General features: G+C 45.6%; 381 protein-coding genes, 13 non-coding genes and 1 pseudogene across 395 annotated transcripts in view; 200 read left to right on the forward strand and 195 right to left on the reverse strand. All coding sequences in view use genetic code 12, as the record gives it.

Annotated features, from left to right (window-relative positions):
- Positions 1–34: 34 nt before the first annotated feature.
- Positions 35–472, forward strand: CXQ85_004151 (uncharacterized protein; the record flags this gene model as incomplete). Its single annotated transcript, XM_025487779.1, has 1 exon — positions 35–472. A coding segment is annotated over one exon (438 nt), but the record flags the coding sequence as incomplete, so codon positions are not given.
- Positions 473–1111: 639 nt separating this feature from the next.
- Positions 1112–1588, reverse strand: CXQ85_004152 (uncharacterized protein; the record flags this gene model as incomplete). The annotated part of the gene is made up of 1 exon (XM_025487780.1): positions 1112–1588. One exon carries the CDS (start codon positions 1586–1588, stop codon positions 1112–1114), a length of 477 nt encoding a protein of 158 aa, XP_025341588.1.
- A 693-nt stretch (positions 1589–2281) lies between these two features.
- Positions 2282–2626, forward strand: CXQ85_004153 (thioredoxin family protein; the record flags this gene model as incomplete). The annotated part of the gene is made up of 2 exons (XM_025487781.1): positions 2282–2287; positions 2315–2626. The coding sequence occupies 2 exons, from the start codon at positions 2282–2284 to the stop codon at positions 2624–2626; spliced, it is 318 nt and encodes a 105-aa protein (XP_025341589.1).
- Positions 2627–2788: 162 nt separating this feature from the next.
- CXQ85_004154 (uncharacterized protein) lies at positions 2789–3313 on the reverse strand (the record flags this gene model as incomplete). The annotated part of the gene is made up of 1 exon (XM_025487782.1): positions 2789–3313. The coding sequence occupies one exon, from the start codon at positions 3311–3313 to the stop codon at positions 2789–2791; it is 525 nt and encodes a 174-aa protein (XP_025341590.1).
- A 3712-nt stretch (positions 3314–7025) lies between these two features.
- On the forward strand, positions 7026–7613 carry CXQ85_004155 (uncharacterized protein; the record flags this gene model as incomplete). Its single annotated transcript, XM_025487783.1, has 2 exons — positions 7026–7332; positions 7465–7613. 2 exons carry the CDS (start codon positions 7026–7028, stop codon positions 7611–7613), a joined length of 456 nt encoding a protein of 151 aa, XP_025341591.1.
- A 1435-nt stretch (positions 7614–9048) lies between these two features.
- Positions 9049–9972, forward strand: CXQ85_004156 (RTA1 domain-containing protein; the record flags this gene model as incomplete). The annotated part of the gene is made up of 1 exon (XM_025487784.1): positions 9049–9972. One exon carries the CDS (start codon positions 9049–9051, stop codon positions 9970–9972), a length of 924 nt encoding a protein of 307 aa, XP_025341592.1.
- A 1433-nt stretch (positions 9973–11405) lies between these two features.
- On the forward strand, positions 11406–13844 carry CXQ85_004157 (fungal specific transcription factor domain-containing protein; the record flags this gene model as incomplete). Its single annotated transcript, XM_025487785.1, has 1 exon — positions 11406–13844. The coding sequence occupies one exon, from the start codon at positions 11406–11408 to the stop codon at positions 13842–13844; it is 2439 nt and encodes an 812-aa protein (XP_025341593.1).
- Positions 13845–14404: 560 nt separating this feature from the next.
- On the reverse strand, positions 14405–14938 carry CXQ85_004158 (uncharacterized protein; the record flags this gene model as incomplete). Its single annotated transcript, XM_025487786.1, has 1 exon — positions 14405–14938. One exon carries the CDS (start codon positions 14936–14938, stop codon positions 14405–14407), a length of 534 nt encoding a protein of 177 aa, XP_025341594.1.
- Positions 14939–15547: 609 nt separating this feature from the next.
- Positions 15548–16069, reverse strand: CXQ85_004159 (uncharacterized protein; the record flags this gene model as incomplete). Its single annotated transcript, XM_025487787.1, has 1 exon — positions 15548–16069. The coding sequence occupies one exon, from the start codon at positions 16067–16069 to the stop codon at positions 15548–15550; it is 522 nt and encodes a 173-aa protein (XP_025341595.1).
- A 396-nt stretch (positions 16070–16465) lies between these two features.
- On the reverse strand, positions 16466–16972 carry CXQ85_004160 (uncharacterized protein; the record flags this gene model as incomplete). Its single annotated transcript, XM_025487788.1, has 1 exon — positions 16466–16972. One exon carries the CDS (start codon positions 16970–16972, stop codon positions 16466–16468), a length of 507 nt encoding a protein of 168 aa, XP_025341596.1.
- An 854-nt stretch (positions 16973–17826) lies between these two features.
- On the reverse strand, positions 17827–18390 carry CXQ85_004161 (uncharacterized protein; the record flags this gene model as incomplete). The annotated part of the gene is made up of 1 exon (XM_025487789.1): positions 17827–18390. One exon carries the CDS (start codon positions 18388–18390, stop codon positions 17827–17829), a length of 564 nt encoding a protein of 187 aa, XP_025341597.1.
- Positions 18391–19304: 914 nt separating this feature from the next.
- Positions 19305–19895, reverse strand: CXQ85_004162 (uncharacterized protein; the record flags this gene model as incomplete). The annotated part of the gene is made up of 1 exon (XM_025487790.1): positions 19305–19895. One exon carries the CDS (start codon positions 19893–19895, stop codon positions 19305–19307), a length of 591 nt encoding a protein of 196 aa, XP_025341598.1.
- An 863-nt stretch (positions 19896–20758) lies between these two features.
- Positions 20759–21304, reverse strand: CXQ85_004163 (uncharacterized protein; the record flags this gene model as incomplete). The annotated part of the gene is made up of 1 exon (XM_025487791.1): positions 20759–21304. One exon carries the CDS (start codon positions 21302–21304, stop codon positions 20759–20761), a length of 546 nt encoding a protein of 181 aa, XP_025341599.1.
- Positions 21305–22154: 850 nt separating this feature from the next.
- Positions 22155–22670, reverse strand: CXQ85_004164 (uncharacterized protein; the record flags this gene model as incomplete). Its single annotated transcript, XM_025487792.1, has 1 exon — positions 22155–22670. The coding sequence occupies one exon, from the start codon at positions 22668–22670 to the stop codon at positions 22155–22157; it is 516 nt and encodes a 171-aa protein (XP_025341600.1).
- A 2055-nt stretch (positions 22671–24725) lies between these two features.
- CXQ85_004165 (uncharacterized protein) lies at positions 24726–26813 on the forward strand (the record flags this gene model as incomplete). The annotated part of the gene is made up of 1 exon (XM_025487793.1): positions 24726–26813. The coding sequence occupies one exon, from the start codon at positions 24726–24728 to the stop codon at positions 26811–26813; it is 2088 nt and encodes a 695-aa protein (XP_025341601.1).
- An 83-nt stretch (positions 26814–26896) lies between these two features.
- On the reverse strand, positions 26897–28345 carry CXQ85_004166 (uncharacterized protein; the record flags this gene model as incomplete). Its single annotated transcript, XM_025487794.1, has 1 exon — positions 26897–28345. One exon carries the CDS (start codon positions 28343–28345, stop codon positions 26897–26899), a length of 1449 nt encoding a protein of 482 aa, XP_025341602.1.
- A 1102-nt stretch (positions 28346–29447) lies between these two features.
- CXQ85_004167 (S8 family peptidase) lies at positions 29448–30797 on the reverse strand (the record flags this gene model as incomplete). Its single annotated transcript, XM_025487795.1, has 1 exon — positions 29448–30797. One exon carries the CDS (start codon positions 30795–30797, stop codon positions 29448–29450), a length of 1350 nt encoding a protein of 449 aa, XP_025341603.1.
- A 2034-nt stretch (positions 30798–32831) lies between these two features.
- CXQ85_004168 (uncharacterized protein) lies at positions 32832–34499 on the forward strand (the record flags this gene model as incomplete). Its single annotated transcript, XM_025487796.1, has 1 exon — positions 32832–34499. One exon carries the CDS (start codon positions 32832–32834, stop codon positions 34497–34499), a length of 1668 nt encoding a protein of 555 aa, XP_025341604.1.
- A 1069-nt stretch (positions 34500–35568) lies between these two features.
- Positions 35569–37289, forward strand: CXQ85_004169 (uncharacterized protein; the record flags this gene model as incomplete). The annotated part of the gene is made up of 2 exons (XM_025487797.1): positions 35569–37031; positions 37076–37289. The coding sequence occupies 2 exons, from the start codon at positions 35569–35571 to the stop codon at positions 37287–37289; spliced, it is 1677 nt and encodes a 558-aa protein (XP_025341605.1).
- A 797-nt stretch (positions 37290–38086) lies between these two features.
- CXQ85_004170 (allantoate permease family MFS transporter) lies at positions 38087–39652 on the forward strand (the record flags this gene model as incomplete). The annotated part of the gene is made up of 1 exon (XM_025487798.1): positions 38087–39652. The coding sequence occupies one exon, from the start codon at positions 38087–38089 to the stop codon at positions 39650–39652; it is 1566 nt and encodes a 521-aa protein (XP_025341606.1).
- Positions 39653–43444: 3792 nt separating this feature from the next.
- CXQ85_004171 (uncharacterized protein) lies at positions 43445–44032 on the forward strand (the record flags this gene model as incomplete). The annotated part of the gene is made up of 1 exon (XM_025487799.1): positions 43445–44032. One exon carries the CDS (start codon positions 43445–43447, stop codon positions 44030–44032), a length of 588 nt encoding a protein of 195 aa, XP_025341607.1.
- A 1866-nt stretch (positions 44033–45898) lies between these two features.
- CXQ85_004172 (RTA1 domain-containing protein) lies at positions 45899–46855 on the reverse strand (the record flags this gene model as incomplete). Its single annotated transcript, XM_025487800.1, has 1 exon — positions 45899–46855. The coding sequence occupies one exon, from the start codon at positions 46853–46855 to the stop codon at positions 45899–45901; it is 957 nt and encodes a 318-aa protein (XP_025341608.1).
- An 11264-nt stretch (positions 46856–58119) lies between these two features.
- CXQ85_004173 (CRAL-TRIO domain-containing protein) lies at positions 58120–59883 on the reverse strand (the record flags this gene model as incomplete). The annotated part of the gene is made up of 2 exons (XM_025487801.1): positions 58120–58306; positions 58619–59883. The coding sequence occupies 2 exons, from the start codon at positions 59881–59883 to the stop codon at positions 58120–58122; spliced, it is 1452 nt and encodes a 483-aa protein (XP_025341609.1).
- A 7663-nt stretch (positions 59884–67546) lies between these two features.
- On the forward strand, positions 67547–68447 carry CXQ85_004174 (uncharacterized protein; the record flags this gene model as incomplete). Its single annotated transcript, XM_025487802.1, has 2 exons — positions 67547–68136; positions 68294–68447. The coding sequence occupies 2 exons, from the start codon at positions 67547–67549 to the stop codon at positions 68445–68447; spliced, it is 744 nt and encodes a 247-aa protein (XP_025341610.1).
- An 820-nt stretch (positions 68448–69267) lies between these two features.
- On the reverse strand, positions 69268–72832 carry CXQ85_004175 (cytochrome P450; the record flags this gene model as incomplete). The annotated part of the gene is made up of 3 exons (XM_025487803.1): positions 69268–69402; positions 69432–69486; positions 71580–72832. 3 exons carry the CDS (start codon positions 72830–72832, stop codon positions 69268–69270), a joined length of 1443 nt encoding a protein of 480 aa, XP_025341611.1.
- A 2072-nt stretch (positions 72833–74904) lies between these two features.
- CXQ85_004176 (uncharacterized protein) lies at positions 74905–76060 on the reverse strand (the record flags this gene model as incomplete). Its single annotated transcript, XM_025487804.1, has 2 exons — positions 74905–75645; positions 76034–76060. The coding sequence occupies 2 exons, from the start codon at positions 76058–76060 to the stop codon at positions 74905–74907; spliced, it is 768 nt and encodes a 255-aa protein (XP_025341612.1).
- A 2873-nt stretch (positions 76061–78933) lies between these two features.
- On the reverse strand, positions 78934–79632 carry CXQ85_004177 (CFEM domain-containing protein; the record flags this gene model as incomplete). Its single annotated transcript, XM_025487805.1, has 1 exon — positions 78934–79632. One exon carries the CDS (start codon positions 79630–79632, stop codon positions 78934–78936), a length of 699 nt encoding a protein of 232 aa, XP_025341613.1.
- A 2324-nt stretch (positions 79633–81956) lies between these two features.
- CXQ85_004178 (CFEM domain-containing protein) lies at positions 81957–82430 on the reverse strand (the record flags this gene model as incomplete). The annotated part of the gene is made up of 1 exon (XM_025487806.1): positions 81957–82430. One exon carries the CDS (start codon positions 82428–82430, stop codon positions 81957–81959), a length of 474 nt encoding a protein of 157 aa, XP_025341614.1.
- Positions 82431–87335: 4905 nt separating this feature from the next.
- Positions 87336–87905, reverse strand: CXQ85_004179 (CFEM domain-containing protein; the record flags this gene model as incomplete). Its single annotated transcript, XM_025487807.1, has 1 exon — positions 87336–87905. One exon carries the CDS (start codon positions 87903–87905, stop codon positions 87336–87338), a length of 570 nt encoding a protein of 189 aa, XP_025341615.1.
- A 1664-nt stretch (positions 87906–89569) lies between these two features.
- On the forward strand, positions 89570–91528 carry FRP1 (Frp1p; the record flags this gene model as incomplete). The annotated part of the gene is made up of 1 exon (XM_025487808.1): positions 89570–91528. One exon carries the CDS (start codon positions 89570–89572, stop codon positions 91526–91528), a length of 1959 nt encoding a protein of 652 aa, XP_025341616.1.
- A 1745-nt stretch (positions 91529–93273) lies between these two features.
- ARA1 (D-arabinose 1-dehydrogenase (NAD(P)(+))) lies at positions 93274–94248 on the reverse strand (the record flags this gene model as incomplete). Its single annotated transcript, XM_025487809.1, has 1 exon — positions 93274–94248. The coding sequence occupies one exon, from the start codon at positions 94246–94248 to the stop codon at positions 93274–93276; it is 975 nt and encodes a 324-aa protein (XP_025341617.1).
- Positions 94249–96673: 2425 nt separating this feature from the next.
- ECM38 (Ecm38p) lies at positions 96674–98437 on the forward strand (the record flags this gene model as incomplete). Its single annotated transcript, XM_025487810.1, has 1 exon — positions 96674–98437. The coding sequence occupies one exon, from the start codon at positions 96674–96676 to the stop codon at positions 98435–98437; it is 1764 nt and encodes a 587-aa protein (XP_025341618.1).
- A 254-nt stretch (positions 98438–98691) lies between these two features.
- On the reverse strand, positions 98692–100359 carry CXQ85_004183 (uncharacterized protein; the record flags this gene model as incomplete). Its single annotated transcript, XM_025487811.1, has 1 exon — positions 98692–100359. One exon carries the CDS (start codon positions 100357–100359, stop codon positions 98692–98694), a length of 1668 nt encoding a protein of 555 aa, XP_025341619.1.
- An 810-nt stretch (positions 100360–101169) lies between these two features.
- Positions 101170–102624, reverse strand: CXQ85_004184 (uncharacterized protein; the record flags this gene model as incomplete). The annotated part of the gene is made up of 1 exon (XM_025487812.1): positions 101170–102624. The coding sequence occupies one exon, from the start codon at positions 102622–102624 to the stop codon at positions 101170–101172; it is 1455 nt and encodes a 484-aa protein (XP_025341620.1).
- Positions 102625–104915: 2291 nt separating this feature from the next.
- On the forward strand, positions 104916–105515 carry RDI1 (Rdi1p; the record flags this gene model as incomplete). Its single annotated transcript, XM_025487813.1, has 1 exon — positions 104916–105515. One exon carries the CDS (start codon positions 104916–104918, stop codon positions 105513–105515), a length of 600 nt encoding a protein of 199 aa, XP_025341621.1.
- Positions 105516–105693: 178 nt separating this feature from the next.
- CXQ85_004186 (DNA helicase) lies at positions 105694–108255 on the reverse strand (the record flags this gene model as incomplete). The annotated part of the gene is made up of 1 exon (XM_025487814.1): positions 105694–108255. One exon carries the CDS (start codon positions 108253–108255, stop codon positions 105694–105696), a length of 2562 nt encoding a protein of 853 aa, XP_025341622.1.
- A 1386-nt stretch (positions 108256–109641) lies between these two features.
- On the forward strand, positions 109642–111450 carry CXQ85_004187 (uncharacterized protein; the record flags this gene model as incomplete). The annotated part of the gene is made up of 1 exon (XM_025487815.1): positions 109642–111450. One exon carries the CDS (start codon positions 109642–109644, stop codon positions 111448–111450), a length of 1809 nt encoding a protein of 602 aa, XP_025341623.1.
- A 410-nt stretch (positions 111451–111860) lies between these two features.
- Positions 111861–112781, forward strand: PHB2 (prohibitin subunit; the record flags this gene model as incomplete). The annotated part of the gene is made up of 1 exon (XM_025487816.1): positions 111861–112781. One exon carries the CDS (start codon positions 111861–111863, stop codon positions 112779–112781), a length of 921 nt encoding a protein of 306 aa, XP_025341624.1.
- Positions 112782–112973: 192 nt separating this feature from the next.
- PIN3 (Pin3p) lies at positions 112974–113888 on the reverse strand (the record flags this gene model as incomplete). The annotated part of the gene is made up of 1 exon (XM_025487817.1): positions 112974–113888. The coding sequence occupies one exon, from the start codon at positions 113886–113888 to the stop codon at positions 112974–112976; it is 915 nt and encodes a 304-aa protein (XP_025341625.1).
- Positions 113889–115562: 1674 nt separating this feature from the next.
- Positions 115563–116465, forward strand: ILV6 (acetolactate synthase regulatory subunit; the record flags this gene model as incomplete). The annotated part of the gene is made up of 1 exon (XM_025487818.1): positions 115563–116465. The coding sequence occupies one exon, from the start codon at positions 115563–115565 to the stop codon at positions 116463–116465; it is 903 nt and encodes a 300-aa protein (XP_025341626.1).
- A 1817-nt stretch (positions 116466–118282) lies between these two features.
- ZCF27 (Zcf27p) lies at positions 118283–121105 on the forward strand (the record flags this gene model as incomplete). Its single annotated transcript, XM_025487819.1, has 1 exon — positions 118283–121105. The coding sequence occupies one exon, from the start codon at positions 118283–118285 to the stop codon at positions 121103–121105; it is 2823 nt and encodes a 940-aa protein (XP_025341627.1).
- A 172-nt stretch (positions 121106–121277) lies between these two features.
- Positions 121278–121778, forward strand: HAP3 (Hap3p; the record flags this gene model as incomplete). The annotated part of the gene is made up of 1 exon (XM_025487820.1): positions 121278–121778. One exon carries the CDS (start codon positions 121278–121280, stop codon positions 121776–121778), a length of 501 nt encoding a protein of 166 aa, XP_025341628.1.
- A 2718-nt stretch (positions 121779–124496) lies between these two features.
- Positions 124497–126317, forward strand: BEM1 (phosphatidylinositol-3-phosphate-binding protein; the record flags this gene model as incomplete). Its single annotated transcript, XM_025487821.1, has 1 exon — positions 124497–126317. The coding sequence occupies one exon, from the start codon at positions 124497–124499 to the stop codon at positions 126315–126317; it is 1821 nt and encodes a 606-aa protein (XP_025341629.1).
- Positions 126318–126784: 467 nt separating this feature from the next.
- CXQ85_004194 (uncharacterized protein) lies at positions 126785–128773 on the forward strand (the record flags this gene model as incomplete). Its single annotated transcript, XM_025487822.1, has 1 exon — positions 126785–128773. The coding sequence occupies one exon, from the start codon at positions 126785–126787 to the stop codon at positions 128771–128773; it is 1989 nt and encodes a 662-aa protein (XP_025341630.1).
- Positions 128774–129405: 632 nt separating this feature from the next.
- Positions 129406–130068, forward strand: CXQ85_004195 (uncharacterized protein; the record flags this gene model as incomplete). Its single annotated transcript, XM_025487823.1, has 1 exon — positions 129406–130068. The coding sequence occupies one exon, from the start codon at positions 129406–129408 to the stop codon at positions 130066–130068; it is 663 nt and encodes a 220-aa protein (XP_025341631.1).
- Positions 130069–131314: 1246 nt separating this feature from the next.
- Positions 131315–132949, forward strand: CXQ85_004196 (uncharacterized protein; the record flags this gene model as incomplete). Its single annotated transcript, XM_025487824.1, has 1 exon — positions 131315–132949. The coding sequence occupies one exon, from the start codon at positions 131315–131317 to the stop codon at positions 132947–132949; it is 1635 nt and encodes a 544-aa protein (XP_025341632.1).
- A 1162-nt stretch (positions 132950–134111) lies between these two features.
- On the forward strand, positions 134112–138469 carry CXQ85_004197 (uncharacterized protein; the record flags this gene model as incomplete). Its single annotated transcript, XM_025487825.1, has 2 exons — positions 134112–138428; positions 138458–138469. The coding sequence occupies 2 exons, from the start codon at positions 134112–134114 to the stop codon at positions 138467–138469; spliced, it is 4329 nt and encodes a 1442-aa protein (XP_025341633.1).
- Positions 138470–139429: 960 nt separating this feature from the next.
- On the reverse strand, positions 139430–141883 carry CXQ85_004198 (uncharacterized protein; the record flags this gene model as incomplete). Its single annotated transcript, XM_025487826.1, has 1 exon — positions 139430–141883. One exon carries the CDS (start codon positions 141881–141883, stop codon positions 139430–139432), a length of 2454 nt encoding a protein of 817 aa, XP_025341634.1.
- Positions 141884–146995: 5112 nt separating this feature from the next.
- Positions 146996–148033, forward strand: THI13 (4-amino-5-hydroxymethyl-2-methylpyrimidine phosphate synthase; the record flags this gene model as incomplete). The annotated part of the gene is made up of 1 exon (XM_025487827.1): positions 146996–148033. The coding sequence occupies one exon, from the start codon at positions 146996–146998 to the stop codon at positions 148031–148033; it is 1038 nt and encodes a 345-aa protein (XP_025341635.1).
- A 1828-nt stretch (positions 148034–149861) lies between these two features.
- Positions 149862–151586, forward strand: CXQ85_004200 (uncharacterized protein; the record flags this gene model as incomplete). Its single annotated transcript, XM_025487828.1, has 1 exon — positions 149862–151586. The coding sequence occupies one exon, from the start codon at positions 149862–149864 to the stop codon at positions 151584–151586; it is 1725 nt and encodes a 574-aa protein (XP_025341636.1).
- Positions 151587–151903: 317 nt separating this feature from the next.
- Positions 151904–153445, forward strand: CXQ85_004201 (uncharacterized protein; the record flags this gene model as incomplete). The annotated part of the gene is made up of 1 exon (XM_025487829.1): positions 151904–153445. One exon carries the CDS (start codon positions 151904–151906, stop codon positions 153443–153445), a length of 1542 nt encoding a protein of 513 aa, XP_025341637.1.
- Positions 153446–153574: 129 nt separating this feature from the next.
- CXQ85_004202 (alpha-mannosyltransferase) lies at positions 153575–155137 on the reverse strand (the record flags this gene model as incomplete). Its single annotated transcript, XM_025487830.1, has 1 exon — positions 153575–155137. The coding sequence occupies one exon, from the start codon at positions 155135–155137 to the stop codon at positions 153575–153577; it is 1563 nt and encodes a 520-aa protein (XP_025341638.1).
- Positions 155138–156338: 1201 nt separating this feature from the next.
- Positions 156339–158330, reverse strand: CXQ85_004203 (ABC-F family ATP-binding cassette domain-containing protein; the record flags this gene model as incomplete). The annotated part of the gene is made up of 1 exon (XM_025487831.1): positions 156339–158330. One exon carries the CDS (start codon positions 158328–158330, stop codon positions 156339–156341), a length of 1992 nt encoding a protein of 663 aa, XP_025341639.1.
- Positions 158331–160271: 1941 nt separating this feature from the next.
- On the forward strand, positions 160272–161963 carry CXQ85_004204 (cryptochrome/photolyase family protein; the record flags this gene model as incomplete). Its single annotated transcript, XM_025487832.1, has 1 exon — positions 160272–161963. One exon carries the CDS (start codon positions 160272–160274, stop codon positions 161961–161963), a length of 1692 nt encoding a protein of 563 aa, XP_025341640.1.
- Positions 161964–161984: 21 nt separating this feature from the next.
- On the reverse strand, positions 161985–163706 carry CXQ85_004205 (uncharacterized protein; the record flags this gene model as incomplete). The annotated part of the gene is made up of 1 exon (XM_025487833.1): positions 161985–163706. The coding sequence occupies one exon, from the start codon at positions 163704–163706 to the stop codon at positions 161985–161987; it is 1722 nt and encodes a 573-aa protein (XP_025341641.1).
- Positions 163707–167425: 3719 nt separating this feature from the next.
- Positions 167426–168595, forward strand: SFP1 (zinc-coordinating transcription factor; the record flags this gene model as incomplete). The annotated part of the gene is made up of 1 exon (XM_025487834.1): positions 167426–168595. One exon carries the CDS (start codon positions 167426–167428, stop codon positions 168593–168595), a length of 1170 nt encoding a protein of 389 aa, XP_025341642.1.
- A 337-nt stretch (positions 168596–168932) lies between these two features.
- Positions 168933–169817, forward strand: CXQ85_004207 (uncharacterized protein; the record flags this gene model as incomplete). The annotated part of the gene is made up of 1 exon (XM_025487835.1): positions 168933–169817. The coding sequence occupies one exon, from the start codon at positions 168933–168935 to the stop codon at positions 169815–169817; it is 885 nt and encodes a 294-aa protein (XP_025341643.1).
- Positions 169818–169889: 72 nt separating this feature from the next.
- CXQ85_004208 (uncharacterized protein) lies at positions 169890–172994 on the reverse strand (the record flags this gene model as incomplete). The annotated part of the gene is made up of 1 exon (XM_025487836.1): positions 169890–172994. The coding sequence occupies one exon, from the start codon at positions 172992–172994 to the stop codon at positions 169890–169892; it is 3105 nt and encodes a 1034-aa protein (XP_025341644.1).
- Positions 172995–176948: 3954 nt separating this feature from the next.
- On the forward strand, positions 176949–178580 carry CXQ85_004209 (bifunctional choline kinase/ethanolamine kinase; the record flags this gene model as incomplete). Its single annotated transcript, XM_025487837.1, has 1 exon — positions 176949–178580. The coding sequence occupies one exon, from the start codon at positions 176949–176951 to the stop codon at positions 178578–178580; it is 1632 nt and encodes a 543-aa protein (XP_025341645.1).
- Positions 178581–178726: 146 nt separating this feature from the next.
- Positions 178727–179848, forward strand: PEX7 (Pex7p; the record flags this gene model as incomplete). The annotated part of the gene is made up of 1 exon (XM_025487838.1): positions 178727–179848. The coding sequence occupies one exon, from the start codon at positions 178727–178729 to the stop codon at positions 179846–179848; it is 1122 nt and encodes a 373-aa protein (XP_025341646.1).
- Positions 179849–180850: 1002 nt separating this feature from the next.
- Positions 180851–183613, forward strand: CXQ85_004211 (uncharacterized protein; the record flags this gene model as incomplete). Its single annotated transcript, XM_025487839.1, has 1 exon — positions 180851–183613. One exon carries the CDS (start codon positions 180851–180853, stop codon positions 183611–183613), a length of 2763 nt encoding a protein of 920 aa, XP_025341647.1.
- Positions 183614–185107: 1494 nt separating this feature from the next.
- Positions 185108–186091, forward strand: CXQ85_004212 (uncharacterized protein; the record flags this gene model as incomplete). The annotated part of the gene is made up of 1 exon (XM_025487840.1): positions 185108–186091. One exon carries the CDS (start codon positions 185108–185110, stop codon positions 186089–186091), a length of 984 nt encoding a protein of 327 aa, XP_025341648.1.
- A 1288-nt stretch (positions 186092–187379) lies between these two features.
- On the forward strand, positions 187380–189437 carry HGT5 (Hgt5p; the record flags this gene model as incomplete). The annotated part of the gene is made up of 1 exon (XM_025487841.1): positions 187380–189437. One exon carries the CDS (start codon positions 187380–187382, stop codon positions 189435–189437), a length of 2058 nt encoding a protein of 685 aa, XP_025341649.1.
- An 838-nt stretch (positions 189438–190275) lies between these two features.
- Positions 190276–191076, forward strand: CXQ85_004214 (uncharacterized protein; the record flags this gene model as incomplete). The annotated part of the gene is made up of 1 exon (XM_025487842.1): positions 190276–191076. The coding sequence occupies one exon, from the start codon at positions 190276–190278 to the stop codon at positions 191074–191076; it is 801 nt and encodes a 266-aa protein (XP_025341650.1).
- A 995-nt stretch (positions 191077–192071) lies between these two features.
- RPL8B (60S ribosomal protein eL8) lies at positions 192072–192866 on the forward strand (the record flags this gene model as incomplete). Its single annotated transcript, XM_025487843.1, has 1 exon — positions 192072–192866. One exon carries the CDS (start codon positions 192072–192074, stop codon positions 192864–192866), a length of 795 nt encoding a protein of 264 aa, XP_025341651.1.
- Positions 192867–194310: 1444 nt separating this feature from the next.
- On the forward strand, positions 194311–194959 carry CXQ85_004216 (ubiquinol--cytochrome-c reductase subunit 6; the record flags this gene model as incomplete). Its single annotated transcript, XM_025487844.1, has 2 exons — positions 194311–194367; positions 194540–194959. 2 exons carry the CDS (start codon positions 194311–194313, stop codon positions 194957–194959), a joined length of 477 nt encoding a protein of 158 aa, XP_025341652.1.
- Positions 194960–196240: 1281 nt separating this feature from the next.
- On the forward strand, positions 196241–197113 carry SBP1 (Sbp1p; the record flags this gene model as incomplete). Its single annotated transcript, XM_025487845.1, has 1 exon — positions 196241–197113. The coding sequence occupies one exon, from the start codon at positions 196241–196243 to the stop codon at positions 197111–197113; it is 873 nt and encodes a 290-aa protein (XP_025341653.1).
- Positions 197114–197432: 319 nt separating this feature from the next.
- On the forward strand, positions 197433–198300 carry CXQ85_004218 (60S ribosomal uL2 domain-containing protein; the record flags this gene model as incomplete). The annotated part of the gene is made up of 2 exons (XM_025487846.1): positions 197433–197463; positions 197540–198300. 2 exons carry the CDS (start codon positions 197433–197435, stop codon positions 198298–198300), a joined length of 792 nt encoding a protein of 263 aa, XP_025341654.1.
- Positions 198301–200011: 1711 nt separating this feature from the next.
- Positions 200012–206546, forward strand: CXQ85_004219 (uncharacterized protein; the record flags this gene model as incomplete). Its single annotated transcript, XM_025487847.1, has 3 exons — positions 200012–204903; positions 205105–206451; positions 206504–206546. 3 exons carry the CDS (start codon positions 200012–200014, stop codon positions 206544–206546), a joined length of 6282 nt encoding a protein of 2093 aa, XP_025341655.1.
- Positions 206547–206709: 163 nt separating this feature from the next.
- CXQ85_004220 (uncharacterized protein) lies at positions 206710–209452 on the reverse strand (the record flags this gene model as incomplete). Its single annotated transcript, XM_025487848.1, has 2 exons — positions 206710–207954; positions 208394–209452. 2 exons carry the CDS (start codon positions 209450–209452, stop codon positions 206710–206712), a joined length of 2304 nt encoding a protein of 767 aa, XP_025341656.1.
- Positions 209453–210053: 601 nt separating this feature from the next.
- Positions 210054–211245, forward strand: CXQ85_004221 (putative N(6)-L-threonylcarbamoyladenine synthase; the record flags this gene model as incomplete). The annotated part of the gene is made up of 2 exons (XM_025487849.1): positions 210054–211192; positions 211239–211245. 2 exons carry the CDS (start codon positions 210054–210056, stop codon positions 211243–211245), a joined length of 1146 nt encoding a protein of 381 aa, XP_025341657.1.
- Positions 211246–211290: 45 nt separating this feature from the next.
- CXQ85_004222 (Smc5-Smc6 complex subunit) lies at positions 211291–212316 on the reverse strand (the record flags this gene model as incomplete). The annotated part of the gene is made up of 1 exon (XM_025487850.1): positions 211291–212316. One exon carries the CDS (start codon positions 212314–212316, stop codon positions 211291–211293), a length of 1026 nt encoding a protein of 341 aa, XP_025341658.1.
- A 144-nt stretch (positions 212317–212460) lies between these two features.
- MLH1 (mismatch repair ATPase) lies at positions 212461–217610 on the forward strand (the record flags this gene model as incomplete). The annotated part of the gene is made up of 2 exons (XM_025487851.1): positions 212461–214428; positions 214776–217610. The coding sequence occupies 2 exons, from the start codon at positions 212461–212463 to the stop codon at positions 217608–217610; spliced, it is 4803 nt and encodes a 1600-aa protein (XP_025341659.1).
- A 314-nt stretch (positions 217611–217924) lies between these two features.
- Positions 217925–218527, forward strand: CXQ85_004224 (uncharacterized protein; the record flags this gene model as incomplete). Its single annotated transcript, XM_025487852.1, has 1 exon — positions 217925–218527. One exon carries the CDS (start codon positions 217925–217927, stop codon positions 218525–218527), a length of 603 nt encoding a protein of 200 aa, XP_025341660.1.
- Positions 218528–218641: 114 nt separating this feature from the next.
- Positions 218642–219964, reverse strand: CXQ85_004225 (uncharacterized protein; the record flags this gene model as incomplete). Its single annotated transcript, XM_025487853.1, has 1 exon — positions 218642–219964. One exon carries the CDS (start codon positions 219962–219964, stop codon positions 218642–218644), a length of 1323 nt encoding a protein of 440 aa, XP_025341661.1.
- A 765-nt stretch (positions 219965–220729) lies between these two features.
- ZCF21 (Zcf21p) lies at positions 220730–221995 on the reverse strand (the record flags this gene model as incomplete). Its single annotated transcript, XM_025487854.1, has 1 exon — positions 220730–221995. The coding sequence occupies one exon, from the start codon at positions 221993–221995 to the stop codon at positions 220730–220732; it is 1266 nt and encodes a 421-aa protein (XP_025341662.1).
- A 1907-nt stretch (positions 221996–223902) lies between these two features.
- CXQ85_004227 (uncharacterized protein) lies at positions 223903–229104 on the reverse strand (the record flags this gene model as incomplete). The annotated part of the gene is made up of 2 exons (XM_025487855.1): positions 223903–226057; positions 226334–229104. 2 exons carry the CDS (start codon positions 229102–229104, stop codon positions 223903–223905), a joined length of 4926 nt encoding a protein of 1641 aa, XP_025341663.1.
- Positions 229105–230352: 1248 nt separating this feature from the next.
- Positions 230353–231300, reverse strand: CXQ85_004228 (uncharacterized protein; the record flags this gene model as incomplete). The annotated part of the gene is made up of 1 exon (XM_025487856.1): positions 230353–231300. One exon carries the CDS (start codon positions 231298–231300, stop codon positions 230353–230355), a length of 948 nt encoding a protein of 315 aa, XP_025341664.1.
- Positions 231301–231362: 62 nt separating this feature from the next.
- CXQ85_004229 (uncharacterized protein) lies at positions 231363–232082 on the reverse strand (the record flags this gene model as incomplete). Its single annotated transcript, XM_025487857.1, has 1 exon — positions 231363–232082. One exon carries the CDS (start codon positions 232080–232082, stop codon positions 231363–231365), a length of 720 nt encoding a protein of 239 aa, XP_025341665.1.
- A 739-nt stretch (positions 232083–232821) lies between these two features.
- Positions 232822–233340, forward strand: CXQ85_004230 (uncharacterized protein; the record flags this gene model as incomplete). Its single annotated transcript, XM_025487858.1, has 1 exon — positions 232822–233340. One exon carries the CDS (start codon positions 232822–232824, stop codon positions 233338–233340), a length of 519 nt encoding a protein of 172 aa, XP_025341666.1.
- A 52-nt stretch (positions 233341–233392) lies between these two features.
- Positions 233393–233824, reverse strand: CXQ85_004231 (ribonuclease P/MRP protein subunit; the record flags this gene model as incomplete). The annotated part of the gene is made up of 1 exon (XM_025487859.1): positions 233393–233824. The coding sequence occupies one exon, from the start codon at positions 233822–233824 to the stop codon at positions 233393–233395; it is 432 nt and encodes a 143-aa protein (XP_025341667.1).
- A 1007-nt stretch (positions 233825–234831) lies between these two features.
- Positions 234832–235258, forward strand: CXQ85_004232 (uncharacterized protein; the record flags this gene model as incomplete). The annotated part of the gene is made up of 2 exons (XM_025487860.1): positions 234832–235074; positions 235169–235258. 2 exons carry the CDS (start codon positions 234832–234834, stop codon positions 235256–235258), a joined length of 333 nt encoding a protein of 110 aa, XP_025341668.1.
- Positions 235259–235363: 105 nt separating this feature from the next.
- On the reverse strand, positions 235364–235960 carry RLP24 (ATPase-activating ribosome biosynthesis protein; the record flags this gene model as incomplete). Its single annotated transcript, XM_025487861.1, has 1 exon — positions 235364–235960. The coding sequence occupies one exon, from the start codon at positions 235958–235960 to the stop codon at positions 235364–235366; it is 597 nt and encodes a 198-aa protein (XP_025341669.1).
- Positions 235961–236517: 557 nt separating this feature from the next.
- Positions 236518–236988, forward strand: PAM18 (Pam18p; the record flags this gene model as incomplete). The annotated part of the gene is made up of 1 exon (XM_025487862.1): positions 236518–236988. The coding sequence occupies one exon, from the start codon at positions 236518–236520 to the stop codon at positions 236986–236988; it is 471 nt and encodes a 156-aa protein (XP_025341670.1).
- A 1048-nt stretch (positions 236989–238036) lies between these two features.
- Positions 238037–240112, forward strand: CXQ85_004235 (uncharacterized protein; the record flags this gene model as incomplete). The annotated part of the gene is made up of 1 exon (XM_025487863.1): positions 238037–240112. One exon carries the CDS (start codon positions 238037–238039, stop codon positions 240110–240112), a length of 2076 nt encoding a protein of 691 aa, XP_025341671.1.
- Positions 240113–240133: 21 nt separating this feature from the next.
- Positions 240134–241420, reverse strand: CRH11 (transglycosylase; the record flags this gene model as incomplete). Its single annotated transcript, XM_025487864.1, has 1 exon — positions 240134–241420. The coding sequence occupies one exon, from the start codon at positions 241418–241420 to the stop codon at positions 240134–240136; it is 1287 nt and encodes a 428-aa protein (XP_025341672.1).
- A 1365-nt stretch (positions 241421–242785) lies between these two features.
- CXQ85_004237 (phosphatase) lies at positions 242786–243211 on the reverse strand (the record flags this gene model as incomplete). Its single annotated transcript, XM_025487865.1, has 1 exon — positions 242786–243211. The coding sequence occupies one exon, from the start codon at positions 243209–243211 to the stop codon at positions 242786–242788; it is 426 nt and encodes a 141-aa protein (XP_025341673.1).
- Positions 243212–244263: 1052 nt separating this feature from the next.
- Positions 244264–245556, forward strand: PCT1 (choline-phosphate cytidylyltransferase; the record flags this gene model as incomplete). Its single annotated transcript, XM_025487866.1, has 1 exon — positions 244264–245556. The coding sequence occupies one exon, from the start codon at positions 244264–244266 to the stop codon at positions 245554–245556; it is 1293 nt and encodes a 430-aa protein (XP_025341674.1).
- An 858-nt stretch (positions 245557–246414) lies between these two features.
- Positions 246415–247433, forward strand: CXQ85_004239 (ERMES complex subunit; the record flags this gene model as incomplete). Its single annotated transcript, XM_025487867.1, has 2 exons — positions 246415–247367; positions 247391–247433. 2 exons carry the CDS (start codon positions 246415–246417, stop codon positions 247431–247433), a joined length of 996 nt encoding a protein of 331 aa, XP_025341675.1.
- A 48-nt stretch (positions 247434–247481) lies between these two features.
- Positions 247482–248258, reverse strand: CXQ85_004240 (serine/threonine protein kinase; the record flags this gene model as incomplete). The annotated part of the gene is made up of 1 exon (XM_025487868.1): positions 247482–248258. The coding sequence occupies one exon, from the start codon at positions 248256–248258 to the stop codon at positions 247482–247484; it is 777 nt and encodes a 258-aa protein (XP_025341676.1).
- A 1222-nt stretch (positions 248259–249480) lies between these two features.
- CXQ85_004241 (glucose-induced degradation complex subunit) lies at positions 249481–251935 on the forward strand (the record flags this gene model as incomplete). The annotated part of the gene is made up of 2 exons (XM_025487869.1): positions 249481–251855; positions 251911–251935. The coding sequence occupies 2 exons, from the start codon at positions 249481–249483 to the stop codon at positions 251933–251935; spliced, it is 2400 nt and encodes a 799-aa protein (XP_025341677.1).
- A 25-nt stretch (positions 251936–251960) lies between these two features.
- On the reverse strand, positions 251961–252815 carry CXQ85_004242 (uncharacterized protein; the record flags this gene model as incomplete). Its single annotated transcript, XM_025487870.1, has 1 exon — positions 251961–252815. The coding sequence occupies one exon, from the start codon at positions 252813–252815 to the stop codon at positions 251961–251963; it is 855 nt and encodes a 284-aa protein (XP_025341678.1).
- Positions 252816–252952: 137 nt separating this feature from the next.
- On the reverse strand, positions 252953–253945 carry CXQ85_004243 (membrane insertase; the record flags this gene model as incomplete). Its single annotated transcript, XM_025487871.1, has 1 exon — positions 252953–253945. One exon carries the CDS (start codon positions 253943–253945, stop codon positions 252953–252955), a length of 993 nt encoding a protein of 330 aa, XP_025341679.1.
- Positions 253946–254231: 286 nt separating this feature from the next.
- On the forward strand, positions 254232–254570 carry CXQ85_004244 (transcription elongation factor; the record flags this gene model as incomplete). The annotated part of the gene is made up of 1 exon (XM_025487872.1): positions 254232–254570. One exon carries the CDS (start codon positions 254232–254234, stop codon positions 254568–254570), a length of 339 nt encoding a protein of 112 aa, XP_025341680.1.
- A 90-nt stretch (positions 254571–254660) lies between these two features.
- On the reverse strand, positions 254661–261099 carry CXQ85_004245 (uncharacterized protein; the record flags this gene model as incomplete). Its single annotated transcript, XM_025487873.1, has 2 exons — positions 254661–258540; positions 259556–261099. The coding sequence occupies 2 exons, from the start codon at positions 261097–261099 to the stop codon at positions 254661–254663; spliced, it is 5424 nt and encodes a 1807-aa protein (XP_025341681.1).
- A 266-nt stretch (positions 261100–261365) lies between these two features.
- TIP1 (transporter) lies at positions 261366–262130 on the reverse strand (the record flags this gene model as incomplete). The annotated part of the gene is made up of 1 exon (XM_025487874.1): positions 261366–262130. One exon carries the CDS (start codon positions 262128–262130, stop codon positions 261366–261368), a length of 765 nt encoding a protein of 254 aa, XP_025341682.1.
- A 1764-nt stretch (positions 262131–263894) lies between these two features.
- Positions 263895–264475, forward strand: CXQ85_004247 (uncharacterized protein; the record flags this gene model as incomplete). Its single annotated transcript, XM_025487875.1, has 2 exons — positions 263895–264416; positions 264464–264475. 2 exons carry the CDS (start codon positions 263895–263897, stop codon positions 264473–264475), a joined length of 534 nt encoding a protein of 177 aa, XP_025341683.1.
- Positions 264476–265315: 840 nt separating this feature from the next.
- On the forward strand, positions 265316–265413 carry CXQ85_004248 (annotated as a pseudogene). The gene has a single exon. The product of its transcript is annotated as a tRNA-OTHER (tRNA).
- A 131-nt stretch (positions 265414–265544) lies between these two features.
- SRP101 (Signal recognition particle receptor subunit alpha) lies at positions 265545–267147 on the forward strand (the record flags this gene model as incomplete). Its single annotated transcript, XM_025487876.1, has 3 exons — positions 265545–265702; positions 265726–266695; positions 266722–267147. The coding sequence occupies 3 exons, from the start codon at positions 265545–265547 to the stop codon at positions 267145–267147; spliced, it is 1554 nt and encodes a 517-aa protein (XP_025341684.1).
- A 725-nt stretch (positions 267148–267872) lies between these two features.
- On the forward strand, positions 267873–271328 carry PSD2 (phosphatidylserine decarboxylase 2; the record flags this gene model as incomplete). Its single annotated transcript, XM_025487877.1, has 1 exon — positions 267873–271328. The coding sequence occupies one exon, from the start codon at positions 267873–267875 to the stop codon at positions 271326–271328; it is 3456 nt and encodes a 1151-aa protein (XP_025341685.1).
- Positions 271329–272221: 893 nt separating this feature from the next.
- MES1 (methionine--tRNA ligase) lies at positions 272222–274480 on the reverse strand (the record flags this gene model as incomplete). Its single annotated transcript, XM_025487878.1, has 1 exon — positions 272222–274480. One exon carries the CDS (start codon positions 274478–274480, stop codon positions 272222–272224), a length of 2259 nt encoding a protein of 752 aa, XP_025341686.1.
- A 538-nt stretch (positions 274481–275018) lies between these two features.
- On the forward strand, positions 275019–277217 carry CXQ85_004252 (uncharacterized protein; the record flags this gene model as incomplete). The annotated part of the gene is made up of 2 exons (XM_025487879.1): positions 275019–276227; positions 276624–277217. The coding sequence occupies 2 exons, from the start codon at positions 275019–275021 to the stop codon at positions 277215–277217; spliced, it is 1803 nt and encodes a 600-aa protein (XP_025341687.1).
- A 67-nt stretch (positions 277218–277284) lies between these two features.
- Positions 277285–278355, reverse strand: CXQ85_004253 (uncharacterized protein; the record flags this gene model as incomplete). Its single annotated transcript, XM_025487880.1, has 1 exon — positions 277285–278355. The coding sequence occupies one exon, from the start codon at positions 278353–278355 to the stop codon at positions 277285–277287; it is 1071 nt and encodes a 356-aa protein (XP_025341688.1).
- Positions 278356–279539: 1184 nt separating this feature from the next.
- Positions 279540–280895, forward strand: CXQ85_004254 (glutamyl-tRNA(Gln) amidotransferase subunit; the record flags this gene model as incomplete). Its single annotated transcript, XM_025487881.1, has 1 exon — positions 279540–280895. One exon carries the CDS (start codon positions 279540–279542, stop codon positions 280893–280895), a length of 1356 nt encoding a protein of 451 aa, XP_025341689.1.
- A 149-nt stretch (positions 280896–281044) lies between these two features.
- Positions 281045–281905, reverse strand: CXQ85_004255 (GTP cyclohydrolase I; the record flags this gene model as incomplete). The annotated part of the gene is made up of 1 exon (XM_025487882.1): positions 281045–281905. The coding sequence occupies one exon, from the start codon at positions 281903–281905 to the stop codon at positions 281045–281047; it is 861 nt and encodes a 286-aa protein (XP_025341690.1).
- A 317-nt stretch (positions 281906–282222) lies between these two features.
- On the reverse strand, positions 282223–285858 carry SSD1 (mRNA-binding translational repressor; the record flags this gene model as incomplete). Its single annotated transcript, XM_025487883.1, has 1 exon — positions 282223–285858. The coding sequence occupies one exon, from the start codon at positions 285856–285858 to the stop codon at positions 282223–282225; it is 3636 nt and encodes a 1211-aa protein (XP_025341691.1).
- A 1428-nt stretch (positions 285859–287286) lies between these two features.
- On the reverse strand, positions 287287–288681 carry HYS2 (DNA-directed DNA polymerase delta subunit; the record flags this gene model as incomplete). Its single annotated transcript, XM_025487884.1, has 1 exon — positions 287287–288681. The coding sequence occupies one exon, from the start codon at positions 288679–288681 to the stop codon at positions 287287–287289; it is 1395 nt and encodes a 464-aa protein (XP_025341692.1).
- A 689-nt stretch (positions 288682–289370) lies between these two features.
- PPR1 (Ppr1p) lies at positions 289371–291788 on the reverse strand (the record flags this gene model as incomplete). The annotated part of the gene is made up of 1 exon (XM_025487885.1): positions 289371–291788. One exon carries the CDS (start codon positions 291786–291788, stop codon positions 289371–289373), a length of 2418 nt encoding a protein of 805 aa, XP_025341693.1.
- Positions 291789–293017: 1229 nt separating this feature from the next.
- CXQ85_004259 (uncharacterized protein) lies at positions 293018–295105 on the reverse strand (the record flags this gene model as incomplete). The annotated part of the gene is made up of 1 exon (XM_025487886.1): positions 293018–295105. One exon carries the CDS (start codon positions 295103–295105, stop codon positions 293018–293020), a length of 2088 nt encoding a protein of 695 aa, XP_025341694.1.
- A 3966-nt stretch (positions 295106–299071) lies between these two features.
- On the forward strand, positions 299072–301045 carry CXQ85_004260 (uncharacterized protein; the record flags this gene model as incomplete). Its single annotated transcript, XM_025487887.1, has 1 exon — positions 299072–301045. The coding sequence occupies one exon, from the start codon at positions 299072–299074 to the stop codon at positions 301043–301045; it is 1974 nt and encodes a 657-aa protein (XP_025341695.1).
- Positions 301046–301792: 747 nt separating this feature from the next.
- On the forward strand, positions 301793–303223 carry ASH2 (Ash2p; the record flags this gene model as incomplete). The annotated part of the gene is made up of 1 exon (XM_025487888.1): positions 301793–303223. The coding sequence occupies one exon, from the start codon at positions 301793–301795 to the stop codon at positions 303221–303223; it is 1431 nt and encodes a 476-aa protein (XP_025341696.1).
- Positions 303224–303282: 59 nt separating this feature from the next.
- Positions 303283–303995, reverse strand: CXQ85_004262 (uncharacterized protein; the record flags this gene model as incomplete). The annotated part of the gene is made up of 2 exons (XM_025487889.1): positions 303283–303313; positions 303340–303995. The coding sequence occupies 2 exons, from the start codon at positions 303993–303995 to the stop codon at positions 303283–303285; spliced, it is 687 nt and encodes a 228-aa protein (XP_025341697.1).
- A 167-nt stretch (positions 303996–304162) lies between these two features.
- CRH12 (Crh12p) lies at positions 304163–305206 on the forward strand (the record flags this gene model as incomplete). The annotated part of the gene is made up of 1 exon (XM_025487890.1): positions 304163–305206. One exon carries the CDS (start codon positions 304163–304165, stop codon positions 305204–305206), a length of 1044 nt encoding a protein of 347 aa, XP_025341698.1.
- Positions 305207–306391: 1185 nt separating this feature from the next.
- On the forward strand, positions 306392–309331 carry PFK1 (6-phosphofructokinase subunit alpha; the record flags this gene model as incomplete). Its single annotated transcript, XM_025487891.1, has 1 exon — positions 306392–309331. One exon carries the CDS (start codon positions 306392–306394, stop codon positions 309329–309331), a length of 2940 nt encoding a protein of 979 aa, XP_025341699.1.
- Positions 309332–316172: 6841 nt separating this feature from the next.
- SFL2 (Sfl2p) lies at positions 316173–318065 on the forward strand (the record flags this gene model as incomplete). Its single annotated transcript, XM_025487892.1, has 1 exon — positions 316173–318065. The coding sequence occupies one exon, from the start codon at positions 316173–316175 to the stop codon at positions 318063–318065; it is 1893 nt and encodes a 630-aa protein (XP_025341700.1).
- A 6084-nt stretch (positions 318066–324149) lies between these two features.
- Positions 324150–324740, reverse strand: CXQ85_004266 (uncharacterized protein; the record flags this gene model as incomplete). The annotated part of the gene is made up of 1 exon (XM_025487893.1): positions 324150–324740. One exon carries the CDS (start codon positions 324738–324740, stop codon positions 324150–324152), a length of 591 nt encoding a protein of 196 aa, XP_025341701.1.
- An 81-nt stretch (positions 324741–324821) lies between these two features.
- On the reverse strand, positions 324822–324892 carry CXQ85_004267. The gene has a single exon. It is a non-coding gene; the product is annotated as a tRNA-Gly (tRNA).
- A 13-nt stretch (positions 324893–324905) lies between these two features.
- CXQ85_004268 lies at positions 324906–324977 on the reverse strand. The gene has a single exon. It is a non-coding gene; the product is annotated as a tRNA-Asp (tRNA).
- Positions 324978–326184: 1207 nt separating this feature from the next.
- On the forward strand, positions 326185–327015 carry CXQ85_004269 (uncharacterized protein; the record flags this gene model as incomplete). Its single annotated transcript, XM_025487894.1, has 1 exon — positions 326185–327015. The coding sequence occupies one exon, from the start codon at positions 326185–326187 to the stop codon at positions 327013–327015; it is 831 nt and encodes a 276-aa protein (XP_025341702.1).
- A 39-nt stretch (positions 327016–327054) lies between these two features.
- CXQ85_004270 (uncharacterized protein) lies at positions 327055–327499 on the reverse strand (the record flags this gene model as incomplete). The annotated part of the gene is made up of 3 exons (XM_025487895.1): positions 327055–327072; positions 327101–327414; positions 327460–327499. 3 exons carry the CDS (start codon positions 327497–327499, stop codon positions 327055–327057), a joined length of 372 nt encoding a protein of 123 aa, XP_025341703.1.
- Positions 327500–332003: 4504 nt separating this feature from the next.
- On the reverse strand, positions 332004–335927 carry CXQ85_004271 (uncharacterized protein; the record flags this gene model as incomplete). Its single annotated transcript, XM_025487896.1, has 4 exons — positions 332004–332223; positions 333795–334681; positions 335247–335682; positions 335800–335927. 4 exons carry the CDS (start codon positions 335925–335927, stop codon positions 332004–332006), a joined length of 1671 nt encoding a protein of 556 aa, XP_025341704.1.
- A 1619-nt stretch (positions 335928–337546) lies between these two features.
- On the forward strand, positions 337547–338299 carry CXQ85_004272 (uncharacterized protein; the record flags this gene model as incomplete). Its single annotated transcript, XM_025487897.1, has 1 exon — positions 337547–338299. One exon carries the CDS (start codon positions 337547–337549, stop codon positions 338297–338299), a length of 753 nt encoding a protein of 250 aa, XP_025341705.1.
- A 287-nt stretch (positions 338300–338586) lies between these two features.
- PUT2 (1-pyrroline-5-carboxylate dehydrogenase) lies at positions 338587–340341 on the reverse strand (the record flags this gene model as incomplete). The annotated part of the gene is made up of 1 exon (XM_025487898.1): positions 338587–340341. One exon carries the CDS (start codon positions 340339–340341, stop codon positions 338587–338589), a length of 1755 nt encoding a protein of 584 aa, XP_025341706.1.
- Positions 340342–341384: 1043 nt separating this feature from the next.
- On the reverse strand, positions 341385–342440 carry CXQ85_004274 (uncharacterized protein; the record flags this gene model as incomplete). Its single annotated transcript, XM_025487899.1, has 1 exon — positions 341385–342440. One exon carries the CDS (start codon positions 342438–342440, stop codon positions 341385–341387), a length of 1056 nt encoding a protein of 351 aa, XP_025341707.1.
- A 472-nt stretch (positions 342441–342912) lies between these two features.
- CXQ85_004275 (uncharacterized protein) lies at positions 342913–344016 on the reverse strand (the record flags this gene model as incomplete). The annotated part of the gene is made up of 1 exon (XM_025487900.1): positions 342913–344016. The coding sequence occupies one exon, from the start codon at positions 344014–344016 to the stop codon at positions 342913–342915; it is 1104 nt and encodes a 367-aa protein (XP_025341708.1).
- Positions 344017–344680: 664 nt separating this feature from the next.
- CXQ85_004276 (uncharacterized protein) lies at positions 344681–345358 on the forward strand (the record flags this gene model as incomplete). Its single annotated transcript, XM_025487901.1, has 1 exon — positions 344681–345358. The coding sequence occupies one exon, from the start codon at positions 344681–344683 to the stop codon at positions 345356–345358; it is 678 nt and encodes a 225-aa protein (XP_025341709.1).
- A 54-nt stretch (positions 345359–345412) lies between these two features.
- CXQ85_004277 (putative RNA helicase) lies at positions 345413–351172 on the reverse strand (the record flags this gene model as incomplete). Its single annotated transcript, XM_025487902.1, has 1 exon — positions 345413–351172. One exon carries the CDS (start codon positions 351170–351172, stop codon positions 345413–345415), a length of 5760 nt encoding a protein of 1919 aa, XP_025341710.1.
- An 843-nt stretch (positions 351173–352015) lies between these two features.
- HAS1 (ATP-dependent RNA helicase) lies at positions 352016–353713 on the forward strand (the record flags this gene model as incomplete). Its single annotated transcript, XM_025487903.1, has 1 exon — positions 352016–353713. The coding sequence occupies one exon, from the start codon at positions 352016–352018 to the stop codon at positions 353711–353713; it is 1698 nt and encodes a 565-aa protein (XP_025341711.1).
- A 589-nt stretch (positions 353714–354302) lies between these two features.
- Positions 354303–355301, forward strand: CXQ85_004279 (uncharacterized protein; the record flags this gene model as incomplete). Its single annotated transcript, XM_025487904.1, has 1 exon — positions 354303–355301. The coding sequence occupies one exon, from the start codon at positions 354303–354305 to the stop codon at positions 355299–355301; it is 999 nt and encodes a 332-aa protein (XP_025341712.1).
- A 23-nt stretch (positions 355302–355324) lies between these two features.
- On the reverse strand, positions 355325–356992 carry CXQ85_004280 (uncharacterized protein; the record flags this gene model as incomplete). Its single annotated transcript, XM_025487905.1, has 1 exon — positions 355325–356992. One exon carries the CDS (start codon positions 356990–356992, stop codon positions 355325–355327), a length of 1668 nt encoding a protein of 555 aa, XP_025341713.1.
- A 2049-nt stretch (positions 356993–359041) lies between these two features.
- Positions 359042–359506, forward strand: CXQ85_004281 (DNA-directed RNA polymerase III subunit; the record flags this gene model as incomplete). The annotated part of the gene is made up of 1 exon (XM_025487906.1): positions 359042–359506. The coding sequence occupies one exon, from the start codon at positions 359042–359044 to the stop codon at positions 359504–359506; it is 465 nt and encodes a 154-aa protein (XP_025341714.1).
- Positions 359507–359601: 95 nt separating this feature from the next.
- Positions 359602–361839, reverse strand: CXQ85_004282 (putative lipase; the record flags this gene model as incomplete). Its single annotated transcript, XM_025487907.1, has 1 exon — positions 359602–361839. One exon carries the CDS (start codon positions 361837–361839, stop codon positions 359602–359604), a length of 2238 nt encoding a protein of 745 aa, XP_025341715.1.
- Positions 361840–363671: 1832 nt separating this feature from the next.
- On the reverse strand, positions 363672–367116 carry CXQ85_004283 (dolichyl-diphosphooligosaccharide--protein glycotransferase; the record flags this gene model as incomplete). The annotated part of the gene is made up of 3 exons (XM_025487908.1): positions 363672–364660; positions 365292–366100; positions 366764–367116. 3 exons carry the CDS (start codon positions 367114–367116, stop codon positions 363672–363674), a joined length of 2151 nt encoding a protein of 716 aa, XP_025341716.1.
- A 529-nt stretch (positions 367117–367645) lies between these two features.
- On the reverse strand, positions 367646–369907 carry RIM13 (Rim13p; the record flags this gene model as incomplete). Its single annotated transcript, XM_025487909.1, has 1 exon — positions 367646–369907. One exon carries the CDS (start codon positions 369905–369907, stop codon positions 367646–367648), a length of 2262 nt encoding a protein of 753 aa, XP_025341717.1.
- A 122-nt stretch (positions 369908–370029) lies between these two features.
- CXQ85_004285 (putative glycosylphosphatidylinositol-alpha 1,2 mannosyltransferase) lies at positions 370030–371526 on the forward strand (the record flags this gene model as incomplete). Its single annotated transcript, XM_025487910.1, has 1 exon — positions 370030–371526. One exon carries the CDS (start codon positions 370030–370032, stop codon positions 371524–371526), a length of 1497 nt encoding a protein of 498 aa, XP_025341718.1.
- Positions 371527–372272: 746 nt separating this feature from the next.
- On the forward strand, positions 372273–373319 carry ADH1 (Adh1p; the record flags this gene model as incomplete). The annotated part of the gene is made up of 1 exon (XM_025487911.1): positions 372273–373319. One exon carries the CDS (start codon positions 372273–372275, stop codon positions 373317–373319), a length of 1047 nt encoding a protein of 348 aa, XP_025341719.1.
- A 113-nt stretch (positions 373320–373432) lies between these two features.
- Positions 373433–373927, reverse strand: CXQ85_004287 (uncharacterized protein; the record flags this gene model as incomplete). The annotated part of the gene is made up of 1 exon (XM_025487912.1): positions 373433–373927. One exon carries the CDS (start codon positions 373925–373927, stop codon positions 373433–373435), a length of 495 nt encoding a protein of 164 aa, XP_025341720.1.
- Positions 373928–375774: 1847 nt separating this feature from the next.
- On the forward strand, positions 375775–378168 carry CXQ85_004288 (uncharacterized protein; the record flags this gene model as incomplete). Its single annotated transcript, XM_025487913.1, has 1 exon — positions 375775–378168. The coding sequence occupies one exon, from the start codon at positions 375775–375777 to the stop codon at positions 378166–378168; it is 2394 nt and encodes a 797-aa protein (XP_025341721.1).
- A 1447-nt stretch (positions 378169–379615) lies between these two features.
- GRF10 (Grf10p) lies at positions 379616–381229 on the forward strand (the record flags this gene model as incomplete). The annotated part of the gene is made up of 1 exon (XM_025487914.1): positions 379616–381229. The coding sequence occupies one exon, from the start codon at positions 379616–379618 to the stop codon at positions 381227–381229; it is 1614 nt and encodes a 537-aa protein (XP_025341722.1).
- A 288-nt stretch (positions 381230–381517) lies between these two features.
- CXQ85_004290 (uncharacterized protein) lies at positions 381518–382630 on the forward strand (the record flags this gene model as incomplete). Its single annotated transcript, XM_025487915.1, has 1 exon — positions 381518–382630. One exon carries the CDS (start codon positions 381518–381520, stop codon positions 382628–382630), a length of 1113 nt encoding a protein of 370 aa, XP_025341723.1.
- A 67-nt stretch (positions 382631–382697) lies between these two features.
- DUN1 (serine/threonine protein kinase) lies at positions 382698–383940 on the reverse strand (the record flags this gene model as incomplete). The annotated part of the gene is made up of 3 exons (XM_025487916.1): positions 382698–382727; positions 382760–383528; positions 383555–383940. 3 exons carry the CDS (start codon positions 383938–383940, stop codon positions 382698–382700), a joined length of 1185 nt encoding a protein of 394 aa, XP_025341724.1.
- Positions 383941–384318: 378 nt separating this feature from the next.
- Positions 384319–386562, reverse strand: TIP20 (Tip20p; the record flags this gene model as incomplete). Its single annotated transcript, XM_025487917.1, has 1 exon — positions 384319–386562. One exon carries the CDS (start codon positions 386560–386562, stop codon positions 384319–384321), a length of 2244 nt encoding a protein of 747 aa, XP_025341725.1.
- A 1489-nt stretch (positions 386563–388051) lies between these two features.
- CCT3 (chaperonin-containing T-complex subunit) lies at positions 388052–389635 on the forward strand (the record flags this gene model as incomplete). Its single annotated transcript, XM_025487918.1, has 1 exon — positions 388052–389635. One exon carries the CDS (start codon positions 388052–388054, stop codon positions 389633–389635), a length of 1584 nt encoding a protein of 527 aa, XP_025341726.1.
- A 1231-nt stretch (positions 389636–390866) lies between these two features.
- Positions 390867–393605, forward strand: CXQ85_004294 (uncharacterized protein; the record flags this gene model as incomplete). Its single annotated transcript, XM_025487919.1, has 1 exon — positions 390867–393605. The coding sequence occupies one exon, from the start codon at positions 390867–390869 to the stop codon at positions 393603–393605; it is 2739 nt and encodes a 912-aa protein (XP_025341727.1).
- Positions 393606–394019: 414 nt separating this feature from the next.
- CXQ85_004295 (TFIIH complex serine/threonine-protein kinase subunit) lies at positions 394020–395009 on the forward strand (the record flags this gene model as incomplete). Its single annotated transcript, XM_025487920.1, has 1 exon — positions 394020–395009. One exon carries the CDS (start codon positions 394020–394022, stop codon positions 395007–395009), a length of 990 nt encoding a protein of 329 aa, XP_025341728.1.
- A 77-nt stretch (positions 395010–395086) lies between these two features.
- CXQ85_004296 (uncharacterized protein) lies at positions 395087–396221 on the reverse strand (the record flags this gene model as incomplete). The annotated part of the gene is made up of 2 exons (XM_025487921.1): positions 395087–395167; positions 395193–396221. The coding sequence occupies 2 exons, from the start codon at positions 396219–396221 to the stop codon at positions 395087–395089; spliced, it is 1110 nt and encodes a 369-aa protein (XP_025341729.1).
- Positions 396222–397552: 1331 nt separating this feature from the next.
- Positions 397553–397624, forward strand: CXQ85_004297. The gene has a single exon. It is a non-coding gene; the product is annotated as a tRNA-Gln (tRNA).
- A 441-nt stretch (positions 397625–398065) lies between these two features.
- VTC4 (Vtc4p) lies at positions 398066–400222 on the forward strand (the record flags this gene model as incomplete). The annotated part of the gene is made up of 1 exon (XM_025487922.1): positions 398066–400222. One exon carries the CDS (start codon positions 398066–398068, stop codon positions 400220–400222), a length of 2157 nt encoding a protein of 718 aa, XP_025341730.1.
- A 98-nt stretch (positions 400223–400320) lies between these two features.
- On the reverse strand, positions 400321–405240 carry CXQ85_004299 (aminophospholipid-translocating P4-type ATPase; the record flags this gene model as incomplete). Its single annotated transcript, XM_025487923.1, has 1 exon — positions 400321–405240. The coding sequence occupies one exon, from the start codon at positions 405238–405240 to the stop codon at positions 400321–400323; it is 4920 nt and encodes a 1639-aa protein (XP_025341731.1).
- Positions 405241–407318: 2078 nt separating this feature from the next.
- On the reverse strand, positions 407319–408571 carry CXQ85_004300 (uncharacterized protein; the record flags this gene model as incomplete). The annotated part of the gene is made up of 2 exons (XM_025487924.1): positions 407319–408455; positions 408479–408571. 2 exons carry the CDS (start codon positions 408569–408571, stop codon positions 407319–407321), a joined length of 1230 nt encoding a protein of 409 aa, XP_025341732.1.
- A 661-nt stretch (positions 408572–409232) lies between these two features.
- On the reverse strand, positions 409233–410591 carry BUB1 (protein kinase; the record flags this gene model as incomplete). Its single annotated transcript, XM_025487925.1, has 1 exon — positions 409233–410591. One exon carries the CDS (start codon positions 410589–410591, stop codon positions 409233–409235), a length of 1359 nt encoding a protein of 452 aa, XP_025341733.1.
- A 1791-nt stretch (positions 410592–412382) lies between these two features.
- CXQ85_004302 (GPI-anchor transamidase subunit) lies at positions 412383–414116 on the forward strand (the record flags this gene model as incomplete). Its single annotated transcript, XM_025487926.1, has 1 exon — positions 412383–414116. The coding sequence occupies one exon, from the start codon at positions 412383–412385 to the stop codon at positions 414114–414116; it is 1734 nt and encodes a 577-aa protein (XP_025341734.1).
- A 344-nt stretch (positions 414117–414460) lies between these two features.
- CXQ85_004303 (uncharacterized protein) lies at positions 414461–415096 on the forward strand (the record flags this gene model as incomplete). Its single annotated transcript, XM_025487927.1, has 1 exon — positions 414461–415096. The coding sequence occupies one exon, from the start codon at positions 414461–414463 to the stop codon at positions 415094–415096; it is 636 nt and encodes a 211-aa protein (XP_025341735.1).
- Positions 415097–416287: 1191 nt separating this feature from the next.
- CXQ85_004304 (uncharacterized protein) lies at positions 416288–418651 on the forward strand (the record flags this gene model as incomplete). The annotated part of the gene is made up of 1 exon (XM_025487928.1): positions 416288–418651. One exon carries the CDS (start codon positions 416288–416290, stop codon positions 418649–418651), a length of 2364 nt encoding a protein of 787 aa, XP_025341736.1.
- Positions 418652–418745: 94 nt separating this feature from the next.
- Positions 418746–419258, forward strand: CXQ85_004305 (uncharacterized protein; the record flags this gene model as incomplete). Its single annotated transcript, XM_025487929.1, has 1 exon — positions 418746–419258. One exon carries the CDS (start codon positions 418746–418748, stop codon positions 419256–419258), a length of 513 nt encoding a protein of 170 aa, XP_025341737.1.
- Positions 419259–419361: 103 nt separating this feature from the next.
- CXQ85_004306 (uncharacterized protein) lies at positions 419362–420570 on the reverse strand (the record flags this gene model as incomplete). The annotated part of the gene is made up of 1 exon (XM_025487930.1): positions 419362–420570. The coding sequence occupies one exon, from the start codon at positions 420568–420570 to the stop codon at positions 419362–419364; it is 1209 nt and encodes a 402-aa protein (XP_025341738.1).
- A 354-nt stretch (positions 420571–420924) lies between these two features.
- SAH1 (adenosylhomocysteinase) lies at positions 420925–422274 on the reverse strand (the record flags this gene model as incomplete). Its single annotated transcript, XM_025487931.1, has 1 exon — positions 420925–422274. One exon carries the CDS (start codon positions 422272–422274, stop codon positions 420925–420927), a length of 1350 nt encoding a protein of 449 aa, XP_025341739.1.
- Positions 422275–423090: 816 nt separating this feature from the next.
- Positions 423091–425628, reverse strand: CXQ85_004308 (uncharacterized protein; the record flags this gene model as incomplete). The annotated part of the gene is made up of 1 exon (XM_025487932.1): positions 423091–425628. The coding sequence occupies one exon, from the start codon at positions 425626–425628 to the stop codon at positions 423091–423093; it is 2538 nt and encodes an 845-aa protein (XP_025341740.1).
- Positions 425629–426626: 998 nt separating this feature from the next.
- Positions 426627–428303, reverse strand: CXQ85_004309 (uncharacterized protein; the record flags this gene model as incomplete). Its single annotated transcript, XM_025487933.1, has 1 exon — positions 426627–428303. The coding sequence occupies one exon, from the start codon at positions 428301–428303 to the stop codon at positions 426627–426629; it is 1677 nt and encodes a 558-aa protein (XP_025341741.1).
- An 891-nt stretch (positions 428304–429194) lies between these two features.
- GLN3 (nitrogen-responsive transcriptional regulator) lies at positions 429195–433295 on the reverse strand (the record flags this gene model as incomplete). Its single annotated transcript, XM_025487934.1, has 2 exons — positions 429195–429582; positions 431230–433295. The coding sequence occupies 2 exons, from the start codon at positions 433293–433295 to the stop codon at positions 429195–429197; spliced, it is 2454 nt and encodes an 817-aa protein (XP_025341742.1).
- Positions 433296–433984: 689 nt separating this feature from the next.
- On the reverse strand, positions 433985–435325 carry CXQ85_004311 (uncharacterized protein; the record flags this gene model as incomplete). Its single annotated transcript, XM_025487935.1, has 1 exon — positions 433985–435325. The coding sequence occupies one exon, from the start codon at positions 435323–435325 to the stop codon at positions 433985–433987; it is 1341 nt and encodes a 446-aa protein (XP_025341743.1).
- A 1639-nt stretch (positions 435326–436964) lies between these two features.
- CXQ85_004312 (metallodipeptidase) lies at positions 436965–438410 on the reverse strand (the record flags this gene model as incomplete). The annotated part of the gene is made up of 1 exon (XM_025487936.1): positions 436965–438410. The coding sequence occupies one exon, from the start codon at positions 438408–438410 to the stop codon at positions 436965–436967; it is 1446 nt and encodes a 481-aa protein (XP_025341744.1).
- A 1628-nt stretch (positions 438411–440038) lies between these two features.
- CXQ85_004313 (uncharacterized protein) lies at positions 440039–442039 on the reverse strand (the record flags this gene model as incomplete). The annotated part of the gene is made up of 1 exon (XM_025487937.1): positions 440039–442039. One exon carries the CDS (start codon positions 442037–442039, stop codon positions 440039–440041), a length of 2001 nt encoding a protein of 666 aa, XP_025341745.1.
- A 3565-nt stretch (positions 442040–445604) lies between these two features.
- On the forward strand, positions 445605–447140 carry CXQ85_004314 (uncharacterized protein; the record flags this gene model as incomplete). The annotated part of the gene is made up of 1 exon (XM_025487938.1): positions 445605–447140. The coding sequence occupies one exon, from the start codon at positions 445605–445607 to the stop codon at positions 447138–447140; it is 1536 nt and encodes a 511-aa protein (XP_025341746.1).
- A 189-nt stretch (positions 447141–447329) lies between these two features.
- CXQ85_004315 (nucleotidase) lies at positions 447330–448163 on the forward strand (the record flags this gene model as incomplete). Its single annotated transcript, XM_025487939.1, has 1 exon — positions 447330–448163. One exon carries the CDS (start codon positions 447330–447332, stop codon positions 448161–448163), a length of 834 nt encoding a protein of 277 aa, XP_025341747.1.
- A 134-nt stretch (positions 448164–448297) lies between these two features.
- CXQ85_004316 (putative serine hydrolase) lies at positions 448298–449110 on the forward strand (the record flags this gene model as incomplete). Its single annotated transcript, XM_025487940.1, has 1 exon — positions 448298–449110. One exon carries the CDS (start codon positions 448298–448300, stop codon positions 449108–449110), a length of 813 nt encoding a protein of 270 aa, XP_025341748.1.
- Positions 449111–449176: 66 nt separating this feature from the next.
- CXQ85_004317 (protein disulfide isomerase) lies at positions 449177–450076 on the reverse strand (the record flags this gene model as incomplete). The annotated part of the gene is made up of 1 exon (XM_025487941.1): positions 449177–450076. One exon carries the CDS (start codon positions 450074–450076, stop codon positions 449177–449179), a length of 900 nt encoding a protein of 299 aa, XP_025341749.1.
- Positions 450077–451202: 1126 nt separating this feature from the next.
- Positions 451203–452534, reverse strand: CXQ85_004318 (uncharacterized protein; the record flags this gene model as incomplete). Its single annotated transcript, XM_025487942.1, has 1 exon — positions 451203–452534. The coding sequence occupies one exon, from the start codon at positions 452532–452534 to the stop codon at positions 451203–451205; it is 1332 nt and encodes a 443-aa protein (XP_025341750.1).
- Positions 452535–453821: 1287 nt separating this feature from the next.
- YUH2 (Yuh2p) lies at positions 453822–454808 on the forward strand (the record flags this gene model as incomplete). Its single annotated transcript, XM_025487943.1, has 2 exons — positions 453822–453863; positions 453912–454808. The coding sequence occupies 2 exons, from the start codon at positions 453822–453824 to the stop codon at positions 454806–454808; spliced, it is 939 nt and encodes a 312-aa protein (XP_025341751.1).
- A 197-nt stretch (positions 454809–455005) lies between these two features.
- On the reverse strand, positions 455006–457333 carry CXQ85_004320 (uncharacterized protein; the record flags this gene model as incomplete). Its single annotated transcript, XM_025487944.1, has 2 exons — positions 455006–456005; positions 456408–457333. The coding sequence occupies 2 exons, from the start codon at positions 457331–457333 to the stop codon at positions 455006–455008; spliced, it is 1926 nt and encodes a 641-aa protein (XP_025341752.1).
- A 2373-nt stretch (positions 457334–459706) lies between these two features.
- CXQ85_004321 (uncharacterized protein) lies at positions 459707–460158 on the reverse strand (the record flags this gene model as incomplete). Its single annotated transcript, XM_025487945.1, has 2 exons — positions 459707–459950; positions 459995–460158. 2 exons carry the CDS (start codon positions 460156–460158, stop codon positions 459707–459709), a joined length of 408 nt encoding a protein of 135 aa, XP_025341753.1.
- Positions 460159–460287: 129 nt separating this feature from the next.
- On the reverse strand, positions 460288–461127 carry CXQ85_004322 (uncharacterized protein; the record flags this gene model as incomplete). Its single annotated transcript, XM_025487946.1, has 1 exon — positions 460288–461127. The coding sequence occupies one exon, from the start codon at positions 461125–461127 to the stop codon at positions 460288–460290; it is 840 nt and encodes a 279-aa protein (XP_025341754.1).
- Positions 461128–461555: 428 nt separating this feature from the next.
- CXQ85_004323 (uncharacterized protein) lies at positions 461556–463229 on the reverse strand (the record flags this gene model as incomplete). Its single annotated transcript, XM_025487947.1, has 1 exon — positions 461556–463229. The coding sequence occupies one exon, from the start codon at positions 463227–463229 to the stop codon at positions 461556–461558; it is 1674 nt and encodes a 557-aa protein (XP_025341755.1).
- Positions 463230–463753: 524 nt separating this feature from the next.
- HOG1 (mitogen-activated protein kinase) lies at positions 463754–464941 on the reverse strand (the record flags this gene model as incomplete). Its single annotated transcript, XM_025487948.1, has 1 exon — positions 463754–464941. One exon carries the CDS (start codon positions 464939–464941, stop codon positions 463754–463756), a length of 1188 nt encoding a protein of 395 aa, XP_025341756.1.
- A 1303-nt stretch (positions 464942–466244) lies between these two features.
- CXQ85_004325 (WD40 repeat domain-containing protein) lies at positions 466245–467897 on the reverse strand (the record flags this gene model as incomplete). The annotated part of the gene is made up of 1 exon (XM_025487949.1): positions 466245–467897. One exon carries the CDS (start codon positions 467895–467897, stop codon positions 466245–466247), a length of 1653 nt encoding a protein of 550 aa, XP_025341757.1.
- Positions 467898–470227: 2330 nt separating this feature from the next.
- Positions 470228–470875, forward strand: VPS20 (ESCRT-III subunit protein; the record flags this gene model as incomplete). The annotated part of the gene is made up of 1 exon (XM_025487950.1): positions 470228–470875. One exon carries the CDS (start codon positions 470228–470230, stop codon positions 470873–470875), a length of 648 nt encoding a protein of 215 aa, XP_025341758.1.
- A 296-nt stretch (positions 470876–471171) lies between these two features.
- Positions 471172–472191, reverse strand: HEM2 (porphobilinogen synthase; the record flags this gene model as incomplete). Its single annotated transcript, XM_025487951.1, has 1 exon — positions 471172–472191. The coding sequence occupies one exon, from the start codon at positions 472189–472191 to the stop codon at positions 471172–471174; it is 1020 nt and encodes a 339-aa protein (XP_025341759.1).
- An 885-nt stretch (positions 472192–473076) lies between these two features.
- On the reverse strand, positions 473077–473661 carry CXQ85_004328 (uncharacterized protein; the record flags this gene model as incomplete). The annotated part of the gene is made up of 1 exon (XM_025487952.1): positions 473077–473661. One exon carries the CDS (start codon positions 473659–473661, stop codon positions 473077–473079), a length of 585 nt encoding a protein of 194 aa, XP_025341760.1.
- A 382-nt stretch (positions 473662–474043) lies between these two features.
- CXQ85_004329 (uncharacterized protein) lies at positions 474044–474841 on the reverse strand (the record flags this gene model as incomplete). The annotated part of the gene is made up of 1 exon (XM_025487953.1): positions 474044–474841. One exon carries the CDS (start codon positions 474839–474841, stop codon positions 474044–474046), a length of 798 nt encoding a protein of 265 aa, XP_025341761.1.
- A 282-nt stretch (positions 474842–475123) lies between these two features.
- Positions 475124–475933, reverse strand: CXQ85_004330 (uncharacterized protein; the record flags this gene model as incomplete). Its single annotated transcript, XM_025487954.1, has 1 exon — positions 475124–475933. One exon carries the CDS (start codon positions 475931–475933, stop codon positions 475124–475126), a length of 810 nt encoding a protein of 269 aa, XP_025341762.1.
- Positions 475934–476169: 236 nt separating this feature from the next.
- Positions 476170–478611, reverse strand: NSP1 (FG-nucleoporin; the record flags this gene model as incomplete). The annotated part of the gene is made up of 1 exon (XM_025487955.1): positions 476170–478611. The coding sequence occupies one exon, from the start codon at positions 478609–478611 to the stop codon at positions 476170–476172; it is 2442 nt and encodes an 813-aa protein (XP_025341763.1).
- A 2161-nt stretch (positions 478612–480772) lies between these two features.
- Positions 480773–481519, reverse strand: GPM1 (phosphoglycerate mutase; the record flags this gene model as incomplete). Its single annotated transcript, XM_025487956.1, has 1 exon — positions 480773–481519. The coding sequence occupies one exon, from the start codon at positions 481517–481519 to the stop codon at positions 480773–480775; it is 747 nt and encodes a 248-aa protein (XP_025341764.1).
- Positions 481520–484004: 2485 nt separating this feature from the next.
- Positions 484005–484727, reverse strand: CXQ85_004333 (uncharacterized protein; the record flags this gene model as incomplete). The annotated part of the gene is made up of 1 exon (XM_025487957.1): positions 484005–484727. The coding sequence occupies one exon, from the start codon at positions 484725–484727 to the stop codon at positions 484005–484007; it is 723 nt and encodes a 240-aa protein (XP_025341765.1).
- Positions 484728–488948: 4221 nt separating this feature from the next.
- RHR2 (glycerol-1-phosphatase) lies at positions 488949–489710 on the forward strand (the record flags this gene model as incomplete). The annotated part of the gene is made up of 1 exon (XM_025487958.1): positions 488949–489710. One exon carries the CDS (start codon positions 488949–488951, stop codon positions 489708–489710), a length of 762 nt encoding a protein of 253 aa, XP_025341766.1.
- A 279-nt stretch (positions 489711–489989) lies between these two features.
- Positions 489990–490621, forward strand: CXQ85_004335 (uncharacterized protein; the record flags this gene model as incomplete). The annotated part of the gene is made up of 3 exons (XM_025487959.1): positions 489990–490109; positions 490271–490368; positions 490414–490621. 3 exons carry the CDS (start codon positions 489990–489992, stop codon positions 490619–490621), a joined length of 426 nt encoding a protein of 141 aa, XP_025341767.1.
- A 6060-nt stretch (positions 490622–496681) lies between these two features.
- Positions 496682–497461, forward strand: CXQ85_004336 (uncharacterized protein; the record flags this gene model as incomplete). The annotated part of the gene is made up of 1 exon (XM_025487960.1): positions 496682–497461. The coding sequence occupies one exon, from the start codon at positions 496682–496684 to the stop codon at positions 497459–497461; it is 780 nt and encodes a 259-aa protein (XP_025341768.1).
- A 323-nt stretch (positions 497462–497784) lies between these two features.
- Positions 497785–501493, reverse strand: GUT1 (glycerol kinase; the record flags this gene model as incomplete). Its single annotated transcript, XM_025487961.1, has 4 exons — positions 497785–498267; positions 498294–498354; positions 498723–498923; positions 499596–501493. The coding sequence occupies 4 exons, from the start codon at positions 501491–501493 to the stop codon at positions 497785–497787; spliced, it is 2643 nt and encodes an 880-aa protein (XP_025341769.1).
- Positions 501494–503162: 1669 nt separating this feature from the next.
- UAP1 (UDP-N-acetylglucosamine diphosphorylase) lies at positions 503163–504589 on the reverse strand (the record flags this gene model as incomplete). The annotated part of the gene is made up of 2 exons (XM_025487962.1): positions 503163–504206; positions 504311–504589. The coding sequence occupies 2 exons, from the start codon at positions 504587–504589 to the stop codon at positions 503163–503165; spliced, it is 1323 nt and encodes a 440-aa protein (XP_025341770.1).
- Positions 504590–507395: 2806 nt separating this feature from the next.
- On the reverse strand, positions 507396–508637 carry ECM331 (Ecm331p; the record flags this gene model as incomplete). Its single annotated transcript, XM_025487963.1, has 1 exon — positions 507396–508637. The coding sequence occupies one exon, from the start codon at positions 508635–508637 to the stop codon at positions 507396–507398; it is 1242 nt and encodes a 413-aa protein (XP_025341771.1).
- A 4877-nt stretch (positions 508638–513514) lies between these two features.
- Positions 513515–518802, forward strand: INT1 (Int1p; the record flags this gene model as incomplete). Its single annotated transcript, XM_025487964.1, has 2 exons — positions 513515–513581; positions 513629–518802. 2 exons carry the CDS (start codon positions 513515–513517, stop codon positions 518800–518802), a joined length of 5241 nt encoding a protein of 1746 aa, XP_025341772.1.
- A 142-nt stretch (positions 518803–518944) lies between these two features.
- Positions 518945–519763, forward strand: CXQ85_004341 (cleavage polyadenylation factor subunit; the record flags this gene model as incomplete). The annotated part of the gene is made up of 1 exon (XM_025487965.1): positions 518945–519763. One exon carries the CDS (start codon positions 518945–518947, stop codon positions 519761–519763), a length of 819 nt encoding a protein of 272 aa, XP_025341773.1.
- Positions 519764–520852: 1089 nt separating this feature from the next.
- TIF5 (translation initiation factor eIF5) lies at positions 520853–522049 on the reverse strand (the record flags this gene model as incomplete). The annotated part of the gene is made up of 1 exon (XM_025487966.1): positions 520853–522049. The coding sequence occupies one exon, from the start codon at positions 522047–522049 to the stop codon at positions 520853–520855; it is 1197 nt and encodes a 398-aa protein (XP_025341774.1).
- Positions 522050–522219: 170 nt separating this feature from the next.
- CXQ85_004343 (uncharacterized protein) lies at positions 522220–523491 on the reverse strand (the record flags this gene model as incomplete). Its single annotated transcript, XM_025487967.1, has 1 exon — positions 522220–523491. The coding sequence occupies one exon, from the start codon at positions 523489–523491 to the stop codon at positions 522220–522222; it is 1272 nt and encodes a 423-aa protein (XP_025341775.1).
- A 900-nt stretch (positions 523492–524391) lies between these two features.
- CXQ85_004344 (uncharacterized protein) lies at positions 524392–525714 on the forward strand (the record flags this gene model as incomplete). The annotated part of the gene is made up of 1 exon (XM_025487968.1): positions 524392–525714. The coding sequence occupies one exon, from the start codon at positions 524392–524394 to the stop codon at positions 525712–525714; it is 1323 nt and encodes a 440-aa protein (XP_025341776.1).
- A 2098-nt stretch (positions 525715–527812) lies between these two features.
- On the forward strand, positions 527813–531139 carry CXQ85_004345 (uncharacterized protein; the record flags this gene model as incomplete). The annotated part of the gene is made up of 1 exon (XM_025487969.1): positions 527813–531139. One exon carries the CDS (start codon positions 527813–527815, stop codon positions 531137–531139), a length of 3327 nt encoding a protein of 1108 aa, XP_025341777.1.
- A 1568-nt stretch (positions 531140–532707) lies between these two features.
- On the forward strand, positions 532708–535044 carry GRR1 (SCF ubiquitin ligase complex subunit; the record flags this gene model as incomplete). The annotated part of the gene is made up of 1 exon (XM_025487970.1): positions 532708–535044. One exon carries the CDS (start codon positions 532708–532710, stop codon positions 535042–535044), a length of 2337 nt encoding a protein of 778 aa, XP_025341778.1.
- Positions 535045–535079: 35 nt separating this feature from the next.
- Positions 535080–535700, reverse strand: CXQ85_004347 (uncharacterized protein; the record flags this gene model as incomplete). The annotated part of the gene is made up of 1 exon (XM_025487971.1): positions 535080–535700. One exon carries the CDS (start codon positions 535698–535700, stop codon positions 535080–535082), a length of 621 nt encoding a protein of 206 aa, XP_025341779.1.
- A 1339-nt stretch (positions 535701–537039) lies between these two features.
- RPL43A (60S ribosomal eL43 domain-containing protein) lies at positions 537040–537490 on the forward strand (the record flags this gene model as incomplete). Its single annotated transcript, XM_025487972.1, has 2 exons — positions 537040–537134; positions 537214–537490. 2 exons carry the CDS (start codon positions 537040–537042, stop codon positions 537488–537490), a joined length of 372 nt encoding a protein of 123 aa, XP_025341780.1.
- Positions 537491–538198: 708 nt separating this feature from the next.
- Positions 538199–538771, forward strand: CXQ85_004349 (ESCRT-II subunit protein; the record flags this gene model as incomplete). Its single annotated transcript, XM_025487973.1, has 1 exon — positions 538199–538771. The coding sequence occupies one exon, from the start codon at positions 538199–538201 to the stop codon at positions 538769–538771; it is 573 nt and encodes a 190-aa protein (XP_025341781.1).
- Positions 538772–540151: 1380 nt separating this feature from the next.
- On the forward strand, positions 540152–541879 carry URA7 (CTP synthase; the record flags this gene model as incomplete). Its single annotated transcript, XM_025487974.1, has 1 exon — positions 540152–541879. The coding sequence occupies one exon, from the start codon at positions 540152–540154 to the stop codon at positions 541877–541879; it is 1728 nt and encodes a 575-aa protein (XP_025341782.1).
- A 2475-nt stretch (positions 541880–544354) lies between these two features.
- Positions 544355–545293, reverse strand: CXQ85_004351 (uncharacterized protein; the record flags this gene model as incomplete). The annotated part of the gene is made up of 1 exon (XM_025487975.1): positions 544355–545293. One exon carries the CDS (start codon positions 545291–545293, stop codon positions 544355–544357), a length of 939 nt encoding a protein of 312 aa, XP_025341783.1.
- A 969-nt stretch (positions 545294–546262) lies between these two features.
- Positions 546263–547357, reverse strand: CXQ85_004352 (uncharacterized protein; the record flags this gene model as incomplete). Its single annotated transcript, XM_025487976.1, has 1 exon — positions 546263–547357. One exon carries the CDS (start codon positions 547355–547357, stop codon positions 546263–546265), a length of 1095 nt encoding a protein of 364 aa, XP_025341784.1.
- A 1406-nt stretch (positions 547358–548763) lies between these two features.
- On the forward strand, positions 548764–549714 carry CXQ85_004353 (uncharacterized protein; the record flags this gene model as incomplete). The annotated part of the gene is made up of 1 exon (XM_025487977.1): positions 548764–549714. The coding sequence occupies one exon, from the start codon at positions 548764–548766 to the stop codon at positions 549712–549714; it is 951 nt and encodes a 316-aa protein (XP_025341785.1).
- Positions 549715–549804: 90 nt separating this feature from the next.
- On the reverse strand, positions 549805–550572 carry CXQ85_004354 (mitochondrial 37S ribosomal protein mS42; the record flags this gene model as incomplete). The annotated part of the gene is made up of 1 exon (XM_025487978.1): positions 549805–550572. The coding sequence occupies one exon, from the start codon at positions 550570–550572 to the stop codon at positions 549805–549807; it is 768 nt and encodes a 255-aa protein (XP_025341786.1).
- A 484-nt stretch (positions 550573–551056) lies between these two features.
- Positions 551057–552328, reverse strand: TIP41 (Tip41p; the record flags this gene model as incomplete). The annotated part of the gene is made up of 1 exon (XM_025487979.1): positions 551057–552328. One exon carries the CDS (start codon positions 552326–552328, stop codon positions 551057–551059), a length of 1272 nt encoding a protein of 423 aa, XP_025341787.1.
- A 324-nt stretch (positions 552329–552652) lies between these two features.
- On the reverse strand, positions 552653–556510 carry GDE1 (glycerophosphocholine phosphodiesterase; the record flags this gene model as incomplete). Its single annotated transcript, XM_025487980.1, has 1 exon — positions 552653–556510. The coding sequence occupies one exon, from the start codon at positions 556508–556510 to the stop codon at positions 552653–552655; it is 3858 nt and encodes a 1285-aa protein (XP_025341788.1).
- A 1074-nt stretch (positions 556511–557584) lies between these two features.
- CAR1 (arginase) lies at positions 557585–558538 on the reverse strand (the record flags this gene model as incomplete). Its single annotated transcript, XM_025487981.1, has 1 exon — positions 557585–558538. One exon carries the CDS (start codon positions 558536–558538, stop codon positions 557585–557587), a length of 954 nt encoding a protein of 317 aa, XP_025341789.1.
- Positions 558539–560550: 2012 nt separating this feature from the next.
- CXQ85_004358 (AMP deaminase) lies at positions 560551–562809 on the forward strand (the record flags this gene model as incomplete). The annotated part of the gene is made up of 1 exon (XM_025487982.1): positions 560551–562809. One exon carries the CDS (start codon positions 560551–560553, stop codon positions 562807–562809), a length of 2259 nt encoding a protein of 752 aa, XP_025341790.1.
- A 175-nt stretch (positions 562810–562984) lies between these two features.
- On the forward strand, positions 562985–564694 carry THI20 (trifunctional hydroxymethylpyrimidine kinase/phosphomethylpyrimidine kinase/thiaminase; the record flags this gene model as incomplete). Its single annotated transcript, XM_025487983.1, has 1 exon — positions 562985–564694. One exon carries the CDS (start codon positions 562985–562987, stop codon positions 564692–564694), a length of 1710 nt encoding a protein of 569 aa, XP_025341791.1.
- A 559-nt stretch (positions 564695–565253) lies between these two features.
- On the forward strand, positions 565254–569699 carry PAN1 (Pan1p; the record flags this gene model as incomplete). The annotated part of the gene is made up of 1 exon (XM_025487984.1): positions 565254–569699. One exon carries the CDS (start codon positions 565254–565256, stop codon positions 569697–569699), a length of 4446 nt encoding a protein of 1481 aa, XP_025341792.1.
- A 91-nt stretch (positions 569700–569790) lies between these two features.
- Positions 569791–572193, reverse strand: HSP78 (chaperone ATPase; the record flags this gene model as incomplete). The annotated part of the gene is made up of 1 exon (XM_025487985.1): positions 569791–572193. The coding sequence occupies one exon, from the start codon at positions 572191–572193 to the stop codon at positions 569791–569793; it is 2403 nt and encodes an 800-aa protein (XP_025341793.1).
- Positions 572194–573185: 992 nt separating this feature from the next.
- Positions 573186–573258, forward strand: CXQ85_004362. The gene has a single exon. It is a non-coding gene; the product is annotated as a tRNA-Arg (tRNA).
- Positions 573259–573266: 8 nt separating this feature from the next.
- On the forward strand, positions 573267–573339 carry CXQ85_004363. Its single transcript has one exon. It is a non-coding gene; the product is annotated as a tRNA-Phe (tRNA).
- A 113-nt stretch (positions 573340–573452) lies between these two features.
- Positions 573453–575141, reverse strand: DFG16 (Dfg16p; the record flags this gene model as incomplete). The annotated part of the gene is made up of 1 exon (XM_025487986.1): positions 573453–575141. The coding sequence occupies one exon, from the start codon at positions 575139–575141 to the stop codon at positions 573453–573455; it is 1689 nt and encodes a 562-aa protein (XP_025341794.1).
- Positions 575142–576865: 1724 nt separating this feature from the next.
- Positions 576866–579080, forward strand: CXQ85_004365 (uncharacterized protein; the record flags this gene model as incomplete). Its single annotated transcript, XM_025487987.1, has 2 exons — positions 576866–579003; positions 579053–579080. 2 exons carry the CDS (start codon positions 576866–576868, stop codon positions 579078–579080), a joined length of 2166 nt encoding a protein of 721 aa, XP_025341795.1.
- Positions 579081–579102: 22 nt separating this feature from the next.
- Positions 579103–584197, reverse strand: CXQ85_004366 (uncharacterized protein; the record flags this gene model as incomplete). Its single annotated transcript, XM_025487988.1, has 2 exons — positions 579103–581984; positions 582766–584197. 2 exons carry the CDS (start codon positions 584195–584197, stop codon positions 579103–579105), a joined length of 4314 nt encoding a protein of 1437 aa, XP_025341796.1.
- Positions 584198–586060: 1863 nt separating this feature from the next.
- PGA33 (Pga33p) lies at positions 586061–586885 on the forward strand (the record flags this gene model as incomplete). The annotated part of the gene is made up of 1 exon (XM_025487989.1): positions 586061–586885. One exon carries the CDS (start codon positions 586061–586063, stop codon positions 586883–586885), a length of 825 nt encoding a protein of 274 aa, XP_025341797.1.
- A 120-nt stretch (positions 586886–587005) lies between these two features.
- CXQ85_004368 (uncharacterized protein) lies at positions 587006–588163 on the forward strand (the record flags this gene model as incomplete). The annotated part of the gene is made up of 1 exon (XM_025487990.1): positions 587006–588163. The coding sequence occupies one exon, from the start codon at positions 587006–587008 to the stop codon at positions 588161–588163; it is 1158 nt and encodes a 385-aa protein (XP_025341798.1).
- A 46-nt stretch (positions 588164–588209) lies between these two features.
- Positions 588210–589231, reverse strand: CXQ85_004369 (uncharacterized protein; the record flags this gene model as incomplete). The annotated part of the gene is made up of 2 exons (XM_025487991.1): positions 588210–588229; positions 588271–589231. 2 exons carry the CDS (start codon positions 589229–589231, stop codon positions 588210–588212), a joined length of 981 nt encoding a protein of 326 aa, XP_025341799.1.
- Positions 589232–589960: 729 nt separating this feature from the next.
- Positions 589961–590595, reverse strand: COX6 (cytochrome c oxidase subunit VI; the record flags this gene model as incomplete). Its single annotated transcript, XM_025487992.1, has 2 exons — positions 589961–590246; positions 590438–590595. 2 exons carry the CDS (start codon positions 590593–590595, stop codon positions 589961–589963), a joined length of 444 nt encoding a protein of 147 aa, XP_025341800.1.
- A 518-nt stretch (positions 590596–591113) lies between these two features.
- On the reverse strand, positions 591114–592625 carry CXQ85_004371 (uncharacterized protein; the record flags this gene model as incomplete). The annotated part of the gene is made up of 1 exon (XM_025487993.1): positions 591114–592625. The coding sequence occupies one exon, from the start codon at positions 592623–592625 to the stop codon at positions 591114–591116; it is 1512 nt and encodes a 503-aa protein (XP_025341801.1).
- Positions 592626–593592: 967 nt separating this feature from the next.
- CXQ85_004372 (uncharacterized protein) lies at positions 593593–598197 on the forward strand (the record flags this gene model as incomplete). Its single annotated transcript, XM_025487994.1, has 2 exons — positions 593593–596192; positions 596238–598197. 2 exons carry the CDS (start codon positions 593593–593595, stop codon positions 598195–598197), a joined length of 4560 nt encoding a protein of 1519 aa, XP_025341802.1.
- A 529-nt stretch (positions 598198–598726) lies between these two features.
- On the forward strand, positions 598727–599317 carry CAP4 (Cap4p; the record flags this gene model as incomplete). Its single annotated transcript, XM_025487995.1, has 1 exon — positions 598727–599317. The coding sequence occupies one exon, from the start codon at positions 598727–598729 to the stop codon at positions 599315–599317; it is 591 nt and encodes a 196-aa protein (XP_025341803.1).
- Positions 599318–602625: 3308 nt separating this feature from the next.
- CXQ85_004374 (mitochondrial 54S ribosomal protein mL38) lies at positions 602626–603684 on the forward strand (the record flags this gene model as incomplete). The annotated part of the gene is made up of 1 exon (XM_025487996.1): positions 602626–603684. The coding sequence occupies one exon, from the start codon at positions 602626–602628 to the stop codon at positions 603682–603684; it is 1059 nt and encodes a 352-aa protein (XP_025341804.1).
- A 620-nt stretch (positions 603685–604304) lies between these two features.
- On the forward strand, positions 604305–607424 carry CXQ85_004375 (uncharacterized protein; the record flags this gene model as incomplete). Its single annotated transcript, XM_025487997.1, has 1 exon — positions 604305–607424. The coding sequence occupies one exon, from the start codon at positions 604305–604307 to the stop codon at positions 607422–607424; it is 3120 nt and encodes a 1039-aa protein (XP_025341805.1).
- A 30-nt stretch (positions 607425–607454) lies between these two features.
- PTC7 (type 2C protein phosphatase) lies at positions 607455–608582 on the reverse strand (the record flags this gene model as incomplete). The annotated part of the gene is made up of 1 exon (XM_025487998.1): positions 607455–608582. The coding sequence occupies one exon, from the start codon at positions 608580–608582 to the stop codon at positions 607455–607457; it is 1128 nt and encodes a 375-aa protein (XP_025341806.1).
- A 395-nt stretch (positions 608583–608977) lies between these two features.
- Positions 608978–609838, reverse strand: CXQ85_004377 (uncharacterized protein; the record flags this gene model as incomplete). The annotated part of the gene is made up of 1 exon (XM_025487999.1): positions 608978–609838. One exon carries the CDS (start codon positions 609836–609838, stop codon positions 608978–608980), a length of 861 nt encoding a protein of 286 aa, XP_025341807.1.
- A 577-nt stretch (positions 609839–610415) lies between these two features.
- CXQ85_004378 (F1F0 ATP synthase subunit e) lies at positions 610416–612897 on the forward strand (the record flags this gene model as incomplete). The annotated part of the gene is made up of 2 exons (XM_025488000.1): positions 610416–610687; positions 611847–612897. The coding sequence occupies 2 exons, from the start codon at positions 610416–610418 to the stop codon at positions 612895–612897; spliced, it is 1323 nt and encodes a 440-aa protein (XP_025341808.1).
- Positions 612898–613637: 740 nt separating this feature from the next.
- Positions 613638–615454, forward strand: HGT14 (Hgt14p; the record flags this gene model as incomplete). The annotated part of the gene is made up of 2 exons (XM_025488001.1): positions 613638–615112; positions 615163–615454. 2 exons carry the CDS (start codon positions 613638–613640, stop codon positions 615452–615454), a joined length of 1767 nt encoding a protein of 588 aa, XP_025341809.1.
- A 42-nt stretch (positions 615455–615496) lies between these two features.
- On the reverse strand, positions 615497–616564 carry CXQ85_004380 (FAD-dependent oxidoreductase; the record flags this gene model as incomplete). The annotated part of the gene is made up of 2 exons (XM_025488002.1): positions 615497–616493; positions 616542–616564. The coding sequence occupies 2 exons, from the start codon at positions 616562–616564 to the stop codon at positions 615497–615499; spliced, it is 1020 nt and encodes a 339-aa protein (XP_025341810.1).
- Positions 616565–616694: 130 nt separating this feature from the next.
- On the reverse strand, positions 616695–620804 carry CDC45 (DNA replication initiation factor; the record flags this gene model as incomplete). The annotated part of the gene is made up of 2 exons (XM_025488003.1): positions 616695–618656; positions 619095–620804. The coding sequence occupies 2 exons, from the start codon at positions 620802–620804 to the stop codon at positions 616695–616697; spliced, it is 3672 nt and encodes a 1223-aa protein (XP_025341811.1).
- A 1598-nt stretch (positions 620805–622402) lies between these two features.
- Positions 622403–622789, reverse strand: CXQ85_004382 (uncharacterized protein; the record flags this gene model as incomplete). The annotated part of the gene is made up of 1 exon (XM_025488004.1): positions 622403–622789. The coding sequence occupies one exon, from the start codon at positions 622787–622789 to the stop codon at positions 622403–622405; it is 387 nt and encodes a 128-aa protein (XP_025341812.1).
- Positions 622790–623156: 367 nt separating this feature from the next.
- On the forward strand, positions 623157–624307 carry CXQ85_004383 (uncharacterized protein; the record flags this gene model as incomplete). The annotated part of the gene is made up of 2 exons (XM_025488005.1): positions 623157–623234; positions 623279–624307. 2 exons carry the CDS (start codon positions 623157–623159, stop codon positions 624305–624307), a joined length of 1107 nt encoding a protein of 368 aa, XP_025341813.1.
- A 2100-nt stretch (positions 624308–626407) lies between these two features.
- On the reverse strand, positions 626408–627673 carry ISC1 (inositol phosphosphingolipid phospholipase; the record flags this gene model as incomplete). The annotated part of the gene is made up of 1 exon (XM_025488006.1): positions 626408–627673. One exon carries the CDS (start codon positions 627671–627673, stop codon positions 626408–626410), a length of 1266 nt encoding a protein of 421 aa, XP_025341814.1.
- A 620-nt stretch (positions 627674–628293) lies between these two features.
- CXQ85_004385 (uncharacterized protein) lies at positions 628294–628977 on the forward strand (the record flags this gene model as incomplete). Its single annotated transcript, XM_025488007.1, has 1 exon — positions 628294–628977. One exon carries the CDS (start codon positions 628294–628296, stop codon positions 628975–628977), a length of 684 nt encoding a protein of 227 aa, XP_025341815.1.
- Positions 628978–629035: 58 nt separating this feature from the next.
- CXQ85_004386 (uncharacterized protein) lies at positions 629036–629848 on the forward strand (the record flags this gene model as incomplete). Its single annotated transcript, XM_025488008.1, has 1 exon — positions 629036–629848. The coding sequence occupies one exon, from the start codon at positions 629036–629038 to the stop codon at positions 629846–629848; it is 813 nt and encodes a 270-aa protein (XP_025341816.1).
- A 581-nt stretch (positions 629849–630429) lies between these two features.
- On the forward strand, positions 630430–631116 carry CXQ85_004387 (uncharacterized protein; the record flags this gene model as incomplete). The annotated part of the gene is made up of 1 exon (XM_025488009.1): positions 630430–631116. One exon carries the CDS (start codon positions 630430–630432, stop codon positions 631114–631116), a length of 687 nt encoding a protein of 228 aa, XP_025341817.1.
- Positions 631117–631248: 132 nt separating this feature from the next.
- Positions 631249–633261, reverse strand: CXQ85_004388 (uncharacterized protein; the record flags this gene model as incomplete). The annotated part of the gene is made up of 1 exon (XM_025488010.1): positions 631249–633261. One exon carries the CDS (start codon positions 633259–633261, stop codon positions 631249–631251), a length of 2013 nt encoding a protein of 670 aa, XP_025341818.1.
- A 1555-nt stretch (positions 633262–634816) lies between these two features.
- CXQ85_004389 (uncharacterized protein) lies at positions 634817–638830 on the forward strand (the record flags this gene model as incomplete). The annotated part of the gene is made up of 2 exons (XM_025488011.1): positions 634817–636819; positions 637711–638830. The coding sequence occupies 2 exons, from the start codon at positions 634817–634819 to the stop codon at positions 638828–638830; spliced, it is 3123 nt and encodes a 1040-aa protein (XP_025341819.1).
- Positions 638831–638958: 128 nt separating this feature from the next.
- Positions 638959–641979, reverse strand: RAD2 (ssDNA endodeoxyribonuclease; the record flags this gene model as incomplete). Its single annotated transcript, XM_025488012.1, has 1 exon — positions 638959–641979. The coding sequence occupies one exon, from the start codon at positions 641977–641979 to the stop codon at positions 638959–638961; it is 3021 nt and encodes a 1006-aa protein (XP_025341820.1).
- A 255-nt stretch (positions 641980–642234) lies between these two features.
- CXQ85_004391 (uncharacterized protein) lies at positions 642235–642726 on the forward strand (the record flags this gene model as incomplete). The annotated part of the gene is made up of 1 exon (XM_025488013.1): positions 642235–642726. The coding sequence occupies one exon, from the start codon at positions 642235–642237 to the stop codon at positions 642724–642726; it is 492 nt and encodes a 163-aa protein (XP_025341821.1).
- A 45-nt stretch (positions 642727–642771) lies between these two features.
- CXQ85_004392 (mRNA-binding U2 snRNP complex subunit) lies at positions 642772–645864 on the reverse strand (the record flags this gene model as incomplete). The annotated part of the gene is made up of 1 exon (XM_025488014.1): positions 642772–645864. One exon carries the CDS (start codon positions 645862–645864, stop codon positions 642772–642774), a length of 3093 nt encoding a protein of 1030 aa, XP_025341822.1.
- Positions 645865–646177: 313 nt separating this feature from the next.
- On the forward strand, positions 646178–647041 carry CXQ85_004393 (Elongator subunit; the record flags this gene model as incomplete). The annotated part of the gene is made up of 1 exon (XM_025488015.1): positions 646178–647041. The coding sequence occupies one exon, from the start codon at positions 646178–646180 to the stop codon at positions 647039–647041; it is 864 nt and encodes a 287-aa protein (XP_025341823.1).
- Positions 647042–647696: 655 nt separating this feature from the next.
- Positions 647697–647783, reverse strand: CXQ85_004394. The gene has a single exon. It is a non-coding gene; the product is annotated as a tRNA-Lys (tRNA).
- A 1087-nt stretch (positions 647784–648870) lies between these two features.
- CXQ85_004395 (uncharacterized protein) lies at positions 648871–649512 on the reverse strand (the record flags this gene model as incomplete). Its single annotated transcript, XM_025488016.1, has 1 exon — positions 648871–649512. The coding sequence occupies one exon, from the start codon at positions 649510–649512 to the stop codon at positions 648871–648873; it is 642 nt and encodes a 213-aa protein (XP_025341824.1).
- Positions 649513–650071: 559 nt separating this feature from the next.
- CXQ85_004396 (uncharacterized protein) lies at positions 650072–654320 on the forward strand (the record flags this gene model as incomplete). Its single annotated transcript, XM_025488017.1, has 3 exons — positions 650072–650386; positions 650582–654056; positions 654256–654320. The coding sequence occupies 3 exons, from the start codon at positions 650072–650074 to the stop codon at positions 654318–654320; spliced, it is 3855 nt and encodes a 1284-aa protein (XP_025341825.1).
- Positions 654321–654378: 58 nt separating this feature from the next.
- On the reverse strand, positions 654379–655410 carry ERG27 (3-keto-steroid reductase; the record flags this gene model as incomplete). The annotated part of the gene is made up of 1 exon (XM_025488018.1): positions 654379–655410. One exon carries the CDS (start codon positions 655408–655410, stop codon positions 654379–654381), a length of 1032 nt encoding a protein of 343 aa, XP_025341826.1.
- Positions 655411–655663: 253 nt separating this feature from the next.
- CXQ85_004398 lies at positions 655664–655745 on the reverse strand. Its single transcript has one exon. It is a non-coding gene; the product is annotated as a tRNA-Ser (tRNA).
- A 2063-nt stretch (positions 655746–657808) lies between these two features.
- CXQ85_004399 (uncharacterized protein) lies at positions 657809–659356 on the reverse strand (the record flags this gene model as incomplete). The annotated part of the gene is made up of 1 exon (XM_025488019.1): positions 657809–659356. The coding sequence occupies one exon, from the start codon at positions 659354–659356 to the stop codon at positions 657809–657811; it is 1548 nt and encodes a 515-aa protein (XP_025341827.1).
- A 1404-nt stretch (positions 659357–660760) lies between these two features.
- CXQ85_004400 (putative ubiquitin-protein ligase) lies at positions 660761–666204 on the forward strand (the record flags this gene model as incomplete). Its single annotated transcript, XM_025488020.1, has 2 exons — positions 660761–665246; positions 665435–666204. The coding sequence occupies 2 exons, from the start codon at positions 660761–660763 to the stop codon at positions 666202–666204; spliced, it is 5256 nt and encodes a 1751-aa protein (XP_025341828.1).
- Positions 666205–666224: 20 nt separating this feature from the next.
- On the reverse strand, positions 666225–668016 carry HSE1 (ESCRT-0 subunit protein; the record flags this gene model as incomplete). Its single annotated transcript, XM_025488021.1, has 2 exons — positions 666225–666302; positions 666838–668016. The coding sequence occupies 2 exons, from the start codon at positions 668014–668016 to the stop codon at positions 666225–666227; spliced, it is 1257 nt and encodes a 418-aa protein (XP_025341829.1).
- Positions 668017–668419: 403 nt separating this feature from the next.
- Positions 668420–669634, forward strand: LAG1 (sphingosine N-acyltransferase; the record flags this gene model as incomplete). Its single annotated transcript, XM_025488022.1, has 1 exon — positions 668420–669634. The coding sequence occupies one exon, from the start codon at positions 668420–668422 to the stop codon at positions 669632–669634; it is 1215 nt and encodes a 404-aa protein (XP_025341830.1).
- A 51-nt stretch (positions 669635–669685) lies between these two features.
- Positions 669686–671008, reverse strand: CXQ85_004403 (mitochondrial 37S ribosomal protein uS2m; the record flags this gene model as incomplete). The annotated part of the gene is made up of 1 exon (XM_025488023.1): positions 669686–671008. The coding sequence occupies one exon, from the start codon at positions 671006–671008 to the stop codon at positions 669686–669688; it is 1323 nt and encodes a 440-aa protein (XP_025341831.1).
- A 520-nt stretch (positions 671009–671528) lies between these two features.
- On the reverse strand, positions 671529–672125 carry SBA1 (Hsp90 cochaperone; the record flags this gene model as incomplete). The annotated part of the gene is made up of 1 exon (XM_025488024.1): positions 671529–672125. One exon carries the CDS (start codon positions 672123–672125, stop codon positions 671529–671531), a length of 597 nt encoding a protein of 198 aa, XP_025341832.1.
- A 513-nt stretch (positions 672126–672638) lies between these two features.
- On the forward strand, positions 672639–673691 carry CXQ85_004405 (uncharacterized protein; the record flags this gene model as incomplete). Its single annotated transcript, XM_025488025.1, has 1 exon — positions 672639–673691. The coding sequence occupies one exon, from the start codon at positions 672639–672641 to the stop codon at positions 673689–673691; it is 1053 nt and encodes a 350-aa protein (XP_025341833.1).
- A 1127-nt stretch (positions 673692–674818) lies between these two features.
- On the forward strand, positions 674819–676456 carry CXQ85_004406 (phosphatidylinositol-3,5-bisphosphate 5-phosphatase; the record flags this gene model as incomplete). The annotated part of the gene is made up of 1 exon (XM_025488026.1): positions 674819–676456. One exon carries the CDS (start codon positions 674819–674821, stop codon positions 676454–676456), a length of 1638 nt encoding a protein of 545 aa, XP_025341834.1.
- A 2166-nt stretch (positions 676457–678622) lies between these two features.
- CXQ85_004407 (uncharacterized protein) lies at positions 678623–679696 on the reverse strand (the record flags this gene model as incomplete). Its single annotated transcript, XM_025488027.1, has 1 exon — positions 678623–679696. The coding sequence occupies one exon, from the start codon at positions 679694–679696 to the stop codon at positions 678623–678625; it is 1074 nt and encodes a 357-aa protein (XP_025341835.1).
- A 2581-nt stretch (positions 679697–682277) lies between these two features.
- On the forward strand, positions 682278–683623 carry TERT (Tertp; the record flags this gene model as incomplete). Its single annotated transcript, XM_025488028.1, has 2 exons — positions 682278–683531; positions 683555–683623. The coding sequence occupies 2 exons, from the start codon at positions 682278–682280 to the stop codon at positions 683621–683623; spliced, it is 1323 nt and encodes a 440-aa protein (XP_025341836.1).
- A 104-nt stretch (positions 683624–683727) lies between these two features.
- On the reverse strand, positions 683728–689170 carry CXQ85_004409 (uncharacterized protein; the record flags this gene model as incomplete). Its single annotated transcript, XM_025488029.1, has 3 exons — positions 683728–685841; positions 685906–687896; positions 688092–689170. The coding sequence occupies 3 exons, from the start codon at positions 689168–689170 to the stop codon at positions 683728–683730; spliced, it is 5184 nt and encodes a 1727-aa protein (XP_025341837.1).
- A 176-nt stretch (positions 689171–689346) lies between these two features.
- On the reverse strand, positions 689347–690450 carry DRG1 (GTP-binding protein; the record flags this gene model as incomplete). The annotated part of the gene is made up of 1 exon (XM_025488030.1): positions 689347–690450. One exon carries the CDS (start codon positions 690448–690450, stop codon positions 689347–689349), a length of 1104 nt encoding a protein of 367 aa, XP_025341838.1.
- A 200-nt stretch (positions 690451–690650) lies between these two features.
- Positions 690651–693605, forward strand: FUN12 (translation initiation factor eIF5B; the record flags this gene model as incomplete). Its single annotated transcript, XM_025488031.1, has 1 exon — positions 690651–693605. The coding sequence occupies one exon, from the start codon at positions 690651–690653 to the stop codon at positions 693603–693605; it is 2955 nt and encodes a 984-aa protein (XP_025341839.1).
- A 101-nt stretch (positions 693606–693706) lies between these two features.
- Positions 693707–694093, forward strand: CXQ85_004412 (uncharacterized protein; the record flags this gene model as incomplete). Its single annotated transcript, XM_025488032.1, has 1 exon — positions 693707–694093. The coding sequence occupies one exon, from the start codon at positions 693707–693709 to the stop codon at positions 694091–694093; it is 387 nt and encodes a 128-aa protein (XP_025341840.1).
- Positions 694094–694384: 291 nt separating this feature from the next.
- PHO15 (4-nitrophenylphosphatase) lies at positions 694385–695320 on the forward strand (the record flags this gene model as incomplete). The annotated part of the gene is made up of 1 exon (XM_025488033.1): positions 694385–695320. The coding sequence occupies one exon, from the start codon at positions 694385–694387 to the stop codon at positions 695318–695320; it is 936 nt and encodes a 311-aa protein (XP_025341841.1).
- A 241-nt stretch (positions 695321–695561) lies between these two features.
- Positions 695562–696002, forward strand: YPD1 (Ypd1p; the record flags this gene model as incomplete). The annotated part of the gene is made up of 1 exon (XM_025488034.1): positions 695562–696002. The coding sequence occupies one exon, from the start codon at positions 695562–695564 to the stop codon at positions 696000–696002; it is 441 nt and encodes a 146-aa protein (XP_025341842.1).
- A 206-nt stretch (positions 696003–696208) lies between these two features.
- ALG9 (dolichyl-P-Man:Man(6)GlcNAc(2)-PP-dolichol alpha-1,2-mannosyltransferase) lies at positions 696209–696619 on the reverse strand (the record flags this gene model as incomplete). Its single annotated transcript, XM_025488035.1, has 1 exon — positions 696209–696619. One exon carries the CDS (start codon positions 696617–696619, stop codon positions 696209–696211), a length of 411 nt encoding a protein of 136 aa, XP_025341843.1.
- A 1427-nt stretch (positions 696620–698046) lies between these two features.
- On the reverse strand, positions 698047–699330 carry ADE12 (adenylosuccinate synthase; the record flags this gene model as incomplete). The annotated part of the gene is made up of 1 exon (XM_025488036.1): positions 698047–699330. One exon carries the CDS (start codon positions 699328–699330, stop codon positions 698047–698049), a length of 1284 nt encoding a protein of 427 aa, XP_025341844.1.
- Positions 699331–699673: 343 nt separating this feature from the next.
- Positions 699674–700902, reverse strand: IDH1 (isocitrate dehydrogenase (NAD(+)); the record flags this gene model as incomplete). Its single annotated transcript, XM_025488037.1, has 2 exons — positions 699674–700729; positions 700891–700902. 2 exons carry the CDS (start codon positions 700900–700902, stop codon positions 699674–699676), a joined length of 1068 nt encoding a protein of 355 aa, XP_025341845.1.
- Positions 700903–701677: 775 nt separating this feature from the next.
- On the forward strand, positions 701678–702010 carry CXQ85_004418 (uncharacterized protein; the record flags this gene model as incomplete). The annotated part of the gene is made up of 1 exon (XM_025488038.1): positions 701678–702010. The coding sequence occupies one exon, from the start codon at positions 701678–701680 to the stop codon at positions 702008–702010; it is 333 nt and encodes a 110-aa protein (XP_025341846.1).
- A 60-nt stretch (positions 702011–702070) lies between these two features.
- CXQ85_004419 (uncharacterized protein) lies at positions 702071–702871 on the reverse strand (the record flags this gene model as incomplete). The annotated part of the gene is made up of 1 exon (XM_025488039.1): positions 702071–702871. One exon carries the CDS (start codon positions 702869–702871, stop codon positions 702071–702073), a length of 801 nt encoding a protein of 266 aa, XP_025341847.1.
- Positions 702872–703976: 1105 nt separating this feature from the next.
- Positions 703977–710869, reverse strand: CXQ85_004420 (uncharacterized protein; the record flags this gene model as incomplete). Its single annotated transcript, XM_025488040.1, has 2 exons — positions 703977–708947; positions 709400–710869. The coding sequence occupies 2 exons, from the start codon at positions 710867–710869 to the stop codon at positions 703977–703979; spliced, it is 6441 nt and encodes a 2146-aa protein (XP_025341848.1).
- Positions 710870–711167: 298 nt separating this feature from the next.
- SEH1 (Seh1p) lies at positions 711168–712273 on the forward strand (the record flags this gene model as incomplete). The annotated part of the gene is made up of 2 exons (XM_025488041.1): positions 711168–712212; positions 712242–712273. The coding sequence occupies 2 exons, from the start codon at positions 711168–711170 to the stop codon at positions 712271–712273; spliced, it is 1077 nt and encodes a 358-aa protein (XP_025341849.1).
- Positions 712274–712355: 82 nt separating this feature from the next.
- Positions 712356–713633, reverse strand: NSA1 (ribosome biosynthesis protein; the record flags this gene model as incomplete). Its single annotated transcript, XM_025488042.1, has 1 exon — positions 712356–713633. The coding sequence occupies one exon, from the start codon at positions 713631–713633 to the stop codon at positions 712356–712358; it is 1278 nt and encodes a 425-aa protein (XP_025341850.1).
- Positions 713634–714382: 749 nt separating this feature from the next.
- Positions 714383–714455, forward strand: CXQ85_004423. The gene has a single exon. It is a non-coding gene; the product is annotated as a tRNA-Ala (tRNA).
- A 241-nt stretch (positions 714456–714696) lies between these two features.
- SSZ1 (Ssz1p) lies at positions 714697–716340 on the forward strand (the record flags this gene model as incomplete). The annotated part of the gene is made up of 1 exon (XM_025488043.1): positions 714697–716340. One exon carries the CDS (start codon positions 714697–714699, stop codon positions 716338–716340), a length of 1644 nt encoding a protein of 547 aa, XP_025341851.1.
- Positions 716341–716648: 308 nt separating this feature from the next.
- On the forward strand, positions 716649–718544 carry GYP1 (Gyp1p; the record flags this gene model as incomplete). Its single annotated transcript, XM_025488044.1, has 1 exon — positions 716649–718544. The coding sequence occupies one exon, from the start codon at positions 716649–716651 to the stop codon at positions 718542–718544; it is 1896 nt and encodes a 631-aa protein (XP_025341852.1).
- A 429-nt stretch (positions 718545–718973) lies between these two features.
- On the forward strand, positions 718974–720017 carry CXQ85_004426 (methylenetetrahydrofolate dehydrogenase (NAD(+)); the record flags this gene model as incomplete). The annotated part of the gene is made up of 1 exon (XM_025488045.1): positions 718974–720017. The coding sequence occupies one exon, from the start codon at positions 718974–718976 to the stop codon at positions 720015–720017; it is 1044 nt and encodes a 347-aa protein (XP_025341853.1).
- Positions 720018–720384: 367 nt separating this feature from the next.
- On the forward strand, positions 720385–722421 carry BAS1 (Myb-related transcription factor BAS1; the record flags this gene model as incomplete). The annotated part of the gene is made up of 1 exon (XM_025488046.1): positions 720385–722421. One exon carries the CDS (start codon positions 720385–720387, stop codon positions 722419–722421), a length of 2037 nt encoding a protein of 678 aa, XP_025341854.1.
- A 1739-nt stretch (positions 722422–724160) lies between these two features.
- Positions 724161–726464, forward strand: CXQ85_004428 (ubiquitin-specific protease; the record flags this gene model as incomplete). Its single annotated transcript, XM_025488047.1, has 4 exons — positions 724161–724298; positions 724388–725204; positions 725555–726411; positions 726432–726464. 4 exons carry the CDS (start codon positions 724161–724163, stop codon positions 726462–726464), a joined length of 1845 nt encoding a protein of 614 aa, XP_025341855.1.
- A 41-nt stretch (positions 726465–726505) lies between these two features.
- On the reverse strand, positions 726506–727509 carry CXQ85_004429 (uncharacterized protein; the record flags this gene model as incomplete). The annotated part of the gene is made up of 2 exons (XM_025488048.1): positions 726506–727078; positions 727432–727509. The coding sequence occupies 2 exons, from the start codon at positions 727507–727509 to the stop codon at positions 726506–726508; spliced, it is 651 nt and encodes a 216-aa protein (XP_025341856.1).
- A 22-nt stretch (positions 727510–727531) lies between these two features.
- Positions 727532–728170, forward strand: GOA1 (Goa1p; the record flags this gene model as incomplete). The annotated part of the gene is made up of 1 exon (XM_025488049.1): positions 727532–728170. One exon carries the CDS (start codon positions 727532–727534, stop codon positions 728168–728170), a length of 639 nt encoding a protein of 212 aa, XP_025341857.1.
- An 87-nt stretch (positions 728171–728257) lies between these two features.
- On the reverse strand, positions 728258–729235 carry CXQ85_004431 (metalloendopeptidase; the record flags this gene model as incomplete). The annotated part of the gene is made up of 2 exons (XM_025488050.1): positions 728258–728261; positions 728469–729235. 2 exons carry the CDS (start codon positions 729233–729235, stop codon positions 728258–728260), a joined length of 771 nt encoding a protein of 256 aa, XP_025341858.1.
- Positions 729236–729404: 169 nt separating this feature from the next.
- Positions 729405–730405, reverse strand: CXQ85_004432 (uncharacterized protein; the record flags this gene model as incomplete). The annotated part of the gene is made up of 3 exons (XM_025488051.1): positions 729405–729604; positions 729644–729886; positions 729934–730405. The coding sequence occupies 3 exons, from the start codon at positions 730403–730405 to the stop codon at positions 729405–729407; spliced, it is 915 nt and encodes a 304-aa protein (XP_025341859.1).
- Positions 730406–732662: 2257 nt separating this feature from the next.
- CXQ85_004433 (uncharacterized protein) lies at positions 732663–733223 on the reverse strand (the record flags this gene model as incomplete). The annotated part of the gene is made up of 1 exon (XM_025488052.1): positions 732663–733223. One exon carries the CDS (start codon positions 733221–733223, stop codon positions 732663–732665), a length of 561 nt encoding a protein of 186 aa, XP_025341860.1.
- A 766-nt stretch (positions 733224–733989) lies between these two features.
- CXQ85_004434 (uncharacterized protein) lies at positions 733990–734548 on the reverse strand (the record flags this gene model as incomplete). The annotated part of the gene is made up of 2 exons (XM_025488053.1): positions 733990–734352; positions 734414–734548. The coding sequence occupies 2 exons, from the start codon at positions 734546–734548 to the stop codon at positions 733990–733992; spliced, it is 498 nt and encodes a 165-aa protein (XP_025341861.1).
- A 370-nt stretch (positions 734549–734918) lies between these two features.
- Positions 734919–735521, forward strand: ECM1 (Ecm1p; the record flags this gene model as incomplete). Its single annotated transcript, XM_025488054.1, has 2 exons — positions 734919–734931; positions 734995–735521. The coding sequence occupies 2 exons, from the start codon at positions 734919–734921 to the stop codon at positions 735519–735521; spliced, it is 540 nt and encodes a 179-aa protein (XP_025341862.1).
- A 201-nt stretch (positions 735522–735722) lies between these two features.
- CXQ85_004436 (calnexin) lies at positions 735723–737573 on the forward strand (the record flags this gene model as incomplete). The annotated part of the gene is made up of 1 exon (XM_025488055.1): positions 735723–737573. One exon carries the CDS (start codon positions 735723–735725, stop codon positions 737571–737573), a length of 1851 nt encoding a protein of 616 aa, XP_025341863.1.
- A 707-nt stretch (positions 737574–738280) lies between these two features.
- On the forward strand, positions 738281–739198 carry CXQ85_004437 (uncharacterized protein; the record flags this gene model as incomplete). The annotated part of the gene is made up of 1 exon (XM_025488056.1): positions 738281–739198. The coding sequence occupies one exon, from the start codon at positions 738281–738283 to the stop codon at positions 739196–739198; it is 918 nt and encodes a 305-aa protein (XP_025341864.1).
- A 2602-nt stretch (positions 739199–741800) lies between these two features.
- Positions 741801–743408, forward strand: JEN2 (Jen2p; the record flags this gene model as incomplete). The annotated part of the gene is made up of 1 exon (XM_025488057.1): positions 741801–743408. The coding sequence occupies one exon, from the start codon at positions 741801–741803 to the stop codon at positions 743406–743408; it is 1608 nt and encodes a 535-aa protein (XP_025341865.1).
- Positions 743409–744631: 1223 nt separating this feature from the next.
- On the reverse strand, positions 744632–745465 carry CXQ85_004439 (uncharacterized protein; the record flags this gene model as incomplete). Its single annotated transcript, XM_025488058.1, has 3 exons — positions 744632–745092; positions 745144–745184; positions 745215–745465. The coding sequence occupies 3 exons, from the start codon at positions 745463–745465 to the stop codon at positions 744632–744634; spliced, it is 753 nt and encodes a 250-aa protein (XP_025341866.1).
- Positions 745466–746603: 1138 nt separating this feature from the next.
- On the forward strand, positions 746604–748268 carry CXQ85_004440 (uncharacterized protein; the record flags this gene model as incomplete). The annotated part of the gene is made up of 1 exon (XM_025488059.1): positions 746604–748268. One exon carries the CDS (start codon positions 746604–746606, stop codon positions 748266–748268), a length of 1665 nt encoding a protein of 554 aa, XP_025341867.1.
- Positions 748269–748841: 573 nt separating this feature from the next.
- CXQ85_004441 lies at positions 748842–748913 on the forward strand. The gene has a single exon. It is a non-coding gene; the product is annotated as a tRNA-Asp (tRNA).
- Positions 748914–748925: 12 nt separating this feature from the next.
- CXQ85_004442 lies at positions 748926–748996 on the forward strand. The gene has a single exon. It is a non-coding gene; the product is annotated as a tRNA-Gly (tRNA).
- Positions 748997–749820: 824 nt separating this feature from the next.
- On the forward strand, positions 749821–753555 carry CXQ85_004443 (transport protein particle complex II subunit; the record flags this gene model as incomplete). Its single annotated transcript, XM_025488060.1, has 1 exon — positions 749821–753555. The coding sequence occupies one exon, from the start codon at positions 749821–749823 to the stop codon at positions 753553–753555; it is 3735 nt and encodes a 1244-aa protein (XP_025341868.1).
- A 131-nt stretch (positions 753556–753686) lies between these two features.
- On the reverse strand, positions 753687–754526 carry CXQ85_004444 (uncharacterized protein; the record flags this gene model as incomplete). The annotated part of the gene is made up of 1 exon (XM_025488061.1): positions 753687–754526. One exon carries the CDS (start codon positions 754524–754526, stop codon positions 753687–753689), a length of 840 nt encoding a protein of 279 aa, XP_025341869.1.
- An 897-nt stretch (positions 754527–755423) lies between these two features.
- CXQ85_004445 lies at positions 755424–755494 on the reverse strand. The gene has a single exon. It is a non-coding gene; the product is annotated as a tRNA-Gly (tRNA).
- A 1103-nt stretch (positions 755495–756597) lies between these two features.
- On the forward strand, positions 756598–758447 carry CXQ85_004446 (uncharacterized protein; the record flags this gene model as incomplete). The annotated part of the gene is made up of 2 exons (XM_025488062.1): positions 756598–758407; positions 758434–758447. 2 exons carry the CDS (start codon positions 756598–756600, stop codon positions 758445–758447), a joined length of 1824 nt encoding a protein of 607 aa, XP_025341870.1.
- A 50-nt stretch (positions 758448–758497) lies between these two features.
- Positions 758498–759679, reverse strand: PRS5 (ribose phosphate diphosphokinase subunit; the record flags this gene model as incomplete). The annotated part of the gene is made up of 1 exon (XM_025488063.1): positions 758498–759679. One exon carries the CDS (start codon positions 759677–759679, stop codon positions 758498–758500), a length of 1182 nt encoding a protein of 393 aa, XP_025341871.1.
- A 149-nt stretch (positions 759680–759828) lies between these two features.
- Positions 759829–761181, reverse strand: APM4 (Apm4p; the record flags this gene model as incomplete). The annotated part of the gene is made up of 1 exon (XM_025488064.1): positions 759829–761181. One exon carries the CDS (start codon positions 761179–761181, stop codon positions 759829–759831), a length of 1353 nt encoding a protein of 450 aa, XP_025341872.1.
- Positions 761182–761924: 743 nt separating this feature from the next.
- CXQ85_004449 (uncharacterized protein) lies at positions 761925–763814 on the reverse strand (the record flags this gene model as incomplete). The annotated part of the gene is made up of 1 exon (XM_025488065.1): positions 761925–763814. One exon carries the CDS (start codon positions 763812–763814, stop codon positions 761925–761927), a length of 1890 nt encoding a protein of 629 aa, XP_025341873.1.
- A 3280-nt stretch (positions 763815–767094) lies between these two features.
- CXQ85_004450 (uncharacterized protein) lies at positions 767095–773053 on the forward strand (the record flags this gene model as incomplete). The annotated part of the gene is made up of 3 exons (XM_025488066.1): positions 767095–767185; positions 767264–772593; positions 772913–773053. The coding sequence occupies 3 exons, from the start codon at positions 767095–767097 to the stop codon at positions 773051–773053; spliced, it is 5562 nt and encodes a 1853-aa protein (XP_025341874.1).
- Positions 773054–774320: 1267 nt separating this feature from the next.
- On the forward strand, positions 774321–775547 carry CXQ85_004451 (alkene reductase; the record flags this gene model as incomplete). The annotated part of the gene is made up of 1 exon (XM_025488067.1): positions 774321–775547. The coding sequence occupies one exon, from the start codon at positions 774321–774323 to the stop codon at positions 775545–775547; it is 1227 nt and encodes a 408-aa protein (XP_025341875.1).
- A 3110-nt stretch (positions 775548–778657) lies between these two features.
- Positions 778658–779326, reverse strand: CXQ85_004452 (uncharacterized protein; the record flags this gene model as incomplete). The annotated part of the gene is made up of 1 exon (XM_025488068.1): positions 778658–779326. One exon carries the CDS (start codon positions 779324–779326, stop codon positions 778658–778660), a length of 669 nt encoding a protein of 222 aa, XP_025341876.1.
- A 5050-nt stretch (positions 779327–784376) lies between these two features.
- Positions 784377–787586, forward strand: GDH2 (glutamate dehydrogenase (NAD(+)); the record flags this gene model as incomplete). Its single annotated transcript, XM_025488069.1, has 1 exon — positions 784377–787586. The coding sequence occupies one exon, from the start codon at positions 784377–784379 to the stop codon at positions 787584–787586; it is 3210 nt and encodes a 1069-aa protein (XP_025341877.1).
- Positions 787587–791938: 4352 nt separating this feature from the next.
- On the forward strand, positions 791939–792773 carry CXQ85_004454 (diphthamide synthase; the record flags this gene model as incomplete). Its single annotated transcript, XM_025488070.1, has 2 exons — positions 791939–792715; positions 792747–792773. 2 exons carry the CDS (start codon positions 791939–791941, stop codon positions 792771–792773), a joined length of 804 nt encoding a protein of 267 aa, XP_025341878.1.
- A 192-nt stretch (positions 792774–792965) lies between these two features.
- On the reverse strand, positions 792966–795024 carry VRP1 (Vrp1p; the record flags this gene model as incomplete). The annotated part of the gene is made up of 2 exons (XM_025488071.1): positions 792966–793209; positions 793364–795024. 2 exons carry the CDS (start codon positions 795022–795024, stop codon positions 792966–792968), a joined length of 1905 nt encoding a protein of 634 aa, XP_025341879.1.
- A 1741-nt stretch (positions 795025–796765) lies between these two features.
- Positions 796766–797266, reverse strand: YFH1 (ferroxidase; the record flags this gene model as incomplete). The annotated part of the gene is made up of 1 exon (XM_025488072.1): positions 796766–797266. The coding sequence occupies one exon, from the start codon at positions 797264–797266 to the stop codon at positions 796766–796768; it is 501 nt and encodes a 166-aa protein (XP_025341880.1).
- Positions 797267–802685: 5419 nt separating this feature from the next.
- CXQ85_004457 (uncharacterized protein) lies at positions 802686–804449 on the forward strand (the record flags this gene model as incomplete). Its single annotated transcript, XM_025488073.1, has 1 exon — positions 802686–804449. The coding sequence occupies one exon, from the start codon at positions 802686–802688 to the stop codon at positions 804447–804449; it is 1764 nt and encodes a 587-aa protein (XP_025341881.1).
- A 2098-nt stretch (positions 804450–806547) lies between these two features.
- Positions 806548–807003, forward strand: CXQ85_004458 (uncharacterized protein; the record flags this gene model as incomplete). The annotated part of the gene is made up of 1 exon (XM_025488074.1): positions 806548–807003. The coding sequence occupies one exon, from the start codon at positions 806548–806550 to the stop codon at positions 807001–807003; it is 456 nt and encodes a 151-aa protein (XP_025341882.1).
- A 228-nt stretch (positions 807004–807231) lies between these two features.
- On the reverse strand, positions 807232–808866 carry CXQ85_004459 (uncharacterized protein; the record flags this gene model as incomplete). Its single annotated transcript, XM_025488075.1, has 1 exon — positions 807232–808866. One exon carries the CDS (start codon positions 808864–808866, stop codon positions 807232–807234), a length of 1635 nt encoding a protein of 544 aa, XP_025341883.1.
- Positions 808867–809296: 430 nt separating this feature from the next.
- Positions 809297–810091, forward strand: CXQ85_004460 (mitochondrial 37S ribosomal protein mS23; the record flags this gene model as incomplete). Its single annotated transcript, XM_025488076.1, has 1 exon — positions 809297–810091. One exon carries the CDS (start codon positions 809297–809299, stop codon positions 810089–810091), a length of 795 nt encoding a protein of 264 aa, XP_025341884.1.
- An 877-nt stretch (positions 810092–810968) lies between these two features.
- On the reverse strand, positions 810969–811753 carry CXQ85_004461 (uncharacterized protein; the record flags this gene model as incomplete). The annotated part of the gene is made up of 2 exons (XM_025488077.1): positions 810969–811141; positions 811606–811753. 2 exons carry the CDS (start codon positions 811751–811753, stop codon positions 810969–810971), a joined length of 321 nt encoding a protein of 106 aa, XP_025341885.1.
- A 940-nt stretch (positions 811754–812693) lies between these two features.
- CXQ85_004462 (uncharacterized protein) lies at positions 812694–814151 on the forward strand (the record flags this gene model as incomplete). The annotated part of the gene is made up of 1 exon (XM_025488078.1): positions 812694–814151. One exon carries the CDS (start codon positions 812694–812696, stop codon positions 814149–814151), a length of 1458 nt encoding a protein of 485 aa, XP_025341886.1.
- A 1035-nt stretch (positions 814152–815186) lies between these two features.
- FGR3 (Fgr3p) lies at positions 815187–816665 on the forward strand (the record flags this gene model as incomplete). Its single annotated transcript, XM_025488079.1, has 1 exon — positions 815187–816665. One exon carries the CDS (start codon positions 815187–815189, stop codon positions 816663–816665), a length of 1479 nt encoding a protein of 492 aa, XP_025341887.1.
- A 1885-nt stretch (positions 816666–818550) lies between these two features.
- CHO2 (phosphatidylethanolamine N-methyltransferase) lies at positions 818551–821112 on the forward strand (the record flags this gene model as incomplete). Its single annotated transcript, XM_025488080.1, has 1 exon — positions 818551–821112. The coding sequence occupies one exon, from the start codon at positions 818551–818553 to the stop codon at positions 821110–821112; it is 2562 nt and encodes an 853-aa protein (XP_025341888.1).
- Positions 821113–822289: 1177 nt separating this feature from the next.
- On the reverse strand, positions 822290–823150 carry CXQ85_004465 (exosome non-catalytic core subunit; the record flags this gene model as incomplete). Its single annotated transcript, XM_025488081.1, has 1 exon — positions 822290–823150. One exon carries the CDS (start codon positions 823148–823150, stop codon positions 822290–822292), a length of 861 nt encoding a protein of 286 aa, XP_025341889.1.
- A 1717-nt stretch (positions 823151–824867) lies between these two features.
- Positions 824868–825575, forward strand: CXQ85_004466 (uncharacterized protein; the record flags this gene model as incomplete). The annotated part of the gene is made up of 1 exon (XM_025488082.1): positions 824868–825575. One exon carries the CDS (start codon positions 824868–824870, stop codon positions 825573–825575), a length of 708 nt encoding a protein of 235 aa, XP_025341890.1.
- A 66-nt stretch (positions 825576–825641) lies between these two features.
- On the reverse strand, positions 825642–829301 carry CXQ85_004467 (uncharacterized protein; the record flags this gene model as incomplete). Its single annotated transcript, XM_025488083.1, has 1 exon — positions 825642–829301. One exon carries the CDS (start codon positions 829299–829301, stop codon positions 825642–825644), a length of 3660 nt encoding a protein of 1219 aa, XP_025341891.1.
- An 857-nt stretch (positions 829302–830158) lies between these two features.
- Positions 830159–832235, reverse strand: CXQ85_004468 (uncharacterized protein; the record flags this gene model as incomplete). Its single annotated transcript, XM_025488084.1, has 2 exons — positions 830159–830344; positions 830658–832235. The coding sequence occupies 2 exons, from the start codon at positions 832233–832235 to the stop codon at positions 830159–830161; spliced, it is 1764 nt and encodes a 587-aa protein (XP_025341892.1).
- Positions 832236–834796: 2561 nt separating this feature from the next.
- CXQ85_004469 (uncharacterized protein) lies at positions 834797–836383 on the reverse strand (the record flags this gene model as incomplete). Its single annotated transcript, XM_025488085.1, has 1 exon — positions 834797–836383. The coding sequence occupies one exon, from the start codon at positions 836381–836383 to the stop codon at positions 834797–834799; it is 1587 nt and encodes a 528-aa protein (XP_025341893.1).
- Positions 836384–838857: 2474 nt separating this feature from the next.
- CXQ85_004470 (uncharacterized protein) lies at positions 838858–840432 on the reverse strand (the record flags this gene model as incomplete). Its single annotated transcript, XM_025488086.1, has 1 exon — positions 838858–840432. The coding sequence occupies one exon, from the start codon at positions 840430–840432 to the stop codon at positions 838858–838860; it is 1575 nt and encodes a 524-aa protein (XP_025341894.1).
- A 1971-nt stretch (positions 840433–842403) lies between these two features.
- On the reverse strand, positions 842404–843828 carry CXQ85_004471 (uncharacterized protein; the record flags this gene model as incomplete). The annotated part of the gene is made up of 1 exon (XM_025488087.1): positions 842404–843828. One exon carries the CDS (start codon positions 843826–843828, stop codon positions 842404–842406), a length of 1425 nt encoding a protein of 474 aa, XP_025341895.1.
- Positions 843829–844539: 711 nt separating this feature from the next.
- On the reverse strand, positions 844540–846126 carry CXQ85_004472 (uncharacterized protein; the record flags this gene model as incomplete). The annotated part of the gene is made up of 1 exon (XM_025488088.1): positions 844540–846126. The coding sequence occupies one exon, from the start codon at positions 846124–846126 to the stop codon at positions 844540–844542; it is 1587 nt and encodes a 528-aa protein (XP_025341896.1).
- A 2390-nt stretch (positions 846127–848516) lies between these two features.
- On the forward strand, positions 848517–849371 carry CXQ85_004473 (uncharacterized protein; the record flags this gene model as incomplete). The annotated part of the gene is made up of 1 exon (XM_025488089.1): positions 848517–849371. One exon carries the CDS (start codon positions 848517–848519, stop codon positions 849369–849371), a length of 855 nt encoding a protein of 284 aa, XP_025341897.1.
- A 121-nt stretch (positions 849372–849492) lies between these two features.
- CXQ85_004474 (uncharacterized protein) lies at positions 849493–851025 on the reverse strand (the record flags this gene model as incomplete). The annotated part of the gene is made up of 1 exon (XM_025488090.1): positions 849493–851025. The coding sequence occupies one exon, from the start codon at positions 851023–851025 to the stop codon at positions 849493–849495; it is 1533 nt and encodes a 510-aa protein (XP_025341898.1).
- Positions 851026–852684: 1659 nt separating this feature from the next.
- Positions 852685–854244, reverse strand: CXQ85_004475 (uncharacterized protein; the record flags this gene model as incomplete). Its single annotated transcript, XM_025488091.1, has 1 exon — positions 852685–854244. One exon carries the CDS (start codon positions 854242–854244, stop codon positions 852685–852687), a length of 1560 nt encoding a protein of 519 aa, XP_025341899.1.
- Positions 854245–858498: 4254 nt separating this feature from the next.
- On the forward strand, positions 858499–859209 carry TYE7 (regulatory transcription factor TYE7; the record flags this gene model as incomplete). The annotated part of the gene is made up of 1 exon (XM_025488092.1): positions 858499–859209. One exon carries the CDS (start codon positions 858499–858501, stop codon positions 859207–859209), a length of 711 nt encoding a protein of 236 aa, XP_025341900.1.
- Positions 859210–860864: 1655 nt separating this feature from the next.
- Positions 860865–863063, reverse strand: DBP2 (DEAD-box ATP-dependent RNA helicase; the record flags this gene model as incomplete). Its single annotated transcript, XM_025488093.1, has 2 exons — positions 860865–861226; positions 861818–863063. The coding sequence occupies 2 exons, from the start codon at positions 863061–863063 to the stop codon at positions 860865–860867; spliced, it is 1608 nt and encodes a 535-aa protein (XP_025341901.1).
- A 1410-nt stretch (positions 863064–864473) lies between these two features.
- Positions 864474–864860, forward strand: RPC19 (DNA-directed RNA polymerase core subunit; the record flags this gene model as incomplete). The annotated part of the gene is made up of 1 exon (XM_025488094.1): positions 864474–864860. The coding sequence occupies one exon, from the start codon at positions 864474–864476 to the stop codon at positions 864858–864860; it is 387 nt and encodes a 128-aa protein (XP_025341902.1).
- A 463-nt stretch (positions 864861–865323) lies between these two features.
- Positions 865324–866571, forward strand: CXQ85_004479 (uncharacterized protein; the record flags this gene model as incomplete). The annotated part of the gene is made up of 1 exon (XM_025488095.1): positions 865324–866571. The coding sequence occupies one exon, from the start codon at positions 865324–865326 to the stop codon at positions 866569–866571; it is 1248 nt and encodes a 415-aa protein (XP_025341903.1).
- A 1894-nt stretch (positions 866572–868465) lies between these two features.
- Positions 868466–871168, forward strand: CXQ85_004480 (uncharacterized protein; the record flags this gene model as incomplete). Its single annotated transcript, XM_025488096.1, has 1 exon — positions 868466–871168. One exon carries the CDS (start codon positions 868466–868468, stop codon positions 871166–871168), a length of 2703 nt encoding a protein of 900 aa, XP_025341904.1.
- A 305-nt stretch (positions 871169–871473) lies between these two features.
- RAD50 (MRX complex DNA-binding subunit) lies at positions 871474–875309 on the forward strand (the record flags this gene model as incomplete). Its single annotated transcript, XM_025488097.1, has 2 exons — positions 871474–875269; positions 875305–875309. The coding sequence occupies 2 exons, from the start codon at positions 871474–871476 to the stop codon at positions 875307–875309; spliced, it is 3801 nt and encodes a 1266-aa protein (XP_025341905.1).
- Positions 875310–875341: 32 nt separating this feature from the next.
- Positions 875342–876289, reverse strand: CXQ85_004482 (uncharacterized protein; the record flags this gene model as incomplete). Its single annotated transcript, XM_025488098.1, has 1 exon — positions 875342–876289. One exon carries the CDS (start codon positions 876287–876289, stop codon positions 875342–875344), a length of 948 nt encoding a protein of 315 aa, XP_025341906.1.
- A 148-nt stretch (positions 876290–876437) lies between these two features.
- Positions 876438–878942, forward strand: CXQ85_004483 (RNA-binding ribosome biosynthesis protein; the record flags this gene model as incomplete). Its single annotated transcript, XM_025488099.1, has 1 exon — positions 876438–878942. One exon carries the CDS (start codon positions 876438–876440, stop codon positions 878940–878942), a length of 2505 nt encoding a protein of 834 aa, XP_025341907.1.
- Positions 878943–879066: 124 nt separating this feature from the next.
- On the reverse strand, positions 879067–879864 carry MAM33 (Mam33p; the record flags this gene model as incomplete). The annotated part of the gene is made up of 1 exon (XM_025488100.1): positions 879067–879864. One exon carries the CDS (start codon positions 879862–879864, stop codon positions 879067–879069), a length of 798 nt encoding a protein of 265 aa, XP_025341908.1.
- A 459-nt stretch (positions 879865–880323) lies between these two features.
- Positions 880324–881643, reverse strand: CLB4 (B-type cyclin; the record flags this gene model as incomplete). Its single annotated transcript, XM_025488101.1, has 1 exon — positions 880324–881643. The coding sequence occupies one exon, from the start codon at positions 881641–881643 to the stop codon at positions 880324–880326; it is 1320 nt and encodes a 439-aa protein (XP_025341909.1).
- A 2946-nt stretch (positions 881644–884589) lies between these two features.
- On the forward strand, positions 884590–885444 carry CXQ85_004486 (uncharacterized protein; the record flags this gene model as incomplete). Its single annotated transcript, XM_025488102.1, has 1 exon — positions 884590–885444. One exon carries the CDS (start codon positions 884590–884592, stop codon positions 885442–885444), a length of 855 nt encoding a protein of 284 aa, XP_025341910.1.
- Positions 885445–885921: 477 nt separating this feature from the next.
- Positions 885922–887793, reverse strand: CXQ85_004487 (uncharacterized protein; the record flags this gene model as incomplete). Its single annotated transcript, XM_025488103.1, has 1 exon — positions 885922–887793. The coding sequence occupies one exon, from the start codon at positions 887791–887793 to the stop codon at positions 885922–885924; it is 1872 nt and encodes a 623-aa protein (XP_025341911.1).
- Positions 887794–888034: 241 nt separating this feature from the next.
- On the reverse strand, positions 888035–889588 carry CXQ85_004488 (cytochrome P450; the record flags this gene model as incomplete). The annotated part of the gene is made up of 1 exon (XM_025488104.1): positions 888035–889588. The coding sequence occupies one exon, from the start codon at positions 889586–889588 to the stop codon at positions 888035–888037; it is 1554 nt and encodes a 517-aa protein (XP_025341912.1).
- Positions 889589–889955: 367 nt separating this feature from the next.
- On the forward strand, positions 889956–890291 carry CXQ85_004489 (uncharacterized protein; the record flags this gene model as incomplete). The annotated part of the gene is made up of 1 exon (XM_025488105.1): positions 889956–890291. The coding sequence occupies one exon, from the start codon at positions 889956–889958 to the stop codon at positions 890289–890291; it is 336 nt and encodes a 111-aa protein (XP_025341913.1).
- A 2352-nt stretch (positions 890292–892643) lies between these two features.
- Positions 892644–893285, forward strand: CXQ85_004490 (uncharacterized protein; the record flags this gene model as incomplete). The annotated part of the gene is made up of 1 exon (XM_025488106.1): positions 892644–893285. One exon carries the CDS (start codon positions 892644–892646, stop codon positions 893283–893285), a length of 642 nt encoding a protein of 213 aa, XP_025341914.1.
- A 129-nt stretch (positions 893286–893414) lies between these two features.
- RIB4 (lumazine synthase) lies at positions 893415–893912 on the forward strand (the record flags this gene model as incomplete). The annotated part of the gene is made up of 1 exon (XM_025488107.1): positions 893415–893912. The coding sequence occupies one exon, from the start codon at positions 893415–893417 to the stop codon at positions 893910–893912; it is 498 nt and encodes a 165-aa protein (XP_025341915.1).
- A 1374-nt stretch (positions 893913–895286) lies between these two features.
- CXQ85_004492 (uncharacterized protein) lies at positions 895287–900032 on the forward strand (the record flags this gene model as incomplete). The annotated part of the gene is made up of 2 exons (XM_025488108.1): positions 895287–897406; positions 897782–900032. 2 exons carry the CDS (start codon positions 895287–895289, stop codon positions 900030–900032), a joined length of 4371 nt encoding a protein of 1456 aa, XP_025341916.1.
- Positions 900033–900396: 364 nt separating this feature from the next.
- SSH1 (Ssh1p) lies at positions 900397–901920 on the forward strand (the record flags this gene model as incomplete). The annotated part of the gene is made up of 2 exons (XM_025488109.1): positions 900397–900403; positions 900452–901920. The coding sequence occupies 2 exons, from the start codon at positions 900397–900399 to the stop codon at positions 901918–901920; spliced, it is 1476 nt and encodes a 491-aa protein (XP_025341917.1).
- A 498-nt stretch (positions 901921–902418) lies between these two features.
- Positions 902419–902916, forward strand: CXQ85_004494 (D-aminoacyl-tRNA deacylase; the record flags this gene model as incomplete). The annotated part of the gene is made up of 1 exon (XM_025488110.1): positions 902419–902916. One exon carries the CDS (start codon positions 902419–902421, stop codon positions 902914–902916), a length of 498 nt encoding a protein of 165 aa, XP_025341918.1.
- A 465-nt stretch (positions 902917–903381) lies between these two features.
- Positions 903382–903742, forward strand: CXQ85_004495 (uncharacterized protein; the record flags this gene model as incomplete). Its single annotated transcript, XM_025488111.1, has 2 exons — positions 903382–903577; positions 903612–903742. The coding sequence occupies 2 exons, from the start codon at positions 903382–903384 to the stop codon at positions 903740–903742; spliced, it is 327 nt and encodes a 108-aa protein (XP_025341919.1).
- A 132-nt stretch (positions 903743–903874) lies between these two features.
- On the reverse strand, positions 903875–905616 carry CXQ85_004496 (uncharacterized protein; the record flags this gene model as incomplete). Its single annotated transcript, XM_025488112.1, has 2 exons — positions 903875–903963; positions 904242–905616. 2 exons carry the CDS (start codon positions 905614–905616, stop codon positions 903875–903877), a joined length of 1464 nt encoding a protein of 487 aa, XP_025341920.1.
- A 3905-nt stretch (positions 905617–909521) lies between these two features.
- CXQ85_004497 (uncharacterized protein) lies at positions 909522–909863 on the forward strand (the record flags this gene model as incomplete). Its single annotated transcript, XM_025488113.1, has 1 exon — positions 909522–909863. The coding sequence occupies one exon, from the start codon at positions 909522–909524 to the stop codon at positions 909861–909863; it is 342 nt and encodes a 113-aa protein (XP_025341921.1).
- A 1123-nt stretch (positions 909864–910986) lies between these two features.
- HBR1 (nucleoside-triphosphatase) lies at positions 910987–911777 on the forward strand (the record flags this gene model as incomplete). The annotated part of the gene is made up of 2 exons (XM_025488114.1): positions 910987–911544; positions 911571–911777. The coding sequence occupies 2 exons, from the start codon at positions 910987–910989 to the stop codon at positions 911775–911777; spliced, it is 765 nt and encodes a 254-aa protein (XP_025341922.1).
- A 181-nt stretch (positions 911778–911958) lies between these two features.
- HMX1 (Hmx1p) lies at positions 911959–912810 on the reverse strand (the record flags this gene model as incomplete). Its single annotated transcript, XM_025488115.1, has 1 exon — positions 911959–912810. The coding sequence occupies one exon, from the start codon at positions 912808–912810 to the stop codon at positions 911959–911961; it is 852 nt and encodes a 283-aa protein (XP_025341923.1).
- Positions 912811–915854: 3044 nt separating this feature from the next.
- CXQ85_004500 (aldo/keto reductase family protein) lies at positions 915855–916760 on the forward strand (the record flags this gene model as incomplete). Its single annotated transcript, XM_025488116.1, has 1 exon — positions 915855–916760. The coding sequence occupies one exon, from the start codon at positions 915855–915857 to the stop codon at positions 916758–916760; it is 906 nt and encodes a 301-aa protein (XP_025341924.1).
- A 2085-nt stretch (positions 916761–918845) lies between these two features.
- On the forward strand, positions 918846–923573 carry MON2 (Mon2p; the record flags this gene model as incomplete). Its single annotated transcript, XM_025488117.1, has 1 exon — positions 918846–923573. One exon carries the CDS (start codon positions 918846–918848, stop codon positions 923571–923573), a length of 4728 nt encoding a protein of 1575 aa, XP_025341925.1.
- A 775-nt stretch (positions 923574–924348) lies between these two features.
- On the forward strand, positions 924349–927819 carry CHS3 (chitin synthase; the record flags this gene model as incomplete). Its single annotated transcript, XM_025488118.1, has 1 exon — positions 924349–927819. One exon carries the CDS (start codon positions 924349–924351, stop codon positions 927817–927819), a length of 3471 nt encoding a protein of 1156 aa, XP_025341926.1.
- A 5717-nt stretch (positions 927820–933536) lies between these two features.
- Positions 933537–934751, reverse strand: FAD3 (Fad3p; the record flags this gene model as incomplete). Its single annotated transcript, XM_025488119.1, has 1 exon — positions 933537–934751. One exon carries the CDS (start codon positions 934749–934751, stop codon positions 933537–933539), a length of 1215 nt encoding a protein of 404 aa, XP_025341927.1.
- Positions 934752–940068: 5317 nt separating this feature from the next.
- On the forward strand, positions 940069–941076 carry OP4 (Op4p; the record flags this gene model as incomplete). Its single annotated transcript, XM_025488120.1, has 1 exon — positions 940069–941076. The coding sequence occupies one exon, from the start codon at positions 940069–940071 to the stop codon at positions 941074–941076; it is 1008 nt and encodes a 335-aa protein (XP_025341928.1).
- Positions 941077–949548: 8472 nt separating this feature from the next.
- Positions 949549–951855, forward strand: CXQ85_004505 (uncharacterized protein; the record flags this gene model as incomplete). The annotated part of the gene is made up of 1 exon (XM_025488121.1): positions 949549–951855. One exon carries the CDS (start codon positions 949549–949551, stop codon positions 951853–951855), a length of 2307 nt encoding a protein of 768 aa, XP_025341929.1.
- A 4258-nt stretch (positions 951856–956113) lies between these two features.
- On the reverse strand, positions 956114–956688 carry RPL14 (60S ribosomal protein eL14; the record flags this gene model as incomplete). Its single annotated transcript, XM_025488122.1, has 2 exons — positions 956114–956401; positions 956578–956688. 2 exons carry the CDS (start codon positions 956686–956688, stop codon positions 956114–956116), a joined length of 399 nt encoding a protein of 132 aa, XP_025341930.1.
- Positions 956689–960132: 3444 nt separating this feature from the next.
- Positions 960133–962406, forward strand: CXQ85_004507 (cysteine--tRNA ligase; the record flags this gene model as incomplete). Its single annotated transcript, XM_025488123.1, has 1 exon — positions 960133–962406. The coding sequence occupies one exon, from the start codon at positions 960133–960135 to the stop codon at positions 962404–962406; it is 2274 nt and encodes a 757-aa protein (XP_025341931.1).
- A 122-nt stretch (positions 962407–962528) lies between these two features.
- Positions 962529–963104, forward strand: SPC3 (signal peptidase complex subunit; the record flags this gene model as incomplete). Its single annotated transcript, XM_025488124.1, has 1 exon — positions 962529–963104. The coding sequence occupies one exon, from the start codon at positions 962529–962531 to the stop codon at positions 963102–963104; it is 576 nt and encodes a 191-aa protein (XP_025341932.1).
- A 176-nt stretch (positions 963105–963280) lies between these two features.
- On the reverse strand, positions 963281–966700 carry CXQ85_004509 (uncharacterized protein; the record flags this gene model as incomplete). The annotated part of the gene is made up of 1 exon (XM_025488125.1): positions 963281–966700. One exon carries the CDS (start codon positions 966698–966700, stop codon positions 963281–963283), a length of 3420 nt encoding a protein of 1139 aa, XP_025341933.1.
- Positions 966701–968183: 1483 nt separating this feature from the next.
- Positions 968184–969199, forward strand: CXQ85_004510 (serine/threonine-protein kinase; the record flags this gene model as incomplete). Its single annotated transcript, XM_025488126.1, has 2 exons — positions 968184–969119; positions 969167–969199. 2 exons carry the CDS (start codon positions 968184–968186, stop codon positions 969197–969199), a joined length of 969 nt encoding a protein of 322 aa, XP_025341934.1.
- A 30-nt stretch (positions 969200–969229) lies between these two features.
- On the reverse strand, positions 969230–972253 carry CXQ85_004511 (uncharacterized protein; the record flags this gene model as incomplete). The annotated part of the gene is made up of 3 exons (XM_025488127.1): positions 969230–970032; positions 970625–971169; positions 971346–972253. The coding sequence occupies 3 exons, from the start codon at positions 972251–972253 to the stop codon at positions 969230–969232; spliced, it is 2256 nt and encodes a 751-aa protein (XP_025341935.1).
- Positions 972254–974987: 2734 nt separating this feature from the next.
- CXQ85_004512 (uncharacterized protein) lies at positions 974988–978752 on the forward strand (the record flags this gene model as incomplete). Its single annotated transcript, XM_025488128.1, has 1 exon — positions 974988–978752. The coding sequence occupies one exon, from the start codon at positions 974988–974990 to the stop codon at positions 978750–978752; it is 3765 nt and encodes a 1254-aa protein (XP_025341936.1).
- Positions 978753–978803: 51 nt separating this feature from the next.
- BNI1 (formin) lies at positions 978804–984106 on the reverse strand (the record flags this gene model as incomplete). Its single annotated transcript, XM_025488129.1, has 2 exons — positions 978804–980410; positions 980431–984106. The coding sequence occupies 2 exons, from the start codon at positions 984104–984106 to the stop codon at positions 978804–978806; spliced, it is 5283 nt and encodes a 1760-aa protein (XP_025341937.1).
- A 1344-nt stretch (positions 984107–985450) lies between these two features.
- Positions 985451–987250, reverse strand: SEC2 (guanine nucleotide exchange factor; the record flags this gene model as incomplete). Its single annotated transcript, XM_025488130.1, has 1 exon — positions 985451–987250. The coding sequence occupies one exon, from the start codon at positions 987248–987250 to the stop codon at positions 985451–985453; it is 1800 nt and encodes a 599-aa protein (XP_025341938.1).
- Positions 987251–988051: 801 nt separating this feature from the next.
- On the reverse strand, positions 988052–988555 carry CXQ85_004515 (uncharacterized protein; the record flags this gene model as incomplete). Its single annotated transcript, XM_025488131.1, has 1 exon — positions 988052–988555. The coding sequence occupies one exon, from the start codon at positions 988553–988555 to the stop codon at positions 988052–988054; it is 504 nt and encodes a 167-aa protein (XP_025341939.1).
- Positions 988556–990868: 2313 nt separating this feature from the next.
- On the forward strand, positions 990869–992575 carry CXQ85_004516 (uncharacterized protein; the record flags this gene model as incomplete). Its single annotated transcript, XM_025488132.1, has 1 exon — positions 990869–992575. One exon carries the CDS (start codon positions 990869–990871, stop codon positions 992573–992575), a length of 1707 nt encoding a protein of 568 aa, XP_025341940.1.
- A 7513-nt stretch (positions 992576–1000088) lies between these two features.
- Positions 1000089–1000424, reverse strand: CXQ85_004517 (uncharacterized protein; the record flags this gene model as incomplete). Its single annotated transcript, XM_025488133.1, has 1 exon — positions 1000089–1000424. The coding sequence occupies one exon, from the start codon at positions 1000422–1000424 to the stop codon at positions 1000089–1000091; it is 336 nt and encodes a 111-aa protein (XP_025341941.1).
- Positions 1000425–1008975: 8551 nt separating this feature from the next.
- On the forward strand, positions 1008976–1010070 carry WOR4 (Wor4p; the record flags this gene model as incomplete). Its single annotated transcript, XM_025488134.1, has 1 exon — positions 1008976–1010070. One exon carries the CDS (start codon positions 1008976–1008978, stop codon positions 1010068–1010070), a length of 1095 nt encoding a protein of 364 aa, XP_025341942.1.
- A 949-nt stretch (positions 1010071–1011019) lies between these two features.
- On the reverse strand, positions 1011020–1015624 carry CXQ85_004519 (uncharacterized protein; the record flags this gene model as incomplete). The annotated part of the gene is made up of 2 exons (XM_025488135.1): positions 1011020–1012979; positions 1013025–1015624. 2 exons carry the CDS (start codon positions 1015622–1015624, stop codon positions 1011020–1011022), a joined length of 4560 nt encoding a protein of 1519 aa, XP_025341943.1.
- Positions 1015625–1015864: 240 nt separating this feature from the next.
- Positions 1015865–1024796, forward strand: CXQ85_004520 (uncharacterized protein; the record flags this gene model as incomplete). The annotated part of the gene is made up of 2 exons (XM_025488136.1): positions 1015865–1018014; positions 1018295–1024796. 2 exons carry the CDS (start codon positions 1015865–1015867, stop codon positions 1024794–1024796), a joined length of 8652 nt encoding a protein of 2883 aa, XP_025341944.1.
- Positions 1024797–1024860: 64 nt separating this feature from the next.
- NMD5 (Nmd5p) lies at positions 1024861–1027959 on the reverse strand (the record flags this gene model as incomplete). Its single annotated transcript, XM_025488137.1, has 1 exon — positions 1024861–1027959. One exon carries the CDS (start codon positions 1027957–1027959, stop codon positions 1024861–1024863), a length of 3099 nt encoding a protein of 1032 aa, XP_025341945.1.
- A 1110-nt stretch (positions 1027960–1029069) lies between these two features.
- CXQ85_004522 (uncharacterized protein) lies at positions 1029070–1029813 on the reverse strand (the record flags this gene model as incomplete). Its single annotated transcript, XM_025488138.1, has 1 exon — positions 1029070–1029813. One exon carries the CDS (start codon positions 1029811–1029813, stop codon positions 1029070–1029072), a length of 744 nt encoding a protein of 247 aa, XP_025341946.1.
- A 1382-nt stretch (positions 1029814–1031195) lies between these two features.
- On the reverse strand, positions 1031196–1031804 carry CXQ85_004523 (uncharacterized protein; the record flags this gene model as incomplete). The annotated part of the gene is made up of 1 exon (XM_025488139.1): positions 1031196–1031804. The coding sequence occupies one exon, from the start codon at positions 1031802–1031804 to the stop codon at positions 1031196–1031198; it is 609 nt and encodes a 202-aa protein (XP_025341947.1).
- A 662-nt stretch (positions 1031805–1032466) lies between these two features.
- On the reverse strand, positions 1032467–1034128 carry UTP9 (Utp9p; the record flags this gene model as incomplete). The annotated part of the gene is made up of 1 exon (XM_025488140.1): positions 1032467–1034128. The coding sequence occupies one exon, from the start codon at positions 1034126–1034128 to the stop codon at positions 1032467–1032469; it is 1662 nt and encodes a 553-aa protein (XP_025341948.1).
- Positions 1034129–1034935: 807 nt separating this feature from the next.
- On the forward strand, positions 1034936–1035856 carry CXQ85_004525 (uncharacterized protein; the record flags this gene model as incomplete). The annotated part of the gene is made up of 1 exon (XM_025488141.1): positions 1034936–1035856. The coding sequence occupies one exon, from the start codon at positions 1034936–1034938 to the stop codon at positions 1035854–1035856; it is 921 nt and encodes a 306-aa protein (XP_025341949.1).
- A 2996-nt stretch (positions 1035857–1038852) lies between these two features.
- Positions 1038853–1040685, forward strand: KRE30 (ATP-binding cassette family ATPase; the record flags this gene model as incomplete). The annotated part of the gene is made up of 1 exon (XM_025488142.1): positions 1038853–1040685. One exon carries the CDS (start codon positions 1038853–1038855, stop codon positions 1040683–1040685), a length of 1833 nt encoding a protein of 610 aa, XP_025341950.1.
- A 145-nt stretch (positions 1040686–1040830) lies between these two features.
- CXQ85_004527 lies at positions 1040831–1040903 on the reverse strand. Its single transcript has one exon. It is a non-coding gene; the product is annotated as a tRNA-Ala (tRNA).
- A 10-nt stretch (positions 1040904–1040913) lies between these two features.
- CXQ85_004528 lies at positions 1040914–1040987 on the reverse strand. The gene has a single exon. It is a non-coding gene; the product is annotated as a tRNA-Ile (tRNA).
- A 2229-nt stretch (positions 1040988–1043216) lies between these two features.
- Positions 1043217–1043768, forward strand: CXQ85_004529 (uncharacterized protein; the record flags this gene model as incomplete). Its single annotated transcript, XM_025488143.1, has 1 exon — positions 1043217–1043768. The coding sequence occupies one exon, from the start codon at positions 1043217–1043219 to the stop codon at positions 1043766–1043768; it is 552 nt and encodes a 183-aa protein (XP_025341951.1).
- Positions 1043769–1044154: 386 nt separating this feature from the next.
- On the reverse strand, positions 1044155–1044934 carry IAH1 (isoamyl acetate-hydrolyzing esterase; the record flags this gene model as incomplete). Its single annotated transcript, XM_025488144.1, has 1 exon — positions 1044155–1044934. The coding sequence occupies one exon, from the start codon at positions 1044932–1044934 to the stop codon at positions 1044155–1044157; it is 780 nt and encodes a 259-aa protein (XP_025341952.1).
- A 1102-nt stretch (positions 1044935–1046036) lies between these two features.
- Positions 1046037–1046468, reverse strand: CXQ85_004531 (uncharacterized protein; the record flags this gene model as incomplete). Its single annotated transcript, XM_025488145.1, has 1 exon — positions 1046037–1046468. The coding sequence occupies one exon, from the start codon at positions 1046466–1046468 to the stop codon at positions 1046037–1046039; it is 432 nt and encodes a 143-aa protein (XP_025341953.1).
- Positions 1046469–1048439: 1971 nt separating this feature from the next.
- Positions 1048440–1049765, forward strand: PRO1 (glutamate 5-kinase; the record flags this gene model as incomplete). Its single annotated transcript, XM_025488146.1, has 1 exon — positions 1048440–1049765. One exon carries the CDS (start codon positions 1048440–1048442, stop codon positions 1049763–1049765), a length of 1326 nt encoding a protein of 441 aa, XP_025341954.1.
- Positions 1049766–1050214: 449 nt separating this feature from the next.
- On the forward strand, positions 1050215–1053095 carry CXQ85_004533 (CORVET complex subunit; the record flags this gene model as incomplete). Its single annotated transcript, XM_025488147.1, has 2 exons — positions 1050215–1053013; positions 1053051–1053095. 2 exons carry the CDS (start codon positions 1050215–1050217, stop codon positions 1053093–1053095), a joined length of 2844 nt encoding a protein of 947 aa, XP_025341955.1.
- A 46-nt stretch (positions 1053096–1053141) lies between these two features.
- Positions 1053142–1054317, reverse strand: CXQ85_004534 (4-hydroxybenzoate octaprenyltransferase; the record flags this gene model as incomplete). The annotated part of the gene is made up of 1 exon (XM_025488148.1): positions 1053142–1054317. The coding sequence occupies one exon, from the start codon at positions 1054315–1054317 to the stop codon at positions 1053142–1053144; it is 1176 nt and encodes a 391-aa protein (XP_025341956.1).
- Positions 1054318–1054750: 433 nt separating this feature from the next.
- CXQ85_004535 (anaphase promoting complex subunit 11) lies at positions 1054751–1055143 on the reverse strand (the record flags this gene model as incomplete). The annotated part of the gene is made up of 1 exon (XM_025488149.1): positions 1054751–1055143. The coding sequence occupies one exon, from the start codon at positions 1055141–1055143 to the stop codon at positions 1054751–1054753; it is 393 nt and encodes a 130-aa protein (XP_025341957.1).
- A 608-nt stretch (positions 1055144–1055751) lies between these two features.
- On the reverse strand, positions 1055752–1057806 carry CXQ85_004536 (biotin--[acetyl-CoA-carboxylase] ligase; the record flags this gene model as incomplete). Its single annotated transcript, XM_025488150.1, has 1 exon — positions 1055752–1057806. The coding sequence occupies one exon, from the start codon at positions 1057804–1057806 to the stop codon at positions 1055752–1055754; it is 2055 nt and encodes a 684-aa protein (XP_025341958.1).
- Positions 1057807–1057999: 193 nt separating this feature from the next.
- CXQ85_004537 (uncharacterized protein) lies at positions 1058000–1058950 on the forward strand (the record flags this gene model as incomplete). The annotated part of the gene is made up of 1 exon (XM_025488151.1): positions 1058000–1058950. The coding sequence occupies one exon, from the start codon at positions 1058000–1058002 to the stop codon at positions 1058948–1058950; it is 951 nt and encodes a 316-aa protein (XP_025341959.1).
- A 59-nt stretch (positions 1058951–1059009) lies between these two features.
- CXQ85_004538 (uncharacterized protein) lies at positions 1059010–1062558 on the reverse strand (the record flags this gene model as incomplete). Its single annotated transcript, XM_025488152.1, has 1 exon — positions 1059010–1062558. The coding sequence occupies one exon, from the start codon at positions 1062556–1062558 to the stop codon at positions 1059010–1059012; it is 3549 nt and encodes a 1182-aa protein (XP_025341960.1).
- A 2230-nt stretch (positions 1062559–1064788) lies between these two features.
- On the forward strand, positions 1064789–1066201 carry CXQ85_004539 (uncharacterized protein; the record flags this gene model as incomplete). Its single annotated transcript, XM_025488153.1, has 1 exon — positions 1064789–1066201. One exon carries the CDS (start codon positions 1064789–1064791, stop codon positions 1066199–1066201), a length of 1413 nt encoding a protein of 470 aa, XP_025341961.1.
- Positions 1066202–1066221: 20 nt separating this feature from the next.
- On the reverse strand, positions 1066222–1070435 carry CXQ85_004540 (uncharacterized protein; the record flags this gene model as incomplete). Its single annotated transcript, XM_025488154.1, has 2 exons — positions 1066222–1069793; positions 1069820–1070435. 2 exons carry the CDS (start codon positions 1070433–1070435, stop codon positions 1066222–1066224), a joined length of 4188 nt encoding a protein of 1395 aa, XP_025341962.1.
- Positions 1070436–1071945: 1510 nt separating this feature from the next.
- Positions 1071946–1076118, reverse strand: CXQ85_004541 (uncharacterized protein; the record flags this gene model as incomplete). The annotated part of the gene is made up of 1 exon (XM_025488155.1): positions 1071946–1076118. The coding sequence occupies one exon, from the start codon at positions 1076116–1076118 to the stop codon at positions 1071946–1071948; it is 4173 nt and encodes a 1390-aa protein (XP_025341963.1).
- An 863-nt stretch (positions 1076119–1076981) lies between these two features.
- LTV1 (Ltv1p) lies at positions 1076982–1079291 on the forward strand (the record flags this gene model as incomplete). Its single annotated transcript, XM_025488156.1, has 2 exons — positions 1076982–1077127; positions 1077887–1079291. The coding sequence occupies 2 exons, from the start codon at positions 1076982–1076984 to the stop codon at positions 1079289–1079291; spliced, it is 1551 nt and encodes a 516-aa protein (XP_025341964.1).
- A 1510-nt stretch (positions 1079292–1080801) lies between these two features.
- On the forward strand, positions 1080802–1081782 carry CKA1 (casein kinase 2 catalytic subunit; the record flags this gene model as incomplete). Its single annotated transcript, XM_025488157.1, has 1 exon — positions 1080802–1081782. One exon carries the CDS (start codon positions 1080802–1080804, stop codon positions 1081780–1081782), a length of 981 nt encoding a protein of 326 aa, XP_025341965.1.
- A 361-nt stretch (positions 1081783–1082143) lies between these two features.
- On the forward strand, positions 1082144–1083238 carry CPR6 (peptidylprolyl isomerase; the record flags this gene model as incomplete). Its single annotated transcript, XM_025488158.1, has 1 exon — positions 1082144–1083238. One exon carries the CDS (start codon positions 1082144–1082146, stop codon positions 1083236–1083238), a length of 1095 nt encoding a protein of 364 aa, XP_025341966.1.
- Positions 1083239–1083622: 384 nt separating this feature from the next.
- Positions 1083623–1083716, forward strand: part of CXQ85_004545 (uncharacterized protein) — a gene marked incomplete at both ends in the record, with an annotated part of 774 nt that continues 680 nt past the window's right edge. The window contains one exon of the mRNA XM_025488159.1: positions 1083623–1083716. This exon is cut by the window's right edge and continues 680 nt beyond it. Within this exon, the coding sequence (XP_025341967.1) occupies positions 1083623–1083716 (94 nt within the window).

Below are 1083716 nucleotides of genomic sequence, written 5' to 3' on the forward strand. Positions count from 1 at the left end.
ACCTAAGAAAACCCAGACACCTAAGAAAACCCAGACACCTAAGAAAACCCAGACACCTAAGAAAACCCAGACACCTAAGAAAACCCAGACACCTAAGAAAACCCAGACACCTAAGAAAACCCAGACACCTAAGAAAACCCAGACACCTAAGAAAACCCAGACACCTAAGAAAACCCAGACACCTAAGAAAACCCAGACACCTAAGAAAACCCAGACACCTAAGAAAACCCAGACACCTAAGAAAACCCAGACACCTAAGAAAACCCAGACACCTAAGAAAACCCAGACACCTAAGAAAACCCAGACACCTAAGAAAACCCAGACACCTAAGAAAACCCAGACACCTAAGAAAACCCAGACACCTAAGAAAACCCAGACACCTAAGAAAACCCAGACACCTAAGAAAACCCAGACACCTAAGAAAACCCAGACACCTAAGAAAACCCAGACACCTAAGAAACAGAAAGTGTAATGTATGTAATAACAGTTTTAAAGAGCATATTTTGAAAGCTTGTTAATGGCGGTTGAGTAGAAGACTTCTGCGCCCTATTTATATTGTCTACGGTGTCTCCCTTATCTGGCCAAGGAATAACTTGCGCAATCCGGTGAGAAATGGAGAGCAGTTTTAAACGAAATTCTCTTTCGGCCTGCAGCTGTGCCGCCAAATCCTTCCCTCTCCATAATTCAAGGTTCACGGTTCAATGCAGCATCGGGATGGTCCTCTAAGTGATGTTTTGTGTATCTGTCTTTCAGTAAATGCTAATGAAAAGATATCTTAACCAAACAATCGTGTAGTAGGCATTATTTTTGTTGATAAATATTTGCGCCTCTCTTCTTTATCTAAAAATAAAAGCATCAAGTTTTCGTATTGACGACTTCATTTCAATGCGTGGCGCCTCAAGCGGACTTTTTTTTGTACATCCTTGACACGTCATATCACCCAAGCGACGTTAAAATAATTGCACTACCAAAGAAAATGCGCTTACAATTAGGGGATAATGTTCGCCAATCACTTTCTTGCCTTTCCATACAATCTCTACCAAAGCCATTCATCATCCAATCGTCAAAATACATTCAAATCTAAGATAAAGTGACTTGTATTTTAATTTTTTCATGGGTCTCTAATATCCTTTATGTACTGGTCGAAGTTGTTCACAACCCTGCTCCTCGCACTTTCGAAGAAATCGTCTGGTTTAAGCTGCTCTGGGTCATAAACCTTCGACAAAGGAACAACTTTATAGTCGTTGACATCTCTGATCACCACATCATACTGGTTCAAGTTATTCTTCGTAACGTACCTGTCGTTGAGTTTTCCTACAACAGCTACCTCCTCTCCAGATTCAGTGAACACTGTGATGATATACTCATTCTGACTCACCCTGAAAACACACAGTTTCGTATCCAAATATGTCACTTCATCGTATGATGCAATTGTGTCATCAATATAGGAGAACTTGACAAAAACTTCCCCATTCTCGCCAAACGTGTACAATTTTCGGTTAAAAACTGAAACATTAGGGTATACATTCACTTCTGGAATGTGCTTCTTATTGAGGTGGACCAACCATCCGTCTTCCCAAGAACTCATGACGGTCGAACGATCTCTAACAGGATTTGGGGCTTTATATACAACAGAGCCGCTCCACGCGCGCGTTTAGTGAAACGCTTTCAATACTTATCGACAACCGTGACTATTGGGATAGAGCATTGTGAAATACGGAAAAACACAACAATGTGAACCTATGACTCCTTTCAGATCCTAAGTATCTTTGACGTCCGGTTGGCTCGTAGAAAAAGCCTCAATGACTGAGGATGTCTATCAAAGGTGTTGCAGCCGCTCAACCAACAGGCTACTCGTGTGAGCCGCACTTTTAACCAATGGAATGGTGCGTCACTATTTATTTTATCGGCTGTGGATTACATATCTTTCATTCCTCAGTGAACTATGCAGTAAGTGCTCGGAGACTATCTAAAATTCCCGAATAGTAAGGAAAGTGGTCTATCTTGTGCCAAATTAAGATTTCTAAAACGAACATATGGCAAGCAAATTAGCAGATGCTAGATGCTGTAAGTTTAAGAGGCTCGGATTTGTAGTTTTAGCCAAATCTGGTCATGATCGAAGGAGGAAACCATTTCTGACGTGTGGCAAAGCGCAAAATGGTCGGCACATTGGGTTGTAGTAGTGCCGTCAACCGTGCGGCTCCGATAACGTCTACATAAGCGAACCACACGCACGAATTAAGCGACATATTTTGTCTCGCTTACTCACTAACAATTAAAAATGGTCGTAACCCCTTTCGAAACCTATGAATAGTACAATGAGATTCTCAGGACGCTGGGAGCCAAACCTATGCTCGTCCTTTTTTCTGGTATCGGATGTGGGCCCTGCGATAATGTGGCTCCTTACTTCGAGAAGTTATCTGAGGTGTACGGCTTTGACTTCTACAAAACCGAGCGTTCCATGAGCAAACTAGACGATATTTTCAAGACGGAAACGCCCCACATCATTGCATTTCCTACTTTTGGATTCTTCAGGTTTGGTATGGAGTTGGGGAAGGTTGTTGGAGACAGCCCTGAGCAGCTCAAGGAGTGGATCGAACTTAGCATCAAGTATAAAGGCGACTGATAAACTTACTGTTGACATGCTTTTATAGTTGTTGATATATAGACTAATCGAAGAATCAATTTACCTATTCAGTGGTTGGGAGTAGTTCGACAATTGCAGCAATCCGTTCTTGACCCCGTATTGTTTGTAACTCCTGTGACCCAAGCGATAAAGCAGATTTTTCTAGGAAGATTTCCGATCCGGGGGTGCGGGGTGTTCAGAAGAACCCGTACGAATCTCCTGTCTTACTTTCTCGAAACTCTTCTTTACCCTCAGAAATGAGCACTCCACGAGGTCATCGAATGTCACGCCGTTTTTTTCACCTATGACTGATAGGTGCACAATTTCATAGTCTTCTGGGTTTCTGATCTCCACATCATAGGCTCTGATATGGTTTTTCTTTAGATATCTCTCGCCAAGCTGTCCAAGAACTGCCACTTGTGGCTTTTCTCCAGGAACTCTGTTTGTTAGGATCACAATGTAGTCTTCCTCGCTTACTCTATAGATACATGTATTTGTGTCATAGTAGGCAAGATCATCATAGCTATCAAGGTACGCGTCATAGAACGAGAACTTGATATAAGCTTCCTCATTGGACCCAAAAGTGTACAATCTTCGATTAAAAATAGTTATATTGGGCCAAACGTTTACATCGGGAACTATTTTCTTGGTGGTCTTCACCAACCACTTATCTTCCCAGGTGCTCATTTTATTCTCGATGTCTTGTTAGAAACTGTAATGGACTCTGAATCAACAATGACAAAAAGGATGCAATTGACATTTTTGAAAGGGGGCCATGCCATTTATATCTATAGATTAGCGAGGCACGTCATGCCATGGAGTGGTATGTAATGACACTTGCACAATGCCACACTTTAACACAACAAATGCAAGTAAAGGTGTTGAAGTAATGTAACAGTAGCAACGCAAGAAAAAACTATCGAGATTGGAGAATGAAGCGTGGATAAGGCCCCCAAGCATTGAGTAGAAAGAGACGGTCTTTGAAGGTTCGAGTGTTGACTTGTTATCTCTGTATGGAGTGCAATGATATGCTTTAAGGGATGTGCATCTCTCATGATAAGCATGCATGTGTCAAACTTGGTCACAACAGATACACCGACTGCTCTTCATTCGAACTATTTTTGCTCCAAATGTGGGAATAATCTAATGGACCCAACAGGGTCTGGGGCTTATACTCGGCTCCACTTGTAATTGATACGCCACGCAATCGACAAGCCGCAGAATTGACAGGTTCCGCGATATGTATGCTCGCCTGTAACTACATTGACAGATAAGCCAGTCATTCGCACAGTGCCACACTTCACTTATAGCACATGCAAGACTTTCTTGTCAAAAGGCAGGTGAGCATGGCAGCTACGCTACTTGGGTTGTTTTTAGCTTTGGGATGTTCATTTTCGGAGCCACAGTGTTCGCCAACAAGTACACATGAGAAGCCGGAGTTTAAAAATACCGGCGGTCCACAAACATAGTAAAATGCCATGAACCTCCATTTGTTGAAATCCACAACTTCTTTAAACAACATATATCAAGCTTTTAAATAATCAGAAACTTCAGGAAAGACAGAGCCCGTTCCGCTTTTTTCGTGCGAAGTTGTCCGTCGTTCACAACATGGAAACCTACTACCAGGTTTACGTGTTTGACGCCATAAGTAAGATGAGCAAAGAAAAAAACACACTTTCTTACAACTACGGTAAGGTGGGATATTATTAAATTGGAATTGTATCCCCAGATCAAATCCCTTTAAAACTTTTTGCACTTGTAAGTTCAAGTTTCGAGCAGTGGTGATAGTCAGGAGAGAAGTTCAAGCGACGCGTCTCAAAGAACTAGGCAACTCGTCATATTCCTAAAAAAATGACATTCTTATATTCTTTGCTCTGTCTATTTCATAGTGGCTGATTATTTAAGAACACATTTATTTCTCAATTCACAATATTTTCAGTTTTTTAAAATTGTGAGTATTTGTTTTGCCATGGTACTGCGATTCTCAAAGACTAACATAAATATGCAAATTAAAATCGCCACCAAAAATCGAAATTTCACTGAATTTATAAATAAACAAATGGATACAAATCCTAAAATATCAAAAAAGATCCTCTGAGTTTTTTTAGCACTTTCGGTTGGCTACATGTGCTGGTTCCCTGTCGTTGCTGTAAATGCGATTCTCACCTTAATGAAATTCCAAGTAAATGGGCAGTTACGGAAAACAAAAAAAAATAATTCAGCTACAAGAAACTAAATTACAGTAAGAAACCTCTTATGGTCAGAAATACGACGGCTGCGGTTAATTGTTCCCTTTATTTTATTTGTTTACATCTTCTTTCGCATAGGGAAGAAATCTGAATAACAGTATCTTGAGAATACAATTTTACAACAAAATAGCAGCATTTATTAAAAGAGAAAGGGAGTTTTGACGTTGTTCTTTATACTTAGAAGGGTAATCACTTACGGTGAACGAGAGACATATTTTTACATCTAACGCTCGCATTTAATGACATGGCAAGAGGCAAGTTCCTCAAAGGTAAATTGAATATTTTCAACTACTGGGACGTTTCATGCAACCATTTGAAGCTGGACCAGGCGTTTACCTTCAACTTTAGTGGCAATAAAATTAAGGCACCAGTGAAAGACTTTGTGATGTCCTCAGAGTCTGGCGATGTACGAAAAGAACTAAAAAATTGCAAGGTTGTGTACGGACAATCAAAAGTCGTTCCAGACGGCTCCAGTGGACTATACAGTTAGATAAATTAGTATATAGTGATATTCTAAAACCGGCTTACTGATGAATACCGCCATTACTCCGTTTGGTATACACTGAGGTTAGGATTATCGTATGTCATTGCAACGCTCAAATAGGCAAGACGATCAAACATCAAACATTGATTGGCACTCCCAAACTGGAAAACATATGAGACCGCCAAGTAAAGACCAGAGGAGAAATGTCTTAAGCAACTAATATATAAACCTGGCCTCCTCCCTAGGTTCTTTCAACATCATCAAACAAAAATGGCCGCTCAAACTACTCAGAACAAGAACAACACTCCAAAGGACAACAACTTGAACAAGCACGCTGGACGTGGCGCCGTTCCATTCATGTGTACTATCGTTTAGATCAATACATAAGATTTCCTTAACTTTTGATATCTGTAGAAGCTGGAACCATGGAATGAGGCAGGCTTATTTTATAAGTGAACCAGGTAACCCACTTCAGCATGTAAACCCAGTAAACTCACGTCCCATAAGGCAACGTCAACGAAACCCTGCCTTTATCTAACAGAATCCACCAATAAATCAAACCTCATACCAAGCAGTGGCTACTCTGGTTAGAACCAGTCCATGGGGTAAGGGTGTAGTGTATGTTCCATACCCCATAGTTCAGTGCGTAACACTAAGTAGTAGTAATGGATGTGTTGATCTTCTGCTTGATGGTACCTTCCAAATGCTCTGATGACCAAAGCATGCTTGAGGTGTAAGCAGAAGAAGTTGAGATGTGACGGTTTACAGCCAGCTTGTGCGGCGTGTGTTGAAAGCGGTTCTCTGTGTGAAAGTTGTCTGGACATGAGAGTCGATAAGAGGAGTGTCCAGAACGGCGTGACTAGTTTTGTGTTTAAGAATACGGGGGAGAGAAAACGGAGAAAGAAGGTTTTTGGAAGGCTGGACCATGCTTTGGAGTGTCGGTCTCTGTGCCTTGGAGAAGTGCCAGAGGATGTGCTTACAGGTCTGGAAAACGTACCTATAGCTCCTTTGCTGGGGTTGGACGACGCTTTTGGAGCTCCTTTTGATATGGAAGTTGAAGATTTTTGCTGCATTTGGATAGCACATGGGGATTTGAGTTTTTTGGGACAGATAGTATTACCAATGAACCTCGTTTTGAAGAAGATGGGACGACGCCTTACCAGACATTGATAGATATCGTCTTCAGCGACGAAAAGCATACGCCAATCGCAGTGTCAAAGCTGTTGATGGACGGGATTGTTGGAAAGACTCATAGGACGGATGATGGGTCCTTCCTCTTAAGTACTGGTGCGTTGACTTAAGCCAAACGTGAGTTTGCAGAGCAGAAGAAGAGCCTGGACTCAGGAATTCAGACGAGAACTCCGTTGGCTGCTTCAGCACTACCAAAATACGAGAATTCTTAACTCGTATGAGGGTTGTTTCTTATAGCAAACTTTCTAAGTGGGCTTTTAACCCTTGAAGCGCAAATGTTAGTTTCATTTCATGCCTTACAGGTTGCTGTATCTATTGGCATACACGCTGCAAAAAGCTCAAAGTATCTGGACGAAGAGTATGGTCTTACGATTGCGTTTTGGGAGTTGTGGTGTTCGGCGTGCTTGTTTTGCAGCTTTCATGGTAGGCTTCCGCCGTTGAGAAGAGAAGATATTACTAGTCTGTTGAGTTGCAGATGGAAAATAATTTCAATAAGGAACTCTTCTTACTCAGAACCCAACTTGCTGAACTTCATTGTCAAGTTGCCATGAAAAGGCTACATGGAAGTGGTCATGCAAGCTCTGACTTTAACAACACTATGAGTGCTATATCAGAGAAAGTCAGTATTCTCGAGGAAGGATACGCCTCAGACGAAGTGACCTTCAATAGACGTGAGCTCTTAGTGTTGGAACCCAAGTGCTGGAAAAGCCAAGCTATAATGCTTGCAAATGAAGAGAAACTCACTCTGAAAAGCAACACTCGTGCTGTTGTCGAGGCAAGAAGTATAGTTCGATAACTATGGAGCCATTACAACCCCGAGGCGTTCGAAAAGGGACCTATGCTTGTACACTTAGATTGGAACTTTACATACCCACTTCGAACCGCCACTATGTGCGCCTATACGGCAGCCAAAGTTTTGACAGAGTTCATAAACTCTGTTGATTACCTTACTTATGAGTATTATGACTACAAGTTGAGTCGAAGATTGTTAGAGTTTTTGACTGGCATGATGCCCATCAATAAGCATTTGTTACCGGACTTGGATGACATGAAAAGTGCTTAACTAGATTCATTGTCTTGTTCAAAATGGGCCAGTACATAGGACAAGACCTGTTAATATATTATCAAAGCCTACGCCAATTGACAGTTTAGATCCATATGTAGTTCATTGTAGGAAGCATGGCCTTCACATGGAAAGCTGCTACGGCGTTTCTTGGTGGATCCCTTGTTTGTCTTATTTTTAGCCAACGCTCAACGGTTATAAATCGTACATTCCAGCTTGGCCAATGGTTTGAACGGAAAAACCACTTCTTTTCACCGCCAAGCCATGGAAGTCATGGAAAAGCAGTTGCTGGAGAATTGAGGCTGAGAACCCATCGTTTATTCTTCTTCCTTTGCTGATTTAGTGATAAACGTGGAAAAGAGGATGTTACAAGATATGAACTACTAAATGATGCTAAAGAGTACCAGAAAGCACCCAAAAGAGGTCGTTGTATCTAATTGTGGTTTGACTTAGGAGAATAATAGAACTGCTGTTTGAATGGCATGATGCTTTTCCTGGAGTCTTCCTTAACCTTCCCTAGTTGTTGGTTACCCTGAAAGATGGATAAATACAAACTGGGGAGATTTTAGGTTAACTTGAAAGCATTCTTTAGCCATAAAACTGCAATATAGATCTAATTCAGAGCCCATTTATTGACCATCCTGGGCGTCCATCTCCAGCAGCTGTTCAAAGCTAGTCCAGCAAACTACACCGATCAAACAATCCGAATGCTCTATAAAGGGCCAGTTTAGATTGGAGGATTACTATTTTGGCTTTAAGTACTGAACGGCTTCGTTGACAATAAAACAAAGAGCTCTCCAGCTTTTGAGTACTTAAGGCAAGTTCACCATCCACCTATCACCATCAACCAATCACCTATCACCATCCACCAACGACAACCACAATCCACAACCAACCACGTTCCCTTTAATCAACATCCTGGTCTTATCAAGGAAAAACTGTGCATTCTCTAACAATGGCACTTGGCTTTGTGATCTCCAGATGTGGCTGCAAAATCACGAAGATCCACGGAAACACACAAAAATCGCCGATTTACGAACCCTCCCAGCCCCCTAAACCCTTCCCAAAACAACCCCTATTGCTTCAATACCAACCCCTATTGCTTCGCCTGCTTGGCATGGCTTTGCCTGGGGAGTCCCAAGAAAACCACACCTCATCTCGTCGCCAAAACACGCAATCTATTCTTATCTTCCACATTCCTTCTATCAGATCATCTCGGGGCGGTGTCCTTCGCTAAGCGGCTGAATTGTGACATATTGGCGCCGTACGTTGATTGTGATGGGGTGAATTCCGCTTAGGCCCACTTATATCCACCCAAATCCACCTATTCCCGCTTACACCCGCTTAGGCCCGCTCATCAGCCATATCTGGGGAAAACATATAAAGACACGGTTGAAAACCTTCTTTCGTTCCAAATCATCATCATTTATCAACCATGGCTGAAGGATTCGAAAACTGGAGACCCTACGAGTACACTCCCTCCATCGCTGCTGCCATTATCTTCACTATCTTGTTCACAGCAGTGACAGCATATGCATTCTTCCAGTTTTTCAAGGCATTAAGGTACCCCCAGATCGAAAAACTCGATAAGAAACGAACCCTCATCATCATTCCTTTCCTTGTGGGTGGTGTCTGTGAAATCGTGGGCTGCATTGGCAGATGTGTCTCTTCCCAGGATGAAGATGCTCTTGCTCCATTTATCATGCAATCGACGCTTTTGCTTGTGGCACCAGCACTCTTTGCTGCTACGATTTACATGATTTTGGGAAGAGTCATTGCCATGTTGAACAGTGGCCACCAGTCGCTCATTCCGTTGAAGTGGCTCACCAAGATCTTTGTGCTTGGAGATGTCATTTCCTTCTTGATGCAGGGTTCTGGTGCTGGCATCATGTCTTCAGGAGACACAGATTCTATTTCTTTGGGTGAAACCATCGTCATTATTGGTTTGTTTGTGCAAATCGGTTTCTTCTCCGTGTTTATCATTGTCACTGGCCTCTTTCAGCTTAGAGTGTGGAAAGAGCCATCTTTGGAGGCCCAGGCTACTCGTTACACACCAACAAGAGTTCACAATTGGCAGATGATTCTTGTGACTCTTTTCGCTTGCTCCTTGTTGATTCTTGTCAGATGTATCATCAGAGCAATTGAGTACATTCAAGGTTGGGATGGGTACATCATCTCTCACGAGGTGTTCCTCTACACTTTGGATCTTTTGTTGATGTTCTTGAACATGGTGTTGTTGTGCTGGCAGGATATTTGTGGCTACTTTGTGGAGGTTGGACCCCAGACTCGGGATGCCAATGTCACCAGGCTGCTTACTGAGGCTCTGGATCCATTCAAGGAGAAGTCGTTCGGGTACTAGAGGGAGATTTATAGAGGAGGGCCGTTTGCGGTCCAATAGCATTAGCAGTTTATTCATTTCAAATACAGATCTCAGTCCTGAAGAAGAATTGGTAAAATACACAAAGATGGAAGCCTCACAGGGTGATTCGGACTTGGCACAAGGTTTCCGAGGCCTGATAAGATGTATGGAAGTACATTAAGGCTATTCTTGGTCCTTTGATTAACTGTGAATTGCTGGTTGGTAAGATTGGGTTGTCCCGTTTCAAAACATAAAGCTTAAGTATATCACTAACCAGTAGCCTGCACTTCTTAATCTATAATGCTTTCTGCAAGTTCTGATATGGTTTCGGTAGGTTTTGGTTCTTGTTTGGTAACATACGGCTTCTGCTAGTTAGGTATGTCTATAAGTGGAAACACGGCTGAACCGGTGAAGAAATTTAGTGGTGAAGCACCTATTTAAACAACTTTAGGCCATGAAATGTATTTTAATTAAATTAAAGACCAATGGTAAACCTTAACAGTGAACTCCATTTATCACCAAAACGTCTTTGCATCCTCTGACCACCAAATTAAATTAGATTCAAATCATCCAAACCCATCGAAAGACTCTATTCTGCAATTAATGTAGACATCAAAAAGCTATCCTAAACGACTTCCTTGGCTTTCCTGGCCTTCCTCACTTCTCTTGCTTTCCTGGCTTCCCCAACCAGCATCCTACCAAAACACGCCCAACAGCTTAAAACCCAAACAACAAGTGCCGTTTCTAAATTGCCTTGCGCCCCCAAACCCCATCTCTTCATCTCCTTTCCGTTCTTCAAACTACAAATAGACCGGTCCACGCTCACTCAATTTTGCACCCACCTCCGCCTCTAACACAGCCCATAGCAAGTAAAAACCAACGAAAACATAGCAAACGCATGTTTTTTCTTCTTGGCAAGTGCCCCTATTGCCTCGAGGCATCACGGCTTTCGTGAATTGAGTGGGGGAAGAAGTTCTTGTAACTGAACGGCTGCAAAATGCAGAGTTCCAGTTGGCCCAACGCAAGAATGCAAGAAAGGCAATTTACGAGTTTCCAGGCACTTACAAGCTGGCCTTCTTGGCACGTCAGATCAGACTGCCGTTCGTTTATGGAAATTAACTAGGAGTGTTCAGATTGGCTATAGTTAAGCAACCAAAGGGGATCAAGCCATTCTAGAACCACCAAAAGACCCCAAAAACCAAAAATATTTAAACCACCATAACTAGATCCATCCCCTGAAGGATCTAAAAATACCTGGAATTGGTGCCAACCGCTTCTGGTGCCGTTTCTTCGTCCAGCATGTCTGGCGGCTGCTCATTGGTCATCGTGCGGGTTTACGCGGGTTTACGCGGATTTATGCGGATTTCCACCACTAGGCCCGCTCATCCAAACCATACTTATTCCCTCTATTTCCCACTAATTCCCACCACACAATGCCTGAAAAAGTCCAGAAAAGACACAGGAGAGTCTTCAGTTGCACAAACTGCCGCCGGAAAAAGCGGCGCTGTGATAGGGGCGTTCCCTGTGGAGAATGCTCCCGAAACGGCCTCAGCGATTGCTGCTCCTACGAAGACGTCAAGCCATATAAACCTCTACTATCCCAGCAAGGAGTTTCTGCTTCTTCAAGTCCTTCTTATTATACTGGTGACGATATCGAGTCTTACTGGCGGCAAATGGCTCAGGTCAAGAAGGAAAATGATCATGGCGCTTTGGGTGCAAATGACTGGGAGTATAATCTCTTTGAGGCTCTGAACACACTGAAAGACGGCAAGGTGGAGACCAGTCTTCTTGGGTATATCACGATGGCGGGCGCTGACCCATTTACAGATGTGGTGAAGCATTTTTTTGTCAAGCAGAAGCTGCTTAACCGATTATGGAGTAACCTCATTTCCAAGGATGGAATGGTGCCCAAGGAGAAACTAGGCCAGTTTGAGCAGAAGGCTATGGTTCACTTTGGGGATAAGCACCTTCGTCGCTTGAATAATCAGTCTACAGATGCAGAGTATAATGCTGCTAGACAGGCCATCACGGCGGGAAACATCCAGCATGGCCTCACATTCAAACCAGACAGTTCGTGGACTACCCTTTCGTTGCTGGAACAGGTTCTTCAGATGCTTCCTCCGTATAGCGTTGTTCTTCTGCTTGTTCGAGAATTCTTCCTGTTCCAGCAGAAATGGTTGCCTGTGTTGGACGAGAAGGAGTTCTTTGCTGAGCTTAACAGGGTTGTTGGTCCTACTTTGGAAGGTCACTGTATCGTTAGAAGCCTCAAGCTGCCTCGGGACGCTGCCATCTTGGCGTCTTTGCTTTTGGCTATCCGTCTTGCTTATTCTATGGTGGTTGAAACGAAAGCAGATGCTCCAAGCATCGACAGAACCAATATTTTGGAGCATCCAGTCCCCATTGATGCTGCAGAAGTTGCTATTGACCTTACTAAAGAGTTGAGCCACGCTACTTCAGCTGGAACCCACGGCCTTCGGGCTCTTATGATGCTCCAGACTTTCAACATCTTCAGCCCAGAAAGAGGCATGGTCACAGACCACTTTTCGGGTTTGGAGATCATGAAACGTATCCAGAGCTACGCCGAGGTTTTGCATTTGGGCATTGACCGTCTGGTAATCAGTAGATGGAGGCACAAGTTGGAAATCGATGCTGCAGACACTGAGGATGGTAGAGCCCTTTGGCACACCATCATACGTCTTGATACCTTCGTTGGTATCTTGTTCGATAGAGGAGCTACGATTCACCAGGAAAGCTATAACGTGGAGTACCCATCTGCTCACCACCCCAGTGAGGCTGCCGAAATCTTCTGCGAAACACGAGCCGAGTTTATGGCACTTCGGGATCTTCTCACGTCCACCAGTCCCTTGGCTAGCAAGTTGAGGTACAGTGAGCTTGTGGAGAAGATCCACCGTCTTGAGGATGCCGTGGAGCAGAAGCTAGGCAAGCCTGGCGACTACTTGAGACCTTTGGATGACGAAAAAGCGAACCTTAAGTGCTCCAAGTTTATTTTGCTTGTTTTGACAAAAACCTGGCTCCTGGTGATCTACTCCCTGTTGTACTTGTTCTTTGAAAACAAAGGCGAGATTGAACTCAGTGTCCACTACGTGAAGAAGCGTTTTGGAATCACCCAGAAGGATTTTGGATTTCTCAAGGCCGGCCTTCTTGACCACCTTGATGAATACTTTGGTCCTGGTTCGCTCGCCTTGTTGAAGCCAATACTTGTCAATGCTATTGCGTCGCAGGTGGGTGCTGGTGGTATTAGAGTCAGAGCAGCCTTCACTTTGAGGCAGTTAGAACGCCAGGCAAACCAAGATATTGTGGCCATCAAGTCTCGGAACCTTTACGAGCTGGTCGTCAGCAAAATCTTTGGCGCAGAAGAATCAGCTTTGGAGCTTGCGGAAGCCATGGCAGAGAAGTTCCATTACGCCTGGGCGGTGTCGAGATCCACACGTTTTGGCCAGAAGATGATCTCAGACGAGGGCATTTTTGACACCACAGAGGAGCTTTCTCAGCGTGCCAGAGTGCACTACACGGTGGATCAGCTCAAGAGCATTGATCTGGTGCTCAACGATGCCAGTGTGGAGCACAAGCTGTACAATGACATGTATGGCGAACCTGACAAAGATAGCTCTTCAGAGGCTCGTGAGCTCCGTCTTTTGAATGCTCTTCAGATGGAAAAGAAGTGGCTGCTGATAGCCCAGATCCTGACCCACGCTCAGAAGTGTACTTTCAACAAGCGTGCTGGTTTGGTCGCCCAGGAGCAAACAGCCAGTGTTCTGCCCATCGAAACATGGCAATACGACCTTGAGCTCTTACAGGGCTACGATCCGCTGCTACTCACGGAGTTTTTGGGAACCCTACGATGTAGATAGGTCTCAGGTAACGGTTACAGGTAAATAATGTGTTTGGAAATAAAAAGGTAATGTCAGAATAGTTTGCTTTGTCTTTTTGGACTGGCTGTTTGATGTTTAGCGCCCCAAAGATCCTCAAACTGCTTTGTGGTTCTTTCTTTCTTTTGTGTAATAATGGTGGTCATGATAATCATCTGGGGACACAGAAAGCCCCAAGGGTAAAATGTTAAAAGCCTCTTGTGTCGTTATTGGCTATTCTGTGCTACCTAAAGCATTGCTATATGGATTGTACTAGAACCTGGATCTGTCTTCCACAGAAAATGGAAAGGCAATTCTAACCGTCTAAGAGCTGATGAGCCAAGTCTTGGAGCTGGAAAATGGAGAATATCGCCAAGTGAAGTGCTAACAGGAAACAAAGCTTCTATATGGTTTATTCTGCAAGTTTTAGTATACTCAAAGTGCAGATTTAAAAAGCCATCACAAGACAATGGAAGGTCCAGCAAAAGCTTGATCTTTCTTCCTCTACAAATAAAGTAAGGCAGCAGAATTAAAGTAAATACAAAAAGCACACTCTAGCAAGCTTACAAAAGCATAATAGCAGCAACTCCCAAAGCAGCACTGCCTACACTATACTTCACGGCACCACCTGTAGCAGAGGTAGTTTCGTCAGTAGTAGCCTCGGCAGTGGCAGAAGTGGAAGTGGTGTCAGAAGTCTCAGAGTGACCATCGATTCTCGACTGGGCAGCAGCATTCTTTGAAGACAACCAGTCCAAGTAGGAGCTCACCTGGGTTGTGTGCATTTGCAACGTCGTTTGTCTAGTATAGGTCTCTTCTGGGCCCACGATGATGTCCAGGGACGTAACAGTAGTTTCTTTGCCATAAGTGTTGGTCATACTGATAGTAGCAGTGTAGTCGTCGTTTGCAAGCGTGAAGGTGGTGAGGTGGGTACCGTCGGTTGGCAAAGTGGTGGCCTGGCCAGTGTATGGGTCAGTTCTGGTCTTGGTGTAAGTTCTGTCGTTATCAGTGAAGGTCATGGTGACGGTGATGGACGAGTCAGCGGCAGAAACACCAGCCACGGCAGCAGTGGCAGCAAGAAGAGTGTTGGAAAGCTTCATGGTTGTTAGGGTTGTAAGAGATGGTTGAGAGGATAATGGGAGGAAGAGTCCTTTAAATAGTGAAAAAGATTGCCACAAGAGAACGCCATGAAAAGCTTGTCTAGGGGATTGGGAAAGCCGATCGGTCGTCTTACAAGGATTGTTCCAAGAAAGCTGTGTTCGTCCAAGACTTGGTTTTCCCCAAGCTTCATTATGTATATGGTGTAAGACATCACCAGAATGGGCTTGGCAAGGTTCTTTGTCAAGGCTGCAAGAATGGAGTAGATTAATCTGACAACGCCAGATTATGCCAAGGCAAGTGGGATGTAGGCAAATTGCATTACAATAGAGGCCAAAAGTGTGGGAATATCCTTGGAAAAAGACGATCTTGGGTTCCCAGAACACCAGGAGCAATTTAATTGCGTTACAGGCGATTCCTTCTGTTTTGTAAATGATAAAGGGTTTTTAAGAGTAGAGAAATATTTAAAAAATTACTGAAAATTAAGACTAATTTTCTAAGATCTAAAAGATAAGATAAGCTATCACAGGTGCATGCGTTTGGCACATATCTACATTGATTAAACCAAAATAGGACGAAATCAAACATTCATTTCTAAATATCCAAAATTCTTACAAAAGCAAAGCGGCAGCAATACCCACGGCGGCACTTCCAACGCCAAACTTGACAGCACCTCCAGTAGCAGACGTAGTATCTTGGGTGGTCTCAGCATCCGAAGTAGTAGTGGCTGTAGCACCACCATTATCTTCGTCAATAGCAGACTGGGCAGCAGCATTGAAACGAGACTTCGAAGACAAGTAAGCTTCCACTTCAGTAGTGTGCATTGTACGAGACCATGGTCTGGTGTAGGTTCTCTCAGGCCCAGTAACGATCTTATCAGTCTTGACAGTGGTAGCCTGGCCATAAGTATCAGTCATGGTTCTGAAAGGTACCAGGCCACGGTAGATAGTTTCCGTGTGAGTTCCAGCAGTAGGAGTGGTGGTTGGCTGGCCAGTGTATGTCTGGGTAGCGGTTCTGGTGTAGGTTCTGTCGTTATTGGTGATGAAGTTGGTGACGGTGATCATGGTTGGAGATGTCTCAGCGGCAGCAACGCCAGCGGCAGCGGCAACAACGAAAGGGGTAGAAAGCTTCATATTATTCTTTTTTGGGGTTTCTAGTGGCATTCCCAGGGGCATTAGACCCATTAAATAGTACCCAAGGTTCAGCCGATACGGAGAAGGCTACAACCAGACAATCGGGCTCAGGATAAGACTCCAGACTTGGCAGGGCTTGTCTTGCCTGGAAGAATAATGGAGAGCCAGAAAACGACGATTATCAAGACTCGCCAAGAGGTGAAGGTGGCCTAGGGATATGTGAACAAGCTCTAGGCGCATAGACTTAATCTTGGACAAAGAAAGCAGATGCTACTACATCAAACTGGCCCAAAAGGCATAGCTGGGTAATACAAGATAATTTCAATCTACATTGAATGTGAAGCACTCTTTATAAAACAAATACACATATTATTAATCGCTAATCAACAAGGCAATTTACAAAAGCAAAGCGGCAGCAACACCGAATGCACCGACACCAGCACCGTACTGCAAAGCGTTACCAGCACCGTCAGAAGAAGACGAAGAGCCGGAAGAGCTGGAAGAGCTGGAGCCGCCGCCGTTCTTGGAGTGGTCCTCAGCAGCCTTAGAAGCAGCAGACAAGTGGGAGGAGTGGGACTCCAAGAAGCTGGAAACCTCAGTGGTATGCATAGCGGCAGTCATCAGCTTAGTGTAGGTCGCATCTGGACCAGAGATGACTCTGTGGGTGGTGATGGTGGTAGCCTGACCGTAAGTGTTGGTCAAGAGCTTGACACCGTTAGGCTTGGAGATAGTGAAGGTGTAAGTACCTGAGGTTGGCTCAGTAGTGGTCTGACCAGTGTACTCTTCGGTATTGGTCTTGGTGTACGTCATGCCATTGTTGGTGATAGTTTTGGTCAAAGTGACAGAGGAGGCAGCAGAAGCAAGACCAGCAGAAGCAGCAAGAAGGATGGCAGAGAATTTCATTGTTTGATGATGAAGAAAAGAAGAAGAAAAAAAAGAAGAAGAATTCTTGGACTCTGGGCCCGCCAGGTTTAAATATCCATTAAAAATTGGAACGGCTCATGGCTACTTCCCAGCGAGGAGATGGCTGCAAATTGCAAATTCCGATCGGGTTTCGAGCCGAAGCCCCATGTTTGAAAATGACAACTTTTCAGTGGTCAGTGGCTCGTAAGAAAGAACAGCTTCTTGGCACACGTCTATTGTTTGATCCAATAGATAATACAGCGTATACAGCTTCTTTGGGAGACGCCAATCCTAGAAACACCACATAGCAAATTGCCAAGAGAGACGTGGGTTCTGCGTCAGACAATGCCTTCAACTGGAAGCCTCTGGCCAAAACATGCATCTTTCTCGCTAGACAAGGCTTCAATTCCGCATGTCAACGCTACGGCATGTCTCTGGCAGTTCCAGCTTCCAATGAAAGACGTGCTTTTTTTGCCGTACGAGCCTGTCAAAGCCTCATGCTCCATCAAGGAGAGAGGTATTATGGATCACAATCTGAGATACGAGGCTTGGGGAAGGCTTTTTCCAGGAAGGTTGTGAGTGGTTTGCCAGACCCTGGGCCAAGCTTACTTCATTTCAACTGTCAATGTTCCAAGCCCCCAGCAGCCCATTCAAGTGTCTATGAAAAACAAAAAACACTATAGAGTCTGTGAGGCGGCTATTACGTCTCGCCAAGCGAAACCGTGTCCCACGGTTGCAAATATGCATTGAAACGCACCTTGCTACATGAATTCCACTAATCAGATTCATCTACAATCACGGCAATTTTAAATCAATTAACATTAACAATTAACAATTAACAGTAGCTAAGCTGCTTACAAAAGGAGGGCAGCGGCAATACCAAAGGCACCGACACCGGCGCTGACCTTCAAGGAACCAGCAGCACCGTCAGCGGTGGTGGAAGAGTCGTCCTTGTCGTCGTCCTTGTCATCGTCCTTGTCATCGTCCTTGTCGTCCTTGTCGTCCTTGTTGTTCTTGTCGTCAGCAGCAGCCTTAGAAGCCTCAGCCAAGTGCTTAGAGTGGGACTCCAAGAAGTCAGAAACCTCAGAGGTGTGCATGGCCTGAACATATGGCTTGGTGTAGGTCTCGTGTGGACCAGAGATGACTGTGTTGGTGGAGATGGTGGTAGCCTCACCGTAGGTGTTAGTGATAATCTTGGTGTAGGTACGATCTGGCAACTCGACAACGTTGGAGTGGGTGTAAGTACCAGAAGTTGGGTCAGTGGTTGGCTGACCAGTGTACTTGTCAGTACCCTCCTTGGTGTAGGTCATGTCATTGTTGGTGATGGTCTTGGTCCAGGTCCAAGAGTCACCTTCAGAGAGTTCGGCAGAAGCGACAGCGGCGGCGGCAGCGAGAACAATTGGGGTAGAGAACTTCATAATTGGAATTTCTTGATGAAGAAAAATTGTAATTTCGTGGGAATTTGCTGAGTTTAAATATTCCACTTTCTCTGGGCCAGGACCCGGCCATGGTGACGGTTAATGGATCACAAACCTGGAAAGTCACTTTTTTCTTTTCTCAAGTTTGTGGAAGTTTGGTATTTGCTTTCCCGGCCTATTTGGCTTTAGGGCATTTTGAGGTTTTTCATGATTTTATTGGCATTTTTTTCTCTTCTGGATTTTGCATAATGCACCATATGAGCTTGACATACTTCTTGGCGCCGTCATTGTGGATGATGGAAAACGGATCTGGAATTGTGATTCTGTTATGGAACCTGGGAAAGATATACCTTGGATTCCATGAGATGGAGGAGAGCCAGGAGAAATACTTCCAGCAACAACTATTTCGTGAGGAGCAATATTGGAGGACTTTTCATGATGTTAAGGTTTTGTACTTTTTTTTGAGGTTTTTTTTTTCAGCATAAGCCGCATGTTCATGCATGGACACTAAACGCATGTCAAGAAAATCACCCTGCAGGTGCGTCTGCGGCCACTCTTATTGTTGCACTTTACTATACATGTTGCAAAGCCAAGTTCCATAGAAAGTTATCAGATTGCACAAGATGCCTGTAATTACCCACTCCTTTCGGTCGGGATTGGCTGGGCCCACCATACGGCCATGACGCAAAAGTGGGCCACTTTTTTTTCTTCAGAATTCTGTCTTTTTGCCAGTCTTACAGTGTACCTCCCTCGGCGTTCCGTGGAAAACCGAAGTACCAAGTCAAATGCTAGGGCTTCCAGCCTATCATGTCTCGGTGCGGTGGCTTGGCTACGGACCTCGTAAGGGAAACAATATATTAAGTAGAATTAGAACATGTAGCTGGAACCGCTAGACGAGTGAGCTTTCAGCACGCTTACAAAAGCAAAGCAGCAGCAGCACCAAAGGCACCAAGACCGGCACCGTACTGCAAAGCGTTACCGGCACCGTCAGAAGAAGAAGAACCAGAAGAAGCGGCAGTGCTGGAGCCACTCTCAGTAGCAAAGCTGGAACCACTAAACTTAGCGTGAGTCTTAGCAGCCATAGTACCGTGCTTGGAGGTGAACTCGTCAGCCTCAGAAGCAGCAGACATCATAGACGAGTGAGAGGACAAGAAGCTGGACACTTCGGAGGTGTGCATAGCCTGAACCAAAGGTCTAGTGTAGGTTTCATCAGGACCAGACACGACCTGGTTGGTAGTGATAGTAGTGGCTTGACCGTAGGTATTGGTCATGGTCTTGAAACGGGTGCTCTCGCCCTTTTCGTTTGTGAAACCTATGGTGGTGGTCACTGTACCGGAGGTTGGCTCGGTAGTTGCTTGGCCAGTGTAAAGCTCGGTACCTTCCTTGGTATAAGTCATATCATTATTAGTAATAGTTCTGGTCCAAGTCCAGGAGGAGGACAGGGAGTCAGCAGCAGTGGCAAGGGAGGCAGCAGCAGCAAGGACAATTGGAGTAGAGAACTTCATAATATAGGGGTTAATGATAATAAAAAAAAGTGGAAAATCAGGGAAAATCGGTGTGTTTAAATATTGCAATCGGGACAACCAGCTCAAGCCGAGCCGGGGCCAGAAACCGGTCAACGGAGAATAAAATACTTCTTTCAATTTGCCGCCTCTCGTGGTTATACCTTTCTGGATAGTTGGGGTCCGCCCGGGATTGACAGGATTGGTTGAATTTGGCGGCACCTCGACTTGAAAGGTGCCAAATGAGCTTGACATATTTCTTGGCACTGGTATTGTGTAAGTTTTTGAAGCAAATCTTCGTGAAAACACGTCAAATGAAATTGCGAAAATGAGGCCTAGAAAATTGGAAAAACCTGGTACGGGCTAAAGTGCCCCATTTTAGTACTCCTGGTCAAGTTGGATTTTCCTAAATCTGCTTCGTTCTACCTCCAAAGCAGCTCAAGTAAATCTGAAGGACCGCCGCACAACGCGCATCGCCTAATTGGTTGTCAAGGCGTACGACGTGCATGGAGTGGCAGCATTGTATGGCACCTAATGGCGAATAATTGAAGTTATCTGATCAGATCAGTGTATTGAAAGTCGTGCAAAGAGGAATTTACGGAAGCGAGATTGCGTTTTCTTCTTGACACCATAGAAGATTCTGCTAAAATATTGGAAGAAGAATATGGTCTGGTTATAAAATGGAGAGATAAACCGTAGTTTACTTGAAAAACGGAGTATTTAAACCATAATTCACCGTATCCGTGGAAGCTTGGGGTTGCTACGGTCTTGTGGAAAATTTCAAAAATTAAGCATTAAGCACTATGAAAAGCAAAATTTGTACATAGAAAAAATTAACTCAAGCAGTCCATTGGACACGGGCACGCTTACAAAAGCAAAGCGGCAACGGCACCAAAAGCACCGAGACCAGCACCGTACTGCAAGGCATTACCAGCGTTGCCTGAGGAGCCAGTCTTCAGTTCAGATTTGAATTTGTCGTGAGACTTAGCAGCATCAGTACCGTGCTTAGCAGTGAACTCGTCAGCCTCAGAAGCCTCAGACATGTGCTTAGAGTGGGAGGACAAGAAGCTGGGAACTTCACTAGTGTGCATGGCATTGACAAAAGGTCTGGTGTAGGTTTCATCTGGACCAGAAACGACGTGATCGGTGGTGATGGTGGTGACCTGGCCGTAGGTGTTAGTCACATACTTGTAACGGGTGCTACCGTCGTTGACGAAGGTCACGGTGTTGGTGTAAGTACCAGAGGTTGGCTCGGTGGTTGGCTGGCCAGTGTATTTAGTAGTTCCTTTCTTGGTGTAAGTCATGTCATTGTTGGTGATGGTTCTTGTCCAAGTCCAGTCATCGCCCAGGGAAAGCTCGGCAGAAGCGACAGCGGCGGCAGCAGCAAGCACGATTGGGGTAGAAAACTTCATAGTTGGCAAGATTATAATTTTGGGATAAAAAAAATTAGGAAAATGGTGGGAATTTTGCAGTGTTTAAATATTCCAGTCGGGACTTCGATCCACGAAGCCGAGACGGTTCACAAATGAGCCAGGGAGCTGCAAAAGGATTCTTGGAAAGCAGTTTGTGGTACTTGCTTTAGCATTTTTGCTTTCGGCATAATTTGGATGTGATCATTCGGAAACACTTCGTCTGGATACCTGCCAATGTGAACTTGACATGCCTTGGCACGGTATTGTGTTTCGTTTGTCCAGCAAGCGGCATATACAGACGATGCTTTATAATGGGCCTAAAAAGAACGGGAAAAAAAGAGCAGAACATGAAAAGCGTAGCCTTGACGGCTGTAGATCGCCAGAGAAAGTCCTCTTTTGCAACCAGAGCTGGAACCAAACCATGCCCAGGGCTTCTTCCAAGGATTCTTGATGATGAGCCGCACAGATGCAACCTTTCCAAATGCCAGTCAAGAAATTTGACGTGCATTGAGTGGCAGCACCCTCTGTCACTCAAGAAGTAGAAAACACATTATCAGATAAGATCAGAAGGTGTCAAGAGATGACAGAAAATGACAGAAGTGGGGGTTTTTAGATTTTGACAGATGGAGAAACGTCATGTTATCAGCATGGATTCAAAAAGTGATAAACGCCTGAAACCAGCATCGAATAACGTCCAATACTTCCATAGCTTCCAAGGTGGAGCCTAGGCTGAAAATCACACGTCATGTAGAAAATCTTGATATGCATTGCTACTATTATGTGGAAAATTCAATTATGTATTAAAAGTCAAATTTGTACATCTAAAAGTAACACAAGCGGGCCCGCACGCTTAGAAGAGCAAAGCAGCAGCAACACCGAAAGCACCAACACCAGCACCGAGCTGCAAAGCGTTACCAGCACCGTCAGAAGAAGACGAAGAGCCGGAAGAGCTGGAAGAGCCGGAAGAGCCGGAACCAGAAGAAGAAGCAGCCTGGGTCTCACCGTTGTTGTGGGCAGAGACGGAGGAGTACCAGTCAGTAACCTCAGACTTGTGGACAACAGCAGTGTGTGGTCTGGAGTAAGTCTCATCTGGACCGGAGACAAGCTTGTTGGTGGAAACAGTGGTAGCCTGACCGTAAGTGTTGGTGATGATCTTGTTACCGTTTGGCTTGGAGATGGTGTAAGTGTAAGTACCGGCGGTTGGCTCGGTGGTCTCCTGACCAGTGTAAGTCTGGGTGTTGGTCTTGGTGTAGGTCATGTCATTGTTGGTGACGACGGTGGTGGTGGTGTAAACCTCACCAGAAGAAAGGTCGGCAGCGACGACAGAAGCAGCAGCAGCAAGAACAATTGGGGTGGAGAACTTCATTATGATTGTCTAAGAAAATAGGTTTTGGGTAAGAAATAAACTTGAAGCACAGAGGCAAGGCAGGCCTTTTAAATACTTTTTGTGGGCGCTTTTTCGACACACTAGCGGCTAAGATGAAAAGAATCAGCCGCCAGGGATCTTCAATTCCGGCTGGTATTGGCTATTTTTTCATTTTGGGCTACTATCATTGGAGGTGAAGATTGGTTTGTGGAAGGTTTCTTGCATGGTACGCATAGTTAAAGGCTTGGCGCAGGTCGTGCGGCTCGACGCACAAAGATGCATTAGATAATTTGTTGGAGGCAACAAACAGAAACAGCCGCTGTACCCTGGGGCTTTGTGCTTGCTGCCTGAAAATTCGTGTGCTGCGATGAGCTCGCGATGCCCAGCGGGTGCTGAAAAATGAGCTCACTAGGCCCACTGAGTGCCGAGTTTCATACGTGGAATCCACAATTTCACTGGTAGAACGACGTCCTGCAGGCAGCCACGCCAAGATTGACTCGTACGTCAAGGCAAAATGACAAGCTTTCAACCTCCTTTATGCCGCACCGAAAACAGCAAAGTACCTTTTTTCACCCCGGCAAAACTACCTATTTCCCGGAGACCCGGCTCCATACTAAGGCCATTGACGACATATAATAATAAACCCACATTCTGTGCCCCGCACTACCCGCCCCACCGCCAAATAATATTCCCCCATTACCTCAAGCTCGCTACATTTATCTGATCCATCTCAGTACAGCGCGTAAAGCAACTAAATCCATTTTTTCTTAGCCCTCTGTCGTTTTGTCCACCGTGGGAGTTTTCCACTTGCCCAATAGGAGTTACCAATTCTGGACTCAAAATTACCTGCTTTTCGGTACCTTCTCTTTGACCTTCTTCTTCTACCACCTCGCTCTGTACACTCCCATCTGCCAGGGCCCAGTTGCTCTTTGTCCAGATTTCCATACATAGAGATTGTCTACTTTCCCACAATTCAGCCAATCTCCGACTCGGCGACTGGGCATCCGAACGGACCATCTCGCTCACGCCATAGTGGCAAAAAGAGTAATAAAAAAAAAAAAGCCAAGCCAAGCTTACTAAACCAAGAAAACCAGACCCTGGGAGCCACGGAATATGAGTGGAGCGGTTGTACTATTTAGGAAGGTGTTCAAGTTTCTGGGCAAATAGGAACACCAAGAGTTTGGGGGAGCCGGGTTCCCGACGGTTTTTGGCCAATGACAGGTGGGAAAAATAGCCCGCCGTTCGTAATCTGGTTTCTCTTTTCGGTATGGTGATGTCGACGTTATTTTTCTTTTTTTTTTTTTTTTCTCGGTTGGCGTGGATTTGCATTGGTTTTATGGTTTCGGCTTTGTGACAGGCGCTAGCCGTTTGGGAATTGGGAACTTGGTGCTGGGGGAGGTAAACAGCCAGTAGAAACGGTTCGTTTAGCGGTGTCTTTTCTGGGGCTTTTTTTCTTGTTTTCCATGTGGGTTATCTGATGGCATTATCTGATGGATCTTTTGCAGCCATATGAAGAAACGTGGCTGCCCGCCCTAAAATGCTGTTTTTCTTGGAATGCTGGGTGCCTATGATTTGTTGGAAGCTATTCGGCCCATGACCTTCTGTTGGCTAGCTACCATTCTTCATTCCATTGGGCAATGCAAGGGTGGTGGCTTTTCGCTTAAGCGATGCCGGTGAAGGCCATAGAAAAAAAGGAAGAAAATGGGTCATTTGTAATGGAGATCGCCGTTTTGTGCCACTTTCGTTTTTTTTTTCTTTTTTGTTCCTTGGGTTTCTTCGCTACCGTCGCTTCCAGAATGGCTTTGGTGATCCCCGGACGATCTGCACATTCTATTTTGCAGCCATTCCTCTGCTACACCGTTTGATCTCCATATGGCCTTGTTGGTGGTCTGGGATGATATTCAGGGCCAGGGACAACGGTATGATCCAGCCAGGCCCCCCTGGATCATGGGTATCGCCGTGGAATTGTCCTACTCGCCATAGCCTCATTGGTGGTGTGCTGTGGATCTATAAAACGTAGAATGTTCTTTCGTTTGGAGCTTTCCCACCATCAAAATGCTTCCATTCGTTACTCTATCACTCATTTTGGGCTCGACCCAGGCGCTCACTTTGCCTGTTCGTTGGTCAAACGAGACGTTTGCTCCTCTGGGGTACTCTCTGGTTGAACCATCTTCAGGAGAAACTACATCTTTGGTGCCTTCCATGGCTCCTACTTCTGATGGTTCTGGCAGCTCTCTTGCTCCTACTTCTGATGGTTCTGAAGGCTCTGGCAGCTCTTCTGCTCCTGCGATGTCTTCTGGGCCTTCGCTGGCTCCTCAGACTGAGTCGGACCCGGTGAGTAATGCTGCTTCTACGCCAGCACTGTCTTTCCAAGGCAGTAACGCTGGAAACGCTTCTAGTCCTGCTACTGATTCGCCAGATACGGGCTTGCCAGGCGCCAGTGGAGCTCCTTTGGAGTCTGGACTGGGATCTCCAGGAACTACTCCAGCTAGTACTGAACCTGGGCAATCTGCTGCTTCCCAAAGACCCACCCCAGCGTCTGCTGGCGTTCAGCTGAGCCCACAGACTGCTTCAAATGGTGCTTCTACTGTTCCTCCTTCTACTCAGAATGCCTCTGCTGCTCCAGGCTCTTCTACTGGTGATGTACCAGGTGCTTCTAGTCCAGAAGGTTCCAGTACTCCAACTGATGCTGTTTCTGGAGGCTCTCCTTCTGGAGGCTCTCCCTCTGTAGGCTCTTCTTCTGAAGGTTCTCCAGATGCTGCTTCCCAAGCTACATCGCCAGCTGCTGGTACTCAGGGAACTCCACAGACTGGTTCTACTCTCCAGAACGACATGTCTACTCCAGGCTCCCCTGCTGCCTCTACTCAAGCTACCACCTCTCCAGCAGCTTCTGCTCCAAATGAAGGTCCAGAAAGTGCTGCTCCTACTCAAGCTGCTCCAGAATCTACTGGCATTTCCACACAGAGACCATCTACCCAAGCTGCTCCAGGCCAGGAACAACCCACTCAAGCTGCTCCAGGCCAGGAACAACCCACTCAAGCTGGGTCTCCAAACCAAGGCCCTGGTGATGATGATGGCTCTTCTCCTAAGTCTACTGATAACGATAATGGAGGAGCTTATGCTACTGACTACGCTACTGCTTACGGTACTGATCCTGCTATTGCTAGTGCTTATGCATATACTGAAGACGGTTATGGTCAAGAGACTGCTGCCCAGGATGATCCATTGCCAACAGATCTGTCTGACCAGGAGACCGGTGGCTTCCCAGGCTCTTCTGGTGACTCTCCAAACGACGGTAGCTCCCCAGGTACTTCTGGTTCTGGACAAGGTGAAGAGCCTGGAGCTAACCATACGGGCGGTGCTGGAGAGGACCCAGAACAGGTTCCTGGTCAGCCAGGTACTGACGGTTCTGGTGATGTTCCAAACGACACTACTGACGGTAGCTCCAGCCCCGGCAGCTCAGGCAATGACTCTGGATCTGGTTCACAGGGTGGTCGTCCTGACTCTGGAGACGATCAGGGTAGCACTGGCACTGACTCGCTGGATGGACAAGATGATGGAACTAACGCTGGAAACAGTCCAGGCAACGCCCCAGGTGACGCCCCAGGTGACGGGAACAGCTCTCCACAAGAGCCAGGCAGCTCTCCAGGTAACCCTAGCGATGGTTCTGGTAACCAGCCATGGGGTGGTGATGACAATGGCTCTGGGAATGGAAACCCTGGTAATGGAAACCCTGGTAATGGAGAACCTGGCAATGGTCCTGAAAATGGTCCTGGCAATGGCTCTGGAAATGGAAGTCCCGACTTCGACAGAACCACTACGGTGGTTGTAACCAATGCTGGGTCTCCTACTCAACCAAAGTCACCCAACAGTGCTGCTCCACGTACATCTACTGCTGCTGGTGCTCAAACAACTGCTGGAGGTCAGAAGACTGATACCACTGCAGCTCCAGTGCTTCCTTCGTCTTCTGCTGGAGGTATTGGAAATAACAGCACTGTTCCATTCCCAGCAAACTCCACAATGCCTTCGAACTCCACTGGCCCTATGACGACATCCAACTCGTCTGCTCCATTCACTCAGTTGTCCAGCACTTACTCTGAGCCTTCTTCTGATGGTGCTCTTTACGGCTTCGCTTGGTTCTGAAGACCATGACTTTCGTTTTCTTTTTGTCCCACCTACATCGGTATCATCCATTCGTTTAGCTTATGGCATACATATGAGGAAATTTATTTTGCATTCTTGAAGAACCTGCTTCCTTTTGTTTCCTGATTATCATCGCTGTCGTACTGAGGCGGCGCTGGCATGTACTCTGGTAATTGCTCGTGCTCTCCTCCGTTCAAGTATGGTACGTTGCCCTCGGAGCCTTCTTGTCTGTAGAAAACTATCGGAGACGTGCTCTTGATCTGTATGGGCTTGTCTGGGTTGTCTGGAGAAACGATGGTTAAGCGAATGTATAGCTCGACGTTCTTTCGTATGCTGCATGTCAAGAACGACTGGCCGATGTCATTGACGTAGCAGTCCCACCACGAAGGATCTAGACTCAACCGGTAGCAGATATTCCTGGCTATTTTGTCGTGGTACTTGGAGGATGTCTTGAAGAACAAGTCTGTTCCGTTGTACTCCTCCCTCTCGAAATCACTAAGCGGCACCTCCACGTCAAGGTTCTGGTTTAGAAGCTCGTGCTTGATTTTCAGATGGGTTTCGGTGGCACCGAGAAACCTTAGCAACAGAATGAGTTTCACCTTGACATGTGTGATTCTCACCACTGGCGACTTCAAAACGCCCTTCTTCTCTGCCTTGTTCCCGCCAAGAGCATCCAAGAGATTCTGGTGAGAGAATGGGGTAGTTAGGTCAAGATCAATGAGAGTAGAGAGTCGTTTGCCGCCTTCTAGCACTCTGCTGGTGGTTCCTTTCTCTGTCTCGGCCGGCGAGACACTCTTAAACCTCACCTTAAGCTCAAATGGCACCTTCACAGCGTTCGAAGATAACAACTTCCTGAAAAAGCTCTTACCCTCTTTGGCCTCGTCGCCAATGCCGTACTTCACCTTCTGGCACGCGTAGTCTTCATCTCCAAGAAGCTTCTTTGACTTATCACAAATATGTAGAAGACTAAACACAATGTCAGTGTTGCGAGGCGCAAAGTAGACCGGCTCCGAGTGCTTGATGTCAAATCGAAACATCAGCGCCATGTTGATCTTGGCATCGATACTATATTGCACAAAACAGTAGTCCTCTGAGTTCTCCTGCTGATAGAAACTGCCCACAAGCGTCACCGCATCTCGTTTGTCCCTGTTCAAGTAGTACTTCGAATGGAAAGTCTTCTTATCCTGAACACACTGCGCCACATGTTCGATCCCTGGAAACGTAAACTCAAACGGATAACTGTACTCTCCATTGGTCAATGTGAACTTCTTGGAAGACGACACATTCTGGATATCTGGCGGAGGAAACACCTTCGCCGTCAATTGCAAAAGCCTATGGACCTCCAGCCCAGCAGTATACGAGCCATTGTTGTAGGTATGGTTTCTGGATTTGGCGATGCCCAAAAGTGACACTTCCAAGGATTCAAGGTTGAGTTGGTCTTCCACTGTCAATTGCACGTTGCCCTTGACGGTGTCGCCGGTGGTGTATAGTTGGGGGTTTTCGATGTATATGGCGAGATTTGCTTTGGACATTGGTGGGATCTAAGAAAGACCCTGATCTGGTGTTTTCTTATATATGGAAGGAAGTCATTGTTCTGCGAAAGGGTATTAGTGGATCGAGCTCAGCCGTGGGGCTTTTGGTGACAGCTTCTGTGGTGCACGGGTTTCTTTGAAAACCCTACAAATCAACCCCCATAACCGGGTTTTGTTGGTCTGGGGGACGTTGGAGGGCACTGTGTGGTGTATCGGGTAGTGGGATTTTGCGTGTAGTGGTGCTGGTTTAGTGGAAAGATGGAGGTTTGATGTTCATCGTGCGGATACCTTAGGCAAAGGCCGTGTAAGCGCATCGGCCCAATGAAGAGCCGATGTCAAGGTGATACGGTGGAAATTTGAAGGGCTTATGTCAAAGCCATTGGCGGTTTCTTTGAAACTATAGGGCTTTCCTGGTAGTACATGTCTTTTCTGGTAGTAAAGGTAGGCTTTGCTTGTGGATTAGTGTGGCTGGGCAGAGGCTGATGAAGGGCGTTAACTGAAAGAATATTTGATACTTGACCGACTCTGTTCAAGGAAAGAGTATCAGTCGTCCAGCAATAAGCGATTTAAACCCTGTGAGCTAAACCTGCGTTTCTGCTCTACTTTTGTACCACCTCACTGAGGTTCTTGCTTAACTATGGGTGAAAATCGCAAATCCATGGAACAGCCATAGAGAAGCACCAGGACGAGCAGTGCCAGTGAAACTTGTATTGCCGGTTTGCTGGCCCCTTTTAAGCTAATCTAGCGAATTTGAAGACATTTTCATTTGTTTTCGATTTTTAAGCACTTGTTGAAGATTGTCATTTTTGGTTCTTCCTCGAAAGTACACTAATTATACGAAATGCGACCCTCCATTACCACTTACAAGAACCTTATAAACTACGCCTACGTAGTAAAAGCCTTATTCTTTGTTTTCCAACGACTTTTGACCCTGGTGGTCCCCTTGCAGCGCAATTGAAGCGTTTCTGCCCTCCAAGCCGTACTTAACGGAAAGGTTGTCCAGAAACCGAAACCGGTCTCCCAGTGAACCACCGTTCCAACAGACTACTTCTACATCTCTCTCAAATCAAACATACATTTTTACTACTTAGCGTCCACGCCATCAGTAGTTCCAGATCTGGTGTGGGTCGTGGGCACCGTTGAAAGCAAGCCTGTTAGGAGTGCCCTCAGGAAGGTCCTTGATCACATCCTTGGTGGAAAAGTTGATAAGCTGCTTCTTAAGGTCGTTGGGCGTAACGTTGGCGTTGAACTCGGACTGCAAGTCTGGGTGCAAAGAAAGGAAGTACGAGATCAAACCAGTGACATGAGGTGCAGCCATAGACGTACCAGTCATGGCTCTGGTGTCGAAGAGAGTCCAAACAGAACGGATATCGGTACCTGGAGCGTAGATATCGACACATGGACCGAAGTTGGAGATCGTTTCTCTGTCGTCGTTTATGTCTGTGGCACCAACAATAAGGGCTTCAGACTGAACTAGGGTGCTGTGACAAACATCTTCCTGGTCATTACCAGCAGCACCAATAAGATGAACACCAGCATCAATCAACGAGTTGGCAGCGCCAGTGACAGAACGGGCGCTGATTTTACCAACAGACAAGTTGGCAGTAGAGCCTTTGAAGCCAGGAATGTTTGCAGCCACCTGCTTCTTGTGCTCTTGTTCGACAAACTCCAAGCCCTTGACGATTTTCGAAGCCAAGACAAAACCAAACATCGTGGCAATGTTAACTGCAACGAGGTCCACCTGCTTGGCTACACCGTAGGTTTTGGAACCAACAATACCTGCCACATGAGTGCCGTGACCAGCAAAATCCTTCTGGCTCCAAGGGAACTGGAAAGCAGCGCCAAACGTGGCTCTGCCTTCAAATTCTTCCTTGTAGGCTTCAATACCACTGTCCACGATATAAGCAGTGACGCCCTTACCGCCTTTGTCGTCATAGATGTAGCTTGAGTTGGAAGGTCTCTCACGGCTGGAGATTCTGGAAAGGCCCCAAGTAGCATCTTCCTGACTGACAATACCAGAAAGGTCCACCTCTTCGTCTTCTTCAACGTTCTTCACCAATGGGTTCTCCTTGATCTGGTCCAAAACCTCCTCGTCAAAGTATCCCAGGTATCCCTTGAATTTGGAGAAGTCAAAGAACTCCACCTCGCCTTCGTCGCCTTCTGGAATAGCGTCTCTCTTCACACCGTGCTCCACAAGACCGGCAATCCATTCTGCGTCCTGCTTTCTCTGTTCAACAGTGGTGTCCTCGTAGTAGGTAACAATGTATCTAGAAGGAGCAGGCTTAGACACTCTGAGCAAAGGAGCTGGGCCGTTTTCTCTCTTGGTACGTGGGACAACGTCTCTTTGTACTTCAAGGTTGGAAACGACCTCAGACTCGCCAGTCAATGGAATCACTGCAGCAGTTGCAACACTTGCAACCAAGACAGATACAGAAAGGTTCAGAAGCTTCATGGTTGATTGGTGAAAAGGAACTACATCAGGGAAAACGCTACCACTTTATATCCTCCGGAACGAACACATGCTAAAGGTTGGAGAGAAACTTCTACCGTAGGCACCATGTGGTAACTGCAATATTCGTGTTGAAGCTGCTCAATTGCCTACGTAGGTCGCTTAACATTACGTATTCGCTTAAAGTGGACCAAACGTTGGAGAGGAGCAATGGTTTTCCGTCTTTTCTTGTCCAGACAAGCAAATGAAGGAGCGGTCATCAAGGTGTAATTGAATAGGGGTCTCTTTAGTGTAAGTGAAGCACGCAAAACTGGTATCGAACGATCTGGACATGAGTAACAAAAGCATCAAGTGTTAGCAATGCCAAGACTTGGGAAGGAGTTTCGATATCGTTGTTGTGTCAGGTCTTTGGATTTGGCTTTTGAAGGTGAGGGAGGAGCATTGGATTAAAGCTGATTTACCGACCAAACTTAGACCACTTTCTTTCTCTATCAACCTCTCCAACCAAGGATTCTTCCACTCATTCTCACATTATCATATGTTGAAGCTCCGGGGCCAGTTTTGTGTCACATTCCTCTAAGCGCTTACCGCTATAAAGACCTCTACGGTTCTGGTTCTCTCCAGTCGACCAATAGGAACCTGGGGTTGCCAGTACACAAACCACTACGTCTAGTCTTACCTTCCATCAACGGTTTTCCCGGGAAACCAGACATATACGCTCTCACGTTTGTAACTCTGTGAAAGCTGTGTTCACACAAACCAACATGCTTGCTACACGTTTATATTGAAACGAGTGTAGAACTTGCTAGAAGGCAATGTTGCTTGGAGGTGGTGTAGGATCTGTGTCACCAAGGGTTCTAGAAAGTAGTTGAAGTAGCACAGTCGACAGGCCCTTCCGAGGCCCAGATGCCCATAGGCCCAGAGGCCCAGAAGCACATAAACGGAGCATCCAAAGAGGCAATCCAGGCCCAATACAGGTACTAAGCATGTCCAAACTAGGGTTACCAGATGAAAATGCTTCTTTTGGTTGCTTCTCACAGCCAGTACCATCCACTGGTGATACTACTAACCACCCAAGCCATTCGCTTAGCAACCGAACAAAAGCCTTCAAAAAAAAAAGCCTCTTTACGGCTCCTCGCTTTGCCTGGACCTTACCCAAGCCTTCTCCTTCCACTTCCCCCAAAATCCACACAGTTTAAGCCCCAAAGCCTTGCTACACCAGAAACCACCAGAAACCCACCATCCCAAAACCCACAAACCCACCTCCAACCACCAAATAACTTCCAAGGTTATCCAACGGCCCTCCCTGACTCGCCAAACATCCTCCACGTCAACCCACCGTTGGTCTGACATCACGCAATTTTGTGGCTCTTATTTTGCAGCCATGAGCCGCACTTTTCTGTTATCATGTCTTTAATAGTATCAATTGGTTGTCAGATACGATCGTGTGACGGTGCCGTTCCAGCCACAGTGGAAGCTTCTTTTGCTTCGTTTCGATCGGTGGCCCGATTTTCGATTTCTTCGTGAGTCAACGCAGGGTTACATAAGCTGCCATGCTGTGGATCGACAGTTCCCAAACGGCTGTCAGGAACAACCAGGGACAACACAGGAGGGGTGGAGAAGTGACATAGTAGGTTAAAGGTGTTTTTAACTTTTGGCTTCTTCTTCTTCTTCTTTTTTTTTTTCTCTTTTCGACTAATACTAAATCTGCCTTGTTGAGGCACTTTTGCCTGGAAGGTATCAGCAAAGCTTCCACCTTCGATGTTTGCCAAGGAGAACCTGTCATCCACAATTTCCAAACGCCAGCCGTACTTGGACGTGGCACCGTTATCAACCTTATTTTCTATGAAGGGCGTTACCAGGGTTTCTGCACTGGTGCTTAAGTGTTACCTTTTCAAGAACGATAATTCGAGGGTCCTCTAAACTTTTGCAACCAGTTAATTCAAGTTGCATCTTCCAGGGACCGGAATTATCCTCTGGCAAAAAGTATATAATACCCACAGCATGCTCTGGAACTAACCACAAACCAGCCTTACCATGAGCGAGCCTAAACCTTCTGAACAAGTAGAGCCCTCGTCTTCGGCTGCTTCCAGCTTCCCCAAGAAGAACAAAGTCGACGTAAATGTCCACGACTTGGAGTCTTACACTGAAGAACTAGAAGAAATCGATGACTACATCTTTGGCGCCGATAAGAACCTCTCCAGAGGTCTCAAGCAGCGTCACATTCAGATGTTGACCTTGGTGGGTGTTTTTGGAACTGGTCTTTTCTTGTCGAGTCGAAGAACGTTGCATTTGACCGGGAATGTGGGTATGATTCTTTCTTACTTGTTTATTGGTGTTCTTGTTGGTTTGAACCAGCTTGCCATGATCGAGATATCTTGTCTTATGCCTGTGACTGGGTCTTACATCAGACACGGTGAACACTTCGTTGACGGAGCGTTTTCGTTTGCTCTTGGCTGGGTGGGCATCTACCTGTCCATCATTCCAAGTGAGTTCTCTGCTACAGCACTTATTATGAGATACTGGAGTGACTTGAACCCTGCGGTGTGGGTTACGGTGTTTTTGGCGATTATCATTGTTTGCAACTGTTGGAAGGTTCGTTTTTACGGAGAAATTGAGTTCTTTTTTGGAATCCTCAAGATCCTTTTGATCCTTGGACTTATCATTTTCTCTCTTGTCATGGATCTAGGTGGAGTAAAGGGAGTTGACCGTATTGGGTTCCGTTACTGGAAAGAAACGCCTTTCAGGGAGTATTATACTGACGGAGGCGTGGGCAGGTTCCTTTCCTGGTGGAAAGCTTCTGGATCTGTGGTTTATGCTTATGGTGGTGTTGCTGGTATCTCATACTATGCTGGTGAAACACAGAACCCAAGACACTCTATCTATACAGCAGGAAAGAGAATTTTTTTTAGGGTGTTTGGCTTCTACATGCTTACAGTGTTTGGTCTTACCCTTATCTTGTCTGCTGAAAACCCTCAGATTGCTAACAGTACTGGAGACTCCACTGGCTCGCCTTTTGTGATTGCCATTAAAGATGCTGGTATTAAAGGCCTTCCAAGTATCATCAACGTGATTGTGTTGACTTCAGCCTTTTCTGCGTCCAACTTGGGTGTCATGTTATCTTCCAGAAACCTCTTTGCATTGGCTGCAAAAGGACAAGCACCACAGTTCTTCCTTAAAACCAACAGGTTCGGTTTACCTTACGTGGCTGTCATTGTATCCATTGGATTCATGCCTTTGGCGTATATGAACGCTAGTTCAGGTGCTGCCACAGTGTTTGGCTGGTTCCAGAGCATCACAAGTGCTAACCTTCTTGTTACATGGATAGCCATTTCAATCAACCACATTTCTCTCCAGAAAGCGTTGAAAGCTCAGGGTTACTCCAGAGAAGACTTGCCTTATAAGATGCCATTTGCCCATATTGGTGCTTATATTTCGTTATTTGGGTTCCTGCTTCTTCTCTTAACTGGAGGGTACCATAACTTCTTGAAAGGCAACTTCGATGTATCTTCGTTCATCAGTTCGTACTTTGTGATCCCACTCTACGCCTTTTTGTTCTTCCTCTGGAAGTTCTGGAAAAAAACCAAGATCAGAAAGTCCTCTGAGGTGGATTTGGTTTCCTTGTTCAGACATGTCAAGGAGAACCCAGAAACTATTCCAGGAAGGCACCATGGCTGGAGAATGGTCAAGTACCTATGGGAGTAGCACCATGGAAGATGGATCCACGAAGACGGTTCTCCGGGTAGCCAAATACGGTCCTGACGGTCTGGTGGTCCCATACTTTGCCAAGTCTGACGTCCACCGCCCCAGCCACCGTAAATGTAAACCAGCGTATATCGTTAAGAGATTTTTTAAACTGAAGCTGGCCCAGTCTAGGGCACGCAACGTTTCCTGTTTGTTTTCTTGGTCTTTAGTGTACCCCTCTACCAGATGTCTTCAGTACTCGGCCACAAAGCATTGATAGATGAACTGACCGCAGAAAAACGCCGTAGAACCCCTCGAAGCTGCTTATCCACCGATAAGATAAAAAAAAGAGCAGTTTGCAGTGGTTTCCTGTTTCTTCTTATCGTCTGTAGCACTGCTCCAGACTTAGTATCACCAACCAATTGTCCCCAGTAGATCCACCCAAACCTCACCAAACTTCCCAAACTCACCCGTTTCTTCTCCAACCACTCTCCATTGCCTTTAATGACCTCACGAACCCACCTAGATCACAATGGACGAGGCCCGTTGAAGACTCATCTCCATGCGGCGATTTCCAATCCTGCCAATTGTTATCAGCTTATCTGGCAACGCAGCCAATACTATCCTTTATATTGGTTTGTGAACCCCATATTTCTACATGCACCGTGCCGTGCCAAGATCGATCTGGCGTAGTTGGTGATGGTGTTTAAGTAGTTACTCCAGGTTAGGAGCACGGTGGGCGTCTACCATCAGCACCAATCCTTGGTTTTTTTATAAATTTACAGGTAAAATGTCTTTATCTCTTACTTCTATCCCTTCTTATGGCTCCTACTTCCCTAGAACCATCTAAACACCTGGGTGGGCCAAGAGCGCTGGGGCTTGGCATTCTTGTCATCTTTGTTGATACTCTACGATAGCAGCAGCGTTCAGTCAAGCAATGAAGGAAGAATAACTGGAGATTCTCTTTTCTGCGTATTTGGTATTTGGCGTCCCCGGGTATCTTTCTTGGCCTCCGTAACCGGGTTCACATGGAGGTCTTTATAAGGCAGCGTAGACCGTTCTCTATTTTGCAGCCATTAAAAAGTCAACCATGAAAGACGACTACGAAAAGAATATCTTAGAAAGCGATAATGTGTCTCGAAATACCGGGGAAAACTTAACCTTATCTGTGTCCCACCGGCCTTTGGAACAAACTGCCGATAACCAGAAACTAAGAAGAGCTTTGGACGCCAGACACTTATCGATGATTGCTATTGGCGGAGCACTTGGAACTGGTTTGTTGATTGGAACAGGCTCTGCTTTGAGAACAGCAGGTCCAGGTGCTATTTTCATCAGCTACTCAGTGATTGGGTTTGTGGTGTTCATGGTTTTAAGTGCATTGGGCGAAATCGCTACTTTCATTCCCTTGGCTGATGGTTTTGCTGGTTATTGCAGAAGGTATGTTGATGATGCCCTTGGATTCGCCTGTGGATGGACGTATTTGCTTCTTTTCTTGTTGGTGCCCGCCAACCAGTTGGTTGCTGGTGCTTTGACCATGCAATTCTGGCTAGACGAGGAGAGAGTCAACCCTGGCGTATGGATAGCGGTGCTTCTTGTGGTGATTACGTTTATTAATGTTTTGGGCGTTCGTTTTTTTGGAGAAATCGAATTCTGGTTTTCTGTCGTCAAAGTGGCTACTTGTCTTGGTCTTATCATCTTATTGCTTGTCATTGCCTTGGGTGGCTCTCCTACTGGAGATAGACTTGGTTTCAGGTACTGGCAGGACCCAGGAGCGTTCAAGGAGTACGCTGAGCCTTCACGAGGGCTACACGTTGAAGGAGACGTTGGCAGGTTTGTTTCCTTTGTCTCTGTTCTTGTTACCAGTGTGTTTGCGTATATTGGCTGTGAGTTGGTGGGAATCACCTTCTCTGAATGTGCCAGACCACGTAAAGCCATTCCCAAAGCCATCCGGTTGACTTTCTACCGTATTGTCATTTTTTATATCCTCAACGTGTTGGTTTTGGGCATGTGTGTGCCCTCCAACGACCAAAGACTCTTGGGGTCAGAAACAGACCTTGCATCTGCATCGCCATTTGTGATTGCCATCAACAACGCCAGAATCGACGGCTTGGATCATGTCATAAACGCATGTATCTTGATTTTCATCACCTCTGCTGCCACAGCAGACATGTACATTGCTTCCAGAACCATATATGGGCTTGCCGTGGCAGGTTTTGCTCCACACTTCTTTTCCAAGACCAACGGCAACGGTGTGCCCATGTACGGCATTGTTCTTTCGTTTTTGTTCTGTTTGTTGGGATTTATGACCACTTCTTCTGAAGCTGCCGAGGTGTTTGACCATCTTGTGAATGTGGTTTCTCTAGCTGGTTTGATTGCCTGGGCATGTATTCTTTTCGTCCATATCCGCTTCATGAGAGCAATGAAAGTGCAAGGATACAGCAGGAAAGACCTCAGTTACCGTTCGCCATTGCAGCCTTTTGGGTCCTACTTTGCATTGGGTCTTTGTGTGTTTGTCATGCTAGCTAAGAACTTTACGGTGTTCTTGGGTGATCAGTTCCCTTATGAGACCTTCATTACAGGTTACATTATGCTTCCAGTTTCGATACTTTTTTCGTGGGCTGGAAGTTCTGGAAGAAGACCAGGCTTATCCCAGCATCAGAGGTTGATTTGGATACATTTAGAGAGGTGGTGGACTATGAGGAGGAGCAGTATAAGGCTAAGGATGCAGAGGAAAGGGCATTCAGAGAGTCTCAGGGTAATCCCAAGAACTTTAAGTGGTTCTACGAGAAGATCTTTGGCTGGATATTCTAGATTAAGGGAAAGAAGAGGTTACTTTGTTTCAGTTCATTGTGGCAGTCTGGGAGTATAAATAGATAGTTGTACGCTCATTAAAGGACCATTTACGATAACGAAAGCGGAAATGTCTTTAGATCTTGCCTTGCCTTGCCTTGCGGCGAAACTCGATCTTTCCTTATCTCTAGCAGCTTCGTTATCGGAACCAATGTGCAGAAAATACGTACAAACGGTTAAAGTTTCGTCTGGGCATCTTTTGGCCACGGCGATTTCTTGGGAGAGGAATTGACTGGATTTGAGAGTTTTTTTGGAATTTGTTGGATGATGTAAAAAAATAGCGTTGGAGAGATGGGATGCTGTTGTCTATTACCTGTTTATATGTGCAGCCAGTAATGCTTAGATAACAAGAAGGTCTTTTGTATATGTTTGAAGAAAAAAGATTCTTATATACTTTAATAAATTTCAATAACAGGAAGAGAAGACTGATTTCAGGTAAATCCAATCCTATTCCATGTCCTTTCTGCCTTGGTAGTAACACCTTTTTCATTCCTGGCTTATCTTATCTGGAGCCCACCACCACCAGCCATCCACCAACCATCCTCCAACCAACCATTTAATTTCTTCTAGCACCAACCTCACTGCCTTACATAAATTCCCCATATTCCATTCCCAAATTGCCTATTTCGTCAGCGTGGGCCCATCTCTTTGCACCAATATCTCTTATCAAGAATAACCCACCTTGCAGCAAAGGCTTATTCCGCTCTTAGACCAACGATATATAAACCCAAACCGTTCACAATGACTTTTCAACCACCATGTCTGAAAAAAAGCTGAATTCTCCATCTATAACCGATGTGGATATCGAAAACGGTATCACCACTTACGTTTCACCCCATACGGGAAAACCCATCCACTTGAAAGACACCAAAGATGAAGCGTTGGATTATATTTTGTCCCACGACACAGAGCAGCCGAGTTTGGACGAAAAAACTGACCGAAAGCTTCTTTTTAAAATTGACTGCTTTCTTCTTCCATTTATTTGTCTTCTATATGCTGTGCAATTCATGGATAAACTCTCCAATTCTTATGCAGCCATCATGGGCCTAAGAGAAGATTTAAATATGGAAGGCGACATGTATTCATGGACAGGTTCTGCGTTCTACATTGGATACTTGGTGTTTGAGTTCCCATGTGCTTATACGCTACAGAAGTTCCCAGTCATCAACACTGTCTGCGTGTACATCATCATCTGGGGCATAATTTTGTGTCTCCATGCTGTTCCCGGCTACGAGGGCTTTATAGCGTTACGAACGCTTCTAGGCGCCTTTGAGTCTTCGGTCACTCCAGCGTTTGTCATTGTCACTTCCCAGTGGTACAAGAAAGAAGAGGTGTTTCTTAGAACTGCCTTGTGGTTTTCGTTCAACGGCGTGGGCATGATGCTTGGTTCTGGAGCTATTGCTTATAATCTTCATGCTAATATGAACAGTTACAGTATAGAAGCGTGGAAGTTGATTTTCATCATCACTGGCGCCATCACCATTGCCTTGGGCATAGCCATATTCTTCCATATCCCTAATAAACCTACAAAAGCTTGGTTTTTGACCGAACACGAAAAAAGACTCGTCGTGGAGAGAATCAGAGGCAACCAGCAAGGGTTCGGCAACAAGACGTTCAAAAAGTACCAGCTCATCGAAGCATTCACAGATATCAAGACCTGGCTCTACTTCTTCATTGGAATGTCCTCCAATATCCCCAACGGAGGCCTTACCAACTTTGGGTCTATTTTACTTAACGAGTCGTTTGACTACGACGTTGGCCAGTCGCTTCTAGTCCAGGTTGTCTTTGGAGTGGTGGAAGTGGTGGGATGTTCTCTTTTTGCATACTGCTACAGGTTCTACCCAAAGAGACTCTTCTGGGCCAACGCTGCCAACGTTGTAGTCCTCATGGGCCTTTGTCTTGTGGCTTTTGCGCCAGGAAAACATGCCCAGTTGGCTGGTTACGCTCTCTTCTACTTATGTCCCCTTGTAATGATCTGTGGGTTATCTTCGTGTGCTTCTAATGTGGCTGGCCACACGAAAAAGGTTACTGTGAATGCTATTTTTTTGATTGGTTACTGTGTGGGTAATTTGATAGGGCCCCAGACGTTCAGAGACGAACAGGCGCCAGATTACGTTGGTGCTAAGGTTGCAATGGTGGTTTGCAGTGCAGCTACTACGTTGTTCTTGGTTGCTGTGTGGGTACTTATGGCCAGGGAGAACAGAGTCAGGGATGCTGCTGCTGGTGCTACTGGGACGAATGTTGAAGATTTTGATAAGATCGAAAACCATGAGTTTGCTGATTTGACAGATAAAGAGAACCCCTTGTTCAGGTACACCATTTAGGCAGACAGCCATACCTAAATCCAGCAAAAAGAACAAAAAACAAAAACTAGTCTTCGGGAAGTAACGAGCTGACTTAGTGGGTATTCTAGATTAGAAATGGGATTCTTTGGGGGTGGGTTTTCTTAGGTTCTGTGTCTTTTAAGGTTCTGTCCGTATACCTCACCCCAGGTACTTAGACCCTCCGTCAAAACCACCAAAATTTAGGAAATCAAAGTTTCTAAGTTATGGTGTTATTAAGGGCACTTCTAAGGGTTTAAATGTCTTTTTAGATTTCTGTTAGGACCATTTTGGGTGTATTAATGGAACCTCATTTCTCACATAGTTAACAGTTTGCAGCCATTAAATACAACCAGAACATGAGAATGCCAGTGACTAGAACATCTCCCAGCGCTGCCTAAACTTGAATACTTCATAATACCTTTGCTATTTCCTAATTGCCTCTCATAAACCCTTCATCATAGCCACTAGCTGTGTTTTGGCTTCGCAATCGCCTCTGGACTTCCAGCGATACTGATTTCATCAGGTGTAGTCGCCCTACTACAATCTACAAGGACAATCAAGCCAAACCTTCACATCTAGGAACCTCTCCAAAATCCGAATTTTGAACGTTCTGTTGTCAACGTAGCAAGTGAGTTTCTCTTCAATAGTCTTCGAGGGAAACAAAGATCGACTCATGTAGCTTCGTAATCTTCTCCTTCTTTCTGTGTAAAACCTGTAGCACCCAATCAGACCTTAAAGCGTTTTCTGGCAAATACCCATCTGTAGCCCATTCCTCGAAGGTGTTGTGTTTAACAAAGATGGCTAGTTCTTCATTCATGGCACGCAGCCAATGTTCCTTATCTGGGCATGTAATTGCATCCCTGTAGGTCTTGGGTATATTCATAAGGACAAAGTGATGGCATGTTTACGTGTTGTGAAGTATATTTGTACGCAAATATGAACTCACCTACCGAAAACACAAGGGAGTTGGACCTATTTTGACATCCATTCAGACTCCGATTGGGATGAAATTCCTAAGACTAGCAAGCCTATAACGGGTATGATAGCTCGAATCTACAATCGTATGAGATACGGTTATGGTAGGTTGGTATAGACCTGGGGAAGGTGGAGAAGTCTTTTTGGCTTTATAGTTTCTAAGCCTTTTCGACTGCTACTCCTTTGTCGACTTTGGTGCTCCTTTGGGACACTCCCTGACAATGGTGGAATGTTGTATATACCCAAATAGGCTTATTACCAAATTGCCTCGAACTTTCACTACCCACGTATTTTGCTGTCTTTTTCACAAGATAAAGCGTCTACACCTGCCTTGTCTATCCAGGGCTTCATATACTGGTGATGTCTGCAAGTGTGGAATACATAAGTCAAGGAGGAGCATATGCGTACCTACTACCAGAGTATGAAGCTGAGACAACTGAAAACCGCCAGAAAAGCTTCCCAGGGCTTCTTAAGTTGAAGCACTCAGGCATTGACTTTTGGTCGTTGGCAAGCGATGGGCTCTTGGTGGCTATCTACTTCTTCCAGCTAAAAGCTATCCACAACAGGGTTTCGTATGTCACCAACCTCTGCAGCTGTTATCGACACACGTACCCATTCTGTGTGAGAGCTTCTGAGACTACCATGGTGTTTATTTTGCTTCATTTGATCATTGGAGCTCTGTTGTACTGGAAGCTTGCCAGAAGGACCTGGCTCAGTCCATTGAACCTTGTAAGTAGGTGTTTTTGGGTGATTTGGGCAGTAACGAAGGTTGTGGCCGTGGTTAGTTTGTCTATATGGGCGACGTTTGGAGTAGTACGTTTTGTGGTGGCCTGAGAGGAGGCGTTGGTGAGTTGGTGAAGTCGAAAATGGATGTCTGGGTGGGCCAAAGGTTTGGTATTACTTTTGAAGTGTCTGGGCTTTGGAAAGAAGCCACAATGGACCAAACGGTTGGATGTATTCAGAAAAGCAGTAAGAAGACCTCCCTGGTTTAGACAAGATCTCTTGTTCAAACTGGACAAACCTTCCCTTGCTGAGTCTTGCTGAACCTGAAAGAAAGCCTCCTTTCTGGGCCCAATTGAAACTACTCATGGAAACCAGCAGTTAAGGAATGGGAACCTGGTCTGCTTTTATGGAAAAAGAGAGGTCAATATTTTCCCACGGTTCTGGCCATTAAGCCTACCGTCCTCTCTGGCTCAATTGTCCCTTTAATCCAATTAAACACAGCATTCCACCCATTGTCCAAAAACACCGGTTTCACCTCTGAATGTGCTTCTTCCGTCAGTGGCTACCTGTCTTTTCCTGGAACCCCAATAGTCGCCCACCAGCTGTATATATAGAAAACGAGCTACCCATGGAAGTCCTCCCATTCCGTAATGTTTCTTAAGCAGCAAACCAGTACCCAATGCCTTACTTTCTCTACAAAAACCAGTCTCCCAGAAAGCCTCCAAAAAAACCCCAAGAAACAATTCTTCCCGTTCTGTAGCGTTGATCCCGTCGCTTCCCACAACCACCAACCACAACTCGACCCAAAATGGTCAGAAAACAATGGAAATTCCACAGGAACGTTCCCAAACACGCCGCCAACGCTCCCATTGGCTCTGTTTTTGGCGTTTTCCAGTTTCCGATTTTTCATACCTACTTTTGTTTTTTGGGTTTATGCTACTCTTCCAAACCCGCAACTCATACACAAAACACACCTGGAGAAGCCATAACCACGGTTTCGAAAATATACAAAACATCAACAAAAAAATACACTAAAGAAAAAACAAGAAAAATGCAAAACACTAAAGAAGCATTTAGGGAGGAAAAAAAAATCACACGACTTTGTCAGACGAGGAAGATCTGAGTAATTGATGGTTTTTCTCTTTCAGATATATACATGTATAGAGCTTTCCATTTGATTGAAATGAATGAAAAAAAAAAAAAAACTACACTAAAGAAAACAAGAAAAAACAGAAGGGAACCAGTTTCCCTTCAGGCCCAGGCCTTTCGTGCCTTTCAGGCCCTCAGGCCCGGGCTCTTCAGGCTCTTCGACACCCTAGTGGTACCGAAATCTGCTAAACCACGCAAGTGGTCGTATTTGGACAGTGTGGCTCCCAAAACGGACCAAAAGGTAAAGGGTCCTGCCGGGCGCCACAGGAGACACTTGCTTGAGCGAAGGTTAGTGGATCTTAAATAGGCGATGTTGCAGAAGCAGTTTGTGTGTTGCAGCCGTATTGGGTAGTTGCTGGACAGACAGAAATAGACATCCAGGCCAAAGGAGGCCTAAAACAGAGAAGGACAAAAGTGAAACAGACACAAAACGGGAAAAAAGTGGGAAAATGTGTGTTGTGGAGGGAGAAGTGGTGGTTATGGGCCCCCAGGCTGGAGCTATTGGAAGAAGGAAGGTCCAGGCAAGCATGTAATTTGGCAGTCAAAGTTCAGCCGTGCCAGATTAAATAGATCAATTAGATTACTTAGATCGATCGATCAATTAGATATGTTCTTTTTCTTCTTTTCTGCATTTCAAAGTAAGTACCCTCTTTCTCTCGGTTGCTATCCAAAACAAGATACCTCCACAGTTAACCTCCAGGCTCCAGAAGTGACGGTTTTGCGGTGCCAAGAGAAAAGCCGTGGCCTTGTGGCGATACATTCACAACCCCTGAGTTGCATAACCGTGCTAGTTTTGCTCTTCGGTTACGAAGGCCCGCATGAACTGGCATTATGGCTGCAAACACACAATCAATTCGTCTAAGAATTCTACAAGAAATTGGCTATAAAAGGCCAGCTTTCTCCCTCTTTTTCCTTTTTTCTCTTTTCTTCTTCACCCACTTCCCAATGAAATACACTATCGCTGCTTTGTCCTTGTCTTCTGTTGCCTTTGCTCAGGTTGCTACCACTGTGCTTGACATCCCCCACGGTGACCACACCCACCCAGAGACCAAGATCGTCTGGAACGGTGACAACGCCCCAGAGGGTTTCGCCACCACCGTGTTGAGCATCCCACACGGCGACCACTTCCACCCAGAGACTCACGTTGTGTGGACTGGTCTGGGTGACGTTCCAACTGGTTTGGGCGACAACAACCAGGCCGAGGCCACTGGCGGTGCCGGCGACGACCACGATCACGACCACGCTGAGGAGCACGACCACGACCATGACCATGACCACGACCATGACCATGACCATGACCATGACCATGACCATGACCATGAGCACGGTGACTCCCACTCTCACGACCACTCTCACTCCCACGACGAGGGCGCTGCTGCCCAGCCAGCTCCATCTGCTGGCGAGTCTGCTGCTCCAGCTCCTTCTGCCGGTGAGTCTGCTCCAGCTGCTGTCTCAAGCTACGAGGGAGCTGCTGGCTCTGCTGCTGTTGGCTTGAGCGGTCTTGCTGTTGGTGCTGCTATCTTGCTTTTGTAAGTAGAGTGATGTTGTTTGTACTGACACTGGCTGAAGTCGACGGCGTTTGCGCTGGCGCCAGCCTTGTTAGATTCTGAATCAATACTATTATCTTTAATGAGGTGTAGAGTAGAGGTAGAAGAAGGATTGAGGTAGAGGAAGTGTTTGGACTGGCGGGGGAACCAACAAAAAAAAAAAATTAGAAAGTACATTTGAAAGGAATTAATTGGGAATCCTTTGATTTGATGGGAATGGTTGTAGATGTCTATGCGTACATAAAATGAAGGTACTAGACCACAACTAACTGCGCTTCCACCAACCAAAAAATTACCGCCAGGTAGATTCAGCCGTCTTATATATAACCACCAGTCGTCCAAACCCCTTGAAGCCCACTAAACCATGTTCTCTGGTCCTCATGGCGGTCCAGTTCAGCTTCGACTCATGGGATTTATTGGAATTGTGGTTTTAAGGAAAGACAAGCAGCTGGTGTGGTTATGGAAGCAGTCTGTGGATCACTAGAAAGATATACTGTCCAGCAAGTGCAATGTACTCTTCAAAGAAGCTCATAAAGGTACAAGTGTTTCTTGTTCAAATGTCTGGGGTAAAGCTATGGAACCACTGTCTCTGGACGCCTCTGGCTGTTTTTGGCTGTCTACACGAAGAAACCAGACTAAAAGACAAGAACTCTTCATGAAGCTATTCTAATTGTACTACCTGCCTTTCCCCTACTAATACACTAATAAATACACTTCAACCTCCTATTACCAGTGCTTCTTCGCCTTCCCTTCTTACCAGTGTTTCTACTATTTAGCACCATTACCAGGACAGTAACATGATCTGGACTTACATGGCATTAAATAAACTGAATAATTAGAGTTTCTGGGAAATTCCAATCAAGACCAGTAAACTGTTATTCTTTGAGGACGAGGGCCAATTTGTGGGCCAGAGTTCCGTTGGCTCTGATGGAGTCTGTTGCTGAACGAGATGTAACTTCTCTGGAGCATCAAGGGGTAATAAGATTCTGCAAGTTTGATTGTTTTTCTACTTTGTACTACTTCTTTGTTGCGGTTTCTGGAGTTACCTTGAGTTGTACATTACACAAAGACAACTCTTCTTCTAAGGAGGAAGAAGAAGAAGAGTAAGGGTAAGCTCTTATCTGCTACCAGGAAAACAACAGGGAAGGTTTTTCTGGATCCAGATCACAACATGAACGTAAAAAGTGGGATGTTTTCTATATGACAGGAAGGAATGCCAGGAATGGCTCGTGGGAGAGAAAGTAGGGAAATTAGGTAAGAAGGACGCCAGGGGAAGCAGTGACTTAAGAATAGCGAGAGTTGCATAAGCAGTTGGTTGAAAATGCCAATTGGAAGTAAATGAACAGGCAATTGAGAAGAGCTGGTTGATTCATACAAGGAAGTATCAAGCAAGCAGCTGGCCAGTGAAGACAATCTTTCTATAGTCTCCAGGTTCCAGGGTTCCAGGGTTCCAGATTCCAGAGTTCCAGTTTTCCAAATTTCCAGAGATCCAGGTTTTCAGATTTCCTCAAACAATATATGATGTTCTGTCTTCTGACTTTCCCATCTTCTGCTTCATGCTTTCTGATTTCTGTCTTCTGTCTTCTGGCATCTTCTGCTTCTGCCTCTAACATCTTCAGTCTTCATTCTTCACTTCTATGTGTTCAGTGTTCAGTCTTCTGCTTCTGACATCTTCAGTGTTCAGTGTTCAGTGTTCAGTATTCAGTATTCTTTCTGTTTCTTCTGTCTGCTTCTTCTACCTCAGTCTTCATTATCCAGCTCTCTGTGTTCTGTCTTCTTCTGACATCTTCTTTCTGCTTCTTCTGACATTATACCTTCTTCTTTCTGCTGCTTCCACGCCAGTATCGCTGTTTCACAGCTCCACTGGCTTCACACCACCACTTCCCACTTCTGTCTCATCCTTAAACGGATCACCTTCCATAACTCCCCCTCCAGACCCCTCCAACAACTTCTCATCTCTGGAAACCGGCCCAACCTCGGCAAAGTACCCACACACATCCTGCCAGCACAACAAGACCATATTGATAAACATCAACAAAAGGTCCAAAGTGTATAGAAACACCTCGTTCGAAATCAAGTACCCGTCGTAGCCCTCGATATACTCAACCGCTCTAATTATACACCTCACGAGAATCAACAAGGAGCATGCAAAAAGCGTATAAAGAAGCATTTGCCAGTTGAACCACTTTGACGGGGTGAACCTCAACGCCTGGGCTTCAGGACACGGGGTTTTCCATATTTTCCACTGGAAAAGCGCCGTCACGACCATGAAAACGCCAAAAAATGCAATTTGCACAAACAAACCAGCAATAATGATTCGTTCTGAAATATCAGCCTTACTCTGGTCAGCAGCACGAACAGAAGCTCCGATTCCTTGCATGAAAAACGAAATAACATCACCTAAAACAAAGATTTTCGTCAACCACTTTACTGGAACCAACGACTGATGAGCACTGTTCAACATGGCAATCACTCTGCCCAAAATCATATAAATAGTGGCTGCAAAAAGAGCAGCAGCCACAAGCAAAAGCACCGCTTGCATGATAAACGGATCCTTAGCCTCCACATCCTGTGAAGAAACACATCTTCCTATACATCCTATGATTTCACAGAGGCCTCCTAGAAGAAACGGAATGATGATAAGGGTACGTTTTTTGTCTAGTTTGGAGGCTGCTGGGTGGGTGAATGCTTTGTAGAACTGGTAGGTGGAGAACCCAGTGATGAAGGTGAAAGCTATGGTGAAGATGATGGCTGCGGCGAGAGATGGGTCGTAGTTGTAGAACTGGGGTTTTTCTGCTGGGCGGGACATATCTCGTAGTTGTAGCACTGAGCGGTGGAGTAGTTAACTTAGTGGATGGAGTAGTTATAGCACTAAGTGGATCAAGTAGTTATAGCACTAAGTGGATGAAGTAGTTAATAAGCTTAGTGGAACCAGTAGTTAATAAGCTTAGTTGAAGTAGTTAACTTAGTGGAACCAGTAGTTGATAAGCTTAGTGGATGTAGTTAATAAGCTTAGTAGATGGAGTAGTTAACTAAGATGATGAGTAGTTAACGAACTTAGGGGAACCAGTAGTTAACGAACTTAGTAGATAAAGTAGCTAACTTAGTATATGGAGTAGTCAATAAGCTCAGTAGATGTAGTTAATAAGCTTAGTAGATGTAGTTAATAAACTTGGTGGAGTAGTTAACTGAGTTAATTGTAGTAGCCCAGTTATAGCAGCTAACTAAGTAATGCACTGAGTTGAGGTAGTTAACTAGGAGTAGCTAACTGAGTTGGTAGTAGTTAACTGAACCAAGTGGATGGAGTAGTTAACTGAACTAAGTGGATGAAGTAGTTAACTAAGTGGATGTAGTTAACTAAGTAATGAACCAAGTTATAGAAGTTAACTAAGCAAAGGAATAGATAACTTATTAGATGTAGTTAACTGAGTTGGTAGCAGTTAACTAAGTAATGGACTAAGTTGTAGTAGTAAACTTAGTAGATGGAGTAGTTAACTGAGATGGTAGTAGTAGTTAACTAAGATGACGGGTGGTTAACTTATTGAATGGAGCGGTTAACTGAGTTGGTTGTAGTTAACTAAGTTGATAGTAGTCAATGGACCTAGATCAAGTAGTTGAGGAACTCAGTGATGTAGTTAACCAAGTGATATAGGTAGATCTAGTAGTCAAGCAACTTAGATAAGTAGTCACTGAACCTAGATCAACTAGTTAAGGAACTCAGTGGATGATCTGTTAACCAAGTAGATGTAGCAGTTAACTGGGTAGATGGAGTAGTTAACTGAGTGAACCAGATGCTAAGGAACCAAGTATGTCTGGAAGTTAATGAGCCGAGAGTAGTAGTTAACTCAGTAGATGGAGTAGTTCAGGTCCTCGGTGATCTATTAGTTAAGAAACTAAGTATGTTCAGTAGTTAATGAACTGGAAGTAGTAGTTAACTAAGCGATGGAGTAGTTAACCAGGTGGATCTAGTAGTTAAGGAACTAACTGGAAGTGGTAGTTAACGAAGTAGACCAGTAGTTAATGAAGTAAGTCAGTAGTTAACGAAATGACCCTTGATAACTGACTAGATATAGTTAACTAGGTGGATTAGTAGTTTAGTTAACTAAGTAAGTCAGTAGGTAACTGAGTAAAGGTATAGCTAACGAAGTGTATCAGTAGTTAACTAAATGAACCTTGGTAACTAAGTATTGGTAGGTAACTGAGTAGATATAGTTAACTAAGTAGATGTAGTTAACTAAATGAACCTTGGTAAATGAGGATTGGAAGGTAACGAAGTGTATCAGTAGTTAACTAAGTAAGTCAGGAGTTGCCCAAGTAATGGAGTAGTTAACTGAGTAAGTCAGTAGTTAACTAAGTAATGGATCAGTCAGGAACCAAGTGATCTGACAGATATACAGCTTAGTAGATCAGTAGTTAACTGGGCAATTGAGCAGTCAGCCAAGTGGTCTAGTACTTAAGGAGCTCAATTGAAGCAGTAGCTGCAGCTGTAGCTATCAAGTGTAGATGCCTTATGGATGCCTTATGGAAGCCTTATGGAAGCCTTAAGTATGAACACTCACGAACCAAGCGAAGCAGACACCAGGCGTATTCAGCAGTCAACGAACGAAATAGATCTGACAGTCAAGTAACTTCCCAGGTAGTCTATACTCTATAGTCTATAGTTTCTTCTCTAAAGTATGTCTATACTTTATAGTATGTCTATAGTATGTCTAGGAAGTGCCAGATGAGTACCAAGCAATATAACTTTGGTCTTTGTCCTTTATAACCAAAAAGTATGAAATGACCTTATATAAGACGCCTTCCTCGTGTCTCAATCTCTGGAAGTCCAATGTGTGAGTCTGCACGGCGGGAGATTTGTAGCAAGTCCAGGCGAAAGATCTTGCTGACTAAGAGTTTTTATTGGATTGGAAGATTTTCTTGGTATTCCTGAAATTGGACTGGATTTGTTGGTCTGGGCTTTTTTGAGCGTTCACCAGATGAGTTTGCGGCAGTGGAGGTGGGCCAGGTAGGGAGGCAGTTGATGAAGAGGTGGAGGTTGGATGATTGGAGAAAATGGAGGACTTTGGTGAAGTGGACTCGTAAATCGTCGGGTTCGGGATCTTGTGGACGTTGTTCCTTGTTGGGTTCGTATTTTTCAGGAACGTTCTTGGCAGCAACAGAAAGGCAAGAGCAACGAGGACCAGCAACGAGGAACGAGTTGCTGGTTACGAGTTGATGTTTACGAGTTGATGTTTACGAGTTGATGTTTACGAGTTGCTGAAAATGAAGGGGAAGGAGAACTTTTTACGAGTTGCTGAAGATAGGTTAACTCAGAGTCTAGAAGGTAGAGGAGACTAGAAGGTAGAAGATGGAAGGTAGTCTGGTAAGAAGTGACGAGTTGATTTTGCCGAGCGTAAAAGGAGAAGGAGACCTTTTTGACTACGAGTTGGTAGATATATACTATTTAAGAGGCTAGAAAGTGGAGACTAGAAGGTGGAGGCTAGACTGGAGGCCTAGGAGGTAGTCTGGTTTTGTGAGTAGAAGGAAGACAGGAGGTTTTCTGGTTACTAGCTGCTGAAGAGGAGAAGTTATTGGTTACGAGTTGCTGGCTACGAGTTGCTAAGGTTTAGCTTACTACGAGTTGGTAGAGGTATACATACTCAGAGGATAGACGGTAGAGACTAGGGTTTAGAGGCTAACTGGACGGTAGAAGTATACTGGAAGATAGTCTGGTTACGAGTTGATGGTCAAGTGTTACTGAAGATTAGCTGACTCAGAGGCTAGAATAATTAAGAAGATTGACTGGAAGGTATGTGGAAGGTAGAGTGGAAAGAAGAGTAAAAGTGGAGGGTAGTCTACAAGTTGATCTTGGCGAGTGATAGAGATTGATAAGAAGCAAGGAACGAGTTGCTGGTTATGCACTGAAGACTGGAAGGTAGTGAAGACTGGAAGGTAGTGGATAGAGTGTAGAAGATGGATTGGTTACGAGTTGGTGGAAGGTACACTGGAAGGTAATATTACCAGTTGCTGAAGATAGGGCAATATAGAGTCTGGAAGTTGAAGAGTCTAGAAGGTAGAAGTGGATTACTAGTATTTGAAAATATGCTGATTAAGAGGCTAGAATGGAGTGTATTGAATGTAGAGGCTAGACTGGAAGGTAGTCTGGTTGTGGAAGAGGCTGGAAGACTGGAAGGTGGATGGAGGGTAGAACGTAGGCTAAGAGTTGCTGATTATGTAGTGGTTACAAGAAGAAGGTAGAAGAGTCTGGTCAGCCAGTATCTGTCAAAGTGTAATTTAACCAACCACTTGCTTTCCTTGTTCTTCAAGAAGATTGTTCCTTAGTCTGGTCAGTTGGTGGAAGATAGAGTGATAATAATTCACTGTCTAGTAGACTTTTGCTAACGGTAGAGGCTTACCAGTTGCTGATGCTTTGGAGTCTAGAGCAAGACTCACCAGAGGATGGTCTGGAAGGTAATGGATAGAATGTAGAATGTAGTAGAAAGGTGGAAGTGGGAGGAAGGCAGTTGGCTTGAAAATAGGCTAATTTAGAGTCTAGAAGGTAGATTGAATGGAGGTAGAAGGAAGACAGGATGGAGAAAAGACAGCCAGACTGAGAGTTGCTGATGATGGAACTGGAAGAGTCTAGTATGTAGAAGAGACTGGAAGGTAGAATGGATTACCAGTTGCTGAAGATAGGCTGATCCAGAGGCCAGAAGGAAGAGGCTGGAGGTAGAAGATGTAAGTGGAGAGTAGTTGACTAAGAGGGAACGAGTTGGTCTTGTCGAGCGTAAAAGGAGAAGAAATTGGTTAAAGGAACGAGTTATTGGTACGAGTTGATGATGACGAGTTGGTAGAAGTATATATACTCAGAGGATAGAACTTAGAGGCTAGACTGGAAGGTGGACTGGAAAAAGTAGAGTGAAAAGAAGAGTGAAAACTCCACCAACGGCACCACCAAAGAAAGACCCAAACTAACTCTAATACGGTTATATAACGCTCTTCTATCGCCCTGAACCTCCTTAGACTATATATCGATCTCTATGACCAACCTTTGGCCTTTTCACTACATCGAAATCTCACACTAAGAAGTAACGAGTTGCTCTTGGAAGTGGAAGGGATAGAATTTGGTTGAGAGTTCTAGATTAGCTGGTTTAGAGGATAGGGAAAGAGTCTGGAAGGTGGTCTAGAGGTAGACTGGAAGATAGGGTAGAGGAGGTTGGTAGACAAGCAATTTGTTACTCGAGGTCAACTCGGTAGCCTGGAGTGTAGAGGCTGGAAGATGAACTTATCACGAGTTGGTAGAGGTAGACTAATTCAGAGGATAGAATGAAGTGGATGAAAGGTAGTCTGGTTACGAGTTGGTGGAACATAGAGTGATAATAATACGAATCACTGTAAAGTAGGCTTGAATGGAGAAGAGGCTGGAAGGTAGACTGGTTGACTAAACGGTAGACTAAAAGAAAGACTTTAGGGGTTTCTGATAAGCTTCTTACGAGTTACTGTGAAGTATTCAGGAGGTTGTCTGGTTCAAGTTGATGGAAAGTAGGCTGATTAAGAGAAGGCAGAGGCTATAAGGAAGACTGGAGGTAGTCTGGTTGTGTGAGTAGAAGGTAGAAGAGTCTGGAAGGTAGAAGATGGAAGCTGGAAGGTGGATAGTTCACGAGTTGTTCTTGCGTGGAAGTAAGTGGAAGTAGAGAGCGTTGGTTACGAGTTGCTGAAGATAGACCGAAGCTTACACCGGAAGATGTTGGTTAGAAGTCAATGTAAAGTAGTGTAATTGAGAGGCAAGAAGATATGCTTATTACGAGTTGACGAGTTAACGAGTTGTTATTCTGGAGTGACTAAGAGGCTAAGAGGAAGAGTGGAAGGTATACTGGAAAGTGGATTGGTATGATCTTGCCGAGGATGAAAGGGAAGAATTTGGTAATGGGGAGTTGCTGGTTATGAAGTGGTTACGAGTTACTGAAGATAAGGTTATCACGAGTGAAGAAGGTGGAGGCTATAAGGAAGGTAGGCTGAGTAGAAGGAAGACTAGAAGATGAAGAGCGTGGAAAAGTGGAAGACAGACTGGTGATGGGATACTGATTATAGAAAGATTACGAGTTGCTGGAGGTAGAAGAGAGTGGAAGGTAGAGGCTGTAAGTGGATAGTTTACGAGTTGGTGGAGGGTATATGGATGGGCACGAGGAGTTGTTGGATATGAAGTGGTTAAGATTAGCCTGGTACGAGTTACACCTAGGAAGATAGAGTGAGTGGAAGGTAGACTGGATTACGAGTTGCTGATGCTTCTTTGAAGTCTAGAAGCAAGACTCACCAGAGGGTGGTCTGGAAGGTAATGGGTAGAAAGGAAGTGGGTGGAAGGCAGGCTTTTTACTTTAAGCAATGTACTCTGGAAACAACATATAAGTTCTCTGAAACCTCTTCTGGTTACTAGGTGCTGAATAGGGACATTAAGAGGCAAGACTGGAAGGTAGACAGGTTAAGAGGCTGGAAGGAAGATTTTTATGATCTAGATGATACTCTGGAAGGTGCTCTGGGTAGATGGGTACCTTGAAGATGGACTGGTCGAATGACTAGAAGGTAAAAGAGTCTAGAAGGTAGAGTAGACTGGAAGGCAGAAGGTGGAAGGTGGAATTAAGTGGATGTGGAAATAAATGGAAATAAATGGAAATAAGTGGAAGTAGGTGGACATAAGTGGAAGTGGACGCTGTTGGTTACGAGTTAAAGGTAGTCTAGATGATAAGCTGATGAAGAGGCTGCAAGGTAGACTGGAGAGTAAGCTTCCAGAAGATAGGCATATTAGGAGGCAGTAAGACAGAGGCTGGAATGTAGAAGACAGACTGGGAGGGTGATTTTGAGGGTGGAAGAGGGAACTGGAAGACGGAAAGCTGTTGCATGGGATTGGGTTGAAGATACAAGCTTTTACTTATCAGTTAGTGGTTAGAAGCTGTTGCCTGGAAGGTCCCGAAGCCTGGCAATCAATGAAGAGGCAAGAGATTAGACGGTAAAAACTCATGACTGGAAATTGAAAGAACAATGATATGAGGCTAGAAGTCGGAAGCTATTTTCTTATAAGGTTAGAAGCTGGTGGTTGGGGCAGAAGGTGGAAGTTGAAGGTAGTTTCTGGAAACAGCTGTTAAGTAGCTTCTGGTAGATTTTGGCTTTCTCTGGCTTTGTGGGCCAGTTTAAGGTTTAAGGTTTGATGGAATGGAACGTTGGATTGGTTGGGGAAGAGTTGTAAGAGGAGTCAAACAAGTCAGACGACGAAGACGGTACGAGGAAGGCTCCTGATAGTTCTTCAGAGGCATTTGCAAGAAAGAAGAAGGGAATGTAATGAAGACCAACTTGTAGTGGTAGTTTTGAAAGAACGAGAAGAAGATCTAAGTGTAAGAGTATAGGGCTTTTGATTGGAGTAGCTAGATTTATGAACTCTTAACGGAGATACCCTCTTCTTTCATCCTTCAAAGACTCAATGTACATCTTTTTTAGAGTCTCTCTGGAAGCTCTGTGGTTTCAACTCCATCTTAACTTCATGTCTTTAAGGTTCTGTGAAGCCTACTTACTTCAAGTAAAAGACTTGATGTTTCTTTCAATCACTGGAGGTTTCGGTCGAAAAAGTGACTTTTTTCTTTGATTCAAAAGGATCCCTAAGATCGTAGAAGGCCAGGGAAGTTTATATTCTTCACTTTCTGGTCATTCTTCTGCTGTTTTTGGCGTTTTGATTGGACATTTTTTGAGTACATTAAACAACCCACAATATCTCCTTCAAATCCACCAAAAACCATCCAAAAACCACCAAAAAAAGCACAAAACCAATCAAATGACCTTCTACATTTCCCTCAAACCCCTTAAAATGCTCTAAGTACCAACTTCCCATGACCATTGCTCGCATCTTTATTGGTTCAAGCAAAACCACTGAAATACCACCAAAACCCGTCCAAATTCGGCCCTGAAAAAACCACAAAAACAGCAACAGTTGTGAATTTTCATGACCGTTCGTGAATGGAGATTGTAGAGGTGAAAAAATGGAGAAATTTGGATGAGTTTTGGTGGTTTTATGGTTGGAAAATGGCGGTTTTTGGGTTTGACAGAAAAGGCCAGATTTAAGTAGAAAAACAACGTCAAATAACAAATTTAACGGTAGAATATGAAAGAGGAAGAAAAATGACATTGTTTGGATCAAAAAACGACGATTTTATGACCACTTTTGATGCATCTTTGTTTCGGTATAGATTTACCTGAAAATGCCACTTAAAAGGCCAAAAATGGTCAGAAAGGGGTGATCCAAAAGCTTCCAAGGTGAAAGAAGACACCAGGAAACCCATGAAACCATTTATTTCAACGTTTCAGGTTGTTGAGACACCTTTTCTTTATATGGTTTCGTTGGATGCCTTTAAATGCCCAGAAACAGCCTTTTTCGACCAAAAAAAGCTCCAAAGGCAACAAAACTTCGGTAGAATCGTCAGGAACCGCCAAGAAACAACCTGGCAGTACTCAGGGCCCCCAAAATCCACTTTCCAACTTTAACTAGTCATTTTGCAGCCATTGGACTTTTCAGATGCACAAATCCCCGCTTTCTGGACGCAATTCTTATCCGATTTCAACGGCAACTACACGAAAGTGATCGTCAAGGCCGTCTCTAGACGATGGAGAAGTTCGTTTGACGAGATTTTTGGAATTGACGAGTTTAGATGAACAAAGGTCGATCGGGAGGATCATAGGGAACTGAAAGGTGGGGTAGAATAAAGATAAGAAAAACCCATGCACCGCCGGATAAACAAGAAAACAAATTACTTGTGAAAAAAAAAAAAAGAAAATAAAAAAATCATAAGAAGAAATAGAAAAAACCCGTGCACCAGTCATATTCTTCTTCTTTTTCTGCTTCTCTTTATCTCATGCTAAATAATTTCTTTTTTTAGACATTGTTCATGCATTAATCGGAGATGAATTATGCATGTCTAAAGAGGGGATCTATATACAGAATTAACCTCAAATTTTACGAGGTGGGGCAGAAAAATAAATTTATGTCGCGGCCAGCGGCTAAAGCGGTTATATCCTGCAGAATGGCCCAGCCCAATCTCCGTCTCTACCTGGTACTAGTAGTGTTGACTTTAGAAGTTGAGTTTTAATGATTTTGAATTTTTAAAACTTGGGTAATGTAGAGGCGGAGGAGGGCTACATGCTGGTGAAATTTGGGCATCCCAGCGCCAATATTCACCGAAATAACTGCACATTTATATTCCCCATATCTCCATGTCCAAACTGCAAAATTAGATCTTTTAAAGCAAACCACTAAAAACAAGCAAAAACCGTCCCGTTCGAGTCTCTGTCAAACGGCGATGAAGATGGACCGTTTCTTAAAGTTTAAGGTTTGAAAGGGCGGGCTTCGTTTTGCTGTTTTGGGAAAGGTAATGGCGAGAAGAGGAATGTGAGGAAATGAAGGGAAGGTGTGGTTCAAAGGGGATGAAAGTAGCGGGAATGTGTTGGGGAGGGTTGATAGTATGGGGATTTAAATTTTGGCGGAATTTGGAGCTTTTTTGATGGAGATTTAACGGAATTGGGCTTATTTGAGGTGAGGAAAACATAAAAGGGATGGTATTTCTATGAATTGGCATGGGATGGGAATGAAAATGGTACCATTGTGTAGAGGTAAATTGGGGGAGTCGAATGGTACCAAAAAGGTGCTTGTTGGGTTTCTGGATCGGGTTTTGGGTGGACATTTAAGTATTTGGGTCATGGAGGGCATAAATGGACATAGAAACGTCGAAATTTCATGGGAAATTCGGTGAATTACAGTAAATGAAGTGAAGGATTTGAAAGCAACGAGTTTGGAGAGTCGAATGGTGCTGTTTTGGTTTGTTTTGGACCAAAGTAAGGTTATGTAAAATGACCATTTAAGGAAGGTCCAAAGGGCGTATAAACAGGCAGAAAAAAGCCCCAAAAACAACAAAAACACGTCAATTACCTTTTTAAGAGCAAGAAGACGTTCATGAGCTTTGTTTTGGTTTGTTTCTGACGGGTTTTGGTGTCTTTCTGTGGATGTATAAAAACACCTCATGGAAGGTCACCAGATGTCCAAAAACGGCCGGAAAAAGACTTCAAAACTCTCCAAAAAGCACATAATTAAATTAAGGAGGTAAAAAGACGTCTAGTGAGTGCTTTTATATTGCAAGTCCGTCAAAAACTGGTGACTTAACTGGACATTTTCTGTAAATGGCCATTTGAGCAAAACCAGGACCAGAAAAGGCAGAAAAGATAGCTAAAAGAAACAAAAATTAATTTAAACAGTCATAAGATAATTGCTCTACCTCTTCCTGTTCTTTTTTCTCCAAAAATTCGTGTATTTCTCGACCATCGACATCTCAGCCAATCAGAGACCCCACGTAAAAGGATCAATATCACGATTTGAAGAAAACCAATAACACTATTGGAAAGCGACGCGTTTGAAGATTTCAAAACTGTTTTTAAAATTTGTTTTGGGTTACTGGTTGGCCAGAAAAGTGAGGATTTGATGATTTTTAGAGGATATTGCTTTTAGAGACCCAGAAGTCCATCAAAACGCTTTCAAAACGAGCGAAAAGTTATCTAGGGAAAGAAAGCACGCTGAAGATGACTAAAATAATATTAATTTAATGTTGTTGGTCTTTTTGGGCGACTTTGGTAGGGCATTTTCCATAAAAAGTGGGTTTTCTGGATTTCCAGTGAACCGATCATTTTCAAATTTAAACGGCACCAAAACAACACCAAATGGCGTCTAAACAACTCAAAGAAGAGATTTAAAAGCTTCTTTTGACCATGCTACATCTTTTTCTGCCAAAAAAATGGACCCTTTTCTGAGGTAATTCCATGTAATTTGAACATCCAATAAAAGCACATTTTGAAGCCCCAAAAACGCCAAAAAAACGACATAAAAAAACTCAACGCGTCTTGAAGAACCTAATGAACCTTTTAAATCGACTTTTTGGTTGACTTTTCACTTCTTTTAAGTGTCCTCTCAGACACCTCTCTATACCCTTCAGTTTATGTCCGATTTCACCCCAAAAAACGCCAAATTGAACCCAGGAAAGACGTAGATGATTAAATATGCTGTTTTAATTGATATTGGAGCCTTTTTGGCGAAGAAAAATACATCATTTTGGCACGTGTACGTCGATTTATACTTTATTTTCCGCCGAACCAAAAACCCCCATTTAAACCGTCAAAAAGGACAAAACCAAAAAAACCAATAAATTCAGGGGAATCCAGAGATTCAGAAAAATCCACAAAACCCACCAAAAACGTCAAAACCTTCCTTTTCTCGTCGGATTCTCGGATCCATTTTTACCCGAGGAACCTGGAAATACCCGCCATACACCTCCAAAAATTCCTCAAAAACACCAACAGAACCACGAAAACCACCACAATTACCTCCACAAATTTTCTTGAATTGTTTAAGCCACGTTGGCGTTGTCGTTTGGAAGACCCTGGCGATTTGCAGCCACAATTGGGTTTAAAGCCACGTGGAGGGTGATAGAGAAGGGATACGGAGATGAAAGTGGTACCATTGGGACCGTCGGAGTTAGGAGATTCCAATGAAACAAGTTTGAAAGATTTTGGATTATTTTTGGTGGAAATAGCTGGGGGTTTACGTTTAATGGCTTTTCTAAAAGACCCGTGCACCACGATGATTCATAATCATAAGACAATAGAAGAATACGTCATCGGATTTATATGCAGTATTTATCAACAAAAAGAGGGGAACTATATACAGGAAAACACCACAAAAAACTCTCCAAACAAATACCAACAAAAAGAAGAACAAACTACTTTGTTTAAAAGCGACGGCGTTAGACATTTATCCCCGCCGCTCTACAAGTGCCAAATATCTTAATAATTTTCTCTGTTTCGGTAATCTCCGCGTTCCCAGGAACGTAGAGATATTTATTCAGGAGTAGGTAAAAATTTGAGGGTAATAAGGGAAGGGCAGGAGGTTTCCTTCCAGCGCCAAAAAACCGGTCTCTGGCGTGGAAGCGAAGGCGAAAGGAGGTGAAGAAGGGGGAGGTTGAAGGAAAGGGAAGTGTCAAAAGTTGGAAAGGTATCTCAAGGAAATGGAGATCATCTTAAGAAAGTGAAGATCATCTCAAGGAAATGGAGAGGATCTTTAATTTTCAAAGATTCAGATCTCAAGAAAACGAAGATATCTTTGATTTTTAAAGACTCAGACATCTTCAATTCCAAAGATTCAGATATCTTCACTTCCAAAGATTCAGATATCTTCAACTCAGACATCTTCAGATCTTCACTCAGGAATCTTCAGATCTTCACTCAGACACCTTCAGTTCTTCAAATCTTCACTCAGACATCTTCAGCTCCAAACTCAGACATCTTCAGTTCCTGCGGAACTTCAGAAGTCTTCGTTTTGGACCTTCAGATGCTTCGTTTCTGAAACTTCTCCCCCTCGGCACTCCGTCATCTTCAGTTCCTGCGGAACTTCAGATGTTCTTCGGTTCCAAACTCAGACATCTTCGGTTCCTTCGGAACCTCGATGCTTCGTTTGGACCCTCAGAACGACGGAGTCCCGATCGCCCCATCCCTATCAAACACACCCCTCGACCTGATATACGGATCCAACTCCAAATAATTCTTCGCCAACTCAGCGCCCAACTGAATCTTCAAGTCCAAAAGCTCCGTGCTCTCCTTAGCACTCTTCGCCTTAATCCAAGCCAACGTCGTCTCAATAAACGTATACGTCAACTCCTGTCTATCCTTCCACAACTGTTCAAATTTCTCATCCTTTGGAAGAGTACCGGCATTTTCCTTAGTAGGCTTGATGTACTCAGGCTTATAATCATCATTTCCACCCAAATCCTTAGGAATAAACTTCTTATCGGCAAACTTGGCCAAATCGTCTGCATTCTTTGTAAAGTGCACCTTGGAAGCAACCACAGGGTCCAACCAGCCCTTGATAATCTTCCACACAGCGTTAAAGATCCAAGGAGCTTTATGGATCCAAATGGCAGAAAGAGATTCCGGATAATTAGCTTCAAACGCCTTGGCCAAAAACTTAACGGCACTCAAATCGGCATTCTTCAACGAAAACCCGTTCATATCGAAAAGAATATTGGCGCCGTCATTGCCCAACTCGTAATCCTTCAAGGCAATTCTCACCCATTCGATAATCAAACAGATAAACCGCTCAAAGTCCTTTTCTGGACAATCCGAGCCAAAGTGCTTCTTCACACGAATCACCACAATCGGGCCGCCGTCTCTGTCGACGCCTCTAAAGTACGCCTTTTCCATCTCAAACGCTTTAATGATTTCTGGGTGTTTTTTCGAATCGTAAATCTCCAAATCACCGTCCATCGTCCATTTATCCACCGGATACTCCTTCACCTTCCATTCCAAGCATTTAGCAGCCATATCCACAATGGCATTCAACTTAAACTTCCTGGCTCTCACAAAACGAAGCATATTGTTATCTGGCGAGTCATTCCTCAACGAAGCCCAAAACGCCTGGTGCAACTCGGCTGGCTTGAATTTCGCCAAGTGCAGATAAACCTCTTTGGAAGGAGCCTTCGCTTTCACGTCGTAAGTGCCTTCATAAGTCAATGCTTTGCCCTGATTGGCTTCAAACGTCTTTTGGGTTCTTTCGGTGAATTTTGGAGCTGCAGAAACGGCAGAAGCGTCCAGAACTTTGGGGAGAGCGTTTTTGGCCTTTCCAGAAACGAATTTCTTGCCTCCTTCGATATCTGAAAACGAAAAGTCGTCCAAATCGTAACCAAACGATTTAAGGTATGCTGCCCAAGTTTGCTTGAAAACGACCTCGTGTTGGCCTTCGATGGACCAGACTCTGTCTGGCTTGCACTTTCCCTGAGTCATGTGATGAGAAATTGATGAAAAAAAAAGTTCAAAAAAAGTGGGAATTGGCTGTTTATATAGTTTTTGGGAGGAGGGGGTTTTTTGGGTTTTTTTGGATTTCTGTTGATTTGCGGGGACGGAGGGGGTTATATGCAGGGCAGAGGGTTCTTTTTTTTCACACTGATAAGGCAAAGAAAAGGCCAGGGAAGAGGGATTGGAGGAAGGGTGGCCGCCGGGACGACGCCCCGGCGGGTCAATTGGTAGAGGTATCCTTTTAACCGGGTGTGGTTGCCAGAAAACTAGGGGATTTGGAGTGGCTACGTCAGAGGAGGGGTGGCTGGAGGTACGGGTTTTTACCTTTTCCAGGTAACAATCAATCAATCAAAAGAAGTTTGAAAGAAAATGTCGTCTGTCTCCCACTCGCCCGAGGGAAAAGAATCTAGTCACATGATACGCATGTGACGCACTTTTTCCCCAACGCATGTGGCCCTGGGCAAGGGTGCATTCGTGCATGCAAGTTGCGGGGACTGCATATAGACCTAGCGACCCATTGTTACCGGCGGGTTCCTTATTGTTCTGCCCGATTCGCGCATCTTTTTGCGAGAGGGGCACATCCTGTACACTGCCCAAAACGGAAAAACTTGACCAAGAGGAAAACCCGTACACCAGGTGCCCCTCTTGAAAAAACGAACCCCCACAAAAATAACCAGCAATTCATAAAAACCCAAAAATGAAAGAAAGAAATAAAACGAAGAAATCAAAAAGGCTTTTTGGTTTCTGGAAATCCTTAAAAAAGCAAAGCTTCATTAAGAGAATTTACCGTTTTTGGGGAGTGTTCTTTTTATTTCTTTTTCTTCTTTTTTCTACCCAAAACGGACATTTTTCAAGTGGCTGCAAAATCTGAAAATTTCCAAAACCCACATGTAAAAAATGAAAAAGTAAACCTTAATTTGGCGAAAAACGGAACCGTTTTTCTTCAATTTCAACGACGGATTCGTAAATTTCAACCAAATTCACACCTGCCACGTCTTTTTTGGTCCGTTTTGCATCCATTTCTCGTCTGTTTCAGGTGCATCTTTATCTTGTGAGATTTTTTCTAAAGATATGTCTTTGTTTTTTGAGAGAATTGACAGTTGGGGGAAAAATTAGGTGGTTCTGATGGGATTTTGAAGAAACTGATGGCTCCAGCGTTCAAGAAACGGCGGGTTTAGTGTATTTTCGTGGTTTTTCGGTTGATTTAGGTTATGTAGAAGGTGAAGATTGATGGAATGGGCTGGTTTGGCGAAGAAAAGTGGTTTAAAGTGAGAAGGAATTGCTGGAGAGTGTAGGAAAGTTGATTAAGAGTGTTTAAATCGATGTTGGCGTTGTTTCTGGCGGTTTTGGATTGGAAAAAGTGGTATTTTGAAGGTTTTGACGGATTTTGACGTTTTTTTGACATATTTTGGTAACTTAAACGCTCCTAATCCAACGAAACCAACAAAACACTCCTATTTCTGGTACTTCTAGTTGCTTCCCTTCGTTTTCCCCTTCTTTTGGTCCAATTTGGTCCAAAAATGACCAAAATCGACCAAATTTTCACCGTTTTCCACCAATTCCAAACCACATCTCCACGTAAACACATCCAAAACCATCAAAACGGTTTCGTTTCCCCTTCTTTTCTTGCAAATCCACGTTTTCTCGTCATTGTTTGGGCCAGTTTCGCCAGAAAACTCACAATCGTCTTTGTTTTCCGTCCAGTTCCCCCCAATTGCCGTTTTTGGGCCGGAAAAGTTTGGAATTTAAAGGGCAATAATAAAATGGACTGAAATTGACGTTGTGGAATTGTTTTGGATTGGAAATGTTGGCTTTTTTTGGTGAATTTATGGCCATTTCGTGTTTCCAGGGAATGAAGGAAATTCGGGGGTTTAATTTGACGAAAATGCACCCAAAATTGACGAAATAAATTTCAATGGCTTTCTAAACGTCTGGAATTGTTGAAATGCATCTTTTTTGGTTCATTTTGGTGTTTTATTTTGTTGTTTTTGAAGACCTCTTTGTACCCTTAAAAGAGCACCAAAAAACGCCAAAAAAAGACCTAGATGTCCACTAAAACTCACTAAATATTCTACTTAAAGCATTCTGGAGCCTTGAAGACCACCAGAATCAACAGAACAGCATCTTGTTTACCCGTTTTCGTCTTTTTCCCATCGGTTTTCGACGTTTTCTGACGATTTTCACCTTTTCAGGCCTCCTGAAGCCAATTCTTTTTCAATAAACGTCAAAACAACACCATTCTTTGAGAAATTTAAACATCTATAAAGTAAGGTACTGTTGGTTTATGATATCTTCCTTCTTGCATTCAGAAACTGCCTTCTTTAGTTTCCTCGTTTTATGCTTTTCACGCCTTTCAACACTTCCCCTATTTTTCACTTTCACACCACCAAACTTCCTTAAACGCTTTTCATAAGACTACTGAACGTTCTACGACTTGAAATTCCAACTACTTCGTCTTTTCCTGGTCGTTTTTCGTTGATTTTTGGACTTCCTTATATGTATGCGCTTACAGGGCCTTCAAGTATATCTCCCGCTACAGACACGCCACGAACATGAAAACAACATCAATGGACTCCAAGGAATGCCTTTATTAAGATAGAGGCTTGATCTAACCGAAAAGATAAAGTTTTGGGGATTTGGCAGAAGGTTTAAATGGCTTGGGGCAAGCTGGTGTACGGGTTTATTGGGTGCAAAAATGGTTCACCGTCAAAAAGAACCTCCATTAAACCCCATGAAAAGTGAAGATTTGTATAATTTAAAAGTATCATTGGAGAGCCCCAAATCTGCGGATTCCAAATATGTTATTGGTCGTTTCATAGCGTCACTGCCCGTGGAGTATTCATGTCATTTCTCATTTCCCATACTTAAGCGCCCAAATAGACAAACGATCATTTTAAAGAAATCCAAAAAGGAGGCAATAAAAAGAGAAAATTCAAGAAAAGAAGAGAGTCTTTCCAAAAATTAAAATCACTTTGAGAGAGGTCACTTTCCGGTTTTAAGAGAATGAGAGAAATAAGAGACCAGAGAGAGAAGAAATCCATATAATAAAGATACTTTAAAGGAAGTAAGACCGCTCAAAAGCTTCCAGAGAGGAGCCAGAGAGAGTTACATCTCTAAAACTCTCAAATAACTTTGTATCTCTTTACACCTCTTTAGAGACTTAAGAGACTACTTTATTTCACATTATATCTCTTTGAATCTCTTAAATATCCAAAGACTGAAACCTCAAAGCCCATCTTCTTCAAGAAAAGCAGTAATTGTGGAACTGGCGCTTTTCGAAAACAGACGAGGTTCAAGTTCTCCCTGGAAAGAGGCACTGAAAGGAAAGACCTCTTTAAAGACCCCAGTATATCAAAAAACCACTTAAGACGCTTTAGATCTCTTTATCTCTCTCTAACCACTCAAGATAACTTTAGAGACCCCCTTGTATCTCTTAAGATATCTATAGATCTCAATATGCTTCTTAATCTCTATATATCTCAACCACTTGAGTCCTCTTTCGAGCTCCAAATCACTCTAAATCTCTTTATATCTCTTTGGATTTCAATGTACCTCTTTCGACAGCTCCAGGTCTCTCCAAGTCTCTCTATATATCTCAACATACCTCTTTGAACAGCTTTAAATTGTTTTAAACAGCTTTTAGACAACTACAGGTCCCTCTAGGCTTCAATGTATCTCAATGTATCTCTATATATCTCAATAAACCTCTTTAGGACACTTAAGTAAGTTTAGAGACAGCTTTAGATCTCTATAGATCTCAATGTACCTCTTTAGAAGAACCAAGTCAACTCAAGAGACTACTTCATATCTCTATGGATCTCAATGAACCTCTTTATGCCTCTTTATCTCTTTCCATCTCTTTTATCTCTTTAGATATCTTTATATCTCTATATACCTCTTTAGACAACTTAAGACCACTTAAGAAGACTTAAGAGACTACTTTAGATCTCTATATATCTCCATATACCTCTTTAAATATCTTAAGACCACTTAAAATCTCTCTATATATCACTTTCCATCTCTTTAAATACAAAGTGCCTCTCTTAACCGACTTAAGACATCTCTCAACCACCCAAAGATCATTTTCAGGTCTCTTTAAATCCAGAGACGTTTTGGAACCTCCAGGACCAATTTTGGCCAATTTCTTCCCAATTTCTTCCACTTTCTTCGTCCCATTCTCAATTTCCACTTCAAACCTTTCATTTACCTCCCAAAACCGCCAAAACCAACGACATTCTCGTCCAGAAAAACAACCCCAACTTCTCCAAACCTTCAAAATCCCATCGTTCCAAACAAAAAAAACCACCAGAATTCTCCAACTTCCCCAGATTATAAGCCCTGGTTTTTGCAAATTCCTGGCCGTTTCAAAGCCTCCAAATTCCCCACAAAAAACGGTTGCGTGGATGTTTGAAGAAAGAGGGAGGGTTTTTGGGGAAAATGGGGACGTGGAAATGGTTAAGGAAAGTTTTGGGAACGTTTTGGTGAAAGTTTGGTGTTTTTTGGACGTTTTTTGATGGAGTTTTAGCTGGTTTTTTGGTGGTTTTTTTGGTTGCAAGTTTTCACTAAAAAAACATCACCAAATGGAAAAAAAGCAATAACCAGGGAAGTTAATCCCAAGAAGAAACCAAAACCCTTCGTTTACCTTCATTTTCGGTTTGGTTTCCATTGCTGGAAACCGTCTTTACGTCATTCTTTCGTCTTTGCCGAACGAGGCTGAAAAATCCACAAAAACGGCGGAAATTTGATGTAGAAATGACAAAAGTGGGTGGAAGAAGTAAACTAAAAGGCCCCAAAAGCTTCAAATCCCTTTATTAATGCAGTTTTGGGTTTAAAACTGGGGGTTTTCGTCGTTTCTGGTGGTTCTGGAGGGTCTGAGGGAAATTCCAAATATCTCCACACACAGAAACGACAGGCAAAATACAACAACACGTTTAGTTTGAGGAGACTTAGCCCTACCTCCTGCTACTTTTAAAATTTTGAAAAGGGGTATTTTTGGGGGATTTGGCGGAGGGTGTAATTGGTCTGGGGTAAGCTGGTGTACGGGTTTAGTTCCAACGTCAACGTCAACGTCGTCAACAAAAGCAGTTTTATTTCAAAGTAAATGGATGGTTTATGTGAACTGGGGTGGAAAAGGTGAAGTTTTCGGTGCTTTTTGGAGCTTTTTTGGACGTCAATTGGCCCAGAAAATCATCTTACCATATAAAGTAGTCTTTCCAGCCAAAGAGATATCTCTCCCAATTCTCTCAATTCCTCTAGTTTTCTTTTTATTCTCTTTTATTAACGTAACTCTTGTTTATTTTGCTCTTTTTCTTTCCCAAAGCCTCTGGAGATCCTCCGTGTTGGACCACAACGATAAGTACAGAACTCTGAAGAGTAACAAGAAGCCGTGGATTTAATAGAATTGAGTCTTTTCGAGCAAAAGAGAGTTGAAAATGAACAAATAAAAAAAGATGAACAATGAAAAAAAAAACACAGCTTTCATGGTTCTTAGAATACGTCGCCAGTGGTTCTTTTCTTTTACTAAGAACTGGAGTAGCAAAGAAGCAAGTGCTTCTTGTACTTCCACCATTTCCAAAAACAGGAAAAACCATCAAAAACCATTCACCATTCTCCAGCAAAATTGACATTCTCTTCCTTCATTCTTCAGTACCTGGTCCACCTAAAATTGGATTCCTATTCTCTCAATTCTAACCAGAAAGCATAAACACAAACCCACCAATCCTTGTAAGACCATGAAACAGTTGAAGACCAAAAAATGCACTTAACGCTGTGGAAGTGTTCCTTTGGCATTGCTCTTAATCTAAACTACCAGTTGATGGTAAGAGGAAGCAAAAGTTCTATTCCCCAGGTTCTATAAGTATACTCTATGATATACCAAAGACGTAAAAAAGAATGAACATTTCAGCTCGTAGACTTAAGTAGTTTTTCACTTATGCTAAGAACTATAAGATGCCAGTGCCATCTTTTAACTAAAAGAACTAAAAAGGTAAATACCTCCCAGTCAGCTTCAACTCTTCCAGAACACTTATTTTTCATAAAGGCTGTTGCCATCGTTAAATCGAATATATAGTTATTTCTTATACAAGAAAAGTAAAATATTTAGGTTTACCACGTACTTACACATTTATAGAAACAGAATTTACTAGATTTATTGACCTTGTGGGAAGAGAGCTATGGTCGACCGTTGATCAACAAGATATATACATGCTAATGGAGCTGCTTTTTTTGTCCGAAACTCCAAGAAACAAAGAATATTTGAAAGAAATAGACAGCTTTTAATAAAGTAATAAAAATCATCTTCCCTCCTTCTTCCACCCAAAGTTGGAATCTCATCACTCTTCATAAAATGCACTTTACGCTTTCTGGAACTATAGAATACTTGTTTCAGCTCATTTGAATTCAATCTCTGATTAACACTAAACTAGGGTATCTTTAGCTCCAGTTTTAGGCCATTGGGTACTTTCAGTTCCAGGAAAACCAGAAAACGTGGATTCTAGATGAAAAGCACACCTCTCTGTCCTCTCCAATCATTAAAGTACCTTGTAGTAAACATCAGCTCTTAAATTGACTAAAATACTTCAGGAACAACCAAAACGCCTGTTTCGTCAGGTTAACCAATTTTCTCCCTTTTTGTCCACTTTCCAAGCACTTTCCAAGCACTTCCAGTCCACATCCCAAACGAACCAAAACCCACCAAAACCCACCAATTAACCCCCCCAAAAAACATAAAAAACCAACGAATACCAACTTCCAACCCTCCCTCTTTAAGCCTTTTTCCTTGATGTTGGCAATCTCAGTTCTCCCTTCTTCAACTTCCTTAGCAACCTCTTTCCAGTCCGATAAAAGAACGGCATAGTAAGGGATACCGATACGGTTGCAGTTCATTAGGATAGCAGGTGCTTTTCTTTGGAGAGCCACTGAGTACACTGTTCTTGAAGAAACGTATACCTGAGCATTTCCACAAGACAAGGCAAAGAACAAGCCGCATTTTGTTGGTAATGAAAAGGTGGCTAGTTGTTGATGGTAAACCAAGCAACAATAAGGAAACCGGTAAGACTACAAGCTGCTCGTGGAGGAGATCAAATTGCTTCTCCTGAAGAACCTTGTAACGATCGAGGTTTGCTGAAACTTCTTGAAATATCAGAAAATGCCTTCAACTTCTTTTGCCGAAGCTTCTCTTTCTCCTTCTTCTCCTCAGCTTTCCATTTTTCCTCTTCAATTCTTTTCCGCTTCTCTTCTTTCCTCTTGGTTTCTACTTGTCTTTTTCCTTCTTCTTTTCCTCCCTAAGCTTTTGTTCATCCTTCATTCTTCTCCTTCTCAAAACCCCAACTCCATTCCAAAAAGGCAACTCCAAGACGAACCTCACCCTGAATTCCCAAAACCTCCATTTTCTCCATTTTCTGCAAATCCCAACTTCTTCATGTCATCTCCAAAAAGCCCAAAGAGCCCAAAAAGCCCAAAATCCAACTCTGCCAACTCCCCCAAATGGGCCATAATCCCAATTTACGCTGCCTTCATTCTCCAATTGTGGTTTTCATCACCAGGCGGAATCTCCCCCAAAAAATACACTCTATCCACCGAAAACTGGTTCAAATACACTTCAAACGTAATAAACCTGCTCGAGGCGCTTTCTCCAGGCTCGACCCGCCAAATGGCATCTTATATTCCTGAAAACTGGCCATACGGAGAGTCTGAATACCAAATCTCGTACTTTGGCAAGTGCAGAGTGTCCGAAACCGAAACTGCTTGTGTTTGGAACGTCTGGGGCGACTTTCCGTTTGTTTCGTGGGATATGGGCCTTTTGATTGCACGAAACTGGACACAAAACACTAAAGAACAGCAGGAAATCGCCCATGCCTGGGAAAGAGCCACTTTAGAAGCTCTTTCTTCCTCTTTGGAGACGATTCAAAGCGTTTCGAGGTTTTCCAGTCCTCCAGAGTCTCCAAAATCCACCTTCAACGCTGAAGCCATCCAGGTTATTCAAACTTTGAATATCTGGAATCCAAATATAACCAACCGGCTAGTTCTGTTGTTTCTGCTCTTCTTTTTGGGCATTTCGGCGTTGCTTTTGCCGTGCAGCTACAAACCAGCGTTTGCTTTCGCCCAGCTTTCCTTCTTTTTGCTTCCTTTCTTGCTCTGGGAGCCTTGTGGAGAAGGAGGAGACGTTGAGAAGGTTTTTGACTTTGGAGTAACGTTTTGCGTGGTTTTTGGCGTTGCAGCGTTGGAATATTTGGGTTTGAGGTTGGGAAGGACCAGAAATGAAGACTGGATTTGTTTCTGGACAGGTTTGGTTGATGTTTTGGGGAGAAAGGTTTGGGAAGGTGGGAGGAAGGTTTGGGGAAAGTGGAGGGAAAGAGAGGAAGTGGAGGAAGTGGAAATGGTGGAGATGGAGGTTTAGAAGAGAAGAAGAAGAAGAAGAAGAAGAAGAAGAAGAAGAAGAAGAAGAAGAAGAAGAAGAAGAGGAGGAGAATACAGATGTAATACTCATAGCTCAAACAGTGGCTGCTAGAAAGTCTGGTTTGCCGTATTTGGGCCAAACTTCTGAACAGTAAGGGTTGATTAATTAAAAAAAAAAAATTGTGGAAGCACGATTTTACTTGTTGGGTGTTTCCAGGAATCCCAGATTGGGCCTTGTTCATCCTCCAGCACCTTCTTTCTAGTAAGACTACTACACTTATCAAATAAAGTGGAAGTGCAAGACCTAAGGAGTATCAAGAACAGAAGATATCTCTCTGGATGAGGATCTCTTCCAATTCTTTAATTGCCGACCGTCCTGATCTCTCTGAGAAAGTTCTTGGCCTCTCTCAATGGGAAGCATTGATTTTGGTTCTTGTTTATGAATGGCAAGTCAAGGGCGCTGAAAGCAAGTGAAAGTGGAATCAAGTGGTTTCCTCAAAAGCCAGAACTTCAATGGCATAGTTCCTCACGGAAAGGGTTCTTGTTCAGCCTGACTTGTGAAAAATACGACCAATTGTCTATAGCAATGCTTGTTTGTCTAGGTACAACAGATCAGAGTCTTTAAAAATTCAAAAGATTTATTCACTGATTATGACGCATGCCACTTTAAACAGTAAACTACCCAGATGGTATGAAGCTAAAATGTTTATAAAAACCTTCGGGTGACCTTGCAAAGTAGATTCCTTGTTTCTACAGCGATATTATCATGTTCAAGATATCTGATTGGTTCCTTTGAAATTAAGTCAATAGCAGCAAATGGTATCTCTCTGAACAAACCTAGCGGCATTTCGTGAAACTGCATCATCTCTAGATTGCAGTCAATGGTTTGGCTCTATTGGGCGCTTGAACGGCGCTGGGGAAGGCCCGTTTTGGTTTTTTTTGAAACAGGAGTAAGAACAGTCTGTAATATGAGGATCAATGAGGTTCATAAGTAGTGCTTCGTTTCTGAGGACCCTGGTCTTTCATCCATGCAAGGTTGTTAGTTTCCTTTGGAAGCTCTGGGTAGGCCTTTTCATGGAACTCAGGATCGTTAGTATCCATGTGGATGTTCTTGGTGCAATTTGGTAATCGTCAGACACAACTTCGTCAACTTCTTCCAATTCATGCCCATCATTCTCCTTGTCAGACTCAGCACTTCCATTATTTGAAGTTCAAGAGACTATGCCTTGTTCACTTCACCGGTGATATATGGTAATTCAATGCCATTTCTGCAATATTTAAAATTCAACAAAGTGAAAGAAATTGATAGTTTGGTGGAAGAGTACTCTAAGATAAGAGCACCACCAATCCAGCCATCATGTCCTTCAGCATGTACATGTTTACTGCTCTCTTTAAACCTAGCTTAAGACCCTGTAAGAGCTCATCTTCTTGAGGTTTTCCTCATGGATACGTTGAGCTTCACTTATCATCTCATCTAGTAAATCAATCACTTTCTCCTCCACTTCTCACCGTAAACCAATAACCTTCGATTCATTACTTTACCATTTCTCATAAACCTCTACCATGAACCCTCCAGTGGACTACCAATTACCTTTGCTTATCTCTTTCCATTTGGAAACTCATCATAAAAAGCCATCACTTATTATATAATCCCTACCATTTACTTATTTCATCCATATACCAACAACTTTTCTTACCATACCTGAAACCATCTCATTTCCATATCTCATAATCTTTCTTCCCCAATTACCAGAAACCATACCTTCAGTTTCCCATTACCATATTCCATAAACCATAATCCTTGATTTCTCTAAAAATATCTTCCAAATCCTACTTGTCTGATAAACCATACATTTGTCTTCCCTGATTACCGGAAACCATAAACCGGCAACTTATCACATATCGTAAACTGTTTACTCATCACATACGATATTCTGTCTACTCATTATACTTCATAGGCCATCCAATTACCGTAAACCTTTACTTATCTAATATCATCTAACCACGGTCTTCCCATACTATTTACACCATTTATATTCAATTTCATACTTACCATATTTCATCCATACACTTCTCTTCCTACTACCATATATTCAATCACCATAGAATAAATCACCACTAGCCCTAGACATAAACCATTCATTATATCATAATCCTACTCATTTCATAAACCATTTACTTACCATCACCATCCATAAATCTATCATAAATGGTCCACTTATCTTCCTCATTGCCATATATCATATACTTTCAGTTTCCTATTACCATAAACCATCTCTTCAATTTCCTCTATTATACCCATAACTCGTTTCCTATTACCATACACCATAAACCATCTTCAGCGCCTACCATAAATACCTTATCATGAATCCTCTACTTATAGTATAAACCAATAACCTCTGGTTCTATCTCACATCAATTACTCCATAAATCATCCACATATCATACATCATAAACCCTCCACTTATCTCTTACTACTATTGACCGCTGCTTATCTCTTACTTGTACCGTAAACCATTTACTTATTTCATGTCATAAACCTTATATCACTTTCATATTACCATAAACCATAAACCTCCAATGTCCTCTTACCATAAACCATATGCCTAACGAAGCAACTCCTTATAAAATCCCATCAAATACTGTTATAATATGAATCCTCTTCTTATCTCACCAGAAACCTCTGGTTATACCATTTGTCATATACCATCTGCTTAACATATACCGTCTACGCTACCTGCCATTCCCTTTAATACAAACTCTTTTCTTGTTACACTTTCCATAATCCATTACTCATCTCATGTCCATTTACTTACCTTGTATCATCAACCATCCATATCTCTATAATAAATGGTCCACTTATCTTTCTTAATTGCCAGAAACCATATTCTTCAATTTACTATATTACCATAAATAGTATATTCTCAGTTCCTATTACCATAAACCGTATATCTTCAATTTACTACTTTACCATAAATAGTATATTTTCAGTTCCTATTACCATATCCATAGCTTGTTTCCTATTACCATAAACCATCTCATAACTCATTATATCATAATCCTACCCTCCTTCACCAAATACGTCCATTCAGCTCTCAAAGCCGTTGAAACCCCAAAGCACTCCATAAACTGTAATCTCCAAAGTCTAAACAGTCTTAAACTTATCATAACAGAAGCAGCAGCCAACTGAAGAGAAGCCTTGGTTGGTTCCAGAAGACGCTGTTTCTTCATCCAATCTTCATTTCTTCATTTCTTCATTTCTCCCTCTCCTCCTTCATCTCCCCTACATCACCTTCACTTTCACGCCCTCCGTAAACTTCAACACAGCGTTGGCCAACGTTTTCGGCGGGTACTCTCCAATTCCACTCTCCAACGTCTCAAACATCTGGGCCAACCGAACCAAAACGTACAGAACCTCTGTTAGTGCAAACTGCTGGCCTAAGCAAATCCTGGGCCCACTTCCAAAAGGCATAAACGCCCAGCCAATCTTGGAAAGACGCTCCCAGCGTTCTGGAGAAAAAGCATTGGCATCTGGACCATAAAACTCCTCCAGACGGTGAATACAAAAAAGCATAACCACGATAATCGTCCCTTTGGGAATAAAAACTGGCGCTTTTCCGTTTAAACCTCCCCCCGCAGGCAACGTCGTATCCTTTACAGCCTCCCGAAGGTTCAGGGGCACTGGCGGCCACAAACGAAGCGTTTCGTTCACCACCCATTTAAGGTAAGTACACTTTTTGAGCGATTCGAACGTTATAGAGTCGATTTCTTCCAGAGTTTCGCCTTTTCCAAAGTACATAAACACTTCAGAACGTAGTTTTCTCCAGATTTCTGGATTCTGCGCTAGTTCCATCAACGCAGCCAGGAGAAGAGCCGCTGTGGTTGCTCTTCCAGCTATTAAAATGTTCAAAAGCTCATCTCTGATTTCCACCGGGTTTCGAGTCCTTTTGACCAATTCATAGAGGAAGATATAGCCCTTTTTCGATCTCTCTTCGATCTCCTCAGGTTTCAACGCCAACGCCTTGTCCACAAACCGGTTTGTGTAGTCGTGAATGCTCCTTATACTTTGCCTAAACTGCCTCGAGTTGGCCATCCAGTAGAAGTCAAAAAGAGACAGTCTTTTCGCCAAATACGACCCCACAAACCCTAGAGATTGGTCAAAACCAGCTCCCCATTGCTTGACATCTTCCTTTAGTACATCTACGCTTTCTCCAAATAGAAAGTGTGTGGCTGCGTCCAACGTGAACCCATAAAACATCAACTCCATGTCCACCATCTCGCCGCCACTCTTCTGGATCTGCCGTGCTAGCATCTGGACATGCGGTTCGAGCATTTTGACATGGCCCACTTGTTCTCTGGCAAATTGTGGTTTGAGGAGTGTTCGTGAGTGTTTCCATTGACGTCCCTCAGAAGCGAAAATGCCGTTTCCCAAGAGCGGACCAAACGCTGGCCGCCGTACGCCCAAATTAAAGTCGTTTACTTGTGTCGAAAAGACCGCTTTCATCACTTGGGGACTTCTGCTGAGGATGAGTTGTTTCATTAGTGGCACCGTTAGCGAGAAAGCGTTGGTTTGGGTTTTTTCGAATTTCTCGGTCAATTTTTGGAGAAAAAAGCCCAGAGAAGTACTGTTGGAACCGTCGAAGAACGTAGGAAGCGTCTGGAAGACGTTTCGGTGGTTTTTGATGGGTTCGGTGTTCCATTTTTTGGAGTAGTAGTGGTACTTGGCTGCGTGGAGTGAGAAATTTGCAGCCATTAAAAGAGCCGCCACAAGGGCGATTTTGACGGCGAAAACGACGAATTCGGGCATTAGAAGGCCGGGAGAACCTTGGGAATGGTTTTTTTTGGGGTTTTTGGGGGTGTTTGGTTGGTGATCTTGGCTTGTGAATTTGCAACCGGTTTCTCCACACCAGTGCAGGACGAGGAGGGTAGAAGTATGAAAAATGGTCGGTTTTTGGTGGTTTTTGGACCGGGAGAGTTGGATTTTGACGAGGAAGGTGGTGATGGTGGTGGTGGAGGCTTTTTTTGGGTGAAATTTGGTGGAAATTTGGAGGTTTTGGGGGGATGTGGTATATGCTGGTGCACGGGTGTGGGAATCCCCTGAAAAATTAAAATTTGAGGTACCCCAGGTTTTGGGGGTTTATATGCAGGTCGTACTGTTGGGTGCAAAAAAAATGGACATTAACTACATGCTCTAAGTGGAGGTATAGGGGCGGAGGGAGTGTTGTTTTTACAGGAGAGTGAAGAAACCGGGTTGATATTTTGGGGGTCCCGCTTTTTCCGGCGAAAAAGCGGGTTCTGGGGGAGTTTTGGGTGGTTTTGGGTGTTCAGGACAGCCAGTGGGTCTAGGAGAGCAGAAAAAACCACCAAGAAAGTACAAAGAGCGTCTACATAGTCACTACAATCAGTTATAAACCACTATCGGCTTTACTTAGGTCTGTAATGGGAGATTAGTGGTGGTTGGTGGTAGAAAGACCCGTACACCAGCTTACCCCAGACCAACCAGACCGTCAGTCAATTTCCCCAAAAATAAAGTAGTTTAAGTGAAAGTGATACCAGTTGGAAGCTACAGAGCTTTTGAGTTTATTGGTGCTAATTTGGTGGCTGTGGCATGTCTGTGGCAGAAGTTAATGGACTTCTCGTTTTAGTACTCATACTGAGTGCCAGAAAGCTAATGGTCATCTAAAGCTCTGGAACTCGTCGATAGAGGAAAGAAAGTAAGTTATTTACGTAATTCAGAACGCCAAAGTTACTCTAAAGAGCTTTTATTTTTTATTTTTTTTGGTTTTCTTTAGTATTAGTTATAAGTTGAGTTGAAGAGTTTCGCCTGATTATAAGAATGAAGAATACTTACACAACATTTGATGTGAAGAAAGGTCACAGAGAAGACTACGATCACATTGTAGGATAGTTGGCGAATAATGAAGTCACGCAAGTGGAAGGCTTGTAGTAACTTTCTTGAACCCATCAGTTCAATTTGGATCATTACTTGTCAGGCTCTTCGTCAGAGAATACACCCTACCAAGTATTTTCACGAAAGCAGAAAAGTATCACTAAAAATTCTAGGATAACGTTGAACCTCCATTTCTTTATTTCCTAACTCTCAAAAATCATCCTTACTTTAAGGTACCATGGTTAAAGAAGTTTGTAGCAATTAGTTACCAATTCTCTCAGCAACCACCATCACTGGATAATCAATGGGTCAGGTATCTTTTGGTCTTGCTAGAGCCAAACTGTCAAAGCCCTTCAAAGAAGAAACCTTCTTCTCCCCAAAGCGTCGTCCATTCTGCTCATTTGGTGTTCAGAACACTTTCAAACGTTGCAGACGGAGTTTCTGAGCTCGTCCACTGATCTTCAAGCTGACGTTGATTTCATTACCAGCTTCAACGAGACTATCTTTCCTGAAATGTTCAAACTTCTTAAAAGCACCTTCTTTGTAACGATTACGAAGTCACTTTTCCAGGAACTCAGTGCCAGTAGACAAAGACTCCAATGGCAAAAGAAGAAGGAGATTTGACATCAAAGCCAACAACACAATCCAAAATAGTGACCTTTCACGTCGTCTCTTGGACCTACTTCAACGTAGCCTGAGTCCTTGGCCATAACTTCAACCACTCACACCCTTCTCTCGTTCATCCACCTTTTTATACTTTCTGCTCCCACTTTATAGCCAAAGACCATCGTTGCTGCCAACAAAAACATCATAAATCCAACCACCGCCAACTGGCCAGCCGCTAGCGTCTCTTCAAGAACCCCTACGCTTCTCCTGGACCGCCAAAGCGTCTCCACGACAAAGAGAACCATCACAATCCACGGAATCACGCCAGACAAGACCACCATTCCTTCACCAAGAAACACAAGAAGCCCAAAAAGCAAGTAGGCAACGAGGGCTCCTAGAATAACACCCAGGTACACCGGAATGTCTGTTTCTCGGCCATAATCATCAATAATCTCCATAGCTGCTTCGTTTAAGTCGACTTTGGACGTATGGGAAGCCAGGTTGGCTAGAGCATTAAGTGTAGACTGGTGGGCACTGGAAAACGCCTTTTCCCAGGAATGTGCAATGTGTTTCTGTTTGGCAGATGGATTTTTCAGGCCTCCAGCAAACACCAACGCTATATCTTGGATAATCTGGCTTTTTATGAACTTGTTGGATGAAAAACGACACTTTTGGCGCTGGTTTTTCGTCTTTCGACAGAACCCAAACGAATGGACATAGTAGTGGGTTTCTTCAAGCGGCCATTTCTCTGGAATGAGTTCTGGCAAGCCCTGGGTTGACCCTGGAGCTGCTGCTTCAAACAGAGCCAAAAGCGACCTGGTATAGGTTGTCCAGTCGTTGGGCTGGGGAACAGAGTACTTGTATTTGGCTGTGTAATTGGAGGGAATGATGAGACCAAGGGAAAGGAAGAAACAGAGAATGAGGAAGAAGGAGTGGGTGCAAAAGATGATGCGGATTCTGTTTTGGGTCCATTTCTGGGGCCAGGTTTGGTGGAGATTGGAGGTGGTGGTGGTTTTTGGATTTGGACATGGTTGATGGAGGAGGAGGGAGTCTGGAGGAGGAAAGAAAGAGGAAGTCTGGGTTTTATAGTAGTGGTTTGGGAAGAAGAAGGAAGGAATAGAAGTGGCTGGAGTTTCCTGGCGAAGTTCCAGAACCAGTACGACTGGCTGTTTCTCGAAGGTATTCTTTACTTCAAGGAAGAAATGGTATTCTCTGCTTCAAGGAAGAAATGGTATCCTGTTGAACTGGCCTGGTTTTCAATTCTGGGAACATTTTGTTTTCTTTACTTTTGGTGGTTTCTTAAAGTTCACTGGTTTGTTGGTTCTGGCTCGATGTCTGTACTAACTGAGCTCAGAGAGCCTGGAGTGGCTGTTTCTGGATTTCCATTGGATTCCTACATCGCCACTTCCTTCTGGAGTTCTGTTATTTCTAAAACTGGAATTTGGTTTGGAGGAACTTTGGCAAGTCCACTTTGGCTCCTGGAATTGCCTTTTTTTTTTTTGTTTTCAAAGGAAGAAAGAGCTAGGCAGCCTTACTGGCGTTTCAAGAAGACAAGGAATGGTAAGTCGAGTTTGAAAGGGCTCGTTCACTTCTTGGGAACCATTTTTGGTCATGTATAACTTATTGCTCTGTATAGTTTTCTTCTATTGAATAATGACACTCTTTGAAGACTTTATTTGCTTGTACTTTTGGTATTAAAGAGCTTTTTTACATAAATAGAAGAAGTCTTTTGAGATGCTGAGTGATGAAAGTATCAGGAAATTGTCTGAGCTGTGCTTACTGAGTTACCGGGAGTACTATGAAAACTTATCAAACTATTCTTGGAACTGTTCAGATGAATCGGTGCCTTGGATTTGTAGGAGAATGGAAATTGTCTACGTCAACAGAGAAGAGTAAAACACAAATTTAATTATATAGAAAGGCAGCTGAACCAGATGGTTTTAGAGTATCCAGATTCTTCAATATGGAGTTTCACAAACATCTCTTAGATGTGATTCACCAGAACTGAGGAAGCCAGAGGACAAAAGGCCTTCCACGAAACCTAAACCAAACCTATGAAGACCTCTTTGCCATTCATAAACCTTATTTAACTTTCCCACGCCCCAGAGCGAGCCTTACTTATACTACTCATACCAGCTATACTAGTTGAACTACCTATACTAGTTGAACTACCTATACTACCTATACCTATACTTATACTACTTATACTACCTATACTAGTTACACTGCCTATGCTTCTATCCATTTATACTAGCCATACTGACTGGTTATATACTAGCAGTACCAACATGGGTAATAGCCATACTAACACTTTTCTTCCTATTTACTTACCTAAATGCCACTTACCTCCTTGGTATATACTGCTTCTGCCACCACGCCTCCCGAAAAAAGCCTCCAGCTTCCACTCTCGGTAAAGTACTTTTGTTGGCTTTGTTCACTAAGCCAGGCGCTTAAGAAGCTCCACAAAGACGAACCAAAGAGCAAGAAGCAACAAAAGGGAGAAGAAAAGGTTTTGAAAGTAAAGTTGACTTTTTGGATGTTTTTGGGTTTTGAAGAGCCAGGGATTGCTTGCTGCTGGTATTCCCTGGATTACCCAATTGGGAAGTCTACAAATGAAGAAGTAAAGAAAAAGAAGTCCAGGATTCTATAGTATATTTCTAGCAGTAAGGATCTATACTAGAAAGCAAGTATAGATATCTACTAGTAAGCGCTTGATTTCGCTAGTAAGCAAGTACTTTATCTATACTAGGTAGTAGACATCTATACTACCAAGTACTTTATCTCTACTACGAAGTACTTTATCTATACTAGTAAGTACTTTTCTATACTAGTAAGTACTTTTCTATACTAGTAAGTACTTTGTCTGGTACGTCTAGTAAACGACACCACCAAGTGCTAGATCTATACTGGTAAGTAAGGAAGTAATTGTAGTAAGTACATCTGTATCTACAGTATTAACTAGACATCTATACTAGGAAGTAGTTGTTTACACTACGGTACTATATCTATGGAAAGAAGAGACTTGGAGTTTGGTTTTACGGATTTCTTGCAAAGGACCTTTGAACAATGTCTTCTTGTTGAACTAATCTTCCATAGCACTTCTCCTACTGGTAACTCAATGAACGGTGTAAGCTGTTTCTGCTTCTTATCAGATGTCAATGGTTCCTATTTTTTTTTAATTTTAATGAACTGACTTCTTCTATTTTATTATCAACTGGACTTCTTTTAAAGTAGCATTGACTGGAAAAGACAGAATTTCAACAAATGTACTGTTTCTGCCCTAATGACTTGTATCCATCCAAAACAACAAAAACTGAGTTTATACTTCTAATCCTTAATAAAGAATAGATAAGAAGTGTAGATGGAGTCTAGATAAAAGCGAAAATAAAGAGCAAGCTTAGGTTTATCGACAACAATAAATGTACTCATACAACAGCAGCTAGCCAGTATAACCAACACCCAGGACATACAGACATTACAAATTCAATTTTACACAAATAAACATACATTTCGGTTCCTTTCACTGAAACCTGGCGGTTTACCATTAGCAATAAATGTACTAGTACAATACCAGCTAAATTCAGAGTATGACCAACAGCCAAGACACTACAAATGAACATACTCTTTGATAGTCGATAAACTGAAACCTGGCTGTTTATCTTTAACAGCAAATGTACTCATAGAATATCAGCAACAAATGTACTCATGTAATGTCAGCTAGTCAGTACAAATAACAGCCAAGACATCCCAGACACTACAAATAAACTCAATGTTTCACTTTTTACCTGAAAGCTGACAGTTTATCGTTACAATAAATGTACGCATACAATATCAGCTAAATTCAGGGTATCACCCAATACAGACATTACAAATAGACATACAATAAACTAAAGCCTTGTGGTTTATCTTTAAAAAGAATGTACTCATACAACATCAGCTATAGCCAGTATACAAACATTACAAGTGTACATAATCTTTTCTATTCGATAAACTGAAACCTGGCGGTTCCAGTTCATCTTCGTATTACCAATTACTATAACCAAACGTAAACTGAAGCATGTATTACATCGCCGCTACTGCAGAGCGTCGACAGTACATCAAATTAGTTTTATATCTTCAAAATCTGAAACCTGGCGGTTTCAGATTTACAAAAGCATGGCGAGACCAGCGGCAACACCAACAGCAACACCAGCTGGACCAGCACCGGCAGCAGCACCCTCAAAAGAGGAAACAGCAGCAGAAGACTCAGCTGGAGCAGAAGCAGACTCGGCTGGAGCAGAACCGGCTGGGGCCTCAGACTCGGCTGGAGCAGAAGTCTCGGCTGGAGCCTCGGTCTGCTCAGCCTGGGAAGAAGTAGCAGAGGTGGCCTCACCCTGGGTGGTGGTCTCGTCCTGAGTCTCCTGGGCTGGAGCAGAAGAGGTGGTCTCTGGAGCAGCAGAAGAGGTCTTGTCGTCCTCCTTGGCAGCAGCAGAGGAGATGGCAGCAGAGGCAGCGTCGTTGACGATCCAGTATGGTTCCCAGACACCAGCGTTCTTACAGATCTGGACAGAAGCGTCAAAGGCCTTCTGGGCGTCAGAACCAGAACACTTTTCAGCGTAACAGTTGGTGACCTTGGAGGACCACGTGGTCATCACACAGAGACAGCCAGTGTCCCAGTAAGGACAAGGAGTGCTGGAGGTGGACTCGTCAACACAAGGTTTAGCACATTCTGGAAGAGAGTCGAAAACAGGGTCAGCGAAACCGTTGATGGTGGCGGTGTGTGGGACCGATGGGTAGGTGGCCCACTGGTTGTCAGCGGCGAGGACGGAGGCAACGAGGGCAGCGAATGGAAGGGCGGAAATCATTGATGGAATAGATAAAGAAGGGGAGAAAAGAAGGTTGGGGGAGGAGGGTTTATATACTTTTGCAGCCAATGTGGGGAGTGTATATAGACAGGGGTTTGGTTTCCTGTATCGGTGTTTGCTATTTTAGGCACTGGCGGTGATCGTTCTGGCCATCTTTAGGTGGCTCTGTTTATGGGTAACAAAGTACCTAAAGGGGACATTGCAGGTTGCTGGTGGGTGGTGATTGGGGAATTCAAGGAAATTTTTTTTTCTTTAGTTTCGAGGGTGGCGGGGCTCATAACGCGCCGCTCGCCCAAGGTGCATATATCAGGCTGCGCATGGCCTGTTTGTTTCATGTGCGGCGTCAGCTTGTGCGTCATGCAGACCCTCGGGTCCGATTCGGTCGGTCGGTCGACCCTCGGAAGTCGCCTCTTTCTTCAATTATTTCGGCGATATCGTCCTGATTTTTTCGATAAACCGTAAGAATACCGAGATTTCCCCTAAAAATGACCTACTCTGTCTAAAAAAATACATAAATATCTAAACCCTTCAAAGTCTCTCAACGGCTTCTCCGGGTCGGTCTTGCCAATGTTGCTTGGTCGTTTTCGGACATTTCGCCAACGAAAAGCAACTTGCGGCTCGGCAAAATCCATAAAGATAGAAAAAGGAAAAATACACAACTTTCCACAAAATGGGAGGTCTAAAAACATTCAATATCTCTAAAACCAACGTAGATCATCAAAAACAAAGTACACACATCGAAAGAGCAGCTTTTTCCGCCCACAACGGTCTTTTTCCGGCCAATTTGCACCCATTTAATCCCAATCTACACCAATTCCCGGTTAAGTCTGTTTCTTTGTAACCCCAGATTTCCCAGATTCTCTATGTCTCCTTACTTTCGTGTTTGTGATTCTTTACGTGAAACTTCCATCCCAAACGAGCCACTAGAACCTCCAAAACAGCCAAAACTCTCTATTTCTCCATCTAAACCCTCCAAAATACCCTACTTTGTTTACCTTTCGTTTATTTTCTTATCAATTCCATCTTCTTCGACCAGCCTTTTTTTTAATTACCGTTTTCTCTCTGTCTCCACTTTGGGTACTTCCATTTCTGTTTGTTTATGTTTCCAGGAACCCAGAATCCCTGAAACTCGCCAAAGGGTCCAGAAGTATCCAAAACCATCCAAAACCAGCCAGAAAGGACTGAAAGGCCCAGGTCCAGAAAGGCCTTTGAACGCACCGCTTCCTATTCTTCTCTCCTCGTTTACCTCCCCAAACCTTATTCTGAAACCAATACCACTAATTAAAACACTTAGCTATTTTAGTTCTTCCTTATTCTGCCCCTCCAGCAACTCAAGCAACTTCTGCCTCTTCTCGTAATTCGCTAGAGTCTAAATATACCGTCGCTTAGCGCCTTTAGACGATTGGCTGCTTTACATTCCTTTCCAAGACCAGACTGTCCAGGTCTGACCAACTCTGACCAATACTGGCCTAGAGGGCCCGTTATGTCCGGAGAAAAACACCTCCAGCCCGATACCTCCTCTAGGGGCCATGTGAATTGGTTGGTGGTTCGTAAGAGGCACGGTTTGTTTGGGAAAGCGTGAAGTGCCAAGGCGTCAAGGTGATAAACAAAGAACAGGCAAGAGACAAGACAATAGTCTTTGAGGGTAAAGTTGGAATAGGAAGAGTGAAGGAAGAGAAGGAAGGGAAGGGAAGGGGAAGCAATGGAATTGGAGAAGAAGGTAAGTGTAGATGGTGATGGAGAGAGGAAGGTGGTAATATGGGTATTGATTAGTAGAACTGGAAAGCAGGGAAGTGGGTTTTGCTGGTAAGGTAATTTTTAGAGTTATCAGGGATTACTATTTATTAAATTGAAGTTTTGTTTGGTTCTGTGAAGTTTGCTAGATGGTCTTTTGGAAAGACTGGTATGTCTACTGAAGAAGAGCTACTTAAAGGTATATTGAAAGAATTGGTAAAAGAGAGACTAGAAAGAGATGTAGGAATATTCAATTAAATGCTGGGAAAGTAAAGAAACGAGTTAAGTGCCTGAAATTTACTGGTTTTGTGTATTTTGGTGAACCATTAATACCGATAAGCCCATAAAAGACATACTAAAACTGAAGGTCAAAAAATAGAACGTCTCTCGCCAAAAGCCTCTAATAATAAATTTCACACTTCTATTAATACCAGTAAATGTCCAAAACAGCTTCCTAGAACACCCAAATCACCTTTCACCGTCCCTATCTCCCCTTCTAGACCTCTTACCTTCTCCTCCTACTCATTCCTAAACCAATCGTACATTTCATAAACTAACTAACTCCAGGAATTCTTTCCCCAATTACACTCCTAGTGGAGCAACGAAAGCACACCGACAAGAATAAGCCCGAAAAGACCAGTTCCATGGAAACTAGCACCGGAGTCAGAAGACGAGCCAGAAGCAGAGCTCGAAGAACCAGTAGACGAAGAACCAGTAGACGAAGAACCAGTGGTGGTAGCAGACGAACCAGAAGAAGTCTCACTGCTTGCCTTAGAACTCGTCAGGCTCTTATCGTCCTTGGTCTTATCCTCGTCCTTAGCTGTCTTAAGCACAGACAGCAACTTGGCACCATCGCCAAAGTCCGAGTCCTTCGTCGTAGCAGCAGCAACCTGCCAAGTGCCAGCAGCCAGCGAAAGCTCCGTAGAAACCGAAGCAGGCATCATCCAGATATTAGCACCAGCGCTCTCACACAAAGAGTAAGCCAAAGAAGTAGCACTGGCAACGTCCTCGCCCTTACATTTCTGGGCAAAACAAGACCCCACTATCCCAGACCACTGGGGCATCACGCAGAAACACCCAGTGTCCCAATAAGGACAAGGAGTGATCTTGGTGGTTGTTTTGACACACTCCTTGGCACAGTCTGGCAAACGGCTGTAGATGGGGTCAGCGAAACCGTTGATGGAGGCTGATTTGGGCACCTGGGGTAGGTGTCCCACTGGGAGGCCAAACAGAGGGCGACAAAGAAGACGATGGAAAGCATTGGGGATGAAATAAAAGTGGATTTAGGGTACTATTTATGGTTGCAAAATGGATGAAAAAAGTGAAAAATTCGGGCCCGTGCGGCTCAGTACCCGGACACCGGTAAAGCCGATGAAAAAACGCCAAAACGACGTTTTTTGACCGGGAAAAAGACCTACATGGGGTAAGTGGCGCCGCAGAAGATGGATAAGATGGTTTTGGGGTGTTTTTGTGGCGTTTGGGTGGGTAGGTTGGGTTGTGGCAGGCCAGCCCAGGGCGATGCGCTTTGACAGGGCCAAGAAGTGACGAGGAACGGTGAAGATTGACAGGGTGGGATGACCTTTTGGGGTCCAGTTTCACAGGGTTCCACAGGGTTTAGGGGTTTTTCTTTGTTTAGGTTTTTTAGGTGAATGGGTGGTTTTTTTTTTTTTTTTTTTTTTTTTTTTTTTACGAGCCGAGCCGGCGCAATTTCCTAATTTTTCACTTCCGAGGTTCCCCGGAAACAAAGCCAACCAGAAAGGTTTGGTGGGTTTTGACGGTACCATCGTGTTCTACAACCTTCAGGGATCCTGGAGAACCAAAAAATCTCCAGAAAGTTGTCTTTTCGTGGATATCTCTTGGCCTTCTTGGACTCCCATAGTTAAGCGAAAAACCTCCCGTATTTCTTGGAAGCCTTCCTTCTTCTCCCGTTTTTCTTTGCCCCCGAAATCTCCATCCTTTTCTGGCCCAGCCAATCACAGCATTCCTGGCACAGCTGCACGGCGTCTGTACGGCGGCTTCTTGAAAGCGCAGATGGAATAGATTAGGAAGCCGCAGAAGACGAAACAAAAACAGGCAACAAAACGTAAACAGAGAATGGGGAGGGTTAGAAGAAGATAATGGAAAGGCAGGGGAAGCGTTGGTTAGGAGTGGTTACGAGTTTTCTGGCACTTTGTGGAGTTTGTGGAGGTTTGTGGAAGAAATGGCTGCAAACGGAAACAAACAAGGCAAGCTGGCCCTCTGGAAAACCGAAATGGCTTATTTCTGGCTTAAAGAGGCTTATTAAGGGAGTTTAGACCGTCCAGGGCTTCTGTGGGTCGAAATGCACCGAAATGTGTCTTGTTCACGCTGCTTCTACCCACAGAAGCCCTTTCCGGGTATACCGACGCCGCTGGTCACACCATCACGTTATTCTTGTCTCTGGTAGCTTCTTCGTCGTTGCTTCTTTTGTAGAAGACCGTTTTGGAGCCGCTGGAAGCTTATTCTGTGTCAAACCAGCGGCCTTCACCGAAGCGCCTACTGAAACGGAAAAGCGTCGCCAGCCACCCGAAATCCCCAGAAACCGCTCAATTCTTTGTTCTCTTCTTCTTTATGCCCCAAACTTCCTCCTTTCATCTATTATTTGTGTGAATTCCCGGTCCTGGCGACTTCTCTCCGTCGACTGCAAAGCGGTTAAACCAGTCTGAAGTCATCGCCAAACGCCAACTCCCGCCACAAAACCGCCAAGCCAAGTCATAAACTGAAGTTCTGCGGCTGCTTCTTCTCCTTTTTCTTCTCCTTTTTCTAGGGCTCTTCAGCCGAGGATGTGCTATCAGATCCATCAGATGATGCCTGAGGCTGGCTGCAAAACGCCCAAAACGCACAGAAGGTCAACCGAGGGCACAGCAAAACGTGTAGCGGTTAAAACGGCGGGACCAGGATGTGTATTCCGAGGTGCTGGAAATGCCGTGGGAGAGGAGGAAAAGAAATGGGTGGTTTGGCAGTGGAAGGTCATGAGAAGGTGGATTCAGCCAGTGAAGAGGAAGTAGGGGAAGTTTTGATTGGTCAAAGTTTAAAGTGTGCTTGGTTGGGACAAGGTTGGCTGTTTTTGGGTGTTTTTGGTTTTGTGGAAGATCTGGAGTTGGCGGGTGGTGGCTTTGTGTGATTGGAAGCGATGGAGATGGAGATGGCGATGGCTGCAAACGACCGATATCGCCGGGGTGGAGGGAGTGTTAGTAAGCAGGGAGGAAGGAGAGAAGAGGGAAGAAGAAGGAAGTAGGAAGAAATGGGAATAAATGGGAAGAAGTGGAAAATATGAAGTGGAAGTGGAAGTATGAAGTGAAGCAGAGTGGAGAAGTACTGGTGAAGAAATGGAAGGTGCTCTTGAAATGACATTTAAGTTGATTCAGAAGATCTCTGGGTAATGGTTGGTAGGGAAGTATTAGTAGGTAATGTATTGGTAGTATTGGTAGTATTGGTAGTGGAAGTACTGGAAGTGGAAGTAGTGGTACTAGAAGCAGTCGGAGTATTATCAGAAGGAGAAAAGTGTTACTGGAGATGTAAAGGAAAGCTATTTGTAATAGTACAGGTAGTGGAAGTACTCTTAGTGGTGTGAAGTAGTGGAAGTACTGGTAAGTACTGGTTATGGTGTTAAGTAAAGTAGAAGTAATGGAAGTACTGGTAAGTAGTGGAAGTAGAAGTAGTAGAGTAAAAGTAGTACCACCATAAGAGCAAAGCGGTTACAGGGGTATAAAGGAAGCTATTTGAGATGGTACAAGTGGTAGAAGGGCCCTTAAGTGTGATTAGTAGTAGAAGTAGAAGTAGTCAAGGTGGAAGTACTGGAGAGTACTGGAGGTAGTAGGAGTAGTCGAACTGAAAGTAGAAGTAGAAATAGAAGTGCAGAACTGGAAGTAGAAGTAGCAGAGTAGTACTATCAGAGAAGCAAAGCCTTTCTGTCTGTGGTAATACGAGTAGTGGAACTACTGGTAAGATGTAGAAGTACTGGTTATGGTGCTGAGTAAAGTAGAAGAAGTGGATGGAAAGGTGGAGGTGAAAAGAAAGTATGGAGTATTTTATGCTTCTTGAAAGGGAACGTTCAGGGTATGTACAAAGCTTGACTGGCCTCTTGGGAACTGGGAATATTAGAGTACTGTCTTCTTGGATCCAACCAGTAGTAGTGAGACTGAAGGTGACAGTGGAAGTACTAAGACAAGAAGCCCTAGAAGAGGCAGTTTCCTTAATAAAAGCTCATAATTAGAAGAAGTGGTAGTATTGGAGGAAGAAGTACCAGTAGTAGAATTAAAATGGAAGTTGTAATAGAAGTACTGGTAGTAGTAGTAGTAGTAGTAGTAGTAGTAGTAGTAGTAGTAGTAGTAGTAGTAGTAGTAGTAGTAGTAGTAGTAGTAGTAGTAGTAGTAGTAGTAGTAGTAGTAGTGAGACAATATCTATCTACCTATCCTAGTATAAGTATCTTAGCTTCACACCTTCTCTTCCTTCTTCTCCTTCTTTCCCTCCTTGACCACCTGGGAAGCTTTCCTGACCATCCATGTACTTCCTTCACTGCTCTCCAGCTTAAGCACCCACACTGACGTCAATGAACAACCCACCATTTCCACTGAACCACCAAAAATCCCAAAATACACTTGTTTTATTCTTTTTTCACTGCCCTAATTAATCACACATACCAGCCTCTTCCCTTTAAACAACCTCCTACGTACTTCCATGGCACCTTCTCTTCCCAATTTGCAGCCATTCAAACAGCCACCAAAATAGCCACCAAACAGCCATTAAAACAACAACTTCCAGTTTCCACATGCCTTTCTTCCATCCGTTTCCACCGTCCAATCATCCTCTTTCCATTACCAGCCCCAGCTTCTCCAGCTTCTCCAGTTCCTCCAGCTTCTTCTGGCTCAAAACCACCTCCATCCATTCCACCTCCATTCCAATCAAGAGACTCTTCGACCAATTGAATCCACCAAAAAGAACATTACTTCTTTCCAACTTCCCCAACTTCCGTTTGTCCTTCTCCTTCTCCTTCTATTGTTCGTTTAGTCAACCTTAACCCAGCCAAGCCTTTACAGCACCTGGTAACCAAAAACCACCCTTTGAAGCTCTTTGTCCCGATATATCCGGCGTCTCTTTGTCCTCGTATATGGAGGTTTCAGTTTTGGCTGTTTTAGGTGGTAGGGCAGGAAGAAGGAGGAATGTAAGGTCTTTTTGGTCCACAAGTGGTATACTCAATTGGGAAGAAGCAGGTGGAATGGAATGGGAAGGAGTAAGAAGGGGAATTATGGGTTTGAAGAAGTAGGAGTATTTGGTTTCTGGATTGCAGGAAATAGGTTAGGTTAAATCTACTTGTACTGGTATTGAAGAAAAGTCAGTTGGAGGAGGCTGGAGAGTGGTAGAACAGTAAAACGTAAGAATGGCTGGATATACCTTCAATTGACTTCTGGTGGCTTAAAAAGCCAAAATTGAGTACCTTTAACTTCAAGTGGTTTCTAGTAAAATCGTCAATTCATGGTTACTTAGAAGTAGTAGGTCCTTCATACCATTGACCAAAAGACTCAAAGAGACCACCAATTGCATAAACCATTAACCTTCAAACGTAACTAGACCTAATCCTTCTCTTTACCTTCAGTTCCCAATTGTCAATTGCCAATTCTTAGAACCTTCCCTTCAGTCACCTCTCCATCTCTACACTTGGTCTATCAAATCCAATTCCAATAAAACTTAAAAGACGCTATTTACTATATCTTGGAGCACCGAAGTGCACGAATTAAGCCAGGCCGGCGGCCCAGACCGGCAGGTCTGGCACCGGGAGGTCTGGAAGACACATGTATTCATGTGTTGGTGGTGAATGAGTAAGTCAATGGCAGTTTACCTGGTTGAACCAGCTAAACAGGTTAAACCAACTGGCCAGTCTCGGCCTGGAGGCCTCAACTGCCAACATACTGGACCAACTGGCCAGTCTCGGCCTGACGGCCTCGACTGGCTTAGGCAAAAAACCCAACTACCATCACCACAAAAGCAGCAGCTCCAGCCACAGCACTACCAGCGCCGTTTCCAGAACTAGTACTAGTTGGACCACCGCTTCTAGTCTTATCCTCGGTTCTAGCAGTAGCCAAGACAGAACTGACAACCTCAGTCTTGCCCCAAGTAGCGTCCTTAGTAGTAGATGGAGCCTCGTGAGCAGAGCCAGCAGCCAGCGAAAGAAGACTCAGCACAGAAGATGGCATGTTCCACACATCGGCGCCAACCTTGGTACACAAGGAGTAGGCCAAAGAAGTGGCCTTGGCAACCTCGTCGCCACGACAGCTCTCGGCAATACAAGAGCCCACAATGCCAGACCATTGGGGCATGACACAGAAACAGCCAGTGTCCCAGTATGGGCATGGGGTGTTTTTGGTGGAGAGTTCCACACACTGACGAGCACACTCAGGGAGGTCTTCGTAGATAGGGTCGGCGAAACCGTTGATGGAGGCAGTGTGAGGGACCGATGGGTAGGTTGACCATTCGTCCACAGCCATAACCATGGTAAGAAGGGTAAGGAAGATGATGTTCATTTTTGGCGGGGAAAACGGGGGTTTAGGGGTAATTTGGGGTGCTGGGAACGAAAAAGCGGTTAAAAGTTCACTAGGACCGGTGGTTTTGGAGATATACCTTGGGGAAGTGAAGCTTGAATAATGGCTGCAAAAACCAGAGAAGGTGAGAAATGGTGCTCTATTTATGTCACTTTTTTTTTTTTCAATGGCCTTCTTTTACATAAGTGATGCTCATTGTTTGGCCGGTTTTTAGTGTGGATTTTCTTGGGTCATCAATTTCCAAGAATTTCTTGATTTCTTTTGTCATTCGGTTGACGGAATCTTTCTTGGTGCTTTTTGTGGATGATAAGGATTTTTTTTCAATATGGGGGGTGACTGAGGTGATTGGTTTATATGCAGGCTGTACCCTCGGAAGTCGGAATTTCCCGTTCTTTTGTATGGCCCTCGTAATTCAACTTTTTCATCTCATGCATATGCATAACGCAGCCCCCGACTGGCGGGCTCGCAACGGCGTTTTTGCAACCCAGAACTGTCCGGCCGGTTCCGTTTCCGGCTTGTAGTGGTGCATGGTACCCTCGGAAGTCCATTTTTTCATTGGTATGGGGTCTCCGACTATCGGCTTACCCCCGGAACCTAACCCAACCTAAACCTTAATACTTAACCCTTATTCCTACCCTTTCCTCAAAGCCTGGCCTAAAATACCGGCTTGGCACGGGCGCCGACTTTTAGTTTTTACGAAAATCGCCAAGCTTTTTTGGTACATGCATGAAGAAGAATGAAATGCATTGTGAGACTGCACGTAAGAGTAATCTACGACCATCGGTACTGCACCAAGTCCATCAGATAACTTCATGCATCTGCACCAGTCTGCAGCCGAAATCACCGGTCCAGTCTCCCTCTCTCAAATGGACATATCGCTAATCCCAAACCTATTAATGCAAGCTACTCAATAGCCCTCGGAACTCACTTCCTAGGAATGAGCCTATGCCGTCTAATTTCCCACCCTCGGATCATCGCCCCTCCCTGCCTGCCTGCCTCATCCTTCGCCCTCTCGGGGCTCCAAACCAACCACCGATATCACCATCTAACATTAAAAACCGTCGCCAAATCAATTAAAACCCCGTCCGTTTCCAGACGACAAGAAAAAATTCCCCTTCTTTGACCAATTTCAAACATACACTTTTCTTGGACTCTTTGGACCACCAGGTAAGACCAGAAAACCCAAACATCCCTTCCTCCTCCCAAGCCTTTCTTGTCCTGCAGATCCATACCGTATTTGGACTTTATCAAAAAGATCAGAAAAGTCACGATTTGACTTTACCAGTACTCTTGTGCTTCCTTTTAAACCACGGTTTCTGGTTACTTTTCACGGAATCTGAGCATTTCAGACGGTTACAGACCACAGAAACCAGCCAGACCCTTTTTTTCCCGTTCTTTCAGCCGTTTTTTCGAGGTTATACCGATTAAGTTTGAGTTGACTTTGGTATAAGCACCCGATTTTCCATTTAAACTACTGAAAGGTTAATATTTATTGAAGATTTTGGTTTCCCCGTGCCCGACTTCTATATAGACGAAGTTTCACCGAAATCCAGATCTTTTCAGCTACAAAAACCACCAAAAACTGACCTTTTACTGGTTTTTCATCTATTTCATCCCAAACATCAAAAAACCTCCCAAACTCCCCCATGACCATCCCCCTTGGAGACCAGTTCTTTGTGGAAAAAGAACGTAACATTCGGTACGAGTTTCTTGCCATGATGGTGAGTTTCCTCCTTCCCATGATCCACGGTATCCTATTCAGCTGGATTCCATACTACCTTCGAACCAAAAGGTCTGAAAAATCCCTAAATCACCATGGCTACTGGACGCTAATGAGGCACTACGCCAACTTTACGAAAATCTTCAAAATCGTCATCTTCAAACACGCCTTTTTCGTGCAACCAGCGATGCTTGTACTGATAGCCATTCACCTAGGCTTAAATGCTGTTCTTTGTGTTGTTGGAACCAAAGAAATCGACTACGAACCTCAGTACTATGTTGTTTCCAAGAGAATAGGCCGTATAGCCGTGGGAAACCTTCCAGCGATTCTTCTTTTCGTGGCCAAGAACGACTTTGTTTCTACAGTAAGTGGGCTTGATTTGGATAAGTCGGTTTTCTTCCACAAATGGCTTGGACGGTTTATGTTTATTGCTGTGACGATCCATATGGCGCTTTCGCTTGAATACTGGCTTTCGTTGAAGTTCTATATCATGATCCAGATCCCTCCCCAGATCTTCGGCATGATTTCGTATGCTTGTTTGGGCATGTTGACGTTTGCATCTTTCAAATTCATCAGAAACTTTGCTTTCGACTTCTTTTTAGCCCAGCATCGTGTTTTCAACTTTATTATGCTTCTTTTGGCGTTTTTCCATAATGGAGGCAACAAAGCTGCCGTTCTTTTGGCTGTGCACATGTTGGTTTTGGACAGAATCACGTCCAGAGTGTTGGGAATCGTCACCAAGCGCAGAGGACCCACCAAAGGCAAATCTGAGTTTGAAATCTTGGACGAAACGACCATCAGAATCTCCATTCCAGTGGAAATCAAAGACCATGACCAGGACCGCTGGTGGTGGTTCCTTGTGCCTCGTTACGGTGGCTGGAGAGCTGGCCAGCACGTTTACTTGAATGTGACGAAAGTGAGTCTTTTCCAGTACCATCCATTCACCATTGCCAGTTTGCCAGATTCCGGAAAACAGGTTATTGTGCTTAAGGTGATGAAGGGATTCACCAAGGGCCTTTTGAAGAAATTGCATAAATTGAACGAAACTGAAGATCCAGAGAATTCTGCTGAGGTTGATTCAGTGAGCTCCAGAGCTTCAGGCATCAGTTCCCCTAACCTGACGACTTCCCTTGCCAGCGAACAAAAACTCATGGAGGCCGTGGAAAACGACGATGTCCTTAAACCACAAGTCCAGGAACTCAAGAATATTCTTGATCTGTTCACGGCACCACGCATTTTCACCATGAAAGCAGGTGTAAACGGGCCTTACGGTGCCAAGTACCAGCCATTGACGAAATTCGAAACCGTTCTCTTCTTCAGTGCCGGTTCTGGAGCTGCTTTCACGCTTCCAGTCGCCTTGGACCTTCTCAAGAAGCTCAAGCAGCGTGACGAGGCTGGCGACTACATGTACAGACCAGAACACACCAAGGTGAAGATTATTCTTTGCATGAAGAAGAAGGCCAACCTCCAGTGGTTCGACCATCTTTGGGAAGAGTTCCTCCCGTTCTTCAACGAAGGCAGAGCCCATTTGGCTCTTCATGTTACCCTGGAACAGCCAGAGAAGGTGTTTGAAGTGAAAGAAAAGGAAAAAGAGAGCAAAAACGAAACCCACGAGCAAACCTTCATCAGGCAAGAACTGCGTGGCTCTTCTTCAGCTTCTTTACAAGACTGGAGTGGTTATTCGGTCACCCACGGCCGTCCACAGTTTGACGATATCATTACAGACGCAGCCACCGAGCTTCGTGATCCAAACTACAGAAGAGCCATGGCCTGTGTGGGATGTGGACCCGAATTGTTCAATGGCGAGATCACTTTGAGTTGCCAGAAGAACAGAAAGGTTAAGGACGCTCCAGATGTGTACTGCTACACGGAGTCGTTTGGATGAACAGGTAAAACGTTCAGTTCTTATTGCATTGTACGATATTTTTATTTAGAAACGACCCATTTTATATAGACACGGTCATGTTAATACCAAGGTTGGATTAAGAAGGAAGTAGGCTGTCTTAAGATGTGGGATTAATGTCAATAGTATTTATATGTGGGTCCATAGAACTTCCAATAGTGCTATGGGAGCCGTTGAAGAGGAAGAAAAAGACTGGCTTGAGGCTTTGGAAGTTCTTATAAAGGGAGAGTTTGAAGAGTAATAGCTTCAGCTGAGTTAGACTGAACAGCCAAAGCCAAGAGTCGCTGACTTCCAGAAGCTTGAGTTGTGAATGAACTAGAACTCGTATAGTGATAGTTGGAAATGAACCGTAATTCATAAAGAGGCTATTACTCTTCAAGTAGTTATGGGTCTTAAAGGAATTGGGTGTATGGTCTTCCTGTGAATTGGTCCCTGAATGGTGTACTTGTTGATGTTCAAGCTGGACATACATATCAGCTGGCAGTCAATGAAAGGAAGCATATCGGAATTAGAAAGACTCACTTTGGGTCAATTATGATTAAAAGAGACTTTTAGATGCTTCACAGGTTGTTCGATGTAAAGCTGATTTTTGGTGGTTTACACAACTGACTAACCCTTGAAGCCTTTCCCTTATATACTTCCAGGACAACTACAAAGTATACTAGTCCCTGAAAGATACCTTACTTTAGAGATAAAGAACAGTTGAAGAGTACCATCTATATTAGTTGTCCAAGAAGAGTACCCTCCATTTTATTGAATCAAGAAGTGTATCTTTATATCTATACCATTTGACTAAGAAGAGTACTCTCTGTATTATTTGACTAAGACCTTCTTGTATCTATATGATTTACCCAAGAATAGTACCTCTAATGCTACTTATCCAAGGAGAGTACCTATGCTAGCTATTCAAGAAGATTACTTTCTATATTGGTTATCCATGAAGAGTACTTCCGATGATATCTAACCAAGAAGAGTACTTTCTTTCTTAGCCTTTATTTTATTGAATCAGTAAGAGTACTTTCGAATATCAATGAAATTCTGCTTTGGTTTTTGGCTGTATTGGGGGTGTACTATGGTTATCTGGTGATATTAGGTATACTCAAGAGACTTCGAGAAGTAGTGGAAGTGGAACCACCAGCGTACTGTTGGAGTAAAGGTATCATCTTACCTAAATTTGAATCACAATGACGTTGGAAAGGGAAGATATGCTGACCATACTTGGTAGTTCAAGGGTATAGTATAGCCATTAACACAAAACCACCTGGAGCACCAAAAGTCACTCTTAACTCAAACCATGAACCAGAATACACTCTCTTCAAATGTATACTAGAATATCAAACAATATTTATGGAATAATGAAAAGTGTAGATGATGGGGAGGGAGATGAATACTTTGAGTTAAGAAGTTCATTATGACTCCGTATTGAATATAGAGATAAACACTTCGAGTTAAGAAACTTCAAGATGGTGACTTGATAAGGACTCCAGAGTCGTAAATAGAGTAAATCAACAAACTTCAAATGGAGCTTTCTGAGAGAACTAGACATTGACCATAGTAGCTTTTAATCCAGTAAGCCATGAACTGCCAGTAACCATCCTTCCAACACTCCACCTACTCCAACCAAACCTCCACTTCTAACCTCCCAATCCTACAAATCTCCAAAACCCCTCCTTTCTCCCTCGCCTACACCTTCGTTCATCAATCATTCTTAAACTATACATGCTGGTCTATTTCTTAGCAAAGCGGTCGCCCTCCCAGTACTTAAAGCCAAGGCCATGGCCCCAAAGCTCGTTTCTATACCTCTTGGGCTCCTTCTCTCCAAGCTCGTGGAGCTGCTTCAACTCGTCCTTGGTCAACTCAGGCAACCTCACGAGGTTCTTGATTCTGTCCAAGTTGGACGTACGAGGCAACGACACTCTGCCTTCCAAGATATGGTAGGCGTCGGCAACTTCGTTTTCTGTCACCTTGTACTTCTCTGCAAGCTCCTTGACCAAAGGAATCTTGACAATTGGAGCTCCTTCAGCACCAACTGGCGAGTAGGCTTCAGTCAAGATATTGTGCTTCTCAGACCACTCCACAAGGTCTTGCTGGGGCAATTTCGGGTGCAATTCGATCTGGTTAAGCACGGGCACAATCTCTGTTTCCTTCAAAAGCCACTCCAAACGCTCGATGTTGTAGTTGGAAACACCAATGGACTTGACCTTGTTGGTGGTTTTCTTGATTCTCTCGAGCTCTTTGTAGACTCCAAGGAACTTGGTGCCTGTAACTGGATCGTCGTCGTAGATAGGGTATCCAGATTCGTCTAAAGGTTCAGCAGGCAACCCGTTTTCGTCGCCGTGAAGAGCAATTGGCCAGTGCTGCAAAAAGAGATCCACATAGTCGAGGCCCAATGTCTTTAAAGAAGTATCCAACGACTTCTCTGGATTGTGCCAGAACGAAGGCCAGACCTTAGTGGTAACAAAGATATCCTCTCTCTTGACCACTCCCTCGGCAAACAACTCTTGAAGAGCTTCTCCCACGTACTTTTCAGTGCCGTAGTACCAGGCAGTGTCGATGTGTCTAATTCCAGCCTTGACAGCAGTAACCACTTCAGTCTTGGTATGAGAAGGCTCCTTGGATGGAACCGTACCGAGACCCAAAGCAGGAATCAGGTTTCCATCGTTCAATTTAAATCTAACGTCAGTTGCAAGCGACAGAGACATTTTGATGCCTTGGAAAACCAGGAATACTGCCTCCTTTTATACCCACTGTGGTTGCGCTTGCTGGGGGTCCCACAGCGCCAGGGTGCGTTCCAGCTGTGGTTGTGGAGACCCTGGAAGGCAAGAGGCTGTCAGGGACGTCATAGTGTGTTAGTTGCTGCACGGACTTGGACCCTGGGGTTGAATTGCTGAGCAAGCGAATTCTCGAGAATGGGCGGTAGCCCAGGCTCGAGAATGAGCGTTAGGTATTTGGGAATTCTTATCCAGCAACATTTACCGTTCTTGTAATGTTACCTTCTACGGGTTTTCATGCTTTGGGGGTACTTGAGCTGTGGCAGCAAGTATTGCCTCGAGTGGTATACCAAACACAGTAAGAAAGTGGCTTGGCTGGAGGTGAAGCGAAGACAATTTAGGGGAATGCACTGGAAGCTTCGTTGGATTGTAGAGATTACGGTTGTGCTTCGAAACGACGTTTCCACACTTTTGGATGGTGGAAGGTTTGCTGTTACTGGTTTTTTGCAACTATGCAACTGGCTTTAACGCTGTGCATATGTTTTGACTTTGCTGCAACGTCAACCTCCCCGGGATTAGACTTTGGTTTGGTGGTTTAGAGGGCTACGGGAAAAGGGTTTGTGGTTCGGGTTTGTGGTTTGGGGTTTAGTGAGTTTGGTGAATGTAGCTGTTCTGCCTCCTCAACCAGTACTTCCCTTGCTATGTACTCATATACCCTGGACAAAACTCGTTGGGGCTTCTGAGCAACCGGGGACGCTGCCGAGGCTAATTACCGTAAACAGAGGGAGGTCTTTCGGGATTTGGGTTCGGAGTTCGTGGTGTTGGTTAGAGACCGGTGCGCCGGTCTGGAGTGACCTGATCGCTTCTTCTTTCCGTGGATGATTGGGACGGTAGAAATGAATGACGTGTGGAGTTAAAGGTGGTGTTATATGACGTGGTTTGGTTTGGAGGCGTTGGGGGCTGTAGGGTTGTAGGGTTGGGTAAGTGTAGGTTGTCTAGGAAGAGTGAAGAGGAACAGTAAAAGTCGATCAGAGGGTGATTATGATTCTAGGAGTTCTTGAAATGAAAGGATTGGAGTGTTTTGTCGTTTTCTTGTTCCAAAGTTACCGGCTGGTTTCTCTGGTGCTTCTGTGGTGACTGTTCTACGGCTTCTTTGCTAACAGAGTAGTACATCCACAGAGGTTAACGAAGCCAGTGTTCCTTCAACTTCCAGGCAACTAATGATTTCCTTTTCTCCCTTTTGAAGCCTTCTGGTCGTTTTTTCTTGATATTATTCCTGGTTCCCATATAATGTGTACTGGTAGAGTAGTACTGTTAGTCCTCCACCAGTATCATTCCATATGCCATTGAACGTTACCTGAAAGACAAGAAAACTACCAGAGGCATCAATTCACCTTATTAGAGCTTTTTTAGGGCATTCTTTCGCCCAATACTCGAAGTTGCCGGGACTAGTCAAGTTGGTAGTCAGCGTTTGCAGCCATTAAGTGGTACAACTACCCAGCCGCCTTTCCCTGGCAATGCCCTAACCAGAACGACAAATCAACCTTTGAATATCTCTTTTTCCATTGGAACCATTGGTTTTTTCCTGAACAGCCAGGGCTGCTTTTAGGTATACCTCTCTGTGGAACACTCGATACCAATACACCTATACTGAGTGTACACCAAGAAGCAACCAACCACAAGCAACCATGAACCTTATTATTCCCTCCAAAAAGAAACCCATCCAGTACCCTAACACGAAGCCTCTTTATTACCACCTCCCTTCAATTCACCCATACTTTCCATTCCTTCCAGTTCCCTCTTCCAGTCCTCCACTCACCAACTTCCATTCCCACCTTCCACCACACCAAACCACTAAAACCCAATTTTCCTAATATTACTTCCCTCTTCCATTCACCCAAAGCCCCCTTCTTCCACTTCCTCTCCCTCCACACCCTCCAAACTGACCCAAGCCTCTCGCTTAGACCTCTTATCCTCAAAATGCAACGTTACAGTGAAAAACCACCAATTCCCCAAACTTGCCAATTCCCGAAACTCCCCAAACTTCCCAACTCCCCAAATCTCCCAATTCAAATCCTCCTACCAACCCACCCCTACCTTCTTCATCTCCATTAGTCGAAATCTCCGACCCTGTCCTCGGCACTCGGCTCGCTTATCGGTTCTCGGGCCGACGCACCAGAACCATCGAGGTTTCTCCACGCCAGCACCCACAAACTACCATTTAAAAGTGTCATAGCCACCCCCTCCTCCCCAGTAACCCCTGGTACCCTTTTTCCCGAGTCTCCACGACCCAAACTGCCCAAAACACGCCTCTTCCTCTTATCTCTCACGTGACGCGGAATCATACGGCTGGCCCAACCCCACAAAATCACCATTTTCCACTTCCTCCCAACTACCACTTCTTCCTTACTTCATCATGTTCTCTCGTTTCAACTCCAGACGCTCCACCGTCTACTCCACCCAGGGCATGGTCGCCTCCACCCAGCCGTTGGCCAACGCTGCAGGCATCAAAGTGCTTGAACAAGGCGGTAACTGTGTGGACGCTTCAGTAGCTGTTCTGGCGGTTTTGTGTGTGGTTGAGCCCAGCTCGACGGGCGTGGGAGGCGACTGTTTTGTGCTTTATTATGATAAGCAAAAGAAATCCGTCCAGGGTTTGTCGGGGCACGGGAAACTGCCCAAGAAGCTTGACATAGATGTGGTTAGGGCGACTGAACCTGAAGTGAAGGGTCCTCGGTTGCCATTGACCAGTGTCCATGCTGTGACTGTTCCAGGGGCTATTTGTGGGTGGATAGATGCTGTGGAGAAATGGGGGTCGGGGAAAGTGTCGTTGCAGGAGATTTTGCAGCCGGCTATTGACTTGGCTCAGAATGGGTTTGCAGTGTCTTCAATTGCTGCTCATATGTGGCGTAATGCGCTGGAAAAGTTGGTTAAACAGAGTGGGAAAAACGCAGAAACGTTTTTGAACGCCGACGGGTCGTTCTGTAAGGCTGGCGATGTGTTTACCAACAAGCCATTAGCTGAATTGTTGCTGAAGGTTGCTAAGGAAGGCAAGAAAGGTTTCTACGAGGGCGACGTGGCCCACGAAATCGTCAAGAAAATCCACGAAAAGGGTGGCGTCATGGAATTGGACGATTTGGCTGAGCACAAGTCTGAGGACGTGGAGCCTTTGAGTATGGACTTTGAGGGAAAGTACCTCTGGGAAATTCCACCCAGCGGCCAGGGAATCGTTGCTCTTTTGGCTATAGGGTACATCAAAGAGCTTGCCAAAGTGAAGCATATTGATTTGCGTTCGTTGAAACACAATTCGGCTGAGTACTTGCACTTTGTCACTGAAGCAGTCAAGCTTGCTTTCTACGACTCTGAAGAGCTTGTGGCAGATATCGAGTTCCACCCAGAAATCGACTACAAAAAGGCTCTCACCGAAGAAGCGCTTGCCAAAAGAGCCAGCTTGATCAAGAGAGATTCTGTGTTGCACCGTGAACAAATCGAAGGTGAACATGTAACCGGGCCGGTCCCCAACCCCATGTACAAAGCAGATACTGTTTATTTTACAGTCACAGACAAGGACGGCAACGCATGTTCGTTTATCAATTCGGTTTTTTCTTCATTCGGAACAGGCATTATTCCAGATAAGTACGGGTTCTCTCTCCAGAGCCGTGGCGCCAACTTTAACTTAACTCCAGGCGCCATCAACAGCTTGGAAGGCGGTAAGAGACCGTACCACACAATCATTCCATCGCTTATCACGGAACTCACCGATTCTCAGCAGCACGAGCTCTACGCTTCTGTAGCTTGTATGGGAGGATGGGCCCAGCCTCAAGCACATGTCCAGATCATGTTGAACATGGTTCTTTTTGGTTTTGATGCCCAGGAGGCACTTGACGCTCCACGGTTCTGTCTTGAACCAAACGAAGAGCACAGACACTTGGACGTGGGTAAGGGTTCCTGGGGACCTGTTTCCACTCCTCATACGCTTGTGAAGCTTGAAGAAGGTATTGATAAGGAGGTTGTGGAGGAATTGCGCCAGATGGGCCACTGTGTGGAGTATGTGACTGGCTGGGAAAGAGGAGTCTTTGGCAGGTCTCAGTGTATTAAGAACTCGTCTAAGGATGGCAGAGTTGTGTGGTCTGGAGGTTCTGACCAAAGAGGTGACGGAGCCGCCGCCGCCCAAATCTACTGATCACCGAAGGGTTTGTCTGGTGGTAGAAACCCGAAGGCCACCCGAAGGGTTTCTGCTACTGATGGAACTCTTGTTTTTCTGCTTCTGATGGAACCCTTGTTTATCTGCTACTGATGGAACCCTTCTTTATCTGCTACTAGAAACCCTTCGGTTTCAACCCTTCGGGTTTCAACCTTCGGGTGTTGAAATCCTAAAGTTTATTTTCCTAAATCGAAAAGTGGTATATTACAGCCAGTGTAAGAAATGAAAAGCGCTTAGAAAAGAGCCATGATCAAGCCAATCACATTCACCTTACCAGTGAAAATGGCAATGACAAAGTCAATCACAAGCTTGACGTAGCTGGAGTTGCCAATAATGTCAGCAGCAACGCTCCAGATAACTCCAGACTTGAGAAGAGAGTTCAACAAAATGCTGAACGTCACAATGTTGTTGTCCACAAGGTACTTGACCAACTTCTTGTCGAAACCAAACCAGTCAGAGTCGGTCAAGGCGTTGTAGATGACGTTGATGGCAAGACCAGACTTCTGCAAGGACTCAGCAATCTCTTCCACGTTGGAGTCGGTACCAATGAGTCTGATCATCTGCTGGTACACAGAGTCCCAGATATCACGCTTCTCGAGCTCGCTAAGGCCTTCAGAACGCTTGACAATCTCTTGCAACTGTTCAGTCATGGCGTCAGCGTGACGCTTAAGAAGCTCTTCGTCGTGAACAAACTCTTCCACGTCTTCACGCTTGAAAAGGCTTCCAAGGCCTTCTACAAGCGAAGAAACACCGCCAGATGGAGTAGATGGAGAAGCAGTGCCTGTTGGAACAGCAGAACCGGCTGGGTCAGCTGGAGCAGCAGAAGTAGCAGCGTCACCAAGGTCAATTGGGTCAGCAGAGGCAGCAGCTGGAGCACCGGCAGCAGCTGGAGCAGAAGTAGCAGCTGGAGAGCCAGCAGCAGAAGAAGTTTTGGAGCTAGCGCCTCCAAGACCACCCAAAAGACCGCCCAAAAGGCCACCAGAACGAGAGCTGGTTGGAGAAGCACCAGCAGCTGGAGCAGAGGCAGTTGGAGCAGCAGAACCAAGAGCGCCAGCTGGAGCAGAAGAAGCAGAGCTGGAACCAGAGCCAGAACGGCTGCCGCCGCCCAACAAGTTACCCAAAAGACCACTAACAAGGCCACCGCTAGAACCACCAGAAGAAGAACCAGTGCTGGTGCTTGGGCTGGAGCTGGTTGGAGAAGAAGACGAGCCGCCAGTGAGACCGTTAAGAAGACCGCCAAGGAGTCCACCACCGCTGCCGGATGTGGAGTTGGAAGAACCAGAGCCTGAACGAGAACCTGAACTGCCGCCAGTGAGGCCACCAAGAAGGCCAGAGATCAAGCCACCGCCAGAACCACTAGAAGTGGAATTGGACGAGCCAGAACGGCCGCCGCCAATACCGAAAATACTGCCGATTCCACCAAGAAGACCACCAAGAAGACCACCGCCAGAGCTAGAGCCGCTGGAAGTGGAGTTGCTGTCGCCCTTGTAGTACTTGACGAAATCAGTCAAACCATCAATGACCTCGTAGTGGGTCAAAATCAACAAAACCAAGTCGAGCGCCAAGCCAGACTCGTCTGCAACCTGCAACAAGTACGTCAAGTTCTTTTCTTCCACCAAGTTGGCAATAAACTTGACTATCTGGTCGTTGATGCCTGGAGTACGAATGGCAGCCTTAACGAGCGTGATACCGGTACCTGTTTTGTTCAAAGAAGTAAAGAAGGACGTGAGCAAGGCATTGTCTCTCTTGTCCAAGGGCGAGACAAGCGCAGGGGAGTATTCTTCGTCCAGACGAACGTCAAAGTCTTGTCTGGCTCTGAGGCCTTGTAACTCGATGGGCAAAGCCGTCGAGAAGGATAAAAGACTGAAGAGTGCAACGAGCGGGAGGAAGACGAACTTCATGTTTGGATACAGAAGAGGGTAGGAAAAATTGGGGGATTTGGCCGTTTCTTATAAGCTGGTTCCAGAGGTGAATGGTTATATTTTCGCAGCCAAAAAAGGCCCATGCGGGTTCTGCGTGTCCTGCAGGCAATGTTGACACTATTCCCCAATCAGGCAAAGAACCCTCCACACGGCGAACTCTTTTTTCCTAGTTTGGTAAAGTACCTGTCCTCGTGCAGATTGGGGTGCATGACTGAAATCTCGAAACCTTCTACGGGTGTTTTCCCTTGGGGCGGGCTTAACCAGTAAGCCTTGGTATCAGAAAAACATCCCAACATGGTTATTTGGGTGCTGTTGGGTGGAGCCTCGTTTTGGGGAGCCCCAGGCGGATTCCATAGAGATATGGGACATTTCAGTGAGAAATCATCAGAACATCCAAAGAGACACAGAGGTGATTTCTCGTAAATCAGCGCCATCAGCAACCACAAAGACGACTTACGACGGTATCCCCGCAACAGGTCTTGGCCCTATCCAGACAAGTCAGACATTGACAAATCGACAAAAGGAGAGATTGCACACCGTAAGCAGTAAGCGAGGCGAAACGCACAAGCCTCGTAGATTCGTCCGTTTTAGGGTAAAACCCATCGCTAAGGGTTATTCTAGGCAATCCTCCTTTTCCCTGTGATCTACCAGTCTGGAAGGTCTTCTCCATACGGAAACTCTCTCCAGATCTCTCCATCTACAGATCTTGCTCTGATCATAATAGGTATTATACATAGAAGCCACAGCCGTACCAACAGCCAGAAACGCAAATCACACATTCCTCGACTCCTAGGCAAACAAGGCCCGAAGCAAGCCAAGGAGGTTCACGTCGCCAGTGAAAATCCCACGGACAAAGTCAATCACGTTTCTGACATACGTAGTGTTACCAAGAATAGATCCCACAGTGCTCCAGATAACGCCAGAGCTCACAAGGGCACCCATCAACTCAGAAGTGTCAAGAAGCCCTTCGTCGCTAAGGTGGTCGATCAAGCGGCCGTTGAAGGTGTGCCATCTGGAGTCAGTCAAGGCATCGTGGATAACGCTGATTCCAAGGCCAGACTTCTGGAGAGAGATCATGAGGCCAAGCGACGACGACTCTTCCTCTTCCATGATCGACATGCCTTCTTCGTAGGCAGCAGTAAAGTCGCCATGTTCTTCTTCGTGGTCGTCGTCCTGGCGCTTGGCAAGCTGCACTATTCTCTCCACGAGCTCGTCGCTTTCACGCTTGAACGTCTCGTCGTCCATCTCACGCTTAAAGAGGGACGAGACGTCAGAAGCAAGCGAGGCAAAGCCTCCGGAAGTGCCAGAAGAAGTGGATTCGGATTGGGCGCCAGTGGCTGAGGCTGCTGCTGCTTCGGCAATAGAGACAGCGTCTTTGTCGGCAGCGTCGTCGTCTGCAGCGTCTGGGAACTCGACGTTGGAGAAGTCAGCAGTCAGGGTGGATCCAGAGGCGGCTGGAGAAGGTGTAGTTGCAGAGGAAGATGTAGTTGCAGGAGAAGCAGAGGCAGAGTCACCGCCAAGCTGGCTTAAAATGCCAAAGACGTCGGAAGCGTCGCCAGAGCCAGATTCGGAGCTGCCAGCGGAGCCAGTGGAGTTCAAGCCTGTGCTGGAACCCGAGCTAGCGCCAGCGCTGCCAAGGCCACTGAAAAGACTGGAAAGGCCACCGCTAGAACTAGACCCTGACGTTCTTGCACCGCCAGAGCCTCCAAGAAGACCAAACACGCTGGACAAGCCACTGGTGGAAGTAGAGTTGGAAGACCCACCGCCGCCAAAGAGGTTACCTGTGATAAACCTGATAAGACCAAGAATCAAACTGCCAGACTGGTTTGGGTCGGTGTCTCTATAGTAATGAGTGAATTCAGTTACTCCATCAATGACTTCAAAGTGGGTCAAGATCAACATCACCAAGTCAAGAGCAATGCCCGACTTGTCGGCGACCTTCAACAACTCCTCCAAGCCTTCTTCACGGATCAAGTCGGCGATTCTTCTGATGATCAGAGTGTTGATACCAGGCGAGTTTGCAGCGTTTCTCATGAAGAACACTCCAGCACCGGTTCTGTTCAACGAGGCAAGGAAGTTGGTGAGTCTTTCGTTTTCCCTCTTCTCCAACAGCAAGGTGTCTTCAGAGACGTCTCTTTGAATGTAGAGATTAGAGACGGCAGCGCCATCTTGAACAATGGGCAAAGCAGACGAGAAGGACAAAAGACTGAAAAGTGTAACGAGTGGAAGGAACACAAACTTCATTCTGGGTGGTTTTTTGGGGGGAACAAGAAGCGAGAGAGATGGGAAAACCGGCTCTCTTATAGCCCCAGTCCGGAGCAGTTGTGGACAGAGAACCTTATTTGCCAAGCTACTCTGGTTGTTCATGATAGAGGTGGTGAGTGTGTTTGAAGAATGGTGATATTTGCAGCCATATGCGGGTACTGCATACAAGGTTTGACAGAATTACCACAAAGGGCAAAGATCGAGTAACCGCGAGACCCTTTTTCCCCGATTGGGAAAACATCCCATGCACCTAAAGTATAGAGGATCTGGCAAACTTCGATATTTTCCTGGTTTTCCACATACAAAATGACGAAACCACCCGTCCAGCTAGCGAGCGTCGAATGAGAAGCCTCTGTTTGTTTTTTCCCGCCACTTTTCGGTGGCTTTTCAAGGCTTAAACAGTGATATTTAGTTCAAGTGCTCAAGTCCAATACACCAACAAGAAACACCGTACGACGGACGATTGGGGTGTTTTTTCTTAGCCAGGTAGAAGGTGCCATTGAACAAGAAACGAAGAAACCGGCAGTTTCTGGGGTCAATAGGCCAAGGCAGAGAACACTCCTTCAAAGGGTAAGCCATGAATTAACCACAAGTTGTATTGGTTGTTCTCTTCAAGAACACCTGGAAAGGCCCTGGAACCTCGTGACGTCAGGTAAGGTGGCTTTGGTTACTACATTCCACGGAATCCACCGAGAGCCAATGTATAGGCCCATTGATCCACCGTGCACTAACCTTATTAAGAAGAGCTAAACGAGGCGTTGGCAAGCGTTGCTGGAACTTGTGGTAATTGCAAAGTGCATCTATTTCGACTGTTAAGTATGAGCTTTTACCGTTTTGGGCTAGCATTAGGTAGTAGTCATAATGGCCAGAAGAGGAGCCCTTTTCGAGCCAAGACCGGTAAACGACATGAACGACATGAAGAGACCAAGAAAAAAGTACAAGAAACAGCAAAGAAAGGGTCCTGGGCGGCTGAACAGAACCCCTTTTTTTTGCCAGTGTAGACTCCAGATTGGGCAAATTGGTCAACGGCTGGTAGCCCAAGAGTAGTAAGAAAAGTAGTGGTTTTGGATGAATGTGGTTTTTTGGAGGTGAATATGGGTTGTTTTTGGAAGGAGAAGAAGTTTGTGGGGAAGAAGGTGTTTTGTTTTGGTGGTTTTGTGGTGAATTGGAGACTGTTGGTGGTGTTTGACGAGACTTATGCTTGTGAGAAGTGACGGTTTGGAACGACGGCGAGGAAGGGTGCTGATGGGTAATTTGGGGTGGAATTGGAGTACTTGGAGGTTTAAAAGGCAGTTTGAGAGGTATTTTGACTGTTTGGTTCAAAGATTGGGTTTAGAGTTATGGGTTCTCGTCTAGAAGTATTTGGCGTTGGAGGGTGGGTTTGACGGGGCTCTAATGGCAGGGAAATGGCTGATATGGGTCAAGGAAATTAGTGATATCTAAAAGAAAAAAGTATGAATCACATTTACTGCCTTAAGCTGTGAGTCAGTGTTGGTTTCATGGGGTTCCTGGAATGGGTGCAAAATGGATACACATCCACACTGAAGCCTCTGGAAGCTTCTAGCCGAGGAAAAGAACAAAACTCACATTTAACTAAAGCTCCCTGGCAGCTCCCAAAGAAAATAGAAGTACCTGGATACTCTCCAACTTTAAAGGTTCACCTAACCAGTGCATACCATAGAAGCATCCACAGTTCCAGCCAATTCCTTCCCCAGACTTCCAGCACCTCCCAAACACCCCAAGTACCTTAAAGAGCACCATAACTTCCCAGAAACTCCAATTCAAAAGTTCCCTACCAACTAATAATTCCCCCCACGAACTCTCCATTTTCCTACCATTAAACCTGGCATACCCCAATACAACTCCTCATCCACGCCCAAAACACGTACAAAAAACGCCAACCCTCGTTCCTCCAACCACCTTTATCCTCCCCCAAACCTTCTCCAGCCTCCACTGGCCCTTCCCAGGCTTCCAGTAAAGCCTCTTCAGTCCCCATACTTAAGCCCAGCCAGCCTTCACCGAGCACTCCAAATACCCCCACGTAACTCCACCAAACCACCTCCAAAACCACCCAAAAAGCACCAAACCCACCACCCACTCAACCTCCACCTTACAAATTCCCCCAAAAATACTTTCTTCGTCTCTGGCTGCCCAAATCATCCCACTTCCTGATACTTGTGGTGTACGGGTTTCCCACATACCCGTCCCGTCATGTAACTTCCCAGATCAACCAATCCACCTCCAACACCTCCCCCCAAATATCCCTAAACATGTCTGCAGAAGACGATTTGGTGCCCGAGAGCGTCGAAGGCTACACCGTAGGCGAAAAGAAGACCATTGCCGAATACACAAAACTCGATGCCGAGGATGAGTCGCTTGCCAAGTGGAAAGCGTCCTTGGGGCTTTCAGCAGAAGGGCTGGCTTACCCAGTCAAGGCTGGCGATAAGAGAACAGTGGTGATTGTGGAAATGGCATTGACGTTTCCTGAGGACAAGGCGCTTGAGCTGATTGTCATTCCTTTGGAAGATGCCAGTGGGAACACCATCAATAAGGATATCAAGTTTTCCATTAAGGAGAAGGCTGTGTACGAGTTGCACATCAAGTTCCGGGTGCAGCACGAGATCATTACTGGGTTGAAGTACTTGCACTCGGTGAAGAAGGCTGGGATCCGTGTGGAGAAGATTGAAGAGCCATTGGGGTCGTATGCGCCTAACACCAAGGAGAAGCCTTTCTACGAAAAGTCTTTGGGTGCTACGGAGGCTCCTTCGGGGATGTTGGCCAGGGGCGGGTACTCGGCGACGACGAAGTTTGTTGACGACGATAAGACCGTGCACTTGAGCTTTCCCTGGTCGTTCCAGATCACCAAGTAGACGCTCAGGGTCTACGATAAACAGGACATTCGGGGCGCCAAGCTACCAACAGCTTCCAAGCGGTGGCCCCTCTGGTCTCCACATTCGCTAAATATGGAGTTAGAGTTTCAGTATGAAAAATCTATAGGACTTTGAGCGTCATGTAGGTACTCATGCAAGTGAAGGCTGCCTGCCAAGGCTACCTCGTGCCCAAACGCTTCTTGCTTTTGGGTCTGGATGGAATGTAAGTAGGTGCTCTTTTGACGCCCAGCGAAACAGTTATTGACGTTTCTGGTTTGGTTCCTGGTGCTGTCTGTGGAGCAAACGATGGGTTTGGACGTGGAGGACGAAACAGCCCTGGCGTCATTGTTGCGTTAACTGCTGGTTTATCCCATTTCTGGGAAACACCCATTGACCGCTGGTTCAAGAAATTAAGCGACGAAGGGGCTTTCTTCAGTGAAGGTTTCACGTCTCTGGCGGTGCTGAATTCCACAGAATAGTCGTTGTACTTGGTATTTGGTGTTTCTTTGTCTTCACCACGGAACTTTTCTAGAACCTCGGCAACGCTTTCAACCTTCTCTTTGCCTAGCAAAGTGTATAAATGCTCCAAGGCCTGGGCATCTTTAAAGTGAAGCCTTGTTTTGTGCTTTTTGGTTATTCCTTTTAGGAATCTCGAAACGCTTTCTATTCCTCTCCATTTCCCATTACTTGGGCCATCCACATACGAAGAAAGAAGAAGCAACGCTTTGGCACGCGTAACTGCAACGTAGAAGCATCTTCTTTCCTCATTCACCGACTCTTCATCTGTCATGGCAAAAGACGCTGGAAGGAGCCCTTCAGAAACGCCAGGAACAAACACAACTGGCCATTCAAGGCCCTTGGCGCCGTGGATCGTGGAAAGTGCAACTTTGGGTATACTTTCCTGGTCGTTCAGCTCGGGGTCTGTATCGAAGAGTCTTACCGATGCAATAAACGTCTGGAGAAACGTTTGGCCAGATACTTCGATCTCTGTGGGAACAGGTTCTTCTCCATCTTCAAGGTAATCAGGAAGGTAGTCTTCTTCTGGCATCTGGTAGTCAAGAAGCTGGCTTTTCACTTCCATAACGTTCAAGTCACAGTCCACATTTTCCACAAACTCTTTCTGGATCCCTGACTGAACGTACAAGTCCATAAAGACCTTCTCGAGCCGGGAAGACATGTCTGAGGCGCCTTCTATATCGTCTGGCAACAACAAACGGCACTTTTCTATAAGTCCAAGGAACCCTTCAAGACTTTTTCTCATTTTGGGGCCCAAAGAAGACGAAATTTGACCAGTAGACAAGTTTTGGAGTGTCCTGAACACCAGACCGTCTTCACCCTGCTTTTCAATCTGTGCCTCCAACTCAGCTATCGCTTTAGGACCAAACCCTCTTTTTGGGAAATTCACACATCGAAGAAAGGCTATACGATCGTTATCGTTGGCCACGCACCGCAAGTAGTCCATCATGGCAACCACCTCTTTACGTTCCCAGAACGCTCTTCCTTTAACCATAAAGTACGGTATTTTCTTCCTTGCAAGCTCTGTCTCGATAGCTCGTGTTTGGTACGCTGACCTCACAAGAATGGCACAGTCTGAGTGTATGAAATGGGGAAGGGTCATGATCTGTTTGATCCTGGAAGCTACCCAAGCAGCTTCTTCTTCAGACGAGTTGAAGTTACTGTAAACAGGCTCAATGGCACATTCAGATTGTGACCGAAGCGTCTTGACAGCTCTACCAGCCTGCTGGTGCATGAGCGTTTCAGAAAGACTAAGAATGCCAGGCGTTGATCTATAATTCTCCTCGAGGGTGATAACACGCAATTTATGCTTCTTGTAGTGGTCTTTCATTTTATCGAAATTGACGCTCTGGGCGTTTCTGAACGCGTAGATACTCTGGTCTGGGTCTCCAACGATGGTAACGTTATTCTGGAGCTCCCTGTCTGTTAAACTGCCCTTGGCGAAATGGTACATGAGCTGGAGCTGGATCTCGTTTGTATCCTGGAACTCGTCCACGAGCGTATGCTCAATATAACTGAGAACAGGGTACTTTGAAACGATCCTGTGGCAGTAAAGAAGACAATCGTCAAAGTCCAAAAGCTTGTTAGCAGTCAACCTATCCTGGTAAGCCGAGTAGACGATATGTAGAAGCTTATTCTGCTGAATCTCTCGTTCATAGTCTGTCGGTAGTAGACCCCTAGATTTCAACGAAGAAATGCCCTTGACGAGCTTTTTCGGGTCAAGACCTCTATACTTCTGATCATCGTTACCACTCTTATACGGTAGCTTCACCAACTCATCTAGGCCATCTATAACGTCCCATTTATCATCCCCAAGGCCCAAAATCGCCTCGTTCAACACCTGTTTAGCGTCCCGATCGTCCGCAATACTAAACCCAGCCAAATCAAGCCTCGATCCGTGTTTCTGGATGATCCTATAGCATATACTATGGAAAGTACCTATAAGAAGCTTCCCCACGGCTATAGACGTGCCCTTCAAAAGCTCCCTTAGTCTTTCCAACATCTCGTTAGCAGCCTTTTTCGTAAACGTCGTGACAATGATATTTTCAGGCGAGATGTCCTCGCTCAAGAGAAGGTAGGCCACTCTGCCCACAAGCACGGTAGTCTTTCCAGTTCCTGGGCCCGCCACGATCTGGAGAATGCCTGACGCTGGCGCCTGAACGGCCTGCCGTTGTCGTTCGTTGAGCCCTTTGTATACTTTGCCCAAGATCTCTCGAGCCAGCATGGATGGTGGATGGTGGTGGGGAGATGGTAGTGGAAAGTTGTTTGTTGATATTCGCGATGACCAGAGGACGAGTCTAGAAGGGAGAGGGAGGTAAGGTGGGTTGTTGATTTAAGGATATTAGTTTAAATTGGGAGTCTTTTGGAGAAGAGGGGTGGGGATTTGGTGTTGGTTTGGAATTGGGATTGGAGTTGAGTGGTGGTTTGGAGGGAGGTGGTTAAGTACTGCCATTTCGCAGCCATTCATGGAAGGTAGTATGGTGACCAGGGAACGTCAATGGGCAGTACAAAGAGTGAAGAGGTGGTATTTGGTGGTTTTTTAAGTTTATTGGGATTATTTGACTACTCTAGGGTCTTTTTATGGAGATCTGAAGACGGTTTGTTGACATAGTTAGTGTACTCTGCTGGCTGGATTAAGTATGGTAGAGTTTATGGGAGTGCTGAAAGGACATATGTATTTCACTCCAGATGAAGCTTTTCCTGAAATTAAGAGTTTCTGTGGTTTCTAGTGGACTACTAGAATACGAAAAAAATGACATTTTGCCAAATCCATGGAGGTTTGTCTCAATTGGTGGACACTCTTCTGTCTCAGTACTGGAACATCCAGGGTCCACCCAGCAACCCAGTCCACCAATAATATGTACTAGAGAAGTAGCAATGGGTACTTTCTTGAGTCTGCGGGTCATCATATTCCTCTGGGATCAATCACTTTACATTTCTCTTGAATTCCTTGGTTCTTAGGTTACAGCTCTTCCAGTACTGGTGGTACTACAGTAAAGACTCCAATCAGACACTCAGACAACGGTACATTCTTTACATAAAAAGACCCCAAACTGACTCAATTACCTTCCATATCATTCTAGCCAGCCAATTCCACCTTAGAAATACAACCCCTCTTCAAACACACTGATACTATCTATGTCACCAGCTGCCTCATATACACTTACCTACCATACTCAATACATCCAGACCAGCCAGAGCAACACCACACATTTCCCACCAAAACCAACAAAACCACCAAAACCAAACCCACCATCCACCTTAATTGCCATAAAAACAAACACTTTGACCTTTTTCGTATTTTTCAGTCTTTTCAGTCTCCCTCTACTTTCCCTCCATCTTCTCACTCCCATACATAACACCACTTGACCACCAGCCACCACCAGCCACCAACCATCCCATCCCACCGAACCCCAAAAACCTCAACCCACCCTTCTTTGACCCACCATCTTTAGATAATCCCATAAACCACCATTTCCCTCTCGCTCCTTCCTCTACCCATCACTCAATCCATCCACCTCTCTCCCTCCGCATTTTGCAACCGCGGTATATCAACTACAACTGCAACTGCAACTACAACTAACAACCACCACTTCACGCCCCACCCTCCATGTGGGCACTCTTCCTCCTCCCGCTATGCCTCGCTCTCGAGTCGAACTGGCCAGACTTGTCGCCCAGAGCCGACCAGGCCATGAGGGCTGAAAGAGACATCTCCCTGGACATTCCTATAGATCAACATACACCGTTTGGCATCTCGGCCAATAGGGTGATATTTGATGTTCAGGGGTACAATACGGGCGCTTTGTCGACCTTACAAACAGCTCTAAACGTGGGCATCAACTCGATCATGCTAGATATGTACTGGAACGAGTATACGGGGCGCTGGCAGCTCTGTCCTGCTCCTATTCCAGAGGATGCCACGACCAACCGGTCAGAAACGGTGAATGTGTCGTGGAAGGGCAAGCAGTATAAGTGCCAGCCTGGGTTTAGCGATATGGACGTTTATGTGGCGCTACGAGACTACCTAAGACTGTCCAATATTGAAAGCCGTGCTAATGTGGTTCAGATGATCTTGAACTTGAAGCTGATCCATAACGATACGGTCGTGGTGCCTAGGAACACTACAAACTCTACGGTTAGTGATCTGGAAGATTCTGTGTCTACGGGAACGACCCTTCAGCTGCCGCAATATATGGAAATCGGAAACGCTTCCTTGTCGAGCCTGCTCTCCGTGCTAGGGTCGTTTATTTTCACTCCAGCAGAGTTGGGAATGACCAGCCCGCTTAATAATACCATTACTTACGATGACGACTTCCCTACACAGAAAGATTTCTTATACAGCTTGTATAAGCGGACGTTTGCAACTGCCATTACGCCTGAGTTTGTTAATACCACCAAGAGCTATAACATCACGGCCCTTGACGCCAACCTTATTTATTTTTACGACCTTTTCAACTTCACGCTTGAGGAAACCAGTGAAGGCGTGCTAGATGCGTGTCTGAGACGACGGAATGGCGAGTATAACACTAATTTTTACACTGATAGAGTGCTGTTGTCGAAGTTTCGGACCCTTATAGACCACGACGGGTCAGCTTTTACTCCAGAAAAGGCTCACAAGGCACTTCAATGTGGGTATATGCCTATTCTTAATGCTACCAAGTATCCTATCAACAACAGAACTAATCTTACTGGCGAGTATCCAGGACGTGTGATCAACGACTACATTCCATATGCGTGTTGGTCATGGGCGCCTTTTGAGCCAGATAGCACATTCACAAACGATACGAGAGCTGCTCTTGAAGCACTGGATTTACAGCCTCGTGCTGATGGTGATGACAACGAGGACCTGAACCAGCTAGGTGCTGACGATGACCCTGAATGGCAAGAAACAGCACTTTCTCAGGTTGCTGAAAAATGTGTAGTCATGAAACATACGGGCTGGGCAGTGGAGAACTGTTACAACAAGTACCGTTTGGCGTGCAAGCATACCAGAAACCCGTTTGACTGGAAGCTTTCCGATGAGATTGCTCTGTACTTCAGTACCAACACTCCAGAATGCCCTAAGAACTATAAGTTTGGTATTCCACATCTGAGCACTGAGCAGCTTGCCCTTCAAAACTTCCTCAATGCTTCGCAAGTTCCTCGTCCAGTATGGATTGACATGAACGATATCACTATTCTGGGTTGTTTTGTGGATGGAGGACCGTATGCTGAGTGTCCGTATAAAAGGGCTGTTTCGACAGGTAACTTGATTCGACTGGTTGCGCCTTCGGCTGTGGTGGCTGTGGTGATTCTCATATTGATCTTTTTTGAACGTTTCTTCCTTCTGACGCCTGTTCACACGAATAGACGTCGTCACTGGAAGAGAACCATAAACCAGCACTACAAGAAGAATGACTACGAGGGTGTTCCATCGTAGGTGATTCCAGACCTCATTCTACCAAGCAGAAATGAAAGAACGATAGAAATCACTAAGGACATCTTTCCTGCTTTTCATGATATGTCTGGTTTTTGGTGAGGGTGTTTCAGGTCCAGTGCCTCCAGTTACCCACGCCTTCGGCCCCATTTTCCAAACAAAAACTACCTCAAAATAACCAACAACAACCCTTCACCCCACCAACACCCTCCAATTATCCACTGTCATACTTCCCATGTCTTCACTGGCGCCCTTTCTCCTTCTTTGCAACCACCCTAAAATGTCGCGCTACACCCACCACAATGTCGCATGTCGCGCCGTGAGGGCAACCCAAGTCCCATTTTCCCCTTTGCCATCTCTCAACCTCCACCTTATCCATCCAAATCCACCCTCCACCGTTTGCCCAATTCATCATGAGCGACCCTAATTGGCAAAGATTATCCAACGAATTGAGACGTCGTGCTGCCCAAGCCGCCCAATCCAGACCTGGTGGCGGCGGTGGTGTTCCTCCAAGAATGCCTGGTGGACTCTTTTCCCTCGGTGGAGTCCTCGCTGCCTCGGTAGCCATCTGGGCTGCTGGAAACTCTCTTTTCAACGTTGATGGTGGTCAGAGAGCCATTGTGTACTCTCGTTTGAGTGGTGTTCAGTCCCGTATTTACCCTGAAGGTACACACTTTGTGCTACCTTGGTTCCAGAGACCGGTTGTGTATGACGTGAGAGCCAAACCAAGAAATGTGTCTTCGTTGACCGGTACGAAGGATTTGCAGATGGTCAACATTACGTGCCGTGTGTTGTTCAAGCCGGACGTCATGGAATTGCCTTCGATCTACCGTACTTTGGGTAAGGACTATGACGAGAAGGTGTTGCCATCTATTGTCAACGAGGTGTTGAAATCCGTGATTGCCCAGTTTAACGCTTCCCAATTGATCACCCAGAGAGAAAAGGTTTCTAGACTTGTAAAGGAGAACCTCACGCGTCGTGCTTCCAAGTTCAGTATCTTGTTGGACGACGTTTCTTTGACATTCATGACATTTTCTCCAGAGTTCAGTGCTGCCGTTGAAGCCAAGCAGATTGCTCAGCAGGACGCCCAGAGAGCCGCTTTCATTGTCGACAAGGCAATCCAGGAGAAACAGCAATTGGTGGTGAAGGCTGCTGGTGAGGCCAAGTCTGCTGAGTTGATTGGTGAGGCTATCAAGAAGTCCAAGGACTATGTCGAATTGAAGAGATTGGACACCGCCAGAGAGATTGCTCGTATTTTGGCCAACTCGCCAAACAGAATCCTCTTGGACAACGACACCTTGTTGTTGAACACTGTTGCAGACACCAGGAAATGATGTACATAGTAAACGAACGAATGAAGCATTGAGCTGTGTAGGGAAGGGCATATCATGAGTCTACTGCTACACCTTCACTAGGAAACGAACCGATTGTACCTATAAACCAGGCGCTGTGCGCCAATACCAATATAAAAATGCAAATCAATATCTCTCAAGAAGCCGATATCTATAACAGCGTCTTGCTTACTCTTAGAAGATGGAGTTCACAATGTTGGAACCAATGGTGGCACCAGCACCAAAGATAGCGGCATTACCAAGCTTACCGCCGAACTTCTTGGCCTCCTCGTGGCCCCTGCCGTGGCGCAGAGGTTCAACCTGCTGCTCGTACTGCTGCTGCTGAACCTGTTGTTGTTGTTGCTGGGGATAGTAGTTTGTGGATTGTGGAGGATACTGGGCGTAGCCGCCGTACGAAGGCTGCATTTGCTGGCCCTGTGGCGATGGGTTGTATGGCTGTGGAGAAGCGTTGTACTGCTGGTACTGGGGGTAAGTTGGTTGTGGTACCACTTGGTCGTAAGGAGGAGCAGCAGGCGAAGGAACCTCTCTTGGTTCAAATCCAGCCTTTTCTTTACGGCCCAGTTCAAACTCCACGGCCGAAATCACCGAAACGTAGTTTGAAGGGAACACACCAGCCGTGTCTGGACCGTCAGACTGTTTATAGCCCTTCCACCAGTCCAGGGAAAGGTGTTCCACCACTGCCAATTTATCGTCCTTAGTCAAAGCCAAGTCGTCAGCCTCCTGAGGTTCGTAGTTGTACAACGCCTTACAGTAGCCAATAGGCTCTGCTGGTTTACGTGGAGGCACTCTAGCCAGGGAAGGATTAGAAGGAGGTGAGATATCGTCCTGGATCTTCAGTTTAGCAAGGTTCAGGGAGATTTCCTCGACTGAAGCTTCCTTGGCAGCTGGAGCCTCCTTGGCAGCTGGAGCAGCTGGAGCAGCTCCAGTAAGCTTCTCCACGCCCCAAGTGTCCATTCCCTTGGAGTAGCGTGGAGGAAGGGACTCCAGCAAAGCGGTCAAGAGCTTTTCGTCAATCACCTCAGAGTCATGGAGAAACTCCAACTCGGTACGGATGTTCATAAGCGACCTATTGATAAGTGCAGCCGACATTGTGTGGGGTAGTAGTTGGGAAGGTTCAGGAAGAAGAGTGATTCCGGATCGGTAGATAGTGGATTTGGTGATGGTCGGTGCGAAAAGAGGCGCTGCCGAGCCCACGGAAAAATGGTAGGGAGAGGGCCTAGGGAGAGGAAGTGGGTTTGGAGAGGAAGTGGTTAGGAGTCGTTTTGAATTGGATGGGAAAGGCTGGTTGGACTTTGGGTTTTGGGATTTTCCTGGTTAAGTTTGGTGGTTGGTGGTTGGTGGTTGGTGGTGGCTGTAAACCTACAGGGTTCTACAGATACTCGCAGACGAGGAGGAACAAGAGGGAGAAGAGGAAGGGAGATGGTTATGGTGGTGGAAAGATGGAATTGATAGAAATGGGGTGAAGTTTGTGAATTTGAGCTTTTGTGTTTTTTGAAGAGAATGGGTTTCAAGTTCGGTGAATGGTGTGGACTGGCTGGTGGCTGCATCTCCATAGTTAGTGGTCGTAGTTAGTAGTGGAGGAGAGAGAAAGAGGACAGTATGAACTACAGGGCACTTTTAAGGCATTGATGGACTTTTGGGAGTCATTATGTCTTCTTGTTTCTTTACAGTGTTCAATTGCTTCTTGTTTGTAATTCAAAGGCACTGACTGGTTATTGGTGTACTTGGTTCCTGAGATCTACTTATGGTTTATCGAGATCTGTCTTGTAAGACATGTAGATATGACACTGTAAAGAACCATTCTCTATCCATAACACCTTCTATACTGTTCACTTACTTACTGAATTGAAATTGAACATCTTTTGATTTCTCAATATAGTCTAATTGACGGAAATGGAAGGGGATGTCTGGTACGACCGTATAGTGGGCTCTTCGTACCCCAGAAGCCAAATCACGCCACTCAGACACTGGAGACTCCTCATCGTCGAAAGGTAGACGCTTCTCTTGCTTTTGACCTTGTTTAGATCTGAAAATGCTAAATCCCTGATTTTATAATGTAACTGGTGTTCACAGTTTACCTGATTACTCACCTTAGGTTTGCTAAAATGGCTGCGAAATCAAGATATACCAAATACTTACATTCTTAAAAGTCCCACCAAAAATCAAGATCTCAATGAAAAGTCATAAAGACGTCATTCTATATCAATTTCGGGGCATAGAACACCCTAGGCTCCCTATTTAAGCGATTTCCGGTTTCTGTGCCCTCTAAAGCCCATCACCTCAAATTCCATCCAACACTCATACTTAGCCAGCCTATAGCACTACATTCCACCAAAACAAAAGAAAAAAAAGACGAATAAAACTAACCAGGCTCTATATTTTCCTCCCTCCTAACCACTGCCAGCAGCTCCCTACAAAAGCACCCACCCACAACCAACTTTTCACTGCATCTTCACATTCACTACTACCAGCCTACCAGTCTCAGTTTGCACCCACCGTTATCCCCCACACCACCTCCAAAACACCCATAAAAACACCTCCAGCCACCACCCTAAGCCAAACCAACTACCCCAAACCCTCTTCCAACTACCTTCTTTCTCCCTACGGTATCCCTACGGGATCCCGTTTGTCCTGGCGTCTTCATGTCTGGAAAAAACCCGTGCACCCCTAAACCGGCCATCCGGGTCCTCAGCGAAAAATTATGATTCATCTTATCTTCAACCTCTTCAACTCCCCCACACTTCAACGCCAAAACTCCCAATTATGAGAGCAGCGCTTCGCCCAGGCCTTCCTGGCCGTTTGCTCCAGACAAGACTGAAAGTGCTGTCTTCTTCTACTTCTGCTTTGGCCTACAAGACCTTGCACAGAAACCTGAAGAGACCTCCGTTGCCTACTTTTGACACGCCCAACTGGTCTGCGGACGCTGCTGTTTCGTCGATTTTGTACGAGACGCCTTTCCCTAGTAAGGCTCCTAGAAAGCAGCATGTGCTCAACTGTTTGGTTCAGAACGAGCCTGGTGTGTTGTCTTCTGTTTCTGGTCACTTGGCTGCTAGAGGCTTCAACATTGACTCGCTTGTGGTGTGCAACACCGAGGTCAAGGACTTGTCTCGTATGACCATTGTGTTGGGCGGTCAGGATGCCGTGGTCGAGCAGGCCAGAAGACAAATCGAGGACTTGGTGCCTGTTTACGCTGTGTTGGACTATACCAACGCAGAGATTGTCAAGAGAGAGTTACTCTTGGCCAGAATCTCTCTTTTGGGCCCAGAGTACTTCCAGGAATTGATTGCTGCCCACAACTCCCACACATCTGACGGCTCTGCCGTGCCAGACTTGAGCGCTACCGAGTCTGAGTTCCACCCAAGCAACTTGCCTCCTTCTGAAGCCTTGAGACAGAAACACACCCATTTGCAGAACATTTCCGTGATCACCGAGAAGTTTGGCGGCCGTATTGTCGATATCTCAGACAGAAACTGTATCGTGGAAGTCAGCGCCAAGCCCTCGAGAATCAGCTCTTTCATTCAATTGTTGCAGCCCTTTGGTATTTTGGAGATCGCCAGATCTGGTATGATGGCGTTGCCCAGAACACCTTTGGACCTGAGCCACTTGGAAGACGATGCCTTAGACGCCAACGACATTGTGGACGCTTCCCAGTTGCCTCCAGGTTAATTTGTTTCACCTCTAAGTATGGAATCTTGTAAAAAGCGACGAACAAGGCTTTGTAGGTGTAGAGAATGCGGTTAGGTTTAGATGGAATGTAGACAAGAGCCCTGGGGCTTTCCACCACAGAGGCTAAGCTGAGAGAGGATCGACGCTGAAGCTGAACGAAAGCTTATCTGGAATGACAAGAGTCTAAAACGAGTTACCCTGTTAGTTGTATGGTACTAGGCACTTTCCATTGTAGAGTTGTGCTTATACTTCTTCAATAGAATCCGCCCAAATGCACCATACGTTGCGTCAGAACCTCCCACCAACCAACCAACACCTTCCCAAAGCAAACCAACCTCCAATCTCCCCTCTCCATATAAAATCACCAAAAGTACTTCCATAATATTTGCAAAAAACATGTATGCCGTGCATTTGACAGCGCGCCGCTTAAGCAATGCGCTTACAGCACCACATCAAGCCCATGCAACCGAAGAGCCCAGTATCTTGTGTTACAGATTAATCAAGACCATCTAGTCCAGCCAGTACCACAGAAAACCATCTCAGCACTCCGGGACCAGTTCTCTCAGGCTTGTATGCCCTATAGCCCGACGCACGTCAAGCGATGCCGTTTCTGGAAAACAGCGCTGTTTAGCAACCGTTAATGCCGATTCTCTTCTGTAACATAGCATGCCTGGCAACATAAAACCCGTAAGACCAAACCCCAAAAACCCACATTTAAGTCAAAAACCAAGACAAAACATACCTAAAACATGTCTTAGCCGGTAATGGAAAGTGGGCTCCTGGCCCGTGCTTGGCCCTACGCCAAATCAGCGTACCTCATTTCTTACTTGTTTCGATTGTACTTGTCCATCCATTGTCACTTTGCCCTGGCCAATTGTCTCCACGGTCCACCTGCTTTTGTCAGGCCTCGTGGCTTGGCAAATGGCTGAATGAAACTTAATTTGGGAACACCAGAGAAAGAAGGCTCTGTTTGTCGTCTACCTCTAAAAGCTCCACCTGTATTGCCATATTAACCGTATAAGGCAACCACGAGGCTGGCGGAAAAAACAAGCAAATCCCGTTCCCAACCGCCACGCCTCCACCGCCCAAACCATCCTAGTAGTCCCAGGCGTCCCAGGCGTCACAGTTGTCCCTGGTGACTCTATCTGTCGTCAGGGCCTCTACATGCCATCTCTTGGCAGCGCTTACCGATGCTGTTCGGTGCTTCGATCTGCTGCCTGGCGCCTACAGAAAGCGTTTTGCCAGAGAATTACAACCAACCAAACTGCAAAAAATGCCTTTTTAAAATACACCTCTGAAGCGTTTGAGTCTCCAGTGTCCACTGTCCACTGCGTTTGAGGACTCAACGAGCCTCGCACAGACCCTGTCAGGGCCAGAAACAGAGCAAAAGGGTCCACCAAAAGCACGAAAAATACACCTTTTTCGAATTTTAAAAAACACAAAGTCACCTACCACCTCTTCTCTCCCGTATTTCACCAAAAAACCGGATCCTTCTTCCCCCTATGTAGCCTTTTTCACGCCCTTTCTTCCTCCACTACAGAGCCTCTGCGGGCTCCAGCCCCGCCGCACAATGGCCAAAAGCACACCTTCATCAACCGACCTCTTCTTTTCCTCGTAATGACAGAAACAAACAACCACATGGCCTCAGGCTACGTACGAGGCCCTCGAGATCCCCTGCCAATAATTCACACTCGCTGGCTGAAATGGTGCTGAACACTCATAGTCAAGGACAGAACCATAGCCAGAGCCAGAGCCAGAGCCCAGGCTCCAGGCCTATACCGCCACTAGCGGCGCCTCCACCGTACTATGTGCGTCCCATGGTGAACCAGCTGCCGTCGGTGCTCCACGAGTACTACCAGGCGAGTCCTGGGCCGTATGTGAGCAGGGAGACGAGGAGTGACAGTTCGGGCAATTCGTCTGACCAGGTTCAAGCTCAAGCTCAGGCACAGGCCCAGGCACAGGCCCAGGCTCAGTCGTTGCAACAACAGGCGCTTCAGAACCATCAGAACCATCAGAATCATCAAAATCACCAGCCTCAGGGTCCGGGCCCGGCTTACTATATGGGTCTACCGAACCAGCCTGTGCCGACTATCACTCATACGCCTGCTCCACAACAACCGCCACAACAACCACAACACCGTGTGGCGGCTTCGCTCCCGAGAAAACGGTCGCTGACGGCGTGTGATACTTGTAGACAGAAGAAGTCCAAGTGTGATAACGTGAGGCCTCGCTGTGGAGCTTGTGTGCGTGCTGGAAACATGAATTGTCGCTATAGAGCTGACTTTCCGGGCTCTGATTACTCTCTGTATGATCCTGCGTCGCTTACGATTCTTTCGAAGCTTGACGTGATTCTAGGGCACGTCAAGGGGACCCAGGAACCGGTGCAGAAGGCGAAGATCACGTATTTTCAGCATTGTCTTTGGGATATGTCGCTAATGAGTATGTTCCGCTGGAGATCAGTGCAGAAGGTGCTTCGAACGTCGGATTCTGACCATGCTAACTGGACTCGTCGTCTTGTGGCCAAGTACGATATTGACGTTTACTTTGGGCTCCCGAGGAAGTTCCAGGACCGCTTTAACACTTGCAGGGCGTTGGAGGCGCTTTTGCATAGCTCTATTTCGGCATTCACCAATTCCTTCTTTCTAAATGCCCATACGAAGGTGCCCTGCTTGGATATCATTACCTTGCTAGAGAGTATCGAGATTTATACGCTCATGCAGAAGGCTGACCCGGAAACAACGTTCATTAGCATGCTAGAAGATTACTCTTCGCTCGCTCAAGGAGAGACCGTGCCTAGGTCTTATAAAGATGCACTTCTTACGCTTGGTCTTGAAGATTCGGCCATCAGAAGACGCGCTTTCATTAAATGCTGTGAATCTGTGCCTCTAATATTGGTTGTATGTGCTATTGGCGTTCTAGCGTCTCCCATCAAGCTTGATAATCACCAGCGGTTCGATACTTCCACAGACGAAGCCAAATCCTTGGATAGTTGTGGTGCTGATTTCTCACGGTGCAGCCCGCTTATTCCTCGGGATAGGAAGAAGTTGAGTCGCTGTTTTGTGGATTATGCCTTGATCATTTCGTCAGTCTTTCCGTTGAGCTTACAGAGGAACACACTCGTTTCAATTGAGTACCACATCATGCTCAACCAATACTACTTGTACACTATGGATCCATTGAGTGCCCACAGAGCCATTGTCACGGCCAGCACAGATATGATGTATTATTTGGAGAAGGAAAACACGAGACAGCCTTCCAGTGAACAGCTCAAGTACCATTTTGCCGAGAAGCGCTCCATTGTTGACCGTCTTTTCTGGACTTGCTTGAAGCTCGAGTGTGAGCTTCGTGCCGAGTTGAGTCCCCACATTCCTTTGTCAGGAATCACCCAAATGGTTCCACCTTCTCCCTTTCTCAAGATTCCTGACCCGGTTCTGAATGACGAACATCTCGCGGACAGTGTAAGTCTTACGAACAAGTACGACGATAAGAACTCTTGGTACTTTTTCTTGACTGAGGTGGCCGTGAGAAAGGTAGACAATAAGTTGTATGACGAGATCTATTCGGTTGATGCTGTTAGGGATAATCTCTGGGACCTGGATGAGTTTGTAGAGAAGGATATCTGGAAGCTTCAGATCAAGTACCTCAAACAGTACGATGCCATTATTGCCTCGCTTTCGCCTAGGATTAGGAACTTTGTGCTTCTGGAAATCGATGTGGATGAGATTCACGCTAGCATGAAGAGAAGGGCAAACAAGAAACGGAGCGCCCAGGAGGCGTTCGAGTCTGATATTCTCGACAACCTTGACGAGTTCTTCATTGATGAAGACTTGTTGCTCAAAGCACAATCTGAGTCGATCATGTTCATCAAGACAAGATTTCTTGCGTCCAAGATTGCATTGTTCCGGCCAATTAATTACCTTATTCTCGAGGACCGGATTCCATTCACCGAGATATTCGAGGCAGCAGCGTCTGTGCTTTCCCAAGTGAAGGCCGAGCAGGTGGAAAACGAAATGGTGATGAACCATAGCCATCTGCCGCTGCATTCGAACTCCACAGTATCCGTCAACAACGATGCTTTGCAGCTTGACACGTCCAGCAGCTCATCACAGTTTGCCAATAACTTCATGGACGGCGAGGTTGCGTACATTGAGGCAATCAAAGCACCACTTCAAAACCGAAGCGATCTGAAAGAAGACAACTTCAACGATATCGTCGAATACGATAACCTGAAAGACGAAAGCAACGCCGACTTCATCACCGTCAAGGACTACGTAGCAGCTCGCAGAAGAGTCCTCCAGTCGTTTGTCAAGAACCTCATCACCATTCCCAAAAGCAACATTCCCAAAATCGGGCTGCACCGGCACTCGGGACTGTGGTACTACGTCAGGCAGCTTATCGTGGGCAACATTTCCCTTTTCATGCTCTACAAAAAAGTCCAGCAAGTCATCAAAACGCTTGTCCAGAACAACGCCTTCCCTGGCGGTGACGATGTCATGGAAGCACTCAACCTTGTATTCAGCAGAGAACTGATCAAAGGTCTGTTGGAGTACACCATGCTCATGCTCAACTACTGGAAAGAAGAAAGCCAAGATTGTGAAATCTACATCGAGCAAATCCAGCTTTGTCTCGACATGCTCTGATCTTTTAGATAACAAAGCAAAAACAAAACAAAAAAAAGTGTGGATTTGCCCAGGGTCTGTGATTTTGTGTGGTAGACTGGCGGGTGCGGCTGTGAGTCCGAGCATCGCACATTGACGCAAACATATATAGTAGGTGTTTTTCGCACCCAAAACGGTTTGGGAAAGCGATGCAATGAAGCAGAAAAAGAAGGTTAAGGAAGAGGATTTCGACGAGGATTTACGGAATTGTGACTACGAGATCAAGGAGCAGGACCGTTTTCTCCCGATCGCCAATGTGGCCCGCGTGATGAAACTGGCGCTTCCGCCTCATGCGAAGCTTTCCAAAGAGTCCAAGGAATGTGTTCAAGAGTGTGTTTCTGAGTTTATCAGTTTTATCACGTCGCAGGCGGCAGATAAGAGCAAGCTAGAGAAACGCAAGACTCTCAATGGTGAAGATATGCTCTGGGCGATGTTCACCTTGGGGTTTGAACATTACGCTGAGACCCTTAAAATCTACTTGGCGAAGTACCGTCAGTTTGAGCAGATGGAGGCTGAAAGACGCCTGGTGGGACGTTCTAGAAAGAGAACTGCCAGGGATAGCGATAGCGACGATATGCAAGAGATGGCCTACGACATGACTCCGGAAGACTATGTGGATTTTGGCGCCGACTTTGAGTACCTCGAGCTGACATAGTGAAGGTGATACAGAGAGCTGTTTAGTGCAATGGTACGATCGTTGGGGCTAGTGGTGCTCGTTTACCCTTCACAAAGCCATGATCTACTAGAAAGACAAGTCTGGTTTAAAGAACCGTGCAGAATCCGGTAATGGACCTTCCGAATGAACCGCCAGTGATATCTCCATATCCAGTACGAGAAACCATTGATCCAACGCCTCTTCGTCCTCGTCACAGGGTGGAATGCCCACCTGCCCGAGATCTAGAACAATGATCGTGCAATGGCGAAGTTGCCTGAGGCCAGAACAATCCACCCAGGACTGGCCTATATTTATCGTCTCAATAGTCAAGCGAAGCGATGCTTTTGACAAGGTGAGGTATTGACGTTTGATTTAAAGCGTCAAGACAGTTGCCATCACGAGACGCCACAGAACATGGAAAGGTGATACATGTAAATAATGTAAAATGTATGAAAACGACCGAACCTGTCTCGGTCAATGTCTGTTCACCTCGAATCAGGAGGCTTCTTTCACCTGTTGATCTTGCGTGCCTGTCACAGAACACAATGCCCATGGGTTCATTGTCCAGTTTGCTGATTAGTCAGGGACGTGGGCTGGAAACTAGGGAGATGAAGGGATGATCTAAAAGGTTTAAATTTAGGGATTTCGTAATGTTGGGTGCTTTGGGTGGGTTTGTGACACTTATAGCATCAAGAGTGGGTTTAGATTGGATGATAATGAAGGTCAAGGTAAAGGAGGCTTCTAAGTGGATTCTACAATAACTGGGCTTCAAGGAATGCAAATAAGTAGTAGGAGAGTTTCTTTAAGTCTTTTATTGGAGAATTGGATATGATCTAGAGTGCCTTAGGTTCAATACTAGTAATCGAATGGCCTGGCAACATCATAGTCACGTAATTACCACATGAAACAACTGTTTCCTTGAACTGCTTGAAAAGAGTAGTTTAGGTTCCACAAACTGGCTACTCTTGAACGTTGTAACTCTTAATACTGTGCTATTCTTGCTCCAGCCTTAAACAGTATATACATGGACAAAGCAAAGGAAACAGTATTCCAAACCACCAACACCGAAACAAAAAGTCATGATTATATACTTCAGCTCCAATAGCCTATTTTTCCATCAACATTCATATCTTATCTAGTAACATACTGCTGCTGAAGATCACCATAGATGGTGCATTCGGACTTCGACGCCGACGTTGGCAAGGCAACCCAAGATGAAGCAAATACATAGGAGAGGGCAAGAAAGGCAAATTTGGCTCTTTGGAAGAGATTGGAACCCTCTCTGAAAACCCACTTTATTCATATATACCGTTGACTGCCTCGCCAGCCGTGTAGTTTGCAGCCATTTAAGGTACGTGGGACGCATATGGAACATGCATAGATAAGATGGAATAGATCACTAAATTTAGAAACAAAAAGGGTTCAGGGTGGAGTTGGCCACGAAGGAAGTCTATTTTATGTATGGACAGGTTTGTGGAATGGAAGGCCAGGTTTTTGGGTGGAAAGTAGGTTCAGAGGCATCTCGCAAGCTTCTCTTGCATAAGCAGGGTCTGTCAAGCCGCCAGGAGGAGGGACAGGGAAGAGGGAAGTAGAAGAGGGGTGGAATACGTGGGTAGCTTGGATTAGGAGATAAAAGTCGTTTTGTGTCGTTTTAGGGTTTTTAGTGCTATATGGTGGTTTCATCAGCAGTATATGTACTGTTTGAGGGTAACTGTGGAAGCCAGTTCAGGTCAACCCAGACAACCCAAACCACCAAAAAATAGCCCAAACCTCCATCAATAGTACTTCTTAGACCTCTAATATGCTGAAAAAATCCATAGAAAAATAGATAAATGGTGCCTTTGTTCAAACTCTATTGCTCATCCTCAGTCCATGGAACAGCCCTAACTGAGGTACTCATCTCCAACACCTCCAACACCTCCAACACCACCACCACCAACCAACCCAATTCACCCAATCCATAAAAAAATAACTCACTTCCCAACCACCCTTCCTTCTACACTTCCCTTTAATCCTCTTCCATATACTTCCTCCTTCCAATGCCAAGACATGTAAAACCTTCTCCATACTTAACCGTCCCTGCCTCAGGAACCATCCACCAACGCAAACCACCATCAAATCTCCACCAAAACTGCCCCCCCCTCCATCCCCCCCTCCCCCAAAAACTATATAAACACCGGAAATCCCCTGAAAAAAACCCCCAGCCTCGAAATTCACGTCTCCTTCGTTTTCTTCCAGCCCCTCCAGCAGCCCCTCCAAGCCCTTACCTTAACGAGCTACGCGCCTCGAAGCAACCTCCCATGGCAGAGACCCACCAGAACCGACCAAATGCTACAAGAAAGGGCCCATCCCGCTGGGCCCAACTGGCTCCCACCTTTTTCTTCTACTGATTGCTGAATTTATTTTTTAGTTTCCGTACCAGAACTGTTTCATGTTTGGTTGGTTGAAAGTTGGTTCCACAGCCATTCGCGAGCCACCACCAACCAGAGCCAGAACAAGTAGCACCCTCCACCATTTCCACCCAAAACTGGAACCAAAATTGGAAATCCAAAACCACCGTAAAACAAACCATCCCTTCTTCTCCCCTTCCCTTTCTTTCTTTTCTTTTTTCTTCTCTCCATAAATACATTTCTTCATGGTCTTCCTCTGGCCTGGCTGGACGGTGTACAGATGCATCCACCTCACCTACATCGCCAGAGCCTCCTTCACCAACCCATCATGATCAAATCGTTCCGCAGAAGCAAACGCCTGCTGAACTCGCTGTCGACGTCGTCGCCGAAACATCTGATTCTGCGGGTCTCGCTGTCGTCTCATCCAGAGGCTGATTTCGTGCAAAACTCGCCTACCAAGGTGATCAAGGCGCTCTATGACTACAGGCCTCAGGGCCCGAAAGAGCTTCTGTTCGAGAAGGGAGACTTCTTCCATGTGGTTTCTGACGAAGCGCTGGAGTTGGATCAGCACGGCTGGTACGAGGCCACCAACCCAATGACGAATCAAAGAGGTATGGTGCCTAAACTGTACTTTGAGGTGTTCAACAGAAGCATGCATGCTCTGGCTAGGGGGAATAGCATTGACCAGCTGAATCCGATATTTGCTAAGATCCAGCAGCAGCAGCTGGTGCAGAATCTCCAGCAGAACCTGAACCTGCTTCAGAATATCCAGCAGCAAACGATCCAGAACCTCCAACAGCAAACCAGCGGCGGCGGCAGCGCCAGGGAAAACCGTACGTTATACGCTGTGACGCTTTACGACTTCCGTGCTGAAAGAGAGGACGAGTTGGATATTGTGCCTGGCGAACATTTGGTCATTTGCGCTCATCACGACTACGAGTGGTTTATTGCTAAACCTATCAACAGGTTGGGCGGGCCAGGGCTTGTTCCGGCTTCGTACGTGAAAATTGTGGATAAATATAATCCTCTGGCCCAGATGGAATCGGCTGGCGACGATATGGTCTCGGTGATTACCCATTTCAGGATTCCTACGGTTGAAGAGTGGAAAGAACTGACCGCCATCTACCAGGCCAGCACCCACCCATCTGGAAAGATCTCGGGCACGAATCCATCGTCGCTGGTGCCATCCCAGTTTTCTCAGAATGAAGACGACTCTACGCGGTCTTCTTCAGCTTCGGCCTCGACGTTTATCGTTGAAGCTTCTGTCGACTCCTACCACTTGGCAACGCTGGAGGATAATAGCCGTTACCAGTATGTGGTTACCGCTCGTACGCTGACGGGTAAAACACGTCAGTTGTGCCGTTTTTATGAGGATTTCTATAACATGCAAGTGAAGATCCTCGAGCTGTTCCCTTATGAAGCTGGTAAAGTCGAAGGCCACAGGCGTACCATTCCAGGTTTCCCTGGCCCTGTTATCCATGTCAGCGACAACATCTCCCTGTTGAGACGTGAACGGTTCGACTACTATCTCCGTAACTTGATTGCCATGCCTTCTCATGTGTCTCGCTGCGACGAGGTATTGGCGCTTTTTGAGGTGCAGAACAACGGCTTTGACAAAGAATACGTCGAGAGGGGAGACCGCTTCTCAAAGCCTATTAACCAACAGTCGGGCTACCAGCAGGATAGACTATCGCAATATCTGAACGTCCAGCCTCATTCACGAAGCCGGAACTCCCACACCCCTTCGCTGGATCTGAACAGCAACAACAGAGCACTGTCGCCAGGAGCCAACACTGCTCTTGCCCAACCAATGCCCGATACAAGCAAACAACCCAAGGTGAAGGTGAAGTTTTATTATGAGGATGATATTTTCGTGTTGCTTTTGCCTGTGAACCTCCGGCTCCAAGACTTGAAGGCCAAGCTTGCGAAGCGTCTTGGCCTTGAAACTGGCTACGAGACTGATCCTTCTAGTCTTGTATTCCTTTTCTTGAAGACCGAGTATGATGATTTCATGGACACCAACCAGATTGCCTCGGAAGTGTTGAGCGACGAGCAGAGGGCGCTCCTCTTCCATAAGGAAATCAGCGAGGACTCTAAGTTCCACGAGGTGCTCCATGACAAATGCAAGATTGTGATTTTGTCGGGTTAAGCGTTGATGCCGTTGTACACCTCAGCGGACTCTGCCGCTGCCAATTCGCTCCAACGATCGCTTATACTGCTACAAGACGTAAGATCTGCCTCTGGATTATCCAGCTGGTTATAGATGATCTATTGGTAAGTGTTTCTACGCACTTGGTTTTGTTGATGCTGGACGCGCTAGCTCCAAGACTCACTTGGAAGGGCCCCTCCAAAATCATACACTGTACTATAGTTTCTGGCGCCAGAGTCGCCAGCAAAAGTTCATGTTCTTATGATGTTCCCTTTAATAAAGGTGATTGCAATACTCTTTCCACCAGCCTGACCTCTTACTCTGAGTCGCGAAGGATGCAGAAAAATCAACACAACTTACTACTTACCTATAAGTCTGGTTTCTTACCACTCTCCACCAGCGAATGGTCCTTATTTATCTCCTGATCGAATCACGTCCTTTTACTGTTTACACTATCTGAACGCTCGATGCTCCGACGGGTACTCAACCTCTTCTCAGGAGACAAGCATGTCCCTTCAGACAATGAAACAGCCAAAAAACACCAAACCAACAAGAAAAAGCCTCATAACGATAAACCCACGTCTCTAGAGTTTGCTACTGCTCTTCTAGGGAGAGAACCGGACTCAGGCGAAGAAACTGATAAGCCAGTGTATGTCCTTGATGAGCTAGATAAGGAGGACCAGAAACAGCCAGAGACTGGCCGAGCTACAGCGCCTTCTGGAAGGAACCTTCTACCCCCACAGACTCCTGCAAAGGCAGGTTCAATGCCGTTTCTTTCCAGCACGCCTCTAGCGCTGAGACTGGTGATTGGTCAGAAGCCTGCCAGAAGACGGTATAAACGGTACGACGTAAGTGCCAAAAGACGTGTTATCAACCCTCTGCTGGAACTGGAGGACGATAGTCCGGATGAGAGGCCTCTGCAGGTTTTACAGTTGGAAGAGGGCAGCGAATCGATGAAGAAGGTGGAGTCTAGCATCATGGATGACCTAGAACGGCAATTGAAGGAGAACAACGGCAGCGACGATGATGACGAGGAGGTATTTGTTGAAGCTGTTAGTCAGATACACGATGAGGAGAAGGATAGTGGAAGGGAAGTGAAGGTAGAGAAGAAGATGCCGTGGGATGAGGCTGTTGAAGTGACAGAAGTGGCATCCCAGGATTCTGAGGAGAAACAGAGGGAGGACCATGTGGATCCTAGGGATCAGAGCGTACCTGTTGATGGGGATCTGCCAGAAATTCCTTCCAAAGCTGTTGCTTCGCCGAAGAATAGCCCCCAAGGGCTCAGTGGAACCAGGAAAACGCTAAAAATGTCCTTATCAAGGAAAAGAAGAGTAAGGAAAGTACACAGGGACGCTGCTGGGAACTGGACTACGCGAGAATCACAAAGCGATTCAGATGTTTTTGTGGTAGGTGAAGAAAGGGCGTCTGAGGTGGAAAGTGCCAGCCAGAGATCTGGTAAGCTGCTAGATGCATCAGCGGAACGCAGCCACGACGACGGATCAGATCCAATTGATGATAATTACAACACAGCTTCTGAATCTGATGATATCGAAGATTCCTCTTCTGAAGATATCAGTGAGAACAAACCTACTGGTACGAAGCCCAGGGCAGTGAATTTCTCGGATATTTCTACTGAACACTTCTCCATTGATCCACACGCAGCAACAGAACTCCCAAAAACTCCCGTACAAGTTTCCAATCGGTATCCCATTGCACCAGCGCTGGCGCCAGGACGTGTGGTATTTGGATCTCCTGCGCTGGCACCAGCTTCTTCCAGAACACAGCCGCCAACGAGTCAAACTGATAGGTTGGATAGCAAACCAGGAACGCTTCCGACGCTGGTACGCCAAGCAAAGAGTGGGCAGTCAAATTCCCAGAGCAGTCCAAACTTATTTGTCTCTGTTGATTCGTCTTCAGGCCGTTCGTTGACTCTTCCATCTACAGCTTCAAGTCCTACGTCTCTATATCGAAAGCGCCTGAAACAGCAGATGACGCTTCCGTTCAGCCTGCCGCCTCGAAGTCTGCCAGGAAGAAGCAGAACTGATAACTCCTACAGAATCCCTTTCTCGTCGCAGACGAATTCTACATCTTCAGAGCCCAAGGACCAGTTGATGGTTCCTGATTCAAGCACAACAGAAGAATTGAATCGCCAGGCTTCGCCTCCCAAGAAGGTCTTGTCTCAGGAAAGTCAGATCGTTATTAAGAGCTCTCAGGATGACAAGGAGCAGAAGAAGCCAGCACCAGCAAAGCCTCGTGGTACTCTACCTACAGCTGTCAAACCTGCTGTGGCCAGTCCAAAAGAGGAAGAAGGTGATAGGAAGCGTATAAAGTTGATCCCCATGTACTCGAAGCTCATGCGGCCTGAACCTGCAAAGCCCGAGCCCAAGTCGCTAGCACAGCAATTGAGAGAAAGAAGGGAGCAGCTAGAAGGGCTGTCTCGAGCAGAAACGGCATAAGCCGGACGGATGTCTGGCTGGTCGTTCAGTTAGCGTATTGATCATGTCTCAACTGATGGAACTATGGTTAAGATCTGAAGAAAGGGCACCTGTTCGAGTCAATTGCAATCGAACAAGCTTCCTAGCTTCAAATCTGTCTATGAAAAAGCTTTACGATTCCAATACCCAAGTCTACACCTTCATTGGTGTTCTGATTGGAACCCAGGCACCCAGGCAACTGGCCACGCCTAAACCATATCTCCCCATCCCAATGACCCATTCTTCGTCAAACCACGATCACCCAATAAACAAACACCATCCAACCTCTTCCACCTCCATTGAACCTCTTCGTAGTTCACTGAACCCTCGCTACATGTCCTCTCCACTCTTCCAACTACCCAACTCCCCCCGCCCCCGCCTTTGCCTATAAATACGCCACGAATTCCCACTTTTAAATTCCCAGAACCAACTTTTTTCAACCCTCTTCCTTACCATTTCCCCAGTGGTCCCTTCTAGAACATCCACCTGGGTGGACCCTTGGAGCCACACTTCGCGATAACCGCAACTCCACATCCACCGCAACCACTTCCTTAGTTTGCCTTATAAGCACCCAATTCCCAAAAACAAGTATCAAAAAGTACCTCTTTTCAATCATGATCTCCCCAAAATACGCATTGACCCACTACTGGCGCTCGGCAAAGGCCGCTGGCCCAACTACGGCTCCACACGTGGTGAACTTATACTTGGACTATAACTGTCCCTTCTCAGGGAAGTTGTTCTCGAAGCTTCTTTCGGTGATCCCGGCGCTTGACGATAAGCATCCTGGCCAGTTCCAGTTTGTGTTTGTCAATGTGATCCAGCCATGGCACCCAAACTCGGTGGGTTTACATGAATACTCGTTTGCAATTGGCCAGTTGTTGAGGGATAAGATCCCAGACAAGTCGAACGACTTCTTCTGGAAGGTTTCCAAGACGCTTTTCGATAACAAGGAGGAGTTCTTTGACTCTGCTACGGTGAGTCTCGGCAGAAACGATCTTTATAAGAAGATTAACGATGTGGTGTTTTCCAAGCTTGATCTTCCAATTGCTCAGAATGACGTTTTGGATAGGTTGGAGATTAAGCCTTCTTCTTCAGCTAAGGAGGCCAATAACGACGGTAACGCTGCTACTGCTGACGTTAAGTACTTTACCAAGTACTTGAGAGGCGTGGGTGTTCACGTTACGCCTACGGTTAGCGTGGATGGCATTGTGGACGGCAGTGTTTCCAGTGGCTCTTCTCCTGAGGAGTTGACCAAGGTGTTTGAAAGCCACTTGTGAATAGCCAGAGAGAAGTTGTGAGGTGGGTTGGAGGCGGTTGCCCTCATGGTCGACTCAATTGACTCAGTAACTCCCAATGAACGCTTGAAAAATGAAGAATGAATCTGGGAAGCTGGGTAGTTCGAAAGCTATCTTTCCCCCACATTGCCCTCTTGACCGCTCACTGCCAACTGTATATGCTTGACATGTATGCTTGACAATATGATGATGAATGATCTCTACGTCGTGTAGAATAAGTAAAGGAGGCAATTTTGATGACTTAGTAATGTTGGTGAAGTTGGTGAAGTTGGTGAAGTTGATTCTGATGGTGATGCTTCCTATTCAATCAATACCTCAATGGTGTTTCTATGCTCTAAGAGGTGTATTAGACACATAACATCGATACAAGGTACATTTAGCAACCTAAACAGAAGCCTTATACCTTTTACTGGCCTAAATAAAGTCACTTAAAGCCCACTTGGCCTGTTGATGCCCCTGTTTCTGGGTAACTGAGTACCATAAGATGTAGTTATACCTATCCATTGGAACACACCAAGTGAAGCCTAGATACCCATAGAAAGCCCAGAACTTTACCAGAAGCCCTGGAAAAGATTAATAAGCGTTATTCTCTTCAGCAAAAGCCACATCTCCTACTGTCTGGTAACCAGTATGGAACATAGTTATGTCCATTACCCAGTCCACTTCTACATGGCAATACCCATCAACTACAGACACCAACACCTCTATTTCCCAACCAAGTAGCATTCAACTCTCCAAGTAAAGCCCCAAAAACATCAATATCACCCTCCATTCCACCTCTCCACCACCTAAACTCCCATTCCCTACACTCTCTCATAGTCTCCACCAACCACAACCAACCCCCAGTTATCCACCCACTGTGCCCCCATTGAGTCCCCAAAACCACTCCACCCAAACCCTCCAACCCCCTTCTTCCCAAAACAACTCTCCCTTTGCCTCCTCCACTCCTCTACCTCCCCCAATGGCTCCCTTCCTTCCTCAGTTCCAGCTCAGTTTCAACCCCCACCGTCCAACCCAAAACCACCAAACCCCCCAATTTCATCCCATATCCATAAACCATACTCTCTCTTCTTCCCAAAAAAACCCCATTTCCACATTCCAATAAGCTACCAATGACCCTCCTCTCCGTCCCTCTCCTTTCCCTTCCTACTATATAAGCTCACGCGAAAGACTCCAGTCCATACTACTTCACCAAACCACCAAGTACCACCAAAAACCACCAAATACCATGCCTGTTCCGTTCACGTTAACGTATTCTGCCTCAAATGGCATCTTCTACAAATCCATCCAGTTCGACTGGTCTCTGATCGATTCTGAGTGTAAAAGGCACTATTCGTTGGATTTACCTGTTTTTGCAGCCAAACTGGAACCAGAACCTGAAGACGTGGTGGTCCAGAAACGCCAGCAGAAAAGAAAGTTTATTGAAAACGTCTATATTAATCTCGCCTCCAGGATCCCCCACCAGGTTCTTCGCCAGTTGCTTGCAGCTGCTTCGTTGCCTCCAACTCCTTGGAAGGAGGTACCGTTTCTTCGTCAGAATGGCCTGGAGTACCGTTTCTGTGGGTTCCATCCAATGGGAAGCGCTGTGGTTTATAATTATACGGAAGTGGAGAAACAGGTTCACCAGGTGCTTAGGGGGGTGGACGAGCAGTCGGGGGATTTGCAGATGTATACGCTTTTGGAGCTGGTGACGGCCTCTCCAGGCCCGGAAAGCCCGCAGGGCTTGGAGGGCGTGGAGAGCAAAAGTTTAGAGCGTCCGAAAAGCCCAGAGGGCTTGGAGGACGTAAAGAGTGAGGGAACAGGGAACCTAGAGGGTTTGAAGAGCCCAGAAGGCTTGAAGGACGTGGAGAGCCCAGAGGGACTGAAGAGCCTGGAGAACTTAAAGAGTGAGATTCCAGAGAGCCTGGAGAAGCTGAAGAGTCCAGAGATCCTGGAAAGCTTGGAGAGATCGGAAATCCCTGGGGGCTTGGAGGGCTTGGAGGGCTTCCAGTTGCACGAGAAGCTGGATGAGTTATGCCAGGGGCACTGCCAGGAGCAGCTGGTCCCCCAGGAAGAGCTGGACGCCCTGGACGCCCTGGACACCCATGAAATGTTAGAGAAATTCAAGGAGATGGTCCGCCAGAAGGCCTTGAGTGACCTTGATGCCCTGGAAGAGACGGCCGTGGAAGATATGCCTACCAGCGCTCTGAGTCCAGAGACTGGTGATGATATGTTTGACAGCTACGAAGGGCTCAATCTGCCGTTGACTCCACCGCTCGAGGAGCCTGCCCAAAAGTACTTCTTCCTCAATGGTGGTTTCTTTTCAGATAAGCATATCTACAATATTTTGGAGAACCACGGGTTCACCTTCCCTTGCATGTTGCCAGGCAAGAACCCACTGATTGTGTTCAATTCAGTCGAAGATATCCTGGTTTACGAGCACAGGATGGACGAGAGGAAGATTCTTAAGGTGTCAGAGGAGTCTGAACAGACTGCTGGTCTGGAGAGTGTAGAGAGTGACGGCCCCCAGGTGGTGGGAAAAGCTGGAGATGCAGCCAAAGCTGGTGTTTTCAAAGGGCTTGGGATTACAGTGTTGAGGAATGGCCCCTTCATTGACGCCAGAAGGCTTTCGGCAAGACGCAGACTGAAGGCTAAACATGCTAGACATGCCAGGGCCAGAAAGGAGAGGAAGTATCTTGTGAATAAGGAGCTTCAGGAGGCCCAGGATGGCGACAAGACCACAGAGTCCAGTGCCTCAGCCAAAACCACTGAATCGGAAAAGTCCACCGACTCCGATAAGTCCAGTGGGTCAGAAAACTCCTCTTCATCAGATAAATCTGGATCCGAAGCGTCGGTGCCAAGTCAAGCTGACTCCGGTTTTTAGTGAGGGGCCGAAGTAGTTTGTCATGGCGTTTATAGGGCTACAATGCAAATTGGAGTTGCCAAAAGAGTCTGGCGTTGTTCTTCGTGTACCTCGGCTCTCATTGCTAGCTTGTGTTAGTTGACATTGTGATCGTTGCCAAGCCGTGGAGTTAAGTGGTGTGGGTGGTTTGTTTTCGTGTTTCAGCGAAGGTACAATGAAATCTGGCTAAACTGCCCTGGTGGGCCCATTCCAGGAGATAACATGCCCCGGAATTAACTACCTGTTCATGTGTTGATATCTCGTATTTCGAGCTACAGCCGTGTGTCCTTTGAGGCTTATCCAACCCAGTCCTGGAAGAAACAGCCCCAATCCAGCCATCCCAGGCCTTCTTCAACCACAATGAGCCAAAAAGGACAATCGTCGCTACGTGCCAGTTGCTCCCAGCCCGGATATAACGATCCCTCGACCGTTGGAAAACACCTTCTTCTCCATTGTTCAGCCCTGTTTACCCGAGGAGCAATCCTTATTGTTGGTTCCCACAGCCAACCGAGGTCCAATCCACATCCCACCTTCTGCTTCCGTTTTGCCACCGTTTTGACGTCCTTGACACCTCCACATCTTGACGTTTCCAGAAATGCAGTAAGTGCAAATTCACGAACAAGCCGCATTCGTCATGGGGCTTGGCTTTGACCTTCCGTGACCGTAAGGTTTGATAAACGGAACAAGACTCGGAAAGCCGCCGAACGAGCCTTGCAAGCGCCGTTACTCGCCGAATGTGGGCTTGACAATGTATGGGAGAGGTTCGGAAATACGGCACCACCGGGCTTACTAAGAGAATGCCGTTGTTTGTCATTATTTGAATGGAAAGCATACTGGTGAAGACTCTAGAGAAGCCGCACAGAAGCCCTTTCCGCCGTGCGGTTCCGTTTGGCAGGAACCCCCAGAATGTGCTTAGAATGGGGCCCCGTATTATTTTTTTTTTTTTTTGTCTTTATGGTATTTATACGCCTGGCGTCCGTCTGAGTGTTGATTTTCGGTTTTCGGTTTTTTCTCGATTCAGCTAATTACGTGCATTGGAGACGGGATATTATTTGCGCCTTGCAGTGTGTCAAACGTCTCATACGTCTCAAGAGAACGCACGGTCCGACCTTGAAAGTGTCTCAAAACCGGGATTCCTGAAAAAATGTCCAGCGAAGGTTCTTTGACTCCGAAGGAGTTTGCTGGTGATGTTGAAGGTGCTGGGGATGTCCAGCCAGCTAACCAGCATGTCGCTGACCTTCTGAGAGAAATGTCTAGATTGACTTATGAGGATGGAAAACTTCCTGTTTCTTCAGAGGAGTTTAACTTGTCTCGTCTTTTACATACTTATGTTCGCCAGGCAGAGAATGGCGGTGTGCAATTGCGCCAGGTGGGCGTTACGTTTGAGGATCTTTCGGTGCATGGCATTGACCAGAGTTATGCGTTTTTGCCTACAGTTAGCGGTGTTTTGAAGGCTCCATTGACGATTTACCGTGCTATTAAGGAGGCTAGACACCGCCCAGAACGTGCTATTTTGAACCCTATGGATGGGTGTGCTCGCCAGGGAGAAATGGTGCTTGTTTTGGGTCGTCCAGGCGCTGGCTGCCTGACTCTTCTTAAAGCTTTAAGTGGAACGGATTTGCAGCTGTACACGAAGATCGAGGGCCAGGTAGAGTACGACGGTGTGCCCCAGAAGGATATGCTTGCAAGCTATAAGCAAGATTTGGTGTATTGTCCTGAGTTAGATACCCATTTTCCTCACTTGACGGTGCAGCAAACGCTTGAGTTTGCCATTGCCAGTCGTATGCCCAGGCAAAGAGTGAATAACATGTCCAAGAGCGAGTACATTGAGTTTATCAGGGACATGTGGGCGACGGTTTTCGGTCTCAGACACACGTACAAGACGAAAGTGGGTAATGAGTACGTTCGAGGCTGTTCTGGCGGTGAAAGAAAGCGTGTTTCTATTGCAGAGGCTATGGCGTGCCAGGGTTCTGTTTACTGCTGGGATAATGCCACCAGAGGTCTTGATGCTTCGACTGCTTTGGAGTACGCCCAGGCTATTAGAATATCCACCAGGTTTACCAAAGCCACTGCTTTTGTTTCGCTCTACCAGGCTTCAGAAAACATCTATGCCACCTTCGACAAGGTGCTTGTGTTGTATAAAGGCAGACAGGTGTATTACGGCCCTGTGGGAGAGGCTAAAGCGTACTTTGAGGGTATGGGCTGGCAGTGTCCTCCCAGACAAACCACTGCGGAGTTTTTAACTGCTGTTACTGATCCTATTGGTAGATTTGCCAAGCCAGGGTTCCAGAACAAGGTTCCACGGACTCCAGATGAGTTTTTGTCTTACTGGCGTAAGTCTCCACAGTACGAGAAGGTCAAGGAAGAAATCGCTGACTACAAGGCCACCGTCAGCCAGGACGAGACCAAACAACGTATGGCTGAGTCTGTCAAGCAAGAAAAACAGAGACTTCAGCGTAATGGCTCTCTCTTTACTGTGAACTTCTACGAGCAGTTCAGGCTCAACTTGAAGCGTGCTTTCCAGAACATCTGGGGCGACAAGGCCTATACGATCATTCAAGCCGTGGCTGCTTTCGTGCAAAGCTTGATTGTTGGTTCTTTGTATTACGATACCCCAGATAACGTCACTGGCTCGTTCTCAAGAGGAGGTGTGATCTTCTTTGCGGTCTTGTACTTGTCTTTGACGGGACTTGCTGAAGTGTCGAATTCCTTCAAGGCCAGACCTATCTTGTTGAAGCAGCATAACTACTCATTGTACCATCCCTCGGCTTTTGCCATTGCCGAAGCAGTTTCGGTAGCTCCAGTGAACTTGGTGATTACAACCGTCTTCAGTCTTGTGCTTTACTTCCTTTCAAACCTTAACAGAGATCCAGGCAAGTTTTTCATCTTCCTTTTGTTCAGTTACTTGGTTTCGTTGGTGATGAGTTCTTTGTTTAAAGCTGTGGCTTCGTGGAACAAGACCATCTCTTCTGCCAATGCTTTTTCTGGTGTGTTGATTTTGGCTTCTTTGATGTACTCGTCGTTTATGATTCAAACACCTTCCATGCATCCTTGGTTCCGCTGGATTGGCTATATCAACCCGGTTCTTTATGGTTTTGAGGCCATGATCACCACTGAGTTCCATGGAAGAGACATGCCTTGTGATTCTGCCTATTTGATACCCCATGGGCCAGGATACACGTCAGATAACGTTGTTTGTGGCTTTACAGGCTCTCTTCCTGGCCAAACCAGCATCGATGGTGATAGGTACGTGGCCCAGTCTTTCGACTATAGCGTCACGCATGTGTGGAGGAACTTTGGTATTCTTATTGGTTTCTTGATCTTCTTTGTGGGTCTTTCTGCTATTGGTTTTGAGGTCGTCAGGCCTGTTTCCGGTGGAGTTGACCGTCTATTCTTCCTCAGAAGCAAGAAGAAGAACGAGATCTTTGTTATTGATAGCGACAAGGCAGAAAGTCTGAACGACAGTGAGGCAGGCCCTGACCCACCGACCGATCTCGAGAAGGCTGGTTTATCTGATGCTGACGCCCATAAAGCTCTTGCAGACTTGCAGGGTAAGGATATCTTTGTATGGAAGTCTGTGGATTATGTTATTCCATATGCTGGTGGCCACCGAAAGCTACTTGACAACGTTTCTGGGTACTGTGTGCCTGGAAAGTTAACTGCGTTAATGGGAGAGTCTGGTGCTGGTAAAACGACTCTTTTGAATGCCTTGGCTCAAAGAACCGATATTGGTGTTGTCAGTGGCGATATCTTGGTCAATGGAGGCGCTCTAGACGCCTCGTTCTCGAGACGTACAGGCTACGTCCAGCAGCAGGACATCCATCTTGCCCAAACGACGGTCAGAGAGGCTTTAATTTTTTCTGCTAAGCTTAGAAGACCCAAGAGTGTTCCTGATCGAGAGAAGCTTGAATATGTTGAGAGTATTATTGATGTTCTTGAAATGTCGGAATACGCCGATGCCATTGTTGGCCATTTGGGCTCGGGACTTAACGTTGAACAAAGAAAAAAATTAACTATTGGTGTTGAATTGGTTGCAAAGCCTTCCTTGTTGCTTTTCCTTGATGAACCTACCTCAGGCCTTGATTCCCAGTCCGCTTGGGCTATCGTGAAGCTTCTTCGGTCGCTTGCCAACGCAGGCCAGTCCATTTTGTGTACCATTCACCAGCCCTCAGCCACCCTTTTTGAAGAGTTCGATAGGCTTTTGCTTCTTCGTAAAGGCGGCCAGACGGTTTACTTTGGCGACATTGGTGAACATTCCAGAACCATCCTTGATTATTTTGAAGCAAAGGGCGCAAGAGAATGCTCAAAGCATGAAAACCCAGCAGAGTATATTTTGGAAGTGATTGGCGCTGGCGCCACTGCAATAGTTGACCGGGACTGGTTTGCTGTCTGGCAAGAATCCGACGAAAAGAGAGTTGCCAACGAACAAATTGACAGATATATCGTTGACGGCCAGAAACAAGCGTCCGCTTCAGAGGCAACACCAGAAGAGTTGAATGAGCTTAACCAAACCTACGCTACTCCAGTGTATTACCAATTTGTGATTCTTTTGAAGAGAGACTTCCTTACGTTCTGGAGAAAACCAGAATATGTGATGGCTAAGATCTTCTTGATGACCATGAGTGGTCTCTTCATCGGCTTCACGTTCTTTGGCTTGAAACACACATTAACTGGATTACAGAATGGTATGTTCTGTGCTTTCTTGTCGGTTGTTGTCTCAGCGCCGGTGATTAACCAAATCCAAGAACAGTGTATTGCTATTAGAGAGGTCTTTGAAGGGCGTGAAAGGATGTCTAATACTTATAGATGGTGGCTCATGGTGCTTGCTCAGTACGTCACTGAAATCCCATACATGTTTGTTGGTGGAGCCATTATGTTCGTTTCACTTTATTTCCCAACCCAAGCTGATACACTGGGATCCCATGCTGGTGTGTTTTACTTGACCAATGGTATTTTCCTCCAGTTGTTTAATATTTCGTTTGCGTTCATGTTGGTTTACATGGCCCCAGATGTTCAATCTGCGGCTGTGTTGGTTTCGTTCTTCTATTCGTTCATTGTTGGTTTCTCTGGCGTCGTCCAGCCAACTCAGTTGATGCCTGGTTTCTGGACGTTTATGTATAAGGTCAGTCCTTATACTTATATCATCCAAAACCTTATTGCCTCTTTTCTTCACCAAAGAAAAGTCGAATGTGCTGATAAAGAGTTATCTGTGCTTGAACCGCCCCAAGGCACTACGTGTGGTGATTACATGGGCCCATTTATTGAGAATGCTGGTGGATACTTGGTCGACCCCAACAGTACCGAAAGCTGTGGATATTGTCGTTATACAAATGCTGACGAGTATCTTTTGACCCTTTACACCAAGTACTCGTATATCTGGAGAAACGTTGGATTCTTCTGCGTTTACATCATTTTCAATCTTGCGATGTGCCTAATATTGTACAAGGCCCTTAGGTTGACAGTGTGGAAAATTCCACCGATTTTCAAAAGAAGAAAAATTAACTTGGCCTATTGTTCAAATGCACAGTCTGTTTGGTGCAGCATACAACTGCATTCTTCGCATAAAACAATTATTACGCTTATGCGGAGCCATGCGCGTCCTGTGTATCGTATATCAGGCTGTTCGCACGATACTTGTATACGTCAATAAACCTACGTGAAAAGCGGCGGCCTTGTACAGCTGGTGTCTTGATTCTCCCCCTTCAGCCCCATACGTAAGCGATTGTACGTAATTTCACCTGGAGGAACATGTATTTTTTCCGTGGATACCCCAGCGAGCCTCATACAGGACCACAGCAGAAAGGGTCCATTAGCCTTTTAACTACCTTGTCGAGACTTATGCTTCTTCAAGTCAGTGCAGCCCCCCCCTTACTGGATCAAACTCAAAGCAGCATCCGATGAAAACTCACATGGTAACAAAAGCAGTGCACAGAGCGCATTTTGTGAGCTCGCCAAGGTAGAAATGCATGAACTCTAAACTTCATCTCGCTTGGGTCTCGCGTACCGTAGTACCAGGGTTTTACAGCCATTGCGTCCCCGTCTGACCCGGCTCCACAAAACACGGATCCTCTCGAGGTCCCCCACTTACGCTATTGGGAGGCTGGACGGGAAAACGCTTGTTTGCAGCCAAAATAGGTATCCTGATTTAGGGAAAGACGAAAAATTATTCTCCAAGTAAGCTTCGATTTGTTCTTTTTCGAAGAGAGAAGGATTTTTTTATAATTCTTTCGTTGAAAGAAGAACTTTTCTTCTACAAAGTAAAGTTTATAATTAGCTTGAATTAGCATATTAAAGAAGTAGATCAAAGATCCAAAAGGCACCAAGGGCGCAATATATAACGAAAGGTAATGGGGTCATCAAGACCTCAAGCGACGAAATAAACCGGAGAAGGTACAAGGCTTCCCGGTTTGGGTAAAAAAGGTCCATGAAATGATATAATCAAACTCATATCTAGCATGCTGCTTACATGAAAGCGAAAGCAACCAAGGAGATCAACCAAGAGTAGTTGATAACCTGGCCAGCAGCACCACCCTCGTAAGTGGAGACACCTGGAGCTGGAGCTGGCTCAGATGGGCCAGCAGATGGACCAGCAACAGTGGTTGGAGCACCCTCAGAAGGAGCTGGCTTACCTGGAGCACCCTCAGAAGGAGCTGGAGCACCCTCAGATGGAGCTGGCTTACCTGGGGCTGGCTCAGATGGACCAGCAACAGTGGTTGGCTTGTCCTCGGCACCTGGACCAGTCTCCTTTGGTGGGAAAGTAGAGATGTAGACAGTCTTGGTACCCTCGACAGTGGACTCGTGGACAACACCAGTCTCGGTGGTACCCTCGTGAACCTTGGTCCAGGTAGAACCAGTCTCCTTAGGACCGTGAGGCTTGTCAGCAGTCTCCTTTGGTGGTTGTGGCTTGTCACCGGTCTCCTTTGGTGGGTGTGGCTTGTCAGCAGTGTCCTGAGGACCGTGAGGCTTGTCACCGGTTGGCTTACCTGGGTGAGGACCAGCACCAGTTGGCTCAGTGTAAGTGGCACCTGGTGGGCAGACCTCGGTGGTAAGAGTAACGGTACCCTGCTCAGTCTTGGTGTAGACCCATCCAGACTCGGTGGTCTTTCCACCTGGGCAGACAGGACATTCAGAAACCCATTCAGTAAGAGTGTGACCCTCGGTCTCAACAGCAACGTTACCGGCCTTGGTGGAAGTGGTTGGCTTACCGTCTGGGCCGTAAGAAACAATCACCTCAGCTGGGGCAGTGACAACCTCTCCACCTGGAAGAGTAGTAGCAACACCAGTAGTGTAGGTGGTTGGCTCTGGAGTCACAGCAGGAGCACCCAGGGCGAACAGGGTAGTGGTGGTTGGCTTACCGTCTGGGCCAATAGACACAATGACATCGCCAGTAGCAGTAGAGACGGAACCATCAGACAAGGTGGTAGGAACTTCGGTCTCGTAGGTGGTGCCAACAGCAGAAGAAGCACCCTCAGAGCCAGAAGCAGAAGCAGAAGCAGAGCCAGAGGCAGAGCCGGAGGCAGAAGCGGAACCAGAAGCCTCAGAAGAGCCAGAGGAAGCTGGAGCGGAAGCGGAAGCGTCGTCAGAAGCGGAAGCAGAAGCAGAAGCGGAAGCAGAAGCGGAAGCATCGTCAGAAGCAGTAGCAGAAGCAGAAGCATCCTCAGTAGCGGAAGCAGAAGCGTCACCAGAGGCAGAAGCACCCTGGGAAGCAGAAGCAGCGTCAGAACCAGAGCCAACAGTGGTGGTCTCAGTCAAAGTACCAACATCAGACTCGGTAGCAAGGGAAGAGACAGCAGAGCTGACAGAAGCCTCACTGGCAGAGAGCTCAGACTGCTGAGACTCAACCTCAGAAGAAAGAGAGGCAACGATGGAAGAAGCCTCAGAAGTAGCCAGGGCAGCGATGGAAGAAGTGACATCAGCCTGGGTCTTTGGGGTTGGGAAAGGCTCACAGGCACACTTCTCTGGAATTGGGTTTGGAGCTTCACCGTTGTAGGAGATGGACCAACCACCGCCGAAGAGACCGTTGGTCTGGAAACGGCTGGCATCGTAACCTGGACCAATGTTGAAGTCGAGCTTGAAGACAATACCGAGCAAGAAGGTAAGGGTCAAGGTCTGGCCGTTGTAAGAGTGGCCAGTGAAACCAATGTCGACGTGGATGGTCTTGTCACCACCGAAACCAGCAACGTTGTAGCTTCTGGTACCAGTGATGGACTGGGTCAAACCGAGAATGTTGATGGAAGCATCCTGACCAGTCAAGGCAACGGTCTGCTGGTCGTCAACAGACAAAAGCTTGGAAACATCGAAGACAGAGTTGTCACCGACGTTAACACAACCTGGACCCTGGACACTAGAGATCTGGTGCCAGACAAGGTTGTCAAGACAGATGGCACCGTTGTTGACAACGTCAAGGCCAAAGATACTGGTCTCAACGAAGGAAACGGAACCTGGGGAACCACGAGCCTGGGCAACGTGGATCTTACCGTTGTTCTCCCAGCTCTTAGAAGCCTGAAGGCCGATCTGTGGGAAGAATCTGGAGTCAGAAGTACCCAACCACAAGTTACCGTTGTTCTCGAAGTTCTGGACGTTGACCTTAAGCTTACCAACAGCGTTACCCTCTCTGGAGTCGAAAGAGACGTCACCGTCGTTACGGAAGTCATTACCACCGTGTTCGTAGTTGATGGCTCTGTTCTGAGCGCTGGTAACGTAGAACTCACCCTGGTTTCTGAAGAAACCGGTGGTCTTCACCTGAGCAACGTTGATGAGGGTGAAGAAGGTGTCTGGGGCGATGTTAAGGTTGTTGATGTCAAGGTTGGTGAGATCACGGTAGACGGTGTTCTCATTGATGTCAAGACCGTGAACGGTCGACATTAAAGCGAGCGTGGTAGCCAAAGTGCTACTGAATTTGGAGATCAAAGTCATAGAAGTTGAATGATAGAGAAAGAAAAAAAAAACTTCAAGTTGGTTGGGATTCTTGCCAATATATATAGTCCAGAGGAGTGGTAGGTTCTGGTTGTGTGGCTGCAAAACAAGAATACTGGTTCTTGGTGCTCGCTACACATTCTTAGCCCCGTTTACAGCCAACCAAGCGTGTTCATTCTCAAAAGAGCTGATCGGTTGCTCTGGTTTCGACTTTTTCGGTATACCCTTTTCCAAAAAGGTAATGGGGGCTTTGTCTCTGCGTCAAAAGTTGTGTGATATACATGGTTCTGCTCACATGGTAGTGTTGCTGAATTGCCGCCTTACTGATCATTCACCCAAAAATTCATAAATAGCCGGCAGCAAACAAGGAGTTCACTGTGCTAAACTTGTTTCTGGCCTTACTTTTGTCAAGCTATGTCTTACTGGGAGCTTTGTGCATGTACATGTATGCACATGCAGAGATGCTTTATTTCGCTTGAGCAGGCCCTGTGCGTCTCCATTGTGCATGTGCAGGGCATGAATGTACTGGCTTGTAAGCGAGCCCTGTGAGGCTCCTTCGAAAAGAAAAGAGATAGAATAAACGGGAGTCCGTGGTTAAGCATCCACGACCGTGTTTAGGAGCTACTGGAATACAAACAACAGAAAACAAAACGCTCGAGTAAACAATTCACGTCCAAATCAGTTTCGAGGCGGGCTGGATTATTCGCCTCGAAACCAATGAATGCAAGGCGTGTAGACGCCCAAACTAGGGCGTAGCACCAAAATTAGACATCACGATATTGAGTAACGTGGGGCCCTCCGTGGGCGGCTCGGGCGCGAGATTTCATTAAGCGATTTTGGATGTAGAGGTTATGAGTAACACGTCGCCCACAGCGCCCCCCTTAGCAACCTTGCCAGAAGCGAGTGCCCTACCCCAGGTTTCAGAGTCATAAACTACTTTAGTGGTTTTAGCAAAAGCTAAAGTGGTGGTGCGCGAATCGTCTACAAAACCTTAAAGGAGCTGGTCTAAAGCAGGAGTCGGTAGCACCTGGCAACATCACACAAAACGGCCCTATCTAACCCCAAGTCCCAAAAGCGTATTCTATCTTGGGGTGCTTGAGTATTCGTGTTTCACTGAAATTACTTGGACTCTCTATTAGAGCCCCACGGCCTGAGTCAATATCATGTGCTCGACATCCACCTCCCATTTTTGCTGATAAATGCACCTCGCCTATACAATCAGGACGCATCCTCGCCTAAGTAGTATTAACCAGAATCATGGATCCCGCCATGGCAAAGAGAAATGGGGCAACGTACACCTGTAGTTGGCCAATACCCATTTTGGGCGGCTAAATCCACCAAGACTGAAGTTGTTTTGGTTAAGTCCATCCCTTGTTCAGGATGCTTTTCCAAACGACCCTGGTAGGTTGCTCTTCTCCCCTGAACCTCGGTTCTCGAGGGTCTGCCAGCAGCCGCCCTCTTGATGGTCTAGCAACCCTAAAATCACTTTTGTCCGACTAAGGCTGGACTTAAGCAAAACTAGGTTTAGGCTGATCCCCTAAACTTTTTAGTTGCACGGTCTATTAATGTCTATAGGCCACAAAAGCATGAAGAGTACTTGGACCTAACCCTGCTGGACAGACTACGCCTCGTGTTCCAAAAGCATCGTGTTTGTTGATATTATGATTAGATTGTTTTGTTAAGAAAAATAAAATTAAACCCTATGCTTCAGTTTCGTACCGTGTGTGTTTTCTGAACATTACCCTTTCCATCGAACGTGCGGTCTATGCTTGGTGCCGTTCCAAAAGGGCGTTCGTGCATTTCGCCACAGTTCGAGATTGAATAGGGAAGCAAACATTCCCAGAACACCAGCAGGTTTGCCTAAAGCAGCTTCTTGGACCTAAGCCTATCCTTAGGTTTTGGCTTGGTTGCTGGAAGAACCGTTTCTCCGAAGATTTTCGAGGAAATTGGCTGGTTATTTCCGACAACTATACCAAGAGTTACACAAACTGCAACTTAGCTAGGATCAAGTGAGGTGGGGGGACACAAAGTCAAATGTCTCCAACTCACGCCCAGGACGTGAAATTTCACCTAGGCGGGCTTTGAAAGTTTTCAAAAAAAAAAAAAAAAGGTCAATAAGTTATCTATCTCATCTACGTGAGGCCAAAAAAAAAGCCATCATGTCAAAACAATAGGCCGTTGGGAAGGAGGGGAGGATGCGTTGAAAGCCACCAGGGTTTGCGAGGTAAGGGGGTTGGGGGTCCTGGGTAAACTCTGGTCCCTTGCGTAACGATACACTGTATAGAGGTACATTCTAACAATACAGAAGCGACCTGCATGTTCCTAGCGAGACTCGTAACGAGACAGAAATATTGGCAGGCTTATCGTGCGTCTCGCAGTGCATATGCATATGTTGGCTTGTATGCCTGAGCGCACCTGACACTATGGCGAGAAAATTTTCCAGCTGTGGCTTCTGTTAAAGTGTTTCCGTGTTAGCCCTTTCCAAGTCTCCAAAAGGGAAGCAACCCTGTGTATTGAATATTACGAGGCTGTTGTTTCCGAAACGAGCCAGTTTGATCGATATACTTCAAGAAAAATGGCTCATGACTCCGGAAAAATAGAGCCTACTACCTGGCCGAGGCCTTACCCAAATGCATAGGGAAAATCGGCCCAGCATGCATAAGGCGTGGTAGAACGTATTGATCGAACTTCATTTGTATATTCGGTAAATAATAATAAAAATTAAGGTTTCTACAGTAAAAGCGCTATTTTAGTGGCTTTGAAAAGTTATGTGAACTGCCAGCCTTTCGCTTTCTCCATGGGCACCAAACCGCCAGCCACGTTCCCCGGTACCGGTCCCGGTTGCTAAGAGCAAATTCACAGCACTTCGGCCAAAAAAACTTGGTTTCTAACCCACGGAGACCACCGGGTACCGTTGACAGCCGTACCACAAAACCAGTAAGGATAGAGGAAATCCGAAACGGGAGCATGCTCCTTATGCTGGATGTCGGCAGCAACCGATGTGCTTCTCTTATTCTGCCTCCCTAATGCAGAATCTCGGAACACTTTAGGACAGCCCGCCAGGCTCGACTTGCCCCTTGGAGAGGATCAACTCACAAAAGTATAAGCCAAGGGGAATGATAATTGGGCTTGGAAGCCATGAATATTGCGTTATCGGTTTCACATAGCCTAAAGCTACCATAACTGCTACGTTTTCGGGAGAGCTGTGCAAAGCAGGAAGCAGACTTCCCATGTACGGTTTGGTTGACTGCATTCGTCTTCTGTCAGGCCACGAATCTAGACAAAAAAGGAACAAGCCGAGAAAAGCACTTCGCTTCGAAGTAACGCCATATGCTTTATTTTTGTCTCGACTCTCTTTTCACAAGCAGGTGATGTTTGTCGTTCTTTCCTTTTTCTATTTTTTATTCCATTCCTTTTTCTTTTGGGTTCGCTTTGTGTTCTTCTTTTCTAGCCCTCTGGCCTTGACTTTCCTTCCGTGGGGGATCTTCACGGATTTCAGTTGAAACAGTTGAACTGAAATTTTTTTTTATTTATTTTTACAATTAATGGTTCTTTCTAGTTTAGGTGGTTCTCTTTAATTCCGTGTATTACGGAGTGAAGCGGATTTTTTACTGGAAACCAAATTAATTAATTTATTTCCAGCTCAAATTAATAAAAAAAAATTCTAAAAATGTAGAGCCAGCCAGAAACTCACATGTGGATTTGCGTTAATTAGGTTGCCGCTAGCTAAAATTGTAGTGGTTGCTTCTAGAGTTGGAGGAAATCCTCTGTGTCTTCGAGAATTCCACTTCGTTAATTAAAAAAAAAAAAATTCATCAAAAAATTCAGCAAAAATTCAACAAACTTCGATGACTTCCATATCCAAATATTTACAGAAGTAAATAATACCCGAGAGTTCTTTGAAGGTTGAACTAATGTGGTTGTTCCGTTTCCCTATCCAGAAGTTTACATCCAGTGCATTTGGTCTCCCACCAGTCTAGACTTGCAACTACCAGAGCAGTACTATCAAATCTACCTGAAGATGGGTAAGTCTACGGCTTTAGCATCGTCAAACGCCGGCGATAGCCAAAGAATCGAACCTTAAACCACTTAAGCTAGCTGCATCGAAATTACTTTAACTCTAAAGGTTAATCCGCTGCAAGTGGTATGAGAGGTCTGCTATAGTTACCTCACTCTGCTTCTTGCATTTTTCAGGAACAATTAACTTTAACTTAGAAAGTCTATCTATTAAAAGCAGAAAAAGCATGGTTGATCGGCCCACAAAAAGCCTATTTATGGTTCTGGTGCCTGAGCGAGTTGTGCCCTAGCCACTCCTAGCATCAACAGAGGCTCAGTCGCGAGGCGTGTTTTATGGTATGATCAACATCAAATATCAACAATAAGCCTACTGGAAAACCCTGACTTCTTCAAAGTTGATCTATTTCATTTTCACAAAAGCGAATATCTAAGTCAAGTCCAATGTGAGGCCATGACTTGGGTGCGACCTCTGTATGCGAAACAGGGCTCAAGATTGAATGAACCCCTGAGGCCCGATAAAGGGAAGTCAGGGACAAGAAAAGAGACTCCAAAAGGGCCTGCCAATATAGAGACGCTCCAGAGCACCAGGCTTGTTCTTTCCTTCGAGTCTTCTTCCTTAGGTCCACCATCGTTCTCCCCTCTCATTGGCTGAAAGCCAACCAACTACTAAGGGCCTGGCTAGGCCTGGCTCCCTGAAGTTGTCAAGCCCTTGTGGCTATGGCAGCCCCCTAGGGTGACAACCAATCAGAAGCACCCAGTTCGACCTGTCAAGGGAGCCCCGGCCCCTGTAAACGCATATCATTATGATAACCAGTGCCTCTAGACCGGTGCCCCACCTTGATAAGACCCCTTAGCGTATATGCGCTTACAAGGCTGGCCCATGCGCACATTTAACCCTAATCCTCTGAGACATTACGAGTTACAATACCAATATACTCTAAGAGGTCCAGAGGTTCTCTACCACTCAGGGGCTGGTGTTACCCTTGGAGCCTTTATGCGCTTACAGGAAAGCAAGGGTTGTTGGGTTCGCCGGGGTATTTAAGCTCCTCGAGCTCCAATTATCCCGTCTTCACCGTTTTTTTCTCTTAAATAACCATGTCTACTGAAAAAGTGTCTTTTTTGCTCAACTGGCAAGCTACCCCTTACCACATCCCCGTTTACCTCGCCCAATTGAAGGGCTACTTCAAGGAGGAAAACGTGGATGTGTCTGTATTGGAACCTTCTAACCCTTCTGACGTTACCGAGTTGATTGGCTCTGGTAAGGTCGATATGGGCCTTAAAGCTATGGTTCACACCTTGGCTGCCAAGGCTCGTGGCTTCCCCGTCACTTCCGTTGGTTCCTTGTTGGACGAGCCATTCACTGGTATTTTGTACTTGGAAGGTTCTGGTATCACCGAGGACTTTACCTCTTTGAAGGGTAAGAGAATTGGGTATGTTGGAGAGTTTGGCAAGATCCAGGTTGACGAATTGACCAAGCACTACGGCATGACCCCAGACGACTACACCGCCGTCAGATGTGGTATGAACGTCGCCAAGTACATCATCGAGGGTAAGATCGATGCTGGTATTGGTATCGAGTGTATCCAGCAGGTCGAGTTGGAAGAGTACCTCAAGGAGTCAGGCCGGTCCGCCTCCGAGGCCAAGATGCTCAGAATCGACCAGTTGGCTGAGTTGGGCTGCTGCTGCTTCTGCACCATTCTCTACATCTGTAACGATACCTTCTTGAAGGAGAACCCAGAGAAGGTCAAGAGAATCATGAAGGCGCTCAAGAAGTCTACCGACTACATGCTTGCCAACCCGAAGGAGGCCTGGGACTTGTACTGTGACTTCAAGCCACAAATGACGTCCAAGGTCAACGGTAAGATGTTCGAGAGATGTTTCGCCTACTTCTCTGACTCCTTGTACAATGTGCACAGAGACTGGAGAAAGGTCAATGCCTACGGCAAGAGATTGGACATTTTGCCAGCTGACTACCAGCCAAACTACTCCAACGAGTACCTTTCTTGGGACGAGCCAGAGGAGGTTGCCGACCCATTGGAGGCTCAGAAGTTGATTGGCAAGATCCAGGAAGAGTGCAAGGCCTGTGGTGGATACAGAAGATTGGAGTCTGCCGTTGTCGGTGCTTCCGCTTAAGTTTTCTGGCAGTTTATAGTAACTTTTGAGTTTCTTACGCAGATGTAGTGACGTAGGCTTGGATACTGGAGGAAGTGGAGGTTTTTTGCAGCCATTCTGGAGTGGTAGTGTAGGCATTGTGCAGGGTAGAAGGGTGTTTTTGATGAAAGGTGGATCTGATTGGACAGTTGGAGGGATTCAGGCGGACTGGGGGAGTTTGAGGTGAGAGGATCTGTTTTGTGTATTTTTTTGTGTGTTTTTTGGTCGTCTGGTGGAAGTATGGGCAGTGTAAAGGCAGTCGCAGGTAGAGAAGTAGGTGAGAGGAAGGGAAGGTCAGTATGGCAGGATAAAGGCAGAGGGAGGTTTTTTGGGTGGTGTAGTTTGTGGTTGAGGTGGTTTTGGGTGTTTTGGGTGTTTTTTTGTTCTTTATTACTTCTTGTGTATTTCATTGATGGTGGGTTGTTAAGGAAGAACAGGTAGTGTTCGCAGTATTTAAGTGTGGTATACTGTAATGGACAAAAAGAGTAAACGCAATAGTGACCTTAAAAATCAGGTTTTTCTTGAATTCCCTTGAAAGTGAGTAGGTATAGAAATTGGGCACCGTTTTATGCCCTGTACGAGTTTCAGTGGATTTCATGAGCTTTTGGGTGTTTTAGAGGCCCTTCATTTATTCAAGTAGTTCACTCATACTTAAGGGAACCCAGGTGTTTGAGAAACGCCAAAAGATGGTCAGACTATGGGATGAAACAAAAAAAAAAAACAGAAAAAGAAGGGAAAGCTAGGTTAGAAGAAGCAAAGCCAGCTAAACGTATTGGGAATACTTACAAGAACCCTTTGAAAGGGACTAAGGAATTACTCCGGCTGAGAAGGTCGTTCATAGCTTCATAGTTGGGTCCATGAGAACACACTATCTACATTATTTAAAGCCAGTCCTGGATTGTTCATTTCAATCTTAGAAGCCCCCATAACTTGTTTATTTCGAATACATTTGGATTTGCTAGCGTATCTCGCATCTCTTAGGGCACCCTTCTTGTTTCATCTTCCCAACGCAGTACCAACACTAACAGAACCATAAGACGTAGAATAAAAAGAAACCAGAACAGCTAAAGATACATGGATTCATCAAACTTGTGCCAAAGGTCTTGAAATAAAACTTTTTTACATTTGATACTCATTTCTGTATACCATTCTGACACTAACCTTTGCAGCCAACACTCCAAGCCATACTAAGCCCCAACTGATACTACTAAGATTCCATTTGGAACCTACTAAACACAAATTACCTTCACCATACACCTAAAAACAACTTCATCCTCCACCTCTCCCTTGCCCTTCCCAAACATTCCACCCATCCAGTACCCATCCTTCTGGCACCTCTCATTGGTCCAATCCAGATCCCCCACACCAACCACCCCCAACCACCGTCCCTTCCACACCCAGGCAACCACCAAAAATCCAACCACTACAAAACCAACCATCCCTAATCACCTCTTCCTCCCCTTCTCCCACCCCCCTTTCTCTTCACAATAATACCTCGTATTTTCTTCACCTATTGTCTTCGCTTTTTCTCAGCCTTCCATTTTTTGCACCCATTTCACACCAACTACCTCACGGAACAAACACACAAAACCACAAAACCCCCCAAACCACACTTCCCACACCAACCCAGCCAACCTCTACCAGCGTCCCCCTTTTCCGAAAATACCCGCCGTGGCACGGCTTCTTGACCCTCTGCTGCCGCTTATCTTTTCCATCTGCGCGCCGATCTCGGATCCTGCCCTCGATCCGATCGGTTATTTTAGATAAGATACACCTGATACTTTGCATTTGCAACTACCAGGTTTTTCTAATGAACAACTATCTTATATGGGTGTCGTTGCTGCTCAATGCAGTGCTTCTTTGGGTCGCCATAACGAAGGTGCCTTACACGCTGGTGCCATTTTTGGTGCATCCGCTGGACCAGTATATTGACGGTGCTGGGTGGTTTGAAAAACACCCCATCGATTTCGTTAACGCTTCGGCTGTGTTTAATACGGTGCACGGAGCGTTGAAACAGAAGGATAATGATGTTTTCCCCGTGGGCGTCTCTTTCATTCCAGCGTATATTCCGCCAAATACGTTGATGTACCATTCGACGTCGCTGCCACATATTCCAGATGGCTACGAATGGATAGCTATGGACTACGAGTTTAGTTATAACTTTGCACGTTTCGATAGGGGCAAGAAACCGGTGTTTAGAAGGCCTCCAAAGAGACCACACCATGATTCAACTAATGGCGTCCACCAGGTTTCGTCCAAGTTCAGTTTACCTCTGGGCAATGCGTTTCTCTATACCTTCAGAAACACTAAACCTTTGGATAAGCTTATTTACCTTGATGGAGCTTCGGCTGCCAAGACAAATACCGGAGAGATGGACCAGCAGTCGATTCTTATGAGACAGAAGAATGTGGATGAGAGAGTGGACGAGTATAAGGCTGCTGAGGTGATTTGTGAATGGGGTAAGGAGTTTGGTCTTCAGGGCATTATTCGTCTTGAAATTGGTTACGAAATGGTACTTTGTGATTTCCACGATGGTATAGAACTTGCTGCTAATGTTTCGTTGAATAACGTTACAGACTTGGCCCACTTGCCTTATGAGAAGCCAGTTCCTGAAACTCCTCTTGAAACCAAAAGAGAGAAGCTTCTTGATGGCTGGTCCAGTTTCAACAGCTGGGAGCATCTCAAAGCAGGTGGAGGTGTTGACGACGGAGAGCATAGAATCGTTCTTGACTTCTCCAATATGGTTACTCCACTTAATCTGACCTGGATCAACCCAGACCCATACAAGAGAAGAATCCATAACCTTTCTGAACCTGCAAAGGAAGCTATTATCAGTGACGTCCGTAAAGGTCTTGTTGAACCGGTTGATCCATTCAGGAAGACCGATTGGCAGTTGCTCACTAGGAGAATCGAAGAGAAGTTTGCTCCTTTGTTCATGTTGCTTCAGACTTCTTTCAGGGTGTTTGAAGAGAACCTGAAGGAAGGTGACCTCTCAGAGGTTTTGGAATCTGCCGTTTCAGACCTCACCAGAATAACATTCAACTTTGTTAGGAGGTACTCCAACAACAACATAAAAGACCAAAAAGCCAAGGAAGAGCAGGCTTTCAAGGACGCCATCAAAGACTACGCCTTCCACACTTTCCCCATAGCCACCAAAGCGGACAGCTTGGTGTTTTCGTCGCTCTACAGAGTGACCACCGAGGTTGTTGGCTCTTTGTTCGACATATACTACACCACGAGAGAAATGTTACATGACATTTATGTGGAACCCAGCACAGCCCGCCACGAAGAGTTTAAAAAGACGCTCTTGCAGAAACAAAAAGACCTTTCAGATCTTTTAGGTGTTTTGCGCTGGTCCATATTCACCCGCTGTTCGAACTCCTGTGCCTGGGATGAAGTCTGTTACTCCCCTACGTGGGGACCAGGCCCAATGGGTTGGGGAGCCAACGATAAGTACTTTGTTCACGACGGTGATCGGTACAGAATCCCAACAGAATTGACTTGCGTCAGTTACAAAGACGTACCTCAGCGCTAAGCGCCAAGCCCAAACCAACTAACGAATAAAACGTCAATATACGCAGAATAGGGGAAATGCCGCTGGGAGCCGCTGGTGCTTTTGGACTACCGTTGGGTGACTCGTAGTCATTGGACGCCGCATTATAGTACTCAACAATGACTCGTTAGTCAACACACACAAAAAAAAAAAGCCATGCAAAGCCTATATGCCAAAAATTCTTAGCCAAACGTCTGATGGGCGCCCAAGATTTCAAAATTTGAATAGGGGTTCTTCTTTTCCAGCCATTATAAATATCCGTTGAGATCCTGGTCTTTTTTCAGGATATGGATCAAAGAATGGAACATCCACCAAAGACATCCAACGACTCTTCCTCTCTCACCAAGACTGATGATATCAGTACGGTGGACCTTGAGGGTGCTAATGCTGAAGAACAACAGGAACTTGACAGGATCTATAGAAAGTTGGATAGAAGAATCATCCCAGCTTTATGGACCTTATACTTCCTTACGTCTTTTGGAACCAACACTTATGGAGTCACGTTAACTATGAACAGAGAAGAGGGCCACTCGTTGATCCAGAGATTGGACTTGTCGCCATTGAACCTTTCCACGGCCAATGCTTTAGGGTTTATTGGTACTATCCTCTTTGATTTACCTATGAACTTGATCATGACTAAGGTTAGCCCTCAGACTTGGTTGGCTCGTATTGTCATTTCTGTTGGACTCATCTACGCATGCTACTGTGCTCTTGACAACTACCAGGGCCTTTATGCTGTTCAGTTCCTTGGTGGAGTGCTTGGTGCTGGTGTTTGGCCTGGTATGTCTTACTATATCACTTTATGGTACCCAAACCATAGAATGACAAGAAGAGTTGGGTACTACTTCACAGCAGCTCAGATTTCATGTGCCGTGGGAGGTCTTGTCAGTGCTGGATTCCAGAAAATGGACGGTACCAGAGGATATACTGGCTGGCAGTGGCTTTACCTTATCTATGGATGTATCACGGTTGTTGCAGGTTTCTCTTTACTCTGGTGGCTTCCAGATAGACCGTTCAAGACCCAGAAACCTTCAACTAACGCCTACAAGAAATTTATCAGAAAGTACCTCACTCCAAAGCATCCTCTTTCTACCCACGAAAAGGAGATCCATTGGAAGGATATGATGGACAGACAGAGAAAGTTGAACTGGGGATGGAAGGATATTGTGCTTATTGTCACCGATTTAAGACTCTACCCTATTGTTATCATGTACTTTGGTGTTGTTGGAACAGGTTTTGGTCTTGCAGTGTTTGGATCAACCATCATTTCTGCCCAGAACCCACATCTTTCAGATATTGATGTTTCGCTTTTGTACGCCCCCATCTGGATCTTTGACTTATTTGGAATTCTCACCATTACTCCATTTGCTGACCGTTGCAAGAACTACAGGTTCTTGTTCTTCTCAGGTGCTTGTGTGATAATTATCGTTGGAATGGTAGTTACCACTTTTGCTCCAGATCCATGGAGCCGTTACGGTGGATTACTCATTGCTGGTTACGGATTGGGCCCTACTGTGCCCATTTGTATGTCCTGGTCAGCTGAGATCTTTGAACACCGTTATGGTGATGTTGGTGCCAGTTGTGCTGCTGCTTTGGTTACTGGTTTGGGAAACCTTGGTTCTGTGACAGCTACCTACGCCTTGTACTCTGGATGGCCTGATGACGTTGACAGAATGTACTTGGGCTCTAATATGGTGCTTGTGGGAATGCTAGGCATTAGTATCTTTTCTTCGTGTGTTGCCAAGTTCATCCAGAATAAGATCAGACAGGTGGACGCATTGCCAGCTGATACTGACCATGAAGAACTGGCCATTACAGCTACTTCCACTGCCCAGAAGTGATGCTTCTCCAACCTATTCAACCCATTTTTTTACAGCCTCAGATAACCATCCTTAATATCTCTAATCTCGCTTACTGTTATCGCCTCCTTAATATCTCTTGTTTATAATCTAATCCTGATGTTTAATATTCTATAAAATACCGTAGAGAGGACGTTCGTTCCACACACCAATAATGGTGTTGATCCGTTCTTTCTCCTCTTTGTCTAAGATGATGAGGCGGCCGCCGTCGTTGGCATTGGCACAGTAGTATGTGGCAGCACATCCTCGATTTTCTACCTTGTTGAAGTTTGAAATTGGGCGTTGTCCCGTTCCAGGCTCGTTCTTGTCGCTCAAAACAGCGGGTATGATGATTTCAGATACTGAAACTGGGCCATTATAGCTCTCACGAAGGTCTGCAATGGAACTGAATTGCTGGCGGAAGGAGGAGTACCAGAGGTAATCCTTGATCCAGGTACCTTTCTTGCATTTAGTTAAACCGCCGTTGGACCAAAGAAGCAGGTTATTGCCGTAATGGGCAATCTGAGGCGAACAGACTTCTCCAGTAGACTCTATCTCGCCCATGGCGCCCGCAGTGTTGTAGTGGAACAGGAATTTCGAGTTTCCACTGATCAACTGCCCGAGCCAGAAGAGATCCTTATCGCCATACAAGATCTTCCCCGTCTTGCGGTAGTATTGCACGACAACAGGAATAATGAGCCCAGAGAAATGAGTATCTCTGTCCATGATCACCAAACCACTTTCAGCCACATGTTTCGAGTTAAAAAGAAAGAAGTTATTCCGGAGTTGGGCAGGATCAACCGAAAACCCAAACGGAGTCTTCTTGCTAGGAAGAAGCCCTTTGAAAAAGTCCATTTTCCATTTCTTCAAAAGCACATTAAGCTCACGGTCTCTAAAGAAATAAGCGCCGGTTTCCTTATAGCCCTCAAGCTCAAAGAGCAGGCTAGGAGCCACATACGGCACGGTATCAGCATCCATGAGAATCATCTCCTGGAACGAATTAAATATCGCCGCAAACCATTTCCGATTATATCCCTTAAAGTGTTTATCAAAGCCAGGAGCGAGGTACCTGCCCACGTTCTTGAAGCTGATTTGTTGGTCGTTTCCCAACGCACGAGATGAAATGGCTGCATAGCTCAAGAGCTTGATAGAGACATCAGAAAGCTCGTTCAAGTGAACAAACTCAATGGGAAGCTCGTTCCCTAGATGATTAAGCACGCGTAGCAAGTTGGACGCCCTGCCAACCTCTGCATCGCTGATACTCACCACAATGCCTCTTCCTCTCATTTTATTCTTGTGTTCCCGCAAGAACAGCAATTGGCCTGATATAGGCCCTGCTGGCGGGTGGCCCGAGAAGAACGGTAGAAGCTGTTTTTCAGCCAATTCAGCAGCAGGCGAAAGATCAAAGCCTTTCTCCAAGTAGCACCGGTTAAAGATGCGTAGATGCTCTATATGGTTCGTCACCGCCAGAAGCGGCTGGAGCGACAGAGACGAAGGCTTCACGGGCGCTTCATGAGCCAAAGCTTCAAAGTACGAGTTGCACAAGCGATCTAGCGTTCCGTGGTCCAGAAACACCAGCAGCGCCATGATATCACTGCTCAGCATCATATGTAGCGTTCTGGACGGCCACAAGTAGAGCGACACGATGCCCACGGCAAATAGACAAACCACGGCAAAGCGAGTCCTTGTTTTCATGGTGGTTGAAGACTGAACTGAAGTTTGAAGACTGAAGGATGAAGGAAGGTGATGGGGGCTTGGGGCACGTGGGATGGAAGGCGTCAATTGACCGGTACCAACAAATAAATTAATAAACCCAACGACAAGTATAAATACTCGGGCTTTCCCAGGTTTCCAAAGTATATATATTTTCCTCTCCCCGACGGGCTGTGCAATCAGGCTATGCAAACACTTAAAATTTGTTTAAAGTTGCGATGACGGCAATATACGAGACGCGCAGTCCATCTGCGGTAGAAGGTGGATGGAGGGAGAGAAAGAGAAGAGGAGGAGGAGGAGAATTGGGTGGAAAATACGATTTAGATGGAATTAGGGGGAGTTAAGGCTTTACTGATTTTATTGGGTTTTTTATATTTTTTATATAGTGGACTTGGGATGTAAAGCTTTAGGTGGACTGGTGAATCCACTGAGGATTAGCAAGCAAGCAGGTTTGCAGCCATTGAGGAAAGTGTGGGACCAAAAGAGGAACAGGGAGAGCACACAAAGACGGAAGGGCAGACTTGGAGGCGTTCTGGGGCTGTTTGGTGGCTGTTTGGGGTGTTTTGAAGGTTTATGGTGATGGGATTTATGGATTCATGCAAATGCTGGTTAAGCCTGGAGTGGCTGAGTCAGGCTGAGCCCAATGGGTGCAAAATGGAAGAGGGGGGTGGATTGGAGAGGAAGGGATGGAATGAATGGGGTGGATGAGGTGGATGGAAATTAAGGTTTGAATTGCTGAGTTGTGGCTTTTGGATGTTTTGTGGTGTTTTGGTTGTGGTTGGTGACTTGTATGGATTAAGCTTGGTGAGGACCAACAGTTAGTACTGGTACTCCAGGGAAGGCATTTCTCCAGATCCCTAGATCAGAACAAGGCTTTTCTCTCGCTTGTCTGATTCGGGATCGAGATCGGTTCCAGTTCAGGCGGTGGGTGCCCAAGGCTGAGCAAGGCTGTGCTGCTTATATGGACCGGGTTCTACGGGAAAATCACCAAAACAGCGGCAGCGACAGTGGCTATGGCTGTTCTATAAACAGCTTAAGAGCTGTTTGGTTCAGGCCAGATCTACAGGTGTGATATGCTGGGACAAGGGAGGAGGATCTCTTGTTACATAAACAGCAATGGTGGACTTGAGACACAAACAACCAGATAACACTGGATCTGAGATCTGAGCTGCATTTGTGACTCTTATAAGCCGAGCGTGCCGATATACTCATCTATGCTCTCGAGCCGCTTGAGCTGCTTCTTTTCAAACGTATAGATCTCCTCGGCAAACCTCGAAACAAAGTACTGGTCGTGGGAGGCAATGACAACTGCGCCTTCGTAGTTGGCAACCAACTCGGCTAGCGAGTCGATCGAAAGCATATCCAAGTGATTTGTCGGCTCATCCAAAATGAGCAAGTTTGGCGACAGCTCAAAGAAGTTAAGCGCCAACTTCACACGAGCCATTTCTCCTCCACTTAGCGTATTCAACGGTTTGACTGCTGTAGTGCCCTTGATTCCGAATTTACCCAAATGGCCTCTGTACTGACTTTCCTTGCGCTCTGGGAACTTGTCGTTGAATACTGTAAGAGCGGTTGCGTCGTCGTCAAAGTTGGCTTTAAACGATTCGGCGTTGAACTGGTCAAACGTTCCAATCGTAGCGTTGCCGGGTCTTTCGACTGTACCCACCGTAGGGTTGTTTTCACCTGTAAGCAACTTGATAAGCGTAGACTTACCGGTACCGTTGGCACCCACAATGGCAATTCGTGCTCTTTGGCCAATACTCAAATTGACTCGTCCAAAAATGACAGAGTTATTAGAGTACTTGTAGCCGACGTTGTTCAACACCACAAGATCACCCTGGTACCGCATCGGTGGAGGAGGTTCCACCTTCCATACATCTGGAACCATCTGTTTATCGACCACAACTTCATCACGGATGGTTTCATGGTACCCGCCTCTATCTCTGTTAAGTTTGAACCGATGGCCCTTTTCATTCACGTCCATACCGATTCTGTCGAGCTTCTTTTTCCTCGATACCATAGTTTGCACTTTCTTATCGTCACCACTTCTCTTTGCAGCCACGAGTGCTTTCTCCACACTCAGTTCCAACGCATCCTTTTTCTTTTGATTTGCATCTGCCTTGGCCTGCAAGAAGCTCTGCTTATCCTGGTAATCCAGAATATACTCATCGTAATTACCCGTGAAGTAGTCCAATCCTTGGTCTTTACACACAATGATCTCTTCAGCAACCTCGTTCAAAAAAGCACGATTATGCGAGACAACCACCATGGAAACATCATCCAAAGACTGTAAATACTTCTGGAGCCACAACACTGTAGGCAAGTCAAGATGGTTAGTAGGCTCATCGAGAAGCAAAATATCAGGCTTGATAAGCAATGCAGACGCCAAAGAAGCACGAATACGCCAGCCTCCAGAGAGAATCTTTGCCGGTTCCGCAATCATCTTCTCTGTAAAGCCCAAACCAGCTAAAATCTTTGCAGCGTTCACACGAAGCACTTCCACCGAGTCGTAGCCCTGGAGCTGGTCTGTCAATTCCGAAACAAGTTCCTGAGCAACCAAAGCTTCGTCGGTGCCTTCTTCAACCACATCATCCAAAGAAAGCGCTTCAACTTGTGAAAGCAACGATTCCTGTTCAACCAAAGCCTTTCTGGCCTTATGGCCTCTGGTCCCCGACCGTTCCGAAGCAATTTTCTGCGCTGCCGCCAACTCCAGCTTCTGCTTTTCAACCTTGACAAACTTAATCGCCTGTTTCAACTTGAGAGCATCGCCAGAGTCTAAGGCCTCTTCCAACACAGCCAATTGAGACAGCAACACCACCCTTTCCTTGTCTGCATCGACCACGGTCTCCAAAACCAGCTTTTCCGTGCCTTCCACAGCCACCTGTTCCACGTACAACGTACGAAGGTTCGAAGCTATACCCGGTATCTTCTTATACCCAATACACTTCAAAAGGGTCGTTTTCCCACACCCATTGGGCCCGATAAGCCCATACTTGGCGCCCTCGGTAATCCTCAAGTCAGTATCCACAAGTAGATCCTTGAGACCCGCCGAAAGCGACACTTTCCGCAAGTCTATATCCTTGGATAGCGTATCTAAGGTCTCATTATGAAATCGAGAGCTCTGCGAGGTAGCGACGATTTGTTCCTGATTAGTAGTTTTCTGTTTTCTGACCATAAAACGGGAGGAGAGGTGTTCAATTGCGGTCTCTCCAGGTTCAAGATATTCAGTAGCTGTTAATGAAGATATTTGGTTGTCTCCAGCTACTTATACTGAACTGGCTATACTGCACTTGTTATGAGTCATTCTTGCGAATTGGGAAGGAAGGGAGAAAGACAGAATGGGAGGCAAATGGGGGATCCTAGAGGGGAACCTAAGCCGGGTCTAGAAGGGAGTCTGGAAGGGAAGAGTTAAGGGGATGCTTTTTTGTTTTAGATAGAGTGGAGGTGGAAGATGGTGCGGCTGCTTTGGCTGCAAATGAAGATATGTATGTGTGTATTGGTACAGTATAAGAATGGCTGCGAAAGGGAAGGGAGGGAAAGTAGGAAGGGAGGGAAAGAAGGAAGGGAGGGAGATGAATAAAAGATGTTATTGGTATTGAAGGTTGGTAGAGGCGCTGGAGAGCTTTATGGGCATCTTTTTTGGGCCTTTTTGGTGGGTTTTAGGTGGAGTACTGGTAGGTTGATTGTTACTATGGCACTCTCTGTAGACATGGCAGAACACTAAGGGTAACACTAAGTGTAACTCTAAATGGTGCTTTTTTTTTGGTTTATTTCTGAATCTCCTCTTCTTCTGGGTCTCCTCTGTGAGTCATTCGAAGGAATATACTGGAAATTGAGTTTGTACTGGGTTTCTGGGAGGGGCTGAATGGACCGTGGATACGGCCGCTGGTCACCGAGAGCCGTACTCAAACAAGCGTTCTATGAAATCGAATATTTGGCTTTTTTTTTCTTAAAGTTTAGGAATGCTCCAGTGGGGGCAATCTAGAGTCTATGGATCTTTTGTTGGGCCTTGTACCTCACTGGATATGCCATATATGGGATGTTCAGGTAGGATGGCCGTATGGGCAATGGACGTTACCTGAGAAACTGTCGTTCCTCTTCAATACTCTTTTGTTGAATTTTAAAGGTCTTACAGCTGTTAAATTACCGAAACCTATGGTATACAAACTGAGGGCTCGTCATTTGGCTTGTTCCTGGTGCTCCTTCTCCAAGTGGCTTTCAATTGAGCCATAGGCCTAAGTGAGTAAAATTCATCATTTTACATTTTTCTTCGTTTCTTTCTATAAAATATGAAGAAGAACCTAGATTTTGTAGCCTTAGTATCCATGTATGGCTGGCTAATGGATGCCTCTTCATCTGTCCATTCACATGGCTTGGAACAAGAACTGTAGATTTACTACCCTTAAGAGCAATAAGAGATACTAAAATAAGCTATGGGAGTAAAGAAACACAAGGTATTCATAAAACCTTCCAAATGAGTTCTTCTTAGTGTACTTTCGATTGTCGTATGTCTTACATTACTAGTTGAGCCTTGGAGGACTTGAAGGGCAATACAAATGGTTCACTTGCAGTATTCCTCCTCACAGAAGATCAGTAGCATTTGAATCTTTCCCCAAAGAAGGTACAGAACGCCAATTGCTTGCAAATCTGTGTCTTTTTTTTGGTTCAAACTCGGACTTTAACTGGCCTCCATATACCACAACTCCCCAGCAACCAAACCCACACCAAACCAACCACAAACACCTTCACTACGTAATCAAATCCAAATATCTACATCTCCAGCCACATACCAAACACCAAATCTCCCCCTTCAGTTCCCCACCTCCCTCCAGATCCCTCCAGACCGGCAGTTCTCACCCCAAGCAGCCGAGTTGCTAGACATCATTAGACATGCATAGCGGTTACACAAAACGTCAAATTCAAACAGCACTGTTTTGTGAAGCGTCCCAGACCCTTGCTGAAGCTGCTATTTTCTCGTAACCGGGCCCGTAAGCCTGGTTTTATAACCCATCACATGACCGCAACCGTTACATCATAGCAACCACTTGGTACAACCACCTATAAAGACAAATACGCCTGGCGAAAATGGTCAATTGGGTCAAAAAAGCCATAAGCGATGTCCAAAAAGCAAAAACTCGAGCAACTCCCCAAGTTCAGCTCCAAGTACTACCCTAAAGAATTGCCCACCGCAGTGGCTGCAAACAAGTACGGGAAGGAAGAGAACAAACCATATAACATCTTGCTTAACAAAATAGATGATACTGAAAAACAACGTTCCAAGATCAAACCGGCAAACTGCATTGCCCATTGGTTTGTAAGAGACTTCCGTGTGTTCGATAACAAGGGACTTCTGGAGGCTGCCAAATTGGCTGCAAAACACAACTTACCACTTGTATGTTTCTGGATCAACTGTAAGGAAATGACCAAGGCCCATGCCAAGTCGAAATTCCAAATGCATTATCGTGTCAAGAGCATGGAAAAGCTCCATAAGAAGTTGGGTGACTTGAACATTGCGTTTGTTACCATCAATGCTGAGCTGAGAACCAAGATTGTGCCTTCAATCATTGATTTCTTAGAAAAACACAAGGTTTCCCATCTTTTCGTGAACCAGGAGTACGAGGTTGACGAATTGAGGCTTTCTATAAAGCTCATTGACGCTGCTTTACAAAAAGGGATCAACTTCCAGCCAGTTCACGATACTTGTGTGGTTCAGCCAGGCGAGTTGGTGACAAAGTCGAAAGGTACACAATTTGCCGTGTTTACGCCTTGGTACAGAGCGTGGGCTGAGTATGTGAACAACCATTTCATTGACGAAGGCAAGCTTATTTCAGAAAGTCCTCAAAAGCTTGAACAGTCAGTAGATGAGTTGCTCAAACAGGGCCACGGCTTGCCTCAGATAAAGGTGGACGAAAAGAAGTTCAACAAGTACTGGAAAGAGGTCGGCGAAGACGATGCCTACAAAGCTTTGGAAAAATGGGTCAAGTCAGATACTATCAAGAACTATGGCGAGACAAGAAACTCCATGGAAGGCGGTGCTTCCAACCTAGGCCACCATATCTCTTCAGGAACGATTTCTCCAAGGTCGATTATCTGGATGTTACATGAAAACGAGCTTTTGACTGAAGCCAACGAAACAGCTGCTCCAGGTATTTCTGAGTTCATCAGACAAGTCTCCTGGAGAGACTTCTACAAGAACATTCTATGCTACTGGCCCCATATTTCCATGTTCAAGCCTTTCCACTTGGAGTACTCAGATTTGCCCTGGGAATACAACAAAGACCACTTTTTAAAGTGGCAGGAAGGCCAAACAGGATACCCTATAGTGGACGCTGCCATGAGACACTTAAAGGAAACAGGCCATTTGAGTAACAGAGGCAGACTCATTGTAGCCAGTTTCCTCACCAAGCACCTTCTTATTGACTGGAGGTACGGCGAAGAGTATTTCATGAACAACTTGATAGATGGAGATTTTGCTTCGAATAACGGTGGCTGGGGCTTTTCTGCTTCTACTGGTGTGGATCCCCAGCCATACTTCCGTGTATTCAACCCATCTTCCCAGTCTGAGCGTTTTGACCCCAAAGGAACGTATATAAGGAAATGGGTTCCTGAGCTTAAGGATGTGGACTCGAAATCGATCCATTCGCCATGGGACCACCCAGACCTGAAGGAAGTGGCTAAAGAAAACGGGTACCCAGAACCAATTGTGGACTATAAAATGGGCAGACAGCGTGCGTTGGATGTGTACAAGGAAACGATGCAAAAAGGCAAAGAGAAGCTTAGTGACGAGGTGGAAAGCGACGAAGATTAATAGCTTTTTTGTTTATGTATTTTAGTAACCAATAACTGATGATACTAGCGTATCGAAGTTTTCCACTGCGCCATCCTCGGCAGCAGTAACAGTACCAGCACAGTCGTAGACAAGCGACTGGTTTTTTAAATCGTAACGGATGAATTTCAATCTGGGGAGCGACTGCTTGAACACTTCAGTTAGCCGAAGGTACTCGTTCTTTCTCTCGTCTTCTATCAGACTGGTGAAGGAGTTTGGCGAGCTGAAGTAGTCCTGGGAAATTAGGCAGTTCGTGTTATAGAGGGCGTAAATAAGCGTGTCACCGTGGTTGGCTGTTTTGGAGCATCCCAGGTCGGTGATGCCCACCTGGACTATCTTTATATGCTCCAAAGACAGCAAACTGTCACGGAGAAGACTCGTCTGGTCTTTGAAAACAGGAATCTTCAAGTACTCGAGCTTGGAGAACTTGGCAAGTCTCGAGAAGGATTTATCAGAAAGCGAACATTGTCTCTTTTTCTGGCCTGGCGAAACGTTATTCTCGATGGTATTAAAGCACACATCCAAGTATTTCAACGTAGGAGCATGCTGTTCGAGAGCTTCAAAGAGCGTATCCAAGTCCACAGGCTCGTTGGGCCTGAAAAGGTACTTCAAGTGGATACTGATATGTTCCAAGCCAGAGAGAGAAGCAATGAATGCTATAATGCAGTTGTTATAGTATAGCTCGTTAGTCATGCTGATATGAAGCAGCTTCAAGGACGTAAGCTCTGGCACGAGAAGGTCCAAGAAGAGCTCGGCCGGGGCGTTACGGCGAATGTATGCGGAAGACGTCAAGGAAATGTAATTATGGGGCAAGACATGGTCGAATAAGATCTCGGTGCAATCTTCTAAAGCGAAGCTCTTGAGGGAACCCAAATCCACATAGTTCTTCAAGATATGGGCGTCACACACAGACACAGAAATGTCCTTGAGCTTCAAATTCTCAAGCTTGATGGGCGAATCCAACGAAGAAGAATTGAAGAGCGACGATGTATATGTGGGAGCATCCATATGGTAGACTGCTTCCTGGGTATTGGACAAGACCGCTGAACAGCAAGGCGAAAGCGACGACGTGAACATACGGCTGCTTGAAGAAACCAGCTTCAGCACCGTGAGCGACGTCAAGTTCTCTGGGAACCCAGAAAGGTTATATAAGTTCTTTTCGCAGCCAAAGTTGGATATATCCAAAAGCTCCACTGACTCTGGAACATTAAACGTAGAGAACGTCAGTGAAAACTGTAAATTCCCACACACCTTCTTGATGCTGTTAGGCAACGAAGACACCAAATCGGCGTCCAAAGGCTGGTGCACAGAGTACCACTGGAAAGACGTCAAGTTCACCAACCGAGGAAATATACCCTTGAGGTACCCGACCAACTCGAGATGAGGCATATCTGGAATATGTTCCAGCGCCACTAGACACTTGATATGGCGACAAAAATGACGATTCCTCGAGAGGTTCTTCAAAAACCTCGTCAACGCATACAATGACCGAATCACCGTAGGGTAGCATGAAAAGTTATATTCCTGGAACCACTTATGACGGTTAACAAAGCCCTGGAGCTCGTTCAAATGAACCTTGGACGAGTCCAACACCACCACTTCGTACATCAGCGCATGGAGCGTTTCGTAGAGCTCCAGGCATGTTTTAGCCAACAGAAGCTTATCTTCCTGGGGTAAGTAGGTGGATATGTGGGAGATTATATCCGAGGGGAGTTTGAGGAGCATGGTGGGACGGATCTGGGGAAGGACATGTGTTTTAGGGGAAACAGCAAAGGTTTATAAGGGCTTTCAGGTCCGGACCGTGTAGGCATTATATGCAAAGAACCGTGTTGGAGACCGATTTGCTCATTTGGGTGCAAAAACGTAGGCGGGTATCCGACTCGGAGAGGTCACGTGATGGGGTTTGAAATTTACGATTTTTGGGCGTGTGGGGCTTCCAGGGGCGGCGAAAAAAATACAAGGGGTTAATAGAGGCTCTCTGATTACTATGATGCCCTCTTATTGCCTTATTTCTGCTTGTGATCTCGGATGGCTGGGACTTATGCATATGCTTTTTGACAGTTATAGACTGCTGTGGCTCAGATCTCATGCAGATAAAGTCACGTGATGCATATCACGTGAAGAAAACCGTTAGGAAAAGCAACGCCTATTTACTATTTTGCACCCAACCGCGTTTAGCCAAGGTTTCTTGTTTACCTTGGGAAGGGGAAGGGTTGTAGTGGTCGTTTGGAGGGTGTTAGAAGGTGTTTGGAGGTGTTGGGAGGGACTTTTTGTACGGGTTGACAGTTGGAGAGGGTTTGTAGGTACTGAAAAAGATGGCCTTTTACAGCCACAATGGGTATACAGAGAGGTCTAGTGGTATCTTTAATACATCTAGAAGGGGCTAAATGAGGAAGAGAAGGTGTTGGGAATGGTTTACGGGCGTTTGACATCTTTTGGACAAGAAAAGCGCAAAAAGTGGAAAACCAGCTGTCTTTGCTGGCCACGACTAAAAATTAACCCTGCTACTGCTTTCCTTACCAAATCAAGGTCCACTTTAGCCCCTTGAAAATTCTCTAAAAAGTCTAATTGTGCCTTTGGATGGGGGTATATGGTAACTGCTGAATGCCATGACCTACATACAAACATATCTGTCAATGCACTATGGGCTCAATCGGGAAGTATACCCGACGTTCAGAACCACATTTTGCAGCCATAAGGAAGACATGCTTTTTGGACATTTTGGGAAAGATGATAGTATACAATAATAGGGTAGCCCCTGAAGCGCTGGCCAAACTAACTACTTTGTTTAGTGTGTACTCCTCACCCTTCAGGTATTGTCCTTTGCTGATTGTCTTTCTACAACCGTGTATTATACTTTACCACCCCAAGTACCCCATACCACAGCTTTCATGCCACTCCAAAAGAAGGGATATTTAAATTTTAGTGAAGTTTAATTAATTACCTTGAAAGTTTGATCTTTCAGGTAAGGTAGTCTTATACATGCTGGACGACTATCTATTGAAGACATACTAACACCTGGTGTCCATAACTACTACTAGACTTTTTCCCTGGAGCACCCAGAACGTATATAAACCTCCCAATCCTCATGAAATGCCCTCCTGGGGCCATTAATTCCTTTTTTGAGCCACTGGCTGCGAGCTTTCTTGGGCTTCTAACAGCCATATGGTCTAGACACCATTCAAGGTACCACTACCCCAACAACTACCCTTGTAGTCAGAGTATAAGCTTTTGGTGGCCAAGGTGCCACAAGTACAAAGTACACTGCCTGATGATGTCATGGGGTCAAGAGAATACGACTGCAATGGAAGCCTGGAAGCAATATTCTTTGTAACACAAAAAGTGAAATGCCATGCACCTTATGGCCATCCACGTTTCATGGAGAGGGTGATTTTACTGAGACCATGAAGAGGAGACTGAAAATTGTATTAGTGTAGAAGACATGTTTGTGGAGGTAAAGAGGAGTGTAAGCTAGGAAACAACCAGTGTTCACTGGGAGACGAGGAGTGTTCACTGGGAAACAAGGTAAGTAATGACAGAAGTAGGATAACGAGGCTCTGATAGAACCACTAATACTACTAATGGTAGTAAAAGTACTTAAGCTAATACTAATACTGGTAGTCAGCACTCACTACTACTACTAGTACTACTACTAGTACTACTACTGGTACTACTACTAGTACTACTACTAGTACTACTACTGGTACTCCCACCAAACACATCCTCATAAACCAACCACCCCAATTCCCCAATTACACCCTCAGCAACCTCCAACCCGATCTGGTCATCCTGATCCTGATCCCTTTCTCTATCTCCTATCTCCCTCTGCCTTCCTCTGATTCCACTCCCAGCAACCTCCAGCAACCTCCACCAACCTTTACCAATTCCACCTTCAGCCGTTTCCGTTTCCGTCCCCTTCTACGCATCCACCTTCGATGACCACCTTCTCTCCTTCTCTCACATAACACCTCTTACATCGCTTATACCAGTACCAGTACCAGTACTAATACTAATACTACCCTCCACTCTACCTCCACTACAAATCCACACTCCAATCACAAAACCCTCCCACAGAAAAAGAAATATCTACCCACCGTACGGCTTTATCGTCTCTTTGCACCAGCTGCAAAGTTGCAGCTTGCTCTCAAAGTATAAATTGCTGTGGGCCAATAAAACCGGTTCCAAGGCGTCCACCTACATCCTCGTCTACCCCTAAGTCTACCAATTCCACCCCACAAACTACAAACAAGCTCAAATTTAACCTTCTTAACAAAGCGAACCAAAAAAGTCCAAGTCGTATTTTTATACTTTTCCTGGGCCATCCACAGGAAGCTTAGCCTGGTTTCACCTTGCTGCGTTGCTGGAATGCCACAAAAAATGCAACATTCAGGCAGAAAACTACCAGGGAACAGAAAAATAGCAGAAAAATAACAGAAAAATAACAGAAAACGACACACCCACCTGAAACGAGCAGCAAACTGTAACTTTTTTTTTTTTTTCAAGTTTCGTATGTCTATGTGGATTTGGAAAACTTGCAAAGTCTGGCCTGGCCTTGGGAAGGGAATGTAAGAAACCCGTGCACCACATACATAAAATGCTCCTCGGCAGACCGGTTTTTGTGTCGCTTTTGTCGTTTAAAAATGAGCAGAGGTGTCACGTGACACAGTAAGCGATGCCGTTGCCATCCGGAGTCGAGTGAAATTTCCATTTTCCATGGGCCTGTGTTTCCCATTTCTGGGCTATAGCGATGTCCTGCAGGTAGTCGATGGCGTCCAGGCTATGGATTTACGTCCCCCAGTTCCCCCACCGGGGGGAACTGGATTTTCCTTCTGTTTATTTGAACATTTAATGTAAATGTCTCCCCTGGCTGCTCCTTAGAACCAGCAGGACGTTTTCCAGCTCAAAATTTACACCTGGGGCTGGAAGCGAAACTGGGAGCGACTGTGAGAGTGAGAGATGCTTATATGCAGTACACGATATTCCAGTCCCATCAACCGTCCGCCAAAACGACCAAATCCCCTTGGATTTGACCAGGAAGTGGAGCAATGTGTAGAGCGTAGGGCGTATAGGTGGATGCCAAAGTTTGGCAGTCCCATGATGCCTGCCTGTCCTTTTACGACGGTCGTGGGGTTACCAAAAAAGAAATAACGGTTCTTACCTGCAGTCCTGACAAAAAGCCATATCCTCAATCGATAGCTCGTTATCACTAATCAGCATCAGGCACAAGGAGCACCCACCTTCCAGCTAAGTAACTTTCCCGGTCCAGTGGTCCAATCATATTACACGCTTCGTACCCCCCGTACCCCGCTATATTTCCCTTTGTCGTGCCCCGCCTACCCCTCCACTACTACAGTGCCCCTCCTTCCCAACCACATCACAGTCTCAGCTCCCCCCTGAAATATTCCAAGTCTTCTTAATCCCTTCCAACAAAGTTACCGTTTTGCATGTTCAACACCTCCATCTTCGATAACGCCGCCTCCAGCCTGCTGGACAGCGGCCAGGAATTTCTAAATGTGCCTCAGCCCATTGATATAACCCACCAGAGGCAGCCCAGTATCTTCAACAACTCCAGGTTCCGTAGGGAGCTGATTGCACATTCCCAAGGCATGGGAGGTGTTTCCTGGGGCTCTGTGACTATTGGCCTGTGGCTCAAGGACGAGGTGATGATGTATCAGAACCATCCTCAGGGGAACAGTGCCAATCTTCCGGGTAATCTTATAAACCCTAGAAGAGGGCTGTTTCGAATGTCGCTGGTGGCGGCTCCCGTGGCGGCTCAGAATGCTGCTAATCTTCACGCTGGAACGCTTTCGCCGCCAAACACTACCCTGTACCTTCCTACGTTAGAAGCTGACTACTGTAAAGACTATTCGTGCTGTGGCCAGCTCTTGCCCACGCTACACGACTTGCTTAGACACTACGAGGAGGCCCACATTCTGGCGTCGCCGCCTCAGGAAGCCAACTCGCATATCCTTGCGGCCCACCGCAATAGAAACAATATTAACAACATCCATAATGTCATGGAGACCGTGCTGACCACAGATGTGTTCTTGAACAACCACCATCACCAGGCTGCGCAGCAACAACAGCAGCAGCAGCAACAGGCCCAGGGCTCTTTGCATCTCCCGGCAAATCATTTCAACCTCCAGAACCAGACCATAAGCCAGGGCGCCGTTCCAGGGGCCATGCTGCCTTCTGGCAATGGTACTCCTCAGCAACAGCATGTAAACCAGCAACAGAGACATCTCCCGCCTCACAGAGTCAACCAGGCGGTTGCAGATGCCGACTCCGATAGCATGTACATTGACGACCCAGCTCGCCACTTGTACGTGATGGAGAATGAAGAGTACAAGCCTTTCAAGTGTCCTGTGATTGGCTGCGAAAAGACATACAAGAACCAGAATGGTCTCAAGTACCATCGTCTTCATGGCCACCAGAACCAGACACTCAAGGAGAACGACGACGGAACGTTTTCCATCATCGACCCGGAATCCAACACTCCTTACCTTGACGGAGCCGGCATGGAAAAGGATAAGCCTTACCGTTGTGAGGTCTGTGGCAAGCGCTACAAGAACTTGAATGGTCTCAAGTACCACAGAGGCCATACTACTCATTAAACCTCATCCCCACTGCATTGGTTTGTCTCTTCACGTTATTGCATTACTACACTTACTACTTTGGCCTCCTCGCATAGAGACGGTTGTATGGTTTTCTTCGTTTTTTGACCGGACACCATGTTCTATCTTGTCCTACGTCTATATTTGGGATTGCACAGCTATATTTTTTTGCATGCAAAGTTTCATGTTTTTAACATTTTTTAACCTGGCTTGTTTCCATCATTTATCATTGGTTGGTTTAGTCTCCCTTGTCATATGCCTTCCCTGCAGATTACACCCGTACACATCATGATGATACATTTCCCTTAGGGCACTTTTGGTTCCAATCCACACACTTATGGTTACACTCACCCAACGAATCCTATCGTTGATAGGCTCGATCGCTACGCGGTACACGCGGGTGTCGTTGTTTTTCACGCGTCAGTCTCTTTATGGCGCCTCTCTTTTCACGGCCATTGTGATGGTGCTCCTTCCAATTTCAGTGATTACGTACTTGAACTTTTATAAGATGCTCGTACCGGTTGAGAGATTTGCAGTGCCCACTTTGTTTGAAGAGGGAAACCGCTATGGAAGTCTTGACATCAGATCACATGCGTCGTTTACAGAGATTGACACCCTGCTGGCTTTGCTGTTCCTCCGACGCAATGCCGACTTGCCATTTTCCGTGAGAATCAACTTGAGAGCCGTGTGCTTTGTTGAAAAATCGTACCATTTGATGCGGTACGTGTTCAAGCTTACGCCTGATATCATCCGTGAGAACAGCTTTATCATTAATTGCGATCTGAGATACATATATGTCGATAGGAATAGCTGGATCCCGTACCATCTACGGTACTGGGTTCCTCCGATTTTTGTGGACATTTTCAAGACTGTTGAAGTGGATTGGCCCTTGTACTATAGTACAGGAGCCGAGCTTGTCAAGTTGTTGAAAGAACAGAAGAGTAATCTTACTTTTGCAAACACCAACCCAATTCTTATCGACAACTCCAAGACAACCTTGGACTTTGTCATTGAATGGGACGGCATCCGTTATTACCTCGTGAACTACTATTTCCTCAGCTTTTTCATTGGCGTGTTGATCTTCTGGGGCGCCAGTTCCTTCATTTGCATGATCTCTACGCTTTACTACTATAACAAGTTTAGCGATGAGCCTGAAGAAACTATACGTGCCCCACGTCCACGTCCACGTCCGCAGACAGCACCGCCAAGGACACACGGCTAAAGACTTAGCTTTACAATGCATAAAAGATGTGTAACGATAATGAAATTGATTATATCTATGACTGAGATTATCTCAGGATGCATTAAGCAACTTGAGCTCCGTAAAACTATCGATAGGAAGAAAGGGCACAATACGCTGGAAGTATTCGCCCTCGTTGATCTCTTCTCTTTTTGGCGAGCCTCCAAGATCCTCATCTGACGATCTGGATACCGTGGGGACGTAATTGGCTTGGTCGGCTTCAACAGTATGGAACAAGAAGCGTTCAAACTCCTCCACAATCTGGTTCCATTCATTGATGGATTTGCCTAGACATTGCAACGAGGCTTTATTAGAGCACCACGTGCCAATCTTCTTGACAAAACGTTCCTTTTCGTCATCTTCCCCATCATCAAATATCTCCTCTTCAATAAGATAGTTATCAGTACTGATATAAAAGGGATTGTAGATATCTGAATTGAGGAAAATCGAGATAGACGGAACCTTCACAGCCTTTGGTTCAGAGTTTGGCAAGGATTGTCCTTGCAAGTAGAACTTGCCATAGACGTCCGAAGCATTGGCCCTTTGCATTTGTGTAAACTTATTGGTCAAGACTTCGCTATCAACAACAATGTCAAACTTGAAGATTGGACGAACAATCTCAGGAGGCACCTTGAAGAGCTCTGGAGGCTGTGTATTCTTTGACGAACGAGACGAGAACGACGAGTTGGAAGACCCAATGAAGTCAGACATCGAGGATTCGGAATCAGATGTTGCCGAAGAGTCCGTGGACAAGTCGTTGAGCGACGACTGGTGAGACACCAAGCTAGGGCTTGAGTTCCTAGATGAAATCCTAGGAGACGTCGACAAAGATGAAAAAGACCTTGAGTTTCTCTTAAGAGACGTAAGCGAATTCTTTCTGCCCAATGCTTTTGGAGGCTGTATTCTGAGCGTAGAACTGTTCTTTTCTTCTGTGGATAAGCTCTTGAAGAACTTACTCAACGAGTTGATCAAAGAACCATTCTTCTGTGGCTTCGAAAGAGAGCCTTGAGGTGGACTGTTCTTTCCTGTTTGCTGTGCTGGAGAGCTAGGCAAAGAGGTACAGGAGTAAATGGCTTCGTCGAATACCTCGTAAGGATGAGTCTTTCTCAAATCACTGGTTCTTGTAGAATTTCCTGTTAAGTAGCTAGCAGAAATATCGTCAGGGCCCAAGTAAGTTTGACTTGGGTTCAATGGCAAGATACCGAATTTTCTGTTCACCATAGGGCTATCAGGAGCAAAGCTCAACTCTTTTGTGAGTTCTTTGCTTTTGCTCAAAGTGCCATACATCAAATCAAGCTTTGTCTTACTTCTTCTGGTGGTCTGAATGGATGATGAGGATTCATAGTTGTTGATACCAATTATTCTCCAAACCAAAAGACGAAGAAAGTAGGACCGGACGATTGGATTCCAGTGCAAGAAGAACTTGGTCCAAACATCAGTAGAAGTCAACCAGTTAGAGAAATTGACCTTGATGCTGTCTCCAGGATTCAAGAGCCAGCCTTTCAAGTATGAAACGGATTGAGGAAGCTCAGTCTTGCACAACTGATCAGGGATTCTGTCCCACACATTGAACAAGAAGGCCAAACTTCTCTGGATGATCTGAAGATGATGAGTCTCAGTGAGCATGAGGTAAACACAGCCCAACCAAAACTCCCAGTCAATGTTGCTTGTATCAAATACATGGTTCGAATGAACATGAACGAGACTGAGCACTAGGCCATTTCTGTTGCAGTCGTAGATGCTAGTCGAACGAGCAATGTTCACAAACAACAAGTCTATAAACCGGGAAAGATTGTTGGCGAATGGGATGGAGGAAAAGCTAATGTCTCGAGTAGTCTTAAGGATCTTTAATATGCAAGTATAGTTTGTATCATTCAGTTTGAACGGATAGGAGCTGGACAGTTGCAGGGGATTTGGCAGGGGAGCAGGCTGGGGCAGGGGCAGGGGCAGATTCGACGCTGGCACGGCATTGTTTCTTGGAGGAGACTTTGGCTTCGCTGGAGTATTAGACGTAGAAACGGGACCAACCGTGCCAGTAGGCACCTCAGGCTTCTTCATATTGTGAACTATTCTGTTTATGGAGTACTCAAACACCTGAGAAATGTGAGTTGCAATAATGTAGAAACCAGGAAACACCGTGGGCAGCATCTCTCTGTTGACAGAAGCCTTTGCCAAATATAAATCAGTAAGGTTAATGTAATGACGGAAAAAAGAATTGAAGATATCGCTATCGGAGCTGGACCATCTGCGTACCCAGGGCCCGCTAGGGTCACGGATGCCTTTCACCGGATGCTTAGGAGGCGGAATGGAATTTATTATGCCTTGCTTGGTTTTGGAGAGGTTCTCCACGCCTTTGTATGCAATAAGATGGGATAAGTGTTTCGGGAAAGCAGATTTGGCACCTGCCAAGTCATTGGTAGGAGGAGCTTCACAATTGGAAAGCAAATTCTGAACCAGGCTTTGTTTCACATTTAAAAGAAACAACAAGGCGTTACAGACATGCGGGAGATTGAAGAAAGCGAATGCAAAGACTTTACCCACAAAGGCACTCATTGAGATAGGCACAAGCTTCAGAGCTTGGACACGACGTACACAGAGGTCTAAAGTGTCTGTGAGGCAAGAAATAAAGACCGCCTGGGAGTCCAGGTCGGCCACGGTCCATTCTCGTAGGGCCATGATTCTAGATATGCATTCAAAGTAGGCGTTTCTATCCAGGGCAGAAACGTGGGTGGCCAGGTTCTGAGAGGCCAAGGCCAGGAGGAGCAGGCGCCACCATTTACCCAAGATAGCCGTGGAGACGGAGCAAAAACTGGAGTAGATCTTCAGAGAGACCAGAAACACGGATTCTAAAGGAGGTTGCAGGCGTAGGAACGGTAGCAAGACGGTTCGTAGCAAGTTAGCTTTCGTGACGGAGTTGTGTTTGGAGCTAAACTTGGACAAGGCGAGCTCCAACTTCTTATACTGTTTGAGGAGCACTTTTATGGATTTTTCGTCGTCTGGGCTGCTTGGAGGCTCGTGTTTCTGAGAAGGCAGAAACAGCATAGCCAGGTTCGCCGTCTGGGAGACCGTGTATGTTGACTGGGAGGCCAAAGACGACAGCAGGCGAGCCGAGCGAAGGGATTTCCGTCGAGAAACAGACGAGGAGCGTATTATAGGCATGTCAAGGCGAATGTGGATACGTTAGCAATCGGAAGGAAGAAGTGGAGTCTGAAGTATATCTGGAAGCGAGTTGGTCACCAAGCGATGGAAATGGGAGGGAGGGAGGTTGTGGATGGTTGTGAATGTCAGTGGATGTCAGTGGATGTCACTGGATGGTTGAAAGTGTTGGCCCTTCAATTGAAAACAACAGGTGGTTGGGTACTTCCAAAGACAGGCGAGCCAGGCTTAAATATAGAAAAAAACCAAAAAGTCAAGCTCTTTGCTTTCTGGTTCCGTTTTTGAGACCCGGACTGCCAAAGGCAACGTTTTGTGTATGTCTTGGAGAAAAGCTTTGGACCTGGTGCTGATAACAGTGAGACTGAGACTGAGACTGAGGTTGAAGTTTGAGACCTGCCAGCATAAGGTGAACCAAAAAGGAGGGGGGGGGGTCGAGGTATATAAAGAGGAGGAAATTCCCACTTTTTTTTATTCTTCGTTCTCAAATATTTGCACGGCAAGTTGCTAGCTTTTTATTTGGGTCCTTTATTTTTTTTTTACTCCACCGAAAAGAAACAAAAAGAAGAGGTATTACAGCCAAGCGAAAGCAAAAATACCAACCCTGCCAGGAAGCCAAAAAAAAAAAAAAAAGAAGCTCCAGTGCGGCGGATGCGGGCAGCCGCTGCAGGGCAAAAAGCAGTAAAAAAAAGTGAGGCAGGCAGGGAGAAAAAGAGCGCACAATGAGCAACCAGAGAGTGGGACAGGGAGGGAGAGGGAGGCCCAGAAAGGGAAGGAGTGGGAATTTTGGGGAAATAGTAGTGGCATTGGAATTGGGTGGTGCAGAGGTTTTTGGGGGTTCTTTTTTGGGCGATTTTGAGGCAGTTTTGGGGGTTTTGGTGGGGCCCTTTCTGGAGATTGGGGTGGACTGGAATGCTTCGAGGTGGCTGCGATCGACGCTGATTGACATTGACGATTGACAATTGCCGAAGACAGTTGGCAAGAGGCAATGGGCAATTCAACTGGCTATTTACAATGAGCTGGTAACCCAACTGGCTATTTGCAATGAACTGGCTATTTGCAATGAACTGGAAATCGGCAATTGCCAGAGGCAATTGCCTCTGGCCTCTGGCCTCTTGCTACTCGTCAGGCAATGGTTGCGAAAAAAAAAAAAAAAAGTGAAAAAAGTGAAAAAAAAGAAAAATCGAAAAATCGGAAAACCTGACAAATGTGATGCAAAATGCAAACGAACGAATATGGAGCCTGGGTTAATGTTGCGGCTGGCCAAGACCCCTTGTAGAATGTCTCACTTGGCTTTACCAGGTAACCCAGGGCTCTGTTTGTTCTATCATTCTGTTCCCTTTGGTTCTCACTGCTTTCACAGGTGGCTTACACACCGTGGGCTTTGACGACATGGGATGGGCCACAATTGGCTGCAAAGAGGACGGTGAGGTCATGGGATTTTTCTTTTTTCGGTTCTGCCGTCTACAAGGCCTTGGGAATGGTCCAATCCACTCCTGGAGGTTCCTGGAGGTTCCAGGAGCTTCTGGACGTTAAATATAGACCGTCTAGATAGCCCAGCAGCTCTTACAGCCCACGCCATGCTATTTAAAAGCCCAACACCTTTATGGGCCGAATCGGCGTTGGTTCATTAATAGCATGGCGCCAGCACCGCCGCACCAGAGTTTAATAACAAAAACATGGCTGCAAAAATAGCCTGGGCTGGACGACGACCTTCCAACTGCAATGTAATTGCAGTTGAAGGAGGAGGCCTCCAGTGGGGAGGCCCTTTGGTGATTTCTCTACCTCCTCCCACCTTCCTCCCACCTTCTCCCACCTTCTACGCCTCTACAACTTCTAATTGTGGTGGCTGCAAATGCCAAACCACTTCCCATTTCTTTTCACCAAATTCCACCTCCACCAAAGCAAACTTCAATTCTACAGCAAGCTCCTTGACATCTCCATTGCCTGGCCCCTTGCCTGGCCAGGCAAGCTACCCAGAAGCACCAATGGCAGCTTCCAGCTTGCAGCTTCCAGCTTGCAGCTTCCAGCTGCCACCTCTGCAATCTCCTTACAGAAGCTGCACAGATAAGTCATTCTAATTCCACCTGTCAGTTGCTGGCCCCTAGAAAGGCGCCTCCCAAATCAACCAAACCGCCGGTGGGCGCTTCTGCAAGATCGTGCTTCTCTGTCCTTCAGATCTAACATTGCTGCCAATCAAGTTTCCCGTTTGAGACAATCAGCCGCCCAATGTAGACCCCGTTACACAAAACTGAGCCTTGGCCCACATTTTAAAAAAAAGGGTGTTTGGCGTTTGTGTTTGGCGTTTGGCGTTTCGTTCTGGCGGTTAAACCTGGTTTGTGGGACTCCGGACGTTCCGGGTGGTGAACAAAGTATACCTTGACTTGGCGAAGCTGGAGGGCTCCAGGGCTTCAACCAGACCGTCTTCTGACAAGAAAAAAAAGGACTTATCCCTTCCCACAGTTGCTCTTCTTCCCCATTGGATCCTTCTCTTCCTGCTCGGTCCCATGTCTCGCTTCAGCCGCTATGCTTCTGTTGCTCACTCAGATGCGTGAATAGTACAGTTATCACTGTTCTTGGGGCACTTTTCTGCAGCGGCGTATGTAAGACCATTCGTAGGCGCCCTTGGCAGGTGGCTGGTGGCTGGTTCGTGGGGTTTTGGGTTCTCAACATTTGTAGTATTGAGAGACAAGTTGGGAACCACAAACGGTCCGGCTAGCCCAGTGAAAGGAGGTGGAGGTGACTTTAGCAAGCAAGTGGTTTCTATGTCTCCTTTTTTTTTTTTTTTTTGTTGACTTCAGCAAGGTTCGATAAGCTTCACAATGGAGACATCGAACAATAAGCCTCAGGAACAATCTCCACTTGTCTCTGCAATGTTACAGGTAAGCAGAGGCTCAATTAGCTTCTAATAATGGAAGCTGCTTACAGAGAAGTATATGGCTGGTTATGGATTGCTATGCCTTTACAATGGAACATCTATGCCGAGAAGACTTTTCCCAAACCAGAAGGTGTGTTGAACACTGCTATACTCAGGGGAAACCACATTTCTTGGCTTCTGGGGTGCTGGCGAAGAAAATATAGTTAGGAGCATTGAAGAAGGTTCTGGTGGAATGGAATATGGTGGAAGGTCAACGGAACGGAAAGGTCAGTGTTCGTGATTAACGTTTTGTATGATTAGCAATGGTTCAAGGTGCTCCACCGATTTCATACACTTCATACACAGAACCCGTTTATCCACAAACGTAACGTTGCTTCGTATACTTCTATTCTTTTGGCTAGCAAAGTGGAAGCCGTAGCAGCCGTAGCAGACATGGAGGTTGCCTACTACTTAGCAACTAGTGTTAGCAATTACACAGTATGGTGTAATGCCCCACGTGGAACTGGAAACCAGATCCAATTGCACTTTCCTTGCTTCTAAAAAATACCCAAAGAAGACCAGGATCTTGGAATGACCATAATTAATATCCTGCGGTGGTTCTTGTAGTTTCCTTCTCTGGAACTTCTGGTGGTAGACGCACAGTAAGAAGTGTTGATAATTTTTCACACAAGTACGTCACCAACCTCGAAAAACCTCGTATTTGGTCAAAACACGGCACAGGAAACCATATAAAATATCCAAATTGCCGTATTTATCACTCCTCCACGGGCCACTACTCCCCTTGTCTTATCGGTATTCGGTGGCTGCGAAAAGCATACTACACCCCATAATATCCGTACTTTGTGCCCAAAAATCGCCAAAAAAACTACCTACCCATAATCTACCACCCCCAAATATCCCCATAAACTCATCAAAATCTCCCTCCCATACCTCCCCAGGGAAACCCCTATCAACCTGGGGGAGCCTATCTTCCCCATGACACCCGTACACCATCACCACTAAATGTCGTGAGACCAAATAATTCTCAATACGCTAATCTAATTAACCCAGAACTTCCATTAATTAATCCCCATACAATCGCAATGGATATCACTCCCTACGAGGCCGCTCGGTCCCGATCTCGGTCCAGGTCCCGTACCAGAAACTCCACCGCCAATTCCCGTTCCACGTCAGCCACAAGAAGACCAAGCTTGGGATCCCGTAAATCGATCTCGGGCTCTTCGTTGAACAGTCTTACGTTGACACAGCAGCATTTTGACAATGGCGCTGAGATGACCATCCCGTCCGTGCTGGTGACGCTAGATAACACGTTGCCGTTGGATTTCTTCAAACAGGAGCTTATCGCTCTTATTAGAGCACTTAGAATCAGCAAGTGGCATAAGAAGTACTTGACGGTGAACAATGTGGTGGTGACCCGTATTTCGGGCGCTCTTACCAATAGCATCTATAAAGTGGAGCTTAAGGATCCGGCTTTCACGGCGCCTTCGTTGTTGTTGCGTGTTTATGGTAAGAACGTGGACTCTATTATTGATAGAGACTATGAGCTTAGCATTTTGGTGAAGCTCTCGCCGAAGAAGATTGGACCTAAGCTTTTGGGAATCTTTTCCAATGGCCGGTTTGAGCAGTTCTTGGAGGGCTTTTTGACAATGACGAAGCTGCATGTTAGGAGCCCGGTCATCTCCCAGATGATAGGACGCAGAATGAAGGATTTGCATTACAAGATTGAATTAGACGATAGAGACAGGGCCTCGGATTTCCCGCAGGCCTGGATCCAGATCCAGAAATGGCTCAATGTGTTTGAAAAGACGTTCTTGCCATTGTACAAGCCAGAGGAGATCGCTGACATTGTGCTTTTGCCGTGGGATCAGTTCAAGCAATTGGTTTTCACGTACAGAGACTGGCTCTTTTCCAAGTACGACCTGTCACGGTTTTCAGAGAATTATAGATTTTGCCATAACGATACTCAGTATGGTAATTTGCTTTTGAGAGAGACGTTTGATCCAGATGAGGTTATTCAACCTGCGGATAGTTCTGGAGTGAACACCACCAACAGAAGAGACAATGATTTGGCTGTGATTGACTTTGAGTACTCGGGAGCTAACTTCCCAGCGTACGATATTGCCGATCATTTTGCCGAATGGATGTCTGACTACGCGGATGAAAAGCAACCTCACGTCATCCACGAGGAAGCCTTCCCCAAACAAGCCGAGCAATTGAACTTGATCAAATCGTACATTGAGTACGATTTCCGTGTGCCTACGTCCAACCTCAGAACCAAGAACAAACCGTCCATCAACGAATCGGATGTTCTGCAAATGCAAGAGTACGAAATCAAAAAGCTCTACAATGAAGTCGTATTGTGGCGTTCCACCGTGCAATTCTTCTGGGCCATCTGGGGTCTTCTCCAGAACGGACCACCTAAAAAGACCGACATTGGCTTGCTCGGCTTCAACTCTGAAGAAAAAGGTGTCCACAGTACCTTCAAAATCACCACCGGCATGGACGCCTTATCGATGGAAGACTCAGCCATTGTGGACGACGACGAGCCCATCGGATCCACCGACGACGACTTTGACTACCTCAAGTACTCCCAGCAGAAAGCCGCGTTGATCGCCGGAGATATGATCTCGTTTGGTCTCTTGAGCATCAACAATATCCGTCCCGAGCACCACAACCTCATCAAGTTTCTTGACACCCGGACCTTTGACATCTAATCCCTGCATTCATTACCCTTTTTTCCCCCCGTGTGCATCTCAAAAATCAATCACTTCTGATTCTCCCCCATAGTAGGAAAAAGTGTGTAGGAGAAAGTGCGAAAGTTGGAGTTAAAAGTGAAGATAATTCACCTGGAAGACCCATCATGCTTTCGTTCAGAACAGCAGGCTACAACGGCTACGGCGTCAGGTACTCGCCGTTTTTCGACAATAAGCTAGCGGTGGCCACTGCTGCCAATTATGGTTTGGTTGGTAACGGAAAGCTCTTTATTCTTTCCATAGACGCTCAGGGCCAAGTTCATAATGATATTGGCTGGGAGACTCAGGACGGTCTTTTTGATGTTTCCTGGAGTGAAATCCATGAAAACCAGCTTGCTACGGCTCTGGGGGACGGGCTGGTGAAGATTTTCGACTTGAAAGTGCCCCAATTCCCGGTGATGAACTATAAAGAGCACCAACGCGAGGTTTTTTCGGTGAATTGGAACTTGGTGGATAAAAACAACTTTGTCACGTCGTCCTGGGACGGATCTATAAAGGTGTGGACGCCTTCGAGACAGCAATCGATGATTACGTTGAATCCAAGGGTGGACCAGAGTGCCAAAGCAGCTAACCCTCAACCGGCACCACCAACGAGCCACAACCAGAGAGAAGGTAACTTTAATACTTCCCAGTGTGTTTATAACGCTACGTTTTCTCCCCACTCGCCCCTGACGATTATCAGTTGCACGGGGCTGTCGCATGTTAATATTTGGGATATCAGGGCTCCACAGCCACTCCAGCTCGATTTCATTGCCCACGGCGGTCTTGAAGCGTTGTCGTGTGACTGGAATAAATACAAATCGAACATTGTGGCGTCGGCAGGTACAGATAAGGCTGTGAGGGTTTGGGATTTGAGAATGATAGCTAAACTCGATAACCCAGTGCCAGGCCAGCCGCTGCCTGCTTACCATATACGAGGCCCTACGCCGCTTAATGAGTTGTTGGGCCACGAGTTTGCCGTTAGGAAGGTTGTCTGGTCTCCTCATCTGGGCCAGGAGCTCTTGACGACTTCTTATGATATGACATCACGAGTATGGATAGATCAGCTGGAGGATAGGGCACGTTTCTTGAACAACGGCGGCAGTGGATGTAAGGGCATAATGCGCCAGCACAGAGAGTTTGTGGTTGGCTGTGACTATAGTCTTTGGGGAGAACCAGGCTGGTGTGCCACGACGGGCTGGGACGAGATGGTGCATATTTGGGACACGAAAAGGGTGCCTCCAAGGTAGTCCAGTGAAGCCAAAAAGACCTTGAAAGAGACCTTGAAAGAGATCTAAGAGGGAAGTGATGGAGGGAGCTAAAGGGATTGAGGTGGATGGTAGGTAGTTAACATCCAACGGAAGCAGACATTACTTCAATTCTGCTAAGAGGTTGTCTTCTTCCCTTACTGATTCAGCCCCAATCCAATGTCCTCTACGTCACAGCACCCCCAGTGAACTCATTGTATGCCCAGTTGCTGACGTCCATCACACCTCTACATTCGTCACCACCAACGCATTCCACCCACGAGTCTTACTACACAAGCGACGTCTTGTATAATTCCAGACTCTTACAGTAGAAGTACCTACTCATTGCATTGTAATTATGAATACCTGTAGCTCCAAGAACACCTTACCAACTACTGCACGCTTAATTTAAAGTACATCTCAACGGTTTTTGAGCTTCCACAAAAAGACATTGTACTACTTAAACACCCCAAACAAACAAAAAAGACCCTGTTTCATCTTATCCAGCAACCTTACTTTCCAAGCCAAACACCTCTTTCAGTTAACTTACACATCTCTCTGTCAACTCTAAATCCACATATACTCACCGTAAATGCACCCAAGTTTCCCCAAAACACGCCCCGAATTCCACCCAAAACACACCCTCATCGCCCCTTACCTGCCAAAATTAACTTTCCTTCATACCTCCATCCACAACACAACACTCGGAACCTCCTCGGTCTCTTTATGGCTCAGGAACCATAACGTTGGCGGACTGCACATGGTTTGATATCGTTGCCTATTTAGGCAAGCACCTCGCATGGAATCGTGCAGATTGTCCTGCCCAGTGTTATCCTATTGCCCATTTAGGCAATGTAATGTCGACCAGCTGCATACTTCTGTTTACCTATTAACCTTTGCAGCCATTCTTGCTCAGGCTCTCTTCTGCCACATCTACCCGTTTTTATACCCAGCCATCACCCGTCAACTTGCCCAGTTTCAGTAACCCATTTCGTTTCATCTACCATGGACTCGAATCTTGTCATTCTTTCCTTGGAATACTCCTACTTGCTCAACCCACTGGCTGGGTTGTTCGAGTCTGACTCTGGGCTCTGGCAGAGCCTGGCTACTTACTCTCCCACGTTGATTCCATACTCAGCAAGCACTGCTCATGTTCGGGTTTTGGATAATATGGCGCCTTTGAGGGAGACGGTGAGGAAACTTAACCATAACGGTATGAGCATGGAGAACCATGTGAAGTTGGTGGAACCACAATTGAACAACCAGCTTATTACTATTTCCATCAATGGTCTGGAGACGTTTATCAATATCAGCAGAATCGAGCTTTTGAGAGCGTACCACCGTGTGGACGTCAAGAAGATTGTTCTTTCAGATACGGATTTTGCCAACATTGGGCCTGAGTTCGTTCTGAGGCTTGAAGCTATTGCCACACGCTGCCAGGTTGAACTTATGGTTTCAGATAAACATATCGATTTCAAGTCCATGCACGGTGGGGCCCAGGCGCCTTTGGCAGGCCCATTTGCGTTGTACATTGCTGGTCCTACTGAGAACTTGACTGTGGCAGAAACAGAGTGCCGTATTTTGGTGGACGCTTTGTTGCACGGATGCAAAGTTCACCAGATTAACCTTCCGTTGTCGTTGCTTCCGGGCGTGGGAGGTGTCAACTTTGCCAATTTTGGTGAAATCGCTCGCCAGCTGAATGTCAATATCTACTTACCTTCATTGATGCCTCATAGTTTCAATTGTGAGATCATTGAAAGCAACGAGAGTTCTAGTATCTGGGTTACGGCTAAGAGGGTACCTGAGATTCTTTTAGCTAAGCGTATCATTCTGGATTTGGTCACCACTGTGGACTCCAGAGTCAACCTGACTGCAAACTTGTACTTGCAAGAGATTGAGCTTTCTAAAGATAAGCTTGATATCATTACACTTTATTCAGAGAAGGATATCCTGGCAATTATGTTTCTGCACGGCACGTTTGTGCAGATTCCTAGCTTGGGAGAAGCCAAAAACAATAAAATCGTGGTCCAGGGCCATAGCACCGAAGCTGTTTCCAGAACCATCCAGGATATCAGCAACTTGAGCTGCAATTACTACAGTTTGGATATCAAGTTCCCTTCAGGCTCGAGATCTGCTGATTTTGAGTACTACTTGATCAACCTTATCAATATCCGCAAAACATGCATTCTTACGTACAATTGCAACGGTATGAACATTGTGGGATTCAAGGAAGAAGTCAGACTGCTTCTTAAGGACTTGATTGCTGGTTTCCAGAACTCCAGCCTTGTTACTGAAGATTCTAGTGACGAAGAAGACTCCCAGTTCCGATTCTCTGTTAGTATGGAGCTTCGTAACGAACACAGAGAGTTCTTGAGTGGAAAGAAGAACGGTAAGATCATCAAGATCTTGAACCAGCTCAACCACATGCCGCAAATCAGATTCAAACACTTGAACGAGTACAATTTCGTCATTTCTTCTACAATTGCTGTTTCCGCTGGAGTCAAGAATAAGCAAATGTCTTCAGTGTTTGATATTCTTCTGAGAAGCGTCAGTCTTATTGAAATGGAGTTGCCTGCTGAAATGCAATTCAACATTCCAGAAGTGTTCCATAAGAGTATTATTGGCAACGGAGGTTCCATTATCCAGTCTATCATGAAGAAGTATAATGTGTTCATCAAGTTCTCCAGTCTGAAGAAGACTCCTGAAAAGACTACCGACGACAGAATCCTCTATTCCTTCAGAAGAGATAACAATGTCTTGATCAAGTGTCCTATGAAGAACCTGAAGAACATTCTCTTTGTCAAGTACGAGATTGACCAGTTGGTGGCTCAATGCTGCCTGAACACATTGGCCCAGCTGCGTGGAATGGCTACTATCTATAATAGCGTCGGTTTCAGGCTCTTGAAGAGTCACTACCTGATGCTTATTCGTAAACAGGGCCAGGATCTCAGGTTTGTCAACGATATGGAGTCTGATTTTAGTACTTACATTGATTTCCCCACGTCGTTGGAGACTTTCAAGGGTGAAAGCTCCCACTTGTTGGCAATCAAGGGTAACGATAACAGACCGCATCTGTGTGCTCTCAGGTTAGCATCTATGCTTCCTAAGACTTGGGAATTCCAGGTAACCTTCTGTCCTGGTAAGTTCGAAGGAACATTCAGTGAAAGCAACGAAGACTTCAGAGAAAGAATAGTTATCCCATTTAGGCTTCTTTTGGATGTTGAACTCGCCTGGAACAGAAACCCCGTGGACCCAGAAACCCAAGAACCGCTTCCATACCACCAGATCTTTTTGAGTTCTTTTGACGAGATCAACGCCCAAAAGGCTATTGCTGATTTGACCATCTACCTCAGAGAACAACGGTTCCTTATTTTGGACAAGCAAGCCATGCAATTCGACCCAATTGTGCCTGCCATGATGCTCCCAGCCACTCCTTTAGCTTCTCCACTCCGTTCTCCAGTGCGTTCTCCAGTCAGATCACCAACCAGATCCCCAGAACGGTACTCAGACATCTCGATGGATTTCCCAAGATCGCCAACTCGTTCTCCTACGAGATCACCCACCAGATCGCCAGTTAGGTCTCCTACAAGGCAACAAACGAGCAACACAGGCTCCCCCAAAAGGTCTCCCGCCAGAAACCCAGCGCAGCCATTGCGTACCATCACCAACCAACCGATTAACATGAACATCAACACGATGAAAAAGATACCCAGTCTAGCAGCACCGCTAGGCCCCGACACGCGCACGAGCCAGACCCATGGCTGGTGATGCTTCATAACGAATCGATGAATGAATAAACCGATGTAGATGGGATGTAGATGTAGAGAGAAAGCAGAGGGAATAGTAAGAGAAGGCACTACGAAGAGAAGGTAATACGAAGAGAAGGCAATACGAAGAGCATGCTACACATGGATTCTTTTTCATGCCAACTGCTACAATTTTTAGAGCCGAGGATAGGGTCCATTTACGTTGAGCAATTATTACCGTTATGGTACTTCAGTGTCTGATCACTACGGACCGTTATCACCACCCAACTTACCAATTGCGCTCCAAAGCCTTCAACACGCTCCCTCTATCGCCATTTGCGTTTCTGGTCAACCGCCAGAGCCTGATCGCCCTTGTCAATCTAGGTTCCGCTTTCAAACTCTATTTGCACCCACCAAGCGCCAACCACACACCCAACCAGGCTATACAGCTAGAAACAATTACCAGAAACGCTTTTTCCTGTCAATCCTCGTACGAGGAAACCAGCGGGATCACCCTAGAAGCGTTTCTTTGTCTACTCACCACATGGAATGGAATATCGGTGATCTGAACTCCGAGCCGAGACCCACCAGCCACAGACATACCCTTAAGCCTTCCATCCACCGCCATTCCACGCCATGTCCCTTCCTTCCACCAATCACAGCCAATTCCCCAATTCCACCCTCCACCCTTCCTCAAGTGTACACCCAGTGACGTCGTGTGGACGTACCGAGGAAGCAAAGCAGAAGTGGCTGCAAACGCTGCGGCGGTAAGCACAAAACGACCACCAAAAGACCACCATCCGATGTCCTTTACCGACCTTGGAAAAAAGCAACCGCCACTGCCCAGCCCAGAAAGCACACCCTCTTTCAATAATGAATTGTAGACAACCCCTAGATAATGGTGATTGTGGGCGCACAAAGACTCTTGTCTTTCCCAGGCTGGGTGGCTGCCTACTGCCGAGTTTTTCACCTTTTTGCGTAGTCCCCCTCCACCTCAGTTCTGCCTGATATACCTCTACTTTTTGTCCTCCCAGCCAGAAGGCTGGGAGAAATGGTCTCCCACCGTCTAACCCCATTCCAACACCACCACGTCACTTTCCACACCCAATTCCCACCACATCCCCCATCCACTTCAGTCCACCTCCCACCGCTGCTCAACCTTATCGCGCCCAACATTCGCAGCCTCCAACGGCGCCAGGGCATCGAGCGAGCGGCGCGATTGTTGGCCCCGATGCCGAGACAGCCCAATTTTTCAGTCCACCATTTCGAACATTTAAGTGCCAACGAAAACTGCTTTTGAAGCGGAAAAAGTGCTTCTTTTTGAAGAATATTGCTTTCCACGAAAATCCCTAGTCTCCTTTGTCCACCCCTCTTTCCGTAACCTTATTCTCTACCTGCCTCGTTTCGTCCCGATGCACCCGTAATGCGAGTCTAAGCATTACCTGCCGCTTAGATCGACTCCAATGGCTGCCATATAAAGTAGCCTAACTTCCTCCACATTCGTTACACCCACATAATGTACTCGTTTGGGCTTCCTCACCTGGAGATTTGGAAATGGTCTACGCCTTCGGAACCGCCCGTGGCTCCGTTTGAGAATGGCCTTCTAGCTGCTGTGTTTGACGCTTCCATGAAAGTGCTGATGCCTTTGACCATTGCAGTGGTGTACTTTTCAGCTGTGCACTTTATCAACCCAATTGTGATTGACCGCCAGAAGAGAAAGGCTCGGTTGGAGAAGGAGCTGCTTACTGAGGTGCAAGTTAAACGCTTGAGACCTGCTCCAGTGAAGGTGGCTGAAACTTCGGTGTTTAAGGCATTGGTGTTTCTTCACAATGTGTTTCTTTGCGTTTACTCCGTCTGGACGTTTATTGGCATGCTTCGTTGCTTTGGCAGAACTGCTGCTTCCATGTCGTTGAAGTACAACTCTCAACACAAACTTCTGAACTTTATTTATGCTGTGTGTGATGTGGAGAACGGTGTGTTCAAGCAGGACTCCCTTACAAAGAACTTGACCATCTACGGCTGGTGGTTCTACATGTCAAAGTTCTACGAGGTCATTGACACCATTATCATCCTTATGAAGGGCAGACCTTCTTCTCTCTTGCAGAGCTACCACCATGCTGGCGCCATGATGTGCATGTGGAGCGGGATCCGTTACCGTTCTCCTCCAATCTGGATTTTCGTGGTTTTCAACTCTTTCATCCACTCCTTGATGTATTTCTACTTCTCCTTGTGCTGCCTCAAGGTGCGTGTGCCAATGATTGTGAAGCGTGTCTTGACGTCGCTCCAGATCTCTCAGTTCGTCGTGGGCGGCTCTTTGGCTGTGTTCCATGCCTTTGTGTGGTACTGGGACCAGCAAAGCAACACCTTCAACAACTGCATCAAGTCTGCCGAACAGGCTTTGCCTCTTATGATTAACGTCGCCTACTTGACTCCATTGACCATGTTGTTTGCTGCCTTCTACATTGAAAGCTACATCAAGGGAGGCAAGAAGACACTGTAAATATGCCCGGACCTTTTCCAGACACTATATATATTAGATAAGGGTTTGTAGACTTCATGGGCCAAAGGCCTACGAAGTGTATTCTGTCTGCAAACACCGTTAACGGTCAAACAAGACACAAACAGGTCCGTTGGCGGACAAAGACATTGTATAACACAAAGCCAATATGGTAAATACACTAGTCGAAGATATTCACGGTTTATGGTTCTAGTCCATCTACATATTCACGGGTACAAAGTACAATAGGCAGTCAACAACCAGTAAGGTGGCAGTAACCAACTGGACGCCATCAGGTGAAGTCGCTATGCTCAGAGAAATGAAATTTTGCAAAGAAAGACTTTCCTTGCACCCATTTCAACAAATACCTCTAAACACTTATATACTTTCTATAGGGCCTGACGTCATAGGTAGGTCTCAGTTTTCCACCTCCACCAAAACAGCCAACCAGAGCTCCCAACTGTTTTGCAACCATTTTTTTCCACCCATATATGCTTGGCACCAGCTCCAACATCTTATTGGCCTCGCTGGCGTCTCGAAAAAACACACTTTCCGGCAACACCGACCCACTTTCGTTTTTGAGCAACCAAATTACGACATCTTGCAGCCGTCGCTTAGCAGACACAATGTCAAGGGGTGTTTTCGGTGGCTTTTCGGGCGGTTTTGGACTGGAACGGGTGGACAAGATGGTCCTAGGGTGAGACAAATAAAGAAAGTTCAAGGGTTATGACTAGGTGGGTGAATTCGTGGAGGTTGCTTTTTGGAGACATGCGTTAAGGATATGTATGAGCATTTGCAGCCACCAATGGAGGGTGCAGTGATTCAGATGGAGAGCGTAGAAAATTGTGACTTTTTGGTACCAAACGAATCCTCAGAACCCGTAGATTACAGTAGTAAATAATAAAAAGCCGTATCTTTTAAACTGACACCACTATCTCTCCCCATGTCCTCCTGCTGTACCGTGTCTCATACAGTGCAGCCACTCACAGTGAGGACCCACACATGGACTTCCAAAAGGGCCCAACAAATCCACCAAAACCTCCTTCAAAAAAACCCAAAATCCAACACCTCCTTTTCACACCCCGTAGAAGTATAAATAGAGCCCAAATTCCCCCAAATTCTCCCACCTGGCCCGCTTTTCGTCCACCTCGTCCACCCCGGATTTGGCCAGCAAGGAGCGCTCCCTGCAGTGCCGCACCTCCAAGGCCCTCCCCCATATTAAACCTCTCCAAACTACTCCATCAAGGAACAAACAACTTTCTTATATATCTCCTCGTTAAATGCTTAAACCATGAGCAGGTACCAAAGAATACACGCTGTTCCAGATTCTGGCTCAGCCTCAGACAACGAGGACCTGGGCCCTCCTGGACGTCCTACCCCGTTACATTCCGTGCTTTATCTGGCCCCTGGAGAAAAACAGCCACTTCAGCCTTTGGCCCAGTTGGACAGCTTGGACCAGTCGTATGAAAAACCAGCACACGAACATGTGAGTGATCTGTCGGGAAGCCGCAGTTCCGTGGACCTGGCAGACGACCCGATTATGTTGGCTTCGCTGGGGCTGGAGACTCAGGTCTCTTATAAGGGCCAGCACTCGTCCAATGGCGACGACGACGACGATGACGATTTTGCCGAGTGGGACACTATAGATACCGCTACTGAGCAGGATAGACTCAGACGCCGAGACTTGTCGACGCTGGATGGTGCTCAGGGTATCCACACGGATAATTTTGGCAATTCGTATGATCACGTTGATTTCGATGCTAAAAGGTACACCAGGAAACTCAAGTTCAAGGGTAAGAAGCTTGTGTACTTTACGTCAGCGTTTGTTTCGCTTTTCGTGTCGCTTTTCGGTTACGAACAAGGTGTGTGCTCGGGTATTTTGACGTTTGTCACTTTCAAAATGTACTTCAATTATCCTTCTGCCACAGAGATTGGGTTGGTCATTTCCATTTTGGAAATTGGCGCCATGATTTCGTCGCTTATGGTTTCGAAAATCTCAGATAGTATCGGCCGGAAACGGACTATCTTGTTGGGAACCGTGATTTTCATGCTTGGTGGATGTTTACAATCGTTTGCTACCAACTTGTGGGTTTTCGGCGTCGGCAGAGTGTTCAGCGGTTTCGGCGTTGGTATTTTGTCTACCATGGTGCCGCTGTACCAGTGTGAGATCTCGCCGTCGGAAGAACGTGGTAAATTGGTTTGCGGTGAGTTTACCGGTAACATTGCTGGCTATTGTTTGAGTGTATGGATTGACTACGCGTGTTACTTCATTCAAGATATCGGTAACGCGAGAGAAGACCCTGATACTCTTGCAGCCAATGTTTCTTGGCGCTTACCTTTATTCATTCAAGTGGTTTTGGCCATTATTTTATTTATTGGTGGCTTCTTTGTCGTAGAGAGTCCAAGATGGCTTCTCGATGTTGATATGGACCAAAGAGGGTTCCATGTTTTGTGTCTTCTTTTCCACGACGATCCAGACCCTCTCAAGGCAGAGCACGAGTTCTTTTTGATCAAGAACAGTATTTTGGAAGAGAGAATCAAGATCCCTAAGAAGGAGAGATCATGGAGACACATGTTGCGCCACTACAGGCTTCGAATCTTTATTGCCTGTTCGGCATTGGCGTTTGCCCAGTTCAACGGTATCAATATTATTTCCTACTATGCACCTATGGTTTTCTCAGAAGCAGGCTTCAAAGATTCTATGGCGCTTCTAATGACAGGTATAAATGGTACCGTGTACTTGCTAAGCACTATTCCACCATGGTTTTTGGTCGATAGATGGGGCCGTAAACCTATTTTGGTTAGCGGCGGTCTTTCCATGGGAATTTGTCTTAGTTTAATTGCTTTTGTGATGTGGCTCAATGTAGGAGCCACGCCGCTGTTAGTGGCTGTATTGGTTGTTATTTACAATGCGTCGTTCGGTTACAGTTGGGGTCCAATTGGGTTCCTTATTCCACCAGAAGTGTACCCCTTGGCAGTTAGATCCAAGGGTGTTTCGCTTTCCACTGCAACTAACTGGCTTGCAAACTACATTGTGGGCCAGCTCACACCGATTTTCCAAGAGACGATCGGATGGGCCATGTACATCTTCCCTGCCACCAGCTGTGCGCTTTCGATCCTTACAGTGATGTACTTTTACCCTGAGACCAAGGGAGTCGAATTAGAGAATATCGACCAATTGTTTGACGAATACTACGGCACAGGCAAGGTTGGGTATGCCCAAGTTGGAGACACTGGCATGGAGCTTGACGAGTTTGACTATGAGCTCGGAGTTGCCAAACCAGGCCCCGGCGAGGTTGAAGCGAAAGCAAAGAACGAGACGCTGCGGCTTTCGGGAGACCAGAGCTAGATCGATAGAAATTGGGGGTTAACTAAGTTAGCGGCATTTCCCAGCAGCAGACGATGATGCCAACCGCAAGTCGAGAGCGAGAGAGAAAGGCTGGAATAGACGCTGTGCGTTGATAAAAAAAGACCAAGAAGAAGAAGCAGAAGAAGAAGAGGTTCCAACGGCTGGCCGCACGAACAAACACCGACATACTGAGCTAGCTGTGGAAAAAGAGTTCTTTTAAAGTGAGTAGATTTAAATGCAAGAGTTCCTTGTTCGCCGAGCTGTTTATGGCTCGATGTATATGATATTAGCAGTGGGTGCAAAAGAATGGAAATTGCGACACTGAGCAAGTTAAAGCAACGGTGGTGCCGCACCAAGAAACAGGTGAATAAAAAAAGAAAGATAAGACGGTCAATGAATGACGAGAGGATGAAAAGGCAAGGAAGGTGAAGAAGGTGGGAAATTGGGATTTGGGATTTTTTGGAGGTTTTTGAAGAGGCAGTCTTCAAAACTTATCCTTCAAAACCAGGCTTCAAAACCAGGCTTCAAAACCAGCCTGCCTTCGGCATTCTGGTTTTTCAGGCTGGTTTTTCAGTCAGTCTGGCCCGCAAGCGAACACAAACAAGGACCCCTTCGAATATTCCCGCCCTGCGTTCGAGTGGCATTTTTCGTTTGCTTGGTCTTTTCACTTTCGCTTATAAAACCGAAGCATGAAGCGCCACAATGGAAAATTAGTCCTCCAAAAACCACCTGTTCTATCATTCTTCGTGTGTTCTTAAAGGCACTTCCCACTGCCAGTCTAGGGCGATTTGCAACCAAGCATTCGCACATTACCACACATTTCATAACCTTCCACTAAATGCTTGCAGTGGCCAACCCACCGAGTCTCGACTCGGGAAGCGACTTCTCCGATGATAGCATCGACAGTATTTTTGACTCTCGCAGAGATTCGTGTTCCAGTGTTGATACTACCTTCTCTGACATACCGGCTGCAAAACAGCCTCAGTGCGCCTGCTGTGCTCCAGTGTTGACTACGGTGACTGCCCAAGGGAAAGGGCTGTCTGTTCGGGACCCGCGGGCGGAGCTCTCGTATATCTTGGGTGTTTCTGAACCTGAGGAGAAGAAGGCGGAGGAAGAGAAGGAAGAGGAGCCCGTGGAATTGCAGACCTTCTCCAGCTCGGCTCCTTCTTATACACCAGAACCTTCAAGGTCTAGGTTTCGTACTAGAGAATCAAGAGCCAACTCTACGTTTCTTAGACTCTATGCCCACGATACTGCTGCTAGGGCCCAGGGAAGACTTCCCATGCTTAATTCACCTGAAGAGTTGGCGCTTCTCCGGCGTATACCTGCTCTTAGAAGGTTCGATAAGCACCACGACTTGGCTAGAATCCTGGCTCTTTCGTGTAAGAAGCTCTGGGACGCCGTGGTGCTTCCCCCAAGAGCAGACCCACTTCCTAAACAGACTGTGGACAGTTTTGAATACGTCAAGACAGAGTTCACGGGTGGCTTGACGCTTGAAAAGGGACGCAATTCAAGCAGAGTGGTGCCTTGGGCTCCGCAGAAAAGATGGGTCAGACCAGCCGGTGCTTGGCCTCTGGGAGGTCAGTACACGGTAAAGGGATGGACTCCAGCCAGGCTTGTTCCTCAGACGAGGAGGTAACTTGCAGACGTTGACGGCTGCAAGTGGTGTGACTGATGTAAAGCGGACATGTTGGTGAAAGCTTTCCATCCAATTTCCTTCCTTCCTTCATCTTCTTAATTCAACTAGCTGCTTCACTGACAGGATACCCAAGATGCGTTACAGTGAAACAGCTTGACTTGACCGCCTGGAACTACCATTAGTTCTTATTGCATTCGGGTACAAACAGATATCCGACCGAGCTCCCTGCGGTGGGCTCACCTTAAATAGAATAATGAGATAATGACTTATTGGTTGGTTGTAGGGATAGGACTTTGTCGATGGTAGGTATCTTATACTGGTTCTACTCTGTGATGGACTGTCCGTTTGCGCTTAAAGTGTTCTACGGTATAAAACCTAAATAGGGGGATTCAGAAGAACAAGAATCAACTAAAATGAACGGAATCATGATTTCACGTAATTTTGGGGTTTCTGGGTTATCTGGTTCGTGAATGGCTGCAAATGGCTGCGAAAAGTTGGAAGAGTCACTGGTATCCTTCAAACAAAGCCTCTATTTCAGGTAAAGTAAAGCTGGATTGTCTTTAATCAGCTTTAAAGAAAGCCATGGATGCTTTATTTCATTTATTTCTTGTCTTTCTGTTGGTTCTCTGTTGATGTTCACTGGCCTTCACTTGCTGTATATACCAGTGCTCAAGTAGTCCACGTAAACCGTACACACACCCATTTATAGCCAGAAACAATATATCTAGACACTATCATGGTATTACTATACCCCATTTATTACCTTCCTTTTACTAATTCTTCGTCTTTTTGCCCTTTTGACGGACACCTCTTTGGATGCTTTAACAGTCACAGTGCTCACATGACCAGTAGCACACTCAAACTGGGCCTTCCCTGCACTCCTGCAATGGCATCTCGCTCTCCACCCGTGCACCACGCATACTACGCTCTCACCGAAAAAATCAATGAAAAAAAAAACCCCCCAACCTTAGATCTCCAGACCTATACAACTCATAATGGCTCCAGGTAAGAAAGTTGCTCCACTCCCTTTGGCCGCTAAGGGCCAGGCTGTCGCCCCTGAGAAGGCTAACCCATTGATCGAGAACAGAAGAAGAAACTACGGTATCGGTCAGGACATCCAGCCAAAGAGAAACTTGTCTAGATTCGTCAAGTGGCCTCAGTACGTCAGATTGCAGAGACAGAAGAAGATCTTGTCCATGAGATTGAAGGTTCCTCCAGCTATTGCTCAGTTCCAGAACGTCTTGGATAAGAACACCGCTACCCAGACCTTCAAGTTGTTCAACAAGTACAGACCAGAGACTGCTGCTGACAAGAAGGAGAGATTGACCAAGGAGGCTGCTGCCATCGCTGAGGGTAAGAAGGCTCACGATGTTTCCCCAAAGCCAGTTGTTGTCAAGTACGGTTTGAACCACGTTGTTTCTCTTATTGAGAACAAGAAGGCCAAGTTGGTTTTGATTGCCAACGACGTTGACCCTATTGAGTTGGTCATCTTCTTGCCAGCTTTGTGCAGAAAGATGGGTGTTCCATACGCCATTGTCAAGGGTAAGGCTAGATTGGGTACCTTGGTCCACAAGAAGACCTCTTCTGTCGCTGCTTTGACTGAGGTTTCTTCTGAGGATGAGGCTGAATTGTCCAAGTTGGTCTCCACCATCAACGCTAACTTCATCGAGAAGTACGAGGAGCACAGAAAGCACTGGGGTGGTGGTATCATGGGTAAGAAGCACAACGACAAGGCCGCCAAGAAGGCTAAGGCTTTGGACGCTGCCCAGCAGCCTCTGGCTTCTGCTTAAGCGTATAGTGCTTCAGCATGCATGTATACTTAATTAAACCAGCACTGAAGGCGCAAGCCCGATGTGTTATTCACTGATAATCAAGTGTCGTTGTAGATATAGTAGATTTGGATTTAAGGGTTGAGGATTGTTGGTCGATGAGTATGTTCAGCCACTACCGATAAGAGAAGCAGCAACCAAGGGACCGTCAGTATACCAAGTGAAGTCCTGGTATTTAAGGTAGCTAAAGAGTTTATGCTAATCAAGAATTTCATGTGGCTGACTTTGCTTCTTAAGTAATGGTCAGTTTCCCATTAGTATTATCGTACTGACGTAATCCTACTAGACCCTTACCCAACTATCGTTAACATTAGCGTAAAATGAGTTCCTGGAGTTCGAAGCTGGAATTATTGAACTTTTCTTGCATCGAAGATTGTAAAGTGCATTGCTTACTTCCTGAATTACAGAATAAATAGGTAATTGGTATGAACCACAAGTTACATTCGAATTACAACTACAAAATTAATTTACGGTAAACCAAGCAAGAACTAACCCTTTATTGAAGAAAATGGATCAATATAAAGCAATCTAATAAGAAGTGTTATGAAATCGTGGCTTTCTAATACTATCTGTTCTGTAGTACCATACCACCCATACATATGGATCACACTGCACCACTTACCTCCCATCAAAAGCCAAACAAGAGCACATCAAAAGCGTCATCTTTCTTCCATTATCCCCCATAGCCCAAATTCAACCATTTCCCAATTACCTGCCCACATCATTACCTCTTCATCACTACCTACTTAGATCTACCACAAACATCCTATAACCTTCAACCGTCAACACTTCACCACCCACCATTCCCAAATCCCCAGTCCAAAACAAACCCCAAACCCGCCCATTTCCCTAATTTCCATCAACTTCAATTTTCCTCTTTTCCAGCCTCTACTACCCACCACCTCTCGTCCTCTTCCTTCCCCCTCTGCTGCCTCTTGCTACACTTTTCGCAGCCATTTCTGTCCCTCCATACTCTCCACCTACCCCCGCCAAATCCACCAAACATCACCTCCCCTTACAATAAACTACATTAAACAAACCCCCTAACCGTCCTCTACCCCACCGACCCATCAAATTTCCATCAAAGGCCTCCAAGGTCAAAAAACCACTGGCCTCTGGCATTCTTCCACACCCGTGCACCACAGCCAACCCAAGTGTCTCCAAAAAAACAGCCCGGCCTGTATGGCGGCCAGCACAGAAATTGACCAATCGCTAGGCTCATGATTTGCAACCTTCGCACACACCCATCCAATTTCCAAAAAAACAGCCTTTCCATCAAGACACCTCTGTGGAACACCCAGAACACTCCCCTTTAGAGGCACTAGCTTTCGAATTCCAGTATAAAAAAAGAATCAAGTTCTACCCAAAACTCGGTTTTCCTGTGCCATCACTCATAATATAGAATATGTCGTTTTTCAGAGACTTGATTGAACAGGCCTTCCCAGTGGCCTACGCTGCAGAGGTATGTACGAGAAGAGAAGAGAAGGAGAGATTAGAGGATAGAGAATAAGGAAGAGAAGAGAGGGAGGAGGATCAAGGTCTTGGAGGAATTGCAAGGCACTTCCTTGATCTCTAACCCTACTTCTGTTCTACTTCTATTGTTCTCATATTTTTCACCAATACTAACATCACAGCCAGAGGAAGAGGTGCCTATTGACTCCGAGGAGGCCGGCGAAGAGGAAAAGCAGGAAGAAGAGGATGCCGGTGAGGCCGCTGAAGACGCTGCCGAGGAGGCTCCAGAATCTGACGACCCAGCCGAGGAAGGTGAAGAGGAAGAGGAGGACGAGGATGAAGACGAAGATGACGAAGACGATGAAGATGAAGAAGAGGCTACTGACCCATTCGACGACTTGCGTGAAGAGTGTGCCAAGGCCCCATCTTGTGTTCCTTACGTCCACCACTTTGACCACTGTGTGGAGAGAGTCCAGAAGGAACAGGAAGACCCAGACTACGCACACAAGGCCTACAAGGAGGACTGTGTTGAGGAGTTCTTCCACTTGCAGCATTGCATCAACGACTGTGCTGCTCCAAGGTTGTTCTACAAGTTGAAGTAAGGGAACCCATCATTGGTGTTCTGCTTCTTCGGCTCAAAAAATTTAACTGCATGTCCATTTATTCTCCTTCATTCACTTTCTCCATCAGCTGCCTTCGGGCTTTACAAATAGAAACGCTATAATCATGGAAGACATGTAGGTGGGTTGTTGGTTGCTACCCGAGGTCCTAGAGAGGGCCCGCAAGGGCCCTCAAGAGTCCAACGCACGTAGTACGTAGATATGATGAAAACCATGAGAAGTGGAGAAGAGCTTGATGTCTAGAAGGTTTAGGTTGAGTATACTGGTATCTTCAATTGCTAGTGGTTGTATGGCTAGAGTCATATCCACAGCCAATTGCACGCCTGCCAGTTGAAATCACCCCAAATCCACTCCAAACCTTCCAGGCAACCCAAAGAACCTAATAATATATGGAGCTGCTCCCTTTTTGTATATTTCAATTGGTATTGATTCACCTACTTTGGCTCCTCCAGCTTCATACAAATGGCTGCAAACGAGCAACAGATACCCCAGCAACATCCGCCAACTCTTGCCCAAACTCGTTTTCTTACCATCTAACAAACTCTACTCTCCACATTAGCAACTCCAAATCAACCAAATCCCTCCACCTTCACCAAAAAATCACCCATACCAGAAACACCTGATTCTCATGAACCGTTCGGTACCCTCGGCTACAGCCCACCACCAATGAGTCCATTGAAGTCCACCAATTTTCCACAAAACAAGCCAATTCCCATACAACCCTCTATTTCCTTCCATCTGAAGCAAAAACTTGCTTTTCTTCAAATTTCCAATAATTCCCTACTTTCATTTCTGGTACCCTGCTGGATCTGATTTGCAGCCAGAACTGGAGATTACATGGAAAGTGCGAAACGACGTAATTGGAAGGCAATTGTAAAATCGGTGGCGAATCAACAAGTACAGAAAGTGGTGTTGAAGGAGGCAGAAAACGAGGAGGATTCTGGAGATACGCTTCTTTGATAAAAATCTACTGTATTTTTTTGGAAAATTGGAGGTGGTGGGAAGTTTGGGTCACTTGTGAAAGGGCCACTTCCTGCATACAAACACTCGGGTGGAATCGAACTTTCTAAGCAAATAGGCCACCCAAGTCATACCAGTCTTTGTTTAAAAACAAAAAACAACGCCACACCGTTTGAGAAAAGAACCCCTCTGGCCAATCAATTGAGCAAGTGCCCAGTCATTTCGTGCTTCAGAGAAAGAAAATTAAAGAAAGCTATTGAACTTTACTAAAAGAACGATCCCCCAATAAAACAAGGAACCATCATGTCGAAGCCAGTAATTGAAGAGAGAGTTTACGTCGGGAACCTTGACTACTCCATCACCGAGGAGGACATCAAGGAGTTTTTCACCGGATTGCAGATTGAGTCTGTGGACATCCCCACGAAAACGTTCACCAAGGGCACCAAGGAAGTCACAAAACGCCTAGGGTTCGGGTTTGTACAGTTTGCCCTGAAGGAGGATGCTGACGAGGCCATCGAGAGATCCAATGGCAAGGTGATCAAGGTGAGAACGCTTTTCTCCAGAAAGGCTGTTCCTCCAGCTTCGCCAGAGGAGAAGAAGGAGAAGAGAGCAGCTTTCTTGGCCAAGAAGGCTGCTATCCGTGAACAGAAGCAGCAGAAGGAGCAGGAAAAGGCTAATGCCGAGAAGACTGACGCTGCTGACCTGGTTCCTAAGGAGAAGAAGGCTGGTGTGGCCGCCAATGGCGACGCTGAGAAGAAGCAGGACAAGACCAAGACTCCCGAGGGCACTCCTTCGAACGATACGGTCTTCATCACCAACTTGGACTTTAAGGCTAATGTCAAGGTATTGGACGCTATTTTCAAGGAGCTTGAACCTAAGTGGATTCACGTTCCTGCTAAGAAGGTTCCTCGTCACATCCTTAGACAGATTAGAGCCAACCACAGGCCAATATACAACAGAGGCATTGCCTTTGTGAAGTTTGCCGATCAAGAGACCCAACAACGTGCCATCTCCGAGTTCAACGGTAGGGATGTGAACGGAAGGCTGATCATTGTTGAGGCTGCTGTCGACAGACCAAGACCTGAGGGAGATGAAGAAGTCCAGGGAGAAGCCCAGCCTGTTGATGCTGTTGATGCTGCTGTACAGGCCGAGGCCCAGGCTGCTACCGGCGCCTAAATCTGCTGCAAAACAGCAGACCGGTTCATATAAAAAAAAGAATGCCAATTACGAAAAGTATCATCTTGTGCCTATAGTGTGTAGACTGCTAGGGGTTCGGCCCTAGTGCGCGGCACGTGACCAGGCTTGAGGGTGTAGTAAGTAAAGTGAGAACCAGCCATATAGAAGAGGAGGGTCCCACTACGTAGGGAGAACAATGAAGACCTCTAGAAAGTCACGTGACCACACTCATTTTTCAGAAAATTTCTAAAAACCCAAGTCTCGTCTAGTAACCACAAACCACAATGGGTATGTTGAACCAGAAAATACCGTTTTTGCGATGGAAGCTATGCCATTTTTGAAATCTACGGGTCCAAAACCCCCGTGGCCCAAAAATCAGCTCCTTCCCAAACCTCCTCCTCCCCAACCCTATACTAACATCGCCAGGTAGAGTCATTCGTAACCAGAGAAAAGGTGCCGGTTCCATTTTCACCGCTCACACCAGATTGAGAAAGGGCGCTGCCAAGTTGAGAACCTTGGACTACGCCGAACGTCACGGTTACATCCGTGGTGTTGTCAAGCAGATCATCCACGACTCCGGTAGAGGTGCTCCATTGGCCAAGGTTGTCTTCAGAGACCCATACAGATACAAGTTGAGAGAGGAGACTTTCGTCGCCAACGAGGGTCTTTACACTGGTCAGTTCGTCTACTGTGGTAAGAAGGCTTCCTTGAACGTCGGTAACGTTTTGCCTTTGGGCTCTTGTCCTGAGGGTACCATTGTCTCCAACGTCGAAGAGAAGGTTGGTGACAGAGGTGCTTTGGGTAGAACCTCTGGTAACTACGTTATCATTATCGGACACAACCACGACGAAGGTAAGACCAGAGTCAAGTTGCCATCTGGTGCCAAGAAGATCATCAACTCTGACGCCAGAGGTGTCATTGGTGTTGTTGCCGGTGGTGGTAGAATCGACAAGCCATTGTTGAAGGCCGGTAGAGCTTTCCACAAGTACAAGGCCAAGAGAAACTCGTGGCCAAGAACTAGAGGTGTGGCCATGAACCCAGTTGATCACCCTCACGGTGGTGGTAACCACCAGCACATTGGTAAGGCTTCTACCATCTCCAGAGGTGCTGTTCCAGGTCAGAAGGCTGGTTTGATTGCCGCCAGAAGAACTGGTTTGTTGAGAGGTACCCAGAAGACCCAGGATTAGAGAATAAGGGATTTGTAATATTGCATAACACAAAAAAACGAAAAGAACAGAAAAGAACAGAAACTAAGGTTATGAAATGTAGAGGTGTGGAGAGAAGTGTAGGAGTGGTTGTATTTGTATGGTAAGTACCATATTTTGCAGCCATCAGAGGGACAACGTAGATAGCGGAATATATTTTGCAGCCATTAGAGGGACAGTATAGATAACAGATTATTTCAGAACGGTACCTGAAAGCATCCAAATCGCCATACATAAGGACCCCTTGCTTTAAGGTACAGCTAGATCTTGAAATCACACAAAGTTATCCAGACAACTCTTACCTACTCAGTTCCTCTCTGAAAGAGATCCTGACTGACCAACGAACAACCTGTTCACCACTTTAACCCAATCCCAACCAACCCTTAACCTCCCCAGCATTCGGCGATTCGCCATATCTACGGAACACCCCAACTCTGGTTCCGCCGTAGATTTCGCCGCAGCCAACAATGGGTGCCATTATCAAGAAACCCCACGTATAAGCCCAGTAACTCACTGATTGGCTGGAGCTGGGTAGGTGAAGAAAACAAAGGGGGATTAAGGGATTATGTCGTTTTAAGGAAATCATGAAATCCAAAGACCCCTTCCAGAAAAGCTTCCTTCTTGTCACTTCTCATGACTTTCCAGTATCTAATTTTTCACCACCAGCTCTTCCCAGGGTCCTCCACCTTCCCCAACCTCCATCGATTGTTGTTCTTTTTTCGTGGCTTTTCTTCGCCAATGGCAATTGTACTCTAGCCTTCCCCGACCAATTGTCTGCCGTTTGCCACCGACTAGCTCAGGTGAGTCACTGGCAGTGGCTTGCGGTTTTCGCAGCCATTAATGGGTGCAAAAGGGAGGGTCAGTGGGTGGTTTAGGTCATGGAGGATTGGAAATTTGATAAAAAAAGGTTGTAATGGTCAGTGGAAGTAGAAGAATAGAATCTGTGAATATGGAGGGATTTGGAGGGAAATAGGTCACTTTAGCTGGACATGTAGAAATACATACTGAGGAAGAGCCATCAGCCAGAACTGTCCATCAATTCAGCCCAATCTTCACTTTTTGAATTTTCCAAAGACACAGAAATACTCTGGAAGCCCCCTTATTACCAATACAGCCATCAAAGTACCCATTTTACCTTCTCTCCCTGAAATACACTTACCCTTTCATTACCCTCTCGTCTATGGACCCTTAGTAGTACGCACCAACCAGCAGCTGCCAGTAGGAACCACCAACCTCCATTCATTTCCACCACCTTTCCATAAAATCCACCCAAAATGCATCAAAACCTCTTCTCAAACCGTAAAAAGCCAAATCTGAAAACCACATCCACTTCCCACAACTCCCCGTCCATTTCCCACTCACTGTGGGTTACTGGGGCCATAATGGCTGCAAACCAGTGAAAAACGTCCACCAGCCAGTGACATCACCCAGACCAACATCCAGATGACCCCAATTCTACCTCTTTCTATTCATTTATGTACCACCCCCTCTCCACACTAACCACCATTATGTCAACTCGGTATGAGTCGAACTTCCATATTCATCACAGAAGATGTTTCCCATCTGCCGGCACGGCTCTGTGCGGTTATGCTGGGAACCTGCACTTTCCTGCCATCGCAGTCGGTATAAGATTAGCTCAGATTTCCAGTTTTCCAGAAACCACTGTACCTTTTTTTATTAACATACTTCTGCCATGTCTTGCCTACTATGGGATTATGACGATATCCCACGGTGTGCTCGTACGGAGATAACCGCGCTATATCCGTTGGCAGTGGCGGCGCTTTCGTTGGCCTGGCTTATCGTGACTTCCATAGCTTCGTGTACTGGGAAGAAGATTGAACTAGATGAATCCAGACCGCTTTTGGCTTCGCCTGATGTGTATGGGTCGGTAGAGCTGGCTGAAAGACCGGCTAACCAGCCAGAAATTTCTTTGAGAGAACGCCATTTCGATATGATGAGATTGCCTAATACCAATGAAGACGGAACGCCTCATGGCCAGACTGTGGAACAACCTAAATCGCTTGGCGATAGGGCCAGGGTGTCGTTGGAGTTTGTGCTTGTGGCTTTGCAGCTTGCAATGGCTGTGGCGACGTTGCTTTTATCTGGATTTTCCCATGAATGGAAGTCCCACTCGTTTGTTCAAGCAAGCTTGGTGTTCCACTGGGCATACGCTTTTGCTTTGTGTTGCGCTAGAGTAACCAACATGAAGAAACAAAAGATCGCTTTGCCTAACTTGTGGGCTCATTCTACGGCTTTGTACCTTTTCCATGTCTTATCTGCTGCGGTGTTTTTCCGTTCTGCCCTTATTGGCCATGTTAAACGTACGCCAGTGGCTTACTACTACGAAGCTGACTTTGCAATTACCATTGTGCTCGTGTTCCTTTCCATTACTTGCAGTGTGGGCGATAAACCTGCTAGAATTTATATTACTTCTGATGGTGTCAAGCCCTCGCCAGAGAACCTTGCTAGTCTTTGGTCTTTCTCTACGTACTCCTGGGTCGATGAAATGATCTGGAGAGCCCGTAAATCCTCTTTGGTTATGGGTGATATCTGGGGATTGCGTGAAGACGACTATGCTTTGCACGTTCTTAAGGTGTTCGACTCTACCAAGCTGGCTGCTCGTTTTACCATTCAGCTTTTCTCCCACTTCAAGTGGTTGTTTGCCCTCCAGGGTTTCTGGGCCTTGTGTGAATCGATCTTGGTGTTCTTCCCTACTCTTTTGTTGAAGAAAGTGTTGGAATACGTTGAAGATCCATCCACAACTACCCGCAGTATGGCTTGGTGCCTTGTGTTGCTCATGCCTGCTTCTAAGTTGATTGACTCTTTGAGTTCTGGCTTTTCCTTGTTTATTGGTAGACGTGTTTGTGTTAGAATGAGAGCTATCATCATTGGTGAAGTGTACGCCAAGGCCTTAAGAAGAAAGATCTCCATCAAGGATGTCAGTGACGACGAGCCTGCTTCTGAAGATGAAGCTTCTGTGGGCTCTGATGACAAGAAGAAGGACTCTGACGAGAATGGAACCTCTGATTTAGGTGCTATTATCAACTTGATGGCTATTGATGCTTTCAAGGTTTCCGAAGTTTGCGGTTACTTGCACTTTTTCGTCGGTGGTACTTTGATGCTTGTGGTTTGCACTGTTCTTTTGTACAACTTGTTGGGCTGGAGTGCCTTGGCTGGTTCTGCCGCTATCATTGTGTTCTTGCCAATCAACTATAAGCTTTCTCAATGGACTGGTGAAGCTCAAAAGGATATGTTGAGTACCACTGATAAGAGAATCCAGAAGATGAACGAGACCTTCTCCAGTATCAGAATCATCAAGTTCTTCGCTTGGGAAAACAACTTCTTTGCCAACATCATGAAGATCAGACACGACGAACTTTACTACCTTAAGAAGAGAAGTATCTTGTGGGGTCTTCAGAGTTTCAACTGGTTTGCTATTCCAACCATCATCACTGTGATTTCCTTCTACTGCTACACCATGATTGAAGGTAAGCCATTGACTGCTCCAATTGCCTTTACTGCTTTGTCTTTCTTTACCCTTTTGAGAGCTCCTCTTGACCAATTGGCTGACATGACTGCCATTATTATTCAGTCCAAGGTGTCTCTTGACAGAGTGAGTGACTTCTTGGAAGAGGACGAAACTTCCAAATACGAGCAATTGGGCCAAAAGCGTACTGAGAACTCTCCTGTTATTGGTTTCGAAGATGCTTCCTTCTCTTGGAACTCTACATCTGACGCTGACTTTAAGTTGAGAAACTTGAACATTGCATTCAAGCCTGGTAAGTTGAACGTTGTTATTGGCCCTACTGGTGCTGGTAAGACTTCCTTGCTTATGGCTCTTTTGGGTGAAATGGAACTTTTGAATGGTAAGGTATTCTTGCCTGGTATTATTCCAAGAGATGAGTTGGTTATTGACCCAACGACTGGCTTCACTGAATCTGTCGCTTACTGTTCCCAATCTGCCTGGTTGCTCAACGATACTATTAGAAACAACATTATCTTTTCCCAGCCTTACATCCCAGAACGTTACGACAGAGTCGTCGAGGCCTGTGGTTTGACTCGTGATTTGCAAATTCTTCCTGCTGGTGACAAGACCGAGATTGGTGAGAAGGGTATTGCCTTGTCTGGTGGACAGAAACAGCGTATTTCTTTGGCCAGAGCTTTGTACTCCAACTCTAGACACATTTTGTTGGATGACTGTTTGTCTGCTGTGGACTCTCACACTGCTTTGTGGATTTACGAGAACTGTATTTCTGGTCCTTTGATGGCCAACAGAACATGTATTTTGGTTTCTCATAATGTTGCCTTGACTGTCCAGAAGGCTGAATGGGTTGTTGTTATGGAAGACGGGAAGGTCAAGGTCCAAGGAAGTGCCGACGAATTGTTAGATGGCGGCCACTTGGGCGATGACGAATTGGTTAGATCTTCTGTGATGAATTCCCGTAACCAGTCAACTACTAACTTGCAATCTTTGGACTCGAAGAACTCTGAAATGAAGTCCAAGGCTGCCGTCATTGAAAGCAAATTGAAGGATCTTGCTGGCGAAGAAGAACCAACTGAAGCCCTTCGTACTGACGGTAAGTTGATCGAGGAAGAAGAGAAAGCCGAAGGTGTTGTTGGATTAGACGTGTACGCAGGGTACATTAAAGAGTTTGGTGGCTGGCCCACATGGTCCATTATCATCTTCACCTATGGCTTCACTCAGCTTGTCTACATTTGTCAATCGTGGTGGTTGAAGAAATGGGCTCAGGACACTCCTGAAACCATTGCCAAGGTTATGAATGTTGTTGGAATCACCGGCGAGTCTATGCCTTCAATTGTTAAGACTTTTGCTGCCAACACTAACTTGGCTATTGCATCGCTTTCTTCTGCTTACAAGCAGGCCTCAGACGCTGTTACCACTTTCAAGACTCACCACATTGTTCAATACTACATTATCTGGTACGCCTTGATTGGTTTGGCTTACTCTGTGTTGGCAACCATCCGTGTCTTTGTGTCTATCTTTGCTGGTATTAGAGCTTCCAACAGAATTTTCAAGCGTGTGTTGACGAGAATTTTGAGTGCCAAGTTGGGTTTCTTTGACAAGACTCCTCTTGGACGTATTATGAACAGATTCTCCAAGGATATTGAAGCTGTTGACCAGGAATTGACTCCATTCGGTGAAGCTACTTTTGCATGTCTCGTTTCATGTATTTCTATCTTCATCCTTATTACGGTCATCACTCCAGGTTTCTTGTTCTTTGCCGTCTTCATCTCGTACTTTTACTACTTGATTGGATCGCTCTACATCACTCTTTCGAGAGAATTGAAGAGATTCGACTCTATCACCAAGTCGCCTATCCACCAGCACTTCTCAGAATCCTTGACTGGTGTTGCCACAATCAGAGCTTACGGTGTTGAATCCCGTTTCATGAAGCAAAACTTGGCTGCTATCGACGAGAACAATAGACCATTCTTCTACATGTGGGTTGCTAACAGATGGTTGGCTTTGCGTGTTGATGCTGTGGGTTCTCTTGTCATGTTGTTCGCTGGTATTTTTGTCATTTTGTCTATTGGCAGAATTGACGCTGGTTTGGCTGGTTTGTCTTTGTCTTATGCCATTTCCTTCTCAGAGAACGCCTTGTGGATTGTTCGTCTTTATGCCAACGTCGAGATGAATATGAACTCTGTGGAGCGTTTGCAAGAGTTCATGAAGGTTGACCAGGAGCCCCCAAGTGAGATTCCAGAGACAACTCCAAAGCCAGAATGGCCTACTAGAGGTGAGATTGAGGTTAAGGACGTTTCCTTGAGATACGCTCCTCACTTGCCTAGAGTCATCAAGAACGTTACATTCCACGTGGAGCCATCCCACAAGATCGGTGTCGTGGGTCGTACCGGTGCTGGTAAGTCTACCATCATCACTGCATTCTTTAGATTCTTGGACCCAGAGACTGGTTACATCAAGATTGATGATGTGGATATTTGCAGCATTGGTTTGAGGAACTTGAGACAGGCCATCACCATTATCCCTCAAGATCCTACTCTTTTCACAGGTACGATTCGTTCCAACTTGGACCCCTTCGACCAGTACTCGGACGCTCAGATCTTTGAAGCCTTGAAGAGAGTCAACTTGATTGGACGTGAAGAGACCGCCAGAGATATCGACAGTTCCCAGGAGAACAAGAACAAGTTCTTGGACTTGAGTTCTGCCGTTTCTGAAGGTGGTAACAACTTGTCGCAAGGCCAAAGACAATTGATGTGTCTTGCCAGATCGTTGTTGAAGAGCCCTAAGGTGATTTTGTTAGATGAAGCCACCGCCTCGATCGACTACCAATCTGATGCCATGATCCAGCAGACCATCAGAGAAGAGTTCTCGGGCTCCACCATTCTTACGATTGCTCATAGATTGAGATCGATCATTGACTACGATAAGATTTTGGTGATGGACGCCGGTAAAGTTGTCGAGTACGACGATCCATACGCCTTGATCGCCAACAAGGAGACCTTGTTCTATAGCATGTGTGAAAACAGTGGAGAGCTTGAAGTTCTCGCCAAGCTAGCCAAGGAGTCTTTCGTCAGCAGGAAAAACAAAAATGAGACCCTTCAGTCTTTCCCTGACAGCAGCATCTGTTTATTTATTTCATTCAATGTACTCTTTAGAAAAAAGTATGCTTTGTAGTGATTTGCAGCCATAATTGCGTTTCCTGTGTGGTCCCTCCCAAGTGCTTATCTAGATAACAGTCTGACAGCTGCAGGCTGAATCCACAGTTGAAGAAACATCAACAAACCACCCATGTCTTTCAAAAGACACCATGAATACGTGGCTGTGCCTCGAGAAGATGATATAGAATCTGGTCTAGAAAACCTGACCACCGATCTTTTGTCCACAGAGGTGAATTTCTTGCCTCAGTTGGAAGAGGTACCACAGGGCAGGCACTTGGGGCTTTTTTCAACCATAGTGTTGTTTGTCAGCCGGATCTTGGGATCTGGGTTTTTGGCTATTTCAAGTGGAATGTATAACGATTGTGGTCGTTCGCCGTTCTTCTTCTTTCTTTCGTGGATCATTGCATGTGCTCTGGCGTTCGCTGGGCTCTATGTGTATCTTGAGCTAGGGCTGTTTATCCCGAGAAGTGGAGGCACGAAGGTGTTTTTCGAGGTCATTTACGATAGACCGTATATGTTGGCCAGCGTGGTGATCTCGCTTTACTCGGTGATGTATGGGTTCACGATTCTGAACCTTTTGGTGTTTGGGGAGTACTCTTTGCACGCGTTTGGAATCAAGACATCTGATTGGAACATTCGGTTGGTGGGTCTTGGGTTTCTTTATTTCACTTGTGCTTTTCATGGAATTAGCGTGCACCATGGTGTTCGAGTCCAGAACTTTATTGGTGGGCTTAAGTTGGTTTTAGCGGCATTGATCGTGTTGACAGGAATATGGGTTTCCGTGTTGCCGCTGAGTATTACCAAAATCGAGAACCAATTGCATTTTCATGGATTCTTTCCAGCTAAGAGTGAAATAACTCCAGGTTCTTTTGCCAGTGCCATTATTAAAGGAACATTTGCATGTGCGGGATGGAACTCTATCCATACCGTCACCAACGAGATCAAAGACCCAAATCGTACGTTGAAGATTGCTGGTCCTCTTTCTTTGCTTATCATCACAATAACCTATATCTTCATCAACATAGCATACTTGGTGGTTATCCCAGATAAGGAAATCATGGAAAGTGGTCAATTGATAGGTTCTCTTCTTTTCGAGAAGATATTTGGATACCGTATTGGAAGACAGTTTTTGACCATCGCATCTGCTGTTTGCACGGCAGGCAACGTCTTTGTCGTTTTGTATACCATTTCTCGTGTCAGCCAGGAAGTGTTTAAAGAAGGTTTCTTGCCATTTTCGAGATTCATGTCATCTAATTGGCCAGGAGACGCTCCATTACCAACGCTATTACTCAGTTGCACACTTTCAACCTTGGTTGTTGTTGGAGCGCCACATGGCGACGTCTACAACTATATCGTATCGCTTGAAAGTTATCCACAACAAATCTTTGTGGCTCTATGTGCATTGGGGATATTCATCATGAGAAAAAGACATCCTCGTTTCAAGGCTCCTATTAGGTCCACTATCATAGGCACAGTGGCGGTTATTGTCATGTCGATTTATCTCACAACAATGCCACTCATAGGAAAGAACCCAAACCCCAAGGGAATGGAGGACTGGATCCCCTACCCATACATTGGGTTGCTAAGCTTGCTTTCTGCTGCTTTCTATTGGTTTTGCATGTTCATTGTGGGACCAAGATTCTTCAATTATCAGTTGGTGGCAGAGGAAGACAAGTTGGACGACGGCTTGACCGTAACACAGTGGACCAAAATACCTCTCAACGAATTCAATTAATAGACAATATAGACTTATTCTTTTGATTTGCCTCCTATTAGTTTGTCGACACGCCTGACGAACGATTTAAAAGACCTGCTTTTCAATTTTTGGGCTATCTTGAACCTCAATGATAGATCGTCAAGTTCGTCGAGCTCTTCGTCGTCCTTCATTGCTTCTTCCAATGCCTTGTTTAAGAAGCTATCCATTTTACTTCCTTTCTTTGCTTTCTTCTTTTCAGGTTCATCTGTAGGGAGATCAAAGGGGATATCCTCCAAGGCGTCCCTCAAATCTTGCTCTGTTATTTTTGTCTTCAGAGCACCACTGCAAACAGTAGTATCTTGTGATTGAATACCTCCATTTAGGGACGAGTCAATCGAGAAGCAGCTATTATCGAAACGCTGAGTCGGTTGAGAAAATATCGTATCATCAATAGTGCTCTGTGACGCTTGACTCAACACATTCAGAATTGATCTGTTGAGATTAGAAAAGCGTGGAAGGCTCTTTTCAATGGGCTGTGAAAATTGTGTCGTTTGGGAAGTATCACCAAAGGCATTTGTAAATGGACCAGTAACCGTTGGTCCTCCCGCAAACCCAGGCGGCTGAAATTGCACTTGTGGGAGTGATCCAGTCATTTCAGTTTGAAGACCTTGAGCAGCGCCCACAAGAATATTAATCGAATTCTGGAAATTCGAAGCTGCAATTGATGGATAAGCCTTGACAAGAGGAGCTTGCGGAGTACTCATTTGCCAGGCAGGGATAGCGAATTGGGATTCAGCAGGATTGCTTGTTTGCGAATAAGACTGGGTAGGCTTTAAGTGGGTCGTATCATCTGTTTTTATGCTCTGGGGTGCCTGCTGAGATGCCTGGGAAGCTTGTGGAGGTGGTGGCTGAGGCAATGAGAGCTCGCTCTTCGAATCACGATAAACCAGCTGAGAATATGTCTGTGAATCCTTATCAACATTAGAAGCCTGTGAGTTAGTGGGTTGGAACTTCAACTCTGGGGTCGGTTCAACGGGCTCCCTACTGATATGGACCTGCTGGGTTTGCAGACCAACATAATCCTGAGACATCAGAAGCTGGTCCTCCAAAGATCTCGAAACGACAACACTCAATCCAAGCCATAACCGTATTTTCAGTGCAAAATGGTTGAAATGGCCTGCTGAATCAAAAGTTATCTGAAGACGTTTCTTCAAAGTATCGCCGTCTGAGATCTTGAGCCCCACAATCGGCTCCTTGGTAAGAAACTTTACATTTGTCTCGGTAATATGAGACGTATCCTGAGTATTAGAGAGATCAAAATAACGAAAAAAAAGGGGGTGGGTCATACAATTGGTTTTCCTTGGGAAAGGATCAATAGAGTAACTCCTGAGGAGTTATAAGTGCATCTTAGCTTAAGGCCCAGACGGTAATGGGTCCAGTCTTTGTTGGGCACTGTGAGCTGGGAAGCACGAGTGATAAGAAATTCAGTAGTTTCATGCATTAGGAAGAAGAAAAGGAAGATGCCAAAAATTATGAAATTGGGATGTGGGGGAGATCGACGGCTCTTTATATGCTTTTTGAAGAACCGCACTGCATATAAGAATTTGCAGCCAAACCGCCTCTACAGCTGGAGATTGTCTATTGAATGATATTATATTTCCCGGAGAAACCGCCCATATGTACATGTTGCTTTTTTTGTTTGTTCTAAGCCTCCAACAGTCCGTCGGGGCCAAAAACAGTGTCTAATCGTTTGAGTGTCATCTGGTATAACAAAAGCATGATTGAGCTCTGAATACCCGTCCAGATGAAACGGGGGCCGACTCCTGAAAACATACCGTAGATGCCTTCGTTCTTGTAGATGGAGTGTAAAGCGCTGATGGTTGAAAACTTGTGAAGGAATTTCCCAAGAGCACCTTTGGAAGCCGTGACAAAAGGTGCATGTGATCCAGCAGAGGCAACAGTTGCCGTTTGGATACGAGTTTTAATCACATCCAATGGCGTGGTAAGCACACCAGCCAAACCACCAGCGGCAGCACCGGTCAGAAGCTCAAGGGTAAATGGCAAGTCGTGGCTGGCGTCATTATACATGATGGCCCACTGACGGAACCGTTCATAAAATGCAAATTGTAATGCGCTGAAAGGCAAGTCTCGTAAAAGCGTTTCTTTATAACCGTACGCCAAAGCCGACGTTCCCTCTGTTTTAGCAATCTGCTTTACCGCATCTCGAAGATTTCTATAATTGTATCCGCATCCTTGTGTGTATGGGTTATTGTGTCTGCCTTGTAACTGTAATCTTGTTTTGAGCACTTCTGATGGAACATAAAAAACACTCAGTGCCAAGTCACCCAAAATACCGGCAATAAAATACGAAACCGTGTCGTTCATGTTTAAATTGTTGATCATAAACCGTTTCGAAAATTCATAGGTTCCAAAAAATGTAGCTGTAGATGGAAATGAACCCAAAATAGCAGGCGTATAACCTCCATAAAGACCTCTGAAAAATCCCTCTTGCTTAAATATCGTCGCGTAAGCCGGAACCATGTTCTTATACTTTGGATTAAACAGCAACCCTTGCTGTCTGGTCTTGACAGTGTCCAAGGAGTGCATCGCCGAATCGCCGATGGCACCTCCGAAACCACCAGCCAACATACAACTTAATATCGGAGAGGCACTGCCAGGCTCCGACCCTGCCGGAGGCTCGGTTTCCGGCAAGCTCCTTTTCTCATGATGTGTATGGTGTTCACGATGAGGCTGAAAAGGCGTCGGTATGGCGGACGTTGTCAACGACTGTGACATTTATGTGATGAAATATGCGGATGAATAAATAGTAGCAGTTCCAGAATATGTTATGTTCATGCGTGTGTAACGAATGGTTCAACGACAAAGGCGCCAAATGGCGAAAATACCGAGGAAAAGCTGGATAGTGTATCAGGAGAAGAAGGACCCAATGAAGTATCAACAGAGCCTTAGCGAAAGTGAAGATTTTCGAGCCTGAAACCCGTGCACCACTAACAAAAGATACTGAAAATTATTGGATCGGCATCCTTTCACGGCCGCAGTGACTGTTTAATGGGAAGTTTGAATAACAGCTTTTGCAGTTTTGGGGGTCTTTTTTTCTGTAGTATCAATGGAACGTGTCTTTGAAGCTTGCTTCTCGAGACTGTGCTCGTTTGCCTGTGATTGGCGCGTTTTGGTCTGAATGGTAGCCCGTAGATGGTGCTGCAAGAGGATGCAATTTAGATAGCCCTAGTAGAAAGTCTCCTAAACGATGCATTCAAACCGATAGCAACCGAAGAAAAAGTAGGTCAAGGGGCAAACAATGGCACTTCGTAGTGAAATCACGTGACTCCACTCGCTATGTATGGAGCTCATCGATGCCATCGCTCTACCCCAGACAATGCTTCCATCGAGAGGGCTAAGGCCTGTTTCGAGGTTATTTTCGAGGCAATACCGTGTCCTAGCGATAGAATCCTCGTGTGACGACTCATGTGTGGCTTTGCTTGAAAAACACTCTCCATCTTCGCAGCCAGTGGTGATTGACGAGATGAAGAGGACTTTACGGTCGGTAGAAGTTGGAGGAGTGATTCCAACAGCAGCATTTGAGTTCCATCTGATGCATATGCCAGCCTTAATGAAGGAGTTTTGTTCAAAACATGATTTGAGTATCAGGAACCCACCTGATCTTCTCTGTGTAACTCGAGGTCCAGGAATGCTTGGATCACTCAGTCTGAGCTTGCAATACGCCAAAGGTCTAGCATTAGCATGGGACATTCCTATGGTGGGAACACATCACATGTTGGGGCACATTCTAGCTCTGAACTTGCCCACGACTGAAAACCCCGGGCGTCCACCTCCACAGTACCCTTTCCTCAGTCTTCTATGTAGTGGAGGCCACACCATGCTAGTATTTCTGAAATCGTTGACTGAGCACGAGATCATTATAGATACTATGGATATTGCCTGTGGCGATGCGATTGACAAGGCTGCCAGGGAGTTGGGTATGCGTGGGAACATGATCGGGCCCGAGCTTGAAAAGTATGTTGCACTGATACCTCCCAGGGAAGTTGAGGAATTCTCTTCGATAAAGACGCTTGACAGGAACAATGAATTCAATTTTAAACTTAAAATGCCCTTGCATAAACCAAAGCACCAGAAGATTCCTGAAAACATCGCATTCACTTTTGCATTCCTTCTCAGTTCCATAAAAGACCATAAAGCACGCCAGGAGCTTGACGAACGGACAAAACAATTTTTAGCATTCAAGGTTCAGGATACCGTTTTTGAGCATATTATAGACCGAGTGAACTTAGCATTTGCAAAGCATTCCGACGCTGGCGACGGAAAGTTTGCGGGAGTGAAAGACTTTGTATGCTCTGGAGGTGTTGCAGCCAACCAGCAGCTTCGCCAGAAGCTCTTCAATAACCTTAAGTTCCAAAACAAGCTTGAATTTCATTTCCCAGACTTGAAAGTGTGCACAGACAATGCCACCATGATCGGCGTGGCTGGAATCGACTTATTCGAGAAACTCAGAGTCAAGTCCAGAATGGATGTCTTGCCCATACGCAAATGGCCACTCAACGAGCTTATAAGTAAAGGAGAATGGGATAATATCAGCGACGAGGAGTTTACTAAAGTCACGGGCTGGCTGGAAATCCCTCGTCCTCAGGAACGTCTCGATGAGGAATAAACGACTCTGTAATGTTATACTGGGCAATCAACCGATGCCATGTAGGGTAGTCAAACGTAGCAATATGGTGTGAAATAGCTGCCGATTCATCCACAGTATCTTCGTCATCGAGTACTTCCACGTATGGCACGTCGTTTTCGTCACTATCGAGCCTGATCTTACCGTCTCTCACCAAGAAACTAATATAAAACAAATTTTCCACCAGCTGAGCAAACGAATCAGGATTGAGAAAGAAAACATAAAAATTGAGCCTATCATCCTCACTCTTCTCCACCAAATTGCGGTATATGCTTCTCACCATATGTGATGTGTTCTGTTCTGGATCTGTATGGATATCCTCCACCGTCACCTTCTGAGCGGTAGTTTTACCCTGAGTTCCAAGCGTATCGTCCACATTCCTCGTTCTTGGCGCCACTCTCCTCCTCTGAGTCGCCAAAGGTCCATAAAGAAACTGTGAAGGCGCCACACGCGAGCCCAACAGAACAAACATAGCACCCATCTTCAGCCAGTTATACGAATTAAACACCTCGTTGGCAGCGCTCTGTTCGCTATTCACAGACTCCACCAACAGCCTATCTGACCCCTCCTCGTAATCTGGATTCATAAACTTTTTTGCTGCCTTGGTAAACTCGTCAAGTGTAAGTGCTTCCTTATAATCACCAAACCGTATATGCTTAGCATTCAAAGCAGCAAAAGCTGCCGTCTTCTTCAACGCTTCCGAATCCTTCATAAACATCGGCAAGTCCTTGATATCGTTCTGCGTCACCTTGGCAAATATCAGCTCCAATTCCTTGATCTTCTCCATCACCATCAGCCCTGCCTCTCCCTTGTACGCCAAAGCTTCAGCCTTGGCCACCTCTTTCTGGTATTGCTCATACGCTTCGGAAATCACGCCTAGGCCACGGTTTCGAAGGTTATTGGAAATGTCGTCGATGTTATTGGCGACATCTGCCAACGATTCTGCGTCGGCCATGGTGTAGTAGATGTGTAGTTACTTCTTGATTTAAGGCGCGCCATATCTGGGGAACTATCACCAGAAGGCTTCCTGAGAAGAGGACTATAAAAGGCGCCATTTCCCGTGAAGTGACCTTAAAACTAATAAAATTTGGTTTCCTCCATGCCCATTCGGAAACTCGACCCTTCGGTCGTCAATAGGATCGCTGCGGGCGAAATCATCATCCAGCCTGCCAATGCCTTGAAAGAGCTATTGGAGAACTCTGTGGACGCTGGGGCGACGAACGTGGATATTCTTGTGAAAGACGGTGGATTGAAGTTGCTTCAGATTACTGATAACGGGTGTGGCATTGGCGTGGACGATATGCCTTTGCTTTGTGAGAGGTTTGCTACTTCTAAGCTTACACTGTTCGATGACCTCGAGAGTTTGGCGACTTACGGGTTTCGAGGCGAGGCGTTGGCTTCCATTTCTCATATTGCACGGTTGAGTGTTGTGTCTAAGACTCCAGAAACGCCGTTGGCGTACAAGGCGTTCTATACTGGTGGACAATTGGCTACGCCTAAGTTCAAGGTGGAAGACGCGGATAAAACAGCACCAAAGCCCGTGGCAGGTAAAAACGGTACTCAGATCACCGTGGAAGACCTCTTCTATAATGTACCAGCGCGTCTTCGGCTGATGAAACTGAAATCGGACGAGTTGGCGCAGATATTGGATGTGGTGGGTAAGTACGCGATCCACACGTCTGGAGTGGGCTTTACGTGTAAGAAGTTTGGCGAATCGACGCCTTCGTTGGCTACTAGACCACAGGCAGAGCTTAAGGAGCGGTTGAGGACGGTTTTTGGCGTGAACGTCGCCAGTGACATTATAGAGTTCTCCAAGGACGGACCGTTTGAGGAGTATGGGCTTTTGAAAGTCAGTGGAGCAATCACAGGGCTCAATTATAATAACAAGAGACGATCAATACCTGTGTTTTTTATTAATAACCGTTTGGTTTCGTGTGATCCCCTCAAACGTGCTCTTGTGTCGTTATACCAGGTATTTCTACCCAAAGGCAGTTACCCATTCTTTTACTTGAACTTGGAAATCAAGCCACAAAACGTTGACGTTAATATTCACCCTACAAAGAGAGAAGTTCGGTTTCTACACGAAGAAGAGATTATAGAGTGGATCACTGGTTTGGTCCATGATACGCTTTCTTCCCACGATACATCCCGAACGTTCAAACAAAGCACGTTCAAAAGAGCCACCGACGGCGTGGACGACGTTGCTACGCTGGTCAAAAAATACCGACAAGAAAACAAACTTGTTAGGGTGGATGCCTCCCAGCCAAAACTTGAAGCGTTTGTAAGAGACACCAGAAACATCAACACTATCCTACAAGACGCCAGGCACGAAGAAACCGTCCCAGAAGAATCTTCCCAGCGAAGAGAAGTCCAGCTCGACAGTATCCAAGAGCTCAAAGAAGAAGTTCTGAACCAAGTGCACCGGCCACTCACCAACGTCTTCAACAACCTAGTCTATGTTGGAGTGGTTGACGGCCGCCGCAGGCTTTGTTGCTTCCAATATGACGTCAAACTCTTTCTCTGCGACTACGCGGCCGTGCTATCAGAGTTCTATTACCAGGTTGGGCTCACTGAATTTGCCAATTTCGGTCGCTTTGTACTAGAACCAGCCGTGCTGATGCATGAGGCTTTGGCACCACTTTACGAAACCCACTCTGGCCTTCTTCCCCGCGAGCAGGTGGTCTCAACCATTACTGGAATGGGGGAAATGTTCCAGGAGTACTTTGAAATGGACGTGAGTGAAGGAATGCTTCGTTCCGTGCCTCTCCTTCTAGCTGGCGCAGACCCTGCTTTAGCGAAACTACCATACTTCATCTACCGTCTAGGCACCAAAGTGGACTACCAAGATGAAAAAACATGTCTCAGCCAAATCCTCCGCCAGATCGCCCTTCTCTACGTGCCTTCCCCTGTCGACTCCCCCAGCCACGCCGAATCTTCCACCCAGGCCTCCTCCATAAACGACCAACTAGAGAATGTGGTTTTTCCCGCCGTACGCCAGAGACTCGTTGCCCCACCTTCGCTCATGGACCATGTTGTGCAACTAGCCGATCTCCCGGGCCTCTACAAGGTATTTGAGCGATGCTGAATTACTTCTTTTGCCCCACTCCAGCCAAGGGAATGGTCATATGGAGAAAATTCACTGTAGCATGTGCTGTTTATGTATTGGCTGCGAAAAATTGCCCAAATGGGGAACACACTTTTAGTGTGAATTTTGACCTGCTCGAACCACGGCTATGTGAAGAACATGAGAAAGTTGGAGGGTGTGCTCACCGCATTTTTGGGGAAACTAACCGGGCACGTATCAGAGAAAAAGAAAGAAAGAGAGGTAACTGCTTTTGACTTCTTCTGCCCGACTTTCATATTTATTACGTCTTCTAGAAGCCGGCCCCACTTTTTTCATATTTTTCTGTTCAGTTAACTGCTTTGTCTTTCCTTATCGCCATGTTGATCGAGGCCTCTGTTAACGACAAGTACATGAAAACCCTTTCGTTGGGGAGTTTCCCGCTGAAGGTGCTTGAATTCCAGGAACTGCCTGACTTCTTCCAGCAGACGGTGTTTGTGGATTACCAGCTTCAGCTACTTATCCAGCACGACTTGGGTGACGCTATCGCTTCGAGGAAGAACACGGATGCTGCCAAGGCGGCCCTGGAGAAGTTGGTCCAGTTGAAAAACTACATTTCGTCTATAAACGCCAACTACTCTGCCAGGAATAAGTCTTATGAGGAGTCCTTGTACTATACTGTGGTGTTGGCTGACTTGCACTACTTGAGCTCGGAATACGACCACATGTCTGCGACGCTTTCTTCGTTTACCTTGACCCAATCCCCTCGCCTAGACTCCCAGGACCAGGAAGACTTTGTGGACTACTTGACCGCTAGATTCTACGCCCTTTACGGGTCCGGAAAGCGTGAAGGTGCTTATAAACACTGGCTTGAGTACTTGGCTAACTTGCGTAAATACGGCACCAAGAGTCAAATCGCTGCCAACAGGTGGCAGGACACCATTTTGCTTAGGGTGGTTGGTCTTTTGAGCTCCAATGGCTCGAGACCGTTGCGTTTCAAGGACATTCTCTCCCAGACGTTCAGCGAGAACGCATGCAGCATCACTGCCATCTCCAGTTTCTGCTTGAGACCTGAAAATGAAAAACACGTTGTTAAGGAGTTCAGAGGCGACTTTGTCGTGTTCTTGACGGAACTCATCAACAACAAAATCAAACAAAAGAAGGACTTCCCAGATGCTTCGGCTGAGACCAGCGAGGAGGATGATTTCATTGATTCTCTTTACGAGGCCCTTTACGATATCTCCACACAAAGACCGCTTGTGGCCCAAGTGCTCAAACCAAAGCTTTCCAAGAAGTTCTTGGTCAACATGACTGAAAAGACATACCAGAGCTTCACTGTGCTCTCCAACTTAATCAGAACTTTGCTCGACTTGGAGGAGTACGACGAAGCCATTGCTGCTCTCAAGACCTACATTGACTATGTCGAGAAGGACCAAGAGCAAAACCACGGCCGTGTTAATAATATCTTGGATGTCATTGACATTTATACCATGTGCATCCAACACTTTAATCCAAAACACTCCATGATTCCATCTGCTCAGGAAAGTGACTTGCCAAAGAAGTTCAAGTACACTAGCTTATACTCGGTTGTCGAGCAACTCAAGGGTTTCACCAAGCAGCTCTCTAATTACTTGAAGGAACTCGCTACTGTGGCCGAGTTGCGTTATGATGAAGAGGTCGGTTTGCAAGACAACAGATTATCCTTCTTATACCACAGATACAACACCAATTTGGTAATGAACGACCAGTCGAAATTCGTTCGTATCGTGTCCAAAGCATGGTTTGTGATGGGTGACCTCCATTCCTACTTGGCTTCTCACCTGTCTCCTACGCATGAAATCATGAAGGAGAACACCGAATTGGTTCTCAAGTACTGGAAGAACAGTCTTATCGTCAACTCTACTGGTAACTCCAGCTTGCTTTTTAGATACGCCTTGGAGTTGTCTTACAACAACCTCGTTGGTCCTGCTTTGAAGTTGTGTAAGTTTACTTTGAAGAAATACCCAGAGCAGTTCCAGGTCTGGAACTTGTTTGTGTTGTTACACTCTGCTGCTGAAGCTGAGAAGGCTAGCACGGATAATGCCATCAACCAAGTTGACGATGCTGCTGTCTTGGAGGATCTTAAGAAGAATGGTTCCGATTCCTCCAAGGCCCCAGAGTCTGAAAGATTTGTTGAAGACGCTTTGAACATTGCTGGTCTTTACATGCAAAAGTCCCATCAAAAGGGCACTTCCATTTCTTTCCAGAAGAAATACTCTATCTTGCAATTGAAGAAGACACAGCTTGCCATGTTGGAAGCCAAGCATGGAATTGACTTCATCTTGGACTCCATTGCTGAAGTTTTCGTGCTTTACCGTGAATTGTTCGAACAAGGCGTCAAGCCCGAGCACAACTCTAACCAGAACAACAACACCCTTCAACCCCCACACTTATCTGCCGTTGCTTCCAGAGCCGAAAGCAAATGGTCCCACCGTCCTAGTGTGATTGACCCTGCTGTGACTGAACTCAAGGTTGATAAGTCTGCCCTGAGGGAACATCGTGCTGCAGCCAAGGACAAGATCAAGAGATTGTCCAGGGTTGGTGGTGATAGCAGTACCGGTAAGACATCCAGCAAGGCCCAACAGGAAGTCCAGCCTGCCTCCAAGCCAGCCCGTCGTGTTTTGCAAGACGTTTGGTTATGGGCTGCATCCATTTACCTTAGATTGGGTTCGTTGGAAGAAGCTGAAGAGTGTATTGTTGAAGCCGAAACTGTTGCACCACCTAATGTCAAGACATTCACATTTTTGGGTCTTTTGACGTCCAAGTCCCGCAAGTTCTTGTCTCTTCAAGAATTCGAAAGATCGTTGGAAGAGTTCCACCACCCAGAAGAAAAATTCAACAAGAAGGCATACGGCACGACGTTGCTTGGAATGTGCAAGCTCTTTATTGAAGATGACGATCCTGAAAACTCTCTTTTCATCTCCAACAAGGACGTGGATGCCGGATTGATCAGAATCAAGAACTACTTAGAAGACTTTAGCAACTGCTGGGCCTACGGCTACAACAGCCCTGAGCTTTGGTACTACTTGAGTACCATCTACGAGAAGTTTGACGACAAGCTCTTGTTCAACGAGGCACTCTGGAAGTGCGTCGAGCTTGAGAACAGGCGTCCTGTGAGAGCATACTCTGTTTGTGAAGAATGGATCTAGATGTATATATACGTGAGACAATAAAAGATGAAATACATGGAGGTACTAGTATACTTATGCTCTTTTCGCAGCCAAATATACCCACCACTTTTCCACGCCAAACACCATAAAAGTAAAAGAAAAAACCAAAAGGAGTTCCAAAGCCATTCCTTACTGCCACTAAGACCTCTTTATACTTAATTCTTTCCTCCAGGTCGACTATAGTCACCTCCTGGAGCTACGCCCATCGACCGACCTGCATACAACACCCACACAACCGATCGGTATTCATCTATCATCATCTTCAACACCAACTAGAAACCACCATAATCCACATGACAGAGGTAGCTCCTAAATCTGTGACATACTGTGACGTCTGCTCGTTCCCTCCAGAGTACTGTGAGTTCGGGGGCCAGTTCAGAAAGTGCAGAGAGTGGCTCAGTGACAACCACAAGGAAATCTTTGAAAAGTTGTATAGTGATGCTGCTTTGGCCAACGCTACACTGACCTTGTCCATCGAGAAGGAGGAGAAGATGCACAAGGACTTGGAGAAGAAACAGGCCAAGGAAGAGGCCAAGGCTGAGCGTGAGTTGAAGAAGAAGCTTGCGTCGAAGGTTGTGATCAAGAGAATCGAAAGAAACAGAAGAAAGCACGTCATTTCGATTGGAGGTTTGGAAGTGTTCAACATTGACATGAAGAAGTTGTCCAAGACGTTTGCTCAGAAGTTTGCCACTGGTGCTTCTGTGGTGAAGAATGCTGAAAAGAAGGACGAGATTGTTGTCCAGGGTGATGTCAGTGACGAGGCCAGAGCTTATATTGAAAAGTTGTTGGAGGAGAAGGGCCTTGATGAAGTGAAGGTGGAGCAGATTGACGACAAGAAGAAGAAAAAGCGTGAGGAGGCTGCTGCCGCTGCCGCTGCCAGTGGCAAGGGCAATTAGAACAGACTGAAGCGGCCATGATGAAACTTTGTGTAATGAATCTAGTATGTAAATGATGCAAACAGCGTGAGCTGGGAAATTAACAAGGAAACGAATGAGCGTAAGGTAATTTTTTTAGTCGTATTTTTCTTTGGTGGCCCAAGAAACGCCGTATTCATTGAAGTCGGGTCGTTTGAGAAGTATCCGGTAAACATGAGCAATACGACGTTTCGTATTGAACTTGTTGGTCTTGGACCGTTTGCCAATATGGCTATGCTCTTTGATTTTGTTGCCAAACCCGTATCCGTTAGTGAGGCCTAGAATGGCTAGGTTCCCGCTTTCGAGGTCTCCCGTGAGGTGACAGTTGAGCTCCCAGAGCGTCACGGCGACATTATGGTCATGAATATGTTGATAGTACTCGCCCAAGCTGTGTAGACTTAGTGCAAGAGCGTTGTTAGTGTCCTTTATGAGGAACCGTTTTAAAAGGATCTGTTCCTGAGGTGGGAAGCTCTCCACTGCCGGTTCAAGTTCTGGCGTCAACTTGCGGAGCGCCATGGCCAAACGAGCGGCTTTCCTAAAGTAGTTAAGAATAAGCACATTGTCGTAATTGTTGGCCACGTCGTCGCTCTTATTGTATGAAAGCAACCAGTTACCAAACATGGCGATTGCAAGAGGTACGCAGAGCCCGTCTGAGCGGTTAGCGTCACGAATGAGCTTTTCGTAGAGTTCTGGTCTTTGAGCGTTTGCTTTTGACTCCGCGTATAAATCCAAAACATGGTTAAAGTCGTGGATCGCTGGAAGTGCATCTTGAAGTAACTGCTCAGGCACAAACGGTTCAGGCGTATGGAACTTATTCAAGTTGGAAAACTTCACCTCGCCCAACTCAAACGACGCTTCCAAAATAAACCGTAGAAGCTCACCCAGCGACGGCAAGATCACCAGAAGCTTATCGCCAAACAAAAACACCTCACACGCCTCACTCCACAGCACCTTCAACGTCTCGTTCGTCTTATAGTCATAGAAGCTCGTCTTGAGGAACCCACACGCGTGGCGAAAGAAGAGCACATTCTCATCTTCCTCATCTTCCTCCCGTTCAACCTTCTCTGACTTGAACAAGTGCCGTAGTTTCCGTAGTTTCCCTCCCTTCGGCTTGGTATCGAACTCTCCCAATTTAAGCTTCACACTTTCAAGATCAGTATCGTCAGAAAGATTAGAAACCGACGAGTATAGCGAGTTAAAGCTAGAGCTCTCAGAGTATATAGAGCCCCTAGGAGAAACCACCGTATTGGACTTTCCACTCTCAGGGCTACCGTCTTCAGGCGGCACTATAGCAATCTCAGGAATCGCCGGCGCCTGCACCGCCGACAGCTCCGTCCCCACCCGCGTGAGGTCCTCGCTGCTCCCCTTTAAGTAAGTACTAAGAAGCGAGTTGGAATAATACAGCTTCGAATTGTCCATGGAAGGGAAGAATAAGGCCTGCGCGTCAAATATTTAAGTAGATGATCGCGCGGTACTGGGTGCAAAACTCGTCGTAAAAAACCATGGGAGAGTACGCATTGGGACAGGAATACGCGCTGTCCATCGGATATGGGTGCAAAAAAGCCGACGGCTCATACGGGACGGATAAATACCGAGTCTGGGGATGTGTGGGGTTGGAAAAAGCACATGAAGGGAGGAGGAGGGAAGGGATTGGGTGGTTGAACGGTTGGGGGTTTGGGTTTGGGGGTGAGGGAGGGAGGGAGAGAGGGTTGATGGGGATGGGACTGGTTAAGGCTTGGGATGGGCTTGGGATGGGCTGGGCATGGAATGTGGATTTGGCGTTTGGCATTGGGTCAAGGAAGGAGGGAGGAAGCAGGGAGGATAACGGTGAAGATTTGGAGGAAAGGCCATAACCATCAGGGTTGGTGAGTTGGTGGGTGGTCGATTGTAGCTGGTAGCTGGTAGCTGGTAGCTGGTAGTTCTGGAAGGTCATTATGGCACCTGGAGATACTGTCCTCTGTAGCGACAAATCGCCTTCGATTAAACTCCATGACCACTTAACTTTCCACAACATTGAACCACAAGTAAAGAATCTGCTGAGTAGAACATTAAAGAAGGCCATAATCGTGACCTCTAATTAGTCTAATTCATCTCTATACTCCAATTAACAAACCGTGAATGATTAAGTCTTCAAATTTTTAGTGTTTCGGGTCCTTTTTTTTTTTCTTTTTTTTTTATGCCAGTTTATGAAAGCAACTTCAGAATCGAAGGAACCTTATCGCCCTGAAGCACAGGCGATGTCGCCAGTGAAGAGGCCGCCAGCTGTGCTTTGGAATGGGAATGAGACGTCACCGCTGACGCATAAGTAGACTGAGTAGTTGATTGGCCCCCAGAAACAGCACCAGGCTGAATCTCAGGTAACTTAACAGGCTCATTCTCTTGTTTTGGCGTAGGGTTCGATGCCAAGGCTGAAAACCGTGCTGGATCAGACAGCGGCATTGGCGGTGGAGGCACCGCCATAGGTTGAGAATCGCTGGCAACAGGCACTGGAACAGAGCCAGGCGGCGATATGCTTTGTGGAGGAGGAAATGGAGCCATGGCCTGGTTGATTTCCGTATATGAATGATTTTTCGTAGGCGGCAGATTTGACATGGAAGCTGTGCCTGGAACAGGGTACTGAGGACCCATTGGAGGCATTCTGGCTTGATCTTCAGTCTGATACACCACAGGCACTTGAGGCATCACTTGCACAGACATTGGCGGGTATGCCACTGCGCCAGCAACAGAACCTATAGGCTGAAACAGCACCATAGGACCATAAGGCGACTGTATAAGCGTAGCAGTAGTGCCTGGCGGTGGCTGCTGAGGAATCATCTGGGGCAGAGCCACGGGAACCGAATCCTGACCTTTTGGACCATGAGAAACGATATGATAAGGCACAAACGCCGGCGGATACTGGCCATTGGGCGGCACCGCAGCAGCAGGCACAGCATTAACCTGCTGAGGCGGAAGCTGAGGCGGGAGCGGGTTCGGGTGGATCTGGTTAGGGATGATCACTTCCTTCTTCTCATCCTTCTTATCCTTAGCCCCATCCTGGCGCAAGTTCTGGTTATACTGAGCCATTCTAAGAGCATTTCTCGCCGGAGCATCCAAATTCAAATAAGCACAATGCAATTTCCCCTTGACACAGTTGAAACACTGGGGAAGGTTCTCATCACACTTGATACGTCTCTTCTTACAAGTGCCACAGCCCAAGTGGGAGTTGCGGTGTTTTCGCCTAGACGATTTCCTCTTTCTGTACTGATCGTCGTCTTCTTCGTTTCGTTCCGTACTCTTGTCATGGCCATTCCCATTCAAGTGGCTTTCGTTGCTGGACTCACCAGATGACGGTTCTCGCGGACTGGCAGCTCTTACAGCACTTGGGCTCTTTTCGACCTTGACGCCTGGACTCTTCTCGTCTTTACGAGCAGGCGGCAACGGGTTCTTAAGCGCCAGGTTAAACACGTCCATGTTGGAATCAAAGGGGGGTTTGGAGGGTCGTTGGGTGAGGACTGGAGTCAAGCCGAGGAGGCAGACAAGAAAAAAAAGGTCAACAAGAGACTTTCTAGGAAAGACAATAAATGTAACGTTGCAGTTGTAAGTCTCTTACTTTTCGTAAGATTAAATGACGTCTCTTAAGAAACCTCGTGGAAGAAGGTGAAATGGCGGTTGGTGGTTGTGCCGGTTTTTCGCAGATGGCGGAAAAACACCACTATCAATCCCATGCAAATCTACAGGCCTGTGGAGCCTGAGAAACCGGTGGGATGTGCAGGAGCGCAGCCACCTGCTGTGCGATATACGAGTGGGCAGACACTGAGGTAGAGAGGGAAGGAGAGGAGATAGAGAGGTTTTGATGGTTCCATTGGAAAGAGGGAATCGAGACGAGTTTAGTGGTGGTCTTAAATTTCTTCTACGGTGTCTGTGCGCGGAAATAACTGGGGGTTTCTACCAAAACCGTGCGTCTGCAAGCATTATCCGAACTTGGTCCAGCAACACCAGCACCAGGGGAAGCCCAGGGGAGGTGAAGGAACTGATGTATTAAGGGTCTATAGAAAGTAAAGGGTGGGATTGTCAGGTTTGGAAATCCAACAAATTCCAACCTTTTTAAGCTTTTTAGAGGCATTTTTTCAAATCCACAATACCCTTCCAAAAACAAGGTTGCACTGAGAGGAAGAATACCCAAAGTCCTTCCAACCCACAACAACACAACAACTCGGCACGGCACTTCCAGGTAAAAAAACCAGCCAAAGAAACCATTCCCCGCTGAATCCAGTCATTCTGGAAATTTTTCTTTTTTTTTTTTGTGCTTTCAAGGCGTGGATTGTCCCTCTTAATCTTGCCTGGCGACATTTGGGCGCCAACGAAGGAACGTTGCAGTCGTAAATTTGCTCGGTTTTTCCTGTCGGCAAGGGGAATGGCCCAGATGGGAGCCCGTAAAAAAAGTCGGTTTTGGGAGGCTGGGATCCGGGTCTTGTTTTCCGAGGCGGGAGGCGGTGCAAAAATTGCAAAAATAAAAAGTTCAAAAATGGAAAAAACAGCAAAAACAGCAAAAAATGACCTCCTCAGCCTTAAGGGCTGCGTTCTTTTTGCCTTGTATGGAGATTCTCCGGGTTTAGGACTTTTTGGTTGTGTTTTTTTGTTTTTTTCTCGTCCTACAAGCATTGCCTGCAGCTGCCTCTCGTAATTGACGCACCTCCCATGCACTTTGACAGTGACACAGACCCACCATTTTAATTAATCCCCAGCCAGACACTGAAGGAGGAACGTGGAAGAAGGTTTGGTTGGTTGGTTGTATTGAGATCTCTTTCTGAGTGGCGTAGCAGCCACTCAGTTCAAAAAGAGAGCTTCTTGACCGCGCCTTGGCACTTCTCTTCATGCCCTGGTTAGAGGCGCTGCCGAGCCTTCACCGGTGAAACCAGTCAATCAAGCAGTGGGAGGGTTTTTCCAGAACAGTGGCATCCAAGGCGGTTTTCCGCCGTTGCCGGGATATGACGACGCAGAGGGCCTTGTTTACGATTGCGTACCATCGGGTCTTGTGCCACAAAAACACGCCTGCTGGTCCAGAAGCCTCTGCTTACGCAGCCATCCCATGCACTGAGAGAGGTGGAAAAATTGCAACCAGCAAGAATCGCTAAACACCTTTTGGACCTTTTGGTGGATCGTCAGATCTTCTGGAACCTAATTGTGACTTTCGACATGGGGCGCCTTCACATGGAATTGTCTCCCTCGCCTTGCCTAAATCTGCCCAGAAGCCATCTCGTGGGTCGCCTTATTGCTCGCGTCAAGTTGCCTCGCCATAAGCCTTACTCCATTGCGCTGCTTTCTTGTCGTGGGCTCTTTGTTCTCCACCACTCTGCTCCATTGTAGAAGAAATCTCTCTATCCTTGCTTGCTATCACCGGGGTCCGGCTCTCTGGGCAAGTACAGCTGGTCGAACGACCCCATGCGTCGTTCCCACCATTTCTTGCGGTGGGCGCTTTTGCTGACTTCTTCCATGAGCATTTGCTCTTCACACTCGTCCTCTTGGTTCTGTTTATCGTCCATGCTTACGGCGAAGCCTTCCCCTTTTTTCGTGATGTCATACCGTTGGCCATGGACTAAATCTTTCATAACCAACTCTCGCGTACGTCCAAGCGACTCAATGGCGTCTACTCGGTCGGCGGTATTCTCTAGTAATTCGTCGAAATGGGGCTGTGATGCAATTTCATGGAACGCTCTCATCATCGGAACTGAATCGGCACGCACCCGTGAGTCCGAGTCCACGGTAAAGATATTGAGATTATCGTACTGCTGGATGAAATCGGGCCGGGTCATGATCTGCCGGGCTCTCCAGAGTGGGAGTTCTGGTAGGTGGTGGTTCTTCCAGTGCTCTGTGGCGGCACCTTTCGATTGAATTAGCGTATTCATTCGTTGTCTGTCCATTTCAACAAACACTCGCATGAGGAACATGGCACTGGTTGCAAATTTTCCAAACTCCATCACATCATCATCCATTCCTTCTCCTAGAAGCCCACACTGGTTAAGAAACCATGTCTTTTCACGGTCAATGATCTCGTTACAAGCGTGGATCACGTCCTTGTGCCTGGCTACTTGACTGATATGCTGAGGACGACCGCCAATCAAATCGTAGATCTTGTGGCACGACTCTTCGTCAAGTCTTTGGTCAGGGTGCTTTGAAACTGGCCAATGCTTGCCTCTGATGAACTGTAGGACCTTGACGGTCTCTTCACGGTTGAAATCTCTTACGTTGATGAGCTCTAGTCTGGTTCCCAACCGCTTGAGCTTTTCATAAACCCAGTAATCGTCAGAGTTGAACACCATAGTGACCAAATCGCTGCCACTGAGCCCTTCAGCTTTTTGCTGGAGGAGCTCCAAAAGCTTGACGCCCTCTTCGTTTTCCTTGATTAAATGCAGATTGTTGATAATCATAATCAATGGCTTTTCACTCTTACCCAGCATCCTTCTCTCAATGGCAAGCGTTTCCAACTTGTTGAACGCCCTCTCTATATCCAAAAGAGCCGTGGTATCACGAGGACCTCTCATACTGAACAACGAGCCAATGTAATCCTCAGAATAGGCAAAGTTCAATGCCCGGCCTAGTCTGATTCTAAAGATCTCGGGGTCAGCATGGGCATCGAAAATAGCAACATTCTTCCCGTCTATCTTCTTCATTGCCTCCATAATCAACGTTGTCTTTCCCGTTCCCTTTTCGCCAACCACAAGAAAGTACCGTCCTCTGATCTTACCAGAAACGATATCATCTAGCAACCGCTGTTGAGGTCTATTGACCCAAAACCCAGAAAGATCATCATTACTCTCTTCCTCTTCCGTATCTGGCCTCTTATTCGTCTTCTTATGCACCGCCAATTGGTACGCTGGATCCCCACTTTCAAACGCCAGACCCATCTTCTCCAAGACCTGACGGTTATAGATCTGATGGTACAAGTACCCAGAAAGCCCGAGAATACCAACCGAACTGAGCGTGATACCAATTGTCTCCAAGCACTTGAACAAGAACCGGCCCAACTTCTCCATGGTTTCACGGAACTTCGACTTGGACTCTTCTTCCTCGAGTTTTTCATCTATCTTCTCTTCTTCCTTCTCTTCCTCACGTTCTTCTTTCTCCTGCTTCTTCTCTTCTTCTTTCTTTTCAGCATCCTTATCGTCCTGGTCATTCTTATTAGGCGGTCCATTACCTCCCCCTCCCCCTCCACTGCCTCCACTGCCTTGTCGAAGCAGTTCACTCCATCCTAGGCCCTGAACCTCAGTGGTTATGTCTTTTGTAATCGCAGGCTCTTGCTTGTTCTTGTCATCGTCGTCACTGTGTTTCTCCTTTTCATCGTTATACTTCTTGACAATCTTTCTCTTTTGTTGAATCAACCTCTTCTTATCTTTCGATAGCGTCTTGTTTTCTTCATCTAACTCGTCGTCCTTCACCTCTTCCAAAACATCAAACGGTAACAATGGGTTGATGATCTTTCTGGGTAAAGATACGTGAAAGGATCTTTGCAATTGAGAGACTCTCTTAGGCACTCTAAGAGTTAGTCGTAACATGTTGATGGATCTGTGAATTGGTGGGTTTTTCGTGTAAGCAGTCTAAGTGTTCGCTGCATGTATGGTGCAGGGCAATGCAAGGTTATTATGTCTGATAAGCCTAAGATTGTTTCATTTATGTAAGTCTATAAAAAGGGCCTGCCTGACTTAGGACAAATCAAAGCCTGAATCGACGTTGATGGCGTAGAGAAGTTTTTCTCGTACCAATTTTTTATCTTGGTAGTCGGGAAGTTTGAGGAGGTTTACGCATGTGGACGCTGTAGGGAGCCTGTCTGGGTAACGACCACTGTTGCGAATGCCAAATCTGGGACTGAGGGAACCAAAACCAAGAAGTGGTGCTTTGGAGACAGACGTGACGAATTTGATGAGACGTCCACGTTCTTTGGAATCCATTTCTTCAACCACTTCCCAGAAGTACTTGACGGTGATATCGTCGTCAAAGTACCCGCCATAGTTGACATTGTTCTTCCAGTCTTCCACATTGACAGTCACCTCGCCTCCGCTGATCAACATCTGGAGTTCAAATGGGTCAAACATGTTGAGCCACTTGCGGTCGATGATTCTATGCAATCCTTCCAAGAAGTGCTTGGATGGGAGGTAGAGACACTGGTTGAGTTTAAAGTTTGCAACCTCGTGGATGTAATTTAAACGATTGGTGGTGGTGACACTGACACTTTCACCGTGTGGAGGCTGAAGATCGAATTTGACCACTCTGTCCTGGACAACTTCGTTGATGGTGAAGTTCAAGTCTAAAGCCTTGATCTCGCTCTCGCTCATTTCAAGCAATTTCATGAGGTTGTGGTAAAGTTCCACGTCCAAGTATTGGAGGTCGTTGACGGAGTTTTTGGCGGCGCTGAGTGCACTAGTCCACTTTGTCAAAAAGAAGGGTGCAAACTCAATGTCGATCAAGACATTCTCGTAAAAACACTTTCCGATCGTCATGCCAAGGAACTGGATGTAAAGAAGTCTTTCTTGCTGTCTCTTCAAGTCAAGCTTCTCGTGAACGCTCATGTAGATATCGTCGTTGGGATAAAGTTCGTTATTTGCTGGAGACTCCTTAAACAAAGCCTGCTTCAGATTTGGATCAAAACCTTCCATAGCCACAGAAGTCAAGAATTCTTTGGTGATACCACCGCCATCAATACCAGCTTCAGGACCATGTTCACTGTGGAATGTAACAGAAATTCTCTCCTTGAACTTGTGGCCCAAATGATAAAAGTTTTTGAAGGCATCCTCGAGTACGGAGCCTCTAGAAATATCGGCTTCAAAGCGCAGAGGAGGGTTCTCCATGAAGAAACCAAAAGCGTTATTGCTTGGTAGGTTTTGGCGATCACTCTCAATGATGCTCTGGAAAACCTTCACTCTATCCTTAAAGTCGATAAAGTATGACACCTTATCCAAGACTTCAAGTTTAGCAATAGCATCGTTGGTGCGCTTGGACCTCACTTGAGGCACTGTGTGTTCTGTTTCCGAATCATAGTCATCATCATGATGCGAGTCGCTCATCTGGTCATCTAGAACGAGCACAATCATGCTGTCTATATCGAAATTAAGATGCTTAAGCTTCCAAAACGCTTCAGGAAGGAACTTGATTCTCAAGTTTTTGAAGTAAAGCAGGTTAAGTAAGTTCAAAGAGGATGCCTTGAGCTTCTGAATATCACCAAATACTCTTGCTGGATCAGGTTTGTTGGTGTTGAAAATGAGTGTAAGTGTTAAAATCTTCAAAAACTTCGAAAGCACAACTGCCTCTGCTTTTGAAATCTTCTCTTCACTGAAGCTCTCCAAATCATTACTGACAAAGAGCCAATATGACATGATCTCTTGGAACGTGTAAAGCGTATTCCAGAACATGCTGTTGCTCAACAAAGAGCGGTATTGTTCGATTTCATCTCCCAGTAGATAATCCCTCGAGTTCTCTGCCTCAAGGAAGTGCTTGAAAATAGGATCCCTATTGAGCTCTTGGAAGAAACGTTTATGGGAACCAGGGGTGATCGTAATAAGCATACAGAGCTTAGTTGGAGGTTGTACAAGGTGCATGAGCGTTGCTATCGTTTGCATGGCAACATTTGCATCGTGTCCACCAACATCAACACTGACAAGCTGATTCATCACCAAAGAAACATATTTCGATGTGTATAGGTTGAGCACAGCGTCCATATCTTCCCTTGATATGAGGGTTTGTTTCTGAGGCGGTCCGTACTCCTCGTCCTCTGGTTCCTCAGACGTCAAGGCGACTGTAGACATTGTAGATAGTATTCTAGCGTGAACATGGTAAGCAGAAGGCAGAATAACGTCTTCACCCTGCAAAGTAATCACCGAAACCAAAAGAGCCACTTTTTGCTGGTTGGAAAGGTTCAAAAGCACGTTATGGTCAGTGGCAAGCACCGCAGACGAAGCGACATTGGCAAGTTCAGTATCAGCAGCAGCTGGACGGTAAGCCGCAAGAAATGAAAGAAACTGGCCATCTGGATCCGCCGAGTTGATAAGAAATATACATTTCGTAGCCTCTTCACACTCCTCCGCCATCTGTAGCCTTCTGATAATACCTCTAAATGCCTCATTTGGCACCTGTGGAGCACCATACTCAACCAACAACAGGTACAAGCTAGCCACAAGACTCCGTTCATCCCTACCGTTCCGTAGTAGCCTGTTAATCAGCGCATAAGTCACCAAAACCGCCCTCTCCCCCAATTGGCCACCCAGGCTCACCACTAGCTTGTGGACCACCTGGCCCACTGGAGCCAGTCTCGAACAGTACCTCGAGTAAAGACCAAGCTGAACCGCCCGAACGTTCCAATCACCATCTTCATCCCAGCCCCCAACAAATTCACTCAGCACGTCCAGCAATTCCTGCCACCGTCTGATATACCGCTGGATCAACGCAGCACTCCTCTCTCTAGTACGCAACTCTTCACGCTGCTGTCTCTGCAATTTCGTCTGTTCAAGAAAGTTCCGTCCTCGAGGCACCGATTTCCGGTCGCCAAGATTGACCGTTCTTTTCTTCGTTTGTCCTGTGAAGTTTAGCATTTACTGGAGCAAAGAAGAGTGGGTGGATTGATAATCACCAGGCTCCAGTGTAGTGTGTAGCGTTTATGTGGAGGACCTCACCAGGCAGGCCCAGACGACGTGGGGGAAAGTGCCAGGGAAGGAAGGTTGGGACGTGGAGGAAGTGGAGGGGTGTTATTGGAAAGCTTAGGTGTCTTTTGGTGGTCTTGGATTTTTGTTAGGTTGGTTGGGGAGGAAGATGGATGGTGGATGTGGCAGTGTAGTGGGAGTTACTATGGGTTCAGTGGGGTGGCTAAGATAAGAATTAAAGGAAGGGATTCTGATGGCTTTTTGTATATTTTTGGGAGAGGAAGCTCCAGGAATTCTACTTTAGTCCCTTTAGTATATGGCTTATTGAGTTATGGTCTGGATGAATGGTACATGTCTTGTAGTGGTATTTCGCAGCCATTAGGGTAGATAGTAGTATGCTTAGAGGTCATAGTACATTCAGCAAAGAAGGCTTTTTAGGATAACCTGAAGGTTATTTGCTTTTATTTCAGGTTCAGTAATAATATAGAATGCTTTGTTTTCCTTATCGGTGAAAAACTGGCCATTTGGCGTTGGTGAGTCCTTATCTCTAGTTACGACTCTCACTACATACTGTCACTGACTGAACCACCTAGATATCCATAAACAGCAACTAAGAAGGCCCAACTTCTAATTCTCTATTCTTTAATAAATATATCTATTGAAATCACCCACAACATCTCTCCTTTCCTCTTTCATCTGTCACCCAAATGTCTCGCGGTTATACCTTTTTGCAACCATTTCGTACTACATCACCATGACACCAGTTTCTGATCCCAAGCCTAGAAAGCTCAGCAAACTTCCAATTATCTTGTACCTCGTTGGCATCAAGAAACGCATGCGTTTTCTTCGCTTGAAGAAGTCAAACCAAGCCAGTGGGTCACCTCCACTGTCTGATACTTCTGGTAGTATTGGCCAATGCACTGATTCTGGTGATTCCCAGCAGATATTGATATATACGCCGAAAGTGCCGCCTAAACCGAAACCAAGAAAGCGAAAGGCGTCGGTGGTTGCTTATGAAATCGAACAGGATGCGTTGGAAGTGAAGGCAGAAGAGCGTCCTACTCTACGCCAAAGACTCTTGGTCTACCTGTGTTCAGCACTAGGTGGGAGTCTTTTGGCCTGCCTTCTCTTTCCAGAAAACAGACTTGCCAAAGCTTTGGCAACGGTTTCTTTCTATGCGTTAGTTATTGTTTATATGATCTAATTGTTGATAAGGTCCACGAGCTTTCCGACGGACTCGACGTAGTACAGCGGCACCAACGAGGCATCGCCATTGTCTAAAGCGTCTAATTCTTCTTGTGACGTTCCGCCGCTAAGCACAAGCAACGAGCCGCCGGCCTCTCCACCGAGCTTACCGTCATTGCCAAACTTAATGTCAGTGTATAAAGTATCGCCAAACATCAACGTCTTGCTGCGGTCAAACTGACAGTGTTTGATGATTGAATCAAGAAGAAGCGAGCTGGGCTTGCCAACGTCAATGAAATCTCTGCTGGATGTGAAACTCATGTAGTTCACGAAAGACCCGCCAGCAGGCAAAACGGTGCCGAACGGACCAGGATACGTCTTATCAATGTTCGTACCGATAAATGGAATCGACCGGTTGTTGTGTAAAAGATACTGCAACGTCGTAGCCACACGCAAGTAGTTCAACTTCTTGGTGGAGCCAATGACAACTGCCTTCACGCCCTCGTCAACCTGGAGCAATCTGTGAGCTGGGTCCCAATCATCGTCCAACGCAGGATCGTTACCGCCCAATGGAACATAGCCTGCCTCTTTAAGCTCATCCTCAATTCCCTCATCTCCAAGAACCCACACTTTGGATCCCTCAGGAACCTTAAGGTCTCTCTGAAGAATAAGAGCAGCAGCGTAACAAGAAGGGAATATCTTATCCTTATTGACATCAGGGAATCCCAACTTCTCAAACTTCTTCAAGTACGTCTCTCTAGACACAGACGAGTTATTGGTGACAAAAGCATATGACTTGTTCTTCTCCTTTAAGAGCTCAATAAACTCTGAGGCTCCAGCGATCTTATCGGGCCCAAGCCAAATCACACCGTCACAGTCAAACAAGAAGTGGTCATATTGGTCAAGAAGCTTGAGTGCTTCTTCCTTTGTAGAAACTTTATTCGTTGTGGCTTGACGAGTCATGGCGCAATATAGTGGAAAAGTAGGTAGTAACCTCTGGGTTAGGAACTGCGCGAAAGAGTCAGTCAGTCCTGGACTTCCCCTGTCAATGCAAGATAGTTGATAATGGTAAGTGACTCATAGAAACGCCAAAGAAATACAGGAGATACGCTTAAATCTTGCATTTCCACCACGGTGTGAAACTCGTCAAGTATGGATTTTGCATGTTGGGTGGTTTCCAGGAGCTTACATGCGTAAGCGTTTGCAGCCACATGGGACCGTACACTGAACACGCCAAACCTTCTTTTGGGTGTTTTTGATTGTTTGATAGCTTCGTAGCGGCCTATGGAGTCCTGGGCCCGTCCTAGAGCGCCAAGTGTGCCTTTGACGAGATCAGTGAAGTCCAGATAATCAGGAAGATACCGTTTCTGGCAGGAACTAGTAGACTCCCGCTTAACCAGAGCATGGTACCATTGCAAAGGAACGATCTTGAGGGTCTCCTTGTACTTGACGTGGAGCTTGTCGAGATCAGCTGAAAGCAGTCTCTTGGTGCCCTTATCACACTTACCAGTGCCCACCTCTTCAGCGTAACTGTCAATACACGAAAGTAGCTCTGGATCCTTGATATCAACGTGGTGGTAGTTTGCAAAGATTGTTGAAATGCTCGTGTTGGTCTTGACATCAATGAAGTACATAAACAAGATCACATTCAAGAGAAACAATACTCCAATAGTACTGAGGAAAAGGAATCTTGCCAAATATGGTCTTGTTGGCGGAGGAGCTCTGGAAATAGTAAAACTTCTCATGTTTAGTGGTTGACGGTTGTTTCAAGTGGAACGTGTGTTTCAAGATAAACCATAACTGCTAGGGTGAGACAGGATATATGGAATGGGTGCAGGAGACAGCCAGAAGAACCACAGTTTGCCAGGGAATGGAAAACTGATAAGGAGTCGTCAAAGAAGAAGGGGGGTTGTCAAGGAATGGAAGAGTGACACCACATTTGCTTTTTGTGTTCAGGAAACCTTGTTCGGTGGCTTTGGACAGTGGTCCCGTGCTGAGCACAGGGAGTGGAGCACCAGTAGGTGTTACATGGTGGAGGAGACCATGTTGAGTAAGTGGGGATGACCGAGTCTTTATGATGATGTGACCATCAGGGGGTTATTCAGGGGGTTATTGGTCATTCCATGGCGACTAGTTGGAACGTTATTGTTAAGTAGTAGATCTGCTTTTCGCAGCCATTCACCAGTAGATGGGTGGTGACGAAGTAGCCATTCTGAATATGAAGGTTCTTCAATTCGGTATCACTAGGCTCTTAAGCCATAATAGTTACTTTTTAACCACCAGATATCTTCATATTATGACACTCCCATGTTTTGGTCAATGTAGTACTGGTACTCTCATAGTAAGTGTTTCGCACCCACTCATCGCAAAATTCACTCTGGCATCTCCAAGCCATCGTCTTGATATCCACCCAAACAAGCATCTAAACGGATTAGTCATTCAATAGAACGCTTCAGTTAGAATTCCATCACACTCCTTTTCATAATGAGCGAAGACCAAGTGCAGCCTGAGAAGCTGGCATCCACAGAGACTGTTCAACCAGCCCAGCCAACGCAAGACCAGGACCAAATCACAGAAGGTGTTGCTGACCTCAGTGTAAAGCCAAAGAAGAAACAACGAAAAGAACAAACCGAAGAAGAGTTCAACGAACAGAAAGCTCAATTCCAGGCTTCAGGACCACAGATCAATACACAAGACTGGCTCTTCGACCAGACGCTTCTAGACAACCTAGATAACCTGAAGAAAACCGACCGTGTCCATATGCTCCACGCCTGTGAAAAGGCATATTATCTAAGGGATTTTAACAAGTGTCTATCGCTTATATCCCAGGCAGAGAAGCTCTTTGGTGTAGAGCTCGAGAATACCACCAAGAACGAGGACATCAAACTGGACTTTGCTGAGGCAGGTAAAAAGACGAAGAAGTCTCTGAAAGTTGAACGCCACGTCGTCGACCTTTTGCATATCAAGGAAGCTTGTCTTAAGAAGCTAGGAAGTCTGTCATAGGAAACCACCAAGCACAGTAAATAGATAACGATAATGAACATCCAAGTATCCCTTAAGTATCCCTCTTGAGCCAGATTTTGATATCCACATAACTAGCGCTTCTCTTCTTATACGTAGACTCCTCGTCGTCACTATCTTTGGTAGAATGCTCCAGTGCTTGTCTGATCTCATCTAGTACTTCCACTGTACCTGTCTTGACATCCACCTTGTACAGCTTCTTCGTCTGGTAATGAAGGCCCACAGAGATTGCCGTATTTATAGCCTTTCCCATCGCCTTCACCGTGACAAACCGTACTTTCTTATACTCTCCCAGCTGGTACTTCTTATGGTTGACGCCAGTGGTATCGAACTTTTCAAGCATTCGGTCAATTCGCTTAATAGCGCCCATATACGGGGTTGTGCTTTTCACAAGGAACGTCGTATCTAGCGCCGTTTTGCTTCTGAGCTTTGTGTCTGGGTTATGTTTGATGAGTTTGGACTCCATTGGTAGTAGTTAGCGATGTGAGAGATGCGACAATACATGAAAATATGGCAAGGTGAGGTAAGACACGGATTGGTGAAGGTAACTTAGAGAGAGGTGTAGGAGGGGTTGGGAAATTCAGGAGGTTGTTATTCAAAGGGCTTTAGTCAATTTAAAGATGTTTTTTAGGCACTTTGGTGTTTCATGGTTGTATGGTGGTGGAGCTGTTTGGCTGCGAAATATGGGAAGAAGTGTGGTTACAATGGATAGTTACAGTCTTTTCAGGTATCGTTGATTTGAATCTATGGATTGGTTAATAGATGGCTTATTATGGCTAGAAAAGATAAGAATAGCTGTTTTTCGTCGAATTTAGAGCTGATCAAGGGTAAGAAGTATGGTAGTACTGGTCTATGAACAAGTACTATAGACAGCCTACAGGGTAACCATAAATCAGCCAAATTCTGGTGTTCAGGAGATTAAAGAGTGAAAAGTGAATCCATTTGGTCACAGTTATTTGTCTCATGTGTTCTTTTGAAAATATGTTAGCCAAAGGTGCTTTTAGTTGGAGCTGTCTAGCCTCACTACCAGTACTCTTCTCAGTGTACAACCATAGAAGCTGCTCACAATCAACGGATGAACCAAGATAAGTAAGGATAAAGTCATCAAAAGGTTAGTAAAACACTCACTTGGACGCAATTGAAAGATACAGGTTTCTCTGACTTCTACATATTCATCCTGACCAGAGGTTCATATACCTGGAAGTCCATGTTCTTCACCTTTTAGACTGGCTGTGAAACTGCCATAAGAGCATACCACCAGTCTCCCAACTACCCAACTGCCCAAAATGACCATACTTAAAAAATGACCTCCTTCCAATTAATCCTAAAACAACCAATTCCACTTCTTTTTCTTCAAATTTCACCACTCCACTGTCATCTTTACTACCCTCCACTTTTCACTCTTCCATCGCGCATATACGCGTTTCTTCACAGCAACACCATCCACTTCTTCTTCCTCATTCCCCCAATCCCATGAGTTCTCCATATTCAGACAGCTCTGTGGACTCTCGAAAACGGTCTAGAGACGAATACGAGTTTGACTTCTCGTCGCCAATCAAGAAAACTCAGACCCATCAGATCCACACTGAAGTACATATCCATACTGTGAACAGCTTAATGGAAGCTCTGAGACAACAAAAGGAGCTACCCAAGATCGAAGATCAACATGAAACTGAAGAAGAGTCCCATAACTACCACCAGAAACCGTTCTGGCCCGTTCTACAATCAGTGAACCGTGGACGGTAACTGCCTACCCAGGTAGCATCCTACAGTCTCTGTATCCCTATGACTTTTATTACAATATCCTGAGAGGAGCATACGCTCCGGCTCTATCAATGGCCCACAACTGGTGTGGGCAGACGATGAATGGTTTCTTGAGCAGCGCTCGAGACTTTTCTAGTTCGTGTCCCCTGGCGACCAGCACAGATCGGCTGCCCGATGTATAGCTTCAATAATGACGAGATGACAATTCCAGCACGTTTCAAATCCATGCCTCGCCACCTGCTTAGGCTCTGGCCTTTCTCTTGGCCTTCAACAACACCTTCTGCTTCTGCTGCTCGGCCTCGGATTCGGACTCCTCCTCGGACTCCACGTCCATCATATCCTCGTCCTCGTCTTCCAACTCCTCGTCTTCCAGCTCGGCTTGTTCCTTGAGGGCCTTCTTCTCGGCCTTTCTCTTCAACTCGACCTCCCTCATTCTCAACAACTCGGGGTTCTCCTCCACCAACTTCTTGTCCAAGGCCATCTGTCTTTCCTTGTTGCCTCTCATTCTGTTCTTATAGAAGGCACGCTCTCTCTTCTGTCTGATCTCCTCGATTCTCGACATGGCCTTCAATGTCGTGGCCACCAACTCACGGTTGTATCTGACAGGAACGTTTCTTCTCGAAGCGAATGTTAAGGTGGAGTCGACGACCAACTCCTTGCCGGCAGCCTTTCTGAAAGCCTTGGTCCATCTCAACTTTCTTGGGTTTCTTCTCTGCTTGAAGGCCTTATGGCACTTGGCTCTGCAGAATCTGAACTCTTTGGCATCGTTTCTCACGAACATTATACCTTTACTCGGGTAAACCGGCGACGAGCAAAAATGACAAGAGTAGACTCTCATGGTGTATGCAAATTATTTGGAAAGTGTTTGGTTATTTGGATTGCCCTTGGGCTTATGCTAATGCCAGAAGAAATGAACTTGGATCTGAGATGAGATGCGAAGAGGTCGAAAAAAAAAAATACATTGAACGCATTAGTTATCTGGTGCACGGGTGTACTACTACAGTACCAGATGGACCTGTTAACCAACGGACATGAAGAAGGTCAGGAAGTGGATGAAACGGTGATGGAGGAAAGTAGAGAAGTATTGTGGGAATCAAGGTTTGAGTGGTTTCAGAGCTGGGGTTGTGGAAAGGTATGATGTTCATGATTATGGCTGCAAAAGCTCTCAACAGGACTAGTGTGGGCCTCCCATCCATACCAAGAACATTCGTCAGTTATCGATCCAATCGGAACCATCAAGAAGCCTTTTAGTCTCTCGTTCAATACTTCTTTGGAGCCTGGAATGACGGGGGTGGACAGTACAAGTCAAACTGGCTGAGGTCACGTGCCGTCCCCCAGAATTTTAAAGGCGAGAATGGCGAAGATTTTCAGTCAGACCAAACTAAGTCCATAACCATGAACGCCTCGACACTACAACCTCCACCTGACCAGCAACAGCAGCAGGGTCAGCCGGTTTACCAGCAACCAACATACACTGGTCAGTTGCAAAAGAAGAAGGCTCCTGAAGGCTCTGCAGAGTGGTACTTCGACAGGACATGTGACTGGATGGGAGACCACCCATGGCTCACAGGTCTTGGAGCTTTCGGTTTGGCTTACGTTGCCGCCGGTATGTTCAAATCGAACCAGCCAGGTTTGAACGGTAAAGCATTTGTCAAGGGCTCGTTTGGCCCCAAGATGTCCGCCAAGGAAGCTCTACAGATCTTGAACTTGAAAGAAACCAACTTGTCCAAGGCCAGGTTGAAGGAACAGCATAGAAAGTTGATGATGGCAAACCATCCAGATAAAGGAGGATCTTCCTTTTTGGCTACAAAGGTCAACGAGGCCAAGGACTTCTTGGAGAAGAGAGGCGGCATGAAGGATAAATAAATAATCTTGTAAATATGCATGGATAGAGCGAGGGCCGTCGACATGGCGGCAGCTGCTCTGGTAACAATGGAATAAAAGTATATTTTAGACGACGGTGGCTGGAGATGTGTAGTTGGAGAGAAGTGGAATGTAGAGATAGAAGGCCAGTAACTAGTTCTGAGGAAATACATGGAGGACTTTTGTATCTCTTCTGAGTTCTGGGGAAGTTGAAAAATCACACTTACTTGTTTTCCACACACTGGAACTACTTGGAGTGCCAGACGTAATATAGATCAGATATGGCTCTCCAGGCAATCAGGACGGCTACAACTCCATTTACAAACACTATAACAGTACTAATAAGTCCTCCTCTCACTTCCAGCCCCTAACAAAACACTCTAAGCACCACCTTAAGCCAACCTCGATCATCTACACTTCAATGCATCTCCATCGACCATTCCGGTATTCCCACCCTCCACTCCGTGAACCCACCAGCCCTCCATTCCCCATAAAACCACTTCCCCAGCTCATCCCCAATTCCCCCAATTCCACTTAAAATCCATGAATTTGCCATCCCACTGCCTCTGGCTCTCCCCAGCTTCTTTCCTGCTTCTTCCCTGCTTCCCCAGGAACCACCGCAATGGTTGCGAAATCCAGCAACCAAGCAGCCGAAGTACATGAAACCTGGCAAATAGCCTTCCCTGGTTAAACCACACAAAAACCAGTCTTCCCAAGCATTTCCCAGAAAAAATTACATTCTCTTTCCGTCTCTCTTAGTGGTGCATTCTGTTGCTCCGCCCCAGTAGCCGAGTGAGACACACCTTGTTTGCACCCAAATATAGCAGCACAGAGTCAACGTATTTCCACGCCCACACCACCAAAATCCACCAAACTTTCACATCCTTTTCTTCACACCCACAATAGCCTATTTTCCAATTTTCACCGCCCAATTACCTCCCCTTCCCGTAAAACACTTACCCTCCCATTCTCTCCCCGGACTGCACTTTCCGCACCAGAACCGATAAACAAGATCTGGCGAAGTGTCCCTACTACCTAGTCCATCACCTCTATGACAACATACGAAAAGATCGTCAAGGGCGCCACGAAAATCAAGGTGGCGGCGCCGAAGCCGAAGTACATAGAGCCCATTCTTATGGCCACTTCTCTGAACCACCAGGTGGCGCTGGAAAACTTCCACACCATCATGAGAGCGCTTAGGGTTAGGCTCCAGGACAATTCGTGGTCGGTGGTGTACAAGGCGCTTATTGTGATTCATATCATGATAAGGGAGGGTGACGGCGATGTGACTTTGGATTACCTTGCTACGCTGGCGCCAGGGATGCTTAATTTGAGCCATGCCAATATCTCTCGGAACCAGGGTTCCAGCGATGTGCGGTTTATTATGCGTTACTCTCGTTATTTACACACTAGGGTGAAGCTGTTTGCAGAGACAAAGGTGGATTATGTTCGGGATGAAAGAGTTAAAAACCTGACTGACCAGCAGGGCGGCCGTTTGCGGTCGTTGTCGGTGGATAAGGGCTTGATTAGAGAGCTGGAGGGCTTGCAGAAACAGATTGACGCTCTTTTGAAAAATAGCTTTATGGAGAACGAGGTGAAGAACGATGTGATCTTGACGGCGTTCCGTTTATTGGTGAATGACCTTTTGGCGTTGTTCCAGGAGCTCAACGAGGGTGTGATTAACCTTTTGGAGCACTACTTTGAAATGTCTCGCTACGACGCCGAGCGGGCATTGAAGGTGTACGTCAAGTTTGTCGACCAAACCAAGTACGTTATTGACTACTTGCGTGTGGCCAAGCACCTTGAGTATGCTACTGAATTGCATGTTCCTACGATCAAGCACGCCCCAACTGCGTTGACTTCTTCCTTGGAGGAGTACTTGAACGATCCTAACTTCGAGGAGAATAGACGTCGCTACATGCTCGAGAAGGGCCAGAAAGATAAGCCCAAGTCTGAGGTGCAACCGGATGCAAATAATAGAGATATACAGAGCCAAGTGCAAGCACAGGCTGCCCAGGCTCATAATCCTCAGACGCCTCAACCTCAGCAGCAGTTCAATCCTGGTGCTCCAGTGGCCAACAATGGCCAGTTCCAGTCGCCTCAACAAGGCAACGACTTGCAAAGGTCCGGAACTCTTTTGGTGCAACAGTCTACGTTCAACCCATGGGCTTCGAGCGTTGCTAGTCCGCAACAGTTCACCTTCCTTCAGCAACAACAACAGCCAACTCAAATCAACCCAGCCTTCACTGGTGCTGGATTTGGTGGGTATGGTGCTCCGCCACAGGCCACTGGAACCAATCCCTTCATGCAAAACAACTCCACTGGATTCAATGGTCCGTTCCAGCCTCAACCATCGCAGGAGCAGTTGCAGCAGCAGCAGACTCAGAATTTCCAGCAGCCTCAAAACTTCCAACAACAAAACTTTCAGCAGACCCAGCAGTTCCCTTTCCAACAAGCTCAACAGACGAACCAGTTCCAGCAACAACCAACGCAACAGTTCCAGGTTCAACAACAACCTACTCAGCAATTCCAGCCACAACAGACTGGTCAGCAACTGTTGGTATCCCAACACACCAACAACCCTTTCTCTGGGTCTTCGACTACTCCTACTGGTCAGCCAGTAGCTGTCAACTCCACCAATCCTTTCGGCAACACACGATTCTCCAACTCGCAAACCACTCCCTACTCGTTCTCTCAGGATAGAAACAAAAGGGTTTCGGTGACAGCTACTGGAAGCAATCCGTTCAAGGTTTCGCAGACGACTACCAGTGTGTTTGACCATGCTGAGCAGAATAAATCTCAGCAAGCATTACAAAAACAACCGACCGCAGGCGGGTTGGAGCTCTTGCCTACTATTGCAGCATTCCCAGAGACACAACAAGAGCAAGTACGGAACACGTATATTCTGAACGCACAGAATAATTTGACTCTGCAAGCCACTGGCCAGCAGTTTGGTAATCAGCAGTTTACGGGCCAAACGCAGCAGTTCCAGCAGCCACATTTGCAACACCAACCCCAGCACGTTCAAAACCGATTCTTTCAACAACAACTCCAGCAGCAGCAGACCCAGCAACAGCCGCAGCAGATACAACAGCAGGCTTTCTACAATGAACCCAGCTTAATTTAAATTACTCTATATAGGGCGACACTAAAAGTTTAATGCCAAAGCGACAAGGACCAAGAAGCCAGAGAGGCCTGTAGCAGTAGCCAAGTCATTTGAAGAAACAGTGGGTATAGCAGATGAGGAAGCAGAAGCAGAGCTTCCAGAATCAGAGCCGGAGCCGGAGCCGGAGCCAGACTCATTTGCTGAGCCGGAATCAGACTGAGAACCGGAACCAGATCCAGATCCAGATCCAGTGGTAAGAGCTGTAGCCAAAGTGGAGGCAGTTGTACCAGACCCTGAACCAGCAGAGGCTGAAGTAGCCACCGGCGAGGTGTGCTGGGAAGATTGGGCGACGGTGCTTGCGGCAGCCAGGCTCGAGGAAGCTGGGGATGAAGAAACAGCAGATGGAGCAGAAGAGCTGGCACTGGAGCTGGAACTAGAGCTTGGAGCAGAAGAACTAGAAGAACTGCTCGAGCTAGACTTTGGAGAAGAGCTGCTTGAAGCGCTTTCGTCAGCCTGAGAGCCTTCTCTGCCGTTGATCTCACCGTTCACAGCCTTGATAGACTTCCAGCTGCCAGACTTATCAGTGTACTCGTACTTGTCACCAGAAGAGTAGTCATCCACGATCAACTTCTTAATGTGCATGGTAAATGGCGCCTTGCTATAGTCAGTAGAACCACCAGCCCATTCAATAGTACCAGGTTCGTTACTTGGGTCACCACCAGCCCAGATACCAGCCTTGATGTACAGAGGACTCTGAGGGAAGCCCTGCTTGTTATCACTAGAAAGAGTTCTCACCGGAGTGCCCTCCAAGTACCAAACAACCTCGTTTTCCGTCCACACAATGGTATAGTTAAAGTAGTTATCCTGAGGAGAGCCAGGCGTCAGGTGGTACTCGCCACGGTCATATGTCTCAGTGTTACCCTTAGAGAAGTAGTTGGACTGGAACTGAGTATCGTCAGCGCCCAACAACTCGATATCAATCTCGTCCAAATCGTCAGACATCAAAAAGAACGACAGCACAATACCCTTACCTGGAGCAGCCTTCATCAACACCTCCACACGGCCAAACATGATATAGAAGTTAGATCTGATGCCTGGGTTATCACCCTTCTTCTTCAAAGTCAATTCCAAGCCATCGTCGGTGTATGAAACGCCCGAAGGCACAGCAACAACATCAAAACGGTCACTTTCCTCAGTGAACAGTTCCACCAAATCCGTGCCCAAAGCAGGTACTGGCGAACAGGAAGACGATAGTGGGTTGCAGTTGGAAGTTCCTGTGGCAGCGATAATGGCTGCAAAATGAGCGAGCAATGTTACAACAAAAAGCATAACAGGCCAATATGAAACGATAGAAAGCAGCTGTTCTGATCAAAAACCAGGCCTTATATAAGACATCACTGCCTTCTTATATTTCTTAGAAGCCTGAACACGCTTTTGCAAGGAGTCACTTACCAGGCTGTGACGCGGACAAAAATAGAAGTGCGTCGTGATGAAGCGAGCTCGAAACAGGCAGGACAGCCAGATAAAGCTGAAAATAGACTTCCACAAAGGAGACCAAAACGGAGGAAAAAACACAAAAAAATTACATTGCCAGAATCAGAAGCACCACGTTTGGGGCGAGATTTTGTTCTTACTTTGTCTTCTTGGAAAAGGGAGGATATGACTGGACCTTCTTGATAAGACAGGGCGCGGGAGGTCGCGTCTACCGAGACAATAAACCGCATTTAGAAGCAGAGAAAGGCAGCCATTGTGGGCTGAAAAAGGCGTTTTTCGTGCGACGCTAGGACGTCATTTGCAGCCATAGACGAGGGAGAGGTGGACAAGGACGATCAGGAAGTAGCTGAAATTGGGAAAATGAAAATATACAGTGGGTTGGAGTTTGGTAGGGAGAGTATGGGGATGTGAAGGGTACGGTTTTGGTTTTAGGTGGGAAGGTTATTTGCGTTTGAGCGTCCCTTCGTGTGGGCTTGGGTGAAGCCCCAAGGCTAGAACAGTTGATTGTGGGAAGGGTCAAAAGGAGGGTGGTAGAGTTGGTGGAATTGGTGGATTTTATCGGAAATAGATGTAAAAGGCGCTGGCCAAGAACGGTGTGAGTAGTGGCACTGGTGGTGGCACTGGTAATGGTGCTTTCGTGAATATTCAAATTTCATATTGTCTTAAATAAGAAGTGCATTTCGAAGTACGGCTTTTTATGGAAGCTCGTCTGAAACGGTCGGTGGCTGAATTAGAGAAGAAACGTGCTTTGAATTTGCTGCTTTGGGAGACCTGATTAGGCGTGGGTGTTCGACACGGTGTGGCTTTCGTGAATAGAGTTAAGCTTCGTCAAAGGCATGCTTAGACCCAGCCAATGCAAACCATAAACATCCCTTTTGGGAATATTCACTGAATGACATTGTTCTTTTTGGGAGGATTATCTTATCCTCACTTCGTAAGTCTGATTGACATATTGTACATTGGCAAGTAGAGTAGTATGTATACACAGTCAGCTGGGCCCCCACAAGTGGAGACGACGAGCGATTGACTTTCGTATGATAATCACATACGTTACGGTGGATTTTTTTGGTTGGTAGCTGGCCTGCCGGCCAGAAACGACCAATCTCATCCTCTCAGATGATCTGCTCTCAGCGAACCCGATCGTTTCTCTGTAGCCTTCAATGCTTCGTCTAGCGCCGTGGACCGGGTCCGCTTACGCCTTCATTCGTTCCAAATATCAGCAGCAAAGCCCTCGGTGACCAGAGAGTCTTCACCATACTTCCTGGCCCAACTGGTGAACCCACCTTCCATCACATACACATTGACGTTTCTTGACTCCAGACCCGTCTTGGGAGGAGCATCCTCGGCCGTTCTTAAAAACAAAAGAGCTGCCTTGGGTCCACGGGCCTGGGAAAGTGCACAGTGGAACACCACATTCTCAATCTTATTCTCTTCAAGCTTCATGCGAAGATCAGGAAGTAACGATGCAAACTCATTGGCTGGGTAATGATAGCAGCCCTTAATATGACCACCAGCGTAATCTGAATCTCTGACATCAACCACGGCAAATTTGGCGCCCTGGTCAAACCACAGCTTCACTACCGCAGGCTTGATAAACTTTAAGTCGGAAAGACTCACCAGACTCATACTCGGGGAGCGGGAGGAAAAGGGACGTTTGAAAAAAGAAAAACGGGACAAAATGGTGGCAGTGTTGTCAAGTTAAGTACTTTTTTCCCAGATCTAACTTGGACTAAGTACCTGCTTTTAGTGGTTGCTTAGATAGATATTCTGTGCCTGACGCAGTCGCATCCTGGTCATTATGGAGATCCCATGAAAACTCAAAAAAGCCATTGATTTTGGGGATATTTTATTTTTTCTACGGTCATCAAGGGTTGCTGGATTTCCCCAGATCAGGCATGTTGCATTTGGGTAACGGTTTTCGTCTTCGTGACTGGATCTGGCGTGCCGCAGCAAGATGCAACGGTTGCAAAATCCATGAAAAAGCCATTGCTAAGGCAGGACAGGCAGAACAGGTAGAATGGTGAAAGTTCCAGTATTCTTGCTCTGGGCAGCCAGGAGGAGGAACCCTTATTTTTTCTTAGGGATCGCTTAGGTTTTGGATTTTTGGAGGCCCCTACGGTGTTCCCTGTAGTTCACACTTCCTCCATGTATTTACCAGATTTGAGACAGATATGTCATGGATGCACAAAAGTGCCAAACCGGTACCCCAAGAATGACAAAATGACAAAACCAAAAACCCCCAAAAAAACCCTAAAAGTCCACCTTTCAATTCCAGTGACCAACGAAAACCCTCCATCCCTCATTCTCCATTCTTCTTCTTCCCCCTCCCCTTCCCTTCAGCTTCCACTTCGCAACCACTTTTCGCAACCAACATTCACCGCACGGTTAAGCGGTCGTGCTTTCCGATGATCGCCTGGGCAAGTAAGAAATGAACCAACGAGGCAGCGACGAAGATCTACAACTCTGGAAAGACCTTTTTTTGGTTAATTTCATTACTTTCTTCAAATTTCCTTCCATCTAGTGGCATACCCACCCTTACACCGGTGCACCACCACACACGTTTTTTCTCCCCTTCACATTCACCTTTTCGTTCGTTCCGCAGTGGAAAAGTCAGGTGCTAATACATCAACTAGGTTTTTTCCTTGAAGTTTGTTCATCCACCCACCTCCACCACAGCGATGTCGAAACTGCCCGAATCCGATGCCGAAAAGTCGGATACTCAGTTGAAAAAGACACTTTCTGTCGACTCCATTGCCCCCACGTTGACGCTGTTTTTCAGAAAACGCAAGCGGTCTGAGTCCACTTCTGACCTGGATAGGGCCCACTCTTCAGACCTGAGCGACGAGTCTGATCTGGACGTCAATGCCCACCAAAAACGCAGAAAAGTGGAAAAGACAAAGGAGCAGGAGGAATTCGAACAGAGAGAGAAGGAATACGACGAGGCGCTTCCTAAAGAGCTTCGAAAATACCGCCCCGTGGGCCACAAGTTCAACCTTCCTCCTACCGATAGACCTGTCAGGGTTTATGCTGATGGTGTGTTTGACTTGTTCCACTTGGGCCATATGCGCCAGTTAGAACAGGCCAAGAAGAGTTTTGAAAACGTGGAGTTGGTTTGTGGTATCCCTTCGGATAAGGAAACGCATAAGAGAAAGGGGCTCACGGTACTTACCGACCAGCAAAGAATAGATACCCTTAAGCATTGTCGCTGGGTGGACGAGGTGATCCCCAATGCCCCTTGGTGTGTAACTGCCGATTTCTTATTGGAGCATAAGATAGATTATGTGGCTCACGACGACTTGCCGTATGCTTCTGCAGACTCTGACGATATCTATAAACCCATCAAAGAACGTGGCATGTTCTTGGTCACACAGAGAACAGAGGGCGTCTCCACGTCCGATATCATCACCAAGGTCATTAGAGATTACGACAAGTACTTGATGAGGAACTTTGCCAGGGGAGCCACGCGAAAGGAACTTAACGTGTCGTGGTTGAAGAAGAACGAATTGGAACTCAAGAAACACGTCAATGACTTCAGAACTTACTGGATGCGCAACAAAACGAATATTAATAATGTTTCCAAGGATCTTTACTTCGAAGTGAGAGAGTACTTGAGGGGAAAGAAGTCTGACTTGTCGTTCGCCAACTTCGCCAACAACCACCTCGCCCACAGCAACAGCTCTCCAAGTCTTGTGAGTGATCTGGACGACGCCTCGCGTGGTTCAAGCCCCTTGACTGAGTTTGCATCGAAGTACATTGTGAATAAGAACGACAAACCCGCCCGTTTCTTCAAGGGATTCAATTTCAACAACTGGATGAACAAGGAGGACTCAAATGATGAAGACGAAAGACCAAGAAGAAAGAGAACAGCAACTTCATCCAACAATAAGTCTGAGTTGACCACCTCGATGTCGGCGCCTACCATTGCGCTGCCCAGGAAAATCAAGAAGCCTAGATCGAGAAAACAGCATTAGACGAACAACAATGATACCATTGGGGTCGCTACCGTCCAACTGCATGTGCCGGCCACTATCGGTTGTATATGTGAATAAGGTAATTTTATTAATGTTGCATGTAGAATTTCAAGTAGAACGAGGTGAAACATGAGGGGTTTCAGTCTGAAACATCCACGAAACATCCGTGAAAAGGCTCCACACATAATATACTTGGCAAAGCAATAGTCTGTGAATATATAAAGGGACCGTCCTCCCTTCCTTCATTCATCAACTCGAGTTTCTTGTAATTGTAGGTTCCGTAGAACTACTAACAGACAGCTTCCTTTCAATGCCATACGAAACAAAAAAGTTGCTTTAAGATACCATATATAGGTTAAATAGATCAATACAATGCTATAATTTTCAAAGCCATGTAATGTGAACCACAAGCTATGGGGTACTTAGGAATATGGTTAGCCTGTACCACCAGCTGTCCACGCAACTTATGAATGGGATGAAATCTCCAAGGTGAAGTTAAGGATGTCAGAAATAAAACAAACATTTGCAATAGAAGCAAATAGCAGCCAAAGATCTGTCTTTTCTAAATTGGCTACTAGGACTACTTTGTGGCCTGACTTCTGCTCTTCACAACTCCAGTACATTAGCATCCATACTTTAAGCCAGCCAAACTCAGAAGAATAACATTTTTGATAAATAAACCAAACAGTTCATTTCCATTCAATTGCCTTGTCATTAATTTTTACTTCCAATAAACACCTACCAAGAGCACACTTCCATCGGTTTACCCCAGACTCAGTCTTCTACTACTGGGTGCGAAATTCAGGACTTCTCAAACCACTGTTGATCTTCTGCTCCTCCAGTGAAATACCAATAACCATGGACGGTACGGAACTTCTGCGCACGTGGGCTCAGTCAGAAATGCCCAAGGGGTTCCCAAAAGGCCAACCTGAACAAATAGTGACGGTTCTACAACCTCCATCGAACAATGCTTGGTCGTTTACTCAAGGTCTAATATGTGGCCAAGTGAGTGTTGTGATTGTGATCTTGGTGTTTATCAAGTTTTTTGTGTTTGCTGATGGTTCTTCGCCACAGTCTGCGCTGTCCAAGTCGAACAAGAGAGACGTGGCTGCTGTGGTGGTGAAAAGAGATAAACCGAAGGATGAGGATGGCGAGGATAGCAATAGTAACCCAGCCAAACTCGCTACAATTCTTGAAAAGACATACTATGATGTTGAAAACCATGCGCCAGAGTCTTTGGACTGGTTCAATGTGCTTGTAGCACAGACTATTGCCCAGCTTCGTACTGAAGCATTGCTTTCAGATAATATATACCATCTGTTGAATACGTTTCTTGAGAAGCTGGAGACTCCTGACTACTTGGATAGAATCAGGCTTCTGGAGATTGATATCGGTGACGATTTCCCGATATTCTCCAATTGCCGTATAAAACATAGTGGCGATGACTTTGGTCGTCTAGAGGCACGTATTGATGTGGACCTCTCTGATACGCTTACATTGGGCATTGAAACACGTCTTTTACTAAACCATCCTCGTCCGCTTACTGCTGCTTTGCCTGTGCAGCTTTCTGTATCTATAGTGCGTTTTTCAGGATGCTTGACGGTTTCTTTGGTCAACATCAACGAGACCGATTTTGCCGGCAGCAGCAAGGAAAACCTAACGGGCGGCACAGCTCTTATGTTCTCCTTCCTGCCAGACTATAGACTAGAGTTTTCCGTCAAATCGCTCATTGGCTCAAGGGCAAAACTACAAGATGTGCCTAAGATCTCTGAGCTCATAGAAAGCAAGTTGCGTTCATGGTTCAAGGACAGGTGCGTTGAGCCTCGTTTCCAAGTGATCCGCTTACCTTCTATGTGGCCCAGAAGCAAAAACACTAGAGAGCCAGTTCAGACCCGAGAAGACAAGGAATAATGCTGTATATTTATCTAACCCAACATGGATCTCTTACGTCCACGTAACCTGACATCCTCGAGCTTCTTCTCGACTTCTTTAAGCTTCTTTCTGCCACCCTTGCTGGCCATGTTCTCGTGGAGGTCTTGGTAGCCTTCCAAAAGCCACTTGTTGTACTGGTCAGCATAGTCTGAGTGGGTACTCAAAACAGCTCTTTCCATGACATACAAATCCACAGCTTTGTCCTCTGGAAGATTTGAATATGAAGAAAGACCAAAATCAATGAGATATATGTCGCTTCCTTGTAAGATAAGGTTCAGTGTAGTTAAGTCACCATGGATCATATCGTTGATGTGCAATTTGGCAATGGCGGCACCAGTAGTTTTCAAAACCAGCTCCACTTCATCACTCAAACAAGTGTTCCTATCACCAGCCTTTTCTAGATACCACAAGTAGTTTTTAATCAGCGAGACGTCGCCGTTCGGAAGTTCAATACCAACATGTTCCATCCAGATAACACCATTAGGAGCATCTAGCAGTATAAGCGAAGGAGCAGCAACACCAATCTTCGCTAGCTTAGCCATAAACTTGGCTTCGCCAACAGTTCTCGACTTTGTGATAAGTGCATCAATCTTAGGATGTCTGTATGGCTTTGGAGGTCTATATTTCACGATGAACTGTGATGCCTTGGGTTCTGGCGAATATGGATGCACATTGGTGGAAAACACAAGAGCCTCAGCGCCTTGAGAAACCAAAGAAAGCGGGATATTAGGAACGACCCTCAGCACGTCTTGTAGAATGGCGTCAGTCATGGTTAGCTGGGATGGGTGGATGGAGTAGTAGAGTTGATGTTCAGCGCGAAGACTAGGCAGCTATAGAGGCAGAGACAAGAAGAGGGAGGCTGCTAGTGGTATTTACGGTAAGAAGGTGATTGAATGGCTTTGGCTTTAAAGGGATACAGTTTCGGTAGATATCGGTACTTTTATGGTTTTTTTGGTCTCTAGTTGAAATGTTAGTATGGTTTACTGTTGGGTGCAAAATGAGAGTAGAGGAACAGAGAGGAAGTGCTAGCTATGAAATGATATCGAAAATGTACGGCAGTACCATAGTAACTCTAGAAGGCTAGAAAGGCCTCGAAGTAGCCTTCACTGAACTTCTTTATTAACTCTACTTCTTTTACAGAGAAGTATCTTGTGACTATACCACCATGCCATATACCAGATGAGCCATGCCAAGGGTAATACCCAAATTGATCTCTCCAAAGACCAATATTAAGAAAAGCAACTGCTTTTAGGAACCCATTATTTAGTAAACCCAACATAGATTAACTGGTTTGAAATCGACCCAACTTCTGGGGACCAATACCGATGTACTTCTACAGACATAGACGTACAGATACACCGCCTGGTAAGTTACCTGCCACAATTTAACCATCCACACTAATTGGCATTTAGAGAATGATTCAGGATTCTTAGTAATCCCAACCCCATGCCTCAATTTCCCCAGTCTTCTCCACAAGTACCTCTCCTTCCCTCCCACTGTAGCAGTCATTTCGCAGCCAAACACGGACTCGGACTCCTCCACCAGACCAACCACCAACTCCCAACCGCCAGCCCCTTAACAGAAAAATATAATTTTCTATCCAAATCAGAGAAGCTCCCTCCCCTTATATACCCATTTTCTTCCCCGCCTTTTCCTTACCCTGGTCCCTTATCAGTACCAGAGCCTGTACTACCTGTTCTACCTGTACTATCCTTACCTCCCATATACCACCAGCAAACCAGCCAACCAGCCAACCAACCAAATTCCACCCCTCCAAAACCCAAAATCCCTAAATACCCATATCCAATAATTCCACTCAGCCTGCCACTAAAATCTCCACCAAATCTTTACACCCAACCGTTCCCACTGTTCCTTCCCTTCTTGCTACCCCAGACTCGGCGCGAATACACCAATCTCAACTACTTCACCACCTGACGAACCAGACCTCCACCCGCCCATTCCCACTCCAATTCCATCCCTCCCCACCTCGCCATGGCTGAACTCGTATACGTGGTTCCTCCATACCTTCTCAATACATGTTTGGGGCTTGACCTTCAACGGGAGGTGGCTGCGTTAGACGCTCAGTTGGCGGCAAAGAATGTGTTCTCTCCTCTGAAGCAGATCCACTTTCGCCAGCCCAAGGATATTGATAGTACCAAGGATGGTTTTTGTACTGACCCGGCGGTGAACCATATGATTAAGGAGAAACTCAAGGATAAGTTTGCCGTGTTGGGTATGTTGGGACTGTCGCCTACAGAGAATATCACGGATGAGTACTTGTATGAGCTCTATGAGATCTTTAAAGAACGGCTCAGTTTGGCCCAGGAACCGGCTTCGATGGAAACTAGCACGTCGACGAATTCACAAAACTCGTCGCTGCTGCATTCGAACGGTACCAATGGATCCAATACCAAGCAGAAGAAGTCTGCGTTTTGGTACCCTAAACTCGGAGAAGTCACTTTCGGACCGCTGTTTTTGAATAATGTCAATTCCTGTTTATCCAATTACTCTTTGGAGGCGCTTATAAACTGGGCGAAGGAGAGCTCCGAACATAAGTATTCCTTCTTCCCTTCCTTGGTGGTTGGCGCTCTGGCCTTCCTCTCGCCATTACCAATGTACTGGACGCCGCTTTCTGTTGATAAGCACCTAGAACACTTGGATAGGAACTTGGGCATGGAGATTGACACGTCTAGCGGGTACTCGTTGCTTAAGTTCAAGCTCCAACGTGAGAGACTACCCTTTGACGACCTCTTTCGCAAGAAGCGCTACTTTAACTTCATTGCCAACAACGAAGTGCAAGAAAAGTGTGGCATTTTCTACTACGAAGTGCTGGTGGACCAGGTGGCAACGTCTGCTTCTGATTATAAGCCGTTGATCTGCCTTAATGACTCCTCATTGGCAGCGGGCTCTTCCTTATACTTCACTTTGGGATACACCAAGAGACAAGTTCGCTTCGACAAGATGCCCACGAACACTACAACTGGAATTAACATTCAAAGCTTGGACTTGAAGGCCATCCAAAGCAACATCTCCTTCTATAACCAAAACGTCTACAATAAGAAGATCGACGATGACACGCTCACTTTCTTAGGCGCCGAGCCTGGTGTTTCCTTCGAGGGAAGCTTTGCAGTGAACTTCAACAACTCGTGTTCCTACGCCTCTATCAAAAGCGGCGACAGCTCTTATAGAACATCTTCACTCAACACGAACAGAAGATTCTCCCAGTTCAACAGACAGACGGCCGTTGATCAAGACACAAGCAAGATTGACGTCGAAGTGCCGTTCAATATTCATTCTAACAACCACGAGAGGGTCAAAAAGAGGTACAGAACGGATACTGTCGGTTGCGGTGTCAACTTCATTGACAAGACCCTCTTTATCACCTTGAACGGTATACTTGTCAAGGAAATTACCGAGAAGGAAATGGTGGATTCTAATAGACACAAAGATAGCATATTTGAGCATGATCTGAAGACGGGATCATTGTTTCCTATGATTGGTTTCCAGCTTTCGGAGCTTCAGAAGGAGATTCCTGAAGGAGAGCTTCCGGAGACAGTGGTGAAGACAAACTTTGGTCTCAAGGAATTTGAATTTAACATTAATCGCTACGTTGACAAATTCAAAAAGCAACAGGCAGACGAGCTTTCGAAGAAACTCGCCGATGAGTCTCAGTCTCCTCCCGACTTGACTTCGCCTGACGATACGTCATTTGAGAAAGCCGTGACGGATATCAAGAGTGACTCTGAAGTGTTGAACAAATTCATCAGAGGCTACTTGATACAACACGGTTATTTGGAGACTTTGAAGTCCTTCAATTCGGACGTTGAGGATCTCAGTTCGCATATTCATGGTGATGTTGATATGGAAGAGGAAGGATCCAAGCAGCAGGAGTTGTTGGTGAACGATTCCCATGCCCCACAAAGACACCAGGTAAGAAACTTGATCAACGATCAAAAGTTTCTTGATGCAGCGTCTTTTCTTCAAACGAATTACGGCAACATCGACAAACTTGATCTGTACGTTTTTGAACTACGTTTCCAGCATTATGTCTCACTTGTCAAACGGTACCTCAATCTGAAGTTTGGTCACGAATTTGACTTCGACTATAGTGAAGTGTCTAAGGACGAATACTTCAAGGCTGTTGTCAATTATGGTGAAGAGTTAGCCAGGCTGGCCTCGGGCAATCCTATCTCCTACTCCAAGGTTTCCAACTTCTCTGGTGTGATCTTGGCCAACAGCAAAGAAGAATTAAGCGAAATGCCTACCGCTCAGAGGGAACTCGATGGTCAACAGAATGAGATAGAAAAGTTGGCTAGCCGAGTCAATGGTGCCATTTTGGAACTGCAGAACTTCGAGAAGGTTTCAAAGTTGGAACATCTCATACAAAGCGCTGGCAACAACATCAACAGTCTTTGTACGGAGAACGACAACACTTACAAGTTGGTGAACTATGAGCAAGATTACATTGATATCTAAGATTCTATTTTAGGTTTTTTGGCGAGTTTGCTCCGCAGCAGCGTGGGTGCTGGACGTTTTTTAGGCTCGGACTCCTGAAGGAATTCCGAAGCAATGTCAAACTTGTCTAGAGCATCGTCCTCGATGTCCTCGGGGAACTCGACATCGGCAAGTTTATCTATACGATTGGAATGATACATTTTTAAACCCCAAGCGCCTCTTTCTAGCTCGTCCAACGAGTTTATCTGGTACTTTCTTGCAACGCCAATCATGACCAGCAAGTAGTCATCGGCGTACTCCTTCAAGTTGTATTTGATTGGCTGGCCTGGGCGAATTGGCAGCTGCACAAAGTAGAGAAACGCTTCGTCACTAAAGAATGGTGGAGCGAATGGGGTAACGTCCTTAAGAAGGGCTAAAAGTAAGCTTGCCGTAGCAGGCCCCACGCCCCTGAGTTCAGTCAATCTCTTCAAACTCAGGCGTAGCGCAGTCTGGTACTCAGATATATCGATTTCCAGCCAATTGGTCTGCTTCTTGGCATAGTCAGTGAAAATAAGGAACCCATTCCTCGTCGCCTTCTCCACACTTTCCTCGGAGTTTCCCTGGATAAGCTTAGGAAGCGAAGGTCTAAACTTCCCCTTGGCAAGTTTCCAGTCCATAAGCAAAGCCAATTCTGTCTTGGTGATGGACAATTGACCTTTCTCATAACGCTCCTTGAGTTCAGCTGGAAAATCCACGCTGCGCCAGTGGTCCAATTTGTTCAACGTCCAACTGTTCTTACCATAAAACTTCAGCAGTTGCCGCAGGAGTTCGTCGGTTATTCTCGGGTAGAGCAATTCTGTGCTCTTCACCAAAGACGCCTTGTAGTCAACCATGGTGTTGATAATGAAAAGGGTTCATGCGCGCCGATGAATAGACTGGCTGCGAAAGGATGGAGTAGTGAAAAGTTTATATGGGCAGGTAACACAAAATGGAGGTAAACAAAAAATAAAAAAGTGGAAGCTTCGCCTCTTTAGTTAATAACCAGTTCGGCAGTTTCCAGTTTCAGTTTCTTGAAGTCCATTCTCTTGTGTGGGGTGTAGTTCAATGGGAACACTAGGTCTAAGACAACGTTCTGGACCAACGAGAAGAGCTGGGAACTGAGCCAGTACAAGGTCAATGCAGTGGGAGCATGTAGGGAGATGGCCATAAGGAAAACAACACCCATTCGGGACAAATTGCCCAAGGAATCGAAGATGGTGGGGCGGAAAGCTCTCTTTCTGCCTGGAGGTTTCATGAGCTGGAATGTCTTAAACGTCCATTCGACGTTGAGAATCGCCACAATGCCAATGGCAATAGGAAAAACATGCAAAGGGTCTAAGGTAGTGAGATCTGTGAACCATAGAGCTCCTTGGTCATATAGACTAGGGTCTAGAGGTTTGTTGGCTAACGAGTCCCACGTAGACCAGCCACTCAAGTTTCTGAATGTCATCGACATACACACCCACAAGGGGACTTGTGCTGCTGGCAAGAAGAAGTTCTTATAGAGCTGAACGCCATGGTCTCTGAAGAGCTTCTTCTGTCTCTTTCTGGTTTCTTTTGCTGAAAGCACCATGATTTCGTCATATTTCATTTGGCCAGCTGGAGAGGCCATACCTGGAGAAGCGCCTGCTTTCTGGCTTGCTTTAAGTGCTTTCTGGGCTTCCCTAGCTAGCTTCATTCGCAAGATAGGTGCTGTAGCAGCCACTATAGGACGTAAAGCATTCTGTTTTTGCACCCTTAGTCTCTGCATCACCGCCAATGGAAGCGTCCAAACGCCTCGAAGAGTGAATGTCGTCAAGGGAATGACTGCCCACCAGGGTAAGCCAGTTAATGTATGGATGTGTTCGACTGACTCTGTGAGAACAGTGATGACGGCTGTGGGTTCCAAAGAAAAGTCACGTTTTTGGATCCTTAGGGCTGGAGAGACGAATCCATGGTTTCTAGGAATGCTTTTAAGGCCTAATGGGCGAGTTAATCGTAGCATACTGGAGGCAGTTGGAGCTGGAGATGGTGAAAATCAGAGCGTCTGTACTGCACAACCGAGATCATCAGCACAGAATGGGTCCTACTTATTGGGGAACCCAAGTAAGGAAGGAGTTACTATGAAGAGACAAATGGAGGAATTTAACAGTAAATAAATAAATGATAGAGCTGGATGGCAATTTTGGAGGGCTGGCTTTGGGAAAAGGCAAATTTTCAAAAAAGGTCACGTGACCAACACCTCTTTTCTCTACCATTTCGTGCTCCATGATCAACCAACTCATCCTCCCATGTCCTCCAAAACAGAGAGAGCTTGCATGCTCTGTGGCATAATCCAGCCCTACAGGCGATTCCTTGAAACTGGATGCCCCAACTGTGAGTCTGTTTTGCACTACGCTGACAACGAGGACGGCCAGATCCAGGATTGCACGTCCCCAGCTTTCGAAGGCTTGGTCGCTTTGGGTGACGACAACAAGGTCTCGTGGGTGGCTCGTTGGCTTCGTATTGACTCCTTTGTTGCTGGTCTTTACGCTGTGAAGGTTAACGGTAAGTTACCTCCACATATCATCAGTGACTTGGAGGATCAGAATATTAGTTATAGACCCAGAGACGGCAGTGCCGAGGACTAGTGGGATGGCAAGAAGCCCACTTACAGAAGACAAAAAAAAAGTGTATTATAAATTACATAGTTGCGGAAATGGAACTGGATTTCTTATGTTTTAGACGTAGCCAATCAAGTTTGTGGCGAAATGCTTGAGCTTTTCCACTGTAGCGGTCTTGTCCCATTCAGAACGGTCTGCCCAGACGATTTCCATGAGCTTGGCCATGGTGACCTCGAGTTGTTCAACGGTGAACCCACGGGTGGATTGTACCATGTGCTCTTCGAAGAAAGTTTTGGCGTCAGGAGGTACTATCAACTGGCGGCTGGTGTCGATGTTGACCTCGTCTTCAGCCTCAGATTCGCTTTCTGAGTGCTCAACTGGCGCCGAGTAAGGAACCACTTTTTGCAGTTTGGGCGACTGATCAACTTCCATGGCATCCTCTTTGGTAGGTTCAGAGGTTTCAGCGATGGCTTGAGGCTCAGGCTGTTCTTCTGTGGGTTTTTGTTCCGTAGCATCACCATTCTCTACCTTCTCTTCAACCTTTGGTTCTTCTGCAGCGTGGCCATTAGAATCGAGAGCTTTAGGAGGCTCGGTAGTCTCTAGAAGTTGAACCAGTTCTGGACCATTGAGATCATTCTCGATGACCTCGACGCTTTGAGCATTTTCTTCCTGCTGCTTCTGGAATTCGGCCAGGAGCTTCTTGTATTCTTCAACAAGCTTGGCTTGCTTTGCAATTTCTCTGACCCTAAGGTCTTTACAGGCCTTGGCGAATTCAGGATTGTTGAAGTCATCAATACCAAACTGAGCGTTAGTCATCATTTCATTAGCCTTGAGAATTCTCTCTCTGTCACCAGAGTTCACAGCATCCTTAACAATCATTCTGACATCTTTGAGGAACTGCTTAGCTTCCGAGTAGAATCCATTCCAAATTCTTTCCTCTATAGTATCCAAGTCCATATTGAAGAAGAACTTTCCGGTATTCAATTCTTTGATCATATTAGGATGCTCTGGATCTTCAGAAATAATATAAGCCACTTCATAAGTGATCATTGGATTCTGTAGGATGGAAGGTTCGAATAAATGATGTAAATAGCTCTCATCAATGATGGGCTTTCTGAAACGCTTGTAACGGTTCTTGAAGAGATCCATCAAACCTGCAAGCTTAATCTTCAACAAGTTTTTAAGTCTCTTATCTTCATACTCTTGTTGCTTGTCACGTTTTTTACCCAACAGTGCACCCACTTGTGTTTCCTGAGGCACCACAGGAAGCTGCTTGAGCTTTCTCTTGGGTCTATTGCTCAAGTCGTTGAGGAACTCATGAGGCTTCATGTGTAATGCATCCTCCACGGTTTTGAGGAAGCCCCTTCTTGCTTCGTCACTAGGATTCTCCAAGTGTACGTTATTGTTATCACCCAGAATACCAAGAGTGTACTTGATATCACTATCCAAGTCTCTAAACGGCCTTTCAGCCATTCCAAGCAACAAGATCTTCTCAGTGCTCTTCAAGTTTCGAAGCAAACCGGCGAGCGTGGCCTTTGCAGAATGGGTCATGACATCAAACCATGTGTCAATGTTGGGAATGAAAATAATCGAAGGCTGATGTCTTCTGGCCTCAATGAATGTTTGTACAATGCACAGCTCGGGAGTCTTCGTCACGTCTCCAAAAATGGTTGCAAGGTCCAAGTTTTGCACCTGGAAGCCTTCCAAGATCTTAAGAATGGCAGCACCAAGATATTGCTGACCAGCTCCTGCCGCACCACTTATAAGTAAATGTGGTTTGCAGATTCTTGAGTTTTCTAAACTCTTTAGAAGTTCTTGCTTAGAGAAGCCACCATCTGCATCATGAATAGTAGGATCCAAGTACATGGCCTCCTCAAGGTTTGTAAGTTTTTTCTTCCCACCGATGCTGATGGAGTCAGGGAGCAAGGTCTCCAATTTCGAAACGATGTCATCAAGCGAATCTTTAAGTAATGGGCGTAAACGCTCTGGAAGTGGTGCAGAACCAGTGGAAGATGATCTAGCACTAGATGGAACAATCTTGTCAACCGCTCTCATAAAATCCTTCGCAATAACCTTGACCTTAGTAGGATCAACCTTAAGTTTATCAGAAGACTTGTAAATCTGTGGGTACTTTCTCTGGATGGAATTCAAGGCGGCTTCGGTACAAAGAGCTCTCAAATCAGCACCTCCGTATCCCTTTGTGAGTCCAGCAACTTTATCAACAAATACTGGCGATAATGGAGGTTCCCATTTACGGGTGTGAATCTGTAGGATTTGCTTTCTGGCATCCAAGTCGGGAAGTGGGAAGTAGAACTCTCTATCAAAACGGCCAGGTCTTCTCAAAGCTGGATCAACAGAGTCAGGTCTGTTGGTAGCACCAATGACAATGACTTGACCTCTGTTGTCCATACCGTCCATAAGTGCAAGCAAAGTGGACACAATACTGGCGTGGATCTGCTCTTGCTTAGAAGAACGAACGGGTGCCAAACCATCAATCTCATCAAAGAAAATAATGGATGGTTGTTGGTTCTTGGCTTCTTCAAAAAGCAACCTCAATTGTCTTTCTGCTTCACCAACCCATTTACTCAAACAGTCAGCACCTTTACGCATGAAGAATGTGATTTTCCTGGAAGGAGTCGAACAGCTTGCAGCGAGGGCCCTGGCCATCAATGTTTTACCGGTACCTGGAGGTCCATGGAATAAAACACCACGAGGAGGAGTGATGGCAAAGTTCTGGTACAACTCAGGGTATAGAAGAGGCAAGGCAACCATTTCCTTAAGCTGATCGATGTAACCGTCAAGACCACCCACAGCAGAGAAGTCGATGTTCATGTCAACACCCAACGGATCTGTATCACTGAGATTGCTCTTCTTCTTACCCTTATCTCCAACGGACTGAGCACCAACAATCTTGGTGTTATTGAGCATACCAGAAGGAGCAGCAACGGGAGCATTATTGGCTGCCAAGGGCATTTTACCCATCGAGCCACTAACTGATGGTCTTGGTTGAGCAGCAGCATCCGAAGAAGGCACAAACTCGTCATCTGAAGAGTCAGACTCGTTTCCGGCGATCATACTGTTACGAGTATCAGCAGGCATACCAGGAATTGGAATACCACCTGGAGGGATGTTTTGGCCCAATAAAGAAATCACATCGCTACCACCGAAAGGTCCAGCTGTAGGGAAGAGCAATTTCCTGAAGTCGCTCTTGTTACCCACGTTTCTTCTGTTTCTCTTTGGAGGCTGCACGTACCTAGCACTCAAAGCGTCTAGATCGTGTTCATTGGTGATGGCTGGAGGAATCGTGTAATCGACCTTTTCGCCACGCTCACGAAGTTTGTGTTTCACCGGGCTCTCTTCATCTGGAGAAGAATCATACAAGTCCTGGATTTCCTGGCGAATATCCTCTTCCTGTTCTTCACCATCATCTTCAGCATCTTCTGCACGAGTAAGACGCTTTCTAGAACGTCTAGGCTCGGCAGAACGAGATCTAGACTTTGCTTTCCTTCTCAGCCTGCTCTTGCTTGTAGACGAGTAGCCATAGTAGCCGTCCTCGTCACCATCCTCCTCAGGAGCGATAAACTGTTTTTCTCGTAGCCTTTCAAGATACGCATCGTCTTCTTCAAAAGCGTCACTTTCATTCTCGGACTCGGCGCTAAGCTCGTCTTCCTTAAAGTCAGAGTCCTCACCAGCGTCTCTAGAACGCCTAAGACGTTTCGACAGTCTGACATTCAGCGAACGCAGTCTCTTTGCAGGGAGAATCTCGTCATCCTCATCAAAATCCTCATCCTTAGCATCATCTTCCTCAGGAGCAGACTCAGGCTCCTCGGGCTCCTCAGGCTCCACATCGTCTTCAGCCTTCACAGGTTGCTCTTTTTCATCCTTGGGCTGTTCTGCCGAGTCAAAAGCATCATCATCCAGATCTTCCAAGTACGAAACCTGTCTTCTTGGACGGCGGCTGCCTGCGTCGTTTTCGTCGTCGCTGCTGGCCAAGTGCCTAGAGCTCCGTTTGGGTCTAACCATCTCGCTCGCTCTGGCAGGATTATAGGACAATGTAACTGGGACAATTATGGCGGAAGCGGGGGAACTGAACAGAAACAAGGGGGACCAGCGGTAGCTCTTATAAAAGGAAGGCTAATGTTGTTTATTTATATGGAAACAGGCAACGAGCTGGGTATGGAGGAATGGGTATTTTTACCGCCAGTGTCGGGTTTTTGAGCTACCGCACCGTCTGTTTGTCACGTGCCGCACTCGACTCCAGCGTCCACCAGCACCTCAAGTCCCCCAACCATTGGGCAAAGTTTTACATAAAATTGAATAAAAATTACATTACCGTGATCAGCAAATCCCAACGGTCACAATGGTACCACTTTCATCCCCAAAAGTTCAAAATTAACCCTACTTAACTGGTTCTGTCCACTCCCCCCAGCGCTCGCTACGATCATCTTGCCGAATTTGCAGCCACGTCAAAATGGCCCATGTTATTATGTACGTCCCACGTCAAAATAGCACTGGGGCTTCTGTCTGTCCTGCAGAATGGACGTGCCAGAAGCTTTTTCTCTGTTTTTCACTTGGTTTGTTTTTGGAACGGGTTTCTCGCTTATCGTGAGATTTCCATAGTTTAAACGGTGCACAGCCGTGCCACCTAGGAGGGACTGGGAAGGGAGGAAATGGGAATGGTGGGTTTGGTGGGGGTTTAGTATGGACGTTGGAATTGGGGAAAAATGGGTGGTTCGGGGTGGCCGGGGCTTTGCCTGTTTTGGGTGTCCAGCGATTGCCCTGTTCTTCTAGATATGTTGGATACCTTTTTTACCAATTTTTATAGAGTTGATGGGGGATTGTTGGCGGGTTGGTGGTCGAGAGATGGTGGTTTCTGGGGCTGGTCGTGCGCAGACCACTACATCCACACTTGCTATTGGCTGCGAAATCTCTAGGATATATGTACATGGGGAGGTGCTGGTGGTATCTATTTACAAGTCTATTCCTCTCGAGGGTCTATTTTTTGCATCAACTTTTCTTTGTGCTGGCGGTTGGAGTTTTTGCCGTACTCGTAGTCTTTGCCGATTTGGGCGTAGTCCAATGCTCGTCTGGTTTCCTGGACTCCAAGACGGTCGAGGATCTTTCCAGCCAAGTCTGGCATGTATGGTTGGACACAGAGAGTTGTCACTCTGATTCCTTCCGCTGCAAGGTAAACCAAGTAGTTTCTGATGGTTCTTTCTTGGGATGGTTCGTCGCTGACGTGCTTGTTATATGCCCATGGCTCTGTGGCCTGGAACCAGCCATTGGCAAGCTCCACGACGTTCCACCAATGTTTCAATGCTTTCATATGGTCAAACAGGGCGAGGGAGGTATCCATTTGCTGTTGGAGGTCGTTGATAGCAGCCATGAGCTCGTTTCTTAACTCAATGGTCTTCTCAGCGCCCAAAGGCGATACAGAGTCGTTCAGTAACAACTCCTCGATGTTATCAAACTCTCCAGCCTGTGCTTGCTTCAATCCATGGGCTATTTCAAATTTAGGAGCACACACTCGGGATGCCAAGTTTGCAAACTTGTTAAGAAGCATGGCTCTATGGTTGTAGAACCCATTCTCACTAAAGTTACTATCGGTATTGATATTGGACTGCTCCATAAGGAAAAACCTCAATGGGTCCACGCCATAATGTTCAGCCATCGCATAAGGATCCACGACATTGCCAATGCTCTTGCTCATCTTCTTGCCGTCACAAAGCCAGTGTGAATGGACAAAAATGGTCTTGGGTAATTCGATTCCGGCAGCCATAAGGAAAATTGGCCAATATATACAGTGGAATCTCATGATATCCTTACCAATGACATGGTGAGCAGGCCAGATATTGTTCTGTGCTTTAAGGTCTGCCTGTGGGTACCCAGCAGCAGTCAAGTAATTAAGAAGAGCGTCAAACCACACATACACTTTCTGGGAAGTATCGTTTGGAACCTCAATTCCCCACTGAAGACGCGACGTGTGACGAGAAACCGAAAGGTCCTGGAGAGGCTCCGACCTCAACTCTTCCAAGATCTGTTTCTTCTTATGGTCAGGCTGGATGAACCCGGGCTGTTCCTCAATATACTTGATAAGTTGCTCCTGGTACGCAGACAATTTAAAAAAGTAGTTCTCTTCTTCCTGATAAACCACTTCATTGCCCGTTTCTTTGGATATCCTATACGTTCTTCCATCCTTGGTCACCTCTTCGGTCTGAGGTTCAGGGTAGAAAGCCTCGTCACTCACACAGTACCAGCCGCTATGGGTTCCCTTATATATAAGGCCCTTATCCATCATAACGTTCCAGAAGTGTTTCACTGCCTCCACGTGGTCTGCATCGGTTGTTCTTATAAACCTCAGGTAATCCACCTTCATGGTATGTGCTAGATGTTTGAAGTTCTGGGATACATTGTCCACTAATTCTTTTGGAGGGATGTTCTGTTTTTCAGCAACTCCTTGAATTTTCAATCCGTGTTCGTCTGTGCCCGTAAGAGAGTACGTTTGGTGGCCTGCCTTGAGCTGTTCCCATCTGACTCTGGTGTCAGCTAGAAGCATGGAGTAAAGGTGCCCCAAATGAGGGCTTGCGTTGACATAGAATATAGGAGTCGTAACATAGAATGGTTTGGAGGAGCTGTACCGGACGAATCGGCTGGAATGACGAGAAATGGCCGACTTCATTGGAAGAACCAGTACTTGGGTAGGTCAAAGTATGGAGTGATCTATGTATGGAGTATGCAGGCCCAAGTGAATTTTTCAAACAGATGCCAACAGCCATTGACAGGCAATGCCTCATTAGTGACTATGTTAATCTATGTAGGTGGTTAGGAAGAGGTGGTTTTGAGGTCGGCGTGCTTGGAATCAACGAAAATGGCCATCAAGGCAAACACCGAGTAGAAGAGACCAAGAGGGTAGGCGATCAAAGAACGCATATTGTGCAACTTCAAAGCAGTGATGAAGAGTCCCGAAGCACTGAACGTGCACCAGAACACGGCAAAGGCGCTCAACAAGTAGCCCCAGGTCGAGTCCAAGGACACGACAAGCCCAAGGGCACATATAAACACCAATGGCAACAAGCAGTAGCCAATGATGGACGCCGAACGGGTCAAATCGATCTGGACCTCGTTACTCATAAGTTTGAAAAGATAATGCAAGCTGACAATGCCGAAAACACCCACACCGTAGACGTATCCAAACTGGACTTTTCCAGATAATAGTAGCAAAGTACCAAACAACAACACAAACAAGATCGGCCCCGCCAAATCCGAGTCGCTCATGATTTCCGGGTTCAAGTCTCTTTGGATAGGGTTCAACACTGCTAGCGTTTTGCCCTTGATATGCAGAAAGTTGATTCCCAACTCCTCCAACAAAGGAGGTTCTCCAGGGTAGCCCGAGGTACCGAAAGCGGCAATGATCCCGGGCGTAAGTTCACCACCCATATCGCCAGAAACATCAAAATGCGACCCAAACATCGTGTCCATAGAGCCCATATTGGGACTGGCAACAGAGGGTTGCTGGTAAGCCGAGTTGGCGTAATTGGACTGGTAGAACTGCATATTATCCGTGGGGTTTTGCTGGTAGTATGCCATTTTCAGGGGATGTGTTAATTATATGGGTATTTTTGGAAAGGTGGGATGAATGGGGGTAAGTGGTTGGCAGTTGGTAGTATGGTTTGAAGTTTGGTGAGACGTTGACGTTTTGACGTGTACGGTCACGTGCGCGTAAGCCCTATGAAACAAGGAACACAATATAAACTTGTGGATTGGGGCCTTTTCGGCAAAAGAATGGAAGTGGGCAGAAAGAAGATCAAAATGTATCGGTTTTGCTGTTTTCTAGTGTTTTTTTGGTGTTTCTTGCTTATTTGTGTCTTTTGTTGTTTACTGCGAATATCGTAGCCAGGCTGTGAACAGACGTAATACAAAGGTCAATGGGAAAATGATTTAAATTGTAGGAATTTGCGAATGGGATAAGTGGAATCGTGAAAGAGTGATAAAACTTGTTTTTTTGTAAAAAACGAAAAAGAAAGTAAGGGAAGTGACAGGTAAGTGCATAACCATACCAGTAACTAATGGACGTTTTTCGCAGCCATTCCTGGAAGTAGAGATCTCCAACTACTCGTTGATACTTGAATGGCTTTTGGTCCATAAATAGATGTCCTTTGTGGGTGAAAGCCCAAATTCATCAGTTCCTTTCCAAAGGATTTTATTGCCAAAAGTTGGTCTAGTGGTGGCGGTGCTTCAAGTAGCCATAGGACCCTTACGTCGCCTCAGAACCTCTGTCTAAGCACTCAGGATGGGCAGTAACAGAACTAGTATGAAAATCGGAAACGTCTAATTTGAAGAATAGAATCTCAATAGGGCACCAATTGATGATACTGGGATGCTTTATGATCTCCAAAAAGTCGAAGCTTGCACTACACTGTCTTTCCCTTTACCTGGCGGTAGTAAGGCTCAACGAGGCACTACAGAGCATTGAGACAAGTTTTCTATTTTCCCTTTCAATTGCATTAGTTTGGGTTTAATCTTTTTGAGAGTCAACAATTGAAGCTTTTGTTTTTTAAAAACACATCATTTTCAGAGAAAGGTGAATTCTGGCTGTCGACTCCAGTTGCTTATGTACGGCCAGTAAGACCAGTTCATTCCTACCATATTAAGTAACCAAGCAAATTTAGACCAGTAATATGCAAAGATGAATAGTTTTAGTTTAAAAGCTATAACCAACGTTAAAATTAATCAACTTGCCAACTTAGCTAGCTGGTGGTTAGTTGTTTGGTCTACCTCACCTCAGAAGACTCTCCAAGCACTCACTGAACCAGGCCCAAAAGCTCAACCACTTCAAAGTACTCACCCAAGCAAAACCTACACAACTTGATGAGCCTAAAGCAACCCCTAACCTCCTTCAATTATATACTTTAAACCAAAATAGCCATAGTAGTCATAAGGTCCCTGACTGGTAGACCCATCCTGCGGCTAAAGAAATGGCTGCAAAAAAGTGGTCTCGAGCATATAAGGAGCTCGCATTCCCACTTTTTCCCTCCTGGCCATAAATTTCCTAAACTCTTTGATATGAGATATACTGAACTCCACCTTTCCAATCGTAACAATCAAATAATTTCTTCTCCACGAAGCCTTAAGGGTTCGTCTCGAGGCCCTCTCAATTCCACCACTACTTCTCCTCCTCCAACGATCAAAGACCCGCCTGCTCTGCCAACAGCAACTGCACGACGTTTGGGATTCTATGTGAGAGCTGCAAATAGATCTTTGCTTAAAGTAGGTGCAAGCCTGGAAAATGCTTACCGTTTTTTGCATACCTTCATTGAATTGGAAGAAACGACATCTGTCCCATTATTGAACATGTTTGGTGAATTACTTGCAAACCTTGCTACAAACCTACAATTGTACGACGATGATCGCCACAGGTACCGAATCAGAGCTTTCATAGAAGTCTTCAAACTTACAGAGCAAATGGATGCCCTTCTGGAAGTTGTTGATTTGTCTCCCGCGCTCGATAAGACCCGAGCACGTCTGACTCTCATACGCATCATGGCGGATTTGAGTACGCCGCCCGTGTCATCTTCAACGGTTTGGTTTACTTCATATGACCTCTTGGACTTGGTGGGTATCGTGTGTCGGCAGTATCTCATCTCCGGCGTTATATTTCGACGCTGGAATGTGATAAATCGGTATATCTCTGTTGCAATCGTGGGTAGACTCGGGTACAATCTTATTTATCTGCTTTACCCTATTGACCCAATTAGGTATCTCATTGAGCGCCTTCACACCCAACCGCCTTTGTATGATGATGTTAGCGTTCCTCGTCTCTACCACGGGGGCGAGCTACTTCCGTCATTGATCAGATCCTTCAAGAGAGCTGTTGTAAGCCTATTGTTTATACTCATTTTTATGTGCTACTATCCCCTGAGCCTGGTGATTGATTGGGTGATCGCGGGATACATTGTTCGAGGTTTCTTTCAGGCTATTATCATATTATTTTATGGCGAACACCCGACACAACGCTTCCTCTTGTGATTTCGGTTTGAGTATAATCTCGGTTACTTTAATTGTGTTTACGGGCAGTCGTGAAGCACCTTGTCGTTGCTTACAGCATTGATGGTATAGGAAGTGTGGGTACCTCCCGTTTGACTCCTGGAGAAACGCTTTACGAGAAGTTTTTCCAGGGCTTATTGCTGATGAGTTTAAGGGAGTAATTGATGGAAGAGAGTGCTTGTCTGCTGTTCGGTCGATATCACTCGCTGACCTCGTACCGTAGTCTAATATGTCGCTTGCAACGCATTGGATGAGTTACGTAGTGCAATTGTCTAATATTCCTGAGCCAAAAGCTAATCAAGCCATTAGAGAAAATTCTGGAGGTCAAATTAGGGGCATTCAATTTGCTGTGGTTCTTTGGGTACCTACTGCATTTGTTTATTCTATACGGTTTCAAGAGCCAAACATGACGTCCTCGAATACACGCCATTGGGGCAAGTGAGTCTCAGAAGCGGCAACTTTTCACAATAAATTCAACCAACGCAAGCATTATCATGAATGCCTTTCCTTGGACTTGCCTTGAAGCTCCAATACCCGTACTTGTCTGTTCCTTCCAGTTTGGACAAAAACAGCTATAACTCCACGAAAACTCGCCCAAATTTGTTCATATTTCTCATGAAGACTGCCCCGAGCCAAATCCAACTTTTGAAACATCAAATTGTACAATATTCAGCCTCCCTTATCAACATCCCATATCTACCAACGTTTCACAGCATCCAGTGTTCTACGTTACAGTGGCCGAGTGGTTAAGGCGACACCCTGCTACTCTACTTAGCAGCCTAGGTGTTGGGCATTGCCTGCGCAGGTTCGAATCCTGTCTGTAACGTTATATTTTTCCTATCTTGCCTCACCTTTTTTTTCCTATTAATGCGGACTGTGTGAAAATCTACTTGAAATCAACGTCACCAGCCAACTTACCCCTTCCACCTAACGACCTAACAATCCCTGGACCAAACCATGTCCCAGACCCTTATCATATTTGAACCTTCAGGAAAGGTGCTCCACCAGGTAAACAATAAGATTCTGCCTTTCAATGATCTTATCCATAGTATTGTGAATGAAACACATACTGAGTTGAACCCAGGCTTTTACACCACACTGGCGTCCCAGAAAAGGTTCTATGCTTTGAAGAAAATAGTGTTTACGCTGCGGTCTACTTTGACGTGGTGACCACTTTGGACAGTGATAGAGTCAGGCAATGCTTGCTGGATGTGTTGAAGACGTACTTTAAGGTTACTGAGGAGGACGAGGACCTGCTGAAATTGGGCAAGCTCGTGGACTACCAGTTTAACCAATTGACGAAACTTAAGACGGGAGCGGCTGCTCCTGCCACGCCTGAGAAAGTGACCAGAGCGGTGGAACCTAAAATCGAAAAGACCGTTCAGAAGAAGAAGGGTGCTAAGGCTATGAGGAAATGGGTGAATGGCGAGATGGTCGAGGTTTCTGCCGATAATAGCGTTTTGGACTATTCAGAGGGGAAGGGCGACTCTACAGATGCATTCAGTGGTACCGAGGAGCTTATTAGTGTGGATAATTCGAATTTCCAGCGTACAGACGATCTTGTGTTGGTTAGTGAACTTCAGGATATTTTGGGCGAGGAGGAAAGTGACGATGATGAAGATGCGCCTAAGACGTTGACAAGCACGTTTTTCGGTAAGGTTTCGTCGTACTTTGGCGGAGCAGCTGATATTAATGACGTTTCTAAGAAGTTCTATGAGCAGCTTATATCGAAGAACATTGCTCCTCCTACGGCTACCATGATCATAGACAAGATCAAGGCCACGATTAATAAGAAATCAGTCACGGCTGCAGACTTTAAACTGGTGCTTACAGAGGAACTCACCAAAACACTCACGCCTAATGTTTCTACAGACTTGCTTTACGATATCAAGCGTAACAGCGCTGGCCACAAGAGGCCGTATGTCATTTCCGTTGTCGGTGTCAATGGAGTGGGTAAATCCACCAACTTGGCGAAACTAGCATACTGGTTCTTGCAGAATAATTTGAACGTGTTGATTTGTGCTTGTGATACATTTAGATCAGGAGCAGTGGAGCAGTTGAAGGTTCATGTGAACAACTTGCAAAGACTCAATGCCAATGCTTCTACGGTTTCTAAAATTGACCTTTTGAAAAGGGTTACGGTGGAGGTGACCATGTGGTGAACACCGCCAAACTGGCTATCAGCCATGCCCAGGAAGAAGGCTACGATATCGTTTTGATCGATACGGCTGGTAGAACGCATTCTAATGCCAAACTCATGGCGCCACTTAAGAAGTTTGGTGATGCCGCCAACCCAGATAAGATCATCATGGTCGGTGAGGCGCTTGTGGGTACAGACTCTGTGGAGCAGGCAGTCAATTTCAACAATGCGTTCGGCAACCGCCGGAACCTTGATTTCTTTATCATTTCCAAGGTTGATACCGTGGGTGATTTGGTTGGTTCCATGATCAACATGGTGATGGCCACCCGTGTGCCTATCTTGTTTGTGGGTACTGGCCAGACATACACAGACATTAAGAAGCTTAGCGTGAAGAGCGTTGTGGAAATGCTTACCAGGTAGTGCTGTTAAAGTTAGAGAAGAACCTTACTTGTTGGCTATGTGGAATGACGTCATGGCAGAAACCGCCCGTGCCTTTGGTACCCAAGCTCGTGGGAAGGCCATGAGCAGCTGCTGACAGTCCAAACCTTCTTCAACCATCCACCACTGCATTTTTAATTGCCGCTGGCACCATTTGCTGGTTGTCCACGCCTTTCCTACCTTCCCTGGCAAGGCGCATGTTCTGCGGCTACCCCATTTCCAGCAGCCGCCCACCACCAAATCTGCTACGCCTGCGACGCCGTCAACGCTTCAACGGCGGCAATATCTCCCATTACTGCCCCGCCCCACGCCCTCAACCAGTCTCACCAACTAAACAGCATCCATCACGACCTCATCCATACTGCTTATCGTAGACCAGGCTTGGGAGTGATCTGCACAGCGCGAATTTTTGCACCCAAATACTAAGCCAGCCGGCAACTTACCCCAAAGTATCCAACCGTACTTGGCCAACCACTCCCAAGCCATACCCACAATTACTCTTTTTATTTCACCAACAAACCACAAAATCAGTTTTAAAATCATCAACACATCTCATCTCCCCGCTTTGTGTAACCTGTCATCATCTAAATCATACAGGCTGTGCGAAAAACTATAAGTGATCAAGCGATCTCGGCAGCTTCACTACTTTCCATATATTCCTACTCCCCTGGCTCTGTGGGAACCTGCCAACTACTGAACCCTGTCCAATGATTCTACGTCGCAAGTCCAAACACTCGCCAGGCTTGAAACTCAAAGTCAATGCCTACAGAGCAGCAGACCTTTGCTTGCCAGAAACGTATAAGGGCAAGCTGATCAATGCTGCGTTGCTAGTGCAACTAAACAACTTTAAGAAACGCAGCAGACGAAAGCTCAACACTTCACATCCGCTGTGGGACGATGAGTTTTATATTCCGTTGAAGAGTGGCGACTGTTCGCAATTGCTTACGCTTTCGGTGTGGAGCAAGCTGGCCAGGTCCAAGACGTACTTGGGCGAGGTGAGACTCTTGCTTTCAGAGATCTTTGACGACTCGGAACTGTTTACTACGTCGCCTAAATGGTATAAGTTGTTTTCGAGTCGCCATGAACATTCGTTTGTTACGGGCTCGCTTCTTCTACTGTTTGAAGTGTTGCTTAAAGATGGAGATAAGGTGTCTGAGGCGTTTGTTAAGGATTCCAACACGCCAGGCCCTCTGCTCCGTGTGACGCCGCCAACACTGCACAATTTGGCAGCTGGCCTTCCTTCGACGCCTCCTAGACTGGCTACACCGCTTTCAGAGGACTTTTCCACGTTGGATGTCTCAGATACTGAAAAAAGCCGACCCACGGATATAAGCGTGGCATTTAGAGCGTGGCTCGATTCGCTCATGTATCAGGACTTGAGCTCGGCGGTGGCGAACCCTGACGAACAGAGCTTTTATATTGATGTCAATGGGCAGATGCTGGACCTTGCGTTTACTGATGCCTCGGAGGCCGAGTCTATGGAGTCGCCCAGGAAACCAAAACGGTCTACTTCTGATTCGAGCCCTAGACAGTTTCTCCAACACAGTCAGTCTCAGCAGCTTTTTGACGATTTGCACAAGTCGGGCTCCCACTTGAAGGTGATTGACGATGACGTGGAAGACTCTGCGAGCATGTCTGAAGCGTCCTCTGCTACGAGTATTGGCTCAATGTATGCCAGTGACGGCGGTGGCTTATACTCTGACGCTGGCGTTAGTGGTTCAGATGCTCCTAAAAAGCGTCGGTTCAGGAAGAAGAGAGTGGCCTCTAACTATAAGCTTCAAAATAGAAACGTCAAGGGCGTTCTTTTCGTTGAAATCATCCTGGTTACGGATTTACCGCCTCTACGCAACTTCACACGAACAACCTTCGATATGGACCCTTTTGTGGTGGTTACGTTCGGTAAAAAGACATTCAGAACCAGTTGGAAGCGCCATACGTTGAACCCCATATACAACGAAAGACTTGCATTTGAAATCCTTGAACATGAAAGAAATTACAACGTCCAGTTTTGCGTGCTAGATAAAGATCACTTTTCGTTTCATGACAAGGTTGCCGATGTTTCCATTCCTATATCTGAACTCATGGATGTTGCTGAGCAGGAGGTTCCTGAGAACCCCAGACCTGGAATGTCAAACGCTGGCAGTACAAACTCGGTACCCAGGCCGGCTCCTTCTTCTCACGGTAGCGCTGGTTCCGTGCCTAGACCACCGTTCTTATCCAATGCCAGTTCTAAACAGGTGCCAAGCTCGATGCTGATTGAGCGGACCCGCCTGGCCAGTTCACTTACATCGTCTTCTGAAGCCAATGGCGCTGGAGGTGGAAATAACGTCATGTCCCTAGCAGAAGACGCAAACCTCGTTACAACATCTAGAAAAAAGAAGTTCAGGAAACGTCACTATTCGGTGCTGTACGTTGACACATCGCTCTTCAAAACACTTGATCTTGCATTAACCCTTCATAAGGAGAAACTTGCCGCCAATCATTCAACCAGCATTCGCATCCGTGCAAGGTATCTCACTTATGAAAACCTTAGAAGAGACTTTTGGGCTATTCTTTTAGAGCAGTTCAACGTGAATGAGAATCCTGAACAGCTAGACTACATTGAACTCATCTCGTTGCTCGACACTCTTGGATGTGATAACAGTGATGATATCGTGACAAGCTTCTTTAACAAACTCGATCGTTCGCCTTGGGGAGGTGACACACTCACACATGAAGAGATCATTGACTGCTTGGAAGACTACTTGTTGTTGGAGTCAGAGGGACAGATATTTGAAATCCATAAATGTCCAATTTGCTGCAAGAAACGTCTTTCCAAGAAACAGGATCAGGATATCATCACTCATGTTGCTATTTGTGCTTCTAAAGATTGGAGTATTGTCAGCAAACTTTTGAACTCTTCTTTTGTTACTCCCCAAGCTGCTTCCAAACGTTGGTTTACCAAGGTGTTGATCAAGTTGACCTATGGTAAATACGGATTGGGAAGCAACTCGGCTAACATTTTGGTGCAAGACAGATCAACGGGTATTATCATGGAAGAAAAGATGAATGTTAGTGTCAGGCTTGGTATCCGTCTTCTCTATAAAGGCCTTGATAAAGCAAAAACAAGGAGGATCAGGAATCTTCTTAGGAAAATGAGTGTGAAACAGGGTATCAAATTTGACTCGCCACATCTGAGGGCAGATATCAACTCGTTCATCAAATTCCACAAGCTTGACTTGAGCGAATGTCTCATTCAGGATCCAACAAAATTTGAAACGTTCAATGACTTCTTCTATAGGAAGTTAAGGGCTGAAGCTAGACCAGTTGAGGCCAGTGAAGAAGACAGAATAGCCGTGTCTCCAGCTGACTGCAGATGTACGACGTTTGTCACTGTTGATAGTGCTACTGAGCTCTGGATCAAGGGTCGTAACTTCAGCGTCGCCAAGTTATTCAATGGAAACTTCAATGGTCTTGAAGACACTGACTTGTACAGTTCCGGCAAATGCAGCATTGGTATTTTCAGGTTAGCCCCTCAAGATTATCATCGGTTCCATTCTCCTGTCTCGGGAACTATTGGTCCCATCAAGTACATTGAAGGAGAGTATTACACCGTGAACCCCATGGCCATTCGGTCTGATTTGGACGTTTATGGTGAGAATGTTCGAGTGATTGTTCCTATTCAAACCGAACAGTTTGGAACGGTCGTGATGGTTGCCATAGGAGCAATGATGGTTGGTTCCACCATATTGACTGTGGAGGAAGGCCAGAAAGTGTCACGAGGCGACGAAGTCGGATACTTCAAGTTTGGAGGATCCACAGTGCTTCTTCTTTTCCAGAACAGTATGTTCGATTTTGACCAGGATCTCGTGGACAATTCTTCGCTGTGCGTTGAAACGTTGGTCAGGGTGGGCCAGAGTATAGGCCATTCGCCAGATGTGGAAGAGTACAAGCGAGAGAGAATCGATTTCAGCAAGCAGCCTAAGGATATCAAGCTTCATATCATTCGTGCTATTACAGGAGGAGACCTCAACAACTTGGAGGAGCTCGGCAGCTGGGAGAGCCAAAACATCAAAATCACCGACGAGGATGTTCGGGAGTTGATGAGAGAGGAGGATTTGGAAGACGACCTCGAAGGAGACCTTGAAGGTTCCGACGAAGAAGGCCTGCTTGATGAAGCATAACAGCTGCGTGAATAACGTTCATTCAGTATATACAGTGGGTACCAGACCCTGATGGTGATAAATGATGGAGAATTGAAGGTGTGGTTTTGCTTAATGGTGGTGAGGGTGGGAGCAGGTCAAGGGCTGGTAAAGGTCAGCTTCCCGAAAACCCTTGGCCTCCTGCAAAGTTCTGACGTTCCAACCAACAAAGTCCATCTCGTGTCTGAGTTTCCAGATCTCTTTTTGAGCGTCGCCTAGCCAACGTGGTTTCAAGTAAAACTGGGAAACAAGCACTGGCACCAACAAGCCCAAAGAAAAACCCAAAACGGGACCTTTAGCAGCACGAAGAGACATTGAAAACTAAAGATGAGACAGTGCTGGGGGGAGGGGCCCAGGGGGGTCTTTATATACCCCGGGAAAAAAAGATGGCAACTTTTTGGACTCCCCCTCCTCCTCGGTAAGTTCAGACGCACCTTGGCATCACAGTGGCTGCACGGAGTGTATGCTGCTAGGAAGCCTAGTCGGTGGTACCCATGGTTATTTCATTGGGGCGAAGAGATTTTGGATTTCTGTGTGCAGTATATGTTTCCTGACAGTTCTACATCCCCAGATCTATCTTTTTCTGAACATTTATCTATTTCTTATGCATGTTTTACTGGGTGTTGTTGGTGGATCAATGACACATGCGGAAAAATGGGAGAGTTAGTGGTGTGGTGTTTCTGCAGGAATGTATGGGGTAAAGACGCATCGCACATTTTGCATCCCCGGAGAACTACGGAATCGCGTTATCTAACTTTAAGGTATTACTGTAATTCCATTTCTACCCACAACTCCTCTCTAAGCATGAATATAAAAGTATGCTTCCCAATTGTTCTGTAAGTGTGCTGTTTGCAAGCACTTCAAAGGCTCTATCCTTATTTCTTCTGCTTTCCGCCGTACATGGCCTTCCACTCGTCAATCTTCTTTTCGTCAATTCTCTTGAACAAGTACTGAGCCTTACCGATGTTATGGCCTGGTTCCAAAACAAGCTCGAATTTGTCCGTGATCGACAATGGAGGAGCAGCCAAGGTCTCCAGGATCTGGTTTCTGGTCTCAGGCATGAATGGACAGATGATGGCAGACACCAAGTAGATCAAGTTCAAACCAACACCAACCACGGCATCGGCAACATCTGGCGAGTCGTTGAAAAGAGAATTGTCCAACTTGTTATCCTGCAAGAACTGGTTACCTCTGGACGAGATGGCCATGGCCAATTCCAAACCTCTTCTTATGCTGACACCTTCCATGGCCTCAATGTACTGAGCCAACAAGGAGTTCACATCGTCAGCGAAAGCCTGGTAATTAGAAATGTGCTTAGGGTCGAACTCGGGGATCACGCCGTTGTACTTGGCAATGGTGAATTTGACTAATCTGTTGACGAAGTTACCCAAGTTGGCCAAAAGCTCAGAGTTGTTCTTTGTGACAAACTCCTTCCATGAAAAGTGAGAGTCAGACGTCTCGGGTCTCACCGAAGCCAAGTAGTATCTCCACACCGATGGAGAAATGCCTGTCTCCTTGGCGTTGTTACCAAACACACCCACACCACGGGACTTGGAAAACTTACCATCCTCGTATTGCAAGTATTCGGTAGTGTTCAAGTGATGCAATTTGGTCCAATTGTCTTTGGTACCAATCTCGGAAGCTGGGAACACCACAGTGTGGAATGGAACGTTATCCTTACCCATGAACTGGTACAATTCCACATTGTTGGGGTTCTTCCACCAGCTTTCCCAGGCTTTAGGGTCAGCCTTGTCTTTGAAGTAGTTGGCGGTGATCGAAACGTAACCAATACAAGCGTCGAACCACACATAAAGAACCTTTTCGCCGTAGTTCTCCAAAGGCACTGGAGTACCCCAGACCAAGTCACGAGTGATACATCTAGGTTCCAAACCTTGCTTCAACCACGAGTTGGTGATGGTCTTGGAGTTCTTAGACCAGTCACCCTTCTCTGAAGCTTCCTCGACCCACTTTTTAAGCTCAGGCTCCAACTCATTCAATTTCAAGTAAATATGAGTGGACTCTCTGACTTCTGGGGTGGCATTGTCAAGCTTACACCTTGGGTTAATCAACTCCAATGGGTTCAACAAGCCACCACACTTGTCACACTGGTCTCCACGAGCGTCCTCGTATCCACACTTTGGACATGTACCCTCGACAAATCTGTCTGCCAAAAAGGCATTATGCACGGGACAGTATAATTGTTCTGTAGTTTGTTCCTCCAAGTACCCGTTCTTGTACAATTTCAAGAAGATATCTTGGGCGATTTCGGTCTGCAAAGGAGTAGTTGTACGGCCAAAGTGGTCAAAGTCAATATCAAACCAGTCATACACCTCCTTGTGCAACTTGTGGTACTTGTCACAGAGCTGCTGCGGCGTGACCTTCTCTTCAAGAGCCTTGGTTTCCGTGGCAGTACCGTACTCATCGGTACCACAGATGAAAATGGCATTGTAGTTTCTGTTCTTAGCGTAACGAGCGTAGATATCAGCAGAGAGCACCGAGCCCACAACGTTACCCAAATGAGGCACGTTATTCACATATGGCAACGCCGAAGTAATTAAAATGTTTCTTTCATTTTCCTTTGGCACAATGCTGTCACCCTGCTCCTTCACCAAAAAGCCTGTCTTGACTTTCGTGGCGCCCGTGGCTGCTGCCACAGTTCTTTCAATAGAAGTGACGCCAGTAGCCTTGGAGACACCATCAGCCACCTTAGCGTCCTTGGCAAAATCGCCAGCCCACTGGCCTATCTTCGTATCTTTAAGCTCCTCGATAAACGGATAAACTGCACCAAAAACAACGACATTGGCGCTTGTCTGGTTGACATCTTGTGGAACCTGGACCTTCTTCAATGCCTCCACAACCTGTTCCTTCTTCCCACCTTTAAGTGCCTGGTAAACCTCAGACTCTTCCACAGCCACACTATCTGTGTTGGCAAAATCCTGAGAAACGTATTTCACTATAGCGTTGGGCTCCACGAGCTCAAAAGCAGACTTGGGGTCTTTGAGCTGAAGAGATGAGTCATCTGATCTGGCAAAGTCCACCTTGGGAGCAAAAAGCGAGATGGCAACACCCACTTTTAAGTTGTTCACCTGTGCAAGGAGACCCTTGCCTTTGTCGGCAGAGACCACAAAGGACATTCTAAGGATGGATATATGATAATGGATGGAATCTTAGTGGCCGGAATTTTTTTTTTTCCGAGTATCGAGAGGATCTGATATGAAACACCCGTGCACCACGCCACAGGTTGATACCCCAGATAATACACCTCATTACTTGAAAGGTTCATCAGTTGGAAGTTCCTGGTTGCAGAAAGCTGACGAGAATTTTTTTAAACATGGTCAAGCGTTGAAAGAGCTCTTTAGGCAGAAGTATTAGCTTTTGTCAAAATTTGTTGAAGAGGGTGCATATCTCTTGCAACTACCTCAGTGGCATCTATGGTCCTGACAGTACCTACTCGGCCACTTTCGTTCAGATAAGGGATCTTCTTATTGATGAGACTTCATGATATGGATCTGTAAAGGCAGCCCTTTCGAGGAACTTCGGGTAACTGCAAGCAACTCGAAGTGAGTTATACCTGCCATTTTCGGTACACTACGAAGGGCAACTAGAGCTCTAAGGTGAGCACGACCTATTTATTTGACAGAATTGCTTTACACAAGATTTGTTGACAAAAAAATGGAATACCTGGATGTTTGCAATGTCTATCGCTTCAACATCGAACCAATTCGTGACGGTATGAAGGTCTGGCTGTTTCCTCTACTATTTCATCTCCCTATTGTTTCTACACCAATTGATAGCTGCGTTACAAGGGCTTTTGTGAAAGACGGTCACATAATTTCTGTAACTGAGGCCAGCACGCGACCACGATGTGTGATTGAACTCATCAATCCACAACTTGACGGCGTTCTTTCTAATCCTAGTGATAGCCTTACGTGGCTTGACGAGCCTGGCGACGGAGCGCTAGTGTACACAGTGTTAGAAGCATCTTCTCTTGACTATGCAATTGGTGGTAAACAGATTGTCACTGACAGGAGATTGGTTGGCGGTTGTCTATTGAGATACAAAAAAAGAAAGTTTTGGTCTGGCTTCAATATCAAATTCCAGAAGCTAAATCCCTTGAGACAGGTCTCGAGCTCTGAAAATTGGAGTCTTAACTTGAATTATCACGATCCCGGCAAATTTTATCAAGAGGACCCTGACAATATCGTAACACCTGGAATGGAGCTTTCAGACTTTGTTGCATTGACGTTGGTCCTGCTGGGAATCCAGCCCCCAAGTATTTCATTGCAATGGGTTCAAGTGGAACTAGTGTATTGTGACACTAAGCAAATCCCAGATGCAGCAATATTTCTGTACAGTGATCGTTATGGAGCTATAACTCTCTTGGATACCAAGTGCGACGAGCCTCTCGTGGTATCGAAGTTGCCTGGAGTATATCCTAATACGTTCCGAGTTAGATCGCCTTATAAGTTTTTAAACTGCAAGATTCCTCAAGTGGGTCCTACGTTCAGTACAGAGTCGAATATGAGAACTTACTTTTTACGCATCCAACTCGTCATTCGAAGCGATGCCTCTAAGCATTTTGAGCTGTTGGACGCAACATTGAATATCGAAGTTGCATGTCAACATTACCAGGGGCGTAAAGAAAACTTGTCTGAGGATTTGCTGAATCAATTGGTGGGATTGAGTGAGCAGGCTAGAAGGGACGTGAAGGTGACAAGGAAAAGTGATGGAGTTCCAGGAGAAGAGACGCTGAAGTGGAGATTGCTGAAGAGCTTACGAAAATGGTCGAAAAGAGAAGGCTGCCCGATTGCAGATCCAGATGAGCAGTTAATGCAAACGGAAATGAACACAGGCAAGGTTTTCAAAAGGCTTGACCTTCCAGTGCGGGGAGAACCGTGTCCTTGTCCTGTGCTCCTGAAACCAGTTGACTACTTACCAGATGGTTACGAATTCATCTATGGGGGTCATGAAAGTGCCTGGTTGCGCGACATCGACGGGAATTTGTTTGTCATTACCACGGTCCGATGGTTTCACAGACGTTCAGGAGATGCGAATTATACTGAAGGTTTTGAACGATCAGTTCTGTACGATGGTTTTGATAATTCTGGTCTAGGCGGGTATAAAAAGCTGATGAATAGTCGATTTTTTTATCCCAGCATTGTACCAACCGGCGATGAATCTTCTCCGGTATTGAAGGCGACCTGGGTGCTTCTGAAATGGCCCGATCCCATCTTACTCCGGCAAGGGCATGGGAAATATTTCCAAGCATTATACCAGTACCATTGCTTGTCAGCTATGAGCACGAATCCGAAAAGGAAACGATTGATTGACAATCTAGCGTATCCTAAACTTGAGGCGATCTTCGTTGGCCTGGCTCGGTATCTGCAAGACGATGGAGGACGTATCGTTGTCTCACGGATGAGAGTTTCGGATTTCATTCGGCTATACATCAAATTGAGGCCAGAGGGCTGTGAATGTCGTATTACGATCGAAAGTTTAGCCATTGGTATCGATGAGCGGTTGACGTTACTCTCGGATTACAATCCGTGCTGCTTTTCTGAAACGTACGATGTTCACGAAGTGACAAATGCAAAGCCATCTTTGACAATTGATGCGAACCTGGAACCGTTGACCACTTGCACAGTACCTGTTCCTGTGTCGCTATATCAAGCCAGGATTCCAGACTTACTTGGTTCAGCGTTTTCGACTTTCAGTGAGATGAGTTATGAGATATTTTTCCACGTATCGTTGACTATTGACGGTAAGATAAAGAAGAGCTTAACCGCCCGCGTGCCAATAATCATTGCGGAAGACAAGTATGACTTATTAGGGCTCTTTTCAGAGGCACCGCTGTATCAACCTACCGGGTAACTACGTGGGAAGCTGCTACTGAATCATCGCAGTGCAAAATGATATACTATTACCACCTATCAAAACTTCAAGCTCCATTAATGGCATTCAATATTTGGGACAACACCGATGAGCGCTCTTTGCGTTCTATGATGAGCTCTTGAAGTACCACTTCAAGCGCGAACCTGGTGGGTTTATAATTCTTCAACGAAGGGTTGTCTTCTAGAATGACAACATACTTTTCCAAGACAAAAATTAGGGACTTTTTCGTTTTAACACCCTGGAGAGAGGTGTTAAAGTTTCTAAGCCAGTCCACAAAAGAGACAAAACTCCTTTGGTGACTTTGCAGAATTGAGAAGCTGGCTTCGCGGCTCAATAAGTCTATGCAATCACGCCGACCCATAACTTTGATTAAAGTAGCATAGATTGACTTCACAAGTTGTTCGAGCTGTTCATTCAATGGGGTATCATTAAGCTGATGGCGGATACTCTGGAGACAGTTCAACAAGGGTTGGGTTTCGGGATTACGATCACGGCAGAGCTTTTCAAATTCACTTAACCCGACTAATAATTTCTCTTGCTGGTGAACGCCATAATCATCCTCATGAAAATCACAACTAATCCTGGCTACCTCGCGGGTGACGAAGTCACCGTTGGCATCATGTTCAATGAAATTGATGATCGAGGTTCGTAACTCTTTCATGGTAGACCGACTAAATGCCATGTCATCTAGGGCATCACATATACGAGAAATAGAAGCGCCTAGTTCAAGTGCCATCCATTCTTTAGACACTGACCATATGCTTCCACCTGGAAGAGCTTCGGTGTCTCCTTCAGTGGGATAAAGCAGATGGTAGAGCTTCTGAACACTTTCCTTTAAGTCTCCAATCCTGAATCCCTTGCCAGCTTCCTGCCAGTCTTCAAGAAACTCAATGATGTCTTTAAACACCGGACCAGCCTCTGAAGAATCTACTGCCTCTGTAAGACTGCTAAGGGATGTGCTCAAAGAGGCAAAATCTGACCCATTCCCGTCTTGAAGAGATACAAGATGAATGACTGGCGCAGTATACTCAAATAAGGCTGGTTTAAGGTAGAGTTGAGTTCTTAACTTTTCGAGTAGTTCCTGCTTTAAAAAGAGTTGTTTTTCAACTGGTGCCATCTTTGGTTGTAGTACTTAACTATTTGCAGCCAAAGAGCACCTCGCGAGGATATGACCTGACCTGTGTGCCGATCCACACTCCTTGCAAGGTCATGACAGCTTATGGTAGACTTTTAAGATAGAGTTATTTTATCTAAGCATTTGAATTGACATTGAATTGAATTAATACTGCCGATCACGATATAGGAGGGGCTAGACGGGATTGGGCGAAAGGTACTTTTGCGTTTCTTGCTTCCACGTACCCAATTGGCCAAACCTTAGAATATAGTGTATACTTTAGTGCCGTCGATGTTCCTATCAGGTCAATTGATGAATTTTAGACACCTATTCGTCTTCGGGGTCTGGTACGACTGGCCCTGGAGTAACCGGCTAGACAGGGGAGAAAGAAGGGTTCTTCACGGTGGTAAAATACGAGGAGACACGAGGTAACCATATTTCTATCGTCCAAGAACTATTTCCCAGGCCCCGCTAAACACTCCAACGAACAATCTCTATCCATGGTATTAGATAATGATGGGACATGGCAGTATCGGTACCTCGCTGCTTGGTTTCGTCTCTAATGGGTCACCATATCCCCTTAAACGCCATTGATGGATAACGTTCTTAGCCTCGAAAACCATTTAGTGCTAATATGCCTCTGATCTCTTTCTTCACGCCTACTTTTATCCACTTCTTTACCAAAAACTGTTCTTTCTAGGGCTATACTTCCATGTGACATTCACGTGGTCTGTCACGTTTATCATATTTATGGTCTATATGCAGTATTATAAATAAACATTTCAGAATAGACCCGAAAGCATCACCATTTTCTGTATATTTCTACCCCTTCAAAACGCTTCGCCTTCTTTAAGTCCACCCCCGCCTCTAGCACTTTCACCTGCACTTTCCCAACACCACTTGTCCCCAAATGCCGTCCCCAAACTATACACAATCTACCCACCACACCGCCGTTCCCAGAAAACAACAAACGAAGATCTCATCTCCCAGCCACCACCCAGCTACTTCTCTCTCCCTCTAAGTCTTCTCTCACCACTGCCCCTCCCGTATAACCTTCCTTCCTTCTCCTCCAAAAGCCATCTAGATGAGTTTCCTGCAGAATACCTACCAAGCGCTCACTAAGTAACCAGAAGCTGCTACTCCAACCATCCTTTGCTCCAAGACATCATACGCCAATTCACACCACAATGTACCGATTGACCAAAAGAACTCTTGCCACGGCCATAAAGGACCCCTACAATGCCCTTATACTGTCACGTGCCTCCCCAAAACAAGGTGAAGGTCCTCTTGCTCCATGGACCTATGTTGTCAAGGACAATATCGCCACTACAGAGGAGCCCACTACATGTGCATCTGCGATTCTTAAGAACTATTATAGTCCTTTTGACGCTACGGTGGTGAAGCTTCTAGATGAAGCGGGTGCTACGTTGGTGGGGAAAGCCAATTTGGACGAGTACGGCTTGGGCTCATCTAATACCAATTCTGCATTTGGCCCAGTGAAAAACCCTCTCTATGAAGAGTTTCGTGTTTCTGGAGGTTCCTCTGGAGGCTCTGCTGCTGCTGTATCTGGAGGGCTTTGTGATTTTTCCCTTGGTACCGATACCGGTGGTTCCGTTAGACAACCTTCTGGTTATTGTGGTATTCTTGGCTTCAAGCCTACTTACGGGCGTATATCAAGATGGGGTGTGGCTGCATACGCCCAGGGCTTCGATACGGTGGGTATCATGGCTCGGGACTTTGCAGTTATCAGGAAAACGTTTGATGTGATAGACAAGTATGATGAAAAAGATGTCACGGCAATGCCGCCATGGATACGAAACAAGTTTGGTGCAGCGCATCTTCCGAAGAAGCTTCGTATTGGTGTTCCTCATGAATTCTTGGTTGGCGAATTACTGGCAGAAACAAAGAAAGAATATGGAGCTACGTTGGCGAATCTTGTCAAGGCAGGCCACTCGGTGATGCCTGTTTCTTTACCCACCATCAAAAAGTCGCTTCCAGCATACTATACATTAGTTTCAGCCGGTGCAGCTTCCAGTCTTTCCCGCTTTGATGGTGTTAGGTATGGTGTTTCCGTGGGACCCGAATACCCTGAGACCATCATTCCCGAAAATAGATCGCATGGACTTGGAATGGAAGTGAAGCGTAGAACGCTTTTGGGAAACTTCACACTTTCTAGTGAATCTGGAGACCATTTTGTGCGTGCTACAGGGATCCGTCAACACCTTGTGGAGGAAATGAATGATGTGCTCAACTTCCCCAACCATTTACTTAATACTCCCGAGAACCCAGATGGTGTCCACGTTTTAGTTGCACCTACTGCGTTTGGAGAGGCCCCTACGTTGGAAGACTACAAGCTGGCTTGCTCTTCGAGTCTTGTGAATGGGTACATTGACGATATAATGACGATCCCAGCATCGTTAGCGGGATGTCCGTCGATATCGGTACCTATGCGGAACCGCAGGTACGGGATCCAAGTGATGACACAATACGGCTACGACCGTTTCCTTCTCAAGGCTGCAGAGCTCATTGAAGCACACAAGTGATAGACCACGATTGATAGAAAAATAAAGAGATACTCTATTCAAAAGATACTCTAAATCATGCATTGTATAGAACTGAATATGAGGTGAATCATAGCGTCATAAAACAGGACCCGTTGAGAGGCCCAGCGCAAGCACCTATGCAAGAATGTCTACTTTCTGCCCAAGAGGGTCAAGAACTCGTCTCGGGTCTTTTGCTGCTGGCGGAAGCAGCCCAACATGCAGCTTGTTGTAGTGGAAGAGCCTGTCTTTTGAACACCACGGCTCACCATGCACATGTGGGTAGCCTCGATAACTACAGCCACACCTCTAGGGTGTAAGATCTCGCTCAAGGCCATGGCAATCTGCTTGGTCAAACGCTCCTGGACCTGGAAACGGCGGGAGTACATCTCAGCAAGACGTGCAAGCTTGGAAAGACCCACAACCCGCTTATTAGGAATGTAGGCAATGTGGGCCTTGCCAAAGAACGGCACCAAGTGATGCTCACACAAGGAGTACACTTCGATATCACGAACAATCACCATCTCGTCGTGATCCTCCTCAAACACCGCCCGCTTCACCACATCTCGAATATTGTCTTCGTATCCCTTGGTAAAGTAAAGCATCGCCCTGGCGTACCGTTCTGGAGTCTCCAAGAGACCCTCTCTATCGACGTCTTCGCCTAGCTCGTGCAAAATCGACTTCACCGCAGTAGCAATACGCTGTTCACGCTGCTTAGCTTCCTCGTCACTCTGTTCAATCCTGGACCTGGCGCCCTTGGAAGGCCATGATAACCCATCACTGTCTATAGGAGGGTTCAAGGTACAAGGAGAGGCCGCTCTGGTTTGGAGAGGCGTACCGTACTCTCTGGCGATGTAACTTGCTTGGGAAAGCTTATGTTTCTTAGCCGCCGACTCGCCCAAAACCGGTTTGGGTCTTCCTATGCCGTTGGCGTTGGCGATGGGGGTTAATTGGGAGGCATCGGTGGAAGGAACAGAGTCAGATCTGGCTGACTCAGATTCCCGATCGGACATGGGTTGGGTGGTTTCTTTGGGGGGTTTAGACGGTCCACGTGGCAAATGTCCTTTTACTAGGTCAAACAACAAAGGGTGGTGGGTATTCGTTGGAGGGCCTGGAAAATTTTTTAGCGCATAGTACATTACTCATTATCGTCTTTATCGTAGGGTGTGGGAGGGTGGTGTACGGGTGTGTTTGTGGTAGCGGTGATGTGATTTCCTGATGGACCATGCATAAAAGGAGGCAGATGACGACATGAATATACGAAAAGGGGGCTAAGAGTAAATTATCTGTATTAATTCAATATGCTTCAAGTTATAGTGTTCGTGATTCGTTATGCGTCGGCAAACGGGTTCAAGATCCGTACCGTCAAGCATGGCAACGCCATGCCGATTTCTGCCCTCAACAATACCGGCACCGGCTGCATTTCACGAATCTCTTGGATATAAGACTTGTTTTCCACGCGAGTGATTACGTCTTGTAAGTAAGGGCTCAACCCGCCGTCGTCAGGTTTGGCGTCAAGGAATGATCCGGACGATGGCCGGCTGGTTCCACCAAACAGGGTCCGCGATGGGGACGAAGGCATCGATTGCCAGGTATTCTTCACCTGAGGTGTGGTGACCTTGGGCACATCGATATGCATCGCTCCCAATTTCTCGATAATGCTATCAGGGACAATGTTGTTGTTCCGCTCCAATGCACTCTTTCTCTGGATCTTGGCAGCTTCCAGAGCAGACGTACGGTACTTGTTCTTGATGGAAGATCTGTAGCTCAACGCCGACTTTTCATCTGGAGGAATGTAGGTAGCCAGGTCAACGCCTCTTTCCCAGAACAATTCAAGCACACGGTTGGCCTTGTCGAATTCCGCCTTCACCAAGGGCAATTGATCACCGTGCACTCTCTTTTCAATACCAAACTCTGGAATGTAAACGTCGAACGATGACTCGTACACCTGGAGAACAGTACCCATCACCAACAATTGACCAGCATGTTCGCTCATCTCATTGATGGTTTGAGACAACAACAAATGGATTGCCTGGTACTGAGAATTGGCTGCACAATCCTTCTTGAAATTGCAATAATCGGAAATCGCCTTCAAAGCGTCCAAATCGGGCGCCTTATCACGCTCAGTAGCATTAATAACCTGCTTCACCTGTCTGTGAACAATAAGGTCGGCAAACCTGCGCAACGGAGATGTGAAATGAGTGTAGAGTGATAAGTTCAAATAATAATGCGAGAAGTTTTCGGAATCTTGCTTGCCAGCAATGTAGTACTTGCCCCGAGGCATACACTTGTATAACAAGGTTTCAATGCATTGCCTCTTGAGAGGGTCATCGATCTTCAAGATCGACAGCTGGATGCTGCTGGAAGTGGAGGTATCAATCTTGAATCCCAAATTGTATGCCTTCTTGGAGAAGTTCTCAATCTTCTGCAAAGTTGGCAATGCCAGGCGACGCAAGAAGGCTTCATCTCCCAAAGTAGCGTGCACCTTGGCAGCAATTGTGGAGTTAACCTTGTGGCCAATCTCGGAAACAATTCTCAAAGCGAAACTGCTCTCGAAAATGTTCAAATGCAATCTGACCTTCTCATCATCAAGTTGGTCCAAGAGGGTCAAGCTGGGGCTGATGCCTAGAGTCCTGTCACTCAAACGCTGACGGCGGAACTCTTTTGCAATAAGGGCAAATGTCTTGATGTAGTCACATGTAGCAGAGGTGATTTCACTGTTCACAGCGCCGTTACCCAAGATGGCATCCACATCGTCAAAGGATACCGTCAGCTTAGGGATGACCACAGACTCACGGATATGAACGTTCTCAACCTCAAAAGAGGTGGTGTCAATTTCAAAAGTGACAGAAACGGCCAAGCTCTTTTCATTATCCTTGAAAGAAATCAAGTCATTAAATTCAGCAGGGTATAAATGAGCAGCCTTCTGAGGCAAGAAAACGGAGGAAGAAATCTTCTTTGCCTTTCTCTCCAATGTGGATCCAGGCTGGACGAAATGAGAGATATCAACAGCGTGGAATCCCAACTCAATGATAGTGTTACTGAGACGCTTGACATGCATGGCGTGGTCGATGAACTGGTTGTCCTCGGTGAATGCGATAACGTAGTCGTTGAAGAACTCAGCTCTGTTGGGGTTGGCCAACTCGGTCTCCACGCTTGGTACGGAGTTTAAAAGGGATTGTAAGTACCCATCGTCACCATCAAGGCTCGATGGGTATTCGTCACAAGAGAAGTTATTGTCTCTGAAGATAGCATCAATCTCAACTCCAGCATCATCAACCTTGCCCAACTTGTCAACCAAGGTTCCAAAAGGATGCAAAGAAGTGATTGGCCATCTCTTGATGGATGCAACAAACATTTGGTCAGCATATTTCTCGTGATTCTCGACGAAATCCTTTGGAGCCTGTTCGGTAGGGATAGCAATCAAGGGCACTCTCTTGTCTGTAGGCTTGAACCATACAATCTTTGGTGCTTTGGGGGTTTGAACAGAAGGCTCCTTACCAGATTTCTTATCAATGGCAGCCTGAGCAGCCTGTGCTGGTCTCAAGAGTCCGAGAGTACCGACGAAAATCTGGCCAGGGATACGGTCAACAACAGCAACGACGTGGCCAGCGTATAAAGGCTTTACTTCGTCATTAATCTCCTCCTCTTCAACCAAAAGTAAAGCCTGGCCTTCAACCTCGACGTCATCGTTCTTCTTCATGGTAGGTCTCTGCTTGAGAGAGCCTCTTCTGCCAAGGCCTTCGCCATCGTTTTCGGCTTTAGAGTCATCATTTCCGGGCAGAGTGGAAGTAGCGTCATTATGAATGTCATCACTCAACACGGAGGTGGCATTGTTCTTGGTCAATGTATTGTCCTTGCGGCGCTTCTTCTCTTCCTTCTCCTTCTTGGAGTCCCAAACTTCATCCACAACCAACAACTCAACAGCCACGAGATCACCTTCAAGGGCACGATTACGATCCTTAGAGCCACAGATGAAAATGTCGGCGTCAAGAAGACCATCCGTGGACACGTATGCATCGGAACGGTTCTTCTTGTTGACCCGCAAAGTGCCGACGACAAGACGCCCATCGTTGATTAACTCAGGCAATGACAGTTGGGGTAAGTAGGGAGCGAAAAGGGATTTCCGGCCACTTCCGCCACCTTGATTGCCCTGGTTGGGCATGAATTGCGACAAGGACAGCACCAGGCCGCCGCCAAAGGAAGACCCACGGCCTTTATGGCCCGGAACGAAAAACAGAGGGGGTTCTAACGACAGTTGTGTGCGTTGATGAGAAGCCGGCTGTTGCTGGGAACGCCAATTCGAATTGATGCTAGAGTCATTTTTCAGGTTCAGGCGGAAGTGGGAGGAGCGTCTCAGGTGGCCCTGGCCACGTTCAGGAGAAAGGCTGGAAAAGGCCGGAGCGGGAGGGTGTAAGGGGTTATTTTCAGGAGGAAACTTAAACAGTTGCTGGCCATGGGCGGAACGAGACCGGGAGTGGCCTCTAGGAGATCCCTCGGACGGACCGGCACTGGCGGCAGCAGCATAGTTGGTGGAGGGAAACCGGAATTGGGCAATATCGCCAGGAGGCAGCAGTTGCTGCAGAGACTGGTATGGGGAATCAGGAGTGGAAATGGCCGGAGGAGGCGGATTCTGAGCCTGGCGCTGGTTGGCAGCCGCCTTGATGGCCTCGTTTAAGCCCAAGGAGTGACGTCTAGCGTGGCCCTGGCCCTGGCCGCCGCCGCCGCCTCCACCCTGGTTCTGGGACGAGGCCGAGCCCGAGCGGCGATGGCCCAACGAAGGCAGCCTCAGGTGGCCCTCTTGCTGCTGAAGAAGCTGTTTCTGTTGAGACTGGACGGCCTCCAACTGCCGCTGGAGGTTATACTGTTCCACCATCAACGTGGTCAACTCAGACGGCGAGCGGCGGTGGGCAATGTAAAGGTTCTTTTTACGGCCTTGGTGGCCTGGAGAATCTGAGCCGGACATTGTTGCCGGGAGTAATTGGACTTTGGAAGCTTTAACGGGGCGATTGCTAAAGAGTGGAAAAGGAAAAGGAAAAAAAAAGAGTGAGTGTGGTTCTCTTTTTTTTTTTTTTTTTAATTTTTTTTGGTTCCAGTGCGCCTTGAGCAAAGGGAGGGAGGGAGGGGGGCCTAGGGCCTCAGGGGAAACAAAAAGAAGAAAGGAAGTGGACAACCAGGGAGAAAGCCAGTGGAAAGGACAACCAAAAATTGTCAAAAAAAGGGTCAATTGACGGGGGAATCCAAGGGTTTATATAGTGCGTGGGCGGGAGGGGAAGAATTGGTGGTGACTTTGATGACTTGGTGAGTTTGGGGAGGAAGTAGGTGGAGCTATTTATAAGACTTGCTCGATGGCGGCTGTTCCTGACAAAACAAAAAAAAAAAAAAGATGTAGAGGAAATTGAGGGAAGTGAGGGAAAATAGAGAAATCTGAGAAAATCTGAGGAAGCTGAGGAAATGAGGAAATCTGAGAAAGTGGACTGCCACCGCGGGGCGGCGCAAAGAAGACGAAGAAGAAGGAAAGGAAAGGAAAGGGAAGGGAGAAAGTATATGAAGATGTTTGAAAAAGGTGATTTTTTATATTAATGGCAATTGGTTGGATTTGGGGGATTTGGCCGTATTTAAGGAAAAAATTGGGACCTGGTCAGTTGGATGTCCCGGTTACGGGCTGGTGGTGAGCTGAGGTGGTGCACTCCAGCAAGGCCAGTGAGTGTCTGAGTATCCACAAAACATAGGTACCTGGAGGTTGCTAATTAATTAGCAATTGCCGTGGAAATTGACGTTGCGGACGCTTTTGGACCGGTTTGGGACTTTTTTGTCGTTGGCGGGCCCCGCTCGTATTTATACTGCTTCTCTTATTCTTTCCTGGCTTGTCTTGGTAGGTTGTCTGGTGACATGTCTCACATAACTTTTGTACAAAGTATGGCTGTGGCGGTGCACCGTGGCACTCCACAAATCTCTTCTTACCTCCACCATCAATGCCAATCAACCTCCACTGCAATTGACCTTCTGTCTCTTTGTCACCTTCGATGGTGCGTGAAGTTGCAGCCATGTACCTGCGCTGACAAGCGTTTGCAGCCATTGAAAAATCGCTCTCCAAAATGCCGTCTGTGGGTGAACAAGTATATTCATTGGATCTTCCACTGTGTTTAGAAAGGCACTGCTCTTCCCCTCCCGTGTAATTTAGCTCCTTCCTTTGATCGACATTAACCTTTAGGCTAGTGGAAGCTTAGTCGATTCCGGGTTTCCGAATCGCTAGGAGCCCGCTAGATGATGTCCCCCACTCCAAGGTGGCATTGCTTCGAATAAGCGGTATACTCCACCAAATGCCGATAAAAGACCTTGATTTTTCATTATTCGCCTTGCGCATCTGGTATCACCTCCGCCATAAACCTCTCTATTCCAGTCCAAACTCAATCACCTTCGTCTCTAGAGTACTGGTATTCACAAGCACCAACTGTCCCGTCTCGGCAAACTCGGGAATACTCACAACCGTAGCTTCTACACCAGACAATTCGACTTTCTTGCTGCCAAACTCACTTTGGTTACCTGCAAAATACAAGTGTGGTGTCTCCTCTAATGCAAATGGGTCTGCGTCTTCGTAAGGGTAACAGTAAAGCGTATCTGGGGCAGTAGGTGCAATATGCTGCCAAAGAAGTGTCTTGGCTAAGATTTCTGTAGGCGAGACGTCCAGGTCTGGAGGGTAGTACTTATTAATATCAGTGATGTTTTGACCAGCTGAGCCAAGAACTCGAAGTCCGTTCTCCAATTCCATCCAAGCTGGATTGCTGACGTTTTGAACAGCATCGCTGGCCTGGATACCAACGTAATGAGCATTAGCACCAAGTAATGAAGGATGAAGTGGTTGTTGAGGAATGCAAATTTCTGCTGGATCTTTAGGTCCAGCCATGACAGTAACGGGAATTGAGGCCATAACATTCAGAAGCCAAGCGTTCAAAAGACGCAAAGACTCGGCTTTAAAGTGGGAAGTGTTCTTTGACCCAAAGTCCTCTTTTCTATCAGTATCCTCTTCAATCTCTTCCACAGAGTTACCGGCAAGAACCAAACGGGTAACTTTCGAAGCCAAATCCACATCTTCAGCGCCTCCAAGCTCTCCACAAAGCCATTGTTGTAAAAGAACACTCTTCAAATCGCAATCGGTCTCTTTCTGGAACTTAAGCCCAGAAACAAGTGCCACATACTGCTCCTCATCTGTAGCCATAGGAAGCGGTTTCTGAGGTGCTGGCGATGGATAAATAATCTCCATGGCTTCAAAAATACCAGCCTGGATCTCAATACCCAAAACAGCCACTATCGCTCCACTGACTATCCTCGAATTAGCCAAAAGCGACTCGTTATGCAAAATAGCACGTCCACTCTCATCTTCCAACATCATCACGCTCGCCTCGGTGCCAATATAGTTAACTGGCGTCTTTGGCAAGATATCATCAGTCCCATGCTCCACATCCTGGAAAATATCAAGCTTATTCTTCATCTCAGTGAACACAGTGCCCAGAACCCAGCACAACTCTCCGCCCGTAATATCCAAGATCCTCTCTTTCCACTGCACTGTCTGTCCGTTCACACGACGCGTATTATTCCCCCACTTGTTCATCGCTAGCTCATCAACTCTAGGCTTCAACACACTGAGTCTGTGCTGGTACATCGAGAAGAACTGCCTCGAGTACGTTCTTGCCCTGGAGTCAAGCGTAAAGCTTGTCTTGTTGTCAAACGAGTCCTTGAAGGTATCTGGGACCCTGGTGGTCGTGCCTTCAACAAGGCTACCGTTCATGGCGAAGAGGGATATGGGTGTTTTCGTAGAAGTGGTAGGTGAAATGTTGATGCGATGATCGCGTCTGGGACGCGCCATAGTGGAAACGTACCACGTCGAGGAAACGGGGTCCACGGAAGTGGAAAAGCTATATAAATGAAAACTGCCTCCAAAAGTGCCTCAAATTAGGAGATTCGATTGGTTTATATGCTTTTAGATGGACGGGGGACCCCAATTGATGGGACCTTTTCTACACTTGTCCTGCACACGCTGCTACCCCAGATTAGTATTTTCCATTCTTCATATATATGCTTGTTTCTACATGCCACGGTTTGTGCTAGATCCGGCCGTGCTTGCTCTCCAGTACCCCAAGGCATGTCCTGAAAAGCCCCAGAAAGTGAGGATTGTGGCCCAGGTGGCTGATCACGTTTTGGGCGTGTTGTACTTGACAAGAGTACCTAACCTTCCTCAACTACATACCCAGATTGTCCTTGATGGAACGGAAGCAGCGGCAGATCCTGTTCCTATAAATATAGCTGACCTTACTGTGGATGGAGATTGCCTTCGTCGTGGCGCGGTGGTATCTGTTTGGGGAGCCTACGACGGGACTCAGGTGGTTGCCTGGGACTGTCTGGCATCGAATGGCCAGGAATTGCTTGGTGGCGGCTCTGACATTCTTGCCGAGGCGTCAAATCTCAAGGATTTATAGTTCAAGGCGTGTTGGGTTCTTGTTTGAACGATGGCGCTGTCAGACGACCAAAGAACTGGTCCCAAATGGGTTCAGAAGGCATCTGTTGAATGAGCTCGAAAACGCGTTTCCCGTCTCTGTTGGGGCCACTAGAAATGTTAGAATCGCTTTGCGTTAGCGTCAAGTCCATGGCGCTAGGCTCACGAATCGACAGAACTGGCGAGAGGTTCTCAAGCTCCAAGAAAAAGTCCTCGAGATGAGTCTCTGGCATCATTGGCGTAGGAAGAGCTTGCTCGTAACTACGATCAACGCGGTCTTCTTGCTCGAAACCTTCCCTGGAAACCCAGCCGAACCGAGGCAGGTCGAATTGGGTCATATCAGGCTGCGAGTGTTCGCTATCATTGGCTATACCTTCCACAAGACTGGCCAAGTTACCTTTTAAGCTGCCAGTGCCACTGACCAGATCAAGCTTTTGCTTCATGCCGTGGCTAGAGCTCATAATGTTACCCACCATAGTACCTTCGACAGTCACATCGTACCGAATCTTGAGCACTACAGCCGTAAGCATCTGGAAAGTGTCCATACACGATTTGGCAGCAGTGCAAGAAGCAACAAGCAGCGCCAACACCAGGAGGCATTCCTCGGTAACTGCTTTCACCTCGTCAGCGTCATTCTGGCTCCGAACATGCTCGGAATTATAAAGCACAAATAAATATGATGTTCCTGCCATGAACAAGTTATGGACAGCAGCCCAGGTATAATTGATAGCCTTTTTCTTGTAGAGCTTGGTATAGCAAGCCATGAGGTTTTTCAGCGCTTCAAGCACTTTATAGTAAGCTTCTGGAGCGAGTTGGAACGTCTTCTTTGAAAGACCATTGATAAGAAGGAGCGTATGGTAATAGTTAAGGTCAAAGAACTCCGTATTGAACTCACAGTTCATCTTGCGAGGTTTCTTTGGGCACCTGGCCCGCCAGATTTCAAGCTCTTCGGAAATATGTGTTTTCCATTGAGCCAAATTGCCAAACCGTCTGGGAAGTTCGCCATTTTCATACAAGATTCTTTGGCATTCCAGTTGAATCTGGCGTACTTTGAAAAACGAAAGTGTGATGGTCTTATACGAAGCCATGCCACCGCTGTTATCTGAATAGTCTCTGGTTTCCTGATCATTTGGATCAATAAAAGCATCATCAAGCTCTGACGGAAGACGAGCAGTAATGGACTCTTCTGGGATACCCACAGGACGTCCAAGATAAAAGCACATCTGACGATCAATTGAGTAAGTTGACCAAAATAAACGTCTTCTTCTGTCCTTGGTGAATGCAGAAAGGGTCTGTGCTTTCGGATGTTCTTCCTTGTGGAGCCCCAAATCCACACATAAGCGAAGTGCTGTTCCCAAAAGGTACCATACACCAGGAACATTCGGTCTCATCACCAGGTAAAGCGTTTGAAGAAGCACAGCCTCAAGCTGCTCAAGCAGATCAGCGGTGGAATAAGTGGAATCCACATGTTTCATGGCAGCTTCTTTAAACAGCTCGCTCATATGAGTATGGTACTGTAAATGGTTTGTTGAAGACGAAATAGCAAAAATGATATTCAAAAAGAACAACGGTTTCCGGAACTGTTCAGGCGTATGCATGGCCAGAGAGATCCTGGCAGGGTCCTGGTCCAGGGTAAGCAGCGCTTGCATTGTATGTTTATACTGAGCTAGCCATGTCTGGTCCTCAGGCACAACGCTATCCTGATAACAAGCTCTGTTGAACGCCAGGTAATCAGACGCTAGCAGCACACTATCGTCCCAAGCACCATACACCGGCAAAAAGATATCCCTAAGGAACGTTTCCCTATGAAGCACAGGAAGCTGGGAATTGCTCTGGGCAAAGAAGATCCTAATAAACTCCATGGCCGTCTTCTTCGGCGGAAGAATCGCCGGTGCCACGTCCACAGGCACCAGCGCCATCAGGTCACTTGGCCCCATGTTCATCTTATTCGCCGTAACCATCAACTTGGCAAACGTCACGCCCATGGGCCCCACGTACCCAGCCGGTTCCGACGAAACCAGCATCAGTGCCAGTACCAGCGCCAGCGCCAGCAGTGGACTATCATCGCCCTGCCCCGAAGGATCCACGCCATGTTGTCGTAAAAGGCCCTCAAGCCTCTGCAACCGTTCTTCCAAATGGTAAACATACAGCCTGGGCACTTCACGCCCTGTGGCCGGGTCTATACCCACACACTCGAGGCCGGCCCGTTCACATTTCGAGCATTTCGGAAAGTTCTGGTCACACTTGATTTTCTTGCTTCGACATCTCTGGCAAGCTGCAATGGACCTCGAGATGCCCACCACACTAGCATTTGACGCTCTGCGGCGACCATGGCCGTGGCCATGTCCATTTTCCGTTCCCGAGCCGCCAGTACGTTTCTTCCTCGGAGGCCCGTCGTCCATGATATTTTGATAAAGAAAAGAAGAGGAAGTAGCTGGTTCTTGGATGGAGGTGGAATGAAAAAGATAAGCTTGACGGCGCCTGCAGGGTCCCGTATAGATGAAGGCGATTGGACGATCAGGGGGCGGGAGAAAGACGGTGTCAGGTGCAAAACAGGGCAACAGAAAGGATCGAAACAGAGGATCTGACAAGACGGGGCTGCTTTAGGCAAGCAATGTAGTGTTGTTTGTTCTCGAGAGGAAATGGAAAGATGGAAATAATGGAAATAATCGCTGCGAGATTCTGGGGTAAGCAGCTCTGCAGGAAGGCACAAAGATAGAAGCCAGGGAATGGACCAGGAAGAGTCAAGGAAGGGAAAAAGAAAAGAGAATAGACAAGAAAAGAACCGGCAGGGTCTTTTCTGATTCCGTTTTGGGTTCTGAATCGGTTCTTGGTTTTCTTAGACAGTATACTTAAACAGTTATACTGGGGATTGGCCTGGGCTGCTGCCCCAGGTACATTCCGTTTTCGCAGCCATTTTGTGCAACGGCTCGTCCAGCCTCTTCTCACACTGCCACGCTGATACCGGCAGTTATTCGGTTCTCTAGCCGGTCGATCTGATCGACAGAGGCAACTTTTCACCTGCTCTTGACAACACATTTATATTTTTTGTTTCATTTCTCTGCGTTTCAAGGGTCCACCTGTTCTGTTTGCCATTCCTGTTTGACACTCTTGACCTTTTTTCTGACATCTGAGGGAGGGGTGTTTGGTCTTGCCGCGCTAATCGTGGATGGCCTTCTGTTTAAGGTTTGACTCTCATGCTATTCCGCTGCTTCCCCACAGTGGTGGTTGGTGGAGGAAGTAAACGGAGGGTACGGTTTGAAAAATAAGTGGAGGGTACAGTGGAAGCGGAGGGTACGATTTGGGAGGTGAACGGGACGTAGTGAAAAGGGCCGGGAATCGGTTGGTATTGCTAGGTCTGGGGCCTAACTGACTGGCCTGGGCATGGCCTGGCTGGTAAGCCTACCTGAACCAACCTCCCTCAGCTCATCAATAGACTTTCATCTAAATCAAGGTCTGATCCAACATCTCATGTGCCCAATTATTCTTCCCCACCTGGGGTTTTAAGTGCTCCTTGTTTTGTAGATCCACACAATGGAGCAGACATTCTATTTTTCAACTTTTTCAATTTTTTCAATTTTTTCAATTTTTTCAATTTTTTCAACTTTTTCAAAATCAATCTTTAACCGCCTCAGCGGGTCTTGTCATAGAGCGTCAAGTGCTTGATACGTGTACGTTGCAACTCGAATTTTCCTTGCAAATCTGGAATCATCACCTCGTAGTCGGCAGTGGTGGCTTCGGGATCGTTACCATCGTCTTCCACATGCAAAGTGGCCACCAAACTGTTTTCAAGCACTGGGTACTTCAAGTGCTGCTCGTCAACTTTCTGTTCGGCCAATACCTTCTTGTCGTGCTCCAGGTTTGAACCTGGGAACTTAGAAACGCCCGTACCAACCACTTCAGCATAGTCTGACGACTGCTTAGCCAAAATCAAGTCACTCCAGTTTCTCTTGTTCAAGAAATAGTGATTGTCACGAGGCAGCCCGTCTGTGTTCGACATGAAAATGGGCACAATATCCTCTGTAGTATTAGAATCGAACTTGTGGAGCTTTGTCTGTCTCTGGAGCAACTTTGGCATAACGTCTGGTGGTGGAGCGTTCACGATAGCCGAAGAAATGACGTTGAAAACCAAACGAGGGTCGTACTGAGGTGTAGATGTCACATCCTTGTTCTCCTTCTCGGCATCCTTGAGAATATGAGCTCTGGGGTGGTGGTGGATCTTGGTCTTCATACGACCGAAACATCCCAAATGGACATCTCCTGAAAGGATTGTAATACGAACACCATTTGCAGCACCAAAATCAATCAATCTCTTCATCAAACCGTTACGTTCTCTCTTGTGGTGTTTAGAACACCAGTGATCGTTTAAATCGTCCAAAACCTCAACACTACCATCGAACTCATTAACCAAACCAGGAGCAACAAAACCTCTGGTGGCCAAACCACGAATTGGTTTCAAAAGACGCAGAGTCAAGATCCATTCAAGCCAAACCATACGTGGGTACAAAATAGGTACACCAAGCATGACAAGAAGATGCTTTGTGTCGGGGTTCTTGTCTATCTCTGCCTGGCACCGCTTGAATATCAAATTGTACGTATCTGGTTCGATGATCTGAGAAAGACGTCTTTCGGTACGGCAATCCACACCCAAAAGCGAGATCTCTTTACCGAGTCTCATGTAAACCGAGTGGTTACGCTGCTTGATAAACTTACCTGGCTTGTTCAGCAAAATCCACGATGGGTCCTTAAGGTAAGCATCCTCATCAATCAGCATATGGTGCTGGAAGATCATATAGTACTTGTAAGCGACATTACCAATGGTAGAGAACACATTGGAAGCCATTGTTCTGTCTTTATAAGACCCAAAACCATCAATAATATCATGGTCATCGTAAATGTTCACAGCTGGGATCTGGGCCATGGATAATGGGAACATGTGTTGCTTGGTACCGCCATTAGTGCCCATCCAGTAGCCCTGGCCAAACCAGGCCATATAAGCGTTCAAATAGTAATTGCCCATTTCTTCAATCATCTCAGGAGTGGTCTCGATACGACGTTTCCTAGCAGCGGTAGTCTCGTTAAGCCACTTCTGGATCAGCTCTACATGAAGCTTGATGGCATCACAATAGATCTGGTCACCTCCACCAAGCATAACATGGTAGTGCTGTTTCTCGTGCTTTCTCAACACGTCAAGCCAAAGCGACAGCTTGTACTGAGAGGTATCCGTAGACAAAGAGAACCCATTGCATGAAAACGACACCACGTTCATCGACTGGTCAGCAGCAGGCACAAAGAAGGCATGAGCATCGTTTATCTTGCCATTGATCGAGTACCTGACTCTTTGTTCGTACTCCTCAAGGTCCAACTTAATGTTAAACCTCCAGAACTTGTATTCCTGTTCGGTATAGAAGTTTACCGCCGGAAACGTACCGTCAAACGAAGGTTTCCAGCCCTCAGGCGCCAGTTCTTTAGCTGCCGGGCCGATAGCGTAGCCAATCTCTGGCTCCACGTCGCCCTTAGTCACAAGCAATATAGAAGCCCTATAATTAGGCGAATTGTCCTCCCACAGGCCGCAAAGACGAAGAATAGGACCGCAATGGATCTGAAGACCATCTTCGTCTACAGGCGGGTCAGGACAGAGCTCAGGCACTTCCTCGGCAGCCTGTTTCTTATTGAGCTCGACGAACTTTTCCACAGGCACAGGGTCAAACCAGGTCATTGTGAAAAATCAAAAAAAGCAAAAATAGCAAAAAATAGCAAGTATTGGACGTTGGTGATGGTGTAGTAAACAGAGAATGTGAAAAACAGAGCCTGTACCGATTAGCCAGTGAGGCGCTGCGAAAGCGTCAGCAAGCGATGCACCGCAGAGCAAGAACTAGACGGTAGATAAGGAACAAAAAGGATGTAGTACTTTCAGAACTAAAAGCTAATAAGGCAATTCTTGCCATCCACCAATTACATATATATAGTGTTTTCTTCTTTTTACCCTTTTTCACCCTTTTTTGTCATTTCTTACTGCCCTCTTCTTCCTCTTTCAATGCCTTTTGGCTGCGAATTCAGGCACAGTTCCCTGCCTTTTCCTGTTTCTACTATATTTTTTGTTTGTTCGAGACATGCGGGGGTATCTGGGCGCGCGCGGTGGGTGATTTTTTCGACGCACCGAAGGGTCAAAGTTGCTCGCAGGGCCCTGGGGGCGGCAGTGTGCTACGACGGTTACAGGGTGATATTGCTGGGGTTTTCGGGATATGAGTTTTTGGGGGGCAGATTTGGGGTGATTTTGCCAGGTGTATGGGTTTTTAAGGCGTGGTGTATAGGTTTTTTACACTTTTTTGTGCCCTTTTCGTGGCTTTTCCCTGTCACCGTTTTTGGCACAATGTGTCTCTTTTTGGCGCCATTTGGCGCCCTCTGGCCGTGCACTGCCATATTTGGAGCGACCAGTCGTGGCTGCGAAACACGAAAGTGAAAAATGCCAAAAGTCAGCAAAGTATGAGGAAAGTCAAAAAGACGAAGAATGATGGCTTTCCAGCTGGAAAGTGAGTTTCTGGTTTTTCGTGTTTTTTGCTTTCTTTCACGTTTTCTCTAATTCTGGATTCCATAGCTTCTCCAATCTCTCCTTGCACATGCCAATTTCCATCTCACCTTAGACGGTGAATAGACTTCAAATGATCACCACTCCGTCTTTCCTCCTCCTCCACCTTCCCCTTTCTCTCCTTTCATTGGCCAGAGCCAAAACTGTGATCTTCACTTTTGCCTTACTGTGACTGTTTTGAATCCTGGTGACCAGAAATGACCCTTCTCTGTTTTCTGTTTCCTCTATTTGAGTTCCCCTCTGTCTCTGTTCCTGGTTCTTCAACACTCCCCTCCAGTCCCCACAAGCCAAGAGGAAGAAGAATCACCTACGCCGTATCTTATCAGTAGATAAAGAGAAGGGGAGAAATGGAGAAATGGAGAGAGGGGACCACAGACCTTAGTGATCTGATCTACCAGTGGTTTCTATACTATCTGCCTCTGTATCTCCATCTGTATATACTGTACTATTGGTATCTCCATCTTCATCCTTTTCTTCTTTTCTTCCCTTTTCCAGATCCACCGTCACCCACGGCATGTTTCCTGGCTAAACACCCTGGGATCCGGTTTTGTGTACTTTTCATGCCAAGTTGGCTAATTTATCTTATCTCTTATCTCCCATTGCTCATCCTCATCTACAGTCTACAACCAGGGCCACCACCTATAATTCCCCACTAAGCCAAACCAACACTAAAACCAATTCTCTCCATCTCTTCTTCCTTCCTTTCTTCCTTCCTTTCTTCTTTCCTTTTCTTTCTATCCACTTCTGCCCTGCTCCACTTGGGCCCACGGGGCTTGATCTGTGATCTGTGACACCACATGCTTCTTGGCACGCCAATGTCGTCATCGCCACTGAAACAACACAGTGGAAATAAAAAAACCCTCCTTACTAAACACCAAAAAGGATACTGATCAATTGCCCACCAAGCAATTAGGGGGTTCTGGTCATCCACGATTTGCAGCCATTTTACGTGTTTCAGCCTCATGCTGCGGAGAAACGTCATACCGAAACTTCCGCAGACAAGCAAGGCCCCTCTCCAACCCCAAACTAGCAGGTCCAGCCAAACCATCAGTACATAATCAATGGCTGTAACAACACAAAATAATGACTTTCGTCCAATCAGGATCGGGAATTCAGGAAACTGGCGTTTCCCTCAGTTCGTCTTCTTCTGCAAGTGAACACACTAATTCAGACTGCCAAGCCGCCGTCCGAACGGCTGAACGGCTGCAAAATACATAGAACAGTCATCCCCCAAGGCATAAACAGCCAGCTTCTCCTAAATCAACAAAATCAACCAAATCAACCAAATCAACAAATCAACCAAATCCACCTCCAACCAATAATCACCCCCGACTTGGCCCATCTCTTCCCCCAATAACCCTTTAACCCTCTGTGCTTCGCACAAGGCCTGGCCAAACCTTGATCCAACTCCATCCAAATAACCATAACCAGAGACGCCCTGGCCTGGCTAACGGCTGCAGATACGCTACTTCCTCTTCTTCTTCCTCTTCCTCTTCCTTAACCTTCTCTTACATTACAATGGAAAGTCACAGGCGTCTGGATGGGAAATGTGGAGTGGGGCCACTGGGGGGAACTCCAGCCATTGTGTTTTACCTTCCAGGCGTCCCACGCTTCCAGACGTGAAGCTCCATGTTCTGGATGGCCAGTCAAAGAACTTGAAGAAAAGTGGTTTAAAGGGGTTTTAGGAAAATCCATGATTTATGGAATTTATCAAAGCAGGTGTTTTGGTCCATAGTTGAGATATTCGCCTGGTGACTGTTAACTTCCCCAGTGAGGCTTTGGGGTTCCAGAAACTGGCCTCTAGGGAGAAAGTCCCCCCTCGAAACTCCGTCCTAAGCCCTACCCTGGCCTTCCCTAGCCTTCCATAGCCCTTCCCTGCCATTCAGCGTAAATGCCAATTTCAGCCTTATGTCCCCCTTGCCTTTTACTTCCCTCCCTCTGGCCTTCCTCGGCTGCCTGTACTTCCAAGATCCAACTGGCTTTGTGCGATCTCGGCTTCCTTTCCCAGACAACCCTTAGATACTCCAATTACATGGTGCCTTGGACCGTCGACTTCGTTAATGGACTTCTCTGACCATTGAAAGGACTCTCCTTTGTTGGCCAGTCCTAACGTACTGCCCTGGCCTGCCTGGCCTCGCCTGCCCTGGCTTTTCGCAACCACTCACAACCCTCTCCCTCTCCCTGCCTCTCCCATCACTCAAAATCACCCAAGCCTCCTCCAACTCCGAAACCCATACTTAACAAGCAACCCATACCTTCACTTCCTCCTTCTCCTTCCTCTCCTATTCACTTCTTTCCACCTTCTTCCCTCCTTCCTTTAACACAGCCTTCGCCGCCTCACCATACGCACGTTGGCTCTGCTTCTGCTGCCGCGCCTAACGTTCTGGGAAACGTCATTAGCTACATTGGCTGCCACCGCCACCACCAACCACCACCAACCAACCAATAAACATCTCAAGTTTCCTCTCACCTCTCTCAAAATCCATCTCTACATGCAACGGAATTCCTGTTTTTCCGTTGCCTCTCACCAACCTTAACATCTCTCTCCATTTCTTCCACCCTCTAACTCACCCGATCTTATCAGCCCAGCGCCGGGGCATGCGACCCAGGTTACTCAATCAGCTCAAGCGCCACAACCCACCGCTTCCCAACACCGCCTCTCCAAAACGCCGTATATACCAAAACCTACAATTCCTCCTTCAATTCCTTTACACTCTAAATCTTCTTATTCCTGTCACTGGTTTATTTCCCGTGGATTGTCTTCCCCTGCTGGGCCCAGGCGGTGCAGTACCGCCCAGAATTCTCTGCTCGTGCCACTGTCAAGAAGTATAAGTAGCGACGATTTCTCCCGATTTTTTTTTTTTTTGCCGGTTTTTCTCGCTATCCACGTATTCCTTGAACGCCACGCCCTGCTTTTATTAGCCTTTATCCTTTTCTGTTCTCCTCGTCACTCCCCGACCCCATCTTTCTTTGCGCTTTCGTGCGCCTCACATTCCTCCTAGGCTTTTTCCCCAGACTTTTGAAGCCTGCCTTCCCTTAAACGGCCACTTTCCTGCCCAATTCTTCACTACTTTCTGTAGCTTTTTCCCTTGCTTCATGACAGAGGTGTCTGGATACTGTCGAAGGGTCAGCTTCAATAACGTCCACCCGGACGACGACAATGCCCTGCGGTTTTATAACTACTCCTTCCATGAACCCGTGCTGCCGACTGACCCTCCTCGTTTCTTTGGAAACTATTCCTTTTCCCATAAACGGCCAAAGTTGCCTGAGCCTCCTTCCAAGTCCATTTTGAAAAATAGACTTTCCCAGCAGCAGCTTACTGACAATTTGGTCCGTGCCCGTTCTTTGGGCGTGAGCTACCATGGCGATATCAATGATTTGGTCGATTGTCCTCCAGAAACAGTGCCCCGGTCTGAACTGGCCACGGAGCTGGCGGCTGTGGAAGATGACGATGACCAGGACGAAGAAGACGACCCAAAACTGCCTCGTGGGTCTGTTTCTGACCAGGCCTTGTCTAAATTCACTGGCCGGAGAAAGTCCTACTCCGGTATGACCGATGAAGAACTCATGGCTCTAGATCCACAGTACAACACCCCTAAAACGTCCGATATCAGCTCCTTCAAGTTTGACTCCCAGCAGACATATTACAAGTCCAGCCCTAGACGCACCTCGGTCACTCCGACTCCGGCAGTCGCTTCCAAACAGGTTATCTACCCGCTGTCGAACGAAAACAACTATCCTTCAATTCTGCTTACAACCAAACACGAAGATTACGACCACAATATCCTGACGGCACGGAAACTCTTGACCGTCTTGTCTGGCCGCAAACATACATGGAACCTGTTAGACTGGCTCTTGCAGACCGAGCGGAAAGACTCCGATATCAAAGAATCTGGCTTCCTCCAGAACGGCGACTACTTGATTGTGGCGGCTCTAGTCCCTCTCAAGTACTTCAATGCTAACACTACCCGCAAGAAGAACGCCCTAGAAGACAAGCTCTACAAGAAATGCGAGCACTTGCTCAATTACATCCTCCAATCGCTTCCTGACCAGCTGCTCTGTCTCAAAATAACTGTGGAGTTTATCATTGATGTCCCTCCTGCTGACCCCATGTCTTTGGGCGGCAACAAGGCTCCTCCTGTGGGCACAAAGTTTATGGTTGACCATATCTTCAAGCAATACCTGCCCAACTTGGTAATATTGGGAAACAAGTCCACTAACCTTAATTTCAAGTACCCCATGCGGAAGATTAAGGCAAGCCTGTCCATGTCTGCAGCTACTACTCCATCTGGCCAGGGTTTTCCCCTTAGCAAGTTCGCCCTGGCTCCTCAAATGATGAATAGAGGCGATGAACACGAAATGTACCTCATTAAATTGAGTTCCTACGTGATCAAGTATTCACCTGTCCCAGTCATTGTGGTTGGAGCTCTCAACACTGTGGTTCATCAGAGAAACGGGCACAAACCACTGTTGGTGACATTCTCTGAAGAGCCTCGTATGCATAAAGGTAGCTTGGACGTTCCTCCCCATAATATCAGAAAGAACTCGACGACTTCATCTACTTCCATTGAATCATACTCAGGAAACCATCCTGACGATGCAAGTTTATGCTCTCTGACAGAGTCTGCTCAGCATATCAATATGGCTGAGAGCCTTGCAGATGTTGTTGCATCAGAGTCAGAAACCAAGTTCCAAGATATGCTTGCAATCATTTCCTCGAGCTCGCTCACAGAGCTGAAAGATTACATCCACGCTATCAACGACAATTCGAAGATCCCGTCAGTCAGGCTTAATAGCAAAGTTCATCAGGCGTACCAAAGTTACACCAACACACGCACTGGAAGCCATACGGCGACGAAGACGATTTCCAATGGCAGTAGCGGCAAGCCCTACAAAGTCAAGAGCATGATTTCATACAGCGAGGAAGAGGAAAAAAAGAATGAGAAGAAGCTCAATGACAAGCGTCTCAAGAAGTCCATTTCACACTCATCAGCGGGACTGAGCAACAGTGACAAGAAAGTCAAGAAGAAGAAATCCTTCTTGCAAAAAATCGGATTAAAAAAGTCATGATGTCACGACCTCACGGTAAAACGGTAATAGGGAAAGAAAAAAGAAAAAGCAAAGTCGAGCCATTATGCTCCTTGATTATAATGAATAATGCTGTTCAATATTTGGCAAACGAACAACCAAACAATCCAGGAATGTAGACGGGAGAAAGACAGTCCATGGCCTGTGTGGGACACCACGTTAACTCACAACCGTTTCGGTACAAGTTGCTATGGTTTTGAACACTTTTAGTGTTTATTCAATAGCTTCGCAAACAAGTGCCAGAAAAAGTGGGCTATTCTAACCTTAATTCCAGGTCTGGGCTTCATTCGTAGGAGAACTGAAGTTAGGAAGTGCCATTTTAGGGCAAGTGTTGATGTTTTCAAGAGTTAAGCCTCCAATTGCACGAAAGACCAAACACGGCGTTCAAGCAAGATACACAGTCAAGCTCAATTAGACTTTAAAGTATTTTTTCACGATATTTTTAGTTCCTCAACATTTCATGTTTTCAACTAATGCCATTCTTTATGTATTATACATTTTTCGCAGCCAGTAGAAGAAACCACCAAAAAGGCATAAACAGAGATCCCCATAAACGACAAAAAATAAAGACGAAATTGAGATATATCAATATCTCAGCACTCTCTATAGCAATCTCTTCTCTTATCTTCTTTAAGTATCTTTTACCAGCCCTTGGCTGGTCCCTGGTTCTGGAGACCCGCACACCACGATTTTCCACCTACAACTCTTCACTTCTTCCACTTTCCCAGCATGGATCCACCAACACAGCCTAAAGAGGCATCTGAGGTTTCAGAAGCTGCTGCTCAGCCAGGCACGCCCACTGTGGCTGCAATTGAACCGCAAGTTGCTCCACCGCCAAAGGAAGAGGCCCAGGTGAAAGAACCAACTGGAAACACAACACGCCTGAAGACCAAAGACGAAGGATTGACGGCACTGGAACTTAAACAGAAGGCTGCAAATGTGAAAGTGCACCCTAGACTTAAGCCTACGCCGTTTGACTCGGACAATTTCGACGTGGAACCGATAATCACTCAGGACTATTCACACCAGGGAAGTACGTATGTTCAGTATGACGACCTTCCATTGAACAAACGTGGGTTCAAGTATAAACCGTGCAGACCGAACCAGGCGTTTCTGTCGAACTTGTATTCTACCACAGATTATGCTCCTCACAAGGTTAGGGTGAGTTACTTTGACCGTTCTTCAGGTATAGCGTGCAGTGAAGATATGAATGGGGTTACTACTCAGCATGGCTGGCTCTCTGCTAGAAGCAATGTGGGTGTGAGAGAGGGAAAATGGTACTTTGAGTTTGAGATTGTGAATGCTAATAATGAAACCGGCAAGAGCCATGTGAGGGTGGGTGTGGCTAGGAAAGAGGCTGCTTTGGAAGCGCCTGTGGGCTTTGATGGGTACGGATACGGGCTTCGAGACTTGAACGGACAGAAAGTTACTCTCAGTCGACCCAAACCGTTTATGGAGAACGAAGAAGGGTTCAAGTCTGGCGATACGATCGGGTTCCTTATTGAACTACCTTCTTTGGAGCAACAAAGGAAGTATAATGAACAGTTCGCTAAGGACTTGCATTCGACGAAAAGAAGGAAAAAGGCAGGTCAATTGGCTGCTGACGAGGAAGAGAAGAAACTCAATTTGCATCTGAATATCGTCAGGGACCAGATTCCCATCAAGTATAAAAATGCCTTGTATTTTGAGCAATTCGAGTACACGCCAACAAAGCAAATGGACCATCTTCTTAATCCAGTGACGGTGTTTGGAGAGAAAGCTTTCTTGGAAACCGTCGATAAGCCTCCTACGTTACCCACGATTCCACAATCAAAGATCACAGTGTTCAAAAACGGCCAGTCGCATGGCACAATGTTTGAAGATCTATATTCTTTCCTACCACTTAATGTTGATAATGACGCTGCTGCTTCCGATGCTAACACCAAGCAGCAGCAAAACGCTGCATATAGAAACACAGACGATGGCAGCCTCGGGTATTATCCTATGATGTCTGCTTTCCTGGACGGCGTGGTGAAACTCAACGCTGGTCCTGAGTTTAAGTTCCCTGTTCCAGAAGGGGGACGTCCGTTGTGTGAACGTTACCAGGAGAATGTTGCTGAAGAATGGTACTTTGACCTTCTTGACGAAGTCGAAGCAGAGTACTTGGACAGTTTTGATTAGTTTATGGCTCAACACCTACTTGGATGAGATTGCCATCTTCCAAGTTGGTAGTACTGCAGTTATTGAAATTGGGACACTTGAGGTCGTTTGCTTGCCTGGAATAAACTGTGAAGCACTTGTTGTGGAATGAAATATGGCAGTTGGACTTATCTGATTTGACGCCATAGGTGACCAATTCACCACACACATGGCAACTGAGAAGCTTTCCCAGTGGATCTTCAGGCGAAAACGTCCCGTACCGATCCACCAAATACGTTTTAAGCTCCGCTAGCGTTGCCGTGGACAAAATGACGCGGTTGTTGGACGTGATTTCGATCCATCCATCGTTGACGAGCCTGGCCAAGAAGTAATCGGCATCCCCGAGCCGTAGCTTCGCCACGCTGGCCACCTGCTGTTTGGCATTGCCAATTGGAACACAAAACTCGAAATCAGACGTGATTATCGAATCTATCATCTGCTTTATGGCGTCAAGCTCTGATGGCAGATAAGGCGTACACCCTTGGATCACCTCGTCCTGTTTCGTGTTGACAAACACGTAGACGATATCGCCCAGGACCTGGTCACGCGCCGACTCAACCTTAAAGTCATATTTTTGAATCCCCAAGTTGATATCTGATATATATTCCTTGACTGTGGCAGCTGGATCATCGTTGGTATCGATTTCAAACTCTTCCGCTATAAGCTTAAACTTTTCAGCCAATAGCAGCGCAGGAATCGACCTCACCATTCGAAGGTACGTTAGAAGCACCCTGTGAGCTTCTGTGAACAGCATTGGGGTGGATTGGTCTTGGGATCACTGATGCTGTTTTTCATATCTTGTTCTATGTGATATGTGGGAGGTACGGGTGTGCCTCTGTCCTGGGCCGCTCCAGACGCTATAAAATGCACTTTTTGCAACCATTCACCAGTTCCCATATCCCACCATTGGTCCACCAAAACATGTTCAAATTCCACATATTTTGGCTCTTTTTGACCGCAACGCTTGCCATTGACTCGCCGTGCAATCCGCTTAAAGATTCCGCTTGTGTGGCCCGCAATAACGCTCTCTCTTCGGCAGTGTATGAGTCCATGACGTTCGAACCCAGAAACTTCCAGCAGAACATGGGACCGCCTAATATCGTTTACGATAGTGACGGCGCCAAGATGAAGATCTTGGAAAGAGGCCAGAACCCGCAGTTGGCATCGTCAAAGTATATCATGTATGGCCGTGCAGAAGCAGAGGTGAAGGCTTCCCATGGTAAGTCTGTCATTTCGTCGATGTACATGCAAAGCGACGATTTGGACGAGATAGATATTGGCGAGTTCTTTGGCGGCAAGGGCGACGAGTTCCAGACGAACTACTTTGTCAAGGGTAACATTTCTAACTACGATAGAGACCGGTACCATAAGGCGTATGCTGATTTGACCCAGGGCTACCATAAGTTTGCCGTGGAATGGACGCCAGACCATATTATGTGGTTTTACGATGGGCGTGTGATCAGGAAGGTGCTAAATGCTAGGAATCCTCATGGGTTCCCTGCGTCGCCTATGCGTTTGATGTTTAGTCTTTGGATTGGTGGTGACCCTGAGAACCATCCAGGCACCATTGAGTGGTCAGGCGGTGAAGCAGACTTCCAGGGCATGCCGTATACTATGGGCATTCGCAACGTTCGTCTTGTGGATTACTCTAGTGGTCACCAGTACGTCTATGGGAATGGCCAGGATGTGGATGCCACCAGAGGGGAGATTTTCGGTAGAAAGAAGAGGGATGACGGTGAAGAGGAGACCCCAAGGGACTGGGACGACTCCAGCAGTTACGATGAGCTGGACGAGTACCATAGAGAGGTTCCTGATGGTAAAGAGAAAGAAGGAAGAACTGAGTACGAGATTGACCATGAGTTTGACCAGGGCATTGAGAATAAGGGTTTACGAGGAATCGCTTATTGTGGTTTGGCCTTTTACTGTCTCATGGCGGTTTTGGTCTTCGTGGTGTTTACCTGGTAGGGGGAAGTTTGTTGGATCACCGTTTTGAATAGAATAGAGAATACTGGTTAAGTGAAGGGGTTGAGGCGGGATGTAGTAGATTTACCGTTAAGGTAAGGAATTACTGCTTTACGTGATGACTGAACAGCTTACTTGAGTGTTTCACAGAAGAGAGGATTAGTTGGCTGCTCCATGGTATTAAACTCTCACGATCATACTGGAGCCCTACTGGTACTTAAACGACAGGTAGATTGAAAAAAAGGCTTATTATCTTCAAGAGTAAAATCCTAGAAGTACGTTGAAACAAGAAAATAACGATAAATTTGTGTGTTGATGCTTTGTCAATAAATTACGTGAGTAGTACCCACTCTACCTATTAGCCTCTCCAGTAGAACCACCCACTGTGAGACACCCCCAAAGAACACTTCCTTTTACCTTCCTAACAAATCCAATTCTTCAATATTTCCAATCCTTCAATCAAAGACAAAACACTCTCCCATCCCCCATTTGATGCCCTTCACTTACCTTCATCACCAGCCTCCACTAGCCACATGCCCCATCCACTTTACCACATCTCCCTACACCTCCAACTACCCAACCCAAAACACAACCGACCCCACAATAAATAATTGAAATTGACATATCTACTCTAATAAAAAAATAGCTTTCGTTTTTTTCCTCACTTCCAACCTCCAACTCTCTCCCTCTCCCTCCCTCTCCCTTCCCCCTCTAATGGTTGCAAAACCGCACATCCACCGACCACCAACCTCCAGCCAACCAACTACCCCCACCTTTTACCACCAATCCAAACCTCCCAAAACCACAAAACCCACCCCTTAACTCCCAATTGACCCTCCCTTCACTTCCCCCATCACTCTACCGCCCACGCTGGATTGCTTATCTCGGAGGCATGCAAGTCCGAATGGCTGCGAAACTGCCTTTCAGCTCATCTCCAGCCACAAAACCAACAAACCAAAGACCAGCCTTATCACCTTCCCATCACCTTCCTTTCCATTTACCTTTCTCTTATTTTGTTCATCACATCCCTCACGTCCTCCCCTACGCCTTCACCAGACCACCTTGGGTGGATCATCTGACGGTATCATCTGATGCCTGCACTTGCTGGTTCGGCCCGGTGCAACCCATAAAGCTACCACCAATTCACTTATCAGCACCTTTTCTTCTTTTTATCCACTACACAAAACTATGACCGTCGACTCGGTGAGCTTCATTTCGCTCGTCACGACGGATCCCACGCTTTTCAAAAAAACCGCCACCTTCTACCATGCCTTGGGCCTTCGCTTGGTGAAAAACTACAATAAGGTCTCCAGCTCAGTTGCTTCTACTATAGTGCACGGCATCTCTGGCGATTCATCTAAGGAGATCTGGTTGGAGGCGCTTCCTTTGCAGAACTTGGACCTGGACGGCAATGTGGTGCCGTGGCAGGAGATGCCGTTCTACGAGGGCGACCACACGGCTCAGTTGTGTAAGGGCACCGTGGTGAAGATTAGACTTTCGTCTTTGGAGATTGCCCAGCTGAACCCACAGACCATTGAGTTGTTTACGACGGATATGGAGAAGCTCAAGGAGCTTTTGGGGAAAGCGGGTGCTTCGTTTAAGGAGAATGGCGCTGCAATTGCTGTTTTAGATCCATTGGGCAACACTTTACACTTTTCCAATAAGGAGCTGTATCTCAGTGAACGCAAGTTTACCAGTCAAAAGGAGTACTTGGATTATAAGACCAAGGAGCTTACGGATGCGTTGAACCAGCATAAACAGACAGAGGATATTCTGGACTTGCCTGCTTCTCAGAAAGCCAAGAAGAAGAAGATTGCCGTGATGACTTCGGGCGGTGACGCTCAGGGCATGAACTCTGCGGTTCGTGCTGTCATCCGTTCGGGTATTTACTATGGCTGTGACATGTTTGCTGTCTATGAAGGTTACGAGGGTTTGGTCCAGGGTGGATCTCTCTTGAAGCAGATGGGCTGGGAAGATGTCAGAGGGTACCTTGCCTTGGGCGGTACTATGATTGGTACTGCCAGATGTGCTAAATTCAGAGAAAGAGCCGGCCGTTTGGATGGTGCGTTCAACATGGTTAAGAACGGTATTGATGCACTTATCGTTTGCGGTGGTGATGGTTCTTTGACTGGTGCTGACTTGTTCCGTGCCGAATGGCCTTCTTTGGTTAAGGAGCTTGTGGAAACTGGTCGTCTTACAGAAGAAGAAGTTAAACCATACCAGAACTTGACCATTGTGGGTCTTGTGGGTTCCATTGATAACGATATGTCTGGCACTGATGCCACCATTGGTGCATACTCTTCTTTGGAGAGAATTACCGAAATGGTTGATTATATCGATGCCACCGCTGCTTCTCACTCTCGTGCTTTCGTCGTTGAAGTCATGGGCCGTCATTGTGGTTGGTTGGCTTTGATGTCTGGTCTTTCCACAGGCGCAGACTTCATCTTCCTTCCAGAGAGACCTCCTAAGCATGGCAAATGGCAAGAAGAGCTCAAGAACGTCTGTTCTCGTCACAGAGACTTGGGTAAAAGAAATACCACTGTTATCGTCGCCGAAGGAGCAATTGACGACGAGCTTCAACCAATCACCTCAGAAGAAGTCAAGAAGGTGCTTGTTGAATTGGGCCTCGACACCAGAATCACCATCTTGGGCCATGTGCAGAGAGGTGGCTCAGCCGTTGCCTACGATAGAATGTTGGCAACCTTGCAAGGTGTCGAAGCCTTGAGAGCAGTGTTGGAAACCACTCCAGACACGCCTTCTCCTGTGATCGGCATTGTGGAAAATCAGCTAGTGCGTCAGCCATTGGTGGAGTCTGTCAAGAATACGAAAATGGTGGCTGAAGCCATTGAGGCTAAGGATTTCGATAAGGCTATGGGCTTGAGAGACTCTACCTTTTCTTCGATCTACAGGAACTACTTGGTTACCACTGTCAACGCTGCTGGCGAGAACTATGTTCCTGAAAGAGAGAGATTGAACATTGGTATCGTGCATGTTGGTGCTTCTTCTTCTGCTCTTAACGCTGCCACGAGAGCTGCCACCTTGTACTGTTTGTCCAAGGGCCACAAATTGTACGCCATCCAGAATGGTTTCTCAGGCTTGATCCACTCAGGAAACTTCAAAGAATTGACCTGGTTGGACGTCTGTGGCTGGCACAACAAGGGTGGTTCCGAAATCGGTACCAACAGATCATTGCCTAGCGAAAACTACGGTAACGTGGCCTATTACCTCCAAAGACATCAATTGAACGGATTGCTTATTGTCGGAGGTTTTGAGGCATTCACAGCATTGCATGAATTGGAGAACAACAAGCACAAATACCCTATCTTCAATATTCCAAAGGTGGTTATTCCTGCCACTGTTTCCAATAACGTCCCCGGCACGGAATACTCTTTGGGTTCCGACACTTGTTTGAATCAACTTGTGAACTACTGCGATGCCGTCAAGCAGTCTGCGTCTGCAACCAGAAGAAGAGTCTTTGTTTGTGAAGTGCAAGGTGGTAACACGGGATATGTTGCATGTTATGCGGGTTTGGTCACAGGTGCCATGGCCGTTTACACTCCAGAAAGCAAAGTTACGTTAAAGACAATCAGAGAGGATTTCGATTTGCTATCACAGGTGTTTGAAGACGACAGAGGCGAAGACAGAAACGGTAAGCTTCTCATAAGAAACGAACACGCTTCAGAAGTCTACACCACGGACCTTTTGGCAGACATGTTCAAGGAGGCAGCCAACGGTAGATTCGAAACAAGAACGGCAGTGCCCGGACACGTGCAGCAAGGGTTCATGCCGTCATCAATGGACCGAGTTTACGCTGTGCGTTTTGCTGTCAAGTCGATCGAATACATTGAGGAGTGGAGCAAGAGAGTGTTTTCGGCGGCAGACCACACCCTGCATCACAGTGTGAACAACATCAAGATGATTGATCTTTTGGACAAGGAACAAGAGCTGTCGGTTGTGATTGGCGTGCAAGGCGCCAAGGTTGTTTTCTCAGACATTAACGATCTTTACAACACCGACACCGACGTTGCTTTAAGAAAAGGACGCACCATCCACTGGAGCCGGCTCGAGGAAGTGAGCAACTTGTTGAGCGGGCGTTTGATGCTTAGAGAGGGCAAGCCAACACGGTAGAGCTAAGGTTCCACACAATGGGAAGAGAAAGGAAGGACGAGGGCACGATATAGTACAATAAAAGCCGAGTTATCATGAAGGACAACGTAGGCTGGGATGATGCAACTTTGGCGACAATGCCCCGAAAAGGTGGATATTGTTCGAGCCTGGAAGAGAAGAGCACAAAGAAGCGCAACCTTTACGAATCGTTTGGAAAGGGAACACGACAGAAAGAAAAAGAAAAAAAAGAAAAAAATAGAAGGGAACAAGCCGGTGGAGGTGTTGATCACGCGCCATTATGGTCGAAAGAGCCGTTTGCTTGTTGATGTTAGAGGGGGAGGGGCAGTAAGGGAAGGAGAGAGAGAGAAGGAAGGAGAGAGAGAGAAGGTGGAAGAAGAGTGGAAGATTAAGGAATAAGGATTCGTTTAGGGGATTTCAAGGTTCCCAGGAAGCTTAAAAAACCGCAAAAGTCAAAGTGCATTTATGGTTTCCACGGATCACCAAAACCCTCTTCTGAGACATCCACAGCAACAACAGCAGCGCAAACGTCTTTAAAGGCAAAAGCGCTATTTTTGGTCCCCTCAGTGAAGATCACGGCGGCAGACCTTAAAAGGACCCTTAGCAATGGCATTGTCGATTACAAGAACCATGTAATGGCTGCAAACGCCAAACAATGAGATTGTATGATTGTGGCAGACAGCACAGAGAACAGATACACTTTGCAAAAGAGTAGCGGGGATTTGACGAGGCGTCCCACCAGGCCAGTGTCGATCACGATCCTCAGGTCCATCCACTTGTACGTCTAGAACTGGCAGTTATTGCATTTAAGGATCTAGGGAGGATCTAGGAAGGATCTGGGAAAGGATCTGGGGATGATGATCTTGAGGGGATCAGATATGGGGAAACGATGGAAGTTGCAGAGGGTTGCAGAAGAGGACCCTGGGGGTTTTCTGGGATTTACATGGAAGATACGGGTTATGGGTTGGGGAGGTTGGGCAGCTTTTCTTTTCTTTTCTGGGGCCGTTTTACAATGGACGATTGTGGGAAAGACGTCAAGAAGACCGAATGACCACGGGAGAAGCGGATAATGCAAGGAATAAGCTCTGGCAGCGGGAAATAATGGCAGAGGTAGAGGGAGAGATGCAGCGAGGGAAAGAGCAAGAATCGAAGGAAGAAAGGGCGGTTTTAAGGTGGGACGGATCGGAATTGAGTGGGTGGAAGGCTTGCTTGGTTGTTTTAGGGGGCTTGGAAGAGGGTTTTGGGGGTTTGTGGGGGGACTCGTCAATGTGTGGTCAATGTGTGGTTGATGTGGATGGTTCCAGTTTGCAGCCATTGATGGGATTACTAAGATAGTAAGCTCTGGGGCTAAGTTCTGGGTCCAAGCAGATGTTGATAACTGAAGGCATCGAAGATATGCATTCTTTGTGGCTTGAGCGTCCCACAAGCATGGAAAGTGCAGATGTATAAGTTATGGATTTACCTGGTCACCCAGTCCACCAGAGCAACGATTACCAACGATTATCACTGAACTACCGAATCCACCCACCACTTTACAGCAAATGATCTACACCTCCTCTAGCTTTCCCTGTCCATCCCCTCTGTATAAACCCGACCTCTTTGCCGAGTGCCCACCCTGTTTCGTCCTTTTGTGGATCTTCCCTCTCCAACAGATGTAACAACTTACCAGTCTCTGCGGCAGCAAACAGAGGCAGGGTCCATGCAAGCGAGGCAGCCAGGGCAAGTTAACCCAGGCTTGGAGAGATTCGGACCGTGCGGCAAAGAAGCGTCTATTGCTTCTAAAGATCATGGTTTTGCCAGATTTTGCTAATTTTGCTAATTTTGCTATTTTCCATCGTACATCTGCCGCCGGCTAGAATTACCCCAAACGTCAAAAACCCACAGAAAAAAGCAGAGAACCCAAGCCACCAACACCGAAGCCCGAGCGGTTTTGTGGACTTCAGGCGGTCGCCCGCAGGTGCATGGAGGGCTAAATCGGTGGGAATAAAAAGGGTATGTGAAACGAAATATGTGTGGAAAAAAAGTGTAGGAAAGGATTAAGGGTATGTACGAAGGGCTACTGAGTGAAGCGAGGGCCAGGGAGCCAAAGAGCCAGGGAGCCAGGGAGTTAGTAGATCTGGGGCGAAGGCCTGCGGGAGTCCTGGAGTCCTGGAGCGACTGAAGCATCGAAACCTGTAAAAACTTTAGGAGATAAGGGAGTTAAGGGAGTTAAGGGCGCTGGAGTTAAGAAACCTCTCAAAAACATCTTCGGAGTTTTATTTCTCTCTCGTTTAGAGACGTTTTTGTGGAGTGGTTGGTGGATTCTTGGTGGCTCCGAGTGGGCCTGGGACGTCGTTTAGCGTTAATTTCTGGCGCCGGCCGCGCGAATCAAGGGTCCTTTTTTCTTCAGTCGAGGTCACAAAAAACGCACTAAAAAGTCACTAAACGGTACTCAAAAAATGTCACTAAACTGGTGAAAGGAGAGTTAAGGGGCATGGAAAAGTTGGGGATTAAAAGCAGGCCGATTTTGTGGTTTCCGTGGATTCCTACGGTTTCTGTGTATTTTTTGGGTGTTTTTTGGGTATTTTCTTTGCTGTGGGGAATGTAAGAGAATGGGGCAGACGAGGGTTCGTCTTGTTTCTTCTTATTCTTGTCGTTTTTAACGCTGCCGGGGTTGTTTTTTTTTTTTATGTATGCTTGTTTTTATTCTGCTTTTTACACTTCTTTTGTGTTTCCTGGAGCGTTTTCGGGAAACCAGCCTTCATACCGAAGCCACTGGAATTTCCAAGAGCAAGTTTATTGGAATGCGTGGTTAAGTTGGGTTCGTTGGGAGGGTTGTTGGAGAAGGTTGGCTGGAGACCGGCTGGAGACGATTGGCTGCAAATTCTACGATAAGGCTTTACGGAAAGGTTGGCTGGTTGCAATTGGCAAAACGACAAAAATTGATGATCTTCAGCTCATCGTTTACCTGGTATGGGAGGTTATGGGTGGCTTATAACCATAAAATAACGGTGTAGTCAGGCTGATACCGGTAGAATGTAGTGCCCACGTTGAACAGCAGCGCTGTAGATTATTTGTGATCGGTATTTAGGCTAAAAGCCGTGGTTTATGACCTGCTAGGTATGTCGTTCAAGTCTGCCCAAGAATTGGCTTGATAAGAGAATATGTATGGCAGGAAGGACTATCTAAGATAAAGTTTACCAACGTATGCGATTACATAGCCCAATGCCAGTCGCCCCGGGTATAGTAGCCGTTTGAGCAAAAGGAAGGTGACTTTAGCCCAGTACTTTACTCTACTGGCTGGATCTGGGGAGAGATCTATTAAGAATGGCCCGCTTCGAAAGGCCTCCTTGGGAAGGCCCCCTGGGGTGGCTCCACTTCAGGTCAGCCCAGAGAACAAACCTCCATTCAATTCAGATTAAGCTTCGTTCCCGAAAGTTACTATTTCCAAGTAAAACATCGAACCATACGTCCAAGCGCAATTCACCCAGCCATTCACTCAATTAACCTTCATCCATTCTCACCCTCTCCCAATGCCATTCACAACCTCCCTCCAGTCATTCGGATCCACCAATTCCATTCACAACCCAAGCCTTCCTACTTCCCTCAGGGTCAGGCCACAATGGAACAAATAAATAACATTAAAGCCTGAAAGCTTAAAAGTAGAAAATTCAAAGAACAAAAAGTATATCCAAAAACGCAAGACACGCTAGGAAACAAGGGCAGCCCTGGTCGTCCATTGAAACTGTGCCCAAGCCCAGCACCCCAAACGTCGATCTTTCCCTAAAAAAACACCATAAAAAACAGACTTCGGGGAAGAAGCCTCCCCAACTTTTTACGCTTTCCCTTTCTCTCTTTCCTTTTCCACTTTTACACTCTGCAGCGATCGGTTTCGTGGCTCGAATAAGCCATCTTCTGGCGTCCCCCCAACGCAAACGCTGCGCCAGAACAGGCTGCGCCCAAGCTGCGTCCAGGGTTTTCGCAGCCACCATGGAGGGAGGAAATTGAGGGAAAAGTAGTGCTAGGAAGGCCGTTTCAGAACCGGTTTCATGTTGTGTTTCACATCGTGTTTCATATCCGGCCAGCATTTTTCACTTTGTGTTGCCTTAATCTACGTCTGTATCTCCCTCTGTACCTCCCTCTGTATCGCTTTTCCATGGATCCTGAGCTACCTGCCTGCTGCCTGCCTGCTGGGGCGGTCGGACTACAGGGTACCACTGTAAGCCACCCACCGCAAAGTCTAAATCGTGGGATATTATTTATCCACGTCTGGAGCGTGGATGCGTATTTTTGTGTCGTTTTCGTGCTGGGTGGTACTGTGCAGCAAAAATGGCCCAATGGTTTGGGACGCCAGAGGTCAGGATCAGGCCCAGGCAGGGCTGGTCAGGCCCAGGGCGACGGAGTGACAGAACGGAATGGAATAACAGGATTTGGAAAGGCGAGAACAAAGAAGCCCCGGGGGAAAGAGATTAGCGTTTTTTCCCGCTTCCTTCTGTTTGTGCTTCGTCTTTTCTTTTTCTTTTTCCTTCGGTTTTTTCAATGGCTGCAAAGAGACTTGGCTCAATGAGACACATTTTTTAGGAGCTGCGCGAGAGTTGAGCTCAGACTTCAAGCAGCCACTGGCATTGGCGAGAAAGCGAAGAAAGTGAAGAAAAAAATGGTTTTGAGGGAATTCAGAGTGAATATATGGATCTGTGTATTTTTGAAGGTTTTGAGACCTCTGGGTTTTGCTACCTCTCTGTGGCTCGCCTCCTCGGTTTCTGGGGCATTTGGGGCGCCGAGCAGCATCTCTGGTGACAGCATGGGAGTTGCGGTTGCAGAGTGGAAACGTCGAAGAAATGGCTAGAAACGGCCAGCAGCGAAGCCAGCAAGAGCCATGACGTGTAGACACTGAAACAGCGAGAGAAGACGAAGTGTGGGATGCCAAACTCTTTGTCTGGAGAGCACAGAAAGCCTACCACTGGAGATACCGGGCCCACGCCGGGGTTAAGGACACAGCAAAGAATAAGGAAATGTGCATTAAAAAAATAGGCAATGCCCCACGACTCGTTTCGTGTGGGTAGGTCTTCAAACCAATACATAATCGTTGAATTGGTCAAAAAAAAAAGACGCAATTATAACCGTAGCCGGGCCCACCCCAGCAGGTCGGGAAAGCGTGGGCCATGACGAAGGACAAACCAACTGATGTTCTTTAAGCCCTGGTGAATCGAAGCAATGTAGGCTTTCGATCGAAAGAGAAGACGAAGGTGAAGAACCCTAACACATGGCTTAACCTGGTGGTATAGAAGAAATCACCAGATCCAAAACCCCCCAAAAAAAAGAAGGTCAATTCGAATAAAATAGGAGCCTTAGTCTGCGGCTGGAGATCGATCTTACATCGCTTCATCCCAAAGAAAAAAAAAAAAAAAAAAAGTTGGCTGTTTACGTGAAACCGTATAAGTAGAAGCATAAAATAGCCTGGGCGTATCTGTCTGTGCGCTGCACCCATCAGTCAACAAAGTAAGCTGACCCCAATTCTCTATTTACCTGTCCTTCTCCAGTTTCACCTACTTTTTTTACCTTCTCTTTTTCCTCTAATTCTCTGCCTCGACTTCCCTCCACTTCATCTCCCTCCACTGCCTCTACCTCCCCCCTCAGACCGTTTTCTCTCTGGCGCCAATAAGCACCCCCCGCCACGCCAGCCCCATGGAAATATTTTTCGTTCTATTATTCCACCTGAGGATATTTTCTACTATTTTCAATCTTCTGCTTAAATGTAAATAATATTCGCCTGGCCCGTTTCATCGAAACGTCTCCTTGTCTTCACTCACTTCGCGGGCTGCGGGCTCGTTTCAGTTTTCTGCGGAAACCCGACAAGACACAAAACAGTGAGGCAAGGGAAGGCAGAGGGAGCACGAAGTGGTCTTGTGGTGGAACATGCAAGGAAGGTGGGAGGAAGAATTGGCAGTTGCTTTTGCTCGGCGGGCGGGGGTTGTTACCCAGAGAATGACCGATTGAGTTGGAATTGGATGATTTTGGGGCGGCCCAAGCTAATAAGGCTGAAGCTTTGGGGCGCCAAAAGTCGCCTGGGGCCTGGGGGCCCTCGGACTAGTGCCCCCGGAAGGGCCTAATCTGGGGGGGGTATACCGGGGGGCGGTACCGGTAGGTTGTGTCCTGCATATAAGGTCGGTTGAAATTCACACAACTTCACAATTCACAATATTCACAAGGCATGCAGCCTGCCACGCTGCTGCCACTGCTGCAGCCCGACGCTTGACGCACTGCAGACGCACCCGCCCTGCACCACTCCAGAGGAACAAAAGACCTGGCCCACACGCACTCCCCCATGCACCTCAGACGCACTACCAGACGCACCACTCAAATCTCTCGAGAGCCGAATCTTAGCCAGAAAAAAAAAAAAAAAAAAAAAAAAAAAAAAAAAAAAAAAGGTCAACTACTTTTGATGTTCTTCATCTACATACCACTTTTCTTCCTCCAGTGCATAAAGTTAACTTTAGTATACTAGGCTTTTATATCTTCCCATATCATCATCAAGCAGTGTCCCGCCCATACGCCTCCTGCCCCATCGCACTAGTATAAATAGCCGTTACTTTCCCCCGGCCTTTAGTTAAAAGTCCCACTTACTCGGTCTCCAGAACGGCCCCTGGCCAATATAATCCTCCCCTTTCCCTCCCTGGGCGGCCCGTATCCTCCTTTTTTTCCTACTTTTCCCCCTTCCCAATCCCAGGCTGTTTTTTCTTCCATTAAAGGCGAAGACTGTCCAGGCGACAGACTAAGAGTGCCCTTATCTACATTTTAATCCACCTTCCTTCATTTCCAGTTAATTCCTCCCTTTTTTCCAAGCCTGTGGCCAGCATCCCATGACATGACGCCGAAACTGGATCCCCCCGTCAAGAAGAACGCCTTTGTGCATAAACTCTATGGCATGCTCAACAACCCAAAGTTAGCCCATCTCATCTGGTGGACTGGGCCCGACGATTCCAATACGTTTGCTCTTTATCCAAGTAAAGAGTTTGCTGATGCGCTTCTGGACTACTTCAAGCACGGCAATGTGGCGTCGTTTGTTCGCCAGTTGCATATGTACGGCTTCCATAAGATCCTGGACCCCCAGCTGGCTTATCACGACAAAGACCTGCCCATCTGGGAATTTCGCCATTCACTGGGCAAGTTCAAGAAGAACGACGAGTCCTCCTTGGTGTATATCAAGCGTCGACTGCTGCTGAACTCCCTGCGCAACCTGTCGTTGCTTGATAATGAAAATAATCCTCCCCAGCATCAGCCTCATCCCCATCAACATCAACAGCCTCTGCGTTCCTCCCATCCACATATCTATGATCCCCATGGCATTGCCTACTATCCACAGCCGCCACGCCCAGGCCAGACCCATCCACATGCTCATCCCCAGGCACCTCCTCCATATCCATACGCGTACTATGCTACTGCTGCTGGTGCTGTCCCTGTGGCCCAGTCCCAGTGGCCTCCACATGTCCATCTGACGCCCCAGGGGCTCCCGCCGTACGCTTACCAGGCCCATCCCTACCAGCCTCCTCCTCATCAGCCTGTCCAGGGCTTCCCTCCTCATGTCCAGCATCCTCATGACCCACAACACATGGCTTACCCAGGCGTGATGCTCCCGCCTCCAACGCCAAAGGCTCCAGAAGCTAAGGAAACGAACAATTCACATAGTCCTTCGCCCAAGAGGCGATCCCATGATGCTCTGGGTCTGCCTCATACGGTCCTGGAACTGCCCCATCTTCGGTACTCCCATTCTACGCTGCTGCTTCCGACTTATCCAGCATCTACACAGTCAGAACCTCCTCGGTCCACAGCATCAAGCGACGACGCCACTTTACAGTTTAGGAAACCCTGGGACGCTGCGCTGGATAAGCGTCCCCGTCATCCGTCGTTGCTTTTTGACCCATTGGCTCCAAACAACAACCATAATCACAATAACAGCAACAGTACACAGACCAGGCAACCCAATGAGGCCATTAAGCTTCCGCCATTAGTGGGCCAAGGCCAAGCTTCCACAAGCCCTCCTACAGGCGCTCAGCCCATGCCGCCATTGCCTATCCAACGTCCTTCGCTCTCTTCAGTGCCTATCCGCAAATCTGTCTACGATAAGCTACGCCCTCTGTTGATCGAACTACATTCAGCAGCACATCCACCTACGTCAGGCCATTCTAGCGCCAGCGCTAGCGCTCCTGGCTCGGTGTCGACCCCACCACGTACCTTGGCAGGCCACAACTTTGACTCGATTGGATCAGGGTCGCTGTCGATCTTCTCAGGCGCCTCGTCTATTTCGTCGCTCCTGAGCGGGAACAGATCGTCATTTGGCTCTATTTCATACTTGATTGAGGAAAACCGCAAGCCTTCGCTAGTGGCGCCTCACGAGAGACCGGCGTCACCACAAATGCATCCACCTGGGCCTCCAGCACCTCCAGCACCTCCAGCTGGTCATCCTGGGCCTCCTGGTACGTCAGTGGTGACTACAATCATGGAAGAACGTGAAGGCGATCATCTTTCGCAGCCAATGCCTCGGTTAGCGCAAGCAGAAGCAGTTGCGCTTGGGAAGACTTCTACAGAAGAGCAAGGCCAGACGACCAGCAGCGCTAAGAGTCTGACGACATCGCCCAAGCCTTCTACCCCGCTGTTCAAGGCGAAAGTATCGTACTTGCTTGATGATTCGAGCAATGGAGTGAAAAGGCAAAAGACAGAAGCCAAAGATAATGAAACCGAAAAGACTGCTGAGGCCTGATGCCGGCAGGGCCGTCGTTGGGCCAACAACACAGGTATGGGATCAGACGATCTACGAAAAAACGACACTGATGTTTCCAGAAGGCGCTGGAAGGCACCGAAGGCACCAAAGGCACCAAAGGCACTGGAAGGTACTGAAAGGCACCAAAACGTTGAAGTTAAAGTTTGGTCATGAGACAAGCAAAAACGGTGCAGCTGAAAAATCAAGCTTTCCAAGACTTGCCCAAAAACTCTTCCAGCTTAGAGCAACCAAGCTGCGCCAGCGCTTCAATGGCTTCACTTGCTTTTTGCTAGTTAGGGTCCACTGACGATCGAAGGATTGCCCAAAAGCACACCAGAGAGAAGCTCTGTGCCAGATGTAAAGAAGCCAATGCAGAAGAACGCCAGAGACCCGATTTTGGGCCTGGGTGGCCTGATTTTTGCATTTTTCTGCGTTTTTAGACATGCGCTAGCATGCGCCGGCACGCGGCACGGCTATTTCAGGTGGAACCAGCCGATCAGGTTTTTCAATCTTCAGCTGAATGTCCTTGTTAGGCTGTGAAAAAGCAGACAATGGTTTCCGATAATATCTTTAAAGTTGGAAGATTCCATTGCAGGGGGGCGTCTTTGCATAACTGATAAAGGCAAAAAAGTGGTTGGTTTCTAAAAAAAAATCAGCCCAGAGAAGCAGGGCAGATCGAAGCAGAGCTGAAGCGAGTCGCAGCAGGAAAAAATAAAAAAAAAAAAGCTGAAAATAAAAAATTTGCTCAGTCGCCCCAAAAAAATAAAAAGAGAGATTAAAAAAAAAAAAAAAAAAGAGGCCCAAGAATCTACACATCAGATAATGCATACTTCGATGGAATCTGTGGTACTTTTTTTGACTTTTTTGACTTTTTTGCAGTTTTGTTTTTTTTCTTCAATGTGTGAGTATTACGGAAGTTTTAAGAGAGACATGGTTAAATAGGTGAAATTTTTAATGAAAAAAATACGTCTATCTCTTTAACGTAGAAAGGCGTTGAAAGCAGCACCAGCGCTCATCACCATACCTACCGTTTATGGCTGCAACTACCAACAAACCTCCCCAAACGTCAAAAAAATCAGAAAAAGTCATGATTCCATTAAATTTCAAGCCAAACGAACACCACCACTGCAAAATTCAGCCCAATTCACCCCCAATAGCCTTTCTGGTACCTCTTTATCACCTCCCAAATCCATCGTCTGGCTTGTCAAGACAAACGCACGACGCTGCCATCAGGCTCGTCCATCTCTCGTCTCCTGCTTTTCCTGGGCCTCCGGCGTCGTCCAGCTGCCACCAAACTGCCGCCACTGCTCAGGCGAATGTACGGTGCCTCAAATGACGTGTAGATGATGCAGATACCCATGGACGAACTGGGACAAGTCCACGGCAGTGGAGGAGGAGGTAGTGGTTGGTTTTGGTGATTTTAGAGGCTTCACTATGGACGTTTGGATGGTAGATGGGTTACACGTGCCGTTGGATCCCCAAGACTGGTTTAAACAGCACTAGACCATTTTGTGGTCTTGGGAACAAACGGGCTTCCGGAGCACGGCGGTTCTTCAACTAGACAAGAGAGAAAAGAAAAGAAAAAAAGAAGGGTGAAAAGAAGAAAAGTGGAGATTCAGCCGCTGGACATGATGCTGGTTTCTTGTTGGTACATAGCCGGAGTCCCCGAAGGGAAAGTGTGCTGGAGAGTGATGGAGCAGAGTCTAAATAAGCCTTTTGGTCTAAAGCCCTGGAAGTGGTTTTGTGGCATTTGGCTGCAAACCATTGAATCTGGCGATATCGGATGGCCCAAGGCAGAAGCAGAAGCAGAAGCAGAAGCATGAACGGGGACGTAAATGCAAAAGTAAAGAAAAAGCCAATTTACAGTTCAAACTTTATCAACACTTCCTTCACTGGCTTTTTCTTCACCTTTCACGTTCAGCCCAACACTCGCCAACCCACTTTGTGTATTCTCTGTCCATCTTCACAAGCCCCTGCCGAGTCCCTTGAAGCTGCCGCTGCTTCTGCCGCTACAGCTCACAACCAGACCCCCACACTTGACTGTGTTTTACGACTGTGTGCGCTGTGCACATTCTTTTTGGGTATTGTGTTATATTCGTGGTTAGTCCCTGGTTAGTACCTGGTGGTTAGGCGCCGAGCGTCTGCCTAACGCCGGTCCAGGCGATTCCAGCGGAGTTGTTGGTTAAATCGTTTGGTGACAAAAAGAAGGAACTACATGGATTTACATGTCCATCTGGTGATATCTCTTCAATTGCATTTTCTCATTAAATGACAACTCTACAGCCCTCCAGCACTCGCTTGGAGTTTGCAGCATCGTAGTTTGCGCCTTTTCCTGTAGTGATTTATGTATGGCGGCCTAAATCCCAGCCAAGAGACCCTTTTGCTCATTTGGCAGCCCGTTGCACCCTGACAACCATTTGGACACTTGGAGCGACCGAAGCGAGCGACAAGTGCTGCCGGAGATCGATATCTCAAAGTACATGTGTTGCTAGTGTCTATTTTAGAGAAGGATGCTTCTCTGGCTACTTGCTTGCGTTAGGAGCAATGAATATCCAATGCAGATGGTTCTGGTTAGTGGACGTCGAGCAACAAGCAACGGGAAAGAAAGAGCAAATATATGTAAGGCGTAAAGCGAAGCGTAAAATGAAAAATAGAGCGTCGGTTGAAGCGAAGACGGCAGAAGCGTAAAGTTAGAGCTTTGGATTAATCCACGGTGCGTTAGTGCCGAAGGCCAAGTGGAGTAGACGTAGATGGCAAGCGTTGATGGAGTATGAGAAGAGATTTAGTGCCAAGGCAGTGAAGTGAATGAAGGGGAAGAAAAGGGAGAGAAAAGAAAGAGAAGTTTTAATCCAATTGGATATATCAATGTCTATATATATAATTAAATGTATATATATCCATATTCTAATTCACTCACCTTCACCCACCCGTCCAATCAAAACACAGCCAAGTCGAATTACTCATGCACAAACCTAAAAAGCCAAAAGTGCCAGGTATCAAGATCAACCCGGTTTTGTGGTTCTGGTTTAGTGTCGTTAACGAACAAGCAGGTGAGGAATAAGCGACCCGGTGAGGCTCCCGTGAGGCCCGTGAGGCTCCCGTGAGGCACAAGCGAGAACGGTATTTGCGTTTAGAGGGTATTTGCGTTTAGCAAATACCCCAAAAGCAAAGGGCATATAATTTGCCAAGTCAATGGGTTCTTAGTTGTCTGTCTTTTGGAGAAGTGGTGGGTTGTCTTTTGGCTGCGAAAAGTGTCCAGCCCAGTGCTTCCTCGCTTTTTCCAGAGGAAAAACTGGACTCCCCAAAACCTCCAATTTCTTCAATTACTTTCTTGTTTTCCTTAAAACCCGTGCACCTTAAACAAACCCAACCTCTCCCCTTCAATTCCACCCAACCCACGCTGTTCCACCTCCAATAAATCCCACGAATCCAGCAACCGCTGGCTTTTCTGGAGCCTCCAGCGCACGGCAAGATGCATCTGTGAGGCGCCAGCGCGGCGAGAAAATCGCAGAAAATCGTACCCTGAAAAGCGTAAAAGTGGCAGGAAAGTGGCAGGAAAAGGCGGAAAAAGACAGGAAAAAGACAGGAAAATGGCTGAGGCTGCCTGAAAAAATGGAACCCTGGCCAGGGAAAGCTCCAGCCTTGTTCCAGTAAATACATGAAAAGACAACATATACTTTCTTTAAAGAACATAAATGGTTTCCAAAAAGTGTCTTTTTTACTGCCCAACTTTTCCTTTTTTTAAATTCCCTTCTTTTTCCCAAAAGGGCGTACCCTTCTTTTCCTCTGTTTCCCTGTTCCTCCAAATCCTCCTCGCTCTGGCTCTCCAAACCCTCTTCCTCCCAAGCCCACCAACCACGCTTAAACTCAAACCTTACTCAAACCTTAACCTTGTCCATGCGGCGCCAGCTTGTATTTACCTTCTTACTCTGTTTCCCTTTCGTTCTTTCCATCCTCTTCTGGCCATTCACGCTTTCTGTTTACATTTACCTCTTCCTCTTCACCTTCACCTTCCTCTTCCACGTCTGGGGCTTGGTAACCTTAATTTCTGTTTCTGTGTTTTGCGTTTACATGCCGAAATGAAACCGCTTCTTCGGGCTTGTCGGGCTTGTCGGCCTCTTCGGGCTTGTCGGGCTTGTCGGCTTCCGCTGAATCTCTGTTTATACGTACTTGTTCTGGCCAGAAGGACCCTGTGGCTTGGAAGTGGAGATGCTCACGAACCGAGGTCCTGACAGGCCCTCTGGTGGCTGCAAATCAACTGTTTGACTGTTTTCTGGGGTAAATCGTTACCTTTCGTGCATTGTACTGGTGCAACCGGCAAATCTCCCCAGCACATCCAAAATCTCCCATTATGGTTAAGCCATCTAAAAAGACAATCTACAACCTGGGATCTAAATTCCCTTATAAAACCTCCTCCTCTTCGGTAGCTTACTACTCGCTAAACCCAGTCACCTTCACTCCCCTCCACCCAACTCTATTCTTTTCCAACCCATTCTCCAACCTCTTCTTCACTTTCCTCATGCCTTTAGCCTTTTGGCTTTGTCTTTTATGCTTCTCTTACGACTTAGCACGCTGCACCGCTGCCAACAGTCATGCCAATGCCCAAGCCTTCCCAAGAAATGCTTCCTCTTTCTACCTACGTTCCCACTACACCTGCAAATGTAACCATGGCATGCTGCTTTTGAGCCCGTGCTCCAGCAACCTTATTTCTTCGTATCCTTACCCAATGTGTCCTTATGTACATTGAAGTGCTTTCATCTTTCGAAAAAAACGTCTCTGTAATGCATCCTTAATTTGGGCACCTTCTGCCAAGCTTTGGAACAAGAAGAAACCAGAACCAACCTCACCGCAAACCTTTCGTTGTGCTGCCTATTCTTGTTTTTTCTTCTTTTCTTAAGGCTTTTTCTGCTGTTTTACGAAGCTGCGCCAGCAATCCTTCTTCAGCTTCCCATGAACCCCCGCTTCGTTCCGCTAACTGCAACAGCAACCAAACGCTTCGTGGTATCGAACAAAAAGCACGTTCTCTTGCATTGTGACAATGTGGTTGTAGAAATGAAAGAACCCAAGTCACAGGCATTCTTTTGGGGGAGAGTGACCCATGCTCGTACCAACATCAACACAATGGCTGATATGCTAAAGATAGTGGGTTTTCAGAGTTGTGGCACCACTCTTTGCCAAGGGCTGAGGGTCCACGGTTTGACTTATTCGCCTAGGACACAATGGGTATACATTGTGAAAGATATAAGCAAAAAAAAAAAAAAAAAAAAAAAGAAGAAGAAGGCGCCAAATCCGACTTCCCTTTTGAAGTTTCATTGTATTTCGCCATTGCCACGGCAATGGGGGAGAGCCTCTTTCTTCATGTTTCTTCTTCCATTGTGCTCAACGAAAACAAACCTCTATGTTGTAGTCCAACATCTAGCTTTTTTGGCGACTTTGTGATCTTCAGCACGAACGTCGTTATGGATCTCTTCTAAAAAGCCAATCTTCCATCTGCTTCATTTCTCATGCTTCCTTCACCAAAAACACCCTAGCCCATAACCACAATGGCTGGAACACTTCCCATTGTTAACGTCTTCCTGCGTCACACTAAATCCCATTATACGCATTGTTTCCCACCCAAAACACCACTAATCTTCACAAGAAAGGCTAGTTTCCTGGCACCCCTATCGGATCTGGAGGGGGAAGGCTCTGATCGTCATTACGTAGTTCGAAAGAAAGAACCCAACGAAAGATCAACATCCAGTATACAGCGTTTGTCTATGCATCTGTAACACACGTAGCAAACAAGAAAGCCCATCCAGCCACACAAGGTTCGTCCACGCAATACAAAGACATTGTTGATGTTTCAAGTGGTGAGTGTGCTCAACAAGGCCCCTTCCACATTCATGCGAGAGATCTCCTACACGAGGAGGGCCCGGAAGCCAAGAACAGATAGCAGTCGCCAAAGGCAAAGAAGAAGCAGCAGAAAAACCAAGTCCCCATGCTATTAAAAGCGTATTATAGAGCCTCCTGTCCAGCCACTTTATCGTCACAATGGAGGCCTTAGAAGGGCTCCCTTCGAATGACGCCCTTAGAATGGCGCCCTTAGAATGGCCGCTTCGATACCTTTGTCGCTTTTTTCGTGCTTCTCTGGGCACTCTGGCGGCGTTCCTCCTCTTCCTCTGAATCCACATCGTCCTGGCGCTGCCCCTTCAGAGCCGTTTTCGCCGTCTCCTTTGCCTGTTTCTTCTTCCCGTCCAATTCACCCAAAAACTGGCTCCGTTTCTTTTGAACCTTCTGAGGCGGTCCCTGTGGTTTCTTTTCCTTATTATTTACACGCCCACGGCTATCGTTTCTCATTTTGTTGACCAAAGCAGCCATGGCTTTGCTTCCAGCCGTGTTCTGGCGATTCTCCTGAACCTTCAACTTTTGGGGGTCTTTTTCAGGATTCACAAAATCTGATATCGTCTTTTGCTCCTCGTCGTCCTTCTCAAGCTCATAGAGGCCCAGCCCGTTCGAGAGAATCGGCAAGTTAAGAAAATCAGCCCCTGAAACCTCTTCTTCTGTGTTCAGAGAGGCATTCTGGGACGGTAGCCAATTGGCGACTGTGGAGTTGGATTCGTTGAGGGCAAGCTGGAACCGGAGCTGGAAGGCCTCCTTCTCTTTGATTTCTTTCCTTCTGTTGACTTTGGACATGTTGGTGGGTTAAAGGAGCATTAAGTGAAGATAAGTTGTAGGTCATCTCGCGAGATGAGTATGTAAGACCAAAAAAAAGAGTGCGCAAGCCCGGAATCGAACCGGGGGCCCAACGATGGCAACGTTGGATTTTACCACTAAACCACTTGCGCTAGGAAAGAAATGCTCCGAGACGGGGAATTGAACCCCGGTCTACCACGCGACAAGCGGTAATTCTAGCCACTAAACTATCTCGGACAACTTGTAAGTGGAGAAGGTGCTCAGGGTAGTAGTACCATGTTTTGGACAAATCTCAAAAATTTCAAGTTTCAAGAACTTATATATATTAATTCAAGTTTTGGCTATATGAATCCGGTGTTGAAATTGAGCTACGGCAATTTTTCGTGGAGTTATGGGCGAAAACGTGTGAAAATGTGTCAAATTCAAGGTATAAAACCCGTACATCCTCGAATGCCTATAAGCAGCTAATGGAGGCATATATTTCACTTTTTGCAGTTCGATGTGATTTTTTGGTTTTACGAAGGAAATACTATAGTTTAGAGGCTGATGAGGGCTCTTGGTTAGAAAAATTCCTATTCCAGAGGTATCTCTAGAGAGGTGTTAGACATGTTGTAAAGCTCTTGAGATATAGGTTATACAGATACTCCCACTCCAAATGGCCCATTCAGTCAATTGGCAGTCAAAGGCAAAACATAAGGAAACTGGTGAAGTTCAACATGATATAGATGAATAAAGAATGATATATGGCGAAAAGTTGATGTCTATGCATCTCTGAATACACATGATATATATGTACTATATAGGCTCTGAAGAGGTGAAGCAAAGACGAATAACCCCCAGTCAATGGCCTCCCCAGGTACCCAAAACAGCCCTTAAGTAGTTAAATATAGCTAAGAGCCACCCCTTTTTTACATTCCATCCCTCTTATCCAAAAACCACTCCCCTCTTTCCCTTCACTGACCCTCCACAACTCCCTCTTTCTCCATACTTAACCAGTCAACCAATACTTTTCACCACGAAAACCCACAAATTTCCCACCCCAACCACAAACTCCTAAACTCCTCCACCATCCAATCCAAGCCCACCTCCACTTTCCCAAAACCACCAAAACAACTGCAACTCCCTAACTTCCAACCTTCAACCTCCAGTTTATGCGGGAACCTGTCAAAATGGGTGCAAAACGCTGAAAGCTGCAGCGCCACAGCACAACCAACCCCAACTAGCAACAGAATTGCTTTTGAGTGAACGACCAGAAATCGAAAGAAGTCGACTGGCCTCGGGAACCACAATCTACTAAAACACTTACCTTCCTTTTCCTTCTTTAGTACCTTCCCTTTCTGCTTATCTGTTCGCACATGGCCGATTTTTCACCCTAACTACTACTCCATGAACCGACGAGACTGAGTGTAGCCACCAGGAATTGCCTATAATACCTCCTTCTTTTATGCCTACAGTCATCATTTCTCATCGACTGTCGCTTGTGGGGTGCTTGGTGGCGGCAGCACTTCGACTTTACTTCCAAGCACGGAACTTGAAGATCATCGTGGTGGAATCGCTAGATACGAGTTTCACCAGCCAGCCATTCTGTGGGATAAGCACGATTTCGAACCAGAGACTCGCTTATAATGCGTTTCTCCAACGAGCCTTCTTTCAGGGCTTGTTGGCGCCGTCGTTGACGTTCCTAGAGTCTATCCAGATCCACAACTCTCCTCTGTCGAGACCAGAGTTCCCCAATTCCCAGCATAAGGTGCTTGCCAGCTTGGGACTGCCGGCTCAGTTCCTTGCTCTCGTGTACCATCCACAAGTACTACTCAATTCGCTACGCCAGTCGCTTTCAGCGGATCCGCTGATAACGTTTCTCTCGGTGCTGGACCGTGGCGCCATAGCACAGCTCCAGGGCGACTGCTACATCAACTTCTCGCCGGGCGAGTATAACAACAAAACGGAGAATTTGGATCTTGCTGCCCATTCATGTCTATTTCCAATGGAGCTCAGGCAGCAGCTGGTGCTGCTGCTGCTGCAACAGGCTCCGCCCATGCTATGGCTCCCATCGTTTAAAGCCTCTACTCAAATGTTCGAGGCCATTTTCACCAGCACGGCGTCGTCCACGCGAGCCAGTCTAAACATCGAAGTGCATTCGGTCAACCTCAACATCCACGAAAACAGCTTCGCCTCGCGGTACGACCTCAACCACGGCATCAAGGCCTGTGACTATGTTCTCCAGCTCATGGAGTCGCTAGCCACGCGTCTTGGCCTCGTTCCTTCTCGTCTATAGTACATCAAACCGGAAGCGTATCCAAGCCAGCAATACGATTCACGTACGGTTCCAACGCTGGATGTCTCAAAATGCTGCCAATGACAGGCACGTTCCGTAGAAACTGGACAATGGTGCCTATAAAGTCGCCAAACAACGAAAGAATGCCCACGCCTTCCACGATAAACCCAATAAAGGAGCGTTTAAACAAGATCAACGTGATTCCACCGAAAAAGAATATCGTCGGTCTGATCTTTGTAGGACGAGCAAAGAAGTAGATGGTTCTCGTAGGCCCAATGATCAAAATGACGCCAATGACAAACAACAAGTTGCCAATGGCCAAAAGACTGGAATCAAAGAAGGCCAAAATCCCAAGAAGGAAAAACACCACGCCTGCCGCCGTCAGCACCACGCCGTACTCTAGGGTTAGAAGAATTCACATAAAAAGGGAGACAATGTACATACTCTGGCGCTCAGTGAGCCACATGTTGGAATCGAAAAGCATGGTTCTGGTTACTTTGTTGGTTGTGAGACGTGGATAGTGGAAAATAGAGAAGTAGGTGGGTTTAGGGTCACGTGACCGCGATGGAATGTTAGATGAAGGGTGCACGACTGTAGGTAAGAAAGACTATGTAACGGACATAGCTGGGTTTATAGTAAAGAGTGGTTCGTAGTGTATTGAGATAACTAGTTAAGGAAAGAAGGATGGGAGATGCCATCCTTATATAGTGAAGACATTGGATGGCAAGCAAGTAAGAGGGTCATCATCATAGCAACTATAGGAATCTGGGCAACAGGATATCATCATGCCTGCATATAGAGCATGTATTCCAACACCCGTTCTTAGCCTGTGGCCTAAGATTCATTTGAGTTCGGGTAGATATGGCCTGTATCAGTGGAGCGTCCTTATCAAAAGTAGTCTGTAAATGTTCGTATAGTTGTTGTTAAGGATTTGGGACATTCGAAGGACCACTTAAATGATTGTCCATGACACTGAATTTTGAGCCCAAAGCTTCGTGAAGGGCGTAACTGTCTGATGATGAATGACAGTTCTGATTCCTTTGATTCTTCGACGATTATTTAAGTCACATATTGATCGTTCGTTCGAAAATTGACTTCTTTCCTCTTGGAACCGTCTGTCCTCTTGGGACCGGTTGTCCTCTTACTTTCGCTTTTCCACTGGGATAGAGTTTGTTACTCTATATCCCACAGGCACATCAACGAGAACCTAGACATGTTTGTGAGTGTTGCAACCGTATGGTCGGGACGCTCATGGTGCTCAAGACATTACATCTGGGTAGAGACACCTCATGACAAACTGGTTGTTATCTCTCGTTGTAGTACCACAGCAGAGTATTTATTTTATCTTCTCTGCTTTGTCCAAGGTTGTCGCGGATTTATTGTAGCTCGGCGGTAGGGTGAATTCCCTTTATCTTTGTTGCGCAAGAGATGTAGCTAGGTTAACAAGTATCTGGCTTCTTCAGATAGTTCTTTGATGAAATCTTCCGTAGGACCCGTCCTTCTATATTTGCAATTGTCCCAGGTAACCTGCTGTTTTCTTCCTGACTTCTTGTCTCGCAACTTGCTCATGTTCCGTCATAGCCGCCTTTAACAAATAATCTCTGAGTACATTTCTATGTTGTGTCTTCAACGCGACTGGCCTTGTTCACTAGTAATCCACTCTTTAAGACAGGTCTCCTTCTTATGGGAGTAAAGCCTATTTGATCAGCCCAAGGTTGCATGCGTAGTCCATTTAGTGTGTCATTAGGGGAAGTCTCTGTTCAAGGTTTCGTGGTTTAGTTCCTTTGGGATTAGTGAAATCAGGTCCAGCTAACTTTATCAGTTCAAAGTTCGACATCGTTTTGTTTAAGCATCCATGTTAGTTGTTAAGGACCAACGTTTAATTTAGCTGTTTCGAACTGTATTGCTGGCTGTTGAGTTCCTTGGTTGAGAACCTGATTGACTGTTGTGCCTGCTCTCACTATCCCCTTTTTCTTTCTATGGCGAGTGTGCTTGTCCTGCTATCCGTTAGGTTTCATGCTCGAAGTATAACTGGGGGAACTTTGGTGACTCCCTAACTCTCCAGTTCAACCTATTAGATATTGCGGATGTGTTTGAAGTCTTTTGGTGAACTTAAACCCGTTCTTAACATGCTTTCCTTTCCTATGATCATCACTTCAAGTGTGCAATCCTTCTTTGGTTCTGATTAGTAGTGATATTCTTGTTATGTTGTTTTGGTTCCTCTTATTAGGGTTGACTTAAATAGCTGCATGGAAATCAATGGTAAATTGGCGACCTTCGGGGAGGTATCTCCCTCATATAGATCTGAAAGTGAGAACAACACATGAATTCCCCCTTTCGCCAATTTGGCACCATGCGCTTTGAATAGTAGTCTTCTTGTCTAAAACCGTTCTGAACTCACCGACGATGCATACGCTGTCCTGCTAGCCGGGACAGTACTCGGAGCTGTGTTGACTTCGTCTCTCGAGCCTGCCCTCTAGGCTTGTACTCTCCTAAACCGGGCAAGATTCATGGAGGTCCCCACTCTCACTACTTCAATGTCTTTTTTGCATTGTGACTTCCCTGGTATCCATTCCACCCTGTCAGAGGAAGATTTAATACCAGCCGCCAGAGAAACATCCTCCTTAACTTTCCGGGGTAAGGAGGTCAAAAAAATTCTGGACGAAGTCAGTGGGATGGCTTGCTTAGGACTCTAAGAACGTCTTCCTAGAATTGTGCGTAGGCGTTGGTGATTCTGTCAACTGGAACTGGACTGTAAAGAGTCAAAATGTTGACTCCACTTGACGCAGTTTCTGCGTTCGCTGTTTCGCTGTTAGTAGCATTCTAACACATCTCCAAGATGTGGTTAGTGGTGGAACCTGGTATAATGTGCTTTGCTTAGCTTCATATACTTATTACTGACGGGCTTTAAGTGTCAATAATAATCCACCTATTATCTAAAGGGACGATCGACGGAGAGACCTGTTCTCCTTTGGTCATATTTTGCTTTCAAATCTTTCGCAAGTCAATTATTAAGATAACGAATAAATGGCTTACCTTTTAACGATAGTGGGTCTCTATTGTAGACTCTCTTCTATCGAGCGAGAATGATTGAGGAGTACCTGACCTGGTAGCCATATAGTCCAGCGGCGCTTATTAGAGTACGCTCTTTCTGGATAGGAAACACGAGCTTAAGCGGATTTTCTTTCTTCGCTTTTCTTATGATGTTGGCGAGTTAGAGCGAGGGTTGGTTTGTCAATAATGAGACATAATGGAGCGCCAATTATGGTCTGAGGTACCAAAGTAAGGTCACCTTACCATACATTCCTGGTTTCTAATGAGAATAACGAAGTGCCAGTCATTATCTACCTGTATCGTGGTACATTTGCCGGTCAATGATAATGTAATTTCTTTACCCTTGTCGCTTTAACCTTCAGTGAGCTCGTGTCTCATGGATGTCGAAAATGCAGCGATCCCCCTTTGGCATCAAGTGGGGTTTCTGTCCAAGCTGCTTGTGGAAACCTCAACTTCTAGCTCACATTTCAATGATGTTATTTCAATGATGTTCTTGCTCCAGAACTGGATGGCGCTTCAGAGCTGTTTAGTCTCGTTGCTTGGCATAAGTATACTCTTGTTCATTCATACGAGACGATGCGTCGATATATGATCAAATATTCCGGCCCTAAGTTTAGCCATGAACCCAGTTGGGGTTGTGAGGTGAAAAAACAGCTTCACACTCATGACGCTTCGAAATGCCAGTATTGTGGTAGAATTGCAACGGTGACTCAGTAACATAGCTCTGTTCATTGATTGTTGAGTTTCCTGAGGAGAATGTAGCATCTGTGGCCCAATTAACGATTTGATGATCTCATTCTTGGACGCGTTGGGCCATGTCCGTTCCTCGTATCCCAGCAAGTGTATCTTGCTTCTCCAAGTCTTTCTAATAACAGTGTCCATGTTAGTGAGCTTTACTGGCGATAGTCGTCCAGAACAATGCACAGGTTACACAGGTAAAAGTTAATAAGCATGGCACTTTGAGTTGCATAAGACTGGGAGTATTATCTCTTAGGCTGGAAGAAATGCGGAAAGACGGGGAAATTGGAGATTTGTCATCTTGGAAATGATACCAGTCTTGTAGTACAGCGTAGATGGTATGGACCTCGAGTCTGCATTATTATTGTAGACTATTCGGAAATCGGCCAACTGCTTTGTAATTAAGATAGATGTAAAGCAGATTTCTTAGGATGTATTTAAACTCTTGGTACCCTTTGGCCTTGGACTTTCCCGGTAAATGTCATAGTAGTCCTTGTATGTGGAAGTGCTAGACACCGATAAAGACATTGGAAACATCTATACTCTACCTTCTGTAATGATGGCTGGAGTAGTTGCATTGACTCAGTAATAACCAATCGATGTGTAGGCTGAGTTTGTGCAAATGTGTAGAAAAATGAGTTTTGCTTCTTTAATTTTCTATCACAATTAGATTGTTCGTCAAATTTGTGTCCATGTCCTCGACTTCTTAGAAGGGCGTTGCTTTGTCAACGTCTCTCCTTCTTGACCTTTAGGTTTAGGGTTAATGATGCATAGTCGATGATGCATAGTCGAAGGACTCCAACCGCTGAATGGTATAGGGCTCTTCCACCTGCAATGCAGAGATGACAGTTATAAAAGTTCTCGCCTCACAAGAGCTCCCGGGAAGTGAAAGATTCCTTACACAAAGACTGTTGTTCTATTGTGTTTTCCAAGATAGATGCCTTCCCTATTATCAGGGAACTTATCCCGTTTGCTCTTGTGTTTGTGGGTACCACTGAGTTATTGTGGTTCCTCTCTGTCTAATCTCTGTTATGTATGCATGGAGTTTGCCTTGAGCCTTACGTCTAGCGTGCTTTGTTTGAGACTTCCTGACTTTAAAAAAAGATTTGTAGTCTCGTAGATTCATATGTTGTTCTTGATGTCAGGGCCCATTGTTGTTTATTCCCAGCTAAGCACGCTAGTCTGTTTGGAACGTATTATTTAGTTGTTCTGCTGTAGTCATAAGTTTCCAGTCCGTCACTGATGAACACCTGAATTTCGTAAGCCTGAACTCTTCTCTGTAGTAGACAAACCGTATAGTCAATAGTCAATAGCTTATGTTTGATATGTTGTTCAGTGTTCAAGTTCTCAGCCACTGTTTGCTGAGGGTCCAACTGTTGGTCAACGAGCATGTTAGTAGACCATTGCTTTCCCAATCTATTCTTATCCGAGTATGGTCAATTGGGTTCATTAGTTATGATAGTCTTGATCTTCTTCGTTCTTCGGTAGAATGGTTCAATAGTCTGAGGACTCTTGCTTCCTTACGACGATTGTACACAGAAGACGTCATGGTAGTCTGAAGACCCTTCAAAGTTGATCAACTCTTGATGGCGCCGAAGCTAACTACCATCTTTATAAAGATGTTAGATGAAGGGTGCACGACTGTAGGTAAGAAAGACTATGTAACGGACATAGCTGGGTTTATAGTAAAGAGTGGTTCGTAGTGTATTGAGATAACTAGTTAAGGAAAGAAGGATGGGAGATGCCATCCTTATATAGTGAAGACATTGGATGGCAAGCAAGTAAGAGGGTCATCATCATAGCAACTATAGGAATCTGGGCAACAGGATATCATCATGCCTGCATATAGAGCATGTATTCCAACATGGAATCCAAGCTATTTTGGCATTTCCCGAGATCCTGGAGTGGTGGGGGCGTAGGTGTGGTTTATTTGGCGTGGTTTGGAAAGAATGGGGTGGTTTTGCCTGGTTTGGGGTGTTGGGGGCTGGAAGGGTGGACTGGAAGGGTGGACTGGAAGAGTGCGGTTCGGGAAGACCTTCTACTGGCCACAGCCAGCCAAGGAAAGGTTAAAGTAGTGGAAGTGGTGGAGTGTAGTAAGATGCATATTGGAAGGTAAAAAGTTGGTTTTGGTATTGGCTGTGTGGATGTTTGGCGGTTTTGGTGGATTGTGGAGGGTATGTCTCAAAGTACGGTTTTTCGCAGCCATTAGGAAGAAGAAGTGGTGGAGGTGTAGAAGATGGTGGGTTAAGTGGAGGGAAAGAAGAAGTGGTTGAAGGTGTTCCTTATTGGGGAGGTCAAAGGTGGTTTGGCTGGGAATTGGAAGAATTGGCATGTTTGGTAGAAGTGGATGGTTGTAGCGTACTGGTACTGACTGAGACATGGCAGTCTATGGATTCAGTTCAATGGGAAGTCTTAAAATGAAGAAATGGGTAGAGAAGGTGGTTTTCTTTAATTGGAGTAATTGATGGGGAAAAGAAGATTTTTTGCTTTTTCGAGACAATTGAATAAGAGTGGACGCTGGTAAATAGGTACTACTGGGAAGTGAAGTAGATACTACCCAAGTTCCACCAAGAAGTCCAGTCATTCAGACGTTTTTTTTCATTTTTTCAATTAAAATAAAAACTATTAAACTGTAATAATTAGTGCCAGTAAAATCACCTTATTGCCATTTTGAATGGATGATGAATATGGGAACTAGGCTTACTATCATAGTACTATGTGGACTGCCATACTAAGGGAATCCAAAAGGACCTTAAAGAAACCAACTTCAGATACTTTCCACTTTCTAAAGACAAAAAAAAGCATTCACTTTTTAATTTTCCTAGCTCTTCTAGAAACCTCCAGGGCCTTCAGAAGCTTATATCTTCATTTGCAATAAACAAAAAGAATGCCATTGATGAAACCCACACCGTTAACCACCAGAAACCGCTTCCACTTGGCTCGTCTTATTCTCCCACTTATACCAAGGCAACAGGGCTACTATCAACATAACTTCAATGGCAACACATATCATGGTATGGCCCAAATAATGACTCTTGACAAATATCCCCAGCAGCTTGCCACGAATGGAACTGGCATAAATTAATGGTGGAAGGTTACCCAAAATCAAAATTATAAATCCCATAACCGTGTAAACCAAGTATGGGACAAGAAGAAACATCATCCCAAACACGAAACACGTCGTCAGGAGAAGTAGCATAAGTGTATGGGAATCGTTCCAAAAGTCCCAATCAAACTCCTTCATAATGTCTATAGTAGAATCATTAATTTCCCGTTGTTGAGTGCCATTCAAGAATCTGGCGGCATCCGGAATTTCCTGAACAGCTTTCCTGGCCTTGTCCAATGCCAGTCCCACGGCTTTTACCCAAGATAGAGCAATATGATCTTGATTTATCTTATTGGTCTCCACTTCTTGTGCAATTACCGTGCCAATATCATAAATGATGCTTTCAAGAGGATTTTCTGCGCCTTTGTGGCACACGGTTGGCTGCTTTTCTGACTTTCTACAGTAAGCATAGTAATGAATGTAATACTGTGTCTCTCCAAGAGGCCACTTCTCGGGAATATACTCTGCCATTTTCCCAGTAGATCCAGGCGAAGCATCTTCAAAAGCGTCCACTAGAAACCTCGAAAAGTCATACCAATCTCCCAGTCCTCCAACGCTGTATTTGACAGTCGAAGTGGGAATAGTAGGGATCCATAGCCAGATATGGAAGCCAAGACAAACCAATATCAAGAGAAACCTTATCAAAGAAGGATCCCTTTCTTTTTGCATTTCTTTTTGTAACATTTCTAAGTCATCAGGGACTTCAATCTGCATCTCCTGGAACTCTGGAGGTTTCTGGGCGTTCTCGTCTTGAGATGTAACAGTGGGCTTTGTATCTGACATGGTTAATGAAAAAGAAGGAGTAGAAGAGGGAGTCTTTTATATATAGAGGGATAAATAATAAAAGTTGGAGTTTCCGGTTCATATATTGGTTTCCTGTGTCATTTCCATGGAAAGGCTCAATATGAAAGTATAAGATGGCATGTTGAATTTACGTAATCTGTAGAACTTCAATGTAAAAATTAACAGGTATTTACTCTCCCTATTCATACTATATTCTTCGCTTTGGCAAACCAGGTACTAATTAGCTCCTCTTCCTCAAAGCCCAAAAACCCAAGGACACAAGCATCAAAGGAAAACAAGAAACAGTAACCAATATATAACCCATAAACTGGCTTCTCACAAGCGCCCCACTCTCTTTACCATGCATTAGAGCAGAGAGAATTATCTGTGGAAGAAATAGCAACACCCAACCAGCCATCCCAAAAGGCATCACTGGATCCATATATGGGGGAACAATCAGGGTCAATATTGGCACCAACGACCATACAGACACAAATACCAGCATGACTATGGCCCCCTCCGACGGAATGTCCCACGAAAATTCATCCACAACATCTATCGTCGTGTAATCAATATCCCTTTCTTGCGTAGCATTCAAAAACCTAGCACCGCTGGTAATACTTCTGATTGCTTCTTTAGCGGAGCGTAAAGCATTGTCCACGGCATTTTCCCAAGAGAGAACAATCTGTTTCTTTTTCCGTTCGTTGGTTTCCATGCCTTCTGCAAGCACCGTGCCGATATCATGAACAATCGCTTTTAGAGGTGATTCCATGCTTCCATGGCACACTGTGGGCATCTTTTCTGATCTCCTACAGTAACCGAAATAACCAAAGTAGTATTCTGTCTTTCCAAGAGGCCATTTTTCGGGAATGAACTCGGTCATTTTGCCTGTGGAACCAGGTGAAGCGTGTTCAAACAGCTTTACAAGAAACCTTGAAAAATCATACCAATCGCCCAGATCTTCAAAACTGTACTTTACAATCGAACTGGGAATTGTTGGGAAACATAAAGAAAGTTGCAAGGCAAAGCATACTAGTACTAAGGAGATGTTTATTGTGGCTGGGAACCAGTTAGCGTTATCTCTCCACTTTTTTTGAAGGTACTCTTTTGTTTTATGGAGTTTTGGCACTTGCTGTTCAGGGAGATTAATCTGCTTTTCCTGGGACTCAGGCTGTTTCTCGTTGTTCTCCTTTTGGTATGTAGCAGGCGGTTTGGGAGGTAACGAGGACATGACTAAAGAGGTGGTGAGGAATGAATGTAGAACTGGAGTTATAAAGTAAGAGGAATAAATAAAGTAGGAGTTGCCGGTTTGGATGTGGGTTCTAAAGTTGCCAAGTCAGTGATGATCACGAATATACAACTTGCCATGGTGGGAATGGAAAATGGAAGTAATGAAGCAGCAGGTTCATCTGTAAACGATAATTTATATGGTATTTAGGTTGTAGAAGTAACAAAAATAAAAGAATAAAAAAGGTGGGAGTGGAATGGGAAGAAAGACAGGTGATGTTCAGCGCTAATAGTTAGCTCAAGGTCGATGGAGAAAAGGAAATGGTTCGTTATTTTTTATAAGCAGCAAGTAGTATTTATTTAAACAAGAGGTCGATATCAAGAACATACAAGTAATCAGTAAGTGAGAAATAGAGAAAGAGTGTTACACTTATTAGGTAACTTTCTGGACTCTAGGATATACTTATTGGTAGGAAGATTAAAAGGAAAGCTGTTAATCTTTATTACAAATATAAGGCAACCTATTAGGTCACTCTTTGACAATATAAATTGAAGTTCACAAGATACATTCTACGATGTATAGAATATGAATGGCTGCAAAAGGTGAAATGGCTGCAAACTGACCACCAGAGGTCACAAGCATCCAGTTGTTCCCATAAACTAAAGCATCCACAAATAATGAAAGTTCAGGTTTCAGATATCTTCAAACCTCCCTTGCCAAATCTTTGTCCAAATATCACATACTCTTCACAGGCTGTTTCCTTCTTCCTCTCAATGACATGTCGACCACAACTAGGCTTCTATTTCTTACTACTCAATGTCTTAGAAGTTACAAATGTGAACATTCAGACCTTTGAATTACTTCCCACTCCTTCGTTCCGTCATTTCCCAAAAACCCTTCTCCTGGTCAGAAAAATCCATTGAAAGTTGCAGCCATTCTTCCTCGCGCCCTATATAGTAGAAACAGTGGACCTCCACTTACCATTGGTCCAATATACCAAGTTCCCTTTATTTTTCAAACTTTCTATTTAAAAGCATTTTTCCATAAAACCACCTTTTCTTCCATTTTCATGGTTTTTTTTTTTTATTCTTTTTTTCATGTTTTCCATCTCCCTGTCCATTCGCTGGCCCCACTGCACAGCCACAGAGCATTCGACGCAGCACAACCAAACCACCATCCAAACCCACCAACTTTCCACAAAACTCTCTCCAAAATCTCTCTAAACCACTTGCCCCGCTTATCTCCTGCCGCTTAACTCCTAAAACGCCCTCTTAACTCCTATCTCCCGCCCTCTCTCAACCCATCTCCCTTCCACTCTCCTTCCGTCTCTTTATAGTCCTCTGCGAATGGCTGCAAACCGAGATCCTCCCCCAACTCTCCCTCCAAATCCACCCCAACTCTCCCCCAAACCCACGCAAATTCCGTCTTACCTCCACCTACATCCTATAATTCCACTCCTTCCGCCCAAAACTCTAATTCTCTCTTTTTTTTTTCCACAAAACCACTTGTTCCATCTTCTTGGCAAGTCATCCATCACCTCCCGCGTCACGTGCACCAGGTTGCCCCAGATCATTATCTTCCCATCTTTCCAAATCTCTCCATCTACTTTCTTTCACTAGACCATGTCCAAAACACAGAACCCAATCCATAACCTTCCCGATGACGATGCTCCTCCTGACCTTCCTCCTCCTTCATATAATGAGGCTATTAGCTCTCCAGCTACTGGTTCGTCTGATATGCCTCCAGTCCAGCCCCAGAGACCTCCTCAGCCTCCACAGAGACCTGCCAGTTCTCTGAATGGATCGTATAGACCGGCTCCACCGCCTCAGCGGGCCGAGCCAGGCATGAGCTACTCGAATAACGAGCTGCTTCCTTTTCAGTTTCCAAAACGCTACTTCTGTAAGAAGTGCAAGAATACGGGGTATAGGAAAGACCATAAGATGTGCTTGGACTGCTGGAACAAGCTTTATATTCCTACAAACGCATATAATCCGAACCCACACCTTCCATTTAAGTACCCGAAGGGCTTTCTTTGTGAAAAATGCTATAATACGGGTAAAAAGGATAAGAATGGCAAGCCATGTAAGGACTGCTATAGACGCTTTGCCAAGCGTAATAACTACTCGATTAACCCTCCAGGGTTGAGTGGACCGTATATGGCTCCTCCACAGCCAATGATGATGCCTGGCCCTCCAATGATGCCAGGCAGTTACGGTCCAGGGCCTCAGATGCCTATGAGAGTACAGCCTGGAGATCCACGGTTAGGTGGAACACTTTGTGGAAACTGCAGAGGCACGGGCCAGACATGGTTCTTGTTGGATTCAGATTTGTGCACTGTGTGTGGTGGTTTAGGTAGACTCTTGAACAGGTACTAGGGAAGTTAAAAATAGAACAGGGGCTTCAGAGACGACTCGGCTGTCTAATTGACCAAGTGCTGGTTCAATTGGCTGCTGAAAGGTTGTCTCAAGGCATATTAATGAGAACAGAGAAAGATAGCCAGGCTAGACAAATTCCGCTTTGATAGCATACTACAATGGCTTTGTATGAGTCCAAGTAAACTCTTGGCGATAGCATCAATTACTTACGATTACGAACAATACATATTGACAGGTAGCCAAGCGTAGTTCATTGCCATGTTAACGTTGCATTTTTATATGTACAATTAGTTGATGTTGGATGGGTACTTGTAGTCCTTCAACTCGTAGAAGTTCTCCTTGATGTTTCTGACAGAAACGAATCTGCCCAAGATGTTACCAGAACCAGCCTTGTCGTTGGTACCGGACATTCTTCCACCACCGAACCATTGCTGGGCAACAACGGCACCAGTGCACTTGTCGTTGATGTAGAAGTTACCAGCAGAGTAACGCAACTTCTCCTCAGCCTGTCTGACAGCCTCTCTGTCTCTGGCAAAGACAGCACCAGTCAAACCGTACTTGGTGGAGCGGTCGATCTTCTCCATTATCAGCTCGAACTCGCTATCCTTGTAGACGTAAGCAGTGACGATAGGACCAAAGAACTCCTTCTTCATGAACTCGTGGTCTGGGTTAGTAGTCTGGATCAAAGTTGGCTGGACGAAGAAACCGGCCTGCTTGTCGGTCTCACCACCCTTGATGATGGTCAACTCTGGGTCGCTCTTGGCCTGCTCAATGGCACCGCTCAACTTGTCGAAAGACTGCTCGTGGATAACTGGACCCATGAAGTTGTTCAAGGTAGAGGTCTCAGTGGTGGAACCAATGGTGATGGTGTCCATGGCAGAGGTCAATGTAGAGGAGAACTGCTCCCAAACAGACTCAGCAACGTAAAGTCTAGAGTTGGCAGAACACTTCTGGCCCTGGAACTCGAAAGCACCTCTCAAGGTGGACAAGGCAGCGTGGTCAACGGAAGCAGATGGGTGAACCAAGTGGAAGTTCTTACCACCAGTCTCACCGACGACACGTGGGTACTCCTTGTAAAGGTCCTTGGACAAGTTGCTACCGATCTGACCGTACAACTTCTTGAAAACATCGGTGGAACCGGTGAAGTGCAAAGCAGCAAAGTCTGGGTGGTTGACGAGTTCCTGGGAGATCTCAACTGGCTCACCTGGGATGAAGTTAATAACACCCTTTGGCAAACCGGCCTCCTCCAAGATGTTCAACAAGAGGTAGTTGGACAAGACAGCGGAGTTGGATGGCTTCCACACAACAGTGTTACCCATCAAAGCTGGGGCACCAACCAAGTTACCAGCAATAGCGGTAAAGTTGAATGGAGTGACGGCGTAAACGAAACCCTCCAAAGGTCTGTATTCAGCTCTGTTCCACACACCTGGAGCGGACTCGCAAGGCTGGACCTTGTACATCTCTTCAGCGTACTTGACGTTGTACTTGAAGAAATCAATCAATTCAGCCACACAGTCGATTTCAGCCTGGAAAACGTTCTTACCCTGGCCAAGCATGGTGGCAGCCAACATGTCGTATCTGTACTTCGTGGAGATGAGGTCAGCAGCCTTCAAGAAAACAGCAGCTCTGTCGGACCAAGGCAAAGAAGCCCACAACTCCTTAGCCTCCTTGGAAGCAGCAATTGCCTCCTTGACGTCCTCAGGAGTGGCAGTACGCACGTTAGCCAAAGTCTGGCTGTGCTTGGCTGGGTTGACCTGAGCAAACGTGGGTCTATCATAAACCTTTTCACCGCCAATGATCAAAGGAATGTCCAAAGGACCGCCGTCAGTCAACTTGGTAAGCGACGCACGCAAAAGGTCCCAGTCCTTCTGGTGTTCGTACGAAAACTCCTTCACGGGTTCGTTGCTGATTGGAGGAACCTTGAAGTGGGCCAACTGAGAAGCAGCTCTCACTGGCATTCTAGGAACAAGACGAGCAGAAAGGGTGGCAGCAGCAGGTCTGGCCTTCATGGCAAGGCCACGGGCGGTACGCAAACGAAGCATTTCTTGAAAAAAATAAGGAATAGACAAAAAAAGCCAGGTAACGTCAAAAAATGTGGGACACCGATTCCTTTTATATTGCTCTGGGTTTTCGATGGATGCAGCCCTGCGTGTGGGGCCTTTGGGTAAGGAAGAGCGAAGTGGAGAGGGCGCGGGAAGGGTATAGCGAGGGCGGGGGGCATGCTGGCAGGAGATGGCGACGCCGTTTTGCAGCCAAAACACACAAAAGGAGTGAAAGGTGAGACAGGGGAAACAAGAAACAACCTGGGGTTGGAGAACATGATGTGATTGGTCAAGTGAAGGTTCTGGGAAGTGGCGGTTGGTCATGCTCGGAGTTGAGTCCGAGGTTTGACAGGGTGAGGAGGGAAACGGTGAGGTGAAAAATTATAGATATGCATGGTGGAGGAATAGGCGTGAAAAATGTGTCATTTTGTGGGGGAACATGAAACGACGTTGGAGGACGTTGGAGGACGTTGAAGGTGCGTTTGGGGAGTGATTGGTCTTCCTGGTAAGCTTGAACGGTGGTGCTTTTGTGGTAGCAATGGTGCGGTTGCTGTCAAGGTGTTTAAGCCACCGTGGTGGTCTTTAAAGGTAGGCAAAGAAACGAGGACGATGTGGATTATCGTTTCTTTTGAACGGGATGGTAGGCTTTGGATGACAGGTTTGGTTCACGGGAGTTCCGTTGGCCAGGTGGAATGGCTGGTGGTTGGATAGTGTAAGCAGTAGACGTCTAGATGGATGGCTTGTTGAATAGCCTGTAGGCTTGGAAACCGGGGGTACTGAAAGCACCGGAGGTAGGGAAGGAAAAAGGAAAGTTCGATGGAAGTAGTGGGCTTACAGTGTAAGCGTTCATTGACTGCCCTGAAGTCCATCCGACTGTAAGCTTCAGCGTTATATGGAAACCAAAACCGATGTATTCACTGAAAAAGTGCCTTTCCACGGTATGTCGTAACTGACATAAACAAGAACCATTCATTTCCTTCTTTGAGTGTTCCTCTATTGGAATGTACCGTCTTGCTTCCCTCCTCCCAAATGCCTTCATCCAATCAGCTTCCCTGGCCCTCCAACTTCTCTATACGCTCAAGAACAGCATTCATCTTCTTTTGGAACACCTCTGAGTTCCTGCCAAACGCTTCACTCTGCTCATTGATACTCTTATCGATCTTATCTATCGACTCATCCCATTTCTTCATATCCTGCGCCAACTCAGCCAAGGTCTTATCTAGGTTCGAAACACACTCAATTGCATGTCCACTTTCGGCATGGACGCGATTCAAAGATCGAAGTCTTGTTAATATAAGTGGTACTGTGGTGTTGGCCCTGTCGAACTCAGCCAAACGGTCATATAACGACGAAACCTTATGTTCAAAGCTGATCTGCACCGAAACTGGTTCTTTACTCCCACTGGCAACCTGTGCCATTCGTCTATTCGTAGCCAAAAGCTCCATTTCCTTATTAAGCAGCTTGATTTCTGCCTTTACAGCACTTAATTCACTTTCGTGATCGTACAACACCGAAACCTTGCGTGACGCGTTATTCAAAGCGTTCCGTAGACTCGAAGGAGGCTCTTCTGTCGTTCCCACGAGATCTTCAAGCTCTGCAATCCTCTTTTCAAGCCGAAGCACCTCATCTCCAGCTGTAGGTTCAACGTTCTCCTTCACTTTCAAAGCAGCGTCAATATCCTTAAAAACGCCACTTATTCCAAGGTCAAGCTCAGGGTCAACGCGGTCTTTACTCGTCAAAACCTCCAATTGCTTACCCAATTCTTCAATCTCCAGATCTCCCTCTTCCTTCAGTAACTCCTCGAGTTCCAAAGCTATTCTGCTCAATTTTTGACGCCGAGACTCTCCAGCTCGTTCCACACTGTACCCACTTTGCCCTAGGCGCCGTGAAACCGTCCCCAGGAAGTCTGCCAACGTCAACTCATCGTTGATCGCTGAAGATTCATAGCTTGCAGCAGCGTCTTGAGCCAGAGCTAGAGGGTCACGTGCAATGCTTTCATTCTGTTCTTCTTGAAGATCAAGGCCTGCTTCGCTTTCGACATCGCTGGTTTCGAAAACCTCCGGTCCGTGGTCTAGGTCTGGCGAAGCGTCTGAACCCATAATGGTTGGTTGATGTTTACAGTGCGCGGTTGTATGTGAGAAGGGAAGGTTAATGATGGGGAGGGTAAGAAAAAAGGTGGAAGAAAAGAGAAAAAAGTGGGAATCGGGTCGTATTTATACTTCGTTTCCTGGGTTTCTTAAAGTATTATGAAACTTTTGGTGGGTTTTGGTGGTGGGTGTTCTCCTTCACTATGGCTGCGAAATGGCTGCGAAAGATAGGCAGTGGTGGTCTGGCAGTAGTAGGAAGGAGGAAGGAAAGGGATGGAATTTATTGAATTCCATTGCCTTCTTTTGTCCATTGGAGGTTGTTCGATGACTTGGTGATGCTCTAAAGGCTTGGAACTGGTACTTAAGGCAACCTGGAGCCTTCAATAGTGTCTAGATCCCAAAGCAACACTGCCATCACCAATCCAAAGACTAAGTAATCCTTGTTTATATTGATTTGCCAGCAATACTTGCCTCTGGGGCCCTCCTACTTCGTCACGACTTGAACGACATCTTCATCGTTCACTGGATGCTGCAATCCACACTTCTGTGGAGAATGCTTTGCACTGGATCCCCAAACCAACGCGTATCTAAACTGGTTCTTCATCTCTCTATGAATGGCGTCGCAAACTTGCAAAATCGTCGAGTTCTCTCTGACAACCATAGGATCATCAAAGTTAGGCATAACTCCTCTTCTCTTCGTGTAAAGCCTCACAAGACCAAGCTTACGCCAGATCTCCTCCTTCAAGTCCTCAATACCCAACTCCAACTCACACGAAATGACAACCGTGTTGGGTTCACGTGCTAGACGGTCCGTCTCTTCTAGAGACACAGCGTCCACCTTGTTATACACGTAAAGACACTTGATGTATGACATATGCTGGTCGTTAATGATATCAATAAAATCATCAACAGTGACGTTTTCGTCCTTCACAAGCACATCAGCGTTGTGAATCTTGTAGTCCTTCAAAATGGCAGTAACCATCTTCTCGTCAAGGTACTTTGGAGGAGTAATGGAGTTCAACTTGACACCGCCAGTTTTCTTCACTTTAAGCGAAATGTTAGGCCTCTCCTTATTCAAACGAATGCCCATGGTCTCCAATTCGTTCTCTAGAATCTGTCTTTGTTCACCACCCTTGGTAGCATCCAAAACCATCAAAATGAGGTCTGACGTTCTGGAAACAGCAATGACCTGACGACCACGTCCCTTACCCTGCGAAGCAGCCTTGATAATACCTGGCAAATCCACAATCTGCACTTCAGCACCGTTATACTCAAGAATACCGCCCACAGACGTCAACGTAGTAAACTCATAGTTGGCAGCCTCAGATTTCGTATTCGTCACCTGCGAAAGAAACGACGATTTACCCACAGAAGGGAAACCAATAAGCGACACTCTGGCATCACCCGCTTTGGCAATCTCAAACCCTTGGCCTCCTCCAGAAGATCCACCTGGCTGAGGCTCTAGAAGCTCTCTTCTGAACCTGGCAAGCTTACCTTTCAAGAGACCAATGTGGTACTCTGTGGCTTTGTTTTTCTGGGTTCTAGCAAGCTCCTCCTGGATCTGGGCGATCTTTTCAAGTGCTCCCATTTGAAAGTTCAGTAGATGCTGTGGATCTGTAGATGTAGATTTTCAGAGCTACTGAGCTGGAAGTGCACCCGTACCTCCGGGGAGTGTAATGCCAGAAGAGGCAGATGAAAGGGGGCAGAGGGAATAGAAAGAAGGTTTGAATGTTGGGATTTGATAGTGGACTCCCGTTTGTAGATTATATCGTTTTTTTTTTTTTTTTTCTGTTTTAGGACATTTGGTGGGGCTTTATGGTGACTTAGCGGAAGGCCTAAATGGCTGCGAAAAGGGCTTCTCTGGGGTAGTACAAAGGCAAGAACCACCTTAAAGAATGTTCAGTTTTCTGGTATTTTCATGTCCTGGACATCAAAGATGTTGTTTAGTTGCCTTGAAATTGCCTCTAAATGACTTTCAGTGTCCATTCATGGGAAACCCTTCATTTGCTTATTCCACCGGCCACCCCTCACTGGCTGCCAATTGAACACCGAAACTTCACCAGCGGCTTCCCGTATCCATCAATATCCTCCCGCAATACCCTCAATACCCCAAACTTCCTCCTTTTGTTGAATTACTGGGCCGTTCAAGACGGCTTTTGAAAATTCCTGCATATACTGCAACTAACCCCAGGCCATCGAGCTCTTCACTAGGGCATCGCAAATCACTCCAAAGTCCACCTCCATTCTCCAAAATGCCTAAAGCAAACGGCCGATATGACCGCTACAACACTGACCTTAGTGACGTTTTTGGATCCACAGTTCGTGTGAAAAAACAAATCAAATCCATCCAAAACTTACTCCAGAAGGACGATTTACCTGCTGATGTAAGAGTCGAGAAGGAAAGAGCCTTGAAAGCGTTGAGGGTTGATTTGAAACATTCCCAGTTCAACTTAAAGACCAAAGAGCGTGCTAAGAAGTACCACATGGTGCGTTTCTTTGAAAGAAAGAAGGCCATCAGAAAGCTAAAACAGGCTACTAAGGCCCATGATGAAGCAGTCAAAGCTGAGTCCAAGAAGGAGATCAAGAAAGCAAGAAAGGTGTTGAGACACTCGCAGATCGATGTTGCGTATGTGTTCATGTTTCCCAAATCTGAGAAATACGTCTCTTTGTATCCACCAGAACTCACCAGTGAAGCTAAGAAAGACGACAACGTTAGAAAAGGTGTCCAGCTCACAGAGGAGAAAAGACTAGCATACCGTAAGAAGATGGAGGAACTCATCGACAAAGAAAGACTACCCTTCACGTTTGAGGACGTCTTGTCGGGTAAAACTGTCTATGTGGAAAACACGACATTGCCAGAACCAGAGGAGGAGATCGATGCTCCTCAGGAGAAACAGGAGGAAGAGGAAGAAGACGAGTTCTTCGAGTAGACCCATTCATTTTATTTTGCATCTCTTTGTATATTAGCATCAAACCATCATTTTTTATTGCAATGTGAGTGTAGTTTCGTAGCTGATATCCATGGCATCGTTAACGCAGTGGACAACCACTTCTTGGTTTCTCATATCGTCGAAGATTTCCAAGGAACAGGCCACTTTACCCTTCTTTCCGTGAAGCCTTGGTGAAGCTCTTTTAATAAGTAAAAGCTCCTCTTTGTTCTTATCGCAGATAATGACAAACCAGGACTCTCTCTGTGGTTTAGGGAAATGTGGAGCATACATCTTGAAATCCTTGTTGAGAGGGTAATTGTCATGCTCAAGCTCAACCCTTAAAGATTCAGAGGAAGTCTGTTCGACCTTAAGTTGAGCTGTAGGTAAATGTGAAGCGATACGAACAAACTCCTTGACACCATCCTTCTCGTCGAAATCTTCAACACCAAGCTTTTCTGCCAACTTATAAAGGTATCCCTTGTTTGAAGTTCCTACCTTCTTGAGATCAAGAGCATTGTCCTTGCGTTTCAGGACTTGGATTCCAGGCAATGCCGTTACGGGATCTTCGTCGTACCAGATTCTCTGCTTGATACATTGCATCAACTTCACAAACGTTAATACAACATTCAAGTATCCAAGCTCAGAAGCAACATCAATAAAGGCTTGCAAAATACGCAAGGCTTGGTCCAATACAGAAACCGTATCTTGAGCGTAATCGGCAATTGGAAGGTCGACTCGACTCATGAACGCCTGGATCAACAAGTACGCCTTCACATGGGGATCCCAAATGAACTCACGTTCCATATCTTCAGCAGGATACCTCATGGCTTGAGACATTTCCATGTTGATAAGTTCTTCACCGTGTCTTGTAGCGAGTTCATCATACTCTGTAGCCAGACACAATAACTTCAAGCATTCCTGGAATGAAGAGTCCTTCGTAATACTACCAAGAATCGTCCTGATCGTAAGATGGGAAAGGTAGTAGTAAGAAGACACCTGAAGGAATGGAGATGGCAAAAGCTCGTCTTTACCAGTATGAGTGATACAACGAGACTCAGTCAAGTTCTCAATAGCATCATCAATAAGACCACCCAAGTACTTAGAAATACCAGCGTCACTCAAGTCTTCAATGCCATAGTATGTTGGATTGTTGTGAGCACGTCTGTACAAGAACGTCCAAGTCAAGAAGTCAAGAGCTTGTTGCTTGGTGGTGATTGTTCCACTGGCAATTTCTGCACCAATATGGTTATCCAACACCTTATGCAACGAAGACTCCACAGGGAAACCAATGTTCAAAAAGTGCTTGTAGAACACCTTCTTGGCTTCTTTGGTGTACACAATTGCAATACCACTGGTATCGAAAGCAGGACGACCTGCTCTACCCATCATCTGGAGAATATCCGTCAAGTCCATGTCTTTGTAGTCTTCGATTTTGGAGTCGAAGAACTGAGTACCTTTGATAATAACCAAATGAGCAGGCAAGTTGACACCCCAAGCCAAAGTGGAAGTTGCAATCAAGATCTGGATCTTACCTGCTTCAAAAAGCTTATGTGCTATTTGACGGTCAGATTCAACCAAACCAGCATGATGCAATCCCATTCCGAATTGCAAGGATAATTTTAAGGTTTCGTCTTTGACCTTCTCCAAAACATCCGTAAGCTCAAAGTCGTCCATGTTAACAAAACGTCTTGGGTTCAGCTCCATACCACATAAATGGATAAGATCAAGAGCAGTAAGTCTTGTTTGACGACGGGAAGCGACGAAAATCAAAACTGGTTTGGTAGGCGAATGCTGCTTGATTGCCATGAAAGCAGGCTTATTCATGGTCTTCATCAATGGACAGAAAGCAAGATTGTCTGGGAAACCATCAATGTACATCTGCAAAGGAACTGGACGAACAGACTGTGGGAAGTTGAAAAGACCTTCACGAACACGAAGCCAGCCTGCCATATCAATGGCATTCGAAACAGCAGTAGACATACCCAACAAACGGATTGGTTTCTTTGTCTGAGACGAAATATAGTTCATACGACTGACAATCATCTCCAAAATAGGACCTCTGTCACTGGCCAAAAGATGGATTTCATCCATAATAACCAACGACACTTCTTGAACAAACTTTCTGGTTTGCCAGTTACGAGAAATACCATCGAATTTTTCTGGAGTTGTGATAATGATATCAGCTTCTCTGACTTCCTTAGCTTCAGGCAAAGAATCACCTGTCAATTCCACTAGTTTATGGCCAGTTTGCTTGCAAATTCTTGCCCTCCAGTCTTCAACTCTTTCCCTAACCAAGGCCTTCATTGGCGCAATGTATACTACCTTTGAACCAGGGAACTCGTTGAAAGCATGCCAAATAGCCAATTCTGCAACCACAGTCTTTCCTGAACCAGTAGGAGAACCCACAAACACATTAGAGTTGGTATTGTAAAGCGAGTGGAACGTCATTGTCTGCATTGGATTGAAGTAGCGGAACTTGGACTCGTACACAGACTGGATCTTATCATTATGCAATGCCGTAATAGGAAGTGGTTGCAAACGTAAAAGGTTTGTTCTCACAGTATCATTGGTGGGCTTAATGAGGTGTTGGAACGATACAGAATGCAGCGACTCAGATCCAATCCATGTATCAGAAAGTACCCTCACAACAATCTGTGCTGGTGGAGGATTCGAAAGTGGAATCATAAAGTCAAGCTCGTGTGGGTTTCTCATGGAGTTACGACGCAAAATGTACTTCTCCACATGAAGAATCTTTGTATCTTCAGACTCTTCAACAGTCACCCAGAAGAACTGGGCGTTTCCATGGTAACGTTCATCCCATACAAAGTCAGGTTCCAACACCACATGCATTCTGATGACATTGCTGGTGATAGGGAAAATCTCAGCGTCGATTTCCAAGTAAGGGAATCTGCTGATCAAGCGGTACAAGGTTTTACCCGAGTTGGAGTTGTGAACGAGATCACCCAATTCTGGAGCTGAAAGATCACGTAACGTTTCAATGGATGGGTTCTTAGAACGGATATTCTTCAACACATGTTCTGGGAGATCGAATTGGGCAAGTGGATGGTCAAAAGCCCACATTCTTCTATCGATAGACTTGCAAATAGAAAGAATGGCCTTGGAGAATGCACCCCAACGGCGGTTGATACCAATTAAAAATAAGGCTCTGCAGATTCTGGTAGAGTTTTGAGCAACATAGTTCAGGTCAGAAATCAAAGCTGAATCCTTGATTTGTGTCTGAGAAACAAATGCTTGAAGAAGGATATTCGTCTTCCATGGAGCAGACTCGGCCTCACCAGCTACTTGACAAGGGGTCTCATTCTCAACAAGTTTCGTCAATTCGACCTTCTCTTCTTCTCTGAACTTGATGTTATCGAACTCACTACTCATACTGATCATCGACAACAAATCAGCTTCAGTAGCCAATGGGTTAAGCATTTGAGTGAAGATTTCAATGGAGTTGTTGAGCAAGTAGAAGTCAGACGCAATTCTACCCAAATCTTTAGGAACAAGAGCACCAGAATTCTCGTCAAAGACAATCATCTGTAGAGAATGAAGTCTTCTAGCGGCGTCAATAATCATCTTCCTTCTTCTCATAGTAAGAGTTGGATCTTCTTCGAGTTCACGCCATTCAATGGCGTACGCAAATGGGTTCTGTCTCATTCTCACCATCATGAAAGTGTAACCGAGCCATTGAACACCCTCGTCGATTGTAGTCACTGTACCACGGGACACTTCCGCATTCAAGTTATCAATAAGCTTTGCCAGAAGCTTAGATTCAATAGGATGCTGTTGTGAAAGTAACGAAACGTAATGGTCAAGACGGTCACTGGTAGTACACAAAATACCGGTACCAAACTTTTCAAACTGGGGTCTACCAGCACGACCAAAAATCTGGATAACATCAGAAATACCCAAGTCAACGAATCCACCCTGTTTGGCGTCGTAAACCTGAGTTCCTTTGACGATAACCACTGCAGCTGGTAAGTTAACACCCCAGGCCAAAGTAGCAGTACAGCAAAGGACCTTGATGGCTCCACTCAAAAACATCTTCTCGGTAACGTTTCTATCAGTTCGAAGCATACCGGCGTGGTGAACACCAAAACCATACTGGAAGAGTTCCTTCATGTCCTTGTTTCTATTCTTGGTTCCCATTTCTCTCTTAAACCTGTCGTATGAATCACACAGATCTGATGCGTCAAAGTAGCCAAGCTGACCGTTTGCCTGGGCCATTGAAATGAACGTTCTAGCTGTCTTGACAGTATCCTTTCTGGAATGCACAAACACCATGACCTGGCGACCTTCCAGAATATGGTCAAGAAGCCTTTCGTATGAGATTCTGTCAATATTCTCTCGTGCTGTCTTGGATCCAGCCTTACCACGAGCACCCAAAACTTCTTGTTTAAGTGGACATGGACGGAACAGCTGGTCAAAGAAAAACATACCTATGTTTCTGTTAACACCCAAGAAATCAGCAACATCCATATAATTCGGTAGGGTAGCCGAAAGACCCACCACTCTGATCATTTGCTGGGTGGATTCAACCTGACGTAACGTTCTAGCCACAAGTGTTTCAATGACAGAACCACGGTCTTCGTGAAGTAAATGGACCTCATCGATAATCAAAAGCTTAACCTTTGCCACAAGATCATCATCGCCAATCAGCTTTCTTGTAACCACATCCCACTTTTCAGGCGTCGTGACAATAATCTGGGTAGTCATGATCTCAGCTTTGCTTAGCTGCATATCACCAGTAAGTTCTCTCACAGTGATACCGAGCCATTTCAACTTTTGGGCATACTTTTCCACAATTTCGGCAGCAAGAGCTTTAAGGGGTGCAACGTAGACGATCTTAAACTCGTCATAGTCAACATCTATAACACCATCGTCAACCTCCGAAACAAACTGCCCAATAGTATGTAGAATAGTAAGCAATGCAACGTCTGTTTTACCGGCACCCGTAGGGGCACACACCAACATGTTCTCGTTGGTATTATATGCAACTGGGTAGACTAAACTCTGCATTTTGTTTAGCGTTTTATAGTTGGAGAAGGTGCCCTGGCACAAGAAGTCCAAGTCGGCCACACGCACCAATTGAGAGTCCTTGATGTACCTGTTGGACACGTTTTCGGGGTATGGAATAATGAGCTCCTCGTGGGTAGGATAACTGGCTCTGGTTGTTCCCTGCGGCAACAGGTACGACTTTCCAGTGATTGCTATGACATTACCCACGTCAGGTTTTTTGAACACATGAGGGTACTGGCCGTTCTGCTTGATTTTCGGAAGCAATGGCTCGTTTTTGCGTTTTTCTCTATTGGTGACGAGCAATTTCACTCTTTCTTCAGGCGAAAGCGAGGCTGGATCAACTGGAGCATCAGCTTCCTCCTGTTCATGAAGAGCATCTCTATTCTGGACAATCTTTGAAATCAATTCAAACTCTTCAAACCCCAAAATGTCAAATAACGCAGATTGAAGCTCCTCATCGGTATTGTTGCTCTCGACAACTCCTCTAACTATAGATATAGTATCGTTCTCGTCCTGGCCTCTAGCCAAACTGACTCTCTTACACTCGTTGGCAATTTCCCTAGCCACCTTAGACGCACCTTTAGTAGCATCCGTAAGTTTGCTGATCACGTCAACATCCACATCCTTGAAGTCCAGCAAGAATGAATCAACGGATGTCGAAGTCGTAGACTCTTTATCGATTTTCGGATGCTTTCTGTCGCTCGATAGGCTCAAATTGGATAACACCTCCATCATGGGGGCCATGGCCTGCATGTACAGTTTCGTCGACGTCACTGAGTACTGGGCCATTGTTGTAGATGTAGTAGTAAGAGGGAGGCAACCGAAGTAGTAGAGTGAGTAATCTGGGTGGTGATATTCCTGCAGGGCTTGCCACCGAAGAAGGCATTGGTGGGGTGGAATTTGGTGAAAAATTGGGTTTTGGGGATGAAAAGGGGTTGGTATTTGGAAATTGGATGTAGTTTATGGAATTGAAGGTTTTTGGAGGTTTGTGGTGGGAATTGGCGGGGCCTTACTGGACTGAGCATGAGGTATAGAGGGGCCATTGAGTGGTTCCATGTAGATTCAGCAAAAGTGATTTTTTTATTATAAAAAAGTATCCTAGCAATTTACTTGACATCCATAGGCCTGAAAAAAATAGTACTTTCTTGTTTTTAGTGTATTCTTATTGATATACTCTAAGCTTACCTTCTTCAGTCTATGTATACTGAGTGAGACAGACCAGTCCCACTAAACAAGAGCATCCGTAGTGCTACCACTCCAAAAGTGCAAAGATGTAAACCTCACTTTCCAATAACCAAAAGAATATCTATTCATTATCCCTCCCTTTAGCACCACCCTTATTTAGTACCCTCTTTAGACACCTCTTCTACTGTAGAGGCCATTTTTCGCAGCCATTCCAGTCCCCCGCCATTCCACCACCACGCCAAAACGATGTCCAAAAAATCCAACCATACTCTTCTTTCCCCCTCTCAGACTACATTTAATTAACTTTCCCTTCTAAACCACCACTCCTGGTCAAAAAATGGGGTGTCTATGTTTCCCTGAAAAATCCCCCACGTGACCTGCCTCCCACTACCTCTTTTTCGATGCTCATCGCACCAAAAAATCTTCCCTAGTAACTATCTTTACAGTATGGGGAAGAAGTCCAAATCCAAGAAGGATACAGCTAAAAAGCTGGATTCCAAGCCTGTCAAGAGAACTCACGAAGAAGTTGACACTGCCGAAACCGAGCAGCTCGTGGACGAAGTGGACGGTGAATTCGATGATGTAGCACAGCTTTTGGGCGAGAACATCAAGGATCCAGATGCTGAGAAAGATGCAAAGAAAAAGGCCAGAAAGGAGAAGGCCGAGGCTGAAAAGGCTGCTCAGGATAAAGCTATCAAGCCCACAGTGGAGAAAACTGCCGAGGATGACGTGGAAGAGGATGTCAATACTGACTTTGACAAGGCTGATCTCAGTGAACCCACCATGAAAGCTATCAGAGACATGAAATTCACGAAAATGACCAAGGTTCAGGCCAAGACGATTCCGCCACTTTTGGCTGGTAGGGACGTTTTGGGTGCTGCAAAGACTGGTTCGGGTAAGACGTTGGCCTTCTTGATTCCTGCCATCGAGCTCTTGTACTCGCTTAAGTTCAAGCCTAGAAACGGTACTGGTGTGGTTATTATTTCTCCAACCAGAGAGTTGGCTCTTCAGATCTTTGGTGTGGCCAGGGAGCTCATGGAGCACCACACACAGACTTTTGGTATTGTCATTGGTGGTGCCAATAGAAGACAAGAAGCCGAGAAGCTCACCAAGGGTGTCAACTTGTTGATTGCCACTCCAGGTAGACTCTTGGATCATTTGCAGAACACTGAGGGCTTTGTTTTCAAGAACTTGAAGGCTTTGGTTATCGATGAGGCGGACAGAATCTTGGAAATCGGTTTCGAGGAGGAAATGAAGCAGATTATTAAGATCTTGCCCAACGAGAACAGACAGTCCATGTTGTTTTCCGCCACTCAGACCACCAAGGTCGAGGATTTGGCTAGAATGTCCTTGAGACCTGGTCCTCTCTACATTAACGTTGTGCCTGAAAACGCCAACCTGACAGCTGACGGTTTGGAACAGGGTTACGTTGTCTGTGACAGTGACAAGCGTTTCTTGCTTCTATTTTCTTTCCTCAAGAGAAACGCAAAGAAGAAGATCATTGTGTTCCTTTCGTCGTGTAACTGTGTGAAATACTTTGGAGAGTTGTTGAACTACATCGACTTGCCAGTGTTGGATCTTCACGGAAAGCAAAAGCAAGCCAAGAGAACCAACACTTTCTTTGAGTTCTGTAACGCCAAGCAAGGTATTTTGATCTGTACAGATGTGGCCGCCAGAGGTCTTGATATCCCAGCTGTTGACTGGATTATCCAGTTCGACCCTCCAGATGATCCAAGAGACTACATCCACAGAGTGGGTCGTACTGCCAGAGGTACCGAAGGTAAAGGTAAGTCATTGATGTTCTTGACGCCGAACGAGTTGGGATTTTTGAGATACTTGAAGGCTGCAAATGTGCCATTGAACGAATACGAGTTCCCATCCAGCAAAATCGCCAACGTGCAAAGCCAGTTGACCAAGTTGATCAAGAGCAATTACTGGTTGCACCAGAGCGCCAAGGACGGCTACAGATCGTACTTGCAAGCATACGCCTCACATCATCTCAAGACTGTCTACCAGATAGACAAGTTGGACTTGGTGAAGGTGGCCAAGTCTTTTGGCTTTGACGTGCCACCCAAGGTGAACATCACGATCGGCGCCAGCGGCAAGTCGATCGAGAAGAAGCACAAGAAGCAGAGAAGAAGTTAGATAGCATTGTAACATAGACACGAAAAGATTAAGGTTAGCATCCAGAATGGTGTAGGCAGAGGTGGATGGAGAGAGGAGTCAAAGTAGGAAAATAAGTTAGAAAGTGGTTCAGTATATACGATCGAAAAGAAAATGACTTTGGTATTATAATGAACAGATGGATATAGACATACTGGTTACATTGGCTACATAGGCTATAGAGGCTACAATGGCTGCGAAATATGGTACTACTGGAGAAAAAGGGTCCATCACTTTCAACCAAGGCCCCCTAAAAAGGCATATTAAATAATTAAATCTATTCCTTTAAGTGCCCCAAAAACCATCCTCTTATTACTTTTTCCAAAATCTCCAGCCTTCCCAATATTCACTGACCCCACCATTCCCATACTTCTTCCACCACTTAAGCACCTCCAGTTCCCAGACACCCCGCCTCCATTTCCTTCCAAATCGACCAAATCCAAAACTTCCCTTACCCCCAACTCCCAAAACCACCCCCTTCTTTCCTTCCCTTCCCTCCCACTCTCCCTTCCCTTCCCTCCACTTTGTCGATGCCTTCCTACACCTCGCGATGTGAGCTCTTCTCTACTACATGCGCCCAAGCCGGTTCCTCCAGTCTGTGTTTCGTGAAGGCGACGCAGCTCTTTGCAGACCGCTTCGAAACCTAAACCATGCTTTTCTCGTGGTGCCGTTGAAGAAGGATAAAGTTGGACATACGCATAATGGACGGTTTAACCATAATGATATCATAGGAAGGCCTAAGCGCATCTACTTGCCATTTTCCAAGGGGAAGGCTCTGGAGGACCCTGCTGCTGATAAGTTTGTTGTGACGGAGCCGACGTTGGACGAATACGTGTCGTTGTGTCGTCGACGGGCCCAGCCTATTTATGCTATGGATGCTGCTGTGGTGGCTCTGCTTGGAGAGATAGATCCGTATGGACCGAAGGAGGAGGGTCCTAGACGGTACCTTGAAGCAGGCACGGGGAATGGGTCGCTTACGTTGGCGATTTGCCAGCTTTTACATGGCGCCAATGCTGTGGCTAGGCACTTTGAGGACCCTTCGCTTCGAGGTGCTATTCTTCATTCCGTGGATAGGAATAAGATCCACCAGGAAAATGGCGCTTTGAACGTGGCTAACTATAAAAGAGGAAGGTACGCTGGCGATGTGGAGTTTGGCTTGGCTGAGCTGCCGCTGGAATGGGTAAAGCAGTACCCTGGCCAGTTGACTCTCCATGGCGTTTTCTTAGATTTACCCGATCCACATCTATACCTTGGCGACTTGGCCAAGGTTTTGGCTCTCGAGGCCACGTTGGTGGTGTTTTGCCCGTCTATTACACAGCTTTTAAAGTGCAAGCAGTATTTGGTGGATAAGCATAATGCTGGAGAGAAAGTAGACCTTTCGTTTGTTCGTGCGATGGAGCTACCGCCAGGAAACGGCGGTGGAACACGAGAATGGGATATTTCATCTGTGGTTGCAAAATCTACAGGCGAAAGAGTCGATATTTGTCGTCCTAAGGTAGGCGAAAGGGTCGTTGGAGGAGGGTTCATTGGCGTCTTCAAGAGAAAGTCTGTCGATGGAACGTTGTATTAGTATGTACATAGCACTGAAATAAATTACTCCCATAAATATTTGATGATTCTCCAGCCACGGTTAGGTGGAGGAATCGTCTCTGGGTTTGCCTCGACGTCCTTGAACAACGTCTCCAAATCCACATCTTCTGACTTCTTGTGATGCGTCTTCTTGACGATCTTCCAGAAGAAGAACAACACTATAAAGAGTGGAATGACAAAGTATGAACTGAAGAATGACGAAATGTCGAAGTTGTCGTCCAAGAAGTTGGCGTATCCTCCAGTTAAAAGAAGAAGGATAAAGAAGAACAACGAGATGTATGCAGCGTAGTCTGCAAAAGGCATCTTATAAGGCAAGTCGTCTCTGGTGTATCCCTGAGCCTTCAAAGCTTTCTGAAGGCCAATGTGGTTGATATCAATGGCAATCCACACCACAAGCAAATTAGCACTTGTCAAGTTCTGGAACCAGCCGAAAACCGTAGATGCACTAGAACTGGCACTCATGTAAGCCAAAGGCATGAATGCTGCAGACACAAGCACACCCCAGTAAGGCAAGCCGAATCTGTTTGTTTTAAGGAAGAACCTTGGAGCCTGGCCCTTGGAAGCCAAGGCAAACAAGTTTCTGGATGTCTGCACCAAACCCATATTGGCAGCAGAAAATGCTGAGGTCAAGACAACGGCGTTGATCACACTAGGAAGACCTTGAATGCCGGCATCCTTGATGGCAATGACGAATGGAGAACCAGTGGAGTCACCAGTAGTATCTGCAATTTGTGGGTTATCAGCAGAAAGAATAAGCGTAAGACCAAACACAGTAAGCAAGTAAAGCACAAACACTCTGAAGAAAATACGCTTACCGGCAGTGTAAATAGAGAATCTGGGTCTTTGGGTTTCACCAGCATAGAAAGAAATGGCATTGACACCACCAAATGCATAAACCACAGATCCAGCAGCTTTCCACCAGGCCAAGAACTCACCAAGGCTTCCGTCAGTGTAGTATTCCTTGAATGGGGTGTCTTTCCAGTAACGGAACCCAATTCTGTCCACGCCAGCGACACCACCCAAGTCCATGACAATACAAAGAATGATAAGACCAGTTATCAAAAGCACTTTGAGACATCCAAAGAAGAACTCGATCTCACCGTAGAAACGGATCTTCCATGAGTTACATCCAATAATAATAACCATAAACACTGTGATCCACACAGCAGGGTTCAAGTCACTCCAGTAGCCCATAACCAAAGCTGACGCCGAGATCTCACTAGGAAGAATGTGCTGGTAGACACCGATCCAGCCTAGGGCGAACGAATAAGCGCCATCAACAAAATGGTCGCCGTGTCTGATATAAGAACCAGTGACAGGCATCAAACAAGACAATTCAATCATGGCAAGCTGGTTCAAACCAACAAGAATACCAATAAATAAGTACGAAAGGAACATACCCACGTTACCAGTCAAGTACAAGGTCTTACCACTGGACAAGAACAAACCCGTACCGAAAACACCGACCAACGACAACATCTGAATATGACGTTGTTTAAGGCCTCTATCAAGATTAGCTTCCTTCTCAAAGACGTTATTCTCCAAAGAGTCAGTATCCGGACGAAGCGACTCCACATCCACCACATTCACGTCATAGTTGATCTGCTTACTCCCCGAAGAGTTTGAGGGAAGCGAAGCGACTTCCAGAGCAACACTATCGTTCTTGCTCATATCAGTAAATGGTTGCAAAAAAAAAAAAAAACCACAAATACACAATGCAGCAGATACCAAATCAATTATATACTAAACCCCCCAAATGCATAATCATATATTAGGCGACGCAGGCACTTTAATCGAAAAAAATAACACCCACTGCTGCACCACTGCTCAGATGATAGATACGACTATGGCGACAGTTCAAGTGGCTCGTCCTCATAAAATAAGCTATGGCTGATAAGAGCGAGATAAGACGTACTTTCGCCTCCACTTTTCCCGCTTATTTCCACCAATCACAGCGTGGCTGAATCTAAAATCGCCCGTCAATGCCCATACCATCGCTTAATTTGCATTGTTTCGGCCCGCTTTTGTGGATTGTGGCTACTTGTAGATGCCTATTAACTATGGCAATTTTGACCGCCACAGTTATGTGCGAGCTATTGAAAAAAAAAAAAAAAAAAAAAAAAAGTGCAGTGGCTGCAAATGGTCCAAAAAGGTGCATCTGTCGTTTGACCTTTTTTTTCTTCAAGTGGGAATCTCCAGTTTTGAAGATGTAATTTTCTGCTTTTCCTCTCTGTTTCTGGTTTTTTCGTTTCCAAAGCAGCCAGCACCTAGAGGTATCCGTCTCGGTGATGAGGCTCGTTAATGCGGCATGTCAAGACAGAAAGCCTCATGGATATATGAAATTTCAACGTGTATGCGTTGCTTGGCAAGGCAATCTGACAGGCATGGCGCTTGAGACAGAAGAGAAAAAAGCCGGTGGAATGGCGTCTGGATAAGGCATTTTGGAAGGTGCAATTTCTCTTTTGACATGCAATTGCGAAAGGGCTGCTTGGTGCTTGGTCTGTTTGACAGCGCCAATAGTGCTTTTGCATTTTGTGTTGGCTTTTTGCTGTTCATGGAAGGTTGATCCGGTGGGTTGACTGGTGCTGGGTGGTTCAAGGCGGGTGATGTTAGTGAAGGTTCTTTTGTAACCGTTTCTGTTTCATGTGTTGTATGTGTTTCTTGTGTTTTATTAACGGTAGAAGCTCTTATTGATCTGGGTTTGGATTTAAGTTTAGCTTTGCGTTGGTTGTGACCTCCAGCGCTGGATAGGCTAAACTGGTGGTGATGGGCGCAAGCATGTAGAGGATTAGTAAGGATTGACGTAGATCTGATGGTGAGCCACCACAATCTGAAGGATGGGGAAGTGGCAGAAAGTATTGGTTTACGAGAAATGGGGTGAGTTGGTAGTGACCGGTTTGGGATAAGAATTGTTTTCGTGGGAGGTTTAAGAAGATGATCTTTGATTTAGGTTTGAATGTGTTTTGTGGTTACCAGGGAATGGGTTGAAATAGATTCCTCTTATGGGATTTGGAAATCACTTTTTTTTGGATTCCAAGGTCAATAGGTAATTTGGTTGAACATAAAGCAAGATCTAGGGTTCTGGGAAACATCAGATTCCTTTGCATCAGGCTTCCTAGCATAAATTAATATAACCATCAACCATCAGCAAAGGGCAATGAAGAGATTGAAAAGTGTATAAACAAAGGGTGATGTTGGGTTAGCCGCTTGGGAACATGCTGGTAACTCTTGTATTTAATATTCTACACGTCTGCTTGAACTGCCATCAACAGATACCTATCCACCTGGTGCTTCTCTGTCTGCTGAACCAGTACCAATGTCAATGAGTATCACCACGCCTTGGGCCCCTAACTTTTCCAGCCAAATATACGCCTCTCTAATAATCATAAAATCCACCTATTCCACTCCAGTTTTGAGATATTCATTTTTTCACCATATCTTACTTCCCCTTCCCTTCCCATCGCTTCCTTCCAATACAGCAGTATTTCGCAGCCAAAGCTCACTAACAAGACAACTCCCCTACCAAAACAGCCATCCACCTAATCCTCAAAAATCCACTAAACCTTTTTTTCCCATCAACCAGCTACTCTTATTAATTCGTTGACTTTTTCTTTCTTATTCTTTTTTTTCCATATATTCAACCACCACATCGTTCTCCCTCTCCTCCACCACCTACTTGTTGATCTGCGCGGTTGAAAATCTCACACCAACCTCATCTCCATGAAAGTGCTCAAGGAAAGAGACGCCTTTCTAGCCGACTACGAGGTGCTTCTGCATCTCAATGGGCTTAAGGAAAAGTACAACTGGACTTTTTCGCCTCAGGAGGATAAGGATTCGAAACACCGCCGGAAAAGGTTCACTGGTGCTGGTGTTGATTTGGAGGTCATCACAAGAGACGTTACGCTGTGCTTGAACAAGCTGGCTGCGGGAGAGATTCCTGATGCAAATGCTGTGAAGGAGATTATGTCTTTTTTGAACCAGTACGAGTTGGTTAAGGTTGAGAAGCTTCAGATCCTCAATTCGTTGCCTAGATCGATGGTGCATCTTTATGCTTTGGTGGAGGAATGTGACCAGAGGTTTAGTGAAGAAGCCTGTGAAGCTATCTTGACGAAGATTAATGACGTGGTTCCTCGTGCTGAGGCTGAAGAGGATGTCGAGGAAGAGGAACAAGCGGAGGAGGATTAGTATGGGTATCTAAATCTATTGGCGTTTATATTAAGAAAGGGTTCACATTACTTTTGTGGTTACTTTTTTTGTTGTTGTTGTTTTTGGGGTCGGCTTCACATGAACCGTTCCATGATCAGCTTGTTGCCTTCGAGGAGATCGTTGTCTAATGCAGCAGCTGTGGTCTCGTCAATGCTTGGAGTCTCAGCGTTACGCTTCTCCCATTGCTCCTTGAGCTTCCAGACTCTCTCACTGACATCCAGGAGAAGACCGGCAGGACCAACGGCAAACATCGACTCGCAGTCTGCGTCGGCTTTGATCCAGGTATGTTCCACGGGCTCGTTGAGCGACTCTCTGTCAATATCCTCGTTCTCACGATGGATGAGATCTCTCAGAAGGATTCTTGCAAGGGCTGAATACTCCGTGGACAAGTCCATGCTTTCATCTTCAGATGGTTCAGGCGTGGTGGCGCCATCCACGTCAAAGTGGTTTGTGATCAAGTGCTGGATGACTGGCCATCCGTAAGCATTGGAGAACCGTCTTCTCACAACAATGTTGTTATGGGCGTCTGGCTTAAGCGATACAAGCACTTTTCTCCACAGCATCAGTTTATGGTACTCACGAGCGATTTCCTCCTCAAGTCTTTCCATTTCCTTGCTACGAGCCAAGTTCGTGATCGATTCACCTTTGGCCGTCAACTTCTGGATCATCGTCTTGCTCTCTTCTTCTGTGGGTTCTTCGATTCCGAAAGGAGGCAAGTCGGAGTCGTGGTAGACCTTGTCGTGCATGATCACGTCGTCTCTGGAAGCTGGGTTGGTGATGTATTTAAGCGAGGGCTGCGGTGGGAGAATTAATGAAGCGGCACTTTCAACGATAGATGGCTTCGGTAGCCCACCAAACGTTCCCTCCTTGGTGTTGTTTTCCTGGCTGTTCGTTTGGAAACGGTTATATTGCTCAGCATCGCTCTTGCGATGCTTTTGAGGCAAAAAGTATGAAAGCATGGCACTGAGAGCCAGTGTTTGGGAATCCTCATTATTTGGAAGATCCTGTGGGATCTCGCCTGTGGTGCCAGGTTTGGTATCGCTACCAACGGCAGTCAACCCGTCATAGTCTAGATAAAGTAATGCAGAAGTTCTGAGAGGTACAATACCGTCATTCACAGCATTGGCGTAGACAGTTCTGCGAACGAAGCGTTTAAGAATCCGGTGAGTAGGGCCTGTGGGAAGTAAAAGCAACAACGGTTTATTGTTGCTCTCAGTGTACTGTAGTCCCAAATCTTGACCTGTCTTGCCCACCACACCGGCCAAAAGCGCTAGTTTAATGTAGACGGGGTTTTCGTGGACCACGCCGATCATTGGAGAAGCCAAGGTGATGAAGTTGACTGGCTGGACTTGCTGGAAGAACCATGGAAAGTTGGCCTCTAAGTAAGCCACAGCAAACGTTTGAACAAGACCACCAAGCGAATGACCGATAAATGAAATCTTGGTCACATTACCCTTTAAGGTTTCGTTCTGCGTGACAAGGTCCACGACGTAGTCGGCAACTCTACTGCCCAAGTACTTGACGCCTCGTTCAGTCTTACAGACATTGCCAAAGTAGCCCTTGACAACGACATTCTCATCACCTTGTTTCTTATCAATCTGCTCTTTCAAAAAGAACATATCCGACAGCACGTTAGCATGAAGGCCATGCGTCAAGATCACCAAATGGATCGGCTTGGAAGTATCTGGAATAGGCATATTCCACAAGTCTAAAGTATCGTGGGTCAGAACCAGAACAAAGGGGTGTGGAACCACCTGGACGTTCGATTCCGAAAGCCATTCACGGCGTGCAGCAATAGAAATCTCAAAATTAGTAGCCACAGAAACATTAAAGATAGCCTGGGAGATCACATCAATGGTCCAACGATAATGCGGCTTATACTGGTGGCACAGTAGCTCCACGTAGAAGCTCTGGCCCGGAAGGAGCTGTGGTTCGTAAACAGGCTGATCCGCCGTGATAAACACGTTCTTTGAAATATCATAATCATCAGGTCGACAGTCCACATACAAAACATATGGACCAGCCAAGTAAGCAGCTCTCATGCCTATAGCTTCAGTATTCTTCACCTTCACCCATAACGACTTTGGAGGCTGAGAGGCGTAGTGTTCAGCAGACTCAAACGGAGCAAAATCCACGTCAAACCTAAAACTCTGTCCGATTTTAACGGCATGGGCCGATTTATGGAGAAGCATGTGCTCGTTCTTTTCAGAGGCGCTTGATGTCAAATAGTCCAGTGCTTTGGACAGAATATCCTGAGCGACTTGCGGTACTAGCAGGGAGATGTACTGGTTCAAGGGACCCCCAGGGAGCATCGATTAGAGCAGGCAGCGAGTGGTCAGGTGGTTTGTAGGGAAAAAGTGGAAGGTGTTTTTGGAAATGTTGGGGTAAACTTGATAGATGGCCTGTGCAGGTGTTGATGATTGCTGAATGGTTGCAAAAAAGATAAAAACACAAAATTTTTTGTCTTGTGAGCGCAAACAGAGATTTAAAACAACTTTTGCCGGCGTAAGCGAAGCTTTGGGAAGCTTCGTCGGCGTTAAAAGTGTAAGCAAACTTGTTGGGGAAATAAGTGTCTTTGCAGGCATGCCCAACCGGCAGCCAATTGCTCGTTGCCGAAAGTAAGGCAGTTTTGGGGGAGGGAGGAAGGATTTGGTGGGTACTAAGGTGAAGAAGAGTTCAGAAGAAGACGGTTTGGGATGTTTAAAATTAGTATTGGCATTCAAATGGGTGGTTCTTGTGGTGGTATGCGCTTAGAGGTACTTTGGTGTATCTCGAGCCACAGACGTGCTACAAAGGCCAGCTTTTGAAGAACATAACCATATCATTCAAATAAGGTATTTAATATCTAAACGGCTCGAAATACGCCTGTTTTTGGTGTTTTGGCGGAGGGTCTGACGACCTGGGGTAAGCTGGTGTACGGGTGTTTTGTTCTACCAGTGGTTGCAAAATCCCATGCTTTTGCCAATTTTTTTATTTTTTTAAAAAATGCAAGAAAAACCCATTAAAAGGGCCAAAAGAGACAAAATCGTTGATTTCGCCGATTAATACCATCACTTTACCTCAAAAGGTTCATCATATGGAAATACCCCATTTTTATAACCCACTACCAGAATTCACATTCTTCTCGGTTTCTGCATTTCTCACCATGTACTATAAATATCAACATTTTATACGACAAAAGCCAAAGATAGCAAAATGTAAAGTGTCCACCAAAAATCAGAATTTTGGCTAAACCAAAAAAGAAGTATATAGATTGAAATTACCTATTCTTAATTTTATAGAAAACCCTCTGTTTCCCCCAAAAACACCTCATTCGACCCATCCACTGTATTCCACTCTTTCGCAGCCAATTCAGTCCCACCCAAGTAGACATCCCACCAAGAATAAACATTCCAAGCAGCCATTTAATAGTATAAGAGAACTTTCTTCAAAATGAGTCATCAACAGCAAAATAAGCAAATTAACTAAAAAATACAAACTCAGTGGATAAAATAAGACAAGTAGAAATCACGCTCTATGGCTTCCACTGGCCCTACAAAGGAACATAGGAAGCCTTCACTATACACCGTGTATACTTCCACCGATTATTTAGAATTTGACTAGTTTTCTTGAAGAATGAAGTGCTACAGCCTTTTTAAATTATTCCTATAAACTACCATTTCACCACTTTCATCTTCTGTATTTCCATATAGAGCCTGGACCTACTTGCCTGAACCTACTTCTGACCGCGCGCTTTATCAACATATCTACAACCACATACTATGGCAGAGGAGGACTTCCATCCCATTGAGTTGGCGGCACATTCGCTTCTTTCAGGTCCTCTTGATAGTCTAAACGATAACTTTCTCCAGTTGCACCGGCTGCAGCACGTGTTGCTTACTCGGCTCAAGATGATCTCGGAACGGTTGGATCAGATCGAAAAGGGCTTCGGTGAAGGGATTGCTGGACAGGACGTGACGGCAGCACATCAGCAGATCAAGGCGATGAAGGCGAAGCTTCAGGAGTCCCAGAAACGATTGGGAGGGGTTGAAAAACGAGTCGAGGGGCTCGATAGTTAGAGAGGTGAAGAGTGAAGAGAAATTAGAAGTACGTCAGCGGGACTGATGAAACGTTTTTTTTTTTCTTTTGTGGTTCTATATATGGCCTAGATGCCAAAGTCAAGAAGTCTGTATGGATATCCTCTGGACTTGAAGCCAAAGAAGGATAAATAAGCACTGTAGGCGAGGTAGATCAATGCCGAGATGGTCACCACCGCAAGAAGCTGCACTTTGGCATTGTTGATCTTGGGAACCTTGGATGCCAACAACACGAACGTCAAGCCCAAAAAGCCGTACAAGGACGAGATAAGCTGACTCTCCAAGCCATACTGACTCTGAGGCGAAGGAGCAAAGTACTCCACACCATTGTCGGTCTCTCTGACGAAAGGAGCGCCACGAATCTGGTTAAACATGTAACCAGAAATGAACATAAGCATGGCGCCCGAGGATACGGTTCCCCACACGTACGAAGAGCGGAAGACGGCCAGCGCATACGAACTGAACCTCTTGAGGAGCAACACAACAAGGAACGTGATGACAGCGTTCAACGCCACCTTGCCCCAGTCCATAGGAACATGGATTTCAATAGGAACACCAACAATCTCACGCACCCACTGGGCAATCAATGACGTGTGTTCACCCTGGTAGAACTGGTACTGGGAGTGTTCGGTAAGGAAAGACGTGACCTTAGCACCAGGCTTGGAAGGAGGAAAGTGATAGATCTTTGGAATCGAGTCCAATTGCATAAGCTGGAAAAGCTTCTTGGCAGACATAAAGTCAGCCTCCAAGAAGTAGATGTTGGTTCTGCCCTGGTCCAACTTCTCCTCCTCAGTAAACCCATGTGGATGAGCATGTGTCCAAGACGTGGCCACCGTACGGTACAGCGGATGGATTTCACGGCACAAAATACAGTTGAGCTGGGGCGAGTCCAGCGCCATGTATAACACGAGGTCGTAGTCTCTGTCTCCGTAGAGGAACTTTTCAAAGTTGTCGTCACGGAGCTCAATGACCGAGTTTCTGCCTTTCAGGGACACAAGGGCTTGCATCTCCAGATCAGAGTAGGCGGCAAGAGCCACCAGGCACCAGGCGGCAACAACTAGAAAGAATTGGGTCCACTTCATGGTGAAGAAGAATGTTCATAAGTCTCGAGAACACGTCAAGTTGGCTCGCGGTCGGGTCACGTGTGCGACTTAGGTATGGAAGGAAGGATACCACTACGGAGGGTTCAGAGAGTGGCTAGGTAATATTTAATTATATATTATGGTTGTTAAGGTATGGTACTTGTGAGAGGTGGAAGTGGTTTTACTTGCTTGGGTGGTGTGGGCGAGTTGGCGTGGATGGGTAGTAAATGGAGCGTTCGCATACTAGTAGATACACCAGACATGGATCCATGTATTATAAGGTATACCAAGAGTGTAATGGATATGACTAATTCATGGGCTTACCAAGGAAAGTGTATTTCTGAGCCAACAAGAAGCTCAATTAATGGGTTTCAATTGGACATGGCCAGGCGCTTCTGATCAGCTTCTGGTATTAGACTCTGCTTTCCTCTTAAACAAACAAATAGCTCATTGCCGGTCTTCTTAAGCAAATATACTAAAGCATACTTCAGATAGCAAGCCCACGTGGATAAGAACAGACACCACCGACACACGGCTACTGGGGTGTAGTTTTCTCGACCTTCAGACAGACTCGTAACGGAAGGGAACAGGTTGTAACACACGGACGCAAGTTGTACTTTATGGTTGCCCGCAATTCATAGCTTCTGCTAAGCAGGTTGGAATAAAATGTAGGTCCAAGATCAGGAAGCTTGCAATCATAAAAGCTGTGTTTGAGCTCCAATCGCTTTTGATCAATAGATTTGCCGAATGCACTGTTAAACTTGGAGTTGTAGATTTCTAACCATCTTGTTTTAATTGACTGATCCGTGACATAATCTCCTCTTATGAACTCCCAGACTTGTATAGCAACGTTGAAGAGTTGGAAACCCTCAACATTGAAGTACCTAGCAAACTTGATTCTCACGAGGTCCTTGAGACTCATTCCGGGAAAGGCATGGATAGCTTCTGGATTAGACGACTTGGTATCATCAAGCACCATGTAGATATCTCCATGAGTATCATATGTAGGCGGACTAGGGGGACACAAGTGGCGGGCTTCAAGTTGAAAAGGAGGAAATTCGTATTGAAGAGTGGCCTCGTCAGTTTTGAGATACTGAGATCCATATGACTCTGACGGGTTTGCTTCACATTTGATCATCATACATTCCTCCTTTGTTACAGGCCCCAGCCCTAGAGCACCGATTCCGAATTTTTCCATTTGCTCTTCAATGGTCTTATTTGAATAGGTCAACAAATTCTGCGGAGTGTTCATCATCACTCTAGTCACGGTAATGATCGATTTTTCGGTTGGGAAAGCATCCGTGTGATGTGCGAGATAATCGAATCCATTCAACTTGATATTTGTCATGATCTTCTTTGTCACTTTTGAATGATCAAACAGGTCCTTAGGAAACTTTTCAAGCACGAGAGTACTTCTGATAAATTCTTTATTTTTCTTTCCAAATATTGGTAAACTCCATTCTTTTTGGGCCACATTGATCTCTAAGAAAGAATGGTATACCGATGAGAACCCGGCCGCTTCAAGCCTGACCAGGATTTTTAGTCCATAAGATCTCAATGTCGAGTTAGTCATAAAAGTTGGTCCCAAATTCGGAAGTTGGCAATCAAAAAGGTGTTTTGGTATCCACATAAGGCGTCCCTGGTTTGATAAGGGGAGACCTTCCCACTTGAATTTTTCATTGCACACCCTATGGATTAGTACAATGTTGCGTAAGCAATTTTTGGCATTCTCTGGATTAAATTTTTCGGCATTGCTATCCCAGCTGCTCGTAAGCTCCTGTAAAGTGACTGTAACTTCTCTGATTGAGAAGGCATATCTCACGGAAGGCGTGCTTGGTGGTTTACACCTTAAAAAAACACCTAAAAAACTGGAGAGCTTCATCTTGGGAGTCACCACCTGTGCGTTTTTGGTTTGGCCAAAGCCTTTAGGTGCACTGAAGTTCGGATACATCCCAATATCATAATTGTCTGCAGCAACACTTAGCCGAACTAAACAGCCTAAGGGATCTTTTGTCCCATAGAGTAATTCGGTCATGGGAAAGCCTCCATCCCTGAGCGCAACTGTATTTCGGCCAAACTTAAACACGCATGTCCCGACGAGCTTACCTTGTTCATAGGCCATCGAAGTCTCGGGTAAAGCAAGGTCTTTTGTGCGTAAGACTGAGTATGTGATCATGAAAGGTTCTTTCAGCATCGGCAGCGCCTTCTGGATGTCTACCGAAGCATCGAGCTTTGATTGCACATCGAACTGGACCGCATCTTGGGAGGTTCGGAACTTGTAGATAGTAGCCGTGTAATATCCATCCACATCCTTGAATGTCCGACTCGTATGACCAATGTAGTCTGATGTAATAGGTACACATGTCTTCGACTGGCCTTCAGCTCGGCTCTTCAGAAGGACAACTACCGTTGCAATCAGCTTTTGTGCCATTATTAACGTAAGGTCTCCACAAGTATTGCCAAATCGTTGTTCTTATAATGAGCTAACATGGCGATTGAAGACGGAAATTATAAGACGGATCTTTGTTCTTGCCGGGACAAAAAAATAAGCACCGCCCATACATGCCAACTAGCATGGAAAGAGAAAAACCTTTCGACGTGATCGATTTATCAGCGATTACATCTTCAAGCAAAAATCTCCATCAGCTAAGTTTGTATGATATTGATCAAGTAGCTCAGTCAGCACCAGAATATTGCCATGTCCTTTGGATAGCAGTCAGCATGGCAGAAGCACCAGTCAATCTTTCTTATTGTTTCCCTCCCAAGAGAGTCACGAGAACATGTTTAGCTTCCAAACAGCATTACCTCAGCGTATAATATTCTAGTTTTCAGATAAACCAAAGAGGACATAGAAGGTCCAATTTCCAGATAGAGCATTCTCAAAAGGGCAAGAACTATCGTTTCATAAAAGAGCGCAACGCTAATAAAACTTGTCGACCGTAGAATGCTCAGACACTCTTCTACACCTGCTTATCCTCTCCTGTGATGGTCAACTTGCTTGAAGATCCCAGCGTTACACGACAAACGCCGTCGCCGGTCTCAAAGCGCTCAACTAATAGAATATAGTCATGATGAGCTTTAGCAAGCGTACAGTCAACAAACACTCCGTAAACGCTGTCATTCCATTTATCATTCACCAGCACGGGTTGTTGTGTCGCACTATCAAAGAGAGACCCACGTACAGCTGGTCGATACAGCGAGAGAGTCTGCGGTTTCTCGCCTGCTTGTAGTTTGAATGTGACCTTCGTATTGGGGACAGTCGAACGAATAACTAGCTTGTAGCGATTCCTTTGGTCCCAATTGAACTTCACCGTTTCGTTGTAAAGCCCCAAAGCTTTGGGAACTTTTTCCAATTCAACATTATTCTTCCCACCATCATACATCACGATAAGATGGAACTTACCAGAAACACTAGCATCGTAGTTTGAGACAACCAACCTGAGCTGACCAGGTTCCACGTCATGCACTTCATGATGGTGAATACCAGGCGAGTAGTTGTCGCAGAAAAGAAGCTTTGACTTGTCAAAGTTGCGGAGCTTGACCATATGCTGGGATTTGTCTGTATGAAGCAAATGGAAGTTGACATCTGCTGTTTCACTGGACGAAACTGCAATGAACATCTTTGGAAGCCTCTGTTTAATATCCAAGTCCCATTGTGGATTGTCGATATACAGCTCTAATGCCCAGTTACCGCCATTATCAACCCCTGCTGTCCACGAGTCCTCGATCTCCACAACATTTGCATATTGTGGTTTTGCTTTGTATAGCGACACAGTAGGCGAGTGGCTCCAGAGCTTTACCAGAAAGATGGTCTTAGTCTCTGTTCCTGCAATGACAAGAGTATATTTGGAATTGGGGGAGATATCGAACTTCAAGAAGTAAACGCGAGACTTTGTCATCTTGCCGCCAGCGGCACGAACATATTGTGAAGGGTAGATGACTTTTCCTCTTGTGTTTTCATAAACGCTGACAGAGTAGGGAGATAAGGGTTCCGTTTTCACCAAGAACTGCTCTACCACAATTCCAACCGATTGTGTTTCAGACGAGCTGTTCTCAAGGACAAACTGAGGTCTATCAAGAAGAAGCGTAGACGACTTTGGAGGTGCACTGATGACCGAAGTGGAAAAGCTGTGCTTATAGAGAGCATCCATATTCCAGTTCAAATACAAGTAGGTGAAATGGCCAAACACAGAGGCATCAACTTCCAAAAGACGGTCTCTCGATTCACTGACCCATGGGTTCTTCAAGGTAACCCCGTCTTTGCTGTATCCACATACAACATAGTCGTGGCCAGGAACAACCTTCAACTGGGACGCCAAAGAGTCCAGCATGGGACCAGTACCCAATCCCAAAGCCACAAGGCCACGTTTCTTGAGGTCCCAGAGCTCTGCAAGCAGATCAATGCTCAATTTGCTGATCTTACGAACTTCTGGTGCCCATCCAAGCAACATATAAGTATCCTGGGCCATGTTGGAGCCAGAGAAGTTATAGTCATCTCCCAGAGCAATGAGGTATGCTTTTTCGAGGATCGCAGGCCAATAGAGCAGGCTGTTGGTGCTGGAACGGACCATCATATACCGATCCTGGTGAGGAGGTTGCATGAAAGGAAGCTCTGTGTCGATATTGAGTTCACGTTCACAGCCGTTGATATACAACTTCACCTTGGCCACGCCCAACTCTTGGTTGTACTTAACAAGACGCTCGAGCTTTTCTCCAAGGCCCATATCGTGGATGGAAAGAAGCGACAGCACGAACGAGCAGTTTGGAAGCAAATCCTGGCACAAGTCGCCAAAGCCTTCAAGACCAGACGTCATTTCTGGACTCTTAAACGTAGCTCCATACAGAAAACCTATACTTGGAAATTCTAGTTCTTTCTGATAGCAGTCGGTGGGCAGAAAGTCTATAGACCGAAGCCCACCGCCAAAGTCAAGCACCGGCGTCCAGTCAACGTCATATATCTCGCAAGAAAGCCACATAAGCTTCTCTGCCATTGTCAAGGCCTTCTGGCCATCTTTCTTAAGCTTCTCAAACCATTGTAACGTAAATGACGCCAAAGCCTTAGCAACATGGATACTACCTTGATCCAGTACCTCTAGAAGCTTATTGGCCTTAACAGCTGCTTTCATGCAAGTAACCCTTGCTTCTGAAGCCTTTCCCTCGGCGAGGTACTCATGGCTGTCCTGTAGATAGCTTATGATATCTACCACTTCATCTGAGGACATTTGTTGAGGGTAATTGAGGATAGTTGGGAAGTAGTGGTTATAGATGTACGCGCGTTATCAACACTTTTCAGTACTCCACGATCAACAGTATACTACTACCCCAGAGGTACTACCCACCAGATATGCATCCTACATTAAAGATATTTGGTGTTGTGGCCGTGCTACGTTTTCTCAATGCCATTTCTATAATCACCTTTTTCCAGCCGGACGAGTTCTACCAGGCCTTGGAACCTGCCCATAAGCTAGTATATGGATATGGGTACATTACATGGGAATGGCACGAAGGGCTACGTTCGTCGTTGCATCCGTGGCTCTATGCTTTGGCTTATAAGGCTGTTGGGGCTGTTGTGCTGGAGGATTGGGCTGTGTATTTAGCTCCAAGGCTTATGGGTGCTGCGGTGGCTGCTGTGGGGGAAACGTACCTCTATAAGTTTGCGTTGAAGTATACTGGAAGTGTCCAGGTAGCTACGTTTGCATTGGCGGCGTCTGTTTTGAGCGGATGGAATTGGTTTTTCATTACCAGAGCGTTTTCGAATAACCTAGAGATGGTGCTTACTACGGTTGGATTGGCATACTGGCCTTGGAATAGACCCAACGGGTGTATTGTGAAAAGCTGTATTTTTGGCTTCTTGAGCTGTATTGTCAGGCCTACAAACGCTCTTCTATGGGGCTTTTTGGGTGCGGGATATGTGGTGAAGAACCTCTCCCAGCCATTGCAGCTAGCACTGCTTGGACTTGATTTGGGGGTGCTTTTTGGCGTGATTTGCGCTTTGACCGCCTTGCCGGACCTCTTTTTCTACGGCAAGTTCACCGTGCCATTGTACAACTTTCTCGAGTTCAATGTGGTGAAAAACCTCCTGATCTTCTACGGCAGCGCTCCGTGGCACTTCTACTTGTTCCAAGGCATCCCATTGCTTCTTATGGGCTACTTGCCGCTCTGGGCAATGAGCATGTGGCGATACAGAAACACGCTTTTGGTCAATACCACCTTGTTTGTGATAATTGGATTTTCATGCATTGCCCATAAAGAATTCCGCTTCATCTACCCATTGTATCCGATCTTTATGGTCCACACAGCACAAGCGGCAAGAACGTTATTCCACAGGAAGTACTTCAAAGCGTTAGCCGTTTCTGTGGTGCTACTCCATTCCATGGTTGCATTCTTCTTTACTAGAATCAACGAGCTGGGCGAAATAGGCGTGGTAAACTGGCTTACTACCATTTCCAACGTCTCTTCAGTTGGATTCCTTACCCCATGCCATTCTGTGCCCTGGCACTCATCTTTCCACAGAGAAGACCTCGTTTCAAACCTCTGGATGCTCACCTGTGAGCCTCCCTTACACTTGGCCAACGGTAACCTCGAAAACGTCAGATCATACAGAGACGAGCTGGACAGGTTCTTCGACAATCCCGAACAATTCTTAAAAGACACCATCGGCACGCCACAACGGCCGTGGCCTTCGCATTTGGTGATTTTCCAGCACATGGAAGATGTAGTTTCTACGTTCCTCCAAGACACCTCCTATAAAGAATGTGCCCGATTTTTCAACAGCTACTTCCATTGGGACCCACGTCGCTGGGGAGATATCATCGTTTACTGCCAAAACGAATCCTTATAAGTGACCCTCGGCACTACTACCTTTCGCAGCCATCCCACCCGTCAAAAGCCCATGTTGCAAATGCAACCATCCACGGCCCAATGCAACAAAACGTTTTTCATGCACCCGAAATTACCCTAATTCATTCTCGAGATATCTGCAGCTGAAACGGCCCACGGTCTAACATAGGGGAGCATGCCCAAGTGGTAAGGGCTCATTTGCAGCAAGGCGTGCTGGGGCGCGGTAAACGCATGATGGTATCTGAAATAGCTGCCTCTCTTAGCGCATACATCAGGTGATGCTTCGAAGACATGACAGTGCCTTGACGTATACATCTTTTTTTGGGAGGTGGGGGGTTGAAGATCATGCTGGCGAACGATCCGAAGGCGGCAGAATAATTTCTTGGTTCTGGAAAAAAATAAGGGTGAAATTTATCCAGCCAAAGTTAATTTTTCAGTGACATACCAACCCCCACTAAATTGGACCAATTGGACACCGCCAGTGATTCCAATTGGAGCATTCAAGGAGAAATCCTCTCCAAGGGGCAAAGAGCCCCGACCCAGCCGCCCCCAACGTTCCTTTGTTTCCTTGGAAAACCACCTGATTCCACTATGGAGCCAATCGGGCTAACCTGAGCCGCACAATCACCCTATGCGAGACAGGTGCACTAGTCCAGAGTCCGTGCATCAGATGCGGCAGTGGCTGCAAAAGTATAAATTCCAAAGGATATCCAAACGGAGTCCCCTCTTCTTCTATCATCATCAATCATGAGCATTCCTCAAACACAAAAAGCAGTTATTTTCGAAGAAAACGGTGGCCCCTTGTTGTACAAGGACATTCCAGTTCCTCAGCCAAAGGACAATGAGCTCTTGGTCAACATCAAGTACTCTGGTGTGTGCCACACTGATTTGCATGCCTGGAAGGGTGACTGGCCATTGGCTACCAAATTGCCTTTGGTCGGTGGCCACGAAGGTGCCGGTGTCGTTGTTGCCATGGGTAAGAACGTCAAGGGCTGGGAGCTTGGTGACTATGCTGGTGTCAAGTGGTTGAACGGTTCTTGTTTGGGCTGTGAGTTCTGTCAACACGGTGACGAGCCAAACTGTGCCGAGGCTGACTTGTCTGGTTACACCCACGACGGTTCTTTCGAGCAGTACGCCACTGCCGATGCTGTCCAGGCTGCTAGAATTCCAAAGCACGTCGACTTGGCCCAGGCCGCTCCTATCTTGTGTGCTGGTATCACCGTCTACAAGGCCTTGAAGACCGCCAACTTGCAGGCTGGCCAATGGGTCTGTATCTCTGGTGCTGGTGGTGGATTGGGTTCTTTGGCCATCCAGTACGCCAAGGCCATGGGCTACAGAGTTGCTGCCATTGATGGCGGTGACGAGAAGGGCGAGTTCTGTAAGTCTTTGGGCGCTGAGGTCTTCATTGACTTCACCAAGACCAAGGACATTGTCAAGGACGTTGTCGCTGCCACCAACGGTGGTCCACACGGTGCCATCAACGTGTCTGTCTCCGAGAAGGCCATTTCCCAGTCTGTTGAGTACATCAGATCTACTGGTACTGTCGTTCTTGTCGGTTTGCCAGCTGGCGCCAAGGTTGTTGCTCCAGTTTTCGAGTCTGTGATCAAGTCTGTCAGCATCAGAGGTTCTTACGTTGGTAACAGAGCTGACTCTGCCGAGGCCATTGACTTCTTCGCCAGAGGCTTGATCAAGTGTCCTATCAAGATTGTCGGCTTGTCTGAGTTGCCATCTATTTACGAATTGATGGAACAGGGTAAGATCTTGGGCAGATACGTCGTCGACACTTCTAAGTAAAGATACGAGAAATGAACACTATGGGCTGAGCAATCAGTAGCATACGAATAAACGAGCATTACTAAGTTGTATTAATGTAGTCTAAGCTAACAAAAAACCATTCCTGATGGTCTTCACCTTCCCTCCTCGTTCTGGAGGTTCATGGACTCGGCGTCCTTGGCCACCCGGGCCATCCACCGCAGCACCAACAGCGCATTCTCCTCCTTAAGTGCTGCTATTTCATCTTTAAGCACGTTCTGCTGGATCTGGTGTATCAAGTACTCGTCATTGACAATCTCCACAGCCCTATTCTTCTCTGCCACCTCTTGGCCAAGAGCATCTATTTTCAGGTTCAACCTGGCATTCCCTGCTTCAAGTCCCCGAATCCGTTTCTCTAATTGCAATCCCTTCGACTCCAGCGCCTCTAGCCGTAGCGTTTGCTGGTTCAACCGTTCCACCAACGTTTCGTTCTCCAGCACCAACAGAACCCGTTCTTTCTCGGCCAAAGACGGGTCGTTTGCCGGTAGTAGCCGAGCCAACTGGGAGAATGCCTTGTAGTATTCTGAATCCTGTTTTTCTAGCTTATCTCTGCTCTGCAAGCGCTGTTCAATCTGTTTCCATGGGTCCATAAGGTGAGATTATGTAGTGCGAAAGAGAAGATAATGTATGGCTGCAAGAGGGAAAGAGAGGTAGGTGGACAAATGGTGGACAGTGGCAGAAATAAGGGGTTTTTTGGTTTCAGGGGGAAGAGAAAGACTGGGGGGTTTTGATGGTATAGGTACTTTTTTGAAATGGTCACTTTTCGATTTTTAAAGGCACTTTTACTGGTTTCCAATTGTTCATGCTTTTGCGTAGTTTTAGTTAATGCGAGTGAATACTGTCAAATCCTGGAATAACCAGAAACCAGTGGAATCTGTAAATTACAGATTTTAATTAGAAGGGAATGAAAAATGACGAAGATTGATAACTCTACTACTCTTACCTTCCCTGCATTGGTCAATTCCTTAATTACACCCTTTTTTCAACTTTCACTTGACCTCCATGACTTCCCCAGCCAGTCCAGGCTGTCCAGGCTGTCCAGGCCCTCCAGCCACAGACCACGAAACACCCCAAACCCAACTCCTCCAAGTAAAAACAAAGAATATTAAACCTCTCAATCAAATACCCCTATACATGACTCTTCACTTACTCCTTCACTTTCCACCACTGCCTACTCTTCTCCATCCTGGTCCCTCCGTTCCGAGCCGGTGCCATCAGACCACTTCCACCAAAACCCAAACTCAAACGCAAACCCAAAAACCAAAAAGAACCACCAATCCCACTTCACTCTTCCTTAAATGCCCCTTTTGTTTCTTCTAGTGACGGTTTTGGCGAAAACAACCACCTTCGTCCAGCCCTCTCCAGTGAGCCCTTCAGTCCACTTGAGCCTGCCAGACCCCATCTCCCCCAGCCACCGTCCGTGGTAGAGGGAAACAAATTGGATTTTCCAAAAAATCAAAAAAAAAAAAAAAAAATACGAAGAGTACCACGAATCGTCTATATATGTTGGGGGTTTGTGGCTGGGGTGGCTGCAATGGACCCTGGCGAGGCTGGAGGTGGAGGTGGAGGTGGAGGCTAAACGAGATACTACCATGGCCATTTAAATATGCCAAGGATTTCCCAATTCTGACATAAAAACTCCAAACCACGAATTCACTTCAAACTAATACTTTTATACGAAAAACTTATAACATTTACTTAAACCATGTTCATTCACTGACCCTTCTTCTCTGGTATCTAGAATACGTCAAACGACGCAGGCACAGCTAAATGGCTGCGAAAGAAGCATCCCACATGGAGGTGAACCACAGACCAGGAATACGAAGAAAACAAAGAGAAGGGGACGGTTTTGAAAGGCCAGACTTTTTTAGACCAATGTGAAAAGAACCCCATACTTTCCTTTTCTTCCACGCCTCCTCATAACCGTAGCAACCATGCGGGGCTTATCAGTTCCATCTCCCCAGGCCAGTCCTGTTCACTTTAAATACACATATTAACAGTAAATCATAAAAAGAATACCTCTTCAACAAAGAAGAACCCATAAAGAACCCAACAACGCTTTCAACAAGTGGAGTTTCACGTTTTGGGGTTCCTCGACTTGCCTGTTTCGTCTTCCTCTACTGCCTCACTGGGTCATCTGCGAGCCTCCAACCATTGCTCTTCCATGCGCAACGCCATCCCTAGAAATACCAGAAGATAGGCAGATTTCTTTGGATTCTCTAATCCTTTCATCCACTTCTTCTACCTTCTTTTTTACCCCATTTCCTGCTTCCCCTGGTGGACCCTCTCACATGAGCGGCCTGCGCGGTAGCTTTTTGGGTGCCTGATAAGATCCTCTGGTCCATGTGACTCAAGTAACTCTAAATTTCCACCTTTTTATTACCCACTCTTTAACCACAAACAGCCCACCATTTTGTTGTTAACGCTAGCATATTTCATGTTTTGGAGAAATCCTGACGGCCAGAACGAGCCTGTCCAGGATCAGGATCAACAAGCAACAACCACTGACGCCCCAGATACGCAAGGGCCTGATGACCAAACACTGCCTGAACAGAAACAACTGACAGGGTTTTTCTTTTGGCTGAGAGCTGCCGAGACAGAGGAAGCTCCTAAGGATGAAGTGCCTGAGAATGAACAGCCTGGTGATGAACAGCCACAGCTGACAAGGCCGTGGTATAGCTTCTTCTCCTCAGATGAACCCCAGACGGGGCAGGAGGAGCCAGAACCCGAGCAGAAACAGACCCTGTCGTGGTTTTGGCCTTTTTCGTCGGCTGTGGAGCCTGAGCTGGATACAGAGGATACAGATAATGCCGAGGTGTTTCGTGCTGCTAGGTCAACACTAGAGAATACCAGAGGAAACGGCCATTACGCTATAAAGTACGTGCGTGGGGCAACTACGGCCCATTTGGCTGTGTGTGGAACGGATACAGAGCAGGCTCCCGTACCGTTTAACGTGAAGAAGGTTCCAGCGTTGCCTAATGAGCTTTTGGAGGCGAACTTGGTGAGTGCTAAGGCTAAACAGAAGGCGCTCGAGGAACAAAGGGCACAGGAACAAAAGGCTCAAGAGCAGAAGGTTCAGGAACAAAAAGCTCAAGAGCAGAAGAATCAGGATTCGAAAACTCAGGGTCCAGATAAGCTGGCAGCCCAGGCGGCAGCCAAATCGGTGGCTGCAAACCCAACGGTTGCTGCTACTCCTACACCTGGATCACCAGAACCTACAAAGAAGGAAACGGCTGCTCGTAAGCCCAAAGAAGGAGCATCCAAGACCATGGAAACGTCAGTAACACTTCCAAAGAAACCAACTCCAGAAGCAAAACCATCGAGAACTCCTTCAGTCCATTCCGAACTTCAGACCCCTCTGGTTCTCCCATACATGGATAACAACTTTCGTGAAATCACTCTCATCACCAAGGCCCGTCTTTTAGGTGAAAAGTTTATCAAAGGTGATCAGACAAGTGAAAAGCATCTTTATCTCAGCACAGAGGGATCAATTCATGCCAAGAAGCGGAAAAGGACAAAGAACGTTGTCGTCATCAGCATGCATAGTCTCTTGCCACCTAAATTTGTCAGAAACTATATTGCACAATCCACGGGCAGCGCTAAACAATTTGGACTCAAGACAATAGACGCAGTGGCACGGTGGCTCGATGAGGAAGAGGAAGATAAGGCCAAGGTCGAGATTTCTGCCATTTGTCTCGAGGGTCAAGGCACGATCACGGATAGAGTACGTGAATCATTTAGGCTTTTGCGCAATTGGAAGCATGAAATCAATTCTGCCGATATGGTGCTTTTCGTGAGTAGCTCAATTGCAACGCCAGCGGCCATTACGCTATTCAGTGCCATGCATCAAAGCGAGGAGTTTCATTTGCATCGCAAAAAGCTAGGCATGCTTAATATGTCAGGGATCCATTGCGGACCATACCCTGGACTCAATGCTCGAGTTGTGATACGAGCGTACTATCCTGCTGAGAATGAAATTATCAAGGAGCTTTTTGAATTACAGAAGACGGGTTCAGAAACGTCAAAGCAGCTAAGCGCTGATACCAAGTATTTGTGCGAGAACAATGTGAAGATGACGCTTGTTGGAGCATTGAACGACCAATTTGTTCCATTGTTTTCATCAGTGGATAGTTTAGTGAGCCATCCGAATATTTTCAAGAGTATTTTCGTGGATGAACAGTGCAGTGTTCCAGCATTTATCGTGAAGCTCTTTCTGGTGATTTTAACGATGCAAAACGTCGGATACCTGGATCAGAACATGATAACCGATTTAAGCGAGCGGCTTCAGGGCCCTGTGAATGTGAATAATGGGTCGCACGGGCGCATATTTGACAATGACGAGGTCTACGACACTGGGGTTAGGTTTGCCATGGAAACGACAACGTTGGTGCGGTTCAGAGCACTTAAGTTTGAGAGACCCATCGGTACACGAGCCACAAACAGCCGAGGCAACAGTCGAGCAGGCGTTGGCCCAGCACGGAAGCCAGACGGGGCTGGAGCCGGTGGAGCAACGGGCGCAACCAGTGTAGTTTCCAACAGTGGAGGAGGCAGCAGCAGCAGCGCCGCGGCAGTTGGATCAGTGGGGACCGCTGCTGCCAACGAAAGCAGTACAGGCGAGGTGTGGCAGAGCGACAAGAATTTGTATCATTTACCGTGGAACGTGCGAGGCGTTGTAAATGACTTGCTCGCAATCAAGAACATTGAAAACCTACTGTTGCTTATGGATCTTGTTGAAGAGTACAGACGGTGGGAGCCCACCAAGGCGTGGCGAGAAATGAAGCATTGTTTTGCGGCGTTTGAAGAGTTTTTACTAGATGATTTGATGCTTTAGAGGAAAAAAAACCTGGAAAAAAAAAAGGAAGCCCAGCTACATTACTTGAGGCTGATTGCTTCAGTGCGAGCGGCTATATTTCGCAGCCAGGCGGGAGGAACTTGAGCCGATGGGATCTTGGTCTGCCTCAGGGCGGAGGACAAGGATGTGAAAAAATACGAGCCGCAAGTTGAAAAAAAAAAAAAAAAAGACGCAAACCTAAAGAATGGGGCCATTGAAGGTGATTGTTGATAGGGATTTGCTGCCTCGAGCCCGGGTGCAAAAAACACAAAGGAACAAAGAAAAAAAGTGTGGTTAGAACAATCGGGCAATGGAGCATGGACGAAACAGGATAAGGCAGAGAGTATAACGGCAGAAAGAAAAAACAGGAAGAGTTTCCCAAAAAAGCCAGGCTGAACGCTGAACGCATGGCACTTTTTTTTTTGTATGGTTAACACTTGCGGCGGCTAAACGTCGGTTTTGTGGGCCCCACTAAAAAACAAAACCTGGCTCTTGTTCAGTCTTTTTTTTTGCGTTCCCCCACGAGCGGCCCCCACAGGTCCAGAAACGGCCTTTACAAGAAAAAAAAAAAGAAGGAATCCAGCATTTGCTTGGTTTGTGAGTGGTCAACACGGCCCCGGAAGACTCCATCTTTATCCCTTATGCTTGAAGTCTGCCGTCGTTTCTGACCCTTTTGGATGCGAAAAGTATCCCATCCATGAAAAATTATACACAAGGCCTGTGCATTATCACGTTGCCTGCGCTAGCGAGCGAGAATCCTCAGCGAGCGAGAATCTTCAGCGAGCGAGCGAGCAAACGGCGCCGGCTGGTTTACTCCTTTTCACCGGTTGCTCCAAACTCCCAAGCCCCCCAAATAACCTTTTCCAGAATTTTTACTTTGCACTATCAGTTTAACCTTCTGATCCCCCTTTGCTGATCTTTTTTTATTTTTTGCCGCCACAAACAAAGGGGGGATGGACTATGTCCCTTGTGGCTGAAGAATGCCAGACAGGGCAGACAGGCCTCGCCTCGGCTTTGTTGCCGTCTATGTCCTTTTTTTTTTTTTTTTTTTTTTTTCATTTTTTTTTTCCAGCACTTACTATGATAAGCTATAGGAGCATGAGAATGCACAAGATGCTGCTGCTGCTGCTGCTACCTGACGCTGCTGCTGCACAAGAGGAAAACGAAAGGGCAGTCCTTTACTTTCCCAGCCGCAGGGCTTCTTACTTCTTTTTTTTGTCTTCTTCATTGGGTTCCTTTTTTCTTTTTTGTGTGGTTGGCCATTCTCTCGTGCACCTCACGTCCTGCAGCCAACCCTCCCGTCCCTCAGTGTGCCCTCCCAGAGCACCTTTTGCCGAGCCCCATCTCTGGATCACCAACGCTAACCTACCCAGGCTCTGAAGGCAGAAGCTTGTTGAGGCTATCAAACGAGACCTCCAGTGAGAAAACGGCCCCCAAGAACGGTAGTATGGCCGACGAAACTGCCAATAAGAGAACCCGTGCCTCGGGAGAGGTGCTAGAGTACCTTCTACGAGAGTTCGATAAGAACCAGAACCCAACGCCTGACCAGCGGAAGGATATCAGTGAAAGGACGAATATGTCTGAAAAGGCGGTGAGAATCTGGTTTCAGAATAGAAGAGCTAAGCTTAGGAAGTTTGAGCGGATGGGGAAACCTGTCAAGGGCTCCACCAATGGGAAGAACACATTTAACGCCAACTCCAGCTCCAACAACGTCGCCACGGGCGCTTCATCTACGTATTCGGGCTCCAGCATCCATTCTTCCCGCTCCAATTCTTATACGAGCATTTCGGCGCTTCAGGCGCTGAGTACGCTTCCTGTTGAGGTGAATGAAAAATACTGTTTCGTGGACTGTCTGTCGCTTTCTGTGGGCAGCTGGCAGCGTATCAAGAGCGGTGAACACGATACGAACCTTTCGCTGTCGTTGGTCAATCTTGCTCCTTATACGTTGAACAATGCCATGACTAGTGTTGACTTGATGGTGATATTGTCCAGAAGAAACCAGGAAATCAATTACTTCTTTCTGGCGGTTTCCAACAACTCCAAGATTCTTTTCCGCATCTTTTATCCCATCACATCCATCGTGCAATGCCTGCTTTTGGATAATAACATCAACAAGGAAAGCAACGAGTTGCGTCTTAACCTTTCCCGTAAACCAAAGTTCTCCGTGTTCTTTTTTGATTCTGTCAACTCCAGCCTCAATCAATGGTCTATTTGTGACGATTTCTCCGAGGCCCAGCAAGTCAGTAACGCTTACTATGCGCCAGGTGGCACTTCCACGCCGCATGTGCTTGTCGGGCCTAAGCATGCTTTGCTTTATTTGAAGTCGTTTATAACGGAGCATAATTTGGTTCATCAACAGGCACAGGCTAATTTTGGTCACTCAAGAGTCAATGGCTCCAGCGGCTTGCCTCTGCGTAACGACACACCTGTTTCTGAATATAATCTGGCAAGTGTCGCCAGCCAATTCCCATTTGACGAAAATAAAGAACACGGCGACCTCCAAATCAAACATGAAGCTTGGGAGACGCTAAGTGACCGAAGTTTCAGTACCCAGGCCACAACTGCTCGTCCTCCATTTGAGTCTCATCCTCTGTTCCAGCATCTTGCCCATCAAGCCAACGACGGCAGCGGTTTAGCAGCCACTCCTGACTTCTTCAGCGCTGTCCAGACTCCTGGCTCCAACATGGCATCTGCAAATGCCAACACAGACGACGACGGTCTCATACCGAGCCCAACTGCCCATGTCAAGAAAGGGCGCCAGCAGGACCACATGTCCAGCGACGGTCATATCCATGGTGTTCATGATGATGAGTCTCCATACGCACAGTTAAGCAAGTTTCTGGATGACTATCAGATACAACATGGGCTTGACGACCATGCCCACGACCATGGGGCTCATGATGATAATGCATATGGGTTTGATCTACACCAAGCTCCTAATGACGAATTCCAAGCTAACGACCTTTTAGTTCACAGTCCAGATTTAGCTTCCAATGATACTCCTGGCGCCTCTGCTGCCAGCCAGGTGGACACATTCATTGATTACAACTCGCATTACTGATCTTCCTCCTTCCTCCTCTCACTTGGAGGGTGCCGCTCGTTTCCTGTTTATTTTTTATCCGTTTACGCCTGCTTGTGATTTCTTTTATTAAAGTCGTGAAAAGACGACAAAGTTGTTCAGTTCTTCCCGTATTACCCATAGCGAACATTCTCGGGTATATGATTATAGTAATTAGTGCGTTTCCTAAGTAGAGTTTTAGAAATTCAAGTGGTTGCAAAATTGCGTCGGGTGTGCATAAACACCTCCCCATATATCGTTTTCTCCAATGCTGATCTCTAAGTATCACCAATGTTTTTTGCAAACGCCTCCAGAACGTTTGCAAGATGTTATTCCGCTCGTCCGGCAATAGATTCGGTTCTACCGAAGAAAAAGACCCTAAGTCGTCTTCTTTTCGACCACGATTCTCGTCTCGCTTATAAGAAGGTGATGCCCATCTTCACCAATGTCTATGAGAACCTCGAGAATCCAACAAACATTAGACTTCCACATTATACAAAGCATCAGGACCTTATGACACTTCGATCGGTCTTGCGTGATATTAGAGCATTGTCGAATGCTGTCAACAAGAACTTGGTTGATCTCGAGAACGAGTTGATTGAACAGGCAGCAGAACTAGGCAACAACGATGCCATTGCAATGTTGGCGTTCGAGGCAATTGGACTGCCTGAGACTCTGAAAGAAGACTATGAGTATGCGAATAAGCTTATAGGAGAGCTCCAGGATGCTAGACATCCGCTCGTGTTCAAGTTGGCTGGAGACCTAGCGTTCTCTAAGAATTACCATGAACAAGCTGCCCAATACTGGAATGATTTCTTGGAGCTTGAAGATGACTCCATTATTGCCAGTCATGTTTATACGAGCTTGGGCATGTACTATTTCAACTTTGCCAAGCCAGAGCCTGATTTGGCTAGAGCTAGAGTCTGCCTCGAGAAGGCCATCAAGTTTGGTGAACTCGATACCAGCATTATCAAGGCCCATTACTACCTAGGTCAACTCTATTCCATGACAGACCCAAAAAGATCGAGGTATCACCTTGAAATCAGTGCATCGAAAGGTCTCCAGGAGAGTTTTCCATCATTGGGTTTCTTGGAGCTCAACGTCTTCGACAACCCACTGAAAGCTCTTGAATGGTTTAAGCTCGGCGTTGAAGGTAACAACGATATTACGTGTCTTGTGGGCCAGTTTGATGCACATATCAGAACCAAAAACTTCAAGAAGGCATCGTCTATTCTTGCAAACCTCCAAGGCCTCAAGAAGAAACTTGATGGTTTCGCTAAACACAAATTTAGAAACGTTCCAGATGCCTTTAAAGGACACGCTGAAACAAATTATGCATTGCTTGTGACATTTTTCGATACACGGAAAGATGTTATCCACAAGCTCCCATCCCAGGTATTATAGAGCTGAGGATCTCTCAACAAAATTCAATTCAGAAGCATATTTGTCCCGTAGCGTCAATGGCTGTGTATTATTCCGAACAGGAGGTCTTTTGGGCACACTTTCGGTTTGAGATGCCACTTCCATAGGGACAACTTCGTCTTCTTCTTGGAACCAATAATGATTACATGTCTGTAAAATATCGAACCGCTCTGATGGATCAACCACAAGAAGGCTGCTGATCAAATCAAGAGCGCTGTCGTTAATGTCATCCCAGAAAGGCGAATAGAAAGCATACTTTCCTTCTATAATTTGCTCTCTCATGTTGGGAGGGCCTAGCTCGTCACTAAATGGCGGGAAGCCACAGAGACAAACATATAGTAAAACACCCGCCAGCCAAATATCGACTTTCGTAGAGTAGTTTCTATTATTGTTCAAGACTTCAGGTGCAACGTACGCTGGTGTACCACAGAGCGTATTCGTAAACTTGAGCTCTCCAATGAACTTGGCCAACCCAAAATCTGCAATCTTGACGCGTACGTCGTACTCGTTATCGTCCCATGGCCCCGTGGGGTCTTGTCTATCCGAAGTCTTCGGAGTAATGTCTAGAAGGATATTTTCTGGCTTAATATCTCTATGAATGATATTACGCTCGTGGAGGTAGTGCAAGCCTTGAAGGAGCTGCTTGAAAATAGCTCGTGTCTCGCTTTGTCGAAGCTTCTGCTTGTCTACGATGCGCTGGAAGAGCTCACCGTTATTGACCTTTTCAAGAACCAAGTATGTTGTCGAGGAAAAGGCATTGATGGGCTCCACGTAATGTGAAATAAACCTCACGATATTTGGATGGTTAATAGAAAGAAGAAGAGCCATTTCTTGCTTAAGTTTGGCATCCTCTTCGGAGCTTCCCAGACCAGATGTCTTACTGGGGTGAAAAATCTTCACCGCCACAATGTCCCCGTGGTTCTATCTCTCGCCTCCTTCACCACAGCATAGTGGCCACTTCCTAGCTGGTTCAAAAGAATGTAATCGTCAAAGAACGATTTCTGGATCAGGTTCTCCTGTTCATCACTCACGTACCTGAAGATATAAGACCCGCTCTTAGCAAAAGTAATCTTATCGCCACTGCGAAGGAGAGCAGTAGAACCCTTCCCCAACACTTCATTGTTCACAGCCGTCCCGTTCGAGCTCATATCTGTAAGTAGAAGGTACTCTTTCTTGTTGTTACTCGATAACGAGAACTGGCAATGCTTTGACGACACGTCTGCTCCTCCAAGACGAATATCACAAGCACTACTGCGCCCAACAACAACTCCTGCTGGCTTCCTAGGAACCATTATATGGGGCAGCCGGTCCATGATACTATAAAGCTTTGCAATGCTCTCATACTTATGGACGGGTCGCTTAAGGAGAGTTTCTTCCTGAGAAAGATGCTACTGTTAGTGAAAAGTCATAAGAAGGTGAAAAAATCGGTAAAACATACGCGTTTTCGTGAAAGCGACATGGTTCTGAAGAAACGATGGTTGATCTATAGATCCCTCTCGCGTTGTTTATGTTAAGGCAGGCGTAACTGCTATATGCACGGATATGATAATGGAGACCGTTTGGCTGCGAAATCGGGAACCACCTGATCCAGTCAGGAACGAGTTGGTTGGGTTTTTTTTGATTTGCAGTTGTTTTTGGATGACGTGGCAAGATGCTGGGGGCCCTGGCGTCTATACAATTCTGAAAAGCAAGTCGTTGATCTCACGATCGGTCAAACAGTCGAGTCTGTTTTCGAACCTTTCTCTGATATGTGAAGGGTCAACGGCATTTCCTCGAAGCGTCTTGGCTGTGCTTACATCGAGCGTGCTTAGCATTTCAAGAGACTGGAGCACCTTTTTGTAGTTTCTGTTGCTTAGGTTGGTGAAGAGTGGGTGCTCACTGTTAAGCAAGAGAGGACCAGACAAATGGCTCACGAGACAGTCGAAATCTGTCTTGAGCTGCTCAACTCCATTGGCGTTGAACTGGTTGTTGGTAACCACGTATTCTTGGAAGATTCTGGCAAATGAATCACACACTTTGCTGGTGACAAGGAAGTAGTCTGCCTCAGGAAGCGCTCTTCTGAGGAACGACATGTATGCTGGAACAATGGTAATGAAATTGGAAAGTTGGGGCGATGGCTGGTTCTTGTGGCTTTCATCATCGATCACCCACACTCCAGAGTTCACAAACTGTTTAAGCGCAGCACGGATTTCCTTCTTGAAGAACTCTTCATATTTTGAGAATACTCGCTTGAGCATTGCATTATATTCATCAAGACTGGAACTGAAGATAGAGTCGTCCTTGACCTTGTTGGTTGCAATTGTCTTGTAGAAGTTCCAGAGTTGAACAAACAAGAGCTCTCCACTCCATTGCTCCATATGCTGAATGACGAACTTCAAAGAGCAGTAAATACCGGTAAGCATTTCCAAACCTTTAAGACCATTATTGACAACAACTGGCGTCGTAGTCGTAGTATCTGGCTTGGTCGTTCCCGGTAGGAAGTTGGCAATCAACTTTGAGCTCAAGGATTCATTAAACGCCTTGAATGTGTTTTCTAGGGCTTTCAAGTATTCATCGAGGAATGTAAGCTGAATGTTCGACACATATTTGAGTTGATACTTGACAATGCTGAGTGTTTTGAAATGAGTGGTCAAGTTATCGAAGAGCTTCACCAAGGCGTATGCGGAGTAGCTTGGTTTGAGAACATTATGAGGATTTGCCGAAGAAGCATCAAACTCGTAATCAATACTGAATGCATCTGCAGCTCCAATGATATCAGAATCAAATCTTTTCTTTGCAAGTTGAAGCTCCAAGTTGAGCCAGTTGGTCACCACAGGACTGTCCTTGCTTGAAGAGCCCATAAAGGTATCACCAGTGAGACCCAACCACTTTCTTTCTGGGGCGCTTTCAAAGCTCTCCACATGAGGGTTGTATTTATAGTTGTTACGAAGTCTCTGGTCAAAAGAAGCCATTTCAAAGATAAGATGTGAAAGAACTCTGCCGTACTTCTCGAGCGCTACCAAGTCATCCTCCTCATTGGCCTTTTCAATATGCGAATTGAGCAGCTGGGTCATGCCAGAGATTTTTTCCCTAACAGGCACAAGAGCTGCTGTGATAACTTCAAACACGCCAATACGGCCATGTTTAAGGAACGTATCTCCCAACACAAGCTCAATTGATGGAATGTAATCAGCAAAAAACTTCTCCACATAGTTGAGGGCCCATTCTGGACGAGACATACGGTTTGTTTCCGAGGCCTGGGAGAAATGGTAGTTGAAACGAACCACAAACGGTTTCACGAGGATCTCTAAAGCCCACCACACATCAGGGTAATGTGGAGTATCTGAAATAGCCTGAAGATCCACAAGTTCAGCCAAAGTACCTGTAATTTCCTTCATCGTAGAAGAAGGCACGGATACCTGTTCTTTCGGTGAAAGCCACTTGATCTCCAGCAAGAGACCATCAAGCTTAGGCACCAACGTTTCCTTCCTTTGCAAAATAACCTGAAGCAACTTAGCTTCTAGAAGCTCCTTAATATCAAACTGGTCAATTTCAGCCACCCGATCAGCGTATACCTTCAAATCGTCCAAACCAAGCGCCAGAGCGTTATCGAGCAGTTTCTCTAGCTCAGCACCCGAGACCAATGCCTCTTGCAGCGTTTCAATCAGGCTCTTTTCATCCCAGAGCTTCTGTAGTCTCTCCTTGACACCCTCTGTTCCGTGCTCCAGCACCAATTCCCTCAATTGAGTCGGGTCCAGCGCTTCTAGCTGTTCAAGAAGCCTCGAGGTCGATTCAGGAACACTATCTGGAACTCCCGATGTCTTCTCCTTTATGATATTCTGGATTTGCGCCAACCGGTCGTTGAGTCTCGTAATATGGTCGTCCACATCGTCCAAGTCCCCTAGAGACACGAAGTGTGCGTTTATGTAGTCCATGGTGACGTTGCTAGTAGTAGCTGGAGAGATCAACACTGGAGTAGTGTGGTGTATGGGTCTGTGTGGAGGCCTGCCAATGGAGGCACCAAAGGGCAGTGTTTTGGAGGGGGAGAAGACGGGGAAGGGAAATGAATTGGCTTATTAAAAAGAGGTGGTTCAGAAGGTCTGGAAACTTATTTTCCCTGCTTTTTAAAGGTCCCTTTCGGTGAATTGACGGGGGTATGGAAGCTGCGAAGGAATGGCTGCAAAATCCAGATAGTAAGCAATGGAAGGGTGGGTGGTTCATGGTAATTTATAATTTGTTGGTTTGTTGTGGATTTAAAGGAATGTGTTGTTTTAGTGGGTAATGGTTTGGCTTGGTGGCAGCGTTGCTGAGAGCCTGGAGTGCTGTCTTATCAGCATTGCTCATTGTAGTATACTAGTGTGTGGAAAGTACCTAGGCAATTGCAAACTGACATGTATATATCCCAATTCCCTCAATTGGCGAGAAAAACAAGTGGTTACTTAGCTTTTATAAATGACTTAAATTTGTGGCATGGTTTTTGTCTGAACTTTTCTTTCCTAGGACAGTCACGGTGGTGAACTTTGGTGTTGCTATCTTAATTATTTTGCAAGAATATTATTAATGTGAAACTATCCTGCTGGCTTACTTTTCAATATCTTCTACAACTTCATTATACTATTGATATATTAATAAAAAATGGAATGGTAGATTCTAATGAACTCTAGATATCTATGCTCTGCTTCATAGATAGTTCACTGAAGGTGGATTATCTAATCGAAGGAACAAAAATAACAGCATGAAGTTCCAACTAATTACTAAATAAAGGCTTGATTTTAGCCGTCTTGAAATAAGTGACATGTAGAAACAGCTGTACTCATCTTCTGCCTTCATGGGCCATGTTTGCACTCATTAGCTACCAAAATAAGCGTAAAAGAGCTTCAAGACCCAAAGAAACAAAAATGTTAAAAATAAGTTTTTCTAACAAACTGCTTCAACGCGTTTCTTCACCTCCAAGTACCCATTTCGCCTTCAGCTTCAGTCCACCCATCTAGTGCACTTCTCCAATACATACACCAACATCCAACCAAAACAATAAAACAAGTTTCCAAAATGATGACAATTTCCATTACCCCGTTATTATATTTATACCCAAAAACAACCCAAAAGGCCAATAAAGGAACCACCCCTTTAGCTTCCACCCACTCCACCACTTCCTCCCACCCATAGTAAGCCTTTTTCGCAGCCATTAAAGGACACCAACCACGTCCACCAAAACCCACCCAAACCACTTAAAAAGAAAAGGTAACATAAAAGTCTATCTAAACCACTTCCCTTATCCCTTCCACTAACCCTTCAACCACTCTCCACCCCCTAAAGGCCAAAATTAGCCTCCCCCACCACTCTGGTCGTGCACCTCCCAAACACCTCTGACCATCTCAATTTCTTCAAGAATCTACAGTACCATACTTTACACCTACACCGATAATGCAAGCTCCAGTGGTGTACTTGAACGCCAATACAGAAAGACAAAGCGGGCGCCAGGCGCAGGTGTCTAACATTACTGCTGCCAAGGCGGTGGCTGATATTATCCGTACATGTCTCGGGCCCAAGGCCATGCTTAAGATGTTGTTGGATCCTATGGGAGGTATCGTGTTAACTAACGATGGACACGCTATTTTGCGTGAAATCGACGTGTCTCATCCAGCTGCCAAGTCGATGATTGAGCTAAGTAGGACTCAGGACGAGGAGGTTGGTGATGGTACTACTACCGTGATCATTTTGGCGGGTGAAATATTGGCCCAGACGTTCCCATATATCGAGAAGAACTTGCACCCGGTGGTGATTATCCAGGCGTTGAAACAGGCGTTGAACGATGCTTTGGAGATCATTCACTCGGTTTCTGTGCCTGTGGATATCGAAAACGACGAGGCTATGATCAAGTTGATCAAGGCTTCCATCGGTACGAAATACGTGCACAAGTGGTCTGAAAAAATGTGCCAGTTGGCTTTGAACGCTGTTAGAACCGTTAAGGTCGAGCAGGGTGACTATAAGGAGATTGATATCAAGAGATACGTGCGTGTGGAGAAGATTCCAGGTGGTGAAGTCACCGACAGTGAGGTGTTGGACGGTATTTTGTTGAATAAGGACGTGACGCATCCAAAGATGAAGAGACACATTGAAAACCCCCGTGTCATTCTTTTGGATTGTCCATTGGAATATAAGAAGGGTGAATCCCAGACTAATATTGAAATCACCAAGGAAGAGGACTGGAACAGAATCTTGCAGATTGAGGAAGAACAGGTCAAGTTGATCTGTGAGCAGCTTTTGGAGTACAAGCCTGATGTGGTTATCACCGAGAAGGGTGTTTCCGATTTGGCCCAGCACTACTTGTTGAAGGGTGGTGTTACTGCTTTGAGAAGAGTTAAGAAGTCCGATAACAACAGAATCGCCCGTGCTACCGGTGCTACCATTGTCAACCGTATTGAAGACTTGAAGGAGTCTGATGTCGGTATTAACTGTGGCCTTTTCAAGGTCGAACTTATCGGTGATGAATACTACACTTACTTGGTCAAGTGTAAAGAGCCACGCTCTTGTTCCGTCTTGTTGAGAGGCGCCTCCAAGGATATCTTGAACGAAATCGACAGAAACCTTGTGGATGCCATGTCTGTTGCACGTAACGTCATGTTCGAAGCTTCCTTGTCGCCAGGTGGTGGTGCTACCGAGATGGCTGTCAGTGTCAAGCTTGCCGAGAAGGCCAAGTCTATCGAGGGTGTCGCTCAGTGGCCATACCAAGCCGTCGCTGATGCTTTCGAGATCATCCCAAGAACATTGGTGCAAAACTGCGGTGGTAACGCTATCAGAGTGTTGTCACAGTTGAGAGCCAAGCACGCCGAGGGCCAACACACATTTGGTATCGACGGTGAGAACGGTAAGGTGGTGGACATGAACGAATACGGTATTTGGGAGCCTGAGGTGATCAAGCAGCAGTCTATCAAGACCGCCGTGGAGAGTGCATGTCTTTTGTTGAGAGTGGACGATATTGTCAGCGGTGTTCGTCAGCAGCAGTAGGTTGAGTGTATATATTAATAGAGGCCACGAGGAAAGACACTGAAGTCATTGAGTAGTGAAGAGGTGGACAAGAAATAGTGGAAGAGTAAGTGTAATTGAGAGCTCACTTGGGTCTGGTTTGGTAACTACCTATCACTAATGAAGCTAATCCTGGTTCTAGAAGGCCATTCAGCTTCAATCTACGACCCAACAGCACCCTTCTCATGCTTACAGTGGCTCCTCCACACCACCAACCATTGTTCTTCGCTGGATGTATGCCTGGTCTAGTCGTCTAGCAATAAGCTTCCCAGCCTCCTGTACATTCCCAACCAGCCTAACCCTCCATCTAACCCTCCATGCTAACCCTCCATTCTAACCCTCCATCCCCATCCTATTGTTGTCTCCTAACCTATCCGCTTCTTTCCAAGCCTGGGGCTTTGCCAGAGACGACCCACCATAATAGCATAAGCCATTCCTCAGCCAAACCTGGCTTCCAGAAGCCCACCCAAAACAGCAAACAGAGAACCCACAGAAAAAACAGTACCATTACGAAACCAAACCTTATCATTAATATACCACCTTCTCTTCCATGACATCATAGGTACCACAAATAGCCAGCTTCCCATATTGCCTGTTGTGCTCTCGAATCAGGTAACAGCCCGATCTGCTTTATTTTTCGCAGCCATTTCCTGTCACCCTAAGAATGTCCCAATCCGGTTCCCCCACCGATCCCAGCCCCTGAGAAAAGGCAAGAAGAAGGAAATTACCTGAACTTTATACTCTCAATTGCCTCTATAAATTTCTACTTTCTACCTTATATTTTACCCCTTCCCTTCACTTCTCTTCTAAAGACCCTCCCTCTCACCTCCAGCCTAAATCAACGGCGCGCCTAAAACATGCAAAACCAAAACAAGCAAACTTTCGTTCGCGGCATATCTTTCTATTGACAATGTCCCCAGAAAAGGCAACTTGCACTAGGAAATCATAAAAAAAGAACAATTTCTACCGCCAAAAGCACCCCTGTTTTGGAAGCAATCTGCCGTGCACACTGGCCTTTTCTGCCTCTCTCTGGCCTAAAGGGTGCATCTCTGGCTTTGCCTGGCCCACTGTGAGAGCCTGCCTGCCTGGCACTCGCGCTGCACTGGCTTTCTCTTTCTCTAGCCGTGCACCTTTCCTGGGCTTCTGAGCCATTGACTGCTTTGCACTTCTTTCACTTACGTTCTTTTTCTTTGACTTTTTCATCGTTTTTATTATGGCCGACCCGCAGGTGCCGTTTTTGGCTAAAGCCAAGGTCTCCTGGTCTGGCGAAGAAGAGGGCGACTTGGGCTTTCTAGAGAATGAAGTCATCAAGGTGTTCCATATAGTGGACGACCTGTGGTGGCAGGGGCTGCTTCTGAGGAACGGCAACGAGGGGATTTTTCCAAAGGAGTTTGTCAATGTTGCCATTGATCTGAGATCCAATAGTGCTGTTCCCACACCTACCAAGCAGCAGCAGTCTAGGGCTAGAGCGTCGAGGGAAACTACGCCAGTGCCTAGCCTGAAACATGTCTACCTGACGCCTACGAAGCAGCAGATGTACCTGGGAAAAAGAGCTTCCCAGGTGTTTTCGCCTACTACTACGCCAACCAAGGCTTCGCCTGGCAATTACGCTTATAAGATGTCGCCAGCGTCGAAACTGGCTCCACAACTATACGATACATCGTTTGAGAAGAAACTGTCGAACCCGAAACTCTATTCTCAGTATGTCATGGGTTCGGGGCTTTCGAGAGACGATAAACGCCATAGCATGGTGGAATTGAAGCAGAACGATTACTCCATGAAGCATAACGACTATACGCCTGAGGATGATGACTTGCTCGAGCTGATTTCATATAAAAAGCAGCAGCTCGAGAAGGAATTGATGAACTTGAAGCGTTTGGAGAGGTCCCACGTTCAACAGAAACAACGTCGCAGTCAACTGGTGGAGTCTTCTTTCGTTAGTGAAGATCTCTTATCGCTGAGACGTAACTATACGTCAAAGGATGATCTAGGCGCCAAATTGGCTCTTATGGATGAACCTGAGCTTGTTGACGACGAGGACGATGAACCTCCTCCACCTCCACCTCCAAAGCATAAATCTGCTTCCGTTCCTTTCGCTGCAGAGGACTTTCGTGCTTCAGGAGCTTCCCAATTCAATGGGTCTATGGAACGCTCCTGGCGCCAGCTGCAAAACGAGCAGCTTAAACTGTCGCTTAAATCTTTACAGAGCGATGTGCTTAACCTTTCTGAATTGAGTGCCACTTCCGCTGGCTCTTTCATGAGACACAAGTACGAAAAAGACATGAACGAGTCTGAGCATCGCATGAGTCGTATGAGCATCATTGAGGACCAAAGCGAGGATTCAAACTCTCGTAGCGATGTCATGGACGCTGTGTTTAGAGATAAAAAGTCCAAGCATCCTAAGATCTTCAAGATGTTGATGAAGAAGAAGCCTGAACAGAACTTGATGGAACAGCGTCTTCAACAAGACCAGCCTGACGACTGGCAAAGCGTCAAAGTGGACTTGAACAGAATGAACACTTTGATCACTCAGGACAAACAATTACGTACTAAGAGAGCCGTTAGAGAGGAGCCCAACTTCATTGCTAGGCCTTTGGACTTTGTTACTGACATTAACGAGAGCGAGACGTTTGGCCCTGATCAACATTTGGAGCCTGTCAAGGACATGAAGGTCAATATTCGTAAAGTTGCTGACTTCTCTGAACGTTACCAGCACAACTTCGACTTCAACGACTTGATTTCTGACATCAGCGTCAAGTTTGGTACTTGGAGACCTAACGAGATTCGAGCCGTGCTCATGCACTTGTGCAAGTTTAGAATCATAGAAGAAAGTGAACGCATTCTGCAAACCAAGCCTAAGTTGCAAGAGATCATGGCCAAGGGCGAAGCTACTATTTATCAACTCAACTATCTTTTCAAGAAGTTGCTCGAAGCATTGCGGATCCCCGCTGAAGTTGTGCTCGGTTTCTGGAAGAAGCCTAACGAGTTCTACCACAACGAACAGTACGTTATTAACCACTGCTGGCTCTCGGTGATGGTGGAAACGGATATTTATGGCAACGGTTCTTTCCGTATTATCGATCTCATGTGCTTCAAAAACGGCCCGATTTGCAACAAGGACGGTTTCAACGAATTCTACTTCTTGGCAGAGCCCCTTGATCTCGTGTCGACGCACATTCCTACGGTTATCGAGTTGCAGCATGTTTGTCCTCCGGTGGATCTCAACATTGCATACCATTTGCCCAGAACTTATTCTGGTTGGACCAAGAACGGTCTTACATTCAAGAACTTCAACAATGCATTGACCCGCATCAAAGACTTGGAGTTCTTCGAAGCTGACATTTTAGTTCCTGTTGACGTTGAGCTTTTCACTTTAATCAAAACGTCTAGGACTACATCCAATGACTACACATTGTGCCAGGTATATTGGACTGGCGGCAAGAGAATTGCCAAGGTTAAGGCGGTTCTCCCTGATAAGGAGGAAGTGGGCGTTTTGCAGATCTTTGCTGGGCCAAAGGGACTCCAGACCCATTTTGACAACATTCATGAGTTGGCATGCGTGGTGCCGCTCTATCATTCTGGATCCCAAAAGCCATGCAAGTTCGTTCCTCGCTTCCCAACCAACCAGGCACAAAATAATGACCTTTACATCAAGCATCCTCAGCTTAATAATATCAGCGTTGGCCACGCCTACAACTTTGAAATTGAGGCATATCCTTCCATGGGACTCAACAGCGGGCTGGGTATCATGAACCAGGACTTTAAGCTTGTCATTGAGTCTCCTCTGGGCAAGTACACCCGAGTCGTGAAGGAGGAGCCACACAAACCATACGGAACGTTCCGTACCAACATGAACTGTCAGGAAAACGGCACGTACCGTGCGTTGGTTATTGGTGATAGTGGAAACAGTTGGTATGTGTTTGCTCAATGGGAATGCGCTGGGTTGCATTAATAGCATATAAAACATAAAAACACATCATTACATAAACAAAATTCATAATACATGCTCCGAGAGAAGAAAAGGAAGAAAGCAAGTAGAGAATTAAGAATAGTAGTAGAATCTATTGGCACAGTAGATAAGCACTTATAGCCTTAGTATACCATTTCGCAGCCATTTTTCACTAATAAGTCCCACTACAAATCCACCAAAACTTCATAAAAACAAAATTTTAAAAACACCATTATCACCACAAAACCCCCAGAAATACCATAGTACCATTATTTTCAGCCCACCTTCCCTCCCCGTGCACATCATCCAACCTCACCAACCCCCTCTGGTCTTCCCCAGACTTCGCGAAAAACCATATCCCATATCAACGCTTCCCATCTAACCAGTCCATCTCCCTTCCCACTCTCCTTCTTTAGCATGTCTGAAACAACCACCCAGACCAAAACCAAGCCTCAACAGGAAAGGTACTCCAAAGACAAAAAAGTCGGTGAAGGTACTTATGCTGTGGTTTACGTGGGGAAGCTGGTGAGAAGCGGTCGTCAGATTGCCATTAAGGAAATCAAGACTGGACTCTTCAAAGATGGCCTTGATATGCTGGCTCTTCGAGAAGTTAAGTACCTCCAGGAGCTTCGCCATAAGAACGTGATTGAACTTATAGACGTGTTTATGTCGCTGGATAAGAACTTGAACTTGGTGCTTGAGTTCTTGCCTTGTGACTTGGAGGTGCTCATCAAGGACCAGAGTGTGGTGTTTAAGTCTTCAGATATCAAGCTGTGGCTTCTTATGACGCTTCGAGGGGTGCATCATTGCCATAGGAACTTTATTTTGCATCGAGACTTGAAGCCTAATAACCTTTTGTTGGCGCCTGATGGACAGCTTAAGATAGCAGATTTCGGTTTGGCTAGAGCGTTTGGCAACCCGAATGAGGATTTGACGTCGAATGTCGTCACGAGATGGTATAGGGCGCCAGAGCTTTTATTTGGCGCTAAGCATTATACGGGTGCTGTGGATGTTTGGTCGGTGGGTATAATATTTGCTGAGCTTATGCTTCGAACGCCGTATCTTCCGGGTAAAGACGATTCAGATCAGCTCGATGTGACGTTTAAGGCTTTGGGAACGCCTACAGAGCAAACATGGCCCAATGTCTCGAGCTTGCCGCTTTATAACGCTTTGAGAGTGTACCCTCCTCCATCCAGACAAGAGCTTCGGAACAGATTCAGCGCAGCTACAGAAAAAGCCTTGGACTTGATGATTTTCATGACACAATTAGACCCATCTAGACGGTGCACGCTGACCCAGGCACTTATGCATGAGTACTTTACGGAAATTCCATTGGCTACAGACCCAGAGGACCTTCCTACGAAGGGCGGAAAGGAATCTGCCGAGAAGAAACGTCGTTTGCAGTAATGAAGTCTATGTCTATTTATGATAAATGCTGGCGACGTGCTCTGCAATCGCCCATGACGAAGTGAGGCCAGGGCTCTCTATGCCCATGAGGTTGACAAACCCTCTGAATCCTTCTTCTTCTTTGATGTAATAGTCTGCAAAGTTCGTTTTGCTTTCTTCTGGAGAAAGAAGTTTAGGACGAACACCAGAATATGATGGCTGCAACTGGTCAACAGTAATGCTAGGGAAATAAGTGGCAATCGATTTGGCTGCTTCTGCTAGTCTACCTTCAGAAACGCTGTAGTCAAGATCAAGGGCGGTTTCTTTATCCACCCATTCCAAATCCGGCCCAAACCGTAACTGGCCACCAAGATCAAACGTCAAATGCGTTCCCAAACTGGAAGCGTTTGGGTTGGGACATGGGTAGATGAGTTTGGTGGTGATATCTTTCGTGGGAATGGGATTTTCAGGCGCATACGAGTAGTAGCTGCCTTTAGCGAAGTAACTCTTGAATTGGCGTTCTTTTGGAAGCACTTTATTGGCGATTTCTTGTGCAAACAAGCCTGCCGAGTTGATAATGTTATCGGCAGTGATCTCAAACTGCTCTCCGGAGCCCTTCTCCGTACAAACCAATCTATACTGCGGCACAGCCAGTTCATACTGAATATCATCGACCCTCGTATTAATAGCAATTGTGCCCTCGTCATTCTCAAACTGTGTATGAAAGAACAATGTCAAATCGTGGGCCAGTATAATACCCGTAGTTGGCGACTCCAAAGCACCAGCCTTAGCATTGATCCTTGGAAACTGTCTTGCGGCTTCCTTAGCCGATATAAGCGAAACCGGCACCCCCAACTCGTCAGCATTCTTATGAAGCTTCTCAATGTACTCCTGTTCCTTCTCGCTCTGGGCCACCACCCATTTCCCACACTGCTGATACGGCACGATATGTGGATCCACCTTATTATAGATCAATTCCTTCCCTCGTATACAAAACTTGGCTTTAAGTGTATTTGGAGGGTAATAGAGCCCCGCATGGATGACTTCGGAATTTCGACTTGTCGTTTCCATCCCTAGCATTTCATGCTGTTCAAGCAAAGACACACTGTTTCCAGGTACTTTCTGGAGTTCAGAAGCAATTGCCGTTCCCACAGCGCCTCCACCGATGACCACATGTGAAAAGTCAGCCAACCGGCGGCTGCACAAGGAGAATTGTCTGATTTGGCGGATCATGAAAAGAAGGAAAAGGTGGTTTTCAAGGTGGATATCATCGCGCATTTATAGTAAATCGTGGGGTACCAGGCCCAGAGACGTCAGACCAAAGTCACAACAAGGCATTGGATGCTGGAGGAAAATGACAAGCAGGGTGTTTATTTAGATTGAGGTGTAGCCGTCCTTTTAGATTTTTTCTATAAATATAGGTATAATTGGGGGTTGTCTTTCTGTGATTACAGTTGCTGCGAAAAGCTGTCAAAGTATGGTGGAAATGAATGTATGGAGGGTTTGTGAGGTGATTGTGGATTTGGTTGGAAGGGCACGAAAAATCGAAAAAGCGGTCGAAAAGGGTGTGGTTTGGGAAATGGATGGAGGAGGAAGATGTCTTTGGGTTTTGAATTCAACAAAAAAAAAAAAATTTGGTTTTGGTCGTTGGAGGGGGAACTTGGTGGAATCAGTGTTGGGTAGGTTTTGGTGGCTTTTGGTGGGTCTTAGTGGCTGCGAAAAGTGGGTTCAGTAGTTGGTTGAAGTGGTGGGTGAATAAGTAAATTAAGGTGGACTTGGCTGGTTGAGTATGATAAATGTAATTTTTGAAGAGTAAGAATTCGGATGTTACAAAGGGATAGGAAGAGTCGCTGGTTGCTTTGTAGAACCAATGTAACTATTCTTCTTACTAGCAGTGGACTGAGCGCTGTTGGTTAGTTAGAACAAAAGCCAAAGCTAGATTCTCCTTTTCGGAAATTGAATTTTCACTTTTTCTCCTATCTCCTTTCTTTCACTAGAACAAGAAGATAATGCTTTGATATGAAGAGCAACGGAAAACCATGGGCTGTCTAACAGGTTGATGGTCTTCTTTTGGGACCCAATGCCAGCAACACATTGCATTACTAGCTTTCGTAACCTCTCAAGAACCGTGAATCAAGCTACTTAGCTCTCTTAGTCGTTCCAAATACATAAGGAACCTTGTGGTAGTGAGTTAAAGACTACTAGGCAAGTCACAAGAAAAGTGAAGAGTCCCACGAAAAGCTCTTAAAAGGCTTCAGGTGTTCAAAATACACTAATTATTTACTTAAAGGAAGTCCTCGACTTACTGGATATCCTCCAAAGTGCCCATATACGAACCTAAAGCTTCATGTCCTTTTCCATAGTTAACGCTTGTAAACGCACTGGATCATCCTGGAACAAAAAGGCCTATAACTCACGATTCCGGCTGAATTCGGCAAAACAAACACTACAGTGATATAAAGAAAGTACGAATGCATATTTTAATATATTAAAATATTCATATTTTAAGCATTTTCCCAAAACAAGGTACCAGTTTAACACTCTTTTATCATCTCTTATACGCTGGTCCTATAGTGTAGTGGTTATCACTTTCGGTTTTGATCCGAACAACTCCGGTTCGAATCCGGATAGGACCTATTTTTTGCACCCACCTAACCCCGAATTTTTACCGCCCAACCTTAATTTACATCTCAACCCTTTTAGTCCTTTTTCATACTGCAGCGTACCCACCTCTGCTTCTTCATTAGTACCAGCTCTTCTTCACTGGCTGCGAAACGGTCAATACCATACACTGCATTATCTATTACAGCAAATTACCCACATACATGACAATCCACCACCACCAAACCACAAAGAGGGGAAAACCAATAAAAAGAAATTCCCTGGAGCACTATATAAGGAGAGGAAATCCCTTAAGAAATTACTAGTTCTTTTTTTTCCAAACGGCGGTCCCTTCTTCATCTGCCTCTATAACCGCACGTGGGGAGCGCACCTCATTAACCGGATGCATTTCCAGACAGGCTTAATATATCTATAAAGAGCATTCCCCAACCACATCGTCAGTCAGCGCCCTGGCCATGAAGTTTGGTGAACACTTGCGTAAGGCGCTTATAAAGAACTACTCGTTCTATTACATCGACTATGACGATCTCAAGCACCAGTTGAAGAAACACTTGAAGGAGAATGACTATGAGTGGACAGATGAGTTTGAGGAGGAGTTCGTGGCTGCGTTGGAGGACGAATTGGATAAGGTGTACTCGTTTACGAAGGTGAAGAACACTGAAGTGAACAGGAGAATTGAGCTGGCGGAAAAGTACGTTTATGAAGTGGTGGATGCGTTGCAGAACCCTAACAGCAAGACGAAGAAGCCGCTGGAGCAGGACTTTGACGACTTGGAGGAGGATCTTTCTGATATTATTGCTGACGTGCACGATTTGGCTAAGTTCACCAGACTCAATTACACTGGGTTCCAGAAGATCTTGAAGAAGCACGATAAGACCACTTCGTATAGCTTGAAGCCGATTTTCCAGGTCCGTTTGAACGCTAAGCCTTTCTTTAAGGATAACTACGATAAGTTGATTGTGAAGTTGTCGAAATTGTACGATTTGGTTAGAACCAGAGGTAACCCTGTCAAAGGTGACTCTTCTGCTGGTGGTACGCAACAGAATTTCGTCAGACAAACCACCAAGTACTGGGTCCACCCAGATAATATCACTGAATTGAAGTTGATCATCTTGAAGCACTTGCCTGTGTTGGTTTTCAATGCTGAAAAGGAGTTTGAAGCTGAGGATTCGGCTATTACCTCGATTTACTTTGATAACAAGGACATGGACTTGTACTATGGTCGTTTGCGTAAGGATGAAGGTGCTGAAGCTATACGATTGCGTTGGTACGGTGGCATGAAGAGCGACCAGATCTTCGTGGAGAGAAAGACCCACAGAGAGGACTGGACTGGTGAAAAGTCTGTCAAGGCTCGTTTCGCCTTGAAGGAAAAGAAGGTTAATTCTTTCCTCAAGGGTGAATACACTGCTACCCAAGCTTTCGAGAAGATGAGAAACGAGGGCAAGAAGTCCACCAAGGAAATTAACAACTTGGAGCTGCTTGCTAAGGAAGTCCAGTACTCCGTCTTGAAGCACAAGTACAGACCTGTGATGCGTTCTTTCTACAACAGAACTGCTTTCCAGCTTCCAGGTGATGCTCGTGTTCGTATTTCTCTTGATACCGAATTGTCCATGGTCCGTGAGGATAACTTTGACGGTTACGACAGAACCCATGGTAACTGGAGAAGAATGGATATCGGTGTGGACTGGCCATTCTCCCAACTTCCAGAAAGAGATATTTGCAGATTCCCATACGCTGTCTTGGAAGTGAAGTTGCAGACCCAGATGGGCCAGGAGCCTCCAATGTGGGTCAGAGACTTGGTGTCCAGTCACTTGGTAGAGGCTGTTCCTAAGTACTCTAAGTTCATCCATGGCGGTGCTACGTTGTTGACGGACAGGGTCAACTTGTTGCCATTCTGGTGGCCACAGATGGATGTTGATATTCGTAAACCTCGTATCCAGCAGGGCTACGGTATCTCTAGACAACAGCAGAAGCCCAAGTCTTCTTCATCTGGCGGTGAGCTCGACGAAGAAGAGATGTTGCTGGAGGAGCTTAACAGATACTCTTCAGTGCACTTTTCCAACGATACCAACCCATTAGAGGAGGACTTGGACGAGAACTCGCCTTTACTTTTACCTTCCAGCTACACTGCCAGAAACGATTCCCCAGTCTCGAACTTCTTCAGATACCTCTGGGCCAAGTTCTTGCACGTCTTCAATGACGACCGTACATTCACGATCAAGCCCGGCACCGACTTTGACATTAATTCAACATTTGCATCTAAGTTGCCCAAGGGTAAGAAGATCTGTGTGCCAATCAGAATTGAACCAAAGGTCTACTTTGCTGCCGAAAGAACCTTCTTGGCCTGGCTTTCTATTGGTATGATTCTCGGTGCTACTGCAACTGCATTGCTCAACTATGGTGACAAGTCTTCCATTGTCGCTGCCGTTGGCTTCTTCATTACCGCATTGTTCACCTTGACTTACTCGATCATCAAATACATTGGCAGAACGTTAGCCATCAGAGAGAAGAAGATTGCCCAATACTCAGACAAGTTTGGACCAAACATGATCTGTTTCTTTATTGCCGCAGCTACTTTCTCGACCTTCTTCTTTAAATTCTCCGAAGTTTAAGAAACCTTTCAATTCCAATACCGCATCAGAATCTACAAAATTATAAATAAAAATGTTAGGAAATGAAAACTTTTTGTGTCCTTGTTCTATATGCAAAGTTAGGACAGTTCGAGTCCTCTCAATCTATTATCGATGATATCATCAACATTTTCATCCTCAGAACCGCTCTTGTCTCTCTTGAATCTTCTAGCAATCTGAGAAAACACTCCAGGCTTCTTTCTCTTCACGCGAGTTCCACTTGGCAAGACAACGTAATCGTCATCATTGTGTGGGTCAATATCTCTTGTCGTGCCAATTCCTTCACCACTTGGAGGAAGTTCAGATTCCAATGGATTTGTACCGGCACGCTTTCTGTGGGCAGCGGAGCCTGGGGTTTCATCATCAACAATAAAGTCGTCCTTGTTGGTTCCGAAATGAGAACCAAAGATCTTGTTCACCAAACCCTTCAACTTCTGGCCTGTTGTAGAAGGATCTCTTGGGAACAACCATCCCTGTTTCAATTCGTTGTATGATCTCTCTTCAAACATTCTTCTGAGTTCAAGGTCCTTCTCGTAAATCTGGAAAAGTTCAACGTCGCTTGGCGAGAACATGATCTTGAGTAACTGGAGGATAAAGTCGAAGAAGAGCAATGCAGTGGTCAAGATCAAGAGAGTAGCCCACCATGAGATGTCGCCACCAAATTCCAAAAGACCGTAGTCAGCAAAGTAAATGGTTGGCTCATTGCTTCTGTGAAGAAACATGATCAAGACATTCCATAATCCGTAGCCAGCTACTGAGATAATGAAAGATGCAAATGCCAACCACTGCTTGTTGCGTTGTTCCAAAAACTGCGATTTGGCGTTGATGACAATGACAAGAGTCCAGAAGACCATGGTTCCCAAAGGCAAGGAAGTGTTGTCTTTGGTAGCTGAGAAGCCCCACGTAAAGTAGGCAATGAAAGACACAGCAACACTCTGCAATGCAGCCAAAGCCATCCAGTAGATGAAGATCTTCAAGTTAAATGCTCTGTAGTTGCGTCCAGTGCCGTATAGCTCTGGAACCGCTAAAAGTGTAGAGGGCTTCAAATCCTTATCGAACATACCAACGCAAAGCACTGGTAAGGAGGTGAAAAGTGTGTTGAACATCGATAACGACCATTTTTCGTACATGGACGTACCGGTGAACATGGTGTACCTCTGGTAAACACATTGGGTCAAGTAGAAAAGGAGCTCCTTATAAAACGTCGTAAGAACGAACTTGGAAGTTCTTATGTAATTGTAACGACCATTGACAAGAAGCAACTTAAGCAAGAAACGGAATTGGGCAATAGCGTAATCAGCCGATCTTGCAGCCTGCAAACCCTCTTTACCAGTAATACCAACACCAATGTCGGCACTTTGGATCATGGCGATATCGTTAGCACCATCTCCAATAGCCAAAGTGACATCCCTTTTTCTTAACTGTCTGACCGAGTTAATCATACTAGCCTTCTGGGATGGTGATGCTCTGCAACAAATAGCAGAGTCAGTTTGAATGCAAAGTTCGATGAAAACCGAAAACAAGGTAGGATCGCTTTCGATCTCACCCAATGTGGCGCCGTCAACGACAACAACAGAATGTGCAATTCTGCCAGCTTTGATCTCCAGACTGGCGGTGCTGATACGCTGAGTAAGCCTTTCGGTACCTTCGTCACTGGACAAAACAACGACAGTGGAGTAGTCCTTAATGAGTCGACATGAGTATCCAATATTAATGGCGGTTTCTCTCTTGTCACCAGTAAGCATCCACATCTTAATACCAGCACGACGCAATTTGTCAATAGCCTCACTTACTCCATCTTGCAACTTATCTTCAATAGCTGTTGCTCCAAGGAGATCAAAGTTATTTTCAATCTTGGCGCCAACTTCTTCAACTCTTTTGGCACGGTCAGATAATGCAATCTTCGCCTCACGGTACTCAGTCGACCATTGGTCATATTCAGCACTGCTGAGCCACTTGAAAGAGTACAACAAGGTACGCAAACCTTCAGATGAAAATTCCTCAATGTGTTCCAAGGTCTTCTCAATGACAAACTCTTCGTTAACGAGCAACTTATCTTTTGGAATGAATGCATGAGAGTTCTCTCTGGTATCGGCATCGTTGTGTTCGTCCAAACTGTAACGTTTGTTTTGTTGCATATGAAGAGACTGTCTGGCTTTAGCAGCAATTTGACTAATGTCACTTTCTTGTCTGGAAACGATATTGTCAATAGAGCCAATACGTTCGGCAGCATCAATGCTGGCTCCTCTCAACGAAGAAAGAGACCTTCTGTTTTCAAGTTCAGCCGAGACCTTGCTTTGCAAAACGATTTCAGCTTCTTGCGTTTTTCTGTCAGCAGAAGACAAGAAAATGTCTCTTGCTTTCTTCTTCGCGAGATCAGCATTCTTCAACAAGTCCAAAATGATGTTATCAGCACCTTTACAAATAACACCAATTCTTCCATCAGGAAATTTGACAACAACAGACATTCTCTTACGGACCGAGTTAAACTCCACGACATCAAGGATTTCATAACGGTCAACTCTTGGTGCTTCGTCAAAACCATGAGGATATGTCTTGACACTGATAACACCATTCTGCTTATCAGCAATAACAAAACCAAGGTCCCTAGCTGCGTCAGCCAAAGCCAACTCATCCGGAGAGGCAGCTTGGTAGGTAATACCAGCATCCTCTTCAAGATCATTCACCTGTTCTTCTTCGCTGCTACCAGTGAGAGTGTAGGTTGAGCTGTTGTTGACACCCTTGGCGGCTTTTCGAGGTTGACAAGTGTGACAAAGAGCTATGCTCAAAAGAAAGAACGTTGCCTTCCTGGAAAAGATCGTTTGTGGGTTGGTCTGGATATACTTCAACAAGTACAAGGAACTGGCCAAATGCTGCTCTTTCTCTGGCTGGGCTGTAGATCTCCAGCTTGTGGAAGTACGGATAGAAGAAAGTTCCATGCTTTGCCTGACAATGGATGTGGTACTTTTTCTTGTTGGAGGGAAGGCTTTGTTTTGCTGCAGAGGGCGAATAGCATCAACTTTAGCCATATAATGATCGCCGAACCCAGGATCCTCTTTCTCTTCCGCTAACTGATCAGTGTCGTGGATCCAGTTGGCACCACAAACACTGAACTTACGCAAAAGCATCTCGTTATCTGTAAGAGTTCCCGTTTTATCGGAGAACACATAGGAAACTTGACCCAATTCCTCAAGAATGGTGGCAGTCTTTGCATCGGCAGGGGTATTAGACTTGACATCGTACATGTCAATGTCATACTGCAAAAACACAAGCTGCATGACCTTGATGATTTCCATCGTAACATAAAGCGAAAGGGGAATCAAAGTATTGTACATGATGATGAAACCCATGAGAGTGGCAGCAATACCGACATCCTGGTCGTAAAGGTACCATGCTTTATGGAGATCGTTTTGGAGATAAATACGCTGAGCCATGGTGGACATTGCAGAAAGAATGATGACCACAAAAATCATAAACAACACAATAAAGTTGATGTTTCTTTGAAGTTTTGGAGCCTTTGTTCTTGGATTTTTCAAGTTGTTCATACGGATCTTGGACTCTTCACCGGTGAAGACGACTAAACCCAATACAGATCTTGTGTTACGCAAGATACTGCCTCTATAAACGACGTTGTCAAGACCAAGGGCGTAATCGGTACCGTTGGAGGAGAAGTGGCCCTCAAAATTGTACAAGTCCGGGTTAGGATCTTCGGTGGTGACGAGACAGCGAGCATTCTTAAGATCACTAGGTCTTTGAGTAAGTTTCAGGAGCTCAGGATGGGCGAATTTCGACTTGAAGTTAGTTTCACCATCAAGAGCCATGGTTTCAACGAAAGCTTCAGTTTCGTCGCTGTCGACTGCCAAAAGAATGATGTCAGCTGGAATCCATTCGTTCTCGTTGATTTGCAAGATATCACCGACTTTAATATCTTTCCAGGTAGTAGGATCCAGGCGTAGATTATAACGAGTCATGGCAATGGTGTTTGAAAAAATGTTCTTTGACCCGTCCACAAGCGAGCCAACCGAAGAGTTCTGAGAAGGCTCCTCAGGGTAGCCCACGGGTATGGTTTCTGTCATGATGGTGTGGATGGATTGAGTATCGAACAGAGCCAAGTCTGCGTCTTCACAGACAACACTGGCTATTTTGGAATTCTCTTCCTTATCGTGAGTATGACGTTTCCAGTCGTCGAAACCCTCACGAGCAATGGAAATAGACATAAAGATCATAAGCGGAATGATGGTGGTGAACTGGCCTGTGGTGGACCATGTGGGGATCATTTGCATGATGGCAACGACCATGAAGTAGCAATTGGCAAGCTTGGAAAACTGAGCCCGGAGCTGTTTCGGAAGGAACGTGTAGATGTTGTATTTCGACGAGGTGATGGTGTTGCCGATGTAGGGCTCTCCAGAACGCTCATCCACATACGCTTTCTGGGTTTTGGAGTAGTATTCGTCGCTGAAGATCGAATTGGCCTTCTCTTTACGAAGACAAACGGGGATGATACGTCCAGTTTCAGAGGCCCCAAGCTGCGACCGGCCCAAGAGCTTATCTTTATACTTCTTGAAGGTACCTCTCCAGGAGTTTCTGAACCGTTTCTGTCGAGTAAACCTGCTATCACGTTGTTCGTTCCCTTCATCATCGGAACTGTTAGCACTGGAAATCGTCGTAAGGCGAGTCGTCAGGCGCAGCATCTTCTGGGAGTACTGGGGGTACTCTTTCTTATGGTAACTGTCCTGAGGTCTATCCACGGTGATTGCCGGTGGAGCTAGGTAGTCTCCATGCGGTTCAGGGTATTGCAGGGACTGAAGGCCCAGAGGACCAGCCTGTCCAGGCAAGCCAGGCAGTTGCAGCTCCTGCCCTAGATTATCCAACTCTATCTGAGACAGACGCCTGGAATCCCAGAACGGATTGAACGAGGCCGCCACAGCCTTATTGAGAAGCTGGGAGCGCAACGACAAGCCTCTTTTGCGTCGAGTTTGCGGCGTGCTCTCGTCGGGCATGGATGAGGAAGAAAAAAAAGGTGGTGTTTTCCAGTAGTTGGCAGGTGTTGATCAGTTGGAAAGGTGATGTTGAGGTCGGCTGTGCAGGGCAGGCGCTCTGGAAGAAGGTAGTCAGAGGAAGAAGGAATGAAGGAAAGGAAGGATATAGTTAGGAAAAAAGTATAGGGTGTGATTGAGAGGCTTTGTGGAATCTGGGGTTGTGAATTTTTGGAGGTTTTGGGGGTTTTGGGTGGTTTTTGGTGGAGGTCTGGAGAGAGTTCTGGTGGACTGGAGAGAGGCTTATTTTTCACTCCCCAGTATTGGACTGCGGTGGAGTCGAGTCGGTTGTCTTTTTTCGCAGCCAGGGTCCATGTGGCAGGGAAGAGGAAGTGGGCTGGTAGTGTTTGGAGGGAAGTGGAGGGTTTGGATTTTGTTTGTTTGTTTTTGGGTGTTCTGGATTTGGTTGGTTCTTTTTCTGGGGATTTTTCTAGACTTTTTCTGGGAGTTTTTGTCATTCTGTGGGTCTGTTTATGCTACGGTTGGCGCTCTGGAGTGGAAAGTATGCGCAGCAGGCTAATTATAGATAACAAAGTGGTGGAGAGAAGGTGGATGGCTTTTTTTAGGTGGTTTAGAAAAGGGCTAGAAAAGGGTTAGAAATAATTGGATTTACGGATTTTAGGTCGAGGTTGGTAGGAATTTGTGGTTTCGTGGGTTGGTTGTTCTTTGGTGGGTTGGGTGATGGGGAATATGGACTGGTATCGTCAGATATGGAGATAGTCAGATCTGAAGAGATGGTGAGTTAGGGGAAGTTTCGTGGGGTGGTCTTATTTTACGTGAAGGTTTAAACGAGGGACGTTTTGAGGGATTGGTTGGTGTATAGTGGGAAGTTGGTGGGAGTTGGTGGGTGGTTGACTGGAGTGTCTCTGTGGGTGAACGGCTGAACTACGCTGGTGATAGTGAATGAAAATACTAATTTTGGATTGGAATTTGCTTTTATGGAGCCATAAAAATTACTTGTACTTACCTCCTTTTTGATATCGTGTTTCTACGTGTTTGGCTACTTACCTATGTGTATGCTTCCTTCGTCGCCATGTACTAATACTGAAACATGTCCCTGTAAGTTACACTAAACGAAACCTCAATACACAAAAACCATTTATCTACGTAGATAGGCTTTTTTCAGAATATTGGAACCGTTTTGTTTCCTTTTCCACGGCGTTGCCAGTGGAAGTAATGCCCTGTGAGGCTTTATGCTGGTCGAGATGGTCCAGATGGACATACATATTCTATTCTTTCCCTTGTTGGGTTGCGGTTTGGATGTTCAAATTAAGCTTTTCTGTTGATTTGGATAAAGATAAGGTTTGAAAAAATTTATATTTTTTATTGGGCGTCTGTTTTGTGCTAGTTCTTTTGGTTATAGTGCTTCACTTACCGATGTGGCTTTCACAGGGAAGACTCAAAAGCCACAGACCGGACGGAAACCCGGCAGATTCGGTAAAATTAAGGTTGGCGGGTGGAAGTGGATGGAGAAGTTTAATATGGTGGTTTTGTTACGAAATATGAAGAATTGCTGTTGCTGGTTGTCTAGCACAGAACGTACCAATGAAGACAAATATATACATATAGGAGGTAAGATGGAATGGGATGATGTTTTTGAAAGAGTAGGCTGGTTCATATGGTACTTCAGCAGTATGATGAACTCTGATTTGCAAGTTCAGAGTCAGAAGAAGCCTCTATCAATTGATCTTTCCATGAATCAAAGCACTAGTACTAAAGTTCAAGTTGTAAAGAGCGTAGAAAAACTCTAGAATGTCTTAAAACACACCTTACGTGTTTACTAAATAAGACACTAGCTTCAAAACAACTTACTGTCCATTCCAGTATCAATCCTCTTGAAATAAGCTTTATTAAAGGACACGAATACCGCCGTTAAGCCCCACCATGTAATAGAGTATTCTCTTTCCACTAACCGAAACGTAAAGCGTCGATCTACTCTTGCAAATCAAAGCTTAAATTCAGAAATCGTACCACTTCAATGCAACCATCTACCCCTACAAATCCTCTCATCACATCATTAATGTCTGATACATACACTTCATCTAGGCTCCTAGCGTCACTCTCACCTTACCGAAACAGTAATCTTTATACTCTTCAACGTAACCCTTGTGGTTTAATTCCACCTCTCCTGTAAGCTCAGACACAATCTCTTCGTTGCCTGCCACAAGAACCATACCACGGGGCATTTGCGTCAAGTCTGGGAACTCCTCCACGAGCTTTTGGTCGAGAATGAGTCCCGCCAAGTTGTTAGCTACCTGTCTGCCCATGTAGAGCGCCCAACCTGCTGACTTGATTATAGGCTTTTCGACCATGTCGCCAATACAGAAGACATTATCGACTTGAGTCTTGTTGTCTGGATGGAAGAGCTGGCCATATTCGTTCACATGGATGTTATTTTTGGACGACACAAACTGAGCCATGTCGCCAGTGAAAAGGTTGGTGTTGTTCTTGAAAGCGTTACACCAGTATGTGAAGTCTGCTTCGATGATCTCGCCGTTGGTAAGTTCCAAATCGTGGTTTTCCAACTCCTGCTTCACACGCAAGCCTGTCATAACCTTGACACCAGCACGTTCAAGACTCTCACGAGCCATATCCTTAAAAGCATCTGTAAGTGGTTCAGGAGGGAACTTTTCGTGAGGGTGGATCAAAACCACCTCTTTCTCTGGATGTTTAGTTTTAATGTCACCAGCGATTTCAATACCCACAGCACCGGCACCCACCACAGCTATTTTTTCAACACGTTTCGCCTGAGCATTAAATTCCACCATCTCCTTAAGGTAACTCTCGTAGTTATAAGCATCTGGCGAAGTGGGCCACGACCGGTTCCGGCCCGCAGCAACCACACAGTAATCAAACGAGATCTTCGCCAGACCACCAGTTTTACCGTTCAAAGTGTACTCGGCGCTATCCTTCTCCAAGCGAGTGACGCTTCCCTGGGCATAAGTGATCTCCAAATGCTCGTTGTTCTCAACCTTCACATTGGCGCCAAGCTCCCGCAACACATAGTCATCGTCAGACACCAAATGGTCAAAAAACAAGTCCTGGAGGTTCTGGAGCGGCACATACTGTGTTTTGGCAAACTCAGGGTCCACAATGGCTCTAGGCACCCCAAGCACATTAAGAAGCCCAGCTTTAGGCTCGATGAGCGTAATAGAGACTCGGCTCGTTGAAGGTCTCTGCTTGAATATGTTTTCAAAGCGACAAGCGCAGAAAGACCACCGTACGAACCGCCAATAATAAGAATGTTCGTCGTGAAAGACGCAGCAGATTTGCTGATTGCCTGAAGCGTAGTCATGGTTCCGTAAAAATGGAAAGATTGAATTTTCAATCTCGCTTCGATGGTCGGCGCCTGGACGAGTATATATATGCACTTCGGATGCCGCGCTTGTGGGCAGGAAAAATAGCCTGGTGGGTGCAAAAAGAGGGTTGGCAAGCGAGGTGGAGGTTCCGAGTCGGCGATGGAATTTCGGGACGGGGTTGGTTTTCCGGCTTGGTACATGCAAGTGGTGGGAAGGAAACGGTGGTTCGGCGTTTGCCACGACTGCAACGGCTGTAACGAAGATTTGCAACTATTCGAGGCCGTGCATGAAGATTCATGGTTCCGCACTGCTGAAGGCTCGTAATCTAAAAAATCAGCTGCACTGGGAAGTTGCAAAAAAGGGGGAAACAATGGGAAAATGAGTTGGGTGGAGATGATGGGAGGGTCGTTTTAAGGGGGTGGCTGTTTTGGTAGACGGCGGGTGCTGGCGGGTGGATGGTACCGCCTCTGATCAAATAGATAACGTTCAACCTCGGCATTTGTAGTTGGCAGTGCAAGAAAGAGATCCAAGTCGACCTTCCCATGGCACAGGGACTCCTTGGCATAGCTTCAAACCGTTAGCTAGGTTGGGGGTACGGACGGGTCGGAGTTGAAGAAGTGGTTCCGTGCCGGTGTGCATCTCGGCGCCGAGCCCGGCTTACCAAGGCCTATCCAAGAAAGGAGACGATCGGGACGAGCCACAGTCGGTAGACGGCGTGGCGGGCTGCTTTTCTTGGTGGAACGTTTCCGTGACAAACCCGTCGAGGTTAGAAGTGTGTTCTTCGAACTTGGTGGTGTCTCCATCCAGGTAGCGTGAGGCGTTGTTGAACATGCCCAAGACTTCTTTGGCGGTCATGCGGGAGAATTGGGTCATGGTGGGCGAACGAGGTCGAAGCTGGCTGGTGGATTCGTCTAGATTAAGTGGGATAGTCATTCCTGTGTCTTCACGGGACCTTTCCAAAGGTTCAATTGGTTTGGCTTGTTTTTCTCTTTCTGCCAGGAAATTCTTCACCTGGCAGAAGATCTCTGTAGGGCAGTACTCTTCGTTTGGAGCAGGATAAAGCAAAGCCATATTGAGCATGAGTTTCTCGGTACGTTTGCCGGGATGCTGGATGATAGTATGCTTTTCAGGTCCAGAGCTGACGTGCCATTCTTTCTGAGGCTCAGAGTCTCTGAACACTTCGAATTTCGCCAGCGACGGCCGGCTGGATTTTTGTTTGAGCACTTCGCCAGCCCATGGTTTCGCTGAAATGACGTTTTCTTTAAGGCGAAGCACGGGAAGCGAGTCCGGTGCCTCAGAAGCCCCAAAAACGGAATCCTTTATGCCCACAGGATCCGAATCTCTATGAACATCGAATTTAGGTCGCTTTTTGTCGCTCCCAGAGCCACTAGACGTCAAAGGCAGCCCACGTTTAAGCGAAAGCACGTTCCGTATAGTAGACGGTCTTACATCGAAATTCTCTGTTCGACGCTGAAAGTACCCGTAGTTCCGCTGTAGACGCGTCAACGGCCTGGCTTCCCGTTCAATGCCTATATTATAAACCTCCAGCGCATCGCCATAAGCGCCCTTGGTCTCCAAGTACTTAGCAAACTCCTCATAGTACAACGCCAACTCACAGCCAATGCCCTTTTTCGCCAAGTACACAAAGATATCCCTCGGCAGATCCGAGTACTGGGAATACTCAAGCCACACCCGCAAGTATCTCGGGTCGTTCTTATAAAACTCTGTATCTCTAAAGCACGAAGTACACCTCTCCAAGAGGCCCAACAACCCGCTCTCTGTGTTCCCACCCTGAGGAAACGCCTCGTTCGTCCAGTTTATATAATCAAGGTACGCCTGGAGCGGGTCGTCCAACTCGTCGTATTGAGCAATTGCCAGTTCAAACTCGTTCTTCTTGGATGTAACTGCTGACTTAGGAGCATGTTCCTTGAGTGCTAGAGCTAGTCTCAGCGCCGGCCGGCCGGTCACCTTCGGCTGGATATTCTCCTTTTGTTGTTCAAGCACGGAGAAGTCCATGAGATGGGGGTGGAGATGGAAATGGTGGATTGGTGGTGGTGATGTAGATCAAGTGTTTGTTTGTTTTTCATTCGCGCATGTATGGATAAGCAGAGATGAGATAAGGAGGAGGAGGGAGGAAGAGGGTTTTGGAGAAAATTGGGATTGGGGATTCAGGTGAGGTATAGAGGGGAGTTTGGGGATTGGCTGATTTTGGATTTCGTAGTTTTGGTGGATTTTGGTTGTTGGTTGTTGGTTGTTGGTGGTGGACTGACTGGGAATGGCCTGGAGAGGTTTCGCAGCCATTTCGCAGCCACTGGAGGAAGTGGTAGAGGGAAGGAGACAAAGGAAAGGGAAAGGGAAGGGGAGGTGGAAGGAGGGGATCATCTTGGTTTGATTTTAAATATATGGTAAAGTCAATTGGGTTTATGGTTTTTGTGGGTTTTTGTTGTTTGGCGTGGATGTTGGTGGTTATGGCTGGTGAGCAATTGGTGGTTTTAAAGGTGGGTGGATTGTCATAAACAGAAGAGATAAAGTTGTACCGAAGATGTAGTTTGTAGTTTTGTTTTTTACTATTTTGGGTGAAATTGTGGCTTTCTTCTTTCTTTCTTTCTTTCCTTTTTTCTTTGGTCTCTGTTGTTGAACTTTATGTACTGGTTACTGGGAGTGGTTATTCACCAGCCGTGCATCCTGGTAGAACGGAAAAGTATATGTTTACCGAGCAATTGAATGATTAAAGACTTTGTTAGATAACTATTAAGCTTAGTGAATTGTATGTAAATCTTTTATTGTCGTTTGCTTCTTGGAATAGTTGGTGGGTCCTACAGTGGATAGGCAGAAGAAGAGAGCAGACGTATCTAACAATCAGTACTCATGCTTAGAACGTATATAACAATAAAGTTCTTTCTTTTCAAGTGGAAAGCAGACTCAATTAATTTGCTAAAGAATAGCAGTATCTTAAGTATTTCGTAGTATAGGGATATAGGTAGCAGGTAACTTAGAAGTTATACTAATAGGATATTACCTCCAAAGCCACAAACCATACAAATACAGATGGCTGGATTTAATGAACTGGCAAGTTCTTTGGAGCATTAAAAATTCACTAAAAGGAGAAAAAAAGAAGAAAAAAGAAGAAAAAAGTCAAAAGTTAACTTCATCTGATCTGGTCTTACCAGGGTACATTGACTACCAGACAGAGAATACATATCCCTACCAACTTTGCATTACACAAGTAGACAATCACTCAAAGACCACCAAATCTATATAGTGGCACTATGAGTACCCCAAAACACAACTTTTTTAGTTCAATTAAATAAAACCACTCTTCAGCTTTGCCTCATTCACCTCTTCGTCTACTCCCCACGACACACCAACACCAGCACCACCAAAACACTACCAATAGAAGCAAAACCAAATAAACAGATAAATACCATTTCCACATCTCCTTTAAAGTAAAAGTCAATTCATTGCAACCTCCATTTCTTCCACCACTCCAACCAACCCTCCCATTCCTCACCTTCTTCTCCCTCCACCTCACTCCATTTGCAGCCATTACCTTTTCCCCCAAACCACCTCCAACCACCCCCAAACTCCCCCAAACTCTCCAAACGCTTCAAAACTCCCCAATCCCCCCTTTTTCACCCCATCCCTTGCCTCCCAGCTCAACATCCCCCAATACATCCTCCACTTCGTCCCACCGCCCCCACTGTCCTCCACGCGCACCTAAACACACCTACTCATCAACTCACCACCTCCAACCTACTACTCACCAAACCACCATCTCCATCCACCACACACCTCAACTTTCCATAGATGCTCTGGTTTGTTCCCCTCCTTTTCGCTGCTGTTCAAGCAGCTTACCATGAACAGCTTTCGTTCAGACCTCTTCCTAGGAATACGCTTCTTGCAGACTTCCACTTTAACACGGTGCTGCCAGCGTTCCCTCTTGAATACACCAACGCTCTGGCGCCAGCGGGTTCACAGGCACCTCGCCATTATGGCTACTTTCCCAGAATGCTAGCTCCAATTGTTCAGGCGACAAACACGCGTGAATTGCACTTACGGTTTACTCAGGGCTGGTGGGATGCTGATCTGTGGGGGCTGTTGCCTCATGACGGTGCTGTGATTGGCGGAACGGGCGTGGAAGTGTGGGCTGCCATTGAGGCTCCGTCCGTGGACGCTGCGAGAGCGTCGTGGTTGAAACTTACAGAGTCGCTTTCGGGAGTGTTCTGTGCTTCGCTTAATTTCGTGGACGATGCGGTTACGACGTTTCCCAAGTATAAAACGGCTTCTGAAGAGGCGAACTACGTGGCTGTACCAGGGAATAAGCTCTTTTTGCTTCGTGCTGCGTTGCCTGATGAACCGATTTGTACGGAGAACTTGACTCCGTTCTTGAAATTGCTTCCTACGCGTGGAAAGGCTGGCATTGCGTCTTTGCTCGATGGCCATAAGCTTTACGACTCGTTGTGGCACTCTATGAGCATTGATCTTGTTACTGCTTGCTCGGGAAATGAATGTCACTTGGAACTGGACCAGCATATCCATCATATTGCCGATATTACTCGTCTGATTCGTCGTAGAAACGAGGGCGGTATTCCTAAACCTGTTCCTGGCGATAAATTGCGTTGTGATGAATCTAAACATCATGACGCATGGCACTGTTTCCCTGCTGGTGAGGAGCCAGCGATTGAATGGGATATTGAAAGTCTCTATGGCCGTGCTATTAAAGGCCCTGGCTTTGAAAACCAAAAGGGTACAACCAAAATCAATTTTTTCGTCGATCCAGACCACTGGAAGGTCACTTTATTGGAGGAAGGCAAGGACGACGCTGCTGTGGGTGAAACATACGAAATCGTTAAAGCTGTTCCTCACAATTTCCGTCTTTCCACCAGCGACTTCAACAAGGTCTTACCAAAGCAAGAAACACCTCTTTTGGTCTCCAGATCTCTTACAGGCTACTCCCAGGACCGTGGCGGAATGCGTGTTACTTTGCATAACCCTCAAGATAAAGACGTCTCGTTGGTCTACTTTGAAAGTCTCCCCTGGTTCATGAGAATCTACTTGCACACGCTTCAAGTCAGCGGCAACGGAACCATCGAAAACCAGTTCTTCAAGCCTGCCATTGACAGAACCAGACCTACACATCTAGAACTCGCCTTGACCATTCCTGCCGGCCAGTCTTTAACACTCACCTACCAGTTCGACAAGTCCTTATTGCTCTTCTCTGAGTACCCACCAGATGCCAACCACGGTTTCGCCATTGAACCTGCCGTGGTGAAAATCATCGAAAACGGCAGCACCGTCTACCAACTCAGAACGGCCTCGTTGCTTCTCACGCTTCCTACCCCAGATTTCTCCATGCCCTACAACGTTACTATCTTAACATGTACAGTGATGTCGCTTGCGTTTGGCTGTGTTTTCAACTTACTTGCTAAGAAAGTCGTTACCGAGGAGGAATTTGAAGAACTCGCCAAAACCACTCCCTTGGGTAAACTCAAGGCCAAACTTGCTTATTTGAAGAGCAAGTTGAAGGGCATTAAGGCATAATGGGATTTCGCAACCGAGGCGCTCGCCAAAAACCGTTCCTGGTTTACCCGGTGCCATCTCGCGTAAATGGAAACGCAGTGCGAGAGAAACTGTGGAGTGGGTGCAAATGAGTGGCACAGAGACGAGATACGCTGGAATTGATGGGTTTAGGGGATTCCTGAGACTTTGGGGATTCTTTTGGTGCTTTTAAAATTCCAATATCTTGTGTTTTGGGCTTGTTTGGACTGTCACGGGACTCGTCGGTCTCGCCTGCCGTTTCCATATGTCCGGTCCCGGACATGGGACAGATTTTGCAAAACATGTAAATATCACAAATCTTGTCTCCTAGCAACTACAAGGCATGGATGTTTGAAGATTGCATTAATCGAGACGAGAACTTAATAGCCCTGGCTGTGGGCCTGGCGAAATTCGATACAACGCTGTTGGCGGCTCCTGAGTTCGTTAAAGGTGCTATAGAGGATTTCTTTTCCAAGGACTCAGATACCATTCGTTACAACTACAGCCGGCTTAATGGCATGGTTCCTGAAAAGCCCAGCTCCTTCTCGTGGGATTACCCGAAAAAATCGTCCAATTTAGATACAGATTTTCACCACTACAACGTGGATGTGGATATCTTGACCAGATGGATCTCCAGAGACGTTCTCCGGATGTTTGTTCCTATTATTTATTTCCAGGACCGCCGTAAAGAGCGTATGGAGAAGAGAGCTGCTGCTCTTACCGCCAAACCTGTTCCTACATTGGCTGAACTTGACGTTTGTGCTAAGCTACGAGGCAGAGGCTACTGGAACCGTAAAGGTGAGTGGTTCTGCACTACGCGAGATGTTGCCAACCAGGGCGATCAGCATGGCCTGAAGTTTTTCAATACTTATAATGAGTGGGCCAGGTGGGACTCCAAGCTTGATGAGTCTATCCGTGAAGCCAAGTGGAGCGGTGACGCTGACAGTTTGCGTGAACTACGGCTCGCAAGGAGCAACAACTAGCCGGCAGACGGTTATGTATGATGGAATGAATATTTATTTGGATGGATCAGGGATAAGGGAGATGAGGTGAAAGAAAGGGAATGGTGGTTAATGGACCAAAGAAAAGCCAAGAGGAAACGAATGCCTAATAGTACTTCAAAGCAAGTCTTTGGTAATCATTGAGGTATGAAGCGAATGCTTTATGGTTCATTCTTAGAAGCCACAGTGTTACACCAGTGTCGTGAATAAAGGCAGTATAGATCAATGATAAGAGTGTCTTGAGATTGACTGGTTCCTAATTGGGGAATATAAAGCTTAAAGGTGTAGAATAACTTCAGTTAGACAAACGTGAAGTGTAATTGCTTCTATTGAACAGAAGTATTACTCTTTATACCACATAGACAGTAACTGTCTTTAGTACCCAACCAGAAGTAATAATACCTACACCAAACACCAAAATTAGAGTAAACTGGCAATTTCTTACATTTCCAGAGTTTCATTAAACTTCTGTATTTAAGTATAACACGCCTTTTTATACTACCATTACTATTAGACATCTACCACAGATACGTACATACACTATAAGTATATATACATCTACCACTTCCACCATAACATAAATACACTTACTATTTTCCTACCAATTATCCAACTGCATCAATACTTTCCTCAGCCACTAAAAGACCATGTACACTTTCTTTTTAAAAAATTAAAGCATATTATGGAGATTCCACCTCCCCTTGACTCACCAGTTACTTCCACAACTTGTTCCTCACTAAATGCACCGTACCATTTTCCACCACCCCTACTTTTTCACCTCAAAACTCCATTCCACCATTTTCTTCCAATCCCTCCAACATCCCAATTTCCTCCAAATTCTTCAAATTCCCCAACCCTCAATTTCCCTCCACTTCTCCAAAACCAGTCAAACTGCAAAACTGGCACTTTTTCGCAGCCAAACTGATATCCACCAACCCTCCACCATTCCACCACCAACCCCCAAAAATCCTTAAAAAACACAAACCCCCTACTACTTCACCCACTACGACCCCAATACAACTCCCAAAATTCTTCCACGGCCTCCCAGACCAAAAATAAACGTACTCTGACTGACCTTAATGACCTGCATACAACACCCCACCTCTATCAACTAACTTCCAACCTCCAAAACTACCCTTCCACCTTTCCACCTTCCCACTTTCTTCCTCCCCAATGAGTGACCCGTTTACACGTATATCGTGGATGTTGGAGTCTGCACGTGACCTCACCATAGAGGCTGCCATGCTGGCTTCAAGCAGACTTCTGGAGACTCCTACAGCCAAAAGGCCTCAAGAGATACTGAAGCTTTTAAGCTCCAGATCTGATCGAGATGTGCTTAGTGGGATGAAATGTGTGATGGCATTGATAGCACGTGGTGAAGATGGACAACTGTTTTTCGCTGACGTGGTGAAAAATGTGACGCTGGCGCTGACGAGAGTTAGAGCTTTGGTGCTTATCTACTTGCTGAAATATGCTGAAACAGAGCCCGATACGGCGCTTTTGCTGATCAATTCGATCCAGAAACTGCTTAGCGATAAGCTGGCACACTCGAGAGCGGCGCTGATAAGAGCGTTGGCGGGGATCAGGATCTCTGAGATTGGCTCTTTGATACTTCTATGTATTAAACGAACTGTGTCTGACCAGCTGCCACACGTTCGGGCTGCTGCTGCTTTGGCTATAGGAAGGGCTTTCCATATTGAGGGAATCAATAGACAGCAATTGACGCTGTTTTTGGCGGCGTTGGTGTCGGATCATTCGACTACTGTGGTTAGTCTGGCTGTTAAAGTGCATGCTAAGCTTCTACCACTGATTAGTGCTAGTTCGCCAAAGAAAGCATGGGCGCCTATTCATGCTAATTTCAGAAGATTGGCTCGTCTTTTACCGGAATTGGACGAATGGGCTCAGGTTTGTGTTATTGACTTGTTTACAGAGTACGCTAGGAAGTTCCTTCCACGGCCTGAACTCACGTTTGAAGATGGTTCGACGTTACCACTTCCTGAATTTGCATCATTTGCATCGCTTACATTGTCATACACTTCGTCTCTCGACCTGGACCTTCAATTGTTTGTTGATTCTTTGAGAAGATTGACGTTTTCGAGCTCAGAAGCGGTTATTTTGTCTGTTGCTCGTGCTTTGATCTTAGTGGCCACTCCAGAACACCTTACTGAGTTTGATCTTCCAAGGATATTGACAAAATTAGCCACAACTCCAGTCTCAGGCTCAAGCGCTAGATCTTACGCTTTGCACATTGTCGCTTATATTGCCCAGACGGCGCCTTCCATCTTTGAAAAGTACTACAAGAAGTTCTATGTCTACCCAACAGACGACGATGAGGTAGCCTCCTTGAAATTGCATGCTCTTCCCCTTCTTGCTACACAAATCACGGCAAAGGAAATCATTAGAGAGCTCCAATACAGTGCTCTTAATTCAGCATTCCGTCCAAACGTCGCCCACGAAGCTGTACGTGCCTTGGGAAGGTGCTCGCGTGCTTCCAGAGACTGGACAGACCATATTTTGCGTTGGTGCTCTTTGCAAATCAGCAATGTGGGCGCTACGCCCATTGTCAGTGATCTACTTACGGTGATTCGTCATTTGCTTCAACTTAAACAGAACCAGGCTGGTTCAGACAAGACAGAGCTAGAGAGCGTGGTGCGTACAATCTACAAGTTGGGCAAGCTCTTGTACGATAACACTGTCAATTTTGACCCAGAAGCAAAGGCTACAATTATATGGCTTGTGGGTGAATTTACCGAAGCAGCAGATAACCTTATTGGTCCAGACTTGCTTCGAAGATCACTCCAGACATTCACAAACGAACCTGAAAGCGTAAGGTACCAGCTTTTAATGTTGGCTGCTAAATCTTACCTGTATGAGCTCCAAAAGAACGACGCTGAAAGCTTACCAGACACCAAATTGGGTAAAATGTACGCCCACGTATCGCAATTGGCTCGCTACGACGCTCTGTTTGACACAAGAGACCGTGTTAGAATGTTGGACCAGCTCTTGTTCACGCCCAAGAACTCTAAGCTAGCCACGCTTTTGCTCAATGTTCCTAAACCACCTCCCCTTGTTGGAGCCCATTTTGAAGAAAACACACCAGACATTCTCAAAAACTACCTTTCAGCAGACGGATGGGCGGATCCAGAAACCTTACCGCCAAGTTCCATCAGAAAAGAAAAGACAGTGGAAAGTATTCCTACAAGTTTCGAGAATGGTGCTTTTGAGAAAAAGACAGGACCTTCTATTTCTTCAAGCCACCAGATTTCTTCAACGCTGGCAAAGAGCTTAGCTCCAGCACAAGCTAAACCTTATAAATTACAAAGTTTAGACGAATTTTTCGGCAACGAAGAATCGCTGTCTGAGTCTGAATCAGAAGAGGAAGAAGAGTCTGAGGAAGTTTCAGAGAGTTCATCTGATGACGTTTCCGAGTCAGGTCTTGACTCTGATTCAGACGAGGAAGAGGAAGACGACGAAGATGAAGAACTGGCTGAAGAAAGCGACGATTCAGCTAAAAGTGGTGATAAGTTCTTGAAGTAGGCTCTTCCCCTACTACTAGAGATGTACGGGTCTTTCACCATCTACTAAGTGAGTATTGGGACCCACTTGAATCATCACCACTTCTTCTCCAGAAATGTTTACATTACGAGCCAGTCGACTTGGTTCTTTGGCCAGAAACGTCAGGTTCTACTCCAGGTACGCCAAAAATGACCAGATATATTTGCATGAAACGCCAGGCAGAATAATTGCAAACCTATCGCTGAACCCAGCAGCAACTCCCATTGGATACTCTCCTTCGAAGAATATCGATCCAGACACGTTCCTGGTGAACAAGAAGTTTCTTGATTTGCTTAATAACAAGATTAACGAATCCATCCAAGAAGATTTCACGTTTATCATTGAAGCAGGTGCCAGTGCACTGACATTTATGCCCATTTACGATTTCAGAGAAGTTCCTAGGTACGCCCGTGTTCCTGAGGTTGATAGTATCTTTGGGTACGTCTTGGTGGACGATAGAGGCAAGATTGTGCCCCAGACTTTTGATCCTAACTCAATGTACCGTATTTGCAACGGAGCAGGGTTGATCAAGTTGAGCGACTACTTGCATGAGCAAATGAAGAGCATCACCGAGGCCGAGGGCGCTTAGAACGATCATAAATTGGATAACTTTTGGAATGGAGAAAGGAGAGTGTAAATAAATAGAGGCTCTCGTCAAGAGGGGCCTAAATAGCATTACATAAGAATCAATCTTATGCCAACTTTAAAGTGAACTCGTCACACTTGCCATCAGACAACTTGATAGGCGTCTGGACGTACTTGCCGTGGCCATGCTTGCCTTCTTCGTTGAAGCACCACTTGAAGTTACCGCCAAAGCCAATATGTCTAGATTCCTTATCAAACTGGAACTGGAACTTAGATCTCGAGTTTGAACGGTTACATGTCAAGTCGCCCTTGCTGTCAAAGCCACAAACACCTTTAGAGCTCAACAAGTTCTTGCCGCCGAATTGGGAGTCCACAACACGGAACGTAGCGCATGTTCCATACTCATAATGCTGACCGTTACTGATAAGACATCCAGAATGGTCACTCAAACGAACGTAGCCGGATCTGCCGTTAGGATCCTTTGGAGGCTGGCCAGGAGGAGGCGAGAATTTGCCCTTGGGCAAGAACTTGATCCCGGTTTCAGGGCAACTGGACTTGGTAAGTGCATCGATTGGAATAAACTGTTCCTGCAAAAGCGAGCCCTGGAGATGGTGGAAGTACCAAATCTCCTGCAAGGCGTTATACTTGTTGCATTTAAAGTAAACAGTCTTATCGCTAAACTGAGAGTTTAACGCCTCAGCAATCTGCTTCTTCGTGTATGTCTCGTCCAACGAAGGATGAATACCAGCCTTGGCCAAAAAGTCGAAAGTTGGGTACTCCTCAAAGAGGTTCATGGAGATCTTGAAAAAATCATACACGTTCTCGTCCTTCAGAAAATCACTATAACACGTTGGTCTAATTGTTTTAATGCACGTGGCGTGCTTGTTGAACTCGTGGATCCACAACGATTCATCATCGCCATTGAAGTTCTTCCACACCTTCTGCATCTTCTCATACAACTCCTTATCGCCAAAAGTATCCATAAGGATTCTTTTAACCTCTCCCTTGGAGATTTCTAGGCTGTTATCACAGAACTGCTCATACGTGCCGTCACAGTTATCTGGCCACAAACCGTGTAAAGTGAACGTGTGGTTATCACCAATTGGCGGGTAATAGTCCCAGAACTGAGTCTGAAGCATGACGCCTCCTGGACTTTCGAAACAACAGGCGTTTTCGACTGGAGTCGAATTGGTACATGAAATAGGCACGTCTTTGGGACACGAGGAAAACGTGTGGTGGAGCGGCAACTGGCTCAGGGAGAGCTGAAACGAGGGAAGAGCCATAGCGGCGCCTAGAAGGGGTAATAGGGAAAGCATGGCGTGGGAAATTTGGAGGGTAAGTTATGGAGTTGGGGAAATGCTGGGGTTTATATATGCTGATAAGGGCACGTGGACAGGGGCACGTGCCGATACTGATAAAGAAAACGGTTATTTTATTCCGTTCAGAACTACAGTGGTGGATAGTGAATTATGTACATTCCGTTGAGGATATAACTGTATAAGTGTAACCATAGTTTTTAAAACTCACCCACTTGAGAACCCGTCGTTAGCCAAAAAATAGTAAAAAAAAGTAAATCATTAAATGCAGTTGATGCAGTAATACAGAAAAGAAGTTAAAACTCTCAAAATCTTGGGTCGTCAAGTAGAGACACACTTCCGATACTGAATCGCTTAGTATCTGTAAATGTCAGCCTTGAATGGACCTTCCTTTGGAATACCCAAGTAGTCGGCCTGCTTGTCGCTCAAGACAGACAATCTAGCGCCCAAGTGGGACAAGTGGCACTTGGCAACCTCCTCGTCCAAGATCTTTGGCAACAAGTGGACACCAATCTCGAATGGGCCGGACTTGGAGAACTCTGGGAACTTGGATCTGAACTCGTCGTTCTTGGCGTTGAAAAGAGCAATCTGGGCCAACACCTGGTTGGAGAAAGAACAGGACATGACGAAAGAAGAGTGACCAGTGGCACAACCCAAGTTGACCAATCTACCCTCAGCCAAAAGGATAACGTGACGGCCGTTCTTCATCAAGTATCTGTCGACCTGAGGCTTGATGTTGACAACAGACTCGGCGTTGGCCTTCAACCAGGCAACGTCAATCTCAATGTCAAAGTGACCAATGTTACACACAATGGCGTCCTCTGGCATGACAGAGAAGTGGTCACCGGTGATGATGTCACGACAACCAGTGGTGGTGACGAAAATCTGACCAATGCTGGCAACCTCCTCCATTGGGGCAACCTGGTAACCGGAAACGGCAGCCTGCAAAGCGTTGATAGGGTCAATTTCAGTGACAATGACTCTAGCACCCATACCTCTCAAGGCCATGGCACAACCCTTACCGACATCACCGAAACCAGCGACAACGGCAACCTTACCGGCAATCATGACATCGGTGGCTCTCTTGATACCATCGATAATGGACTCTCTGCAGCCGAACAAGTTGTCAAACTTGGACTTGGTGACAGAGTCGTTGACGTTGATGGCTGGAACCTTCAACTTGCCGTCCTTCAAGGCCTTGTACAAGTGGTGGACACCGGTGGTGGTCTCCTCAGACAAACCGTAACAGTCCTCCAACATCTCTGGGTACTTCTCGTGCACCAAGGTGGTCAAGTCTCCACCGTCGTCCAAGATCAAGTTCAACTTCTTGCCGTCCTTGAAAGCGAACAACTGCTGCTCAATACACCACTGGTACTCCTCCTCGGTCTCACCCTTCCAGGCAAACACTGGCACACCAGAAGCGGCAATGGCAGCGGCAGCGTGGTCCTGGGTGGAGAAGATGTTACAAGAAGACCAGGTAACCTCGGCACCAAGAGCAACCAAAGTTTCAATCAAAACAGCCGTCTGGATGGTCATGTGCAAACAACCAGCGATTCTGGCGCCCTTCAATGGCTGGGAAGATCCGTACTTCTTTCTGATATCCATCAAACCAGGCATTTCGTTTTCAGACAACTCAATGTCCTTTCTGCCGAAAGCAGCAAGGGAGATGTCGGCGACTTTGTAGTTGGTGGCTGGAGCGGACATTTCTAAGGTTTCCAAAAAAATTGATTTAGTTTGGGTGGTTTTTTTTGGTGGGGGCTGTCGCGGTTTATATAGTTTTTGGAAATTGGGATTTTTTTTTTTTTTTTTTCATGGTCTGCTCTGAAATTTTTCGCACGCTTTTTTAAACGACGAACGTGGGCTAAACGAGAGAAATGAACGAGGGGGCATTGGTTTTTGGAGGAATTTTATGGGAATTTGAATTGGCTGAAGGGGTAATTGGAAACCCGTACATCCCATCAATTAAAACAATGGAATTGGGGGGTCTTTTTTTTTTGGAAATTCTGTTGGGGTTTTTGACAGGTTGCAACTTTTTGGTGGGTGCTTAGACCCGTGCACCAGGCATATTCAGTAGATTCGCGTGAAAAAAACAAGTAGATGGTGAAAAATTGAAAGCATGGTCCAGGAATGCAGATCTCACACCCGTACACCATTTTGCAGCCAAAGAAGGCAAGGCAACGACAAGGCAACGACAAAAGACGAAAGGAAGTGGTTTGGATTTTGTAGTTTCAGAAAATGGAGGTTCAAAATGGTGATGGTTGTTTGCAGAAGGAAGTAGAATGTTCAGACGAAAAGAGAGTTCGCGGTGGTTAGTAGATGGTGAAAAACGTGGGAACAGACAAAGACCAGCAGAATGGAACCTCAGATGAACCCGGGATAAATGGATCGTTTTGATTGGCTGTATGATATTATATGTCTGGAATGGCAGGGGAGGCGTCGTTCGGTCAATTGGCGCCGCTGGGGCTTGACGAGCCTGGAGGTATCTTCTCAGAAGACACCCTTCTAAATCTCCCTGGAATCTTAATTAAACCGTCCACCGGCACCGTAGTCGTCAACGACCTGGTTCCGTGGAATACTGCTGAACGAATCAAAATACGACTCTGGGCCTTCAAAGAAAGTGCCCATAACGTCTGTCAAACTCGACTGGAAATCGAATTGTGGGAAGAAGTTCTCTAGCGGCATCTCGTCTGGCGGCAGAAGGAACTTATCGTCGCCAATGCCGACGCCTTGGAGGTTTTCGGGCTCTCCAGCGAACACCACTTCACTGTTAAGTGGATTAAAAAGAGACGTGCTGAGTCCGTCCTTTCCTTCGTCCTGGCCAAGCTTGATAAGATCGGCAACCGTACGCCAGTAAACTTCGTAAAGCGAAAGATCAACGTTGGAAATTGGCGCTTGGGCAACACGCACAAGATCAACGATCTGGTCGTCTGAAAAAAGCAACTTGGGCACCACAAGCTCAGAGTTTCGGTTGAAATGACGCTTATAGTAGCCTTCACTGACCAACACTCGAGTAATATATGTAAATGTCGTGCCGATTCTCCATGCGTAGCAGTATCTGTGGTTGATTTTATGGATTCCCAAAAGACAAACCTTACAACAACGAGAAAGCGAACGCATGAGCACCTTAAGACGAGGAATGTAGTACTCTGTTCTTGGAGTACCCACAATCTGGTAGCCCAAACGGGAAGTAACAGCAGAAAAGAAACCCACAGACTTGTGCATGAAATACTCCAAATGTGGGTTCATGACAAACTGGTAAGCGTACCGATAATATGGGTGTGGTTTCTCGAGCATCGTCGAGATAAATGGAATGTTCTCTTCGGCCAAAATCACCAACATTTTCTTAAGATAGAAGAACGATAAGTGGGTGTTTTTGTGGCTCTCGTACCAAAGGAAAAGACGGAAGTAGCACGAGACAATAAATATCTGGATGGGAACGTAGTACTGGAGCTTCAACAGCTGGACCAACGACTGGGAATCTGTTTTAAAGAAAGCCTGGTGGAAGTCTCTCATGGTACCGTAGTGTTCGTAGAAATACGATTCAAGCTGGTTCAAGTGGGTGATGAACTCTGAAATCACCGTTTCTTCGTTCATGAAAAGAATGGTTTTAAGCACGTCTTTGATGATCGGCATGAGCGCTTCAATTGGCTGGATAGACTCTTCAACTATGGAGTCAGAAGGACCATTAGAGTTTGTAGCGTCCAAGAACGGAAACTTCGTATCGCTAAACAACGCCAGCGACGTGAACGGCGTGCCAAACTTGATCAGGTTCGTATAATCCTTGTGTGTCACAAACATCCAGAGTTTACGACGCACGTTGTTGAGTCTAGGGTTGTTTAGCGTATCCATCATCTTATCAGGCTCTCTATTGAGCCCAATGGAGTATGCCAATTGCAAAAGCACACCGTTATTGACCTGGTGCAGATCACGACCAGGTCCATCTGGATCTTCAGGCGCCGATTCCATATAAATTCTCATGTAAACCACAAGCTGAACAACACCCAAAGAAGCTCTATTGGAAACCTGGTACTGGTTCAAACAGAAACGAGAAAAATCAACAAACTCAATACCTATAGGGCACAGAAGCAAGTGCTGGTCCTTGTCGCCGTCGGCACGTTTCAGAACATCTGTGTTTTCCAGCACTTCATTAGAAATAAGCGAAAGGTAGCTCATACGAAGAACCAAGCAAAGAATACCAATAAACGTAAGATCAATACGTCCAGAAATCTCCACAGACTGAAACGAGTCGTCCAGGTACGCCTTAGGACCAAGAATACGTTCTATACTTGACCTAAAGTGCTGTTCGTCAAGGAACGGATGGAATGGGTAGATGTACTGAAAAAACCGATCCACATGCGTCCAGAGTACCTTTTTCGACGGGAGAATCGCCAATAAACGCTCCTCGTGACTGGCATCGGTCTTGTTCCTAAACGGATCCTTAAATGTCAACCCTAGAGGGATATTTTGCAGCCGTAGCTTAGCGTTAGCAGGGTCAAACCGCTGCTGGGAGTGTTGTCTAATCTTGTCTAAAACCTGAATCGGAGCGTGGTCCCTGGAAACACTTTTTGTATAAACACTAGGCACCTTGACTCTTTTAGTAGGCTTAATGTTCAAGATGAAGTTCCACACATCAGCCAACGCTGGGTCCACTCTGACGATCGAGTGCCACGAAAACGGGCCGTGGTTCATTTCCTCCTGAGTCTCTGGATCGTAACTCATCGACGAGTAATCCGAAAAGAAGCTGATTCGCTCCTGGGGCGAATTCAATGGATTCACTCCAACCACCGAAGCGTAATCCACAAACCCAGAAAGCACTTTGGCTGATTTCACCGGCGACAAGTACACCGTCGGCTCCTTATTCGTTTCCATCAGCGCCGGCAGTTCCTTGAATGCCACCTTTTCTCCCACTGGCGTATCATCAGTATATGAACAGAGATGAGCCGTTCGATGCTTCACACACGAATTACAAGGGGTGTTTCTGTCACACTTGACTTTCCTGGCCTTACATATATTGCAGACAATGATAGTTCTCCGCCGTTTGCGAGGTTCCTTGCCCATGGTGACAAGTGGAGGTAGTTTCAGGTGTGTTGATGGAGCCCCACACTTTAAGTGATGGTACATGGCTGACAAACGCCAGTCACGTGGAGGATGGAGGTGGGAGAGTGGAGGGTTGGTGGTTTTGGGAGGTGGATGGAGGTGGGGGATGAAGTGGGGGAGGTGATTTGCTGGGGAATTGGTTTTGTAAGCTGGGAAAGAGGTTGTGTGGTTGGGTGGTGGAAAAGGGTGAGAAGTCAGAATCGTCTGGGGTACCCCGTGGGGGAGTTGACTCGGACGGGTCGAGGAATTGGGGGTGGTTGGGGGTAGTGGGGGAGATTGGAGGAGATTTTGGGGGGATTTTGGGGGTCAATGTGGGGGAATTGATGATGGCGTTGGTGATGGTGTTGGTGGAGGGAAGGCTTTTTCAGAGGTGAGGGAGAGGAAATGGAGAGGGCCAGTGTTGGAAGGGAAGGGGACGAAATTTTGGGAAGGTTTTTTTATCTGGGGATTCGCCCGTATTTATAGTTCCCCTTGTGAATTTCTTTTTCAAGTTTTGATGTTTCTATGGGTAAAGATCTTGGGTGTTTCTGGAAATACGTATTTCGCAGCCACTGAACGGCTGAACTGGAGAAGGGAAGAGCCTGGAAAAATGCTGGTTTTGTGGTCTTTTCTGGTTTTGTGGATTTGGGAGATGAAAGGGGTGATTTCGTTTCAGGGGAAGTGGTTTGGTGGAAATTGGATGGAAGAAACCGGAAATACGTATACCTACTTGTACTGAGTATATGTTCAGTGTATGGAAAGAAGAGAGCTACTCTACAAATTGCTGGATTACGTCATTGACTGATTCAAGCTTCCAGATTGATCTTGTGCTACTGAGAAGAGCCTGGCTCAATTAATAGTACCTTTCAAATACTGTCCAGCTACCCATCTTACCTTCCCTGTCTCTATCAGTGTGTATTTCTGGATATTCTATTTCTCTGGGACTAGTCCCTATCTCAGCGAACGTCTCTCTGGCTCTACTAATCGTAGATGACTCTAGGGTTATAGTTGGCGTCGTTGTAAAGAGCACCGGCAAAGTGCACAAGACCGGTTTCGGCCTCGTACTGACTCCAGTGGTCAAGCAACTCTTCAAGGATCTTAGGTTCCTTCTCAGCCAAGTCGTCAATCTCACCTGGATCAACCTTCAAATTGTACAACTGCCATTTTTCAGGTCCCATAGGTTTTGGAATGTACAAGGCCTTCCATTTACCCTTTCTGATAGCCTGTTGGGCAAACAACTCCCAGCCAGTGACAGAGTCTTCGTCGTGGGCGAAATCAGCAACGCCAGTAATGTATCCTTTCCAGGATAATCCCCTTGGCCTGACCACAGGTCTGCCACGGAACTCGTCGCCTGGATGTTCAACCTCTGCCAAATCCAAAATCGTAGGAAGAATATCCATAACTGTAGCAAACCCGTGCTTCACGTTACCTCTGTTCTTCTCTGGAATAGCGTTGGGATGGTGGATAATCAACGGACACCGAATACCACCTTCACTGGCCCACATCTTGTACATGTAAGCAGGAGCCGTGGCTGCCTGAGCCCACTGGTCCGAGTACCACACAAACGAGTCTTTTTTGCCGATATTGTCGAAACTGTTGTTGTAGAATAATTCAATCTGTTTCTGGAAGTTAAGATTGTTAAGAGGAAGCGCCTCCATCATCATTCCCTCGGCGCCGTTATCAGACATGAATAGAATGAAAGTGTTATCGAGCTCGCCGGTTTTCTCCAATTGGTCAATCACACGGCCAAGGTTTTGGTCTACGAGATCCACCATGGCAGCGTAAGTCTCCATGATTCTGTTTTCGGCCTTCTTTTCATCCTCAGTCAACTCGCTCCATGCTTTATCTCTCTGGGTAACAACAGCATGTGGAATCACGCCATCTGGGATAATTCCCAACTCCAAAGCCTTATCCAAACGCTTTCTTCTTAACTCTTCTGGACCTCCATCGTACTTACCTTTGTACTTGGCAATAACCTCCTCTGGAGCCTGGAAAGGCCAGTGTGGAGCAGTATACGTCAAAAAGCCAAAGAACGGACGCTGGTCTCTTTCCTTGTCGTCGCCCAAGTACTCCAAAAACTTATCGGTAAAGTAATCAGTACTGTAGTAGTCCTCTGGGAGACTATATGGGTCTTTACTCTCGTTGTTCTCTTGGAACAAAGGCGCCATGAACTTGGCAGGGCCCTTGTTTTCCTCGTCGATTGGGAAGTACTTAAAGTGGTTTCCAGCGCCTGGCAACAACGTAAACGACTTATCAAACCCTCTCTTGCTTGGCCAGTACTCCTCGGTAAGCCCCAAATGCCATTTTCCACTCTGGAAAGTGTAGTAGCCAGAGTCTTGCAAGATTTCAGACAACGCAGCGACTCTAAAGTTCAAGTATCCCTCGTAGCCCGGCTTTCCACCGAAAAGATCCGGGTGGTTCCTGGCAAACTCGGCCATCTGGCCCAAACCAGCAATATGGTTATCAGTACCAGAAAGAAGCATAGATCTCGTTGGCGAACAAGCCGAGGCCGTATGGAAATCAGTAAATCTGAGCCCGTTATTGGCGAGTTTGTGCAAATTGGGCGTATCGATTTCACCACCAAAGGGGCTCAAGTCGGTGAAACCCAAGTCGTCAGCAACGACAACAATGAAGTTTGGTTTCTGTTTGATGGTCATTTCGGGGTAAACAAAAAAGCCAATGGCTGGCGAAACCAGGGGGGAATCGTTGGGCCTTTTATAGTCCAGGGGGTGTCGTGGACATCACGTGGCAATGGTGTGATGTGGCTGGAGGAAGGTGTAATTAAGAAGCGGTTGGTCTGCTTATGGTGATAATTTTGCAACCGCGTATGGAGGTGGGAAATACGCAATACATGCGAGCCACAGTTTTGGGGGACCATGCTGGGGAAAGTTGGGGAAATTTGGGGATGGAAAAGGGATTGGGGGATATTGGGGGCAGTTGGGGGTAAATTGGGGGACAGAGAGTGGAGGTTCTAGAGTGGCTACTGAGAGGGACTATATATCTATATCTATGAGTATGTATGGTTTATGGTAGGTTTGGTGGGATGGGTAGTTGGCTGGGAAAGGAAGGAAAATGTGTTGGTTGGGGTGATTGGGGTTGGGGAATTGAAGGGGATGAGTTTGATGGTGCTAGAGGTTTGAAATGTGCTTTGGTTTGGTGCTTTTAATGGTTGCAAAAATGTATAGATGAGGCATTGGATGAAGGCTACTGAGAGTTTCTGATAATTCGGCAATTGACGATTGACACTCAAGAAACTTGTTTCTTTAGGTCGATTCGTTTCTTCTTGTGCTTTTTGGTACCTTACATTGATGTGACTTTGATGCTATCCTTAGGTGCCCTTGATTGGTTGCAAAATGCGTTAAAGCCAGGCACCAGTTTCCTGATCTGAAATAGACAATAGAGCTATAACGACCAAAATCTCTTCACCGGTATATTCAAGAAATTGACAAATACTGGCAATTGGCTCCTCTTCATCTTCTTGGCTTGGGTGCTACATAACCATGGCTAAACACAATGAACAACAAATACCTACTCAACTATACTTGGCGCTAGACAAGCAAATCAAAATCCAAGAACGGTGACTCCTCGTTTAGATCATACTCTTCAGCCCCATAAAGCTTCCTTCTCTTGAGCTTCTGTTTCCTCTCTTTCCTAAGCTTGGCTCTTCTTTCTGGGTACTCGCCCATGCCCACTTCTGAACCAGCCAGTGAAAGGGCACGTACAATGGCATCCACATTGTACCAAATAGCTTCGGAAAGAGGAGCTGTTGCCGTTGGCTCGGGATCAACCAAGTGTTTGGTTCTGTTACTGATCCTCTGTTTGGCTCTACGGTTATGCCACTCCAAACCACGCAATTTGGGCACTTTGAGAACCAGCTCAGGCACTTCCTCGGGCTCCCGGGCCTCCTTAACGGCATCAACCTCGTAAGAGGTTCCACTGGAAGGCTGGAAGGGAGAACCACTAAAACACCTATGTTCGGTGTTTGACGCAGACCATGCGTCCCCCGGTGATTGATCGTGCGTCAGCTCATGCACGCTGGGGACTGAACCAAGTTCAATTGCCGAGACCGCGTCAAAGCCCGGCGGCCATACAGACAGTGCATCTCGGTCGCCGAAACCAAACCCCGGATGGGATGAAGATATGGATCCTAGAGTATCTCTTATACTTGTGACTCTTTTGGTCCACCACTGGCCGAGCTTGGAAGGCGTTCTGGGTGTCGGTTGGAGGTTAAACTGCCGAGGCACAAAGGCTTCTTTTGGCTCCTTGGGCTTCGACTTAGCGAATCTGAAGCTCCAGGGTTGTGGTTTCAGTGCCAAAGAGCTTTCTACTTCTTGTTTAGTTTTAGAAGCCTCTCGAGTCATTGAAGTATCGCTGCCGCTGCCATTGACCAGTATAAGCCGCCGAAACGAAAGATCTCTCCAGAGAAACGGCTGACTCTCTTTGGAGGGAAGTGGAGGCACCGATACCTCTGAAGAAGCCGTACCAATACTCTCTTTCCTTTCTGTAGTCTTCCACTTTGCCTTGAATAGACCGCCCTCGGGCCTGGCGAATGTAGAACGTAATCCGTCCATAGATCGCTTATAGAAAGAACCTATTCTGGTTGGATGCACTGGACCCTCCAGAACACCCAGTTTCGGCCCACCTTCCTCCAGATTTAACAAAAACCTTCCAAAGGAATCTTCAGGCCATTTTTATTCCATTGACATTCAACTCCTTCGTTTCCTGAGGCTGTCGGCGCCTTGTTCACCTTCAAGAAGGGAAGACTGGCCCATTCGGAAGTGCACAGTTTCTGGACGTCCCCGACACTTCCCGTAAATATAAACCCGTCAATGGCCGTCGGCTGTTTGAAGTGACCACTTTTATGGCTTTCTAAATAAATATCACCCATTTTGGCGGAAAAGCAGTGGTATGTTTCTGGATCTCCCAATGGCTGCAAATGGCTGCGAAAAGCCATAACCAGGGAAGCAGAGAGGGTAAAGAAGTGAAGAGATACGGAGAAGAGAAGGTACTTTAAAGGTTGATTCATAATGCAAAATGTAAGGGAAAGCGTCTTATTACCTTAAGATGTCATGGGAAGTCATTTCTGGGGAGAAGAGTCAACCTTCATTGGTAGTAGTATACTATAAGGCATCCATAGTATATAAGCTCCGTAGCTTCAGCACCAAAAGGGCTCAAAACGAGCTGAAAGAAAATATGTACCTTTAATTGGTTTTAAAGATTACTCATGAGCGTTTTGAGGCCACTTGGGTTGCTCATATTGGAATTATAGGGTACATCAACTGTCCAACCTTGAAGAACCATAAGCTCCAGAGGACATAAGAAGACATCACCCTTTGATCTGAAGTCCATACTTATAACGATAAATGACCATTTACACCTCTAATATCTACATCTTCCATATCTCTATCTTCCCTTCCTCTTGTTCATCACTTTCATTATCTATACTTACTCCTTGGTCTGTCTGGATAACCTGTAATCGCCAGTAGAACCTTATATCCTCCAACACAACCCCATTCCCTTCACTTCGTCTACTTTGCCTTCGCTGACTATGTATTACCGTCCAGGCTATACTATATATCAAACTTGAGCCAGTCCAAGTCGCCGTACGGCTGGTTTCCTTTTTGCAAGTTCTCGTTGCTGTCCGACCCGTGCTGGCCCTTGAGACCATGGGTAAGTGTCGACCTCGTGTTGGAAGGTTTGATCTCGTACTTGCTGCCCACTTCGCCCATATCGGTATCCATGGGAACAATGTTATCGTCGTCCAACGGTGTCATCTTGTCGTCGTCTTCGTTGTGAAGGGAGGTGTACGTACGGAAGAAATCGTCGTCTGCCATGGTATCACCGGTCTTATCGGGAGAATTCAAGTTGGTGTGGCTATCTGCTGTGAACGCTGTAAACGGCGTCACATCAGAAGGCACAATAAACGACTGCCGGGACGAAAGATGGGTGGTGTTCGTGTATGACGATGGCAGGTGCACTTCACTCGGAGCATTATTATTATACGACTGCGTCAGCGGATTCTCGAAATATGTGTTGGACGAGAATCCCATTACTGGAGTGGAAACGTTGTGACGCATGGCGTTGGCTGCTGAAGGCACAGATCCACTGAGACTGTTAAGGTTTGGTTGGACAAACGGAGTGTTTCCTGTGGCTCCTGGAGTGGCTGCACTGTTGGGAGTGAATGGCTGAGGCGAGGTCATGGAGTAACCGTTCGGCGTGCCAACATACGAAGACTTTCTGTTGAGGTTGGTCACAGACGTTCTTCTGTTGAGCGAAGAGGCCTGGAACCCACGTTTCACCGTCGGCGTACCGGCTCCATTGTTAAACGAGCTGCTCATGGAAAGCAGGGACGGAATTCTGCGGTCAAACCCATCCAGCATCTCGTTGATATTGATATCGGACTTTTTCCGCTTAAACTGTGACGTCGTCGAGTATGGCGACGAAGGTTTGGAGAATTGAGAGTTGGCTTGAAGGTTCAACAGAGAGCCAACTGAATTGATATACGACCCGGGGACGGAACCTGCCGCTGAGCCCGGGGCCGAGCCTGTGTTGGAAGGTTTCGGCAAAATCAACACGTTCTTCGGCCTTTCGCCGGTATAAGAAGCGCCGTAGGAGCCTGCTGGCGCAATGTACAGCAGAGACTGGTTAATCGGTATTCCTTGGTCGTCTCTGTATCTTGCGAACTCCAGCGAAGACGGCGTTCTGTTGGGGAAGGAAGAAGCTGCCTGAACCGAGGAAGAAACGTTACGAGCCGAACTGGACGCTCTTCTAGAGCATCTTTTCTTGATAACATCTGTTTTGAGTGATAACGGACGCATCGTGCCGTGAAGCTTCAAAAATAACCCACAGGCGTTACACAAGGTATTCCCCGAGGGATCTTTACGCCAAAGGGGCGTTTTCATGGTATGACAATTCTGGCATTCCGTAGGTTTATCCTTATTCTCGTCCTTTGAGTCATCCTTGGCCTTTGCCGACTCCGAATCCGGCTCCGACGTGTCCTTCTCCTTTCTAAGCGACGAAGTCAAGTTCGAAACCGGACGAGCTTCTCTTTTCTGTGACGTAGGCGGCGTGGGCGCCGAAGCCTTGCCTGTTTGAATCTCTCGTGGAGGACTCTGGGAAGAGTACACTTGGACCGTCGAAACGCCCTCAGAAGGTTCCTTTTTGATTCCAGAGCCAGCCTTAAAGCTCAACGCATCGCTATCTCTGCTTCCATTGGTTGTAGACATTCTTCTCTTGCTTTCAACACTCAGTTCCTGGAAGTGCCTAGGAGGACTGCAGTCCATAGAAGACGGCGTGATTTCCGTCTGGGGCGGCGCCCGGTGGCTCTTGCCGTCCCTAGAGCTCGACCTAACGTGGTTACTCCTCAAATCGTCCACGGAAAGCGGCAGCAAAAGGTCCAAAACTCGAGAATCCACAGGCCCCTGGTTCTGCTGCCCCAGAAGATGAAAATGGCCCTGGTTTTGCCCTCCCGAGCTCCCCTGGCCCTCATTCTGCGCCAGAGAACCCTCCTTCCGCCACTGGCGGTTCTCCACCCTCGGTTTAAGCGCCAAAAGCTTCTTGGCCTGGCTGAAAAGCTCCAAAATCGTCGGGCCCTGGTCCAAACCGGCCCGGGCACGGGCATCGCTGGACAGGCTCTGCGGGCTGTCCATTAAGGGAAGTGTTTAACGGTGGTAGGGAGTTTTTTGGTGATTTTTAGATGAAAATGGACGTCTGGAACGGGGTAGTGATGGGGTACACCGATAATAAGGAAGTAGAAGGAATGTGGATTAAAAAAGGGATGATTTTCTGGGGTTCAAAAAAAGTGGGAAATCGTCTCCTTTTATACTTTTCAGGGGTGCCTTCTTCTTTGCTTATCGTTGTTTTATTGAATTTATTAAAAAATCCTGGGGGGAGGTATTTTGGCTTTAACTTTTTTTCCTTCACAAAATGTTATACTCATTTTTTTCCTCTATGACACCAAAAAATTAATATTTTTTTTTTTAGAGGTCCAATCCTGCATGAAAGCCCCCACATCCAGAAAAAAAAAATGTCCTTATTTCTCAAGGCTCCCCCACACCATCTCCAGTCCCCACGCTATGTACAAATGCTACTGAATAAGGGACGAGGAAGGTGGAGGGAAGGCGATGAAAGGGGGGACAATGGGCATCACATGACACGATCTCACGTGCACCCACGTGCTCTGGTAATCATCAAAAATGTTCGTACGTACATTTTCTGCGGTCCCCTTATGCTAGGCGCATTTGGACCCTTTATGCGGTATTTTGCAGCCACCCAAAAAGGCACCAAAAGAGCCAAGAATCAGCTCAAGTCTTGTATGGTCAGGTAGTCTTGAGTGATCTCAGGCCACTGCCTCCTCTTCACGTGGCTCTTCCTTATGGTGGTGGTTCTTCCTCCTCATACGGTCCCAGTACATCGTTGTGCTGTTGGACTCGGCGTGAAGTCTATATTCAAAAGACACACCAGCCACACGCTCAGTAGATCCCGTAGCCAACGTCTCCACGCAGTCAGAGCCTTGGAGAATCAAGTCACACTCACGGATAACACGCAAAATGGCGTCACACATGATCCGACGAGCCTGGAACGGCTGCAAAGGTTTCTTATCGTCGTCGTCGCCGCCACGACGACGTCCAAAGTGCAAGTTGGAGTTCCACAAACTCACAATGTCCTCGTCCCGGCGGATGCTCAATGCCAAACCGGAAATATCGCTCAAAAGCTGGTCTTGAATATGCTTCAGGTACTGTTTATCTGGAATAAGCGAGCCTGTCAAGGTACGAAGCACAAGACGTTCCCAGATCATCGACGTTCTTTGTCTGACTCTGGCGCTCATTTCTGGATCCTTATCGGAAGCGTTTCCAGGGTGGGAACGACGCCCAAAACGGAACACCCAGCGGCCTCCCTTGGCGTTGATTGGATCCTCCCACACCGGGTTGATGCCTGTTTTGAAAATAAGAAGCTGCGTGCTGTGGTGCAACTCAAACGCTCTTTTCGTCTGGCTCAAGCTGCCCCACAACTGTTCCACAGATGCAATGCTTTTGGTGGTGGAGCTGGGATCAGCCACGCTGATAAACTCAATCTCGTTGGTCGTTTGGAGGTACGAATCAACCGCAGCAGAAGCCGAAGAAGCTGCTGGTTCGGTGCCGGTAGCCTTTTGGGCAGCTGCAACAGCACTGTCAGTTTCACCCTCCTCTGGCTTGGTCACCTTCAGCCTCAGATGATGCCAAACAGTCCAACAGTACGGCAACACGTGGTGGTTCTCTGGGACCAAGGCCACGGCCGCCTGGGCCTCTTTAACAGGGTCTCTCTTGGGCAAGTCTATGCTGGCTAGCGCACTGTGGTCTTCTCTGTGGCCGTTGTCGTGGTTCCTATGTCCATTTCCATGGTTATGCAGATGATGATGATGGTGATGATGATGAGTGTGGTCTGAGTTTCTATTGGAGTTTGAGCCAGAGCTGTGTTGGTGGTTTCTGGACCGGTACAGCGAGCGATGGTTATTGTTATTGGTATTGCCACCAGCCGACGACGAAGGGCTGTTGTTCTGGTTGTTGTTTCTATGCGAGCCGCCCGTGTGGCCTTGGCCTTGGCTCTGGCCCTGGCCCTGGCTCTGCTTGGCCTCTCCCGGCTTGTTTTGGTTCATGATCCTGTTGAACAAGGATTCGGCTCTTTTCAAGTTTTCCGACATGACAGGACGACAAGGAAAGCAGATGGATATATAAGTGATGGGGTACAGCGGAGGGAGAAGAGCCTGGATAACGGGATAACGTTGGGTGGAGGCGTGGAAGGACGGAAGGAGGCGTTTGTAGATGGAGTTTGGAGTCTAAAAATTTTCAATGTACATGGTGGGACTGGAGGGGTCGTGCGAGGCACATAAGGGAAGACCCAGAGTCCCAGGGAAAGAACCCCCGGGAGGTGGTTTAGTGGATTTGGAGTGTTTTCTGGCTTTTAAGAGGCCCTTTTTTTATCTTCTTTCTTTGGAATCGTTTGGTTGGCGGGGGTTATTGGAAGATGCCTTCGCGGTGATGGCTGGTGATGGCTGGTGATGAGATACATAAAAGGTTCCTTGGTTTAAGGGTCGAAGAAAGAGGGGTAATTCAGGGGCTGGGGTATAAATAGAGGTGGATTTCCTGGTAATTTATTGGAAGAACTTTTTGTCTACGTGGCGTGGTGGATGTGTGGCCAGTGGCAGTCGTACCGTTTGCAGCCGTTTCGCAGCCATCGCTAAGCGAGATCCACGAAAGTACACAAAAGGGAAAAAGGGGAGGTGAAGGTAATGGAAAGGGGTGGTTTCTTAAGGTTATCTAAAGATGAACGTTGCTTGGTTGTTTTTTTCTGAACTCCCATTGGATGGCGTGGGTTGCAGAAGGAGATGAGCTGGAGAGGTAGCTTAAGCGAGGCACTTACTATACGAAGCAGATGTCAAGAACCATGCAGAGTGGATAGTTAGAGATGTTTGGGGAATGAGGGAATTGGGGAGTTTGGGGTTTTGGGTGGACTGGATGAATATTTGGAGGTTTCGGTGATGGATAAACTGGGGTTTCGGAAATGGAGGAGCATTGCCGAGTGGAACAATACGTCCGTGGAACAGACCAATGGTGTTGTTTCTAATGGAGGGGACTAAAAAGGGTTGGTTTTTCAGGTTGACGGGAGAAAAGTGTTGATTGTTTTGGACTTGCAGGTTCAAGTTAGGGAAAGTAAGTGTGGTTTAATTGACTGCACTGGTTATGATTAAGTGTACGCTTTGCTTCCTAAGCCATGTTCATGAGTGTCTCCAGATATAGTGTCAAAGTTGAAGTTACAGTAAAGGAATGTTCTCAGAGAGACTAGAGCCAAATGAGGGAGGAAGAGTGATGTTTTTCATTAACTTCTGGTATATACTTTTGGTGTTAACTGTCCAATTGTGCTCGTTCACTTCTTCCATTTAAACTAACCATTCCTTCTTTAAACGTTATTCCACATATCGAAAGACCAACTTACCACTTCAACTCAATGCCTTTAAACCTTAAAACCTAATGCCTTAAATTACTTTACCTTCCCATTTGTTGGCCAACCCACTTAAATGACATTCTTCTAGTCTTTCTCCCTCCCTCCCTCCTGTCCATCCACCCATCAAAGTCTAATTTGATTTTGTGTAATTACCTTGCAGATCAACAAAAGCCTAAACGTTCAACAATGCAAATCCATTCCAGCCAAACCTATAGAAACCTTTATCTTACAAGTACTCCCGGTCTGACCTTCCCTGGTTATGGCCCTCCTACACACAAGCTACACGCTTGACACATATTTACGATTATGCGCTTACTATACCATTTGCAGCCATTCCTCTACTGACGACCGTAGTAGTGCAAGTATCCACCCAAAGTCTTACATCCGTTGATGTAGTTGCTGACGTTCAACTTCTCGTTGATGGAGTGAGCGCCGTCGTCACCACGGCCCATAGGCAAGAGAAGAACCTGAGTACCCAACTCTTTCTCGAAAGTCAAGGTGATTGGAATGGAACCACCTTCTCTGGTGAAGTCTGGCTTGACGTTCCACACGTGCTCGGTGGCCTTGGAAGCGGCAGTGAAGGATTCGTTGAATGGGTCAGACTTCCAGTAGTCACCGTCGTGGATCAACTCAACCTTCAACTGGTTCTTGGAGTTGAGCTGCTTGAAGGCCTTGGTGACGTGAGCAAACACCAACAGGTCCAACTTGGCCAGCTCGATGTCTGGAACAGTACGGATAGAGAACTTACCAATAACCTTGGCTGGAATGACAGTCTTGGCACCAGCAGCAGAGAAAGCACCTTCAACACCGTGGATAGACAAGGATGGGTATCTCCATCTGTGCTTCAAGATATCCTTCTTGTCGTCGTACAAGGCAGTCTTGGAGCCAGAAGCAGCCTGCAATTCCTCAACAGAGAAGTCAATGTCGTCATACAAAGCGTCCTCCTCTGGAGTCAACTCAGCGACCATCTCGTCAATGCCAGGAACAAGAATCTTACCGTCAGAAGACACCAACAGCGACAAAACTTGCACCAAGTCGGTCATTGGCTCGGCAACCACACCTCCGAAAATACCAGAGTGCAAGTCAGCGCCAGGACCAGAAATGGCAACCTGGTAGTAGTTGCATCCTCTCAAACCATACGTCAAAACAGGCTTCAGGGTGCCCAACCAGTAGTTGTCAGAAATACACACAGCGTCCACGCCGTTAAAGTACTGCTTGGCCTCTCTAGCAATAAGATCCTCAAGTCCCAAAGAGCCAGACTCCTCCATACCTTCAAAGCACACCACCAAGTTCACAGGCAACTCCAAGCCCAAGGCATTGTGGGCCTCAATGACGTTCAACCAGCCCATCACCGGTCCCTTATCGTCCGTAGAGCCTCTGCCGTACAAGATATCGTTCTGCTCGTCGTGTCTCATCTCAAAAGGCTCCGAGGCCCAGCCGTCTTCCAAACCAGCAGGCTGAACGTCGTAATGGCCATACACAAGCACAGTCTTCTTCTTCTCGTCGTTACCGAAACGAGCCAACACAATTGGCGGCAAAAGCAAGTCTGGGTTCGACACTGGAGGTGGCTGTTTGCCCAAATCCTTAAGTTGGATATCGGTAAAGCCCAAAGTGGTGAGTTCATTGACAAGGAAAGCAGCCATTTCCACCACTTTTGGTCTGAGGCCCTCGTCTGAAGAAACAGAGGGGATGGCGATGGAACGTCTCAAACGGTCGATGAAGGCGGGCTTCAATTCGTCGATTTTGGCGAAAAGGGGCTCCAAGTCGAGTTTTTCAAACAGCATGTTGGGGAAGAAGTGTGGTTTGTTGAACAAGAATTTTCCATTTGGAGCCGTACGAATATGGGGTTGGTGTGTGCAGGACATGGGAAGGTCCACCGCCAGGTGGGCCTTTCCAAACGCCAACCTTTGGCTTTTCAGGAAGCCGGGGGCTCTATCATGGCTATATAAGCCACAAGAAAGGAATTGGTGCTTTTTCTGGGAGTTGTCAGTGTTTCTGGTGGATGGGTTGGTTGTGCTCGGCTAATAGCGGCCGTGCCGAGAGCCAGAGGTGGAAGAACAGGCAGAGTAGTAGATTTTGGGTATTAAAAAAAGGCTAAAAAGCTTCAATCTCAGCCAATCAGGACGCTCCAATTTCCAGCATTTTCCTTCATTCTTCTTCTCTTCATTCCTCTTGTCTTACTAAAGTGTGTGCGGCGATTGGATACGGCAGCTTAGAGCCAAGTATGGGGTAACCCAGAGCGACGAGACGAAGTTTAAAGTGTGGAATGCTAAAAAGGTGGTTTTTCTAAGGCCATTGAGGGTCGTTTGGGGTTCGGAATCTTGAAATTCCTCGGAGACTGGTTGTTTTTGGTGGGTGCAAATTACTGGACCTTTGGCTGCAAACGCGGTGTGGCTGCGCTGAACTCCGAAGTGGTTATGGAGAGTTGGATGGGAGGAAGTGGGAGGAATGGGAAGGTGTGGTGGTGAAGAGGAATTGAAGTGGAGGGATAACTGGTGGTGTTTTGGGGGGTTTCTTGGGGTGGAAGTTGGTGGAAGGTGGAAGTGATGGACCAGTGCTTAGTGAAAGATGAAAGGGAGAAATGACTGTGTATGTTAATTGGGGATGTATAGGAATTTTGGCTTTTTAATGGCTGGAGGAATGGGGAGTCGAATGCTATTGGTATTTTTAGAGGGCCGTTGGTATTGGGGTGAATTGGTATGAGTGTGGTTTGTTGGTTAAGGTGTATAGTATGGGGAAATGTGGACTTGAAGTGTCAGAGGAAACCCTTCGAGAGTATGTCTTTCAAAATGGTTTCGAGGAAGGATATTTTATATTGGGTGTGAAAGCACGTTGTTTTGTATTTTAGGGATAGTGGAAGGTTTCTGGGGAATTGGCGTGGAAAAGGGTTGACCTACAACTGAGGTTTGTAGAGGACCAGTGGAAGAGACCAGCACTTTTTTAGTGTATATTTCTCTACAACAACCTTAATACTAACATAGAGCCTGAAAACAATATTGGGAACATTTTCATAGGATTTTTGATAGAGTCTAAGTACCTTTGAAGGAAAATGGAAGTACATAATATCACCTACTTACCACCGCTGTAGCCATGCTGCTTAAAACCATACGTAAGGTAAGGATGCTTTCCTGGCTTTGTCCTTTTCCTTGTTTCAGCCAGCTACCACCTTCAGCGCCCACAATGTTTACGTCTTGTTCGGAAGTCACTCTAAATGCCCCCAGCTCTGCTCAGTTCCATCGTCCTTAACCACCTTCTTTCCTCCAACTACACCACATCTTTATTTATTATATTTTATTTTTATTTTTTATATATTTCTAATAGCCATTTGGCCATCTTGACGAGTGCTAAACTTAAGGGCACCGTCGCTTATGCAAAGGATCTAACACCCAGTCTTCAACTTGCTGGGGCATGCTCATCTTTCAGACACTGCAAATGGTCTGAAGACAACGGGAGCATCATATTTGGCACACTTCTTCAAAGCTGTCTTTCTCTTCCTTCTTAATTTAGCCTTGGAAGGCATAGGATGAGAACTCTTCGAGGCAATTGGTGATACCTCGTCTTTCAGAACTGAAGAAGCCACTGGGGCTTTAATACTAGTGGTCTTTTCCTTGGAAGCCTTGGGGGAATCGGCATCTGGAGACAGAGAAGCCACGGAATGAATGTTGGTTTCTGAAAGACAGGAAGACGAATTGGAGGAGGTTTCGTCCAGAGAAGGAGCAGCTTCCTTGATTTTGGTCCGTTCAAGAAGCTTTAGTTCTTTTTGATCAGGAACTTTGACAGTCCTGGGTGAATTAAAGCTGATGGAAGCTCCATGAAGTGTAACTGGAAGAGTTTCAGTTACTGGAGTGTGACAGGCCTTGACGGCTGTAGACACTTGAGGAGCATACTGGTGGTATGTCTGATGGTACTCGAGAAGCTTTGAAAGCTTATTGAAGTGGTGGTAGTACGAGAAAGTACTCACCTGTAAGTTGTTTGGAGGATCAACGACAACTTGTTCATCAGTAATAACTGGAAGGTGCTCAGAAGGTTCTTCAATTGGAGAAACGTGGGAAATGCCATTCTCTGGTTGTTCAACAGGAGAAGCAGACTTGTGAAAGTAATTCTTGAACTTCAGAAGGTACTTGCCAGGATGGAACCTTTTTTCAGACTGAGACTTGGTCTTTTGCTTCTTGGTTGCTGGCGGCTGTGAAAGAACAGAAGCCCAGGAAGCCTTGGAATCAGTGGAAGACTTGGAAGACTTAGGAGCATTGGGAGACTTAGGAGTCTCAGGAGACCTAGGAGACTTAGGAGGCTCAGAAACATTGGAAGACTTAGGAGTCTTAGAAGCCTTTGGAGACTTGGAAGCCTTGGAAGTCTTAGGAGCCTTGGAAGCATTAGAAGGCTTGGAGTTCTTGGAAGCTTTAGTGGCCTTGGAAGTCTTAGAAGTCTTAGTGGCTTTCTTAACTTCATCCTTTACACCATTGGAAGACAGTATCCACTGCTTGTAGTCGACCTTCATGTCCCAAGCAGAAACCTTGGGAGCCTTAGAAGGAACAGGTTCTTTTGGAACAGCCGGAATGGAAGCAAGAGCTTTTGAAGACTCAGACGACAAGGTTTTAATCTGGGAAGACTTATTGGTTTCAATAGAAACCTTAGTAGTGGAAGACTCCTCCCTTAACTTTGTTCTTGGAGCAGTAAATGGTTTACCAGGTAAAACGTAAGACTTCTCTGCATTTTGGGCCAGAAGCCCGTCGTCCTGATACTGGTCGTAAAAGGGTTGAAACTTGAGAAGCTTCTTGAAGTGGTGGTACAGACCAGGCTGCAAATTGGACTTATGGAGCTTACCAGAAGCCTCGATCTTTTGGACTGATGGAACAGCCATCTTCAGTGGAGTCTGAAGACCATTGACTGCCTTGTGAGCATAAAAGTGCTTCTTTGGAAGCTTACCATCATGGATAATAAGCTTTGGAGCTGGACGAGAGGGCTTGAAGGTCGAAAGGCGTTTTATTTGCTTCTTGGAGAAGGTATCTGACCATTTTGGAAGAGAACAAGCCTTTTTCTGTAAAATTGAAGCTTTCTTAACCTTCGTCAAAGCAGGAGAACAAGAAACAGGTTCCTTAAGAGCCAGAAGGTCGGTTCCAGAAGAGCTGGAAGCTGAGACAAGAGATACGTCGCTCACAACCGTCTCAGTGGATGTAGCGGGGGCAATATCAGTCGACGAAGCAGGTTTCGTAACAAGTTCAGCCATTTTGGCATCGACTTTCGACTGGAAAAGGGTTCTAGCTTGAGGACTAGAGGTTGATTGAAAGTAGTGGGTGAAGAACTTCTCAAGGTACTCGATATCCATGGGGATATCCAAAGTAGATTTTAAAGTTTGGAGGTTTTCGCTGTCCATTGAGTCAATGGGAAGCTGAAATGTGAATACTTGAACCATTGTTGATGATTTATATGAGTTTGTGTTGTAAAGTGTTGATAATTCTAATAGGCAAACTCTGAGAAGAAAGAAAAGTGGTAGAGAAAAAAGAAGAGAAAAAGTGGGAAGTGGGCGTCCTTAAATATTGCAATTTTGGCTCCAGGAAATAAAATAGGGAAAGTATAGCGCTGGGGAAAGCAGAGTGACCTGGTTATATGGTTGAGAAATACAAAAAGTTTGGGGAGCGATAACTTTACACAGAGAAGAGATGGAGATTTGGATTTTTGATATGTGCTTCTAAACTGTATTTTATCTTTATTTAGAGACCAATATTGCCAGTAGTAGCTCAATTGGGTGTACAGTTAGTGGGTGCAAAAAACTACAGCCAGTGAGGGCTCTCGGGTACAAAGACCAGAAAGGGCCAGATAGGGGCGCACACTTTCCGAGACGTAGCCGTCAATAGCCGGGAATAGAATGGTAGGCATGTAAGGGTTTTGATGAGTGCCTTTTTTTCAGTAGAGGTTGCTTTGTATGGGCGTTGGTTGAGCGTTGATAGTATGCGTTATGCCTAACGGCGCACAACGTGTAATATAGAGATATGCCGAATTTGAAAGGGTTCAAACTTAATTCATTGAATTTTTTTGACTGAATTGATTGAAATTTTGATTTCTCTGGGCTTTGGGCTCGTGGAGAGATGGTGTGTCTCAGGTTTGCCTGGTAAGGTCGATGAAAGGTGGTAGGAGAGGCAGGGCTAGTTTATTCAAGTAAGGCTGTTAGAAAATAAATCATAGCGTTGCGTATTATTTAGGGAAAGTCTAACGTTGATTTTTTGTTGATTTGGTGGTGTTCGTGGATGGGTGTAAGGGCATAACTCATACCAAGCTCTTCGAGCATTTATGAGGCAAGTGTAGGCAAGCTCTTACGTCCTGGTCTACTCGCTCATTATCATTTATTCAATTATACAAAATAGGGAAGTCTAATGGAAGATTTTGTCGGCCCATGGCGGGAAGGACAGAAACGTCAGCTTGCTCCATATGATGGTATAACACTTTAATAAGTATATGCTGTAGGCTGCCAACCTCAAGCCAGGTCTTCTGAGACACAAAAGACACTATATACTACATAAAATTATAGTAAAAAAACCATTACTTTCTCATCTTAATTACTGGTAGATCAACTGGCTGTCTGAGAACTTCACTACTGAAGACTCACCCAAAGGCACCACCATCCAGTGATCTACTACACCAATTGTAATATCAATAACCCCATTTCTTTTCGTTCTTCAATATCCTTCTTTCTAACTTACAAGCCACTTCCAAACTTTTCCAACGCTTTCCCTTACTTATACCAAGTGGACCCTCAACCAACCTTCCATCTCTCAAACACCATACCGTTTACGACCTTCCTTGACTCCAAATCCTACAAAAATTCAACACACATAACCTCCATCTCTCTTCATCCTCCACTGCAACTTTCAACCCATTTCCTCCTCCCCATCCATAAATCCACCAAATTTCAAACGGTTATCCAGCCGCACATACATGTCTCGGCTGCGCTTCAGGTACTTCTAAGAACATCCCATGTAACTCTTTCCACAGACGGAATTTGAAATTTCCAAAACCTGATCTGAAGTCCTGAAACCTCCAGCTTTCTAACCATGCCCATAAATCTCCAATCCCTTCTCCCATCAACAATATACATAGGGACTTCTGAAACCTGGGGTAGATCAGGAACACGGCCCGTGCTCGTAACACCCTCGAGACCAGGGCCCTTCACGAGTATATAAACCCCTACAATTCCCACTTTCTGGCTGATTTCTTCATTTTTTTATACATCCATATTCAACCTTATCCTCTTGTTGTCTGTCGCCATGGCCCCACTTCTTGCCATACTTCAAAAGAAAGGCTTTCGGCCATCGCTTTTGCTCCTAGAATACACTGCCAATGGAGAAACGTGGATTCGAGTAACCAGTTTCCAAGCTGGGGTAGAAGTTATACGAGAAATAACACTCCAGCCAGGGGAATCGGTGGTTGGCCGAATTTCGCTCGAGCTCAGGAAATCCAACGTCACTGTCTCTCCCGGCTTGGGATTTGAAGCTCCAGCGTTCTTTACGGTTCCCAGCCCCAACAAAGCTAAGCTTCGAGATATCACGGGCTTGAAGCCTCTGGATGGGTTGATCGTCGGAATAAGGGATGTCACCTCCAGTGGGTGGAGTATTGCCGAGAGGTTGTGGATGGCAAGGTGGTGGATCCACTGGTTGCTCCAATTGTTCTATGGGTTGATTGTTTTGATGTGTTTATCATGGGAACAGGATTGGATTGGCTGGGCGAGATTCTTGGTGGTTGTGGTATTGGCCTGGCCTGTGGCAGGTATTTGGAAGGTGTTTGCAGACTTCAGGCCCAAGTTACGGGTTGGGAGAGGTCGTCGTAGGGGTGTTCGTCATCGCTTGGCGCCCTTGCACGGGTTATTTTGGAGGGTTTTTCTTCCCCTTCATCGGCTTGTCTGTGTGGTCTGAGGTGGTCGGTGGTTGTGCGGTTGGTGGTTGGTTGGTTTCTTATTTATTGTGTCTTTGGTACCACAAGTTTCCTTTATTTCGTCAGTTATTTTTTTGGTCTTCGGTTAATATATTTAGAGTTAATAGAATGAAACAGGAAGAGTATTTTAGTTGATGTGGTTGTTTGAAAACATTATTTGGTGGTGGTTTGGAGGGCATTGGTGGCATTCAGGTAAGGGAAGTGGAATTGTGATAAGGTCGCTTCTTAAGGCAAGACACGCTTAGCCTGCTGGTTGGAATTGACCAAGGGTACTAATAAGTTGAACTTCATTTACTTTTACTACTTCTATGGATGCTTACGGAGGTAGTTCTACGAGAGAGTTTATCACTCTTCATGCCATGTATTCAAGACAGAACTTGGAGTGACACTAGCCAGATCAACATGGAAAGAAAGGGAAGCCCACGTACCTTTATTTCTGAGTTTTTCTTGATGAATCTTTAATACTCATTATAAGGATTGAGTATGTTCAATGTCTTCAGTCACTGTCTGTGTTCACCAATGACCAGGTCCAACAAAGACACTAGTAGATTGAATTCCCAGTGATCCCCAAGTAACATTAACAACAACCACTTTAATAGATAAACCTCCAAAACAGTATTCTATCTTTCCTGACCTTTCTACCATAGTCCATTGACTGCACCATATCACCAGTCACTGGATGCCTCTTACTCCCTCTATATTCCAATCTCCCATACCCAAGTCCACCAAAATCTCCAAAATTTGCAGATCCCCAAAACCCACCCTCTTAATAAGCCAAGTTAAATACCAGCCTTTTTCAACTTCCCTCAAAACCATCCAACTCGTTTCCTCCCTTCTACCTCTTCCTCTAGGACCTCCACATTCGCAGCCATTTTTCATCGCACCATACTTAACTACACCTTCACCAAACCCACTTAACCGTCCTGTCCCGTCCCCGCCCACGCCCCTGAAGAACTATAAAAGGAGCCGATTTCCTCCTACTTTCCTCAATCCAGCTTTTTTGAACCTCCACTTTCCCCGCATCAATTCATCTAATTCCCCTGCCCAGACACATGAGCGACAGTGACGAGATCCTGAGCGGGACGGACGATGACGATATCCTCAATGCCATCATGAAAGGGCTGGCAAAGCCGAGGAAACCGCCTACGCCTGCTCCAGCAACAACATCAACAGCCACGGCGGACTCTGACGACGAAGTCAGTATACCTACGGTGTTCTTGACCCAGGGCGCTAAGAACACTAGTTTGTTGAAGAAGGCAAACGAGATCAGCCAGCATATCAAGGAGGAACAGGAGAAGACGACAAGGCAGTTGGAGGAGCTTGGACGACTCAAGAGGGAGATTCTCGAGGAACTCAACGATAACGGCTCGGCATTGACATATACGTATAAGTCTGCAAACGACGTGATTGAAGAGTATATCCAGCATTACTATGCTAACCATTACTCGCTACGAGCACACCGGCACTTCTACTTCTTTGGAGATGTGTATAGGGTGGAATTGGGTGATGTTCTGGATGAAAAGGGGACGTTGATTGACCTGATGGGCTTGAGCATGGACGAGTCGCTCTTTCCGGCTTACAATAGGGCATTGGCTGGAAGGGGTGTTACTAAGGAAGATGTGGCTTTCTGGTGTATTGGAAAATGCCTAGATGAGACACTTCTCGAGGATTACCTACGCTTTTTGCAGCAGTATAAGCCTGAAGATGATGGTAAGCCGGTTATGGGGATTGAAGAGGCCCTAGAAAAGGTCAGCGGGACGAAACCAGCGTATAAGATGCCCCTTAAGATCAGACACTTTAACAATAACGTTCGTCTATCGATCCTTCGAGCTTCAATGCTTTTCCTCGCATATTCACCGTCCACAGACAGAGTTCCATATATTCTCTGCTTCTTCCTTGCATCCTCCGACTTCTACGCCAATAAGCATTGCAGAGACTCACTCATAGAGTTCCTTATGAAGCCTACTTTCTCGAAGATAGCAGCGGAAGACTCATCAAAGGCTATTTACGATACCTTCCTTGCATTGAAGCCCCATTACTACGGCAAAGAACCAGATGAAAACTACCAAAAACATTACGAGCTTATTTTTAATTTCTTGAGCAACCTCCATTCAGCATTCAAGCACACCCTGGGCCTGGAAAATGCCACTTTGGTGCTGCTTCTGAGAAGTTTCCTTCTTGACGACTTCCACCCCTCCACTTCCCCCTTTTCCATTGATGAAATCACCAGTATCCTCAACGACTCCCTCCCACGGCTGCCCACGACGGTCGCCCAGCATTCAACCTTGGCTAACCCCATCTACAAATACGTCTTCAAGACCAGAATCTGTACGCGGCTTCTCACCGAGATGCTCTATTCAGACCTCGACAAAAAGCCATTCTTGACCCTCCACATCCAACTCCAGTCCCTCAAAGACCGTCTCCAGCAAGATATGAGCCACTGGCTTTTCCTTAGCAATGACATTCCATACAAAGCAGATGTCTCAGCTGGACTAAGTGAGGCATACCATGCATTAGACCATTTCAGCACGGTTTTAAATAAAAACCTCCTGCTCATACAAAAAGACATATTCTACGAGGACCCATAATTCCCCACGAAAAGCGCAATCTATTATGATTTTGTGGAACTTTGATAACACTTCTTGTTGGGGTTTGGTTGCAAAATACAGACCCCACGTGGTGCACGGGTGTGGCCCATCCATCCCGGCTATTACTTCTTCAAATGTACCGATAAGAGTCACACTCTCCAACTACTACTTTCTTTCCTGATAATTATTATGACAACCTCCAGCGAAAGACCACTTGTTTACGAGAACCCGGAAATCGATAACCCAGACACTCCAGGCTCCACGGTCACTTTAAAGTATGGCCATGGGCCTTTGCCTGAGCAATTGAAGAACAAGAAGATATTCTTCTTTGATATCGACAATTGTCTTTATGAAAGGTCGACAAAGATCCACGATATGATGCAGGTGAAGATCCACAACTACTTTAAGAAGAATTTGCAGTTGAATGACGACGAAGCACACCAATTGCACATGAACTACTATAAGACGTATGGATTGGCGCTTGAAGGGTTGGTGAGAAACCACCAAGTGGACGCCTTGGAGTATAACTCTCAGGTTGACGATTCGCTTGATTTGAAGTCGGTTTTATCGTTCAACCAGGAATTGCGTGATATGGTTATCCAGATCAAGGAATCCCATCACTATGACGTTTTGTGGCTTATCACCAACGCCTACAAGAACCACGCCTTGAGAGTTGTTTCTTTCCTTGGTCTTGGCGACCTTTTCGACGGTTTGACCTACTGTGACTACTCTGAGTGCCCAATTGTTTGCAAGCCCATGGACGAGTTCTTCTTCAGGTGTCTTGACACAGTGCAAGTGGACAAGAAGGACCCAGCCGCTTTGGGCCAGCTTTCGTTTGTTGACGACAGCGAAATCAACGTCAAGGCAGCATTCGATCTCGGCTTCGGCCACGTTTTCCACTACGTCGAAGTCGAGAAAGAGTACGAGCAGCTCAAGCAGAAAGACGACTACTCCAAGTACTACGAAGGGTCCAGAAAGATCACCATCCTTCGCAACATCCTCGAACTCCAAAAGTACGCCTGATGACATTATGACACTACTACTATGACATGCCAAAGACCTTTCTTCACCTCCAGCTCCATCTTCATCTGGAGTTCCCAGTGCGCATTATATAGAAACGGAATAAAATACACCATAGACAACCCGTTCTCTCCACCATGGCCAAAAAGAACATCGAATACACTGCCAGGGTCGTTTTTCTCCATGGATTCACCCAGCTGGCCCTGGCCTTCTACGCCAAAACCCTGGCGCTCCGGAAAAAACTCGCCCTGCTTAAACTTAAAGCTGTATACTTGAATGCTCCAATCCAGCTTACTCCAGCCCAACTTCCCACCACAGACTCTCTTTCACGGTTTGGAGCTGTTGGAGGCGACGACGACCTCGTGAAGTACCGGGCCTGGTGGATAAAAAACCCAGATAACACTTACGAGATCGATCTGGCGATAGAGAGTGTGAAGAAGTATATGGATGAGAATGCCATACTTAATGAAGAGCTGGGAGAGTACGAAAAACAGGATGAAGAGGATACGAAGCTTCCTATTAAGGGGCTTATCGGGTTCTCCCAAGGTGCTTGTTTTGCTGGGGCCATGGTGCACAAGTTCGAAGAGCTCTTTGGAGCACCTCTAGACTTTGCTGTGCTTTACTCTGGGTTCAGGATAGACACGTCGCTTATGCCTGAAATTAAAAAGTACTATACTGAAGATGATGGAGAGCTGACGAAGGCGAGGTTGTTGCATGTGGTGGGTGAATTAGATACGGTGGTTGGCGAAGATAGAGCGTATACGTTTTACGAGAGCAGCAAGAAGAACCTGGACTTGTTGAAGCATCCAGGAGGGCATTTTGTGCCTAATTCGAAGTTGCTCGTGGACCAGGTGGTGAACTGGATCCAGCAGGAAGAGAAGAAGGCAGAGGAGAAGAAGGACGACAGTGTGGATGACATTTTGGCCATGATGGATAAGGTTGGCGTGTGATATAGACAGGGGAGGTGATATATTTATTAATGCATGAACACTGGATCAGGGCTGGAGAGTGGGTCGCTAAAGCTCATCGTGCTCCACGACCTTTTCGCCTCTATACTTGGCGTAGTACTTTTTATCTTTCTTGGAGAGACCACCTTCAGTAGGTTTAATTCCTGTTTGTTCCTGGACCCAGGACTCCATTTCATGCTTATTCGTAAGCTTACCCTTGTTGAACCTCGAGAAGGTGCCCTTTTCAGAGTCCCAGTACAACAAAATAGGAAGCGTGTCGCCCTCCTGAATAGGAAGATCAACCTTCTTTCCACCCACAGTCACCGTAGCAGGTTCAGCGACGTTTGTCTTCAAATAGCCAAAACTCACTGTAGAAAGAAAGTCAATCGCCATGGTCTTATAAACCGGCGAAACGTTACTATTCTTCGACAAGAGCACCACACGAGGCCCCTCGCCTTCTAAGAACCCAGGAAGGTCCTTCAACCCGTGGACTCTCGTCACGTAGTTCTTAATTCTGCCAGAAACAAAGTCTGTCATTGCCTTAAGCGTTCTCTGGCCATTATACGGTTCAGGCACATGTTTCGACTTCAGCAGAGCTTTCCCTGGAGCATACTTAGGCGGACGGAACACCACCAACGTAGGAAACCCTTGCACTCTATAAGAAGCACACAAGGGCTTATTGGAGTCCTTATCACAGTTCACCGCCGCCACGTGAACGCCATATTTCCCATCCTTATGAAGAAACTTCCCGAGCTTATGCCAGATAGGCAGCAATTGCTTACAGTAGCCACACCACGGAGCGTAGAACTTGACGATAGACGTGTAGTTGGATCTGTGGACCACCTTATCGAAGTTCAGCGGTGTGAGTTCGTAGACGTTTGGATCGTTAGTGTATGAGTCGCCCAGTTCACGAGCTGCCACGAGGAGGCAGAGGAATGTGACTGTCAAGAGTCGAAGCCAGGTGGACATTGGGGGAGTAGGTGAGGTGGTGAAGTTTTCAGTAAACGCGAATACACTTAAGTGATGGTGGAGGTGGGAGGTGGAGGGACTGGCTTTTCTACTAGTGATTTTTGTTTGTATTAGGTGATAACTGGGGTTTGATTTACTTGATTTGTTGCTCTTTTTTCTTTTTGGTTGGGGTGCTCTTGTAGGATTATGGGAATGTGGATTGAATGGGGAAGGGTAGTATGGTGAGGTAGAAATGGTACTGGAGAATGTCAAAAATGGGTAAAAATGAAGGTATTTCATGGTTTAGTAGTTGCAATTGGGTGCTTTTGTTATGGTAAAATAGTTATTTGTCAAGAAATACATTGGTTTGGGGAAATAGCATATGCTTTATGTTGTCTCTATGGAACATGAATAGGTGGATAATAGGTACTTTACATTCACGATAAGCCTTTCTTTTTGGGTGGTTTATTTTTCTTCATGTTTTAAATAGTACCTGTAGTTCTTTTACTTGCTGCTTTGGGTGCTTTGGGCGAAAGTAGGTTGTGAATCACTTGACTATTAATGCTTAGTGGAGTTTTGGCCATAGAGGGACAGAAACACCATAAAAAGGGCTACAATTTTAGCACAGGCGGTAGGATGCTCTTTGGAAAATAATAGACGACTTTTACCGATTTTAGACAAGAATTGTAATTTTGGTGGAAGTTGGCAGTATTTGCTAATGGCTGCAAAGTCCAGAATATACTCGGTTTTGTAGGGTAAATAAGCACAAGATAAAAAATTGTCTTTTAAAGAAAAAAACAAGGATATTTATTCTTCTTAATCCAACTTTCAATAGTATACAAATGGACAGACTAGTGACTTCAGAGGTACATGACAGAGACTCACTATTTCCAGAAGCGATACCTCTCCAGAAAGCCTTACTTAAATACATACTATACCTAATACCTCCTGAAAGAATACCCAAATTTTCCCAATCGAAGCTGGCTGCTTGGAAGCCAATAGATACCAATAATCTCCTCCTGTCACAAGTCTTAGGAAGCTTACATTACTTACTCTCAACAAACTCTTCATCAAAGCACCACCCACTCTACCTACAACCTACACCTCGTATCAATTCCCTTTTATTACCCCTACTAAACCCTAAACCCTATGTAGCAGTGGCGGTGCTGTCCAACGGCTTCTTGCATCCCATACATTCCCCATTGACTTCTCTGACCAAAGACGCCTGGGAATAAAACATACGGTTTTTCTTTAAAACCGACATTGCCTGGACCATCAGCTCCTCGGGACTTCTCCTTGGAGTTACAGCCAGCACCGTGGAAAACACACAAACAGCGCCATCGCTCGTAAGTGTTTCCATTTTATGGCCCTGGTAAACGAGCCCTTTCCTTTCCACCTTCTTATAGAGATCCTCAGTAACGTCAGTTGGGTAAAACTTAAACCTGTCAAACGTTTCAATAGACCTGAACTTTTCAGTCTTCTGTTTTTCTTCTGGGTAAAGCAAACGGGTCAGTGGACTGGGACACTTGAACTCCAAACGAGCAATTTGGATTTCAAGGAAAACCTCCACTTCTCTGCTCCAAAGCGTATCCATACACTCAAGCTGAAGCATGATTTTAATTCCATAGCTTCTGATGCACTCGTTGGAGTAGGAAGTTGGCTCAACTAGTGGAAGCAAGCATTTAAAGAAATGATCAGGAATCACTGCTTCTGTAGGGTCATCAGCCTTTGGTATAACATCAATAGAACACCTCTTATCCAAAAGTGTAAGAAAGTTATGTTTGCAAACAGGCTTTTCAGGAAAGAACACTGTATCCTGTTTGAGGTTCCTAGTACACGTAAAGCGATGAAGTTCAACCCTGAAGCGTGCAATGTTAAGGCTTCTAATACCCTTGGGGTTCTCCAACTTCACCTTGATAAACTTAGACACTCTGGTTCGAGGAAGCACAATTCTGTTCTTCTGGTCGCTCTTGAACTTCTGTTGTCTAAAAGAAGCCCTCATGGTGATGTGCTGACTGTTATCAGGACAAAATCCGTAGACTCTTGTCTGTTGTGATACTCTCTTGCTGCCATAGAGAGCATGGCTCATGGGGAATAAAGCTTTGGTATAATTGAAGGTTTTTCCATTGGAAATAAATTCACAAGAAGCCTTTGACATTGAAAGCCCTCCGGGATGGCCTCTCAATACATACTCAAGTCTCTGTTTTGGCTTTTGGACATCTTTGACTTGTGCTCTTGTTTCATACAACCATACCTTGAGTCTTTCGGCTTTTTCTATTGGCCCAGCAAACCTGAACCGAACTTCAGTGACGGCACAAATATGGGTATCTGTTTCGAAGGTTTCGGTTGAGTGGCTGACATAGCTGGCTGCAAAATGTTCAATGGTTTTGTGGATGATGCTGGCAAGTTTTGTTGGATGGAAATCAGCTTTCTCGAATTGCTCGAGCATGACATAGCTCTCTACGTGGAAATCGTACATTTTGGTGATAAAGAGGGAAAAGGGAAGGCCTCAGGTTTATATAGACCAAAACGCCATGTAGAGCATTTGTGGACCGAAACAGGAAACCATAGTGATCTGTACCGCCTTTTCGCCGAATATTCTGGACTTACCTGAAATAGTAGCTGAGCTAATGAACGGACTAGCGTGGCCAAAAGATTAAGAAAAGGGAGTTGGTGGAATGGCTAATGGAGAGTCCAGTAGAAGAGGTTTTGGACCGTGAGACATCAACAGAAGCAAATAAGGTACAACGAGACAAGCCAACCGAGCCAGAGGTCTTCGTAGTAGAAATATAAAGAAGTAAACGCTGTTCAGCTTGCAGCTTCACAGCGTACAGCTTAACAGCTAAGCAGACTCACAGAGCGTTTATTATGCAATCAGATATACACACCAAAGAAGTTGGCAACAAAGACAGAGCCCAAGCCGATAGAGGCAGAGGCCACGGCAGCACTGGTAAAGTACTTAACAGGCGAGCTTCTGTTGAGGAAAGCCAACGCGAGCGAAATGAATGCTGGTTTGTTAGTATGGAGTTGGTGGATAAGGGTACGACATGGAAGGGAGAGGAAGTGACGTAGAACGCGTCGAAGAATGGCAGAAGGGGGGGTTCCCGGGATGATATAAATTCAGTAGAATGGATATTTCAGGAAGCCAAGGTCAATCGGTACAGTGTTCACTGATCAATACTGGACACTTGGACATGTTCAAAGACAGGTATATTAAAGAAAACCCGAGAATATTTGACATTTACCTGGCCCCAGCCATTCTTCATTTTTCTGTCTTCCTCTTATCATTCTCTTCGATTCTTCCATTTCTTTTACCATCAGTAGTTACGTACCTAGGAGCACAAGGGCGAAGGTGATGAAGGTCTGTTGTTGCTGGAGAGCAGAAGGGAAAATCTCCAGGGAGCCGAACTTAAAGAGCTCATCGAGCTCAGCGAAAACGACAAGGTTGTCGACGGTTCTCTTAAGGTCCATTGGTGGATTGGAGGTGGATTTGGGGTTTGGAGGAAAGGTACGTGGTTAGATAAAGCGAGTAGGCGGTGGGTGGAGGTTGACTGGTGCACGGGTGTGGAATAACCAAAGGCACAGTTATTTGGGGATTCCCAATGAATTTAAGGAATATTTTTATATATTTGGAATCAGGGGACTCAGCTCAGTATAAATTCCAACTTTCAGCACTTTTGGACCACATTTCCCTGAAATACACTGGCCCTCTTCTGCCTACTACGCACAACTATCAACACTTCGCAACAGCCTACTTACTCTTCCAATGTCGTGGGGCTGGAATACCATTGATTCCGATGCGGTACGTGTTTTTGCGTCCACGTGACACTCCTCAACCATATACTAACCCTTCCAGGGCGTTTTCACCGAATTGGTCGAGCGTTTGGGCGTCCAGAACGTCCAGTTTGACGAGCTCTACTCCATAGATAAGGAATCGCTTCTTGCCGTGGCGCCAGTGTACGCTGTGGTGTTTTTGTTCAAGTATAGTAAGCTTGACCGGGAGTATGCGGCGAAGAAACAGCCAATTGACGGTGAATACGATCCCGATTATGCTGAAAAGGGCATCTTTTTTGCCAATCAGACCATCCAGAATGCTTGTGCTACGCAGGCTGTGCTTAACTCGTTGCTTAACAAGCTTGACGATATTGAGATTGGGGAGGAGCTTCATAACTTGAGGTCGTTTATTGAAGGTTTCGATCCAGAAATGGCCGGGGAAACGTTATCCAACTCCGAGACGTTAAGGTCAGTTCATAATTCGTTTTCTGCTCCTAAGTTCATTGATAGTGACCAGTTGCCGCCGCCAGATATGGACGATAAGGACGACGGGCTTTTCCATTTCATTACTTACCTCAATATCAACAATACCATCTATGAGTTGGACGGGTTGAAGCAGTACCCTATCAAACACGAGACTTTGGATGCGCCAGACCATTTTTATGATGTTCTTCCCCGGGTGTTGCAAAGAAGAATCGATAAGTACCAGGGCGAGATCCGTTTCTCGTTGATTGCAATCACAAATAACAAGTTGGAGCAGTATAAGCTCTTGGGTGATGATATGAGTGTCCAGCAGGAACTCGTGAAGAGAGAAACGTGGAAACAGGAGAACAAGTTCCGTCGTCATGACTTCCCAAAGCTTACGGTGGCGCTTTTGAAGAATATCCTGAAGGGAATGAGCGATGAAGAGTGGGAACAGCTTCTAAACCTGGCGAGACTGAAATCGCTTGCACGTCAAAGCCAGCGGTTCCTCCAGTAAGTTGAGGGAAGTTTTTGATTCTCAGGAGTCATCTGAAGGTTGAACGAAAGGTTTAGCATTTGCATGTTGGTTGTTGTCTCTGGTATAAACAGAACAGTGTTCTGGAAAGTCAGGTTCCATACTCCATGCCCTGGCTTTTACAACCCAAGCCTACAGCGATCTATCGTATATATCAATGCAAATGCTATGTATTCAGTCTACTCCCAGTCGCTGAACAGGAGGAAACCACCGCCGCCACGGGAATGTCTGGAGAAATAGTCAAAATCAATACTGACAGCGTTACCCAACAAAACAGCACGCTGGTCAAGCGTCAATGGGCCCGCCACGCTAGGGTACATCAGGCCCATGCCTGCAAACGATGCTGGATCCATACGGACAATGTAGACACCGGTATCAGTGAAAAGCTCTCTTCCCAAACCGACCCAGTTTCTATCCACAGAACCAACCACGTCGCCATCCTTGTTGTACACTGGGAAATCAAAAGCAAGAAATCCAGAGTCAATTGCACCGTACTGTTCATATTCATCTGAGACGTCATCCTCAAGCTTAAACAAGTTGTATCTTCTACGCCACAAGTGCCATTTCTGAACGGATTCACCGATAATCTCGTGCATAAGGTTGCCGTTCTCGTCGTAGCCAGGCAAAAGAGCCTTGATATGCGAATTGATAAATGAAAAAGGTCTCTTAATCGTAAGGATCTTATCGCCATAATTGTTAAACACATCAAGCTCAAATGGACGGTGCAAACGGAAAAACTGTCTTCCCAACGCCTTCATGATTCCAAAATCCTTCTCCTCCATATACGCAATTTGTTCACCGTTGGAGTTCATGATCTTGTACCGGTTAGCCTGTTCAAAGCCAATAACAATGTTCATGAACTCGACCTGCCGCTCAATGACCAAAGTTGGCTCTTTCAAGATATCATAAATTCCGTCGTGCTCTGTAATGATGCCGTTTTCGTTAGGAGGAATATCGAAAACAGCTCTGAATTGAGTAGGGTCGTTCATGAAGCCTTCCTGGTTCAGCGATGGATTTTCATGGTAGTAAAACTGGTTCTGGCCATTTTCAAAGCCTTGTCTCTCCTTACGTGCTTTTTGGGCCTCATTGTACTTCCTGACCTCATCTGGACTGATTTCACGAGCTTGTCTGGTCTTCCCTTGGTACCGAACAAGAGCCGAGGAAGTTGTAGAAATGGGTCTTTGGAGGATGTTGGGTTTTAGAGGGCAATGCCTAACTTTGGGCAACGCACGACTCCATAAAGGTAGCATTTTAAGCATTGAATAGGTTGGCAATTGGGTGGAGGAGCAAAAGAAGGTAGTTGGCGATGGAGTTTCCAGAGGCAAGTGTTAGTTGGAGGGTGGTGTGTACTTGTGTGCAGTACAGACATAAATACTAGTACTACAGTTTGCAGCCATTCTTATAACTACTCTAAAGTCTATCGTTTATCAACTTTTTACGTAATGCAGACGGCACGTTCTGGGGCCAGCCAGATCGGCGGCCACGTGCTCTGTGAATAAATACCATACTTTAATCAAAAGCAGCGGGTTAAGGAGGGAGTGGTGGGGGGAATAAGGTCAGTTAGTAGATCAGTGGCTCTACTCAAGCTTCTTGTTGCTGCCAGGCAAAGCATTGCCAGACAAAACGCCCTTCATGAACTCGTAGACAGTGAAAGTGACAGCCTGACCTGGAGCAACTCTCATGATTCTTGGAGTGATACCCTTGTACAAGGCACCCACACCTTCTTCCTTGATCAACTGCTTACCGATCTTGGCGATTCTGACCCAGCCAGATTCGTTGGAGGCGTAGGTGGATTTCTGCAATCTGGTCTTGATGGTGTCCAAAGGAGCGTTGGAAAGAGGACCCAAGGCACCGGAGAACAAACCAATCAAAGAGGTTTCCCATGATGGAAGAACCTCCAAGTTCTGGTAGCCCTGGAGGTACTCCTTCAATTTCGAGTACACGGTAAAGTTAACACCCTGGTTGGATGCCTGTCTGGCAGCAGTCAAGGAAACACCTCTGTACAAAGTCGAGAAACCTTCTTCTCTGACAATAACGTAAGCAGCGTGGAGAGCGTTTCTGTACTTTGGCACGTCCAATGGGTCAGCCATAGAGTGGTGCTGAGCTTGCAATCTGATCTTGACAACCTCCATAGGGTTCACCACAAGCACAGCTTCGGTGGTACCGGCACCCACACCAGCAAGGAAAGTGTTACCGGTGGAAATCTTACCCTCGTTGTCCTTCAAGAGAGATCTGTAGAACTCGTACGACTGGAAACGAATACCCATCTTAGGCACAATACCAAGCACCACAGCTCCAAGACCTTTATAAAGCGACATGAACGTTTCCTTCTGGACAATGTTGATACCAGTTCTAAGGAACCCAGGTGGCTTCTGGCCAGACTTTCTGTACAACTGCATTCTCACCTTGACGGTGTCCAATGGATGACAACATAACGCTTCAAACAAACCAGCGACACCGCCGGCAACGAGATCGGTGACGGAACCTCCTTTCTTTTGAGTAGACATTACTGGAGATGGATATAAAGCAAAAGGTGAAAAAAGATGGAAAACCCGTTTTCCAGTGGGACCTCTGTTCCTTATATACCCCACAAAAACCGCTCTGTATTTTTCATAGTCAGATTTGTTCCTTTTCCCCGAGGTCCCGCACCGGGAGGGTGCTCCAGGGTGGAAACACGTCCCTCCCGGAAGAACACTTCCGCCAGGGGCTAGACCCCGCTCGGGGTATAAAAGGCGGCCGATTTCCACTTTTTCTCTTTTTTTACGATTATTTTACCTCCCTATCAGCCATAGCTTTCTGCCTGTTCATTCACTGGCTTGTGTTTTCCGGGGTACAGGCGACATCCGCGGGACCGGGCGGCTGTTTTTTGAGTCGCAATCGAGTCATTTTCCGGGGCATATAAGACAACCACAGGGAAATGGGCTTGTGTGCAGTACGCAATAAAAAACCCAGCTTTCTTCTTTATTGAACGTTCATGTTCGCGTCCGATGGAGGAGGTGTTTTTATTGGATGATATGGAGGAACAACAAACGGCTCGGCGTTTTTAGACGTGAGTTGGCACACGATCAATGGGTCGGTTTTTGGTGCTGATAAGTGGTGGTGGTATGTGCAGGAGGGTGGAAATTGAAACGTTTGAAGTGTCATAGTTAAGGAAATTTAGGTTATGGCAGGTAGATTTTGGGAGTCGGTTAGGGGCCTGGAAAGGTCTTTTAGAGACGGTGGTGGTGTTGGAGCGTGGATTTGGTGAGTGTGGCTCGTTAAGTATGGGGAAACTGGGGATCGCGATATCTCGGGAACCAGCGTAGATATGAAAATTTCGAGACCACCACTAAACTCGGAAAGTCTTATTCACCCTACTCATACCCTCCAATGGCTTCAATTACACCAAAATTGGGGTTTTGGCGGAGGGTTGAATGGCCTGGGGTAAGCTGGTGTACGGGTCTTTTCTGGAAAAAAGTGTCGGTCCACCGCTCGGCAAAATGGGTTTATCCGAGGACAAACATGCCCGAGCCGCTTATTTGCAGCCATTACGTGGGAAATTGTGGAAAAAAGAGGAAGTGGTTAGAGGAGGAAGATTACTGTAAGGGTTGAAGGTTTAAAATTTGGGCATTGAGGGGAAGCGGTGGTTTATTGGATACGGTCGTTTTTGGTGTCTCAGGATGTGAAAAATGGCAAAAGTAGAGATTCTCTGTTTTCTTCGTTTTTGGACAAACTTTGGTTTTCTTGGATTTCAAAAGCCCTGGAATCATCTCAATGACGTAGTGCTTCATTTTGGCTGCAAATTCTTCGGATGTAAGCAACCGAAAAGGCAAACCGAGAAGATATGGTGATTTTCGAACCAGACAATGGACACTGGAACGAACAAAGAGATGGAAAGTGCCTTCTTCTCGGACTTGGCGGGTTGAAAGTTTCCGTTCTGTTCAATTCAAGGTTATTTCTTTAAAAAGAGACTTCGCTTTCCAGTGGCATACGTCAAAACCTTGTTTAAGGTTGGCCACTGTCAAACGGATAAACCTTGGATTGGTCGGTTCCTTTTCTTCCTTTTTTTTTTTTTTCTGTTTCTTGATCTCTTCAGATTTGTTTCTTTTGGCTGCTTTTCGTTGATCTTTGGCGGTTCATGATATCCACAGTGGTAGGCTTCTCATGGAAACCTGACTGTTTTCCACCATCAGCAACAGAAACGCTTCCAATGGCTGATCAACTTCGATCAAACAATGTCGCTGATGATTTAAGACCTTTTGGTCAGCCCCAGGGATCACCAGAGGCGCTGCTTCTTTCTGTAGGAAGGGAAATGGCAGGAATCACAGGGAGATGCTTTAACTTGCAGATTTGGAGTAAACAGCAAAGGAAAGTCGAGGAAAAGTAGCTGGAAAAGGTGGAGGACAAAGCTGAGCAATGGCAACCTTCAACTGGAAGGCTGTGTTTGGTTGTATCCTTGGAAATGGCATTGGAGGAGCAGAACTGGGAAATATGATACTAAACGGAATACCCATAGTATTATGTCTTCCAGAAGCCATTGAGTTTTGAGGAGCAGCATAGACATTAATTGAGAGCCACTTAGTATATTGAAGTCCATTGGAACCAGATTTGTCAACTTGGACAGCCCATTCTTCAACTTCACTTTTCTCAATACTCACCAACGACAATGCCCCACATCCACTCAAAGCAGCCAAGCAACGACAGTCAAACTTCACCACCAGAAAGCTCAAAATCTCCTCTTTCATCTAATCTCCATTCCAGCCCTTCATTCCATGCATAGCCCTTCCTGACCTTCCCCAACACAAACAGCCAAATCCACCAACTGACACTTTCCACTTCCACCAACGCCGTCCCAACTCCCCATCTACCCTACATCAATCGCAAACCTTATTTCCATTAACCTAGCATATTTGTTCAATCCATTGAGTCGGTTTCCCGCCGTGCTGCCAGACCTCCTCCAAGTAAACCTCTAAAAACAGAATGGCATCATGAAGACATGTCTGTAGCATCGGCTCCATCCTCAGAACCTCACTTTCAATCGTACTGGCCCATCTGTAATGGTAAATGAGATGGCTGATAGCTTCTTGCAACACGTCCATCTCGATCTTGCCAATACCTCTTTGCCATGCCACAACGGCAAGAGTACTATAGTTAGTAGAAGCTTTGGATAAAGAATTGGTCAGTCATACGGCTTGTGTAGCTCAAAGCATCCATGGAAGTGTCTTTGCAAAGCAAGAAGCTGGCTCACTTGTGGAGAATCAGTAGACAAGTCCATTAAGAGAGTGTCTTCGTCCCAATACTCTAGAGAGTAGATACGCAGAGCGCCTTTGAGAAACAGCTTCAAGTAATGCATCGTAACGGAGGGAGGAATTGAGCTATTAGAAAGTGTTTTTAAAGATAAAAGTGGGTGCAAAATGTGCTTGTGTCCCCATGGTAAGGTGCTCGCGCACAACGCACTTAATCTATGGAACGTCAATCAGCCTTAGGCCTTTTCAGACACTGGAGGCTCGGCGGGGGCGCCGGCGTCGGCCGTGGTATCGTCAAGAGCACCAGAACCGGTATTGTTCTTATCGGCCTTCTTCAACTCGTACAAACGCTTGGCCTCACGGTGCACATCCTGAACCTCCTTCGAGATCTGCTTATAGAACTCGTGCACTTTAGCGCCAAAGGGGTGGGACGAAGCCTTGTCAAAGTAGTATTGCAACTTCTGCTGGTACGACAGACCCTGGAACGACAGGTGGAGAGTGTTGAACTGCTCCTGGGCCTTGTTGAGACCTCTGTTGGCATGCGAGCCAGGCTCCTGGCTTCCCACGTACTTCTGGTCCAAATCAGTCAAGAAAGACTTGAACTTGGTAGTGTAGCCCTTTTCATTGTCAAATTTCACAGCCCTGTTGATCAAATCGTCCGACAACAGGTACCCCAGGGCCAAAAGCTGCGCCAAAATCGCCAGCTTGGGCTTCTCCTCCTGCAGAATATCGTCGTAGTCGCTATCGCCAGTAATTGTAGCCGCATCAGCCTTCTCCAGCGACAGAGACTGGATCTTATGGTCGCCAGCACCCTCCTGCTTATCAGGCAAATCGTCATACGAAGGAAGACTCTCCTCCTTCACCACAATGGGCACAGAATCCAATTCTGCATCGTTCAAAAGCAACGCCGTCGAAAGCGCCTTCTCCAGCTCAAAATTCACCCTATACTTGTTGTACCCATTTTCATCAGCGCCTAGCTCATCCACCAGCCTGATAACGCCACAAAAGGCGAAAAACTCCTTCAATTTGGGTGCTGCCACCGACTTGGACACGTGAGAAACAGTGACTGAAGACATGATACTAAAAAGAAAATCAAATATCCAAAAAATGGAATGTGGCGTTTCACCTGGAATCAGCCGTCCTTTTATATGTGGGGGAGGGGAGGGCCCTTATGGAAGTGCGGCGTGACGGCGGCAGAAGGAAAATCAGTGCATTGGGTAAATGTACTGTGGTGTACGGGTGTATTGGGGCAGCTGGGGGCTGAAATTTCCTTCTCTAAGCATGGGCAAGTGTTGGGGAAAAGCCCAATTCGGCAGCAGATCGAAGGTGGGAGGAATGTGATGACAGAGGGGGGCAGCAACGAAGGAAATGGAGGGATCTGATTGGCTGGAAAGTGGTGGCAAATGCAGGTCGCTTTTTGTTCTTTGGTCTTTTTTGGTTTCTCTCTTACAGCCTCTTTTTCGCAGCCAATCTATGACCGTGATAATGTGGATAAGGCTAAAAGTTATGGCAAAACAACCAATGGAATGGCAAATTTAAATTCCGTTCCTTCATTGTCGACCTTGTAAGTTTGGATATAGTCGGCATACAGTTTCATGGAATCGTCGCTGGACTCAGGTTTGGCGAATTCGTTGAGGAGAAACTTGCACACGAAGAAGTACCGAAGGTCCATGAATTTTGATGATTGGAATTGCTGGGAAATGTGGCGGGGGAGGTTGATGATGCTTGAAACGTGGAGGTTATCGGCAGTGTCGTCCCAGTTGGCGGCGAGAGCTGTAGCGAATAAGTTTTGTTTCACTGTAGGCGTGACTTTGTAGGTGTTGACGAATTGTTTCTTTTCTTCAAGATTAAAGATCTCGTGGGCTTCAACGTGGGCGTGGAAGCCTACTATCCGTGCGCCGTCGTCGTTCTGGCGGTCAATGTCAAGAAAGAAGTGCACTTCGTCGCCCACATGGTAAAACGGTTTGGACATGGTAAGTGTACAAAGACCAATGCTGTTGACTCTAATTTGGTAGCTGACCCTTAGTTTAGCTGGCAACTGCGATATAAGACCTTTGTATTCGGTCAACGACTTCGAAACAGAGCTTTTGCGTCGTTCGTTTGCTGCCACAACTTGTACATCGCTTTCTATAAGTGTATCGATATCACGAAGCAATTTCTCCTTGGAGCCCTTTGGCTGAGGCTGTGAAAGCACGTTCTCGTCCCGCAATTCGGCCTTCCACGCCTTATCAACAAACGGTTCTTGTAAGTAGTCATGCTGGAGCCATTCTCTATCCCAGCCTTTTTTGCCCAGACGAAACTCGAACGGGAAGTAGATGTTTCTGGGACTCAATTGGCCGTTCGACTCCTCGGACGCTCCTACAACAAGTGAGTACCCAATGGAAACGAGTCCTGCGTCGCCTGCTGCTCCAGTCAGCTTGGTGTTGTAAGAAGGAGGAAGGTTATTTGGCGGTTTTTGCACTTTGAGAATATACTTTTCCAGCTCGCCATGCTTGACCTTGCTGCTTGAAAACAAAAGCAGCTGTGCTGTCACATAAAAAGGCACAATGCTATGGCCAACTTCCTTTGCCAAATCGTCAGCATGGTTTTCAGCATTTTCTGGAACTCCCGTCAACGTATTAAACGGGTAAACAAGATCATGAACCAAATACTGAGCCCTGGCATCGTAACTATGCAAATTGAGGTCACTCACACCGCCAGTTCGATTCTTAGCAGCCTCTTCGCCAGCATTGGCCTTAAGAAACGGTGTTTTCTTGATTGTCTCGATCTGAAGCTCCAAATCGTCGTTTCCGTAAAGCTCCAAGTACTCTGGATTCTTCCAGTACGGGTTATTAGCAGCGTTTGCAGACCCATCGCTGCCTATAAGTCCATTCAACCGAATGTATCCAATAAGCTGGATATAGCCTAGTAGAAGCAGTGTTTCTTTAGGAGAATCCACCAAATGTGTCTTTTCCAGGGAGAAGAAGCCCAGGAGCCAGCCAGAGTCACGTTTTTCGTCTTCCTTGGTTCCATTGGATGCAGTTCCATTGGCAGTTGGTTCTTCTTGGGTACTGGAAAACTCAATGTGGCATTCGAAGAAATCGGGTTCTTGAGGCAAGTCTTTATATGTGACAGCCACGTGGTACCCATTGAGAGCATCTTTAGATAGACGAGACCCTAGGGGCGAAATTGAGGGCATTTTGGGGAGTTTGGGTGGGTTTTATGGAGTAGTGATAAATCAAGGTGTTGATATCTCGAGGGAGTATGTGCAGACCATTCTGGGGAAATGGATAGAGAGGGTAAGGATGTACAGAAAAATGGTATTTATTTGAATGTTTAGTGACTCTAGTGGAATGTAACGGGTGGTAAAGGACTAGAAGTTGACTTAGTCTTTGTTGGTTTGGTGACAGAGCCCGGAAGCATGAAGAACAGGGACAACGAGATAGACGAACAAACGCAGGGTCCCTTGCCACTAGTTGGATTAAAATGCTTCAGTGATGGATGTTGGATGGGAAAGTGTTTGTCAGAGCCAGCGGGAGGTTAGCGTTCGGAAGACACGTAAGCTTTGTTCGAAAGACACAGATGGGGCATCAGCCTCAACGGTTGTCTGCAATTAACAACATCAAGCTCGAGAGCCAAAACCAAAGGGCTTCAGTTTAACCTTTTCAGACCCTCTGGTTCTGTGAACGCTGCTCTGTTCATCTTGTTCCTTTAGGGGTACCTTTACGTCTGCTGTGGCTGCTCCTGTTTCTGGTCGTCCAGAGCAAGCTGGCCCTCCTTCACCAAGGCCGGTTCGCCCTGCATCAAATTGGCCTGTGCCTGGGCCACATCGCCCAGCAAAGATGGATCCTGGCCAGCTCCGCTCATCTGGTGGAAGTCCAAGATCTCAGAGTACATCATCACGCGCCAAGTGTCCACAGGCAAGTCAGCATCGTTGAAACTCCAGTCGAACTTGGTTTCACAGGCTGGCTCATCGGTAGGGTCGTGGTATGGCTCCATGTACTGGTGGGTCAAGGCATCAGCAGCGGAAATACGCTTCTTGGGGTCGAAAATAAGCATCTTGGAAAGCAAATCGATCGCCTCGGGCTCCACGTGAGTGCACTGGCCAAAACGTTCACTAAATGGAATAGGTTCTCTGCGAGGCAAAGACTGGACGAAACGCAAGGTGTTTTCCGAGCAAATGGTCTCAATGACATCAGGTGGAGGCAGGCCCAAGAGCTCCGTGATGATGGAAAACTGGTGGACGTGGTCTCTTCCCGGGAAAAGCGGCTTGCCCTCGATCATCTCGGCCAAAATACAGCCCACAGACCAGATATCCACCTCAGTATCGTACTTTTGCCACGTCAACATGATTTCTGGGGCACGGTAGTACCGCGTAGACACGTAACCCGTCATTTGCGGGTCCTGAACTCTAGCCAAACCAAAGTCACAGATTTTTAGGTCACAGTTCTCGTTGATAAGAATATTGGACGGCTTCAAGTCTCTGTGGATGACGCCAGCCAGGTGCACGTACTTGAGACCACGCAAGATCTGGTAGGTGAAGTACTGAATAAACTGTTTCTCCAACGGACGAGACGTCAACAAACGGTGGAGATCCGTGCCCTGGAGCTCGGTGACAAAGTAAATGTCCTCCAAAGGCGACAAGAAGATATCCTCAAGGGTGATCAAGTTCTCGTGGCGCAAGTGCTTAAGCAACTTCAACTCACGGTAGGTTCTCTTGGCAAGCACCGAAGTGGAAAACGGTTTCATGATCTTCTTCACCGCCACGTTCTGCCCAGTAAGCTTGTCGACCGCCAGGCAAACAAGGCCAAAAGCACCCATACCAACCGGATTAAGGTCGGTGTAACGGGACGTGATTTCGAACACAGTGCCGAAGATCTGCGTACGGGTGAATTCTCCAGAGGCGCTCATGGGGAGGGGGGACGTAAGATGTAGGGAAAAGTAAGGGGATGTAATGGAAAAGAAGAAAAGTGTTGATGGTTGGAATATTTGGGATTTTCGCGCACCAGCCGTAAAGGCTGTGGAGGAAGGAAGAAGGTGAAGAGAAGAGGACAAAGAAAGGGGGGGGAAGGGGGTGTCTCGGGGTATATAAAGGGAAGGAAATCCGCTTGTTTTTGAGAGGGAAGTTTTTTTGAAAAGGCAGCTTTGGGGGCTGGGAAGGGGTGGATGATGGGTGATGGACTGGTGGTTGTTCAGGCGGGCCCTGGTTTAGCCTGCGTTGCAGCGGCAGTGTTGCTGAGACACAGTAACCAAGTGGAGGAGGAAGAAGTGGAGGGAAGTGAAGGAAAGGGAAGAGAGAATGGGGAGTAGAGAAAGACGTGGATTTCACTGGTATTTATAGTTTTTGGTTTGGGAGGTTTAGGTTGGTGGGGTTAGTTAGGCTGGTTACTCCTTCCTGGTTTGAGATCTATGAATAGAAGTATGTGGGTGGAAGGCGTTGGTGGCGAGAAGTTGGTTGTGGGAAGTGGTGGGGGTGGTTGATGATGGTGGATTGGAAGAGCTGGTTTGGTTATTTTGGCTCTGGCTGGGCTGGAAAGGTGAGTTGCTGGTGGTTTACTGTTTGAAGAGGTGCATCGCTCGTGATGCACCCAGAAGGTAAGACACGGCTGGAACTATGATGTCTTAGAAGAGGAGGTTATTACAGTGGCCTTAAAAGCAGCCTAAATGGATTTCCGTGACTTTTTATTGGTTTTGATGGACAAAACTGGGCCTCTTTGTCCTTATCTACCTGCTTCTGGTCTTCCAAGCCACGGGCCGGATCTGACTGGGGCTCGTAACAAACCCGCCCCACGATGACTCTCTCGGGTTCTTAACCTCCGAGGGGTGGTTGAGGGTTGTGGTGAAGCTTTTTGGAGTTGGTGTTGGTGGCTGGGTTGGAAGAAATGGAGGGCTTCGAATGGAATGTCTCAGAGTGGAACATCACAAGAAGTGACATCAAAGGGCACTTTTAAAGACAAATCTGAATACCCAGATAACGTCAAAATAGGCTATCTCAATTGAACTGGCAATTCAGAATACTAACTGAATGCTATAGTGCTGTTACTGACGCTCTCCAGACTTCCCAGCCAAAGAACATACCAAGACCCTGAATATCAGCCACATCTCCCAAATCCATCATCTAACGACCCTTTCCCTTCAAATCACTTCTTCTACAACTCACACCCCTCTCTCTACACCCTGCTACCGTAAATCGTCTATTCTTTAAATGCAAATGCTAGCGAAGCTCCATCAACCGCTTCATGTGTTTTTCGTGGCCCAACTCGGCAGGCTCCTCCAGTGCCTTCTGCTTGTGAAGATCAAACAACGGCCAGAACTTCAAGTTCTCGTCGCCTGCCACTGTTGCCAATGTGGTCCCGTCTGGACTCATGCACCCACTGAGCACTCTAGAATCGTGTGCCAGCGTAATCTCTCCAGTTTTCTGGAGGGTAGGGTAGTTGAAAAGGGAAATGCTATTCAGAGGGTAACCGTGTGTGGCCACCACTTCATAGCCTGTTTTGCTTTCGTAGCCCCAGTTGAGTGAAGATATCTGGGACTCGGTTTCAATCAGGTTGACTCTGGCGCCTGTGGATGTGTTCCAGAAATGGATGGTTTTGTCTGATGTGCCGCCGCCGGTGGCTAGAAGCGAGTTTTGAAACGGACACCACGCCATGGCCTTTACGGCAGCTCTGTGGTTGGTTTTCTTGAAAATAGGCTCCAGGGTCAGCCTGGCGTCCCAAACAGCAACCAAGTTATCGTTGGCGCCCAGACAGAACTGCTGGGAATCAGCTCTATACTCCAAACCACATATTTCAGCCACATGGGTGTTTTCCAACTTGGAAACCAAGTGGTCGTTCACTCTCACGTCACTATGGTAGATAGTGCCTTCTCTGGACCCCAGCGCCAACAAATGAGACAGCCAGCAGTGGGCAGCCACTCTGGAGCCTGTTCCGTGCAGAAGCGTTCTTAGCCTCAGGTTGGTTTCGATATCCCAGATCTCTATAGTGCCGTCTTCCTTACCCACAGATATATAAGAGCCATCTTCAGACCAGCGCAAAGAAGTGACAAGCATGGAATTGCCGAGCTCGCAAAGAAGCCCCACCAGGCCTGTGGAAGCGTTCCACACGTATACTGTGTCTTCCAAGCCAATAGCAATCAAGTTGCTCAGAGCCCATGCTACCAAGTTCAAGTAGAAGTCGTCTACGATATTTGGAGCGTCAAGCACCCGTTCAGGCGCTGTAGGGATCTTTTTGGCTCTGGCAGAAGCCACGGAAGGTCTAAGCAAGCTGCCCAGTTTAGTAGCACTCTTTTGGTTGACGCTGCTAAACACACTGAGCGGTTTGCTTCTTTCTGGCGGTGCTGGTCTGTAGCACAAAATACGAGAATTCACATCAAGTCCACACGCTTCGGCCACATGATGCTGGTATATTTTCGACGTTTGCGCCTTGATATGGGTTTGCGGCAGGGCATTGGGATGTGGTTGTTCGTTCTGAGGCGTGAGTTTATTCAGCGTCAGGTTGCGGTGGCTAGGAATGAACCGATCTGTTTGAGAGGCCTCAGCTGGCGTTAAAAGCGACGTGGAACGACGAAGTTTTGCTGGTTTCGGCGGCAGAAGCATAGGGTTCCTAGAATCACCAATTGAAGATACCGAAGATGAAAGTGCCGGCTGCAACTTCATCACCGGCAACGGCGGTCTCTTTGGCGCCAGTCTGAGCTCAGCAATCAGCAGTTTCGCTCTAGCTCGCATCACCGGCGGCTCCTTATCCAAAATAACGGTTTTCCTCTTCGGCAGCACCACCTCTAGCGACCGTTTACGCAGCGCCAGCGGACGAAGGTTATCCATGGTGAAGGAGGACGCCGTTGAGTCGTGGAAGGGCGTTTTGAGGTCCATGAAGAAAGTGGTGGAGAAGAAGAATTGACGTGAAGACGGCGCTATTAAGTTTCCCAAAGAAGAAACAGAGGGGCAGCGAAGAAATGGGTGGGAAATGGCTGCGAAAAATGGTACAAAGCAGTGTTGATGTTGTAGCCGGATTGGGAAGTCATATTGCACTTCACCAGGGCATCCCGAGGAACGAGGGATGCTCTGGAGGAGTGCAATATGACGACAATGTCATTTAACAGAATAATCCTGGTTTACTGGATTTATGTATTTTTTGTTCTTTTTTGTACTTTTTTGTGTTCTGTTGGTGGTAGCCTTCTTCTCTTCCTCTGGTTATGCTTGCTCGGTGTTTTCGCAGCCATGGAAGGCTGAGGGGAATGGAGTCACCAGAGAGCAACTGGGGAATAAAAAGAGGAATGAGGCAATTGAGAATGGGAATGGGAATGGGAATGGGGAGAATGGGGAGATTCAGGGGTTCAGGGGAGGTGGGAGAATGTGGGGGATGGAAGATGTGGTGAGTTGGGTGAGGTGAATTGAGAAGTAGAGGAAGGACAGTATTGGAAGAGGTGGAAATATGGGAGGAAAGAAATGAGGCTATAATTTTAAGAAGTGTTTTTTGTTGGTTTTAATGGGTTGTGGAAGGAAAGGAGGGGTGGAGTTGTGGGAATGGTCAGTGGTTGATGGTTGGCTGGTGTAGTAGTAGTACTAGTAGTAGAAGTGGTAGTAGTGTAGTAGTAGAAGTAGTAGTAGAAGTGGTAGTAGTGTAGAAGAGTATAATTAGGATAGGTGTTTACGTACTGACAATGGGAGGTAATTACACCAAATGCCTTTTGAGGTTCGTTTTTGGCGGTAACTTTTAAGAGACTAGCTTTTCTGTACCATAGGGGTTATATCTTCTTAGGTATGCCATTTACAGAACGAATGAGATAAGTTTCAGTTCCAGTAACCATGGAATTGCAATGAGAAATATAAAGTATACTATGTGCCTTTAACTATGAAGGCTTATGCTTTTTAAGGTCACACATTAACGCCTAACATATAGTCGTGTGACGCTTGTGGATGGTATTTGTGGCTTGGAGTGGTTGGAGAGTACGGAGCGTTTTAGTGTAACAGGAAAGAAGTAAACTGGAGGCTTAGGGAGGGGTTTAAAGTGAGATGGCTTTTTGTTTGGATGAAGTTGTTTTTGGCGAAGCCTTAGGCGGTTGGGCTTAAGTAGCATTCAGTGTGCCCTAATGGATAGAGAGGTCTGCCAATGGATAGTATAACAAGGTTTGGTTCGTCTATAGACTATATTTTTACCTGATTTAACTAATTTAAAATCAACGAATCGTAATTTGACTGAAGATGCTTGTCAATAATTTGTCCAGTTGGAATACTCCCAGCTAGGGTACTTCCCATAGATGGAACTCTCAAGTCACCAATTGACCAATTGACCAATTGACCAATTGACATTGAACAACTTTAAAATCAATACTGGAGTTTGTTAAAATAGGATTGGTGTAAAACAGCTTAGAATTTTCATAAAAATGGTTAGAAGACATAGGCTGGTCTGTGTTGTTTCCATATAGACCTGACTCTCAGAGCACCCTCCAATGAACACACCAGTCATATGTATAGTTCCATGGATTTCGTTCTCATCTTTACAGTTCCATATAAATTCAAGAAACGAAAAACGAAAAAAAAAAAAGAGTAAAAACCAATTATTCACTGTTTTTCACTCTCTTGAGGAACCGCTTATGGCAGCCATTGACTGAACCATTGACTGTCCACCACCCTCCACCAACCCCCACCTTTCTCTCCAAAAACCAACAAATCCATGCCTTTTTCACTTAAATAGAACTTCCTCTTCTATTTTTTTCATCCAGTACCCCTTTTCTTTCCTTCCCTCCACCTTCAAGTCCTCCCACCACAATGGTTGCAAAACGAGCAGCCTCACAAACTCAACCAACCAACCAACCAACCACCACTAAATCACCACCACTAAACTCCAAAAGCAGCCCAAAACCTTCCCACTACTAAACTCTACAAACCCTTTAAACCACCAATCACCTTCATTTATATACTTTTTTTGGCCTTCATTCTCCCTTCTCTTCCCTTTCCCTCTCCAGGTCCTCACTTCCTCACTTCCTCCAACCACTTCCCACTTTCCACACAACCCTCCAACCCTCCAACTCTCCCTTTCCCAACCTCCCAACTCTCCCAAAAGAAAATCCACTCTTCAACCACTCCACCTTCCACCTTCCCTCTTCCTTCCATCTCTTCCTTCTTATCTCTCACGTGCGCTCCTCCACACTTCTCACCGTTAGCTATCAAACGAGCCTTCCATCTACAACTCTTCTTCTATGGGCCAGGGACCGTCACAGCCCAAGATCACGGCCCAGGATAGGGCCATTTTTCAGCTCAAGCGACAGAGAGACAACCTCAAACAGTACCAGCGGAAATTGGCGGTGATTATTGAAAAACAGCAGGGGTTGGCCAAACAGGCCCTAGTGGAGGGAAAGAAAGATAAGGCCAAGTTTTACCTACGCCTGCGGAAACAGCAGGAGCTGACCATCAACAAGACGTACGAGCAGCTAGGGAACTTGGAGAATCTTATTGGCACGATCGAGTTCAAGTTGATCGAGAAGGATGTGGTGTATGGCTTGTCTCAGGGTAACGAGGTGCTCAAGAAGCTCAACAGTGAAATGAGCGTGGAGAAGATCGATAAGGTGATTGACGACTTGGAGGACGAGAGGCTTAAGGTGGACGAGGTTTCCGATATGCTTGGAATGGGCTCGTTGAGCCATTCTGAGGAGAACGAGGTGGACGAGGAAATGGCTGCTTTGGAGCGGGAGCTAGCGCCCAAGGAAGCCGAGAAGCCCCAGGAGGAGCCCAAGGAGGATATTCTGCTTCCCGATGCGCCTACGAAGGTTCCGGAGAGAGAGGAGCCGGAGGAGGTTCCCCAGGAAGAACAAGAGGAGGAGGAGCAAAGAACCGCTGTTCCAGCGTGAGCTCTCGTCGTCCTGCTATTGAAGATACTGAGTCTTCCCACCTGATGCATTCACCGCCAGAGGCAAGCCTCTGGCCTTTTCATTACATCATAGACTGTTGGCCAAGCGCCTATATATTAATTCACGAAACACTAGATTTGGGAATGGATATTCCATTAGTAGACGCTTTAAGTCTGGCTTCTGGTCACCTACACCTCTTTCACCTCTTCTTTCCGTTTTTTCTAACCTATGTCCATGGCCATGTTAGTGTGGCCCTTATCTGTGATGGAGAACTCGCTCCTCTTCTTAATCCCCGTTTAACTCAACCATTCCAAAAACTCTGGAGTAAAGTAACTGATAAACAAACGGGCACCAGCACGCAAGAAACCCTGGTGAGACTCGAACGCAATAGCCTTCAAATCAGCAATACCCTTATCGGCAGCAGCGTGCAACATGGCATACTCTCCACTGACCTGATAAACGCAAAGAGGGTAGTCCTTGCAAATTTTCAGCGCCTCGTTGACGATATCAAGGTAGAAGGTGGATGGTTTGACGATAAACGCATCTGCACCTTCATCGATATCACGAACCAACGCTCTTCTGGCCAAACCAGAGCCGCCAGAAGGCAACTGGTACGACTTTCTATCGCCATGAGAAGGAGCACTTCCGGCAATATCCCTAAACGGACCATAAAGCGAGCCAGAGAACTTGGCCAGGTACGACATCACAAGCACCTTATTCTCGAGTTTCGCCTGGATAAGCCCCAACTTGATTTCCTTGATTCTGCCGTCCATCATATCTGACGGAGCCACGCAGTTGGCGCCTGCTTTGGCGTAGTTCACAGCCACAGCACCGATTCTCAACACCGAAGGCTCTCTTTTCAACGAACCATCGTCGTTCAATATCCCACAGTGCCCGTGGTCCGTATACTCACAAAGACACACGTCACACATGATATACAAGCCCGGAAAGTTCGCCTTCAACAACTTAATCGCCTGAATGACCGGTCCCTCTGGATCATCAGCTGCCGTGCCCACCTCATCCTTCACTCCATCTTTCAAAATCACGCCAAACAAAATCACCGCCTTAAGCCCCTTTTCCACCAACGGCTTCACGTACGCAAGCAACTTGTTAATACCATGGCGCTTGATCCTCGGCAAACTAGGAATCTCAATCTCTTCATCCTCCACATCACTTACAAAAAGAGGAAAGATGAACATCAGTTTCGTAAGCTGGCGTTCACTCTGCCACTCACGTGCCAACGGGTGGTTGTAGCCGCCTTGAAGCACCGACGAAATGTCAGTACCTGAAGGAGGAAGGTACTCTGCCTGGTGCATGGTTAAGTAGTAGTAGGTGGAAAGATGGAAAGTTGGAGATGAGTGCGAACTGGGGAAGCTTTATATAGATAAGGCCAAGGAGGGGAAGACTGGTGGATTTTGATGGGATTTGGTAGGATTTTTATGAAAATTGGAAATTGAAGTAAAGAAGACGAGGCGGTTTTGGTGGTACTTTTTTTGGTTAATTTTCTTCATTGTGTGGTGGTTTGGCGGACGGTTGGTGCTGGCGGAATGGCTGCGAAAGGTACCAGCTGACTAATTTGGGGCCTACCACTGGGATAGGATTTGGCATTGCAAAACCACACACTGGGGCTTTCTTTTTATTTGGAATAGAAGGCTGTGATTGGTCAGAGGGGGATTTAGAGGAAAGAGGTTTTTGAGAGGTTTTATGGTTTTGGTGATTTTTGGTTTTTGGTGGACCGGTTGGGGTTACTGGAAATGGCTGCGAAAAACGTCAATTGCGCTAATCGAGTATGGGAATGTGATAAGTGTGTTTTGGGTGTGATTTTGGGGTTGGGAGATTGGAGAGTTTGATGTTCATTGTTTACGGAAAATGGCAGGTTTTGGGTGTATTTTGGGCCCTTTTGGGCCTTTTGAGTCTCTTGGGGCACTTCTGGGTCTTTAGCTGAAGTATGAACTACTCTACTAAGGCAGCCCTTCACCTTTTGGTCATTTCTGGGGAGCTTGTGAAATTCAAACTTGTTCAAATGACCTTCTATTGGCCATCTGGTCAGAGCTAAGTAAGGTTTAAAAAAGCCAGGTACAGCAAGAAAACGAGTTGATCTGTCAATCAAGTCCTGGCAACGCCTATTTGTTTAAAAGTGAAAATCAGTGATATGCTCTTCATACTACGGTTTTTCTTCTTCTCATTTTCATACATCTTCTTCAAAGTCTTTCACACACATTTATCTCCTTCTCTTGATCTGCTGCAACTCCAGCCACAAGCTGGGTGATCTGCTGAAGCATCGACCGGCTCACACATTCGGGAACGTCAACCTTCGTCATCGAGTACATCGCCAAACTCTGGTCCGTAAAAGGATTTTTGCCTTGCTGGTGGGAACTGTCTAAAACGTAACTTTCTTCATTCTGCTCAGTATCATCTAGTTCCTCGAGTTTGATAAAGGTTTGATAACCCTTGGATCTAAACATTCCCATACTTCCCAAACGTTTGACCTGCAACGGCAGAAGAATCGAATCCTTATAAAGGTAAAGGAAATTGGCTTCGTATAAGCATATACCCTTTGCACCGCGGACCAAGACAACGCCAGTGACGAAAGGAAATGCTGTTCCTATAAAGCCATGAGAGTTGGTCCATTTGTCAAAAAGATTCACATTGTCCTCTAAGATATCAAGTCGGTCAAATTTATCACCATTTCTCATCAAATAATTGAACCAGACTTTATCCACCAGCAGTAACAACTCCCAAACAACAGTCTTCACAGTCTCCAAATCAATAAAGTAGCTTCTCATTGACCAGTATAAGGTATCAAAAACCGTAACAAGTCACTCGAGCTCCACGCCTTCTCTGAAGACCGGTAGATGCTGGGAAACCCAAAATCTTGTTGTTCTTGGTGACGAAGAACGGTCTGGTAAGCTTCTTCTTCTAACTTGGACCGCATTCTTTTCATCCAAAGGTAATAAAGCTTTTCTGCGTAGGTAGAAACATCTGCCACTATAAAGGGAGTAAAATCAAGGTCGTTTACTTCCTTCTCATTTATCATTCGGTCAAAACGCCTTCTTTGAACTTGCGATGCCCATGAGATAACCAGAAACAAGTTAGAAAGCCAAAATGCACCTTTCGATATCAACCTATCTTCGGGCATATTTTCAAAAGCATTGTCAAGTGAAGTTTCTAACTTTGAAAAAAGCATCTCTCGCTTTCGGGTTCGGCAAATTTCCTAAATAGTGCCACAAAGAATATGATTTGCTGAGCAGCTTTCAAAGCTTCCGAAACATCTAAATCAGCAGCGGGACCAAAAGGAGGAGGCTCCATGATTGCTAAGTTCAGGCAATAATACACAATTTCATTATGGTCCATTTCGAACTCGTCAGGAAACTTCTTCAATAGGCGGGAAGGAACTCTTGGCTGTTCGTATATCCTGGCCAGCTTAAAATGCCTATCCTCGACATTGTTCAAGTCAAAGGGCTCGAAATGCAGCTTTTCCTTCTGTTCTTTCAAAGCACCAGCTTCAGCTTTGGTTGCCTCAGACTCCTGCTTTTCTTCTTCCAGCACTTCAGACTCTGCTTCTCCCAAATCCTCAAACCCATCTTCTGAGCCCACTTCGTCCACCAGACGAAACTCAATCTTCTTTTGAAACTCTTCCACGGAGGCAACCTTCTCTTCATCACCCAGCTTCATCGCCTTCGCCGCTGTCAGGCTTTCAGCTTCACCGTCTTGCTGGATATACGCAATAACAGTACAATCGATGTCCTTGGTGGCTTCATGAATAAACTGTCTGTGGGCCTTCAAACGGTTGTTTTCTTTGATGACAAAGATTCCATCCTCGTGTTGCTGGAGCTTCTTTTGAACCTCTTTTCGACCAATGATGTAGTGGGGCAGGTTGAACTCACGTTGGAGAAAACCACCTTGGAATGGGTATCTGTAGCCATGGGCTGACTCTTGCAGGACCAAAAAGACGACGGTTTTCATGGTTTGCTTGGAGGGCAATGATCAATGGGGGATTGTGAAGTATATACACTTCTTTTTGGCTGCAAATCCATGCAAGTGGCTAGGCAGGAGCATGTAGAAAGCAGCAAAGTAAAGCCAGTGACTAAAAGGGAAGAGGATGTCTTGTCTGGGAGCGGTGCATTGGCTGACATCAACTGGCTGCCCGTCTACATCTGTTCTTGTTCGGCATGAATATTAAAGTGCATACTTATCGATGCCTGGCGTCAACGCCAGCGATATCTTCGTGAAATATGTGAAACCCGCTTACTCGAGCTTCTTCTCCTCCTTCTTTCCGTAGTGAACAATCTGGCCGGCAAGAACAGCATTCAAAGCAAAAGAGGTCAGGTAGCCAGCAAGCAAGACAGAGTCTCTGGTGCGGGACTTCTTGAAGTTCGAGGCCGTGGTGAACACACGGATGAGCGAACCAATCACATTGGCGAAAATCGTCACCTCAGACAAGTGAGCGGTGCTCTTCAATGCCTGGTTTCTTCTGATTTGAGGAATCTTGGCCAAAATGCCAATTGGAATGTTCAAAATCTGCAAAGTAGCAATAACCTGAGGTGGACAGATCTTGGTCAAAAACACCAACACAGCCACAATGGTGGCAGCAGGCTTAAGCAAAGCCTTGAAGCATTCTCTGATCTGGTCCTTCTCGCTCAAGGTGGTGGCGGCAGCGAGCTCTCTTCTCAACTTGTAGTACTTGAGAAGCAAGAGAATAGCAATGTTCTGAAGACCCAACAAGAACAGCTCGCCGTAATTGACAAAACTGTTTCTCTGCTGCTTGTTGTACGTGACATGGATCCATTGAGCAGCCGTCTCCAAAGTGACCGATTCTTCACTAAGACCCTTGGCCAACTTGGATCTCGCCGCCATCGTCTTGGGGCCCAAGATCTTTCGAATCTGCGGGATCTTAATCACAGAAGACACTCCCACCATCAACGCTCCAAGCAACAAAGAGAGCACTTTGGCGTATCCAATGGCCTTGATTTGTCTAAAAGCAAACTGCAAGATCACCTTATTGGAGATCTCAGGGTCCCTAATGAGGTTGATGAGCATCATAAGTGGAGCAGACATTTTATAGAATTCTTGAGTTGTTTGTTGGAAGCTGACAATTAAAAAGCACTGGTTGGTGTTTGGTTGATATTTTGATTTTCACTTTCCAATCGAGGGGTATATAATCATGTGCCGCGGTTGGAAAGTTTGCCCAATGTTGGTTTCTGCCTCCACACAGGTCTTCGAGATGAATAACTGAAAATGGAGATAATTCAGATGATCCTGGTGGGAGGAAAAATCGGAGAATTCTGGACTCTTTATCTTCTCTTGACCAGCGCCAACTTCAGCTCAAGCGTGTCTTTGGTGCTTTCAATGTACTTTAAGTTTTCAAGGTGGATGTTCAACAACTTGACAATCAGCTCGATGGAGGCCTCTTCGCCCTGGCCACCTCTGGAACCGATGTTCTTGACGAGAGACTTGTTGAAAACGTCGCTGACAGAGTTGATGTCGCCAATTAAGGTTTCCAAGTTGCCGCCCAAACTGTCCAATCTCTCGTCGAGCAACTCGGCGTTCTGGTAAGCCTGTTCTCTCAATTGATCAGTAGCGTTGGTGGAAGATGCGGGAAGGTTGGCGTTGGAGCCTCCAGTGGTGGTGAGGGCGGCGCTGTTGGCTTCGTTGCTGTTGAAATCGATGTTTCTGAGAAGAAGGTCTGCTTGCTGCTCGTAGTTGTCCAAAACCTTGTCGAGTTCATCTTGCTGGCTCTCCACAAAGAACAATTGCTGGTCAATCTTTTGTTGTAAGGTTTCGACCTCGGTGGAGTCTTTATGCAATTTGGCAATCTCGTCAGCGCTCTTGGCAAGTTCCACGTCCCATTCATTAACCTTGTCAGTGTAAGTTTCAAAGATGGATGATGTCTGTGTCAACTTCTTAGACCACTTGGTGATCAAGTCGTCCATGGTCTTGTTGTCTAGGGAAACGGGGATTGGCTCTATCTTGGTTGGTTTCAAAGTTGGACCTTCAGAAGTGACAGTCTGGGTTTGTGGCTGGCTTGGGGCAGAACCTGGAGCTGCTGGAGCAGTTGTAGATGCACCATCGGCCTTCTTTTCCTCTGGCTTGGCTCCGAAAAGACCTCCAGAAGCTGCTGGCTTGGACTCACCTGGCTTACCGAAAGAGAAACCACCATTTGGCTTGTCGTCCTTCTTTTCATCCTTCTTTTCTTCGGGCTTAGCACCGAAACTCAAGGTTGGCTTGGCTCCACCAGCAGCAGCACCGCCAAATGAAAAGCTTGGTTTATCGTCCTTCTTCTCTTCTGGCTTGGATCCGAAAAGACTTGGTTTAGCATCGGTTTTGCCATCTGGCTTAGCTCCAAAAAGACTTGGTTTATCGTCCTTCTTTTCTCCTGGTTTGCTGCTACCTCCGAAAGAGAATGCTGGTGCTGAGGAATCCTTCTTTTCCTCGGGTTTACTTCCACCAAAAGAGAAAGCTGGAGCAGAAAATTCCTTCTTTTCGTCAGGTTTGGAGCCGAAAAGGCCGCCTTCCTTCTTCTCCTCGGGCTTGGATCCAAAAAGACCACCTTCTTTCTTTTCAGCTGGTTTGGCACCAAAGAGACCACTTTCTTTATTTTCAGCTGGTTTGGCACCAAAGAGACCACCTTCTTTCTTTTCTTCAGGTTTAGATCCACCCAGACCGCCAAAATTGAAGGCTGGCTTAGCAGCTTCTTTATTTTCAGAAGCTTCAGGTTTTGAAGCAGCAGAACTGCCACCGAAATTGAAAGCAGGGGCTGGCGAGTCTTTCTTTTCTTGTTGACCGAAAAGGCCACCGCTTGGAGCGGCAGCTGCTGGCTTAGCGCCAAAAAGACCACCAGCTGGTTTATTTTCAGTATTCAGTTCATCCTTCTTCTCTGTAGATCCACCGAAAGAGAATGCTGGGGCCAGAGTGTTGGCTGTGCTTGCAGAGGAACCGAAAGTAGGCGTCGAGCTCTTTTCTGTGCTGTTTTGAGTGCTTTGTCCGAAAAGACCACCAGAGGAACCTGAAGTTGTGTTAGACTGGCCAAAAGCACCAGAAGAAGGTTTTTGAGCAGCACCTCCAAAGAGGCCGCCTGAAGGAGCACCAGAAGTATTAGAAGAAGCACCAAAAGCAGGTGAAGCGGTAGAAGAAGCACCAAAAGCAGGTGTAGATGGAGTAGTTTCCTTCTTTTCTTCAGGTTTCGAGCCGAAAAGACCACCAGACGAAGGAGCAGCCGTTGAAGAGCCACCTTGCTGGCCAAACATACCGCCACTGCCTCCAGAAGAGCCGAATCCACCCGCAGAGGACCCAAAAGCGTTACCTCCCGTACTTCCAGAATTCGCCTGGCCAAAGCCTGAAAAGCCTGATTTAGCAGGTTCAGCCGGTTTTGAACCAAACGCCAGGCCTCCCGAAGCAGCCTGCTGGCCAAAAAGACCGCCTGATCCCGAACCTGAACCAGTGTTGTTATTTGAGCCAAAAAGGCCACCAGTCGAGCCCGAAGCCGAGCCCAGGCCAAACGCCGAAGGCTGGCCCAGCGTGTTATTCGTAGATTGAGCACCGCCAAACACAGACAGCGCCGGCTGTTGCTGGTTCAGCAGTTGCAGAGATTGTTGGTTTTGGTTCAGCGAGCCAAAAGCAGAAGATCCACCAAACGAGAAACCCGATCCCGAATTGGCGTTTCCAGAATTGGCAGGGGCACCAAAGGGCGACCCTGAAGCCTGGTTAGTGTTTTGCAGGCCAAAGTTAGAGGACATTGGGGGAAGGAATAAGGGAAATGGATGGAGAAAGGTGAAAACGAGATGTTTGATGGTGGATGTTTGGCCTGGGTGGTGTATGCAGGTTGGTGGTTTTGGATAAGGTGATGGATTGGGGGGTTTGGAGGGTATTTGGGGGAGATTGGGGGATGTTTTGGGGGAAACCGGGGGTGTAGATTTTAGTGGTTGTGTTGGATTTTGTCTAGGATGTTTGTGTGTGGAGATAGCTGGGGGTTGGAGGCCAGGTAGAGTATAGTGAGAAGACGAAGAGGAAGTGAAGAGACAGAGGGGGAAAGAAAAAGGAGGTTTTGGTGAGTTGGAAATTGGAGGTGCTAAAATGGGATTGGAGATTTCGATTGAGTTGGTTTTTTCTTTGGATTTTTCGGATTTCGAATTTACAGGGGGGGTTGTTTTTCGTGGTTTTTCATGGTTTGCTTCTTTTCGCAGCCAAAATGGAAGAAACAGTTGAAGAGTGTGGATTTGAAGGAGGGTGGAAAAGAGAGGAAGATATGAAAAAATTGGTATTTATTGGAGGAAGGTGATTCGAAGGAAGTTAGGGCCAAATTAAAAAAAATCAGTGTCACATTGGCCAAATTCAGTGTCTGATTGGCCAAGTTGGTGACAGTCAGAGAGCAGTTGGTGAAAGTCAGAGTACTTGGTAGAGTAAGGTACAGATTACAGTGTAGGGATGGTGGCAATGTATTTTTTATACTTATGACTAGCATATTTTTTAATTAGAATTTCAGAAACATATTGATCACCGTTCATAGGTGTCTTATTACTACCATACCTAGAGACCCAGCTAATCAGTTCATGTAACAGTGAACAACACAATCCACGGTTTTCCTTACGTTTAATTGAATGACAAATAAAATGAGGGCTGGACTGGAATTGGGCTGGTTTTGGTTCCTTTTAAAGATGTTTGTATTGCAGATGATGTGGTGTTTGAAGGGATATGGATTGCTTGAGAGTGGTTGGCTGAAGATGTGGATTTGGTACTTTTTTTTTTGGGGGTTTTATATGTGAATTGTCCAGAAATGGAGAAATTCAATGGTTTGGAAAAGAGGTGCTACTTGTGTGTGATTTGGGTGGAGAGGAAGACCAAAGGGTGCTCTGGGCATGGCTTACTGTCAGTCGATTCGGTAATAATTTGGGTACTTCAGCTGTTCTATCTATTGAAAAAGGCCATTTATAAAATTAAGGAATGGATTCAATGGCTAGAAAATACTGGCAGCATCTTGTTATATTGTATGGTTCAGTTGATGTTGGAAGAAAGACCAGTGGTGGTGAAGAGTCAAGAAGAGGTGATTGTAAGATACACTTTTTCTTTTTCCATTCTTATGATGCTTAAATGACTCCAATTTAATTCAATGGGCCCAAAGAAACTGCCAGTGCTTATTTTTCAGCGTGGAAGGGCATTCGGTGTGGGTGTTGAATGACATGAAGAGATGTATACTGAGTACCGTCAAGTGGTGGAAGTAGGCACCTTCAATGCTAATTTTCATTAAAGAAAGGCAATTACCTAGATTCTTCAAATACGAAAAACAGGGAAATGGAAAGCCTAAACACCTTTAAAAGACTGAACAGACGTGCTACTTATGCCTTTCCATCGCCTCTTTGAATGTCTCTCCACAGTACAAATACCAACCCAGAAGGACACACAGAACGTGAATATCCGCCATTGGCTTCACCTGACGGTACTTGGAGGCACCTTGAACCTTTTCAGCCGATTCTAGCGAAATCCAAACACATTGACCTCCAACGGCAGTTAAAACTACCAGTTAGCTCTTCAAGAAGAGCCCTCCAGGAACCGAACAACCCTCTACTGCTGCCCAGCCAACGTCAACTGCCTTTGTCCTTCTTCCTCCAATTGTTCTCTGCCTCTCCTGATGCTCTGGCAGGCCGCCACCACACTTCACCGCCTAAGCGCATATTTTCACTCATCATAGCTACACCTACAGTAAAGCAAAGATTTAACTCAATTGATATACAATTGGCTCCCAGCGACTCCCAGCCCGCAGGGTTGGTGAGGAGCTGGTGGGTGGAGTTTCAAGGGGTCCGATTTTTCTGGTTTTCCAACGTAGCTTCCAACCTGGCAGTTGGAAACCACGGTTGTCAAACCCAAACCCTCCAACGTAGCTTTCAACCTAGCGGTTGAAAACTACTTCTTGGAACCCTGAGCAGCCACAGCAGCAGCACCCGCAGCAGCAGCCTCTGGATCCAAATAATAAGCAGGCTTGGTTGGCACCAACTTCTCGTCCAACTCATACACCAAAGGAATACCAGTAGGAATGTTCAAACCAGCAATATCGTCATCTGAAATATTATCCAAATGCTTGACAAGACCTCTCAACGAGTTACCGTGGGCAGCAATAAGCACCGTCTTGCCAGCCAACAAGTCGCCGGCGATCTCGTCCTGGTAGAAAGGCAACAATCTGTCAATCACCAACTTCAACGACTCCGTCTTTGGAATCACTGCTGGGTCAATGTCACTGTATCTGATGTCGCCAGCCTGGGAAAACTCAGACGAGTCCTCAATCACTGGAGGTGGAACGTCAAACGATCTTCTCCACGTCTGGAACTTCTCCTGACCGTAAGTCTCCAAAGTCTGGGCCTTGTCCTTACCTTGAAGAGCACCATAGTGTCTTTCGTTCAATCTCCAGGATCTCTTAACTGGAATGTACAACTGGTCAGCAGCCTCCAAAGCCAAGTTGGCCGTCTGGATAGCTCTCTTCAACTTGGAAGTGTACAAGATATCAGCGGTGATGTTGGCTTCTTTCAAGAGCTCTCCACCTCTGATGGCTTCTTTTCTTCCAACTTCAGACAAGGGCACGTCGACCCAGCCGGTGAAGAGGTTTTTTTCGTTCCATTCGGATTGACCGTGTCTGACCAAAACAAGCTTAGGCATGGTGGAATTGGATTTGGGGTTTGGGAAAATTGGGGGTTTGGAGGAAAAGGTGGGAAACCGTGGCTCTTTATACCGCGCCGGGTGGGTGGAACCCGAGGCTCAGGTGACCCGGGGAGAACGGGTGGAGCCATTGGGAGATGGGGAGAGGTGGGATGGGGATATGGAGGGTACCGTTGGAAAGCTGGGGTTTGGAAGGATGGGGTGGTGAATTTTGGGGGGATTTGGGCCACTGGGGCGGGAGTTAGCTGGGGTGTTGTGGATGCGAAGTGGTGGTTATGGAGGAAGAGGGTGTAGAAGGGCCAGTTTTGGTGGAAATCGGCTGGAATTTGGAGGGTAGGTAGGGGAAAGGCTGGGGATTCTGGGGGTACTAATTTTTCAGTGAATTTGTTGATATTGGTGGACTTTGATGGAGGTGTTGGTTGGCGTTGTGGGTGTGGCCTGTGGCTGCAAAACATGCGCTTACGAGGCTCCTCGGGTGGATGAAGCATGAACATCAGGAAACCGTGAGGAATCTACGAAAACGGTGGAAATCTCGTTTATTTACTGTTACTGTCGTAACGCCGGCGGCACCGTCGGCGTTGGGTTTCCCTGGCTCTCACTTTGTGTGAGTTGCTTTGGCGGGTTCTGATTGGTTGGTGGAAGTGAAGGACGTAGAAACAAGCAGGGACCTTCAATTTGGTCAAAAGTCAAAGCAAAAGGCTTCAATTGTGTAGATCATCAACGAAATCTCGTCGCTCTGTAGAGACCATTCCTTGACGGTTCCTCACTGCCCAGTGCATGTGAAGTGCACGGCTGAAGACGAAGAACCCGAAGCAACCTTCAATTCCAACGTCAAGAGCCTGAAACCGGGTTGATATGATCCTCAAAACACCACCTACTGCTTTCCTTCAATGTTGCATTGCTGAAATGTCATTGCAAATGTAACTTTCAATGTACTGCCACCTTCAAAGGCAGCCAAGCAACCAATGCACATCAAGAGCAGGTCAGGGAACCGCCAGCATCACGGAACGCCTTAAACTACCTTTCCTTTCCCTTCCTTTCTTATCTGGCCATCACGAGCCGGAGTTTTGGGCGCCGTGTGGTTATGCACTTAGATGGACGATCTGTGGCAGCAGGTGATGTCAAATGAGGTGATCCTGGAACAAAAGAACAAGAGAACGCCTGGACGCCACGAGCGGCTCAATGTAACCTGTAGTCTGTTTCTGGACGGTAACGTTATACTGTAGCTCGTAGATTGTGGACGTTCTGATGGGTTGCTTTGCTGCTTTTGGTGGTTTCTGTGGGTGAAAAAGACCCTGAAAGCGGCACTTGGTCAATCTTAACTGTAGAAAGGGTCTCTCAAAACCACATAGACCTTCTTTATCCTGTTATTCCGTTGGTCGACGGAATTGAGCCTGTTGCTGGACTTTAAAGTATCATAGAGCGATCTCATCGACCTAAGGTTGCGCCATAAACCCGTAAAAACGTCGAAGCACAGCAATTCTCTCGGTTATAAAAGAAACTTCCATGGCTTCATCTTCCCATACCTTCCAGGCGTCCATTGCACGACACACACAGAACCAGATCAGCGAAGAAGCTTCCATTGCGTCACCGCAAGCAACCAAGGCCACTCTAGGCCTGAGATGGTGTTTTTCGATGACACTCTAGAAAAAGAGGTCTTTGCGGGATGACAATAAGCTTTGGATGATAGAAGGACGGGAAGAGTTGACTTTTGATGTTGGGGTTTGCTTCTAGACCCTGAAGCTTTAGCAACCCTTCTGGAGGTGTAGCATTGTGACTTTTCTCTCTCTTTCTCTCTCGAAGTCTCTTTCTCTCAATTGAAATCCATTGATATCCTTCACTTCCTAATTCAGTGGAAATCAACAGATATCCGTCTTCAGTTTCCCTGGCGATTCCTGAACACTGCCTCCACGCCCAGAGTTCCAAATCCTCAGGGTGAACTCTCGATAAGCTGGAAAGGCCATGCACATCGTCTATCTTCAAAAACCGAAAGCCAAACCGAAAAGGAAACGGGAATAAAAAAGGAAAAAAAAAACCAAAAAAGTCGCTGATTACGTAGTGCTTGACATTTTTGCGCCAATTCGATAACACCAGATCCGTTAGAGGCCCTGTAGGTTTGCGCCTGGTGCTTTTTGTGATACTCTACCGGCTCCTTCGGACTCCCAACGGTGCAAGATGGTCCGCTGGATGTTTCTTTTTCGGATTTGCGAGAAACCTGGGAAGAAGGACTGGTTTGGTGGAAAGCGAAGTTAGGGAAGCTTCCAAGGGCTCTAAACGAGGAACAAGTGGGTTTCAACGTAAAAATGGACTTTATGGGTTTTCTGGGCTTTCTGGGCATAAAATTGGGCACTCTTGATGTTTCTGAGGCCCTTTCTGAACTGTTTGGAACTCTCTGAATCATTCTAGATCCATTTTAGACATTCCAGGCCATTTAGACCCATTCTGCCCATTCTGACCCATTCTGGGCCAGAACGTTCAGAATAGCTCACCTAAAATGCTCTCCCGTCTGCTTCGTAGCCTCTGCAATCTTATGATCCGCCGGATTCGGCGCCAGCTCGTACAACGTAATCACTGGATCCTTCGAAAGCTCAGTAAACTCGCCTCGAAGCTCAATCGAGTGCAAATGCACCTGCTCCTCGTCGCCATAAATATCTTTAAAAAACAACGTCAAGTGCTGAATCCCCGTAAAAATATGCCTGGGCACATGGTGTTCTACAAAGTCTGCATCGTCTTCAAGCGACTCAGGCACTTCTTCTTCACAATCACTGTCTTCATTGTAATTGACACCCACATTTGGATGTTCCAACGAATGAAGCGGTTTCACCAGCTCCACGTTATCAAAATCAATATCTCTGTTGTTCTTCCAGACCTTGATTGTCTTAGGACAGTACTTATCACCATTTGATCTAATAATGATCAGATGGAGCTTTACGGATCCGTTCAAAAACGGGATATGAAGTATAAGCTGCTCGTCAGCGTCCAGTTTAATAATTGGCTTCAACGAATACCTGGAGTTGCCGTTTTTAAACAACTTCTGGAGGTCGTCTGGCTTGTTTTCCAAATTGAGCGCTGTAACGTGTGGCAAATCGACTTTCAGGTTAAGCAGGGTGGCCACAGATGTTGGAATGGGCGGTACGTGGTCGTCGCCACCGTCGTCGCCGCCGTGGGAATGGCTATGGCCATGGAAATGTTCGTTTTCACAAGACATGGAAAGGGAGGAAGTGAAAAGTTGGTAAAAAAGCGGTAGAAACTCGGGAAAAGGGGGTGGGTAGGGTAACTTGGGTCGGGGAGAACGATCTGGGGGTTGTTTTGGGTTGAAAAGGGGCGGTTTTGGGTGAATTGGGTGGTGGTTGGAGGAAGAGGGAGTAGTATGGAGTGTGGAGATTGATGATGGGGAGTTGTATACAGGCGGGGATTGGGGAGGTGAGGGATGGAGGAGGTACAGGCAGATGATGGAGAGGCGATATTGGTATCAAAAGAAAGAGAAAAATTTGGGGGTTCTGGAGGTGTAATTTGGAGTTGTTTGGGACGGTTTTGGGGGCGGTAGAGGCGGTTGAAGGTGTTTTGGAGGTGGGTGTAGAAGGAGGGTTGGCATGGAGGGGGAGAAGTGTAAGGGGCTAGAGATGGTAAGGAGGTGGATTATGAAGAAGAATTAGGGGGATTCGGGTAGTTTGGAAGGGGTGGGGGTGGGAATTGGTGGTGGTGGGTGGAAAAACACGTGCCGAGCACGTGGAGATAAGGTTTCAAAGGAAAGGAAGGAGATATTGGGAAAAGTGTTTGGATGGGGTTTTAGAGGTTTTGAAGGTGTGGAGGGTGGTGGAATAGGATTTGTGGAGTTTTGGGGTTTATGGGTGGTGGTTTGGGAAGTTGTTGGTTTTTCGCAGCCAACGGGAAGGAGAAGGTGGATGGAGCGAAGGAGGGACTTTGGTGGTCGTAGGAAGCTTTATTGGAGTGTTTAGGGGCTTTCAGGGGCTTTGGGATGTTTGGGAGTGAAAAAGTGGAAGTGGGTTGGGGTTATGGATGGTGGAAGGTCAGTGGACATGGAAGAGTAGAAGGAGAGGAAAGAACATGGAAAGGGAGTAGCGTAGGATGAATGGTAAGAAGATCTTATACTGTTAGCTGTTATATTGGGAAGATTTTACGTTGGAATAAAAGAGTAGAAAAAAAGGAAGGGAACCAAGGAACTAAGAAAGTAGGAAAGTGGGAAAGTGGGAAAGTGGGAAAGTGGGAAAGTGGGAAAGTAGGAAGGTAGGAAGGTAGGAAAGTAGGAAACTGGGAAAGTAGAAACTAAGAAATCTAAGAGGAACTAAAAGAATACCCAAAAGCCCAAAAACCTAAGAAGCCTAAGAAACTAAGTACCTGAAAGACGAAACTGTTGGAGTTGGATGGTGGGCATTCCAAGAGGAGTATACAAGTGGAGGTGTACTTATGAAGACCAAGTGGGAAGATGCTTAGTCTGTGGATTTGAGGCTTCAGAGGTTTTGCCTAAGTAATTGAACAGCTCATAGAGATTTGCAATTTTTCAATCCATGAAGTTCAAATTTCAATTTGTGGAGTCTTAAGTGCTTTAAACTCTTAGTACCTCTTCAGAAGTGATGCCTTTCTGGCACTTCCATTGTAAGCTTCACCTGGATATGACATTCTACGACAAGGTACCATACTAAAAAGAACATCCACAGAGCATCCAAAGAGGCTGGAGGTAATTTTCCATCAGCCACGAGGCTTTCAAACCAGCTTCATAACACTTCTTTTGATTCCCTTTCCTCCATTTATCACAAGCACCATTGCATGTTTCCCCAAAAGCAGTCTCCAACTTCCACCAACCATTCCTTTTTCTCTTCCTTCACTTTCCCCCATTTCACTTGTTTACCGTGAACATTCTCCGAATTTGCTCATTGCCAAAGCCTCCCCTTGCTGGATCAAAACCTCTGCAGCCCTTACATCACCGTGCAACAAAGGGTGGAGGAAAGTAAGAAGAATTGGATAGGGGACGGGGCTGGAAGGCAAAGGTTGGGGCTTGGTGGTTTGTGGAGGTGGAGGTGAATTGTGGAGGTGGAGGTGAAGGAAAGGAAAGGAAAGGAAAGGAAAGGAAGAAGCAAAAGCAACAAACAAAAGCAAATACACTTGGTAGTCTTTGATTATAGTATCTAAGAATGTAGAATCTGGGGCATGGGACAATATCAAGGGGAACTGTACAACTAAGAAATAGAGAGAACCAATGGGTACTGAAAGATACAACAAAGTATGAAGCTAAGGAACTAGAAAATAGGAACCTAACTAAGAATTCTAAAATCTGATCATTTGTTGTGTTGAAGAGTAGAAAAGGTATGATAGGCTGTTATTAGACGATAGAGAACAGTGAACCTATAAGGTTCTTGGTATGTCTAATACTCTAAATGACCAGGAACCTAAGAAATAAGAAAGTGAGAACCTATGAAACTAAAAAACGAAGAAACTGAAAAACTAAGAACCTTGAAAACTCAGAAACCAGTGACTTTTCTTGCTTAAATCCTTATCTGTCTCTTTGCCCATATTCTGCTTCTTTCATCAACCACTTATCTCTCTGGTAATAGAAGCATGTAATTTGTACCATCTCTATGAAACTCACAAGGTCAAACACTGCAAAGCCAAGAAGACGTATCGTCCAGTCTCTGTGAAATCCAAAGTGCCACTGAGTAATGTATGTCCCAGTCCAGGCAAAGTTGAAGCAACCTAAGTAGATCATATGGGAACACCAAACACCAAAGATAAGCAATTGAGGTCTAAATGGTCTGAATCACAGAAGCCAGAACGATTAAGAGGTCTTTCAATGGTCTACTACCATCTTCAACTGTGAATACAAATAGTATTAGGCTCTTTGTCACCTCTTGCTTTGGCTCTTTGGACATTCAATTGGAGTACCACTCCTTCTTCAAATACAAGAAGTAGAACATAAAGTAACATAAATAGGAATCCTAAAGATCCATCTACTTCGTTAAAATCTAAGAATCCACTTTCCTACAAGACCACTTAATCTACAAAGTGAACCTTAAACACCTTCTCTTCTTCCTCCTCCCATTTACTTCACCTCCCTTTGCCTCCCGACGCCTCTGGAAATACGAGGATCGTAAACCGCCAACCCCAAAACGCCCCAGGAACGAGAAATCCACCTTGGAAGCGGCATTCCACATGTAATCCCTGGAGATCAAACAAAAGGGCTCCTTCGTTTATTCTTTCCGGGAATTTAGAGATGCTGTTCATTCCAGAGGCACAATTACAGCCGTTTCAACCAAAACACAAGTTTTGCCATGACGTCAGGGAAAGGACAAAAATCACACATGAAACCTTCGTTTCTTCACTTTGTCTTGTTGTGTGTTTTCAATTCCACCTATTTCTGTTGCCGGCTGAATGGGACCTTTCAGAGAAGTTTGTGAACCGGCATACACGACGGGCCGGGCTTAGAAAAGGGACATTTTACAAGTAAGGTTCTTTGGGTCCAGGCAGGTAGAGGCGTGTGTGTGGTTGACGTAGTTCTGACGTATTTGAGCTTTTTGTATATGGTTTCCCGATTGGGAAGTATAGCCGCGGGACCTTTTCTACGGTAGAGGGGCCTAGGGGGGCTAGAGGGGGCCAGAGGGGTCCGGAGGGGCACGTGGCCAACGTCATAGTTTATCCGAAGGGGGGTGTCCACCCCCCTCCTTGAAAAAAAGAAACTCATAGTGAAGGCCCGCTTATTGCATGGGGCAGCACGTTACGGCCAGGCCATGCCATGTTCAGGGTTTTCTTTTTTTTTTGGGAGACTTTTTTTCTTTTGTGTGAAAGGGTATATGCAGGACGTGGCATCCTGCACATATTGCCCACCCGGGCTAACCATATGATGTAATGTCGTCTGACACATGTGCAGGCGGCCATTGGCTAGTTCTTTGACGCTACGTCATCGAGACATTTTCGGGCATTACGCCTCCGGCAGGGGCAATTGATCCCCCAAAAGCAGCCTGCAAAGGCTGCTGAGGCGCTGGAAATTGATACAACCATTTCCTTCGAGCCCCTTCCAGCCAATGGCGAAAAAACCACCAAAATTGGAGGCCTGAACGTCAAAAACATGAAGGGAAACGGTCCGTCCTGCATATAACTCAAAAGAAACTATACATGCAAAAAAGAAAAAAAAAAGGCGCAAGCGCTAAAATGCAACCGTCTCGCGGTTGTCGGAATATTCTGACAATGAGAAAAGAGACGCAGGCCATCTGGTGAGAGATAAGCCGTCTTATATGCAGTCCCCGCATGAAAAAGAAACCACAATATACTGACTGCAAAAAATCACCATAACCATTCCTCAACCAACCCAAAAAAAGAAATAACGCCTCCTTCCGATTCCACTATAAATACCCCGAGTCCCCCGACCATTTCCACTTTTTATCAAAAACCAAAAAAACCAAAAACACTCTTTAATATGACTATCCAGAACCAGCCAGCCGTTTTCCACGTCAACGCCGCCCTCTTCGACTGTGACGGAACACTTGTCAACTCCACCGGCGCCATTTCAGAATTCTGGAGAGATTTCGGTAAATCCAGACCCCACGTGAACCCAGAAGAAATCATCAGAACCTCCCATGGATGCAGAACCTTTGACGTTATCGCCAAGTGGTCGCCAGAAGATGCCGAGGAACAACAAGTCACTAAATGGGAAGCTTCCATTCCAGACACTTTTGGACACTTTGCTAAGGCCATTCCAGGTGCCGTGGAGCTTGTCAAGTCGTTTGATAAATTTTCCAGAGAGGCTACGGAAGATGCCAAGCAGAGATGGGCCATTGTCACATCTGGTACTCTTCCTTTGGCCACCAAGTGGTTGAACTTGTTGACGATCCAGAAACCTGAATGTTTTATTACTGCAGAGAAGGTGACCAAGGGTAAGCCACATCCAATGGGATACAGATCTGCCAGAGATACTCTTGGGTTTGAGAGCGACGATGCCAAGGTTGTGGTGTTTGAAGATGCTCCTGCTGGTATTACTGCTGGTAAGGGCGCAGGCGCCATGATTGTGGGTATTTGTTCGACTTACGATCCAGAGAAGGTGAGAAAGGCCGGTGCTGATATTGTGGTTGATGACTTGAGCTCGTTTAAGATTGTGGGATTTAACAAGGAGACGAACGAGTTTAAGGTTCAGGTTGGGGAGTACCACTATGCTAATGAGGAGTTCCTCCAGGCCGTCTAGGTGAACTGGCGAAGCCGGTTCACCACGGCCGTTCACGATTTGGCAGGCTAGAAACTGGCGCCAGCCTGTTTCTGCCGTCTGAGTCGAGAAAGCAGGCTGAAACCAAGCAGAAAGCAAGCATAAGCATGAATACCTGAGCTAAGACAGATGTCTTACAGCTACAGGGTCCCTGGAATGCCTGGGACCACCAACCGGAAGGTTACTTATAGAAGCACACATGTATACTAGAATTATCAAATTTATTATTTATGGAATATGGAAGTTGTAGATGAAGATATGATGAGACTTGAAGAAGATGGAAGTTGGAAAGTTGAAGATGACAATGAATCTTCAAGTTATAAAGTTGAACATTACCTCGAATTGAAGATGAAGAAGTACTTCAAGGACCACTTCAAGAGAGTGAATCGAGGAAAAGGATTTCAGGGTGAAGAAGATCAAGAACTGAATTGATGGTTTTAAGGTAAAGCACTGAATTGATGGTTTTAAGACAAACAAGATGAAGATAATGGAAGAAGACTTTTCGATTTGAAGAACAAGTAGAGGTAAAACCTTCAAGATAGTGGTTTGAAGATGGTTCTAAGAAGAAGATCAAGACCAAGATGGTTCTAAGAAGGAGATCAAGATTTGAAGATGAAGACATGGATTTGAAAAAAGAACGGTAAAGAAGAAGACTTGAAGAAGCCTTGAAGAAGAAGACTTGAAGAAGAAGACTTGAAGAAGAAGACTTGGAGATAAGAGAAATGCTTCTAGTTGAAATGAGCAGTGGTGCCCACTTGGTCGTGTCGATCGAAAGTTCCTTAGACTTGTCCAAAACGTCGTATTGCAGATTTGACGAAAAGGGACTTGTGAATGAAGAAGACGATGACTTGAAGGGACTTGGGGATGGTGACTTTGAGGTAAAGGCAGGATGAAGACTTCAAGAATGGGAATAAAGATGGAGTTCAAGTGGTTTGGAGAGGAAACAAAGATAAAGGCGTGAAGACTTGAAGATAAAGACTAGATGAAGTCTTGAAAGTGAAGATGTGAAGATAAAGAAGGTGAAGAGGATGACATGAAGAAGGTAGGCTTCAGATTTGAAGATGAAGACATGAAAGTGAAGAAGAAGGTTTCAAATTAAAGGTTTTAAGTGATTGGAAGAAGATGAAGACAGGATAAAGACAATTATGAAGACGTGAAGGAATGGATTTGAAGAATTGAAAAGGTATATAAAGAAGATGGACTTTGAGGTGAAAAACTTGAAGTTGATTACTTGTAGATAAAGAAGGTGAAGATGAAGATATAGACTCGAAGTTGAAGACTAGGTGATTTGAAGAAGAAGCTAAAAAATGAAGGCTTCAAGATGAGGACTTCAAGTTGGTGACTTGAAGATCAAGATGGGTTAAGGACTTGAAGAATACATGAAGATAAGGATTGAAGATACTGTAATGTTTAAATGTCCTGGACTGCTGGTTTGGATGGATTTGGGTGAACATTCAAATGAGAGTGAATGGTTGGCAAGAAGTGCTCAATTGGATGGAAACGTTTCTTTCTTAAGGTATGACGTTCAAAAGTGAACGAACGATAAGTGATTGATGAACTCATTTTGAGGGAAAAGTCTTCTTTCTTAAGGTATGTCTACCTGAACTTTGAGGTGTTTTTGGAAATCAACAGACTGAATAGCTTATCTATCATATCGTCATCGTTCAAACGAAGATGGAATGGGAGATTGGCGAATCTGAACACTTTCAGGGATCTAAAGAGATGGCTTCATTTCAAAGAGAACAGTAAGCTTTTGAGTAAGAGCTCTTTGGTTCTTCCTTTTCTGTACCATCCATTACTCTTCAAATTAGACATCTCTCTGGAATGTCTCATTACATCGTTCTGAATTGTACGGCTTTAGAGAACACTCTAGGTTGAAATTGACTTCGTTTTCCCCATTTATCATCAACAATCTTCCAATTCTTGAGTCATGGGGAGTCATTGGCTTATCAGTAGATGCACTGATAAGAGATTGATCTGGACGTTTCTGGCTCTCAGAAGCTCAATTCGTGGTGGTTTACGGTGAAATTCATCCAAACCAGAGCTTTACTGGCTTGAAAACGCCAGACAAATTTTCATAAAGAAATTTTGGGAATTGGTATGGGAATTGGCGGATTTCGTCGGTATACCTGGTGGAAAAGACCCGTACACCAGCTTACCCCAGGCCCATAAACCCTCCGCCAAAACCGCCAAATTTGGACATTTTTAAAATTTTAAAAGCTTCAGTAGGTAGCTAGTGATGTCTAGAGTACGCTGGTGGTTTTAGATTTTCAATTGTGTTACTCAATCCCGAGATATATGGAATCTCAGTTTCCCATACTTAAGGCCCCAAAAAGCACCAATATCCATAATAACAGACGCCACGCTTAACCTCCCCTTCCCAAACTTCCTCTACATCATCTCCTGCCACCTCTGATTCCCCCTGAAATCCCCAAATTCCTTTCCTTCCCACCATCTTCCCCCAATTTGCCAATCCCCCAAAAAATACCCCAAATTCACCTTCTACGTCCCGTATCTCCACCAATTTACATCCAAAACAGCCCAAAACAACACCAAAATCAACTCCAGCGTCCAGGCTTTCACCTGAAACACTCTGCGTCTCTCTAGGACACCCCCTTCCGCTGCTTCCATGCTTTCCTTCATTTCCTGCCAAATACGTCCATGCACAGATTCCAAACGGTGTAGACACCCTGGGGCGGTTAAAATTCAAGGAGAGCTTCATCCAGCGGGTAATTTCATGAGACTTGACTTGGCTGTTTTTGGAAAGCAGAGTTTGGGTTTGTGTTTAGCCCTTTGTGCTTTGGGGTTGCACAAACAGAGATTTTGAGATATCTCGAGACTGAGCGAAGCTTTGAGACGGGGGTTTCTGGGATGGAAAGAGGTGGTTTAGATGATCCTACTGACCAACTTTCAGGTACTTTCGACGACTTTTGGGCATTCTACGTCGACTTGTTGGTGGATTTCGCAGCCAGTGGTGAAAGCCTCGGTAAAAGTGCCCTGGGCGTCGGAATTTCGCTGGTTTTTTTGCATGGTAGGCGGGCCGCCCACTTCCACAATGTCGTCCACTTCTTTCCTATTTAGTTTCTTCCCTTTTTTGTTTGTTTTAAGTGGTATAGTGTAAATTTTTCTTTGGATCAATGGTTTGTCCTGCATGTAAGAACGCAAGCCATTCCCAATAAAAACCTTCCTAATGTGCAACACAAAATGTCCACTTCCCATGCACCATTACCGCTTGCTCTACGGTTGCAAAAGGCAAATGTGAAACGGTTAGACTTGAAGAAAACGTCGGGAAAATAAGGACGTGGTGTGGGCTTGTGTGCAGTACTAACATCTGAAAAAGGAACTTTCGTCCTGCACCTCGGCATTTCACGTGCACACACAAAAATGTCAGTGTGTATGAAAGAATCAACCGTTACGTCACAAAATTCGTATTAAACAAACCGTATACGTGTAGGAAAGGAATGTCTCTCTGTCCTGTGTGAAGCAGGTTGAGGTCCAGGTTCAGGAGGTTAAACTATGGCGTGTGAAAGAGGGACAAGAAGTTTATCCGGCCAAGATAATCCAGCGGGGCAAACGAGAGGGGCCAGGAAAAAACGGCCGGATCAATTGAGGGGTACCAGCAGAAAAAGAAATAAAAAAGAAATGCTGTTTTTCCGGCGGTTCCAAAAACACCCACCAACCTCCAGCGCTCCTTCAACTACACTATACAACACTCCGATAAAGCCTGAAACTAGGAGTGGCTGCGTCTCATACACGAAGAATCTAATGTGAAAAATCGCAACCTCATCTGGACCGCGCGTAAAGAAAAAAAAAAAAAAATGCATCCCAATTAGGAAGGAGGGTTATATGCAGGTGGCAAAGGACTGAAGTCGATCTAGAACTAAATAGCCGGCCCTCCCACCAGTGGCAATAAGCAGAGGTGTAGCTTACGTAGGGAAAGGCCACCCCGGGTATGGACGTTTGAGGTGGGAGGCACGTGGGGGAAAGAAAATGAAGGTACTGTTTTTTTGTGGATAAAATCACGTGACCTCATCTATGTCTTACCTGCAGTACCGAACAACCCGTAATTCATACAGCCGTTTCCAAGAAAGCTTCGGATTCAAAGAAAAAATTATTCCAAGACATTGTTGGATGGAAGGCCTTGGCGATGAGCTTGTAGCCGTGGAAAAAAAAGTAGAAGTGGTCGAGGGAAGAATTGGGTGGATGGAAAAGGTGGGTGGTATAGACCCGTACACCACATATATAGTGGTTTTCCAAAGAAAAGTTGGCATATTCTTAAAGGGAAGTGAAGGTGGAAAAAATGGGTGTTCTTTTGGGATTATAGTCGGTTTTGGGAAGCCTTGGAGAGTAATTTGGTCTTTTTTGGACGTTTTTGGCGTTTTTGGGTGGCCTTTAAGTGGCTGCGAAAAGACATAAAGTGTAGTTTCGGAACTTTTCAGTGAATTTCGAAGAAACGAAAAGGTTTCTTAATTTTGGAGTAACCAGGGGATTTAGAGATGGATGAATTTAAGACTCCTCGATTTTGGGCTCTTTTTGACCGTTTTTCGTGCTTTTCTGGCGGATTCGTTGGCCCAATTTGAGTGTTCACCAACATCAACAGCCAATTCGTCAGATTTCCATCTTTTTTGAAATTGCTTTCAATTCTCATGTTTTTCTAGAGGTCTAGTTTCCTAAGAGTTTCTTTTTCCTTTCATTTTGGCACGTTTACCTCAAAAATCACCAACCTTCTGGAACCTCATTGGCCAATGAAAAGGACCAATCTAACACTTCCCTTTTTCCGTCTTTTACCTTTAAAACAACTCAAAACCAAGGATTCCTTGTTCTTTAGACAAATCAGCAAAAACATACATCTCTTTTTTTTTTCTTGAAGCTCCAAAACAGACCCAATTGATCAACCCTACTTCTCATATTGTACCCACTCGTCTTTCCTGACTGTTCCTGGCTTCCCTGGCTAAACCACAATGTCTAAGCGTTCCAGTAAATTCAATTGATTGTATATTTATCCAAAAGATGTTCTCCCTCTGCCTATTTTGCCCAAACAGATCCTGTTCACATCAACCACTAAACATAAATAAGACACACTCTAGTGACTAGCAAGTAACGAAGCAGCATTAACAAAAAGCAAACCACGACTTTCTTCAATTAAATTCAAAACCCTCTCATCAAAGAAAAATGGGCGCTACAGTCAGCAGTCTGTCTTTTTGGTTAACACAAGCAGAATGAACACCGCTGTCAATTTCGTTCCAGATATGCCTTCAGCTCTTCGAACGTACCATCTGATCCCTTGGTTTCAAGGCAAAGATACTCCAAGTTTGAAAAGTATCCTTAAAGAGGTATGTGATGGCCAGAAACATCAACTTACCTTGTGGTCTTTTCAAGAAAAACGTTGCCAAATTGATTTTCTAATGCCATCTTCATTCCTCATCAACATATACTCCTTCTATTGAAAGATACCTGTTGGGTTGTTGTTTATGGTGGAAAGACATAATAAAGACATAATAAAGACATAATAAAGAGTTCAATGAGGAGCTATGAAAAGTAGGAAATCTGGACGAGTATAAATGGTCGTCATCCTAAACTGGTCTTCCCACCAGTAAGAGTTGACCTGACATCAAGACCACTACTAAGCATAAGGTAAAGGTACTCCACTGAGTAGCAAGTAACGAGCCAGCATTAATGAAAACGAAGAAGAATCTTCTTCTGAAGTACTGTTGAAATTACCACTACTTCTTAAAATCGAATCCATCTCTATTCCTCATTAAAGGAGTATAAGCATCATAGATACTGAAGCGCAGTCAGCTCTTATCATTATTCTTGTACTCCCTGGTGCCAGTTCATACTTCTCCTTTTCATAGTTAGCTTTCACATACGCCGAGTCACAGGCCTGGGTCGCTTCTGACTCGTCAATACGTCTTCCATAGATCAAGTCTTTAAGCCCAGAAGATCTTAAATGGTACGACGCCCAAAACGAAAAACATGGCATCCATCAGGTTTTAACTAGAGCTGTCACATTCATTTACTGGAAGGAGGAGCCTTCTGCTACCAGAATATCTGACATACTCCTTTTAGTAGACGATCTGCTAATACTAATATACTTACCTTCCCAAAGGACAGGCACCAACTGAAATAGGTGTATTTTGGTTTCCTGATTTTACTTGATTCCCCTAGAAAAAAAATAATTAAAAAAAAAACAGGAGAATGAGCCTCCTTAGGTATATATGCTCTGGGTAGCACTGAATGTCCATTTGGAGTGAACACTTCCACCAAAACCTCCAACGACGTCAGAAAGAATCTTTAACGATAAACAGACTCTTATTTAGCCTTTGAGTAATAAATAGAGGAAAGCAGAACCCACCTCTGGACGTCCTTATCACACTTCCATGGACCATACTCTTCCCCAGCCACTTCTCCATTACCCTCCACCCAACTCCCCCAAAAACCATCAAACCACCACCAAACTCCCACCAAACAACCCAACCTGCCCTCCAAACACACCCACAAACTCTCACCACCGTCTCGTCTCTCTATCCCTCACAACCTCCCTTTCCTTCCTCTCCATCCTCAATCCTCACCAAAATCCACCAACACCATCACCAACCCACGCCAGCGCCAAAGAAACCCTCCAAGTCCTCCAAAATCCTTTTCTTCAAACCTCAAACGATCCACAGCTTTCATTCTTTTTTCTCCAAAGATCTTCCCCCACCCAATCTCTCAACATCCAAATCCTTCCATACTCAACCACCAAACCTCCCTTTTTCACACCCCCAACATCCCAAAAACTCCCCAAACCACCGTAAACAGTTTCCTTCCAGCCTCCCCCATCCACCTCCCTCTTCCCCTTCTCTTCCCCTTCACTTCCCTTTGTTTACCTTTCGTCCCGATCCGGTAACAACATCGAATCACCTCCAGGTCCATTCTTCTACCCATTCTTCCACCTCCTCCTTCCATTCTTCATGTCTGAATTATCCCGTTCTCCGTTACGCCCCGCTGCCAGCAACAGAATCATCTCAGAGTCCACAGGACTATGTAAACTTCAACTCTCCCCTAAAAGAGAGAAAAGACATGTTTTACAGCACCAACTGAGTCTGCCCAAGATAACCAGCAAACGGCTGCTTCTCCAGGTCCAGCCTGCCCAGCCTGCCCAGCCTGAGCCGTCTAGAAACGACCTTTTAACGAAATACGCCCAGAAACAGGCAAAACTTATGGAGTTGGAGAACCAGGCTGAACTAGTCCGGTTTGAGCTCTTGGAGCTTCAGAGTCAACTTCAAACTACAGAGAGAGAGTTACCCTTTACCAATGAAGTGAAAAACTTAAAGAAAAAAGTGTCTACGATGTTCCAGCAGGCTCCACAGGCGCCAGCGTTACGCAAGAAAGCTTCGAATATCTTTAATTCGCCAGAACCAGCAGCTTTAAAGCAAAAAGCGTCGATGGTTTTCAATAACCGGTTTTTAAACGACGTCAAAGAGAAAATGGACCAGCAGCAGGCTGAATTCACGAAAAGAGGGTCTGAATTCGCCAGATCCTTCTTGGGGTTCCCTAAGAAGGAAGAGGACAAAGGAGCTACGGCAGATTCGTCGTTTATGTTTGAAAATTTGAATTCCGAACCGGCAAATATCGATAAGTCCATTCTTCTCAGTGAAGAGCTGGACTCTTCGTTGATTGTGGATGCGTACGTTTCTGACGATGAAGATTACGTTTCAGACGAGTCTGTCGTCTACTCGAGGTGTTGGTAGAAGGTAGCGTTTTGGTGAAACAGGTAAAAGAGAGATGCCAGTGAATGCACTGAAAAACAGAAGAGGCTGCTTGATTTGCAGAAAAGGCTTGATCGTCGTTGAATGGCTCCTGGCGGTCCAGGGGAAGATAATAGAATGATATAGATGGAAACAGCTTGCTGACAGGGAAAGAAGGGCTGCTCTTGGTAGCTGAAAGAGTGGAAAGTGATGTATTTATACAGATAATGCTTAAAAGATATATTTCGTTGGAACGTTTGGTGGTTTTTTTCAGTGTAGTATGACAGTAGTAGTTTTTAACCATTAAGGTGAATTAGAAAAGGTGCTTATTTAGAAAGAGTGTGAAGGTTGTCAAAGTACTCTTGAGGAGCTGTTTGGTTGAGAGAAGAAGAAGGGCTACCAGTACAAATACTGATATGGACACTGATGGTACTACTTATACCAATAGTAATAGCAGTAACAATAGTACTACTTATACCTAGTTTAATGCTAAAAGTAATAGTAATAGTAATAGTACTTCTTATACCAAGAGTAATGCTAATGGTGATGCTAATAGTAATGGTTATGCCCGTGGGAATATTATACTTAGTAGTAATACCAATGGTTATACTGATAGTAGTGGTAGTAATTATACTTATGGTAATAGTAATACTAATAGTAGTTCTAATAGTGACAGTTATAGTTATATCGATAGTGATACCAATAGTAATACCAAACGCAATACCTATAGTAGAGGTGTTAGTAATATTAACAAGAACAATAACAATATAATAGTAGTAACAGTAGTAATTCTTATAGTAGTAATTATCCTCACAATAGTACTAGTAATAGTTACAGTTATCCTGGTAATAGTGATAGCAAATCTGATGGTGACAGTAGTAGTACCAACAGTAATGCTAATAGTAATGCCAGCGATAATAGTAATAGTTAATAGTTGTAATACTACTTATACCAATAGTAATAGATATACCAATAGTAATGTATACACCAATAGTGATGCTAATAGTAATAGTAGGAACACCAACAGTAATAGTGGTAGTTTTATTTTATTCTAGTAATAGTGATAGTGGTAGTAATAATAGTAGTACTACTTAACCAATAGTAACAGTTATACCAACAGTCTTGATAATAGTAATGCTAATAGTAATGCTAATAGTAATGCTAAGAGTTATGATAATAGTGATGGTATTAGTAAAATAATAAAAGTTGATAGTAGTGGTAGTAGTAGTAATACCAAAAGTAATAGTAGTAGTAGTATTAATACTTTCTATACCAATAGTAATAGTTATACGTATGGTTATAGTAGTAGTAGTAGTAGTAGTAGTAGTAGTAGTAGTAGTAGTAGTAGTAGTAGTAGTAGTAGTAGTAGTAGTAGTAGTAGTAGTAGTAGTAGTAGTAGTAATCAAAGTTAGTAGTAATAGTAGAACTACTCATACCAATAGGAATAGTCATACCAATAGTAATGCTAATAGTAGTATAAGTTGATAGTCCAATTGCTAGTAATAGTAGTATCTCACAGAACAGATATAGTAAAAGGACCACCACCGCTAACGCTAACAACGATGTTGGCTGTATCTGACGGTCGTAGTAGAAAGTGTAGTATAACAGAGAGCTCAATTGGTAGGCCTCTTAGTGATTAACCAGTATACCTCATTGGATGCTTCCTTAAGAGGAATTAATAGAAAGAGGCATATACCAAATCAATATGAGTCTCTTATCTATTTATAAGTATACTAAACGTTAGAAAAAACAAGTTTTGGACTTATTATAGAGACTTCACTCCAAAGTACTTGCCTGGAAGACAAGCAGTAGTTGGATAACACAACGCTAAGCCACCAACTACCAGAACCAATATCTGTTATCCTGAAATCTCTATTAACCCTTTCTCAACAAATAACATCAGAATCTGTTCTCCTTAAAAGGGCTTTAAGTAGCTATAGACATCTTTTGAGCCAATAGTAGCACAGGGTGAACTGCCTGGCTCCAAATACAACCTTCACCAAGTCTCAAATCACCCCAACTTCTACACTGTCTAAACCAATCATAAATTAATAAAACATCCTCTTCATCAGGTATCTATGGGCATTTGGGTATGTAGAAGTACAAACGCTGGGTACATTAAAAGCGTGGTGTCTACTCCTCCTTGCGGTCCTCGTCGAGCCAGCCCTTGGCTCTGTCGACGGCCTTTTCCCAGCGCTTCCAGTTCTTTCTTCTTTCGGAATCCGCCTGGACGGCGGTGAACTTGTTGGTGTCACCGTCTTTAGCGCTCAACGACTCAATCACATCGTCAAAGTTCTTCCACAAACGGTCGTTTTCGTCCTTGAGGCCAAGACCAGCGGCAATGGCGGCTCCCAAGGCAGTGCACTCGGCGTTCTCGGCTCTCTTGACACCCACACATGGTCCAAGAATGTCTGCTTGGATTTGGAGCACCTCGTCGGCCTTGGACATACCACCGTCAACGTTTAAGGTGGATAAGGGCGACTTTTCAGACTGAGAGCTCATGGCTTCTTCTAAGAAATCCTTGGATCCACCGGCATCTTCAGCCATGGCCCTCAAAATAGCACGAACCTGGAAACACACACCTTCCAACGCAGCACGAGCAATATGAGAAGATGATGTGTACTGGGTCATACCGAAAATGGTACCTCTGGCGCCACGGTCCCAGTAAGGAGCGTAGAGACCTGAAAAGGCTGGAATGAAGACAACACCGCCTGAGTTATCCACCTGCGAGGCCAAAGGACCGATATCCTTGGCGTTATCAATAAGCTTCAAGTTATCTCTCAACCACTGGATAATGGAACCAGCAACAGCCACGGAACCTTCTAATGCAAAATGTGGTTTTCCGTCTTCGCCCTTCAAGTTGGGGAACCAGAAACCGAATGTGGTCAACGCACCGTGGTCAGAAATCAACTTTCTCGTACCGGTGTTGTAAAGAAGGAAACAACCAGTACCATAAGTACATTTAGCCGAGCCTGGCTTGACAGCCATCTGGCCGACCAACGAGGCAGACTGGTCACCCAAACAGCCGCAAATAGGAATGTTGTAGATGGTTTTCAACATATCGTAAGCGTCCTGGGTGATTTTATTGTGGAAACCCAAGTTGGAAAGGTTAGGAGCGGCAAACGAACCGTAGTGTTCAGAAGAAGACACAATCTTCGGGAAATGGATTCTCTCCGGGTCAATGTCCCAGAAATCAAGCAATTCCTCGTCGTAGTCGTGGGTTTCCAAATTCATAAACGACGTTCTGGAAGCATTGGTCACGTCAGTCACATACGACCGTTCCTTCGTCAAGTGGTAAATCAACCAAGTGTCCACGGTACCAAACATCAAGTTGCCCTCGCCAGACTCGTACTCTTCACGAATGGTATCGTCATTGTCCAAAAGCCATCTCACCTTGGCTGCACTAAAGTAAGTCGACAAGGGCAACCCAGTCTTAGCGTGCATGGCGTCCTTGGTCTCCTGGTCGGTCATGTGCTCCAAATGCTCCACAATCTGAGCCGTTCTGGTGTCTGTCCAGGTGATACCGTTGCACAACGGCTTACCGGTCTTCCTGTGCCATATAAGCGTAGTTTCTCTCATGTTGGCAATACCAATGCACTTCACCTTGTACTTGATCTTGATATCTGGGTTCTGGTTGATCTTACGCAACGTGATAAGACACGCCACCAAGCACTCCACGGCGTTGGCCAAAATGTGCACTGGCATACACTCGACCCAGCCAGGCTGGGGGAAACGAAGCGTAGGACCCAACGACGCTGCGTTGTTTTCAATCTCCACATTGTCTGTAATCAGAATGGCCACACCTTCAGCGGTGAAAATCGGCTCGTTGTGACGAGCAAGCGACGATCTACGACGGTACTGGTCAGTGTTCAGCGACGACTCTGGAGCCTCAGAGGCTGAAGTAGAGTACTCGATCTGGTGCTTGGCGACTTCAGTGCCGTCTTTGGCGAAAAGGATACATCTTGCCGAGGTCGTGCCAATGTCGATAGTGGCGACGACAGGGTTAGACGGAGCGTTCGACGAGCGACGAGGCATGCTGGGGCGAGTTGGAAGGCTTGAGTTGAGTTTTGGAGGTGGAGAAGTTTGGAAAACGGGAGGTATGGGTTTTGGGCGGCCACAGTAGATGAAAAACAGGCGTGGCGGGTCGTTGCAGGCGAGATTGAGTGGTTTGGCAGCCTGTGGAGGGAAAGAAGGGAGTAGGTGGGAGAAGAAACGGTGGAAATTATCAAGACTTTTGAGGCTGGTCGCGAAAGGTTGCGAAACGACCAGCAAGCGAGCGTGACGGGGCGAGGCGCTGGGAAAGTATAGGAAATATGGGTACCGTTGGAGAGAGAAAGAAGAGGGGATTCTAGTGGTGTTGTTTATATTAATTTTGGACCATTAATGGGGGAGTTACATTGTCTAAGACACGTTCTCCACGCATTGTGAGACTTTCCTAGTGAAAGCCCAGCGGAACACCGAAATGCCAATTTAATTACGTCGTTTGAATAGCATTCTCTTAAGCAAAGAAAGACCTTCCGAACCCTGTTTTTCCCATTGAAATTGCTATTTTCTGGCACCGTCTACGCCGCTTTCCGTGTCTATTGCTGGAACTTCGCCTAGTGAAAAAAAATGGCTGCAAACCAGAAAATGGCTGCAAACCGAGGAAGAAGACGCAAAACCGGAATAGCAAAAGAGACAAGCGGGAAATGGACGAAAGGAGGAAAAAGGTTGGAAAATGGAGCGTCCTGATTGGTCAAAACGTGGTGGTTGCATTCTGCTGGGTTTTCTGTGCTGTTTCTTTCGAGAAAGTTTCCCTGGGCGTGGTTTTCATTGCTCAGTGGCTTGTTCATACTTTGATTTGCAAAGCCTTAACGTCTTTTCGTCGAGAAAAGGAAGTGTAATTTTGGGAATCTCTCGAGATGCCTCTTTTGAAGGTGTTTTTTGTTTTTTGGTCTTTGTTTCTTCGTGTGGAGATATCTGGGGAAACCGTGGGGAAACTGGGGCACGCAAGTGGTTCTTATTGGCTGGAGGAAGGTGGAGGGATATGGAGGAAGGGAAGGTTTTGGGGGAGCAAAGGGAAGTGTAGTGGATTTTGGGTTGGAGTTTGGGAGGTTTAGGAAGGTTTGGAGGTGAAGGGGGTGGTGGTTTATGGAAATTAGTGGTGGTTTATGGAAATGAGTAGTGGTGAAGGAAGAAGTGGAAAGAGGATGGAAGGGGCGTAGTGGGTGGTAGAGGCTTGTTTATGTAGATTCTCTGGTGCTATTAGAGTGAATTGAATCCTTATTTAGACGTCATTTGGTGGTGTTTGGTTATGCTGTTTGCTGTAGATGCTTAAATACCAGTAATGGCCAGTAATGACTCAGGAACAGGCTGAATTTGGTTCAAAAGACATCAGACAAGAACTAGAAGGATCAAGAGACTCAGTAGTATCTTCCTATTCCCTCTGTATATCACCTTCTGGCCGTTTTGGTCCTCCTGGTCCTTCTTCCTTCTTCTCTGTTAACCTTTCTCCCACCAGCCCTCCTCTCCTACAACTACCTTTCTAAATGAATTTCTAAAACATGCTAAGTTTCCCTCTCCTCTTGAAGCTTATCTTTCAGCTACCCTACGGCTGGCGCCGGGCCTTTCAGCCCGTCTGCCCCGTGCTTTTCCAGAGACGCCCACGTCTCCATGCTTAAATATACGTACCCGATGGTTCTAATATGCTCGACAGTGTGTGATGCTAAATCTGGTCGCCGTCCTTGAACTCCTTGCCCTTGACGAACTCCAAGTGCTCTCCGTGGTAACTGGTCAACCCAGAAACCTCCACAAAGGCACCTTCAGGAACGATACCGCCGTTCTCTCTGACCCACTTGGTGCCCAACTCGAGGAAATGCTTCTTGCATGTGAGAGCATTGTCGTTGGCAGCAGAGGTGTTGTTCTTCAACGGACTGAACTCCTCGGCTCTTTCCACCTCCAAGCATCCAAACTTGTCCAAATTGACCGAAGGGAACACATCGAAAATAAACTGCTCCAATTTCACACCGTTGGGTTCTTCTGGCTTGACAAACTCGCCCGTTTTCAAATCAATAGAAGGAATCTTCTTCTTGGCAATATGGAACGGCAAGTGCTCCTGGGACGAAGTCCACTCGTCCAACATCTCTTCAAGCAAACCGACCGAGTAGTAGTGGTTCACAATGTTGGCAGCACGCAAGTACAACTTGGAAGAGTCCTTAGGATCGGGCTTTTCGGTCAAATCCTTGGAAATCTCACTGTACTCAATCACACACGGTCTCTGGCTCTGTTCTTCCAAAACAATAAGCCCCACCAGCTCAGCGGCGTCTCTCTTTCTCACGGCCTTGGTGGCCAACAGGAAATCACGCTCAATGGCGAAACCCAAGAACAACGGGTCGGCAACCTTGACAAGACTGTTATCCACACAGTACATGTGAATATGCTTGATTTTCTTAGCGTGGAAATCGTCCAAAAGACGAGCCTTGATGATGGCCTTATAAAGACCGCCGTTTCCATCTGGAGACTCGCAAATCGACGATCTCGAGTTCATCAAGATCTTCGACCCGTCCAAAGAGAAGCACGGCAACGTGCCCTGGTTGAAGAACGTGATCTGGTCGCTCTGCAACCCGAAATGCTCCATCTTCTCAAAGTGCTTCTCGGTAGCCTCTCTCGTAGGTCCAGAAGTCATAATGTACCACTGCACCTTAGGTTCCAGCTCAGGGTACTTCTCCTTGGCCAACTGCTGCACCTTCAAGATCTTTTCCGCCTGGATCTGAAACAACGTCTTCCCGAGGGCAACCCAATATCGTAGCATCCCTTTGGATCAGAGCAGCCCAACCGAGTGCCCTGGCCGCCAGCCAATAGAAGCACAGCTACTTCGTTCCTGGCAAGCGCCTCCAAGCCAATATCGAACCAGCGGTCCAAATGCTCCTTTGTCTGTTCAATGGTGGACGAAGTCAGTTCATGAGGAAGCTGAGCAAACGATTTTTCACCAGCACCTTTGGAATACTGGATAGCCTGTTCAACCGTCAGAACAAGCTTTTGTGGATCATCAATGGCCAAAAGCTGTTTCTGGAGGTGTTTTTGTTCGTCCAAGGAAAGGGCGTCGAAGTTGGCGAAGAGGTGGTTTTGGCCTGCTTTCTTGAATGCGTCCATTTTGAAGAAATGAAGAAAGGGTGGAAAAAAGGCCAGGTTTATGGATACTTTGGAATGGATAATTATAGCTTTTGGGCGCGAAAAACCATGTAATTTATCGAATCGGGAAACCGCCAAAACATGCGGTCTGCAGAGAAGCAGGGCCTGGCCTGGCTGTCGTGGTTGGGTTATCTCGGGGTCTAGAGCAGCTGTGGAGATGGGGATTGCACGGTTGTAATCAGGGGAGTCGGTTTCGGAGGTGGATTTTTTTTGCAGACAATTTTGACCAAAAGGTGGCCATTTAACTGGGGGTTTCTCTTCCTGACGCTTGCGACTGCGCCAGCGGCTGATGATGCATAGGGTCCAGGCACGGTAGAGAATGGACGTGGAGCGTCAGAGGAAGACAAGGATAGTAGTGAAAGCGTGTCACTTTGGGTTTCAGGCCTGGCCGGGCCCACGGGGGCTCAGGGGGCGTCGGCAGGTTTAAGGTTTGAATTTGGTTTGGGCCAGGTTTGGAGATCGGGTTAGGAGCCCTGGCCTCACAGGCGATGGAAACCTTCGGTTGCTGTCACTTTACGAATAAGGTGAAGTGGATGAAGAATAGAGGAAGCTTAGGGTGGGTAGAGAGTTGAGGAATTAGTGGATTTGGTGGGAATGTAAAGGGTGGAAAAGTGACGATTTGGTAGGTGCTTTTTTTTTTTTTTTTTTTTTTTGCAACCATATGAATTTGGTCAATTCTTGATAAGTCCCAGGATCTTCTGTTTCCCTGTTGATCTTCCCATTCTTTGGCGTCCTTCTGGCTCTTCAGACGCGTTCTATTGTGGAAAGGTGTCGTTTTGTTGTAGAAAAGTGGCTCTTGTTTGGTACATGTCGATGCTTCCACCTGCATTATGGTGAATAAGAAGAAGCAAAGAGTAGTTCAGGGCTTTTAGACGTGGAAGGCTCCAGGTCGTCTGTTTGCATAATTGACGGTTTAGTGGTATTTATCATCGAAGAGCTGTTAGGAGGATATTTTTAGGGATGGGTCGTCGAAGAGTTGGAGTTGTATCTAATATGAGTTCACTTACTATTCTGAAGAAACTTAGTTCTCATCGTCCTTCCAGATAATCAACTATAGAAGGCTTATTGGTAATGATGAGCCTACCATTGACGTTTATTTTGAATCCTTTACTGAGATAAAAGTACCCAGATACTGGTGGTTTGTGTCATGACATGAATATACATATCTACAGCCAGGAACCATCAAATACCAGTAAATCTTGATCCTGATATTCCTAAAGTTGCCTTAAATATTATATTGTGATGATATTAAGCATTATTTCATAAGAGGCACGTTCAAAGACAGATCCAACCCTACCGTCCAAATAAGCACGACAAATATCACCAGTACTTACCATAACCTTCAAAAGCCCTGGAACACTTGAACTCTGTCTTATTTGAAAAGTTCGTTTTGTGTCTCAAGGGAAAGATCGGTTGTGGTCTTTTTTGTGCAACTTGAGAGGAGTGACTGGTAAGTGTCTCTTCTTGGAGTACTCAGGAAGTAGACAACTTACGCTAACGAAGTCAGAGGAAACATAAAGATATGAAAGAAAGCACACAATTGGACTTTAAAATGGAGGTCGTTTAGGCCTGGTTTAGTCTTTTTTAATGGTTTTCCAAGGCTGAAGAGTGTTTTAGTAGAACTGGTGAAGAGCAGCTACTACAAAGAGACAGACACAGTTAAAGAACATAAATCCTGAAAAGAAAGTGCTTTCACAGAGGAGGTGTTTTCAACAATCCAGGGGACCCAATAAGCCCGATTTTCCAATATCCCAGTGTCCTTTCAAGAAAGAAGCCTTCCAGTAAACTCCTCTACTGGTCCATATCAGGCAACACTACTTACGTCAATCCACGTAGAAAACCGTCCTCCAAGTTCCAAAAAAAGCCTAGTCAGAACCTAAAAAAAGACATTATCCGAACCTTTCCCACCTTTTACTTCCCTAGACGTCACCATCTCTACATCAACTCCACTTCCATATCTACTCAGTCCACTAAGTACTTCCCAAGCCAACCTCCACCAACCACAAAGTCCATCCAAAGAAGAATCCCAAAAATTCTAGAACCTCAAATTCCAGAACCTTAAATTCCAGAACCACCAATTTCCATGCTTCATCCGACCTTGTGATACTTTCCCACTTCTCACTTCCCACTCCCTCCTCCCCAACCTCCATAAATAATTGGTCCGTCTTCGGTCACCCAGTTACGCTATTGGGACCGCCAGCGACATTTTCCCACCGGCAAGAGGGCCGCCTTATGAACCGTCTGGTGGTCCCGGAACTCGCTGAGCGTGTTTTGTTTACATACTTAACCGCCATGCCTCGTGTGGACGTCTTAAAACGGTTGTTCTTTGATTTGCCCAGGATGGAGTGTTTATGAGATGAGTTCCGGGAGACCACAAAGAGGGAGATTAGGGAAGGGAAGAAGAAGTTTTAGCCTCGTGGTCGTGTAAACAAAGAAGGTGGCTTGGACAGTTGGACAGTTGGTGGAGTTTGTTACACAAAACAGTAAGTGAAGAAGGGAAGGAAGAAGGAAGAAGGAAGGAAGAAGGGATGAAGAGAGGAATAGAAGGTAAAGTAAAATGTAGACTTGGACCGTCTTTTCAGTTGTTGTTTAAACTCTTACGCTATTATCTTGCCTATTGTCATGTATCGAAGAGTATGAATTCTTGGCTGACAGCTTCTACAAAGACATTAACAAATTTGTACATTGAATATGAGCGGCCTCTGGCCATAGCATAAAAGCAATTAAAGTTTCAAAGTTTCAAGGGTCAGAGCCCGGGACTGTCGAATTAAACCATGAGAGCAACGATAGAACCCACAACAGAAGACAAAATCATGCCTGGGGTCAAGTAGGAGGCAGCAGCACCCTCGGAAGAAGAGCCAGAGCCAGAGCCAGAACCAGAACCAGAAGAACCAGAACCAGAACTCTTGGAGTTGCCGGAGCTCTTGGAAGAACCGGAAGAAGAAGAAGCAGCAGAAGAAGAGGTTGGCGAGGAACAGTTGAAGTTGTGGCCCTTGATCTTCTTGTTGTCGTGCAACTTGACGAATGGCTTACAAGAAAAGTCCTCATTCTCGGAAGAAACGGAGAAATCACCGTCAACCTCCTTCAATTCTGGCAAAGTGAAGTTGCCAAAGTCACCCTTGATGTTGATGGCACCCTTGACGGTCTCCAAAGAAGAAAGCTCAATGTCCTCCAACTTGGAGTTGTTGAAAATACGAAGCTCACCGTCAATCTCGGTCAAGTTGTTCATGGAGAAGGAAGACAACTCGTCGTTGGCAAAGATCTGGAGAGAAGAACCGACGCTCTTCAAGTTGTCAAAAGTAACCTCGTCGAAACCGTTGTAAGCGAGCTGGAAGGAGCCGTTGACGTACTCCAAGTTGTCAATAGACAAGTCACCAACGTCCTGGATGGTCAAGTTGGCAGCCCAGATCAAGTTCTCCAACTTGACAGTGGCATTGTCGGAGTTGAAAGACAAGGTCAAGCCCTCAGAAACAGTCTTAAGGCCAGACAAGTCGATGGAAGTGACGTTCTTGTTGTTGTTGATGTTCAACACGCCAATGTTGTCAAACTGCAAAAGCTTGTCAACAGAAGAAATGGCAGTGTCAGACAAGGTCAAGGAGCTGACGTCAGCAAGGCCCGAGTTCAAGTTAAGCGAGGAGAAGGAAGGCAAGGAGATAAAAGCCAACTTCTTAGCCTTTTGCAACTGGTTGAACTGGATAGCGTGCAACTGAGTCAAAGCGTCAAACGACAAGGAACCCGTGATGTTGCCCAAACCAGAAAAGTCAATGGCAGTGATGGACGACGAGTTGAAAATGTTAATGTCACCCTTGACGGTCTGGACCTGGCCCAAGTCAAGGTTACCAATGGCATCACCAGTGATTTCAATGGTTCCGTCCAAGGTTGGACAGGAAGCGAGGTCAGAAATGGCGGAGGCAGCCGAGATGGTGGTGGAAAGCGAGCACTTCTGGGAAGAAGAGTCAGCGGCGGCCACAAGGCCGGCCACACCTAAAACGAGGGACTTGAACAACATGATGAAGAAAGAAAGAAGGGTAGGAAGAAAGTGGTGGATTTGGCGCAGATAAATGGTTGCGAAAACGAGCTTGACAGCGACATTCTGCATGTAGTGGCGAGGTGACAGCGCGGTCACGTGATATACATATACAGTTTCACTTCCATTCCGAGGGCATTACCGGGGGCGCGCCGTCAACAAACAATCAAAAAAAAAAAACCGTCCCGGGCGAGAATGCCAGCACAGCCGAGGTGGGCTGTGACAGAGCCAAAGGGAGGGAGAGGGAGAGACAGAGAAAGGAAAAGAGGCAGACTAAGTAAGGGCATGTAGTTTTGGATTTCGGTAGATGTTCACTTGGTTTTTGGGATTGGCTGGAAAATTTGCCCAGAAAAAAAAGGCCATGTAAAAACACGCCATGAAATCGAAGGGACGTTTTTTTGGCGGCAGTACAAAAGTGGATGCAAAACGAAGGTGAGGCACAAAAAAAGAGTGAAAAATTCTCTGCGGTGCGCTGAGGCTGGGGCTGGCGGGCCCAGGCGGGCGCCCCGGAAAAGCCAACCATTTGTTGCTGTTTCGACTGAATTTCTGGGTTCTATTCAAGCAAGGACTCTGTAATTTCGTGCGTCCACGTTTTCGTGTGGTCAGGGTGGAAAGTTTGGGGGAAATTGGGGGACAATTGGGGGAAGGGTGGAGGCTTCTGGTTTGGCTGGTTTGGCTGGTTTGGGTGCAAATGGCGAGGCAGGAGAAAAACGAGTAAAAAGAGGCTTCCACGAGAAAGGAGACGTCTTTGAAGGTTAAGGTTATTCGTTCTTTTTTTCTTTCTTTTTACTGTTCAATGTTTTCTTCATTTTCTTCATTTTCTTTGATTTGTTCTTTATTTTCTTCTGTTTCTTCTGTTTCTTAATTTGTTCTTCCTTTCTCTTCTGGTGACGTTTCGTGGTGGCCTGACGAAAACGGATGGCTTTTTTCTCAGTGGCTGCAAAACAGCCCTGGCTGGCATCTGGCACTGGCACTGGTTTGGCTTTGGCTTCTTTCTTGCTGGTTTCTGACATTTTGTTTATTTTTGTCTTTGATCCATTTGGCTCTTCTCTTTTCAAGTTTTTCTCTTTCTATTTATTGATGTTTGGTCTGTGGTGGTTTCTGGTAACTGGCCATTGGATGGCTGGCACTGCCTGGGACTGCCGGGGACTGGTGATGTGGATGGGCAAAAGGGAAGGACAAGAAGTGGCCCGGAAGGCTGAGTAGTCGAGGGTAGATCGATTTGGAAGAGTTCAGATGAAGTGGGAAAGGAATGAAGTGGACGTTTCATGCGTTTATGGGGCCTCGATGGGTAGACAGTGGAGGCAGTGGAGGTAGTGAATAGGGAAGGACAGGAGGATGCTGATGGTGCCATTATTGGAGGCTTGTAGATGAAGTAGATTTGTATTGGGCTGGGTGGATTAGGGAAGGAAGTCAAGAGTAGAATTGGCACTGGTGTATCCATGGTTGATATGCTACTGGACTGGTAGATGTCTAGAGTACTGGTTTCAATTGGCAAGCGAATGAGGTTTAAATTCTATTCTTATTAATATTATTCTGAAGTTTCGATGTCGTTAGGCCTGATTCGTACGGTTTGATAGCAATTGACTGGTTCATCAATGGCTGGTTATTGGATAGTCCTCACCAGCTGGTCTATCTACTCAGTATACTACAGTTCAAGGAAAGCGTAGAAAAAGGAGAGTACTATGTCAATTCACTCTAATGAAGCAATTGCTTGAATAAATAACAATAATTCAATGAGTAAGAGAATTCAAAAGAACCAGCTACATCATAATCGAATCACCAGTAACCAGTAACCAGTTATCATTGAGATCTCTGGACAGTAAGACACCCCAGTAACTCCCCTAACAATCCACCAATTACCAACTAATTCCAACCCAAATAACCAAAAAAAGCACAAAACATGAAACCTTCTATCCCCAATCCCTCGAAATACCTGCTTCTTTCTCCCATCTCCATCTCCTTCCCTCCTCTCCATCTCTCCCTGCCATTTGCAGCCATTTACCCTCACTTCCTGTTTCCTCCAACTCCCCTGCCAAATCACAACCCCCCTCCCTCTGGCCCCCTCGGCCCTTCAAAACACAAACAAACGGCCACATCGTCCCGCCAATACCGGCCCCTTACCAAAAATCACTATTATGATTTGCTCTGGGGCTTTAATTCCATAAAACCGCTGGACAGGAAGACGAAAATGTCGTGGGCATGAAAAAGTGTCAAAATTCAGGCACCGGTCGCGCCAAAATGGCCATTTGCAGCCATTCTTTGTTTTTGGCGTTTGACTTTGGGAATTGGTATTTGGAGTGGAATTGTTTGGCGAGGAAGGGGGAAGGGGAAGGGGGGGTCTCTTAGATAGCTTGAAATTGACCTTACGGCCAATTTCAAGGCCAGTTCAGGCTCTGTCCCTTTGGTGGCTTCGTGCGACATTACCCTCGGTAGGAAAGGCTGTGCTGGAAAGAAGCCTACCGGGCACTGGCGGTTATAGTATGTTGATTTTTCTATTGCTTTATGGCGTGTGGCTTGCTGGGCTGACTTGGGCGGTTGTTTGGTTACTGGTTACTGTGTTGGGCAGGTGGTTACCTGATATGGAGGGTGAGTTTGTAGTGGCTGCGAATATGGATGTTTTGGAGTGAAGCTGGTGGCTGCTTGCCAAGAAAGAAAGATGTGTGCTGCTGGGTATATGACTTCTGTTTTTGTTAGACCGGGAGGGACGAAGACGTAAAGGGAAGGAGACGTAGATGGAAGGAAGGAAGGAAGCAAGGAAGGAAGGAAGGAAGAAGAAGGCAGTGCTCACATGGAGGGTGGAAGTGGAAGGCAATTGAATCATGTCATCTTCGTCTTTGGTTCCTTTTTTGCTTTGTTTTGTTCTCTTTCTGTTGTTTCGTATATTTGCCTTGTGAATTGTCATTAGGTGTACTTGGCACTTGGTACAATTAGACATACATTGTCTGTGCATTAGTCCAGACAAAGTAGCCAATTGCTTGTCGTTTTCTAGAAAATTCTTTAAATTGACATTTATTCTTGTTCGATTAAGAGTCTAATTCTAGCTTCGAGACCTCTTTGGTTGTCACTCTGTCGCCTTTGGTGACATAATTCACACTTACTTGTAGTGTCATACTTTACCTGACCTCCATTTTCTTGCCACTAGATTGCCTTCAACCACTAATTATCACCCCAAATGACGAAACACATCCACCTTCTTACCTCTTTTTCCCCACATATCACCATCTCCATCTACATCCACCTACATCGACAAATCACACTTTTCTGCACAAACCACCCTCTAAACCGCCTCCAGAACGTTCTAGAGACTTCTCTTTTCACACTCGTATCTCTCCTATCAAAATCCAGCCACTCACTACAGCCGTGCGTTACTTTTGCGTTGGTGATGATGCTGACTAACACACAAGGCACAAATACCGCAATGCATCATTACTAGTACAAGGCACAAGAAGAAGCAAAAAAGACGCAGATACATAGAAAGTGGCAAATACTGCTCACGCAAAAAGTACTCATTGGTGGGAAATCCAGGCACAATTAGCTCAGCTCTGGGGTATAAGTAGAAGTCCATTTCTCCTAGTCTATCCATCCTCTCACCATCAAATATCAATCAAATATCAATCAAAATGGCTCCAACTTCCGCTTGCACCTGCTCCCAATGTACCTGTGCCCAGTGCACTTGCTCCAGCGAGTCTTCTTGCCAGTGTTAAAGCATTAGGCTGAGATTACTTGTTTTTTGTTTTTTGTCGTTTTCGTTGCTGACTAGCAATGCTGAACATATAGTGAATGAATGCCTGGTTTTTCAAACAGTTGTAGTCACCAAAAAAGGTCTTTTTCTTTGTTTTCTTTCTACTTTTATTAGGTTTGACATAACGTTGCTTCTGGTTACTTGAACATACATGATCCATATAACGTTTATGGAAGATCTACAAATTTACTCTCCATGTAGTTTCCCCTCGTGAAACCGTTAAACGCCTGATTTTTTAAATTGCAGCCGAAGAAGTATACTTCTGCCGTTTCTCCCCTTCCTTTAATGGCTGCAAAAGACGCTTTTCCACTAATGGAAGCCTACAAACTCATAGAAAACAAGCCAAACCCCGTAAGCCCTTCCTAACACAACCAGTAAAAACACAGTCTAAAACAGCCCTTATCAAAACACCCAAGCACAATATATCCATCCTTCGGTCTCGTCTAGCTTACCTAAATAAGCTTCCACTGCATACCATCGAAGCTGCCAAATCAAGTAAGTACCTGGGAAGATCGTCCATTGATCTATCGTAATTGTAAAAATTCCCGTACCCAAAAAACACCCTTTTTTTAGGTTTTTCAACCAAATCACTTACTTCTCTTTAAATCACCAATTCTCTATATACTCAGTTCCCTAAATACCCCCAAAAAAGTCCAAAATTGGCCTAGAGAGCACCAAAAAACACCAAAATCCTCAGAATCTCCGTCTCTTTCCAAATCTCCTATTTTCTTCGCCATAACAGAAAATCCTTAGTCCCATTGTTACCATAACCCTTCCAGCCCCATTCACTCACATTATGCTCGCTGGAGATCCTCGTGTGCATAAATAACGGCGATCGCGTATTGCCCAAGCAGGGTCCAAGGCAGGCCAAAAAGGGCCAGCCAAATGGGTCAAAATAGCCACAAACCGCCACAAACAACCACCACTACCTTCTCCTCCGCTTCTTTACCACCCCTGGCCTCTTTTTCCGCAATTTCTAGGGCCATTTTGACCCAAAAACCGCTGTTGTTGATTCTGGTCACGTGACTGTTTACATTTCGCCCAATTCGTATCTCCAAACTATCACAACAATCCATCATCTCTCCAATTCCCTGCTCTTCATCCCACAATAGCAATGGCCCATCTGCCTGAGTCGCAGCTGCTTTTGAACGACATGGACGACCCATTCACCCACGAAAACCGTACGTACTCATTCAAGCTCCTTTGGTATCTTCTACTAACTTTCCAGGCTCGGTAGACCTCTTGCTTCAGCAAATGGACCCTGAAGCACTTGCTGCTGACTGTGATACCTCCTTTTCGGCTACGACGTCGCCTACAAAACCACTCAATTTCCCGCAAATGGGACCTTCCAAGCGTAATTTGTCCCTGGGCTCCCATTCACCTAACGATACAGAAGCTCTTGATTTGGCTAGGAAAGAGTTCAACTCCAGCTCAGATACCTACGTTAGTGAAAACAGCGACCGCAACAACGACAACGTTGACTCCTTTGACCGTAACTTTGCCACGGACGCCAACTTCAACAAGACCATCAGCCTGTATTTTGATCCTACCCAGATGGCTAGCCAGATGACCTTGGGCCACCCTGAGGACGACTACGAACGTGCTCCTTCTCCTTCCAGATCCATTATGAAAACATCCACGACGCCGGCTGCTTCTCCCAGGAAAACTGTTGCTTTTCCAGATGCTGATTTGGAGGTGCACCACCATTATCCAGCTGGCGAAAACGAGCTGAGCTCTCGAATCGAAGAAGACTTGCCTCCTCAGATGGCTCATACGTGGGCTGAAGTGCCCAAGGGCGCTTCGGAAAAGCTGGTCTCTTCTTCGCCTCCCGTGCCTCCTCCACATAAATCTGATACTATCACGTCGCTTCTAGGCTCTTCCCAGCCTCAGGATGATTCCACTCACCTGGACGATGTGGACGTTTCGACGCTATCTCAGTACCGTGTGAATCATAAGAACTTCAGTAAGATGTCGCTCCATGAAAAATTGGACCTCTATTTGGGCCAGAGACAGCATGACGACCTTGACACTCACATGGACCATTTGGATAAATTGCAGTATGCTACTAATAACGAAACCGACCTGAACATTCACAATCTTTCACATCATATGGAATTGAACCATCCAACCATGGAGAACCCATTGAACATGCTTGCTGACTCGAAGGAAGTGCAATTGCGCTCCGCTGGCTCGTCGCAGTCGTCGCTTCCTTCTCTTGCGGCTTCCAATCGTTATTTGGAAGCTGACTCGGTTGCACATCAAAGCCCTGGCCTTTCGCTTAATGACGGTATTAAGGGTTTTCCTGATCATATGGCTGATGTTTTGTTCCCAACGACTGTCAAGGCTCAGGATTCTGACGAGTCTGGCCATCTCACGTTTGGCACGAAACCTCATGAGGGCTATGAGGAAGAGCATTCTGACCTCTCTGAAGACTTCCAGGATTCGTTCGACCACTCTTACAACCTGACGAAGCAGTCTATCATGGACCTTCTTAACTCGGCTTCTAACCACGAAATTAATGAAACCAGAGCCGCTCCAGAAGCTCCTGTAGAGGCTGAGTCTCCTATTGAAACAGAGGCTCCTTTGGAAGTGGAAGCTCCTTTGCAGGTGGAAACAAACGCTGACGAAAGCTCCAACCAATCTGTCAAGCAGGAAGAGCATCTGATGGTGAGGGAGGACTCTGATGTCTCTATCAAGGAAGAAGAGGACTCTTTTGTCAAGCCGGAACAAAACTCCTATGTCAGGGAAGAGGCTGGTCTCTCCCAGATCGCAGAGGATGAGGAGAATGAAGCATACCTGGCAACAGGAAGTCCCGCCGTTAAGCAAGAAGAACCTTCCTTTTCGGAAGAAGAGGCTCTTGTTAAAGGAGAACCAGAAGTGTCGCACGTCGCCGAACCTGAAGAGTCTGACGATGAGAGATCTATCTCTCCAGAAAGCGCTTACGAAGAAGCATACCAGTACAAGGTTGAGCCTAACGACGAGGTTGCTTCTGAACCATCAGAGCCTGTTGAAGTACAAGAAGATCCAGTTGCAACGCGACAGGTCGAAGAGGAGAATCCATCTGACGAAGTCAATTCCACCGTTGAGAATCCGGAAAACCCTGAAACTAGTACTTCACCAAAACAGGAGAGTACAGAAGAAGAGGAGATCCTTAACCAACAAGCCGTGGGTTATGATGGCACTGTTTCGCTGCTTGAGACGAGAGATTTCAGCAAAATCGCTATGATGGATAGCCTGGATCACGCCGCCCCACAAGTTGGCATTGCATCGAGAGGCGTCAAAGCTCGTCCACATCAAGTCAAACTCGTGAAGTCGCCAATTAACCTGTTGATGACAACTCCTACTGTTTCGCCACTTGACATCAAGTTTGGTTCTGAAGATGCCAATGTTAAGGATTCTGGTATTGAAGGTGATGACGAAGACACCGAGGAGCTCAAGGAGAAGCTTGTGACGACTCACCACACCAACAGATTCTCCAAGGTCATGCAAAATGCGTCAGTGACATCATCTGTTGATAACTTTGAAGACTCGTCTGAGATTCCTTTGGGAAGATCTCTTGCACCAACCAAGGTTAACGAAGTCATTGATGCAACACATCCACCAGCTGATATTAACGTGAAGAAGAGAGGACTGGCAGTTGAGCATGAAGGTGATTCTAGCGTTCTTGCAAACTCTTCGAATGTGAATCCACCAAATGATATCAAGTTACCTGAAGTTGAAACCAACGACGCCTCTTTTGCAGACTTGACAGCAAAGTACAGGGTTTCTTCTGGTGGCTCTGCCAATTCTGTTTCTTTTGAAGAGTCTCTTTCAGCTGAGCACGATAAGGATACAGCAGCTCTTGACTTCATCTCGATTTGGCATACACAGAGGAAGCAGCGTCAAAACAGAGGCCCACCAGCTACGTCACAATTCTACAACGTTCCTTCTGTTCTGAGCTATAACACTGCTGATTTGTCTCAGTACGACAAGTACCGCATTCCATCCAGATTGCAGCCCAAGAAGTTTAGAGAAATCAATCTTGTCTCTAAGAAAGTTGTCAGTCCTGATCATGTTGACCTTAACGTATCTGGTTTCTTGCCAGAGATTTCTCAGCTTTCCGGCTTGGAAGGTCAGTTGGATGGCTTTATGAAGAACGATGATACGACGATGAACTCTTTGAGAGTGTGCAGCAATGGCTCAAAGGCTCCACAAACGGATAATGTTTTGGGCCAGGGTCTCAGCAGAACTCCTTCAGCATACGGAACATTGAGACCGGTCAGGGTTTACAGCCGCGAGATCATTCCACCGCAACAGGCCCCAGCAGGTCCTAAGAAGTCGAGATTCCATGTTCCTTCGTTCGAGATTAAGCGTTCTAATTCTATCTTGTCGCCAAAGAACCAGTATAATGACATCTTTGAAGACACTCAACCTACTATCAGAGCCAGTGGCATGAAGACTTTGCCAAGTATGGACAGAGACGATGTGAAGAGAATCATGCAAATGAAGAACACTATGACCCAGGAGGAATATTCTAACCTCAAGTTTGGTGGTGCTAACCAGAAGATTGTTCAGGGCGAGGCCGGTAACTTCGACCATGTCCAACAGAAAGCTTCGATCCACTCTTCGATGTTCTCTATGGCCCCTAATACTGCTGAGAACCGTATCAAGCTCGAGCATGTCTCCAATGAACTTTCTGCGAAGCCAGTTGCTCTCGATGTGGATCACGAAACGTTCTCCAAGACCTTGGAGGCTAACACCACCGTCGACCCAAGCAAACTCCAGAAAGCTGCTGAAGTCAGTGAGCAGTCTTTCTTGCCTGACCCTGAGCCAGAATACGTCGGATTCCCAGAATCTAACGAAGCCAACGAAGAGAAGGATGCCCAGCCAAATCTTGTGCCATTGACTGAGACTGACCAGAACAAGCTTAATGTGATTCCTGGAGCCTTCAACGTGCTGAGCCCAAGTACTCCAAAGCAAAGCGAGAAGAAGTCTCCCGTCAAGGTCATAATCTCGCCTTACAAGGACGACCAAGAGAGACCAAGATCTCCGATCAAGGTTAACAGTTCTCCTATCAAGTTGGTCAGAAACGGTTCTGAGGTTACTGGTGTTAAGCTTGAGCAGAAGCACAAGCCTCAGGAATCTTTTGATGGTACTCAGATTGTCAACAACAAGTTGAGAGAAGGTAAGGGTCACAACTTTGCACTCAGCACTGTCTCTGTTCCAACGTTGAAGGGCGATGTGGAGTCTGAACACAAATCTGTGACTCCAGAAATTCTCGAAGACAATGCTCCACAAGTTGCAGCAGAACCTGTCAGTCAAAGCAGAGCTGCTTCTGCATCCCAGGAGCCACCCAAGGAGCGTGGTAAGTTGTTCTTGCGTGTCATGGGAATGAAGAACATCACTCTTCCTGATCTCAACGAAAGAAATGCTCTGTTCAACATTACCTTAGACAATGGAGTCCACTGCATCAAGACGCCTAACTATAAGATGTCCAAGTCTGCTGTTTACGTCGGCAAGGAATTTGAGTTGACTGTTGGCGAATCCTTGGAGTTTATTTTGACCATGAAGGCAAGCTACAACAAGCCAAGAGAGACGATGAAGGAAATCAAGGAAAGAAGAGTGGTTAGATCCTCTAACAAGATCGGACGTATGTTTGGATCAAAGGAGATCGTCACAACCACCAAGTTCGTTCCACAGGAAGTCAAGGACCCATGGTCTAATGTTATTGCCAACGACGGCTCCTTCGCCAGATGCTACGTTGATGTGGACCAATACGTCGATCAGATCACCGGATCTGCCAGCAACTTCAACCTCAACTGTTTCAACGAATGGGCAACTAAGAGCGGCAACGGCGCCAGATATGAACCTTACAGCATTGCCCAGCTTGAAGTGAAGATGCTTTTCGTCCCACGCACTGAACCTTACGAGATCTTGCCCACCAGCATCAAAACCGCTTACGAAAGCCTTGATGATTTGCGTGCTGAGAGATCTATGCGTCTTGAAGGATACTTGCACCAAGAAGGTGGAGACTGTGAATCATGGAAAAAGAGATTCTTCAAGCTTTCTGGTACCAACATGATTGCCCACTCTGAGTTCTCCCATAAGACAAGAGCAAAAATTAACTTGGCCAAGGTTGTGGAAGTTATCTACGTCGACAAGGAGAACATGAACAGATCGTCGTCGAACTACAGAAACTTCAGTGATATCTTACTTGTTGAGAACGCTTTCAAGATACGTTTTGCCAATGGAGAGATCATTGACTTTGGCGCCCCCAACAAGGACGAAAAAATCAAGTGGATCACCGCCATCCAGGACATTGTCTACAGAAACAAGTTCAGAAGACAACCTTGGGTGAAAATCATGCAAAAGCACAATGTGGGCAAACCTAGGCCCAGATCCATCATGTCTTTTGCAAGTTAAGTTAAAACCTGATGAACATTTTTCGCAGCCATTTACTCAAGTAGTTTGTGGTGCACGGATGTACATTACCAATATAGCACTAATGAGAAACTGAAATAAATATACTTATCTATACTTCCACGTAAATCGCCAATTACACATCATGGCGAATTCTGACGACGAAGATGCCTTCCTTTATGGTTCAGATGACGAGCAGCCGTCTGCCAAGAGGCAAAAGTTGGAACCAAAAGCCCCAGAACCAGCTGAAGAAAACAAAAAAGAAGAAACTCCAGCCCAAGACCTGGAAGACGAAGACGACGAAGAAGAGTCCTCAGATGACGATATTGAGTTTGTCATTGGCGACCTGGCGCCAAAAATCAGTACCACCACTTCCACAAGCACAGCCACTGCTGCTTTGAATGATACAGTGGGAAGCACAGCAGAAGCTAAAGAAGGTGCTAGCGACCTGACAGGAGACAAAGCTGCTGGAATTGAAGTTGCTAAGGACGAAGGAGCATCTCTGGTGGATATCAACAAGGTGGCTGAGTTGGACGGCAAACCGCTTACTCAGGTTGACCTAAATGAACTTAAAGATAAGCCATGGCGTATACCTGGAGCAGATATCTCTGACTACTTCAACTACGGCTTTGACGAATTCACATGGACCGCATACTGTCACAAGCAAGATAAGCTACGGGGAGAGTTTAACCCACAGAAGGTTATGGCCAATATGATGGGAGGGTCGAAGGGCGGTATGCCTATGTTCCCCTTCCCCATGCCTAACATGGGCAATATGCCTCCAAACATGAGCAACATGCCTATGCCTCCTAACATGGGTAACATGCCCATGCCTCCTAATATGCAAATGCCTCCAAACATGCAAGGCAACGGTAAACAGCCTCCAAAGCCACCGGGCCAGAATAAGGGCGGACCAAGACAAGGAAGAGGCTACAGAAACTCTCCGCAGCCTCCAAAGAGGTAAGGTTAATGGTCATTGTAAGATAGAATAGGTGGATGGATTGAAGGTGGGTCCACAGAAGGGCACGAGGTTGCAGGGCCTAACTGCTAGCTAAAGTATGTCAAGCCATTTAGCTGGCGTCTGCATTAGGATGTGGATTCTGTGGCTATTTTCCCAGTGCTATGACTTCATGGTCTTTCTAGGAGTCATCGAAAAAGATGGCGTGCTAGGGCTTGCAGTATCTAAGGCTGACTCGACGCTCAGGAAGCTAGCATACTTTACGAGACTTAAAATGCTTTAGGCTGTTCCGCCTTATGAGGAGTCTCCGCCTTATGAGGAGTCTCCGCCTTATGAGGAGTCTCTCATTGATATAGCAATCTGAAAGCATAGCGTATAATGGCTTGTTTACGATTACGTTAACTGCCATCGTTCATAGGTACCAGACGAAAACAGAGTCTCTAGAAACATAAAATAAAATAACGTAATAAGAAAAACAAAAGAGCAAAGCAACTGTAAGACTTATCAATACAAAGTTAATCATCTAGAATCTCTTATTATTGTATAGTTGTGATGTTTCTTCCTTGAGTGTTTTAGTGAGAGTGAGCTGCCATCACACTAAGTGGCATTACACAACAGCAACAGCTCCAGAAGTGGAATTGCCGCCTCAGGGGCATTGAAATGTCACGAATGGACTTGATATTACTACTTTTTTGTCTTTTTGTAAGCTTTTTGATTTTCTAGGGTGATTACCAATTTTCGTGTCTTCATGAATGGTTGCGAAAACAGTAAGAAATCAAGAACATCACCTGGAAATCACATAGATGTATAAAAATCGTAAATTATAAATTAAAATAGAAACTCATTCTCCTTCAGGAAAAATAGTAAAATGTTTCTTAATAAATAAATGTCTGGTTTAGGCATCAGAGAATAATGGCTGCAAATGGCTGTAATACCCATTTCATCCATCAACAGATACTCAAAGTCCTGCCCTTTGCCAATCGTCTCCTTCACCTCTACAACCGCTTTAACCAGATTTACATACCCTCTATTCTGTAACCGTGCTGAGTATATTAACTATGGGCGCAGTCCCGGCACGCCGATCTCCAATGCTATTTATTCCTCGTCCGACTCCTCGTCGGCCTCCTTCAACCACTGAATGAATGGCTTGGCAGCCTTTCTCACCTTCTTGGAAACGTCCTTAGAAACGTATTTCTTGGACACCTTCAGACCCCAATTGAGGATCTCCTCTTCGCTCACCAACTCCTTGTCGTACAACTTGACAAGAATCTTTGGCACAAGTGGGATCAAGTCTGGCTTTTCCAAACCAAGGAATCTTTCAAGACCACCCAAGAAAGCCTTCTCGAAGTCGTTTTGGCCGTTGATCAACTTGGCCAACAAACCGTGGTGCTCATCGAGCTGCTCGAGAATGTCCTCATCGAACAAAACCTGGGCCAAGATAAGCATGACATCAGGCTTTTCCAAGAGTTCCAACTCGGCAATCTTTTTATAAAGGTCAATATCAGAAGGCAAGTCTTCCTTGTCCTCGGCATCCTTCAATGCCCACTCACCGAATTCCGTGAGCTTGGTCTGGCTGTCATTTAGCGAAAGACCCTCCAATTCTCTAGCTCTGGCTTCAATAGCCTCCTTGGACATGTCCACAGCCCAGTCGTCGTCAGCAACCTCGACAGTCTCCTTGGCAAGAGCAGCAGCCTCGGCGTTGATCTTCTTGGTCAAAGCATCGTCGTCATCGTCACCGTTAGCCTGCTTGGAAGCATCGCCGTTGTCAGCGCTTTGAGCAATATCAGAAATGGATTTACCACCACCAACAACGTTGGCCTGCGCAGTGGCAGACTTCTTACCTGTAGAAGATGGAGGTGGGTTCTTCAAGATGTAGGAAGACAACTTGTGTCTCAAGTCAATGTCGGTGATACGACCGCAGGCCTTACAGTCTCTCTGCAAAAAGCCCTTGCTCTTGATGATGATCTGGGTCTCTGGGTTCTTACAAGCACCACAGAGCACGAATTTGTTGATGAAACCATCCAAGGAGTCTTGTAGCTCAGCCTGAGAGTGAGCACCGTTAACAAGGTATCTGTCCTCGTCCTCCTTGATCTTGGTCTGTGCACCCAACTCGGAACCAAAGTATTTCACCACGTAAGCTGGAGGGCGACCCAAAGCTCTGGCGACTTCACTCAAGTTAGGAATGGCAGTCTTGATACCGTTACCCCTACCTTCGACCTTGGACTGGATCGGAGGCATCTTATAACGGTAGAACGGATCGGTGTTCTCACGACAGATATTTATGAACGACATCTTTGGAGTGGGAGTTGATGGAGGTTGGAGATGATACTTTCAGACTTTTTTTTTTTCGGTGGATAAAAAACTCTGTATCAATTTTAGTGAGCATGGAGACACCCGTGCACCATCACAGACATGTGGGTCACATGACCGTACTCCACCAGTAGGAGGTCAAGCTTTCATCATCAAGAGCTGGCTGGGGCTGGGGCTGGGAAAGCGTCTGTTTTCAGAAGCACTATGCACTTGTTTGAATGGGAAAGGTAGCCCTTGACGTGTTTGTGGACGATAAGGTTGGTCAATATGCACTCCACCTGCTCCATAGAAACCTCTTCCTTGGCTTCAGCATCGGGAGATTGGGAATATGTAAAGGCTGCTTGAAAGTAAGCAAAGGGAACGATATGCGGTGTTGTTTCCGTGACGGTTTTGTAGAAATTGGCGGTTTTTCTTACAAGCAGCAAGTAGCACACTTGTTTAAGTCGAAGCGCCAACAAGTATATGTGTCTGCTCAAGAAGACCTTATGGAATTGCTGCAAATAATCATCGAAAGCCAGAATATTACCTTGTTTTACCGCCTTGAGAAGTCTATCTTTATAGATAAACTTGAGGTTTGGAAATTGCTCGTACACCTTCTCTGGAAGCTGTTTTCTCGAGCTGAGGTACTTCAATGGAACCACAAGCATCAAGATCTTCTCTTCCTGAGGACAAGGTCTCTTTTTGCTGCCGTAACAGGCCAAAAACTCCAATGCCGTAAGAAGCTTCACTTCCGCAAACGGATAATCGCCATCGTCCAACGACAAAAGCGAACTATAGTACAAATACGTCACAACGTGCATTCTGTACTGAGCAGGACAATTGATAATCGCTGGAATGGCCAGGTTCGTGCCCATAAGCGCCTTTTCCATAGACTTAGCAAGATCAATGTGGTCCAACTTAAAGTAGATTTTAATAAGCGAGGCCAAGAAGAAGTGAATGCACAGTTTCTTGGACGTAGCTGGGTCAGTAGACTTATCCGTAAGACAGATCTTAAACAGGCGATGGATCACCGTGCTGACTCTTTCCAAAGACTCGTCATTTTCCGCCTTATCCTTATTTCTCGCCCGAACCTGGTACACAGAAAGAAGCTCGTTGCTGCTGCTAATCAAGGCAGTACACACCCAGCTGGGCATAGTTTCAGCCATTCTGTTGAAATCACCCATAAACAACAAAAAATTCTCAAACGCCTGGTCAATAGACTTGTGTTTATAAATTGACCGCAACAACCGAACGTACGACCGTATGAGCGGTCTAAACTTCTCTGGAAGCTGGTAAAGGTCAATATCACTGAGGTCCCCGCAGTTAGCCGTCTCTGCTGCGTCGTACAACGATGGTTCAAGGCATAAGTGGTCTTTTAGGCGGCTGGGCAGCCGGCGATACAAAGCTTCAAGCACGCCCTCCACATACTGGCGAATGGTCCACATGGTGGTTGAAGATGGAGTATGCGAAAAAGCGTAGTAGGTGAATGTTGATGTCCAGCACGTGAGGAGATGGACTGGGGAGAAGAAGTAGAGGAGGAGGAGTTTGGTATGGGAGGAGCTGTAAGGGCCACTGGGTTGCTTGGCTTGTGGGTTTGGGTGGTTTTTTTGGCTTTTTTGTGGAGTTGGTGGGGGTGATGGTGGGGGTAGTTGGTGATGTCTGAAGTGGTTAATGGAGGATGAGAAAGGCAGTGAAGGGTGGGGAAGAAGACGAGGAAGGATGGAAGAAGAAGGGAAAGGAAATGAGGTTATTTATGGAGTGAGAAAAACTCAATTGAATGGTTTATTTGCTTTTTGTTACGGTGGGGGTGAAGGAATTGGAGGTTCAGTTGGTATAGTATGTATGGTGAGTATAGGATACTATGAAGTTGCTGAACCAGAAGAGGCTACAAGGAAGATACCAAAAATAAAAGTGGTTAAGAGTAGTATTTTACTCCATTTAAAATATCTCTATCCGCTTTACGACTTTTGGGGCTTTTTCTGTGTACTTAGCTGACCACTTACTGTGTCTACTAATGCTCGACATGTAGAGAACCAAGAGGTGTAACCATACACTATGGCAGTGACCTTGAACAACCGAATATGGTCAATTTTTTTAGGGAATGACCAGTTGGGTCCCCACTATAGCCCCAATTTCACCCTTGGTTTCTGATACATATGAAACACTTTCGACACTCACCTGAATGGCTTCTCGCACTGGCCCCAGATTTTGCAACCATATAAAGACGAGATGGAATTCCCAGAAAAAAGCGTTTATCCAGCTCAATAAAAGTCTAGAAAGCTGCCGAGCTAGTTACTTTTACGTCACCGTTCACATTGAAGATTACTTTAAGAAAAGCATTGAGGATGGGTCGAGAGGAAGACCAGGGACCGCTTCCAACTCCCACCAGTCCAGAATTTGAAAGAGAGGGCGGAAGAAGGGTAGAGGTTGTTGGTAAATTAGACCAGATGGGAGGTTCTGAAGAACTGGTTGAAGAACACCAGGAACAACATGTTCATCCACGGACTCCAGAGGAAGAACAGAGCTTTGGCGAAGAAAGCTTATACTTGAGTGCAATTAGTTCTTATGGGGCAGGATCTGCCTATGGAGAAGGTTTTTCTAGCAGTATTTTGTCTACTATTGATGAGTCGAGTGGAGAGCTAGGTGATATACTGTCATACCGAATTTATGAAGAAGAGGAGGGTCTGGTCCAGGAAGAAGGACTAGAGTTGTCCTTTTCAGAGGAAGCCATACCAGAAGAGGAGCATGTGTTCTTTGCATTAGGGGATGCTACCACAGAAGATTTAGAGGATGTTGTTCCAGAGGGAGACTATGAAGACTCTGGTTCTGAAGAAGTTTCAGACGACGAAGAAGAAGAAGAACAAGAGGAGGAGGTCTTTCCAGAGGTAGATTCAGAGGACGAAAAAGACGACAACACCTCAACCACAGAACAAGGTAACGCTTCTTCCCAAAGAGACCCAGAGGAATATGCCAATGAACGGATTGACCTTATTGAAGCCCTCATGGAGCCTCCACCTCCTCATATTGATGATATCCATAGAGCATGGGTGGACCGTACCGAAGCAGAGGCTCTTGAATTGAGTATCACCTTCAACAACAGCGGCGGCATAAACGTCTTCGAATTGTCAGATCTCGTAACTGAAAGTTCTTCAGGTAACTCTCTGGATGAAGCCTATGATGGTCCTATGGAAGATATCCTTTCAGAAACCGAACCCTCGCATAGCACCCATTCAGAGATCCCTCATTCAATCTACTACCTACAGCAATTCGGTCGCTTACTAGCCTTCTTGGACTGGTTATTCCAGGGGATCTGGAAACTGTGGTTGATGCTAATCCTTAGAAGCCTCATCAAGAAGATTCACATGAAGGAGCATTTGGCCAACTTGGGAAGTACAGCGAGACGGTACCACAGTAACATCAAGACATTTGTTGACGTCTGTGTGGGTACCGTAGGGTTGGCCCTTCCCCAATTGAACACTTTTGCGTTATGGCTCATTAACAAGGATAAGCCCATTATGGGTCTTCGTGGAGTCCGTGCCACGCCCAGCAAGCTTAGGTTACGTACGCCAGCCAGCGTGTTGCTTGGAACCACAAAGGACGGGTTTCTCAGAAACATGGCCTCCAGAGCAAGGTTGCTTCGTGAGAGAGGAGCAAGAGAGTGGAAGTAGTGATATGAATAAAAAAAAAGAGCAAGATCTTTCTTTGCAGAATGTGGGGGTTCGTAGGTTTTGTGTTTTTTAAGCACTCCCAGGTATGTCACAGGACCAGGAAAGAAAGGAGCAGCATTGTAGGAACCATCACCACATGGAGATGCTTCTGCTTGCTTTCTTTCGTCAATGGAAGGTGTAAGCGGCTGCAAAGGGACGTAAGTTGACGAAAAAGCAAGGAAATGTTATGGAAGTTTGGATTTGGGAAGAATTGGTTTTTTGCTTTCCTTATCCACTATTTTTCTATGGAACGGAAGGTTTTGGCATTAGGAGGTTGTGCTTATACGGTTTAGTAGTGGGGGGCTGTTCCTGCATAGAACCGGGATACGTCAAGACGCACATCACCAGAATAAACGGTTTTAGAACAGGAACAAGGCCACGTCCCATGCCGGTTGCATGCAGTACCACAAGGGGTTGGGAGCCACAGGATTAACGAAGAAGCAACGAGAAAGGCAATCTGCCATTATATCAAGGGGTTGTTGAATAGGAGGAGAATGGCAGGGTGTCCCAACTGGGGTAGTGCCTTAGTATCGGCGCCAGATTTAACCTGTAGCACCTGCGTCATCACGTGACCAACGACGTCACCGTCCTTCCCATTTTCCAGATAGGAGACGATGCTGGACCAAAAAAAGAACAAACGCAAAAGCAACGCGAAGCACGTTCAGTGACCGCAGCAACACACTTCCAGGAGGTGGATGTGGCGAGTTAGAGTTTCCTGGGGCGGTCTTTATAGCATTAGGGAAGGAAAAATGAAGGATATATGGGGGAACATGGCGGAAGTTCTCTAAGTTGAGGTTTATTCGTAGAAGGACTATTTTGGGAGGAAAGTAGGAGGTTGTAGATATTGATAGGAAACGAAAACAGGGATGATTCGCCATAGAAAGCGCCGCTGGGGATTACAAAAATCCGACGGGTTTATTATGGCGGTGGAAGAATGCACGGTACGACAATGTCGTGGCTGCCTCAGCAACCCCGAGTCAACTCAACAAGTTTTGATGTTTTGGAAATTCCAAGAGTACCACTGTGTAGAGGAAACCCAGGGCTTTCCAATGGTACCACTATCATCCTCGAACCATCCCTACTTGCCCAAATCCATCGACAGTTGCTGACGGTGCGACGACATTTTTGCAATCGTTTCGCAGCCACCTTAGCTGGACCACTACAGATCAAAGCCCTGAAGAGTGCCGTGAAAAGGTCCATTATTGTTTAAGGTTTAGATATTCTGAAGGACGTGTAGGACCATCTGTCCCAAAAGAAAGAAAAGTTGACGCCAGTGGAAAATCACCACTTCTCGTAAACCACAGAAAAAGCACCACCAGCAGCAACCGCAAACCATACCCAGCGAGCACCGCCCAGCCCAAGCCAGGCCAAGTCAGGCCAAGTCAGGCCAAGTCAGGCCAAGTCCAAGAACTAAATAACCAGGATTTCTAAACGGAAACAACTAATGTATGAAATTTACAGACTACTAGAAACCAAAAAATAAAACCTAAACCACCACTTTGTCTTCTCTGTCTCTGCCTCGTCTCCACCTCTCGAGACCAAACAGCCTCCAAACGTTTCCCCCAAAACCCTCAACCTCCAGAAAGAGACCTCTTTCACTTTTGTCCAATCAAAACCCGCCTTTTTTCGCCACCACCACGCCAAAAAACACCACCCCTTCCCTCCACACCATCCATCTCCAAAATCCCATCCCACAGCTCCCATAAACCCTCGTCTTCACTGCTCTGTCTTGTCGTGCGGGCGCAGCGAGTAAGCCTTTTGGGGCCTGGCTTTTTTTTTTTTTTTTTTTTCTTCCTCTTTTCGCGCGCTCCTCACCATCTTTTTTGTTCTGTTTCTCACATTTTGCCAGTTCACAGCACCTCCTATTCTGGACCACATATCCAGGTTTTTCTGCGTTTGTTGGGAAAACACTTGTTATTTATATCCATTGAAGACTCCAACCGGCTGAATTTCTTGACTCTGACCGGCCCATTCCATTCCAGTCCTTTTTTTGATCGTTTCCTGACCTTTCCTTTTTCCATATCGTTCTTATCCATATTCTGCGGCTCCGCCATTTGCCATGGTGAATATATCGCCGCCGACCATCTCCCTTCTGGCCCCACAACGCCCTCCACAGCGCTCGGGCGGGTATAACAATGCTGGCAATGGAAACTACGCCCAAGGTTACCCCCAGAACGACCCCAATATCGCTGCCCACGGCCTTCGTGCATCGCAACCTCTGGCTCCTCCAGCTTCGTCCACCGATCCGCTAGCAAAGTCCATTCCTATCCCTCAGAGAGACCTGGCGTCGCTGCTGACCCTGCCATTGGCCTCTTCGGCGGCTACGGGCTCTCTCCCGGTGCCTACGGATGCTCCTATAGCGCTATCCATGTCTCCCTCGGGCCACATGGACAACTCGTTTGGCCTTAGCCCTGGCGGCAGAACCCAGAATGGTCTTAACGGGTCGGTGCTGGGCCGGAGAATGCGCCTGGGGTCGCTCTTCTCCACCATGCTGATCTGGAACGACGACGCTATCTCGCAAAACAGCCCAGGCCATAATCTGGGCCTGAGCTTCTTGGACTTTAACGACTCTATTCCAGGCAGTGGCCACTCGGCTGGGCCTCAGGTATCCAGTCTGAACTTTATCAGTCCTACGTTGGGCGCTCAGCCTTCTTCGCTAGGCGCCGATACTGGATTCCTTTCCAACCCGACCAGAAACCGCTCCCACACCACCAGCGGTGCCCACGCTTACCTGCTCCAGCATCCAATGCTGCTGGTAGAACAGCAACCAGTGCAGCAACTGCCTTTTGTCTCACTGGCTCCGCAAAACGACAAGTCTGTGCTTTTTGATAATCTCATGCTTAATATACCCGACGGGGCTGTCCATGGCATTGGCAACCGGAATCGGTCCCAAACCTACTCGGGCGTCGCATCCAACATCCCCGACCTCTCCATGGCTGCAAACCTGATAATGCTTCTTCAGCAAGCGCAACAAAACCACGGTCAACTGCACCCACTGGGGCTGGCTCGCGACAGAACTCAGACTCCTAATCAGCATCTTAATCAACCCAACCACCATTATAGGCCTCATCACGATACCATTTCCGGTGCTTCCAACGTGTACCAGCCTATTTTGGAGAACGACTTCAACTTCTCGCTGGTGGTGATCACCACTAACTTTGAAAATCCAAGCTTGGGTCCAACCTCCACTCTTCTTCTCGACAATGTTCCCCAGTTCATGGACGCAGCGAAGTTGTGGCACCTAATTGCTAGTTTCCCTGGCGCCGTGGGTAACCCTCTACACGGAAGGGGCGTTATCTGCGTCCGCATGAGTGCTACTAGCACTACTAAATTGGCTTTGGTGGAATGTGCATCCATCGAAGTCGCTATGAACTTGAAGGCAAACTTCAACCACTTGGAGCTTGTGCCTGGCCTCATCTTGTATGTTGCTTTTGCCAAACTCTCCGAAAGACCGCTTCCTATTCCTCCTCACCATCCTCCTCAGCCTCAGCAATCGTTCAAGCATGCTCCACAAGGTAATGGCTCTTACCAACAACCTGAATCCAGCAATGCTTCGCTTAAGTCAAACTCTGGAAGCTTGAATGCTGGAAGACCGCTGAGCAGATCAAGCCATAACGCTAAGGTGCGTCCACAGGGATCCACGGAGGTTGATCTTCCATCGATCCAGGGCGACTTGGTTCACTTGGTCTCGACTTTGTCGATGTTGGAGTCTATAGACATTAACCGTGTCAAGTTGCTTTTGGACCATACTATTGCTTTCCCTAAGGAGAAATACGAAAGCAACTTTGGCCCATTGCCAGACCCTATTCCTATGCGCCAATTCGACTCGCCAAAGTTGAGAGAGTTGAGAAAGGTGTTTGAGGCTACTGAGAAGGCAAACTCGGACGGTTCCAGCAAGTCTGACACTCCAGAAAAGGGAGAATCCGAACCTGAGATCATGACTCAGCCTGAGTTGGAAGCCTTGTGTCTAGCCATGTTGGACGAATTGCCAGAATTGTGTTACGACCATATCGGCAATACTATTGTTCAGAAGTTGTTCACTCTTGTTGAGTCGCCATTGATCAAGTTGATGATGGTGAAGGAGCTTGCCCCATACTTGACGCAGTTCAGTATCCACAAGAACGGTACTTGGGCGATTCAGAAGATCATCAACTTGTGCCACGATGACTTCAAGCAGATGACCATTATTGCTGAAAGCTTGAAGCCATACACTGTCAAGTTATTCAACGACCAGTTTGGTAACTACGTGGTGCAATGCTGTCTCAAATTTGGATCTCCATACAACGACTTCATTTTCGAGACCATGATCGACAACTTCTTGGAGATTTCTTACGGAAGATTCGGTGCTCGTTGTATTCGTACAATCCTTGAGACCGCCAGCGATGCCAAGTCTGCTAACAAGGGTTATGTCTCCAATGAGCAAATCTTCTTGATTGCTGGTATGATTGTTGAATTTGCTAACGAGTTGGTCGTGAACAATAACGGTTCATTGCTTATCACCTGGTTCTTGGAAACCTTCAACGGTTGCAAGTCCTTGAAGCATGACTACCGCTACGAGCTCTTGTGTGATAAGTTCTTGCCTCACTTGGGCCATTTGTGTACCCACAAGTTGGCAAACTTGACGATCTTCAACATCTTGAACAACCGTAACGATATTGCTGTGAGACAGAGGATCATGAATGAGATCTTTGGACATTTCAATGAACACGACCTTGAGGAAATGAGTGCCCGTCCTCCTACGGTTCTCTTGGAGACCATTTTGGCCGAGAATGCTGAACAGAGCACTGGTCCTCTTTTCATCTACAAGATTGTTTCTAACCCTATGCTTATGAACATTGGCAACGAGCTCAGCAATGCAAGGTACAAGCAGTACATCATTGGCCAGGTGAAGCGTGTGCTTTTGGAGATCCAGATCACCAACCTCCAGCCATACAAGAAGCTTGTGGATGAAGTTGGTCTTGCTACGAACCGTTTGAGCCGTTCCAGCCTGACGAACCGTAAAAGCAAGCGTGATCGTCGTGGCAACAAGCCCCACTCTCCTCATCGTCCAGCGCAGCCAATGATCCAGCCATACATGCAACCCAACCAGGGGATGCCTCCAATGGGTTATGGTATGCCAAAGATGCAAATGGGCGAGCCCAACGCTGGTATGCCACCAAACGGGTTCTACCAGCCTCAAGGAGAAATGCATCCAGGAATGTACAACGGTGTGAATCAAGACATGCCTCAGCTTTACCAGCAGAGACAGCCGTTTGCACAGCAGCAACAACTCCAGGACGTGAATGTGATGCAGCAGCTCGAGCAGCTTTCGTTGAGTTCTGCCGCCATGGGTTACACTTCTAATCCAGACACTCCTAATCCGGGCCATGGTACCCGGTTTGCCTAAAAAACAAAAAAAAAAAATCAACAAAAAATTGCACATTACGAAAAACAATTACGAACATACATAGTCATAGACGCCATCGTTTAGGAAGCAGTAGAAGTAAGTTGGAGTGGTTTAGGTAGCACCAGGAGATTTAATAGGGGCATTATGTACTCTGGGAGGATAACAATAAGAAACCCTTTATCTCTTGGAACCCTAAACCAGTCTTAAAGAAACGAAACAAAATCCACTATTCTCAAATAGTGGATATTCTCGGGATTCCCCTTATGGAGATACAAGTACTACTCTTCAGCCTCCCATTAAGCTTTTCGCAGCCATTATACAACCAGAGAAGGCTCAGAAGGTTGGGAGCACAAGGAAGGAGGCATATGAAAGGCAGTGGAGACATAAAGGGTATTAGTTGATGAAGAAGAAGGAAAGGTTAAAAATCAGTAGAAAAGAGGCCACTACGGTAAATCCAGTTTAGGCTCGCTACTACACTATCTGAGACCAATGATTAGACAGAATAGTACCAGTGATTTTGGTAACTAAGCCTGAAAAGCGGTAGATAAGATTTTAATTGTTTACTTCAATAGCAAGCAACATCCCTGAATGTTCAAAATTCAATTTTTAATAGAGCACCTGCTAGGAATCTTCAGTTATCTCTTAACATCTACAGATATGTGTAAGCGAAGGAAGGGCTCACTATCAAGAGGCTTAAAGTTTCGTAATCCGCTGACAAAGATTAAAAGGCACGTCTGATAGAGACGAACTTCCAAGGAAAACCATCAAAACCAGTAAAATATCAGTAGTAGGCAAAATGTGTTGACGTCTTCTTTCCTCTGGTTCGGTGTCTATAGTTAGCGCAGGCTTAAGTATGGGGGCTCCAAATGCCCACCCAAACAGCCAAAAACGGTCAAAAATAGATTTTGAAAGTACCCCCATTACCAGAAAATCCCAAACTTTCCAAATCCACTATTAATTCCCTGGAATTCTCAAAACTCGCCTCACCTTCTATGTGCCCCTGGCGGACGCTTTAAATAGTGGCAGTGGCTGCGCGACCAACAGGCAAAAGCAAGCAAACGAGCAGAGAAAAGGATACAAAAAGCGACGTGGAACTGGAGAAAAACGGTGAAAATCACCAATTCCAGATTTTCCAAGCTCAAAACATCTCAATTTTAAAGACCTCTTTTAAAGACTTCTAAACCACCAAAAAAAACCCAAAATTCTTCAAATCCAGCGTTCTGCAAAAAATGCTGAGAAATGCAACAAATGTCGGTACTGCACACAAGCCAGTCCACACACACTTACAAATCTCCTGCGATATGGCCTTCCTAACGTGAGCTTTAACCAACTACTACGCCTGATTCAAGGTCACTTTTCCCACCAAGACCCCATTCTTTTCTTGATCCCAGCGGCAACGGGGCATTTATATTGTTGCTTTTTTGCCAGTGCACCCGTACACCAGCGCCATTATCTAAAGTCTTGCCGCTTCCCCCAAAACGCCTTTCTTGGAAGTACATCAGCCTCCCATTCAAATCCCTTCCTTCCAAAGTCACCAACAAGGGAACACGCCCAATTAAACGGCTCCAATGGTCGCCAACACCAACCAAGACGGCCTGAGGTCGTCCAAGCGAGGCAAGCTCGCGTCGTACATTCTGTCGCAGTTCTCGAGCTCCCAGAACCAGAATCAGCAAGGCAACATGGCACGCCATAATCTCGAGTACATGAACGAAGGGCGCCATTCGCTAGATAGCGAACATAACGATTATAACGAGTTGCGGGAGGCGTTGCTTCAGAAACGAGGCCTGACGGGCGCCCGCTCGCAGATCCAGACCATCAACTTCCACAACCTGCGCTTGTTGCAGCTTCCGACGGAGGTTTTGCTTCAGGTGTTTAAGTACTTGGAGAAATCGGATTTGTACCTGTTGCTTACGGTGTGCCGTGAGTTGAGCGATTTGATCGTGGAGATACTATGGTTCCGTCCGAATATGCAGAGTGACCTGCCTTTCCAGAAGGTCAGGGAGGTCATGAAGCTCCCGAGGCTGGAAACTCACTGGGACTACCGCAGCTACATCAAGCGTCTTAACTTGTCGTTTATGACGAAGCTCGTGGACGACGAGTTGCTATACCTCTTCTGTGGATGCCCCAAGCTTGAGCGTTTGACCCTTGTCAACTGCACGAAGCTCACATACGCTCCAATTGCCCAGGTGCTCAAGAACTGTGAGCATTTGCAGTCCATTGATATGACAGGCGTTCAGGATATCCAGAATGACATCTTCTACGCGTTAGCCCAACATTGCACGAGGCTTCAAGGTCTCTATGCACCAGGCTGTGGAAACATCCTGGAAGACGCCATCATCCAGGTCCTCAAGGCATGCCCAATGCTCAAAAGAATCAAGTTCAACAACTCCGAAAACATCACCAACAATAGCATTTTAGCCATGTACGAGAATTGCAGGCTGCTTGTCGAAATCGACTTGCATAACTGTCCCAAGGTCACCGACAAGTACCTCAAGGGTATCTTCAGTGAACTCTCACAGCTTCGTGAGTTCCGTATCTCCAATGCTCCCGGCATCACCGACGACTTGTTCCTGCTGATTCCAGACGACCATTTACTCGACAAGTTACGCATAATTGACGTCACTGGCTGCAATGCTATCACCGATAAATTGGTGGAGCGTATGGTCCGTTGTGCCCCACGTCTTCGAAACGTCGTTCTCTCCAAGTGTATGCAAATCACAGATGCATCGTTGCGCCACTTGACCAAGTTAGGCCGTTCGTTGCACTATGTCCATTTGGGCCACTGCGCTCTCATCACCGACTTTGGCGTCCAGGCGCTCGTCAGATCGTGCCATCGCATCCAGTATATTGATCTAGCGTGCTGCTCACAGCTTACAGACTGGACGTTAATAGAGCTACTGGGACTCCCCAAGTTGAGAAGAATCGGGCTCGTCAAGTGTAACCTTATCTCGGATTCGGGTATCATGGAGTTGGTGCGCCGTAGAGGTGATCAGGATTGCTTAGAGCGTGTGCATTTATCTTACTGTACCAATTTAACGATTGGCCCCATATATTTATTGTTGAAGAACTGCCCACGTCTTACGCATTTGTCCCTCACGGGGATTTCAGCATTCCTTCGTCGTGAGATCACCCAATACTGCCGTGATCCACCTCCAGACTTCACCGAAAACCAAAAGCTGTCGTTCTGCGTCTTCTCTGGCCACGGCGTGGTTCAACTACGCAACCATCTCGATACCATAATGGACCAGAGAGCATACATTTTGGAGCGCTACGGGTTCCAGGATGACGTTGCACCAGCATACTTGCCCGATAGAAGAGTACAGCCTGATGCAAGATTCACACCAGCGCCAGGCGAGCCCACCCAATATCCTACGTCTGAGCAGCTCAATCAGCTCCGCATGGCCGGACCAGGCGTGTTAGGTAACCCAGGACCCGTAGGCGGGTTTGCGGGTGCCGGCGATGGGCGTAACATAATTAATGACGACGAGATGACAACATGGGCAGCCCAACGTGGGTTGGGAGAATTGAGAAGAGTGAGAGATGCTCCAGCGAGAGAAGTGCCTGCAAGAGATACGCCAGTCCCCATGAGACCAACTAACCCTGCAATGCTCGAACACGATGCCATATTCGTACAGCTCATGGCACCTGATGTGCAAGCCAGGCAAAGGTTCAGCCCCTTCCACAACCCTCTAGATGCAATGGACCAACGGATCCGTGACAACCAAGCAGCCATGCGGTGGGAAGATATGGGCGAGCCCGAGCAGGGAAACGACACAGTCAACGTGAGGCCTGGTAACGCTCCACATATCGCTCAAGCACCAGTTTTCGGTAATGACGAGCCTATGAACGGCGGCGACGAAGACTCGGAAATGGAAGGCGTCGACTTGTTCCCGAGAATAAGATAACCTAGTGAGTTCATTTGCGTTTACGTTTAATAGCATCATGGGATTTTCTTTTCGTTATACACATGTACTAGCCTTTGTCTTACTTCCTGGAGACGACCAGCCTCATCCAGAAAGCAACGTAGACGGTGATGAAGGCATGCAACAAAGTCAGGAATCTTTGTGGCCAGCTTCTTCAGAATCCTATCAACATACGCCAACTTCAAAGGTTTTTTCCTTGGAGGTGATTTCTTAGAACTAACACTCCCACAAGACTCTCTAGAGCATGTTCGTTCACTTGCAGAACCGTTATCCCAGCTGGAGCTCCAGAACCGACGATAATCCAAATATAAGCGAACCATGTTCCTCTGGTGATTTACTTTCTGTGGATCGACTCTTTCCTCATCAATTAATTCAAACAAGCATCTAGGCCTTTCCACCTCTAGCTTCTCTGCCATGGAATGGCTGGAACACTTCAACAGCTGGCGACAAACCTCTTTACCGTGCAAAGGAACAGCACATATGTAACAGGATAAGTTCAGCTGGAGGTGAAGAATCTCCTGAGGCAGAAGCGTCACTAGGTAATTGAATTCGCCGTGTTTGCCTAGGAACTCAGGCCCAAAGCTGCCATTGGCGTTGATACTGAGTTTTCTGCCTGGCAGAGAAACACAAGTTGTCATGGGAGGACGAGATTTGGGTGGATTGGAAGGGGCGCCTGGCGGGAGAAAATGGTATATTTTTTATTGTGGAAATGGTGTTTTTGGGGGAATTGTGGGAAGACGTGGAGTGGTAAGTAGAGATTTTGCAACCATTTAATGGCTGCGAAAGGGAGTGAGGTGAGTGTTGGTGATGGTTGGAAGGGGGAGCCTGGAAGGAGAGGGAGAGAGAGAGGGGGATTAGGAGGGGGACGATAAGGTGGGAGGAAAGGTTTCTGGTTAGTTAGAGTTGGAGTTGGAGTTGGGTTAGGTTGGGTTGGTGGGTAGACTGGCTATGGTTATACACGGGTTATGGGAATGGAGACAGTGGGTAATACCAGTTCATTTCATTTTGCCTATTAGAAACAAGAAGAAGAATCGAGGAAAGATCGATGACATAGCCTAGAAAGATAAACCTCTCTTGATGTTGCTTGGTTGACTATTTGGTTACTTGATGGTGCTTCTCCAGTTGTAGGTGGACTACCACTTACAGAGACAGTAAGAGACAGTAAGAGACAGTAAGTAACGACACTTCTTACACTCAGGAGTAAAGGTCAAGAGTGACGAGAGGAATTTAGTCTTCTACAGCCCACAATTCAAACTCCTGAAGCCCAAAAGACTTAAACTGACTTCTCTCTCTGGACCACTGTCTCCACTGGTTGAAACAATGAGGTGAGCTCCACTTACCATATATAGATCCAAAAAGGTACCCTTTCTTCTTAAAACAACCGTCCATATTCATCTAGAACACTCCAAAGAATTACCAAAAGGTACTACTTCCCCCCTTGAGGACCCCTCCACCATCTTCACGACCCATCCTCTCCTTCCATACTACACTCACCTCACCAGTCCACGCGGATACCCTTATTCCCAACAAACGTCTGGTTTTGGAGTTTTTGCAGCCATCTATACATCAGCCTCCCTTCTGAAACTCAATGTCCCCATTTTCCCATATTTCTTCCTTTTTCTCTCTACGTTGGTGGATTGTCTGCCTCTAGGGCTGGAGCCCTAGACGCCGTCATCCACGTGACAGCCAGCTCTGCGCTCGCTTTTCGCCCATGCACTACAATCTTTTTTTCCACCGCTGCGCTCCTACTCAGAAAAAAAAAGTAGCTTAAGAAGCCTGGTTTTTTTACCTTTTCACCAACTACTACACAATGTATGTTTGACCAAAGTGCTTGAATGAAAGCCCAGAAACGAAGAAAACCGTGTTGACAGAAAACGTAACTTTACTGAATCCATCCAATTTTCCAATCCATCGTTCCATGAAGATCCCATAATGGAAAACTACATCGATCTATAACCATCAAGTTTTCACCATCAAATGTTGATCAAAGTCTATCAAAGTCCATCAATCGTGAACAATCGTAAACCTCAAGAATCCAGTCGCCAAGACAACTTTTCCAATAAAGACATCCTGTCTATTCCTCCTTGTCATTTTCACCTTCACGTCTTCACGGCATCTTCGTTATAACCCATCCACTTACTAACATCCCAGGACTAAGAGAACTAAGAAGGTCGGCATCACCGGTAAGTTCGGTGTTAGATACGGTTCGTCTTTGAGAAGACAGACCAAGAAGTTGGAGGTGCAGCAGCACGCCAAGTACGACTGCTCTTTCTGTGGTAAGAGAACCACCCAGAGAACCGCCACCGGTATCTGGAAGTGCAAGGCCTGCAACAAGACCGTTGCTGGTGGTGCTTACACTGTTTCCACTGCCGCCGCTGCCACCGTCAGATCGACCATCCGTCGTTTGAGAGACTTGGCTGAGGCTTAAGTAATTTACCTAATGAAATACATTTAGCAGGATCCAAGGTGTAGATTGAAAGGGGGTTCCATTTTGAGTAACCGCTGTGAGATAAAAAGTGAGGACTGACGAGACAAGCTGTGATGAGTTCTGGAATACTGTGGTACACCACAGGTTAATGACAGAAGTCCCGGTATAATCGTCAGAAAGGTCTTTTCCAGTCGAAAGCTGATCGTTGTATTCAGCTGGGAGCGATTTATAGGAATCCAGGGAAGACTTTCCATTGCTTCCGATGGCCACTTCTTGGCTTCGACTATGTCTCGGTACTTTTCACTATACTTATCCAGTGCCCATACTATCTCCAAATCCAGCCAGGATTTTAATCAAAACTGACCTCTAGTATCTCTTAATGTTCGGAACTCATGTCAATCATCTCTTTATAAACTTACATTAAGCTAATATATGTCTATACCTCCCTCCCTCTCAATTGTCTGCCCCAGCTCGACCAGCACTATATAAGTACACCATTCCTGGAAAGAAGCTGCCCCTAAAAATACCCACAAATCCAACAATCTACAAAAGAACCCCCTTCAAAACCATCCTTTCAATTCCCCACCCCCTGCTTACCCTTCCTTGTCCAACTACTCACAAGTCCCTTCCACTAGCCTAAACCCACTTTCGCACCCATATATAACTATCAACTAACCTACTACTTCACCCACACTTACCCCCAAATACATGTTTGAATTCCCTAAACTACATTCCTTTCCGCCATTCTTCACTAAACAGAGCAACGCCACTATTCTAGAACACCAGCTTGAGGCCTGGTCGTCGCTTATTCTCTCATACTGTGAGTACTATAAGATCTATAGCTTGCTGGGCACGGGAGCAGTGCTTTCGGCCCAGAAGAAGGACGTGGAGTTCCCGCCGTTGTTTGAGAATAAGCTGGTTGAAAGGGCGTGCCTGGATTCGTTCAAACGTGAAATCTTTAGCCACCTTATCCATAAAAACGACCGAGCTAGCTATATTGATCCCAAGAAGCTGGACGCTGGCGTCCTTGTTCATTGGCGTACATTGCCAGAATGGGCTAAGCTTCTAAGGGATTACGTGGATAGTACTGGCCAGTTGGGCACGATTCTTACGGTGTATGAGTTGACACAGCTGGAGGATTCAACTACAAGTGAGGATTTCAGAAATATCGATTACAACCTTTTTGTAAGGATATTGCAATTGCTTATGAAACAGGGTAAGGCTCAGATTTTGATGGCAGAAGATAACCTGGGCCAAATTGAGGGTGTGAAGATTGTGTAAACGGAGGAGGATAGACATATAGACGAATGAAGCATTCATGATCTTCTATGTAAGGCTGGGGTCTTCCAAGACTTGCCAGTTTCGCCATTTGGTGTCGGTGGGAACATCGGCTCCACCGGGCAATATCAAAAGTAATGCCGGCTGAAGGTACCTTTGCTGCTTTTACAGTAACAGGTGTATACAGCGGCACACATGCTTTAGTAGGGATGGAGACAAAGTCTGGAGAGTACAGGTTCAAGGACCGAATAGCTTGGAGGTAGCCTGAGGTACTGAGGATTTCTATTAATTGAAATCAATGGTACTGGTGTGGACGAAGAAGACAGTTAATTAACGTAAATGAGACATGGTTCAAGAGGAGTTTGTTTCAGAAAGCGAAGAGCAAATGTCACGAGTCCGTGGTTCTGAATGAAGTCTCCTTGTTCTATAATGTGAAAAGAAAAATGAGATCATTTCTCTTATGGATTAATAGTGTATTTCATTGAAGAACCAGTATGGAGAGTAAAGCTGAGGCATCATAAGAAGATGTCTGCTTTGGGAACACAAAACGACCAGACTCTTCAAAGCACCCTCCTTCCGAAATCCAACAACCTTTTACAACCTTGCTGATTTATCACATCCCTTTTAGTATTTCGATATTTACCATTTGGCTGCAAACTCACAAAATATACACAATACTCAATCAAAAGCAAAAGCCCACAAAAAGTAAAAACCAGTGAGCCCAAAAAGCAACCAGAAAAGGCCAATTTAAACACCACAAAACCCTGAACGTACCACCAAGGAACTCCCCTCAGATCTCTAGCATCTCCCCTGGCACCAGCTCATCGCTTCAATAACTATACCACATCGGGACTCGCAGCTTAAGTATGCACCGAACAAAACCCATCAAGTCCCCTAAACTTCCTGGAAATCCACCTCTATTTATACTCCCCAAAACTTCACATGCTTTTAAGGGCAAGTAAAAAGTCTATATAACCAAGAATTCTTCCCACCCTGCGAACTCCAACGCCCCACTGCTTCCGTCTCCAAGTGATGAGGCTGGTAAACAGACATTAGCCGATTTCGCAGCCACTGGCCCACCAACGGCATTTCCATCCCCCACCAAATCCAAAATTGTTGGGAAAAGCTCCATAAAAACAAAAAAGATCTCTTTAGACGGCCAAGAGAAACAACCATAACTTATAAAAGTAAGTGGTTTCTTCTAAAATTACCCTCTCTCCACTGCTGTCTGCTTAACTATGGGGACGTGGAGACCTCATCGCACGCGCTCATATTTTTTTTTCTTCTGGTTTCCTCTTCTTTTCTTCTTCCCGCTTAATCCATTTAAGAGGGTCCGTAGCCTTTCTAATTTCCATACATTTTTCTTGTTTCCATTAATCTACCATGAAATACGTTGTTGTCTCGGGCGGTGTCATTTCGGGAATCGGTAAAGGCGTGTTGGCCTCGTCCACCGGTCTTCTTTTCAAAACCTTGGGCTTCAGAGTCACTTCCATCAAAATCGACCCTTACATGAATATCGATGCTGGTACCATGTCTCCTTTGGAGCACGGTGAGTGTTTCGTGTTGAACGACGGTGGTGAGGTCGATTTGGATTTGGGTAACTACGAGAGATACTTGAACATCACCTTGACCAGAGACCATAACATCACCACGGGTAAGATCTACTCCCACGTTATTGAAAGAGAGAGAAAGGGTGACTACTTGGGTAAGACTGTCCAGGTGGTGCCCCACATCACGGAAGCTATCCAGCAGTGGATTGAAAGAGTTGCTCGTGTGCCTGTTGACGAGTCTGGCTTGGAGCCTGAGGTGTGTATCATTGAATTGGGTGGTACTGTGGGTGATATCGAGAGTGCTCCGTTCGTGGAGGCCTTGAGACAGTTCCAGTTCCGTGTGGGTTCGGAGAACTTTGCCTTGATTCACGTTTCGCTTGTTTTGGTGATCCACGGTGAACAAAAGACTAAACCTACTCAGGCCGCCATCAAGGAGTTGCGTTCGCTTGGTTTGAACCCAGACATGATTGCCTGTAGATGTTCTGAGGAATTGGAGGTTGCTACCGTGCAAAAAATCGGTATGTTCTGTCACACTGGCCCAGAGCAGGTTGTGGCCATCAGAGACGTCAACTCTACTTACCACGTTCCTCTCTTGTTGCAGGAGCAGCGTATGATGAAGTTCTTGTCCAAGAAGTTGCGTTTGGACGATGTTGAGTTGTCTGAGAACTCCAAGTCCAGAGGTGCTGCCCTCTTGTCTTCCTGGAGATCTTTGACTTCTGCCCACGACAAGTCTATCGAGCAGGTCACCATTGCTCTCGTGGGTAAGTACACAAACTTGAAGGACTCTTACCTTTCGGTGATCAAGGCTTTGGAGCACTCTGCCATGAGATGTTACCGTAAGTTGAAGATCGAATGGGTCGAGTCCAGCGATTTGGAGCTTGAAACCAAGGAATCTTCTCTCGCTGACTACCACAAGGCATGGCACTTGGTCTGCCAGGCCGACGGTATCCTTGTTCCAGGTGGTTTCGGTTCCAGAGGTATTGAAGGTATGATCGCTGCTGCCAACTACGCTAGAGTGAACAACGTTCCATACTTGGGTGTTTGCTTGGGTTTGCAAGTTGCCGTCATTGACTTTGTCAGATCCATGTTGGGCATTGAAAACTCTTCTTCTATGGAGTTCCACCCAGAGGCCGACGAAGAGACCTCTTCTGTCGTCTACATGCCAGATGTTGACCAGATCAACCTCGGTGGTACCATGAGATTGGGTATCCACACCACCAAGTTCTCCCAGGACTCTGAGTGGTCTAAATTGAGAAAATTGTACGGCGGTGCCGACTCCGTTCTCGAAAGACACAGACACAGATACGAAGTCAACCCTAAGTTGATTGACAGAATCGAGGAGAAGGGCTTGAAGTTCATTGGTAAGGACGAGACAGAAAAGAGAATGGAGATTGTTGAGCTCCAGAACCACAAGTTCTTTGTTGGTACTCAATACCACCCTGAATACTGCTCCAAGGTCTTGGACCCATCGAGACCATTCTTGGGTTTGGTGGCTGCTTCTGCCGGTGTGTTGGACGATGTCTTGACCAGAGATGACATTCACGAGAAGGGTGAGTTCTAAAGGGGAGTGGCCCATTAATTTTTTTAGTGTACACTAAGCTATATTTTGCATTCTATAATTTCATAGACAATCCGTTATGTTTCAACGTCTCACTCCGCTAGGCAATGTAGACTAAACAAAGTGTTGAAGGTTCAATTGAACCCCTGAGATCACAATGGGATCTAGTTTGAACAATGGCTTAAACATGACGGAGTACCTTATCGTGATTTGTTAATTGGCCCTCGTCAGGCAATTTGAAGCGTCATAAATTGTACAAATGAGGCGTTTGATACCTTTAAAAGGTAAATTTCGTATGGAGTATGTAGGCTTGTTCTTCCCAACATTCCGTAGATCAGGAAGCCGAGAAAACAAATGCAACAGATTTGGATTAAAGGAGACCAGGAGTTGTAGATAAGAAGTGTCACGTCAATCAATGCCAAAGAATGAATATTGCAACCTGGAGGCCATTCCAGCCCAGGGCCATTCCATCTGCATGTACTGATAAGACCGAGGTCGGTGGCTGATATTATTCAGATCAATGGCTTATCATGCATCATCGTCTCAACCTGCTGTTTCGCTTATACTTGGAATAGGGAACCCGACCGTCCGTATCGTACAATACAATCAAACTGTGACTTTCAGCCAATTGGATTCCTGGAAAGCTGAACCTCCTTTTCCTAGACATTGGCTCCTTCAGCCCCCCGCATTACAACCATTCATACCAAGTACCAGGACACACAGGCGTCTGGACTTGCGCAAAATGGCCATACCTTCCCATCCAATTAGACGACGTTGGGGCCAAGATAATGCCGCTATCAGCCGTTACACGTGATGGAGGCTGTTAGTTTGGAACAACGAATCGATGCATGGGTCTGGTCCCCGCCCGCCAAGAATCGATGCATGGGTCTGGTCCCCGCCCGCCAATAACCGGGGTATAAAGAGGGCCCACATCCACTGGGATTCTTCTTCCTTTTTTTCTTCTTTACCAACCAACAAATTCAAATTAACAATGATCAACTACCAAAACTCCAAGTGTACCTGCTGCGATAACTGCAAGACCTGCGAGAAGTGCCAGAACGGTGCTACCTGCCAGTGCTGCGAAAAGAAGCACTAAATGACAATGTGCTCGCCCAAGAGGCCTTTGATATATGAAATATGATACTTTTCTGAGTTGAAACTGTAGCTGTAAGTATCAATGGGATCTGCAGGCCAACATCTTTGGCTGGAGTTTGATGTAGACAGGCGTTGGTAAGTCACCACTTTGGCATAGATCTAATGGACCAATCCACCCCAAGCTTTAAAATGTAGACTTGGTGACGTCTTGACACTTTCAAATGGATACTTTGGTCATCTTTGTGGATACTGAAGCCACTGGGTGTTCGTCTTTGCTGGTTCTGAGGGTCCACATGGATGGATACACGCAAACCGTCCAATAGCCAATCCAGAGTCAATTCAGGCCTAGACTGCGCAAATCTTACACGTGATGGAGGCTGTTAGTTTGGAACAACGAATCGATGCATGGGTCTGGTCCCCGCCCGCCAAGAATCGATGCATGGGTCTGGTCCCCGCCCGCCAATAACCGGGGTATAAAGAGGGCCCACATCCACTGGGATTCTTCTTCCTTTTTTTCTTCTTTACCAACCAACAAATTCAAATTAACAATGATCAACTACCAAAACTCCAAGTGTACCTGCTGCGATAACTGCAAGACCTGCGAGAAGTGCCAGAACGGTGCTACCTGCCAGTGCTGCGAAAAGAAGCACTAAATGACAATGTGCTCGCCCAAGAGGCCTTTGATATATGAAATATGATACTTTTCTGAGTTGAAACTGTAGCTGTAAGTATCAATGGGATCTGCAGGCCAACATCTTTGGCTGGAGTTTGATGTAGACAGGCGTTGGTAAGTCACCACTTTGGCATAGATCTAATGGACCAATCCACCCCAAGCTTTAAAATGTAGACTTGGTGACGTCTTGACACTTTCAAATGGATACTTTGGTCATCTTTGTGGATACTGAAGCCACTGGGTGTTCGTCTTTGCTGGTTCTGAGGGTCCACATGGATGGATACACGCAAACCGTCCAATAGCCAATCCAGAGTCAATTCAGGCCTAGACTGCGCAAATCTAGCTCCAGGCTTCCAATAGCAGGCAAGATTTAACCAAAGCAAAGCCAATACAAGCTCCCCGTACACGTGACAAAGTGACCAATGGTCAGATCATTGATGCACGGGTTTGCCCCGCAACACCGACGCCGGTGCCATATAAAAAGGGCCCTGGAAGAAGCTGTTTTTGAATCTTTATCCATAATCAATACATTCAAAATGATCAATTACCAAGAACCAGAAAAGTGCTCCTGCGGTGAGAACTGCAAGTGTGGCGAGACCTGCAAGTGTGGTGAGAAGCACTAAGCAGCTCCCTAAATAGGAATAAACCAATTCCCCTTTATTTATCAGTATCGTGTAGTTTGATGGGATGGGACCAGATCAATGGACTGTCTAGGCCTTGATTTCAGGCTTGATGAGGTGTTTCTTGAGGTCAGCGTCGGATGGGAGTTTTTCCAACTCTCTGACTCTCAGTTTGGCCAATTCTCTAACTTGGATGGTTTCTTTGACGAAAGCCAGGACTTTGGAGTCAGCGCTGACCTTTTTGCTGTTTTCTAATCTGTTGATCAAGTCGCTGTCGCCGACGGTGGCAATGCCAACCCATGCTTTGGTGAAGGTGGCGCTGAGTTCCACAGCACGAAGGAAAGAGTCTCTGGCGGCTTGAAGGATAGGATAGAGGGCCAAGAGATCCTTTTCCTTTTCAGACTTGGCCTGGTCTTGTTGCAAGAAGTGGTAGTACTGGTAAAGACCAGCCTTGTAGAACATGTTGTATGCCAATGGCTCAAGAAGCAACACTTCCTTGATACAGAAGGTAGCCTCTTCGTAGTTACCAATCTTAGCGTACTGCTCAGCCAATTCTGCCCACGTAGTAACGTCAGAAGGCTGGATGTTCAAGTAGAACGTCAACGACTTGATATATTCAGCCACGTTTTCAGATCCGTCAGCCTTGTATCTAGCAAAAGTAGCCAACCTTCTAGAAGCACGGAGCTCATCGGTGCTGGCGCCCAATGCATCCACAGCCTCTCTATCTTTTCCTGTGGCTTCATAATACATGGACTTCAAAATCAGGTACTTTTGGGACCGCTGGCCAGAAAACTCATCATTGAATCTATCAAGCATCAGCTTAGCATTAACATCATGATTCGTAAGAAGCGAAACGTGAAAGTACAATTCGTAAAGATCAAACAACTCAGCAGAGTCTAGCTTTTCCTGGGCAGTTGGAAGAATCTGGCCAACATCTTTATGGAGCTGGTGAAGTTTTTCAGGAGAAAACTTTGTGTACGAGCCTGTGAAAAGGATCTCAGAGTACTTTTGGAATAAACGGTCTGACATCGAAAAAAAAAAAAAAAAAGGAAGCCGAGTGGAGGGTGAGAAAGGGCGGTATTTATACGTGATAAATGTTTTCCACTGTGGTGGTTATAGTTGAGCAAATTGTCCTGCAGGAAGGGGCCCCAGAGCCACCCACCAAGGGTGTTTCAACTAAGACAGTTAATAAAAAAATGGATATTTAAAGGGTTTGGAGGGTTGGAAGGTTCGGAAGGTCAGGAGGAGTTGGAAATGGCGGTGTGGAAGATTTGTGGTTGTGGGATTTGTATCGCGTAATTGAGGGAGGAGTGTGGAGGTGGAATAGTGTTCAGTTAGATTAATTCTGGGTATAAAATTTTGGATTTTGATATTTCCATGAAATTAAATGAAGCTTTAATTGTATATTTAATAACTCTCTTTATGTTTTTAATTGCATGGAGGTTGGTTTGTTGGGGGCTTTCTGGTTCATACTAGGCCTAAAAGAATGGCTGCGAAAAGTAGGAACCAGTAGTTGTGGTGGGTCCAAGTAATGAAGACAATCCAAGGAGAAGAAGAAAGTTGAAGTGATTTCAAGGACACCACTTAATGCCCAATTTACCTTACTAACATCGTTCGTTCCAGTTTTGTCAGTACACTTAAAGCTCTCTGGGAGGTTTGACTACTTCACCTTCCATATCCATTAGACCCTCACAACAACTTTCTACAATAGAACCTACAAGACAACGAAAGACAATGAAGCATGCAATGAATAGACAGAAGAGTCTCTCTGACATTTCTCAATATAAATCAATATGTCTCCCTTCCTCTTCCTTTCCTTCCTTTTCCTACATCTACCACCACTTGTACTCTACGACTTTCCTAATGTAATTTTTTTTTATTTTTTATTTTCTAGTTTTTTACTTTTTTATGATTTTTTACTTTTTTTCTTCTTTTACCGTTTTACGGCTTCTTCTTCGCCTACTCCTACATCACCATCACCTTCTCTCATCTACCTCCTCAAACCAGAAGACATTCGAAGATGTTCACCTTCTTACGGTTACTGGTGTCGAAAATCAGATCCTCCTCCTCCTCTTCCGACTCCTTAAGCTTCTCCATCATCTGCTTCATCTTCTGTTGCTTCATCTTCTCCTGCTTCGTCAACTTCTTCTGCTTTCTAGTGTCGAAGATAGGCTCTTCCAACTCAACAAACTTCTCAACATTCTTCTTCTTCTTCTTCTTTTGCTTCACCTTCTCCTCCACCTTGACTTCCTCCTCCTTCATCTTCTTCTTCTCCTCATCTTCCTTCATCTTCTTCTCTTCCTCCTTCATCTTCATCTTCTCCTCCTCCACCTTCCTCTTCTTCTCCTCCTCCTCCTTCATCTTCTTCTCTTCCTCCTCCTTCATCTTCATCTTCTCCTCCTCCTCCTTCATCTTCTTTTCCTCCTCCTCCACCTTCATTTCCTCCTCCATGGTCAACTTCAGAAGACAGTCATAGATGTTCACCATCTTGCGATTGCTGGTATCGACAATTGGATCCTCCGGCTCTTCCAACTTGTCCACCTGTTGCTTCATCTTCTGCTGCTTAATATTCTGCTTCTTTGTCAACTTCTGAAGCGTGCTGGGAATAATTGTAGGACTGGGCAAAGGCGAGCCTTCGACCTTCCTCTTTTGACGTCTGGGCTTGACAGTCTGCCATTCTGAAGCCACGTCAGTCTTTGGAACTTCTGGCTCTTCCCAAGTAAGAAGCTCAAGGCTCTGAGCAGGTTCCTTGACGTTCTTGGATGTTTCCTGAACCGGAACAGAAGGTGCTCTTTGTTCATCAAGATCAGTAGTAGATGTAAACAGGGTTTCGTCAATGTTAAAACCCGGCATGAGGAACATCATTTCTGCCTGTCTCATGAACTGTAACCCGGCTGGATGCAGCAAACGGGGAACAATTAATCCATCTAAGGATAAAAAGGATTCTGGCCTGAACCAGGATCCAAGACTACTGGAGACTTCTTGGAATCTCCTATAAATAGATTGAATAAAACGGGTATGCGTACGTTGAGCAACGGCTCTAGCGTTGGTTAAGGCAGTAGCTGGAGCGGAAGCAAGAGCACGGAAAGACATAGTGAAACTAGACATTTTTGAGTTGTTGAAAAAAGTGGTTGGAAGAAGAAGAGAGAGAGGGAAAAACCACGACTATTTATGCTTTTCGGGAATCCAGAGAAGGATCCAGAAGAAGCTGAGTTAAGGTAAGTTCAACGTGGGAGGAGATATTTTTTGTGTATCACTGGTGATATTTGACGAAAAGGGAAGGTTGTGGAGGCAGCTCGAGAAAATGGTCACGCAAACAAAACTTGTGCAGACCGGTAGAAGACGGTAGAAGACGTTGGAAAGGCTGGCTACGGCGTTGGAGGGCCCTGAGTGAAGGGTCCGGGTTTGTAGGGTCTGAAAGAGGAAGGTTTCGGGGAGGTGATGTGGAAGACAATAAAGCCGTGACTGTAGAATGGCTGGAAGGGAAGCAGAGGGAAAGGAAGAGAGGGCATTTTGTGAGCTGGCAATAGGAGAATGGGTGAGTTGTTCGAATGGAGGGCTGATGAAACGAAAAGAAAAAAAAAAAAAAAATGGGAGCAAGCCCAAGAGCCCATGAGCCAGTAAACACGAGGGAAAACCCAAGGGACCAAGGAATTGGCAAGCCAGGCGGGCCCGAAAGGATGGAGTATCATGAGATAGCTGTTGAATGACAAAACTATCCAAACTGAATATGGATCATGGAACGTAGAAGTAGCAGGCTAGGGAGCTCTAATGACGGTAAGTACATTGTCGAGGAACGACAAGCTGCAAGAAAAGCATGAACGGATGTGATTCAAATGGCTAGAGAGCAACTGGCAGTAAATTCATTTCTAATGTGTAGATAGTTTCATTTAATACTCATTCGAAAGAGCACAACAAACTGTAGTAATTGATACACCAACAATTAACGTACAACCTGCGCAACTCTGACTGAAGATATTGTCTTCTTTCAAGACTTAAGCCTTTCTTGAACTTCTTTTAGCCCATTTATATCCCTGAGAGCACTATGAGCTCAAAACTCCCTTTTCAATCTCGAAGCTGATTCACCATTCCATGAAGAGGCATAGCCAATCCAATTGAACTAAAATATCTCTGAAGAGGACCAAGGAATGCAAATTTACATACCACTTACAACCTCATTATCCTATTTATAGATCTTCCTCCTTTTATCAAGTGTCCACCTGGCCCATTTACGTCTTCCACCATACTCATCCTCCGAAAGCCCATTTCGCAGCCATTCAGTAAGTACCACCCAAATACCACCCCCAGCCAATTCTCCCGCTAATAAATCCCATCCCCTTAAAACCCAACCAAGTCTCTAATTTCACCCACCCAACCCCTTTTCACCTTAAATTCCAAACTTTTCTCTCTTACCATGTACATCTCTTCTCCCCCAGACCATCTCCAAATCCACACTACATACTCGCGTTTCGCATCAACAAACCATTAACTACTCCATCATGTCATTGAACGAGGCCTGCGACGAGCTCCTAGAAACAGGAATCCTCGACCACGAGCATGGAATCCCGAGACTATGGTATAAGCTGGCGGAAGAGCTTCTGGATCCACAGGGGCCTCAGTCAAAGTACTACAACCTCAATAAGGGTCTCTTGGAGAACCTAGATGGCATTGTGTACCAGGATAAGCTCAAACAGCTTCGGGAGTTGCCTAAGGATGAAATTGACGCGTTGTACGAGACAATGGCTCTGCTGGAGCCTTTGCTGCTGTTTAAGAACCAGGAAGAGATCCTGGCTTTCTTGGAGAAGCATACCAAAACATTCAAGACCCAGGCGCTTATGGGCGACTATATTCCTTCGGCGTTGCCTATAGTGCGTGCTATTCATCATGGGAACGCCAGTTTGGCTGACCTGGAGATTTCCATATTGAACAATCTCAAGAGACTCTATTCTCATTATAATGACCATCCTGCCAATATCAAACGGCTTATCAAGGCATACAGGGAAGATTCGACATTGACAAAGAAAGTGGCTTCGGTTTCGGCGGAAGTGAATAGCTACATTTCGACGGTTTTGCTCCCGAAGCTTCAAAGGCTTGAGAAACTTAATGATGAGCTCGTGGTGCTCCAGAACACTTATAAGAATCAGGTGGAAGCTAGATCGAGTGCTGCTGAAAAGGCGCCTCTAGAAACAAAGAAACTACGGGCTGAAGTGCTTCAGCTTTCTAAGCGTCTCACAACTACAGCAGTTCTCTGTGACTTCCTACCGAACCTTATATTGTGCCAGGCATCGAACTGGCATTCAGACAGCCTGCTTCGAACGATCATGGAGGATTGTCAAGACGTAGCAGAAGCCATTGAAGGGTACATATCATCGCTTCACTACAAGAATGCTCGAACATTGAAGGTGGACGATATTCTACAAATCGATTTCGAACCGCTAACGATCGTCTAATGTATATTTACAGGTGAATAAGCCCCGGAGTTCATGAGAAGAAGATGTCATCATTCCCCAAGGCCATATCAGGAAGCCACAATTAATTATTTAGACCTCAAACAAACGCTTGTTCACGACTTCCCAGTTGATGCAATCCCAAACCTTCGACAAGTACTCAGACTTGCCCATGATGCCATAATCAGTCATGTAGGCCACGTCCCATACGTTCAATGCCAAAAGAGGTAAGGTCAAGTCGAGTTCTTCATTCTGTGCCTTCTCTTTGATGCTGTTCAATGCGTCAAAGCTCTCCTCAGAAACAGCGCCGTTCATGTCCAACAGCTGGTTCTTAGCATAGTAGTATGGAGTGCCTTCGTTGTTGCACCGTATAATCTTCATGGACTTGTCTGGTAACTCCACCAAGAACACCCAGCCTTGGCCTGAAAGCTTTTCAGCCTCCTTGAACATAGCAGCTTTGAGATCCTCCACACTGTTAATATCTTGGTCAGCTAAACGGTCCATGATGAATCTCGATGGTCTAGTGGCCTTGGCTTCTTCCTTGTCAACCAACTGTTGGAAGAAGAAGTGGTTGTTATGAGCCTGAGAGGCGTAATGGAAAGTATGTTGTTCAGTGGTCTGCTTGGCTGTGTTCAATAAGATGAAGTAAGGTGTTCTGGTCTCGTTGGCACTGCCGACGGTTCGTAACGAAAGGTTAGTGGTCAAGTACTTCTGGTAGTCTGACCAGGCAGTTTTGAACCCAGCCGGTGAGTATAAGCCTTCAATTCCGTTTTCCAAAAGCTTTTGCTGGTTTTTCAATTTTGGCACCGTGTGGACGCCACGGACGGCTCTGGGTATCGTAAAGCCTAGCCTGGAGAACATTGTGGGATGATCTTATGGACTTTGGTCAGACTGGTGAAAAATGCTGCAACACATAAATTTTCGATTTGTCGCGTGCACGACCACGCTTGGGATGGAGTAACGGTAGACAATCAAGAGACGTAGTAAATGGAGACGTAGGGTCCTGGAGAGAAACAGGTCTAGAAGATTTCTTGCTTTCTTGATATTTTGGTTTTGTAGTCGTGGTGTTCTGAAAATTTTCATGTCAGTATGTTCCGAGTGTAGTAGGTCTTTCGCAGCCATTGTGGGTAATGAAAGACGCTTTCTTTCGTCAGGAGTCTTCACAATGTGTATGATGAGTTCGTTTAGGAAGGCTCCATATGTTTATAGCAACGTGCAATTCATGTTTTGATTCGTCGGAGTTTCATTTAAGAAAGGAACCGTCGTAAATGAGCGCCCTTAGCCAACTCTGGAAGCTGATGCCAATGCTGAGCCGTTCTTCAAGCGCTTCTATTAATCCAGATCATTAGCTTGAAGCTGCCTCGGTTGCCTCCGCCTTCTCTTCCTTCTCTCCACTCTTTTCTTTTAGCAGGTTGCTCAGCAACTCCTGGATCTTTCGACTAGTCACTGGCATATTCTGAGACACCCATCCAGCGTCTCTCAAGTGTCTCTTCGGATCAGCGGTCCTAGGCAACTTCAGACACAATTCTTCGTACAGAGATTCCTGGATCTTATACTCCCTCAACACTTCGTTCGACTCGAGATCAATAAAAATACGAGTATCTCTGATTCTGAAAGCCACATCGTCCACACGTAAAAAGAAACGACACAAGAGAAGCAAGCACAGGTGCATGACTCTGATTTTTGTAGAAAGCATAGAAATACCGTTATCGCCCAATTCATCCTCAAACAAGATCGACTCGTCAAAGAACAAAATCGGATCAGGCCGAAGAAGCTTCTGCACGGGAATTTCCTTCTCGGTAGGCACAAACTCGGCATCGTGTAACGTTCCCTCGTAGTTTGTAGAATACGTCCAATCGTATGGTTTCACAGATTCAAGCTCAGGCGCCGATGCCGAAGAATCAGCGTCACTCTGTGCATCTGCCTTAGCCTTAGGTCGCGTGCTGAGCCATTCCTTATAGTAACTAACCTTAAAGTCAGCCACTTCGTTTAATGAGTCTAAAGCGTCTAAAGTATTAAAGTCAATGGAAGCACCCGACTTATCGTTGACGATCCTGACGTAGTTGTTACCGAAAATCATCTCTGGCAACGGAAAATCAAACCTCGTTTCGTTCAAGTGGTCCAACTCGTCCAGCAGGAGAATTGGTCCCTTCATGGTGTATATGCTCCAGTCGTTCACTGTAATGGAAGGGTTCTGCTCAAACGGGAACGACGCCTTCGGCAGCGGAATAATCACAGTCCCACAATGTCCACACTGTGGGTTTTCACAATCTCCCTTATGGCTTTTCGCCGGAACCGATATATCCATCTTGGTTACATGTGTATGAGTATGAGTATGAGCAGGAGGTGGAGGAGGAGCACTTCTTCGTGGCACCCTAGCATGGATGTCCATTGTGTTCTGGGAAACCACTGGCGCCTGTCTTTCTGGCCCCCTGGCCACAGCACTAGCACTGGCAGGCGGTCTGCGTCCCAGAGTGTGGAGATTGACCTGTTCTCTTGCTTTGGTGACGTGAATGGCCAGGATTCCAGGAGGTGGCGGGGCCGAGCCCGGAGAAGGGGCCTTGTTTTGGGAATCGGGCTTCTGGCCTGGTTTGGGGAATTGCTCAGGCAGCGACATTAAGAGGTTTTGGTGGTTTTGGGGGTGATGGAATGGGGGAATAGCGTGGTGAAGATTTCTGAGGTTATAGGTTCTGGGGTTGTTCAGTGTAGGGAGGTACTGGTTCGAATCTGGGGGTGCTACCAAAGGACCAAAGGGGGCAGTGAAGGGAACGTGATTAGTATATTACAGGCTGCTAGAGGAGCAGAAAAATGTCTAGAAGAGGGAAGTGAGTGTTTTTGGTTACTCGGGTTTCCTGGTTATATCGATGTTGGTAAAAAGAAAGTGTGGCTCAGAGCCACTGGATCGAAATGGCTGCGAAATGGAGTAGAAGGGAAGAGTTCCTTAATAGACAGTCTCTTCTTCCTTTCTGAGGCCTTCTCTCACGGCCAAAACAGAGTCGGCAATGACGGCATCCACACCGGCCTTCATCTGGATCTTACAGGCTTCGGGGTCGTTGTTCTCCACACCGTATGTCACACAGACCAAACCAGAGCTCTTGACAACCTGGGCAAGTCTAGGAGTCTTGACAAGCGTCTTGGCGTTACTGACAATACCCAAGAGATTCCATTTTTTGGCGAATCTGATGGCGTTTTGCAAAGAAGACGCTCTGATGTCGGCCATGGGCTCGGTACCGGCTTCGGTAAGGTACAAAATAGGCATCGTGGGCTGCTTCAACGAAAGCAAGAGACAGATATCTGGATGGAAAGACGAGAACAAGATATCTCTGCCACTGGTGTTTTCTTCGTAAACCGTCTTCAAGATCGTGTCGACGTAGAAGTTCATGTCGTAGGCAACCTCTCCCATGCTTTCAAGCTGGGCTTCGTCCAACATAGGGTACTTGAGCTCAATGTTGAAACCAACGTTCTTTGGCAACTTTTGGAAAAGCTTCTTCAAGGTAACGAAGTTCGAGGCAATCGACAAACCTCTGGCGTTTCCCTTGAAACCTTTTTCTTTCCAGGTCTTTGTAAGCTTCATTCTGCTGGAAATCTGGCTCTGGAACTCTCTGTCCAATTCATCTTCTTCAGCAGCAGAGGCAAAGTTTGGTGCAGATGGATAAGACGACATGGAACGTGGTCTGTTGTACTTACCCAAAAGCTCGTCATCAAGAGCAAAGTTTTTGGTGATGTTCAAGTTATTGTTGACCTTGTCGTAACTCAAAATAGACTTGTTCTTTCTTGTGGCGGACTCGTGCTCACTGAGTCCCAAGAACTGCTCTTCGGTCAAGGCATGCATTGGGATATCAACACCAGATTCGGCCACCAAGAAGTCATGGTAGATAACAGGAATATGGTCCTTGGTAAGCTGCACATCAAACTCAACATAAGAAGCACCCAAAGAAGCAGCGGCAATGAAAGACTCCACAGTATTTTCACCCAACTGCAAAGAATCTCTCTTGTTCATGTTCTTACCCAAACCTCTATGGCCAATAACACGGGTAGAAACCAACTGCTTCCAGTATGTGTCAGAACGAGTAATGGAGATCTGATGATGGTCAAACGACTTGGCACACATGTACTCACACTTAAGAGTTCCCAACATGTCGAGGGAGTCCAACTCTAAGATAGGAACAGTGATGCAGTTATGAAGGGAACGTAATTCAGAACCAACATCTGTGTATGCGCTCTTCAACAAGGCAACACCTCTACCCAAGATCTTACCCTTCATAGCACCCTTGTGGGTTTTCTGAAGGTTGCTTGTAGGGTATTGGTAAGTTGGAACAATGTCGAAAGCCACTACCATGTCGTCTGCACTGACACCAGCATCGAGCTTGAAGGTAATAGGGTCAGTGGCACTACCATGTTGATCTTCTAATGGCAAATCAACAACGACTGGAGCTTCAATGATATCTTTAGTCTCCTTGTGGCGACAAGTGACAACAAGCGAAAGGGCAGTGTCAAGCTCAGTGAAGAAACTTTGAGACATGGAAATCTTGTTCAAGTCGATAGGCTTCAGCTGATCACGCAAGTCGGTAGTACCCAAAGTGATCAACACCAACAGCTCTCCTTTAGCCAAGTATCTATGACCGAAGGACTTGATTGGCTTCATTTTACGACGGTTAACTGGAGATCTCGATCTGGAGTGACTTCTAGCACGAGTGCGTTCCTTACCGTTGGAATGAACTGAAGAACCATTGGTTGAAACATTGGAGCTGCTGTCAAACTGCTTGAACTGGCGGTAGACTTCATTCACAGCATTTCTGTTCAGCTCAGGAAGCTTCTCAATAGATGAAGTAGACAAGAGCATTTCCTCGCTAGTTGGGTGCAAAAATGGCGAAGTAGTAGTAGAAGCATTCTTCGACGAAGGGTTATGTGTTCTTGGAGTGTTCTTTGATGGATCATCAATGTTGTACAAGAGCAAGTTGTCGTCAGAAGGCTTCAATAAATCAGCCAAGACCAAGTGACCACGCAAAGAGGCATGCTCCATTGGCAACCAACCAGAATCATCAACCAAATCGAAGCGGGCTGCGTATTCAATCAAAGCCTTGACCACATCTTCATAACCTTCAGCAGCAGCGATAAAGATGGGTGTCCATCCGAAAACACATTCACCCAATTCAGTATCAGCGCCCATCTTCAACAAGAACTTGACGGTACTCAAGTGGTTGAGCTTGGAGGCGACGTAAAGAGCGGTTTCTTCATTGTTTTCAGCGTCAGTGTAGTTAACGTCAATAAAGTTAGCCTCAAGCAACTTCTTAACGATATCTTCACAGTCAAGTCTCGTGGCTAGAAGCAACAAGTTAGGACAAGACAATGGAGACAGGTAAACGTCAAGAAGGTTCTCAGTGGTCTTTGGATGCTTACCGATGATGGCAAGGTGCAAAGGCGTCAAACCTTCTTGATCGCCCCACACTTCCACCAGGTCAATTGGAGTATTTTGATCGACCAACTTCCACTTGACCAAGTACTCCAAAAGCAAGCTAGTGACCTCCAAAGCACCATACTGAGCAGCATAATGAACCGGAGTACGCAAGTAAGTGTCCTTAGCCACAAGCAAGTTTTGGTATTCAGGATACTCCTCGACCTTCTTCAAAATGTTCCTCAAACCATCAACGTGCACAGGCGAAAGCTGAGAACCGTCAGGACCACTTTCGTTACCATACAAACGCTTGATGTCACTGGATTCACCTGGGTTACTCTGCTTCTGTTCCTTGATAAGCTGCTTCTTACCAAGCGAAACAACGTGCTGATGGAAGAAGTTTCTTCCTGAAATATCAATGGAATCGAAAAGAGCGTTGCTGTCACCGACCTCATCGGCATGAGCTCTGGTGAAATCCACCAAGTAGTCGAAAAGACGATCAGTACAAGCAACAGAGTTGGCAAGAGTAGCCTTGTTCAAAAGCGAAAGGAACAACTTCACCGACTTTTGAGCCCATTCCAAACCGTCAAGCTCAGAAATAAGCTTATCGGCTTCGTTTTGATAAATAAGCTCATAAAAGTTCTCCATGAACTCCTTATCAAAAGAATACCTTCTGTTACCACCAATCTTCAACACATTCAAGTTCTTGGTGGTAGTAGAAAGCACCTTTTCGGCCTCCAAGTTGTTTTCCAACTCGATCTGCTGGTCACCCAACTGGTTCAAGATCTCGTTGATGGTGTCCAAACCAGCCTGGATCTCCAGACCATTGGCAAACGGCAAGGCATCCACTCTAGTGGCCAAGTACGTTTCCTTATTGTTGTTTGGCAAGTTCACCTGAGGGATATCCTCGTCCAGGTGTTCAGCGTCCACACGCAACTGGTCATTGGCCAAGTTCGTCAAATAAGCCAACTTCTTATCAAGTTTCTTCAAGATCTTGATGAAACCCTTATGGTTCAACTCACCGAACCACTTCAAGTTCCTGTAAATGGCTCTAAGCTCCAACAGAATGGACACAATCTCGTCAAGCTCATCGGTAGTATCGACCTGATGAGTAATCTTGCCGTTGGTGTAGCCCAAAACATGCACTATCCTGGCGGTTCTTCTGGAGTACTCGTTATACTTTGAATCGTAGAACTCCGAAACCCTCTCTATATCTCTATCAAGCTCATAGAAGAACTGCGAGAGCACCGTGGAAATCAACTCGGGAAGCTCCAAAGGCGAATAACTATGATAGTTGATAAACTTATCAATGGTCTTGATCACCTTCTTCAAGTGCTTATAGTTCATATAATGGACGGACCATTCTGGAATCTGGTGGGAAAGGAAGGTCTTTCCGAACTTCATGAAGACTTATTCAGAAGAGTCGAAGTGGATGTAGATTTTTTTTCCTCTTTTTTTAAGGCTTGTATTCACAAAATGATAATTTATAACAGCATGGCGCTTGACCCGATGCCAGTCCTACATTGAGGCGGCACCTGCGCTGTGGGGCGAACCGAGTCACCGAGTCCCCCAGTCATTCCAGGGCATGGACGCCTGTCACGTGTGGTTGCCCGACCCGTGGGGTATAAATACGAGACGAATTCCCACTTTTATTTATTTACATTTTTGCTCTTTTACGTCCCCACGTGGCGAAACCTGTGCCAACTACGGGGCCCGTGGGCGCTCTGTGCTACTCTGTGGTTGCAAAACGGCACGTACAAAAAAGAGCGAGCGCGCTGCCACGGGGTCCTGGATGGGAAAGAAAAGGACAGGAAAGGAACAGTGAGGGCATAACGGTTTCGCAGCAATTGAGCAAGGCAGTGGAAGAGGTTGATTGTTTTCGTGTGGCACGGGGCGCAAAGGGGAGGGATGGATTAGGTTAGGGTTGGAATTAGTGGAGGTACTGTTTTTGTGATTTGTTTGGTGGTGGTGGTTTTTTTTTATTTTTTTTTCTTGAACGATGAGGCATTTCTTGGTTAGTTACTGTCGGATTTGTTGCCGCTGCTCGGCTAAATAGTCCGAGCTTTGTGGTGGTAGTGGTAGCGGACGTCTTGGGTCAAGATCGACATGGATAAGGAGTGATGTCATTAAGGAGAAGGTATGTGGGGGAACCTTAAAGGTTATTGAGAGATTGGAGATTGACATGGATGGTGGTTCTGGAGCCATCGTGCAACTCCGAATCAACGTAAGTGCTGGATTAGGCTTTTATCCATTTCAGGCTGTATCCAATGCATTCTAGAAGCAATGCTGCTTCTTTATCTCTCCAGCATCGACTTTCGCAACCGGAAACCATTACTCATTTGGGGCCTGACTAAGCCAGGCGGTTATTTCAAACCCCAGGCCCTACACCTTGTAGTTCGTAATCTAACTTTTCTATTTAGATGATGCCAGGAGGTTTCTTCCAACCCATCTTCTAAGTACTTTCATGCAATCATTTATCTAGAGCAACGTCTCGCCCATGGCACAACGGCCAATGGCACAAGCAGCGCTCACGGTATCGAGAACGTGGTTCTCGTGTTCACCCAAAAGCGGGTTGGTTTCAACAACATCAAGTGAGCTCAAAAGACCAGTTTGAGCTATGTCTTCAGCCACAAACAATCCCTCTCTTAATGACAAGCCACCTTCCACTCTGGTACCGGTGGCTGGAGTGAATGAAGGGTCAATGGCATCAACATCGTAAGACAAGTGGATAGGGAACTTACGGTCTGGGTTGACCTTGTCCAAGGCCATCTCCACAACCTTACCAATACCGTACTTGTCGACATGGTACATGGAGAAAGCTGGAATGTTGTATTTTTTCAAAATGGCCTTTTCACCATCGTCCACATCTCTCAAGCCAATGTATGCGATCTTGCCTGGCTTCAACTTAGCTGGAACCCAGCCGTATTCCGGAGGGAAAGATTCCTTGTCGATGCCCATGACGAACGACATGGGGCAGCCGTGGAGGTTACCAGAATCCGTAGTCTTTGGCGAGTTGATATCGGCGTGAGCGTCGATCCACAAAACACAAGTGTCGGGGTTATTTTCCAAAGCAGCAGCAACCGTAGCAGTTCCAATAGAGTGGTCACCGCCAATCACCACCGGAAGAGCCAATTTCTTATGGGTATCAAGACATGTCTCGTAGATGAGTCTGTTGCAGTCAGCCACGATCTTGGTGTTCTTGACACCGTACGAGTCCTTCTCGTCCGTCTTTCTCAGCTCAAAAGCATGGCCCTCAAGCGGATGAGCCACCTGGGTCGTCCAGCCCAAACCCTGGAGCTGTTTCTCAAAGCCAGCCTCAAGAATATAACGAGGTCCAAGGTCAACGCCTCCCTTTGGCTGGCCGCCAGAGAACGGAGCAGCGATGATGGTTGTTTTCTTCGAAGGATGGAATTTGTACTCGGGAGTAGTCATTTGTAAAATTGATAGCGAAAAAAACGAAATCAACGGGGAAATGAGCGATATTTATACCGATGAGAGATGGGGGACATTGGCAACGTGAAGGTGCTCATGGATCAGAGCCGGGAACGGCAGGCGAACGCGACGCACGGTTGGTCTTTCCAGGCATCAACAAGAAAACGCGAGTCACAAAAGGGCAAGCGGGTGCGAGCAACCTCCAATGGAAGGTAACAGAGGGAAGGCCACAGCAAGCCGGTCCGAGCCTGGGAAATACGAATAATGGGGATTGTGGGGTTACAGAAGGAAATGGGGAATTATTTGGATTGGTCAGGTTTTGGAAAGGAGGGGTGAAATGGTGGTTTAGTAGTGGGATGTATGTTTTTTTGGTAGGTGGATGGAGTGGCTGCAAACTGGAAAATGTGAGACATCCAGAGGGAGTGAGGAGTAGGTGGAGGAGGTTCCTCCAAGGGGATGGTTTTTGAGGGTTTATTGGGAAGAAAGGAGGTTTTTAGGATGAGTAGGATGGCTTTTAATGGTGGTTCTTTAGGTTTCTTGGGTTTCTTGGATGGTTGGTGGTTGGTGGTTTGTGGCATCAGGAGCAATGTAAGACAGCCACAGAGAGCCGCAGGCGGTGGGTTGAACTGGCTCCCACACGGAACGGATGAAGTGGGATGGCGTTGGTGAAGACGGAGCTGTGATGTCTGGAAAAATGTAGTTTGGTATTTTATGGAGTTTTCATGGAGTTGTGGCTGGAAGTTGGTGGTTCTCTGGGTTCAGTGGGTGGAGTTTATGATGTAACTGGAGTGCTGGTGGAAAGTGGCCACGGAAGGTGGATTTGTATGTGAGTTGTGGTTGTTGGGATGGAGGGTTGGTTAGATGAGGGTGGTTGGATATGGTGGTATTATTCCGGTTTAAAGTTTAGTTGTATAGATGGAGTACTGGTCCCTCTCTGGTACTCACCGATTGGAGGGTAGTAGTTGGAATGGTTAATCCTTGTACGTATGACGTCTCTGGCTTAAAGTGAGCTCAGTAGAACCTTAAGCAGGAGATGTATTTGCATATTCTTCTGTAGTTGGTGGGTTGGCTGTAAGGGCTGCTCCTTGGAGGTGCAATTGTCGTCAGGTGGTGGGTATATGTATCAAGACCCTGAAGCAGTATTATGGTTCTGAGCAAACGCTGTTTATTGATCTCCGGTAATTAAAAAACTAGAAGAACTCCAGTGATCATTTATCTTAGAGCATCGTCTGTTGACATGGACGTTTTTAGTCAGAAGTAGAACGGGCTATCTTCTTAATTTACCATCAATAAACTTTTAGTTAACAGTGAAATGTCATAGATCAATTCAAATCCAAATTTGTTTTTGAAAAAAAGTATCTTGAATCCCAAATTCAAGCTTTCATGTTTGAATCTCCAATACTAGCACTATATGCTTCTCGATGGACCACATGTCTCACCTCGAATGGTAAACTCAAACACGAAGGAAACAAAAGCACCAGATGTCGTATAAGAAAACCTTCAATATTTAAACACCTATACCCCAATATCTCCCTCCTGCCTCAGCTTCCCCACTGCCTCTCCAACCACTACCAAGGCTTATCGGTGGTACAGCCTCCACTACCAACCACCCATGGCTGCAAAATCCACTTAAATCCTCAAAACGCCCCAATATCCACCAAAATCTCTTTAAACTCTCTCAGAAAACCAACCAGACCACCCAAACCATCACCACCTGACTCTTCCTTCTACCATCTCTCTCCGAGGCTACTCCGAGGCTCGTGCGGCCCGCAAGCAACTCCGAAACAGTTCCCACCACACCGCCAATTCACCTAAAATCCCCAGAAAATCACCAATTCCAAACCCAAATCATTCCACCAACCACTAAATCCCAAATTCCCCCCTCTTACACTTCTTCACCAAAAACCACAACCACGCCTCGCAACACTACCCAGTGTTGCTAGTACTATATCTTCGCGCATCACCTAACTCATCTTATCTCTTTACATATCCACCTCTTCTTAGCTACCACTATGAATTTGGCTTCCTCAGACGACGAGCACTACCTTCTGCCTGTGGACGATGACGAGCACCACTATGATGATCTGGACGATGGAATGTTGGCGCTGAGTTTGGCGCTGACTCACTTTTCCACTACGGAAGATCGGTTTATCAAGGACCACGATTTGAAGATTCGGGCGTTTGAGGCTCTTCAGGAGTCGAAGGATAAGGATAAGAATAGCCATTCGGCGCAGAATGCTCATGCGAAATCACTCAATCGCCAGAGAAGACGCTCTGTGATTGACTTACCGGCTTCTTTCCACCCTCATCCTCTGGACGCAACTCAGGGTAAGAACTTACCGGGACGCCAGCCTCAGGGGTACACGAACGCATTGCCAGAGGAGTACCCTTCGAGTGAACTTGTCGATTTGTATGAGAAGGTTCAGATGTGTTTGGACTTGCGTCACAAGTATATGGACTTGTCGCTCCAGAGGTTTGAACAGACTAACCCTAAGAACAGTGACGATTGGGTGGTGTACCCTCCTCCACCTAAACCTACTTATAAGCTGAAAAATAAGTTTAACCAGCTTCCAGGTCAGCATTTGGACCAGGAGGAAATTGATATGAGTAAGTTCCCTGTGCCTGACCGTGATGCTTCTGATAGGTATGAACTTAAACATAACGATGGAGACGTCTACGAGGTCATTGATAAAGAAACAGGCGAGCCAATTACCCGTGTGCCTACTTTGCGTGAATACTACACGGATTTGAACAAAATCGCCAAGATCTCGTCAGATGGTCCTATCAAGTCTTTCGCTTTCAAGCGTCTTGAGTACTTGGAAACAAAGTGGAACATGTACTACTTGCTTAATGATTTTGAAGAGAACAAACAGTCCAAGAGGAACCCTCATCGTGACTTCTACAACGTCAGAAAGGTCGATACCCATATTCACCACAGTGCATGCATGAACCAGAAGCACTTGTTGCGTTACATCAAGTATAAGTTGAAGACTGTGCCTGATGAGCAAGTCATTTTCAGAGATGGTAAGCTTTTGACGTTGCAGCAGGTGTTTGAATCTTTGAAACTTACTGCCTACGACTTGTCCATTGATACCTTGGATATGCATGCTCACACCGATACCTTCCACCGTTTCGACAAGTTCAACTTGAAATATAACCCTATCGGTGAGTCCCGTTTGCGTGAGATTTTCTTGAAGACAGATAACTTCATCAACGGTAAGTACTTGGCTGAAATCACAAAACAGGTGTTTGAAGATCTTGAAAACTCCAAGTACCAAATGACAGAGTTGAGAATTTCTGTCTATGGTCGTTCCTACGACGAGTGGGACAAGTTAGCTCGCTGGATCGTAAACAACAAGTTGTTCTCCCACAATGTCAGATGGTTGATTCAGGTTCCTAGACTTTACGACTTGTACAAGAAGAACGGTAACGTGACAAACTTCAACCAGATCATGACCAACTTGTTCGAGCCATTGTTCAAGGTTTCGCTCAACCCTAAGCTGAACCCTAATTTGCATATCTTCTTACAGAGAGTGGTTGGATTCGACTCTGTTGACGATGAATCCAAACCAGAGAGGCCAATCAACGCCAGAAAGTTCCCTCCAGCCTCTGAATGGGACGGAAGCAAGAATCCTCCATACTCCTACTACTTGTACTACCTTTATGCGGATTTGGTGTCGTTGAACAACTTGCGTGCTGCCTTGGGCTACAACACTTTCGTGCTTAGACCTCACTGTGGTGAGGCTGGTGATCCCGAGCACCTTATTTCTGCCTTCTTAACTACCCATTCCATTTCTCACGGAATCAGATTGCGGAAGCTTCCTTTCGTCCAGTACTTGTTCTACTTGGACCAAATCGGATTGGCAGTGTCACCATTGTCCAACAACGCATTGTTCTTGACGTACGATAAGAACCCATTCTTCAGTTTCTTCAAGAGAGGTTTGAACGTTTCGTTATCTACAGATGATCCATTGCAGTTCTCATACACCAAGGAACCATTGATTGAAGAGTACTCTGTGGCAGCACAAATCTACAAGTTCTCGGGTGTCGACATGTGTGAACTCGCAATGAACTCGGTAAAGCAGTCAGGTTACGAAGCTCTGATCAAAAAGCACTGGCTTGGAAAGAACTACATGGAGGGAGGTGTTGCAGGAAACGATATCGAGAAAACCAACGTTCCTGACATTCGTGTAAGGTACCGTGACGAAACTCTCCAAAGCGAACTCAGCCTTGTGGAGTACTACACCTCCTTGGGTAAAGAAAAAGTATAGTCAATTTCAAAGAACGGCTTGTTCCTGGACCTCTCTGCTTCCCTTGTAGAGTGGGACTGTCTATGCGCATCCTCCTAACGTATGCGCTTACATGGCCTCCACACCACTATGCGTGCACAAGAAGTGATCCAACCTTCCTTGCTGGATCCACTTACCCAGTTATCTTCATTCAATTATGCCTAAAACTACTTATATCGAGCTCCTAAGCCCTCAGGTCACCCCCAAATCGCTCCCTGCAGTTCTCACCGTTGCTGGACTGGATTCCTCAGGAGGTGCTGGTATTGAGGCAGATATCAAAACCATCAATGCCCATGGAGTCTATGGACTTACTTGCATTGCAGCATTGACTGCTCAGAATACTTCTGGAGTTGAGGCAGTCGAGCAAACACCAATTGAACACTTGCGGAAGATCCTCAAGAAGAACTTTGATGATTTCGTCGAGGGTTATAAGGGTGAGCACCCATTGAAGGTGGTTAAGACTGGTATGCTTACTGAGGCAGCTGCCACGGTACTTTCCGAGAATGTGGATTATTTAAATAAGAACGATGTGAAGATCGTTATGGATCCGGTTATGGTGAGTACTTCGGGAGTCACTTTGACTGATAACAAGACTGTGCAATTGTGCTTCGATAAGATCTTTCCTTCGACTTTCTTGTGTACTCCAAATTACGTTGAGGCCTTGCAATTGTATGGAGCAAAGGAGGGTAAAGAACCAGAAGTGAAATCGCTTGCTGATCTTGAGAAGCTTATTGTGGCGTTGCAGCAGGTTCTCAAATGCCAGAACCTTTTGGTGAAGGGAGGCCATATTCCATGGACTAAGGATGGCAAGTTGGCTGAACAGAAGAATGGCGACGATTTGGTCATTGCCGATGTGCTTTATGAATCCAAGGAGGACAGAATCACTGTGTTCAAGTCGCCATATATCCTGCTGGAGAACACTCACGGTACTGGATGTACATTAGCCAGTTCAATTGCATCCAACGTTGCCAAGGGATTTACTCTTCAACAAGCCGTTCCGCTTTCCATCAACTATATTCACACGGGCATGCTCAGCTTGGCGCTGAAGTTAGGTCATGGCCATGGACCTGTTGATCATACTAATATCGCCAACAATAGCGTTCAGACTGTCATCAAGGGTTCTGATTCGCTTAAGAGCGATTTGAAGGAGAAGCACGGTGGAGCACTTTCGTTCTTCAAAAACCACGAGTTAATCAAAGATAACTGGAAGAGATACACCGAACATCGGTTCGTTGAGCTTGTGGCCACAAACAAGCTTCCGTTCGATAAGTTTCTCTTTTACTTAAAGCAGGACGTTTACTATTTGGTGAACTATGCCCAGATCCACGGTCTTGCAGCCCTGGTGGCTCCATCTTACGAACAGATCCATGCTCAAGCTGAAGTTATCGATAACATCATGAAGGAGATTGAAAGACATAAGGCCAAGTTGCTCAAGAAGTACAATATCGATTTCGATAAAGCTGATTTGGATTCAGAGCTCCAGCCTGCCAAGCCATGCATTGCCTACTGTGACTACTTGTTGAAGGTGGGTAAAACGCAAGACTTCTTGGGTATCAAGGTAGCCGTTGCTCCATGTCTTCACGGATACGCCGAAGCAGGTATCTATGGCCTGAAGATTCGTGCTCAGCATGATGGATCTTTGGGTGTCTTATCGTCAATAGACGAATCTGAAGTGTATGGTTCATGGCTTGACGATTACACTTCCGACTGGTACACTGAAGCCAATGAGATTGGTATTAAGGTCTTGGATGACACCATTGCTGCAGTTGATATTTCTGAGCAGAGGTTGGATGAGTTGACCAAGATCTTCAACGATGTGACATTATTGGAAATCGCCTTCTGGGACGAAATCACTGAAACTATATAGAGCGAAGAACAATAGACCTATAGAGGCAGATTGAAATTTTTATGATTTGGCTATTTTTGTATGTGTAGATTTCTGTATGTAAAGTGGTCCATTGCTCGTAAGTACAGCCTCAGCCACCAAGCATCTACGAAACAGAAATACGAAAAGGGCCTTTGGGACTTCTAAGTAATGTTTTTTTCAGGATTTTGGTGCTTTTCACGAAAAGTTTAAAAAACACGAAATCCTCATGTTTCCCATTTCCATGACTTTTCACGAAACCGTCGACTCTGACTACATGGCCGATTTCGCAGCCAAATTTGTTCAGTAGCGCATTGGAAGAGTCCACCATTTCCACACCAAGACCATGAAATTTGGGCAAAACCAAGTTATTTAAAGACAAATCGGCTAAAGATTTTGAACTTTCACCCTTACTTTTCATAAACCCCCCTTTTTCCTGGCTTTTTTGGACTACTTTTCAAGGCTAGGGTCCCTGGAGGTTACCGGGTGTACGGGTCTCCCCATACTGATACGTGCTGGTTTCTCCAACCTGATCTACTCACACTTCATCCTTACTGTTTCCATGTACAATCCCTACCAGGGCGGCTTTCAGGGCAACTACCAACAAACAGGTGGTTTCCAGGGCCAGTACGGTTTCCAGGGCCAGCAGCAGCCGCAGCAGCAGCAACCTCAGTATGTGCAACAGCAGCAGACTGGCTTCTACCAGCAGAACCAGCCCCAACAGCCTGGTCTCTTTCAGGGTCAGCAGACGGGCTTTCAGCCTCAGCAAACGGGGTTCCAGCCTCAACAGACTGGATTTCAACCTCAGTTTCAGCAACAGCAGCCTCAATTGAACCAGCAGGCTACTGGGTTCCAGCCTCAGCAAACTGGCTTCAATTCGGGATATGGACAGCCTTTGACTGCTCAAAAGACTGGGTTTACCGCAGCTCTTGGCTCTGTTAGTGAAAATAACGAGTTGAAGATTCCTAGTATTCGTTTGTCGTTTATCAGTGCCGAGGAGCAGACCAAGTTCGAACACCTCTTCCGTACGGCTGTTCCACAGGGAGAGAACTCTATTTCTGGTGATGGTGCCCGTGATATTTTGTTGCGTTCGGGCTTGCAGCCTGTTACTTTGGCTGAGATTTGGACTCTTGCTGATACGAACAAACTGGGTGCTCTCTTGTTCCCTGAGTTCGCCTTGGCCTTACACTTGTGCAACTTGTCCTTGAAGGGTGAGCCTTTGCCTGGTGTTTTGCCAGAGAGATGGGCAAATGAAGTTCAGAGCTTTGTGGATGCTATCAGTTTCGCTGTTCCTGAAGATCCAAACAAGATCATGGCCAACACGCCTTTTTCGTCGTTTGCAGCTTCTAAGCCTGCCCAAAGCGATTGGTTGGACAGTCAGCCTGTGAACCAGAACTTCTCTGGCGGTGCTGCTGCTCCCCCACCAACTTCTTTCACTGCCCAGCCAACTGGTGGTCTCAACTCTTTGACTGCTCAGCGTACTGGTGGTGGTTCCTTCGTTGCCTTGCAACCTCAGCAAACAGCCAGCTTGGTGCCAGCTCAGTCCTTGCAATCGCAGAGAACTGGTCCTCTTCAGCAACAAACCACTGGTTTCCAGCAGCAGCAACAACAGCCACCTCAACAACCGCAATTGACATCCCAACGCACTGGCTCAGGACCTTCTGGTGGTTTTCAACCACAGCAAACCGGTCTTCAACCACAAGGCACTGGATTCAATGGTGCCCAGGGTCTTCTGCAACAACGTACTGGTGGCTTTCAGCCTCAGCAGACTGGTGGCTTCCAACCTCAGCAGACAGGCGGCTTTCAACCACAACAAACCGGTGCTTTCCAACCGCAGCCAACTGGTGGCTTGTTGCAGTCCCAACCTACTGGTAAACCAGGCCAATGGGGTTTCGTCCACACTCCTACTGGTGGAATCCCAGGCTTAAACGCTATGGAACAGCATTTCTTGCCTAATGCCCAGATGAACACCAACAATTTGCAGAACGCTATGGGAGGCTCCTTGAAGAGTAACGTCACTTGGGCCATCACCAAGCAAGAAAAGCAGATTTATGACGGTATCTTTGGTGCTTGGGATCCTGATAGAAAGGGTTTCATCCAAGGCGATACTGCAATTGGTATTTTTAACAAATCTGGTTTGAGTAGACCAGACTTGGAATCCATTTGGAACTTGTGTGATGCAAGCAACCGTGGTAAGCTTAACAAGGACGAGTTCGCTGTTGCCATGCATCTTGTTTATCGTCGTTTGAACGGCCTCGAGATTCCTTTGAGGTTGCCACCAGAGTTGATCCCTCCTTCTGCCAAATACTTGCAGGACTCAGTCGACTCATTGAAGAACTCTTTGAAAGGTGGCTCCAAGGGCAAGCCTCAGGCAGCCAAACCAGCTACGACCGCTTCGAGATTTAGAAACAATGATGACGATATGGGATATGTCTCAAACTCCCGTCATCGGAGTAGAAGACCTACCGAAGAGGAGCCAAGCAGTGTTCAATCCTCAAAGTCTCGTGATTTGAGTATTGCTGAATTGAAGAAATTGATCAGAGAGAAGCAAATCTTATTGGACGCTGTCAACTCTGAGGACCAGCATTCATCTATTGCAAACAAGCAATCTGACGACTACAACACTAGATTGGTCGAAGGCTTGAAAACTCAGATTAGAGAAACTGAATCGAAATTGAGTAAAGTTGCTCTTGGTGGTTCCCAATCGGAGAAAAAGCAACTTTTTGAGAAACTCAACCATTTCACGAAGGATAAAGTGCCAACTTTGATTCAAAGGATTTATAAGGTAAACCAGGATCTTTCTAGAACGAAGACCGAAGTTGCTAAGGCTAAGTTGAAGAAGGAGTACCCAGATTGGTCTCCTGAAGCAGGTGACCTTGACATTGTCGGAACTGGTCCTAATGGTGAGGTTACCGATACTGATAGAAGGAAGCATAAGTCAAAGGCTCTTTTGAGACAACGTATGGCTGCGTTGACTGGTAAGTCTTATTCTGACGGTAGCAACAAGGACGCCGATAACAAGCTCAAGCAAATTGCTGAGAGTGCTTCAAAGGAATGTGAAAGCGAGTCATCTATGATCAAAGATATTGAAACAAGTATCAAGGACTTGGAAGATGGTGCTGCTCTCCATCTTCAGGTATCAGTCAAGGATGAGACTGGTATCGAGAAATGGGAGAATGGTGTCGGTGTTTCTCAGGCTGTCAAGCGTTTCATTGAAGAGTTGAAGGAATTTGAGCGTAAGCAAGCGAAGCCACAGACTCTGTCCAGCAATGACTACTTTGGTGCCGCCAAGCCAACTGCAAATTCCGGCCAGACGCCTCAGAGTCAGACTTCCTCGAAGAGCACAAGTGCCGTGTCGTCTCCAGCTGCCCATAGAACGCCAGAGGAGAGACAAGCTTACATTAAAGAGCAGGCTCAAAGGAAGATGAATGAGAGATTGGCTAAGTTAGGCCTTTCTAGAAAGGGACAACCCCCAAGTCTGCCAAGTGCATCCTCTCCAAAACCTTCTTCACCAAAGCCTGCCTCTCCTGTCAAGGCGCCAGAGCCCAAGCCCCAGGAGCCTCAGCAGCCTCAGCAGCCCCAGCAGTCTCAGCAGCCTCAGCAGTCTCAGCAGGTTAATGAAGCCCCCAAGGCGCCGGAACCTGCTAAGAAGGAAGAAGAAGATTCCAGTGATGATGATGACGAAGAGTATGCCCAGCTCATGAAGCAAAAGAAGGAACTAGAAGCAAAGAAGCTCAAGAAGAAGCAAGAAAAGGAAGCGAGACTTGCCAAGTTGAAGAAGGAGATGGCTGATATGGAAGGATCGAGCGACGATGAAGCACCAGCTCCCGCTAAAGCATACAAGCCTAGCAGCAACAAGTCAACACCAGCCACTGAAGCTCCAAAAGCGGAAGAGCAGAAGCCACAGCCCGAAGAAGAGAAGAAGGAAGAGCCTGCTCAAGCTGCCAATGGACCTCACAAGAGCAACCCATTTGCCAGATTTGGCACTGACTCTGGTAAGGCTGATCAGGGAACTGGAACTCCAAAGTCAGCCCAAAACACCAATCCATTCTTCAAGCCTCAGCAATCCCAAGCTCCTGTTGACCAAAAGCGCATGGAGGCTCAGAGAGCATCCCAAAGGGGATTGGGAAGTGACGATTGGAGTGATGACGAAGCCAACTCCTCTGATGATGACGAGCCAAACAGAGCTGGCGCTGCCAAGTTGGCCAGTTTACTCTTTGGCGGCATGCCACAGCCAGTTGCAAGAAACCCTACTGGCAATGCATCTGATTCACAACAAAAGGCTGCTGAACCTGCTCAGGCTCCACCTCAAGAAGCTCCTCAAGAAGCTCCTCAACCTCCTCAAGCGCCTCAAGCAGCTGAAGCTCCGCAGGCCCCAGAAGCTCCTCAGGCCCCAGAAGCTCCTCAACCTTCTCAGGCTCCACCTGCTCCTGAAGCTCCACCTGCTCCACCAGTGGGTGAGCAAAATGTTCCTGGTGCTTTCTCTGCTGGTGGTGAGGAAGATGAATCTTCAGAGTTCGACTCCGATTCAACTGACGAATTTGCTACACCTTCGCCTCCTACTGCTGCCGCCAGACAAGGTAACGACGATGTGCCTCCTATCCCAGATCAGGCTCCTCCAGTGCCTGATGTAGCTCCGCCTGTGCCATCGAGCATCCCACCTCCACCTATTCCTCAGGAGGCTCCTCCAATTCCTCAAGAGGCTCCTCCACTTCCACTGCAGGCTCCTCCTCCACCATCTGGTGGTCCCCCACCACCTCCACCACCCCCTGCTGCTGAGGTGCCACCAGTTCCTACGGGCGGTGCTCCTCCTCCACCTCCACCTTCGTTCCTCTCTGGACCTCCTGCCCCACCTGATCTCGGTGGAGCTAAGTCTGGTCCTCCACTGGGAGGTGCTCCAAACATTGGTGCTCTTTTGGGTCAGATCCAAGGTGGAAAGTCTCTTAAGAGAGTCGACGACAGCCAGAAGCATGTTGCCGATGGTGCTACTGTGGGTAGAGTGCTTTAAAGGTGCTGATTTATCTGTATTATTGTTCTGGACAACCTAGATTTGAAACTATTTACAAAATGTATTACTGAAGTATCACACAAACCAAAACTTAGGCCGTCTCACCCTCTTCAGCGTGGTTAGGTACAACATGAAGCTTGTTGTCCTTCATTTCCACCTTCACATCGTCTCCTTCCTTCACCTGACCCTTGATCATAAGCATGGCTAATGGGTTCAAGAGATCCTTCTGTAGAACTCTGTTCAAAGGTCTGGCGCCGTAAATTGGGTCGTAGCCCTTTTCAGCCAAGAACTCCTTGACATCTTCAGTAAGGTGAAGGTACATTCTCTTGTCACTCAATCTGTCACCAATCTCTCTCAATCTGATATCGAGAATATTCTTCAAAGATGCTTTAGAAAGTCTGTTAAACACCAAGACTTCATCCAAACGGTTCAAGAACTCAGGTGGGTAGTGATGACGCAACATCTCGATGATGTCAGATTTGACAGAGCCCTTGATGGAACCATCCTCGTTGGTCTCTTTATCAGCAAGCAAGATCTCCTGACCAATATTGGATGTCATCACAATAATAGTGTTTCTGAAATCAATATGCTTACCATGGGAGTCGGTCAAAGCACCTTCGTCAAGGACTTGCAAAAGCAACTTCGAAACATCCTTATGGGCCTTTTCAAATTCATCAAACAAAATAACAGAATATGGCTTTCTTCTCACAGCTTCCGTCAATTCACCACTGTCTTCGTATCCAACATAACCTGGAGGAGAACCGATCAAACGAGAAACTGTATGCTTCTCCTGGAACTCAGACATGTCAAATCTGATCACTGAGCTCTTGTCATTAAACAAGAACTCGGCAAGTTGTTTGGTCAACTCTGTCTTACCTGTACCAGTAGGTCCCAAGAACATGAATGATGCGATTGGTCTCTTGTCACTTGTGAGGCCAGCTCTTTGCAAACGTACCGCATCGGAAACAGAGTGGATAGCCTCGTCCTGACCGACCACATGTTGCTTGAGAATTATTTCCATGTCAAGCAACTTGTCCTTCTCACCCTTCATCAAGTTACTAAGAGGAATGCCGGTCATCTTAGAAATCACAGCGGCAATATCATCAGAAGTAACGGAATCATGGAGAAGAGACAGCGATTTGGCCACATCTTCAGATTCAGTGAGTTCTTTGACCAGCTCCTGTAATCTTGGGATGGTTGAGTATTGCAACTCAGAAGCCTTGGCGTAGTTTCCTTCTCTCTGGCTCTCTTCCAAGTCAAATCTGGCCTGCTCCAAATCAGCCTTGGCTTTCTTAACATCATCAATAGACTTCTTTTCGGATTCCCACTTGTCTGTAAGCTCCTTGAGTTCTGCCTCCTTTACTTGAAGCTCTTCTTCAAGCTTCTTCGTTCTGTCCACGGACAACTGGTCTTCCTCCTTTCTAAGAGACTCCAACTCGATCTGGATTGTCATGATCAGTCTGTCCAACTGAGTGATTGCATCAGGACGCGATTCATGTTGCAAACGCAAAGTAGAACATGCCTCATCGACCAAATCAATAGCCTTATCAGGAAGGAACCTGTCGGTAATGTATCTGTTGGAGTACAATGCAGCAGTCACAAGAGCACCGTCAGTGATACGTACACCGTGATGCACCTCGTAACGTTCTTTAAGGCCACGAAGAATCGAGATGGAGTCTTGAACAGTAGGCTCGTTCACCATCACCGCAGAGAATCTTCTGGCCAATGCAGCGTCCTTCTCAACATACTTTCTATATTCCTCGATGGTGGTGGCACCGCAAAGGGAAAGCTTTCCTCTTGCCAAGGCAGGTTTAAGCATGTTGGAAGCATCGATAGAGCCTTCAGCTTTACCAAGGCCCATAAGAAGATGGAGCTCATCAACAAAAAGAATCACAGATCCCTTCTTGTCTTCCACTTCTTTCAAGATTTTCTTAAGCTTGCTCTCAAAATCACCTCTGAACTTAGCACCTGAAATGATTCCAGCCAAGTCCAAAGTAATGATTTGCTTCTCTTTCATCAGCTCAGGCACTTCACCTTTGAGTATTCTCTGCGCAAGACCCTCCATGATAGCAGTCTTACCGGTACCGGCGTTACCGATAAGGACAGGATTATTTTTCGTCCTTCTGGAAAGAACCTGAATCGTTCTTCTGATCTCTTCATCACGTCCAATAACCGGATCTAGCTTACCCTCCTTAGCCATGTCTGTAAGGTTGGTACCAAACTTCTCCAAGGCAGGCACATTTGGGTCGTCATCCTTATTCATTTCCATCTGCATACTTCTTGAAGCAGATGAACTGAAGGAACGAAAACCCTGGAATCCTGGCGACAAGCCAGTCTCCTTCATTCTGGGCACCAAAGGTATGACAGGATCAACTGACCCAGATTTTGCAACAGTAGTCAAAGTTCTAGGGAACGCCACTGCGACGGGAACGTGGCCCCGCAGCATAGGCACCCTTTTGATAGCTCTAGACACACGAGCAGATTTCGAAAGCATTGAACTTGAAACAAGGGAAAAGCACCAATTGATGGAGATTTATACACTTTCATCTGGAGACCGCCATTGAGTGACTGGAGTCACGTGCGCTTACTGCCAGTGGGAGGTTCTCGAACGGTTGCAAAATTTCTAGAAAGTTCTGGGTTATTCTGTGTGGGTCGTGGAAGGAAAAAGGTTCGATTGGTTTGGTCTTTGGGTTATTTGGATTTTGAGGTTTCTTTTGGGGTACTGGAAATTTTTTTATCGATTTTAGGGTTGTAGTTGATTGTTTCCAGGATAAGGCATCTTCTTCAATTGTGGTGCGAAATGGTGATGAATGGCTGCAAACTGGGAAATTGTATGATTTTTGTAGATTGGAAAATCGTATAATTTGGATGTTGTAAGTTTCGAGAGGTGGTGAGCTTTGGGAATTAGAAGTGAATTTATTTCCGTAACAGAATCTTGGAAGGTTGTTGAATATGCTGGCAGTGATTTACGTTTGCAGTGTAAGTTAGAGTAGGTTGATGCTTGGAGAGGCAAATTTTATAGCAGACTCAGGAGCTATATATACAAGTTTCGATTCAGATCTTGAACCAATGAGCTTCTTAGAAGATCCATATCTGTATAATCTTCCGTTTTTGATATTTGAGAAGATTGAATGAAAAGTTGTATCCACTGGTTTCGATATAATTTGCAACCGTAATTTAGAGCGTACTTGGGGCTGCGAGCTCCTTATGGATGTATTTTTAAACTGCTATAGGAAAACACCTACTTGGTAATGAATAAAAATTATTGATAAGACAAGTGGTGGCTGACTTATCTTCGTATTGACTGCAAAAAAGAATCGCCCTTTAATCGCTCATTTCACAAGCTACGGCCCCCAAACTTTTACCGCAAAGTACTGAAGCGCTGAGAAACATGTTTATAAACTTATTTTTGGCATAAAATGGGTTTTGGCGGCAATTTTGAGCTTGCAAGATCTATTTGGTTGCAGCATCTTTCAATAAAGAACCGCCTGCGTGGCGTAATGGTTAGCGCATTTGACTTCTAATCAAAAGATTCCGGGTTCGAGTCCCGGCGTGGGTTCTTTCTATGCGGTTTTAGCTCAGTTGGGAGAGCGTCAGACTGAAGATCTGGAGGTCCTGTGTTCGATCCACAGAAATCGCATATTTTTTTGCATTTACTCATCATAGATGAGAGTTTAGTAGATCTTATCGTTCTACAGATTCTTTTTTTCAATCATTAGATTTCTATAAATGTCCGTCCGTGTTTGAATCCTCTCACTTCTCATCCCAGTAGTCATCGCGACTAAATCCAGGCAAAGGCTGGAAAGGTGGAAGTGAGGTATCATCATTCATGTCGTGTTGTTCATGAGTGTCGTCAAATTGCGTACCGAGAATATCGTTTGCAACATTATGGTAAGCACTGGATGGGCCTTCCTGAGGCTCCCCTAAAATATCGTTTGTGTCTGTTCTGTGTCGAATTCCATCACCTCCAGCACGCTCCCAAGCTTCGTCATCGTCAATGTACTCAACTTCGTAGCCTCCCTCATCGTCATCATCGTCGTCGCTGTCGTTGTCGCGATTATTACTATTATTGATAGAATCACGTTCGTCGCCGACATTGTCAAAGTATAACATATCACGACGTTGTCCCACGTTGGCCTCACCAAGATCCAACTCCCTATCGCGAGTAGTGTTCAGTGTGACAGGGGGAGTTCGGTTGACTGCGGTAGATGAAGACTCGCTAAGCATGCTATTTGCCACATCCTTTGTGTCGCCAGCGACAGGTGCAACTTTACATGTGAGCATGTTCCAAAGCCAAGTAACAGCACTTATGAAAGAGGCAGGCTTCGAAAAGTATGCGTTGCTAAATGTCATAACATCATCCAACGAAATCTTACGGCCAAGCATTCCAATAAGCTCAAGCCTCAGTTCCAAGTCGCGAATAGAGTAGAACCATTCCCAAGCTGTTGTGAGAATGTACATTTCGAGCAAGTAGGGAAGGAAAGTTATCCAAGAGGTTACAAGCCACTTGTTTTCCCATAAACTTGCAATCAAGATGGTAATTATGACATGAAGCCCTATCATAAACCAAGTGAATATAGCCAAGGGAAGAAGCCTTCTGGAGTATGAGACTTGTCGCGGGCTGGAAGCTGTACCACGAACCGTATGGTACCCGAGGGTGACACTTATCCATACAATAAATAGAACCTTGAGAACCATGGTAAAAATAGCTCTGAATTCGTCTTGTTTGTGCGCCATGCGGTCGTAGTAATTATCGGCCATGGCCAAGTCGACCGAGTCGACGATAATGTACATAATAATCAAACAGGCTCCTATTAGGCCGTTGTAGAACTTAAATCGCTGTTTTGTCATCTTGACAACGAGCTGGAAGAATGCTAGGCAGGTAAGGAATTGCAGGATGATCAATGCTATGGGGTACTTTTGTCTATCGTTGACAAGCAGGAGAATATGGATCATATCCAAAGAGTCTTTATAGTACTCTTTTCTGGAAGCCTGGGTGACCTGGGCCAAAAGAATCGTAAGCACAATAGAGTAAACTCCCGTGGCGATCTGGGTCATGAGCGGTTTTCTCTTATGGTTTGGCGATAGGAGGAATAGCAATATAAGCATCCAGCACAGCACGCACAGGCCCAGGATCATAAACAACAAGGCCACAAAGGCGTCGCCGTTATCTGAGACATTATATGGATTAGCGTAGTAGTCGCTGAGCCAGCGCTCCACGTCAGATTGGTTAAACAGAAGCTGGGCGATCTGCTTCTGGAGATCGGTCATCAGGCAGTTTGTCACATAGTACGCGGGAAGAAAGCCCTCCGTGATGTTCTCCAGCCATCTGCCAGTAAAGTATTCCTGGTACCTGAGAGACCCCAGGGTCAAGGAATACACCGAACAGTTCGTGTCGAGCCCTTGGTTGTTCAGCAAAAAGTACAACAGGTAGTTGCTCATAGTGAGGGTCGGAACGTTATCAGGGAAACTGCCAGCATCAAATGCACCAAAACCAGGTACGTCGAAATTTGGCCCTGCCCGCAAGAGCGAGGATATCATGCTGTCTTTATATACTCCCAAGCGGGGGGTCGTATCTGTGGTCGGTACCAGATGCCTTAGCGAAGTATTGTTCCTAGGAAGCCAAGCTCTGGCGATTTTCTTGGGTGCAGCGGTGCGCGGCGGCCTACCGGTGGCTCCTTGCCTCTACTTGGGCAGAAGTTGCTAAGGAAGAAAGAGAAGATACTTTTTAAGGAGATGCCATATAAATAAATAGAGCATAAAAAACAAAAAATAGGGGAACTTCTGGGGGAAAAGGGCTGCTATTTATGGTTCTTCAACGCCCTGGTCGTGCACTTCTCAGGGATCTGTATGTGCAGCAGACTCTGTCCGAGGCCCAGGAAGTACCACAGAATGGACATGACGTATAGATAGAGACATGTGGAGAATTTATGGAGGGATTGAGTTTTTGTGTGAGCTCGAATAATTTTTTTTAGGGAGGCTAGACAAAAGGGGTTTAAATTTCGGCTATTTTGGTATTTTTTTTGGTATTTATTTTAGCAGTTTTGGTATTTTTTTTTCTGGCCTGTGTTTTAAAGCTTGCTTACGCCGTGCCGGACGGTTATGGTTAGAAGGTGCTTTTGCAGCCACGCAAGGGACCTAAAGAGGATGGAGTTGCGAGTGTGGAAAATGCCGTGGGGATAAAGTGAGAGTGGATTTGGGAGATGTGGGGTTTTCGGTTTTATTGGTGTTTTTGTTATTGGTGTGGTTTCAGTTGGTTTAGGTTGGTTTAGGTTGGTTTAGGTAGAGTAGATTGGCTGCGAAAGGGTCCAGCTGGCTCTCAAACTTGCGGTTGCCAGTTGGGGCAATGGTAATGAAAGGAAGGGGAAGGGGAGAGTGGAGGTTGGCAAGGACATGGGTGCAAATGAGGAAGTGGTGGGTGGATGTAGGTGAGTGTTGGTTGAGTAGAAACTGTGGAGGGACAATGTCAGGTGCTTGCAGGTGTAAGAGAGAGTTGAAAAGGGTTATTGAGGATGGGAGTCGGAGGAAATAGTTGTGGAAATTGGTTTTCGGTGGTTTATCTGACAGTGTTTCAGACGAGCGAATATTATTCGTGCTTTTATTCACTTCAACAGAAGGCAGCCCTCTGACTGGCCCCTTCCTATTCTTCTCTTATTTTGAGTAAAGAAAGTTTAGCTGATTAGTTTAGAGGATGCTTGCAAACAGTTCCCGGCGATTCGGATGGCCTGCCTCAGGTAAGGCGTATAAATTACTGAAGAAAGATCAAAATACATCAAGTACATGAATACTTTATGGAAGGGCTTCGTCAGGATCTTTGAAATTCCCATAAAGTCACAGCTTACTGCTCTTCGCATTCACTACTAGCAACACATATGACAATAGCTGAAGCTCTCGCAGTGAGCCAATGCATACCTAGAATGGTAACAACCTCACACTCTCCAGGCCATGCAACCAACTTCAAAAAAAAAAAAAAAGAACAAAAAAGAAAAAAAAACCAACAGTCAGCAAAACTTTTCTTTGTAATTCAAAACCAATTTCATGCATCCTTCCACCCACTTATGCCCTCCATCTCCCATCACCTCTTCCATCCACCAGGTCGTACACGCACCGCACTATCACCACCAAGTCCAGTAGTTAAGCCCACTATCTAACCAGTTGGTCCAAACATGTCCACATTCGATGACTGCCGTGCATACTTTGAAAACGGCAACCAATTGTCCCAAGATCAACTAAAAGCTCTAAGAGCCCTACCGGAAAAGGAAAAGCTCGCTCTTGTGGAGTACATCGCTTCATCACCGTCTGATCGTCTTCCATGTCTCGAAAAGTATGGCACAGAAGGCGCTGCTCTCGTGCTGTCGGCTCTTCCAGATAAGCAATTGTCTTTGAAGGTGTTTGAATTTTGCAAATATAAGCTTAGTTCAGCTCTGGACGCTTCCATTGCAGAGTTCTACCTTTCAGTGTACGCCAACATCGCGTCCAAGTATGAGATCGATGATTTCCTTTCAGTGCCTCAAATTTTAGACCTTTTGGCCATTGAGCATGAAAAACTACATGCAATTGTTGTCTTTACCATTGTTAGCATGTCAAAACGGAAACCCATGGAAACCTCACAAGCGATAGAGAGGTACCTCACAGGCATCGTGGACCAGGAGCCGAAACTGATCTCACCTCAGCAGTACAGTCTGCTCTTTGAGACCCTTCAGGCGCTTTATCCTCTTTTTCCTGAACAGCTCAAAAAGGTGTACACTAGCGATGGCTGCAAAAACGCCATCTTGTATCAGGTAGCCAGGTTGACCTCTGGCAGGGGAGATATCGATGCCGATAAGGTCTCCAAAATGCTTCAGGTGGTTTCTCTGACCTGTATCAACGAAGCTTCCAGACATTTCAACTCACAACACTACCTTACCTTTTTGATTACAGGCTCTGAGATGACCCTGGTCCCTCAGGTCGTTGCTCTTTCGCTACTTTGCATCGTTAAGTTATGGAACTTTAAACAGATCGAGTCTCAGATCTCTCAGAAGACTGTGTTATCAAAAACGGTGGGTCTCCTAAAGTCAGAATTACCTCCTCTGGCTCTTCTGGCTGTCTTGGAGGCTTTGACATACTTGTCTTTGAGCGGGACATGTCGATCCTCTATATTCCAAGATGAAGAGATAACCGATAGACTCCTATCAATCCTCAAGTCAGAGAAAGAGTCTTCCAATGTTTATGGTGTTCTTCTAGTCTTTGCAAATTTGACAAAGATGAAAGACATTTCAGAAGTTAACGAGCGCCGAAGAATGAAATATGCTGCGTCAGCCAGTAACCCTGGAAATCAAGATTTGGGCGAGGTCAGCGATGAGACCGTCAAGCTTTATAATCTGGCTTTGGTCAAGTCTCAGAAAGTTGTTGGAACCTTTAAAAAGCTAGATTTGCTGAAGGTCAACATAATGAAGGAATGCGTTACGATTATCTACCACTTGTCCCAGAATCCAGAGAATGCTCTTCATCGAAGCCTTGTCATGCAAGGTGGACTCAACTTAATCTTGAAGTACCTTACGACATACTCAGGCATTGATAAAGAACACGCAAACACGCATGGTTTATCGACAGACGAGAATGAGCTAGAGCTCAGAGTATCTGCTCTTCGTGCTCTTGCGAATATGTGTCTGTCGGTTGACCCCAGACTAGCATTCAATGAATATGACATTAAGACAGCAGTTCCCTTTTTGACAGAGCTTTTCGGTTTAGATACGTCTTTTGGACCCAAAGCCAAAAAGGATGCTACCACAGTTATTGCTGGGCTACTTTCCCAAATAGACCAGTTCAAGGCGCTTTTGGCTCTCACTAACTTATGCTCTCAGCCAAACAAGGAGTTGAACAATCTAATCATTAAAAAGACCTTTGATCAACATTTGAAGAATTTTATTATTGAAAGCACCAACCCGGATATTCAACGTGCCTCTTGGGAGCTTATCAACAATTTAATCCAGGAACCTGCCATGCTAGCGAAGTTCTTCAATCCAGATAACTCAACGAGTATGACTAATTTGGAGATATTGGTCAAAATGCTACATGCTCGAGATGAGAGTCTACAAGAGGTCATTGCCGGATTGTTGGCGAATAGTACAATGGAGTTTGATCTTGTCACTACAGTTATTCTTTCTCAGAAGGGTATTTTTGATCAATTAAAAGCCATAGCTGCGGATATTTTTCAAAAACAGCCAGATGCAAGCGGTTTAATGCTAAGATTGGGTACTTTTATCGGAAATGTGATGGACACCGCAGAACAAAGCGGCAACTCAGACTTCAAGAAAGACAAGCAGTTGCTACTTGGCTTCCAAACAGTTGTCCAATCAACAAACATTCCTGAGGTTTTTGAACTCTTCACTGAACTATTAAAGATGGCGGTTCAATGAGAAGCTTAGAAATGGAGCAATCTTTGTGTGAGGGTGCTGGCGTCATGGACAGGATTGGCTGGTACTTTGAACTTCTTACCTTCTTCATCAACCTTTACTGTTACCGCTTTGTGCAATGAAGTTAAGAAAGTTGCATAATTTGGCGAGGTGCTAGCAATCTTCGATGAAAGCAGGTCCTCGATGAAAGCTTCGTGGAAATCTCTAGTGAGATTATCGAAACCCTCGATGACGAGTTGGATGGCCGACTGACCGATGGTAGGTGCTCCGATCACGTTCTTCTGGAAAAACCTGACAAGATTGCGTGACTGTTGGGAAATATGAGTAGGAAGTTCTGGTAAGGAATCCATGTGAGGTTCGATATCTTCGACGTTTCTGACGTGTTCACCGAACATATCTGCTAAAAGCTGCCTGTTGGTATCTGGATGCACCCTTACGTAAACTGTGGTACCATCGCAAAGAATGTAAATACTAGGCTGCAAAGACAGACTGGCCAATGGTAAAAATTCCGGCAACTTAATGAAAGAGTCTTCCTCATCTTCCGTTGGCATGCCTTCATCATCAGCAAGCGAGTGTACTTCAACTAAAGCGGGATATAAGTGGTAGACGAGACGCTCTAGAGGCATATTCAACATATTGTAGACATCTGCGAGGCGGTCGTCAATTGGCACAGCAGTTGAGTCACGAAGAGCCTTGGACTTGGTGAGAGCCAAAATAAATAACGGTATGTGTCTCAAGGAATCTGGGAAAATTAACTGGTTGGTGAGGGACCTTGATTGATTGTGACTCCTTTCTTCCATCATTCTGTATTGTGCATAGACTTCAACAAGCTTTCCATTGATCGACTTTCTCAACTCTGCAATCAGCTCCTTTCCAACGAAAGAAAGCGTATCCCTGACGAGTGCAGCGATGACAGCATCCTGGTCAATAAAGTTAAACACATCTTCAAGGCGCTCGCAAACAGCACAGACAAGATTCATGACACGAACTTTTCTAACACCATAAGTGTCGGTGTAGAGCAAGGCAGCTTGCAAGTGACAATCGAAGCTAGTCTTCAAGTTACCATCATATTCAAGCAAGATCGTGAAGGTCTGATCTTCGCTAAGAATTGGAACAACTGGGTCCAGGGATGTGTTGGTGAGTCCAACGATACCACCCTCAGAAGTTGGGAAACCATAGTATTGTGCCACTTGAAGACCATTAGAACAACGGAGCTTCAATTGGCCCTGGTATCCCATAGAAGACTTGATTGAGCTGACGATTTGCGCTGAAAGTGCACGGCCATCTCTGTCGAGGACGAAGTCGGCCCACTTATGGATCCTGCCGCCGGTAGCTGAAGCTAACCATCCAATGTTTGAGACATCAACAGGCGTCGATGAAACGGCAATCACATCCAATCCAACATTCTGAGCAATCATATCCTTCGCCAAGAGTTTGTAGTACTCGTTATCGACAGAATATAACTTCTTTTCAATCTCTGCAGATGGGTTTCTACCGACAGTTTTGTTGTGCTTCAATCTAGATCCGCCTGGGCCCCAGGATGGAAGAGTAGACAAGATAGCAGTGATCTTACCACCGCCCACAGCATCAAGACTCATAGCTGCAGCTCTGCAAGCGACCGAGAAGCAAGGCTCTGTGTCATGAAGAGATTTTGTATCAGCCAACATTTGCAAATTGTTGAGCGCATCTTCAATAACCATACCACTTTCTTCGGGGTCGGCGAAAAGACCATCGTAGAAAGGCACGAAAGGATCATCCAAGTCTGGAGAAATACAGATCTGCGTAGAGTCTAATTCAGCTGACAAGTTGAAGAAATGAACAGCCTTATCAAACATTATAATCGCAAACTTCTGTGGTCTCCTTTCGCCTTCGTTTTCTCTCTCGTAGTCAAAGAGCGTGGCACGAATGGCATCTGCAACCACGACGTTCAACTGTTTGGCAATGCTCTGTTGACTCACATCCACCAAGAAGACGTGATGCATGGGCTTTGGCTTTCTATCAGCACCGCCCACGTTGTAGTAATCAGGAACAATAATATCGTAGACGCCTTTATGAAGTTCGGGTCTCTGAGCCCTATCGATTCTGGCGCCTTGCTGGTCTATTGGAGCAATGTACTCCTGTGGCACCGTGCTGCTAGGAAACTGACACACGTTACATGTGAATCTTCCCAGCATGCTATGAATCATTGCCGGGTTGATGTATGCTCTACACCTTCGGCATCTGGGAGGCCCAAAGTCCAGTGGATCCATAAACAGGGCTTCACCCAATTTAGACATGTCAACTGTTGGAACAGGCGTTTCTGTGGATAGTAATGGAGCAAATGGACGGATCGTCACGGCCATAGGTAGTCTGGTAGCTTTACGTAACAGCTCCAGCTCGGGAACATTATAGAAGGTCGATCTCATGTGTTTGGGAACAGCCGTGCCCTGATCCACGGCAAAGTACTGTGTTCCAGCAAACGGAGGAACAACATTTTCAAACGAAAGAAATGGTTTCGTGCCAACGCAGTTGCCGTCGTTGTCGTAAAGCAATGAGGTATACTCTGTTTCCATCTCATGGCGTGTTCTGCCAAGCGAAAGGCTTGAGTCGGCTGGAGGAGCATGAGGAGCTCCCAGCAAGTCAAAAGTCGTATCGTGAGCAGGCTCATTAGGCATCTGAGGAGCTCTTTGATTCTGGAAACCGGGGAAACCTTGAACAGCCTGTGCTGCTTGAGCATTCTGATGGCCCTGGTAAGTCGGCGTTTGTGGAGCGAATTGGCTGGGCATTGCCTGCTGGGGCGTGCCCGTTTGAGGAGTAAACAGCGGCTGTGATCCAAACTGTTGTTGGGAAGGAGTTGGCGATGCCACTTGGTCCCAAGAAGGTGCAGCCTGTTGATTCATGGCATGGTACGCTCTTTGGGGTCTTTTTTTCCTCTTCCCGTCGAGGTTGAGGTTTTGCATCCCCTGGGAGGGATCGTAAGGCGCAGCCATGAGACGATAAGATCTTTATATGGCGATTTCTTGGAAAATATGGGGTTTTCTTATGTGTCTTCTTTGGAGTTTTGACGTTTTGATCCGAGAATTTTCGTGCGTGAAGCGCGGCCTCGGCAGCTGGGAGCGGCTATAAACCGATGGCAGATGGAGCAGATAATGGGAAGGTGGGGCGGATGAGGGATTGAAATTCGGGAGGTGATTTGGAAAGAAACGAAGAAAATGTGTTCTTCCCTAAAAAATTGACGTTTTTCATTGTTTATTGTCTTAGTAGACGCTGAGAGGCCACGCATGTGCATGCAAGGTATTGAAGAGAACAGTATGGAGAAGTAGAGGAAGATGGGAGTGCTACTTGATGGAGTTCTCAAGGAAAAATGATAAGGTAATGTTCGTATTTACTGTGTCATTTGGTGCTTTACATTGGTGATTTACGGTCTTTTCTGGGTAACTTTGAAGAGTATATTGGGTACTTGGAAGCTTTTCGCAGCCATTCGTGAAGGCTAAGTCAGAGGTAGACCCATGAAGAAACCACATAATCGCCAACTCCAATACTCAAAAATATCCGATACTCAAAACTTTTCGAAAACTACTTCTACAAAACTCATCTTTTACTTCTTCTTCTTTTCCTTTATGTCTTTATTGAATATATAATGTAGATACTTGGCTACATACGTATGGCTGTCTATGGTTGACAGAGAGGACGCAAGATCCGAACCGAATGCTTCACGTGGGGGTTCAAGCTTGCAATGGACACCTTCTTGGGAATCTTTCGATTTGGCTCCTTATGAAGAGGTTCAGGGCTGAGCGGCCGGCGCAACGTCAACCCAGTGGCTGTAGAGGGTGTGATGGGTCTCTGTATGATGGAGCTCCTTCTAGAAACCGGCTTGGAAGTCTTCTTGAAACCCTTTCTACCCAGGATCTTTCTTCTAACTGGATAGATCGTACGAGTCCAGATGGTGAAGAAGTGGGGGAAATCACCGGGGAGATAGGTCTTCTGAAGAGACTGTGCTGCCTTGAAGTGAGGGAAGCAGGTAGGCAAGTATTGCCTGTGGTACTTTTCGACAAGAAGATGTCTAAAGAAGGAGAAGTCGCCTGGTAAGTACGAGTTATCCAGGGGCTCCTTGAAGTACTCCTTGAACTTGTAGAAGTCACAAGGTAAGTAAGAGGTATCCTGAGATGCCTTGAAGTACTGCTTAAACTTGTAGAAGTCTGAAGGTAAGTACGAGGTAACTTCAGTCTCCTTAAAGTACTGCTTGAACTTATAAAAGTCACAAGGTAAGAAGGAAGCACCTTCAGTTTCCTTAAGGTACTCCTTGAACTTATAAAAGTCACAAGGTAAGTACTGAGGGTAGGTCTTCTTGTTCACGGTTTCCCTGAACAAGGGGAAGTCAGCAGGCAAGAAGGAATCCTTCTCGTGCTGGTTAAAGAGCTCCTTGTACTTAAAGAAGTCGCAAGGTAAGTAAGAAGGAATAGCCTTCTCGTTAATGCTCTCCTTGTACTTGTAGAAGTCGCAAGGCAAATAGGAAGGAACAACCTTTTCGTTGATACTTTCCTTATACTTGTAGAAGTCACAAGGTAAGTAACTATGGTTGACCTTCTCACTGACGCTCTCCTTATACTTGTAGAAGTCAGTAGGCCAGAAGACTGTAGAAGCCTTCTTAGGAACGGTCTGGGTCTTGCTCTTCCGTCTGTTGGCCCGAGCAAGAGTAGCCTTCTTTGCTTCGGCAACAGCCTTAGCAAAATGAGCATTGAGATGTTCCTTCATGGCCTTCCTGGACTCCTCTGAAGGTGGAAGACTGGTCTGCTTGAGAGCAGTACGCTTAAGAAGCTTGTTAGCGTTACGGAGCCGCCATTTTGCGGCATTATGTGCCTCTTGGGCACCATACTTTTCAGCAAGAAGCATGATTTTCTCGGTATAGATAATCTGAGCTTCGAGCTTCAGGCGCCAGTTGGTTCTGGCGTGGACGAGGTGATTGAGGAATTCTCTGAATTCAGCTGTGGTCCAAGGCATGTAAGCCAGACCGCTGTTTTCATGAGAGCTTTGAACCTGCCCATCACTGAGCAGGATTCTAGCCTCGGTAACGTCCAATGGAAGATAGCAGTTGAAGATGTTGTAACACTTAGTAAGACACATTTTGAATAGATAAGAATTGGTTGGTGAAGAAAAGAAGAAGAAGAAGAAAACCGAGACAGAGGGAAAAGAGACGACCTTATATACCTCAGAGCGTGCCTTGCAATTGGACTTTCCAGTTGATAAATCGAATGAATGACCTCCTGGCGATAAGTATATGGAGGTGTTGGTTCGAATAAAGCAGGTATACGGCTGCGAATACAAAAGCGGTAGGTCTAATGATATCTTAGATACCGGCCAGATAATTTCTGGATATCATGGAGTTCTATGGAATAATGTCTGTTTCACTGGAGTAAGAAGAGCTGAACTCGTCTTCCATTGGGTTCTTTATTGAATTGGACTTACTGGTTGTGAGGGATCCATAGGAGAAGTGGTCACACACGAAGACCGGATTCTTACTGGATTGGGTAAAAGTTCAGATATCAACGACAGGAGGTTAAAAAATAGGGCTTCCAGTCAAATGTGACGTGTCAATTAGGGTGTCCACCGGGTATTGTAGTTTTGCTGATATATGGGAACAGCGTTTGAGTACTTTTGAGAAAGCGTGAGTCAAAGAGGCACATTTTGAGTTTATCAGGGTCTTTTGAAATGACGCCGTTTTTTCAACGCTCCCAGCCGTACTACCATAGCCTCCTTTTGTAGTTTACTGCGTTGAACGAGTCGATGTATGTGAGGGCTTCCAGAGTAAGCACATCTTCATTGGACGCTTTTTGTTCTCTTTTTTAGTAGAAGTAGAATTAATGAAGCTCATAATGCTTTCTTTATTAGAAAAGTAGTATTTTGCTTGCTTTTGTTGGCTTCACTGAAGTTGGAGTTCAATAGATCCTTACGTAGAGTAACTGATGATCCGAGTTCTTCCACCGTACAGCTCTGCTAAGCAACCAAGCCTTAGATGATTCTATATTCTACAGCCACAAGCCTCACAGGCATCAATGGTTTTATTTTATACCCAGACTCAGGGTACTTCTAGTTATCATCATCTAGAGTATTAGAAGACTTAGCTTTTCTAAGAGAGAATCCTTCATTTCTGACAAAAACGAACGAAATATGCCAGGCTACTCTCCAGCCAACTTCATAAACCAACGTTATGGCCTCTCCTTGCTGACATCCAGTGTAACGCAACCTCCAGCATCTGAGCACCATCTGACACCTCCTACACTCTTCGAACCTCCACGACTCCCCTCCCCCTCCTACGAATATCTTGAAAATCAACCTTTCCAACACGTAAAACCCCCAAACAAACACAAAGCAACACCCACCTCTCCATCGTTCCCTGGCACCTTGTGATGCTCCAATTCTGGAAGCCAAGACAAGCCAAGGCTTCCATTCCCAGCTCTCACAGCTCCAGGGAAACCTGAACCGAAGCACGAAAAGCGACGTAATCGAAATTTTCCCACTAAAAAACCCCAAAATATCCAAAAACCCCTTCTAAATCATCAAATCAAAAAATCACCCTTTTTCGCTTGCCGTTGCTTAAACCACAAAAATAACGTATGGCCTATTTTTCATTTTTTGCAACCGTCCGCGGACAGCCACGCTCAAGCCGCCAAAAACACGAGCGGTTGCATCTTGTGCGGCAACATCGAACGACCAAAACATTGCCTTAAAAGTGCCCAAAATGTCTGAAAGATGGTGAAATAACAGAGATCCAAGGTTCATTGGCCTCCAAAATCAACGAAGAACCAATAAAAATTTCCAAAAAGAGTATCAAACGGGAAAAATTAGCCCGTCTTTTATTCTCTTCGCGTCACGTGACCCAAGCCTCGTGGCGCGCCTCAAAGCCTTCAGTCTTTGTTTGTTCGATCTAGTACCCTGAATCATCAACCCTTACTACTTCTTTGAAGGCTCTCGCTCATACCACTATAAATGCTTTGGTTTTACCTTCTTGCTGCCGCTTTGGCTGCTGATCCAGGAGTCGCTCCGATTGGAAACCCTCGTACCACCACCACAAATACCCCTAACTTGGCTGGTATGCAACTTGAGACCACTACAAATACCCCTACCACCAACCCTGCTGTGGCAAACACTGCCACTACTGGTGCTACTACGCCTGCTGGCGCTACCACTCCCGCTGGTGCTACCACTCCCGCTGGGGCCACCACGCCCGCTGGTGCTGCTACTGGAACCACCGGAACTGGTACTGCTACTGGCACAACTACCGGAACTGGTACTAGAACTGGTACTACTGCTACCCCTGCTGCTACTACGCCCGCTGCTGCAACCACTGGCACTGGCACTGGTACTACCACTGGTACCGCTACCGGTACCGCTACCGGAACTGTGAACACTGCTACCATGAACGCTTCCCAGTTTTCTGTCTACGAACTCACAAGAGGCATGAACTCTGATCAGCTTATCGCCTGGTCTTCTACTCGTACTAACGCTGGTACTGGTACTGGTACTACTACTCCTGCTGCCGGTGCTGCCGCTGACACGGCTCCTGCTGCTGCTCCTGAACCTGCTGGTAGTATTGCTGCTACCCAGGCCCCACCTCCAGCAGATATTACTTACGTTACGACCCTTAAGAGCAGAGCTTCTCCTACTGCTGCTCAGGCTGCTGCCGCCACCCCTGCATCCTCTGGTGCTGGTGAGAACTCTGGCTCCCTGTCCTTCGCCGGTGCTGGCTCTAAGAAGAGCCTCGCCACTTCTGGTCTCTTTGCTGGCCTTGTAGCCGTTGCACTCGCTCTCTGAGACTTTTTCTGTTAATATACGTTCGGTTTTGGTGAACTTCTTCTTGCAATTTGATATTCCTGCAGGCAATGTAACAGTATCTACTTCTACTCGATCCAACCCTCTACTTCATCCATCAAGATGCTTCTGTATAGATTGGGCCTCTCGCCAATCAGGAGCCTTCATTACACGGCCCGCATACTCAACAGCCCCTTCCTATATCCTTCATCCTTTTCTGATCTTAGCTCAAAGATAGACCAGCATTTGAAAAAGGCTCCAACTGAAAAAACAGTCCTTGATGCCTTGACCGCTTGCAGAGACTTCCAGCTGAATGTACATGAGGGAGATAAGTTCGGCAAAGACCCAGTCAATAAGCAATTAAGCAGTGAGATCAAGAAGATTCTTCTGGATGAAAACGTCACTTTTGACCATGATTTATTGCGCAAAGCTCTTCTCCTAAAGCTTCCTTCAAATTGGGCCACAAAGGTCATCCTGACGTTCTACGAAAGAAATCCAAAGGCTGTCATTGATAAAACTACGGCTCTTATTCCATTCCGTCAAAGTTTACTTGATGGAGATCTCAAGAACGCTTTGAAAATCACAGATATCACTACGGGTCATCCAAACTACATTGCCCAAAAAGATACAGAAATGCGTCATGGTATTTACAAGCTTGCCGCTACTGCTATTGGTATTACATTCTTCTCGAAGTATGGAGTGAATCAAATTATCGAATGGGGTTGGCTCTCCTCTACTTGGAAGCACTTGGGTTCGATTAATGCTATGATTTTAACGTATTTATTGAATTCGAGTTTCTTTGTTACCATTGTCCGCTTTGGGCGTCAGAAAAGTGCTGCCGGAGGCGACTACTTAACGTGGCAAAAGGGTACTTTCTACACTCATTGGTACAAGCATGCAGATGAGATGAATATGTGTGCTAAAGTTATGCAAGCAGATGTGTGGCTCAATGGAGGTCTCGAGAACACTCCATCTTTGATTGAGGAGTTATGCAGAAGGGACGACTCGCTAGATACTGGCAGAAACCCAGTAGCAAAGTTGAATAGGGATGGCAAGAAAGTTCGTTTGCTTGAGCCAAAGGATAACATGGAGGACTTGAAAATGCAAGCTTACTGGATGAGTGGCGGTGACGGCTTTGAGTGGGTTGAGCCTGATCAGGATCCAGCTGACATCATCTGGAGAGAGCATTTAAAGAAACTCCATGCTCCAGAGTTGAATGGTTCGAACCAAAAATCTCTTAAGTGGGCAGAGGAACTTATCGAGCCTCCTCAACAAGTGTAAATAGAATGATTAATGATCTGCTTCATCAGCAAAAACGATGCTTCTGCTACTTGGAATCACTCTCACCTCGTAGTTTGTTTCTTGCGATAATTCCCACCATGGTTCACATCGAGTCCATGCCATATGGAACATATCCTCGCTTGCGTCCCACTCACTCTTTGTAACGCCGTCTGGAAGATGAATCAACTCTGGTTCTTCGATTTCAATGCCCGAATCCTCAAGAGCCTTCTCTCTAGCGATTTCGCCTTCAAGGTTCTTATCAATACGCTCGGCCTTATTTAGTTCAGAAACATGTTTCAATTTCGTGTCCAACAAAGTCTTTTGTCTAAACAAATTGTGTTGTCTCACCTCTGTGAAAATGGACAATGTTTCAGATAATGGAGGTGGATAATGGTGTACTATAACACCAAAGCCGGCGTTATGATGAATGCCCATATTCTTTTTATTCACGGCTTTCTTCTTCGCTATTAGATCATTCAGCGTGCGCTTACTCACGAGAGCGAGCCAGTACTGGGTCGAAAGTGGCTCATACCAACCGATAGCACCAAACCACCAGCCTGGTCTGTCACCGTTACGAATTGCCCAATTACGCCACTCACGGGCCTCATCAATCCATGGATCGTAAGGAAGGCAAATCCGCATGCCTTCAATCAAAGAACATGAAAAAACGAGCAGGCCAGCAACTTTTCTAAGGACCAGGTGCAATTTTAACACGAAAGGTGTTGTTCCAAACCTAGGATTTCTTTTCCGACACATCATAGTGAGACCAAAAAGCCCATTCAAAGTGATCACGGATGCCGTAGCTACCCTATTATCAGCAGCTGGCATGATTGGACTTAAGTAAGTGAGCATGAAGCTTGGATTTGTAGGAAACAAGTCCAGAAACGTGAAATCAGTATCGTCTGTACTATCTCCTTCAACAATTCTGTCTCTACCTTTACCTGGAAGATCCATTCCCTTGGGTAGAGAGGGGGACTCAGGCACGGGCACTTTCTCATAGTGTTGAGGTTTATCCGCATTTGACTCAGAGGCAAAGCCAAGATTGGCCTTGATCCACGCCTGTATCATAATTTTTGGTGTTGTAGAATGACGATATAGGTATGCAAATGACTAAACGATCTAGATGCCGTGCTTGGGAGCAAAGAGACCGAATGAGGTGACAGAGCGTTGCAAAGAAAGTGTTGATATTTCGATGTTTATATACAGGCCGCCACTTTTTGGTGTCGTCTGACACCATTCAAGAATCGGATAATTTATAGAGTGAAATGAAGGGAAGGGCTCGGCAGGTAAAAGGCAGCCAGGTTTTGTTAGCTTCTGCATTTTGCCAGTATGTTGTCTTCGAGGTCTTCATATATCGCAGTTCAATACCTCGCATTCGTAGTGCTTGTGAAAAATTATCCATCGAAACCGCCAAGGCTTGGATAAAAAGCAAATTGAGCTCTAGTTAGGTGTTTATAGTTTTCAGGCTTTATCATACACTAATATATTTGCAATAAGAGTCCACAAGACCTTTCATTTTGCAGCCGTTCTTATGCGTGGTATTGCGACTGCTGTAATTGGCCCAAACAAGTATAGGCCAGAAAATGACACCAGATTTATCAAACTTATTGGTATTAGTCTTGGCTACATTACTACATTCAACAATTCACATTGCATTCAAAGAAACACGCAAATTGCACTTAAAACTTCTCACGAATAGATCATTTCTTTTTATCTATTGCACAATGCTAGTTAGCGGAACGAACCAGGCCCGCTCCAAAGCCAGTCTAGGGATAATTCAGTGGCATTTCACCACACTTATGCCTCATCGGCGTACAATTCCTCCTTCAAGTCAATGCCCAATTCCTGTCTGGTTTCCTTCAACTCGTCCAAGTAGGCCTGGTATTGCTCCTTGTTCTCAACCTTGTGCTTCAAGGCCTCGAATGTTCTGACGGCAGTAGGGTAGTCGTTGACTCTTCTGCAAGCCTCAAGGGCCTTCTGGATCACAGATGGGGCTGGAACCAAATCGTATGAGAAAGAGTTGTTCAAGATTCTCTGGACTTCGAACAAGTCGTAGGCCTCCTCGAATTCCTTTTCGTATCTGCTGTTAGTATAAAATGTCAAGAATAATAAATGGAAATGTCTGGATAGCTATCTGATGGTGTATCGTGAAATGTTATTTTATGCTTGTTCAGGGTCCTAGTGAACCACTGAAAGTCATTCGATAGCCCCTGATAGCCCGGCACGGTCAAGCCAGCAACTAAAACATATTCCTAGCGTAGCACTAATACATACCTGGCGGTGAACTCCTCAAAAGTCTCTTCGTGGTGCTCAGAGTACATTCTCACAGAGGTCATCTTGATGGGGCTCATGGAGACAGATGGTCTGACGGTTCTGGCAACAGAGCGAGGGACATTAGCTCTCACGGCGGAACGAAGCACTGAAGAAATCATGGTCCTTATTTTGAGTTATTAGGCAACTGTTGGGGTAGGAACCTTTTGAAGCTTTTTAAACGTTTAATTTTGTTCGCTTGAAAATCGTACCACGGGCGTGCGCGGCACACTTTTCTGGAGCTGATCAACTGATTTAGCGGTCCGGCGGTTGTTTTAAAAAATCGTGGCGCTTTTGCTTCAAAGAGGATTTTTTTATCTACATTTTAATTATCAGATGGCTTTTCTTTCTTGCTTCTTTTTACACTTTTTAACACTCAACCTTGTTGCAGCCAATAGAAAGTGGGCAATTCCTGAGGTGCGACGTGCATCTTCGCGAACAGTGAGTGTCTGAAATTGAGTCTACTGAGGTGTACGGGTGTGCGAGAACAATAGCATGCATCAGGATTCTTTTTTTTGCAACCATTCTTTGCAATCAATGTCTCTACAGCCATTGTGCCTCTTGGGCACACACTATTCTCAATAAACCAATGTTACTATATAATTCCTAATCCTAAGCTTTCTGTCCATGAATATTAAATCTACCGCCTGCGGTTGGTCGGTTTCTTGAGCGGCTTGCGTCTCCTGACGGCCTTTCTCAGTGTGTGGGGTTGGTTGAGGTTGATGGGTTTCCATACTGGGAGTCTCTTCACATCCACCTTCAACTTCTGCTGTTCCACTTCGCCAAGCTTGACTTTAAGTGTCACCCATGACTTTGGCCCACTGGCATTCACCTTGAGTGAGTTCGACAGTTCACGAATAAACATGTAGCCATGAGTATTCCTCTTGTAGAAGGTGGAACAGAAGTCCTCTGGGTAGTCCTTCAAAGTACAGCTTTCAAGCACATAGCGGCTGCACTCCTTACCCAAAGAGCCATGTGGGTTAAGGCTGGCAGGAGCAATGGCTGGCACAGGCTGCTTTGCAAGGTTGCCAAAGTCAACAACAATGTTAGACTGGAGAGCCGGCTTTTTTCGCTTTGTGTCATTTTTAACACTTCCGTCCAGCGGCTTTCTGCTTGCTGGTCTCTTCTCTGACACTTCACGAGGCTCTTCAGCTGGGCGTGTGGGTTGTGGTTTCTGATCTGTGGGTACGAACACAGGGTTGTTGAGCTTCTCGGCGTACAAGTTCCTCTTTGCTCTCTCATAATCTGGCACCTGAGCCTGGAAGTCATGGTAGGCAGGGATGGCAGCCGATGAAGAAAGGAAACGCAGTCTAGGAGCAGCAGCTGGCTGGGAAGCCATCGACGAAAGCGAAGACACTGGCGTAGGTGGACTGATGTTGATGTGTTGGTGCTGTTTATGGCTGTAGTTCTGAAGTCCTGGAGGTTGCGAGCCTCCGCCAGTGCTCCAGATAGAAGATCTATTAGACAACGGAGCCAAAGGTTCGTGGCCAGCGTCTTTAAATGGGTCCATGAGTCTTGGTTCGCCTAACTGGAGGCTGTGCATCAGCTGGTTGAGCTTGTTGACATCCATTCTAGGACCAGGAACACTTCCCAGCGAGAAGGAGTTTCTCATATCCCGGCCACCAAGAGGGCTGTGGTCTCTAAAAGTGTATTCTCTGTTGACCTGGTCCCTAGCAAAGTGTTCACGGATGAAATCCCGATTGCGGAGGTTGACATCAGGCAACTCCTTGGGCGCAACCGAGGAACGAGGCGTCACTGTCGTAGAAGTTGGAGCTGTAAGCGACCCAAGTCCATTATACGGCGTATCTAGCAAATTAGACGAGAAACGCACGTTTGGCGACACGAGAGCCGAAGTGTCTGGAGTTTCGTTGTAGCGGGTGTCGTAAGGCTTCTCGAGGCCACAACCACCAGGGCCCAAAGAACCGTAGAAAGGGTTTTCGTGGTTTCTGAAAACACGAGGCAGCTGGAGACCAGCGTGGAACATCTCGTTGGAGTAGAAATCATCAGAATACGCCGGTTTCTCTGAGTACTGGGGTGCACCAAGGAAATCGTATCCGAGATGGCCTGGTCCCATAGGCTCTGCGACTGGGAAGAAGTTGGACTGTCGTCTTGGGTCCGCCATGGCAAAAGAAGTAGCTGAATTGATTGACATTGGAGGTCAAAGCCTTTTTGGCTTCCGTTTTTTGTTTTCCTTTTTTTTTTTTTTTTCCTTTAGTAGTTCCTAGGAATCTCGTGCCTTATATACTCTGGCAAGCCAAGGCCTGGAACGAGAAGTGGTTAGACAGGAGGGAGGAAAAAACGGCAGTTCAGGCTTGGGCTCGGAATGGAAGAAAAAAGGCAGGAGGGAAGGTTAAGCCTTTAGAAAAAAGAAGAAAAAAGGTGTTTTTCAAAAAAAAAAGTTATGGGTTCCGTTCTGGCGCCTCTTTATATCACATAACCTCCATTTCTGGGGTCACAGGGGACAAAAGCACCGTGGCAGAATATTGTGGTTATGATGAGTGCCAGGGTTCAGGCAGGCTCCTGCCGTTTTTTTCTGGCCTTGCCTCGTTTTCTGAATTTGGGTATACAGAGTGATTTCGGCTTACAGGGAGCTCTTGAGGCGGAAAAAAGCTCGGAATATGGTATATAGGGGTCAAAAAGTATGAATATGTAATTTTTTTGGCACTTTTTCGCCGTCTTCATACCTCCACGGACAAGTTTGGGTGAAGTCGCCAGACTTGCAACCAGGTGCTTCCTGCAGTACGGGCCTAAAAGACAGTCTCCTGGTGCGAATATGTGCCTGCTAAACCTGGCGGTGGGTGCAAAAAAAGAACGCACCAGGAGCCATGTGAAGGCCGAAAATAACCGAGCGAAGATGCAGCAAAAGATGGTAACTTTTCGATAGTGGTTATGCATCACGTGACATGGTACACATGTTGGATATCTCCATTATATGCACTCCCTTGACAGGGAAATATATCCTCAAACCTTAATTAACCCCTGAAGTGGCATAGTATTGTTCATGAGTTACCCCTCTATTGTCGGGGTATATAATCTGGGTCTTTTGCAATTCCTGATATTATAACTATATACTACTTTTCTTCATCTCTGCTCAGAATATATTTTCACCACCTTTAGTAATGACTTTATATAAGTCCTTGTCTGCAGGAAAGGGAATTACTGTTCATCTTTATAAAGATGGGACAACGAGCCCATATGAGGTTATCTTTAAACTCCCATTTATTTTGAAAGACCATACACAATATGTTTACTGGTATCAAATCTTTATTCAGCAGATAAGAGAGGTTTATGGTGATCCTACCGCAACATATATTAATACTTACTTTCATAAGAAAGAGGATGCAAGGGCTAGTATTGCACAACTCCAACCTCCAGAACGGAGACCCGTGAATGGTTATGCTGAGCATATTGCTCAACGTGTGAAAATGTTTGGCATTGATCAATCAATATTGCTGGGTATTAAAGTATCGAGTCAAAGTCTTGACACTTTGTGTAATTTGCATGAGACAATGACGAAGTATACACCAAGGCAATTTAAGGATTTAATTCATGAGGTTGCACAAGTTTTCGTGCTGTTCGGAGCGTATAATGAGCTTGATTTTATGGATGTGTACCGTATGTGCGTTGCACACTCCTTCTCTGGGAAAGAACTCTTTTACCTTTTGGCCTTGGGTAATCCAGATAATGATGATGAGTTAATCATAAAGAGTCTCTTTCGGTCCATGAATGTGGATAACTATGATTTCAGAGAAAAGCTTTTCAAACTGTGTGGAGAATCTGCCTGCCCTACTAATGAATTGGTGCTTGCATATGAAGGTCAAAATCCTAGCAAGAGGGAGAAAGTTACGGCTTTGAGAAAGGATTTGAATTCGGCTACGAGCTTTGTTCCTTCCACTGTTAACCTGCTGGTAAATCTTGTGAGAACATGCACGCACTGTAGTAAGCAAGGTCATACTGAAGACCGTTGTTTCTTAAAGCATCCTGAGTTGCGAACTGAAGCGAATAAGAGAAAGAAGAAGGCTCATTGGACAGAAATTAAAAATAAGAAGCGAGCTAAAGCAAAAAAGGACAAGAGCCAACAAGAAAAGCCTAAGGGAGAAGAAACTGCTAAGTCATTTCTAGTTAGTCCTCATCTGTCTAAATCTAGTGGTCTGAAAATGTGTTTCATTTGGGATTCGGGAAGTCCGATACATTTTGTGAGTGATTTGACCCTTTTGAGTGGTTATGTTAAATGTCCGAAGTTCTTTGGTGACTATGGCACACACCATTATTTAGCCCCTGGTTATGGCCGGGTTACTGGGAGAACTATTTCTGGTAAAGTAATCACGATGGCGAACGTCTATTACATACCTGATGCCTCTGCTAATGTTATTTCGGCTTATCATGATTTCGGATTATCTGTTTCGAAATATAGACTGGATTTGTTCGATAGTGATGGAGTCAAAATTGGTGAGGGTCGCAGTCCTGGTCATTATATGATCGATTTGGATTGCAAGGTTCATGACAATCCCGGAGTGACGCTTTCTCACTCGGAGATCAAGGCAGCGCATGATGACATGAAAATTAATCTAGTCAATGTGTATGCATTAAGGTCCGTGAAGTGGGAGACAAAAGCAACTTATGCAGAAAAGGATATGGAACATCACATTCGTGCTGGACATCCTACATATCAACAATATCTCGAACTTCAGAAGAAATTTTCTTTTCTTCCTAATATTGATAAGGACATCAGAGAACACTGTGATGCATGTCAACAGGGTACCATGGTCAACTTTCGTAAAGATCGTGAATCAGAAACTATTGCTACCCATCCTTTGGAATACTTGCATGCGGACATTTGTGGTCCTATATCACCAGCTGGTTTTGATGGTCTGAAGTTTTGTTTAGTGGTTGTCGATAAGTTTACGAGGATGTATTATTGCTCGCCCATGACTCGTAAGGAAGACACACTTGGCAATTTTTATGCTATACTTAAGAGGTTAATTGATGAATTCCCCGGTGAGAAATTCAGGCAAGTTCGTGTTGACAACGGTGGAGAGTTTCGTTCTAAAATGTATTCGAGAGGACACAAAGATATTTTCGATCATTTTAACATCTCCTTGAAATTTACCACACCTTATAGTTCACATCAAAATGGTCTCGCTGAACGAGCCATTCGTGCTATTCTGACGAAAGCTAGAGTTCTTTTACTTCAGAGTGGTTTACCGTTAACATTCTGGCCTGAAGCGTTTAAGACTGCTGTTTTCACCTTGAATAACAGCCCGAAATCCCAGAATCATTGGATTATTCCTATGTCATATTTATCCCCAAGAAAATATGAACGTTTTGATCTATGGGAAGCATCTCCTTTCGGTTGTTTAGGTTACTTTAAAAAGTACAAGGTGAATGCCGGTAAGAAGGTTGATCCTCGTGGGGGTAAGTGTATTTCGCTAGGCCCTGCTTTAAATCGCAAAGCCACGAGAGTTATAGTCCTTGATAATGATAAACTTACTGAGCAAATTGTTGAAACTCATCAGGTTAAATTTATACTGAAGAAGTTTCCATTCTTGGGTGTCCATTGGACTGTTGATCATGATTCTATGAAGAGTCATATTATGAGTGAGAGTCATCCGAACCATTTCTGCGGAGATCCTGAGGAAGAGGATGATTCAATGCTAAGTCCAGATTATGTTCCAGTTGACCAAACTGATGAAAGTGTTGTGTCTAATCAGCAAGAAAAGTCCACTGAACCGCATGGTGGTTTTACCTCCTTAAATAAGACAAGTGAGGAGGATGTTTCCAACATGAGTGATAAGGATTCCAGAGACAGGCTGGAAGATGAGTTGTCACATTCGGTTTTGAATAACGGTGCACTGCACCCGCAAAGCGAACGAAGTGGGACTGTTGAGCTGCCTAGAGCAGTTCCTGAACAGGATAATATTAACCGACGGGCTACTGAGGATGAAAGTCAACATAGTCCTCGTATGCTGAGTCGTCTTGCTGGGAAGCATAAACTTAACTATCGTCAGTTATCAGGCAAAAGAAACAACAGAGTTCATTCTTTGAGAGGGGGAGATATTATGATCTTGTCAGTCACTCCTGGAGATGATTACGTTTCCAAATCACTCACTCTGTTTGTTGAAGCTTTTGAGAGGAACAATGTTACAAGAATTATGTTTACTAAAGTTCGCTTTGAACCAGAAACCTATAAGGAAGCTATCTCATGCGATGAAGCTGATAAGTGGAAAACTGCTATAGATTCTGAACTTGATTCATTGAGAGAGAAAGAAACATTTGAGGAAACGACTTTACCTTCAGGTCGTAAGCCGATTGAGTATAAGTGGATATTTACCATTAAAGACGGTGGTAGATATAAAGCTAGGTTGGTCGCGAAAGGCTTCTCACAAGTGCCAGGTAAGGATTATCAAGAAACTTATTCACCAGTTGCTAAGTATGATACTATTAAATTGTCTATTGCTTTGGCAGCTAATCTTGGTATGACTGTCCATCAGATTGATGTTAAAACGGCATTCCTCAATGGTCCCCTAGGTCTTGATCTTTATCTCACTGTACCCGAAGGTCTACAGACAAGTCAGAATAAGGGCAAAGTCTTGAGGCTTAAACGCGCATTATATGGACTTAAGCAAGCTCCCTTGGTCTGGAATTTGGAAGTGTCCAAGACATTAAGGTCTATTGGACTTGTTCCTTGTGTCCGGGAACCCTGTCTTTATTATTTGTATGAGAGTGGTGTTTTGCTCTTAGTGGCTCTTTATGTGGATGATATGTTGATAATGAGTTCTGATATTAAACTTATTGAAAAGGTTAAGCAAGGTTTGTCTATGGCATATGAGATTAAGGACCTTGGTCCAGCGAAGAAGTTCTTGGGAATGAATGTTAGTCAGTCTGATTCAGTGATTACATTATCCTTGGAGGATTACATTTCTAAGCTTATTAGTTTGCATTTGGATCAGTCTTCTCAACCGTGTGAAACACCTTATTATTCAGAGTGGTCAGACTTGTTATGTCCTTTAGTGACTGATGAACTTTATCCCAATCCCACTAAGTTTCGAGAGATAATCGGGAAATTACTATTTGCCTGTACGACTGTGAGGTATGATATTTCCTTCATAACAATTGCGTTAGCGAGATACTCAAGTAAGCCAGCCATGAAGCATTATAAGGCATGCATGCGAATATTACGGTATCTCAAAGGAACGTCAGATTTTGCAATTCGTTACAGAAAAGTCAGCAAGCCAAAACGTTACGTTGATATCAAAAGTTATAGCGATGCAGATTGGGCTAACTGCAAAGAGACATTTAAGTCTGTGTCAGGTAACATATTTTTCATTGAGGAATCTCCAGTTATTTGGAAGTCTAAGAAGCAAACTTCAGTTGCTCTTTCTTCATTGGAGGCGGAATATTATGCATTATGTGAATGTGTTAGAAGTGCTAACTGGTTAAAGTTTCTACTTACTGAATTACGTCTTTGGAATCTACAGCGGTGGATTATCACATATGTGGACAACCAGGGTTGTAAGGATGTTTGTGACCAAGAGCATTTTACTTCTGATCGTACTAAGCATTTTAAGATTCGTCTTAGTTTTGTTAATGATGAAGTTAAGAAGGCAAATGTGAAGGTATTGAAAGTTCATACAAAGAACAATTTTGCTGACCTCATGACTAAAGGCTTGAAGCAAACTGATTTTAAAAGACTAAGGAATACTCAAGAAGAACTGGTACTATAGATTGAGGTCTTCGTCTAAGAGGGGGTGTTGGATATCTCCATTATATGCACTCCCTTGACAGGGAAATATATCCTCAAACCTTAATTAACCCCTGAAGTGGCATAGTATTGTTCATGAGTTACCCCTCTATTGTCGGGGTATATAATCTGGGTCTTTTGCAATTCCTGATATTATAACTATATACTACTTTTCTTCATCTCTGCTCAGAATATATTTTCACCACCTTTAGTAATGACTTTATATAAGTCCTTGTCTGCAGGAAAGGGAATTACTGTTCAACACACCTGTCAGGACCCACAATTTTCCCTTTTGTCATATGTCAAGTTTCACTACTTGTTCCAGCCTCGCGATGACGCCATGTACTGGCGCTAAACTGAGCTGCTTTAACCACTATGGTTGTTGCTGGAGGAATAGTGCGTATACTTTTTTGGAAGGGTCGTGCGGGGCTCATTTCCTTAAGTAGGATTTGTCAGAAAAGTCTCGGTCTTACATAACATTCTGCGTTTTTGCAACCACTTCTTCGCTACCCATGAATCCCCCCTACTGGAAAGATTCTGAGGATATTGAGTCGTCCTTCCGACCACCTACAGGTGACCACTCCTTCCGCACGTCCGAAAATGACTTTGTTGTGTCCCATGTTCCTCAGCCCCCTAGGAACTCCTCGGAGCCTTCTTCTGATCAGCATCCACAACCTCCATTGCCTTCTCCGCTGACACATATTTCTACGTCTCCTTCACAACATACTGCTTCTACGGATGTCCGTTCTACTGTTTCCGTGAGTGCATTGACGCCAGGATTGAATCCTCCACGACTTGTGGAGAGGAACCATTTGGAGAGCTCCCCCGAAGGATCCAGCGTGGATGAATCGATTGCTGGAACTCGGAAGAAGGTTTCGGGCACGAAACGTGCAGTTCAGAATAGAAACGCCCAAAGGGCTTTCCGTCAGAGAAAGGAGAAGTATATGAAAGAGTTGGAGGCTAGAGTGGCCGAGATGCTGCTGTTGCATAAGAAGATCGACGACTTGCAACGTGAAAACAGAGAGCTACGGGACTATACTATGGCACTTCAGAGCGAGCTCTTAAAGCTAACTCACAACATGAACAATGAGCACAAGGGATGATTTTCTGGGTTGATCCTGGAAGAAGTCTCTGGGAACGTTCCAAGATGCCCTATGGCTGTGTTGGGCATGATATGTCTTAACGGGACGTTTGAAGTTTTTGCTGTTTGCAACAGAATGTTGGCTGATTTTGTTTTGAGTTCGGATATGAAGAAAGGCGATACTTCATAATGCTCACTAATGGGACCGTTTGCTTCGCCAGAAACAAACTTCAAAATTTGACAGCACTGAAAAGGGAGTACAAGCTTCCTTGTTGCCAACCTCCGTGGAGAGTAATGAACTGACTTGCCGCAAATGTGCTGTCAAAATGCTTCTCTTTCTATCATTCCTAGTGCATGGTGTTCGACTACCCCAAGATGCCATTTTGTAGATAGTTAGATCCTGCGCGGGAGCTTAGTATAGATAGAATGTAATGATCACGATATGAATAGGAAAGTGATGTAGAAAGAAAAAGAAAGACAAGCGAAAGCCTCTATAAGTCAGTTATGGCACCATATGGTGTTCCAGAGGGGGATACCGAGCAGAATAGCCTTGGAAAACTTAGAGCTCGCATAGCGCCAAAATTGATGTGTGATAATTATCCGGATCTTTTCAGTGCTGTGGGAATCCATTATTTTCTTGCAGGTGAACAGTTGAACTCAAGCCCTATCCTTTGCTTAGAACCAATAAGCAGCCAAGCAAATACTTTTACTGATATGTTGAAATATCCAAACAGTTGTAAACGGCGTTACAGCTCGTGAAGTCCCAGTATTTTGATGTCCTTTGGACTCTCAACAACCTTATGGGAGCACACACCATAACCCATAAAGAAATATCCCTAAAGAGATGCCTTTAACCTTCCTCCACAATACTCCCATGCCAATCCAGACCTCAGTGACATTTAAGTAGTCCATCTCTTCCTGTTAGCAACAACTCGATTTACGGCGTTGCAACTCACCGAACAGACCCAAAACCGCCGTATACATTGCTTTCTTTCCATCACAAAGCCTAAAACTCATCATTCAACCAGTCCTGACCCTTCAAGAACAGCAACTTCGTTATCTTCCCCTCATACTCGATAACAATTGGCTACTCTTCCCAAGGCCATTTCTCTAAGCGGCGGCCCAGAAATTCGCCGTTTTGTGCCATCAGCTTATCCCGAGTCTTCCATAAACAAAGCCATTCTATCCATCCACCCGTCCATCTATAAAGCAAGAAAAACCAGTATGAACCACATTTTCCACCCATCCACCCCAGTCTTCTCTTCCCACTGGCACGGCACTATACATGTTTGCAGCCACCCAGTGCGAGTCTGGCAAAGTGCCCCAGAATTCCGTGGCTCCCAGTGTTCTCTGGCTCCAGATGCCGCACCGAACGCCGCACTGATAAGCACTCTGAAGCCGCTAAAAGCGAGGCAACGCGAGCCTGTGGCAGTGAAATACGGCAAATCGAGCCTGTTTCACCTGGAGAAGAGGGAAGGATAAAGAGACACAGGTAATTGTTGCCTTACTTTCCTCCAGTAGCCCCATAAGTGTACTACCCGTGGGCTATTACTGGATGTCGGATTGGGTTCGCAGCGCCAATATGGATTATTGAGTCAGGTAAGGCACTTGGCTGCAAACGGCAGCACTGCGAGCCATAGTTGGAGGGGGTTGGACTTCCATAGAAAGAACACTCAGAGAGGTGAACAATGGTTGGGAAAATATTCTGTGGTTTATCTGGGGATCCATGTGTTCTTTTTCGTCTTTCTCTATCCATCCCAGCTTCTCTCCGTTGCATGGCGTTCTTCCAATCTTCTCTGGTGCCGTTGGGCCTCCGCGCGCCCGGTGCCGGGCCCTGTGCGGCGGTAGCTTCACTATTTCTACCGCTAGATAAAAGGACGCCAGGCCCCGGTTTCTTTCTCACCATGGACGAGAACCCAGTTGTGCCGGGGCTATTTCCCGCAATCGACTCGAGCCTGTGGGCGTACCTGTGGCAGCTCGAGGGCCCTAAGATAGCGCATTTACAGGTTGAGGAGTGCAAATGAGAGCTGGTTGCAAATGGCCTGCCAGAAGAGCGTGAGCAGCAAAGGGTACATGATATTGATACGGCTGTAAACGGAAAAGATTAGTATTTGGCTTTGGCTTGTTTTGCATGGTTTTTACACTCTAAGCTTTGGTGGTTGGTGCTTTTCGTATGGTTGTTGCGCTGGAAGGTGTGGAACCTGCTCGCCGGTACCGGCCTGAGTCGCACTGGGTGCAAAGACTCTGGAGCCTGAGGCAAGAGCTATTAAGAAGTTAGTTACTTTGGTTGAAATTTAGAGGAATCCCACTGGATGGTGTTCCTTCATTTTTTTGCTGAAATTAAACAGTCCTGCTGGACGGAATATCAGGATATTATTTATAGTTGAGGACACTTTCGTCTTCATGTTACAGGCTTTGGCCTAGAGCTGGCCCTGGTGGTTAGCCAAATGTATTAAAATGAGATTAGATTGAGTTTTGGTCAGTTTCGGGTTTTCTTTTCGCTGATGTGATCTTAGTAGCATGTAGAGTTATCGTGAGTAGACGTCTTTTAGAAATGTTCGAGGGTTACGCCTGCCGAGGGCCAGTGCCATTTAGGTGAAGAAGAGAGTATCATTTACAATGTAAAACTTTCCTAGATGCTTTCGGTTTCAAGAATGTGGTACTCTTGGGGTATGTAAGTTGTGGGACGTTCTTATCCACTAAAGACATTGAAGGCTCTACGAGAGACATGTGTGCAATACAATTCAGTGGAATCTTCACACAAATATTGAAAGGATGGATTTTAAATGGGATAGCAAGTTAACAGCCTACTTATTTCGATGGAGAAGTGTTCTTCGTGCTGGTGAAGAGGGCCAACTCAATGAAGAGTGGAGCACATACTGGACGATTAGCTGAAGATTTTTCAGTACTGAGATATAGGGAAGAGCCGGATAACTTTCTTGTTTTTTTTTTTGTTCTCTTCCCTTGATATACATTTACATATATTTTTTAAAACTATTTGTCTTAATTCTCTGGCAGATTTAACACTTCTACTCACTCTTAGCCCAGTTGATGTCTGGCTGCGAAAGAGGTTCGAAAGGCCTATCAAACATTCCCAGAACAATAAATTAAATAATCAGAATTTCAACTCATTTCTGCAAAATTCGTACCCCTATGACCTTAAAGAGATATGTTTTTTTTCTCACAAGACATTTCATAGACTTGTCCCAATATCACCGTTTCTTCAATCCTTCGCGCGTAATTTTCAGCACCTGCAACCGAAATTTTCAGGACTCACATCCAACTCTTCATCACCAAAGACAACCGAATTACTACCATAGTTGCCCTAAGATGAGCCTCAGATTCACGCGTGGATTTGCTTCTAAAGCTAGAACGTGGGGTGTTTGGAGCGAGTTTCAAAGCAGGTCTTCCTCTTTGAAGATCCCCAACGAGAAGATCAGAAGTGATCTCTTCAACGGTATCTCACCAGAAGAAGGCCCCAACTCATACAATGTCCCAACACACAGAAAGACCTACCACTCTCCTTTGCTCATCGATCCAACTTTCCAGCAAGCATACGACATTTTGGAGAATGAGGCAGAGAGCATACACAAGGAGGCCAAGGCCAATGAGAGCGAAGACCTCTTGGTTAAAGCTGAACTCAAGAACCCAGAAGTGCTCCACAACTTCAACACCGGCAAGGCTGACCTTTCTTTGCCAGTTTACAGACACCTCGCTGAGGAAAAGTGGAAGAGTCATGATCTTATGGTCACCATGCAAAGATTGGAGTCGCTACATGTCATCCCAGACACTTTGCCAACCTTGGACCCTAAAGTTGATGTGAAGGTTAGATTCGGTCACAACACTCGTTCCGAGTTCATTGGAGACATTGAGCCGGGTACCATCTTGCCAGCCTTTGCTGTTTCTATCCCACCAACTATCGAAGTCCAGGAATTCAACTCCTCGGACTATGACTTGGGTCTTTACACAGCTGTGCTTGTCAATCCAGACACTCCAGACTTGGAAAAGAACTCTTTCAAAACTACCCTCAACTACGGCTTGCACAACGTTCCTTTGACCTACACCGACAACAAGATTCTGCCAGCTAAGCTCATGTCCAACCCTGAATTCATTTTCCAGCAATACACTCCTCTCTTACCTGAGAAGAACGCTCAGACACAAAGAGCCTGTTTGTGGGTTTTCAGACAATCTAAGGAGCTCAAGGATTTGAGCTTCGACGCTGAAAACTTCAACATCAGAGAATTCGCTGAATCCAACGGTCTCACTGCTGTGGGTGCTCACGTGTGGAGACAGGCATTCGACAGATCTGTCAACGAGACTAGAACCAAGTACGGTCTTCCACTGGGCCGTGTGTTCAAGAGAGTGAGAGGCACCAAGCCACTCGTGTAAATAGCATGTCTGTAAAATTCAGGCTACTCCAATGTACAAAGAACCAAAGCATTCGATAGGTAGGCCATATGACCAAAATTTAACGCTTGTAAGAAAAGTTCAAATCTTCTACGAACTTTCTGACTGTAGCCTCCCAATTTGTGCTGGTGAACAATTCTTCTCATCAGTTCTTCTCAGATTGATGATTTCCCAAAAGCTTTCTTTCTTTGTTGCTTTTTTAATTCTTGATATGGAAAATGAACAAAATTGAAAATTTTCAATCCTTAACTTTCTTCATATTTCGAAAGTTTTGATAAACTACGATAATTGATGGATTTGGAAAATGACGTAGTTTTCGCAATTATCTCTTCCATCTTGCCATACTTTGCAAACTGCTGACATTCAGATGACCACAGTAAATCAGAAACAACTTCAACAATATTCATACATCTTCTCAAACAATTTTTGAGCTTACAAATTATTTCCAAACAATTCCCTAAATATTTTTTGTTCTAAATCTCAGCACAATCCACTGGACACTGGCACTGCTCCACCATCACCAAGAATTTCCTGCGCGCACTATGTAACCGAAACTCAACTACTACTTCATCAAACTATCTTCAAGTGGTGCTGCATCTTTCATGTCCAATGACATCCCTAGACGCCTAGAGCTTTGTGAGCTTAATGAACGGGCGTGGACAGGAGAGCTGGTGTACAAGCTTGCTGCAAAGCAGGACCTGAGTTTGAAGAAGAATACTGGTTTTGTTAAGAAACTCCGAACTGCTTTCAATGCTGAGCAATATAAGCATATTCTCAAAGATGTGGAAACTTTGAGTCTAGAAAAATACCTGGCCGAAGTTGTTAACCCTCTGTTTGAGGGCACATTGAAGGTGACCAAGAATGATGACATCCTCCCGGCAGCTGAGATCATCTCTGCCCTCCATCAGCGACTCAATCTTCAATTTACGCCTTTCTACTTATCTCAAGTAATTAATGCTTTGGTAGCTAAAGATCTGCCCGATTTGATGCCCAGACAGCGTCTGTTGTTGAAGGTGGTAACTGAATTCTATTTGACTGGGGTCGCCCCGTCCCTTATAAGTTGCGAGAAAGATCTGCTTCTGCCCGTGGCTGCCAAACTACTTTTGAAGCATCCAAGTGACCCCATTTTGATACCATTACTTAAGGATATTCTTTCTTACCAGTTCCAAAAGGCATATGCTTTGCCCATAGTGATTTCATGGTTGAAGAGATATGCCTTCATCCTTCAGGATGAGAGTGCCAATACTCCCCTTATCCCGGAAAAAGACTTGTTTGTCATCAAGCAAATATTCAATATGTACTTCGACAAGGTAACCGATCTTCTCCAGAGCTCACACAAGCAGAAAGTGAAGCTAGAGCATAGCAACAAAAAAGCCATGATCCGTACTGGTAAAGTCCTTGAGGAAAGACAAGTGGAGCTCGAAGATATCAGTAAGGTATTGGATACTCTCAATTCTGGATGTCCTACATTAGCCGAATTGCTACAAAGAGAAATGCCTTCGCTCGATTTGACTGCCGATGCCGCTGCCAACGAATCAGATGTTTTTGTCAAAACCAACTCAGATGAAGACGCTGCTGGATGGTGGGAAGACAAGCGTGAGAAGAATTTCTACTTGAAGGTGCCTCTGTATCAGGAAGTTGTTGCACTGGAAGCCCCAAAATTAAAAAAGAAGGAATACGCAAAATTATCGGAGGGAGAAATGGTGGTTCACTTCTTAGAAAAGCTTGAAAGTGCTGTTTCGGAGGAGGAGATTGATAAATTGACAGCCGAGCTCCACACTTTTCTTCCGTCCAATAAAGCTACACACAACCGAATTCTACGGTTCTTTCTCGAGGTGAAGAAGATTGATAACGTCAACCTATTTGCGAGGTTTTTAAAAATTAATCAAGAATTCTTCCCAGACCTCATTACTGAGTTAATCGAGACTCTAGACAAAGGCTTCAGGTCGCTGATGTACAGAGATGTCATTAACTTTAAGAACTTGTCCTTTTTCATCGAGCTCGTGAAATTCAAGCTTATTCCAACACATGTTGTATTTCACAAGATACGAAGGCTCACCTTGAGCATTGAAGGTACCAATAATGCGGACATACTACTGATTTTCTATGAACGTTGTGGTAAATTCCTTCTTCTTGAGCCAGAGTATCAGGAAACTACTCGAGAAATGCTTGCGCTTCTTAATAAGCAATCTAAGTCATCGAGGCTTACAGTGAATGAAAAGTTGGCTTTGCGAAATATGTTCTTGATTGTTAACTCTTTCACTGCCACCAAAACCAAAGTCAAACCTACAGTGGTGGAGTTGACACCAATTGAAGATTTTGTTACTCATATGGTGAAGCGTGTCTTTTGGAAGAACAAGTCGCCTCTACCAGTTGAGGTACTTTCAAAGATTAATTTCCGAGGATGTGAAGAAGCTCGCAACACTTTTGTCGCATTATACCTGAGACCCGAGGACCTTGGCCTAGATAAGCTTGATCAGTACGCAAAGGTTTTGAAGAGGCTAGGTCCGCAGAGTATCCTTCCTCCCTTGGTGATTGACGCACTCACAGAGAAGGTTATCAGAGGATTGGAGCTCAATGACTACAGACAAAACCTAGCAAGGGTGGCTCAAATGAGATTCTTCGCATCTCTCTTCACTGCAAACGTCATAAGTTTCCGCTGTATCATTGATCTACTATACAAAGTTGTCACATTAGGACATCCCAACAATCTTCCCCTCCCCGGGTCAAGGCTTGAACTTGATCCAAATGATAATTACTTCAGGGTTAGCTTATGTTGCGCACTATTGACGAACACAAGCTTTTCTAAGGTCGATAAGGCACGTCTTCTTGTGGGCGGTACAAAATCTATGGAAGGGTTTCTCACCTTCTTTCAATATTATATTCTGACCAAGAAACAGCCACTTCCTCAAGAAATCCATTTTGCCGTGCAAAATGTATATTCCAAGATGTACATCCAGCCAGCTTTGGACAATCCTATGCTTGCACTTTCATTGCTTCAAAAGTTTAATGCAGAGCAAAAGAATGCACCAAAACAAGATAAGCCGGTTCTTATTGAGAATGACAACGACGTGGAAGAAGATTCGACGGATGAAGAGGATTCGGATGCTGGCACAGATGATGATGATCTTGCTCTAGATGATGATATGAACTCACAAGAGGGAGATAACACCGAGATGAATGATAGCATGATCGATGACGCTGGTGATGGAGATGACGACGAGGACGACGAGGACGACGAGGATGACGACGACGAGGAGTCTGATCAGACCGATCATGACGAAGAAAACGAGGAAGATGAAGACGAAGTGAGTGTCCACGATGAAAGTGTGAACGCCTTGAACGAAGAAGATGAGGATCCTACGCTGTGGAACAGTTCTAGGGAGCGTGAAGATAAAAGATTTGCTGATGCTATCGATGCTGGTATTCGTGATGCATTACAAGAATCGCTCCATATCTCGCAGGCACGTCCAAGGGGGAATTTTAAGATGCCTGCTCCCTCAACTTTGATTAATGCCCAGGGCGACAATACTGGCCAAGCGTCGGAAACAGCTTCTCCAAATGGAAATGTAAAATTCAGCTTCCTCTCGAGGAAAAACAACGTGAAAGAGATGCACTTGCCATCAGATAATAACTTTGTTAACCGAGTTGTCAGAGAACAAGCAGCACAAAAGGCGAACAGAGATAAAATTATCCGCTTAATAAATAACATGGACCAATGAGATATCTTCTTGTTGAGTCTAACTATCTACTTAAAGCACTTCAACCATAACGACTGTCACGTCATCTTCCTTTCCACCCAAATACTTTTGTCCCGTAAGCCTAGACAACTCCTGAGCGAAAGCGCTAGGGAAGTCTTGATCTTTAGAAACCTTCACCACTTCCTTCACCAAACTAGTGGCAGCTTCCGGCAAAGGAGTGTTCTTTTCCTTTTTATCTTTCAAGAAAACTTCAATATCTTGAGGGACGACATTGTCAGTAACACCATCCGTAGCAAATAGAACAACGTCACCCTTTTGAAGCTGCCATTCGTACTCGTCACTCTGTTTAGGTGTATCCGTAATATAGTTCTTTCCTTGACGAGCAGCAGCCTGTAAAATGCTCTGTGGGATTTTTGCTAATTGATAAGGAGTGTTGAAGTTGTGGGTTTGGAACTGGGTTTCCTCCACAAGCTTACTGTTTCTGAAAACACCGCACCACGAGTCACCCAAGTTTGCGACCTTAAGTCTTCTGTCAGGAGAGAAAATACCAAGGCATGCCGTAGTTCCTCCAATCTCGACTTTTGGAGAAGCAAGAACTTCGTCGAATGCATTGCAAAGAAGTGTCTTGGGCGTAATAGTATGCTCACCGACGCCAGACTCAAAGATGGTCTTCATGCTATGGCATAGTTCCCTGGAAATTGCAGAGGAGTCATAACCGGCTTCAGCCCAGCCACCAACCCCATCAGCAACACCTAAGGCAAAGTAGCCATCCGTAGACTGCTGGGATACGAAGAGATTGTCTTCACCAGAGGGCAGGGTTTCCGCGGCCGAGAGCTTCTTGTTCCTCGTGAAGACATTAGATTTCGTTCTATTTTTTGGCTGGAAAGCCACAGCAACATTGAAATTGACAATTCTATCTATCGAAGATTTGTCATAGTTATAGGATGCAGAGGCCGACGAGGCAGCTCCAGTCGAGGAGGATGAATTAGCTCCGTCAGAGGAAGCGCCAGATTCATTAGAGCTCCAATGCTTATCAGACGAGTGTTTTGGATTAGACGCAGCATTATCAGAAGAGCTGGAAAATGGAGAAAACGAAATGTATCTTTTAAGCACCGCAGAATGGACACCTTCAACAGTGGAACCAACAAGGGCCCTTTTGGTAAGTGCCGATAAGAGCATGGGAATTATGAAACAGAAAAGCAAATAAAATCCACGCATGCACACTCAAAGTCGGCAAAGTCAATTAAGCAGCTAAAAAAGTTCAGTCGCTCACGTTGGCCAGAGATGCTGACGATATAGGTTTGGGAAGGGTAGGTGCTGTGGAGTTAGTTTCGGTGCGAGAACGTGCGAATAGAGAGGAATGGGGAGGAGGTGGTGATGAAGCTACAAAACCGAGTTTGGCCAAAACCGGTAAAATGAAAATCGAACTAAACATTGTTGAAAAGAGTGTGTTTGTCTAATTTCTAAGACTAGGTGATGTTGGGTGGTGAGTGGATGCAACCAGGCTGATTTTGCAGCCAATCTCTATGCACTGACAGCCCCGGCTGCCGGATCATGGGTCTTGGAGATGTCCACTATTTCTTCGTTTTGGTCGCCTGCTGCTTCAACACCTTCTTTTTAACATCATCACTGAAAGTGACACCATCAAGATCTTCTATGGTTTTGAGAATTACATCAAATGGTATTGGGCTTACTTTGCGTGGCTTGTCACCTGCCTTTTTTTCATTATACCATTCAGGTGGACAGCCTTCCAAGGCACGCTGCTGGACGTTTCTGAGGTACTCCCTTTGTTCCTCCAGTAGCTCACGAGGTTTGCGTGTGCCCAGCTCATGCGATGGATCACCATTTGGCTGATTTGAATCTTGGGAGCCTGACTCCGTGTTGGAAGGCGTATTTTCATGACGAACTCCTCTGTAGCTTGGTACAAACTCTTCAGTTACTCTCTTAGGGTGCTTCCATGTCGCGTGTGACATATCGATATTGTTTTCAATGGCTCTTGCGTGCTGTTCTTCAAGTAAACGGATCATCCGCTGACGTTCTCTTTCAAGGGAACAACGACGTCTAGCACCTGACAAATCTTGTGGAAGAGGTGGCAAATTACTCGTTTGAGTGGATCTTGGCCTCTCTTGTGCATCAAAGCTTCTATCCTCTGGGGGCGACGAGGTCTTAGAGCGCTCACCACTAGACTCTCCATGTGTCTTGAGTTTACTAGTCAATCCTTTAAATCCGAAGGGGTCTTTTCTTTTGAGTATAGTGAAGCCTTGCAAAACCCAAGATTGAGACTGATTTGGGGCTTTTGGTCTTGAGCTTCCTGCCACGTCCTGTTGTAATGACTTTTTATCTCCGGAATGCTTTGGAGCATTGGAATCTCTTCCAGTATCCAGGGTTGTATTTGCAAATACTGGCTTGTCACCGCTAGGAATGTTTGATGTCATGTTGCTGCTAAAGAAAAAGATTGAGCGAACTTGCTGAATTGAACCATTATTTAAATAGCGTAGTGGCGAAGTAGATAAATGGTTGCAAAATCCTCTAAGGCAAGCCCAAAGGCATTTCGCAGCCATGAGCCAAAATAGGAAATATCAAGATTATCTAGCACCTGCCAACAATCACATTTGAGAGACGTGATATTTCGCTAAGCCTTCGAAGAGTTAGCCAAACATTGTGGAAAAGCTGGACTTATTTCTTTCAATACAAATTGGCTGCTACTGACGAAACCACGGCACACGATCACGTGATCGAATTCATTTGGATATACTCATATCCATCTCTTCAGTTAGTTAAAGAGCGAAAATAACTCGTAACAATCCCAACATCCCTTCATGTTTTCACTCGTTTATTCTCAACAGGTCAAGTTTGATGCTGTCCAAGGTAGTTGTGCCATGTTGAGGTGTACGGGTTTCACACTCTGACGTCCAATCAAATTGAATTGAGAAAACAAGACCGAGCGAAAAAAAATAACTGAAGGTCCAACTACTCCAGATCACACAACACCAACTGGTACTAATATTCACAATGTCTACCTTCAACGTGTTAAGATATTCCGCTCTCGGTGCTGGTCTCGTTTACGGAGCCGTTCACAGATACAACTTGGAGTCTGCCGTGAAGGAGCAGCACAAGGCTGAGGAATGGAAGAAGCAGGAGAAATTGATAAAGAAGGCCAAGGCTGAATACGCTAGATTGCACGCTCCAAAGGAGCAGCCATCCACTGGTGCTTCTTTGTCGTTGAAGACATTGGAGGACCCAAATGTCGACTTTGGCAAGGTCTTTGAGTCCTTGATTCAAAAGTTGGAGTAAATGGCGTCGTTCTGGAATGATATATATTGAAGTCTGACAATGTCAAAAACACATTTGAAGACGTGAGGTACGGATAGAAGGATGAGGTCAAACATTGTGATTGAAGAAGACGTTTTTCCTCGAACATGTACTATGCTCGCATCATGGCATTGCCCAGCGCGTGCCCAATAAAAGTATACAAAGAGTGCAATTATGTAGCTGAAGCTTCGAGGAGCTTTCAGAAGCCCGAGAATTTTTGTTTTGCTGAATATCGTGGTCTTGTAGCTTGAATTATTCATACGATGTCACGTGAGTGTGGAGCCATATTGTATCGAGGCGTATAGATAAGCGGTCCCCATCACAGTGTCCTACATTCCATACATGCTTGGAAGTGACAACTAATTATGACGCCAGTGTCTTCCACAGATACTGAATCAATAAATGGTACTGCACCAGGAACGGGTGATACAGATTCGCCAGACCAATCAGAGAAACTAATATGTCCCATATGCGACGAAGACATGATATCGCTAGTGCAACTCAACAGACACATCGACGATGCACATACTGGAAACAATAACGAGACAAAATCAAGCCACAAGGCTCCACTGAAGAAAACGCTACGATTAGATCTATTCGATGATAGTAACGGGTTCGGCCTTAGCGATACAAACGGTGAGGTCGTAGAAGGCAGCCAAGACCAAGGGCAGACCCACAAGATCACAAGGTCCCACTGGAAACAACCCATACCTGGCAAGGCTAACTATTGCTCTCAAAAATCATGCAAAAAGCTTTTGAATGTCCGGACGGGTATCGTTAATTGCCGCAAGTGTGGCAAGCTTTTTGCAACGACCACACGAGATATAAAGTTAAACTTAGCGATCCACCAGCAAAAGGTAAACTACCTCAGTATGATTCATTTGGTTATTTTGCACGTTGTTGCGAGACTTGCTATTTCGAAAAGCCCCTGGTGAAGTTGGGTACTCAAGTCAACAGCAATGATTTAACAGAACAATTCACGAAAATAAGGGAGTCTCGAGTGGAAGAAAAGAGATCGAAACAAGACATCCTTCAAAAACGCTTCATAAGGCTCACAAGTCTATTAGGTGAAGATTATCTATGGCATACTGAGCACCGGAGTTCAGTTTTCCTGGTCTTCAACTCCCCGAGGCCTCCCTACACTAAGGAAGAGTACCAAGAAAGAGAGAAAGAAATTGTTGGGTACGAGAACTGGCAGGTGGATGACGACGTCACACATTGTCCATTATGCTTCGTCAAGTTCAATATGCTCATCAGAAAGCATCATTGCAGGCTCTGTGGCACAATCGTGAGCGATATAGCCATCAACTCAAACGACCCTTCCTCTATGTGTTCATTACAAGTTCCTGCCGGTATATTCTTAGAACTTTTGCCAAATCTCAATTACCCTCCGCATATTAGCAACAACTGGGATGCTTTGGTTCTGATAAACCCGGCTTCAACGAGACACGCAGAATTATTTTCCTTCAGATGTTGCAGAGAGTGCAAGAATACACTCCTTCCCAAACATAATAGAGATGATACAGACGAGACAAGTGCTCTCTTTGCAACATACAATGAGCTTTTGATGCTCAAAGCGCATATATCGACAGCAATGCCACGATACGAGTCATTGGTGTCAAGTAACTTAGACCGCCAGAACGAACAAATCAACAGGCTTCGAGCGAAGCTAATGAAGCATTTAAAGGATTTCGAAACTGCAATTGCCAACTTAAAGCAAAAGCTGTTTCGTCTTGATCCTAACACGAAAAAGCATGTCCCGTTGATGCACCCCACCCTCGTCACCAACATCTATAAGCTGACAATCGTCTTTTTACAAGACTCCCTACTTCATTTCAAGAAGATAAATGATGAGTTCCAGGAAATGGAGAAATCACGATTGACAGGTCAACTTGGGCAGCTCGATACTTCCTCGGCCGACGAACAGTCTGCTTTATCTCCCGAAGCAGCATCGCCAAGTCCAGCGCCCCCAAAACCAAGGCTTACTAAGAAACAAATACGAGAACTTAGGGAAGAGCTAATGGTTGTGAGCGAACAGCAATACTTGGTAAACCAACAAATTGCCGAGGCTAAGAAGCGGAGACGTTTCGATGAGATTCTGGCACTTTCAGAGAATGTTAGCGAATTAGAGAAGCGCAAGAGTGAACTAGAAAACGAATTGGGGGAGTTTGGCTTTGAATAAGCAGCAACTATGCAGCAACCCCATGGGGTAAGTATATTTGCGAGATGTCAGACATTGGGGTATGGTGGAGGTACCCCCACGATACTGTTGCCTCCTCCACGTCTTTATTGTGAGACCCCAAAATAGGTGGGTATCTCCCCCATTTTTGGTGGGGTTTTTTGGAGCATACTGCATTAATTTGTCCCCCACGCCTGGTGGAGGCCTCACTTTGTCCAATGAATGATCGTCTCAAAGCCCAAATCAATCCCTGAAGCTAGCGAATTTGGTCTCCCCCATGTGGGGGTACGTCTGTGAAATCACCTTCAGGCAAATTGTGGACCATTTCATCGCGACACCCGTCTTATCAGGATTTTGCAGTCACGACGATCATGAGATTTTTATACCCCTAAAGATTTCAAAGAACTAATCACAAAGCCTTTTCATAATTTCCCTGGCTTGAATCTGAATATCCGGTAGCTGGAATATTCTGTAGTGAATTTTCAAGTTCACAAGCGTCTTGGCTATGTTACACAAATTTACGGATAACACAGGTGTCGGACTATCTCGAGCGTGCACGAGGGCCTGTATAAGAAAAAGTGCATTAGATCTTCGGCTTGGGCTCTTCTCTCCACCTTTTGAACTCTGTCGCAACCTCTGGAGAGCGTTTGTTTCTTTCTATAAAAGGTCTGGAGGATCCCTAACCCTATCGTTGTCTGGAATATTTTCGATCCTCCAACAACTTTCAAAACTTACAATATTCTATGGGACAGGTCAAGCTGCTTACCGAATCAGAAACTACCAACACCGATGCTGAGATCTATAAGCTGGAGGATAACTCTATACTGAGTTACGGCACCAAGCAAGGTTCCCCTGCGAAGCCCGATGCAAAGCGCCTGACGTGGGAGGAAGTGAAGGACATCATCTTGTTGAAGAAACTATTTGAGAAATACGAAGAACGGCCAACACCGCTGGCGGTTTATAACTGGCGTATCTACGGTACTGCTCTCATAGCGTCGGCAGCGGCTATTATCATCGGCTACGATGGTGGCTTTATTGGTGGAACTGTTGCTTTAGACTCTTTTAGACTGGAGTTCGGTCTCGACACCATGACGACCGCCCACGCTGATAAGATAGTATCTGATGTTATTTCAGTTTTCCACGCTGGCTGCTTCTTTGGTGCGCTTATTTCCTACCCTTTTTCCTACTATTGGGGAAGGCGTATTTCGCTTATCATCGCGGCTGTCACGATCACCGTTGGTTCCGCTATCATGCTAGCTGCCTCTTCAAAAAATGGCTTAGCTCCGATATACGTGGGAAGAGTGCTTGCAGGTCTTGCTGTTGGGTTCTCAACGAACTTGACCCCCGTATATCTTTCCGAAATCAGTCCTCCGGCCATCAGAGGCAGAATCATTGCCTTGTATGAGATTGGTTGGCGTGTTGGAGACTTGGTAGGTTTCTGGATCAACTATGGTATTGATTCCCATATAGCACCCAGCAAAAAACAATGGTTCATTCCTTTTGCTGTACAGCTTATTCCTAGCGGTATGTTTCTTGCGGGAAGCATCATCATGAAGGAGAGTCCTAGATGGCTCTTCTCCGTGAACAGGCACGACGAAGCTACGAATAACCTTACATGGTTCAGAAATCTCAAGGAGAACGACGAGTATATCATTTATGAAGTGAACCAAGTGAAAGAGTCCATTGAGTACCAACGCAATAACGTGGGTCTTGGACTCACTGACCCTTTCAAGCAAGTTTTCCTCAACAAAGATCGGAAAATTCTTTACCGTCTTTCCCTCACATGTGGCTTGTTTATATTCCAGAACTTCTTAGGTATCCAGTCCATCAACTATTATTCGCCCAGAATCTTCGCAAGTTTGGGCGTGGAAGGAACTAACGCTACGCTTTTCTCAACGGGTATGTTTGGAGTGGTGAAATTCGTTTGCACGTTCATTTATATCCTTTTCATCGTGGACTCTTTCGGAAGAAGAAAAGCATTCATGTGCTCCTCGGTGGTTTGTTCCATCTGCTTCTGGTATATTGGTGCTTACCTTAAAGTGAATGACCCGACACAACCTGGCGTGGATGCTGGCCCTGGTGGCACAGCAGCTATAGTGATGATGTACGTCTGGATTGCTTCTTTCATTCTCGCTTGGTCGGGTGGTCCATTTGTCATTGGCAGTGAGGTATTTGACCAAAACATTCGTTCGTTTGTTCAAGCAATTAACGCTGCCGTGTCTTGGGTTCCGATTTTATTATGAGCCGGTTCACATCGGATATGATAAGAACCATGGACTATGGTATCTACTTCTTTTTTGCAGCTTTGGCAGTCTTGGCTGTTCCTTTTGTGTTTTTCTGTATTCCAGAAACAAAAGGCATTGCTTTGGAAGACATGGATAGATTGTTCAACAAGGACATCCCTCCACGTCTTGCTCACTCAATTGTCCTTAACCAGGCAAGGAAAGGTGCGGCCGAAGTGATGAAAGAGCATCATGGCTTGTTTAAAACTGACACGGCAAAGCGAATGGAGAATCAGCATGTTGAAGACCTCTTGGCCTTCAACGGTAAACAAGTATAAATATGAACCGATTTAAAAGATCGACACTATTAGTACATACGACTATACATTACGAAACACAAGATCGATATCTGGATAAAATAATTCAACGCATGCATGTGCCATTCCAAGTCCATTGATGAAACCCAGGCCACCAGCACCGTAGTTATGAAACACAGTGCCCCTAGACGTGCTTTCCTTTTCTATCCTCGCTCCACCTTCTCTTGAGGGACGGGCTCCTGCTATAACTCGCAATATCTCTAAGTCTTTACGTGTCTTGTCTTTGAGCAAATCTGGTAATAATTCTGTCGTTCGGTTGATTATATCTTCTGTTTCATTGCTGAAAGTATGAGGTGTAGAGACATTTGGCTGGTAGAACCCTCCCAAGATTACTTCATGTGTGTTAGAGAATGGCCTTGGAATGATGTAGGTAGAACTCGTTTCACGCCATGCCGTGACGACAGACTTGACCGATGGATCACGAACAACAACAACTTGTCCTCTGGTAGGAAAGACAGTCTTATCAGCACAGAGGTTGGCAGCCCCTAACCCAGAGCAATTAAAGACGGCGACTGTATCCTCACCGAATGCCTCGTCCAAAGACTTCAATTGCTTCGTCACAGTTTTCACACCCAACTCTTTGAATCTCGAGAGTAGGTTGAACGTGAGTAACGGCGGATTAAAGACGATCCCTGTGAACGTAACTTGTGACTGGCAGCCCGCTACGGAGGAATCCGATATTTCAAGATCAGGAATAAACTTGATGATGTCTGCTATGTCTGCATTATCAAGATGTTCCGAAAAGTGTTCTTTAGTAGTAACCTTCTCAATTCCAGTAGCATCACCTCCGATAAACTTTCGAAGTAAGTCGAAACTTTCGTAGGTGTAGCGGCAATATGACACAGTATCCACAAAAGGGGTAAAGTAAGCACCAGCGTAAGGTGAAGCGTACTTGATCGATTGATCTCCTGGGAAAAACTCCGCGATGATAAGGATGGTAGCGGGATCAACACCTCGCTCGATAAGCTCGAATGTAGTGTACAAGCCAATGATACCAGCGCTTATGTTAGCAATTGACTATGGCTGCAAATGTTCAAGCCATACGTACCCAATGACAACGTGCTGAGTCATGAAGAAAGGAGTTGATTGTATCAAGGGTTCCTGGCTTGCTCTATGATATGCGCTCCACACGTCTCGATGCACGACATGCTAACACAACACGGTAAGACCAAGACACCTCAAGGTATAAGGTGGGAACTGCTCAAATTAAGCCACTCAACGTGAGCTTTTCAAGGAATGGCAGGAGATCATCCTTGCGGATTTCTATAATGGAAGACTCGAAGCTATTGATTCTCACTTTCGCGTCGGACGATGCTGCGACCCTTTGGAATGCAACACTGAATGTATTAAGACGAGTCATGAAGGTGGAATCATGCTGATGGGGCTTTTCTTTATTTTGCTGGGCAATCTTGGCCTTTGCAGTGTTGTCTAGGCCCCTTGGATATTTGGGTGCAAGACCAATAACAAGGTATGTATCTGAGGCAGGATCCAAACTTGCAAGTACGAGGGGCTTCAATGCGTTTGAAAGAGACTTATCGTTCTTCGACGCGAGGTTAAGAAATTCGAGCTCATTGATGTTTTCTAGAAGCCAGTTTCCCAATTTTGTAAGGATAAGAGGGTTGCTGAACATGTTCAAGTCTGGAATGGAACCGTCATTTAAAACACAAAGACGATAAAGACGTAAGTTTTTCATGAGTTTTCTTTCCAAGACAGACATTCCCGTCCTGAATATTATCTGTTGATTCTCTTTCGCTTTCTCGAGTCCCCTTATTAGGAGATCATAGCCTTTAAGCTTCTTGACACTGAGTGCTGCAGCAAGAGAATTGGTGTTAGAGGATACAACCCGAGATGCTGCGCTGTGATTGCTCATATTAAGAGCATCCCATGACGACCAAAAATTATTAACCCATAGTTTTTCCTTTCTTTCGATCTTTTCGTTGATATCATCGTCCTTATCATTATTATTATCACCCCCGGCGCCGTCATCGGTTTCAAGAAGCGCTGCGAGGGCTTCAACGCATTCCATTGCTGAAAGCTGCCCGGTATAGCCGAACGTCCTCACAAAGCCATCTCTGACTATTCCCTCGAGACCATAAAGCGGAAGATATTTGCTGAAGATGCTGGGCAAGCTCTTCTTGACAGAAATGTCCATATAGAGCCACTTTTGTTGTGCGACTGAAAGCGAAATTCCCATCTTTGCAAACAACTTATGAAGCTTTTTCTTTCCGTCTTCCGTCCAAAGATTGAGTTTTGAATTGACCAATGAAGAATAAAAGAACGAGTCGTAAAGTGTCCAATGACGCAACAAAAACAAATGGTAGTCATCTTCGACAGATAATGCTGTAGAGTCTGCTGAACGTTCAGTTCCAGCAGAAGGGCTTAAACGTCTAACCTCTTCTTGAAAGAGAGGTACTATGGCGTCGTATACCTCGGGGTGAAGTCTATCAAGAGATGATGCACCGATCATGGAAAGCCATAGGTTTTCGATACTCGTTTCACCAATTTTAGATAATATAGCGTACACTATAGCGGTGGTTCCGGTCAAAACTGCGGTTCCCTGGTTGTAATACGCTTCAATGACATTTTCACTTGCATTGAGCTCTTTTCTTCTCTGCTTTTTGATTTTTTTGGCTTCGACTTCTTCCCGACGACGTTTCCTGCTCTCCACTGATTCATCAGTAACAATGCCGTTGTCTTCGTTGTCATCAGCATCCTCTTCACTGACATCCTCTATAATCTCGTTGACATCAGATTCTTCGTCACTTGAGTCGCCAGATTCATCGCTTGATTCATGATCAGAGGCATCAATCAATACCTTGAAGCTCTCTAATTCTTTAGTTAGGTTCTTGTCGATGTAACCATCGTCGAAACACACTACCATATGTGACCCGAAGACATTGTCAAGGTTCCACGGCCTATTTCCGTCCAAGACATAGATTCGTCTGCTGAACGAAGGACCTGGATCTTTTTCATCGAGGTCATGCAAGTTCTCCAACGGTGTAGGTTGGAATTCAGTGACAAACTCGTTAGGATCTATCTCAAAGAAGGACTCGATGTCAATCATAGCACCACATCCGACAAGGATAACATTCGAGACTTCCGGATCTAGTTTTTGGTAATGAGCCTTCAAGTCAGCGTAGCCAGCCACAGGAATTAACTGGTACTGTATTAAGTTCTTCTTGAATACTAGACTTAGAATCTTAGCCGTACATATGCTGTCTATGCTTAGGCAAGACACAAACAAGATGAGTTTGCATGTGGAATGGGATGCTGACGTTCGTTTAATATCAGAAAACACCTTCGCATATTGCGAGTGATTAATGTACATTTGGTGGTGTCTTCTGTGTGTTTTTCAAGGTCAAATATCGGTGGTTGATGGACTCGAAAGTAGTAGGATCACGGTCACGTGATTCCACAACAAATCGAGAGAAGAAAAAATCTAAGACAATCGCGTCGCGTTTAGCAAGAGCAATGGAATACAGCAAATGTTAGCGTCGTACATCGTTATATTTTGTTTTCGTAAATCCCTAAATAATAGTTTTTTTGTGCTAAGATTGTCTTAAACGTAGGAGAAGCTACCAAGACTACGGCGAGCCCGCACATTAATGTCCCAGGTGACGATGCCTCCATCTTCGCAGCCAATGTACAATTGGTTTTCGAGCCAGTCCAAGCCAGACAATTCCATCTCTCCATGGATATGGTTGACTGATTGTTGATATGAATCGTGGCAAGAGTAACGTTGTTGTGGAGGAGACGCATCGACCATTTCGGTGTCATGGGACAGGCCCTGGCCTGCCTCCAAGTCCAAACGTTGCCTCACATCATGAGGATCAACTGAGATCAGGTTATGATGACCTGACTGACTCTCTCCCTGGTTAGACACACAGTCCTGATTGATTGAAACCGGTGTCGAATTCCACTGTGGATGATTAAGTTCTGGAGGAGCAAGATTGCCATCATCCTCGTTGCAGACGGGCATAGGCTGCGGCTGATAGACATAGTCTTTGAACAATTTGGGGTTTTCCTCAGCGAGGTAGTTATAATCATACACCAATGGTGCTGAGAAGTGAGACTGCGACTCATCAAAGATATCGAATCTCTTATGCTTATCCACGTTCTTATCGTTCATATCGTCATCATCAGCACCAGCGAAGCTGTGCTTTCTTTGTGAGTTCATGAGCTTATCACGCACACTTAGTCTCTCGTGTTTATGGCGACCATACTGGTCCAATGCAAAGGGGAAAACGAGCACCTGTTGATTGTCTTGATCAAGATCACGAAGATCCACAAGGTGCACCCTACCGACATGTTCGGAAATTACAAGTAAATCCTGAATGGCGGTGTGCAAGAACTTGCAGCACCTAAAAGCACCAGATTGATGACCTGGCCTTGTTGATTTCACCTCAAAAAGCGGTTCTTCTGTAGCCTTTCTCAAGTCGTAGAGCAAGCAAGCACCTTCTTGAAATGCTACTGCTAATGTGTTCTCGTTATTATGGTATGAAATACCAAATCCAGAGTCGTATGCTGTTCTGATAACCTCAATTTGAGGCTTGGGAGATTTTGGATCAAGCAAGAAGATCGAGCTTGAGTCACCTGTGGCAGTCAATAACCTACCATCAGGCAGCTGATGAACGTTGTTAAGGGAGGTGTTGTTTTCACACACCAACTTCCGGTCGGCAGTAATCCTGTTGTTCGCAATATCCAAAATGTACATGTTGGAGTCGTTGTTGCACACATAGGATGTGAAATGCGAGTCACCGCCAGGGTAGTCGGGGTATACTGTTACAGCGTTATTGATCATTTCACCCAACTTATAGGTAAGGTCACCATCAGTATACGGTGAATAGAAGGAGAACAACCCCTTGGGCAGTCTGTGTGAGGATCCTGGGATGGACTTTGTCAAGTCAGGAATATCCATGGAGAAGACTTTCGACAGAGAGGTTACCACACCACCAGTGACTATATGACCACCCGGGCTATGATTAAAACATCTGGGGAAGTACGGTAGACTCACATAATCATGGGACTTGAGGGTTTCTTCGTACAAGGGGAAGACCAGCAATGCTCTGATCGAGTCGTCTAGCGTATGGTAGATATTGCCAGTATAAGCATCCACCTGCACCAAGTCTCTGAGCTGCCAGTGGTTGACAGAGGAACGGATATTCGAAATGTAGGTCGGTTTCGGCTGGAGATATTTGAGGGCATTGTAGTAGTTCTGGAAACACTTGTAGTTGGATGAAACAGACCTGCGGCGGTCCTGGCCGATAGACCTCCTTCTGTCGTAAACACTTTCTGATATCGAGATAGTCATGCTGTGTTGTCTGAAGAAGAGTGGTAGGAAGGAAGCAATGCGCCGATTTGGCAAAAGTAGTTTTTGTTACTAACTATGGGGGTAATTCTCGCGTTATATATATGACCTGAGGAGTGGAGGTGAGGGAGGCAGAAAAAGGAAGGTGAGCAGCAGGACAAGAATGCAGGGGAGCCTTGGCTGCAAAGTAAACTGGGGTCCGGAAAAAAGCCAAAAGGCTCATGCATAGGTCGAAAAGCAGAAGTTAAACTTCTGGTGTTGGGATGTCACGTATAAAACGACTCTTTTTTTTCGTTTCCTTTGAGTTTATTCGGTGATATGATAAACCTAGAACTGGCCACTAGCACTGCGGCGTCAGAGTATGGCTGCAGCATATAGTGCGACCACGGAAGCGCTGTCAAATGTCGCAATACTATGGGGGGAAGAGATGTCAGTGAGAGGTGCTTTTGTGGCTTTCCGTGATGGAATAGCCACATTCTAAACAAGTCGTCTACAGCGATGGCACCCTAATATTGAACAAGACGACAGATATCACAACGGTGCCGCTTTCTGACGAAATGTCGCGCGACATTAACTTTAAGCAAATGGGCTTTTCGCTGTGGAGAATCTCGGTAATCGACTCTTCTGTTATAGCCGTCCTGCAGACACCCCAGCTTGTCCATGCCACTGCTGATGAGATTTATCACTATTGAGCTTTGGTCATGCGACTATGACGATAACGCTATAGAATATCCGGGGAAGCTAAAAATCACAATACAAGTCACTCTCTAAGATACTTTATGGTGTTACGTTGTTTTGGGGAAAGGAAGAGGGAAGACACAAAAAGACTAAAAAAAAAAAAAAAAAAAAAAAAGAAAGGAAAAAGAAAACAAGACCCTGTACTTCGTCCTTTACATTTTGCTCCTCTTTCTTTTTCTTTCCTCTTCTTCCACTGTTATGCAGTCTATTACATAGTTATACTTACACCTGACGTCACCAGCTGGGCTGTCAAAAACCTTTCGACTCCGACGAAGCCCGAGTTAATTTCAAGTGAAAAATTGGTAGGAAAGAAAAAAAAAAGCCCCAGGTGTGTAGTGGAACGGAAAATGCTGCATCGCAGAACTCAGTGTGTTGGAAAAAGAAACGACATTCTCGCCTTGACAGGGTCCAATTCATGTACGTAACCAGTCCAATAGTTCTTTCAATGCACAGTAGCTCTCGAGCAATCATAGACAAACCTTCAGTGCAGATGACAGGGCTTTGTCAGTAGTCAAAACAGCACCATTCCTCTATTGTGGTCGGAGCAAAAGTACTTTACACCGTCGAGTAAGAGGATAGAAACAAAGTAGTTCACCATTAACAATGCAAAAGACAGCTTTGGATTTCCTTTAAAACCTCATTTGTCAATCTAAGGCCCTTCTCCTCGGCTTTCTGTCTTATGGGACCCAGTGGCTCCTTGAAAGATCAGTACGCTTCTCATAATCGAAATCAGTTTGTCTTCTTCGATACCTAGTCTCCCTCCGCTTAATCGACGAAGAAAAGAGAAGGACACTTCAGGCAATGAATATGCCGCCAAATTTTGTTCTACGCGTCTCTTGCAATTACCTTTTCCCATTCCCTACTTACAACTTGCCTTCCCAGGCCCTCTTCACCCAACCGCAGTCTCTGATGTCATTACTCTTAGCGTCCACTTTAAAATTCTTTTCGGGGTCGTCATACTTCCCTCCAAAGTCACCAGCAGGCTTGGAGATGCAAATGTAATTACCATTGGGTAAAGGACACCTCATCTGGCTCGAGGGAAATGGACACGGACACTTCTTCGGACTGGCAACACACTCCAACGTATCTGGGCACAAGTATTTGTCGCATTGGCTGTCTAAAACTTTTTGTTCGAACGAAGGCTGTTCACCTTCGCCATGGTGGAACTGGTTTTGGATGAAATCAAAGATGCTAGCGGAGACCAAGTTCGCGAGAACAAACACTAGGAGAGACTTGAAAAGTGGTTGCATTATTGACTTTCTGCTTCTTTTCTCTTGTTGTTCCTTGTCAGAAGCTTTATTTGGCGAAGCTGGTATACGTAATCGACAGGTTGAAGAAATTGGGCATGTAGTACGAACCCATAATGCAGGATTGGGTGCAAAATGGCACTGGTCCAGAAAGTTGGGCTCTACCAATATGCTCCAGATAATATGATGACCTACAATATATGTTTTTTTGTTATTTCCTTGTCTTCTATAGTTGCCAGAAACTATGCTTTCCCTTTTGCTTGTTGATAACTTAGACCTGCCCGTTATGGATCTTCTGCGCCCACTGAGTGGGATCAAAAAGGACCCCATTTTAATTCGAAAGAAAAGATACCTTGCTTATAGCTATTAAATGGAAATGTTTACAGATAACTCTTCTGAAGATGGAGAAAGTGTTGATATTTCTATAGAATCCGACTGCGACGAGTTCGTCTTCACGCAGATTGAACCGGAGGACACATCAAAACCCAAGAGACTGATGATTCAGAGTTATTATGCTGGGGTAAAGATACTGACTACGATGATACTTCCAAAGCTAAGAGGCCAAACACTTGTATTGATGACTCGGATATCAGCCTGATATGTTCCACTTTTCGCTCATACCGCCGCATAAGAAAATATGAGGTGAATCTCCATGACTTCAACTTGGGTAAGGAAGAGTTGAATGTTTCAGGTGAAAGCAATGCTGTAGCTTTCAATGATCCAGAAACCACTGAGTTTAGCAAAGACGATGCCCCGATCGACTTAGGCTCCAACAGTCAATCAAGCCCTTCGGAAAGTAGCCCTCCAATCCTTCGTGATAATACAAAGGGTTGCAAAATGTCAAGAAAGTCACCAAAGGAATTCTTCACGCTAATTGGTGCTTTGATGGAAGATTTGAATGCTGATTCAAAAATACCTCCATCTGAAGTGAAAAGCTTGTACCACATTGGTGCACATTACGTGGGTGCCATCGCTGAGGACGTACTGTCACTCTTGACTCTAGCATTTACCACTTGTAAGCAGTTCACAACAGAGCTAAGACGGCTTGCAGCATTAGCTACCCGAGCAATTCTGCTTCTCAACAATGAGGAGCAATCTGTCGAGGAATATGGACTTCAGGCATTTCATGAGCAAGTGAGACAGAGCTATATGGGCTGTGAAAAACTCTTGAGAGACATCCAGCTCCTCAAAGCTGACGTTGACGTTAAACGAACTTTTTGGCATAACAACACATCTGAAACAATTGACCTTGTGCATGAAGTTTGTCAAGTTGACACTCTGGTAGAACGGATTTACCAGCATTACTTATCAGGAGTTGACGAATTGGATTTTAAGGAGCCATGGTTACAGTTTCCCCAATATCGTTCTTATAATAACGCCATCAAATTTTTACTTTCTGAGGAGCCCCATTGTATGATGGATGGTTTGGAACTTGATATGGCGCAAGTGCTGGTTGATTTGAGGGAGTTGGAAGAAAGCGTTAAAGTTCTAATGGAAGGACATGAAGGAAAGCTTTATTGACAAAGATGATGTGTATGTTTATGAGTAACATAGCGGCCGACACGTGTGACTAAGAGTTGAGGAGCACGGTAATTGAAGTGAATGGCCAAAAGGGGAGGTGAGTCAGCTTGCGCATGTTAAACACAATTTTATTAGCCTTATTCTTACAATTCATTAGACGTTCCGAATAACAGAATCAATTAGGCCACTCAAAATTTTAAAAGTGCAAGGCCGTGACAATCGAATCAAAAAAGCACACTCAAAAGTCCGCTGCACAAATATCCATTTTACAAAATTATCAAAATTCAAGTTTATTGCAATAATTTATCTATTGAGCATGTTCAACGAGTAGCCATGTAGGCAGCTTTAGCTTCGTAAGAGTCTTGAGATCTTTCACTGTACCTTCTTGGCTTGCTGATTGAATCATCTGATTTATCTCTCTTTTTGAACAAGCTATATATTCTGCTCGAGGCCGAGTGTAGGCTAGAGCTGATGGAACGGGTTTCAGTATCGGTTGATGATAGAGACTTTGCAGACATTACAATTGAAGTATAATGAAGAAAAGAAAAAGAAGCACAAGAGACTGGCAGACGACCCTATTTAAGTACCACAGAATTGCCACCATTTCTATGACCAGGAAGTATGACAAATACTTCCAGTAGATCTAAGCAATCTGCAGAAGTCCCGTTTCGAAGCCTCGCATTGTCCTAGCCGTGCTTAATTGAGCGCACGCTAGCTAGATATCTACATAAAGATAGAGAAGGAAAATATCGAGGAATTGTGGATTTAATTGCTTCTGAAACATGGTTTCGACCAATTGAAGTGATGGTTTTGTCCGACAGCTCATTCCCCTATGCTCAAGATTGAAAGATATGGGTCCAAGATTCTACGACCTATGACTATCCTACACGTTGACTGCAGGGCCTCCAATTTGCTACCACGGTGTTTACGAGCCATGAATTAGGATTAAGCAACAAGCCTGGAAGGTTAAGGATACCCTCAATTGCCACTGTCTCAAGCAAGCCCCATATCTGGCCTACACAATGGCAGTAAGTACCCCAACGCATATGGGGTGCGGCAAGTTCCAAGTGAGGCTCTAGGCTTCGTAAGATACCTGTGATACAAAAAAATGACCAAGGAGTGCAATTATTACTCATCGAAGAAAGTAGACAGGGTTAAAACACTCGTGATTTTAGCAGAACTCTTTTGTGGAGAAGAACCTTTTCTTATGAAAGTCTGCACAATGAGTCAAACGCACCACCCAAAATACGAGGTTGTTCGGGCCCGTCCCTCGCCATGCCGCCTACCCCGACACTCTCCCGCTTCCGAATGAATGAATCTGGCCAAAAAGGTCATAAATCGCTTACTGAGAAAACAGGGCTTAACAGTTGTTCTGTCATTTGTTTACCGATGTGTCACTCGGGTGGTTCTGGAAGGGTCCGTAGTGGAAACAACACTTTAGTTGTGTGCCATTTCGATAATTAACTAAAAGATCTATGAAAATAATTATGATAATTAGCAGGAGAGTTCGAATGGAAAGAAAAAAATATGTACCTCCGTAGTCAAAAAGAAAGGGGCGAGCTGGGAATTGAACCCAGGGCCTCTCGCATGTTTGTATGTCAGCTCAGTGAACCAAGCCGTCGCCCAAAGCGAGAATCATACCACTAGACCACACGCCCTCTTTGTTGTAGTGTACACACTCCTAAACATTTATTTCATTTTCATTTGGAGTCCCAAAAGTGCAAAAATTCACATTTTGGAACTTTAATTTCACTTTCTTATGTTATCTGAAGTTTCTTATTTCATTCAGATAGTTTAGGAGCGCTAAAATGAATTATTAGGGCTTGTAAAAGCTCTTAAAAGCATTTTCCTAGACACCCGTTCTCAAAGGAGACGTATAAGAATGACAAGGATGTATGAGTGCTCGATTGGACAACGGGATAGTAATATCTTTAACTATATCGAATTCTTCGGTCAGGTGCCTTTAAAAGTGGATGAAGAGGCGAGAACATAGAGGTTTGTTTTACACAAAACGGCATTGCATTATGATTTTTATTATTAGTTATATCAAACGATTATTAGTTTTTCATCTAGTATTAGGCATTAATAAATAAATTGGAATTAAGCAGTGGCTCTATAAAGCCGCTGTATTCCTCTAATTGCATCCTCGACCTCCATCCTTACCTCTTGAAGAGCACGCAGCTCTGATCTGACACCAAAGCCCCAAATCAACCCATTAAGCACTCCGGAAACAGCAATCAACGTACTTGCGAGTGAAAGAAGCACTGATGAACATGGCTGCTTCTGTGAGGCAAACGTAATACCAATATGTATCATGATGACGAGCAAGATCGATGCAAAAAAGTGGTATTTACGCCAAGTTGCTTGAAATGGAATGGTCTGCTGGAGATATGTCGTGATCTCACTATGGGCATCTTGGTATATTTCAAGGAGTTCCGCTTTGCCGTGTTTATCGTGGAGATTAGTTCTGTCTCTCTCGCTGACCACAAGATCCACGGCGAAAGCGAAATGATCAGATGCTGAGCAGGAGTATGGAGGTGGAAGCACTTCAGTAAACCTTACAGCTGCCAGGACAGGCGTAAGGGTCTGTGAGTCGATTAAGACGTAGTCTAAGCGGCATGCCTCATGAGGTTTCCGGTGAGGATGCCATGTGTTGAATATAGAATTGCAAGTGACGCCAGCCTTGACTATCTGATCATGAGGAGACATACGGGCGATTTCGTCTGGCAGTGGGTTCTTTTCGCCCTGAAGAATCTCCCACGAGTCCGCCAAACCGCCCTCCATCGTGAAGAGCTTGTAAGGCAACAGACCCGGTTTGGAGTTGAGGTCACCTACCTGAATGACGGCATAGTTGGCCATTTTCAAAGTTTTCACCAACTTGGCCATATCCCATGCTTGGCATGCTCTATGTGTGGAATAAGCGGCATCCCCCAGCGAAGAGTATGGAGCATGCATGTGTGAGTTGAGTAAGGCAATAGGCGGGGTTTCCGGAGTGAGTGGCTCTAGTATTGTGACTGCAATAGACTTTCCCATAAACCAGTCACCTCTAAAAAAAGCACTGGGTCTCCCGTTGATGGGGAACCGATAAAGGAACGAATTGTTGATGGGTATCTTCAGAAGGATGGCTAATCCGGGGCCAGCAAGGACTCCAGAACGGAAAACACGACGGTAAGGGTACTGGATCCGACACTGTTCTTCGATGTAAAGCCAGTCTTCCTCTACCCAAACTTCCTGAAGCGCCACCACATCGTAGTCGGTAGAAGCCAATTGGTTTGCTATCCAGCGAAGTCTTGCCTTTCTATGCTTTGCGATGTATTTGAGGCCCCAGGCATTTAGCGTTAGGAGGCGGACCTTATGCTTCTCCATGGTTGAATATATGGAATAAGGACTTTTTGAATAAACAGGGGAAAGAAGATGAGGTACTTAAAAGCCGCCTCGGAACAATGCTGAAGCCTATGTTTATGTTTCCTGTACGCCGGCTGTGACAGTGCACTGTGACAGCCGGTTGCTGCAATGACGATAGTAAAGGTTTGAGATAAGAAAAAGAAATGAAAAGTGTGTTAGAAATCACCGGAATAATGCCGGAACCTTTCTTACAATAATTCTTTGATATTCTTTGTGAGGAACGTTCTATCTGACATGTATGTTTTGTGTCTTAACCCAATTACCTTCTGTGCGCATTACCCAGTTGGGGACATGAGCATGTAACGGGAATTCGTGACTTTATGAGGACAAGAATTTGAGAGCCTTAAAGGCTAAAGTAACATAAGATTCACTTTGAATGACAATTTGAAAGAATGGATAAATGACAAGATAACGTTATTGCCCAAATAAAAATTATTGTCACGGCTTCTCTTGTCTGTAGAGATCATCGTACAGACATCTTATCTATAGGGGAGTCTATTGGAAAGTGCTTGTGTGCCGTACATTTCAACTACTTACATGGAAATCATAACATCAATCAAACGGTGAGCATGAGTTCAACTATGTCAGCTGTTCAAGAGTTTAACCTGCTCCGAAAGGAGATGGAAGACTTCACGCTGCGTTTCCAATCTTTTACATTGCTGCAAAAACTGAATATTCTGACATCTAAACTGCAACATGTCAATAGAATTAAGGAACTTGAGAAACAGGCTAGAGCACTCCTGACGGAAATAACAGCCACCAACGAGAAAACAGAAAAAACGGAAAGTATTGTGGAACAATCTCTTCGTGACTTACAAAACAAGCAGGAGAAAGTGGACGCTCTTTCAATGCAACTGGAGCACAGGAAGGCAGCAAGGGGACAACTCCAGAGAGATGTTGAGGATATGAGAAAGGAAGTTATAGATTTAGAGGAAACATTGAATAGCACGCGCTCTGTTCTTGGCGACCAGGCTGTCAAGGATGCTGAAGAGCTTACGAAGTTTGAACAATATTTGGGCTTGCGAATCGAGGCCGTCGACATTGATTTGCTCAAGTTCAAATTCGTCAATATTGACCCGAACGACGTCGACCGTGAAGTTTGGTGTGAACTAAATGTTGCTGAGCAAGACTACAGAATTGGCCTTACAAATCCTACTTTACCTAAAGACTTAGTGCTCAAAATCCAAAAAGACCTCAATCTGCATGGGGAACTTGTCGTGTTCCTACAACAAATGAGGAAAGCATTGCGTGCTGAAGTTGCCTAATTTAATATCTGGTTGAAACGTATTTAATGTGACGGACTTCCAAGCACTCCCAAGCAACATGTTTTTTTGGGTCTTTCTTTACTTGTGCTTTGGTGCCTTGACGGCGCAGTGCTCCCCTGTTGAGCTTGTTCCTCAAGCTAGAACATTTCAAACTATGCAAGATTTGAAAGAATCAACATTCTGGAAAAATTTTGTCCTAGGCAGAAACCCAGTGATCGCCAACACGACAACTATTTATGTGAACGAATCCCAGTCTGTGTACTTCTTTGAAGAGCAAATTGGACGTTCAAGATGGAGAGATTGGCTTCGAAAGAAACCGCCAATCAAGATGACCGAGGTGCAGTTAGGTTCAGTGTACGAGGACCTTCTGATCGAATATTATCCCCTTGTCACCATATCTGCAGAGAACAGTCGTTTGGATGCAACTGTGGAACGCGAGGTCACTGATGGCTATAGTATTTCATTCTCCCTAGACCTGAGATGGAAGAATGATCTTATAATCACAGGAATGAAAACGGGATTCAGCTCTCTGTATGCTTTCGACTTTGCTTTGACCCAATCTATGATTTGCAAAGCACCTAGAGGAGGAAGAGTACAGATGCAAGTAAGTGCGAAGCTAAGATATTTCCCTGTGGCTAGAACACGCAAGGTCTCTTATGTTGAATACATTGAAGACTTCGAAACAGAGGAATGGGAAAAGTTGTACTCGGTTGTGGAGAATGAAGAATACGAGGGCGCTATGTTTTATTGGCCAAGTACAATTTCTCGCCAGCGCTGCGTTACTGATCAAAGACTCTTCAAGAACAAGCGTCACTCACGTTGGATCCCACGGCTCCCTCGGATTTCAAGTGCTCAGAATGTCAAAGAGTGATTTCGAGGAGCTATCTACGCACCATATAATTCAAAGGACGTAACCTAAGATACGAGAATCGCACTCGGCAAGTTGCCAATTTCCTCGAAACATGAAGGGTATTCTATACCTATTAATTTACGAATACAATTCTGTAAAATTCCCTCTTGTAGCAAATCTATAGTTAGATTCAATCAAATGTGGATGACTCTCTCAAGCCCTTTAGCCCTTAAGCCCTCATGAGCATTATAGCTTTTCTCGGTGTGAAAATGTATCGGAGATAACGTCTTTACCCCCGGTGTTGTAAACCGAATTTTTGAGTTAAAACTCCTCAACCATGCACCATTTCAACCTCAGTAACCGTCAAGTTATGAAAACCCTTCTTAATAATTGGTTTTACTTTAATCTCGTACCCCAGATTCTGTAATTTTGTTAACAGTTTTATTTCTCATCCCAACGGGGTGCCTTTGCAGCCTCCGAACCGCGGGGCCAAAAACCATACTTAAGCGCATGTCACATGTACTACCAAACACTTTATAACAGAGTCTAAATCCTACCAAAAGAACGGTCCCCTTGTTGTTTTATCCCGTAATATTAACGTTATGAGTGACCATTCCAAGCGTATCACCTCGCATATGAACAAAGACCATCAATTGGCCTTGGTGGACTATGTGGTGGTTTATGGTAAAATTCCAGTTCACCAGCTCGAGCCATCAAGTGTCCAGATGACAGCTGTGGATGAGAAATCCCTTACTCTTTCTTACAAGAGAAATGCTGCCTCTGAGGAGATTGTGCTTGTATGGAATGAACTTGCAGATGACGACAAGATTGAGGTCAATGGCTTTATGGATATAAAGGCGAAGTTGATCTCCATGGCCAAGTACGCAGCACGGGTTCAGGGTTATTCCCATAAGCAGTTGAAGAAGGTTGTTTTACCTAATAGACCACCTCAGGTATTCATGTACCTTGTTGCTATCGTTCTCGCTTTGGGTTCAATTGACAAGTTTTGGGTCAGAAACATCATTAACAATGATGCTTTCTTGTCTCTGTTGACCTCCCGTGCTCCGGCCTTTTTGAAATCGGCCGGCTCTTTCCTTGAGGACCACGTAAGAACTATCGCAATTGCCATGTATGCTATTCATCTCGTTGAGATTGCCATTGTCTCGTTGCCCAAGTTGAAGGCCTACAGAGCTTCGGGTCCAAGGAAATTAGCATGGACTACGATGCACTTTTTAGAGGGTTTTCTTATCTTTAAGAGGCTCAATAAGGCTTTAGAAGATGCCCATTAAGTAAGATGAACATGACATATGGACTGCAGCTCGTAGATTGGCCACCTCCTACCAAGGTTAGTGAAGCTACAAGGTTCTAATATATATCATAAATTACCAACATCTAAAGACTCAACTGTGTGAATCGAGGAGTTAACTCTTCGAACTAGCCGAGAGAGGGCGGAGCTTGGATAAACCTGCAAGGACTTCGTCGGTGGAGGGCATGAATTCACCCTTCTTAAATGCCTTGCGGAAGTTAATGTACTTCTCTGTCTTCCAGAAAGGTGTCTTCACTCTCTTAGGAGGCACTGGAGCGGATGGCTGAGCGGCAGCGGGAGACTTTTGACCAGGCTTAAGGAGAACCGTGGTAGAGTCTTCCGGGGTACCGGCAGCGAACAAGGGCTCAGATGGAAGGGGAGGGGCCAAAGATGCGTCGCCAACTTTGAAAGACTTGGGCAGCGACTTCGCCAGCGACAAGCTCTTCAACGTGCACTTTGAAGAACTCATACCGGGAGCGATCGTACCAGTCTTGGGGGTCTTTGACATTTGGGCGGCAGACTTCTGCTTGGGCACAGACAAGAGTCCGAGAACAGGTCTCTCTTTACCGAGCATGTTGCGTACTTCGGCGCCGACGCCGATGTTCCATGGGTTCTCTTCTATCTCTCTGTGATTGAGGCAACCATTTACCAACATCAAGGGAGCATGTGGAATGGGTGCAGACTTGTTGAGACAGTGAGAGGATTCCGAAGGGACATCAGGGGTAGTTCCGGTTGTCGACAGGCTCTTTTGAGGGCCAAAGATACTTGTGTTCTGGGAGGACTTCGAGGAGATCTGGGGAGAGACCTTCTCGGGCTTGGCAGCCTTGTCAATGTTAGTAGTACCCGTAGGCTTGGTCTTACCACCGACAGTCAGAGACCGCTTAAGGGCAGCGGCAACCTTCCTGTTGGCTTTAGCAAGGTGAACTTGGTGCTCCAAGTTCTCTAACTTCCTTCTCTGAGCAGCCAGCTTGGCATCGATGTCTCTCTGAATGGCTGCCTGTTCCAGGTCATATTCCTCCTGGGCCTTTTGATGAGCAGCTTCCTGACGACGAGACCTCAAGTGAGCCAATTGCTGCTGTTTCTCCAATAAGACGAGCGTGCGTCTCTCTACCTTTATCTTTCTCTTAGCCTCTCTTTCGGCTTCTCTGTGGGTTCTATCCTCGCGCCATTGCTCCCTGAAGAGCTTAGCACGACAACGCCAACGGGAAGAGAGGCGATTCAATGCAAGGGAAATGCGTTGGCCCTTGCCAAGTTTGGGCTTGTCAGCACAGTCATCCAGCTCACCGGGGGCAGAGGCAGGCAGGACGAAAGTGTGCACCAGGGCAGTACGGGGTCTGAAAGCGGGAACGCCAGAACCAGCTGGCACCGACCCAGAAACGTATTCGGCGGACAAGTCGGCGAAGTACGACGAAAAGAACTCCCTGGGGGAAGCGGCAAAGTCGCTGTCAGCTTTCAAACTTTTCGAGCTGGGGGCGACGCCATTCAAAAACTCTGTAAAGGCAACTTCCTTCACGAGTTCAGCAAGAGCAGGACTCCGCTTGACCTGTTGGGCAAAGCGAAGGGCCTGGAAAAGAGTCTGATGCTCTGCATCAGGGATATTCTTGTGAATATCAGGGATGTCGGCAGCCCATTGTGGAACAGGGCGACAACCGACCAGTGCGTAGACTTCCAGTGAACGAAGGTCTGGATGGGCAACAACGTTGCCAGTAGAAAGAGCATTATGGAGCTCTTCTAACGAGGCAGCCCCCGATTCCTCGGAGGAAGGCTTCCACTGGAGGGAGCCGTCGCTCATTCTCTTCAATTTGAACGACTTGAGGTTAAACGTAGCGTTGAGGTTGCCTTGTTTAAACTCGAAAGCCTTCGTGGTGTTGTCGATAGGCTTCAAGACAAAGGATTGAGGCTTAAACGATGCCCCACTGTTTCCATTGACAAATTGCAACGCTTTGAAAGTGGCGCCCTGGGGGGAACCACATGACTGGGATGATTCAGCGTTGATCGGTACGCTCAAACCGAAGGCTTTGGCGGCAGAACCACCGCTCGTGATGTCGATGACCTTCATTTGCATGGAGACCAGAGGATTGGTCTTCTCGAGGCTCGAGGGGATGATTTTAATGCAATTGAACCCCATGATTTAAGTGACAGGGGTTTGGCTAAAGATGCGCTTGTGGTCGTGTTGAAAGGTATTGGACAATTACTCTGTTGTCTGGCAATGAAATTCGTGATACTTTAACGGCTAGAACCTATATCAAGAACTCCAGAATGATTTCAACGGGTTGGTGAAGAAGAAAAGAGGGAGAAAGAAAAAATGAGACCAAAATCACAAACACATTCTTTTATAGGGGCCTGATATTTTGCAACCGTTCCTGTATATAATGATGTTATATAAGCTTCTTTACGTCTCATGGAAGAAGTCCGAATCCCCGAATAGAAAAATGCGAGCCATCCTTCGTCCAACCATCTACTGCTGATAAAAGCTTGAAGAAGTATGATGTGAAAGGGCAAGTAAATGTATGAACCGATTTGGATTTTTTATAGGCAAGCCTTTGATATTTGGTAGAATGGCCTGAATTGCGAAGATTGTCGTTAACTGAAGAGTTGGACTTCTTTTGCCAAGTATCGCTAGATAGGTTGCACCAATTACAGTTAAGGTTATAAGATGTCCATAGATTCATGAGTGTAAAATAGTCTGTGCAATGCACTCTGAAGGGTGTAATTGACCTGGTTGGCAGTTTCTCTATTGAGAACAAGAAGTTCTATCAAAATACCGTTTCCTTCATTAGGTCTTCACGAGCCTTCGGGGCTACACATATCGCATTCAATGGAGCTTTATTATCGTTGCAAGGTGACTTTGGCAAAGGTGAGAATCTCTGTTTTATAGAAGACTCTCCCTCTATCTTTTTGGTTATGATTAGGCAGTCTCCAGTCGAAGACGACCTCTTGGATGTGCTCTTGAATGCTGCTCACATATTCTTCTGTGAGATAAACCCGAAAGACAGTAATGCGCTCGATTCTTCTCTTGTGTAGTGCATCCAACCACTTAGCTGTGGACCCTTCACTATTAAATTTAGGCGTCATAAGGACTGGTTATCGGAGGCTCGCTGGCCAAGTCTGCCAGAGAACGACCAGACTATGGCTGAACGTTTAATGCGGCATCAGCCAAAGCTTGAAGACACACAAACTGGCGCATCGGATACCATGGCAGTATCTGATACCACCAAATAGAATAACTGAGCTATTCTTGCGATTGTTCTCATTCTAGAGGGGAAGAAATCCCCAGAGTGTGCGAATGCCAGTTTCAGTTGAGCACGAGGTTATACGTCAGAGAAACGTACTATATTGGTTGAAATCTATTCATCACCTTAGCATTTATCTTTGGCATAAGAAAGCAAGTCACGAGAGAACGACCTAGGGCCTGCTGGCTCTACATCATTATCCAGTAGTCTGCACAATGGCTGCAAATTGGAAGATATGGAAACCTGATTCGAATCTCACATACTACATCCCTAATTCACTTTCCCATAGAAAGGTTCACAATCCGGTAATTCACTGGAAGCAACACCTCTTTTGGAATTTTGAGACCCACTTATCGGCAGCATTGACAAAATTGAATCATTGAACCCTGGTTGGTGCCCGCGTTTGATGTATAACCTAAAGAAGTTTCGCCAAACTGACAGCTGATTTCGATGATAAGAGCGTTTATTTGGGCTAGTACGAAGGCATCCTATAAGCTTGCCCAAAAGGCAGCCCTGAAGAAGATCTCACACACTTGTGAAACCATTGCTTCAATGTATGAGAAGAGTGTGAACAGAAATAGGTACACTCCTTTCACTTCTACGTTACCTTACCAATGTGATAATGACAAAACATACTCGTTCCAGAAGCCATTCTGTTTCATGAAAGGGGAGCAGTTCTCTATATTGAACGCCCTTAAAGGCGCTCGCAACAATGAAATAAAGGCTCCGAGAAATCATCCGACCGAATTGGAATGGGAAATGAAACATAACATCAAATGCAAAAAAATGCACAGCCGCAACTCGAAGAAATGGAGAAGAGCAGCAGAAAAAAGTAAGAAAAAGAACAAGAGGAGGAAGAAGAGGAAACATAACCTTCCTCAACAGCCTATCGATAATCCTGAGATGCTCCCAGCTATTCCATCATTGTTGTTAAGGGAGGATACGCAATCTTCGATACTAAATCAATATTTATCAAAGCTTCCAAAAGCAAACTTCTTATCAGGTAGACCTATCAATTATTATCCACCACCGCGGGCGGTTGATACGACCTTTGGCTCACTCAGAGCTAAATTGCATGACTTCAATGGGCCAAATCCCTATGATGCAAATGGCACACGACATTATACTGACCGTTTAAAAGTTGAAAGCCTAAAATATCTACGGCAGGTCAACTTGTCTGATGAACTTTTTGGCAAAAATGACGAACGCGGCTTGGTCACTGAGAGAATGAAAGCACATTGCTACCTGGAGGAAGAATTGAATTTATTGGGAAAGAGTAATCGGGCGTTTGCTTCAAGACCAAAACTAGTATTGCAAGCATCAGATTTCTTTATTGATAAAGAAACATCGAGATGGTTGGCCCTTCAAAGGCAGTCATGTAAAGAATGGGAAATGAACATTCTTCGAGAGATACATGCTCGTGCAGAAGCTAAAGCTAGACTGCAATGGAGAATGCCTATCAAACCTCACGAGGTTGAATGGATTAACTCCATTCCTGCAAATGAGATACCCCGTTGGTATCACTATCTTCTTGATCATTTGCAGCCTGTACCTTTCAGACACCGCCTTTTAAATGGGCTTTTGCAGTTCCCAGAAAAATGTACCATGTGGAACTGGTACTGCCGTTCTAAGATAATTGTATTCGTTGAGCTCGCTAAATCCAAAGGGAGGGGCACCTGGGTTGGGGAAACCAAATTGGGAAAGGTCATATTTAAAAGAAAGTATCGACTCTGCCCTAGAGAGGAACAAACAATCTATGATGAAATTGACTGGTACAGTCTTCCCGATACTGATGGGGCGGCTGATATCAGGTATTTCAAGCGGTTTGATGAATTTCCAAATGAGACGGGAAAACTGCTTCATGTGTTCCCAAAACCAAAGAAAAGAGTGACCAAGATGGTCAGCATTTTAAAAGGAGGCAAATTGTCTCTGAAAAATAGTAAGGGTTCTTGTCGAGACTTTGAGGTACTGAAAAAGTCCCATATTTCAGATTTTGCTCTGCCTGCTGTCAAATTTAATCCTAAAATTCTTCTTGGAAGATTCACACGCTGCATCCCAATAACGGAGGACAAACTCCTAATGGCTAGCAGGCAAGGAATTGGCTTCGGTCGTATTAATGTTGAATATGTTACTGATGAGGAGCTTACTTCTAATGATAATCATTCAGGAGAAGAAATTGGATTGACTGAAAACCCCAAGGAAATCCAGTCCTGTAACAAAGCGATGCATCCTGAGATTCGGCAGGAAGATCCATTTTACTATTTGGCCGACATGCAAAGTCTTCATGTCAACTGTACTCCTGAATTAATGCATGGAAGTGAAGTCCCCCTAAAGAGGCTTTCTAAAAGCCTTATTAGTAACATTGGTGAGACTTTGCAACAACGTCCAATATCTGATCACAAGCCTTTCACTGACAGCATGCAGCAGGATAATGTGTTTTTCCCAGATTCGAAGTTTGTAAGTGAAACCCCTTTCAGACGAAAACCTTTAGAGGTGTGCTCTGTACGGAAGACTTCCTCCTCTCGAAGCATGAAAGATTACAAAATCGTAAGTTTCGAAGACACTGCACCCATCTACAAACACATTGCACCATCTCTTGCTCTAAGGACCATCGAAGAAAGTAATGGATGGGAGAACTATGCTGTTCACTTCTGTCAAAGCGTTTCGAGGCCAGAGCTACATCACGCTTTCGAAGGGGATTCCTGGCCACAAACTCGACACATGGCTGTAGGTTTTGCTTTAAGTTCCCATGTTTCAAACAAAACTTTCAAAGAGTTTTCGAACATCGAATCTAAAGATTCAGATGGTGCTTTTACTTGGCAGTTGGTTCCGTCTTATGGTACTCGGAAAGCCTTTCTAGTGGAAGGAAATCTGGCTGTAAGTACTGAACGAAAAAAAGATGCAACACTAAGCACATTCCATCATGCCAAAGGAATGAATAAAAATGGGATTATCAATTCCCAAAGTCGGGTGATTCATTTTATGGAATGTTGTCCAGATAACTCAAACCATCGTTCAATGGATTTGCTCCCTCAATCGACAAAGTCGACTGACTTATTGCCCTACGATTTGAGAAACCGTCCAAGAAAGGGATCGATTACCATTTCAAAAAAGCTTGCAGTAAAACTCCTAACTGCCACACACAAGAAGACTGGTCGTTTTCCAAGTACCGCTCATCTTAGTTTTTCGTTATGTTATTCTTCAGAGCATCTAAGCACACCTAGAGTGATGAAATCTACACTTGGCAAAACACTATCGAACACAAATCATGCAGATCATCCCATGATTGGGCATATATTTCCCAGTTATTCAGACGTCTCTAGTATCTTGCGAAAATATTATAGGAGACGGCCCAATGAAATTGAGATGCAAAAATACTTTGAATTGTATACTGTCATCAGTCTATCGGGAAAGAAAGGCTTTACCAAGCTCATGAGGTACTACGACTTGGCACTTTTGGGGAGACTCCAGGTTGTCAAGGAAATCTGTTCATTTAATGATTATCTTGCTGGCAATCGCTTAGGACGTCGGTTTCACGAGCTGCAATCAGAAAAGATTTTGGCATGGTTTCCTTTACTTAAACGGAAGAAAGACTCCTTCAAAGGGCTTTTCTCCAAGAACAAATTAAAGAATACGAAAGATAGAGGCGTGTTTAATAAAGGCACAAAAATTGAGACTCTTCCACATGAGTACTGTTATGAGCTTCAAAAGATGCAAAACTTAAAAAACTCTCCCCTTCCCATACACTTCATGGGCTCCAGAGATGAACACGTTAGCTTGTTTGGAAGGGCTTGGAAAAGGTATACCCCGGAAGAAGTGAGAGCTCTTCTGTTGTATTTCGGTTATGCGTCATATCCTAGAGTCCCGAAAGCAATCTATCAGCACTTAAAGTGGAGCAAAGTTAAGATCGAGGTTCCATTACTTAATCTGCAAAAACGCAACAGTGCAATTTCGTGGAATTTTCAACATCCTGGAACAGATACCCACTCGATGAGAAACGTCTATTGTCAAAAACCTGAAGAGATAACTAATACTGCCAACTTTGGTACACCGAAATCTACTAAGAATCTAAAATCGTACACCCTGAACAGAAGTCGAGGTAGTGCAACATATGATTGCCATGCCGATTATGAAAGATTCTCTTTGACATCTAGTAATTCAGATGTTTCTCCAGTGGCTAGTTCTGCAACTCTTGATGGGAGGCGAGGATTTGAGCGAGAGTCAGCTTCTTCAAGCTGTTCTACATCAAATCCTATGAGCAATGAGAGCAAGACGAAGGAAGCAGTGCAAAGAGGTCATATGTCCGTTAGAGACACGGAAAGGGAAAAGAGTTTGGTAAAGGACGTCTCTAAGCTTCTGAGCTGGATGTTCACTTCTGATTCTATCCCGTTGGAGGTTTTGGATGATGTAATTGGGTATATCGCTGAGCGCTGTGCTGACGTCTCAGTTCCCCCTACTTCCTAATTTTAAGCAATCTGCCTTATATATGTATGCATCTCAGCAGCATATTAAGCCCCGAGCTGTCTGATCTAAGTCGAATTTCTTCGAGCAACCGTTTCTTTACTTTATTTTTCATATGTCCGTCCTTCTCCTCATTGTCTATTTTTATGAAGACGATTCGCAGCCACCTTCATCCGCTTCCCTAAGGATACCTCCTTTTTGTAAGATATGTACTCTTGGGGGAAGAATTCTCCCACCGTTGATTGTGACCCCTCAGCACGCTTTCTGTTCATGTCCCTGATGAGAGGAAGCATTACCTCGTCGACCCTGGACTGAGTCCATCCGACATTAAACATAAGGAATGACCTTATTTGGTCTAAGTTAGGTACGCCCCATTTAAACTCACTCTCATCCTTATCTACTTCTGGGTGAGTATAAGCCTGGAACACGACATGATCAGGGAAGCTTTCTGGTAAAAAAAGCTTACCATTTTTTATTCTTGTCAAGAGATTCTTCTCTAACTTGGAAGGCAGGGAGTCCTTTGTTGATAGGTCCCTTGCGTGTTTGTCAAACCAATGCTTGAAGTTTTTCAAGTTCCCAAATTCCGCCAAGATCTCCATAGCTAGCACCGGCCCTATTCCTTTTATCCCCTCTGTGTAGTCACTCCCCAATAGTAGGGCCAATTCTATGAGCCTTTCTCTGTTCAAGCCAATCTTGTGGTCAACATCTTCACTAAAGTAGCATTCCACGTATTGTTTTTGGTTAAACATGTTCTTATAGATACGGCTTCCTCCGAATAGAAAGCAATCACTGTCATCCGTTATGATACCATCTACCATGCCAAGCCGGAAGAGTTCAGCGCACTGTGCCTCCGCTTCCATTGGAGCAGTTATAAACGGAATGCCGAACCTTTTCAAAAGCTCTTGTACATCCTGAATCATTGTTTGGGATACCTCGTCTGAATCACGCTTGGCCTTCTGAACACGTTCTTGATATAACTGCTCGTCTGATATCCGTGAACTTGTCGAGATTGGAATCTCATGTTTCTTCTTCATTTCTGTTGCAAACTCTTCGTGTTGATGGTTCTCCTCCCGGAGCTGCTTGATCAAGTCTTCTTCTTCGTCTGCCTCTATCTCGTAATCAAATGTGGCTACCTTTTGGCGGCTCGAGGAATCAACTCCAGAAGTTGTTGCACTATCCAGCCCCATTATCTTATCATCCTCCATATTATCAACGGCCTTTTCATTCCTTGCATCCGTAAGAGCAGAACTACTGGCGTCGACGTCGGCATTCTCGTGGTAAGACTTGGACAGGAAACCTGATTTGAGTTCAGTATCTTCAATTTCTATGATATCATCTTCAGCACTTTTATCGCGATCATCAGGGACATCCTCAACATCGTCATTATGATCATCCACAGTAACAGATTTCCCAGATTCCAGCCCGTCAGTGACGTTGATGTTTACTGCGTTGCTTGATGCAGATCTGAAATCTCCACCTTCGATCATCTCCTTTGCTTCAGACCATGATATTAAGCCAGCTTCTTCATCATCATTAAGCAGCCGCGTTGTCTCATCAGTTCTCTTAAGAAAAGTATCACCAGAGTGTGGTTTGTTGATCTGAGACACGCTATCATCAAACCAAGATGGCACAGATCGTTGAGGTCGATGAGAAGCCTCAGGGACTTCATCGTGCTGCTTCGGATCATTTCGTGCGCCATCATCAAACTGTGAGGTATCATTTTCGTCACTTCGCTGTGTTTCGTCAAAAAGAAGAGAGCGCTTGAAATCGAACTGATCATCTTCAACTTCGTGGGGAGCAGCATTATTTCGAAGTTTTAAAGCTTCTTGTTCTTCTTTTTGCAGTTCAAAATAGAGCTTCTTTGAACCTTCCACCGCTTTTTTGAGTTTTGCCTCATTATGATTATCTCCATCGACGTTTCCGCGGTAATCATCCTGATACATGTCATAAATTGACTCAATCATCGCCTTATTTGCTTCCATATCATCATTCTTTGGCTCAACATCTTCCAACTCGTCATCGCTGTTGCTCGAATCATCTATAGCATTGGATAGCATGACGTCCTCCTTTCCTTCGCGTGTTTTCTCCGAGTGATGTTTCCCCGACGACATCAAGGATCTGACCACGTCTCCATTTTCATCGAGCTCCACTAAATCACCTTCTCCGCCCTCTAGAGATAATGTCCACCCATCGTCATTTTTCATCAACGTGTAATGTCTATCTCGATCACCCGCTATCCGTCGCGTAATATTGCCACTATCTTCGGACATTCCACTTACTGTCATGAGTTTCTGAGTGTAGTAGTTTCGCTTCTTGACTTGCTCTATTTGAAATCGTGAGAAGTCTTTACTATTGGGAAATAATCCTTCCAATTGATCTTTGCTGTATCCCAACCTCAATCTCGACCGTAGGCGTAGATGCGACAACATCATGTACTGCGTTGCCAACGGAAGATCACCAAATTCTTTGGAGGATGGATCAACCGTATCAATGTTTATTCCATCGATGGTGTCAAAATCAGCATCATCGGCATATTCTTGAAATTCTGTAGCTGGCATGATACGGCTATCGTTCTTCGAAATTTTGAACTGATGGATATCAGGTAAATGATACTCGTCTTTCTTGACAAACTTTCTTGGTGAGCTTTCGGTAGACTTTACCAATTGTGGGCTAATATTATGAGGCTCGCCATGTTCAGGATGGAGTATTGGCATATCTTCAAGATAAATCATGTTCTCGGACTTGTCCACAGCTCGAGATGCCGTCTGCTTGGGCGTTTGAGAGGCTTTTTCGCCCCTTTTACCTTTCTGGAGTTGAATAGCAAGAAGCTTTTGCGCAGTTAAGGCAGCATCTACTTGATTCTCCTGTCTGCGATCCTTTCTCTGTTGTATAACCTTTCGCTTTAAAGCTGGTGCACCACCATCAAAAACGAAAAGTGGCAAAATACCGTAGTAAAGTAACTTGCATATTCTTCTGAAGAAGCCAACAATATGTGACTGATGTAGTGTGTTGCCCTCCTTATCCCTCACAGCCTTAAGAAACTGATAGATCCAAATAGAAGCATCTACTGCTAACTTTTTCCTTGTGAGTGCCTCTAGTTTCACTGGCCGTGCGGCTGGACCGACAATTTCCCATAGGGAAGTGACTCCCATGCTTTCCTTGCACCAAAAGAAGGGACGATGAAATCAGAATCGAGTTGCTTATCAATGAATGCCTCTTAAACCCTGCAGGACAGAAATTTTGAACGGTTATGTAAGTGATTACGTAATGAAGATTGCAAACCGAAAAATTATACAGACAGATTACGAACTTCGCAGCCATACTTCTTGAGTTCTCCATCGGCGTGAAACATCCTGACAAACCGTACTCTTATGTTTAAAGCAAACCCAAAAGGCACATTCTACACCATGTCTCGGCCAAAGCTGTACAGTCCTTGGGACTACCAGGAGAAGAGCATGGATCTAGATCTAGGCTTTTCCTGGGGCTTGCATCCAATTGAAGTTGGAAGTCCCATGAAGAAACAGAAGTTAGGTGAAAGCATTACAAACCATGAACAATCGGTAGGAAGCTTTGATTACGTTCGCCTTCGACTGGCGCCCAACATGGCACATAACGAGAAGGTTTGCAACTGGTTTGACGAGTTGCCATGGTACTTTCATCCTGATGGTTCCATCTTTCATACTTTTTACTCAGCCACGGCCAGTGCTTCTACATCCTCAAGTATAGGATGTTGTTTCGATGACACTGATTTCGTCATTGAGTATCAATTGAAGAAGATTACGAAAATGGTCCGGCTCAATTATTTAAACGAACCTGAACAAGTCGCTAAACTAGAAGACGTCTCCGATAATAGCTCTCCGATGGAAACTCGAGCTGAGTCTTTTATATCCTCTGAGTAATGCATACATTGATTCTAAATGGCAAAACCTAGAGGAAGCGTGATGTTATATCCATACATCGAGTTCTTTAACGTTGTAGGAGGTCAAACTATCCTGTAAGCGATCAACACGAGGATAGCACGGTACTAATGCATCACAACTCTGGATATAAGCAGTATTGTAGATCTTCCAAAACGGTGATCGAACTTTCCGGGCAGCGTGGAAAAGACCAGTCCAAATGTAATTGAGGAAAATTCCAGGACCAAGTATTAGCCTAAGTGCATCGACACATTCCAAAATCCTAATAATAACATGTGGAGAAAGCTCGTAAACGTTCGGCAAAAGAAGATTCAAGAAATGAATGAAAGTGCCGATAAATTCGTCATGAACATGGCCGGCACAGTTAAGCGCCAAATGTCGAACAACAGTCGCCGCAGTCTGTCTGTGGACTTGGTCTCTATCTGTCAATGCATTTTCAAGTAAAGGGGTTATGGCGTGAAGGTAGTCTTTGCTCAGAGAGCCATTGATGTACTCAAACATAAAGCTAAGGGATTTCAAAACGCCATTCTGAACATTCTTGTCCGGAACCCTGTATTCGTTCATCAAGGCTGGGAGTACAGTGAAGGGAACACATGTATCTGCCACTATACCAATAGCTACCGCTGTACAGACTCGGAGCTGACGTTCTTGAACTCTAAGATTGTTAAGTAAAGTTGCCAATACATCTTGAGGCCCTATTGCACTAGCTATAAAGCCAAAAGTAGCATTGGATGCCACCCGAATCCTTTTTCGCTGACTCTTCAACATGTCTAGAAGATCAAAGCATACTCTCATCCATTCTTTGGCATTTATAGAGTCAGCACTTTTACGAGCGATAAGGCCAACTAATTTAACACAGTTCTCTTGGACCTTCTCGTGGCGGTTCTTTAATATCGGAGTTAAGCTAGGTAAAAGCATATTCATCGAGGGATTATCGATCAGTGACAAACCTTCAGTATCAAAGGTATTCAAACATGCATAAAGGGCACCGATTAAGGAGCCTAAAACCTCGGGATATACTTCACCTAGCGACTCATATAGAAAAAGAATAAGCTTTAACATGGTTCTGTTATCATTTCCAGCACATTTGCTCAATACCGGGGCTATTGCTGCAACTAGGTCCGCAGATTGAAGGCGAGTTTCGGGCTCCTTATTTTTCATTCTGAAAAGCACAGTACTCAATATTATGGTCATATGAGACCGAATCCTATTATTGAGCACTTTACATACCACAGAAACAGCAGCTAAGTAGGATGGATGCGGTTGCGTTTGCTCCTGAAATGCATACAAGACTGAATCAACCAAGCTATCGGTCGAGCGTTCTTGAAGCTCTATGAATTCATCTGGGCTATTTGAAGCAATTTTGTGGATTGCATCAACTGCCATTCTTCTTAGATTCTCGTTGGCGTTTTTAGCCAAAGGACTGAGTGTCTCGATAACTTCTATAACACTGATTTTTTTGGACAACATGTTAGTAGCGTCAACAACGAGACGGCAAAGCTGGTTCGAGTCCAGAGCCACTTTTCTAGTCCAAAAGTTTTGAAAAAAAGGAATCAATATTTGCTCTCTGAAATTTGGAAAAACTTCTTTCGATATTGGCAAGCTTAAGAGAGAGCGTAAAATAGCTTTCTTCATATCCTCGTCGGGAGATCTAAACTCTCTCGTCATGACTAGCATGAGCTCACGCATGTAGTAGTTGGAATATTCTTCGAAAGAGCTATTGTAGGCCATTAAAGGGACCAAAGATCCCATTGCCTTCAAGAATGCAGCCAAACCTCTACCCCTGTGATGCTTTAAACCGCTCCAAATTGGCTCCAAAATCGGCTCAAATGTTTCAATACCGTATGGGCGTACATTTTCAGCAAGTAAGGACACTGTATTCGCAGTTGCAATTCTTACGGGTAGAAGCTCATCTTCAAGCCCCGGTTGTAGAACCTCGACAATCTGCGGAAGATGAGGTAATAATGTGGCCCCATTGCCACCTCCGAGATTGACACAAATATGATGAATGATTCTGATACCTGTATGACGAGCTTGGGAAGATTTCTTCGACCTGATCACAGCTTTCACGAAAGGAAGGACCTTTGTAAGGCCTAGTGTAGTGGCTGCAACTGCAAACACCCTGGCAGTTAGGTTTCTAATATACTCCTCAGAATTGTCTAAATCAGGTCGAAGCGATGTGACCAAATTAGCCAAGCCTGCAGATCTGGAGATCGTAGAAATAGTTTCCTTTGCCTCTAAACGAAGTGTCATGTCTTCATCAATTAATAGAGGGCTGACAGCAGCGACAATTTTCAGTGTGAAGGGCCTGATTTGTTCACCCAAATTATACACTGCCCGATTTGTAATTTTTGTCAAAATATGTCTTTCGCTTTCATCAAGATCGGGTTCGAGCATTAGCGGTAGTATCACGCCAAAAAACGCTTTGGGCCCAAGCTCATTTACGTGAGCAGATATCCATCTGTTAGCTTTTTTCCTGGTTTTCTGTGGGCCCTTTTTCGCTTTGAAAATTACGTCCATGGCTTTGAAACGCTGCTTTTCATGTAGGTATTGTAGTTCATCTTCCCTTGTTTGCACTAGCATATAAAAATGCTTTATGTCTATCTGATTCATGGAAATACCTTCATATTCAGGGGCTGCATCCCTAGCAAGTTCTAAGTCAATAGTTGGGTGGTGCTCTGGTGGAAGATATAGTGAAACGCTTGCAGGTGGAGCCCCTGGGTGCTCTGGCGGGCCCACCTTAACGTATCCTTTTGGAAGAATTGTATCTAAAAAAGCATCTGTGAGCTCGAAGGATGATGCGTTCAGTTGATTATTCCGGGCACGCAACTGGGTAATATGAGATTGAGAACCCTCTTCGGGCAAACACTGTCTCTTGGCTGTGTGGACATTGGCAAAATCCTGCTCCTGCTCTATAAGCTTGTTAACCCTTACTTCCTCATTTAATATTTTAGTGGAATCCATTCTAGCCTTGTAACTCTGTATATTGTCGACATTAATCAGTCTCTTGTAAGATTGTTTTCTGTATTCATCTTTAGAAAGACTGTGAGCTTTGCTGTTGTCATTTTCCTCTTCCATCAATTGGGATAAAAGATTATTACTCGATCTTTTTGTTGACATGACATTCAACGGTTTATGGTTGGGTTTTGGGTCGTCTTCAAAATTATTGATAAGAGCACTGGTCCGCCTGATATAACGCTTGAAGCAGGTATTGCTTGACAAGTGGCTCTTACTGGAGGTATAGACAAGAAAAAGGCAGTGCTTGCCTGAGGGTTTCCTTCTATTGCTTTTTTCTGGCAGGAGATTCAATGATACAAAATCTGGTAGTGTCTCGAAATATGGAGTGTTCCTCCATACAAATCCCATCTCTCATCTCAGCGTTACCTCATCCTACGAAGTATAATCTCGTTTTCGAGGTATCTTGACCATAAACATGTCTTCCCAGAACTCTATCGTGTTGCTAAAACGGTACTTGGCTCTCAAAGAAGCTTCTCCATTTGCTTTGATAGTTGACTCCCTTGCACAATCTGCCCATTTTTTAATCCAAGAGTTTATACACAAGTCTGAAGCTCCAGTCATACTACTCTCATTCGAAACTGCCACTAAACCACCATGGGCTTCACATTTTATTGATTGCTCACAAGCTACATTGTCTGTGATTGCTGATTTTGTCTCAACGAAGTCGTCAAGGTCTAAGAAAGTACTTGTCATTGTCGACTCCCTCAACTATTTACATGCTGACAAGTTAACTGACTTCGTCTCTGGCATCATGCTGGCATCTAACCTTGTTCTAGCAGTTTACCATTCGGACTGCCCACAGTCACAAGCTCAAAATTATCCTTCGCCATCATCGTTGCTTAGCTACATCGCGCTGGCTACCTTTCAGGTTGAGCCGGTGGCTATAAGAGACGAAGAAGAGTTTGATAAGTCTCTTACTCGTCTTAATTTACCTATAAACTCCGGGCTCAATCTGTCTGTCTTTAAGTTAAACTTCTCGAGCAAAAGAAAATCTGGAAAATCGATTCTGTATCAGTTTATTGTCAATCTGGACACTCATGTGTACGAGGTTTGCAAGCAAGAAGTCCAACTGCAGATTTCCGATGATGATGATGTTCTCAGGGATCTCACCACCTTCAACTTGAACACGAGTGATAAGCAGAAGCTAGCAAAAGAGCAAGTAGAGCTTCCTTTCATGGAAGCACAGGCGGAACTAGGGAAAATGGGAGGAGCTATTGTCTACCAATTTGAGAAGGATGATGACTACGATGAAGAAGATCCTTACGAAGACCCATTCTAGTTCCGTCCCAAAGTTGTGCGTACATAGGGTGAGGCTGTTGCGTTAGCCCTAATTGTCCTAATCAGCATTGTACCAGCTTCAACCTATGCATTACTTTCATCAAACGAAAGGCTGCCTTTTGTTTCATAGCATTTTCGCATCCCTTGGCAGGTTGTAAAGGGTTTCAATTTCCTTGATTTTTTTTCTTTTTCCTTTTTTTTTTTTTTTTTTTTTTTTTTTTTTTTATCTGAATTACATCACGCCAAATCATTTACCTATCCTTCTGTCAGCAAGGATAGAAGCAAGGATTACTAATCATATGTGCTTAACATACTGTTGTATTGAGCTCTATATTATGGTCCGTCCCTAGCGATCTATATGGTTAACGATGCTATGACCATCAGCGTCTGGAATGAAGGGAAGAGAGGCGAATGTATTGACCCAGCTATTTGGAACCCGTTCCGTTCATATTTTGTGTGCCTCTACAATCAAAAGGGTAGTCTAACGTGTTCATGTCTATAGTGCTACAATACTCCCAATAGATCTTATAGAAGACAAGAAGTAATGCTTACTCAGAGAAAGAGAGAAAAAAAAATAATAGAACTAGAAGAGACTGGGTTCGAAAGAGTTATTTCAAGGTCGTTTATCATTGATACTAATACAAATTGCAAAAATAAGCCCGATGCGGGGCTCGAACCCGCAACCTTTTGATTGACCTTATATGTTTAAGAGTCAAATGCTCTACCGATTGAGCTAACCAGGCGAACTTCAAAAATTATAAAATTTCACATAAACCTATACCACAAATTCACTAAACTGAATAAAACCATATCTTTAAAAGTTTGAAAATTTATTTTGCGTTTTTTTTTTATGTAATAAGGAGTCTTAGTGGCGAGTTCAAAAAATTGACTGAGTTATAGCTCATGAAAAAATCGAAAGAAAAAACAACTCGAGGAAGATTAGGAAATTAACTTGACGCCGTTCAACTTGGGCTATTCCGTTCCATTTATGCCAATCGTAGCACACGCAAATGAAAATATTCTGTAACACTTAAAACGAATGTCATGTGTCAAAATTCAGATGGGACTGAATGGAGCTCTCAAGACCCATGAAGCTTTTGAGAACTTATCTTTACCGGGCAACGATAAGCGGGTTTTGGATTATGAACCCTATCTCAATTGGTGGGATCTTGAAAGTCCTATGAACCGCGTCTTATACAACTAGGAGAACAGTTGGAACGAATCTACGAGAATACAAACAGCATACTGCAAAGCGATACAATTATCAGAGTTCTAAAAGAGAATTTTTGTCAGGGGATTATTGTGCCTTACCGCGACCAAAAGACACTTTTATTGATGGATTAATCGGTATAATTTTCTACAACGACACAACAAAGGCTCTACGGGTGCCTTAAGCGATTGGCAACACTTTGAATAACATATAAATTGGACCACAATGAGATTTGTAGTCATCTCAGTAATTAAGCTATATAGGAATCGAACGAAAAGCCCTATAGCACAGTTTGTCTGAGAAGTCAATCTCGGAGATAATTCAGTTGGTCTCGATACAAAAGAATAAAAAATTTCTTCAGTCATATGGTCTTTTGCCCTTTGATACAATTTATCATGAGATCATACATAAATTTCCAGGTTGCATTAACATAATGACTACAATTGAGACATACTGGCCAAGCAGGCTCTGAAGCAAGAGTTAATCTGTTTCGCGTCCTCCCCAATCGCTAGTCCTCCCGGATGAACTCGGTCTCTCGTGGACTCGAGGTCTTGGATGACATGACTTCTTAGCCATTTCTGACTTCTTAGAAGATAGCGGCAGCTTGAATTTCCAACGCATTATCGATAGAAATCTGGTTTAGAGGCATTAACACCATATTCACTGAGAGCATTGCTCAAGTCTTCCATTGTAAGAACAATTTTGCCTTGTTGGTGACCAGCATTAAAGTGCAGTTGGGGTTGCTGTTGCTCGGAGGCGTTGTCAACACCACCACCTGCTCCGCTATTCTGCTGGTTCGCAAACTGTTGGCCCTGTAGAAGCTGTTTAGCTCTGACTTGGGGATTAGCGGAGTTGTAGACGGCAGAGGAGCTCCTGATTCTGGAATATTCATAGGCATCTTGAGCAATGTCTGACACAAACTTTTGGGTGGCAAGAGCTAAGAGCCTTTTGACCCTCACGTCGGCTGTTTCGAATCCACTTCTCGCTAGATAGTAGTCAGTCACGGCATCTGGAATAATTGGCAGAAAATCGCCAGCCATTAGCTCAAGCATTTCTTGAAGAGTTTTATCTTTTCTTGTTAAGTTGGGGAGTTCGTGTAGCGAAGGCCCCGTAGCTGTATCGGCGACTTGACCATCGTCTTTGTCCACAGAATCTTGCTTTTCAGAAGGTGGCAATAATTCGGAATCAGCATCATTAAACTCTTCATCTACTTCTCCATTTTCTGCGTTAATTGCAGCCTTATTTGACTCTTCTCTTGACATGATGAATGGTAGGTATAACCGTGTGTCTATCTGATTACCAGTGTTGTCAGAGGTCTTGGTGCGACAACAGCTAAATGCAGATGGGATCTCGCTTACACTCAAGTTGATGGGGCGAACCTATTAGCAATAGATTCTTAAAATTTTAGTTTTTTTGTTTTTTTTTTTTTTTTGTTGATTTCAAAAGTGTTAAAGTTCTGTAATGGACTGAATCTCTAACTTCAGCGGTAGCTAGTATGTCTTCTCTCAAGCCACCAGACATTACTATTTGTCTCTGATGAAAAAGCCGTTTATGACCGCGACTTTACAAGTTTTTAGAGGAACTTTAAACAAACCACAAAATAAAAAAAGCCCCCTATAAAATCTACTTTGGGCACTTTGAAGAAACAAAGTTTTGTACTGATTTTTCCAGTGTGGCTACTTCATAAAGCCTGCGTTAATGTGTGACTAGTGCTACGGCCAGTATCTTACATCTTCTTTCAACCCCACCCATTGATTTCGCATTGTCCGGAACGCCTGGTATACTGCCTTGCTTGGGAAGAGTTTATTTGTCTTTGATAAGATGGGAGATAACCCTTATGAATCGTTAACATTTGGAAACTCGCTATCTTTGCGTGTGGATGGTGCCATTGGCACCATGTCGCTTTCGCCGAACGGGAGAGACGCCGTTCTTGCAGGCCGGAAGGGTCTATTTGTCATTGACTTGGAGGATCCGTTTACGGCACCTCGTTGGCTTCACCATATAACCTCATGGGAAGTAGCCGATGTTCAGTGGTCGCCACATCATTTCCTCAAACCATCCTGGTGCATATCTACATCTAACCAAAAAGCGCTTCTTTGGGACTTGGCTCGCCCGTCGAATAATGCAATTGCTCACGTTCTTCATCGCCACACAAGGGCCATAACGGACATAAACTTCCATCCCATGGATCCGGAAATTCTAGCGACATGTTCCATAGATACATTCGTTTACAGTTGGGACATGCGTAGCCCCAGAAGACCAATTGGGAAGTGGGCAGAATGGAGAGCTGGGGCTACTCAGGTAAAATGGAGCCATAACAACCCCCATCAGTTGGTCTCCAGCCACGATCATAGCTTCTTTCTATGGGATTCTAGGAAGGGAGCATCGCCAGTTCTCAGGATCGACAATGCTCACAGAGGTAAGATAAACGGTCTTGATTTTAGCAGTGCGGATAAGCTTATAACCTGTTCCAACGACGAGAGGCTTAAAATTTGGGACCTTCTGCAATTACTGAACGGTGAGAATCAACCGTCTGTTATAATGCAGGCAGACTATCCTATCGCCAGAGCTCGGTCCTTACCTTTTGGTAAAGATGGATGTTGCGGTATTATGCCTCTTCGGGGTGGAGGTAATGCTATACATGTAATAAATTATCAAGCGGCCTTAAACGAAAATGCAGCTACCGGAGAGACAGTTCTTGTTGATGTCATACCGGACTATTCGTTTCGGGGACATCAGGGCTCCATCAAGGACTTTTTGTGGAGAACACTTCGGTCAAGCTACGCAGGTTTTGATAGCAAACAACCATGGGAAGATTATCAGCTAGTTAGCTGGTCTTCTCAAGACTACGACCTCAAGTTGTGGCCCCATGAGAGGGAGATTTACGAGGTTGCAAATTATAATCCACTGCACCAAAAGCTTTTTAATTCTTTGGTGAAAAGCGCTGGTGGCTCTGATTCAGAAGACGGAATTGCTGGCAATTCTCCTACTGGCTCCCCGGGCTTTGAGTTGAACGAGGAGACGTCGCTAAAGAAGTCAGCAACATACGTTTATAATTCATATTGCGCCGAGCCGCCTCTCCGTGTTGAAGACTATTCTAGAGAGTATAATGGTGATTATCTATCTTCTATGGCTTACTTCAAAATTGTTCAGTCTCAAGAAAATTTCGGAGGCTCCACTCAGGTAAATCATCTCGACTGGATCTCCGGTGTACGTATGGGCGAGTCAGGCACCAACCGGCAAGAAGCGCATAGCCATTCTGCGTTTGGAAATTCACTGGGTCCTTCAAACTTGGGCGAAGAGGTGAGCATAGTAGGCCACAAATTTCCTAAGCTACGTTTCGAAAAAATTTCTGTCTCCACTGGCCACCTAGTGATGACACTCAAGGGTCCACTCCCCAAAGTAGAAGACGTGGTTCCTGAAGATGGAAATGGCAAAGAAAATACAACTGAAAAGAGTAATGCGATCAGCGAGGATAAGTTGAGCACATCTGCTAGTAAACGCAAAGCGACTGGGAGGGATGGCAGCCCGCTGCTTCAAGCCAGTGGTCCATCCGCAACTCTGCAACTGGTGTCGGTTGGAAAATCCCCTCCCAGTTCGGTTATCAATACGAAAGAGATTGAGTCACAGAGAATCGATAACATTGATGCGATGGAGGACAACTCCAAAATGGAACAGGAGCAATCTCTAGCTTTTATACGACTTGAAGTTATTTTTCCTAAGTGCTATCCCGACTTAGAAGATACCCTCTCAAAAGGACAGAGAGGAAAGAGAGCTCACAAGAGTCGAACCAACAAGATCACATTCAACATAGAAGAGACTCATGAAATTACACCAGATATTAAGCGAATCATGATCGATGGGTTAAAAAGAATTGCAGAGTTCTACTCCAATAAGTTTTCGAGATTCTGCCTTGAACCTTGTTTGCGATTCTTGATGGGAGATAGGATAAATCTTGATGAAGCATCGATGGTACAAGAACTAGATGAAATACAAGAGTCTGCCCTAGGGGAGGAAGATGATCTTGTTGAAGTTGGTAGTGAGGGCTGGGCAGATGACCTAGTGAGTCAACATAACGCGGCCACTACTATGCCCTTAAGCTACGGAAGTGTCGAGGAGGAGGAAGACGAGGATGCGGATTTAATACCAACGATCGGTGATCATGGTGTAAATGCCCTTGAATCATCTCAAAAAGAGGATTCCAAGCCGATATCCTTTGCAGATCAACTCAGGGAGCGGATTAAATATGACACAACGCCACTTCCAAAAGGCTGCGGAGCTGTTTGGTCCCAAGGTGGTCGGCTAGTATGTTTTTTTATCAAGCGTCATAACGAGGAACAGGAAAAAAGAACGCAGGATAGCACGAAATCTACTTCATATGGGACTGGTGTCAGTTATGATGAGGATGATGCAAATATTGATCAGTTGGAAACGGGCTCAGTAGACTCCATGGATGCTGAAGTTTCACTAATGGATGACTCGGATGGTCAAATGGATGAGAATATTCCCCTGGACTCCTCGCTCTCATCTGACGATAGCTTTAACCATGACTGGGACGAATTGTTGGAGAATGATATCCCATCAAGGTCGCGTGTAAGGGGTCTCTTCAAAGAGTCTATGAAGGTAGGAGGTAACTTTTTTGGGATTAATGAACATAAATCGGGCACTGGGATGACACCAAGTGCTGCAGGAACGGCTTCGAATTATAAGTCTTCAACGCACGGTGACCAATCTATCAAAGGCAAAAGAACTGACAAAACATCCAAGGGATCATTCAATGTGGTATCTGTGGTCGATTTCTCGCACCTTACGCCTGACAAATTTGAGCTCGCTTCGTCATATAAAGTTTTGGGGGATTCGCCGGAGAGGTTGGCGAGACATAATTCCGAAGTGGCGCTGTACTATGGATATATGGAGCTCCGTGATGCCTGGAAGCTCATAGAGCTCATATTGATTAAAGATGTTACCTCCGCTGATCTTAGAATAGCAAGGTCATTTGCTTCACCTGATTCATGCAAATTCTTCTGGGGAAATCATCCTTTTGGCAATAAATGGTTAATCAAAGAGCTCTTTCATTATTTTGAGCTGAAATTGGATCTTCAGATGGTTGTGATGATGTCATGTATCCTATACGAGAATATTACCACACCCTCCAACAGAGCCGGCGACTTCTTGCAGAATACTCCCATTGGCCCGCCATTTTCGACAGTCTTGACTTCCAATGACCGGAGAAATGATGGCATTTCTGGTACGCTTAATGAGTGTGAGATTAAAGTTGGGTCGCCCTTTTCATTTCAGCAGGCAAATACAGAAAAATTGCTTTTAAGGAAAGCTTCAATGATGAGCTCTGATGCAAATATGCACAGGATATCGGATTATCAAATGTCCAGGCCTCCATCACTGACAGTAACATTACCACATCCTACATCTGTTTCACCAGAGTTTTCTCCTCATCAAGGTGCACAAAGAAGAAACCAGAATATAGAAAGCCCCCAAAGACGACTCAAGCATTATCAAAAAAGACCTTTGAAGGGACAACAGCTCAAAACAGGGTCATCGCTTCTTCCGGCGATTAAGCACAAGAGTGGACTAAGGCCAGCACCGACTATAACTATAGCAATGAAGAACGATGACAGACTTGATATCTTCGAAGACCTGTTTACATCACCTTTATTGGATGAAGTCAGTACTGAGAAGATACGGCGGTACAGAGAAGAATACGCTTCCATGTTGTATGCGTGGGATCTACTTTATAACAGGCTTGAGATTCTCAAATTCAATTACACAGCAGACGATTCAGAGGAAAGTAAGGCATTCGAAGAATTCCGCTGCGATTTTGGGTTACGCTTCAGGAAAGCCTTGAATGTTTCTCAACTGCTCCTATCCCCCATTACAACGATTCTGTCAGCCAAAAGGAACTCGTGGAATACGAGAAAGAGAAACCAGTTACAAAATTGTGCCCTATGTGCGATCTTAATTACTAAGCGGGCGTTTGTGTGTGCCAGTTGTGAACATGTATTACATCCAGAATGTGCCCTTGAATGGTGGTCAGCAGGAGAAGTCAATTTAGAATGTCCAACAGGTTGCGGATGCTCCTGCTTAAAGCACGGCATTTGAAATATCATGCATCATGTCTTCCGAGTCTCCGTGATCTGGCTTCTTAACTTTTCGTCCCATTCGCCGACTAACTTATCTATGAAAGCAACGACATCCTCAGCACCCGTACTTTCAATTTCATCATGCGTAGTGAACTCGCGACCCCAGCGGTTACACGCCGATACCCATTTTACGGACTGATCGCAGTCGTTCAATGCGACTGTTACAGGTGCATTCGCGGCAGTGTACCCTGATATGTTGTGAATCTGGGATCCCAAGAGGCGAGCTATATAGAATAGGATCATCATACCGTAGTAGGTAAAGACATTCAAAAACTCGAAAAATGAAAAGCTGGTAAATATTCCTGGATGGACAACATAGGATTTGATATTGTACTTTTGGGAAAGATATCTGAAAGTTCCGCAATGTAATAGATCAATAAATCTTTTTGAGCCCTCGTAAGGCTCGGGAGATTTAAGTAGTTGAAGGTCGTCAAAAGATAAGTATTTGGGGCTGGCCATAACAGAAGAAATCCACACAACACGGGCACCACCTTCGAGCAAGTGTCTGATTCTGTGTAAAAAGTAATATGGGCCAAAGACATTACCTTGGAAAACCACCCCGATGTCATCGACAGACTTCACACCAACCTTCTGAAGCTTATAAGTTGGAAAGGTAACGGCATCAAGAATGTTTGTAAATACTGCCTTTGTCGCTTGCATCCAATCAATGCCGGAGTATACTCCATGGGCGGCGTTAATGAAAACGTAGTCGATTTTAGTGAATTTTTGCTCAACAGCATGGAATGCACTTAATACCGACACCATGTTAGTAAAATCGACAAGAAGATAATCAAATTCGAGTTCACCAGAGCGATTGGGGTGTTTATCTCTGTAGTATTTCTGGATGTCGGCTATCACCTCTTTCACCCGCGGCAATGTCCTGGAAGTAACAATGAGAGTGATATTTGTGCCATTGGGTAGCTGATCAAGCAACCTAAAGGCAATATTAATGCCGAGATTAGAGGTAGTCCCAGTTATCAAGGCCACTTTTCCCTCTCTCATCCTGAATGGTATTGAAGTTGTTGCACTTTCAACGCGATCGTATCTGTACGACGCATTTACAAGAAACATCACGTGTCATATGATCGCGGCATTAGAAAATTCCACTTCATACATGGGGGCTAATAGCCATTTGAAACCGAGCAGTTCATATGCTTTCCAATCGCTAGGTCTACACATATACTTGAGCATTTGCTGATGATAGTAAATCAGAAATATGGAAGTAAACACACCAAAAGAAAAAAAAAAAAGAAGACGACAACTGCAGGACTCGAACCTGCGCGGGCAAAGCCCAAAAGATTTCTAATCTTTCTCCTTAACCACTCGGACAAGTTGCCTAACATTGAAAGGTGCTAAACACGGCTTTAACATGAAAACTATATCTCAAAAATAAGCCCAAAACATTTAAAAAACAAAACAACAAAAATTTTAAAACTTGTGTACTTTATTCCTTATCTCAGAATTTAAAAAACTCGAAATTTCGAAGAGATATTGTCCTTTTTGTACTTTTTTCTTCTTTTTTTTTTTTTTTTTTTTTTTTTTTTTGCTTTTTTAAACTTGTTTCTTGTTACTGTTGATGTTTCCAGGACTCCCATCTAAATAATACAAAAATTGTAGCAATTCTTGGGGCCACCTTGTCACCATTATCCGGTTTTTGCAGCTAAAACTTAGCTTCTCTATGAAGCGTAATGCAATGTAGGCATTCTGGCAATTTGACTTGTTTTGCGGAATTAGCTTGTGAAACTTGTCTGTACTAGATAACTTAGGTTATTCTCAATACCATATTGTAAGGAAAGGGCTTTAGATTGGGCCATTGAACAAAGTCATGAGACAGATTAGTTCTTGGGGTGGATAACTACAGCGGGCTCTCTTAGGATGACCAAAATCTCAGAAGCATCTCCCATTCGACGTATCTAGGAACGATAAGGAAAAAAAAAAAGAAAAAAGAAAAAAAGAAAACCAGACAAGCGGAACCATTGAGCGAATTATCGCAACTGAGCTCACTTGACCCCGGAGAACCTCGATACTACCAATGTTTAGACGTGCTAGAAAGTATTTGTTCTTTAATAAACCAAATACCTTTGACATAAATACCAGAAAAGAATAGAAGAGCTTTTAATCCGTCAGAAAGATTTTAAACATGGCGTATTTTGCAAGATCAAATTACTGAATGAGGAACGCGAGAAGAAGCTTATTCTACTGCTGTAGCTTCACTTGCAAGCGACGCTTCTAAACGACATTCGCGGAACCAACTGATCTCGAAAAGGTAAAAACACTGTGAAGCTAACGCAAAGCTAGACCTAGAAAGATTTAGAATTTTAGATTAACCGCGGAAGCCATTTCGCTTAAACTTCGGGTTTTTCCGGCTTAGTGGTTGTGCTGTGAAGTACATGCCAGCCAGCTTTTTTGCCAAGATATTCAACAAGCCGCAACCCCACCTGCGCGTTGAGTGCCCCGCGTTCATGCACGGCTTCCTTTGTGAAGCAGCTCATCGGATAATCCCCCACGTCGCTGGTTGTGGTGTGTTATCTTGACGTATGTCGAACTTTGTTGGGGAAAGTATAATTTAGTATACTTCCAGATACCGTCGGTTCTCTTTGCCCATGGAAGATCGTATGGCTCTCCACACGGTGCTTAGTAATCCCTTTTCCTCTTTTTTTTTTTTTTTTTTTTTTTTTTTTTCTTTCTTTTATCATTTTTTACTCTGTATCCTACCATGATGGAAGTCTGACTTGGTGTAATAGGGGGCCCCCAGAAGAAGTGGATCTCCATGTATTACTCTCGTGATTTCCTTCGAATTGCATTGTTCCAATATAGCCAAGTTTATGTCACCGGCTTATCAAACGCCGTTATCTTTTCAAGAAGGCTGAGTAATCTTGATGCCTCCACATCTTGTAGTTTCCCAAAAGTTTGAGTCCATGGTTTCCAATTTACTTGAGTTTTCCAGACGACTATGTATATCTCATTTCATCAAAATAATCTGAGCATGGGCTCTCGAATTCAATACCAGGGGCCTTCAAGTCTTTCACAAAAACTACGACTTAGAATAGGCTGTGTTGGGATGTGAACGTGTCCATTCTTGTAATCATCAACCCTGGTGCCGATGCCCCTTACTGCGTTTTGCTTGGTAAAACCGTTTATCACGCCTACGGCACTATGTAATCGTGCAGATTTTGCCTTGGCAATTCTATCAAAGATAAGATCTTGAAAACTAACAGCGAATCTTCTATTTTGAACTATTAAATCGTATTGGAAAAGATAGGTTTAGATTAGGAAAACATCTTAAGGACAGATCATATGCCTTGCTCGTTTTGCCTATACCTTGCTATCCCACATGTACTTTTTTCCCATCAATTTCGTATATATCTGTTTAAATCGTCCACTACCGTCGAGAGTCAACTTAAATCAAGAATCTAAAGTCGTCCTTCACTTCTGAACCATCATTACCCTTACCCAACTCTTTCTCCCAGTTCATGGTACCATTATCGATCCTCTTGTTCAAAATCTGTAATCTCCATCTTAAAGCAACGGCGCAGACAATAGCGAGAGCAACAAAAACACAGTTGCAGATGAAGGCGACCGAATAACGAGGAGCCGATGATGAAGGATATAAGTATGCATTCCAGATTGAGGCCGAGTTCGACAAACAGTTCATCAAGGAAAGAGCAATCGCACGCTTTAACGGAGGACGTGGACAAGAGTTTGACATCCATGATAAGATAGTTGTGAAGGAACAGTAGATAGACGGGACCATTATCACCATCGAAAAATATCTGGCTCCAGTATTCAAGGTGGAAACGGCAATGATGAACGATGCAAGTGCAACTACCAAAGGTGAGACGACATGCCAAAACCTTTCACCCGTCTTATCAGCATGAAGTGCCCAGATAAAAGTTGCAATGACAGCAAGAATATATGGAGGAGCAGTCAAACACAATGTAATAACACGATTAAATTCCAATGTTTCGACAATTGAGGGGAAGAAGTTGGTAACACCAGCTGCGGCAACTAACCAAGAGAGAATACCACAACATGCCCAAACCTTAATATCGGAGACAGCCAACTTGAAAGCACCCCAGTAAGACTCCTCGTTTGTTTCGTCACTATCATCTTGGCCTGTCTCACATCTGATTTTGTACAAAAGAACATCTTTTTCAAAGTCATTCAACATTCTTGAGTTATGAGGCATATCTGGCAACACGAAGTACGCGATTGGTGCAATACCAACTGTAATGGCACCCTCCACGATAAATAACCATCTCCATGATCTCAAACCGTGAAGGCCGTCCATGTTATCGATGATACCTGCCGCGATCAAACCTGAAAAGGCACCAGAAAGCAAAGAGCCCGAATATAATAGCGAATTTCTGAAACCGAGCTGGCTTCTAGTGTACCAACAAGACAAAACATAGAGACAACTGCCAAAGAAACCAGCTTCAACAAATCCCAAAATCAAACGGATTGCCAATAAACCACCGAAATCCTGTACTGCAGCAGTACAGGTAGAAACGGTACCCCAGCCACCCATAATGGCGGCAATAAAAATGGAGGGTTTCTTGAATTTGTTTAAAAACATGTTAGCTGGAATCTGCATGAGGATGTAACCAACAAAGAGAATCGAAATACATGTTTGGTATTGGTTGCCTTCCAAATTCAAATCCTCTTCCAAACCGCCTAGTCTTGCACTTGCGATGTTATTTCTGTCGAGGTAGTTGAGAATATACAAAAGAACCAACATTGGGATCAAGCGTAAATCCACCTTCAATGTTATTTTTTTGTGAAAAGCATCGATCTCTTCGTCAGTGTACTGTTTTAACAGATCAGGCTTCTCAACCTCCAAAGGGCCCGTTGACTTGGTGCCACTTTCAACATTGCTTTCAATGTGAGCGATCTCAGATTTTTGAGCAAAGGGCTTCATAGCTTCCTCCAGGTCCGAGGAATGCGACATTATTGATGTAAAGTGATCTGATATGACTTTGAAAAGCTTGATGAAGTACTTGGAGGGAAATCTTCGGTAAAACGATGAACGAAGGCAAAATGAAAAAAATTTGTAGATGAAGATTTTTTTAGCAATTTATAGTTTTAGGATTGCAGGAAAAGTTTTTGCCGACTTTCGGGGGCGCTATATTTGACGCTCATGCTCTTGCAGGACTTGTGCAGCCGACAAGTGAAGGTGCACATAAGCCGGATTTTCTCCAATTGTAGCGGGGATCTGTGGGGACCTTGGTGGGGCACTTGCATGAAACGAAAAAAAAAAAAGAACGCGGCAACGTCTCTCTGTAGTTATTTCCGTGTTTTGCTGCTACGCAACCTGCAAGGCTTGCATTTTATGAACAAAGGAAGAGAACAGGGCGAAATGGAACCATCGTAGTTTAAATCACTTGAATGAAGATGATTAAAATAGCACAACAAGCTAGACATTCATCGCACAGAGACAATGAGCAACATTTGATGTCGTGTCATGCCGTGGAAGAAAACCAGAAAGTTCCGTACTAACGGGGAGTTTCCAGAATATTCACGGATTAACTTTTCCTATTCTTCAAAATTTTTTTTTTTTTTTTTTTTTTTGTTGGATTGCAACCTCGAGAAGACGCATGAAAAGTGCAGTATGTGGGGGCGCTCCTCTCAAAAGGCATCAGAATTTTGGAAGAAGGCCAAACCCAACTTTAAAGGGGCTATGGGCTTCTGATAACTCATGATGACATGCCTCCGCTGCTACTGACATGAATGAGATTGTGATAAATATTACTTTAGTAGTCTTTGTGGAGATACTAATGGACGCGGGTTATAGAGAGACATGCAGCAACACATAGAGAAGCAAAAAAAAAAAAAAAAAAAAAAAAGAAAAAAAAAAAAAAAAAAAAACCCTTTGCCCTGGAAGCAACGAAGGGGCATGCGGGCACAATTGAATACAAAGCAAAACAGCCCAATAGTAGTCTTGAAGCATGAAGTTAGTTGCTATCCGAAACTTGTCTCAGGACTTATATCGTTTTTTTTTGTTCTTTTTCTTTCATTTTTGTTTTCTCTCTTTGCTTGTTTGTCTTTCTCGAAAATACTACAGATTGAGCTCCATCAAGAGTGAACTTTTTTCGCGATACTTGCGTATCCCATGGTTTGCTTCGTACGCTTTATTCAAACGTGGCATAGTTAGCCTCAAACCCGTTTGACAAAGATGCTCGCAGCTTACTAAGTAGAAAGGGAGTCGCGGCAGTTGCTCACATTGGCGTGTTGGTCGTTTTGCCATCAGAGGTAAAGTTGAGGTATGCTTTGTCACGTGCCACATTCCCCTGAGGGCTTACCTCACTGTGCTATGCTTCTCCTTCTCAATCCCACGATAAGGTGATTATTCAAAATGGACAAAAAGACGGGAAAGGCGAATTATCATGACGCTTTTCGCCATGATGAGTCAAGAAATACTCTGAATATTTCTTCAAGTTTTGATATAGATGGCTCATATAACCAAGAAAGATCTGGCCCTTCGATCGTGCAGCTGTGCAACGGCGAATCCTCAGAAGGAAGCTGTCTTGGGGACTTTGATGAAGAACAATACCACGAGGAAGAGGTGGGAGAGGAAGGCGAACAGGGAGCTCAAGAAGAGCAAGAAACTGATAATCTGGATTCATTCGCTGGTGAAGCTGATTATACGGATGAAGATGAATCCCAAGATGGCGAGCCAAACTTGAATAATGATACCAGGGCCCGGGAATATCGTGATAGTATCCTTCGAGATCTTGTTGGACAGGAATCAGGTGTAAGACCAGGTTCAAATCTTCTTGATGTTGTACAAAGGTTGGTTGGGGGTCTAGATGCTTCGCCATTTGGACGCCAACTGGCAGAATTCGAGGCACTTATTTCCAATCTTTCTCAACGTGAAGACTCTTTTCTTGTGATGGAATCTTTGAATGAATTGTCAGAGAGACTATTGATGATGAATGGTATCACTGCTGAGCGACTCATCCCAGCCAATAGGCTAGCACGATCCTTAACCGAAATCTTGCGAGACCCAACCTTTCAAGATCATCTAGAATTACAGTTAGTGGCATGCCGTTGTTTATTCAACTTTGTGGAAGTGAATCAAGACTTTATCAATGATGCACTCATAAACGGTGCTGTGGAAACCCTCATATCTCATCTTTTTGAGATAACTTACATTGATCTCACTGAACAAGCATTGCAAGCATTAGAAATGATTTCGAGAGAACGATGCTCTCATAGTCTTATCGTCAAAAATGACGGTCTCCTAGCATGTCTTCAAAATTTGGATTTTTTAACAGTCCACGCCCAGCGGAAAAGCTTAGCTATTGTATCGAACTCTTGCCTTCATTTGAATGATGGGGATTTCGAGAAGGTTGGAAGCTGTACCGAAAAACTCTTTGACGTTGCCAAGAACAACTCTGATAAGACAGTTACGGAAAACGCATGGCTAGCGCTATCCAGAATAGTCATGAGCTTTAGAGGTAAACCTGAATTACAGGAATCTCTATTTGCAGATGTCTCCTTTCTTGGTCTAGTGAAGGAAACTTTCACCGCTGCTTGCAGTTCCGGAACTAATGATTCAACAGTGGGTTTCAGGATAGGGCTAAGTCTTTTACGATCCCTTCAATATATGGCGGCCACATCAACCAAACTAACCGAGTTATTGATTGACATAAGCTTGGGTGAATCATTATATTGTACCCTACAAAGCTACGCCAAAGAAGGCGAGTCAAATACACCAGAAAGCTCTTCTAATGGAGAACCGAAATTAAGGGCCGAACTTTCTATTGACTCCATAATGGCTGCTCCAAAGGATCTCGTATGCGAGGTTCTTCAAGTCATTGGTTCAATATTGCCTGCGAACTATGCTCTTACCGATTCACCCTTCGTCTTCCTACCAGATGATAAAAGCTCCCTGATGACTAACTTAAATATAGCGAAGGCAGAATGTCTTCTGAAGAGACAAAATGAGATAAATGCTTTTGTTCAATGGACTTGGCCGATTTTACTCAAGGCTTTCTCAGCGAGCTTGGATTGGGACTTGCGCAGGATGGCTCTTATCAACATCTTCCGGTCATTAATGCAAATAAACAAAGAGCTACCCATCATAAAGGAACAGGCTGAAGAGCTATCAGGTGTTTTGGCATCCATAATCAGTACAAGTAAAGCTGAATTTGGTTCCGCACAGTTCGAAGATTTAGATGACCGCATAACAGCTCATGCTGGGGTACAATTATTGCCTTCTTTGGCTATTCTCAACTGTATTATGTCGAAAGAATTTCTGGCTTGCTCCAGATCCTTAGAGACAGAAGGGGTTTATCAGGATACTGAACTGATAGCTCGAGTATTCGAGAGCTCACGCCCAGAACTGAAGGAAGCAAGTGTCCCACCGCATATTTCGAATCGGTTGGCCAGCATTAGTCGGTTCCCACCAAACAATCAAGATCCCGAGTTTTCCAGAACGTCTGAAAAGGTGCCGAAAGATCTTGTACTAAGAAGGCTAGGTTTTTTTCTAGCTTCATTCCAAAATTGCCGGATCGCCTTTAAAACTGGCTCTACAGATGATGACTCTATCAAGACAAAACATTTGAAAGAGATCTTCCAACTTTCTCGCTCCCTGGAAGGATTAGATCGAAATGACTATGAAAAGTTATGGTTACTTCTTAAAGACTTGCTTTTATCTGATTCCCACCCGATATCAAGCTACGAACTTATGTCACTGGGTGCAACAGAGTTAATGATATCCGAATTCCTCAAGACAGACGAAAGAGATGTATTTGCGGCTTTTTCCAAGGACACATTTTTCTCCTTGATTTTCAGCGATTTTAAGGCGTCAAAGAAATTAATTCATTTACTACTTGATTCTTTACTGAGACTGGAAGTCTTCAATGTTGTTTCAGCAACGGATAGAACGGCTTCCCGCGATCCGATACACACTACGAACCTTGCTAGGCAGTTTAGGATTGAAATATCCCCTTGTGATAAAGATAGCTCTGAAAAACCAATTATAGTTTATGTCCAAGCCATCGCAACCTTTCGCTCAATTGAGTCTTTTTTGAAACAGAAGGCACTTACATCAGATTCTTTTGACGAAGTTATGCACAATGACAATACCACGGATAAAGAGGGGGAAGATATCCTTGATTTTTTCGTGGACGACGTGTATGTTCCAACAGATACTACAATATTTGGAGCTATATTTAATTCAGTGCAAGAAAAAAAAGATGGCTTATCTCACCCAGACATATGGTCGCGGGTACACAAGGTCACTTACGGCAGGCTGAAGAGCTCAGGCAATGCAAGTGAAAACAAAGTCATCCCTGACGTCTCAACAGATCACATTGTCTCTCATACCACACTTTCAACCTTGAAGTTGCTTAAGAAGTTCTATGGCTGGAACTTAATGTTGAGAAATAGAGGCCTCGTAAGTCACCCAGACGATATTTTCCGAAGTTGGAAGCTTACGGTCAAACTCAAGCGGCAATTGGAAGAAATTCTTGTTGTGGCTAGTGGGGCACAACCCCCATGGAGTTTGGTATTAACCAGAGAATACCCCTTCCTATTTCCTTTGGAGATAAGAATTCTCTTTTTGCAAAGTACTTCATTCGGTTATTCCCGTTTAATTCACCATTGGCAGGCCACCATAGAGCGTGACCCACCTGTTTCTACTCAGGGATCAGACTCGCTCATGGCAACAAGGAAGCTTCAACTAGGTCGGATAAGTCGGCAAAAAGTCAGAATCGCCAGATCGAACTTCTTCCCTAGTGCTCTTAAGCTTTTAGAAAAATTTGGTTCGTCTCCCGGAATTCTTGAAATTGAATATTATGATGAGGTGGGCTCTGGCTTGGGGCCCACCCTGGAATTTTACTCGATAGTATCTCACGAATTTCAAGAAAGAAAGTTGCGTATGTGGCTAGAATCTGATAGCGAGCAACATTCCAATGGCTATGTCAGATCCGATAATGGCCTTTTTCCTAGACCACTTTCTAACACCGAGATACACTCAAAGTATGGAAGGAAGATATCGTATTTGTTTTTCTGTCTCGGTAAGTTTTTGGCCAGATCACTTTTCGATTCCAGGATTGTCGATCTCGATCTCAATCCCTATTTATTTGATATCATCAGATATACAGAAGAACCCAAAAGGTCTGCTTGGAAAAGATCCGTCACATTGGATAATCTTGCGGAAGTTGACAGAAGGCTCTCTCTGAGCTTGAGAAAGCTTTCCGAGCTAGCAAAGTCGGCCAGGATATTGGATCAACCCGACTTGATAGAGGCAATGGAATTATACTACCTTCTCCCGGGAAATTCGGATTATGAGTTGGTGCCCAATGGCGCCCAAGTTAAAGTTACTACAGACAACGTTAACAATTATATCCAGTTGGTGATAGAAGCGGTATTACTACACGGTGTTGCCAACCAGGTCACGAGCCTAGCCGAGGGGTTCTCGACTGTATTTCCTGTGAACTCAATCAAAGTCTTCTCTTCCCAGGAGCTTAGACAAATATTTGGAGCCAAAGAGGAGGATTGGTCTGAAGCGACCATTTCAGAGGCTATTCGGGCAAACCACGGCTACACGAAGGCATCTAGTACGATTATGAGTCTAGTAAAAATTCTTTCTTCGCTAGATCAACGTTCTCGCCGTCAGTTTTTGCAGTTTCTAACAGGATCTCCTAGATTGCCGCTCGGTGGTTTCAAAAATCTACGCCCAGAGTTCACAGTTGTCAAGAAAGAGCCTGAAGGTCAGTTGAAGAGCGATGATTATCTACCTTCGGTAATGACATGCGCTCTGTACTTGAAGCTTCCTGACTACTCTCTGATAGAGATCATGGAATCTCGCTTGTTGAGAGCCATTGATGACGGTGCCAATTCATTTCACTTATCATAGGTTTTTTTTTTTTTTTTTTATTTTTTTTTTTCATAGCCAATCCGGGGCATTTAGTGATCCCTCTTCGAGTTGTGTACACTGTACAACGTAGTCCCCACAGACACTAGTGCGCATAAGGTAGAATCCTCACTCGACATAGAGAACAACTAAACATGCAGTTAGATACATTGGTCAGAGAATTAATATCCACCGCTCCACCGAAGGAAGTAGGACCAGTCAAGGACTCGTTGAGTAAAATTGTTCCTAAGGATGGCAAGCAGCTTATCAATGACTTAATAGCGAGATACCTCGAGCAAGAAGGCCACGCAAACAATAATGTTCTTATTTCTGAATTAGCTAAGGATCAAGCAAGCGGTAAGTATATCGACTATCAGAGTCAGCGGAAATTTTACTATGATTCGACAAAGGATGAAGCTTCGGATTTTGAGCAGTTTTCTCCAGAGACTTTCCCATCGTACTTCGACGATCTCGTGGCAGCTCTTGATGCTTACGGAAAGAAGTATTATCCTTCTTCATATCAATTCAGCGTTGTACCAGGGGAGAGCGGTTTAGTAATCATTATATTAAGTGAGGATGATGAGCCAGCAAATTTTTTCAGTGGCCGGTGGAGATCGATCTATACCATAGAGAAGGGTAATATTCGAGCTGACGTGAAGACGGACATTCACTATTATGAAGATGGAAATGTGAGACTTCATTTCAGTGACAGCTCGAAAAGTATCCTCGATGACGAGTCTGCAGAGGCCATCGTAGATTTCATCAAGACCACCGAGGATCGGTTAACCTTGCAAACAGTCAAGGAATTTGACGAATTGAATCAGAACCATTTTAAGCATTTGAGAAGATTGCTTCCTGTCACCAAATCGAAGATTAACTGGGGAAAAGCTATTGGAAACTATAAATTGGGCTCCGATGTCGTCAACCGTCAATAGTGTATGAAATTTATCATGAGTTAACCTTGTAGATCATCCAAGCGATGAAGAATAACACGAGCACTATCGCCACTATACGACTTATGTTCAGATTTCGTCTCATGGTAGTCGATAGGTCACCGCTGCTTCGTTTGACCCGAATCCATAACAGGGAGAAGTTATCATTCAAGGAATCAAGAAGGCCCAGCTCGCTTTGCAAGCTACCCTGAATATCATTTTGGACAGTGTTTCGAAAATGGCTTAGAGTATCCGCAAGCTGATCAAATCTTTCATTATTATCCTGTTCTCTGTGGCCATACAAGGTTGACATCGTGTGAGGGCAGGTGCTTTGTTCGATTATTATATTCGCTGTAAGCAAATGTCGCGGCGATTCTCGTAACCCCGTCAGTGCGACACCTCTATCTAACCTCTTCTTACATTAAGTTGTTGGGTTTACGACAAGATCATTCTATTTTATACCAGCTTTCCTATGTTTGCTCGAGCCACTCTTAGCTCTTCCGTTCAAAGGTTTTTTCTTTTTTTTTTTTTTTTTTTTTTTTTTTTCCGGAGTCGCCTGACAAAGCACTTACGGAGGGACTAAAAATGTCCCATACGTTGATTTCCAAAGCCACTCCCAGTCGGTTGTTGTTGAACAGAAAGCTCTGGGTATCCGCTTCCAGAGGGATACGGTAAGTTCCCATTCAGCCTGATATCGCCCCTATAACTAACGACTCTATCAATCAAAACATTATAGAAGTTTGTTGCCTCATTCATACGATCATGAAGAGCTCCTAGTTCATCTCTTCGGCCACCATATTTGTCTATCGCCTTTGCTAACGAGGGCCGTGTGGGGAGGACATCGTTATATAATTCCGTCACCCTATCTTCGTTTACTTGAGAAGGCTCAGATGATAGGAGAGCAATAAGTTCGTCAATCTTTAGATGCTCAACGCGAACCAATCTTTCTTCTAGTGATGTTTCCCTTGCTGCTTCTTCAGCAGATTTGCTTACTACTGGAGTAACGTAGTTCAATGGAAATATACCAGTTTGCCCATTGGGTAGGCTACCCCGCCACCAATCGCGATACACAGATTCGATAACGGTAATTGTGTCGCCCTTCCTAAATGAAAGCTCATCTGCTTCGTAAGATATAAGGTCGTAAAGCGCGCAAACTTTCTTGACATTAGCAATGGTCATAGCTTCGGGCTCGTCTCGTTCTCTAGAACTCTTAGAGCTAACGTTCATATCGTCCGAGGAAACATATGTGGTCGCTTGCTTATTTCTTGTAGACTGCTCGCGTTCATACTCTTGAACAGATAGTTGAAGTGCTCTTTCAAGCTCTTGTTCCTCATGCTCTTTGTCTTTGCCCGATATCGCCGTTTTAGCCGGCTTCGACGGAGCGGCCTTGCAAAAATTACCGAACTTTGACATCAATGTACGATGTGCTTCTTGAATTGGTCGAAGTGAAGGATCATTCTTGAAAGTGGAGTTAAGATTGATGATAACTTCAGCTATTCTTATTTTAACATGCTTATGGATCTTTTTATCTGACAATTTCTTCAAAAAATATTCTTGAAGAAACTGAGTAGATGCTATTTCTTGTTGCATGCGGGAACCACAGTTCTCGGCTATGGCGACGACAAGTGATAGCGTTCTGAAAAGGACATTCGCATCCCTCGTGGAAAGTCTTGTCCTGATAATTTTCATGGCTTCTTTAGAGTTCTGTTCGGGGTCTCCTGATATGAAATCGCAGACATCGAGTATGTATTGCCAGTTATCGTCTGTTAATGTACCATCAGTTGCCCTATTAATAAGGACATCTAAAGACGTCATGTTGGATGAAAATCGATCGAGAATCTGCGTAGGTTCTGGAAGCAATCGTGAAGTATGAAGCCAAAGGAGAAAGAATCTAGACTAGTTGCTTTTTTTTTTATTTTTTTTTTTTTTTGACTCAGTATAATCACGATGAAAGCAAGCAATTAATAGTGAAAGTTAGGGGTAGCGCGGGTGTAGGATCATCAAAGATGTTTCAGTTGAATGATTATCTACACCAGTACACCAATAATGGCTAAGGCTTCCTAGCTTCACGAGACTTTTTTTTTTTTTTTTGCTCTGCTTTAGCTCCTTCCTCTTTTGGTTGTGTTGTACCACTCTTATAACAGCCCACTCGTCACGCAAATAAAGTAAGGGTACGTTTAAATATAATTGAGTACTTCAATACTCTTTGAAAACAACCATGAGCACCTCTTCATCGCCCAAACCAGCTCGCCGTCGGAGAGGCTCCTCCGTTGGAAACATCAATGTGGGGGACACATCTGCTCCCGGATTTTCGACGATGAAGTTGACAGCCTCACAAAGGCAGAAACTGAACCAAAGAGTGAGAGCTTTGAGTGACGAATCCAGGACCGATGTTGCAATCATTCGCAAAATGTTCGTCGCTTTTAAAGAGTTGTCATTCAGACACACCTGGATCAATCCTCTCATTATTCTCTCGGTGTTTTACTTAGCTTTTTTTGGGACAAGCGAAGGAAACCCTGTTCATGAGAACTTGAAGAAGCTCGTCAAGCCTTCATATCTTATTGAAGGCACTGATCAATACGGCAAAGGTGTCAATGATTTTTATTTCGTTGGCTTCTACGCTCTCTTCTTCACATTCTTAAGAGAATTTATGATGTGTGTGGTTTTGCGGCCTTTGGCTCGTATATTAGGAGTAACGAGACCACACAAAGTTAACAGGTTTATGGAGCAGAGCTACGCCATGTTTTATTACGGCTTGTCGGGACCGTATGGCCTTTACGTGATGTCGAAAATGCCACTATGGTTCTTCGAAACCACCCCGCTTTATGAAAACTATCCCCATAAGACGCATGATTGGCTTTTTAAGGTCTACTACCTTGGCCAGGCAGCCTTTTGGGTTCAACAATCGGTGGTGTTGGTATTGCAACTCGAAAAGCCAAGGAAGGATTTTCACGAGCTCATTCTTCACCACATTATTACTATTGCACTTATCTGGCTTTCCTATCGCTTTCATTTTACTTGGATGGGCATCGAGATCTACGTCACAATGGACGTCTCAGACTTCTTCTTGGCAACTTCAAAAACGTTAAACTATCTAGACTCCATTTTCACAGGACCTTTCCTCGTCGGATTTGTCTTCGTCTGGGTTTATCTTAGGCATTACATAAACCTCAAGATTTTGTGGTCTGTGCTTACCGAATTTAGAACAGTTGGGCCATGGGAATTGAATTGGGACACACAGCAGTACAAGTGTTGGATTTCACAGCCTATTGTTTTCGGTTTAATATTTGCATTGCAAATTTTGAATGCCTACTGGCTCTTTCTTATATTAAGAATTTTGTATCGCTATGTTGTCGGAGGAGTGGCTGCTGATGAAAGAAGCGAATCTGAAGATGAAGACGATGAGGCCAAGCAAAAAGACAAATCAGAATAGGAGACAGACTAGCTAAAAAGTTTAACAACGAAAAGAAGTGTATATCTCTATTTACATGGACACCTCTCCAGCTTGTGTGGATGTGTGAACCAGGGCGTGAAAAAGCCCTTTTCTTTGGCACATTCCGTCCTCTGCAGCTCTTGATAAAACCCCCAAAATTAGCGAAGTAGCTCTGACTGAGTCATCATTGCATGGAATGGGATATGACAATAGTGAAGGCTCCATGTCCGTATCCGAAAGTCCGATAGTTGGAATTCGGGCAATTATACATTCATTGATGACGTTTCGGTTCTCGACAGGATTTAATATAACAACAATATCAGGCTTGACAGTTCCCTCTTGTGGTACCATACGCTCCGTCATTTTATCTCCCATAGTCACCTCGACTTTCTGGGTACCACCCAACTGCTTGGTAACTTCCAATGCATTTGTAATAGTTCCTGGTATCCACCTTCTGGATACATAGTAGCCATTACATCTTTCAGCAGCCTTTTCAAGTGCAAGATGCTGTTCATGTTGTTTTCCAGTTCCCACGAACAAGATAATACCCCCTCTTTTCGAAACATCTTTGATGACGTGAGCAGACCTCTTGAGAGCAGCTAATGTTTCATTGAGATCGATAAGATGCAAGCCTTGATACTCTCCGTAGATGTAGGGTTGGGTAGACGGCCTCCACAGAGCTTTTGCATGGCCCAAATGACAGCCAGCGCTCAAAAGATGACTGAGAGAAATATCCGAGATACTGGAAGGAGACTTGACGTCCTTGTCGGCAAGATAAATGTCCTTCAACTCTGAGCCCAAACTTCCAGAGTTTCGCGTATGCGATAAGTGTCTGAGGTAAAGCTCCGATTCAGAATATGGCTTATAGTCAGGGGTAGGCTTCAAATTAGGAAAGTTCGAGGCATGCGTGTTCCTCGTGGTTTGTATCTGTTGAGAAGATTGCTCGGAATCTTCCTTCACATTTTGATTAAAACGATGAGGTTGCAGAATCCAAGGTCGATTGGCAATTTTAAAAGATGGAAGTTCCAAGCGTTTTGCAAGCAAACCCTCGATTTCGGAGTCGAGTTGTTCGAGCTTTTGAGTCTGGCCTAGTTCCTTCTCAAGAGAGCTTGCTCTCTCACTTGCTACATCTGAAGGTGTAGTATTCATTGCACTTATCAATGACCTCATTTGGTTTCTGGTTTCCCGTATGGCTTTCTCTCTGGCTTTTAATTCTTCTTCCCTGGCAACGGCCTCTGCAATAGCTTTGTCTCTTACCTGTTTCTGGTCCAAAGCCTCGGCAGCTAAAAAACGCTTTGAATGTAAGTTGACGGCATTTCTGTTATGAATAACATATCGAAAGTTGGCCGGCCGGGGACTACCCTTCAGAAGCATCGTTGACGTGGGAGGTATGTTACTCAATGAACAAAATTTTCAACCTTTTGAGGTCATGTGCCGCTTTTTTTTTTTTTTTTTTTTTTTTTCTTCTCGTTTTCGCACCTTCGTCAACTGTTCTTCAATGCCATGTTCGATTTGATAGGCGACAGTATCTTGGGTACCATAGAGTCTACGGATAGTCATGTTATTGTTTTTATCTTGCCAGAAATTCAGTATGCTCTAAACGAACGTGCTTTTTTAACATGCTTGTCTGTTCACATGATAAATCGATTGAATAGTTGTTTTATTTTTTTACCTCACGATACGCAAGAAGCTGTTACCGCTGTTATCGAGGCATTTGAAAACAGAAGTGCAAAAGTATTAATCGTCATAACTTCAGCGAAGTCTACCCATAAGGCAAGTCTCCTTTGTTTTTACAGCTTATGCCACAACTTAGCATTCTACTACGATGTATGTGTGAAATTCGTATACTTGGAGATTTAGAAAAAAGGACGCACAAATCATCACATACGAAGGATTATTGCTCTTCGTTATTGTGTTCATCTTGCTCTTCATCCAATGCTTCAGCTGACTCAGTAGTACCTAATTGACTAGCCAAGGCACTTAAATCAGGAGTTCCACCTCCTCCCGCGCCAGCTCCAGCCAAGAGCTTTGAGAAATCCAAATCTCCTGCTCCACCAGGACCTCCAGGACCTCCAGGACCTCCCATCATGTTTGCCATATCCATATTTCCTTCATCGGCTTGTTCCTCCTGTTCATCCTCATCAACCCACTTATCGAAATCAGTTTTGATATAGTGAAGCTTTAACTTCTCTTTCAACAATCTAGGCCAGTACTCGGATTTAGCATCAGCTTTCCGGATAATAAAAGAAATGTGATTTCCGGCTTCATTCCAATGAGATTTCTCAGGGTCGACCTGATCGTAGAATGCCAAGTTTAATTCATATGTATCGCTGCCGTCGGATGTGCCAGCAGAAAACTTGAGCGCCTCAGAGCTCAAGTCAATTTTGGAGTTTTGAGGATCTTGGACTTCAATTGTAACAAACAAAATGTTTTTCTCCGGCTCGTCTGCGCTGGAGCGCTGTGCCCACGTAACAACTGGATGAACAACCATGCTTATTGAGTAACCGGTGGTAGGAGCGAGCTTTTATCTTCGACTCTTCATTCCAGAACGTTCGATCACGTGTTTACGAACCATGTAGGTCATACTAGAAGCTACCCTTGCCCTGGAACCCGAAAAGCACGGCAATTGGTTCCTTACAGTCTGTTTGATGTTTAGCAAGATTACTGGCTGCTTGGATACAGAAGTGTGCATCTTTTGTTGTGCCTTCAACTCTCGAACGCTGGTCGTGGATCTGCACCCCGGCTAGGGTCTCACGATATCCGCTACATAATTCAACATCCAAATTGTAGTCTAGTCTTATCTACGCCTGCAATGCTTGGTCAACTCCCTTTAGAAATTCAGGTCCTCCTACTCAAATCCTGCCCTAATACATCACTCAAGTTCCTAAATACCCATTTTTATCTCCTTTACAATGATTTATTTTTCGAAAAGCTCATCAAAACATTTGGCGACGATGTGGTGGAGATAATCGCAAAGGTATACCCCTGGCTCAGAACGTATATCATGACCCTAGATGCCTTCCGTAAAACCTCTAGAGAAGTCATTGCTAAGAGATTGAAGCTAATTGATGTCCGACAGAAGTCTGGTACGCCCTCGGAGATCATAGAAGCAATGTATATCAAAGATTCTTGGAAGTATGTCTTCTCACTATTTAAGAACAAGCGGCTTTTTGCAGAGTATTCAGATTACAAAATCGACGAACCCACAAATTATATCTTCAATCATTTCGTCGAGATAAACCGATCCTACCTACTTTCCTACACTAAAAGGATATGGCTTGCCCCAGGAACATATAATCTAAACATAGGACTTGTGGTAAAGTCGGGGAGCGGTCTTGGAACGACCAAGTTTGACTTAAAGTACTACGATTCAAATGGGAATGCAATCGTTCAAACTTTTTATCCTCCTTCAAATATCAACGAAATCCTTCCCAAGCGGCAATTCTGCTTCCTTAAAATTGGCGAGTTTCTGGTGAATGACCCGACGCCTGCTGCTGGTGAACGTCAAGACAAGCAGCACAGTAAGCTCCAAAGGTTGGAGCTAACTATGGAAGAGATTGGCCTCTATCTTAAGTCGGGGTTCAGAATATTCTTCATCGATATATCTCAACCATCGATGTTGTTTAATGATTATGATCTTTTATTTTACAGCTGTCAGGAGACCAATTATAAGTATTTTATTAATTTGCCTTTAAAAAACTTTTATAAGGCATTGAATCATGTTCAGAATGGAGGACTGGAGAACGATGGTAAAATATCATACGGAACAGGTGATCCGGAGGATATCGCTGATCAGTATGACAATGAGTTCCCAGAGAATATCGCTTCTGACAACATATCACATGAAGAGAATTTGATGGAATACGCCAATTTCTTCTTCCATAATACATACAACCGAAGATACTACAAATTCAACACTGTTTATCAAAGGCGGCAGTTTGTTAACCGATTTGGGGATTTTGAATTAGATGATCGTGAAGGTGATCCTCGCAAACGGCGATGTTCCTACGACAGGAAAGATATCAAATGGAGGATACCCATCATCGGCGAGCTTTAGTATATTAGTAAGTACTGTAACTAAGCATCTTCTGGATATAAGCAAAAGTAGTGTGATATAATCATAGTCAGATTCGCGCCTCTAGTATGTCGCGCCAGTTATAAGATAACAGGCAATCGGCTCAAATGGAAGGCGACTCCAGGATACATATCAAATCGAATGACCTGGAAGGTTTGCTTGACATGAATGAGAGCCCTGAATTTGTATCAAAAGAAGATACACAGGAAGGGCGTTTCAATGATGTACATTCAACATCAACAGAGGAAAGCTCCAACAGCAAGTGCTTCGAGAGAACGAACAGAAGGATCATATTACAGCGATTCACTATTTATAACTCATCCAATACAATGTATATTGTTGGAAGTAATGCTAAGGAAAGCCTATTCAGGATTATTGAAATCAGCACGGATGATATAGACGGGACATTATCAATAATCGAAGACAGGAACTACTTCTACACCAGAAAAGACGTTATTGAATTAATGAGAGGTTTAAATGAGTCAATTGAAGGTGGCATACACAAAATAGCTCACGCATATGGCTTATTAGGCTTCATCAGGTTCACAGACGCGTACTACTTATCCATTATCACAAAGTGCAGCCAAGTCGCAGTCCTTGGAGGTCATTTTATTTACCACGTTGACGAGACGAAGCTTATACCTCTCAGTATCAGCTATAAGCGGCCCTATAAGTATAGCGATGAAGACAAGTTACTTTCCATTTTTAAGTACCTAGACTTGGGGAAGACTTTCTATTTCAGCTATACTTATGATATCACAAACACTCTACAAGAAAACCTTACACGATTGAGGTCGCGCGACAAATCAGCCAAAGATGGGGAGAGTAGCTCATATGATGAACGATTCAGCTTGAACGAAAGGTTTGTTTGGAACAGTCTTCTTCTTCTGCCTGTGAGTGAAACCGACATTGCAACGTATGAGTGGTTTCAGCCAATTATCCATGGATTCATAGACCAAGCCAGTATATCTATCTACGGAAGGAAGCTATTTATTACAATTATAGCTCGACGTTCCCATCATTTTGCGGGCGCCAGGTTTCTTAAGCGTGGGGTCAATCATAAGGGGGATGTCGCTAACGAAGTGGAAACCGAACAAATAGTAAACGATATGATCACTTCATCGTTTCATGATCCGAAATTTGGTCAGTACGCTAACCCAAGATTTACGAGTTTTGTTCAACATCGAGGGTCAATTCCATTATATTGGACTCAAGATTTGAACCGCCTTCCAAAACCTCCGATAGAGATTAATTTATCCGATCCATTCTACCAAAGTTCTGCTTTGCATTTCGACAATTTGATCCAAAGGTACAATTTTCCAATCATTATCCTTAACTTGATCAAGACGAAGGAAAAACATCCCAGAGAACTGAAGCTCTCTAGACAGTTTGAAAATTGCGTAGCTTACCTCAATCAATTCTTGAATAGTCAAACGAGGCTACAGTACCACTCATTTGATATGTCCAAACACTCCAAAAAGAATGCTGACGTTATCGGACCCCTTGAGACGCTTGCGAAGTCAAGCATCAGCAAGACAGGCTTCTTTCATAATGGCAGAACAATCAAAGAAACGAAGATTCAGAAAGGAGTCATTCGAACAAATTGTATTGACTGCTTAGATCGAACCAATGCCGCTCAATTTATCATTTGCAAGGAGGCTCTATCGCAACAATTGAAAAGTCTAGGTTTTCTTACTTCTTCGGCAACTTTGGATTACGATTCTGATCTTATAAATATACTCACAGAGATGTTTCATGACCACGGCGATACAATAGCTGTCCAATACGGGGGATCTAATTTGGTGAACACTATGGACTCCTATAGAAGAATAAATCAGTGGAGCTCGCACACAAGGGATATTCTTAACAGCATCAAAAGGATTTATTCAAATTCCTTTATTGATGTAATCCGACAGGAAGCAATTAATCTTTTTTTGGGCAACTACATATATAAGGCAGAAAAGCCGAAGCTCTGGGAGCTACAAAATGACTATTATTTGCACAATCAAGGATCTTCATTGGATTTCAACAAAAAGAGAAGCTATATTCATTGGTATACCGAGCATGCGATAACCAGCCCCACGGCCAAGGATGTTCAACAAAAACCTGCTTCACTACATGCTCAGCGGCTAGAGCTTAATGAATTGTCTGATAACTGGTTTAATGAATGCTATGTGCCTCGTAAATTCCAATCATTTTCCAATATCTTTCAGTTTAACATGAACTCAAACGCTAGATATTTTCCATCCAGTACAAACGAAGCAAAAGCTTTTGACTACAGTCCTTTTGGGACCCGAAAAGGGAGGTTCATGGCTAAATCGAAAAACGGGTTCCGTCTCTCATCTGATACAAAAAAGAAAAATGCTGCCCACGCGTACACTGGACATACGTCCACGAACGATTTTGAATACTCGTCCACTACATCGCCAGACTTCTCAGAAACCATTTCCCATAAGCCATTCTCTGTCATTTCGTGTGATTCAGCTGACCAACGTATCTTTGCACAAAGCATCTCTGAAATACGAGATTTGAGGAGCAACAATTCAATAGACTCATTTGAGGCTACCATTCTGCTTTCTACGGATGACCAGACGGTTTACTCTAAATCAGTCAATCCTCCGCCTTTCGAAAATGGACTGGACATGCTTCTTAGGGTTATAGCTACCGAAAGTATTCAAGAATATTGGAAATACCTCGAATGCTTCTCCGAAACCAAAATTTTAAGAACAAATGAAAGGTACATATGATCAACCTATATTTGTTGCTAAATACATCGAATCTCACCAGAACATATATAAGCCTCTCCGCCCTCATTAAAATATACCCCTCGAAAACCCAGTCAACCGTGAAAAAATTCTGCAACAGCCTGAAAAACTATGAATCACTCTTGACAAGCGATCAAGTAGACTCAAAGACTCAAACTGTGATGCTCACCCAACCAGTTACGGGCCCCTTCCTCCAGTTAACGTATCCGACTTTTGATAATAAGAACAAAAAAAGATTGTCAACGTGGGGGCCGCTTTACCAATACTCAAAACCAAAGTACCGAACAATGAATTTACATAACCAAACGTGGATAATAAGTATCCAAATGATCGTGAACTCACGGAATAGAATTAAGCGGGTTTATATTTTTTTGATCTTGGGGTTAAGTAAATGCAGCTTCACTGCTTCTCTTCCAGCCGCAACGTGAGGCTGGACAGAGGTGGTAGTGGAAGTAAAGAGAGAAAGGAAACCATTGAAAAATGAAGACCAAATGGAAAGCGACAAAGACCGGATTCAGTCTAAAATAATATTGATCAAGAGAACTGCATCTTTTTCATCCAAATAAGCCATAGAGCTTTAGTAGGAAACATCTAACCGAAAGCGCCTTAAATTGATAGTAATACCCAGTACACCTTTTCTTACACCCAAGTTTCATACGACCTTCGACTACCTCGGGGGCCTACAACAAACGAACGAGTCACGCAGTAAATAAATTAGAGTTCATAGTCCTTTCCTAAAACTAGATTGTATTTGTAGTTTCAAAGCTAGATATTTGAGATGTGGGAAGGAAACTAGTTAAAAAATTAAGAGGTGACCTGCAGTTCGAGACCATTACGAAGCAATCACAGACAATAAATTTATCAAGAAAGACATCGACAACTACCTAGTTAGTGGACGCCCCGGGCATGTCATACCGCTTCATATATGATTTACGGACAAATAAATTCGCTAAGAAAACATCACATAATCGAGTCATATTATCTTCATAACCACAAAGATTTCTTCCAAACATTACCCTACAACATTTTTCTCACAACAACTTCACAGCAAATGGCCTTTATGTCATGTTGTGCTAAGCAGGGGACTGAATGAGGCAAAAGCTAAAGGGGCTGCAAAATATTTAAATGAAACCCTCTTGAACTTATCTTATTTTATGCAACAGCCTACATAGTTCTATGCTTCGTCGTGAGCAGCAAGACATTGAATTAGCAACATTCTACAAACTTTTTGACAAACGCAATTAAGCTCAGATCTCTCAACCGAGTTCTGACAACCGATCTTCCATTTTTTTTTCTTGTTCACTATGTACCAAGAAGACGCCTTACGACTCGATTATTATATAACTATAGAAAACTAAATATTACATAAAGTACATTCTCATGATTAAATAGCTTCCACCACTGTTGATCATCTCTGATTACATGTCTCGACTTGATTTACAAATAACTCTTTGATCCGTTGTCTCTAAAGTGCAATATAACGAACTTATCAGATAGACGTTGCAACATCCCTATTTTTATTTTTGCGTCCCCTACGCTGTCTCATTGTGTAGAACAATCAGCGGGAATCCTAAATGTACCAAACCGTTAACCGATATGTTACGACTCTTTCTGTATCGTGTGCGAAGCAACTTGATTCTGTCCCGAGATTATTAAAGCAATCTCCCAGTTGCGTTCAAAAACAAAAAAAATTCTCTTTTGCTCAACAACAATCTTTAAACCTTCTTCGGTGCACAGTAATAATTGCTTTATTACAATACACTTTCAATTTATCACTGGTAATGCCCATTTCCAAAGCATGGTAATTGTATTTTGGCTTGGTGCACCTTACCTGTACTGCAATATTCTTTAGTATATATGTGTTTTCCTTCTTTTTTTTTTTTTTCTTGTTTTTTTATTCCTTGCCCTCGCCACTTTACAGAGGGTAAACTTCAGAAGTGTTTATTCTTCTCCCTCGTTTTTTATGTTTGTTATTCCGATTATCATGTCTTTTTCATTTCAACTTACTCATAAGATTTCCATTAGCTTAGTTTTGTTCTATATTGATAATAAGTCCTTACAAAAAATGTCTTACTCCTCCGAAAGAAATATCGTATTGGTCTTACACGAATCACCTACATTAACAACACAAGAGAATCGTAACAGAAACTAAAATCTCCACTCCGCTTCGTCTCTTCTTCTCCCTGTGGCCCGCCGTTTGCTGCCGCTTAGGTCATCAACTTCCCTCCTCATGTTCTCACGTTTAAGACGCCTTGTGTTACGCTCTCTTTCGATCTCACGTTTCTCAATTTCCCATGGACTTAGGATTTCAATGAACGGCTCCCATACCGCGTTTCCGTTATGCAAACTACTATCAGTTCGAATCCTGATACTGCGTTCAAAAATGAGACCCGAAAGCTGCTGATACTTATTCAACTCATTGTTATACGTACCTTCGAGAATCTCGCGTTTGAGTCTTAAAACCGTATCATGTAGAGCATGAGCAATGGCGGGCTTAAACTCGAGTGAGAGCCCAATATCAGCGACCACTGTTTCAGCGAACTCTTCTGGTGTTATATCGGTTTGCTGTAAGTCCCATTCAAATTTATCTTCATATAGCTTTTTGTCAAGATTCACGGATAATTCAATTATAACGAAGTACTCGGCCGCCATAGGTAGCGGTGTTTGTGAAATCGTATGATATTCTTCGATTTGCTTATTGATGGAATCAACAATCTCCTGGTTAACATGGTTAGGTAAGTCTAGGTCTGCCGTAAGAAGCGTGGCAAACTGATCCGGCGAGATGAGACTTTCTTCGACATTCCACATAAAAAAATCCACTAGCTTGGAAGTCCCTGAGTTATACTCGATGTTAAGCTTTATTGGAATGAGTCTCTCTGAACTTTGGCGGTTGGGCACTTGAGGCTTTGTATCCTCTTGGAAGCTGGCTGGTCTCGTTAATTTCGCAGGCTTCAATAAATGTTTAGGTACGGAAGTTATGACGTGAGTACTTGCAATTGGAATGGAGTTATTGACACCGTTCTTCTCTTCATCATATTCAAAATCATCATTAATATTGTCAAACTCCGCGTAGTTAATCTGTTGCGCATTTCTTTTTGCTGACCGCTCTTGAGGAATACTCGTGACAAGAATGGAACTATCGGGATCTTTCGCCACTCTCGATGATATTCCAGAGCTTAGTGCCTGGGGGTCAAACGGATTCCCTTGATATGTCAACGACATTAGAGAGTGAGTCGTAGTCTGTACAGCTCGTTGATGTCGACGATATTATCGGGTTATGTGCACTACTTTCTTAAGTAAACATGAAAAGCAGCTTTATTTTGGCAAATACATTAAGTTCATCGGATTTGCAGTCTATTTGTTCATTACAAGAGTTTAAAACATTCATTGGGAACAGTTTTGGTGCAGACGTGGCCGCAGATTTGTACAGTTCGTTAGTAAACCAACGTGACCACCTAGCATCCACCCTACAGAAATACGATGAGAATCACTCATTAGGACCTGTGGAACCAGAAATCATTCATACGGGGGAAGGCGCTCCCTCCTTGCGTTCTTTATGTAACGTCCTACAATTGATTGTTGAAAACTCGAAGAAAGATCTATCTATTTCCGAAATGAAGGTACACGACGTCCTCACCAGGGTTCAATCACATATCAAAGAGACCTGATATGCATCTTCTAAGGATGTATACTGCTGGAAAGTCCAATCTCCAGTTCTGTTGGTCCAACCCATCTCCATATCTGGAATTTCCAATTGAGGTCTTTTCTGTCTCCAATGAAATGAGATGATTCGATTCCCCCTAAGGCATGTGGCCATATATAAGTTAAGCGGCTTATCCGTGAATGTACAAGTGCCATGCTACACATTATGCATGGCTCGTGGGTCGTATAGACCAATAAATCCTGGCATAAGTAGCTAGTAGAAGATATCAAAGACCCTTTGAGTCGATTTTCTTTTTCGATTTGAGCAATCATGTCGATGGCTATCATAACACTATGCTTCAAAGGATGAGTCTGCCGACAATCAGAAGCGGTTGTCAAAATGGTAAGCTTTCCTTCTTCATCTTGTCGAGCAATTAGGGTCGCTGACTTAACGCTTTCGCTTGCGCTAGCTAACTCTACCAATTTATCAATCAATGCGGCCTCTTGAAAGAAGTCGAACCTCGCATTCATTAGATCACGGTGATTCGGGTTTCCCTTCCAAGATATGGGCCAATACCTTTCACTCCACTGAATTGACTCATCTTTGGTTTTCGGTATTGTTGTCGGAACTTGAGCTTTGCGAATGTTTAGCATCTCGGTGTCGAGGTCACCTATCCAGCCTTCCTTAAGTAGCTCCATCAAGCGATCCCTTGAATTATAGCAATAGCACGAACAGATTAACAACAGAATAGAAACACCTTTATCCGTTTTTGTCAGTTTCATCCTCTTCAAGTTCGTAAAATCATATTCATCAACATCCTTTATGTACTCAGATATGAATCGTAGCATTGCTTTAATATCCTGCGGAGAGATATCACAAATCCAGACATCAGTTAATTCAGGTAGAGTGGGATACTCATTCGATTTCCTTATTTGTTTAATGAGACCATTTATAGTCGAAGTCTGTAAATCAACATTGCCTGTCATGGGATTTTGCTTCTCTCGTGATGTTCCACAACTTTCGCGCAGAAAATGATTTACGATAAAAAAATCACGGATGTCATTAAAGGATGGGGTAAGTCTCCGATCCATTCTATGCACCAAAAATCTACTTGTGAACAGCCACGAGGAATTAGATAATCATTCTAGACTTTTTAATGAGTTTTTGGACACAACTTACGTAAAACGCTTGCGTGGACGTGATCATAAACCGTTGCAGAACGTGAAGTACTTGGAAACTGCTGACATCGCAACTTTTCTTTTAAGTTTAGTGGAAGAATTTGCACTGGACAAGTCGAGTGGTCAGCCATTTTATAGTGTTACAGCTTATGATAGCTCCCAACCTACAATTGATTTTCTGTTGGATTGTATTAGGTCTGGCTACTGGCTGCGATTCTGCACCATCATAGGACGAAAGGAATTTGTCAACATCTTGAATAATGCTGAATCTTTCATGTCCAAATCCAACCACGTTTATTGGATTTTTATAAGATGCGAGTCAATACAAAGGAGTCTATCGAACGCTTTTCTCTCCAAATCCGCGATGATGTATTCCACTGGTTTCAAAAGGCGCAACTTAACTTTGATGCTGGAAAGCATTGAAGAGATGGTGCGATGCATTGAGTTTCCAAAATTTGTTAACACGAAAAATGTACCAAAGCGTTTGAGGAAACTCACTGGTTTATTGCGACGAGCTAAAGTCGCTGATTCCAAAATGAATTATGCGTATCTCTTCGAGGATCAAATTACAAAGCTTTCTTATCAGCCCTATACTTCTCTGCACGATGTTGCGAGATTCATTTTGGTAGTTATCGAGAAGCTTTTCACATCATCGTTCTGGGGTAATGCGTGGAATAGAAATTGCTTCCGTGAATTCTTGATTGATTACTTAAAGAGCCCAAAGAAGACGAGCACTTCAATTGGGGACCTAGTAAATGCGTTGAAAATACGTCATATTCGGTGGTTGTATAAAACCGACGAAAGATTATCGCTACGGGAGAAGGAACATTCAGAACAGCTCTTCTTTCGTTTTATGACTTGGATGTTCAGGACATTTCTTGTCCGGTTAATCAAAGCATTTTGGTATGTGAGTGAAACTTCAGGATACATATCAAGTGATGGATCTCATTTGGTGTACATACCTCACAGAGACTGGTCTAGCATGTCTGATCTGTGGCTTGAAGGATATGCGCATGAGTATCTTACTCAGAATAATCCAAATGCGATAGAACGGCCGCGCTACAAGGAGGGCGCTTTGAGACTTGTGCCAAAAAAGCATGATTTTCGGCCCTTATGTGTCCCTCTTAGGTATCAGCGTCTACCAAAAGCCGAAAGACTCCTGGTTGAGGAAGTACGGGACTCATATATTTTTGAGAAGAATGTTTTAGCTCCTGTCAGAGATATAATAAGGCATCAACAAACGAAGAGATCAGTTTACGACTTCGAGGGCCACGCAAAGTGTTTTTCAGTTGACGAAGTTGTGAGATCTATTAACAGGTATAAGGAAAATCTTTCCTCCCAACTCTGCTTGAGTAAAGCTAAGCTTTCAGTCATCAAGTTTGATATGAAACACTGTTATGACAATCTCAATCAAGCGAAAATTATACAGACTGTCAAAGAGCTATTTAGGGGGGATAAACATGACCTTATCTTTTTGAGAAAAGCTCTCAAATATAAGAGTACAAATTTGACTTTTCCTAAGCTTCTGAGCTCCATCACAGATCGAAATAACCTTGAAAGATCATATCAGATGGGATTGAGAGGGAAGGAATCTGTCGTCAAGGGTTGCCAGAAGTCAATAACTCAAATAACACACTTGAGGGTCTTTGATGTACTAGATGTCGTCCTAGATCAAATTCTCAATGGAACAATACGGTTGCAAAGCTCCAAGGACGTCTACTCTAGAAAGAGAGGTGTATTTCAGGGAACTGCTTTGCTGGCAACGTTTTGTGATCTCCTCTATGACCAGCTAATTTCGGAGTCCTTCAAATTTTTAAACGAAACAAAAGATACGATTTTGATTAGACTAGCAGATGACTTTCTTGTCTTGCTGCTTAACCCCAATACCTGTCAAAGGGTGTTTCAAGTCGCTTGCTCGCAGAAGTTTAAAGATTTTGGTGCCTACATTAATGAAGAGAAGAGCCAGTTTCACACTACGACCGAGCGAACCTCTATAGATTTTGTTGGACTAGAAATAACTCTTCCAACACTTGATATTCTACGCAGATCATCCTTTTCTTTGAATATACCGAGAAAGGTTGTTGGTTCCTTTAGAACCTTGCTTGACTACATGGTTAGGGTGTTCGAGTATAGATTACCAAAGGAATTTTTCAAATCTGCGGCAATATCGGGGGAAGCTGTGAAGATTAACGTCATGCATGTCTTGAATCGCATTTTGAAGGTCGTGGGGCCAATTGTTTCAAGGAGCAAAAACGACAGCACTTCATTTGCTCAGGACATAGACCTATTCTGCAAAAAATTGATTTACACAATTTGGGCAAAGTTTAAAGGAATTCAAGTCGATCAACAGTTCCTTTTACATTTATGCAATTCTCTTTCGAGACGTATTTACAAAGCCATGAAAAAAATATGATAAGACCAGCGCCCCCAGATCAAATGACACCAAAAAACAGCCTAAGGTTTTCGCTATCCTTTTCTCTTCGGCTTTTTTCCAACTCATCAATACCGCCAGACTTCCTCAACCGACTCTCCGATACAAAGGAGCCTAATTCTTCCTGGAACTGGTCACCCCCCATCAACTCGCGCTCCTTGTTTCGGATCCTCTCAGCTCTTGCTATTGCTTCGAGCCGAGTTGAATGATTGGGAATCAACGAGGCCACCTCGGATAGCATTGCATCCTTAAGACCGTGTAAGCTTTCTCCAGTGTCGAGGAGATTCATCCGAGTTACTATGTCTGTGCGCTTACTCAGCATCATCCGGCTTTGTTGGGAGGAACAGCGCTTAATCAAATCAAACGTTTCCTCTATCTTTTTTATATCTTCAACCAAATCCAGCGTAAGATCATCTTGCAACGTAAGAAACTGTTGCTCTTCGCAGACTTTGTCCAACTCCTTTTCCCATATCCTCTTCCACATAGGCTTCTCAGATCCAATATAAGTTCTGAGGCAGCTCAATGCGCCTTTCGCATACTCAATTTCGTTTGAGGCGTTCTTAAGCTGTTTCTCCCCTATACGTACGCCTCTTTGAGCAACATCTTTTCTAAGCGCTTCCATCATATCCAGCAAATCGTCAACCTTGGTCAATAAGAAATCAGAATCACCTGATAACTTGGCATAGGAATTCTCCATATAATGCCGGTTAGATGAAAGCGGCTGCGTCAAAGACGACTCTTTAAGCTTCGCTGTCAACAGCCTTGATGATTCGACCAACCTTATGATCTCCTCACGACCCACATTCTGAACCTGCTTGACAGCCTTGATATCACGACAAATCAAATCCAAGTCCTTGGTGACTGTCGGATTATTCTTCGAATAAGTCTGATTTGACATAGGCTTAGCTATAGGTAATAAATTTTTAATTTCAGAGCTCATACTGCTGAGATCATCTTTCATTGATGTGAAAAATACTGCGATATCTTCGCTGATTCGATCTAATTTGCTTTCCGAGATAGCGGGTGGAGCGACTTTGCTCTCGCGCAAAGACAACGATACACCTTCAGTGACATCAGATTCGAGTAAATGCTCCTCAAGTTCGTATGATGTTAGATGCCTTTTATCCTCAATATAAATATCAGGGAAGATAGTACTTCCCGGGGAGTAAGCAAACTTTTCAACGAAGCATAAACGAAGAGAAGCCATGGTGATCGGCTTCTCTAGTAAAACTTTTTTTGTCTTCTCTCCAACCAGAAGAAACACCGTAATCCTTCCAGACATTTGTTTTTCCGAGTTGTGCTTTTCAACGACATTATAAGATTTATCAGCGATCTTGGTGGTTTGGTCATCAGTCAAGGGAAGAAGACCTGGCTTATTAGCATTAGCTAATTTTGCGAACTGGTAGGCACTAAATCTCTTAGATGCCCGACGCAGAATGGCTCTGCTTTCTTGCAATTGTCTGAGGGCATCCTTTTTGACGCCATCCACCAGACTTGATTCATGCTTCCCATCACGAAGGTTCGATTTCGTTATAGAGTTGCCTGGGTCAATATCTGCATTCGAATCGGCTTCCATTTGACACAGGGAATCCATCAGCAGCGAAGGCTTCATTGGCGTATCAAGTGGCCCTTGCCCAATGTCTTTCGTACCCACACGGGCGGAAAGATCCTCGTCTAACCCTTTAATTTTAAGCTGTTTTTGTTTCAAATTTTGAAGAAGATTCACAATAATACTTCTGATGTTTGGAAGGAACCGATCCAAACTCTCCTGAGTAGGTGGTTCGCTTAAAGCAGACTCCAAGACTATCCTAAGGGCCTTGGGAACATCGCCAATGTCGGACACGTCGACTTTTGCGTTCGAAAATGCCCTAACGGCAGCTCTGAAGTCGTTTCCCAACTTGACATAAGCATCCGAAACAAACTTGTCGTCTACCTCCTGCCTCGTCCATTGCGTCAAGCTTTCAAGCAAGTGCTTCGTGGACACTAACAATCGCGTGACACTACTTTCAATTGTACTGGAACTGTTTCTTTTTGATTGTGACGATGTTAGCGAGGACGATCGCCCAGAGTTTGACTCGTTCATATTGAGAGAATCCGTGGGTGTTATAACCAATTCTATAAAGATTATTGTGTTGATCGAAGATCACGTGCAAAAATCAGCCATTGTGATTTGATGGACTGAAATATGCCTCGATTACAGCTTGGTCGCTGAAGTTTGCAAGGATCTTGATGGCGTCATCATGAGAGATCCCGCTAAGTAATGACTTGGTGGCTTCGACAGATTTATCGGCGATGTTGCCGCGGATTGACTTGTGCGAAAGGGCGAGAAGTATACAATCAACTATTCTGTGAGGCTGCGCGATGACTGCGGGATGGTCACTTTGAATAAGAATGGTGAGGAACTTGTAACAAGATGTCGCAGCTTCCAGATCATGAAGAACTGGTAAAAGATTGAGCCATTGTGACACTACCTTATTAGATTCCAGAACTGACCCACCGTGATTCTCGCATATTTTTGCAATTGCAGACACACAGTTGTCAGTGGCATGGATATTCTCGTCTGCCTTTGCATCTGGAAAGGTGGCCACCTGGAAAAGTACCGGGAGACTTTCAACGCATAGCGGCACATACTGCGGTCCCTTATGTTCTGCAGCGAGTCCAATGGCGTGTGCTGCTCCCTGTCTTATTTCCGCTTGAGGCGCTGTCAAACAGTCGGAAATGATGTAGCTAAGATAATTGAGTTGTTCAGATGAATCCGCAACGTAGTGAAACAAGTCGCAAACTATACTCAAACCACAAAGCCTAATGCTAGGATTTTCATCAACAATAAATGCAGAAACGAGGGATGATAACAGCTTCTCATAATGCGGAGCGAACGAATCGCGGCACTTTTTGAAAAGACAAGTGATAACACGATTTAACTCATCAAGTAATTCCTCATCTGTTATCTCCTCATCAGCATCATCCACATCCTCCGTATATTGATCATCTTCAGTATCCCTATTCTTGAGTCTATCGTAGATTTCCGATAGATTACATTGCAAGGCAGATGTTAACGCATTCAAATGCTCACTCGACAATAATCTGGGATCTAATAGGTCAATGCACTCAATAAATGCCGTGTAGTAAGCCATAAGAAGCTCTGGTACTGGCTCACTCGTAAGCGCTTCACTTAGCTTGGCACAAATCTGGACCCACATCTGACAAGTTTCCTGAGAGTGAGCACCAGTGGCATAAACAGTGCATTTGAATAACGATGCTAAGGTAAGTGAAGCCGAAGCGCGGACACCGTCATGTAAATAGAAGTCCAAGGCAGGAATGGCGATTTCTTGAGCGATCTCTCCCACCCATGAGAAGAACTCACCTTTCAATTGAGCCGAGTATACACGAAGCAAATCCATAGCAGTCACTTTGTCATCGAGAGCAGCTGTATGAACAGCAATTAATTTCCCAGAAAGGTTAATGACATCCCATTCTTCGCTGTTATTGAACTCTTCAGCTTCGTCTTCCTCTAAGAGTGATACATCTTGTGCCGCTTTAGCAGTTTGAAGCAATGGTGGTAGCACTATGGGAAGATACTGCAAAAAGTCTTTCCCAATAAGTTTACATATTCTACCCCAGCCCTGTTCTAGGTACGATTTCAACGGATCGTCCACTTCCGTACAGCCTTCTTGAAGCTCGATGAGTATTTCGATCAAGCTTCGGCTGTATTGACCAAAAATTTCGTTTCCCACAGCTGTGCCAATTAAAGTCGCACATTCGACACACTTAGCCTTTAACAAGCGGTTTTCAACACCCATGTCGCTCTTGAGAAAATCTATCAATAAAGGAAGTAAAGTATCGTGGTATTTGACGAATTTGGCTTGCGCGGCGTCTGCAATAATTGCAATTGTTGTCAACACCTGCTCTTGCACATATCTCTTAGGCGATTGCAAAAGCGCCAATAAGTTGTTTAATAGATCATCCAAGTAAGGTTCGAGAACATCGTTAGAAGCTGCTTCACAAAAGTTCACTAATGCAGCAGCGGCATGCTTCTGTACCTTGAAAACAGATCTCGTGGTTAATTTAGATATCAAAGCAGGAAGTATTCTGTCGCCCGAAGTCCTCTGTATGACACCCGCAAAATCAGTAGATACCTGACCCAAAGCATTACAACAGGCGAATTGAACTCTCGGATGTGGATGATTGATGCAGGGCAAAACAAGGTCAAGAAGCTTGGGAATTTCCGTAATCAATATTTCGGCGCAGCCTTCGGCTGCTGCTGACAAGGCCATGAGTGCGGCAAAGCATTCCCGCCAGTTCGATGAATGGCACATAGTAGGTAGAAAATGGAAAAGAGGGCTTGCAATAGCTTGTCCCCCCAACTTCAACGATATTCTATCAAGAGACTGTCGTGCTGCCTCATACTCAGGCTCATCTTCTTCATCTTCTAAATTGTCGTTATTGTTCCACTCAGCTGCATCATCGTCATCAATACTAATTTCTGTTAGGAGTGATAAATTTATCATCACCATCGTGGAGGAATAAGTCGTGGTCAGCTTACACATCGCTGGAGAGACTTCAGCGAAAGTTGTCAAGAGTTCCAAGGCAGCCAACCTAGAGTTCACTTCTAGCTCACTATTCTTGCAGACTGTAGAGCAAAACTCAATGATGGTGGGAAACATATCTTTGAACATTTTGGGCGCCATTTCAGCAAGCTCTACGAGGCTCTCTAGCACATTTGCGAGAGCTTCGTCATGACCATTCTCCAAAAATCGAGGTAAAGAATTCAAAAGATTTGGCAATAAAGGATTCATTACCAGCCAAACATTTCTGGGAGACTCTCTAAAAAAAGAGACAAATGCCGTGCAAGCTGATATTCTCACTTCGTCATCATCGTCTTCAAATCCAGCTTCGAAAAGTAGCAAAACTTTTTCAATAAAGTTTTCTGATATAACTTCTGGACAGCTAGAAAATATACGAAAAGCACATTCTCGAAGGCTGTTCAGTTGGCTGCTCGCAGATTCGAACAAAGTCTGGAGGAGATCAGGCCATGTACCACTTGGCGAAGAATCTTCTCTGGCAACTTCAGCCACTGCATCAGCTATTTTTCTTCTGACTGCGGAGGTTTGCTCAGAGACAAAGCCAGTGAGTAAAATGTTCCGGATCTGAATCCTTACAGATTCGTCAACCTCCCCAATTGTCCTATCAGTGACACTGCCGAGATTCTTAGGCGATCTAATAGACATCCTTCGAAAAAGAATAGCACAAAATGTTCTAATAGTTTGACTCGTACCGTTGACGGCATTCGTGGCCAAGTAGAGAAGTAGAAGGCCCACATTGTCCGGGTTCCTCCAATTAGTTTCGAGCGCAGTTTCAGCAGCCCTTCGAGGTTCGTTATCAGTCGACATTAAACCCTCAAGGAGCCGATTTAAATTATTCACTTCATCTGATGACAAGGACATAGCGGCCTTAATGTTTTGTTGGTGTGATAGTCTGATTGAGAACAGACAGAATTCTACCTGAAGATTTTCTTCAACATTGAGCGCGATATACAGGCAATTTTATTTCTTCTTACGCATGATTAAAATTTATCAAGACAATACCTATTGACGCACATACCACAGATTAGTCATGAAGTTTACCTCTTGAGAATCGTAATAACATCTTCATCTTGCAAAGTATGCGTTAATCCGACAATTTGGGGCTGGTGTTTGACAGATGTACCATAGACAACAGCGTTCTTGAAGTCTTCCACCAAAGATTTATGGATTGAATTACAGAAATCTTCGACAGAACAGCGTTCACTTCTTAGCACTACCGGCTCGTTGAAATCAGGCAATTTGCCCTTGGGCTTGGTATAAACACGCACAAGCCTTAAGCGATCCCACATCATCTCAAGAAGGTCGTCCAAATTCCATCCACTTCCTGATGATATGGGGACGGCGTTTGGAATTTTGTATAGCAAATCAAGCTCTTCGATCGAAAATGAGTCTATCTTGTTTAAGACGTAGATCGCAGGGATATACCGGCGGGACTTTGACTCAATAGCATCAATGAGGTCATCCACCGTTGCATCACATCTAAAAGCGATGTTGGCTGAATTAATCTTATATTCAGCCATAACAGCTTTGATTTCATCATTGTCGAGATGAGTCAAAGGAGCGGTTGTGGTGATGTTGATACCGCCTTTTTCTTTTTTGTTGATGACGATATTGGGAGGTTCTTTGTTGATTCTAATACCAACGCCCTCCAATTCTTTTTCGATGATTTGCTTGTGATGTAAAGGCTTGTTTACATCAAGAACAAGAAAGAGTAGATTGACAGACCGAGCCACTGCGATGACCTGTTTGCCTCGCCCTTTACCATCTTTGGCTCCCTCAATGATTCCAGGCAAATCAAGCATCTGAATTTTTGCTCCTTTATACTTAATAACACCAGGAACCGTTGTAAGTGTGGTAAACTCATAGGCAGCTGCTTCTGAGTGTGTCCCTGTGAGTTTCGACAAAAGTGTCGATTTTCCTACTGAGGGAAAGCCAACAAACCCCACTGTTGCCACACCCGTACGTGCAACATCGAAACCCTGGCCACCACCGCCACCACCAGAAGTACTATCAGATAGTAACTCCCTTCTTAGCTTGGCTAATTTTGCTTTGAGCTGTCCGAGATGAAATGACGTAGCTTTGTTTTTCTGGGTTTTGGCCATCTCATCTTCAATAGCCTTAATCTTTTCAACAGTAGTCATTGTATGGAAAGGTAAAGTAAATTATAAATGGCTTTGCTTGGTAATCTTTAAAAATTTGCAGTACACACCTGAGTTACGAGCATCTCATACCGTTCAGTTAGAGGTGCGCAGTAGTGTGCTAACCATCAAATACTGAACTCAGAAGAGAGCAAAAAAAAAAAAAAAAAAAAAAAAAAAACGGTGAACAGACAAACAGCGAAATGGCGAAAAAGTCAAAGAAAGGCGGCAAGTCTGGCGGCGACTTCTGGGACGAAGAGCCAGATGTAGAGCAAAGCATTGAAGCTTCCCCTGAAGGAGAAGATTCTGAGGCTCTAGACCAGGAGGAAACACCTGCGAGCGATGACTTCCTCAGTTCTATTCGAAGCTCCAAGAAAAAGAAAGAAGCTAAAGAGAAAGAAGAGAAGGAAAAAAAAGATGGACCTAAGCTTTTGAGTAAGAAAGAGAAAGAAAAGTTGAAGAAGGAGGCAGAGAAGCAGGCGAAGAAGGAAGCGGCCGCTAAAAAGAAGGCGGACCAAGCAGCGAAGAAGGAGCAGATCAAAGAAGCCAACAAGCAAAACGCTGCAGCAAATGCTGAGAAGAAAGCAGAGTCTCACAAATCTCCAAGTCCCTCGGAAGATTCACCAGAGAGTAAATCACAACCAAAGAAAGGCAAGAAAGCACCTGCTGGTATCGCTGCTTTGAGGAAGCAGCTCGAACTCAAGAAGCAAATGGAGGAAGAGCAGCGCCGTATCGAGGAAGAAGAAGAAGAGCGCCGTTTAGAGGCAGAAAGATCTGCTGCTCAGAAAGAAGCGGAAGCTGAAGCAGCCCGCGAGGCAAAGAAAGAAAGGGACCGTCTCAAGAAAGAGAAATTGAAGGCAGAAGGCAAGTTGTTATCGAAGAAACAGCGAGAGGAGAAGAAGTTGCAGGAGCGCCGTCGTGAGCTACTTTTGCAAGGGAGTGGTATTAGCGTTGCTGGATTGGAGAAGAAAGATGGTACTGAAAGGACTGAGAAAGGGAAACGCGTGGTATACTCCAAAAAGAAGCCAACAAAGTCAAAGAAAGAAGAGTCACAGTCCAAGATGGATCAAGAAGCTAAGGCCGATGAAGAGGTTTTGGATGATTGGGAACAGATGCTCGACGAAGACAATGATGATCATGGAGATTCCGGTCACAAACAGGAAGTCGAGGAGAGTAATGAGACTTCAGAACTCTCTGGAGAAGCTGATGTCACATCAAAGAGCGCTACAGAGCAGACACTCGATGAAGATTCTAAGACACTGGATAATCTGAGCCACGGAAATGTACAAGCGGTCCAGGAAATATCCTCGTCGCAGCCAGTGGTTGAAAGAGATACTGCCTCTATTGGGAAGGAGATGCGTTCTCCTATTTGTTGCATCCTTGGTCATGTCGATACAGGCAAAACCAAATTGTTGGACAAAATCCGCCAGACCAATGTTCAAGGTGGCGAAGCCGGTGGTATCACGCAACAAATCGGTGCTACATACTTTCCAGTTGATGCTATAAAGCAGAAGACTGCAGTGATGGCCCAATACGAGAAGCAATTCTTTGATGTTCCGGGTCTTTTGATCATCGATACGCCAGGCCACGAGTCTTTCACTAATTTGAGATCTCGTGGTTCATCTCTTTGCAACATTGCAATCCTTGTCATTGATATCATGCATGGGTTGGAGCAGCAAACCCTAGAATCGATCAGACTTTTGAGGGATAGGAAAGCCCCTTTTGTTGTCGCTCTTAACAAGATTGATCGTCTTTATGACTGGGAAGCGACCCCCAATAACTCATTCCGTGACTCGTTTACTAAACAGAATAAGTCCGTTCAAAGCGAGTTCTCCAACAGGTTTGAGCAAATTAAGCTTGCGCTCGCCGAACAAGGTTTGAACTCGGAACTTTACTTCCAGAATAAGAACATGTCAAAGTACGTCTCAATCGTGCCTACTTCAGCAGTCACAGGAGAGGGTGTACCGGATCTTTTATGGTTATTGCTCGAATTGACCCAGAAAAGAATGTCAAAGCAGTTGATGTATTTGTCTAAGGTTGCTGCTACGATTCTAGAAGTTAAGGTTGTCGAAGGTTTCGGTTACACTATCGACGTTGTCCTTTCTAATGGTGTTTTGAAAGAAGGTGATCGAGTAGTCCTTTGTGGCCTCAATGGACCCATTGCCACAAACATTAGGGCATTACTCACGCCCCCACCTTCGAGGGAATTGCGTATAAAGTCAGAGTATGTTCACCACAAGGAGGTCAAAGCTGCGTTGGGTGTGAAAATTGCTGCAAATGATCTCGAGAAAGCCGTTGCCGGCTCGCGTTTACTTGTTGTAGGACCAGACGATGACGAGGATGAGCTTATGGAGGAAGTAATGGACGACTTAACGGGCTTATTAGATTCTGTTGATACATCAGGCAGAGGAGTCGTTGTTCAAGCTTCCACCTTGGGATCTCTTGAAGCTTTGCTTGACTTTTTGAAGGACATGAAGATTCCAGTCATGTCTATTGGACTTGGCCCGGTTTACAAGAGAGATGTAATGAAGGCGACTGCAATGCTTGAAAAAGCGCCTGAATTTGCCGTCATGTTGTGCTTCGATGTTAAAATTGATAAGGAAGCTGAGCAATACGCAGAGGAGCAGAATGTTAAGATTTTTAACGCCGATATTATTTATCATTTGTTTGACGCTTTCTCAGCTTATCAAGCTAAATTGCTTGAGGCAAGGCGGAAAGAATTCATGGAGTATGCCGTTATTCCATGCGTTTTAAAGACGATTCAAATCATTAACAAAAGGAATCCAATGATTATTGGTGTCGATGTGATGGAAGGAACAGTCAAAATAGGCACGCCTATTTGCGCTGTGAAAAAAGACCCTACCACGGGCTCATCAAATGTGTTGGTCCTTGGTAAGGTTGTCTCTTTAGAGGTCAACCATAAGTCCGCTGATCTGGTCAAGAAGGGTCAGACAGCAGCTGGTGTCGCTATGAGGTTGGAGAACCCATCCAGTGCCCAACCTACGTGGGGCAGACATGTGGATGAATCTGACAATCTATACTCCTTGATTTCCAGACGCTCTATTGACACATTGAAAGACCCTGCATTCCGTGACACCGTTCTGAGAGATGATTGGCTCCTAATCAAGAAATTGAAGCCTGTTTTTGATATCAAGTAAATAGATTCTACTTTTGAGATGTACTGCGCGAACCAATAAAATTTCATACAATCCGCACTGACCAAATCGATGTGTAACTTGTACTCGAAACTCCTTTCACCATGCAAGATCTTCCACCCATAGGCGGGTACGAGCCCGTCCAATGGAAAAGAAACATTCCATCAAGAGGTTTCAAGCCCAGTGTATACTTTTGGAGTATCACAGGCTTGATTGCTTTCGGATTCTATAGATTCTACAAAGGAGTGGATGAACAACGAGAACTTGCAAGAGAGAAGCAATGGGCAAGGTTTTCACTTGAGCCTTTATTGCGAGCTGAGGAAGATAGACATCTTGCGAGAAGGTACTTTGCGGAACTTCAAAGGCGTGAAGAAATTGCGTCAACTATGTCATCGGCTGACAAAGCCAAGTTCGAGGAGAAACTTTACAATGATGACTCCAAACTCAGACTTCCAAGGTTTTCCGCAGGAGTTGATCCATCACAGCAATAGTTTATAGCCATAACATGAACTGAGGACTATAACTTCCAGCTTCCAGAGTAGGTACCTTATGTTTAACCTAACTAGTCTCATTCTCTATCCAGCCTTCCTATGAATTTAGCGAAGAAAACTTTCCTTTGCCATAAACTTGTGACACATTTACAGGGCTACATCCAATCTCTCTGCAAAGGTAACAACAGCCCACTCAATTTACATGCTTACAAGCTGTTGCAGCGCGGTAGAGAAGGGCAAAAAAGCAAAAAAAAAAAAAAAAAAACAACAACGAAGGGTAACGAGGTACGAATGTCTAAGGTCGACACATCCAAACAAGCGCAAGCAGTGCTTCAAGACTACGAGTATTTCTTGTTTGACTGTGATGGAGTGATATGGCTTGGGGCTCACGTCTTGCCATTCGTAAGGGAGACTTTATCGCTTTTAAGAAATGCAAACAAGAAGATCATATTCGTGACTAACAATTCAACGAAATCAAGGTCTGACTACGTGAAAAAATTCCAAGATATGGGGATCGAAGATGTAAGAAAGGATGAAATATTCGGCTCCTCCTTTGCGACAGCAGTTTATATCCAGCAAATATTGAAGCTTCCACAGAGTAAGAAGATCTGGGTTCTCGGTGAAGAAGGAATCGAAAAAGAACTTCAAGAGCTTGGATATGAAACGCTTGGAGGTTCAGATACATTTTACACGAAGGATGGCGTGAACTTTGATCCCAATGATGAGAGTCTCGCCCACCTAGATGACGAAGTGGGCGCAGTTGTTGCCGGACTCACATTTAACTTGAACTACTTGAAGCTTTCAATTACGACGCAGTATCTCCTCAAAGACAATAAGTCAATACCTTTCATTGCAACTAACATTGACTCGACGTTTCCTATGCAAGGGAAGCTTTTGGTTGGAGCTGGGTCAATCATAAATACTGTGGCTTATGCAAGTGGACGTGAACCCGATGCAGTTTGCGGCAAACCTAACCCTTCAATGATGGCGTCTATCATGGCGAGAAATCCTGGGTTGAAAGCAAATCCTCGGACTGGAATAATGATTGGCGATCGATTGAACACGGATATGAAGTTTGGAAAGAGCAACGGCTTAGATACTCTACTAGTCCTCACTGGTATTGAAACAGAAGAAAATGTTAAGAATCTTAGAGAGGGCGAAAGTCCCACATATTACGCTGATAAATTAGGTGATCTCTTCGAGCTCCTTCAAACCTCCGAGCAGTAGCTGCTTCGCTTTAGATTTTATAGGATTCGTTTCGCAATGATGTCACTGGACTGTACATAGAGCACGTGATCACTCTATTGAAAGGGGACTAGAATTTTGGTTGAGCTTACGACCAACACAAGTTAAAAACGTCACAACGCCAGTTACAACGCAAGAATAAAGTGCGGTACAACAAACACTACCTTCAACATATCCTTATCAACCTCCATCAATTAATTCTCATTTCATCACATCTGACAGAATGAGCCAAGAGCAAAAAGAAAAGTTGGAGAAAAGTGGACTCGTCGAATGGTCGGTCTTCTCTGAATTGGTGGCCATGGATGAAGATGAGGAAGAATTCTCAAAAGGATTATGTCAAACATTCGTAAACCAATTCAAGGAAACCGCACAAGAAATTGACGATAACTTGAAATCGAAGAACTTAGAAAAGTTGTCATCCTTGGGACACTACCTAAAAGGATCAGCTGCTGCATTAGGCTTGAAGTCAATCTCTACCCAGTGTGAACGCATTCAAAACTATGGTCATCGCGTGAACTTTGACAATTTCAAACCCGAAAAGGATGTTGACGAAGAAACGGATGAGTTTTGGATAACTTTGATCCAAGATGCCGTTAATAAAGCAAAGAGTGGCTTTGAAGAGTCTAAGGCAGCCCTAGATGAATACTTCGAGGACGAATTATAATTCATGACATGAATATACAGGTGATAACTGGTGGATATATTTGTCTGGACGGGCCATCGCAGCGGCAACTGAAAGCCTCTTTTCATAAAGCCATCAGGATGTCGAGCAGTAACATGCGGTGAAGGAAACTACAAGATGAGGCCGGAATTATGACGCAATCTTTAGATTATGTAGTCAACGAAACGCATTTCTGGCTAGTATGAATCCTAACTTGTAATTCGTAAAAGACAGAAATCCATATAATCGATCTCGTAATCAACGAAACGACGCAAGGATTTGGGAATGTAGAGGAGACGACCGACCCCTCTGTGCTGACCGGCACCATTAATCATCTTGGTGCAATGAACACGTTCAAACTGTGGGTCCAACACATCATCTTCAATCCATATGGGAGGATCGCCAACCAGGATATCTGATTTCGAAGAATTGTCAATAAATACATCACAACTCTTCAAGTCAACGATCTTGTCAACTGCAAACTTGTTTTTTGAATTCATGTTGCGAGGAATACTAGAGGTGACCTCACGGATTGGGATACCTTCGACAAAATCGCCAGGCAAAAGACCGTCGAAACTGCTCTTGACAAACCTCAAGCGAAAATTGTCGGGGAGAAACATTGATGTAGGAAAATGGTACCATTCCCGTCCAACGCATACGTTGACAGTTTTGTGGGCGTCATACTGCTCGGATATATCTGATAGACTTCTTGCCACAGATAGAGGAGCTGAATAATTTTCCACCAAATTCAACAACCTGAAAAACAGGATGGCTATAACGAAGCAGCCGAATAGATATTTTGCACACCTTAAAAAACGGCTAAACAGTGTCGAGCGTGCCAAATAGTTGAATACATCAGTGTATATCATTGCCGCGGCTAAACATATCATGGGGTAGATTGGATAAAGGAACCTTTCCTCTTTATGAGGTTGTGTTGCAAAGACCAAGCTCCATACCCACAAGGGGCAGAGTACGCAAATAAGCTTCCTCGTTTTGGAATGCTTGGCGAATAATGTTGAAATTGTAGCACCATAAGCCGCAAAGAACAGGACATTAAAATTTAGAAGTAGGTTTTTCACATAGTAGCTAAATGGTTCAATTCCAAATATCTCAGGACCCTCACCCTCTGCAGCAAAGACATTATAAAGTACGATATTGGAAGGAACGAATACAAGCTTTCTGTCGTAGTAAAAGGAATCAACGATAATTATCGCTGCCAGAAGAAGGCACATTATCAATGAGCAGCAGAATAAAATATAGCCAAGGTTTTGACGCTTATTCCATAATGTGTACAATCCAAAAGGTAAACCGAGAGCCAAAGTAAATGGCCAACCAACTAACCCACCAACAAGCAAACAGCTTATGGCAATAATTGAATCGTTGGAGGTGTATAACGTATCCTGCGAGCTATTGAATGATGAAAGAGCAAAAGCAGTACTTAGCGTTGCCCAATTCATAGCCAAAGAGGACGGTAATAAAGCACTGGACGCATGACCCATACCAGCTGATACGGTTGAGACTAGAAGGAACCATCTGGCCGTTACCACTGAAATGTTTCTCTTGACACTTCGAAATAGAACAAGCTCGGTGAATGAGGTGAATCCAGACAAACAGACGACCCTTATAAAATAAAAGAAATAGAAGGGGGAACGGTCTGTCCGGTAAGCTTCACATAGTCTCTTAATGGGAAAGTTCCTATGTAATATGGAATGAGATAGAAGTATGAACGAATAGCATGTTCGGGAGAGTATTCCCATGTTTGTTTACCAAACCCTCGAAAAAGAAGGTTTAGGGGCTCCCAGTAGTTGAAAGTTTCATCACAGTCTGCAATTATCATGAATAGACCACAGTAAATCCTTACTGCGACATTCAAAAGTATGATTAGAACATCGACTGAAAGGAATTTGGATAAATGAACACTGATAGATCTCTCTCTTTCATGGCTCCTGGACGGCATTAGGGAATCTATCTCTCAGGTATTTGATTTCGTTGGCTCTGAAGTAGGAACGCGCGCTGGTATAAATTGTCGAAATTCACTATATAACGATTAGTTCTTAAGCAACATAGAATCACGAGAAGGACCCACACCAACCCACTTGACAGGTACATTCAAATATTCTTCGATGTATCCCAAATACTTTTTAGCATTCTCAGGAAGGTCAGCATAGTTCGTGATCTTGCTGATGTCTGTCTCCCAACCGGGTAATTCGACATACTCGACTTCGACGTTAGCGAGTTTCAGCAAGTCTTCAGGAAAAGACTTCAACTTTGTACCCTTGTACCAATAGGCAACACCAACTTTGATGCTCTTGAAAGAATCGAGGACATCTAACTTGGTAATGTTGAGATCCGTGTATCCGTTTATAGCAGTAGAATACTTCAATACCACTAAATCCAACCAACCACATCTTCTCTTCCTTCCTGTGGTTACACCATACTCGGCACCAACATTTTGCAACGTCTCACCGTCTTGATTAAGTTGCTCGGTGGGGAAGGGGCCTTCTCCAACTCTAGTCGTGTACGCCTTGACGACACCGTACACATTTCTGATGCTTCTAGGCGGGATACCTAAGCCCGTCAAAACACCACCAATTCCTGTAGACGACGATGTCACATAGGGGTAGGTTCCGAAGTCCAAATCGAGCATCAAGGCATTTGCACCTTCCACAAGAATCTTTTTCTTCGAAGAGATTGCCAGATGCATAAACTCAACAGAGTCAACGACAAATGGCCTTAACTGCTCCCTGTACTTCTCATACCTACTAAGTTCTTCCTCAGTGTTGTAGTCGAATTCGCCGTAGCGCTTGTACCTCGAATCGACTAGCCTCTGATATCTGACCTTAAATTCTTCCCAAGCACCGGGTTCTTCAGAGACTAGATGATGTACTCTAATACCAGAGCGGGAAGATTTCGTGGAATATGTGGGCCCAATACCCTTTCCAGTCGTGCCAATGGACTTCTTAGTTTCGGAAAGCTCTGCCTCCTTCAACTTGTCAGTTCTTTGATGAAAATCAAAAACGAGGTGAGCTCTAGATGAGATGAAAAGTCTGTCTCTTCCCTCAAGACCCTTATTTTCTAAGTTGGTTAGCTCTTCAAAGAAGGAGGGAACGTGAATGACAACACCGGAACCCAACAAATTCTGACATTTAGGATTAACTAAACCAGAGGGAAGCATATGGAAATCATACTTGACCCCATTGACGACGATAGTATGGCCGGCGTTGTTACCACCTTGGCATCGAGCGCATACATCAATTTCATCACATAATATATCCACTAACTTTCCTTTTCCTTCGTCACCCCACTGAGCGCCTAGAACAACGTCACACATCTTGAGTTATAAACGTGGCACTTGTATAGAGACCTTAGTTGCAAGCTAAGGAATGAACGACTGAACGTTAAGCCAAAGAAAAGTTCGAATTTTTGGGACGTATTTAAATGAAGAGCCTGCCTGCATGAATTGAACAATTCCACGACCAATCAAGGGACAGCTTGACAACGATTTCTAAAATGCAGGTTTCAGATGGATACGAGATGAAGACCCAGACTTCAACAAAAACGTTAGTTTAAAGTGAATGGGGGGAAACAACGATATAACAAACTCTACTATTCTTCTCTTCCTTGTACGATTTGAAAATCGATATACACACGGCTATCTCTATAAACCATGGACATCAGGCGTTCAACTTTGCCAAGATCGCATCGGTGAATTCAGTTGTAGTGGAGTTACCTCCAATGTCTCTAGTTCTTACCTTACCCTCAGAAATAACGTCATAAGTTGCTTGAGAAATCTTGTCGGCATGGCTGTTCAAGCCCAAGTGTCTCAACAACATAGTCGCGGACAAAATCATAGCGGTTGGGTTAGCAGTGTTCTGGCCCTTAATATCCAAGCCAACATGTCTACAACCAGGTTCGAAGACAGCATACTCGCGGCCAAAGTTTGCACCAGGAACCAAACCGGGACCACCAATCAAGGCTGCTCCGATGTTGGAGAGGATCGAGCCATACAAGTTTGGAGTCACCAAAACATCGAACTGTTGGGGTTTAGCAACTGCTTGCATGGATGCATTATCAACAATCAAGTCATTGACCTCGATGCCAGGGTAGTCTTGGCCGACATCCTTAACAGTTGTCCTAAACAAACCGTCACCTAACTTCATGATGTTGGCCTTGTGGATCGCGGTCACCAATTGCCTGTTGTTCTTCTTAGCGAAATCAAAAGCAAACTTGGCGATTCTTTCAGATTTGAATCTCGTCATGATCTTCAAAGACTCGACGACACCTGGAACTGATTGATGCTCTAAGCCTGAGTACTCACCTTCAGTATTCTCTCTGACCAAGGCAAAATCAATTCCATCCAATCTTGACTTCACACCAGGAATATTCTTGATCAAGACCAAAGATGCATAGATATCCAATTCCTTTCTTAAAGCAACGTTCAAGGACTTGTTGGTCTTGTTTGTGGGAGTATACAAAATACCTTTCAAACCCACCTTGTTTCTCTTCAAGGAGTTAACTGCTTCAGTCACACCCTGGTTGTCTTCACTCAAACCAGATACATCGATCACTTCCCAGTTAATAGGAACGCGCTGATCCTTGAAAATGGTTTGGACAGAATCTGTGATCTCCTTACCGATACCATCTCCGGGAACCAATGTCACAGTGTAAGTGCCTCCGTATTTTTTTGGCAAGACTGATTCGGGAGAAGCAAATGTCGCAAGGGTACGAATCTATTGGTTAGTAAAAAGTAATTCGTAGAGCTTAGCACGTAGCTGCTTTTGTGAAAAATGGGAAGGGGTTAAGTAGACTATGGGCTAGACTGTACCGAGGTGAAACTCCTGCCCTCATAATTCAATTCATCTTATCAAAAGTAACATACATTTCTAGCAACTGGTCTGAACATGTTCAAGAAAACTAAAGAAAAGATGAGTTAAGAAAACGATACGTAGGGAACGCAGTTTTTCCGTTTGGTACCTTGGAATCACCATGGAAAAATTCGCACGAACATGCTTCGGACCCGAAACGCGATTTAATTGGATAGAAAATTTCCAATAACTTTCGGAGTGTGGTACATGCAAGGAAATATGGTTAATATTTTCAAGAGAATACTACAGGTACTGACAAGCATAAATAGTATAGATTTACGCCGTGGATTATGCTCGTACCAGAATGTCCCAAAGTCCTTGCTATTTCAGTTGGGGTCATCAAATCGTCTCCTAGGTGCCGATGATATTCGACGGCCTATTATTTTGGAGACAACAGTCGCAAAGTCTCGATTCTCTATTCTCTATTCTAATTCAAGGATTGTTCTCTCAATGCTCACATACTTTTTCTTTCTCCCTCTTGACCTTCGCTTCTTCTTTCCTGCCTTTCATCCTTCGATCTTTACTTCAGTTGTGTTTTGACATTTTCATTGTCGTATCCACACTATGGAGTTGGCGCGAAGATTAATGCGTACTTCTCCTGTAAGTGGTCGCAAGAACCTATCGCATCCAGATTTCATTTGCTAAACTGTTACACCCCCAGAGGTCTCTCTCCTTAACAACCTCATTTTAAAAAAAAAATTGTCGTCTTTTACGTGCATTTTCTAGATGACGATGAGTAATTGGAGGATACTTGCGAAGGATTTGCATCGTGAGCTTTTACGGGCTCATCAAAGAGTCCTTTCTTGTCGACAAATGTTGGACTATGAGAGACAAAAGGCTCGCTTAACTTACGAGAAATTTCAGCTTATCACCAAGCGGAAGCCATACGAGGAAGTGAACCGTAAGCTTGCCACACTCGAGAAAAATGGGTGTTTTGCCGACCCTCTAGATGCTAGCAGAGCGAAGGAATTAATTCGGAACTCGAAGGATATCAACAACCTCGGCAATGTTGTTAGATATCTCCGCTCTCAGAGGATTTATGATGAATTGTTGGGAAGATATAACCCTGGGCTCTCCATGAGCCAAGGCGAAAATGTGCAGAAGACAGCTAATATGGTTGGACTACAAGTACCTGAGAATAAATAAAATTAATCCTTTTTTTCTCCATTTTTAATATTTTTTTTATCGTTGCAATTTTGCTCCAGATTATGCTAATCTTTTGAAACCTTTCGGTGATGATAGCGCCTCAATACAATCATTCGAACGCTTGAGCCTCAAGTTTTCCGTCAATATACTGCCTTCCCTTTCTTTGATTACCCTATTTTCTTGGAAGAATTTCTTGAGACTGTCAACCATCAACACGTCATCATAATGTTGCCGATTGAAAAGAGGGACAGCTCCGTTCTTTCCCAATGATGAACGCTGTAGTAAAGATTGTAGATACCGAGAGCTAGCGTCCAAATTATAGCCATATCTGTCCATTAGAAACAGTAAGGCTAAAGCGTAAATGAGTGAGTTGGAAGCGTGTTGTTGGTTGAACTTGGACGACACGAATAGGATGCCTGCTGACTCGTTCACAGTAGTTATGAGTTTCAAAAGGCGGTTGATGTTGAAAAGCAGCTTCAAAGGGTTTCCATTAATAGTTGGAGAATCAAAGGCCAACTCTGCATTATGTAGGTTGGAATGGATGTAGTAGTGGATATTCTGATTATACTGGTAAAAAAAAGCCAAATAGTGCTGCAAAACTTTATTAAAGCGTTTGTGGAAAGCGTTAAAAATTGCCAGGCCGTTCGAAATACTAGGATCGAGATTGAGGATAATGACGTCTGAGGATATAACAGGGATCTGTACGTCAAGGAATTCGAGAAAGCCAGATGAACATCCGCAGTTGACGACTACCTTAATGTTTGCGCCATCTATGAACTCGCCGTTGAGCAAGGATGTATAAGACCCAAGGAAGACACCAGGAGTTAGTTCTATTCCAGAATGATGCTCGAAAACAACCATTCCTCGCGTGAGCTTAACAGAATTGGTACTGCCAGGAGACGCGGAACAGAAATATGATATATCTTGTTTTAACCAAATTCACTGAAATGAGCTACTCCAAATTAAAACTCTCAGAAAAAACAGGGATAAGGGAGCAACAAGACTTGTTGATGAAGTCTACTGACCCTCAGAAATAATGGGCGGTGCCTCTGGTTATATAGCCATCGCTTATGTAAGAGAACTTTGTACGTTACACAGACGATGAAGGCTGGCGTGCCGGACTGAACATGCTGGACAAGCTGCATATAAGACCGCTTTCGACAGTACAGGAACGGTGTAATGCGTTGTGGCAGGCCGAGTAAAAATTGTAAGGCACTTTTTTTTTTTCTATTAAATTTTTGCAAGTCTCTGCGCACAGTAAATGATTGATTGGCCCAAACGGGCTCTTCTATCCGTTGCATAAACATCTCATCCTAATGCCTTAGCATCTCAAGAATAAAATTCGATTATTGGTGACAAAAGTAATGTAGTTCTTTTCCGGGATGCAATCGCTTCAGTTTTGCGCAACTGTATAGTCTCCTTTTATCTCCACATCTATCGCGAATGTAAGACTTCCGCAACTATAACTTGATAATGCTCTTGAGTATATTCAAACGCAATGCTTTTCGACACTCAATTGGTATCTGCTCAATTGTAGGTACCGGACTCTTAATCAGACCGAGGTTTGTCGTGAGAAATGAATCAACCATCTCGTCTATATCCCCGAAGGTCCACAACAATCCAGCTACTTACGACGTTAAGAACAAGACGACAAAATATCAAGACTTGTGTCTTGGCTCCGTATCGGGACTCTTCCTAGGGTGTGTTGTCGGTAAGTTTTCTTCTTTGCTTGTGTTTCTCGCATTATCAACTTACTTTTTTCTAGAATTTCTTGAGAGCAGGGGCATCATCACGGTCCCATGGAACAGCGTGCTTGCTATCGGAAGTACTCGACTTGACCTCAAAGACTTGATTTTCAAACGAGCAAGCTTCAAGTTGTCATTTTCAGCTGCCTTCCTCATAGCTGCATTTAATATATAAACTCGTGTCTTAGTATCAAACATGCTATGGTATTATTATGTAACATCTAATCACCGTGCTTTATATCAGTCATAACGTCAAATGATCCGGTACCCACGTTAGACAACAAGCCCATCACTATCTTTGCTGATGGCGAATCCAAATCCTCTCTTTCGCCATCAAGCACAGCCTTCGTCAAGAATTGGCAGGTGGTCTCATACGACATCTTCTTGAATGCGGAGGTCGAAGAATCTATGCCTTGTCTGTTAAAAGCACGATAGGTACCTTCTCTTGTCATCATGTCAGCAATGAGGTCGAGATGACGCGTTGAAACAGAAATCGCATAAGTAGAGAAAACGTTATTGATCTCGTTCACGATTGTGTTTCTTGCTGCCTCCACACCATAAGTTTTCAAGACCGAAACAATATCGTTGGACGTAATAGCATTGACGTCGATGAAATCATCCTGCTCCCACATCGCCTTGAAGTTAACACCTTCGGTGGTTAAAGCACGCTTGCTGTTGTCTTGCTGTGGACGAAGGCACCTTCCTATGTTGGTTATCTCTCTAACCACGACACCACGACATAAATCCTCAATGATGTTCACCATCAATAACTTTTGGACATCTCCAAGTAGTTCGATTTCGAACTCGCACCAATGACCAGCTTCGTCATCGAAGTTGTACTTTTTGATGTAATGATGCGATGATATCACTTCCGCTTGCCTATCTCTTGCAGCTCGAGAGAGATCCTTGGGTAAACGCATCTTCTCTTTTGCTTCATCGAGTACCATCTTATCTTCTCCATCGGAATCAGAATCCGATTCCGAATCGTCAGAATCCCCTGATTCTTCGATTTCCTCGTCAGAAGTTTGCTCCGCTTTCCTCATATTTTCGACTTCGTCTTCGTCAGGTTCATCATAAGAAACAGCTTGCTTAGAGTTGGTCCGGATCTTCTCATCTGTAGCATCGTCGTCACCTTCTTCCATGTCAGTAATCTTACCAGGTAATATAGCAGCGTCGGTCTGAGATTTCGGCAAAGCTTTCCCAATTGAAGGTTTAGATGAGTTCTTTGTTTGCGTCTTCAAACTTTTGTTGATTGCCGACTCCAATTTGTCCAAAAATTTAGTAGAAATGGTGGCTTCCAACTGCTCTTGCGAAATGTCATACTCATGCTCATACTCCACCTTCGGGTAAAAATTAATTCTGACCTTGTATGCTCTATAGGAAGAAGTACTTCCTTCTTCCACGCCAGTAGTTTCAGTCACAGTCACATCGTCAATAAATTCACTCAAGTAAACTTTGCCGATAGACTTGCAGAAAGAATCTGCCATGGAATTATCCACATCTTCTAATATAGGCAAAGACATCTGAGGAGTTGCGATCGAAGCAGACGCAGTCATGATGATCTCTCTCATTCTTGGAATACCAAGTGTGACATTAGCAGCTCCATGACCAGCAAAATGGAAGGTATTCAAGGTCATCTGGGTCGATGGCTCTCCAATAGACTGAGCAGCCACAATACCAACCGCCTCACCGGGGTTGATCAATGACCTCATATACTTGAGTTGCATTAGAGCTTTGAACTTCTTCTCACTGACCGCATCATCCAGATGTTTAGAGAAAAGTGCGGCGTTCTGCTTCGTGAAAGTATCCAATTTATCCTGAAATTTCTCGGAAACGGAACCCAAGTATTTCGAAGGACTGAAAACTGAAAGAACTGGATCATATTTTGCACTCTGCTCGTAATGGCTCAACAGTGAATTTTTCTTGAAATGCTTTCTTGCTTTCTTGGCGTAGGACAACGCTGCTTCCGTATCCAAGTGGCCTGCAAGATCTCCTGGGTTGTAGCGACTGACTAGAGCATCGTAATTTTTGAGACAGAAATCGAACTGGTTCATGTGAGATTGCTTGGTGGTATCCACGGAGTCTCCACCATAAAGGAACTGAAGTAAAGAACCATCACCATCCCTCACAGAATTATCATAAGCGACGTGCACACCTTCCAATTGCTTTGTAAGACAGCGCTGTAAATAGCCGGATCTGGAGGTCTTAACCGCAGTATCGATCAAACCTTCTCTACCTGCCATACAATGGAAGTAGTACTCTTGTGGCCTGATACCAGAATAGAAACGACCCTTGATATAACCACCGGCTCTGGCATCTGTTTCAAAAGGTTTGAACGAGGGCAAAGTCTTACCGCTCACCATAACCGGCACTCTTCTTCCCTCAAGGGCTTGCTGGCCGAGTAAACACATGATTTGAGACACGTTAACACCCGAGCCTTTGGCACCTGACAATGCCATAGCTTGCATACTATTATATGGGAATCTTTTCATGGTGCCGTCTGGAACGCATTTACCAACAACTTGTGATGTGATCGCATTCACCTTCGATTGTGTGATAGCATCCAAAATTCCCAGTTTGCTGTCGTCTCTCAAAATTTCTTCGAGTCTCTTTAACAATTCCTTGTCATTGTTAGGGGTTGAAGTATCTAAATTAGTTACTTCACATGCTGCAGCTCGTCCGATATCGACTGACTTCTTCAAAATGTCATCTCTCCATTCGTTTCCTTCTTTCGTTAATCTCAAATCATCCATACCACAAGTGAATGCAGTGGTTAATGTATAATTCGTGAAAAGCCTTCCCAACACGGACAAAGCTTTGCTGGCGATTGAAGGCCCGTAAACTTCATGAAGGGAATGAACAATACCATACTGCGCTGCACCGTATTGCGATTTGTCCAAGATACCACAGAGAAGTTCACCATTTCTGAAAACCACGTTATTCTCCTCAGAGTCCTTGCCCCAGTATTCATTCTTCACCTTGTTCTTAGATTCGAGATTAATCCCTGGGACATCTTTGGGCTTAATATTGAGAAGAATTGTTGTGATGACTTGCTTTCCTGTCCAAAGTGCTTCCGGCTTCAATATAGTTGGAGGGACAGTAAGAATGCGAGCTCTTCCGTTGGTGTGACCATCTTCGGGTCGAATGCATCCATAGACAAGCTGCTGGTATTTCTCCCTTGTGAAAAAAGTATCCTTGTTTGTCAACCAAACTCCCGCACTGATATGATCCTGAATAAGACCTCTGAGAGGAGACCCCGATGTTGGAGTCAAGTACTGGGAGTCAGTATTTGCAAGATTGAGTGCCTCCGACTTCGCGTTCTCATTCTGTGGAAAATGCATATTCATCTCATCACCATCAAAGTCAGCATTATAAGCACCAGTATTCGCATAATGCAATCTAAGGGTTTTTTCGCCAGGCAAGACTCTTACTTTGTGTCCCATCATGGACGCCTTATGCAAAGTAGGTTGACGGTTCATGACCACAACATCGTTATTCTTAATGTGTCTAAACACCTTCTTGTTGAGGCTTGAAAACCCGTTCAATGGGGTGAGAAGCTGATTTGCCACGGCTTTTCTTTGCTCTAGAGACATACCCACTAACGAAGTCATGAACCCATCTTCGTTCTGGACCTCAATTGCTCCTGGCCATTTATCAGGACCGTTGATAACGGCCTGTCTTAATTCAGAAACATTATGAGAAGTAACAGGTTCGGGATAAGTGAGCTTGACAGCAAAGACGGGAGGAACACCAATCTCATTCGTTTCGAGGTTCGGGTCTGGCGAGATAACTGAACGAGCTGCATAGTTGACACGCTTTCCCATCATATGCTTCCTAAACAATCCCTCCTTCTTTTCCAACGCTTGTTTAATTCCGGGGGTAGGCTGCTTTCCGCCACTTCCATTCATGTTCTTGCTGGAATCAATAAACACGTTGACGTCGTTTTGAATGGTAACAAAAGCATTCATCAATCTATTGAAAAGTATTTTTCTGTTTTCTGCATGAGATGCCTTTTCCTTTGAGAATAGAGTGGATATCTGATCATTCAAATCCCTAATGAGCAAGCAAGTCTTCAAAATATTCGACAAGAGTTCATTCTGCGCATTCTCATGAATTTCATCGCCGAGTTTTGAAGGAAGACGGAATCTCGTTGCTGGGACAATTAAAGCGTGAATGAAAAACATATCAGCACTTACAACATCAATTGATGTTGGCCTGGAATGAAAGACCTTCTGCATGATCGCCTGTTCATTCTGGAATACGTTTCGTAAAACATACCTAACCTCCGTTGAGAGAACATATTTGGAGCCCGATCTTGGTTTCAACTTGGGGACTGTGGTCGGATGGGATGATGTCGAGTTCTTCTTCAAAGCATCTGGTCTGGTACCTCCCTTTACCCTGTTGCTGCTTTCCTGTTTGTCCGTCAAAGGGTTCTCAAATATCTTCACAGCTCCATCTTTACGGAATGTAGGAGAAAACATACCACAATTTTCGCATTTACCTCTTGACAATATCTTCTTGTAAAATGCACCAACAACTTCCTTCCGAACTTCCCCCACGGTTTCTGTAACAACTCCTTTAGTTTCAGTTCTTCCCTCTTTCAATGCCGCGGAGATTGCCAGTTCGACAAACAGCTCTCTTTTCTGCTTTAAGAGGGAAACGGTTTTCGAGTCACCAGGGACGTACTCCTTGCTGTCGTCCTCTGCCTCATCAGCATTCGCATTGTCCAGGGCAGACATGTCTTCGAGCTCTTGACACTCTAAAAGCAAGCCATACTGAATCAAACGAAGCTTGCATGCAAATTTATGAACCTCCAATGAGTTGAGTCTGAGGTGATGGCAATAAAGACAGGAGGATCTCAAAAATAGGAAGACTTGATTCAAAAACAATGGATTATAAACTGGCACTGGTAAATCAATATGACCTTGATGACCAGGGCACGAGTGTTCGTCAAGTCCACAAGTTGTACACAAATTCCTCAAGAAAGCTCCGAGAGCCAAATCATACAAGCCATTGGTGATAGGATGGCCAAGATTATCAAAAACAACAGGGTTGGTAATTTGTTTAGCAGACAACTTTCTGACTTCGTCAGCAGACATTACCCCAAAGTCGACTGAGGTAACCTCCGACCCAACTGGCTTTGAGATGTCCATGATCGTTGTCCTTTTCTTGAAAATTCCAGTGATGAAGATCTAAAATTCGAGAGATGAGATGCGAAATGAAGAGAGCAAATTTTGTATGCATTACTGTTAACGTGATCTATGGCAGGTGATCATTAAACAGTATGTGCGGCGAGGAGACTCTTATCGAATCATATAAAAAAAATACTCGGGCCTGAGAATACATGGTTAGCATGGTGTATAATTTTTTTTTTTTTAAACCCGATTCTTTAATTAGCAGGCACGTGTACTATACAGCTGTCTGGGCACTACTACTAATCAGCAAGACCGATAACGATGTACCACAAGCGCCGAGTGATCTCTAAATGCAGAATTGAATTGGGTATACTCGGTACTGTTTACTTGAGACGCAAAAAATAATTCGAAAACGACCGACCTGATATGGGTCATTGATATCATATTATCGGGAAACCTGTACTTTGTTAGAAATCGAAAATCTACTGAAGTCTGACAGGCTATTTTACACCCCAGGACAAGTTATCATATCCAAAGACCCAAGGGCCCAACGTGTGACGCAAGAAAAGCATTGTGATGCTCAATGCAAACTGGGAAACCAAGATAATGTAGCAAAGTTTTTTCTCAGTCAATGGGCCGATGACAACTAGAGTAAGGTTTATAATGGTGAGATTCGAGAACTCTGTAATCTCTCCTTCGCGGTTCCTCTTCACGGCGACCATACGAAGGCTAGCAAGCATCTGAATTAGTTTCTTGCCTAAAATGTTACCATTCTCAAATTTGGCGTAGCTGGGGTACATTAAATCCTTCTCCGGGTCAAAATGGGGTAACCGGTGTCTGGGGCACGGTACGATATGAAACAATTGTGGAATAGAATAAAGGAAGTTGATAATTTGGACAATGAACAACATCAAAAGCGTTTTAGAAAAGTGACCAAGAATACCAATAACAGCAAAAACCATACCACTAAAATAGCAATACGTATCTCCCACGAAAACACGTGCCGGATATCTGTTATAGACGTAAAGCCCAAGGGAGACACCTATAAACGGTATCAAAAAAACTGCTGACAATAAGTGAGAATCACGGGCAGCCTGAGAAATGGACAGTGTGTAAAGATAGGCTAGGTCGTTGGATAAGAATACAAGACCAAGCACGATTGATTGGCCGACTTCTAACCCATTGATACCTGCCAAAATGTTAATTGAATTCGGACAAAAGATAGATAATGCTGACATATACCCATAATAGAAAACTCCAAGGTCTAAAAGAACTGGAATGTCGGAGCCGATGGTATAATCTATTGCTAGTGTAGTGAATCGGAGGCCCGTCACCTTCGTGAGTAGCTCGTTCGCTAGACGGGATGTCCAATCTATGAAGAGAACGAGGCGAACACCTGAGCTAGATTTGGTGATGAAGCTTGGAACAACGATTGAAGTCACACTAAAGTCAACATAGTACACAATTAACAATGGAAGTGATGCAACAGCTGGTAAGAAAAACTTATGTCTCCACCTGATGTCGAACAAATCGTCAAAAAAGCCCAAGATGATAGTACTGAGCAAGCATAGGGCACCACTTAAAAACTCTGCGAGCTTGTTATGTGGAAATAATTGGTTTCCAAGATAGGCATTGTATTGATCTTTGTAATTGGAAAGCATATCGCCGTCGTTCGACAAGGATGAGTAAGAGACCAAATACTTGAAAAACACAAATGGTATAACAAGCACGAGTAGCACCATGTAAACTATGGAAGCTACAACTCCCATTGATTCAGGAATAGGATCAACGGGGCCACGTTTAGATAGATCCTTTCCTTGTAACCCCACCTTCATGAAACTTGGACCCAACCGAGGTATCAAGTAAGTGGTGAGGACAAAGCCAATAATCCCAAACGCAAACAGCGTTTGCAAGGGGCTATCAAAACGAATAATGATAATTCCTAAACCAATCAATCCAAGCTGAAGGAGGCCTTTCATTTCTGTTTGAGGTAGACTTCAGGAAGCTTTTGGTGAGAACGCGCATCAAACCTGTCAAGGTTGACCAGGCATGGACTGCCAGACCAGCAGTTTCCAAGAGATAGCTCCTTAAGTGTATGAAGATTAGAAAAGAAAAAAAAAAATATAACAGAAGGGGATCAAAAAGTTCTAGTCTTGACTCTTTTCAAATAAAGACGAATATGCCTTAATTAGGCTCATGTTGGGGTATAAATGTGACATGGCCTGCAGAAGCAATATTTTGTAAGACTACGGGCCTTACCTACTACTTAGCGACAAGATGCATGTTTTCCAGACAGGCCACGAAGAACTTGTGCATGATATAAAATATGATTACTATGGCAAGCATGTGGCAACAGCTTCTTCGGACCAGCACATAAAGGTTTTTGACCTTGATTCTGCTTCATCTGCATGGGTACTCAACGACCTGTGGAAAGCCCATGATTCTCTGGTAGTGAAACTATCGTGGGCACATCCAGAGTTTTCAGGACAAAGGCTTCTCGCGTCATGTTCTTATGACCGTACAGTGAAAATTTGGCAAGAACTGTCAAATGAGTTACATGGATCAGGTCGTCGGTGGGTCAAATTGGCGACATTAGCATCCGAATCCTTTGGCCCTATCTACGATGTTGTTTTTGCTCCTTCACATTTGGGCTTGAAGCTAGCTTGTGTTGGATCCGATGGTATCACACATATTTATGAGTCATTGGAGCCATCTGACTTGTCCATTTGGTGTCTTACTTCTGAAATACCTGTACTAAACCTGTCGCTTCCCGCAAAGAGTCTTCAAAGCAGTTTCTGCATTGAGTGGTGTCCAGCAAAGTTCTCGAAAGTAGAGATGCTATGTATAATAGCTCTTGACCAGGGTTTTATCTATGGGACAGGCATGGAAACCCAACACACTAACGTGAATAATGAAAGGGCGGGTGACGGTTTAAACATATCCAACAAACAAGCATTCGACCTGCAAGTTCTTCATGACAACAACGAAAAAACCGAAGTAGAAGGTGCATATCTGGCAAAGCATCTGTCTGCGGGAGATTCTACTGATACAGCCAAGTATGTCAGGCTTTGCAGTCTACCGGAACACAACGGTCTTATAAGATCTGTCAGTTGGGCACCATCAATGGGTCGAAGCTATCATCTTATCGCTACTGGATGCAAAGATGGATTTATCAGAATCTTTAAAGCGACAGAAGCTAACGACAATGGTTTGAAGATTGAACTTACAGCAAAACTCGACGATCACAAGCAAGAAGTTTGGAGAGTTGCATGGAACAGTACAGGCACTATATTGAGCTCAGCGGGGGACGATGGTAAAGTGCGTCTATGGAAGCAGAACTATATGAATGAGTGGCAGTGCATGAGCGAAATAAACAGCAGTAATAGACTGGACTATAGGTTGGATGGTGATCACGATAGGCCACCTTTTGTGCAGAGACCGTCAACAACTAGGTGATATTACATTTTAAACCCGTCTTCTGCGCTTGGTAATTAGAGGCTTGTCCTGGCTATCCTCGCTCGCTTCAAGTTGCTGCCAAAGATCCTCATCGTTTTGGAGGTCTTCAGCTTCCTGAACAGACTCCTTATCAATTGCCGAAGATGAATCGTCTTCAAGGAATAGAATGCTACCTATCTGGGTGCCGAGGTATACTTTCGCAAGTAATCTTCGTGTTTGGACGTCAAAGACCCGCAAATATCTATCCAAGCCGCCTGTGGCAATTGCATCTGTACAAGGAGATGAAACTATACTGTTTATCGCTCCTGTGTTCCCTCCTTGCGAGTATTTCCCGAGCACTTTGAGGGATGGTCTGTAAAAGGTGCCCGCAGAGGCCGAAACGATGCGGATAGCCTTGGCGTCAACCTTCACGAGTGAAAGCCTGGCAACAAAAGTATGCGTATCAGCAATCACTATATCCTCTTGAGAGCTTGTCGCAAACTTCAAAGCATTTATAGGTTTTTCGCAGACTTTATAGGAAGCAACTGGTTCCAGCTCAATCAGTGTATCGTACTCTCTGATATGACCGTACCATGTCGAAGTAACAAGCCTGAAGCCTTTTGAGCGATCCATTTTGCGGAAAAGAATGCCTGTAATCCATATCGGTACATCTAAACCGAGATGGTCGGGTTCAACGTTCTCTGCCTGAAAGAGAACCTTTGGCTTCCAATAGCTGGGGTCCTTCCGTTTTTGTCTATCCTTTTCAAGAAGCTTCAAATCAAAAAGCTTTGCTACTTGAAGATCATTATTCTTACCACCGTATGCCACGATTCCCGGCGAATACGGATTCATAGAAAAGGCACTAATAGTATTGTTCTCTTTTGTTCTTGAGGGAAGGATGATATGAATGGGCTCGATATCATCCGTAACATCAATTATGAATACAGACCCCGATTCAAAAGCCACCATTATAAAATTGAGAGACTCAAGTTCTATCAATGCAATAGGCTTGTCGCCGGCCTCACCCTGTAACTTGTATGAGCGTAGAAGTTTCCCAAAATCATCGGACTCCCTATTTGAAACATCGTGAATATCAACATAACCATTCAAACGAGCAACTGCTAACCTCCCATCTTTCAACATCGTCATCTCCCTGACCCTATTCTTGACATTAACATGTTCAGATGCCTCGAGTACGCTTCGTATGAGTTCGGGTTGAGCTCCCTCTTTTTGCGAAGTATCAGTTCCTTCTTGACAAATCACCTCTTTCACGTTACCTGTTTCGTCGGCAGATATGAGGAAACGCATGCCGTGTGAATGATGGATGTAGAAACCTAAGAACGAGCCGATGAGTACTAAAAAAATCGATGCGCGGCTCCCGATGCTCATCACAAACTTGGATCGCATAGCACCTGTCCTCAATAGACCCTTCTAAATCGGTAATATTGGACGAAATATCTGTTATTTCAATCAACTCATTCCAATTCACAGTTCAAAGAACTCAATCTGCTTTTCGATATATCTGTAGTGCTTGCTAGACTGCAAGATTCAGAGTTGACTGTTCTATCCCCACATATACCATTTCTGAATGTTCATAAGAGGACGAGATGAGACTTCTATGAGCATTGTATCCAGCAAGGTCTAGATTCCTTATCCGAAGACAAGCTGTTCTCGTTAAGGAGACTGCGGCCTGAAGGTCACATAGTACTTCGCAAGCAAGGATGGGCAGTAAGTTTCATCTACAGAAAGAGGTATGACTAGAATTCAAAGACGTCGAGATTGATCATGATTCTCTGGAGTTTTCCCTTTCCTGGGTTCTTTTGTTGGATACGTCGATTAAAAGTCGCCATCGGTTTGGTGTCTCTCTCAGACTATTTTAAGCGTTTTGTTTGGCCAATTTTATAATCAGTAAATCGCCGGAGACGGCTTTAAACGTCAGTTGAAGCACATTTGAACACGAAGGTATCTAAAGCTCAAAATAACATCATTTTTATAAACTTTTGAGACTTTGATGAGTTTTGATATAGTTTACTGCGTATGCCAACTTGTCGTATTATGGGCGTGTGGCGCAGTTGGTAGCGCGTTCGCTTCGCATGTGAAAGGCCTTCGGTTCAAATCCGGACTCGTCCATTTTTTTTTTTTTTTTCCCTTTCAACCTCAATAATACATGATAATCTAATTTTTTAGTCGTAGAATTTTCTTTGGTTTTCGCACCTAATTTCCTCTGTGTCCATCTGATTCTTGTTTTCACCCGCAACTTCGCAAAAAGTTATTCCCAGTATATGAGTACTGCATGTAGAAACTTGAGAAGAGCGTTGCACTGGAAAAAAAAAAGACGAACGATCCACAGTGCTCATCATAGAAGAATAAAATGTCTAACGTGATTGGTATTACATTCGGAAATACGTCGTCCTCCATTGCCGTTGCTACTCAAGATGGTAGAGTAGACGTCATTGCCAACCCAGATGGTGATAGAGCCATCCCCTCAGTTTTGTCTTATGTCGGCATTGACGAATACCACGGGGCCCAAGCTAGAGCCCAATTGGTTAGAAACCCAGCCAACACCATCATCAATTTCAGAGACTATGTGGGCAAGAAGTTTGATGAGGTTGATTTTTGGGCCTCTAAAGCCGGTGCCACACCTATCAAGACTGAAGATGGTGGTATCGGTTACAAGATCACCAGAGAGGAGGGCGAAGAAATAGTTACCGTTGAAGAGGTTGCTACAAGACATTTTAAGCAGTTGAGGAGTGCTGCTGAGGATTATCTAGGCCAAACTGTGGAGAAGGCCGTTTTGACCGTTCCAACTGATTTCACTGAGCATCAAAAAGAAGTACTCAACAAGACGGTAGAGGATGCTGGTTTGAAGGTATTGCAACTTATTAATGAGCCATCCGCTGCATTGCTTTCCCACTTGACTTCTGCTGATGACTCTGCTCTGCTTGAAGACAAGCTTTATGTCGTTGCTGATTTTGGCGGTATCAGATCCGATGCCGCTGTCATTTCTGTAAGAGGTGGTATCTTTACCATCTTGGCCACCGCTCACCAGCATAGACTTGGTGGTGATGACTTGGATGATGCTCTTTCTGATCATTTTGCAAAGGAGTTTGAAAAGAAATTCAAGGCTAACGCTAAGGCTACTCCAAGAAGCTTGGCCAAGTTGAAGGCAGAATCCATCACCACTAAGAAAACCTTATCGAATGTTCCATCATCTTCCTTTTCTATCGAGTCTCTCGCTGATGGTTTTGACTTTTTGTCTAACATCAACAGATTGAGATTCGAGTTAGCAGCAAGAAAACCATTAAGTGAAATGACAGCGTTTGTTGAGCATGCTGTACAAAAAGCTGGTTTAGATACTTTGGACATTGATCAAGTATTGTTAGCTGGAGGTTCTTCGAATGTCGTGAAGTTGGCTAGCAACATTCAGTTTATCTTCCCTGAGTCTACTACCGTTGTCGCACCTTCTTTAGACTCTAAGATCGCCAATCCGGAAGAATTATCTACTAGGGGTGCTGCTTTGCAAGCCGCTCTTATCGAAACTTTTGATGACGAGGAAATCCACGAATCTTTGCAACCAATTGTTGTGAACACCCAGCATTTGACGAAGCCAATTGGTGTCAAGGATTCAGAGGGAAACTTTATTCCAATTTTGGTCGCTGAGACAGCGTACCCTATCAAGAAGTCTCTTGAAGTTACCAACGGTAACAGTGCTGATGTGGTTGTGGAATTGTATGAGGGTAAGAGAAATGTGAAAGAAACTGTCATTGAGCCAGCTCCTAAGAGCGAAGATGAGTCCGATGACGAGGATGAGTCCGATGACGAGCCAGAAATCAAGAGAGAGGTAGAATACCTTACAGGTGACTTACTAGCCAAGTTATCTCTCACAGACTTGAAACCAAACTCTAAGTTAGAGGTCATTATCAATATTACCCAAAATGGTGTATTGCACTTGTCCGGCAGAGAATTGAAGCAGGGCTCTGTCGCAGTGAAGGGAGAGCTCCAGGCTGCTGCCTAGGTCACTTAGGTTCGCTATTTATATAGAAGAATTCCCCCAATAAGTGGGTTAATTATACAATGATATAATCGGTCAACGAAAAGAGAGACGAGCAGAAGCAAGCTCTGCTTCTTGTTTCTCGTAGCCATAAGCGAGAGTGAGGTCCTGCATTTCGGTCCATGTATGTTATGGTTATTCTACGCATTTACTATCGTAGCGTTCGTTGTTCCGACCTCGCAAATACACCTTCCATCAGCAACAGCTAGCAAATTTGAAGTGGAGTCCATATTTCCTCTTCTATTGTTGAAGTGTCGTGATTTATTCCCATCATGCCAAAAAAGAAGCAAGAAATGTCACAGGTGTATGGCCAAAGCAATGAGTTCATCTTTGGCGAGAAAGGTGGAAGAGGCAAGAATCTTCTGTCATTTCTCAAAAACCTCTCATTAACGGGCAATTCACATCTGCTGCTGCTGCTTCTGCTGCTGCTGCATCAGGGTAGAGGTGGAAATCCAGAAAGTCTCCGAGAGGCCAATAGTAATATTTACGGGAACTTATCCTACGGCTTCTCAGGTCAGGATCACGGAGGAGGAGAAATTGGTCAAAGGCCGGCAATGGCTACTAGAAACTCCAAGTTTTCTCGGTCAGTGTCAGCAAGCAACCCTAGAACTTCTACACCCCCGTATGATGGTATCGATGATAAAGCCAGCCGGCTGTCCTCTCCTTTCAATATCACTCGTGCTATGAGCGGCTCTGGTTACTCTCCAAGGAATGCTTACAGAAGACCTACCTATACCGATTTGGATGACGATTGGGATGCTGCCATTGATGAAGTAAACCAAGGTAATGCACGTACAAATGCCCCCTCCCAAGAGAAATTGGCCAGCTTAGGATCAGAGGAGAAGCACGGTGGGGCACCTACTATAATTGATTCCCTATATCCCGAATTGACGATGAGCTCAGGAACTGGAGCCCCTCTACCCAAAGAGCTGATGGATTCCCAGGACAAGGAAATGAAGATCGAGATTCAAAAACTCAACCAATTCCATGCTAAGTTTAACAAGTTTAGGAAGATACTCATCGAAGACGAAAGTGGCGTTAGTATGCGTGATCTAAGAAAGCTCTCTTGGAACGGTATCCCGGCGGAACTTCGGGCACTCACCTGGCAAATTTTATTGGGTTACTTGCCCACTAATAAAACAAGACAGGGTTCTACTTTGAGGCGTAAAAGGCAGGAATATCTCGACGGTCTCGCCGATGCTAATTCTGAAGCGATGTTTGATGGATCAGAGACGCCTGGTAACGAATCTTCTGCACTGTTGCCTGCCTCCAACAATAGGGATAACAGTCAGAACAAAGAAAAACAGCTTCATCATCAGATCAAGATTGATGTCAAAAGAACTAATCCTTCAGTGAAGCTTTTTGGATATGAAGCTACTCAGAAATCACTCCGGAAAGTCTTATATCTATGGGCAATCCGTCATCCCGCTAGTGGGTACGTCCAGGGAATAAATGACTTGTGCACTCCATTTTATCAGATCTTCTTGGCTAATTACCTTTGGCAACTACAACAACAAAAAGCATACGAAAATGGTTACGGGGAAGATCAGAGCGCTCTTTTCATTCCAGGATTAATTGACGAAAGTGGATCAGATACTTACGAAAGGGAGATACTCGACGATCCCAAACTACCAACTTTGACATGGGAAAACTTCGATAGCAGTCGCCTTTCGTCCAGAGTATCTGCAATAATTGAGGCGGACACTTACTGGTGCCTATCAAAACTTTTAGATAACATCACGGATAACTACATTCATGAGCAGCCCGGCATCATCAGACAAGTCAACGATTTGAGAAATCTAATTTCCAAGATTGACGTTTCTTTGCTCGAGCATCTTGAACATGAAGGAATCGAATTTATTCAATTTGCATTCCGGTGGATGAATTGCTTGCTTATGAGAGAGCTTTCCATAGGTCTAATTGTTAGAATGTGGGACACATACCTCAGCGAAACACCACTTGGTTTTAACAATTTTCATGTTTATGTCTGTGCTGCATTTCTTATAAAGTTCACAGGTGAACTTAAGCAGAAGGACTTCCAAGAGATTTTACTTTTCCTTCAGAATCCGCCCACTGCCTCCTGGACGGAGAAAGATGTGGAATTGATGTTAAGTGAGGCTTTCATATGGCAGAGTCTTTACAAGAATGCATCGGCTCATCTCAGGTGAAGATGCATCAAAAGTAGGAACATCTCAAAAAGGGTCCTCACAATAATAAAAAGCATCATTAGTTCTGCGACTTCTCTCGCATGCCGCACAAAGAGCGGCCCATTCTAAGGAAGTCAAAATGTCCGGCTATCGGCAGAAATAGGTGAATTAAATAGACTCCACTGAATTCGAGCAATATGATCGATTCAAAACGGTAGAAATTTATTTACGCTTCCTCTCAATCTTACTGATTGCAATGGCCTGCCGAGCACTGATAGTGACTTCGGTTTATTAGCGATGCTCATCGATAGTGCAGGAGTCAGACGTCAATATAAGCGATAATCGAAACCACGTTTTTTTTTCTTCTTACTACCTTTAGTTGGCACTAGCTTTTTTCTCTTTTGTCTAGCTACCAGTCCAATAGCCTAATCGTTACAAGCTTATTCACTAATGGCACATCCAGCAGGAAGAACTATTTTGGCGTCCACTATCGCCAAACAATATGTCAGTGAGATAACCTCTCAGGTGAAAGCCTTGAGCTTCAAACCCAAGTTAGTCGGCTTCTTAGCGAACGATGATTCTGCTGCTGAGATGTACGCTAACTGGTCTGCTAAGACTTGTGAACTGATGGGATTCGAGTATGAATTGAGAAGAAGAGCTAAGCATGATCTTGAAAGCGCTTTGATCCAAGCCAATAACGATGACAACGTCAACGGCATCATGGTTTACTTTCCGATATTTGGCGACAAGCAAGATCAGTATCTTCAGCAGCTAATTTCGACGGAGAAAGACGTGGAGGGACTCAACTTCCTCTACTACCACAACTTATACCATAACATTAGATTTTTGGACCCTCCTACCAACGAGCAGAAATCGATCCTACCATGTACACCTTTGGCTATGGTCAAAATCTTGGAATATTTGGGAATTTATAACAAGCATTTGCACTATGGTAACAGACTTTATGGTAAAAAAGTTTTGGTGGTGAACCGGTCAGAGATCGTTGGAAGACCTTTAGCCGCTCTTTTAGCAAATGACGGTGCCACTGTGTATTCTCTCGATATTAATAACATTCAGCAATTTACCAGAGGTGATGACTTGCTGATGCAGAGGCACAAAGTGATTGACTTAGACCTGGAGAAGTACCCATTGGAGAAAGTTGCACCTCAATGTGACGTAATCATTACGGGTGTGCCCTCTGAAAACTACAAGTTCCCCACCGACTTGGTTCGTAACGGAGCCGTTGTGATCAACTTTGCGAGCGCAAAGAATTTCAATGAGGACGTGAAACAGAAAGCCGGTTTGTACGTACCCCTGATCGGGAAGGTTACTATCGCGATGCTCCTAAGAAACTTGCTTCGCTTGATTAACAACAAGAAAATACGTGTGGAGAAGGTGAAAAATAGTGAGACCGGCGCCACCGATGCTTCTACACTGACCGGTGATGCCGCTGCTCCATCGCATGGCGGGGCAATTGGTGATAAAGCGGAATAAGGTAGCACGAAGTTTCCTGAAATGAGCAGCGGGGGGACCTGTTTCGTGAAGCCCAACTAAAAAGCGGAACTAGGATCTGAGAAATTAACTATGAAGGCAACTCTCTCACGTGGTTTTTATCACGAGGCTCATCCCGATGGCCTCACGTGCGGCGGGAGAACTCCGGTGTATGTGGACCAGAAACCTTTCTCCACTGACTCCAGTCCGCAGAAGTCAACCATAAATCAGTGACAATTCCCACCAGCTACACAGGCAGCCCTGTTTTCAGATAACGTTTTAAAAATCCCAAATAACCAAAAGATCCAAGTTAGACTGTTTGTGCCAGTAAAATACCCCAGCCTCGACTCTGTTCATTGTTTTCTCGTCTATGAACAAACTGATGAAAAGATCTCACCGTCCGATTGATACCCTCGCGATCACTGAATCCCTTGGGCTCCAAACATTTAGGAAGGGTGGACGTAAGGCATGGACGAAGCAGGAAGATGCCAAGTTAATTCAGCGTTTACACGAGCTCTATCCAAAAGAGGCGTCGGAAAAAACGCTAGATTCCAAGAAGATTGAGTGGGAGTTGGTCGCGGAAGCTTTCAGCGACACCTCCCGTAAAGCAAAAGATTGTCGCAAACGGTGGGCAAGTTCGTTGAACCCTAGTCTTCGACGTGGAAAATGGACCCCAGAAGAAGACGAACAACTTCTCAAGAGTTACAAGAAGCACGGACCTCTGTGGCAGTCAATATCGGCCGAAGTTGAGGGAAGAACAGAGCATCAATGTCTGAAAAGATACTTAGAAGTTTTAGACCCAGCATTGAGCAATCGCCTCAAGGCTTGGTCTTTACAAGAAGACTTGTTACTCATAAGTCAGGTCAAGGAACATGGTACTAAATGGAGGACTATTGCAGCGGCTTTTGATGCCCGACCATCACTTACCTGTCGTAACAGATGGCGTAATCTTTTGACTTCTGTGGCCAGAGGTAGAGCTGATAAGGCTGTTATGGATGCAATGGAGCTGGTTACTGGCGGTGACATAACAGACAAGTTTACTGTGAAGAAAGAGGACCCTGATAATCATGGCAACGCTGGCGTTGAGGATGGTGAGATCGTCTCTAGTAGCAATATCAAACCGGAAGGTGCATCAACATCACCAAATTCTTCACGACTGCCTGGCCCCGAAATACAACTTCAGCCATCAGAGAAAGAAATTGAATGGAGATATGCGATTGTCAGCCGTGACGAAACAAATGACACAGCCGGACCATTCGATGAGATCTTGAAGAATGGGGGGCAAATCAAATCGAAAGAATTGGCGCAGTATCTCATCCAGTATGCGTCAGTCTACAATATGAAAGTGACTGTCCATCAACACATTCATCATCACTATGGATCACAAGAGAACTCCTCGACAATCGATGGCCGTCTAGCGAAAGAAGATTCTCCTGCGTTTGCCGTTTCACCAGCTGTCTCAGACCATTCAAAGAACAGTCGCTCTATGGATAGTCCAAAGTTCTACAATTTAGAACCTGAAGCCCAACTCAATCGTGTACAGCACTTCAACTACCTTCCCCCTCTCACAGAAGTGCCCAAATTAAACTCGTCTGCTTCATCACCTGCTTCGACCAAAGAAGGAAGCACCCACCATCACCATCATCATCACCATCACCATCATATGCATGAATCAAGAAAAGAAAGGAACCGGAGCCAGAGCCAGAGCTATCGAGGCCACGAATTCGGTACTGGAGTTACTTCTCTTCCTGATGAGGCTCGTTCCAAGGAATCCGATTTACTTAAACTCCTCGACCGCGCTGATAACAGAGGAAGTACTTCATCGAAGTCGGGCCACAAGCCGTTAGATAGAAGAGAACCAGCCTCGAATGAAGCTAAATCGAACTCACTTACGCCTTTGACTCAGGCGGTGCAAATGGTGGCTGATGCAGAGACAGATGATCCATTGATCGCTAAAAGGCCATTGGACGGCTTTAACGAACGGAGCAAGAAGATGAAGCTTGATATTCCTGAAGAGGATGGCGATGAAGGACTTGACTTTTTTGAAACTATGCGCAATCTCAGTGCACCTTATCAGCCTCAAGGACACCGTCATGAGAGAAGATTATCAAATCCACATGCAACTGAGCGGAGAGGACTGAGAAGCAGCAAAGGAAGTCCTCGGGAAAGCCAGAGGCAAAACCAGCCCGTCTCACAGCACCATCCACTTCATTATTCACAAAGCACTGTGGCCCAAGGATCTGACCCGATACCTGTTGAAGAAGAGGATGACCTTCTTGACGTCTACGGACTCTTTTACAACTCACATCCTAGAGAGCCTACAATTGAGCCTGCCGCTCATTCTCAGCCTAATACTGGCTTACTTGAGTTAACAAATCCTTTCGCATTTCCATTCAACCCTTCTTAGAACTATGAACTATACGGACGCATCTTTAGCATTAACATCATTCTTCTTCCGATTAGCAACCAATTTGTAGTCTTTTGAGCTTCTTTGTGTGCTTCCAGAAGCTATATTCATTTTTCACTGCTGAACAATATAAGCGTCCCGTGGTACATCTTTCTTCCTGGCCAATGCTTAATAAGGTACAGAACTCTTACGAGAGTGTGGCAGTCCATCAGCACTTGTTTCTGCTGTACTTTGTGTAGTTAATTTAGCCTCTGATCTATTACTCCCAGTTCCTGCCTTCTTCGACGCCTTGTTTCTCCTTTCTTGATAGTACGCTCTCCATCTCCCTTGTTCACGAGCAAATTGAAAGAGCTTAGATAGCCATAGCTCCTGGGCCTCCTTATCATCCATCCTATTATGACGAATCTCGTCGAGGAGATGTAATATATACTCAAATTCTCCGGCTTTCCATGGTATTTGGACCAATATCTTACCATTATGAGTTGTTAAAACTCTTCCATTGGGGCAAAAGGCGGCATTCCTTACATCTTTTGGGATGTAGAAGTTGAAGATGTTGAAGCAACACTCACACATTTCAGGATATGAAGACATCTGGCTCATCCTAGACTAGTATGTTTATGCTACAAACTTCTGAGACGGACAATCGTAATTTATCTCTTCAAGCAAGGCAATTATATTGAAGGCTGAAGATTGCCTCTGGACTTCCCTTTTCCAAACGGGCGGTGTCTTCCTTCCTTCTAGAGGTAACTTTGAACTTCACTCCATAAGAAAGTCCAATATTTCATTGGCTTGGTCCTCAAATTTCCCACAGGGTAATTTATTGAAGCGAGAAGATAGCTGATGCAACCCCGTCCATCATGAAGATATATACTTTAGACGTAGATTATCCTTCTCTACCATTATGTGTCAATTAGATCACAGGCATTACCGTAGATGACGTTGCACTTGCCTTCACCCGAAACAGTACCTACCCCAGATTCGCACAAAGGTAGCACATCCTGGAGTTGGAAATGATCCACTGGTAGAACGAGAGCTTTCAAGTTTCCTGGTATAGTTTGCCATATCACGCCTTTCCCTCCTATGCCTCACTTCTGTGGAATAAGAATTGCCGATGTGATTGCCAGTTTTCTCGGCTTCAGAACAGGCCGAGCCTGCTCAGCATTCAATGAGCGGCAATTAAGCACAGGGAGCTCGCGTTAGGCAAGAATAGACCAAAGCGTAAAAGGAAAGATTCCTTGTCATTCCAACAATACCTCTGCCTCCAAAGTTCTACCTCCAACCTTCCGCCTTTGATCTTTTGCTTCTTTAGACGGTGTGCTTTGGTGCACTAATTTCCCGCTGCGCACCCAAGATCATTCCCTCACCAGCCTTGATCTGCTTGTAGTGACAACTCAATACAACTTGCTTTCCACGCCTGCTTTCCTCAAGTCTTTTCCTAACACTTGATGATGCAGCAAGTGAAGAATGGGCGGAAACCACCGCCAGACCTTGTCTCAAGGCTGGCAATATCGAATAATCTACCTTTCCAGGGCGCAGTTCACTCTCCGACTAAGAGCCGGTCTTACCAGCAAAACCATGTTCTGGCCCTGGAACCTCCTCGAAATCCTCCTCCTCCACCGCCTCCGTCAACCCTGGCCCAAAATAAACTGCATCAGAAAAAAACTCTAACCAAAGAAGACTGTCAGAAGATCATCAGCTCCGAGTTTCGTTCGCTTCAGCTAGATAGCAGTCTCACAACCATGTCGGTCTTTGACCTTATCGATCACTGTTCCACCTTATTCGAGGAACTGAAGGAGCATATCTATACTTCTCTGGGTCTCAAGAGTTACATTAGAGCATATTTGATTTTCAACTACTTCATAAATTCATTTATCATGGTACATTTCGAGGGCTTTGATCGCTTCCTTAAGCTGAACCAACAGGATTTTATCATCTACTTGAACTTGTACAACTTTTTAGAAGCGAGGATATCATTGGGCGGAATGTATTTGATGTTGATTTGGATTCTTTGCAGCTGTACATGGACGAATACTTGACATCGCACAAACTCTTATCGTTTGACATCCAGGAACTTTTTGGATGGTTGAATGAGTACATTGAGTTTTTGAAGCATAAGGACGATGACTCTGAGGAGGAGGAGGATGACGACGATTTTGGCCAGGAGATCAGCGCTCCAGCAGTTTCGAAGCCCTACTATCAAACTGAGCCGACTAACCTGCTAAATTTGTCGGACATCATTAGACAGGGTGATCCTGCCGACCAACTGAGTGATGTTGATATGTCGGATTTTGCCAATCGTTTCCCGGAAGTCGCTACTGACTCTGAGCTAGTTTCAGAAACGCCTTATCCAGTGCGGTTGTCTCGTCTGTCTTTAGCTGAACCCCCTTTGCATAATAATCGTCAAAATGATGGTTTGTCACAGAACAATGTCTCACAAGCCCCATACAGCATGAATCAACGTCATGAGGTGATGTCCCAGCCCCCGCTTAATCCGCCAAAGCATATATCACCTCCATACGCCACACCATACGAAAAATTAGCTGCTGGGCCTTCCGTTGTTTCCCTCCCGCCTAACGGCCAATCTATGGCTTATGGAAACAACGGTAATGCATTCCACTTTCAGAACAGATCGCATGTACAGCTCCCAGATCGACAAGCACAGTATCAACAGCATGGCCAAACATATCAGCATCATTACATGCTGCCGCAAGTCCCTCAACCACATCAATTTAACTCACATCCAATGAACCATATTAACGGGACATATTCTGCGCCGTATCAGGGTCCGATGATGAACCCCCACAAGGCACATACCACGACAAATCTACAGGCAATGGAATCTCAGAGAGCAAGATATTACGAGCGTCAACAGAAGAATGAGTGGCTACGCTCTCTCTCGATTTGTGGTCTAAAAAACTTAGGGTCATCGTGCTACATAAATCTGACGATTCAAGTCATGTTTGGGGTAAGCCGTTTTGTCTCGTTGTTTTCTAAGAGATCAAATAATACAGCATTAGCGAAAGCAATGAGTTTGACAAAGAATCGTACCATTTTGACTGAGGCAATTGTCGGTCTCCTAAGTACTTTTCAGGCTAGTGGGGGTAGTGTTATTGCCCCACTAAATTCATGAGAGTGGCATCCCTGTTAAAGCCTGGCTTTAATATACCTTTCGAGCAGCAAGATGCACAAGAGTTTCTTCTATTTGTCATCGACAAGGTTCACGAGGAATTGGCAAGACCGCCAAGTGAAGAAGCGCTTCAAGCCGACTACGTAACGCGTTGGGGCGTCGATGTCACTCCTAGGGAAAAAGAGGAGTACTTGAAGTGGTATAGGTCTCTCATGAAAGCTGAGGGTGTTTCTCCTATGAATGATTTGTGCCAGGGTCATGTCCGCAGTCAGTTGATCTGTAACAAATGCGGCTGCACTTCGAATAGTTATTCATCGTTCTCAATGCTTTCGCTCCCGATTCCGAACCTCGGAAGAGATATGGTGGACTTGGTTGAGTGTTTGCGTTATTTCTCCCAAGATGAAGTGCTCAGTGGAGACAATGCCTGGAAGTGCCCTAGATGTAATAAGTCTGATGGTGAAGGTAACCCGATGGATGTTGTTTTCCAACAGAAGAAATCTCTTAAACCATGGAAGAATAGAAACTCACTGAAAAAATCCAAAGAGAGTGTCGACGACAAAGGACCAATCACAATCAAAAAGTTAAGCATAATCAAGTTGCCTCCGGTTTTGTTTATTCATTTGTCCAGGTTTTCCATGTTCAGTGTCACAGATAAGCTAAACGCTGTCATTTCATACCCACTACGGCTCAAATTCAACCATCAAACTGGTGATGTTCATTATAGCTTGACAGGTCTTATCAACCATTTTGGCAATCTCAAGAGTGGCCATTATACCTCTCTCGTTAACAAATCGAAGGATAGTTCTGACAGGTTGTTGAATCCCGAATGGTGCTACCTTGATGATGAGAACTTCAGGCTCCACGTTCCCCATGGGGACGTGAGGTCAGAAGCGGCCAACCGTCTTCATTCTCGTGATGTCTATGTATTATGCTATGAAAGGGTGTCGTGATTGTGCTTTATTCGTCATCCTCATCCTCATCGTCGTCCTCACCGAAGGCAGTCGTGGTGACCTTCTTCTTGGTGGAGAGTCCCTTGAGTGTCAAATTGACAGGTTTATTGGTGGGAGGTTGGGGCGCTGGTGCTACCAGGGTTTGTGTCGAGTTACTGTGTAACTCCTTTCCTTTAGTGATTTGCATCTGAATAAATGCGTTAGATCTATTCTCATCTGAAGCAAGGTCTTTTTCTCTAGTTTGCTTTGTTTGTAACATTTGGGGATCTACCAAATTGATCATGAGATCAAACTCATCTGCAGCTTCATCACGGGCCTCTACCCGTATCTTTCCGACTCGCCCCAAGTATTTAACGAAGGACGTGAGGGTGTTCCATCTTGTAGCGTTCATATGGACATGGTTCTTATCGTTGAGAATATACTCTTGGTAGAACTTGTTTGCGTTGATCTTTTTCGTACCATGGTTGATACGTAGTAAATTCAAGAAGTCTCTTTCGAAGCGTCTCAGGAAATCCTCTACCACAGATCTGCCCTTGCCTTCTTTACTGAGGTTGGATATCCTGCCGGTATGCGAAGGTGACTGTAGGTGGTTTTTGAAACCATTGGAATCTCGACACTGTTTCTCGCAGATCTGACAGTAGTATCGTAGTTTTTGAAGTCCAGCCGCTTTTAGTTGTTTGGATTGATACTTGGCACTGCCAAAATCACTTTTCCCCATTTTTCCCAAGGAAGATGAGTTATGGAGGTGATGATCATCGTTGAGATATCAAGACACAGGAAACTACATCTTTCCCCAGCCAGTAGAATGTTTGGCAGGTCAACAACAAAAGCTGTGCGTGCACTCCCCTTCAAGTCAAGTACGACGAATCTCCCGTTAATAACTTTCCGAAACTACTCAGGTCCTCCAATTAAATCCTACCATGGTTTGAAGACGCCACTCTCGTTAATATGGGCCAACTCGCCTCCACAAGCTAAGGTCTTTGGAGGAATAGTGGCGCTTGGTCTTGCCATAGCTCATCTACATCCCAATACCATGATCACATTGGGTCCACCGCTTGGCGTTGGTGCTTGGCTCTTGCGGAGACAGTACGAGAGAAGTGAGTACAATAAGCTGATAAAGGGAATTCTACCCACATCGCAGGAAGATTTCGAAAAGCAAAGTCAGAGAATAAGGGTCGCTAGATACGACGAAACGGACGTCGATACTGTTTTAGAGGGGTTTGACAACCAATTCCAATACTTCCAGAAGCAGATTCTTGAGATAGTGGAGAAAAGAATAGTTGACTATATAGCTGTTTCAGAAACGAAATCAGACACGATCTCCAAATTGCTTCGACCACTTGTGGATGAAAATAAGCAGGTGACCGTGCATTTGGGTTCAGATTTCGAGACATTTGTTACTACCAAAGCTGAGGTGCCTGCCGTCTCGGATGATACTTTTGTGGAGTTCACGAAGCTCTCGGTACCATACTTCAACTCGAAAAACACCCAAAAAAGGACGAGACTTGGAGTTGCAGAGGTAAGCTTGCTTGAGATTCCACTGAAGGAGGAACAGGTTCAGGACTTTAGGATAGCTATTACGCTTGTTCAATACAAGCAATGGGGTGCTGCAAAAGAGCACATAGACGTTCTCCCAGGACAAGAGATCCAAAAGAGTCTGTTTTGTGAATAGATAATTAGAAAGAGCGGTTACCACCAAAGAAGTTCCGCTGGAAATCATCAAACCTACCCCATTGGTAGCAGTTGGAAGCTTCTCGCATCAGCTCCAACTCTGGCATCCACTTTTGGATATCAGACACTCGTTTCGTAGTGTTTGGATGAGTGGACAAGAACTCTTGAAGCATGCCGCCCCTTGCCATAGGAGCGGCTTGCTTTTCCCAATTCTCCATCCTTCCCAGAAACTAACAGCCTCGTGAATATTGAAGCAGGAACGAGCCATTAATTCGCAACCAATTCGATCCGCCTCAGACTCCATTTCACGAGAGGAAGGCATCTGAAGCAAACCAGCAATGAGTAAATCGTTGAACCATGATATTCCTGTTGCAGCGTACAAAGCAGTGGAGAGAGCAATGTAAATCGGCTGCTTGCTGAGCTGCTCCGAAGAGTGGTGTGCCAACTGGTGGGAAAGCTCGTGTGCTAAAACAGTGGCAAGTCCGTCTTCATTCTTGCAGATGGGGAAGATAGAAGAGAAGATGAAGATCTTTCCATTGGGTAAAATAAATGCATTGGGAGGCTCCTTCCTTGGGTCCTGGACTTGGATGATACTGATGGACCAATCTAAGCTCTTCAAATGGGCTGCTTGCTTGGGATCTGGAGTGTTGTCTATAGCTGTAGCAAGCAACTTGTTCATTATTTCACGAATCTTGCGATACTGTGGGTCCGACGATGGGAGGAGCTGACCTCTGAACTGAGAAATTATCTGTGAGTAAGAGTAGTCGCCTATCTTCTTCTCCATCCAGTACGGAACCCAAAGAAATCTGTATCTATGAGTAAAAGGAGCTTCATTAAGATTGTATAGATAGAAGCCCACACATCCGCCGATAACGTAGTGGAAATTTCTGTTCCTGATGAGGTCAGCGATGGAGAATTGCGATCCAGACTTGTTATTGAAGCCTTTGTATGTGGCATAAGATCGAGGTTTGGACCAAGAGAAGCCTGTCCTTGACAAGGAACGAGTAGATGAATTGAAGGTCCCTCGCCATAAATGGTGGAAGTTGGCCTTAGTGAAGCGGAACATTGGAGGCGTATGGAGTAAGTGTGAGGAAGCTTCGCGACTACCCACGAAGCGCTTGTAGTAGGTGAGAAGCAGAGGCAAAGAACATAGAACAAAGAACAGCGTTACATTTACCTGATTTTACATTGGGATTCATGCCATTAAATAACCTACATCAGTGAGCAACCAGCACTCACTTGAACACAACGTCAGGCTCCTCTTCATCGAATGTCTTGGTAGCAATATTGTTGTCAAAATTGCCCTCGATGTTAGCAATACCAGTCTCACTTCCTACTGGAGGACCTGATTCCGTCTGTGGAGTCTCCACTTCTTCTTCCGTAACAGTCAACTGATTCTTCTTTGACTCGTCGTCCACGGGCGAGTCTCCATTAACTCGTTGAAAGTATATGTGTTTTTGGCGGGGTGCGGAACTGCTGTCGTCGTCATCCTCATCTTCATTTGTTGAAGGAACCTGAACGACATAGTTCTCGTTTATGGCGTCGCTGTGGAAGTAGTCTCTAACGAGTTCTGAGCTCGAATTATTAGCGGGAACTGGCAAATGCGGTCTCTGCTTTATGGAGACGCTGGCTGCTCTAGAAGGAAGTTTATCAAAAAGCTGTGAATGGTGGAGCTGTTTAGCGAGATTGTCTAGCGAGCGATTATCTCTGGTGGAGCCTGTCGCCATAACAGGACTGCCATTGAGGCCTGCCCACCTATTAGACTCGTGTTGCTGCTGCTACTTCCAGAAGATCTTCCGTCATGATTGAGAGCTGGAGGTGGCTGGGTCAACTCACTCAAGTCGCCAGCGGTGGAATTATGTGAAGCCAAGATGGGGATGAATGTGTCGTAGAAATCGTAGGATGACGGGGATTTCTGATGAAGGCCTGGAGAACCTTGCTGGGAAGCAGAAGGAGGAACATAGCGTGCGCTATTTCCATTAAGCACACTTGGAGGAGGAGTGAAGAAATTAGGTCTCTTTTGTTCACTGAAGGTGTTGCTAGTGGAGGAGCCCCTGGACAGAGACATGTTGTCCTCGTGAACATCTAAATCGGTGGAGGAAACCTGTTTCTCGTGAGCAGTAGCCACATCGGACCCTTCTTTCTTTTCGTAGTTGCTGGCCTGCCTATGTAAGGCATCCTGGAACTGGTTGAATGAGTTTTCGTCTCTAAGTTCGACGTCTATATCTTGTTCCATAGTGTCCTCCTTTCTTTGGCGCTTCCTATTTCGGAAGAAGAAAGCAACGCAAAGTACTAGGATTACGAGGCAGGGGATACCAACCGAAAGGCCCACAGCCAAAGAGTTGTCGTAACCCATCAAGTATCAATAGGCAAGTTTAGGGGCTTCGATTAAAAGGCAGTTCTAGAGTGAACCTGGAAGCAAAATATGAGCGAGGGACAGTTTATTGAGCGAGGGAATGTTCCATGAACTAGGAAGAAACTGAGGAATCGGTTGCGTTGGTTGTCGTCGGTTGCCGGTTCCGAAAGCTGAGATCTCCCTTTTTTTTTTTTGTTTGGTCGAGTGTTGATCAAAATGGAGCAGGGACGGAATGGAGGATGTCCAGAAAACGAGCCCTTGATGGAAATCAGCAGGAGGTTGAAAGCTGATGGAAAAAGAAAATGCACTAATGTGGCAGGTAGTTGGAAGGCTTTCTTTTTTTTTTTTTTTTTTTTTTTTTTGTGGAGCTCTGTCTCTATTCACGCCAACTTCTCTGTCTCAGGTGGCTCAGACTGGCTTTTCCGAGGCGTTGTCGGGGGGTACACCGGGGATTGTTCCGGTCACTCAAGCTATTGCTCTCACGTGACTTCCGGGGGCATGTTCCTGGCCTGTCAGCGAGCAGCCCAGCAAGTATTCCCCAGTGCTCGCCTGGAGTTCCGGCCCACGGCCCCAGCCAGCTCCTTTCTTGCCTCACCACTGTCACTGTGACACAGATAGCTAAATTTAAACACCAATAAAAACTATCCATAAATTTCCCGTGAACTTCGCTCCAAAACCGCCCCAACAATACATTTTTTTTCTTCCCCAACCCTTTGTTTGCGCACCTTCCAGCGCCCAGCAGCACAGTCTCCTAAACCCCTTGGCCCTCTCGACGAAGGGTTTTTCCCAGTGCTCGCTTCAATACACTTGCGCCCGCCCGCGCCAGCTTTTTCTTCTTTCTTTTCTTTTTTTTTTTTTTTTGCACTCTTTTTGGACTTTTTTTACCTGCCGCCGTCTGGTGCCCAGGAACCCCCAAAATCTGCCTGGTGCTGTAACTGAGCCGCTGAGGCTTTAGGCGAGGCGGTGAGTGGCATGTGTGGAGAAACAGAGGATTTACATGTATGCTTTCCTCGAATAAGTCAAAGCCAGCCAAAGTTAAAAGCGCTACAAAGGTGATTGTTAGTGGACCTCCTTGCTGGCCAAGTGGTTCGTTTCCTGTCCTTTCTCGAGGCCTTGCGGTTGGCGGTAATTTTTGGTGGAGCGCAGCGAGCGCAGCGGTAGAGCTGTTGCGGACCAGGTGGTGAAATTCCCAGCCAACACAGGCAGCCGTTTGCGAAGTGGGCCCACTGCGTAGAAGAAATGTGTACAAGAGTTTATTCTGTATTTTCCATGATACCCATAGTATGCTTATTTTCTACTCACCATATTCTTCGTCTTCAGGTGAGTTTTGTGCCACTACACTGATTGCTGCGAAACCGTCCTCGACCTGGTGGGCTCCCTGCGCAACCCACCAGACCGCACAGGCAATTCCGAGGGTGCCCAATCCGGCCGATCTGATTTGACCTTTGAGGAAAAGCTATGAGGAAGCCTCTCTAAGCGGCACGGGTCTGCCGGAAACTGGGATCATGGGGCCGATTTTCATAAGATTCCGTCTTTGCCCTCTTTTTCTTCGAATTCTGCTTAAGCCGCCAATTGGCGGTTTTGTGGTGTTGGTGAAAGTCTTGGTGCTGTTTACATCCACCAATGCCCAGCTCACTAACCGTCTGCATTAGGCAGCAAAATGCCTGGAACGGGCCCATGTAAATGGCTGCAAAGGATGCCGCAGCCATGCTATTTTTGACACCTGCAACCACTCTCTGCTTGACTATTGAGGTCCAACTGATAAAGCTTTATGGTGCCTTTGACTGCTGGATAGAGGCTTGTACTAGGGCTATTTTTAGAAGCGGTTAGCTATGGCATTTAGGTTTGAATGTCTATTTAATGAAAGCGTAGTCCAGGATTGAGGCGGTTTTGAAGGCTTTTTCATGGTCTTGAGGGCTCCATGGTATATGTTGAAAAACCTTTGGGTAGATACAAAAATACCTTACCCTCGGTTTGAGAAATCAATAGTGGAATGATGAGGCGTTCTGGAGGCTACTATTAATACCTTCTTTTGGAAGAAAGCGGTCTACGGATTCCGATCATCGTGTCCTATCGTAGCAGTTTGAGTTCATTTCTATGTACAATTGCAATTCGTAAGTGATGTGCTGGGGGACCTCTACAATTCGAAGTCCACAGAAGCATCCTTGGCCAAATCAATCACTTCGCCGTTGTCGGTCTCCAACGTCCAAGCGTGGATATCAAATGGGACTAATTTAGATGTTCTGGTAGCCCTGAGATGCAAGTTTCCTCCGCCAGTATCGCCCTTGACCTTAAAAGTAACATCAATGTTTCCCTTCACAGTATTAAGAGGGCCCCAAATCCAGGGCCACGAGCTCTCAAAACCAATGTTTGGCCCGAGAGCCGCTTTGGCATGTTCAGATCTTCTTAAGCAGTAGAGCACAGAGTTCACGATTGGTGATCTAGTCTTCTCATAGTTGAAAATGAGAAGACACGAGAGCGTCGTGCCCACGGCATATGCCCAAAAGTATCTTCTGTTCTGTTTTTTCGTCTTGAATGGATCCGGCAACTCACGTTCCACAGAAACTGGAATCGATCTCACTATAGTGTCTTGAGGAGGAACACCATCATCAGGATGCTTATGCGCAGCTTCACTCAGGAAGCGTATAGACTGAAGAGCAGGCTGGTTTACTCTTATAGCAGGAACCGCCGAACGCATCATGGACGAAAGGGAAGCAGTCCTCATCCCTATACGGTGGCCTACTTTCAACATATTTAGCTAAGTAGTAGGTGCAAAGTTTGATATAGTGAAGCGTTCCAGGGTGCACGGAGGTAGAAAGGTGACGCCGAGGTGGAGTTGGCCACTTTGAAAAGGGCCATCCAGCAAAGAACATAATGGAGTGGTATTTTTCCTGTTTTTCGAACAGCTTATAAGTGTGGTATACAAGTAGGATAATTGACTCTTTTTTTCTTTGAACTTTTTTTGATTATGTTAATAAGTTGATTTACATTCTGTCGGTTCTTCTGCAATTTGGGTGCGAAAGACGTAAAAGTAACTGAATATGGTGATGAACCGAAATTCATAAAATGATAATCAGACCACCAAAAATTGAAAATACAGAAAAATTGAATTTTAATCTATGGCTCTTGATGGGCCGGTGAAGAGGGAATTTTCTTTTGGTTTATTCTTCAAATTCGCCTCTCATTGGCAGATTCTATTCCATTATCTCTCAAACCTGACCACTCGTATAAATTCAGAGAGGTGCGGAAAGCATGGGAAAGCTTAACTATGGGAGGTAAGCGCCAGGCATATTTGCTTATCTGGATCAAACACACAAACGAAAAGGAGACCGTAGGAAGCAAGGATTTTAATCTAGAATTACTATAAAATACTATTCATAACACATTGGGCTGAAGAAATCACGTATCTCACTTACGATCAAATCTAATGGTCCTCTAAGGTTGTAATGGCCATCGTCTAGAGCTCATAGATCACATTTACACACATACCAATCCAAGGTATCAAAACCATCCAATTGAGGGATGCTCTTTCTCTCGTCGACAAATGCCATATCGAGGCTCCGATTCAAAAACTTCACCACCGGCTGGGCTTCGCTTACCTGTTTTGGAACCATGATGTAGCATTCTGTGATATCCCACTCCTCTTCACACAACTCAATAAAATCCACACATGAGCGTAAGAGGTTACCAGAAACCAACGCTTGGGTTCCCTCGGGACTCAAGAGAAAAATACCCACGGGGCATTTCAGTTCTGTTGGCGCCCGTCGTTCGATTCTGCCTTCTAAGAGGCGAATCTGTTGCGTACCATGTTGTACGCTTACTTCCAACTTGGAATGACTAAGCAGAATTGCGAAGTCACAGACACGACGGAGCTGTCGGAGCTAGGACCGAAAGCTGATTGAGTTTGGAAGCGACGGCCATGGTGCTGTAGTTGGTGATATCGCCAGGAGCCACAAAACCGCTGGTGATGGTGGCGGACGAACGGTGACGATTCAGGTCATACTCTGGTTCTGGAAGATTCATTTTGCTGGCTAAAGATTCGAAAAAAGACGTATAATGATGGGTATTGAAGCTGGGGGATGATATCTGAAGGGAGTGATAAGGAATAAAGTGGAACGCGGGCCACGGTCCAGTCATGTGATGAAACACACGTGAATAAATCAGGACAAGAAGATTGGAGGATATGCCCTTTTGAAATGCTTATAAGAAGCATGGAAATATTTAAGAGTGATGGTAATGGTCGCTTAGTTAAGCAGAAGCTTTCTAGAAGCATACTGGAAGCTATTGTTCTTTTTAGAGATAGAATCACTAGGTGAGCATCGTCTTTCCTATACACAATACTCTCTCTTCTAGTACCTCATCGGATCGAAGCCCCTACGACTTTTGAACAAGAATGGCAAGAAAAGGTATGTGATCATCTAATGGTATAGTGTATCTATCCTAAGTCAACTCAAGTTACTAATGTCCAGTTTCCAAGCATAGCAGAGCTGCTCGTAGAGGTGAGATCGACCTCGAAGGTGAAGCAAAGTCGTTGGCTAGCGTACCAAAGACAGAGAACAGCGATGTTCGTAAGTCCATCATCAGAACGACAATTAAGAATGAAAACCTTCTAGCAAAAAAGATGGAGAACGACGCTATCCGTAAGAAGGCCAACAAGAGAAAGACCAACTCCTTGAAACATAAGGTGGACAGAAACCTGAAGCTCGATGGAGTCTTGGCCACTAAGATTCAGCAAAGTATTGATCGTGCCAAGTATGTCCAGAATGCTAGAAAGCTGGGCTGGGACCAGATCAACAAGGGCTTGAATGTGAAGCCAGTGGAAGCTACCAAGACCGAGGAGAAGCCAAAACTGGAGGAAGAAATGGCCATTGAAGAAGAGGATGCATACGTTGAAGAATTCTTCTCAGGATCAAAACCAGCAGAGGAAAATGAAGAGAAGGCCCAGAGAAAGCCTGATCAGAATGCGTTTTCCTTGCTCGAGGAAGCCGAAGCATGAACAGAAGACACCACTGACAATCAGCTTGTATATTAGACAAAGAAGGGTTATTATAGGTAATTTACTAATGAAAACTTGATACTTGTACGTGCCTTTCTCTTAAGGTTTTATTCTGACTGGTCTGCACACAAGACAGTAGTAGGCGTAGATTTCCACCTACTTCTCAAGGCTGCAACATCACGTCTATCTAAAAGCATAGCCATGGATTTGAGAAAATTGGCATTGTTTTTGGTTCTGATCGCCCCTTCATTGGGGAAGGATTTCGTCCCTTTTGACCAATCTCTGCTCAGCAAAGACTCCTTCTTTGAGCAATTCGACTACCCATCTTTGCTCGAGTCAGGATGGATCCCCTCCCAAAGCCTGAAAACAGGCCCATTCGACTACGTTGGAAAATGGAAGATTGCTGACACTTCGAAATACGCAGCCTTTGAGGGTGAAAAGGGCTTGCTCATGGCGAAAGAAGCAGCTTACTACGCGATTTCCAAGAAGTTACCTCAGACGTATGTCAGAGGAAAAGACGACGATTTGGTAGTTCAATTCGAAGTTAAGTTCCAAGAAGGTGTAACATGCAGTGGCGGCTACATCAAACTCCTTAGTGAAGGAAGTGTTGGGGAGGAATTCAGTGATAGAACGCCTTTCGAGGTGATGTTTGGACCAGACATCTGCGGATCAGAAAGCAAAGTTCACTTCATCATCAACAAGAAGGATCAGGAAACCGGACAATATGTGGAACATAAGTTGAGAAGGCCACCAATGGCCAGAAATCACGTCCTCACCAACTTGTACACCTTGATCTTTAGAAGCGACGGCAGGACAGAACTTAGACTTAATGGTGACATTGCTAAGGCTGGAAATGTGTTTACCACTCTCAAGTTCATGGAACCACCTTTGACGGAACCAGAATTCATTGAGGACAAGAGTGCGCAGAAACCAGATGACTGGGACGATCAATTCTTCATCCCGGACCCTGATGCAGTCAAACCGGACGATTGGGACGAAGTTTACGGCGCACCATGGATCCCCGATCCCAAGGCTACTAAACCCGAAGGATGGAAGGACGACCCCACAATACCAAAAGAGATTCCTAACCCTGATGCTACCAAACCTAAGGAGTGGCTAGAGGAGGAAGATGGAGAGTGGGAAGCACCATTGATAAGAAATCCCGAGTGTTCGGTTGGCTGCGGTCCATGGACCCCTCCAGAAGTACCAAACCCCAAGTATAAGGGTTTCTGGACTGCTCCTCTGATTGAAAACCCAAACTACAAGGGCATCTGGAGAGCCCCAAAGATTAGGAACCCACGTTTTGGAAGGGATGAGAATTCAGACTTGATCGGTCCTGTGGACGCATTAGGGTTCGAGCTCTGGACAATGACGCAGGGGGTACTCTTTACAAACATCTACCTTGGACATTCTGTCGAAGAAGCGGAAAGGATCGGGAATAACACCTTCATTCCCAAGTCACAAGAAGAATGGGAAGTCTACAAAGCCAACAAGCCGAAGCCTGAGCACGACGCCAAGCCACCACCACCCACGTTTGAGGATATCCTTGATGATGAAAGCATAAACGTGGTAAGTGAGGGTCTTGGGCTCATACTTCAATTCTACAGAGGCCTCTATGATGACGCACTTGATTATTGGTACGAGTTCCAAGTTGACCCAGCTGTCGCCATCTCAGAAAAACCCGTGAAATTTGCAATTTACTGTACCGTTGGAGTAATCGGTCTCACTGTCGTGTTTGTTACAATCAACGTGGTATTGTTCTTAGTGCTCACAGCTAAGAATGCATCGGGGCCCACGGGGCGAGACGACTTGACAGGTGATGGAAAAGAACAAAAGGAATCGCGAAGCGAGATCACAAAGCCTCAAAGTAGACCAGTTGTCTCTAAGAAAGAAGGCGGCATCAGCAGCGCAAAAAGTGCTGAAACGCAAGTGGCAACAGGCACGGTTGAAGATGAGCCAGTGGCTAAATCCACTGGAGCAAGCGCTGGTAAAGCAGATGGATTGAGGAACAGAGTACAAGAGAGTTCAGCTGGTAGAGAAGCCAATGCTTGAGTCTGAATACTAAAGTTTGAAAAAGGTTTAACAACAGATTTGGACCATGGAAGTTCCAAAAGAACACAAAATCACCGAAAATGTCACAAAACCAGCTTTCGAGCACACGGATGCAAATTGGAGGACGCCTCAAGCGGTTCAATTTTCATTTTTGCTCACAGGAGGAAAGCCTATTGGAAGCAATAGTGCCTTCGTGATATCTGACGTTTTCCTCGGCCCGGAAACCGGTGAGATCTGTCTCCTTCGAGGCTTAGAGCGCACATGGGACCTAAAAAGTATTAATGATGTTGAGCAATTGAAAGCGGAACCGAAGCAGAAAAGGTGTAGCAGCGGAAAGGCGTTAAACGTAACAAGGCGGAACCGTGCAGGGATGAGAGAGTCGCCCATACTAAAGAACACTGTGGCCGTGCATAGGCGCCCCTCAGACAATACATTATCTGCGGCTTAAAAAAGACAAACGAACGCAAGTAGATTGCAGACAAACGTTGGTTTTAACCTTTCTTGCCTCACGTGGCGGAAAACTGTGAATCCTAACCATGGCTCAAAAGACACAAACCCACGTTGGGCACAAATTGTGATGCTATAAAGACCCCAGCGATGGTCCCTGAATCTCCTTCTCTATCAATTCTTTCGTTACACGTTTTTTCTGCAGTGGCCTGCCAGTGTACACTACTTTTCCCCTATTAGTTAATTGCCTGCGCCTAAGTATGTCGATAAAGACTGCGAACGATTCTCACAAGAGAGGTAACGTCACCAAGTTTGCTCGGTTGGCTTTCGTTTTAGTTACTGCTGCTTTCTTTGTTATATTTGATATGGGTCTTCCAGTTGCGTCCGCGTTGAAAATCAGACTTTACACCAACAACATCCGTTACGACAACAAGAACCTTGTTAGTGGTGAACACTCATGGAGTGAAAGAGAGCCATTGGTCACTGAGAGTATCAGGTTCCACACCCAGGCTGGTCCTTCCGTGGTGTGCTTGCAGGAGGTTCTTCGTAACCAATTGGAGGATATCTTGGGTGATTTGAACCTGGAGAACAAGAACGAGTGGGATTACTATGGTGTTGGTAGAACTGACGGAAAGTATAAGGGCGAGTATGCTCCAATTCTTTACAGAAATGCTGACTGGAACGCTGTTGAGAAGAAGACTTACTGGCTCAGTCCAACCCCAGACAAGCCTTCCAAGGGCTGGGACGCTGCGTTGGAGAGAATTGTCACTACTGTGATCTTGGAGCTGAAGCACAATGGCCAGAGAGTGAAGGTGTTGAACACCCACTTTGACCATAAGGGTGTGGAGGCCAGAAGAGAGCTGGTTAAATTGATCATGAGCAAGATGGAACTGGGCCCAGAGCCTCCATTCTTGTGTGGTGACTTCAACACTGAGCCAAAGGATGAGCCATACAAGCTTTTGAGCAAGAGTGGCTTCAAGGACTCCAGAGTCCAGGGTAAGACTTACGGCTACAAGTCGACCTTCAGTGACTTCAACCGTCAGCACGAAGCTAACACCATCATTGACTACATTTGGGCTGGTGACCACAGTCAATGGCACACATACGGTGTGGTTCCAAACTACTTTGACTTCTACATGAGTGACCACAGACCTGTGATTGCCGACTACACAATCTAGAGCAGATAGCTCGAGACAGTTGATGCCAATGGCACCCAAAAGTATCTGACATTTTTTGACATTCTTAACGACCTTTATATTTTCGTATAAAAATCATAGTATTGAATCTTAAGCTTGGCTGTAGGTACCTTAGCTCTCATAGAAGAGGTGCTCTTTAAAAATTTTCACTTCCACAAGCCTTTCCCTAGCAGTAAGTAACCCAATCTGGGCTCTCCTATATCAATCGAGCCAATGCATGCCTTAGTCTTGTGCTGACGACTAAAACCAAAGTTCATTCTCGTGGAAAATGCTGGAAGTGCTTAGTTTTTATCAGGCTGTATACTTGCCTTATTTGTTCAAGTTATATGGCTTGGAAGCGAGACGTAGCAGGTTGAACCCACCGAGTGGTATAAGCATTGACAATATTATCTGGTAGTGGAATGTATGATTGAATTTACTTTGAAAGAAAATCAGTTTAGCCTCTTATCATGGTGCTTTTCGCTTAACTTTCTTGTACTTCTTGTATAACTTGATGTACTTTCACGTAATTTTTGGATTTTTTGAAGTACTTTTCGTAGTTGAAAACACTTAGAGCTCTCACGAGATGCAAGATAAACGACTGAGCCGTACTTCGCCTAGATTCGGAAACATTTCCAGCCTGGTTACAGATCTACGTGTGTATATACGTCTCGCTCAAGATCTTCATTGATTTAAGGTTTTGCACCTCACTCATAGCATTAGCCACGGAAGGACAAAGCTCACCTATGGGGGAGCCAAAAATTTTTATGGGAAATAGAAAAAGTTTTTCACAAAAATGAAGAAAAAGTCGTCGTTCGTAGGATATGTTGTGAAAACGAAAAAGTAAGTAAACCAGCAAGCCAGGATACCCATATTCGGGGTTGTAGTCCGACATTTTCCTGCTTTTTCTTGGTACCCGGAGCTCAAATACCCCTTATCTTCCAGAACTGTTCTTTTCTCTCCATCCCACACCAATCTTATCGATTTTGGTACCTTTTACGATTTATCTGTGCCCACATCTATTATTCGGCCAATCTCGGTACCGCTAGAAACCGGGAGCAGATGTTGGGACGACGATGGTGGAGGTGGGGCTCTTTGACAACAATGGACCGGAGAAAATGATCTTGGAGATTTACAATGAAACACCGGGAGTTCTGTACGATAAGTGCTGCCAGCCAGCCAATAGATACTGCAAGATCCCCTGTACCTTGGTTTGGAACCCCAATTGCCGTGGCACCCGGAGAAACTTCAGGGTTACCTGAAACAGAAGAAAGATCTTCGCATAGAAAGCACCACTTCTTCCACGATCTCCACCACCAACTCTATTTTCCCCTAACCGGAACAGCTTGAAATCTTCCGAGCACCGCGGTGGGGTGGCTGCGGGGGAGGGGCAGGAAGAAGGAGCGCATGAAACGAGTTGAGAATCTTAAACGGCTGAAGGTAAAATATTTCTCTGCTTAACCGTGATATCAAAACCCGTCCTTACAAATACCACTGGTTTTTTGCCATTTTTTGTGGTCTGGCTCAGCCTAAATGTGCCTTTTTGTGAGTCTCTGGGCGCGGGACATTCTCGCATTGACAGGTGCGCTGACAGAAAAATTGGCATATTTTACTACTAGCCGCTAGGCGAGGTGACGCAGGAAAAAGCTGGGCATTTGGTTGCGAACACAGTATTGGAGATCGTGGTGGAGGAAAGAACGGGGTGATTACTAAAAGAATTGAGAATTGTCTTGTTGTGTAGAGAGCGAGTTTCACTTGCTGCTGGAGGATTGCTCCTATTGGTTGGTTTATGGTTTGGGTCTGGTGTAGTGCCCCCACAGAGTTGTGAGCCTATCAGTGTGGGTTATGTTCCTGTTTCTCTTGTTTCAAACGACGTTTTGTTACAAAGAGAAAGGCACCTGGACGCTCCAGAGGGTCACTGGAAACATTTACGAACGACAAAGGGTCCCAAAGATCCTCCCAAAAAAAGTGGCAGTGTCACAAAAATACTACAAAGGTGGAGATATGAAGAAAGAACAATGTAACACTTTCCAACGACGTGGGGGACCGAGTTTCTCGGTGAGACCCTCAAAAGCCACCGAACCTCCACGAACTCCATACAACATCCCGGATATTTGCTCTTCACGTCCTCCCAGCCTGCCCTCACGCAACTCCACGGATAAAATCGCTCTTCCCGGAACCCCCTACCCCAACAAGCTAAGCGCCTAGTATCAGATCATATCCCATTCGGTTACGTTTCTAGGGCCAAAACTCATGCACCCCGCATTGTGGGGCAAGCGGCGCTCACCGTATACCTTCCGTGAATGCATCCGAGCTCGCTCATTAGGCATCAATTGCCGCAACACTTAACCTACTTTTTGGGGGCTCCCCCAACCACACGCGAGGCTGAAGAGGCCCGGAGGGCTAATTTGTTCCATGGAGTATTGCGGGGCTTGCCACCATCACGTAGAGAATACAGAGCTTCTTTTGCTTTGTTTGCAGCTTCACTGATGCATCTGTAGTTGGTGCATTGTCATGTCTATATAAATGGTGGGGGTTTCTTGTTTTTTTTTGTTTCTTTCTTTAAATCTATTAACTAGCAGTCATGGCGTCTATAACTTCCTCCATGCACTCGGAGTATGTGAAAGAACATAACAAACATGTTATTCAGCCGCCTAAGCTTGACTCGAGGTCTATCAAGAAGTACCTCTCCACGAGAATCAGTTCCCTCTTCCCTTCGAAAGAAGAGCTTCGTTCTCACAGTAAGAGGGAGCTTTTGAACCCATTTTATCCATTGAAGCAAATGACATGGCACCACTGGAACTACTTCTTCATGGGTTTTGCAGGCTGGACCTGGGACTCGTTTGATTTCTTCACGGTGTCTTTAAATGCCCACGAGATTGCTGAAAGTTTCGACAAATCTGTCACTGATGTTACCTGGGGTATTACTTTAGTTCTTATGTTGCGTTCGGTTGGTGCTGTGATTTTCGGTTTCTGGGGTGATAGGTATGGTCGTAAATGGCCTTACATTATCAACTTGGCTCTTTTGGTTGTGTTGCAAATTGGAACTGGTTTCGTCCAGACTTATCAGCAATTTTTGGGTGTTCGTGCTCTTTTTGGTATAGCGATGGGTGGTGTTTTTGGTTTCTCCTTGGCTACATCTATGGATGACATTCCTGTCGATTGCAGAGGTGTCTTGTCGGGTATTTTCCAGGAAGGTTACGCTTTTGGCTATCTTTTGACTGTTATCTTCAACAGAGCCATTGTTCCAAACTCTCCACATGGATGGAGAGCTATTTTTTGGTTTGCTGCTGGTCCTCCAGTGCTCTTCGTCATTTGGAGAGCATGCTTCCCTGAAACTGATACCTACCTTCGCCAGAAGGAGATCATGAAGAAGGAACAAGAAAACAAGCCTGTTGCAAAGAAGTTCTTCACTATGTCTGACTCCGCTAAAGAGGCTTTTAGACGCTACTGGCTCATTATGATCTACTGTGTGTTCATGATGGTTGGTTTCAACTTTATGTCTCATGGCTCTCAGGATTTGTACCCTACCTTGTTGAAGGTTCAGTTGCAGTTTGGTGAAGACAGATCCACTGTTACAAACTGTGTGGCTAACTTGGGTGCTATGTTTGGTGGTTTTATTTGCGGTCACTTCTCTACATTCATTGGAAGAAGATTGACTATTATTCTCGCTGTGATTCTTGGTGCTGCTATGATTTATCCATGGGCATACTTGCGTTCTGGAGCTATCAATGCTGGTGCTTTCTTCTTACAAGCTGGTGTTCAAGGCGCTTGGGGTGTGGTTCCAATTCACTTGTCTGAATTGTCTCCTCCAGCTTACAGAGCGTTGGTTGTCGGTCTTTCTTACCAGTTGGGTAACTTGGCTTCTTCTGCTTCTTCAACTATTGAGAGTAAGTTGGGAGAAAAGTTCCCTACTAGAGCCCCAGATGGAAAGATGGTGTACGACTACTCCAAGGTTATGGCCATTTTCATTGGTGCTGTCTTTGCTTACATGCTCTTCATTATTTTGATTGGTCCAGAGAACAGAGGTGCTGACTTCAACATCTCCAGAGATGCTAAGATTGATGAAGACGAGGTGCACAGCTTGGGCGAGAGAAAGGATAGCATGGACTCACTCCACAAGAACGAAGTCGATCACATCGAAGCTACTGACCTTGAGAGGAAGGCAGATGTATCCTACGTTGAAACTGCCAAGGTCTCATCAAGAGATTAGTGTTTGTATGGCCCACTGGTTTGGGCATGTATGTCTACAAGATAGTATTTTAATATTTTATAACATACTTAATAGCAACATCGGACTTGTTGGCTGCCGCCGACAACGTTCAGTGAAGAGTCATGGAAGCATCTGCTTCAGGCACCAAGGGCTCAAGAGGCTCCCCAACCTCTACCCAAGTGTACCCGTCACAGACACAAACACTTTTCACCACCGACCATCAACGACGACAACGTAAAGGTCATCAACAGGACCAAGTATCAACAGCAGCAACAACGTTGATGAAGCGAGAAAGGATCAAGAGGCTCCCCAACCTCTGAGTAGTATACTTCTCATAGTTGTAACAAACCATCAACAGCAGGCCCAGCGACGACAACGTCAAAGGTCATCGGCAGTTCCCAGAAGCCAACAGGAGCAACGACATCGACGAATTAAAGAAGGCAGAAGCTCCCCAACAACTACCCCTGTGCACTTATAGTAGTCGATACTCCTCATGGACACTGAAAACCAACGACGACATCGTTCGAAGATACCCAAATGCCAATAGGGGCGACAGTAACCGACAAGTAGGAAGGGCTCAAAGGCTCCCCAACCTTTTCCCTAGTATACCCATCACGACCGCCACCCTTTCTCAACAAGTAGTTACCAGCAACGCTAAAGTATGCCGACGGTATCAAATAGCATAGAGACAACAACTGTCAGTAGGCAAAGACATAAGCTAGGGGCTCCCCAACCCCTTGCTAATACACCTCACACAGCTGTTTCTCCCTCTGGATAGCAAATGAAAGCGTCAGTTGATACTCCATCACCAATAAGACCAACACCAGTCAATAGGCACGAAGGGTAAGAGGCTCCCCAACCTCTACCCCAACAAAGGTACCACCGGCGCCACTCCTTCTCGGCAACAAAGACCAACGACGACAGCGTCAAACCCATCGACGATATCCAGTCCCCAGTAAAGGCTTCAACAGCCGACAGGCAAGCGGATTCAAGAGGCTCCCCAACCTCTGGCCAACTATACCCATCTTCGTATCCACCCGTCCCAAAAACCAAAGACCAACGACGAGGACAACAACGTCAAGACCATCGACGGCGCCCAGCTATCAATCAAAGCAGCGGCGACGATAGGCAGAAAGAGTCAAGAGGCTCCCCAACCTCTCTTCCCCAAGTAACCCACCATCAGTGCCACTCCTCTCAACAACTGAACACCAACGACGATAACGTCAAGTTCTCTTAAGCTTCGAAAGCTTAAACATCTTGCTCTGGTCCCGCAAAGCAGGAAGAGCAGCCGCCTTGGCGGCCTTCTTAGCAAATCTCTTTTCACGGTTCTTCAGCGGCTTCACCCCAGACATCTTGCTGGTCCCCTTGCCACTGTCCAACGTCGAGCTCCCCAACTCAACGTATTCAGACTCAAGCAAAGCGACGTCAATCTTGGCCGCCGTCGGCAGCTTCTCTGGTGTAGTCTCGGCGGTGAAAGCCTCTAGTTGTATGACCGTGTAGCTGTTTCCAGCCTCAAAAACAGAACCCTCTTGGTCGCCCGAACGGACGACAGTAAACGTAGTAGGTTCATATTTGACATCGATAAGGTCGTCGGCATCGATGTCGGCAAAGGTAGGCACCTCGGCGGCGTCGCCAGTGGTGTTGGTGCCCTCGTTGTTGTTGGCGTTGTCAATGACAACCTTCTCTCAAACCGTATGGTGGTCAGTCTTCGTCTTCTCTGTCTGAATCAATGAACGGAACCATAAGGCCCCTTCAGAACTCTCGTGTACCGCCTCCCTCATGGTCTCCATCTGAGCTAGTCATGACTTGTTCTCCCTGAAGTTATCATAGAGCTTATGCCAGTATATCTGCTGAGCGAGATCTCTTGCCCTGAGATCAAAACGACCGTAGACAACAAGACGACAAAAGAACTCGAACTCGCCGGCGGCCCATGGGATGGTTAAGCACTTGCCATCGTGCGTTATGATCGACCCATGGTGTAGCCACAGTGATTTGAGAACATCGCTGGTAAAAATGCAGCCCTGGGAGTACCAGAATGGTTCCGGCTGGAAGCTCATCCTGGAGACTTGTAGTAGGTGAGGGGCGACGGCTTCTTGGTGGTAGTATTTGAGAAGAAGTGCCGAAGAAAGACTGGGGTTAATAGACCAAGTTGTTGTTGGTCAAGAAGAAAGAAACGGTAAAGTGCTGGTGGTGGTTGTCTTCCCTATCTGAGGCAGATAGAGACTGGTGGAAGGCTTCTTGTTCTTGGGCGAATGTGATTTACTTTCTAGACTGTTGTAAACCTATTGCTGAACTTTAAGAAAAAGAAGAAGGTGAAGAAGAAAAAAGTGGGAATTGACCAGAAGGCCTCCTTTTATACCCGTTTGTACCAGCTGGACCGCGGGCTCCCAGCTCGCACACTTAACAGCAGAGCACCAGCGCTAGGAGGTAATTGAGGAGATTTATGTTCAGAAGGTGAAGGTTAAGGTGGTTTTTAGGGCTTTTGTCAAGAAATATTGGCTGTAACAGCCATTTGGAGGCCTATATGAATGGCTGCAAAATCTTTATACCGCCATACATGTTATATGCGCACGCTAAGAGTAGATGGTCCAGGGTCGCCGAAGCTCCCAGACGTCACAGTTCCGTAATAAACAGGCCTTAACAAGACAGTCAATAATTTACAGCAATACCTTTGGCTAACAGGGAAAGCTACGGGGTGGCTACTCATGGTGGGTATCTGGCCAGATGCCCTCTCAGTGACCTACTGGTCCCTACTGATAAGATAAGATAAGGTAGCAGTAACCTATCCCAACAACTCACCACTAGCCCCCTAACAGTAGCCACTGCCAACCTAAGCACGAAAAACATCAACCCTGAAAACAAATACCACGCCAAACCTTAATTACCTGGACCAGTCCAGTCTGGAGAACCACAGTGCGACGTCGGACCAATTCCATAGCTCAACGCGATCCATAGACTCAACACAGTAACACCCAAATCACTCTAAACATACCGTAAACCCCCAAAAAACCAAAGTACAACCTCTACCACCAGCGCAAAACAAAGGCTGAATTTGCCCATTCTTCCCCAAGGTTCCCCACAGAATCCTGTATTTCTCTTGATCCCTGTACTCCTCCCTGTCCATCCAAATAGCTAATGAATGCGCGTCTGAACCTCATCCTTTTTTTTTTTCACTATTTCACGAAGCCAGGTCTGATGGGTCCTGGAGGAAAACCTAAGGTCCGGGTTCGGGATAACCGAAAACAAAAAAATAAAAAGGTCGTCAGCAAACCTCAGCTTAAGAAGATCTTGGAGGGTCCAGGAGAAGCCATCGGCGAGGATGCGTTTGACTATACTGATCTTCCACGGCGGTTGGAACGGGACGTGCCTAAACATACTGGCAAGAAAGCGTTGGATGCTCAGGAATACGTTCGGAGCCTTCAATCAAGAGGGCCGGGCGGTCCGTTCCTTCTTATTCATTCGCGTATAGAAGGGTGCCCGGATGATGTTGAGTTACTGGCTGAAGCTGAGGAATTCGACCGGGGTGGAGATTACAAGTTTCTCTTGAACCAAGCGACGAAGGGGTTTGATCCCAAGATTTCGTTGCATGCTATGAAACAGATCAGGTGGATTTGCAGGACCCCGGTGGAAGTCTGCCAGTATGAGTTGAACGATGACTTGAACTATTTGCCTGAGAATGACTCCACTTATAAGATGGAGATCACCAATCCTAGCGGATCTACCAACGGACAGTTAACTTCTTTCTTGAGAAAGACAGGTTGGGAGAAGTTCAAGAAATTCGTGGACGACTTACAGTTAGCAGACGCAAAGTACGAGGTGTATTTGACGAAAATGGCCTTTGAGAAGCTGAACTCGAAGCGTGGTAAGAAGATCCTCACTCGTGCTGAAATGACAGAATTCATGGAAGTGATCGATAAGAGATTGAACAGTGTGCCAAAAGCCCTCGCCTCGCTTCTCATCGGTAACTCTCGTGTGATATACCCACATGTCTATTTCCCAGCTTTAAAAGATGTTGGACAGTTGGACGAGTTGGAGTCTGTTCTTACCAATGACAGATTTGGCTCTTGCGATCCAAACGAGGTCATTGCTGATATCAATGAGTTGCTTCTTGATCTTCAATTCGTTAAGTCCCTGACCCCAGACCTCATTCATGAATTCAAAGAATGCACAAGTACTCGTGATAACTACTTATGGGCCAAGATTCTTTATAAGCCAACCCCAAGAGCCCAGGAGCTTTTCAAGTACGGCTTCTTGCATCCCTCAGATGAGATATTGAGCTGGAACGAAGGACCAATGGTTAGACACAGATGGCAGCTGGCAGATGTGGAGATACAGCTTGGACTGGAAATGACACCACCTAAAAGGACAATCGTTGATCGTGTTCGTAGGAATCTTGAACGTGATCTCGGTGCTGCTACACATAAAAAGAAGTTGAAGGCGGTTGTTGGATATATGAGCAAAATGAAGCCCTACCGTAAGATTTCCGATCCTTTCGATATGAGCTGTGTTGTCAAGTTTTGCTATCAGTTCTGTGCTTTTTGTCATACAACAGACCATACCTTCCAGGATTGCCCAAGAAAAGGCTGCTATGTTTGTGGCAATGATTATCATTCGCGTGCTAACTGTCCCGAGGTTCTTAAACAGAAACAAGCCGAAAAGAAAGAAAGAGAGGAGGCAACCGAATCATCGGATTCATCTTCTGCATCATACATGGACGTATTTGACAATGACACCGAGGTGGAGTCCGAGCCAGAATACGACGTCCGAGAAGACTTGGGAACAGAGCCTAAAGTGATTGTTCACAAAGAGCCAACAGTACGCCCAGGGCTGTCAGAGACGACTCTTGCTGCAGAGGCGTGATCGAAATAGCCCATATGGCCTAATAGCTGAGCAAGCACCTCTCAGCAAAATAACACTTCATTTCGACAGAACAGAAAAAAAGGAAAGGAAGAAAACAAAGGAAAAAAGACAAAACAGGATAGCATTTCGAGAGACAAACAGTATAGTTAAGAGACAAACCATTTGCACGAGAATGAGTTTCCATGTCGGTTGCAACACCCCGAGGCCGGGCCTTAGGAATTGGTAGAACTGGTAGAACCTAAACCATTCATAGTGTAAGCACCGTCAGCGGTAATGGCTAGAGCAATATGGAACAATGACGCTACTATCGTTTTCACTCTACTTGTGAAGACAAACTGGCGAGAAGTTGGCTCTTGGGAGACACTATTTTCAGAGGGAAACAGTCTGATACCCAAAAAGCATTTAAACGGTGGATTCATGCTCTATAAATTTCCCCAGAGGTTCCTTGGGTCTTAAGGTTTACAATTATATAAAAATGTCACCAACAAGTCAAAAATTAGACGAGAAAAATACAAAAATCAATATTCATATAAATATATTATACAACCCCTAAGGCTTTACATGTACAACTCATCCGAGATAGTTTAGTGGCTAGAATTACCGCTTGTCGCGTGGTAGACCGGGGTTCAATTCCCCGTCTCGGAGCATTTCTCACTAGCGCAAGTGGTTTAGTGGTAAAATCCAACGTTGCCATCGTTGGGCCCCCGGTTCGATTCCGGGCTTGCGCATTTTTTTTTCTTGTTTACCTGTCCCTATCTTTTTTTGATCGATATCAGATGCTTTAAATAGCTTTTTGTTGTTGTTGTCTCACTGTCAATGCCTTCTGTGGACTTTGCAACCGCGCACTCACACAGTCCCAGTAAATAAACAAGTACAGCCCCAATTCATACAAATCACTTAAGAAATACTCTTAAAGTTGCTAGGCTGGTAATTTCACTTACATTCTTCGCCTCCCATGAATTTTCTGGGTTTTTCTTGACCGCCAAGTCGGAGGTTTTTCCAAATTTCAACTGTGGTCACGTGACCTCTACGCGCTGTTCGGTGTATGGTGCACGGACTGCAGATAAGGAGGTCTGTATAACGGACTGAGTAGTTGAGTGGTTCATAGTGTATTGAGATAACTAGTTAAGCTAGAAGGATGGAGGAAAGTCGACATCCTTATATAGTACAACTGGTAGCAATCTGGAGTCATTCAGTAGCAACCCAGCAACCCAGCAACCTTGGGAATTTTCTTGGGTTGCTAGCAACTTATAGACTAGAAGGGAACTCTAGGTCTCTGGGTAGATATCATGCCTGCATATGTGCATGTCTTCCAACACGCGCCTAAAGTAGCCTACTGCTTTGCAACCACATCACCAAATAGAAGCTATTCACCAAACGTCGTTGGCATATCCTGACTGATCCCATTGGCATACTTTCCTTTTCTTGGTGTTTTTATATTTTCCCTGTTTCTTAGCATAATTCAGTCAGCCAGGCGTGTGCAGTACACTTGAATCCAACAAGGCCTGTTTTTATTCATAATCGACGAACCTCCCACGATCCAATTCTATACATGAGTTTGGAAGACCCAGGGCTTCAGAACCCGGTCTCTGTGGGCTACTATGATCCTTTTGGCCTATATCCTGCGGTGAAAGAAGACTTTGAGTCAAAATTCCCTTTGACGAACCTCCATTGGAAGTACCACCCACTTAAACCAGTTAAGCTGATTCCACTGCTTCCCATTCAATTGGTCGAGGAAGTCCCTCATAGCTCAAGGAAGACGAAGCAGCCGACCGTGTATGACAATGTATACTTGCGTTTGGTGTTTGTCAAGGCTGATAACCTCGAAACCTATAGATCCCAGGTAAGGCCTTTGATCCAAGCATGGCTTGGCGATTTGGTCGCTGGAAGAGAAGTCAGCTGGGCAATTGTCCTTATAAGCTCTGGAATCTACAAGGAGAAGTCACTGACATTGATGAAAAAGTCGGTGTATGAAAAACTATTAGCGGATTTCTCCAAAAATGGAAAACACCAGGTCCTTCACCCTCTGGATGACCTAGACGAAGTCCTGGAGGAAGAGGAGTTTGTTTTCAGGATTGGTGATAAGTACAATAGTGATATCGAAAAGTTGGAGACCTTCAACCACATAACCACGGAATTCAAGGGTCTAATTTTGAGAACCTTTGATAGACGCTATAATGCCTACAATGAAGAGCTCGACAAAATGAAAGAGTCCAACGGAAACGATCCTGAATTATTGATCCGCGAGCTTTTTTATAAACTCAAGCTTGTTGATATCGTTGGAGATATGCGTTTTCTCGATGAATCCTTGGACTTGTACGAAGATATTAGTGAGGCATTGAAGGAACTGTCTCAATCGGTGAGCCATGCATTCGAACGGACTACCTCGAACTTTTTTGAGTCCGTGGAAAGTCAAAATTTTAATCCCGAGAAGACTGTCTTGTCCCGAGAATTGTTGGGCCAGTTTAATAAGTATTTGACCGAAGGCAAATCCATCAATCTTCTCCAAACAAACTTCAGCATATTCCTTGGTGCTTCTATATTGCTACAATCCCTAGCGAATTCTGCACCCACATTGTCATTATCATCTATTTACATTCTGCATTTATTTCAAAAGGTCATAAACTTTATCAACGAGGTTTCGGGGAGCAGGAGCAATGACGCACAAATCCTTGAGTGGTCTTGCTCACTTATAGACTTCTACTTGGATTTACCCGTCACCCATAAGCTTGTTCAGCTCAGCTCTAACAATGAAGATAATGGTGTCACATCGTCCGCTGGGATCTTTGAATATATGGGTGAGCTTAGGCTTCTAAAGAGAGGTCTAGCTGGACATTTGGCTAGTTTGAAGGGCTTTGAGCCACCTGAAATTGGATTTTTGCTTGAGGAGATTAGCCTTGACGACAGCAACGGGTCGACTCAACCCAAAAAGGAGGAACATGTGTTCAAGGATAAAGCTCTTGAGCAGATCCTTCAGTCCCAAGAGAGCTATGATACGTTCTACGAGGGCTTGACTTTGGCTGCCATTCAAGATTTCGCCAAATGCGAGAGAAAGAAAACCATAGATCTTCTTAGTGTTGACTTGGCTGTCTTGCATTACAGAAAGGGAAACTTCCAACAGGCTTACGAAGTCTTATTGACCTCGTACGAGTACTTCATAGAAAATGGTTGGAACTTCATGGGTGGAATGCTTCTTGAGATCTATATCAACTGCTTGGAAAAGCTTGATACGAAGGACAACATGCATGTTCTTGATACAAATATCAAGCTCCTCTCGACTCTTAAGCATGAAAACTCAAGAATCGGCGGTATTAATAAGTACGATATCGTCAAGACAGCCAAACAGAGGAAGCAGTTACTTGAACATATCTATGATATCGCACTGCAAGTTAGTGATATCGTTTCGATTCCTTTGGAAATCTTATTTGGAAGTACGGTCGATCCTTACATCGAAACATCAAAAGAAAAGCCTGGTGCCTATGTTTTGGAGCTCGATATAAAGAACCATCTTGGTATCGAATTGGATCTCAATGCGCTCACTTTGGAGATGGAAGAGTTGTCATCGTCAAGTCCAAAAACCATTGTGTTTTCAGCTGAGAACATAAAGCTTACACCAGGTCCACGCCAGAAAGTTTGTCTTTCAACGAACGACTTCAAGAATGCCTTCTTCAAGCCAACGAGGCTCACTTACAAGCCATGTGAGAACCTCATATTCGATCAAAGCTTTCTGGAAAGTGACACGACAGAACTGGTTCTCGCAAATGAGACTGTCGTACACACAAAAAGCAACAACGAGATTCTCCAACAAGGTTCTGATCCTGTGAATTCTTTGGGCATTTCTGTGCCGGTACCGGAACCCGTTGATTCCCTGGAGGGTGCTTTGTACATGTATGGTGATCCATCCAGCTTGAGCGCTAAATTCAGAGTGCCCGCAAAGATCGAGCTTAATGCTTCGGAGATCGAATTTGTGATCAACCCCGGCAAGGAGGCCGTCAAAAATGTCAAGGTTGACATAACTCCCGTTGACATTGGTGTCGAACTCATTGGCAGCCTTGATCATTTTGAGGAAGAGTCTCTTGATGCTGGTCAAGCTTTGACTAAAAAGATTCCGTACAAATATTTTGGTGATAGAAAGGTTCTTCAGTTTGCTGCAGTTGTTACCTATAGTATTGGCGAAGAGGAGCACACATACTCCTTACAGGATGATGTGGATAATAACCTAAAGATTCTGATCTCTGTTCAGGATATTTTCCGGGAGAAGTCCATCTACTCAAAGTTCCAGATCGGCTGTGCACAGTCAAGGACTCCAATACGTATTGTTGATTCAGACTTTCAATGCAACAACGAAAAGTATGCTGTTGCTAGTCTGACTTGTGACATCAATGAGAGTAATACGCAACTTGCGTTTGGAGAACAACCGGCCTTTATGTTCTACCGAATCACGCCCAAACAAGGAAAGGTGTCTTCTTCAGATACTTTAGACTTGACTATCACTTTCTCAAACCTACAAAGTGAATGTGAAGCTGTTATCATCAATTTACAAAATGAGTTCTTCGACAGCTTTGAGCTACAGCGCTATTCCACACTTTTCACTGAACTAGTGGGACGCCTCCAGTTTGACCTCAACAGTTACGCCATCAACAATGAGATCCATATTAAGAACGCTGAAGATGTCAGAAGCTTGTTCTGGGAATCGATTAATCGTCACATCAGATCAGAGAAGGATATAGCAGAGCTCGTATGTTGCATTGATGGAATCCTCAAGAAAGTTATTCCTGTCGAGAACGTCAACTACGTCAGGCAACAGCTTTATATCCCTGTGGCTGTGCCAATCTTGGATATTCTCCACAATGTCGAATTTAACTACGGAAAGAAGGTGCAGCACCTTGTCGGAGAGCCGATTGAAATGAAGCTCCAAATTACGTCATCCATGAAGTGGAGCGAAGAAGAAGATGCCCCTCAAGAAGTGCTTGCGTCATCGTCGCCAGCAGGTAAAGCTACACAGAAGCAACAAATGTTCCAGTTTATTGTTCACCATGAAGACAATTGGCTTCTTTCTGGGTTAAAGAAGCACGCATTCTCGGTTCTGGGCGCAAACAGCAGGGCCGAGTTTGACTTGACGCTTATTCCCCTTAACGTTGGTAAACTTCCGCTTCCGAGGGTCACAATTAAGCCAGTCGACCAAAATGGGTCACTCAATAGGACCTCCACCGATACGGTGCATGAAAATGGATTGGAGACAGTCTTGGTTGTGCCCGAGTTACAAAGCATTACATTTTCTTTTTAGAAGATGAAAAACGGGTCATACATTGCATAACGAACTAAAATAAGAAAGAAACGACGAAGAAATGCAAAAGCCAAAGTCACAAGGATGATGAAACTCAAGCATGGGTTACAAGATCATGGAGACGAAATCCTTCAGTGACCTTTTTTTGTAGAGAGGAGCTCTGCCTTCCACACCACCTGCAAAACAATTGGAGTACCACCTTCACAGTCGTTGTCTGCCAAAGAGTACTTGTCATCACCGCTTGGGCAAGCTCTCCATTCGTCTCTGTTCTCGAAAACCAAGTGGTCACCGTCAATAGAGAAGCCAGGAGTGGCAGCTTCACGGCCAAATGGAGCGACATTGCCGACCTCGCCGGTGTCAGAGTCGTGCTTGACGCCTCTTCCGTCTTGGTCAGACAAGGAAGTGTCGTCATCCTGGAAGTTCAAGATCACGTCCTTTCCGTCGTCACCTCCAACAGCAAAGACGTGTGCGTGGCTTTCGACCTTTTTGATTGGGGTGTTCTGGAATTTAGAGCCATCTGTACTCCAAGCCTTCAAGTAGAATGGCGACTTCACTCCAGGGTACACATTGTCACAATTGCCCTGGTTGTAAACCACAAGGTCAAAGCCATCTCTGTCACCACACTTGGTATCGTAACCGAGAGCATTGTTGATACCTGGGCAGCCGTACCACTTGCTTTCTCCCTTGTATTGCAACTTACCATCGTTGATGGAGAAGTCCTTGATATGATCAACACCAAGGTAAGCGAGGTCGCTCTTGAAGTTGACATACTTTCCAGCAGGAGCGTCAACAAGCGAACCATCATCGTTAAGAACGAAACTGATGCCGTCGCCGTCACCTACCTCGATGTTGTCAGGGCGGTTAAGAATATGTTTACCATCATAGCGAGAGCCTTCTTTCGAGGAGAACAAGTTGAAAGAAGTAGCAGCGTTGACGGCGGTTGCGATTGCGAGAAGACCAAAAAGCTTCATGATTGATGAGTCGATGAGAGAGTTGTAAAGAATAAAAAAAAAGAAGAGGAATCTGGGGAAACCTGGTCGTCCTTATATACTTTTCCTTTTTGCACCCATTTCTCCTGGAGTAACTAAGCTTCTGCAGGGGTACCAAAGCCAGGTACCCCAGAAACCCAAAAACAAAACCTATATTTAGCGATTCCAGGGTTTCTCCACACGGGTCAGGTGGTATAGTGTATTTTCTTTCTTTCTTTTCTGTTTACTGATGATCAGATAAAGCAGTATGGGTGGTTTCGGTACCTGTGACGTCAGTGACGTTTTGGGACGGGCGCTTCTATTTTTGTCCCCTCACTGAGTCTAAATTACCTGCGTCGGTTGCAAAATAACTAAACATGCGGCATCTCTGGTCAAGTGTTTACCATCCACCTCAGAGGCTTTAGCAAAACGCAGCCTCGTAAGGATAGAGGCGTTTACGAGGGGATTACAAAAATAGAAAGCGAACGGCTCAAACGGGTCCAACGGCGGTTTCTCGGAAGGGGTCGGAATGGGCCAGGAGGTTTGAAGGTCTCGAGAAGGAAAACGGCTTTTTTTGGCCGGTGTTGGTGTTGCAAGCAAAAGTCACCTGTTGCTTTGACAAGCTGTTTTTTTTTTTCTTTTAGGTTACTCCCCCGAGTCAGTTGCTGGATTGGAGGGTTGGAGAAGGAATATAAGCGTGACAGAAAACAAGAAATGCGGTTCAAGTGGAGATACGAGATTCGGATGACCGTCGAGAAAAGTAGAGGCTTCAGATGTGCCGAGTGGCTTGGAGGGGTGCCCCGTGGGCGTAGTGGAAATAGAAAAGAAGTAAAGAATAGGCGAAGACGAAGTAGGGAGGGTTCTTTGGGTGCAAAAAAATATAAAGTATAATGGTGACCTTGCGCGAACCAGGAATCGAACCAGGGACACAACAATGGGAACGTTGTATTTTACCACTAAACTATTCGCGCCACTCAACACTCGAATTTGAAAATTTACGGTACTTATGCCGTGGACTGGGAGAGTCTCAAAAATGTAAATTTTTTATATTTTCAGTATGTGAAATGAATAATTATAAATAACCTGTAGAAATTTCAGAGCCGTAGCTCAAAATTTGGGTGAGTTATGCCCAAAAAGACTACTTTCAGAGCCCCAGGGGCTGAAGTTGAACGTCTACCGTTGTCTCTTCAAGCCTTGTAGGCTTTAGCTTCGTCAAGAAGCAAGTCTAGATCTTTTGGCCAACGTAAATGGCCATAATATACGGCTTTTTCTTGCAGTGGATAGGGCTAAGCCAGCATTCTATCAGTCTGCTTAGAGATCAAGGGTCCTTCGATCTCCAGGGGTAGTGGCACCCTTCAAGGGGCGGCCTTTCAAGCCTCAATTGCAGGGCTTCAGTTTCCGATTTTTCATGGCTATTTTGGGAATACCTCCAACGTTCTATTTACAAATGTTCTGTAAGAACTGTAACCTCCAGGCCAGTTTTCGCAGCCATTGTGAATGGCCGAACCAGAGCATAACGACTTCCCCAAGTAGCCAATTGATCTATAATTATAAGTAGTAAACAAGCAGCATCAATGAGTGCCTTTCGTAAACTCCCGAGAATTTCCGAATTCCCAAATTCCCTATTCCAAGTATTCAACCCTGAAGGTACCTCTATTTGACTTCTCAGGCACAGACATAGACATCCATAAGACAATGTTCACCGATTCGGAAATCCATAAAAAAATCGGGTAAAGGAGAAAGCGGCACGGAATGGGTGACCCTTTTGCACCTTCTTGTTTTGTAGATTCCGTAGCAACGAAAGTTGAAGACTACCACAGCCATGGCTATGTTCCTGAGTCATAGGCAACCGAGCGCCACCAGAAGATTCAGTCAACGAGAGATAGAAGTAAAGAGATAAAGAAAAAAAGCAACAAAAAGAAGGAAAAGCTTTCAAGGAACTCTTTAAATGAAAGAGACAATTTCCTTTTCTTCATCTTTTCTTCATTTCGTCACTTCACCTTCAGTGCCTCCTCTGAAATGGCCTTCCTACTTCGCACTCCAACTGAAGCTTCACCTTGCCACTCCACATCCAATGGATAACCAGATCGCCGTGCCGATACCGCAGTATCCGCCGTTTAAGCTCAGATCGTCGCTTATAGATAAGGATCCCGTGATCTGGGTCCATCTTCTAGAAGGGTACATCCAGCTTTTCCAGCTTCTTTTGAACGATGATGTTGCTCTTAGCGTGAAGCTGCAGCAGCAGTTGCAACAGTTTTTGAAGAGTTTCTTGGAGGAGACGGCGGAAGAGTCGACGAGGATCTTCTCGTTGGGCGCTATCAATCCAGATATAAAGAAGAACACGGCCACGCTCAGGGCGTATGTTCTTTCGGTGATTCGTGCTCACAGCATTGTCAAGCTAGGCATTACAGGACAGAGTCTATGGCACTTTGTGGTTGTATACGTGGAGAAGAATGCTACGATAGTGAGGTCTTTGGTGGATGGCACGTTCAAGTCGCCGTTGAACGATAATCGGAAATCGAGCAATATTTCACTGATTCCAGCGCTTAGAGCTGCCATTGAGGCTCAGATCGTGGACGGCTCGCTTGACGCTACCGCCCAGCAGTTTTTGTTTTTGCTTCTAGGCCAGCATGCTGCTCCACTGAAGGCACAGACGTTTCTGCTTTCTGGTGGTTCTCGTAAAGGTAAAGTGCTTGCCAAAGACCGTGATCGCAACTTTGCGTCGCTGTCGAGCGCTTTGGCGTTTGCAGAGTCATTTGTTGCTCCCGAATGGATAGAAACGCTTGAGCGTTTGTATTCTGGCGGTCGAAGCGTTCATGCTGAGGCTGTCAGAAATTGCATGGTCATCAGCATTCTAGCATTATCAGTGTCCAAGTTGGCTACGCTAATTTCGACCTTGGGCATCAACAGCGCATCCACAATGTCAGGCAGTCCGTTGCTCAGCTCTATTATAATATCAGATGCATACAAGAAGCTTAATCCTGGTCTTGAAGAGAAACTACCGTTTTTGCGTACTCTTCAGGTTGGCGAAGAGGTCGAGGAGACTGTTGATGATAAGGATATCGATTTCTTGACAGACATGTTCCCATCTTTGACGAAAGGAAAAGCAAAGGTTGCCTTGTTGCAGAATGAAAAGGACGTGGAGAAAGTTACGGGAATGTTACTTGACGACCCACTGATGATTGAGTCGATCCCTGAAGAGATCGAGAAACCTGAGAAGGAGCCAGAAGTCCAGATCTCCTCTGAGGAACTCAACAGGGGCATGGAAAGGTTCAAACTTAATGATAACGAGACGACTGCTCGTGTAGAAAAGAAGAAACAGCCAGTCAGCGAGGATGAGATGAAGAAACGGACGCTTTCGGCTGCCCTACAGTTGCTCTATGAAAGTGACGAGGATGAACGTGACGATACCTACGACGACCAAGAGCACACCTCAGGTGCTGCTTTCCAAGAGTTCGAGCGTAAGCCGAAGAACAAGGATAAAGCACGTTTGGCAGTGTTTGATGAAGAGAACGCTTCACAGAAAGAAGGTACACCAACGGATGCAGTTGCAAATGAGCTCGAGAAAACGGAGCTCAATCTATTTGGCTATTTCAAAGCTAATGGTGAAGCAGCCTTTGATAAGACCGCTCGTAAGACGAAATTGCGTGACGAGATTAAAGATGTCTCTAAATGGACCGACGAGCAAATTGAAGGTTGGTTCAAGATGCTTTCAAAGTCACCAAAACGTTTCAGGTTGTTGGAGGAGCGGTTCGCTACCCACTTCTCAAACAGAAAGGTCTCGAATCGTCGACAGCAACAAACCCAGCAGCAGTCTAAGAATGACTCTCCTAAACCTGCTGGCGACCAGAAAAAGGCCAATGCCCGTAATGAACGTCAAAAGAGTAGCAGGGCTAATCACAACAGGAAGAAGGGCCACAATAAAAAGACGAGGGCCGACCTTGCGGGAATGCAATAGACATAGCATTAATACATTACCATCCGTGGTCAAAAAGCATCGACACGGACTCACCGTTGTGAATTCTTCTGATAGCTTCGGCAAAGATTCGAGAAACATCAAGCACCTCGAATCTCTCAGCGCCAAGCTCGTTCATGTGTTCCAATTGCGGAATACTGTTTGTAGTGATAAGCTTATCGATATCTGAAATTTCGATCTTCTCAAGACCGTCACCACTGAAAATAGCATGCGTCACCAAGCAGTAGACATAGGAAGCACCCGTTTCCTTCAACAATCTAGCAGCCCTGGTGATGGTATTACATGTATCAGCAAGATCGTCAATAAGCACACACACCTTGTCCTTGACATCACCCACAAGCATGGAGCTGTTGATCTGGGTAGTTGTGGATATCGTGGAGTTCATGGAGGTAGATGCAGAAAGGATAGGGGAGCCAATGGAAGCTGGGGTGACCTTAATACGCCTTTCCTTATGAATCAAGGCAAAACGACAACCCAAGGCATCAGCAATGGCAGTGGCTCTTTTGGCTCCACCACTGTCTGGCGAAACAATAACACAGTCCTTGTAGTTGGGCACGTAGTCAATGATATAACGCTTGAACAACGGCATCAGGTAGAGGTTATCGACCAGGATATCAAAGAACCCTTGGAACTGTGGATCATGCAAGTCCATGGTCATACATCTATCAGCTCCAGCGTTCATGAGTAGGTTGGCTATAAGCGTGCCGTTGGGACTCACCCATTGTTTATACCCACTATCGTCCTTTCCGTACCCGTCCACAGCGCCCAAAAGGTTCGTAGCAGCTGCGTTTGTCAGAATAGCACGGGGTCTCAAAGCCGGCTTGGGCAAGGAAAGCTCATCCTCGTCAGCAATAGCATTATCGTTCAACGAAACCTTCGGGTTCTCTGGTTGCCTGGAGTATGGAAAGTAAGGCAACACCGCCGTGACTCTCTTGGCACTCGCAGTCTTGCAAGCCGAAATCAAAATCAAAAGCTCTATAAAGTTATCATTGACTTCGCCACAGCCGCTCTGGACAATAAAAACGTCTTTTTCACGAACAGAGTCCTTCACGGTGATGGAGGTCTCACCATTGGAGAACTTCTTCAGGTCGACTTCGCCAGGGTAAATCGTCAAGTTTCTGCAGATTGCCTTTGCAAGGGACGGAACTGAACTTCCGCCAATCACCAAAAGATCTCTCATTGTTTAATTAGCTGGGGTTGTTGCAGGTCTGGGAAAACGTGGGGGAGGTAAAATTTTGAGATGGTGATGTTTTCGCATCCTCCATAGTTAAGCAGATTCAGGCGCACATAAAGAAGGAACATGCCATATTGGGAGGATTGTGTCCAGAACTAAATCCTAATTTCGTAAGATCCCGCTTCAGTGGTGTACTTGATCCACTTGACGGTTCTGTAGTTTGACTTTTCAACAACTTTCAAGAATTTCACCAGAAGGCCTGAGGCGCTGTACATGTCCATGGTGAAGTCCAAGCTCATGGGGTTTTTGGCATTGACGATTTGTTTTTGCAGGAACTCGTCGTTTTCTGAAAGCTTGAGCTCGGCGCTGAGCGAGTGGTCCAGGTCGCCGTAGAGCTTGGAGAATTTCCACGAGATGGTGTTGTCGCCTGGGTTGTACTTGGCTTTTCCGTTGGAGGAGGTGATATTGTTCTTGAGAACGTCTTTGGGCGTGGGAATGGAGAGCGTGACGCCTGTAGCGGCGATCATCGATTCAAACGTAGACCTGAGGTTCACTCTTATCGTCATTTTGTCGCCCTGGACGGTTACCTTCGGTATGACCTTAAACGGGAGCATGAAGGTGTTGTTGACGTGGTACAGCATAAGCTGGAAAGAGCCGTCTGGCGGAACAAACCTGATCACCTGGTCAGTATCGTACTTGGCCAAATCCACACATTTATGGAACTTAAAGTCGTCAAGACTGATCTTCTCGAGAAGTCCTGTTTCCGACCGATCGTCAGCAAACCCGAACCGGCAAACCGGCATCCCCAGTAGATGTGTTTTCATAGTTATCACACCGTCAATGTACGAGCGCAGGCACCGTCCGTGGCTGTCCAAAGTAACATGCACTTTTTCATCCACATTAAGGAAGATCTCGTTTCGACGGTACTTGATCCCTGGCTCTCGCCACAGCACCATTCTCGGATCGTAACTATGGTCCATAGCCGAAGCCGCAGCCTTCTCTGAAGCCTTATCGGCGCTAGGCTTCAAAAGCGAAGCGTGGAAGTCGAACCCTGATTTCGGCAGCGGAAGCCCTGGAATCACTGAGGCAAGGTACGTGGGCTCCATGTTTGTAGGGTACCCGAACTGAAGCATCTCTCCAAGCATCTCATAAATCGAACAGAAGTTCCCTGTGATAGCCTCCTCCTTAAGCGGAGCCGCTGGATCCTTCAGAAAGAAGTGTTTAAGCAACGCAGTAAACGTGAACAAAAACTCAAAGATCACCAGCAGGTCCTGGTTCAGCCGGGTCACCGCCACAAGCCACATGTTCCCCAAACGTGTATGAAGAAACGAAGTGCTGCCCAACGTCAACACCGGCAGCCTGACATCCTTAGAAGACAGACTGGCTCTAGTCAGGTTGATCACCTGAATACGGAACACGTCCAGAACCAGCTGACGCACGCCGTCTTTAAGAAGACGAGACATGATCACGTCGCCCTTGGCATTGAAGATGAACACGGCGCTGATCATGGAGGGGAGGTGGAGGATAGGTGAATGGATGGAGAAGGAAGGTGTTGATATCGCGATTTTCAGTACGCGGTGGTTTGGTCACTATGGAGGTGGTGGTGGGACAGGGAGAGGTAGGGAGGGGATCAATGGAGGCTTGAGTAAGTGGAGGCTGACTGGTTTGGGTAGATTTGGGGAAGATTTGGGTCAATTGAAAAAAAGGTGGATGGTGGAAGGTGGAAGGTGGTGGTGGTGGTTGAGGAATGGAGATGGAAGGGTGGCTATGCCAGGAGAAGTCTAGGGAAGAAAAAGGATGGAGAGTGAAGGAGAAGGAGGGGAAGTGGTGTTGGAAAGTGGACTACATTGTTACTATGTAAGTGTTAATAAATTTTTAGGAAAGTTGTTACTTCTGGGGGAGTGAGGGAGATGGGTGGTGGACTGTGAGGACTACTAAGCTCACCTCAGTCGACTCAGAACTAGATGACATAAAGTCAGCAGAAGGAGACTTTTTTACTTCAAGTGACTAAATGAGCCTCTCCATTTGATACATTTAAAGTCTTATACTGTCAATGGAGCAGGGGAAGTGGCTAAGTGTACTGTGGTACTCTTCTGGTATACACCCTCCTAACATCACCACCACCTACTCCTCCTCCTCCTACTCCTCCTACATCGCCAGATTTATTAATATTTTTTTTTTATTCTTTTTATTTAGGTCAAGGAATGGCGCTGGTTGCATTTGAGAGTCTTCATTCCTTGGGTCTCTCGATCTAATAAACCCAGTCAGCAGCTGGTTGTGGAAGGCTCATGGCAGCAGAGGTGGCCAAAGGCCGCTCAATCCTAATATACCAAGAGTTAGGGTTGGGCATTTCTCTGTTTCTTCTGGCACGAGCAGTTCTCTGTCTTCTGAGCTTGGCTTTGGAAGGTCCGTAAACGTAAACCTTAAGAACTTTGGGTCTCTGAGTCGGCTTAGAGACTGGAGAAGGCACAAGCGTGGAAGCAGGAGACTTTGGAACCTCGACGGGAGCAGCGCAGGGATAACTGCCATGCTCTTTAACGTAGCTATCGAGGTACCCGATGAACTTGTGGAACCGCTGGAAGTGGTGATGGTAAGAAAAGGTACTCACCTGGAGGTTGGGGGCCTCAGAGGGAGTGGTTTCCTGAAAATTGGAAGCGTTAGGCAACGGCTTCCAGAACTTGATAGTACATCCAGTGAGTTCCACGGTGGCGAAATGTTGTCTTATGATAGGAGGAATAGACACTGGGATGGTATCTTCCTTCTTATCTTCCTTCATCTTCTCATTCTCATTTTCCAAGTACATGGGAAGGTACTCGAAGAACTTGAAGAGGTTCATGAAGTGGTGGTAATGAGACAACTGGCCCACCTGGTTGGTAGGCTCGGGAGTGGCTTCCACTGCTTCTTCGACTTCTTTAGTGTCTGGGACACTGGGAGTAGGAAGTGGAGAAGTGGGAAGATTGCACTCATTGGTCATTTTTGCAGCCTCTGCGACGTCACTCTTAGACTGGGTGTCGGCGACGCCAGAGAGTCTTTTGCTTTCTCTGAACGCCTTCTTGGACTGCTTTCTTGCCTTCCTGGCTCTTCTCTTAGCCGCCTGTTTCTGGGCTCTTTTAGAAGGTACGGAAGGTACGGAAGGTTTCTGGAGAGGCTCGTCAGAAGCCTCCTCCATCGAAGGACCATCCAGCTCTCCCTTCAGCGTGTTAGGCGTAGGGATACTCTCGTCTGACTCAGCTACAATTGGCGCTGGCACTGGAGCTTCCGCCTCGGGTTCCTGGCAAACAGGGACTTGAGGCTTTGGAGGCTCGGTAGACTGAGCAAGAGGTTGAGGCTCGGGAGTGGAGCTGGCCATAGGGTGATCAACAGGAGTAGCCACAGGCTGGGCAGTGGCAGGCTGGGAAGGCTGTGGAGCCTTGGAAAGACCTGGAGGAGGGCCATAGGCATGAGAAGCCTCAGGCTGTTGAGGCACCTCAGGCTGTTGAGGTTGAGGTTGAGGACCCTGAGGCATATGAGGCATCTGAGGACCCTGAGGCATATGAGGCATCTGAGGACCCTGAGGCATATGAGGCATATGAGGACCATAAGGACCCTGAGGACCATGAGGACCATGAGGCTGAGGGCCTGGCTGGGCGTACTGGGCGTACTGAGGCTGCTGTTGAGGTGGTGGTGGAGGTGGTCCATACCTGGCCATGTACTGGAACAAGACCGGATCAACAACTGGTCCCAGAAGCAAAGGGTCAAAAAAATTGGCCTTTGGGTAAGGCGAAAGGAAGTTAACAAACTCCCCTGGCACGTTAATGGCATGAGGGCCACTGTGGAGCTGGTGGGTGCCCCATTGAGTAGCTCTGACAACTACTGCGTAGACTGGAACAGTAGGCCCAACTGCCATAGGACGGAAAGTGTGCAAGAAATAATCAAGCTTACCTGGATGGTTGAAAAAGATGACAGGCCTGTCAACTGGAGGGCTGCGAGGCACTCTGGCTTCGTCGATGCCGATTTCAATGTCAACTTTAGGGCCATTGGCTTCGTTTGACACAAAACCAGCAAAATCCAAGGGAACACTCTGGGAGGCCGAAGAGCCTCCGTCAAAAATGTTGTACCCAAGAAGGTTCTTAGGTACGGTAGTAAAGCTAATAGGAGTCATTGGAGCTCGGTAGTCGACGGTGGTGGTCGAAGGGTAGTCAAGTGGTGATTGACTGGTGGTACAAGCTCAAGTAGGTTCTCTCTCTTTCAATTGGTGAAGGATAAAGAACAAGAAGTGGTTGTGGAGGAAAAAACGAAACTCAGGCGAAATGGGAGGATATTTATGTTCGAAATTGGGACAACTGAAACTTTCTGGAGGAAAGTGGTAAAGAAGGAAAGGATGGTAAGGAATCAAAAGAGTAGGTGGAGTGTGCGCGTATATATCGTCAGAAGTAGAGGGAGCTGGGGAAACGATTACTCACTCAATTGCGCTCAAATTTGACTTTTTGGAAACCCCAGGAACGGGAGAGTTTATTATGGGCAGTTAGAGACCCATAAATGTAGGTTTTGGGGGAATTTTAATGGCTGCAAAATGGCTTTTACCGTTGTGCGGCTTAATGTCGCAGACCAGCCTGGGGAAAGTATAATAACCGCAGGGACCTTCGGGCCCTAAGAAGATGGAAAGTATAAACTGTGCATACGAGAACAATAGAGAAGTATGAAGGACGCCTAAGAGTTTCCCTCCTTTTGGGTAACCAGGTAGATACACCTTGTGGAGCTGGTTTCTCGTAGTGAGAGTAGTATGTGAGTACTGGGGCCTTTGGCTGGGTATAGGGTAATGGGATTCAAGATGAAGGTTTTTCTCTACTTCAACGTCGTCTTGGTACTCTAAAGGGTCCAAAACGGTATCTACACGGCTTCTGGTGGGTAAACGGTGGAACGTTGGTAGAACCGGTTACGGGGCCCTGAGCATTATACTTTCCCCTTGCAGAAGCCTCACTCAAGCCACCGCTTGGATGCAACTGGCTGTCATGAAGCTTCGAAATCTTCCTGCCTTCCTATTTGGTTAAAAACAGAGGGCATTGAGTTTTTGGCTGACGTGGTCGATTGGTTTGGTTACCTTAAGGAAAGTCGACGAGTGGACAGAAGAGGATGGTTAGGGAGCTGCGCCACGAATCTCCAACAAGGTGGCAGTTAGGAAAGTCGAATAATTTTTGTGAACCTGCATTTTTATTAATTATCTAGTGTATGGAGGAAGCAGGGTTGTTGAGTTGGTATAGTTTCCTTTTTGCTGGGAAGGTGCCTCGGAGGTGTACTTCCGCGCAGTGTATCTACCTCTGTAGCAGACCAGGATGGATGAAAAGGGGTGCTGGGGATGGATGACGGTCATGTTTCTTTGATTTGGCATCTAAGAGGAAAGTGGAAAGTGATGTGGCTTTTTATACTTGTGTTTCATTGAAAGAAGACAATGGGGATAGGAGGTGGCATTACGAGCTCCTTCAACCTGGATCCAGGTGTCCAACTTGCCATAGCCCCAAATTGGACTGGTCATTCAACAGACAGTATTTTTCATATCAGGAAGGTTAGGGCTATTGGCAGTTCCAACTTGTAGAGTGCCCCAGATCAGACCTGAATACTGGGCTACCTTCCCCCTTCCAATTGGACTTTCTGAGTTGAGAAGGGAGAAACGGGAGAAACGGGGTCTGGTGGTCTACGTGGTATTGAGAACACGTCGCCGCTTTAAGAGGAGCTGTTTGGAGGTATTCCTGATGGTTTTATGTTTTTATGTAAGTGCACTGATACGTCTTTCTTGGAGACCCAAAGTAGGTTTGTAGTATAGTAGTGATTATATAGAATATGTACAAAATACACGAATTTCAAACCGCTTGCAAAAATCGAAATCTCTCTAAAATTGGTAAAAGTGTCCATAGATCTACCCCTTGGTACCCAATAAAGCCCCAGGAAGCCTCTATTCCCCCAAAATGCCGCCTGTGGCCTTGTTGGTGCCTTGACTTATAAATGCGAATGAGCCACGCTTCAGGCTCACGTCAAATACTGCCACTGTAGAGCAAAAGGGAGCAAAAACCTCTAAAAATGAGAAAGAGCCTCACTGTAATGTGGATTGTGAGGGATTTGTAGTCTTTCTTTGAAAGGACGACTTTCAACTGAGGGCTGGTGCTCAGGGCATCAGCGAAAGAGCGGCGAACAAAGACTCCAGTAGAGGAGAGAACATGAAGTCACAGGTACCATAACGAGCTTGAGCGTGTAGGATGGGAACTGGTGTTTACTACCTGATGCCTCCTCTTTCTTGTTTTGACGGGAGTAGGAAGGTCCCCTGACGATGGTACTGTGGTAGGTATCCAGAGGCTCTGGCTACAACCTACGAGCTAAAGGGATCTCCTTGGACTTTTCCAGATTAAAATATCTAAAATAATAAACTAAAACGGTCTTCATATATTATATAACTATACTTTTAGACAAGAGTTCGGCGCTGTAGCTGCCGCTGGGCCGTTTCAACGGGGAAAACGGTGCACCGTCTTTCACTGCCACATGTAGCCTGAAAGAAGCCAAGGAGGCAGCTTAGAAGGCGTAGTAAGGTAAGCTCAAGTCTTCAAAATAGTCTACAGAGACTGGCCGTAGAAGGAGGGAAGCTCCTCAAGAGGGCATGCTAAGAGAGACTGAAGGTTGTTTAGCCCCCAACGCCAAGTACCCTAACCCCCAAGGTTGCTTAAGCGAATCAAAAGTAGGAGGGAAGCCAAGTTCGAGTGCATGAATGATCAATAGATTAAAACCCTACGGTCTACACACTTCCAGGAAGGTAGGTCCAAGTAAGGCTCCTCTGGTACTGAACAACGCCAACGACCTACCAGCTCTCAAGCTACCCAAGAGTTCCCTATAGTCAATAGAGCTCTAATATTCGTACAATATACCTTATTGAGCTCAGGTGAGACTTTTTTCTACCTCGCTGACCCGCCATTTACTACCTCTACATGTTCACTTCAGACAGCTCCATTCAAACACCACCACCTCCACCTCTCCCAACCAACAGAAACCCGCAAAAACGACCTAAACCCCCAATCCCTCTCTATCTCCCCACTTAGACACCCTCCTTATCCATCCCCTCTACACCTCCCCCTCTCTCCCCAAAAGGAACATCTGTTGATACATCTGCACGGTTTAAAGTCTGTTCACCTTTCCCTGCATTATCTTATGCACAAAGCTGTCAAAGAGACCCCACCAAACAGCCATACCCAGCTATCCAGACAAGAAAACACGTCACCAGAACCCACCACTGGGCTCCCTCCACCCCTAGACGACGCCCCCGCTCGACTTTCCTTCTTCCTTCACGTTGATTTCCTGGCGTAAAATCCCACCAACCTGCATACAACACCTACACCTTGGGTTCATAGAGCGAGGGCCCTTCTTCTCTTTCCCACTTTTTACCAACAACTCACTCAAAAATGGCATTCAAGAAAACTCAAATTTCCAAGATGCCCAGCGTTCCAGGTAAGACGCCCGACTCCCAGAAAGTCGAATTTGCTCCATTAGCAAGTAAAAGGGAAAAAATAGCCCACATATTCTCATTTGCTAGAACTCATCAACGCACCAACACCAACCATCCACAGCCAGCCACCACATCCCCTTGGATCGTTCCCAAGAAGAAAACAGGTGTCGGCCACTTGGGCGACGCTCAAAAACCTGTTTTGAAGAGCGGCGCTGCCCATCTTCGTTCAAACAACCCCTTCGAGTGTTTACGGTCTGAGAACACAAAGAAGAAGAGACGCCCACAGCCAGCCAACAAACCACTCTTGACTGCCAATGTTCATCCCGATGCCAGGGCCGCCGCTAGGCATGCTTTTGGTGCTCTTGGCGACAAGAAAAACGCTGGTGTTGTCGTTTCAATCAAGGAAGAGGCTGACGAGGTGATTACTAGGATCGTCAAAGAGGCCAACAGGCCTCTGAAAAAGGCTCCCAAGACGTCGTCCAACGTCGGCGGCAAAACCACTAACAAGAAACAAGGTTCTAAGGCCCACATTCCGTTCGAATTTCCTGTGGACTTCAAAATCATGGTTTCGCTGGACCCTCTGGGTAACACCAAGGTTGAGCACCAGAGCAGTAAAATGTCTCGTGCGCGCGACATTTTGGCTGCGAAAGCTCAGGGTCCCTCATACAATGCCGCCACGCATAACGTCAAGAGCCCCAAGTGCGATAAGGCAAAAATAGCACTTGACGGTAGAAGTAAGCTGGAGAAAAATGGCGTGAAAACGGCTTTGGAGAAGTGCCAGAGCGGCAAAAACCATGGTAAAGTTGATATTCGCGACATTTGCTCTTCTGGCCCGAAAAGCCGGCTTTTTGGGTGTTCAGAGAGCCCAGTACAGCTTCCTAGGCCTTCCAAGGCCCAGTTTGAGCCAGTTAAGACTCCCAAGGCAGTTTGGCCCGTCAAAAAACCGCTTTCAGTGCCTAGAACGAAGTATAACGACATTTTCTTATATAACGAGGACTTTGGTCCTTCTGGACTTGGCTGTTCGAAGGATATGGAGAGATCCAGAAAACAGTCCGTGTCCTTGAGAAAAAAGAAGGGAAAACCTTTGGTGATGTCGAAGAAGTTTGGAAAAGCTCGGATATGCTCCTCACCAGATGATGCTGGTATTTTTTTTGAGAAATCCAAGCTCCCAGAACTGTCTCCATCGCCCAAGGCGACCCAGAAGAAGAAGAAAATGACGAAAAAGGAGAAAAAGGAGAAAACGCAGCAAAAAGTGACAGAAAAGACAGAAAAAGAGGCCTCGCCAGCCAATCCTGAGACACTTTCAACCTCTCTGGCCCCTCAGGCCAGGATTCCGTCCCAGGAAGCCTCTTCCAAGGCGCCCCAGTCGCCCAAGGCGCCCCAGCCGGCGCCAGTTTCTTCCAAAAAGTCTTCCAAGACCCCAGAATCGCCCATTTTTATGGCCCCAGAGTCTCCAGCCCAGATTACCGAGCCTTTCCTTGGGTCTCCCTTCACCTCGCCTGAACCTGTTTGGTGGTCGCCAGAACCTCCATTGGATACATCCTCTCCAGAGGTGAAGACCAATGCAAATGTGAACTCACCAGAGGTTCCAAAGTCGTCGTTGCCGTTGGTGTCGGTTCCTTGTGTTCCTTCGGTGCCGTTGTCGTTGCCTCCTGCTTGTCTGGCGTTTGACTTCTATACGGCTGGTATACACGATATGGTGGTTAACCCTTGGGCTTCTGTTCAGCCAGGCACTGAAACGGCTTCTACGGCTACGCCAGTGGTTTCTGTTGTACCTTCTCGTTGTCCTTCGCCTCCTGTGTTTGCTGCTGCTGCAGTGGAGACCCCATATTGGCCTTTTGACTGTTCTAAGGCTAGTGAGGTGGAGGAACCACTTAAAGAGGCTTCTGAATCTGTTGATACTCTTCAAGTGACTAGGTGTGTGTCTCTGGGTGCTTCTGACGTTGCCTCTCTTCTCGAATTGCCCCTTGCGGTGGTTAAAGAGGCAGCTGAATCTCTTTTTGACATGGAGACGCCTATGGAGGCTCCAGTGGCTCCAGTGGCTCCAGAGACTCCAGAGACACCTTTGGAGACTGTTGATGTTGACGTTACTGAAGTGACTTCTCCCGTTTTGGCTCTTTCCTCTTCTGAAGCTTTTGCTGATGAAACTGTGGAGCCAGAGAAGCCTTCGTTGCTGGTGGTTGCTGAACCTCAGCTTCCTCTTGAGCCTGTCCACTTAGAGACCCCCGTGGTCCTCGAGGCTCCTATGGAGACGAAACCTACCGAGTCTGTTCCCGAAGAGGCCACCCAAACTGGTGATGCCCAGACATTGAAGGTTGAGTCGCCAGAGGTTGTTGAAGCTCCCAAGGTTGTTGACTCTCAGGCTTCTCCATCTTCCACTCCTCAGGCTTCTCCTAAGGAACAAGGTGAACTTTCTGTGGCCCTTCCAACGCCAAAGACTTCGTCGTCTTCTCCTAAGACATCGTCTTCGTCTTCATCTTCGCAACTTCCTTCTACTGAGCCTGCAACACCTCCACAACCACCTTCTGTTCCTACTCCGGTAGCTTCACCTCCAAAGAAGGTTTCAGCCATTGAGGCCTTGAAACAGAAGCTCAACGAGAAGGCCAACACCACTACCGTCCGTAAGGCTCATATCTACACGAACTCGAAGCAAGTCCTGATCAAGAGCAAGATCAGCACGCTTAATGGCTTCTTCGAGGACGCTGGGTTCCAGAAGCCTGAGGAGAAGAAGGAAAAGGAGTTGCCGGTGAAGAAGCCTTTGAAGACAAGCAAGTTTGAAAAGAAGACAGAAAGGAATACTACTAAGATAGTCATTCCTTCTACAAAGACAGAAACAGTCTCTTCTGTGCTGAAACTGTCGCTGGAACCAACCAAGACTCCCTCTTCTATGGAGTCGTCGGTTCCGTTGTCGTCTTCTGTTGTCCCTTCTGTTTCTTCCGTTTCTTCTGTTTCTTCTCTTCCTTCCAAGCCTGAACAGTCTTTGGCCCAGAGAAGAGATGCTGAAGCTGCTGCTCGTGCTAAGGCTGATAAGAAACAGCAGTTAGCCAAAAGACTTGCTGCCTTGAAGAAGAAGATGGACTCAGACACTGCCAAGCCGTTGCCGCTGCCGTTGCCGTTGCCCAAGAAGGATGTGGAACCAGTTAAGGAGATTCCTCCTGCTCCTCCTTTGCCTGAAGACCTTTTCGATTCTGATTCGGAGCCTTCCAACTCTGAATCGTCTTCTGGCAAACCTGTTACGCCTTCTCCTGAGCCTACTGTCTTGTCGAGTTCTGTTCTGGATAACAGCCTGAGCCTGGAGCCTTCTGCTACGCCTTCTCCTAAGTCAGAAGCCCAAAAGGCTGTTTCCACTGAACCTTCTTCACTCGAGTCTTCTCCTGAACCTGAGTCTTCCAAGGCTCTTCCTGAACCTGAATCTTCCAAGGCTTCTACTCCAAAGACTGTCCTCTCTAAGGATGAGAAGAAGGCTCAGTTGAAGCAGAGACTTGCTGCTTTGAAAGCCAAGATGGAAGCTGAAGCTCCAAAGAAACCAGCCAAACCAGAAACCTCTTTGTTGTTGTCTGATACTGTTAAGACGCCTGAGATCCCTCCTGCTCCTGCCTTTCCTGAAGGTCTTTTTGATTTGGATTCAGGTGACTCTGAAACAGTCCCAGAGGTTTCTGCTGAAGTTGTTGATGTTGGTTCTGAAGCTCCAGCTCCAGTTGAGGCTTCAGTTGAGGTTTCTGTTGATGCTCCAGTTGATGCTCCAGTTGATGCTTCTGTTGAAGCTGCTCCAACTGCCTCTGTCGCTCCAGCTCTCGCTGAAGCTTCTCCAGCTCCCGTTGAAGCTGTCGCTTCAACTGCCTCTGACGCTTCTCCAGCTTCCGTTGAAGCTGGCGCTTCAACCGTCGCTGTCGCCTCCAAAGAAGAAAAGAAGGCTGCTTTGAAGAAAAGGCTTGCTGCTTTGAAACAGCGTATGGCCGCCGAGGCTCCTCCAAAGCCTGTAAAGAAGGACGCTCTTCCAGTGGAGCCTGTCCAGGTTCCAGCCCTGGTTCCACCACCTCCAGCTCCTCCTTTACCTTCTGACATCTTCAACGCCGTCCTTCCTTCTCCCGTTGATCTTCCTGCTACTGAACCTCCTGTTCCAGAACCGTCACCAACCAAACCTTCTTCTCCAGTTCAAGTTGTCCAACCTCTGTCTGACTCTCCCCAGAACCAAACAGATGGCCTTTCTAAAGAAGAGAAGAAGGCCCAATTAAAAAAGAGACTTGCCGCCTTGAGGACCAAAATGACCAGTGATGCCCCATCCAAGGGTACTTCCAAAGATGGAAAGAAATATAAGGAAAGCGTTCCGGAAGCTTCTCCTTTGCCTGTGGACGTGAAACAGCCAGTACTTCTGGAGGCTCCCCCTCCTCCAGCTTCATCGATTCCTCCACCTCCACCGCCTCCTCCTCCATCTTTGCTTCCTGTTGGTCCTCCTCCTCCACCTCCTCCAGCGCTTCCAGCAAGTCTTCTTCCAGCAGCATCTGAAACTCCAGACGAACCTGAAGATCCAACGGCTCCTTCTGAAGCGTACCTCGAATTGGAAGCTAAGCTTTCTGCCAAAAAGAAGAAGAGCATTGATTTATCTACCATTAGCGACCAGATCCCTGACTACTCCAAGAAGACGAACTTTTCTTCGAAGTTGCTGAAGATGGCTTCCAAACTTGAAGCTGTTCTTCTTGCTGATGGTAGGTTATCGTTTGATGGTCCCGTTACGCCTATGAATCTTCCTAAGCCAAAGAAAGCGTCTCTTCTTTCCAAAGACGAAGTGCCTAAAAAGAAACATAACGGTAAGAACGCTGCTATTTTGAACAAACTCGAGGGTCTTTTCAAAGACCGTCTTGACGAAAACAACGGTGTGAAGGAACCCAAAACGCCCAAAGTGTCCAAGTTCCATATCGACATGGACCTGACTGAAGTGTTCATTCCTCCTTCCCATCCTAACTTTCCAAAACCAGCTGCTGGTCTGGGAACGGCTCCTCCTCCTCCTCCACCGCCTCCACCTGGTTTCTTGACTAATGGGAATGGTAATGGCAATGTTCCACCTCCTCCACCACCTCCACCAGCCTTTTTGATGGCCAGTGGTGCTCCTCCACCGCCTCCACCGCCACCTCCAGCGTTTCTTACCAACTCAGCAGCTCCACCTCTACCTCCACCCCCTCCAGGGTTCTTATTGGATGCTGCTGGACCTCCACCTCCTCCACTGAACGTTCCTTTGACGAAGAAGGAACTTCCTAGTGTCAAGTGTATTCATGGGTCGTTTGAAGAGAAGAGGAAGGCGTTTGGTGCTTTCTTCTCTGCCCATCCTATGAAGAAGAATGCTCCACCTCCACGGATTGAGGCTCCCAAGAGGAAGGTTTTTAGCCAGGATGAACTTGACAAGATGAAGCCGTTTGAGAGGACCAGGGTTACTATTGAAGGCCATTTACAGGATTTAGTTCGTGAGGGCAAGGCCTTGCCGGGTGCATGATGATGATGATGATGATGATGAAGCAGAAGAAGAAGAAGAAGAGAAAAAGAGAAAGAGAAAATGAAGAAAAGAAAGAGAAAGAGAAGAAAAGAAAGAGAAGAAATGAAAGAAAAGAGAAAGAGAAAAATAGAAGAAGAAGAAGAAGAAGAAGAAGAAGAAGAAGAAGAAGAAGAAGAAGAAGAAGAAGAAGAAGAAGAAGAAGAAGAAGAAGAAGAAGAAGAAGAAGAAAGAGAAAGAGAAGAAAAGAAAGAGAAGAAATGAAAGAAAAAGAGAAAGAGAAAAATAGAAGAAGAAGAAGAAGAAGAAGAAGAAGAAGAAGAAGAAGAAGAAGAAGAAGAAGAAGAAGAAGAAGAAGAAGAAGAAGAAGAAGAAGAAGAAGAAGAAGAAGAGGGCCCGTGCTGGACACGAGGACTCAATAAGTTATTAGTTAGTTTTTTTTTAGTGGTTTAATGCCTCTTTTTTTTTAGTCTCGAGTAGCTTCTCTAGTAGGTTTTCGGTTAGGGCTGAACTGGGCACTGTTTATGGCTGTTTGGGCTTGATAAGATGAAGGTAAGGGGTGGAAGGTTGAGGAAATCTACTTTAGAGGAAACGTCACTGGTTTATATAGGTTTAGATTGATATGACGCTGTGATAGTAGGAGTGGTTGTTGAGCATCACTGGAGACCTTAGGTCCACCCTTCCTTACTGGTAGGAAGACCGTCATCCTAGGCTGACTCCCAGCCTGCTGTTATAGTTTTGGGCTTCAGCCAGCGACTTTTAGCCAGCAATTTTCTAGTCCTGGACGACTGTTTATACTCGTCCCGTTTCCCTACTTTTCATAACTCTTCAATCAACTCTTTATATGTCTTTAAACACTAAACAATCTACTGCGCAACCTAACAGGAGAAGTGTGAAAGAGGAGACTGGTAAGATGCCTACTTAAAGGAAGGCACTACTTCTTATTCTTATACAAACTGTTAAAGATCATGCTTGAAACCCACCTCTTGACATACTCTAGAGGATATGGCTCTGAACTGGTCACTTGCTCCTTCCCTCACTGATAAGTTTATCACGCTACTATCAATTCTTCGCCCTATGAAACCTCCAGGGTACGTTTCCACCTGGAATCAATAAACCATGATACTTCACTTGTTTACTTGGCCTGACATGTCCATTGCTCTTTCTTCTTCCGTGGATACTGAGTCTCATGAGACTGACGTCTTCATATCCCAACTTCGCCTGCTGACAAACAACCAAAACCACCACCTTAGCCGTGGAAAAGAAAGCCAAGCAAGTACCTTCCAACCTCCACCACTTCACGCTTTTAAACGGCTATCACTTCCTTATTTAACCACTTTCTCGATGTAATTACCCTTTTGGGACGTATACCCGTATGCTTAGTGAGACATATGCACCTGGTGCATAGAGGATGCACGAACCCAGCAATGCGGTTATAGAGAAGAATAGATAAAGCGAGCGAATCCAAGAAACATACACAGCAGGCTTATTAATGGTAGAGGGAGGACGTCATTGGGGTGGTTGGTGATATGTAAGCGTTGATGGTTGGGCGCTGAAAGCAGTTTTGAACCTCTTGTGTGATGACAAACCGGAAAAGCTCAATCTTCACGGATAAACGATTTTCCGGGAACTATATAAAACCATGAATATCCATCAATATCAACCTTCTCATCAACAAAAACATCCCCACCACCACTATGAGTTCCCAAGTCACCGCCAAAGCTTTAAAAGACACCAAGCTCTTCGAGCCCATCAAGGTCGGCCAGAATGAGTTCTCCAACCGAGTCGTTTTCGCTCCATCCACCAGATTCAGAGCTTTAGAGGACCACACTCCTTCTGATCTTCAATTGGCCTACTACGACGCCAGAACCAAGTTCCCTGGAACCTTGATCATCACCGAAGGTACAGTTCCAACGACCAAAACAGGCACTTACCCTCATGTTCCAGCAATCACCACCAAGGCCCATATCAAGGCCTGGAAGCAGATCAACGACAAGATCCATGAAAACAAGTCTTTCTCCAGTATCCAGCTCTGGGGATTAGGCCGTGTAGCGGACCCTGCCCAAGGCAAAAAGGAGGGCCAGAAGTTTAAAGGCGTTTCACCCATTTACCATGATGAAGAAACCGAACAAGCTGCAAAAGACGCCGGCAACGAATTGGAAGCGTATACGACCCAGGAAGTGGACGAATTGATTGAAGAGTACGTCCAAACAGCCCACAGAGCCGTGGAGGCCGGCTTTGACTATGTAGAGCTCCATGGAGCTCATGGGTACCTCATCAACCAGTTCTTTGAAGCGTCGTCCAACCAAAGAACCGATAAGTACGGTGGTTCCATTGAAAACCGAGCCCGTTTCGCCTTATCCCTTGTGGACCGTCTTTCTGAAGCCATTGGCGCCCACAGACTAGCCATCAGGATCTCTCCCTGGGCCAAGTTCCTCAACATGAAAAGTGAACAAGATAAGGAAGCCCATCCAGTGGCCACCTACTCGTATTTTCTTGGCCAATTGCAACAGAGAGCAAACCAGGGGAAGGAGCTAGCCTATGTCTCCCTCGTGGAGCCCAGAGTTTCTGGAATCTTAGACGTCAACGCAGAAGACGTCGTTGGCGATAACCTGTTTGTCAAGCTTATTTGGAAAGGCACTCTTTTACGAGCAGGCAACTATACTTACGACGCTCCCAACTTCAAACAGCTTTTGGACGATCTTTCAGATGGTCGTACGTTGGTTGGGTTCTCCAGGTACTTCATTTCGAACCCAGATTTGGTTTACAGGCTCTATGAGGGCAGAGAGTTGACTCCCTATGATAGAAAGACGTTCTACAGGAACGATAACTGGGGGTATAACACGTATAATGCTTTTGGAGGGAAGCAGAAGTTTGACGAGGAGGCCGAGAAGGCCCGGAAGCCTGGCGTGATTACCGTTTAGTTTTTTTAGTGAATTTATGTTGTCGTTTGGGGATTTGTAGCTAAGGGAGGTTGGAATGGAGGCTTTATGAATGGTTGAAATCTTTTAGGTGGTTCTAATTTTAAGGATTTGTTGGTTTATTGAAGGTTTATGCATTGGGGATTCAGGAAGCAGCTGGAGGTTGGTTTCCAGTGAAAGTGGTATGGAATAAACTTCTACTTGAAATGCTTCAGATGGACACTTCAAGTTGGATTTGTAGATTGGAGGTTGGACTATTTGAATAAATTCATTTTGAGTGGAGATGTCTGTTTTTGTTATGGTGTGTTTTGAAGAGTCTTTAGTGTTTCCAACTGGATGTTTACAGATGGCCTATGAAGGTTTAACTAGGCTAACTATTGTTTGTTGGGATTGATCTAAATTGGGTAAGTGGCATCAAAAGGTGACACTGGCCTGCCAAAGAGATCTATTATGCAGCTTTAGGGGTTAATGGAGATTGGAGGAACGTGGTTTGGTGGCTACATGGTGATTGAGTGCTTGAAGGATATTGGAAACTCCACTATTTGTATAAGTATCATGCTTTGAATCTTTGAATTGGCCTCTTATGTTTCTAATGGCCATGTGTCACCTTCCAAAGCAGATGGTTTACTTTTGGCTAACTTTCAAGTAATAGGCAGTTTTATTGGGCAAGTGTTGATTAGTGGATCCAAATGATACCCAAAAGTTCCTTAATTTTGCACTGCCTCTGGTTAGAGACAAGTACAGTTTTCTAACCAGCAAAAAGAAGTTTGTATAACTTGACTGACTGTATTGGTGCTATTCAAACAGCCCAGCAAGGCTCCAAGACGTAATAAAGAAGGGTACTTCCTAACAGTACCTGCTTCAAAGCAATATATACTTAAAGAGTTGAAGCATTAGTCTTTAAGGACTCGAATTGACTCGACTGTTCTTAGAAAGTACCCTTAATTGGAATGCTTCCCAGCCCAGTCATCTTAGTACCCTTACAACTTACATATTCCATGAAATATGAAAATACTTAATCCTCAAGGGAAACTCAAGAGAGGTAAAAAAGGAGATAACACCACATATTAGTCAAGAAATGAAGAAAAACAAGCTTTTAGGACTGTTCCTCGAGAGAACCTTTTAAATGGAATACATTAGTATAATGAACTCAGTATCCTGAGAGCATCCAATTTGCAACTCCCAAGTACTAATACTGCTCCTAAACTATGTCAAATATGATATTTACCATGAAATTAGACTTCATATCCAACGTTTCCTCTAATTCTACTTCCTCAGTAACACCACTAGCTCTTATACCACAGCCAAACCTTCTCCCTTCCAAATATACCCCAAAAGTAAATCAAAGACCAATAGAAACTAGTTATCTTTCCCTGAAACAACCTAATTAACAGCTTAAAGAAGGACAACGAAGCATGTGTTTCTAATTAAGAGACACTTAGAAACATCACTTAGTTTCTGTCACTAATTTTGATACATTCACGAGAAGCAGAGGAAATATGATTCTAGAGCTGGATCGTGGAATGTCGTTCAGCAAGAAGGGCTCTAGAATGGTAATGAAGAAGAGTACTCTCTAACACCACCTTTTTCAAAGTAATCATTTAAAGAGATGAAGAGAACAAGCATTTGAGAAATCGAACTAACCCAACTGTTCCTTGAGAGCACCTTCTCGTAAAGCTTCACAGTCTACAACATCCAGGTAACTTACAAGTACCGAATCCTCAAAAGTGGTGGGAGATGTTCACCATAAGCCCATTGGTGCCTTATCATTGGTGATGCTTTCTTGAGAAGACAGTACTCCTAGAGTTTCCTAGTTCTCCAAAGAAGCTCACCACAAGGCATTAACTACTACCAAGCATTGTCCCCTACAAATATGTCTCAGAAGTGAAATAAATGCCAATAGAAGCTAGATACATCCAGAAAACCAACCTGTGCTACAGCCAAAGAAGGACAACAAAGCATCCACTGTGACGGTACAAAAAAGGGAACTGTCCAACACCACCTTCTCCATAGTAGTCACTTGGAGAGATAAAGAGAACAAGCTTTTAAGAAATCAAATCGATTCAGCAGTCCCTAGAGAACCTTATAAATAGAATACATTACAGTTCAGTGAACTCAGTACCCTTACAACTTCCAACTTCAATGATGCTTCAAAGTACTTGGTCCTCAAAGATCTGCAAAGTATATTCCTTACGTGAACTTCCATCCATTCCTCTTCTTGGGCTTACATAGTCATCTTAGCACCTTATAACACCCAACTTCCAAGTAACTTCCAAGTAACTTACAAGTAACTCCTAGTAATTCACAAGTATCTTCAAAGTACCTCCCAAGTACCAATACTGGCCCAATTACAACAAACAGTTTGGTTAGACCCTTCATTGTAAAACGAAGTACCTAAAAGACTCTTACCTTCTTTTCACTCGCCTTGATATTTTGAGACAAGAAGAACAATGAAATCAACTGCAATAGCCGTAGTGGTCTTAATTGAAGTCTTACAGGGTCCAGTAAGGAAGAGGGTCACTTTCCACCTTCTCCAAGCCAGTAGGGATGAAGAGAAACAGTCCTTTATGAATCATGTCAACCACCAGTTCTTACAAAGCACTTCTGTTAAAAACCTTCCCAACACAACCATCTTAGTATCCTTACAGTAAAAAGCCACACTGCTTCAGAAATCAAAGTGACCTAACTGTTCCTCGAAAGAGCCATTGAAATCGAATACTTTAGTATAGTCAAATAAGTATCCTGACAGCATCCAACTTGCAACTCCCAAGTACTAATACTGCCCCAAAAAGTATGTTAAACATGATCCTGACCATGAAGTTAACTCTCCATTCGTCGTTTCCTTCAGTTGTACTCCTTCAGAACGCTAACCATCATCTTTTCTACTACCATCTCATCCCTTACATTTATGTCCCAGAAGTGAAATAGTACCAACAGAAAATAGACAAATTCATGAAGAAACATAATCTACAGCCCAAAGAATGACAACGAAGCATCAACGTTCCACCTTCCTCTTCAAGCACCAAATTACCAAAATTACACTCTACATCAACTACAACTACCAATCTACTCCTTTTTTAATTTTCTTACATTTCCATAAATTCCACTTCCTTTTACGTTTCTTCCACAAGACAATCATAGATGTTCACCTTCTTGTGCTTGCTGGTATCGAAAATAGGTTCTCCCAGCTTCACTTTCCCTTGTTTCTTCAGCAGTTTCTTTAAATTCTGAAGCATACCAGGAATGACTGTGGGGTTGGTTAAAGACGGTTTTTCCAGTTTCCTCTTGGACAGCCCTTTTTTGACCGTTTGCCAGGAAGAAGACTTTATAGACTTTGAAGTTTCTAGGGACTTTGAAGAGTCAAGCTCTTTTTGAGCATTTGGAGCCCTCGAAGCCTTCGGCTCCTCCGGCTCCTCCAAACAAAGCCTTCCCAATTTCTCCACCAACTCATCCATCTGTTTCTCAAACTGTTCTTCTGAAACAGCCATTCTTTGAGGTTCAACAAAAAGAGGCTCTTCCCGGGCAGAACGCCTAAACAAAGTCAACATTTGAGTGTTTCTGAGAAACAGGGGCCTGGAGAAACTCATTTCTTGGGCATTGTACCCTTCCAAGGACAAGAACCCTGTTCTGAATAAAGAGCCTAGGGAACTGGACACTTCGTGGATTCTCCTATAAATTGATTGAACAAAGGCGGTATGCGTTTGTTGGGCGGTAGCAAAGACCCTCCTGAAAGCTGTAGCTGGCGAAGCAATGTTACCAAAAGATAAAGTGAATCTGGACATTTTATGGATTGAGATTTGGGTTTTTTATGTTTTTGAAAAAGTGGTTGGAAAGAAGACAAGGAGGGAAAAAAGCCAGCTATTTATGCTTCAGGGGAAGTTGTGGAATGATCTGGAAGGTACCAAAGTAGGGAAAGTTTAGGTTGGAAGGAGGTGGGTGGGGTTTGGAAAGTGGTGATATTTGACGAAAAAGGAAGGTGGAAGGGAAGGGAGGAGGAGGAAAAGTGGGAGTTGAAGAAGCCGTTGGAAGGCGTTGGAAGGGCGGTAAAAAGGCGTTTTAAGGCTGGAGAGGGAGGAGGAAAGGCGTTTGGAGGGGGGTTTTTGGGGAAGGTGATGGGGTGAATGAAGAGAAATGTAGAAGAGAGACAAAATGCAAAGGACGTAAAGTAAGAAGTAGTGTAAGTCAATATATGGTAACAAAGAAGGGAACTAAGAAAGTAAGAACCTAGGAAACAAAAAGAGTAGTTCTCCAAGAGACTCCAGTTTGGAATCTGCAGATATTCAATTTGGCTCTAAGAATTGAAGGACACTAAGATGGTACTTCAAAGAGCCCAGCTAGAAGACTTAAAACAGACAAATCCAAGATGAAGAAGATATTGAAGTTAAAGAAGAATGTAAGAATGTAAGAATTCAGAAACCAAGCGCACTGAAGAAGTCAGAAACTTGACATGAAACTGCCATGAAATATCAATAAGAGTTACTCAAGAATCAATTAGGAGGTCAGCGAAGAAGATATTGTTTGGTCTATGGAAAGAAAGTGCAAATGGAAAGAGTCATAAAAGATACAAATATAGAAATTGCAGAGGAACTTTAACCATCTAAGAGCTGAAGTAGCTGAGTACTCTTCAGATAGGAGTATGAACACTAAGATGGTACACAGAAGTATGTAGATACTTTCAGTAAATGCTGTCTGGATGGTTTTAAGTGCAGTTGACCATTTGAACAAACCGCCTTAGGAAGAAGCACAAACGTAGAAAAAGTTAACTTAGAGGAGCGTCAAACAAACACCACTAAATGGCCACAAAGACATTTCAAGAAACATGGCTTTGGAAGGGGGTCACGAAAGATATCATCTCTAAAGACTCAGAGGTGATTGGAAGGACAAAAACAGTCCAATAAGTGAACACAGAGATCAAGTAGAAGACGTTTTAAAGTCAATTGACAGCGGCTGCAATGAAGGGGATAAGTAAGTAGGTATGAGGACAAGAAAGACAAAGGGAACTAAAAGAAGGTTAACAAGAACATCCAAGGAAGAAACTAATTGAAGAATAGGTCAAGATTTGACCCTGAAAAGACACAAAACCTAAGAGGTGGTGAGATGGTAGAGATGTCAAGACAAAGCAGGAAATGTGACTAAAAAGATGTCAAACAGTTAGACAAGTGATCTCTGCTTCTTAGATTCTATTAAATGGAAAGCTCTAGGAAACTAAAAAAGCTGGAAAACTGGAAAGCGAAGAAATACTAAAAGCTGGAAAAGCTGGAAAACTGAAAAAGTAAGAAGTCAGAAAAGTAAGGAATGCTGGAAACTTTGAAAAGGTGGAAATTTAAGAATTATGGAAAACTGGAAAAACTGAAAAACTACAAGAAATGGAAAACTTCAAGAACTGAAAAATCACACAAAGACATGGAAAAGTGAAAAGTGAAAAACTACGAAACCCAAAAACCTGAAAATCCTGAAAATCCTGAAAAATCAAAAAACCTCTGAAAAACTTCAAAAAACCTGAAAACATCAAAAACTTCAAAAACGTCAACTTCAAAAAAATCAACGCCGTGGATTTTTCAAAAAATGCGGCTTCCACTTTGCAAAAAAGTGCCCCACATTTTCTGCGTTTTTGGCGCCGAACGAAGAAACTGCGGTTGAATTTTCAAAGAAATTTCGAATTTTCAAAGAAAACGTGGGGGATTTTTGAAATTCTCTTTAAAATTTGAGAGACACTTAAAAATTGAAAGAGACTTGTTTCAAATTTTGTATTGGCGTTTGAAAAAAAGAAGAGGATTTTTTTTTTTTTTGGATTTTGAAGTGCCGTTTTTTTTGGAAGTGCCGTCTTTTTTCAATTTTTTCGCAGCCAAAAAAGACGGCACTAAAAAAAACTGAAAAATGCCGAAAAAAGTGAAGAATCCAAAAAGAGGGGCCCTTTTTTAAGGCGATTTAAAAAAAAATGGAGGTTTGGGGGATTTGGAAAAAAGGGGTGAAAAATTTGGGGCTGTTTTGGAAAATCTGGGGAAAGGAGGGGAAGAAAATGGTACAAAATTGACAGTGAGAAGTTAAAGTGAAGGAAGGAGAAAGAGATGTCAATGGAGATGGAAAGGGATGCTTTTGGGGTATTAAATGTTGTAGAGAATTCTAGGGAGGTTAAATTGGCTGGGACTGGTGAAAAAACGGGGGAAATTGGCCAAAAATTGACCGTTTTAGGTGGTTTTTAAGTGGATTGGAAGACCTCGAGGATTCTTGGTTCTGCGGCGCAACTGGAAAGGGTTTAAAAATGACAAGAAACGGTGGAAGTGAATGGGAGAGGGAAGGGGGAGATTTGGGGGAAGTTTGGGGGAGTTTGGGGGAGTTTGGGGGAGACTTGGGGACTTTTGGGGGAGATTGGGGGATGCTTTAGACGTTTAAGAGGTACTTTAGAGAAGTGAGTGAAGAAGAGGAATTGGAAGGTCTGGGGATAAAGGAATGTTGGATTAGGGAAACTTTGGGTGGAGAAGAAGACTGGAAGGTTGTTTTGGAGTGGTTTTGAAGTGGTTTTTGGAGGTTTTTGGGTAGTTTAATGAAGGTAATTGGTGTTTTCTGGATTGAAGGGGGAGGAAGAAAAAGAAGAAGAATTTGGGAAGAAGAGGCGCTTGGAATTGTAGAATTGGACGTCTTCGAGGATTTGACGTTGTTTTGGGACGTTTTGGGGTTGGTGGTTTGTAGATTTTGGACATTTGGTGGAAGTAGGTTTCAGGAAGTGTTGATATTCAGAAAAAGCTGGAAAGAAGCAGCAAAAGATGAAGAAAAGGATTCAGGAAGTAGAAGAAGGCCTCGAGGAAACTGGTGAATTGCTGTTTATGCGTGGAAGGGTAATTTAAGCGAGAGTTTGTTGAGTAGTTGATGTTCGAGATAGTGAAATACACAATTCCAGAGAAGTGAAGAAACTGAATAAGGGAAGAAGAAATGGATTGAATAAGTATGAAATTAAGGGACCAAGAAAACATAAAAGGTTATTTGGAAACCCAGAAGAGCTGAAAAACGAAGGAAACATCCAAAACATCCAAAACAGCCAAAACGTCCAAAACGCTCAAAATTAAAAAACTAAGAAATCCCACAAAATGCCAGCCACCCAAGAACTCCAATTAACTATTACCATCCAAATTTCCATCCGTTTCTGACCCTTTTGGACGAGTTTTATATGCGATTTTGCAGCCACCACAGTGGAAACCAAAACTCCATGAAAAATCCACCAAAAAACGTCCAAAAAACGCCAAAAAAACGAGAATCTCTTCCTCTTCATCAATTATCTTCAAATAACCTCCAAACCCCCCAATTTCCTCGAAATCCTGGCGCTTTCACTGTTACCCCACGATTCGCTCAGGTTACCCCAGGTTGCGCCAGCTCGCGGCAGATCTGGGCCTTTTCTTTGAGGCCCACCAACTCCACCAGTTTTCACCCAATTTTGATGTTTTTTGCACCATTTCAACCCCAATTCTTCCCTCTTCACGATCCCCCATTAATTCCCTTCAAATCGCCGTTTTCTGGGCCAAATTTGGACGAAAACTGACCAACTTTCATCTTTCCACATCTCGCGCCGTGAAAAATGTGAAAAACTCTCTCCACATAAAAAAACGGCATTTTTCTGGGGAAATTACGTGGACCCCTGAATTTCCAAATTAGGGCGTTTCATTTATTTTAGGTCATTTTTGGGTTACCTTTTAATTAAAAATAAGCACTTTTTTTTTGCTTTTTGGCGTTTCAGGCGCCGTTTGGGGGCCGTTTTGGGCCACTTTTTCTTGAGGCGTTTCGTGCGGCTGGCGGGCCCAGAGTGCCGAAACTTTTCGAGTGAAACGGCGTCGAGGGGGGTTTGAAGGGTGGTATTGAAGGGTTTTGGAGGGATTTGGAGGGATTTAGAGGCAATTGACGGTGGTTTTGGAGTTGGGGTGGGTTTGGGGGAGAAGACGACATTTTTGGGGGACCTTTGGGGGATCCTCGTCGCTTGTGGATGCCGTTTGAGTGTGGTCGAGGGTGGTCGAGGAGTCCGAGGGTAACCGAGGGTGGTCGAGGGTGGTCGAGGGGAGTTGGAGATGGAAGGTTTTCGGGGATCGGGGAGAGATGCCCTATGAGATCCGGGGGTGGAGCAGTAAAAGTTGGCATGGCATTATTTTGCCAATTCCGAGGGTGTGCCGTTTCCCCGGACTTTCCAAAGAACTCTTTCCAATTTTTCTAATACTAAGGCATTTGGAATTCCCGCTAATTCCAACGTTGGCCCACTTTAGCGGTCCTGGAGGGGCAAGAAACTGCCACAATTCTGTTAGCGGGATTTCCAGATGTGGCACAAACTCAAATTGTGGGTTCTGGTTAGCGGGAAAAGGGGGACTTCCGGGGGTGGAAAATTCGCGAATTCCGGGGGTAGAAAAAAACCCCAAGGCTAATTTACCAACGTTTGCTGCGGTTGCTGGTTGTTTTGCCGCGCGCACCAAAAGTCCGTTCCACGTTGCAAAAGGGTCCATTTGTAGTGGTGTTGGAGGTTGTGCCCTCGGAATAGAGACCAAAATGGGACTGGAACGGGCCCGGAAGTCTACTTCCGGGGCCATCGGGGATCGGACATTGACGTCCGCTTTGCACGTCCGGCCCAGATTGGTACCCCGAGCAGTGCGTTTGACCCTCGACAGTGACCTGTCGAGGGCGGTCGAGGGCAGTACCCCCCGGCCCCACCCTCGGTAGTACCCCCGACCCTGCCCCCGCCCCCCGGATGTCTCGTTCCTCTCGGAACTCGACATCCCCGAATTGTGGGGTGCTCCAACCACTATAAATACCCACCATTTTCCCCTAAAATCCTCATTTCCTCACAAATTTCAAACCATGTCCGTCGACATCTCCAGACTCGCCCTCAACGGCAAATCAGAGGACGCCGCCTCCGTCGGCTCCGCCTCCGGCGCCTCCGTCGCCTCCTTCAAAAACGACTACATCGACACCCCCTTCTCTGGCAAACAAGACCAGTTCGACCAAGTCCTCGATATCTTGGACCTGACCGGTTTCATCCCAGAATCCCTTATCGAATCTGAAGCAAAGTGGTTCTACAACTGCTTGGGCATTGACGATGTCTACTTTGCCAAGGAAACCCCAAAGGGCATTGCTTCCCATATCCATTCGCTTTATTCGTGTAAAGTGCAAGCTTTTGCCTCTGACATCAAGGTCAGCGAACAGCCCTTGATTCGGTATAAACGGGAAGGCGCTGGCCACTCTGTGTTCTTTGACACGCTGTTCTACGGTGCTGGGTTTGATAAGCGCCGGTTTGACGATGTCATTGACGAGAAGTACATTGACCTGAGCTACGGCAGCGACGCGTACCGGTTGGAGTACTTTCTGGCGCCACTCAATTACTCGCTGGACCCGATTTTGGCTGGTGTGGCTGAAAAGTATGCTGCCAATGCTGAGCTGGCGGAGATTTTCGCTAAACAGCAGGTGAAGTGTCACTTTGTGTATAAAACCAAGTATGCTTCTGAAACGGCTGACCCGAACGAAACGGATATCGAAAAAATCAGCGACGAAACGTTCTGGAAAATCGCTTCCGAACGCACCAAAACCCTCTACCAGGATGTCATCAAGAAGGTTGTTTCGTCCACTGGCCCCGTCATCCAGCACTTCCCCATTGAAGAGTCTGAAGAGTACAGAGTCGTGATTGGCTACCGCCAGAAGACCTCCCCTTCGTACAATTCGGCCTTGCTGGACCTCGCTGACTACTATAAACTCTCCACCACCAGAAAGTACGTGGAACAGTTCTCCAACGGCGTGACCATCATCTCCATGTACATCAAGGCGACTGTGGCTGGCAACAAGAAGACGCCTATTGATCTTCTGATTTACCAGGTGATCAAGGAGGCTTCGTTGTTGTACTGTATCCCCCACAACTACTTCCACGACTTGTTCATCAAGAACGATTTGTCTTTACAGGAGGCTATCTACTCCCAGTGTGGTGTTATCTTTGTTACCCACTTTTTGAACCGTTTGGGGCCAGAATACACCAAGTTGCTGCAGTTGCTTGACCCGCTGAAACTGATACAACACGCTGAAGTGTTGAACTCCTTGAAGAAGCGTTTGAGATCTGAAACATACACTCAAGATTACATCAAGGAAGTGTTTTCCACCAGAAAAGAGATCATCCGGAAATTGTACCGCCAGTTTGCCGACGTCCACTACATCAGACTGTCGATGGAAAAGACGTTATCGTACCAGCGTCTTTCCCAGATCACTCCAGTGGGCACCGAAGAAGAATTCAACCACTTGTTGAGCAGAGAATGTGGCCAGAACGAGCACCACGCTGTGGTTTTGCGTGCTCTCTTTATGTTCAACCAGCTGATCCTCAAGACCAACTTCTACACGTCCACCAAGGTTGCCATTTCCTTCAGATTGGACCCTTCGTTCTTGCCGCAGTCTGAGTACCCAGAAACGCCATACGGCATGTTTTTCATTGTCGGGTCCGACTTTAGAGGCTTCCACATTAGATTTAGAGATATCTCCAGAGGTGGTATTCGTGTGGTGAGGTCGAGATCTGTTGATGCGTACCATGTCAACGTTCGTAACTTGTTTGACGAGAACTACAACTTGGCTGCCACCCAGCAGAAGAAAAACAAGGATATCCCTGAAGGCGGGTCCAAGGGAGTCATTTTGCTCGACCCTGGTTTGGCCCAGGACACGCCCAAGGCGTCGTTTGAGAAGTACATTGACGCTATGATTGACCTTTTGCTCAAACAGCACATTCCAGGCGCCAAGGAGCCGTTTGTGGATCTCTACAACAAGCCAGAGATTCTCTTTTGCGGTCCTGACGAAGGTACTGCTCCGTATGTGGACTGGGCTGCTCTCCACGCTCGTTCCAGAGGTGCTCCATGGTGGAAATCCTTCTTTACCGGCAAGTCTCAGCAGATTGGAGGCATTCCCCATGATGAATACGGTATGACGTCGCTTTCCGTCAGATCGTACGTCAACAAGATCTACGAAAAGCTTGATATCGACAATGCCACCATCAGAAAGGTCCAGACTGGCGGTCCAGACGGTGACTTGGGCTCCAACGAGATTAAGCTTTCCAGAGACGAGAAGTACGTGGGTATTGTGGACGGTTCTGGTGTCATTGCTGACCCTAACGGGTTGGATAAGCAGGAACTCTTGCGTTTGGCTTCTGAGAGAAAGATGATTGAGCACTACGACCGTTCCAAGCTTTCCAAGACCGGGTTCATTGTTCTGGTGGACGAAAACGATGTCCAGCTTCCAGATGGAACTGTGGTTGACTCTGGAATCACGTTTAGAAACACGTTCCACGTGAAAATCCAGGAAATCTATGGCACTTCCGGCGTCGACTTGTTTGTGCCTTGTGGAGGCCGTCCAGCTGCCATTGACACCGATAACGTCAAGGCATTGATTGACCAAAAGACTGGCAAGAGCGTTATTCCTTACTTTGTGGAAGGCGCCAACCTTTTCATTACCCAGTCAGCCAAGCTTATTTTGGAAAACGCCGGCTGTGTCATTTTCAAGGACGCTTCCACCAACAAGGGCGGTGTCACTTCGTCGTCTTTGGAGGTTCTTGCTGCTCTTTCCTTTGACGATAAGGGATTCTTGGAGAATATGTGCATTGACGGTTCTGGAGTCAAGCCAGAATTCTACGAAGCCTACGTCAAGGAAGTCCAGCGCAAGATTGTGGATAACGCCCAGATGGAGTTTGAGGCTTTGTGGAAGTTGAACGGTGAATCTGGCCAGCCAATCACCGAATTGTCTGATAAGCTCTCTCAGGCTATCAACAAGCTTGGAGATGAATTGGCCAACTCCCAGGAATTGTGGAACGACGATGTGGAGTTTAGAAACGCCGTTTTGGTTGACTCGCTTCCTCCTTTGTTGCTTAAGGAGATTGGCATGCCTGCTATTTTGGAGAGAGTGCCTGAGTCTTACTTGAAGGCGTTGTTTGCTACTCGTTTGGCTTCGAGGTTTGTGTACTCCAGGGGCATTGATTCGAATCCGGCCAAGTTTTTGGAGTTTATTTCTTCGATTAGGAAGGAGTATAGGGAGAAGCAGCTTTTGTAAGGCCGCTACTTTTCAGCGTTGTGAGGGCCGTAAGGCCTGAGCAACAATGTGGAAGCCTGGAGGCCTCCGGCCGACTGGCGTTCTGAAGCTTTGAAGTTTCCATGTTGTGACGGCTCCAGCCTGAACAACAGGAAGTCGATTTATTCAAGTTTCCAGTTCTCCAGTTCTCCAAACTTCCACTTCCACCTGAAACCTCCTTTCCACCTCCCAGCCCTTTCCAACACTCCCAATTATCACTAATTAACCGTGGGGCCGCATGAAGACCCTCGTTTTATCTATAGATTAATTAATATGCCAAGAAGAAACGTGTAGATGTTGGATATATCATGAAACAGTGGGTGGGTGATCTGAAACACGATCTGAAACGGGGTATAAAGGCGACGTCAATGGACTGTTTTTTCAACCTAGACTAACTTTACGGGTCGTTTTGAAGGTAGAAAGGTTTCTATGGGTTGCCCTTCCCTGGTCTGGTGGTTCAGCATTGTCTACTTTCCATGAATCGAAGGTCTAGAACCAAATAAAGCCATTTAAGCTTCTAAACGAATGAAGGCAATTGAACTGTTAAGCCATTTCAACCAATGAAACACATTGAACCGTTGAAAACTTCCTGAAACCCTATAGACTCGAAATAGCCTTGTAGAACATTTGGAACCTTGTTAAACTATGTATTGTAAAAGCATAGAAGCGTCTTGTAAAAGCAAGTGAACAATTTGAACCTCTGAGACTTCCAAAACCCACCTTCAAAGAATAACTGCCTCTTTTGGCTTCCTTTGCTTTTGGAACAGTTTTGGTCTTCTTTTCAGACCATCTCCTGCTTCTGTTCTTCAAGACTTCACTTTCTGCTCTCTTTATGTCTTTCTTTCCAAATACAACTTATAGACTTCATGTGAAAGCTTTACAAACGCCCGCCGTTCTTGAGATCTCTTTGGTATTCTGAAAAGCTGCAAATGAAAAGAAGTTCGTTGTTCTTGTTCTTTGTCTTTCACAATCTGAAGATTCAGCTGCAAAGACATCTTTAGGTTCACTTGTTCCACGTAAAACATACAAAAACAGAAAACGGCAGTAGCCAAAAGATTGGGAAATAAAGACCCACTTGGAAATAATGAGAATTTGAAGAAGTTACAGTAAGATTAGTAAAGTTTAGTAAAGCCAAAAGGACTGAATAAACCAAGGAACTAAGAAACCTAGGAAGACTAAAAGATTTCCCAAAAGTCCAGGAACCGAAGAAACCTTAGAAACCAAAAAAATGCATTGTTTCTTTATCAATTGGTGTTTTGTAAGCAGTTGTAAGTGCTTGGAATATTATGGTCTTTTTATGGCAATGGTTGGGGCCATGGAAGGTGAAATTGCATCGCTAGAGCAGCCAATCTCGAGCTACAGCTTGGAAAGGCCACCAAAATCATAAATTCCACGCTTTCCATATCCCAAAGATCGTTCCGTACGCTTGAAATCGTCTTTTCTGGTTGGTGTTGGCCCTTAAGTATGAGAAACCATATCCTGAGATATCTCGAGAACCAGCAAAGCTTTCGAAAAACGGAAAACACGAGCGTCTTTAGGACACCTCAAGGAAACGAATGAACCCCTAAAACACCCCAAACCAACCCTTTTTGGTGGTTTTGACGGAGGGTTGATTGACCTGGGGTAAGCTGGTGCACGGGTCTTTTTCACTTCAAAACCACCCAAAATCACCAAAAACCACCGAAAACGACCAAGCCAGGGTCGTTTCAAAGCCCAGTTTTTTGCCGCTCGATTAGGCACCTCAGCCTCATTTGGCTCCCAAAATTCCAGCTTTCCAGCTTCACTGGCGCCCTCTCAGGAACCGAAAGTGCTCTTTCCACCCAAAGAGCCAACCGTCCAATCATATCCTCCAGGAACCAAAGACTCCCCAAAGGTAAACTCCCAAGGGCAATTCATCGCCAGTTCTCCATCCTTTCCAGGCCTTCCCCTGCGTTGCCAGTTGCTGTCTGGCCCCCACTGGCTCCATCTCTCGTCCATCTCTCCACCTCCACCCAACCAGCCAATCAGAGCATCCAGTTTCCAAAGAATCCTCTCAATTCGAACCCTTCCCGAATTCTTTCCAAATTACCAGCCATCCACCTTCGCCAGGCTTCGCTGGCTCAGCTGTTTGGCCTGGTAATTTCATCCTCAACCCTCCTTTTGGCCACCACTTCCTCGTTCACCCTGGTCGTCACGTAATCGCCCAAAAGCGCAAACACAAAGGTGGACCCGGCGATATAGTACCGAGCTTTCACGGGGAGATTCATCCAGCGCTGGAAGATGTTCATTGGGGAAAAAGAGGGAGTTGGGGGAAAGTGAAAAATGGGTTTTCCAGGCATCGCGAAATCTGGGGTAGATGGAGGGAAAGAGGGAAGAAGAGGTAGGAGGAGAACGGCTGGGAAATTGAAGATTTTGAAGGGTTTGGTGGATTTGGGGGAGGCAGTTTGGTCGGGTGGGGTGTTTTTTTGGGCGTTTTTGGACGTCAGCAGGCAGAAATAGCCAGAAAGGTGCATCTTTCGTGAATGTCTTTAGATGCTCTGAACAGCTAGAGGCCACACAGTGACCGTTTTCTTTGAAGTGTGGCTACCCTTGTCATGAAGGTTCATTTTTGGTGAAATATATGAAATGCTTACTTTGGAGAATCCAGTTAAGGGTTTGCTGGGTAGGTCCAGTGGACAAGGTCTTTTGCTGGTAAGGCTTCAGAAGGAAGTTGTTTCTGTTGAAGCCGTCACAGAGGTTATTAAGGAAGTCTAAGATGTCTTTGGAGTGGAAACAAGAGTATATCGACTGAAGAGAGACAGCTCCAGGGTATTAGTGCAGCTCTTTCGAGGGCAGTGGAAGGGAATAAGGAGAAAGAGGGCAGATAAGAGAGAATTTAGGAAGGCTGCTTAGAAGGCTGCTAAGGAAGGGAAGAAATGGTCGTGGATTGTGGATTGTAGTTTTTGGCAATATTGGGTTTGATGTGATTTGGAAGAGGAGTGGCAGATTGAAGAAAACTGGTGGTGGTGGTTTTCAGTGGAGAGGTGGAAGATGACGAAGAAGGGATGGGAAGTGGTTGGAAAGGACAAGAAGTGATTTAGTGATGCTTGAAAAAGAAGGATAAAACTGTACTTAGGAGCAATTGGGTTGCTAGAAGAGAAGAACTGATCAACTCATAGAATGGAGCGGATATCACGAGCTACGAAACTAAGAAGCTAAGAAACTAAACAAGAAACCAGAAACCAAGAACTAAAAACACAGAGAGTTGAAGAAACTAAGAAGCTAAAAGTACTATGAATCTTCGGATCTGGGAGACTAACTGCCTTTAATGGAACACATGAGCCACCAGACAACCAATCACCAACACCTTCTCATAAGCATTTCTCTTCAAAGGTTTCATACTTCCTTCAAAAGTATTTTAAAAGCTGTAAGACTTACCACTTCCTGGAACCAATTAGGATACTTATCGAATACTTCAACTGGGAGTGGAAAGTGAGATAAATGTCCCCACAAGGTTTCTTCTGATCGTAAACTTGAAGACAAATAAACGCTTTGACATAAATAAACAAAGAAACTATCCGCGCTTGGCTCCTTGAACTTACTTGACCTTCCTTAACCCTCTCCAGCTTCCTCTAACTGATGTTATACCAAATAGATCCAACCAGATGCAACCAGACCCCACTAGAACTGCTTGGGTGGTCTATTATCCAAAAAGAAACGCTGGAAAGTGCATTTTCAAAGCCACACCATTTGCTTCTGAACAGGTATATTATGGTATCTATTGAACCATATGACTACTTCTAGAGGCTTCACAGTGACCATACATATTTTCCATGGCCATACTGAGTGGTAGTACAAGATATCGTAAGAATCATAAGACCAGCAATATATTGGCGACTTCTAAAGACCTCTTTTTGATGCTTTTCCAAAGAGAGGTACTTTCATGTTCTTTCAAGAGCTGTACTTGGTGCTTCCTCCAGCAACTCTTCTTTTAGTCCAACACGAGAAACCCAATGACCTGGCAGTGCTTCCAATCACAAAAAAATAAAGATAAATACTACTTGTAACTTCATTTCCACCTAGAGCTTCTTTTGGACTCCCTTCTTCCTCTCTCACTGGATCCTTAACTATGGGGAAACCAAGTAACCCACGTATCTCCACCAAAAACCATCCAAAACAGCCCAAATTTTAACAAAACCTACCTCTCCCCTGACCCAACTCACCCTCCAAATTTCACCCTTCCACCTCCACTCCTTGTCCCTCCACACTCCTTCTCCCCATTCCACCCAACCTCATCTGAAAAACTCATCTTGCGCATCCCCACAAACCACTTCATCTTCCTCCCAAACCACCAAAACCGCTCCGTTTCCGTCCAAATGAACGCCTCCACGCTGCTCCCGCCGTGCTGTTTACGTATCCACCCAGAAAACCCCGAAATCGTCGTTTTTGGAACGTACAAACTCGAAAAACCTTCCTCCCTCAGACATGGCTCTTTGGACGTCTACTCCACCACCAACAACAACTTCAACCTACTATCGTCTACGAAAACAGAGCTGGCTGTGCTCGACTTGAAGGTCTGCCCGGACGACCTGGCTACGTGGGTGCTGGCCCATTCTACGGGAAACATCTGTATTTGGACATACACCAACCACAAGCTTGAACTCAGGGAGAACCTTGAGTTGTTTGATAAGGATGTGCTTGTAACGTCTGTGTTTTTTAGTCCCACCGACAAGACCTCTCTTCTAGCAACATTGACTTCGGGAGAGGCAGCGTTGGTGGACTTGACCAGCGGCGCTTTTCGTGTTTTGGCAGAATCCCATTCGTTGGAATGCTGGACAGGAGCGTTTGGCGAAGAAGGGCCTGCTGCCAATGTTGTTTTCACCGGCGGCGACGACGCCAGACTCATATCTCATGATCTTCGAACGGACAGTAAGATCTGGGCAACGTCTCATCGACACCACGACGCTGGCGTCGTGCTGATCTTGTGTCCTGGTAAGGAATGGCCGTTGGAACTGCCCAATTGTCTCTGGACGGGCTCGTACGACGACAACTTGCGAGTATTTGATTTGCGTAAGTTGGATACCGACGAAGGACCTTCTTTGTTTCCTTCTTTGCTCCCCCAGGAACTCCATAAAATCAACTTGGAAGGCGGCGTTTGGAGACTCATTCCAGCGCCAAAAACAGCCACAACGCCTGCCAACTCTGTTCTAGCGTGTTGTATGTACCAGGGAGCATATATCGTTCTGGCAGAAGCCGAAAAACCAGCAATTCACAAATTTTTCAAAGGAAACCACGATAGTATGGTTTACGGCGGCGACTGGGCCCTGCTGGGGGACACTGTAATCACCTGCCTGTTCTATGATAACGTCATTGAACAATGGCTGCCAAACGCTTAAGTACCACTTAATACAACAGTAAATCAAGCGGCACCGACGAGCCTCGGCCACTAGGATAAAGCTTTTCTTTGCTTTCAAACCGGCGTGGGTTTGGCAAGGCGTCGCTGTTGATAAACTTAAACCTCGTATCTTCTATAACCGTTTTCTGGCCTCCTCCATCTGCACCGTTTCTCTGGTGAGTGTTGATGGTGTAATCCAGAGCGGAGATTTTTCTAAGATTCTGTCCAGACGACTGCTGCTGCTCCATTGTGCTTGGCGGCGGTGGAGGCGCTGCTTTTTGGATTTGAGCGATCCAAAGTGTGATCCAATGGAAGGAGCAGATGTTGGAGGAGGTGGAGTTTCCTTCGGTAGCGACGGAGCCAGTGGAGGCAGCGGAGGCAGTGGAGGCAGTGGAAACAGAGGTACTGCTTGTGGGGAGGAGGAATCAGCAGTGGTGGAGGCGCCAGAGGAGGCAGAGGAGCCTTTGGAGGAGGAGCAGACGTTGGAACTGGAGGTGGAGCCGAGGGAACCGAAGGAACTGAAGGGGCCAGCGATTGAGGAATAGGTGGAGCCTCAGAAGGAGCAGGCGACTTCGGTGGTTGAGCAGCTTTGTTCCTGGCGTTGATCTGGTCCAAGAAAGGCAACCCTGGCGGTGTTGGAGCGCCAGAAGATGGAGGTTCTGGAGCTGCCGACGGTGGTTTTGGAGCCTGAGTTGGTGGTTTTGGAATACTCGAGGCGGAAGGCACTGGAGGAGCGCCAGAAGGTGGTTTTGGCGTCGCCAGAGGCGTTCCCAGAGCCGTCAGCGTCTCCAGCGTATACGTAGAGTAATTAGACGTTCCGTCCACAACAGCAGACTCGTTTCTCTTTGCATTGATCTGGTCCAAGAACGGAAGCAGTCCTCCAGGCATAGGAGGAGCCTTAGGAGCAGAAGAAGTGCTCTTTTTGTCTGCTTTCAACGAAGGAGGAGCTCCAGAAGGTGGAGGAGGTGGTGGAATTGACAGTGCTGGAGGCGGAGGAGGTGGTGGAGGCGCCAGCGACGTGGGAGGTTTTGGAGGGCCTGACGAAGGTGGTTTTGGAGGATGTGAAGATGGAGGAGCTGGTGCTGGCGGTGTTGGAGCAGATGGAACTGGAGGAGTTGGAGCAGAAGGTACTGGAGGCGCCATTGAAGGCACAGGCGGTGCCTTGGAGGGCTGGGAAGCCTGGGAAGGCTTTGGTCTTGAAGATGGAGCCAGGGGAGCTGAAGGAGCCCCAGACTTATCCACCACATGTTTTTCATCACGTTTGGCGTTGATTTCGTTCAAAAACGGAAGCCCCCCTGCCATTGGCGGTGCTGGCGGTGTAGAAGACGTAGAAGGCGCCAGTGGAGCCGAAGGTGGAGGTCCTGGTGGAGGAGGAGCCGGTGGAGGAGGAGCCGAGGTCGGCAATGGAGGAGGAGCTGGAGGCATGGACGATGGCGGTGGCGGCACTGGCGACAGCGGAACGGGAGGGGGCGGAGGCCCCAGGGGAGGCCCCAGGGGAGGTTTTGATGCCAGACTGGCCAGTTCCATGGAACTGACTGAACTAACCGAGCTTGTTTTCAAATGGCCCAGTTTCCTTGGTCTGGAAGGTGGAACTTTCGGCACTTTTAGCGAATTGTCGCCTGGAGGCGGCGGCGCCGACCCTGGAAGCGGTGGAGGACCCAGTGGAGGCCCAGAGGGCGCCTTAGAAGGTCTAGACAGAGGCATCTTTGGTGGAGTCAGGCCTGGAACAGGTGGAGTCAGGCCTGGAACGGGTGGAGTGGGGACTTGTGGAGCTCCCAGCGGGACCATTCCAGATCTGTTATCTTTGGTTGATTTGAGTTTGGGCATTCCTCCAGCGAACAAGTCGCCTAAGCCAGGAGGCCCAGGAGGACCGCCAGGGCCTCCTGGAGCTGGAGAAGACGAAGGAACAGAAGGAGCAGACGAAGGAGGACCAGTCGAACCTGCTCCTGACGGAGCAGGTCCTCCAGGTCCTCCTAGGGCCGGCCCCGACTTATCCACAGTAGTTGCTTTCTTCAAACGAGCACCCTTCCTGATATCCCCCAAAAGAGCGTCTCTTCCCTTGGGCATTGAAGGTGGGGGCGCCGGGGGAAGGTCTAGACCCGGCGGAGGCGGTGGAGGCGGTGGAGGAGGGCCAGGCATGGGAAAGTGGTGGGAGTTGGTGGAGGAGTAGAAGTGGCTGATGTGGAGTGAGTGGAGTGGAAAGTGTTGATAACCGAGTGGTTATATGGAGGAAGAGGTGGAAGGAGGTGGGTAGGAAAAGGTGGGTGGAAGTGGGAAGAAGTGGGAATTGGTGGAGTATTTATAGTGGTTGGGGAAATGAGGGGAAGGAAGGGGGTGAATTAATTAGAGGGAGGGTTTGGGGAGGAGTTGGTTGGTTGGTGGTGGTTGGTGGTTGGTGAGAGTGAGAAGGAAGAGGAAGAGGAAGAGGAAAGTGGAAGGACAAGGGAAGTGAGAAAGTGAGGGTGGGGGATCAGTGGGGGACAATTGGGGGCAGTTGGGGGACAATTGGGGGACAGTGGGGGAGACAGTGGGGGCAGTTGGGGGTAGTTGGGGGACAATTGGGGGAGAGACCAGGTAAGTGTACTTGTATGGGTGGTTGTTATATGGTATATTTATATGGTGCGTGGTTATATGAAGAGAGTGGTGGGAGGGAAGGAAGGAGAGGACTGGTTGGAAGGTATGGGGTACTGGTTTTGGGAAGATGAAATTGGCTTTTGGTTTGGGATTTGGAGGTTTGGAGGATTGGTGGTTTAGTGGTTTGAACATGGTTCCTTTTCTGTATTGCTCTTTCTGAGGGAGCAATATTCAGTAGGTCAAAGTTTCCAAATGATGCTCTTAAAAAGAGAATTGACAGTAGGATACGCTTCTTCCTCCATCTTTCACTTCACTTCATTGAAGTTGGAATTTAGAAAACTTGGGGCTTGGAGGTTGAGAGGTTGGGCTTTCTGTAGAAGAAGCAACCATACACTGGTAGAACCACCGTAAGCAGAATGTAGTTAAGGAATTCTCATTAAGTTCAGCAAAGATTTGGTATTCGTAAATCCATAACGTCAGATTCACCCAGTAGAAGCTATTCTGGGAAACTGAAAACTTAGAAACCTGAAAACTCTGAACCCTGAGACTTGGACTTGAAGGTGTCTTCTCCTTCAAACGCAGGTGTAACCACAGAAGAATACATATCATCTTTTAACCAGCAATATGGCTAAATCATTGTCTTTGCTGCTTGTGTGGAGACTGATTCACAATTTCGGTTTCCTTATACTTCTTCCATTTTGCACCCAATACTAGGATAAGTCAATTGGCAAAGACCAGCAATTCTGAGGCTTCAATTGCTATTTCAAGCCCTGAATTCGATGCATTTAAGCTTAGATGTCGAAGAAAGACATCCTCCAGCCATGGAAAACATACTATGATCTCTCAAGATGAAATACCCAATTGGATCATAGATATACCAAATCTGGTCAGCCGGAAGATCCTCAGAAAGAGCATTCAATTGAAGTTAATGTCGTTTTCTCTTTAACAGCAAAAACAGCTCCCTTCCTTGATAGTTCAACTGGCCAGCTCTGACTTTCCCTCCTCCACTTAATACCAACCCAGACCGTCTCCAAACCACTGAAACACCACTTTCCACCGCCACCGCTACACTGGGCCAATAAATATACCTCAATTCACGGCTATACACGAAACGAGGCCTAGAAGCAAGCAACCTTTTCCAGCTGCTCCAGCCCCAGCTGCTTCTAGCAGCATTATTTACAAGACACGCGAAACCAAAGAGTTAATGCAAAATAGGAAGAGCCATTCCACTTGGCTACTCCTCCACGTTCAAAGACACTTCCGTGCCCAACTCGTCGCTCAACTCTTTATCCAACAAGACCGTCAACTCACTGCCATCTCTCAACGTCGTCCACTTTCCTCCAATCAAATCGTACCGTTTAGGCCCACTCACAGGACTGCTCAACCAGATCTGCTTATTTGGCGGCTGTTTATTGATAACATACGTTTTGCCTGGAGCTACAGATAACGTCATCACTCCATGGTTAAGCTCAGCGTCAACCTGCGGGTAGTCTTCAGAAAGCTGCTCCAACTCGTCACACAACAGCTCGAGGTACACATTGGAGAGTTTGGCGTATTCGTTATCAGAAATGTCATCGATGATTCTTGAAACGTTTTCTCCACTTGTAGAGATGGAATATGGACGGATTTTGGCGGGGAAAACGGGAATACGCTTGGCGAGAGCAGGTCTTGCGATTGCCGATGCTCTGAGAAGGCAGGGAGCTCTGGGAATGAGTCTGAGGGAAGATCTAAGCATTTTGTGGTTGGTGGAGAGAAAGTGGTGATAGTTTAGTGTGGATTGGGTTGGGTGGTTATATGCAGGACGTTTGGGGTAAAAAAGGGAATTTGGAGATCTTGAAGGTTTTGGGGTCATTTTGGGAAATTGGGAGGTGGATAGGGAAACTGGGGGTGTCGAAGTTACTGGGAATGTTGTTTTTCTGAAGTTTTTAGGTGTTATGGGGTGAATTATTGAGGGTTTATGGAAGTCGGTTTTTTGCACCCATTCTGCGCAGGTCTGACTCGGATGGAGGGCAGGGGAAGTGGGATAAAGGGATGGTTTAAAGTGATTGAAAGTTGGTTTGTTTTACAGGGGCTGGAGGAAGGGATGGTGAAAATTTGGGCTCGAAAAGGTGAGTTTTGCGTGTTTTGGCGGTGGTTTTCGGCTGGTGAGCACTGGCTGTGGCTGGAGGGAACCAAGGGGCAAGTATTTGGAAGAAAAAGGAAGTTGAAGCTGTCGTGGGTGTTGGAGAGGCAGTTGAGTTGGCTCAGGGACGGTGAGATTTTGTGTGTGGATGGTTTGTGGTGGTTTTAAGGATGGTGGTTTGTTGAAGGTGGGTGAGCAGAAGAAGGTGAGCTGGTTCGGTAGGAGAGAATGGTAGGAAGGTGGAAAAGGTTAAAGGAGGGTTCAGATGGTAATTAAAGAGGATATTAAAGTATGTTTTGGGAAGTAGGGGTCTTTTGGTGGGCAGTTAAGGGCACTGGATGGGACTTATTGAAGAGGTGTATAGTACAATTTATACTAATAATGTTTAGAGTGTTATTCAATAAGCAATTTCGATTATACTTGGTGAGAAAATTAAAGGAATCTGTTATCAATAATATAGCTTGACGGGATTTGGAGAGGCCGTGTTGCAGAAGAGTGTCTTTTGTTCAAGCTATAAGTAGCAATGAATGAGGTGGTAGAAGTGAAAGAATAGGAAAACGAGGAAGAGCAGGAGGTTCTCCATGGCCACCAAAAAGCTTTATTCGGTGATATACTACGTTTTAGCCTAAAATGGTAAAAGAGCAATGTATACTATCTCTAGGGAATCTCTCAAGGAATAGGAAAGACCTAAAGAAGTAAGCAGCTCCATCAATTCTGCAAGCTGTTCTACAATAAGTTTTAAATTCCGTTGAAGTTATTTCAGGAACAATAAAAATAACCTCACTTCACCAAAGCTTAACTTAAAGAAGTCCATGGATATCACTTTTGCTGAGGATTCGAAGTAATTGGGTACTAGCTCTACTGGACTAACACTTTTCAGAAACTTCCAGTCCAAATTCACCAAAATTACAATCTCCTGCCCAAAAGAATCTGAAGAATACAAGTTTACAATACAGAAGAGGAAGTACTTCTTGACTACTGGAAGAGTCCAAAAACCACCAACCAGCAGTTAACCATACCAGCCAAATCAACAACTTCCATTCAAAACCCTACAAAAGCAGCCTCCTCAAATCCCAACCATAAACAAAGAGAAAAAAAAAAGCTAACAAAACCAGGAAATCCACTACGTTCTCTCCAACCCACCCTTCCCTTTCCCATCCACACTTCTTAGGCACACAACAAACAACCAAGGAAACCTCCCAAACTTCAACCGAACTCCAACCAAAGTCCAACCAACCACCCACGTTTCCCCCAAACACCGAATCCCCAAATCCCAAATCCCCCAATTCCCCAAATCCCAAATCCCCCAACTCCTCCAATGCCTCTCCATCTCGTATATCTCTTCTCTGTGTCTTCCTCCTTGGCTGCCCCGCCTTGACGTAACGCCAGTGAAGACTCGATTCACCTTAAAACCTCGTAAATGGGCACTTTTTGCCTTTGTCGACGTCGTAAAGACAGGCATTTCTTACGTTTTGCGGGCGGGTGCCCAAACTGTCCGAGCCAAGGAAAGACGAGTTTTGCTCGGTGAAAAGTGCCTTTTGGACGAGAAAGTGCCTTTTGGGCCCGGAAAGTTCGGAAAAAAGGTATTAGCAGAGAAATAACAAAGCTTAAAGAAAGGAATAAACAGAAAAAATAGGGAAACTTGTTTTCCAGACGACGTCTCTGAAGGGACGAAAGCCAGAGATTGGACCTGGGAAGGAAGAAATGGCTGCGAAAAAAGTGGGCTGCTTGAATAAGCATGTGTACTGCATATAGTGCTCAATTCCTATTGTTCTGTGCAACTAAACCCGTGCACCAGGCATCAAAAACCTCTACACCTATACAAAAGCCACTGCCGCCATTTCTCCCCCAAAAAATCCATATAAATACATCTTAAATTCCCTTTAAAAACCCACCAAAACCTCCAAACTCCCCGACCTCTGCCCTCCCAAAACCTCTAAATTTCCCATTTTCTCTGCCTTTTTGACCCTCCCCCGCCCTCCTGGCGTCCCCTCAGCGACAATAGCACGGCGTTCTCAAACTCGCCAAATTCCGCAAAACCAAGAAATCGTCGCTGATAAGCCGAAGCGAAACGCCTTGCAGAAAGAAGTGCAAAAAAATGGAAAGATTGGCTACTTTTTGTTGATTTAGTAGTATCATTCGAATCGTGGGGGCTGGGAGATGTTGGGGTCTTTTTTCTGGCGTTTTTTGCACAAAATTCAGCCTTTTAAGTGTCCTTTTGCTGATACATATTTTAGTTGGTTTTTAGCCTCACGCGTTGTGAGCCCGTGGCCAGACGATAAGCTGGGCATAACCCTTTCATTAATTTTCCACATATTTTTGCATTAGTTTTTATTAATATTTGCATTAAATTTGAATTATCAAGTGAATTGCCGTGGCCAAATGCCCCAGATTAAGCACCTTCACATCGCCCCAGCGCAGTTTCCAAAGTGTCCAAAACGCCTCAAACTTACTCCTCTGTGCATGTTATCTATTGGACTGCCTTGTTTGGAGGTTTTTGATGCTTTTTCTGGTTTTCAGTTTTGCTGTTTTTTCTGATTTTCTGTAATTGGCTGTTTTCTGTAATTGGCTGTTTTCTGTTTTTGCTTATCAGAAAGATGTAGGATGTAGAAACGCCAAAGAGAGAAGAGGCAGAAGAGGAGAAGCCACAGCCTCAAGGAAAGGAAGCCTGGGGATGCCTGGGAAAGCCTGGGGAAGTTGTTGGCGAAGATCAAGAAAAGATGGAAGTTCCCGCCATTAACCGAAGATCATCTCTTCCAATTGGGAACCAACCAGTTCTGCTTTGACGGGAACGGCTCTGCCCAGAATCCATGACTCTTGAAGGCTTTAGACAATAAGGTTAGGAAGAGGAAGGAAGAGGAATCTGGGGAATGTGGAGAAAGAAGCGTCAGAGGAGGAAGCGTCAGAAGAAGGTTTGGTGCCGTTTTCGAGTCGAATCAACGGCACTCCGAGTGGAAATGGAAAGGAAGATTGGGTGGTTTCTGGGGAAGTCAGGGAACGGCACTTTCGGCGTTTTCGGGAGTTTTCAGGGCTTCTACGGCCTCCAGCACTTATCTAAATATTAGTTATACTGGTTTATTATCGGTGGTATTGTTGTATGGCCTCGTATTTCTGTGCTTGTGCTTTGGCTTGCAGGTTCAGAGAAATGGCTGCAAATGAAAGAGGGAGTGCTCTGGGAAGGTGGAAAATGAATAGTGGTGAAGAAAGGGTAGTGGAAGCTTTAGTAGATGTTTGACTGTTGACATATATTAATTAGTACTGTCTTGGTAGGTCTGTTAGATTGGAAGAGTTACTGTTGATGTACTTGTGCTTCTGGTTGTAGTAGTACCAGTTCACTGACATTATATGGCTTCATTCATATCACCATAAAAGCCCACCACTTAAGTAAATCCTTCAGATCGTCAATAAACATCATTTACTGCTATCATTATATCTCTATCACTTCTTCTCTTCCTTCTTCTTCCTTTTCTTCCTTCCCTTCTAGTACCACCTCCGGTCTCACTACCATTTCCTCTCTTCCTCCACCACCACTTCCTCCCCATTCCTCCACCTCTTTCTTTACATCCTTCTTTTGCTCAATTCCCTTCAATTCCCTTCTTTTCTTCAATTACCCAATGCCAGACCAATTGGTCCCATGACATGTCTCAGATGGTCACACAAAAGCACGTTACATCTGGACCTACATCAGCTCACCAGATGATGCCACAAACCCATCAGTTACCACTCAAATTGACTGAAACTGCCAGAACAAGCTGATATTGAGCTCTGCTTTTTAATGGTACCCTTTTTGTTCGTTTATCTAAATTGTGTGGCTTTTGTGGTGTAGTTTTCCCGTTTTTTTGCACCCAATCGAGGCCAACCACATATTCCCAATCCCCATGATAACCCAGTAACCGAAGACAAAACAACGCCTAATAATAACCATCAATTCGACTAATCCCCACAAAATTCATTCCTTTACCACCCCACCATGTAAACAGCACTTCTACCACCACCACTACTTCCAGTCCTCCAGAACCCATCTCCAGTAACCACCAAACCCTGTCTTTCCACCACTTCCAAAGAAGCCAAAGTAGCCAATTTATACAAAAGACCTTCCCTCCCACCTAACCAGCCTGTAACCATCAATTCCACTAAACCAGCTTTCCCCAAACACCAACTCTCTTCCACCTCCATCTTCCATCTTCTCACATACACTATACTATCCTCTGCAGCCAACCCTCCACCAACTCCACCAGTTCCCAAGAAAAGACCCCAAAATTAATACTTCCAGAACACCAAGCCGCCAAAAACAGCCAAAAAAACAACCTAAAAACCAAATATACCTGGCAATCCCTCCACCTACCTGCCTCTTTCCTTCCGTCACCTTGTGCGCTCCAGCCAGTCCAGCCAGAGCAGCCAGAGCAGCCACCAACACTTCCCAACCACTCCCAAACAAAACCACACCTAATTAAAATAAACTCCCTAGTCGACCACTCCACCACTCCACCCACCTTACTTCATTACTTCTAACTACCATATCCTCCTTCTACCACTTCCTCCCTCCACCTCTACTTCCCATCCACCGGTTACGTGCCCCGTCCACGCCCATCCTCCATCCACCACTTCCACTTCCCTCACTTCCCTCACTTCCACTTCCCTCACTTCCACCAACTACCAACTCCCATCCACTTCCACTTCCACACCCAAAACCTCTACCTCTCCTCCTTCTCTTCATCTTTACTTTCTCTTTACCTTTTCACCTTTTCACCTTTTCACCTTTCCATCTTTTCTTCCTCTTCTCCATCTTCTCCATCTCGCTCGCTCGTTCCTCGCGATCGAGATGCCTTGGCGCCAAGGCCGCCGTGCCCCCAAAAGGCCCCAAGCCCAAACGCCTTGCTCCAGCTCCAATCTTCCAAGATAATGTTTCTCCCAAATGCCTAGTTGGTGCACTCCATTGCATGCGGCGGAACCTTTTTGCAACCATTTCCACCAAATGCCGTGATATATAAACCTGGGATTCTCCCACCATCCATTCACTTTCCACCAAAAGATGTCTGCTCAGACTGGCGATGTGCTTGCGATGAACGTGGAAAAGTCCGTGGCGGTCCAGGAAGCTCAGGCCCAGGATTCTGCCTCCTCTACTGAAAAACTTCCCTTGGAAACTGTCGATAAGGTTTCTTCATCTACTGACTTGGAACTGCAAGATGAAGGCAGAGAACCAACACCAGAAGAGATGAAGACGTTGCGCCATGTTTCTGAAAAAATCCCTCTTTCGTGTTGGCTTGTAGCCATTGTGGAGTTGGCGGAACGTTTCTCCTACTACGGCTTGTCTACACCGTTCCAGAACTACATGCAAAATTCTCCAGACGATAAACCCAAGGGTGTGTTGAACTTGAAGAACTCGGGTGCTACGGCTTTGTCGTACTTTTGGCAGTTCTGGTGCTACGTGACGCCTATCTTTGGTGCTTGGCTCGCTGATACATACACTGGCAAGTATAATGCTATTTGTATTTTCTGTGGTATCTACTTGGTGGGTATTTTGATCTTGTTTATTACGTCTTTGCCGCTGGTGGCTTCTCATAACACTTCTTTGGGTGGTTTCATTGTGGCCATTATCATTATCGGTTTGGGTACTGGTGGAGTCAAGTCGAATGTGTCTCCATTGATCGCTGACCAGATTCCAAAGACTAAGCCAGTGATTAAGGTGTTAAAGTCTGGTGAAAGGGTTGTTCAGGACCCCAACATCACCATCCAGAACGTCTTCATGTTCTTCTACCTTATGATCAACATTGGCTCGCTTTCGGTCATTGCAACCACCTCTTTGGAACACAACGTGGACTTCTGGGCTGGCTACCTTTTGCCCTTGTGTTTCTTCTGTATCGCTCCGCTTGTGTTGCTTTTGGGTAAGCCTTACTACGTCAAGGTGCCTGTGGGAGAACAGGTGATTGCCAGAGCGTTCAAGGTTTCGTACCTTGCCATCAAGAACAAGTTCAACTTTGACGCTGCCAGACCTTCGCTTAACCCAGACGCCAAATACCCCTGGTCTGAGAAGTTTGTGGAAGAAGTCAGAAGATCCGTCTACGCTTGTAAAGTGTTTGTGTTCTACCCTATCTACTGGTTGGTTTACGGTCAGATGATCAACAACTTTGTGTCCCAGGCTGGCCAGATGGAGCTCCACGGCTTGCCTAACGATATCTTGCAGGCCATCAACGCCTTGACGATTATTATTTTCATTCCAATCTGTGAACGGTTTGTGTATCCGTTTATCAGAAGATTCACTCCATTTAGAGCTATTACTAAGATCTTCTGGGGCTTCATGTTTGCTTCCAGTGCCATGGTTTACGCTGGTGTTCTTCAGCACTTTATCTACCAGCAAGGCCCATGTTACGATATGCCTAAGGAGTGTGCTGAGGAGTTCAGAACGGTTCCTAACCAGATCCACGTTGCTATCCAGACTCCTGCTTACTTCTTGATTGGTATGTCTGAAATCTTGGCTTCTATTACTGGTTTGGAGTACGCCTACACCAAGGCCCCAGTTTCGATGAAGTCGTTTATCATGTCGCTTTTCCTTGTCACCAATGCGTTTGGTTCTGCTATTGGTATTGCTCTTTCGCCAACCGCCGAGAACCCCAAGTTGGTCTGGACCTACACTGGTTTGGCGGTGTCTTGTTTCATTGCTGGCTGTCTTTTCTACATTATCTTCCGTCATTATAATGATAAGGAGGATGAGTTGAACCAGTTGGATTATATGGAAGACGATGAGATCAGGTTGCAGCCGATTACTTCTATTCTGGAGAGTTTGGCTGCCCGGTAGTTAATGTATAGTAACGAGTTACGGATAAGAAAAGGCCAAAGCCCAAGGCGAGGAGGCGAAAGGCCCAAGGCGAGGAACGAGCTTGGGCCTTCGCCTTTTGATAGTAGAATAGTCTTAGGATGTCTTGTTCAAAGGCTTAGATTGACAGGTTTAGTATGACAGGCTTAGTAGACAACTAAGAAGGTCTTCTAAGACAGCTCTATGACTGCTTTGGCAACCATTCTTCGTCTTATCTTGGTCTGCTTATCTTGATACCTACCAAGCCTGGTTTGTGTTCCAAGTACCTCTGCTTATCTTATCTTTGTGGAACTCCAAACAGCCCAAATGTCCAAAACAGCTCAAAACAGCCCAAAACAGGCCCAAAACAGATTTCTTATCAGGAGCTGTTCTTGGGATCTGTAAGTGACGCTGGGGTACGGGGAGACAATGGAATTCCATTGCTTGCCAAGAGGCTTGGTCGCTTATCTGTTCTTGGTAGATAGTAGCAAAGATGGGTTGGTTGGGAAGTCAGGAGGTAAGTCACGGGAGATTCACCGTACCCAGAGGAGCCAAGGGGAGGGTTCAGTTGGAGGGTTTAGTTGGAGTTGTGGAAGTGGAGACAGAGTTGGAGTTGGAGGGGTGGAGAGTTGGAGACATGGTTGGAATCCAGGGAAAGTGGTCATCAGGAGACCTACAAGAAATGACGACTGAAAGATTAATTTTGGTCTTGGTGGGTCACTTTTTATTGAAATTAATCAGTAGATAGGCTTAAGAGAGTAGTGTTTGCACTGAAGATAAGATACTTCTCTGGGAGTACTTTTAGATGGAGAGCATATGGAGTGAACTCTGGTTCATGGGTAGACCTCTGAAAATGCCCTTGTGTGGTTAAGAGTACAGTTCTAAATTTTGATAATAGAGTGATTTAAGAAGTAGTTCTTTATCGAGAAACAGAATCTACATAGTTGGGTGTTCAACTGGAAGAGGAAGGTACCATGTCTGGCACATGTCACTCTCTTAGCTTCAACAAGCTACAATAGACATCACCGAAGGTTGACCAAAGTAAAGCAAAGAAGTTAATAAGTGTAAAGGAAAGCACAGAGAAGCCCCAACTTCCTGAATATTTGTAGAAAGAAGTCATTTTTTGATTTGTCACTAAACCTCTGGTCTTCCTTGGTGACTACCTTTCTGGAGACCATTCTTCCATGGCTGCAAAGCTACATTGGCTGTTCTCTAGTCACTTAAATGGCATATTTCTGTCATTATTTCCAGCAATATTCCATTTAAACATACTCAGTTTGCCTTTTTTCCGCTTTAAAGGACATTTGCTGCCTTTCCAGGTCAACCACTACTCCAAGAGGCTTTCACAGTGATACATGGCCAGTAACCTAAAGTGGTCTTATAGATTTCATTTCTTGAAAATTTCAATGTTCTTGAATATCCACCTTTTTCCATTTTAAATCCAAGATAGCTATTCTTTATAGACATTTGTTATAGCCATCATTGTAGCCATTAAAGCTTCTTCTCCATCAGTGCTTCCTCTGAGCTTCCAGAGCCTCCACTTCTACATAACCAGCCAAAACGACGAACCAGCCCTATTTTGTTTCTTCTTTCCCTTTACCCAATTAAAATAATCAAAACACTCCAAAACATCATATACCAAAAAAAAAAAAGAGTAGATCCATCTAATGCCCCAGGTCTTCTCATCTCCCATTACTTCAAAACCACTGGACCATCATCCACTTAACCCACCTTTCTCTCTTTTTTCTTCCTACCACCACCTCCAACTCACCGCCTTCCACATCCTCCTTTTTTTATACATACATTTTTTCACCTCCATCTCCTCCCTCCACCTCACACAACAATCACTGGCCTCTTCTCAGTGGTTGCAAAATACTCCAAATACGTTTCAACCGTCCGCCAAAAATCACCATTTACCCCAAAACAGCCCAAAATCCACCAAAACATCCGTCTCCTCCACTCCAACCAACCCTCCAATTTCCACCCCCAAATTCCCAAAACTCACCCTCCACCGTCCATTTTCCACTTTCCTCGGCATACTCGGCCCATCGCGCATCACTTCTCAACTCCAACTACCACCAACAACTAACCAGCCCACATCATGTTCCTTCCACTTATCATTCTTGCTATTGTGTTTTGTGCCATCTCTCTATATCTTCCCTACTCAGCAGGCCTTACTCACCTAGAAAGAAGAAAGAGAGAGAAGAAAGAGAAGGACACTCAGACATCCAACGAGTTCCAGGGCTACGTTCCTCCAGATGAAGAAATGAGAAGACAGAGGGAGGAGGACGAAAAAAGAGGATTGAAGGCGAGAGCCAGTGCTTTGAAAGAGAAGCTCCATGTTACTGCTGAGGACATGCCGGTGCTGATTCGGTTGAACCAGGAAAGTGGGTTGCGCAAGAGAGGAGAGAAGGTTTCGGCAGACCACAATCCGAATAACTACGATTACGATTTGGACGAGTTGATCCAGGATGAAGCTCGCGAGGCGAACGCTGCAAATATTAAGGCGGCGTATGCTGGGCAGCAACTTGGTGGTGATAAGGAGTCCATGGTTTGAGGAAGTGAAAGAAGTTGCATTTCCAGGAAGAAGAATTCCTGGCCTGTTCATAGAAAAGCATTGACAGATGGAGGATGTAGGTGGACGTGGGGCGTGAAGAGATGCCAGGCGGTTTCTGGATGGCCTGGATGGTTACTGGTAGGTTACTGGATGGTTCCATATTCTATTTACACTGATGCAATGGACCTGAGGTAGTAACAGACAGCTGGAACCCTGGGAACCCGTCGTCTAGCTAATCCGGTCCATGAGGTCGATGAGGTACCCTTTTTTGATATAGTTGAGCTCGTCCCGCTGGTAGAGCTCGGCCGTAGAGGGTCCGTCTACGGAGGCCTTGGAAGCATTGGCTTTGGATACCGCAAGTGCTTCAAATAACTCGGCTCGATGGTCGCCTATCTTCAAGGCAGACTCTGGTTCACTCTTGCGTATCACCAGGATAACAGCATCGTATATCGCCAGAACTAGCCGGTCCAGAAGCTTGAGAAATGCGCCTTGTTCAAGCGGTAAACTGCCTGAGTCTGGCGTGATCGTTTGATGAAGCAAACTCTCCACTTCTGGATGCATATGGAGCCTGTCGAGTTTATCTTTGAGTCTTAAATCTGTGCTGATTTCATGGTAGGCGTCATGGAGCCCTATTACCATGGCAATAGTATCTTTGGCGTCTTCCAAAGTATGGGTTCCGTGCTGGAAGGACTCAAACACTTTGAGGAACACTCGGGTGCTTAGCGGAAGATGGCACTTGTGCTCCATGACTTGTAGAAGCAGCCGTATAGTGGAAAAGTCAGTACCTGAAGATGAATAGTAGTCAAGTAGTGGAAGGAAGGTTATTTCTGTGGGAAAGATCTTGTGGGTACCTTTTTGAACAGCTTCTTCCACAGCCAAAGCGTAGAGTTTCTTATCTTCTGGCGTCAACCGTTTAATGTACCCTTCTTCAGCTTCAAGTGGTCTGTCCAAGACTGAAACAACTGCCTGGACGACTTTCTCTGCACTTTCGGGGGCTCCTGCCTTCACCAAGGCGTAGACAATGCAGTTGAGGTTCTCCACGTCCAAAAATTCAGGAAACTGGTCTGCCAAAAGGGCACTATACTCCAAAGCTGTATCTGTATCGCCATAATCAGCATATCCGTAGATCAACCTTTGGAAAGTTTCCCGATCCGGGTCAATTTTGCCAGAATGCTTTTTATCCAAATTAAGTAGCTCCTTGACGTCTTCCACGGCCTGTTTGTTCTCGTTTCGAAACGCAGTCAATAAAAGCACATTTATCGAACTCAACGGTATAGGCTGTGGAAGCGACTCTTTAAGCAGCTTGTACGCTTCCCAGGTAAACAATTTCGGCAGAAGATCACCCCCCTTCTTCTCTCCAGCACTTTCTCCAATAGCCGTATCCAAATACAGCTTCTTTCGCTGGGCAGCTTCAACCTCATCCAAAACGTCCTTTCTGTCCCTGAAAAAGCCCAAGTAGATCAACTGGTTCTGCTCTTCCACAGAAATAGGTATCCCAGCCTCCTTCAAGTCGCCAATCACCTTCCAGCACATTTTAACATGCGCTTCCCTCTGCTCCATCTGTTCCTTATACCCTCTGAGTATCAGTGAAGGCAGGTAGTACCCAGAACCCAGAGACGCCACGAAACTCGGCTTCACAAAATCTCGTCTCTTCAAGATCTCCCTCATGAAGCACTCAAAGTCCTCTGGCTCCATATGCCCCACTCCTGGACTCGGTAGCTCCATATACTGTCTGTACAAGGCAGAATGGTTAACCAACGCTCTGGGCGACTCAGGCGCCTCGAGACGAGCCAAGGACTGTTTGTATGGATACAAGGTCTGAAGAAAAGCCACGTACTGGCTTGGATCAGGTTTATGGACCATCTGGTTGTTCAATTGGCGTAGTCTTTCTGCTCTTTGGGTTAGTTCATGCAGAGGCAGCTGGGGCCGTAGAGCTCTGGGGCTGGCGAGCTGGGAAAGGTAGGGGCGGGAGGACGTGGCTGCCACGTGACTTAGTAGTAGTTTGGCTGCTGTTTGGGCCTTGGCGGGGTTTGGCATGGATGATGTCTGGTTGGAGGTGGATGGTGATAGTTGGTGATGATCGCGATGGGGAGGTGGAGTGTGGGATTCCACGAAGACACAACAAAATGGGTATCAACAGAGAGATAAAAAGTCGGGGAATCTGAAAATCTACTTTTTATGACTCTGGAGGTCCTGGTTGCCTGGTTATTAGCTGTTTCCACCTCAATCACGTGACTTTACACGAACTTTTCAGCTACTTTTTCACCTTCACCAAAACCACCAACCCCATCCAATGAAGATCCAACACAACGCCACCAGGGTCTTGGAGAGAACGTCCCATTTCCTCCAGAAAGGCGTCCTCTTGGACAGACCCGCCTGGGTCAACTCTGTGGGCGTCCACCCCACCGGCTACGACATGACGAAAAGACCCAAGAAGCTCGAAGCTGGTCGTCAGCCTGTAGACCCCCAAGACTTGCTTGCAAAGAAAAAAGGCAACTACTACAACACCAGAACGTCACGCACAGACCGCCGAAACACCCACGGCAAAGTCAACGCCATTCCCAAGATCAAGCTTTTGGAAGACCAGTTGAGAGATGTCTTCTACCATCAACATCCCTGGGAGCTTGCCAGGCCCAAGAACCTCGTGGAGACCCAAGGAGACGATAATGCTCATTGTGACTGGTCACGTATGCTCCAGTTGAGCAAACCTTTGGACGGAGAGCTGGTGGTGCAAAGAACGTTGTACTTGTTGAAGGATAAGCCTAAGGCTAAGGGTACGCTCTTTGAAGCGTACGACCAGGCTCGTTTTGAGTTTTACCAGTTGCGTATGGCCGAGGAGATGGAGGCTACCGTGCTGCGTGAAGAGCTGACGATGTACGGTTCCATCTACCCAAGCACGAATACTGACTGGGGTATCCAGAAGGAACAAGAGGCTATTGATGATTGGGCACCAAAGGCCACCGAGGAGACCAGAGCGTTGCGTGCCACTATGGGAACTTCCAAGACGCTTGCCAGGAACGATGCAGAGGAAGATGATGGGCCCTCGATCTGGGAGTCGTCGGTGGGCGAAGACCAGGCTAGAGAGTAGACAGAGGAGGCATGTAAATAGTGAATATTCAGGCACGAAGGAAGAAGGTGTAGCGGGAAGGGATATGGGAGTGAAGGGAGATTGCTGGAAGTGTAATATGGGTACTGCCAGTCCCCATGATAGAATTAGTGATGTAGGTTGATGATGTGCTTCTTTTTTGAAGGAGAATGAAGCGAGAGTATCTCGTCAGCCAGAGCTGATGATTTAATTATTGAAGGAATAGAGATTGGGCAAGGCTGTCATAAGAGCCTGAATTGGGGCATAGGAGTTGAAGAGTAAATGGCGTTGACTGGTGGATGGAGAAAAAGAAAAGGTTGACGGATTGTCAGTGGACTCTTCAAGTGCTGTAGGAGGAATCGAAATAGGTGAAATGTGAATATGGAGCTGCTGGAACGAGATCGTTTAAACCATTTCTTGTCTCCAAAGCATCATGGACCGAATGTATATCACGCTGCAAGTCAAGCAACGTAAACTAACATTTGTCTTCGTCTCCATCATTAATAAGGGAACAAAACTCGGCGGTTCGTCCTGGAACAGGTATGAATGCTTTGTCTTAGCGTTCTTCAAAGTAGGCAGTCCCACTTCATCTGTAACAGTAGTCCTCCATCCTCCATCTCTAGCATTACTTCATCTCATCACCAAACTTGTCACTTTGATCTCAATGACTGTAGTCTTTTCGTTAAACCAGGGACATCCATATAGTACCATCTGTTTTTCATATATGGAAGGTTCCCTTGTCATAGGCAATGAATGGATCTGCGTCCCATTCCCTTTCTCTTCCTCTTCGCTTCCACCATGAATGGGAACTAACGTCCCCATTCATGGTTCCCATTCGTGGGCCTACAATCGGCCAAAAAATGCATATATTTCACACTATCTAATGATGGCCAGCCTCAGGCTTCTTGATCAACTTATCGTAAACCAAGTACGCAGAAAACGCCACGGTGGCGATTCCAAGCCCAGGAAAGGCCGACTTGAATCTGTTGATTCTGGAGAACTGGCCTTCGTATCTCCACGCGTCTCTCTTGGCCCAGGGATTGCTGCTCATGGCTGAAAGTCGGTTCGGGTTCTGGTTGCAATGGATTATTCGCAGATGCTCTTATTGGTGGGCTGGGCGTGCGCGAACCGAAACATCCAGACGTTCTATAATGAAGAAGGTAAGGGATGGAAGAGAATTATTCTTGATTGATTTGGAAGGGTTTTGGGCAGGTAGGTTGGCAGATGTTGTTTTTTTGGTTGGTTTCTTGTGTGGGTGGAGCTGGTGTGGTGGATTGAGCATTGTAGAGGTATAAGGACTGTTGTGTTCTAAGTGAGACGGTTTATATCATGTACTTTGTTTTTGTGATGCGTTTAATGAAATTAGGTATATTTGTCTAATTTGACCTTTTCTGACCTCTTTTAGTGTAATTGTGGTGGTTATTGGAGGGTTGGTTGGCGTCTGTAAATGGCTGCGAAAAGTGCTTAACTATGAGGGAAGTGGATAGTCAAGGAACAGCTCTAGAGATGTAAGTGACGACAATAAGACATGTTATGAAGTTCACTGGAGGCTCTAAGACTAATCTCCTTGTCAGTTGGACATTTAATATTCCTTTCGAACATAAGGTTTGTCTGTGTCTTGGAGGTCTTGAAATAGTAGTAGAACCAAACCACCAACTTTGCCATATTTCAAAGGAAAGCTTTACTTTTCTCAACTTCTCTACTTTCCTTCTTTGGTTTTGAAGCTATGAGAGTTCATTCTGTATCCTATTAGGCTATTCCTTGCTGGTTAACCTTCCTCTTTGGTGCATCACCAGAACCTTATACTTAACCAATGGAAATGGTGCACATTTTCTGGAATATAGAGCTTAATGCTAAACTAAGAGCTGAATACGGTGCACTTAGTGAATTTAAACAAAATGCCGTAAAAATCACTCCTTTTTATACCGATTTTTTCTGAACTGCCTCAAGCACTGTGCACCTCCACCACTCTTCATCAAAGACATGTCTACCAAGAGCACCATACATTCCATTCCTTTCCCTTCTTGATTAAATAAACAATCTAACTTCTTCTTTCTTATGTGACAATTCCAGAAAATATGTCTTCCACACTACGGCATATCCTTCTCTGATATCTACCTTCCATGTCCTTGAACACCACCAACACCGTGTCCTTTTTACTTTTCCATTGCACAGGCTTCTACATAAGTCATTCAACTGCGCTCCTTTGACTTTAAGATATTACTTGTAGCACCAAAGCACCACCATAAACCACTCCCACTCATCTTGACTCTCCCTTCTTATCATTCCTCGTTCACCGCCCAAATCACCCCTCCATTTCTCCCAAACTTCTCAATCCCAGGTCCACAGTTAAACTCCCAATATCCCGTTAACACCACCAAACGAACCTCACCATTCCATTTCTTCCTCCAACCCTCCAACCCTCTTCTCCCCATCCCTTCCTTCCTTCACCCCCTTAGCGCATATTTTGCAACCGCACTAGCCACGCCTTTAGAGGTGCAGAATGACATGTCTTCCATGCAGCAGGCAACATAATATCGCATAGCAACGCAAAACCAACGCTACCCTCCCTCCCTCCAATTCCATCTCCCAATCGCCATACTTAATGTCTTCGAGCGAACCCAGCCCATTGGAAAGACTTGTGGGTGAACCTGAGCCGCAGCAAGAGCTCCTTACTGATTCTGAAGGTGAAGACGACTTCGTCAAGAAGTATGGGGAAATCGACTTCAAATATATAAAAAGACCCAAGGACGCTGTGTGGTTTATCAGACCCCATGCACTCAATTACTTTAAAGATGGAGTGTTGTACCGTACCAAGGGAGAACGGCTGTCGGCAAAAACAGAGTTGTTCCTTGACTTGCTCTATGTGGGAATCATAGGAACAGTGGCTGGCGACGCTTGTGAGAATGCTTCGTGGTTCTCCTTGTTCAAGTACGTTTTGGTGTTTTTGCCGTACTGGACTGTCTGGGCCGATATCAAGGATGTCACCAATTACTACTATAACGAAGACTTGTCGCAGAAATTGTACCTTTTGTGGATCTTGGTGTTGCTTACGACCTCTGTGAATGCCCAGTCGGAGGTTTTGGAGCTGACTAGGGGTGCTGTTTTCACAATTGTGCCGTATATTCTTTGCAGGTTATCATTGGCGTTCATGTTGCTCTTCTACTCGTTCTATATCCCAGAACACCGTCCTCAGCAACGTCTATACTTTGTGTTTTTGATCCTTACAAGTTGTATTTGGGTGCCAGTGATCTTTGTAGGGCCAAATACAAAGTTGGTGCTTTCACTTGTTGCCATTGTGCTTGAACAGATTACGTTTACGGTTGTCTTCCACCCTACCACCAAACAGTTGTTGAAACTCTCCATGTCTACAGCCCTTAACATCGAACACGAAGTGGAAAGGATGTCTGCGTTCTTCACCGTTGCCATTGGCGAGTTCTTGACGAAAATCACTGCTGAGCTGCCCATTGGCGTAGGCTTCACCAGCTTATACCCCAGAGCCATCTTCTGTCTTGTGATTGCGTATATTCTTTTCTGGCTTTACGATAACGCTGGAACGTCAGAAAAGGCTGTACATCCACTTCGCCACAGCGCTTTTCGTGCCATTACATGGATCTACTTACACATTCCACTTATTGGCTCAGTGGTGCTTGCTGCAGACGCTGCTGGAGAACTCTTGGGTATCCAAGAACCTACGATCTTTGGCTGGGGCAGAAAGATGAATGAAGTCCCTATAGATCCAGAACTCAACGTTTATTCACTTACCTTGTTCTTTACTGGCGGTTTGTGTGTCACTTTGCTCAGTATCACTGGTATTGGGTACTTGGACGATTGCAGAGACCCTCCAGGTACGTTTTTGGTGCTGAAGTTCTGGAGAATCTTCTGGAGGGTTCCCGTGGCGCTTTTGATTCTCTTGTTTGGGTTTTTGAATATTGGTACCTCGGCGGTTATGGGTAATACTGTCGTGCTTTTGCTTGTGCTTTATGTGTACGAGAGTGTGGTTGCCACGCCCAAACGGTGTCTCTGGCTCCCGAGGTTTGCCAGTGCCGATGAGTATGAGTAGGTTTAGGAGAAGGTGATTTTAGGAAAAGAAGTTATGGTTAAATATTCAAATGTTGTTTCATGAGGTGGTTTGTAGGGAAGGTGGTGAAAAGACGTGGGATAAAGAAGAGTAGGACTGATTAAGAACTTTGGCAAATACTGCTGTATTTAGAATCCGGCTTTACTCTTGTTCATCATTAAGAAGTGCTTCAGTGCTACTTCTGTTAGTGTTGATGCGTCTATTGCTGTACTTTCAGGAACCATCAAAGACTAACCAAATAGAACACTAGAGTTTAAAATAAAGAAAATAGAAGAAATAAATTAGTAACCGAATATTTATAGTTACGCCCTTTCACGCTTTTCAGAGCATTTACAGTTCCCTACTGACTGTCTACTGGAACTACCACATTACCAACATATATATATCCCCTACCAACGAACCTCCCAGTCCCCAAGTTCCCAAGCCCCTCCCAAGCAAACCAACTCCAAATCCACCCACAAAACCCACCCTACCATTTTCAAACCACCCTTCACTCTCCCCTTACACATACCTCCACTGCTTACAAAGCACCATCTGCTCACCCAGTCCACACTCCACCAACCGCCACTCCACCAACCCAAAACGAACATACCCAAAGTAACACAAATCAGCACTTTCTCTCGATCCTCTTTAATCTCAACCAACCTCCATTCCTTCCTTACTCGTCCTTCTTTCCCTTCCTCCCTCCTCCCCACTTACCTCTCCAACCGCAGATTTGCACCCACTGCCAAACCACCACCGCCTCTCCAAATTTCCCCAAAACTTCCACCACCTTAACCCTTACCCCCAAAACCACCAAACCCCAAAACCTCCCTCCTCTCCCACCACTCTCCATCTCTCCTCCTCCTCCTCCTCTCCCACCTCCATACTTAACCATCACCATCGCGCACTAACCTTATATATATACATCTACAACTACTACTCAAATCCACATAACCCTACTGTTTATCCCATACCAACCCTCCCACGTGTCTTCTCCACCACCGCATACCCTTCTTTCCTCCTGTTTTTGTCCAGATGACCCGTATCCAAGTCATGGGACCGAAATCTGGGAACCTGGGGCCTGTGAGCTTTCGAACATGCACTGATCTGGAAAATGGCGTTGTGACTAATAAGGTTCTTGTGAGTATCAAGTTGGGGTCAAGACTACGGCAGGCGGCGCCACCGGCGGCGCCTGCTCTGCTGGGGCTGGACCTGACAAGGCCTAACGTTAGCCCCCAGAGAATCACACGAAGCCTGGCAAAGGCATCGCCAGAGAAAAGGGGCGCTGAAGAACTACCGAGGACCGTGGAACCCGAGAAAGAGCCGCCTCAGATGGCTCCTCTTTGGCCTGTTCCTGAAAGAAGCGTTCCGCCTTTGCTACATCCCCAGAACACTCCACCAGCACAGCCAGAACTGCTGGCGCCGCCTCCAGAGCCAGCAACACAGAAAGATACGGATTCCGAGTCTGAACTTGAGGTTCTTGAGGTTCGGGTGCTTCCACAGCGGTCCAGACCGCAGCAGCTCGAACTAGACGAAGAAGACTCCGATTTGTCATCTCTAGACGATGAGCTTAACCATGCTCTTTCGTCCACGAACACTGTACCTACACAGCTTGTCACGTCTCCTAGGAAGGAGCCAGAACCACAGAGGAAACCGTTTCAGCCTCCACTACCCATGCATAAACTTCTACCTACGTTGTATAAGCCCATCAAGCTTAAAACGTCTCCAGCGCCGCCTGGCTATAGGAACATCCCGCCAAACTTGGTGTGTGCTATACAAAGAGAGCTAAATACGTTTTTTGATACCGGTGGCGACGACCAAGACGACCTTGAGGTCGTGGGAAAGATTGTTTTTTCACTTAAAGATCCATACTCGGCTACTAAGATTGCTCTCCCGGTGAAGGCTACAACGTGCCGCCACTTCGAGTGTTTTGACTTTGATAATTTCTGTACCTTCTCGAAAATGCCCGCTGGCATTCGCCACAGTTTACGGAAATCGCTTGTACTGAAGAGCCATGATGCTAGACGACTCGAGCAGCTTTTCCTCAAACAACAGAAACTCATTTCTGAAGGAGCGCTTCTGTTCAAGGCTCCTGGACTCGTTTACCCGCTGTTTTCTGAGCACGGCCAGATGTTTTTCCTGGAGGTTTACTGTCGAACACCGCCATTGTACAAATGTCCGTTGTGCGATGAAAAGTTTGGCTTGAAACAGCTTTACATCAGCGATATCTTCAACTTTTTTGTCAAAACGACGCCAAGGACCATCAGCAAAATAGAGTTGGTCGAAACTGACCGGTACAAGCTTATAGATGAAGATACTCCTGTCAAGGAGGAAAGAACAGAAACGCCGGACGTGGTTGTTCTTTCTGAGGACGAGTCTGATGATGGAGAGGTGAAGAAAGAGAGTGCTGTGAATAAGTCGTTCAGTGCTGAAGACTTTAATGACGGCTTGGACGATATGTTGACGAAGATTAGTCAGGACGACGGAACATGGAACAATCCAGTGACCCTCTAGGGAACAGTTGGACACTTTTGTATATATTGGGACAAAGAAGGTGATTTATTAGCATAGGCCATTCAATTAACGTTATTGATTTGAGATATAGAGGGAGGTTATGGACAAGTGATGAACTACAAGGCTTGTTCGTGGCATAAGTAGAAGATAGCAGACGGGGACATTCTTGGTTATTTCGATGTCAGCTAAAGATCAGACAAGTCTGATTGGAGACTATTCGGTGCTTCTTTTTATACTTTCGTCGTTGGTTACATATTCTTTTGCTTAATAGACATTGACTGACTCGAGGTAAGCATTAAGTAGGAAGCAGAACGCCATTCGTCTTTTACTTGCTGGTTTAGAGCAACATCAAAGTCAGCAACTAAGTCAGGACAAAAAATCAATTACTCCAGTGGAAGTCTTTAAAGCTTTTAAAGGATTTGCTATGGGTTTCTTATAACTGTGGTTCCACTGGTACAAGAGTATTCGAAGAAGTAAAGATATAACAAGGAAGATCAGTGATACAGTAGACTTCGTTTTATAACGATAAAAGGAAAATGTTAGATGAAGTTGGACCTATGTTTTTCTACCTAACTTAACCTTAAATAACTTCTTCACCACAGCCTCGGTGGAGACACAAATATAAGTAGAACAGAGATATTGGTAGTAGCAGTATAATTAGACTAAACTTTCATAATTAAACAGCCTGATATCCCTCTTAAAACCTAGGAAGGCCTAAAGACGTCATTACCCTTAAAGGTTATCCTACTTAGTGGACCACAGTGGTTCCCTCTGAATGGCATTCTTGGAACTGCCATCAACAGCCATAGAAAGATATAGCTACCGGGCCAGAATATATACTACTTCTTTTGAGCCTTCTTCAATATCTTCCTTCTTGTTGACAACTTATGACCTTGTCTTCTGAAGCACTGTAGAGATTTGGATCTCTTCAGTTCCAGGCGTTACCATGAGAAAAGGTGGTTCCACAATTTAAACGAACAACCAAAAGCCATCACCCAAGACTCAAATTTCCAACTCCTCCTCCAACTCCAAATCAACAACTCCCACCAGCCTCCACAGTCCCGTCCCACCCGCCTCCGCATGTCGGCTTCACTGAAGGATCTTGCTTATACCCGCTGTGCTGCTCATCACGACTCCACAGTTTCTAGATGGGAAGAAGAAGAGGCGGGTGGACGTAAAAGAAGCGATAAGGAAAAAGAAAAAGCGAAATTCAAACGCTTTTTTGGTTCTTTTCCTTTCCTCCAGTACAAGTCAGTGCTTTTCGACACACAGTGTCTTTTCCACCACTAGCCAGTGATAATCCTCCAAAACGACCCTCTTCGTCCAAAACCCGCTGTTTCCCAGTATCCCTGTCAAGGACCACCTGCCCCTACCCTGCCAAACCCACTTTCATCACCCTTTCAGTCCAATTGGCTCAATCCCCAATGGCTGCAAAATACCCTCTTGAACACCTCCCAGTCCATCCACCCTCCACCAAACCCAGCCCTTCCTGGACTCCCTGAATCCGCTCAATCCCCTGTAACTGCCCTAAACCGACTAAAACAATCTAAAAAAATAGACCTTCCCGATTAGACCCAAAAAACCGTTGGGCCTAAAGTGAAAAATTCACCTCAACCAACCACCCTCCCTTTGAACCTCCTCTACAACCTACACCCCCTGCCTTCCCCTCCTTTACTATAAATACGGGCCAAATCCTCCAATTCCAAATCCCCTTTTTTCTAAACTACTTTCTTCCCAACTATCCCCCGTCCTGAAGCCTCTGAAATTCCCAATAATCACATGCGCGGCGTTTTTTCCAACCCTATAAAGCCTTACTGTTGAGCATTCTCTGCCACCATCCACCCATATTTCCCAACTTTCCTCCTTCCAATTCCCTCCCCTAGCAATGGCCCAGGGCATTACCTTCCGTGGCGAGACCTTCGCCGTTCCGGAAACTCACGATATGGTGAAGACGCTTTTCGACCCCACAGTCAGGAAGCTGGTGTGTGAAGTGATCATCTTGGTGCTTTTGGCGTCCAACGGGTTGGTGTTCTTGCTTCCGCTGGCCGACGCCCAGATCAAGGCGTTTATTGCGTTGTATGTGTTTTGGCGTTTTTGCTATAACTTTGGCATTGGCTACTTGCTTAATCAGCAGCTGAACAGGTTTAGGCTTGTGGAGTGGGCACGCAAGTACCGTGTGTTTGACAAGGAGAACAAGAGTGGATTGGCTAATTTTGTACGGTTGGAGATCAGGTCGCAGATGGGCGCTGAGTATGATATCTGTGGGTTTCCAGTGGACTTCAATACGTGGTTGATTTTCCGCAAAGTGGTGGATTTGATCTTGATGCTGGACTTCACTACGTTTGTGTGTCTTGTGGTGGCGTGCTGCCTTAAGGACGATTACCAGTTTTTGCACGGGCAGCCGGTTTGGGCGGTGAGCTCAAGAATTGTCGTTGGTGTGTCGTTGATCTTGTTTAACCTTTGGGTGAAGATCAATGCTCATAATACCATTAAGGATTATGCGTGGTACTGGGGGGACTTCTTCTTCCGCCAGATCAACAATGAAGATTTGATTTTCGACGGTGTGTTTGAAATGTTCCCTCATCCCATGTACTCGGTGGGTTATATTGGATACTATGGGTTTGCGCTTATTGCTAAATCGTATACGGTGCTTGTGGTTGCGTTGTTTGGCCATTTCTTGCAAATGGTGTTCTTGCACTTTATTGAAAACCCTCATATCGATAAGATCTATGGTCCTTCGGCCAACGAGAACAGTTTACTGCAGTTGATCAGCTATAAGGATTTGGCTAATTTCGATAACGCAAAGCCTTTGGTTGGGTTGGCCAACTTTAACCTTCTTAGAGCCAGTGATGTGATCAATTTGATTAACTGTGTGACGTACCTGGCGTTTATTCCCATTTTGGCGTCGCTTTCTGCCTCCAACGTTTCTGCTGTGGGTAGGATTCTTTTCTACTTGACCGTCACCATCAAGGTTCTTGAATCTGTGTCTATTAACAGTGTTCTTGTTTTCCAGAGCGAGTTTAAAACCTTTACTAGATGGTACCTTTCCAATAACGTGCCCGTGGAGAAGTCTTTGAACAACTTTGCTGTTCTTTACAACTCCTTCATCAACTTGACGTATGCTTCGTTTATTGGTATGAACTTGTTTAAGGTTCTTACCTGGTGTGAGTTCCAGCACTTGTTCTTTACCGATTACCTTTACTTGAGGATTTTCATGGGCGTTTTGCTTGTTATTACTCAGGTTTGGATCAACACTTCGATTGTTGATCTGATTGGTTACTTTGGTTGGTTTTATGGTGATTTCTTTATCCCCAAGTCTTCGTTCATGCCTCAAAGAGCCCACTTGACCAAGGCTGGTGTTTACCGTTACTTGAACAACCCAGAACAAGTGTTTGGTGTTTGTGGTGTCATGGGAGCTACGTTGATGTTGCCTACTTTCGATAACCTTGTGATTTGCTTGATTTGGGTCGTCAACAACTTTGTCAGAATCAACTTCATTGAAAAGAACCACATGATCAAGATCTATGGTGAAGAAGAGGTCTACCAAGACAGTGGAGTCACCAAGACCGTCAAGAAGCACTTGTTGCCTGAAAGTATTGAAAAGAAGCTCAGTAGATCTGACTCGCAAAAACGCAACGCTGCCACCACCTCGTTGATTTTGTCGTTTGACAGTTTCATGAAGGAGTTGAGAGCCACCACCAGCATGTTCTCCAAGCAGAACATCGCCGACTTATCCCAGAACAAGTACTTTGCCAACAGCGACTACCACTTAGAAATCACCGGCTTGGAAGAGTCCGATTCTATTCCTTACAAGTACGTGGGCCAGCCTGTGAAAGTCAACTTCACTGCTCCTTCAGAGCACTCTGCCCATGACTGGGTTGGTTTATACAAAGTCACCCATACCACCTACTCCCGTTACAGAACATTGATTTCGTCCAACTCCCGCTGGGACTGGACTGGAGCCGAAACCACCGGTTCCATCGAGTTCTCCAGAGACAAGTTATTCTGGGAAGAAGGCCTCTACGAGTTTAGATACCATATCGACGGCAAGCACGATGTTGGATTCATCTCGTCGCCTTTCGAAATCAAGGTTCCTCATATTCCTGTCCCCACCAACCCTTCAGATGCCACCGAGTTGGCCCAGGAGCTCAACGAAACCATCTTCTCGCCCATGTTGGAGTCGTCTCCCGACATCAACACGCCGATTTACCAGTTTATTTCCAAAACAGACGACATTGTGGCCATTTACACCAGAGTCGCTCAGCTTATTGCCAAGAGCACTGGCGTGAAGGTCAGCAAGCGGTTCTTGATCTACAACGACAACGAAAGCGGCAACAAGTTCACCATCTACGACTTGGCTGCCAAGTTGGTGTCGATCAACAATGCCTTGTCTGAGTTGCTGGTGGACGAGCACGAGCAAGATTTACAGGATAAGAAGACCCAGTAGAGCACAAGCGTGTAAATAGAGTTTGCATAGATATTGCATTGACGAAGGTGTAGAAGGAGAAGGTGATGCAGGGGAAGTGAGGTTTAAAGGGTATAGTCTAAGGTACTCTTCAAGAAGTTACAGTTCATCGAATTCCAGCAACCAAGCCAGATTTATCAAAACCAGTTTAAGGGAAGTTCTGGGCATTCCAAACTGGATTGAACTGGAAGTTGAGAGTCTTTTCTTATTGCTCTTTATTATTCGATGTCTTGTTGGTGGAAGTCTCTTTCCAGCTTCCATATGACTTCCTATTAAACTATATAACCAAATCCACTTACTACCCAAAGACCATTCATTTGAATATTGAACAATACTTACTTAAAGGCCCAGAAACATCTTAAACACTTTATTTAATTTTCTCTTTATATGCCACTTCCACTTCGTTACCTCCACTTACTCACTTGTACAAAACATATAAGGCCTTACAGAAACCTTCCAATACATGTTACTGAAAACCCTTAAACTCATTTCTAGTCACTTCAATGCAACTTTGAAGAGGTACTTCTTTTTAAGTAAGAACTAAAGTTGTTTCTTTGTAAAGCTTCTATCACTACGGTTTCTGTCTTTACAAATCTGAATTTGTTCATTATACCGACTTCTAGTACAGAAGATTAACGTCTAGAGAGAACCAAATGGGATAGAAATAATGGAGTAGAAATAAAAAATGGAACCTCTATAGCTATGAAATACTTAATATTCTTTTCTGTACTTACTTACGATAAAGCATCGGCTTGGAGGATTGCAAAAGACAGATATTAACTGGAAGATGCCATATATGTAAATCCTTCTGGAAAGGTACAATAGTTGATCACCAACTACTACTTCTTTGAAACGTTATGTTTTGCATTTCTATGTTACACTGCTAGTAGAGCCCTCGTAACGAAACTAGTTCTGTCTTGAATGGTGCTCTTGGTGCTCTTATTGATGTATCATGGTTTCTGGTAAACCAAGCTTCCTCAAAGGCCCCTCCTATCTGCTCTTGTTCCTTCTTCTTTGCCTTTGAGACGATGCAGCTGTCTGAAGAAATCACCTTATCAGATTTAGGTTTTTTTCGAGTGCATGTCTGGCTCCTGGGAACGTAACACTATTTTGTCGTTGCCTGTTTAGCCTTCTCTGTAATTCTTCCACAATTCTCCCCTTACTCCTCTTCGGCGCCCTCTTGCACCACATCGGCCTCGCGGGCGACCCTGAGCAAGTACCCGTTAAGGTTCTTCCTCACTTCCGTAGACATCAAGTCACATCCCAGCAACAACTTCTCCAAACTGGCCGCTTCCACCTCCTTCGACTCGTCACACTCCACCCAGAACGCCACCATCTCGTTATCATGCATTTTCATATAACTAGCCACACATTCAGTGCCTGTAGAAGTATCCTTTTCAGCATGGAGCTGCAGATCAAGGTCTATACTCTCTCCAGTGAGCTTGGCATGGCCAGCAGTGACCAAATCCTTCACTTCAATGCCTGAATCCACCATCGCCAAAGCAGTACAGTTGACCACCCACGAGATCAAGTTAGGTAGAGTTCCAGTTGCTGGATCGAATGCAATGACATTTACAAACACGTCGATGGTCGATTTCGGGTATTTTTCCACGCATATCGACGGCAAAAACGCCGTTTCCACGTACGTGCTGATTCTGTGCTCGATATTGGTTAAGCCTGTTCTTCCAGTACGCTTGTCTCCAGCGTTGAAGATGACTTCGTTAGGTTGGGTTAAGTATGGCAAAAACTTGCACTCCACAGAGAACGACGCTCTGTCTATGAACAGCCCTCTGATTGGACGAGGCCCGTAGACACTGACTTCGAGAATTGTGTTGCCTACTTCCAAGTAAGCCAGGCCGTTGGCGTTTTTCGTAAGACCAGACTTGAGGAAGAATCTGCGGACGCCATGGGCGTTTTCGGCTGCTGAAAATTTGGCCGTGGGGGTTTTGCCGGAGGAAATACCGACTTGAGGGGTTTTGGCGTCCGTAGGACCGGTAATTCGTCTTCTGTCTGTACTCATTGGTTGTTGGTAGTTGATGAGTGTAGTTAGTGTGATGAGGTAGTGTGTAGTGTATGCAGGTTGGATAGATAAAGTGTAGATAAGTCAACCAAGGGGGTGTTTAGTGGGGTGGAAAGGCGGTTATAAGAGAGCCATATAGGTGAAGTAGAGCACTCAGGGAGTACCTGGGCTGCAGTGGAAGTGGAACGGAAGAAATACTATTTGAAGTTTTGCACGTGACTATAGTCACGTGCTTTTAAAGAAACCATCAAACTCGACCACTTTCTCCAACTGAAAAGCAGCCTTAGCCATTACCACTACAGCTATAACCTATCCTTTTTGCTTTATTTATCCCTGGGGTGCCACACCACCTGGAAAACCCCAGATTGTTTATCTCCACGTGTCCTATCACACGTGACCAAACTACATCAACAGACGCCATCACCAACGTCAAACCCCCCAATTCCCATCCAGAACCTCCTTCTTCCTCTTCCCAGCCATTCCCAGCCAGCACGTTCCGGTCACCGACCTCCTTTCCCCTCCCCTTTCCAATTTCGTCCCCTTTTCCCCTAAAACCTTAATCCCCCATAATAGCAGAAGCTTATCCACCGTATCTGCTGCAAACATCACCAAACCTCGACAGAAGCTTAACATACACGTTTAAACTCCCAATTTAAGCTTCCTCGGACCGACGGAGTCCCCAATTGAAGCTTTCCCACGGTCACCCGTCACGTGTGTGTCACTAGTCCACCATTCAGACCTGACCAGCCAGCTCCAGCTACACTCCAGTCCTAACGGAACCAGCTCTAAAGGCCAGCAGCCAAGCCAGACCCGTTTTGGCCAGTAACCTTCCCACACCTTTCCACGTATCCCAATTAGGTTTAACCTATTCTTACTAAACCTCCATAGTCACTTCTACTACCAGCCTTCCACCTCCAACAACTCCCCTCCTCGCCCCATGAAAGCACATATTTCCACGTCAGGGGGCCTCCACAAGGCACTCCACCACGCCTTCGAACTCGTCCAGGCCCGGCCAATCTCGGAACCTACCCACTACTACAACTGCACATCTCCCGAAACCCTCCGGAACGTCGTTGCAAGGGCCCCTTTTCCATGGACCCAAACGGCAGAAAAGCTCCATCACTTTCATTACGAGCACGTCACTGATTTGCTGGCGTTGCATGAAAAAATAGCAATGCTTGAGGATCCTTCGAACCTTATTATTATCGAACGACTTGACCACATCGTTTTGCAGCCAAGTGGATGTGAGTATTATAGGCAGAACGAGATGCTTGCGGCGACGCTTCGGCGGATGGAAAATGTGATTTTTCTTGACGACTGGGGGTACCTCGAGAGGTATTACGTTTGAAATGAAGAATTTGAAGAAATCAAGAGGGAAATGAAGAAATCAAGAGGAACTGGAGAAGCTGTTTTTCCACTTTTTCCTACATATAAGCCCTGGAAACTCCAGTTAAAAAATACTCGTCATAGGCAAAAGCCTACTATGGAAAATCGGCAAATTAACATACACAAGGGCAGTTTTTTTTTTTGACTATTGGTCCATTGCCCCGCGTTTGTATGCAGGAGTCATGTACTCCAGACCCAATTTCGGTCTATGTGCAGGATTCCATGCACTCTTTTGCAGCTTCTCCTAAGAGCCGTGGGGGTTGCCAGTATAAATACAACACGTCCCGCCTCAAAATCGCCCTTTTCCCCAATATTTTGCTTCACTCCCACCATGGCCGATTTTGACTCCCTCCTGTTGCTTTCGCCCTGCCTGTCGACTTCCACCATCGTCCCAGGCAAATGTTTCCCAGCCGCAAGACCCTCTGCCCAGCCTCCTTTATCCGAGATCAAAGTGATGCTCCCGAACTTGACCGAGACGAAAACCGTGGAAATCGCTGATTTGGAGAGGTTTGTGGAACGGTATATCGGCGCCGGCGTTGCCGTGACCACCCTCCATCTTTTGGTGTACTTGTATGCCCAGAACTGGACCCAGCATATGACTTTTGTCAGTGACATTAAGCTTCTTCATATGGGCAAGCAGTATCGGCTCACGAGGCTTATGGATCTTCATTCAGAACACCCCTCTTTGGTTTCCGTGGCGTCGAGGTTCCCCAGTTTCCAGTTGTTTGTGACGCCTGATCAGGTACTGCCGGCAGTGACACTCCCGGTTCAGGAGCTCATGGCTCGGTCTATGGCTCCCAAAGTGCCTGAAGAGGAAATCCCAGTGACGTATGCTGACGCTGTGATTCGTATGATAAGAAGGGCTTCGCATCGCAAGTCGTCTGTCACGTCTACTACGTCTTCTGGAACGGCTGCATCTGAATCTGGGCAAGTCAGCCGTACGAGTCTGACGGGCTCCAGCGTCAACCCAAGAAAAAGAAGCAAGATTAAGCACTCGTGGCGTAAAATGGTTAGCTGTGTTACCGTCAGCGCCCGGTAACCATGACAACGACATGTTTGTGTGAAACATTCCAGGCTGGCCTGGAGTTGTATTTATTGATCGTTTCTATATATTCGCTGCCGATTGGTCTTGACCTTCGAAGGCTCTAAGATGGGCCATTTCTTGTGAACAACACTCACAAAAAGCAAGCAAATTGTCAACACCTTCGGTATAACTGGCCTTGATTTCATTCAGTGTTTCTCCCTCGCTGGTCGGGTTCATTAGAAGACTGCATTTTTCAAGTTCGTCCAGAAGCCAGTTGCGCCATTCGCCCTTGGCCACTTCCTCCTCAAGCTGGTTAAGCATCTGCAAACTCACAATCAATTCGTTTCGGCGGATGCCGATTTCTCGTAAAGTTCGCCGGAGGTTGGTGGCCACGGATCGGGCAATGTCATCCTCATACTTTAACTTCCACGCCAGCGCTTGGTCGTAATTCTGGATAAACGACTGGTCCAGGAAAATCCGGAAACACGTTGAATTATCCTTGGTGACGTGCTGGTTCTTAATGAGGTCCTTCACTTCGTTCAAGTAAATGGCGCGCTCCATGATCATTGGTTCTCCCTGGATAATGTCTAGCATTACACCTCTGGCATTCTTTGCTTGCCAGTAGGTGACAGTTGACCTGCCCATGAGAAACACGTTCATGAAACTCAAACAAATGATTGTGAAGACCAACACTCTATTCATTGATAAGCTGTTGAGGAACATTTGTATACCGTGGACCACCAAATATACAAAAGAAGTGATCTTTCTTATGATAGATCCAAGTGTGCCCCTCAATGTCAAACGGAACACTGTATCAACATTCAACTGCGTTGGAGGCAGCGCTGGAATCACATATGGCACGTCGGTGATGGGCACTTTACCATACATGTAAATGGCCTTTGCAATCTGACCGTGGGTGCCAATCACCTTGGCTGTCTTATCCAAACGACGATGAACACCGTTGGCAAACGCAGTCTGGAAGGTTTTCGATAAGCTTCTGAGAAGCGGATTGAAGATGGTTTTCCTGTCGAAGATCAAGGAAGCATAATTCATGATCTTGGAGTTTCCGCCCTCGGTAGCGATAATCACCATTCTTGTGTTGATTTCAAACGTCACCATGCCAAACTTGAATGACGATCTCAGTGTTTTGCAGCAGTAGTACTCGTTTTCGCTCATGTCTTCGATTTCCTGTCTGACGGTGATGGTATCTGTTTTACCGTCGTGATAAACGATGGCAGAGAGGAAATCACGGAATAAACCACGGTCGTTTCCTGGCATCTTCATCCACTGTCCATGAGTGATGTACTTAACTGACACAATAGGATAAGATGCATCCATAAGATGTGATTTGTGGCCGAAAAGAGCATGGAATATAGCCTTGGGCGGGAGTTTGATCTTGTGGGAACTGAGAAAGTGCATGTCGTCGCTGAAATCAACCCTAAACCTCGGTTCAGAGTCGTGAGGACGACGGTCCACCTCAAACGAGCTGGCTTCGTTTGGTGACGCTGTGTGGTCTGCAAGTCTTCGAAGCTCTTCCTTCTTCAGAGCGTACTCTCTCTCGATATCCTTGAGTTTGCTGATCATGCCGCTGACATCTAATGGATTGTTGCTGGTGATGTTTTGGATGATGCCGTTGATTTTCTGTGCAATTAGGAGTCCCTCGCCCAAAAAGATCTTGGTCTTGATCAGACCACTCACTTTATGAATCTTCATGTAGTCGTAGTTCTTCTTGGGCACGCAGTTGGCCTCCACGATCTGGTCAATGGGCGTTTTGCTCAAAGCAACAAACCCCAGTGCATGCAAGTAAAAGTATAAGTTTTTCTGGGTGATGAACGCTGTACCACGGAGCTCCTGGTTGGAGTTTGGCGACCAGAGGCAGTGGAACGAAAGCAAACAGCATTCTGTGTTGTCCACTTCAGACTCAAAAAGAGCCCTCATCTGGATCTCACTGCCTAAAAGTGTATCTGGGTAATTAGCTGGCACCATAATACCATGGCCAATCTGTTTCGTAAATGGCTCTTCGGGAACAGGAGCAACTTCCTCGTGGGCACTGGCGTGGAAATCTTCATGCAAATAATAACAGCCCCAATTAAGCGACCCCCAGATATTGGCACTGAGGGCTGTAGGTACAGCGGTGGAGCCTGCCAAACTGTATGCTATAAGCGTGGACCGGCTGTATTCTGTGAAGAAAGGTAACCGGATTCTTGTCACTTGGTTGTAGACGAAGTTTTGGAACAACTTTTGGTTTTTCATCAAATGCGCTGAAAGCCTGGAGGAGGTGATTATCTGGCCTTCTTTGTTGATGACCTTTGAGTTCGTCAACAGTTTGTCGGTGCTTGTGTTGTTGGAATTGGCAAATTCCGATATGAGTGGTGGGTATCTGTTGCTGGCGATGCCGAATAAATTCGTCATGGGGTCGCCAGTAGTGGTGATTCTAGTTCTGACATTTTCAAACACTTTGAGCCACAGGTAGAGTTCCTGGACGGTTTCTGCTTGGAAGACGATAGTCGTGTCGATGGTTTTGAGCTCAAAACAGAACCTTCTGTCTTCATTAGCTGTGTATTTGGTGTTGCAAAGAAGAGCACCGATTTTGTCTGTTTCTTGAACCGCCGTGCCAGATGGACTTAGCACAAGAAGCCCAAACACTCCGCCTTGCAAGAATGCCCATCTCTGAACCCAAACAGGCTTTGTGGACTTTTCAATATATGTTTTCATGAACAAATGGCCGTGCTTTTCCACAGCAGTCTCAGGGAAGCTTGCCAACATTTTGCTATTAATGAGCGACGTTCTATAATCATTAAGATCACCGGAAGGCACAAAACTGGCGCTGGTGGATTCGTGGATCTGTTTTTTGGCAGCCTTCATATCTTTACGGAGCCTGGCCACAGAGCCTCTATAATTATCAAACCACGACGAAATGCGTTTAAGATGAGTCCACACGTCTGTCAAGAGCTGCTGGACAATGGGATGGGTACCAAAACGCTCCACTTTCTGGTGCCACATTAGATAAACGAACCTGACGATTTTATGGTTCACATACTCGATAACCTCGTTAAGTTCAATGATAAGATCAAGACTAGCAGACATGTACTCTTTCCGCACAGCAAAAAGCTGCAACAGATCCTCCATGACCAAAGCTGGATCCTTCAGTTTTGGCGTAGACATATGGATCCGCAAGAACTTATCGTAGTTAGCCTGGGCTTCATCAAAACGCACCTTATAGGTCTGGTACAACGCTATACGCTCCATGATCGTATCCTTGGTCGACTCTAGCCGAGGAATTGAATAATTAAGAAGCCCCAAACTGATATCCCAGACCATCTTGAGGCCCTCAAAGATCGTATTCATGGCTTGTTGCGTGTATTCCTGGTCCACCAAGCCGTCCAGCAAAGACTGGGGCATCAAGTACTCCAAAAACGAATTCACATAACTCTGCAACTCCTTCACTTGTTTGGGAATCTTCGTAAGGGACGATCTAAGCGCCAAGATCCACTTCTCTGTAGTCATAAGCTGCGTATGGAGATGGTTAACCGAGGCTCTGAACGATGGCGAGTCCAAAGCAGCCTCTTTCAACGCCACAGATATAAGCTTGATATGGTGGAACTCGGCTGAAGCCGGTAACTCGTCCTCCTCTGCCTGGGCAGCTTCCTTGATGGTGGCGGAAGCTTCGGTATTGACTTGGACCGAGGATACAGGGTCCAGGGCCTGTTGCAGGGGCGCCTCTTCTGTGGACGAGGGCATGAGAGGTGGTTGGGAGAATTTGGAGGAAGGCTATTGGAGGGAATTGGAGATTGGTGTTTTGTGGTTTGCAATTGGAGCAATGGAAGGTTGGTTTCGTGATGTTTCAGTAGTGATAAGTAGAGGAAGCGTGGTGTACGGGTGTTTCGGAGGGAAGAGGACGGTGATTTACGAAACGGCGAGTTTTTAAAGGTTTCAGAGGTTTCAGATGGGTTCATTGAAGTTTTCTGGTTGTTTTGGTGGTCTTGGAATTTTTTTATGGCCAGTTTTGGCGGTTTTAGCTGGACTCTTCCTCGCACGAGCAGCCAGCAAAATCTGGGGAAGAAGCAAGCAACAGAGATGGAGGCACAAAATGGGAAAAAATAAAGGATATTTTGTAAGAAAGAGGCTTGGACGAAAGGAGGATCAAGGGGTTCGGGAAGTTTAATTTTTGGGCCGGTTTTGGTCAGGTGGATGGGAATTGGCGATTTATAGAGGTTTCGAGGAAGACTACTTGTTTACAGAAAGTAGGTACTTTTGCCGTGGTACGTCTTTGACGAAGAAGTTGGTCCCAGCGAGCCGAGGGGGGAAATGCTACGAAGTGGAGGTCGTTTTTGGAGAATTCCTTCGAGAATGCTTATCGATAAGGCTGATGAGGCTTATAGGAAAGAAGGTTTGTCAATGGGATCAGTGGCTTGGTGTATGTATGGAAGGAGACAAGGAGAGGGGAGGGTGGAGGGAGGGTGTCAAGGAGTGGACTGGTGGCAGGTAGAGGGGAGTGGTTGAAGGGAGGTGGAGATGGAGTGGTACAAGCTGGAGTAGTATGGTTACAGAGGTTTGTTAAGGCAAGAGAGGAAGGCTTCAGATTGGGGATTTAGGGTCTATATTTGAACGATTTTAACCTTCAAGGGTATTTCACTGAGAGAATTAGGATTAGGATTAGGATCAGTAGTAGTAGTAGTAGTAGTAGTAGTAGTAGTAGTAGTAAGAGTAGTAGTAGTAGTAGTAGTAGTAGTAGTAGTAGTAGTAGTAGTAGTAGTAGTAGTAGTAGTAGTAGTAGTAGTAGTCTATTTACTGATTAGCCATAAGGTCTCCATATCCTCTTGTATGGTTAACAAGCTCAGAAAATGAAGTCTAGATGTTCATCTTTAGTATTCTAGCACTCTTCATTCCAGTATGGGTAAAGCTTAAACAGTATTTAGCCTTCCACTAGTCTTCACCATTATCCATAGATGAAACCCCAAATACTCAATATCCAACTTCTTCTTTTTTCACTTCTTCCTCTTTTATCTTTATTCCCACCAGTTTCCCTCCCTCCTTCTACAACCTCTACCTTCATCAATCACTTCATTCAGTATAAACTCACCTCTACAACGTAACTGGCTCACCTTCAAGCACCTTAATTGGATCAATGCCGTTGGCCTCAAACAACTCCTTCACATCCAGGAATCCCTTATACAACTCGTCCACGCTTCTGCTGCCCACAACGTCCTCCAAGGTCTCGACCTCCTCTCTCTTAAGAGGAAGAGGACCCACAAGGCCAAGGAACCTGCTAAATCCCCAAGCAACAATCTTACTAAGCCAAGTAGAGTCGTGAATGTCAACAGTGTCCTCTCCAATCTCAGCACCAAAAATACCTCTCACGTAGGTATTCAATACCTGGCGGTAAGCAACATCTGCTCCTGGGTAGTCAAGGTTACTGGTACGGCTTTCACGCTGGCAGCCTTGCACGGCAGCTTCACCGTCAAACCTCTTTTCCAACCATGTAAGAGCAGCTCCTACGCCAATAAACGATTCAATGATATGGCCAGTGGTCTCAGAAATAGCCCATTCGATCGAAGGAGCTCCCCATTCACAGAAGTTCTTGTAACCTCTTTCGGCTCCTTCGAAAGGCACAATTTCGTCAGCAACGCCGTGGAAAACGAACAAGGGGATTTCAGGAACACCGTCGTTCTTCTCGTAAGCTAAAGTGTTTTCTCTGACAATCTCTGCAATCTCTGGAATATGGAAGAAGTCGAGCTTCAGTCCAAAGTAAGGGAAGAGTCCAATAAAGAACTTATGGAAAATAAATGCAGTAAGAGAGTTGATAAGACAGTTCTCCTTGGCCTGGTAGAACATACGCTTCTTGATTCTGTTTCTTAAATCTTTGTCGAAGATATGGGCATAATGGCTGTATTCGTCCATCATACCGTTTAAGGCATTGGGAATAAGTCCAGCAGCAAATGTACCATCTGCAGCCACAGCAGTCAGCGTAATGTTGGTCACCCAGCCTCCCAAAGCAGCGCCAATAAGGTTCTGTTTGAGTTCTGGAGCGTACGCTGGTTGAAGCTGGGAAGCCCATCCAGTAGCCAAAGAGCCTCCAGAGTAACCGTAAAGTGCAACCTTGGCATCTTTACTGATTCCAGTGACATCGCCAGACTCCAAAACAGCACGAATGCCGTTCAAAACAGCCTTTCCAGCCTGGTGGCCAGCAGTAAACGCAGACTTTGGTCCTTGATAGTCAGGAACAACCACATACCAGCCTTTGGAAAGACCATACTGGATAAATGGCACTTCGGTCTGGGTAGTAATCGTATCGTGGTCTGCTTTATATAAAAGAGCGTACGAAGGAGCACAGTTGATGTTGTTGGCGTCTTCCCAGACCTGGTAGGACCAGACTTTCTTAGGGTCAGCGTTGTAGGGTTCCAAGATGGTAGTGACAAAAGCGTTAGGTACGCCAAAAGTGTCTTCCGAACGAACAAGCGCCTGCCACGAGTTCTTCACGTCCATGGAAAAAATCAAGGACCTGACTTCCACTGGTGTTCTTCTGATAGCAATGATATCACCGCTTTGGTAGTCAGAAAGGTTCAGTGGGAGGTCATAGAAGGCATCTTTAGAAGGAGGAGTTGGTCTGGAAACAAACAACGCCTGGGCCATGGCAGCCCAGAGCACAAGGGCATAAAAGGCTTTGAAAAGCATTGGATGGGAGGAAACAAGTGTGGATTGCTGGCCCTTTAAGTAGTCTAGATCAATGTATGTGTTTCATTTTGCAGCCATTTATTCAACTGGTGGGGGCGGTGCCGAGGAACGAAAGTATACTGGTTTCGACAGCATGGACACTAAAATGCATGTTGCCAAGGTTCGAAGGGAAACGATAAACCGGTTTGCTGTCAGGGCACCGAATCGTCAGGGCGTTGGGGAAAGGTAGATGGTGAGGGATAATGGAAAGGCGTTTAATGTGGGGAACATCCAAAGAGGTATCTGTATATCCGAATTGATGATATTTGTTTAGAAACAGCCTTCAGACAACATCTGGTTGACGTACAAAGCGTCCTGGTGGAAACGTGGGGTAGGAGGGAGTGTGGTTTGCCAAGTCTGGAGAAACCACAAAGACGTTATCCCTTACGCTGGGCAACAGGGTTTTCGGCGTTGGGGGACCCTGAAGGGTGAAAGCCGAAACAAAATAGACCATATCTGGGCGTTCTAAACCCGGTCTATTACGTGTAAGCAGTGCATAACTTAGATGGTCTTGAACAGTAGTGGATCGGGATTATCAAGCATAGATAGCGCAAAGCAAGTATTTAACACAAAGCTGGAAGGCTGGGGAACGTTGATACTGGCGGGTTTTGAAGTAGTAGTTCCACAAAGCAGAGTGGACGTTCGTCCCAGAGCTGTTGTCCATTTAACCCAGTGTGCATTCGTATCTGACATGCCACGAGCCCAAGGGGCCTCCCAGGGTGAAGGGAAGGCAGATGGAGACTCTAATAACGTTTTAGAAGGGTAGTGAAGTATGGGATTCTTTGGAAGGTCAATTCTTGACCTTTTTCATTGGAATAACCCAGGTATGGAACCGTTTCCCAGTGCATTCTCTAAATCAGCTGTGTGCCGCCAATGTGCCGCCATGCTTCGAGGATGTTGCATTCCCCACACGAGGAATTCATAGAACGCGTTGTTTGGTTTTGGTTGCCAGCCTGTTTGGTCTGAAGAAGGCTTTTTACTTCGTCTCTTGGCTGTGCCTGCCGAGGAGCCAGAAGCAGCCTGGAGAATCCTCCAGAGGCCACGTTCAGGGGTACAATACCTGGACGGCTTTCAGATACGGTGCTTGGCAAGACGACGTTTGTTTGGTGTAGTTTGTTGATCTGAAGGCCAGGGTATACACTGTGTTGCATGGAAATGGCTGTAGAAGTATATCTGTATTGGCAGTGACGCAGCCGACTTGGTACCCCTGGAAAGGTGATTCTAAGCGGTTGAAGTTGCAAGTAGACGTGTCCCCCAATCTTCAACACTGCTTCTGCTGGTTATGTTTCTTCTGCCAAGCACCCAAAGTATGGTAATCTCGGTAGCGGCTCAGGAGCCTCCCGGGCGTTATCTGACTCACGAAGGACACGCCCAGTAGCTCTTAACCGTTGGGCCCACAAACCAGACCTTTTGTTATTCTCTTTAGCTGGTTCACTCCATTCGTTCAGGGAATAAACGGTTGGTTACCTTCCAGTAAGACATAGCCCTTCCTCTTTCCTAGCTCTGGAAACTACACAAATATGAAAAACACGGCAAAACCTACCTTTTATAGGTTTTATAATTTTATAAGACTTGCTGCTGGCCCGCCTTGAAAACTACCAATTTCTAGGAAAGACACCATTGGTTGAAGAGTGTAGAAGTGGAGAATAAAACCTAAAAAAGGGACCTAAATGCGGGGAAAAAGCCACAAAAGAAGAGCTTTATATAGCTGAATATCCTAGCTTCCAAAAAGTAAGGTTTTTGTTTTAAGATTGTGTTTCTTTGCTGGGTATGGTGATGTCATTTGCAGCCAAACACGCTGGTGTATGTGTGTACTGCAGGTAGTGTCCAATTATGTCTCGTAGACTGTCCCTATATGCACCTTGTGCGTCTGCCACCTTTTGCAACCCCACAAACTTCAATTCCCAAAGAAAGTGTCTCCCAAAGGCTTTAAGACTTTGTCTTGTGGTTTGGTGTACTCAGACGCACTTGGGTTGCTTCTTGGTTTTTGAAAATTTGAAATTGGCCGGCTGAGTGTGAAGTTGGTGCTCCTCCAAGTTTGGGTGCAAAACAGCATAAAGTAAAGGAAACAATACCGAAAGAAAGCTTTCTTGGAAACTAGAATCATGAGCTCCTGAATTAATATGACCTAACACCTTTGTTTAGGTTGATCTGGAGTTTGATGTTGAAAGCTTATCTTGGACGTCAAGGGAGGATGGTACTCAGAAGGGTTACTTTAACTCACCACTAGTCTCCATTGAGTCCTTTAGGAAGCACATTTCAAAGAAAATCAGTTCAAATAGCACATTTCAAAGACTCCAAATTACATGTTCCTTAGTATTTTCATTGTCTAGTTAGTAGCATCTTAGTTCCTTTAAAGTGATGTCTTTCTGTCTCCCTCCAACACTTATACTGAACCCCAATGCCTACCTCCCCATATCTCCAAGTAACCTTTTCCACTCCCACTTTACCTCCCCCAGCTACATTTCTACATTTTTCAATCCACAAAAAACATACATTCTATACGTCTATTGTACTTCTCCTCAGGCAACAACCTCCTCTCCCTCAAGAACCTTGATAGGGTCAAAGTGGTGGGCCTGCAACAACTCCTTCACGTCCAGGAATCCCTTGTACAACTCGTCAACGGTCTTGTTGCTGGCAAGCTCTTGAATAGAAGTAGTCTCCTCTCTCTTAAGAGGAATAGGACCAACAATGCCAAGGAACTTGGAGAAGCCATAGGCAATGATCTTACTGAGCCAGGTAGAATCATCAATGTCAATTGTATCTTCACCGATTTCAGCACCGAAAATACCTCTAACATAGGTATTCAAGACCTGACGGTAGGCAATATCGGCGCCTGGGTACTCGAGGTTTGAAGTACGAACAGTACGCTGGCATCCTTGAACTGGAGCTTCACCATCAAACCTCTTTTCCAACCATTTGAGAGCAGCACCCACGCCAATAAAAGACTCAATGACATGGCCGGTGGTTTCAGAAACCGTCCATTCAAGAGAACCAATGCCCCATTCACAGAAGTTATCGTAAGCTCTCTGAGGCTGGATAACAGGCACAACTTCATCAGCAAGACCGTGGAAGACAAACAAAGGAATCTCTGGAATACCGTCCAGCTCTTCAAAAGCAACAGTGTTGTTTCTGACAATCTCGGCAATCTCTGGAATTTTAAAGAACCCGTCTCTCAGCTTAAAGTATGGCAAAAGACCCAGGAAGAACTTGTGGAAGATAAACTGAGTAAGCGAGTTGATAAGGCAGTTCTCCTTGGCCCTATAGAAACGACGTTTCTTCAAGGTTCTCAATTCTCTATCGTAAACGTCCTGGAACATCAGGTACTCCTCCATGATTCCATTAACAGCATTAGGAATAAGTCCAGCAGCAAAAGTACCGTCAGCAGCAAGAGCAGTAGAAGTGATGTTGGTGACCCAGCCACCAATAGCAGCGCCAATGATGCTTTGCTTAAGTTCTGGAGCAAACAGAGGCTGGAGCTGGGAGGCCCAGCCAGTAGCGTAGGAACCACCAGAGTATCCGTAAAGAGCCACCAGGGCGTCTTTTTCGATTCCAGTGATATCTTCAGAGTTCAAAGCAGCACGAATACCATTCAAAACGGCTTTTCCAGATTGGTGGCCAGCGGTGAATGCCGACTTGGGGCCTTGGTAATCTGGAACAACCACGTACCAGCCCTTAGAGAGTCCATATTGAATGAATGGGATCTCAGTTTGAGTGGTGATAGTATCTGGATGAGCTCTGTACAAAAGAGAGTACGAAGGGCTGCAATCGATATTGTTAGCATCTTCCCAGGCCTGGTAAGACCAAACCTTCTTTGGATCAGCGTTGTAGGGTTCCAAAATAGTAGTAACAAAGGCATTGGCCACGCCAAACGAGTCCTCAGAACGCACAAGAAGCTGCCACGAGTTCTTCACGTCCATAGCAAAAATGAGCGATCTAACCTGGACTGGAGTTTGTCTCACAGCAATAATGTCACCATTCTTATAATCAGAAACGTTCTTAGGCACGTTATAGAAGTCATCCTTGGATGGACTGGTAGGTCTGCGGGCGAACAAGGCTTGAACGGCCGTAGCCCAAAGCAAAAGAGTGTAAAAGAGTTGGAAATGCATTGGTGGATGAAAAAAGAGTAGGAGAATGCTTTACTATTTATACCACAACTTCCAAGGACGGTTTCGTCCATTTGTGGGGGTTATTCACTGTTTTTCGCAGCCAAACAGACAATGCATAAACATAGATACCAAGCGAGAACAGTGCATGAACAAGTAAGGTGGGGTTGTTGTTTTAAGGTTGCCAAGCGATCAAGAAGAGCTGGTTTCTGTCAGGAAGTGGGGGAAACCAAAAGACGGTAAGGAGGGGAGAGGAAGCACCAATTCGCTGAACCTCCATATCTTCATTACCAGCTTATCAGAACTTTCGGTGGATCCCGTAAACCAACGTTAGAAGCACTGCAGTGTCGCTTGTAAAGATCCAGACACAAAATAGAAGATCCACAGTGGTGGTGATTTACGGGAGCATGTTCCTTCGATGCCAAGTCTGGAGTGATTCACGAGAGGCTTTTCGAGGAATGAGAGGGAGGTTTCTGGGCGGCTCCCAGGGCATATCCACGGGAGAACCACAAAACGAAAATTAACAATGATACAGGTGGGAGGTATAAACCCGGTGGAGGCTGTTAGGAGCACATCAAAGGTTGTTTTGGGGAACAGCGGGACCGAGTTCGGATACTACTCAGAGTACATGCTCAGGCATTTGCAGCCACAGCTTCTCGGGTACACTTGCAGAAAAAGAAGAGATAGTATAAACTTCCTGGCGCTGCCATGCAACGAGCTTCCTTTCTGAGCGTCTGTTTCACTTGCTGGGCTTTTTTTATCGTTGCACAGCGTGTGGATGCTATTCCAGGTCTACGCGGTCTTGGAAGGCTCGAAGATGCATAGACCAACGTCAGTATCATGCGGGGCGGAAGCATATTTGGTGTTTTGGCGAGTTAAGACGTGGTGCCGAGGCAGAGAAGAACATAGAGGGGGAGTTTAATCAACGTGGGTCAAAGGAAGTTATGGTATGGGGATTTGCATTGCCAGCTCCAGCTGGAAATACCACTCCTGTAAAGGCAAGTACATAGCCTTTCGGCAACTTCCGTCCGCTAAACTAGATATACTTTATTTCTCTTCAAAGCTTATACTGTCGGATCCGCTTCTACCTTCTGTTGCTTCCTGGAATACAGTTCAGGGGCATGCACGTAAAATAGCCTTTCGTGTGCTTCTACGAAGTCAATTATCTCTGACTGGTTAAGCAAAAACACTTATTCACGTACCCTGGGCTATCAACCCGTAACTGTCAACGGTTACGATAGACAAGCATATTCTACTGAAACACTGGTTGACCACTGCTACTGCTTCCTTCCATCCTTCTTTACCAGCCCTTTCCAGTCCTTCCAGGAAACCCCCAACTCGTCCAATTTCACATTTTGCAGTCTGCGGCGGTTGTCCATCATCCAGCTAAAACCTTCCATGTACATGTGAGTCAAGCTCCATTTGGATTGTTCCCTCTTCGATGTTCCAGCTTATCGCGGACGTTCTTGGCTTGGCAGTGGAGGTGTATCTGCGGAGCCTTTTTCGGCGGGAGACTTGGGTTTGTGACAGCGTAGGTTAACGTTATTTTAGGTTCTAATTACGAAAGAAGATCAGGTCTGTTGGTATATGGTTGTAGGATATCCATGGTTTCTCGACGAGTTTTGGTCCTGGGAAGCTCAAACTTGAACTGGAACATACTTGTTTTGCGCTCTATCGAGCGGCGTCGAAGGTCTCCTATTTTTCAAGATTGTGGTATTTTTGTTTACAGGTAATTTGCAACCAAACACTTACCGTGTATGTGTACTGTATACAGTGTCTGTATGTTTTCGTTTAACCATGCACAATGTGCGACATGCGTCAAGAGTTGGTTTGCAACCGACATAGTACTAGTGAAACGTCTGTTTCGTGGTTTATCTGGTTGTTAGGGAGATTGGAAGTTAGTGTGATGGTTCTTTTAAGCAGTGTGCATTACTAGTGTTTCAGTGGCTTTTTTGGGGGCTTCTCTGAGGCTTTTTTGCATGGATATGGCCTGATTTCGACGTTGCATTTAGTGTTACTACGAAGAGGTACAAAGATCAAAAGGGTTAACCCCGAAATTCTTTATCTGGGCTAAGGTAGACATGGAAGGTGGAAGAGAAGTGGCTTTGGTTGTTTTGCAAATTTAAGTTTGAGTTTGGGGAACTTGGGAGTGGAACAAAGAGCGGTTAAAGGAAAGGAAGCAATGACAATGTAGATCGTGGATTAAGCGAGTCAGATGGAGACTGGGATTTTTCAGGAACAGTTCTGGGTTTAGGGGATTACAGTAGGTTCAGAATGGATATCACTTCTTGACTTACTTATATGAATGTTCCACAAGGACAGATATAGTTGGACTGGCTTGAAAGGAAACGTCCTTTGGAAGACCAAAATCAACAACTACATCTCCTTCCTCTCAATGCCTTCATTTGATTCCTTCTACACCTTTTCTTCCTTCTTTAACAATCATCATTTTATTTTCTCTAATTTCACAACACAGCCTAAACCCCTGGCTCGCCGGCAAGAACCTTGATTGGGTCGATGTTGTGGGCCTGCAACAACTCCTTGACATCCAGGAAACCCGTGTAGATCTCGTCCACAGTCTTGTTACCAGCAAGCTCCTCGAGCGTGAAGGTATCGTCTCTCTTTGGAGTGAAACGACCGAAGATACCGAAGAACTTGGAGAATCCCCAAGCAATAACCTTACTGAGCCAGGTGGAATCGTTAATGTCAATAGTATCTTCGCCAATCTCGGCACCAAAAATACCTCTAACGTAAGAGCTCAAGATTTGGTGGTACACAATGTCAGCACCTGGGTATTCAAGGTTGGTGGTACGAACAGTACGCTGGCAGCCCTTGATAGGAGACTCACCATTGTAAAGGCCTTGCAACCAAGTGAAAGCAGCACCAGCACCAAAGAAGGTCTCCAAAGTGTGACCAGTGCCCTTGGAAACAGCATATTCAATGGATTCAACTCCCCATTCACAGTAGTTCTCGTAGGCTCTTTCAGGCTGGATAATTGGCACAATCTCGTCGCCTTGACCGTGGAAAATGAACAAGGGGATCTCTGGAAGACCGTCCAGCTCCACATACGCAAGCGTGTTGTTTCTGATGATCTCGGCAATTTCTGGAATGTGGAAGAAGTCATGTCTGTGTCTAAAGTAAGGCACAAGTCCCTTGAAGAACCTCTGGAACACATACTGGATGAGCGAGTTCACAAGACAGTTGTTCTTGGCTGAGTAGAACTGGCGGTGTCTAAAGTCGTTGATTTCGCTGTCAAAGAGCTCCTGGTACATGGAGTACTCAGACATAATACCGTTGATGGCGTTGGCGTTGATACCAGCTGCAATGGTACCATCGGTAGCGATAGCGGTAGAAGTAATGTTAGTGACAAAGCCACCAACAGCAGCACCAAGAATACTTTCCTTAAGCTCTGGAGCGTACGATGGCTGGAGCTGGGCAGCCCATCCAGAAGCCAAAGAACCACCAGAGAAACCGTAAATGGTAACCTTAGCGTCCTTGCTAATACCAGTAACGTCACCAGAGTTCAAGGCAGAACGAATACCGTTCAAAACGGCTTTACCAGCTTGAATACCAGCAGTGAAAGCAGCCTTAGGGCCCTGGTAGTCAGGGACAACCACGTACCAGCCTTTAGAAAGACCGTACTCAATGAATGGAATCTCAGTTTGGGTGGTGATAGTATCTGGGTGAGACTTGAACAAAAGGGCGTACGAAGGAGCACAGTCAATGTTGTTGGAGTCCTCCCAGGCCTGGTAGGACCAGAGCTTGGATGGGTCGGCGTTGTAAGGTTCCAAAATAGTGGTAACCACGACGTTAGGGTTGCCAAACGAGTCTTCAGAACGAACAAGAAGCTGGTAAGAGTTCTGGACATTCATGGCAAAGAAAAGCGAGCTGACCATCACTGGTGTGTGTCTGATATCAATGATATCACCACTCTGGTAGTCAGAGATGTTGGCTGGGACACGGTAGAAGTCATCCTCAGAAGGGAAAAGCGGCGACTTGAAGAAGATAGCCAGGGCAGTCGAAGCCCAGAGGAAGAGGGAGAGGAAAAGCATGGTGGGGAGAAGAAAGAGAGGATGGGAATTGGGCCAATTTATAATGCCCAGAGCTCCAGTTTCTTCCAGTTGTTGGTGAGTTTGTGTGTTTTTGGTATTTTGCAGCCAAACAGCCGTCCTACATGGCCATGCAAGAAACAGATACCATGCGTTGGGGGTAAAGGATGTGGAGGACTGGGGAGTGTTTACGTGGAGACGAACTTACGGGGAAGGAGGTTTGGAAGTTGGAAGATGCTTGGCTTTCCTGGTTAAGTAGTATTCTGTTGATATTTAGACTTAAAGTTTGGAAAATGAACCAAAACCAAACTCCAACAAACAAGAATCCTTACGTGACAAAGCCCCTTTCTGGAAGATATCTCCATGTTTCACACCATTGTTTGTACAAGACATATGGTGATTCATCCATAACCGAAATAACCGACGCACAGTCTCTTTCGAAGCAACAAACACTGGGACAACCAGACTAAAACCGTGAATACGCCAGGCCTGTTTGGCCCCGACTAGCGGGTATTTTCCAGCCACGGGTCTCGACATTCGCTTCTACTTGACATAGTGTTTAAGTAGCTGTGCATTTACAGAGGATATGGAATATGCTGCGTCACAAGACGTAACTGGTGGTTTGCCAGGGACTACTTGGCTTCCAAGACACCTAAGAGGCAAAGAGTCACCATACATCGAAGTACATGGAGGCTTTGGTCATCAGTTTCCGTAGTTACATGGAGCTGAAGAGTAGTAAGGCTGAACCAAAGACACTTGGACCTATATCTACCCAAAGCCTGGTAAATCTAAAACACCGTATTCGTTCGTTATCTGACCTAACTGTGGCTCATGCCGTTATCGGTCTCAGCCTGAATGGCGGTATTTCTCGGCTTCCCTTTGGTGATTTTGTGAACCTATCTGTGCCCAGAAAACAGTACACAGTTAATCGAGTCAAAAACGGAATCAAACCGTATTTCTCTTTGTTGGACCTATCAAAGTCGTAAAGCATCACAAAATAAGTAATAGAGTTTGGCAAGTACAGTTCGGTTTGTGCTGAACAGTAAAGGCTATTTAAGTGCACAAACTGGTTTGGAAGACCAACTAGGTTCTTACAAAACCTTGTCTTCCTTCACTTGCAACCGCAGAAATCCCAGTGTCCTCCTCGGCCCGAGGAACTTCAGACGTAGCCGTTTTGTGTCGCCAAAGCGTTCCCGGCTGCATCGAATATTCAAAGCCTGGTCTAGTTTTAGGCGCTTTACAGAACCATGTTTTTAGTGGAGCGTGGAGGGAGCGTGGATAGCAGGGACCCTCGTGGCAGCCAGACCGTCCTCGGCTTAGGAAGACGTTCTTTTCGTGGACGTTGTTTCTGGTGTTTGTGGTATTTTTCCTTATCTTTCCGATAGACACCAGAAGGTTTACCCAGGGTCTTGGCTTGTTATTGGTCTAGCAAAACGCTAGGGTCCATCCAACTGAACACAATGCCTGTGAAACTTCCATTGAACCCTGTCCCAGATAAGTCCCTTTGTTACTGATTTGATGTTGCATTCCATTTATCTGTAGAATATACAAGATATCTAGAAACTACATCTACTAGTCAGGTTCCAAAGCACCAAAGCTTCTCACAGTACTTCCTAGATGTAACATGGATCCATAAAAGTAACCTCCTCTTAAACCTACCCTACATTCTTCGTGACAATGGCCCAAACACTTGACGTTCTTTAACCCACCGTGCATTCACAACCCTCCATGTTTCGGTCGTCCCTTGAACAACACCACTTTTGAGTCACTTTCTTCACGCACGAGTTTCGATAACAACGGTGTTCCGACTTGGATAGCGGTCTTTTGAAAGTCGAACGCAGAGAAGGCTGCTCATGGCTGGTACATCGGGAAGCTCCCCGGACGTCTAGGTTGCATTTATCTCCATACAAATGGTGTTTGTGGTACTGATAGGTAATCTGGTTACTTTTGGTTACTTCTTTCAGAAAGCGCTACTTAGATAGGCCCTAGGAGGGTGAAAATGCCGTTTAGAACGTCAACAAAGAGCTGGCTTATCGGGGTGGACTCTTTGTAATTTCTTGTTTCCTCTCCAACCTTCTGTCCCAAAACGGCCCTCATGAATGTATCTAGAAACTGGATGTTCATGATATCTGCGCCAGGGTAGAGAAGGTTGGTGTCTCTGGAAGTCATTTGGCACCCCAGAGTAGGCTTTTCACCATTTAGACGTTTTTCAAGCCAGACAAAACCAGCTCCAATGCCTAGACACCCTTCACTGACATGGGCAGTGTACTTGGACACGGCAAACTCAATAGAAGGTGCTCCCCAGGAACACCATTTCTTGTATGCCTCTTGAGCCTGGTTCATACTAATCACTTCATCGTTCTGGGCTTGGAATATAAAAAGAGGCATTTCTGGGACGCCCAGGGCCTCGTCCAAGGCTAAGGTATTGTTTTTCATGATCTCTGCAATTTCTGGGATTTCCAAAAACCCGTTTCCATCCCCCATCCATGGATCCAGGCCTTTGAAGAGCTCTTCATACGCATAAAGCTCAAACGTTGCTCCAAGACACATTCTTTTCGCCTCGTAGAACGTTTTTAACCTTTTCTTGCCTATTTGCTGCTCGATAATAGGAACTAGCGCTGGGTACTCTTGCATCATGCCGTTTATCATAGCCACTACAAGCCCAGAGAAAGGACTTCCATCGTTTGTAAGGTAAGTCTCGGTGTTGTTCGCCATAAGCCCTCCAAAGGCATTTCCCACTATATTAGACTTTAGTTCGGGTGCATAGTTTGGCTGGATCTGGGCTGCCCAGCCTGAAGCTATGGATCCTCCAGAGTACCCATATAGGCCTACTTTGGCATCTGGTTTAATACCAGTAAGTTCACCAGATCCTAGGGCAGCTCTTATTGCATTCAAAATAGCCCTTCCAGATTGAAGGCCGGCAGTGAAAGCAGCCTTAGGGCCCTGGTGGTCAGGATACACCACGTACCAGTTCTTAGACAAGGCAATATCCATAATGGTCATTTCAAACTGTGACGGAAGCGTATCCATAGAAGCTCCAAATAAAATAGCATAGGAAGGACTGCAATCGAGGCTTGGAGAGTCCACATATGACAGGTACGATAAGATTTTGGATGGGTCGGCGTTATATGGTTCTATGATGGTTGTAACCACAGAAGTAGGTTCACCAAATGAGTCTTCTGACCTTACTTGTACTTGCCATGCGTTTTTGACGTTTAACGGAAAGACCATGGATCTTAGGTGGACTGGAGGAGGTCGCCAGGCGATGATTTCGCCAACTTCGTATTCGGAAACGTTAGCAGGTATTTCATAGAATGGGTCGTCCACTGGTTTCGTCGGAAGCTGAAAGGCCAATGCCAAAGGGGCCCAGAGTAGCCAAAGGAAAGTAAAAAAGTTCATTGGAGAAATAAGTTTAGCTAAATCTTATCTTTTTAAGTTGGTGCTGGTGATTCGTACCAGTCGTTGGAATGTAGAGATTACTACCCAAAGAAGATATAAAGCTTGGAGAAGCTCAAGACAATGGAGAAGTGGAGACAAGTTCGGATAGTTCTACAAAAGCTTCTTGTTGGAAATACGCTTCTTGTTCGAATAAACTTTCTATTCTTCTTTCCATGCATAGTTTGTGACTTGGAATAGACTAGGTGATTTAAGCTGGATCTCACTGGAAGGCTTTAATAGCAGGGCGGTATCTTCAACTACCTAACATCGAAGACTTTTCCGGGAAATCCAGTTTTATTAAAATTTAATTATCTTTCATTTTTGTCTAAATAGTCCGAAGACATAGTCTTGGAACTGTCTGTCATTGTTGGTACTTGCGCTTTTTGTGGCTTTTGAAATACCAGGTTTTCCCCAAGCATTGTTCAAAAAGAAGCCATGGCTCATTAAAGTTTTTTTTTTTTTTTTTTTTTCTATTCTAGAATCGGTTTAAATCAACTTTTTTTTCGTAGAGAAGCGCTTTGTCTGGAGCTTATGTAATACCATACTCTTCCAACGAGTAACCACAGAACCATCACTTTCCCCACAAAGCACTACCAAGCTGACTCTTCAAAATCTATCTAATTAACAAAACAACTATCAACTCTAAAAAACACACTAACAAAATAAAAATACTCACAACAGGAACGTCTCGTTGCCCTGGAGAACGCTCCATGGGTTGATTCCCTCTGACTTCCACAAGTCCACCACATCACCAAGACCTTTGAACATCTTGTTCTCAGTATGGTTCGTGGCAATACGGACTCTGGGACTTGAAATACTACTTTGGTCAACTGGCGTCAAAAGCGAAAACCAAGCTGTAAGTACATGAGCAAGCACCTTACTCAAAAGCGTAGACTCACTCAAATCATCAGTATCCTGTCCAATTTTGGCTCCAAAGATACCCTTCACCAACGTATCCAAAAGCTGGCGGTAATTAGCATCAGCTCCAGGGTAGAGAAGGTTATTTTCTCTGAGTGTACGTTGGCATCCTTCAATGGGTACATGTCCATCGAACACTCTCTCAAGCCATGCAAAACCAGCTCCAAGACCTGTCACGCCTTCAAGAACATGCCCAGACGTCTTGGAAATGGCAAATTCAATGGACTTGGCTCCCCAAGAGCACCAGTTCTCGTATGCTCTCTGGGGCTGCTCCAAAGGCACAACCTCGTCTCTTTCTCCCTGGAATATAAAAAGTGGAAACTGGGGAACGCCATGACTAGAAGTCAAAGCAAGAGTACTATTCTTGACAACTTCAGCAATCTGTGGAATCCCAAAGAAACTTGCACCTTTGATCATCCATGGATTCTGTCCTGTGAAAAGCTCCACATAGTTATATACTCCAGAAAGCTGTTTAAGACATAAAGTTTTAGCTTTATAGAACTCTTCAACCCGTGCCAGATCCATCTGTCTTAGGAACAAGTCCTTGAGGTACGAGTATTCCTGGAGGATCCCGTTCATGGCTGCCACAGCTATACCTGAAAAAGAAGTGCCATCTATGGAAAGTGCTGTCAGGGTAATGTTCGTTACGAACCCTCCAAAAGCAGCACCTATAATCAGCTTCTCCAATTCTGGAGCATAGTTTGGCTGAAGCTGAGCTGCCCAGCCAGCAGCAATAGATCCACCAGAATACCCATAAAGACCAACCTTAGCATCACTATCTATTCCAGTTAAATCAGTGGTTTGCAAAGCAGCTCGGATCCCGTCAAGCGTTGCTTTACCTGATTGAGGCCCTACAGTGAATGCCAGCTTGGGGCCTTCATAATCTGGAAGAACCAAGTACCAGTTCTTCGAAAGACCGATTTCCATCATGGCCACTTCAAACTGGATCCCAATGGTGCTCATGGAAGCGCCATATAACACAGAATACGAAGGGCTGCAGTCTAAAGAAGCTGAATCTTCAAACGCCTGGTACGAAAGAACCTTGGAAGGAATGGCATTATATGGTTTGATAACTGTAGTAACAAACGCTGTAGGTTCGCCAAACGAGTCTTCGGTTCTTACGAGTAGCTGCCATGCTTTTTCCACGTTTAAAGGAAAGTAGATGGAGCGTAACTGGGCAGGCGTATCTCTCCATTTGATGATGTCACCGTTTTTGTACCCTGAAACGTTAGAAGGGACTTCGTAAAAAGGATCTTGCGTTGGAGCCAAGGGAGGATCGATTGGGGACCCAACTGCTGTTGCAATCCAGAAGAAAACAAAAAAGAACGACTTGAATAGCATGAGTTGGTGGTGATAGTATCACCATTCCATGCCCAATCTCCACTATTTATCCCCTGGACTGGTCTTCTAGTATCTACACGTGGTGGATATTCCATCAAAAAGGCACAAAACCGTCTATCTGTCTATATGATTAATTTCCCGGAGTCCTATAATAAGGCGGAATAATTTGCAGCCATACGCGTGGCTTGTTTGACACTGAAGCCATGTCAAGTCAATAGACAAGTGAAGTGAATGAAGTCCAAAGGCATAGAGAATTAAACTATACGGCAAAAGATTCTTAAAAAAACACTCTTTGACTTAATTTTACTAAATTTCTCCCAAGCGGTTTCCACTAATTAATTACCTTCAGTTTGTGCTACTTATGCCTCAACGACTACTCACCCATTACCGGGAATGCCTGGACGGACTGGACCGTTTTGGCAAATCTTCTCGGCACGCTTCAGCCTCCAAAACCTGTCAAAACACAAACGTTGCCCCTGCTTTATATTTTACACTTCAAACATGAATATGCCAGCCACGTGGAGTCAACACAGAGCCCTTTGTTCGTTATAACACCTCCCGCGCCGTGCAATGCCTGAACTATAGGGACTAACGCTGGAGAGGTTAATTGGGGGAGGAGGAGGGGGTGTTTTTATTGTGGCTCTCTGTTTTGCAGTTCTGATGTTGGGGTCTTCTCTTTGTAGTGGTTTTGAATTGTGTGTCTGGTGAAGGCTGTGGGTTGGACAGAGAATGAGGCAACCTACTGGATACTGCCGCAGATGGAATTCATAGATGAGCATGGTTAAGAAGCGCCTGTTATTGACAGTTTAGGCTAGAAGGAATTTGAAGGGTACTGGTAAAAAAGAAAAAAAAGGAAAAGTTGTTAGTGTTTATTGCTGGAGTGTGGTAGTGTTAGTGTATGGCTAGTGCTGGGAGTAAAAGTGGACTCTAGGAGTATCTAGCATAGGAAGAGCGTTACAAGGGTATTCTGGGAGATTTTGGCTTTACCCTTTGATGTGCTTTTGGTAAAATATCGGTGTATCGGAATTTTCTTTCACTTTTCTTTTTTTTTTTTTTTTTTTTATAGTATGTTTGTAGTTTCTACGAAAGTTGAGGTATATACTCACCTTTTTAGTTTGGCTGCGAAATGATACAAAGTATGCAAAAGTTAGATTGCCCACCAAAAATCGAAAATAGCTCCAATTTAAGAAAAAAGGCACCCAGAGGAAAGCTTATTGGGTGAAAAAGTGGCCTATAGCTTTTTTTGGGTCGTTTTCGGCCTTTTTCGGTCTTTCTGGTGTGACAGCCCAAGAACGCTCTTTAGACTGCAATCAATACGTCAAAAACGCAAGAAGTTGCCACAAAAACAAGGCCTTTCAGGAAAATAGATGAACGTTTAAAGAAAGTTTGGAAATAGTCTCTCCTTTTCCTCTTTTGAGGTGCCATTTCTCACAATATCTCTACTACCGCTTCTAGTGCCTTCTCACCCACCAAGGCTAACCAGTAAAGACATCTAGGCATTTTCGAATAAAACCTGTTCAATTCTTACCGAAATCAACATTGATAGCTTCGTACGGGCCTTAATCCAAATAGGTTCCGAAAACTACCCCATGCCAGCAGATCAGTAACCTTAAGTACACCACTCAGACACTACCTACTCTCCATCCACCAACTCATACTCCATCCTCCCCAACCTGTTCCCACCATTTGTACCAATCTATTCACCTCGACTACGCCATGTAAATACACCTTCCTTCTATTCATCCACTACAACACTACAACACTGCTACACTGCACCACCACACCACCTATATCCACCAACACCATCACCATGCAGCCCTAACAATCCCAATCAGCCAAAGGCCCCAAAAGAAGAAAAAAGACCAAGTACCAGGTATCAAACCAACATTCTGTACTTCCACCGATAGCCCCTTTTGCACTCCATTGACATCGCATGCTTCTTCCTCTGTCTCACTGGTCTCCCACTCACAAGCTCACTATATTACTCGCCTCCACCAGCCCAACTCGCCCTCTCCAGCCTCAATTAGCTCCAATTAGTATTCCTAGGCCAGTTCAAACCCCCTCAATTCAACCGCTGTGCAATTGATGCCTCCACCAATCAGCCCCACATCTGGCTGTTCCTGGCTGTATATTGACTCCGTTTTTCGTGCTTGGACCTAAAAACCAGAACCCCTGAACTTCACCAGACTCCCCGAAACTTCCAAAAGCAATTGCTTTAAACCACCAAAGCGTTTGCTTCAGACCATTACCAAGGACGCTCTGTTGATTTCTGGCTACTTTTCCAGACAACCCACTTTTCAGCTTCAACTTTTTCAACCTTAATTTTTCAGTCTTCAGCGAGATCAATTCCGCTAACTACAACCTCCATCTACCAAAGACAACCCCAACACATGCTGGAGATTGGTAGAAATATAAAAGAACGGACGTCCTACAACAAGTTCCGTTCCCAGCAAAGGGATAGAGATAATGTGGCACGCAGAGGGTACACTAACTGGTTATACGATGAGAGAGACCTAGCAGATCGTGATTGCTTCTTTGATGACGCTAGTAAAGTGTGTAACACCGAAAAACCACTCATTTGCATCGACGTGGAGGCCCACGAACGCGACCATAGTAAGATCACAGAGGTTGGTGTGGCTATCTATACGCCAGCTGAACTGAGAGGCAGCATAGTGCCATATATTAGACTGGTACATATGATTATTGCAGAAAACCAGCACTTGCGGAACAAATCGTATGTTCCTGATCATATGTACAACTATAATGGCGGCAAGAGCTTGTTGATGACCTTAGATGAAGCTGCTGAAGCCATCCAAAGGAGCATTAATCAGCTCAGTGGTGATGACATAGGCCAAGGCATATGTATTGTGGGACACGGAATGGAACACGATTTGGAATGGCTAGACCAAATGGGGGTTGAGATCGGTATCGCTGACAAGTTTGATACCCAGGACTTCCTTCACTTGACTCACCAAGGTCGCTATTCCAGTTTGGAGTTCGCTTTACGACTTGTTCGTCAGCCATATGCGTTTTTGCATAATGCCGGTAACGATGCTTACTATACGTTGCTTTTAGCACTTTGCTTGGGAGATCCGCTTTACAGAATTCCTGCCCAAATCGATTCTGTTGAAAGGATGGGAATGTTCAGATGTCGCCAGAAGAGCGGGGTTGGCCCCAATGCCAGCCTACTGGTAAATGGCAGCTTGCAAAGGTATCAAAAGTACCTCAACAACCAGCCAATTTAGCATGGATGAAGAGGCCCAATGATTGATGGGTACTACGTACTAAGAGATGATTATGAACCAGAGGGAGGTCCAATGCCTCCAGACTTTTCTTCTAAACCATATTCCTATTACAACGCTCTATCTAATCAAATGAGGTATCTGCAAACGGGTCCACGTTCTCCCGCTGCCACAACTGAATGACATCACCAAGACCCTTGAACTCTGGCAAAGTCGTTCCATCGTCTCTTTTAAGCGCCACAGGCCCAATCTGCTTAATAAGAGCTCCAAAGAGCAGCTGCATGATGGTACTGACCATGGTGGATTCAGTGATGTTTCTTGTGGTTTCACCAACTTCTCCACCTCCAAAAGAACTAAACAACGTTCTTACAAGTTGACGGTACTGGATATCGGCGCCAGGGTAAAGCACATTGGACGTACGAACGGTTCTTTCACATCCATCTACTGGTTCGTCACCGTTAAACATCTTTTCAAGCCATACCAAAGCAGCTCCACTGCCCTCCACGACTTCAAGAATATGTCCAGTGGTGTTGGAAACAGCAAACTCCAAACTGTTGATGCCCCAGTCACAGTAGTTCTCGTATCCACGCTGAGCACCAGAAAAAGGCACAATCTGGTCTTCAGTGCCATGGAACACAAACATGGGGATTTCAGGCATGGGCCCTTCTTCAAGAAGAGCTGCAGTGTTGTTCTTGATGACTTCTTGTACTTGGTCAAGCTCAAAGAAGCCCCAGCCTTGAGTGGCCCATGGGTTCTTTCCAGAAAAGAACTTGACAAACATATAATCAAAGATAGACGTCACAAGGCATTTATCCTTTGCAGAAAGGAAACTTTTAGTTTTCTTCGTTTCAATTTCCGTATCCACAAGATGGGAAAGCGAAGGGTACTCGTTAAGCAAGCCATTGATGGCATTAGGAATAAGGCCTCCAAAAATAGTTCCATCTGTGGCTTCAGCAGTAAGAGTGATATTGGTAACCCAACCACCCACAGCACAACCCACCAAATTAGGCTTCAATTCAGGAGCATACTCTGGCTGGAGAGCAGCTGCCCAGCCTGAAGCAATGGTTCCACCCGAGTACCCCCAAAAAGCAGCTTTAGCGTCTGGATCTATGCCAGATATATCCTCAGAGTTTAAAGCTGCCCTGAGTGAATTAAGCGTAGCCTGACCAGACTGCTTTCCAGCGGTGAAAGCACCTTGAGTGCCTTCATAATCAGGCACCACCATATACCAACCCTTGGCCAAAGCTGTTTGCATAAGCACCATTTCTGCCTGGACTACTATAGTATCCATAGGCGCATTGAACAACATGGAGAACGAAGGGCTGCAGTCATTGGAAGCTGAATCTTGCGCTGGCTGGTACGATAAGAGCTTCTTTGGATCGGCATCGTATGGTTCTAGAATAGTAGTAACCACGATATTTGGTTCACCGTGGGAGTCCTCAGAACGTACCAGCAACTGCCAGGCGTTCTTGACATTGACAGGAAAATAGATCGACCGTATCATTGCCGGAGCCGGCCTCGAAGCAATGATATCACCATTCTTGTACAGCGAAAGGTTGCCTGGAGCCAAGTAGAAGTCGTCTTCTGTAGGCGCTGTAGGTTTAATGAACAGGGCCGACACAGCAGCCGTGTAAGTCAAAAGCGAGAGTAAGCGCATACTAACAACGATGAAGAGAAGAAATCTACGAACCCAGGGTCTTAAGTACTGATGTTTGGCTGCAATTGCCATAATCGGAAAGCATATACCCCAGAAGTGACATCTGCAAGTACAGATACCCGGGCTGCACCGGCATCGGGCCGGCGACAACATTTCCAGGCAAGGGAGGAGATCAAGGGAAGGAGAGTTTTGGGGTTTAGTGGATTTGGTGGTTTTTGATGTTACTGGTGCTTTTGGTGTTGCTGATGTTCTTCTTTTTTGCACCCAAATGGCAGTGAGACTTACCAGGAAGACAACCAGGGCCCATTCTTTTCCAGATTCCCAATTCCAGATTCCAGGAAACCAAAGTTTAAGGTCAGGGGACCGGCATTATTTTTTCAGAAAAGTCCGTTCTGCAACTCATGACCCAGTCGTTAAGGCACAAGACATTACTACACTTCCTAAACAGGGAACTTCTTCTATGCACAAGCCACAGGGAAGGAAGGAGAGGAATGGGATGGGAAACCAAGAAGGAAGGAATAAGGGGAAGATTTGTGGAGATCGAAGGGAAGAGTATTTGTTGAAATGTGGATATAAATATGTATATATATATGTATATATTTGTGGTTCCTCAAGAGCAGAGTGGTTGGCTGGTGACAGTGGTTTACGGTGGAAAGGTGCATATGTGAAGTGGACTAAAGTGGAGGAATACCTGGAGGGAGGAGATTTGTTTCAGGAAAGGAAGTTTAACGAACGCATGCGTTGCCAGGCGCTTGTGGAGAAGGGAAGAGGTTGTATAGGAAAGAGAATGGTAGAGTCTTGGATGAAGTGAGTGCTAAGAAAACGAGGAAGGGGAAAGGGAAAGAAGGGTTTCTGGGTTTTTGAGGGTTAGAAAAAGATCCTGTTTTGATGTCTTATATCTGTTCTTTTTGTTCTTTTTGATCCACTTGTTCCACTTGGATGGTTGTTTCACCTGCTTTGTGTCCCCTCAGTGGTATTGTTCACTGGAGGCGTACAGTAGCCTGGAGTGCCTCGGTTAACGTGGAATAGAGTTTCAGAAGGGGACTAAACGGTAACAATAGGTGGTGATTTTCCCGTCTTTTAGTCCGGAGAAGCCCAGGAGGGAAGTTTCAGTGGTAGCTGGAATGGAATGGTGGTTTGCAAGAGCATGAGAAAAGGTCTGTTTAAGCTTCCCAGAACAAGGTCTACTAATCTATTTTTTCAAAAGCATAGAAAGGCATCTTAGAATTCTTTCTTCTTCTTCTTACCTCTCTTCTTTCATTACGCTTTGTGTTGACGTCAGTTGGTCGTCTGGGGAACGTCATTGTCAGTGCTTCAAGCAGAGCTACTAGAAACACAGTCACCAAATCCCCCACCTAAACGCTCTAAACCGTTAGCTGGGACACTTAACTGCATTAGGAAACAACCCCTTCTTATGGTTATATTATAAGGTTCACTTTAAGCTTTGTCTGTGGTCTCCCACGCACATGAAAATTATCAAGCAGTAACGTTGGTAAAGATGAATATCCATGTTATTCAGAAAGAAAAAGTGGATCTTTCATCCAACTAAAGGTTCTACCACTGTCTACGAAATCCACTACTTTCCCTGCTACCACATTACCCAAACCTTTAAAAACCATACATCTATTGGTCTAGCACAAACACTAGTATCTAAAACTTTTAATTCACAACGACTTCCCGTGGAACAGCATGAATTCCGTGTTCTTCCCACAACCTAATCACATCGTTCAAGCCAGGAACGTCTGGAACTTCATTTCCATCTCTCTTATACGCAATAGGACCAACAAACGTAAAGAGGAACCCAAACACTTTCTGCAAGAAACGACTCAATAAAGTCGAAGTGTCTGCGTTCTTTGTAGCAACTCCAAGCTTGCCTCCAAACACTGAACTGACCAAAGTCGACACTATCTGGTTGAACTGGGCATCTGCGCCAGGGTAAAGTAAGTTAGTAGTTCTTTCTGTACGCTGGCATCCATCAACAGGCTTTTCTCCATTAAGAACCTTATCAAGCCATACTAAAGCTGCTCCTGAGCCTTGAACGGCTTCAAGCATATGGCCCGAGTTCTTGGAAACTGCAAACTCAAAGCTTTTTATACCCCATTTACAGTAGTTGTCGTAGGCTCTTTGAGCACTCACAAAAGGCACAACTTCGTCGACTTTTCCATGGTAAACGAACATGGGGATTTCAGGAATCGGTCCGTCTGGCTTCAAAGCAGCTGTGTTTTCAATAAGTACCTTTTTGAATTCAGGGTTATCAAAAAAGCCCCAGCCGTTCTTCGCCCACGGATTTGGGTCTTCAAAAACAGCCCAAGGGTTCGTTTTCTTACTAAAGAACCTGACCATTTTAAACTGTTTAATAGAAGGCTTGACACAGTTTTTCTTGATCTTCACAAACTCTCCCTGCTTGTCTTCTCTGATTTCTTGCTCCACTAATCCACTAAGACTAGGGTACTCACTGATCAACCCAGAAAGAGCATTTGGAATAAGTCCAGCAAAAGCTGTACCGTCAGCAGCTTCAGCAGTGGAAGTAATGTTCGTAGCCCAGCCTCCAAGAGCACATCCAACAAGGTTGTTCTTTAGTTCAGGTGCATACTTGGGTTGTAAAGAGGCAGCCCAGCCAGAAGCTATAGTTCCACCAGAGTACCCCCAAAGAGCAGTTTTAGCATCAGAACTGATTCCAGTGATTTCCTTGGATCCCAAGACAGCTCTTAAAGAGTTAAGTGTGGCCTGGCCAGACTGAATACCAGCTGTAAATGCTCCCTGGGTTCCCTCGTAGTCTGGAACCACCAAGTACCAGCCTTTGGCTAAAGCTGTTTGCATGAAAACCATTTCTGCCTGGAGCATGATAGTATCTGGGGATGCTCCATAGAGCATGGAGTAGGAAGGACTGCAATCGTTGGAGGCGGAGTCCTGGGCGGCCTGGTAAGAAAGAAGTTTCTTTGGATCAGCGTTATGGGGTTCCAAAACGGTAGTAACCACTATATTTGGTTCACCAAGGGAGTTCTCAGAACGAACCTGGAACTGCCAGGCGTTTTTGATGTTCATTGGGAGAAAGCTGGGTCTGACGTTGCCAGGAGCAAGTCTCCAGGTGATAATCTGTCCATTTTCGTAGGAAGAAAGGTTCCCTGGAGCCGTATAGAAGGCGTCCTGGCTGGGAAGGGTTGGTTTGACCAATGCTGCTAGGGAAGTAGCGAATAGGAAGAGAAGTAAGTGAAGCATGGAGAAGAGAAAGCAGAAGGTAGGAATTGGCTCTTTTTATATGTTTGGAGAGGGGAGAAGGTGGTTTGGTCGTTTTTTGCACCCAAAACGGTGGATGCTGGAAATGCATACCAAGTGAAGTACCGGCTGTGTTGCGGGGTTGGAAGCGAAAGGAACGACAGTTTAGAGAGAGGAAGAGGAAAGAGGGGAGCTGGTTTGGAGTGGGCTTTTGTTGATGGAGGTGGTTAATTGGTGGTCGGAAGAAGTGAGTATGAGAACTCAAGAAAGGCAGATTGTATGTCAAGAAACAAGGATTACAACTTACGAATGTGGTTTGAAATTGACGACTCTCTACCCAGACACCTAAGGAGCAAAGCCATATTGTTAGCAATACTTTGTGGTTGCTTGCTGCTTGGTCTGGCTGTGGAATTGAACTGCTGGTTAAACAGGTATATCCAGAGATAAAGGGGAACGATAGAAATTTGCATTACGTTTTGTCCCCACACTAAATTACTTAATTCACGCTTTCTTCAACCGTTTACAGAAATAGGGGCACTTTCTGACGTTATCTTACAGTTACGATACGTTTCTTGCAGTTGACCTACGCTTACGGAACCAAAAGGCCCTAAAACAGACCAACCAAAACTTCCATTCCACGCCTTTTAATATTCTACAGGCCGTTTCACTTTCCAGCAAAACAAACACTCAGTTTAAGCCTCCCTGGGTTTCAAGCTGGAGAAGTAGGTAACTTCCTATTACTACCGTTCCTGGACCTGGAAAGTTCCCGGGATATTCACCACTAAACGGTCTACTCCACTTTCTGTTTTGAACTTTCCGACAACAAGCCTTCAAAAGTAAACAAAAGAACTCCTGAAAACCAGCTGGTTTGGTTGATGTCATCGTTAGGGCTGGTTCCAAGAGAAGTCAGGATGTGACGTAACTGCCGCAACACAAAAACCACCCCACCGTTTTAAACGGCTTTTTCAAGGGAAGAAGAAGATGTTGAGGGGAGAAAGGGGTGGATTGGAGGTATTTAGGGGTGATTTTGGGGGAGAAGAGTGACTTGGCAGCGAGGTTTGGAAGGCTGTATGGATGCTGTACTGAGGTTGCTTTGAAGAAGTGCTTACATCATGAAGGCTGCTTGTGGGGATGGAAAAGGAGTTGAGGTGGTTGGGGAGGTGAAAGTTAGGTTTCTGGAAGTGGAAGCTTGCTGGGGTGGGAGTTGGAAAACGTGGAAGTGAATGCTTAGATGAGGAAGAGCAAGGATGTGCTGGATACTGGAGAGGCATAAGTTCAAAATGTATGATTTCATGGAAAGACTTGAAAAAGATCAGCTTTTAATGGATTGAACTAGGACTGATGTTGAGGGCCTCCAGAGACTTCCATACTTCCACCTTCGGAAGACCCACCATATCATGTCCAACCCAGAACCACTAACCAACAACTAAAACCACAGAACCACTAACAAACAGTCGTTGCCTTCACTCCCACTAACCGACCAAAAAGATCTATGAAGAACCCATTAGAGCATCGCTTAGCAGCTGTAGATCTTCGATCGATCCCAAAGCCAGCCCTACCAGAGTTTATCCGTGAAACCATAAACGCAGATCTTGCCTCAAGAGAAGGTCCAGGGGCAGAATAATTTCTAGTTTCAGAATCTACACTTTCCAAATGAAGGTGTCTCCATGTACTAGGCTATCGGCACCAGAGAAGAGACAGACATAGTCAACCAGTCAACCAGTCTACTAGAGCACCCAGCAGGTAACATTCCACATCTACTTCTTCATCTTTCGAACCAAAGAGACCCTTCAATTCTTCATGTCTTAGCTTCTCTAATTTATCAGAAATTACTAGATTTGTTCATCAAACATTGCCCTAGCTTCTGAGCTACACGTTTCTTTCCCGAGGCTTTCCAGTAAAAGCCTTCGCTTAACCAAGTGACGCTACGTTTCCAAAAAAAAAAAAAAAAGACCACTAAATGGCCGTAAGTGTTTCTGATCTGACCCCAAAAAGGTATTCCACAGTCTTTAAAAACCACCCAAAGCCTCCATCTCTTCCAGGAAGCATCTCAGTCCCAGCACTGACTTCCCATACATTGGACCTGAAGACTCCACTTCCCAGTACTTTCCATGATACCAAACTCCATTCACCGGTAAAGGAAGCAAATTCTCTTCCTATCTCTTTCTCTGCTTCCCCTTTCTTCCTTCGCTTCACCAGCCTTACGGCTGGTTCAGCTGGTTCAGCTTACCGAGGCAATGCGCTTAGCGAACTCCCACCACTTCCCCCAAAACACCCCAAAAAACCCCAAAACACGATATCCCAAAAGGGTCCCACACCCGCATAGCGCCAACCGCCGTGTCACTTTGCGTATGTCCCAGAAACGTCGTTGGCTATATAAGTCTGGGGTTGGCTGGTGATAGAGTTTTGGGAATCTGGAAACAAGAAGTATCTACAACTTTCACTTTTACTCTCCGCTATGGCCATGGGATTTCATTGGGGCCAATTTCAGTTGGAAAGTGGCACCATGAGAAAATGGAGAAATGGGAAAAAACCTGGGAGGCCACCTAAAACAGGAAAGTGTAAGCCACGAGTGGGGGGGGGGCCTGTCCAGGGAAGAATAGCCATTTTAGCCATTTTAGCCATTTTGAAGTGAAATGGGTGCTTCCTTTGGGTCATTACTTCTTTCGGGGCGTGCCGAGGAAGAGGAGACGTTGCACCAGGGTTTCAGTGGAAAAATGGGAAAACCAGCCCAGGTTGCAAAAATATGCACATACGGGGAGGGCGTCCCAAAAGAAGGTTAAATAATATTTTGGGAAGGATGCCTGGCTGACGATCTGGGATCTGCACGATGTGCATGGGTACTGCATACAAGACACGAGTAAAAATATTCGGCTCTCAAATCTCTCAAGAAAGGCCTCGAGATGAGGTTATGTGCAGGAAAACAGGCCCTGAAACTAGCTATATTTGAAATAGTCTTTGAAATTACGAGATTTCCAAGACTTGGAGGGTCTAGCTCCTCAAAAGGAACAAGGACAGCTCAGGGGCTTCCTGTTAAATTTTCATCCTTCCATTGTCATTTTTCCAGGAGATACGGATTTATCAGATTCTAGAGGCCCCAGAATGGCCCGTTTTCCATCGAAAAACCACCCCAGTCACTCCACGAACCCAGATAATAGCGAAATCCTCGCTCTGGAAAAGCCGCGGAGTCCTGGACGGCGCAAGCAAGAGAAGGGATGGCGAGGCAGGGCCAGTGGCTGCAAATCAAGCCAAGCAACGCAAGACGCAGTGCAAAGAGAAATCAAAAGGATCAAGGTGAAAGTGATAAGGCATTTGGAAGTTCCCTACAGCATCTGGAACGAGTTTAGGGTGGAACTGGCGGTCATTTAGACACGCCTCATGGAGGATCTATAATGGTTAGTTAGAGGAGGAGCAAGCGAGACCTGAAATTGGAAGAGCACTCTGGAATTGCATTCTTCTGGAAGCACGTAAAACAAAGCCAGCAGTCACCCTACGAGAAAACGTGGTTTTGTAGAAACCCGTATATGTAATAGATATTATAGGTTTCTGGGTCTTTTCGATGCAAGCGAGAGAGATGGATCTGAGAGAAGGCTGTGGATTCAGATGAGAGGTATTTTTTCTAGTGGGCTGTCACGGTTGAGGGTATTCTTTCTTTTTCACAGATCCCACAACGTTGCAACCAGGAATCTGGAGAATTAAGATGATGCCGTATTAAGAAGACGCAGGGCGTGGCGTTTTGTGGTCTGGAAGGGTCTGTGGGCGGGGCCAATTTCACTGTCCATACCGATTTCAAGGGTCCATTCCAGAGCATTTCAAGCCCAAGTGAAATATGTATTGGAATGGCCTGAAATTGGAGGAATAGGGTTAAGTAGGGCCTTGGGCCATGCCATCGGCTTATATGCAGTACGTGCATTAAACTGGCGTGAGAGGGACCATGCGAGAAGCACGGAAGCTGCGAGGCAGCGCGACGAACAATGCGGAAAGGGAGAGTAAATGGTAAGGCAAATCGTTCCACCTGCATCTCGTGCGTCCCAGATGCCGTAACGGCATACACATGCATGAGGGTTTTTCCGAGGCACAAGCCCTGGCGCCAGTCCCACTCCGGAAAATCCACCCTAACCCCCCCGTATTCGGGGTTTACCCTTTCTTTTGCCCTTTTTATTATTTCTCCTCCATCTCCTCGTTTCCCTGTCTATATAAACCAGCCGTTCCCACCCTCTTTCTCGCCCCCATCCAACAATCTTCCAAATATCCACAATGGCTTACTACATTGACCAATCGGCACTTTCTCCTTCTGCCTCCGCTGAAGAGCAATGGATCAACAACTTGTTGTCCACGCTGGCGCCCATGACCACCGCCAACTCCTACTCGTTCAACATGAACGTTCCAGTGGTGGAGTCAAACTTCTCCACCGCTGACTTCCCCAGTCTCTTAGAAGACAACAGTGTCTTTTCTGGTTCTTCCAGAGCTTCTACAGTTTCCACTCCTCCTATAAAAGAAGAAGACTGGGACCCTTGCTTGGAGCTGGACAGCCTGGACTTCATGAACACTGTTCTGTCCAAGCTTCAAATGATGCAGCTGAAGAACAACCTCACTCCAAAGGCATTGGAGTCTATTTTCGATACCAAGGACGTACTTAAACAGAGCGTGGAAAGCAGTCCAGAGCAGCAGCAGGCTCCCCAGCCACAGCAAACACACAGACTGCTGAAGAGACGGTGCCCCAGAAAGAGACTTACTGAGTCTCAGAAAGAAGCACACAATAAGGTGGAAAAGAAGTACAGAGTGAACATCAACTCCAAGATCAACAGCTTGCAAACGGTGATTCCATGGTTTGCCAGCGATAACGGGCAGAAGCTGCGCATGGACTTGAAGGTGAATAAACTGGTGATTTTGGAGAAGGCGTTTGACTATATTGTGTATCTTCAGAAAGAGAATGAGGCCATGAGGAAGCGTCTCGACAGGCAATAGTGGGGCGAGCCTTCGAGCTCAAACCCGAAGGGTTTGAGATAGAGGCTCTCCAGGGTTTCACGAAAACCCACAGGTATAAAGGATCAAACTGATATAGTTTGATAAATGGGTTTTCCAAAATAATACAGGCTAATGGTGCTTCAGTTCCACAGAAAACGGGTTCTTTAAATTATAGCTTTTTTCACGAATAAACGAACAATTAGAAGACAGGTAGTTTAAAGCTTAGATCAATGCAAGAAAGGCTAAAACGCCAGGCTGAGCCGTTTTTCAAAAGAAACGACAAGTCCACCAAAAATGCAGAAGAGGCTAAAAACTACTACAACCACCTTTTTCATCCCGAGGACCACCGTCTGGCTCCACTTGCCTCGCTAGCGCAGCCACACGGCTCAGCCAATGCTAAATATATCCATTCATTGAGCCCCAGACAGCCCCAGAGAGCCCCAGGCAGCCCCAGCGGTTGCGTGGTTTCCAGCAGGAGAACTAATATCTCATCCCGACGGGTAAATACGGGACGCAGATGGAGAAACGGCTAAATGGTGAAAATGGCTCACTTTGAGGGTTTTAGGAGGAGGACGAAGAGGAGGTAGGAGGAGGTGGTGGAAGCTGGTGATGCCAGAAGTGGGTATCTGGTTTCCAGCAAATTCTACTTAGCGTCTTTTTGAAACTGAAATTCAGACTTTTGGATATTTACTGTTCTTTGGTTTTTATCATTTTTCATTCCTCCTCATCGTCTGTTTCCACTGGCGTGGAAACATACCATCCACCGTAACTGCCCGTCAAAAAGCTTCCCGAATAATTCCTACATAATTTCTGTACAATTTCTGTATGTCTCAGGTTAGCTGTTTTCCTTCAAATGCACGGCCTGGCGTCGGCTGCAAACATCGAATGGAATGGACTGGTTGGACGGTTTGGGATGGGAATACGGGAACGTGGAGTGGTTTTATGGACTGCCCAAAGTAGGAAAGGCCGCTTGGGGAAAACGTCTGTGGTTTGCTGATTTTTTATGTGAATATCTCCGGTAACGGAGTGGGTGGACCCACTGGATGGGGTTGGAAAATTGCATGAAATATCGTTCAATGTTGGATTTGGATGGTTGTTTATTGGACTGGGTTGGCACAAATGGGTATTGGTTGATTCTGGGTTTTCGGGTTTCCAGTTGTCGTTGGATATTAGGGTAACTTACGATATGTAGATTTAATGGGGAATTTGTAGGTTTCGATAGTTCGTTGTATGTTTGTGGACCAGTGGTATTGGTTTCCATGAATTTGATTGAACTTGATTGAGTACATCGATTTTCGACATTTAAGGTTTCAATTACTTATAGATCTATTGCTCTTCATTTATAGAATCCTACTCTAGTCTATTGGTTTTCACGAACTTCTAAACCTCCAGGTTTCTAGTTGTCTTTAATTAATGTTACTGGTATTCCCAGACTTCAGACTTCCAGGTTCCATTACTCAATTGGTTACTTGCAATTCATGAGTAATTGCCCAATTTGTTGTTCTTCTTTCTTCTTCGTTCTTCGTTCTTCGTTCTTCTTTCCTCTTCTTTCTTCTCTCTTCCTTCTCTCTGCCTTAACCCTCTACAAATCCCTCTTTTTCATCTCTATAAATACATATTAGCTATAACTTAGTTTACCCTCCCAAACAGTGAATCTAGAAACGACGGTTGGCCAATGGCTGGGTGTTGGAACCGGTCTGGCGACCACGGAATCCACCGCCGCCACGACCAAAACCACCACGACCACGGCCACGGCCTCCACGGCCTCCACCACGTCCGTATCTAATATGAGAACCGTAAGAACGACGGTCGAATCTCTGCAACTCAGGAGGAACAGTCTGGTTGGCCTCTCTCATGATCTTACACAAGTCACCACCCAACTTGGAGTTGGCGTCGGTGAAGAGGGAAACGGCGGTACCTGAAGTACCGGCACGACCAGTTCTACCGATTCTGTGGACGTAGTCCTCGATGTTGCCTGGCATGTCGTAGTTGATAACGTAGGTGATACCCTTGACGTCTGGATGTTAGTACAGTGAACTCTGAGTTCGGGAAGGATGGTCTACGGAAGAAGAAAGGAGTTCGATATCTATTGATTACTGGAAAGCATGTATACTTAAAGAGTCAACGCAGGCAAGTTTGTGGGTGAGAAGCCGGCTGGGAATCACCCCGGCGCTTCAAAATGATCAAAATATTAATGTAAACTTGCTTCACGGGGAGTTTGGTTTCGTCTCCCTGTCGATCTCGTTCTTTCTGTTTGCTTTCTCATAATCAGTTCGTGTTCTAGTCTCCTTCACTTTCGTAGTCAACAAAGTGGCTTTACGGAGAAGATCTCGCTGGACACCTTCATTACTGTCACCTTAATAACGTTTCGTACACATCGGTGACAGTCCGCTTTTCAAACCTTCTTAGAAGGAAAAAAAAAAAAAAAAAAAAAAGCCAAAATCAAAAAATATCAAAAGCGTTAACCGGTAACGCTAGTCAATCTTTGCAAGCTGAACGTTCCTGACGTTTCAGCTCATGCTGACGCTTAGAAATGTCGCTGACCAGCAGCACATCTAAGCAACCCCATCCTAGTCCGTTAGTAAATCAAAAAAACCAAATTACATACCAATACCTCTGGCAGCCACATCGGTGGCAACCATAATAGGAGACTTACCGCTTCTGAATTCACGCAACACCCAGTCTCTCTCGTGCTGGTCCTTGTCACCGTGAATAGCCAAAGCAGGCCAGCCGTCCTCTCTCAAGAACGAAGTGATATCGTCACAGGCTCTCTTAGTAGAAGAGAAAATAAGACACTTGGCCTCCTTGTCGGTGGTGGCAGTCTCCAAGTGCTTGACCAAACGGTCTCTCTTTTCGAACTCAGTGACAACCTCCACAAGCTGAGTGATGGTGTGGGAGGCAGCCAACTCCAAAGAACCAATGGTGACCTGAATAGGGTCAACCAAGTAGTCTCTGGTCAAGTTCTTGACTTCCTTAGGCCAGGTAGCAGACCACATCAAGGTTTGACGGTCTGGTCTGATCTGGTCGACAATCTTTCTAATCTGAGGTTCGAAACCCATATCCAACATTCTGTCGGCCTCGTCCAAAACCAAGTAGGTGACTCTTCTCAAGTTAGTCTTCTTGGTCTCCAACATATCGATCAAACGACCTGGAGTGGCAATACAGATTTCCACACCACGGGCCAAGTCTCTGATCTGCTGACCCTTTGGAGCACCACCGTAGATACAGGTGTTTCTGATTCTGGAAGAGGCACCAAACTTGGAGCACTCCTGCTGAATCTGAACAGCCAATTCTCTGGTAGGAGCCAAAATCAAAACAACAGGACCATCGCCGTGCTTCAAAAGAGGCTGAGCGTTGATGTGCACAATAGCTGGCAAACAGTAAGACAAGGTCTTACCGGAACCAGTAGCAGCAATACCCACCATGTCTCTACCAGACAAAGCCATAGGCCAACCCTGGCACTGAATGGCAGTAGGTTTAGGGAAACCCTGCTGCTTGACCTCGCTAAGCACGTAATCTGGGAACCCAGCCTCGTCAAAAGAAGTAATAGGCTTTGGAATGTCAGGACCCTCAATGGTCATGTCGTTCTCCTTTCTGAACGCCAAAACATCGCTCTCAGAACGAGCAGCAACCTCTGGGTGCTCAGTGTAGAAGTTCTTCTCGAAAGGAGGCAAAGCATCCAAGTCCCATTCAGGAGTAGTAAGTTCCTCTCTTTCATCAGGTCTTCTTTGGAATCTGCCACCACGGCCACCGAAACCGCCACGGCCACCGCCGCCGCGGCCGCCAAAGTTGTCCCTGTTGTTGTAGTTGTTGTAACCGGAGTTGTAGTTGCTGTAACCGCCGTTGTAGGACATGATGAAAAGTGGTTGAAGAAGGGAAGAAAAAGTGGGAAAACGAGGGTTTATATATGCGAGCGATGAGGAAGAGAAATTTTATCAGTGGGTATATGCAGGTGGGACAGAACGTCTAGGGTTAAAGCATCCTTTTGGGGGACACTATTAAAGGAGAATAGACTATAAAAGAGGGACCTCGACTACGAGGGCTATATGGATAGACTGGGAGGGAATTTGGGGTTGGAATTGGGGAATTGGGTGGTAGTTGGGTGGATTACTTATATGCAGGTCGTAAACAGAAATACAATCTGAATCAACGCCATCGCCATCCCGATAAGCGTTTTCGTTATATGGCCATAGAGAAGGCCATAGATAGTGTCATTTTCAAGCTTTCTAACAATTTTCTAGAGAGTGGGGAGGTCCATGAATGGGAATGCAAGAGAAGCCTCCTGCATGCGGCTGCATGGGCATCTCTTCACCCATAGAAACCACAATTTGGTCCCACACAAAAAAAAAAAAATGAAAAACCATACTGACGGTTTTCGAGGGTAGATGGGGGTTGGCAGAGGTTAAATGGGTGGTTTCTGGGTGTAATTGGGCAGTTTTGGAGAAATCTGAGGATTTTCAGTGTATGCAATTGACGAGATGAGCAGAGCCAGCAGAGACTGAAAAGGAATGCAGTGATGGAAAAAGAAGGTAAACTGGATATTTCAATGAAAACAGCAATGCAGTTGAAAATGTTGAAAGTATAAGAAACTGAACAGTATTGTATGTTTGTTCTTATAGTTTTGTTCACAAAAAGTGGGTGAAGTGAAGCCTCATTAGTCCATTTTGCAGCCATTAGAGTCTCAAGAACACCTCCAGTCACCAACGAACACAGGTATATTTTGAAAATTGTTGGCAATCCTTATGGCCCTATAAGTCCAAATAAAGGCATTTATGCCAACCAGGCGAGCAAAATACCACCACTTTCTGACTTTAAAGCAACCCTTCACCACTCTCCTCACTCTCTATATACATCTCTTTCTCTCCATTCCCAACCACCACATCTTCTGAACCTGCCACACAAAACCACCAAAAAAATATTCATTTCCTACAACTTACCACCAATTCTTCCCCAAACCACCCACTACACTCCACCTCCTTCCCATCCTCCATCCCTTTAAACCACCCTCTTCACCTCATCTCATCTCGTTTCGCAGCCACCACTTTCCCTCCACTTTCCACCCACCCGTCCAAATCCACCCAAAAAAGCCAGAACCAGTAATACCCAAACAAAGACCAGCCCCACCATCCAAACCACCATAATCATACTCTCTCCGTCTTCCTTTAACTGGCTTGTCTTATCACTGCCTGGTCCCCCTGCAGTACCTCATCATCAACTCCACTTGACAAATTCTCACCACCAACAACCACTTCTTTTCACACAAAATGGCCGAAGTCACCGACATACCCATGGAAAACGACGTTGACGTTGATGTCAGCGAACAAGAATACGATACAGACAAAATCAGGTTATTGCCTGGCTCCTCGGACGACGGCACGGCCTCTTCGTTCCAGATCATCGACGAAGACCATACTTTGGGCAATGCTCTAAGATACATCATCATGAAGAACCCAGAGGTGGAGTTTTGTGGTTATTCGATTCCACATCCTTCGGAAAACAAGTTGAACGTGCGTATCCAGACGTACGGGAACATTACGGCGTTGGAAGCGTTGCACCAGGGCATGGACAACTTGTCTGAGTTGTGTACGCATATTGAGGAGACGTTTACGGAGAAGGTGGAGGCTGGCGGGTATGCCACGACGGAGCCGTGAGTACATAGAGGTCGAAGGCCTTCAACCCCAGGGCGAAGGCCTGGGGGTGAGGCCTGAGGCCACGAGCCGAGATCCAGCATTTGACAATATACATTAATTACAGGGACCCACGGCCACAGAGCCACGTACTCAGAAAGATTGAAGGTTTTCTGCCAGTTTTGGCCACGGTATGGATAGATCTGGCCTTGGGATGAGCTTAACTATGGGGATGCGAAAAGTCGAGATATCTCCATACACAGACGTCCCAGGCAAAAACCAACCACACTGCCATAACCAGAAACCTCCAACTAACCCATCCATACCACTCCCACCACCATACCTCTTAATCTGACCTTTTTGGCGGAGGGCTTGACGACCTGGGGTAAGCTGGTGTACGGGTTTTCTTCACTACCATACCCATCGCGTCTCTATACTCTATTTGTACTAACATCAACAAACCTCCAACTCATCTCCAAACACCGGCATGACAGCCTCTCCCACAGCAGACATGACCGAACTGTTCATGCACGTGACCGACCACTCGGCCCGGTTGCTGTCGATCGATCCAGACGACACAACCAGATCTCTAGCTGATATAAGAGAGCTTATACGGTTAGCCCAGAAACATGACGAAGCAGTCAAGGAAAGTCGTCTGGGCGTCCACAGAGAGCCAGAGAAGAAGAAGGCGTTCAGGAATCTTCTGTCGCTGGCGCAGCTGACGCCTTTACAGAGACCACTCAAGGAGGAAGTGGACGCTGCCAGGTTGTTCAGTCTTTTGCAGCCATTCTTGGAGAAGTACCTTGGAGAGAAGGGAGGCAATGGTGGTGGCAGTGGCATTGGTAACATTGGGAGTATTGGCGGACGGTCCAGGCTTGGTTCTATAGCTGACGATCCGTTTACGACGCCGAGGAGGTCGGTGGTTGAATCTGAGCTGGACTCAGAGAACAGCCATGATCTTCGTGTGGACGATACCTTTGACAAGCCGGCGAGGAAGGTTTCGCCTGTTCATCCGGCGCTGCTGCCGGTGACGACGCCGCCGTTGTCTCGAGAAAATAAGGATTTTGGAAGTGAAGATACCATAGATCCAGAGCATTCGGATACTGATGCTGGCGACGAGGTCGAGCCCGACAGCGACGTGTGCAAGTACTTGGGCAACGTTCCACAGGTGGAATTGGCCGATTTGACGGCGGACGAGATCCAGATGGACGGGGAGAAGAAGCCAGACCAGGCCAAAGAGGTGGCTGAGCTTAAAATGCAGTTGGAACAGGCCAAGCAGCAGAATAGGGAAATGGCCAATGAAATCTCCTACTTGCGTGATAAGCTCGCCAAGGACGTGCGGTTCGAGAAGACCAGTCCTCCACCGTCGGCTGGATCTATTCCCATTAATGGAGAGAACGTGGAGGCCTGTTTCCGTCCATACTACCTGAAGCTCCAGCTTGATAAGGTCGACGGGCTCAGTGACGTGGAGAAGAGCAACATGATCAAGAACTTGATGCTCTCGCTTCTTGTTTCCGACTTTGACCATATGCGTACTATGGCGCCCAGAGTTGGTGATTATTTACGGATCACGTCTCGTTTCTTGGATAAGCTCCATGCCCGGTTCTACGAGTGTGAAGGGTACAGTCCCTCGAAGTACTTGCGGGATTATTCGGTGGAGCTGATGGAAGATTTCCAGGAGTGTCTTGACGGAATGATGGAACTTATACAGCGAGACGTCCCGAGTGAGGAATAGATAGTAATGCAATGGTAACGGTGGTTTGGAGTAGGCGAGGGGAGGGGGGGGGGGGAGAGAAATTGGAGGAAGGAAGAGGGTTAAAAGGTGTATCGGTCTGGGCTGAGTGGTGATGAAATGGTGCTACTGGAGGCTTCATGGGTGGGTTCAAAGTATGGGAAAGTGAAGACCATCCAGCGTAAAAACAAGTGATCTGAATGGTACTATGGCGAACGCTGATGGTATTTCATGGTAATTGGTGGTCTGGCTCTGGTAAAAGTATGTTTTGTTGGTTGCCAGACTGATGATTTAGTAAAAGCTGGTTTTAGCAAGCCAAAGCTACACTACATTACACAGATCCTTCACTGAATTGAAAGAAAAGAAGAGTCCAGTAATAAGAATATGCTGAGTTTAATTGAAGAAAAATCAAAGTAATATTTCTTCTTCAAAATACTGGTAACTTGGGTACTCATGAAAGATATGCTTATGATAAGTAGAAGTATCCATACATCCAACTGATAATACCATATTTGGACCCCACGCAGCCTCCATTTCCAACCCAATTGCTTCCATCAAGACCTGACCAACATTTCCTTCCCAACCAATCTCCTTTTGAATATCCATTTCCACTCAGCTTCCTGTTCCTTCTGCTCTTCTACCAAGCCTACTCCAAAGGAACCAAGAAACCACCCAGCAAAACATCCACAAAACGTCCACTTCCTACCCCAAAACCACCAATTACGTCCCCTGCAATTCCCAATTCCACCTTTTCATCCCCACCAAATTCCTTCCACCCCTTGTTTCTCCATCACTACCTTATATATCTATATATATATGTATATACCATTTCTCATAACCACCCACATACCACTATCCATTCTGTCCAAACACCAACCCAACCTTCCTTCCTTCCTCCCTTTCCTAACAACCCACTAAGTCCCACTAGCACCCTCCAAAACTCACAAAACCTTCTTTTACTTTTGTGGCTCTTTCCAGTTAGGGGTGGGTCGCAAGATGCTTTACATTGTGTAACGATGCACAGACCAGGTGAAACTAGCCACAGAAAACGTCCAGCACAAACAAACACGCTGTTTGAACAATGCCAGGGAAACCGGCAATTCTTACTTGAAACAAGGGACTTTAAGGAAAACTGGGGAGAGGCTTTTTGCAGCCAGTGGAGGAGCACTAGCCACTTTTGGGGGGTTTTGGTCATGCGCCAAAGTCACGTGAAATACACGTGACCATAACAAATAGCCATCGCGCGTCACCTGATCTCCACTTTCCTGCACACAACCGGCCAGCCTCACCGCCAGGGCAACCTACGCAACTGTGCCACAAGTTGCTACCGCAACGGTTCCCTCGAAGATGACGGTTTCTGGCAGCCCAGGCAGCAAGGGTGGCACGGCTTAAACCCGTACACCACGCAATATATACGAAAAAACCTTTGCACCGCCGTTTTTTAGAAAAAGCAAACTTCGGTGGACTAAAAAAAAGTACATCACGTGACCCAGCCTCAAAAAGAAGCAAACGTCATTTATCACTCACTCACTCACTGAAACCCAGGGAACTCACCCGAATTACGAAATAAACCAACAACACTTCCAGTGGCGCAAAACAGGACAATTCAAATTGCAATAGCCTGAAGAGACCGGAAACCCGTACCTCCAGTCCTTCCTTTTGTCCGTACCGTTCGCCATCTCCCACCCCTTCCTTTCCCAAAACCCAGTCGCCCGGCTCCAGACTTGTTCATAAGGTGAGATAAGCTAGAACGTCCACCACTTCGCCCCCAAAAGCGACGTAACCTTCTGGAAACCACCACCTCGCCACTCCCACCGCCGTCCCGGTGCCGCCGGTGTAAAAAAATCGAAAAAAGCTCCAAAATTCGCCCCTCCAGGGCTCCTCGTTTCCAGCCTCCATGGGTGATACGCTTCGAGCTCAAAAGCCCAGGCCTAACGGGGCTCCTCCTCAAATGAAACGCTCTGCTCCCCAGCAGCGAAATCCACAGCCTCCTTCGGAACAGCCCAGGCTGCTAGACCAGCGCCAGCAGGCTCCCAAGGACAACTCCATGAGACTAGAAGTAGGCAACTACCTGAACCTGCCAATGGGCCAGGGCAACATGCCACAGCTGGCTCCGCATTTCAACCAGTCCAGACACAACTCCCAGGCGTTTTTGTTCAATCCTGGAAGGCAGGACCTGATGCTGACGCTTCTCAACTCGTACCCTCTTCCCAATACCCAGCAGCCTCAGGGCAGCACGGGGAAGAGGCCTGCGGCCGATCTGAACTTCCCTAGTTACTATATGGGTCTGCGTGATTCTGTCAGTGGTGGTGCCAACATGCCGCTGGGCCTGTTGGGCGAGAACGTGCCGCCTGGTCGTCTTAGAGGAGACCTGATCTTCTTACCACCACCAGTGACGTCTAAACACCCTTCTGACGATGGCTCAGGGCAGTTTACCCAGCCCCAGAACACCCAGCCTCAGTACCAGACCCATCCTTCGCAATTCCCCGGTCAGCTGCGCTCCAACAGTATCTTCAGCTCTCTCATTCAAATTCCAGGCTCTTCGCTGAACCTGGTGCTGGAACCATCCAAAACTGGCGGGCCTGGCACTTCCAGTCCAAAGAAGAAGACTACGGACGACTACCAAACGTTCGACAACAAGGATAGTCTTGGCCAGATGTTTGGCTGGAACCAGACGCCGTCCAAGCCAGCCAGCACGGGTGGAAAGGGCTCCAAGCTCTCCTTTGACGTTCTGAACGCTTTCTTGGAAAACTCAGGCCTCATGGGCTCCATTGCCGGTATGTCTAACGACAGCATCAACGCATTCCTTGCGAGCATCCAGAATAACGGTTCTGTGGATTTCAACAGCATGAGCGATCAGCAGCGGCGTGACTCCATCTTGAAGTTCATCAACGACCAGCAGCTGGGCGCTGAACGTGGCGCACAACCTCGCAAGTCGTCGCTGAGAGCTACGCTTAGAGAAGATATCTTCGATAAGCTGAGAGATAGCACTTCGACGCAGCAGTCTCGTGGCCAGCGCAAGTCTAGTCTAGGCATGTCTGATCCTTCCAGGCTTTCGCCGCTGTCGTCGATGTCGTCCAAATCTTCCCACCGCTTTAATGAAGAACCCCAATCGCCCAAGACGTCGCCCAGCCAAATGAAACGCACCTTAGACCCTTCGGAAACCCTAGCGCTTCCTCCCCAGCATCAGCAATATCCTCCCACAGCACACCCTGCATCCATCCAGAAGCCCACTCCCAATAATAACTACTACCCACAAAACACTTATCAGCAATATCCAGTCTACGGTGATAATGTTGGAAGACAGCCCCAGCAGCAGCCGAACGCAGCTCAGCAGCAGCAAAGGCAACGTCAAGCCCAATACTCTCCTCAACGCCAGTATGCCCAGAATCCACAGATGCAGCAGTACCACCAAAACCTGCAACAGATGCCGATGTACAATCAGTTTCAGCAGCAGCAACACCAACAGCAGGCACAAAACCAGGGATTCAACGTTCCACAGAATCCCCAGGCAGCGTACCTGCCTCAGATGTTGAAGAACCCTCCTCCTCAGTTCTCGCCAGGCAACAAGAATTATTCCTATGGTAATAACCAATCCCAAAGAGATGCCTATGCTTTACAGCAACAGCAGCAACAGGGCGGTCGTATCCAGAACCCTAATTTGTTGCCAGCCCAGCAGTTTGCACGTTCTGAAGACGGAAGACCTTTGCTTGGAGCAACTAAGGTTGACCAGCTCATGCTTGTTATTCAAGCCAGAGAAAAGGGAAACACCGGTGCCATTAAACAAGCATCAGATGGAAGCATTCTTGCGCTGCCTAACTCGAACCACGAGAAGAGCGCTGTTATTCCTCTGACGGTCGATTTGGTTGGTGGTATTGAAAAGCCCCAAAGAGAAGAAGGCGAGATTATTGAAGGTGCACCTGAGAAGAAAAAGAAGCGTAAGGGCAAGACGCAACAATGTCCTTACTGCTACAAGACGTTTAACCAGTCCACACATTTGGAAGTGCACGTTCGCTCCCACATCGGGTACAAGCCATTCCAATGTTCATACTGTCTCAAGCGGTTCACACAAGGCGGTAATTTGAGAACGCATATGAGGCTCCACACCGGTGAAAAGCCATTCACTTGCGAGGTCTGCAACCGTTCCTTTAGCAGAAAAGGTAACCTCGCTGCCCATATGTTGACCCACAACAAGGAGAAGCCTTACGAGTGTAAGCTTGACAACTGTGACAAGTCGTTCACGCAGTTGGGTAACCTTAAATCGCATCAGAACAAGTTCCACTTGCCTACATTGAACCGGTTGACGCAGACTTTGGCAGAGCTCAGTGGTGAAGCTTTAGAGAGATTGCCCCCAGAAGAAAAAGAGCTTCTTACATACTTCCGCAAGCTCTACAAGAACCTGAACAAGGGTATTCGTGGACGTGGACGTGGCGGAAAAGGTCTTGATGGAGACGAGCCTCTTTCTGCCGAATCCAGTGTGCAGCTGAGTCCTCAACAATTGTCGATTCCAAGAGCTGACGGGCAGCAGCAGATGCAAATGTCACAGCAGGGTTCGCCGCTCTTGCAATCTTCAGCGGCTCGCCGTCACGACGGGTACTGATGAAACGGGTAGTAGCATGAGAGCAAGAAATGACCGAAAAACGAGAAAAAAAAATCAACCTTGAAATTACGAACCCCCCTTTTAACGATTGAAATTTAATGTGAATCACCTTCTTTTACCTCCTAGGCTGGCCCTAGGTCGTTGTACGTTTATACTGCCAAAATTAGCGAAAATGGAAATGAAACAAGCTTGTAGACGCTCCACTAAATAATGGGTGCAAAATTCCTCATAGTACTGCACAGAGCACCCCAATCTCTAACTCTCCTACTACCACTCCATCTCCATAAGGTCCTCCAATTTGGCCAATGTCCAGCTTATATAAATTGTCCATACTGGGCGTACGCTCCTTTTCACCCAAGGATAACGAAATCATCCAGTTTGGCGCACCTCTCACGCTTATTTGTGGCCAAAACGGATGTGGAAAAACCACCGTGATCGAATGTCTAAAATACGCTACAACTGGTGATTTGCCGCCTAATTCTAAGGGTGGAGCGTTTGTGAACGACCCTGCTGTGGCTGATAGGCTGATGGTTAATGCCGAAATCAAATTGGGCTTTATCTCCGTCGACAACAAGCTGATGACGGTTACGAGGAATATGCAATTGACCAGGAAACGTACTGGGCGGCTGACGACGGCGACCAACACGTTCAAGACGCTTGAGGGGCAGCTTGCGGTGCATTCTCAGGGCCGGAAAACGTCAATTTCTACGAAAAACGCCGAATTGGATACAAGAGTTCCACAGTACCTTGGAGCGTCTAAAGCTGTGCTTGAGTATGTGATCTTTTGCCACCAGGAGGATAGTTTGTGGCCGTTGAGCGAGGCGAGTGTGTTGAAAAAGCGGTTTGACGAGATCTTTGAGGCGTCGAAGTTTACCAAGGTTTTGGATAACTTGAAGGTGATCAATAAGGAGATGACTACAGATATTAAGTTGTTGGAACAGAGCGTGCTGCATGCCAATTTGGATAAGAAACGGGCCAGCAAGATCAAGGAGAAGGTTCTGGAAAGTCGGGCCAAGGTGGAACAGTATAATGCTGAAATAGCTGATCTTAATATGGAGATCGAGGGTTTGGAGAAACAGGCAGATGACCTTTTTCACTCCAACCAGCTGTTCCAGAAAACTTTGTCTGAGCACGAACGTCTAAAAATGGTTTATGAAACGACAGAGACGAATTTCAAGCGTTTGGGGCTGTCCATTGACGTTTTGAGGGAAACAGACGACGAGCTCAGGCACCAGTTGGCCAATTTCGCCCAGATCCAGCTGCAGAAAATGGAAGCTGTTGAGGAGAAAGAGCTTCTTTTGGTTGACCTCGATGGCCAGCAGCTGGCGCACCAGGAATCGCTTTCCAAATTGACCCGTGACGAAGGTATCTTGTTTAGTAAGAGAGAGGCATACGAAGAGAGAAAATTGAAGCTTTCTGAGCTTCTGGAGGCTCTTCAACAAAAATACAGCATATCCAGGGAGTCCTTGCATGAAGATTTGAAGGCTCTTTTGAGCCAGACCGAAGCTCAGTATGAAGAATTGGTTGAAAACAACAGAAAGAAGCTTGACGAGTCTGCTGCACAGGTTAAGGACGCCGAAAAGCTTCTCTCACGGGAAGAACAGCATAAGAATTATGGTTTGGACGAAATCAAGTCCACAAAGGCAAAGCTTAAAGAGTACCATGCCAAGATCAGCTCCTCTTCAGCCAACGAAGATAACCTTACTATGGAGAATGCTGAGCTCGAGTCGCTTCAGAAAAAGCTTTCTCGTAAAAAGGACAACGATAATACCAAAGAGCTCTCCCAGAGCATCCAACAAGATACAGATAAGCTCCATAATCTTGAAAATGACCTTGACGACCTTATGAGAAAGATTACGACTGCTAATAAACAGGCTGATTTATTCAGCAAGCTTGATTTGCTTAAGGATTCGCTGGCTGTTAAGGAAGAGGTCCTTTCCAAGAGCATTCAGCAGAACCAAGACAGTTTCGAGAAAATTACTGGTAAGAAGTTGGCTGATGAAGGTGAAGCTGCACTTAATGAAGTTCTGGAAACGACGCAGAAGAAAGAGCATGAACAACTCCTTTCCAGCAAGTCTTTGGCTTCTAAGCTCGACAAGTTACGTGCTAACGAGGAATCAGACAACAGTGCACTTAAAAAGCTTGAAAAGGCGCTTTCTACGCATACCTCCAATATCCTCAAAGTTATCGAAAAGGACGAAATTTCCCAGTACGAAGAGTTGGTCAAAGAAGCAGAAGAAGACTATAACACAGCCACGTACAACTTGAACACTTTCGATGTCACCAAGAGTTTCAAGGTGAAGGCCATTGAGATCGCCAAACAGTCGAAATGTTGTACTCTCTGCAACAGAGGTTTCTCTAATACTGAGCTTGATACTTTCATCAAAGAAGTTCAACAGAATGTCAATAACGTAACTGCCAAGAAGCTTCAGGAAGATGTGGATGCTACGAAGAAGGATCTCGACCTGATGAAGGCTATTAACTATGATGTCTTGCAGTACCGTTCGTTAACTACAGAAGTTGCTAATTACAAGAAGCAGATGGAATCCAGAGGAACAGAGATGAAAGAACTTCAGCTGCAGCATGACGAAGTTGAGAAGTCTTTAGAAGAGACCAAGAGTGTTTTGAGTGACCTTAACAGACTTAGACAACCTATCATCAACATTACCAGGTTGCGGGACGAGATCTCACATTTCCAGAAACAGATCGATGATGTAAAGAGCGAGCTTGACACTGATGGTGCTTCTACAATGACCATGGCTGAATTACAGAAGTTGCAACAGGAAAGGAGCTTTGAAGTTAAAAGGTTACGCCAGAGCATTTCCAATAATACTGATGAGAGAGATCTCCAGTTGAAAGAGCTCAGTCGTCTTGAAGGCCAGATTAAAGATAAAGAGCTTCTGATCAGTAACTTGAAGAACTCCATGAATGAGTTGGTTGCGTTGAAGAGTACCATTGCTGAAGCAGAAGAGCGTGTTGCCAGTCTTGAGGTGAAGCAGAAAGGTATCGATAAGAATTTGCAGGAGTTGGAGGAGAAATTGGCAAATGTAACTGCTTCTGCTACAGAAACCAAGAACCAGTGCAGTGAAGAAGAGTCAGAAATGCATGAGAAACACCAGGAATGCCGCCAGAACGAAGCCAGTTTCCGTGATCTTCAGCAGCATATCAAGACTTTCGAGGAGCAGGATCTCCAGAAAGTTGAAGAAAACACCCAGAAGATTGGAGAAGTAAGGGAGAAGATTCTGGTGATCACCAAGGAAAGAAAGGCATTGGACCAAGAAATGTCGGCCTTGAAAACAGCTTTGAACGATGCAGCCAAGACAAAGCGAAACATCGAAGACAACATCGAGTACAGAAACACCGAGCAGGAGCTCGATTCCATCAGGCAGCAAATCGAACAGCTTGATGTTTCCAACGCTGAAGTCGAGAAAGAAACGTACCAGGCAGCATCCAAAAAGCTCAGAGACCAGATCAACGAGCTCAACGGCCAGCATTTCGGTAAAGCAGGTGAAGTCAAGCAAATCAACGACCAGATCCAGCAGCTTCAACAAGAACTCAATTCTGAATTCAAAGACGTCGAGAAAATGTACCACAAAGAATGGATCAAGCTCCAGACCAACATGCTCGTTTCCAAGGACTTACAGACGTATTCTCTGGCTCTTGACAACGCTATCATGAAGTACCACAGCATGAAAATGGACCAGATCAACAAGATCTTAAGAGAACTCTGGAACCAGACCTACAAAGGTACAGATATCGACAGAATTGAAATCAAGTGTGATGTGAATACCCTGGGAAGAGGCCGTTCGTACAACTACCGTGTGGTGATGTACAAAAAGAGCTCTGAGTTGGATATGAGAGGCCGTTGTTCTGCTGGCCAGAAGGTTCTTACCAGTATTTTAATCCGTCTAGCTCTTGCAGAGTGTTTTGGAACAAACTGTGGTATGATTGCCCTAGACGAGCCTACAACAAATTTGGATACAGAAAACGCTGAATCGCTAGCCACCGCCTTGAACACCATCATTGACGTCAGAAAGAACCAGAAGAATTTCCAACTTATTGTGATTACCCACGACGAAAAGTTCCTCAGCCACATCAACGGTGAAAGCTACATCGACAACTTCTACAGAATCGAGCGTGACGAGAACCAGTACTCGGTGATTAAAAGCTTACCTATTCACTTGATGCAAGACGAGTAAGCGAACCTACAAGCTTGTTCTTTTCGACCCACGTCTTTTCAAGCCATTTCTCCATCTTGGGCTTTCTAAGCGGGATCTTATCCAACAGCTTCTTCTTGACGTGGATCGTCACCACATGGGGCTCTTTACATGAAAAGTACTCAAGAAGCGTCACCGGCTTGTTGTGCACGATCAGAACATCATACAATGTCGAGAACCTGGCTGCTTTCCTGGTAACCTTCTCCCCTCTCAACAGCCAAATGGCATTGGAGAAGTTGGAAAACCTAGGGTACAACACCAGTCTCATTTCAGGCAAAAAGTACTTATGGGCCTGGATCGACTGCAAGTACGACGTTTCGCTTGTCCAGATATTCACCTCTGGAAAGAGCACCACCCATTCTGGAGCGTTGGAGTCTCTGACCCGTTTAAACATTCTATCGCTTTGCAGCTGTGCCAATTCCCAGTTTTCGTCACAACGAGTCATGTTAAATAACGCCTTGACTGTTGGAGCCCTGGCCAAAGTAAACCAGGTGAAGAAATTGACCTGCGGCACCGATTCCCATGGAATAGCGCCGTTTTCTCCTTTCCTAAACTTATGGGCCACTGCTGCCAAGGCTATATAGTCAGCTAGCAGTTGGTGGTTGGCCATGAACACTGCTGAAAAAGGGTCAATCTCGTCGCCCTTGACTTCGACGCTGACTCGGTTGAGTTCACTAAAGAAGATCAAAACCTCCCAAACAACAAAACCTGCCATTCTTTTGGTATACTCAGCCAATTCTGGAAAACATATACCAGTAACAGACATCACCAAGGAAATGGAATGGTACCATGTGCAGAGGTTGAACAAAAACCACATGGTTATGTACCCGCGTGCTTTATAGAGCGCCGACTCGAATGTTGGATTTGGCGCCACGAGAATGCCCAAATGAGTTAAAAGTTCCATGAAAAGTGGTTTTTGGGTTTATGGTTTGTGAAATGGTTGCAAAAAGTGGGAAGTAGGGTGTTGTCTTGTCTGCAGTACCAACTCACCAGTCCTACATTTTCAGCTCATCTCGATCAGATGCCCCAGCTATACTTCTCCAACCTCCAAGATGTCCCGTTTGATCGTGAAAGGGCTCCCGAAGTACCTTTCTGAAGACCGTCTCAGGAAGCATTTTGCCGCCGAGGGCGCTGTTTCAGATGTGAAACTCATGAAAAAGAGAAACGGTGAATCCAGACAATTTGCATTTATCGGTTACAGATCTTCTGAAGATGCGAAAAAAGCTGCTAAATTCTTCAACAAGACGTTTATTGATACTGCCAGAATCGACGTGGAAGTCGCCAAAACATGGGCCGATCCTACTGTGCCGCAGGCCGTCAGAGAAAAGAGGAAATTGGCTGAAAGGCGCTTGATGGAGCAGGAAGAAAGGCTTCAGAGACAGAAGGAGGAAGCTGAGCAGAGAAAGAGACAAAAGACGGATAAGAGGTCGAAGTTGGATGAGGAGATTGCGTCCAACCCGAAGTTGAAGGAGTTTATTGAAGCTACCAAGCCTTCTAGTCAGAGACAGTCATGGGCTAACGATGGTGCTGACGGACTGGGAGCTCCATCTTCAAAAGCTTTGGAAACTGCCTTGGCTGAGCAGGACGGAACTGGCGCTAAGGCTGTGGATGAAGCTAAGTATGAGGTTGCACAGGCTCGTGAAGCTGCCAGTGACGACGAGTATGAGGATTTCGGTAAGGCTGAAGAGGAAGACGAGCCTATGATGAGTCTTAATGAGCTTCCACAAGAAGAGGAGCCTGTTGAAGGTGAAGGTGAAGGTGAAGCAGAAGACGACGAACTTGCAAAGGATGAGAACGTTTCTGACCTAGATTGGCTCAAGCTGAGAAGAATCAGAATGAAGGAGAACGAAGAGGAGACTAAAGAGGAGAAGCCAGAAGAACCTAAAAAGCAGAGTCGTCCAGCGCCAGTTGAAGTGCCACAGAAGTCTGAAGCTGATAGAATCAGAGAAACAGGCAGACTCTTCATCAGAAACATTCTTTACGACTCCACCGAAGACGATTTCCGTGAGCTCTTCTCTGAATACGGAGCCCTTGAAGAAGTCCATATTGCCATCGACACACGTACTGGTAAATCCAAGGGGTTCGTGTACATCCAGTTTGCTCGCAACCACGATGCTGTTGCAGCCTACAACGCCTTGGATAAGCAGATTTTCCAGGGCAGACTTTTGCATATTTTGGCAGCTGAAGCCAAAAAGGACCATCGTCTTGACGAATTTGCATTGAAGAACTTGCCTCTTAAAAAGCAGCGAGAGCTTAAAAGAAAGGCCCAGGCAGGCAAGTCTCAGTTCAACTGGAACTCTCTTTACATGAACAACGACGCTGTTCTAGAATCTGTTGCTGCCAAGATGGGCGTTTCCAAACTGCAGTTGATCGATCCACAGAACTCCAACTCTGCTGTGAAACAAGCATTGGCTGAAGCTCATGTCATTGGTGATGTCAGAAAGTATTTTGAAGACAGAGGAGTGGATTTGACGAAATTCGACCAAAAGGAGCGTGACGATAAGACCATTTTGGTGAAGAACTTCCCCTTTGGAACCTCCAGCGCCGACCTTGGTGACCTTTTCGCCGAGTACGGTCAAATCAAGAGAATCTTGATGCCTCCAGCAGGCACCATCGCCATTGTGGAGTTCAGAGACTCTCCTGGCGCCAGAGCAGCATTCACAAAGTTAGCATACAGAATGTTCAAGAAGAGCATTCTTTACTTGGAGAAAGGTCCTCGTGACTTGTTCGTCCGTGAACCATTGGTTGGAGAAACCGTGGAGGTTGAAGAGCAGCCACAAGAAAAGGCTGTGGAAGCCAAGATCACTGCTGATGATGTCATGGGCGGCGATAAGCATGGAGAAAGCGATGTGGAGGATGAAATTGAAGGTCCTACAGTTTCTGTGTTCGTGAAGAACTTGAACTTTGCTACTACCGCTGCTCTGTTAACTGACTTGTTCAAACAGATTCCTGGCTTTGTTGTTGCTACAGTCAAGACGAAACCAGACCCCAAGAACCAAGGCAGCGTGCTCAGTATGGGTTTTGGCTTTGCCGAATTCAAATCTAAAGATGCTGCTGATAAGGCCATTCACACCTTGGACGGTTACAACTTGGAAGGCCACAAGATCCAATTGAAATTGTCCCACCGCAAGTCTGGCACAACCAAGGACACCACCGCCAAGTCAAAGAAGTCCACCAAGATCATCATCAAGAACTTGCCGTTCGAAGCTGCCAGAAGAGACGTTTTGGAGCTTTTTGGCGCATATGGCCAGATCAAGTCTGTCAGAGTCCCCAAGAAATTCGACAAGAGCGCCAGAGGTTTTGCCTTTGTTGAGTATAACTTGTTGAAGGAAGCAGAGAACGCCATGGACCAATTGCAGGGCGTCCATTTGCTTGGAAGAAGATTGGTAATGCAATATGCTGAGCAAGAGAGTGAAGATGCCGAGGAAGAGATTGAAAAGATGACAAACAAGATGAGAAAGCAGGCTGCTTCGAGAGAGGTTGCTGCCATGAAGATGACAGGTAAGGGTAAGGTGCAGCTTGACGAAGACGAAGAGGATCCATTCAGCGAGTTCTAAGAAACGCTACGATATAATAAAGGCCTTCATAGATTTTAGGTCCATGCCGGGACACACTAATTACAAGCAAAAGAAACGTCGTACGCCGTGTAGAAAGCCAGCAGCGTCATTGTACGAGGGTCATTTAGTTCTCCTTCAAGTAAGAGGAGACATCCTTCAACAAGTCTCTGTAAGACTCCTCCTCCTTGACTTCAGAGTAACCGAAGATGAAGTCAGCCAAGGCAGAGTCGATACCCTTGTCGTTCAAGTACTTCTCAACGGAAGCCTGCAAGGACTCGTCCAAGTTGGAGAAACGTGGGCCCTGGTACTCGAAGTTACCCAAGAAAGTGCCCTTGTTCTCAACCTGGTTCAAGAAAGCAGAAACGTCAGACTTGTAGTTGAAGTAGTCAACAAAGAACTCCTCCTCAGAGCTCTGCAACATCAAGTTGAAGAACAAACCGTTGTTGTTGGACTCGTTGGAAACCAACACCTTGACGTTGGCAAAAGTGGAGTCGTACTGGTAAAGCTCATCGTCAAGCTGTTCCTCGGCAGCACCCTCCTCTTCCTCTGGGACTTCAGGAGAACCGAAAGAGACGTCAGTAACCTCGTCAATGTCAAAGAAAACAGTGAGTTTCTCACCAGATTCCAACTTTTTCAGAAGCTGAACATTGGACTCACCCTGTTTCTGAGAAACCTCAAATCCAGATTCCTTCAAGAATTCAACATGGTCTGGAGCCAATTCGTTCTCAATAGAGTTGGCAATCTTGAATTCAGACTTGACAACATCAAGCAAAGCAGCAGTGGACTGGTTGCCACGCACAATGGAGGATGAAAAAGAACGAGCAGGACCAGCCAAAGTGGGCAATCTTCTGGCCATTTGTGGCGCAGCAACTCTGGTTGCCTGGGCAACGACACGAAGGGAGGAGGTGAAGGCTCTAGACATGTTTCAAATTGATTTGGGGTGGATGTGGAAAGTTAGAAACTTGAAGAAGGAGGAGGACTCAGATGGTGCGATGATGTTGCCTGGTGGTGGGTGTGTTTCCTGCAGGACATGGAGATTTTGTGAAACCTTCTGGATTTTGCAGCCAACGACGAAGGCTAGAGAACATGAAACTAAGATGGTTCTTGAATTAATGATGAATATGAGTATAGCGAGTGACAAAGCTAAGAAGAGCTTGAAAAGGTGGTAATAAAAAAGTTGAGTTGCAGTAGCGAGTGGACGGCACGGTACCATAAAGAGGTATGGTAATGGCCAATGAGGCAGAACAGAGCTGGTAAGGGCTCGTTATTTCTTCATGACAGTAGAGCCCAGGAAGGCTATTATCGTTAGGTGTTGCAGGTCAGAGACTGTGGTCTGGGGACCTTTTGATGGCAATGCGAAATGGTGATCTATGAATGACGCCTACTCGTCTTTGGGCGAACGCATTGCTCTCAAGAACTCTTGCACGAACAACAGGGATCTTCTGTAGCGTCTTTCCTGGTACTTCTCGTAGATGGCTTTATGGTGCGACTCGGCGTTGGAGCACATTTCCATCATAATGCGTGCAAGCGGTTTGAGCTGTTCCTCTGTGTAGCCAGAGTAAAAGACATGAGCGTCTGTCCAAGCCCCCTTGTTGAGCATCTTCCGCAGGAGATAGTGGGCGCCAGCCGCAAGCCACGATGGCTGCGAGGCGACAAAACGGTGGTCCATGATGGTGATTTCCAAAAAGTACTTGGCGAGCGTACGTGTTTCGTAGTCGTAGTCGTCGGCCTTGGAAGTGCGTCTTAAGAAAGACATTGGTCCTGGCCAGCCCATATCGAATTCGAGCACGTCGATCATGAATCTCTCGGCCTTGAGGAAGTCTTCGATGCTGTAGGCATTATCAGCCATGTATGCAACTTCTTGGACAGTAGGACAATTGATCTCTTCGTACTTGGCGGCAATGAAGAGAGCCACGGCTCCAACAAGCTGGAAACGCAGCAAAGACACTCTTCGGCGACTGAGAAAACGATCAATATAGTTGACCGTAAGAAACAAAGTCTCCGGGAGCAAATTAAAACGCTGGTGGACCTGGACGACCCAGTCAATGAGCACGCCACGCATTTCCCAGCGCAACTCGTCTTGGTTGGCCATGTAGTCGGCATCAGCAGCGTACATGTGCTCAAGTTCATGCAAATAGTTGAAGATTTCCGGCGCATACTCAGCAACCATGGTCACGTCGTAAGTGTCCTCGTCCAGCTCGTCGAGCGTGGCCCGAGAGAAGGTCTTCATTACTGTCTGTAGCTTGTTGAAGATCTGTTTGTTCCATTTGGGCTCCTGGGGGCCTTCGTAGTCTGTAGCATCGCTATCGTCGTCATAAGCTTCGGCACCAGCGGCGTCGCAGTCAGAATCCTCTTCGATCTCTGCAAAATGGGACCGGTGGGCCTCGCTATAGCTTTGTGATTCCGAGTCAGGCGTAGCTGATCTGGATGTAGACAAGGTCATGCCGTGCAAAGCGGCCGCCAGCTCCAGACCCGTGCCAGGGGCAGCGTCCGAGCGAATAGGATCAAAGTGCTGGCGTATTAGTCCATCTTCAGACGATGGGATTGCAGCATAAGCTGGTTCTAGAGATCCCAGGTCTCGTGTTGTACGAGACTCATGTTTGGCATGTCTGAAATCGGGTTTTGTTGATCGAGAAGCCAAATTCACAGGAAGCTGGCCCAACGGCTTCCTTGCTGAGAGGCGCTTAGGGGCTTCAGGCATGGATCAAGGGTTGATTTGGACTGATTAAAGGAGGTTATGTGATTTGTGTATAATGCGTGGAAACAGAACGAGGAGGGCGAATTTGGTCGGGATTTCGCGATGCTGGCCTATTATGGGGTGAATAAAACGACCTAAGTGGTTATTACCAGGGCAAAGTGGATGTGTGGGCCAGAAAGAAGAAGGGCCTTGGTTTGTTGGAAGAGGTAGAGAGTAACAAAACAAACAAAGAGAGTATGCTCCTGGAAGGGTGGTGTTGTATGCAGTACGGCTTATTCAGGCTCTCCAACCCCCACACGTTTTACCTTTAAAATGGGATTTTTGAGGTGAAAAAAGTATGGTTGTGGAGCTACAGAGACGAGGATAATGAAAATGTAGTTTATTTTTTGATTGGAGTATTTTCCACCCCGCAATGGCAGAGGAGGTGGGTTTTTCGCAGCTATATGTTTGTTTGTTTTTCTTCGCGTCGCACAGCGCCAGATAGCAGAGAAAACAGCCCGAGCCCTGGGCAGACCTAAATACCAAGAAGGGTGATTTTGGAGAAATTATTGGTACCATTGTGTAGAGGCCAACAAGAGGATTCCAAATATGTAGTTACTTTTCAATTTGGACGAGAAACCAATTTTTGGTGGCCAGATCAAGAAAAACAGCTGGTTTGAGCACTGGCTGCGAAATACAGAAATGGCTGCGAAAAGCCAAAAAGTGGCTGAACATGAGAATGTGATGAACCTGGTGGGGCAGAAACGGTGGGAAAGTTTAATTTTGTGGAGACGGAATTTGGAGTTTGGGGAGGGGCCGAGGCGGTTTGGGCGGTTTAGTGGAATGTGGAAATGAAGGGAAGGGGAGGAAGTTGGTTGGCTGGTGAAGGCTACAGTTACTGGTAGGAAGAGCAGTCAAGGTTGGTTCTTTGGTGGTTGTGATGGAAGAAGGTTAAGGGAGGTTAAGGGGGGTTTAAGCTCGGGGAAAGTGGTTTAGTCTTTTAGTGCTTTAGTACTTTATGGCTGTTTATGCAAAAGAGTGTTGTGTCTGAGTGCTGTGTCTGTCTTATGGATGTATACTATGTAACCTGATATGGTTTGCAAAAGGAAGTACTGGTTGGGCCAAGTGGACGAAGTGGGGGTGGTGAATGAAATGAAGTAGTATTTATGGAAATCATCTAATTAAAGGTACTTTGTGGGATTTGGTTGAAGGGCTGGATGGTTGTTGAAGGTGGATGGTGCTTATGGAGACTGGTTCAGAGTGAGGAAGTGTTGTTTTAAGAGGAATGGGTTACTCTGAAGACTTATATAGAGAAAGTCGAATTTTGGGCTGCTTGGATGCACTGGAATGTTTTGGGAGTTTTGGGAGTTTTGGATGGAGTAGATGGTGGTTGAGAGGGGACGTTCACTGGTATGTCTGGAGAGGCTTGAGTCAGTAGTACTAGTTGAAGCCAGAGGCAGGCATTTAAGGAAGCTTTCATGGAGAATTAATTATAAAGGTCTTTTTGAAGGTATTTTTAGGGTAATGTTTATGGATGAAGTTGTGGAAGTAGACTTTATCGGTCTACTCTACTTGGTGAATGTATACCTCTACTTAGGCAGTGAAAGCTGGTAAGCGGTAAAAGCTGGGTAAGTTCTAGTGCTGCTGATAAAAGAAAGGCCAAGGAAGATCAGGTTGGGCCAGGAAGCCCAGATTGTACCAGGACGGGCTCTTGACGGTCGCTTTAGCGTGTTTGTGGTGGATCTCGTGAAGCGGAGATCGATTATACCACAAAGACAGGGAAGGTGAGCAAGGACATTCACAGTAAGGTCTATACTGGCTTTTTTTGACTCATAGGAAGTGATTAGAAACCCATCAAGCCTTAGCCAGCCTAGAATATCTCATTACGTAGTCATTCGTCTAGTTTAGATATCACGTACCATTCTGCACATCTTCCTCTAAGACGTTCCTGAATATCCCATCAAGACCTATTCTTTTCGTCCAGCTTCATGGAAATTGGGACGGAAGATAACTAGTCCCATTGAGTTCTTATCTGCCCATTACATACTTCTTACTGTTGTCGACATGAAGCAGCATCACTGTTACCTCTATTACAAATACGAAGACCAACAACAGCCAAATTTGCACCCCCCGAAACGGCACATTCAGACGATTTCAGCCAAATACATAACCCAAGCAAACATATAATATCCTCATTGGTCAGTGGACCCTGTCTTGTCTTTCCATAGTGAGGTTGAATGAACTTACCAGAACCTTTACCTTACAACCCAGTTGAAACCAACCAGAGCCCCCATGATTCACATCAAGCCCAGTAACCAATCACCTTTTTTCTTTAAAGAAAGAGTAGCTGTTTCTAAACCACTTATTCTAGACCCTTAACTGCTTCCAACTCAGAGACCAACATCCACCAGGAACTCACCAACGTCTTCAGTCCTTACGTTTTCGTAAAGAACAACCCAGTATTGTCCCTTGACACTTTTTAAAAACCACAATCAATTGACTCTGAAGACAATTCAGTCAAAAAGACAGTCCTTGTAGTAATGCTAAATAATATTCTCGTCCCAGGCACCCTGCGTCCCCTTGCATCTTGCGACTATAAAAGGACCCCAATTTCCCCCTTGCCCCAATTTTTTTTTCTTCTTTTTCTTCTTTTTTAACCACAATGACTGAATCTACTTCTTCGTATGACCCACCTTTTCGTAGGCTCTATAAGAATCATCTAACAATCCTAGCGAGAATCCAGAGCAACCGCCAGTTCCAAAAAGGGTAGTCAATACCTCGCCTTTTGATGTGTTTGACGAGAGATCAAAACGTACCACTAGCCGCCCTCTGTCAGCAGAGTCATGGGATTCTACACTGGCAGACTTGCTGTTCAGCGATAGGTTTCCACGAGGCTACATAGTTCGACAAGGATTCACAAAAAAACACGCCAGGTGGTGTCACCTGGCAGCTGTCGAGATCGAAGGGTATATGGAAGAGGCCGTTGCCGCTTTGCGACAAAATGGTATGCTCGAGTACCAGGCAAACTGTGTATCAGATGGGTTACGTGGATTAAGTATTCAGATAGAGCAATTGCCAGAGTGTGCTAGAAGGGCTGAACATCTCAAGTACTCCATCTTAAACGTACCAGATCTAGCCGAACTGTTGAAAGCTAACCCCCTGAATGTCTTGGACTTGAAATGGTTTGTGAAAGACCTTGAAGCTCACGTAAATACTTGGAAACCTCTTCTCGATACAGCCAGTCTTAGAATCAACTTCATTGCGATAATCATGGCGATCATTGGCAGCACCGTTAAGCAAGTTGAGATTCCAAGCTTCGATTATAAGGTTCCACGCTATCTCATGTTTTATGTGTATTTTTCTTTGCTTTGGTGGTCTTTTAAAGACTCTTATTTTGGTTCTTTCCTTGGAGGAGTCGTCCATAGGCGTTTGTCTTCACTCAAGAAATCCTTGTCCAACACATTGGGATCCGAAGCACACTGGAATAGAATTGGCTATAAGACATCCGTATTCTGGGAATTTTGCAGGAGAAATTTCCCAGGGTTTCCCACTTGTGGTATTCTTGTCTTTGCTTGGTACATCATTTTAGTGTGCTGGGCCTTTGCCATGCTGATGTTCGTGTTGGTGAAGGGAAGGTTTACTGACCAGTCCACCGTGAATACGACTTTAGAAGGTGGATACATCTCAGTTGAAGCAAGTGAAGAAAGAGATACTTGCAGCAATTCTCCCTTGTTGACTCAGGATCCGACAGACACCGTTTTGGAAAAGGAAGACGTGCTCCAAATCTCTCCCACCGAGTCAGAAAGTGACACCAATGGCGAATAAAAGGCAGAAGGTGAGATGTATCAATGTGGTTTTACCTTCCGTAACAAATCAGGGAGCCCTTTGAGGTTGGTGCCATAGGATGGCTTATTAAATTTATTTCTTCACCATGTGTCAAAGATCTTTTGTATCTTTTGATACCTGGAACTTATATCTCTATTATAGGCTTTATGTTAGACCTTCAATAGATTTGAAATTCATTTGGTTAATTGATGAAGGTCATTAAGTGTGGGAATGGATACTCGAATATTTCCGAGTTCCCCTTGGAAGATTGATGAAAAGAAATGAACTGGAGGATTCAATTTAACGTCATGTTGCGTTTGCAGCGCAAGAATCATGCTGCTCTTTACCGTTGGTACCTGCTGGAAAGCCGCTTTGTGTGATTTATCATTACTTCAAGATCTGATTTGAAAAATTATAAACTATCTTTTAAGACCTTCTTTGCCTCAGCCTCCATTTCAGCTTCCAGTTACCGTCAGGTCACGGCCTCGGGTCCGGTTTCACCTCATCCCTGGTCAAACACAACGCATACGAAGGTGGTACATAACTACCAGTTGTACTCACCTCAAAGCTTTCATCACATATCTTGAGCGGCACAGTTACCAGGACCTTTGCTATCTCTTCTTGTTTTCCTTTGATCTCCAATGAAATACGGACGGAGACGTCTCGGCTGGAAGTATTGGAATAATAGGTTGCCAAAAGGTCCTTTGGAACTGTGCAATTATACCACTTGCAGGGAAGTTCTATGAAATCTTCGTTACCGTTTTGACAAAGATGCAAGTACTTTCTTCCACGTAATGTCTTTGTCAAGGAATCTTCTTCATTGCCACCGCTGTGATGGTAAAGCCACTCGATCCTCGATGATATTAAAGTAATGGTCTCATTAGGGTCCCAGGACTCAAACACAAGCTTCAATTTTAAGAAATGAGAAAGCTTCATTCCTCTGCTGACAACTATGGCTGGTAAAAGAGATGGCATCCACAGCTTGGAAACGGAAAGTCTTATTCTGGACGAGCTGGTGTCTTGAACCGACAGCATATGCTTGAAAATCAGCAGTACATGACCGATTTCAAACGGTAAAGTGGGCAACGCAAAGCGGCCTTTGAAACATACCACTGGCTGTGCCCAGACATATACCTTGCCTTCTTCTATTTTGTCAGCCATGCTGAACAACTTATACTTCAAATACAATTGATGTGACTTGACATCATATTTTGATTTGAAGACGCTTTTTGATTCTGTCAAACCGGTTCCGAACTCCTTCAAACTGATTGCAATAGACGCCTCATCGGTCCGCACAACGGCAGTTTGCTGCCTTTGCACAAGTAAGTGCTTATCAAAATCCAATGGAATTAAAGGCGCTTCCAAGACCTCCAAATAAAGTTTTCTTTCCAGACAGTGCCCGGCAGTAGAGTGAACTGGCTTTCTTATCATGCCTAGACCTCCCTTTGCAACATAAACGCTCATCACAGTTTCCGCAAACCGTTTCACAGTCTTATCACTAACTTCCACCTTAATTTTAATGGCATAGTTTCTTGTGAACCGCTTGCAATAATATGTGGGTTCAATATCTGGAATACAACACTCATAAAGATTATTTGGAATGCTCAAGGTAGACCGTCTACCAGTCTCCAACATCTCCCAGCATTTCTTATCCAGCAATGTGCTAATATGAAGAGTTTTTGTCGATTTTGCAAACGGCAATGTTGGCAAGAAACAAGTAAGCTCCAAGAGCTGTACCACCACACGGGAGAGAGCAAACCCAGGGTCCTTGGCGTTGTAGTCAAAAGAGATGTTGAGAATATCTGGAACCCTCAACCCAGGAAGAACCGTATGCTCTCGATATTCTTGGGTAAACCAGTGGGGCTGAATGTACTCATAGTGGAGCTTCCCAAGATCCTCCACCCATTCGGTTTTGGCAACTTCTGCTACAGTATCGAGGGTATAGGCCAACTCAAAGATTTCCCCTTTGAAGTCGTACTCTTGTCCATGGTACTGTGCCACTAGACATGCTCTTGGAGGACCATGGGCCAGCAGCAGCACCACTGCCCACTCAAGGCCAAGTTCGGTATCTTTTTCAGGTTTATCTTCGGCTTCCACCACCTCGAACCTTTCAAAGTCGTCTTCTGTGATTTCTATCTCGGCAATACTCGTTGTCTGAAACTGTACCTCGGTGATAGCCAAAACCTTATCTTTGTGGTAACACAATCTAGTGTTATAGTATGAGCGGCCTCCGTAATTACTCTGTTGCAGAAGAGCATCGGACACGGGCTTGGCCACGTTTGAGTTGCTGAAATTACTTCTCTGGAACTCTTCAAACAAGTAGAACGTTTCAAACCGAAAACTAGTCATGAAGAAGAGGGTGTTGCAGAAATGAAAGATATGAAATCACAAATGAAGAGGAAGTGGTGACGCTGGAGTTGCCTTGTTTGATTTGTACCCTTCTGGGCAAGTCTACCTACATTTCCTCTTTAGAGAAGAAAAAAGAAGAAAAACGTGGGTAACGTCATAAATATATATTCATCCTGGGTCATAAGTCATGAAAAGGATCGTGCAAAGATGTTTTAAAGCTTTACTTTTGAAAGCCTCCACGCTACGACATTTTCACGTTGACACCGTCGGTGTAACGCAACGTAGCATTGGCTTCCTTCCTGGCTGGGTATGGACTGCCGTCGCTCTCCAAAGAAGAAAACATCTGCACTAGTCTGACAAGAACATACAGAGCTTCGGTAAGTGCAAACTGCTGGCCCAAACAGATTCTAGGGCCACTTCCAAACGGCATAAACGCCCAGCCAATCTTGTTAAGGTTCGCCCAACGTTCTGGACGGAACAAATCAGCATCTTCACCGTAATGTTTCCTCAGACGCTGGACACAGTAGATCAGAATAATCACTGCTGTGCCTTTAGGAACAAGAATCGGCGCCTGGCCATCTTTTCCTCCACCACTGGGCAACGTAGTATCTCTGAGAGCCTCTCTAAGATTCAGTGACACTGGCGGGTAAACACGGAGGGTCTCGTTGATGACCCATTTAAGGTAGTTGCATTTCTTTAAGGACTCAAAAGTAATGCTTTCGAGTTCTTCCGGAGACTCGCCAGTGCCAAATTGCATAAGAACCTCTTCTCTCAACTTCTTCCATACTTCTGGGTTCCTGGAAAGCTCAGACAAGGCCGACAGAAGAAGTGAAGCTGTGGTTGAGCGGCCCGCAAGCATGATATTCAAAAGCTGGTCTCTGATCTCCACTGGGTCTCTTGTATCCTTCACCAATTCATACAAGAAAGTGTACCCTTGTCTGGAGCGAGCTTCAATCTCTTCAGGCTTCAACTGCAACGCTTTATTGACAAAGTTGTTTGTGTAGCTGTGGATGTCCTTGACGCTCTGGCGGAACTCTTTGCTGTTGGCCAACCAGTAAAAGTCAAAAAGCGACGATCTCTTGACCAAATACGACTGAACAAACGTCAAAGCCGAATTGAACTCGGCTCTGCCCTCAATGTGGCTTTCAGAAGAATCGTAGCCAATAGCCTCGTCTCTCAAGTCGTTGACACTCTCGCCAAAGAGAAAGTGTGTTCCAGCGTCCAACGTAAACCTATGGAACAACAGCTGGATATCAAAGTACCCGCTATTTGCACGAATATGCTTCGCAAGCATCTGGACATGCGGTTCAAGCATTTTAACGTGGGATACCTGTTCCCTGACAAACTGAGGTTTAAGCAAGGTTCTGGAGTGTTTCCAGTGGTGGCCCTCTGAAGCAAAGATACCGTTTCCCAAAAGAGGGCCAAACGCCTGTTTCCTCACGCCAATACTAAACTCAGTGAATTGAGTCAGAAGCATGGCTTTCATGTTTTCTGGGTTCATGGTAAGAATCAAGCCCGAGCTGTTGGGAATCGAAAGCAGAAGCGTATTAGCACCAGACATGGCAAACTTATCAAACGTTTTCTCCAAAAAGAACCCCAGTCTCGTGAGTTCACGGTGATTGAACAATTCTGGCAAAGTATGAAGAATCAGTTTATGGTTAACTATCGGTTCAGTGTTCCACTTCTTTGCCAACTGGGCTAGTCTGGCTTTCCTCACCACGACTTTTGCAACCACCAAAAGCACCAACGCCACGACGAGCCAGCTGTACCTGGCGAAGAATTCTGGAAATATCATTGTTTGGGGTTTAGGGATAATGTGTTTTGAAATTTTACAAGGCTCTTTTTAGGTGGGACTTCGGTCCTTATATACTCCGAGGCCCTTGTGATTTTGCATTCCCCACACTCGGTGGCAGTGCAGGATTCCGAAACCAGTCCAGAAGACATTTGCAGCCATAAGATGAAGCAAAGGGAAGGTTTATTGGATTTCAGGAATTAGCTAGAGATGAAGAATGGATAGTGGTTTTGTGGGTTTCTGGCGGTTGACTCACTTGACTCAGAGTCACGCATGGCGCCTGAGTCACCGCGTTTTCCACTGCTTATACTACCAGACGAAGATTCACTACTCTTTCTGTTTCGTCTACTTTCTCTTTCTATAGTTTTTCATGGTCACTGTTTATGGTGCCGTGGTCGACTCAGCCACGCGGTGTGTTCATTACCATACCGACGTGGACATTATAGCGATCAAATTCAAGTGCTGTGGACGCTATTTTCCATGCTTTCAGTGCCATAATGAAGAAAGAGGCCATGAAGTGGAGAGGTGGAACTGGAAAGACCTAGAAAACGAAGAAGTGGTTCTTTGTGGCTCGTGCAAGAAGGAATTGACGTTTTCAGAGTATAACGATGGCCAGGCCCAGTGTAAGTTCTGCCTGGCTCAGTTCAACCCCAAATGCGCTTTACACTATGACTTGTACTTTGACTTGAAGAAGGAAACACAATAGAGAGTGGAAGAGATTTGCAGAGGATGGAATTGGCTCCTTTGTTTCCCCTGGAAGCCGTACTACTAGTTTTCCAACAGACAATAGTCAGATGTCATTGTCGCCGGAGTTTTGCAAGTCCGACCGGAGTTTACTGATAAGCCTCGAGATACTCGAGGGGAGACAGCTAAGGCCTTTGGAGATTTGGAGATTTGGAGATGGATATGGCATGTTCATGTGAGAGTGGTAAAGGAGGGGAGAGGAAGCCAGGAAACGACTTGGGGCCATGGCTTCTTGGCTGTCTCGGTATATGCGCTTTCTTGGCTGGATGGAGAGAACGAGGTTTAGGTGATGGCGGGGGTTGAGCAATTGGAGGAATGTGAAGAAAGAAGGGAAGTGGGAGTTAGGAGGTAAATGGTGGTTGGTGGTTGTGGTAGAAGGAGAGGGTGGTTTGTAGTGGAAGGTGAATTTCACAGTAGGAGGTCTGTTAGGGACTACTAAGTGAGTAAGAAGTGCTTTATGAGGTCTACTGGGGGACTGGTAAAGTTCACTGGAGGACTATTGGAAGATGTCTGGATCTGTATTGGAGGATTAATGGGGAACTACTGAAGGTACACTGGATGTGGAAGATATGACTAAGGCTTGGCTGGAATTGGCTGGAATTGCTGCAATTGTCTTATGATTGTTTGAAGATATTTTTTGAAGTGGCTGGATGTCAAATTGAAGACTCTTAAGTAATTGTTTTGAGGTTTTGTTGACGCTGGTGATGGTTTAGGCGACTCTGTGGACCGTTAACTGAGGAAGATACACTTACACTTCCAAAAGTCACCAGAACCAAGAAACCAAGGAATTTTATAAATCAGTCAAGTTCAAGCACGGTCTAGATTGTTTCCTTCTCTGGATCTCCCTTTGGCAAAGGTCCTTGTATGACGATATGAAAAAGGTGGTAGGAGACTTCCAGCGAGATCTTCCATAAGAAATGGCCATATAGGCTATTCTACCGTTTGGCACCTTCAAGCGCTGACGAATACACCATTATGTCATTTAAACCAAGACACAGTGACAACCTTTCTTTTCTTGGCTAACCACACCTCCATTGACCTCCAGTGACCTCCACCAGTCCACACTCACCTCAGTAATCACTTTCCCACCAACAAAACCACAAACAAAGCATACATTGACGACGCCAGCCGGTTAAAATTTGCCTTCACACACTGAAAACCAAAAAGACTACCTGGAATCACCAAAACTGGCCTTCTACAGCCATCCACAGCTTCTTCTACGTCTACTGGTAATCTACCACCACCAGCCACTTCCAGCCACTCCCAACAACTACAACCACAGCCATTGCCATCCCATCATATGTCACTCCCTCCACTTCCCTCCACTTCCTCCATCACCCTCTCATCGCCTTCCTCTTCGCTTGCGTCCTCAGCCAACGGCCTCAGCCTCATTTGCAGCCATTCCATCCCAAGGCCTCACCTGGCGCAGCCATCTTCTTCCATTTCCATCACCACTAACAGAATATCCGGCACTTGCTGTGCCCAACGTGGCCCGTCCAAGAAAACTGGCAAAAAGCAGCCCAAACTGAATTACCATAATAAACTGGCACCAAGCATAGCCGACTGGCGCCAAAGGCTGTTTTTCGCAGCCATTCGAGGGAAGACACTGGGAAGATGAGGATAGTAAAAGAGGGAGAAAGGAGGGATGTTGAAAAAAACAGAAGATTTAGGGAAATCCTACTTTTCTCTTTAACCTGAAATATGTTACTTTTCTTTCCAAAAAATTCCAGAAATCCAGGTTTTTCTGGACACTTCCCTTGGTCTGTACTCCCCCACTGAGGGGGCCTCACCGCAGCAGTCCATCACTTTTAGTCTCTCCAGCCTCGAAAACCTCGAAAACCTCCACCACTTCCCCCCAAAACAGGCCAAATTCCGTTGATTTTCCGTCGGCAAAAACTATATAAACAGGCCAATTCCCAACTTTTTTTCCATCATTTTTTACCCTCCATCCATACATTTACCATCCCCTTTAGCTCCCTCCATCTTTGGCTCCTCGTCCCCCACGTCACGAAATAGGCAGTGCGGATTTCGCAACCAAAATACACACCAAGTGCTACTTTTAGGTCACTTTCCAGTGTCTACATCCATCCACAAACCACCTTTTCTTGTCGTTTTGTCTTTTTGTGTTTCTGATTATTCACGTGTGAATCTCCATTTCCATATCCTTTGTTGGTCTTTGTTTATCCTGGTTTGTAACAAAACTCCCTGGGCAAACCTTATCTGAGCACCAGTGCATCTTTAAACAACCACTTATCGAGTCCCAAAAGGTCACCTCGTCTACTACACTGCTAATTGCTGTTTCCTTCATCACATCATGTCCAAAACATCCGTTATCGTGTCCAACCTTGCCAAGCTGGACTTTGTTAAGGAAGGCTTGTCGCTTGCTCTTAGCGACCAGATCAAGTTGGCGGTGTTGAACCTCCATAACGACCAGTTTCCGGACCTTTTGCCGCTTATTACTCACTGGCTGAACCTTCCGTTTCTTAGCAGGATTGTGATTATCTTGCAAAACGAGGAGGCGGCGTCGTTTGTGTATGATTTCTTGCAAAATGCTGTTTCTGGGTCAGGGAAGCTTGTTTTGCCCAGCACGGCAAAGCTTCTGCTTCAGGAGAACCTCTTGCTGACTTCGAAACTGACAGATAACTTACACGAGGCGAAAGAGCTCGACGTGACCCATTCTTTGGAGAGATTCCGTTCTACTCACGCTTCTGGCGATTACAAGGAACCCGAGCCCCAGAAACCAGCCAATCCTGACGCTCCTCCAAACTACGAAGCATTAGACCTTCGTAAACTAGGCATTGAGCAAGGCCTGGACGTGGCTCCTCCTACTCCTCCTTTGGAGAGATCCAGGTCTGTCACGAAAACGCTATTCAAGCCTTCCTTGAAGCTCAACACTACAGGTAAAGCCCCCAACGACGCTCCAGCTTCTCCTACAATCACGCTTGACGAGATTTAATTACACAAAAGGATGCTGTTGGTGGCTTTGTTTTGGGAGGATGGATTATGTCATTTTCACGTGACTTCAGGTCCCACTTGGAAATCTCCAAAATCATTGCGCCCCATTCTTTTCAACCATACACTTATCATGGCTGTGAAAGGATTAGGCGAAATCGACCAGAAATACGACGGCTCCGGCTTGAGAGTCGGCATTCTCCATGCTCGTTGGAACTCCAAGATCATCACCGCTCTTGTTGACGGTGCAGTGGCCAGACTCAAGTCTTTCGGCGTCAAGGAAGAGAATATCGTTATTGAGAGCGTTCCAGGCTCTTTTGAGTTGCCTTACGGTTCCAGACTCTTTGTTGAGAAGCAGCAGAAGTTGAACAAGCCATTGGACGCTGTGATCCCAATTGGTGTCTTGATCAAGGGCTCCACCATGCACTTTGAGTACATCTGTGACTCTGTCACGCACCAGTTGATGAAGCTCAACTTTGAATTGGGACTTCCTGTGATTTTTGGTGTCTTGACTTGTCTTTCTGACGAGCAGGCCGAGGCCAGAGCAGGTCTTATCGAGGGTAAGATGCATAACCATGGAGAGGACTGGGGCTCTGCTGCCGTGGAGATGGCCTTGAAGTTCAGAGTCTAGGCTTTGATGGATATAAAGAAAACGAAAAATACACATAGATACATTATCCATTGATGTAGGAGGTTGCGGAGGTGGGTGGGGGCAGTGGTGGATGAGATTAGTAAGCGATTGGGGAGCAAGACCTGGCGATTGACTGCTGATGAGGGTGGATTGGATAATGCTGGTCCCTTGTCGTCAATTGACGTTGTTTATGTCCAAGTTTAATTGTTTTGATCCACTATCATCTAAGAAATAAGGCTCTGTAGACTAATGGCCATACGAGCAGCCAAGTAATGAAATTGACATCAATTGAGCCTGCTTTTCAACTTTTCAGAAGAAGCAGTAACAGTATAAATCAACATTTATTGAGCATTGACTCCATTCATTGGTTTTAAAAGGCCCTATAGGATATCCATATACCACACTCCAGTCATATAAAGCCCCAGTATATCCCAATAAAAGTCCAATATATATACCTACTTCGCTTCCAAGTAAATAAATAAAGCACCCAAAACATACCCTGATCACTTAGAACCACCTCTTCACTCAATTCCACATACTTTGCTTACTCCTCTCTTCTTCACCTTCCACCCACCCCCACTGCCCCAAAAACGCCCCAAAAATGCCCCAAAAATTCCCAAAAAAATTACCCTACCATACTTGACCACCATAAATCCAAACCCCCACATTTCCAACTCCCCTTGACTTCCATCCCCTGAAACCAGCCAAAGCAGCTTTCCTCCCTCACTTTTCCAATTCCACCACCAACCACTCCAAATCCACGATCCAACTCTCTCACGCCACTTAAAACCCAAAACTGCATAAACCGTAAAAAAAGAAAGCCCTTCCGTTTAAAACGAAACCCTTCAGAAAAATCCAGCATTTTCTTTACAAATTCCACATCCCCATCCTCGTTGGACCTTCCCTTACCAGCCACTTCCTTTTTTTTTTCGCAGCCGTTTCGCTCCAGCACCGAAAATGACCAAAGAATGAAGTCCACGAAAATCACAAAAATCAAGGAAAACCGGGGGTTCAAAAACCCAAAAATTAAAGTAACCAGGTAGATCCCCCACGGGATCCCCCAATCGACCCCCAATATTCCCCCAATTTGCCCCCACCGTCCCCCAGTCTCCCCCAAACTCCACCTCCACCAACCCTCTGCCCTCACGTGACGCCACAACGCTGTTGGAAGACATGCACATATGCAGGCATGATATCTACCCAGAGACCTAGAGTTCCCTTCTAGTCTATAAGTTGCTAGCAACCCAAGAAAATTCCCAAGGTTGCTGGGTTGCTGGGTTGCTACTGAATGACTCCAGATTGCTACCAGTTGTACTATATAAGGATGTCGACTTTCCTCCATCCTTCTAGCTTAACTAGTTATCTCAATACACTATGAACCACTCAACTACTCAGTCCGTTATACAGACCTCCTTATCTGCAGTCCGTGCACCATACACCGAACATCTTTATAAAGATGGTGGTAACCTTGAGCACCAACAAGAATTTGTGTATCCTTTCAAACTTAGCGCTAAGGATGACTACTTGTACTGGCTCTTCCAGGTCACTCTCGAGATTCAATCTGTATTCTCCCTGGACACTGCTCAGTATGTGGCAAAGTACCTCCAAGGTGGAGAGAATGATGCCAAAGAAGCGTTACGTGATTTGAACAGGGATCAGTCCAAGAGGATCATTGACAATTCCAACAGAATTGCAGAATCCATTATGAAGAACTGCAAGGATATCTTCTTGGGCAACGCGTACGCAGCTGCTTCTAGCAAGTTGGAGTCTCTTAGAATTCGCCATCAGAATGAGTTCAAGTTCAACGCCGGCGAATTTGTGGATTACCTTACTAGATGGGGTAAAAGAATTTTGGAACTGGTTAACTCTGGCAATGGTACCAAGAGGCAGCACTTGTGGATGTTAACCTCGAACGGGTTCACTAACAAGGAACACTACTTTATGGCAAGTTTCGTTCACCATGGAGGCAATCACAAGCCAACCATCAAGGACTACTTTGAGGAGCAAGGTATCAAGGATATCAACCTTGCTGACCGTTACAATGATTCTGTCACCACTAATCAATTGTACTTGAAGAATGAGAATCTTCCATGGAACGGTCCCACCATGGCTCCGAAACCCACCACTATGTTTTATGTGGGTAAAGGTGGGATGTGCTCCTATTGCAACAAACCCAATCATGAAGAAAAGGATTGTTGGTACAAGTTCCCAGAACAGAGACCGCCAGTGAAGAATCCTCAAGGAAACAAGCGGAAGAGGAACCACAATGGCAATCGTGGTCCTAGGAACAACAGGAACAAACGGAGAAAACCCAAGACAAACAACAGCGCACCATTTCCAAGTCACATTGGATGCGTGTTTGATGTCTCTGTTCCTGGACATTCCCCTAGAATGACAAACCAATTCGGAAGTTCCCCTTTTCTTTGGGACACCGGAAGTGAAGTTCACATTGTCAAAGACTGGGACTTGCTCTATGATTTTGTCAAAAGCCCTCAGGTTTTTGCAGGTATTGGAGGCATGAAGTTGGTCTCAGAGGGCTATGGCAAAATTAAGGGAACTGATGCGAATGGAAATGCTATCTTATTGGACAAGGTTTATTATTTGAAGAAATCCAAGGCCAATATCATCTCTGGAAAGAGGCCATTTGGAATTGAGAACTTGACCTTTAGACAGCAGGATTCCACTTTGAGAGATGGCAATAACAATATAATTAACCGGACTGACGCTCCCGGATATGTAATTGTCGACCTCAAATGTGAAACGTTCAAGAAGCCTAGGGTATACTTAACTGAAAATGAGAAACAGCGCGCCTACCAAGATGCGCATACCCTGGTCAATAAGGTTGATTGGAACACTAAAGCAACCTTTTCTCAGAAGGATCTTGAAACACACATTCGCACAGGCCATCCAAACCATCAGCAGTATGCTCAACTTAGGAAAGAGAATCCGTGGCTACCACTAATTGCGAGTGACATTAGAACCCACTGTCAGGCATGTCAACTTGGTACTATGACAAACAAACGCAAAGAACATGAGAGTGAGACAGTTGTTACAAGACCATTGCAGGTAATACATGCCGACGTGTGTGGACCGATTCAACCTTTCGGATATGATTATTCGCAGTACTTTCTAGTTGTCGTTGACAAGTACACTCGGACCTACTATGTCACTCCCATGCGGATGAAGGGGGACACCAAATTGGCCCTCTACAACACTCTTTCCCAGTTGAGACATGATTTCCCAGATGGTAAATTTGATGAGTTAAGAATTGATAATGGGCTCGAATTTCAAGGACCTATGGGCAGACAAGGTCACATTGAGTCACTCTTACAACTTGGTATTACTCCCAAATACACCTCGCCTTACAATTCTCATCAAAATGGAACTGCTGAACGCGCTATTAGAGCCTTACTGGCCAAAGCGCGAGTGTTACTCATTCAGAGCGGGCTTCCGTTGACCTATTGGCCAGAAGCATTTAAAATGGCAGCCCATGTGTTAAACAATCACCCGAAAAGCCAGAATTCGTGGTCAATTCCTTACACCTTCAAAGGTCTGAACCCCAAAAGTCAGCACATCTGGAATACTCCACCTTTCGGGTGTCTTGGTAATGTGATGATTCCCAACATGGAACGAGGAAACAAAGTGACACCAACAGCTGTCCCTTGTGTATTTGTGGGCCCCGCCTCTCTGCGGAAAGCCTATCGCTGTTTGATCTTGAAAAATAACAGGCCCACAAACCATGTCATCGAAACACACCAAGCGTCGTTCTTGTGCAACAAAATGCCGTTAGTTGACAATCGGATCGATGAAGCAAACGATCCCAGTGTTAATCATTTATTGAGTAGGAGTCACCCATATCACTTCGTTAGTGAAGAGTACGAAGACGCTGACTCCCAATTTAGTCCTGTTCCAGTTGACAAAATGGACATTTCGACTCCCGCGCAACTGTCTAATGAGACGTCATTAGACCTCGAGCAAGCATCCACTAAAACCGATCAGATTTTGACCTCCTCACCCCGGAAAGTTGAGGAGGATGTTTCTCTGTCGGCCGGTATCTCCTCTTCCTTTGACAGGGATGGAATGGATACTGAAGAGGTAGAAACGCAAGAAGCGACCCTGAGTGAACCAAGTGGAGCCTCTACAGAACCTAGGCTAGGTTCGGGAGAGCAACAGCCATTGAGGACAGACCCGAAGAATGAACGTCAACACAATTCTCGGAAGTCGTCCCGGCTTGCCGAAAAGCGCCGTGCTAAGTCTGATATGTGCCAGAACACGGGTAAGACGAAGAAGACAAAAGTGAAATACGCCGTGACGAAGGTGAAATATGCGAAAGGAAACCAATCGGCCAAACTGGCGAAAGGGGGAAATAGGAGAGTCAACCATCTCAGGAGAATCGGCCAAGTCAACAATGCCGTCCTCGACAACAGTGTACATCAGCCCTTTGACAACACGTTTGATAGTCGAGTACTTTACACGGTTGATGACTCCCTCGCCAATTTGCCCTTCATGAACGATACGCATGCTGTCAACTACGTTAACCCTAATAAGAGGAACAAAGAAGAAGAAAAGAATACAGTTCACTACATTCCAGAAACGTACAAGGAAGCTATCTCGTGTGACGACCAAGCTAAGTGGAAAGAAGCAATCAAAAGTGAGTTGGAGTCCTTAAAATCGAATGACACCTTTACAGAGACAGACCTACCATATGGCCGCAGACCAATTGAGTACAAATGGATCTTTAACATTAAACATGATGGCACCTATAAGGCAAGACTTGTGGCCAAAGGTTTCTCCCAAATTAAGGACAAGGATTACAAAGAGACATTCTCCCCAGTTGTGAAGTACGATACAGTCAAAATCAGTTTAGCTCTAGCAACCAAACTACAGATGAAAGTTCACCAAGTTGATGTCAAAACTGCCTTCCTCAATGGCCGGTTAAAGCTGGACTTGTATCTTACTATCCCCGAGGGACTCCAAACTCAATCAAATCGCATGAAGGTACTTAAGCTAAATGGCGCACTCTATGGACTAAAGCAAGCTCCCTTGATCTGGAACCTAGAGATCAACAAGAAGTTGATCCTGATAGGCTTTACTCCTAATAGAAAGGAACCCTGTCTTTACTACAAAAATGTGAGTGGAATAATGGTGATCGTGGTCCTCTATGTTGACGACATGTTGATAATGTGCAAAGATGAAAGTGTCATCAAAGCTGTCAAAGCTGAATTAAAGCGAAGTTATGATATCAAGGATCTTGGGAAAGCTAGCAGGTTTCTCGGTATGAACATATGTCAAACAAATTCTGGCTACTCCGTATCACTCAAAGAATACATCGACGAAAAGATAACAACCTACCTTGACAATGATAAACCATGCTACAATCCTTGCGCAACTGATTGGAGTGAAAAGTTGCTTCCGCTTGATGATGATGAACTATTCGAGGACCCCGGTTTGTACAGAGAAATAATTGGCAAACTTCTCTTTGCGAGTACAACAGTGAGATATGATATTGCTTTCATTACAGGTGTTTTAGCTCGGTACTGCAATAAGCCAGCCTTGAAACACTTTGAGTATTGTAACCGCGTATTACGGTACTTGAAAAGCACTTCTGAATTCTCATTGAATTACACTTCTAAGGATAAGAGTTCGAGGAACTTTATCAAAGTGGCTGGTTATAGCGATGCTGATTGGGGGAACTGCAAAGAAACTAGCAAGTCAGTCTCAGGACTTATCTTCACCATGCTAGGTGCCCCAATCCTCTGGAAATCGAAGAAACAAGGACCTGTTGCTTTGTCCTCAACAGAAGCTGAAGCCTATGCTCTATGTGAAACAACACGGAACGCTGTCTGGCTCAAAGACTTCCTTATCTCATTAGGACTTTGGACAGAAAAGAGATGGATCCCTATCTACGTTGACAATCAAGCTTGTTTGAACATTGCCCTGCAAGAAAACTTTACTTCAGAAAGAACCAAACACATTCGCATCAGACTCAGTTACATCCAAGACGAATGCAAGAATGGCAATGTGAATCTTATTAAGATTCCTACAGAAAACAATCTATCAGACATCTTGACAAAGGGACTCACCACAGACACGTTCAATCATTTGAAGAGCTTAGGCTGAACTCAGGTCTCAGGCTAAGAGCGGGTGTTGGAAGACATGCACATATGCAGGCATGATATCTACCCAGAGACCTAGAGTTCCCTTCTAGTCTATAAGTTGCTAGCAACCCAAGAAAATTCCCAAGGTTGCTGGGTTGCTGGGTTGCTACTGAATGACTCCAGATTGCTACCAGTTGTACTATATAAGGATGTCGACTTTCCTCCATCCTTCTAGCTTAACTAGTTATCTCAATACACTATGAACCACTCAACTACTCAGTCCGTTATACAGACCTCCTTATCTGCAGTCCGTGCACCATACACCGAACAAACGCCCATTTATCGTCCATCATCGTCCAAATCCACCTTCTCTCCTCCAACCCACCATGAGTTGTACGTACTTCTAAACCCCCCCCTCCTCCCTCCCCTTACTAACATCAGTCCGTCTTCTTGACTTGGCCAAGTTTTTCACGCCCTTGGTTCCGGAAATCGAGTTTCCTGACGAATCCGTCAGTCTCGATGAAAAAGTCATTTACACCATTGGAGCTGGCATCATCTTTACCTTGACCCAATTGCCTACATATTCGCTTGTGAAAGATGCTTCTCAGCAGATGATTGACCCATTTGCCACGTTGAGGCCGCTTTTCGCTATGGAGCAGGGCACTTTGTTGGAATTGGGCCTTTTACCGGTGATTCTTGCTGGGTTCGTTTGGCAGTTGGCTGCTGGCGCCAAGTTGCTTAAGGTGAACTTTAACTATGCTTACGATAGGGAGTTGTTCCAGACGGCGCAGAAGGTGACGGCGGTTTTCTTTGCTGCTGTGTTTTCGCTTGCGTTGCTCTTCCTGGGCTACTTTGATAATGTGCTTAAGGGTGGAGAGAAGACTGCTTCTCCATATGGAGCGTATGTGTTGATTTTCTTGCAGAACGTTGGCGCTTCGTTGTTTATTACCTTGATGGCTGAGGTTATCGATAAGGGCTACGGCTTTGGCTCGGGCGTTTTGTGCTTCATTGCCTTGCATGCTGCTGCTGGACTCGTGAGAGACGTGGCTGGCCTTGAACAGGTCGCTGCTGCTCCTGGCGAGGCTCCTCAGACTTATGGTGTGCTTACTTCGTTGGCCAAGACCCTTGTAACCTTGGATTTTGGCTCTATTAAGGACTCCTTGGTTGGTTTGTTCTTCCGTCCAAACTTCCCAACCATTGGCTCGGTGCTTTTGGTTTTGGCCGCTGCTCTTTTGACCATTTACTTGCAAAACTTCCGTTTGGAGATCCCAATCAGATCCAGCAAGGCCAGAGGCACTTCTAACGTCTACCCACTTCGTTTGTTCTACACTGGTGCTTTGCCTGTGTTGTTTGCCTTCTCTGTGCTTGGTGCTGTTCAGGTTGTGCTTTACTTTGTTGCTGTGTTCTTGGCCCCAGTGAACCCATTTGTGAGTTCTCTTATCGGCTCTTACTCTGAGTCCGGTAGAGTTGTTGACGGTGTTGCTTTCTACTTGACTGCTCCATCTTCAATTATCGAGTCTGCCCTTTCTCCAATCAGAGCTGTTGTCTACTCCGTCTCTGTTTTGGTTTTGGCTATTTCTTTCGCCAGAGTGTGGGCCTTTACTTCCGGTTCTGCTCCAAAAGACATTGCCAGACAGTTCAAGGACCAGAGCATTGTTATTGCCGGCAAGAGAGACGCCTCTGTTGCCAAAGAGTTGACCAAGACCGTCAACAGCGCCGCCACTGCCGGTGCCGCCATCTTGAGTGGTGTCGCTCTTGCAGGCGAATTGCTTGGATCTTCCGGCAAAACCGTTGCAGTTGTTGTGGGCATTTGCTCTGCATTTGCCATTTTGGAGGACTTCATGATGGAGTTCCAGCAGGGTGGAGGCTCCAACTCCCAGCTTGTCAATGCCATTGCTTCTTACCAGTAAGCATCCGGCTCTGAACGATGTACTATCCGATAGATATTGAGCCCACGAGTAATTAATAAAACAGTTGAACACGAGGTGGCCACAGCCAGCGTAGAACGACCAATTGAGCTATCTAAAGCATTCAAAGTAAGGAACAGGCCACGAGGAAACTACCTGAACCCTACAAAACGCCCAATTCCCTTTTGTTCCACTTCTGTCCACTTCTTTCCAGATCTGACTTCTTCCTTATACTCACTTCTATAACTGCATTACTACCATCCACAAGTCCACCAAAAAGCACCCAAAACACTCCAAAAAAGCCCAAAACCCTCCAATTCCAATCCTCCACCCCCAAGTACCCCCAAAAACCACTCTCAACCTCTCCTCCACCTCCCCCATCCGTATATCCCATTTTGCAGCCATTCCTGACTCTGCGCATTCTCCAGATTCCATTTTTCACTTTTCTCCATCTACACTTCTTCCAACTACAACCCCAACTACAACCTCCAGAGTTCCCCCATGAGAGTAGTCATCCAGAAAGTCACCAGAGCGTCCGTGACCGTCGAAAACTCAGTCGTCTCCGCCATCAACAAAGGACTCATGGTGCTTGTGGGAATCTCCACCAAAGACACTTCAGACGATGTGGACAGAATGGTCAAGAAACTCGCCAACCTTCGGCTTTTTGAAGATATGGCTGCTGCTCCAGAAGGCATGGGATGCTGGGCAGGTAAGCCCTGGGCCAAGAGCTTGGCTCATGATAAAGAGCTTCTGGTGCTTTCTGTATCTCAGTTTACGCTTTATGGTACAGTGAAGAAGGGGACTAAGCCTGACTTCCATAGAGCTGCTAAGGGCCAGGTGGCAGTGGATTTGTATACGGAGTTTTTGGAGAAGCTCAGGAAAGAGCTTGGCGATGAGGAGAGGGTGAAGGATGGCCAGTTTGGTGCTATGATGGACGTTGAGTTGGTGAATGAGGGGCCAGTGACGATTGTGTGGGATACGAGTGATATTGGGTTTTAGCGACCAAGCTGTAGCGACTAAGCTGTAGCGAAGCTACAGGTTGGGAGCTACAGTTTGGGAGCTACAGCTGGAGATACTTGTCTTGAGCTACAGTTTGGAAGTTACAGTTTGAAGGCTACAGCTAGAGATACATGTCAGCTAGAGATACATGTCTTCAGATACAGTTTGGGAGCTACAGCTGGAGAGATATGTCTTGAGCTAGATTCTTGTCTTGAGCTAGAGATACAGTTTGGGAAGCTTCAGATACAGTTTGGAAGCTACAGATAGAAGTTTATGTCTTCAGTTAGAGACACATGTCTTCAGCTGCAGTCTGGAGGCTACAGCTACAGTTTGGAAGTTACAGTTTAGAGACTACAGATAGAGATACATGTCTTCAGCTAGATTCATATCTTGAGCTACAGTTGGGAAGCTTCAGATACAGTTTGGAAGCTACAGATAGAAGTTTATGTCTTCAGTTAGAGACACATGTCTTCAGCTGCAGTCTGGAGGCTACAGCTACAGTTTGGAAGTTACAGTTTAGAGACTACAGATAGAGATACATGTCTTCAGCTAGATTCATGTCTTGAGCTACAGTCTGGAAGCTTGAGCTACAGGTTGGGAGCTACAGCTAGAGATATACATCTTCAGCTAGATTTCTGTCTTGAGCTAGATTTTCAGCTAGGTTCATGTCTTTAGACACCGTTTGGAGGCTACAGCTAGAGATACTATCTTCAGATACATTTATATCTTCAGATACATTCATGTCTTCATCCAGACTTATGTCTTCAGATACATCTATGTCTTGAGCTTCATTTATGTCTTGAGCTACATTTATGTGTTAAACTAGAGATGTGTCTTAAGGAAGGGATATGTCTTGAGCTACATTTCTTTAGATACATGTCTTCAGATACATGTCTTCAGATACAGTTTGGGAGCTACAGCTGGAGTTACGTCTTGAGCTACAGTTTGGAAGTTACAGCTAGATATTTATGTCAGCTAGATTCATGTCTTCAGCTAGATTCATGTCTTGAGCTAGATTCATGACTTCAGCTAGAGAAATGACTTCAGCTAGAGATACGTCTTGAGCTAGATTCATGTCTTCAGATACATGTCTTGAGCTACTGAAATATGTATTCAGCTAGAGATACATGTCTTAAGTTAGAGATTTGTCTTCAGCTAGAGATATGACTTGAGTTTCCTTTCTTCAGCTACATCCTACGCAACTGTAGCTTCGCTTCACTTGCTTCGCTACATGTCTTCAGCTTCAATCTACGCAACTGTAGCTGGCGCTACACTTGCTTCGTTCATTAAATATATTACAATAGACTAAACGGTACTTGGCGTACACTCAAACGGCAGGCCGTACAATCCCGATTGGTACGACAAGATAATGCTCTGAATAGTAGCATAAAGACCAGGGCCAAGAATATAAAGACCAATAACCACCAAAGCAATGTTGGCAATGAACTCAAGCTTGACCCACCACACTGACGTCTTAAAAAGCTCAAGGAAACTCACATCTGGGTTGTTGTGTCTCTTAAGGCGGAAGTAGGCGACGCCCCAGAAGACGAAACCGAACCAGCAGTCGAACAACGACGACATGAGAGAAAGCAAGTCGGAAAAGAAGGGAATGACTTCGGCAATAATGAATGCAATGACCCAAATAACCGCATTGAGTCCAATCCACACGGACCAGCCAAGCACAGTATGGTCTTCTCTGTGCTTATCGCCTTCTTTAAAGATCATAAGGAACAACCATTGTGACGTCACGTTGGAGTATAACGAGCCCAAGAAGAGAATCGTGGGCAACGCAAACGAGTAAGCAATCTTCTTATAATTACCCACAAGCGAACCAAACGCTGGAGCTGTCATGTACTTGTTACCAACGTAAACGTACACAATCAGGCCAGCCAAGGCGAAGGTGATCAACTCACAAACAGTCACCACCCACAAAGCTTTCTTAAAGTCCTTTGGCTGCTTCATCTGGGAAATAAACGAAGGGTACGTGATCTGGCCAACAAACGTATACAAAATGTTCAACATGGCCGACATTCCCTGGACGTAGGTGGTTCCTTTCGCTGGCCAGAGGTTCCATTCCACTGGCGAACCGTCGTAGCCGGCTGGATAGTCCTGAACACCAGCAAACGCCATAGAAAGCACCACAGAAACGAACATAGTAATAGCAGAAACGTAGGCAACGCCAGACATGGACGAAAAGGTTCTAGGAAGCGAGAATAGAAAGCATATCACAGCACTCACCACGGCAAACACGATCTGGCACACGTAGATGGACCCGCCTTCGTAGTTATCTGAAATCGTACTAAAGTACTTTGCACCCACCAAAACGTGAAGCGCCGAAATCAAGGTGTTATTCAAAATAAACGCCACCGCCGTAGCATACCATACAACCTTCGAATTCCAAAAAATATGCTGTCCCACGTCACACACCGACGTAACGCCAGGGTACGTAATGCAATAGTCTGTGATGATGCAACCCGTATAAAGACAAGTAAGCGAAATGCCAGCAGTAAGAATCAACCCTGGCACCAACCCCAACACCGAATACGACCATGGAAACGACATGATGGCCAAACAAATGTACTCTGAAAAAAGCAACCCAGCCGTCTTCTGCCACAGGCAGTTCTGGTAGTTGATCACAGGAGAAACCTCATCTGAGAGCTTCTCCCACTCGTCGTCTGTCTTTTTCTCGATCAGCGACATAAAAAGGGATATTTGGGAGGGAAAGGAGGAAGAAGAGGATCTTGCTTTCTTATATGATCAATGCACGGTTCACAAAAAGGAAGGTGCAGAGAAGCATCGAGGCTGAAGCCGGCGCCAGGGCGTCAAGTAGAGAAAAAAGGATGATTACGAACTGTGGAGTCTTTTGTTGGGATTTTAATTGGGGTGTTTTTATTGGTTCTGGGGTCAGTTGGTGGTGGTTGGTGGAGGTTGGTGGATTCTGGGGTTGCTGAAAAATTACGTCATTTGCAGCCATTCCTTCTGGTAGTCTACGTCTTCTACTCTGGGTTGTCGTTTTTCGTGTACTCTTTCTGTCACTGACTTTGGATCTGTTTCTGTCACTTGGATCCGTCTGTCACTTTGGAATCGTTTCTTGGCTTCAGCCTCTGATGGTTGCTGGGCGGATTGATGAGCAACGCATGGTTCCTTAAACGGCTCCACAAAGACAGAAAAAGAGAAAAAGCAAGAAATTAAAAGAAAACGGCGATCGTTCCACCCAACGGTCCATCAAAAAATAGGCAAAACCAAGCACAAGGGGAAATAATGCATCCTTCCCAGAATGCAATTCATCAATGCAAGATATCCTCAAGTGTGGCTGCGATTACGTCTTTCCAGTTGCCATTCTTTCTTTTTCTGCAACCGCCTCTGCCGTTGGCATTTTAAGCTTCCTTGCAGTCCGTCATTGTCGGTTGTGGAGAGTTGGAGGTGAAATGTTAAGAAGAGTTGGGGTTGAAAGAATTGGATGGTGGAGAGTTGGGGTTGGTGGACGGGGGGACTCTCGGGGAGACTCTCATGTGAAGAAGTCAAAGACCAGGCCAAAGACCAGGACCGAAGGGACTGGGCTGAAGGGAGAAAGCAGATTGGATGTCAGTAAAAGTAAGTCCCAAAAAATGTAAAACAATGTAGAAATAGAAATAGAGAAGAAGGCATGAGGTCGAAAGTTTAAAGGTTATTAAGGTTGGTGTGACTTGGTGAAGTGGGATGAGTGATGGCTGGACTGAGAATGGGTGCAAAATAGTGTGGGGGAGGGAAAGTGAAGGGAAGGGAGCTCAAGGGAGGGAACTAATGAAGGGAAAAGACATAACCGTGGATTTATGGAACCAAGGGACAACGGAAGACAAGGAGAAACTCAGAAGTGTTTTTTAAAGTTTCAACCGTTTGGATGTACTCAAAGGTGGGTCTTGTGAGAGACCCAGAGCTCTTCTCGTTACTATGTACTGTAGATTCTACTCAAGCACCAACAGTGAATTAGGTGGATTGGACAAAGTGGATGAATTGGATGAATTGGAAGGATGTAATTTTGATGGCTAGAAGTTGAAAGTTGGTGGAGAGTTGGCTGGTTCGGTGATGAGGTGAGATGAGATGAGGTGGGGTGGATTTGGAGAGGTAGCTATACGAATGGACTCTATTTCTGATACTCTCTATTTCTGATACTCGTACTATTTGACTGTTACTGCTTTTCTTCTTTTTCTTCTTCTCTGGTTGTTTGCGCTTTCTTGCTTCTTACCTTCTTACCTTCTTGCTTCTTGCTTCTTACCTTCTTTGCTGGAGAGATGAGCCTGGTTAAACGACGTACGAGCAGACACCGATTACCTTCTACTGGTATGGAACGCTAAAAGACTTTAAACTAAGGAATCTAAGAAGATCAAGATGGCAATACCTGGAGTAGTTAGGGTTCAGATCTACAAGGAATCTGGGAAGGATGGCTGTGGATTGATGAGAACTGGTGCTTATGTATGGACATGATAAGGTTCATTTAACTTCACCACTTAACGTCAAATGACCACTTTTTGACCCAACCATCCATTTTAAAGTACCCTAAAACTTCCCTAGAAAACCTCTACTTGCTTTCTTTGTCCCCTTCTGGCCTCTTCATCTGGTCTGTAATGGCTGCAAATGGCCTTCCCCACGCCCCACGCCAAGACCAAACAAACTGCTATTTTCGTACCTTTCCTTAAACTTCATTCCGGTCCTTCTCTTCTGGACCAGTTCCCGCTGGGGCTCCTGCTGGGGCTCGATCGACGAGATTGACGGTTGGGTTAGGAGAGACAGAAAGTGTGGGGGAAGCCGAGGTTCTTTGGCGTGGGGGAGGCTTTGGAGACTGGAGGTGGGCGGAGCGAAAGTTGTGGAAGAAAAGGTGAGGTGTATTTGGGGTTTTAGAGGTGGGAAGGTGACGATTTGATGGGTTTCGAGGGGGGTTTGGGGCAGTTTGGTGGAGAAAATTGAACCTTTTGGACATCTCTGGTCAGAATGGCTGCGAAAAGAGGTGGATTTGGAAAGTACCGTGAAATGGTCAGTTTTGCTTGGATTTTGTTCGGAATTTCGGGCCTTAGTGGGTCCCGAGGTGCCTGGGTAGGTTTTCCCGGACCTTTTACTTATTATTTCAAGTGTTTACCGTGTTTTACTCGGAGTTCCAGCTGGATCTTTATGGTGATGCCCCATGACGTCATGGATACATACTAGTATATTTGGGTTCCCAGGAACCATCCAAAAAACGTCAGTAGAAGCAGCACCAGTCAAGCCAGTTCATTGACTTGAATGTCTGGATAGAAGAGGTCCCTCTGGTATCATTTTTCCGAACTTTCCGGGCAGTTTCCCGACCTAACCACGGATTGGGTCCTGGAATGGCTGCGAAATCCAGAGAAAGCTTAAAATAGTTGGATATGGTCTGGGAATGTGTTATTTGGAAGATTGTGATAGGCTGGTGGTGGGATCATGGCGTTGGTTGCTTGTTTTGGGTTTTGGCTGGAGGAGTCAGGAAATGGAGGAGGAGGGTAGACGGAGTCAGGCAAGCGATGGAGACAGTAGATATGAACCCAAGGCATGGTATTTCAGGAGGAGCCTCAAAGGCAACTATAGGAAAGCCTAAAATTTCATATACTTAGAGATCTTACTGGCTGGGAGGAAAAGGTGCCAACTGGACGACCAATATGGGAAGTACTACCACTTCTAGTCTTTCCTCGCTTTCTTCACTTTCCAACGTCAAACATTACTTGTAGTTTAAATGATTCTCTAAAGCTTCAAATGACCGTCTTACCCTTCCCTTTTCGTTTTCTTCCACGTAAATCACCACCCTAAACAACCCTCTTCATATACTTCCTAAATATCCACCCACGATAACCAACAGTGCATCTTTAAACCCCCCTCTCCCATCATTCCCTCTTCCTCCAGTACCTTTCTCCCGTCAACCCACGTCCCAAGCCATCCCCCTCCTTTCCCACCATCAATCCAATCCCCTACTTCCTCCAGTACATCACTTCTCGTCACTTCTCCAACCACCTCACCTCTTCACTCTACAACCACCATCCCCAACGCTTCTCCCCCAGTCACACATTTCATGCACCTCTCCTACCAACCATCATCGTTCTCTTCGTAGCACAGATCAAATCCAGCGTTCTGTGTCGAATAAGCATGGGTAAATAGCCGAGGCACAGCGGTAGTCCGATGGGGCCGGCCGTACCGTTTCAAAATAGACTTTCACGAACCCCAGCCGATTTCTTGATCATGCACGGGGAAAGGGAGCTGACGAAGGTCTACTTTTTTTAATTCAAGGGTATTCATTGGACGTTTGGGGTACTCTAGATAAGGGTAGGACGGTGGTATCGCATGCCAGTGGAAGGTAAGCTAAGTGCACCAAAAGAGCCCCAAGAGCCCCCAAACTTTGACAAACCCTTCCAAGCTTCCCCAAGTACTAAAACAAACATTTAAATCTCCTTATTCCTGGCATCTTTCCTCCCATTCACTAATTTCCCACCCAGGTCACGTGACCGTACCGCCAAGAGTCCAAGCAATCCAACCACTTCCTAACATATGTAGGAAACCACTCCAGTTCTGATCCTACTTAACCTCTTCTCCTTCCTCCATCCACCGTTCCAGCATCTACGTCCATGTACATCCCCGAACGCCGTCTAGCCAAAAGAGCCCCCGCCGAGTCCATCGTGGGAGTCGTCATTCTATGTATCATTCTCATCATAGTGGCTATTGCTTTCGTCACCAGAAGACATGTTCACCTGTTCTTCAAAAGGAAGAACTCCCGTCCGTTTAACCAGGAACAGCAGCCGCCAAGGCCTCCCCAGCGTGTGGCCACTTACCAGCCACGCCAGGTTTCCCAGACCCAGTTTCAGACTCAGAGCCAGACCCTAGACGGTTTGCAGCCAGTGAGTACTCCTCCGCCCAAGTACGAACCTCCACCGCCTCCGTACCCTGCTCACCTCAGGGATGAGCTGTGAGACGGGGTTTAGAGAGAGAGAGGGAGAGGGAGAGTTGTGAGGTTAAGCTTTGGAGTTTGAAGAATCTGGGACTCAGATCAGAAGTTGTGTATCTATAAAGTGGAGGTTGAGTTTGAGTTTGGTGGTGAAGCTGGAGGTTTAGTTTCAGTTGGCACTGAAGAGGTACTAAAGAGGTACTGAAGAGGTACTGAAGATTGAGTATGTTGGGTGGAAAGTGAAGTGTACGGTATGGTTCAGTGCTGGTGCTGCTTGGTTCTGGCACGGTACCTATGCTATGATTGCTGATCCAAAAAGAAGTGCTCAGGAGTTGAAGGTTTCAGAATTCATGGAAATGGTTCAGACTTTGATTTCTTGTCGTTTTCACTTGGATTTGGGCAACTTCCTACTTCCAGTTTGCTACTATTCGTTATCTGAGCAGTCTATAATATCCCAGATGACTTGCAACTGCCTTCCCACGACGTCTAGCCGAACCACATCGACAGTTTGCCCCAGCTAAGCCTTCCAGATTGCTCAATCTGCTGCCTTTGCTTCCTGTTGGCCCTCAGCTACCATAGATCATTCAGGTGCCTCTACAACAACTGAACCTTCCAGCTGATTCAACAACTCAAACACTCCACCACCTCCAATTCACTCCACACCGCTCCACATCAATTCCCACCCCACCAGAGAGCCCCACCTGCCTCGTACACCTCCAAACCACCGTTTCAACCACTTTTTGCACCCATTTCCCGAACTGCAACGCTGCCCCTTACAAAATACCTTTACCTTACGTTTATGACCATTTTACACCGATTTACGACCCATTTCCGTTCTAAAAGTCCCTTTTCACGCCACCTTTAATGCAATTTCACGATTTCAACGATAACCTTGATGCCTTTGTTGAATCTATCCATAATCACCATGGCAATACAGCGCATTCTCACCTTGTGCCATCGTCATCACCGCCCTGGAACCGGTTCCAGTCATTTTCTAGCATTAATATATGATTTAAAGATATAAAAAGTATTTAGAAGTCCTCGTAGACCCGGATCTTGGAGGTTATTGGTTTTCAAAGATATCACGTGCTCAGTCACGTGACCGCCATCGCTATAAAACCTCCTAATCCACCTTTTCACCCAACGTAATGACTCCTAAACCGACCAGATTCCACCCCAATATCATCATCACAGGCACTCCTGGATGTGGCAAAACCAGCCTCTCCAAGAAACTCGCCGAAAGTCTCCCAGAAGCAAACTACACCCACTACAACATCAGTGAACTCGCCAAAGACAGAGATTGCATTGAAAGCTACGACAAAGAACGTGATACCGGCGTTGTAGACGAAGATAAGCTTCTAGATGGGTTGGAAGATGATCTCAGAAAAGGAGGAGCCATTGTGGACTGGCACTGTTGCGATATTTTCCCCAAACGCTTGATTGACCTTGTGGTTGTACTCAGAACAGACAACTCCTTGTTATATGATAGATTGAAGGCTAGGAAGTACAGCGATAAGAAGATCGATGAGAATATTGACTGTGAGATCATGGAGGTGATTTTGAACGATGCCAATGAGGCGTACAATAAGGAGATTGTGATTTCTTTGGAGTCGAACAGTGAAGAGGATGTGAAGGAGAACCAGGGCAGGATTGAGGCCTGGGTGGAGATGTGGAGGAAGGATCATGACGAGGGAGTGACCAATGAGGTGGGGAGTACTACGCCGACGAAGAGGTCAGTGACGAAGGAACTGGCCTCGAGGAGGGTAGTGAAGAGGAGACCAGTGACGAAGAGGCCAGTGACGAAGGAACTGGTCTCGAGGAGGGAGAAGACGATGAAGAGGACAGTGAAGAGGACAGTGACGAAGGAGCTGGCCTCGAGGAACAAGGAGACGACGCGAAGGAAGAGCCTGTGGCTAAGAAGAGAAAGACAGACGCTTAAGTCTCCACATAGAATGTACCATACAGAGCAGACACTCCACCTGCTAACAGTAAACCTGTGCCGGCTGCTCCATGCAGCGGCCATGTATTGAAAAATGATATCCCAGGAGATCTAATATACACAAGGCGCCGAGGCGGCGCTGAATTAACAAAGAATGACAAGTACGTTTTGGCAAGGCAGCTCAAAAGATGGTATGGGCGAGCTTGCTGAGCACCAACAAGGCGGCAATGGCAAAGAGGGCAATGACAAAGTAGTAGCCTCTGGTAGCAAAGAAGTACGACCACTTCTTCTTGATGCGGGTCAAGTTGTGGTGCTCCAACTCAATCACGCACTTGGCGTTCTGCTGGAAAATGTACTTGGACTCCTCGATAATGTCAAGCTTCTGCTCCTCAGTCAAGGCGTTTCTCGTGGCCAACTCGTAGTCTCTCTTGTAAAGAAGCCTGAACGCGTTCTCGTCGTCCACGTCAAACTGGAAGAAATTCGTGCCGAGCCTGACGATATCGTCATGCTTTAACCCGTCCTTCTGTGGGAAAAGCCCCGTGGCCCTGGAAATAGACAGTCTCATCACACGGCCTCCAGCGAAAAGCGCCAAGTACATAACGTGCAAGTACGCAAACAAAAGGTACGGCTTCTCCAGCGTCACCTCCTTGATGTGCTCCACAAACTCAATCTGTGCTGGCATGATCGGGTTCATGAACTTCTCCTTCCTGTCGTTATAGTAAAACAACAAGTCCTGCTGAGCAGGCTCACTTCTGGCAATCACTGGCTTCCACACCTTCTCCAACAACTCGCTCCACTCGTCCTTCTGCTCCAACTGGGCGTAAAGCTGTCTTTCCACGGTGGCAAACACGTGGTAGAAACTCTGCAAGCCTTGTCTGTATATCTTGTAGTCTCTTAAAGCCAAGGCGAACTTCAAGGTGACGAGCTTGTCGATTTTGTTGTGGAGGGACCTTGTTTCGAGGTTGATTCTGTTGGCGAGGGCGCCGACGTCGGTTTTGTGGGGGATGGTTTCTTCTTCGGTCAATTTAGACATGATGGAAAAGTGTGGTTGCAAAAAAAAAAAAGGTGCGTTTTTCATGGTTTATATAGTGGTGCCGATATGTCCGGGGGAACGCGCTTTCGGTGATATCGGGGGGGAGTGGAGAGGCTGGGAAACGGTTCAGCCGCACGCCACAGCGAAGGTTTGGGAGGATGAAAAGCGGCAGAAATGGAGATACCGGGTGGGTGGATGAAAAGAAGTGGTTGAATTTTTTTAGGGGCTTCTGGGGTTTGGGAAATTTGGATGTTTGGGAAGAAGTTTGGATTGTCCTGCATATAGCCCAACCACCTCTATCTTCTCCAGTTCATCACCGATGTCCGCAAAAGCACAAACACCAGGACACCGAAACGTCCAATGGTCTGGGACAGTCAAGATTTAGGGTTTTAACTATGTGGGGTGTTGTTGGGAGTGTATATAAGGAGTTTCAAGGGTCGTGCGGTGGCACATATCTTAGAAAAGTTAAAAGTTGGTCCCCCAGAGGTGTCGGTTCTTCTCGCAGGGTCCTTTTGCAGCCAAAGTGGTGGGTTCAAAGTGGGTTGGGCTAGGTTTATGGGAATTGGTAAATGTAGGGTTTATGGGTTTCAGGGTGGATTCTGGTTGCTTGGGTGGTCTTTTTTTGGGGGGTTTGGGGGGTTTTAAGGGACATGTGGTTGGATAGACTGGCTGCGAAAAAGGTCCGTACTAAGGGAACACATGGAATTGAAGAAGGGAATCGAAATGTCTATTTTTTATGCATTATTGGAAGACCAGTTTTTGGTGTTAGTAAGCACAATCTCTGTTGTATAGAGAGAATTGGTACTAGGCAACAAACAGAGATGCTAGTTCACCTTGGAGATATCGGATAGTCTCCCAACATCTCTCTTCTCTCGTAAATGCATAGTCTCTGGTCGCTGGTTTCAGAATTTTACCTTTTCAGGGCAATCAGGAAGTCACACATACACTGGAAACCTTCTGAGATGACCGTTTGGTTTCCTGGAGCCACCTTTTGTAGACGTAGACCACGTTTCAACGAAAGATAGCGTGACCGTGACATATTCAACTTGACAACCTTAACATTTCACGTTTCCATTTTACCAATTGGGATTGCTTCCTTGTGAATTTTCTACACCTGACACTTTGTCACCTTACTTTTAGAAATCAGACAAATCTATTATAAGGGACCACTCGTCTCTCTTCAGACTCACAATCCAAGAAGTTGCCATTAATACACAACAGATTCCTCAACAAAATTTCGGTCTATTCAGGGCTCTACCTAAATTCTTAAACCTTCCAGTAAGCCTTTTCCAAGCTCTCTGGAAAAGTGGAAGCCATCCTTATATCTGGCTGCAAATGTATAGATTCGAAGCCCCATAAGGCCCAAACATACCTCAGAATGTGTCTAGTTTGAAAAGCAGGTCTAGGTGAGCTTTAAGCAACGTGAGCACCATTTGAACTACTGGAGAGTGGTATGTCATGTAATTGGCTTTTGAAGGCCTATGAGGCTTTATGTCTAGTTTGGTGCCAAGTTCAATGGAAGTTCGGTAACCAGACTGACAGAGTGACATACACTTGTAATCTCATATCCTGGGCATGGTGGAATGGACTTTTTGGCGATCACTAGTCATTTAACGATTCCAGTACTTTTGCAACTGATATACCTAGTACAATGTGAGGCTGGTCCAAAGACGCAGGGTAGCATGGTTATATGCAACGCGTACAGCTGGACCAAATGGAGGGAGACTTTTTTGACAGGGCGGGGCAACCCCCGGTTTAGCTTGCCCATACCCCTGGTTTTGCCTTCATTAGACATTTCTTTTTCATTTCTTATCTATAAATTTTCCCAATTGGTTTTGGTTTTTCCGGGATTACTGGCAGAAAGTGTGCTAGGTGGATACCTCACGGAAGATATAACCATGCAGATAGAAGCCGCAAGCCGTTCCTCTTCGGCAAAACTCCGTAAGACCCTCTTTTTCCAAGATATACATAGAAACAAAACAACTATCTAGCGCTTCTCTTCAACTGGTAACTTCTGGCGCTACCAGACTCACGAGAATCTGAAAGCTGGCTCTCCTACACATCTAGATATGTTTAAGACGCTTCACTTTGCTCTGTAGCAACTTAGATAGCTCCTCTGATAGCATTAGACGCCTGAGTGCCAAAAATAAAGACCTACCAAGGACAAATCATTATACAAGTACCACTCTAAATTTAAATATCCACTTTGTAGAAGTGCAAGGAAGTCCGTTTGTCCTCTTGCCGCTACTACTGAGCCCACCCACGTACTTAAGCTTCATTCCTCTAAGTTCTTCAAAGTCAGCCCTAGCCAACAAAGCCAGTTGTGTCCATTACTACCAATGTTACAGTAAAGGCTTTATTGGTAGCCTTCGGTTCATCTAATGTTTTATTCTCATCAGCATCATTCCCTTTGCCCAGCTTTCGGTGGTCACCACTTCCCCATTTGCAGCCAATTCCCACAACTCCAAGGAGACACCCAAGGAGCCCCCAAGGAGCCTACCAGTATCACCAGAAGCACCAGAAGTCCAACTGAATATACCTAAATAGTAATCTTCAGCTACCTCGAGTACCAGAAAAAGCCGTTCAATGTCTAGTTGATGCACTTCCACACCCCAACCACCACATCACCAGACGCCAAACCACGACTCCCACACTTACCATACTTGAGCTTCCAACCCTCCACCTAAACCACCCCTTAACCAAACCACTTCTTTCCATCCTTTACCTCCACACTACCATCACTTCATCCCTCTATTGTCTTTCCAACCCACACCCCTCCACCACACTTTCCGTCCACCTACTGTATTCGGTAGGACATCCAACGAGACATCCACACTTTCAGGCCCAGCCAACCCAACTACCAATCAGCCACCACTACCAACCCCCAACCCAACAGCTCTACCCCCGTAACCCCTCTCCCAACTACAACTACCTCCCTCTCTGCCCCCTACTTTCTCACGTGAATGGCTGCAAAAGATGGATGCATATATAAACCAGGGGAGATCCAGTAGCAACCACTTCTTTTCCACCACTTTTCTTCTACCATGTCTACAACCACCTCCAGAGAGGTCACACGGTACCTGAAGAGAAAACTCAACAACGGCCAGGAAATCCCCGTGGCTGGCTTTGGCGTTTATGCCATCTCCAAGCGCAACACATTCGACTTAGTCTACGAAGCGTTGGTTCAGGGGTACCGCCATATTGATAATGCTGTTTTGTATGGCAATGAAAAGGAGGCGGCCCAGGCGGTGGAGCAGTTTGTGAACGATAGCAACGGGAAGGTCAAAAGAAGTGATATTTGGTATACCACTAAGATCTACGATGGAGACCACGGTTACGAGAGAACCAGGGCTGGCGTCGAGGCAATTGCTGGCAGAGTGAAGGAACACATTGGGTATGTGGATTTGGTGTTGGTACATTCGCCGTTGTCCAATAGGGAGAAGAGATTGGGGACGTGGAAGGCGTTACAGGAGTACCAGGGGGATCCAGGTAATGGGACGCTCCAGATCAACTCTATTGGGGTTTCAAACTATGGAATTAGACACCTTGAGGAGTTGTTTTCCTGGGAGGGCTATAAGGTAAAGCCTGTGTTGAACCAGCTTGAGTTGCACCCTTGGTTGCCCCATATCGAGTTGAGGAAGTACTTGGAAAAGCATGATATCGAAGCTGAAGCGTACTCGCCATTGACCCAGGGGTACAATTTGGACGATCCAGAGCTTCTTGCGTTGGAGAAGAAGTATAAGGTTTCGAAGATTGAGATTTTGTTGAAATGGTCGTACCTTCAGGGGTTTATTGTTTTGGCGAAGACTGGGAAGAAGGAGAGGGTGAAACAGAATCTTGAGGTTTTGCCGGAAACGGGGGTGGTGCAGTTGGATGAAGGGATTGTTCGGGCTTTGGATAAGCCGGGTTCGAAGGAGAGTTTTGTGTGGGGGGTGGATCCGGCGCTGTAGACGTCCCGAGACCTTTCAGGCCGCTAGGCCTGGAAGGTTGAGGGGCGTCTAGAGGGTTTCCTTAGCCTTACAGGCCCCTTTCAGGCCACCAGGCCTGGAAGGTCGTCTGGAAGGCGTCTGAAGGCGACGAAGGGGCAATTGAAAGCCTGACAGGCCCCTTTCAGGCTGCCAGGCCTGGAAGGTCGTCTGGAAGGCGTCTGGAGGCGACGAGAGGGTTTCAGGAAGCCTGACAGGCCCCTTACAGGCCACAAGGGCTGGAAGGTCGTCTGACAGGGTTGAAGAGCGTCTAGAGGGTTATTGGCGGCCTGCAAGGGGCCTGCCAGGGTTGAAGAGCGTCTGGAGAGCTCCTAGAAGACTGAAAGGCGTTTTTATGGTTCCTAGAAGCCTGTAAGGTCGTTTGGGGTTGGCAGGGCGCCTTTAGCGTTACTTGAGGGTTCATGGAAGGACTTTGATAGACCACTAGTCCTGGAAGGTCCTCTGGAAGGCACTTGAGAACCCTGAGACGCCTGAGAAGCCTCCTATGTCTTCCTTATGGCCCCTGAATGGTTCCTGAAATCCCCGAAATCCCTGAAACGTTCTTTTAGATCGCTGGGAGAATGGGAAGACGTTTGGAGAGTTCCTGGCGAACTCTTAGAAGACCTGTAACGCTTGAGTTTACTTATATGACAATAATGAATGATTTATGTTACGTTGGAATGTAGAGTGGCTGGAGATAAATGGATACATGGAAAATAAGGGGACCAATGGACCTTTGGTCTTCAGAAAGTGAATCTCGTGCACTAGTTGATTGTATAAGAAGCGTTCCATAACTGGATTATCTGCTTGTTGCTTCACTGCCTTGGTAATCTACATTTGTAGCTCTCAGTGGTTGTTCTTGCCTACTCCAAATTCCAATAATAAGCTAATTGAAAGGATTAAACGAATGCTGTTTAAAACAACGAATCTGGAGCTTTTGGGCCAGCGAAGAAGCCTCTGGGAAATAACCTTAGCCAGTCTGCTTCATACATTACCAGACCTCTAAAGTAATATATTCTAAGCCAACTAAGTACCATACAAATGAAACTATTTGCATTTTTTTTGACACTTACTTATTGTATAGAGCCTAATTTGGCGTATCTACAACTGGCAAGTGGTGCCCAATGGACCACTGGATACTCATTTGAGTAGTACTGATAAATGAAGCACCATTCCAGTAAAGACGGCGTTCTACCAACTCAATTCAACCTTTACCAAATATTCCATTCCTCTAAAACCAACACTAAAGTTATTTAAGCAGCAAAAGAAGGAGTACAATCTGTTCCACTACCCTTCCCCATATGCCTCAAAAGTACCATTACTGTCCACCAAAAAGCACAATTTAAACCCCCAAACTCCCAAAGACACCCTAAACCAACCCCTACAAAGCTCCTAATTCAACTTAAATCACTCCCCTTCACCCCCCACCCTCTCATCTGTCCATTCCACCAACCAGTCTCTTCCTTCCTCTCTGTACTCCATGAACACCACCAACCCTCCACCGCCTCCACCGCCTCGTCCACCCAAACCTCCCAAACCTCCCGTTCTCTTCCAACCACCTTATTTAACCCATCCCAACTCCCCTTTTTTTCCTCCCCATCTCCAGTCCCTTCCTTTCTCTCCCACTGCCTCTTCCCATTGGCTGCGAAAAGCTGGAAACCACCTACCCCCAGTTATTCCACACCCAAACTGACAACCCGGCAAATCCAACGCCACCAGCCAACTCTCCACCCCCAATTGACCCCGACCAACGCATTTTCCATCAAAATTGCTCCCCCAATCTTCCCCCACGACCTTCCCCCACGACCTTCCCCCACTACGACCCACTACGCCCTACTACGACCCACCACAACTCCACCAATACCCATCCAAACGTCCCCAAACCAGCACCAATCGATTCCTTGATCCCTCCCCATTCCAAACCACCCCATAATTCCCACCCTCCGCCTCCCCTTTCCCCCAAATACCCTCCCTCCCCATCTCATCACGTGATATCAACAATAAACCTCACTTCCATATTCCAACCTCCATACTCCACCTTTTCCCTAAACCTCCTCCAACCTCCTCCCCATGACCACCGTGGGCCAATTGAAACACGACTTGGACATCCTTTCGGCCGAGTGCCGCCGCAAACACTCCGACGTCCGTGCCGCCATCGAAACCGCCCTAAACGAAGCCAAACGTGTTCCTCATGACACTCTCGTTAAAGACAACGAACAACTCCAACACACGCTCTGTGTTCCGTTCATGATGGCTGTCAACGCTGGCCTGAAGCTTAATATACTGTCGCTTTCCGTTTTGCCGAGACTTATAGCTGCCAGGACGCTTCCAGAGACGTTTGCCAAGGACCTTCTCCAGTCGTTCTATAAGAGCGATGTGAACCTGCTGCCGCTTGAAGCGCAGTTGAAAATCCTCCAAACAGTGCCTGGGTTGATGCAAAACTACGAAATCCACGGCCAGAGCTTTTTGTTGCTTGTGGCGGTCTTGTGTCTGCTTATGAACTCTGGAAGCTCTGCTCTTTCAAATACGGCGTCTGCGACGATGCAGCAGGTGTTTTCGTCGTTGTACGATAAACTCGGGAAGCACGAGAAGACGGGGGAGATGGAGACGGTGGAGCTTGCGGCAGCGGGACTGGAGAAACCGGAAATTTTCCATTTGGATCCTTTGGAGTTGGAGTGCTACAGGGTGTTTTCTGACCTTAGCGCTATGGTATCGCAGGATGAAATTGGGTACTTTGACCCTGACATTCAGATCCGCCGTGTGGCGGTGCTTGAAATTATTGAAAATGTGCTTTCGCTTAATAAGAACACGTTTAGGGAGCACCTGGAACTTATAGCCTTGTGCCGGGTGAAAACGTTCCCTGCGTTGCTCAGGTTGGTCAATTCGACGTCGCATAGCTTTCCTACGGTCGTTAGGGCGCTTAGGATTATCCATTTGCTTATAGCGACCCAGTCGGACCTTCTAGGCGTGGAAACGGAGATTGTGCTTTCTTCGACGAACCATCTACTACTTGACGCCGATGAGGGCTCGTCGAGATCGCTGTCGGTGACTAATGTCTCTGGAGAAGTCCAGCCGTCCACGACAATGCCGTTCTGGGTGAAAATTTTGGTGTTGGAGATGTATAAAACGCTTTTCCACAACTTTGACGTTATCAGAGTCATCTACGAAACTCACGATAAGGACGAGAAGAAGAAGAACGTGATGCGTGAGGTTTTCGTGGTTCTTAACCATTATTTGGAGTCCAGCTTGCCCCAGTTCTTTATTGACGAAACTGACCAGGTGCCTAGTGCAGAAAAGAGCTCTCAAAACCGTCTTAGCAAGCAATCGGCTGCTTTGAAAGTATCTCTTCTTGATCATTTAGATAAAACAGACGCTCCAGCTTCGGTTCCACCGCTTTATTCTGCCCATTTGGTGTTCAGAACGCTTATAAACGTTGCAGATGGAGTTTCAGAGTTCGTTTCACGCCTTTCTGCCAACTCCAACACCACTGATCTTGAAGCTGACGTTGATTTCATTACCAGCTTCAACGAGGCCATCTTCCCTGAAATGTTCAAACTCCTCAAAAAGTACCTTCTTTGCAATACCGATAACGAGTACTTCCACAGCGTGGTAAGAGCTATCCAGAGGTATACGCACGCTGTTGGTCTACTAGGATTGACTCTGTTGAGAGACGAGCTTCTTTTGTTACTTTCTGATTGCGTAATCAAGGGACCAGCTCCTGAAGAACCAAGAAAACAGGGCAACTCCAACTTGCTTTCTCTTGGAGAGTCCATTGTGGACACTATAAGCTCTACAATTCAAGCTCCAGGTTCGCCCCAGAACTCCCAGACCACCCAATTTGAAGGAAGTCCATCGAAAACCAGTGTTTCTGACGATAGTTTAGTTTCAATTGGTTCAAGAGTATTCACTTCTCGCCAGATTATCTGCTACAGAGCCTTGACCAACTTGGCGATCTCTCTTGGTCTTACTTTACAAGGATCGTGGAAAATACTCTGGATTACGTTCCAATGGGTAGACTACTTCCTTGGTGGACCTGACGAAAACAGTGGTTATGCTAATAACAAGGACCTCAAGAAGATCCCAGAACCGCAAATCAGCTCTCAGGATGCTAACATCATCCGTAACTCCAGGGGGAAGTTCTTGGAAAGCATCAGCAGTTACCAGCCCCAGTCGTTCGAAGAGTTGGTGAAGGTTTTAACGCAGTTGTATAGTGATGATAAGAAGGATACCAAAAAAGTCCAGCCTTGTCCGTTCAACAAGAGTTTCTTTATCAGGCAAGTGGTTTTGATCGTCACGACCAGTCCATCCCTTTTGCTTGAGAATAAGCCCGTTTGGGACCATTTGATTGGGTACTTTTCGGATTTGGCTACCGACAGAGCCATTCCTCACCATAGAAGGAACTTCTATGTCACTTGCATGAACGATATTGTGGTTAGTGTTACCAAAAAGGGTTTCCATGATTCTAAGGAAACAGACGATTTGGCTGCGATGTCGTTGAATGCGTTTATCACTTTCATTGATAAGCTCTTTGGACTTCCTCAATCTGAAGAGTTGCTTGTTTCCAATTGCGAGACTGAAATGCATCTTACTGTGCTTACCACCGTCAGAAGCCTTATTGACGAGTTTGACGACCGTTTCCAGAACTGCTGGGGCCTTGTGTTCACGATTCTTAGATCTGTGTTCCACAAACATGCTGGAATCGAAGGTCAGGATAAGAAACTTGACGAAAAGACTCGTCTTCTGATTTCCACCTCGTTTGATACGTTGAAGTTGATTTTGGATGAGTTCTTGACGACCCTTCCTGAGGAGCATTTGAGGACGCTTATTGATACACTCGTCAATTTCTGTTCCCAGGAATACGATCTTAACATTTCCTTCTCAGCAGTCAGCTACTTCTGGTCCATCAGTGATACAGTTCGTTCTAATTTGGACGGTGCTTCTTCTTCAAGCGACAGGTCCTTGGAAGAGGCTAATTCGATTCAGAAGCTTGAAAATGCTTTAGAACAGTGTTCTACGGGAACTACCGCGTTCAACCAAGGCTTGAACGTTTACCTTCTTGCAAGATTATCTGATTTATCTTCCGATTCAAGAACCCAGGTCAGAGAAGGTGCAATCCAGACGCTTTTCCAGATTTTGGACACTCACGGAAGGTACTTACCTTCGTGGAAAATGATTTATGATATCGTATTGCCTGGCGTTATTGACGTTTCCAGGTGGAACGATAAGGCTGGAACTCAGAATAGTGACATTCTTAGCACTTTTAACCTCATTTTATCCGGAGTGGTTGCTGTTCTTACCAAGTACATGCTTGACTTTGAAGACCAGACATCTTTGGGTATAAAACTCAAGTTCTGGACGAAAATCTTAGACTATTTCAACAGTCTTCTTGTTTTAAACTGGAAGGATCTCAACCTTAAGATTTTCCAGTCCTTCCAGGACCTCATTATGCCATTGCCAAAGGTAAAGAACATCCCCAACGAAGTTGTCACATCAGTCTTTGAATTCTGGGTCAACATTCCTGTGGAGTACGACTTTGTCAATCCAGACTACCAAGATTCGCTTGCCGTGTTCAACAAGTCGTTCCTTTCTGTGTATCCAATTGCCAAATCCAGGCTTAGCTTAACCGATTTAAGCAAAGTTTTAAGCCTTTTGAACCAGTGTGCAAGGTACCCCGTGCTTAAACCCAGTCTGAACGACTCCGAAAAGCTCACAGATATCCAGAAAGCTGTAATTGAGAACCTCAAGTTGCTCAGCAAGGACGAACACAAGGATGAGTTCAACTCTGTGATTATCCAGCATCTCTGCATTATTCTTTGCTACCCATACCAAACCAGAACGCGTATTGAACGAAAACTCAAGAGCAAGTTCGAAGGAAGACTCAAAATTCCAACTTTTACTGCCATCAGCGAAGCGTCGCTTGAACTAATGACAGACAAAATCCGTGAATTGGGCAATTTGAATGTGCTTTTGCCAGAACAAGGCTTTGAAAAGCTTGTTTCGTCGTTGATCGAAGCCGTCAGCTACAAAGCCCAAGGACGTCTGGGCAACGAGAAACCGCAATGGGTGAAATGCAACGAACTTATTAATTACCTTGCGGAAAGGCTCCTTAAAGAGAACTTAAACGATATCAAAGGCAGAGACGAGGTCTGGCATCTTTTGGTCGACGCTCTCACAGTCTGTTTCGAAGACGTCAAGCCCGAAGAAGAACAAGAAACGTTCAGGCAGTTCGATACCCTTGGCAAAACCGTTCTTCCTGTTTTGTTCCTGGGCAGTTTCAAGCAAGACGCCGCTTTACAGCAAACCATTGGTCGTATCTACAGCCAGTCGTACCTCTACGAAATGAACAGCGTTGAAAAAGAGCTCTGTGAAGGCAACCTTGACCATACAATCTCGTCGTTGGCCAACTTCTCCTTCAACGACTGTTTTGGCACCACTGCGTCGCTTGTTCCATACAAAAACAGAGATATCAGGCTTCGTTGTCTCGTGGATCTCTTTAACTTTGCCCTGAGCAACGATAGAAGCCTGCTTGTGGCGTACAAGTACGCGTTGGCTCGTGCTTCGTTTACGTTACGTCGTGTTATTGCAGAACAGCGTCTTTTGAATAAAAGACCCATGGCGAAGATTCTAGAGGAAGAGTTGGAGGTTGTTCTTGACGGTTTGAGGAAAGTGCAGCTTGCCAGGAAGGAGAGATTGAGCAGTATTAGTAAACTTCTTTCGAAGATAGTTCCTTATGCTCTGGGCATTGACGGAATGGCCTATAGAGTGGAGAGGATTCTTTTGAGGACACATTCAGCGTGAGGACGGTGTCACGTGATGTCCTACTAGCTTAAACAGCCATACTATATTTCTTCTTTTGTTATGTTGCCGTTTGTTGTTCTTGTGGTTCGGGGCTGATGGTTGCAAAAAGTCCAGATGTCAAGGCGTCTGTGTCCTGCATACAAGCATGCAGAGAGGTAAACATTCACAGCCCAGCACAGGTACGTCCAAACGAGGCCCAAAAAACTGGAAAAAAAATTGTCAGCTTCAGTATGGCAATTCAAGGAGGGTCTGGATTCGGCAGGATTCTCGGAAACACGTCGTTTCCCCCTTTTCCAATTCGTCCCCTTTGGGAAAACGTTAAATTGCCTCAGGCGAGGAGCGCGCGAAATTTATCAAATCGGGAAAGGCGGCTTATTTTTAGGAAATTGCAGCACCTCATTTTCAAAGGAAAACATCAAAAAGAAAAAAAAAGAACAACCACACCAACCCAGTTTTTACATATTTAAATAGACCGCCAGCGCCAGTGAAAAATACCTGGAAAAGCGCTGAAAAAGTGAAAAATCAAGAAACCTTGTTAGTTGGAATCACGTGGGATTCTTTTCCAGTACTTTTTTCCCCTAGGAATCCACGTTTCAGAAGAGAAGGACAGAAACACCCCTAGAAGTGCCGAAAAAAGCCGGATTTCGACCAAAACAACCTCGTTTTCGTGCTCCCACGGCCCTCTTCCACCCCCACACCGAAAACCAGCCGTTTTCAACTGCATTGGGTGCTTTAATCGACCTTTTTCATCCCAGTCGTCGTTTCCCACCCAAACATGAAGAAAAGCTCGTCTTCCCATAACTATACCGAGTTCGACCCCGAGCTGGGCGATCTCCAGAAGAAGAGGTCGCTTGTCAGAAGAGACCGCCAAAGAATGGACGAAAATAACCCCAGATACCACTACACACAAGTTGCCAACGAACAACAGGACCATCTTCGTATCCAGCCGTCGCTGACGGGCTTGGATCCCACGGCTAGTCATGAAAGAAGCGGCAGGCAGAGTTTCCAGCTGATGCCACAGCATATGGAGGAAGAAGAAGGCATTCCACTTATGGATATGGATGCTGGCTCGCCTAAAGCTGGACGGGAGATTATTGGCTTGAACGACGAGGTTCTGCCGCAAAAGAAGCTGAAACCACGGAACCAGCCTGCCCAGCGTGCAGCGGCGGTGCCGAAATCGAACGATCTTTCGTTCTGGAAGGTTTACTGTTACATTATTACTTTCTGGGCTCCAGGACCGCTTCTCAAGCTTTTTGGGCTTAAAACTAAGGATAGGCAGTACGCCTGGAGAGAGAAGATGGGCCTTATTTCTTGCATTTTGTACATTGGTGCATTTGTGGCGTATATCACTTTTGGGTTCACCAGAACGGTTTGTTCTACTACCACTATTAAAACGAGAAACAACGAGGTCAACACGGGTTATTTGATCATCAACGGCCGTGCGTACGACTTGACTTCGTCCCAGCACCCGAAAGCCGCTGGAATTCCTGGCGGTTCCAATATCTTGTACCCTCCAATCAACGCTGGCGGTATGGATGCGTCTTTCTTGTTCCAGAACGTCAACGGCAACTGTAAGGGCCTTATAAAGCCTCGTGACAACTGCTCCATTCCGTACGACGGCGACGAGTTGGCCTGGTACATGCCGTGTCGTTTGTTTGCCCAGGATGGCTCTACTTCGCCAAATACCACTAAGGTTTATTACGATGGCTGGGCTTGCCACACTTCTGCTGACGCCAGAGACGCCTACTATAGTATGAGCGTCAATGGCGATGTTTATTTTACGTGGGACGATATTCGTAACAGTACCAGAAACTTGGTTGTCTTTTCAGGTGACGTTTTGGACTTGGACTTGATTGAGTGGATTTCAAGGGACGACGTGACGTACCCGCTGCTTTTCGATAGTTTGCAAACGGATCCGCTCTTCAAAGGCCACGATATATCCATGGTTTTGTCCAACGGTGATGAACGTCAGGCTGCACGTTGTTTGAGTGAAATCATTAAAGTTGGTGTGATTGACTCCGAAACTGTTGGTTGTATCTGTTCCAAGATTGTCTTGTACGTTTCGCTTGTGTTTATTTTGTCTGTTGTGATTGTCAAGTTCCTTATGGCGTGTTACTTCCGTTGGTGGATTTCTGTCAGACAAGGTGCTTACGATTACGATAACAGGTCGACCTACGAACGTGAGAAGGAAATTGAAGATTGGGTCGATAACCCTTCTGCTGCTGCTCCAATCGCTACCGTTCCTGCTAAAGGCAGAGCCGACTACAGAACGCAAAAGACCAACAGACAAAGTGTGTTTATCAAGAACTCCCACGCCCAAAAGTTGATTCCTGCTTCTGATATCGGTAAATACTACGAGGACGGCGACAAGAAGCTTTCCAAGACGTTCAAGTACACCACCATGAGCACACAGGCCGCTTTGCTTGGTCGTAACAAGAAACAAATCACCAGAGACCAACACAGCCGTTCTATGGTGTTTTCTCACTCCAGAGCCTCTTCCATTGACTTGCTTTCCCGCCCTGCTTCCATGCTTGATCCTTTCCAGGTCCAGAACGACCCTGTGAACGGTTTGAGCCCGGAACTTATCCATCCAGATGTCGTTCCCCAGCCTCCAGTTGAGTACCAGCCTTATGGGTACCCATTGGCCCATCTTCTTGCTTTGGTTACTTGTTATTCTGAAGACGAGGAAGGTTTGCGTACCACTTTGGACTCTGTAGCTACTACCGACTATCCAAACTCACATAAGTTGATTTTGATGGTTTGTGACGGTATTATCAAGGGTTCTGACTCGGACGTGAGTACTCCAGATATCGCCTTAAGCTTGATGACAGACTTTGCCATTCCTCCAGAAGACGTACAAGCACATTCGTACGTTGCAGTTGCCCAAGGCTCCAAGCGTCATAACATGGCTAAGGTTTACGCTGGTTTCTACAAGTACAGCGACGAAACGGTGCCTCCAGAGAAGCAGCAGCGAGTGCCAGTTATCACCATTGTCAAGTGTGGCACCCCAGAAGAAGCCGGAACCGCCAAACCAGGTAACAGAGGTAAACGTGATTCCCAGATCATCATGATGTCTTTCTTGCAGAAGGTGATGTTCGACGAGAGAATGACTCAGTTGGAGTACGTTTTGCTTGAATCGATCTGGAGAGTTACAGGTCTTATGGCTGAGTTCTACGAGATGACGTTGATGGTGGATGCCGATACAAAAGTGTACCCAGACTGTTTGACACACATGTGTGCAGAAATGATCAGAGATCCAGCCATCATGGGATTGTGTGGAGAGACGAAAATCGCCAACAAGAGAGACAGTTGGGTCACGGCGATCCAGGTTTTCGAGTACTACATTTCACACCACCAGGCGAAGGCGTTTGAGTCTGTTTTTGGAGGTGTTACTTGTTTGCCTGGATGTTTCTCGATGTACAGAATCAAGTCTCCAAAGGGCGACAACGGGTACTGGGTGCCTATTTTGGCCAATCCTGATATCGTGGAAAGGTACTCTGACAATGTGACAGACACTTTGCACAAGAAGAACTTGTTGTTATTGGGAGAAGATCGTTTCCTTTCCAGTTTGATGTTGAAGACGTTCCCGAAAAGACACCAGATTTTCGTGCCTCGAGCCGCTTGTAAAACGGTTGTTCCTGATAAGTTCACTGTTTTGTTGTCCCAGCGTCGTCGTTGGATCAACTCCACCGTGCACAATTTGTTTGAATTGGTGTTGGTGAACGACTTGTGTGGTACTTTCTGTTTTTCAATGCAGTTTGTCATTTTCATTGAGTTGATCGGTACGTTGGTGTTGCCGTGTGCCATTGCCATTACGCTTTATGTGATTATCTTTGCCATTGTGTCTACGCCCACGCCCGTGATGTCGTTGATTCTTTTGGCGGTGATTTTCGGATTACCTGGTTTGTTGATTGTCATTACCGTTTCCTCGTGGAGTTACGTTGTCTACTTTTTTATCTACCTTATCGCGTTGCCCATTTGGAACTTTGTGTTCCCAACGTACGCCTACTGGAAGTTTGACGATTTCAGTTGGGGTAACACCCGAACCGTTGCTGGAGAAGCCGCTGGCGCTGGAAAGAGCGGCCACGCCGGCGACGGTATCTTTGACTCGTCCAGCATTGTCATGAAGAGATGGAGAGAGTGGGAAGGCGCCAGGCGTGATGCCTTGGCTGCTCCTCCTATAGCATGGGACCCAAGTCCAGAGAAGGACATGGAGTACTCTGAAGGGTCGCTGGGCTCGCCATAAACCGCAGCCCAGGCTTTTAGACCGTATACTATTGCATTCTATTTATAAAGGTGGTGTAGGAGACTGTTTCTTGTTTCTGGTTTCTTGTTTACTGTTTCTTGTTTCTGGTAACCTTAATTGGGTTCTTCAGAAAGAATCAGTTGAAGCCATAAGTAGTATTTTCAGGAAAACCATGATTCTACAAATCCTTATTGACTCCAAAAGTCCTTAAAATACATTAACTCATTATAAATACAAACTGTTCTGGAACCTTAAAGTAGACTTTAACTGGATTAAGGGTTCAAGCTTTATTTGTACTTCTGGTTTCTCCAGAAGCTCCAGTCCTTTCAATACATCTTCAAAACCTTAATAAACTTCATTTCCAACTCTAATAAGCTTTTAAAATTCATTGCTGCTTTTGTCCATGGATCTTCTCCAAAGCCAAAGCTCATTTCCAGAAAAAGTCTTTTTGTTAGTGACCATTTGTAATTCCTCTTAAATCGCTCAGCAGCGTCTTTGGAGTCTAAATCTGTCCATCCCAGGCTTTTGGCTTCCACTGTTCATGGAATATATTCCATTCAAGGCTTGCTGAAGTACCAGTGGTCTCTGGATAAGAACCACATTTACTGTTTCTCTCAATGAACAGCCCAGCCACCAAAAGCTTCATTTCCTGCTTCTCCTTGATTTTCTTCACTGCTCCTTCTTCTTTGCCTTAACTAACAGCCCTTACTGGAAACCAACGTTCACTGGAATAGGCACTCAAAAGATACTGCTCTCTCTGGCACCAACAGATGACCCAAATGGAACTACTCAAAATCACGAAGTTCTGGAAATCCATGTAGCTGTAATGACTGGTTGACTATGGATGGACCACTGTACTGTAGAATCAGTGTACTGGTAGAACCACTGTACTGGTGGAACCACACCACTGTACCTCCCTAGTAGTAATACAGGGAGCCCCAATCAGTTCCCGTTCCGTCGTCTGACCTTTAAAGTGAATTAGAAACATACCATTCCAGGTAAGAGCAGTATAAGTTGTAACCACTGAGTAACCACTGAGTAACCACTGTACTGACGTAACCACCAGTAGATACTCCACTGGATCTCCCTAGTATAAATACAAGGAGTCCTTATATTTCCGTTCCACAGCAATTCATACTGACCTTGAACGTAGACTTGGAAAAAGTCCAGTAACCAGTGCACTTGTTATCTTGATGGTCCATCCACAGAACCAGCAATGCCACTCCACCGATGACCATCTTGTAATACCAGGAATCATTATAGATCTGGTTCCAAAACATTTCTCAGATTGACCTCTGAAGTGAAATAGAAACATAAGTCCCAGGAAGTAGTGGTTCTTGTTATCCTGAGTAACCATTCAGTAGTACCAGTAGACAAACCAATACCAGTCCTCTGTACCTCCATAGTATCAATACATGAAACCACTATAGATATCAACCTTTCAAGCCTCAATGATCATTTTATCTGGAGTTCCCGTTTGACTGTACTGGACAGGCTTAGTGAAAGGCGCCGTGACAACTGATAAGCTAAGTAACTGTTAACAGCGAACCGCAAGCAAGTAGATAGCGTCATGGAATGGACAGTTTTATAGCGTTGTTGGCAATGCAAATGGCTCAAAAGAAGCTTCCAATCTAAAGCAGTGGCTCTTTCTATACTGTTGTTCCATCCATAGTACCAGTGGTACCAGCAGTACCAGTACCTCTGTAGTATAAACTAAGAAACCAGCATAATCTCCCTTTGCTACCAATTCAGATGCTGACTAGAATGGCTTACTACCACAACATTCAAGTCAAGATCAGTATAAGTTGTCATACTGGTGAACCAGCAATGCCAGTCCGTCTATGACTATCTTGTATTGATACAAGAAATCACCATAGATCCCGTTGCATAGGATTTCAGGCACTTACTAAAGTGACTTAGTAGCAAATTGTTCCAGTAAGCAAAGTATACTTGTATACTTGTTATCCTGAGTACCATCCAGTTGAAGCTGTAGAACAGCCACTACCACTCCACTTCACCTCTGTAGTGTAAAAAAACACCATAGACCGTTCCATGGCATTCCTAAACTGACGACAGAAAACCCAGTCATTTCCGTCAAAATCAGTAGAAGCTGTAACCACTAAGTACCATCCACAGAACCAGTAGTACAGCGCTACCCCTCTAGTAAAAAGAACAGGGAGTCTCATAATTTCAGTTCCTTAGCGTTTCTGACGCTGATAAAAGTGACTTAGAAGAAAGCTGGTCCTAATTAGTGCTTCTTTTTATGCTGTTGTTCCATCCATAGAGTACCAGTAGAACCAGTAGTACCAGGTACCAGTAGAACAACCAGTACCAGTAGTACCCTGTAGGGTAATCAAAAGAAATCACAGTAAACCCTTTCCATGGGATTTCTGTTCCAGAAACAAACCATTCCGACAAAGTCAAAGTCAAAGTCAGTATACTTCTTATACCTGGTGTATCTGCCCTCTGTACCCCCGCCAGACCTTTCGTCAGACACCACATTGGATTCGACCTCGACTGAGAACCTGACACTCAAACGAAGCCAAATGGTGACCTTTTAACCGACCGTAACATATAAAACACTTCTGAGGACGAAATCACCGTTGGCGTCGTTCCTGTCTTGTTGTATGCTCCAACCCAGCCTTCCCTCCACCTCCAGTTCCCTCCACCAACCATCCACCCATTCCTTCCAGCCATTCCATCCCAGACCTCTTCAACTCACCTCCCACCTTCCACTTCAATACTTCACGGCCTCCCTCGGGTCCAGCGTCCTTGTGGTTCTTGTCGACGTAGACACTCCAGACGACGCACTGGAAAGCAAGCTTGGTGATTTCGATAGTCCTGAAATTCCCAAACTTCCTGAACCCCCAGAACTGCCAAAAGCTGGCGTTTTCAGTCTATTCGCTGCCTCAGCCGGCACTTTCAGTGCCGTCTTCGCCAGCTCCACCAAAGTCGTTTCTGACCCTCTTCTTCCCAGATGATGTTCCTTGAACTTCCTCAATCTCCACGTAATGGGCGGTTTGTTGAGCAGCGGCGTGAACGCCGACCCTTTTTCTTCCAACGCAATGAGCATACTAAAATAAATTGTGGAATTATGATTTTCTGGGAATTTTTGGGGAATCTGGTATTTATATCAGGCAATTTGTTGCAAAATAGGCGCCTGAAGCGCCGCACGGTAGAATGCACCGCATAATGAGGCGCCTAAGCGAGGAGGGGCAGGAAGAGGTGGACGTAGGTTGGTCAGTTTTAATGGTAGAAAGGTGGGATTTGGATGGCTGGGGAGAGGAGGAGGAGGCGGTGGTGGTGGTCAAATTTGGGGGGAAACGGACCACTTTTCGTGGAAATACATCGACCTTTTCATGTGAATAGGTGCATTTAGACGAGCACGCAGAAAGTGACGACTGGCCATGAACGAAAAAGGGGTGGAAAGTGTAAGTGTATTATGGGACAATAAAGTGCCCTGGAAGAGCTTATGTGGCCTTCTTTTGCCTTCTTTCTACCTGTTTTCTGTGTTTTCCAGGACATCTCTTCCTCTCGGGATGGCTGCGAAATGGACATTCCAGGGAAGTGGCTTACCGCCAGCAACCGGCGTTTTCTGTAAAGCAAAGGTATTCCAATGGCTTCCCAGGGCATCCTGGGCCTCTCGTGGAACTTTCCGTAAAAGTAGCTTCCGACAGCAGCCGCCTACGTCATTTCCATATGATAGTTTAGCCTCTGCTGATCCTCCTGAATGAAAAATGCCCTGAAAAGAGTATACTCTGATTTTGTGGCACAAAACGTGCTAAGAAAAGAATGGGGATTGCAGGAGGGCGGTATCGAACCATAGTTGGAGAGAAACCAATGTTTCTAGGATCCAAAGCAAGTATAGAGCCTGGAAAGCAGGGAGGAAGGAAGAACATGGCTTGGACGAACCAGGCTGATACTGCCGTGGTCCCCGGTCGATCGTCCACGTCGATGCATCTCCCAAGACGAGTTTTTGTTCAATTAGGCTACCTTTTTGGCTTTTTCAGTAGGCTTTTTCTGGTCTCTATAGTGTATCTATATATGCTCTTACAGGTCCAGTCAAAGGGAACCAAATCCACCCAACCACAGCCAAATCCACCCAAATCAACCCTTTTCCTTTCTGAAGGCTTTGCTGGCGTTTGCCGCTTGCCTGATCGAGCTTCGCTCGCAGACTCGTCTGTTTAAGCGCCTTGCGGTGGAAGTCGAGAAGCAGAAAAGAAGGTATTCCAGAAACGCCACTTTTGGGAAGAAATTGAAGAAAAAGCATAAAATGAATAAACTGGTCGTTCTTTCCCTTTCCTGACATTCTTGGCCTTTTTCAAAGCTAAACTGTGTCTTTCACTGACTTTCATCAGCTTCTTGGCTTCTGGCTGTGGACGAGCTTCCGTAGTCGCCATGCATGTCCCTTTCTGGAGCTTTTGTGTTCTTTGCTGAAGGAGAAGGAAAGGAGAAGGAGAAGGGACGGAAGTTTATCAGGAAACTTTGTCAGAGTCAGAATTCGACTTCCACTAAGAAGGTTATACTTAAGCAACACCAACCTTTATCCTCACCAACCTTTATCTTAACCAAATCTCCACTTTCCATCCTTTTATTGTCTTTTTCCTGGTTCTCCTTTGTCTAAAAGTATGCCCGGAAACCCCTATCTGTGTTTCCAGATCAGGCACCAACGCAGCCTTAAAGCTTAAATAGCTTATGCTCTGAAACAAGAAGCATAAAGAGTACAAAGTATATAGAGTACAAAGTATCCAAAACACCAAGAAAAGCACACTTTGGAAACTTGGACATCAAAAGACAGGAAGCCTTGCCTTTCTTTTCTTCTATGGAATGGCAAAGCGTTTCCAAAGGCAGCCTAAAGTAACCCCCAAGTAAGAACCACATATAATTGGCATAATATTCTCTTTTCCCCATCTACTCATTTTACTCGTTTTACTCGTTTTACTCGTTTTCCTAAACAAAGCGTTTCATCTGTTGTTCCATTGCTCTTGGAGTGCCCTTTTCATCAACTTCACTTCTCCTTCCAGAGCCCTTGAACTCTGAACCGAGAACAACCTGATACTCTCCATTCTCTACATCTTTCTTTGTAGTCAGGGAAGGTTGTGTAAAATCAAAGACCATTCCTCAAAGACCAGTCTTTACCGGTCTCAACCTTCAATAGTACATAGACTGGTGGCTTCAACAAAGAACGAATTTGTATATATATGTACTTTCTAAAAAATGGCTTTTAAACGTCTTATGGTTGATTTTAGAGAATACGCTTGGTAAGTCTAGACACCACTTCAGGTCTGAAAGGACAACTATTCCTTCTTAATAAACGAAAGACCATTCCTTAAAGTAATCCAAGCCGCTTAAACAGGTAGAGAGGCGTCTCCACAAACCACCAAGGGTGCAAATACTGCAGTATTTTAATACACCTTCAACAAGAAATGCAGTTAGAGGTTAAGAAGAACTCTTTAAAAACTTCTTTAACTGCTTTTGGAGTCGTAATTGACCCTTTTGACGTTCATAACCGCCAAATTCAATCATCGAAAAGCACCAGTTACCAATAATTGATACTTCATCATGAACCAAATACTGGTGAAAAAGAATAATCATCATCTTCTTGTCCATGCCAGAAAGCACTTGTCTTCCAAGGCCTGATCATGAACCATCTGGCTTTGTCATACCTCCACCTCCCCTACACCTCCCTTCTCTATCCTCTATTCTATAACCTAAATCTAATTCTTTGGCCTAATACCAATGCCGTTCACGTTCCTGAACATGTAAACACCACTGGCGTCTTCATCTGCAACAAACTGGCAGCTTCTAAGACACTTCCATAACGATTTCCACATAGACTCTCCCTCGTACCTGTAGTGCTCTCCCATGACCTCTTTAATCGCCTTGGTGGCTTTTCTGGCGTTGTAGAATGGAATTCTCAGGACGTAGTGGTGCAAAACGTGAGTTTCAATGATATCATGGAAGATATGCTGACCAATGAAGCCAAAGTCACGATCTATAGTAGCAGCAGCGCCTCTAGCAAACGTCCATTCCTTTTCAGAGTAATGGGGCATACTAGGGTCTGTGTGCTGCAAGAAAGTAACGAAAACCAACCAGTGGTTGACCCAGAGCCACGGGAAGAACCAGTTGATAAGCACTGGAAAGGTGCCGACCATCCTAGAAGCTGTATAGACACCAGCTATGGTCGCCAAAATGCCGATATCGCTAAGCACAATGTACCAGAACTGGTGTTTATCAAAAATAGGCGATTTTGGAGCGTAGTGGGATTTGGCAAACCACGAAACTCCGGGAATGCTTTGACCAGTAGCGTTAGTAGCCAAGTAAAACTGCAAACCGCCAAGCTGCTGGAAAATAAGCACCGCCAAAGTGTAAATCGGCAGTTCCTCAACGATTTCGCCAACTCTGCTGGCCCCATGGTGCTCCACGTACTCTTCCTTAGTGTACGGAACGAAAACCATATCTCTGGTCAAATGGCCAGTAGCCTTATGGTGCTTAGCATGGGAGAACTTCCAGGAAAAGTAAGGAACGCCAAGGTACGAATGGAGAACCCAGCCAATAAAGTCGTTGACGTTCTGGAAGTCAGAAAAGGCGCCATGGCCACATTCATGGGCCAAGATCCAGAGCCCAAACCCGAAAAGACCAATGAGGTATGTCTGGAGCGTCCACAAGGCACCTCTAAGTAAAGTGGACTCCAAAAGGGGAATATAAGTGTTTCCTAGTTTTCCAATCACCACCATCATGGCGATATCACGAGCCACGTAGCCCAAGGAACGAAGTAACGACCGTTCATAGCAGTCTTTGGGAATGGCCAGTAAGATGTCTTTGATGGTGTAGTCAGGGACGTGGAAGGTACGTCCAAAGGTATCTTTGGTGGACAACGAGGCCGAGGGAGCGGAGGAGGCCTTGGAGAGGGTCGTAGTGGAAGAAGACATTGGTGGTGGAAGAAGGTTTGGCGTTGGTTGGTGGTGGGTATATGATGAGGCACCTGTCTTATCCGGATACTTGAGTTTTCCAAACCGCCAGGTTTGGGAAACGAAAGGGGTACCAAAATGGAGCTGAGGATCGGGAGATTCTGAATATGTGATTGGATTTGGGGTGGCATGGCTGGTTCGTTCAATATACCACCCTAAGCGGGTGGTATATTGGCTGCAATTTCCGGATAAGACAGGTGCGGGCTCATCGCAGACGTCAAAAACGTGAATATGCGAAATCGCTCGTTTTTTTCCACTGGGCCCGAATTTGGTCCCGCCTTGCAGCCGTTCAGAAAAGAGGCAATGGAAGGGGACAAGGATGGTGATATTGCAGGGTTTTCGGGGATTTAAAGAGGAAGAAGGCAGATTTTGAGAGGTTTTTAAGAGGTCTCTTAATTTTTTTAAGTGGCTTTTCAAAATCTGCCAATTTTTTTGGTTTTGGTGGTACTTTTTTTTTTTTTTTTTGTCTCTTTTTTTTCATTTGATGGGTCTTTTTTCAGCTGCAAAACGTTGGCCATTTTTGGCCATTTTTCTTTGTTTTTTCTTTGATTTTTCGTTTCTGTGTTTTTGCTTCGCCTCTTGGCTGAAAAAAGCCACCATCTTGCAAGAATTGTTATAATTGTTAAAATTGGAGCGTCGTTATTGGTGGAAATTTCGATCTGGTTGGCGTTTTTTAGTGTGGGTTTTTCTGGCGAGGGTTGGAGATTTTTGGTGGTTGAAGGTGGTGGAAAGTTGGAGGTGGAAGGAAAAAAAAAGGCAATTTTGGTCTTTTTGGGTTTTTTGGGTTTTCTCTGTTTTCTTCGTTTTTATGCTTTTCTCTTTTCTCTTTTATCTTTTCTCTTTTCTCTTTTTATGAAATCTGTTGATTCGACTTCTTCTGGTCTGGCCTGGTCAAAGCCTTTTTGGAGCTCACTGGACGAAATTGGACTGGTTCTGCTGTAAATGGTCTTTGTAGGTGGAGTTGTAAATAATTCATTTCTAATCTCTTCAAACTAAAACTTCCACTTGTCTTTGCTTAAAATGCTTAAGAGGTATATTTCAATGGCTGTGGACCTCCTTCTGTCTCTCTGGTGACTGGAAGAGCTGGTTCTTCATATCTTCATGAGAAATGTCTTTGAAGAGTGAAGCAATACCAGGGGCATTTTTGATGACTCTTTTGATTCTCCTGGGGCTCTTTTGATGCTTTTCGTTCAGCTGGACTTTGTTGAAATGGACATTGCTTGGGCTTCACCAGTCAGTACTGGTCAGTAGATGGAGATATGTGGAATGAGCTGGTGCCGTTGGAAGGCTTAATAGAAGGCTTCTTGCTGGTTCTTTGGGTGAAAGAGATTGAGCAATATGCTACTTTACGGCTTGGTTTGGTGGAACAGAAGTTGTGTTGGCTCTGGAGACATGGTTTGGTCTAGAAGCAGAGGAACTGGAAGAACGTTTAAGTCTCTGGGCATTAGGAACTGGTGGATTTCAAAGGACCGTAAAATCCAAACTTTCCTTGCTTTCTTTATTTACAGATTTTGAATTTTCTACTAAAATCGGGTACCGTTTAGTGAATCACAGTTTCTGTGTGAAGTTGACCAAAAGCTGAGAAACTAAAAAACACCTGTAAAAATCGAATTTCAAGAAAAAGTTAAGAAAAGTAACTTTATAGGATTCCCTGGATCCTTCTCTACGTCGTGGCGGTCTTTATTTTTGGATTGGACGTTTTTTGGTGGTTTTAGCTGGACCCACTGCTTCCACCAGTAAGACGAACCTTCGAAAGCTCCTCCCCAAATGCAAGAAACTATTGCTAGGGAGGTCTCAAGTAACATAGAGGAAGATAAAAACCACTGGAGTGCTTTTCTGACACTTTTTCGTGGAAAGCTTCCCTGAAACCTTCTCACTATGGAGGACCAGGAAAACCACAAACTATCTCCAGAAACAGACGTCTGGGAAGAAAAAGAACCAATAAGTCGTAAAGAGACAGTCCATTTAACCAGAAAACCACTTTAATTTTTTAATTTTCTTCAGTTTTCGTGGAGATACATCACCACTTACACTTCTTTTGCAGCCAGTCCATTGACCATCCAAACCAGAACCACCGAACAGCCAAAAAGAAATAACCTCCTTAAGGCTATTAAAGAGACTCTAAAAAGACCCCAGAAACCTTCCATAACTATGTGCTGTCTCGTGTGCTTCATTTACGAATCGTATCATTCTGAGAGTACCAATAATGAAGTTCCCATCGAAACAGCCATTGACAACCGAAAAACCCATAAAAGCCGCTTCATCCAAACAAACCAGCCAAGTTACATTCCCTCCCTTGTCGGCACCCTCCGGTCGCCAGGTGGGCGGCGTCGGCGTTGGTTTGGCATGTGAGCAGACCAACAACCAGCATTGTTAAGATTCCCATATGATACGGGGAAGGGAAGACCCAAAAGGAAGTTCAGGAAGAAGAGGATGTTTATTGGTAGGCTGGGAATGGAAAAAGAAGTGGGTTGAGGGAAAAAAGAGGTGTTTTACATGGACAGTTGGTGGTTGAGGGGGACCTAGGGAAGTGGTTACAAAGGGAAGTTTTAGAGGATACTGGAGGGTCAAGAAGGGACTTAGGGGAGTCTTCTGAGCCTGGTTAATGACGTGGTTGTCTTTTTTTGGACTTTTCAAGGATATGTGGCTGTTTGGGTGGAGGTGGTTGGATGGTACTGGTGAACTAGAAATGGACAGCTACTTTGTACAGATTTCATTGGATTGGGCAAAAAAGGCACTGGGGGATTAGAGGAAATGGTAATTTAGGGAATTGAAGGTTTTTGGAGGATTTGGGTTGGGTTTGCTGGAAATGGGTGGACGTTTATGGATGTTCAGTGGATGGTAATTGGAGAGTCAAAAGAGGCAACCCAAAGTGACCAAAACGGCTTAAAAAAGGAACAAAAAGGCTTCAATAGCATTTATTGATGCCTTTTTCATATATTTCAATTGTTTCTGGAGCCATTCCAGTTCATTTGACCACCTCTTACTGTTCCCTTCCAAAGCACCACTAAACCAGACATAGGTCCATGAAAACTCCACCAAAAATGCCCAAAAAACCACCAAAACTCGTCAAAACAAACAACAGGCCCTCCTCTTTCCCCCAATTGACCCCAGCTTCTCTCACTACCTCTCAACCTCCTTCTCTCCCAACCTTCCTCAACCAAGCATGAACATCCAAAAACCTCCACCAAATCCCACCAAAACCACTCCAAAACCACCACAAAAGCTTTCCCCACCCTAAAAACGGCATTGTCAAAACACCTCCACCTTCCTTTTTCTTCCTTCCTCTTCCCATTCGCCAAATCCACCTTCTTTCCAAGAAAACCACTAAATACACTTCTACATCCATTAACTCCACCAAAAACAGACCAAATCACGAACTTTTTGGATCGAATCGGCACGTATAAACGAGCTGAAAAAGGTAAAGTATCTAAACCGTGCAGAAAACGCAATCCCGAAAGGTTACGTATGGTTAGTTGATGTTGCTGCGAGTGATGTTACATCATGGAGGGAGGAACGAAGACGAAGAAAAGAAGCAGTAGAAATTTAAAAAAAGAGCTTTCTAAGCAAACTCCAGCCGTAGAGCTCACTGGCGGTGTTGTTTTCATCAAAATCGGACGTCTTTTGGTCGTTTTACCTTCCACTTTATCCCAAATCTAATTCATCACCAACACCTCCACAAACTGCAATACCCAAATCGCCACAAGACCACACCGACAACGCAGAAGAGCCCTGACCACCAAAAGCGGAAAACGGATGGTTCTACGATTTGTCTTGTCGCCGGTTTTGAGCCTTTTTCAGCCTTTCCATCTGTAGACTGCCTAATCTGGATAAGTCCCAAGCGACCAGCGCCAGAAGGTCACCAACAACCCCTAAACAACCGTGGATGGACTGAAGACATAGGAGAAGCGACTGGGAAGGAGTTGTATTTTTTTTGAACGTTTTTGGACAACTTTGGAAGGTTTTCCATGGAAATGCGTGAATCACATATATATCGCCAAAAGACATATCTAACTCACACAAAAGCACAAAAATACCAGGGTCCTTTGGTTCTAAATGTTCATTTCCTTCCCCCAAACAACCCCAAACAACCCTTCGGGTCGTTTGAGGTCGTTTGGAGGCTTACGACCGTTTCCAAGCCCTCTTCTAGACACCTCCACCAAACCAACCAAACCAGAAAGCGGGGCCACGGCACAAACCTCTCTCTACATCAGGACAAGTCTCTGGAAGGTTACGAGAAAATACACAAAAGAAAACAGCCGCCGCCTGAACCAATTTAGCCCATTGCACATGAAGACTCTAGACAAGGAAAGATGTAGATCACCACAACCCTTCCTGATGTCACACGAGAACGAAAATGGCCGCAAAAGGAAGGAGAAACAAAGAAGACGTGAATGAATGGGTTTTGGACGGATTTAGGTCGGGACAATAGGCAAAGAGATGGGACTGTAAGAGGGTTAGAGAGGATATAGAGAGAGGGAGCGTAAAAGGACGAGTAGGAATGGTGGGAAGCTGAAATTTGGAGTAGGGAAACTTCAAACGACAGGTAACAACAAGAAACAACCAAATCTGGTAAAACACGAGAAGGAGGGAATTTCACTGGGGTGTTTTACCGTGGAAGGATGTCTCTTTGGAGGAACAATGGGAAGCGAGATCTGGCGAGCTAAGCGATCTTCCGTGGACGGATATTCTGGGAAAGGAAGGAGGGAGACGACCCGAAGGGTCGAATCAGAATGGTATTTTTGGAGTTTCCAGTTTCATGAGTATACGAGGAGATGGGACGAGGGGGTGAAATGCCTGGCTCTGTAAGTATCTGGACAGTGGGGCGTCCAAATCAAATGGGAGTTGGACTACAGGGAAGAGCGTGCCTTGGAGCCCCTTGTACCGAAATATCTTCCTTCTTCGTCTACGGCTGAAGAAGACATTTCCTTAATGAGGAAAGGTTGCAAAAAAAAATGGTGAGCGCCACGGCGACGCACGGCCTGCATATAAGGCGCACGTCGCATGCCAAAATTCCCATTGTCCATCCACCCACCTGCACTCCGACGCACCTCATTTTTGCCTATTCGGGAAATGTTGCAAAAACTGCCCTCCTCCAACCCAGAAAAACCGCCCAATACCCTCTTTTGCCCACTTCTGAAACACATCCACATCCTGCAAACACAAAATACAAGCCCGCCGCCGTGCAGATCCACCTCCCTCCCCACCTTTCCCAGGTATATAAAGCCCTCCAGATTCCCACCAGTCTTTCCTCTCCATCATCCTCTTTACCTTCGTTATGAAATACTCCACCCCAACCCTCTTGGCCATTCTCGCTTCCGCCTCGTTCGTCTCCGCCGCCCCCACCGCCGTGGAGGCCGACTTCTCCCACCAGTTGGTGAAAAAAGACGACGTTGCTGACGCTCTTTCCATCTTGGACGAGATTGCCTCTCTTAACCACAAGAGATCGTTGGCTGAAGACGAAGGCGAGCTCAACGAGCTCTCCAAACGTGCCGACAACTTGCTTGGCGACTTGCTTTCGGCTCTTTCCAGTTCTGGCATTATTGGCAATGTGTGGCACATTTTGACTACCGATGAGCAGTTGAAGGGTGTTTTGGGCGATTTGATCAGATCGGCTGTCAGAGGCGCCATTGCACAAGGTCCAGCTTTGATTAAGGCTGTGTGGCAGTCTGGGTTGCTCCAGCAGGTGTTCAGCGATATCTGGAACAGTCCAGAGTTGAGATCTGCTCTTTTCAATGCTGCCAAGGCCATTTTCTCTTCTGGTCTTAACCTTTTGAGAGCTTTCTTGGCCAACAGGAACTCTGGTAACCAGAAGAGGGAAGCCGAAGCTGCTGCTGTTGAAGAATTCAATTTCAACCCAGATGTCTACTACGACAAGAGAGATCTCTTGGACGTTGCTAAAACTGTGGTTACTGCTATCAAGAACACTGGAATTGTCCAGAACCTCGTCAAGAAGGCTCTTGCCGACCCCCAGGCTTCCATCAGCTTCTTGACCAGTGCTCTTAAGAACGGTGTGGTTGTCGCTAGAGACGTCTACAACTGGTCTAAGGACAATGGTGTGTTGCAGGCTGGTATTGACTTTATCAAGAAGAATGGACCTACTTTTGCCAAGGACATTGCCAACTTTTTGGGTGGAAAGATTACCAATGGTGAAGCCAAGGTTGCTGATATTGACAATGCCGATGGAGGTTCTTCTGGCACTTCTACGGCTTCGACCAAGCAGAAGAGAGAGGCTGTGGCTGAGGCTGCTGTGCCTACCACGCTTGTTCAGAAGAGACTTTATTAGTCTGGCCGGTCTCTAGCTGGGTTAGAGAGTTTGCATACCCGTTCTTCGACGTTTTTTTTTCGGTAATATGAGTAGTTAATAAAGGACCCTGACGAAGGAAGGGTTCTGATAGCAGATGGTGTAGTTGAGAAAGAGCACTGACGAAGGAAGTGCTCTGACAATGTAGATGAAGTAGTTAAGGCAAAGAACCCTGACGAAGGAAGGGTTCTGACAGTGCAGAAGAAGTAGTTAATGCAAGAACCTTGGAAGGGTTCTGATAATGCCGTTGAAGTAGTATTGATTTTAAACCAAGGATGGACACTGTAAAGCCTGAAGGAAGGGTCTTGATGGTTCTGGAAGTGCCAAGTAGTAGTTGAAGAAAGAACCCTGGAAGGGTTCTGACTATGCCAATTAGTAGTTAAGGCAAAGACCACTGACGAAGAAAGTGGTCTGTCAATGCCGTTGAAGTAGTATTGGTATTAATCATGGTAGTGCTACTTGGAAACCTGACTAAGTAAGGGTTCTGATAATTCCATGGAGTAATTGGAGCAAAAACCCTTTTAATGCTCTGAAAATGCTATTGAAGAGTTGAAGAAAGAACCCTGGAAGGGTTCTGTTAATGCCGTTGAAGTAGTTAAAGAACACTGGAAGTGTTCTGATAACGCTACCTACTTAATGGAATTAAGTCATATCAAAGCTGACGAAGAAAGGGTTTTGGTAATGCCAATGAAGTAGTAATGGTTCTACTTTAATGATGGACTGTAAGGCTTGATGAAGGAAGTGGTCTGGTAATGCCATTGAAGTAATAAGAAGCTGATGAAGGAAGGGTTCTGACAGTGCCGTGGTACTACTTATGTTTTCTTCATTGAAGTAGTTGAAGAAACTCTGACAATGTCATAGAATTTGTATTGGTATTAATCTAGCATTGTCACAAAGAAGCCTGAAGGAAGGGCTCTGTCAATATGAATTATGACACGAACACTGAAAGTGTTCTGCTGATGTAATTGAGTACTAGACAAAGAACACTGATGGTTGCCTGAAAATGCACTGGTATTATTTAAGGCAAGAACACTGAAAGTGTTGAGTTGATGCCACTGAAGTGTTGTAGTAGTACTGATTCAAGCAGGTACTATGAAATGACAGAAACTAATTCAAGCAAACTCACTGAAAGTGTTCTTATAGTCCATTAAGTAGTTATACAAAATTATTGAAGTTGCTCTGATAATGCAATGGAGTTGATTTTATCAAGAACACTAAGGAGTTTTGTTGGTACCATGAATTATTTTCTTGACAGTGACAAAGGAAGTGTTCTGACAGTGCTCTGATATTAGTACCTAATTAAACGATAGTTCTAGCAATACAATGATATTAATCTTTCAGTGTTCTGATGACGCCATTGAAGTGGAAATTATATTTAATTGGCATTGACATCAAAGTGTTTTAATGAGCCCTCCATGGAGTAACTTTCAAGAGGGCAGATAAAGCTACTGTCTTGAAAAACACAGTAAAGATCATCTCTAATTGAGAGGATTTAATGCCATTGAGGTTTTGGCCAAGTTACACAAAACCCCACGATTTTCTGGTGATACCGTTGCAGCAATTACACAAACTGTAACACACTCACATTGCATTATCTCTCCAATTACACAAACTGTACCAAGGGTCCGACAATTACATTAAAGTGGCGGTGAAATGACAGGGTAATGACCTTAAAGGAACTGACCAGCTGGAGTATTTAGGTTAAGTGAGTACTGGCCAAGGAAGAGAGTGTGATGATATCTTACACACTGAAGAGAGAGAAACCGAGTAAATGCCAGTTGACGAAGTTTCTTTTAGTTTCTTACTTTTTTAGGTTCCTAGAATTTTGAACAATCTCTAAGGTTCTTCTGGGTTTCTTTCTTCCTTAGTTCACTTGTTTCTGTTGTTGCTCCTAGAAACCAATTTGGCTCTTGAACTGCCTTTTGAATTTGATAGTTCTCTTTCACTGCTCCTCCAGAACCCCAAATTGAACTCTCCCAAAATCATCATTTCCTTTATCTTTAGCTGCCAATCACCAAGAGTGGTCCTCTTACAATCGCCTACAATCCAGCAACCATTCTCCTTTGCTTCCCTTTCCTTCTCTCATCTCTCCAGCCTCTCTGAGCCACCTCCAGCCCCAGCCAAGTCTTCCTTAAGACATTCTTGGGGATTTCTCCAGGAAAGAATCCAGATCTGCCAATTGACGTTCATTTACAGATATAGACTTTGAAAGTCTAGAAGCTCCCGTTCTGCCATTTTTTTTTGCAGCCACTCACTTTCCAAAAATAACAAAAACCTGAGGTGATGGGAAAAATTGTGGCTTAACTTTCTTCGAAGGGGGGCTTTCCGTTCTCGTCGTTCAAGCACACAAAATGTGTTTGCTGGCTGTGCTTTTTTTTACGAATCCGGATACGAGATTGTTATGGTGACGTTTGCAGATCCCAATCTGGATAAAGGCGTTCGAACTGCCACAAAACGTGCCCCTTAGGGTTCAGAAGGAAAGGGAGACGGTGGATTTCGATGGTGGGAAACTACTGTGGTGTGAATTATTGCCTGTTTAGGCAATGTAGGTTGTTGCATGACGCACATGCACAAGGGTGCATAACAAAGGTTCTCCTTTTGGCGAATCTTCTATCGAATGCGGAGAAGGAGTCATTGTGTGCGACATTAAAGGCACGTGACATAAGTCACGTGGAGACATTCCATCATTCCTCATTAATGTCCTAACTTAATTCCCCCCGCGACATACATTGCCGCTCCTTCCCCGACCTCCGCCAGATGCCTTGTCCGGACACTCTTTACAGATATTATTATGCCAGTTTAAATGCCGAAACGCAAGTTAAGGGCGAAGGGTCATGTGTAAGTATACACGTGATGTAAACACTAGAAAAGGAGAGCGACATTGTCTTACGGCAATTACACGTGTTTACCCGAATTGGGAAAAGTCACGTGGACGCGTGTCTCTTTTTTATTTTTTTACACTTTTTTATTTTTAGAGAAATCCGAGCCCTCGTATGTTGCCCGATTTGCATGATTTTGGAAGAATCAGAGTCAAAAATAATTGGCACGAGGTGGTCGTGTGGGGATCATAAAGAGGGAAATGAATTTGTTGAATTGGTTGATTTCTAAAGATTTATAGATTTCTAAAGATTTATAGATTTCTAAGATTTCTTTAGTTAGGTGAATTCAGCCGGTTTGGGAGACTTCAAAAATGGGTGTAAATTGGGGAATTTCGAAGCGTTGAAAACCTCGAGAAGGCATAACCCCAGGAAGAATAACCAGAAACTTAAAGAACTCTTCTCCAAAAGTATCAAAGTTTCATCAACATCTCTTTTTCTTTAATGTTTCCTTTTTACAGCTTAAAACTTTCAAATCAACAAAAACTGCTTTTTTCAGGGATTCCCCAAAAGACACTAAACAACCAGAAGTCCTTGGAAAAGAAAGATCTCAAGATAGCTCTTATCGTTCTATCTCAATTAGTTCAAAAGATCACAGCATTCCAAAGGAACAGAAGTTGTCTAAATAAAGATGTCTTAATGAAGATCTCTTCATTTTCTTAAGATATCTTCATTTCTTAAGATATCTTCATTTCTTAAGATATCTTCATTTCTTAAGATATCTTCATTTCTTAAGATGTCTTCATTTCTTAAGATGGATTTTGGATGGATAAGGTCCACCGTAAGTCTCCATGAAACCGAGACATGTTGAGTGAAACCTAACTTTGTTCAAAAGTACCGTAAAATCCACTCTCTCTTTCAACCAATGGATAACCATCGAGCCACCGAAAGAACCCAGAAAAACTATTGCTTTTTTTTGGATTTCTGCGTTTGGGCACCTTTTGATTTCAACTGCTCTTGCTATTTCGTAGTCGTCACTGTTTCTTCACCTCCAGTGACTTTACACCCAGAAATCGAATAAAGCCAGCCTTATTTTCCACAGAAGCAAAACCGAGCAATTCCTTTGCCCTCTCAATACGTAAAGAGCTTCATTATTCTGGACCTAATTTCTTGCCATGTCAAGAAATTAATTGGTGTTCCAGACACCCATGAGATCCATCTTGCTGTGTTTTCTAGCGTGAGAACTTGAAGGAACAATGGAGAAGACTTAACTTCAGCAGAGGATGTCTTAGACTCAACGAGTCCAGAAAATGTCTGAGGGCGTCTTTCTTGACTCCCAACTTGATCCCTTTAAATAGGCGAAAACAGGAAGTAGTCAATTTTCATCATTTAGGCATTCTTTGGAATCAGTGACCTTCTGCCTTCTTTTTAAGAAGCCCCAAAAGCTGTTTTATTTGTTCAATTGCACGAACAACGCCAGAAGAGCAATAGCCACCTCCAGGCGTTTCAGAATTCCTTCTCAGACCTTCCAGGGTTCTCATCCACTTCCTTTTGAATAAAGAAAGGGTTTATTAAGCCTCTCAAGGCCTTCCAGAGCTTCCAAGATTTTCAAGACTTCCAAGGCCTTCCAAGGCCTTCCAAGTTCTTAAAGTTCTTCAAGTTCTTCAAATTCTTAAAGTTCTTCAAACTCTTCCAGGCCCAGCCTCTCAGGCCTCTCAAGGCTTCTAAGATTTAGGATTTCCAGGTTTTTTAAGTTTTCCAGTATTTCAAGCTTTTTATTCCTTTTCATCCTTTCCAGTCTTTCAAAACTTTCCACGATATCCAGAAATTCATATCATTACCTCCTTTCCAGCCTCTGGAGTTCCTCCAGTTCTCGAAAGGCTGGAACCTCCAGGCCTCTCAAGTTCCTCCAGTTCTCTCAAGACTTTCCGTCATTTCCAGGCCCTACAGTCTTTCAAGGCCTTCCAGGCCTCTCAAGACTCTCAAGTTTGTCAAGTTCTTCCAGGCCCAGCCTTTCAAGGCCTTCCAGGCCTCTCAAGGCTTCTAAGTCCCGCCTCTCGACTCCTTTCGGGCCCTCCAGGCCCTCCAGGACTCTCGAGGCGGCCCAAAACGCCCTCCAGCTCCTCTTCTTCTCCTTGCACAACTCATTCGTCTCTTTCCACCTTCCAGGATGCCCCAAAACAGTCACCACACAACAAAACGCCTCTGCCAAAAGACAAAAACACCGGAAAACCGCCTGCTTCGTCCCGCCAAACACCCCATCCATCTGGAGCCACACAAAATGCACCACAGCACCGGCAACAAACCCTAAAACGTGCACTCCCCAGACTCCAATGTGATTCTCGTCATATAGCCTGATAAGTGGAGTATCTGGGATCGTAAAGTATACCAAAAGCACCATTCCAAGGCTGTAGGTGCCGTAAACAAAAAGAGCAGAGTTTGGAGGCACCAAAACAAAAAAAACCATGCTGAAACTGACCAGGATAGCCAAAACAGCCCATCCAAAGCGTTTCCTCTGTTTTGGCTCCACCCCATTGAAATGGTAAAAGAAAAGCACCAACAACGAAAACGGCGCCATGAAGCGGAATTTCCCAAGCACAATGGCCAAGTTTAGAACACTGGCAGACCGGTTTTTCATATATACCAGAAGTAGAAAAAGACGTATAAAAGCAGCACCAAACGCCACCAAAACCATCGTTTTGTGGCCAATAACCGTCCCCAAAAGCGCCGAGAAGCCGAGAAACCAGATATACACCAGTTCCACAAGGGTGGAGCCCGGCAGAACTTCTCTTTCGATTTTAAGGACGGTTTCGACGCTTGGCGAGAAAATGATGAATCCGGACAAAAGGAACGTTGCGATCATGGCTTTGTTTTTGAACGGCTGGTCCCACGAGCGGAGGTCGCGGATGGGGTTGGTTAGTGGAGGCTCCATGGTTGAGTTGGGGGAGGAAATTGGAGTTTTGGTTGCTGGTTATAGATAAGCTATATACAGGAAAATCAACAATTTAGGGATTATGTGCAGGTCCACAGTGGAATATTTTGGATTTACGGTACTCCAGGGGCCCTGGCGTGGTCTGGGATTGGCCGTGGAGATGAAAGAAGTGAATTCAAGGGGCTTCCGGGGGTTTAAATATAGGGGAAACCGAGATTGGTGCTTCTTTTGGTCCAGGTCACGTGACCATGACGTCATATCAAGACCAAGAACGAAAAGCACTTCTTTCTGGCCTGGCATAGTTGGAGGTGAATGGGAAGGGAGTGTTGGCGTGGGATCTAGAATAGGATGGCTCGAAGGAAGCGGTTTGGAGGGATTTGGATGGAGGGAGGGAAAAAGACCCGTGCACCAGCTTACCCCAGGCCACTGAACCCTCCAACAAATCCACCATTTCTTAAGGGATGTGTAATGTTGGGGGTAGCGTTGGGTAGCAGGAGGCGCGGGGAGTTCTGTGGTGTTTTCAGAATTTTGGTGGCGGCTTTATGTCCCGAGATATAGTAGAATACGTTTCTCACATAGTTAACACCAACCCCAACCTGGAAAAGTCAATAAAGAGAGGTAGACAAACCTTGGAGGGCTATGTTAAATTTTTGTAGAAGATATTTGAATTCAAAGGTTTAAATGTCGTTGTTTTTGATGATAAAAAAAACTTACCATGGTCAAGTTTCGTAGTTTCTCGAATAGTAGAATACATGAATGGATAATAGGATTATGATTTACTTCCTTCACGTCGATTTATAACAAAGAGATCTCTCTTTTTATTTTCACGCCTTCGAAGCTTCGAGACTGAAAGCCAAAACCAATCATACATCTTAATTTGAACTTCTCAAGTGGAATCCTTTCAATTTTTGGCTTTTTCAATTTCCCCAAAATACCCTTCAGAACTTCCACTTCTTCTTCACCTAAAACTTCCTCATTCCTCGTAAGCTTCAAACTAAACTCTCTCCATTCCACTTCACTTGAAACTTCCTCGTTCCTCGGAAGTTTCAACTGAAAGCAGAACCGATTGTATTTCTTCCTCATAGCTCCAAGTCTATCCTTTCATTTCTAGCTTTTTATTCCACTGAACATACACGATAAAGGTTTCCGGACCAATGTCCAAGAAAGATATCAGCACCATCTGATAACTGTTCCCATTTAAATAACACCTAGTTGCATCAGACACCAACAAGAAGCTGCAGACACCTCTATCTTGGTTGAGGAGCATCTAATGGACCTAAGCCTGCTTCCTACTTTTCAACGTTCTTCTTTCAACTCTTTAAACAATAAACACATGAGGGTACATGTTAATATATCCTACGAAATCTTTACCTCATAGAAACGTCAATAACACCTTAGACTGTAAACCCAAGTGTTTCAAGTGTCTGGTCCATGGAATGGTGAAGTAGAGGCAAGGCTTTGGCCAAGAGGTCACAATAAACAACCTAACACTGTCCAAATGGGAAGTGGAGCTAATAATGCCACTGGTCGAAGAAAACTGAAATTTACAAAAGGTCAAGCTTTGAAGTTGTCTTCAAGATCTTCTTCTGGATTTTAAACTCTTCTCAATCTTTTGGCTTTCAATTGAAACCAAATATGATTAAAAGAAGATTAACAGAAGATTAAGCAGAACTTTCAGCAACTGATTGAAAACAGCAGAAAAAAAAGAGTAAACCCTTGGATTTTTTTTGTGCTTTTTTTCTAGAGATAAAAAGAGCTCTCACTTAATTCTGGTCTTCGTTCGTTGGACAAAGTTAAATAAAATTTGATGAAACCTGAAGAGGGCACTTTTGAAGAGGGTATGAGTTTGCTTCCCAAAATAAATTGACGGCTTGGGGACTTTAAAAAACGTTGAAACATAAAATAGAGATCTATTATTGGTGAATTTGTTTTCTTTGGAGCTTCTGAGACCTTCAATGGACTGCCTTTGCTTATGCTTCTTCAGAACATGAAAACCCCAAGAATCTCCAATTAAAGTTGCCAAAAAAAGCGTAAAACGACCACTTTTGACTATCATATATAGCTAAATAAGTCTGGAAACCCTTTAGAACCTTCACCAACCTCTCTCCATCCAAATCAATACGCCTTTTCTTCTTCTGGCTGCTTCCAATTTGCACCCAACCGTTTTCCCACCCTTTTCGTCCACGGAACGTTCGGAAGCCACCAGATGTTCAAAGACCCACCAATCCACCACTTTCCACCTTTATTTCATAAAATCCCTTAAAAACCCACCCAAAACGGGTACTTCCTTCTGGAGTACCAAAAGCCACACTTGAACCCCCACAAAACCGCCAAAACGGCGCCTTTTTCGCCCAAAAAGCACCACCACCAAGCCACCGCCCCAAACATCCCCTCAACCTTCTACATACTCTTTTTATTCACTCTTTCCCTTGTTTCATCGAAAAACATCAAATTTGCAACCGTGCTTATATGCTTTGCTTATATGCAGTACATTAACATCAGTAACACCCACCCATCTCCCGAACCACCCATTTTCTCCCGAAAGCAACTCATTTACCGTAATATTCCACCGTAAACACCCCCATTTCATGCCCTCCCGGCCTCTTCCCGGCTGCCGCCGTGAAAAGGCCTGGGAGGGCTATTTTTCACACCCGTACACCACGAATTTTTCACTCATCAGATCCACCAATTCCAACTTCCACCGCCATGTTCCTCCACAGCTTGCCACGAACCGCCCGTGTGGCGCTCAAACGCAGCGTGGGAATAGCCAGAACCTTAAACAGTGTACTGGCCCTTTCCCGGCCGTTTTCGACCACTTTTTCACCCCAAAACGAGCTAAAGACGATTCCCAAAACATACGAAGAAGAAAAGCTCGTAATCGACGAAATCAACAAGAAACTCCCTGAAAAAGATCTCGCCAGCTCCGCCCGCCTCAGAAATATCGGGATCTCGGCGCACATCGACTCAGGCAAGACAACCTTCACGGAAAGAGTGCTTTTCTACACCGGCCGTATTAAGGCCATCCACGAAGTCAGAGGAAGGGACGCTGTGGGCGCCAAAATGGACCACATGGACTTGGAACGTGAGAAAGGTATCACCATTCAATCTGCAGCCACTTACTGTTCCTGGGACAAGGACGACAAGGCGTACCACTTCAATTTGATCGATACGCCTGGCCATATTGACTTTACCATTGAGGTGGAGCGTGCCTTGCGTGTTTTGGACGGTGCTGTGCTTGTGGTTTGCGCTGTGAGTGGCGTCCAGTCACAGACGGTGACCGTGGATAGACAAATGAGACGGTACAATGTTCCCAGAGTGACATTTATCAATAAAATGGACAGAATGGGTGCTAATCCGTGGAGAGCGATTGAACAAATCAATGCTAAATTGAAGACGCCTGCTGCGGCGATCCAGGTGCCTATTGGCGCTGAAGAGAACTTAAAAGGTGCTGTGAACATTATCGACAGAGTTGCACTCTACTACGAGGGTTCCCAAGGTGAACTTGTACGCACAGCCGAAGTTCCAGAAGACTTGCAAGAGCTCGTGGAAGAAAAGCGTGCTGTTTTGATTGAAACGTTGGCCGACGTGGACGAGGAAATCGCCGATCTTTACTTGGAAGGCGAGGAACCGTCCGTAGACCAAATTAAGCAAGCTATAAGAAGAGCTACGATTGCCAGAAAATTCACCCCAGTGCTTATGGGCTCTGCGTTGGCTAACAAGGGCGTGCAGAGCGTTTTGGACGCTGTGGTGGACTATTTACCACAGCCAAACGAGGTCTTGAATACTGGTTTGGAGCTTATTGAGAAGGAAGAGAAACCCATCAACTTGGTGCCTTCTTCGGCTGAAGATTTCGTTGGTTTGGCGTTTAAACTTGAAGAGGGAAGGTACGGCCAGCTCACCTACATCCGTGTGTACCAGGGAAAGCTCAAAAAAGGCGGTTTCATCAACCACCTCAAGTCTGGAAAGAAGGTCAAGGTTTCACGTTTGGTCAGAATGCACTCCAACGATATGGAGGACGTGGACGAGGTTGGCGCTGGCGAAATCTGTGCTACTTTCGGTGTGGATTGTGCTTCTGGCGATACGTTTATTAGTCAGAACTCAGATCGTCATATCACCATGAGTTCTATGTTTGTGCCAGAAGCTGTTATATCTCTTTCGTTGACGCCTAAAGGGAAAGAAACCACGCAGTTCTCCAAGGCCATCAACAGGTTCCAAAAGGAGGATCCTACGTTTAGGGTCCATTTTGATTCAGACTCTAAAGAAACGATTATTTCTGGAATGGGCGAGCTCCACCTTGAAATCTACGTGGAAAGAATGAGAAGAGAATATGGCGTTGACTGTATCACTGGAAAGCCCCAGGTCACTTACAGAGAAACCATTACAGCCCCCATGAACTACGACTACACCCACAAAAAGCAGTCTGGAGGTGCTGGCCAGTACGGACGTATTATGGGCGAAATGAAGCCTTTGGGCGAGAAGAACGAGTTGACTCACCACGTTGTGGGTGGAAAAATCTCCGAAAAGTACCTTGCTGCTTGTGTTAAGGCCTTTGACGACTGTTTAGAGAAGGGTCCTTTGATTGGACACAGAGTGATGGGCGTGGGAATGCACATCAACGATGGACAGATCCATATTGTGGATTCTTCTGAGTTGGCGTTCCGTTTGGCTACGTATGGAGCGTTTAAGCAGACCTTCCTTCAGTGTAAACCAGTGATTATGGAGCCTATCATGTCTGTGGAGATCACAGCGCCTCTTGAAGCACAAGGAGCAGTTGCTGGGCTTGTGAATAAATTGGGAGGACTTATTATCGATACGGGAAATACGTCAGATGAAGTTACCATGACTGCTGAGTGTTCTTTGCATCTGATGTTTGGTTTTTCGTCGTCGTTGAGAGCTATGACTCAGGGTAAGGGAGAGTTTACGATGGAGTTTTTGAAGTATGCTCAGACGTCGGCTCATTTGCAGAAGGAGTTGATTGCGCAGGCGGAGAAGGAGAGGCAGAAGAAGAAGTAAGCCAGAACTTCCGAGAGAATTGAAGTTCCGAGGAACGAGGAACTTCAATGATCGAGGAGGTTCTGGCGTGAGGGTTTGGCTGGAGAGTTCTGAGGAACGAAGAACTCTCAAGTGAAGTGGAATGGAGAGGGTTTGAATGAAACTGACGAGGAACGAGGAAGTTTCAAGTGAAGTGGAATGGAGAGATTGAATGAAACTGACGAGGAACGAAGAACTCTCAAGTGAAGTGGAGTGGAGAAGGTTTAGTTTGAAACTGACGAGGAACGAGGAAGTTTCAAGTGAAGAGATTGAATATGGAAATTCTGAGGAACGAGGAAGTTTCAAGAAGTTTGGAGAGTGGAAGTTTGGATAGTGGAAACTTGAAGATTGAAAATTGAAGATTGAAAATTGAAACTTTAAGATTGAAGTTTGAACATTGAAAATTGAATATTGATCATTGGAGATTGAAGATTGGAAGAACTTTCAAGTGAACTTTCAAGTGAATTGGAAGGTGGAAACTGAATATGGATGTTTTAAATTGAATGTTCTGAGGAACAAGTGAAGATGGAATTACTAAGGAAACGAGGAACTTTCAATCTTGGAGTTTCAGTAATTTCAATTTTGGAAGCTTGGAAATTGGAAGATTGAACGACTAAGAGAGTTCCATGGAATCGATTGTTTGTGGTTCTGGTAATTGAACTTTGAGATTCCAAGACATTGAGAGTATGAAAGATTGGAACTTCTAATGAATTCAACTTTTGAAGAATTGAGAGGTTGGAACTTCCAAAGAAAACCAGAGGTTCCAAAGACTTGGGAAGTTTTGAAGCAAAAAAATCAGACCTTTCACCATCTCAATTTTGGTTTCGCTATCTCGAGAAGTTCAACATTGGAAGCTTTTGGAATTCGTGAATTTCTTCAATTTTGGTATTTTCTGAATTCTTGGACTTCGAAACTCATCAATTCTTGATATCTGTGAGCTTTGCAACTTTTTCTTGAAGTCTCATTATCTGAAGCTTTGAAACTTTCATGATTCTTGAGTTCCCAAAACTTTCCATCTTTGAGAATCAGAAACTTCTGAGTCCCCCCAGTTCTGTGATCTTGATGTTTCCACAAATCTCCAACTTTGAACCCCTCAAGCTTCGATTTCTTCAAATCCAGATTCCTCAATATTGGAACTTCCGAAACTCCTATATTCTTTGATTTCCCAGATCTCGAACTCCCCAGACTTCCTCCATTTTCAAATCTTGAAATCTCCAAAATCCTCCTTCCATTTCCTTCCTTCCTCCTTCTCCTTCCTTCATTCTTTTCCTTCATTCCCCCGGCCTTTGCCAGGCCTTAGATCGTGTAAATAGAAACATCGAATTACTTATGAAAGTCGTAGGCAGTTGGAAGTTGAATAAGAAGAAAGGTCAATTTAAACTATGGATTTCTTGAAAACACATAAATAACTGAAGAAGCTGAACAAGAAGTGAAGCAGTTTCGATGGCAAAGTGCCAAAAAAAGCTGTAGACAAAGTAATTACTTGTATAGATAGTGTACTTCTTACTATAGATAAGGTACTTAGTAGTATAACTCAAGTACTTACTACTATTGATAAAGTACTTACTTAGCATAGATCAACTACTTCGTACTATAAGTACTTTAAACGTTGAGTTACCAGTACACTAATACATGAAGTACTTACCAAAGACAGAAATATTACTAGTGTTGAGAAAGCACTAACTAGTACACATGTACTAACTACTAGAGATGTATACTTACTATAGATAAACCAGTATAGACAAAGTGCTTAGTGGTATAGAAGTACCAACTTACTACTGTGAATGTTGTACTTACTTAGTATGGATAAAGTCCACAGAGATAGAGTATTCACTACTTACTTACTACGATAACTAACTGTGTACTTACTAGTATAGATATAGTACTTGGTAGTATCAGTGTGTACTTACTAGAGACAGACAAAGTACTTATTAGTAGAATAGACAAGGTACTTGGTAGTATAGATAAAGTACTGGGTAGTATACTACTGTGGATGTATTTACTAGTATGTGTCTACTTAGTATAGGTATACTACTTACTACTATAGGCAAAGTAGTATAGATATACATACTTACTTCTTAGTATAGATAAAGCACTCACTTACTACTAGAGATGTGTACTTACTGGTATACATGAATACGTTCTACTGTAGATGTTAACTTGGTGGTATAAAGGAATTTCTTTTTTGTGTAAAGAAAGTACTTAGTAGGATAGATAAGCATTTAATTCTTAGTATAGATAAAGTACTTACTTACTACCATAGATGAAGTATTTGGTAGTAAAAGAAAGTACTTGGTAATATAGATAAAATAGTTACTTCTTAGTATAGATAAAGCACTTACTAATATAGATATAGCACTTACTACTGTAGATCAAGTACTTCTCAGTATAGATAAAGTACCTCTTACTATAAACGATTTACTACTGTGGATATAGTACTTACTTCCTAGTAAAAGTAAAATGTTCACTAGTAGAGAGGTAGACGTACTACCGTAGATTAACTACTTACCAGTATAGACGTGTGCTTACTACTACATCTTTATGCTTACTATAGATAAAGCACTTAGTAAAGTACTTCGTACCATTAACGTTTACTTACCAGATGTGTACTACCCTAGATAGAGTACTTACTATAGATAAAGTACTTACTGCTGTTAATGACTGTAGGTATGTACTTGGTAGGGTGAATGTGTACTTACTGGTATATATGTATATACATAAAACGCTTACTAGATATGGTACATTTTCTAGGAAGTCAAGTGCCTTCATTCATTCTTCATTATAAAGGCTGTTCAGGCGGACGATTCTTGTGTTAAAGGAGACAGACATTGGTTCTTTGTTCATGGCTTTTTCAGTATATGAGACTTTATAGGTATACTTCTTTCTACCCAGAACATCCCACTTCCATCCATACCACTTGAAGTTTGAGTCTTGGAAGTGGCTGTGTTCCCAGAAACATAACTGAAGTTCCAATAAAGATATTTCTTAGCTATTGGGTTGTTCTTGGTTCCTGGTTCCTTGAGACCACTTCGTTCCATGAGATGTCTCTTGATCAGTTTATAAAATAGAAAACACTGAAGCATTTCTTTGAGGTTCTTTATTGGTTTCTGGAGTTTTCCTTTTTCTTACGTTCTTTTATAGTGTAATTAGTAGTAGCTACATCATCTTGGTAGCTCTATAAGCTTTTTGTAGAAAATACATAGTCTTATGTAACATCTCATTCTGGGCTTTATCCTGGCCAAAAAAGGTATCATTAACGTCGAAAATCCATTTAATTTAAATAATCCAGCTGACTTCACCTTTGGAGTTGTTTTCTTTAAAAATTAAGAGACTTCCTTGAGACGCTTCTTAGTCCTAAGAGACGTCACTTACTTCCATGAGATACCTCTCAGTTCTCTCTAAACCGCCACCAAAGACAAAACCCACTTGAATAATTCCATGAATCTTTGACCCTTCTGGTTCTTCTCTTCAAAAATAAACAGACTTTCTGTTTATGCTTATCGGTTCCTTGAGACCCCTCTCAGTCCTCAAAGAGGCCTCTTACTTCTCCCAAAACCACCAATAAAAACACCTTCAAATCCTCAAATCCAAGAAATTAACCTCTAAAAAACCACCTCCTTTGCTTCTTTTCTTCATCTCGTCCCTCTATCACCTCCTCTGGTTGGCTGCAAATGAGCACTACCAACGACGAAAAGCTCCATGAACAACCAGAAAAACTAAATAAACAAACCTTCCAAAGGTCCCAAAACCCTCCAGAAACCACCAGAAACCCCTTAAAACCAAATTCCACCACTTTTGATGTTCCTGGCACTGAAAACTCAATCCACCCTAAAACCTCCATACTTAAGCACCACAAGAGGAAGAAACCACCCTCCAAAACCACCAAATCCACAAAAGAACACCCCCAACTTCTTCAAACGACGAAGGCACTCAAAGAAAAAAACACAAACAGCATTTCTCTTCATTGGTACCTCCCTGGTTGAATTTTTCACCACCTTAAACAACTCAACCATCTTCCCTACAAACACCCTCTCTCTCTACAACTTCCACAAACGAAATCTACACTTGGGAACGCCCCAGCCGTGGCCCGAACCGACCTCGAGATCACAAATCACCAGTTCGTGCTCGAAAGACATGAGTCTGAAGACACTGAACATGGAGATGAGTCTGGATCTCTGGGTCTGAACTTCTGGCCTGAGGCCCTTCGCCCCTTCTCTGATTAACCGTGTATTACATATGTTTAAGCCTTGGCAGCAATCTTAGAGACAGCCAATCTCTTCTGCTTTCTCAACACCATAACCTGGAATCTCTCAAAGTCAGACAAGTTGGCTCTTCTCTGTCTGGTAGCCAATCTCTTGGCCCAAGAGGTGGCGGCCCACTTACCGTCGATGTCGGCAGCGGCCCACTTCTTGTGAACAGTGGCGGTTCTGGAGCCTCTTGGCAACTTTTCCAACACAAGCGGAGTCAACACAACCTTGTTCAATGGGATGGCTTGTCTGTTGATAGCTGGACCGTCAATCAACACCTGCTGGTTAGTATAAGTGATTATGGATATGGAGGGAGGGCCAGTCAAAATGTGCAAATCTGAAGCTACAGAGCCAAAAAGGGTACCGTTGTGTCCGCCTCGACGAGCCGAATCCAGTGGTACCCTTGGTTTCCCCGTAGCTGCCCTGGTTCCCGAAAAAATTGCCCTTCTTTACATACTCTCTTCTGGTCGATGATCTCAACAATGGTGGCCAATTTGGAGTTGTCAATCAAGACAATACGGCCGTATTCGACGTATCTCCAGTTGGCGGTTTTCACGGTGGTCGACATGATTATGTGGGTTCTTTGGAAAAAAAAGTTTTGGAGAACTTAAGAAATCTTTTCTTTGAGGCTAAAATTTTTTTTTTTTTTTTTTCGAGAAACTCACTGTGTGGAATACTGGAAATGTACTGCAGATAAGCACTTTTTTTCGCAAATTTCTTGATGTTCTTTCTCACTATGACTTTTTTTTTTCACGCTGAGAAGAGGCAGAATCCTGCATACAGCCAGTTTCCCCATAGTTAAGTCATCGCCAAAATTGGTAGTTTCTGATCACGTGAGCGTTAGGGCTGGAGCCCTGGACAGGGATTCCCGGCAATAGCCAATTCAAGAGGGATTTGAACACCACCAGTGTAGCCACTGGTGGTCAAAGGTCGTATCCTACTGATTATTTACATCTCTTGATTGCCGCCTGGTCAAATGACTGGGGGTGGTTTGTAGTTACACCCGTGCACCACACAACCACTATATAAGCCCTACCAAATCCACCAAATCCACCAACAACGATAAAATTCCACCTTGGAATATGTCAACCTCCAGGTTCGCTGGAGGTTTGTCCAGAAACGGTATGTTTTGGTCACATGATGATATAATTTGCGTTTGAGTGGGGCAGGCACCGAAACACGCCTAGTTTCATTATGGGTCTGTCTCGATATGCAAACATCCTTTTATTCTGACTCGTCCAAAGAAGGTTATTAACAGAAAGGACTGAAGATGTGTTGATTTTAGGGAATTGAGGGATTTGGGTGAAAAAAGGGGGGAATTTGAAGGTTGGGGAGGTGGAAAGTCGGGGGTTGGCTTATCTGGGGTAACCAGAGATGGATGTAAACGAATTGGATGTAATTTGGGTGGGAATTGAAGGAAATGCTTGTTCTTTATTGACTTTTTTGTCTTCATTACGTTTCCAAGGTTTTGGATTGTGGGGAGGTTTTTGTGGAAGTTACGTTACTGCTGGTGGAAGTCAGTACTGGTTCTTTGCTCTGGGTGGTTTTCCACTGTTTTCTTTCGTTTTTTGATGTTTTGGTATTTCTAAGTGGTCTCTTCTTTGAGACGTTTCTCTCTTTCGTTTCTGTCGTTTCTGGAATCTCTGTACGCTGAATGTGGAGTATTAAGTGAATGGTGATCCATTGGTCAGTTTACCAAAGTACTTGGGATACTTTTTCCACTTTGTGTCTCTAAAAAGCCTTTATTATGATACTGGAGGCCTTCTTGAAGCTTCCTCTTTGACTTCCTTAACTGGTGGTTTCGTTTACTCTACCCAGTGGATCCCATATTATCTCTAATTCACTGGTACCAGTAGTATTGGTAATCCCAGTATAAAAACGCCCAGACTACGTTTTCGTGGATTTGTTGAACATCTCTGGAACCCAGTTTCTGTTGTTTTACGTTTTAGGCTCTTTGACTCTGGGGATGGTACTTTCTGGTGCATTTAGTATACTACTGATAACCAGAAGGAGGCAGAAACCAGTAAAAATGCTTCATAAATCCTCTAAATGAATTAAACAGAGGTGGTTTTCAAGAAATTAAAGCATTTTTTAACTTCTTGTTATATTCTGAACCTGAACACCAGTCTACTTAAATTGGACCTCCAGAAGGGTATAAAGGAACCATTTATCTGTAAAAACCAGCACTCAAAACTGAGAAGTACCTATGAAATCCCAATTTCAAGACTCAGAAAACCACAATGAGCTTCAGTGGTCCAAAAATTTAGTTCCCTAGTTACATCTACTTGGGTTATCTGTTATACACTTTCAGTCAGTTAGACATAATACCAGTAGTAGTACTTTCAGTAATGGTACTTCTAAATGGTACTTCTAAAGGTCAGTTCAGGCAAAGAAGGGACTGGAAATAATTCTCTGTACTTTCTGTATATATTTAGGTTCCACTTACATGCTCTGATTAACGTCTGGTTGTACTATACCTCTCTGGAAGTACATATATAGAAGTTATTGGAACCAACGCCAACCCATATATGTTTTGAACAGAACTGAACAATCAATACTGGTAATCTGAAATAACTGAAAAAGACTTATTTGGTTCATTTTCAGTGTCTTTTGGGAGATTACTGGTACTTCTATAAGTGATGGTCTGAGTAACCAACAAACACCAATAACCACCAGCCCAGAACAAAAGCAGGACCAATGAAACGCTCCAGTAGCTTTAATGAGCTTTAAGATTTACCTTAAACTTGTTTTAGCACCTTCATAAAACCAGAATCCAGAAGTAGCAGGTAGTGGTATATAACGTTTATTTGGATAAGAATAGGTACCCTGTTGATGGATATCCACTAATAAAAAATCAACAAAAACAAGTCGTTTACAAATGAAGTGCATAATAACCTTAATTGAATGAAATCTGAAACCCAGTTCATTGAATGACTTTGCCTTTTGTGCTCCTTCAGTACACTGGTTCATGGATATCCACCAGCACCAATGAACCTCCCAAAACCAGCCCATAAAAACTCAAAAAGTCTTCAAATATTCTCTAAAATCCATAATTAATCTATTTAATGAAAAATATCTCTACAGATATTTCCCAGGGCCTCTACTTATACCTTCCATGCCTTCCACTCCCAGACGACAAAACCCACAGCCAGAAACAGACACAACGACACCCAACAAATTCCAAAACCACCACTGTAAACTAGAAATTTCAAGGAATCGATTCATACCAATAACACCCCATTTCCACAAACTTCCATACTTTTAACTGTACCTCCACTTCCATCCACCCTTGAACACTGAACCCCAACGTAAGTCCACCAAAAACCATCCAAACCCAGCCATTTCTTCCAGTCTCCTTCTTTTCATCTTAAACAACCAAAAACAACCAACCTTCGTCTTCCCCCGTCCAAATCCACCGCTTTTCCTTCCATCTTCCGGCGAGCGCCACAGTTTATTCCACCTCCACCAATCAAAACCCATGCAAACGAAACCACAAAAAAAGTAACATAACCAGGAAAGCCGCCTCTTTTCAATGAACCCGGTTTCGTTTATTAAACCTTTCTGGTTAATCCATCTCTCCACTAAGCCACTTTTCATGTTTCGCAGCCATTTCTTCACTTCCAGAACCCCCAGCTATTCCACCCAATACTGACGAAAATCACCCAAAACCAACACTCCCAGACAACTTAACTACCCTGGAAACCCCTGGACGGTTTAAATCCCGAAATTTCACTCTCCTTCCGTGATTTTTCACGATTTTTAGTTTTTCCAGGGCTCCAAACCACAGATCTCCAAAGTATCTCCACCACCAGACATAAAAAGCCCAACCCAAAGCACCCATAGTACTAAACCTTCTGGTCTCTACCCCCGGAAACCCTCTTCTTTCACTCAACGTCGGCCTTCGCCTCCGTAGAAAGGTTTTGAGCTGTAGATCACGTGACCCCAACCATATCACCAACCGCCTTCAACTTTTTCCAAACCCATGCCCAAAAGTCTACTCTCCCGTCTAGCCATGAGTACCGCTTCAGCAGCCAGAAAAATCACCCAGCCCCCCTGGTACAAGCCGTCCCCACCTCCAGGCGAAAAACCAGCCCTCAAGCTTTACAACTCGCTCACCAGGAACAAGGAACACTTTGTGCCCTTGAACCACAACCAAATCACCTGGTACTGCTGCGGTCCCACCGTCTACAACCATGCCCACATGGGCCATGCACGTAACTACGTGTGTAGCGACATTTGCCGTCGAATTTTGCAGGATTACTTTGGCTACAATGTGGAGTTTGTTCAGAATGTGACTGATATCGATGATAAGATCATTGTGGCTGCTCGTCACGAGTACTTGTTTGAGGAAGAGATGGAGAAGAAGTATGGAAGCGTGGAGCCGGAGCTTCTAGAAGAATCTAAAGGGTACTTGAAGGAGTACGTGGCGAAGAACTTGCCGAGGTATGAAGGAGAGTTGACTGGATTGGTGGCATGGATAGACTCTTTGGACCTCCAGGCGCTTGCGGTGGACGAACCGAAATTGCCAATGTATGCTAAGGCAGCTAGAGATGCCCACGTGGCTGTTTTCAAGCCGGAAACGGACGTGGCGGCGTTTTTGGCGGCGGTTAAAGACGTTTCGGTGCCTAGTTTGGATAAAAAGCATGGTTCTACTGTAACTGACCCTGAAATCTTTAAAAAATTGCCTGCGTTTTGGGAAAACAAGTTTAACCAGGATATGGATAAGCTCAATGTGCTCCAGCCCACGGTGACGACCCGTGTTTCAGAGTATGTTCCAGATATCATTGCATTTGTGGAAAAAATCATTTCCAATGGGTTTGCGTATGCTACAAAAGATGGATCTGTATATTTCGATACTGTCCGGTTCGAAAACGACCCAAACCACGAGTACGCCAAATTGCAGCCCTGGAATAAAGGTTCCTTGGACCTTATCAACGATGGAGAAGGTCTGTTGTCTCTAGAAGGCACATCCAAGAAACTGCCGGCTGATTTCGCTCTTTGGAAAGCGTCCAAGCCTGGCGAGCCTGCGTGGGACTCGAAATGGGGCCCAGGAAGACCAGGCTGGCACATTGAGTGTTCTGTGATGGCGTCAGACATTTTGGGTGAAGTTATCGATATCCACTCTGGAGGTGTCGATTTGTGTTTCCCCCACCACGATAACGAGTTGGCCCAATCAGAAGCTTGCTTTAACAATAAGCAGTGGATCAACTACTTCATGCATAACGGCCACTTGCACATCCAGGGCCAGAAAATGTCCAAATCGTTAAAGAACTTTATTACCATTGAAGAGGCGTTACAGACATACACTTCTAGACAGCTTAGACTTGTTTTTGCGTTTGGAAACTGGGACAAACCGATTGATTTTAAGGATTCGTTGATTAACGAAGTCAAGGCGTACGAGCTGACGTTGCTGAAGTTTTTTACTACCGTGCGTGCTTTGAACACTGACTATAAGCATGCTGTTTCTTCAGCTCAGTATGTTTCCAAACGTTTAACTGACGTTGAAACCAAGCTTTTGGCAGATTTGGCCCTGGCTCAAAACGAGGCTCACGCTGCTTTCTGTGATAACCTCTCCACGCCAGTGGTTTTGCGTGTGATTCTGGAATTGGTATCGAAAACCAACACTTATATCCAATCTACAGTTACTGGCGAGAACGAGTTACGCATAGAACCAGTTCTTGCAATCACCAAGTGGATAGTGAAGGTTCTTGATATTCTTGGGTTCCCTGCAAGACCAGATAAGCTCGGATGGCTTGATTCTGCTGAAGGAGAAGCTGGCGTTGGCGGATCCACTGAAGAAATCGCCATGCCGTTCGTCAAGGCCTTGTCTCTGTTCAGAGATACAGTTAGAGAGTTGGCGAAATCGAAGGCTGAGTCTGGCGCTCTTTTGAGTGCTTCTGATGCCTTGAGAAGCGACTTAATCAGCTTGGGCATTTCTCTTGACGATAGACCAAATGGAGGTGCTTTGGTGAAGTTCCTTAACGAACAGGAAAGAGAGGAGTTTGTCAAGCAGCAGGACCTCAAGAAGGAGCAGGCGCTTCAGAAAGAACGCAAGAAGCAGGAGCAAGCAGCTGCCAACGCCAAGAAGGAACAGGAAAGACTTGAAAAGGCCAAAATCGCTCCTAAGGACCTTTTCCAGGATAAATCTTTGTATTCTGAATGGGACGACTTGGGGCTTCCTACAAAGACGGCTGCCGGTGAAGAAGTGACCAAGAGCATGCGCAAGAAGTTGGCCAAGCAGCAGCAACAGCAGGAGAAGCTCCACCAGGAGTATTTGAGGAAATAGAGAAATGGTTGCAAATTGGGGGAGGAGTTTCTGGAATGTGTCCTGCACACAAGACATCACCACTTTATCTCAAAAAGCTCCACCTCAACAACTCCAACCACTTCTTTTCTCCTTCTTCCTCAATGTTCAGTTTGGTGTCACGTGGCCAGGCTGTGGCCAATCAAACGCTCACGGCTTCGTCAATTGCCGCCGCTCTTGTGGTTGTTCTTTCGCTTCTCCAGCTTTTCTTCAAAGACCAAGCCTGGAGCATCAACACGACCCTGATTGCCAACGTCAAGGCCACAGCGCTGTTGAAAAATTCATTCGCTTATGGCGCCGTCGGTGGCAAACCTAAAGAGAACTCAAAAATCCAGTTCGATTTGGATGCAGACTTGACGCCACTTTTCAACTGGAACACGAAACAAGTGTTTGTGTATTTGACCGCCGAGTATGAAGGAAAGACGGCGTCTGCTTCGAATAAGGTGACTTATTGGGATAAGATCATCACGAGTCGTGAGGAGGCCGAGGTGCACTTGAAGAACCAGAGAGCCAAGTATTCAGTGTGGGACGTGGAACGTTCGTTTAGAGGAAGAAACGCCACGCTTCGGTTGGAGTGGAATATCCAGCCGTGGGTGGGGCCGTTGCTTTACGGCAGCACGACGACCGAGCTGACGTTTGTGTTTCCCGATGTGAAGAAGCCGAAGAAGGCTGCTGCCTAGGTGGATACAATGTGGATTCTGAACGACAATAGCATTTACATCTATATACATAATTAAGGATGCGTCCGTTGCAGTAAAAAAAAAAAAGAAAAAGAAAAAGTCATCATTTTGTCGTGATACGTGGATTGGAAAGATTTCGTCCACAAAATGCAATGGAGGCTGCAACGCCTCCTCTATCAATGCGATAAGAGCTTCATCGACTGTCTTAAAGCTCCTAGGGTTCTGAATCTCCTGTTTTTTCGCCCTTCGTTGGTGGAAAACGCTGGCGGCGGCCGAATCTCGTCTATTTCTCGTCTGAGGCCCTGAAGCCTTGTTCTGGCCTGGCCATAATAAAGAAGGTACTCCACGGTATCTGGGAAATCGTCATAAAGCTTGAATGCCTTGGTTCGGTCGTCCAGACTGTACTTTCCAATATAAGCATAAATTTTGGCAGACATCCGGTGGTCCATGACGTTTTTCGACGGAATGCTTCGTCCAGGCAAGAAGAATTTATGTGGATCTTTCACCAAAGCGTGTACTTTCCATGTGAACGACGTCATAACGCCGTATTCGTCTAGAGCACACTGTAAAGCCTCAGCAAGGTTTCCCACGTGCTTGAACTCTTCTTTAAGCTCGTCAATGCTTCTGACATTATAGTACTTGTTGAAAAGAACGTAATTGTCCATGATTCGTTGCGTGGGCATGCTCCTGGTGAGAAAAAGAATGTACAATTTATAAATAAACTGTTGTTTCTTCTCGATGTTGACTTCCACCCAGCTTCCAGCGACAAGGAACCGTTCACAAATATCGAGAATGGTTCGTACTTTGGATTCAGTGGGCTCTTCTTTCATGATATGTTCGATAATTGGCCGGAAAATGGGTCCAGCAAGGTGAACATTATATGTGAGTGCAGTTTGGGCCAATCTCTGATATTCTTCCGACGGAGCCTGGAGCTCTCGGTAAACTGGAAGCAACACTTCATACACTTGTCTGTAATCGAGCTGGAGAAGCTTGGGAAGCACTGGTTCCAAGAAAGACTCTTCCTGGCCTTTTCTGTAATGGGCAGCAACATCGTTAAGTTCGTCAAGAGCTTTTAATGCTAACCGTCTGGCGGTTTCGTTATCGCCAATCAACCTATAAAGAATGCCCATTTCTTTGAAAATAGCAAGCCTGAACCGAAGAGGAATACAGTTCCCAAGACGATCTTTCATCTGGTTAAGGAAATGCACCACAAGGTCCATTTTGGCATCGTCGTTCTTATTCGTGGTCGCTCTAACGTACGTTGTCACCACTCTAAGAAGGTTTTCAGCATGGTAGTACATGTCTCCAGCAGAAGCTCTCAAGGGTTTGATGTGTTCAAACAAAGATAACCCATAGAGCTCGAAAACCGATTCCAACAACTTATATGAATTGACGTAGTTGGCTGAGTTGCTTCTGTCGATCTCCACCAACGCTTTGATCAAATACACATACGTTTTTGATGTCAAGACGATCCTGTTGCCAGCCATTTCTCTGTATAGCTCCAAAACAGCACTGGCGCCTTTGTATGATCTGGCATTGCAATGGTACTTCAAAAACGGAATATAGTGCTCTTCAGAGACGCCTTCTAAGGTTATGGCTTGGTCGAGGTACGCTCTAGCGGTTCCTCTTCTGTTTATGGCCAATTCGAACTTGATGGCTTCCAAAAGCAACTTGGAACGGCCGTTTAGTGAAAATTTCCCCAGATCAACGCCTTTTATGATCGTCATGGCTTTGGCTGCAATGTAAGGCCTGATTTCACCATCGGTGGTTGCATTATACCAGCTTCGTAAGTTTTTAAGCTGCGCTTTGGCAATAACTGAGCTGGTGAACGGAACTGCCGACTCCAAATGTGCTTCAAACGTGAGTTTATCGGCTTTTTCGTACTCGCCAAACCTCGAAAGTGCATTAATTGTCTTTTCATACACTTCTTCAGTCTTCATGGAAAACCGCTCAGCAATCTCCCATAACTGTTCGAGCTCACGAACTCCATAATTGGCTCCCACGGTTTTTATCACGTCACAGAGAAACTTCGTGTCGATCAACGGCACCGTGCATGTTTTCTGTCTGTCTATGACTTCCTGTAGAGCTTTCATGAGCCGGGGAAGCGTACTGGCATGGAAATGGAGTTCAAATATAAGAGCATGTACACGAGCAACGCTTCCTTGAACGACGGCGCCGTTTTCGTAGTTTTGGAGGAACTCTTCAAATTTTTCTTCGGCGCCAGCGTAATCGTTGATGGCTAATCTGCTTTTGATGATGGCAGCGTGGATTTCACAAGTAGGCTTCAATTTTCTTCTGAGAAGCTGCTCATAAAGCTCGTCCACTTCTTTAACCACTTTAATCGACGCCAAAGCGTTCATAACAATGGAATAGTGCTGAACATAAGGAAGTTCGCCACGACCGTACATATCTTCAAACTGTTTTTGGAGATGTTGCCAGTCTTTTGTCTTTTCACTGATTTTCAAAAATATATCGATCTGCTGGTCGCTGTGAAGGTGTGGGTACTTTGGATAAAGCTCAAGACACTCCTGGTAGTCGTTTTTACGGAGTAGCGCCCACATGGCCGTCAGAAGATCGTGCAGTGTGAGAAACTCGTTTACCTTGGGTTTGGGCACCACCAACGATTCTGCCTTGTATTTCCAGTACTCGAGCGCCACCTGGGGTCGTTTCTGAGCGATTGCCGTCATTAGTGACGTTAGAAGATTGGAAAACACAGCTTTATCGCCGTTTTCTGTCCCCAGAAGAAGACGTCCTAGCAGTTGGATATGTGCAGCAACCGACGTCTTTTCGCCAGGAAAACTCAAAAGCGCAAGTGCCTGGCGGTAAACAGCATGTTCTGGTTTAATCAAAAGCAAGTTCCCGTCGCCCACGTCGTTGGCAAACCCAAAAAACGCAGAAACCACTTTGGGCATATCATATTTCAGCGAATAAAGAAGCGCTTTCCGAAGAAACGTCGCCAACATCCTCCGTTTCGCTTCCAAATCGTGGTCACCCCTGAGAAACGCCCGGATGCTCGAACTGTCAAACTGAAGCTCTCCCTTTCCCAGAACCTGGAACCGAAGCGTCTGCGCTACCGTATCTGCCCACTCCTTCCCAGGCACATGGCCCATGCACTCGACGTATTTCACGTAATCCAAATTGTTCACACAAAGATTCACAACCTTATCTTTAGACCTAAGCAAGATCCTCTGCAAAGCAGGGCCTCCTCGGTGTTCTCGAAACACTGTAAGCCAGAACTTCACCACAAACCCGTACGCTTCCTTGGAAAGCTCGCCCGACGCCAATTCGATCGCCTGGTTGAAAAACCCACTAATAGCCGTCAAATCTTCCTCAGATAGCTTCCCTGCTTCTCGTAGATAACTGATATATCTCTCCTGGAGCTCAATGTCCAGAATGACCCGTTCAGGCTGTGTCAATTTCGGAGAAACCTTCTCCCTGGTACTGTGGGATGCAAAACGTTTGAAGGAGCCGTTTTTCAGGCTTGTTGTGGTGGCAAATAGGAGATGTTGTTTTCGTAGACTCGGTAGTTTCGAGTATCGCCTGAGGGCGAGCCCTAGCGGCGAGAGGGGCGGCGTTCGCCGGAATATGAGCAGCATGCTGGAGGTGGAGAATACCACGTGGGGTGAAATTGGGGGGAGGAAGGGGTGGATCCAGGGAGTAGTTGGTTGTATGGAAAGGTGAAAATGTTAAATGGAAGGTTAAGCAGAGGTGTGGGTGGTATATGCAGGAAAGTTGGAAAAAGTGGGTTGACCTAGTGGTTTAACGACAACAGAAGGGAGGAGGGTGAGGTAGGGACGTGGGATGGTAGTGTTGTGGTGGGAGGGGACGTGGGATAGTGGGAAGGGGTGGCGTTGGTGGTACCGGTTGGTGGTTTGTAGCCCTGGCTACAAACGTACAATTCAACCAACGTCAACGTCAACGTCACCGTCACCGTCACCAACCTTTATCAATCAGAGTTCAATCATAGAGTTCAATTCGTAGGAACAGCAGAAAACTTCCCAGGCTCCGCCCGGCTTCGCCAGGCGTCGCAGTTAGCCAATGTCAGAGTCATTAAATCAGTTTTGTGTTTTTGTAGTCAGCGAGGCAGAAACCCCTAGTACAGTGTGAATATTAGACATCATCATCCAGGCTAGCTCTGTTCCCACAGCGTACACATCGGTGGATGTGTGAAAAAGTGACAAAAAGTCAGAGATTTCGAGTTCCTTCTACAGGTTAGTATAACCTTTTGCAAATCAAAACAATCAAGTCAGAAAAAAAGACCTATCATCAACTTCCACTGACCAACGCTTCAAAAAAATTTGTACACAGAAACGTGACTCCTCTCCAATTGTACAAGAAAGGGGCCAGTGGAGCGGTTTATGTCCGCCCGGTCACAAGTTTCGTCATGAAAAATCAGCAAGTATCAACATACACTTGGAGTTAGTAAACGAACGTCGTTTCTTTATTTGTTTGGGGAGCTCATACAAGGCTGAAACTTAACGATAATGCGGTTGTCAACCCGGAACATTCAGTTGGAACAATTGGTAAAATGCAAATAATCTTCGCAGGCCCCTGAAAAAAATGAACATACTGTTTCAAATTCGTCACTTTTCACAGATCCAGCGATATGTGCAAAGCAAAGAAGGAGGTGTTTTCCTTGGGGTGAAAAAAGCAGTAGGGAATTTCTCTGCTTTATATATTCTCGCGATGGTCTGGTTCGCGCACGCCCTTAGGGCTTCCAGTGGGGGAAGCAAGGAAGGCATTTGATTCGGCAACAATAACGTTTTGGGGGAATATAAATGGTGGGAACGTGTTCTTCGAGGCATTGGGACCCTCCAGGTACCTTTAAAACCCTCAAACCACCATTTTTCGTCAACTTCACTGACAACCCAAAATGGCTGCAAAATGGCTGCAAACAACAATAACTCAATCACCAACGACGACAAACCAACCCTCCACCTTCAATTGCACGTTCTCGGCGCCTCGCGCCCACCTCTTCAACCTCTCTTCCTATCTTCCAACATCCATCCTTCTTCCTCCTCCCGCGACTGTGTTTGTGGCCAGCACCAACTACTCTTCTTCAAACAACAACCTCCAACCATGGACAGCCGGCGAGTCGTATCGCCGCTTTTCCCGTCTTCGGGGAACCTCCAGAGTCTGCGTTTGGAGTTGAACGACCACAGAATCGATTGTTCCCAGACCTCTGTCATGTCTCCAGTACCTCCACCACCGTCATTCATCAGGAGCCGTCCACCAAGCCCAGAACCGTTCAATTTCAGGTTCATCAACACCGAAGACCCGGACGACTACGATATCCTTCAACGGATCGGCCTGGGCGGCTATGGCCATGTCCATAAAGCTCAAAACGTCATCACTGGACGAGTGTGTGCGGTGAAAATCGTCAAATTGCAACCCAAAAAGCTTCTGAAACAGTTTAAAGAGCCTGATCTTCAGTTCCGTATGTCCCATAAGAACGTGGCGCTTCTTTTGGGCGTTTATTGCACGGAAATGCATTTAAACATGGTTCTTCAATACTATAGTGGAGGAACCTTAACTGAGCGAATCAAGCTGGCTCCACAACAACGCGTTAAACAGGCCGAGGCGGCAAGTTATATCAGCCAGATAGCGCTGGGCCTAGACCATATTCATCGTTTGGGCGTGATCCATAGAGATATCAAGGAAGGAAACATCTTCTTGCTGAGTAACGGTATTGTCAAGATTGGAGACTTTGGCATTGCCGTAGAACGAGATCCGCTGGGTTTAAACACTGGCTATGGCGGCACACGCGGCTGGATGTCGCCAGAAATGGTCAAATCGCTTCCTTATACGATAAGTACGGATATTTGGTCGCTTGGAGTGGTTTGTTACCGATTGCTCACGGGCAAAAGGCCGTTTCTTGCTCACGACGGGTCAACCTATAGCGAGAAGATCGTTGCTGGAGCGTACCCGAGCTCCATGTACTTGGAAGGGATCGCTGGCGATCTCATAAGGCGGTTTCTCAATGTGGATCCAACGCAAAGGATAGATTTGCACGAAGTGGACGAAATCCCATGGATCCAGTACCATATTTGCATTGCCGGAAGACGGAAACGGCCCAGACGCGTGCTTCGCCGTAGGTATATCAACTAATATAGGCACATTCTTCATCAGTTAATACCGAAAAACGAGATTTTCACCAAAATGGTGAATCCCAAATGCACCAAACAAAGCGCAAAGATCACCACCCGGTGGTTCTTCGTTCCTTGTTCGACATTACCCTCGGCAAGGTCCAAAGAGTTTTTGAGAATCACCGGTTTCACCTTTAAGATAATACTAAGCCCAGTAACTGCACCACTAAGCAACACCGAAACCCACTCAAAAACGTTCAAAAGCACCTTATGCTTCTTACTGCTCACAAACACCACAAGCACAAAATTAATCACCGTAAGCGGCACCCAGAGCACGTTGGCGTACCCGTAAATCGACACTAGTCTCGTCAACGAGAGTCTATCGGCGAATTTCAACCACCACGACGTAAACCCATATAATGCAAGCGGCACAAGCGCAATGTAGCCATAAAAAAGCGACATCGACACGGTCAACCGGTCAAACTCATACTCATACTTGCCTCCATTCTCATCTCCCAAATACAACCAATGAGATACAAGATTGGCGCCCGTGGACGAAACAAAAACAAGGAAAATGAGTGTTGCCGTCACCCAGATAGCACCGTACAACTCGGTTGTCTCCTGATTGCCATTTTCATCATTCTGGCTCGCCAAAACTGATGTTTTCTGAAACGGATCTAGTGCAAGCTTGATCTTGCCGAAAAACTCCTCTGTGTTGATATCAAAGTACCTGCTGTAAAACCCGACCTGAAACATGCTCGAAGCAGCTTCTGGCACCTGTGGTTTGACCACCTGGGGCTGAATTGGAGCCTGTTGGGCTTCAGTATACGAGGGAGCGAAGTCTGGGGGTTAGAAAAGCGCTGAAAACGGCGTTGGAACCGGAATTTTCGGGAGATACGTACTGTCTTGCTCGATGAGGTCGGGGATGTCGTCCTGGGGGACCAGGGAGTACTTGGGGGCATTTTGGGGGAGGAGGTTGGGGAAAAGTATGGAGTTGTTAGAGGTGGGTTGGTGAGGAGTGTATGTAGGCGGTGGGTTGATAGGGTGTGCAGGTAAGGGAAGAGTATATGGCCAGTTATTGGGGGCCAGAGGGGTGTCTAAGAGGAATTGAGTGGTTGATACAATTCTTATGGGCTCTAGAAAGCTACTCTATGCTTTATATTTTGGTTTGGAGGTTCGGATGGTGTATTGTGGGGTGGTGAAATTTGGCACGTGACCTTGATCACGTGCAAGACCATTTTCCAAAAACCACCTTCAAACTCCCCCTACCACCACCCTTTCCTTCTATCCTTCCTACTACCAGCTTCTCCCTCCCTTATCAAACAAAAACCAATCTTAAAACAACTAAAAACACTCCTTTCCTGCCCCCTTCTGCCTACTCAGTAGACCCAGAATTGGCATCCAAGAATCCACGCCTCCCCGACGTTTTCTTACTCCCAAAAAGCCCCACAGGCCTCTCTTCACTTCCAAAAAGACCCCTAATACCTTCATTTCCCGTTTCCTGCTCAAACGAACGACGTTGGTGGAACTTTGGCGATGAGTGCTTATGTGCAGTATTTTGCAGCCGTTGGTCAAACCCAGACTCGGTTTCCGTCCATAACCCATCCAAATGTGATCCCAACTGCAGTTTAACGCTTTGAGTCGTTTTAGCCGTCTTGAGAATCACCGTAGCCAAACTTTCATCGGAAACGGGTGACTCCTCGGCCTGTTCTGACCCAAAACTCGTTCCAGCAGTCACCAACGGCAACTCAGTGGCAGGTCCAACGTCAGGCGAAACACGTCTCTTTTTGAAAGATAAATGGGCCCTTGGGAGCAGTTCGGTCAGCAGTTTTGGGAATTGGAAACCTCGTTTTTGGCAGAACAATGGAGGTAAATCTGACTCTGGAGAACTGACTGAAGAAGGAAGCTTCTGAAGGGCAGTTTCCAGTTTAAGGGCTTCATCTTCCTCTGATTCTGGAGCTTTTTTTGTTCCTTTGTATCTGGAAGAAACAAAAAAACCACCGTGCCCAAGAAACAAGTTATGGCCAAAACCAAAAAAGCCCATTCTTGAAGAAGTCTGAGTACCAACGGCACGCTTATTTTGGTAATTCCATAAAGCAACCACGAAAAAGACGAAACCAAGTAAATCCCCTTGATTTGGGCTTCGTCTGGTAACGTTTCAATAGTATAAAGAAACGTTACCGACGAAAGAAGCACGGAATCAATAAGAAACGCAAAGTAACACACTCCTATAATCCAAGAACCAACTTTGGAAGGCAAAGCAACGTTAAGGAGCTCTCCCTTGATGTTTTCCTCTCCGAAAAGCATGAAAAGCGTGAACATGGCAATGAAACAGCCACCCAAATTGACCAATCCATAGACCAAGCAATCTTTCCGGCGAATGAACTGAACAACCGGTGAATAAACAATGGCTCCAATTAACATAGCCAAATTGCCAGCCAAAACGTACGTTTCTGACGTTTCTGGAGCTACTTGCCATTCAGGAAGAAGCATAGGAAGACAAAAGTGCAATCCATAAATACCCGTAATGTAAAGCACCAACTGGACAGCCAACGACCTGCAAAGCAGTTTTCCGTGGTCTTTAAACAACTCTTTATACGTACACAGCCTGCCGTCTTGAAGAAACACTCGTGGTTCCAAAACGTACCGAGTTTCATTGGCCTTTTCGAGAAACCCTCTATACTGAAGCCAAGGAGGGTATTCCGGAACGAAAAATGCCCCAACCAGCACCAAAACAGCCCAGGATGCCTGAATAATAAGCACCAGCCGTCCTAGCCACTCCTCAGTACAAATCCTTCCCAAAAGCCCATATACTACAGGCCCCAAGACGCATCCAGCCACAGAACCAGTATACGCCGCCAGCAACACGAAACCTCGGTACTCTGCCATCTGAACGGTGTATACTAAGCCGGCGGCAGTCAAAGCACCTCCTGCGACCCCAACAACTCCTCTTGTGGCCATAAGAAAGTAGATGTTATGGGTGAATATCTGGAGTATAGCACCTCCAGCCCAAACCAACGAAGCAAGCTGGATAAGAATGACTGAGCCTACTAGTTCGGCCATTTTTGGAAGAAGTAAAGAAGCCGCTTTGGTTAGTATAAAAAAAATAGAATTGAAGGTTGGTGGGTCATACTGGTGGCGCCAAGTGGAACACAGGTCCAGAGAAACACATATTGCCATGGAAGAGCTTCAGGAAGAGCGTTAAAGGAGGCAAGGAAGGTTTGCAGTTCGAAACCAAAGAGGGCGGCGAGGAACGCTGCAAAGAGACACATTTGCCATGGTTTGGTGAGTTTTGGCATGTTTCTGGGGAAGAAGTAGTGGTATGGATTGGGTGGATTTTGCAGCCATTTGTACCGCGAGGTGGAGGAGAAGGAAGTGGTGGAAGAGGAGATGGAGGTGGATCAAGGAGAATTGATTTGGGTTAATTGAGAGGGGGAGAAGGGAATGGAGGGAGTTTGGGGACTGGCTGAGTAAGTAAGGATGGAATGGGTGTGTCCTTTGGTTGAGTAAGTGAGAAGAGCCTTAGCTGGTTGATCTGCCAGCACATGCATTATATGTTGATATATTGTATTTTCTCTGGTTTTTTGAACCTTCTTTTATTGAATGGAGGCTTGTTTTATGTAATTTGGAGTGGTGATGGCTTTTTGACTGGGGGTTTCTCTTCAGTGTACTGGTTATCTCATACCACCAGCCATTTCCAGGGAAGTTCCTGATGGGGCAATGAAGGCTGGTTCTAACCTTTTCTATTTACTCTTTAAAGCTTGAAATGTCATTCTTTTTTGTTTAGAGGCAGCTGCTAGCTCAATTGGTGTCCTCTTTCTGTCTCTGGTGAAGAAAGTGAGTAAGTCCACGTAAAACACGAAATGCAAAGTAGAATCTCAATTAATGCCTTCAATTACCTTAATTAACAGCCAAAGTATCTATAGAGTTAATTTTTTCTTCATTTCCATCACTCTCTGTGGACTTGTCTGACATGGTCCATATAAGACAGTAATATGGGAACACCCCAGTCAATTGATACGTCCACTGACTCTGGAACCTCCCAAGTCTTCAAATACCCTTTCTAACGCCTTCCTCTTGCCATTTCACTGAACCTCTTCTTCCTAAGACCATTTCTTGTCCAAAACACTCCAGTACTTGTCCTCCTTCACTATATAGCAACACCCTTCCAGTAAGTCCATCCTGAACCAGTACTCTTCATTCCAAACCATTCTCTCACCACCAAAAACACTCTATTTTGGCATATCCACCCCTTCACAGTCCCCCTTGATCATTCCACTCCACCTTTCCATACCTTCCTCCAACTTACCATATATAAACCACCAGAACCCACCAAGTCCACCAAACCCACCATTTTTTTCAACCCTTCAACCCCTCCAGTCCAACCCTCCACCCTCTTTAACCCCAGATAAACTACCTCCCCTTCCCTTTCACCCTTCATTCCCCCAATTCACTGCCCTCCCCCAACTCCATATAAATGGTTGCAAAATCCACGTTAACCCACCGCCAATCCACCCAAAACTGCCCAAAAAAGACCCAAAAAACACCCAAACGATCCTCTTCCGCTCCTGAATTTCCCTGTAGCTTCCATTTTCAATTTCCATCGCTTCATCTCTTTTCCCCCCCACATTCCTTCTTAACTATGGGCAGCCTCCACCATCGCGCATTTTCCAATACTTAACCTTTCCTACCACTTCACCAGTTTCCCTTAAACCCCACGTACCTTCCCCACCCCACGTGTTCCAAGCCGGCCAGCAACTGGACTATATAAAGACGGCTTTTCCTTTGCTGATTTTGTTGGAACTGGTTTTTCAAAAACGCTTCTGGCAGAGTTTTAAGGAAGGTTTCTGTAAACCACGTCTGGAGACAGACGAGAAAGAAACAACCAGAGGAAGAGATTCTGATTGGTTTTGCATTTCCAGGGGCCTAAGAAGACGAGGAAGTTTACCAAAAATTAACTTTCGTACTCCAATTGAGTGAAGAAGAGGAAATACGTGAGACTTCAATCCAGCCCAGATCAGTATCCATATCCATATCCATATCTATTCCAGATCCAGTGATAATTCATACCAAGTGGCCATTCCAGAGTAATATCTATCCCATTTGGTACTCAGGTTTTGAAGAATATAGCTACTTTCTTGAAAAACTGTTGAAGTAACGTTATCCACTGAGGTATCCATATCCATATCTATATCCATATCTACTAAGATATCCATATTCGTTCAGCATTGAACACTGGACTCACTTCATATACTTGATTTTAGTTTCCATATTCGATTCTATCAAGTATACTGCTCAAGTACTGTCCAGTTACCTCAAATCCATATCATATCCATTGCCATTGATTCACTAAGATATCTATATCCCTTGAGTAACAAAGACACTGGAAACACACCTTCTACTTGACCTGAAGCTCCATATTTAAGCTCATTAAGTGGACTGTTACCTACATATCCATTGATATCCATATCATATCCACTAAGATATCCATATCATATCCATAGACACTGAAGGACATCTTTTACTGAACACTCCATCCTCCACATTCCACCACCTTTGCTGTCTGTTCAACTACATATCCAGAAACCCTAAAGGTCCATATCTACATCCACTGACAGTTCCATATCCATATCCATATCCATATAGATACCGATAAGACATTGACCCACCCATTCCACTGAAACAGAACAAAAGGGGAATTCCAGTATACTTTAAGATATCTCCATCCACTGGATATCCACTTATATCCATATCCATATCCATCCCACATTGAACCAACTCCTTCAATTCCCCTGCCATGGACTGTGACGTAGAACCTTCGGTGGACCCGCTTGCGTGGCTCGTGGAAGACCCGCCGCCAAAGTCAGAAACTGTGTTTACCAAACAAACGCTTCTAAATTCACCGATAATCCTCAAGTTCTACCCAAACTTCAAAGTCGATACTCACAAACCATGGACAGGCCTACCGTCTCGAAGCATCAACGACGAGCGTGAACAGCTGCTACATCCACCCGAAGCAGATTCGTACTTTGGCGATGATATGAGTGAAGATGATGATGATGGACTTTTATGGAAAACTGAAGAGAAACTGGAAAGTCCTGAAGTAACCAGGGTTACTAAGTTTTCGTTGGTTGATGTTATCGTCAAATTGGGATCTCTTAACGTAAATGGCATTGAATTTCCGTTTCCAGCTGCTCTACGAGACGTTGCTCTTATTCCTGGTTCTGAAGATTCCGACGATTCCTTACTTGTTTCCCTAAAACTGGGCTACCTACTCCTAGTTCGTCTTTACTACATGCCCAAGAACTACCTGGACTCGAGCTTTTCCCATAAAAACGCTTTTGACGAAAAACACTATGTCTTTAAACCCTTCATTGTTCAGTGGTGGGAAACCAGCATGAACACAGAGTTTCTTCTTGATATGGACACTTCAGGTGCTATTTTATGTGCCCAGGATTCAGGCCTAGCGGTTGTTTCGGCCCTGGCTTCGAATGTATTCAGAATCTACATGTGCAACCATACAGAGCTCGGCGTGGAGCTTCTGCCCCATTACAATGTGCCTCTAGAAGGCACCATTTTGCATGTCTGTTTTGTCAATTCGTCTGCCCAGGCCACAGAAGAGAACCTTCTACAGCTTCTTACGCTTTCTTATAGTCCTCTGAACCGACTAGAGCTCAATTTGTTCCAGTGGTACGTTTCAGAGTCGTTTTCCGAAGGTTCCAGAAGACTGACGCTTCCACTTACGCCTTTGTTTAGTCTCCCGATATTTGTGGTTCCTTTAGCAAGAAACTCCAGTTTTTTGTTCATTTGTCCTACTGAACTTATTATTGTCACTATGCATAACATTATTCTGGCTGACTACTGTTTTAGCAGGTTTATCTACACTGGCTCGTTTCCTACATCGTTTGCATTCCCAGAAACGCAGCCTGACGATACTTCCATAGACGAAGTGTACTTGGCTTCAGATTCTGGCGTCATATACTCAGTTCTTGTTTCTGAAAACAACGCCAGTCTTACTTATAAACCCATTTTGCGTGTGGCCGATGCAATCACCACCTTTACGTTGAAAACAACCTCAAACGGCCACATTCTTCAATATTCTAACGACGCTGGTGGAGCTAGACAATTGCATATTCCAGAACTTCTTCCTGAGACTGATTCCGATAAGATTCCGTACTCAGAGGCTCTGCAGCTTCAAGACTACAAAAACTGGGCTCCTTTGGTTGACATTTGCATTATAGACGCTTACAAAACACGAACACAGGTACCTTATGCTTCCCAGGAGCTCTGGGCTGTTTCTGGCGCTGGAAAACGCAGCAAACTTGCCAATTTGAGTGTGGCCTACCCTTTGCGAAAAGACTGTAAGTCTTACGATGCTCTCAGAAAGACAGAACGGTTGTTTCACCTTAAACTACTTGATTCTAGACAGCTCGTGTTTGCATCTTTACCGTTTGAAACAAGGCTTCTAGAGCTCGAACATGAAGAGTACAGTGACGGATCTGGTCTGAGCGAGACGCCGGAAGACCAGTTTACTGCCATTGAGTCCCCTGCTATCGTTACAGAAGAACCCACTTTGTTCGTGGACATGATGACAACTTCAGATGGAATGCCGCTTTTGCTTCAAATTACGTCTTCCTTTGTGGCATTCACCGATTTGGAGCAGTGCAATAAATCTGCCTTAAACGGGAAATCCATTCTTCATGTTTCTTCTGCTGCTGGCTTTTTATTCATGGTTGTTGAACAAGCCAAGGCTTTATCTCTAGAAGTCGTCGAAGTGTCCACTCCAAACTTCAACGACGACTTTGAACCGCTGGCATGCATGGAAACAGTCTTCTCTTTGCCTTTACACTTCGATATCAGTGCAATTCAAGCTGTGGAAATCGAAAACGGGACAGGTTTGCTCTTTTTGGGCACTTACGAAGAAACCACCGTCATCTGGCCTTTCACTACCGACGGAGGGTTCCTCCAAGACAAACAAATCACCATCAACCTCGGCGAACAAGCTACTTACAAAGATAAGTTCCCCAGAGACTTGCTCATTCCCAGTGCTTTCCTCTGGAGAAGCAACAAGAACGAGTTGATGGTGGGAACGTTCACTGGGTACTGTTTACGATTTGAAATCAGCAATAACGGCACCACCACGCTAATTCAAGATCTTCGCCTTGGTACGACGCCAATTACGTTTACTCAGCTTGACCAGAACGTTGTTCTCGTGGCGCTTCGAAACCTCTGGCTCTTTGACTTTGAAGAGTCCAGTTTCCCTACGAAAGCAGCGTTTGACGAGAAAATCAGCCATTCGATTACCCTGGTAGCTCATATGGGCCTGGAAGAGCCCAGTCGCCATAAGCTTGCGTTGGTAAGAGACGACGGGGTCACCACAGCCTCACTTTTCTGCCATAAAGGGCCTTTAGTAAGGCAAATCACTATTGGCGAAGCTGCCAAGAAGCTCATTTACCTTGAAAACATCAACGTTTTCGTTCTTTTGTGTAAATCCAAGGATCCACAGAGCAGGCTTCGTTTTAGCGATCGAAAGACCGTCAGAATGCTTCCCAGCGTTGAGCTCGATACGAAACTGGGCGAACAACGAGATACGGCTATTTTTGACGCTACAGAGGTCCCAGTTTGTGCTTTTCTCTGGCACGTTGAACGAAACGACCGAATCTCGAAAAAACTCATTGTGGGTTGTTCCAACGGCAGCAAAGGGTCGGTGAAAATCCTCGATTACTGCAAATTCCCCATTGGAACGAGTTCCTCGTCGGTTGGCATCAAAATCACCGAATTATACTCCATTCCTCGAGACGAGCCTGTTACTTGCATTGAGCAAATCGGTCTGACCATCTTTTTCGCTTCTGGAGAAAGCATTTTCACCACATCCTACCTTCTTTCAGACCGAAAACTACGTCCTGTCAACACCATCAAGACGCTCAACAGCGGCATTGCCTCCATGACTTCAGAAAACGCCGCTGGCGAACGCAGACTCATTGTGAGTACGAAAATGGACTCTGTTTTCGAGTTTGAGTACGTTCCAGGCGATTCTTCCGAAAACGAAGAACTCCAGCTCGTCAAAAACGATAAACTGTCCAGGTCGCTAGCCAACCACGTCAAAATCGACGAATCTATCTTTGTTGCCGATAAGCTTCATTCGACCATCCATGAATTAACTGGTTCTGGCGAAAGCCAAAGAAGAGGCATCTATAAAACCCAGCTGATTCCCAGACTCTTCAGAACACTGGCAAAAGGCCCCTGGGTCGACGAAAACGAACATTTCCATATGGTAAGCGTTGGCGTTGCTGGAGAAGTTATTGCTTTTGATAGACTTGAAGTTGGAAGTGAAGAGTTGGTGCAAATCCGTGAAAAGCTTGTTGAAGAAGGAAAGATCCCGCTGGGGGCCAGTATTGACGATTTATACGAACGACTTGAACGTCCGTTCAATACGAAACTCACTGGGAAAGCGTTCCAGGCGATATATAAGCCTTTCTTTGGGAACGGCATCACCAAGGGCCTTATAGACTACGACGTGGACGACTTGAAGAGACTGAGCTCGTCGAGCATTGCTCTTTGAGGGAGGAGGGAATAGATATATCTCGTAAAATTCGTAATGCTATGTATGGTATCACTCTTTGGGGGTCTCTTTGGGAGATGTCTCTTTGGGTTCAGCTTCTTTCTCTTCAGGACTTGGAGAATCCCCCGGAACATCCACCTCGCCAACGGTCAGAAGCTGCCGACGACGTTGTCTTTGTTGTCTGAACGCAGAGGCGCTGCTGACTTTATCGCTGCCTTCAGCTTTCCTTAACTCTTGAAGTAAGTTTCTGGCACGAGATCCAACGTCAGCGTCACCAGCTGCTTCTGGTTGATTTTCAGCTTCTTCAACACTGGATAAATCGGTAACGCTGGATCCAGCACGGCTGGGTGAGCTTTCTCTGGAATCTTCTTCGCCAGTAGCACCGCCCAGTTTCTTTAAATTCTCCATCAAGTGCTTTTTCATGAGGGCACGCTTGCGAGCTGAAGAAGGCTCGCCTCGTTGAGGACCAGCGGCCTTGAGCTTCTCAAGAAGCGAGTCCATGACATTATCGTCTTCGTCTTCCGATCCACTTTCCTTCTTGGCCTTGTTCTGCTTGGTGGTGTTCTCCAAAAGCTTCTTTCTCTGCTCGTAGACTCTCAATTCTTCTTCACGCTTCAAGTTCTCACGCTGGGCCTTCTTGAATTCAGATAAGAAACTGGTGAACTTGCTGAAGAACGAGTTTCTCACAAAACTGTCGTTTGGATCTTCGCCAAAGTATCTCATCAACGTTTCAAACTCCTTGAGCGTGTAGTTGGCTTGGTCTTGCAACAAATCAGCCTTCTTCTTGGCTCTAGGCAACGTTGGCGTCACAACCTTGAGAACACGGTCCTTGGGGTGGAAATTGGACATATCACTCAAGTTACCAATATCAATGGAACTCTGTACGTTCTTGATAGCCTGACCGTACTCTTTACAGTCGTTGGAGATGTTTTCAATGGAGAACTTGGCAACGGGAACACAAAGCGCAAGATCTTCCATGAACGTCAAAAGCTCAGGGTAAAGCGTTCTCACTGTCTTTTCAACGTAATGCAAGAAAGACATACTGTTCTTTTCGTCCTTGACGAAACTCAAACGCTGCAAGGAACTCAACTTGAACCCCTTGGCCTGCTTTGAGGTATCGTTCATGTAGTTACCCACAGCCAAAATGATATCGAAAACGCTTCTCAATTCCTTCGATTGCTTGATCTTATCGACAGCCTCGTCAAGAGCTCTAAGTTTCGTCACCAAATCGTCGTAATCCTTCTCGTAGTTGGCAATAGTCTTTAAAGATCTAACTCTCGACTTCCAGTAGTGCTGCAAGTTGTAGATCAACTCGAGGTAAATTCTGTCTGGTCTCTGCAACTCGCTAGGATCCTTTTCAGGTTTGGAGATCTCTTCAGTCTTGTAATCCGTCAGGTAAGGCTCGAGATTACGAGCCAAACTGTTGGAAACCTCGGTGATCTCTTCCTTACCAAGGAACTCCAAAATGGCTGGGTTCGTCAACACTTCCTTGTCACATCTCAAGATCTTGTCAATCACCTCTTCGTCAGATAAATTATTGAAAGAATGCAAATTAATGCCGAACTGCTGGGCAACGTCACGAGCCAAGAACGTAACCTTGTCCACGTCTTCCTTCTTCTTGGTAGCCAACTTCTTGATCTCTTTAGCAGCAAAATGGCCTCAATTTCGTCCAAAACACCTTTATCCATCAATTCAGTTGCAATGGTCTGCAGCTGCGACTCGTTCCAGAAAGAGTTGCTGTTGTTTTCGCCATTATCGAATTTCTCCCAGTGCAACTGCTTCAACTTCTTCTTAGGTCTAGGGTACATTTCAAATGGATGAGGCGTCTGTGGAACCGGCGAAGGCGATGCAGTAGATCTTGCGGATCCAGAAGGTAATGGAGGCGCTGGAGGAGGTGGAGCTGGAGCTGCTCCAAATGGACCACCAAGTGGAGGAGGTGGTGGAGGAGGCGGTGGGGGTGCTCCACCGTTTAAGCTTGGAGGCAAAGGTGGAGGCGGTGGTGGTGGAGCTCCTCCAAGTGCTGGTGGAAGTGGAGGTGGAGGTGGAGGTGGAGCACCAGTGAGCTTTGGAGGTTCAACGGCAGTTTCTTCAACTTTATCAACTGAATCTTCAAAGTTCTCGTCGTCAGAAGATGCATTGGATGGGATAGCTTCAGCCTCTTTCACCTTGGAGCTCAATTCGTTCAAGAACTTAGGATCAAGCGTGTTGATGGTGGACTTCCTGTTAGACTTGTAATCCTTTGCAGGAGAGTTTGATCCTTTAACAGCTCTGTCGGAACCATCAACCACAACCTTGCCTTGGGCGTACTTGGCCTCGATCTTTGAAAGCATATCTGACGAGGGGCTTGCAGAAGAGCCCTTGGAAGGCAGTTTGTCGTCTTTGATAGCAGCAAGCTGCGAACGAAGGTCGGTGTTGAGTTTCTTCACCAGCTCGAGCTCTTCTTGAATCTTGGATTTGACGCTTGCATCCATCATACCCAAAAGAGCAGCTTCATTCTCGTCAATGTCGAAATCAATGTTGAAATCCATGAAATTGGTCTCAAGTTCTCTCAAACGCTCCATGGCGAGGTACTTTTGTTTCGAGAACAACGACTTGTTGTTGAACTTCATGATATCGTTAGACTCGCTCTGCAAAGACGCAAGCTTCTTTCTGAGCTTCTCCAACTTCTCCAAATCGTCTTCACGAACAGAACGCTTAGGACCTTCGGGCACTGGAGGAAGTTCTTCAGGTTCAGGAGTTTCAGGCTCGGGTTCAGGTTCAGCCACCTCTTGCACAGGTTCTGGCTCTTCCTTGGGCAAAGAGTAAGTCTCAAAGTCAGTCATTTCCAATTCTCTAGCAAGGTTCTCAATATCCGCCATTTGGTCTCTCAAAGCACGCAAACGAGAGCTTGGTTCCACCAGGGTCCCAAGCTGTTTATTGTCGAGCCTGAACTCGTTCTTCTTTCTGTGGATCTGTTTTTGTAACTTCTTGATAAGCTTCTCGTTGCTAGTTTGCACCAGCACGGTCGTCTTGCCCTTATCTTTCTTGGAATCGATCTGAGCACTGTTGAGCATGATGAGAAGTTCACGCATCTCCACCTCTTGTTCTTGCTTTTCACGTAAATGCTTGCGTTTCAAGTCCTCAAGCTCATCCTGGAGCTCTTCGTTCATGCGGCGAGTTCTGCGAAGCACAATCTCTTGCTCCTTGATTTCATTAGTCATGTTGGTGATCAATCCTTCAGAGCCAATAGAAAGCTGCCTGGAAATCTCATCTCTTTCGGCAGTTGCTTCCTCGGCGATCTTCTTATACAACTTCACCTCGTTGATCGCCTTACGGTACATGTCATCAGTACTCAAGCCAGCGTACAAACGGTTAATGGCAATACCAACTGCAGATTCGTCGTTCGAAGTATGAGCACCTGTAACGTTCTGGATAAGCCCATCAAGAAGACGCAAGCTTCTGGTAACTTCTTCTGAGTCGTCCCTTTTTTCCGTCTGATTAAGGTAGATATGTTGCATGGCACTTAAGAAATGGCCCTGAGCTTCACTATTTTGAACATTAGTCCAAAGCGATCTAACCAAATCGACTGGGTTATTAAAGTCGAGGTCTTCGTCGATCTGCTGCTTTGTTTTGAGCTCCATTTCATCAGCTTCAGCCATTTCTCTATACTTTTGCACCTGCTTAACCAAACTATCATACCCAAGATCCTGGAACTTACCCAAAAGCTGTTCTATGCCTGCAGCGGTGAATTGGGTTCTAAGATGGATACGAACACGGAAATCTAAACCGTACTCCACAATGGTATTCACAAGAAGCATAGTGCCCAAGCAGTACTCCATGAGCTGGTTTTCAACATGCGAAGGGCCGCCAACACTGGATCCATTGACGGCAAACTGGTACTTGAGCTCTTCACTAGCGCCCACCAAAGAGTTCTTATATTTTCCTCTACCATCGATAGTCTTATCGACGAGTCTAAGCCAAAGTTCGAACCGGTGGTTGGATTCTTCTGGAGGAGGTTTTCTTTGCAACGTCTTTTTCATGGAAGCATTGGATGCGGGAACGAATTCGTAATACGGCTTCTGTTGCAAGCCGTCAAGCGAACGAAGCACTTTATGGTATTTGTTATGGTCGCCGCCCACACGGCAGTAGTAGACGATCATGAAAGTCAAGGATTCAGCAGCAATACGCCTGGTGGCTATACGCGGAGACAAGAGAGAGCCAGTGATGGCATTAATGTATAGCAGGTCATCCGTCTTAGCCCTTTCGGCGCCCAATTTCTGGTTCATCATGCATTTAAGACATTTAAGGGTATTAAACTCCTTGTTGAAAATGTCATCTTGAATATCGTCAATGTCCTGGCTTCCCATCTGGTCATGGACCTTTATAAGGTACAGGGAAAGCGCCACGTCGCCTTGGAAGTCGTAGATAAACTCACGGACCCAGTCAATGGGCTCAGTACGTAAAGAGACCCAGAGATTCTCCAATTCGTCAGAAGAGATGGTCTTTGCAATGAGTTTCCGCGTGTAGTATTCCGGCGACGCCTTCAGTTTCAGCGCCTGCTTGCTGTGTTCGTGAAGAGCATCCTGTTGCACGAGCATCCATTTCTTATCGACCGAGTAATTAAGCATCTCCTGGCGGGCCAGCTGCGGGAGCGAACGGAAGTCTCTCTTTTCCATCAAATCACGAAACATGCGTTCGATTTCAATTGGGTTCTGGGGCTTTCGAAGCGGTTCGGGCTGTGGAACATCCTCGGTGGTGGTGGTGGTACTTAAAGAAGGCCTGGAAAATAGCGACAGACCGGTGGCTTTCCTAGAAAGAGCAAATGACGGGGCCCGCAGCTGAGGCTGATGATGCTGAGGAGTTGATGCTTGTTGTGGTTGTTGGGATTGTTGATTTTGATGCAGTTTCGAGTCCTGGCCTCGGGCCAGGCGTTCAGTGACGTGATCGTACGGATTAGAGGACGTATTAAATGAGTATATGGAGCCCAGCCTGGAATGGGACAGACTGGTGACTTGCGGGCCGGGAACGATGGAAGACGACTTGCCGGAGCCGCCCAGACCGACGCTGACCATCAGATTATGCCTTTTCGACGGATAAAACGCAGAGGACGAGCCGAGGCTGTTTCCAGAAACCACCAGTGCGTTATCCAGCTCGTCCACGTGCGTATCTCCCGTCTGATGGTTCTTTCCTCGGCGAATCGAGAAAATCAGCCCCAGCAGCATCCGTTGAGACAGCAGTGGTTGTTGTGGCAGCGTCGCCTGGTTCCGGCTGGGTCTAGGCGCCGAAAGTGGAGCGTAGTAGGCCAGGCTGGCCTTTTCCATGTCTTCATTGTGGGACGCCGCGTGGTACGGGTCTATTCGTTTCCGAGACGACATCTGGGAAAATAGCTTGAAGATCGAGGAATGGAGGAGGTTTGGAGGAGGAGGTTGGACTTGGTTGGTGTGATTTCTGACGCGGTGAGGTTTTGGTAAAAAAAAGATCTGTCAAAACACGATGGTGCACGGGTGTTTTAGGTTGTCCTTGAAGTCCAAGAGGCAACAGTAGCAGCAGCAACCAGCAGGGAAACGCAGGTAAAGGCTTTTTTTTGGTGATTTTGTTAACTGAATGCTGGGGGATCCATTTTCCCGAACTTTCCGTTGTTTCAGATCATGTTTCAGCGGTGTTTCATTTGGGTGCAAAAAAAAAGCACCCACTGTCGTGGCTGGCTGGGCCTTTTTTTAACCACCTGTTTCTCGCCTTAATGGGGCGCGGCCAGCATCCACAAAAATGGCTGCAAACATGAAACACAATAAGCCATTGTGGGACGAGGAAGGGAATTGAAGGTGTAGGGGTCTCCAAAAGTGCCAGTATGGCACTTTTGGTTTTAAGGAAATTGGAAAAATCGGATTTTGTTGGACGGGGTTGGTCTTTGTTGGTGGTTGCTGTGATGTGGCTGGTGAAGGTGAACAGCTGGAGGGATTCATGGAAACTCCGAGAGTTCATTGTCTGACGAAGTTTCTGACGAAGTTGACGAAGTTTCTGCTGGGGTTTGACCAGCCAAGCCACAACGGTGGAGGTGGAGGATCCCAAGTGTCCAGTAAAAGTAGACAAGTAGATTCGGCTTTCCTGGGGTGGAACAGGCTTAGCCATATAGTTAGGCTCAGGATAGATTATGTCACAAATTAGTTCGCCAGAGGCGCCACCGCCTGAGGAGCTCTTCCACAAGTATACCAGTTCCTTATTGGAGTTCACTTAACTGGAACACACCAATTGACTGTAAGACACCAATAAACTGTAAGACACCAATTGACTGTGACACATCAATAGACTGTAAGACACCGATTAAGCGTAAAACACCAATTAATGGTAAAACGCCAATCGGCTGAAAAAAACACCAATCGACTGTAAAGCTCAAATCAACTGTAAAGCTCAAACCAACTGCAAAGCTCAAACTGCAAAGCTCAAATAATCTGTAAAACACCAATTGACCACCAGCCAACTATCAATCCGTGGAAAACCAATCTCTCATTAAGCGTCAATTCCCCATTGATCTCCAATCTCTCATTAATCACCAGTATCTCATTAATCACCAGTATCTCATCAAAAACCAGTATTAAACATATTATCCCAATGTTTCATCAATAATCACTCAATTCTCTTTCTTTTAAAGCCACTTCCTTCCCCTCCGTCAACACCTCATCACCTTCCCTCTCCCTCCTTCTCTGCCTCTCCATCTTCCTCTAATTCCCCTTGGGCTGGGCCTCCTCCTCCTTCTTCTTTTCATCCTCGCCAAAACTCTCCTTCAACATCTCCATCGTCAGCGTCAAGTCCTTATCTATCTTCTTCTTAAACTCCTTCGACTTGCTCTTTCTTCTCTGTAGCGGCGCTGCGTCTGTCTCTGCATCGGCAAAATCACCTTCGTCGGAGTCAGCCTCCGTTTTACCTTCTTCTTTCTCGGGAGCGTCTTCCTTCTCGGGAGCGTCTTCCTCCTTCTCTGGGGCTTCCAGCTTCCCTTCTGTCTCTGTACTGGTCTTTCCTGTGGCCCCTCGACTGCCGTTGGCGCTGCCTGGACGTTCTATTGGCTCTAACTTTTCAGAAGCAAAAGCGGCGTTTTCGTGAACCATCCTTTGGAAGATCTCAATGTGAGCTTCATCAGCAGTAACCGTTTCTGAGTCTTCTTCAGTATCCCAGAACCCTACTTTGCTCCAGAACACCTTTGCACGTATCGTGAGCAACAAGAAGTAAAGCTTAATAAGAATGGCCTCGTCGTTGCTGTCCACATGTCTTTGCACGTTATGGTGAGAGCGGTCTTCAAACTTCTTAAACTGAAACTGTGAAACAAACGCAAGATCGTCAAATGAACTATTCTGATGAAGCTTGTATACGTTAGCATGAACCTGTCTAAGCTTAGCAAAGAACTCACAAATGGCCCGAAGTTTCACCAAACAAAAGTTACAAAGCGCGTACGTGCCAATCACTTCATGTACTTCTCCTCCAATCACTGTAGTGGACGAATCAGACATCACCGACGTTTCAGACGCTGGGCCGTACAATTTCAACATGTACAAACGGGCATGTTCGAGTCTATCGCCCTTGGTTTCGCCACAAAACGCACATGGCTCTTTCATGGCCACAGGCTTCTCGTCGCCTGTTTTCACGCCTCTATAGTTCAATTTAAACGTCTCGTTGACGCCGCTCACAGGCTCGATAATGGCTTTTCCCTCCGCAAGCAACGTCCAGAACGTCTTGCCCTTGGAAAACCTATTCAAGAAGTTATTGGAAACAGACGGAATGGTGCCAAGAGCAGGCTCGATCTCCTCGTGCCAGATTTTCCTGAAATACTTCAACGTCTTCAACGTGGTCAAGTCAAACGTGAATTCCGGCTTGATCAACTGGTACACGAACGCCTTAAAGTCTTGCTGGTAGTGGTTCAAGTCGAACCGGATAGCCCTGACTCTAGGAGCATGGATCAACTGTGCCATAAGGTACGTATAATCGTCCACGTCGTCCGCCAGCTTCTGAGCCTCAAACCCGTGCTCCAATTGCGGCGTTCCATGCTTCGAGCTCCGCTGCTGGTCCTCCATCTTCATGAAAAGTCCCTTCAAGTCCTGTAACTGGGCCTGGAGACTATCAATAATGGTATTCTTCTCGTCAATCTCCTCGTAAAGCTTTCTGTTCTTCACCTTAAAGTTATACGTCTCTCTAGAAGCGTTCAGCACCATCTCGTTAGCCTCGTTAAACAAAGACGCCGTCAAGTCTTCCACTTCTCCCTCTAGTTGCTTATTCTTCTCTTCAGCAACCCGTTTTTCCTCCTCCACCGCAGCGTGTTTCTCCTGCAACGCCGCAAGCGCCTTTTCAGCGTCCGTGCTCTTCTTTGCCACAGGTTTGAGCTCCCCAACCTGGTGTTTCAACGTACTGTTTTCCTTTCTGAGCTGTAGAAGCGACTCCTCGAGTTCCAGCGACTTGGCGACCTCGGTGACCAATTTTGTCGAGAGGTGGGCGACCTTTTCGGCCAAACGGTCTATATCTGCCTCTGCCATGGTGGGAATCTGTGGGGGAACGTTGGCGGGCTGGGGGTTTAGGTTCGTTTAGGGTTTGGTGGTGGTGAAAAGTGAACAGGGTAGGGGTACTGCAGGAAAGCCAATCCTGGGGAACCCCAGGGGACATGGTATAGGGGGACGACAGCTTGTTTAGGGAAAAGAAGAAGTGGTATGGAGTCAGTGGGTGCTAAGGGCTGGGCTGGCTGAGTTTGGTGGGCTTTGGAGCTTTGGGCGTGGAGTTAGCGGAGGGTTGGTGAGTGTGGGTAGAGGAAGTGGAGGTGGATGGGACAAAAGGGAGGAAGAGTATCTATGTAAATGGAAAGAGTTTGGATGGGTTTATTGGGTGGGAAGGAGGAGGTATGGGAATTTTGGGGTGGTTTGGAGCTGTGGTGGTGGAAATAGCTGGGGTATGTCTGTGCGATAGGAAGAGGTAGAGAAGGGTCTGGAGAGGGGGAGACTTGGGGTCTTGATGAACTATATTGGCACTCAATGGGTTTAAAGTGGCTTTTTTATTCCTGGATTTCTGTCTGGGGGTCCCTTTTTGAGTGTACCCTTCTACTACTTATTGGCCTTCCTTTGGGTGCAAAAAAAGACATACCACCATCAATCCATACGAACAACCATAAAAACAGTCCAAATCAAATTTTCCCAGATTAAGCAAAAAATTAGGTTTCCAATGGTACCATTTTCACCAGCCCTCCATCCCCTAGTTCCCAGTTTTACCACACTCTGCTCCCCCACTACTTCCCCTACACCTCCTCCACACTTCCTTCCATTCATTCAAACCTATATCCTCTTCAATCACTCCCTTCTGTTCCTCCTCATCTTCTCCTGCAACTCCCAATGCCTAATACCAGCAGCAATAAGCTCCATCACGATACTCACTGCCATCAGATAAGGCAACCCGCCGCTGGACACTTCCAAAACTCCCGCCGAAGCTTTCTTGCAACCGAAAAGTGTAAGCAATATCATCAAAACCTGCAAAGTAATCGGGAACAATACGGGAAGAAAAAGTAACCCGTATTCATCAGATGCATGGTGCACAATCAACACCAAGAAAAGCATCAAAAAGGGTGCAATTGGTATGGCAAACCACGGCCTTGACCAGCTTTTATAGCTCTCAATCACGTCAATAGAGTCTCCAGGAAACTGTTTTGAATTTTGCAAGTAAGCATTCTCCTTATACGTCCTAATGGACCAATCAGCTCTATCTACAAGCCATTCAATGGCCTTTGCCCAGGACTCTGCAACATAGTGGGCCTTAGTAGGTCCATATTCTGAACCTTCAAGCATGCCTCTACCCATATTATACATAATCAGATGGCGTGGGTTCCATTTTGATATCCATTCCCGTTTGGAAGGCTTGCCTTTGGTAGATACATAAAGTCCAAGTGTATGGACATGGTAGTGGGTTTCTCCTAGGGGAAACTCGGGCCCTACAAGTTTAGAAACCTCTTTTCCTTCGTTAGGAGCCGCCCTTTCCAACAGCTTGGTTAAAGAACGGGCATAGTCGCTCCAGTCGTAGCCTTGTTTGACACTGTACTTGGTGGTAGAGCTCCAAGTGGAAGGGAAGAACATGAGGCAGTGGAGGAGGAGTGTAAGAAGCAAGAGAAGCTTGGGAATGGTGTGGATAATATAGCGGGAGTGCTTTTTCCATACTTGTTGGGCTCTGGGAGGTGAATGTGGAGGCGGTGAAGCCTTTGGAGCTTTGGGAGCTCTGGGAGGCTTTATAGGGATTTGGTGCTCTGACATGGTTGGGGTGGAAGAAGAGGAAGGGGAAGGGGAAGAGGAAGAGGAAGAAGAGGATTAAATATGGACAGAGGGAGGGCAAGAAGGCTGTTAAAGCTTCCTTATTGGTTCTGGAAAGCGCAAAGGGGGTTTATTAAATGGGGATTCGACACTTCGCTATTCTTTCCTTATGAGTTTTAAGACATGGCTTGGTCTGGTTGGGAAAAGTGTACTTCTGGCTGTTCTTGGATTGGAGGGTATGTCTATAGAGCATTCAGGCTGTACTAATGGGTTTAAATGAGAATTAGAGGAGTTGGTAAGCAAAAAGAGCCATCAGTGAAGTCTGTTTTTGGACCTTCCAGGAATGGAAAGTCCAGTAGGTGAGTATTCTTTATTGGTATAATGGCATTTGCAGGTAGGCGTTTAATCCAAGGAGGCTTTTCTGGGTATCTTCCGTATTCAGTGGTTCTCCCTTGAATTTATGGCTTGTTCTGGATAAGAATTGATTATCTGCTATTAAATAAAAGCTTATGGTGGAGACCAAGTGGAATATTGGAACACCACCAGGAGAAGCCAAAGGCCATTGTACATTCAGTGATACAATTACCAATTCCAATGTATTAGAGAAGAAAGTTTTACATATGGAACGTTCAAAAAGACCATTTTATATTCTCTTCCTATGCTTCTTTGCTTCTTTGTCTCTTTGCTTCCTTTATTAACTCAATATAACACCCTTTAGTAGTCAAGAGAAGTAGTAGTAACGCTTTCAAACCTCTAAGTAACAATCAAAACTCAATAAATTCCAATTAATTGACCAATTCACATAAATTTAACCAGAAATCACCAACTTCCATCAACCCATTACCACCCACTGACCCTCCCACGTCTTCCTATACACCATTAAACGCCCAGCAATCCACCAAATCCACCCAAAAATTACCTTACCACCACCTGAACCTTCCAGTAACCCCTAACACTCTTCTTCCCAAAAATAAACCACCTTTTCCCTGAACCTCCAGTGTCCCACACTTTACCACTTTGGCTGCGAAACAGCTGGTCTACCACATTCACGAGAACCCACCGCCAAACCACCAAAAAACGTCCAAAAAAGGCCCAAAAACCACCAAAACAACCGCCTTTCCAGCCTCTCCATTCCACCCCAATTTCACCAAATTCCCATCAATCCCCCTCCTTATTCACACCTTCCCTCGTTTTCTGGTGTCCCCCAAACTGCCCCCACCGCCCCTCACGGTTTCCAGAAAATGGCTGCGAAAAGCATACCCATACAAAAACCATAAACCTTCAACCATCCACCAAAAATCCAGTTTCCCTGCTTTCCCCTCCCCGCCTCCTTCCCCACCTCCAACTATAAATACCGACCCATTTCCCACTTTTTTACCTTCGAAAAAGCCTCTTTTTGGTGGTCCTTTTTTTGTTTGCTTCTTCCTCACCGCACCGTCTCCTCTTATCTCCCCGCGCTTTCTTATCACTACCACTTGACAGAAGAGAAGAAGAAGGGAAGAAGAAGAACAAACGAGGAAGAAAACCAAAAAAAGACCTCCTTTTGATACTCTCCTAATACAGCTGAGTCGACTTACTGGTTCTTGAAACCTCCAGCCCTGACTACTCCTTCTTTGGACGCTGGTGCTTGAACCTGCCTTATCTACCCCAGATCCATATGGTCCAGTGAACTCGACTGGACGGTTCTTTCTGCCTGAAAAATAGCCAGAAACAGAATCTCCATAGGATAAGGAGCGGCTCTGATTCATTTTTGGTGCCGTTGCCTCGACCCTGGCACTTTCAGCATACCCCCTCTGGTATACCACTTACACAGGGGAACCTCTGCCAATTGGCCTATAAACCCTCCAAATCGACTTGCTTCTACCCCAGATGACCTCCTTCTTGCTTGATGTGCCCGTGGGGTACGCAAAGAACCCAGTGGAACCTCGCCACGAACCGTTCAGAAGCTCTCTCAACAGTCCATGCCTCGAACCACCGTCATACCTGATCTTGGACGGTCTTCCGCATGAAATACGGTCTTTGGTGGCTGTATACCTTAACCAGCACGATGCCCTTAACTTGGCTTTGACTTGCAAAGAGTTGGCGGCGTCTTGTCTACCCAGACTCTACCATACGGTGATTGTGGATGCTAACTATACAGAGTTCAGCAAGGAGTACGACTTGTCTTCGACGTATATCAAGCTGCTGTATAGCTTTAAAAAGCTTATTCAGCGGTACCAGCACCAGTACCCGATCCATGTGCTTCTGGTGGTGAGTCTTCCTGATTCCATGAACATCTACGATATCGATATAAATGAGCAGCTTCTACGGTTCTTTCTGAAACTTAGGTGTTTGCGGTCGTTGTCGTGGCTTCTGGATAACTTTAAGTTGGAGTACCTTAAACGGTTGCCGTGCCAGGCGCTGATGGAACAACTTAATTTGAATATCAAGTTTTCCAACTACTTGGGCGAATTGACTTCAAATTGTCCGCTCTTCAACTTCATCAACCTTAGTCATTTCCATATCCGCCCGTTTTATAACCAGAACAGGCTTATTAAAATCATCGACAGCTTGCTTGTGTGTGATAATGCAGCTGCTGTTGAACGGAACCTCAACAGTCTAAGACTTTCCAGGTTCGATAAAGATACCAACGCTGTTTTGCCGTCTCCACGAGAACTCGACGGTGTTTTATGGGAAACAGCAGCCAGAGAAGGTCTCTACGTGCCGCATCCTCGAGAATACGAACTAGGTACTCTCCAGGCTGTATTCAGAAGAAGCAAATTGCAGCATGTCAAGCTCACACTCACAGAACTATGTTTAAACGATTTTCTTGTTTGTGAACGAGACGCAAAGCTTTTGGCCAATGCCACTGACCTTACACGGTTACAGAGGCTCGAACTAAGAAACGTTTCTGAATATGGCCAGTCTACCATTGAAGAAACCCTGCCTGGGTTCCTCGGAACGCTAGCGCCGCTTCTAAATGGCCTCATGTACTTGAATCTCGACTACAGAGAAACCAGGCGTGATTCTGTGCCTCTAGTGCTTGGCAGCTGTCCAAACCTAGTTGAACTAGATTTGGTGATTCGAATGAACGAAATCAAGTCCCAGCATGTGGACCCAGACCTGCTTTACCAGGACTACTCCACCAAGCTTCTGGAGCAAACGAAACTTACTAAGCTTCTGCTTGAATTACGAGAAGAGACGTCTTTCTGTGACGTTGCATTAGCCACACCTACTACGCTTATCCACGGCATCCAGAAATTGCGCCAGCTTCTAGCGCTACGCTTAAACCCTAGTGATACTAGTCGTGGCATGGAAGAGTTCCTAGCGCTTCTTGGAAGGTTACAGAAACTTGAAATATTGGATGTTTTTGGGACCAGAGCAGGTGGTGCTCCACACATGGCGCTAGGAGCCGTGCATCCGAACGTCTACGATGAATGGTTCAAGGTCCAGCATGTGGCGTTTTTGTACGGCGAAACACAGAAGCTGTTACGGTATGTGAGGATTAATAAGTGTATTTTTGAGTACACTGGGAGTGTGGAGCCAAGAGACGAGATAGACCGGTGGTTTGAGGGAAGGGTCAGGGTGGGGGACTAACCTTACGGCCGCAGGTCGTAAGGTCGTTCTTAAGGCCGTCAAAACAACATGAGACGATGAAGACAGCCATTATCGTATGTTAGACGGTGTGGAGAAGTATGGAGAAGTGGAGCAACGAGCAGAACCAATACTGGTATGGCCAGAAGTCTTCAGGTGTGGATTCGGATGGACGGCTAGATCTAGAGAAGTGCGTTGGACTAAAAAAGACAGGGCATCTTCTTAGCGGTAATGGCACTGTGGATCGCTTCACATTTAGCACGAGTTGCTTGGAGGCATCCATTTGACGAGGAAGACCAGGGCAGGTTCAGGCCTTCTGGACCTGGTTTTCAGATCTTCTTCAATTCTACGTCTTCTGGGTCTCGCCCCAGTAACCAGGCCACCGTAAATTGTCTTTCTTTAGGTCTGGCTCCAAACCAGGAATCGTCAGTTTGAGGCAATTTAACCGTTGGCTGGCTGCGAAAAATGGAAAATGCAGAAAAAAGTGAAAAATTAGCCAAAATGCCCTTTACCCCTCCTGCCCCGCCTCCAGCCGCAGGCAGCCAATGAAGGGAATCAAGCCAATGAAGAGAATAAGGAATCAAGAGTTTTAGGGAATTGGGCGTTCTACGGTTTCGTCTCACTTCTTGTCTACACTTACGGTCTCCACCTTCGGTGAAGACCTGCTCAATTTTCATATCTATTAGTCTATTACCATCCAGGGCAGGCCGGGCCCGAGTCGTTACTTATTAATGTTTCGTTTCCAGAACTCCAGGCTCTAATTGCTGCGCTTAAAGGCAATGCCAAAGAAGTCGCCAAAGAAGGTGCCCTCGTAACGAGGCTCAAACTTGGTGGTGCTGTTTCTGATATCGTTCATGATCTTGGCCTCCTTTTGCTCGGCGGTCAACTTGTGTTGCGTTGGGAAAGCTTGAACTTGGGACATTGTGAATTTGAATTATACTGAAGAAGTGAAAAGCTTGGGGAAATCGGCGCCTTTTATAGTGCAGAGGGTTTTTCCAGACATCCTTTTCGCCGTGTTGCGGCAGAAAGTCCGAGGCGCGCTAAGAGGAAAATAACGAGAAAAAGAAACGAGGGAATAAGAAATTCACTCACGATCGGGTGCTTGTGTGCAGGATAATTTGCCATTTGGGTCGCCCAGTCTGCGGTCATACTTAGTGACTCACTCGGACCAATGGGCCAACCATGGGAACAACTGAAGGAGGTCTGGAAAGTGGAAGCTGACAGTAGGATTGGATTCTCCGGACCAAGGCGATTCCATTGGTACCAATAAGGCCGGGAAAAAAAGACCATCCAGTGAAAGGGTCAGTTGATCCGAGCTCGCACCGACTTGGCTGCAAATGCAAAAGGCAATCCAAAGCCATTCTCGGGCCCGAAGAAAGAAGTCCAGAGGTTGCTTTACTGAGACATTGGCTATACTTGTCAGTCGTTCCATAATTAGACTTTCCTGGATGACCTCGAATCTTGGTCCCTTGGGTGTCTTTGGGCATTTGGCTGTGGCTTGGAATAAGCAGGCTGAGTTGGCTGGACCAAAGAAGGTTTACATGTTTTTTGGGGAAGGTCTAGCCCAAAAAGGAATCCAAGAGGGTGCCAGAAAGGAGCCAAGATGTTGCCCTGGCTTGGTTATTATTAGGCTGGGTTTGTGCTTGTGGCTGTTAATTTCATCTAAGACTCACACGAGGCCAGCCGCAGCTTGACATGATTGCCGGATGGAAGGATCCCTCCAACGAGGCCCAAAGGCCGAGTTGGACCAGACCCTGAGGAAGAGGCAGAAGAAGAGGAACAACAAACCAAAACCCGTTTCTTGTTCTTTAGTCTACTTCGTTTGACCACTGAAACTGTTTTTTCGGTTTTAGCAATCTCCATTTTGCCAGAGGAGATTTCCAATTTGCTGTTGTTTTACTTTGGGCCTTCTCTATGAGTGGCTGCAAAAAATACCAAAGAATACCAAAAGATCACAAAGAGAAATAGAAACACTGTTTATGGCTGGCCCAGGCGGCGCTTCTGCCCCTTCTGTCCCCTCTGGACTCTTATCTCTACAAGGGCTGGTTTGTGGATGCCGCTATCCTCTCCTCACGTGGAACCCGGTTCTAAACGATAACGTTGACACAAAGCTGGTTTGTGGAAGAACGGGAGTGGAGGGTTCGGAAAAACCAGGGACTTCAGATAAGGCTGGGAACGGCTGGGGGACGCTCGGATGGGCGGATGCGGGTAATTTGTTAGCGACACGTGACGTTTATCACGTGACCACTTAGCGGCGATGCCGCTAACAAACGCTTCCCCTCCGCCAACCCGGTCCCCCCATACATAGCGGCCCGGTTCCTGACTTTTTGCAACCACAAACCTCAAACCTACTCCTCAAAGTGCCGCTAACCCAAATCGCCCCCTCCAGCACCACCCAGACGGGTCTGGGATCCCGAAACGGCAGATCTCAATGACCACTTAGCGCTGGTGACTACTCTGTAGATCTTCTTCAAATGGCAGTGGTTTATCAAAAACTTACTTTCCAGTGGTATCACCAAAAAAAGGAAAAGAAGGTACTTTGCAAATCCACGGTGTCCACGATGCCAGCAGGAACCTGGATGTTTAAGGTTTGACGGTTATGTAGCGTGAGCAATAACCACCTCAGGTCAAGTATCACCAAATGAAGCTACTGAAAAGACGTCCAAGAACAACCAAAAGAAAAGTAAACGTAAATAAACGTAGAACCACTTCCAAAATAAGCATGGCATGTTCCAGCGGCTCTTCCCTCCCTAGCCTAAAGCTTGTGTCCCACGGCTGAAGCTTAAAGGTAAAGCTTATCGAATAAGGTTTATGGATACGCAAAGCCAGATCAACGGTTTCCTCCAAGTGCAAAGCTCATGACCACGCAGGTGGTGATAAGAAGGAGGAGGAGGGTTTGGTCAGTTAGTGGAAACAGACATCATGGACAGCTCATTGATAGACAGACCTAAGAGGTATACACTTAGTGAAATGGCCTAAACAGAATACTGGGAGGAACTCGCTTAGGAGCTTATTTTTCTGGGTGGTTGTGGGCCCACTTAAATTACCTTTGTCGATTTCTGGGCCTTTATTGACGTCTTTCCCTGAAGTTGATGATCCAGTGGGATCTGAGTCATCCCCTTTCGTTCTATAACTGTTAAGGTTCAGAGCAGTCAGAGCAGTCAAGGTGGTCTCTTCCATGTCCCGTGTTAAGTTCGATCCACGGCACGTCGAGCAATGCTGATTGATATTCTACAAGGTCTGGTGCCGGCGATCTGGACTGTTTCCCGAGCCAAACCACCATTCAAGGCAGACAAGTACCCTCGTATCAGCAGTTGGACTCCCACTTTCCGAATTTTCTTTTCCTGGCCTTTCTCGGAGATAGACAACCCTTTAACTAGTACTCCTGCTGGAGATAACATTCTACGTAGGTGTGCTTAAAAGAACAAGGCGGTCGTTTGCCTGGAACAACAAAGGTTACAAAAGCTGAAAAAGCTACAAAGGCAGGCAACAGGAAATAGGCAATAGAACAACGTGCATTTTTGGAGCCTTTTCGTTCCATGGGCTGAGATCTCGTGCTGGTTTTGGACATTCAACATTCAACATTCAACATTCAACATTCAACTCAGCCCAGGACACAAAGAAGACCAAAGGTTCGATGCTTGAAACATGAAGATTCTTCTATAATGTGCCTGGGACAATAAAGAATGAAAAGAAGGGTCCTACAATGAGAAGGAAGGTCTTTGGCTTCTGGATTGTCTTCCTGCCGTGAGGCTTTGGAGCAAGATCGATCGATCTGAACAATCATGGGGAATTAGCAATAAAACGATCGATGCTATTTTTTTTTTTTTTTTTTGCTATGTCTATATGGTACATCTTCACATGCTTAGATGTTTTTCGTCAATTTTTTTTCGTCCCTGCAATGCAAGGCGCATGTGGTGCAGCGTGCATTGCCGAAACAATGCAAAACAGTGCAGGCGGCGTTTGCCAGCCCTAAGAACCGGGATTTGAACACACCGCCTCGATTGCCGGATACTAGTGACCTTCTAAAAAATAAACGCACTGGGCCTGAGCGGCTGCAGATTTGCAACCACCATCTCTATACGGATCTTGTTCTCTTTGGTTGTCTGTTTGGTTGTTCTGGTTGGTTGATCAGGCACTGGGATCGTCTGGAATGGCTGGAGGATCGCCAGACGTCAAAAAAAAAAAAAAAATCACTTTTGTGGGACACCTAATATGGAACCTCGTAGCTGCAAAGAAGGCAACACAAGGTTTTCTGGAATGAACCGCAAGGGGCTTCCAATTACCTTCCAGGGCCTCCAAGGGCTTGAAGATCGATCCAAACGCCAATTGTCGATTGTCTGGCGTTGCCTCTCCTCTGGAATGAACCGTATCCTGAACATACTATGGCACTAACCAGAGTCAATTAGGGTTCCACATTTGGCCTCCACGTAAATCGTAGTGGGTCGTTTCCAACAAGGTTTGGAGCTGCTGGAGCGGCTCTTGGGCTCTGGGAGCCTGTGGGAACCTTTGGGGGTTCCAGCAGTGCCGAGGATTTCCACCACGTAGAAAGGCGTAAGCCAGTGTATACCTGTAATTTAAGGAACCACGCTTCGACTGGAGCCCTGGCCGTGCAATGGCAAGCGTCTTTTGGGATTTGGAGGTGCTTTGGAGGTGATTTGGAGGCACTTTGGAAGTGCTTTGGAAGGTTATTTGGAGGTTTGGGTTCGGCATTGCTGGGGCTCGGGTCCCCTTTTTGCTCTACGCCAGGGTACCTCAACCAGACGGTTTGGAGACGACGGAAAAAACGTCAAAAAGTGGCCAGGGAGTTCAGGGACGGTTTGTGCTTGTTTTCTTTAGTGGCTGGTATTTTTTTTTGTGGTGTTTTAGGTGATGTGGGTGCTGGTAGGTTCGTGGAATGACGTTTGCGTGGCATACCCCTGGTTTCAATCGTGGTTCCTGGGACAGAAAGGGAAGGAGATTTAACCAGGAGGTGGCAGAGGGCCAGGAAAGACCCCTGGAATTAGTTTTGACAGTCTATGGGTTAGTATCGGGCCAGGGAAAATTTTTAAAGAACGGTCCATTTTTGTGGGTTTACCTGGGGCCAGTTTCTGGGACCAAAAAAGGATCTAGGAACACATAAGAAGCACTAGAACCACCTAAAGACCTCCCTGACGACCAGGAAAATTCCCAGAACCCTCTGGACCTCCATTTCTCTTCCTATCCCCAAAAGAACGCTGGTGCTTGTTTTTCTGGAAATAGGGGGTCGCCATTATATCCAAGAACGCTTCACCAGCACCAAAACCACCCAAACACATCCAAAACCGTTCAAAACCGTTCAAATAAAATTCCAGAGTCTTCCCAGTCACCTCCTAGTCGCTTCCCAATCACCCTCCATCCACTTCACTCCCCCAATAACTCGTACTACCATAAATCACACTTTCCTACAACAACGCTACGACAAGAAAATCCGTCCACAGAGAACAATCGCCCACCACGCTTCCCTCTTCGGTCATCAATAGTCTAACCCCAGCAAGCCACCAAAACCATTCTCTAGCCAGATTTCTCCATGAAACGCTAACCTTAGAAGTTATGCCAGCCCTAGAGAAACCTACAACTCTACACGACACTAAACAAGCTAGACATTCTAGACCCCAAAAGCAAACTTTTCTGTTTACGTGGCAGCCTCAAAGCAACCCCAGGGAGCCCCATGGGGCTTCAGCGACCCTTTCTGGCCCTTTCTGCCTTTCTGGCCTTGTTCTCGGTGACACAATATCGTGGGGGCCCCACAAGACAGAAACCCTCTAAACCAGAACGTAGCTGCATCCAGAAGGACGTCGACGCTTGCGTGGTGCATTTATTAGGGGCTCGAGGGGCCAAACAAGGAAAGCTTCGTTGTTTATTGAAGTAAGCAGGGACCGGCTGGGGCCAACAAAAGAAGAAAAGCCTTGGAAGGTGGTACAACAAAGAAAATCCCTGAAACCAGTATTCGTCGTTTCCAATTAATTAATTAAAAATGCAACCCAAACTCACTGCCCTGGCTTCCGTCCTTTTGCTTGGCTGGAGCTTCACGTAAATGAAACCGTAGTAAGCAACAGGGTTCCATTGTTTGCTTGTCACGACAAGCCATGGCACGGCATTTGCGCCCATCGGTGGAGATTCCGGGGAGAAGCACCACGACAGCCCGGAAAGAAACACAAGCTCCATTGTCCACTGGTAGTATGCCCAGGTAATACTTGCTTCCTGCGCCACGAGGGTCTGCTACTAAGCTTAGTCTAAGTATCTGCAACCCTTAGTGCCATTGTGACCCAAGGGTCATTGTAGGCTGTATCTGGGGGCCCTGGGGATTGTTGTTTGTGGTAAATGGAACGCATTATGGGGTGTGTGGCTTTGATCTGCTGAATAGGTAACCCATGGCTTATTTCCCACCGTTGTATGTTGTTCCCTGGGACCGATCTGCCTCGATTAAGGCGTCCTCTAGCCATGGCTGGTCATTGTCTTCTCCAGGCTTTGTCTTCCAGGGTCTGGCTTGTGCATGTGAGTAGTCAATCACCAACGGCTGATAGAGGCCATGCTCCAGGCACAATCTGGGCTTGTTTGGATGATCGTGCGTGACAGCACTGAATAGGAGCCCAAGGACACACAGGGGCCTTTGCTTGAGGGTTTTGTTCTGGAGGAGATTGTGTTTTCCATTCTCAAACGGCCTTGTGGGACAATGAACGCCATTTAAGCTTATTGTATTGCGTTCAACCACCACAGCAGAACTTCTGGAGGCGGCGTCGTCGGGGGGGAGTACCCGAGAAGAGGCTGTTTAGGTTTTTTAAACTGGAAAGGTGGAAGTTGGCTTTGGGGCTTGAGGATTCCAGTGTTTTCCACAAAGAGGGTCTGGACAATGGAAGGGTCGGATTTGGGCCAAGCGAGGGAACTCAGCACCGTAAATGTAGAGAAAGAGAAGAAATGTGGGCCAGGAGGGATTCGTTAGAGGGTTTTCGTAGGTTCTGGAGCCACTGGAGCCGCTGGAGCTACTGAACCAAGGACGCAAAATGGCCTAACACAGCTGGAAACCCGAAATAAAAGAAAAACAGAAGATGGAGGCGTCCGGCGGCACCACGTAGAGCCAGGCCAACTGTCTTTGGCGCTGGCGTTGGCGTTGGCGTTGGCAAAAAAAAAAAAAAAAAAAAATAAATCAAAAACCTATACCAGGCGTTTCCACCATGTGCTAACCCCGAATACACAAAACCCAGTAGATTCGTCTAAAACTTAATTGCTCCCGTCTAAACAGAGCCAGTTTCAGATACGGCACCCTCATGTCTGTTCCCGTCAAAGCGGTCCCACAGATAAACACAAACCCTACCAACGCACATCGGCTACTTTAAACACACACATGTTCCTGAAGCTCACGCCGTGGGAGGTTATGGAAACCCGCTGTGTGTGGGCCAAGTGGCCTGAGAAGCAATCGAAGCAGCACAATCTATCCCATATCCTTGGCCTGGCGTGGGACGAATTGTCCCTGGAACAGGAAGTTGAACAGAGTGCATTAGTGTTTCCACAGCGAAGCACAGCCGGCAAAACCACGTCGTGGAGGCGCTATGGCTGCAAGCAGAAACACCAGAACGGAGAGATGGTGGTTGAACTTGGAGGGAGAGGCAGAGGCATAGCGTTTAAGGGTAGGAGGAAGGGAGCCAAATAGAGCAAAATTGGCCAAAGAGGCCCAAACAGAGCAAAACGACTTTGATAGGTCCTTTTCGTCATTATCCCATGAACGTGGCAACCCGCTGGCAACCCGCTGACGACGTGCTGGCGTTTTGCGCCCGTGTGCCTCGATTAGCAAGATTGATCTTCCAGCGACATTCCAGACACCGCTGGAAGGCATGTTTAGCCCTGATATGGAACATCCAAGCGACGTGGGAGTTTACCCGAGGAGCAGGTGCCAAGTATCTCGCCTCGGTATGGCTCTTGCGTTGCGTTTTAGTGCCAGCTAGCCGTGGAACGGTCCCTGGAGTTCCTGGGACGAGGATGGGTTCTGGATGGATTCAGAATTTGCTGAAAACAGCCATGGAGGCTTCTTCAGAGGTGACAATGGCAGACGAGGAATGCTCTAAAAGAAGAGGAAACTGGACGTAAATGGGATTTACCGTTGACTACAAGTGAAGCCTCTGAAGGTGAACCACTGAAGCTGGAGCCACTGAAGAACCAAGAACAAACAAAGAAATGAAGACAACGACACCAAGGAATGGACAGAATTAGCCACAATAGCAGCCACAGCCAGACGACAAAGACTTCTTCTTCTTCTTCTTCTTTGGAGCTACTGCTTCTTATGGACGATCGACGACTCCCCGCCAGTGGCAGCCAGCGGCGCCAGAAATGAAGAAAAACAGGGTTTATGGCGATCAGCACAAAGCAGCTGCACGGCTGGTTCAAAGCAACGGCTACTACGGCGGCTGATCGATAAACCTAAAATGCTTAGACCACGCCAGGCAGTTGGACTGGAGAGTGAGAGAATGTCGATCAGAAATGCCCAGAAGCAGCCAAGGGAAGAAGCCAAGGTACGTTGTTTTTAGAGCAGCCAGGGCGTCCCTTCTTGGTTAAGTTCCTTTTTGGTTAAGTTCCTTCTTGGTTTGTTCCTTCTTGGTTAAGTTCCTCCTCCTCCTCGTCTTCCACGGTTGACGGTGCTCACACTACGACGATCTGAAGATCCTTGTCCCGTGGCGAAGTGTGATTAACAAGCTCGTGCAGCTCTTGGTGGGTGGAGAGCAACTAGAAAAGACGAAACGAGGAAGAGGGTTTTGCGTGGTTGTTTATTGGATGGTGGGTGGCTGCAAAGAGGTAAATCGGGATCACTAAAAGACGAGAAGACGAGACGAAGAGAGGAGAGGAGCGTATGGTTCCAGATCTGACGGGAGGGCCAGGAAAAGCCCCTGGGAATATTCTGGATGGATTTCTTGATGCTAGATCGGGTTCTTTGTTGCAGCTGGGGCATTTGCTGGGGCTGGAAATGGGTATTTATCGGTGGGAAGCTTAAAAGAGGCTTTGGAGAATGGCAAGTGGTCCGAGGGCCACGCAGTTTGATTAGAATGGAAGACGGAAAGGCTCTGGAGATGTTTGGAGACGTTTGGACGATTGGAGACGTTCAGGTTTGGAACTTCTGGTTGTTCTTATAAACTTGACTGGCTCCTGGAAACACTGACCTCCATAAATAGACATAATTAAACCCAAATTTCTCCCATTTACTTCACATAAAATCCACTAAAACACACCTACAAACCCAAAACGTCCGGAGTAGACCGGGTATCCTTTCCTGTTTCTCTAGCACCGTTGGTCGCTTACGATCAACACTTACCTAACCAAATGCACTAAACCACGGCAAAAAAAAAAAAAAAAAAAACCCCAATAGCCTTACCAGAGTCAACTCTACCGTCCACTTTTACTCCATTTTTTTACCTCCCTGGTTACCTCCCTGGTTACCTCCCCAAATCCCATAACGTAACCCTACAGTCAATGCAACGTAAGACAACATAAAGTACCACCACCAGCAGTAGCAAAACCTGCTCAGTTCCACCGCCAACGTATATACTCGTTTCTGCATCGCCGTCTGCTCCATATGCTGTTCTTGGGCTTGGCTGGGATCAGTGCTCGAGTCGTACTAGTCGCTGTACATGCTGCTTCTGCTTCTGCTTCTGCTGCTGCTGCTCCATGTGAAGCGACAACAATGTCCATTCGTCTGTAGTACCATGCTACGCTTTCCTGGCCTTATTTTCGGAATGGCGGGGGAGCCCCAGTTCCATTCCGTGATGAAGAACCTTTCCTTTCTAAATCACCAACCAACCAAACTTCCCTCCACTTCGCCTGTAGCAACTCGCTTATCTCCCGACCTACAGAGGCCTTAAACCCATGCCGAAAACGCAAGCAGCACGTTTTTGTGGCATCTTCGCCAGTCAGGGTCACCGCCTGCGTTGCCAGTAGACGTATCGCCAGGCCCAAAGAAGCAGGGCAATCAAAGACACTTGGTGAGCCACACGCTTGGCGTGGAGGTGCAAGAGGATGGTCTATTTTTTGCCCTCTGTCTTAGGGGACCGTGTTAGTCAGCGGAATGTGCTCAAAACGTATACTTGGTGGAAGATGGTTAGTAGGAAACAAAGAGCAGCCAAGACAGCTATGAGCCCGGAAAGCCTGGAAACAAAGACCCAGTAAGAAATCGTCCACGCAAAAGGAAACCCTGGCAAGTACCTGAATAAGGATCGATCTACGATTTTCTTTACGGAACCCAGAATCTGCTGTGAAAAGGCGGGAGCCGCAAAAAGGGTGGTTTAGAAGCGGTGCATTAAGAAACACCTCAAAGTGGCCAAAAACTCACGCCAGAAATACATGAAAACGGGAATCTTCTGAAAAGAAAGGGCAACGGGCTAAACCGCCTATTTTTTTTATTTTTTTTTATTTTAGTATCTCCCACTTTGTGTCATTGGCGGCTGCTGGGCTCGGAACAGATCACAAAGTCGTTAGAGCGAACGTTTCACCAACCTTCTTATATGTACAGCGGTTGTTTCGATATGCTTGAGGCAGCGTCATACTGAAGTCGTAAACGACAGAGGCGTTTGAGTGTTTTTTTTTTGTTTTCTTTTCGTTTTTTAGTGTTTCTGAATGGTCGATAAGACTTTGCGTTGCTAGCGCTGTGCTAAACCTGTAAAGCGTCTGTTTCTGGAACACTTTCGAAGATGGACACAAAACAAAGGCTTGGGATAGACCTCATTTAGGTTGCATTTGACGTTGCCCGGCCTGGGAATGAGCGTTTGTGGCTGACAGGTTGGTTTCTGGAAGGCTGTTGATGGAAAGAGGAAAACTGGAGATTTCCATCTCCACGAACCGAGGATCTGGCAACCTAAGGCGTCTGGCAAATTAGAGCATCTACATTTGCGTGGGTGCCCTATCTCTGCGGCTCAGGGTTGTTTGATTGGAGGGTTTTCCATCCAAACTAACGGTCAGGGCTTTTGATGCACTGTTCTCTTTTGCAGAACCTTCTATTTGTGTCACTTTTCTGCCACGGGCAACACAACCAGCTTCGTCTAGCGTGTCGTGAGCAAAGCCTTGGGGTCGTAGAGGCTTGAGCTTCTGCTGGAGGTAGCCGATGTGGAAGCACTAGAAGTAAGTGTAGAAGTTCCACGAACACAGCCCCCAGGAACCCCTAATTCGTGGAATCGGGGACGTTTCGGGTCTGGCAAGGCTGGTGGAATGACGGTTTTGTGTTACTAACCCAGTTGATGCCGTGGAAGCGGACGGTGCATCGAAACACAGGTGCCGTGGAGGCTCAGGGTGTGAAATATCGATTTTGTGGTTCTCCAGAAGGCCTTGACGTGGAAAGAAGAAGCAGGAGCAAATGCATATGGAAAGCCCAAGAGCGAACGGCAGCAGCTGCTTCGTGGACCCCGTTTGGTCGTTTCGGGGACCGTCAGGGCCCCGTTCTTTGAATTTTATTGGATATGGGCTCAACACCTGGTTTGTGTGGCTTGGAAGGGTTTCTTTTTCACAGGGGCCTTCCATTTAAAAATAAGCTAATTCAAATTAGCCACTCGTGCTCTCTTCATTGGATCTGTTAGTTTAGGAGACGCTCCACCGATTTAAGTTTGAACCCAGTAGATCTATAAGTGTGCGTTACCAGGCGATCATCGATGCCTGGCAGAGGCATGTGCTGTGAAGAGAAGATGACATAACGGAGAGATTCATAACCGACGTGGGCTGGCAGTTAAGGTTTGGCTCCTAATCTGTTGGATAAGAGGTTGGTCGAAAAAGGCGACTAGCTCTTTCGATGAAGGGCCAATTTTCTGTAGATAGATTCCCAGCGTGGCTTTAAACATGGGGATACCAGGGCCATTCCGTAGCCAAAGCTGAATAACCTTTGGCGGTCTAATGTGAACGCCCGTACGAGGGTTTTTAGACTCACCATTGTGGTGCCAATCTTTAGGAGTTGCAAGCCTCGAAAACGAAATAATAAAAGTGCAAAGTAGTTTAATTTTCGTGTTCTGGGGTGACTTTTACGGGAGGAGGTTCTTGGTTGTGGTTTGGATGGATTTGGAGTGGAATTGTTGGATCCGTGGGTGGTTTTTTGGGATGGAGTGTTTCCGCCGTGAAGGTATATAAAAGGCTTGGAATGTCTGGAAATGGGTGAAATAAATTTATGGGAATTTTGCCGTGGTTATGAATTCAGGGATGGGTGAAGAATGTTTGGTGTTTGAACGGTATGGACGGTGATGGGTGGGAGGGTCCAGGAGGAAGGGGCCAGGAAGAAGGGTCCAGACGAGGAAGAGCTATACGAGTTTGATGGAGGGTTTGGGAAGGCAAGAAGGAGGTTCAGAAGTGAAGAGAAGCAGAAGCAGAGCACAGAAATGGGATCTAAGATACTGGATTAAAGGGAGTCTACCCAAGCAAGAGGACCATCCAGAGACGGTACTACCAACGCCATAATACAACCAACGACGGTACCTTCCTTCCACTGAAGTCATTTGCCACTTTAAGTCCCAAACCTTCTTCCTTTGACTGCCTTTGACTGCCCTTGAGTTTCCCCGGCTTCTTCCAGGATTGGCCTGGTGCTGATAGGTGTTGATCTCATGAAGATCACCAAAGTGTCTATCCCAAGTGAAAGTGAAAGAGGTACGATCCCGAGGTAAAGGAAGGGCAACAACTGATTAGGAGGAAGATGCAGAGGATACAGAGGAAGAGGGTTGGGCATTGGGATAGAAGGTTGGTCTGAGGAACCAGAGCTACCAGCCAGTCTAAGTGCATGGGAAGTACTTCTTCAAGGCAACAGAAGGCCATGAAAGAAAGCCCTGGTACTAGGCGGCACCTGGAGGCCTAGGAAGCCTTTTCTTCCATTATGTCTTGTTTCTGACTTCTACGATCCTGGTCTGGCCTGGTCTTCCAGGTCCCAAATGGCTGCAAACAGGAAACCCAGCAAACCACAAGGCCCCATCTCCAGCCACCAATTCCAAACCCGCCCTTATCCATCTCTTTCTTACAATGTCCAGCAGCCCCTTTTCCCAGCCATACCACCAAAAGGGAAACCCCAGAATCCAAATAATACGGTCACACAGAAGAACAGAGCAAGCAATACAGCCAATAGAACCAGTAGAGCTACCTTCCACCCCAAAACACCATGAAATAATATTCCCACCCCAATGCACCAGTAGATCGATCGACGGTCTGTTCAGGCGTTCAGTCTCCAGTGATCAGGTTGTTCTGTTCAGGCAGTTCAGGCAGTCCAGGCAGTTTGTTCAGTCCAGCCCATCTAAAGCCACTGCTAAAGAAGACAATCAGAAGGAAAGAGGTAACAAAAGAAGAAGCAGAAAAAAAGGAAAGAAGGAAATTAGCAGAAAACAAAGGAATAGAAATAAAAGAGCTGTTTTCGTTGCTTCCCCTTTGTTTCTTCATTGCTTCCTCTTCCTCTTCCTCTTCCTCTTCCTCTTCCTCTTCCTCTTTCTCTTCCTCTTCCTCTTCTGGCAATTGGATAAGCCACTGAAAAGAACCAACCACCTTCCACCTTCCACCTTCCACCGTCCAACCAGAAACTACAAATCAACCAAAAACCACCTTTCACAAGAAACAACTTTCGTCTTCTTCCCTGCAAATCACCTCCACTTCGTCTTCTCCACTTCCCTTCCTTCCTCTTCCACTTCCTCTCCCTCCTCAACCGATCTTGATCTTCAACGCTTCATGACAAATATTATAACTTTCACGTTTCCTGGATTGCCGTTCTCTGCACATGAACTTTACTAACTGCCATTAGTCAACCTTAATACTAAATATTATCTATACTATATAAGATTGTGATTATTATTGTAGATATTATTCTGCTTGTGCTTGGGCTGCTGCGAGTTTGACACAGCCTGCGTCACGCCGTTTTGGGTGGTTTTTCGGTTCGAGAAAGGGGGAAAGAAGCGGTGGACGAGGAGGCTGGTTTAGACTCAGCCTGGTTGCCATTGGGAAGGTGGGAATAGGGTCTTGTTATATCCTTGGGTTTATCTCCATATGTGTCGTAACTGTACCTCTATTGAGTGACGTGCTGCGAGTGATGAAACAAACAATAGACTTATTTTTTTTTCTGTACTTTAAGATATGGCAACCGCAACACAGGCTAGGGTGTGTGCACACCGTGCATACAGAAGGAGTGCACACTGACGGCCCTGCCGCCCACCCTTGCGGGCCCTTACGGGCCCTGGCCGCTTGCAGATCGTGTATGCAGGCCATTCTCGGTTTTAAAATAGCCCGTACTGCATACAGTGACAGACCCGCATTAAAAAAGACCATTTCTTGGTGGTGGTGAAAAAAAAAATACAGCATTAAACCAACTTAAACAACTAAAAAAGAAACTAAACAATGGGGGGACCGAAATGCCGCCTGCCCTGCGCTCGAGCCGATCGGGGCTCGTGCGCGGCATGACGGAATATCAATGAATAAAAAAAAAAATGGCCCATTCATAAAAGGATAAACCGCCTCGGGATCGTCCCGTGTTAACTATGACGATCTACCGGGAGATCGTCTGAATTTAGTCGCGACTGCACATAAGTAAAGCCAACTGGGAGGCTTAGACCCTTTTTGCCTGGTACTTTTGACCCTGCTGGCCGTGCATGCTTCTTTCGCATGCCGCGGCGGTTAGGAGCCCTGGTCACGTGACCCTATTTTGGGGGATGCAGCTTTTTGCAATGCAGCAGGTGCATTGGGGGGAGGGGGGGAGCCTGGGTTGCCGCACCGCGCATTGCATAGTGCAAAAGCAAGACTTGTCACTGCACACAGCGTCGGAGACCGTACATATGCAGCACATTTACCACGCAAACCGCGGTACAATGCAGCCGCAAGGCCCTGCCACGCGCCGGCTATTGTCTTCCACGCAGCTACACTATATTTGAAATTAATATTTAACTATTGTTGCAGATTGCGGTATTAACATTCTTTTCTAGAATATCGCTTCCCGCCTAAAAAGCCTCCCCCCAAGGGCCCTTCCTCCTTCCAAATCCATTCCCTCAATCTTATATATATAAACACCTTTCCTTCCATTCTGGAAAATCTTGGTACCTCCTTTTTTTTTTTTTTTTTACTTCCTTTCCTTCCCTTCTTTTCCTCCTTTCCCCATTTTGCATTCGGCACTTCCCAGCCAAACCTCCATTGGAATTTTCCAACTATACACTTTAACTTCCTTCATCAACTTCCTTCAAATCCACCTGGAAAGTGGAAAGTCCCAAGTTTTCATCGTTGTCCAGAGAGTTGACCTCCACTGCCAATTGACAAGTTATACAGAAGGACCCTTGAAGAAATACAAGCAGTTGCAGGCAGACCCCAACGTCAATTGTCCAAGAACCCCAAGCTTTTCAAGAAGATTGAAAGTTTGAAAGATTGAAAGTTTCAAAACTACTTTAGTTTCTAGAGATTTGTCTTCGATTGACTCAAGACACCTAAGTGACTAAGACTACTGAGAGAGTACTAAGTGACTAAGAGAGTACTAAGTGATTAAGACCACTAAGAGACTAAGTGACTAAGAGACTAAGTCTAAGATAATAAGAAAAGTCTGAGAGAACCATTCTGGTGTTACTGAGTTATACTGTTATTATAAGTGAACACTAAGGTTGTTGTATTGTGTTATCCACGGAATCGTCTGAGTGCATTACTAAGAGTACTGGAAGACGTCTAGAAACCAGGAATACAATACTAATTGCACGAAAAGCACCACCTGGTATTATTGGAAGTCGTTTGGAGACTACAAAGACTACCACGGATATTTAGAATACCTGGTGTTACGAAAAACTGGTGTATTCTCCTGTTTCCAGTGCATTACTAAGACAAAGGAGACCTACCTAGGAAGTTAAGAGGACCTCCTAAGTGCCTGTTAAGCATACACTCGGTGCCCACCAAGTATCCTACTTCACCTGACTCCAGAAAACTGGTCTACCTGGAATATCCCTTCCTTGCTACTGCCACTGGTACTCATTGACTGCCCCCAGAGCACTTGTTGTTTCCTCCATTTTCCAATCCAATCCACGTCACTCCCCCACTGTCACTCGTCCTGCTCCAGTTGGACTTTCCCTGCTAAAACACCCCTAGTGACCCTAGTGACCTAGCCAAGTGACCTTCTGCGTGGCCCAGAAACAACTAGCACGTTTAAACCCTTGCTACAATTTCCCTAGCACCTTTTTCCACAGTCCATTCACAGTCACGTACTACGTGGAGTTGCCCCTCTCTGGTTTCCTCACCGTCGTTGCACTTGCTGTGTTTGTGTTCGCCTAGTGTTTCCACCTACCACGTTAAGCCTCCAATCCATTTCTAGCCTCCCAGGTATCTTGCAGTTGCCCTAAAGCACCCAGAAAAAAAGTTCCATTTAAACACAGCTAGCTTCCCGCTTTTGCTATTCCATTCACACAACTTTTTACTTGTTTTAATTTACCATGGCTTCTATCATGGCTCCATCTCCAAGTCCAAAGGCCCTGATACCTCTGCTCCTAAATGACCAGAACCAGCGTCAACAACAGCAACAACAACACCATCACCAGTACCCTCACCAACTGCTGCTGCCGCCGGTGCTCCCGCTACCCTCGCTTCACAAGGATCACCAGCCTCATACCCTTCCACACTTGCACCACGACCGTCTACCGGGCCCACAAACCCTCCAACCCATGCATCCAGCCTACCACTACGTTCTCCCTCACCAGGTGCCTAGAGCTTCGCTGATATCGGGGCCTACGCTGGAGTTTTCGCCTATTCAGACAGCGCCTTCTCAGGAGTTTGCCTACATTCAGCTTTCGCCAGCTCTTCATGACCAACACAGACCTTCGATGAACCCTTACATGGTTCCAGGGCCTGTAGCGGCTGTACCCATGCTGGCGCCCGTGGCTCACTACCCAATGTACCACCCTGTTGGTGCCGTGGCTCAGCAGACTCCACATCAAGCCCAGCATCACCACCAACCGCAGCATCACCACCATCACCAACCTCAGCATCTCCAGCACCCACACCAGCTGCTGGTGCAACAACTCCAGCATCCACAAAAACACAGGCGGTTCCGCAGGCGGTACTACCAAATTGTCCGCAAGTACAAGTGTACTTATCCCGGGTGCACCAAGCGGTATGGTTCGTTAAACCACTTGAACACCCATATTGTTACGAAGAAGCACGGCTCGCGTAAGTCTAAAGCCGATTTCAAGGATCTCGACTTGGAAGACGAAAAGGATAAGACGCCGTCGACGCCGTCGCCTGAAAGACAACACCAGCAGCAGCAGGAGCAGCAGGAGCAGCAGGAAGAGCAACCCCAAGAGCACAGGGCTTCCACATCCATTCTGCCCCCCACGCCGCCGGTATCCGCCTCGACAGTGCCAGAAAAGACCACCCCAGACTCGTCGTCGTCGTACCAGAAACCTCTGCAGCCAGAGACGTCGTTGCCTACTCCACAAGCTACCAAAGCTACGTTGCCTAGAATATCCGATATTCTCGATGCTCCAGTGAAACTCCCACTGCTTCCATCAGTTGTTGGATTCCAGCCCTAGACCAGGCGTGCCCACCCCCCTGGATTAACCGAGGCTAGCAAATTTCAATGGTTACGGATAATTTGAACACTGTTTGCAGCGGTTCCAAAGCATGATGGGCTAAGTAACTTGTGGTTTGATGCAAACGTACGGCGTTAACCTTTGGATAAACACTTCCACAAGGCCATACGGCTCCGGACATGAAACGAGCGGCGTGGGCCCGGAGATTAGGAAGAGGAAGATTTTCATGAAAAAAAAAACGGTGGGTTGTTGAACAATGCTATCTTCGTACAAAGGCGGAATATTTGTGCCATTGTGAGAAGAAGAAGTTACGGAGAGGATTGTTTATTTTGGTTGAGGCCTCGGATCATTTAATCGATTTTTATTTTTTAATGCACGCCAGGTTAAGTTAGAGAAATGTGGAACTTTTCGTAGTTTTTTTAGTTTGTTTTTTTGGTTATTTCTGGTGATTGTGGTTATTTAAACCGGCGGACCGGTTTGGGCGAGGGCAATCAAGTATTTGCTAATAGCCGAAACGCAGGAACTTGGCACGTGACACAAAGCACGTGTAGATATTTTAACCTTTTTAGCGAAACGAGACAAGCTCCAGTTTTTTTTGTCAAAAAAATGCACCCGTACACCTCGATCACGTGACTAGTCACGTGACTAAACACCACATGACAAAATCAACATGAACAGTAATTCCCTTTCCTGCAGACAAGGACTTATATAAAGTCATTACTAAAGGTGGTGAAAATATATTCTGAGCAGAGATGAAGAAAAGTAGTATATAGATATAATATCAGGAATTGCAAAAGACCCAGATTATATACCCCGACAATAGAGGGGTAACTCATGAATGAGACTATGCCACTTCAGGGGTTAATTAAGGTTTGAGGATATATTTCCCTGTCAAGGGAGTGCATATAATGGAGATATCCAACACCCCTTCTTAGACGAAAACCTCAATCTATAGTATCAGTTCTTCTTGAGTATTCCTTAGTCTTTTAAAATCAGTTTGCTTCAAGCCTTTAGTCATGAGGTCAGCAAAATTGTTCTTTGTATGAACTTTCAATACCTTCACATTTGCCTTCTTAACTTCATCATTAATAAAACTAAGACGAATCTTAAAATGCTTAGTACGATCAGAAGTAAAATGCTCTTGGTCACAAACATCCTTACAACCCTGGTTGTCCACATATGTGATAATCCACCGCTGTAGATTCCAAAGACGTAATTCAGTAAGTAGAAACTTTAACCAGTTAGCACTTCTAACACATTCACATAATGCATAATATTCCGCCTCTAATGAAGAAAGAGCAACTGAAGTTTGCTTCTTAGACTTCCAAATAACAGGAGATTCCTCAATGAAAAATATGTTACCTGACACAGACTTAAATGTCTCTTTGCAGTTAGCCCAGTCTGCATCGCTATAACTTTTGATATCAACGTAACGTTTTGGCTTGCTGACTTTTCTGTAACGAATTGCAAAATCTGACGTTCCTTTGAGATACCGTAATATTCGCATGCATGCCTTATAATGCTTCATGGCTGGCTTACTTGAGTATCTCGCTAACGCAATTGTTATGAAGGAAATATCATACCTCACAGTCGTACAGGCAAATAGTAATTTCCCGATTATCTCTCGAAACTTAGTGGGATTGGGATAAAGTTCATCAGTCACTAAAGGACATAACAAGTCTGACCACTCTGAATAATAAGGTGTTTCACACGGTTGAGAAGACTGATCCAAATGCAAACTAATAAGCTTAGAAATGTAATCCTCCAAGGATAATGTAATCACTGAATCAGACTGACTAACATTCATTCCCAAGAACTTCTTCGCTGGACCAAGGTCCTTAATCTCATATGCCATAGACAAACCTTGCTTAACCTTTTCAATAAGTTTAATATCAGAACTCATTATCAACATATCATCCACATAAAGAGCCACTAAGAGCAAAACACCACTCTCATACAAATAATAAAGACAGGGTTCCCGGACACAAGGAACAAGTCCAATAGACCTTAATGTCTTGGACACTTCCAAATTCCAGACCAAGGGAGCTTGCTTAAGTCCATATAATGCGCGTTTAAGCCTTAAGACTTTGCCCTTATTCTGACTTGTCTGTAGACCTTCGGGTACAGTGAGATAAAGATCAAGACCTAGGGGACCATTGAGGAATGCCGTTTTAACATCAATCTGATGGACAGTCATACCAAGATTAGCTGCCAAAGCAATAGACAATTTAATAGTATCATACTTAGCAACTGGTGAATAAGTTTCTTGATAATCCTTACCTGGCACTTGTGAGAAGCCTTTCGCGACCAACCTAGCTTTATATCTACCACCGTCTTTAATGGTAAATATCCACTTATACTCAATCGGCTTACGACCTGAAGGTAAAGTCGTTTCCTCAAATGTTTCTTTCTCTCTCAATGAATCAAGTTCAGAATCTATAGCAGTTTTCCACTTATCAGCTTCATCGCATGAGATAGCTTCCTTATAGGTTTCTGGTTCAAAGCGAACTTTAGTAAACATAATTCTTGTAACATTGTTCCTCTCAAAAGCTTCAACAAACAGAGTGAGTGATTTGGAAACGTAATCATCTCCAGGAGTGACTGACAAGATCATAATATCTCCCCCTCTCAAAGAATGAACTCTGTTGTCTCTTTTGCCTGATAACTGACGATAGTTAAGTTTATGCTTCCCAGCAAGACGACTCAGCATACGAGGACTATGTTGACTTTCATCCTCAGTAGCCCGTCGGTTAATATTATCCTGTTCAGGAACTGCTCTAGGCAGCTCAACAGTCCCACTTCGTTCGCTTTGCGGGTGCAGTGCACCGTTATTCAAAACCGAATGTGACAATTCATTTTCCAGCCTGTCTCCGGAATCCTTATCACTCATGTTGGAAACATCCTCCTCACTTGTCTTATTTAAGGAGGTAAAACCACCATGCGGTTCAGTGGACTTTTCTTGCTGATTAGACACAACACTTTCATCAGTTTGGTCAACTGGAACATAATCTGGACTTAGCATTGAATCATCCTCTTCCTCAGGATCTCCGCAGAAATGGTTCGGATGACTCTCACTCATAATATGACTCTTCATAGAATCATGATCAACAGTCCAATGGACACCCAAGAATGGAAACTTCTTCAGTATAAATTTAACCTGATGAGTTTCAACAATTTGCTCAGTAAGTTTATCATTATCAAGGACTATAACTCTCGTGGCTTTGCGATTTAAAGCAGGGCCTAGCGAAATACACTTACCCCCACGAGGATCAACCTTCTTACCAGCATTCACCTTGTACTTTTTAAAGTAACCTAAACAACCGAAAGGAGATGCTTCCCATAGTTCAAAACGTTCATATTTTCTTGGGGATAAATATGACATAGGAATAATCCAATGATTCTGGGATTTCGGGCTGTTATTCAAGGTGAAAACAGCAGTCTTAAACGCTTCAGGCCAGAATGTTAACGGTAAACCACTCTGAAGTAAAAGAACTCTAGCTTTCGTCAGAATAGCACGAATGGCTCGTTCAGCGAGACCATTTTGATGTGAACTATAAGGTGTGGTAAATTTCAAGGAGATGTTAAAATGATCGAAAATATCTTTGTGTCCTCTCGAATACATTTTAGAACGAAACTCTCCACCGTTGTCAACACGAACTTGCCTGAATTTCTCACCGGGGAATTCATCAACTAACCTCTTAAGTATAGCATAAAAATTGCCAAGTGTGTCTTCCTTACGAGTCATGGGCGAGCAATAATACATCCTCGTAAACTTATCGACAACCACTAAACAAAACTTCAGACCATCAAAACCAGCTGGTGATATAGGACCACAAATGTCCGCATGCAAGTACTCCAAAGGATGGGTAGCAATGGTTTCTGATTCACGATCTTTACGAAAGTTGACCATGGTACCCTGTTGACATGCATCACAGTGTTCTCTGATGTCCTTATCAATATTAGGAAGAAAAGAAAATTTCTTCTGAAGTTCGAGATATTGTTGATATGTAGGATGTCCAGCACGAATGTGATGTTCCATATCCTTTTCTGCATAAGTTGCTTTTGTCTCCCACCTCACGGACCTTAATGCATACACATTGACTAGATTAATTTTCATGTCATCATGCGCTGCCTTGATCTCCGAGTGAGAAAGCGTCACTCCGGGATTGTCATGAACCTTGCAATCCAAATCGATCATATAATGACCAGGACTGCGACCCTCACCAATTTTGACTCCATCACTATCGAACAAATCCAGTCTATATTTCGAAACCGATAATCCGAAATCATGATAAGCCGAAATAACATTAGCAGAGGCATCAGGTATGTAATAGACGTTCGCCATCGTGATTACTTTACCAGAAATAGTTCTCCCAGTAACCCGGCCATAACCAGGGGCTAAATAATGGTGTGTGCCATAGTCACCAAAGAACTTCGGACATTTAACATAACCACTCAAAAGGGTCAAATCACTCACAAAATGTATCGGACTTCCCGAATCCCAAATGAAACACATTTTCAGACCACTAGATTTAGACAGATGAGGACTAACTAGAAATGACTTAGCAGTTTCTTCTCCCTTAGGCTTTTCTTGTTGGCTCTTGTCCTTCTTTGCTTTAGCTCGCTTCTTATTTTTAATTTCTGTCCAATGAGCCTTCTTCTTTCTCTTATTCGCTTCAGTTCGCAACTCAGGATGCTTTAAGAAACAACGGTCTTCAGTATGACCTTGCTTACTACAGTGCGTGCATGTTCTCACAAGATTTACCAGCAGGTTAACAGTGGAAGGAATAAAGCTCGTAGCCGAATTCAAATCCTTTTTCAAAGCCGTAACTTTCTCCCTCTTGCTAGGATTTTGACCTTCATATGCAAGCACCAATTCATTAGTAGGGCAGGCAGATTCTCCACACAGTTTGAAAAGCTTTTCTCTGAAATCATAGTTATCCACATTCATGGACCGAAAGAGACTCTTTATGATTAACTCATCATCATTATCTGGATTACCCAAGGCCAAAAGGTAAAAGAGTTCTTTCCCAGAGAAGGAGTGTGCAACGCACATACGGTACACATCCATAAAATCAAGCTCATTATACGCTCCGAACAGCACTAAAACTTGTGCAACCTCATGAATTAAATCCTTAAATTGCCTTGGTGTATACTTCGTCATTGTCTCATGCAAATTACACAAAGTGTCAAGACTTTGACTCGATACTTTAATACCCAGCAATATTGATTGATCAATGCCAAACATTTTCACACGTTGAGCAATATGCTCAGCATAACCATTCACGGGTCTCCGTTCTGGAGGTTGGAGATCTGAAATACTTCCCCTAGCATCCTCTTTCTTATGAAAGTAAGTATTAATATATGTTGCGGTAGGATCACCATAAACCTCTCTTATCTGCTGAATAAAGATTTGATACCAGTAAACATATTGTGTATGGTCTTTCAAAATAAATGGGAGTTTAAAGATAACCTCATATGGGCTCGTTGTCCCATCTTTATAAAGATGAACAGTAATTCCCTTTCCTGCAGACAAGGACTTATATAAAGTCATTACTAAAGGTGGTGAAAATATATTCTGAGCAGAGATGAAGAAAAGTAGTATATAGATATAATATCAGGAATTGCAAAAGACCCAGATTATATACCCCGACAATAGAGGGGTAACTCATGAATGAGACTATGCCACTTCAGGGGTTAATTAAGGTTTGAGGATATATTTCCCTGTCAAGGGAGTGCATATAATGGAGATATCCAACACAACACTCCTTCCTAACTACTACTCCAACTCGAAATGGCCCAAGAACCCGACTCCCTGGCCCTAGAATCGCCCGTTCCAGAGTCGCCTCCGGCTCCTATACAGGAGGTCTCGTCAGACGCCACGCCAGAGATTCTGCCCCAGTCCACAGCCGAAGATCAGCCCAAGAAGCCAAAAAGGCTAACTCTCCAAGAACGCTTAGCTCTAGCGGCCAAAAAGAAGAAAAAAGCAGCCTCAGAAGCTCAATCTGTGCCTGACAGTCCGAAGCCCGTTGAAGAAACACCCGCCGTGGAAGAACCAACGCCTGAACATGACGAAACAGCTGAATTGAAGAAACAACTCGAAAAACTACAACTACACAGCCAACAACTTCTAGATGAAAACAAGCTGTTGAAGGCAGCAGCGGTCCAGAAGACGCCCTCGCTGGATCTAAGCAAAAAATTGGCCGAAAAGGACACGTTGATCCAGCAATTGATGGACGAAGGCCAGGCGCTTTCGGCTAAGGAGATCAAGCTCCATGAAAAAGTACGTGCCATGGCGGCCACCAACGCCAAACTAGAGAATTCGTTGAAAGAGTATGCTACGAAGAACGAAGATGCGCTTTTGAAGCTCGAGGAGGTCGAGAGTATCATGAAAACACATAAACTCAAGTCTGTAGACCAGCTTCTCGAGCTTTTGGAGGTGAACAGCCAGAAACTCAATGAGGCGAAGCTGGCGCTTGAGGACGAGAAATCAAAGAACTGGGAGGGCAAGTATAGAGAGCTGCAGAAACAGTATGAGCTGGAACTCGAGGAGAAGCGCCATGCGCAGAAAGAGCTTAATGATTTGAATATCAAGCTTCAGATGGAAGGAAACCAGCTGCATTTGGACTTAAAGCTGCGTGAAGATACAATTGCGCTGCTTAAGCAAGAAATCAGCTCGTTGAAGGATGAGAGCAGTACGGAAATCACGCGTCTTGAGTCGAAGATCGAGGGTCTCCGGCTGGAAAACGAGAGTTTCTTGAAGATGCTGATGTTGAACAATGAAGCAGACGCTAGTACTGCTACGGAGGCCGAATCTAAGCACATTGCGTACTCTGAGTTTGCCAAATTGTCTGAAGCACATAAGAATTTGCAGCAGCAGTACGTTCTGTCTCAGGAAAACTGGAAACTTATTGAATCGCAGTTGCTCAGCAAGTCTGAGGCGCTTTTGGAGCTGCTGAACTCGCTCAAGAAGAGCAAAGTCAAGGCCCAGACTGAAATGAGAAGATTAAACGGACAGATATCGCAGTTGAAGGAGGAACTTGAACAGGTTCAACAGAAGGTGAAGGATCTTGAGAATGCCAATAACGACCTCAAATTCCAGCTTTCTGTCAAGGAAGACGATTACAAGGAGTTAGAAACGAAGAAAGAGGACCTCACATCGATTTTCAATTCAGATAGACACAACTGGGAGCTTCAGGAAGAGAAACTCAAGAGCACCATCGAAAAGCTCGAAGAGCAAGTCCAGGAGCTTCGAGAGTCCAGTCTTGTGGGAGGCCCCAACGTCGATTCGTTTGCACACCTGCAATCCAGAAAACTCAGAGATTCAGGTCTCCATATCAACATTGAGCCAATGAGAGGCTCTTCTGGCAACCTGGTTCCCCTCTACAACCAAACGCTAGACAGCGAAGTTGGCGCTACCCCAGCTGGCTTTGGAAACTCCTTTGAAGCGCCAAACCTTTCCCATAATAACCTCCTGGCACTTTCATTTACAGATGACCTTGACTCCTTCGAAGCCACCGAAACCGGACCAATCCCCGAAGACGCCCTGGTATACTGGAGAAACTCTGCTGACCGTTCAGGGATCCCAGCGTCGCAAGGCGGCAAGAACATTCAACTACTCAGCAAAATGAGTGCCAACATAAGAAGACTAGAGTTGGAGATCACAGCGCTCAAAGAAGAAAACGAGAAGCTCAGCGAAGACAAAGACGAAGCACAACAAGAGATTGTTGCAAAACAAGACCTCAACATAAAATTGGAAAATCTAGAGCACGAGATCTCACGGTTGCAAAAAGAGATTGACCAGAAGCTGCAGCGAGAAACGACGCTTTTGGAAGTCATTGGAGAAAAGTCAGAACGAGTTGAGGAGCTCAATGCTGACGTGGCCGATTTGAAAGACCTTTGCCGCCAACAGGTCCAACAAATGATCGAAATGGCCGAAAATAAGTAGACCCAGACGATCTGGTGGAGGTGGAGGAAGTAAACCCGTGCACCATCCAAGGTGGTGAGACGAAGGTGTATTTCATTTCATGACATCTCAGCCCAGAGTGACACCCGTGCACCAGGGGCAATTTGTATGGACAACCTTCCCCACCAAGAGTGTTTGCCATTTGCCAATAAGCCTTTATCTCACTAATTGCCACCCCATATCTGATTCTTTTCCCATGGTAAGTGAGCGGGCCAATCCAGAGAAACTGCAACGCCTAGCAGCGCCTGTCCCATTAAGGCAGTTGGGAGCGGAGGTTAGAGATACCGCCGGCGATGGAACAGGAACTCCGAGCCGTGGCGGTGGTGTTTTGACTCCAAACACGGAATTGAGCATCCAGAAACGCAGAAGACCTTCTTACGGGACCATTGAGACCGATAGAGAGGCTCATTACAATTTGGACTATCCTACTGAGGATGCTGAGCTTCTCAAGCACCAGTTGGACCCCAAGCACCGTTTCTACGCCAGATCCAGACCTCGTTCACTCAACTTGCCTGGATTGCTTCCTTACAAACCAGAAAACCCAAAAGATCGGGCCAAATTCCTCAGTCATATAGTTGCACATCTATATATTGCAGTAAAGAGCTTAGACATCCAGGGCTCTGTTTCCATCACTGCCAAAGACTTGGCTTCGTTGAGAAACGTGGCTGGGCTTTCTGACATTGACTTGGCTCTTGAAACGAATCTATTTGAAATAAACAACGATCCAGCACGGACCGCTGAAGAGGAAGAAACGAATAACTACTTTTCCCAGGAGGACTTGGACGTTGCCAATGAAGACGACGACGAGTACGAAGACGATTCTGAACTCGAGGACGACGATGATATCAAGGAAAGCGTTGACGATTTTGATTCGGGTGAAACGTCTCAGCACAAGAAACTGCCTAAATCAGCTGCTGTCGTTTCTACGAAAATATGGACCCACGAGCTTCTTGTATGGCTCAAAATGAAATACGACATGCCATTGTCGCTCCGAATGGCTCTTGCTAGAGTCTACTACGCCATCTGTTGCTGCAGAGGCCAGCATTTGAATCTTCGCATCTATATCAAAATCTTTGAGCTTCTTACTAAGGATGTGGAGCTCTTGCAAGACGCTGGGTTTACTCTTCCTTGGGAACCAGTGTACCAGGAACTCGTGAACCATTTCCCTGGCGTGGACGCTACTTTTGAGCCTCTCGAGAAGAAAGATATGAACTATATGCTAAAAGTGGCTGAACGTGCATCGAGCTTCTACCCTGCCGAGGCCTTGCCTAAGATTTTCCAGCATTTGGGTAGTCGATTCTCTATTCCCAATGCTTCGTTGGTGTTATCCAACATGTGCATGCTTCCATTGACCTTCCAGAAAGACCCCAAGAGCGATAACGATATCAGAAGATACCTTTCTCCGTTATTTTTCATGTGGTCAAAGCTTAGTCGTTCCAGCGGCGTTGACTCTCATCTTACATCCCGTTTGGGTACCATTGCCATGTCTTTCTTGACAAAGCTAGCCAAGGACTCATCTTTCTCCTCGAGCCATGGGCCTTTTGGCGTGTTTTCTGAAGAGCAGTTCTTGCACTTGATAAACACCCTTATAAACAGTTTGAGCATCAACGTTGAGAAGTACGGTTCCCTTAAAACGCGATTCTTCCATGGCTATTCCAGCTCCATTGTGTTCTCTATTAACGGTGACAGCAGTTTGGAGCAAGGCGGTATTATGGATCATATTGAGACGCTTCTCAACGCCATTGAAAGTTATGTCCATCCTTCCAATAGTGGCGAATGGTCAAGACCGATTTCGAAGTTCATATTGAGCTTGGTCTACCAATTCCAAAAGAGATTCAACTTGGAGAGACAACCAACGGGTTCCCTTTACACATTAGATCCAAAACATAAACTCTCAGATAAAGTTGTGGCTAGATTCGTTCAGGATCTTTTGCCTATAGTCAAAACTGGTATGCAATCCAAGAAAGCAAGTGCCGTGGATGATTACTTGGTATGCATAAATCTACTTGCATCCATGGATGCTGAACCGGTTCTTTCTGGTACACTTATCGATTTATACGAGTCTCTTGAAGGCGTGATTTCCACTCACAGAGTCGTGACAGCTCTTCGTTGTCTTGACGAATTGGTGCGTTACTTCGCCAGTACGCCAATCTACAGAGTGCATTTGACTCGGTTGTTCACTTTGGCTTTGCCTGGTATCGACTCTAACGACTTGACGAAAACTATGTATACCCTTGAGGCCTTTGCCGGCATGGCCAGTTTTGTGCCTATTCATGACCTTACCGACGGTGATGGAGACTCGGGCTTGGCAATTCAGTTTACATCCTCCCAGATGGAGTATTTGCAGTCCAAGCTTTACAACAAGGAAGCAGAGGCGCCGTTTGACATTACGCCAGAACTTGAAGAGGAAGCTCTTAAATCCTCTTCTACAGCATTCAAGTTACTCATGAAGACATTCCTAGAAAGGGTGTTCTTGCTTCTTAGAAACATTCCTGATCCTTCTAAGAGTAACGGCATGGAGAAAGACCTTTGTGACTGTCTTCCGAAGTTCCTTTTCATCATGATAGAATCAATGTCGGACGACGTTTTTAAGTGCTTCCGTGATGAAGTTTTCAACTTTGTATTTGACAACAGTATTCACACAATTGCAGATGTGGTTGGAGAGATTTGTGGAGGAGTCATCAAGAGAGATCCAAAATTCTTCAAGCAGATTGCACCTATTTTGATAGACCGTGTTATGGAAGAGGTCTCTGAGAATGGTGCCGGAAAGATGAGAACTGGTATTGATGTCGAGCCACTTGATCAGGCTCTTTTCTGGAACTTGATTATTCTTAACGAGTGTATTGGTAACGCTGGCGAGTTTGTGGTGGCCATGGGTCCTAAACTTAACAAGCTCTCATACTTTTTGATGGAAAATGTGAAGGGTTCAGTTGTCTTTGCCAGCACCTACATGCTCAATCAGATGCTCCAGGCTGTAACGAAGATGAGAATCAGTGAGTCAAGACTTATCAATCCCAGCTACATAAACAAAAATGGCGTGGACGCTAAATGTTGGGGTGGTTTCCAGTTTGATGAGTACCGTTTCTCCCAGGAGAACCTCACATTTGACTGGTTTATTCCAGATGAGAAATGTGTCAGGTTTGCTGTTGATACTTTTAAGGCCCACATTTCTAAAGCTCTTCAGAATACCCTGAAGGTTTTGAAAGAAATCATCAAAAACAAGGATGCAACGTCACAGATTGCTCTTGAGCTCTCGGACGAACTTCGTGTCAATTTGCTTTACTTGGGTTACGGAGTCAGTGGTTCGTCTTACCTTTTTGACCCCTCCTTTGACGAAGATATTCCTAAGTTGAACGATCACAAGTATGAGTCTTTGCAACATAGACTTCTCCTTCTTAAACAACTTCGTGACTTGAAAGGATGCAAGTTCAGCACGAAAGACGAGGCCAGAATCGAGAACGTTCAAGAAAACTTGCAGAAGATCGTTGATGACATCGAGGGTAAAGATATCATTGATTTCACCGACGAGCTCGAGAAGACATTTGATATTGACATGTCTGACTTTATCAACACTCAAAAAGGAGGCTCCAGCGACAGTGTTGATGAGAAAGAGCCCGTCTTCAGAAGACCTGTTGATGTGGGATCTTTGAGCCAATCCGAATCTCCTGTTAATGAATCAGCAAGAGCGACCCCAATGTTAGGAGGTGTCGATGTTACTTCTTTGAACCCTGCAATTACCTTCCGTGAACGCAAGATTTACACGAGTAGGTACTATTTTGGTGATGACATTGAACAACGTAGGGCCAACGAAATGTACTTCGAGGTCCACAGAACGAGACATTTGGTTGGTAAGAGTTTGCACATCATTTTTAAGTTTATGACCACCCATCTTTACGACAATATTCGGATTTTCAAGCATTTGCTTTATGTGTTAGACATCTGGTTTGCAGATGTGGGCCGTGAAAGGAACTTGGACTACAGCCACTCAAGAATTTCCTTCAGGTACTTGAGTGAAATTCAAGAGCTCAATAGAATCCGAAAGCCTTTCACAAGACTTACTTTCGGCAGCAGAATCGAATCTTACCACCAGATGCGTGTTGCTTTGCATGCCACTTCGAGAAATATGTCAGATCTTGATCGCATTCTTATTGAAGATTTGACCAGAGCTTCATGTTCTACTTACCTGGCTATTTCTGAACGCGCCCAGGCTACTTTGCTTGATGCAATGAAGCGAGTCAACAATTCGTACAATGTGATTATCAAGACAACCTTCAAAATCCTTTCTAAGGCCTTGGATGAAGACAATCACAAGAAGATCGAGAGTGGTTTGACCATCTTTGAAGTTAAACGTATCAGATCCAAGATGCTGGGAGACTTCAACTATCTTGGGAAATTCATTGATCTCTTACATCGTGCGATGCGAGTCGACCGTGTGGAAGTTAGCGAATTAGCTCAAAAATTATACCAAAGTCTTTGCGGTACAATCACGTTGCCTAGCAGAGTATGCTTGATTGATAATAAGATGGTGGACAGCATTAGACCACCTGACGAATTTATCGATTTAGAGATCAAGGCAGTTACACTTGCTAAAGAAAAGAAGAGAGAAGTGTACGCTGATAAATTGGAGAAGATTGAAGATGCTTTAGTGGTCAACGAGAAGCAAAATAACCACTGGAAGTTGAGCTCTCTTAACTTACTGTGCTTGATAGATCTTGGAGCAGACTTTGGGTCACCTACTAGAAATGATGTGTTCCAGTTGTTGACTAAGGCGTCTTCCAGTGACCACCCTCTCATCTCGCGTTTAGCCTTGAAGGGTATCAGCAAGCTTTTCAACAAGTTGTTCTTACTCAGTGCATACAACTACAACTTGCAAGATGCCTACGATTTGAACTACGTCATGAGTGACTTCAAGGTTGTTGATACGACCCCAAGAGATGGAGTATCCTACTCTGAGACTTGGAAGAAGGAAATTGCCAATGACAAGTCTCCCGAGTATTACATTGATCAAAAGGCGAACTGCGGTTGGCTCTTCTGGGATGATTCCATGATAGCAGTGAAGCCAGAACCGTTGATCGACCTCAATTTGAAGGAAGCTGATGCTCAAGTCCTCACTGGATTTGCATCATGTGTGACAGCAGACTGGTTCCGCAATATTGTGAATTTGTGGGTTACGGATAATGAAGCCAATGCTGCTTTCCAAGGAACAGATGTCTTTGCAACCGCAGGTTTGGTGGCGTTGATCGCTAGCGGTACAATCGAGGGTCTTCTGTTTGACGAGTTGTTGGAGATCATCAAGTCCATCTACGTTCCAGATGACAAGAGTTCGCATATTGTTATTTGTGAATTGATTTCAGGAATCCTCATTGCCTCGAGAAGCTCGACTCCAGAAATCGCCAAGAAGAGAGATGAGTTTTTGGTTCCATTCTTATCCAACATCTTTGAAAAGGATTTGACGTCTGAAACGAAGAATATCTGGACAATCTTCTCCTGGTGGGTTCCAGCTCACATTGACTGCAAGAGGTTCCCTGCCATCGTTGACGTTTTGGTTGATTTCAAACTTACGAACGACTCGGACTCGGTTTTGCTGAAGGCTACCAGACTTGGATACATCCGCTCTGTTGTGGTGTCCATGACTTGGGGTTTCCCTAACCCAGACGAAATTCTTGAAATGTGTTTCAATAACCTTAGCAACAAGTACCAAGCAATTAGAGAACAGATTGGGTCCTTGATTGCAGTCACTTCCTTTTCGTTCTACGGCGAATCGATGAAAGACAGCAAGACCTTCGTTGAAGCATGCAATAACGAGCTGCACATGTACAAGAAGAGTATGGACCATCTTCTATTCAACAAACTCCCATCGTTGTTTGATCAAGTGGAAGTTTGGAGAAACGAAGTAAAAGACTTGTCTGCTCATGAGATCTTAAATTCCGACTATATCTGTGCTGCCACCACGATCCTAAGCTGGTTGAAGCAAGCTCTTAACACGAGTATCGCTATCCAGTACCAGGATTTCGTGAGCAAGTATATTGCTCCATTCCTTTTGCATTTAACAGCCATGAAAGATGTATGTCAGCTTGGAAACATTGAGCCTATCTCGACATTCAAGAAGGTTTCCCAGATTCCTTTCGAGCCCCATTGCTTGGAAGAGGTCGTAACCATGTTAGAAGGGTACAGCAAGGACGGCTTGAACCATGTTCAGTACTTCATCCTTGGTGAGTTCACCGAAACAGTGTACTTCAAGAACTTGTTCTACTTGACCAAGTCTCAAAGACAGCGTATCTTTGAATTGACTGTCACCTTGATGTACCATAAGAACGTTGAGATTCGTGAGGCTGCCTCCTCGACCTTCTCTGGTTTGGTTCATACCTCTCCTCCAGCTGTCGTTGATGAAATAGTGTCACACTACAAGAAGCGTTTTGCTGCTGATTTGGATAAGGTCAGAAAGCAGCACAGAAAGACAGGTTTCAAGAACGTCTCGAATGCAGAAACCATAACCATGCACGGTGCTGCGCTTGGTTTGGGTGCTTTGGTTCATGCCTTCTCCTTCCAGTCACCACCACCTCCATGGATTCCAGAGCTTTTGACTCTTTTGTCTAACAAAGCGTCAGGTGTCGTGGGAGTCGTTGGAAGAACCGCCAAAGATGCTCTCGGCAAATTTAAGAAAACTCGACAGGATACATGGCATGTCGACAGCAAGGTGTTCTCAGAAACACAAATGCAAGACTTGGAGGGAGTTCTTTGGAAGAGCTACTTCATTTGATCACATTTTTCACCGCATAACCCACTGTTGGCCATGCCGTCATACATTATAATACATAAAAGCCTCATTTAACCGTGTGTAAGACGTCAACGAAAATCTGCTTCTCTGAGTCAGAAAGACCATCAAAGATCATGCTATGCAACTGAGGATGCTGGGACTGAAGCGAAGAAGTAAACTCCTTCAATGCATCAAATGGATTCACAGAGTCCAATGGCGTAGTTGCCAATGGATCCTCATAGACAGGCTCGTCTTCCTCGGTAAACCCAGATTGAGTCAACTTGTTGTTTTCTTGTTGCAAGAAATTAAGGTACTCTTCTGTGCTTGCGTCGTTGGCACCGCCAGTCTCATCTTCATCATCCAAGTCCTCAAACTCATCAGCATGGTCTCCAAAACCAGGGTTATACAACTCCTCGTCAAGGTAAGACTTTTCGCTGAAGTTGACTCTCTTTGTCTCAAACGACTTGATTGCAGCTGGCAAAGCCTTGTACAAGATAGCCAAGTTGGATCCAATGTGAGGAGCAAGATTAGGCGTGTTCAGAACGGCCTCGCTGTTGCTGGACAAACTGATCAACCCTAGGATGGAAACCTTGATGTCGTAGACACGCTTCAATAGAGGGATGAGAGCGAACCAGAGCTCCATGAAGATATTGAGGTAGTTGCTCTGTTGTAAAGCTGCCAAGGTGGAAGATGATTCGTAGATCAAACAGGACACAATGAAATCGACCTTACCCACGGTCATGGCGTTATTTTTGATATGCTTGGGGTCTTCCTTCTCCTTGACAATGACTGGGAAGATGGTTTCAAACAACTGAGGAAGGTATCCAATGGCATTGCGCTGCAAAGAAAGCACAAAGGTTTGTGCCAAATCAAGGGCAAGCACAATATCATTGTAACTCATATCCTCTTCGCCCAGGATGATAATGGAAATGATGCTAAGCAACCTGGAGGCGATTTCTGGGTTCTCGGCAATATCCTGAGGACCAAATACCATGTAGTTTCTCAAACACTGGAACAATTCTTCGGTGTACATGAGAGCAATGCCTTCGTCAAAGGATTTGGCCAAGTGAGCGAAATGGCTCCACATGAGCGGGCTGACGGAGCGAAGGAGGAAAATGGAGTTTTCAATCAACTCACCAATCTCAGCAAGGAAGTCATCCAAGTTGTTCGAGAGCACGTACTCAATCACTGGAGAGAACGTCTCCTCAAGACGAATGCAGATTTCCTTCGAGTTTTCAAAAGATAGGAGAACAGTGATCATTGTGTTCAAAAGACCAATGGCTGCCATGATCTTATCGGATGAATCCATGTAGTCGCCGTCAAAGTCGTCCACATCAACGTTGGCAGCGTCATTCACCTCTACAGCCAATCTCATAAACTGGTTGACCAAATTTTGCATCAATTCCACGCCGAAAGGCTGGAGCTGCTCGGAGAAGTTCTCAACACATTCTTGCATAACCATAGAAACGGCATCGTTATCGATCTCCTTGGTGAGCTCGAGCAACTTCGACATGGTGGGCAAAATTAACTGGGAAAGCACATCCCTGAACTTTGGAATATGCATGTATGCTTGGATAGAAAGGGCTGCCTCTAACATCACTGCAAGGTTCACATCGCCAGCATCCGAACTGAATGGCTTAAGGATACCATGGAACAAAGCCAGCAACATTTGAGCATCTTGGAACTGCAAATCAGCAAACTTGGAAAACACATCGAGTGTTCTGGCCTGAAGGAACTCATGCTGAGACGCAATGTTAGGTAACACTAAAGTCTTCAAGAAGTCCTCCATTTGCGTATGGTAAGGCAGTTTAGGGTTGGTCAAGTAATGCGAAACTCCACCTATAAGTCTCATGGCGCCCTCCTTCTTCTTGGCAACCTCTACAGACTCCTGTTGCTCTTGCAAAGACGAAAGCTCGGTGTAGACAAACTGCAACACCGGCTCCAAAGTCAGCTTCTTACGCTTGCTCACCAAAGTAGCCAACAAGCCCAAAGCAGCAATATCTGGAGCCACCTCGTCAAATGCATCAAGCTTCGAGTTGATATAATCATTGGGGTCTTCTTCAAACAACTCCAAAGTCTCGTCGCTAGGACACAATAAGGGGTATATGAGGTGGGAGACAATAGTCTGGAAGTATGGCTTGACCAAGCCCCAGGACTCTTTCTGGGTGACACTATGACTCAAGAATTCTAGCAAGTGGTACAAGGCAGTGCCTGGAAGCCAGCGGGAGCCAGAACACCACTGCTCGACCAAAGTCAAGTAGATGGACATGAGGTGAGGCACAAACTCAGCAATAAATATAGCACGAAAGCCGTCGTATTTCATTTTCAGCGACAAGTCTCTGGAGCCGTAACGGCGGAAGAGCCTTTCCATATTGGCGATGGACCATTTGTAACATTTGGAGATCTCTAGCTGGTTTCTTTCCCTTTCATTGAGATTAGGGTTCTTGACGTACTCGGGCGTGGCCATTTTAATGACATCACAGTGGAATTGACCCCACGACGCAAGCGTTTCCTGGGTTTGAAGCACTTTAGGAAGGTCATAGTAAGTAACAAACTTATATGTCTTCAAGATGAGCTTCAAAATCTCAGCGTACTCCTCCGTAAGTTCCAGCGCCAAAAGAGCGTTACCCACATCCAACAAGTGAGGAAACGCCTCGGCAATCATAGGATCCAAGTCCCGCTCCCTCTCCTTATTGCTGATCCAGCGGTAGTACCGAGTGATCTCAGAGAAGCACAACACTCCCACATACAACGACACAGGCGAATCGTGTCTCTGCAAAGCCGCCGCCGTCTGTGGAAGCAAGTCGGGCCAGCGGGCGGGAAACTCGAAACTCACCAAAACACGCAAAACTGGCACCAATTGTTGTCTCAGCTGGTGGTCAATATTGTGCATGGTAGGAATGATTCTATCCTTGATCACAGGCTTCTCGCCCTCGTCAATGCCATTATTCGGATGGTTCCAGTACCGAACCACCTGGTTCTTAAAGTATACCGCCGCCGCCTGGCGTAACCCAGCGTCCTGGGCAGACCCAATGATATCCAAGCATGCGCCCAAGAAACCCGGGGTTCTGGAGATGTACTTGAGGTTTTCCTCGGCTTTTTGCCTGACGTCCTGCGACGCCTTCAACGTGTCGGCAAAGAGCGACTCGAGCTTGTTCAGGTCCATTGGTACAAGTCGTTCTTGGTGGTCCAGAAACCTCGAGATGGGCTGATCGGGAAGGTAGACAGATATCGAGTGTGAAAAAAGACGCTAGATGGTGTAACCTGTATGAAGGAAGCAGATGGACGGTGGTGTTGGACAAAAGGGAGGGAAGGAAATGGGAGGGATGAAGTTTGGCTGTGGTTTTTGGCGTAAGGGGGCCCTGACGTTACTGGTGGTGTTTTTTTTTTTTTTTTTTTCTCTTGGGGTTGGTGGTTGTTTATGGGGTTCCTCTGGAAGTGCTATTTGGCTGCGAATCCAGGTAAGAAGAAGCAGAAGAGACAAACCAGGGGAGAATGTGGGAAAGTTGGGAAATTAGGAAAGTGGTTTAAAAATCGGGGCTCGTCGAAGTGAAAGAAAAACAGCTTTTTGGGTGTTCAGGGTGCCTGAAAGTGCTGATTTATGGGGGTATACTGGCCAGGGCTGTGAAGAAGAGCCTACCAGAAGGTGTGTTTCTTTTTCGCTTTTCTTTTGATCCAGCAGGGAGATTTGAGCTTGGGCAGGGGAGGAAGTGTTTGGACTTCAGGTCAGGAGAACTCAGCTTTTAGGACTTCACGGCTTCAAGGCCTTTAAGTGCTGGACAGGTACCTGGGCCAAAAACTGGCTTCCTCGGTTGCACCCGAATGGCTGCGAAAAGCTACTACTTCTAGTTATATGGACACAAGGGGCGAGGCTTAGGGAACACCAAGGGCTTCTAGCATGACCCATGGGACAAATAGGCTTTTGGTAATTTGAACGGTATTGTTAGGAAGTCTGGGGGAAGCGGGGTGGTGGAATCATCTGGGCTTTGGTGAGGCAAAGTGAGGTGCTGACGATGGAGGAGTAGACTACAAAAGATGATTGGGAATGGTCAAAAATGGTGGTTTGTCTATTGTTCAGTCGGCTCGAAGAGCCGCTAACCTAAAGATAAGGTTTGGTGGATCTACAGGACATACGCCAGGGGATATATCCCTGGAGGGTACTTAAGGCTCCTTGATTCGAGGAGCAACCACGAAGCATTGTCTTATGAACTGAAGGTCAGGTAGTAAGCCTCTTATCGTGTTTATTAGTAAATTATAGGCGGCTGTATCTCTTGCTCTAGGCCATTCTCTTGAACGAAAGCACGTCGCTGACTCCCTTCTTTCCCTTTCCTAGGGCCATGGTAAGTAGCAAGTCTTTCTCCCCAGAACAGTCCTTGGTGTTCCATACTTGAACCACAGATTCATAGCACAGGCCTCCGTTGACGAAGAACCAGAGGTTGCTTACTTTCGGTAGGTTCAGGCACTTATCTGGGAAGGACAAGAACGTCTGGATCGGGTTATCTAGACTACCTTCACGTTTGGGATCACTGAAGAAGTTGGATACCACTGGAGCGTACCCAGCACAGTCCCTTCTTCCTCTTTGAAGCGATATCTGGATCTCCTTGATCTTCAACAACGGATTGTGCCATATACTGGACGGAACCTGGATCTTGGGACCGCCAGACTTGGTCTCTTCCCATTCTTTAATATACTCCTCGGCACTCCCGGAAAACAACAGAACCAGCTGTCTGTACTTCTTCGTCATGCAATCAAGAAACTGCTTTCTGCAATCAGCTCCCGACCTGCCGTCTTCAGCAGTGTACTTGCCATCTTTAAGCACCAAGTTGAGCACCACCAAATCTTCAAACAGAGCGTTTGGAATCCACTGTGTTTTAAGCTTAAGCGTATCTGAACAACTTTCTAAAGCTTTATCAAAAATATCCCTATTGAATCCCGACGAAACATCATCCACTTGCAAAACATTACCCACAACGCTGCCAACCACAAGAAGCAATGTTGCTATGCCATAGAAACCTCTCATACTATCACCTTGCAAACAACCCTGGATTCCTGGAGGACTTGGCAGGAGGTATATATAATGAGAAACTTCCAACTACAGAAAAACCTAACATGGACCCATTTTTGTGATACAAGGTCTTCCACAATACCTGCACGACGTGGTACATTGTTCCTAATGGTTTCTGGTTATCAGATATGGTTTTCTGGCTTGGCAGACGTCGTAGAGGAGCCTGAAAAATGGAGAAACCGGTAGTGGTTTTACTGGACCTTTTTATGTTCGTTTTTATGGTTGGGTTGGTGTAAGTGTGGCTGATGATGTTAGAGAATGTTCCTCTTTGAGGCTCGGACACTTACAATGGCATTGTTGGGTGGTTTTGGGGGCAGAGTTACGTGGATTGGTATGGATTAAGGGAGAGAATGGACGGTTGGGGTTTAAGGGGTTTTGGGGTTGTTTGGAGGGTAGGAGTGGTGGTTGGGTGATACGGTGGGTACTTGTCTTAAGAAGAAGTGTCCGAGCACCGGTGTTTCTTGTAATGGAGATGGAAGAGGGTCAGTTAAGAGTGGTATTAGACAATGAACTGGTTGGTTTGGGTTTCCTATATTGGGATTTCTGGGTGGTTATCTTGGGCAGTATCAGTATAGGTGCCTCAGTGTCACCGTTACTTCCAGAATGGTAATACCGAGAAATGGACCTACAAAGCGTGTCAATTTGACTACCTAAGGCTCCTACTCAGTCAGGTGCCCTAAAGTTGCTTCATTACACTCATGCTTGTACCATCAGGTCTCCAGTTGACTTCCACTTTGTCCATATATCTTTCTTACATTCACATCCAGAGTGATCATTCTATTGAGCGAATGGCCCGTCCAGACTATCCAAACCAGGCCATCCAAACCAGGCCATGCCTCTATCGTTAATATCCTATCTAGCCAGTCACCATCTACCATCGATTCAACTGTGACGGGAAGATAACCGAGACTTCCGCTGTGGGCATTTACGCATCCCTTCAGCGTCTGCTACTCCAACAGAACCGGCCCCTTCCACCTTTCCCATCGTCTCCAGACAGCCTCCAACTCACTTCCCCATTCTAGTGTCTAATTTGTATCGTATCTCTTCACCGTCTCATCCAGGCCCCCTTGCCTGACATCCAACCAACCCTGGCAGCGCTTCCTGCCAGTCCTCCATGATCCAGCATTGCATTGATTCCCCATCTAGATGACCCAGCCACTCCAAAAAACTTGTTGCTGTCGCTTCACAGCTTGATCACAACTGCTCTTCACAACTGGTCTTCACAACTGTTCGTCACAATTGCTCACAACTGCTCAACTGCTCTTCACAACTGCTCAACTGCTCTTCACAACTGCTCGCTAACGCTCACAGTTGTTCATTCACAGTTGTTCAGTTGCTCAGTAATTCCCCTGCTCCTTGGCAGCCTCTGTATGCTCATCAATGTCAATGGCATCCCACGGGTACGCAATCCACACATCATCCACGTCCGTACCAGCAATGTACCTGCCCTTCTCGTTAAACTCTTCCGGAAGCTGAGCCCTCTTCTCTTTCCTCTTGTTGTGCAAAACAAAAACCGAAAACTTCGTCAGACCCTGCTTGCCCAACTTCTCTTCAAGCTCCTTGACATCCTGCTGAAGCTCAGTCACCGCATAATGAAGCGTAGTTCTCGTATCATCCACCTCATCCACAATAATCACATTCTTCCCCACAAGCAGATCCATATGCTGGCCCAAATTGCCAAAATCCAACCACTGTGTTCTTACAACCTCCTTTCCAATCTTCTCCTCGTCCCCCATTTGCTCATACAACGAGAGCCCAATGGCCTGGATGGGTATGTTCTTCTTACCCTCTTCCTTCAAGAAGGACCTAAGGATTCTGGCAGGAATGAAGCCACCGCCTCCAATGGCAATGATAAGGTCGATGGAACGACCCGAAGCCTTGATTTCGTCTGCCGCTTTCTGGCAAAGCTTGTGCACGATATTGTATGAAATGAAGAGTTTGGACATGGTAGTTGCTTAGTGCGCAGAGATGAGATGAGTAATTAAGGTGGAGGTGGAGTGGTGGATGGGAGAGGTCAGGTGGGGAAACCCCTGGGGATGTGGAGCCAAGGGAGGTAAGTTTAGGGGGCTTTTGTTTTGTGAATGTGTTTTGGTTTGTGTTTGGGGGTTTTTGGGGACTTAGCTGGGCATGGAGGGCTTACTGGTGGTTAGTATGGGAGGAACCAGAGGGTACTGAAAGAGGTTGGGGCTTTTACGTTTTCGGGAAAGTAGTCGTCTTATATGCTTCTTTGGTGGTTTAGTAGTGAATTTAAGGTCTATTTTGTTCCCAGACGGCTTGTTTGGGCTTTCTGGCGGTGGCTGCAAAATGGATATCTGGGATGGGGCTGGGCAGTCGGTGGCTGCGAAAAGCATATAACAAAGAGATCACCTCCCCAAGCCATGATCTGGATTTTGGAAGGGTATATGTTAATTAAGCTTTGGGTGTCGTCAAGGGACCACGCTGATCTCGGTTAAGTGGATTTGGTACTCAAAGGGTTCAGTTGTATGTCCTCTCTTGTTGGTATAACTCAGTATATACCGAGGGCCACTATCCATGTAGCATCTTCTATATCTTTACCTCATACCTCTCCTACACATCACTCGTGCCGCTATTTCATTAGTCTATTTTTTTATGCCTCCTCGTCAAAGCTCAAGAAGTCGTCGTCGGAAATCTCCTCCTCACCTGGAAAGCTCTCATCGACATTATCAACACTATCGAAATCGTCGTTCTCTCCGTTGGCATACACGATCAGCTCCTCAACGTTAGCAGACTGGTCAGCCAAAGTGTTCTCGTCTTCATCATCATACTCATCTTCACTGTCAAGCTCAGCTTGCTGCTCTTCAGCTTCAGCAACCTGACTTCTGAACTCAGCATGCGACTTGAGCAACTGCAAACGACCCTGAAGCGCCAACAATCTCGACATCATCGTCATACCGTCTTCAAAGCTTCTCTGAAGCTTCTTCAAGTTGTCCCGTAGCAGGTCTTGCTTCAGTATATAACCTCCATGGGTAAGAAGAATCCACTTGAGCCAGATAGAAAGCAGGCTCTTGCTCAGTGGGTCTGCAGCCACTTTCAGACTGACAATGCTGAACAAATGCTTAACAAGCAATTCTCTGTCGTCGCTCTGTGAAAAGAGTCTGAATGTCTCTTTGATGTTCTCTTCATCGTCGTTGCTAGCACAAAGACGAAGCACCTTGGTCTTCAGCACCTTTTTGGCAGTAATGAGCCCAGAAAGCTTGCTGTAAAGCTCCAGAGGCGGGAGATTATCAATCTCAACTGGCTTGGTGCTATCTAGCGCTACGTCAGGCGTAGACTCCTTCTTTGTCTTCTTCTTTTTAGAAGGCTTGGTCTGGATTTCCATATGGTCCTTGAGTTCAGCAATGGCCTCGAACTCAGGCTGGTTTCTATCGTACAAGACGGCAACGTAGGCCGATTTTTGGGCGAAAAAGTTCTCCACGGCTCCCTGCAATGTGGTAGTAAGGTCAGTACCTGTGAAGATTTCAGTAGAAGTGGCAGAAATGGCAGCGACTTGGGATTCGCTGATTTTATTGAGTTTGCTGATTTCTCCAGCACATTCAAGGCCGGCAATATGCTCATGGGACTTCACGTCGTACACGCTCAACGTATTAGAGCCCTCCAAGGCCACATATAAGTATGAGCCAGCCTGCTGGATGGCAGAGACAGTGCCGTCGACCTGGATCTTTCCTGTAAACAGCTTTTTAGCTGGATCGACAAACTGCACGGTCAGCGACCCAACAGCAACCGTATCCTTAGAGCCAGCAAGGTGCTGGATGCATGTGTATGAAGTCTTTGGGACTTTGATGAATGTGGATATGCTCTGTGAAGAGATGCTGTATTCTATAAGGCCATTCGGGATATGGGCCCAGAAAGAGCTGCTGTTTCTCGATCCAGCGACCAAGAACACCTGTTTAAGCTCTGTGATGCGATGCACTGGCGTATCTGAGTAAGGTGAAAGCACCAACACCTCAGCGTTATCCAACACCACCGCCAAAAGCCCCTCTGGACCATTGGCAGCCGTGTTCACCGCAGACCCGTTAGCCTCTGCTGCCCTCTTCTTACCCTTTTTCTTTGGCTGCTGCACCACATCGTTGAACCAAGCTACACTGGTAATGGTAGCCAGGGCATCGAGATCGAATCTCTGGACCAAGTCGTCCGATACCTGGCCGTTTTCGCCCGGAAAAACACGAATCTGGACCTCATTGCGGGCCTTTTTCAGAATCACACTCGCCACGAACGAGCCGCTGGCGTCGGCGGTGCTGAAGGCAGTCATGGTGGGAAATGGTTAGGGTTGAAAAAAAGTAAGTAGGTGCTCTTCGCGATGCCCCCATTACCCACAGGCAGGTGCGTAGTGATGGCCTGGGGAGGGAAGGGAAGGGGCTAAGGGGGATGATATGAATTTTTTAAAGGTGGAATGTTGGTGCTGAAGGGCGTTTTAGTTAGAATCCCGATTTTTGCGGTTCTTGGAGTGAAACTGGCGTGGAAATTGGACACTTATTGGTGTTTCTCAGTGTATATGGAATGGCTGCGAAAGATGGGTAGCAGGGCCAGTGGGAGGAAGGGAAGGGGGTAGAGGGAGGGGGTTTGGAGGTTTATGCTAATGGATGTTTCTGGGTGGTTTGTAAAAAGTGTGTATTTTTTGGTTTTGGAAGAAGGGGGAAGTGCAGAGTTGGTGGTTGGTGGTCTCTTAGTATATAGTGTAGAGAGCCAGTAGCTATGGATATGAAGAGACATATATATATATATATATATATAGATCGTGGATTTCTGGTCATTTTCATCATTTGTGATTTTGAAAACCCTTGAGTCTAAATGAGCGTATCGATATCTTACTTCTGTGATAGCCATATATATCCATATAGGTATGGTTCTTCATTAAATACACCATGACAGGCCAATGGTCGTAAACAAACCACCCAAAGGAACCATCCCATATCTAATATTTTTCCTTCGTAACTTCTTCGAATTTCCATATTGGAAACTCCACGGCCACCGCCGCTTTACAGCCGACAACGTCTTACACTTTCCTTATCCACTTTCTTTATAAACCCCAAGTTATCCCATTTCTACAACCACAGAAATGCCGCCACACGCCAGACAAGCCCTAGGATACTACAACCCCAATTATACAATTCCCTACCAGCAGCGGCCCCAAAGAACCAAGTGGCCCAAGAAGCCATGGGACATTATCCTTGTCCTAACGCTATTCGTGCTTCTACTGGCTTGCTTAGTTCTCCTGTTCTTACAGCTTTGTTACATTGTTGAAAGCTCCAGATTCAAATACAGCGTTCAAAGCCCATATGACTGGACAGACTACTTGAGGTCTCTCTTGGACCTGTTTGAGAAGGCAGCTCCAGGCTCCACCTCTGGCATGGCAAGCTTTATTCCAGAAAAGTGGATGCTAGAACAAACAGACTTTTACCTTCATCTGCTTGGGTTTTGTAGAAAAAGTAAGGGTGAATCCCCGAATTGCCTGAAGCGGTATCACGGTGACACTTTCCAGAACGATATCGTTTATGGTTTGGCATTCCTTATTGCTAGAAGCAGGGTACATGATAAATGGGAACTGGAAATTGTTGCAACAGAATGGACCAACCGTCTAACAGGAGCCGCCTCTTTGGCTAAAGCTGCTATTGAAGGTAAGGCCCCAAGAAGAATAGACAAAGCGGCAATTGCTATTATTGAGAACTACTGGGATCTGTCTTCTAGACCTGTATTTGTGTCTGTGCTTTTATGTTTACCGTTTCCGTTATATTTTACACTGGTGATAGGCGCTTTTGCCGTGGGAACCCGGGCTCTAATAGTTTTTGGCCTCTTGGCGGCATGTTTTCAGCTACTGTTGGTGATAGAGTTGCTTTGTCGCCATAACAGCACTGTGGGAGTTCTTGATAAAAGTAAAGGAGGAGCACTTACTATGGCCATCGTGGCATGGGTGTTGGAGACGCTCTTAGCTGCGTTTGCTGTGGTAACGCTGAGGAGAGAACCTAAGGAGAGAAGCTAAGGAGAGGGCCGGGTCCGATGATTTAAATTGAAGAAAACGATCAGAATGGCAAATTGTAGCTTCTAGTTAGTTTGATCTTGGGAATACTTTATTTGGGGAATTGGGAATAGACGTTTATGGATAAGACCATATGAGAAGAGGCGACAAAGGCAGTTATACTGCAAATATTCTCTTTGTTTCAACTGCTTCTGTTCTTTACTTCTTCTCTTGGAAATTGCAATTTCTATCACCTCTCCTTTCGAGATTAACTCTACCATATACCTCAACACATGAACTACAGATGAAACCTTGTAAGCTTTACATACTTCAATGGGTGGAGCAGATTATTCATGAAGCCACTATTCAGTCACTACAAATCACAATAATTATTACTCTTACTGAAACCAGACATGGAAACTATAAACCGAAAGGACATTAAATCTCTCTTCAGTAATTTCTTACACTTTCCCTGCTTCTTCCTGCCCTTCAATAAAAAACCTGAGTTTGCCAAACCATACTTTCCAACCCCAGAGCCATGTCTTCCAATATCCAGCCACCACCAAAGTACACCAAAGATGCACCTAAGATCCTTCAATTTGAGTTCCACGATACACCTCCACAAGAATCCCCAGACTCCAAAACCTTCAGCCTGAAAGACTTTTTCCTAAAAGTTGCTAAGTTTTGCCAAAACGGCTGGAACTCAGTTTGTATACTTTCATTCTTACTCATGATAACTTGCTTAGGCCTTAATATCTTGTTATTTGTCCCCCATAAAACGACTGCCATTGTTACGTACAGCGTCCCAGAGCCATATAACTGGGGCGACTATTTAAAGTCTCTTTTGGATCTGTTTGAAAGGGTTGCTCCAAATTCAACAGCAGGTATATCCAGTTTAAATGAAACAAAGTGGACAATGGGTGAAACCGACTACTTCTTCCACTTCGAAGACTTCTGCCGGAAACCGAAAAATAAACCAAGAACTTGTTTTCCAATTATTGAACTGATGAGCAACCAGGCCATGATTGTAGGTGATATAGCTCGACTTCTCGCTGAAAGCACAGCAGAAGGAGACACCAAATCACCCTATGTGGACTTATGGATAGAAGGAATAAAATCAGCAGAAGAATTGTCCAAAGCAGCTATTTCCAACCTCAAGTCCTCCAATACCTCCCTCACGGATGGTTTGGTTGGGAAGGCCATTGATATCATTGAAAGCCACGGAAATCAGAAGAAGAGGCCTATCCTTGTACTTTTAACAAATCTTCTGATGATATTTTTGTGTGTAACGCTTGTTCTGCTACCTTTCTGGTGGGAACCCATCTCTTTTTTTACGGGTATCAGTGGCTTGATGTTCCCATGTATGTTCTTGGCGGCTGTGGCTGGCCATAAGGGCAGCAGTACTGTGGGAATTCTCCAGATAAAGGGATGCAAAAGCCTTTTAGCTGTGTTTCTGGTTATGTTAGTTTTTGAGATTATTGGTTTATTTCTTTCATTCATTTATCTGATGTATATGGACGATCGGAAAGAACAGGGTATGAGTAGTGCTTGATATAGATGAATAAACAAGTCTGAGGGGTTTACTTTTGGCTGAAACAGTAATTTATATCTAGGGACCTAAACAGAATTTAATTGAATGTTTCTAGACTTGAAAAGAGGTAAAGTTGTTCAAGCACAGATGGTAGTTTGGATATATTCAAGTCACTTGCTTACCTTATAGTATTAGTGCAATGTGAATGTATTATGGAACCTTTTTCATTCATTGCTACCAATGGAAGCAATTGGCGGATTTTTCTTTCGTATCTTTTTTCTTTTCACCTTTTGTACCTTCCTTACACTGCTTATATTCCAGTATATGTCGTGAGACTCTAAGAGGTACAAGATGGCCCATATAAGCGGCACAAACCGACAATAGCATGGGCCTTAATTATTGAAAACACAAAGTTAAGGACTTTCCAAGTAAGAGTATAACTACCTTTTTGGTTCAAACTTCGTAGATATGTCTGTCCAGTCACTTGCTACTTTAGGTGACTGAGAACCGGCAGTATATAGAAAACACCATAGCCACCACTTTTGAAGCCAAGAAATCCCTCTATATTGGTCACAATTGCTTAGTTACTTAAACCATACTATAGTTTCCTTAAAAAAGACCATTTGGAAAGAAAGTACACTCTACGTTGCTTGACAGTATGTGATTTGCAGCCATTTCGGAAGGTTACCAGTCCTTAAACCAGTTTTCATAGTACGCCGGTGAAACTTGTACACATTAAAGAATACCACCTTCTGAACACATTGCTTTCCTTAAATTCCCAAAACGACCCACTTCGACTGGTTTACTGTCGCTTTGTGTTCATTACAATATGGAGCTCTGTGAGTGGGTCAGACGTCACACCCGTGCACCAGACCCTTTCCCACGTTCCAGCCGTATCTCTTTCCACCCTCTGCCCTAGCCAGCGTTTCCTTCTGGTCCCCAATGCTTTTTTAACCTAAATCAGTTTACATGACTGCCGGATCAATCTAAAAGGTTAAATGAGTCTCCTAGTAAGGAAAGTCAAAATGCGCTCACGTGACTTTTTCAAGGTCATCTCTCCAACCTAGTCACCGCCAGTCCCCAAAAGGGGCCTAAAACGACAACCTCAGTGTTTCTATCCACCCTAGAGCACCCCCTTACGCTTACCAGCACCTGGGAGACCCCTAACAAGCAATTTCCCTATTTCTCACGTGACGTCATCTTCAGGGCATCCCCAGCTAATTCCCACGCCACGCCTCCCACTGGCCCCAAACCTCCTTCCCCAAACCTCCCCATACCATGTCATCTCTCCCCAGTCCCCAAACACCTACCCTCCATTGCTGGACCCTTTCGCTAGGCTTCGAAAAGGTTCGTGCCTGCATACACTGCCCCACCGTCGATGAGACGCTTTTTTTCGCAAACCTCCATACTAATCCTAACCTTTTTCTTCTTCCAAGCAAAGTACCCTTTTTTACTTCTTCCTCTTCCAGAAACTAAAAAAGTCTACACCATGTCTGCTGTTTCCGCCTCGAAAGCTAAGAGAGAAGCCAAGCGTGCCGAGAAAGAAGCCGCCAAGGCCGCCGCAGGAAAGTCCACCAAAAAGACTAAGAAGCAGGCCCAGAAGGATGCCGAAGAGAAGGACGTGGACGATGCCGATGCCCAGATCGCCAAATTGAAGTTGCAGACTGACGAGCACGGATTGTCTGACCGTGTGACCACCGGTGTTTTGGACTCCTTGGAGACGTCCAGAGATATCAAGATCTCTTCGCTTTCGCTTTTGTTCCACGGTAAGGTGCTTATCCAGGACTCCACTTTGGAATTGAACTACGGCAGAAGATACGGTCTTTTGGGTGAAAACGGATGTGGTAAGTCGACGCTTTTGAAGTCGCTTGCTGCCAGAGAGTACCCAGTGCCAGAGCACATTGACGTTTACCTTTTGAACGAGCCAGCTGAGCCATCTGACCACTCTGCGTTGAACTACGTTGTCAGAGAGGCCGAGGCTGAACTTAAGAGAATGGAGGACCTCGTGGAGGATATCATTGTCAAGGACGGTCCTGAAAACCCAGCGCTTGAAGGTTTGTACGAGAAGATTGACTCCATGGACCCATCGACTTTTGAATCCAGAGCCGCTGTCATCTTGACCGGTTTGGGTTTCACCCCTATCACCATCAACAAGAAGACCAGAGACATGTCTGGTGGATGGAAGATGCGTGTGGCTCTTGCCAAGGCACTTTTCGTCAAGCCTACTCTTTTGCTTCTTGACGACCCTACTGCCCATTTGGACTTGGCTGCCTGTGTGTGGTTGGAAGAATACTTGAAGAGATGGGAGTCGACCTTGATCTTGGTTTCCCACTCCCAGGATTTCTTGAACGGTGTGTGTACCAACATGATTGACATGAGAATGAAGGTGCTTACCCAGTACGGTGGTAACTACGACTCTTACGTCAAGACCAGACAAGAATTGGAGACCAACCAGATGAAGCAGTACCACAAGCAGCAGGAAGAAATCCAGCACATCAAGAAGTTTATTGCTTCCGCTGGTACCTATGCCAACTTGGTCAGACAGGCCAAGTCTAGACAGAAGATCTTGGACAAGATGGAAGCCGACGGTTTGATCCAGCCTGTTGTTCCAGACAAGGTTTTCACCTTCCGTTTCCCAGACGTGGAGAAGTTGCCTCCTCCAGTGTTGGCTTTCGACAACATGTCCTTCTCCTACTCTGGTAAGGACGAAGACAACTTGTACGAAGGTTTGGACATTGGTATCGATATGGACTCGCGTGTGGCTCTTGTGGGTCCTAACGGTGTGGGTAAGTCCACGTTGTTGAACTTGTTCCAGGGCAAGTTGGTGCCTCAGAAGGGTAGAGTCATTCAGCATACACACATCAAGTTGGGTGTCTACTCCCAGCACTCCCAGGACCAGTTGGACTTGACCAAGACTCCATTGGAGTTTGTGAGAGACAGATTCTCCAACATCTCCCAGGACTTCCAGTACTGGAGACAACAGTTGGGTCGTTTCGGTTTGACCGGTGAAGGCCAGACCTCCCAGATGGCTACCTTGTCTGAGGGCCAGAGATCCAGAGTTGTTTTCGCTCTCTTAGCCATTGAGTCTCCTAACTTGATCTTGTTGGATGAGCCCACTAACGGTTTGGACTTGTCCACCATCGACTCCTTGGCTGATGCTATCAACTCTTTCAACGGTGGTGTTGTTGTTGTGTCGCACGACTTTAGATTGTTGGATAAGGTTGCCAAGGACATTTTCGTCATTGAGAACAAGACTGCCACCAGATGGGAGGGTTCGATCTTGGACTACAAGAAGATGTTGGCCCAGGAAGTGGTGCTCTAATGAAACGGTTTGTATTTAATGGTATGCGGGTCAAACACGAAACATCACCGCTAGACGGTTTGTCATATATTCCTTTTGTAGTAAACAGATTGGATTTAAACAGTTGATTGTAGTTTCTAAAAAGAAGGTGGTGGGTGCAAAAAAATGGACGAGTCCGGATTCGAACCGGAGACCTTTCGCATGCTAAGCGAACGCGCTACCAACTACGCCACACGCCCTGGGAAGAAGTGGTCCCTAGCAGGATCGAACTGCTGATCTTGGCGTTATTAGCACCACGCCTTAACCAACTGGGCCAAGGGACCGACTTGTTAGGATTATGGAAGCAGGTTAAATAAGTTAATTAAGCAAATAGGACCAAAAATGACATTTTTTAGATATTAAAACATTTACTTAGTTATTAAGCATTTAATATTCACATAACGAAGTTTCAGAACGTCAAACCAAATATTGAGGGAGTTAAAGTAAAATAAGTGTTTAGAGGCGTCCTACCACAATGAATTATACATTTCTATTTAATTCTCTTGATTTTAATGCCCCTGGCAAGTTTTATAGCTCATATATTCAATATTGTGGTGTAGATGTGGATCTTAAGCTTTCTCGGAATAGTGTGCTCAAAGAGCTATAGCACATAAAAAGAGGTGAAAACGAGTTTATGGAAGAAAATTAGAATACTTATGCAGTTATTGAAAATGGCTGGTTTTTATTGAATCTGCTTTCTCTTTTATTTCATCCAGGAACGTGTGTTTTCACCTCACTAGCTCACTAGAAGTAATATGTGAATACTGGCATCCAACATGTGGTTCCAAAAGCATATATAATGCTTCTGATTGACTTCTTGGAAAGAGAAAATAGTGATATTTATGTCAGGAAACAGAAGACTTATCTACCAAAAAAAAAAAAAAAAAAGAAGCGATTCATCCAAATGTACGAAAGTAGGCTATATGCTACATAAATCTGGTGAAACAGAGGATAGAAGTCTTTTGGGATAAACACCAGGGAAAAATACTGGAACATGGCAAGAGCGTTTGACTAAATTTTTAGCGAAATTCAGGATTCTGTCCAGATATGTTTTATCTTGCAGCCATAGTCAAAGCAGTTGTGTCCAAGCATAGATGAGTCGGAAGCTAGAAGCTACTCTCAGACAAAAGCCTATCTATTATTCCTTCTTCTCCTGTAATACCGGTAAACTGGTAGAAAGTAAGCAACGAATCAACCGTGGTCTTCAGCAAGCTCTTTAGTATAGCAGAATAGTTATATCAGCCAAACACAGCCATGAAGACGAAACATATCCTTCCAACCATAAATGCCTTTATAAGTACATTAATCGCCAACCACAGCATTTAAACTCTACGGCACCGGTACTGCTTGAGGGGAGCATGTTTGGTGTGGCGATGTCGCCGACATATCCGGATACAGCAATTATTTTCGGCTAACCCAATATGTTGTTAGCGTCGGTGTTTTTGTCTACGAAGCACCACTCGGTTCGTTACTTGTAGGTATCTTCTCTGGACTATCATTTGGGAATTCTTCAGCAACAACACTATAAAAACTCTAGCACTCTTTAAATCCCACCAGAAGCTTTATTGTATACCACAGGCAGGTGGACACTATTTCCCTTAGTATCAGTCCCCAATACAACTTTCACCACCACCACTAAACTTAATCACACTCTCTAATAACACAAACACTTCAAACCCATGGTAACCTTTCGTCCACGGCTTTGTCGCTTACCTTGTCAGGGAAATGAGACATTTTAGCCCTATCACGATGCACTGCCGCCAATATCAGTTTTAATCCCGGACACTCCACCAGCACATAACCCGAGGAACCCGCCAACCATAAAAACTCCCTGGAATAAACATCCCCTGCTTTTTGTAAAGTGTGCTTTGTGGCTTGTCTAAATTACCACTGCTTTTGAGTAACTGTCTAGTCCATGCTACTCGCCGCGTCGCCCTGTCAAGCTGCACTGTTACCTATTTGTCTCGACAAAGGTATAGTGGCGTTTTTCCATTTGCCATTTGAAAAAGGTATAAAGCGGTAGAGGTGGAGGTGGGGTGGTGAAAGTGTTGGAGGGAGGTTTTGGTAGCCAATGACGGGAGCGTCTGTACTGGCTTCGGTGAAGCTGGAGGCATAGACTACTGTTTATGGAATAACCTGTCAACTTTTAAACCCTGCTTTGCTATCTGGGAGCCACATGGGCCTGGAACTCCACCAATAAATGGATATTTATATCTTGCACTTATGCCACATTGAGAGTACCAGTAAAGATCACAAAGTAGACAGGGCATCTTCCAGGGCCAGACAGGGCAACCTTCCACTCCATTCAATGATTGAAAGTAATCCACACTTTCCTTCCAGCCCCTTCATCTCCTCTTATCCATAACAACCACCGTATACTGTTTTTTTTTTAAATTATCCTTAACAACCATAGAGAACCAACCTCTCCTCCAGCATACTCCCACCATCCATGTCTCTCGTAATTCCCAGGCCCAAAGCCTTCCCCAAGCAAAACCCGGCATCAACATGCAAAAATGCCTATTTCTTCGTCCTCGGGTTGTGAACCGCTGGGGGATGCAGAAGTACCTATACCGACAAAGTATAAGTGGGTTGCGGCGACCTCTTCTTTCGAAAGAAGAACGGAAATGCTCATTACGTTTCTTCTGCTTTTCGTCTACTTGGTTCTGGCCGCCGATGTGTTTACAGAACGGTTCCTACTAGATTGCATGGGAGAAAAGGCTGGTTCCTATTTCTTTGATGTCTTGCCTGATAGCTCGTTGAATGTGTACCCCAGAGAAGTACGACCATTTGAAAAAGATGGAGCAGATGCTTTATTGTACCTTTGCTGGGAATCTATCCATAATAACAAGATTGGGGTGAGTATAGGCGGGCATCCAGACTTTGAGTTGGAGTCAACTTCACCTTCAGACTTGGACTCTGAAGGGTACGATTCGAGAAGCTGGGACTTGTTGATGTTTCCCACGGATACTCCACAGAGCACTGCTGGGGGCCGTAGGGCTTCTGAAGGGAGAGGTGTTTTGGAAAGAGCATTCTGGGCACTTCTGGGGTTCCTAGATTGGAAGTGACGAGTATTGGATGGTGCCAGAGGAGGAGGAGTTTTCACTGGTGCTTTGTTGTCAACTAGGGACATGGGGTTTCCAGGAAGCTCTTCTTTGTTGGCGATATAATAGGCATTGGAATATGGTTGGAAAGATGCCAATACCATGCTAGCCTTCTAGTTCCATAAAAGTCCTGACATAAGGCTTCCTTCCATAATAAGCAGCTATGACTCCTTTCCATGCTATTCCAGTTGTCATCGTATGCTCTTTCAACCACGCCTGTTGTATAGATTTATAGCACCATAGAAATAGTCCTCAGTGACGGCTGAGTCAACACCAATCCATCCTTACGACCAATATCCCTTTTTCTCCCTACACTTCCAAAAAAAGCATATCTAATCGCCCAGCGGGCTCTATTTAGTTTTCTCTAGACTGTGGGGGCCACGGAAAATGGACTCCTCGTAGTTATCAGGATCAATGTCTTTATAATCCGGAAGATGGCGTGGGAGGTTTTCAGGCAGCAATTCTGAGTACTCCTTCCTGATAAGCTTGATCAATGCATCGTAAAACACCTCGTACGCCTTGGCAGTGTAATGAATACCGTCGTGCAAGAACTCACTCAAATCAGGCTTGCCCAGCAAAAGCTCCTCGGAAGACCAGCCTCCGCTTTTCTGAAACAAGTACCACAAATCAAGGAATGGCAATTTGTGTGCCAACGCTACCTCCCGTGCAGCGTCAGCGTACTCTCTGGTAGCCTTGGAGCTGGAAAACGCCTGTGAAAGTGGTCTACCCTTCTTTTCGAAGCTGTCAAACGCCAATGGCTGGTCGTGCAAGCCAGGACCGACAATTATAATCTTAATATCCTTCTTTTCAGCCAATTGCACCATAGCTTCCAAGTTCAGCTTATACTCGTCAATAGGCACACCTTGGAACGTAGTAGCAGCATCGTTCGTCCCAAGAAAGATATACAAAAGCTTGATATCGCCAGGACCACTCAGCTCGGTCTCCAAAACCTCCTTGAAAATAGGAAGCGCCCATCTGGTGTTATAACCAGAAAAGCCCCGTTTGACAATGTCTAGCTTCCTGGTATAGTCGTCTTGCAACTTGGCAGCTAGCGAGAAGCCCTGCTGGGTATGAGAATACTCTGTGATGGAGTCGCCAAAAAGGAGGAATTTGTCGAATCTGAGTACCATTGGGGGCGGTCAACCGGGAAAAAACGTGTGGCTGTGAGTTATGTGTATTATATGTGTAGATGTGGAGCCAAATAGGGAGGAGCGAAAAATACTGCCTGGAAGTGACAATAGTGGGTTTTGGGGGAGGAACGCAAAACAGCAACAAACAGTGGTGGGGAGAGGGGGAGGATGGTTTGGGATAAGTAGGGACAGGGATGATAGGATTGGGGTCTTTTTTTTATTTTTTGGATGTTTTTGGGGTTTTGGTGGTGGGTCTTATGGAGGGAGTCTGGGCTAATATGGCGGAATGGGTGCAAATAGCCAATAATGATAACCCATATGGTTTAGGGTGAGTGGATTTGTTTATGCCGGTGCACCGAGGGTGGAAGGAAGGTGGGTGAGGTTTTGGGTGGAAATTGGTGACGAGGGGGTTTGGGGAGGGTTAGGTAAGTGATGGATGGTAGGGTTGGGCTTGGTTTTGGTGTTTGTAGATGTCAGGCTATTTCCACGGGGATTGCCCTGTTTTTGGGTGATCTGGTTGATGGTAAGGTTGTTTGCTGGCAATTGCTGCAAATTGCTGGAAATTGCTGGAAATTGCTGGCAAGTAGGGTATTTATGACTCTCTGAAGGTCTCTGGTGAGCTGACAAGCAGAGCATGCCACCAGAAGATACAATTAAACGATGTATGTCTAGAGAGATACACTGGAACCACTTGTTTACCAAGAAAACACCAACAAATTCCGGAATATCTTGATGAAAGAAATCGGACGCTTTCGTAGCGTGTAGTAGGTGATTTCCTTTAGACGTAAATTAGCACTTAGAGGCAAGGTAGCTTCCTTGAGTTAACCAACCGTGTCACGAATGAAAACATCACACCCAGACAATCCACTAAACAGTAATTGACACTGGATCACTGCAAAAGGAATTGAATGAGCTGCCATAGTCTCAAGCGTACCCTGAAGACGCGTGGTAGCACCTTAATTGTTTAAACCGCCTTGATAAACATATTGCAGTGGCAACTTCCAGAACCATAACTCTTATCATCTCCACCCATTCAACCAAAAATCACGTCTTCTTTATCACGTCTTCTTTATCGCGTCTTCTTCTTCAATACCACCCATCATTACTTCCCCTTGCGGGACTGTTCAAGTAGCTGGTCTAGTTCAGCTTCAATATCAAGAACCTCACCTTCAGGCTCCACGTCATCCCCACCCTGTTTCTTCTTCTTCGCCTCTTCCTTAGCGTACTTCTTCTTCAGCTTCTTGGCCCTATTCTGCTTCACCCCAGCCTTCCTCTTAGCCACAGCTGCCAACCGACAGTTCTCTGGATCCTCCATCTCTTCAAGCTTCATGGCCAAGATCTCCCTGGCCCTCTTCCTATTCTTCTCCTGCGACCTCGAGTACTGACAAGTGACAACTTTGCCTGTGGGTAGATGGGTCAACTGGACCTTGGAGTTGGTCTTGTTGATCTTCTGACCGCCTGGTCCTCTTCCGCCCTTGATGAACTCTTCATTGAGTTCGTCCTCTTTTATAAGCCACATGGGCCTAGGCGGCATTTTATACTTATTAGGAGCTCCATGAACGATGCTGGTGGTGAATGCTCTTAGTGTCAGTAGTCGAAACATGTAGTTTATAGTGCGCAGAGCAGAGGTGAAGAGATGAGGTGGGGTGGAGAAAGGTGGGGCACCAGGCGATGAGGTGGAGGGACCCCAGGGGTTGGGAAACGGTTAAAGGGGGTGGATTTTGGGGGTTTGATGTTTGTAGTGGGTTTTCTTAGGTGTGTAAGAGTCTGTGGAGGTTGGTGTGTGGAAGTGGTGGTGGGACTGATGGTGAGGCTGATAAGGTAGTGAGTGAACGGTACTAAGATACACAAAGAGGGGGGGTGTGGTTGCAGGGGAAGTAAGTTTATGGTGGAACTGGTTACTTTTGGGTGCTGGGAATCTGGTTTCTGGTTTGGAGGATGACAGGTTTGGACAGTTGGTGTTGGTGGGTTAGTACTAGTATATGGATATTTCACTAGGCCACCTCAAGTACACTAACCAAGAACAGCATTGGATTTGGTGGTGGTCCGATAAACTCTGGTATCTACTCAAATCTCCTACAACCATAAGGTATAGTTAGGCCTTCTGGAATTGAGCATGTAGTTCAGGCCTAGCATGGCACATCCATCAAAGTGGGTATTTTGCAGCCATATGAATACCCCCTTTGCAAATCAGAACACTCGTTTCCTATCACCTATCATCAATTATAGAGCCCTAGCTACCTTAGTAACCCCTTTTTGCTCCCTTTTCACAGATTATTGCATTACAGTATCACCACTTCTTCTACATCCATACAGTGAGCACCACCCCATAATACCCTCCACCAATCCACCTCCACAGCTTCCAACCCCCCAATACAACCATCCAATGTCACCTTTCCACCCCTACTCCACCAATCCACCAATCCACCAAACAACCCACACACAAGGAACCACCCCATGACTCATCCATTCCTCCACATCTCCATCTCACCTACACATACCAGTCAGACCAGTCAGACAACCTACCTCAATTACCAAACCCACAAACCCAAAAGACCACCAGCAAACCGTTCAATCCCTATAACTAAGGGCCCCCAGTACCTCCCCCGGCCTCCACAGCAACTTACATCCAAACATTGCCTTTGCGTCACTTCACCACGCCATATCCACCGCCCCAGACCCTGGCTGCGAAAACCCGCTAAGGACAATACCAAAGGAGACAATAACACATACATTCAGCACACAAGTCGACGTCTAGTAATATGTATTTCCATTTCACTGAGAATGAAATTTCCACTATGTAAATCCTCTAAGCAGCTCCTCCACTTTCGCCTTCCCAGGACGTGGCTTCTCTGGGCCTTATCCTTACCAGATCTGGTAATTCAGCAGATACCAGTGGGTCGTGGGCCCCAAGCAATTCCAGGCAACCCAGCCAGACCAAAACTAAAAACCCGCTAAACCAACCAAAAACAAACAATCCAAAGAAAAGTGACTTTTCTTTTTTCCGTTTTCCATCTTTTTCACTCCCACCGTTGGATTCTGTGGGGTTGCCTGTTCTTCCTCGGCGGCTTCTCGACAGTTGCTGCCAAGCCGCTTAGCCACATGCTCGAGACGTTCATTTCGAGACGTTCATGAAATGAACGTCGAGGAATGAAAGCTGGTTTTGGTGGTTTACTTTACATTTACTGTTTTCGTCTTTTCGTCTTTTCTCTGTTTCTCTTCCTTTCCTCTGCTTCTTCTCTCCCTCTTCCCCCTCCTCTTCCTTCTCCCAGCCAATTTGCACCCACTGGTCTGAGACATGTCTCACCAGACCAAATAACCAATTCCTAAAAACATCTACTATGAAAAAGTTATTTTTCTATTTTTTTTTTCACCTAATTTTAGCCCTCCGTGTTTTTTTCCTCTATCATTGCTGTTTGTCTGCCTGCTAAACTCTATCTATATAGTCACCTGTCGTTCCTTCGCACAGGCTTTCCAACTACCTACTACTTGTTCTTCTTCCAAAATGGCCAAGCAATACACAATTGTCATCAAATTGGGTACCTCGTCGCTTGTGGACGAGGTGACCAGAGAACCTCGGATCGCCAATCTTTCCAACATCGTCGAAACCGTGGTCAAGCTAAGAAGAGCAGGCCACCGGATCGTCGTGGTGCTGAGTGGTGCCATTGCCTTTGGCATGAAGAGAGTGAACACCCAGGAGAGACCCAAGCAGTTGGCTGCGTTCCAGGCTTTGGCGTCTGTGGGCCAGGGCAGGCTTATTGGGCTTTTTGACGACTTGTTCAGACAGTTGAACCAGCCTATAGCCCAGATCTTGCTTACCCGAAATGACATCATCGACTTTGCCCAGTACAGAAACGCTACGAATACGCTTAATGAGCTTTTGGCCATGGACGTGATTCCAATTGTCAACGAGAACGATACTTTGAGTGTGGCTGAGATCAAGTTTGGCGATAACGATACGCTTTCTGCCATTACTGCTGGTATGATTCACGCCGACTATCTTTTCTTGATGACTGACGTGGAGTGCTTGTATAGCGACAATCCAAGGTCGAATCCAGACGCGGAGCCCATCGTTGTGGTGGACAAGATTGACGATATCGCCGTTTCCACTGAGGAAGAAACTGGCGGCAGCAAGGTCGGCACTGGCGGCATGACCACCAAGCTTATTGCCGCTGAATTGGCTACCAACGTCGGAGTCACCACCATCATCACCTTGTCTACGCAACCCCATTGTATTTTGGACATTGTGCTGAATATCCAGGACACCGACGAGAGCTGGACTCCGGCGCAGCAGGCCAAATTTGTCGAGCAGGAAATCGACAATGGCAACATTCCCTTGCACACGCGGTTCTTGGGTCTTCCTCGTGATCAGCAGATCCGGTCCGATAGACGTTTCTGGCTCTTGCACGGTCTCAAGACCAAGGGTACCATCTATATCGACCGTGGCTGCTTCCAGGCGCTTACCAGAAAGGACAGAGCTGGTTTGTTACCTGTGGGTGTGGTCAGCGTCGAGGGCAACTTCAATGTCCACGACTGTGTCTCCATTGAGGTCTTGCCTACCAGGGAAAGTGATACCAGCGAGGGTGTCGAAGTGGGCCACTGCAGAGTGAACTACTCGAGTGCTGAAATCGAATTGATCAAGGGCCAGCAGTCTGCTGATATTGAAGGCATTTTGGGCTTTGCTGACTCGGAGTACATTGCCCACAGAGACAACTTGGCTTTCCCACCTTCGCTCCCTACACCAGCAACTGAGTTGCAGGCGTTGAGCTTGGATGAAAGTGACGGTGAAAAGGAGAAGAAGGCTGAACCTGCTTCTCAGCCAGCTGCCTAAGCAGCCTTGGCCAAAGGACCTTTACATTAGATATGACAGTATAGTTATCTCGAGCTCCTACACACCATGTAAGAGGAGGCGTTCGTCGAGAGATGGGGAACTCATCCTTTCAGAATGTGCCCCGGGATCTTCAATTCATATCCTCTATCTTTTTTTGAATCTTACTACACCATTTAGACTGCTACCTCTAGTGGTTGCAAAATACAGTGCACATACACCAACAACACCAACAACACCAACAACACCAACAACACCAAGCAAACCCAAAGAACACCAATAAACACCCCCAATTCAAACCCACATATACCCTCCTCCTTTACCTTCTTCCTTCCTCTCCCTTCTTGACCTCCACTATCTCTTCGTACCCCAGACTACCTCGCACCCTTACACCTATACTAAAGCACCTACGTACTTCTCCAGATCCCAAATCACCATCTCCAAAACCCCCCATGGCTGCTTCTGAAAAGGCCCTACGACCGCTTCCGGGTAACCTTCGCCTTGCACAACTCCCAGTGGAACTACCGTTGAAAAATGACGAGTCCATCTCGACCGTGGCTTCCTACAAGTCAAGTATCTACATTGGCACATCAAAGGGCCAGATCCTCCACCTTCATTGCTTCGAGGATGCCCTGGATTACATGCTCATCTTGCAATTGCAAGTGACAGAGAAAGATGTGAGTGTGACGAAAATCATGCCTTTGCCGGATGTCGAGTTGTGTCTTGTGGTGTGCAACAGAACACTATATGTGTATACGCTTCCTGAGCTTCTGCCATGTCATGTTGGTAAGATCAGGGATGTGAACGATATACTGGAATTGAGCCAGGTGAAGAACCCAAAGACGAAAAATATCCACGATAAGGTCATTGTGTTTACGTCGACCAAGCTACGGGTGGTGCAGTTTATACCGCCAGAGACAGTCAAGCTACTACGAGATATTCCGTATACGGGTGCACTTATGGGTGTGTCATCTGCGGCGGGAACGCTGGCTAATTATAGTAATATCTGTTTGGTGGCTAATGGAGAGAACTACGATGTGGTGGACTTGCAACAGACCAGACGAATCTCTTTGTTTGAGCATAATCCCGAGAAGACACCTCAGATCAGGCCTAATATCTTGCCTTTTGATGCTGAGGGCAAGGAAGAGTACTTGCTTTCGGTGAGAACGAATGAATCGATGTCCATGGCGATGTTTATCAACTCGTTTGGTGACGTTACTAGAGGAACACTTACTTGGATTGATTTGGGGTACCCGACCAACGGCATGGCCGTGGTGTGGCCGTACCTTCTAGGTCTTTTTCACTTTCAAGATACTCTCAGTTTGACATTCAGCTCGCTAGAAACTCTTGAGGTCGTTGAATCTTTCAAGATGGCTGAGGTATTTGAAGATCGTGCATTAGGCGAAATCAAGAATTTGAAAATCCAACGCTTGGCTGAACCGATCTACTATTCGCATCTGGAATTGCTGTCCTGGCTCCAAAAAGTGGATATCGATGCTGCTGGTCAGCGGTACGTCTCGTTGCAGCCTGCCAATGTGGTGCTTCATAACGAGACCTCACTCTTTTACATGTACCAGGAAAGCTCCACATCGATGAAGCTTCAAAACCTTCTTGAGGGGTTGAAAGATAAAGAAACTGACTGGGAAAGTCAGCTTGAGGCGCTTAAAGATGAGGCTGGTGTTCTTCGACTTCTACATATCATCCTTCTACTTGTCACTTCCAAGTTCGATCTCTTCAATGAGGCTTCCAAGGTCGACTTTGACCCCAGAATATTTATCTATCTCATTGAAGATCTCGATAAGGAGGTTTATGAAGGTTTATTGTTGGAGAAGGCTGTCTGGACTGTCCTTGATCACTTTCGAGTCTTGGAAGTTCCAGGCGACTTCAAGGACGCTTTCATCAAATCTACGTTTGAGAACAGTACTGTTGATTCGAAGCTCTTTGGCGCCTTAAGGGTTTTAATTTATCGCAATTTGACAGATCTTAAACTGACGTTCGACATGATCGATTCTGAGGCTGAGATTTGGGTTTCTGGCCATGCTTCCAACTCGACAATTCTTCAGGGCTTTGATGACAAGGGCTGGCACCTTGTCAAGATTCACCTACAGCTTTTACAGCAAGAAAAAGAAAAGGACCCCTCTGTGGTAGACAGTACCGCCAACGAAATCACAAACATTGCATTCAAATTGCTCGATAAACGGGTAGAAGAGGAAGGGGTCTCTATTTCAGACGAAGGCATTGCGACGAAGGATAACGTCTCTCTTGACTTAGTCGACATTATCTTAACCCAACTCAAGGAGAAGTTCGAAGACAGCGAATTATACAACAAGAAGCTTCTTGAATTGCTCAAGTTGCATCCTCAGAGGGGGCTTACGTTCCTTGAGTCTAACAAAAATGGAAAACACAAGGCCACTCACAGGCATATTCTTGAAGAATACTCCAAGCTTCATGATCTCGACGCTGGATTTTCCTCATTGAAGTTGGAGTTCATCGAGCAGTCATTATTTGAGCACATTAAAGAAAAGAAGGAGATTGACCTTAAGCTGGTGAGAGAACTTGTTGATGAGCAGCTTGAGTTCCTTCAGCTGCAAAATGAGCTGTTTGAAGAAGAGTACGTGAACTTGGAAATTCTATTTGCATCCTTCAAACTCGAAAACGATCTTGCCGAGGGCCATTCGGCCCGAATCAATTGGATTGACTACTTGGGTATCCATGGCCCCAGAAGTGAGTGTAAAACGTTGGTTTCTATTTACACAACGCTTTACGAGTTGTTTATTTGTTTATGTCTTCACCAGGAAGAGCTTCCGCTGCTTTCGTTTGGAACCAACCAAGCTATGGTCTACCTCAATTCATTATTCCATGAGACTGACAGAGCAAAGCTCTTAGATGAATGCATCAATAATGCTGACCACACCACCGCATACTGGCTAGCTATTCATGAGCAGCCTCCATTTCCTAGGGAGCTTTCATACGTGAAATCCTTAGCACACAGCTTAAAGACTAACTATAAAACACGCCCTGAGGACGACATCAAATCTAGCATGAAGCAGATTCTCGATACATATTTGCAGTTTGAGAAGAAGCTATCTAGACATGAGGGAATGAAGCGTTTAGTGACGGTATTTGGCAAATACTTTAGTCCACCCGAGCTTCTCAAGCTCATGCCCTCAGACTTACCCATTGCATTTCTATACGAATACTTAACGGATATATTGGTGGATGAGGAAGCCAACAGGATAGACTCAGACATGGTAAAGACGTTTGCACGTCTAGATCTGAGACTTACAGGAAAAGTTTACGCCAACTTTCATGCTACTTATAAAAGTTATCTAGAAGAAGATGCGGAGTCAGGAGAGTCCTGAGATATAGATTCGCCTCTTCAAAGTAATCCAAAGAGTACCAAAAGGTAGTCAATGACCATGCCGAACCAGAAGATGTAGCCAGTACGAATGTTACCAGTAAACATGGCCCAGCAGCTCTTAGGGTCATCCAAGTCGACATTCTTGAGCTGTCTAAAGAGTCTTTGGAAACCCCATGCAGCGGAAAGGTAGAAGAATGGACCCATGGAGTTCATGGCACCAGCAGTCAAGAAAGTGGCCACTTGCAAAGCACCCATCAGGTACATGATTGGCTTACTCTTGTCGCCCCAAGCCAAAGCGGTAGACTTGATACCAGCCTTGATGTCGTAAACCTTGTCCTGGTGAGCGTAGACGGTGTCGTAGATCATACACCAGAGGAACTTGGAGATGAACAATGGACCTGCCACCCAAAGATTAAGTGGAGCGCCGATGGCAGGGAAACCAAGCAAACAGCCCCATGCAAAAGTAATGGAAAGCATTGCTTGTGGGTAGTATGTGTACCTCTTGAAAAGAGGGTATGCAGCAACGAAAGGAAGGGAAAGTGCACCCAAGTAGAAGCATTCAAATGGGAGAGACAACAAAACAGCCAAGCCAGCGAAGCACTGAACTGCTAACCAGGCAACAGCCTGAGGTACAGAGACTCTCCCACTTGCAATTGGTCTTTCCATAGTACGAGCGACCTGGTTATCCAAGTCTCTGTCCCAGATATCATTAATGGTGCAACCAGCACCTCTCATGACCAAAGCACCAATAGTGAACAAGCCAATGGTAGTCAAAGTGCTGAGGATTGGAGCAGCTATAGTATAGGCACCCATAGTAATGGCCCAGTAACATGGAGCTAACAAAAGAAGGGTTCCAACGGGTTTCTCCAAACGCATGAGCTCAGCATATGGGATACATTTTTCAGGAAGTTTACCTACCCAGCCAAGGTTAGCCAATCTGGCGAGTCTGGCAGCCTCCAATTCTTCAGGCTTGAACACTTTCTTTGTGACATCCTTTCTTTCCTTGCCGTGGTCGGGATCTTCTGGCGACTGCTTAACACCGTTCGATGGGTCGGTTAAAATCGGCTGTTCTTTAAACGTCTGTCTAAAGAAAGGCGTGGTCTGGAAAGTCCGTCTGGCAAGAGCCACTCGGCTCGACGGAAGGACAGACCGTTTGAGAGCCAACGATATTGGCGAGACCGTAAGTCTGAACATGCTTGAGGAAGAACTAGGTCTATGGTGATAGGTGAAAAACTCGGTTCGCGAATACCAGTAAGACTAGGATGTTGCAGTGGTAGATGACATGCGGTGGGTCAGGAAATGGAAAAGGCCAAAGGAGAGTGGTTTCGGGATCTTCAGGAGTGAATAATTTGTCTGGGGTGTTTCAATTGCTGAGTCTTGTTCTGGGTATGAGGCAGCTGAAGCCACTGTGCGGTGCTCGGAACCGGTATACCCCAGCCGTGCAACAGTCTTAAAGTCATGGAAACAGTACCTCATTAATGATGAGATTCTTCTCTAGAAAACACCCAGCTCTGGTGTCTATCGGCATTGCTATGCCTTGACATGTGGAGCGCCAATGTCACTTCCTCGTCTGGCAGCATCCCTCATTATACCAAGTAAATCACATCGTCTTCCCTCAGCCTCCTCTCTAGCTCAACTCACTAAAAGCTTCATACTCTCCACTAGTACTACCCTGCTCTCTCTGCGCCTGGTGCCTATTCACCAACGTACGTAGGTCCTCCAACGCCTGTTCAGTCCCCACGCCCTCCACAGTCTGTGCTATAAACGTCTGTCGACACATCGGGCACAAACCTCGAGACGAATCTTGCTCTAGCCACTGGTGTATGCAATGGAGGTGGAAGTTATGTGTACATCCTTTGCCTAGCACCAAAGGACAGTCGTCGCCTGGAAACTTACAGTTAGGGCATGTTCCGTCAAAAGGAACACGGCAGATTCCACATAGTTCGTCGCCGCCTTCACTGTGAGCAGCTTTCCAGTGCCACGTCGCCACGCCGTGCCAATTTCGTATGTGTACTTTCATGGTGGTGTGGAAGTGGTGGGTGAGGTTGATGTGATGTGGTTATGGAATGGTTCTGGATGTTCTGGATATTCTGGATAATTTGGGTGGGTTCTCGTCGGGTGGGTTGAACAGCTGTTACTTTGAAGTATTTGGGTTGGGTAAAAATTGGGGGCTTTTCACTGTTTATGGCCGTTGTGGTGGAGGTTATTAGAGATGGGTTTGTTGATCTGGGGTCTGTTGATGTCGCGTATGTTCCTGGTTTTTAAGTATGAGAGGCAGATGGGTGCAAATTGGGAATTCTGTGATGGTTACTGAAAAATCAGGTTTTGGTGGAAGTTGGGAAAGGAGAGTAGTTTTGGGGTATTTTGTGGGTGAATTTTCCCGGAGTCGAGGATTCTGGGCGATTTGGTGGAAATTGGGTGAAAAACTGGTGGTTTCTCTCTTTGCCTTGAATGCACCTATAAATGCCTCAAAGAATACTCAGTTACCATTGGGAAGAAAGAATTGAAAAAAGACCAGAAAACATGAAAAAGAATTAAAAGCGTTTTTAAAGCGAACAGGTACTCATACAATCGTGTTTTCTAGTGTTCTAATTACATGGGTGAACTCTATATAAGGACATCTTAGCTCTATCTCTTCTTGTAGACGAGACCTTTGAAGATATCGAAGGAGTTTCCATCGGGCTGGAGCTCCATCTTTTCGTGTGTGTTGCTGTCTTCTGCAACCAAAAGGCCATAGTCGCTTGTGATGCCACGGATAATGCAATCCTTGACGTTACCGTTACCTTCAGCATCCAACCTTACGTGTTGGTTCAGATGGAACCATCTCTTGTAGTAAAGCGATAAGAATGGTTGCAAGCCAGACCTCTGGAACACATTGTAAAATTGCTCCATGTTGAATACAAGCTTGGCAAGAAGCGTTTCATGCTCAAAAGGTGGGAGCTCAGGCAACCCTTTGGCGGCTCTTAATTCGTTAAGTTTGGCAAGGACACGGTTAAGGGAAGTCGTTGGAGCTTCGTTGGAAACATTAACACCTCCGCCCCAAACAAGGTGAAACTGGCCGTTCAAAAATTGGGAGTTGATAAGCGAACCCGAGATCTTTGCCCACTTCTCGTCATCGCCTTCCACAGTATTACTCACATCGTCTTTATCAGATATGTTCTTGTAGAACTCAGGCTTCAATGCATACATATCGTTAGGCCATTTAAGCTTCAACGGTAAGTCTTCATAGCCGGAGCCTTGGCCCTGGACAAGTGACCCGTAGCCCAAGATCGACTCTATAAGTGCAAGTGCACACAAGTATTGTAAGGTGACAATGATGGAACTGTTGGACTCTCCTTTAGGAAGCTTGAATAAGATAGAGGTTGCCATCACGCCCTTGGGATTGATCCAGACGTTGCCGCCACGTCCTCTTCCGGCGATTTGTGTAGTAGCAGTGAATGTAAGACCATGAGGGAGGTGTTCCAACCAGTTAGGATTCTTATCAAGAAGGGTATTAGTAGAAGTAACCACTTCACCATATGCAAGAAGAGAACCAATCAGTCCAATCAGTTCATTATTTGCTTCGTGTAGACGCTTCAACTGGGCAAAGTACTTTTCCATATTGAAGTATGGCGTTTCAGTATGACTGGGGAAAGCATCTGAAGTAAAGAACTTGATATGCTTTGGAGCTGAAAGAACCTGGTCAAAAGACTGTTCGCCGTCCATTTCCGAGTCTTCAGTAATATCTGAATCCTTTTCATCGTGAAGCACAAAAGTGTCGTTTATATCTTCAAACGTTCTTGGAGCCACAAAGTCCAAATTCTCCTGGAGCGTGCTAAGCAATCCCCTGGCATTACTTGGGTCAAGCAGCGAAGAAAGATAAATCGGCGTCAACCGTGGAATAGACCCTTCAACGTCATCATTAACCTTAAGACCCATTTTCAGAAGACACGCTCTCAAGAAGCGCTTTCTCTCGTAGTCGTTACTTTCAATCTGGGCTCTCACCAGCGCAAAATGCTGATCTGAAGCGTCACCCTTCATAAGCGCCGGCGAGAACTCTGGATGCGTTCCAAAAAGCACAGCACAGCCCTTGCCGACCTTACAGTACACCCCAGCAGCCAAATCCTCATCTTGAAGGTCAGTCTGAGGAGCAGCGTACCGAGCCAAAACCTCCACATTGCGCTGCTTCGAAGCATCCACAAACAACCCACCGCCGTTATAATAAACATCAACATTACCAGGACTCAGCGGCAACGCATCCGTATTCACAGCCATAGTAACAGCCTTACTGCCAGCATGAGACTCATAATCAAACCCCTTATAAACGCAACCCCTAGCAATTCCCGGAAAAAAAGCCAACTCTCTAGGCCCACTTACCTCCATTATCGGGTCCCCTTCCTCGAATTCACACCGTTTGGCACCATAGTACCCTCCAGCACAGAGCCCCAAGTACCTACCACCCTTCCTCACAAACTGGGTGATCTTCAGGTTCCCGTCGCCATTCAATGCATCGCAATACGGCAAATCAGCTCCACCTGGAATCACCAACACCAGCGTTTTATACTGCCAAGGGTCCCCAAGCAACGACTGCTCAGACACCGTCACCACAGCATAATTAGGAGAAAGATGGAGCCTCAAGGACTCCACGGTATGTTTCACCAGTTCAGGCGTGGTGCCGCGTCCCAGGTATACCAACACGTTCATGGTGAGAAATCTGTGGAAAAGTTGTCTGGAGAAAGTGGGAAAACGGCGGGTATTTATACTTCGAAACAGTTTCTCGTTGGGGTGTGAAGATGATTCAAGAGGAGGTGGAAAAAAAAGCCCATCTGCGAGTCATTTGAGTCAAGTGCGAGTCACCTAAAAAGTGTCTGTAATACACTTGAATCATCAGAAGGACATGGAGGATCCACAAACTATAGTGCTAGATCCAACCGGTGGGTTTGTGGTCAAGACGAGGGTGGTTGAGGGTAACGATTCACATGCTTTTTCAACCAAGGTGTTTATCAATGTGTGTCATGACTTACAGGTTCCTAAACCACCAGGGGAGTTTGTTCCAGAAGAGGTGTTTCCGTTGATTGTGAAAAACGAATGGGAGATTCCGCTTATTGTGTCGCCAGAAAGACGGGATAAGGATAAGAAGGGCGTGCCTTCGATCGTCTACGACTGTTGTATCAATACAGAGTGCTTTCTGTGGGTACAGGTGAACAACGACCTAAGGCTTATATTGATTGAATGGTGCATTGAGTCTGTGGAGCTCATGTATGGCATTGTACTTGATAGGACGTATAGCGTGCCGAAGATGCTTAGCAAGGGGGAGCTACTGAGAACGGAGGTTTCTGAAGAGGAGCTTAAGGGCGGAATCCAGAAGAAATTGCAAGAAATCAAGCAGAACGAGGTTCTTGGGCTTCTAGAGGAGTTGGAACCGGAACAGAAGGAGGAGGGCGAATTGCCGGATTTGATGAATATAGAGGGAAAGAAGAGCAGGCCGTTGATTGAAGAGATAGGGCTGATTTCGTTGGACCCGAAGGAGGAAGTCAAGAGGAAACAGGAGGAGAAACCGGCACCAAAGAAAATCGAGGTGGTTGATTCAAAGCCAAGCATGGAGGTGAGCGTTCTGACGAAAACACTCGAAAACGGTGAGTTTCTACTCTCGTTCCATTCACCCCAGCTTTCGCTGGCTGTGGAAACAGAGTTAGCCAATGGAAACTTTTCCCTTATTAATAAAAACCCAGAAGTTAAGCTTGGTAAGGATGATAGACTAGAGATTCCCCTTCCAAAGGGCTTTTCTCCATATAAGGTCTTCTTCAGCACCAAGGACTCTACTTTATACGCTTTCACCAGGAAGTGAGACATCAAAACTCAGCATATTTGTATATAGCATTGAATTAGCATACATTTCATTCTCCATCAAACGCCTGCGTTGATGAAGCTGAAGAACAAACTATTACTATCCTTCAACAAGCTCTGCGGACTACCAAACTCTCTGACCTCTCCATTCTCCAAAGCCAAGATCTTGTCTGAATCCAAGACAGTGTCTGTTCTATGGGCAATAATTAGAACCGTCTTTCCCTTGGTCTTTGTAGCTAGAACTTCTTGAATAAGCTTATCTGTTTCAGAGTCAACTGAGGCAGTTGCTTCATCTAGAACAAGAATCCTGGAATCCTTCAAAAGTGCTCTAGCTAGGCAAAGTAGCTGCTTCTGGCCACCAGAGAAGTTAGTCCCATTATCGTTTACTCTGCTTTGCAAGCCATTTTCAAACAGCTGTATCATATCAATGAGCTTTGCATCTTCTAAGGCTTTCCATATTCTATGAGTAGGGTATTCATTGAAAGGATCAATGTTCTGTCTGATTGTGCCCAGAAACAAACATGGATCTTGAGGAATGATACTGATGCTTTTTCTTAACTCATCAAGGTTTAGTTCCTGGATATCTTTATCGCCAATAAGTATTCTTCCCTCTATAGGGTTCATCATTCTGAAGAGAGCTAGTACTAGGGAACTCTTTCCAGCACCTGTCCTTCCAACAACACCTATCTTTTCACCAGCCTTAATAGAAACGTTTATATTTTTTAGAACAGGTTCTGACTCTTTGTACCCTGCTGAGTAGTTCTCGAAGCGTATGTCACCAGAAGTTGGTAAGCCTTTCTTATCATCCTTAGGCCCCTCTTCAGGAACAAGAGTAGCGTACTCCAAACACCTCTCCACTGCAACTGAGTCCGTAGTCAACCTTGTGAGTCCTCCAAGTATAGCTCTAAACGAACCAGACACTGTAAACGCATAACTCATTACCATTCCCACTGTTCCTCCAGTTACTTCTGCCCTGTTAACCACAAAATATAAAGAACAAAAGAATAAAATGCTGGAAGTGAAGAACAGTAGTCTTATGGAAAGCCACTGCTGCAAACATAAAGTCAAGAGTTGGGTTCTTGATTGAAAATCGTTATCAGCGTATTGAACCTTCTCAAACCAGGTTTCCTGACCGTAAGCTCTGATAGTGCTTGCTCCATCCAATGAAGCTTGAACTAAGGAAAAGAACGGTGCCAGAGCACCAGAACTTAAACGTTTAAACTCCCTTTGTGCTGATATGTAAACAGCTTGGTAGTACCAGAAAGCTAGGACTGTGGTGAACAAAAGGGGAATGGTAACTGGACTGTTATAGGTGATCACCATGACAGTTACAACACTGGAAAGAAAGTCTCGACATACGTTAAAGACCACTGATGGAAGCAGAGTTTCACAGACCTCAAGATCCTCACCGTACCTTGATATGATTCTACCCACTGGAGTAGTATCGAAAAAGGCCATAGACGAACCAACCAAACCAAAAGTCATTTTTCTGAACATATACTGTCCAGCGTCGATTGCTAGTTTTGATATCACAAGCCAGCTGCCTAGGAAACTAACAAGCTCTGTAGCAATACCAAATAAAGCATATCTAGCAGAATACTCAAGACTTGGATTGTCAGACCAGAGCTTGAGCCAGTTCCTGGTACTGGCCAGCAGCATGCTTGACAAGATGGAAAGGGCAATGGAAAGTATGAGAAGTGGCACTGAACAGGATTTGATATAATCAAGGTAGGTACTACTCAGAACTGTTCCTTTCTGTGACCTCTCAACTACCCTTCCAGACAATCTTTCAAGATGTTCTTTGAATGGATCGTAGTCAAACTGGGCTGGAGCAATCACAGAAGTGCTTGCTTTCTGAAGGAGACTATTAGGTTCCTTGGAAGCATTTCCAGACAGTAACCATCCAATACCTGGCCATCTCGATCCACCAGCATGGGCAGTCATCTTCCCTTCCTCTAAAGAGTACACTTTCTTTGCCATACCTAGAATTGAAGTGTTGCTTGTAGCTAGGACCACAGTCTTACCATTTAGAAGTCCCTGGGGAGAAAAGAGCTGTTCAATGAGCTTTCTAGCCACATGGTTATCCACAGCACTTAGAACATCGTCAAGAATTAGTATATCTGCCCCAGAGTATACAGCTCTTGCAAGTGCTACTCTGGCTCTTTGACCGCCAGAAAGAGATGTTCCTTTTTCTCCCACAACCGTGTGTTCTCTATTAGGAAGCCTTTCAATGTCTTCCTGGAGCTGGCAAGCGGAAAGAACTGTTTCAAATGATTCCCTTTGGTAGGCTTGTCCAAATAAAATGTTATCTCTAATTGATCCGTTCACTATCCATGGAGTTTGACTCACATAAGCCACCAGACCGTTTCTGGTAAATTTTTCATTATTGTTGGACAGTTCTAGCTCACCAAGAATGGCCAAGAGTAGAGCTGACTTGCCTGATCCAACTTTGCCAGTGATACAAGCAAGCTCTCCCTTCTTTATATCTAAACTGATATCCTTAAGCGCTATAGTTTCCTCCTTCTGCTTGCCCCAACTGAAAGACATATTGCTTATCTTGATGGCACTATTGGAGTCGTCAGTAACAAAACCACCTTTAATTTCTGGTGCATTCATAAAAGCAGTGATTTCTTTAATTGACAGTCTAGCGTTCCGGAAAGTAGATAAAAGCTGCGGCAGACTGGTTAACTGACTCTGTAGCATCAGAAGTAGCGTTAGCGTTGGGAATATAATATCTGTAGTTGTTTGCCTGGTTGAAAGGCTTCCTTGTAAAGAAAAGGTCACAAATGAAACAACAAATGGAAGGACCAGCCACGAAAGGTTTGAAAGTCGATTCCATGTTTTGAGTCCTCTTTTAGCAGGAATCTCTTCATCTTCTCTTATAAAGAAGAGCTTCCTTATAAATACACTCTCCCAAGCATATAGCTTGATGGCTTTCATGGATGAGAAAAGCTCGTTCACAGCCTGATCTCTTTTAATCTTCAGGGTCCGTAGCTGTTCTAGTTTGGAAGCAGATAGCTCGAAAATGTATGAATTTAAAGTAATGAATACCAGTATGGTAAGTAGACTGCCCAATATTGCCAGTCCTAAGATATTCCATAATGAAACTAAGCATACTAGAAGTTGGGCTGGGATGAGAACTAAACTTGAAAGATTATCAGCAGCAGAACTTACCCTTCTTACATCTGAAGTAAGGAGTGTAAGCATTCTTCCATAGGAGTACTGTTCCTTGGATTGTGGTGATAAGCGTAGGAGTTTCTTATACATCATGGCCTTCAATGAGGATTCTATGGCGATGTTGAGCTCCTTGGATTTATACGCCTCCAATGCTTCCAAGTATGTTGAAACCATTGAATTGAGGTATATTGCAAGGGAAATAGCTATTCCAGAAGATACAGAATAGTCAGTATGGTCAATGAACCGTATTAGTCTTGAAAGAAGGTATGGCTTCACGAAATCCAGCAATTGCTTGAGGAAGCGAGCTAAGAACGATAAATAAGCGTTTGAGTTAAAGGATCTGACAAGAGCAACTGTAAGCAAGTTTGGGTTGATAGAGCTGGAATTACCCACATGTCCTTGTAAAGCTTTAAAGACACTTTCTGTCTTCATCCTGAAAGGGTCTTCCGAGAAGTCTCCATACCTAATTTGTCCATTATTATAGGCATTATAGATGGCAGAATTAAGCCAGGAGAGTGAAACGCTTGAGTAAGCTCTTCTAAGGCTTTTTATTGTAAGGTAGCTGTACTGGCTTAAAGTGTCTAGCGTGATTCTTTGTTTGAGCAAATGGGCCAGTGAAAGAGTGTTTTTAACCCAACTCAGAATATAATTTAGTGCAATTATAAAAGCATTGAAAGCATTAACCGTCGTTAGTAGGGCCACAGAATTGACAAAGTCTGTAAAAAGAGCTAAACCTTCTAAGACACCATGAAAGGTATCCAAAAAAGAACTGGACAGCGCATTGTTAGCATAAAAAGAAGGGCAATTCAGGGACGAAAACAAATAGTAAGGACGGTCAACTAACCTTCTGTACGATCCCTTCGAAGCTTTCGTTCTGTGGACACCCTTATCTAGGAACACCGCCAATCCTGTCAATGTCACCAAACAAAGCAGGACACTCGCTAAGGACTGACCAGTAACATCCAAATTAACATTCATAGGACAAAGATATGAAAATTTGTTTATACTTCATCATACGTGCCAATGGAAGTATATATATCATGAGATGCTTCCCCACTGTACCGCGTCTATATATCCACCGAAAAGCCATACAAATAGTAGAAGGAAGCTTAGTATGGGGAAGCAAGAAGACTTAAATTCTAAAAGAGCTGTGGAAACCGCTGAGTAGCGGTTCCTTCCGTGGCTTTCGTGAGATCTAGGGACCTACTGGCCTGAGCCAATATTGGTTACCATCCATGCCCAATTGCAAGTCAATAAGTCCAGAACCGCCTCAAAACTCTCCTTTGTCTACTTTACCCGGGACCAAAGAAAATAATCAAAACCCTTGGGTAAAACCGGTCCTTGGCTACCCCTGGGGCAAAAATCTCGCACAATTCACGCTAGGCATTAAAGGTGTGGAAAGTTCACTAATAGAAGCTGGATTTTCGGGATTTGCTCGAGGAAATGAGTCAAATTGGATGTTTAGTGTTTTTACGAATATTCACTTTATTTCAGCTACCGTTATTATCCCCTTCCACTCTTCCCCAAACTCCAACGGTCACCAAGGTTTATGCGCTTTGCGTGAGACCTATGCAACCCAGAAGCCACACAAGTATGCAACACCGCCGTTTCTGCCTCTTTTGGTGGAAAGGGAGCTGTTCGGGACGTACTTTGGGGTAAGCAGGGTATTGCTTCTTAAGGCTATTTGACTTCATATCGTGCACTTTCTGTCCTGGTGGTGCCAGTTGGTAACGTAGCTGGGAAGGTACGAGTACTGCCAGAGGGTAAGTTTTGGAAGTTTTTCAAGTGATTAGTGGTATGTATTACTTTTTACAAAAAGGTAACATGTCTATCGAATTGATGCCAATTGAGGTATTCCATTACTCTACTACATACTATGCTGAGCCATGCCAAGCTTAGGGAAGCCCCCAAAGTGGTACTTGATACGATAATTTAGGAAACATATCTTTGTTCTAATTCACAAGAATGGTAGAAAGCTAGGATAATTTTCATAAGCTGAGAACACTGACTGATGAATGGTACAGCTTTATGGCACTCGCTAAAGTCTCTACAAGTGATGTATCCCAAGGACCATGGCATATGTAACAGGTTCAACTACTTTTATTTTGAAAAAAGAGTAGCTCGAAAACAGCCCTCTGTAGATGCTTCTACACTTTACTTTACCCAACTTTTTAGGTCACCATAGTAAAGAACAGATAATCATTCACTCCATCACCATTAGCCTCTTGCACTCCATACCAAAGCCACGATGTTTCCAGTACATCAAGATTCTAAAAGAGAAATCCACAAGCGGCAATTAACAGAATCCAAAATTCGACTCAAACTCACGTCTACTTCACTTTTTCCTATTCCCCAGACTTGTCCAACCCACCCATCCAACTTCTCCAACGGAATTGCCCATTTGCAGCCATTCCGTTGAGCTACATCACCAACACTCCACCCCCCTCCCCCCTCTTATCAAACGCAAGATCTACTCTTCAAACACACTTTATTCCGTTGCATATATTCCGTCAACCTTCTTTTTCCCCTTCCTCTAGTTTCATTGTCAGGTTCCATCGTGAATAACCTGCCAAAACCGGTATGCGCTAAGATAGCGCACTGATAAGAGTGAAAAATTATATATACCCTACAACCCATCGGTGCTGCAAATCAACTAATTTCCATGGATCTGGCGCTTCTAGAGGTCCATCCTCCTTCTTATGGAGCGCTTCCCACGACGGAAAAGTCGTTAAGGCTGGAATCTGGCTTTATCGCTAGATCTCTGGGTCCTTTGATTGTCACGTTTGTGCTTCAGTTCTTGCTAGAAACAACCACCATTTTCGTTTCTGGAAGGTTGGGACCGGACGAGTTGGCTATAGTGTCGCTTGCGTTGTGTTCGCTTAATATCACGGCGTTGGCGTTTTACCAGGGCATGAGTACTTCGTTGGATACGTTCTGCTCACAGGCGTTTGGAGCAGGCAAACCACTAATGGTGGGTGTATACTTCCAGAGATGCTCGTTGATGATGCTTTTGGTGACGGTGTTTCCGTTGATGCCTGTTTTCTGGTACTCAGGTCTGATTTTGAAGTTGCTTGTGCCGTCAGAAACTCTTGCAATGGAGTGTCAGACGTTCTTGAGGATCATGATGTTCGGTACGCCTGGTCTTTTGTTCTTTGAAACGGGGAAACGGTTCTTCCAGGCTCAGCACTTGTTTAATGCGGGCACTTACGCTTTGGCTGTGGCTGTTCCTATCCATTTCGTGCTCAACTGGTTCCTTGTGTTGCACCCAAATACTGGTTTAGGGCTTATGGGAGCTCCTATTGCATTGTCATTATCGTTCTGGATATCCTCTCTCGCTATGCTTGTTTATGCTTTCTTTTCCAACGGCAAGCAGTGTTGGGGCGGTTTTGATATCCAGAAAGCTTCCACCAACTGGGGCCCTATGCTTAAATTGGCCTTGCCTGGTGTGGTTATGGTCGAGGCAGAGTACTTGGCGTTTGAGGTGATGACTATCTTGGCAGCGTCTTTTGGTACTACATCTTTGGCAGCACAATCTATAGGCTCCAATGTGGGTGCTATGGTGTTCCAGATCCCCTTTGCGGTGTCGGTGGCTGTTACCACTCGTATAGGGCACTTTATTGGGATCCCAGATACCAAGGCTGCTGTTTACATTACAAGGATCTCCTTGGGTCTAGCAGCTTGTATGGGATTGTTCAACTTTATTGTGCTTTTCATGGGCAGAACAGCTCTCTCCAGGCTATACTCAGACGATGCAAATGTCATTACTGCCGCTAGCAAAGTCTTGATGTTGGCAGCCACCAACCAGTTCTGCGATTGCATTAATATTGTATCTGCTGGAATCCTTAGAGCTCAAGGAAGACAAAAAGTCGGCTCTTACCTTAATCTTGTATCATACTACATAATAGCCCTTCCTTTGGGTTATGTTCTTGCATTTGTTTTTGACTTAGAGGTCTACGGTCTCTGGATGGGTCTTATATGTGGTGTTTTCGTACTTGCTTGTGGCGAAATCTGGTGTATACTTCGGAGCAACTGGGACCAGATTGTTGTGACTTGCAATAGCAACCACGACTCGTAGTCGAGAACTTTACCTTTGCATTAAACACCGGCTTTGACCAAACTGTGGAATAGACTGTGGGGGTTGTTCAACAAGGCTTCTGGAGTATCAAACTCAACCACTCGTCCATCTTCCAAAGCCAAAATCTTGTCATACTTTAATACGGTGCTGGTTCTATGGGCAATAGTTATCACCGTCTTGTTCCTCGTCTTTTCCCTGAGAACCTCTTGAATGAGTTCATCAGTTTGTGAGTCCACAGAAGCTGTTGCTTCATCCATAAAAAGAAAACTGGAGCTCTTGAGGAGTGCTCTCGCCAAACATAGAAGCTGTTTCTGTCCACCAGAAAGGTTAGAGCCATCTGTACCCACCTTGCTTTCCAAACCACTATCAAGAGCTTCCACTGCTGTTTTCATCTTTGCATCTTCCAAAGCTTGCCAGATCTGATCATCCAGATGTTCACCAAAAGGGTCAAGGTTTTCCCTAATCGAGCCCTGGAATAGAAATGAATCTTGGGGAATAATACCCAAATGGCTTCTAAGATCGTGTAGTTTCAAGCTCTGCGTATTTACACCGCCAATGGTTATTGAACCACCGATAGGCTTTATCATACGGAAGAGTGCAAGCAATAAGGAACTCTTTCCGGCTCCTGTTCGTCCAACAACACCCACCTTCTCTCCAGCTTTAATAGAAAGGCTTACTTCTTTGAGAACTGGCTCAGAATCATTTTCGTAAGTAGCTGAATAGTTCTCGAAAACGATCGATCCGTTGGAGGACCAATCTGATGAAGTGCTAGTTAAGGTAGTACTCAGTTCCTCAGTTACAATCTTGGAATACTCCAAGCACCTTTCAACAGCAATAAAGTCTGTGTCAATGCCAGTAGAAGAACTCACAAGCGACTTTAGTGTCATGGTTATACTGAAAGCATACCCCATTGCAAAACCAACAGTTCCACCAGTTACTCCATTTACACCACTCATCAAGACGAAGTATACGGAAATAAGTAGCACAATCACAGCTACCAAAGCCTGAAGCCTTGCAATAAGCCATCTTCCAGCTGCATACGATAAGTAGTCTGCCTGAAGCTCGAAGTTCATATTGGCATGCAATATCTTGGTAAACCGGTCTTCTTGTTTGTATGCTCTTATGGAATCAAGCCCAAGAGCTGTTTCTTGGTAGTGGGAGAGAATTGGAGCTGAGGAAGCCGAAGTGAACCTGCCAAACTCTCTCAGACTGGCAAGGTACCTTGCTTGAGCATACTTATAAGGAATAACAGCCACTGCTAGAACAGGGAAAAGAGCTGGCGAGCTGTATACCAACACTATAGCTGTAACTGCCGCTTCCAGAGAGTTGGTAATAAACCGTAGTATCTTAACAGGAAGAACACCTTCGATTTTATCGATATCTATGGTATACCTGGCTGTGATTCTGCCCAAAGGCGTTTTATCGAAAAACACCATAGGTGAGTTAACCAAACCAGAGGTCATGTTCTCGAATAAACTCTTTCCGCTGCCCAAACCAATTTTTGTTTTGATAAACCAGCCTCTGGCAAATTTAACCAATTCACCAGAAGAGCCGATTAAAGCGTAGCCAAGAACGTAGTAGAGCACTGCCTTGTTCTCTCCCAGTGGTGCTTTATGAGACCATAAGTCTAGCCAGAGTTTCGTTCCAACCGAGAACAACTCTGTCAAAATGGATAAAACAGCTAGAAATACGACAAATGGTACAGAACATGCTTTTGCATACCCAATGTAGACTTCTCTCAGGATACCACCTTTTGATGTCTTTTCGACAGGTAGTTCTGACCGTTTGGTAAGTTGGGTCTTTAGAGGATCAAGCGTAAACTCAGCAAGTTTGCTATCAAATACGAAGCTTCTGAAATTAGAACCAGTATCTGTTGGTGGAATATCACTGTGGGTACTGAAGTATGCCTTGAGTTTCTGTAAACGACCTGGAGCCTCAACCACATCCTTATAACTTGCCTTTTCAACCAAACGGCCATCTTCAATTAAATAAACCCGATCTGAATGAGCCAAAACTGTCGAGTTGTTTGTAGCTAGTAACACTGTTCTGCCAGCCAAAATGCCCTTTTTGCTGAACACTTCCCTGACAAGACTACTACCCACATGGTTATCCACAGCGCTTAAAACATCATCAATAATAAGGACTTCAGCTCCTGAGTATACTGCTCGTGCTAAAGCAATCCGTGCTTTTTGGCCTCCAGAAAGAGAGAGGCCTTTTTCACCAACCAATGTAAGGTCTTTCTGGGTAAGCTTTTCTATATCGACGCTGAGCTGACAAGCTATAACCACCTTATTGAAAGCCTCTGTATTATACTCATGTCCAAAAAGTATGTTCTCTCGGAGTGTTGTGTTGGTGATCCAAGGCGTCTGACTGACATAGGCCACCAGTCCATTTACTGTTATTGGTCCTTTGCCAGCTGACACATAGAGGTCACCAAGAATAGCAGATAGAAGAGCCGACTTGCCTGCCCCGACTGTTCCCACAAGCGATATAAATTCTCCCTTTTTCACTTCTAAATGGATATCGTGGAGAGCTTGTTTTGTCTTTTCCTGGTTGTCTGGGGCTGTCCAGGAAAATGATAGACCAGGGACCTTTACTGCAATGTCAGGCTGGGAAGGATCCTCCAGAACAATATCAGCAATCTCTTCAGCTTGAAGAAACTCAGAAACCTTTCCTAGTGCTAGTCTGGCATTCTGGGTGAATGTGATATGCTGTGGAATATTCAATATCAAGCTTGGCAACATCTGGAGTAGATGAATGGCAGTAAACATGATATCAGAAGTCAATGCCTTTTTGGAAACAAGACTATACCATGCTAGAATGACAAACGACGCTAAGAACGTCAGAAATGGTGAAATAAAGTTCATAATAGAATTCCATGTTCTGATCCCAGTTACAGCAGGTATCTCTTGGTCGTTTCTGATTTTGAAGAGCTTTTTCACCATAAAATCCTCCCATGCATAAAGTTTTATAAGCTTCATCGAAGAGAATAAGTCAATGACGGCCTGACCTCGTTTATCCTTCACAGCCCTACTCTTCTTCATGTAGACTGTGATACAGCTGATAACATAAGTATTCAAAGGAATGGAAATGGTCAAAATGATAAGTCCTCCAACAGTAGACCATCCCACAAGCCCACGTAAGAGAAGTAGGCAGCTGAGAAGCCGAAATGGGGTTGCAAGGATAGAATTGAGGTTAGACGAAGCTTTCCTTATGGCAGCCATGTCTGAATACACAAGGTTATGGATTTTCCCCTGGGGATACTTTTCCCTGGCCAGTCTAGAAAGCTTTAGGGTCTTTCTATAGATGACTGACCGTAATGACGTGCAAACGGCATTAGAGAACCTAGTTGACGCAGAACTTGACCAAGTGGTAAACTCGGTCATTGCAAGAATGGAAATAAAGAGCTCCAAGGCAATAATAAGACCAGGCTTCGTGTCTGGCTCGGCTCCAACATACCTCCTGTCAATGAATCTAATGAGGTTTTTGAGAAGGTAAGGCTTGACAAACTCTGAAGCACGAAAAAGAAAGTGAAAAGCAACAGCCCGGGCTGCCAAAGGGTAGAAAGCCTTTGCAAGGGCAGTAACCAAAGCTTTTTTGAAAAGTCTGGCTTTGCACCTAGCTGCTTTTGAAACTCGGTATCGTAATTTGCTTTCTGGGAAATGGCGTCCTCAGGCAAGTCTTCAAGCCTGACAAAACCGTTCTTGTAGATACTTTCAATTGCCGGATTGAGCCATGAAAACGATATATTGGAGTAGACAGACGAAGCGGTCTCGAAGGCGGAAGTGAAGGATCTATGTCGACTCAAGAGGACTATCTCGAGCACTCCTAGAGTGATTTGACCCAGCAGTAGTAGAATCTTTGGCAAAATAGGAATTGGATACTTCAAGGTCTCAATGGCCTCAAAAGACCAATAAAAACCAAGCAACACATGGGACTTTCTAGTTATGGAGCTTTCAACCAACTGGTGTGGAAAGATTGCAGCCAGGCTAACAAAGACCGGTATAAGTTTAGCCTGACGTTCAGTAGAGCCCAAGTGTCCTAGATATGCCGTTATCAATCCAAACAACACAACTCTAAAAACATAAATTGGATTGCCTTTTTGTATACCATTAGTATGAAGGGTATTCCTGTAAACCACTAGAAAGCCTAGCGTAAGGGCAGCTGTGAGGTATCTTAACGGATTTTCCAACGATTTACCAAACAAGCTGTATTTAGTGGCCTCATAAGACATGAATTGAGAGGAAATAAAAGGGTAGTTTGTCTTTTGGATGGATATCTTGGGATTGTTATCTTCAGAGCCGTGCGGCTCTTTTGACGTCTTTTTAAGCGAATAAAACTGCAGATCGGTCTGCTTATCGCCAGGTGACGTGCTTTGACAGGAAGTGTTAAGAATTTGGATTTGGATGGTTAATTTTTTGGCTCTTTTTCTCTTAGTAGGTTAATTGGGATGTATAGGAACGACTTTTCACTTCAAAAGCCAATGTTGGAAGAGTCAGTTGGTGTATCTTCAGTGAGTACTTAGCAGTGGGGACTCACAGAGAAGTACAACCTACAACCAGGGATCCAAACCTCAGAAGGGCCAACCGACCTTGGAAGTTCACCCATTTCTTAGAGCTATCTACTTTGAAGAAACAATATTGCAGTTGCAAGAACCTTTAGGGTAGTACTTATTCCAAAAGCTACCTTGAGCTTGGCAGCGTCTTTTGACAGGATGTCTTTTTGCTATAGTTTTTCGTTAACTGTGTCAAACTCCCAAAGAGCTGACCCCTATTTAATTAACGTGTGGCTTCAGGGGAAGGAATATCCACGGACCACAGCTTTTTTCTTTGACGTCAATGTTTGTCCATTATGCATAATCGCATCGGTATCTGTGATATTTGAAGCATATCTTTTGCACCCATTGTGTTTCGGTACTTCTGTAGTGATATCTGCCGAAGTATCAATTCCTTCATATTTTGGTAGTATGAACTTTTTCTGCTTGTTTTTCTTATCTATAGTTCATTATACTTGCAATCCTTATCTACTGTGGTGCGTTAGGGAGCACCTGTCAAGAAGTTACACAAAACCGGCAACTCGATTCCATTTGAAATTTCATGTTTTAGCCTCCAAGCTCTAGATTCGTCTGAAGGAACCAAATCATGAAAAAGTCAGATCAACCCAGGTTCAGTAGTATAGCTCAAGCCACAGTAGCCAGTTACGCTTATGCGTTTCCATGCAAAAGCCACAGCGATCGTAAACTGATAACAACCAGGGAGTTTCCGGTATGGCGTCGGAATTGAGCTATTTCTTCCCGTGGCCCCTGAATGTGTCTTGCAAATGTAGCAAACAAAGGGTAGTGGAAATGGTATAAAAGGAGGCAGTAGGACACCTTCAGAAAAGCATACCTCCAATGAAGATCAACAGAGTATTATCCCTTACAGTATTTGCACTTTACGCTAGTGCCCTTGTCACCAAACAAGTTCCTGGCAATGGCAACAGGCTTGCCAGAAGAGAAGATGATGCAGGGTACGATGGAGATGTTGAGGATAATGGTGTAGAGCTTGAGCGTGTCGCTGCTGGTGGAGTTTCGAAGAAGAGAATTCCAAGTGGCTACGAAGGTGACAATGAAGATAACGATGAGCTTTTGGCTGCAGCATAGAGTTACTAGATATAAGAGTAATACATCAAGCGTTTGAAGAATTGTAGAAATCTACTATATAGTGGAAACAACTTTTACATTGGAATGCTGTACCTTCTATCATTCACGTCTTGGCCTCGATCAAACGGTAGAACAAGCTGCTGGGATCCTTCAACAAGATACCTGGAGCATCAAACTCCACCACTTTTCCATCCTCCAAAGCCAAGATCTTATCTGAGTCTAAAACCGTATCTGTTCTATGGGCAATGGTAATGACAGTCTTGTTGCTTGCCTTCTTCTTGATTACTTCTTGGACAAGCTGGTCAGTCTTAGAGTCAACTGAAGCCGTAGCTTCATCTAAGATAAGTACCTTAGAATCCTTTAAAAGAGCTCTGGCCAAACAAAGTAGCTGCTTCTGTCCACCTGAGAAGTTAGAACCACCTTCGCTGACCTTGCTTGACAAACCATCTTCAAGACCCTCCACTGTTTCCTTAAGGTTTGAATCTTCCAAAACCTCCCAAATTCTTTCATCCAGGTACTCTTTAAGAGGATCAAGATTCTCCCTTACTGTTCCCAGAAAGAGGTAGGAGTCTTGTGGAATGATACTCAAACTGCGTCTGAGGTCTAAGAGCCTCCGTGTTCCAATATCGATTTTGTCGATGGCGATATCACCTTCGATTATTTTTAACATCCTGAAAAGTGCAAGTATCAAAGAGCTTTTTCCAGCTCCTGTTCTTCCCACCACGCCTATCTTCTCGCCTGGTTTGAACGAAAGAGAGATGTTTTGAAGCACAGGCTCAGAAACCAGGTCATAAGTGGCCGAGTAGTTGTTGAAGGTTACTTCTCCATTGGAAAGCCAATCTTTGCTGGGTTCAACCCCATTAATTGCCTCTTCTTCAGGTTCCAAGTTGACATACTCCAAACACCTTTCCACTGGAACGAGTTCTCCATCTAACGATCCAAACGCTCCAGTGATTCCTCTCAATGAGTCAATGATACCAACAGCGTAGCTCAAAGCAAAACCCGCCGTACCCCCAGAAACAAGCCCAGGTCCACTGCTAAACACAAAGTATAAAGAGGTGAATAGGGCAATGGTGGAGGTCAAGAATTGGAGTCTGATCAAAAGCCATCGTGCAACAAAAAAGCCAAAAGTGGCCACTCTTATTTCAAAATCGTTATCAGCATAGATGATTTTAGTAAACCGTTCTGTTTGTCCGTATGCTCTGATGGTTTCAGCTCCTTCTAAGCTTTCCTGGAGAAGCGAGATAAGTGGAGACCCTGTTACACCACTAAGACGTCTATACTCTCTGTTTGCAACAAGATATATAGACTGGTAATGCCAGAGGATCAACGAAAGAATGAGCAAAACAGGTACCACAGCAGGCGAAGCATACACGAGTGCTGCTATTGAAAGCGTTGCAGCAGACAAGTTGGTAAGTAAAGTGAATATACTCTTTGGAAGAACAGTTTCAATCCTAGCGATATCAGTGGAGTACTTGGAAAGAATACGACCTCTGGGCGTTTTATCGAAAAACCTAATTGAAGTTCCCACAAGTCCCTTTGTCATATTCACAAAGATATTCTTTGCAGCATCGAACCCTACCACAACAAGAAGAAGCCAGCTTCTGAGGCCAAGAATCAACTCGAACGAGAAACCGAGTAAAGCGTAGCCAGTAATATAATGCCAGGTTTTATCCTGCTCTTGGCTGTCATCCTCTGCCCATTTCTTAAGCCACAAGTCTGTACCAATACGAAGACCACTGGTTACCACTGAAAGTATCACTACCAACGATACTGGCACAACAGAACAAGCTTTCAAGTAGCCGATATAAACACTTTTCAGGACTCTTCCTTTGGACGTTTGTTCAGTGATTTTGCCTTTGTAAGTCAGGAAATGCCGTTCAAGAGGGTTGTAGTCAAATACGGCAGTAGGCACTTTGGAAATTGGCTTTAGGGTGGGTATAACCTTTCCTTCGACTTCAGGTTCATCGGTAGCTAAAAGCTCTTGAAGTTTGGATCCCTGGTTCGCTTTACCTTCCTTGTAGCTGGCCTGCTCAACGATCTGTCCATCCTCTAGGTAACTTATACTGCTGGAATGGCTCAACACCTGGACATTGTTGGTTGCAAAGATAATAGTCTTCCCTGAAAGCACTCCACCTGCTACAAACACTTCCTGAATAAGTTTCTTACCCACATGGTTATCAACAGCGCTTAGTACATCGTCAATGATATAGATATCAGCACCTGAGTAAAGTGCCCTAGCAAGTGAAACCCTGGCTTTTTGGCCCCCAGATAAGGATACGCCCTTTTCACCTACCAAAGTGTAATCCTTCTCTGGAAACTTATCTATATCACTCTTAAGCTGAGAAGCTTCAAGAATGGTATTGTAGGTATCTTCCTGGAACTCGTTGCCAAAGAGAATATTGTCTCTAAGGGTACCATTTAATATCCAAGGTGTTTGACTGACATAAGCTACCAGGCCATTGACCACTACCAGATCAGCAGTGCTTTGTGTTTCAAGTTCACCTAGGATAGCCCCAAGAAGAGCACTTTTGCCTGACCCTACTCTGCCCACCAAAGTCACAAACTCGCCTTTCTTGACTGAAAAGTTGATATTGCTTAAAGCAGTGCTTTTGGCTTCCTCCAGTTTTGACCACACAAAAGAACCTTTGACTTCCACAGCGTTGTCTGAGTCATTAGATGTAACTCTCCCTTCAAGCTCAGAAGTAGCCAAAAAGCTAGCTACCTTCTCAAGCGATATGTTTGCTCCCAGTACAACCGACAGCAATTGTGGAATTTTTGTAACAGGCACAGCAAGTATCTTGAGCAAGGCAAGGGTTGGAAAGATGATTTCTGCAGTCAACTGCTTCTTGCTGAACCAAGTGTAGACGGTAAGAGTGGTAAAAGAAACCAAAAACGGTTGCAACAGCCAAAAGAAGTTGGCAAGTCTGTTGTAACTGAGACGAGACCGGTTAGCAGGAATTTCTTCGTTCTCCTTCAAATCTATGACCTTCTTCATCAACACATTCTCCCAGGTGTATAACTTAAGAAGCTTCATAGACGAGTAAAGGTCAGCAATGGCCTCGCCCAGTCTGTCTCTCAGTTCTCGGTATATCTTCATACGCCTTGTAATTATTTTAAGTACATAGGCATTTAAAGGAATAAAAAGACCCAAAATGACAAAGTTACCTAACAGGGCACTTCCCACAAGACTCCATAAAGAGAACAAGCAAAGTAGAAGCTGGGCAGGAGAAGTGACGAGCTCTCCGGCCCTACGAGCAGCAACGGCTATTTTGTCGGCGTCTCCACTAATAAGCTGTATGATTTTACCTGTCAGGTATGTTTCTCTGGACTGGCGGGATAAGCGTTGGGACTTTTTGTAGATTATGGACTCTAGGGCAGCACAGACTCTGGAATGGAGGTCAGTGATCTCGAAGGCCTCGAAAAAGGCAACTTCGGTTGCAATTAATGTATCAATATAGATAGCAAATGCTATGCCAATACCATATTTCAAACTAGGTTCTTGACTTTGGTACCGCTGGTCAATGAAGTAGATGAGCTTCTTTAGCAAGTATGGCCTTGAGAGCTCTAGCAAGTACCGAGTCACTTGAAAAGCGTATGATTTTATTAAGCTTGGGTAAAAAGATACCCATAAAGCTTTAAGTAGGAGGTTTCTGTCCACTGGACCTTTCAAGTTCTTCTCGAATATAAGAGCAGCTGCTTCTGAATCGAAGGTGTACTCTTCTTCAGGTAGATCTTCTCTTTGGAATGTTCCGTGCTTGTATGCGCTTTTAAGGGCCTTGCTCAAGACTGAGAGGGTAGCTCTATCAAAGAACGACTTTAAGCCTCGACGACTTGTTTCCTGGGAAACTGGAGGATCTCTTGATATAGATATAAGGACCACCAAGACCAGTTGAGCAATAAAGTTGACTTTCGCATCCAATGGCCTTCTTTCGACGTTGCCAATCAACGACTCAACCACCCAGGCAGTAGAAAGCAAGAACTTTGCAATTGGTGAAGTATACTTTCCAAGAGGAACAGCTACCAATGCCACTGCTGCCAATTGAGGGATCAATTCCACCCTCGTCTCTGCCACAGCTCTGTATCCATAAAATACAACACCTAAAGCAACCAAAATCAGTTTCTGAATGCCCTGGGGTCCCCTAATCTTCAGACTTTCAAAGCCAAACGGGTTCTTATCCTTGAAGATACCAGTCAAGCCAGCAAAGGCCACAGCGAGCCGTAAAAGGTGCCAAAAAAGCCTTTCGTTGCCGAGAGAAGTGAACTCAGCCAGCATGACTTTCGGTTTATTTGCTTAAAACTGACAGTTCCTGGATCATACTGACAGATATACTTGACAGATAACATAACAATAAAGGTATGTGCGGCTGCGTAAGAAGGTGCATTGACGAAAGCAGCCACAACGCGGTTCCTTATCTGCTAATTGGTCCAAATTGTATTTGTGAGATAATGTGGGATTAAAGTGGTTATAAGAGATGATAGTGGTAATTTAGCTATATAGATTTTGGCTTGGTGGGGCCAATTAGTCTACTGATAGAGGTTATAAGCTTAATGTACAGAAGACCAAGACGCCCATTACTTCTTATCTTCCGACCCTACTTGGCAACTAAAACTCGACCTTTATCTTCCAGAAGACCAGAAACACCACTTTTGGTTGTGGCAGTTGATTGAACCAATCCCCTACATCTTTCCAGCACTATTATAGGTGGAGCCACAGTAAGGTATGATTGCCGCCTATGTCTACTAAGCCGTCACAAGCCGTCACAAGCCGTCACAAGCCGTTCCTGCCAAGGTAAACCCACACGTCACAATACCTTAGGGTCTTTTGGCCCATGTAAATGCCACGGCTTAAGTGTGGCTTCCAGTGCACCTTACTATAAGCAATGCGTAACCCACAGCGTCCTGGTTGGTTCTCGGCAGTTTTGAACCACTTTTGTTGATTGTGGCTGCCTGATGTGGCTTTTATCTTCATACTTCTAGTACTGTGGAAACTATAACTTATCCCCTGAGTTTCGGCACCGCTCGAAACCGATTTAAGCTAGGCTGCAGCATCCCTCTCTTCCACAGTTAAAGGTCTCTTGGGTATAAAGCCGGGAACCAGACCACCCAAACTGCCCCAGCTCATCCATTCAAATCCCAATGAAGTTCAACACCGTCTTAGCTATCTTATCTCTTGCTGTGTTTGCCAGCGCCGTTCCAGTCCACAAGGCTCCAGTTCCTGGTGACCCATACGACGGTGATGTTGAAGATAACGACGTTTTGGCGTTGAAGCAGAAGACCACCGAGTAAAGCGCCAGGGAGTGTTTTATAATGGAAATAGCTCAATTGATCAGTATACCTTTAGTGAGTGTAGACTTGTAGAGTGTGTACCATGGCGACTACCCATTGGCTGTGCTTTGTAGGGGGGATTTAAGCCTTTTCTACGCTTTGAAGCACTTATACTGGAATCCATATTAACAGATCTGTTTCTCTTTATCTAGTTCAGTTCATAGCTTGTCTCGACTAATGCGTAGTGACATAGGGTGAAGTGAAGGGACTAAGTGAGTACATAAGCGAACAAGTCAGTTGACATCAAAATTGGTAAATGCTAATGATAGGCACCAAAATCAAAGAGCTTAGTGAATTCTTTAAAAAAGATCATCTCCTCTTGTAGACTGGTAAGTACCTCTTCTCGTCATCCAGTGAGGCAGATATGGTACACACTCACACTCTCTTGAACCTGAAATTCACAACTGACCATCCAATACCTTAAAACTAGCTGAATATTTCAATAAACTCATCTAAAAAATTCCACTGACATTTCTTAGGCTTCTTTTTGGTATACTTTCCAGCTATGGTCCTGCGCTACCTCACCAAGTCCACCCATTTGTCCAAAATGACCACACAAACGTCCAAAAGCACACAATCCAGCAAACCCACCCATATCCCCACATAACCAAACTCCCTACCTTCACCTCCCCATATCATAGCCTGGGGAGGGAAATGGCTGCAAAATGGACCCCATAGTGGGCCTCTCTTGTATACAGTCCCGGCCATCTTTTTAGCGATGAGGAAGACCTACTTCCAGAAACCAAAGAACCTCCAGCCACAAACATGCCCCGGAAGAGATTCGATAAGAAAAACGCCCAGACGTTTTCGGTCGTCCACAGGTCCCACGAGGATGCTCTTTATTTCGACAACGACGCCTCCAAGCACGTGCTTATCCCTGCTGCCCAAAGAGCCCAGGCTGCTTCAGGAACACTCAGCCAGTTGAAGGCCAGAAAGGCTGGAAAGCAGACCTATAGCACTCAGGAGCTTGAGAGCACGCTAGGGAAAGAGGCCATGAATGCCATGAGAGCCAACGAAGGTTTGGCGGCTCAGTATGGTATCTTCTTTGATGACTCCAACTACGATTACATGCAACATCTTAGGCCTATTGGAGGTGGAGGCGGCGATAGTGTGTTCATTGAGGCGAAGAAACCCAAGGAGGAATCCAAAAAGTCGATTGAATCGCTTATCAAGGATGTGCTTCCTTCGGAACAGACGAGAAAGGTGGCTTTCGACGATGAGGAGAACATTCCTGCTGAACTTCTAGGTTTCAACCCTGAAATGGACCCTAGACTTCGAGAAGTCATGGAGGCGCTTGAAGATGAAGCCTACGTAGCTGAAGCTGGCGAAGGTGAAGTGGAAGATGCTGATTTCCTTGACTTGTTGCAGTCTGGAGAGGTAGACGACGAAGAAGACTTCTACGATGACTACGAGGGCGACGACTGGGATTTGGACAACTACCAAGACGAATTTGACGATGAAGCTTACGACCTGGAGCATCTTGAAGAGCTCGATATTCCGTATAATGAAGGTGAGGCGCCAGAAGAGGTTATTGAGGCTGCGGTTCCAGCCGTCAGCAACGCCTGGGAAAGAGATTTCATGAAGTTTAAGAAGGAGACAAAGAATGCTGTTAATGAGTGGGATTCGGATAATGAGTTTGAAGATGAAGAGGAAGACGATGTGGTTGGTGAACTTCCCCTGATAAATACAGCTGCTACAGGTAAGAAGAAGCTGAAGAACAAGTTGAGAAAGAAGATGGGCGCCATGACAGATACGTCGTCGTTTTCGATGTCCTCTTCGGCGCTTTTCAGAACCGAAGGTTTGACGCTTCTTGACGACAGATACGAACAGTTGAACAAGAAGTTTGAAGAAGAAGATCCATACATGAAAGAACAAGAAGATTTCGACATGAGCAAAGAGAGACCTGACTTTGAAGACATGCTTGACGATTTCTTGGACAACTACGAGTTGGACCGTGGTGGAAGAAAACTCGTCAAGAAGGACCGGGAGCACGAGTCCATCAAGGCTGCTGCCGATGCAGCTTCCAAGAGTAAGCTCGCGGCAAGAAGAAAGAAGGAGAAAGACAGCAACGGCTCCGCTTTGGATAAGCTTGGAGGCAGTTTTGGGAAAATGAAGATATAGACAATGGCATAAACGTACACGGAAGGAGATGTAGGGAGCAATGGGTGAAGAGGGTGAAAGGGGTCCAGAAAATGCGGAAGCTACAAGAGGAGGAAGGAAGAAAGGAAATAAGGCTTGTTTCAAGGTTTTACTGGGAATGTAGGCCGTAAGGCACTAAACTAGTACTGGTACCGTTCATGACAGGACGAAAGACAGGGCCAAAGTGGATATATTTAGGCCCACTAAGTATATTAGAGGCTAATTTAGTTCCCCAGTGCTTCGCCAGCTTGAAGAAATACAGCCACAATCAGCTACAGCTGCTAACTGGTTACCATACAAAGACATGATAGCCTTACATCTATGGAAGTAAGGTGGCCTTGAAACACTCCAGTAACACATAATACCGTAAAAAAAAAGCAGTCCCTCAAACCTCCAATCATTTTGGATATTCCTAAATCCATGCCCTGTAAGTAACCCATAGCTCTTCTCTATACTATGTACTATAGACTCTACCCAATTACCACCAACCAACCACCCAATCACTAACCAACCATCCAACCACCCATTCCAATTTTTTTTATCCCAAACCATTCCATTCAAATCACTCCCTTCTTTCGATTTCTCCCACCATTTACCATCCCTTCCCCCCAAACCTTCCCTCCCTTCTTCCTCTTCCATCCACCTCCAGCAAGCCAATCACGTCCACCAGACAGTCCAGAAACACAAAATACCAGCCTCCTTCGTCAACCACCAAAATCACCAAAACCCAAACCACAAACCCCAAAAACAGCCCCCACCAAAATCTTCCAACCACCATACCTCCCTCGTCCAAACCTTCCACCTCTGCCCAGCACAAGTGCCCTGTTCTGCAACCACCATGCCATTCTGAGACATACAGTAAGTGCATCAAGCTTTTCGCAGCCAATTGGTCCCGTCCAGGGCCGCCTTTGTTTGAGCAATAATGTCAGGTAAAAAGCTGATTTTTCTTTGAATACGCCTTACTGGCAACACCTAAGTGTCTTTTTCACTTTCCCTTCCTTTTCCAAACTGCCTTCTCTCTGCCTTGGAGGACCCTTGGTGCGTTTTGCAGCCACACCAATAGACCCACCGCCATCTCCACAACCAACATAGTCGTAAAACCCAAAACCACCCAGAATTCACATATCCACCCAAACTTCCTTCAAAACACCTTCCCACACCTCCTACCCCCTGGAGACCTCCCTTCGGGGTTCCATAGATGGGGTCGTGCGCGGGCCAAGAATCCTCCCTCGCTTATGCCCTTTTCCAAACCCCCCAAAATATAATAAACACCTTATCCTCCAAACCAACCTTCCCAGAGTCTCCTGTTTTGGGTGCTTACTAAATCCCCCAAAACCATATTTCCTCGCCCTGCAAGCCGTGTGACCCCACACTGTTTCCAAAAATATCACGCCGGCTTCTTCGTGTCTACGCCCGCTACCTAGTCTGGTGCCTTCTAGCCTTATTCCTAGTAAGCTACTTGTGGAACCGCCCAGCTGCCAAAACGAAAACCATGTCTGTGCTGTCTGTGTCGCGTGTGTACACGGACGCGTTGGCCACCAAGCCCCAGGCGTTCTGGGACTACGAGAGTACCAACGTTAAATGGAACTCCCAGGAGAAGTATGAGGTGGTGAAACGCCTTGGAAGAGGCAAGTACTCCGAGGTGTTTCTCGGTGTTGACATCACCTCGGGCGATAAGCTTGTGATCAAGGTGTTGAAACCTGTGAAGAGAAAGAAGATCAAGCGAGAGATCCTGATCCTCAAGAACTTGGTGGGCGGGCCCAACATCATCAACTTCTTGGATATGGTGAGGGAGCCCCAGCTGAAGACCCCTGCGCTTGTGTTTGAGTATGTGGACAACACCGACTTCCGTACTTTGTACCCAACATTCACTGATTACGACAATCGCTACTATATGTTTGAGCTTTTGCGTGCGTTGGACTACTGCCACTCCATGGGCATAATACATAGGGATGTGAAGCCCCAGAACGTCATGATCGACCATGGCGCCAAGGAATTGCGTCTTATTGATTGGGGTTTGGCTGAATACTACCATCCAGGTACCGAGTATAATGTTAGAGTGGCTTCCAGGTACTTCAAGGGCCCCGAGTTGCTCGTCGACTTCAGGTTGTACGACTATTCCCTCGACATGTGGTCCTACGGATGCATGCTTGCATCTATGGTGTTCAAGAAGGACCCATTTTTCCACGGTAAGTCCAACACCGACCAGTTGGTCCAGATTGTTCGTGTCCTCGGCTCAGACGACCTCCACAGTTACCTCCAGAAGTACAACTTGACGCTCAGCGAAGAGTATGAAGATTTGGGCTACTACAACCGTCGTCCATGGAAGCGTTTCATCAACGAGAACAACCAGCACTTGGTAAGCGAGGAGTTCCTAGATTTCATCGATAAGCTCTTGCGTTACGACCACCAGGAGCGTCTCACGGCAAAGGAGGCCATGGACCACCCATGGTTCGATCCTGTTCGTCACTAAGTGTGAAAAGAGCCAGCTCTGCCTTGAGCTAGTCCTGAATCTCTCGGCCTGACTGTCCCTGCTACTACTCAGATTCTGCATTGTCCAATGCCTTTGTGCGTCAATGTCACACGAGCATAAGACTTCTGCCAACGTCCCAATTGCAGAATCCAAACTACCTCCTTGCTATCCCCCGGCTACGGCCATGAAACGGCACCGACCCCTCGGGCCCTATCTAGAATGTTTACTTAATAGAATTGTAGAAGCACTAGAAGCTTCGGCGCGGCTAGTACAGGTGCAGTCGGGACCATATATAAGGTAGGACCAAATCCACCATCACCAAACTTCCAAGTTCCAACTTTCCACTATTCAACCACCAATCATGTCCAAAGTCTTCTTCGATTTAACCGCCAACGGCGCTCCAAAAGGTAGAGTCGTTTTCCAGCTTTTCGACGATGTCGTTCCCAAAACAGCCGAAAATTTCAGAGCCTTGGCCACTGGCGAAAAAGGTGTTTCCCAGCTGGGCCATAAACTCACCTACAAAGGCTCTGGCTTCCACCGTGTCATCAAAAACTTCATGTGTCAAGGTGGTGACTTCACCAATGGCGACGGTACGGGTGGAGAGTCCATCTACGGCGAGAAGTTCGAGGACGAGAACTTCCAGTTGCAGCACGACAGGCCATTCCTTCTTTCCATGGCCAACGCTGGTCCAGGCACCAACGGGTCTCAATTCTTCATCACCACCACTCCTACGCCACACTTGAACGGTAAGCACGTTGTGTTTGGTGAGGTTATTCAGGGTAAGTCTATAGTGAGACAGTTGGAGAGATGTGAGAAGGGCGAGAACGATAAGCCTAAGGAGGACTGGGTCATTGCTGACAGTGGCGAGCTTCCTAAGGATTATGTTCCTGAAAAGCAGGTGGTTGCTGACGACGGCACTGGCGATGTGTATGAGGCTGTGTTGGCTGACGACGATAAGGTCGATGTGAACAAGCCAGAGACTGTGTTTGAGGCAGTGAAGTTTTTGAAGGATTTGGGTACTAAGTTGCTTAAGGAGGGCCGTGTCGATAAGGCTTACGCTAAGTATATCAAGGGCACAGAGTACCTCTCTGACTTCTTCCCTGAGGATATGAGCCAGGAGCAGATCGACGAGAAGAACAGCTTGAACGTGTCGTTGTTCCTTAATGCATCTTTGGCTGCTATCAAGGACAGGAAGGGTAAAGACGCCGTCAAGGCTGCTGAGCAGGCATTGCAGTTTGAGGGTATCACCGATGCACTTCTGGCCAAGGCCTGGTACAGAAAGGGCCAGGGCTACCTTTTGGCGAAGGATGAAGATAACGCCCAGGATGCATTCAACGCTGCGCTCCACTTGTCTCCCGGCGATGCTGCCATTTTGAAGGGTTTGGAAGACGTGAAGGAATTGGCTCGTGTGAGAAAGGAGAAGCAGAAGAAGGCTATGTCGAAGTTCTTTGCCTAAAAGAACCCCCAAGCCACGTGTAGAAGCCGGCTTCCATGGTGCCGATCGAAGCCTACGGAACATCCCACGAAAACGTCATTATATCCTAAGGCGATAACGCTGTTGAGCCCCTTTTCGGGTGCCCCCTCAGCTGCAACTGCCATTGGCCTTCTATAGATTCACCGAAAGCGGTCATGCACTGGAAATAAACTAAAAAGTTAAAAAGACAAAGAGTCTAGGGCTGGGAAACTCTAAATCTCCATTCGGTATCGGTATCTCGGCGGTATCACCAAATCGGGCCACATCCCCGGCCAGTGCTTCCTTGCAAGCTATCAACTACTTAAACACGTTTTTTGTGCCCTTTACCATTCTCACCATCCAGAAAACTAATCTATCGTTAGAATCATGGTTTTAGCTATTGTCACCGGTGCAGCCAAAGGTATTGGGCGTTCTGCAGCTCTCCAATTGAGCCAGGACGGTTTCGAAGTCGCTGTAATCG

Source organism: Candidozyma haemuli, assembly GCF_002926055.2.
Source record: "Candidozyma haemuli strain B11899 chromosome Unknown G_2014730914, whole genome shotgun sequence".
NCBI lineage: Eukaryota > Fungi > Ascomycota > Pichiomycetes > Serinales > Metschnikowiaceae > Candidozyma > Candidozyma haemuli.